This window comes from Microcaecilia unicolor, chromosome 9 (assembly GCF_901765095.1).
Source record: "Microcaecilia unicolor chromosome 9, aMicUni1.1, whole genome shotgun sequence".
NCBI classification, from domain to species: Eukaryota; Metazoa; Chordata; class Amphibia; order Gymnophiona; family Siphonopidae; genus Microcaecilia; species Microcaecilia unicolor.
Genome location: NC_044039.1, coordinates 87,653,384 through 88,632,833, shown reverse-complemented (window position 1 = coordinate 88,632,833; position 979,450 = coordinate 87,653,384). Strand labels below are relative to the sequence as shown.

At 43.0% G+C, this 979,450-nt stretch overlaps 4 protein-coding genes across 4 annotated transcripts; 3 read left to right on the top strand and 1 right to left on the bottom strand.

Annotated features, from left to right (window-relative positions):
- The first annotated feature begins 6,824 nt into the window (after positions 1 to 6,824).
- Positions 6,825 to 39,945, top strand: GPR176 (G protein-coupled receptor 176). The gene is made up of 3 exons (XM_030213679.1): positions 6,825 to 7,020; positions 35,142 to 35,394; positions 38,838 to 39,945. The coding sequence occupies exons 1-3, from the start codon at positions 6,825 to 6,827 to the stop codon at positions 39,943 to 39,945; spliced, it is 1,557 nt and encodes a 518-aa protein (XP_030069539.1).
- Positions 39,946 to 87,197: 47,252 nt separating this feature from the next.
- AVEN (apoptosis and caspase activation inhibitor) lies at positions 87,198 to 123,550 on the top strand. The gene is made up of 6 exons (XM_030214351.1): positions 87,198 to 87,392; positions 99,328 to 99,496; positions 108,933 to 109,003; positions 114,547 to 114,642; positions 118,422 to 118,749; positions 122,881 to 123,550. Exons 1-6 carry the CDS (start codon positions 87,207 to 87,209, stop codon positions 122,997 to 122,999), a joined length of 969 nt encoding a protein of 322 aa, XP_030070211.1. The 5' UTR covers positions 87,198 to 87,206; the 3' UTR covers positions 123,000 to 123,550.
- A 5,614-nt stretch (positions 123,551 to 129,164) lies between these two features.
- Positions 129,165 to 872,242, bottom strand: RYR3 (ryanodine receptor 3). Its single transcript, XM_030213678.1, is given in 103 exon segments — positions 129,165 to 130,235; positions 140,370 to 140,421; positions 151,935 to 152,035; positions 164,291 to 164,355; positions 166,712 to 166,868; positions 171,549 to 171,683; positions 172,006 to 172,152; positions 184,433 to 184,493; positions 198,153 to 198,280; positions 204,705 to 204,747; positions 220,309 to 220,439; positions 224,052 to 224,255; positions 229,744 to 229,830; positions 231,427 to 231,595; positions 234,850 to 234,908; positions 241,025 to 242,340; positions 251,588 to 251,669; positions 257,089 to 257,193; positions 258,298 to 258,426; positions 264,785 to 264,873; positions 270,786 to 270,866; positions 275,870 to 275,887; positions 276,156 to 276,229; positions 282,323 to 282,399; positions 290,247 to 290,326; positions 302,771 to 302,870; positions 304,873 to 304,920; positions 313,296 to 313,347; positions 317,351 to 317,460; positions 336,711 to 336,807; positions 361,983 to 362,095; positions 362,498 to 362,635; positions 369,511 to 369,570; positions 372,458 to 372,628; positions 374,793 to 374,882; positions 374,988 to 375,075; positions 376,702 to 376,942; positions 382,467 to 382,787; positions 383,917 to 384,047; positions 394,344 to 394,425; positions 395,389 to 395,627; positions 408,373 to 408,433; positions 416,067 to 416,116; positions 422,087 to 422,208; positions 424,480 to 424,547; positions 429,211 to 429,326; positions 445,908 to 446,031; positions 468,739 to 468,814; positions 469,302 to 469,364; positions 471,096 to 471,233; positions 481,124 to 481,213; positions 489,348 to 489,426; positions 491,994 to 492,157; positions 495,705 to 495,845; positions 500,949 to 501,039; positions 508,889 to 509,109; positions 520,878 to 521,047; positions 525,850 to 525,970; positions 529,863 to 529,968; positions 530,724 to 530,904; positions 535,780 to 535,915; positions 542,288 to 542,391; positions 558,130 to 558,259; positions 569,264 to 569,378; positions 573,537 to 573,810; positions 575,011 to 575,148; positions 577,868 to 577,970; positions 582,379 to 582,579; positions 590,325 to 591,126; positions 595,490 to 595,716; positions 597,604 to 597,690; positions 604,329 to 604,494; positions 610,677 to 610,840; positions 613,292 to 613,319; positions 614,391 to 614,545; positions 617,145 to 617,353; positions 623,816 to 623,990; positions 624,193 to 624,398; positions 625,434 to 625,581; positions 634,177 to 634,336; positions 646,932 to 647,015; positions 653,462 to 653,565; positions 665,633 to 665,737; positions 667,411 to 667,627; positions 672,687 to 672,879; positions 675,385 to 675,626; positions 683,197 to 683,330; positions 695,469 to 695,587; positions 701,253 to 701,348; positions 714,528 to 714,663; positions 722,658 to 722,844; positions 725,272 to 725,393; positions 727,992 to 728,156; positions 729,648 to 729,804; positions 740,486 to 740,560; positions 751,645 to 751,732; positions 753,750 to 753,855; positions 764,929 to 765,041; positions 770,283 to 770,361; positions 790,417 to 790,491; positions 812,255 to 812,362; positions 825,997 to 826,116; positions 872,195 to 872,242. Coding segments are annotated over 103 exon segments (14,550 nt in total). The 3' UTR covers positions 129,165 to 130,139.
- Positions 872,243 to 900,762: 28,520 nt separating this feature from the next.
- LOC115477367 (formin-1-like) lies at positions 900,763 to 977,736 on the top strand. The gene is made up of 3 exons (XM_030214202.1): positions 900,763 to 900,832; positions 922,183 to 923,363; positions 977,681 to 977,736. Exons 2-3 carry the CDS (start codon positions 922,301 to 922,303, stop codon positions 977,710 to 977,712), a joined length of 1,095 nt encoding a protein of 364 aa, XP_030070062.1. The 5' UTR covers positions 900,763 to 900,832; positions 922,183 to 922,300; the 3' UTR covers positions 977,713 to 977,736.
- Positions 977,737 to 979,450: the final 1,714 nt, after the last annotated feature.

Below are 979,450 nucleotides of genomic sequence, written 5' to 3'. Positions count from 1 at the left end.
TGTCTGCAGGGCTAAGGATCTCTTTGATGTTTCTCGTTCTCGAGAAGGCTACCCGCAAGTCTAAATTTTCAAATGGCTTGGTGGTCTTCATAATTTCCCATCTCTGTTTAATCATTGTTGCTAGATGTTCACTGTGCTCACTGTGTTGCATTACCATAGTGAATTTCCCATTATCTTGATGTTTCATCTGCTTAGAGAGAAGCAAACTTCTATTGTTGTATTTGCCCTACGATATGCTTTTTTCAAATGGATCTACTATAGCCTCTATCTTGTAGATTTGACATAAGGTTGTTAGCTTGAATTTTGAAAGTGTGGAAATCCGAACAAATACGTCTAATCCTCAGCATTTGTGAGAAAGGAAGGCTATCTTTCAAATGTGTAGGGTGACAGCTGGAGCTGTGTAGAAAAGTGTTCTTGTCTGTCTCCTTTTTGTAAACTTTGGTAACAAATCCATCTGATGTATTGTTGATTTCTACATCTAAATAATGGATACTTACAAATGAATGTTGTTCAGTGAACTGAATATTGTCATCACAGCTATTGAGCCATGACATAAATTTGTGTAGGTCTGTTGTGGTACCTGTCCAGATCATGAAGATATCATCAATATATCTCCACCACTGTGCAATAACCTCCTGAAATGGAGATTTCTCAATCCAAGTTGCCTCAAACTGGGACATGTATAAATTGGCGATAGATGGGGCGAATGTGGCCCCCATTGCTACACCGCTCGTTTGCAAGTAAAATTTATCCAGAAAAAGAAAGTAATTCTCTTTCATTGCAATCCTTGCAAGCGTAAGAAGAAAATCTGTGGGTATGCAATGCGGTCTTAGTCTATTGTCAAGAATGTTCCTGATGTTGTTCAATGCATCTTCTTGAGGAATGGATGTGTATAGTGAACACACGTCCAGGGTGACCATGAGAGCATCTCGATATTCAGATTCAAACTCTCCAATTTTTTCAAGAAAGTGAGTAGTGTCTCTGATATATGATGGATATTTGGACACTTCAGGTCTTAAAAAAGTGTCAATGAAGGAGGATAACGGTTCTAGAACCGAATTTTTTCCGGAGAGAATAGGTCTCCCTGGTGGATTGGTAAGACTCTTATGTACCTTTGGTAAAAAGTACATAACTGGAATGGTTGGAGAACTGCGGCATAAAAATTTTTTGTCTTTGGGGGTGATGAAACCTTCTTCCAAAGCTTTTGTGGTGATGCGGTTAATGAGGGATTTAAGTCTGTGTGTTGGATTCAGCATCAGCCTTTTATATGATTTGCTGTCATTCAGTTGTCTCAAAGCCTCATTGATATAATCACCACGATTTAGTACCACAATGCCGCCACCCTTGTCTGCCTTCCTGATAATGATATCCTTATCGTCTTTCAGTAATTTAAGTGCTTGCATTTCTTCTTTTGTGGTATTGAATTTTTTGAATTGCAAAAAACTATGATTATGTTTATGTTTTTCCAAATCGTTAAGGATCATGGTTTTAAATGTGTGTAATGCTGGAATTGGTGGGACAGGGGGTCTCCAAATACTCTTGGGTTTAATAATGGTCCTATCAAATAAGGCCTCAACAATACATCAGATGGATTTGTTACCAAAGTTTACAAAAAGGAGACAGACAAGAACACTTTTCTACACAGCTCCAGCTGTCACCCTACACATTTGAAAGATAGCCTTCCTTTCTCACAAATGCTGAGGATTAGACGTATTTGTTCGGATTTCCACACTTTCAAAATTCAAGCTAACAACCTTATGTCAAATCTACAAGATAGAGGCTATAGTAGATCCATTTTGAAAAAAGCATATCGTAGGGCAAAATACAACAATAGAAGTTTGCTTCTCTCTAAGTAGATGAAACATCAAGATAATGGGAAATTCACTATGGTAATGCAACACAGTGAGCACAGTGAACATCTAGCAACAATGATTAAACAGAGATGGGAAATTATGAAGACCACCAAGCCATTTGAAAATTTAGACTTGCGGGTAGCCTTCTCGAGAACGAGAAACATCAAAGAGATCCTTAGCCCTGCAGACATTAGACCACCAATTTATAAAGACTCAACTAAAATACGCGGTCACTTTAAGTGTGGCCGCTGTCAGATTTGCAGTATCACCACTCAAACTAAACAAATTATGAATCCAAAAACCAAAAAAATTCAAGATCTAATGCATTTCACTAACTGCCTTTCTGATCATGTAGTATACTGTCTGACGTGCCCTTGTAACAAAAATACATAGGGATGACTACGAGACCTCTAAAGGTTAGAATTCTTGAACATCGGTCCAATCTCAGAAGGTCAGCGATTAAAGAACCTATTGTTGAGCATTGTATTCAATTTAAACACAAATTTGAGGATTTACAATGCGTCGCAATTGACTGGATCAAATTGCCACATCGAGGTGGCAACCGCAAGCTAATATTAGCAAGGAAAGAAGCGAAGTGGATTTTTGAATGGGGCACTTTAGAGCCCAATGGGCTAAACAACTCAATTGATTGGTTCAATTTCTACTGACGTTTATACGTCATGATGATGATAGTATTTCAATCAGCTGTTTGAGCGCTAACGCTGAGGCGCCATTTTTGAAAGAGTTTGTGCCTTCAACTCAGTACGTCTGTTCATGGTGTGATTTTCTTTGTGTTTCATATTTTTCAGACAACATTTATGACTACATGCAATTTGTGTTTCAGATTTCAGCATACTAGCACTCCGTTCCTGATGAAGCCGCGTTCTTAGGTGAAACGGTGATCCCCGTCGAACGGAAAAAGACGAGTGCTTGATTTCAGTTCTAAAAGTTAAGTTCTTTTTGCTGATTTGCTGATGTGTGTTTCGGGACAGTAGTGGGACCGGACGATTTAAAAATCATTGCTGTTAGTCAGCCTTATTTTCACTTGAGGCTTATAAATATAGCCCTGTGGTCACAGAGTTTTTTGCCCAATGATAGAAACGCTGCAAGAGCTATGAATTGAATCAAACATAACCTTGCACTAAACCGCAGACATTTTTTGCCAACGGTTTCTGAGGGCTTTTTCTCTGTTAACACCAACACAACACTAATTATTTAGGCTGTAGTGTCTATTTTGTATTTTTTCTAGAGATGAGGGACCCAGGAACACTGGGTATCATCCTATAAGAACCCTAGACTAGGGTCCCAGCACCTTTTGCTCAGAGCTGAGGCAGGAGCTAATCAGCCATCCAGAAGAGAAGCTGCACATCCATCCTCCATCCGCTAGGAGACAGAGAAAATACTGAGGAGTTCAGGCTGCATGATACCCTTAAGGGGCAAAGTACTTGGAACTATTTTCTCTGTCTCCTTCCACTGGTGGATGGATATAACCCATTGGTCTGGAGTGGTCTAGTATTGATGACAAGGAAATGATTTTATTTCTAGATCTACTAGAAATCAATTTTTATTAAAGTTTCCCTCATTTTGCCATGTAAAGATCAAGAGGATTTTTCAAACCACTTTTCTGTATCAGGCTACACAGTTTTGGAATTCTGTTTCTTCTTTTCTCTTAAGAATGTGTGGCTGTCTTCAGTTTAGGAAAGTCCTTTAAGACATTTCTTTTTAAGAAATTTTATTAATTTGTGGTAACAGTTTTGGGGGGATTTTAAAAGTTGATAATTAGAAGAAAATTGCAACAGGTAGAGAATTTCAATAGGAGATTAAATCTTCGAATGTTGAATTTTCCTAGAATACTGGGAGAATCTCCAAAAGACCTGTTCCAGAGATATCTAAAAGAAAATTTAAACTTTCCCCAAGAAGTATTTCCTCCTCTGGATAAAATATATTATATTCCAAGCACGATGAAAAAAGTCGGGACAGAAAATTCTATTGATCTACAAAATGTCACAGCCATTTTGGAGCAAACAATTGAGGAATCACCAGAAAGGGGGACATTGATAATTTCCTTTGTATTTCAACAGGATTTAAATGCAGTTATGCGTCTTTACTTTAAATCTACTAATCGAGAATTTGCAGGTCAAAAGATTTGGCTTTATCCGGATGTGACTAAACCCACACAAGAAAAACGTAAAAAGTTTCTATCTATGAGGTCTAAAGTATTGGAAATGGGGGGTTCTTTCCTCCTGGCTTACCCATGTAAATGTGTCATCAGGTTGAATCAAGCTAAATACATATATTATATGCCTGAACAGCTTCAGACTTTTCTAGACACTAAACAACGATAGAATTAGAATCATAAATGGGACTGACGGTACCATAAAAGTTTCACTAATATGTTTTGATTTTGTATATCTTCACTATTTCCTGCCTCCCCACTATTGAGGTCTAAGGAAGCCAATATTTGTCTTTATTTAGATGATTTGTTGTATTTAATGGCTGTATTACACTTTTGCAGTATGATAATTTCTGTAATAAGTATATAAAAATTAATAAAAATTATGAATCTAAAAGTTGATGTTTGTTCAGTTTTTCTCTGCTGTTACCCACAGTGAACTTTGCAGTGTTTTGCAGATTATAAAGACTATAGTAATAATAATTATTGTTATTTGTACTCAGAACAATCATATAATAAAAATATATTAAATGTCAACAGTCGTGCTGTTTAATTATCTGTATTTCTAATACTAATATCATGTTACTCTAATATTTAGGTTTCAATTTGCATCTCCAAGTTTACCTCATTGATTGAATTTGTTCTTATGATTGATCATTTCAGTATTGTTATGCTTTTAACAAAATTGTAAGTTTTAATTCAAACTGTACCTGCTATGGGTGAATCTCTTCAGTTAATAAATCCCAATAAATAAATAAGGGATAGATATTCAATGTAGTTTAAGCTGGCATGGAGGAGCAGCCTAGTAGTTAGTCCCTGCGAACTTTGATCCTGGGGAATTGAGTTAGATTCCCTCTGGGCACGTCACTTAACCCTCCATTTCCCCAGGTACAAATACCTGTATATGGTAAGTAAACTGCTTTGAATGTCCTTGCAAAAACCACAGAAAGGGGTATATCAAGTCCCATTTCCTTCCCAAGTGGGCAGGAGAGGCTTTTAACAAGAGAAGGAAGTGGCAGTTGAGGGAGAAGTATTTTGCAACTGGTTTTGTGCATCTTCAACTGAGAATTTGTGCAGTAAGAATTAGAGGAGGAGGGACACTGAGGTGAAAGCCTTTCAGCAGACTTTTTGTACATGGAACTCAGTGTTTTGTAATGTAATGCATCATTTCTATTCCACCAACTCCCAATAAAGACCAAAGCAGGTTATACACAAGAAATATTCCGAAAAATACAAAAAAATAAATATCTTTACATTGATAAAAAGGGTTAAGGGTAAGTCCATGTTGAACCCTGAATAATTTTTCTTCTGCTATAATTCTCTCTGGAAAGACAGTATCTTTACTAGAAGCCGTAGGGCTGAATCTTGGTGAGCAACGTGGAAGATTGTACCAGAAGTGGCGTACAAAGGGATATACAGACCATTCAAGTCAGAGACTGACCTACTTATAGAAAAATACATATATTCCATCTGGTCTAATGTCTGAGTACAAAACAACAAAAACAAATAGGAAAAAGGTAAGACGTTATATCTCTTTATCAAGCTTCTTTCTTGCTCATAAACAATGTTCTCAGTGTATGCACTCGTTAAAAAAGCTCTGGAACTCATCATCCCAGTTTCCTACCAAATAAAAGAGCAAACTCCCAAGCTTTATAGGAAATAAAACGTATGCACGATTGCACTGAGCACAACTTTGCAGTACCCTCACCTTGCACTGATATTTCCTGAAGCAGATTTCAGGAATGCTAACCTGTAGATGTTTGTCTTTTTAAAAGCAGTATTCCATCTTTTGGGAGCAATTTTCTCTTTCTTGGCAAGATTGATGCCATATTTCCAATATCTCTCCAAATATTTTCCTGTAATACTTTTCAGTGGCAGTCAAAGATGATACCCTGTTTCTTTTGCTCTATTAACTGCTGTAAAAATTGAGTGTCAGAGAGGAGGAGCATGTGACAGAAAAAAACAGTGCAGGTGATCCTGGATGCAGAAAGTTGCTTTGCTTTGTGCAAGCTAAATCTTTAGAGCTGCAACGTAATATCAATCCTCCCTCTGCTTAGCTGACAGGTCCATAAGTAAGATGGCTACCGGAGCTCTCCCAGGCAGGTCATGTGACGTGAGGGGATCTGAGAGCAGTAGCTGAAATGACATTATTGAGGCAGCGACTCAGATGATACTTCTGCTTTCATCCACAGCTGCCCACAGTGGCCTGACTACTGAAGAGCATCACTTAGGAAAAATCTACATCCTGGCTGCAGAGCTTTCTATTGCAGGAAGGCTGGAGAGAGACCACAGGAAACACACAGCTGCTATTCTGAGGTAGAAAAGAAGATTCTGGTGATTTGAATGAGCTTCCTGCAGTCTGATTTTGTAGAGCTGTGTGGGGGCCAGGAATCGTGCATGGTAGAAGTATATAGCAGGGAACACAATGCCTGGGAATGAGGATGACCTGTTTTCAAATGCCATGTGAGAAAGCCTACAAACCTTAGTGACATCTCAAATGACCCTGTTTTGAGGATGACCTTAGATGCTAAAACATGGAAAACAAGGCACATTCAGCTCCCAGAGGAGGAGGCTGTCCAGTAGGATTGGCTGAAGAAAGTCAGTGAAGTAATGAACCCCAGAGATGAGTCGTTTTCTTTACCTGTTTGCCCCTTCTTCCTATCTATTTACAGTGTAATGACACAGCTGGCTACAAAGACAAGGCTCTTTCCTCATGGAAACATTTCTTAAGTGAGCAGTGAGGCTCCATGCGGGACTTCTGACCAGGCAGCCTGCAGGAACAAGAAAGTGAACTGGACATGGGCTATAATGGGAGCGAAGGTGACTTTAATGAGGTGAAGGCAAGGGCTATAGATATGAGAAATGCATCCAGGTCACAGTTAATGTGGAACAATTCAAGCTTTAACAGGATCAGCCCCCTGGATGATGAGGAGCAAATATATAGGCATTTCACTACTACTGTGCAAATTGTCGTCTTTATTGGTTCTTTGCTTGGTAAGTAAGTGCTGCCAGTATTTATGTTGCTCTTTGTGTTGCTGTGTGTCTGTCTTTTCTAAGTCTGTCTGCTGGATCTGCAGGATGGTTGTGTGTTCCGTATGGGCTGTTCTTCCTTTTTGAATGGGACATAGAGTTTGCAGGTCATCCAGAAAAGGCTGATTCAATTCTGATTTGACCCGCTGCATTCATGGAGATACAGGCCTGCCTTTCCTAGGGAAAAGGGAACTACATTTCCATGCATACAGTGGGACACAACCACAGGCTTGCCGAGATAGAGTGGGATTTATATTTACTGGTTACTGTATTACAGTTCAGACGATCCAGAGACTGCTTTGTGTTTAGTTTCAGATTTCATATTTACTTGGTACAGCACTTATTAAAAGAAATGTCGCTGTTGCAATTGATGGTCAGTCTTATTTCTGCAGCAAAAGTTTTTTTTTAAATTGAAAGTGTTCCAATTTGACCCATTATCAGTGTTGTGTTGTATGCTGTTATGATAGAGTCCAGTGATGTGGAAAAGGTAATGAGTAGATGGGGGAGCTGCTAAACCCTGTGAGATGCACTACCTGAATGTTGCAAGTTTTAATCTCGTGGTGCCTGATTGTGGCATAGGCTTCAGCACTGTGGAGGGTTCTTATGCATGTGGGCACCTTGCTTTCTATTCTCCAGATATTATGCAGCACCTTTAAGGTTCATAAGGGTCAGTGCAACACAGTTAGCATGGTAAGTGTGGCAGGACGGTGCCAAAAGGTGCCGTGTTTATTTGTTATGCCAATCCTGTAGAGCATGGGCATCTCAGCTACACTCCTTCTCCCTTTTCAGCCTCCTTCTCCCACCAGCCCTACATTTAAAAATCGTTTGCAGAACGATGGGAGCATCTCTTTTTGTTGCCACCACTCTGCTTGCCTTCCTTCGGGTAGAAATAAGGAAGTTAAAAGGAGACATGGGAGCCTGAATAAGGAGATAAGACATAAAGGGACTATTGCTGGAGAGGGGATGAAGGACAAGGAAGGAGCTGGGCTAGGGGATGAGAGGCAGAGACAGATAAGCTGGGGAGACAATGAATACAGAGGGTGGAAAGTGGGCAAAAGACTGAAAATAGGAGACTGAGGGAAGAATAAGACATAGGCAAGAAAGTGAGAACTAGGGGGGTAAGCGCAGGAACTATAAAGCTGTTAAATAGGTGAATGATGGAGACTGAAGATTGGAGGGAGGGGAGAAGGAGGAATAAAATCTAGTTAAAGGTAGGTTAAAAAAAGCAGATAAGAGAAATGGAGAAAAAAATAGAACAGAAGGATTAGAGTCACAATCGGGTTTAAGAGAGGAAAGGAAAGGAACTTGATATACTGCCTTTCTGTGGTTTTTGCAACTACATTCAAAGCGGTTTACATAATACATACAGGTACTTATTTGTACCTGGGGCAATGGAGAGTTAAGTAACTTGCCCAGAGTCACAAGGAGCTGTAGTGGGAATCAAACCCACTCCCCCGGGATCAAAGTTTGATTCACTAACCACTAGGCTACTCCACTCAAAAAGATGGACAGTGAAGAAGTAGAAAATGGAAAATAGATCCTGGAAAAGGACTTTGGAAAAATAATCAATGAAAGGATGTAGTAAAGAGAGACCAGGACCAACCCAAGTGGAAAAACAAAATGGTCAGAACATAAAGGTACAAAGAAAGTGATGTTTAATATTGAAAGAAATAAGAGAGCTTTGAAAATATGGATATCTTTTATTTTGCTCTTACAGGAAAAGACAAATTCATGTTTTTTTTTTTCTCAGCATTCTGCTGCACAGGCTAGTTTCTTGGGTTTTCAATTTCATTGTATGTCTAGATATTTGTTTCTAATCTTCTCATTTTTTATTTTATTATTTTTTTAACTAGGCAACTCTGTGTTTTCCTTTTGTAACAAGAGAATTATTTTTTTTTAACATGTTGATTCTGTATGCTTTCCAGTTGAAGTTATTCTGGTCTTCTGTTTGCAGTGCTGACTTTGTTATGTAGGGTTAGTGCAATTTGAGTGTCTGTTTCCAAGGTTTTGTTACTTCTCACAGTCTGGTTGTGGAGGGAGTTTGTGTTGCTCTCACTGATGTGACACCCAAGTTTGAACAGAATGGTTTTTTGTCATTCTACTTCTATCTGTTGCTGGGAGTTTTACGGGTTGATTTGCGAATGGGGGCAATTCTTTATATCTGGGTGCCACAATTTGAGTGCCAATTCTATAGCAACATCTGTGCATCAAGATGCCATTAGAAAATATTAGATTAATTAAGTCAGCATTGATATGCCTATATGAAAGTGTAAACAATTATGCCAGGTTTATGGCAGGCATAACCATTCAGGCTTAAATATGGCATTTTAGCACATAACCAATAATCTGTAAATTGCATATGTAACAGGGAGTCCAGTCCACGTGTACACCCCTTACACTTACGTGCTAACCAACTCTTGCATGTAAATTATTGTTATTCCGGACGTGAGCCCTTGAGCCCAGGCTGAGACCCAGTATAGGATTTAGGCTAAGGCCTAGGGTGGACTGAACAGGCTCTATGCACTACCTCAGCCACCAAACTCCGCACACTCACAACAGCCACCAGGCACCACCAGATAGGGGAAGATAGAGCATTCAGGCGGGCCTCATGGCTAATCGGGAACCCACTCATGCAGAGACCAAACAAGCGGGCCTCATGGCCGACCAGGAACCAACTCTGGGATGGGGGAAAGAATAACAAGGGTTACACACGGAACTGGGCCAAAAGCAGCGCACACAGTGCAGAGTAGTGTCACAAAGGGAAGAGTGAGAGACAGAAGCCTCTAAAGGAATACATGACTGTGCCACAGGCGAACAAGAAGACAGGAAGCCCCAGAAGGAACCACTCTAGGCTTATACTACACAGCCCTCAAGGAAAAAGAAAACCAATTATAGGAATGCACTCTGGCTGAACCATTCAGCACACAAGGGAACTAGGCTGACCTACAGCATACACCAATACAGGGAGTCCCCACAAGGGAATTTGCTGGGCTGACTAAACAGCATATAACTGGGAAAGGGAGAACTACATAAGGAATACACACTAGGCTGAACCATTCAGCACACAAGGGAACTAGGCCGTACCTACAGCATACAAAAATACAGGAAGTCCATGCAAGGGAATACACTGGGCTGACTAAACAGCATACAAAAGGGAATGGGAGAACTACCTAAGGAATATACAAAGCTGGCCCCACAACCCCCAAGGGAAAAAGGGAACTGCTAAAGGGAAAAAACAGGGTAGAGCACTCAGCAGACAAGACACAGGAAGCTGCCTTGACACACACAGATCAGAAAAGGAACGCTGCTCCCATACACAGGAGACAGCTACAGCAAACAAAGAGAACTAAAACAAACAAACAAGAGCAGACTACAAGGACAGGGGGAGGTAGAACCACAGGGGGCAGAGCAGAAGCTCAGCACAACAAAGGGAAAGAGGGAGAGAAATTTAACCAAACAAACTAAAATGACTCAAGGCACAGGCTTACCCCAGACAGCACTACCTTAGAGAAGGAGAAAGCAAACCAGGTGTGGGGAGTGAGGCAATCAGGCTCATGCTGGGAGAACCCAGCACACACACATACACACAGAAAGCAAGCACGAGGAGTGAGACTAGACTCCACCATACACACACAAGCGACCAAGCGCAGACTGGCTTCAGCAAGCAATCAGACCAATCAAACGCCAAAGCAATAATTGCAGGGGAAAGGCAGGCTTAAATGGATCAGGCTACTGATGTCTGCTGGTTTAGCCCCTGACAAGCCAATCAGGAGTGAGTCCCAAACCTTCTCCTACCTATCCAGCAGAATCATAACAATTATAGAATAACACTTTAGTGCTTATGCATGTTAAGTGTGAATTATATGTGTGTAAGTGCTAGTATTCTCTAACATGCACAGATGGGACTAGATTCTGTATAAGGCGCATGAAAATTCCGTGCAGAAAATAATACACCTAGGCATATTCTATAAAGTAGGCCTAAATCTAGTCGTACTTTATAGAATACGCCTAAATTTCTTGGCGGATTATAGAATATAATGAGCACCCATCTACTACTACTACTACTACTACTAATACTACAAATCATTTCTATAGCGCTACCAGTCGTACGCATCGCTTCACAATTGAACATGAAGAAAAGACAGTCCCTGCTCAAAAGAGCTTACAATCTAAATCAGGACAGACAGACAGGACTAAATTTAGACATGGGCAGTTACGCCAAGTAAAACTCAGTGTAAATGCAGACGCTTAAAATAGGCGTGGACCGGGTTTACTCTATACCAATGCACATAGATTTGTAAAATACCCATGACCCGCCCATTCCACCCCATGGCCATGCCCCCTTTTCAACGATGCAACTTAGAGTTTATGCACCTCACATTATAGACATTTGTACACGTAAATTCTAATTAATGCCAATTAGTGTCAATAATTGCTTGTTAATTGACAATTATCAGCACAGATTGGCTGGTTAACTAGTTAAATTGTGCGCACAAATCCATAATACGACCGGATTTCTGTATGCAACTTAATTTGCAATATATGGAATCTGGGGATGGCGCCTAACCTTAGGCACACTGTTATAGAATAGGGGAGTGTAGATTTACATAAACTGAGTAAATATAAATAGGTGTGGGAACTTGGGAACAGAAGTTGGAACTGGGAGAGAAACTTGTGTCTCCCCCCCCCACCTATGTGGAAAGACTAGGGTTCTTTAGCTTGGATAAGAGACAACTGAGGGGAGATATGATAGAGGTCTATAAAATACTGAGTGGAGTGGAGCGTGTAGACATGAATCACTTGTTTACTCTTTCCAAAAATACTAGGAATAGGAGGCATGCAATGAAGCTAATAAGTAGTAAATTTAAAACAAATCAGAGAAAATATTTCTTCAAGTAATGTGTAATTAAACTCTAAAATTGCTTGCCAGAGAAAACAGCTTAGCAGGGTTTAAAAAAAGGTTTGTTTAATTCCCTAACAGAAAAGTTCATAAGTTATTATGATGGGCTTGGGAATATCTAGTGCTAATTTCTAGGATAAGCAGCATAAAATCTGTTTTACTGTTCTGGGATTTAATTGATTGGAAACAGGATACTGGGATTGATGGACCTTTAGTCTGTCCCAGTTATGGCAACGCTTATGTTCTTTTGTTCTTAGGTGTTCTTCAAATTTGGAGGCAAGTATAAAAAGTGAGTATACAGATAGGCTAGGGACTTTCCTCCACAGGAGTCCAGAGATGTAGAAAGTGTGGGAAATGGGTGCATGCCAAGGGGTCCAGTGACAAGTTTAATATTCTTCCACCAGAGGCCAAGAAAAAGAACAGAAAGGGCAAAGAGTGAGGTCTTTCTCTAAGAGAGGAGATTGAGGGTTTATGCCAAAACCTAGCTTAGCACCACAGGGCAAGGTGTAATGAGTTGGTATCAGAAGTAAGGATCCCCTGCAGAGAAGGAGAGTGAAGAGGAAGTGGGAGAGAGGAATGGAGCAGAGGAACAGAAGAGTTCATGTGGATGACCCAGTGTGTGTGAGAGGAGGTGGGATCTAAGTCCTTGGTGGATCTTGCTAACTTTGAACAAGGAGTGTAGTGTGACTTTGAGATGGAGAGTCCTTAAGGGAGACTGAGGAGGGGCTGTTTGTGAGTACTCACTGCACAGGGACGAAGAGGTGACAGGAGGTCCAGTGGAGGTCTGAGAAGCAGAGACAAAGGAAAGGGCAGTACTAGTCCCTATAAAGAGCATCACAGAGGAAAAATGCCAGAGAGAAAGAGGAAACCCAAGAACTGTGGGCAAGTTAGACATTTTTTATTTTCATTTAACTCTTTTCTTTTAGACTATATGTCTAATTATTTTTATTGGCCTTATTTTGTATATTTCATTTTTCTGGGTCAAGCCCATGAAATGGGTATTCTGATTTGTAAACAGCTACCAGTTTCCTTTCGTGTGAGTTGCTTTCTCCTGCACAGAGATTGTGGAAAGTACCTTAAGCCACCCACTGGGGACCCTTTACCCAGGGCCAGCTTAAGGAATGAACCAGGTGAGGCACTGGTTCAAGGTACTAAAGTTCAAGAGAGCCAAAAGCCTGCCTCACTGGCTTACTCTTCACAGCAGTGAGAGCATGTTGCTTTGCTCTTGCCACTGTACTCTCCTCCCTGAGCTGCTACCAGCGCTGTTGCAGGTAGAAATGCAAGTCTAGGTTCTTCCTGTTCTCACAAGAAACAGGAAGTACCTACTTTTTGGGTTAAACCTGCAGCAGTGCAGACAGCAGCACAGAGAATAGAGCAAATTGGCAAAAGCCAAGCCACACACTCAAGGATAGGATAAGAAGCTGATATGAGGAGGGCAGAGTTGGCTGGGGGAAAGCTGACTGGAAGGGAGATGATTCTTGGGAGGGGGGGGGGGAGAACGGCTGGCGCTGAAGGTAAGGGGGCTAATGCTAAGGGGCTGGGATTGGAAGGTTGAGGCTCAAACTGGAAGGGCAATGCTAGAGGTCTTGAAGTGAAAGGGAGCTTATGCTAGGTGACTGGGGGAGGCTTGACTTGAAAGGAGCTAATGCAAGGGGGCTGGGGAGGCTGAGATTATAAGGGGCTAATGCTGGGAGGGCTTAAACTGGAAAGGAGGCTGAAGTTAAGGGCTAGGGAGGCTAGGATTGTAAAGGGTTAATTTTGGGGGCCTCAGAAGAGGCTGGGAGCTAAAGCTTGAGGGGCTGGGGCTGGGGCTGTGACAAGGAGCCTGATGCAGGGGAGAGGAAAGAAGAAAGGGACAGATGCTGGGGTGAAGAGAGGGAGACTGAAGACTGGAGGCAGAAAATGAAGAAGGTAAAGAGAGATGAGAGAAATGGAGAAAAAAAGTGAAACCCAAGGATCAATATCAGAGATGGAACCGGAAGGGGAGATGACGAACCAGAAAATGGAAATGATATTTTGGAAAAGGAGAAAACCAACAAGAGGCAGAGGTAAAGAGAAACCAGGACCAACTCAGCTGGAAAAATAGAATGATCAGACAACACAAATATCAAAAAAAGTATTTTCAGTTTTGGAGAATGAATATATGAGTTTTGAAAATGTGGATTTCTTTATATTTTGTTCTGTAAATGAGGATACATATATTTTTTCTTCAGTGTTCCTGTGCTCACAGTGTCTTAGTTATTTGGGTTTTATAGTTATTTGTTTTGTCTGCATATGTATTTCAAATTTGCAGTGGTTATTTACATAGGAGCCAACTTTTCAAAATTATTGGGGGTGCTAAACCCAGTGGAAATAACCCTTCCCTGGACACATAGAAGGAATTTTCTCAATATTGGGGGTGCTCAAGCACCCACAGAGTCGGCTCCTATGGTTATTTATATTTTTTTCATCTGTAACCACAGTGGGGGATTCTGTTAACACATAAGCTCTGTTAGGAATCTCTAGCAGTCCAGCTTGACTCCTCATATGTAGGGTTGGTGCAGTTTGAGTTTTTAGACTTGGTGCTGGTATGGTATGATAAGCATCCGGAGTTTAGTGTGCTTCACACCAAGAGAGTGGAGAGTTTGTATTGCTGTTACTGAAGTGACATCAAAATTTGAACAGTATATTTTTTTAATGTTGATTTATAAAGTGCAACATCCTTCTCCTTCTTGGCAGTCATTGTTGTGGGTGTTTATTGGTTGGTCTTGGAATGTTCCCTGTGAATGAATAATTATATTGTATATGGTTTACATTTTTAAAAATATGTTAGAATGGTATTATAATAATAGTTTCACTGGGTGGCTGAAACTGGCTGAGACTAGAATATAATCAAAAATAGCTAATCGAAAGAGAACTCAGTAACTAATTGGAGCTGAGTTTGTATTTCCACTTCAGAAGCTGACTAATACCTTGTGCTGCATGCTGTCTTCTTATTGGCTGTGTTTGGAGCTCACTGGGTACTGATGCTGGATTCACAAAACTGGACATGAGCAATTGCATTAGCTATAGGGCTGGCGTAGTGCTTGCACCTTAAATGTAAGTGCATTTTTGGCTATTAGCACTAGTATTCTGTAAAGAAAGGTAGGTGCCTATTTTTCTTTATGGAATATGCTCAAAATAGGTTTATGTACCCTGTTATAGAATTACCTTCATAATGGAGATACTGCATACAAATGGATCTCATCCATATTAAGGGTCCTTTTACTAAGGTGTGCTGAAAAATGACCTGCGGTAGAGTAGGCGCGGGTTGTGGGCATGCGCAGAATCATTTTTCAGTGTACCTGTAAAAAAGGCCTTTTTTAAATTTTTTCCCGAAAATGGACCTGCGGCAAAATGAAAATTGCCATGCGTCCATTTTGGGTTTGAGACCTTACTGCCAGCCATTGACCTAGTGGTAAAGTCTTATGCGGTAACGGGTGGTAATAACCTACGCGCCCCAAGTGGCATTTGGCGTGCATCCGATATATGTGGCAGAAAATAAAAATTATTTTTCGGATGCACGTATCGGACATGAGCCAAAAATGAAATTACCACAAGAGCCACACAGTAGCCATGCGGTATCTCCATTTTGGCACACATTGGGCGTGCATAGACGCTTGCACAGCTTAGTAAAAGGGCCCCTAATTTTGGAAATCTTTAAAAAAAACTAGCCTTTGAGGACCAGATTTGGGAGCTCCTGTCTTTAAAGAGAGGAAAAAGATTTTGTGGGTTGAGGCATGGAAGAAATTAGCTAATCAGGCATCCAAAAAGCTCAGCCCTGTCTGTATCACTAAGTCATAAGTGAGGGAGGGAAGTAAATAGGACAATGAAGAGCTAGAACATGAAAAGAACTTGAAAGAAATCAACAAGAGAAATTTGTAGAAAGAGATCAGGGCCAGCATTTTTGGAAAAATAAAATGGTCACACAACAAAGGTACAAAAATGTATTTTTAATATTTAGAGAATGATATATCAGCTTTAAAAATATGGATTCTTTGTATTTTGTTCTGTATAGGAGAAATTGCGTACTGGTCTAGGCTAGGTGAGGTGACAATGTTTCAATAGCCAGCTAAACCATTCCCAAGTAAAAACTTTACCAGCAGATTCTCAATTCTTAATCCAACTCTTCTTTAATATAACAATCATAGTAAACAAAGAAAATGAACTTACAGTTCAGTTGCTTGGAAAGAATTGTTGCCTTCTGCAAAATAGAGTCCATGTCCAGCGACCTTAAAGGCAAGGAGATAGCCAGAACCTCAGCCCAACTGAGAGGAAAAGCTGTAATACTCAAAGGGGAAAGTGTGGGAATAAAGACCTGGGAAAATGCCCTGGAAAATGGTGAAGAGTTTTGATAGAATCACAGTAGATTAAGGAGGCATCAACCCCTATAACAGCTTCTGATCACAAAGGTATACTAGGAAGGCTGGGACTTTCTCACACAGCCACCAGGGGCAAAGAGGGAGGGCTGGCCCTAGCTCTGTACTAAGAGCCAATATGGAAAGCTCACAAGGAGTCAATCACAGCATACTGCAAACTATAGGGATAGCAGCCCTAGTACACATGCTATCTAAACACGGACAATGCAATTGAATACAGATAATACTCTTACTAAATATATATTACAATGCTTCCTGCTTCCATGAATATGGGGGCAGAACAAATTGCAATTCTGTTTCTCTTTCTTCAGTGTTCCACTGTTCACAATCTGCTTTCTTGGGTTTTCCATTTTATAATTTTCTATGTATTTGTTTATAATTTGTAGTGTTATTTTTTTTCACTAGGTCATAAGAACATAAGAGTAGCTATACTATGTCAGACCAATGGTCCGTCTAGCCCAGTATCCTGTTTCCAACAGTGTTCAAGCCAGGTCACAAGTACCTGGCAGAAACCTGAATCATGGCAACATTCCATGCTACCAATCTCAGGGCAAGCAGTTACTTCTCCTTGTCTGTCTCAATAGCAGACTATGGACTTTTCCTCCAGAAACTTGTCCAAACCTTTTTTTAAACCCAGATATGCTAACTGCTGTTACTACATCATCTGGCAAAGAGTTCCAGAGCTTAACTATTCATTGAGTGAAAAAATATTTCCTCCTATTTGTTTTAAATGTATTTCTATGTAACTTCCTTGAGTGTCCCCTAGTCTTTGTACTTTTGGAATGAGTAAAAAATTGATTTACTTCTGCTCTTTCTTCATCACTCAGGATTTTGTAGACCTCAATTATATCTCCCCTCATCTTTCTCTTTTCCAAGCTGAAGAGCCCTAACCTCTTTAGCCTTTCCTCATACAAGAGTTCCATCCCCTTAATCATTTTGGTCGCTCTTCTTTGAACCTTTTCTAATTCCGCTATGTCTTTTTTGAGATACGGTGACCAGAACTGAACGCAATACTCAAGGTAAGGTCCCACCATGGACCGATAAAGAGGCAATATAGTATTTTTGGTCTTATTCACCATCCCTTTGCTAATAATTCCTAGCATCCTGTTTGCTTTTTTGGCCGCCGCCACACACTGAGCAGAAGAATTCAAAATGGTCTGTGTTTTGTTCGTGTAACCACACTGAAGGATTCTTTTAACATGTAGATTCTGTATAGGAATCTGTAGCAGTCTGGCTTGTTCCCTTTTTCCAACTGCAGATGAACTGATGTTCTTGAATAATTGCAGTGCTGATTTTTCATAGATAGGGTTAGTGCATTTGAGTTCTTGGACTTGTGGTGGTATGGTATGGTAAAGTTCTGAATATCTGTTTGCAAAGTTTTATGTTACTTCTCACAGTGTCTCACTGAAATGATACAAGAGTTTGAATATAATGTTTTTGTTTGTTCTGCTCTGTTCTTAATGTTGGGAGTTTTAATATTTGATTTGGGAATGTCCCATGTGGATGAATAATGATGAACTGGGAGTGGTCCTTACTCCTCCTCTCCCCCCTCCCCCCCCAAATGAGCATTCTGCTGCCTCTAGGCCCAAGAGAGTTGTTCTTGTAGCAGGAGCAGCAGTAAATAGTGCTACAGCTCTGGCTGGGCCTGCAAAAGTGAGTCAGTTGATCCATGGCCTGGGAAAAGAGAGACCTGTGCAGTGAATGTAAAGCTGGTACAGCCCTGATAGAAGAAAATTATTCTAATTAGACCGGCAGCTTTTAACAAGGAATAAAAGTGAATATAGTCAGTTGTCAGAGGATTGTATCCTGAGCTGAAAAGTGACAGAATGTAAATCACTGTTCTTTTCTTAAAATGCGCTGGCTGTCACTGAAACTCTTGCCATATTTATCAACTGCTGTAGAACTGAGAAGTAATTTTGTTATGAATTTTACTTCATTTGATTATGCCTTAGAATAGGGTCAAGTTAGGGATTTAATTTAACTGTAAATGTGAATGGGTAAATTCTTAACAAGTTTCCAGGTTTATTTTTCCTTGAAATGCCGCTAACCGTAAAGAACTTCATAGCGGTTTACAAATACCACAACAATTGTAAGATAACAGCAGTTAGAATGATAACAGTAAGCACAAATAATATTAATAAAAAGAAAGGGAACGATAGTTAAGTATACATTCTTTTGAAGTTGGGAAGCAAAGGAGAGTAAATGTGCATTTTGCAGCCTCCAAATGGCCCATCATGCCTTCTCACAAACGCCTTATGTCACAGTCCCATAGATGTCACTGAAAAGAAATGTTTTAAACCTTTTCTTGAATGTAGAAAAGGAGGGTTCTAATTGTAGAAAGCAAAGATGCAGTCTCAGATAGTATCCAAGCCAATTTGACAATAAGTTTGTACAACCAGATGGTTTTGTTGCATAGGGTGAAATAATCTTGAGGTGGAAGAGGGTATCAACAACCAAGATAAAAAGACCAGAAGACTAACATAATCAGTTTTCTGAATCAGAGTTAGGAGTTTGAATGTTATTCTATCATTGATGGGAAGCCGGTGATCTTTCTGCAAAAGTGGCATATCACAATCTCATTTCTTGGCTTCATTGCTCAGCTTGACAGCAGTGTTCTGTCTCAATTGTAGCCGTTGAATGTCTAGAAGTTAAATACCCTTAAATAGGGAATTGCAATTGTCAAGATCTGTGAGTTCTAAAGAGTTAATATTAGTATTCACAGTGTCTTTTGAGACATCAGTGAGGTAATGGAGCAAATAATTTTCAGTCTGAAAAAAACATTTTTTGGATAAGTAGGAAATATATTCTTTGAATGAGAAATCAGAGTCAAAAAGACACCTAAGATTTTCAGTGATGTACTGAAAAGTACTGGAAGAACAAAACTCCATACTTGGCAGTGAAACACAAACAAAACAGTGGAGGCGACAAAAAGACCAATCAATGATCCATAAAGGTCTATGATGAATGTCTTCAAAAAAACTCGAACTACTCTCTTAATGGCTCACAGAAGTACTTTGAGTGTCTCCAAACAACTCAAGCAATTTGACACAGGCCATGTTTCTGCTGACTGGCCTTCATCAAGAGTCTACCTCAAAGATTATAAATATAAAAATGCATATATACCAAAGCAGTACATACTTGAAGGCCACTAAAGTCGTTGCCACTAACACTTTGGCCCTAAGGGCCGCGTCACTTCTAGCTTGAACATCCAATCTATAGTGATGGACAAAAGAATGCATGGATTTCCAGAATGTTGCTTTGCAAATTTCATGAGGTGGAGCTAAGGAATGCTCTACCCAAGAAGCAGGTTGATCCCTTATAAAATGAGCTGTGTAAACATACAGATCTGGATGACCATGGAGAATATATGCAGAAGTAATGTTCTCTTAACCCACTGAGGAGTTGTCACTTTTGATGCTGCTTTGCCTTTATGGGGTCCACCAAAAAGAATAAAGAGCTCATCTGATTTCCGTATTGTCTCTATACACTTCAGGCACTTATGTCCTACATCCAATTTGTGCATTTTTAAGATCCTGAAAATTAGGTAAAGAGAGAGTCTGATTAACATGGAAGGATGACACCACTTTGGGAAGGAAGGATGGACCTGTCAAAGCACAACTTTTTCCTTGCTAAAGAACAAAAAAGGTTCTCCACAGGACAAGACCTGTAATTCACCTAGCTGAACAAATAGCTACAAGAAAAACAGTCTTGAGTGATATTTTTTAAGGTTGTGGAATCCAGAGGTTCCCAGGGAGGATTGATAAATTTAACCTACAGAACAAAATGCACCATGTCTGGATGTGATGCCAAGCTCTTTCCTTTCCCAAGACCTCTAAAGCAGGACATACGTAGTAGCTAGTTGTACCTTCAAAGAGGTCAATGCCAGCCCTTTGTCCAAACTATCTTGCAAGAAGTCCATAATATCTGGAACAGAAGAATGCAGGGGAATAACACATTTATCTTCACACCAATTAAATTCTCCCAACCCTTATGCATGCTAACGAAGTAGAACTTTTTCTAGAATGTAACGAGGGAGCTATCCCCATACTTGAATAATCTTTCTTCTTTAACTTCGCTCTCTCAAGAGCAAATTCTTAAGACAAAATTGAGATGTGCCCAGCATGCCAATAGGGTCTTGAACCAACAGACACTCTCTGCATGCCTGAGATAGAGAATCTTTTATTTTCAGATGCATAATATTTTCATTTATTTATTTTATTTATTTATTAGAATTTATTTACCACCTTTTTCAAGGAACTCATTCAAGACAGTGTACAGCAAGAATAAGTCAAATATAAACAATAAACAATTACAGCAATAAAAATATTCAAATAACAGTAGAAAGTATGACATATATGCTACGTTACAATGAGGAGCATTTTCAATATAACGTCTAAGTCCAAAATTCAAGTGGGGATTATAGCCATTTTTAAAACAGAAAAGTCTGTCTTTTTTTTTTTCCAAAAATGGCTATTTGCTAGATGTTTTTGTGCTCTGTGCATTTATCTTTTTGGTCCATTAAAAAATTTTAAAAAAACCTTCCATGTGAAAACACACCAAATCAAGCCATTGGGATGTAGAAAGAACAAGTATTCTTAGTAGACTGGCCACACTGACATCCCAGTAGAGCATCCTAGGGAGCACTGCAGTGGACTTCAAATAAATGCTCCCATGTGCTCAACTCACCACTGCTCCCTTATCTTGTCTGCTAAGCCACCCAAAAACCACTAACCCCAACTGTACACCACTACAATAGCCCTTATAGGTGAAAGACGGCAACTATATGTGGGTACAGTGGGTTTCTGCTGAGTTTTGGAGGGCTCACAATTTCCACCACAAGTGTAACAGGTAGAGAGGAAGGTATGGGCCTGGGTCCACCTGTCTACAGTGGACTGCACCTACCACTAGACTACACCAGGGATCTGTATGCTGCTGTAATGGACCTGAGTATTACATCTGAGGCTGTCATAGAGGCTGGTGAGTGCTATCTTTATTCACATTTTTTGGGGGTGGGAGGGAGGGAGTCAGTGACCACTAAAAGTGTAAGGGGAGGTCATCTCTGATTCCCTCCAGTGGTCATCTGGTCATTTAGGGCACCTTTTTGTGCCTTATTTGTTATAAAAATAGGTCTAGCACACAACATCTTAGTTTTAGTCCTGGATGGTTTGGTTTTGTTCCATTATGGCAGAAAAACATCCAAGTGTTAGGAATGCCCAGATCCCGCCCTTAACACATCCCTGGCATGCCCACACTTCTGAAGGACTTCATAGAAAAACGTCTAAAAATTGATTTTGAAAATACCAATTTAGATGTTTTTGTGAGAAAAACGTCCAAATGCAGATTTATGCCACTTTTTTGGACGTTTTTCTCTTTTGAAAATGAGTCCCAATGTCAACACAATATGCAGTAAAATATTTTAATAGACAGCATAGGGTGTAAACAAAGATGCCTCTCATACTAGGGTCTTCTTGGCCAATCCAGAGCAATGAACGCTATTAAACTCCAATGCTTCTCTGTCCTTTGAATGACTCTGCCTATGTGCAGCCACAATGGAGATTAATACAGAAGGCTCAACAGCAGCCCTTGTTGTATTAAAACCTCTGTTCCTTTTGACTTCCAGTCCTTTCTCCAGCTGAAAAGGGTGGAACATTTGCATTCTGGGCTGTTGCCATCAGGTAAATGATTGAATAACTCCAATGGTGTACCACTTCCACGAAACCATCCTGCACTAAACTCTGTTCTCCTGGATGTATGGAGTTCCTGGTAAGATAGTTTGCCCAGATAATTTGTGTCCTGGCCACATGTGCCACCAAAATATCTTCCAGATTCTTGTCTGCTCATAAAATAAGAACATTGCCATACTGGGACAGACCGAAGGTCCATCAAGCCCAGTATCCTGTTTCCAGTAGAGGCCCGTTCAGGTCACAAGTACCTGGCAAGCTCCCAGAACAGTAAAACAGATTTTATGCTGCTTATCCTAGAAATAAGCAGTGGATTTTCCCATGTCCGTATTAATAATGTATAGACTTAGATTGTAAGCCCTCCAGGGACAGGGAAATACCCAGTGTACCTGAATGCAACTCACCTTGAACTACTACTGAAAAGGATGTGAGCAAAATCCAAAAAAATAAATAATGGCTTATGGACTTTTCTTTTAGAAAGTTACCCAAACCTTTTTTAAACCCTGCTAAGCTAACTGCTTTTACCACTTTCTCTGGCAACAAAATACAGTTTAATTACATGTTCAGTGAAGAAATAATTTCTCTGGTTTGTTTTAAATTTAACACTTAGTAGCTTCATTGCATGCCACCTAGTCCTAGTATTTTTGGACAGAGTAAACAAGTGATTCACATCTACCCATTCCACTCCACTCATTATTTTATGGTCCTCTATCATATCTCCCCTCAGCTGTCTCTTCTCCAAGCTGAAGAGTCCTATCTGCTTTAACCTTTCATCATAGGGAAGTTGTCCCATCCCATTTATCATTTTTATTCCATCTACATCTGCACCTCTTCTTCTACTTGAAGATTTCTTGTTCCTCCATGTTTGTTGACATAGGGTTCTGCTGTTGTGCTATTTGTTGTGAAGTAGCTGATGAAACTTCAAGAGAGCTAAGTGGATCACCTGTGCTTCCACACAGTTGCTTGACCACTGATCTTCCACTGATGACCATTGACAATGTGCCTCCCAACCTATGAGACTTGCATCTGTCATCACAAGGATCCAATTTGGGAATTTCCAAACTCTTTCCTTTGGACAGATTATTGCTGCATAGCTACCAGTCAAGACTCTACCTTATCTGTGGTGCTAGTGGTAGTGCAAGGTACAACTCTTGACTCTGTGGAGACTATAAAGAGAGAAGAGACCTCTGTAAAGGTCTCATGTACTCATGTGCATCCTAGCCCATGGCACCAACTCTAAGCTTGCAGCCATTGATTGCAATGCTTGAAGGCAGTGCCAAACCATTGGTTTGCAAAGAGTGATAAGGTTTTTGATCTGAGATTGTAACTTTTCCCTTCTCACTACAGGAAGAAACACTTTGCCATGGAGAGCGTGAACTTTGCTCCAACTATTCCAACATTTGGGATGGGGTATGGTTGCTCTTGGAGCAATTGACACCATTCTGACTCTTATAAGAAGAGCCCAACTCGCTGTGGGACTTTTGCTTTTTTGGAACAACTTCGTTCTTATTAACCAGTTGTCTAAATAAGATGGACCAAAATTCCCTCTTTGTGTAAAGTGGTTGCCACTACCACTATCACCTTTGTAAGCATACATGGTGCCATGGCCAGGCCAAAAGGTAGAGCACAAAACTGGAAATGCTGTCTCATGACTGCAAACCTCTGGTAATGTTGATGAGACTTTCCTTTTGGGGTTGTGTAGATAAGCTTCTGTTATATCTAAAAAAGTAAGAAATTCTTCTTGTTGCATGGCCACAATCATTTTCCATTAAGTTTTCATTCGAAAACGTGGAACCCTGAAAAATTTGTTGACCAGTTCGACATTGAAAATTGGATGGAAATTGCCTTCTTTCATTGGAACTACAAAACAAATGAATAAGGTCTTGTTCTATCTTCTGGATGTGGAGCTAAAACCACTGCTTCTAACTGAAATAACCTGAAAAAAAGGTCTGTTGGACTGCCGCTACTTTTAAGCAAGAATGGCAGAGCAATTCTAGAAATGCCTTGGGGAAAAGATTAGCAAATCCAGATCATAACCATCCTGAACAACTTCTAGTAACCAAAGATTGTGGTTGTTTGGGCCCACTTCTGGTAAAAGGATTTTAGTCAACCTTCTATTAAAGACCCTAGAGAGCCATAAACTGCATCTGTGCTGAACAAATCCCCTTAGGCAAATGAACTTTCAAACAGTAGTAAGATGGATAAGATCTTATTGTCAACATTGATGAGGGAGATGGGGCGGTAGAAATCCGGAAGGGTAGGGGGCCTACCAGGTTTGGGGATAAGTGTAATTAAGGCTGCATTAGAGTGCTCTGGAAATGCTCCCTCAGCAATGACATCCATATAACATGATAACAAAGGATCACAAACCTGGGGTAACATGAGTTTATAAAATTTGAGTGTATACCAATCTGGACCAGGGGCAGTGTGGCATTTCAAGCCTTTAACAGCTTTTTAGATTTTTTTTTGCCTGAATAGGTGCATTAAGGTGCTGCAAGATGTCCAAGGAGAACCTCAGGAGACACACATCTTCCAAATATTCCAGCAAATTGAGGTCCCACTCCCATTGGCATTTCTCTATATATTGCACTAAAGTACTACAAGAAAATCTGGGCTATTTCTTCAGTTCGATTACGCAGGACATCCTGAGAGTCCTGCAAGGGAGAAATAAACCCTGCCAGGTTTTAGCTATGTGGGCTAACAATTTTCCTGGATGATCCCTCATATTGGAAAAAATGATATGTTCAAAAAAATAACATTTTCTTGGAATGCTTATGAATCAAAGCATTCAAGGATGCCTATTTAGCTAACAAGGCATCCTTGGCAGCTAAGGTAGAGTGAGAGACATAAAAGCGTTTAGCTTGTTGATAACGCTTTTCTAATAAAACAATGCCCTGGAAAATTCTCTTGAGTCCGGGTCACCATATAATCAATAATTTCTCCCTGAAGCACAACTATCAAGATGTTCCAATATAAAATGGAGTCATCCATGTGCTGGGCATTGAACAGGTAATAATCTTCCCATTTTTAGCTAAGTAGGCCCAGAACTCAGTGTCATGGAAAAGATATGAGGGGAAGTGCCACACCATCCCCAGAGTACGCAGAAAATTCTGATCCAGATCCACCCAAATCATGGAGTGGTCCGAAACAGAAATTGGACCAATCTCAGCTCTCACCATCATGAAAAATAAAGAGCAAGAGACCAATATATATAATCTATACGGGACATTGTCCCATGCACCCTGGACAAATGTGTGTAATACACCTCAGTTGGATGCAAAAGCCTCTAGGGATCAACCAAATCCAGGGAATCATATAAATAGGGTAAGCCCTCATTACTGCTCAAACCAGGCTGAGCCAGAGGGGAAGATCTGACTAACTGCAGATTAAAAACCTAATTAAAATCCCCCATCAAACAGTGGAATAGACATGTCTGCCAGGGCCAAAGAAACCAGCTTCTGAAAAAATGCATGCTCATACGTATTAGGGTCATATACCAACAGTAAATGGAATGCCCACCCCTGTGTAGTATTCTGTAGCATTAAATATCTCCCATAGGTATCTTTGGTGACCAGATGCACCTGACTTTGTAAATTTTTGAACAATAAGACCGCTACCCCTCCCCATCTGCAAATGGTCGAGGAGTAATAAACTTTCCCCACCTATCCCCTTCAAAGTTTTTGATGCTCCTGATCTGTGAGCCTTCCGGAATACAAGCAATATCCACTTTACAATGGTTAAGGCATGATAATATTTTAGAGCGCTTCACAGGTAAGGAGACACCAGCTACATTCCAAGATATAATTCTTGTCATTGATTAAGTCAAGCAAATGACAGGTGAGAAAACTTCACTGAAAAAAATGAACCTGCCCCAGACAGGAAAAGTAAGCACACACTGAAGAGACAAATACCACATGAGAGGCACATCATGGGGAACCCAAAAAGAAATTACACGGAAGGGAGACACAGTGGTGCTCATTTTCAAAGCATATGTAACTTTTAAAGTTTATATGCTTTGAAAATGAGCCTCCAAGTCCTGCATAAGCGTAAAAAACAAACCCTTCTCGATCCCCTTATCCTTACCACCCCTCCACCTCCACCCCATCCTCTCACTTCCCCCCCCACCTTCCTCCATCCCAAACCCACACAAACACAATAATAAACCCAAGGAAGCAAACAGCCTTGCCACAAAGTTAGGTTTAAAGGTCACGCCCCCATGCTAAGAGAGCACCCTATTTATCCACCAGCATAGTGAGGAAAATCCAGTATAGCAGCAACAAGCCAACAATAATAGAAATGGTGATGGTAATCAAGACAGGCATACAATAATTCGAAATGAATATTAAAGTCCACTCAGAGCCCAAATATAGAACTGCTTAAAGGAAACAGTTAGAGATCATGTTTCACCTGGTGGGTATGAGTCATACACAAAGAGGAGCATAATCGAACGTCGCCAGCGAAATAGATCGCCAGCTATCTATTTTGGCAGCGGCGCAACAGATGTCCAGAACTGTATTATCAAAAAAGATGGCCTGCCATCTTTTTTTCGATAATATGGTTTAGCCCGGCCAAATGCCAGAGTTCGCCGGGTTTGAGATGGCCAGTTTTGTTTTTCAGCGATAATGGAAAACAATGCCGGCGATCTCAAACCCGGCAAAATCCAAGGCATTTGGTCGTGGGAGGAGCTAGCATTTGTAGTGCACTGGTCCCCCTGACATGCCAGGACAGCTACCGGGCACCCTAGGGGGCACTTCTAAAAATGTTTTAAAAATATACAAATACCTCCCAGGTGCATAGCTCCCTTACCTTGGGTGCTGAGCCCCCCAAATCCCCCACAAAACCCACTCCCCACAACTTTACACCACTACCATAGTCCTTATAGGTGAAGGGGAGCACCTACATATGGGTACAGTGGGTTTTGGGGGGGGGGGTTGGAGGGCTCAACACTTACCACCACAAGTATAACAGGTAGGGGGGGATGGGCCTGGGTCTGCCTGCCTGAAGTGCACTGCACCCATTAAAAACTGCTCCAGGGACTTGCATACTGCTGTCAGGGAGCTGGATATGACATTTGAGGTTGGCATACAGGCTGGCAAAAAAGGTTTTTATTTTTATTTTTTTAGTGTGGGAGGAGGTTGGTGACCACTGGGGGAGTAAGGGGAGGCCATTCCCTATTTCCTCCGGTGGTCATCTGGTGAGTTGGGGCACCTTTTTGAGGCTTGGTCGTGAAAATAAAAGGACCAAGTAAACCCGGCGAAATACTGATTAACGCCGCTTTTTTTTCCATTATCCGTGAAAGCCGGCCATCTGGTAGCCACGCCCATGCCTGCCCATTTCCCGCCTTTGCTACTCCGCCGACACGCCCCCTTGAACTTTCGCCGGCTCGGCGACGGGAAAGCGGCGATGCTGTCAAAAAAGCAGCTTTCGATTATACCGATTTCGCCGCTTTTGAGAGATCGCCGGCCATCTCCCAATTTATGTCGGAGGTTGCCCGGCGATCACTTTCGAAAATAAGCCTGAAAGTCTCATGCTGCACAAAAGGTATCAAACATAGAAACATGACGGCAGATAAAGACCAAATGGACCATCCACTTTGCCTTTCCACAGTAACTACTAACTCCTCCTTTTCTTAAGTGATCCCACATGCCTAGTGGTTAGGGTGGTGGACTTTGGTCCTGGGGAACTGAGGAACTTCAATTCCCACTTCAGGCACAGGCAGCTCCTTCTGACTCTGGGCAAGTCACTTAACCCTCCATTGCCCCAGGTACAAATAAGTACCTGTATATAATATGTAAGCCGCATTGAGCCTGCCATGAGTGGGAAAGTGCGGGGTACAAATGTAACAAAAATTAAATTAAATTCCTTAAATTCTGACACAGTCTTTGTCTCCACGACTTCCACTGGGAGACCATTCCACACATCCACCACCCTTTCTGTATTTTCTTAGATTCTTCCTAAGTCTGTTTCCTCTTAACTTCATCCTATGCCCTCTCATTCCAGAGTTTTCCTTCATTTGAAAATGTTTCACCTCCTGTTCATTAATGCCACTGAGGTATTTAAACGTCTCTATCATATCTCCTCTATCCCGCCTCTCTTCCAGCATATATATGTTGAGGTTCATGATGTCGTGTTCTCGCACATGAGCCTATCTCTATATGTTTTATAACCGAGACTGCTTAACAATTTAGTAGCTGCCCTCTGGACCGATTCCATCCTGTTTACATCTTTCTGTAGGTGCAGTCTCCAGAATTGCATTCAGTATTCTAAGTGGGGCCTCACCAGAGACTAAAAAGAATATAAGGTGTTATACCATTTTTATTAGACTAAATTAATACATTTTCTCCTGGATTGTACATATGGTGCCAAAATTTGAGCATGGATCTCAAATTAATTAGCTTATGATCCAATTAATTACAATTAATGTTAACAATCAATTATTACAATTAATTGGTAATAATTGAAATTGTGACTAGCTTTTAAAGGTTAAAACCTCCTTTCTCAGGTCAGGGTAGTATAAGCAGAAGATGGCAATTCTGGAATATAGAAGTGATCCATAAAACATTCCAGTGGTAGTCTCAAGAAGAAAAGCTAAGGGTGAGAAACAGAGGCAAAGATGGATGGGTGATTAGAAGGTGAAAAAGCACTATGTTCTGTCTGATGCATAGGGCCATCTAAAGTTAAAGTACTTGACCCTAAGGAACATACAGATGTTGGTAATACAATATGGAAGTTGGTACTCTTTCAAAAATGTGCCATTTTGGTAATAGGATTCAAGATGGCCGTACGTAACTGAGGTGCATCTGACTTCTTGGTTCTTGCTCTTGAAAAATACTTAAATGTCAGGGGAAAGCGGCTGCTCTAGCCTCCCAGCCACTTGAATCCCCCATCATCGGTCCGATGGATCTACATTTAAGAAGTCTTGGGCTGGCAGAGAGGTCAGGACAGGGCCGTGCCAACCCGGTAAGCGAGGTAAGCATGGCAGGAGGGCGCCGACCTCTGGAGGGCGCCGCCGCGCCATGCTTACTGCCGCCACCTACCTCAGCTCCCGGACCCCGACAGCAGCGCTGGAGCCCGCCCCAGGGCCGTGCCAACCCGGTAAGCGAGGTAAGCATGGCAGGAGGGCGCCGACCTCTGGAGGGCGCCGCCGCGCCATGCTTACCGCCGCCACCTACCTCAGCTCCCGGACCCCGACAGCAGCGCTGGAGCCCGCCCACCCAACATCCCCTCGCATATCCTCCCCCGGGCAGTGGCGTAACTAAAAACGGATTTTTAAAAAAATGCAGGCAGGCACATTTTTTTAAATTTATGCTTCCTCCCCTCCCTTTCCTCCCACCTACCGTTCCGCAACACGCCTCCCGAGACCCAGCCCCTTCCCAAGCCTACCACCAACCACGTTCCGTTCTCCCTCTCATCCTCCCACCCCCGGGCCCCGACTGTCAAGTTTTCTCTTACTTTGTTGCAGCAATAAGAAGCTGATTTGAGCCCAGCCGGCGTCGGATCCTTCCCTCTGCTTTCGTCATTCACGAGTCCCACCCTTGCGCAAACAGGAAGTGTGTGAGCGAGAGCAGGACTCGGAGGAGCGAGGGAAGGATGTGGGCAGTGTGCTTTCGTCTTTGTTAAGGTAAGGTTTGACGGTCCGTGGAGGGAGGAGTGACAAAAGGGGCGCTGGACACGGGGAGAGATAGGAGGGGGGAACAAAATGGCGCTGGACTTGGGGGAGAGAAAAAGGGGAAAACAAAGCGTTGGAGAGAGAGGGGGGAAACAGCGGTGCTCGGGGGGGGGGGGGGGGTTGGAGAGAGGGAAAACAGCGGTGCTGGACTGGGGGGGGGAGGCTATCTAGATTTAACCCACAATGATAGTAAATGCTATTGAAAACAATAGCAAAAAGATTAGAAATAAGGGACCCCCGATGTGTGGGTCCATCTGTAAGAAGGGAAGAGGAGATGTTAGACTATGGGGGAGGGAAGGGCAGGACTGTTCCCAACTATGAGTAGGTAGGAGAGCTGATGCTGAGCTATGGGGGAAGGGAAGGACAGGACTGATGTTGAGTTACAAGGAAGGATGGGGAAAGGGGTAGGCAAGGGCAGGGCAGATGTTGGGGCATGAAGGGTAGGGAAGGGCAGAGCTGCAGAGATGCCAAGCTATTCAGTTCCAGGCTGGAGATTTTGGGGCAATCCTGGTTTTGAACTTATATCCCAAAACAGTGTGGGATTTGTAGTGCCCATTGAGTGCTTCGAGTCCCATAATGCAACAGCATAGAATGGGCAGAAATGCAGGACTGTCCCAAAATTTCCAGCCTGGAACTGGGTAACTGGAACTGTAAAGAGGCCCGGAGGGAGAGAAGAGAACGTGGCTGGAAACGGTAGGAGCGAGAGAGGGAGAGAAAGAGGGGACATGGAAAAGAGCAGCAGAGAGCCATGGACATGGAAAAGAGCAGGGGAGAGCCAGAAAGAGATGGGGAGAGAAAGAGGGGCCATGGAAAAGAGCAGGGGAGAGCCAGGGACATGGAAAAAAGCAGGGGAGAGCCAGAAAGAGATGGGGAGAGAAAGAGGGGCCATGGAAAAGAACAGGGGAGAGCCAGGGACATGGAAAAAAGCAGGGGAGAGCCAGGGACATGGAAAAAAAGCAGGGGAGAGCCAGAAAGAGATGGGGAGAGAAAGAGGGGCCATGGAAAAGAGCAGGGGAGAGCCAGGGACATGGAAAAAATCAGGGGAGAGCCAGGGACATGGAAAAAATCAGGGGAGAGCCAGAAAGAGATGGGGAGAGAAAGAGGGGCCATGGAAAAGAGCAGGGGAGAGCCAGGGACATGGAAAAGAGCAGGGGAGAGCTAGAGAGAAGATGCTGGATGGAAGGGGGTACAGAGAGAGAGAGAGATGAGTGGAAAGAGGGGACATGGGTAGGAGAGAGAGAAGCTGCTGGGGAGAAACTGGGGGAGACCCTAGCTGTCAGACTGAGAAAGGCTGGATGAAAGGAGGGAGAAAGGAAAAATGCTGGAAGGAGGGGTCAGAATGAGGGAAGACGCTGGTAGGGAGGGAAAGAGGAAAGACACTGGAAGGATGGGGAGAGAGAGGAAATGCTGAATGGAAAAGGGTCGAGAAAGAGAACTGTCTAGAAGGAAGGGGAGATAGAGGGAGACAATGGACGGAAGGATTGGGAGAGGGTAATGGGTGGAAGGATGGAGAGAGAAAGAGGGATGACACTGGCTGGAAGGGTAAGAGAGAAAGAGGGAAGGTGCTGGACATGGGTGGATGGAGGGGAAGGCAGGTGGGAGAGGAGGGTTGCTGGACATGGATGGAGGGGAGGGAAGACAGGAAGGAGATGCACATGGATGAAGGGGAGAAATTCTGAACATGGATGGAGGGGAAGGAAGACAGAGGAAGGCAATGCAGATGGATGGAGGGGAAGGGAGAGAGAAGAAATGATCGACATGGATGGAGGGGAGGGAAGAGAGAGGAAGCAGATGAGATGAGGGAAAAGGGAGAAAACCTGCACATGGATGGAGAAAATAGGCAGAAGCTGGATCCACTGGACAATCAAGTCTGCAGAGGACCCAGCTTTTACTTACCAATGTAAGGCAAGAAAGGAGGAAAGTAAAGAAATAAATGGAAAGGAAGACCTGGAAATGGAATTAAGAGGACAGATAGCAGCAGAATCAGGTACTGGGCCAGCATGATCAGAAAAACAAAGTCACCAGACAACAAAGGTAGAAAAAATCATTTTATTTTCATTATAGTGTTTGGAATATGTGCACTTTGATAATCAGGTTCTCAACGTTAAAAGTTTATATTTATTTATGGCATTTTATACTAGACCGGGGGGGGGGGGGGGGGCGCCAACTGATAGTCTGCAGGGGGGCACCAGAGACCCTAGGCACGGCCCTGGGTCAGGAGAGGTCCCGTTGGAGACGCCAGCTGTGAGAGAGGATGTGGCGGCATCTCCAAGATTTGAAACATCGCTGAGCCCCAGCCGAAGAGCTCCTACCCCGCAGCTCAAGGATCAAGTTCTCTACTCCTTAAGTCAATAGTGCCTTCTTTGGGAAATATGCGGGGCACTGTTTTGAGTGAGGCTCGATTACATCGGAGGGAGATTGGGGGAGATGGTTTGAAAGTTCTCTCCTGGGAAAACAACCTTGCTGTTAGTAAAGCGGGGGAATCAAAGAGTTGCTGAACAGGAACTGATAGGCGAATTTCCTGAGTCTACATCTGTAGTGTCTGTTCCTGTGTTTTTGCAAAAGAAGCCTACTGACGTAACATTGGATTCCTTATGGTTTTTAATTTTGGATTTGGGGAAGACTTTGTTTTCACAAACTGGTGTTCTTACACAGAAGCTTTCTCAAGTAGAACTGAGAGTAGGAAAAGCTGAAACTGAGGCGAAGGAGTTGTCTTCTCAAGTGGATCAAATTAATATGGATTTCTCTGGTATTCAGAACTTGCAGACTTTTTTTGTTAAAGATTTGTCTAATTTGAGAAATAAATGTGAAACCCTTGAAAATTTTGCAAGGAGCAACAATCTTCGCTTCTTAAACTACAGTTACACCATTGGAAATGGTAAAGCAATATATGAAGGAAATTTTGGGTATACTGGAGGATAAATTTCCTCCTTTCTTACAAGTTTATTATCTACCAAGGAAAGCAGTGAAACAGCAGCAAGCTTCTTTAAATGTTTCTGCTATATTGAATACTTCGGACACAGAAGTAGCCACCGCAGCGACTTTGGTTGGTTCGGTGGCTTTATCTCCTGACAAACAATGGTTATTGAGAATGTTTTTCAGAAACAGAGAAATTGTTTCTAGGCTTCAAGATTCAAATATTTCCTGTTGTATCAAGAGGCACTCAACGTAGATGTAAGCAGTTTCTATTATTGAAACCTGGCATTCTTCAAATAGGTGGAACTTTTTTTTAAGGTATCCATGTAAATGTATTATTACACATGATGCTGTTAAGTATGTTTTCTTTGAATCTTTTCACTTGTCAGCCTTTTTAACAACTAAGAGAGATACAGGAGATTGAGCTGAGCTCTTCATTTAATTAGCATCTAGCTCATGTACCTGGGGTATGTTATTGCCTTTAATGTTTTCTTATCTTTCCTCTCATTAAGTCTTGGATCCTTCTTTTCAAGAAGCAATGATTTCGTTTTGTAACACTTTTCTGTACAAGTGAAATTGCTTAGATATAATTGTTAAACTTTATAAATAAAATTTTTAAAAACTGTTCCATTTTGCTCCACACTGAAAAAATATTGGACTAAAGTATGGCCAAAAATCAATGATGAATGCTTAGAATATATGCATGTACTTTGGAAATCTTTGGTGCTAATTAATCCTATCAAAATTACAGAAAAGAGGCTTTTAGATATTTATTTCAGGCATTTGATATAAACCTAATTGTATTGGGCTGCTGCTGGGCAGTTCATAACCAAGTTATATTATGACAGCAATTGTGGTTGATTATTCAAAGTGATTCAGATGGCCAGAAGAGGCTCCTGGCTGTTTAAATTGCCTGTCTGGGGTTAACGGGAGATATTCAGTGGCACTTAACTGGACAGTGTCACTGAATATTTATTTATTTTTTTGTTACATTTGTACCCCGCGCTTTCCAACTCATGGCCATTCTGAAACCAACTAGTTTATGGGCAGAGTGGAGGTGGTGCAGAACACTAGCCGGTTAACAGAGATTTTCAATTTGCTAACTGGCTGAGCAACAGCATAAACTCAGGACAGAAGAAAGGCTGTCCTAACTTTATGCAGCAAAAGCAACTGGGCACCGGTCTGAATATTGGCTGGAGCCTGGTTAACCTTTTGGGTCTTCATAACACACCCTTCTGATCCTTCCTTCCTCCCTCCCTTACAACTCCCATAGAACATGTACACCCACCCCTTCTGATCCCCCCTCCTTCCCTCCAAATCCCCAAGAAGCAGAGTATGACACCCCTCCTTCCCACCCCCGAATGATGTCAGACACCCCCCATCTGATGCCTACTCCCCCTCCCAATGCCCAGATCCAAGGCAAAACCCCCCTGCAACGGGCAGGATTAAGTGAGTGGGTGGATTTGAATATCATCTGGGGCCCGGCATTGAATAATTGGGGTTAATTCTGCATGTGGTGGTCAGCTGACCGCCGTGGGCTGAATATCAACTGGTGAATTAATAAATATAAACCTGTGGTCGACCACTATTTGTCCAAAAAGGAAAGAAGGAGGTCATAACCCCACGGATATGCAACAACAAAACTAAAAAAGTGAGGCAACATGAAAGGAGGATTCCAAGGATCTGGTTCAAAAACCTTTAATATAGTCAAACGTTTCCAAAAGTATCCAATCGCCTAGGGTGTATCAGATTGACATGGCCGTATTTTGGCATGGATGCCTGTGTCAGAAGTGGCAACATGTGAGTGTTCTGTGTATATATATGTAGAACTGGCATACAAATCCAGCACTGAAGTCAGAAAACCAGCGGCGTATCACCTACTCAGTAAAACTTGCAGCGGTTCGCATACAAATAGGCCAAGTCGAGTCTGATACACACTAGGCGACTGGATACGTTTGGAGACGTTTGACTGTATCAAAGGTTTTTGAACCAGATCCTTGGAATCCTCCTTTCATGTTGCCTTACTTTTTTGGTTTTGCTGGAACACTAGTTGCATCATCCATCACTATGAAGCAGTAATTATTAAGAGAAATTGAAAAGTGGACCATTTTAAAGAAATGGCTACCTATAGAAAAAATGGTGGAAGAAATATAAATCTAAGTACCTTGTGAAAGGGGAGAGGGGCAGGAAGAAAGACTCAGCATCTATTCCCTTTTAGTTATTATACTTCTGATTCATGTTACTGTTGAGAAGCTAGATTATTTTTGTATCACATTAATTATAAACTAATAAAGATAGATGAAAAAGTGAAAAAGCAGTTGAATCATACGGTTTATAATGTGATAGGAATCCCATATCTTTGAATACGACAAAAAGGACTTAGCAAAGTATTTTGTCATGTAATTTCAAATGTCTTATGTTCTGGGATTGTGTTCAATTTCTGACCATAAGGTTATTGATACAATGATGAAAAATGAAGCACAGATGTACATCATGTTTTTTTTTCCTTTTTACTTCCCCAGGAAACCTCATGGTGTTATGGTCAACTTGTAGAATGTCAGTGTACAAATCTGTAACCAACAAATTTATAAAAAATTTGGCCTGCTCAGGAATCTGTACCAGCCTTGTTTGTTTGCCTTTCGATATTATCCTCAGTGCAAGTCCTACCTGCTGCTGGTGGATCTACACACTGATCTTCTGTAAAGTCATCAAGTTCTTGCACAAAGTTTTCTGCTCTGTAACAATCCTTAGCTATACATCCATTGCTATAGACAGGTACAGTATCAATATGCACTCAGCTCTTAATCCTAACTGCTATAGACAAATGAAGTATCAGTGTGCATTCAGCTCCGTATCTTTCATTGCCAAATACTAGAAACAGGTGCAGTATCGGACTCTTCTGTCCATATATTATTGTTAAGACTTCTATTCATAGGTGATTACAAATTGCAAATAGTGTATATGTGTTTAATTTCCAGCTAGTTAGGGGGAAAAGTCTGGGGTAGATATTCAGCCAGTGGCAGTGAGTGTTTTTTTAGCCGCTCTCTCTTATGCGTGTGCAATATTTCGTTAAGTGTGATATTAAGTGCAGTGAAATGCGATATTGTGCAGTTAAGTGCAATATTAAGTGTAGTGAAGTGTGATATTCAGCACTTAACCGCCTAAGCGACACTGAATTTTATGCAGTCAGATTTGACTGCTTAACTTAGCGGGTTAAGTGTTGAATAATGGCATTTAACCACATAAGTGCCAACTCATTTTGTGGGTGATCCAGGGGCAGTCCACTTTAATGGGCTGTGGCGATATTCAGTGTCCCTAACTGGTACCACTGAATATCAGCAGATAGCCTGCACAAGCAATTTAACCATCAATGAGGTGTTTGGCCAGTTAAATAGCTTTGAATATCGACCCCCCCATGTTTTCACTTCACAGGTACTGTTGCTGGGTATCTTTTGCAGTGGAATCACACACACACACACACACACACACACACACTTGTGTGTGTGTGTGTGTGTGTGTGTGTGTGTGACACTTAGGAGTTGTCAACACAGAAAAGGCAGAAAAACTGAGTGGAGTATACAAGACAGGCCACCAGAATGGTCAGAGAGTGCTAGGATAAGTGATGTTTTTCAGTGTTTATCCAATAAACACATCTTCATTTTTGTGTTTAGGGATATTTTAATGGTATTGATTGGTTAAAATCTAAAATCAGAAACCCTAATTATTCTGTAACAGTTGAAAGAGGACCCATTTGATCACTATGGAGGTCATTTTATAAGGGACTTGAACACTAAAATACTGTTCTATATGCTCAAGTAGGCTCTTATAAATTTGTCCAGGGATATACACATGACTAGGCATCTCCATTTAAGAGCCCCTAGGATGTGCAGTGAGATCCTATTCTAAATGGCATCTGGGTGCCCAGATTCCATTATAGAATATTAGCGTAACCCAATATTGGTGTACCTTAAATTTACATGCCCATGATCACATCAACCATAGACCTAGCAAAACTGCTGGCACCTTAATTCAGCAGGTACACACATAACTTGCAGTTTTCTGTAACTTACATGTGTACATGGGAGCCGCATCCATACCCTGCCTATGCTCTGCCCACATGCGTGCTCCCTTGTATTTATACACTATGGCACTCATTTTTGAATCATATAGACATCTCAAAAGGCCAAAATGGACGTCCATGTGCTTGAAATGTCCAAATCCTGATTTTGCAAAGGCAGAATAAGGATGTCTAACACTGCAGTATGTCCAAATAGCAAGGGATCATGTTCTGGGTGTGTTTTGGGCAGGACGAGGAAGGGCCTGAAATCTGAATGTCCAACAGCGATTACCGAAGGTGAAGAAACATCCATGTCTAAAAAGGACATCCTTTTTTAGACCTTGTTTCGGGAATGTCCATGTTACAGAAAGGTGCTCTGATTGAGCAGCTGTCCACTGGAGGGATTAATGCATGACACCTCCTTAATTCCCCAGTGGTTGCTGTCCCCCTCCCTCTCCCCTGAAAATGAAAACAGAAGGGGATACCAGGCTCTCTGACAGCTTCAGATATTTTAGGAATTCATAACAGAGCAGGAAGCAGGTCTAAGGAATATGTGGTTAGTGCAGTAGACTGTAAACCAAGAGTCCCAGGTTCAAATCCCACTTCAACTCTTTTTATTAAATTGTGAGCCCTCCAGAAACAGAAGAATACTTTCTGTACTTAAATATATAAGACACCTGCAAGCCTGAAGGCCATTGAAGTGATGTACATTCAGGTACAGTAGATATTTTTCTGTTCCTAGAAGACTCACAATTACAAAACAAAGAGTTAAAGTGGGATTTGAACCTGGGCCTATGGTTCACGGTTCACTGCACTAACCACTAGGCTGACCCTCTGCTGTACATAGCATATGGCTATTTTCTAAAAATGCTGCTATACCCATCCCTTGTTTTCCCCTGTTCAAAATTTGGACTCCTCAGTTTATAAAATGGATGTTCACGCAGGACATTTCCAGAGCATGGATGTCCATCTCATATATTTTTGAACAGGTTGTATCCTGTTTGAAAATATATGTGAAATGGACGACCGTTTGTGACATTCTGACTTTGAAGTCTCTATTCTGACTTTGACGTCCTTTCAAAAATGCCCCTCTGTGTCACTTATGCACACCATTACAGAATAGCACACAGTTTCCCTGCTATAGGACTTTCATGGTAAGTACACCCTTATGCACATAAGTGCTACTATTCTGTAAATTAATGCACACAACGGTGCACCAGTGCAGGTGCCTAGTTATACAATTGCCTTTTACAGTGTCTACTGTTACACTACATATATGAAAGCATTCCTAGGAATGGAGAATAAGTGGAGCAGAGGAAGGATTTGTATTTTTATATATACAGTATTTTGTGAAATACTTACATCTGCATCTACCCTTACAGACACATAACATACACACGATTACTCCTGCCTTAGAGAAGTGTAAATATGTGTGCCTATTTCCTTAGAATAATTCTGTAAAGATACATAGGTTTTTATGCTGCTATTTTATTAATAGGAGCAGCATGTCCACATGTGTGCCTTCCTGTTGAAAATGATCCATTTTGCCACTATTTGTCATCTTATCTTTCAAAAAGATGCATTCAAAATGCTTTCTTATTGGTGGGCACTGACTACTTGTTCGCATCCTACAGATTTCTGAGGGGTTTCCAATGCACCTGTTATTGGCCTTAATTGCACATTGCCACCTCAACCTCAGGCAAATTCAGCAGAAGTCTGCTGGCTGTCATTGCCTAGCACTCTACGTTCAACATGTCAGGTTGTTCCTCTATTACCCAAGATGAATATGCTCCTGTACAACAGTCATATCCTACTTAGGGAATTTGGAAAGTGTTAGTTGTAAATGTACCCTAGAATGGAGTCTAAAAGTTGTAAATTAGAGGGTAAGATGGAACACTAACTTTAGAATCCATTATCACTTTCACCTAATTACTTGCTTACCTTCCTTTGGGAGGTCTTTTACAAAAGATTAGCACATGTTATCTGCAGCAGGACCCAAAGCAATAAAATGAGTTCTGTGGCAAATACCATGCACTAATCTTTAGTAAAAGACCCCCCCCCCCCCCTTAATGCCTTTCAGTCCTCAAATTACTTAAAAGTTCTGTTTGAATGATGGATTGTTCATGATGTGTATAAATGACTGTTATAATTCTTTTTGTAGGTATTACTCCATTTTATATCCTTTGGAACGAAAGATATCTGACAGCAAGGCTCGCAATTTGATCATTTATATCTGGGTTCATGCGATAGTTGCCAGCATCCCAGTGTTTATGGTAACTAATGTAACTGATATTTATGTCATGTCCAACTGCACAGAATTCTGGAGCTATTCATTGGGGCATTTGGTGTATGTCATTATCTACAACATTACTACAGTCTTTGGGCCTGTAGCTTTGGTTTTCTTCTTCATGGTCCTTATCCGTAGAGCACTCAGTGTGAGTAGGAAGAAGAAAGTCATCATTGCTGCTTTAAGGACTCCACAAAACTCTATCTCTATCCCTTATGTCTCACAGCGTGAAGCAGAACTGCATGCCATGCTGCTGTCCATGGTGCTGATCTTCATTATCTGTAGCATTCCTTACATGACTATGGTTATTTACCACACCATGTTCAATAGTCAAAACACTTCTGTGATTTTACTGCTTACAGCCATCTGGTTGCCTAAGGTGTCTCTCCTGGCTAATCCTCTGCTCTATCTGACTGTTAATAAATCGGTCCGTAAATGCTTAGCTGGGACCATTGTACAGCTGCACCGCAGGTACAGCAGGAGAAATGTGATTAGCTTAGAGGGTATGGTGGAAGGCACATTGGAACCCAGTGTGCGCTCTGGGAGCCAGTTACTTGAGATGTTTCACATTGGGCAGCAGCAGATCTTCAAATCAACAGAGGATGAAGAGGAGAATGAGACCAAATCCATTGGTTCCAGTGACTACAAACAGAAAGAAATCCCAGGCCCCAAATTAAAAATGGAACAAACGCTGATGCAGAAGTTTATCCCACAAAGCACAGACTCTGCTGCTCAGGTGGCTCCAGCCATGCCAATGGAATCAGAGGACTTCAAGGACAAGTACTCTATGCAGTTTGGCTTTGGGCCATTTGAGTTGCCCCCTCAGTGGTTGTCAGAAAATAGAAATAGTAAGAAAAGACTGCTGCCCCCTCTTGGAAACACTCCTGAGGAGCTTATCCAAACCAAACAGCCCAAGTGCAAAACTGAAAGAAAAATCAGCAGGAACAATAAAGTCAGCATGTTTCCAAAAGTGGATTCCTAACTCCTAAATACCAGATCCTATGGATCATTGCTATTCAAAAAATTTCACATACTAATTATTGTGAAACAAAGCCAACCAAATTTGTCATCAGATTTTCAGCTACTTTGGGGTTCTTCTGTTTATCTATCCTTACGGATCCTTATCCAGTACTCAAAGGATCCCTATTACTTTCTCCTATTTTAGATCTCATTAGGGAGCTATTATGCATGACATTTTGTCTTATTTCTTTAGAATGAACTCTCATTTATGGTCTTTTTCCAAACTACTTACCAACCTTCCCTCACCAGAGCATTATCATAGATGTCCAGTCATAAGTACCTGAATATATGAAACCGCTTTGAATGTAGTTGCAAAAAACCTCAGAAAGGCGGTATTTCAAGTCCCATTTCCCTTTCCCTTTAATTCTCTTTCATCTAGCTCTCAACATGGAGCCACTATGCTCCATCTAATTAGAGTCTCATCAAGAAACCACTGTGTATGATTATTCTCCATTCACTTACAGTTCTCATCAGAAGGCATTGTGCAATGCTCTCACATCACTTTTCCTATAAAAACCATTAATAACTCTGAAGTTTATTTCAAGCCCCTAAGTATCAGTTCGAGAAGCTCTTGTCTTTTCCTCTCTATCATTATCTAATTCATAATACTTCTTGCACTGCTATATACTAGGAAAGCCTTTCAGTTTGTAACAGAACAAATGATTCATTGTCAGGAAGGCCCTTTAGCCCTTCTCCTGTGATTCCCATTGAAAAACTACATCAGAATAATAAAGACTACAATGTATGGGGGTGGCGCTAAGAAAACCTGGCCTAGAGTGATAGCACAGATTTAGGTTGGTAACACTGTGTCAACTAATCACACAAAGAGACATATACCAAAGTGCTCTATATGTCCAGGTTGTTAATAACTAGAAATGTGTGTGGATTGCTTATGTATACTGTCCTATTCTCATATGTATGAGAAAAATGCCTAATATTATTTTTACTTTCTCTGAGAGACTGATATTCAAAAGATTTGTCCAGGTAACTTTGGGAGTAAATAAGACAAGTTTTAGCATTTTGAATCTTTCCCTCCTCCCAAACTGGATGAATTTTGTCTGGCTAGTGAGCCCCAGTATATTCAGTGCTCTGGGCTGGCAAAATATATCTAGTTAAGAAGAAATAACGCATTAAGGGGGTGTTTCACTAAAGATTAGCTCGCGTTATCTTCAGCAGGGCCCATTTTATTCCTATGGGCTCTGCCGCAGATAACTCAAGCTAATCTTTAGTAAAAGGTCCCCTAAGTGTTTCTAGGGTATGGCTTATAGTCATACTGCCAAAATTTAACCAAATACATTTAGTGGTTGGACATCTGGTTGAGTCCACTGAATATGAATATGGACAACTTTCTCAGATAATTTTTACTGCTCACTAGCCTGTTGAACATTGTTCCCTGTTGTGTTGAAGTCCACTATTCATAATTTTCTGCTCCTGTAAGTTTTATATCTGGGCTATTCTTCCAGTCACCCTGATTTTCTCCACTGCCCAAGAGCAGAAGCCTATTAAATATGCCTTGCACCCTGGGTTTTTAATTTATAGATAACTTGTGCTGCTCATCTCCTACATAACCTGCTCATTCCTCAAACAGAATATCCTTTTGTAAATCTTAAAACAGCAATAAGGCAGTACTACCAAACCTCATTCATCAAAAAAGAGGCAACCACTCACACACTGATAAAATCACAGCTGGAGTAAATGAAATGTAGCAGAAAGGCACAAGCAATGACATCACCTGAGACTGTAAGCTCTTTTGAGCAGGCATATTGCAAAAACATTTTTGCTGATAGATTTTACAGACCAAATAGAAACAGAGAAAAAAAAATATGACGACAGATAAAGACCATGTGGCCTATTCAGTCTGCCCACCCATGTCATCTACTATACCTTCCTGTACCTTAGAAATCCTGTGTATTTGTCCCAAGCGTGCTTAAAATCAGATACAGTCTTCATCTCCACCACCTTCACTGGAAGACCGTTCTGTGAACTCATCACTCTTTCTGAGAAGAAGTATTTCCTCAGGCTACTACTGAGTCTGTCCCTTTTCACCTTTATCCAGTGACCTCTCATTCCAGAACTTCCTTCCAATTGAAAAAAGACTTGCCTCCTGTGCATTTATGCCACATAGAGGGGGATAATCGAATGGCGCCAGCCATCTCCATGGCCGGCCATCTCCGAGTACGGTGCCACGAAGGGGCAGAGCCAACCGTATTTTCGAAAAAGATGGCTGGCCATCTTTTTTTTTTCGATAATACGGTTGGGGCCACCCAAATGTCAGAAATGGCTGAGTTTGAGATGGTCGGCCTCAGTTTTTGCCCATAATGGAAACTGAAGCCGGTGATCTCAAACCCGACCAAATCCAAGAAATTTGGTCGTGGGAGGGGCCAGGATTCGTAGTGCACTGGTCCCCCTCACATGCCAGGACACCAACCGGGCACCCTAGGGGGCACTTCTAAAAAGTAAAACAATAAATAAAAATAGCTCCCAGGTGCATAGCTCCCTTACCTTGGGTGCTGAGCCCTTCAAATCCCCCCCAAAACCCACACTCCACTACTCTACACCACTACCATAGCCCTAAGGGGTGAAGGGTGGCACCTACATGTGGGTACAGTGGGTTTTTTGGGGGGGTTGGAGGGCTCCCATTTACCACCACAAGTGTAAAAGGTAGGGGTGATGGGCCTGGGTCTGCCTGCCTGAAGTCCACTGCACCCATTAAAATTGCTCCAGGGACCTGTATACTGCTGTGATGGACCTGAATATGACATTTAAGGCTGGCATAGAGGCTGGCAAAAAAAGTTTTGAAAGTTGTTTTTTTGAGGGTGGGAGGGGGTTAGTGACCACTGGGGAAGTCAGGGGAGGTGATCCCCGATTCCCACCGGTGGTCATCTGGTCAGTTCGGGCACTTTTTTGGGACTTGTGCCTGAAAAAAAGGGTCCAAATAAAGCGGACCAATTTCTCATGAAGGCCGGCTTTCTTTTTTCCATTATCAGGCAAAGCTGGCCGCCCCCGTCCCGCCTTCGCTACCATGCTGACACGCCCCCTTGAACTTTCACCGGCCCTGCGATGGAACGCAGTTGAAGCCAGCCAAAATCAGCTTTCGATTATACTGATTTGGCCAACTTCAGGAGATCACCGACCATCTCCCGATTTGTGTCGGAAGATGGCCGGCATTCTCTTTCGAAAATCAGGCCCATAGGTATTTAAGCATCTTTATCATATTTCCCCTCTCTGCCTTTCTTCCAAAGTATACATATTGACATTTAAGTCTGTTCCCGTATGGTTTGTGATGAAGACAGTGCTCATTTTAGTAGCTGCTCTCTGAACTGACTCCATCCAGTACATCTTTTTTTTTTTCGAAGTTGCAATTTCTAAAATTGTACACAATACTCTACATGAGGTTTCACTACAAACTTATACAGAGGCATTATCACCTTTTTTTTCTGCTGGCTGTTTCCAAGCATCTTTCTAGCTTTCACCATCACCTTTTCTATCTGCTTGGCCACCTTAAGATCATCACAGATGAACACACCCAAGTCGTGCTTTTCTTTGATGCACAAAAGTACTTCACCCCCTAAACTGTAGCACTCCCTCAGGCTTTTGCAGCCCAAATGCATGACCTTGCATTTTCTTTTAACATTAAATCTTAGTTGCCAACTTCTGAACCATTCTTCAAGCTTTGCTAGGTCCCTCCTTATTGCTATCCGTTCCATCAAGGGGTGTAACCCTATTGCAGATTTTGGTATCATTCAAAAAGAGGCAAACCTTTCCAGCCTGCCCTTTGGTAATATTGCTTACAAAAATCTAAAAAAAGAATGGACCAAAAACTGAACCTTGTGGCACACTACTGGTAACATGTCTTTCCTCAGAGTCCATTTACCACTTCTCTTTGTTGCCTTCCACTGAACTAGTTTCGTAACCCAGTCAATCACTTTAGGGACTATACATGTCCCTCAATCCAGCTTTCTGGTCACCTAGTCAAAGAAATTAATCAGATTTGTCTGACAAGATTTGCCTTGGGTCCTGCAGTCCTTTGAATTTCAGAAACCTCACTGTTCTCTCTCTCTCTTTTTTTTAAAGAAGAATTTCATTAATTTACTTACCACAGAGGTCAGAATAACCAGCCTCTAGTTCCCAATCTTCTTCTCCTGCTTTTGAGAGGGACTACATCTGCCCTTCTTCAGTCCTCCAGGACCACTTCTAATTCTAGAGAAGCACTGAAAAGGTCAGACGGTGGAGCAGCCAGAATTTCCCTAAGTTCCTTCACTACCCTCAAATGTATGCCATCCAGCCCCACTGCTTTGTCCACCTTTAGTTTAGCTAGCTCTTCATGAACACAGTCATCTGAAAATTGTTCAGGGTCTATCGCATTTCCATTCCTATTTGTCTTCTGTGATCCTACTTCTGGCTCTTCATCTGTGAACACAGAACAGAAATATTTGTTAAGCAATTTAACCTTATCTTTTTCACCTTCTACTTATTCCTCCCCTTCACCCATGAGCCTCACAAAGCCATTTTTGCACTTATGATATGATATGGTACTTATATTCCGCCAACTCCCATTATTTAGGTTCAAAGTGGATTACAAATACAAAAAAAGTTACAAATATGATTTCTAGAATAAGTAGGTCTTCAGATTTTTCAGAAGGATGAGCATTTAGGCATTGTCCTAAGAGTGATGGGAAAAGAACACCACAATTGGACAACCTGATAGGAAAAAGATAATTGCAAAGTTCTTTTATATTTTACCCCAACAGATGATAGAAAATAAAGAACATGATAGTCTATGGCTCTAGAAGAAGTAGGAGATAAAGGGAAAGAAAATAGTTTTATCATATAATCTGGGCACAAGCCATCAAATATTTTGTAAACCCAACAGACTAACTAAAGAGATTTGAGCATCCATGGAGGGGCATAATTGAACAAAAACGTCTATCTCCATGGGCGTTTATCTCCGAGAACGGGTCCGTGAAGGGGCGGACCGAACCGTATTTTCGAAAAAAATAGACGTCCATGTTTTATTCGACAATTTGTGAGCTGGGCGTTTTTGTTTTTCAGTGATAATGGAAAATGAAAGCGCCCAGCTCAAAAACGAATAAATCCAAGACATTTGTTTGTGGGAGGGGCCAGGATTCATAGTGCACATGCCAGGACACCAACCGGGCACCCTAGGGGGCACTTTTACAAAAACAAAAAAGGTAAAAGAGCTCCCAGATGCATAGCACCCTTCCCTTGGGTGTTGAGCCCCCCAAATCCCCCTCAAAACCCACCGCCCACAAGTCTACACCATTACTATAGCCCTAAGGAGTGAAGGGGGGCACCTACATGTGGGTACAGTGGGTTTGGGGGGCGGTGTGGAGGGCTCCCATTTACCAGCACAAGTGTAACAGGTGGGGGGGGGGAGATGGGCCTGGGTCTACCTGCCTGACGTCCACTGCACTCCCTAATAACTGCTCCAGTGACCTGCATACTGCTGCCAGGGAGGTGGGTATGACATTTGAGGGTGAACATAAAAAGTTGTGAAACGGCATATTTTTGTGGTGGGAGGGGGTTTGTGACCACTAAGGGAGTCAGGGGAGGTCATCCCCGACTCCCTCCAGTGGTCATCTGGTCATTTAGGGCACTTTTTGGGGCCCTATTCGTGGAAAAACAGGGTCCAGGAAAAGTGCCCTAAATTCTCGCTAAAAACGCATATTTTTTTTCCATTATCGGCGAAAGGCGCCTATCTCTGATCAGCCGATAACCACGCCCCAGTTCCGCCTTCACCATGCCTTTGACACGCCCCCATCAACTTTGTCCGCATCTGCGACGGAGTGCAGTTGAAAACATCCAAATTCGGCTTTCGATTATACTGCTTTATTCGTTTTTGTGAGATAAACGTCTATCTCCCGATTTGGGTCGCAATATAGGCGTTTTTCTTTTTCAATTATAAGCTGGATAGGGAGCCAATGTAACTTGATCAAGCTGGTTCCAGTTTCTCTACTCCAAATGTGCTCTGAATGTGCTCCCAAAAGAAACTGTGACTTGGTGACCCTTTTACAAAGTGGCAGTAAGCCTAAAGCGGGCTTACTACATGCCAGTTTGGAGCTACCACTGGCTCAACACAGACACTGGCAATATTTCCATCCTCAGTGTGCCCATTTCCTGCACTAGGGAAAATAGTGCTTGATTTTTATGTGCAGTGGTTACCTGGCAGTAATTAGGCGGCACCGCCTGCTACCTGGTTACTGTCGAGTTAGTGCAGGAGCCCTTACCACCACCTCAATGGGTGGTGATAGGTGATCCCCTCTGTATGGCCACATGGTAAGAGCAATCTTACCACATGGTCATGTATTTTTGAAGCCTTTTATCCCACTGCAGTAAAAAGGGCCTCAGCATGCAGCAACAATGGCTGCTACCGCTATCGCAGGGCCCTTTTTACCACTGCTTGGTAAAAGGACCCCTTAATGCTGTTTATAAAACTCCTAAATGCTTGAATAGGCAGATCTCTACATAGTCCTATGATTCATAGTAAAACAATCTCGGAATTCTATTTTGATTTTTAATTTTTAAAATCACCTACTTCATTGAAGCAATATATACTTAATAACTAACCATTGTAAACTATTTGTGGCAGTTAGGAGTAGAGAACTCACCAGTTTTCTCTCCTCTCTTCCCATATCTCAAAAAAAGAAATACCAGTGCATGAGCAAAATATATATGCTACCAGCTAAGTCAGAGTTCATTGTTTTATCACCGAACTTAAAGAGACAGCCAGTCAATTTCTCCATTAGGTCCCATTGGATTTATAGTATTCCATTTAAAGGTCATCCATCGTTCCTTTCTTAATAAAATGTTTGAAATATCTCCTCCCTGTTGGGATGAAACTTTTAGAAGTACTACAAACCACATCTCTTGTAATGAGTTCTAGGCTGCTACTACTTATCATTTCTATAGCGCTGCTCGACAGAGCTTACAATCTAATTGCACACCAGTGTTCAACCAGCGGTGCCTGTTTATATTTATTCCGTATGTTACTGCAGTGTTCTGCTATAAGTAATTTTATTTTTCTTTTGGTTTGGCCAATGTACCAAATAGAACATGGGCACCTGATACCATATACCACTTGGCTGGAATCACAATCCGTACAATTCTGCAAATAAAATTCTTTAGTAGTTCCTGGTGGTTTGACTGATCTCACTTCCATTGCATAAGTACAATAAATGCAATTATTGCATTTGAAATGTCCCACTGCTGGTGTATCATTCTCAACTGTGTTACACACTGTAGTTAGAATCTCAGCTAAGTTTCGACCTCTAGAGTATGCAAATTTCTTTATGTACCCATAGCATATGATAATATTTATTAATAACTTGCCAAACTTTCACTGTGTACTGAGAATATGGAAGAATATAAATTGCAGAAGTATCCTCTTTCCTTGTAGGTGCCATAAGCAACCACTCTATGGGCATTATAAGCTCTTTTATATGCCCTGCATACAATCTTTCTAGGATAACCCTGCTTAACAAACCAACAAGCTCATTTTCAAAAGAGATGGACGTCCATCTTTCATCATAAATCGGAACATGGATGTCCATCTCCCAGAGACATCGAAATCGGTATAATCAAAACCCAATTGTGGACATCTCCAACTGCAGTCCATCGCAAGGATGTCCAAATTTCAAGGGGGCATGCCGGAGGCATGGTGAAGGTGGGACTTGGGTGTGCCTAACACTTGGACGTCTTTGAGCCATAACTGAAAAAAGCAGGGATGTCCTAAAGTAAAACTTGGACGTTTTCACCCGGACATGTGTTTTTTATGAATAAGGTACAAAAAAGTGCCAAAATGACCAGATGACCACCAGAGGGAATCGGGGATGACCTCCCGTTACTCCCCCAGTGGTCACTAACCCCCTCCCACCCTAAAAAAACATCTTTAAAAATATGTCATGCCAGCCTCAGATGTCATACTCAAGTCCATGACAGCGCATGCAGGTCCCTGGAGCAGTTTTAGTGGGTGCAGTGCACTTCAGACAGGCGGACCCAGGCCCATACCCCTTACCTGTTACGTTTGTGGAGGAAACAGGGAGCCCTTCAAAACCCACCACAAACCCACTGTACCCACATCTAGGTGCCCCCCTTCATCCGTAAGGGCTATGGTAGTGGTGTACAGTTGGGGGTAGTGGGGTTTGGGGGGCTCAGTACACACGGTAAGGGAGCTGTGTACCTGGGAGCAATTTCTGAAGTCCAATGCAGTGCCCCCTAGGGTGCCCGGTTGGTGTCCTGGCATGTCAGGTGAACCAGTGCACTACAAATGCTGGCTCCTCCCACTTCCAAACGGCTTTCACTTGGACGTTTTTGACATGGACATATTTGTTTTCGAAAATCGCTGAAAGTCAAAGACGTCCATGTCTAAGGATGTCCATCTCTAAGGATGTCCTTGGTATTTTTGAAACGAAAGATGGACATCCATCTTTTTTCGAAAATATGGTTTTCCCCGCCACCAGATTTGGACATTTTACAAAGATGTCCAAATCCCAACTTGGACGTTTCTTTCAAAAATGCCCCTCCAAGATTTCATCTGCACACAAAAAAAACCCATAGCCCCAATAGAGGAAAAAGTCATATAGATGTTAAATAATGACGGAGAAAGTGGAGAACCCTGGGGAAATCCACTTCCTCCTGTTACTAATATATCTAAGAAATGTCTTGTTCCACTATTTTACCATATTGGCTATTTTTTTTTCATTTGCATATTTGCTTTCCTGACTATACCAGCTTCTCTTAGCTTTTCCACATATTGTCTTCCTCTTTCTGCAATATTTTGTAGTTTATGAAGGCTAACCACTTTTCCCTTACCTTTTCAGTTACTTCTTTAGAGAACCAAAGTAACCTTTTTTCCTCTTACTTTTACTTACTTTCCTTACATTGTTTGCTGCCCTTAAAGTAATTCCTTTCAGTTTTGCCTACTGCTTTCTTCTTCTTCCAGATGTTCCCATCCAGCTAACAACTCCATGATGTAATCCTCCACCTCAACAAATTTAGTTTTTCTGAAGTCTAGAACCTTTACTTTTGAATAAACCCTTTCCACACCTGTCAATATTGAACCACTTCCAACTTCCAATACTGTGGACAATATCAGTTGTGCTGAAAATTCCACAATCTTAAAAATTATGGCGAAAAAGACCTCAAAAAGTCTGCAGTACTCTATGACTCTTCATAGAAAGCTTATTCAAATCATTATCTTCAGTGTTTCAGATTCAATTTTCTTATAGACAAAATAGGCACACTTATCTTTTTAACTCCCAATAGGGTCCTGTTTCACTCAAAGCTTCATCAAGGGGATAAATGCACTGTCCTGTCATTTGATTAAATGCTCATCACATCTTTTCATTTTTTCTGTGGTTAATTCCTGTGGTTTTGAATTGATTTATATTGAACTACACCATGATTACCCACTATAATATTAGAAAAACGTTTCCCATTCATAAGCACTAAGTCCAGCATGATCCCATCCTATGTGGGTTCCATTAGTAACTGCTGGAATAGTTCTCCCTGCAGAGAATCCAGGATCTCCATTCTTCTAGATGACCCCACAAAAGGGATGCCCTAATCAACATCTGGCATATTAAAATCACCTGTTAGTAGTACTTCCCCTTTCATAGCTATATTTTGAATGTCTTCAATTAAATCTCTGTACACTTCTTCTGCCCATAAAGCAGGCCTGTGCATGAAGCAGTTTTTGAGGGTGGGGATATAATTCTTCAAGATGATTTAAAAGCCAGAAACTTGACTGTATTCTACCATGCAGAGCATCAAAAACAGTATTAAACAATGTCCAGCATTTAACTCCTAGATAAATGAAGGGGCTCATTTTCAAAGCACTTAGACATACAAAGTACCATAGAAACCCTGGGACTCATTTTCAAAAGAGAAAAACATTCGAAAAGTGGCATAAATCTGCATTTGGACGTTTTTCTCACAAAAGCATCCAAATTGGTATTTTCGAAACCAATCTTTAGATGTTTTTCTATAAAGGTGTTAGAAGTGCATTCAGGTCACAAGGGGGTTGTGTCAGGGTGTGTTAAAGGTGGTATCTAGGCGTTCTTAACACTGGAGTGTTTTTCAGCCACAGTGGAACAAAAACAATTCTGTCCAGGTCTAAAACTAATACATTTTGAGCTAGATCTCTTTTTATAACAAATAAGGCACAAAATAGTGCCCTAAATGACCAGATGACCACTGGAGAGAATCAAGGATGACCTCCCCTTACTCTCCCAGTGGTTACTTACCCCCTCCCCTATATGCCAACCTCAGATATAATGCTCAGGTCCTTTAGAGCAGCATGCAGGTCCCTGGTGTAGTCTAGTGGTGGGTGCAGCATACGGCGAGCAGGTTGACCCATACCTGCTCCTACATCTTACACTTGTGGTGGAAACTGTGAGCCCTCCCAAACTTACCAGAAACCCACTGTACCCACATATAGGTGCCCCCTTCACCCATAAGGGCTATTGTAGTGGTGTACAGTTGGGGGTAATGGGTTTTGGGGTGCTCAGCAGACAAGATAAGAGTGCAACAGTGAGATGTGTACCTTGGAGCATGTATTTGAAGACCACTGCAGTGCCACCTAGGGTGCCCCATTGCACTACTGGGATGTTGTATGGCCAGTCTCCTAAGAATGCTGGCTCCTCCTACATCCCAATGGCTTGATTTTCTGCGTTTTTCACTTGGACCTTTTTTTTTTCAAAAATGGACCAAAAAGATAAACACACAAGCACAAAAACATCTAGTAAATAGCCATTTTCAGAAGAAAAAAATATAGACATTTTTCTATTTTGAAAATGGCTATATTCCCCACTTGAATTTTGGACATTTTTAGCAAAACATCCAGAGTTGGACTTGGATGTCATATCGAAAATGCCTGTTCATGTGTGTCTTTGAAAATGTGCTCCCATATCTACTAATGTGCAGCGAGAGTTCCATTCTCTGGTCTGTCACAGACACACAGAGGGGAAATTTTCAAATAAATATCGGTGGGTGACTGAGTCTTTGAAAATTGCCCTCCCACTTCTTTGAGGAATGGCATGCAGAACTTAAACAGGGCATAATTTTTCAGCTTTGGGAAAAGGTGGGGGGCTAGGATTGGGCAGAGCTGGGCCTATGGTTCTATGTGCTGGGTTTCACTTTGAAATCCCAGGGCATTCTTTGTACCACATACTCTGAACCTGGAAAGTACTTGAGATAAAATCATCCATATAGTACTGGCAGTCATGGATTTCCTTCTGGTAATTGGCTTGCAAACCCTTCAATATCAGTAAGCCCTAGCTCTCTCAAAAATTGCCCTACAATTTTACAGGGTCTCAGAGAGCTAGGGATATTTTTGACTCAAAGAGTTCAATTTCTTTGATCTGTATGAATCACACAGTGTGAGCCTGAGAGTGAGAGTTGAGGATTCACTGACTTCAGGAGCTCCATCTCTCTGTTCAGTCACAGACACACGTGGAGGGGCATAATCAAACCGAACACCCATCTCCATGGGCCTCTATGTCCGAAAACAGGTATGTGAAGAGGCGGGACAGACCGTATTATCGAAAAAGATGGGTGTCCATCTTTCGTTTCGAAAATATGGTTTGGACGGACCAAATGCCATGAATTTGGTCCCTTCTGAGATGGGCGTTTTTTTTTTTTTTTTTGCAATAATGGAAACTAAAAACGCCCAGCTCAGAAACGTCCCAATCCATGCCATTTGGTCGTGAGAGGGACAAATGTACAACACTACCATAGCTCTTAGGGGTGAAGGGGGCAACTACATGTGAGTAAAGTGGGTTTTAGAGGCCTCCCATTTACCACCACAAGTGTTACGGGTGGGGGTGGGGATGGGCCTGGGTCTGCCTGCCTGTAGTGCACTGCAGTACCCACTAAAAGTGCTCCAGGGACAGGACTTGTTGCTGGTGTATAACCTTGGCACAGCAGTTTACACCTGAAGACTAATCTCGCTGAAAACCTCCTTTATTTGAATAAGCACCTTTACTCACAGTTAACTGCAGATCAGCGTTTGTGCACCACTGGCAACGAGTCTCGCTGGTACTGAGATTAGCAGTAGGTCCGAGCTGACAGAATGGTGTACAATGCCCTCTTTCAGCAACATTCAAGGTAAGAACTAAGTGCTCTAACGTGGCTAACACATGAACAGGATCTAAAACTGGCTTACAAAAATGGCCACTACCTCATGGACTACCGGAAACAAAACAGGGCACACTCTGACCCAGTAAGCAGAGGGAAAAGCACCATGGGAGTAGAGCCTACCAACTACCAACATCGTGAGCATTTAACACAAGCTAGTGGAATCACGGAGCCCAATACCGTACACCCACCATAATGCATTGGTGATGTGACTCTGCAGTGCCCTTAACAGAAAAGGTGTCACACTCACCCGAGACCCACGTCAGAACCAGGGAAAGGCTGTCAGAGGATATAACACATTCTGCTGTCATGGAGGTGGGTACGGTATTTGAGGCTGGCATACAGGCTGGGAAAATAGTTTGTAAAGTGGGGTTTTTTTGGTGGGAGGGGGTTAGTGACCACTAGGGGAGTCAGGGGAGGTCATCCCCGATTCCCTCCAGTGGTCATCTGGTCAGTTGGGGCACTTTTTTTGGGACTTGGACCTGAAAAAAAAGGGTCCAAATAAAGCGGACCAAATTTTTTTTTTGTTATATTTGTACCCTGCGCTTTCCCACTCATGGCAGGCTCAATGCGGCTTCTCGTCAAAAACGCCCTTCTTGTTTCGATTATCAGCTAAAGAAGCCCATCTCTCGGCCGATAACCACGCCCCAGTCCCGCCTTCGCCACGCCTCTGACATACCCCCATGATCTTTGTTCGTCTCCGTGACGGACTGCAGTTGAGGACGCCAAAAATCGGGTTTCAATTATACCAATTTGGGCGCCCACGGGAAATGGACACCCATCTCCCGATTTGGGTCGAAATATGGGCGTCTTTCTCTTTCAAAAATAAGCTGGATATTGTGCTGGGATTGGAAAGAGCGGAGGGTTTTAGTGATTCTAGGAATTTCCTCTCTCTAGTTGGATCTCAGTGATTTATCTCAGACTCCAAAAGTTCTGCTTTCTCATTCACATAATGTGTGCCAGGGTCTGAGAGAGATGAAAATAAATCCTGACCCCAGAATCACCATATCTCTATCACAGACTTTCTGAGTGTGCCAGTGTAACCCAAGTCTCACCTGAGTTAACTCCAGACCCAAGCTGCAGAAAAACACTCTCACACTGTTACAATTCTACAGTTTCTGCTCATTCTTAGGCCATGCATACCTCACCCTTTCTCCCATTCTCCTTTACATTCGAGCTGGGATGGGTAATGGTCCAGAATAACATTTGAGGTATTTGGTAGGCACTTATATAATTCCAGGTTCCATTCAACTCTTCAGTCCAGGAACCATGCAACACTCCAGGAGGCTTAATGATAACTTGAACTTTTATTTGCAACTTCAGCAACTGGCAAACTCTTGATTCAATGATCCTCAATGCAGTCAATGAAATAGATGCTCCTATGTCAGACTTTAGTCACCATGGGGACATCTTTCCCCTACACCATTCAGGAATATTTACAAAGAGAAGTTCCTTCCCAGGGCCATACATATAGGTATAGCCTCTCTATGCCTGTCCTGCAGCCAGATGTCTGGACCCTTTATAGCTGTCTTTCTTTTGTGGGTAACACCCCAGCTGTGGGCAGACCTCATCCTACCCCAAACCCCACTTACAGGTCGGACTTCCCAATCCACCTGGATCCCTGGCTCCTTCACCGGCTGTTGTGAACTTGACAACTGTCCCTTAAATGTAGCCAAACTGGAGTTGGAACTATTCTTTTGCATTGTATTCCATACACCCTCCCACGGGCTGGGGCTTTCTTCTACCCAGGGGCCTCCCAGTCACTCCCCCCAGTGACTCTCTACCAGGCTTACCCTTTTCAATAATTCCCAACCTAACCAGGGGTTACACCAGGGTCTGAGAAAGTTGTGGATTTCACCCGACTCTGTTTCTCTGATGATTCTGAAATGTAAGAACTAAGGATCTGACCAGGGATACATGCCAGAGATACACAGAATGTATAAGTGTTGAGGATATTCCTAAATCCAGGAGCTTCCTGTCTATGCTACCAAAGAAACACAGAGTGTGAAAGGGACCACCTGGGTATATTACTATCTTCAGGCACTCCATTTTACTGGGCTATAAGAGAAATAAAGGCAGTAAGAGGTGTATTAGAGCATTGCACTAAACTTCAGTGTGCAGTGTTCCAATACAGATGCTAAAAAGTAGTTTTATTCCTGATACTGTAAATTAATGGCATGCAGATTAAAGCTACATTAAATGCCATGGTATTATGCAGCCATTTACATACATGTAAAATGTCTCCTTTCCTGTCAGTGCAAGAGCGAAGATTGGCCCATGTACTGATAGGAAGGCATTAAAAAATCCATGTTGGCCTATGGGGCCCCAGACCACTCCTTCACCAAGGCTATCTGGTCCAGTGCACCCCTGATCTGGGTACCTAGGATAAGGGCATCCCGGGCCCAGGCACCTCGAGCCACGGTAGCCAGAGTCATGGCGCTTCTGGTAGCCTTAGAGGTGAGGGGAGACTGGAGCCCACTGTGCCACCAGGGAAATTTTAGGGCATGGTGTAAGGGAAAGGGTGGGACCCTCAGCTGCAGGCCTTTCTCCTACACACACACACTCATCTGCTGTGATCTCCATCCTAAAAATTTGAACAAATATATACGTCTGTAAGAAGAGAATATCACTAATATATCTCAAACTACTCTTCACTAATTTTAGTATCACTTCACGAAACACAAATCCATAATGTGCTGAAACCTTGTGCACAATGAGAAATATGATGTATAAACAAATCACTCAGTTTGTCACCATGTGTGCAACAAGTGCATCATAAATACGGAACAGAGCTATAAGTTACTTCCACTAATAATGGTGACAGTGTTCACACATCATCGTGACTTCTTGTCTACACAAATAATAAAGAATAAAGTGTGTACACCAGTGGCGTAGCCAGACTGCCAATTTTGGATGTGCCTGAACCTAAAGTGGGTGGGCACAAAACTTTCTCTCTACCCCCCTTCCCCAGCAAAATTTAGTCACAGTTATCAGACGCAGTTGTCACACAGGGGTAAAGTGCTGCTTTTCAGTGCATCAGGTTTCAGAAAATAATTTATTTCATAGCCTAACACCCTTTTCAATGAACTTTGAGAGGCCAAAACCTCCTGCCTCGTGTCAGTATAATGCTGTTATGGTATCCTCTCCTGACCTAAGGAAGGAAGTATTGGTCTCTGAACCTTTATTAACACAGGTACCATATTACTTTATCCTAAATTTAAAATAAAATTATTTTCTTTACCTTTGTTGTATGGCCATTTACTTTTCTCATTGTGTTGCTCCCAGTCTCTAGATTCTGCTTTCCTTCATCTTTCTCTTGCCAGGGTTTCCTGTCCGTTCATCACCTATGGCTTTTCATCTTTTCCTCACCCTTGTTCTCCACATGCCCCTTCCTCTTATTCTCCAGTCTTTCCCTACTCTGTCCTCTCCCTCTTTCCATCCAGCAGCTCCCCTCTTTCTCTCCCCATCCCTCCAGTGTCTCCCCTCTTTCTTTTGCATCCAGCGTCTCCTTTTTCTGCCTACCCTTCCATCCAGTGTCTTCCCTCTTTCTCTCCTCATCCTTCCACCCATCTACCCTCTCTCCTGATCCTTCCATCTAGTGTCTCTATCTCCCCTCTCCTTATATCCAGTGTCTCTCTATCTCTCTACCCTTTTCTGTCCAGTCTCCCCTCTCTCTCCACATCCTTCCAGTCTCTCCCCTTTCTCTCTGCATCCTTTCATCCATCTCCCCTCATTCTCTCCCTATCATCCCATGTCCAGCAGCTCTCTCCCCTCCAGTCCCTTCTTCCTTTTTCCCTTGTCCAGCAGCTCTCTCCCTTCCATCCAATCCCCTCCTCCTCTCCATCCCATGTCCAGCAGCTCTCTCCCTTCCCTCCAGTCCCTTCTTCCTCTCCCTCCCATGTCCCAGCAGCTTCTCCCTTCCCTCCAGTCCCTTCTTCCTCTCCCTCCCATGTCCCAGCAGCTTCTCCCTTCCCTCCAGTCCCTTCTTCCTCTCCCTCCCATGTCCCAGTAGCTCTCTCTTCCTTCCCTCAAGTCCCTTCCTCCTCTCCCTCCTATGTCCCAGCAGCTCTGCCACTTTCCCCCCAGGCCCGCAAATCCACATCCTTCCCGCGCTGTCGCAGCCCTTTTGTCCCGCGGAGGCAGCGTTCAGCGTTTCCTTCCTGCTGCCCTGTCTTCTTCCCAGGCTCCGCTGCATCGTCCCTGCAAGTGGAATCGTTTTCCTTTTCGGCCATCGCGCTGCGCTGCCATTCACACAGGCAGCTTCGCTCCTCCCCCACTGCGTTCATCCGGCCCTAACAGGAAGTGCATCAGACGGCCGAAAAGGAAAACGATTCCACTTGCAGGGACGATGCAGCGGAGCCTGGGGAGAAGACAGGGCAGGAAGGAAACGCTGAACGCTGCCTCCACGGGACAAAAGGGCAGCGACAGTGAGCGAAGGTTGTTGATGGGCGGGCCTGGAGGGAAAATGGGTGGGCCTGGGCCCGTCCAGGCCCACCCATGGCTACGCCCCTGGTGTACACTAATGTGGATATTTGTGTCTATAAAACAATACAACATATAGAACTTATTTGACAAAATCAATCTAATGTGCAGTTGATTTTTAAATCATTCTGTAACTTAGCTTTAGCGTTATTTCAATGGATTGCAGCTCTACGAGGTGCCCCGTTTCGTTTTCCTTCGTCAGGAGCTGTAAGCGTGGTCAGCAGAATATGTAGTAACATCACACCATCTATTTTAATTTCATTGTGGATCCAGGGCTTAACTGGAACAACCAGAACTTCCTTAAGCGTTCACAGCGCCACAAAACATGACTACGTAATGAGGTCCCACTATGAAATGGAGGAAATCCCAAAATGCACTAAAATCTTAAATCATAATCACAAATGAGGAAATTGGAAAACCACATATATATCTAAATAATAGTTTTCCATTCCATGGTATCATTATTTATACATCATATTTCTCATTGTGCACAAGGTTTCAATTAGTACATTGTGGATTCGTGTTTCATGAAGCAATACTAAAATTAGCAAAGAGTAGGTTGAGATATATTAGTGATCTCCATCCTAGCATGAAACATATATGGGTTCCAACAACAGACTCCTTTGTGAGCTGGGTTCTTCTTTCCATTCCTATTTGGCAATTTCATTATTCATACGGATGAGCCCTCAGCTTTATATACTGAAGAATTTCTATTCTTCATGTGGGATCGCGATCTTATTCAGCATGCTTGTACATTAGCTCACATAGCTGGATATACCTATAGATCTTATTCTTTCTGTCTCACTTTTATCTACAACTTTGAGTTTCTTCATTTCTAGGTCCCTGCCTTGGACTGTTCACTATTTGATTTTATTTAAGAGTGTTCATCTACTTTAGTTTTTGACTAAAACAAACAATAATAATAATAATAACTCAAGGCTATTTATTCCTTGACCCTTGAGACACTGGATGATAATTTTGATTGAGTTAGATAAATTTCTAACCCTCTCCTTGGAAGATCAAAGTTTAATGTGGAATATTTCTCTACTTTCCATCCTGGACAGAGTAGCTCTAATTAGGCCATTGAATATTACTTTAAAAAAGAGAAATCCGTGGTATGATTCCAAGCTGCACCTCCTCAAACACCAAATGTGTCACTGTGAATGTAGATGGAGGAAACATTGGATGGCGGAATCTCTCCTTGCTTATAAAATTCTAGCTCACTCCTACGAAAAGCAATCCTCTCTGCTAAGAAAACCTATTTCTCAACGTTAATAGCTTATTGGGTCTTTTACTAAGCCGCGGTAGTGTTTTTAGCTCACGGTAGAAATCAGCTGGTGGTAAATGCCAAAACACCCATTATATTCCTATGGGCATCTCAGCGTTTACTGCCAGCTGATTTCTACCATGAGCTAAAAATGATACAGTGGCTTAGTAAAAGATCCCCTAATAGGCCTTTATAGTAATCTGCGGTAAACATTAATGCATGCTTACCCCAGGTTAAAAACCACTACCACGGGGACGCTAAGGCATCCTGCGGTAGTTTTGGCATCTGTGTGCGCTTCCGACATGCTAAAAAATACGTTTTATTTTTTAAACATAACAGTAATAATTATATACTGCTATAACCGCAAAATTCTAAGCAGTTCACAACACTTGTTAAGAAGCCAGGACAATCTCCCAGGAGTTACAGCAAAAAATTACAAACAATAGTGCTAAATTGTTTTAAACAAAACAAACTTCTGGGGCCATGTTTGAGGGCAGAGAGTAGGCATGCCAACTGATTAGTGCGTAGCTAGTGCTGGAGCTCTTACCACCAAGAAAATAGGTGTTGGTAAGTGCTCTGTGCTAGTGGCCACATGCTAATGAGAAGATTAATGTGTGGCCATTAATTGAGAAAAGGGGAAATGCGGCCATTTTACAGCTACACTAAAAGTGGCCTCAGCGCATGGGAAAGCCTTATGCTGATAGCATTGGCCACCTTTTAGCGCAGCTTAGTAAAAGAGCCCTTAAATCTCCTAATCCTAGCAAGGCTTTATAATATTTTCAGGTCCCTCAGTGAGCGTTTACCACAAAATTGAGCTACTACCATGAATCTAGCTTCATATTTTGCAGATAAGATGCATACTACTGCAACTATCATCAGCTTTGCCTCCTACAACCACCTCTTCACTAATAGGATCAGTAATCCCTGCTCAAAAGTCCCCTGTAGCTTCTAAGTTTTCCCTCCAGGCTCTGGCTTCATCTGACCCACAGCCACTATGTAGTTCCTTTTATTCTTTTAACACTTTCTACCTTCATTGTTCAAATAAATTTCTAAAAACTACAACTGCACTGCACAATCCTATCCCAGAAATCTGATACACTATAGTCTATCAGGCTTATTTTCGAAAGAGAAGGGCGCCCATCTCCCGACACAAATCGGGAGATGGGCGTCCTTCTCTCAGGGTCGCCCAAATTGACATAATCGAAAGCCGATTTTGGGCGCCCTCAACTGCTTTCCATCGCGGGGATGACCAAAGTTCCCAGGGGCGTGTCGGCAGCGTAGCAAAGGCGGGACTGGGGCTTAAGAGATGGGCATCCTCGGCCAATAATGGAAAAAAGATGGGCATCCCTGACGAGCACTTGGCCGACTTGGTCCATTTTTTCTTGCGACCAAGCCTCAAAAAGGTGCCCGAAATCGGGGATGACCTCCCCTTACCCCCCCCCCCCACCAAGTGGTCACTAACCCCCTCCTACCCTAAAAAAAAACAAAAACTTTTTTTTGCCAGCCTCTATGCCAGCCTCAAATGTTATACCCAGCTCCATGACATACCCAGCTCCATGCAGGTCCCCGGAGCAGTTTTAGTGGGTGCAGTGCACTTCAGGCAGGTGGACCCAGGTCCATCCCCTCCTACTTGTTACACTTGTGGTGGTAAATGTGAGCCCTTCAAAACCCACCACAAACCCACTGTACCCACATGTAGGTGCCCCCCTTTACTCCTTAGGGCTATGGTAGTGGTGTATAGTTGTGGGGAGTGGGTTTGGGGGGGTTTGGGGGGGCTCAGCACACAAGGTATGCAACTGGGAGCAATTTCTGAAGTCCACTGCAGTGCTCTCTAGGGTGCCTGGTTGGTGTCCTGGCATGTGAGGGGGACCAGTGCACTACGACTGCTGGCTCCTCCCACGACCAAATGGCTTGGATTTGGTCGTTTCTGAGATAGGCGTCCTCAGTTTCCATTATCGCTGAAAACCAAGGACGACCTTCTCTAAGGACGACCTAAGGATGACCATCTCTAAGGTCGACCTAAATGTTGAGATTTGGGCATCCCCGACCGTATTATCGAAACGAAAGATGGACGCCCATCTTGTTTTGATAATACGGGTTTACCCGCCCCTTTATGGAGCTGTCTTGCGAGGACGGCCCCAGGAAAACTTGGGCACCCCGTTCGATTATGCCCCTCCACTTGTCTCATTCCTTCATAGTATAATTGTTTCTTCTCATGAACATGGCATTGTACCTTACATTCGTCCTAAGCGAAAAGATGTCAAAAACAGCATAACAAATGCATCAAATTACAGACCTATAGCAAACTTACCATTTATATCGAAAGTAGTTGAAAATATTGTTGCTGAGCAGCTAATGAATTACCTGGACTAAACCAATTCATTACACTCACATCAAGCTTTTTTTTGTAAATATCACAGCACCAAAACAACTCTTCTAGGTATTACCACCTTCATTCAGGCAAACCTCAGGATCTATCTTTCTGCTGATTTTGATCTGGTAGATCATACATTATTGCTCAACAGATTGCGAAACTCAGGAATATCAGGTACAGTCTTTGACTTGGTTTATTCATACCTGATTGATAGGTTGTATCAGAGGTCATTATAGAATGGTTATTCTTGTTTGAGACATGCATAAACTGGCACTTAGATATTTATCTTGCATAAACATCTGAGTTCCCATTTTACAAAGCCAGAATATGCACATCAAAAACCCAGGTGTGTGCAAATGGCAAGGGGGTATAGTCTTTGATTATCGTAGGCAGGATTAGGATATGGCTAGAAGATGCATGTTTATTCTCCATTTCAGAAAGAGAATAAACATATCAGCCCAGACACTACAACATCAGGAGTTACACCTGCTCTGACCCATGAACAAGTAATGGTAAGGTTCTAGTTCTTGATGAGAATGCCCCCCTCTAGTAACAAGCTCACTCAATCCATACATGCTCTATTATCATGTGCTCCCTTTTACAAGAATCCCTCTGATTAGACTGCCTGTGATGTTAATTCTCACCCAGCAGCAGTGATCAGACTCCCAAGTCACTTCCCCCACACATACACACTCCAGAGCTGCAGGTCTGACCTCTCCCCCACCCCCCAGCTAGCCTCAGACTCCTCCTACCAATCCCTGGAGCTTTGCTGGAGGATTGCCTGGTGGTCTAGGATTGGGAGACAGGGAGTGGTTCCTGCTTCGCTCCTGACCTGTCTGGCTTCAGCAATGGAAGTGGTGCCCATAAACATTAGTAGTAGTCCCATTAGGCTACAGTTGGGGGGGGGGGTCAATCTTCCATATAAGGGCAGAAAGGTCAGATGAAAATTGCTCCCATATGTTTTGTATTGCATTTGGAGGTCCTAGTCTTTGGAATAATCTTCCTCTGCAAATGAGACATCAGTCCTCTCCTTTAGAAAACAACTAAAACATTATTTGTTCCAGCAAATGTTTTTCTGAATCTGAGAATTTACAGTTTTATGTTTTTTATCAGTTTAATTTTAGTTATTTTTAATATATGTTTGGATGTGTGATGTTTTTAGTATGTTTAGATTTTATGGATGTTTTGACTGTACCCACTTAGATTGATAAGGATAAATAAATAACGGGTGCCAAGAAATGGGATCATGAAGTTATATTACACAGACCTTCAATTGTTACTGTCACATCGTTTGATCCTGTATTCATCCTCTAGGACTCTTAGATCCACTAAAGAATCTATTGGTAGTTCTCTCATTTCAACAAATTAGATTAGACATCATACGGAATTCAATTTTCAGTGTCATTGGTCTATCCTTATAGAATAGCTTGTCTTCATATGTAAGATGGAAACTTCTTTCAGAAATGTAAGAATGGCCTGAAAACATGTTTTTCCAAAAACCCTTTAATGCACATATTTCTTTTTCTATATATTTTTCATCATTTCCTCTCTCCACTATGTCATTTAAAAAAATTGCCACCTTGATGGTATTATTGATGGATAGTATGTCAAACAATTATTAAATCTGAAACTTGAAACCTTTAGCTCTCATCTAGTGTGATAGTTTTCCATGGATTTTCCTGCATTGAAAATTCTTGCTACATCTGAACTAAGATTAGCATAGGAAAAACAGGAGTAAACGACTGCACTTAGGATAGGGTCAGGGCTTTTTTTGAGGGGGTACTGAGTACCAGCACCTTTTCCATTGTCTGCTAAAATTGACCCATGGTCTCCAATTTTTAATGGAAGAGCTCAGGCTCTACACACCAATTCTGCCTTGACATAGATTCTGTGACTGGTTGCAAGGGGCCTGAAGGGTGGCCTATCATTTGAGTACTGGCACCTTTTTTGCTAGAAAAAAACACACTGGGTAGGGGAGTTTACTGTATTGAGGCCACGGCGTGTTCGGATCTGAAGGAGCTGAGTGGATCACTGACATGAAAAAATCCCTCTCTGCTGACAGAGAAATATAGAATATACTGGGGCAGAAAGACCAGATACAAAGAGTAACAGATAATCTGAAAGAACTGAGGATTTCACTAAACTCAAGAGCTCCATTCCTTCAGTCTGCCACAGACATACAAAATATAAAAGAGATAACGTGAATATAAATGTAGGACGTGTATGTGAGATAAGAGGTTTTGGTGAGTATAAGGGCTTCTTTAACAAAGCCGCACTAGCAATTCCCATGTGGCAATTGAGAGGAAGCCCATAGGAATTGAATGGGCTTCCTCGCATTTGCCACATTGAGAATCAGTAGCGAGACTTTGTAAAAGAAGCCCTAAGTGTGTAAGTTAGAGAGGTGAGGAGTGCATGTATGTGTTTTTAGGGTTGCCAGCTTACCCCATGCCTTCCAAAGAAGCTAAACCAGTCTTGCATACATGGAGTAGTTCTGCCTTGAGCATTCTGGTCAGGATAGATTTGTCGTCAAAATAGAGTCATTTGATTTTGCCTCAGCTGTTTTTCCCAATATGTCCCTTAAAACTCCCTATGGTTTAAAAAAATGCTCCAGGACCATGTCCCTTACGGTCACTCATAACTGGTGCCTGCAGTGTTTGGGACCTGACCATAATCTTTCTTCTTGTAAACTCTGTCTACAGATGTCAAGAAGTATTAGAACAATAACCAGTCAGTGGCTAGTTTTCATCCACTTACAATTTAAACGCCGGTCCCAAAATGTAACAAATAGAAAGTTTGGCTCAATGGGATCAGGTAGATGTTCAATCAAAAAATGTTTTTTTTTTATTTTTATTCAGACCAAGTATGGTGACCTCAGCGGTGCTCATTGCCCAAGTTATATACATGGCAATATAATTAGCACCAACTTCTTCATCGGCACACCCGATTAATCAATTTTTACTATATATAGTTTTTTTATCTCTTCTCTACTTATTTTACTTATCTTTTTTATGTCAGACCAAGGGGTTCAACTGTCCGACATGCATATTTTGCTCGAGCTGTACATGAGGAATTGTGATATTGCATAAATACATGTGTGTTTTTGTTCCTAGTCAAGCATCCAAAGGTTATATAATCCTTTCAAGAAAGCCAGTTAATTGTTTAACTTATTAGTGGAACATAACCACAAATGCATGGTATGGTCACATTTTCAATATAATACTAGGACCCAGCTAAGGAACAGGTTATTTTGAGTTAGTCTTCATTGGACCAAACTTCCTTTCCTTGTGCCACCACCATCCAGCTGGGTAGGCAGTACCTTACAAGGTGGAGGATAAAATATTTTTTTTTTAACATTTATATCCCACATTATCCCAAGCAAACTCAGGTTCAATAATTACATTTGAAAATACAGTAAGACAGAATAATACAATTCAGTTATATCATGGGAGCAAGTACATGGATATGTCTGAAACATTTATCAAAGCTGAGATTAGCATATATACCCAAACGGGCATTTAAAAGTCTTGATGATGCAAAATATTGTCACCAGGGAGAGCGCTTCCGGTACAATCAAGAAACAAATGTCCACCAGCAACTTCAATCTTAAGGCTTTTATTCCATGCAGGTTTCTAGTAGACCTGATACACGGTTCCAACAGCAGCATTCACCTTCAATCTTAAACACATGTAAGCCACCTGAAAGTGTGATGAAACCGGATGAAACTGAAAGAAGCCAAGAGAGAGATATGTCTGGCGAAAGCGCATGCGGAAGAACAAATGGCTAGAAATGTAAGGAGGGGTGACAAAAATTTCTTCAGGTATATTAGTGAAAGGAGGAAGACAAAAAGGGAATTGTGAGACTAAAAGATGCTGCGAACCGCTATGTAGATAATGATGAAGAAAAAGCTAATTTGCTAAATAGATACTTTTGTTCTGTTTTCACAGAAAAAAATCCAGGAGCAGGACCGCGATGGACTGGCAAAAGTACATGTGAGAATGGAGTGGATATAGCACCGTTTACAGAAGAGAGTGTGTATGAACAACTTAAAAATCTGAAGGTGGACAAAGCAGTGGGACCGGACGGGATCCACCCCAGGATATTGAGGGAGCTCAGAGAGGTTCTGGCGGGTCCTCTAAAAGATTTGTTTAATAAATCCTTGGAGATGGGGCAGGTTCCGTGGGATTGGAGAACGGTGGAGGTGGTCCCTCTTCACAAAAGTGGTGATAGGGAAGAAGCCGGAAACTACAGGCCGGTTAGCCTCACTTCGATTATTGGAAAAGTAATGGAAGCGATGCTGAAGGAAAGGATAGTGAATTTCCTAGAAGCAAATAAGTTGCAAGATCCGAGACAACATGGTTTCACCAAAGGGAAATCGTGCCAAACGAATCTCATTGAATTCTTTGACTGGGTGACCGGAGAATTAAATCAAGGACTTGCTATGGACGTAATCTACTTAGATTTCAGCAAAGCTTTTGACACGGTTCCCCACAGGAGGCTCTTGAATAAACTAGACAGGCTAAAGATAGGACCCGAAGTGGTGAACTGGATGAGGAACTGGTTAATGGGCAGACGCCAGAGAGTGGTAGTAAATGGAGTTCGCTCAGAGGAGGGAAAGGTGAGTAGTGGAATGCCTCAGGGATCGGTGCTGGGGCTGATTCTATTCAATATATTTGTGAGTGACATTGCCGAAGGGTTACAAGGTAAAGTTTGCCTTTTTGCGGATGACACCAAGATTTGCAACAGAGTGGACGCCCCGGAGGGAGTGGAAAACATGAAAAAAGATCTGCGGAAGCTAGAAGAATGGTCTAACGTTTGGCAATTAAAATTCAATGGGAAGAAATGCAAAGTGATGCATTTAGGGAGTAGAAATCCAAGGGAGACGTATGTGTTAGGCGGGGAGAGTCTGACAGGTACGGACGAGGAGAGGGATCTCTGGGGTGACCTGAAGGCAACGAAACAGCGTGACAAGGTGGTGGCCATAGCTAGAAGATTGCTAGGCTGTATAGAGAGAGGTGTGACCAGCAGAAGAAAAGAGGTTTTAATACCCCTGTATAAGACGTTGGTGAGGCCCCACCTGGAGTATTGTGTTCAGTTTTGGAGGCCGTATCTTGCGAAGGATGTTAAAAAAATGGAAACGGTGCAAAGAAAAGCTACGAGAATGGTATGGGATTTGCGTTACAAGACATATGAGGAGAGACTTGTTGACCTGAACATGTATACGCTGGAGGAAAGGAGAAACGGGTGATATGATACAGACATTCAACTATTTGAAAGGTATTAATCTGCAAACGAACCTTTTCCGGAGAGGGGAAGGCGGTAGAACGAGAGGACTTGAAATGAGATTGAAGGGGGGCAGACTCAAGAAAAATGTCAGGAAGTATTTCTTCACGAAGAGAGTGGTGAATGCTTGGAATGCCCTCCCGCGGGAGGTGGTGGAAATGAAAACGGTAACAGAATTCACACATGCGTGGGATAAACATAAAGGAATCCTGTTCAGAAGGAATGGATCCTCAGGAGCTTAGCCGAGATTGGGTGGCAGAGCCAGTGGTGGGAGGCGGAGCTGGTGGTTGGGAGGCGGGGAAAATGCTGGGCAGACTTATACGCATAGGTGCCCGGTACAAGAGGCTTGGGGAGGCTAAGCCTCCCCAGCCGGCGCCCGAGGGGTTTTGGCCGTCCGCCTGTTTGTCCGAATTTCTGGGCGGGCGAGTGGCGCCATGAGTCTCCCCTTCCCTCCCCTTCTGCTTCCTTCCTATCTGCCCCGCGCCGCCCTTTACATCTTTAATTTACCTCGTCCCAGCAACAGCCACGTCTTTTCAGCCCGCCCTGCCCGTCTCTAGTCTTCTCTCCCTTCGTGACGTGGTTCGTTCCACAGAGTCCCGCCTTCTGATATCATTTCCTTGAGGGCGGGACTCTGAGGGAACGAACTTACGAAGGGAGTGAGTTCGTTCCCTCAGAGTCCCGCCCTCAAGGAAATGATCTCAGAAGGCGGGACTCTGCGGAACGAACCATGTCACGAAGGGAGAGAAGACTAGAGATGGGCAGGGCAGGCTGAAATGACGCGACCATCGCTGGGACGAGGTAAATTAAAGATTTAAAGGGCGGCGCGGGGCAGATAGGAAGGAAGGGGAGAGAAGGGAAGACCCAGGGTGCCGCTTGCCCAGATGGATGGAGGGCAGGGGAGAGGAGGTTTGCTGGACATGGGTGGATAGAGGGGATGGCAGGGGAGAGAGGAGGGTTGCTGAACATGGGTGGATAGAGGGCAGGGGAGAGATTTGCTGGACATAGGTGGATGGAGGGGAGAGTAGAGTTGCTGGACATGGGTGGGTGGCTAGAGGGGAGAGGAGGGTTGCTGGACATGGGTGGATGGAGAGGAGGGCAGGGGAGAGAGGAGGGTTGCTGGACATGGATGGCTAGAGGGGAGAGGAGGGTTGCTGGACATGGATGGATGGAGGGCAGGGGAGAGAAGAGGGTTGCTGGACATGGATGGATGGAGGGCAGGGGAGCGAGGAGGGTTGCTGGACATGGATGGAGGGGAGGGGAGGGCAGGGAGAGAGGAGAATTGTTGGACATGGATGGAGGGAAGGGGAGGGAAGGGAAGACAGAAAGGAGATGCACATGGATGAAGGGGAGAAATTCTGGACATGCATGGAGGGGAGGGAAGACAGAGGAAGGAGATGCACATGGATGGAGGGGAAGGGAGAGAGAAGAAATGCTGGACATGGATGGAGGGGAGGGAAGAGAGAGGAAGGAGATGAGATGAGGGAAAAGGGAGAAAACCTGCATATCGATGGAGAAAATAGGCAGAAGCTGAATCCACTGGACAGTCAAGTCTGCAGAGGACCCAGCTTTTACTTACGGATGTAAGGCAAGAAATGAAGAAGAAAGGCGGAAAGTAAAGAAATAAATGGAAAGGAAGCCCTGGAAACGGAGTTAAGAGGACAGATAGCAGCAGAATCGGATACTGGACCAGCATGATCATCAAAACAAAGTCACCAGACAACAAAGGTAGAAAAGATCATTTTATTTTCATTATAGTGTTTGGAATATGTCCACTTTGAGAATCAGGTGCTCAACATTAAATGTTTATATTTATTTACTTATTTATGGCATTTTATCCCACATTAAACATGAATTAGGGTGTTTTGTGGCTCTACATGAGAATTGTGATATTATGATCCCTTGTTTCATATTGTTGATGGTCTGCATTTTCTGTATGGATGGTATATTGGTGTATTAGTGTAATATTTATGGTACAGTAAGGTTCTGAGTGTGTTTTTGCACAAAGTTGTGCATAGTGTTTTACAGTTGAGCGATTGTGATTATTATATGCTTTGAGCAACCACTTTATTCTTTGACATATGATACATATCTAATATCTAAATTTAATAAAAGGTATTGTGACTTTTATTTTTATTTTTTTTTCTGTGTGTTATTAGACAATTATGGATTTAAACTCCACACTGGCCCCACCCCTATCCCCACCCCCTTTAGCCTCCCCAAACATTTGGGCCACCGACCGCCTATGCTTATACGGTCTGTGCCAGAGCTGGTGGTGGGAGGCGGGGCTGGTGGTTGGGAGGCGGGGATAATGCTGGGCAGACTTGTATGGTCTGTGCCCTGAAGAGGACAGGTACAAATCAAGGTAGGGTATACACAGAAAGTAGCACATATGAGTTTATCTTGTTGGGCAGACTGGATGGACCGTGCAGGTCTTTTTCTGCCGTCATCTACTATGTTACAATGTTACTATGTTAAATAGTCCCCTTTAAGCAGTAGGCTGCCAGCACCTACCAGGATTCAATTCAGGCTCACAGTCAGCTTCAGTCTGGGCTCTTTATCCAGTGCACAGTAAACAGTAGTTCAATTCCCAAGACAAACAGTTCATTCAGTTCATCATCCCAGTTAAATCACAAAGCAGCCTTTACCTTCAGGAGGTTTAATACTTTAGGGACTTCTCACACCCAAGGGATTTTCCCTGCAACTGCGTCTCTCTCACTTCTTCTCTCCTCCTGAACTGAACTCCTCTGGGACTCCTTCCCACCTACCTAATCAATCCCTGGCTTCTGCTTTCACAACCAATCATTCTCCTTCCACTAGCTTCCCCCACACCCATACCAGCTGAGTTAAGCATTAACTAATGATGAGCTCCTGCACACAGGGTTTCCTATCTCTCTTGACCCCTAGTGGCAGCCAATCTACACATCCTGCCAGCTTACACCCATGTCTTCCCTTATTGCAGCTAGGAGTCCAGTCCGGGTTCCTCATCTCACTCCCTGGCTCCTTGACTGCAATGCCTTCTGGGACTTGTATTTCAAACTGACACGGCCTTAACCCAACTATCCTGGATGTGACTATCACAATATTCAGAAATCAAAGCTAAAAGTATAGACAGTTATTCAAATATTATCACATGCATAGACCAGAACAGGCACCCATACACATATTGCAAAAGGCCTTTTTTAGGGGTTGAAAATGGACGTGTGGTAAAATAAAAATTGTTGCGTGTCCATTTTGGGCCTGAGACCTTACCATCACCCATTGACCTAGTGGTAAGGTCTCATGCGTTAACCAAGCGGTAATGGTCTACACGCATACAATGCCGATTACCGCCTGGTTAGCGCCATAGTGGCTGCTTGTAAAAAATGAAATTACCACCTGGGCCACATGGTAGCCGGCCGGTAGTTCAAAATTGATGCTCGTAGGACGTGCGTACGCGCCTATGCTGCTTTGTAAAAGGGCCTTATTACCATTGAACATAATTAACTTTGTATGAACTTGGCAGCTAATAGTATGCTAAACTGAACAATGTTGGCACATTTAGACTGACTTGTCAGAACGTCTGCGTAAAGGAAGCCCATCCCTCATTATTCAATACCTCTCTGTGAAATTGTAGCAATAAAAAAAAGACGTGCATTTTTATAATATACCACTGCAATCCACAAAAGAAAAGGAGCAAGTTCCCACATGCCATCTTTTTCTTTTGATGTAGGCACAGGAAAAAAAAAAGATGTTAAATGCTCCCAGGTTTAAACTTAGTTAATGTTTTCTAAAAAAAAAAACCCTGTATTTATAAATATTAAGTTGTATTGTTAAGCACCTGATCCTCCTAACATGATATCTGTTTTGGTGGCCCTTTACTAGGTGAAAACATCTCTGTATGAATACAGGGAGTCCCTATAACTAGCCCCTCCATATGACACAATGATTTAAAATTTAGAACTAATTACTACTTTAACTGATGAAACCAATGCTTCCTCTGCGTACATCCATATGCTGCACAAGCCAGCATGTATAAAAATATAAGTGAGATCAACTAAAAATGCTACCAACAATAAAGAATGAAAACGTGGATACAGCAGCTCATACATTTGCTTGTTTTGCGTGAATGGGGATGATGGCTGCGCGGAGGAGAGGGAAAGGGAGATTGACCTAATTGGCTTCAACTGTTTGACGTCATCCCATCTCCTTTTATCTAACTTCCTTTCGTAATATTTTATAGCCATGAAGGTTAGATTGAGAATAGGAGACAGTACGAGGCTAGCTAGCCCATTATCCCCCGGATTCTATATAGCGCACCTAGAGATCCGCATCAAAATCCAAGCATATTCTGTAACAAGGTGCGTAACTTAATCGGCTTAACATGCCAATAAGCGTTGTTAACAGCACTTAACAATTAATAATGAGGATTAATTGGCAATAAGAATTTAAGCGCATGACTCCCTAAGCGTATTCTGTAACGCACTATGCCTACATTTGAATGCACGCAGGCAAAAAGGGCATGGTTTATGGGTGGGGAAATGGATGTTTTGTGGGCATTTCAAAATTTGCATGCGTTGTTATAAAATATGTCCCTCTGCGCCTAAATCTGTGCACCTGGATACACGCCACATTTTTGTTGGTGTAAATGGAGGTGGGTAGTTTAAAGTACTAGGATATCAACTAAGTGCATTCTATATGTGTTTGTATCAAACACATGCGTCAACAACTCCAATATACTACTACTAGGGGACCTAAATCTCCATTTAGAAGACTCCACCTCTACCCATACCCGGGATTGTATAGACTTCCTCCAACTGTGTGATTTCAACCTTCCTCCAATAGAACCAACCCATAACAAAGGCCACTAACTCAACATCATAACACTCAAACATTCAACAGACCAAACCTTCCTCCTATCAGACATCCACTGGGCCGCATCTCCCTGGTCCAACCACCACAAAGCAACCCTATCCGTACATTGACGGAAAAAAGACCAACCCAAACCACCAGGACCCACAACAATTAAAACCAGAGGACGAGTAGAAAAGGAAACCTTCTGGCAACTTATCTGCGACAACAACTGGTCGACAGACCCAAACTCAAACCAATTCCTTCCAGACTGGGATCACAGATGCAAACTCATTCTAGATGAAATTGCTCCACTACACTCCAAAACAATACACATAAAGAAAAAACCCTCTCCATGGTTCAACGAAGAATTAAAAAAACTGAACAAGGAAACCAGAAAACTTGAAAAAACCTGGAGCAAATCAAAAGACGATATCACCCTGAGTGCGTGGAAACAAACACAAAAGAAATACAAGAATGACATTAAACGAGCCAAAAGAACATACTACATGAAACAAATCACAGCCACCGGAACAGACATAAAAAAACAATACAAAATCATAAAGAATCTTCTTAACACGAATCCAGTAACAACCTCACCCTCAAACTGTCCATCAGCCGAACAGATGGCCAAATACTTCAACGATAAAATCACAAACCTGTGTAACACAATTCCCCATGATGATATCAATCTTGACACTTTCCTTGACGAACTAGACCCCGATACTGAAGAGATACCAGTAGATCGCTACTGGACAGATTTCGCCCCCCTCAACACTAAAGAAGTCTCCTCAACACTATCCAAACTCTCAAAGTCTCACTGCCAGCTGGACCCATGCCCCAACTATCTTATGAAAAAGGCCCCAGAACAATTCATTACTGATCTCACCACCCACTTAAATCTCCTACTCCTACAAGGCTCCTTCCCCGCCGAATACGGCAATATTCTACTCACACCAATACCGAAAACCCCCAAGAAACCAGCGAATGACATCACCAATTATCGACCTGTGGCCTCCATCCCTCTTATAACCAAACTGATGGAAAATAGAGTAACCTCCCAACTTAACGAATTCATACAAAAGTTCTCCATACTACATGAATCACAATCGGGGTTTCGACCTGCACACAGCACAGAAACAGTATTACTCACCCTGGTATCCAAGTTCAAACAAGAAATTTCAATAGGCAACAAAATACTTCTTCTGCAGTTTGACCTATCCAGTGCATTTGACATGGTAGACCATGAAATTCTCACAAAATTACTGGACAAGATAGGGATCGGCAGAAACATCATTAAATGGATAAAAAGTTTCATCACCACCAGATCTTATCAAGTCAAATCAACATCTTCAATATCGCCTACATGGCCATCAAAATGTGGAGTCCCCCAAGGCTCACCCCTATCCCCGATCCTCTTCAACCTCATGATGATTCCTCTGGCCAAATCCCTATCCGGCCTAAACCCCTTCATCTACGCTGATGATGTCACAATATTCATTCCCTTCCAATCCAACCTCACAGAAATCTTGGATAAAATAATCATAGCCATGAACATCCTAACATCCTGGGCTAACGCTTTCAAGATGAAATTGAACAAAGAAAAAACTCAATGTCTAATCCTTTCATCACAACATTCTACCCTGCTCCCAACTACTCTGAACACCCCAGACGTTACAATCCCAATATCTGACAATCTAAAAATTCTAGGAGTAACATTAGACAAACACTTAACCTTAGACACTCATGCAAAAGTCACGACGAAGAAGATGTTCAACATGATGTGGGTACTGAAAAGAGTGAAACCATTCCTCCCACAGAAAACTTTCCGCAATCTAGTGCAATCCACAGTACTTACCTATGCCGACTACTGCAACAGCATCTTCATCGGTTGCAAAGCCCAAATCATGAAACAACTCCAAACTGCCCAAAACACAGCAGCAAGACTTATTTTTGGCAAATCATGATTCGAAAGCGCAACACCACTTCGAGAAAAGCTACATTGGCTCCCTATCAAGGAACGAATAAACTTCAAAGCCCACACTATGATCCACAAGATTCTCAATGGTGAATCTCCAAGCAACATGTCCAACCTGATCGATCTTCCAGCCAGGAACCGGTCCATCTCTTCTCGAACATATAGTAACATAGAGGTATATTTTCAAAGCACTTTGGGAGGCTAAGTTCCATAGGTTTCTATGGAACTTTGGGAGGCTAAGTGCTTTGAAAATGAGCCTCTATGTAACATAGTAGATGACGGCAGAAACATATCTCAATCTTCATCTTCCCAACTGTAAAGGCCTCAAATACAAAACCTATTGCACATCCAACTTCTCTGTCATAGGTAGCCAACTCTGGAACGCCTTACCTCGACATATCCGAAAAACCAGCGAACACCTACCCTTCCGAAAGCTGCTGAAGACTTACCTATTCAAACAAGCCCACCCAAATGACCCTACAAAGTCCCATACCTAACCCACACCACAACCAATACCCACACTCCAACTCCTTTCCCCAAATCTCATACTATTTGTCCACTCTTTTTAACTGTCATCTCCATGATACTTTGTACCATACTTCGTATTATGTCTATGATACTTTGTACCTTACTTTGTATTATCTCTGTGATACTATGTACCATACTTTGTAAGCCGCACTGAACTGAAAGAGCGGGGTATAAATGCCACAAATAAATAAATATTGTGCCTAAACCTAGGTGCCATTTATCGAATATGCTTAGTAGAAATATTTTCCACGTGGATTTTCTAGGTGCCATATACAGAATCTGGCCCTATATGGGTTGAAGTCAGAAGGCAGAGCTTGCTAGCAGTAGGCGGAGATTGCCACCACACTGATTCACCCAAAACATTAGCAAATGCTATTGAAAACAATAGCAAAAGATTATTAGAAATAACAGACTGCCTTTGAGGGGTGCATCTGTAAAAAGTCATAAGCTGTTTCAGTTAAATAGGCAGTGCCTTTAAAGGTGGAGGACAAAAGATTTTTTTTTTTACTTATTTGACAGCTTTTTAATTTATTATTATTATTTGTTACATTTGTATTCCACATTTCCCCACCTATTTGTAGGCTCAATGTGGCTTACATACTCTGGTGTAAACAAATGCAAGGTGATAGTATGGTTAAATAGAGGTAGTGTGGTTCACCCACACTAGGGGATTGAGCAACGGAAGGTTTTGTGTTATGTCTATTTCGTGTTTTTCAGTGTTCTCGCGTTTATGTTGGTTCTGTGGGGTATGCCTTTCTAAAAAGGTGAGTTTCTAGGTTTTTCCAGAATTTAGGTGGTTGTTCGTGGTTTTTCAGGAGTTTTGGCAATGCGTTCCATAGTTGTGTGCATATAACTGGACACGTATGTTGATTTGTACTTCAGTCCTTTACATCTTGGGAAGTGAAGGTTTAGGTATGTTCTTGCTGATTCAAATGTGTTTCTCATTGGTAAGTTGATCAAGTCAATCATGTAACCCGGAGCTAGACCGTGGAGCATTTTATGAACCAGGGTACAAATTTTGAAGGCAATACATTCTTTGATTGGTAGCCAGTGTAGTTTATCTCAAAGGGGTTTCATGCTTTCAAATCGTGCTTTTCTGTAGATAAGCCTAGCTGCCGTGTTCTGAGCAGTCTGAAGTTTCTTTAAGATTTGTTCTTTGCATCTCGCGTATATTCCGTTGCATTAATCAACGTGGGTTAGTACCATTGATTGAATCATGTTGCGAAATGTTTCCCTCGGGAAGAATTATTTCATGCGTTTGAGTTTCCACATTGTGTGGAACATTTTCTTTGTTGTGGCTTGGTTCTCTAGTGTTAGGTAGCGGTCTATGGTAATGCTGAGGAGTTTCAGACTGACTATTTGAAAGCTTCCCATATGTAGATATTTAGTGTTTATTTCATGATATTTATATCAGTAAAACAGCTTCAAAAATTATTGAAGCCTGGTGTTGTAAAGATTGGAAGTAAAATTAAATTCTCCTTATTGGGGCACATGAAATCACATCTTCACCTCGTCTCTTTTGTACAAATGGATTATTCTATTTTCAGCATGTTTCAGGAACATGGTCTATGTCCCTCATGCAGTCCGTTGGTTTTCTTATATTTTGTCCTTGTGATGACTTATACAGTGCCAAAACTGGAAATACAGTGAGACAAAATAATAGAATTCAGTAACCTCCAAAACTTATTTTTTATATTTTACTGTTTCATATTTTTATTAAAGTTTTCCAAGCATAACACAAAACAAAAAGGAAAAACCAAAAGTAACAATAATCCATGACAAATAAAGAAACACAAAGGAAAAAAAAACAGAACAACAACAGCATTTCATGACAATACCCATATCAAATCAGCAATATACAGTAATCAGGTAGTGCTAGTGGGAGTCTGACAAAATGAATCTAAACGAGTCCAAGTCTTCAAGACAGATGGAACACACCGGTTTTTTATGGGCAAGAATTGTTTCATATTTTCTAATCACACACACGTAACTCCACCATTCATTATAATTTAGATGTACATTATTTTTCCAGTTTGAAACGATTAAGTGTAAAGCAACAGCCAGCAATATATTAAACAATTTCTTATCGGATTCTAGGATAAAGAGGTTAGGAGAAGAGGCCCTTAATAGCACAACATCGTAAGAGAGCACTGTTGACGCAGGCAAATGAAAAATAAGGCACAACTTAGTCCAAATGAGCCGCCAGTATGCTCTTACGTTTTTACAGTAAAAAAACATAATGGCAAGGGATCCATCTGATTCTTGACAGGACAAGCATTTGTAGTCAAGACTCTTGGTAATCCTGGCTACTCTAGCAGGTGTCCAATAGGCTCTGTGGAAAAGAAAATAAGAGGATTGGGATATTGCTGCTGATTTAGTAGGACGCATCGAGTGGACCCAAAAGGTGTACCAGTCAAACTCAGACGCATCCAGACTTAGATCCCTTTCCCAAGATAACCGTAATGGAGCAACAGCATTGACACACGAATCCTGAAGTTTTTTTTATAAAGGACAGATGCTTTCTTCTTTCCAGCTACAATTTTGAGACAGAGGGCAACAAAATCAGAAGGAGTAGTGAGAAGGGAATTAGAGACCTGAAAGGTCGAGAAAAAGTAGAGATATCCTTCCACACGGGAGAGGCCAGTAAAGAAACATCATATAGTGCAGTTAAAGCATCCAATGACAGCAGCCTACCTGCAACATAAAGGTGAGATAACAGCCATATACCTTTACGCGATCATTCAGCTTTTTGGGACTGCAGGAGAACAGACCGCAAACCAGAGTTATACCAAAGGGAGACATCTTCCAGGGAGGTAGCGGTAACCCCAAGACCAGCCCTAAACATACGGATAGTAGAGGCAGACGCCTTCAACATCTGCAAGTGCTTGGTATATGGATAGAAATCTGCTGCGGGCAAAAGATATAAAGGGCAAGGGTGCACCAAGGCAGCCTCAAAAATCAGCCATCTAGGTGTCAGATGAGAGAACTCCCTTTGGAACCACATTAAAGTCTGTGATAAGCGAAAAGCCATGTGATAATTTTTAAAATCAGGGACATTAAGACCCCCCAAATGCGTCGGCAACTTCAGTTTCTTGAGTGCAATGCGAGGAGGTTTTTGTCTCCAAAGAAACTTAAGCAATAAGGAGTCTATCTTGGCATAGAATGAATTTGGAAAAGAGAATTACTAAATATGTAATTCAACTTCGGAGCCAGAACCATCTTGATAGCCCCAATCCAACCCCACCACGTCAAATAAAGCGGAGACCATAAACCCAGGAGTGAAGTGGTTAAATTCAAAATTTGATCCTTAATAAGAGACATGGTCTGATCCACCGACCTGGAATACCAAACTCCCAAGTATTTAAGTTTAGTAGGTTCCCAGGTAAATGGATATTGAGATATCTGAGATCTATACACCAGGGAATTTAACGGCATGATGGCAGATTTGGACCAATTTATTTTATAGCCAGATAGAGAGGAGAAGGAATTGATTACATCCAAAATAACTGGCAGAGAATTTGGGGTGGTATAGAGTAAAATATCATCAGCATAAATAGAAAGTTTACATACCCCTCCTCCCACAGACACCCCAGAGATATTTGAATTAGCCCGGATAGCCAGAGCTAAGGGTTCTAAGGCAATATTAAAAAGGAGAGGAGACAATGGACAGCCTTGTTTAGTACCCCGCCGAAGAGGAAAAAGTTGAGAATTAGTACCATTCACTGAGATTGAAGCCATCGGATTAGTATATAAAACTCTGACCATTTTAATAAAGGATGGGCCAAAATTAAACCAGGCTAAAGTATGAAACAAGTAGTCCCATTCAATTCTGTCAAAGGCTTTCTCAGCGTCAAGCGATACCGCTATAAACAGTTCAGAAGAGCCCTCAACATGTGCGAGGATATTCCAAAAGAGTCTAGAGTTATCGCTAGCCAACCGGCCTAACATAAACCCATTTTGATCCCTATGGATTATATCCGGCACAATATGTTGAAGACGCAGGGCCAAGATTTTGGCATAGATTTTGATATCAATGTTAATCAAAGAAATAGGTCTATAATTCTCAACTTTAGCCAGGTCCCTGTCTGGTTTGGGTATAACAATGATCCTCGATTGATAGAAAGAGCCAGTTTGTCCTTCATAACGTAAGAGCAAATTATAGATAATATGTAACTTGGGCACCAGAAGATCTGCAAACATCTGGTAAAATTCCACAGGGAGACCATCATTGCCTGGCGATTTACCTTTAGAGAGGGAATGAATAGCCTCCAATATTTCCTGATGGGAGAAGGGTTGTTCCAAAGCATGATTTTGAGACCCGTCAAGTATAGGCCTATCAAGATGGTTCCCAAATTGCCCAAAGGATCCTAAAGAAAAATGTACCTCTGAGTCATATAACTTGTGGTAGTACGATTGGAATTGCTGGGTAACAGCTTCATCCGAGGTATGCATGACCTTTGCGCCATCAACAATGTGCGAGACCCTATTTCTACTTCTCTTAGTTTTAAGGTATTGAGCAAGAAGATGGCTGGCCTTATTACTCTCAGCATAGAATGTCGACTTATGAGCATAAATTAATTCCAGCGCATCCTTAGAAAGAGTGGTATTAAAATCGTACTTTAAACTCTGCAAACATGAAAGAGTCGTCGTATCATTATCGACGACGAACTTATTTTCCAATAGTTTAAGTTGAGTAGTTTTAACCTCCAGTTCTCGTCTACGCTGTCAAGATGAGGCTATTGTGAAGATGAAGCTCCCACCTCAGGATCCCACGTCCCTCTTTCACTCAGGGTGAGCTGGTTCTCAGTATGCAGATTTTATGCAAATTATTCTACTACCCCTTTCTGCTCAGGGTGACCTGCTTCTCAAAGGCAAACACAGTCAGGTCTCACCAACAGGATATTCTCTTACAAATCTTTTATTCCCCCTTCCTGGGGCACACGTCTTCCAGCTTATAACACTTTTACAAGCTTAAACAGTCCTTCCAGCTTAAACATTTCTTCCTAGTCAGTTCAATCTTCCAGCTTAAGCACCTGGACACTCAGTCCTTCCTTGTAACATGAACACCCCAGTCCTTCCTTGTAACCCGGACACCCAGTCCGTCCTTGTAACACACAGTTCTTATACCTGGCACTCTAGGGCCTTCTTACCCCAGCCAGCTTCCTTGCTTTGCACAGAGTTCACCACCAGTCCAAAGGGCTCAGCCAGTACTTCACATGGGAACCTCCTGCTTCAGCTACTAGCTCTCTTCTTCCGCTGCTAGCTCTCCTCTCCCCCTCACCACTCAGGTGGGGTATTAAGTGTTTAATGGCCAAACAGGACCCAGCCCATAACCTGCTGCACCTGTTTCCATCTCCAGGACTCTCCCCGGTCCTAGCGACCTCCAGCTATACCCCCCCTTACTGGCTCCCTTCCTCCAGGACTCTCCCCGGTCCTAGCGACCTCAAGCTATACCTCCCCTTACTGGCTCCCTTCAGCGACTCACCCAGCCCTTCTCCCTGGATATTTTAGGGGAACAGCGCCCTCTAGGGGCCTAACCAGGGTAGGACAGCCTCTTCCTTCTCACAACGCCTACGAGCGTGCATGGCAGAATAACTAATTATATGCCCCCTAATCATAGCTTTAAAAGCATCCCACCACAAGAGCGCTTTACCCTCCTCTAAGGGGTTAAAATGAAAAAATTCATCCATCATGGATTTTATAAATTGAACAAAGTGAACATCCTGCAACAGCAGAAAATTAAATCTCCAAGGCGATGCACTCTGACTAGGCAACACCGCCGTTAAACTAAGACACACTGGCGAGTGATCTGAGAGAACCTTACTAAGTATTGCAGAATCACATACCTGAGGTAATAAAATCAAGGAGATTAAAAAGTAGTCAATCCTGGAAAAACGTGCGGAGGAGAGTAAAAAGTAAAGTCTTTCTCTGTGATATGTAAAAGACGCCAGGGGTCCACCAAACCCAGGGAGTTCTTAAGGTCCCGGATCTTATCTAAAGATTTCGACATGTTGGTTAATAAGCTTCATACAGAACATGAAAAAACAGTGAACCGTCCAAATGGAACATACCCCAAGAAGCCTTCCCCTCCTGTACTCCCCTCACTCCCTCCCTATAAGCCCACCCGGCTGTTTCCACTCACCAAAATAACACTACAGATATGGGGATCAGTAGGACCCAAAGCAGTACAAAACAAATAAACTCATAAAGAACACAGTTTATGCCAAATTGTTTAACAATTTGTTTAACTCTTAGGTTTTGCCTTTGGGTTTAACAAGCAGTACAATGTACATGTAAGGTCTAGATAAATGAATTAAAAAATCTATATTTTAAGGCATAGGCCCTAAGGTGAAATTAGATCTTACCTGCTAATTTTCTTTCCTCTAGACCCTCCAGACCGGTCAAGACGCATGGGTTATGTCCTCCTACCAGCAGAGGGAGACTGAGAAACACTGAGCTTTTGAATACTGTATATATAACCTGTGCAGTACATCCACTAGCCAGTATAACCCTGACAAAGCAGAGCAAACAAAAAACACCAACTAGAACTAACAACCCTGTACGTGGTCACTGCCAACTGGACACTTTCTTCATATCTTTCATTGTGCCCTTCGTATTGTGTGTGCTTCCACAGGTGGACTATCAAACACGGTCACACCTGACCAGACTTATACAAACAAAGTCTGAAACCATAGAAACCACACTCAACAGCTGCCAAGATAAAACAACAGACAACAGACCTCTTGGCCTACAGTACAGACAGGGCGGGCCTTGACCGGTCTGGAGGGTCTAGAGGAAAGAAAATTAGCAGGTAAGATCTAATTTCACCTTCCTCCACGACCCTCCAGACCGGTCAAGACGCATGGGACGTACTCAAGCAGTAATATCCTAAGGGCGGGATCCACGTAGGCCCGAGGTCAACACTGCAGCCCCAAAACCTGCCTCGTCCTTGGCATGCACATCAATCCTGTAATGTTTAACAAAGGAATGCAATGACGACCAAACCGCCGCTCGACAAATATCTAACGGAGGAATCATACTACTCTCCGCCCAGGAGGCCGCCATTCCCCTGGTAGAATGAGCCGAAAATTCCTTAGGGACCACGCGGCCCTTCAGCAAATACGCCGAAGCAATTGACTCCTTCAGCCATCTAGCTATCGTAGCTTTGGAAGCTGCCGCGCCCTTCCTTGCACCACCATGGAGAACGAACAAACGATCAGAAAGCCTATAGTGTCGAGTTCTGGAAATGTAACAGCGCAAGACTCTTCGCACATCTAACTTGGCCAGTCGCCGCTGCTCTGCATCCCCGGCCAAGTCACCCAAAACTGGCAAGGAAATCACTTGATTCACATGAAACTCTGAGACCACCTTGGGCACAAAGGACGGCACCGAAACCTTCTCCTTGGAAAAAGACAAAAAGGGCTCTCTACAAGACAAAGCCTGAAGTTCTGACACCCGCCGAGCTGAAGTAATAGCCACCAAGAACACCGTCTTTAGGGACAGATTCTTATCTGAAACAGCAACCAAGGGCTCAAACGGCGGCCTCACCAAAGCATCCAAAATGAGATTCAAATCCCACGGAGGCACCATCCGCTGCCGGGGCGGGCGCAGTAACTTAACACCCTTCAAAAATCGAACCACATCAGGACTAGAAGCTAACGACTTTCCCTGGAGCTTCCCACGGAAACACGACAAAGCCGCCACCTGCACCTTCAAAGAGGACAAGGCCAAACCCCTGTCCATACCATCCTGTAAAAACTCCAAGACATCTGTCACCGACGCCCGAAAGGGAAGAACCTGCCTACCTGCACACCAATGCTCAAAAACTCTCCAGACCCGGACATACGCCAGCGAAGTGGACTGCCTACGCGAACTCAACATCGTATCGATAACTCTGGACGAAAAACCTTTCTTCCTTAACCTGTGCCTCTCAAGAGCCAGGCCGTAAGCGAGAACCGATCCGGATCTGGCATAACTATCGGTCCCTGACACAACACCCCTGAATCTGACAACGGCAGCGGATCCGCTATCGCCAACCGCACCAGATCTCCGTACCACGGTCGACGCGGCCAATTCGGGGCTAACAAAATCACTTGTCCGGGGTGCCGAGCGATGCGCTGAATCACCCGACCGACCAACGGCCATAAGGGAAACACATACAGCAACTCCTGCGGCCACGGCATTAGAAGCGCATCTATGCCTTCCGCTCGAGGATCCCTCCGGCGACTGAAAAACCTCTGAACCTGAGTATTGCGGGCCGTTGCCATGAGATCCATCACGGGAAGTCCCCAGACCGACACAATGCGATTGAACACCGGCCAATGAAGCGACCACTCTCCGGGGTCTAGAGCATGCCTGCTTAGGTAATCTGCCTCCACGTTGTCTACTCCAGCCACATGTGCCGCGGAGAGCGCTAGAAGATGAACCTCCGCCCATTGACACAACAGCGCCGCCTCCTCCGCGACCGCCTGACTCTTTGTGCCCCCCTGACGGTTGACATAAGCCACGGCGGTGGCGTTGTCGCAAAACACCCGGACTGCTTTCCGCACCAGCACACTCTGAAACGCCTGAAGCGCCAGTCGAATGGCCCGGGTTTCCAAACGATTGATGGACCACTGAGCTTCTACCTGAGACCAGCGTCCTTGAGCTACCTGCCCGAGACAATGAGCTCCCCAGCCCTGAAGACTGGCGTCTGTGACGAGAACCACCCACTGCGGAGCCTCCAACGGCATTCCCTTTTCCAGATTGCCTGGATCTAGCCACCACTGGAGACTGAGGCGTGGAGTTACCGGCAGCTGAAGGCGTACATCCAACTCCTGCGACAGAGGCGCCCACCGACTGAGAAGAGCTGACTGCAACTGCCGCATATGCGCCCGGGCCCACGGAACTACCTCTATGGTGGCCGCCATCAACCCCAGGACTTGCAGGTACTCCCGGGCCGTCGGAGCCGCCTCCGACAGAAATAGCCGAATCTGACTCTGCAACTTGCGAATCCGGGGGCCTGGCAGAAAGACCCGACCGTTCCTGGTATCGAAAAGAACCCCCAGGTACTCCAACGACTGCGACGGCACCAGGTGACTCTTGCCGAAGTTCACTACCCAGCCCAGAGACTGAAGAAACTGCACCACTCGAGCAGTAGACTCCTCGCTCTCCGACTGGGACTTGGCCCGAATCAACCAATCGTCCAGATACGGGTGCACCAGAATACCCTGCTTCCGCAAGGCCACCGCCACTACCACCATGATCTTGGAAAAGGTTCGAGGAGCCGTTGCTAATCCGAAAGGTAGAGCACAAAACTGAAAATGCTTCCCTAAAACCGCAAAGCGCAGAAATCGCTGATGAGCGGCCCGAATGGGGATGTGCAGATGAGCCTCCATCAGATCCAAAGACGTGAGAAACTCCCCTTCCTGCACCGCGACAATGACCAACCTCAATGTCTCCATGCGGAAAGAGGGGACTCTGAGGGCTGCATTGACTGCCTTCAGATCTAAGATAGGCCGAAAGGCATCCTCCTTCTTTGGGACCACAAAATAGATTGAATAGCAGCCCAAGCGGCGCTGAGCGGCGGGAACCGGTACCACCGCCCCCAGACTGATCAGTCGCGCCAAAGTGTCTCGCACTGCTGCCCGCTTGAGCCTCGAATGACAAGGGGACTCCAGGAACCTTTCGGGAGGCGAGCCGTCGAACTCCAGAGCGTATCCGTCTCGCACCACTTCGAGAACCCACTGATCCGATGTGATTTGGGTCCAGTCCTGGTAAAACTGACTCAGCCGAGCCCCTACCCGAACCAGAGCCTGGACCCGCACACCTTCATTGCGAAGTACGCCCCGAAACCTGTCCTCCCGCGGAGAAATCACGCCCTCCGCGCCGATTCCCCCGAAAGGACTGTGTTCGCTGAAAGAACCGACCTCTAAAGGCCCCACTAGCCCTCCCGGGCCTATACCGGCGAGCCTCCTTAAACCGACCTCGGGAGGAAGTACCCCTAGACGCTGCCTTAGGACGAAAATCCGGAAGACGAGGGGCCTTGGCATCGCTGAGACCTTTCACCAACTTATCCAAATCCTCACCAAAAAGCATGGACCCCTTAAACGGAAGCGAACAAAGCTTAGCCTTGGAGGCCGCGTCTGCGACCCAACCTCGCAACCACAGTGCCCTACGTGCCCCCACCAGCATAGCCATATTCTTGGCTGAGGCACGGAGCAAATCATAAAGCGCATCAGACAAAAAGGACGATCCCATTTCCAATTTGGCTAATTCCTGTACCCCGGAGGTCCCCACCTCCACCGAATCATCCAGCAGTTTCTCGGCCCAACGGAAACACGCCCTCGCAACCAGCCCCCCACAAACCGAGGCCTGCATGGCCAGGGCCGACAAATCAAAACTCCGCTTGAGGAAGGCCTCAAGCCTCCTATCCTGGGGATCCCGGAGAGCAGTCCCCCCGTCCACCGGTATTGCCGTGGCTTTTGTAACTGCTGTCACCACCGCATCCACTGTGGGAGCCTTAAAGGAATCTCTATCTTCCTGTGGGAGCGGGTACAGTGTAGACATCGCTTTAGACACTTTACAGGGAGAATCCGGCGAATGCCACTCTTGAAACACCATATCCCGGATGTCCTTATTCATGGGAAAGGACCTAGCCTGCCGCTGAATCCCCTTAACCAAGGGGTCCACCTGTCTAGCTTCCCCCAAAACCGCCTCTGTCTGTTCGAACTTGAGGGTGGAAGAAACCTGCTCAATGAGCTCCGCAAGCTCTTCCCTGTGAAAAATCCTCACTACAGAGGGATCCTCCCCAGGGACCACCAACTCCGGATCCTGAGGACCCTCAAACCCCTCAGGATCCGCGATATCACTCAAAGCACCTTCAGATCCTACAGGGGAGAATCCCTCCTCGTCGTCCCACTCAAAACGAGGCCTCTTAGTCAGTGCCGCACTAGCCCCCTCCCCTAAAGGTGGGGGTCCCGCCTTCCAGGCTTGAAACAGGGTCCATACAAAATCCGGAGGAAAACCAACGCCTCCTGTACCCCCAGGCGCCACCTTCGGAGTCGATCCAGGAGCAGCAGGGCCAAAAACAGCTGATTCCGCGGGACGCGCGGAATCCAAAATGGCGGACGTTCCCGCCAAAACTAAATTCGTTGAAACCGGCCTTGCCGGTGCCCCTGCTGCCCCCGACACCCCCGAACTAGCTGGGACCTCCGCTATCAACATCGGGGGTGCCGCCATCGGCGAGGCCTGCTTCGGTTCGCCGCACAGCCGGCACTGACCTCCCGGCGCCTCTATACCTCGGCGCGAGCACGCGCGACAGCGGAGAAGTTTGCCTGCCATAACCTCGAAGCACACCACCCGCTGTGCTGACCGGCGCAAACACTCTCTCTCACCGCTTCCCCACAACAATTATCCGCTCTGCTCTCTCTCGCTAGTAATAGGAACGAACCTGCCGTCCGTTCCTATGTACACAAAGCTGCAGACGGCTCTTAAAGAGATATTACCCAATTTCTTTTTGGCAGCTGAAAAGTGGGGGGCTCTCAAGGCTACAATCATAGAAAGCAGCCGAGGCACAAAGCTGCCAGCGTCTCCAAAGAGAGCAGCACAGGGGGAGGGACCTGAACACAGGTGTAACACCCCAGGGGGGAAAACTGGGCCCCACCGGACCCAGGGCCCCGAAGCACTTTTTTTTTTTTTTTTACCACGTACAGGGAATACTCCAAACCAATAAATATGGGAATAAGAGAAGAAACCCCTTAACTGTATAATCAAACTACCTCACCAGACTATTGAAGACTGCACAGGCTGTCCATCTACCTCTGCTGAGACTGAGAAAATACTGCCACAGCTTTAATTAACAAAGGCTGTTGAAGAAAGGGCTCTGATGGAAACCCAAGAAAAGATCATGTGACAATTACCAAATTGTGGACTGCGGCTATTATTGTATGAATGGTTTACCCTAACTACCATCAGAGGCAGACATGGTTGTATAATTAACGTTATAATTGTGTTCGTATTTGGATGAGAAAATGCTGTTATGAAATCAAATCAGGAAACTTGATGTCAACTTCTATAACTTCTGCTGAATATCGACCAGCTAATAGTTTTAAGGCTAGATTTTGTTTGCTGAACTCATGCTGGCTCATTTCCAATCCACCAGATTTGTTCCTCCTTGATTAATTTAAAACAAGCAGTTAAGAAATGATTTATTCTGGTCTTACAACAAGGACATCCCATCAAGCTACGCATCACTATATGGAAAACATAAATGTCATTCAGCTCCAACTGTTCTACTGCTGCTTTCACTTAGCCATCATTATTCTCGGGCCTCATCTATATACAAACACAGAGCTGGGAGACAAAGATTAACCCCCCCCCCCCCCCTCCACACACACACACACACACACACACACAAAATGCCTTTTACAACCAGACTTGAAGAATAAATAAATATATACCACAGAACCGAAAAATGTTGGCACATTTAGACTGACTCTGGACTTCTGCATAAAGGTAGCTATCTCCTCATTATTCACTATTTCTCTTTTAAATAGTAGTAATAAACAATTGTTAGTGCACTTTTAATACACCACTGCATTCCACAAAACAAGCAAGTTCACACAAACCATCTTTCTCTTTTGATCTAGATACAGAAAAAAAAAGATTTTAAATGCTCCCAGGTTTCAACCTAATTCATGTTTAATGTCATAAATAAATAAATAAATAAATAAATAGATAAACACTGAATGTTGAGCACCTGATTCTCATAACATGATGTCTATTTTAGTTAGGGTTACCATATGTCCGGATTTCCCCGGCCATGTCCTCTTTTTGAGGGCACCGTGGGGAGTCCGGGCGGGTTTCCAAGTTTCCTCAATTTGTCTGGGTTTCTCAGTTCGGGTCATCACATGACCTGTCCTGACCTATCATGAGTATGCACAGGGCACGGGCCGACGCCGGCAGGTAGGCTGCAGCGTCTGTGCCTGCAGCCTGCCAGAAATCAGCTGATCTAAAAGTCATCGGGGGGCGGGCGGCGATGGCAGCAGCAGCAGTGAAGGCATGCAGGCTCCCTCCGAGTCCCCCCTCCTCCCCTCTCCTTCCCCCTTCCTTCGTCCTTCCCCTCCGAATTTAAAAAGTCATCTCTTTCTTACCTCGTCGGGGTTACAGCGGCGGCAGGCCGGCAGCAGCAGTGAAAAGTGCTGCGTGCACGCTTCAGAACCTTCTTCCCTTCTCTGTCTTTCAGCTCTGGTCCTGCCCTCATTTCCTGATTTCGCAAGGGCGGGACCAGAGCTGAGAGCCAGAGAAGGGAAGAAGGGCTGAAGCGTGCACGCGGCGCTTTTCACTGCTGCTGCCAGCCTGCCGCCGCAGTAACCCCGACGAGGTAAGAAAGAGATGACTTTTAAAATTCGGAGGGGAAGGAGGGGGAACCCTGGAACTCGGAGGGACCCTGGAACTTGAAATGAGGGAGGGAGAGGGGGGGCCTGGAACTCAGAGGGAGGGAGGGGGGCCAGACCACCAGGGCAGTACTAAGGTAAGGGGAGGGGGGGAGGGGGAGTGACGGGGTGTGTGACAGGGGGCAGAGTGAGGGCATGAAAGGGGTGGTGCGGGGCGTGAAAGGGGGTGGAGCGAGTGAAAGGGGGTGGGGCGTGAAAGGGGGCAGGGCATGTGTCCTCCTTTTTGGGGGACAAAATATGGTAACCCTAATTTTAGTGGCCTTTTACCAGGAGAAAAACAATTTCTACACGAATATAACACTGCTAGGGTGTCCCTATAACCATCCCTTTAAAATGACATACTGATTACGATTTTTAAGAAATTATCACTCTATGAAAAGTGATTCTGTTATTATACTTCCTGTATACATTTGTACGCTTCATAAGCTGGCATGTTTATTTATTATTTGTTGCATTTGTATCCGACATTTTCTCACCTATTTGCAGGCTCAATGTGCCTTACATAGTACCTTGGTGGCGGACGCCACTTCCGATATGCGAACTACAGAGTGGTAATTGATTCAAAGTACATGAGTTATAGAGTGAATTAAGTGGTTAAGAGGAGAATTTAAGTTTCCTGGTTTGGTAGCAAGTTTCGTTGTGTTGCAAATATAAGTGAGATTAAATAAAAATGCTACCAATAGAGACGTGGACGCAGCAGCTCATAGATTTGATTTGTTTGAGTGTATGCAGAACGAACGACGGCTGCGGGCGGCGGCGGAGAGAAGGGGAAACACAGATTAACCTAAGTGGCTTCAACTGTTTGACGTCATGCCGCTTTTTCAATCAAACCAATTTGTGTTCCGGCCTGAATTGGGTCGTTCTGACAACTTCCGGTGGTGGGAGTTCGAAAGCGATGCCGGGAGTTCATACGGAACGTGGCCGAGGTCGGGGAAGGCGAGGCCGAGGTGGGTATCGCGGGAGACCCGAAGAACAGCCAGCAGTTGCAGATAGCGGGGGTTGGAAAACTGCCAGAGGAAGGAGAGGGAGAGGAGGAGGCGCCGGTGTACCGAGGGATCGTCAGCAGGCAAGCGAAGCAGAAGTAAGAGCAGCTGGATGTGGATTTTACTGCAGAGCTGCCGGGTTATCCAGTTCCGTTAGTAGTTCGGCCAGTCCTGGTTTTGAACTTGCATTCTCACAGTGTTTGGTAGTTGTAGTTCTGATTCTACCCAAGTACTTCAAGATCGAGTTATCAGAAATCCAGGGCTGCCAGCAAATCTCCTTCCTTTAACTGGAGAACTTGGCAGCTCTGTTACTGATAAAGCTGCACTCTTCTAGTCACGTTCAAAACAAGACACGGATACTTGCACTGATAACTGTCCATCTGTTCTTCTGTTTATGACGGCAGATAATGAGCAGCGTAATTAAGTTTGCCCAGACCCCCCCTCACGTTCGCTCCTTTGAGTGAAAGTACTTTATACTTTTCCATTCTCTATATCCTCTCTGTATCCCTCGCCTATACTTTTCCATCCACTATATTCTGTCTCTGTATCCCTTGCCTCTTAGAATTACGTCAATGTTTTCATCCTCCACAATAATGCTGTCTATCATCATACACGCAGTGATACTGAATGGTGCATATACACACTAGCATAGTACATGACAAAAACAAATTGGCCAATTCTTTATGCCCAAAGTCAGGGAGCGCACCAGCTTTTAAGATAGTCTTCCTTATTTTTACCACCGTTATTCTTTGTAGTCTTCCAATAGTGAGCACTTTCTCTTCTTGCTTCCCATGTTTTTTGACAATTTCCTGTAGTAATAAATATAGTCCTGGTCATTGTGCAAAACATCTGCTTTCTTGGTCCTTTGCATAACTTGCGAGACAGATTCATCTATTTGGGTTCTTGCATTTCAGAGTGATTGGCTACTTGTAACCTACAAGAAAGACTTAGCTGCTATTAGAGTCTACTTTCATAGCCTAACAGACATACTTAGCTACTAGGTGCATAGCTACCATTGAGTGAGCCCGACAAAAGCCCAGTGCTGACCAATGGTAGGGCTGGCTGTTGTTCAACAAAAATACTCTCTAACATCTTTCCACCCCTGCAGTTTTCCAATTTCTCACCAGCAGAGATGAAAACAGTTAAGTTTCCAGCTGGCCCCACTAGGGCCTTTCCTCTGTTGCTTCCCTCCCACAACAAGTTACAGCAGAGAAAAGGCCTTGGTGGTTCTGGCCAAAGGCTTGCCTGTTTTGATTGGTGCTGCTGCCAGTGTGAGTTTGGAAGACCACAGGTGGGGGAATAGTGAGAGATGCTGGACCCACAGAGGGTGGGATAGGATGCCAGATTTGCACAGGGGAGAGAGTTGAACAGATGCTGGGCCTTGGGGAGGAGGGAGGAAAGATGCTAGACAAGCAGGGGAACAGAAGGGAGAGGGAGAGAGAGAGAGAGAAAGAGAAGTAAAAATGAGTTTGTGCTGGGACCGCTGCTTTTCAACGTATTTCTAAATGATACGGGAACGAGTGAGGTGATTACATTTGCTAATGACACAAAGTTATTCAAAGTTGTTAAATCAAAAGAGGATTGTAAAAAAATTGCAAGAGCACCTTACAAAACTGGGAGACTGGACATCCTAATGATAGATGACATTTAATGTGAGCAAGTGATCCGTGTAGGAAAGATGAACCCAAACTATAGCTACGTGATGCAAGGTGCCACATTAGGAGTCACCACCCAGGAAAAGGATATAGGTATCGTTGTTTGATGGCTGTATACAAACATCTATATACAAGAAACCCACAGACAGATGTAGCTACCTCCACAACTCCAGCTTCCATCCTTCACATACAAAAAGATACATCATTTACAGCCAAGCCACAAGATACCACCGTATCTGCTCTGACCCAGGGGACAGAGACAGACACCTTAAAAACCCTGACTGAATCCTTCAAACAGAAGGGCTACAACCCCAAAATAATCTCCAAGAATATTGCCTCCTCCCTCAAAACACCCAGGGAGAATCTGCTACAGTACAAAAAGAAAAAATCCACAGACAGAATCCCGCTTGTAGTGACATACAATCCAGAGCTGGAAAAACTGAGGAAAATCATAAGAGATCTACAACCTATACTCCAGGAGGATGGATTACTGAAAGAGATATTCCCATCCCCACCAGTACTGGCCTTCCGACAGCCACCCAATTTAAAACACAAGCTAATCAGAAGTAAACTTCCTTCACAGACTGAAAAGGAACAGAAGGGCACACTTCCCTGTAATTTATCCAGTTGCAAACTATGCCAAAATATTTCACAGGACCCCAAAGTCATCCACAAAGGAAAGATATTCAACATAAAGGGATCTTTCACTTGCTCATCTTCCAATGTGGTATATATCATTCAGTGTAAAAAATGTAACGAAGGATGCTATATTGGAGAAACAGGCCAGATGCTTAAGACAAGATTCAATTTACATAGACATCACATGAACAATACAGCCAGTAGGGCCCCCACCCCGGTGGGACAGCACTTCACAGAACCAGGACACTGTACCAGTGATTTCACAGTGAGAATATTGAAAGGTAACTTTAAAACCATACAAGAACGTAAGACCTTTGAAGTCAGAATGATTGAATATTTTAACACCCAACAGAAAGTTCCTAGCCCATTATAAACCATAAAGCTGTATGTCTCTGTTGATCACCCTCCCCTCACCTATCCACACCCACCCTGTTAGAATATCAATGATATTTTATTTATTTATTTATTTTATTTATTTACGTCAATTTATATACCGTATCTTATTGCTACTGCAAGACAGAACGGTTTACAATTTATAAAAAGAAGCAATACAATAAGTACAAATTGGACAAACATTAGAACTCCAATCATTACAGGAAAGCACAGCAAACCCACAAACTAGCTACATAAGATGAAAACAATATAACTCATGATTAGTACACAGGAGAACACCGCAAATACAAAATTAAATACATAATATAATCTACACAGATAATACAGTTTTGACTTAGTATAAATTACAGATGCCCATTTATATGCTTTGATGTCCCCATGCATACTTCCTACCCACCCCCCCTCCTCCCACCCTGTCAGACTGTCATAGTAATGCTTGAATGTTTTCACTTATATACACTGTCAACTAGCACATTTGCTTATTTCCGATCTGAGGAAGAAGGGCAACCTTCGAAAGCTAATCAAGAAATGTATTAAGTTATGTCCAATAAAAAAGGTATCATCTTATTTTCTTTTCCATGTTTTATTTTGTTTGATTTCTGTTGAAGACATTATCAAGAAAGGAATTGAGAATATTATAATGTCTTTGTATCATTCTATAGTGTGACCATGCCTCAAATATTGTGTGTAATTCCATCATGCTGATCAATCCATAGACTGGTGGGTTGTGTCCATCAACCAGCAGGTGGAGATAGAGAGCAATCCTTTTGCCTCCCTATATGTGGTCATGTGCTGCCGGAAACTCCTCAGTATGTTCTCTATCTCAGCAGGTGGTGGTCACACACAGCAGCAGCTCTGGCTAGGTCTCCAAGCCTAATTTTTAGGTTTTGTTGAGTACCTGGGGTTGAGGGCTCTTCTTGAGCAAGTGCAAACCTGGTGGCGCCAGGTCCCTCCTTTTCTCCCCCCTCACGCTGGCTCCTTTTAAAAAAAAAAAAATTTGGACATCCTTTAATTTCAACGTTTATTTCAGCGTTTATTGCAGCTGCTCACTGGGACACCAGTTCGTTACAGCTCGGAGCGAGAAGCAGGTAATTTTACCTTTTTATAGCGGGCAGGGGTTTCCCCGTTCGGTCTCCACGTGGCCTATGGTGTCGGAGGGCGAGGGTGCGAAGATTCGCTCCCCGGTCCGCGTGTGTGCGTCTAGCGAGGATGCGGGGGTTTCAAAGCCTGAATCGCCTTTGTTGAGCATCAGTTTGGAGTCCGGTCAGTGTCCCGGTTCTTCCTCCGGTGCAGCAGTTTTTCCCGCCATAAGTGCCCATCCCCCGCTGCTCGCCCACTCCATGTTGGCCGGCCACTCTGCTCGGACGGCTTCTTCTTGGGCCGCCCTCGAGCTTTGAGACGTTAATACTATGGTCGCCCTTGATTCGGGCAATGGTAAGAAAGCGGCCAAAGTTAAGCGCCGTTCTTCCTGCGTGGCTCCTTCTCGGAGTTTCGCGCCAGACGCCATTTTGGATACGCAGCACGTTTCTCCTCCGCTCTTGCGAGTGCCGGTTGAGGGTGCGTCTAGGGCCGTGGCCCAGGCTGCAGAAGTGCACAGTTCGGGGGGATTCTCCCCTGAGTTCATTTTGCTGCTGCATCAGGCTTTTCTTATGCAAAACGCTGCCCCTGCCCCCCTGTCTGATAAAGGGGTTGAGGCCTCCGGAAGCAATCGCCCTCGGGTGGATTTCCAGGCCCTAGAGGACTCTGTCTCCTCTGATGTAGATGAGGGCAGCGTATCTGAGTTCTCCCAACGGTCCTTTGGGGATTCCTTGGAGGAGACGGATTCCCGCTCGGATGGAGCGGATGACCCCTCTGCAGCGCGGATCTTTCGCTCAGAGGATTTGCCCAACCTGTTAGTGCAGGCCATGAGCATATTGAAGATTTCCTCTCCGGAGGACATCTCTCCCTCAGCCTCTGTTGGCTCTGCCATTATGCTGGGGACAAAGCGCCCGCCTAGAACCTTCCACATACATGAGGCCACGCGCACCTTGATTTCGGCTCAATGGGATGTCCCAGAAGTGAGCCTCAAAGTGGCTAGGGCTATGTCCCGCCTCTGCCTGAAGGTGAACGGGAGGCCTTTCTTTGGCCTACCGTGGATTCTTTAATCACTGCGGTGACTAAGAAAACGGCGTTGCCGGTGGAAGGTGGCACGGCCCTCAAGGACGGCCAAGACAGAAGATTGGAGGCGGCCTTAAGGTCATCCTTCGAGGCGGCTGCTTTAAGTTTGCAGGCCTCAGTTTGCGGCTCCTATGTGGCCAGGGCGTGCCTGACGATTGTGCAGCGGGCTTCCCCCTTGGATCCTTCCTTGAGGGCTGATTGGCCGGCCCTGGAATCGGGCTTGGCTTATTTGGTAGACTTGCTGTATGATGTCTTGAGAGCCTCGGCTAAAGGTATGGCTCAGACAGTCTCTGCGCGGCGTTGGCTTTGGCTGAAGCATTGGTCTGCTGACCACGCCTCTAAGTCTCGCCTGGCTAACTTGCCTTTTAAAGGCAAGCTGCTCTTTGAGGTCGAGCTGGACAAAATTGTGACCGATCTCGGCACGTCTAAGGGCAAGAGTTTACCAGAGGTCAGGGCTCGGGCCAGTGGTGCTCGCCCCGGTTCCTCCAAAGGACGGTTTCAGGAAGCCCGTCGGTATCGCCCGGGCAAGTCAGGCTCCTCTGCCCCCTCTTCCTTCGAGGAACTTCTCCCCCAAGCAGCATTCCTTTCGCAGAGATCGCCGTCCCGGAGATGCGTCCTCCGGTCCTCCCCCAGGGTCTCGTACCCAATGACGGGGCCCTGGTCCATGGCCCAGTGCAGATTGGAGGACGCCTGTCCTCGTTTCTGGGCGAGTGGAGCAGGGTAACTTCAGACGCTTGGGTGCTCGAAGTCATCAGAGACAGCTACAAACTAGAGTTCTGCCGACCCTTAAGAGGCGGGTTTCTGCACTCTCCCTGCAAGTCTCCGGTCAAAGCTGTGGCAGTGCAGCAGACTTTGGACAATCTGATCCGCCTGGGTGCGGTTGTTCCGGTGTCAGAAGATCAGCTTGGCAAGGGACGTTACTCCATTTACTTTGTGGTCCCAAAGAAAGGAGGTTCTGTACAGCCTATCCTCGACCTCAAAGGGGTCAATCGGGCCTTGAAAGTTCGGCACTTCCGAATGGAGACTCTCCGCTCTGTGATAGCGGCAGTGAAGGCAGGGGAGTTCCTGGCATCCTTGGACATCAAGGAAGCTTACTTGCATATTCCCGTCTGGCCTCCTCATCAACGCTTTCTGCGTTTTGCAGTCCTGGGCCGACACTTCCAGTTCAGAGCCCTCCCGTTCGGGTTGGCTACTGCTCTGCAGACCTTCTCCAAAGTAATGGTGGTCATCGCGGCCTTCCTACGAAAGGAAGGAGTACAAGTCCATCCTTATCTGGACGACTGGTTGATCCGAGCCCCCTCTTATGCAGAGTGCGGCAGAGCTGTAGACCGGGTGATTGCTCTTTTGAGCTCCCTGGGGTGGATCATCAACTGGGAGAAAAGCCAGCTGCGCCCGACTCAGTCCATGGAATATCTGGGAGTTCGTTTTGACACCCAAGTGGGCAGAGTGTTCCTGCCGGACAATCGGATTGTCAAGCTTCAGGCTCAGGTGGACCAGTTCCTAGTAGCCTCTCCTCTTCGGGCTTGGGACTATGTGCAGCTGTTGGGCTCTATGACGGCCACGATGGAAGTAGTGCCCTGGGCCAGGGCTTATATGAGACCACTACAACTCTCTCTGCTGCAGCGCTGGACTCCAGTGTCGGAGGATTACGCTGTGCGCCTTCCCTTGGACCTAGCGGTGCGCAAGGCGCTGAGCTGGTGGCTGAGGACAGACAAGTTGTCCGCAGGGATGCCTCTTTTGACCCCGGAGTGGGTTGTCGTCACGACGGACGCCTCTTTGACGGGCTGGGGAGCCCACTGCTTGGGAAGGACAGCGCAGGGGCTCTGGTCTCCTGCAGAGGCAAAGTGGTCTATCAACCTCCTGGAACTCAGAGCCATTCGGTTGGCGCTTTTGGAGTTTCTCCCGGTACTGGCGTTGAAGCCAGTACGGGTCCTGTCGGACAATGCCACGGCTGTGGCCTATGTCAATCGCCAGGGAGGTACCAAGAGCGCCCCTCTAGCCAAGGAGGCCATGAATCTATGCCAGTGGGCGGAAGCGAACCTGGAACAGCTGTCGGCGGCCCACATTGCCGGAGTCATGAATGTCAAGGCGGACTTTCTCAGTCGCCATACCTTGGATCCCGGAGAGTGGCAGTTATCGGCTCAGGCGTTCTTGGACATCATGAAGCGCTGGGGCCAGCCGAGCCTAGATCTGATGGCGTCATTGGCCAATTGCCAAGTGCCGCACTTTTTCAGCAGAGGACGGGACCCTCGATCTCTGGGAGTAGATGCTGTCTTCCAACAGTGGCCGACACAGGAGCTTCTCTATGTGTTCCCGCCCTGGCCCATGTTGGGCAGGGTGCTAGACCGGATGGCAAAGCATCCCGGCTGGGTAATCCTGGTGGGTCCGGACTGGCCCAGACGTCCCTGGTATGCGGACTTGATCAGGCTCTCAGTGGACAGCCCTCTGCGGCTGCCAGCGGAGCAGGGCCTGTTGCATCAGGGTCCCATGGTGATGGAGGATCCCTCCCCCTTTGGTCCTACAGCCTGGCTATTGAGCGGCAGCGTCTGAGGAAGAAGGGCTTCTCAACAAGGTCATCGCCACTATGCTGAGAGCGAGGAAGCGCTCTACTTCTACTGCTTACGCCAGGGTTTGGCGTACCTTTGCATCGTGGTGTGAGGCAGGCTCACTTTCTCCCTTCACTGCTCCAATTTCTTCAGTGTTGGCGTTCCTGCAAGAAGATCTGGAGAAAGGCCTGTCGCTCAGTTCCCTTAAAGTCCAGGTAGCGGCTCTGGCTTGCTTCAGGGGCCGCCTGAAGGGTGCTTCCCTGGCTTCGCAGCCAGATGTGGTGCGCTTTCTCAGGGTAGTTAATCACCTGCGCCCTCCTCTGCACTCAGTGGTACCTGCGTGGAATCTCAATCTAGTGCTAAGAGCCTTGCAGAAGCCGCCTTTTGAACCCTTGTCGAGGGCATCTCTGAAAGACCTGACATTGAAAGCAGTCTTTTGGTGGCTATCACTTCAGCCAGAAGAGTTTCCGAGCTCCAGACGCTATCATGTCGAGAGCCCTTTCTGCAGTTCACTGAGGCAGGAGTGTCTATTCGCACAGTGCCTTCCTTCCTGCCCAAGATTGTTTCTCGCTTCCTTGTGAATCAGTAGCTCTGTCTCCCATCCTTTGGTAGGGAGGACTACCCAGAGGAGTACTCTGCTCTCAAATATCTAGATGTGAGACAAGTCATCATCAGATACTTGGAAGTAACCAATGATTTCCGGAAGTCGGATCATCTGTTTGTCCTGTTTGCAGGTCCTCGTAAGGGTGCAGGCTGCTAAGCCTACAGTGGCAAGATGGGTCAAGGAAGCCATTGCAGCAGCTTATGTGGCCGCGGGGAAGGTGCCGCCTATCCGGCTGAAGGCTCACTCCACTAGAGCTCAGGCGGCCTCGATGGCAGAGGCTGGGTCCGTCTCCTTGGAAGAGATTTGCAAGGCGGCAACTTGGGCATCGGCTCATACCTTCTCCAGGCATTACCGCTTGGCTGTGGCTGCTCGGGCGGAGGCCCGGTTTGGAGCTTTAGTGTTGCGGTCAGGGATTTCTATGTCCCGCCCTGGGTGAGTACTGCTTCGGTACATCCCACCAGTCTATGAATTGATCAGCATGATGATATGGAAGGTAAAATTATGTATCATACCTGATAATTTTCTTTCCATTAATCATAGCTGATCAATCCATAGCCCCTCCCAGATATCTGTACTGTTTTTATTCTGGTTGCATTTCAGGTTCAAGTTTAGTCTTCAGTTCCTGTTCAGGAGGACTTCGTGTTCAAGTTTTTTCAGTTGGATTCTTCAGGAGTTGAGACGATTTTGTGTTACAGTGAGCTGCTGCATTCCTCTCCCCTCCGTTTTACGGGGCTGGATTGAGACCTAAATTCTGCCGGCGCTCCCTCCCGCTTTGTGCGGCTGTAGGGCAGCTTTGTACCCCTCCCGCTTCGGCGGTGTTAGGGTCAGTCAGCTCCTCCTGCGGTTGCAGGATAAGCCAGATCCCCCCGCATCGGCGGGGTGGTGTCCCTCCTCTGCTCCGCGGGGATGAGCTGGACGGATTTCCCTCCCCCACTTGTGTGGGGATGAGCTGGGTTAATTCCCCTCCCCCGTTTCGGCGGTGGTGAGCTGGGCAGAGTGTCCCTTTGTGGGTGTAATTCTCTAAGTGCTGAGTCCTGCGGATGGAGCTTTACATAGTAACATAGTAGATGACGGCAGAAAAAGACCTGCATGGTCCATCTAGTCTGCCCAAGATAAACTCATATCTTGAATTTGTACCTGTCTTTTTCAGGGCACAGACCGTATAAGTCTGCCCAGCAGTATTTCCCGCCTCCCAACCACCAGTCCCGTCTCCCATCACCGGCTCTGGTACAGACCGTATAAGTCTGCCCTCCCCTATCCTAGCCTCCCAACCACCAACCCCTCTTCCCCCCACCTGCTCCGCCACCCAATTTCAGCTAAGCTTCTGAGGATCCATTCCTGCTGCACAGGATTCCTTTATGCATATCCCACGCATGTTTGAATTCTGTTACCGTTTTCATCTCCACCACCTCCCGCGGGAGGGCATTCCAAGCATCCACCACCCTCTCCGTGAAAAAATACTTCCTGACATCTTTTTTGAGTCTGCCCCCCTTCAATCTCATTTCATGTCCTCTCGTTCTACCGCCTTCCCATCTCCGGAAAAGATTTTTTTGCGGATTAATACCTTTCAAGTATTTGAACGTCTGTATCATATCACCCCTGTTCCTCCTTTCCTCCAGGGTATACATGTTCAGGTCAGCAAGTCTTTGGTCATACGTCTTGGAACGCAAATCCCATACCATTCTCGTAGCTTTTCTTTGCACCGCTTCCATTTTTTTAACATCCTTCGCAAGGTACGGCCTCCAAAACTGAACACAATACTCCAGGTGGGGCCTCACCAACGACTTGTACAGGGGCATCAACACTTCCTTTCTTCTGCTGATCACACCTCTCTCTATACAGCCTAGCAACCTTCTCGCTACGGCCACCGCCCTGTCACACTGTTTCGTCGCCTTCAGATCCTCGGATATTATCACCCCAAGATCCCTCTCCCCCTCAGTACCTATCAGACTCTCCCCGCCTAACACATACGTCTCTCGTGGGTTTCTACTCCCTAAATGCATCACTTTGCAGCTTTGATATCGACATACTGAGGAGTTTCCGGCAGCACATGACCACATATAGGGAGGCAAAAGGATTGCTCTCTATCTCCACCTGCTGGTAGATGGACACAACCCACCAGTCTATGGATTGATCAGCTATGATTAATGGAAAGAAAATTATCAGGTATGATACATAATTTTACCTTTTGGTCACCACATTTCAAAAAAGATATAGCAGAATTAGAAAAGGTACAGAGAAGGGGAATGATATGACTTCCCTTTGAGGAAAGGTTAAAGCGGCTAGGGCTCTTCAGCATGGAGAAGAGATGGCTGAGGGGAGATATGATAGAGGTCTATAAAATACTGAGTGGAGTAGAATGGGTAGACATGAACCGCTTGACTAGGGTGGATACAAAATGAACCTACGAAGTAGTATATTTAAAACAAATCTGAACATATTTCTTTACTAAGGCGCATTGGCATTTTTAATGCACCTACAATTAGCGCGTGTGTTAACTATGTAAGCGCACTCCTGTCATCCTGCCTCACACAATGAGTCAAAACCTTCTCAACGTCGGAGTTTACACAGGCAGCCACAGAGATTCAGCCTACTCCAAGGCTTCAACATATCGCCTGAAGTCCTTCCTACTAATATATTTGCAGACCATCTTTAAATTCTTTTTACCTTTCATCTTATCTATTTTCTCTGTTTCTTTGATTCTATCTATTTGATTCTAATTTAATTGTAACTGTATCACCTCTGATCTGGCAATAGCCTATCAGTGCATTGTAATGCACTTTGAGCCTGCAAAACTGTGGGAAAAACGTGGGGTATAAATGTACAAATAAATAAAATACGGTAAGCGCGAAAACAGTTAACGCACGTACATGGTTAACGTTACCGTGTAGGCGCCTATAGGAATATTGTAGGCGTGAACACAGTTTACGTGCGTACATGGTTAAAGTGTGTTAAAGACGCTAACGCGCCTATAATGCTGCTTAGTAAACAAGGCCCTCAATATGTAATTAAACTCAGGAATTCATTGCCAGAGAATGTGGTAAAAGCAGTTAGCTTTATAAAGGTTTAAGAGAGGTTTGGACAAATTCCTAAAAGAATCCATAAGCCATTATTAAGATGGAATTGGGAAAATGCACTGCATATTCTTGGGATAAGCAGCATACAATCTGTTTTTACTCTTTTGGGATCTTGCCAGGTACTTGTAACCTGGATTGGCCACTGTTGGAAACAGGATACTTGGGCTTGTGGAACTTCAGTATGTCCCATTATGGCAATGCTTATGTTCTTATGAATCTGAGCTGTCTAAGTCTAGCTGCTTAATAAAAGGGCTCCTTTCTGTAAGACATGAAATTACACATTTTTATGTTCAAAATAAGGCTGTGGCTTCTATCCCATGGCTTTGCACTAATCTTTGTGTGATTTGAGTGGTTTAAGATATGCACTGGTTGTGCCTTAAATAAAAAGAAATATTACAAATGAAAAATGTTTAAATGCATTTAATGTATTTCTGATGTTTTATATTTTTTTAAGATTTTATGAAAGATTGTCTCAGTGCATGTTTGGTGCTGAAACTTGACTGATTTTGGCTTTGGGACTTCTTGGCTTAGTTTCTGCAGAAGACTTTTTTGGTCTGCTGCTTGTGATCCATTACATGTGTTCCCTCCATTGTCATGCTTGTTCCAACAAAATGTGCTGCAAAAGTACATCTAGGGCTTCCTGAATAGAAGTTCTGTGATTACCTTGTCTCCTGGCCTCTCTCTGTCCCGTTTTGTTTTTCTGTGTTAAACCTCTGAGGGCCTCTTTTACAAAGCCGCGCTAGCAATTCCTGCATAGTAAGTGAGAGGAAGCACTTCCTCTTGTTTGCTGTGCGGGAATTGCTAGTAGCTTTGTAAAAAAAAAAAAGGCCTTGAATTTGTACCTGCTTGTAAGTGCAGTGCTTTGGTACACTTTCAACAAGGACCTATTTTATGAAAATTATTAGTTTGGGATACTTTATTTATAGTCTTGATTGTTTTATGCCTGTTTTTTTTTTTTTTAGGTCATCGATGAAGCTCCTAAACCTGATGAGGAGGATGAGTTGGGTGGATATGCTCGAAGAAAGATTGTTTCTAACTGGTCTCGCTACAAAGACACAGAGGAGGAGTTGTCTGCAGAGGGTGGAGAGTCACGGAGAGGGGCAGACTTCAGTGTCTTACTCAGCTCTGCAGGTAGGGAACCTTTTTCTCTTCTTTGCTAGATTTATTACTAATTTGTAATAATATAGTTGGTGTTCTTGTAAGTGTGTGGTAATTTGGAAGAACAGGTAATTTTGGAAACATCTCGGGAGGTGTTTTTCATTGATGTGTGACAGCAGAATTCACACTATATAATCTGTATAATCTGAATCCTTTCTCATTAAAAGGCATTACATTAACCTGGAGTCACAATACATCAGCACACTGTATTGTCTGTGTGGACCAGGAGCTTTGTCAAATGTTGTTGAGTTTGCTCTTAATTTTACCTGTTCTCCCGTACTTAGGTTTTGGAGAGTAGATTTTGCAGAGTATTTTGATATGGATCAAGGATGGTACTCATTGGAGTCTTGAGTTCTTCCCGCACCCTCCTCCTTTTCCTTGTTCACTGTTTTCTTCTTTTCCTCTGAAAGGGTTTAAATAATTGGATGGGAAGCTGCTTCTTCACCTCTCTACAGCATTTGTTCCAGGCTACTCTGGTGGAAACAGGTGGGAGTATGCACCTCTACCACAAAGAATGCATCTCTACCACAAGGAGACAGGGATAATTATTTTCATCGGCTAATCCCAGGGGAGTTTGGGTTAGAGGCTGAGTGTTCACGCTGGTAGCAGTGTTTCTTAAGGAGTGCGAGGCTGAAATTCTGGTCTTTTCTTACTGGCTCAGACCAAAACCCAAGGTACTTTTTGGGACATGCTTCAGGATGCAGGCCTTGGTGGAAGGGGATAACTCGGACGAGTCTGAGATTCCCCACCCCCACTCCCTTCTGGTTTCTTTTCAGCCTAATTTTCTAAGATTTAACTTGAAAGGCAGCCCTTCCTGCAGCTTGGAGGAACAGCTGAGAGCACCGGCAACTGCAGGCATTGGTTTGGACGCCTTATCAGGAACCGGTGATGTCTGAAGCCCTGCTTATACCAACTGTTTGCAGGCAGCCCGTCCCGTGATATTCTGCTCCACTCTGATGAGGAAGAGGAAAGGAGGAGGTAAGATTGTTCCAGTGCCACTTGTAGTTAAAGGCCCTATGGACCTACATTTGCAGCCGGCAATTGCGACGGTATTGAATAACATCGCTTCTACTACTGTGAGTACTCTTTCTTCCGACACCTCTCTTCTGGGGGTCCTATCCCACCCTTGCAACCAGCAGTGTTTTCAGAAAGCAACTGTACTCCATCAAAAGAGAAGACTAACTGTTTCTGAATTGCCTGTTAATACCGCTGGTTTGGTTGATGTATTTGGAAGCTTTCAGAAGAGTTCGAGATCTACTTCAGTTATGAAAGAATTGGCATCTTATCAGTTTCTGACGGATTCTTCTAAATCTAACCAGGATATTTCTTTGAAAGATTTTTTTGAGGCTATAACCAGACAACAAGAATTTGTGTTTAGCAAATTCTCTCATGAATCTGTTGATAAACTGGCTGAACATGAAGAAAAGTTTTAATGTCCTTCAAAATAATGTGGAGAAATTGGAATCTCAAATGGTTTCTTCCTAAGCAGTAGTTGCCTCATCAGTTAAGGATAATCTTTTAATGCACACTCAATTAGAAAATTTAGAAAACTCTGTTAGAGCGAATAATTTGAGGATATTGAACTTTTTGAGATGCTGACCTTGAAGCCCTCACTTAGATAACAATGCCAGATACCAGCCTATTGACTAGGATGCTCTCTAGAAGGAGCTTGGTTTCAAATCTGCTTGAAAGTTTCTCTGGAATGGACACTATGTGCACTCTTGTGCCTTTGTCCTGTCCTGAATGGAGTTTGATTCTGATGCGTAAGGTGCTGGGACTTTCTTTGACCTCCTTTAAGGAGTGTCTGGGAAGAATCTCACCCTTTATGTAGTTGTACTTGATATAGTGCTCACACGACATACAAAACCTGTCTGTACCTCTCTTGGCACACTCTTAATTATTATTAAATAAGCTGTCAACTTTTAACAAACCAAGTATGGAAATAGTCCTGGATACCCTTCGTTTGTTAAAATGAATCACATCCCCACATGACCCTATTCCTGGGGCAGCCCTATCATTAGGTGAAGTGAGGCTGTCACTTCAGGTGGCAGAATATTTGGAGCGGCATGAAGCGCCCTCAACCACTTCAGCAGTGACTTCCTCGCTAGCAGAAACTTCCTAATGGCTGCCTTTCAGCTGCCACTGCCACCTCTCACCACTCCTACTGTGGTAAAAAGCGAAATGATAAACACATGGCCCATGCACAACTCCACAGCCCTGCCGGTTATGCCCCCTCTGATGCCCCCTCTGATGCACACTTTTGCATCAACAGGAACATGATTGGCAGGGCCTTGGAGGTGTGCATGTATCTCGGAGGCCCCATGTTTATCGTTCGGCTTATTGCTGCTGCAGGGCTAGGAAGAGGAGACTGTGAGTGGTCGGGGGGGGGGGGGGGGAGGGTGGTGGGTGGTGAGGGACAGCAACAGCTGATCCTTTGCCTTAGGTAGCAGATTGAGTTAAGCTACCCCTGCCTATCCCATCAAAAATTGTGAAGTATTACAGAGTAACATAGAGGGGAATAATCGAACGGCGCTGGCGAAATTCATGGCCAGTGATGTATTTTGGCGGTGCCGCAAACAGCTGGCCAGACCTGTATTTTCGAAAAAGATGGCCGGCCATCTTTTGTTTCGATAATACAGTTCCGGCCAGCCAAATGCCTTGGATTTGGCCGGGGTTTGAGATGGGTGGCTTCGTTTTTTTTAGCGATAATGGAAAGTTATGTCGGTCATCTCAAACCCTGGCCAAATCCAAGGCATGTGGCCGTGGGAGGAGCCAGCATTTTTAGTGCACTGGCCCCCCTGACATGGCAGGACACGAACCGGGCTCCCTAGGGGTCACTTCGCCGACACGCCCCTTTGAACTTTCGCCGGCGAGGCGACGGGAAAGTGGCGATGCTGTCAAAAAAAGCAGCTTTCGATTATATCGATTTCGCCGCTTTTCCCAGATCGCCGGCCATCTCCCGATTTGTGTCGGGAAATGGCCGGCGATCATTTTCGATTATGAGCTGGATAGTAACATAGTAGATGACGGCAGAGAAAGACCCGCACGGTCCATCCAGTCTGCCCAACAAGATAAACTCATATGTGCTACTTTATGTGTATACCTGACCTTGATTTGTATCTGTCATTTTCAGGGCACAGACCGTAGCAGTCTGCCCAGTACTAGCTCCGCCTCCCACCACCGGCTCTGCCACCCAATCTCAGCTAAGCTTCTGAGGATCCCTTCCTTCAGAACAGGATTCCTTTATGTTTATCCTTCACATTTTTGAATTCTGTTAACGTTTTCATCTCCATCACCTCACGCAGGAGGGCATTCCAAGTATTGTCACCTCAGTACTGGTCCACCGCTCGAGGTGTTGCCTCCTCCTTGCCCTGATCCGGGAATCACCTCCGCACTGCTAGTAATCCTCCTTGCTGGTATTCAAACACAGATCATGCTTCCTCTGCTGAGTTCACTCCCGCCTGAAGTCCGTCAATCAGTTCCAGGACTGGCGGGCTACTGAAAAAGATACTCCTCTTTGGGTAGCCAAAAGAAAACAGTTCCGTCTACTGGGACCCCCTGTGTCCGTTCTCCCCTTCCTCCCCCTTGGTCCTGCGGGACAGTAGTTCTTTCCCTCAGGTGCAGGCCGTCATCTACTTTTAGCAGATCACGCCTGCAAAGTTGTTTTAGGCCAGCAACCAGGTCTATCGGCTCCCTGGCTTCTCTCCAGCCAGGCTCCCAAGTGAACAATGCTTCTATACGGGTCCTGTTCCTGGCACAGGCCCCTTCAGTTCATTTCTCTCCCCCCTATAGAGTTCTAATCCAAAGTTCAGTTCTCAAGTTCAAATGCTATCTTGTTGCAAACTTTCCCGCTGCTGTATGAGTTCCCCTAGGTTCTAGCAGTTCCTTGTCAGCTAAACCTAGAGACCCACCTCCCTCATTTGTCAGCACTCACTCCTGACAACCACCCACACAGGGTTAGCACTCATACAGTCTGTTTTCCAGGACTTACTTTCCTTTGGTCCCCTCCTGGCCCCCGAGCAAAAGCTGAGATATCCATCTCCTCTTGTTCCCCCCCTCCTTCTCCCTCTTGCCAGTCCATATGCTCAGCCCCTCCCTCCCCCAGCAGGTGTTCCTCATTCCCTTCCTCAGACTTCATTTCCCAATCAGCCTCCTCCCCCTTGCTTCTCTGCGAAGGCAAGTCCTCCACCTCCTGTTTCCTGCTCAACTCAGGCTTCTGGGACTTGTAGTTTCCCCTCTCTTCCCCCCCTTTACTTTGCGCGGCCTTCTGGGATCGGTAGTTTCTGTAGTCACCCTCTTTCCCCTCTTCCCCTCTACATGGAAGCAGGGCCCCTTTTCTCCCCTTCCGCTTCTGCTTATCAACCCATTCCTCACAGTATCCACCACTCTCTCTGTGAAAAAATACTTCCTGAACCTAAGTTTACCTTGTGAACTGAGAGTTGCACTGGGCATTTTCAGACTTGGTTTGATTGGTAACTGAGGTTACTTGTGTCCTGCTCTTAATATTTTCCTGATAAGCTATTGACTCCTTTATTCTGTTTCACACCCTTTTTATTCTATCCTATTAACACAACAAAAAAACCCAAAAAACCTGTCCTTTCACTTGCAGAGGGTCTGACCTCTATACATTCTTGATAGCATTTCTTCATATGATGATCTCTCATAGTTTAGAGCTAGAAACTGTCCTCAGCCTATGGAAAATAGTCCATATATGTTCAAAACTAAAAGATTCTAAAGCTGACTCATCTTTGTTGACCAACTATCGTCCAGTAGCTAATCTTCCTTTGTCTCCAAAATTGCAGAATTTTTAGTAGCCAAGCAACTGACTAATTATTGGAACAAACTAATGTCCTACTCCCACATAAGTCTGGGTTAAGGAGTCGTCATAATACAGAGACCGCTTTGCTTGGTCTTACCATTGTGCATTTATACTCATGTTGATAAAACAAACATGTACTTCTGCTATCTTTCGACCTCTCTACAGCATTTAACTTCATAGTCCATCCTTTGCTCCATCATCAACTTCAGGAGGATATTGGATTTTCTGGCAGTACTCTTCAGTGGTTTAAGTCTTTTAACTTTCTGCTAGAACATACATTGACCAATGGAATAATATCTGTTCTTAAATATTCAACTATACTTCTGGAGTACCACAAGGTTCCATTTTAGCACCAATTACATTTAAAATTTTTTGTCACCATTGCCTAGTCTGATCCAGTCTGTGGACTTCACACCATTTGTGTACACAGATGATATTCAACTAATGACTACATTTGATCCTTCAGGCTCTCAAAAGTATTATCTCAATCAATGAAAAGTTAGCAATTAATAGCTAACTAGGTTCTAACACACAAAATGCATCTCAACCTAGATAAATTGAAAGCAATGATTTTTTTTTTTTTTTACAATTCTATCACATTCCATTGCTATTAATGGTGTACCAATTCTTTTTGTTTTTGCACTTAAGATATTGGGTGTTAGCTTAGACACTGAACTGTCCTTTCATTCACATATCAGTCCCTTAATGCAAAAATTCTTTTTCAAACTGATCCGTTCTATCCACCACCTATTTCAATCAGGTGAACTAAGCTATAGCTTTAGTTCTTACACATTTAGATTATTGCAGTGATTTATTCTGTGGTCTCTCGGCGAAAGAAATTCTACATCTTCAACTAATATGAAATACTATGGTTAAAATGATTCACTACACCAAGAAATGTGATCATGTAACCCCACTTTTCCATACGGAGAGGAATACAAACTGGACAATGGAGACAAAACGAAATCAATTAGAACTTTAACAAGAGGATAAAGCTTTGCAAATCCAACAAGGAAAAAAGAGTAATGGGGTAAGGGAAAAGCAAAAACACAAAGTCTTATGTTATTTAGAGCAAACAGACAAACAGGGACCAGGCTCAAATAGGGAGGATTAGACTAAAGTTGTGGAAAGGCCTGAACGGAAAGGTTAGTCTTGAAGACTTTTACATTTCTGAAAAGAGGATTCAGTTCTAACATAAAGTGGAAGCGAGTTCCAGAGTGAGGAGTAATGGCGCTAAAGCAGGAATTCTTAATATAATTAAGATGGATATGACAGAGAGAAGGTACAACTAGAAGGTGTTAATGAGAGGATAGAGGAGATACCGAGGGACATGAGGGTGGGGAGATAAAAAGAAATAAAGGTAAACTTGACTGTGGGATCTGGTGGGTGATGATAGATAAGTACTTAAAAGGGATCCTATATGCTACAGCATGATGTTTCTTTAATTAAAACAAAAGAGAGGCTGGTTGAATTTCCCTAAAAACAGTCTTCCACGCCCCCATACTAAGTTCACCTCCTAAATCTCTCTCCCATTGTACCATGAATTTGTATCAGTAGAATTCTGTACCCCTCAAAAATTTGTAAATAATTGTTGCTTAAATACCCCCAACACCAACCATAAATTTTCTGGGTGTTCAGTGTCATCAAGATCATTATGCAACCACCCTTTTGGTTAACATATAATGCTTGACCTGTAGATATGGAAAGATGTCCTAGAACCTATATGATATTTCTCCCAAAGCTCTTCAAAGATTAAGAAATCCTCAACATCTAGGAGTTGTCTAAATCTTGTTAATCTCATGCGACCCCAATGAGCAAATGAACCCCTAGTTGCCCTCCAAAAAAGTGGGTTCAAATTGGATGGGCGCCAAAGAAGACACCCTATTCTGTAGCCCCAAAGTTGTTCTTACGTGCTCCAAATGTGCAAAAGATGTTTTGTAAAAGGGCTGCTAAGAGATTGAGCATATGCCTTGGGCAACTCCAAAAGCCACAATAAATGCTTTAAGGCAAAATGTGAAAAACTAAGCTGCAGTTTTTGACAGCTATCTTCTCCGCTTATACCTCTCAGTCCATTAATTGACAATACCACCCTGCCATCAAAGTTGACAGGATTTTCGACAGTCGTGGCATTTTCCCTCCCAAATGAATTGCATCAGATTTCTCTGGAGCTTAAACAGATAGATGTTTGTTTGTTTGTTTATTTATGTATTTATTAGGATTTATTTACCGCCTTTTTGAAGGAATTCACTCAAGGTGGTGTACAGCATGAATAAGTCAAACATAAGCAGTAGACAATTACAGCAGTAAAAATATTCCAAAAAACAATACAAATTATGACATAGCATGCTACATTACATTGTCAACACAATACACAGTAAAGCATTTTCCATGGCGGTCCAGTGGACTGGACCCATTACTCCACGCATGCACAGACCCCCCCACCCCCTCCCTGTATCTTTACAACAAGGTGGAGGCAGGAGCAACAGCTCCTCCCTCGGGCACGCCCAGAACAAAATGGCGGTGCACAGGCCCTGCTCAGTGCATTCTGGAATGCACTGGGTGGGGCTAAACACCATAAAAGGAGTTGTTTTTCTTATATGGTGTTTAGCCCCACCCAGTGCATCCTAGAATGCACTGAACAGGGTCTGGGTGCCGCCACTTTGTTCCAGGCAAGCCCGAGGTAAGAGGAGGAAGCTGTTGCTACTGCTTCCACCTTATTGTAAAGGTACATGGAGGTGCAGAGGTCGGGAGGTGGAGTGTATGCACGCGCAGGGGAAGGAGTTAGATCCACTGGTCCCCGTTAGATGTTACGATCGTGAAACCCTTGAGGGTAGTTTGAACAAATCTAGGTAAAGAAGTAGAAACCATGGAAGCCGCAGGATGAACTCTCCCGCGACGCTTCTTAGGCATTGTAGAGGGAAGCGGCTAAGTGTTCTTCTTTCTAGGGTGCCATCCTGTCTCCTCTGCACACTAACTGAGTGCCAATTTTTGAGGGAAATTAAGTAATTTTAGTACCACTCCAGTAGAGCTCTGGATTAAAGCATCCATCCATAGCTGTGACATCACTTCTCCCATATCCACTTTTGATGGCTATGTTATCAGCTTTTCAGCATTCATTGCACAAACTCAGGAGATACTTTCCTTCAGATGACTATAGAATAAGCTGGTGAAGATAAATTAAGACCCAATTAATTGGTGTCTGTGGCAAAGATCAGGTATATGGAGGGTTGGGCAGGTCTTGAGAGGTACAAGTTAAACGTTTTTTTGAAAGTAACAGGAATTTGAACTTCGTGAGGTATTTTTTTCAATAGCGTCAGTTGTTGCAGTGCCTGTCCTCCTACTACCGTAGAATTGAGGAAAGATGGGATGATGCCTGGTCTGTGAGTGATATTTGTTGCAAGCTACTATCGGGTAAAGGTGCAGTCCCAAATATAAAATTTTAACAGGGTGAGGAAAGGTCAAAAATATTGGACACGCAAAAGGTTTAGGAAAGTGATGCTTTTGGAAACTAACCGCTGCTCAATGAGCTACTTTCTGGACAAAGACTATTAGATGTATCTGATTGGTCTTCCTGACTCAGACATTATACCATACTTCTAGCATATAAAGCTATTTGGACACCTATTAAGGTAGCCAAAGTCATAAAGGATTGTCAAGGCCACTGTTGGTCCTGTCAAACTTGGAGCTGTCACTCTTCCCCATATGCTATATGTCCTCATTTAAAAATCCTTTTGGGAGGAGATATAGTGTGGGATTCAGTCAGTCTTTTAAATAATTGAGTCCTTGACGTATCGCTTAATTGCTTGATGAGTTTTGGGCTTGGACTGTTTCTTCTTTTAAACAGATTCAAAGCTGTTTAATATTTCAATAGCGATTGCAGAAAGGTCAATCCATCAGTAAACAGGATATCCTCACTGAAATTTGGCTATGTATTACTGTATTGTATAGAACAGGGTAAAAAAATGAGCACAAAATACAGCCTTTATTAGTGCTATTTCTACCAGCTACAATAATTTTTGAAGCTGTTTTAATGATACTTAGTTTGTATTTCATGATATTTATATCTACATATGGGAAGCTTTCAAATAAATTAAAACGCTGTCAAATAAGTATAAGTAAGCCTCATACCGTCTCCTGTTCTCAGTCTAACTTCCTTGGCTGTAGTCACAGGAGAGGGAAGTGATAATGTGGAAGAAGATTTTGTGCTGTAGAAGTGATGGTGGGGGACAAGAAAAATGAACCCCTTCCAAAAAATGCCCCAGTATATTTCTATGGGAAAGTAGCTACGCTATACATATACTGACTCACTGCAATGTGATGATTAAGGAATTGCACTTTTAAAACTGTTTTCCCCTCTCATCTCTCCTGATCACAGACACACAAATATTTATCAAGACACAAACACTCATACAGATGTAAACAAACCGTTCCCCCTATGAACACACACATTTACATGCAGAAGGGTTGTAAAGAATTCCGTGAGTCATGCTATGCTTCCTCCACTTGTTTGAAACTATTTAATTTGTTAGGGAGTCAAAAGCCTTGCTGAAATAACAAATACTAAAGATGATGATTTCCTTTGAATTGCAGGTGATTCCTTTGCTCAGTTTCGACTGGCTGAGGAGAAGGAGTGGGAAGCAGAGTATTCATCTAATAAACAGGTAATGTAAAACTCTGCAAATGTCTGCCCTCAGTGATTTGTGGTTTTAACCTTCTTGGTTAAATTTGCGTAATATGTGATGATGGTTGTATAATGTATTCAACATGTCTTGAAGTTCTTCACTCACCCATTTGCATAAAGGAGATGCTGCACTTTATATATTGGATCGCAAGAGAGCTGTGCCTTCTACTTGGAGCAGTCTAAAGCCAGGAAGTCCATCCACCTTTCTGTTTGATTTGATCCTATCAGGATGGGTTCCACAATGAAAAAGAATGCAGTCTTTGATTGAGTAGCAGTTAGACCTGCCAAGGCGTAACATTAGAATAGCACTTAAAGATGCATGACCTCAGGGCCGTGGCTACATAAGGGGTCAGTCTAATCTTTTGTTCCATTAAAGTTCAGTTCATACATTTCACTAGTCACTGGTGATTCTCTGGAAACTGTAACAAAAATGGTAAAAAATAATTCTGAATATTAACCTATCTAGTTGTCCTTATTAAATGTCTAAAGAATGTACGACATTATTTAATTTTAATATAATGCTAAGACTGAAGAGCCTGTAGACATGTGAAACATTATCTTTTAAAATAATTTTTTAGCAAAATTAACATCTTAACCATAACGTTCAATTCATATTCCTCACCGATGATATTAAGTGATTTCTCCAGGAAACAGTTCCTCGGCATTTTGAACTAAAACCCAGTCTCCAATCACTTTAGTTTCACTAGTACTCTGGACAGTGGGAAATAAATGGAAGTGGTCAGCTAAAGAGGACAAGCTGTGGTACATGTCGGAGAATGTTGTGAAAAAGGTACCGCCTTCCGGATGCAGCTGGTTTGCTTGTGCAGTTTGTGTTCTACAGTGAACTGCATGCTTGACATTGCAGCTTGTGATGTATGAGACAGATATTTCATGTGGTACAACTATACTTACAATTGAATTTTTAAATTTGTGTTTTGGTAGCTGTTCAATAGGCTGTCTTTTTTTTTTTTTTTTTTATTAGTTTCCGTTATTAGAGACAGGAGAGAAATGGCTTGCACGGGACATTCCCAAGTGTAGTAAAATTTGTTGTGCTGCATCTCATATTAAGGATTGAACAGTGTTCTATTGTATCAACATTTTAATTGAGCCTAATCTGTTATGCAATATGACATACAAAAGTTGCACTTTGACTGTGACAGGATGTTTAATTTGTTGTGAATTTTGCTAAAAAAATTATTCAAAAATGTTAACCATGAAAAAGATAGTTTTACATATCAACAGGCTTTTCAGTCTTAGCATTATATTATATTTAAATAATGTCCTACATTCTTTAGACATCCTATTTTAATAAAAGGAGAACTAGATATGTTAATATTCAGAATTATTTTGTAGCATTTTGTTTTCAGTTTCCAGAGAAACCGTTCTATGAAGCTTTATGTAGCCATTCATTAGCTGACATTTTTATGGTTTTTCCAGAACAACTCCTTCTTCTTTTTCAAGAACCGAAAAGTAGTTGACAAGAGCATCACTTTGTCTTTTTATGTCAGATATTGTTGATATTCCTACACAATATTCTTCCAATTTGTTTCCCCAACACTCCCTTATTTAACTCCACAATGTCCGTTTTGTCTTTTAATGACAGAACAACCTTTTCCACTTTGACGGCATTTTAATGTTAAAAAGAAACACAGAACTGTACTGTAGAAACGTTTCCACGTGGGAGTTGGGGGAGAAAACAAAAGGGTAGAGCTTTCCACTGCTGCATCCCTGCTCTCATTGACGTCATTTCCTGAGGGAAGCCTGCAAGGGCAGTGCAGGCCGTGAGGATTAATTGCTGGGAGCCTCTGAGGTTCATCAGAGAGGATTCAGAAAGGGTGCGGATGCTGGGCCACTTGCAGAGGAGAGGGAGATCGAGAAGTGAGGCGCTGCTGCTGGGTGGGTCTGTGCCCACCCGTAGCTGTGCCACTGCAGTACAGGTACTGTACTGTGTTGTAACTACCCAATTTTCATCACATCATCTTCATAACTTTGTTAAAAACCTGTTTCCAGAATACAGTATAGTGTATATTTTTTTGTTTTGAATTTAAATACAATAAATTGCAGCATTCCACTGTATACTTTCTTGAGGTGGCTTGCAAAGCTGAAGTGTAAAGTTCAGGTCACATATTTGTATATTATTATTACTTAACTACAATCTCTAGAGCCCAGCTTCCTCCTCAATAGGACCCATTTTTGTGGTTTTGAGTTGCCTTTCCTGTTTTCTGGTTACATAGTAGATGACGGCAGAAAAAGACCTGCATGGTCCATCCAGTCTGCCCAACAAGATAACTCATATTTGCTGCTTTTTGTGTATACCCTACTTTGATTTGTACCTGTGCTCTTCAGGGCATAGACCATATAAGTCTGCCCAGCACTATCCCCGCCTCCCAACCACCAGCCCCTCCTCCCAACCACCAGCTCTGGCACAGACCGTATAAGTCTGCCCAGCACTATTCCTGCCTCCCAACCACCAGTCCCGCTTCCCACCACCGGCTCTGGCACAGACCGTATAAGTCTGCCCAGCACTATCCCCGCCTCCCGATCTTGACTAAGCTCCTGAGGATCCATTCATTCGGCACAGGATTCCTTTATGCTTATCCCACGCATGTTTGAATTCCGTTACCGTTTTCATTTCCACCACCAAAAATGGTTCTTATAAAAAAAAAAAAAAGTATGGTGGCCCAGCTGAAATATTTCTACCATTCGTGTATTTTCTATTTTTTTTTCTTTCTGTTTAAAAACAATCCTGAGCTAGGGTAGTGCTGGGTATGTTCGACTTCTGATTTGCTTGTCTCCATAGAAATTGAAGTTGCTTATCTGTTGGTGTTCTATGAAGACAGCAAGTCACCAGCAAACATTCAGAGTTAATCTCTCTTTTTGTAACCTTGATCAATGGAAACCGAGTTAGCTGAGGATGCTACCATATAGGAAGTACTAATCTTTTTCAGTAAAGACTTCTGTTCTTGGTACTCTTGAAGGATGTTCTGTACAGGACGGATGTAGTAACCGTCCATTTGTGTGACTGGTGATCTATCTATGGAAGACACTTGTTATAAGCAAGCAACTTTGCAATTTAACGCAGATTTGAGCATTTTAATTATACTATGAGAAATCTGTTAAAATGTTGCAGCTTAATTGAAGAGACCGTGTGTGTATAACTTTTGCTGGAATGCTGACAGATCATGAACTTCCACTAAAGCCAAGAGAGTCCTTATTCTTTCCAATCTAAGAGAAGGTGGAAGGAATTAATAAAAGAGGTTGAGAATGTCTGGATGCAAAGTAACTCTCTGAAATTTAATGTTTTGAAAGACAGCAATTTTTCAAACCCTTGGTGGTGTGCCCCAGGGTTCCCCTGTTTCTCCTTTATTGTATAACATTTATATGAGCACTCAGATTTCTTTGGAACCTGGGGAACAACTAATGCCGTATTCTGATGAAATTTTTCTTTTAATTTCAGTTAGGCAGAATTCTATCCAGCTTATAATCGAAAGACAAAAACGCCTATATTGCGACCTAAATCGGGAGATAGGTGTTTATCTCCCAAAAACGAAAGCTGAACTTGGATGTTTTCAACTGCACTCCATCGCGGAAGCGTACAAAGTTGACGGGGGCGTGTTGGAGGCGTGGTGAAGGCGGGACTGGGGCGTGGTTATCACCCGAACAGAGATGGGCGCCTTTCGCCGATAATGGAAAAAAAGTATGCGTTTGTAGCTAGAATTTAGGGCACTTTTCCTGGACCCTGTTTTTTCACGAATAAGGCCCCAAAAAGTGCCCTAAATGACCAGAGGGAATCGGGGATGACCTCCCCTGACTCCCCCAGTGGTCACTAACCCCCTCCCACCACAAAAAATGATGTTTCACAACTTTTTATTTTCACCCTCAAATGTCATACCCACCTCCCTGGCAGTAGTATGCAGGTCCCTGGAGCAGTTGTTAGGGGGTGCAGTGGACTTCAGGCAGGTGGACCCAGGCCCATCCCCCCCCTACCTGTTACAATTGTGCTGCTTAATGCTTAGTCGTCCAACCCCCCCAAACCCACTGTACCCACATGTAGGTGCCCCCCTTCACCCCTTAGGGCTATAGTAATGGTGTAGACTTGTGGGCAGTGGGTTTTTAGGGGGATTTGGGGGGCTCAACACACAAGGGAAGGGTGCTATGCACCAATAGTCTTGAAGGTCTGTTTAATTTTTCGGACGATGCTAAAGATGCATTGTTTTCTCATCATCATTGCTAGTACTGTCTTTGTAGTTTTTGCCTTTTGATGATATTTGTTTTTGTAATTTGTGATGAATGTTTAGCTGTTTTTTTTTTTTTTTAATTGTTACCTTGCCTTGAATCTCTTATGGGAGAATTTGACGGGTTATAAATACCTTACACCAGCGTTTCCCAAACTGTGGAACGCAGCGACTTCTCTGGGGTGTTGCGACAAATCCTAACCTCCCTCCCGCCCGACCCACCACTGCAAACAGTAGCGCAGCAGCGGCAGAAAAACAATAACAAAAAAAGCAAGCACAGGACTGCAGCAGCCTTCAAGCATGTGCTGTCAGTTCTGCTGGTCCTCGGCCCCCGGAGCTGGAAGTTGACATCAGCAGGGGCAGAGCCGATAGCGCATGCCTGAAGGCTGCTGCGGCCCCGCACTTGTGTTTTGTTTTGTTTTTCTGTCACGTCCAATGGGGACAGGGAGTAGACAACATTCGGGACTCAGAGGCAACTGCTAAGGAGGTCGAATGAAAACAGGAGACGGGATGAAGTAAAAAAATTGAAGCCAATAGGTCAGTAGTTTCCATTCCCATTCGTATTCAGTGTATTATTTGGATGGGTTGGTTATAGGGACACCCTAGCACTGATATATTTGTGCAGATAAAAAGATGGAGACCTGTGTAGCGGGAGGGGAGGGGGGGCAGCGGGGAGCAGAGACCTGTATGGCTGGGGGGGGGGGGACGGATACCTTTGTGGCTGGGGGGGCGGAGGTTGGGGTGCCACGAAAAATTGCTTGGACACGAAGGGTGCTGTGAACTGAAAATGTTTGGGAACCACTGCCTTATAACATAACAACAGAATGGGATGAAACCTGGCATGTGGGGGGGAAAAAAAACAGTAAAGAGGCTCGTCGAGTTTAAAAACTGGCCAGATCAAACCAGGGATTATGGAGAAATAATCTCCCCCTCCCCAAAATGACCCAGGTCACTTTTTTGGGAGGAGTCAAATGTCTGTAGCATAGAGACTTACATAGAGTGGCATAGGAATTGGAGAGTTTTGCTTTTCAAACTGCCTCTCCCTGTTCTAAGGTACCCCCCCCCCCCCCTAACTGCGATTGCTCCGCCTCCCAAGAAAAACTACCCTCCGGAACTGCCCGCTCCCCCCAAAAGCTACCACAAAATGCCCGCTTCCAATAGCTACTGCCCATATTTTCCATACCAACCTGCAAATTGCTATGCACCTAGATGCAGAGAAATTAGAAATGAGCCATGCTTTGCTTGCTTTCCCCATGTGTTTTTTGATTTATACTGTGCTGTATTTCAGATCTCTGGTCTTCAGGTGGACTGTCAGTCCTTGGTCCAGGCTTTGCAGGATCTCCCACTATACCTCAGAGTGAACGTAGAGGCCCAGCTGGTGCAGGTACAGTTTTTTACATCATGTGAAATTAATTCATTCATTAAATATCACATTGATAAGAATAAATGTTTTTACTTATGAATCTCTGTGACTTTTTTTTCCAGCCCTGGGTTCCTGACTTCTTGTCATTGCTGACATTCCTTATGTGGCCTGTTCCATTTCTTTGAATTTCCACAGCTGCCTGATTTTTGTTCTCCTCAGTAATCTCTTCTCACTGGGGGCATGCCATCTGGCATGGGTAACACTCCTTCCCATTGGGAGAGGCCGTGTACATTAACTTGTTTTTTAATGAGAGCTGTCATGTCGCATAATTACTCCCCTTCTCCAAGGTTATGACAATAGACAATGTGTTGTTAATTTGCCTCCCTCCTGAGAGTGTGGTATCAACAGCTCTGTTCGTTGCTGGGATATTGTGTGTGCCATCAATTAGCTCATTAACCTGCTGACACACACAGTGATACTAGTAGCCGATTTCACTACAGAGCCATGCCGTGTGACATCAGTTGCTGTCCTGCATGCAGGTACATATCATGTGATCTGAATGATGCCCTTGCTTGCTGGTTCGTATCAGTTGACAGTAATTTCCCTCTCTAATGAAAAATATGTAACATTAGGAATTCCCTGAATTGTTGGGGGATTTCTGTGTGACAGTAAATTCCAGTAATGCTGGACGCACCATGTGACATCAGTAACTCCTTGCATTGTTGTCTTGGGATTCCCTTTATGTGCTTTGTAGAAGGTAAAAGACTGCTGTCATTGAAATGTTACAGTGACTGATTGCTAAGCTTTCAAAATTAGAGAAAAGCCTTAGTGAATCCAACCCTTAATTTGCCATGTAAACCCACTCGTGTGTCTTCAATATATGGACCAGGTTCCGAGTCAACTCTGGGTTCATTCTTGGTGGAGGAACATGGGAAGATGTTTTGTTTACATATCCTTTGGGACAATCATCAATGAAAGACCACTCTTTGCATCACATCTTACGTCCTAACAAACAAGAAGTTTTACTGAAACAAACCTTGCTCTTTGGTGACAACTTAACGCAATACATTGTCTGGGTGATGAATCCATATTTCAGACAGATAAAACAGAATTCCTAATGCTCTGTAATAAAATATAATTGGTATAAATTGGGTTAGACTCACACTTGAACTATTACCCCTTATCTGTGGAGTTTACATAACTAGGCCGCACGACCTTTTAGTGGCAGCTCTGCAGCCAGTAATGTCTCTGGTTCCTTGATGGTGGCTGGAATGCGTCTCCTTACTGGCTCCCATTGACTTGTATTATCAGAGAGCACAGATGCCAGAATAAGCAGATGTGTCCAATCAAAATAACTAAACTCTAGAGGAAAGAATCACTATATTAAAGCAAGAGAATCCCACATAGTTGCTCAACATTAGATTACCTATTATATAGTGTCAAAAATGCCTTAATAATTAGATGATAATGTTGTTGTCAGATATAATTTATAATCATTGCACTCTTAGAGGCCCTTTTACTAAGCTGCGCTAAAAAGTGGGCTGCGCTGTTTTTAGCGCTTGGGCTTCCTGTGCGCTGAGGCCACTTTTAGCACAACAGTAAAATGTCCGCAGTTTTTTTTCTATTAATACCCAAGCACTAATTTCCCAATTAGCGCATCTCCATTAGCGTGGGAGCCCTTACTGCCACCTATTTACTAGGCGGTAAGGGCTCCCGCGCTAATTGGGCAGCATTTGGCAATTTATTCTGTGCTGCTTGATTAGTGCAGGGCATGCGGTAGTGTCTTTTAGTTTGCAGTAAGCATGCATTATTGCTTATCGCTGCTTAGTAAAAGGACCCCTTAATGTTTTTTGCATTTTAACATAATGTACATTGAAGCATTGAAATAAACATTTGCAACTATGTCATTCAGTCCAAAAACACTTTAACACACACAAAAATGTGTTTCTGCTTATCTTCTTTGGTCCCGACATAGACCGTGTTTTGCATGTTTAGGAACCCAAGACACTTTCTATTTGAATGCTTCAATGTATGTTATGTTAAAATGCTAAAAACATTGTGTGCAATGATTATAAATTACATTTGGACATACAGAGGACTTTATGGATCTGTGGTGGTCCTTCTTATATTATGAGCACATTACAACAACATCATTATCTAATTATTAAGGCATTTTTGACACTATATAATAGGTATTATAATTGTTCAGCAACTCTGGTATTGCCTTGCTTTATTTTAGAATAAGCAGAGGGTAAGATATGCAGAAAATTACAACGTTAAGTGAAGTGTTTAACTGCAGGCAGGCAATCAAAGAAGACAGCTCAGAGTTCATATGCCCTTTAGTGTTCTAGCCAAATGCCTGTAGGAATAAGAAAATGGCCAAATGCCAATGTAGCAAAGAAGCAATACAACTTATCATGCCAAAGGGAGACTGCATAAGAATGGTAAAAGAGAGCAAACTCGGTCTGTTGTCCCTGCAAAGTCAATTAGTAAGTTTCAGCATCAGTATTGTTATCAAAACTTTTTAAAACAGTCTTTGTGATTGGTTCGATCAGCTCCAGTGCCACCAACCAAGTAGGTATTTTCCACATGGACTTCAGATGTGACTGAAATATTCATAAAGTCTCTAAGCTAGCTGAAACAACATAAACAATGTCCCCCTTCAAAGATTTCTTAGTTTCCTACAAACTGAAATGTCCAGCTAGATTCAGCTGGTTTGAAAGTGAAATAAGTAGAGTCCTTGGTCTTCTGCACACATAAACAGCCTAATGCAACTGCAGTGTAACAGTCCATGGTTCAGCAGAGAATCTATATTGTGGTTTAGACCTCAGATGCAGACAAAATGGCTCTCCGGCCTAAGCCTTCTAGACAGAATTCCAGGTTAGGTTCTGCAATGCACATAAAATAGTGTCCAGGCCATGTCCCCCAATGCCAACAAAACTATTTGACAAAAAAACCCCTCCTCCTCCCAGTAAGGTTTGGTGCAACATACCGCTGATAAGGAATCCATTTTCAGAAATAAATATTAAAGCTTGATTTTCTCCAGGAGACAAACAAAAGGAATGTGTTATGTTCTCTAAAGAACACAAACAAAAAGAGGGTGGGGAAGATATACTCCTAAAAAACAGAAAAATGGAAAGAAAACTATAATATCCTCTCCAATTAGGCAGGAGACCTTTTCAAGTTGCCAACAGCAAAATCCAGTGCAGTGCCTGAAGGAGAGAAAAAGAATATAGCTTCTTCTGTATAAATTGTATTATGGCTGTATTTCAATAACAAGTATATTCTTGTTAAAATGTTTAAAACTTAATAAACAAATTGAAAGTTAAAAAAAAAAAAAGAATATAGCTTCTCCTAGCATTAAAAAAAAATCTTATATAATTTTTTTTACAGTTTGCAAATGTCACACCAAAGCTCTTGATATATACTTTAAACTTGCAAATGTTACAGTGGAACTACTGCCTTTAACTTTTACCTAGAAATATTACAATGAAAGTTTTCCTGCTTTACTTATAAATGGTTTTCTTATACCCCTTGTTGTCTCTTTGTGCCTGTAAGTCTTTTTGTGTTCCTCTGTGCCTGTCTCTTACTGTTTGTGTGTTTGCATGTCTCTCTCGCCCTTACTTCTGTCTACTTTCTCATTACTACTACTAATTATTGCTTTATTTCTCTCTGATTTTTTTTATGGCCAATCCTTTGTGCTTGCATATTTTGGTGTCTGTAAGAACATTCAGTGATCTCGTTTATGGGGAAGATTGGAAAAGGTTTACAAAAGAAGATTGTGTTTGTTTCATCCTTAGGCAGAAATACCTTCTGAGATGCCCGAGTTGAAAATCAGAACCAAGATGGAGCAGATGAGTTTGGCCACAGGGCTCCAAAGCTCACTTCCCAGGGCAGGTCAGACCAGTGATGTCCTTGCCCACTCTGCATCTTCTTCTGTGGATGACTATGGGAGAAGCCAAGTCCCACAGAAAGCATCTTGTCATCGTCAACAGCAAGCTGAGTGCTTGGACCCAGAGGTGGATTTTCTTCTAAGCTTGGAGACTTCTGCTCTTGACAAAACCAGTTTCCAATCAAAATCAGTGACACATGACCCAGAAAGTCTAAAGCAAGATCTCAGTGAACCTGGTACAAGTTTTACTCTTTAGTTTTTTTTTATTCAGTTTATAGCATGTGCGCTGTTACTTTCTCTTTGCTTCTCTCCCTTGTTCTGCCTCATGATTTCTTTCAAAGTGTCGTTTTTTCCTTCTCTCAATAATGTATAAGTGTTGCTATGGGGTGGCAAATGCCACCCCCCCCCCCCCCAAAATTGGCTTGCTACCTCAGTTTCAGCATATGCTTAGTTTTAGGGGGGAAAGGAGCAGAACAGGGTAGCTCATTTCTGGCAGCATCAGCAAGGAAGGGAGGTTACTTCTGTCTGGCCTTGGAAGCCTTTTTTCTGCTGCATACCAGCTATGCTGAAACAGCAAGTTGAGTCAGAGGAGGCAAGCCATGGCAGAGTGAAGGTTTCTGGGGCCAGCTGTAGGAAGCTGGCCTTCATCACAAATAGTGCTGGTTCCTCACGGAAAGGTTGGAGGACTGCTAGGGGGAGAGAGAGAGATGCCATATTGCATGGGGTGGGGAGCGGGGGCATAGAAGACCCTTGTGCCTTATATTGCTAATTTAAATGTGGGGATGGAAGGGGAGAGATGGGCGTACAATAAAGGAGCTATGACGTCTTGTCCAGCGAATTGAATTTTAACAACCTCAAGTAAAATAAGGAGCCCATGAAAACCCATTTTGGTAACATTTTCATTGGATTTATGGTATCCTCCATCATATCAATTAAATCAGGATAGAGCTTCTGATATCCGACAGCCATGCCACAGGGAAGTAATTTAGTTTGGGACGATTCCCTGGACACAGTATGCTGTAAGTCCTGCTCATATGGAGGAGGGCATGATGGATTTGGTGGGCAGTGGTGGTGGAAATTTAGTGTCGTCTGGTAAATTTTGGGATGCTAATTGTTTTTCATCCACCAAGATCAATTTATTAATAGCTTGTAAATGTTTCAGTCGGGATTTTCCCTTATTCTGTTTCTCATTATAAGCAATTGTTGCAATAGGGAACCCTCAAATGAGCCATTTGGTGGCCAGCAAAAATTATACCATTTTTTATTTAATTTAGTAAGTTCTTTTTTCTCGAAAGGAAAATATTTAATTATTGTCTCGAGGCATAACCATTATGTGTATAATAAAAAGTCCAGTATTTTATAGTTCAACATTTTTATTGGTGACAAAATGTAAAACACATGTCCAACATTGTGCGTTTACATATTCAGCTAAACATGTACATCTTCAAAACTGAATGATACAATCTGTCATCCAACTTTTCATATTTTCTCCCTGCCCCACCCCTCTATTCCATATCTTCAATATTTTATTGGGAATAATACATGCCCAGATATCTGCTGGTATAAGGAACTCTGCTCCAATCTTAACATGCACTCCTTGCAAACAAACGGAACTAGGCTGTCATCAAACTTTTTATCTTATACCTCTTCCCCTCCATTGTTATGCAATAATAAGTTTTAATGGCTCCTCCCATGAAACTTGACTCCCAACATAGTATAATTCCCAAGTTCAGACTTTGTTACCAGTTATTTATGATTCCTCTCCCCCCCCCTTCCCCCCTCCTATTTGCATTGCCTTCAACCAAGGGAGTTCCCTCCTCCCCTCCTCACTCCACCTCTCCCCCTTCCTCTCGCTCCACAAAAGACTCCTCCTCTGTGGACGGTGTTACTTTCTTCTTCTTATCGCATATCCAAAAGTCCAGTATTTTAAAACACCTATTCTAACAATCAAGACTTAGGACCTACTAGGACTTGTTTTCTGAACCCGGAATTTTACTCACAACTAAAGGCTGATCAGACCCTAGGAGCTACCAGAGGTTTCTGCTGTTTTAAAACACCTAGTCAGACAATAGTGACATAGGACCTAGCATTAAAAAAAAAAAAAAGATGTCACTTACCAATCTTCGTCCTTGCCAGGACCGTCTGTGGTGTCGGGAATCCTGCAGCTGAAACAAGACCCTTGTTTCTTTTCACAAATGTACCTGGAAATCTCTGGACTGAACCAGGATACTGTTTCTTCTCAATGTGTCTGGAAATCTCCGGACTGAACAGGACCCTATCCCCTCTATCGACGTCGGGGTTACCAATGTTTTTAGGCCCCTTGTACCCCTCCCAAATTAGCATATACCAGCCATCAACAACTTGGGGGGGATAAAAGAAACCAGGGCTACGTGCATATGAGAGAGTCAATTGTTTATTTACTAACCAAATACAGCTACAATTATAGTTTCTCATGAGAGATCAGTACGGTTACATAAAAAGATGTTCACTGTGACTGCGTCTCTGAAGACGGCAGCTTATATTGTTTGTTTCAGACAATGATTTACATGACTTTTTCTGCAAATTATCCTTCTCATAGTACAGCGCTGCTTAACCCTAGTAGTGTTTTAGAAATGTTAAGTAGTAGTAGTAGTCATAGATTATTATCTGGTTCTCACCATCTGCTTTATTAAACCTGTTAAACCACATTCTTCCTTTTGTTTACACTAGTTTCTTTCCCAAGCCTGCTTGCCCGTAAGGGTATCATAATAGATCATAAATTCCATAGTGCATGACAGTGCTTATAATTCTACACTAGAGTAGTGCCACAACACTGCAACCTGTGGGTACACATGTTCCCCTATCTGGGGTTGACTATTCAAAAGCACATCACAGGGAGTTGTAACCATCTTGATGCTGGAATTACTAGGTTTTGTTGTCAGTAACCCCAAATCTTATTTGAGTCTACCAATTCATTTGGAATTTATAGGAGCTGTGCTAGACACAACTCTCACACACTTTCTTCCAAAATAAGGTATCTCAATCATGGTGGTCATTGTGGGGAAATGAGAAAAAGTCAACAGCCATCAGTATGGAACATGTTAAGATTATTAAAACGAATGATCCCAACAATCCATGTCACCACATGTTACATTCAGTGTATGAGATGAGCATGGACCTTATACTGGGAGCTGGCAAGACCCCCATCCAAATCACTAGGACACGCAAGGTCTTTGTCCTGGTGGCTGCTTTATTCTTTTCTGTCCAGGGTAATCCCCTCCCATCTCATCCTGTGCTCATCCAGGATCCTCATCCAGGTCCTGCATTCCGTTTGTCAGGTAAATTGGTATTATCTGTGCCTGTCTCCATTGCCGAATCCCCAGCTTTGTGCCTTCCATCTTGATTCACTAAATATCTGAAGTGACCTCCTGAATTGGTTTACGTGGTTTCCTCATTAGCCAAATTCAAATCCTGCCTAAAAACCCACCTTTTTGTTATTGCTTTCAGTAGCTAGCCTGCCTCTCTCTATTATGCCCAAGCAAATTCTACAGTTGTTGCAGTTTGACATAGCATAATATGGTGAGCTTGCAGGATAAAGGGTGTCTTGTGTATGTATCAGTACTATGGGGGCTGCAATGATCTTTATCTGTAGTAATGAAAGTAATGGTAGCAAAGTGATGTGAAAAAGTATTCATGTAGAAACTTTGTGGTGACTTACTGTCATGGCAGGGTTCAGTATGTAGTGAGATTCAGATTCAACAGGGCTTGCTGCAATCATGCCTGGCTGTGTTCAGCCAGCTGAACACTACTTATCAATTAAATTTGTTCAATTGGTTGATCAACATTGAGGGCAGTTACTTGGATGATACGGGTGTTGGACAACCTTTTTTTCTTTAAATAACAGTTTTTCAATTATTACTTCATGTCTGGTACATTTTGTTTAAAGATCACAAAACCATTCAGTGTGACGTATGTGCAATAATAGGGGAAATTAGGAGAGTTTTGGTTGGGGGGGGGGGGGGGGGGGCAGGTGTAAATACTTTTTCACATCACTGCAGTTATTCTTCCCCTTACTGCAGTTATTTTCCTTTTTTTTCCCCTCTCTGATGAAAGTTCCTATTACTTCAACCTGGCCATTTGTTAATGGATGAAAGGGAAGAAGAGAGAAAATAATGGCCTGTCATTTGACTATGTTTGGTCTTTAATGTCCACTTGTCCTGTCTTTTGCTTAGATTTTAAGCTCCACTGTTGAAGATACTCTTACTTTTATGTGTCTGTACACATCTGTTTACACCTCACAGTGCTATTCAAATGTTGAGTTTATAGAAGAAACGAGAAACTAATTTTTATTTCCACTTCTCAGTATGCTTGCTTGCTTCTTTTTGTAGCTGCTGCTGAAGTCGAAGCAAATAAATTTGGAACCAGAGCATCAGAGGAGCAGAAAACTACCGTTTCCAAAGTTAGCGAGGAGGAGCTGGAGGATTGGCTTGACAGCATGATTGCCTAAGCATGATTTCTTCTTTCTCCAAGCTTGCGCATCTGAGCTTAATGTAGCAGAAGCAGTAAGATAAAGACTGAGCACTTCCAGAGAATACAGTGAGCTGCCTCATCATTCGGAGAACCAGGGGCTGAAAGTCCAAAGAAATTTTGCATAATCACGGGTTAAGCTTTCTGTAAAGATTAAAAGGATTTAGATACCATAGGAGCATAGGCAGATGGTGATATTATTAATTTATTGAATTTCTAACCTGCTTGTACTTCACAAAGGTTCTAAGCAAGAAACAATCACATATATTTGCAGTCCAACCATATACAGTAAACACGTGCATAGCATATTGTGAACCTTTCTGCATTGATCTGCTGCCACAGAGATTCAGATAAATACCTTTTGTACCATATTATTGATTGCATGGACAAATGAAGAAAGTTCAGATGCACATTGATTGAACTTAGCAATTTCAAAAGATTTCTTGGTAACCGGATGATAAATATTTTGCCATATGGGAAAATTAGGTTCTTACCTTAATAATTTTCTTTCCTTTAGTCACAGCAGATGAATCCTTTAACTGATGGGTTGTATCTGCCTACCAGCAGGTGGAGATAGAAAACACTGAAAGCACATGGTGTTCCTGGACGCCCAGCCCCCCTCTGCCTTCAGTATATGAAATTTTCAAAGCAGAGTGAATAAGAAAGGCAAAATAACAAACTTTCCTCACAGAGAACAAGCAGGGACATTATCAACCTCCTGCAATAAAAACAGCATGTAGTAACTCTGATAGCTTGTCTTCAAGTACTCCTGATGAGACACAATGTCTGTATGCAACACCTGTACAAAATCTAAGGTCAGACAGGGAGGGATCATGGATTCATCTGCTGTGACTAAAGGAAAGAAAATTATTAAGGTAAGAACCTAATTTTCCCTTCCTTGTCATCAACAGCAGATTAATCCATTAACTGATGGAATGTACCAAAGCACTCCCTAAATAGGGTGGGAACAGGCAACTCCGCGAGCAAGCACTTGCGCTCCAAAATGCGCATCCTGCCGTGCTGCCACATCCAGCCTGTAATGCTGCACAAAAGAGAGCTGAGAACCCCAGGCAGCCGCATGACATATCTCTTGAAGAGAAAAGACACCCGTTTCAGCCCACGAAGAGGACGTTGCCCTGGTAGAGTACGCTTTAAACGCTTCAGGCGGCGACTGCCCTTAAAGCAGGTAAGCAGAAAAAATGATATCCTTAAGCCAGCGGGCTATAGTGGCCTTAGACGCCGGAAACCCCTGTCGGGGACCTGACAACAGAACAAATAAATGATCAGAATTCCTAAACTCATTTGACATCTTCAGATCCTGCCACAGAGCCCTGCAGACATCCAAAAGGCACAATTGCCCAAAGGAGTCCAGAAACTCCTCCTTACAAAAGGAAGGAAGAAAAATGGTCTGGTTCAGGTGAAAAGCTGAAACCACCTTAGGCAGAAAGGAAGGCACCGTACGAACAGTTACCCCGGATTCTGAGAACTGTAGAAAAGAATCCCAACAGGAAAGAGCCTGAAGCTCAGACACACTTCTTGCCGACGTCATTGCCACTAAAAAAAAAAAAAAAACTGTCCTGAGAGTCACATCCTTCTCAGAAGCCCGTTTAAGAGGCTCAAACAGAGACCGTTGGAGCACCTTCAACACGAGCCCCAGATTCCAAGTTGGACAGGGCGACCGCAAAGGAGGACGGAGATGAAGCGCCCCTCTGAGAAATCGGACAATATCTGGATGAGCAGCAAGGGACAAGCCGGAGACTTTCATCTGGAAGCAGGCCAACGCTGCTACTTGAACTCAAAGGGAATTGTAGACCAGGCCCTTTTGTAGCCCATCCTGCAAAAAGTCCAGCAAAAGCGAGACTGACGCCAGAGTCAGCGAGATAGCCTTGAATACACCACGCCTCAAAAGTGCGCCAGATCCTAGCAAGAGCGTGGCAGTAACCTTATTAGAATAGCCCTTGTCCCTCAATTGCATCCTCTCAAAAGCCAGGCCGTAAGACCAAAGTGGCAAGAATCTTCCATAGTCACCAGACCCTGAACTAACAAGTTTGGGACTAGAGGCAGAGGAAACAGAGCCTCCACCAGCATTCGCTTGAGGTCCGCGTACCACGAACGCCTCGGCCAATCCAGGGCAATGAGAATCACCAATCCTTGGTGCAGGCAAATCCGAAGCAGAACCCGCCCTAGCAAGGGCCACAGAGGGAACATGTACAGGAGGCCCGAAGACCAAGCTTGAGCCAGTGCATCCAACCCTGCAGTGCGAGGGTCTCTTTTTCTGCTGAAGACGTGGGGGACTTTGGCGTTTGTACTTGACGCCATGAGATCCAATCCTGGAATCCCCCATTTGGCACAAAACTGAAGAAAAACTTCCTCAGCAAGTTCCCATTCTGCCGGATCAAGTTGCTGCCTGCTGAGGAAATTGGCTTGCAAGTTGCTTGACCGGCAGTGTGAGCCGTGGACAGCAGCTCCAGGTGGTGCTTGACCCAGTCGAAAATCTCAGATGCCTCCGTGGCTAGGGCTCTGCACAGAGTGCCGCCCTGACGATTGATGTAGGCCATCGCTGTCATGTTGTCTGAAAGAACTCGGAGTGGGAGACCCTCCCGAGTCCTGTGGAAGGCCAGAAGATCTTGGAATATTGCTTTCAGCTCCAAGCGATTGATGGACCACCCCACTTTCATTGTTGTCCACTGACCCTGAGCATAGTGTCCCAGGCAATGTGCTCCCCAGCCTGATAGGCTGGCATCCATTATCACCAGGCGCCAAGAGGGGAGAGCCAGTGGCATCCCTCATCGTAGCATGATATCGGAGAGCCACCAATTCATGCTGCGCTGGGCTGCAGGAAGCCACGGAAGCCTGAGTTGGTATTCCTGGGAAATCGGAGACCATTGCTTCAGCAGGGGAAGTTGCAGGGGTCTCATGTGTGCTCTCCAGGAGCAGTTGGACCTGATTCTGAAGCATGAGGCGCCTGTTATCAGGGAGAAAGACGAACCCCGAGGCTGTGTTGAACCGGACCCCAAAATGTTCGAGAGACTGAGAAGGGGGGGGGGGGTCAGGTGACTTTTGGGCATATTGACCACCCAGCCCAGAATCTGAAGAAATGTTATAACTCTGGTTGTGGCAAGTCGGGTTTCGTTCGCCAAATCCGCCCTGATGAGCCAGTAGTCGAGATAAGGGTGAACTTTGATACCCTCTCGCCTGAGAAAGGTGGCCACCACTACCATCACCTTGGAAAAAGTGCGAGGTGCTGCTGCCAGGCCAAAAGGCAAGGCGCAAAACTGGCAATGTCAGCTCAAAACCCGCAAACCACAGGAAACGCTGATGCGGGGGCCAGATAGGAATATTCTTCCTTGAGGTCCAGAGACGTGAGACACTCCCCTGGCTGTACCGCCACAATGACGGAGCGCAGGGTTTCCATGTGGAAGTCGCACTCTTAAGGCCTCGTTGACTCTGCGTAAGTCGAAGATCGGTCTGAAAGCCCCGCCTTTTCGAGGCACCACAAAAAAAAAATGGAGTAGCGGCTGCAAGAACCAGAACCACTACTGTGAGCTTCAGTAGTGACTGCAAGGTCTCCTCGACCGCTGCCTGTTCGACGGCAGTTCCGCATTGGAACTCTAAAAAGGCGTCTCCAACCAGAGTAGCAAATTCCAACCAGTAACCTTCTCTGATCAGGTCCAGGACCCATTGATCAGAAGTAATCTTGGTCCACTCCTTGAGAAAGAGAGGGAGAGGCGACCCCCTACTGCGGGAACCAAACAGTGGACCGGCGTCTCATCATTGTGGAGGACGCCCCTGAACTTCAGACCGCATGTCCGTATGAAAGGAGTGCCTCTGCTTAAAGTGGGAACGTTATGAAAACCCCACCGACCGCCCATAGTGGTATCTTCAAGCCTCTCGAAAACGTGGTCTGGAAGAGGGGGGAAAGGAAGGCCTCTTGGAAGAAGGCCTCGGCCTATCCTCCCCAAATAAAAAGAGGCCCCGAAAGGGTAATCTCACCAGCCTTTGTTTAGAGGCCATATCAGCCGCCCAATGACTAAGCCAAAGAAGGTGGCGAGCAGAAACAGCTAAAGACATCTGTTTAGCGGATGCTCTGACCAGATCATAAAGGGCATGAGCCAAAAAAGGACAGGGCAGACTCCACACATGGGGTGACCTCAGAGAGGGAACCTGCTCCATCCGTGGGCTGTTCGACCGCCTGCTGTAGCCAGGAAAGGCAAGCCCGCGCTGCATAGGAGCTGCCCTTAAGGAGAGGGCTGAGATTTCAAAGGACCGCTTCAAGGCGAATGCCAGCCACAGGGCCTGCATATCCTTCAATGCGACTCCTCCCTCCACAGGGAGAGTAGTTTTCTTAGTCATCGCAGTGAGCAACGCGTCTACCTTAGGCGTGCCAAAGAGGGACAAGTGGGATTCACCCACAGGGTAAAGGTGACACATAGCCCTAGCCACTTTCAAGGGGCCATCAGGTTCAGACCATTGAGCTGTAATAAGCTCTTGGATGGAGTCATGCACCGGAAAAGCCCAAGAAGGCTTTCTAGTACTGGCCATCTTAGGGTTAATAGAAGAGGCTGTGGCCACGTCAGGATCGTCAATACTGAGGGCCTGTAAGGCATCAGAAATGAGAGCTGGCAGCTCGTCGCGGTGGACAATCCGTACCGCTTTAAGGTTATCTAACTCCTGTGGCAAGCAGTTACCCTCCTCTGGATCATCAGTCCATGAGGGCCTGCCAGACCCATCAGAATCCCCGAAACCAGACAACGGGGGAGAAAGGGGTGACGGAGAAGCACCCTCAGACGGTGTGGTCACTCGTCTGTGTTAGCCTCAGTCAAGAGCTCGGGGGAAGAGAGTCTCCAGCAGACACTGGGCTTTCAAAATCTGGAGGCAATGCAGTTTGCAGAAAATTTTCAGAAGGCTGGGGCAGGGCTCTTTTTAACATAAAGGCCCTATGCATCAGCAGCACAAATTCAGGGGCAAAAAACGCACCCTGACCATCCGCTCCTATATTAGGGGAAGCAGAGGCATGAGCCTGTCTAGAAACCTCGAGGAGAGGTGTCCCCCTGCACTCAGACTCCTCAGCCACAGCGAGGGTCGAGTTACGCGGCACAACCAAAATGGCGCCTGCTGCAAACTCTGTCGGGTGGGAAGAATCACCGCCAGCCATGCTTGTGCCAGCATTAGTGTCTAAGCAGTACGTGCTGCAAACCCCCGTTGCTGCCCTGCGTTTTCCACATCGGGAGCAGTGCTTAACCGCTTCAGCAGCCATCGCCCTTCTTTGACGGAAAATAGAAACAAAATGGCGGCGGCGTGCCAAAACTTACCCCGCACAGGAATGTTGTCAGCGGGAACCTCCCCGGAGGAGATGGGCACCACTCTCCACACCTCTGGAGACTGAGTCAAACGAGCTCCGGTCAGACTGCAAAGTTCCAGGAGCGCTGGAGAAAGCGTCAGAAGTTGCTGTGCTGTTAAAAGCGAGCCTCTTTTTTTTTTTTTTAATACTGTGAGGAAAGTTGGAGGCAGGTAGCCACAAAGGGAATCCGGAAGGAGGGGGAATGGGGTAAGGCACCACCAGCCACAACACCCCCCTGCTTTACTGGCAAAGCACAGGAGCCACCCCAGGCAGAAATCCAGGAGCTGAGAAAGCGACATCCACACCTGCTGGGAGATAGAGATATACTGAAGGCAGAGGGGGACTGGGCGTCCAGGAACACCATGTGCTTTCAGTGTTCTCCATCTATCTCCACCTGCTGGTAGGCAGATACAACCCATCAGTTAATGGATTCATCTGCTGTTGATGACAAGGAAACATTTATTTGAGTATATTATATGTAGAACACAACAGATCAGTGGAAAATCAACATGAATTTATTAATAAAACAATAAAAAGCCCGACACAGGTCGTGTTTCACCCAATAGGGCTGTGTCAGGGGCTACTCAAAGATCCGTATTGCCAATATTGGAAACTGTATAACCCAGTTGTTATAAATGTATAGGAGACAACAATAATATCCTTTTAAGCGCTAGGCAAAAAAACAGCTGATGGCCCCACATACAGGAGCCGACATCATTGATACTGTGACCACCAGATGCAAGGTGATTCTTAATTGCTTTGTTGTACCATGAATGGAATAACCAGACAAGACAAGATTGCTGCTTGGTTTACAATTTATTTATTTTTTTATTGCAATGGTCACTTCATTTGAATTGGAGAAAAATACATTCAGGTAGCAGCTTTCACTATAGCACGTTCAACTACCAGAAAACAGTATTCAATTATGCATGTCATATACTGGCACCATTCTTTCAGTAACAGCACCCAACCAGCTGTGCCAAGAACCTTCTGAATCAGCTTCTTATTCATACAGTAAGACAGAAAAGCAACACAGTGTTTAGTAGTGGGATTATCCATCTAAAGTACTAAAAGAAAACAAAACTTACATAGCTAAGTCTGCAGATGATTAAGGCACTTTATTGGTAGTTCAGGTAGATAAATACCTACAGCTTGTCCTGGGGTCTGGATGTATTTGAGATTGAATAGCAGTTAGCTATTTCACACTCACCTTCATGCCCCCCCCCCCCCCCTTCAATATTTTGGTGCAGTAAGAAATGCTGCATTTAGTTCTAGGGATGTGCATGACTAAAAAAAAAAAATGTTCGTTAATTTTCAGAATTTGGGGAATTTTCCTGATTTGTAGTTATTTCATTCTGTTCATTTCACATATTTGGTTTAATTAAAATTGCTCGCTAGAACTTTTTAACATGTGTTAATTTTTGTTTGTTAATTTGTAGGTTAATGTGCATTAAACCAACTTAGCATACATTAAATTTTTTTCAGAAGTGCTCACAAACTAGTACACGCTAACAAATGCACATCCCTAATTAGTTCTTTCAGTTTTATTTGTCAACCACAGGGATTCATGAACAGTACCCATCACTGATTCTTTCTGTGTATATTTGCATCTTTATATGAAGACTTTTCACATGGTCTCCCTCATTTTCATGGATGACTGGAGAAAATCTTCATTCAGCAGCAGGTGTTTGTCATATAGCCTCTGAAAATCTGTTAGTAAGGGGAGATTATCTGCAGAGTCTGTTCACTATGTTCTGAGAGCACATCTCTGTTAGGCATTTATCCAAGCTGGTCCTCATACTGTTTGCGGAAGCAGTCTCCAGCAGGGAAGAAATCCCAACATCTCTCCTGGTACATTTTCCAGACGTAAGACTCCTGAAGTGGAAGAAAAACACAATGAAGAAAAACAATTTAGGTCAAGCACTTCTCCAGGGTACCAGATGTAGATTCCGATTTCTGTATTATGGAGATTAGTGAGTGAGACAGTGGTTCAGGACCCAAACCAAGGAGTTTACCCTAAAAGTCAGATTAATATCGACTTAAAGTCTCGATATAGCAGAAAAAAGGCCAGCACATAATCATAGTCAATAATATACTTTTCAACCTTTTTTTGCAGGTCTGTGTTGTGATTTATCCTATCTCTGTTTGCGCCTTTGTCTTTTTTAACTTTATTTTTTATAACATTTTCAAAATTATACAAGGCAACACAATAATAACTAGTAAATATATATACTAATCAAGCCAGATATGATATTAAGACTATATCACAGAGGATAAAGACAAAATGATATTAGAGCATATCATGGAGGATAAAGACACAATACTGTAATGAAGCTGGTATAAAATTCAGTAGGACTATGGGGTATAACTACTAAAGTGTGCTAGTAAATGGGCTTAGTGCATGCTAGCATGGGACTTCCTTGCATGTTAAGCCTACTTCTAGTGCACTCAGGAAATAGGGCATTTTCAAGTACTTCTTTTTCAGGTAGAGTGCTGATGTTTGCATTAGCGTGTGTAACCTGAAAAAAAATTGATGAAGAAGCACTTACTGCCTCCTGTTTAGGAGGTGGTAAGGGATCCAGCATTATGGACATGCTAACCAGTTAGTGCATGCAAAGGTCAATGAATAGCTATTCTCTGCCTCTGACACACGCCGTCAAAAATAAATACAAAAGTGTAAATTATGCGAGCTTAGTGCGCAAAAAGATCACTTACTGAAAAACACTTTAAAGCGCTTTGCTGTAACCATTTTCATGCACACTAAGTGTATGTAAGGGTTTAACCACCCTTTGTTTCAACAATTTTTATTGATGATTCAACAAGAAAATCAGTCGTCCACTTCAGTATACAACAACCTTTGTAGATACAACTGTCTGAGAATATACAAGATAATGTTATATCATCAAATATATTTGATCAATGATCCCTTCCCCCCTCCTAACCCCTTCCCCTTACCCTATCCCTCCCTCACATTATAATTGAACAGTGTTTCGTGACAATACTCTTACTACATAACTCTTATCCCATGACTTTTCTAACATATCTAGCTTCTCATTCAAGCATCCAAGGTACTCCTTGTAACCATCTTGAACCTTGTTTATCATCCATTGTTCCTTTTCTTTGTGACCTTTGTGCATCCTTTCCCTCCCCCTATCCCATCTATTCGTGCGACAACATAACAATAACACAAAAAGAAAAGGGGGGGGGGGACACATGGAGAGAAGGGCCTCTCATGACCAGTACCTATACACGTATGTTACTTATTCCAAATGCTTTTTCTGAATGCCATGGAGCACCCCCACCCCGTCTCTCTGATCCTTACATGGAGTTCAAAAGCAGACTCCTGGCCCTGTGCGGAAGACACTCAATGTATGCATCCCACACTGCGTGAAACAACTTTAATCGTTTAGGTATATGCTTAGTGTATTGACACTCTAAGAGCATCAAAGCATGCAATATATTTCTCCATGTCCAGAAAGATGGCGCCTCGTCCCCTGCCCAGACCCCTAAGATCACTTTTTTTCCCCAGGATCCCCGCTTTCATAACAAACAAGGTACGTGCTCTATTAACGTATATGAAATGCTTCATACTTATCCAGCAACACTGCTTCTGGGGAAAGGGATACCTCCCGCCCCAACAGTTTCCCCACATAGCCTATCACTGCCTTCCAGAACAACTGGGTCATTGGGCATTCCCAAAAAGAGTGGTTTAACCACCCTTTAGTAGACAGACCCCCCCCTCCCCCCCCTATCGGTTTCTCATTGCAAAATACATCTCTGGAAAAGAAATAAAGAAAATGGAAACATATCTACCCATACAACAGAACTCACTGTTGCCCCTATATATTAAGCACAAAAGCCTCCAATTGTGAAGGTTCAGAGTATTTCAATTTATTTATTCCTGCATTTGTACCCCACATTTTCCAATCAAGATGTTGATTCAATGTGGCTCACAATTTATGTCGGTTATACTAATTACATTCTTGTGTGAGCTATGTTCATTTCTGGCAGTGGTCAGGCATTGAGGTGTTTTGGTTGGTGTTCATGTTGGCTATGTTGGAGAAAAAGATTCTGAAAAGGTGGCTAGATTCTATATATGGCGCCTGAAAATTCTGCGTGGAAAAAGTATGCTGAGGCATAGTATGCCTATATTTTATAGAATAGGATTAAATTTACGCACAGTATATAGAATACGCCGAGCGCCTCTCCACATGACCAAATTTAGTTGTGACCATTTATTCCATGTTTTACTTGGTGTAAATCCCAATTCCTAAATTAGGCGCAGAGCGGGTGCATTCTATAACAAAGTGCATAGATTTTAGAAACGCCCATGCTGTGCCCATGACAATACCCCCCTTTCAACTATGCGACTTAGAATTTCAGCGCACCATGTTACAGAATACACTTAGCGAGTTGTGCATGTAAATCTTAATGCCAATTAGTACTGATAATTGCTTGTTAACATCCAAGTGATAGCACTGATTAGTTAATTAAGTTATGCGCACTGTTATAGACTACGCTTCGATTTCTGCACGGAAATTAAGGCTCGATATTTAGAATCCCGGGATTTGTGCCCAAATAGGTATTCAAACATTTGCATGGGAAGCATCACAAGAAGAATTCTCCTATAGCCTACATATGAGCTCCTAACTGCAAAAACTGATTCCTCCTTAGTTGGGAAGCTCTAGACACATCAGAACCCCCCCCCCCCCCCCCCCAAGTTATTTTCTGACCACAAAAAGAATATCCTTCTTAGAAAAATAAGCTTTAAGTTCAATGATTTTGTCCAATTTCACTGGGACCACTCTGGAGGAAATCAGGGTTTGAGATAAGTTGAAGAAATCAGTCATTATAAATAGATGGATTCTTTACTTTCTGAGCAGCATTAGACTGGTCCATCACTAGAGATGAATTGGAAGAATGCAAATAGGAAATAATTATAGACACACAATTAGTCAAGAAGAGAGGAGGCATATTCTGGGAAAGTTTAAAAATATTAGGTTTCCCATCCTGGTGGAATTCTCCATATACTTCAGTTGCCTATACAAACATAATGCATCCTTAATCTGTGAGACACCAGCTGCCTGCACTGCAAGAACCTGAGATTCACCTTTCCCACAATCACCCTCCTCCTTCTGAGAATGTAAATCATGTTCTTGCAGCTCATCACATGTTTTCTTCAAAAAAGTAACAGATTGATCAACCATTGCTTGTAATAACATATTAGGTGGCAATTCTATAAAAGTTACAATTCACACATGTAAAATCAACATCAGACCACCCATAAGCATAGCGATATTCTATAATGCTCCCTACATGGCTAGAACTCTCATTTAAAAAATTTAAATCGATATTTAAAAACCTATTTATTTACAACTGCTCTTAACAGTCAGGCCAGGGGTTGTGTGTACTGCTAGGGAGCTGTGATCCTTGCCCACTGTCTGCGGGTGGAGGTGAATCGATTTTTCACTCATTAAAAAAGTACAAAGACTAGGGGATACTCGATGAAATTGAATGGAAATAATTTTAAAACAAATAGAAGGAAATATTTGTTTCACTCAAAGAATAGTTAAGTTCTGAAACTCATTGCTGGAGGATGTGGTAATGGCAGTTAGTATATATGGGTTTAAAAAAGGTTTGGACAAGTTCCTGGAGGAAAAGTCCATAGTCTGTTGAGATGGACATGGGAGAAACCACTGCTTGCCCTGCGATTGGTAGCATGGAATGTTGCTACTAACTGGGTTTCTGCCAGGTACTTGAGACCTGGATTGGAAGCAAATCTGACCCAGTATGGCTATTCTTATGTTCTTATCTATCACTGCCCTAAGGTATACTATTTTATCCTATTTTCTTTTTGTATCCTATAACTTACAATACAGTTCCTTTTCTTTTTCTGAATTTTTAGTTTGTAAACCACCTTAGTATGTTGTCAGGAAAGGCAATATATTAAATTCAATAAACCATACAACATTTAGGGCAGTCAGTGGGTGTATGCTGGGTGGGACTCTCCTTTAAGTATGCAGAACTTATTCTGTAAACCAGTGGTTTTCATCCTAGTCCTCAGGGACCATCTGGCCAGTCAGGTTTTCAAGATATCCACAATGAATATGCATGAGATATATGCATGCAGTAGAGGAAGTGCATGCTATGAGATCTCATGCATATTCATTGTGGATATCCTGAAAATGTGACTGGTCAAATGGTCCCTGAGAATTGGGTTGAAGCCACTGCTATAAACACTGGGTGCGTGGATGGTGCATAACAAATGCATACAAATATACACCTCAATAAATAGTAGCTAAATAGCAGAGAAAACAAAGTCTTTGACTTGTTCTGAGCTTATGTAGGCAATCCCACTCATGCTGAAACTTTTCCCTTTCCTTCAATCTTTACTCTAGCTCCGTGTTTCCCAAATCCAGTCCTGGAGTACCCCCTTGGCAGTCAGGTTTTCAGGATATCCACAATGAATATGCATGAAAGAGATTTGCATATAATGGAGACAGTGTATGCAAATCAAGTTTATGCATATTCATTGTGGATATCCTGAAAACTTGACTGGCAAGGGGGTACTCCAGGACTAGATTTGGGAAACACTGTTCTAGCTAATTGAGTTGTACAGAAAAGGAAGGTGAGTGGGTAAGTGTGGCTGCATTTCCTTGTTATCTATGGAGAACCCCCTCCAGGTAAGTGATTTAGCTTTCTCTATAGACAAGCGGGGGAAAATGCAGGACACATTGAGGGGCATTTTCGAACAGGGACACCCATCTCTAAGGGCGCCCATCTCTGAGGATGTCCCCGCGAAGGGGCGGGGTATCCCGTATTATCGAAACAAGATGGGCGTCCATCTTTCGTTTTGATAATACGGTCGGGGATGCCCAAATCTCAGAATTTAGGTCGACCTAAGAGATGGTCGACCTAAATGTTGAGATGGTCAACCTTAGAGATGGACGACCTCAGTTTTCGCTGATAATGGAAACCGACGACGCCCATCTCAAAAACGACCAAATACAAGCCCTTTGGTCATGGGAGGAGCCAGCATTCGTAGTGCACTGGTCCCCCTCACATGCCAGGACACCAACCGGGCACCCTAGGGGGCACTTTTACAAAAACAAAAAAAAGGTAAAAGAGCTCCCAGGTGCACAGCACCCTTCCCTTGGGTGTTGAGCCCCCCAAATCCCCCTCAAAACCCACTGCCCACAAGTCTACACCATTACTATAGCCCTAAGGGGTGAAGGGGGGCACCTACATGTGGGTACAGTGGGTTTGGGGGGGTTGGACGACTAAGCATTAAGCAGCACAATTGTAACAGGTAGGGGGGGGGATGGGCCTGGGTCCACCTGCCTGACGTCCACTGCACCCCCTAACAACTGCTCCAGGGACCTGCATACTGCTGCTTGGGAGGAGGGTATGACATTTGAGGGTGAAAATAAAAAGTTGTGAAACATCATTTTTTGTGGTGGGAGGGGGTTAGTGACCACTGGGGGAGTCAGGGGAGGTCATCCCCGACTCCCTCTGGGGGTCATCTGGTCATTTAGGGCACTTTTTGGGGCCTTATTCGTGAAAAAACAGGGTCCAGGAAAAGTGCCCTAAATTCTAGCTACAAACGCATCCATTATCGGCGAAAGGCGCCCATCTCTGTTCGGGTGATAACCACGCCCCAGTTCCGCCTTCACCACGCCTCCGACACGCCCCCGTCCACTTTGTCCGCATCCGCGACGGAGTGCAGTTGAAAGCGTCCAAAGTTCGGCTTTCGATTATACCGCTTTATTTGTTTTTGTGAGAAAGACGCCCATCTCCCGATTTAGGTCGGAACTTGGGCGTTTTTCTCGTTCGATTATAAGCTGGATTGTATGGTGGCTCCCTAGTAGAGGGTTGCCAATTGATTTGCCTTTTCATGGTGACCCCAAAACAATGATTGGCTGGAGGTTATTAGGCAAATAGTCTATAGAGCACAGCCTGACAGGAGGCTAGGTATTTTGTTTGTAGAGAGTCTAAGCAGTAGTGATTCATTAAGGTATGAACCAAGGACCAAGTTGCAGCATTGCAGATATCTGCAAAGGGGGTGGCCTTGAAGATTGACCACAGAGGTTGCTGTAGCTCTAAGATGGACAGATATATTATTGAATGTTGGTTATAGCAGAAGGCTGTACAAACTGCAATGCAGGCAGAGATGGTGCACTTAAAGGCTGGTAGGCCAGAGTTGTTAGAGTTGAATGTAACAGAGTTGGGAAGACTTTTGTAAGGGTGATATGTCCCGAAGATAGTACAACCATGCCTTTTTGCAGGCTAATGTGTGAATGGCTTGCTCTGGTTGAGCTCAATGAGGTCCCATAAAATAGGATGGGTGTATCATGGATTGATAAAATGCGGATATTTAATGGCAGGCCATGTCCAAACACTGGCATTCAATATGCAGATATGACCAGACATGTGCTGGCTACTGGCACTTATGCAAATATCGGCTGATATTTAGCTGGGACACTTATGTAGGTTCTGGCTTAATATGAGCCAGGACCCACAAAAGGGGATCTGTCATCCTTCCTCCCAACTTCTTTCCCCTTCCCAACATGGCCATACACTAGAGGCGTCACAGGGACATAATTTGATCCCTATTCTCACCTGTCCCCAGTCAACCTTTTTCTGTCCTCATACCATCCCCATCATATCGGTACCATCCATTCTCACCATATTCTTTTACACTCGCATAACCAACCCGCATTTGAAAGATCTTGTACATTCAAATAAAACACAAAGGCCCTCTTTTACAAAGCTGCGCTAGCAATGCCCACGCAGCATATGAGAGAAGGAATTGAATGGGCTTCTTCTCATTTGCCACACTGAGAATCGGTAGTGAGGCTTTGTAAAAGAGGCCCAAAATGTGTTACAACTTGTTAAAATTTAACATAAAACAATAGGCTATATTACTTTGTTAAATATGCAAGAGGTGTTGGTGTTTCATGTTTCTGAGTTGAGGTCTGTTTAGGGACATAATCTGGTTTCCATCTCCCCCCATCCCCATACACTTCTAATCCATCCCTTTTCACTTTGGATCTATCCCCTCACATCCCTGTGGTATTAATGACTGTTTTATCACAAACACTGTGGATACCCACTATTTCCTGTTGTCCCCATCCCTGTGCATACTACTACCATACTCCCAACATGAATGGACCTCCCTTTTGTCTCCCCCCAATAAGAGAACCCCCCACCCCCCAGTAGGTACCCCCCCCCCCCTTTAGGCCTAATTTACTAGCCCTGGTGGTGTAGTGAAGTAGCTGGAGAAGGTGAAAAAGGGTTGAGAAGCACTGGAAAGGAACAGATGAAAGGAACAGATTTGAGAAGCAAATGAGAAAACTGGATGCCAGGAGGGGATGGTGAGGAAATGAGACTTGGAGGAAGATACAGTAAATGAGGGCCAGGAGAGGAGAGAAATGAGATGTGAAAAGAGGGAAACTGAGAGATTAGAGGGCAATGGAAGGGGAGAATGAAGGTAAAATCTAGCTGGTGAGTGGTGATGCGCAGAAGAGGGAAAAAGAGAAAAATGATTAAGGGGAACGATCAGTGTTAGAGACACATGTAGAGAGGAAAGGAAGGCAGGAGAAGAAATAAAAAAATAAAAATGAGATCCTGGAAAAGAACTTAGATGAAGATGACATAAGAAAAGCTGAAAGGAGATGCTGGGACCAAGCAGATTAGTAAAATACAATGCCCTTACAATAAAGGTAGAATACCGCTAGTTCTCATGCAAAGTCTACTTTTGCAAAATCACACTTTAGTGGAAAAGAACACGGCACAGACTCTGCTATAAAGAATATTTTGGACTGATCATTGATCTGCTGTGTTCATTTCCACACTGGATCGGTTGCCTTGTTGCTTTTTGGGACTTCACACTTTAGTAGCTAATCCTCCTTATTTTTAAAAATCTTTTCTCTCAAGAGCAATGTCTTCAAATGGGATAGTTTTGTGCATGTCATGACAATAATGGACCTTACTCCTAAGCCAGAGTATGTGGAGAATGCTCTCAGTCTCTCAAATTTACTGCTAAAGCTTGCCATACAAAGAAGAGGCCTACAGGGACGTTGTAGAGAAGTCCCACCTCCAGTCTGGCAGCCCCTGTGCTGTCTTGGAGGAGGGAGGTTTTCTAAAAGAAGAGCATCGCCCTAGTGCAGCTGAAAGTAATCCTGTAGCCAGGACCCACCAAGGGATATAATATCCTCTCGCACCGAGGATGTGTCTCCAGGAGCTTCTGCCCAGGACAGGAGGGTAGGGACTGTAGTTAGTGATTCGATAATTAGGCATGTAGATAGCTGGGTGGCTGCTGGACGTGAGAATCACTTGTCACTTGCCTGCCTGGTTCGAAGGTGGCGGACCTCATGCATCACCTAGATAGGATTTTAGATAGTGCTGGGGAGGAGCCGGCTATCTTCGTACATGTGGGTACCAATGACATAGAAAATGTGGGAGAGAGGTTCTGGAAGCCAAATTTAGGCTCTTAGGTAGAAAGCTCAAATCCAGAACCTCTAGGGTAGCATTTTCTAAAGTGCTTCCCGTTCCACACGCAAGGCCCAAGAGACAGGCAGAGCTCAATGTGTGGATGAGATGATGGTGCAGGGAGGAGGGTTTTAGATTTGTAAGGAACTAGGCAACATTCTGGGGAAGGGGGAGCCTATTCCGGAATGATGAAATCCACCTTAACCAGTGAGGGACCAGGCTGCTGGCATCGGCATTTCAAAAGGAGACAGAGCAGCTTTTAAACTAGAACCAGCGAGAAGGCTGACAGTCATTCAAAAGTGCATGGTTTGGAACAAGGTATCTTTCAAAGATATCACCAAAACAGGGAGCATGAAGTATCCCGATAGCGAGGTTGCAATAGGGTATCCCTATAGCGAGGTTGCAATACAAACAATAGTGAACCAGGTGTCTTTAAAGAAAAAGCAGACAACAGATTGCAAATTAACACTGCCAACTGCTGAGGAAGATGTAAATAGGAACATCAAACATAGTTTGAAATGTCTATATGCGAATGCCAGAAGTCTAAGAAATAAGATGGGAGAGTTAGAATATATTGAACTAAATGAAAAATTAGATATAATAGGCATCTCTGAGACCTGGTGGAAGAAGGATAACCAGTGGGACACTGTCATACCAGAGTACAAATTATATCATAGTGATAGGGTGGATTGAATTGGTGGAGGGGTAGCATTGTATGTTAAGGGAGGGCTTGAATCAAATAGATTGAAAATTCTGCAGGAAACAAAACACATCTTGAAATTGATTGATAAGATGTAACACGTACAGGCAACCTTGAAAATTCTTTCTAATCAAGTTTGTGGCATGATTCTTCAGCTCATTAGTGATTTTAAATAAGTTTTTTAGATGGCTTTACAAATGTAAAGTGCACCGAAAAAAGACAAGTAGTGAATAGAAAAATGTGCAAATCTTACACGCTTGGGAATGGTTTTTGCCAATTTTCTGTGTATAGTCTTGTTTGTGAAGTTGTGTGTGAAGGAGTAGCCTAGTGGTTAGTGCACTGGGGAACTGGGTTCAATTCCCACTGCAGCTCCTTGTGACTGTGGGCAAATCACTTAACCCTCCATTGCCCCAGGTACAAAATAAGTACCTGTATATATGTAAACCGCTTTGAATGTAGTTGCAAAATACCACAGAAAGGTGGTATATCAAGTCCCATTTCCCCTTAGTACACCGTTTTCTAAGTGTTAGGTTCTCAGCCTGAATACATTGACACCACAACCCATTATATCCAAGACAGATTTTATTTAAACACAAAGATAACGCATATATATGTGGGTAAGTACAGGGTTCAATAACTGAAATTACCAACCTTCCTTAACAACCAGTTCTAATTCCAAGGTTATCCAAGCAAAGCTAATCATGCATATATTACTACTTTCTCCTGACTGTGTTGTCAATAGACACAGAGAAATCTAAGGGAAGCCGAGAGCAGACAACAGATTGCTGCACAGAGAATACATCCTCTACATTACTCACCTGTCCAGTGTGTTCTGTCTCATCCTTATTAATGAGGTACATTAAAAAGAACCTGAAACAAGCAGAGAGAGAAGAGGTTAGCTAGAAACAGAATATACCATTGATTCAGGAAGAAGACATTGTTCTGACGCAAGACAACCCTATTCCATTTTGGCAGAGTTATGAGATTGCTGGATATCAATGCTGAAACAGAGTTCAGGATTATGATTTCACCTAGTGCTGAGGACAGAGAAGAACAGCATCGTGTGCTTCCACATTGCAACTCCAGATACGAAAGAGAGAAATCGATCTGATTTAACACCAGGAGCAGACATGACTAACCTCATCTTTAAATTTTACTACAAAGAAAACATTTTTTATCAGAACGAATTCATATTATGCAAACTAGTTTAACCATAAATATTTATCTGGTACCCAGATAATTAACTCAACAAGCAGGACCACATAAAAGCAGTCCTAACCATAGGCGGCTCAGCTGTTTGGGAAGGCTAAAGTGGGAGGGGTTGGGGGGCAGGGTCTGAGTCCATAATTGTCTGAGAGCAGATGTCAAAGAATAAAAGACAATCCAAATAATAAAAAATGAAAGCATTCAAGGGCTCTTTTACTAAGATGTGGTAAAAAAAGGCCCTGCGCTAGCAGCAGGGGCCATTTTTGCTGTGCGCTGAGGCGCTTTTTACTGCAGAAGGTAAAAAAGGCCAAATAAAGACATGGCTGTTGCTCTTATCATGTGGCCACGCGGCGGGAAGCACATACTGCTACCCATTGACGTGGCAGTAAGAGCTCCCGCGCTAACCCAACAGTAACCCCCCCCTCAGGAAAGATTTTTGAAATATTTCCGCTAGCACCGGAAATGCCAACGCTGGGGTGGAACTACCGCTGGCGTCTGCGTTGGGCCGGCGATAGTTCCAGAATGGAGAGTGGCAGGGGCATAGCCAGACCTCACGGTGGGAGGGGGCCAGAGCCCGCGGTTAGGGGCACATTTTGAGTGCCGCCCCGCTGCCCCCCCCCCCCACAGCCACGCCTCGCCTCACCCCCTCACAAACAAATACCTTTGCTGGCGGGAGTCCTCAACCCCCGCCAGCCAAAGCCTTCTTCAGCACGTTCTCCAGCACAGCCGGGTTTGCTAACTGCCCCCTGCTTTTCTTTCTTCTTGCTCCTGTGCACGCTGATGCATTCCATGCTACCAATCCCAGGGCAAGCAGTAGCTTCCCTACTCGTTCTACACCACTCAGGATTTTGTAGACCTCAATCATATCTCCCCTCATCCGTCTCTTTTTCAAGCTGAAGAGCCCTAATCTCTTAAGCCTTTCCTCATATGAGAGAAGTTCTATCCCCTTTATCATTCTGGTCACTCCTCTTTGAACCTTTTCTAATTCTGCTATATCTTTTTTGAGATACGGTGTCCAGAACTGAATGCAGTTCTGAAGGAGAGGTTGCACCATGGAGCGATACAGAGGCATTATAATATTTTTGGCCTTATTCACTATCCCTTTCCTAATAATTCCTAGCATCCTGTCTGCTCTTTTGGTTGCCACCGCACACTGGACAGAAGATTTCAGCATATTGTCTACAATGACAACTAGATCTTTTTCTTGGGTGCTGACCCCAAGGTGGATCCTAGCATCAGGTAACTATGATTTGGATTATTCTTTCCAATGTGCATCACTTTGCATTTGCCCACATTAAATTTCATCTACCATTTGGACGCCCAGTTTTCCAGTTTCCTAAGGTCTTCCTGCAATTTTTCACAGTCTGCATGTGTTTTAACAACCTTGAATAATTTTGTGTCATCTGCAAATTTAAGCACCTCACTCGTCATTCTGATTTCCATATTATTTATAAATATGTTAAATAGCACTGGTCCCAGAACTGATTCCTGAGGCACTCCACTATTCACCCTCCTTAGCGTGCTCTTTAGCGGGTTTCCCCCACACTCTAAGACCATTTTTACCATGGCTTAAAAATTAATTTCATTAATGGTTGTATGCTAATGTTACCATTAGTGCATGGTAATTTTAAAAAATTACCACATGAGTACTTACTGAGACCAATTTAGGTGGCGATAAGGGCTCCTGCATTAACGGTATGCTAACCAGTTAGCATATGATAATATATTTATTTATTTGGATTTTGTTAACACCTTTTTCATTAGTAGCTCAAAGTGAGTTACATTCAGGTACTTTGGATATTTCTTTGTCCCAGGAGGGCTCACAATCTAAGAGGCAGATGCAGCAACCAAACGTAAAAAAATCTAAATCGTTAAAGTCCCTAACGATTTTAAAATAACGAAAAATGCACCAAAAAAAAAAAGTCACACATGCTGAGATCGGTATTGAAACGTACAATGTACCAAAGAATCACAATACACATCGTTAATCGGCCCCCAAATCATGCGCAGAGCAGCCAAGCGTTATGTTAGCTGCTCTGCGCATGCCACAAACAGTCAAAACACAGTCAAATCACAAGCACATGGCTCCCAAATCAAATCAAAACAAAAATAAAAAAAAAAGGGTCGGGAGGGGGCAAGGGCGCTCATCAGGAGCGTCCTGTACGGACGGCCTTGCCCCCCCCCCCCCGCTTCTCGCCACTTTCCGCCGCTCCCCCCCACCCCGAGAAAGCAAAATTCGAGCAGCCCCTGCCCCCCTCCCTTCCTCACTACTCTCTCACCTCAGCTCCGCCTCCCGACATCCTCCGTCCTGTGCCCCGCCCCCTTTTGGGGTCGTCGCCGCCATTCCCCTCCTCCATCGGGCCCCCCTCCCTCTTACCGGGCCCGTGCAGCGCCTCTCTCCTCTGTCCGAAGGCGCTGCACGGGCAAGAAGACAGCTGATGCCTGCCTTCGCCCAGCTTCGATGGCGCGTCTTTCTCCTGCTTTCTCCTGCTGGGCCCAGACAGGGGCGGGCCCAGCAGGAGAAAGCAGGAGAAAGACGCGCCATCGAAGCTGGGCGAAGGCAGGCATCAGCTGTCTTCTTGCCCGTGCAGCGCCTTCGGACAGAGGAGAGAGGCGCTGCACGGGCCCGGTAAGAGGGAGGGGGGCCCGATGGAGGAGGGGAATGGCGGCGACGACCCCAAAAGGGGGCGGGGCACAGGACGGAGGATGTCGGGAGGCGGAGCTGAGGTGAGAGAGTAGTGAGGAAGGGAGGGGGGCAGGGGCTGCTCGAATTTTGCTTTTTCGGGGTGGGGGGAGCGGCGGAAAGTGGCGAGCAGCGGGGGGGGGGGGGGCAAGGCCGTCCGTACAGGACGCTCCTGATGAGCGCCCTTGCCCCCTCCCGATCCTTTTTTATTTTTATTTATTTTTGTTTTTCTGACGTCCTTTGGACCAATCACAGCGCTTTTAGCTCTGCTAATGCGCTGGGATTGGCTCAAAGTTTGTTTATTTTTTCTCTTAATGATTTTTCCTGCCACAGAGCTGACCTAACGAGTGGTCCAGACCTCTCGTTAGTTTTCCTGCCTTTTTTCCTGCGTAAAGGCAATCGGAAAAGGTTAGTGCATGTCGTTTCAATGGGGTTTTCACACTAATTGCTCATCTCCATTCCGTTTTCGTTAGCTGCTGGCTTCCTCGGTAAAAGCCCTTTGATGCATGCAACGGATCAAATTTTCCTCGTTGGAGAGTCATTAAAGGCTCATTTAGCTTTAGTGCATCTGCCTCTAAGTCTGTACCTGAGGCAATGGAGGGTTAAGTGACTTGTCCAAGATCACAAAGAGTAGCAGTGGGATTTGAACTGACCACCTCTGGATTGCAAGACTGGTGCTATAACCACTAGGCCACTCCTCCACTCAAAATAGATGTGCTAACTGGTTAGTACAGGAATGCCCACTCTCAAAAGAAATAAAAAATGTGTGGTTAGAACACATACACAGAGCATTCAAGTTACCCATTCCAGGAGGGAGACTTTTGGGCTGGTCCTGGTTTTAAACATACATTCTAAAGCAGTGTAGTATTTGTAGTCCATGATTCTAGCCATTGAAATCACAGGTCCCATAATGCACCAGGATGAGGTTGGGAGAAATCCAGGACTGGCTAAAAAGTGTCCCTCCTGGAATGGGTAACTTGACAGCTCTGCATACATACCACAACTAACATGTCCTGTGTTAGGCTTTTTTTTTTTGCTGCGTTAGGCATGCCTTAATACCTTACTCAGCTTAGTAAAAGGACTCCTAAGAGAGCTATTTAAATAGCAGCCATGGGAGGTTAACAGTGCTGTAGGAAACTGAAGTGGGATGTGAGCTGCAGGCCCATATGAATGGGGGCCAAGTCAGTGGAGAAAAAAGAAAAAGAAAGAGGATAGGAATTGTTCTACTTGTGGATTGCTAATGGACTAACAAGTTGAACTGAGGAGAAGCCACCATATTGTGGGGAAGGGTGGAATTGCAACTAGAGCAGGGATTTTCAACCCAGTCAGTCCTTGAGACACACCTAGCCAATCAGGTTTTCAGGCTACACACAATGAATATGCATGAGATAGATTTGCATGCCCTACCTCCATTGTATGTAAATTTATCTCATGCATATTCGTTGTAGGTATCCTGAAAACCTGACTGGCTAGGTGTGTCCTGAGGACTGGGTTGAGAACTCCTGAACTAGAGGCTTGTTAGTCCCAATAGGGCCTGCAATCTGCTGGTCCTAATCAGACTGTAAGGCAACTTAAGGACATAGTAGGTAAAGGAGCCACTAATTACTAGTGTCATCTTCAGCATATGAGATTTTGTGGATTACAAATATGTATTGTTTTGAAGCTTTTGTTTTAATTTCTGGAGCCAGAGAAAAGTGAAAGGGACGTCCATTTTTCGATTTGGATGTCCTCGCAAAACTTCCCGATCCAGGGGTGGGGATACCTGTATTTTCAAAACAAGATGTACGTTCATCTTTCGTTTCAATAATACGGTCAGGGACGTCCAAATCCTTAAATTTGGTCATCCTTAGAGATGGTCGTCCCTAGACATGGATGTTTCTGATTTTCGGCGATAATTGAAACCAAGGACGTCCATCTCAGAAACGACCAAATGCAAGCCATTTGGTCGTGGGAGGAGCCAGCATTTCTAGTGCACTGATCCCCCTGACATGCCGGGACACCAACTGGGCACCCTAAAGGGCACTGCAGTGGACTTCATAAATTGCTCCCAGGTACATAGCTCCCTTACCTTGTGTGCTGAGCCCCCCAACCCCCCCCCCCCCCAAAGCTCACTACCCCCAACTATACACCACTACCATAGCCCTTACGGGCACCTAGATTTGGGTACAGTGGGTTTGTGGTGGGTTTTGGAGGGCTCGCTGTCAGGGCCGGTCTTAAGGCGAGGCGACCGAGGTGGCCGCATAGGGCCCCGTGCTCAGGGGGGGCCCCGTGCGGCGCGCCTAAGGTCGCCCCGCCCCGACCGCCCGAGTTCCAGTCCTCCCTCGGATGGCGCACGACGGCGGAGTGGTGTGGGCGGTCCACCCCGGCTGTCAGCGGGTGGGGGGGTGCCCTGCACCCGCTGCTCCCACCCTGTCCTACCTTTAAAAAAAGAATTTGGTAGCGCCGGAGTGACAGGCAGCGCCTCCCGTCTGCCCTGCTACTAAAAATGTCTTCGACGTCGTCGTTGGGCCTTCTCACATTGAGTCCCGCCCTTCTCTGAGGTAACTTCCAATTACCACGAGGGTGGGCGGGACTCAATGTGAGAAGGCCCAATGACGACGTCGAAGACATTTTTAGTAGCAGGGAGGGCAGACACGAGGCGCTGCCTGTCCCTCTAGCGCTTCCAAATTCTTTTTTTAAAGCCAGTGAGGGTGGTGGGCGGCAGGAGAACAAAGCTAGTAGGTAGGTTGGGGGGGGACTCAGATGGGAGAAGGGTGTGTGGGGTGGGGGTTCTCAGGTGGGGGAAGGGTGGGGAGGGGGTTCTCAAATGGGAAGGAGACTACTACTTAACATTTCTAAAGCTGAGGTGGGGAGGGGGTTCATGGATGGGAGAAGGGGGTGGGGAGGGGGTTCTTGGATGGTTGAAGGGGACGGGAGGGGAGGGGACTGGGGTTCTTGGATGGGAGAAGGGGACTGAGGAGGGAGTTCTCGGATGTGAGAAGGGGAGGGGTGGGGAGGGGACTGGGGTTCTTGGATGGGAGAAGGGGACCGAGGTGGGGAGGGGGTTCACGGATGGGAGAAGGGGGTGGGAAGGGGGTTCTTGGATGGTTAAAGGGGACGGGTGGGTAGGGGACTGGGATTCTTGGATGGGAGAAGGGGACTGAGGAGGGAGTTCTCGGATGTGAGAAGGGGACGGGTGGGGAGGGGACTGGTGTTCTTGGATGGGAGAAGGGGACTGGGGAGGGGGTTCTCGGATGGGAGGGGGCAGACACTGGGGTCTGAGAAGGGGCCATATGGGAAAATGGGGGCCATGCCTGGGGCTGGTGGGAAAATGGGGCATGCGTGGGTCAGGTGGGAGAATGGTTCTGAAAAGGGGGCCCTAATACAAGGCATGTGGATGAAGGGGGCTGGAACTGGGGGCTGAAAAGGAGGGTAGGTGGGATAAGGGGGCTAGTACTGGGACTGGAGGCTGAAAACGGGATAGGGAGAAGTGGCTGGGGGGCTGAAGCTCGGGACTGGTGGGAGAAAAGGGCTGGGGCTGAAATGGGGGACTGGTGGGATAGTGGGGCTGGAACTGGGGACTGAAAAAGGGGCGGAGAGAGGGGCAGATCCTGGATGGGGTAGCGAGAGGGAGGGCAAACCCTGGATGGATGGGAGAGGGAGGTCAAATTGTGGATTGAAGGGGCAGAGAGAAAGGGCAGACAGTGGATGGCAGGGATAGAAAGGGCAGACAGTCAGTGGATGGGGGAGGGAGAGAGGGCAGACAGGGGCAGATGGTGGATGGATCATGGAAGGGGCAGAGATAGAGGGCAGATGTGGATGGAAGGCGCAGGGAGAGAGGGCAGACATTGGATGGAGGGGACAGCAGAGAGGGCAGACACTGGATGACAGATGCTGGATGGAAGGAAGACAGTGAAAAGAAGATGAGGAAAGCAGAAACCAGAGACAACAAACTGTAAATAAAATATATATTTTTATTTTTTTGCTTTAGGATATAGTATTGTAGCTGTGTTAATAAATGTTTATAAATAGAACATGTAAATAAGGTAATCTTTTATTGGACTAATTTTAATACATTTCGACTTAACTTTCAGAGAAGAAAACCCCCTTCCTGAGGTCAGGATAGGATACTGTAACAGTACTATACTGTATTGACCTGAGGAAGGAGATTTTGGCCTCTGGAAGCCAAATGTATTAGTCCAATAAAATGGTATTGTTTTATTTTCTGTATTTGTTTTATTTCTATTTGTTAATTTGTAAAGTGGTGATTGGTATTTGTTAGTTTTTTCAAATTTACATCTGCTGTCTTTATATTTTGCACAGTACTAGGGGTCATTTTCTGTTTCTGTGGTGTTGAATTGTCTGCAGAGTCTGGCATCTTGGGGGTTCAGTTTAATTTTTGTCTAAATAGAAAGTTTAAATATTACTACTTATTCTATAGTGGATTAGGGTGTATCTGTGTTTGTGAAAAAGACATGGCTTTCAGTTGGCATTGACTGTGCAGGATCGACGATCTGTACTATTCTGTCTGGTTTTATTTTACAATAGGTGAATTGATGATCTAGTGCTCACTGTAGTGTTTAAGATGCTTTCCTTTTCCTTGTGTGACTAGTAGAAATGACTGCTTATGGTATGGTAGAATTGCTCAATAGGTCCTGAGTGTTTTGTATTCTCGGCATACCTAGTACTGGATTTTGGAGGGGGTGTTAAAAAATGACCGGGAGGGAGGGGAGCCTTGTAGCTGGGAGCCCTAGGGGGGGAAGCCCCAGAGCTGGGGGCCTTGGAGCTCAGAGGGAGCAGCCCGGGAGCTCGGAGGGAGGGGTATCCGGCCCTGGAGCTAGGATGGGGGGGTGGAGCTAGGTGGGGGCGGAGTTAGGTGGGGGCAGGGCTAGGGTGGGGCCCCATCAAATTGGTCTGCATAGGGCCCCGCACTTGCTAAGACCGGCCCTGCTCGCTGTTTCCTCCACAAACGTAACAGGTAGGCGGGGTATGGGCCTGGGTCTGCCTGTCTGAAGTGCACTGCAGTACCCACTAAAACTGCTCCTGGGTCCTGCATACTGCTGTCATAGACCTGAGTATGACATTTGAGGCTGGCAATCAATATTTTGAAAGATATTTTTTGAGGGTGGGAGGGGGTTAGTGACCATTGGGGGAGTAAGGGGAGGTCATCCCCGATTCTCTCCGGTGGTCATCTGGTCATTTTGGGCACCTTTTCGTGCCTTTGTCGTAAGAAAAACACGACCAGGTAAAGTTGTCCAAGTGTTCGTCAGGGACGTCCTTGTTTCTTTCGATTATGGGTCAAGGACGTCCAAGTATTAGGCACGCCCAAGTCCGGCCTTCGCTATGCCTCCGACACGCCCCCTTGAACTTTGGCCGTCCCTGCAACAGAAAGCACTTGGGGACGTCCAAATCGGCTTTCGATTATACTGATTTGGATGAGCCTGGGAGAAGGACATCCATCTGCTGATTTATGTCAAAAGATGGGCATCCTTCTCTTTCGAAAATGAGCCCAATATTCATTGTGGATATCCTGAAAACCTGACTGGTTTGGTGTGTCCTGAGGACTGGGTTGAGAACCACTGATATAGGGCTAAATATTCTACTATATAAATGAAGAGTGACCGACGTGCCGCGCATGCGCAGAACAGCGCAGCTGTTCTGCGCATGAGCGACACGTCATAGGTCTCTCCCGACGATGCTCCCTGCAGCGAACCTCCCGAGTCCCGACTCCCGACCACATTGCTCACAACTGTGCGAGTCAGCCGCAGGAGGGAAGACGTGGTGATCGGCTGCTTTTTAACCAATTTTCCCCAGTTGCAGTGCTACAGGTTTAAATTGCTCACTTCCTGTGTCCTCTCCCCCGAAATATCCTGGTGTTTTCCCTCCGCTCTGTCTAACCCCCCTCGCACACCTGGCGCCTCCTTTCCCTGGGGGTAGGGAGTGCTGCTCTTGGCATTTTTTTTCACGGTGTGACTCGCTCATTAACTGCCCTTCCCGCCTTCCCACACAACCGCCGCTCGCTTTCACACAGACTATCCGAGTCCGACATTTCGCCTCCGTCTCTCCGTGAGTCTTCCCACTGCCTTCCCCGATCGGGTCGTTCACGTCCTGGGACCTGCTTTCAATCGTCCTCATTTGTCACAGACGCTCTCTCTCTCTCTCTCAGGCAGACACTCTCTCTCTCACACACACAGACGCTCTCTCTCTCTCAGAAACACCCTCTCTCTCTCTCTCTCTCTCTCAGTAAGACGCTCTCTCTCTCTCAGGCAGACGCTCTCTCTCTCTCAGACACACCCTCTGTGACACACCCTCTCTCTCAGACAGACGCTCTCTCTCACACACACACAGAGGCTGTCTCTCTCTCAGAAACACCCTCTCTCTCTCTCAGAAACACGCTCTCTCTCTCACACAGACGCTCTCTGACAGACGCTCTCTCTCTCAGAAAGATTCTCTCTCAGACGCTCTCTCTCTCTCTCTCACACAAACACAGACTCTCTCTCTCTCAGAAAGATGCTCTCTCTCTCACACACAGACGCTCTATGACAGACACTCTCTCTCTCTCAGAAAGGCGCTCTCTCTCTCAGACAGACTCTCTCTCTTTCAGACAGATGCTCTCTCTCTCACACACACACACACAGACTCTCTCTCTCTCAGAAAGACGCTCTCTCTCACACACACAGATGCTCTATGACAGACACTCTCTCACACAGACGCTCTATGACAGACGCTCTCTCTCTCAGAAAGATGCTCTCTCTCTCTCAGACTCTCTGTCTCTTAGACTCTCTCTCAGACAGACTCTCTCTCTCTCTCTCTCTGACAGACGCTCTCTCTCTCTCTCACACACACAGACTCTCTCTCAGAAAGATTCTCTCAGACACTCTCTCTCACACAGACGCTCTCTCTCTCAGAAACACCCTCTCTCTCTCTCTCTCAGACAGATGCTCTCTCTCTCTTTCTCTCTCTCAGACAGACTCTCTCTCTCAGAAAGACGCTCTCTCTCACTCAGACAGACGCTCTCTGTCTCTCTCTTTGAACAATAAGTGATATGGGAAATCACATAAGTCAAACAATAACAAGGTTCAAATTCTGAAGGATCTAATGCTGTTTACACAAAGAACATAGTATATAAACCTGTACTATACACATCAACTGACATTACGTTCATCAACTTTTAAATTACATTTCACAAATAAAAAATCTTGACTGTTTGCTATTTCATTACATACAACAGAAATTTTGCCCGTTGTGACGGGCTTTATGGCTTGTATAGTAATAACCAGAGGGTTAGCTCTCAGAGTGTAGAACCTATTCCCAGCAGAGTGTGCACTAGTTGGCCCCAAACATAGACAAGTACCAAAAGTAGATCCCAGGGAAAAGATTCACCTGCAGCATTCCAGGACTCCCAGAAAGCATAACCAGCAGTCTTCTGGCAGGGGGAGGAGTTCAGATGAGGCTGTTTCTCTAGGAGTCAAAGCAATATGTGCCAAAACTAAGAAGCTGGAAGTGAGAGGGGCAGCTAAATGCATCTTGGAAAAAAGCCTTTGGACAAGAAGCAGAACAGCAGACTGGAAACACTTTCCCTGAGCTGCTGGAAGAAAATATAGAAGTTGTGGAGAAATGGGAGCTCTGTCCTGAGGAGCCAATGGAGGTCATAGCAGAACGAGACTGAGCTTAAACTGTTATTTTGAATTTCCATTTGCTATTTAACTACCAGCCCAGTGGGTGGTTGTCAGGTGACAGAACAGAGCTGCTAAGTTACCCATTCCAGGAGAGAGACTTTTGGGCCGGTACTGGTTTTAAACTTACATCCCAAAGCAGTGTAGTATTTGTAGTCCATGATTCTATTCATTGACATCCGTGCTACAGGTCCTATAATGCACCAGGATGAAGTTGTGAGAAATCCAAGACCAGCTAAAAAGTCTCCCTCCTGGAACGGGTAACTTGGCAGTTCTGCCAGAACCATAAAATCCTGGTAAGTGGGTGGTGGGCACAACTGTGTAGGGTTGTGAGCTGGAGTTTCTGTGGGGAAAGTACTTATTTTTGGAACTGCTTATTGCAGGAAAGAACTATGTAATGCAGAGATGGGAAAGGGGAGAAAGGAAGCTTTAAACTCCCCCTTTTGCCCTACCTTGAAGAATCCCTGAAACTGTAGCATAAAAGGGCATTGAAATTGCAAGTAACCCTGGAAATGGGAACTTCTATCCAGGGCAAGTATTAGAGGCATTTGGAGTGCTTGGGACTTGTTGCTTAAGATAGACTTAAACTGAGCTAAATAAAGTAAAGCCCAAACTCCTTGCTGAACTTTTGCTTCTGGCTTAAGGAGGGGAAGAAAACAAAGGTCTTGTTTGTGAGATTATCTTGCCCCCTTGGGAAATATTTTTTGGCCTCTATAATTTTTCAAATTCATTACCTGAGATAAAGGAATTTTTTTTTTTTTTTGAAAATGGGCCATTTTGGACTGAGACTTGTTGGGAAGAAGAAAAACCTGCATGATGATAATGATGCTTATACTTACAGATAGTTAGCCAAGTTATGCTCTTGCAAAGTGTGAGTTTCAAAACCATGAGGGGTTCTGTCAAAATAGTCATTGCCAATTCCACAAATGAAACACTTGGTCTGGAAGAGAGAAAATGATAAAATCAGTATGCACAAAATAATTTCCATGGACTCAATTAGACAATGACATCCTGCTGGAAAGATGAAAAAACATATGGTTGTTTGCTATTTCTAGTATAAAGTTACAAAATTTGTTCTTCTGTCCATTAACTTCATCCCTATTAACATTTTCAAGATATGGATACTACAACTACTACTATAAATCATTTCTATAGCGCTACCGGATAACTATTTGAAGTAAGTCCCAGAAAGGCGGTATATCAAGTCCCATCCCATTTCCCTTTGATTCAAAAGCAAGGGTTCTAGAATTCAGGAAAATCAACATTGTCAGCATGGGGAGACATCTTAATGAGTTGTTAGCTAAATTGGAACAACGCTGGAGACCGCACAGGAAGATTCGGTCCAGAGAGTGGCTACTAAAATGGTCACAGACTTAAAGATTTTAATATGTATACTTTGGAAGAAAGACGAGAGAGGGGGAGATATGCTAGAGACATTTAAATACCTACATGGAATAAATGCACAGGAAGCGAGTCTCTTTCAGTTGAAAGGAAGCTCTGGAACGAGGTGGCATAGGATGAAGGTGCAAGGGAATAGACTCAGAAGTAACCTGAGGAAATACTTCTTTACAGAAAGGGTGGTGAATTTGTGGAACGGCCTCCTGGTAGAAGTGGTGGAGAAGAAAATAGTACCTGAATTCAAGACAGCTTGAGACATGTATATAGTGGGTCCGATATTCAGACCGCAGGAGTTAGCCCAGCTAACTCCCGCAGTCACCGCTAAATCTGGATATTCAATGCTGGGCCGTTTCTGGTGATTGGCACCGAATATCCAGTTTATTTTGGGCCGACTAGAAGATAACGGGCTATGCTAATATTCAGACTTAGTTGGTTATTTTCTAAGATATCATACATATCCACACGGCCAAATATAGCCACTAAAGTGGGGATGAAAATCGGCAGATAATCGGTTATGTCGGATGATATAACCGGTTATCCAGTGATATTCAGCGGGAGATAGCTGGCTATCCCCTCCTGAATTTCACTGGATAGCCGGATATGGGGCATTTAACTGTGCAGGTGCTCATCCTGGTCAGTTAAACGCTTTTGAATTTTGGGAGGAGTATCTGTAAGGGAGTGACAGGGAGTGTAGATAGCATGGATGTGGTCTTTATCTACCTACATTTTTCTCTGTTTCTAAAAGTTAGACACCAAACTCTAGGCGCTAAGCTACAATTCTATAAAAAAAAAAATTAGTGCTCCTAATGCATTATTGAACTCTAGCATAAGTCAGCAACTAGGGGGTCAGCATTCACCAGGCGGCACTCAGCATTTAGTTGATGCAGCCGGCATTATGCCCGGAAATGTCCAGGCTTTGGCACTGAATTTCTGAGTTTGTGAAGCCAGCTACACCATAGCTGATTAAATGCGATATTCAGCACTTAGCCAGCTATGGGGCACTACATAAAGATACGAATTACTTTTATGCCATCCTATTTGTGTGCAACAACACACAGAAGAACTGTCTTCCACGAAAGCCACCACACTCCTGTTCTTGGAGAGCACCTGCTACAGGTAAGTAACTTTGTTTTCTCTGAGGACAAGCAGGATAACATATTCTTCCATCTGGAAATCCCTAACTACCAGGCTGCCTTAAATATAGGGAACAAGGATTGCAATAGGCAGGGCCAATGGAATTTTGAAATTAGCTACATCTAATTTATTATTTACATTTTTCTTTCTTTTTGGCAGCATGGAACAGAAAGAAATGGGCCTGGGAGTGTGGGATGTGGAGTTGGATTCTAGATCCAAAGAGCTTCTGAAAGACTGTCTGTATGAACTGACTGTCGCATTTGGAGTCCTGCTCTAATTAGTAGTAAGATGTGAATGCGTGGAATGAAGACCACAATGCAGATCTGCAAATCTCCCTTAGGAAGGCTGAACTCAAGTGGGCTACCAACACCGCCATTGCTCTGACATTACAAGCTGTGTCATGATCCTCTAGAGATAGTCCAACATGGGCATGAGTAAAGGAATTAAAACATATCAGTAGCCATACTGGGTCAGACCAATGGTCCATCTAGCCCAGTATCCTGTTTCCAACAGTGGCCAAGCCAGGTCACAAATACCTGGCAGAAACACAAATCATGGCAACACTTCATGGTACCAATCCCAGGGCAAGCAGTTGCTTCCCATGTCTGTCTCAATAGCAGACTATGGACTTTTCCTCCAGGCACTTGTCCAAACCTTTTTTAAAACCCAGATACGCTAACCGCTATTACCACATCCTCCGGCAAAGAGTTCCAGAGCTTAACTATTCACTGAGTATTTCATTCTACACCACTCAGGATTTTGTAGACCTGAATCATATCTCATCCGTGTCTTTTCCAAGCTGAAGAGCCATAACCTCTTTAGCCTTTCCTCAAACGAGAGGAGTTCCATCACCTTTATCATTTTGGTTGCTCTTCTTTGAAACTTTTCTAATTCCACTGTATCTTTTTTGAGATACGGTGACCAGAACTGAACGCAGTACTCAAGGTGAGGTCACACCATGGAGCGATACAGAGGCATTATATTATTTTTGGTCTTATTCACTATCCCTTTCCTAATAATTCCTACATAAGTATTGCCTTACTGGGATAGACCAAAGGTCCCTCAAGCCCAGCATCCTGTTTCTAACAGTGCCTAATCCAGGTCAAGATCCCAAAACAGTATAATATATGTTATGCTGCTTATTCTAGAAATAAGCATCCTGTAGATCGGGTAGAAGTGAATCGATTCACTCTTTCAAAAAGTACACAGACCAAGGAACACTCAATGAAACTACATGGAAATACTTTTAAAACAAATAGGAGGAAATATTTTTTCATTCAAAGAATAGTTAAGCTCTGGAACTCACTGCCAGAGGATGTGGTAACAGCGGTTATCGTATCTGGGTTTTAAAAAGGTTTGGACAAGTTCCTGGAGGAAAAGTCCATAGTCTGTTATTGAGGTGGACATGGGGGAAGCCATTACTTGCCCAAGATTTGGTACCATGGAATGTTGCTACTAATTTGGTTTCTGGCGGGTACTTGTGACCTGACTTGGCCACTGTTGGAAAACAGGATACTGGTCTGACCCAGTACGGCTATTTTTATGTTCTTATCTTTAACCAAACTGGAACAAAAGTTATTGATGGAATTAACCTCCACGAAAGATGAATTCTCACCTACCTCCTCAGCTAGCATAGGAATTCTTACTGCAGATGTAAAAGTTGTATCCAGTAATGGTGAAAATACTGCCTTTGGGGCCCCTTCTTTCAGCTCAGCAGGATTCTCTGAACAAGAAGTCATGTCATGCAGTTAACCAAGATAAATGCTTTTGGGTTATGGGGGAGCTGCTCTTCAATTAGGGCTTAGAGAAACCTCATCTATGCTGCTCCCTGCATCAGAAACCAGCAAGGATGCAGAAGCACGATCTGCACTAAAAAAAAAACTCCGCTACCTGCTTCAATCTGGTGGTCTGTCCAGGCACTAAGGGGTAGGGTTTGGACTCCACCCCCACCCCTTACCTATAACATGAGCTAAAGTTGTTGCTGAAGAATAAGGTAAGCCAGAGATCACTCTCAGATGTCTTCACCCAACACAATTTTGCCTTCCTCTCTGATCCTCACTGCTTCTTGACACAGGAGGTATGAACTTGTGTCTCCCTGCTTGTTGATACATTACAATGCAACCTGATTATCTGAATTAGGATGATTTGATTTGCTAAGCAATCTCTGAAAGTCCTTAGAGCATTACATACTACTCTTATCTCCACGAGGTTTATCTGCTGAAGTTTCTCCTGAGCAGACCACAGACCTTCAGTGTGGAATCTATCTATATGAGTTCCCCATCACAGATTGGATGCATCTGTCAACAATGTCTCTTGAATTTGTGAAAATTGGAAGAGAATTTCTTTGACTAGATTGAACTGAACTATCTACCAGGGAACTCCTTGAGAGGAACAGTGACAGAAATCATGATGGATCCCTCTGGCATGTGATCATTGGGAAGATGAGGTCCATTGAGTTTGCCTCACACTGAGACATACCATGGGTATTAAATGGACAGTAGAGGCTATGTAGCCTAGCATTCTTAGCATCTGGTGAGCTATTACATGCTGACTTCTGTGACTAATGAAATCAAAGTTTTGATCTGCTGCTGCAAAAGAAATGTGCAAGCCTAAGTAGTGTCTACCAAGCCTGCTATAAAATACAAATGTTGGGACAGGTTGAGCTGCAACCTGGGATAATTTATAATGAACCCTAGTAGCTCTAGAACCTGAATGGTCATCTGCATTGATTCTTTTGCCCCTTTCTCTGATATGCTCTTCATCAGCCAATTGCAATTGTCCAGGTAGGGGAAAACATGCACTCCTATTAAGCTCTTTGTGAATAATCTTGGTGATGATACAAGGCCAAATGGCACTATGTAATATTGAAAGTGGTGCTTCCCTACTCAGAATACGAGATACTTCCTGTGACCAAAAACTGTGGCACTGAAGAATGCAGCAAAGCAGTCAGTTTGCTCTAGTGATAAGCTGAACTTATTATGTTTGGTAGAATAGCAGTATAGTGCCTCGACTCATGTATCTCTTTTAGGTTCTGTCCCTTCTGATTCTTAGGGTTTATTTATCCAGTCTTAAAAATCAATTAATTAAATTTATCTAGCATCACAAAAAGCCTACACTCCCTAGATCATTGCTTTACAAGGACTGTAAAAAGGGTTAGGTTGGAAATCTTTAACTTAATCTATTATTATAAAGCTCCTCAGGTTAAGAAAGTGATAGAGTGGTATTAGAACTATCCACATAAATTGTGGGTACATAACGAGCAGGATATGGTAGGCCCAATTCCATTGGGGCATTTGATATGGTTGCCTCCTAGAAGTCATGGCATTCCACAAGCTCTCAGCCATACTATTTCTTGTACCTTCTCATGTTGGGATAAAGGCGTCAAAAATATGCACACTGAGCACTGTTCTATAAATAGTACTCTGAGTGGGGTGCCATTTATAGAATAGTTTGTAGTGCTGGGATTTGCACCTAACTTTTAGGTGCAAGGATTTACATCAAGTGAACCTTGGCGTAAATACCCATGCCTAAATTAAATGCGGATTCCCTAAATTCTATAATAGTGTGTGCATCTTAAGTGAATGCCACTGACTGGCCCATGCCCCTCCCATGGCCATTCCCTCTTTTAAATTGCCTGCTAAAGGATTTACACACGCATCTTTATAGAATAGTGCTTAGCAAGATGAGCGCCTAAATCCAAATTGTTGCCAGTTAGTTCCAATAATGGTTTGTTAGAGCCCAACTCTTGGTGCTAACAGTCTTGTTACTTAAATTGCATGCACAAAATTGGGCACATGAACAAATTTGCATTTGCAATTTTATGCATAGAATTCCCCTAAAAATGTTTACAGAAGCTGATTTTCAATTATTTTGTCTTACTCCAATATTCTCTAACACTTTGTTCTCACCTAGTGTAGGGCCTAGCGTTTTTCAAAGATGGTGGCATAAGGGGCTGTCTTGTGGGAGTCAATTATTTGATGATGAACATGTGATACCTTTTACTGAAATGGATTACAGTTATCAGTTATTGCCCAGGGATATTTACTCCTATATCCAATTAGTTCACTTCTCACCTCCAAAGAAATTAAACAAATAGATTTACGGGAACCTTTTCTTGGTAGAGGTGTGTGAAGATTTTATTGGAATGAAGAAACTTATCTTGATACTATTCAGGCATCTTCAAGACCCTAACTTACCATATACTGCTCAAAGGGAGTTGTGTTATGATTCTTCAAACGTATGCATGTCATCATTTTGGTTTTTCGATACTCTTCTACTTTTTATAACCTCTGCTAAGAGGGGGCTGTGCTTGTCATATGATTAATATGCTATGCAGATAATGTAGTTTTTTGTATAATATCCCTCGGGGTTTTGTTTCCAACTTGGCTTTGGATTGCTTAATTATCTACTACATATAATTTTTATGGTTTCACTATTTTTATGATTCCGCTGACTGCATTGGTTGAGGTCCAGAAGTACATTATTTAGTCTGTTCACATTCATTTAGATCTTCATCACTAGGTTTTTTTTAGAAAACAATATATTGTTTCTCCCACTCACTTCATCTCTGTCATTGTTCTTTTAGTTCTACAGTTATCTCTTATAGGTGTTTTTATCACGCGCAGTTTATTTGGTTTCTTTCAGTCTGAAATTTATGCTACACACAGAAAGGTATGTGTTAGCAAATACATAGTATCTATGTTGCATGATCAAATTTTGTTTTATTTTCAATTTGGTACAAGTTTTTAAGTCTCTCTTAAAATTGTTTTTCTGGCTATCACAGCTTATATATCTTTTATCAGAACATCTGCAACGTTTTTTTCTGTTGTGTAATGAATATTGTTTATTGTGGAAAAGAGTCACATAAATACACTGACATATACCATTTTATGTTTGTGTCATTACCTCTCTATTTTTCATTGTTTTCTTCATTATTTTACTTTATGCCATACATGGACATTACTTATGGTTGCTATTCTGTTTTGTATTCTATTTTCATGAGGACTCCTGAAGAAGGCTTTGTTCACTGAAACATGGCTCGTGTAGGGTCCATCTGTACTGTGCAAACTGTGTTTGTGCATCTGCTGGATCATTACATGCATTGCTATACATGGCTTTTTGCCATTATACAATTCTGAATAAACGTCTTATTTGTCATCCTAGAACTACTTTTTTTGTGGTCACTTCCACTCTCTTTTTGTTTCTGCTTGTTTGGTGAAGTGCTGGTTTTTCCTAGTTTGTTTCAACTATTGTATTAGTCCAGACACATGTTCTTCTTCCAGCAGGTGGATACTGAAAACTACTGTGATGTGTTATCCTAAATGCCCTGTGCAGCCCTCTGGCTAATCAGCATTTATTATAACAAAGCAGTAATCAACTCCACATAGAACTAACAACTCATGGCAGCAAGCAAGCGGTATTAAAAAAAAAAAATACAATCTCTAAATGAATTCTTTTTCTGCATCAGGAAAATGCTGCAGCCTCCTCACAAGTGACATAAACTCTAGAGGCATATTAATAAGCTCCCCTGGGATTCCCAACAGCTTCAATCAGAAAATTCTCACAAAATTCTTTCCAAAATCCTGGAGGCACATTTTAGCACTGCTTTTTAGTTTATGATTATATGACTTTTGTGATGAAATACACATCCCGTTCAGAATATATTCTTGAACTGTTATTGGAAAATCTTGAAGACCCACACTTGTTTTCAAGAGATCCAATGTGTTTTTGAATAGAGCAGGAATTGTGTAACATGAGTGATCAGATGTGTGGACTAATACTCTGGTAGTCCCACTTGATGGATGAGGTTATGGTAAGTGTGGATCTGTTCTTTGTGTTCCCTTATGGTGGACTCAACTTGTTTCACAGATCCATGCATGGGGAGAATTTTTCCTCTGAAGGTGAGAACTACTTGCCAGTCTCAAAATGCGATTTATGTTTTACAGAGCCATTACGGAACATAGACATTGAATTAACCACTAGTTTCTCATTGCAGGACTTTGAATTGAAGTAATCATTGTTGGAAGAAATGTTACGGAAGATGATGTTTTTTCGGTTCAATTGCAGGGTCATACTATTTCTGAAAAACAGCAAATTCAGTCTGAGTGTTATTTTATACAATCAGCTGGATTTTAAGTGTCACAGTGGCAAAAGTTCTACAGTGCAGACTTGTTTTTACTATTTTCATATTTTAAGTAAAATTAAACCTATGATTCCAAAAGCTGATTAGATTATTGTAATGGTTTGTATCTTGGTTTATCACAGACCATGTTTGAAGGCCATTCAGGTGGTACAGACTGCTGCAGTATGATTTAATTGTAGGGCTTCAAAAACTGATCATTTGTCTCTTTCAATAAAGTCTTTGCATTGGCTTCCTATTAAGTATCGAATACAATACAAAATATTTATGTCAATTTTTAAAACCTTGACAGATGGTGCTTCTAATTATTTTAAACAAGTCATTTGTTGAGGTCAACAGGAACACAACAGTTGGTGCAACTCTCTATGGCTAAGGTGTTACATCTGAAAAAACTTTTTCCATAGCACTTCCATATTTGTGGAATAAGTTACCAGGATTGATTCGTTTATCATCATCCACATATGATATTAGGAAAAAATTGAAAACTCAATTATTTGTTCAAGCTTATCTGTGATATAATGATGCAGTATTGTTAAAGATATAAGGTTGAACTAAACTTCTAAAAGGGCACTGGTCTCCTCACTTAATCAATCCTACTTCATATAACTCTAGAAAACCAGTATAGGTAAGCAAAAGAAAATTAATTCTAAGGAGGAAAACGCCTCGAGAAGCACCTCTTCTACTCATTTGCAAAAGGGGGGCTAGGACTTCTTCATCATCGGCTAAAAACCACAGTCATAGGAACAGTGAAATACGGAAGGACAACACACGTCTTTAAGTTAAGTACATTGATATAAAGCTAATGTAAATTCAAGATTGAAGAGTTGAGTATAAGAATCTAAACAAGTCATACAGACTAGGAGGTTTTTAGCCGATGATGAAGAAGTCCTAGCCCCCCTTTTGCAAATGAGCAGAAGAGGTGCTTCTCGAGGTGTTTTCCTCCTTAGAATTAATTTTCTTTTGCTTACCTATACTGGTTTTGTAGAGTTATATGAAGAAAGATATAAGGTTAACAGGTATCATGAATGTTTGTATATTTTATGTACGTTTGCTTGTACCTCGCTTAAGTGATAAGCAGGTTATAAATGTAATAAATATATTTAATAGGTTTCAGTGTACAGTATTGGAACAGATATTACCTTCAATTTGCTGAGGTGATCTGCAGAGTCAAAAAGAACATGGTGGAGCCTTTTAGTTTAAATAATAGCATTGAATTGAGTGATTTCTATTGAGTTATCCTGCTTTACTTTGGAGAAGCTAATGCGTTTATTAATACGTTCGAATTGTTCCCTGTCCTTGGCCACTTTGAGAGCTAGTAGTGCTGATCGAAGAGGTTGGACATTCTCCTGATGCAGCAAATTAGCGAAACAGGGCCTCTATTGAGAAATGGATATAATGCACTCTGCCTGGGATTTAGGATTATTAGATTGAGACCGTACTAAAATGAGTATCCTGGATTTTGGAAAGAATTTTGTGTGAACTTTCTGTATGAAACTTTTGGGAACCTCAGGGGAGCTTATTTATATGCGTCTAGAGTTTATGATTGAAAGGTTCTAGTGGGAGCACACATTTGGATGTATTTTGATTAACAAATTCTTTGTGGAGTTTTTTTCTGACTTGTGATGCATGTGTGCTCCAAATCAATTAAGCTTTATTGTGGATTAGTGAATAGGAATTGAATGATGCTGAGGTCTTTTTTTTTCTCCAGTTTTTATAGTTAGTGTGCTCTTGTGGTCATTAAAGTCACATTATTGTATACCCGTGTTTATGTGAGTTTCTGAATAATTGAAATCGCCCATTATTATAGTGTTGCCAAATTTGCTAGCTTCCCTAATTTCTGTCAATATGCCATCAAATGTCTGTTCATTTTGGCCCAACGAATGGTAGTATAGCCCTATCAGCATTCTCTTTCCATTCACACATGGAGTTTCTATCCATAAGGATTCTGTGTTGCTGTTTCCTGTTGTTTTTATTCTGTTAGACACAATTACTTCTAACATATAGAGCCCTCCCCCTCCAATTTGATCCACTTTATCATTGTGAACTTACCAACATCTGCTCTGTTATGCTGTCAAGCAAAAACTCTCCCTCCCCTCTCCCAGACACAAGGCAGCCTTCTCAAGTCACTGCACTAAAACTTATTTTGTGAGCTGCCAACACGAAACCGGGTACAGCAGATCCAATTACATAAATATATAGGCTGTGCCACTTTTTTTTTTTGTCTGTTGTGGAGAAGTTAGTCGGGGCACTCTAGGCACCCTGCCTGTTTACTGAAAAAAGGGGCTGAAGCAGAAGAAACCAAACTCTAGAAAAACTAGGGAGGCATGGGTGGGAGCAGGGACCTAAAACCCTCAAGTTTAACACCCCAGGTTAGAACACAGCAGTAGACAAAGTACATAAGTACATAAGTATTGCCATACTGGGAAAGACCAAAGGTCCATCAAGCCCAGCATCCTGTTTCCAACAGTGGCCATTCCAGGTCACAAATACCTGGCAAGTTCCTAAAAAAGAACAAAACATTTTATACTGCATATCCCAGAAATAGTGTATTTTCCCCTAGTCCATTTAATAATGGTCTATGGACTTTTCCTTTAGGAAGGCGTCCAAACCTTTTTTAAACTCTGCTAAGCTATCCGCCTTTACCACATTCTCTGGCAACGAATTCCAGAGTTTAACTTGTTTTAATTAGGGTTTGTTAGACCCACGAAGACCCTCTGTGGTGGGTTGGCAAACTAGCCATACACCGGAGAGGTTCCTCACAAGGCTGCCATCTATAGAGTGCCAGCGTGTATCTGACTCGTTTCTAATGTCCACTAACATATGTGTATTCTTACCAAGCATTTTAACCAGAAGTTTATTTAATTCTCTAGACATTCTATAGAAAGGAGTGAGAGGAGAGGCTATAAGGATAATTACCTTTATTATAGCTTACCACAACAATACAGCAGGATCAGGAATACAAGCAGATGGGAGTCCAGTCGGACAGCACTTCGTGTAGCAAGTCAAAAGGTCTTCTGGCACGCCCAAAATCTACCCACCTTATATATCCTCATATCTCCATTCTAAGTAATGGGGCCCATAAGCTACCATGTTAAGTTGTTTATCCCGAGCTAGCTGACCACAATTTTGCTTAATTGGAAAGTTGACACCCCTATTTCTTAATCATTTCCTTGCACCTGGCATGACGCATTCATTTCTCAACTTGTTTTTCTAACTTAGATTAGAGAAAAGTCCACTTTGTAACAGATACAGCTTCCATCTTAATTCTCAAATTCTCAAATCATCCATTTTGTTTCCATATCTATTGACCTAACTTTTCTAGTTCAAGCCATTGTAGCCTCATTCTAGGCTTGATAACTACACTTGGCCTTCCATCAGACCTCAATCTGGGCTAACAACTAGGCCAGCAAGCTCCTAGAGTCAAGTTAGCCATCAGATTTCTGACCTAACCAGAGTTTCTAACAGCTTGAACATTGAGGCTCAGCCCATCATCATTCCAGTGGGGGGTCTCTAGCTGTACCATAATTATACAAACTACACATTGAGTGAAGAAACATTTTCTCTGATTCATTTTCAATTTACTACATTGTAGCTTCATCGCATGCCCCCTAGTCCTAGTATCTTTGGAAAGCGTAAACAGACACTTCACATCTACCCGTTCAACTCCACTCATTATTTTATAGACCTGTATCATATCTCCCCTCAGCCACCTTTTCTCCAAGCTGAAGAGCCTTAGCCGCTTTAGCCTTTCCTCATAGGGAAGTCGTCCCATCCCCTTTATCATTTTTGACCGAGGGGTAAAAGGGGCGATCAAGGATGACAAAGACGTAGTGAAGAGATTGAATAAATTCTTTGCTTCGGTCTTCACCGAGGAAGATTTGGGTGGGATACCGGTGTCGGAAATGGTATTTCAAGTGGACGAGTCAGAGAAACTTACTGAATTCATAGTAAACCTAGAGGACGTAATGGGGCCGTTCAGCAAACTGAAGAGTAGCAAATCTCCTGGACCGGATGGTATACATCCTCTGGCCGATGTAAGGACACCCCAGTAGCCACACAGACTGCTTGAAAAAAATATATATGTATTTGTTTTGCAGAGAAAGAAATTAGTTCTACCAGACCACTCTGGGCTGCACAAGGAAATTGATCTACCACCTGCTGGGGACTGAGAAATACAAAGGGCTGCACAGGGTTCTTAAGTTATGACATCACAATCAGTAGTTCTCATTCTCCAGGAGAACATGTCTGGAGTGGTCTGGTGGGATGATAAAAAAGAACAATATACTTACCTTTGCTGAGTTTGTTTTAACTGTTATTTATACTAGTTTTAATGTACTTTTTGAATACATAAACAATAAAGAGATTAGAACTCAAAATGCTCGACTTTCTGCTCTCCTTTTTACCTGTCTCAGGCATGCATTCATTTCACCTAAAACATATGACATATATATCACCCATTCCTCTGAACATACAAGTTCATTACATGTTTGTTAAATATATAAAAATTATATTTGCAAAATTTACCTCCATATCTTCTCTGACTTGTTCCTGTTGGTCTCTAAGCTCCCCAAAAGCATCAATAATTAGACCTAGTGTTTTAAAGGACAGATGCAATTAGCCACATACCTAGGAAGTTCCCTAGAGTATACAGGTGATATTTTCACCTGTATACTCTAATTGGCATTCATCAAACGTGCCTAGCAGCCTGCATAATTCCTCTTGATATTTCAGCACACAATATCTATGTATTTTGGGCCAGATTCTATATAAGGTGCCTAAAAAATCCGTGTGGTAAACATTTCCACTAAGCCTATTCTATAAGCGGTGCCTACATTTAGGCGTGGTATATGGAATATGCTTAGTTGATATTCCAGCACTTAAAACTACGTGTGTCTATTTACACCAATGAAAATGTGGCATAAATCCCTGCATGTAGATTTATGTGCACTGGGCCATATTCTATAACAACACGTGTAAATTTGGGAATGCCCACGGAACGCCCATAGCCATGCCCCTTTTGAACTGTGTACATTAGAATTTAGGAGTTCATTACAGAATGCACTTAGCGAGTTGTGTCTGTAAATTCTAATTATTGCCAATTAGTGCTCATTAGTGCTTGTTAAGTGCTGTTAAAAATACTGATTGGCTTGTTAAGCCAATTAAGTAACGTGAGTTGTTATAGAATATGCCTGCATTTTGTCGCGGATCTCTAGGCGCGCTATATAGAATCCAGAAGTTTGTGTTTAAATATTGGCTTGCTATTTCACTAAAAACATGTGTATACTTACATATCTAAAATGGTGATGTAATGTAAGCAGGTCTGCTACAAGAGTAATTTTCAGATTGCCTGTACATCTGCACCCGTGGGATTTGAATTCATTTCCAAAGTGAAAGTACATATGTTTTCACTTTGTAAATTGTGTGACTGAATGAATACACACACATGCTTTTTAACATTTGATAAGCATGTGCATAAACCCCACCACAATCCTGCCCTCAGACAGTGGCGTTCCGTGGTTGCCTGACACCTAGGGGGGATCGCCACTGCTCACCTCCCCCCCCGGGTGAAGGGCAACACGGCACACCCCCCCCCCCCCAAGATGCAGTCCCCACCTGCCTTCCAAGTTCCAGTTTCGTCCACCCCAGCGTGGCGCTTCGCATCTGCAGCGCTGGTGTAAAAAGAAGAAAATCGCCTCGTCGTCGGCCCTTCCCTCACTGTGTCCCGCCCTCAAGGAAATAGGAAGTTATGTCAGAGGGCGGGACACAGTGAGGGAAGGGCCGACGACGGTTCCATGCCAAGTGGGGGGTGTGGATGGACGGAGCAGAGCACCCCCCCACCCGTTCACACCCGGGGCGGACCGCCCCCACTACCCCGCCCTTGCTATGCCACTGCCCTCAGGACATGTCCTCAACTGTGGGTAAATTTTACCTGCATAGAGGGTGGGTATTTGTTTTTCAAAAAGTCAATTTCCATCAGTAAAACACTTATTTTAACTGTGGAAATGGCTTTCAAAATTGCCTTCTTTGTGCATATATTTTCGAATCATTAATAAACACATGCAATTTTCTTCCCGATCAACTTGTACCTTGTAGGAGTAAAATTTTGTTAGCAATATTTTCGGATTGTTGGTTTGATCACATATTGATAATGAATGTAACTGTGCTGTAGCCATAACAACACAACTCTTCGGACTACTGAGATGGTGTTGTGATATTCTGTTCCAAGACTGCATTGTACAGAACTGCCTATATGTAGCTGGCATGGTGGTGAACTGAAAGCTGCCCTGTTTGTGATACCAGTGTTTAATAATGAAGGAGTGTAACCTGCATAGAGTAAGGCAGACTGGATGGACTGTGCGGTCCTATCTGGCTGAATATTGACGGTACCTGCATAATTCCTGGCTCCTCTCCAACTCTGCCCCTAGACCACCTCTCTACTGCCCGGTTAGAAGGTGATATTCCGTAGCACTACCCAATTAAATGCCGCTAAATATTGGCAACTAGTATGCTCAGCATGATTTAGGCGATCAGAAGCCTCTCCTTCCTGGTTAAATCCTTTTGAATATTGGGCCCAATGTTACTAATTTACTATGGGGTCCTTTTATTAATCTGCACTAAAAAAATGGGTTTAGTGTGCACTTATACAGGCCTTTTTCACACAATAACCACCGGCTTCTATATAGTGCACCTAGGGGCCCTTTTACTAAGGCGCCTACGTTTGTACAATGCGTGTCAAATTAGAACTACCGCAAGGCTACCACATGCCCCTACGCACGGTAGAAAATATTTTTACTCATACAGTTCCTAAGTAAGCCTTTGAAAATGTACCCTATTGTGTAATGAAAGATGCTTAGCTGAAGGTCATAAAATTTACTCTTTCAACTTCAACCTATCCTATCTGCATTAATCCCTTCTTCCATCAGTTAATAAAATCATATAATGTACCTTGAATGATGGCTAACAGGATGACAATAACAAAGAAGAAGAAGGTGATGTCAAAGACAATGCGATACATTTCGTAAGGATCTCCAGCAGGGTCTTCGATTTCGTCACCTATGCCACCCCCGGCTCGAACACCAACATACATGTGGAAAAGATAACACTGGGTAGAGAAATGAAAGCAGAAATTCTGTAATGACAAATCTTTGTTTTCTTATAAAAATTATCAATAAACAAACCAGTGGTGTAGCCAGACCTATCATTTTGGGTGGGCTCACAGTTAGGATGGGTGGGCCCCCTTTGTCCTGCGTCTCTCTCCCTTTTCTCCAACCCCGGATCCAGTATTATCCCCCTGCCCATGGCCTGGCAGCCCTGCAGGTGTACCTCAGCATTTTCTCTGGCATGGCAGCAACACGCCTTCATTGTCTGCACCGCCGCCACGATCCTGCATCTATCTCCCTATGTCTCAGCAACAGCGGACCAGCGGTACTGATTCATGCTGCCTCCTGCTTCGTTCTAACCCGGAAGCGTCTTCTCTGCCGCGCGCCCGCGTCCTGCCCCAGCAGAAACAGGAAGTTGTAATAATGGGGGCGGGACGCAGCAGAGGAGATGCTTCCGGGTTAGAACGAAGCAGGAGGCAGCATGAATCGCTACCGCTGGTCCATTGCTGCTGAGACAGAGGGAGGTAGATGCAGGATCGTGGCGGCGGTAGGCAGCGTCTGGGAAGCAGATGCAGGATCGGAGCTCAGCCTGCTCCCTCTGCTGCCATTCTGACGAAGGTGCTCCACTGCTGGGTGGGCCTGAACCCAAACTGGGTGGGCCTAGGCCCACCCAGGCCCACCCGTGGCTATGCCCCTGAACAAACTGAAAAATAAAAGAAAGGAAACACAACAGAAGCTGCAGAACTATGAAAAAAGTCCTCTTCCCCAGGCTTAGTGCTGGCCTTCCTTTCTCCCTCCCTTCACACCATACAAGTTCTCTTCTTAACAGTGTTATAAAGCCTCTCAGCTTGTCACTATTGCTCCCTACAATTCTGCAGGTCCCCTCAATCTGCCTCTGACCTCATCTGTAGTCTTTTATGGGCAGGAACAATTTCCAGTAATTTCTGCCCCATCAGTGCTGTTTTTCTAAATGGTGCCAGCCTCAAGATAGCTGTGGACATTTTGAAACATGACACTGGTGGGACAGAAGCAACTGGAGGTTGCTGCCGCTTAAAAACCAGCTGATGTAACATGAGGTGGGGTGGGATGCTTGAACGGCTGGGGTTATAGCCCCGAGCTGGAGGCTTTTTAAAATTCTGATGGCATTTTTTTCCCCATATTTGGAAGCTCTGGGTTTCGCTGTAACTGCTATTGATTTTTCTTTTTTTTAAGAAAATGAAAAATGAACTTTCATTTATTTTTCAAACAAAATAAGAAATGTCAATGAGGTTTCTTTTTCTATTCAAACAATAGCAAAATCATTACTATAGTCCTAAATTTCTCAGCTCTTGGCATCTGGTTCGATGTCTGGTTCCATACATATGTTGTTCATCCTTGTTACAAATATGAACAGAGCTATGCAACAATAAGGTGATATTACATTATGAGAGGGGTAACCAGCATGTGGAGTACAGTTGCCTAATTTTGCACTTAATTGTAAAAAAAGATTGAAAACATTTTTTTTTTGTTTTGCTTCTTTGGTTAGATATATAATACATTCATGGATGCCAAATGACATTCTTATGGGAATACGAATAAATCTCTTCTTGTTCTTTTGGTATCCAAGTTTAGTTCTGATTACTCAGTCAAATTAATCATGCATAGGAGTAAGAGACAATCTATTTTGCCACCAAATGTAATCTTTTTCACATTTTTAACCACCATTTTTGACATAGTATTTGAAGCTTTGTGAAAGTAGATATTTTTTTTTGTTACATTTGTACCCCGCGCTTTCCCACTCATGGCAGGCTCAATGCGGCAGGCAATGGAGGGTTAAGTGACTTGCCCAGAGTCACAAGGAGCTGCCTGTGCCAGGAATCGAACTCAGTTCCTCAGTTCCCCAGGACCAAAGTCCACCACCCGTCCACCCTAACCACTAAGCCACTCCTCCAATATTTCTCAGGTCATGGAACTGAAACTGCTCTAAATTATGGTTCTTGATTGTTCGTGCTCTGCAAATATATGTTCCTTCTTTATCTATGTGCACCTTTTGATGCTACTGCATATTCTCTTCGATCACTAGTTCTGCCCTCTTTTGTATTCTATTATAACAGCCTACTCTGTGGATTTTTGTTTTACTAAGGCTTCTGTTCTATGGATTCTCCAAGGTTCAACTCTTGGGGCCCTGTTTACTAAGGTGTACTAGCGTTTTAAGCGTGTGCTAAAAATTAGCGCAAGCTAATCATGTAAATGCCCTCGGAACCTTGGTATCCCCTATACTCTTCACCAACTTTTCAAACCCTCTCCAAAAAGAAACCTCACTTTATAGGAAAGCTTTTCTGAGCCATAGAAACCTCCTTGAAGCTACTAACAATGCTATACCTTTGGCAGAAGTCTGAATTAAGTCATATAGCATGTCCACCAGAAAAGCAGAACCCATATCTAGCCAGTCCACGACTGAAACTCTTATCAGTAGAATCCTTCACTGAGGTCTCAAGACAATTGTTCAAACCACATAAAGCAAGCCTAGCTATGTAACTACCACAAACAGCAGCTTGTAGAGCCAGGGCTGAAACTTCAAAAGGTTGTTTCAAAATTGCCTCTGTGAGGATCATTCAGAGCAGTGATACCCTCCACTGGAAATGTTGTCTTCTTTGTAATAGTTGAGAGCACAGCATCTGCCTTAGGGAAGTACTATGCATCTTTTTCTTCAGCCAAAATTGATTAGGATTTAGACATTGATGAACCAACCTTAAAACCTGCCTAGATCATCTCCTTAAAGACACCGTGCAGAAGGAAAGCTCTTGAAGAATTTCTAATTCTGTCCAAGAAAGGAACCCGACCTTTAGAAGACTCTATGGTAATTTGACATTTTTTTAAATTGTCAGGACCTGAATAATTAGAACTGGCAAGTCTTCCTGGTGACAAATCCTAATAACAAAGGAATCCTCACCAAGAGGCCTCTATCCTTCATCTATGAAACTCTCAGCCAGTCCTCCATGCATGTCCAGATGATCCTCCAATAAAACATGAGAGCCTCCTGACAAATCAGAGCCCCCTTCCTCAAGTTACTCTTCAACTACAGCTCTCAGTTTCTTAGAACTGTAACTTGAACCTCAGAATTCACATTTGGCCAGGAAATACCACAGTCAGCTGGCTGCATGGCACCCTTCTTTAAACAAAAAGCATGGTGTAACATAAAAACAAATTTGGGAAAAAATATCTCAGCAGGTGACTGCAGTCATCTGTCCTCTGAACCTCCTCACCACACTTCAGAAGTCAGCAGCAGGAGGACCAGTAGGCCCTCCTCTGATCCTGCCCTCTCTGAGACAGTAATAGGCAAGATGATGGATTTCCCGCCAATACTGGGTCTCTTGCTGAGACAAATCAAGATCAAGATATGAAGTATCACATTATACCTTATCCTATGAGTTTAGCTTGTTGGGCAGACTGGATGGAGAGTACAGGTATTTATCTGCTGTCATCTACTATGTTTGAGAGAAATCACCTTTTTGTCCCTGCCACACAAACTTCTCAGTGCTCTGGCAGCCCTGTGAGAACCACAGCTCACACAGCCACCCATGCTCTGCAGACACAGACTCCAACAACTGGCTCAAGTACAACCACTTACTGCTGGTCCCACGTGCCTGAGCTATTTAGACTTAGGTGAAAGATTCCTCCTCTCCTGTTCAACTCGCTCTCCTTTTTATGTCCCCAGGCTCCCTCTAATACAGCTTGTGAAAATAAAGAAACACCAAGAGCTGTTACAACTCAAGAGCGTTCTCCCAAAATTAGGGAGAAGCATCAAGGCAAAACAACTCACCCCTCCCAAAGGAACAGATGTGTGGAGGGAGGACAGAATAAGGGACCAGGGAACACCCAGGTGTAACATCCCAAGGCACAGATAACGCATTAGAACCTTAGAGCAAGGTGACCTGGAGGCGTATTTTCAAAGTACTTAGACTTACAAAGTTGCATAGTAACCTATGGAACTTTATAAGTCTAAGTGCTTTCAAAATGAGCTCCTTAGTCTATTTATTTATTTTATTATAATTATTTTTTGTCTACTTCTCCTCACAGAAAAATAACCCCCAAGTTAACCTCAGCCTACTTGACTGATGAGATAGTACAGAATATCTCACTACCACCTGCTGGAAACTGAGACATACTGACTGTTTATAGGCTGCACAGAATACTATATAGAGTGATATCATGATTCACTAGTTCTCAGTCTCCACCTGCTGGCAGGAAAGCATAAACCCAAGTGTCTGGACTGGTCTGGAGGAACAATAAGGAATGCCTTCTGAAATTCCAGATATACTACATTGACCAACTTGCGTATACTGTCATGTTTGTTTTCATCTTCAAAAAACTCTAATAGATTTTTCACTAATAATTTTCTACTATCCGACATTCAACTGTCAGCTCCGTTGTGCTTCTTCTTTTCCACTTCTCCTCAATATTTGTTTTATTTTGTTTTGTGTCCCAAAGCGTGCCCTATATTTACTCCTGAGAATACCAGTAAACATTCTAAAAATGCATTATCTAGAGGTGCTTGGTGCCTTGCTTGTTGAATAGCCTGCTGTAAATTTGTAGTTTTAAGAATTTCAAATTACAGTCTTTAGGGGATAGCATTCAATATGTCTTAATTGTGCCTCTTAATGGTTCTCAAATCAATATGTCTGAGGAGTAGCATTACTTACAGTCATCATGTCATCGCATTTCATGTCTGGATCTTGATCATCTTCACTCTTGTTGTAAAACTTGCGGAAGAAGTTGAAGGCTACCACAGTATATAGGTATACAACTACAGCCAAAAGACCAACAGTCAGCGCCAACTGCAAAGGAACAAGGAGAAGCCACTCAACTAAAAGAACTGGACACTGCTTTAGCTGTGTAAAGTTCTGGCCCTGAACAATACTTGAGCTTTGCAGAGGATAGGGTCTGAATCTTATCCACATGCACTGCTGTAATGGAGGTTACAAGGTATGACAGGTTTATGCTGTGTTGAACCATTCTCCAGGTCTCTGTAGAAATATATATGCAATATACACAGCATATCTATCAAGGCTGTTGCAGTTGACTGAGAATATCAACTGCAAAGTATGTTCCTGTCCCATTTTCTGCCTATAGTAATCTTTTCAAGAATACTGCTCTCACCTGTTTGCCATTGTGAGTCACAGAAGACAATATGGTCCGCAGGGTCTTGAATCCCATAGCAATATCGAGCAAGTGAGCAGCAAAGAAGAAGTTGTTATAATGACCAAGGATGGACATGGTGGTGTACCAAGCCAGATACAAGAAGGACTGCAGAAAAGAGTAAGGTTGGAGCATCCAGTCACTTTACATAGAACATAATTAGGCAAGTATTTATTAATGCAACAAACAGGGATGTGAAGCCCCAAAATTTTTATTTTGTTTAGTTTCTCGTGTTCCTGAGAATTTTCATTTTGTACAAGGTTTAAATTTTTTTGTTTGTTTGGGAAGCAATTTCATTAGTACTGCACACTCTTCTTAAAAAGTGCCCACTCTTCCAAAATATTGTACAGCATTAGTGAATAGTGTGCATTCTGGGGAAATAGCACACTCTATTTATGAAAGTGTGCACTATTAGGAAATCTCGTGCATCTATTCAGAAGAGAGTACATTCTTTTCCAACAGTGTATATAAATATATATATAAATATGCAAATAATGAGGTCCTTTTATTAAGCTGTGGTAAGCACTAACGAATGCTTACCGAGGGTCATGCTGAGCCCGCTGTAGTTTTGCCATCTGCGTGCACTTCCCATGTTTTTTAGCACTGGGGCGTGTTTGGGAACAGAGAGTAGGCATGTCCAGTGCTAACTGGTTAGTGCAGCTGCATTGCCACGCACTGCTTAGTGTGTGGTTAGCGCAGAAGCCCTTACCGCCTAGAAAACAAGAGTCGTAAGGGCTTCCTCGCTGATTGCCACGTGCTAACTTGGAAATTAACGTGCAATCATTAATGGGGGAAATAGGAAAAGAGGCCATTTTACAGCCACGCTACAAGTGGTCTCAACGCGTAGGAAACCCATGTGCTATTCATAGTGCAGGCCACTCAGCCTAGTGAAAAGTCACCAATGTATGCATATGCGCATTAATAGGGAAGAATGCACACACTTCTGAAAAAGCACACTATTTCTCATTAATGCATACTCTTCGCAAACACTGCACACTACAACATAGAAAAAAATCTGTAATTTGTTTTTTCTTGTCCTTTTGAAAACAAAAAAACCCCAAAAACCAACATGGAAAATGTTGTTTCAAATGAATGCACATCTCTAAATTAATTGAAATATGTTTCACAGATAAAACTTGCCACTCTGCCTAAAAAAAGTGAGAGAAGTCTTCGGATGTGGTTACATCACGAACGTTTTCTCACTGCACCATCTAATGTCACTAAACAAATCATGTGGGATTTCACCACAAATTCATCAAACAAAAATGATTCCCATAAACAGTATCCTTTATGTAAGGTACATTCTTACTAATGCCCAGAGACAGGAACAGCTACATATTTCATTCTTAATTTCTCCAGAAAAGGCTATAGAGGATTCAGCTTGTTACTTCTAAATGAATCTACCTTGTAAAAGTCTTTACTTCCTTGTACATTTCTCACATTATGCTGTCTAAAAAAAACACAGTTCAAAATGCATTAAAGTAGGAGTTTTTCATTGATTTACACAACATACTCTATATTTTCAGTATGAAAGAACAATTAATTACAAATAAGAAACCAAAAGGTCTTGGCTACATACAGTGGGGGAAATAAGTATTTGATCCCTTGCTGATTTTGTAAGTTTGCCCACTGACAAAGACATGAGCAGCCCATAATTGAAGGGTAGGTTATTGGTAACAGTGAGAGATAGCACATCACAAATTAAATCCGGAAAATCACATTGTGGAAAGTATATGAATTTATTTGCATTCTGCAGAGGGAAATAAGTATTTGATCCCCCACCAACCAGTAAGAGATCTGGCCCCTACAGACCAGGTAGATGCTCCAAATCAACTCGTTACCTGCATGACAGACAGCTGTCGGCAATGGTCACCTGTATGAAAGACACCTGTCCACAGACTCAGTGAATCAGTCAGACTCTAACCTCTACAAAATGGCCAAGAGCAAGGAGCTGTCTAAGGATGTCAGGGACAAGATCATACACCTGCACAAGGCTGGAATGGGCTACAAAACCATCAGTAAGACGCTGGGCGAGAAGGAGACAACTGTTGGTGCCATAGTAAGAAAATGGAAGAAGTACAAAATGACTGTCAATCGACAAAGATCTGGGGCTCCACGCAAAATCTCACCTCGTGGGGTATCCTTGATCACGAGGAAGGTTAGAAATCAGCCTACAACTACAAGGGGGGAACTTGTCAATGATCTCAAGGCAGCTGGGACCACTGTCACCACGAAAACCATTGGTAACACATTACGACATAACGGATTGCAATCCTGCAGTGCCCGCAAGGTCCCCCTGCTCCGGAAGGCACATGTGACGGCCCGTCTGAAGTTTGCCAGTGAACACCTGGATGATGCCGAGAGTGATTGGGAGAAGGTGCTGTGGTCAGATGAGACAAAAATTGAGCTCTTTGGCATGAACTCAACTCGCCGTGTTTGGAGGAAGAGAAATGCTGCCTATGACCCAAAGAACACCGTCCCCACTGTCAAGCATGGAGGTGGAAATGTTATGTTTTGGGGGTGTTTCTCTGCTAAGGGCACAGGACTACTTCACCGCATCAATGGGAGAATGGATGGGGCCATGTACCGTACAATTCTGAGTGACAACCTCCTTCCCTCCGCCAGGGCCTTAAAAATGGGTCGTGGCTGGGTCTTCCAGCACGACAATGACCCAAAACATACAGCCAAGGCAACAAAGGAGTGGCTCAGGAAGAAGCACATTAGGGTCATGGAGTGGCCTAGCCAGTCACCAGACCTTAATCCCATTGAAAACTTATGGAGGGAGCTGAAGCTGCGAGTTGCCAAGCGACAGCCCAGAACTCTTAATGATTTAGAGATGATCTGCAAAGAGGAGTGGACCAAAATTCCTCCTGACATGTGTGCAAACCTCATCATCAACTACAGAAGACGTCTGACCGCTGTGCTTGCCAACAAGGGTTTTGCCACCAAGTATTAGGTCTTGTTTGCCAGAGGGATTAAATACTTATTTCCCTCTGCAGAATGCAAATAAATTCATATACTTTCCACAATGTGATTTTCCGGATTTAATTTGTGATGTGCTATCTCTCACTGTTACCAATAACCTACCCTTCAATTATGGGCTGCTCATGTCTTTGTCAGTGGGCAAACTTACAAAATCAGCAAGGGATCAAATACTTATTTCCCCCACTGTAACTTTTCACATCCTTTGTCGTAGTAAACCCAAACAGGCTCTCTTTCCATAAAGTGCTTTTATAAGACCTTGTGCTGACCCTTTTAACCTACTTCTGGAACCTCTAGTTACAATAATGCAAAGTCTGCAGGACGTCAGGACGACTCACACAGAAGAAACAGAATCCTAGGCTTCCACATCAGCTGCAGCAACGCGCTGGCCTGGAGACCGGCTGAGGAGGACTTCGGCTGGTGGGGGTTGGGGGACCCCCGCCTGCACAAGTACCTGATGGCAGCGGACTCGGGGTAGGGCTGGTGGCGGTGGGAAGGGGGCGTCGAAAGGGGAGGGGCACCAGGGGGTCAAAGGTGGCGGGGGTCTGCGGCGGGGGGGGGGGCTAAAATGTGCCCCCTCACCTCGGGCTCTGGCCCCCTCCCGCTGAAGTCTGGCTACACCCCTGGTAGAAACTAAAAAATTACTTTCTACTGTGGGATTCGGCACACACCAAACTAAGAATTACCTCCAGGCGCATGCGTTAGCCTGGTGGTAGTGCCAATTTGTCACACGCTACCCGCTTGTTAGCCCTCCCGCACCTTAGTAAACAGGCCCCTTAGTTAGAGCCAGCCACAAATTCCCTGGATATTCAATGCAGGTCACTGGAAATGGCTCAGCATTAAATATCTGAAGTCAGCACCACCGGCTGATTATCAGGGGGTATGAGAATAGCAGGACATAGATGTGTAAACAGACCATGCTTTAAACAGTACTTGCAAATGTGACCATCTCTGAGATAATGAATTCTGTTAGAGCAAACAATTTGTAAAACAACAGTCCAAACCCCATCCTACAAAAACTTAGATGTGGACCCTTTAGGGACAGAGAGAGCACCTGCATATAATGTGTACAGCCCTGTGTACATCTAGTAGCACTATACAAATGATTAGTACTAGTAGTAGTTTTGTGAAAAAAATAATAAAGTTACAGAAGTTCAAACGTATAACATTTATAGACTGCTTATGGACCTATGAAATGGAAAAATGGATGTTCTGAACATTTTGAATCTGCTATTTTAGTCACCTTTCACAGAGACAGTCACAAATATGGGAAATGGGCTCGCGAATAAGGGAAGTTAAGGGGTTTATTAGTTTAAAAGAAGTTGAAGGTTGTACTTGCTAGCCGTCCTCTTTGAAACATAAGCCACAAATGCTGTGTTAGCTTAATTTAAAATTGTGACTCTTATTGCCCTGTGGCCCAGACCTCTGTCAGTCTGCCTCTATTAGGCTTCCTTCAAATCCAGGGAAGGCAGCCAGTCTCTTCTGTTTATAAGGTGCACAGGGTAACTATCTTCAATTTTTCAATCACAAGATATTTGCTCATGACCTGTATGTCTAAGATGGAATAGTATTCTACAGTTCTTAATTAGTCATCAATTATAACTTCATCTATCCCAAATAGCATACCCAAGCAAGATCTACTACTACTACTACTTATCATTTCTAAAGCACTATTAGACGTACACAGCGCTGTACACTTGAACATGAAGAGACAGTCCCTGCTCGACAGAGCTTACAATCTAATTAGGACAGACAGACAGAACAAACAAGAGATAAGGGAATATTAAAGTGAGGATGCTAGAATAAGGGTTCTGAACAAGTGAATAAGGGTCCTACAGTTAACCCCTCCATCTGTCACATCCTCCACCTCTCTCTCTCCACTGCTACTGTCCCTGACACCTTCAAGCACGCTGTAGTCACTCCACTTCTTAAAAAACCATCACTTGACCCCACCTGTCCCTCCAATTACCGCCCCATCTCCCTTCTACCCTTCCTCTCCAAATTACTTGAACGCGCTGTCCACAGCCGCTGCCTTGATTTCCTCTCCTCTCAGGCCATCCTTGATCCGCTTCAATCCGGCTTTCGCCCACTACACTCAACAGAAACAGCTCTCTCCAAAGTCTGCAATGACCTGTTCCTTGCCAAATCCAAAGGTCACTACTCCATCCTTATCCTCCTCGACTTATCTGCCGCCTTCGACACCGTCAATCATAATTTACTTCTTGACACACTGTCCTCATTTGGATTCCAGGGCCCCGTCCTCTCCTGGTTCTCCTCGTATCTTTCCCAATGCACCTTCAGAGTATTTTCTAATGGCTCTTCTTCCACCCCCGTCCCGCTCTCTGTTGGGGTTCCCCAAGGATCTGTCCTTGGACCGCTTCTTTTCTCAATATACACCTCTTCCCTGGGCTCACTGATCTCATCACATGGTTTCCAGTACCATCTCTATGCCGATGACACCCAGCTCTACCTCTCCACTCCCGACATCACAGTCGAAACCCAGGCCAAAGTCTCGACCTGCCTCTCAGATATCGCCGCCTGGATGTCCAACCGTCATCTGAAACTGAACATGGCAAAGACTGAGCTCCTTGTCTTCCTACCCAAACCCTCCTCTCCTCTTCCCCCACTCTCTGTCTCTGTTGACAACGCCCTCATCCTCCCCATCTCGTCAGCCCGCAATCTCGGAGTCATTTTCGACTCCGCCCTCTCCTTCTCTGCCCATATCCAGCAGACAGCTAAGACCTGTCGCTTCTTCCTCTATAATATTAGCAAAATCCGCCCATTCCTCTCTGAACAGACCACCCGAACCCTCGTCCACTCACTCGTTACCTCTCGTCTTGACTATTGCAACCTTCTCCTTGCTGGTCTCCCGCTTAGCCACCTATCCCCCCTTCAATCTGTCCAAAATTCCGCTGCATGTCTTATCTACCGCGTGAACTGATACTCTCATATCACCCCTCTCCTCAAGTCGCTTCACTGGCTCCCGATTCACTACCATATTCAGTTCAAGCTTCTCCTAATGACCTTCAAATGCACTCAATCTGCAGCCCCCCATTACCTCTCTACCCTCCTCTCCCCCTATGTCCCCCACCCGTAACCTCCGCTCTCAGGACAAATCACTCCTATCTGTACCCTTCTCCACCACCGTTAACTCCAGACTCCGTCCCTTCTGCCTCGCATCACCTTATGCCTGGAACAGACTCCCCGAGCCCATACGCCAGGCGCCCTCCCTGCCCATCTTTAAGTCCTTACTCAAAACCCATCTCTTCTCCCTTGCTTTTGGCGCCTAACCACCTTCCCCATTCATGATACACTGACTACACTGACTACATAGTTTGTTACCTTTAGATTGTAAGCTCTCTTGAGCAGGGACTGTCCTTCCCCATGTTTTAACTTGTACAGCACTGCGTAACCCTAGTAGCGCTATAGAAATGCTAAGTAGTAGTACAGTTAAAAGCAGCTTCAAAAAGGTGGGCTTTTAGCTTAGATTTGAAGACGGCCAGAGATGCAGCTTGAAGTACCGGCTCAGGAAGTCTATTCCAGGCATATGGTGCAGCAAGATAAAAGGAATGGATTCTGGAGTTAGCAGTGGAGGAGAAGGGTGCAGATAAGAGAGATTTACCCAGTGAACAGAGTTCCCGGGGAGGAATGTAGGGAGAGATGAGAGTGGAGAGGTACTGAGGAGCTGCAGAGTGAATGCAGTTATAGGTCAATAAGAGGAGTTTGAACTGTATGCGGAAACGGATAGGAAGCCAGTGAAGTGACTTGAGGAGAGGGCTAATATGAGCATAACGACACTGAAGGAATATTAGTCATGCAGCAGAATTTTGAACAGATTGAAGAGGAGAGAGATGGCTAAGTGGTAGACATATGAGAAGCAAGTTGCAATAGTCTAAGTGAGAGGTGATAAGAGTGTGGATGAGGGTTCTGGTAGTGTGCTCAGAAAGGAAAGGGCGAATTTTGCTGATATTATAAAGAAAGAAATGACAGGTTTTAGCATTCTGCTGAATATGTGCAGAGAAGGAGAGGGAGGAGTCGAAGATGGTCCTCATAGGCCAGAGGAGCTCATAAGAAGTATCCTCTGAAACTTATTCTCCATATCAATCTTTTGACAAAAGTCACTACAGTAGTGATAGCTGTCTTTTTTTCCCTCTACTGCCTCGAATGTTTCACTTCTGTGAAACATTCAAGGCAGCTGATACCATCAAACTGGAAACTCATCTTCTTTTATGTAGCCTGAGCCAATAGGTCAGCTCATAATTTCTTATGTATTACTTGATTAATTCAATAATAACGTTGTGGCTGTCAGAGTGAATATCAAAGTAGATAATATGAAATACCAGCAGAACATCCCTCATGTGTGTACATTGGTAGGTATCTTTTCTTCTCCAGATGGCTTTAGAAAAGACTTTCACAAAGGATATGGCAGAGACAGGCATCTTCAGACAAGATTTTAACTCGGGATTTTGAACTGGCAGGTGCATTTGGACCAGATTATCACCAGCGACTTCTTGACACTGCCCAGTGTCTTTAGATGAGAACGTTGGCTGGGACTGGCACAGGCATCATTTATTAGCCAGAGGGAAATTCAGTGCCCCTGTTGTTGTCATCATTATAATTTCCATCTCTTGTCTTCACACATCCCTTTTTTTGTGTGTCAACTGCTGCAGTTGAAGAGGATGGAGTAGTTCCTACCTGTGGGGTACAAGTGAGATGGCTCTGTTGATATTATGGTTTACTGTGGAAATATCAAATCTGATGTATTGGAGGGTACTGGTGGTATAACAAAGTTATTTACCTACAGCAGGAGGTCTAGAATAAATATTCATAGAGCAGGGTGATGTAATCCAATGAAGCCTATGCTAGGATGCTCACCAGCTTGTTTACCACAACTTTATAGTACGCTGCACCATGCATGTACATGCCTTCCTGCCTTCACATGGGCAGGCAGGAAGTCACTGTAGTATATAGCTGATAGAATTCAACTCCAAGGTTAGATGGGTGAGTATGTAAGAATGTTTATTCTGCTACCTTCGCAGAGCACCTGCTATTAGTAATCGACTTTGTTTTCTCCAAGGACAAGTAGGATAGAATATTCTTATATCCTGCCTTAAAGAAATATAGAAACCAATAACAGGGCCACAACAGGCACGGCCAACAGAATTCTGAAATTAGTTACAACCAATTTGTTATTTACAATTAATTTTTTAGGCAGCCTGAAAAAAATGGGTTTGAGGGAATGGAGATACAGTGGGGGAAATAAGTATTTGATCCCTTGCTGATTTTGTAAGTTTGCCCACTGACAAAGACATGAGCAGCCCATAATTGAAGGGTAGGTTATTGGTAACAGTGAGAGATAGCACATCACAAATTAAATCCGGAAAATCACATTGTGGAAAGTATATGAATTTATTTGCATTCTGCAGAGGGAAATAAGTATTTGATCCCCCACCAACCAGTAAGAGATCTGGCCCCTACAGACCAGGTAGATGCTCCAAATCAACTCGTTACCTGCATGACAGACAGCTGTCGGCAATGGTCACCTGTATGAAAGACACCTGTCCACAGACTCAGTGAATCAGTCAGACTCTAACCTCTACAAAATGGCCAAGAGCAAGGAGCTGTCTAAGGATGTCAGGGACAAGATCATACACCTGCACAAGGCTGGAATGGGCTACAAAACCATCAGTAAGACGCTAGGCGAGAAGGAGACAACTGTTGGTGCCATAGTAAGAAAATGGAAGAAGTACAAAATGACTGTCAATCGACAAAGATCTGGGGCTCCACGCAAAATCTCACCTCGTGGGGTATCCTTGATCATGAGGAAGGTTAGAAATCAGCCTACAACTACAAGGGGGGAACTTGTCAATGATCTCAAGGCAGCTGGGACCACTGTCACCACGAAAACCATTGGTAACACATTACGACATAACGGATTGCAATCCTGCAGTGCCCGCAAGGTCCCCCTGCTCCGGAAGGCACATGTGACGGCCCGTCTGAAGTTTGCCAGTGAACACCTGGATGATGCCGAGAGTGATTGGGAGAAGGTGCTGTGGTCAGATGAGACAAAAATTGAGCTCTTTGGCATGAACTCAACTCGCCGTGTTTGGAGGAAGAGAAATGCTGCCTATGACCCAAAGAACACCGTCCCCACTGTCAAGCATGGAGGTGGAAATGTTATGTTTTGGGGGTGTTTCTCTGCTAAGGGCACAGGACTACTTCACCGCATCAATGGGAGAATGGATGGGGCCATGTACCGTACAATTCTGAGTGACAACCTCCTTCCCTCCGCCAGGGCCTTAAAAATGGGTCGTGGCTGGGTCTTCCAGCACGACAATGACCCAAAACATACAGCCAAGGCAACAAAGGAGTGGCTCAGGAAGAAGCACATTAGGGTCATGGAGTGGCCTAGCCAGTCACCAGACCTTAATCCCATTGAAAACTTATGGAGGGAGCTGAAGCTGCGAGTTGCCAAGCGACAGCCCAGAACTCTTAATGATTTAGAGATGATCTGCAAAGAGGAGTGGACCAAAATTCCTCCTGACATGTGTGCAAACCTCATCATCAACTACAGAAGACGTCTGACCGCTGTGCTTGCCAACAAGGGTTTTGCCACCAAGTATTAGGTCTTGTTTGCCAGAGGGATTAAATACTTATTTCCCTCTGCAGAATGCAAATAAATTCATATACTTTCCACAATGTGATTTTCCGGATTTAATTTGTGATGTGCTATCTCTCACTGTTACCAATAACCTACCCTTCAATTATGGGCTGCTCATGTCTTTGTCAGTGGGCAAACTTACAAAATCAGCAAGGGATCAAATACTTATTTCCCCCACTGTAGATTCTAGACCCCAAGAAGATTCTGAAGGACTATCTGACCAAACTGGCTGTTGTGTTGGCTGTCTTGTTCCAAACAGTAGTGAGATGTGAAGGTGTGGACTGAAGACTGTATTGCAGTTCTGCAAATCTCTGTGGAGACTGACTCCAGTGGACTACCAAGGCAGCCATAGCTCTGACATTATGAGCCAATACATGACCCTCCAGAGCAGGGGTGTCCAACCTTGGTCCTCAAGAGCCACAATCCAGTCGGAGTTTCAGGATTTCCCTAATGAATATGCATGAGATTTGCATGAACTGCCTCCATTGTTTGCAACTAGATCTCATGCATATTCATTAGGGAAATCCTGAAAAACTGGCCTGGAGTGGCAAGGGCTGAGGTTGGACACCCCTGCTCTAGAGAAAGCCCAGATTTTAAGCTCTGTTGAGCAGGGACTGTCTCTTCATGTTCAAGTGTACAGCGCTGCATACATCTAGTAGCGCTATAGAAATGATAAGTAGTAGTAGTAGTAGGCATGAGTAAAGGAAATGCAGTCTGCTAGACAATTGTTGATGGCAATTGGGTCAAAAGAAACCAAAAGTTGGCAAGACTTTCTATAGGCTTTAGTCCATTCTGGACAGAAGGTCGAGGCTCTCTTGTAGTCCCAAAGTATGCAGTGCACTTTCATCTTTGTGGGTATGAAGCCTGGGAAAAAATGTTGACAGAACAATTGACTGGTTAAAATGAAATGCTGACCCTACCTTAGGAAGGAACTTAGGAAGTGTGTGCAATTCCACTCTGTTGTTAAAAAACTTAGTGTACGGTGGATCAACTATTAGGGCCTGAAGCTCACTGACCCTGCGAGCTTAAGTGACCACCATCAAAAACAGGACCTACCAGCTCAGGTACTTCAGATGACATTTATTCAGTGGCTCAAAAGGGAGCTTCCATCAGCTGGGTTAATATGATGTTGAGATCCCATGACACTGTAGTGAGCTTTATGGAAGGCTTCAATAAACGTAGGCCCCGAATGAATAACTAAGTGCTGAGCAGAGGTGGGTTTACCTTCTATGTAATGATCATAAACTCCAATTCCACCAATGTGAATCCTAATGGAGTTGGTCTTGAGACCTGACTCTGATAGATGTACAGAACCATGCAGTTTTTGTGTAGGACAGGAAAAGGGATCTAAGGCCTTATCCGCACACCAGATGGCAAACCTCTTTCCTTTGAATCCATATGACCACCTAGTGGAATATTTTCTGGAAGCTAACAGAATCTGACAAACATCGTCTATCTGGTCCAGGGAATTCCACTACTACCCTCTCAACCATACCATCCATTATCCCTTCCTCTCCCTTAGCGATTCTATGTACTTGGCCCAAGCTTTCTTGAATTCAGATAGAGTCTTCATCTCCACCACTTCTACAAGGCCATTCCATGAATTCACCATCCTTTCCATGAAGAACTATTTCTTTAGGCTACTCCTGAATCTTTCCCTTTCACTTTCATCCTATGCCCCTTCATTCCAGAGCTACCTTTCAACTGAAAGAGACCTGTTTCCTGTGCATTGATGCCACAGAAGTATTTAAAAACCTTTATCTTATCTCCCTTTTCCAGCCTTTCTTTGAAACAATACACATTGAGATCTATAAGTCTGTCCCTATACGCTTTATGATGAAGACCACTTACCATTTTAGCAGCTATCCTCTGGACTGACTCCACCCTGCTTATAACTTTTTGAAGATGTGGTCTCCAAAATTGTACACAGTACTCTAAGGGGTAGATGCATTAACAAAAATGTTACCCTTCCCTTACCGATTCCTTAGCAAATCGGTAAGAAACAGGCATGCATCAAGGAAATCGCATGCAAATGAGCTGCTCACTGCTAGCTCATTTGAATGCGATTTCCTTCCAAGCCAGCGCATGCCAAGGATGTCCTTTATGGATGTCCGTCACTCAAAAAAAAAAAAAAAAGGATGTCCCTGACGAGCAGGACGGGCTTTTCTTCAAACTCAAGGGTGCCCGAAAGGTAGCCCCTCCTCCAGGTCTCTCTCAGCCAATCACAGCGCGTTTAGCTGTCACTGGTGTCAGCTAAACGTGCTGTGATTGGCTGACAGGCCGTGGGGGGCCTCACAATTGTCCATTAGTCCTCTCAACGAGCTTCAGCTGGCGATGAGGAAGGGAGACATATCTAAGCTCCTTCGTTCAACTTTTAAAGCAATGATTAAAATAAGTAGTAGCCCTTCACTTGGAGAAAGCTGCAAACGTCCAAGTGCTCGTCAAGGACGTCCTTTTTTGTTTTTGTGAGTGAAGGACGTCCATGTTAGGCACTTTAGAAGGATGTCCCTGACGAGCACTTGGATGGGTTTTTTTCCAGATTGTCGTCCTTCTCAGACGTTTTTGGAGCTCGCTATAGGTGTTGTTCAGCTCTGCAAGAATTTTCCAGGGAGGTTTGAGCAGGAAAATAGCCAAAAAAAAAAAAGACAGCTAGTGTTTAAGAAAATGCTATCTGCTGCAGGCTGAATGTTATTGTTAGATTCTGCTGATCAAAAAGTTCTTTCTGTCCTTGTTAAATGTACTTACATTGTCTGTAAACACAACTCCAAGCTTCCAGATATGATACTTCATATCGATAGAACTCAACCTATGAAACAGAAACAATTCTCAGTCTGAGTCAAGTGAGATCACTGCTCCAAGCTGAATCATAAATTTAGGATTCTCTTTAAATTTAATATTAAGAAATCTTAACCTCAGCAAATGAAACAAATTACCTACCAGTAACTACTGTGCCCCAAAATACTATACAATAGGTTCACATCGACTGGCCGCAAGATCTGACACATGCTTAGTCAGAGATGACATCTTCTTACAAACATTAGAACTTTAACAAAATTCTTAAGCCTTTTAGCTAAAGTTAATTGACTTATGGTATATGGTTTATTGAATATGATGATATCCAGCCTTTCTTGTAATATAGCATGGAAGTTTACATAGTCCTAATAAAATTAAGTAGAAGGAAAAGAACTCCAATTCACAAGAAAGAAAAATGTGCTAGCTGACAGTGTATATAAGTGAAAAACATTCAAGCATTGCTATGACAGTCTGACAGGGTGGGAGGATGGGGGTGGGTAGGAAGTATGCATGGGGACATCAAAGTATATCTTTGGTATTCTAACAGGGTGGGTGTGGACAGGTGAGGGGAGGGTGATCAACAGAGACATACAGCTTTATGGTTTATAATGGGCTAGGAACCCCAGGTCCTTGTTAAGTCCTTTCTGTTGGGTGTTAAAATATTCAATCATTCTGACTTCAAAGGTCTTACGTTCTTGTATGGTTTTAAAGTTACCTTTGAGGATTCTCACTGTGAAGTCACTGGTGCAGTGTCCTGGTCTTGTAAAATGTTGCCCAACAGGCGTGGGAACCCTGCTGGCACCAGCATTGTTTATATGATGTCTATGTAAATTGAATCTTGTCTTAAGCATCTGGCCTGTTTCTCCAATATAGCATCCTTCATTACATTTTTTACACTGAATGATATATACCACATTGGAAGATGAGCAAGTGAAAGATCCCTTTATGTTGAATGTCTTTCCTTTGTGGATGACTTTGGGGTCCTGTGAAATATTTTGGCATAGTTTGCAACTGGATAAATTACAGGGAAGTGTGCCCTTCTGTTCCTTTTCAGTCTGTGAAGGAAGTTTACTTCTGATTAGCTTGTGTTTTAAATTGGGTGGCTGTCGGAAGGCCAGTACTGGTGGGGATGGGAATATCTCTTTCAGTAATTCATCCTCCTGGAGTATAGGTTGTAGATCTCTTATGATTTTCCTCAGTTTTTCCAGCTCTGGATTGTATGTCACTACAAGCGGGATTCTGTCTGTGGATTTTTTCTTTTTGTACTGTAGCAGATTCTCCCTGGGTGTTTTGAGGGAGGAGGCAATATTCTTGGAGATTATTTTGGGGTTGTAGCCCTTCTGTTTGAAGGATTCAGTCAGGGTTTTAAGGTGTCGGTCTCTGTCCCCTGGGTCAGAGCAGATACGGTGGTATCTTGTGGCTTGGCTGTAAATGATGGATCTTTTTGTATGTGAAGGATGGAAGCTGGAGTTGTGGAGATAGCTACATCTGTCTGTGGGTTTCTTGTATACAGATGTTTGTATACAGCCATCACTGATTGAGACTGTGGTGTCCAAAAAATTGACTTTTTCTGGAGAGTAGTCAATTTTGAATCTGATTGTAGGATGGTATGTATTGAATGCAGAATAAAATTGTTTCAGAGTTTCTTCACCCTCCGTCCAAATCATAAAAATGTCATCGATGTACCGGTAGTATTTTAGAGGTTTGGTCTGGTGTGTATTCAGAAATGTCTCTTCCAGCTCAGCCATAAAAAGGTTGGCATATTGGGGTGCTGTCCTGGTGCCCATCGCAGTGCCCATTATTTGCAGATAGATATCATTGTTAAAGTGGAAGTAGTTGTGAGTTAAAATGAATTTGATTAATTTTGTAATAGTTTCTGGAGAGTATTGATGGTCCAGTGTGGATTTTTTTAGGAGTCTTCCACATGCAGCTATGCCATCCACATGTGGAATGTTGCTGTATAGTGATTCTACATCCATCGTGACCAGAAGGGTGTTAGGTGGTAGTTGCTTGATATTTTTCAATTTATTCAGAAAGTCTGTGGTGTCTTGTATGAAGCTGTTAGTTTTGTGTACGAGAGGTTTCAGAATTCCCTCTATGAATCCAGATATTTCTTCCGTGAGTGTGCCAATACCTGATATGATTGGTCTGCCAGGGTTTCCCAGTTTGTGGATCTTGGGTAGCATGTAAAATGTGCCAACGGAAGGTTGATTTGGTATGAGTTTCTTCAGGTGAGGTTGCGCTTGTGTAGGAAATGTTTTGATAAGGTCTTTCAGCTGTTTTGTGTAGTCCTGTGTGGGGTCCTCAGTTAGTTTCCTGTAGTATTTATTGTCTGAGAGCTGTTTGTGGCCCTCTTCAATGTATTTTTGTATGTCCATAATTACCACTGCGCCTCCTTTGTCTGCGGGTTTGATGATAATGCGTTCGTTAGTTTGTAGGGTTCTTATGGCCGCTCTTTCTGGTGGGGTAAGATTGTACAGAATTCTTTTTTGTTTGTTGGAGAGTTGTGATTTAACCCTATGTCTGAAACTTTCTATGTAGTTATCCAGTTTGTAGTTTTGTCCCTCCTGTGGGGTGAAATAAGTGTTCTTCTGTTTAAGACTGTATTTCGGATCATTTGATGTCTCTCTATTGTGGAAATGTGCTTTAAGACGCATTTTTCTGAAGAATTCTTCTAGGTCTGAATATAGCTGGATTTTATCTAGGTTATTCGATGGGCAGAATGAGAGCCCTTTGGAAAGCACAGAGATCTCATGTTGTGATAATTGATGGTTCGAGAGGTTTATTATCCCCATTTGGTTTGCATCTGTAAAGGTGTGATCAGTATTCCCTGGTTTGTTTGGGCTCTGATTTTCACATGCCTCAGATGTGTATCCAAGTGTCTCCAAAGTGTCTGGAGCTGTTGGTTCTGCAGAGCTGTAGCTGTTCAAGGATAAGCAGTTTCTCTCTCTTTGATTTTGAAGAAGAGAATATAGCTTTATTTCCTTTTTGCGGATAGCAATGTATTGTTTTTCTCCCTGGATGTTGTGTAGGTCCTCTTTAAGTTGGTTCATAAGGTGTGGATGTAATTCCTCCATTCCTCATCTTATTTTCTTTTCCATGTTTTATTTTGTTTGATTTCTATTGATAACCTTAAGAGTGGACTAACACGGCTACCACACTCCTCTACAAGAAAGAAAAAGAAATGGGAAACTGCCTACGGCATTAAGTGGCCAGTAAGTCATTTCCAGCCATGGGCTGCTTTAACCCCAGTTATTCAATGCTAGGGCATGCATGGCTCCCAGTGCTTTAACTTCTGTCAACCCAGAAGTTAACTAGGCAACGGCAGATATTCAGACTGATGCCTGGTTAACTCAGAACTTAAATTTAGGACAGATGTTTTGTTGTCCTAACTTTAAGTGATTACTTAGCCGATTAGCATAATCAAAATCGCCGTTGACTGGCTAAGTTTACACTCCACCCGAACTCTGTCCCCTGACTGCCCTTAACCTATCCAATTAGGAGATGGCCGGTTAGCAGACATATTAACAGCACTAGCTGGTTATGTACTGCTGAATATCAGCTGCTAGCTTGCTCAGTGGGGTTTAAATGGGCAGGGGCCTATCCTGCCTGGTTAAACGCTTGTGAATCAGACCCAGAGAGCACACAGGGTCAAAGCTAGCCAGTGGTTCAAACCAGCTGAATCCTAGCACCCAAAAGCTTTTAAACAATGCTTCCATCAGCCTAGTACCATGATTGGATTGGATTTAATAATTTCATAAACTGCTAAATACATCAGTGCCTATACACAGTGGTATATTTGATAGATGATTTCAGAAAGACCCTTGATGAACCCAGCAGCTAAAGTCTTAACAGAAACTAATTTCCTTCTACAGATGGAAATGTCCTATTGTGGATTAAAAACTGGTTGAAGGATAGGAAACAGAGAGTGGGGTTAAATGGGCAGTATTCACAATAGAGAAGGGTAGTTAGTGGGGTTCCTCAGGGGTCTGTGCTAGGACCGCTGCTTTTTAATATATTTATAAATGATTTAGAGATGGGAGTAACTAGCGAGGTAATTAAATTTGCTGATGACACAAAGTTATTCAAAGTTGTTAACTCGCGACAGGATTGTGAAAAATTACAGAAGGACCTTACGAGACTGGGAGACTGGGCGACTAAATGGCAGATGACGTTTAATGTGATCAAGTGCAAGGTGATGCATGTGGGAAAAAAGAACCTGAATTATAGCTACGTCATGAAAGGTTCCACGTTAGGAGTTACGGACCAAGAAAGGGATCTGGGTATCGTCGTCGTCGATAATACACTGAAACCTTCTGCTCAGTGTGCTGCTGCGGCTAGGTAAGTGAATAGAATGTTGGGTATTATTAGGAAAGGTATGGAAAACAGGTGTGAGGATGTTATAATGCCATTGTATCGCTCCATGGTGCGACCGCACCTTGAGTATTGTGTTCAATTCTGGTCGTCGCATCTCAAGAAAGATATAGTAGAATTGGAAAAAGTGCAGCGAAGGGTGACTAAAATGATAGCAGGGATGGGACGACTTCCCTATGAAGAAAGACTAAGGAGGCTAGGGCTTTTCAGCTTGGAGAAGAGACGGCTGAGGGGAGACATGATAGAGGTATATAAAATAATGAGTGGAATGGAACAGGTGGATGTGAAGCGTCTGTTCACGCTTTCCAAAAATAGTAGGACTAGGGGGCATGCGATGAAACTACAGTGTAGTAAATTTAAAACAAATCGGAGAAAATATTTCTTCACCCAACGCATAATTAAACTCTGGAATTCGTTGCTGGAGAACGTGGTGAAGGCGGTTAGCTTAGCAGAGTTTAAAAAGGGGTTAGACGGTTTCCTAAAGGACAAGTCCATAAACCACTACTAAATGGACTTGGGAAAAATCCACAATTCCAGGAATAACATGTATAGAATGTTTGTATGTCTGGGAAGCTTGCCAGGTGCCCTTGGCCTGGATTGGCCGCTGTCGTGGACAGGATGCTGGGCTCGATGGACCCTTGGTCTTTTCCCAGTGTGGCATTACTTATGTACTTATGTAGATTCATGAAAACTACCAATTTTGGGTAAATACAGTAGATGGTATTGTACCTGGGGCCAATGCGGGTTGTGAGTCACAAGGGGCTGCAGTGGGAATCAAACCCAGTTCTGCTGTCCTTGGAGATCTCCCTAAGAGTTAAGCAACTGCTTTTAAGAAGGAGGTGCAGACACACTTTATGGTGTGTCCCTAACTGATGCTATTTACCATGGGAGGTTGGAGTTGATGTCTAGTTTCTCAGCCTGCCTTCTTTTTAGCCTTTTCTTTTTTCTGTTTTTGTTTGTTTGTTTTAGAAAAAAAAGGTTCCAGAGGACAGACCAATTGAACATAATGTCCTGCCAAATATAGCAGTCCAAGCAATAGTGTTTAATGAATGTGTAGGATGAGGACCAAGTAGCAGCTTTACAGATGTCCTGGAGAGGCGCAGCACTGAGGTGAGCTACTGAAGAAGCAATGGCTCTGAATCAATAAACTTCTATGTGGCCTGTGAGAGCCTTGTCAGCCCTCCTGTAGTAGAATGCAAGACAATCTGAAACCCATAAGGATATTGTCTGCTTGAATGCCGGTAGGCCTGAATTGTTGTGATTAAAGGTGATAAAAAGCTAGGAAGATTTCCGGAGGGATTCAGTGTCTCTGAGGTAAGGGTTCACCTGTAGTCAAGTGAGTGCAAAGCTTTGTCTGATGGAGAATCATGTGGGACTAGAAAAAAGGATGGAAGCACCATGGATTGGTTGAGATGGAAGTCTGATACTGTGCTGGAATAGGAACTTAGGGTGGGCACAACCTTGTTGTGGAAGAATTGACTGTAAGGGAAATATGTGACAAGGACCTGTAGTTCACTGAATATTCTTACAGAGGGGATGACTGTGATAAAGACTGTCTTCTGTGTAAGGTACTTGAGAGATGAAAGGGCTGAGGGGCTCAAAGGATTCCTAATCAACTGCTCCAGCACCACTTGAGGTCCCAGGATGGATCTGGGAGGGGAAGCTATGTGATTGTAAGGCCTCTCATGAAATGAGACACAAATGGATGGATTGAGACGGGTGTCCCTGCTACTCTTTCATGGTAAGTAGAAATTGCAGACAGGTGGAGCCATATTGAGATTGTGAGTCTGACAGGTGGAGAAGGTAGATTAGGAGGAGGGTTAAGGGGCAGGTAATGGGATCTTGGCTTTTGGCTGCTGCCCAGTGTGAAAAATGAGTCCATTTGGATTGGTACAATTTTATGCTATTAGGTCTTTGAGCCACCGCTAGAATTGTCTTTATCTCTCGCTTAACTGGAATGTTATCTAAGAGGTGCCACTCTATCGTCATGCTGTGTTAGGGACAGACTGGGGGGAGGGGGTTGGAATGAAGAAGCTGATCCTGGTGCTGCATTAGGAGAGAGGGATGAAGACCCAATAATACTGGCTGGTTGTTCTGAAAGGACAGAGAAAAAGGACACATACTTCTCTGTCACAATGGGGGCAATCAAAACGACGATTGTGAGTCTCCTTAAATTTTCTGTAGGACTCTAGAGATGAGTGGGGATGGAGGGAATGGCAAAGGTGTCTTAAGCAAAGATTGTACTGATGGGGCAGAAAGAGCAGTGCAGAGCACATTTTACATTGTTTTAGGCAAACTGCACATGTCGAATAGCTGCAATGTAACTTCTTAGTTGAGAGACCACATGGTGGGGGGGGGGGGGGGGGGGGTCTAACTTGTGGCTGAGGGAGTCCACACTCTGATTGTACTGTCCTAGAAGATACATGCCCTAGACTGATTATTTACTTCAGCAATATTAAATTCTCAGAAACTGATTAGAAATATAACTGTTTTCCCTTTGATATGGTCCGATCATACTAAGATAGTTTATGTTTTTCTTTGCAAGGAGAAACTCCTCCAATTAAAACTCATCAGTCATCTGGTGAATGGATTAGAAAACCATTTGATTATAGAAAATTCTAAACCACAATTGATCAGTTTTTTACACATCTATTTCTCAAACCAATTAACAATCACAGCTGAATTTTCTGCCCCTTTAAAATGGGTTAATCAGAGAAATCATCACTCTCCTCAGTTTTCAGCAGAATTGAAAATTTTGAAATGCAAGTGCTGGAAGTTAGAGATTATGGTAGCATTCCAACTTAGAACAAGATAGAATGAGGGAATGAGTCTAAAGAACTCATACAGTAAGGTTGGTTTTCTCAAAACCAGGGAATAATTTTTCAGCTACTCCTTTAGCAAATGAATTGGAACTGTATTTTAAAGAGAAAATCAAAACAATTAGGAAGCAATTTATTCATGCTATGGATGTACCAGATGATTATGGCTGTCCTAATCATTATGACATCATAAGGATGCCAGTCTATCGGCTCTGATCAGAATTTAGGCCTATTACAATGGCGCATTTAATAATATATTTAAAACAATATACTAAAAGTAATTGCATATTGGACCCTTGCCCCACTTTGATGTTAGGTTCTCTACCTCAGTATAATACCTTGGCAGTTGAATATAATTAATTCAATGCTTCTTTCAGGAACTTTTCCAACTTATAGGCACTATAATTTTAACTCCGATCATGAATGGCCAAACAAAATCATAAGTACATAAGTACATAAGTAATGCCATACTGGGAAAAGACCAAGGGTCCATCGAGCCCAGCATCTTGTCCACGACAGCGGCCAATCCAGGCCAAGGGCACATGGCAAGCTTCCCAAACGTACAAACATTCTATACATGTTATTCCTGGGATTTTGGATTTTTCCAAGTCCGTTTAGTAGCGGTTTATGGACTTGTCCTTTAGGAAACCGTCCAACCCCTTTTTAAACTCTGCTAAGCTAACCGCCTTCGCCACATTTTCCGGCAATGAATTCCAGAGTTTAATTACACGTTGGGTGAAGAAACATTTTCTCCGATTTGTTTTAAATTTACTACACTGTAGTTTAATCGCATGCCCCCTATTCCTAGTATTTTTGGAAAGCGTGAACAGACGCTTCACATCCACCTGTTCCATGCCACTCATTATTTTATATACCTCTATCATGTCTCCCCTCAGCCGTCTCTTCTCCAAGCTGAATAGCCCTAGCCTCCTTAGTCTTTCTTCATAGGGAAGTCGTCCCATCCCCGCTATCATTTTAGTCGCCCTTCGCTGCACCTTTTCCAATTCTACTATATCTTTCTTGAGATGCAGCGACCAGAATTGAACACAATACTCAAGGTGCGGTCGCACCATGGAGTGATACAACGGCATTATAACATCCTCACACCTGTTTTCCATACCTTTTCTAATAATACCCAACATTCTATTCGCTTTCCTAGCCGCAGCAGCACACTGAGCAGAAGGTTTCAGTGTGTTATCGACGATGACACCCAGATCCCTTTCTTGGTCCGTAACTCCTAACGTGGATCCTTGCATGACGTAGCTATAATTCGGGTTCTTTTTTCCCACATGCATCACCTTGCACTTGCTCACATTAAACGTCATCTGCCATTTAGCCGCCCAGTCTCCCAGTCTCGTAAGGTCCTCTTGTAATTTTTCATAATCCTGTCGCGAGTTAACGACTTTGAATAACTTTGTGTCATCAGCAAATTTAATTACCTCGCTAGTTACTCCCATCTCTAAATCATTTATAAATATATTAAAAAGCAGCGGTCCTAGCACAGACCCCTGAGGAACCCCACTAACTACCCTTCTCCATTGTGAATACTGCCCATTTAACCCCACTCTCTGTTTCCTATCCTTCAACCAGTTTTTAATCCACAATAGGACATTTCCTCCTATCCCATGACCCTCCAATTTCCTCTGTAGCCTTTCATGAGGTACCTTGTCAAACGCCTTTTGAAAATCCAGATACACAATATCAACCGGCTCCCCTTTGTCCACATGTTTGTTTACTCCTTCAAAGAATTGAAGTAAATTGGTCAGGCAAGATTTCCCCACACAAAAGCCGTGCTGACTCGGTCTCAGTAATCCATGTCCTCGGATGTGCTCTGTAATTTTGTTTTTAATAATAGCCTCTACCATTTTCCCCGGCACCGACGTCAGACTCACCGGTCTATAATTTCCCGGATCTCCCCTGGAGCCTTTTTTAAAAATGGGCGTTACATTGGCCACCCTCCAATCTTCCGGTACCACGCTCGATTTTAAGGATAAGTTGCATATCACTAGCAGTAGCTCCGCAAGCTCATTTTTCAGTTCTATCAGTACTCTAGGATGAATACCATCCAGTCCAGGAGATTTGCTACTCTTCAGTTTGCCGAACTGCCCCATTACGTCCTCCAGGTTTACCGTGAAGTCAGTAAGTTTCTCCGACTCGTCCGCTTGAAATACCATTTCCGACACCGGTATCCCACCCAAATCTTCCTCGGTGAAGACCGAAGCAAAGAATTCATTCAGTCTCTCCGCTACGTCTTTGTCTTCCTTGATCGCCCCTTTTACCCCTCGGTCATCCAGCGGCCCAACCGATTCTTTTGCTGGCTTCCTGCTTTTAATATACCGAAAAAAATTTTTACTATGTTTTTTTGCCTCTAATGCTACCTTTTTTTCGTAATCCCTCTTGGCCTTCTTTATCTGCGCCTTGCATTTGCTTTGACACTCCTTATGCTGCTTCTTGTTATTTTCAGACGGTTCCTTCTTCCATTTTCTGAAGGCATTTCTTTTAGCCCTAATAGCTTCCTTCACCTCACTTTTCAACCAGGCCGGCTGTCTTTTGGAGTTCCGAAATCAGAAAAATTATGCTCAAATTATAGACCTGTGGCTAGCATTCCTTTTTTAGCTAAGATTATCAGAATATTTTGTAACATTTCATTTACAGGATTATCTAGATAGATTTGATTTGATGGACCAAATGCAATCTGGTTTTAGAAAGGTGTTTAGTATGGAAACTTAACTATTAGCACTGGTTATTGATTTAGACTACTTCTTGATAAATAATATTCCCTCTATATTAATGCAACTAGATCTGTTGTTGCTTAAATTGGAGTCTATAGGGATTACTGATGGGATATTCTTCTGGTTGTGTGTGTTTTTTAAAATCATAATTATGCTGTTATAAATTCTGGTATAATGTAAATTACTTGGAGCCCTGGTTGTGGAGCACCTCAGCGTTCCCCTCTATCAGCAGTACTATTTAATATTTTCTTTATTTCTCTAGGTTTAGAATTAAGATCACTTGGCCTGAAATACTATATTTATGCAGATGGCATACAGATCATCTTTCTAATGTTGGGATTGTTGGGGAAAACTTTTCAATGTGTGACTGTAACCTTTGCTCGAATATTTCAATGGACGCTTGATCATAAATTGTAGTTAAACACTAAAAAAAACTTCATCACTTTGGGATGGCGGAAAGAAATTCCCAACACCAAATTTAAATTTGCTATTAGAAGGAAAAATAATTACACTGCAATCTACTGTGCATAGTCTACGCATATGGTTAGATTCTACTTCACAAGTCAATCATTCATGGGTCCTTTTAACAAGCTGTGGTAAAAAGGGCCTTGCAGTGGCAGTAGCAGCCACTTTTGCCGTGCACCAGGGCCCTTTTTACCATAGCAGGTAAAAAGCCTGAAAAAACACATGGCCATGTGTTAAGCTTGCACTTATCTCATGGCCATGCGGGGGAGGGAGCACTTACCGCCACCCACTGAGGTGGCTCTGTGCTACCCTGGCGGTAACCGGGCAGCGCCGATTACCGCTGGGTGACCCCCTGCAGTATATATATATATTTTTTAAATCTATAAGTGCTGGAAATGGCAAGCACTGGAGGTGGAGCTACAGCCAGCCGGCTGCGTTGGTGTAGCGGTAGATCCGGGTTGCCACATGGCAACCCTTTAGTAAAAGGGTCCCTCAATATCTTCAGATTTTGTCCAATTACTTTTTTTATGACAAATTCACTCAATTCTCTCATTAGGCAATTTACAGACATTAGTATTAGAATTCACTCATTCTAGTTTAGATTATGGTAATAGTTTTCTGTTTAGGTATTTCTCAGCTACTTCTATCTCATCTACAGCTATTGCAAAATACAGGAGCTGTACTCCTGCGCTCACTTCACTGGCTACCAGTTGCTGCTAGAATAGTCTTTTGGCTTTTAAAATTTTATATGCTGACTGTCCTATTTATCTGACCATTTGCATAAGACTGAATTACCTTTACTTTCTTCAATAAGGGGCTCTTTTACAAAGGCACGCTGAAAAATGGCCTACGGTAGGGTAGATGCATGTTTTGAGCGTGCACAGAATCATTTTTCAGCGCACATGTAAAAAATGCCTTTAAAAATTGTTTGCCGAAAATGGACGTGTGGCAAAATGAAAATTGCTGTGCGTCCATTTTGGGTCTGAGACCTTACCACCAGCCATTGACCTAGCGGTAAAGTTTCACATGGTAACTGGGCGGTAATGACCTGCGTGTGTGAAATGCCATTTGACACATGCCAAAAATGAAATTACCGCAAGAGCCACACGGTAGCCGGGCAGTAACTCCATTTTGGCGTGTGTTGGGCGCGCGTAGATGCTTACGCGGCTTAGTAAAAGAGCCCCTAAGTTTACTTTCTTCTGAAAAAAAGCTATTTAATTATGCCATCCCATCCATGAGGAACACATTGCCATTATCAATCAGAAGGGAGGCTAATTATTTAAGGTTCAGAAAAAAATTGGTCTGTTTGTTTGATAACTATTTGGGATAATCTTATGTTCTTGTTTTATGCAACTAATTTGAAACCTACTTTTTGGTTCTTTTTAAACATTTATTCATTATGTACTGCATATAATGCACATAATCTTTTTATAAACCAATCTTGAACTAATGGCACATACCGTATATAAATCTATTGTTGTTGTTGTTATGTGAGTGGCCATGGCAAAGTGTCAGATTTGTGCGGCCTCCTAGAAAAAGATGTACGGAGCCCTGCTTATATATGTAAAATATTAACACTTGATTGTTGGTGTAGATGAGGAACTTTTGTCTCAGGTCCTTGGCCTGAAGGCACACAGGATGCTGAAAATCACCCAGAGCTCTAGCCGACTGATGTGAAGCTTGATTTCCTGTTGGGACCAATGTCCTTGTGTTTTGGCCTGTCTGGTATGTCTGATGTGTTAGTTGTTATTGTTAGCTGAGGCAGAAGGGCTTTGAAGGGACAGCTCTCCTGAAACAATGGGAAGTAGTACTACCAGAGAAGAGAATGAACATTCTGGGGACTGGTATGAGCTTGTTGAGGGTCTCTATTTTCTGGTTCCATTCAATGTCACTTGAGGTGCCATTGAAGTGATTGCATGTGTAATCTGCCTCGGCCAATAGGACATGATCTAAATCATAATTCCCTGGTCCTGTTGGAATTTCAGAAAAGTTTTCACTATAAGAAGAGTTGGAGGATAAATACACAGTTGGCCTTTCCCCCAGTGGAGAAAGAAGGAATCCAAGGCTACTCTGCTATGTAATCCTAATTTGGAGCAGAACTGATAGGCTTTTCTGTTGAGGTGAGTGGTGAAAAGATTTATCATGGGGATACTCCACTCAAAAAATCTTCTGTGTTATACCCATGTCTACAGACCACTTGTAACATTGCAGGACCCAACTAAGCCTGTGCCTCCTTCCATTTGATGCAGTGTAATGCAACCTGACTGTCGGTTTCAATTAGGAAGATTTGATTTACTATCCAATCTATGAAAGCCTTTAGAGCATTCCACACTGCCCTTAGCTCCAGGAAGTGTATCGGCTGAAATATTTCCTGAGCAGATCATAGACCCTGAGTGTGAAACCCATCTATATGAGGTCGCCATGCCAGGTTGGATGTATCTGTTGTTAATATTTTTGAATTTGAAGGGGTATTCTCTTGGCCAGATTATTCGATGTCTTTATTGCTCCACTTGCCACACTAATACAATATTATGGTATTACATCTTACAAGTACACAGATTATATTCAGCTCCTTATTGCTCTTGATACCTGGGGTCATTCATTCCAACAGAACCTGAGTAATGGTCTCTCTGATATTACCTCTTGGATAGGAGACCACAAGCTTGTTCTAAATCCTGCAAAATCAGAAGCCCTCTGGATCCTCCACCAGTGTTGTTGTATACCATTTCAGCCTAGCATCAGCACACTCAAATCCTGGTTAAAGACTTCATTCTGTTTCTGGGACCTTTTATAGATGGCTTCCTTTCTTATAGTCCTCACATTTCTCATGTGGTCCAGAAGTTTTTTGGGGGCCATGAAAGATTAGATCACTCATCCCTTCCTGGACAATAGAGATCTAAAGAGGCTGATCCATGCCCTCATTCTGCAATGTTTAGACTATTGTAACTCCCTTTAGCTGATGTTCCTTTCTCCTATCTTTAGCATCTGCAACTGATCTAGAATATAACAGTGAAGATTCTACAAGCTGGTGAGTGTTCTTGTGCAGGGTCCGTCGAACGAGATCACCCATATGTAAGAATACCTTATCTTGCTTGTCCTCAGAGATGACCAGCATGCATACCATTATTTCTTACTCCTCATCAAGTTCTCAGTAAGATGTCATTATGCACGTATCTCTCCTCATTAAGTTCTCACCTGGGAACCTCCATGTATAACCTCTTTTTATAAGCATTCCTCTGTGGCTATCATTAAGCAAGCCCCAAGCAAGTCCCAAATTCATACCATGACACAAGAGATCCCTCTTCAGGTTTGGTCTCTTCCACTGGACTAAAGTCCAGAGTACTTTTATCCAATCCTAAAAGCTCTGCAATGCGTTCTGCTCCATACATATCTCCATATTTATTGATAACCTGAAGAGAAGACCAAAAGAAAAAGATCATGAACAAACCTCATAAACAGTAAAATGGTACACAGTCATCTCTATTAACCATCTATTTCCACTTCTAAACAAAAAGCTATTACAATGGACATATAGATATACGAGATTGTCTAGAATGTTCTCTCTTTTGTATATTGGCATATTCTGTATTTTTTAGTTACTTATTACTTGGGCTGTTCAGGACAAAGTAAGTCTTGTAAGTTATTTGGCCTTGTGAGAGAGGGAAAGAGCAATTTTAAAAATACTGGCACAGAAAAATAGAAGCTCTAGCAAAAAGACCAGTGATCATAAGACTCTGCTTGGAGATGGTCATCGCACATGCTCCGGGAGAGACATTTAAGGCCTACTTTTATGTAGATCAGAATTAACAATTCTTAAGTCAACCCTGGTAATTCAGCAGCAGTGCTCCAGACTGCCATACAGAAAGTTTCCAGTTTGAGTTGGAAACCCTGGATTGGCTGCTGCTGCTGCCTCTGTAGTATTCACAACTCCCAGAGAAAGAAACAGAGAAAATTATGGTTACTGCTTTAGGGCAACATCTAGTGGCTGGATTTATGACCTATGATGCAGGGCTTCGGAATACAGGGTTGCACGGGGACAGAAATCTTACCCGTCCCCGCTGGAATCTTACCCATCCCCACCCATCCCCGCAAGAATTTAACCTGTCCCCCATCCCCACAAGAATTTAATGGTACATAAAAAAAATTCCGGTCGGCTCTCTCAGTCTCTCTCTGGGTTTGAGCCACAGCACTGCAGGCAAGGAAGGAACAGAAGTTGGAACTTGGAACTCTCTGGTGTGCACATGTAAGACTTGTCTCTGATTCACTGGCACTGTGTGCTGAGAGGTTGCCACATGCATGCGCCAGTAGGTCAGGTGACATCTGATGCTTATGCCTGTGTTAGAGCTGAGGTCTGCGTATCAGCCCGGGAGCAGAGAGGATTATTAATAACATAGTAAGTCATGGCAGATAAAAACCTGAATGGTCTAGTCTGCTCAACAGTCACGCTCATGATCAATTCATAATTAAATCAACAATGAACATGATATTATATACTTAATTATGGTCATTCCAGCCTATTTGTCTTCTCATTTGTGGGAAACAGACCGTAAAAGTTTGTCCAGCACTGTACTCATGTTCCAGCCACTAAAGTTGCTGTCTAAGCCCCCTCCAGCCCAACCTAAACCAGACTGCCATATTTGAGACACAGACCATGCAAGTCTGCCCAGTATTGGCCCTAGTTCATCACAGCCGGAGTCACCGTCTAAGCGTCACTCGACATAATCCACACATATGCAACCATTAAAATGTAGTTTTTTTATAACTTTCATTTTCTAATTAGAAATCCTCAGTGTTCATCCCATGCCTTTTTGAATTCCATCACTATTTGTGTCCCTACCACCTCCTTAATGGAGACTTTCCACATCTGTTCTGTTAAAACAAGGAGGAGGAGGAGACAGCTCTCAAAGAACTTAGTACTCGATAAGTGAGAGGCTGGAGCAAGTGCAGCATACACTTCCACTGAAACCCCGCAGGAACTGCTTCCGTCCCCACAGGAACCCTGCAGGAACTGCTTCCATTCCCACAGGATCTCCGCAAAACTGCTTCCGTCCCTGTGGGAACCCCACGGGTTCCGCAGGATTCCCGCAAACCCTGTTCCCATGCAAGTCTCTACTTCAGAAAAACCCTAGTTCATGGCCCCTGCCCAAGATTGTCATAGCAAACAAGATACATTGAGGGAGACTATAAAATGGGGGGGAGGGATCCTTGAATAGTTGCAAATAAAAGTTCAGGGTACCAGCTAAGCTCAAGGCCCACAGAAGCAAGAAAGAACAGCCAGGTCAAAATAAAAAGAATTAATCACTTATGTTGGTAGCCACCCAAGTCTGTCAGGTGTGAGTGAATGGCTGGATGTGCTATAATGGGACACAGGCTGTATATCTATACAGAGCTACAGATATTTGAGAAATATAGTATGTATGCATAAAATAGTTTGTTTATCCTTTCTGAAGTCTTACTATACAAGCAATCCTTAGTGAACCCTGGGAAGCTGAGTTAAGTGATCAGAGAAGAGAGGAATTTCCACAAAAGCATATCTTGTTTTATAATCATGCTATTATACCCCAAGATATATATGTGAAACTCATAAGCATACCTCTGAACAATCATGTCAGCACATATAGGAGCTGAAGTATTAACCCAGGGTAAGTTTCTTATTACCAGGAAAGTTTGCTATGTATACAAATTAGCCCCATAGCAAGCATTCACACATTTTTTGTGAATTTCTGGTTATGGTAATACATATAAAATCTCACAAAGTGGGCCCCCTTCATGCATTGATAATTTTAAATTGGCTGCATGGGCTCTGGTCACAGCTCCCCCCCCCCCCCCCCTTTAGCTGAATCACAAACTCGCTGTGAGTATCATCCACCCCCTTTTGCAAAGTCCGGAACTTTAGCCTATAGGTCTCGGGGATAATGGCAGAATGGTTCAACAAATCTTTGCGCACCTCCTCAAACTGGGAGACGGTCTCCATGGACAGTTCTTGGAACGCCTCAAGTGCTCTACCAGTGCGCTTTCCTACCAGATAGCGCACTCACTCTTTCTGAAGAATCTCATTGAAGGGGCAAATTTTTTTCAAAGGCAGTTGGATATCCATCTAGGTCACCTCTGGTATCATCAAACTGTGAAAACAAGTTGGGCCCAATCCAGGCTGTGGATCCTGCTTCTGACCCTGGCACAGGGGTTGGGCTGGAGCTTTGGATGTGAGCCATTTCCATCTTTATTTTCTGCAGCTGGAACTCCTGCTCCTCACTCTGCAACTCTTCACACCACAGCTGGAATTCACGCTCCTCATGCTGCTGTCGCTCTTTCAGTTCCTCTCACCGCTGCTGGTCTAGCCGTTGTTTCTCTTCTCGTTCCTCTCGCCATAACTGGTCTTCCTGTTCCTCTTGCTGCAGCTGCTGCTGGTCTAGCCGCTGTTGCTCTAACATGTAGGTCTGCCGCACCTCAGCTTCTGTGGCATCTGGCCATGCTAAAACACGGACCTCTGCTCATAAGAAGTCTGCTCTCCGTACAGGAGAACTCTGTGCAGGTCAGTCCTGCAGCTTCTCTCCGCTGAGGTCATCCGATTGCTCTTGTGTTAGGACAGACATCTCCAGTGCCTGCTGGCCGCTGCCAGTCACCATCAGCACATGGCTAATCTCCTAGCACTACCAAAAAAAAATTTAACAGGAAAGGGACCCTGTTACTGCTGCACTTGTTCACTGTGCTCTGTGTCTGGAGGTTACAGATAAAAGAATCTGAACCAATCAGTGGATGGTGACCCTCACGCCACACACTGAGTCTGACAGTCCCACTGTTGCCACAAAAAAAGGAGGACAATGGTCTGTCATGAAACGCCTAGCCACCCGCTTGGGGTTACCCCACGGCCACTTAGAAGGTCTATCCCCAGCACAGCTCAGGTGCTCCTGCACCTGCCGCTTGTGCTGTACACTAGCACCCTCCTCCTACCGACTGGGTCACAACTGCTCTAGGCGAGTCTCCCACTCTCCAATTATCCTCAGTGATTTCTAGGTTACTGGAGCCATACTCCCAGTGGTCCCACAGTTCCCAGAAAGCACTCACAGACCCAACACACAGACTACCAGGATTCTTTATTAGTCCAGACAAATAGGGCGAACAAACAATTATGTTTATTCTATTAAAAACAATTGAACAGTGAAACAAAATAGTGCAATTGGCAAACAATAACAGGTAACTGAAATATTGATCAATTATAACACGAACTAAACACTTGCATACTTCCAAGAAAGTACCTTGGGAGATCAGGGTTCACAGAGTTTCAGCAAAGAGATTTTTCTTTCTCTCTTCTCCCAGGCTGAAAAACTGACGCAACAGCCAGCCACTGAGGAATAATTTCAAAACTCTAGGCCAATCAGAGCTCAGAACAGTCACATTTCAAATTAAAACTGGTTACATCACTACAGGCACTTCCTATTATCTGTGTGCCAAATAAAAGAACGAGAAGTCAGTCCTCTGTAACAACTTAAGGATAAACATGCACCATCTGCTGGCCAAACAGGAGAAATACACTTCAGACATTTTTAAGACACACTGGGGCCCTTTTACTAAGCCACATAGGTGCCTATGCGTGCCCAATGTGCGTGAATTTGGAATTGCCACCCGGCTACCATGTGGCCCAGGCAGTAATTTCACTTTTTACGTACATACACCACACGCACCTGAAAATATATTTTATTTTCCGGCGCACGGGCGGTAATTGGCATTGTACAAGTGTTGAGGATTACCTCTCGATTAACACATGAGACCTTACCGCTAAGTGAATGGTTGATGGTAAGGTCTCAGACCCAAAATGAACATGCGCCAATTTTCATTTTGCTGCATGTCAGACTTCTACAGTCTACGCCCTGATCGTGACTGAATAGATATGGACGGGCTAGAGTGTAAATTTTAAGGGGCTTCAATGTTAGCTTCAGAACTTAGTACAAGAACAGTACTGGGCAGACTTCTATGGTCTGTGCCCTGAGAAAGGCAAGGACAAATCAAACTTGGGTATACATATAAAGTATCACATACCACGTAAAATGAGTATCTTGTTGGACAGACTGGATGGACCATACAGGTCTTTATCTGCCGTCATTTACTATGTTACTATGTCCATTTTCATCCTCCCCCCCCCCCCAAAAAAGGCATTTTTCATAGGTGTGCTGATAAATGGATCTGCGTGCGTCCAAAACATGTGCCTACACTAGTGCTGGCCATTTTTCAGCGCACCTTAGTAAAAGGACTCTACTGTTTCTTCACAGAGTGCGTAAACCCATATTTCTGGACTAGTCTACAGGGATGCTAAGGAACAAATGTTTAAACTTAACAGGGAAATAATCAAATTGCCCACACGACTACAAACGTTGTCAGAGCTTTTTTTCCTGTGGAGTTTGAACCAATAATCAAAGAAATAAAACTACATGAATAGTTTTGCTTTGATTATTAACCTTGGAAAAAGTACACACAGAGACTTACACATGCTTTTTCTGTGAAAATATCGAATTATACATGTTTTTGTCTCCTCTAATCTCACTCTGCCCACAGGTATGTCTCTGTAACGTGCAGTCAGAAGTACGTAAACAAGCTACATGATACCACCATTGGAAAAAGGAATGAACACCTCACTGAATCCTTCATACACAAAGACTACAAGTCCAAATCATTGCTTCGTCACTGCAAATCTACTGCAGTACAAAAAAACAGAAAACCATAACAAGATTACTCCTTGTAGTGATATGCAATCTAGAGATGGAAAACCTTTAAAAAAATCAGAAGAGACCTACAGTCACTACTTCTGGAGAATGAGTCATTGAAAGAGAGAGAATCCATGCTTCAGTGGTACTGGCTTAGTGACAACCACTTAATATTTATTTTTTTGCTTCATTTATATCCCACATTTTCCCACCTATTTGCAAGCATTTATAAAAAGCAAGCTTGGAACACAAATCCAGAAAGAAAATAATGACACAAGCTTCTGTACATTATGCCAGAATATGTCACAGAGCCCACAGTCATCTATGTGAGAAAACTGTTTGGTTGCCATGTTAGTCCACAAGAAATGCATAGAAATAAAGGCTAATAAATAAATCCAACAACTAAAAAGGTAAATAAGATGATACCATTTTATTGGACTACAATTGGACTACCAAAACATTTTTTGACTAGCATTCAGGTTAGAACAGATGGGGAAAATATTCAGTAAAAGGGGATTCTACTTATACTAATATATATTATACAGTGCAGAAATTGTCAAGAAGAAAGCTAAATTTGTGAAACTGGCCAGTTGTTAAAGACAAGAATCAGTTCAAATACACATAAGATCAGGTGCCATAAATTTGACCAAGGTGACATCTCTGTGGTGAACCACTTGCCAGGACAAGATCCTAAAGATCAGGATACTTAAAACAATCCAAGAACATACAAATTTTAAAGTTAAAATAATCTAACACTTTGAAAGCAATACAAAAGTAATTCACAAAGATCTGACCTTAAAGCATTAAGGGGAAGAGAATTCTACTGCCTACCACCTTCTGATCAACTATTGACCTACCCCATCCCCACAACGTTCCCCTTCAGACTATCATTGGAATGCTTTGTATGATTCACTCATATTTTCTGGTAATGTCATCTTTTGATAGTCAATAAATATTCTTTTATATTAAATGACATAAAATAACACAGAGACTGTGATAATGTGCAATACATAAAGTCATACAATTTTTTCATCATTGATACATGAGCACAGAGGGGCAGTTACACAGCCATGCTCTACAAATGTCATTGCAATGCTACTTGGACGGACAGATACAACCATTGCTGTGGACTCACTTTACGTTTTACGAATTTGTCCCAGTAATTATTAGGAAAGGACCTGCAGAAATAGAAACACAGACAAATATAAGTACATCAACAGAAACTAACATTTTTTTTCTTATTTAGTTTCATCCAAAAAGGGTTTGGTATGCACACACTGAAATAACTTTAACTTTCAGCAGAGTGGGACTGAAAAAGTGCATCTTTCAAATAAATGTCTCTGTTTTAATATCATGCATTAATAAGTTAATGCACATTAATACATATTAAAGTGTGTTAAATTAAGTGCTTAATAAGTAAGCAGGCCCCACTGAGCATACAATAATGTATAATCCTTATACAATTTCTCACTCATAGGGTATTTATAATCTATGCTCCATCACTCGCTTGCAGAATGATTATGTTTCAATCTGTTTATTCAAAGCATGAAAAGAGCAAATACAAAACTAGACAAACCAAATCAACCATATAGTAGCTGAAAAGACTGTCAAACCATTAATTACAAAAAGAATTCCCTGAAAAATCACACATAAAGAACTCCTACCCATCCCCCTCCCCCTCCTATCCCCACAATACCCTCTGGGAAGGACTAGGGTCAGTATTAAAAATTAAACAGGTGACTGCGAGCTCGTGTACTCCAATATCTGTCCCAAGTCTTTTGAAATACCTGCCCCTCTGGTGATTGCTGATCCAACTCATCCAATCATTCTAGATGCATCAGCATAATCATATGTGCCCTCCACGCCTGCAAAGAAGGCGCCGAGGGCTGAAGCCAAGCATGGAAAATTGTCTTTAAGGCCATCAAAACCGCTCTGTTCAGAAACTGCTTCAAGCCCCTTGGTTTAGAATGTTCCAAGGTGTAGTAGCCAAAGAGTAAAGAAGGAGTAAGTGCTATCTGTGTGGGCCAATATGCAGAAATAGTGAACAAAAGCTTTGACCAACAGCGCTGAAACTGAGGACAGTGCGAAAACACATATCCAAGACCAGTGGCTGGTGTTATGCACATTGGGCAAGCATCCATTAAAACAAGACTGAAGAGAGTTTATAATGAGATGCCCCATTTTGCACTTGTTGGGTGTTTACAACCCACATTCCATCTGCCATTCAAAGGGGCCTATTTACTGTTATGCTAGATGTTTAACATGGCTTATAGCATGCAATAAAAGCATGGTATCACATTAACTGTTAGCACATACTGTTGCATTAATTACCTATTACATAAATTCTTATTATGGTGTGTTTTAAGGGTGGGGGCTGTAATTTACAGTTAACAAAGATCATTACCATCTGTTAAACGCTAATGAAACAGATACTGTGACCAAAGTTATGGTGAAATTTAGTCTCACCAGTTAATTTCCTTTCCTTGAGTCACACTAGACCAGTCCATACCAGGGGGTTATATCCCCCAACCAGCAATGGAGGTAGAGACAGAACCCAGTTTCCAGCAACATCACAGGTATAAGAAGTGGTGCAAACTGGAGCTAGTCCGTTTATAGTACCAACGCTATGAATAACCCCTAGCTAGAACAGAAAGAAAGTCTCAATGGAGACCAATATAACTGAAATAATTACTAACTGAGACGGCAAACTGTACAAGGCAATATATAGTTCCTGAACCACAGAGCCGGATCCAAGGAGGTCCCCTCACCCATAGTCTTCCAGGGAGGGATGCTGGATTGGTTTAACAGGACTCAAGGAAAGGAAATTAACAGGTAAGATAAATTTCACCTTCCTTTTCATCCAATTAGACTAGTCCAAACACACAGTGGGTTGTACAAGAGCTCTATCCATTGGCGTGGGAGGAAAAGTGCACAAATGCCCTGCCAAAGGTGCCTTCACCTCTGGCCCAGACATCCATATTATAATACTTCACAAAGGAATGGGGGGAGGACCATGTGGCTATGCTGCAAATGTCCTCTGGAGCAAATGCCCTGGCCTCAGCCCAGAACGTTGTCTGTGTCCTGGTGGAGTAAGCTCTAGAACCCACTAGAACCAATTTCTGAGTCAAAATGTAGGCTGCCTTAATAGTCTTGAAGTTGGTGGCTGCCAGGTATCTCAGAAAAACTTTGCACATATACAGTTTATGTAGGTTATTGTCCTGACCAGAGCTCATGGCAAAGGCTGGCAGGGGGACCTCCTGGTTGACAAGGAAGAGTGAGACTACTTTTAGCAGAAAGAAAGGCACCATGGGGGAGATTCTATATATGGTGCCTAAAAAAATCAGCGCTAAAATCATTGGCGACGAAGTCTATTTTATAATTGGCATCTAGATTTAGGCACCGATTCTAGAATATGCTTAACTGATATTTCAGCGCCTAAATCTACATGCATCTATTTACACCAATGAAAATGTGGTGAAAATCCTGGTGCATAGATTTATGTGTACTGGGCCATATTCTATAAGTAGGCGAGTAAATTTCAGAATGCCCACAAAATGCCCATTTCCCCACCCATAACCACACCCCTTTTTAAATACGCACATAAGAAGTTCGGCGCTCATCGTTACAGAATACACTTAGAGAGTTGTGCGCCTAAATTCTAATCAGTGCCAATTAGTGCTCATTATTGCTTGTTAAGTGCTGTTAGCCCTAATCAGCTTATTAAGCCAATAGAGTTGCGCACATTGTTATAGAATCCATGCCGATTTCGGCACAGATCTCTAGGTGCGCTATATAGAATCCGGGGGCACGTGCAGAGAAACAAAGTAATCTGCAAAGGACAAGTAGAAATCCTTGCAAGAAAGAGCTTGAAATTCAAATATCCATCGAGCCGACAAAATTGCTACCAGAAATGCAGTTTTCAAGGAGAGGTTGTTCAAGGTTGAATGTTTGAGCAGCTCAAAGGGGAGGTTCTCAAAACCAGATGCAAATCACATTGGGGTAAGTGCTTCCCCCCCCCCCCCCCAATAAAAAATGAACTACATTTGGCAGAGCCAAAAGGAACTACTCCCTAACTGGCACTTGAAAGAAGTGATATTTGCTTCTTGCACCTTCAGATAGTTGACGGCCAAACCCTTATCAAATTCTTCTTGAAGAAATGAAAGAATTGTGGGGAGCTCTGCCTGCCAGTGAGAGATGGACCCCCTTGCACATCAGTTCTGAAAGTCCCTCCAGACTCTTACATAGCCAAGGGATATGGAAGGCTTTTCCCAAGCTTCTCTACTACTACACCTCTCAAGAGCCAGACCATAAACCAGAATGAATCTGGGTTTTCCATGATGATCAGGTCTTGACAAAGAAGCCCCCTCCCTTTTGGTAGGAGGAGGGACTAGGCCACCATTAGACAAACCAAGTCCATGTACCAGGGTCTCCTTGGCCAGTCTGGAGACACAAGTATGACCAAGAACAGGTGCTTCACAATTCTCTGCAATACTCAGCTGATTAGGGGCTGCAGAAGAAACACGTATAGAGACTCCTCCCTGGAAGAGACCTAATCAGGGTATCTATCCCTGCAGACCTCACTGCCAGTCTCTGATTGAAGAACCATGGGCACTTTGCATACTCTGGGGTTGCCATCAGATTGAACTTCGGACATCATGAGTATCCATGATGAGCTGGAAAGCTGAGGGGCTCAACTTCTATTCCCCTGGGTCCAAGACCCTTTGACTGAAGAAGTCACATTATACATTGTCCACTCCTACTATGTGCAGGGCAGAAATCACTGTGAGAAGCAGCATAAGGAGTGTCAAAGAAAATGCAAGGCGCAGATAAAGAAGGCCAAGAGGGATTACGAAAAAAAGATAGCATTAGAGGCAAAAAAAACATAGTAAAAATTTTTTTCGGTATATTAAAAGCAGGAAGCCGGCAAAAGAATCGGTTGGGCCGCTGGATGACCGAGGGGTAAAAGGGGTGATCAAGGAAGACAAAGACGTAGCGGAGAGACTGAATGAATTCTTTGCTTCGGTCTTCACCGAGGAAGATTTGGGTGGGATACCGGTGTCGGAAATGGTATTTCAAGCGGACGAGTCGGAGAAACTTACTGACTTCACGGTAAACCTGGAGGACGTAATGGGGCAGTTCGGCAAACTGAAGAGTAGCAAATCTCCTGGACCGGATGGTATTCACCCTAGAGTACTGATAGACCTGAAAAATGAGCTTGCGGAGCTACTGCTAGTGATATGCAACTTATCCTTAAAATCGAGCGTGGTACCGGAAGATTGGAGGGTGGCCAATGTAACGCCCATTTTTAAAAAAGGCTCCAGGGGAGATCCGGGAAATTATAGACCGGTGAGTCTGACGTCGGTGCCGGGGAAAATGGTAGAGGCTATTATTAAAAACAAAATTACAGAGCACATCCGAGGACATGGATTACTGAGACCGAGTCAGCACGGCTTTTGTGTGGGGAAATCTTGCCTGACCAATTTACTTCAATTCTTTGAAGGAGTAAACAAACATGTGGACAAAGGGGAGCCGGTTGATATTGTGTATCTGGATTTTCAAAAGGCGTTTGACAAGGTACCTCATGAAAGGCTACAGAGGAAATTGGAGGGTCATGGGATAGGAGGAAATGTCCTATTGTGGATTAAAAACTGGTTGAAGGATAGGAAACAGAGAGTGGGGTTAAATGGGCAGTATTCACAATGGAGAAGGGTAGTTAGTGGGGTTCCTCAGGGGTCTGTGCTAGGACCACTGCTTTTTAATATATTTATAAATGATTTAGAGATGGGAGTAACTAGCGAGGTAATTAATTTTGCTGATGACACAAAGTTATTCAAAGTCGTTAACTCGCGACAGGATTGTGAAAAATTACAAGAGGACCTTACGAGACTGGGAGACTGGGCGGCTAAATGGCAGATGACGTTTAATGTGAGCAAGTGCAAGGTGATGCATGTGGGGAAAAAAGAACCCGAATTATAGCTACGTCATGCAAGGTTCCACGTTAGGAGTTACGGACCAAGAAAGGGATCTGGGTGTCGTCGTCGATAACACACTGAAACCTTCTGCTCAGTGTGCTGCTGCGGCTAGGAAAGCGAATAGAATGTTGGGTATTATTAGGAAAGGTATGGAAAACAGGTGTGAGGATGTTATAATGCCGTTGTATCGCTCCATGGTGCGACCGCACCTTGAGTATTGTGTTCAATTCTGGTCGCTGCATCTCAAGAAAGATATAGTAGAATTGGAAAAGGTGCAGCGAAGGGCGACTAAAATGATAGCGGGGATGGGATGACTTCCCTATGAAGAAAGACTAAGGAGGCTAGGGCTATTCAGCTTGGAGAAGAGACGGCTGAGGGGAGACATGATAGAGGTATATAAAATAATGAGTGGAGTGGAACAGGTGGATGTGAAGCATCTGTTCACACTGGGACTAGGGGGCATGCGATTAAACTACAGTGTAGTAAATTTAAAACAAATCGGAGAAACTTTTTCTTCACCCAGCGTGTAATTAAACTCTGGAATTCATTGCCGGAAAATGTGGTGAAGGCGGTTAGCTTAGCAGAGTTTAAAAAGGGGTTGGACGGTTTCCTAAAGGACAAGTCCATAAACCGCTACTAAACGGACTTGGAAAAATCCAAAATTCCAGGAATAACATGTATAGAATGTTTGTACGTTTGGGAAGCTTGCCAGGTGCCCTTGGCCTGGATTGGCCGCTGTCGTGGACAAGATGCTGGGCTCGATGGACCCTTGGTCTTTTCCCAGTATGGCATTACTTATGTACTTATGTAGGTCATTCTGTGCAACTGCACAGCCAAAGGACCTCCTGTGTCACCACCTCACTCTTGGGACTCCCTTGTCAACTGACATAAGCCACTGCTTTACATTGTCCGAGAGAAACCTCACTGCTCTCCCCTGAAGCTGAGGAAGAAATCCTTGCAAGGGCAAGCGAATGGCCCTCACCTCCAAGAGAATGATGGTCCAACTGGCTTCTGTGTTTGACTATCCTGCTTATAATCGAACGAGAATAACGCCCAAGTTCCGACCTAAATCGGGAGATGGGCGTTTATCTCACAAAAACGAATAACGCGGTATAATCAAAAGCCGAATTTGGGTCGCTTTCAACTGCACTCCGTCGCGGATGCGGACAAAGTGGACGGGGGCGTGTCGAAGGCGTGTCGAAGGAGGAACTGGGGCGTGGTTATCGGGCGAACAGAGATGGGCGCCCTTCGCCGATAATGGAACAGTTTTGAGCTAGAATTTAGAACACTTTTCCTGGACCCTGTTTTTTTTACGAATAAGGCCCCCAAAAGTGCCCTAAATTACCAGATGACCCCCAGAGGGAGTCGGGGATGACCTCCCCTGACTCCCCCAGTGGTCACTAACCCCCTCCCACCACAACAAATGATGTTTCACAACTTTTTACTTTCACCCTCAAATGTCATACCCTCCTCCCAAGCAGCAGTATGCAGGTCCCTGGAGCAGTTGTTAGGGGGTGCAGTGGACGTCAGGCAGGTGGACCCAGGCCCATCCCCCCCCCTACCTGTTACAATTGTGCTGCTTAATGCTATTAGTCGTCCAACCCTCCCCAAACCCACTGTACCCACATGTAGGTGCCCCCCTTCACCTCTTAGGGCTATAGTAATGATGTAGACTTGTGGGCAGTGGGTTTTGAGGGGGATTTGGGGGGCTCAACACCCAAGGGAAGGGTGCTATGCACCTGGGAGCTCTTTTACCTTTTATTTGTTTTTTGTAAAAGTGCCCCCTAGGGTGCCCGGTTGGTGTCCTGCCATGTGAGGGGGACCAGTGCACTATGAATCCTGGCCCCTCCCACGAACAAATGCCTTGGATTTATTCGTTTTTGAGCTGGGCGATTTCATTTTCCATTATCGCTGAAAAGCAAAATCGCCCAGCTCACACCTTGACGAATAAAACATGGGCGTCTTTTTCTTTTAAAAAATACGATCCGCCCCGCCCCTTCACGGACCCGTTCTCGGAGATTAACGCCCATGGAGATAGGCGTTTCTGTTCCATTATGCCCCTCCATGTCTACTGAAGAGAATGGCCTTCACATTGACCTGTCCAGCCCTTGAGGCTAGCATCTGTGGTTACTACCATTCACTCTGGAGTGGTCAGTGGGACACCTTTCAAAAGATGAGCAGGGAAGTCCCACCATCCTAACTGGAGTTTAAGGGATGCTAACAGGGGAAGATGGGCCTTGAAATCCTGGGATTTTGGTCTCCAGCATGAAAGAAGTGAAGGGCTATCATATTTGCCCTTGTCCATGGGTCCACCTCTAAGACAGCAACCATTGAGCCCAGGTAATCCCAAGCCCTGGAGGCTGATTGGTCACAGAAGGCCTCTTCTGAGCTTGAAGCTTGACTATCCTTTCCTGTGTCAGGTATACCTGTCCCTGTTTGGTGTGGAAGCGAACCCCTAGGTACTGCGTTCGGGTGGGGGTGACACTTTGGGTAATTTATCATCAACCTAGACATTATAAGGTCCGTAATGGACTGGAATTCCTCTGCTGAGTCAGTTCAGATCAGCCATCATCCAGACAGGGATGCACCTGAACCCAGTCTTGGTGAAGGGAAGCTGTAACCACTACCACAACCTTTGAGAAGGTGCTGGGGGCAATGGTGAGCCAAATGGTAGAGCCTGGAACTGATGGTGCTTGCCAAATATGCAGAACCAAAGGAATCATCTAAAGCATGGAAACCGCAAGGAGGGTTTTACATCTTTGAGGTCTAGGATGGATTGGAAGAATCCTCCCATCTTGTGGATCACAAAATAAATAGAATACTGTCTGAGGAACTGTTCCCTTGGGAGAATCATTTCCACCCCCCCCCCCCCAAAAGAATCAGACTGTTCAGGGTCTCCTCTGCTGCATTCTGCTTGAAGTGAGGTACTGCATAGGGGCACCATGAATAAGTCAGAATGGGCTCTGCAAATTCTCAGGTGTAACTGTCACAAATTACTTCAATGAGTTGCTGGTCTGAGGTGATGAGGGTCAACTCTTGGACAAATAGAAAGAGGTGACCACCCACCTGCACCATTCCAGAAGGGACCCGCTGTGCTTCATTGGGGGCCTTTAGGGTTGGAGGAGCAGGTAGAGGACTAGCCTCCCTCAAAAGAACGTCTGCTGCCAGAGCCTCTCGCCAACCTCACCACCCCTCTAGACTTGTCCTCTGGAAAACTCTGGGGCCTTGTGTCCCCCAGTTCCTTGACCAGCTTCCTCTTGTCTTTGCTGAACAAAAGACAACCCAAGAAAAGCAGCTTATTGAGGCAGGTTTTGGAAGCCACATCTGTCACCCAATGCCATAACCATAACTGAGGCCACCAAGCTCAATCACATGCAAATTGGATAGTAGAGCACACCAGTGAGATTCGCAATGCCTGATTCCAACTGAGCTGTTTTGGCAGAGATTGGGAGCTGCTGAAGCCAGCAGAGTACTGCTCGAGCCCTAAAGCCACCACAAATAGCTGCCTGGCCCCTATGGCAGTGGAACCAAAGAGCTACATGAAAAGCATCTCAACTTTCTTGTCATGGAAGTCTTTAAGGGCTGATCCACCCTCCACAGGAAATGTTGTCCTCTTTGTCACTGCTGTAATGAAGGCATTGACCTTGTGGAAAGGAAACAACCTCTCTAGGTCCTACTTGGGAAGTAAGTAAAGTCTACTTGTAAGCTTGTACCTGCGTATTACCATGCCCGGCATCTCCCACTCCTTAAGAACCATCTCTGACAGTGCACAATGAAGGGGAAAGGCTTTGGGGTTCTCTGGAGTAGTTTCCTTCAACTGCAGTGCCAACACCACCTGGTCAATAAAGACAGGAAGTTCCTCCTGCAGGAACAGGTGGACCACTGGAGACTTCCTGTTCTTGCTTGGGAAGATGTCACCTGACCCCATAGAGTCCAAACAAACTGGAAAGCTTGCTTTTAGGGCCTTCTCCTCTGACTCTTGGTCCCTGAAAAGTGACAGGCTCCTGAAATGGGACCAGTCCTTCCCCAAATCATTGACTGCCCTAGGGTGCTTGGAGAGTCATAGAAGGGCTCCTGGACCTCATGAGATCCATTCTAGTATGGGAGCCCCATCTGCATCCCCAACTCACTGCTGCAGGATCCTTCCACATGCCTTCAAGGCCCAGCTGATACCTTCAGAAATGAAAGCTTCCAGCTGGGGCCTAGGTTCAAAGAAGTGGCTTCCAGAGGCCCTTTTGGGGATCCTCTGCTGAGGAGGGGATCTTGGGGCATCCATAGGATCTACCTAATTAGGCTCCAAGCCTGGTACCCACCCCATGGTGAATGGCAGACTCAAATCCATGATGGCCACTGTTCCTGTGGAAAACTTCATGTTTGTGGATATCTGTGCTAAGCAAAGAGGATAGGGGCAGATTGGAAGCTATTCTGCACCCAGCAATCAGCTCCAGGGTGCTTCTGAAGGTGTTCACCTCTGTCCCCGACAGTCTTACATCACAATCTGGGCAGCAAGTCCAGGTAGCCATGGGAAGCCACCAATTACCGCATGTGTTACACTGCCTGGAAGGCATGCCAGCTCCCCTTCATATACTCCCTTTACCACTGTTCCCCAGTCTTCACTCCCCAAAGCTGCCCCAGGCCAAGAACCCTCTGCTCTGGAGCTGCTTAAAAATTTTGGTCTTCATTTCCTTTGGATTTAAATTTTTTTAACAAGTTTTATTGGACAAATAGCCCAAGCTAAGCCTGTCTATTAACCTTTCTTTCTCTCCCCATCCCCAAATCTTTCTTGAGGCTCTTGGGCTGGGGTAGAAACAGAAGGGCCTGCTACCCCACTGGCAAAGTTCTTGTACTAGCCTACTGTGAAAGCTCTGAGCAGAGGGGGGCTGAAGTGAAATTCTTTCTCAACCAGGAAGGGTTTATGGACCTAATCCTGGGAGAACACTGGGCCCCTGTACTCAACCACTGACCTACATGTGGGAGTCAGGCCTTAAAGAAAAAAATGACAGCTGTGTCAGTCCAATCTGTATCATCTGCTGAAGGCAGATAAATATTGACTAGCTCCAGGCTGCACCTCTTCTTATACCGGTGATGCCAATGAAACTGTATTCTTTTTCTACCTCCAGCTGCTGGTCAGGGGATATAATCCACTAGTACAGGGGTGGGCAACCTCAATCTTCGAGTACTACAACCCAGTCACATTTTCACGATTTCCCCAATGAATATGCATGAAATCTATTTGCATACAATGGAGGCAGTACATGCAAATAGGTCTCATGCATATTCATTGGTGAAATCCTGAAAACCTGACTGGGTTGCAGCCCTTGAGGATCAAGGTTGCTCATCTCTGCACTAGTATATACTGGTCTAACTGGACTAAAAGGAAATACTTAACTTCAGCTGTATAGTAGTGATTTTCATCACTATGCAGCTAAACTGAAGCCAGCAAGCCGGTAGGACAAAATTTATCTGGTTAGCAGAGGCGAATTTTTAACATTCAAATTTTGTCAGGATAACTCCTGAAATTTCTCAGACAAATCATTTGAATACCAGCCTCATAACGCCCTGCTCTGGAGGTTGTACTCTTAAAAGATATAGAGGCTGATATTCAAAATGATTAAAGTGGGCAGAAGCCTCTGCTGACTGCTTAAATTACCTGTCGCTGCCCAACTGTGGATATTCAGCGGTACTAAAATAGGTAGTGCCGCTGAATATCGCCTTTGACCGGCCCCCAAAAAAGAGGGCTGGTCAGGGTGGGCCAAGGGGCGGTGCTGGGGAGTAGCCAGGACTTATGTGGGACTCAGCAATATTCAGCTGAGGCCCGCATAAGGTAAGCAGGTGAAGTTATGACAGCTCAAAAGCTGTCCTAAATTCACCCACTTATCTTTATGCAGGTCTTGGCTGAATATCGGGCCATGGTCCTACTTTTAAAATAAGTTTATTTTTACCCTTCTGCGGTGGCGCAACCCCAGACAACATCGGCCCCCGACATCTCCACTCCATACCGTCCACCCCGGGTCGCTCTGATCCGCCCACCTCCCCAACAAAGGCCTCATCCCACCCCCACCTCCTGGTCAGGATAGGACATTCCCCCGGGGCCTACTTGACCTTCCTGGTGGTCCAGTGAGGCATCAGGGGCAGAAGGGAATCCCCATCGCTCCTGCACCTAGTGGCATCTTCCTGAAAATGTCTGCCATGACCTTTTGTGGCAGCCTCGCAGTACTTGCAGTAAGTGATCTCACAGCAGCCATTTTCAGGAAGCTGCCGCTAAAGGCAAGAGTGACAGGGATTTGCTCCCCCTGACGCTCTGTTGGACCACCAGGGAGGTCAGGTAGGCCCCAGGGGAGGGCTCTATCCTGACTGGGAGGTGGGGGTGGGATGGGGCTTTTGTTGAGGAGGGGGAGTGGGCAAGGTAGAGTGGAGCTACCTGGGGGGGGGGGGGCAGTACGGAACTGAGCTGCCGGGGTTGTTGGGGCCACGCCACTGTGGGAGGGAGAAAATAATTTTTTTATGTGGGTCACCTGATATTCAGCCGGGGCCTGCATAACTTTCTTATGCAGGTTCGGCTGAATATCAGCCGAGAGCGCATAAGGTCTAGCAGCCTGCCCGCCCAAAATTATGCCCTGATATTCAGTGCTGGTGCCTGGACATGGCCTGACACTGAATATCGAGGTATAAGTTAGCCGGCGATGATCAGCGTTTTAAAAAAATGCTGCCCACCGTTGGCTGAATATTGGGGGGATAGATTATAACAGTGTCCATAAAGGGGCTACTAAAATGGCACAATTTCTATACCACAAGCTCTATAAAATGATACAAGGATTTAAATATCTATATTCTAGAACAGTGGTTGAAAATCTATCTCAGTTCACACAAATCTATCTCATTGTGAGGGAGTGTGTGGTATAATGACAAGTGTCTCCAAGACCACTCCCTCACTAGTGGTTCAGTTAAGCCTCATTACAGCAGGTGGCACTAAACGGATGTCTGAAAGGCTGAGTCAGAGAGGTGGGGCTCAGGCCAGAATGGAGTTAAATGCCCTGAGTTAGTGTTGAGTGAGAAAGGCCATGAAGTCAAGGATACTCACAAGGTTATTGTTAGGGGACATTTATGAAGTACAGGAGCCAGCATAGGGGCCAAAGGTTTACCAGTAACCTATAATGCAACAGACTTGTAAGTGTTCAGTACAAGGTAATTTGAGGTGAGCCAGGAGTTGATAGCATCCAAACAGAACTGGAGCGCAGATAGGTCAGGTTTGGATAGCTAAGACAGCCCCAGGGAAAAGTCTGCCCACTGATCTGCCCAGAGTCGGAGGAGTTCAGAAGCTGGAATCCTCTGAAAAGGATATAGAGATTAGACAGCTATGACACAGATAGAGGAAGCCCGTCTCTATACTGAAGACCTCATATGGGAGTTGGGTGAGGCAGAACAGAAGTGTCAGAGGCTGCAAGAAGAAAAGGAAGCTCTTCAAGTGCAGCTAGTAAAAATGCAGGACCTTGAGAGAGAGAAAGGGGAAATGATGGGAGATCTCATACAGCAAGCTGGGAAGTATGTGGAGTAATTACAGTTGATCCGCACTACTGTGGAAGAAGAACAGAAAGAGTAGGAAACCACTGAACAGCAGGCGGAGGAGATAAGGAAATTGCCAAATTCCAAGGAAGGGACACAGCAAAAGCAGCATTGCAACTGAAGCTAGAGGAGCTACAGTCCTCGGAAATCTTGTTGGTCCACCAACAGGATCAGTTGGACCAAGAAAGAGGCTGGTCACAGACCCAGAATGCATGGTTAAGTACCTAGTTGAAAGCATGCAGGAATTCCTGTACCTGGCAAGGGAAAGGGAGCAGGAGGTCACAGCATCGGATAAAAGCCTGGAGAGCAGGATAAAAGAGGTCAACCACATGAGGGTGCAGAGGACCTTGATGGAATCTTTCATGGAGAGGCTGCAGAGACAGGCAGATGACCTACTCCATGACTTACAAGAAGAAAAAGAGCATGCATGGACTGCAGAGGTGCAACGTGAATGACTCAGCTGAGCATAGTCGGTCATGTGACCAGCTGAAGCAGCAGTGCCTCCTGATAGAGGAGCTGCAAGTGGAAAAGGAGCAGCTCAAAAGGAGCTGCCAGACACTGTCTTAACAGAAGGAAGAAGTAAACCACATACTTCAGAAACTGAGGAGTATGCTGAAAAGGAGAGTCTCAGTGAAACAGGTGAACAATTGAGAAACAGCTCTATCTGGGAAGTAAGGGAGAAAGCCAAATGTCTGGCGGTAGCAGAGAAGGAGCTGGGACAGCAGCAATACAAGGTTAAGGAGCTCCAATCCCAGATCTGCCAGCTGATAGACCAGAACCAGGCTGTCAGACACAAGCAGAAGCTACCCAAGCAGAAGTTACGCGACTGCAACAAAAAGTGGCCAGAGCGGTGCCAGTGGAACAATACCCCAGACTGCAGGGACAGCTGTCTAATCTCCTGCAGGAGAGTCAAGAGCAGCAAGCGAAGCTCCAAATGTTGTAAGGCAGGATCGCTGAACTCCAGCAGCCAGACCTCCGGGAGGAGTAGTCTAAGATAGAAATGAGCACACAACAGGAGTATGTTCAGCAACTGGAAGAGAATAAATTGTTAAAGCAGGAACTTGCAAAGATGGAGTGTTAGCTCAACAGTACGTGTGTCAAGGTACTGACATACCAAAAAGAAATGACAGTGTTGGACAGTACAATGTAATCATTGTGAAATCAGCTGGCATGAAGCCAGAGTCCTTAGACCCAGCTGGAGGTTTCCAGGAGGGAGTGCAGTGCGGGGCTCTGTTGCAGCACTGCCTTGATCAGCAAGATGCACTGCCAGTCTTCTTGGGCGGCGCTGCCTCTGCCTGCTGGGAGCCTCTGCAACGTAATTTGCCGCGCGTCTGCTTGGCTCCGCCCCTATCGCCCCGCATGACCAATCAATGTGCTCCTTTCCTTGGCCCGTTCCCATTGGTTCCTGCTTTTTCCCACCTCCTGTTTTCTTCCTATGGCTGCTCTCCCTTCCCCTGCTGGGCTCCTGCTGATGTCAGACGCCAGCACTTTATCTGCTGATTCTTTCTTGGGTTCCATGCTTCGTCTTCTACTCCGGTAGATGATTGTTTGCGCTAGTTGCTCTCTATCTGCTTGTTTCCTCGTTGCTGACCTCTGTCTGTATCCTGACTATTCTCTGTGCCTGCTGCCTGCCTATCCGACCCAGCATGTATCCCATCTACTCTCTGTGACTGCTGCCTGCTTATTGACCCAGCGTGTATCCCGTCTACCCTCTCTGCCTGCTTATTGACCCAGTGCATCCTCTGACTACTCCTTGTGCCTGTCCTCTAAGTCCTGTCGGCCGCCCGCACCTGGGGGCTCAACCTCCGGGGAACGGCGGTCATCACAGGTGAAGCCTCAGGCTTGTCCGACTGCTGAGTCATGACCTGGGTCCAGCCCTTCTCTAGGAAACATCAGGGTTCTACTCAGCACAAGGACTCAAGGATCTGACACCAAGAGGGTCCTGGAGGCTTATGTTCTTCTTCCTACTCCCAGCTGTGGATATTTTAGGGGATTCTGGAGTTGAGCCTGGTTACTCCCAAGGACTTGGCTATAATGGTTGTCCGAGACCAAAGAGGAAAGTGTCTTTCCTACTATGGAGGATTGAGTGTTGACGAAGGGTCCAGTGGGGAAGTGAAGGCGGACATCTGTGTTTGAGGTGATGCTGTCTTCTGGAGATGATACCCAGTTTCAAGGGGGTTACTGGTGGCCACTGGATGAGATGCTTGCGGTGTAGCCTATGGATGGCTTTCTGGCCCAGCTGTTTTCTACTGGACTGGATGTCCGTGTGGACAGTTTGTGACCATTGGTGTGATGGGGCCCAATGGTTGCTGTCTTTACTTTGCCCTGTTCATGTGTGGGTGCTAGAGAGTTGTGGCCCTCGGGCATTTTCTAATGGTTGTGGGAGTCCAGGGTGCCCTATGGGATGGTTAGCCATGGCTCTTTCGGGTGGTGCCCCTGGTTGTTGCAGACGCTTAACCTATGAGGGTTGAGCTGAGGGGGGGGGGGTATGTGAGAGAGTGGTATAGCGACAGGTGTCTCAAGGCCACTCCCTCATTGGTGGTGCAGTTAAGCCTCCTTACATCAGGTGGCGCTAAATGGCCATCTCAGAGTCTGAGTCAAAGGGGCGGATGGAGATAAATGCCCTGAGTTAGTGTAGAGCGAGAGAGGCCCCGAGGACAGTGATCTGGCTTAGGCTATAGTACATGGCGGAGTTCCAGGGAAGAAGGGTGGCCATAACTCAGACCTTGTATGCTGAGTGAGAAGTCTGAAGTTTATGCTTGAAGGAATTCCAGGGTTGAGTGCTTGTAAGAAAAAAAGACTGCCAAAGTAGGCTCAGGATTCCTCGATTGCTCAACTATGGTTGTGACTAAGGAAGACATTGCATATGGAAGACAGTAGCCATGCCAGAGGTGCACTAGTGAAAATGAAATTGTCTTTGAGAGACTTCCATGAAGGCTATTGAACCTGTGAGGAAGTAGGCTTGTTTATTTCCCTTGTACATAGTAATAAAGTTTTTTTTTTTGGCCACTGCTGGAAGCAGGAGTTTTGGTCTCACCCAGTATGGCAAGTCTTGTGTTCTTATATATTAATTCACATAAAGAGTGGTGGGTATATGAAATATTCTCCCTGTTGAAGTGGCACTGGCGAAAACAATATCAGAGTTCATGAAAGCATGGCTTAAAGCAAGAAATCTTTGAGAGGAATTAAGTATCTACTACTCACGGGGTATTTATAACCATACGGTCCCACTGGCCTTTAATATCATCTTCTGATGGCTGTTCAGTGATATACAAACCATCAAATTCTAGATTACGGGCGATTTCTTTTTCTCGTTTGAAGACCACTAGAGGAACCTGGAAAACACAACAAAATAAGTTTGTAAAAGCTTCAAATATACTTAAGAGACATTGTCTGAATAAAAGAATGCAGAAATTCATTATACTTAGAATAGGGATTTTATTGCTTTTTATTACAATTCAATTCTGCTTTCATTTTAGCCTGACCTTGCATACAGAACACAGTGGATGATGCAGATGATGACTAATCAGCCTGTTCAGTATGCCTACTTATTCTGGTCTATCCTGCTAAGAGAGGATTGGTACTGGGGGAGAGGGGTGTGCAACCAGAACAATTTTCCTGTACCCTCATGCCACACAGAGGGCCCCAAGCTTGCCTGAAGCTGGAGAAGGCACAGCTGGCAGAATTGAGGGCCCCTCCTATATGTCTGCCGTGGGCCAAGGATATATCCAAGCTACCAACCACTGAAGCTTGACTGCTTATGTACCTGAATATAATTTGCTCTGCACAACTACTGAAACCATACACAGTAGATCCAAAATTCCCTTCCCTTTATCCATTCCAATGTTTGCTGTCTTTCACTTTGATTCTCTACCATACCTGGGTAGGTGACTATATACATTCTCAGATTAGGGCCCTGTTTACAAAGGCACACTAGCGTTTTTAGCATGTACTAACCGTGTATATGCCCATACTATTCTTATGAGTGTCTACAAGGGCTACTGCGTGCCCCGAGCAGTAATTTTGAATTTGGCACGCACTGAAAACACACAGTAGACATTATTTTCTATTTTCTATCATGTGGCACTTACTTGGCGGTAAATGGCAGTGGACACACGCTGCATGCTTACCGCCTGGGTAGCATGTGAGGCCTTACCGCTATAGCGGCGGTAAGGTCTCAGGCCAAAAATGGACACGTGCTGGTTTTACTTTCCTATATTATTGGTACCCACATGTACCAAGACAGCCAGATCTTCCCCAGCATTGTTTAAAATCTTATCTAGGTGATGCATGAGGTCCATCACCTTTGCATCAAGCAGGCAAGTAAACAAGCAGTCCTTACAGCCAGTAGTCACCGAGCTGTCTATATGCCTAATAATTACATCTCCAACTAAAATGACCATCTTAGTTGGCAGAAGCCCCTAGAGACATAGCTTTATTTTAAAAGAATATTACATCCCATAGAGGGAAGGTCCTGGCTACAGGATCACTTCCTGTTTCACCAAGGTGATGCTTGCCTGTCAGATGACTTCTCTTCTCCAAGGCACCATACAAGCTGCTGACTGGAGGTTGGATTTTTCTACTCTGTTCCTAAAGTTCTTTTCTATATATTTCTCTGTCTGCCTTAGGTCCTCCAAGTCTGTGGCTCTATGCTACATAGATCAGACTCATTCTCTGAGAACTCAGAACTCTTTGCACTGAGGTCATCTCACCAACTTGAAGATAATCATACATGTGGCATTCAATGCAAAAGACTGGATAGAACCTATGTTGCTGCTGGACTGCTGCCTGCATGTTAGTATTGGTGAGGTTTAGACTTGGTAAGGCTACCTAACTAATAAAGGGCCTTAAGATTATTTGGTTTATTTTATGTATTTATTTGTGTTTGCTACTCATTGATGGGCAGCCTGAATGGACCGTGCAGGTCGTTATCTGCTGACATTTACTATGGGGCCCTTTTACTAAACTGCAGTAGGCTCTACATGCATGCAGCACCTGCCCATATAAGACTACCGCCAGGCCAGCACGCCCTCCTGGCAGTAATTTCAGATTTGGTGTGCACCCATAATGCATGGATGAATTATTTATTTATTTCCTCCTACGTGTGCCATTTTCATGGTAATCGGGACCGGTCACCGCACTTGTAGCGCATGAGCCTTTACCGCTAGATCAATTGGTGGCATTAAGGGCTCAGGCCGGTTTTGGGCACGCACTAGTTTCATTTTTACTGCATGCTCATTTCCTGTCCCATTAAAAAAAAACACCATTTTTGTAGGTGTGGTAAATACTGTCCCGGTGTGCGCCCAATACACGTGCCTACACTACTACAGGCCACTTTTTACCGTGGCTTAGTAAAAGGGCCCCTGTGTTACTAAGTAACTGCAAATAAATTGTTGTTTATGCTGAATAACTTGCTGATGAAAATACCCTGTTGTGACAAAATTCCTTCTCATCCTCTTAATTAGGATAATTGATTAAAAATTAACAGATGTGCCTGGAATGGATGGGAAAGAACACTAAAATAAGGCAAAACACATTTAGATCTGATAAACTATCTAATACATACTTTTTACTGTTCTAGGACTATAAGAATTAATTTAAACTAAGGCTAATAACTATGTTTGTTTATTAAATTAAATTACAACAGATTTCATCAAGAAATCTACAAATTAAATTCCATTCCAAGCTTAAAGTTACCAAATATCCCAGCAATGTAAGGTCCTAGCTTCCTTTTCTATCAAACTTCTTCAGAAAAGAAGGTTTTTGGGACCTTTCCTTTCTATATATCTTTGCTTCTAGGGGAAATACTTCCAATAGCTGCTTTGATGATTTACACAGTAATTAGTCTGTCCAAATGGCCTTTGAACCTTCATAAGAATACTTTAATTAACACCTAATTCAGCTCAATAGCACTGTTTTCTCAGTTTTTGGCCTGATAAGCTATCTAATACCTACCTTTTATTGTTCTGGGGATATAACTATTAAATTTAAGCAAATAAAAATACATATAGAATATTTTAAGCAAGCTAATATTTTGTAAATTAAATTAGGCTTTATTAGAGCACCTACAAGTGTTCTCCTCTGTGACTGGCATGCTAGTCTTTCTCTTTTGTCTATGTGATACCTTCCTTGATAATTTTGCTTGCATTTCCACTGTGGCTGGTGCTGCTGTACCCTTTCTGTAGTGCCCAATAGTACCCTTGGTCAGTAATGTTTGCTATATTACCTCCTCTGCAGCAATATTTCAATCGGTGGACACAAATACCTATTAATAAAATAAATTTAGAAGGGTTCCTTCAGACTTCTATGAAGAATAAAACATGAATTTAAGGGTGTCAAATTCTCTCAATATATTATTATTTGAGAGGACAATTCCTTCTATTTCCCAGTTGTTGTCAGGTAGCACTTCTGCTTCTCTAAGATCTCTCCCCAACTCGTTGAACTGCTTTCTAATTTTTACTAACATACTGGTTAGGTCATTTCAGTTCACATTTCTTTTGAATTTACTATAGTACAACTTCTAGTACTTTATTAGTAAGTTTTTACTTAGAGAGTGGTTTTGGATATTTTATCAAAGGTCAATTTTAGATGTTTTATTGTTATAGCCTTAAGTATTTTAGAATAGTATAGTTTGAATTTTACAGTTTAGCATATGATATCAAAGTATGATTTGGTGAATCCTACAGTCACTTTGAATACTTTATTGCAAAATAGATACTTAGTATCAGACAGCATCCTAGATTTTGGACACTACTTTCAGATGATAGTATCAGATAATATTCTACTCTCAGCTGTATAAGACCAGGCAGGACCCCATTCGTCGGCACAATCTTATATCTTCTGACAGTACAGCATCAGATATAATCCTAACACTACATGGTTCAATATTATTCAGGACCCTACCCTTCTGAGTGTACAGTATTAGACAGTATGGCATCAGATTGTACCTTGAGACAATAGTAGCCAATAATACAAAGGCAGGAGATAATGCTGTGCATAATAGCCAAAATCCGAAGTGTAGGTGCCATGTAACCTGTATTCTCTTGCAAGACATAATATACAATGCTTTCATCTTCTTCTTCCTCTTCATCAAAAGTATTCCACAGGTCTGATTCTTCATCCATGTCATTAACAGAAGGATCTTCACTCACCTAAAAGAAAAATAAAGTCCTTACTGATTAAATGAAGCATTTGCCCCTTAAGACATAGTTCTGTGCTCTGCGGTCAGCTTGCTCATGGTGGGGCTACAGACTCCTACTGATTTAATTGGTTCCTGATCAATACTCTTCAGAATCTGAGATATTATATACTTCTTGTTACTCTTTCATTAGTGTTACTGATTGATTAGCATATGAGATTCATGAACTACTGACTGTTGTTGGATTCAGACCGAACATCTTTACTCAGTCCATGCAACAGGTACCGATGTTGTCAACAATGCTGACTACAAATTTTTTTAAAATATAAATAACAGTTATTACTGTCTTTGAAGTTATTGATTACTAATTCTTTTCTATGTGAGTTATCTGACACAGATTACTTTTGGACTATATTCACAGCAAAGAAGTGGTGAATCTTTGGGAGCTAGGGACAAGATGTGTACTTAAGGAAAGCTCATATTAAGAAAGAATCATATCATACTCCATTAAAAAAAGAAAAAGCTATCAGCAGAACACATGATAACCAATAATACTGAGGAAACTCATATATGAGAACCTCATATATGGTATCACTAATTCACTCGTTAGATTTCTCGCACATAGAAACAAAACCTTAGACTACTTAGGTTTACGATTATAGCCTCAAAGCTCCCCATGCAACGTATGTCTTAAAGATCTGTAGCAATTTGTACCAGATGCCAACAGCTGTTATTCAATCAGGAATTTGATTTGGCTGATGTATCACAGACTTGGTGAAATACTATAGTAGAAATTTCAAATAGCCTGTGTAGTTACACCCTTTACAGAATAGGTATATATACTGTAACAATCATAGTTTGCCCTTTATGGAACAGGTAGAATACTGTAACAAATCATAGCGCACTAATACAGTAGGGCATCTAGTGATGGATGTGCACTGTTGAATTTGTGCATGCATGTATATGATATGTGTTAATGTCACAGGCATCAAAACGCTCAAAAAATAGCTCTTCCACCACTAGGTTCTCCAATTATGGGACAGTACACACCCTCCTCCTGGCGAGGCAGTTCCTAGGACAGAAACACAATTGATCCCTCTGCCTGGCCAGAGGAGGGACCATCTAAAAATGAGGAGGGCCTGAATGAGGCAGCAACGCTGGCCCTGGTCTTGTGAGTGAGGACAGAGGGCTAGGAATAATAAAAGTGAGAGAAACTAAATGGCATAGGCGTTGCTATTGCCATCCCCCAAAAAAGGCTTGCTACCCCTTTGCCTTCCCAGCCTGAACCAGACCATACATCTAAACTGGTCTAGTTTGGGTTGCACTTCTGGTGGCAGCAGTGGGTTTTATGACAAGCAACTCCTTCCTACTATGCAGAGTGGCCAGGCCACAAAATTCCAGACCGCTCAGTTTGAACCACTAGGCTGTGCAATTCCAAACCACTCAATTTGAACAGGTGACATATGAACCATCCAGGGCTCCGCAGACACACGAGGCCTGGCTGCTCTGGAAAGGAGGAAGAAGCAGCAGCAGCAGCAGCCTGTCAAGAGACTCACTGCTGCCTTCAGAACTGCACCTGAAGCTGAGCCAGAGTAAGTTGGGCCAAGGAGCATTTGGAGATGAGGGGAGGAGAACAGATCAGAACATGGACGGGACTTGGGGGTAAGGAAAGGGGAACAGAGCAGAGCATGGATGGGACTTAGGGGGCGAGACTGGTGGGAGAAGGGGAACAGAACAGAAGATGGATGGCACTTGGTGTTTGAGTGGGAGAGTCTTGGAGGGCAGAGCATGGAATTATGGATGGGAAATACTGAGTGGAAATTTCAAGAGGATAGTGAGGACATGGAAATTGGTAGGTATTAGTGGGGGTGTTTTGATGGGTTGGGAGTATGAGTGAGGTTGGGAAATGGGAATAAGAGAAAGGGAGTGAAGTGCGGGGAAAATCTGAGACAGTGCAAATGACCTAGAAGACTGGAAAGAGTGGTATGGTTAGCTTTGGGGTGGTTTTAGGGTTACAAGCTATAAAAAGGTAGGTCAGTTTATGCTTTGCTGGTTGGCTGCTAGAAAACTGGAATTGAGATGTAATATTAAGAGAAATTATAGAAATAAGCTGTCAGCAATTTTTGATCCAGCTGCTGTACCAGAAACTGTCTATGTGGAAGTTAACGCGTTGATATTCAAAGTGATTTTACCATCCAGAAATGGCTCCTGGCCAGTTAAATCGCTTGATTGGGGCTAACCAGTCATTTTCAGCAGCACTTAACTGGTTAGTACCACTGAAAATGTCCTGTTAGCACTTATCTCAAAACTGGCTATTTTGGGGGCATTCCAGGGGCGGAGTCAGCACTTTGCTGGTTATGTGCCGGTATTCAGCACTTAACCAGCCAAGGTAACCTTATAAAGAGGACCACATATAAGTCAGTCCTACTATCTTTATGTCGTGCCCATAGCCAATTAAGTGCTGAACATCGCACTTAACTGGCTATGCTTTATCTGGCTCTGCAAACCAGGAAATTCAGTGCTGACACCTGAACATGGCCTGGCACTGAATTTCTAGGCATAATGCCTGCAGCAGTCAGCAAACTACTGAGTGTCTCTGGCTGAATGTCAACTCCTAAGTGTTTAAAGTCATGATACATGCAAGAACTATGATGTAGAAAGGTTATTGCAGGACAGCTTAAGATCAGCTCAGTCTGGCAAATGTTCCTACCCAATGGGTGAGGAGACAAGTCTGTTTTTTAATGGACCTATTAAATTGCAAAATTTACCTGGATAATCCCCAAGCCTTTTGGGATAATGTTCTACAGACAGATGAGTCAAAAGTGAAACTCTTTGGACAAGTTCTTATCTTTCCCCCTAAACCAACCTCTCCTCTTCCCCGATTTCCTATCTCTGTGGATAAAACTCTCATCCTCCCTGTCTCATCAGCTCGTAACCTTGGGGTCATCTTTGACTCCTCTCTTTTTCTCTGCACATATTCAACAGACTGCTAAAACTTTGTCATTTCTTTTTGTATAATATCACCAAAATTTGTTCTTTCCTTTCTGAGCACATTACCAAAACGCTTATCCACACTCTCATCACCTCTTGCTTAGACTATTGCAACTTGCTTCTCACAGATCTCCCACTAAGCCATCTCCCCTTCAATCTGTTCAAAATTGTGCTGCATGACTTATATTCTGCCAGTGTCGCTACACTCATAGTAGCCCTCTCCTCAAGTCACTTCATTGGCTCCCTATCCGTTTCCGCATAAAGTTCAAACTCCTCTTATCGACACAAATGCATTCACTCTGCAACTCCTCATTACCTCTCCACTCTTATCTCTCCCTACACTTCTCTCCAGGAACTTCAATCATTAGGTAAATCTCTCTTATCTGTACCCTTCTCCTCCACTGCTAACTCCAGACTCCGTTCCTTTTATCTTGCTGCACCATATGCCTGGAATAGACTTTCTGTGCCAGTAAGTCAAGCTCCATCTCTGGCTGTCTTCAAATCTAGGCTAAAAGCCCACATTTTTGATGCTTTTAACTCCTAACCCCTATTCACTTGTTCAGCACCCATGTCTGTTTTATCATTCCCACTTTAGTAATTCCCTTATCCCTTATTTGTCCTGTTTGTCTGTCCTGATTAGATTGTAAGATCTGTCGAGCAGGAATTGTCTCGTCATGTTCAAGTGTACAGTGCTGTGTATGTGTAGTAGCACTATAGAAATGATAAGTAGTAGTAGTAGTAGTAGTATCACAATTCAATTATGTCTGGCATATAGCAAAAACAGCATTTTGCAGTATTTATGTATTTAGTGGGATTTATTAACCGCTTTTATGAAGAGAGTCACCCAAGGCAGTGAACATCATACCAACAATCAAACATGGCAATGGTAGTGTGATGATGTGCAGATATTTTGCTGCCTCACAAACTGAAAAACTTGCCACTATTGAAGGAACCATGAATTCTACAACTTTACCAGAAAATTATGAATGAGAATATCCAGTTGTTGGGTAATACAGCAGGTCTACATCTGAATGGCTGAGGGGAAGCAAAGTTATGAGTTGGTATGATCAAAATCCTGATTTGAACCCTGCTCTGGAAGGACCTGAAATTAGCACTTCATGCATGAAAACCTATGAATGTGTCTGAATTAAAGCAGTTCTGCAAAGCAGAGTGGGCGAAGATTCCTCAATAGTGATGTGAAAGACCTATATCAAAAAGCATTCGGTTGCAAATTTTGCTGCCAAAGGTGATGAAGGTAGAACTGTTGATTGTACGTGATTTGACAAAAATCAAATAAAAATAAAGAAGGAAAAAATTGAGTTATATATTTACTCAGGTTCTCTTTCTATAAAATTACATTATATTCAAAGACCAGAAACCAATCAGTGTAACATATATGCAGTAACAGGGATAATCAGGAGGGGGCAGAAACTTTTCCACATTACTGTATGCTAGTTTTGTATGAATCATTGCGTCTTTGGTTACTCATATTTTTCTTTATCCTTACACACAAAAGATTTCTCTGAGCCTGCGCATAGCACTAATCGGCAAGCGAGGAAACAGCCACATAAAGTGTTGGAACACTAGACCCTATGAATGCAGCAGGAAAGGTGAAAGGAGGAGGGTGAGAGGAATGGCACTCCCAAAAACACAAGGGAGTCAGGAAATCTTTACACACAGTGTTTATTTCGATAAATACAACTTGAAGACTCAACACGGAATCATGTTTCAGCACAAAGCGCCTGCCTCAAGATTTTGGTACCACAAACAGCTTCTCCAAAACTGACTAGGAGTTTCACTGCACAATTAGAGATTATCTTGATACACAGCACTCTAAATTCACAATACATCTATCTGATTTCAGACTCCTGAGGCAGGCGCTTTGTACCAAAACATGGTTTCATGTTGAGTCCTCAAGGTGTACTTATCAATATAAACACTGTGTCTGAAGATTTCCTGACTTCCTCGTGTTTTCTGGATGTGCCATTCCTCTCACCCTACTCCTTTGACCTTTACTAGTCGGCAAGTGCCACAGTGGTCAATGCTAATATTCAGTGGCACTGCCTTGTTAAGTGTTGCTGAATGTTAGCAGGTGGGCAGGGCAGCATGGCTTAACCAGGCAGGAGTCTATCTTGCCCAGTTAAATTGTTCTGAATACTGGGTCCACAGTTTGTAAACTCTTAGAATCAAAAGTCCTAATTATGTTACATGGTTTTATCCATCCCTTAGTGAGAATGGATTGGGTTTGGGTCATAAATTGGTACATTTATATTTTTGTATTAATATATTACTGTATTGTGTTTTAATATTGTAAACTTTTTTCATTTACAAAAGGCAGCCAACAATGTAAATATGAAATCAAATTTAAAAAGGCAATACATTCATGGTTCAGTGAGGGCCAGTTAAGCCTAAGTGACTGGCACCAATTTTCTGAGAACCTTTGGCATAAACTTAGAATCTCCCTCATTTGTGGTATGAAAAAACATGAGAATAAAGAAGTAATATTTTACCTTATAGAAGAGCAGAATAAAGTTGATGGCAAATGCAACAAACAGAGCAAGGAAGCGCAGGTTGTAAAAGTTTCTAGCCAAGAAATGCTGAAATTGAAAAGAATGCTGTGAGATAAATGATTGGACAATCAGCAACCATTTGTGCAATTCTCTGGGGGAATAGGATGGGAACCCCTGAACCTGTACATTTTTGAGGTTTGGAAGGAAGCAGGGAAAAAATACATGATCATGCAGTTATCAAGGGCATGGAGGAGGATGAAATACCTGGCTCTGCAGTTCTTCCTGAGGGAGGAATCTTGAGTTCTACAATTCTCTTTGGAAGGTGAGAATACTTGGGAATATAGCTCTCCTGGGAAGAAGGAAATTCCTAGCTCTACGGTTCTTCTGGGAAGAAGGAAATCCCTAACTCTATAGCTCACCTGGGAAGAAGGAAATCCCTAGCTCTATAGCTCACCTGAGAAGAAGGAAATCCCTAGCTCTATAGTTTGCCTGGGAAGAAGGAAATCCCTAGCTCTATGGCTCTCCTGGGAAGAAGGAAATATCTAGCTCTATAGCTTGCCTGGGAAGAAAAAAATCCTAGCTCTATGACTCTCCTGGGAAGAAGGAAATTCCTAGCTCTATAGCTCGCCTGGGAAGAAGGAAATCCCTAGCTCTAGTTCACCTGGGAAGAAGGAAATCCCTAGCTCTCTGGCTTTCCTGGGAAGAAGGAAATCCCTAGCTCTGTAGCTCACTTGCGAAGAAGGAAATCCCTAGCTCTCTGGCTCTCCTGGGAAGGAAATTCCTAGCTCTATAGCTCGCTTGGGAAGAAGGAAATCCCTAGCTCTATGGCTCTTCTGGGAAGAAGGAAATCCCTAACTCTATAGCTCACCTGGGAAGAAGGAAATCCCTAGCTCTATAGTTTGCCTGGGAAGAAGGAAATCCCTAGCTCTATGGCTCTCCTGGGAAGAAGGAAATCTCTAGCTTTATAGCTTGCATGGGAAGAAGTAAATCCCTAGCTCTATGGCTTTCCTGGGAAGAAGGAAATTCTAGATCTATGACTCTTCTGGGAAGAAGCAAATCCCTAGCTCTATGGATCTTCTGGGAAGAAGGAAATCCCTAGTTCTATGGCTCTGCTGAGTAGGCGGGAGTTCCTAGCTTCACCGTTCTCCTGAGGTAACAAAATCTTGGGTATGGTAGTTACCTTTTTCTTGGTAAAAGTAAAACCAGATGGTCAAAAGTTAGGAGAAAGAAGAACTAGGAGAGAGAGAGGAGGAAGAAGTGCATAAGAAGAAAAAAAGAAGGACAGAGGAAAGAAAGAAGTAGAAAAAAGGTGAGGTAGCATGGAGATAAAAGAAAGGCTGATAAGAGAGATTCTAGAGGTTCTATCACACTTTTTCCCCTCTAAAATCTCTCATCTGTCTCTCTTTTCTCTCCAACAACTTGTTTTTTCTCCTTTCTTTTGTCCTTTGCCTTCCCCTTTTTTCTTCTTATGCCCTCCTTCCTTTTCTTTTCCACCATTCTACACAGTTCTGCCCTTTACTTACTTAAGCTCTAACAAGAGGATAAAATAGATGACTTACTTCAGTCTAATAACTGGGCTAGAGTGTTTGCACTGAACATGTTTAGTTAAAATGCCTACACCACTGTTCTGGAGAACGTCTATGCAATATGAACAGGGTAATGGAGAAACAAAGAGACACTCACTAGCATTTTGGTTTGGTAAATTTCCATGCTTTCCAAGAAGTTAGCCATGAAAGCCTCTTTTTCTTCCTTTTTCTGACCATGTCTTCGTGCCTTTTTCTTGGCTTCTTCTTGTGAGATCTCCCTAGCCATTTCTTCCTTTAATTTATCTTTTTTCTCATCTTTCTCAAGGCTGAAAACATAAAAATGAAGAGAAAACTAAATGTGGTCAATATTCAAAAGCACTTATGCGATCAGCAGTGGCACAGACTGCAGAAGGTCCTTTTTTAAAAACGAAAATTCATGGAGGATAAACATATAACTTTGGCAGTTTTAATCGCAAAATGGCCAAAGTTAAATATTTTAAAAAGTGGCATGTTTGAGGGGCAGGATATAGTAACAAAGTAACATAGTAAATGATGAAAGATAAAGACTTATATGATCCATTCAGTCTGCCCAACAAGGTGGTCAGAATTGTACCTGTACCCTTGTTTAAAGTATGAAAATTATTTAAGTTTTGCTTTGATTCTAACTTCTTCCTAGATAGGGATCTCCTGAGTGTGTCCCATGTATTTTTTAATTCCACAACTGTCTTTGTTCCCTTCTCCTCCTCAATTTGCAAGAATTGAAGGACTTTGGAGCCTTAGCTGGCTTCAAGGTCAATTTTGATAAATCAGAAATGTTGGGGGTTACACTATCTACTCAGGAGGAGGAGTACCTTTGTCAACATTTTTTTCTTTCAATGGGCCAAGGATCACTTCCGATATTTAGGAATACAGCTTTCTAAGGATTTAGGTCTTCTCTATCATTATATTCATCATTGTTTCACTAGATTAGACTGGATCTGGCCGTTGGAGGGGTGGGTTTGTCTTGGTGGGGACTCATTTCAGCAATAAAAATGAATGTTCTCCCCTGTTTTCTGTTATTTCAAACTTTACTGATTTCTGTTCCTCTGTTTCTCACCAACAACTTAAAAAGCTGCAACAAAATAATTTACAGCTTATTTGGAGGGGGGGGGGGGGGGGGGAAGATGTCTCGTATTTCTCAGGAACAATTGTGGTATCCTGTAGGGCAGTTCCAAATTTGATCTGATATTTTTGGGCATCCCAACTACGTCAACTAATAGACTGGGAAGCAAACTCTGATAAAATTGCTATAGAATTGGACCAAAGTACCTTTCCCCATTTTGCAGGGAAAGCTACTTTGTTATGGCTTACCAAGGTACCGGAGCATTTTGCTACTTCTTTGACTAATCCCTTTACTAACCATTTACTCTCCATCTGGAACTTGGTTAAAATTAAATTTTTTTTTTTTTTTTTGGGGGGGGGGTACTTATGTGTCCTCTTTGGCTCCTCTAGCCTTTGAACCAACCTTTTTAGTGGGGGGGGGGGGGGGGTAGGTTGGGCTGCTTTTGCGCGGTGATATCATTTTGGTCAGCAGTAATTTAGACAGCTCTTGGATGTGATGGAGTTGCGGGGCTTTGGGGATTTGAAAGAAAAATACAATCGAATGGCTCAAGATCAGTTCCCCTATGACCAAGACCAGCATTTTATGGGCAGCACAGGAGTGGTTGAGGGAGGACCCTGATGACACTGAATATTTGGAAAATATTTGGGTGGCACTGGGAAAATTACCTCATTCATTATCTATTCTGTATAAATGTTTGAGAGGTAAGGAGTATCGGTATTTTCCTTTTATGACCCAGTGGGAAACAGATTTGGGTGAATCTTTAGATATGAGTACTTGGAAATGGGTATTTTGGGAGGTGAAGTGGGCATCTATTTGTATGTTAATAAAAGAAAATGCTTATAAAGTGTTTTCTCCCTGGTATTTAATTCCTGTTCCATTGAAGTGTATGTATCCACATTCCGCCTCTGTTGGCATTGTGGCACAGAGTGTGAAACCTTTTATCATATATGGTGGACTTGTGCATTGATTGACCCTTTTGGCAATGAGTTCGTCAGCAACTAGCAGTGGGTTTGGATTAGCCTCTTCCACTATGTCCTAAGTTGTGTTTGTTGGGAATTGGTATCTTTTGTGGCCACAAGTGACAGAAGCGTTTAAAGCATCTTTCCCTTTTGGCTGCTAGATGTGAGATTGCATCCCATTGGAAACAATCTGCTGGACCCACTATAGGGGATTGGGCTCACTGAGTGCAACTGATTGCGGAACTTGATAAACGTACTGATCATCGGAAAAGTTGTTTTGATAAGGATGCCGACAAATGGATTCATCTACAAGATTTGGGTGGAGAGGAGGGTTTGGTTTTGTATCTTTTTAGGTAGGAGGGGTTGGGAGAAGGTGAAAGGAGATGGAGGGATGAGAGGGGGATCGTTTAGAAGGCTTCTGATTTATTGCTGTTAAATGGTCTTGTTGTTTCAGATGTTTTGTAAGTTACTCTCTTTTCATCAATAAAAATCAATTGTAAAAAAAAAAGTGCCTGAGCTTTATGATTGCTTTGTTTTACTAAGAAGTGTATTGTTTATGCTTTAGTTGTATGAGTGCTCTGTCCTATCAAACACTAGAGTTCCTTTTCTATTTTCTATTTTCAGTTCTTTTGTATATTTGTAAACCTCTTTAACTCGGTATCAAATAAACGATAAATGAAATTCTGTAATGGCATGCATAACTTACACAGTGTGTAAATGCAAGGGGAAGTACATGTGGGTGGAGCATGGGTAAGACACAGGCAGTGTTCCTATTTACGTACATAACGTACAGTATACTGTTACCCCTGCCACACTTAGGCGCAAGCACTTATGCCAGTTCTAGAGATGATGCGAGGATGGATTCATTTTAGTTGTGTCAATATCAGGTTACACTATTGTTGTATAATGGAATTTGAGTGCCCAAGTTCCGCTAGAGAATAGGCTCCTACTGTGCATTCTCAGGGTGCCTGCATGAAGACTCCCAGTTGTAGACTTGACTCCTAAATGCACAAGAAATCTTTTTAATTTTAAGCAGATTTTTATCAGTGGAAAATATATGTTCCACTGCTGAAAATCTATGGATTTCTTATCCATTTAAATTTCTACATCTTATTTATCTATAGTCAAACTTATAGGCTGCACGTTCTTACAGTTGAATGTCGCCACTGTATGTATAACTTTTTGCATGCCCTCGCCCTACCTCCAAATCATACCCCCTTTTAAGATGTATAATGTTGGCTGTTTTGCAATTAAAATGGTAAAATGGCCTGGATTAAAAAAAAAAAAAAACAATTGTGTGGTTGGGGCTGCAACCAACCATATAAATGTTTCTCAAAATCACGCAGAGAAAATGCTGGAGAAAAATTCTTGGATTATAAATGCAGAGCAAATACAGAAAGGGCATAATGAACTGCTCACACCCTGGTTTTTAAGTGCTTATCCTATGTTGGGCAACTTTCCTGTTCTATGAAGGAAACAGAGTGCAAGAGAGAAACCTGTGCAAAGTACAGTCACTTACTCTGCTTTCTCGTGTTCTACCTTTGACTCATCTTCCTTTTCCTTGTCAATTTCCACTGCCTAAAACAAAAACATTAATGCTTTTTATATTTCTGGTAAGAAATCATGTAATATTAAAACACTTTTATTAGTATTTCCAATGTCTGTGACTACATGTGGGCAAACTAGACAGGAACTGTAGTTTTTATTTGCTATCATATTGTTATTTTGTGAGATTGATTTGATCAGGAAACTGGGAGTTTCCCTACATACATCCTTCCATTTGCTAATTCCAGTGCCCCACTGACTGGATACATTTTGTTCAAACAACTTATTGGTAGCACAAAATTTATCTGATTAAGAGAAGCTGGAGATTTAGACATTCTAAGAATGTGGTTAAAATTTAGTTGGAAAGCCCTGAAATTCAGTTAAACACTGGATTATTCAAGTCACAAAAACAGCAGGCCTAATGCAATCCAGAGAAAGTTATCCAGATAACCTGAACCCGTTACAATATGGAAAAATTATGCCTTACCTGATAATTTTGTTTCCTTTAATGACAGCAGATGAATCCAGAAACTTGTGGGTTGTGACCATCTACCAGCAGGTGGCGATAGAGAGTACCAAACTGAACTCTTTTATAGGACAGTGTGCTCCTTAGCCAGTCAGTATTTCTCATAACAGAGCAGAAGGATGAAATAGGTTCAATGGGGTAAATTCTATAAGTAGTGCCTAAAAATTGGTGCCGAAAATGTAATATGCTTAAAGCGATTCTATAAGGGGTATACATCCTTTATAGAACTGCACTTAGGGCATATGCCGAGCCTAACTGTAGGCGCCTGCATTTATGCCTCCTTAATCCAATGAGCAATTGTCACACTGGAAGCTGCATTACTCTGCCTCAGTCCCGAAAGTAGAATAAAGAGATGATCAAATGTCTAAACTCATTAGTGATACGCAAATATCGAATAAGGATTCAAAGAACGTCTAGGGTCCACAGGTTATGAAAATCCCTCTTGTAATCCTCTTCCCTAAATAAGGAAAGAAAGAAAAAGATTGGTTTAGATGGAATGCTGAAACCACCTTAGGCAGAAAAGAAGGCACGGTGTGTATAGTCACCCCCGATTCGGAAAACTAAAGGAATAGATCTTTACAGGACATAGTGACAAGAAAAACAGTCTTAAGTGTGAGATCCTTCAACAAAGCTCTTCTCAAAGGTTCAAATGGAGCTTTTTACATAGCCCAAAGCACCAAGCACTAAGGTTCCATTCTGACTATGGATGGCACAAAGGAGTCCTAAGCTGATTTCAGAAGGACCACGTCAGATGAACAGCTAGGGAGGAATTCAAAATGCAACGCCTGTAAGGTACACCAGGGAGGGATTGGGTTCAGCGATGGGTGGGCAGATGTTGGGACATCGCGGAGGAGGAGATATGTTGATATGGGGTGCCGACACTGGGTGGGCCTGAGCCAAAATGGGTGGGCTTGTGTCTACCCAGGCCAACCCATAGCTACACCATTACCCAGACCTGCAAAGCAGAAAGAACGTTGGTGCACAGGCCAAATGGGAATATACAAATAAGCCTCCTTGAGATCCAGAACAGTCAGATATTTCCCCGGCTGCACCACAGCCAGTATGGAGTGTAACGTCTCCACGTGAAAATGCTTGACTTTTAGGAAGTTGTTCACTTTCTTGAGATCTACAATCAAATGATGAGATCCTTCTTTCTTTAGCAGCACAAAATTAGTAAAGAAGAGGCCTTGCCTGAGTTCCTGTCTGGGCACCGGTATCATTGTCTCAATGTCTTTTAAGGTGCATAGAGTAGAGAGATCCTCCACCTTTGTATGAGCATTCCAAGAAAAATCTGTGATGGGGGAAGAGAATTCTAATTTGTAGCCTTCTCTGAAAATTTCAAGGACCCACTGGTTCATAGTGACTTTGGCCCACTCTTCATAAAAGAGAGACACCTATTTTGAGAGATGAAGAGTGGACCTGTACCCCATCATTGTGAAGGAAGAATGGTGGGGGAAGATCAGGAAGCATGACTGGAAGATTGCTTGTCAGCGTGAAAGGACTGAGCCTGCTGATATCTTGGTCTCTGAAAGGCAGAAGAAGGCCGACCAAGGCTATAATGCCTGGTGACCTTCAAGTGAGGATGCACCTGAGACACTCTGAAGGCAGACTTCAGCTTGTCCTCAGGCGAGTTTTAGAGTCTCCCACAACTTTAACTAGCTTTTCCAGATCCTCACCAAACAAACGCTTTCCGTGAAAAGGAAGCTTGGTCAGATGTTGCTTGGAAGCCGCATCGGCTGCTCAGTGGTGAACATAAGAATAGCCATACTGGGTCAGACCAATGGTCCATCTGGCACAGCATCCTGCTTCCAACAAAGGCCAATCCAGGTCACAAATACCTGGCAGAAACCAAATCAGTAGCAACATTCCATGCTACCAATCCTGGGGCAAGCAGTGGCTTACCCCATGACCATCTCAATAACAGACTATGGACTTTTCCTCCAGGAACTTGTCCAAACCTTTAGAATGCTGATCCCTGTTACCACATCCTCTGGCAGCGAGTTCCAGAGATTAACTATTTTTATTTATTTCCTCCTATTTGTTTTAAAAGTATTTCCATGTAATTTCATTGAGTGTCCCCTGGTCTTTGTACTTTTAGTGAAAAATTGATTCACTTCTATGCATTCTACACCACTCAGGATTTTATAGACCTCAATCATATCCCCCCTCAGCTGTCTCTTTTTCAAGCTGAAGAGCCCTAACCTCTTTAGCCTTTCCTCATATAGGAGGAGTTCCATCCCCTTTATCATTTTGGTTGCTGTTCTCTCAACCTTTTCTAATTCCGCTTTATCTTTTTTGAGATAAGATTACCAAAATTGAATGCAATACTCAAGGTGAAGTCGCACCATGGAGTGATACAGAGTCATTACGATATTCTTGGTCTTATTGTGTATCATTTTCCTAATAACTCCTAGCACACTGCTTTCTTTCTTGGCCGGTGCTGCACATTGGGCAGAAGATTTCAGTATATTGTCTACAATGACAGCTAGATCTTTTCTTGAATGCTGACTCCTAAGGTGGACCCTAGCATTAGGTAACTTTGATTTGGATTATTCTTCCCAATGTGCTCCACATTAAATTTCATGTGCCATTTGGATGCCCAGTCTTTCAGTTTCTTAAGGTCTTCCTGCAATTTTTCACAATCCGCATGTGTTTTGACAACTTTGAATAGTTCTTTATCATCTGCAAATTTAATCACCTCACTTGTCGTTCTGATTTCCATATCATTTATAAATATGTTACAGTACAGATCCCTATAGCACTCCACCATTCACCCTCCTCCATTGAGAAAAATGGCCATTTAACCTTCCCCTCTGTTTTCTGTCCAATAACAAAGTCCTAATCCACAGGGGTCTCTCATGATGAACTTTGTCAAAAGCTTTCTGAAAATCTAGTGGAGGAGTGGCCTAGTGGTTAGAGCACCGATCTTGATATCCAGAGGTGGACAGTTCAAATCACGCTGCTACTCCTTGTGATCTTGGGCAAGTCACTTAACCCTCCATTGCCTTAGGTACAAAATTAGATTGTGAGCCCCTCCAGGGACAGAGAAATACCCAGTGTACCTGAATGTAACTCTACGTCAGCTACTACTGAAAAGGTGTGAGCAAAATACAAATAAATAAAATAGATACACTACATCAACTGGCTCACCTTTATCCACATGTATATGCAAATCTTCAAAGAAATGAAGCAAATTGGTGGAGCAAGAGAACCCTTGGTTGAACCTATGGTGACTCTGTCCCACTAAACCATATTTATTTATGTGTTCCATAATTTTATTCTTTATAAAAGTTTCCACTATTTTACCTGGCACTGCATCCATATTGTGTTACTTTATTGCTCAGTAGCATTTTTATTTGATCCTACTTATATTTTTAAGCATGCCAGCTTGTGCAGTGGGCAGGGGCGGTGGCGTGAGTGGGGCGTGGGTGTTGTCGTGAGTGGGGGGGGGGGGGGGTGAGGGGGCGGGAGCACAGTGCTCTGGTTCTGCCCCTTGGTCCGGTGCTCTGGTTCTGCCCCCAGGTCCAGCTGTGTCTCTCAGCGACTCTGACCCAAAGTACAGAAAATATTTAAAGAAACACTCATTTAACTGTTCCAAAATGCTGTGATTCAGTTCTCTGTGAATGGTAATGTTAATAGCAAACCAACCTCTCCCCCCCACCCCCCCCCCCCCCCCGTCTATATTCAGCAAGCCACTGTAGCAGGAAATTGCACAAAGTGCCTCTATTATTTTTTAATCTGCAAGGAAGATAAGAACAGAGGCAGTGGCAGGATGGGGGGGAGGGGGGCCTACCACCACCTTAAAGCCCGCATCGCACAGCCTAAGCACCCCCAGGCTCTACTGAACTGGAAGGCTCAGAACAGGAGCTACCATACAGATGAACCCAGCAGTTTGTGAGAATCCATCCATTAACCTGCTGGAGATAGAGATATACTGACTAGCTAAGGAGCACACCATCCTATAATACACAGTTTAGTTGAGTACTCTCTATCTCTACCTGCTGGTAAATGGTCACAATCCACAAGTCTCTGGATCATCTGTTGCAGATGCTAAAGGAATATAATTTTGCTTGAAATGCTGGTGTGAAGATTTGACAATAAAATTTATATGCGAAGGATTCTTCCCCTCACCCACAACATATGCATACCTCAGATAAAGCCTTCAGTGCTTTTAACAATGTGCATGTTATGAACCTTTATACTTTTCATTCTCACTGAAAATGAGGAATTTTCAAACAGCTGATTTACACACGTAAATCACTTTGGAAATTCTCTTCCCCACATGTAAGAACAGCCAAAACATTATCCTAAGCACTCACATGGCACATCTCATGGTTATTCACAGGAAGTGTCTCCTGATTCTCCCTAGGCTTCAGCTGTGGAGTTTTACATGCTAGACTCTAAGGACTCAATTCTGCAAACGGTACCCAAATTTGGGCACTGATAAAAATTAGTGCTAAAAGCTATTCTATAAATGGCGCCCAGAGTTGGGTGCCATTTATTTATTTATTTATTGCATTTGTATCCCACATTTTTCCACCTATTTGCAGGCTCAATGTGGCTTACAGAATAGCATTTGGCGCCAGGATCAGTGTCCTGTTTTGGGCATGAGAATTTACACCAACTGAATCCTGGTATAAATTCTCATGCCTAAATTAGGCACAGATCCCCCAAATTCTATAACACAGCGCACAAATTCCAGGAATGCCCCTGATACGCCCATGCCCCTCCCATGGCCAATAGCCCTTTTTGGACTCATGCATCTCGAAGCACCATATGTATGTGCTTCTCTATTTCCTTCCATTTTGTGTGTATGTATTATTTATTACATTTGTACCCTGCGCTTTCCCGCTAATCGCAGTATGTATGTGTATATGTATGTGTGTCTTTTACTGGATAGGACAGTATTGCATAAATAGTTTCCTTTTGGATATCTGGGCTAGAGAAGTCTATAGGTACAAAATTTGTGGACCTTGCATCTGCATTTTTGCAGCACAGGTTTGACATGCATTAGCAAAACTGCATGTGAGGAGTCTTGCACCTATGTCTTGCATGAAATTATATAATTCATCTTCATGAGCCATTGCAATGAACAGACTGATTGAATTTTCAAAACAAAACATAATATAACAATCTATGTACAGAAGAGACATCTGGAAATCATATAATGTATTGAAGTTGTGCATCTCTATGATGGCAAAGCTATAGAAACAAATAACAATGAACACTATTATACACTCAAGAGGACAATATTCAAAAGCCTCCATGAAGGTAAAATGCTATTTGATCATTTCCCATCCCTTCCATGGTATACGTATCCACATATGCTAACAATGTGGGTATGTTTGCCAACAGGGTTTAGGAGGCATTCCCTTGGCCAAGGATAGGTTGGTGGGAGAAAATAATGAATACAATATTAGCTTGAAAAATTGCCACACAAAAAGCAGGTACAAATTTGGGTACTTTTTTGTGGACAAAAATCAAAGAAAAAGTATAAAAGTAATTTTTCTTTGATTATCGCATCAAATCCTACTGATATACAATCCTCAAAGGGTTGGCTGAAATGCAGGCAGTTTGATTACCTACCTCTTTATCTAGAACTGGAACAAAACACACAACTCACCTGTGCTTTTCTCCTTCGAACCGTACTCTCCAAAGTTGTCGTGCTGTCAATACCAATGAATTCTGAAACATCACCAAGACCCGGCTCATATCCATGCTTCAGTCCATCTTTCTTGATGGGCACAGCATAAACATCAGACATTTCCACCTCTCTTTGTTCACCTTTTGAAAATTGTACCAGCTCAGAGGAAACTGCATGTTCTGGAACACTGGCCTTTTCTATCTCCTGGACATCTTCATGAATCCCAAATTGTGTTGGGTCAGGCATGTCTCCCAAAAGTTTTGTGACTTTGATGTTTTTGGCACCTTCCACTAGGCCACCTCCAAATACTGTACTCCAAAAAAAGCGAAAGATGCCCCACACCATAGTGAAGACAAACTGGAAGAAGCCTACAAACATCATCCAGAAGAAGGAGAAGAAGACCTTCACAAACTCCTTCATTGTCATCTTTCTTACCTTGCGAAGTTGTTTCCTCAGGTTCTTAAAAGTAAGTATCTGAAAGAAATTAGAAACATTCTTCTTCAGTGCCATACAAGCAATGGTAAAAGCTGATGCAGATTCAAGAGATTGCTCTTCCTCTTCTTCTCGTACATCCATCAAATGGTAAGGTTCCTCATCTTCCTCCTCCTCTTCAAGTCTTTCAATTGAATCAGATTCAGAGATCTGGGAGGCAAGCTGCATTTCAAAAATGGTATCTTCACAGAAGTTCACAAAAAGCTCCATTTTTTCTTGCTCTCCACCTTCATTAACCACATCAAAGATAAACTGTCTTTTGGACTCCTTCACCTGTGGTTTCTCCCACTGTGTCCTGCTGGACTCACTAATTTCAAAGTAGACTCGCTCTATTCTCTTTGCACCCCCCATTATCTCAATGCGACCCAGGTATGGATTAAAATAATTCAAGACACTGTCAGCTGGATCTAAAAGTACCTGAAGACGGGAATCGTTTGGCATATGCTCAGATAAATTAGTCAGCAAAACAGCTACATTAAATCCAATGTCCTTGGCTGGTTCATGGAATCGGTCTACAAATTCAACATAATTAAACATGTCATTTTCATCTGTTTCTGCACAGGAGAGTAGGAATTCAATCTCTGACTGAGTGTACTGCTTTTGGCCTTCCATGGCTTTTTGGAATTCTTTTTTTGATATTATTCCTTTCCCATCTGGATCATACTCTTTGAAGGCGTCTGAGTTTGTTATGTCTTTCAACTTGAGGAACATGTCAAAGAATTTTAGGATCATTTCCACGTTGCTGGAAGATTCTACCAGTGTGTCTACCATCTGCTTCCCTATAGTTCCATTTACAACATTACCTATGTTTATTTAAAAGGAAAATATTTAACATGTATTAAGGCTATTGCACAAATATAGCTTCCTACCATGCAAACAGACCACAATGAACATATTCTGCTTTCCTTCAGAAATGCAAAATACATAAAGAATTTTAACTATACAAGTATGTTCACTTTGCAGGCCTTCACGCTTTTCTTCTAAACCTTGCCTGGAATTTAAAAAAAATTGTGCCTATCAGTCTTTTTCTGGTTTTCTAAAGCAAGCAAATCATATATAGCTACATTATCATATCATCATACCTCAGGTGTTCATGCAATTACTCAATTTATTTACTTATTTTTTGGACTTAGCTTATTTCTGAAATAGACAAACTCCCAAATTCTAAAATGTTGGGCACCTAACTATACACTTAGCGCACAAAATTGTGTGCAGTCTATAGAATAAAGTTTGTTATATGCTTAACTTAATTGCATAATTAGATGCTAATTGGCTTTAACAACCCATGTTAATTGGCACTAATTGACTCTAATTGGTAGATAGGTGCATAACTGACCATATTCGGCATTCTATAAACTGAACGCATGAAACCTCCTCTATAATGGGGTTTTCAAAAGGACATGGTTTGATTTATGAGACCCTCAGTGAAACAGTTTTAATAAGACATATTTGTATGCTGAAGACAGGCTGCTAGTTGAAATCTATCTTTTCTTGTTCTCCCTAGCAACCTCACTCTGATCTCAGTGTGTGCAATAGAAGAGTCACAGACATATGAAAATGACTGAACTTACGATATGAAAAGGGATCACTAGCTGTGATCAAACTGTACATATAAAATGAGTACAACTTCTAAAAGTAAATGATTAGAGTACATTTAAAGGAAGGCACAAATAGTGCAGGCATAATGGAAGTGTTTTTGATGGTCAGGCGAATGCCTCGCCCTGATACCTAGCAAGGGCAAGTGAAGTGGCCCCAGGGAAGCTGTGTGAAATACAGGGATGGATGTGGAAGATGAAAAACAAGAACAGTGGAGTATGGATTGGATTAGATTGGACAAGATAAAGGGTTGGCTGAAAGTCTGCAATGAGTTTAGCTCACAGAAGGTTGGGATTCCAAAGGAGCTAAAATAGAAGGAAAATCTATCTGTACTTGGGGGGGAGGGGGGTTTTCAGTGCTAGAACAACTATTTTGGTTTTCTTCTCTGTAGAGGTTCCCTTCCTGTTTGCTATACTTCCATTTGGAACAGCTGCAGTTACAGGACTTGGCCAAAAGGGGACTGAGGTTCCAAAATAGTAAATACGGAGAGATTTCTGTGCTCTGTTCAAATCTGTCACAGTAGAACAGGTTACAGATCACAGAGGATTGAGAAATCCTAAGAGAGTTAAATTCACAGAATTTTTTATTGGAATTTCCTGGGGAGGAGGAGGAAAATCTCGCCCACTAAAAGCCTTCAGGTGCAAGCAACAGGTGCCACACATACAAGGGACAGACAGAGCTGGTCTGGGTGGGGGTGGGGGGGGGGGGGGCAAACCCAAACCCTGGGATTTTCCTGAGAGGGATTTACACATACAATTTCCTGAATAAGCTGAGAGGGCTGAACTTAGGACCCAAAGTGGTGAACTGGATTGGAAACTGGTGACTGACAGGTGCAGAGGGTAATGGTAAATAGAAACTGCTTGGAGGAAAGGAAGATGAGTAGTAGAGTATTTTGGGGTCGGTTTGCCTTTTTATATAGTAACATATCATAGTAACATAGTAGATGATGGCAGACATAGACCTGTACAGTTCATCCAGTCTGCCCAACAATACAAACCCATTACATATGGTATGATGTGATACTCCATATACACACCCGACTCCATATACACACCCAATCTTGATTTGTCCCTGGCTTTCTCAGGGCAGACTGTAGAAGTCTGCTTGGTGCTGTCCTTGTTCTAAAACTTCTCAAATTGTTGTTGAAGCTCCTGAAAAGCTCCACTCTAGCCCATCCTAATCTATTCAGCCTCGATCAGGGCACAGACTGTAGAAGTCCAGGACTGCCGAGAGACAAAGCTGGGCCTGGGGCAAAAAATCTTCAGGGGCCCCTCGCTGCACTCCCACACCACTGCTGCCCCCTCTGAAGAGGCCAGGCACAGGGAATTTTGCCCCCATCTCTTAACGGCCCTGTAGAAATCTGCCCAGCACTGGCCTTGTTCGCCAACATGAAGATAGCCACTAGAATGGATAGCTCAGAGGGAGTAGAAACTATGAGAAAAGATCTCCAAAAATTAGAACAATGGTCAAAGGTTTGGCAGCTAAAATTTAATACCAAGAAGTGCAGAGTGATGCACTTGGGGTGCAGAAATCCAAAGGAGATGTACCAGACAGGAGGAGAGAGGTTGATAAGCACGGCACAGTAGAGGTGATGATGTCCGAGGATCTCAAAGCGATGAAACAATGTGACAAGGTGGTGGCCATAACCAGAAGAATGCTAGGCTGCACAGAGAGGGGTATAACCAGCATTTTGGTCGTTTTTCTCTGAACCGCCTCAAGTTTTTTTACATCCTTAGCAAGATACGGCCTCCAAAGCGAACACTATACTCTAAGTGGAGCCTCACCAATGACTTGGCATTCCAGATCTCCAAAAAAGTAGAAGAGTGGTCTACAAATGGGCTGGTGGTAGAACTAGAGGATATGAATTGAGGTTGCGGGGGGGGGGGGGGGACTCAGGAATAATGTCAGGAAGTACTTTTCATGGAGAGGGTGGTAGATACCTAGAATGCCCTCACATAGGAGGTGATGGGGGCATTGATTCCCCTATACAAGTCTTTGGTGAGGCCCCACTTGAAGTACAGTTTCAGTTTTGGAGGCCATATCTTGCTAAGGAGGTAAAAAGACTGAAGTGGTTTGGAGAAAAGCAACCAAAATGATATGGGGTTTGTGTTGCAAGACGTATGAGGAGAGACTTGAGGACCTGAACATGTATACCCTGGAAGAAAGGAGAGACAGGGGTAATATGATACAGATTTTCAAATATTTGAAAGGTATTAAGTTACAAACAAACCTTTTCCAGAGACGGGAAGGTGGTAGAACTAGAGGACATGAATTGAGGTTGGGGTGGAGGACTCAGAAATAATGTCAGGAAGTACTTTTTCATGGAGAGGGTTGTAGATACATGGAATGCCCTCCATGGGAGGTGGTGGGGATGGTAATGGAATTCAATAGTGCATAGGATAAACACAAAGGAATCCTGTATAGAAGGCATGGAACCAAATACGCTTAGTGGTGATTAGATGGCAACACTGGTAATTGCGAAGCAAAGCCAGTGCTGGGCAGACTTCTACGGTCTGTTCCCTGATCGTGGCTGGACAGATTCATCTTCCGTAACTGGAGAACAAGGCCAGTGCCGGGCAGACTTCTACGGTCTGTGCCCTGAAAATGACAAGGACAAATCAAGATCAAGTGTATGTATCATACCTTTTACTATGAGTTTTTCTCGTAGGGCAGACTGGATGGACTATACAGATCTTTATCTGCTGTCATCTACTATGTAAACTGGAAACTCTTCTGCAAAATAGCTTCCATAGAGAATAAGCACTTCAGACTTGTCATAGTTTACTTTAAACCTGATATTACACTGTAAACCTTAATCTCCCTTCAGCAGATTTGGCATTGTAATGAAAAGATTAAAGTAAACATTATGGGGGAAATTCTATATATGGTGTTTAAAATTCAGTGCTGAAAAAAAAACTGGTACTGAACAGTATCTTATAACGAATGTTCCAGGATCATTCCCTGTATAGAATAGCATGTAGTGCAAGGATTTGTGCTCAACTTTGGGTGCGAGGAATTACACCAGCTGAAACCAGGTCTAAATACTGGTGCATAAGTTGGGCGCGAATCCACCAAATTCAATACATTGTGTGCATGTTAAGGAATGCCCCGCCCCTCCCATGGCCATGTCCCATTTGTAGATCTGTGTAGAAACACACACTATTCTGTAAATGGGCGCGTAAGTGTATTTTCTCACAGATCTGCTATTTTTGCCCTGTTTCGGCACCTTGCATCCATTATAATGCTTTTTTGCGCTGAAAATTCAGCACAGCAGTAGCACCTAACATTCGGTGCCATGTACAGAATTTCTCCCTATATGATCTGCATATAGAATCATTTTAGAGGAGACCTTCCTTATCCCAATTCCATGAATGTCCCTTTTTGCTTGTACCCTCTTAGGTAATGACTGAAGGGAAAGTGCAAAAAGCAAGGATGACATTGGGCACCCCTGTCGCTTATTTCTGCCCAATATAAAAGATATTCAAATATACACTATTAACCCTTATACTCACTTTTGACAGAGTATACAATGCTTTAACACAACTTATAAAAATGGGGTCATTAATTACATATACAAGTGAGGAGAAAGGATCCTATAGGGAGAGGTGGGTGAGATTTGGGAAAAAGGATTATCAGTGAGGAGTGGCTGACTGCATTTCATAAAATTAAAGTGACACAACTGTCAGCTCCACAATGAAGAAACTGGATACAAATTTCTAACTCTCGGCTCCGTTCCTTCTATCTCGCTGCTCCCTATGCCTGGAATAGACTCCCTGAGCCAGTACGTCAGGCTCAGTCTCTGGCTGTCTTCAAGTCTAGGCTTAAAGCCCACCTCTTTGCTACTGCTTTCGACTCCTAAGCATGACTCTCTTACTCAACACCCTCACTTATCACCCCTACCACTGCAATTTCCCCACCCCTAGCTGTCTGTTCGTCTGTCCAATTTAGATTGTAAGCTCTGTTGAGCAGGGACTGTCTTTTCATGTTAATTTGTACAGCGCTGCGTAAGTCTAGTAGCGCTATAGAAATGTTTAATAGTAGTAGTAGTAGTAGTAGATACAAATTATTATACAGAATGTACGTATATTACACAGAGATAGATAAAAGAATGGTACCACAAGGGGACAGTCAATGCTGGAAAGGTTGTGATCTGGAGGGTAGTTTTTGTGTGTGTGTGTGTGTATTTGTGGTGGGAATGTGGATTCAAAATCTTTGGAATAATGTGGGAAAGCTAATACAAGTGATAATGGGGAAGTTGTTTATGTAATGTAAAGAATACTCAAGGGTAGGACTGGGTGATAAAATGTATTTTTTTGTGTATAATTGAACGAAAACGTCTATCTCCATGGGCGTTTATATCCGAGAACGGGTCCGTGAAGGGGCGGACCGAACCGTATTTTCGAAAAAAATAGACGTCCATGTTTTATTCGACAATTTGTGAGCTGGGTGTTTTTGTTTTTCAGTGATAATGGAAAATGAAAGCGCCCAGCTCAAAAACGAATAGATCCAAGGCATTTGTTCGTGGAAGGGGCCAGGATTCGTAGTGCACTGGTCCCTCTCACATGCCAGGACACCAACCAGGCACCCTAGGGGGCACTTTTACAAAAAAAAAAAAAAAAAGGTAAAAGAGCTCCAGGTGCATAGCACCCTTCCCTTGTGTGTTGAGCCCCCCAAATCCCCCTCAAAACCCACTGCCCACAAGTCTACACCATTACTATAGCCCTAAGGGGTGAAGGGGGGCACCTACATGTGGGTACAGTGGGGGGGGGGGGGGTTGGACGACTAAGCATTAAGCAGCACAATTGTAACAGGTAGGGGGGGGATGGGCCTGGGTCCACTGCCTGAAGTCCACTGCACTCCCTAACAACTGCTCCAGGGACCTGCATACTGCTGCCAGGGAGGTGGGTATGACATTTGAGGGTGAAAATAAAAAGTTGTGAAACATCATTTTTTGTGGTGGGAGGGGGTTAGTGACCACTGGGGGAGTCAGAGGAGGTCATCCCCGATTCCCTCTGGGGGTAATCTGGTCATTTAGGGCACTTTTTGGGGCCTTATTCGTGAAAAAACAGGGTCCAGGAAATGTGCCCTAAATTCTAGCTACAAACGCATACTTTTTTTCCATTATCGGCGAAAGGCGCCCATCTCTCCTTGGCCGATAACCACGCCCCAGTTCCACCTTCGCCATGCCTCCGACACGCCCCCGTCAACTTTGTACTCTTCCGCGATGGAGTGCATTTGAAAACGTCCAAAATCGGCTTTCCACTATACCGATTTATTCGTTTTTGTGAGATAAACGTCTATCTCCCGATTTGGGTTGAAATCTAGGCGTTTTTCTCTTTCAATTATAAGGTGGATTGACTACTAAAAGTAGTATTGCTCAGCCTTGGAGGCTAGTCACAGCACCTACAAAGAGAGCAATGGTGCAAAATTTGTTTGATATTTGCTTGATTGAATGAATTGCTGCTTATCAGGATTCCAAACTTGTACATCAGAGGGAAATACAACACAGATGAGATCTGAGATCACTGCAGATGGAGCGGAAAGAAAATTACATGACGAGAAGGGCGTTGTCGAATGGATGCCTAAGTTAGAATACGGATGTCCAAGTCAGAATGTCTCAAACTCCTTGGCATGCCCCTGATTCACCCATGCCCCCCCCCCCCAGATTCACATCCCCCTTATAATTGCACGCTATGGACATTGCATGTGTAAAGCCCCCTCAGGAATGTCCCTGGGTTCAGGTCCCGACCACCCTTCCCGGTCAGTTCTGTTAGTCCCTTGTATGTGTGGCGTCTGTTTACTCCACCTGAAGAATTTTAGTGGGTAAGATATCCATCCTTTTCCACAAGGAAAATTCCAATAAAAAATTCTGAGAATTTAACTCTCTTAGGATTTCTCAATCCTCTGTGATCTGTGACCTGTTCTACTCTGTCAAATATAGGGGTCCTTTTACTAAGGTGCGCTAATGGATTTAGCATGCACTAAATGATAAAAGATGCCCATTATATTCCTATGGCCTTCTTATCATTTAGCACACGCTAATTGTTAGCATGCGCTAAATCTGTTAGCACACCTTAGTAAACGAACCCCATAGCCGGTTTGAAAATACCAGCCCAGTGGTTAGTACAGTGGACTATAAACCAAGAGACTCAGGTTCAAATTCCTCTTTATGTTTTTTTTTTTTTAATTGTGAGCCTTCCAGAAACAGAAAAATACCTACTGTACCTGAATGTACACCACTTCAATAGCTTGCAGGTGTCTTATATATTTAGGTATAGTAGGTATTTTTCTGTTTCTGGAGGGCTCACAATTACAAAATAAAAGAGTTAAAGTGGGATCTGAACCTGAATCCATTGGTTTACAGTCCATCACACTAACCACTACCTCTCTGCTCTGTTGGAAGTCTGTGTGGCTGCCATACTGATGTCCATGTTCCTTGTTTCTTGCCATTCTTAATTTGGATGTTACATTTTGTAAAATGGCTGTTTATGTTGCACATCTCCAGCGTACTCTGAAATGGCATATGTCATGACGGAAATTGTAAGCCACATTGAGCCTGCAAATAGGTGGGAAAATGTGGGATACAAATGGAATAAATAAATAAATAAATAATTACAGACATCCGGCTCATGTATTTTTAAACAGGAAATCTTGACATATTTCCTGTTCGAAAATACCTGTGAGATGGACGTCCGTTTTGGATGTTATGACCTGGACATGCCTACTCTGACTTGGACTTTCTTTTGAAAATGCCTCTCTATGAAAAGGGCTGGAGGGAGGCGGAGTCTATCTGCTTATTCCTCCTACCCTGATGACTGTTGAATTTCATGGCCGTCATGAATCTGCCTCCTGCCAGAGTTGTTGGAATAACTCAATGGTCTTCCTATTAAATGTCTGCAGATCAGGCCTGGAAATGGTCAGTCCCACTTCAATAAAAGGCAGACTCCTGCTCTCAAGGACAAACAGTAAAGTGGGCATTGCCTACTGCTCATGTTTGATCTATTCTTACTGTACACCGCCTTGAGTGAATTCCTTCAAAAAGGCGGTAAATAAATCCTAATAAATAAATAAATATAACTAAAGTGTAGTTTGGGACTAACTTGATCTAATGGTATTTTTAGACTTTGATACACAAATCTAGTTTCAAGCAGAAAAAGGTTTGACATAAATTGACAATAACTTATTTGAACCATACTGAGCTTAAGGGAGTCTTGTTATTTGATGTACCAAACTCAAGATAAACAGCTTAGCAATTTGCCCTAGTGAAAAGGCAGAGTGGGAGCGGGATATTTTAGAGATGGGAGGAGAGTGGTAATATTGGGAAGGGGGTGGGTCCTCCCTTGTTTTAGATTTTATTGGATGTCAAGAAGACTGGGGCACTAGGGACGATGGGAGAGTGGCTCTTGGAGTATTTATTAGGGATGTAATAGAAAAAAATGTACAGTTTATTTTCAAGTAGTTTCAGGCATTTTCCCCATTTTGGGGTATTTTTTTCCCAGTTCGTTTCACAAATTTGTTTTAATACAAAATTCTTAATGTGCATTAGAACACTTTTAACATATGCTAATCAGCTTAACATACATTCATTTATAGGCTAATTATTATGTGCTAAATTTTTAAGATGCACTAACAAGCCAAATGCATACTAATGAATGCACATTTCTAGGATTTATTTAAGTGAAGACTAGGTATTGGGAAGGGAGGAAGAACAGCAGATTTTTCTTGAAATCCTGTAGGTAGAACAGGGGACATCCCCCCACCCCACTGGTTTTAATGACACACCCCTCTGTTCCTGCTATCTCCAGATGTGCGTCTAGCATTTTTCAGATTTTGGATGACAGGAGAGGGTGAAGAAGTGATCAGTTGCAGGTTTTTGTTTGTAAATTACCAGTACCCAGGAGGGAGGGAGGGAGGTTGGCCAACCAAGCTTAGCCCTGCTCTGAAGTTCCTAAATTTGCTTGGCCAAGTTAGGCGGTTAGCACTGAAATTCAGTGCTAGCTTCCTAACTTTTGTTTCTCATCCCCAATCATTGCTTAGAATTTGACTTTAGCCAACTTGTGAAATCAGATCTTATGATGTAAAAAAACATATCAATTGGCAATTGCACACACGTTTTTTAGGAGAGCTGTATAACAGGCCTGTTCCTGGCAATTACGTTTAAAATTTTTTTTTCGAAGAGAGGAGACCCAAGAGGGTTCTGCTATACCACATTTCCCACAGTGCACTTCTACATCATACTACCTGAGGTTGTAAAAGACCCCTGAGGCAGGCCTTTGGGCCAAAACACGGCTGTGTCGGGTCATTTTTTATATGAATAAATACATTTTTTTGGTATCCTCATTCGTTTTCCTCACTTTTTTGTCTTATATCTCACGGTTTTGTGAGGGTTTTTATCTCCTTTTTGTTGTGGCTCATAAAAAAACATTGGCAGTATTAGAATATAATAGTCCCAACCTTCCAGTAATGACAGCATCATCACCACCATGTCCTGCAGCAGGTCCAAAAGTTCTTTCAGAAGTTCAATCTGACTGGAGTCCTGAATCATGGAACACAGCATAATTAGTAATGCTCTGATCATGAGAACAAGTAATATGATGATTTGAGGCAATCAGTACACAGGGCATGAGACAAAATATGTGGGCAGAGAAACTATTGCAAACATAGATTTAAATATTAAACATACCTAGTTGTCTGGGCTGAAAGCAGACCTGAGGTCCATGAAGTCCAAACCCTTTATCAACTAGATAATGGCTACAAGGAAGTTCTCATTTTGGGTTCCGTTCCTTTGCAATTAGCATTGTTTGTTTCTAAGATAAATGCTTCCTAGCAATACATGACGTTAAAACATTTGAAGAACAAATTCCTGGAGGAAAAGTCCATAAACCATTATTAGCCATGAAGGTCTGAGGCAGCCACCACTTATGTCTGACTGTGGAAAATGCTCTTTGGGATTTTATTCGTCCTTGTGACCTGTCAGACAGTATGCTGATTTCAATGGACTTTTCCTTTGACCTAGTACAGTATGTTTTACATAGTTTTGCAGTCATGTCTCTGGGCCTAGCTTGGCTTACATTCTTGTTCTAAATCTCTTTGTGGGTTCAAATACCACTTTACTAAACAGATTGATCAGACCTTGCTTTTGGAGTAGCCAGCTTAGAACTGTGAGGTAACAGTGGGATAGAAAGCTAATTTACCATTACCATTAGCACAGTACAAATTTCTCCCTCCCCTTCCCAATAACAAGCCCCCTGGGCCTACCTTTATGTCCTTGATGGTTGAGTGGGTCTTTGGGGCAGGAGCGAACCCCACTCACTGCTGCACCTAGCGGCTGCAGCTTTAAAATGGTAACTGCAATTCTAGGGGTAGTCCTGTGGTACTACTGCTACATGTCAGCATTCCATATATGGTGTTATTGTTTTACCATGGGACTGTTATCCCACAGATTGCTGAGTCCCATGGTAAATCAAGGTGTGGTAAAAGCTCACCTTTTACTGCATCTTGATAACTACCCCTAAATTGCAAGCTGACAAGGTGTGTGTGCTTTAAATTAATATGAAGGTAAATGAAGAGCAGTATTTATATATACTATAGTATGAATTTTTCAGGATAAGTGAGTAGAAGAGATGTTGTCTTATTTTCATTAGATATGTCTGCTGCTTTCGACTTGGTTGACCACTTCATTCTCGTAAATCATTTCAAGGATCTTAATATTACAGGCTTGGCTCTTCATTGCTTCCACTTTTATGTAGTCTGCCACTCTGATTATTCCTCCTCTCCCAAACTACTTCGCTCTGGTGTTGCTCAAGGTTTAATTCTGGGACCGATCTGGTTTAACATTTTCTTGGCACCCTTAAATCTCCTTCTGCAATCTCTTGGCTTTACTTTCTTTTTCTGTGTGGATGGTATTCAACTACGTCTGCCCGTTGACTTCCATTCGTCTTCTAGCTATTTATTTCTGAAAAATTGGATGCGGTCTTGGACTGGCTAACTGAAAACAGGATACAGCTTAAGTCCAATAAAACAGTTGCAGTGCTATTCAACTTCCAGCTGCCATGTGCTAATCCTCCAAATTTCACCATCAAAGGCTACCCCCTACTCTACATTGCCCAAAATTCTAAGCATTATTCTAGATAATATCTTGTCCTTTCAATCCCATATTTCAAAGATAGTATCCTCCTCTTTTCTAACTCTAACTCTTAGACACATCCGCTCTATTCACTCTGTCCTTGAGCCTTGCTTCCCCCATACTCTCTTGTACTTACTAGTACTGTCTAAACTTGACTATCATAGCTCTCTTCATATTGGCCTGCCTGTCTATCAAATTCATAGATTACAATTGATACAAAATGTCGTGGTGAAACTTCTATATGGACGTAATAAATTTGATATGTCACCCCTCTCCTCATTTACAAACACTTACTCCCAGAAGTGTGTAGGGTACTTTATAAACTTAACATTCTATCTCATCAGATCCAGTCCTAAGGTCTACCTTCTTTTCTTGCCAGCCTCTTGGTCCACTATTCACCTTCAAGAACACTCTGGTCTTCACAGCAACATCATCTAATGATTCCCTCTTTCCAGCAGGTCTATCTGGATACTTTCAGAAGTTCCTGTATCAGCATGATGGGCCCAATTCTCTGGAACTCCCTGCCTCTTTACTTGAGATTAGAATAATTTTTCAATAAGTTTAAAAGCTTATTATTTCTCCACTGCATTTGAGAAAAATTCTTATATTTTTGCTCCTTTCCTCAATGATTCCCCATGTTAGTGTCCTCTCTGGAGGTCTAAAAATTATGAAGAGAACTGTTTTATAACTCAGCTCTTGTATTTTCCTCCCCCTACCTACCCTTACATTGTAAACTCTTCCTTTCCCTAGAATTCCATTTGTAATTATGGTTAGTCTTTATATCTGTCTCTCAATTTGTCTGTTTTGTATACATTTCCCCTTCTCCACTTATTTTAATTTTTAAACCACTAAAATTTTCTTTGTTAAATTTGTGGTAATATCAAATAAACTGAAACTGAACTAAAGCTGATTCTATTACAGATAGCAAAGTATGGAAATGGGACTCTTGCATTCAGTGATTTATAAGTTATAGAGAAGAACTTTAAGGCATACAGATTTAGTAGAACTGATCCAACAGACCTTTTATATCATGTATTCTAACTGGACTGATACAATGGTCAATAAGGACACTAAGAGACAAAAAAAATTAAATTAATAATAATAATAACCTCCTAGTGGACCACCATCTTAATACAGTGAGAAGACATGTGTACCTCAATAAGACCAAGAACTATGCTGGCAGTATTTTAGCTACCAGAAGGGACTCACATGTCAGACAGGTCTTGGTTGAGGGCCCAGACTTGGTCCAAACATGATCCATTATGAATTATGAATACGAAGCAAAAGAAGTCCATACCAGATAGGCATTTGATTCTATCTCTGTTGATGGAATGCTAAACTTTACCTATTCATGTCTATAAAATCCTGGTAGTTTTTGATGCTATCGTTTCTTTAGGCTCCAAATCTCCAAACTCTAGCCATCTCTTTCTTATTAACTGTACAACCTTTGTAAAATTGGAAATTTCCCTTCCTATGATTCTTGCTGCTTCTATTAAAGCTCCTTTCACTTCTCAACTCCATACATACTACTGAAATAGTCTACTTGCTGGACTTCCTAACTCTACTTTTCATGCTCACCAAGTCCTGCAAAAATTAGTCACTTGATTGCATTCTTCACCAGCTTCAATATTCGCTTGCATGACTGCTTCTTGCAATACATTGGCTCATGATAATGTTATGCTGCGAGTTCAAAATCCATACGTTTATTTAGAATTCAGTCCACATATAAATCCATAAATACATCCATGCTCTGGCCTAATGGTTACAGCATTCCTGTGAACCAAGGAAGCCTGGTTTATATCCCACTGCAGTAGTTCCGACCCTCACTGCACACCATTTCTGGTGCATCAAAAAAAACAATTTTTCAGAGTGGCAGTGACATGCCTGGTGGTAATCAGGCAGCGCCGCGTGCTGACCAGTTACTGCTGGGCTACCGTGGGAGCCCTTACCATTTCCTAAATAGGAGGCGGTAAGGGCTCACGCAGGAAATGGCCGCACAGCAAGTGTTTCACTTACTGCATGGCCATTTCTGTCCCTGCCCAGAAATTTTTTTTTGGGTAGTGGTAAAAGAGGGCCTCGGCGCGCAGCAAACCCGCACGTCAACACCACTACAGAGCCCCTTTTTACTTTCGCTTAGTAAAAGGGGCCCCGAACCCCACATTGCCTCAGGTACAAACTTATTGTGAACCCTCTAGGGACAAGGAAATGCAGAATGTACCCAAATATAACACTTTGAGCTACAGCTGAAAAAGGCATGAGTCAAATCCAAATAAATAAATAATACTTATTAGCTACTTTCTCCTGTTATTGCTCTGTTAGAAATCTCCACTCTTGAAAGCAGTAATACTGTCCAGCTGTAATTCATTTTGAGGAGAAGGCAGAAAAAAATAAACCTTAGAAATAAATATCGAGTGTGCTCTTTTCCCATTTTCATACTCTATTACTTGTCCTTTACATCTAGAATCAAATTTGCTCTGAAATCCAAAACTCTTTTTTCAAATGCAATCTAAACTCTCACTTCTTTAGCCATGTTTTCAATCCTCTTCTATTGGCAAGATCTATAGTGCTAACCAAGGGGTCCTTTTCCTAAGGTGCATCGAAAAATGGGCTGCGCTAATGAAGGCTTGTGTTTTGGGCACTCGCAAATCCATTTTTTTCAGCATGCCTGTAAAAAGGTCTTTTAAAAATTTTTGCCGAAAATAGATGTGCGGCAAAAATAAAAATTGGTGTGCGTCCACTTTGAGGCTAAGACCGGAAAATAATTTTTATTTTCTGGCGCACGGCAGAAACCGGGCAGTAATCGTCATTCTACACGTGTAGACAATTACTGCATGGTTACCACGTCAGACCTTACTGCTAAGTCAATGGGTGGCGGTAAGGTCTGACGTGGTAACCATGTAGTAATCGTCTACACGTGTAGAATGACGATTACTGCCCAGTTTCTGCCGCGCGCCAGAAAATAAAAATTATTTTCCGGCGCGTGTAGTGGACACACATCATAAATGAAATTACCACAAGAGCCATGCGGTAGCCGGGCGGTAACTTCAAACTGACACATGTTGGGCGTGCGTAGGCAAATTTGTTGTGTGATCCCATGGATAATGGCATTGAACATACTAGCAGGTTAAAAACACAATGTGGATCTGTAACCAATTCTGTAACAGCGATAGAAATTCCTTCATCACTAAATGTATGGTAATCAGTTTACTAATGATGGATTTGCTCTCTTTTTCAGCCAATACAAAGCTATTTCATCATACCCAACAACACCTGCTGTAGTGGGCCCAGATATACATAAGCTGTGGAAAAAGCATTCCCAGTTTCTGTAAGATAAAATCTTAATCAATATGCAATGCAAATACTTAGGTCCTATGACTGCATTGTCCCCAAGAGGGAACAGAGTGACCCCTGGCTGAAGATCAGTAGTTCAATGACTGAACTGAGTTGGGATGGAGACATAAAGTAAGGTATAAATATCTGGATAGTTGTGAATGAAGGCTTGTGATACTGCAGCCCTAAAAAGAAGGCTGGTTTCTACTGAGCTCAAAACCCAAAAGAGCAGAAGAAATTTGCTATAAATGATATGCATATATTTCGAAAGACATCTAGTCACTTGGCTACAGAGTTAGGCAGTTATATCAAAGCCTTTGAAAATTTAGCTGAGTAGATAAATTTAGCTGCTGAAATTCTAGGTAGTCTTACCTAAGGGCAGAAACTCAGGAAAGTTAGGTGGTTAGCACTGATTGTTGGGATTGCCTGTCTAATTTGTCTGAGATTAACACAAGCCCTTCCTTCCCTGAGTTTGGATCTCAAATATGGCTGAGAGTACCTGAGAAAGTTTCATCTGCATATTAGCAAAGACATGGAGGAAGCCCACCACTGCATCCCAAAGTCTGCTGTGAGCCAGGCTCTGCTGATTCCCAATACAGGGACCCTAAACCAAGAAAGAAACATAGTCATTAGGAAAACTGCCCTGAAAAAGAGTCATCAGGCACACATCTGAGGAATTCTGAGAACACAGAAATACAGCACAGAAAATTAAATCTTCTTTCCTATCCTTACTTATATATATGGACTTAAGTGTTCATCAGGATATGCAGCTGGGGGTATATTTTAAAAACTTTCTAGCTTTGGAGAATGGCTGACAGGGGGAGAGCATTGCAGGGCCACTAGGAATTTCAGGCCTATCAGGGATCCTCAGTGAGAAGTTTGCTGGTTCTGGGGTCCTGGGTCAGATGGTCTCTGGCTTGGGGGTCCCAGCCTGGACCAGAGAGCTTATATTTTTGTTCAATTTAAAAACTGTAAAAACATTTTTTTTTAATTCATTCCAAGGTAAAATGGTGCATTCAAATTAATTTTATCTACTTTTTTACTCAAATTTTGACAATAAGTTTTTTTTTTAAGGCAGATTTCTTAAAACCCAGTGCACTGTTATTAATATCTTTTTTTAATGTGTGCTAAAATTAGCTCAACCCTTACTCATGCTTTTTGCCCCAAATAGCCCAATGCAGAGCACAACATTAAGAGCTAAAAAAAGAAACCATATAAACGGCCACAGAACAAGCTTGAGGATTTGTAATTTCCCCTTTAGATGAATAGTCACAGTACTGGAATGAACTATCCCCTGATATTCAATGCTGGGGCATGCACAGTTTCTGGCACTGTATGTCCAGATACAGTATGTGCAGTAACCCAGAAGTTAACCATACACTGATTGATATTTAGGCCGATGCCTGGTTAATTCACTGGATAAAGTTAGAACAACCTTTCAGCTGTTAACCAGTTAGTGGGCTGAATATTGCCAATCTTTGGGTAAGTCGCAGCTCCGCCCAAACTCTCTCCCTGGACTGCCCTTAACCTACCCTGTTAAGTGCTCCTGAATACTGGCTTCCAGCAAGGTTTATCCGGGCAGCAGAGTTAAACTCTTTTAAATCATAGGTATAATCATCATAGTTAAATCTATGATTTTGTTATATTTGTAATTTTTCAAGAAACTTTTGCGAACGCCCATCAATAATTCATCTGAAGGTTTCATTACCTGGATATATTCAGTAAGTGAATTAAATATTTGTTTTGTCACAGATAAAGATCTGGAGAAGTTCCGTTGTCCAGAATCATCAATCACGTCCTTCCCTGAGTAATACCAGTAAAAATCGCTGATAGATTCCTTTGGGTAAAGCAAAGCACAAGCAAGTCAGTATTTTCAATTTATAGTATACTAGGAAAACAGGCCCGTTTCTGACACTAATGAAAGGGGCGCTAGCAAGGTTTTCCTCAGAGTGTGTATGTTTGAGAGAGAGAGAGAGAGAGAGAGAGAGTGTGTGAGAGAGAGAAAGTGTGTGTGAGAGATGGAGTGTGTGTGTGTGAGAGAGAGAATGAGTGAGTGAGTGAGTGTGTGAGAGACAGACAGAATGTGTGTGTGTGTTTATGTCAGAAAGAGAGAGAGAGTGTGTGTGTGTGTGAGAGACAGAGTGTATATGTGTGTTAGAGTGAGTGTGTGAGGGAGAGAGATAGTGTGTATGAGAGAGAGAGTGTATGTGAGAGACAGAGAGTGAGTGTGTGTATGTGGGGCTCCGAGTTCCATGACCCCCTCCTTCCCTCTCCTCCCCTCTGAGTTCCAGGACCCCCTTCCATCGGAGGTGCAGGCCCCCCTCCCTCTCTCTCCTCCCCTCCGAGTTCTTGGCCCCCCTTCTCTCTGAGTTCCATGCCCCCCTCCCTCTCCTCCCCAGCGTGTTCCATGCCCCATTTCCTCGGAGTGTGTATGTTTGAGAGAGAGTGTGTGGGTGAGAGATGGAGTGTGTATGTGAGAGAGAATGAGTGAGAGAGAGAGAGAGACAGACAGACAGACAGTGTGTGTGTGTGTGTTTGTGTCTGAGAGAGAGTGTGTGTGTGTTTGTGTCTGAGAGAGAGAGAGAGAGTGTGTGTGCGAGCCTGTGTGTGAGAGAGAGAATGTGTGAGAGTGTATGTGAGAGACAGAGAGTGAGTGTGTGTGTGTGTGTGTGAGAGAAAGTGAAGCCTTCAAGCCTTGAAGCATTCGTGCTCTCTGTAAGGCTCCATCTCTTCAATTGATGACACGTAGTTCTGGAACGTTGCAGGAATGCTTCAAGGCTTGAAGGCTTCACTTTCTCGGCTTCAGAACATTGGAGGTGCGTTTTATTATATAGGATAGGATGATTGTCACTCAATAGCATAGATCCAGAACATTATTACTTGTAAATCAATGCCTACTGATGAGTTATCATAAAAAATGAGGTATATTAAACAGCGGCATCACTAGTTGTCAACAGAGACTGGTAAATTATCTGAGTTCAGTGCATTTGGATTTTCCAAATTCTGTATTATAATAGATTTAGTACTAAGATGGTGGTTTTCAACCAAATCCTATGGATTTCCCTCTCCTTAAACTGGTTTGCTTTCTTGATGTTTATAATAAATACACATTAGATAAATCTGCATATGTTGGGTCTGGGAAATATTTTATGCCAAAAATTTGGTATAGCTGTCACTGCTCCTTAAAAAAAATTGAATCATGTGAGGGAGTCTATAGGACGCTGCAACTTTCCCTTAAGAATACTCCCTCACTGCATCAGGACTGCCTTAAAACCCTAGTCCCGCCCAAAGGGGAAGTGACACAGGAAGGGTGGAGCCAGGAGGGCATGGTCCAAAAACTATAAAAGACCAGGACACAGCTAGGCTAAAAAGGCCCAGAGGGAAACAGTGACACCAGGCGCCTCCACCCTGAAGCTGAGAGCCTGTAACCACTACGTTCAGTTAAGCCAAGTTCAACTTGGAACCCAGAAGAGTTTGTGTTTTGACTTGGTCAGTTGCAGGCCAGCCGAAAGAATCTGCTAGAGACTATGCTGGTGACTCTGGATTCCGGGATCAGGCCAGAGACAAGCAGGAATTGCTGCCGAAGAAAAGACATTCATGTACAGTATGCTACAGCCCTGCAGGGGCAGGCCACTCAAAGACACTGTTGTGCTTACAGAATTAGCTTTGGATATTATTTTCTCCCCTCCTGTGAAGTAAACAGGAGCCCTTCTAGGACACCTTTAATAAAATATTGTTTTCATTATAACTTGTGGAGTATGGGGCTTGTCTTACTGGGCTCTGCAGCTCACCCTTGCTCACAGTACCACATGTTGTGAAAGCGATGGGATCTGAGTGTACCCTGCCAGAAGACACCAAATCCTTAGCCTTCGGTGCTCTGGGCCTTCCATGCAAGACAAAGGGGCTAAAGAGCTTAGCTCTGCACTGACAGAGAGGGAACTTTTAAAGAGTTTAGTAAAACCCGGACAGGCATGTTTTTATTTTGTTTTGATTCGCAGGGAGTGCATGCTGTGGGTATACAGAAACCATGGATAAACTAATCCAGGCCCTCCTGGAAGGGCAACAGCAAAATCAGCATCAACAACAGCAGCAGTAATTTATGCAAGTTTGCTTTGAACAGCAGCGGCACCTGCAGCAGCAAATGCAGCAACAAATGTTGCAGAAGTTGGTAGAGATACAATAGGGCTCTGTGGGTCAGGCAGCCTTGACACTCCAGTCTACAAGCTACCTCCTGGTTCTGGTGCTAAAACAAAAAGATACAGGAAGATGACAAACTATTTCTTGACAAATTTTGAGAGGACTTCTCATTTATCAGGATGGCCAGAAACATCATGCTTATTTAGGAAACCTCCTAATTGGGAGAAGGCAGACTACCTTTCAGGATGTCAACTCTACTGGGGCAGCCACCTATGCAGAAGTAAAGGCCAACAATTTGGAGAGGGCAGGCTGCACACCAGAAGCCTACTGGCAATGATTTTGGAAGTGGTCTCTACAAGTAAAAGAGAATCGTCAAAGCTTATTTTATAGGCTCAAAGAAGTGGCCTGGAGAAGGTTTCAACCGGAGGGCAAGACTAGCCTGGAGATAGCAAGAATTGTTCTGCTCAAATAGTTCCTTGAGGGGCTACTCCATGAAACAATGAGTGAGTGAGAGTACTGTGGAAACAGCCAAGGCCTTTTACCAAGCGCAGCCATAACCTGAACCCTACAAGGAAAACAAGTGAGCTGGAAGTCCAGGGAAGAAAGAGAGGTCAAGATCTGAGAATCCAAAGGATCAGAAGTAATGTTTTAGCCTGTAGTCCCCAATAAAGGGGCCAGAGCGATGGAGACCTTCATCCCCACGAATCCAGCACCCTCCACTGACCCAATTGTGGGAACCACACTTGCTCACCTGTTTCAGATGTGGGAAGAGAGGCCACATAACCAGAGATTGCAAAGAGCTAAATAAAGAGGCCATGGATGTGAACATGGTCACTCCACACTCTTGCAACTTTTGTGGCAGTCTCTCAACTTTGTGGAGGCCTCTCGAGAGCAGGAACTGTGTAATGGAAGTTGAAATGAATGGGAGCCCCTATCAGGTGCTGATAGACTCCGGCAGTGTGAAGTCTTTCATTCAGAAAGAAATAGTTACCTGACTGCAAGTGAACCATGAGAAGACAAATGACATTATCATGTGTGCATGGGGACCAGAGGCAGTATCATATGGCTCAGGCATCCCTCAAGACTCCAGCTGGACAAGCTTAGATGGAGGTTGCGGTCTTGCCATGGTCAGGGTCAGAAGCAGATGGACAGAACAACCCAGACCCTTTAGTGAGTTTGCCCAAGTGGAGAGGAGGAGGGAACCAGGTAGATTTTAAGAGGGCTCAGGCAGAGGATGAATCCCTTAGAGAGGTCTGGGCCAAAGTTATAGTGGCAGATGCAAACTCCATGGGCAATCAGGACCCCTCGAAGGTAGCTCTCCCTTATTTTATAGTAAAGAGTGATCTATTGTATAGGGTGACCAAGGGATCCTTTGAGGGAGAGGAAGTAGAGCAGCTGTTAGTTCTGCACTCTTATCACAGGCAGGTAATGCAGTTAGCCCACAGTCACCTATTAGGAAGTGACTAGGGGGGAGGAGAAAACCCGGGAATGGATCCTGTCCCAGTTTTTATGGCCTGGTGTGTTTAAACAAATAAACATTTTCTGTCAATCCTGCCTGACCTGCTAGTTGAGTAGTCCTGCAAGGGTTTCACCCAGTGGCGTACCAAGAGTGCAGGCAGTAAGGGGATGCACTGAGCATGGCTCGTAGGCAATCATCACTGTGATTGGTCATGACACCCAGGGTTAGTGCTCCCCCCTCCACAAGAGCCTGCCAACCAAGGGTTTGAAGGGTAAAAGGGGCACTCAGGGAGGACAAGGTCATTGAGGAGATACTAGAGGGGGAAGTCATCAAGCTGCATTTGGCAATAACCCATATTATTAGCCCTTTAAAATAACTTAAAGGGCTCCAAGTCAGGTTGTCTTGCCCTAACATGGCAATATTTAGGTCATGCGAATTACAGTACATAGTAATGAGATGCAAAGCATGCAAATGCATGTAAAGCAACTTATTACCATATAAAAACCATAATGCGACTTGTGTTGAACACTGGGTGCAAACTGTAAGTTGCAATATAGCCATAAAATGACAGTAAGTTATTTTACTGTACCAGGAACACTGGGCTTCAAAACAGCAGCCCAATGCTCCTGGCCCAGAGCTAAAAGGGCCCATGGTGCCATCCACTCCCTCACACCTCAGAAAAAAAAAAGAGAGAGAAAAAGAAAGGATAAAAAGGGGCCCTCAGGGGTTCTCAATGTTCCCAAGGGGGTTCCCAAAGGGCCAAGACCTTTTGAACATACCCCTTTGAATGCACACTAATGACAATGTGCCACAGCCTCTCTGATTTTAAAACAGCAGAGTTTCCTGCCCAGTGACATCTTTGAGAATGGGGTAGGCCTATGGAGCCATGAGTCTTGGGACGTTCCCACACACTGTAAGCCCCTAAGATAGGGGTTTCTCAATGAGTCTGGGAAGATGTAGGTGAATTGGCACCTTTCATTTTGCCTCTCTTCACCCAGTCTTCCAATTTCTGATATCAGTAACATCTGTTAAATGATCATCTCTTTGTTGGTCTTTTCAATCACCTCGTATAAAACTTTAGTTTTGTATTACCGTATTTTTCAGACTATAAGATGCACCTAGGTTTTCCTCCCAAATTTGGAGGAAAAAAAAAGTGCATCTTATAGTCCGAAAAATAGTTACAGGCCCCTCTCCCTGTTCCAGGCACCCTCCCTCCGTTACAGGCATCTCCCTCCATTACAGGTTCCCTCCCTCCCTCCGTTGGAATTTTAAAACTCCTCACCTCGTCGGTGTGACTCGCGGTAGCAGCAGTGCTTCAGCGTGCACGTCGCTCTTCACTCAGCCTTCTCTCTCTCAGCTAAGGGCGGGACCAGAGAGCTGAGAGAGAGAGAAGGCTGGTTGAAGAGCGATGTGCACGCTGAAGCGCTGCTGCTACTGCAAGTCACACCGACGAGGTGAGGAGTTTTAAAAATCCAACGGAGGGAGGGAGGGAGCCTGTAACGGAGGGAGGGAGGTGCCTGTAATGGAGGGAGGAAGGCTACATTCGGACTATAAGACGCACCCCCCATTTTCCTCCCAAATTTGGGAGGAAAAAAGTGCGTCTTATAGTCTGAAAAATACGGTACTTTTATTTATGTTCCTAGCAACAATTTTTACCTTTAGTTCAGCCACCTTTACCTGCTCAGCCCCACTGTTCTTTCTTACAAAGCTTTTCCCATTCTGTCGGTCACCCCTCAAACTACTCTGTAATCTCAACTCAGTTGGTACTTTTGAAGCCTAAGACCCTGATCTTTGTGTGAACCTTCTCATCCTTTACACTTATATTAAACCACACTGCCTGATAATCACTTGAGTTCAAATAAAAACATACTGTATGTGGACATACTCACACTGTATGTTCTTACCCAGTTGTGAATATCAGGTGCACTATCACCCCCACCCTCAAAGATCCTTTTATCAATGATTCAAGGAAAGCCTTTTGAAAAGAGTCTAGAATCTCTCTACTTCAACTTTTTCAACTGCTGGTGGATTGAGATCTTCTAGCAGCAACTCTATAATAAGGATCCATTCCCAAAAATCAAATCTTAAAAATAAGAACATCAAGAATTTGCCTCAAAAACAGAGAAATGAGATCTACACCAAGAATCCAACTGATAGCCAGAACATTTAATCCAAAAGACACAGGTGGGAAATTCTTAGCACCCAGAATTTAATTATAAGCAAAGGAAACTGCCTATATCTTTAAAATGTTGCCTAATGCACAGGTTTTCTAAATATATTTCATGCTGAGAAAAGAAACCAATCTAAAGCTTAATAATTTCCCACAAGATTGGGTTAATAATCATAGAAATCAAAGATAAACGAGCCAAGTTTATTCTTGAACACTAAGGGGGTATTTTACTAAAGTACGCTAGCATTTCTAGCTCATGCTAAAAATCATCTGGCGCTAAATGATGAGTGTCTGAGTATTTAGCACCAGCTGGTTGTTAGCAAGAGCTAGAAATGCTAGCGCACCTTAGTAAAAGACACCCTAAGTTTCCAGCTTAGCAAGATAATATTTAATACTGATCTGTGCTGATTATGTTTACTGAAGTTTTACCTGTAAGCGAAGGAGATAATCAACAGTGCTGATGATAATGTTAACTGTGGTAGTATTTCCCATCTGAGTACGCAGAAAATTTTGGAAGTCTGAAACAGAGAACAATTTTGAAGTGACACCCATGTAATTATGTTTTAGAGAGTGTTTCATTTACCTTTATTACTCATAGAGTGACGGAACAATAACTTTCTACAACATCATCATGCACAATGTGGAGGTAGTTTTATAAATAAATTCTGAAAGCAAAAGTCACATCAATCACTAACCATATCAAATTTTGCTTAATGGGACAGCTGAGGAAACGTCATGCCACAGCAACAAATATAAGGCCCTGTTTACTAAGGCGCGCTAGCGTTTTTAGTGCACGCTAAAATTTAGCACAAGACAATGCTAGAGACACCCATATATTCCTATGGGTGTCTTTAGAATTAGCGTGTGCTAATTTTTAGCACACGCTAAAAACAACAGCATGCCTACAACGCAGCTTAGTAAACAGGGCCCATAGTTTAAAAAAGAAGAAACCTCAATAACCCAGGGGCAAGTGGTAGACTTTTTAACAAACCCTAAATAGGTCAAACTATCAAAGTTTTAACATAGAGACCAGAAAAAAGAGCAATGAAAAGAACTCCACTTATATGGGAGAAAAAAACACCCCCCACAAATAATTGCAAACACATTAGCATGATGTGCCCACACACTACTGGCAAGAGTTAGGCACTTAAACTAGCATGTTCCACAAAAAAACTGCACAGAAAAAACAAACTAAAGGCTGTCACCACTCCTAGTGGTTAGTGCAGTGGACTTTGATCCTGGGGACCTGAGTTCGATTCCCACTGCAGCTCCTTGTGACTCTGGGCAAGCCACTTAACCCTCCATTGCCCCTGGTACAAAATAAGTACCTGAATATATGTAAACCGCTTTGAATGTAGTTGCAAAAACCTCAGAAAGGCGGTATATCAAGTCTCATTTCCCTTTCTCTTCCCTTATCTGGAGAATGAGTCAGGCAGGCAGTCAAAAATGTAGATAATCTTCATAGACTTCCAATCCAAAACTTCCCAAATCAACTTCTGAGGCACAGGAAGTCTCGGCAGCCATTTTTTCAACACACAGAAGAGCAAACAAAAGATGGAATAGCAGCAGTGTGCAGAAAAGAGTGGGATTCATTCCTACCCCGTAGCCGCAGAGGACACTACACCACCAGGGTGGGCGGGACCTTCAAGGAAGGACTGTGTAGTGTGTGAAGGTTGTGATATGCGGGAGGGGGATGGTGGCGACAGCGGAAACAGCGGCAACTGTGGCGGGGGAGTGGCAGGTTTTGGCACAGTATAACACAAACCAATGGATTGCATTGGGGGCTTATAGCTCATTTAGTTATGTTTAAGCAAATGACAGATCTGCATGAAATAAAATATTTTTATTATTTTGACTTATGAAAACCACTTGTCCCTGAAACATGCTCAAAACAGAATAATCCATTTGTATAAAAGAGATGAGGTGAAGATGTGATTCCATTTGCCCTAATGAAAGGAGAGTTTAATTTTACTTCTAATTTTTATAAAACCAAGCTTCCCAAGGTAGATTACAGCAACAGTTAAGATGAGCCCATCAGTAAACAGGATATCCTCACTGAAATTTGGCCATACTGTATTCTATAGAGCAGTGCAGAAAAAGGAGCACAAAATATAGCCTTTATTAGTGCTGTTTCCACCAGCTACAATAATGTTTAAGCAGTTTTAGTGATATTCACTTTTATTTCATGATATTTATATCTACATATGGGAAGCTTTCAAATAAATTAAAAAGCTGTCGAGTAAAAATAAAAAACAAACTTTTGTTCTTCACCTTTTAAGGCACTGGGCTGAAAAAGAGGGCAGGGTGGGAGAAGGGGAGAGGGAGAAAAGAGAAAGGAGATGCTGGACTGGGGGGGGGGGGGTGCGCAAACTGATAGTTTGTAGGGGGGGTGCTCAGAGGGGAATAAATCAATCCAAGCTTCAAATTACAAGACAAAGATATAAAATAAAAGAAGAAATACCCCTCAAGTCCACTATAAGAGGGAAATATCATTTATTCAAAACAGGTAACAGGAAAATTTAAAACAAATAAAAGAGGCTCCTCCTAGCTAAACTTAGACACAGAATCTAAATTATTAGAGATTTATGTGGCTTTAACAGGAATATTGTCAGAAGCAGTGGTGTAGCCAGTGTTTTGAATGTTAAATTGATCAAGCATGCACTAACCTATGGATTCATGTGCATTAAGTTGATTATGTTTTTTAAAACACTACACCAATAACTAGCCCAGCTCCTATCAACGTAATTTATCAATAATAATTTTAATTTACAGTTACTAATTTACTATTCGATCCATCAGATACGCGTGCATCATCTACTAGGCTAATTTCTTTGAGACTGGCATAGGTAAGGGTGAGCATGTAATCCTCATCAATCCATCATATAATTTTTCAGTTTTACTTTTATAATGTAAGTTTTGTTTGCATTTCTTTCTTCATATAAAATAAATAAAGTACTTAGTCCAGCTTAAAGTTTTCAACATCTTCTTCTTTAACTTCAGCGTTTACAGATACGAGAGATTTACCCAATGAATGGAGTTCCCGGGGAGGAGTGTAGGGAGAGATAAGAGTGGAGAGGTACTGAGGAGCTGCAGATTGAGTGCACTTGTAAGTCAATAAGAGGAGTTTGAACTGTATGCAGAAACTGATAGGGAGCCAATGAAGTGACCTGAGGAGAGGACTAATGGGAGCATAGCAACACTGGAATATGTCGTGCAGCAGAATTTTGAACAAATTGAAGGGGAGAGAGATGGCTTAGTGGGAGACCTGTGAGAAGCAAGTTGCAATAGTCTAAGCGAGAGGATAAGAGTGTGGATAAAGGTTCTGGTAGTGGGCTCAGAAAGGAAAGGACAAATTTTAGTGATATTATAGAGAAAGAAACAACAGGTTTTAGTAATCTGTTGGATACGTGCAGAGAACGAGAGAGAGGAGTAAGGTTATGAACTGATGAGACAGGGAGGAGGAGAATGTTATCCACAGAGACAGAGAATGGGGGGAAAAGGAGAGGTGGGTTTAGGGGAAAAGATTAGAAGCCCAGTCTTGGTTGTGTTTAGTTTCGGATGGTGGTGAGCCATCCAGGCAGCAATGTCAGACAGGTAGGCTAATACTTAGGCCTGGATTCCTGCTGAAATTTCTGGTATGGAGAGGTAGATCTGGGAGTCATCAGCATAAAGGTGATGCTGTAAACCATGGGATGAGATCAGAGCACCAAGGGAAGAAGTATAGATGGAGAAAAGTCCCAAGACAGAGCCCTGAGGTACACCAACTGATAGTGGGATAGAAGTGGAGGAGGATCCACCAGAGTATACACTAAAAGTGCGATGGGAGAGATAAGAAGAAAACCAAGAAAGAACAGAACCCTGAAATCCAAGTGAGGACAGCATATCAAGGAGTAGGCGGTGATCAACTGTCAAAAGCAGCAGACAGATTGAGAAGGATAAGGATATAATAGAGACCTTTGGTTCTGGCCAGGAACAGGTCATTGGAGACTTTAGCAAGGGCTGTTTCAGTTGAATGACGAGGGTGAAAGCCAGATTGAAGTGGATCAGAAATAGCTTGAGATGAAAGAAAGTCAAGACAATGGTGGTGAACAGCACATTCACGTATCTTGGATAGGAAAGGGAGGAGGGAGATTGAGAGATGGGGTGATAGTTGAAAGGACAGGTTGGGTCCAATGAAAGTTTTTTGAGGAGTGGTGTAACTATGGCATGTTTGAAGGCACCAAGAACATTTGCAGTGGAAAGTGAAAGATTGAGGATATGACAGATAGAAGGGATGACAGTAGGAGAAATAGTTCTAAGTGATGGGTGGGAATAGGATCAGAGGAACAGGCAGTCAGTTTGGAGGAGGAAAGAAAATGTGCAGTTTCCTCTTCAATGATTTCAGAAAAGGAGGCATGGGTTGAAGAAGGGTTGAGAGATTGGAATGAGGGAAGGAGAGGTGGAGGTGACATGGTTGAAAATTCAAGGTTAATCTTGTGAACCTTATTATGAAAGAACTCAGCTAGAGTCTGGGGAGAAAGTGAAGGGGGAGTTGAAGGTGAAGGCAATTGGAGAAGAGAGTTCAGTGTGGCAAAGAGACGTTGAGGATTAGAGCCAAGAGAGTTTGTCAACTGGATGTAGTAGTCCTGTTTGGCAAGTGAAAGAGCAGACTGGAAGGAGGTCAGCAAGAATTTGAAATGTATGAAGTCAGCATAGGCATGGGATTTCAGCCAAAGGCATTCGGCAGATCGGGCACAGGAACATAGGTAGCGGATTCTAGAGGTCAGCCAAGGCTGGGGTTTGGTACGCCTTACAGAAGCAAGAGGAGAGATAGTATTATAGGAAGAGACAGCCTCATTGACAGACTTTGATAACATAGTGGTTGACAAGAGGTTTGAGACATTGGAGGACAGAGCAGAAGAGTCAATAACCTGAAGATTCCTAAATGTATTGGTGGAAATTGGACGGGATTGGGGGAGGGGGAAGGTGTTTAAGTGTGAAAGTTATCGGATGATGGTCAGAGAGGGGAAGAGCTGAGGTGCAGAATCTGGAGAGTGAACAGATGGAGAAGAAGATAAGATCAAGACAGTGGCCATTCTGGTGAGTAGGGGTAGTGGCGCACAGTTGAAGACTGAAAGAGGATGTTAAAGTGAGAAACTGAGAAGCATAAGAGTCAGAGGGATCATTAGCATGAATGTTACAATCCCCAGCAATGAGGAAAGGAGAGGAAGGTTCAAGAAACAAGGAAAGTCAAGAGTCAAAGTCAGTGAGAATGGATGAAAGGGACTTATCAGGGGGTCGATAAATGACTGTTACTCGGAGAGGTAGAGGAATGAATAGACAGATGGAGTGGACTTCGAAGGAAGAAAAGCAGTGATACTGAGGTGGAAGAAGAGGTTGAAATCTACAAGAGCGTGAGAATAATAGCCCAACATCTCTTCTCTGGCAAGCCAGGCGAGGAGTATGGAAGAAAAGGTAACTTCCATAACACAGGGCCGCAGCTGAAGCAGAGTCTTCAGGGCGAAACCAAGTCTCAGGGCAAGCAGATGGAGAGTACGAGAGATAAAGAGGTTGCGTATGTAGGAAAGTTTGTTACAGACAGAGCGGACATTCCACAGAGTACATGAGAAAAGCAGAGAAGAAGGGGACAGGAAAGGAACAGAAATTACATTGGAGACATCACTGTGTGACCTGCACCACCAGGGCGGGTGGTGGGTGGAGTGTGGGGGTAGGGTTGGCCACTGGGCCACCAGGGATTTCTTTTTGCTGTTGAGGAAGGGGGTTAGGGGGGCTGGAGATTCACCAGACCTCCAGTCCCCCTGTGTCCTGGGGGGGGGGGGGGGGGTTGGAGTGGAGGAATTGAGAAAGCCACTGGTCCACTAGGGAATAGTATCTTTGGGGGGGGGGGGGGGGGGTTAGTGGGGTGTGTGTGTGTGTGTGGTGGTGGTGGGGGGGGGGGTTGGGGGCCTGCAAGCAAGCAAATGCATGCTGGAGAGGGCTCTCCATTCCTCCCAATGCTCTGCAAACCCTAAAACCAGCTCCAAGCTGGTGTAGGTTTTGTTGTGGGAGCAGCACCAATGTTTGGCACACTGCCTGCTCAGCATTGGGGAGGAATTGTAAATGACCTGTTTAGCATGCATTTGCATGCTACTTGCGGTCAGAGCCCGCAAGCACATTTATTTCACGTACTTGTGGGCTGTGATCATGGGACGGGAGCAAATGCAGGCGCTAGTATGGCGCTAATAGCCTCTAGTGCCCACGTTTGCTTCTGGTCATCGGCACATAATGGAATTCTTTGTTTAGCACAGGTGAAATCACTTTTTACAATGGCTAAAAGGCAACTTCTAAAGTTATTAATATGCAGGATGCAGGAGTAAGGAAAAAAACTGAAATAAAGCAGAAAAGTTAAAAACATTAGAATTCTACTCTGAGGATTGGACAATTTACATACCATTGTTATGACCTTCACAGAGAAGCTGTAAAAATCTAAACAGATCCCGAGTAAGCTCATCATTCTGAAGCACTTTCTCACCTTGAAAAGATAGGAGGCATGAAATCAATAACATTGGTAATGATGCCATAAAGCAGAGACAGTCTCCTTTATATAATCAACTCTCTTTCGATGGGACCTATATGACTGTATTGAATGGAGGCACTGCTATAACTGGGCACCTTCTGTTAGACATCCTGATGCCACACACTGACGGCCAGATTCAGTAAATGGCACCAAAAGACAGTTGCCGTTAATATCTGCGCTAAATGCCAGTTCTAGAAAGGTTGCGTAGCGCTAAGCAATCTTTATAGAACAGTGCTAGCATGGATTCACAAGCCTAGATTTGGGCACAGAAGACTTACACCTGCTGAAACCTGCTATAAATGCTGGCATGCAATTAAAGGCAATTGGCAGGTAAATGACCCTCTATCTATAACAGTGAACCTACATTTTGGGAACACCCCTGACCTGCTCATGCTCCTCCTCTGACCCCTCTTGAGTTGCACATGAGACAATTCAGGCACACAGTGTTATAGAAAAGTGAATAGGCAGATCAGTGTGTAGGTCCTAATTAGTGCCAATTAACATCATAATTGATTGTTAATGGCTCATTAACTAATTAATTTGCAAGCAGATCTGGGATCCATGCACAAACATGGGCAGCCTCTATAGAATCTGGGAGTGAACACCTATTCTGTAATGGTATCTGTGTGCCAAGATGCCTTTACAGAATGCAAGCATAACCTGCCATCAGTGTGCCCAATATTTACCTTCCAGCAGTTTATACCAGCCAAATGTAATCATAGAGCACATAACTTACAGCATTCTCTGCTTCATCCACATATACAGGCTTTTCTTGCTATTCGCTGGGATAAGGTTCCTAGAAAACCCCATGAATACTGAAAACATGAATATGGAACTATTGATCCTATGGGAAAAGGGAGGTTAGGTTCCTGTGTGACCCTGTTCACTGTATCCTTTGGCTACCTTACACCATAAACTCTTCCTTTCGTGGACCCTTCTTGTAAAGAACAGCTCACTTATCATACTGTGCATTTTATAAAGGTATTTTATACACAGTTTTTTTGTAAAAGTACAGTATATACAGTCTTTTGGTATAACAATACTCACACACAGCTCTATGAATATCTTCAGCTTCATAGGAACACACTTTCATTTGCACTTGTACTACACTGTGCATGGCCGTGAATAAACGAATCAGTGACTATCAAACGCACGGATAGTGAGAATGGACTGTATACCCACTTGCCATTGCACGCTATAGTAGTTACATGTGCCCTTATAAAATAGGATTTGGGGGTGCTTATGCCTGCAAGTACTAATTTTCTCAGCATTTATGGTTGTAAAGGGGTGCATAACTGCAGATGCCTAATTATACAATTGCCTTTAATGTGCTTGATATGGCTCATTTCTCCCAAATACTTAAGACAACTACATAGTCAACTGTGTAAACTATGGGGTTGATATTCAGACCACGGGAGGGAGCCCAGTTAATTCCCATGGTCGGTGGTCAGCCCGGATATTCATTGCTGGACCGTTTCTGGTGACTGGTATTGAATTGTCGGTTTATTTTAGCCTGTTTAAAGTTAACCGGCTACATCAATATTCAAAGATAGCCAGTTAACATTAAACTGGCTAAAGATATATCAGCTATTTAAGCTGTACTAAGATGTACTATCCTCTCACACTGAGGATACATCTCCAAGTGCTGCCCGGGAGGAAAGGGTTAGGACAGCTGTTGTAGTTGGTGATTCGATCATTAGACATATAGATAGCTGGGTGGCTGGTGGACGTAAGGATCGCCTGGTGACTTCCCTGCCTGGTGCGAAGGTGGCAGATCTCACACATCACCTAGATAGTATTTTAGATAGTGCTGGGGAGGAGCCGGCTGTCTTGGTACATGTAGGTACCAATGACATAGGAAAATGTGGGAGAGAGGTTCTGGAAGCCAAATTTAGGCTCTTAGGTAAAAAGCTCAAATCCAGATCCTCTAGGGTAGCATTTTCTGAAATGCCACCCGTTCCACGCGCAGGGCCCAAGAGACAGGCAGAGCTCCGGAGTCTCAATGAATGGATGAGATGATGGTGCAGGAAGGAGGGTTTTAGATTTGTTAGGAACTGCGCAACATTCTGGGGAAGGGGTAGCCTATTCCGAAAGGATGGGCTCCACCTTAACCAGGGTGGGACCAGGCTGCTGGCATCGGCATTTAAAAAGGAGATAGAGCAGCTTTTAAACTAGAAATGGGGGGGGGGGGGGGGGGAGGCCGACAGTCGCTCAAAAGCGCATGGTTCAGGATAAGGTATCTTTCAAAGATATCACCAAAACAGGGAAGATAGGATATCCTGATAGTGAGGTTGCAAAAGAGACCGTAGTAGATCAGGTGTCCTTAAATAAAAATAAAAATCAGACAAAAGATTGCAAATTAATACTGTCAAGCATGTTGTAAATAGGAACAACAAACATAGTTTGAAATGTCTATATGCGAATGCCAGAAGCCTAAGAAATAAGATGGGAGAGTTAGAATATATTGCACTAAATGAAAAATTAGATATAGTAGGCATCTCTGAGACCTGGTGGAAGGAGGATAACCAGTGGGATACTGTCATACAGGGGTTCAAATTATATCGTAGTGATAGGGTAGATCAAATTGGTGGAGGGGTAGCATTGTATATTAACGAGAGCCTTGAATCAAATAGATTGAAAATTCTACAGGAAACAAAACACTTCTTGGAATCACTGTGGATTGAAATTCCATGTGTAAAAGGGAAAAGGATAGTGATAGCAGTGTACTACTGTCCGCCTGGACAGGATGAACAGACGGATACAGAAATGTTAAAGGAAATTAGTACATAAGGGTCCCAGAAAACAGTAAGGCAACCGATCTGCAAAATCCAACATGGAAAACAAACAAGCAGATCAGTATAATATCCAAAAAAAACTTTATTGAAGATACCGTGTATAAGACAAATGCCCGACACAGGCCGTGTTTCGCCCAACGATAGGGCTGCGTCAGGGGCTAGTCTGTATCTTTCTTAAATAAGAGCGGTATCAAATAATATAACAGGACAAGAATACAAGGAATTTGCTTCATAAAAAACCTGCATGAGCAGCTCAAAATAGCATATCCTGCGTGACGCCAGATAATCGATAAATAGTCTGCTAACAAGGGCTTTTTCCAGCGGGAGGATTGTGAAAAATTACAAGAGGACCTTACGAGACTGGGAGACTGGGCATCTAAATGGCAGATGACGTTTAATGTGAGCAAGTGCAAAGTGATGCATGTGGGAAAGAGGAACCCGAATTATAGCTACGTCATGCAAGGTTCCACGTTAGGAGTCACAGACCAAGAACGAGATCTACGTGTCGTCGTTGATGATACATTGAAACCTTCTGCTCAGTGTGCTGCTGCGGCTAAGAAAGCAAATAGAATGTTAGGTATTATTAGGAAAGGAATAGAAAACAAAAATGATGATATTATAATGCCTTTGTATTGCTCTATTACATCTTTTTGTATTGCAACCGGACCTCGAATATTGTGTTCAATTCTGGTCACCGCATCTCAAACAAGATATAGTGGAATTAGAAAAGGTACAGAGAAGGGCGATGAAAATGATAAAGGGGTTGGGACGACTTCCCTATGATGAAAGACTAAAGCGGCTAGGGCTCTTCAGCTTGGAGAAAAGGCGGCTGAGGGGAGATATGATAGAGGTCTATAAAATAATGAGTGGAGTTGAATGGGTAGAGGTGAAGTGTCTGTTTACGCTTTCCAAAAATACTAGGATTAGGGGGCATGCAATGAAGCTATAATGTAGTAAATTTAAAATGAATCGGAGAAAATGTTTCTTCACTCAACGTGTAACTAAACTCTAGAATTCGTTGCCAGAGAATGTGGTAAAGGCAGTTAGCTTAGTGGAGTTTAAAAAAGGTTTGGACGGCTTCCTAAAGGAAAAGTCCATAGACCATTATTAAATGGACTTGGGGAAAATCCACTATTTCTGGGATAAGCAGTATAGGATGTTTTGTACTTTTTTGGGATCTTGCCAGGTATTTGTGACCTGGATTGGCCACTGTTGGAGACAGGATGCTGGGCTTGATGGACCTTTGGTCTTTCCCAATATGGCAATACTTATGTACTTACGTACTTATAAGCTGCCCGATGTGGCTGCTTATAATATGTGAATATGAATTGAATATTTGGGGACAGCCAGCTATATCGGCCAATATAGCCAGTTATTTCCTAGGTGCTAACTAGGAATATTCAGTGGGGGATAACTGGCTATCCCCTGCTGAGTATCGCCAGATAGCTGTTCAAGTGCTATTTAACTAGCCAAGTACTGTTCCTGACCGATTAAATGGTTTTCAATATCGGGGGAGGGGTACGACAGAACAATGGACTTCAGGGAGACAAGCATACAGCACTGATCACAGCTAAACAGTGACAGACATACATATCACTTATCCCAGTGAATGAAATGCACACACAGTACTTATAGTCAAAATCATCCTTCATAATACTGACATACACTCTAGATGTATCAAACTGCTCAGATTCTCCTCCCCCAACACACATTTTAGAATGCTTTTGATTTTAAAATTAGGGAAACACTATAAATTAGATTTGGCTTTCATAAGGATGCTTTTCTTTTAAGTGCCTCAAGGAACTGTTCAATTGAACTCAGTGTTTTTTTTTGTCTTAAATATATCATACTTTGAAGTACATATTTTTTTTATTGTTGAAAGCTAACTTTCTGCATTGATTTGAAAAACCATAAAACTATTCAGTACAGCCCTCAAATGAAAGCTGGGTGACATGCTACCTAGTAGTGGATGAATATGAGATATGTTGCAATAATTGAAGTGATGGCAGTGGATACAGCAGAGATGAAAACACATGCATTAGTTAATCAGCAAACTGTTATCAAAGCCACATCTAAAAGAAGTTTGAACAGACATTCAATTAGAGAAGTGGTTTTCTAGGATTACCAATGAATGGTGCATTAACAGTGTACACTGAAACGTACCCCGCTCACGGACGATCACTAAGGTCCCATGTCAAGGAGAAGAAAGAGAGAAGAGATTGTAAGTCAAGAGGAAAATAACAACTTCCTTAAAATATTTAATTCACCTCTTATGTATACTTATCATGCAGGATGCTACAAAAATAACTCTTCATTGTGACTCATGTCAACCTTAAGTTTACAAATGAAACCTGAATGAATGGCCCCAGACAAGGTGATCTTTCTCCTTAAAAATGTTTTCTCACTTTTTGAAAGAAATGGCTTTGTTTTTACTTTGCCAGATACTTACATGTTCCTTCTTCAGTCACCATTCCAAGGCCTTCTGCTTTATTCTGCCTCTCAAAGGCATTCAAATCCAGAACACTGAAATCAAACAAAAGGAAAAGAGCTTCAGGAAGGTAGAATATATAAGTGATATGTGCAGAGTGCAGAAAGGTTGCTGATCTCACTCATAGTTATCTCTTGTATGAAAGGAAGAAGAAGGTGCATCCTATGCTTCTAAAAGGACTACTATTAAACACTGGACCACAGGGTGAATCATTCTGCCTGAAGATCACAAGGATGTTTCTTCTTATTCTTTATTCAAAACATTTTCCAAGGGATAGATATTTACAGGAGGGTTGAACAAGGACATATGTGCTAAAAGATGATTGCCTGAACCATCACAATACATAAGCAAAAACAGCTAGAGTGTAATTCCTGCTGCTCCCACTCTCAACACAGAGATCAGCACAGACGTTGCTGGCTTTCCTGCTCCACACACCCATGGGACAAGGTGACAGGGACTTCAGCACTTTACAGAAAGCTACCACTGGATTAGAGTCTCAAACTACACCATCACATATTTCACTAGGTCCTGGTTTTGATATGAACTGTTCCCCAAGTGTTTTACAAAAGACTTGATGAGCATGAAGCCTTTTGAAAAATATCCTACATATGCGCATAACTATGGAATGGACTCCCAGAAGCTGTGAAAACAATCCATGACCATCCAAACTTCAGGAAATCACTAAAAACCAACCTCTTCAAAAAGGCTTACCCCACCGATCCACCGTAAATCCCCACACCCAGCAACACTGCATAACCAATGATCGTACTGGACAATATACAATCTTCATTCCCTTTGACCCTCATGGTGCCTGACACACACCTACCTCATTTGACCACAATATAACATTGTATTTGTTATCAAACAACTTGGCGAACGCCTTATGGTACTACGTAAGCCACATTGAGACTGCAAATAGGTGGGAAAATATGGGATACAAAAGTAACAAATACATAAATGTATAAGAACAATGGGAAATCCATGTGAACGTGCTGGCATGATCACCAGGAACTGTCATTTTAGTGTGAAACAAATTCAAATAAAGAGTGGGATCACTTGACATATTGAATCTGTAAGTGCCAATAAAAAAATGGTCATCCAAGAAAAGCCAATTATGGAGCCAAGAAAAAAAAAACTATTTTTTTAAATTTGAGGTGGTTTCAATCACCACAGATGTAAGCACAATTGCATCCTCATTCTCTTCTGTAAACTCCAAGTTCAAATGAGCAATTTACTGAGACTTTTTTTTTTAATAAAAGCATGCTTGTATTGCTTTGTAAAATCAGAACTACATGCATATTTTTCTGGCCTGCCCAAAACATACCTCCTTGGAAACTATCCTGCTTATAATCGAAAGAGAAAAATGCCTATACTGCGACCCAAATCGGGAGATGGGCGTCTTTCTCCAGTGGGCGCCCAAATTGGTATAATCGAAAGCTGATTTTGGGCGTTTCCAACTGCAATCCTTTGCGGAAACGGGTAAAGTTGATGGGGGCGTGTCGGAGGAGTGGTGAAGGCGGAACAGGGGCGTGGTTATCGGCCGAGGAGAGATGGGCGTCTTTAGCTGATAATCGAAAAAAAGGCGTTTTTACCACGATTTTGGGTCACTTTTTGTGGACCCTTTTTTTTCACGAACAAGTCCCAAAAAAGTACCCCAACTGACCAGATGACCACTGGAGAGAATCGTGGATGACCTCCCCGGACTCCCCCAGTGGTCACTAACCCCCTCCCACCAAAAAAACCCACTTTACAAACTTTTTTTCCAACCTGTATGCCAGCCTCAAATGCCGTACCCACCTCCATGACAGCAGAATGTGTTCTATCCTGTGACAGCCTTTCCCTGGTTCTGATGTGGCTCTCGGGTGAGTGTGACACCTTTTCTGTTATGCGCATTGCAGAGTCACATCAGCAATGCAGTGTCGTGGGTGTAGGGTATTGGGCTCCGTGATTCCACTAGCTTGTGCTAAATGCTCATGATGTTGGTAGTTGGTAGGCTCTACTCCCATGGTGCTTTTCCCCCTGCTTACTGGGTCAGAGTGTGCCCTGTTTTGTTTCCGGTAGTCCATGAGGTAGTGGCCATTTTTGTAAGCCAGTTTTAGATCCCTTTCACGTGTTAGCCACGTTACAGAACTTAGTTCTTACCTTGAATGTGGCTGAAAGAGGGCATTGTACACCATTCTGCCAGCTCGGACCTACTGCTAATCTCAGTACCAGGGAGACTCATTGCCAGTGGGGCACAACCTCTGATCTGCAGTTAACTGTAAGCGTGCTTATTCCAATACAGGACGTTTTTCAGAGAGATTAGTCTTCAGGTGTCAACTGGTGTGCCAATGTTATATAGCAGCAACAAGTCCTAGAGGCCTGCATGTATGCAGGTCCCTGGAGCACTTTTAGTGGGTACCGCAGTGCACTTCAGCCAGGTGGACCCAGGACCATCCCCCCTACCTTTAACACTTGTGCTGGTAAATGGGAGGCCTCCAAAACCCACTGTACCCACATGTAGGTGTCCCCTTCACCCCTAAGAGCTATGGTAGTGTTGTACATTTGTGGGTAGTGGGTTTTGGGGGAGGGGGTTGGGGCTCAGCACCCGTGGTAAGGGAGCTATGCATGTGGGAGTGTTGTCTGAAGTCCACCACACTGACCTCTAGGGTGCCCAGTTGGTGTCCTGGCATGTCAAGGGGGCGAGTGTACTACGAATTGTGGCCCCTCCCACGACCAAATGGCTCGGATTAGGACGTTTTTGAGCTGGACGTTTTTAGTTTCCATTATCGCTAAAAAAAAAAAAACGCCCAGTTGAAAAACGTCCATTTTTTCAAAAATACAGTCTGTCCCGCGTCTTCACGTACCCATTTTCGGACATAGACGCCCATGGAGATAGGCGTTTGCGTTCGATTATGCCCCTCCACGTGTGCTGTAGACTTATGTGTGTTGGTGATTGACACATATAAATGTTACATTTATAAAAGCCACACAAACTTCCAACAATGACCTCCTTAAATTTTTGCCCCTTTTCTGGCCAGCTTTAACTGTCCAAGAAGACAATTTTAAAAGGCTTACATGGGGTATAGGTATGTAAATATGGAACTTGTGCATAAAGTAAGGGTTAAGCATCAGCATCAAGAGTGTATTGATCACCCTGTACATTGGGCATCGATAATATCCATTGCCATTATACATTGACTTATTCCTGTCCAAAGAGTAAGCATTTGTTCTCTTCTTCACTGATCCTGAGGACCTATAATGCCAAGCTTTGGGAAATGACCAAGAAGCCCTGGCATTGTATCCTGTCAGAGCATAGCGTTGACAGCATCAAGGCTTCACATTCTTGAAGTGATCCCGCACAGAGGGCTGCTCATTCCCTTCAGTGACAGTGGAACTGCAACAGCCTCCAAGACCACATTACCAACACTCCACAAATTACTCAGAAAGACATAACTGCCCCTACTGGCCTCTGTGTGCCTTTGGTATTGGCAATTTTCAAGGAGGAGCTCAATAAAAAGATTGATAAGTACTAGGAATGTCTTCTTGCTTGATGTGATGCCTCAGCTTTGATGCTGTTGATGTAAGTACAAAGAGTGTTCCAACCATTACTCCTCACCCCATTGCCTGAAAGAGATCTGTTGACCTCAAGATCTTAAAGGACCTTGGATTCCGTATCTGCTGCACTGGTGTGAATCTTCAGGGCAATGGGGGAGGAAACTTAACTTAAGGCTGACTTCCTCTGATATTCAGCCACACACTGGCATGGATTTTACTCCAAGTACTTCCTGATCATGATGAAGATTGGAGGATTATGTCTCATGCTAGAAATAAGGACCTGGAACACGTTTTTGTTTCAGAGTTAAGGGCAATATGGAAAGCTCTAAATACTTTTGGAAATTGGTTAGCCAACAAAATAACTCTAGTCTAATTAAGTTTCCCTGCACTACATCAACAAGTAGAGAGTAACAGGATCCAACTTCCTGTGTAGGGAAACTATCAGAATGTTGAGTTGGGCTATTTCTTATGGGATGACTCTTAAGGCCACATTTCTGATAGGGAAAAAAATGCCCTGGCAGACAAATGGAACTGAGTATTCTAGCCACAAAAATGGTCTCTATGGACTCAGGAGTAGCTCAGGTGATCTTTGGAAGAAAGACAAGAGAGGGAGATATGAAAGACAGATTAAAATACCTCTGTGACATAAATGCAAATGAATGACAGGGAATAGGAAGAAATTGAAAGGGAATAGACTCAGGATAATTCAAAGGAAAGACTTCTCTACAGAAAGAGTGGTGGATGCATGGAACAATCTCCAAATGAAGGTGGTGCAGATGAATATTGAATCTGAATTCAAGAAGCATGGGAAAAGCATAGAGGATCTTTAGGGAAGAGGAAAGAATAGTAGAGATAGTTGATGTGGCATATGTTTTTATCTTACATACAAATCTGTACTCTGAAATTCATTAAAATAGCTCATTAATTTATTAGTACATGATCATGTAACAATACAATTCAACTCCTAGGGTTAACCAGAGTCCCTCCCACCTTTCACAAGCACACCAGCTCCCGCTCACATTCACCCTTTTAATTCATTCACCGTCTGCATGCCCCTACTTAATGAATATTGCTTAACAAAAGCATATAACAGCTTATTCTACTCCGTGGAATCAAAAAATAGTCCACCTCTGTTAACAGATCACCATGAGACTTTATCTTCACAGCGATTAGCAACGCTGCTGCGTGCACTCAAAATGATTGTCCTCGCATTACCCCTTCAGGGTTATCCAGATTTCCAAACCATGCTCAGGGCATCCATTGTGTTCACATACGACTAGTTCTACTGTTGTTTCAGCTTTCAATCGTGCTGGGCTCTGTGTCTTGTTCAGGGGAGACAATCTATTCAATCTACGCTTGGTTTCAAGCTGTGGATGGGTTGCACAGATTGTCTCCCCTGATCAAGACACAGAGCCCAGCACGATTGAAAGCTGAAACAACAGTAGAACTAGTCGTATGCGAACCCAATGGATGCCCTGACTGAAAGCCTCTAGACCCTTTTTCTTGTCCAAACTGCTCAAGTACCTTCTACATCTATCTGAATCAGGTCTGAAAACCAACTCTGTTAGATCCACCTCTGTTAGATCCACCTCTGTGAAATTTGTGTGCATCACCGCCCTGTAGAAAGTAAACTCATCTCTGTATAGTTTGTTGCCATAGCCAAATCATAAGGCTCCTGCTCTTAGTATAAGGTTAAATGATACTGGCGAAAATCAGGATAATTCACACCACCTTTATATTTTGATAGCTTTAACTTATGCATTGCAGAGCTATTCTAGATGTTTTATTATTTCACATAAATGTAGCCAATGACTGCTCCAAGTTACTATAAATAGTAGCAGGAAATAAACATGGAATAACTCTTAATGATAGTACCCATGCTGAATTATATTTTATCTTAATGGTCTCCAGTCTACCCCACCATGATAGGAATAAAAGGAACACTTAGGTGTATGCTCATTGACTAAATTATGCAACTCATCTCTATTTTCAGCCATAGTATATTCCAATGTAATGCAAAATGAGGCACCAAGATATTTTATTGAGTCTTTTGGCCAACTAAAAGGAATAAAGTGATAATTTCTTTAGTGGTATATTTGAGACTTTTGACCATCTAAAAGGTAATGAAATGATCATTCCTTAGTGGTATATTTGTTTAGGGGTAAGTCCATTTTATCTCAGTTTACCTTGTAACCAAAGAATAAAAAGTTTATATGACCATCAGTAGGTGAGAGAATACACGTGGCCCACTACTGAAAAGGTCTGGATGCCTCTGTGCTATATAATAGCAGTCCCCCCACCCAGCATATCTTGAAAACCATAAGTAAAGTCAATTGCATCAATCTATAACCCTTTTCATGTGTGTTATTGTGAATAAAGTGCCACATTTCCCATTGCTAGTACAAATTGAATGCCTTCTTATGCTATTGAGTTGTGGAGCCTCATTACCAATGCTGACTGAAGCCTGAAAAAAGGATTACAATCTTGAACATTATATAATCCAACCTGTTGCTTGTTTATTGTTTTGCAAAGAATTTTAGATCACAAAGGGCACATCGCCACCTCTAGAGATAAAAATTTCAAGCACAAACCTGCAAGACTGCATTAGGCCTGATAAGCCCTGGAAGAATCCAGCATCTCTCTTCTCCTTCAGGTAGTCCAGCATTTTCTATATATATAAAAAAATACAACTACAATAACAACAAGCAATCTTCATATGATGCTGGTAGAGTCGGCTAGGAAATAACACAATAATACATTAGATAGCACATAAAGAGTATTTGGCCCTTTGAGCAGGGACCGTCCTTCTTTGTTAACTTGTACAGCACTGCGTAACCCTAGTAGCGCTCTAGAAATGTTAAGTAGTAGTAGTAGTAGTGGCATCACTTTGTCTACCTTTAGTTTTGCTAGCTCCTTGTGAACACAGTCTTCTGAAAATCGTACAGGATCTACCATATTTTTAATCCTTGACTTCTGCAGTCTTGCTTCCAAAATTATTACCAAGGCCTGCTATGATGAGTACAGTGAGCACAAATGATAATGTACAGCAATACTTGGGCAAGGTTGACACTTATTCAATGACAGACTATCCAGCTTATTTTCGAAAGAGAAAAACGCCTATAGTGCGACCTAAATCGTGAGATAGACGTTTGTCTCACAAAGGCGCCCAAATCGGTATAATCAAAAGCCGATTTTGGGCGTTTCCGTCGCGGAAATGAATAAAGTTGACGGGGCGTGTCGGAGGCATGGTGGAGGCGGAACTGGGGCGTGGTTATCAGCTGAGGAGAGATGGGCGTCTTTAGCTGATAATCGAAAAAAAGGCGTTTTTACCGCGATTTTGGGTCACTTTTTTTTACCCTTTTTTTTCACGTACAAGTCCCATAAAAAGTGCTCCAACTGCCCAGATGACCACTGGAAGGAACCGGGGATGACCTCCCCGGACTCCCCCAGTGGTCACTAACCCCCTCCCACCAAAAAAACTCCACTTAAAAAACTTTTTTCCAGCCTGTATGCCAGCCTCAAATGCCGTACCCACCTCCATGACAGCAGAATGTGTTCGATCCTGTCACAGCCTTTCCCTGGGTCAGATGTGGCTCTCGGGTGCAGTAGAGGGTCACATCAGCATTGCATTGTGGTGAGTGTAGGGTATTGGGCTCCGTGATTTCATTAGCTTGTGTTACAGTCTCACGATGTTGGTAGGCTCTTCTCCCATGGTGCTTTTCCCCCTGCCTACTGGGTCAGAGTGTGCCCTGTTGTGTTTCCGGTAGTCCATGAGGTAGTGGCCATTTTTGTAAGCCAGTTTTAGTTCCCTTTCCTGTGTTAGCCACGTTACAGAACTTAGTTCTTCCCTTGAATGTGGCTGAAAGAGGGCATTGTACACCATTCTGCCAGCTCTGACCTACTGCTCATCTCAGTACCAGGGAGACTCGTTGCCAGTGGGGCACAACTTCTGATCTGCAGTTAACTGTGAGTAAACGCGGTTATTCCAATAAAGGGCGTTTTCGGAGAGATTAGTCTTCAGGTGTCAACTGGTGTGCCAATGTTATATAGCAGCAACCAGTCCTAGAGGCTTGCGTGTATGTAGGTCCCTGGAGCACTTTTAGTGGGTACCGCAGTGCACTTCAGCCAGGTAGCCCCAGGCCCATCACCCCGCAACCTGTAACACTTGTGCTGGTAAATGGGAGGTCTCCAAAACCCACTGTACCCACATGTAGGTGCCCCCTTCACCCCTAAGAGCTATGGTAGTGTTGTACATTTGTGGGGTTTGGGGGAGGGGGGTTGGGTGTTCAGCACCCGTGGTAAGGGAGCTATGCATGTGGGAGCTTTTTCTGAAGTCCACCGCACTGACCTAGGGTGCCCAGTTGGTGTCCTGGCATATCAGGGGGGCCAGTGTACTACCAATCGTGGCCCCTCCCACGACCAAATGGCTCAGATTAGGACGTTTTTGAGCTGGGCGTTTTTAGTTTCCATTATCGCTAAAAAAAACAAACGCCCAGCTCAAAAACGTCCATTTTTTCGAAAATACGGTTTGGCCCGCCCCTTCATGGACCCGTTCTCGGAGATAAACGCCCATGAAGATAGGCGTTTCCGTTCGATTATGCCCCTCCACGTCTGGGCACTGGCACTGAATATCCATGTCTATGCGGCCGGATATCTTTTCTGCGGTTAAGTGCAGTTAACTGCCTAAGCAACACCACTTAAAGGTAGGACTGTGTTCTATGTGGTCCAAGAACTTAGGAAAGTTCTGGTGGCTCCACTGTCTGACCTTTTCAATGCTGCTTTAGAGTCAGGAGTGGTCCCAGAAAACTGGGGAAGGGCGGATATGGTTGCTCTCCACAAAAGTAGAAAGTAAGGAGGAGGTTGGGAACTACAGGCCAGCTAGACTGACCCCTGTAATAAATAAATTAATTGAAACGCTTCCAAGATAGAGAGCACTGAGGTTTCTGGAAACCAGTGGATTACAGAACCCCAAGGCAACATGGTTTTACTACAAGTAGCTCTTGTCACACAAATCTGATTAATTTCTTTGACTGGTGACCAGGCATTTGGATGGAGGAAGAACACTAGATGTGGTGTACTTAGATTTGAGCAAATCCTTTGACAAAGTTCCACATAAATAACAAAGAAACTGAGTGCCTTTGGTATGGGCCGTAAAGTGATTGATTGGGTTAGAAACTGGTTAAGTGGAAGGTGACAAAGGGGAGTAATAAATGGAGTTCATTCTGAGGAAAGGGGCTTTACCAGTGGTGTTCCACAAGGTTTAGTTTTTGGGTCAGTTTTTTAAAAAACATTTTTGTAGGGGATATTATGAAAGGACTGTTTAGTAAGGGGTTGCTTCTTTCTGGCTGATACCACAATCTGCATAGGGTAGCGTTTTGGAGCTAAGATTTAATGCTAAAAAATGCAGCATTATAAATTTGGGCTGCAAAAACTTAAGGAAGGGACATAAGGGTATCTTTTGTACACTGGCGAAGAGTAGAATTGTGGTCGATCATATCTGATAATCTTAAAATGGCCAAACAGGTAGAAAAGGCGATGGCAAAAGCTAGAAAGATGCTTGGGTGCATCGGTAGAGGAATATCCAGCAGGAAAAAGGAGGTGGTAGTACCTCTGTATAACTCTTTAGTGAAACCCCACTTAGAGTACTATTTACAATTCTGGAGCTCACACCTTCAAAAAGACAAAAACAGGATGGAGTCAGTCCAGAGGGTGGCTAGTAAAATGGTCAATGGTCTTCATCATAAAGCATGTGGGGATAGACTTAAATATCTCAATATGTATACTTTGGAAGAAAAGCAGGAAAGGGAGATATGATTTTATTTATTTATTTCCACAAATTTCATATACTGCCCATCACACAGTGATGCTGCTCAGTGGTTTACAAGCATTCTAAATAAACTAAAGGAGATAAAAATATGAAAACAATGAAGAAAAAAAGAAAGAAATCCTAGAGAAGCAGGTCATAACAGATGGAAATCTAAACAGGAGAGTATGGCTGAGACTTTTTGGGATGGGAATAGCAGCTAAGTAGAGACACTGATATTCAGCACCTAACCGGATAAGTTTAGCAGTCAAATAGGACAGTAGAGTGAGTTAAGTTTGGTATGCAAGAAATCTGAAACCACCAGGCTTTAATCGGTTTCTTGAATTTCTGAAAAGATAGCTTAAGTCTAAACTCCAGTGGAAGAGAATTCAACAGCTGTGGTCCAGCATCACAAGAAAGCAGAATGTTGTGTGGTATTTACGCGCAAATGATTATGAGTGGAAAGAGAGAGGGGCCCTTTGGGAAGCGAGCAAGGCCCACACAGGAATAAAGGGGATAAATAGTCTGGAAATGTAATCAGACCCTGAGGGAAGAAGTCCCTTAAATACCATGGTGAGAATTCCATGTTTGTGCGTGCAGAAACCGAGGCCAGTGCTTTGAAATTTAAAGAGGGGAAACATGGTCAAAGTGGCATCCAGAAACAGAATACTTATATAAGCCACCTGCAAGCCTGAAGGCTACTGAAGTGGTCTACATTCAGGTACAGTATGTATTTTTATGTTGCTAGAGGGCTCACAATTACAAAATAAAAGAGTTAAAATGGGATTTGAACCTGGGACCCTTGGATTAAAGGCCACTGCACTAACCACAAGGCTGCCCCTCTGCTTTGTGGGGATGTTTGTGTGGCCATTCTTCTAGGAATACTGCCAGACAGACGTCCTTGTCCCATTTTTGTAGTTCAGATGTTGGATGTTCCAATTTACAAAATGGCTGTTCATGCTGGATGTCCTCAGCACATGGATGTCCATCTCATGTATTTTTGAACAGGAAATCCTACTGTATTCCCTGTTGGAAAATACATGTGAGATGGAGTGCAAAAAAGGAGGATCAGAATACTGAGTCTATCAGAGATTTCAGAGTTTCAAATCAGAGGCGATTTCTACAATTCTAATGGTGTCCCAAAAGGGGATAGACTACCAGGGGGGAGGGGGGGGGGGGAGTTGAATGGCCTCGGTTTTACTTACATTGAGAAACAATAAAAGTTGCTCTTAAGCCAAGAATTTTTTATGTTTGTTAGATCTGCATTATTTCTGAAGTTAGATTGTACCCTACTTAGAAGGTTCAATTAGCTGGTTAGAAAAAAAAATATATAGTGGTTATTTACCCGTTCTACAATATTAGGATTAGTGGACATTCCAGAAAGTTAATAGGCTGCCCAGCGAGACCTTTTCATTTATTTATATAGCGATACTGCGGTTGTTTCCAGTTCCAGTTTTGTTTGTTTTTTAAGCGCATTCATCTATAGATTTGGCTGCCTCACTTGTGGTGTTCCATTCATTGGTTTACACAACAGAATCCTGAAGCAGGCGTTTTCTTGCCGAAACACAGCTCCTTGTCGAGTCTTTTTAACTTTTATTCAATAAAACATTTTGATTACTCCTACGATGTCTTGGGAGTGTCGTGTTGATCTCGCTACTCTTTTGCTGTTCCTCTATTTTTATTCACATAGTGGATCTAGTTTCTCCACTTTTTGTTGGTTTTTTGTTTTATTTTTCTGCACAAGAATGGTTTCTCTATGGTTAGCCTTTTAGAGGGTAATTTTACAAAAGGTCATTCGGTTTAAAGGACAAGTAGATATCTATTAGGCACTATTTTATAAAGACACATAGAGGGGCATAATCGAAAGCAACATCCTCATTTCGATTTGGATGTCCTTGCAAAACGTCCCCATCCAGGGGCGGGAAAACCCGTATTTTCGAAACAAGATAGACGTCCATCTTTCATTTTGATAATACGGTCTGGTATTTCCAAATCCTGAAATTTGGTTGTCCTTAGAGATGGTCGTCCCTAGACTTGGTCATTTCTGAAACCAAGGACGTCCATCTCAGAAACAACCAAATGCAAGCCATTTGGTTGTGGGAGGAGCCAGCATTTGTAGTGCACTGGTCCCCCTGGGAGGGGGTTAATGACCACTAAGGCAGTAAGGGGAGGTCATCCCCAATTCTCTCCGGTGGTCATCTGGTCATTTTGGGCACCTTTTTGTGCCTTGGTCGTAAGAAAACACAACCAGGTAAAGTCATCCAAGTGTTCGTCATGGACGTCCTTGTTTCTTTTGATTATGGGTCAAGGACGTCCTAGTGTTAGGCACGCCCAAGTCGAAACAGAAAGGGGGCGTGTTGGGGTCAGGTAGGAGGCATGTTTTGGGCAGGACTAGGGAGGGCCCAGAAACAGGACATCTAGTAGTGATAATCAAATGGCAAGAAATGTCCAAGTCTTAGATTTTGCACGTCCTAACTTAGACCTGTTTCAATCATGTCCTGGGTAAAAAAAGTTGCTCTGATTGAGCAGCTGACCACAGCAAGGATTGAAGGCATGACCCCTCCATAATTCCCCAGTGGTTACTATCCTCCTCCTTCTCCCCTGAAAGTGAAACTGGAAAAGAATACCAGGCTCTATGACCGCCTCAGTTATTACAGGCATTCTGACCAAAGCAAGTGTGAAGAGCAGCCTAGTGGTTAGTACAGTGCACTTTAAAGAAAGGGACCCTGGTTTAAATTCCATTTCAGCTCTTTTTTTTTTTTAATAATTGTGAGCACTCAAGAAACAGAAATATACCTACTGTACCTAAATATATAAGCCACCTGCAAGACTAAAGGCTAATGAAGTGGTGTACATTCAGGTACAGCAGGTATTTTTCTGTTCCTAGAGGGCTCACAATTCCAAAATAAGGGGCCCTTTTACAGAGCGGCGGTAAGACCAACGCGGGTTTACAGCTCGCTCTTCCAGGACTACCGCCAGTCCAATGTGGCCGCCGGCGGTAGTCCTGCCCTGAGCGCGCACCATTTCTGGGGGAAAAAGAAAACCCCTGGAAATGGTTTCTGTGGTGATAACCCAGCAGTAATCGGGCATCGCCACGCGCTGCCCGGTTACCGCCGGGTTAGCACGGGAGCCCTTATCGCCACCTCAATGGTGGTGGTAAGGCCTCCCTGCCACATGGCCATGCGTTAAGAGTTCTCTTACCACATGGTCACGTGTGCTGGGGGCTTTTTTTACCTGCTGCGATAAAAAGGGCCCTAACACGCAGGAAAAACGGCCCCCGCTGCTAGCGCAGGGCCCTTTTTCCCACAGCTTGGTAAAAAGACCCAAAAGAGTTAAAGTGGGGTTTCAACCCCTCTGCTCTGCCTGGACATCTGTGTGGGCATCTTTCTCAAAATGATGACAGATGTCCCTATCCATGGCTATTTGCTGTTCATACGTTGGATGTTTCATTTCAGAAAAGGGCTATTCATTTTGGATGTCCTCATCATAAAAACATCCATCTCACAGCCATTTTCAAACAGAAAATCTAAACATTTTTCCTGTTTGAAACTGGCTGTGAGACATTTTTTTTGGACATTATAAGCAGGACGTCCCAATTTTGACTTAGATGACTTTTTGAAAATGTACCTTATAGGCACCTATGTATCTTTATAAATTACTAGTGTAAGCGACAGAAATCTTGCTCTTGTGCAAGTGTTAATGTCTGTGCCTAGATTATTCAAATATCCACATAGATTAGAGAATTTTATAATCTACATGTGTATTTGCCAACTCTACCTGTGCTCTGCCGAAATTCCATCCCTGTACGTGTCTACCAGAAGTGAGGCTAATTATTTAAGTTTCAGAAAAAAAAACCGAAGATCTGGTTTCCTGCAACTAATATTAAACCTATTTCTGGGTTCTTTTTAATTTTTATTCATTATATACTGTATGTAATTCACATAATCTTTTGATCTTGAGCTAACGGCACAGACAATATATAAATCTATTGCTGTTTATTTATTTATTTATAACATTTATACCCATTTTCCCACCCGTTGACAGGCTCAATGTGGCTAACATCAGTCCGTAAAGGCAATCGCCAATCCGGTAAACAAACAAATGAACTATAGTAAGGTGATTTACGGATGTAAATCAGCATTTTACACACAAAAATGATTTATACAATTATACTCAGAATACTGTACTGGGAAGGATAGTAAAATATGATCTTAGAACACCTTTTCCCCTTTTTTTAGAATATTGCTGTAGGTTGCACAAGATAGATATCATCTCATACATTACTGATTGGAGATGAAGGCAATCAGAAGACAATTACCATAGGTTTAGGGCAGCTATCCCTAAGTCTAATTTTAGGAATTTAAATTAGGTGCTTAATTTCCCTTCCTCAACTTTCTGCCTGTTTTGAGACATATGAATTTAGATATTTACATGTCAAAATTCAGGCATTAAGTATGGTGGTGGGGGTGGGAGTGGGGTGGGGTGTCACTTTGGCAGATCTATGCATGTAGGGCCTCTTTTATAGAGTCGCGCTATCGATTCTCGGTGCAGCAAATGAGAGGAAGCCCATTCAATTCCTATGGGCTTCCTCTCATTTGTCGCGTGGGAATCGCTAGCGTGGCTTTGTAAAAGAAGCCCTTAGCTCCTTGTATTAGGCACTCAGATCTTTGAATATGCACCCCTAACTGTATAGAAAACTTTAGGATAGTTACCTGCTGCACCACAGTGTTTCCACCATTAAGAACAGCAATGCCAAGCTTCAATGTTTCCACAACCATGGAGCTCAGTTCACCTGTCATAGCAAAAAGAAATGCAGAGACATACAGATAACACAGGTTAATTGCCTGTCTCCCCATATCTACTTCCTTACTCACTTTATCTTCCTCTCTGTATCTCTTACCTTTCATGACTTTATTCACCTGTGGCCTGACACGGCCTACTTTTGCTCACATTGAGGGTAATTTTATAAGGAGTTTATCTTTTATCTATGACTATATATTGTGTCAAAGACTTCCTATAAAATTACCCCTCACATAAAAGTACAAGCAATGACAAGAACGTGTTTACTTTTATTCAGCTCGAGTACAGGTGTGGTCAAGAGTGCAGTTTGGGAAGACTGGAAGTGCAGTTGTGAATTACACACATACTTTATATAAAGGCATGCGTTTCTTGTCTTTTTTATGTATGAACATTTACACAAGATCCTGTGGCTTCATTTTATCTGCGAAACCTATGTGCCCTACTTGCCCTCCCTACCCAGGTGACCTGCTATAAAAATACTCACGGAGGTAATTTCAAAAGCCATTTATATGCATGAAAAGAAGTTTATTTACGGAAAAGGTCTGCTCTAATATTGCTTAGAAGTATATTCTAGGAACCTGATATTGAGACAGCAGGAGGCAGCCCGCATAAGTGCCACAATTGGCACTGACCCCGGATATTCAATGCTGGGTCATTTTCAGTGACGAGCATTGACTATCCAGAGGGTTTTTTTTTTTTGCCAACTCAAAGATAGGACTGCTATTTAGTAACACAACGTGGAGGGCCATAATTGAACGGGGCCGGCCATCTGTAATGAAGGCCCCATAAAGCAGCGTACCCGACTGTATTATCGAAACAAGGTGGCCGGCCATCTTTCGTTACGATAATAAGGTCAGAGCCAGCCAAATCGCAACATTTGGGCCGGCCTTAGAGATGGCCGCCATTGGTTTTGCCGATAATGGAAACTAATGGCGGCCATCTCAAACCCGGCCAAATCCAAACATAGTAACATAGTAACAGTAGATGACGGCAGAAAAAGACCTGCACGATCCATCCAGTCTGCCCAAGAAGATAAATTCATATGTGCTACTTTTTTTATTTGTACTGTCCTCTTCAGTGCACAGACCGTATAAGTCTGGCCAGCCCTATCCCCGCCTCCCAACCACCAACCCCGCCTCCCAACCACCAGCTCTGGCACAGACCGTATAAGTCTGCCCAGCACTATCCCCACCTCCCAACCACCAACCCCGCCTCCCAACCACCAGCTCTGGCACAGACCGTATAAGTCTGCCCAGCACTATCCCTGCCACCCACCACCGGCTCTGGCACAGACCGTATAAGTCTGCCTAGCACTATCCCCGCCGCCCAACCACCAGCCCCGGCACAGACCGTATAAGTCTGCCCAGCACTAGTCCCCCCTCCCAACCACCAGCCCCAGCACAGACCGTATATGTCTGCCCACACTAGCCCCGCCTCCCAACCACCAGCTCTGCCACCCATTCTAGGCTAAGCTCCTGAGGATCCATTTCTTCTGCACAGGATTCCTTTATGTTTATCCCACGCATGTTTGAATTCCGTTACCGTTTTCATCTCCACCACCTCCCGCGGGAGGGCATTCCAAGCATCCACCACCCTCTCCGTGAAAAAATAGTTCCTGACATTCTTCTTGAGTCTGCCCCCCTTCAATCTCATTTCATGCCCTCTCGTTCTACCGCCTTCCCATCTCCGGAAAAGGTTCGTTTGCGGATTAATACCTTTCAAATATTTGAACGTCTGTATCATATCACCCCTGTTCCTCCTTTCCTCCAGGGTATACATGTTCAGGTCCGCAAGTCTCTCCTCATACGTCTTGTAACGCAAATCCCATACCATCCTCGTAGCTTTTCTTTGCACCGCTTCAATTCTTTTTACATCCTTAGCAAGATACGGCCTCCAAAACTGAACACCAACGACTTGTACAGGGGCATCAACACCTCTTTTCTTCTGCTGGTCACACCTCTCTCTATACAGCCTAGTAACCTTCTAGCTACAGCCACCGCCTTGTCACACTGTTTCATCGCCTTCAGATCCTCAGATACTATCACCCCAAGATCCCTCTCCCCATCCGTACCTAGCAGACTCTCACCGCCTAACACATACGCCTCTCTTGGATTTCTACTCCCTAAGTGCATCACTTTGCATTTCTTCGCATTGAATTTTAATTGCCAAACCTTAGACCATTCTTCTAGCTTTTTCAGATCCTTTTTCATGTTTTCCACTCCCTCCGGGGTGTCCAATGTGTTACAAATCTTAGTATCATCCGCAAATAGGCAAACTTTACCTTCTAACCCTTCGGCAATGTCACTCACAAATATATTGAACAGAATCGGCCCCAGCACCGATCCCTGAGGCACTCCACTACTCACCTTTCCCTCCTCCGAGCGAACTCCATTCACCACCACCCTCTGGCGCCTGTCCGTCAACCAGTTCCTAATCCAGTTCACTACTTTGGGTCCTATCTTCAGCCCATCCAGTTTATTTAAGAGCCTCCTGTGGGGAACCGTGTCAAAAGCCTTGCTGAAATCTAAGTAGATTACGTCTATAGCACGTCCACGGTTCAATTCTCCGGTCACCCAATCAAAGAATTCAATGAGATTCGTTTGGCACGATTTCCCTTTGGTAAAACCATTTGGTCTTGGGAGAAGCCAGCAATCCTAGTGCACTGATCCCCCCTCACATGCCAGGACACCAACCGGGCACCCTAGGGGGCACTGCAGTGGACTTCACAAAATGATCCCTGGTGCATAGCTCCCTTACCTTGGGTGCTGAGCCCCCAACCCCCCCCCCCCCAAAACCCACTCCCCACAACTGTACACCACTACCATAGCCCTTAGGGATGAAGGGGGCACCTACATGTGGGTACAGTGGGTTTCGGGTGGGTTTTGGAGGGCTTCCGTTTACCACCACAACTGTAACAGGTAGGGGGGGATGGGCCTGGGTCCGCCTGCCTGAAGTGCACTGCAGTTAGTACCCACTAAAAACTGCTCCAGGGAGCTGCATAGTGCTGTGATGGAGCTGGGTATGACATTTGAGGCTGGCATAGAGGCTGGCAAAAAAATGTGTTTTAATTTTTTTTTTTTAGGGTGGGAGGGGGTTGGTGACCACTGGGGGAGTAAGGGGAGGTAATCCCCGATTCCCTCCGGTTGTCATCTGGTCAGTTTGGGCACCTTTTCAAGTCTTGGTCATGAACAAAAAGGGACCAAGTAAAGCCGGCCAAATGCTCGTGAGGGCCGGCCTTCTTTTTTCCATTATCGGCCGAGGCCGGCCATCTCTTAACCATGCCCTCGTCCCACCGGTACACTGCCGACATGCCCCCTTGAAATTTGGCCAGCCCTGTGACGGAATGCAGTTGAAGCCGGCCAAAATCGGCTTTCGATTATACTGATTTGGCTGGCATTAGGAGATTTGTGTTGGAAGATGGCCGCCCTTCTCCTTCGAAAATAAGCAGGATAGTAACATAGTAGATGACAGCAGATATACGTAGACCTGTTAGGTCCATCAAGTCTGCCCAACAAGATAAACTCATAGTATAAGGTATGATGTGTTTCTACATACATATACTTGATCTTGATTTGTCCTTGACATTTTCAGGGCACACATTGAAGAAGTCTGTCCATCGCTGGCCTTGTTCTCCAACTACTGAAGCTGAATCTGTCAAGCACTCTTTCAAAGGAATGTGCAAATGTTCCCTATAGTGCGTGCATGTATTATTCGTACACTATCAGGAAAGAGTGCACACCTTTCGTGAATAGGTTGCTCTATTTACAAAGAGTGCACCATAGTTAAGATATTACCCCCAAAGTGAAAAAAATAAAAATGTAAATAAACAAAAATTCCTGTACACAACATGGGAAACTAAACAAATAAAAATATTTTGGCTTCATAATCCTACTGCCTAGAATATTAGCAAAAATATAACTGGGATAATACTAAGGAGTTTCGCCATAAAGTGTAAAGAAGAGAAATAAGAAGCAGCACTTCTCAGCAATCTGTAGTACCAAAAATGCATCTGATAGATTTGGAAAGCAACAATGAAAAAAGATGATCTGCTAAGTTGCTGAAACATGAAAACTACTGAATTTTGAAAATAAAAGATTTTTGCCTTTTCCATACTGCTCTGGTAGAATCTGTCTGTTTGGCAGGAAATGCAGCCATGTGATCTGCCTGTAGGACTCTGTGAACCTTCTTGTGTTAAAAAGAAGTTAACTAAACATTGTGAGATATAGTTATTTTACTGCCTTATGGCCCATATTAAACCTTTTTAACATATCAAGCTTTAATATCTAATAAGGCCAATACTATATTTTCCTGATTTGCAATTCAACTGTTTCCTAACTTACAAGTATTTCTTCATTTCTTCTCAATTTATTGATGGTCTAAAATCCAACAATGCCCGACACAGCCTGTGTTTCGCCTACTCATGGGCTGCGTCAGGGGCTACAATCAAACATGAAAACATAAATGTCAAATAAAGTATATACATAAATAATGCAAATACAGTATATTAAAATATATACATAAATAATGCAAATAATGTATATTAAAACCATGACATACATTGACTTGAAAATGAAAAGAGTACAACATAAATACAAAGTAAATTAATAGTGGGATCAGCCTCCATTCTGACAAGCAGAGACAGTGTGAGATGCTACCATCCTGTGGTTTTTGCTGGTACATTTTATATCTTCATATTATTCATAGAGATGTTGTTAAATGCTACCATCGTGTGGCTTTTTAAAGAAATTACTTCATATTTGGTTCGTTGTTATCATCTGCCATTAAGTCTACACGCTGTTATTTATGAGCTAAGATGCTGTTAGACGTTACCATGGCGTGTTTATTTTAAGTGTTGGCTCTGATATTGAAAAATAGGCTCATATTCTTGATTCTTAGCAGCTATCTTCAAATCCAGATGCAGCTCGATTTTTATTTTCAATAATTATTTTCAATTTTTATGATTTTTTGTTATATATATATATATATATATATATATATATATATATATATATATATATATATATATATATATATATATATATTTTAGTTGCAACACTGAAATGGAACTATTTACATATATTACATGTGGATGTGTCCAGGTTTCAATACTGATTGGTATGCAATTTTTTCTTTCTATTTTTTTTTTTTTATATACAGATACTTTATGTTTATGTTGTACTCTTTTATATGTCATGGTTTTAATATACATTATTTGTATTATTTATGTATGTATTTTAATATAATTTATTTGCATTATTTATGTATGTACTTTATTTGACATGTATGTATTCATGTTTGACTGTAGCTACTGACGCAGCCCATGAGTGGGGTAAAAACAGCCTGTGTTGGGAGTTGTTGAATTTTAGACCATCAATAAATTGACTCTGGACTTTTATTTTGTCTGTTCTGCTTTTTTTCATCACCATCTTGGATTTTGCAGATAGACTGCCCTGTTGTTTTTTTGATTCATTTCTTCTTTCAAAGACTGTTGCAGAGAATTCCAAATAGCCACAAAAATAGGAAAACAAAAATCTTCCACAAGGAGTCAACAGACAAACAAACCAAAAGTGGAAGTCACCAAAGAAATGCTCAAGACGGTAAATAAAATCAATATACCAATGATGAAGTCCATCACATTTATTTATTCATAATTGGTTAAACCTCAGTGCAACTGAAGACATCAGACCCAACACGGGCTGTGTTTTGGCACATAAGCCTTCTTCAGGGGTCTTCTAAAACTTGCATAGATAAAAAGTTAGAGATGGAGAAACCAGACAAAGAGTGTCCCAAACTGGAGGATCCAAGATGGCGTCGAGGGAGGACGTACGTTAGTTGAGTTCCCGTTTTATACCAGAATACCTGAAGAAGTAGGCACGCTCCCCAGAGAATGGGGAAGAAAAAAGGCAAAGCCGTGGTGTTGTCCTCCTCGAACACGGCTGGGGTTCCCACCACTTCTTAGTCTACTTTGGAGAGATTCGGGGTCATAACATCGGGGATATCGGTTCCTGCTTCGGGGAACAGCAAGGCTTTATCGCCAAATCTCAGTGGAGAGGGAGTGACTTTGAGTCCCCCTGTTGGCATGACCTCTCCAAGACCCGGAAACAGTAACGCTTCGCTATGGAGGTCGACAGTGGAAATGCCCGAAGTGGGTTAGGATTTTCACACGATCCAAGGAGGTCCTGGCGCAGCATTGACTCCAAATAATAAACCAACTGGGGGATTGGAGAGTGAGCTCTCCCCCCCCCCCCCCCCCCCCCGAAGATATCTGGAGCGGTTTCTGTGGAGAAATTCGACCTGGTGAAGCCAAAAAATGTCATAATGGACGCACTATGGGAAGTGCTGCAGAGTGTGAATAATTCTCTTCTTCAGATGTCAAAAATTTTTCAGGAATAAATATGTGATTATATCAATACTTATCTAACAAAGTGGAAGTCCAAGATATAAAAATAGAGACTTTGATTACGGAAATGGTTTCTCTACGTAAATCAGTTAATCTGGTAATGAAGGACAGTCATGTTTCTTGTAAAAAAGTGGAACTTCTGGAGAACCAATTAAGGAAAAATAACTTGAGAATGATAAATTTTCCTAAAATACTCTATATATAGAGTTACTAGTAAAAAAGGCCCGTTTCTGACACAAATGAAACGGGCGCTAGCAAGGTTTTCCTTGGAGTGTGTATGTTTGGGAGAGTGTATGTGAGAGTGACTGTTTGAGAGTCAGAGTGAAAGTGTGAGTGTGTGAGAGAGAGAGTGAGTCTGGGTGTGAGTGTGTTTGTGAGAGAGTGTGTGTGTGAGAATGAGAGTGTGTGCAAGTGTGTATGTGAGACACAGTGTGAGAGAGAGTGTGTGTATGAGACCAAGCGAGTGTGTGAGTGACTGTGTGGCACATAGAGAGTGAATGTGATACAGTGTGAGACAGAGTGTGTGAGAGTGAGAGTCAGAAAGACATTGTATATGAGAGAGAGAGTGTGAGCCGTGCCCTCCCAATCCATGGCCATCTGTCCCCTGCCCCCTCCATTCATCCTTTTCCAGCAATTCCCCTCTTTCCCTGAGCCCTGCCCTCCCAATCCATGGCCATCCATGTTTCTCTGTCACCTGCCCCCTCCATTCATTCCTATCCAGCATTTCCCGTCTCTGCCTGAGGCCTGCCCTGCAATCCATATCCATCCATGCCCATCTGTCCCCTCCATTCATCCCTATCCAGCAATTCCCCTCTCCCTGAGTCCTGCTCTTCCAATCCATGCCCATCCATGCTCCTCTGTCACCTGGCCCCTCTATTTTTCCCTATCTAGCATTTCCCCTCTCTGCCTGAGGCCTGCCCTGCAATCCATATCCATCCATGCCCATCTGTTCCCTCCATTCATCCCTATCCAGCAATTCCCCTCTCCCTGAGTCCTGCCCTTCCAATCCATGCTCATCTGTCACCTGGCCCCTCCATTTTTCCCTATCCAGCATTTCCCCTCTCTGCCTGAGGCCTGCCCTGCAATCCATATCCATCCATGCCCATCTGTCCCTTCCATTCATCCCTATCTAGCAATTCCCCTCTCCCTGAGTCCTGCCCTTCCAATCCATGCCCATCCATGCTCCTGTCACCTGGCCCCTCCATTTTTCCCTATCCAGCATTTCCCCTCTCTGCCTGAGGCCTGCCCTGCAATCCATATCCATCCATGCCCATCTGTCCCCTCCATTCATCCCTATCCAGCAATTTCCCTCTCCCTGAGTCCTGCCCTTCCAATCCATGCTCATCTGTCACCTGGCCCCTCCATTTTTCCCTATCCAGCAATTGCCCTCTCTACCTGAGGCCTGCCCTGCAATCCATATCCATCCATGCCCATCTGTCCCCTCTATTCATCCCTATCCAGCAATTCCCCTCTCCCTGAGTCCTGCCCTTCCAATCCATGCCCATCCATGCTCCTCTGTCACCTGGCCCCTCCATTTTTCCCTATCCAGCATTTCCCCTCTCTGCCTGAGGCCTGCCCTGCAATCCATATCCATCCATGCCCATCTGTCCCTTCCATTCATCCCTATCTAGCAATTCCCCTCTCCCTGAGCCCTGCCCTCCCAATCCATGGCCATCCATGTTTCTCTGTCACCTGCCCCCTCCATTCATTCCTATCCAGCATTTCCCGTCTCTGCCTGAGGCCTGCCCTGCAATCCATATCCATCCATGCCCATCTGTCCCCTCCATTCATCCCTATCCAGCAATTCCCCTCTCCCTGAGTCCTGCTCTTCCAATCCATGCCCATCCATGCTCCTCTGTCACCTGGCCCCTCTATTTTTCCCTATCTAGCATTTCCCCTCTCTGCCTGAGGCCTGCCCTGCAATCCATATCCATCCATGCCCATCTGTTCCCTCCATTCATCCCTATCCAGCAATTCCCCTCTCCCTGAGTCCTGCCCTTCCAATCCATGCTCATCTGTCACCTGGCCCCTCCATTTTTCCCTATCCAGCATTTCCCCTCTCTGCCTGAGGCCTGCCCTGCAATCCATATCCATCCATGCCCATCTGTCCCTTCCATTCATCCCTATCTAGCAATTCCCCTCTCCCTGAGTCCTGCCCTTCCAATCCATGCCCATCCATGCTCCTGTCACCTGGCCCCTCCATTTTTCCCTATCCAGCATTTCCCCTCTCTGCCTGAGGCCTGCCCTGCAATCCATATCCATCCATGCCCATCTGTCCCCTCCATTCATCCCTATCCAGCAATTTCCCTCTCCCTGAGTCCTGCCCTTCCAATCCATGCTCATCTGTCACCTGGCCCCTCCATTTTTCCCTATCCAGCAATTGCCCTCTCTACCTGAGGCCTGCCCTGCAATCCATATCCATCCATGCCCATCTGTCCCCTCTATTCATCCCTATCCAGCAATTCCCCTCTCCCTGAGTCCTGCCCTTCCAATCCATGCCCATCCATGCTCCTCTGTCACCTGGCCCCTCCATTTTTCCCTATCCAGCATTTCCCCTCTCTGCCTGAGGCCTGCCCTGCAATCCATATCCATCCATGCCCATCTGTCCCTTCCATTCATCCCTATCTAGCAATTCCCCTCTCCCTGAGTCCTGCCCTTCCAATCCATGCCCATCCATGCTCCTGTCACCTGGCCCCTCCATTTTTCCCTATCCAGCATTTCCCCTCTCTGCCTGAGGCCTGCCCTGCAATCCATATCCATCCATGCCCATCTGTCCCCTCCATTCATCCCTATCCAGCAATTTCCCTCTCCCTGAGTCCTGCCCTTCCAATCCATGCTCATCTGTCACCTGGCCCCTCCATTTTTCCCTATCCAGCAATTGCCCTCTCTACCTGAGGCCTGCCCTGCAATTAGGGTTACCATTCGTCCGGATTTCCCCGGACAAGTCCTCTTTTTGAGGGCACCGTCGGGAGTCCGGGCGGATTTCAGCATTTCCTTGATTTGTCCGGGTTTCTTGGGTCATCACACAGTGTGATGACCCGAGAAACCCCGACAAATCAAGGAAATGCTGAAATCCACCCCGAACTCCCGACGGTGCCCTCAAAAAGACACACACAATCCTCTGACGAGTCCGACCTCACCTAACTCCTCCTCTGATGCACGCGTGGCGGCGTGGGGCCGACGCAGGCAGGCTAGAGGCAGCGTCTGTGCTTGTGCGTGCCAGCCAGCGCCTGCCTGCTGATCAGCATCAGCTGATGTGATGATCCTGCACACTGCACGCAGGCGCAGCGGCTTACTGCTACTGCAGCCTGCCGCCTTCTCTTCAGTCGCCGCCATAATAACAGAGTCGACGTCAACGAGTACGAGGCTGCAGCGTCTGAGGACGGTCTGGTCTTCTAGTCTTGTGCCCCTTGCTTGCTGCCCTTAGCCGCCGCCATAACAATGAGGTAAGAAGATTAATACTTTTCCCAATACCTGAGATTTCTTCAGCTGCTTCTAGGACTGCTGAACCTGTTGTCCTTCTAGAGTCATCTGTCTCTCTGTAGGGGACTAGCCTGCATCTTATTTACAGTCAGATCCCTCCAATTCTCTGCTCTTAAGCTTTCTAGGGCTTTCTAAGGGCAACGCTGATCCTCCCTCTCCCTCACATCCAGTCAAGGGGGACCTCTGCTTTTTCCTGTTGTACTTTCTTTTCCTACTATACTCAGTAGGTTATCTCCCCAGTGGCTCCTGGCTGCCTCCTTCCCAGGTCTTGTGTGGGGTACAAGTACTTTGCTACAAATGCAAAGGATGATACTGTATGAATACACAAGTAAATTGCAGGCTGCATAATAATAGAATGTAAAGTAAAAAGGAAGTAGCAAGGAAGGAAGAGTAGGTGATGTGTCAGCAGAGTGGCAGGAAGACTGACAGAGACAGTAGGATTATGCCTTGTACCAAAGTCATCACTGGGGTCGGGGAGGGGAATAGGGGGCAGGATGAGGATCCGAAAGAGATGTGCTGTGGGCGGGAAGGGGGTGTGGTGGGGGCGTGGCAGGGGACGTGGCATGTGTCCTCTTTTTCAGAGGACACAATATGGTAACCCTACCTGCAATCCATATCCATCCATGCCCATCTGTCCCCTCTATTCATCCCTATCCAGCAAATTCCCTCTCTCCCTTAGTCCTGCCCTCCCAATCCATGCCCATCCATGCTCCTCTGTCCCCTGCCCCCTCCATTCATCCATTTCCAGTAATTCCCCTCTCTCCCTGAGCCCTGCCCTCCCAATCCATGCCCATCCATGCTCCTCTGTCCCCTGCCGCCTCCATTCATCCTTTTCCAGCAAGTCCCCTCTCTCCCTTCCATGACCCCCCCCTCGCATCCATGCTCCTCTCTCTCCCATGTCCCAGCCTGGCCCGCCCTCTTCTCCCCCCCCCCTTCGCATCCATGTCCTCCCCTTCGCATCCATGCCCCCCCCCTTCGCATCCATGCATCCCTTTTTTTTTTTCTTCTTCGTTTTAACTTTACCTCCGTGGCGGTTCGTGCAGCGAAACGTCAGGGAAGGAGGCGGCGCTCCCGATGTCTTGCTTTCCCTTCGCTGTCTCCCGCCTTCTTTTGAAGGCGGAACACAGCGAAGGGAAGGCTAGACGTCGGGAGCGCCGCCTCCTTCCCTGACGCTTCGCTTCCGGATTTGTTTGGTTTGAGGCGAGGGCAGGGCAAAGACGGCTTCAAGGCTTCAAGGCTTCAAGGCTTCAGGCTTCAGGCTTCAAGGCTTCAGGGCTTCACAGAACGTTGTCCTCAGAACGTTGAGGGTGCGTTTTATTATATTAGATATTACTAGTGACTTTTGCCTTTGATTTAGATAGGAACAATGTTTTGAAATTGTATTTCCGATACATGGCTGATAGTTTTTTGGGCTCAAAGATAAATATATTTCCTGATATATCAAGGGAATCGCAGACTGGGAGGTGTGAACTATTGGCTTTTTTGGGCTCAAAGATAAATATATTTCCTGATATATCAAGGGAATCGCAGACTGGGAGGTGTGAACTCTTGGCTTTTAAGCCAGGAATCATTGCCCTAGGTGGGACCTTCCTAGAGCGATTCCCTTGTAAGTGTTTTATTTCCTTATTACTTATTTGTTGAACCCAAGAAATTACAAGAGTTTGTGGAGTTAAAAGAACAGATGAAGAACCCTCTGCAGCAACTTCCTTTAGTTACCACTGTACCGGCTGCAATTACCGATTAACCTTCCTCCCTCAGAAAATATGAATTTGTAAGATTAACCACTTGGTGTTTTTCTTATTTTCTTTGAGATTGTTTTCCTGATCTTGGGTCCTCCAATTGTGGACAATTATATATATTGTTGAGAGAAAATGTTTTTTCTTTTTCCTTATATTAATTTCTATTTTTCCTTACATTTACGTGATAAATGTGAATGTAATTAAGTAAAATGATAAATAAAAAAAATTAATAAAAAAAAAGTTAGAGATGGAGGGTGGCAAAGTAGCCTTGTAGTCTACAAAAAAACTGCAATGCACTTATCCAGCATTTGTATGGTGTAGTGCTGGATGAGTGCACTGAAGTTCTTCTGTAAACTGCAAGGATACTTTGCCATCCTCCATTTGGGTTTAACCTCCAACTTTTTTTTCTATTTATCTGTGCAAATTTTAAAGGACCCCTGAAGAAGGCTTGCATGTCAAAACACGGCCCATGTTGGGTCTGATGTTTTCAGTTGCATTGAGGTTTAACTAATTATGAATAAACAAATGTGATAAACTTCATCATTGGTATATTGACTTTATTTACTGTCTTCTACATTTCTTTGGTGACTTTCACTTTTGTTTGTTTGACAGAGAATTCCAAATACTCAGACCCAAATAACAAAAGGATGCCAGATGAAGGACAGAGAGCACTGCAAACACATAAGCCCTGTCGGGAGGAGTGTAGCAGATTAGCTAGCACATAATGATAGTGTTACCATCGATCATATGGTTCTCTGTTCCTATAGCTCCAAACTTTGCAAGTATTATATTCTTGCTCTACTGTATCACCTACCTTTGCTTGCACTGATCATCTGCAGAACCATCTCTGCTGCTCCCCTCTCATGGAGGCGAGCTTGCTGATAAAGTGTTTTCTGTTTTTCCATTTCTTTTTCCTAAAATAAAGAATATCTTTCAGTTCTATTATTATAAAGGGGCCCTTTTACCAAACTGTGGTAAAAAGTGGCCTTAGTTCTTAGCTATGCTCACACACTAACAGGCAGATGATCAAAAGCCCCGTGCTGTTCCAAACAGCGCTCTAAAATAGCGCTGGAACAGCGCGGGGCACTATTAGACCTATGATCAGAGATAATGAATGCAAATTTAAGCAGCGCAATTTTCTCTGATTATGGGGTAGAAGTGCGGGAGAATTGTGCCAGAGCATGCGCTTAGCACAATCCTCCCGCACTTGTTTGACAGGTTTGGGCTGGAGACCAATGAAAAGAGAAGGACGCCCATCTTTAAATCGGAAGATGGACATCCTCAACTGCCCTGTTGCAGGGACAGCCAAATTTCAAGGGGGTGTCGGAGGTATAGCGACGGGGCAGTTGAGGACGTCCAACATTTGGACATTTCTGTGACGGGGCAATTGAGGACATCTAAATTTTGGATGTTTCTGCAATGGGCAGTTAAGGACATCCAAAATTGGATGTTTCTATGAGAAAGACGTCTTTATCATATAAACATCCAATTTTGGACGTCCTTAACTGACCATTGCAAAAATGTCCAAAATTTGGACGTCCTCAACTGCCCTCGCTGGCAGGTTTGCTGTAGGGGGGAATGGGGGCCTGCCAGTATGCAAATGCATGCTGGACAGGGCTCACCATTGCTCCCCAATGATCTGGAAACCCTAACGCCAGCTCGGAGCTGGCATAGGGTTTGTTGCAGCCAGCGACCCAATCTTTGGCGCGCTGGACGCTGATCATTGGGGATGAATGCGTTAAGCGCTGATTAGCATGCATTTGCAAGCTACTTGTGCTGAGCCCTGTTTAGCATGCATTTGCATGCTACTTGCGCTAAGAGCCCTCGAGCGCGTTGTTTCACACGGTCGAGGGCTCTGATCATTGGGTGGTAGCAAACTCTGGCGCTAGTATGGCACTAACAGCCTCTAGCACCGGCGTTTGCTTTTGATCATCTGCCAGTAACTGATTAGCATAGAACACACCCACTCTCCACCCCAGCCCCACCCTCATCTATACACCAAGCTGATACTATAGAATACTGACATTGAGAGGTGTAAATGTTCATGCCTACGTGGACCAAGGTATGCACTTAACTTATAATATGCTATAAGTTATGACCATAAGGTGTAGACACATGTGCCCCTCCCATGCTCCGCCCATGTGTACTTCTCCTTGCAATTACACACTAATGCCCTATTTTATAGAAAAATGCATAGTGCATATACGCACTAAGGGGTCCTTTTACTAAGGTGTGCTAAATGATAAGATGCCCATGGGAATATAATGAGCGTCTTAGCATTTAGCATGCTCTAATCATTAACGTGCGCTAAATGTATCAGCGCACCTCAGTAAAAGGACAATTACCTTGTGCTTTCTTTAAATATATTTTTATTTATCAGGAATCAGTATCAATACAATAAACAATTAAATCTGCAATATAAATGTGCAATCCAACAATCTAGTGTTATCTTTGGCTACTCCAATGTCTCATGCCACTCTACAGTCACCCATATTCATTCTCATCCATACCTGATTCATCTTTCTATATGTCACAGCAGTGTTACCTTTTGACCTGTTGCAATATAAATCTGAGCTATGTTATTGACATTAAACATTTTATTTCTTAGTTCTATATATGCAACCATCTCTGGGATAAGGTGACTAAAGTTATCAGAAACAAAAAATGAGGTTTTAATGGATTCGCTAACAGCAAACAATCGGTAACATAACAGTAAAAAAGTTACAGAAGTTCAAACATGTAACTTTTTCAGACTGTTTATGGACCCATGACATGAAAAATTTACCATTCTCATCATTATGGATCTGATACTTCAGTCACGTTTTCCCAGAGACAGTCACATATTGTTTATCGTTGCCTTTGTACTAACCAGTATAGACTACTTTCACGGTCCTCATTTTAACAAATCATACTTACTTCAAAGGTCTTCTCTTTCTCTTCATTTTCCTCCTCACTTTCGCAGCTCTGAAAGAGAAATGGGGAAGTCAGTATTTGACTTCAACAAAATCCCTAACCATTTATTAGGGTAGCTCTACTGCACCTTGCAACAGGGAATTGTTAGCTATTGGGAAAGGGGGGAGGGGTAACTTTATAAAATCATTTTATGCACATATGCCAACATGCATGCATGTAGAAGGCAATTCTGTAATAGTACACCTATATTTAGATAATATATCCCTATAGTTTAGGTACAAACTTACATCAGTCTTAGAAGCTGATGTAAATGTTCACACAACTTGCTGAAACACAAGTAAATTATAATTTTCTATAATTTATGCATGTAACTCTGCAACCCACCCATGCTCTGCCCATCTCCACTTACATGTACACTCACCTTCAAACTATCTCTCAATCTACCACTCACTGCCACCCTCCCAAATCCTCCAAACTTGCTGTCTTCACCAGCATTGATTAAAAAAGGATGCTTCCGGCCGGCCCTGGGGACCTTTCTTCTGTTACAAATTTCTGATGCTCCATGGGTGGGATACAGCAGAGGGTCCAGCTGTAGGCAGCCTAGATTAATTGCCACTGGCAAAACTGGCAAAGACAGCAACTTTGCACAACCATAGGCTGGAGTGGAGAGAGGAGGAGGTAGAGAGAGGTGCTAAACCTGTGGGGTGGGGAGTGGGGTGGGGGAGAGAGAGGCCAGACTAGACTGGATTAAGGGAGGGAGCAGAAAGAGAGGGGGAGAGGAGCTGGACGCACAGAGAGATGGACGAAGTGAGAAATGCTGAACCATGAGAGAAGGTTCAGGAGAGCAAGATGGAGAGATGTTGGCCCCCGGAATGGAGGAAGGGAGAAACTGGATATGAGAGGGACAGGAAAGAGATGCTGGACAGGGAGGCAGCATAGGGACTGGGACACAGAGGGGAAAGGCTGTAAAAGGGGGGATAGGGAGACAGAGAGGCAATGCTACACATAGATAGGAAGAGCAGAGATGAGGAAAAGTTGCACATGGATGGAAGGGCAGGAAGAAAAGAGAGACAAAGGAGATGCTGCACATTGATGAAGGAGAAGGGAAGGGATGGAAAATTAGACAGATCTGAGAAGGAGGATGAGAAATGGAAGAAAGCGGAACATGAAAGATAAGTGCCAAAGATTAATGTAGGACCAGAAGAGAAAAAGAAATAAAGACAGAAAAGAAATACCAAATGGACAGGAGGGCCTGGAAGTAGGAGCATAGACAGAGGGAAACAGAACCAGAGGCTGGGAAGAAGACTATTAAAACAAAGTAAAAGGTAAAAATAAAATCACCAGACCACAAAGGTAGGAAAAGTTATTTTATTTTCAGTTGGGTGTTGGTACATACTGAGTGGTGTCGTGGCCCGATTCAGCTCTTTTGGACCCTAACAGGCTTATTTTTGAAAGTGATCGCCGGTCATTTCCCGACATAAATTGGGAAATGGCCGGCGATCTCTCAAAAAGCGGCGAAATCGGTATAATCGAAAGTGGCTTTTTTGACAGCATCGCCGGTGAAAGTTCAAGGGGGCGTGTTGGCGGCGTAGTGAAGGCGGGACATGGGCGGGCATGGGCGTGGCTACCAGATGGCCGGCTTTCGCGGATAATGGAAAAAAAAGCGGCGTTAAGCAATATTTCGCCAGGTTTACTTGGTCCTTTTATTTTCACGACCAAGCCTCAAAAAGGTGCCCCAACTGACCAGATAACCACCGGAGGGAATGGGGGGTGACCTCCCTGTACTCCCCCAGTGGTCACCAACCCCCTCCCACACTAAAAAAAATACAAATCAAAACCTTTTTTTACCAGCCTGTATGCCAGCCTCAAATGTCATACCCAGCTCCCTGACAGCAGTATGCAGGTCCCTGGAGCAGTTTTTAATGGGTGCAGTGCACTTCAGGCAGGCAGACCCAGGTCCATCCCCCCATACCTGTTACACTTCTGGTGGTAAATGTTAAGCCCTCCAAATCCCCCCAAAAACCCACTTTACCCACATGTAGGTGCCCCCTTCACCCATAAGGGCTATGGTAATGGTGTCGAGTTGTGGGGAGTGGGTTTGGGGGGGATTTGGGGGGCTCAGCACCCAAGGTAAGGGAGCTATGCACCTGGGAGCTTTTTTGGTATTTTGTAAAAATTTTTAGAAATGCCCCCTAGGGTGCCCGGTTGGTGTCCTGGCATGTGAGGGGGACCAGTGCACTACAAATGCTGGCTCCTCCCATGACCAAATGCCTTGGAGTTCGCTGGGTTTGAGATGGCCGGCATTTTTTTCCATTATCGCTGAAAAACAAAACCGGCGATCTCAAACCCGGCGAACTCTGGCATTTGGCCGGGCTAAACCGTATTATCTGGAAAAAAGATGGCCAGCCATCTCTTTCGATAATACGGTTCCAGCCAGCTGTTGCGCCGCTGCCAAAATACATCGCCGGCAATCTATTTCGCCGGCGACATTCGATTATGCCCCTCTAAGTCACTCCCACTTTAAATTAGCGAAGAGCACTGCTGTAGATACTGGTGATCTGAAGGCTGTGATATATGAGGAATACTGTTGCCTGACTTTATGAGACCTAAGAAAGATAGTGGAAGAGGTTTGTGACAAGTATAAACTTATAGTTACTATATGGGTACAGGAAGTATCAGGATAACCACAGGAGTTCCTTATGTCTGTTTAGCTGGGAGCTATGACTGACGTAATAAATATTTATTCAGGACTAACAGATTTAAAGCATTGATTTTGCTTAGTTTTAATTTTAAAAAATGCTGTCTACTTAAATCTCCTGTTTCTCCTCCATCTTCAGTCATCATGACTGCAGACCAAGCTGCACAAACGAGTCTGATAAGGTATGTTGGAGATCACAGGAGATTAAGGGCTCCTTTTACAAAGCTGTGCTATCGGTTAGCATGCGCTGAATGCGAAGAAGCCCATGGAAATTGAAGGGCTTTCTTTGCACTCAGAACGCCACTAATCGGTAGTGCTGCTTTGTAAAAGGGGCCCTTATTGAAAGAATGGAACAGAACAGATTGTAACTGAGCCTCCCAACTAATATGGAGGTACTGGACGGATAACATGACATTCAGTGTGGTGAATAGAAGTTTTAGCTTGCTGGTCTCAATTCCTGTTCTGTTAGTTCCCCATAGACAAGCAGGGGGATGAAGGCACACTCCATGATAACATTACTGATGGAGTATTACATGCTGGATCTCTCCTCTAGCTTAGAAAAGTCTGATTTTCTGAGCCTGCGCAGGGGTTCCTGTATTACCTCAAGCACCTCCCATCAGTCTACAATGTTTGCAGGACATGTCAACAGATCTCCTCATAACCTCCTTGAACCTGTCAGCTTTTAAACATCAAGAAATTCATTCTTCAGCTAAATGCCTGATTCTAGGTTATGAGATCTCTCCTTTATGTAAGCAACCACTCCATTTCACTTTCACTTTCCATCATCATACTGTTTCCTTATTGGCCTTTCTACTGATAACTGGAAGATATCTGCAAAGCCACAGGCAGTAGGGGGCTCTGGGGTGCAAAGCCCTTAAAATCGGGACTGTGGTTCTACTCCCCTCCCCAACTACTTTTGATTTTTGAAACAGCAGCGATGACTCCTCCTCAGTGGAACAAACATTGGGAAAATACAAAGAAAATTAAAAACACACCTCCCTTAAAAATGCCCAGCCTAAGGCAGACAAAGGGAAAGAATGCACTTCTAGCAGTAGCAGCAAAAAAGGTATGATTACAGACCATCAACCGTCTCATACTGACACAGCTCAGAAAAAGCACAAAATTACCCCAGCCTGACTTCAATGAGGGCTCCTCTGTAAAGCAGAATAAGGCCGTAGGCATAGACCCTGAGAAATCCATGCAGTTCCTCATTCCAGTGCCCCCTTGCTGTGCCAGGATTCACTTCACAAAACATTGTGCACAGTGACTTAATTCAGCTTTTGAAATGCATTGTACAGGATAGTGCTGCCATTCTTCTAGTAGTGGAAGTACCACCATAGTTATCCCATCAATAGCTCCAACCAAAACTAATTGTTCCACAAAGGTATCCTCAGTACCTGATATCACCTCTACAGTCAGTCTGGTCCTCAGACCATTCTTCCTTAAGAACATAAGAATAGCCATACTGGGTCAGATCATGGCCCATCTAGCCCAGTTTCCACTTTCCAATAGTGGCCAGTCCATGCTACTTATCCCAGGGTAAGCAGTGGCTTCCCCCATGTCTGTCTCAATAGCAGACTATGGACTTTTCCTCCAAGAACTTGTCCAAGCCTTTTTCTAAACTCAGATATGCTAACTGTTGTAACCACTCCTCCAGCAATGAGTTCCAGAGCTTAAATATGTGTTGAGTGAAAAAATATTTCCTCCTATTTGTTTTAAAAGTATTACCATACAATTTAATTGAGTGTTCCTCAGTGTTTGCAATTTTTGAAAGAGAAAATATCAATTCACATTACTCAGGATTTTGTAGACTTCTACCATATCCCCACCTCAGCTGTCTCGTTTCCAAGCTGAAGAGCCCTAACCTCTTTAGCCTTTCCTCATGAGAGAGGAATTCCTTCCCCTTTATCATTTTGTTTGCCCTTCTTTGAACCTTTTCTAATTTCGCTATATCTTTTTGGAGATACGGTAACCAGAACTGCACACAGTACTCAAGGTGAGGTTATACCATGGAGCGATACAGAGGCATTATAATATTATTTGTCTTATTTTACATCCCTTTCCTAATAATTTCTAGCATCTTGTTTGCTTTTTTGGCCACTGCTGCACACTGGGCAGAAGATTTCAGCATATTGCTTACAATGACACCTACATCTTTTTCATGAGTGCTGACTCCTAAGGTGGACCCCTAGCATCATGTAACTATGATTTAGATTATTCTTCTCATTGTGCATCACTTTGCATTTGTCCACTTTAAATTTCATCTGCAATTTGGATGTCCAGTCTTCCAACTTCCTAAGGTCTTCCTGCAATTTTTCACAGTTCACGTGTGTTTTATCAACTTTGAATAGTTTTGTGTCATCTGTAAATTTAGGGCTTGTTTTACAAAACTGAGCCAACGATTCCAGAGCAGCAAATGCAACGAAGCCCATTTATTTCCTATGAGCTCATGTAGTAATCCAACAAGTTTGATGGGCCTGGAATCTTTTCTACAAGCGGTTTGAACTTCACGTCCATTGCTCGAGATATTTGCCTCATGGTCAATGCAGACTTCCCCCCGGGATTAGGCTCAAGGGATTTTCGTTAATGGGCAGCGAGGGGTATGGCATTGATGCACAAATGCTGTCTAATAGAAAACCCCCATTACAGGTAAGCTACTCCTCTTTCACACCAGTTTGGGTACTACAGATTTCACCTTAAGTGGGAGACTGACAAAATCCCCAAATCTCCCAAGACTTCATAACAGCAGACCAGGTAACACATTATTTAATTGCATGGATTCATTGGGCTGAATTTACAGCAGGTCATTTCCCACTCTTTGCACACTGGTGAAGCAATATTTGAAGCCCCTAATGGCCTAGTGGCAGAAGCTATTAAGTGAATCAAGCATTGTAGTTTGGAAATATAAAAGAGGTATATTTATTTTAATGTATGTTTACCGCCAATTGGACAGTTAATAAATGCCAGTAATCTGGCTATCAACCCGCAGAAATTGGAAGCAGTATGTTTGGAGAATAAAGGCTGGTCTCAGAAAAGTATGAGGCCTATAATTGAGGGAACTGTTATACTTATGAAGGACTCAATTTATGGATAATCCTAAATTTGGAAGGCTCCTTGGTCCCTCCAATTAAGTCAGTGATGCAACAAGCCTATCTTAAGCAGAGATTGTTAAAACATCTCTCCCTATTTCTGGAATGGTCAGCTCTGCATACAGACATGCAGGCTTTTGTGATTAGTGTATTCGACTTTTCCAATACACAGTTAGAAGTCATTCAAAATGTAGCAGCACAAACAATTTATGGTTATAATAGAAGACAGAGTACTGAGCCTTTATTGACAAAGGGGCCCTTTTGTCTAAAGTGCAATAAGTATTTACCACAGGTTTTAATATGCGGTAACTGTTAGCTCAGGCCTACAATAACAGCTATCATTTGGTAAAAACTACTATATGGTACAACTCCTGCAGTATGTGCCTAATGTGTTTTGGAGCAGATTTGGGGCAGGATCTAGGTGGAGGAGAGGTGTAGTTGGCAATAATAGCTATTACACAATACCTTACTGAGTGGTAGATGTTACAACTGGCAATAGCTGGGCTGCATTTAACCCCACCACAAGTGATGCTATTAAGTGCAGTCATGCTGCTGGCAGTCAGGTAGCATGGCCACAGCCCAAAGCTGCTTAAAATAAAATTTGCAGTCAAAATCCCCTGCATTGGCACTATCTACTGAGGCATGGAACATGAGTGTGTGCAGTATGGACATACCTCCTGTATTTATAGCATAGGCTGTGGCGCTTACCATACCTTAAGTGTTGCTCTTATTTATTTATTTGTTGCATTTGTACCCCACATTTTCCCACCTATTTGCAGGCTCAATATGGCTTACATAGCACCATGAGGCGTAAGCCGTCTCCGGTGATGAAACAAATACAGAGTGATGTGGTAGAGAATGAGGTGTATGTGTTATAGACACATAACAGAATCGAGAGAAGAAGAGTTATATAATGTTCGTTGCAGGTTATGGTTTCGTTGTGCTGCTCAGTCCGGGCACTTAAGTTGGATCAGTAAAGTATGCCTTCTCGAACAGGTCGGTCTTTAGTGATTTCCGGAAGTTGAGGTGGTCGTGTGTTGTCTTTATGGCTTTTGGTAATGCGTTCCATAGTTGCGTGCTTATATAGGAGAAGCTGGATCCGTGGATTGATTTATACTTGAGTCCCTTGCAGCTGGGGTGGTGAAGATTTAGGTATGATCATGATGATCCAATTGTGTTTCTTTTGGTAGGTCTATAAGGTCAGACATATAACCCGGTGCTTCGCCATAGATAATCTTGTGGACCAGGGTGCAGGTTTTGAAAGTAATACGTTCTTTGATTGGGAGCCAGTGCAGTTTTTCTCGTAGCAGTTTGGCGCTGTCGAATCACGATTTTCCAAATATGAGCCTGGCTGCTGTGTTTTGAGTAGCCTGTAGTTTCTTTATGAGTTGTTCTTTGCATCCCGCATAAAGTCCATTGCAATAGTCTGCATGGCTTAGTACCATTGATTGAACCAGACTGCAGTATGTGCAAAAACGTATCAACCTCTAGTAAAATGTTCCATAAGTTTTATTGGCTGCCTTTGCTGCAGAGAGTTCAGTTTAAAACTGTAGTTTTGACTTTTACAATTTTAGACTTTAATCACCTAGCGTATCTCACAGGTTCCATTTAATGGTACCTACCCTCATAATCTTTGTACTCGAGTCAAAGTTGTCTGTTAGTGAAGCTATAGTGAGGAAAATGTGGTTCTTGATTGTTTCCCCCACTTCATGGAAAATGCTGTTAGTTGAAACAGAGAGTGAACTGGACTTTTAGGGAAAAAGGTGAAAAGATTTTTATTCCCAGTTTCTTGCCTAAATTTGGTTTATTCTATTGAAATTAGATAGCTCAGAATTTGGGGGGTTTGTGGCTTTGTGTTTCATTTTTTTTAATTTTAGCTTATTTTTTATATTTTGTTTTTATTGAATTTAAATGTATTTGTACTAAATGTTTTAACTATTGTAAACTTTTTGGATGATTTGTGTACCTTAGCTCAGATACAGAATAGATACCCTTGAGAGTTGATATGGGGTTTTAGTCTGGCTCACCTCCTCCCCCCACGCTTTTTCCCTTTATCTGCTAGACCTTTAGAAAATGGTTTGGCCAGAACAACTCTAACTTCAGGGTCAAGAAACTGACTCTAATTAGGCACTGGGGAAACATCTCTGCTTTGCCACAGCATGTATGAAAGTTCTCTTGTTTAGAAGGAGAAGGATGTGATGGAATCAGCTGATACCAAATTTGCTTGATGCAAAATAAACATGCTTTGCCTAATCCAATTTTGATATATTTGGGATGCAGTGACTCTTGAAGTGAAAATAATATGGTTCAATTTAATGCCATGTCGCAGAAAGGACTCCTTATGCCATTTCAGTGAAAGTTCAAAGCAGCATACTGTAACTAAGAACAGATATATGAAATAATTTTTCGAAGACATTAGAAAGGAGGGGGGGGGGGACACCTAGATGAAACAGTTTCTTTTTGCCTTGAATAAGGTTTGGGTATGGTGGACATTTAGTTAGTCTTCATTATGATGCTATGCTATGCAATTATTCCTATTTTGAAGAAAGGGAGTCAATGGTAGATCCTCGGACACTATAGCTTTCCCTCCTCTTCTGCCCCCAAACCTCTATCTGTTACATTCATCAGTATCTACATACCTTTGCCATCATTGCAGAATATGCCGTGTACAAGGGATCACTTTCCAGTTTGCTGGGGAGAAAAAACATTTGAGAGCGAGATTAAAAATGAGCTCTTCCAAACTTCAGGTTTCTTATATTAGTAAAGAAGTATCCTGAATTGAGAAAGCATTATTAGAATTTTGGCTCATCTGGTTCCATGTTCCATGTTGTGTGAATGCCTGGTTAGCGTTCATGCTGAAACTGGCAATTTTGGAGGTGTTCTGGGACTGAAGTTAGAGTCAGTTAAGGGGCCCCTTTACAGAGCGGTGGTAAGCCCAACGCAGGCTTACCACTTGCTCTTCCGGGACTAACACCAGCCCAATGTGGCCGCTGGCGGCAGTCCCGCCCTGAGCGCGCACAATTTTAAGGGGAAAAAGAAAACCCCCAGAAATAACTTGCACTGCGGTGGTAACCCAGCTGTAATCGGGCATCGCCGCATGCTGCCCAGTTACTGCCGGGTTAGCGCGGGAGCCCTTATCGCCATCTCAATGGCTTATGGTAAGGGCTCCCTGTCGCATGGCCATGCAGTATGAGTTCTCTTACCACATGGCCATGTGTGCCTGGGGTCTTTTTACTGGTTGCGGTAAAAAGGGTCCTGGCATGTGGGAAAAACGGCCCCTGCCGCTGGTGCAGGGCCCTTTTCCCCACAGCTTGACAAAAGGACCCCTAAGTGCTGAATATCACAGTTAACTGGCTATATTTTCACTGGCTCTGCATACCCGGAAATTCAGTACCAGAGCCTGGACACAGCCTGGCATTAATTTCCAGGTATAATGCCGGTGACAATCATCAAAACGCTAATTGCTGCCAGCAGAATATGGGGCCCACCATAAATAAAAAAAATGTAAATAAAAAAAGAGAAGAAATGAATTACTTGCAAATTAAAAAACGGTTGAAGACCTTGCTTTTTTATCAATATTGAGGGGAGAATGAGTAGGGTTTGGAAGGGTTTGATGTTTGTTTCATATACTGTTATGTTTTTATTGTGAATTGCTCAAATGTTTTGATGATTGGTAGTACATAAAATGAATTAATAAAGTATAAGGATAGGAAAGAAAAAAAACTGGGCATTTTCAGCGGCACTATCCAGTTAAGAGCTGCTGAAAATTCCCAGTTAGCCCCAGACAAGGGTTTTAAATGGCCAGGAGCCATTTTGAATACTGAGCCAGTTAATTTCAAGTATAACAACAAGCAATAAACTTGTACAGCAAAGTCAAGCAGCAGAGAAGGAAAAAATAGCATAAAAATCAAGGAAAAGAAACAGAAACAAAAAAAAAATTTTTTTAATGTCATCATTTCTCAACTCTAGCCCACAAAAAACGGGGAACCCAAAATAAAGAAGGAGGAATTAATAGGTAATACATTTAAGAAAAGCAAAAAGGAACCAAGAAGATATGCAGATTTATAAGAGCAGTTCACTCAACAGACCCCACAACTCAGTGTCCCATCATCATTACTACTACTACTACTACTACTATTTAGCATTTCTATAGCGCTACAAGGCGTACGCAGCGCTGCAGAAACATAGAAGAAAGACAGTCCCTGCTCAAAGAGCTTACAATCTAATAGACAAGAAATAAAGTAAGCAAATCAAATCAATTAATGTGTACAGGAAGGAGGAGAGGAGGGTAGGTGGAGGCGAGTGGTTACAAGTCAAAAGCAATGTTAAAGAGGTGGGCTTTCAGTCTGGATTTAAAGGTGGCCAAGGATGGGGCAAGACGTAGGGGCTCAGGAAGTTTATTCCAGGCGTAGGGTGCAGCGAGACAGAAGGCGCGAAGTCTAGAGTTGGCAGTAGTGGAGAAGGGAACAGATAAGAAGGATTTATCCATAGAGCGGAGTGCACGGGAAGGGGTGTAGGGAAGGACGAGTGTGGAGAGATACTGGGGAGCAGCAGAGTGAGTACATTTATAGGTTAGTAGAAGAAGCTTGAACAGGATGCAAAAATGGATAGGGAGCCAGTGAAGCGACTTGAGGAGAGGAGTAGTATGAGTAAAGCGACCCTGGCGGAAGACGAGACGGGCAGCAGAGTTTTGAACCGATTGGAGAGGGGAAAGGTGACTAAGTAGGAGGCCAGCAAGAAGCAGATTGCAGTAGTCTAAACGAGAGGTGACGAGAGTGTGGACGAGGGTTTTGGTAGAGTGCTCAGAACGAAAGGGGCGGATTTTACGGATGTTGTAAAGAAAGAAACGACAGGTCTTGGCGATCTGCTGGATACGAGCAGAGAAGGAGAGAGAAGAGTCAAAGATGACCCCAAGGTTTCGAGCCGAGGAGACAGGGAGAATGAGAGAGACATCAACAGAAATAGAAAACGGGGGGAGCGGGGAGGTGGGTTTGGGGGGAAAAATGAGAAGCTCGGTTTTGGTCATGTTTAATTTCAGGTGGCGTTGAGACATCCAGGCAGCAATGTCAGACAAGCACGCTGAAACTTTGGTTTGGATGCAAGGTGAGATACCAGGGGTAGAAAGGTAGATTTGGGAGTCATCAGCATAGAGATGGTAGGAAAAGCCATGGGATGAGATTAATGAACCAAGGGAAGAAGTGTAGATAGAAAAGAGAAGGGGACCAAGAACAGAACCCTGAGGTACGCCGACAGGCAGAGGGATAGAAGTAGAAGAGGATCCACCAGAGTGAACACTGAAGTTGCGGAGGGAGAGGTAGGAAGAGAACCAGGAAAGGACAGAGCCCTGGAATCCAAATGAGGACAGGGTATCGAGGAGTACGCTGTGATCGACAGTGTCAAAAGCGGCGGAAAGATCATCATCCATCTAGTAGCTATGAGATGGTTCCCAAAAAGCATATTTGAGAGATAATTTATATTGCATTTGCAAGAAAATTTTAAATATTAAGATGCTCCCAATTGGAGAACTACAGGGCGGAGAAGTAAAAATTGCCACCACCATTTTTGAGACTCACAAGAAGAGTCAGGAAACAAATATTTTTACACCCATAAATAATTTCTCCCTATTCTTAAAGTATAACTTTTGGCGTGTACGTTAGGCACGGATCTCTGGTATTAAGTAATGCTGCATGCATCTTGCCACTCATGCCACTCCCATTGCCAAGTCCCCCTTTGAGTTGCACGATATAAAATTTGCGTGTGGATTTTAATTTTATTTATTTGTTACATTTGTATCCCACCTTTTCCCACCTATTTGCAGGCTCAAAGTGGCTTACATTGTACCAGAGAGGCATTCGCTGACTTCGGTATGAACAAATACAAAGTGACGTTGTGGTAAAATAAGGTTCATGTGGAACAGACACATTGGGAATCGTAGAGCGGAAGAGTTATGTTATGTCCATTATGTGCTTTGGTTTCGTTGAGTTGCAGAGTTCAGGCGTTTAAGTTGGGTCAGTAGGATATGCCTTTTTAAACAGGTAAGTTTTTAGTGATTTCCAGAAGTTTAGGTGGTCAAACATTGTTTTCATGGCTTTTGGTAATGCATTCAACAGTTGTGTGCTTAAATAGGAGAAACTGGATGCATAAGTTGATTTGTATTTTAGACCTTTGCAACTTGGATAGTGGAGATTGAGATATGTTTGTGTTGAGCTGGACATGTTTCTGGTTGGTAGGTCTATGAGATCTGTCATGTATCCCGGGGCTTCACCATAGATAATTTATAAAATTTGCGTGTGAATAGTACCTAGCAAGATGCATGCGCAAATCCTAATTGGAGCCAATTAACTACAATAATTGGTTGTTAGCACCCAGTTATTGCTAGTTAACGGCTTGTTACTCAATTAAATTGCACATGCTCAAATTTGGGCACCATATATAGAATCCAGGGGTGATTTTGGTGCATATGCTAGTACTTATGTGCATAAATTCCAATTTGTGGTGTCAATCACTCGCAAAAGTGCTATTATTCTACGGCTTATGCACCCAATTGGCACCTGGCAAAAGAGGGTTAAGTGACTTGCCCAATGTCAGAAGCAGCTGCAGTGGGATTTGAGCTGGGCATTAGGCTACTTCTCCACTCCATACAGATAGATCAATTGAACATTTGATCAATCCATGTTACACAGTATTGCTTTACCTCTTCTCCGTGAGAGCATTGCGGCTGAAATGTAGAATAATTTGATGTAGTGGGTCTGGCTTTTTAACGGTCTCCTTTTCTTCTTCTTCCTCTTCTAGCTTCTTAGTTTTCTGTGTAAATATTCACAATTGAAATGTTTTTATATTGAACTAACATACGGTAGCATTTAGTAAAAGCATATTTCAGCAAGATATCAATGATGCCTTAGAACTGGTTGGTGATGTTAAAAGTCAAGTATTTGGAGTACGTTTTCAAAACCTCACTCAGGATCCATGTGCGTAAAATAAAGCATTGCGTATTCTCTAGCAAATGGATTTTCAGCTGCCTAGAACTAGGCAAATAAGTTCATACTAGGGGTATTCTAGGGGTAATTTTACAAAGCATTTTCTGTCAAAATATATTTTTAATGTGGCTCTTATAAAACTGTGCAAATGTATATGCGCATAGAAAATCCCAAAAAATGTAGTTTGAAAATAATTTTTATAGTGCTAGCACCTAATTCATAAGGAAACTACCCTTAAATGAATTATTAAATAAACATGACCTCAAATCTCCAACCAGGACCAACACATAAAGTGATAAATATGCCACTAGAAATACATGTACCAACAAAAAAACACATACTTTTATGCAAACTATGCATAAGTATTCCCTGAGGCAGAGTTTAAGCAGAGCAGAGGGAGCTGAAATATAGGGTAATGGTTAATGCATTTTATATACTGACTTTTTGTGGTACAATCAAAGTGGTTTATATAATATATACAGGTACTTTCTGTGTGCCTAATGGACTCACAGACTAACCAGCTTATTTTCGAAAGAGAAAAACGCCTATAGTGCGACCTAAATCGGGAGACAGACGTTTGTCTCGCAAAGGCGCCCAAATTGGTATAATCGAAAGCCGATTTTGAGCGTTTCCAACTGCACTCCGTCGCAGAAACGAATAAAGTTGACGGGGGCGTGTCGGAGGCATGGTGAGGGCGGAACTGGGGCGTGGTTATCAGCCGAGGAGAGATGGGCGTCTTTAGCTGATAATCGAAAAAAAAAGGCGTTTTTACCGTGATTTTGGGTCACTTTTTTTGGACCCTTTTTTTTCACAAACAAGTCCCAAAAAAGTGCTCCAACTGCCCAGATGACCACTGGAGGGAATCGAGGATGACCTCCCCAGACTCCCCCAGTGGTCACTAACCCCCTCCCACCAAAAAAAACCCCACTTTAAAAACTTTTTTCCAGCCTGTATGCCAGCCTCAAATGCCGTACCCACCTCCATGACAGCAGAATGTGTTCGATCCTGTCACAGCCTTTCCCTGGGTCAGATGTGGCTCTCGGGTGCAGTACAGGGTCACATCAGCATTGCATTGTGGTGGGTGTAGGGTATTGGGCTCCGTGATTTCATTAGCTTGTGTTACAGTCTCACGATGTTGGTAGTTGGTAGGCTCTTCTCCCATGGTGCTTTTCCCCCTGCCTACTGGGTCAGAGTGTGCCCTGTTGTGTTTCCGGTAGGCCATGAGGTAGTGGCCATTTTTGTAAGCCAGTTTTAATTCCCTTTCCTGTGTTAGCCACGTTACAGAACTTAGTTCTTCCCTTGAATGTGGCTGAAAGAGGGCATTGTACACCATTCTGCCAGCTCTGACCTACTGCTCATCTCAGTACCAGGGAGACTCGTTGCCAGTGGGGCACAACCTCTGATCTGCAGTTAACTGTGAGTAAACGCGGTTATTCCAAAAAAGGACATTTTCGGAGAGATTAGTCTTCAGGTGTCAACTGGTGTGCCAATGTTATATAGCAGCAACCAGTCCTAGAGGCATGCGTGTATGCAGGTCCCTGGAGCACTTTTAGTGGGTACCGCAGTGCACTTCAGCCAGGTGGCTCCAGGCCCATCACCCCCCTCCCACCTGTAACACTTGTGCTGGTAAATGGGAGGCCTCCAAAACCCACTGTACCCACATGTAGGTGCCCCCTTCACCCTTAAGAGCTATGGTAGTGTTGTACATTTGTGGGTAGTGGGTTTTGGGGGAGGGGGGTTAGGAGCTCAGCACCCGTGGTAAGAGAGATATGCATGTGGGAGCGTTGTCTGAAGTCCACTGCATTGACCTAGGGTGCCCAGTTGGTGTCCTGGCATATCAGGGGGGCGAGTGTACTATGAATCGTGGCCCCTCCCACGACCAAATGGCTCGGATTAGGACATTTTTGAGCTGGGCGTTTTTAGTTTCCATTATCGCTAAAAAAAACAAACGCCCAGCTCAAAAACATTCATTTTTTTGAAAATACGGTTCGGACCCATTCTTGGAGATAAACGCCCATGGAGATAGGCGTTTCCGTTCGATTATGCCCCTCCCAGTGTTTTTGTACTGGGAGCAATGGGGGTTAATGACTTGCCCAGGATCACAAGGAGATACAGTAGGATTTGAACCCAGTTCCCCTAATTCTTTGGTAATTAGACTAACCTAGGCTACTCCTCCACTCTCTTCTTTATATGCATGTACTTTAATATGTATGTACACATTTATCAGCGCTGAAATCAGTGCCAACTAAGCATATTTTCTAGGCATCAATTATAGAATATGCGTAGTTAATATTTTAGCGCCTAAAACTATGTGCATCCAATTACACCAATGAAAATGTGGCGTAAATCTCAAAACGTAGATTTAGGCGCACTGGGCCATATTTGATAACTAGGTGCATAAATTTCAGAATGCCCACAAAATGCCCATTTCCCCACCTATAACCACACACCTTTTTGCCTGTCTGCGTTAGAAGTTTGGCACACTTCGTTACAAAATATGCTGAGTTGTGAGTGTAAATTCTAATTAGTGCCAATTAGTGCTCATTATTGCTTGTTAAGTGCTGTTATCAACACTTATTAGCTTGTTAAGTTACATGCATTGTTATAGAATCTACACCAATTTTGGCGTAGATCTCTAGGCGCACTATATAGAATCCAGCAGTTAGTGGGAATGATTTCATAACAGGTGCCTATGTGAGCTGTCCAAAAAAAGCCCCTATTTTATAAAGGCTTATCAGAGGTGTAAGCCCTACTTGTATATTCAAAAGCAAGTTTCACCATGAATCTTCATCAGTCCAAATTTTCTTTTTATGGTATAACTTTTAGATAGAAATTTTTATGTATAAATATATTTAATTGATTAGAAGTTGACTTATCTGATTTAAGCTGTAATTAACAAAGACTCTTCAGCTTCAATAAATAATGAGATAAGAAACAAGAACTGACACAAATTCATGTTTTGCCAGTAGCAGCTTCAAGGATTGCAGGGGCATTTTCGAAAGAACATCCAAATCAGAACTGGGACATCTTGCTCATAACATACAAAAAAAAGTCCATCTCACAGACATTTTCGAACAGGGAAAATGTTGGGATTTCCTGTTCAAAAGTATGTGAGAAGGACTTTCTTGCACTGAAAATGTCCAAAATGCACAGCCATTTTCCAAAATGAAACATCCAAAATATGGATGCCAAAAAAGTAGGCACAAAAATGTCTGTCTGGCATCATCTGTACAAAAATGGCCACTCAGACATCCTTGCAGAGCAGAGGGGCAGCCTACTGATCAATGCAGTGGACTTTAAACAAGTTCCAGGTACAAATTCCACCTTAATTCCTTTGTGGCCTATTGGTTAGTGCGGTAGGGTTTGATCTTGGCATCCTGAGTTTGATTCCCACTTCAGCTCCTCGTGACCTTGGGCAAGTCACTTAACCCTCCATTGCCTCAGGTACAAAAATCAAGATTGTGAGCCCTATAGGGACAAAGTACCAGCTTATAATGTGTGATTGTCCTCCACTTTGAACTTGATGGTTAAGTGGATTATAAATGCCAGAATTAAATTATATGTTATTGTGAGCCCTGCTGGAACACAGAAAAACCTACTGAACCTTAAGGTACACCACTACAATTGCATCCGAATTATCCACAAATTTTTGAATAAAGGGAAGATTGAATTATACATCACCTACGGGTCTTTTCGCTCTGTGGTTGACTCCGTTTGGACTGGTCTCCTCTTTCTCTGGGATTCCCTTTTTGCCTTTTGTGCATATCAGTAGTAATCATCAAGTCAATCTATAGCATTTGAAAGAACTTATATATTTTTTCATATATTTTTTTCATATATTTTTCTCATATTTTTTATATGTCCTTTTATTTATACATGATTTTATTTGGTTATGACCAATATGTAATTCAAGTATGTTTTACTATATCTGTCCATATTACGTTTGTATGTTTTTTAAGGAATATATGTTGCTCGTTTTTAAGGGACATTCATAACAATATGGAGTCATGATACCTGATGCTGAAATTTCAAGCCAAACAACGTGAAATGTTTTTATGTACATTATTATGTGTGAAACCATTTTAGATGTTTCTTATGTAGTGTACACAGTATCTATTGGGACTTTTATATATTTGAGAAGTATAATTTTGTTTAATTTTGAGGATTAGACGTGAATGGAGGGATTTGTGCGTGTATATATATATATAATTCTTCTGTGCCTATAACACGCGAATGCGGGATCACTTTAAATATTAGGACACGCCCCATGACGTCACTATACTTGGCTTCCTCCCCCCTTCCCCCCCTCCCTCCATTTAAGCACTGCTTTGCGCATGCTTTCACTTTTGGCGGTTTATGCGGCTGAAGGCGTTCTACAAACGAGCTGCTCAAACAGAGGGTAAGATCTTAATTTTTTAAAGAAAAGACAATATATTTTATGATGAATCGTACCATCTTAGCTATTTTTCACGCAGTGCACACAGATATCCGATTAGACTCTTATTTATCTGGGAAGTATATTCCCACTATTGGCAATTTGTCTGACGTACGATTATTAATACTGAGGATATGACGTGAATGAAGCTTTTTTGGATATAATATAATTCTAGTGCGCCTACGATATACAAATGTGTAGTTATTTTAAATAGTAGGACATGCCCCGTGACATCTTTCTTAAACACTATGTTGCGCATGCTTTCACTTTTGGCGGTTGACGCGACTGAAGGTGTCCTACAAACGGGCTGCCAGAGCAGTGGATAAGATCTTAAGTTTCCCATTTTAACAAGATATTTCATGATGATGGATTCTGTGTTAATGTGCCCTTACGTGATGCTGGACTGTTGGTTTCTCCGTCTGTTAAGTGTTTTAAAGCAGACGTTTATTTCATCTGATATCAAATAAGGGTAATGGGAACCGCTCACTGACTGTATGTGGATGCATGGGGATACATTGCCATTATACAGTTGTATTTTGAAGGACGCTTTAACGTCATTTATGGATTTGGGAAATTAGTTGTCGATTTTGAATATTCTATTCTTTTTCATATTAGGAAATATAACCTGATTGTTTATTCTACATTTTTGTCAACTAGCTAATTAGCTGACCTAGAAGAGCTCTTTGGTAAGGTTTGATGTTTATTAACGTTTATTATTTTTTATTATTTATTATTTTTATGCTCTATTTCTCATGTCTGGTTTGAAGTTGGTAAAGTTGTTTATATGATATGAGCGTTTGTAGGTGTGCACCATAAGTCCATAAGTTTACCTCCTTTTGCGCTCATTTTGCAATGCCTATTTCATATGGTAAGGTCTTCATACATTTGCACACATGAGTTTGAAATATGACATCACTATGTGCAAATATGTGTATGTATGTGTATGTGTTTTGACGTTTGTGAATAGGTATGTGTAAATGTGGACATGTATAGGGATATATATATATATATATATATATATATATATATATATATATATATATATATGCATGGATGTATGGCTAATATTTCTCAGGCCATGATAATGATGTTTTATATTTTATTATCTCTTATATGTATATGTGTATGTATGTTTACATAGGATTGTATATATGATGATTGGTCTATATTCTTTTAATTATGATAATTATGTTTTGGTTTTAAATGATCTTTTTTAAATGTACATGTGTATGTATGTTTATGTAAGCATGGATATGCATCTTGATTTTGATGTTGGTCCTGCACTATTGTATTATGTATTATATATTTTTTTAATGATATATGTTTATGTATTTTTCACGTTAGACCCCTGATGCAGGCGTTTATACCCGTGTCGGGTTTTCATCATAAATAAAGGACTACATTTTTCTCAATCCTGAAGGCCCAGTGTTTACTCTGTTTGTTTGTTTACACCACTACAATAGCCATCATGCCTTCAGGTGTCTTACAAAGTCAGGTACAGTAGGTATTCCTATGCTCCCGGAAGGTGCACATATTTGTACAGAAATAAAAGAGTTAAAGTGGAAGTTACACCTGGGATACGTTGTTCAAGGTCCACTGCACTAACAACTAGGCTACTGCTTACACTTGCTTGTTGCTCTATTAGCAATGGCCATAATACCTGAAGTTGTCAGAGCCTGGTATCCAATGTCACTTTCACTTTTTAGGGGGGTGGAAGGGGGTCATTAACCACTGGGAAATGGAGGAGTTATGTCTTCATCCCTCCAGTGGTCAGCTGCTCAATCAGGATACCTCTCTTTGTACCCTGGACATGATTGAAACAGGTCTAGATAAAAACATCCTTTTTTGCCTTGGACATTTCTTCCCATTTCATTATCGCTGAAAGATGTCCTAATTTTGGTCCCAACCTAGTTCCACCAAAAACACACTTACAACTTGCCCTTTTACTATTTGGACAAACTGCAATGGAAAACTAATAGCAATTTGGATGTTTTTTTGGCAGATGGACCTTTTCTTGGCCATTTTGAGACATCCAACTGCTTAGAAAATAAGCGCCTTAGTCTTCTTCAATACATGTCCTTTTCTTTTGGAAAACTGGACTGATGAGCATTCATGGTGAAACTTGACCTTGAAAATACACGTAGGGCTTACACCTCTGATGGACCGATATGAGGGGCATTTCGATATGACGTCTAAATCTGAATTTGGACATTTTACACAAAACGTCCAAATTCTGAAAAGGAAAGAAGGTTATTTTCAAAAGAGAAAAACATCTATCTTTTGCTTTCGAAAATACGGTTGCGAACAACGTTTTGTGATTTGGACGTTTTGTTTTTTTGTCCATTTTGGGAAAAAAAATTCCAAGTGCAAAATGTACAAAATCAAACCATTGGGATGTAGGAGGAGACAGCATTTTTAGTAGTCTGGTCCCCCTGACATCCCAGCACAGCAATAGTGCACCCTAGGGAGAACTGCAGTGGACTTCATGAAATGCTCCCAGGTACATATCTGACCATTGCTCCCTTACATTGTCTGCTGAGCCCCCTAAAACCCACTACCCCCAACTGTACACCACTGCCATAGCCCTTATGGGTGACGGGGGCACCTATATGTGGGCACAGTGGGTTTCTGGTGAGTTTTGGAGGGCTTGCAGTTTCCTCTACAATTGTACCAGGTAGGGAGAGGTAGGAGGCTGGGTCTACCTGTCTGCAGTGCACTGTACCCACTACTAGACTACTCCAGGGACCTGCATGCTATTCTGATGGATCTGAGTATAACATCTGAGGGTGGCACAGAGGCTGGCAAGTAATGTTTTCTATTACATTTTTAGGGGGTGGGAGGGGGTTAGTGACCACTGGGGGAATAAGAGGAGGTCATTCCTGATTCCCTCCAATAGCCATGTGGTCTTTTTGTGCCTTATTTATACTAAAAACAGGTCTAGCTCAAAATACCTACGTTTTAGTCCTGGGCGTTTTGGTTTTGGTCCATTATGGCTGAAAAACGTCTAAGTCTGGAACACCCCAAGTCCCACCCTGAACACGCCCCTGAAATCCCCCCTTGAGATCTGGACATACTTCTGACAGACTTCATAGAAAAATGTCTAAAAATAGGTTTAGAAAATACTGATTTGGACGTTTTTGTTAAGAAAACATCCAAATGCAGACTTATGTCACTTTTGAAAATGAGCCTGTATACCTCTTAAGTATTATAGGCAGATAGTTGTTAGTGGATATTTTAAATTTAAAACTATCATTGAAAGTAAGTTTATTGGTGCCTAGTGAGATATTTTATAAAGGCAACAGAGGCATCTATTTGCCTTTATAAAGTATGCCCTCAAAGCAATCCCTAAAAGCGCATAAATTCTGTCCTCCACCTACTCCGAGAAGATGCAAATGTGTGTTTACTCTGTGAAAATACACATGAATTTTATATTACATTATTGTACATTGCCACTATGCCCCTGATTTACCCATCTTTAGTCCTTGTAATGCATACATGCAAACAAATCTTTTTGTTAGGAAAATAATTAAAAGTATGAGGAAAAAGAGGTTATTGTGACTTTTTAAAAAAAGAATTAGCTGAAAATACAAGAGAAAACAGGTTAGCGTTCATAAATTACAAAAGACTGCAGAAAGCAGAAGAAAGCTGGAAGAGTGGGAAAGGAAAGATGCAAATGGAAGAAAGCTAGCTAACACAGTAAAATGTGTGTGTTTGTGGGGGGGGGGGGGGGGACAAGAAGTTTTGAAGATACGTTAATGACACGAGAAAGTGCTAAGGTGGTATTTTCAGTCTCAAGGGAATTCTGTGTTCACAAATGAAGAAGTTCTGGGAATAGGACAACGGAAAACAAACAGAAATAGGAATGGAAGCAAAGTAGACCTCAAATGACTTCAGAAGACTGTATTCGTGAGCAGCTAGCTAAACCAAAGGTAGACAAAGCATTGGGGCTCAATAAGATAGATCTGAGAGTACTGAAAGACTTAAGGAAATTCTGGTGGCTCCACTGTTTGGCCTTTTTGAAATTTCTTTAGTCAGGCAGTGCATAATGGTAATTGGTAAGATCAGCTGATCCAAATAATTTTATCATGCCACTCACCTGGAGCCAGCCTGAATGAGCATTGTAGAGAAGTATAACAGTATTAAATGCTTAAGGGGGGGAAATAGCAAAGTGCAGTTCAAATGTGACCCACTTTCCATTTACTGCTAACATAGTTGACAGCTTCCTCCCATCCCAAGGATTTTGATTTGCCCAGTCATGCCATGTTCTGTCCCATCCTAGCCACGCCCACCTTAGCCTCTGCAAACATTTGAGTCACCAACCACCTATATCCTAAGTGGAGCTATGTTATCTAAGTCTGCAGAATGATTTCATCCCAGCTCTTACCTTGTTGATCCAGAAGTAATGAGTGGAAATCTGAAGAGAAAAAAAGTGCAAGGAAGAGATGTTCTCAGGTAGAATAAAGTGAAGATACTTATCTGTAGCAGGTATTTTCCGAGGACAGCAGGCCTTATATTCTCACAATTGGGTAATGCGGAACCGTGTTGCCCAGTTCAGAGCTTATAACAAGCTTTACAGAGCTTTGTGGAGCACAAGACATGCTCCACTGTGCATGCGCGGGTGGCCTTCCTGCCAGCCACAAGGGTGCAATTATCACAGTTAAATACTACAGCATAAATAAGAAAAAATAGAAGACAAGTCCTAGGGGAGGTGGGAGGGTTTGTGAGAATATAAGGCCTGCTGTCATCGGAGAATACCTGCTACAGGTAAGTATCTTCATTTTCTCCGAGGACAAGCAGGCTACTAATTCTCACAACTGGGGTATCCCAAGCATCCAGGCTCACCAAAAACAACAAACATTGGTCAACTGGGCCTCACAACAGCGAGGACATAACTCAGATTAATCTGAAATTATATAAAACGAAGTGAGAATGCAGCCTGGAACAGAATAAAAAGGGCCTAGTGGGGTGGAGTTGGATTCCAGACCCCAAACAGATTCTGCAATACTGTTTGCCTGAACCAACTGTTGAGTCATATATCCTGCTCAAGTCAGTAATGAGATGTGAAAGTGTAGATTGAAGACGAAACTGCAGCCTTGCAAATTCCTTCAATGGAGGCTGACCACAAGTGGGCTACCGATGCAACCATGGCTTTGACACTGTGAGGCTTGACATGACCCTCCAGGGTCAGCCCAGCCTGGGCATAAGTGAAAGAAATGCAATCTGCCAGCCAATTAGAGATTATGCATTTCCTAATGGTGACCCCCACCCTGTTGGCATCAAAAGAAACAAAATGTTGGGCGGACTGTCTGTAGGGCCTTGTCCGCTCCACATAATAGGCCAATGCTCACTTGCAGTCCATTGAGTACAATGTGCTTTCACCAGGATGGCATGAGGTCGGGGAAAGAATGTTGATAAGACAATCAACTGGTTCAGATGGAACTCCGACACAACCTTAGGTGCATGCGGAGGACCAATCTGTTGTGATGAAACTTAGTATAAGGTGCATCCACTATTAGAGCCTGAAGCTCACTGAATCTACGAGCTGAAGTAACAGCCACCAAGAAAATGACCTTCCAGGTCAAGTACTTCAGATGGCAGGAAGTGAATAGCTCAAAAGGAGCTTTCATCAGCTGGGTGAGAACATTGAGGTTTCATGACATAGGCAGAGTTTTGACAAAAGCAAATCTCTCATAAAGCAAACAACTAGAGGATATCCAGAGATGGGCTTACCCTCTACATTTTGATGATAAGTACTAATCGCACTGAGGTGAACCCTTACAGAGCTGGTCTTGAGACTAGAATTGGAGAGGTGTAGAAGGGCCTCCACTGGAAAGAATAACACCTCTTATTGGAATCTTTCCTGGAAGCCAGCAAGACCCTGGAGACACCCTCCAACAGACCCAAGGAATCAAATTCTAGGCTCTCAACATCCAGGCTGTGAGGTCCAGAGACTGAAGGTTGAGATGCAAAAGAGATCCCTTGTTCTGCGTGATGACGGTTGGAAAACAGTAAAATCTCCATGGTTCTTTGGAGGATAACTCCAGAAGACGAGGGAACCAGATCTGCTGTGGCCATGGTCCCATGGTCTTGCTTGAGTTTCATCAAAGTCTTCCCTGCAAGAGGTATGGGAGGATATGCATACAGAAGGCCTGTCCCCCAATGCAGAAGGAAGGCTAGTCTGCCGTAAGCCTGAAATCTGGAAAAGTACTGAGGAATTCTGTGATTCAGATGAGTGCAAAGAGATCCATCGAGGGGGTGTCCCACACTTGGAAGATCTAGCAGGCAACTCCCATGCTGAGAGATCACTCATGCGGTTGCATAACCTGCTCAGCCTGTTGGTGAGACTGTTGTTTTTGCCCGACAGAGAAGTGGCTCAAAGGACCATGCCGTGCTGGCGAGTCCAGTGCCACATCTGGATGGCCTCATGACACAGAGAGCGTGATCTGGTGCCCCCCTGCTTGTTGGTGTAAAACATTGCAACCTGATTGTCTGTTTGAATGAGCACAATTTAGTGAGACAGCTATCTATGAAAGCCTTTAAAGCATTCCAGATCACCCGGAGCTCCAAAAGGTTGATATGAAGACAAACCTGTTTCCTGGACAGACCAGGCTCCTCGAGTGTGAAGACTATCTACATGAGCCCCCCAACCGAGGAGAGATGGATCCGTCGTCAGCACCTTTTGAGGCTAAGGATTTTTTTTCTTTATGTTCAAGTGTACAGCACTGCGTACATCAAGTAGCGCTATAGAAATGATAAGTAGTAGTAATGGTAGTCCCAGAGTCAAATTGTATTGAATGGTTTACCAGAGCAGAGAGTGAACAAGGTCTGGAGACACATGGTGGTATCCTCTAGATCTCCAGTAGCTTGATACCACTGGGAGGCTAGGATCCATTGGGATGATCTCATGTGAAGACGTGCTATGCGAGTCACATAAACTGTGGAAGCCTTGTGGCCTAACAGTCTTGACATCTGTCGAGCTGTGACCTGCTGAAAGACTCGAGAAGCCAGAGAGACTAGAGGGTCCACTCAGTCCTGGGAGAAAAGCTTGAACCTTCTGCATATCAAGCAGGGCTCCAATGAATTCCAATTGCTGGGCAGGGTGAAGATGGGACTTGGGGTAGTTTAAAATGAACCCTAGTAGCTCTAGCACCTGAATAGTCCTCCGCATGGACTCCAGAGCACTGTCCTCTGATGTGCTCTTTACCGGCCAATCGTCGAAGTAAGGGAACACATTCACCCCCAGCCTCCGTAGTGATGCTGCGACTACTGCTAGGCATTTGGTAAAGACCCTGGATGCTGATGCATGGCCAAAGGGCAACATGCAGTACTGGAAATGGTGTGTTCCCAGCCAAAAATGAAGATATCGGGATGTGTGTGTATGCGTCCTTTAAGTCCAGACAACATAGCCAATTATTTTCCTGAATTATCAGGAAAAGGATGTCCAGGAGTTTGAACAGGAATTTGTTTATATTCCTAAGTCATAGAGGGCATCTAAAGAGTTCTAAAAATCCGTCTCTCGATGTCCCATCTGTAAAAAAATATGCGATTGAAGTCTGTTTGGGAACATTCTTTTGCCTTCCAAGGCACAAAAATATAGAATAGTCTAGCTACAACGGTTCGCTTAACTACTCCTTACAGTTCTTTTTGAAAGGTCTTATTTGTTCGTTTCTTACTGTTATGTTTTATAAAAATGACTTGGATATTTTTTGAGAATGGGGCAGGCCTATTGAGCCATCAGAGTCTTGGCACATTCCCACACACTGCAGGCCCCTAATATAGGGGTTCCTCAATGAGAATGGGAAGATGTAGGTGAACTGGCACATAACATTAACTATTAATTGTAAGCCCTTAACAAATCCTACTTGATGAGGACCAATCAGGGTGGGCAAATAAGTAGCCAAATGATTAGCTAAAACCCAAGAAAAAATTTTTTCTATCTATGTTCATTAAAGAGATGGGTCTATAAGACTAAGGAATCAGGGGATTTACTAGGCTTTGGAATCAAAGTAATCCAAACAGCATTATCCCCCCTCAGGAATGCCCCCTGTCACATAGCTTACACATAATAGGTCTCCAGCAGGCCACAAATATTAGGGAACAACAATTTGTAAAACTCTGTGGAGAAGACATCTGGACCTGGAGCAGTCCTGCCTTTAAGATGTTTAATGACTAGCTGCAACTCGGAAACCTGCAAAGTCTTGTTAAGCTGCTCAATCACCCCTGGGGCAAAATGGGCCATCCCTGAATCCTCCAAATAATTCAGCACTGACGGGCCATCCACAAGTCCAGCACCTGAAAGAGGGAAGGTATTTCCAATACATAAGTACATAAGTATTGCCATGCTGGGACAGACCAAAGGTCCATCAAGCTCAGCATCCTCTTGGCCAATCCAGGTCACAAATACCTGGCAAGATCCCAAAAAAAGTACAAGACATTTTATGCTGCTTATCCCAGAAATAGTGGATTTTCCCCAAGTCCAATTTAATAATGGTCTGTGGACTTTTTAAACTCTGCTAAGCTAACTGCCTGTACCACATTCTCTGGCAATGAATTCCAGAGAAACATTTTCTCTGATTCGCTTTAAATTTACTACTTTGTAGCTTCATTGCATGTGCCCTAGTCCTAGTATTTTTGGAAAGAGTAAACAGATGCTTCACGTCTACCCGTTCTACTCCACTCATTATTTTATAGACCTCTACCATATCTCCCCTCAGCTGTCTTTTTCCAAGCTGGAGAACCCTAGTCACTTTAGCCTTTTCGTCGTCTTTCTCTGTACCTTTTCTAATTCCACTATCAGGGGCATTTTCGAAAGAGAAGGGCGCCCATCTTCTGAAAACAAATCGGGAGATGGGCGTCCTTCTCTCAGGGTTGCCCAAATCAGCATAATCAAAAGCCGATTTTGGGCGTCCTCAGCTGCTTTCTGTCGCAGGGACGACCAAAGTTCATGGGGGCGTGTCGGCAGTGTACCGAAGGCGGGACAGGGGCGTGCTTAACAGATGGGCATCCTCGGCCGATAATGGAAAAAAGAATGGCGTCTCTGATGAGCATTTGGCCGACTTTACTTGGTCCCCTTTTTTTCATTACTAAGTCTTGAAAAGGTGCCCGAACTGACCAAATGATCACTGGAGGGAATCGGGGATGACCTCCCCTTACTCCCCCAGTGGTCACCAATCCCCTCCCACCCCCAAAAAAATTAAATAACATTTTCTTCCAGCCTCTATGCCAGCCTCAAATGTCATACCCAGCTCCATCACAGCAGTATGCAGGTCCCTGGAGCAGTTTTTAGTAGGTGCAGTGCACTTCAGGCAGGCGGACCCAGGCACTTGTAGTGATAAATGTGAGCCCTCCAAAACCCATCTGAAACCCACTGTACCCACATGTAGGTGCCCCCCCTTCATCCCTAAGGGCTATGGTAGTGGTGTACAGTTGTGGGGAGTGGGTTTTGGGGGGGGGGGGGGGGTTGGAGGAATCAGCACCCAAAGTAAGGGAGCTATGCATCTGGGAGCAATTTCTGAAGTCCACTGCAGTGCCCCCTAGGGTGCCCGGTTGGTGTCCTGGCATGTAAGGGGGTCCAGTGCACTACGAATGCTGGCTCCTCCCATGACCAAGTGCCTTGGATTTGGTCATTTTTGAGATGGGTGTCCTCGGTTTCCATTATCGCCGAAAATCGAGGTCGCCCATCTCTAAGGTCGACCATCTCAACATTTAGGTTGACCATCTCTTAGGTCGACCTAAATGTTGAGATTTGGGCGTTCCTGACCGTATTATCGAAATGAAAGATGGACACCCATCTTGTTTCAATAATACGGGATACCCCACCCCTTCGCGGGGACATCCTCAGAGATGGGTGCCCTTAGAGATGGTCGTCCCCGTTCGGTTATCCCCCTCCACATCATTTTGAGTTGCGGTAACCAGAATTGAACACAATATTCGAGGTGTGGTCGCACCATGGAGCGATACAAAGGAATTATAACGTCCTCATTTTTGTTTTCCATTCCTTTCCTAATAATACCTAACATTCTATTTGCTTTGTTAGCCACAGCAGTACACTGAGCAGAAGGTTTCAATGTATCATAATGACGACACCTAGATCCCTTTCTTGGTCGGTAACTCCAAACGTGGAACCTTGCATGACATAGCTATAATTCGGGTTCCTGTTTCCCACATGCATCACTCTACACTTGCTCACATTAAACGTCATCTGCCATTTAGATGCCCAGTCCCCTAGTCTCGTAAGGTCCTCTTGTAATTTTTCATAATCCTCCTGCGACTTAACTACTTTTAATAAATTTGTGTCATCAGCAAATTTAATTACCTCACTAGTTACTACCATGTCTATATTTATAAATATGTTAAAAAGCAGTGGTCCCTTCCCAATCTCTATTGGTACTATTGTGCAGCACAGTCACGGGCTGCTGTGGAATGGTTTCGTAGAGAGGAGCATAAGCTATGGGTTCATATGGAGCAAAACTTGGTGGGTCCCCTAGGTTGGGACATTTAATGTGGGTGGATGCACGTCATAGAGGTCAGATAGACAAGTTCCCACCCACCGTACAGACCACATTTTATTATTGGGACCTAATGTTTGGGGAGCATCGGCCACTTGTCTCTGCTTTAGCACCAATAGCGGATAACCTGGGGTTCCAGCTGGGGGTAGGAAATACTATATTCAGTAGATGGGCAAAAAATGGCTTGGATATGTGGGGGCAGTTGCATGTGGGAACAAATGTGACACCTTTTGAGACCCTAATGGAAGACTACAGTCTCCGGCGGGAGGGTCATTATGCTTATGTGCAGACCCTGCATTATATGAGGGGTCCGGAATATGTTGAATGTATGAAGAGGGGCGTACACCCCTTGGAGCACATATGTGTAGACTTTACGACGGTGCGTGGTATGATATCCTTTCTGTATGCCCATTTAACTGTCCGTCACAGACCCCCTCCGGTACATAGGACGCAATGGGAGCGAGAACTGAATTTTACACTCACAGAAGCTGGGTGGCAGCAGCTTGAGAAAAGCCTATTGAAGTCCGCAAGATCAGTGGCATTGCAGGAAAATGCGATAAAAGTTTTTTATAGATGGTATCTTACACCTGTCAGGTTGCATCATATGTTCCCATCAGTGTCGAGACTGTGCTGGAGGGAGTGTGGGGAGACTGGAACTATGGGACACATATGGTGGTCCTGTCGGAAGGCACAGGCGTACTGGAGGGGTGTTCAATCTCGGCTCCAGCATTGGGTGGGACGGTCTGTGCAGTGGCATCCTCTGATCTTTGTGTTGGGAAGGAGGCCTGGTGGATTGCAGATGAACCAGTGGCTGCTGGTGAGGGGATGCATGCAGCCCAAATTAACCTGGCTAAGCACTGGAAGGCAGCAAGGTTTCCCTCGCTGACAGACTCGATCACGAAAGTGAGATATATATGTGAGATGGAAAGACTGACGGCGGTGAAAAGGAGAACATTGTATAAGTGGGAAAAAGTGTGGTTGCCATTCCTGACTAAATGTCCGTGACAGCAGTTGTACGGTCGAAGGGGGATAGATGAAGGGTGGGGGTTGTTAGGGTAGGAGGGGGGTCTTTGGGGGGGGGGATGGTAAATAATAAAATGGATAAAAAAAGGAAGTACAAAATGTGCTAGCATTGGAATTGCTGACTCCATATGGGGTACTCTGTTGACGATGTGGTTGGTTAATTCGAAACAAGATGTAACGAGTTGTTTTGAGTATGTTTGGTGCAATGTCAACAATGTTTAATAAAGACTTCTATAAATCAAAAAAAAAAAAAGCAGTGGTCCCAGCACAGACCCCTGGGGAACCCCACTAACTACCCTTCTCCATTGAGAATACTGACCATTTAACCCTACTCTCTGTTTTCTATCTTTTAATCAGTTTTTAATCCACAATAGGACAGTACCTCCTATCCCATGACTCTCCAATTTCCTCTGGAGTCTTTCATGAGGTACTTTGTCAAACGCCTTCTGAAAATCCAGATACACAATATCAACTGGCTCACCTTTATCCACATGTTTGTTCACCCCTTCAAAGAAATGTAATAGATTGGTGAAAATTAGTGCAACCTCCACCCCAGGTGAGTCAAAACCAGAACATATCTCAAGCCACTACAGCGATTGGCAACATTTGCAAGCAATTTCCCAGGTTTGTTACCAAACCTATGAAACCTGTACTTGCGAAAAAATAGCATCTTTTTAGGTCTTTCATGAAGAAGGGAATCCAGGCAACCTCCCGATTTTCAGCAGTTGGATTTCCAATGCAAATGTGCTTAGCCACTTTACAGTGCCTTTCCAATAGGATAATACTCTGAGCAAGGTATCACAGAAGCAATAATATCACCCCACAGCACTATTTTTAAGGTATCCCAAAACGCCAGAAAGAACTCGACATATTGTGCACTGTACTTCTTGGGGGGCTCAGCACCCAAGGGAAGGGAGCTATGTACCTGGGAGCAATTAATGAAGTCCACTGCAGTGCCCCCTAGGGTGCCCAGTTGGTGTCCTGGCATGTGAGGGGGCCCAGAGCACTACAAATGCTGGCTCCTCCCATGACCAAATGGCTTGGATTTGGCTGGATTTGAGATGGCTGGCCTCGGTTTCCATTATCGGCGAAAACCGAGGCCGGCCATCTCTAAGTCCGGCGATCTCAACATTTAGGTCGACCATCTCTGAGGTTGACCTAAATGTTGAGATTTGGCTGGCCCCGACCTTAATATCGAAACGAAAGCTGGCCACCCATCTTGTTTAATAATACTGTTGGCTCCATCCCTTCCAGGGGCCATCCCCGGAGATGGCCGCCCTTAGAGATGGGCGCCCCCGTTTGATTATGCCCCTCTATATTACCCCTATATTTGTACTGTCTACAGTTAATAAGGGCAACATCAAGCTCTTGCTCAACATCTAGGTGGTAGCATCCAGGGTATTCTATAGATAGAGACTACATCAGAGCACTAAGCTCTTTCTCAAGGCGCCTTTTTACTTGTAGATAACTGAAGTTCTCCTTCCTACTTCTCATCTTTCCTCTCTTTCATTGATCTGTCTCTTTTTGTTCCTTCTCTCTTTTATTTTTTCTCTCATCTAGTTCAGAATAAAAAATTGTGGTACCATGCCAATAATGAGCAGCCAGTGGGGCAAGGCAAAAATGATTTATCTTCTGTATGGCTGTTTCCTCTTCCTTTTCCTTTCACAGCTTATTTTTCCTGGGCTGAGGACCAAGCAGCCACAGCTTCATGCAGTTTTCTTCTGGTGCCAAAATGATATTATTTCTATATGGAGTGCCCAAGACTTAGAAGGAAAGTTTCTGAACCCAACACTCGCTGCTCCTGGCCTGTTAAATGGCATTTAAGCGCCTAACCACAGATATCCGGCAAAAGATAACTGTTATCTCCTGCTGAATATCCTGGTTAGCGACATAGCCGGTAAGGTGGATATTCAGCTCCAAACTGGCTATATTGAGCGGTCAAAATATGCCACTTAAATAGAAGGCCTATCTTTGACCGCTAAAAAGATAACTGGTTAGCACTGAATATCGGCATAGCTGGTTAACTTTTTATGGCCAAAATAAATCCAGATATTCAATGCTGGTCATCATAAATGGTCTAGCATTGAATATCCAGGTTTAACCCAGCAGCGGACAACAAATGTGCTACCCAATGCCAGCTGAATATCGGGCCCAAAGGGTCTAAGTCAGACCTAGAGTGTTCTCAGCTATGTTTCTAATATGAAACAGCTCATTGGGGGTCACTGAAGAACCACAGACTGAATATCAATGATTTGTTACATATGGTTTATGGTATCGTGCAGACACATCTGGTGAATAAGTGATACGAGACTTACCCCTCTTGGATTTGCTGCCTTCAATTCCACGCAAGATTCAATAACTATGTTTAAGTAGTTTTAGAATTTTAACATTGCCAACCAGTAGTCAGGCACCTACGTTGAAATGCTGCATGTGAGTATGTAGTGCTGTCTTGTGGTACCATTGACTAAAATCTGGAAATAAAATTATTAGCGATGTAATTGTTGGCTGCTACCCTAATTCCAAACAACTGACCTTAGATCTCAGGCACTGGAAAGGGCTTGGTACAGAATGAGAGAACTCCCAGGGATGAGTTTCTAGAGATTGCCACCAAGTAAATAACTATTAATGCCAGTTATTTTTAACTGAAAATATCATGGCTATATTTCTATATAATGATTCAGCGCACTCACAGGTTAGTATTTCAACATAGGTGCCATAAGTATTTTCACCAACTTTATTTTGCTTTGCATGTTACAACACAATGAATAAAATATAAAAACATGAAATGGGACAACTTCAAATGTTAGAAATCAGAACTCCAAATGTTAAAGCTGAAGAGAGCATTATGGGAGAATAGGATATAATGTCATTCATGAGTGACAGAGATTAAATATGGTATGTAAAAATATGCAATGAATTAGTGATACTCAGCCTTTAACATGAGGCACTAAGCAGATGCCAAATTTCAAAGAATCGATTTCAAACATCTATTTCATTTTAGTGCCAAATTAGTGCCACAGAGGCTTTCAAGAAACCCCTGACTGAGGATCACTGTTAAGCACTTGCTCATATGTGCACGAAGAGCAAAGCTCTACTTAGGCTAGTACTTACAGCCAAATCCTGAATTAGTTTCTCCTCAAATGAATATTCCTCTGTCTCTATCCAAAATCTCTGATAACCATGGAGGAAGAGGTTAATAGAGCGGTGCCTGGGAGGAAGGGTGGAAGGGAAACCAAGAGAGGTAAACCAGGAGTACAACACAGCTCAGGGATTAATCATTAGTAAGGTGATCTGGTTTATGCAATTCTGAGCCTCTGATTGGTCAGTGTCAAAATAAGCAAAGTTTTATTTTCTTTAACGCAATTTATTGGGGAATACATATCCCTTTAGTGACCAGAGGCTGAAATAGAATATCCATGTGTGATTAGCTCCTTCTAGTGAGTGCAGGCTAGAAAAGAATATCAGTTTGAGGTGCTAGGAGTCTGAAATTAAGTCAGTTTATACTGCTAGATAATGACAAATTATAACCGGTTGTAGATCATTACCACATGACCTGTTTAAAGTATTAAAAACATATTTCTTATAACTACTGTAGATTCCAATGTTTCTGCTATGAAGTTATTCAAACATTAGCAGAGAGAGGCACCAAGGGGTACTTTGAAAGCTACTACTATTGATCATTTCTATAGTGCTACTAGATGTATGTAGCACTGTACACATTATATGCAGGTACTTTCTCTGTCCCCAGAGGACTCACAATCTAAGTTATTGTACCTGGGGCAATGGAGGGTTAGGTGACTTGCCCAAGTTCACAAGGAGCTACAGCGGGAATTGAACCCAGGTCACCAGGCTCAAGGCCCACTGCACTAACAGGCTACTCCTCTCTCCAGTGTTACCCCCCACCCCCACTTCAGCATTGTACTATCTTAATTTTCATGTTTATTTCATTTATTAAACTTATAATTTGCTTGTTCATCAGTCGAAGCTCTCATGAAGGAATGATGTTAAAATAGCAGAAAAGAATGTGTCTTCTTGCCTTTCAACTAAGAAGTAAATAACTAAAGACATGAGAGGCTAAGAGCTGAAACAGGAGACCACCAATGCAAAACAGTGTAAAAGTTTAAAACATTTATTAGTAGAACTACAGCAATTGGTGTTAGTTGACCACAGTAGCCCAGCGTGGCCATGCATCGCTTAAATAGGCTGCATCAAGGGCAGGAAGGTGACCAAATGTAATCTTGTATTTAAAAATCAATATCCCAGGTTAATGCAGCAACATGTCTTTGAGGAATGACATACCAGTGCAACCCGAGACAGCTTTCGATGCAGCTCTAGCAATAGCCACCAGTATCACAAAAAGCATATATCAGATCCAGCACTTGATTCACAAGCTTCAGTGTGCTAGATCTGATATATAGTATGCTTCCTGTGATACTGGTACCTGCTGTGCTGTGAAACTGCTACTGGTTTTGGCTAGAGCTGTATCAAAAGCTGCCTTGCAGTTGCACTTGTGCATAATTTTTCAAAGGCATGATGCTGGATTAACCTGGGATATTGATTTTTAAATACAATATTTCATGTGATCGTCTTCTGACCCCTGATTCAGCCTATTCAAAGGAAACATGACCACAGTGGACTATTTTTTTGTCAACTAACACTATTTGCTATGGTTCCAATAATAAATGTATTATATCTTTACACTGTTTTGTGTTGGTAATTTGTTCCTATTTCTGGTGTCTCAACTAAAGGGAAAGGGGATGGGACTTGATATACCGCCTTTCTGTGGTTACAATCAAAGTGGTTTACATATTATATACAGGTACCTGGGGTAATGGAGGGTTGAATGACTTGCCCAGAGTCATAAGGAGTTATAGTGGGAATTAAACCCAGGTTCTCAGACAGCTGCACTAACCACTTGAAAGACCTTGAAAGAGCAGCCTGGTGAACTGAGCTGAATTAGACACGGGTTGTAGAAAATGTCAAGATAAAATTATTGGGAAGGTTATATAGATGGTGGTTTGTTTGTTTTTTTAATCTTTGACCATTTTGGAACTATTGCTGGATCTGTGCCTTGTCCCTTCCATTAATAGTGGACTCAAGATAGGGTATGCATATGATTTGTTTGTTCTAATAATGTTTTTCCTTTATACCTTAATACAAACTGCTACTTTTGTGTATCAAGACGATTCTTGAAAAATAATTGTAGATCTTTAAATATAAACTAAATTAAAAAGAGAACCTGACAGAAACTGAACTTTAAAATGTTTGATGTTTGCAAATGAGATTACTGTAGAGATTACTATACATGGATCAAAAGATTTGTCTTTCTCAGTATGTTTCACACTAACCAGACCAAGTAGCAAGAAACATTGGGCCTGATATTGAGATGTCACAGTGACTGAAATAAGTTAAATGCCAACCATAGCATTCAGCTTATTCCATACATTCAGTATTGCTATCTATAAAAGTAGCAGCCTTCAATACACAGAAAATGCAGTAAACAAGCTGGCACTACCTATTCAGCAGACCTAAACTGATCATATAATTTATTCAGACAGTAGCAGAATTTTCTGGCCTGTCCTCACTCTGCCCCTTCCTATATGGATAGTATCAGGCTATTCACTCAGACATTCAGTCCAATACGCTCTGTATAAGGTTTGAAAATCTATGGATATATGTTTACCAGTGAATATGTAACTTTTTTTTAATATTGGCTCAATTACATCTAGAAGCAACATTCAATTTGAAATTTGTATGCAAGTGTTATCGAAATATAGGACGGAATACATCTTCTTTGATGCTGAACAACTTTCGCTGTTTTAGGAGAAAGCTAAAGTCAGTTATAGTGTTCACATGACCAGTATTCCTAATTATCTTTCAGCTAAAGATTAATTTCGGAGTTTGTCTTTCTTGGCTTTTAGAATATGTCTTTTTAAGTTCAACCTTTTTATTGAGGGGGGTATTTTACTAAAGCTTAGCTCGAGTTATCTGCAGCAGGGCCCTTGGGAATAAAATGGGCCCTGCTGCAGATAACTCAAGCTAAGCTTTAGTAAAAGACCCCCGAATAATACAAAACAGAAGAAAAAGCAATAAAAATCCACTATTTATGTATTCGGGTACTTTCTTTGAATGAGAATTATTTTACCATGAGCTTCCAATTTTAAATTTAACTTAACATTTATAACCTAGATTCTGCCCCCCCCCCCCCCCCCAAAAAAAGTAATCTGCTCAAAGTGTTTTTGAGATGAACAAATGATAGCATGTTATACACAAATAGCCAATACAGTAAACCTGGAGGATGATACTTTTTTTTTTTTAGGTACTGAGGGAAGTCCCATAGGTGGTCACTGTTCTAGTGGTCACTGTATAAATTGTACATATCCTATGACTACTCAGACGATAACAAATCCTAAAACAGGTAAATCATTTGTGTTGCAAGACAGATTGCAATTCTGTGCAGGAAATTTACGCCATCCAGTGTCCTTGTCAATATCTTTACATTGGACAAAAAGAAAAGGAAAATAAAGATAAGGATAGCAGAATATCTTAGTAATATTTGTAATCACCGTTTGGAAGCTCCGCTGGTGGAGCATTGGAGTGACTTAACGTTTTGTGGTTTTACAACAGAGTATGTCTAATAAGGGAGGAGATATTTCCGAGGTCCTTTTATGAGTGGAACAAAGATTCATATATCAATGGGATACAGTTTACCTGAGTGGTCTGAATAAAGAAGTGGAGTGGCTGGCACTTTAAACTTAAACTGCAATGACACTTTAGTCTTGACTGACTTAAATGAGCATACTTTGGAAGAAAGGCAACAGAGGGGAGATAATGCAGTGGCATTCAAATAACCCAGTTGTATACATGCATAGCAGGTGGGCCTTCTTTAATTGAAAGGAAGCTCTGGAAGAAGAGGCAGAGAATGAAGGTGAAACGGGACAGACTCAGGAATAATCTGAGGAAATATTTATTTATAGATAGGATGATGGATGTATGGAATGGCCTCATAGCAGAAGTGGACGAGACAATGATATCTGAATTCAAAAAAGCATGGTACAAGCACAGAGGACTTCTAAGGGAGAGGGAGAGATTGTAGAGCTTAATAGTTGGTATGGATGGGTAAACTTGATAGGCCATAAAGCCTTTATCTGCCATCATTTTCTTTATTGCTATGTTTCTATTTAAAAACCATAAGTTCTAAATCTTGCTGCAACTCTCTTTCAAACTAGAAATAGACCCTTCCCATTGCTCAATTACAAGAAAATATGCTTCCACTTCCAGACATCTGGAGCCCAATACAGAGAAAAGATGCCTGTAACATCTTCCCCACATTCATCCTCCCACCCTGACCATTACTCTCCTTCCCCAACCTATGCAGAAAGCAAATTGCCTCACCAATTTGCTTCATTTCTTTGAATGTGTGAATAAACATGTGGATAAAGGTGAGCCAGTCAACGTAGTGCACCTAGATTTTCAGAAAGTGTTTCACAAAGTCCCTCATGGGATAGGAGGCAATGTTCTGTTGTGGATTAGGAAATGGTTGATGGATAGAAAACAGAGGGTAGGGTTAAACGGCCAATTCAGTGGAGGAAGGTGAAAAGTCTACCTGTTTTCAAATCTATGCTGAAAACCCACCTTTTCACTGCTGCTTTTGGCTCCTAGCCACAATTGCCCTCCCCTTGTCCCTTCCTCCCTTCTCACCCATTACTTCCCTCACCCGTAACTGTCTTGTCTGTCTGTATTATTTAGATTGTAAGCTCTTTTGAGCAGGGACTGTCTCTTTGTATCAGGTGTTCAGTGCTGCATGCGTCTGGTAGCGCTATACAAATGCTAATAATAATAATGTCACAAAACTGTTCAGAGTTTTTAGAACGAATGCGGATTGTGAAAAATTGCAAGAAGACCTTAGGATATTGGAAGACTGGGCATCCAAATGGCAGATGAAATTTCATGTAGACAAATGCAAAGCGATGTACATTAGGAGAATAACAAGTCATAGTTTCTTGATGCTAATCCACCTTAGAAATCAGCACCCAAGAAAAATCTTCTGCCCAGAGTGTGGCAGCGACCAAAAAATCAAACAGAATGCTAGGTATTATTAGGAAAGTGATGCAAAAAAGACCAAGAATATTATAATGCCTCTATGTTGCTCCAAGGTGCGACCTCACCTTGAGTATTGTGTTCAGTTCTAGTCGGCGTATCTCTAAACAGATATAGCGGAATTAGAAAGGTCCAAAGAAGAGTGACCAAAATGATAAAGGGGATGGAACTCCTCTCTTTTGAGGAAAGGCTAAAGAGGTTAGGGTTCTTCAGCTTGGAACAGAGATCGGTAAAATACTTAGTGGTATAGAATGGGTAAACATAAATCAATTTTTTTACTCTTTCAAATAATAGAAAGACTAGGGAACACTCAAGGAAGTTACATGGCACTACTTTTAAAGCAAACAGGAGGAAATGTTTTTTTTCACTCAACAAATAGTTAAGCTCTGGAACTCATTGCCAGAGGATGTGTTTACAATGGGAAGCATATATGAGTTTAAAAAAAGTTTGGACAAGTTCCTGGAGAAAAAGTCCATAGTTTTCTATTGAGATCGACATGGGGAAAGCCACTGGTTGTCCCTGGGATCAGCAGCATGAATCTTGCTATTATTTGGGATTCTGTCAAGTACTTGTGACATGAATTGGCCACTGCTGGAAGCAGGATACTATGCTAGATGGACCATTGGTCTGACCCAGTGTGGCTATTCTTATGTTCTTGACTCGGTGGCCATCAGTATCATACTTATTTATTTATTTATTAGGATTTGTTTACCGCCTTTTTGAAGGAATTCACTTAAGGCAGTGTACAGTAAGAATAGATCAAACATGAGCAGTAAAAATATTCAAATAATAATACAAAGTATGGCATAGTATACTACTTACAATGTCAACACAATACGTAATAGAACATTTTACTTGATAGTGAAGGGTAAAGGAAAGATGTAACATACAGATAGGTAAGAGAGTAAGAAGAGTTAGAAAGTAAAGTGACTAATTTAAAGAAAGTTGCACACGAGGTCAGAGAGATGGTTAAATATTATATCAGCTAGAGTAGGAGTGCATAAGTACATAAGTAATGCCACACTGGGAAAAGACCAAGGGTCCATCGAGCCCAGCATCCTGTCCACGACAGCGGCCAATCCAGGCCAAGGGCACCTGGCAAGCTTCCCAAACGTACAAACATTCTATACATGTTATTCCTGCAATTTTGGATTTTTCCCAAGTCCATTTAGTAGTGGTTTATGGACTTGTTCTTTAGGAAACCGTCTAACCCCTTTTTAAACTCTGCTAAGCTAACCGCCTTCACCACGTTCTCCGGCAATGAATTCCAGAGTTTAATTACGCGTTGGGTGAAGAAACATTTTCTCCGATTTGTTTTAAATTTACTACACTGTAGTTTCATCGCATGCCCCCTAGTCCTAGTATTTTTGGAAAGCGTGAACCGATGCTTCACATCCACCTGTTCCACTCCACTCATTATTTTATATACCTCTATCATGTCTCCCCTCAGCAATCTCTTCTCCAAGCTGAAAAGTCCTAGCCTCCTTAGTCTTTCTTCATAAGGAAGTCGTCCCATCCCCGCTATCATTTTAGTTGCCCTTTGCTGCACCTTTTCCAATTCTACTATATCTTTCTTGAGATGCGGCGACCAGAATTGAACACAATACTCAAGGTGCGGTCGCACCATGGAGCGATACAATGGCATTATAACATCCTCACACCTGTTTTCCATACCTTTCCTAATAATACCCAACATTCTATTCGCTTTCTGAACTGCAGCAGCACACTGAGCAGAAGGTTTCAGTGTATTATCGACGACGACACCCAGATCCCTTTCTTGGTCCGTAACTCCTAACGTGAAACCTTGCATGACGTAGCTATAATTTGGGTTCTTTTTTCCCACATGCATCACCATGCACTTGCTCACATTAAACGTCATCTGCCATTTAGCCGCCCAGTCTCCCAGTCTCGTAAGGTCCTTCTGTAATTTTTCACAATCCTGTCGCGAGTTAACGACTTTGAATAACTTTGTGTCATCAGCAAATTTAATTACCTCGCTAGTTACTCCCATCTCTAAATCATTTATAAATATATTAAAAAGCAGCGGTCCTAGCACAGACCCCTGAGGAACCCCACTAACTACCCTTCTCCATTGTGAATACTGCCCATTTAACCCCACTCTGTGTTTCCTATCCTTCAACCAGTTTTTAATCCACAATAGGACATTTCCTCCTATCCCATGACCCTCCAATTTCCTCTGTAGCCTTTCATGAGGTACCTTGTCAAACGCCTTTTGAAAATCCAGATACACGATATCAACCGGATCCCCTTTGTCCACATGCTTGTTTACTCCTTCAAAGAATTGAAGTAAATTGGTCAGGCAAGATTTCCCCACACAAAAGCCATGCTGACTTGTCTCAGTAATCCATGTCCTCGGATGTGCTCTGTAATTTTGCTTTTGATAATGGCCTCTACCATTTTCCTCCCGCACTGACGTCAGACTCACCGGTCTATAATTTCCTGGATCTCCCCTGGAACCTTTTAAAAAATCGGCGTGGATAAACATGTCCTGTTGCAGTATGTGCCACCCAAGTCACTCCTTGTGTGTGTGAGTGAGACTAACAAGTTAGTTACTTCTTCCATTAAAGGCCTGGTTGAAGAGCCAAGCTTTCACCTGCTTCTTGAAGTACAGATAGTCTTGTGATAAACAGAGCCTTTCAGGCAGTTCATTGCAGAGTGTGAGGGCTACTCCGGAGCAGGCTCGCTTGTGGGTATCATATCATGTAATGTCTTTTGAAGAGGGTGTGGTTAGTGATACTCCTTGGGAAGACCTTAGTGTCCTTGGAGGTGTGTGGAGGATCATCTTATTCTTCAGGTACTCGGGGCCATTCCCTTTCAGGGCCTTAAAGATCAGACATAGAGTTTTAAATTTAGCCCTGTATTGTATTGGTAGCCAATGAAGTATTTGCAAAAATGGTGTGATGTGGTCACGTCACTTGCAACCTTCTATGAATCTTGCTGCTGCATTCTGAATCAACTGGGGCTGGTGCAGACTCTTTGTAGTCAGACCATTGTATAATGCATTGCAGTAATCCAGTCTTGATGTTATCATGGCATGCATAAACTGGGATAAGATTTACCTTCTCGATGTAAGGAGAGAAGCAGCTTAGCTGTGGCAAATAGTAGAAGCAGCTTTTGAAGGTTGCTTGGATTTGGGGAATCAGAGTAAATGTTGAATCTAACTGTATTCCAAGGTTCCTGAATTGTGATTTGAGGGGGAGTTTGTACTTCCCAAAAGGGATTTTGATGTCAGGTATGTATCCATTTGTGTTAGGGTCCCAGAGAAGCTCGGTTTTACTTGGGTTCAGGCAAAGTTTGTTGTGTTTAGCCCATTCTTGAATTGATGTTAGACAGGTAATCTGCTTATTCAAGGCTGTAGGTAAGTCAGGTTCAATGGGTATGGATAGCTGCACATCAGCCGCATAGATGTAGAACCAAGTGTCCATAGACCGAATCAGCTCAGCTAGTGGCTTGAGGTAGATATTAAAGAGAATAGGTGACAGTATTGATCCTTGTAGTACCCCGTAGATCAGTGTCCATGGTCGTGATGAGTTGCTGCCAAACATTATGGATTGTTGTCTGTCTGATAGATAGGACCTGAACCAGGCAAGTATTGTTCCATTGATACATGTTTCTATCAGTCGTGCTAGCATGATATCATGATCCACAGTGTGAAAAGCTGCTGAGAAATCTAGCAATACTAACACCGAGGTGAATCCCCTGTCTCGGTTGCTGTGAAGATCATCTAGTAGGGATACGAGGACCGTTTCTGTTCCATAACCAGGTCTGAATCCAGATTGACATGGATCTAGACAGGTTCTCTCTTGTAGCCAATCATTAAGTTGAACATAGACTTTTTGTTCTATGAGTTTCCCTAGGAATGGGATGTTGGATACTAGCCGGTAACTTTCAAGTTTGTCTTGGTCAAGGATGTTTTTCTTTAGCAAAGGGCGAACCACTGCCCTTTTTAATGCTGTTGGTAGTTGCTCGTAAGAAAGAGAGGTGTTCACAATTTTTGTGGCACCTTCTATGAGGCCCATACTTCACAGCTGCATTATCTTTGATGGGTAGGGGTCGAGGGAGCAGGTAGTTGGTCGACGGTCTTTTAGGAGTTTGTCAAGGCTCTCCTCTGTCATTGGGTTAAAGGTGTCCCATCTATCTCTGTCAGGAGGGAGCAAGTTTGTGCACCCCTGGTTAACTGGTTGGGGACTGGGTGGGATTGCCTGTAAATTCTGGCATAGACTTTTAATTTTGTTGGCAAAGTATGCAGCAAAATCACTGCAGTTCAGTTTAGACTGGGCAGGGTGGTTCTGTTGTGGGGGTTGCAGTAGGCTGTTTACTATACTGAACAACTGCTTGGTAGAATTAGCAGCCTGTGCAATGCATTGAGAGAAATACTGCTTTTGGTTGCTATTAAGGCTTGGCGGTACTTTGCCATGTGCTTCCTACAGTTAGCCTGTCTTCATCCAGGCGAGATTTATACCATCTCCTTTCCAGTTTCTGTCCTTCGCATTTAAGGATCCGAAGTTCTGGAGAAAACCAAGGTGAGTATTTGTGAGTGGGGCATAGTGGTGCTGTTTTCTCTAAGGTCTTGGCTAAGTGTGTATTCCAGATGCCAACCTGTTCTAACACTGTATTTGTCTTTTCATCCACATGTGGATAGACCAAGGCCTCTAGGAAATTCTCAACTGTCAGCTTTTTTTTTGTCTCTGATCTCCTTCCAAACTCTGGGAGGTGCCATTTGTTTCAGGTGGTCACTTAGGGAAAATTTAATTATAAAATGGTCTGACTATGACAAGGGTGTTATTTCAATACTGTTATCCCAGAATTCTAGGATATCCACCCCTTTGTAGAATACCAGGTCTAGTATGTGATCCTTTTCATGGGTTGGAGAATTGATCACCTGTGTAAATCCTAGTGCTGTTGTGTCCAGAAAGGTGACTGTGGTGGTATCTGGGGTTTCAATGTGTAGATTGAAATCTCCCATGATCACCAGCATAGGGTAATTCAGGGTCACTTGAGTAATCAGGTCTAGGAGTTCTTGTACAGATAATGTGTTGTTATGAGGTGCTCAGAATACCATGAACATCCAGATTGGTTTGTTCTCTTCAAGTTGGATTAAAAGAGATTCCGATTCATGTAGCTGGGGGGTGGATATTCTGCATAGTTTGATTGTATCCTGAATCAGGACTGCTACCCCTCAACCCTGTCTTCCTGGTCGTGGTTGATATTGGATGTTGAAACCTGTTGGGCATAGTTCAGTCAGTGGTAAACCCCCACTTTCATCTAGCTAGGTTTCACTTATTCCTAGGATGTCAAGATGCTGTTCATGTATGGCATCATGGATCACTGAGGATTTCTTTGCAGCGTATCTGTCATTTACCAGTCCTATAGTTCCCAAGGGTAGTCTGAAGGGTGCTAGGGGTATCTTTGGTGTGGCAATGAGGTGATCATTTAAGTACTCTTATGTAGGTGTTTGACCTCTTGCACTTTTGACTTCTCTTTGGTGGGGATTATGGTTTCCTCTCCCACTCACCACTGGGATGCTCGAAATCTCATGGTCTGTGGGACCAAGGCACATTTTTTGTGTTAGAAGTTAGTTAGACAAAATTTCACTGGGGGGCACTGCAGTGCACCCTGTGAAGTTCACCCTGTGGATCAGCAATCTTACTAGTTGGCAATGCAGGGCTAAGGCTTTAAATAATCTAAAAGAACATATCTTTTTAAAGTTGTAAATTCAGACCAGGTCTGTGAGATCAAAGACTTCCAGCAATAGACAAACAAATGGCTGTACTTAGCACTTCTATGTGAATTTCTTTGGAGACTTAATGCAAAGGGGTTGGGGTTGATAGTTGACTTTAGTTTTAAGGAATCTAACAGATTCAGAATTTTAGAAATAGTTATATAGTTATATAGTACTGAAACAGTAGTTGCCGCCTTCCTAAGTGAACCCTATGGTATTCTAAATAAAGGTAATATTGCCCTGAGTATTTCTTTAGACCTTTCCACCACCTTCAACTTAGTAGAACATTCACTTCTCCTATCTTGCTTGTCTCAAATTGGGCTTTCTGGGTTAGTTCTCAATTGGTTCACTTCTTTTCTCAGGGAGCACTCTTTTTTTGTCAGTTTTCAGTCTAGGGCAGGGGTTCTCAACCCAGTTCTCGGGACACACATAGCCAGTCAGGTTTTCATGATATCCACAACAAATATGCATGAGATATATTTGCATACAATGGAGGCAGTGCATGCTAATTTATCTCATGTATTTTCATTGTGAGTATCCTGAAAACCTGAGTGCTTAGGTGTGCCCTGAGGACTGGGTTGAGAACCCCTGATCTAGGATATCTTCCCCCACTCTTACTTGTGGTGTCCTACATGGATCTATCCTCTCACCACTCCTGTTTAATATCTACCTCAGTCTCCTGGCAACTCTTATTCAATCACATAACATCAAGGCATTCCTATATGTCATGATATATTGTTGATTTTTCCAGCCTCCACTACTGATATTGTCCTTGATCCATTGCAATCTTATCTTGAGTCTCTTGCTATATGGTTAAAAGAACACAATTTAGTTTTAAATCCGACAAGACAACAACACGCTGGATAAACTGGGGTATTATTTCACCCGTGATGCCCTTAAGACTTATTAACTTACTAATAGCACCTATTCTATCATTTCATTATCTGGGGGTCATTCTCGACTCCAAATAACATTTTCACGAACAAATCTCTGCAGTAGTTACAACTGGTTTTCTGTCTCTGCGCAGACTGCACTACCTGCGTAGCTTTATTGATTTCTCAGCATTTAACATTCTTATCCAGGCATTCCTGATATCCCAGCTGGATTACTGCAATGTAATCTATGCCGGAATCCCTTCCTATCAAGCCAAATGCATGCAGATTCTCCAATAAACAGCCATTAGGCCCTTTTGTCATGCTAGGAAATTCGAACATCTCACCATCCTTTTCCTTCTCCTACACTGGCTGGCTTCCCTTTCACTACCAAGTTCTTTTTAAGATGTTTTAAAATCCCACAATGTAGGTGTTCCACTTTACCTTACTTCCCTGACTCTTCCAAGACTGACAGGGATCTGAGCACCCGGGCAGAAGGGGTCATATAATAGAATGCCATAGTTTAAATACCTTCAATTAAAGGGCTTCTAGGTCCCCTATACTAAATTTGAAACATGCTACTGAAAAAGTGCACTGTCAAAGGTCTTGTCTCAAAACTTTTACGACATTTTAGTAGGAAGCTTCAGTGATCCCTTGCTGAAGTGATCTCTTGCTGAGAATTATACAAGACTGAGCTAAGTGATCTAGTCCCAAATTTTTATATGGGTCCTTTTACTGCGTTAGAGAGGGGACCTTTTACAAAGGAACGGTAGGGATACCGCACAGGTAGCGTGTGCCAAATTGGCCCTACCGCTGGGGTAGCAAAGGAGCCCAGCTATAGTTCCAAAGTTGGTGCATGCAGTTTCCCATGGTAGAAAATAATTTTCTATTTTCTACCGCGGAGGTGTTCCTAGCGGTAATCAGTAGTGGGCCACATTGCTGCAGGCTGCCTAATTACCGTGGGATTAGCACATGAGCCCTTACCGCCAAGTAAATAGGAAGCAATAAGGGCTCTTGCGGTAAATGGCCAAGTGCTAATTTTGGACTCAGTGCCTGGCCATTATTGCCATAAATAGAAATTTGGCTTTTTGGCAGACACACTAAAACGTGGCCTGAGTGCATGGGAAAATCACTCCCTAAAAGTAGCACAGGCCACATCTTAATGAATGGGCCTTTGTAAAAGGACCCCTGAGTTAGGTGCTAATGTGTGCCTAAGGCAGAATGCACTAAAGCATTATGCATTAGTTTGCCATGTGTGTGCAAATTGTGGGGTCCTTTTACGAAGCTGTGGCATAAGGGGGCCTGCGCTGGCATCGGTGCATGTTTTTGACCCGCGCCAAGGCCCCCTTTTACTGCAGCAGGTAAAAGGCAAGTTTTTTTTAAAGAAATGGATGTGTGGCAAGTGAATCACTTGCCACGTGCCCATTTTGAGTGGGAGCACTTTACTGCCGCCCACTGAGGTGGCGGTAAGGGCTCCCACGCTACCCCGGTGATAACCAGGCAGCACACAGCACTGTCCTATTAATGCCTGGTACACACCGGCGCTTCAAAAATAAAAATATTTTTGTAGCGCCGGAAATGGCAAGCACAGGGTGTGGGAACTACAGTCGGGCTGCTGTGGTAGCACGGCGGTACTTCCCTTTTAGCGAGAAGTAAGCCTGCGTTAGGCCGCTTCGTAAAAGGGCCCCTGTATTTTTTTTGAAGGACATGTCAAGGGCAGAGAGTTGTAATTCCTGCACTAACCATTTAGTATATCTACATTACCATGCACTAACGTGCTAGCGCACAGTTAAAGCATGAGTCCTTACTGCCTACAAATTAGGTGGTGGCAAGCACTCACGTAGCAATTTTTGAAAATGGCTGCACACTAATGGAAACAATAGCACATGACTATTAACGTAAAAAAATAGAAAACCAGGGATTTTACAGCTGCGGTTCAAATGGCCTTAGCAGGTCTTTTACAAAGGCGCACTAGCGATTATAGTGCACGCTAAATATGAGCCGCTCATAGGAATATATGGGCATCTCTAGTATTTGGCGCATGATTATTTTTAGTGCATGCTAAAAATGCTAGCACGCCTTTGTAAAAGGACCCCTTAGTGCGCAGAAATGACCCACACAAGGGCATGTTAAGGCCAATTTTTTACTGCAGCTTAGTAAATGGACTTCATAAATTGCTATGTAACACCAGGCAGGAGAACAGCTATTATAAAGGTAGCATTATACCCTTGTTTTAAAAAAAATGCTATGTAAACCTGATAACTCTATTAAAAAAAAATATGTCTCCCAAATGAAGAATGGCTTTAATGTGTCTTTCCTTTTTGCCTCAGCAGTCTGAAGATTGTTGCTTTGTATCCCTTCCAGCTTCCAGCCCCAAAATCTATTCCTTTGAACGGAGAATCCATTATGATAAGGTGATTTCTTCTCTCCTGGGATCCTCTGTCACCATATATGTATTCTTCATGGTAGTTCACCATAAAGTCTGTCACCTGTGGGACTCTATCCAACTGCCAGCATCATAAAAGAATTGTGCAGCCTGGGGTATGACTTTTTAACTCATGTGACTCAAGCTTCTCTCTCGGCTATAATACAATTTGTGTTGTATGGTATGTTTTATATACACTGTTTTGGTCACTTAGGGGCCCTTTTACTAAGCCGCACGCCAAAATGGAGTTACCGCCCGGCTACCGTGTGGCTCTTGCGACAATTTCATTTTTGGCATGCATTCGATACGCGCATCCGAAAAATAATTTTCGGATGCGTGTATCGGACGTGCACCAAGTGGCATTTGACGCACATAGGTCATTACCACCCAATTACCACGTGAGACTTTACCGCTAGGTCAATGGCTGGCGGTAAGGTCTCAGACCCAAAATAGCAGCGCACCAATTTTGATTTTGCCGCATGTCCATTTTTGGCAAAAATTTTAAAAAGGCATTTTTTTTGCAGGCACGCTGAAAAATGGATCTGTGCACGCCCAAAACACGTGCCTACACTACTGCAGGCCATTTTTCAGCGCACCTTAGTAAAAGGACCCCTTATTTGGGGAAGTGGATTATAAATTGTTATATATAAATTATTAATAAACGACTTAGGACCCTGTTTACTAAGGTGCACTAGTGTTTTTAGCGCATGCTAAAAATTAGCAAGCGCTGTGTAGACGCCCATAGGAATATTATGGGCATTAACATGGTTAGTTCACGCTAATGTTTAGCACATGCTAAAAACGCTAGTGTGCCTCTAGCGCAGTGTAGTAAACAGGGTCCTTATTGTTCTTGTCTAATTTGAACCCACTGTTACATTTTACAGTTTACTCACATTTGATATACTGCCCATCAAACATATAAATGGCAAGTGACCGACTCACCTGCAAATGCGCAGTAGAGACTTCCCTCTCTGTCCCGCCCTCGCATCAAGATGTGATGACGTCAGAGGGCGGAACAGGAAGGGAAATGGAGTCGGACTGTTGGACGCTGCCGCTGGAGCCTGGAAAAGAACATCACACGCACCAACCTCCACCCTCCCCCTCATCCCCGCCGCCACTCCCGCCCCCCTCCGTATCGGGACCCCTGCACTGACCTGACAGTGCCTCTCACCTCCGTGTGGAAGCGCTGCAGGCAGCAGCAGAGCGATCTGCTGCTGCCTGCAGCACTTTCACACGGAGGTGAGAGGTGCTGTCAGGTCAGTGCAGGGGGCCCGGCACGGAGGGGGGAGGGAGCGGTGCTTAGGAGGGTAGCTAGAAACCTCGCCCGTTTTAACGGGCTTAACGGCTACTTGAATATATCTTAGCGCTTGTTCTTGAAATCCTCGGAGGCAGTAGAGGTAAAATTGATGGACTGTGCCTTTAAAGGAAAGTTCTTTGAATTTTTTCAACTCTGCCTTAAGATGAGCAACCACCATCTTCAGTTCAGAAAGGTGGGCACAAATACCTGTGTGCAACAGACTGACCAATCAGAGTCCCATTTTGCAAATTGCGCAAAAGGGTGTTTCAAACATTATATTAATCGTGGCTGGTATAGGAAGGATACTTGTGCATAAAGGAGGGACTTGCTTTAAGTTACATTACCGTTAGCACCAGTATAAGTCTGTCTGGATTTTCATGTACTTTCTCAAGCCAAAAATGTTGGTAGGTGATCAGGAAGAAATTGCTAATTTTGTGTCTAGAGAAAAGCATATAGGTTTTCATTTAAGAACTAACCACAGAAAATAAACACCAGCATCAGTCTTAAGAATATCTTGTGGAGAAGAAAAAACAGTTACACTATTTCGTTCTCTTATTAAGCAAAGAGGAATATACTTAGCAACTTTCAAATCCATTTCTGCACATAGAGCAGGATTTGGTATGTAGAAACAGGACTTTTGCAAATTGTCATAAACCACAAGAGAGGCAAAGTAAAGTGGATTCAAGGACACAGGAGTCAAGTTCGGGCACAGTTTATTAAAAAATCAAATATCAGACATGGAGAAAATATCTTTGTCAGGGGAAAAAATACAAAAAGAACAAATATAGAGGTCCTTTTATTAAGGTGCATCGAAAAGTGGCCTGTGCTGGTGTATTGGACGCGCACAGGTCCATTTTTCAGCGCACCTGCAAAAAAGGCCTTTTTTTAAAGCCGAAAATGGATGTGCGGCAAAATTAAAACTGGCGCGTGTCCATTTTGGGTCTGAGACCTTACCGCCACCCATAAATCTAGCGGTAAAGTCTCACACATTAACCGAGCAGTAATTGTCAGCATGTGTACAATGCTGATTACCACCCAGTTAGCGCCGCATGCCAGAAATTTTCCTGGCCTCACAGTGCGCGCTGGTAGAAAATGAAATTACTGCCAGGGCCATGCAGTAGCCGAGCGGTAGTTCAAAATTGACGTGTGAAGGACACTTGTACGCGCCTACACAGCTTAGTAAAAGGACCCCTCATACTTTACAAATGTAAACAAATATTTAACAATATAAATCACGCCTTTATGGGGAAGAATGCCCCATTTTGATTTGGGGTTGAAGACTGAATGTGGCAAAATATTGTTTGGTTATGACCTATTTTTGGTAGACTCATTATTTTGCCACGCTGACAGCAGCATTTTGTGGAGTTCAGAATTATACATGATGCAGATACATAGGATTATATTATGTGTCATTACTTTTGGTTGTTTAAAATATTTAAGATATGCACGGGTGACTCTTTGATATCTTTCAGTGGTAATTTGGGTAAATTTGATGATATAAAGTTCATGATGCTCCTTTAAAGTGAATAACACAGTTATACGCTTCTATGGGGAGGAATGTCATCAATAAATCCGTTTTGAATCTAAGTTAAGGGATGAATGCATGCAGCTGCATATTGTTTGGTTAAGAATTGGTTTTGGCGAGCTCAGTAGTTTGCCATAATAACAATCTGGTCTTTTGGCGTTATTGGGTTTTATTGAATGTCTTTAACTTTTGGTTTTATTGGTGTGTTGTGATACAGTGGTTTTTAAATGTAGATAGCTCATGCCGTGGTGTTGTTGAGAAGAAATTTTGATCCATATTGCCACTTATTGATAGGAACCTTTATATATATATAGCTAGATAGATATAGATATATAAAATCAAATCAATTCTTGTATACCACTAATATCCCCTTTCCAGGGTTCAATGCTGTTTACATTCTTGGTGAGACAAAAGTTGATAATGCTAATGTGAGGTATGAGAACAATTAGAGACCACTGGTGTAATGCATGAGACCATAAACATTATAGGAAAGGATAATGGGTGATACTAGGAGGTAGAAGTCAATGGATTGTTATGAAGCAGTCTTTGGGAAGAGAAAGGTTTTTAGCCTCTTCCTGAAGCTAAGGTGTTTTCTGTTCTGCTGCAAATAGGTAGAGAGTTCCATATTTTAAATCCAAGTACAGGGAATAGTAAACTGAAAATCTTCTAATTTCGAATTGTCTTTTGAAACAGTGACGCTAGCATCAGTTGTTCTTTCAGTCTGTTAGACTGGACCAAACATAGAGAAGCGGTCTTAGTCAGCAGTTCAGAGGTGAAACCCTGTAAGAATTGAAAAACTAAACAAGCAGCTTTGAACCTGAGTCGTTCTGCTATGGGAAGCCAATGCAGTTTGTTAAGATGAGTTGAAACACTAGTATATCTATTCAATCTGTATATTAGTCTAGCAGCTGTATTCTGTATGATTTGCAGTGTTTTCTGATATTGACTCTCTATACCAAGAAATAGAACATTACAGTAATCCAAGTGAGGTAGGACTAACATTTGGACTAGTAGTGCAATGGCTTTCTGGTCGAAGCATGATCTGACTAGATGTACAGGTAACTCTCTCATTTGAATAGTGTTTTCTGCCATAGCTGGTTAATATGAGAAGAGAAAGTGAGTGAAGAATCAAGCAAGACCCCTAATACTCTGGTTTCAGACTTGACTGTAAAGCTTTGACCATTGGATAAAGATATTGATGATGGGAACTCAACTTCCTGATTTCAGAACTATAGGATCTTGGTTTCTTGTGCATTCCATTTCAGTTTATTGGTCAGAGCACAGGCAGTCACACCTTTGCTACAGACTGAATTTGTATCTTTGTTTGATGCTGTCACTGGTAAGAGAAGCAGAATGTCAACCGCGTAGAATAATTGTAGTTCATTAAGACCCAGGTGTATTGAGGCAAGGGATGACATAAAGAGATTGAACAGGATAGGTGAGAAGGGACCCTGCAGTTAGGAGACCAGTAGTTGGAAAGTTGGTTGTTTTGCTTCACAGAATAGCTTTGATTTGAAAGGAATTCACTGAACCATTTGATTATAGTCCTTGTTATTCCTATCTGGTCCAGGTGTTTGAGTAGCAATGTATGGTCAACCGCATTGAACGCCACTGATATATTGAATTGAAGAAGAATTACTTGGTCACCTTTGTATAGGTGTTGTTTGAACATATATAGTTAGAACTAGCAACAATGTTTCCATACTATGTGACGATCTGAAGCCGAATTGTGACCAGTGTAATATAGAACATTTTTCCAGATATAACGAGAGTTGTTTACTGATGTAGGTTTATAATACTTTATTAAAAATGGCCTCTGGATGGTAGTTTGCAGACGATGTTACTTCTAGCCTGCAAATGTCTAGGAGAGGCATCAGACATCATAAGAAGCAGCACAAAAGGTTTTTTGACACTGATAAGTCTAGTCCATAAACTTTGGCATTGGAAACACCAGTCTTCATGTTTCCAAGAGCTGCACTGGACACTGGGGATGCATCAATATTGAGAGTGTCTCAACTACCCTCAACATCGAGTGTCAACAGAGGCCACCAGGATCAGGCATCATCTGATCCCCTCCTGAGGAAGAGAAAGGATTTGTTCTCATCCTCATCAGCACCAAGGGATGCAGATGCGGGGCATTAGGCAAAAGCAAAGGAGCACCAACATTGATTCGCCTTGCTTAATGCATCAAGACACCAAGGTCTCCGGTGCCCTTGAAGCACCCCCAACATAGGAGTGATTCACCCTCCAAAACATTGGAGGGTGGTGTGCTAGACTCCAAGTTGCTGAGACATTACACCTGATATACCCCAAATATCTTGGCTAGTAGCCCTCAAGAAGCATGTCATGGACAGATTTGAGGAATGCATGGAGCACTTTTTTGCTAGTGAAGAAGCTATGGCTTTGAGAGCACTAATACTTGCAAGTCGTGCATTGACACCGAGGCCTTAAAAGACATTGGGGTTGGTACACACTGTGTACGTGTTAATCTACAGCCCTTCAGGGAAAGCTAACAGAGGCATCTCCTGTTGAGTATTTTTATTAGTCAGATTCTGAGCACTCCTGGGTATCTGGAGAAGATCCAGAGGGCTTCTCAGAGGAGAGGTCCACTGATCTACTTTCAGATCCTTCTCCACCACTTGAGAGATGAACATCTTCCCTGGAAGAGCTGTCTTCCTTTCCATTTGATACAGGAAATGGCCAAGTGTGTCACATTTCAGTTGGAAACTGAGGATGAGCCCAGGGCAGAAACAATGGATATCCTCCAGTTCGAAGACCCCCCAAAGGAAGTTGTGACAATGCCTGGGCACAGAATTCTTAAACAAGTACAGATGAAAATGTGGGAGACAGCCCTTTCTGTACAACAGGTGAACAAGAAGGTCGACTCTAGGATTCAAGAAGCTCCAGCTTCCTCACTATTCCTCGATGGTTTAATACTCTCTCAAAAAAGCCCAGAGTATGAAGACTCACTTTTCAGTGCCCCTGGGGAAAGAGGTGAGGAACTTGGAATCTTTTGGGAAAAAATTATTTCAGAATGCTATTCTTACATCTCATATAGCTTCTTACCAGCTCCCAATGAGTCCCCAAGTGAAAACAAGGGATGAGCTTTTTGACTGCCTTCAGCAGTGTATACCTTCAATCTCCGTAACTGTTCAGATGACCTTCTGGTAGGAGGGAAACTGAAATGTTTCCAAAATGGCCTCTTATCAGCTCAGACTGGTGGGTTCTCAAATTTGTCAGCTAGGTTACCATCTGCAATTGGATAGAATTCCTCCAAAATTAAGCTCTCAGCCTCAGGAAATGCTTAAAAAGGAACTCTCTCCTCCTAGAGGCCAATGAGATCCAACCCATTCCACCAGGGGAAAGAGGGAATGGATTTTTTTCCAAGTATTTTCTAATCACAAAAAATACAGGGGGAATTTATCCATCCTAGACCTATGGCCCCTGAACAACTACCTAGCCAAAAAAAGGATAGCTTCTTTAGGCACCCTGATGCTGTTGATTCAAAAAGGAGATTGGTTATGCTTTCTGGACTTAAAAGATGCTTATACTCACATTCAGAAACATCACAATCACAAGAACTATATCAGATTCCAAATAGGGAAGCACCACTTCCAGTATCGCATATTACCATTTGACCTCACATCAGCATCAAGAGTATTCACAATCTGCTTAGCAGTCACGGCAGCATCTTTACACAGACTTGGAGTGCATATGTTTCCCTACCTAGAGCACATCAGAAGGTGAAATGCACATGACCATATGGGTACTAGAGCTACTAGGGTTTGTCACAGCTAAGTCCATGACAATGATTGGACTTTATAGGAGCCCTGCTAGACACAACTCAGGCTTACACATTTCTTCTGCAGCAGTGGATCAATGCTCTGATTTCAGTAGTCACAGAAGTGCAACAGAGTCAGCAGAAGTCAACTCAGCAGATGTTGCAAATGCTGGGTCACACTGTCCTAGCAACTCCCATGGCACACTTTAATTTGAGGAAGTCTCAATATGCCCTGTCTTCCCAATGGACATAAGCCAGAGGGAATCTTCAGGATGTGATTTCTATCATTGCTCCTCTCAAGGAGTCTCTGTCTTGGTAGATAGTTCAATTCAAACAGGTGAAAGGAATACCCTTCCAAATTCCTCTATTTCAAAAAACATTAATGGCAGACACATCCAAACTGGGATGGAGAGCTCAGGTACATGCATTCCACACTCAGGGTCTGTGGTCTGCTCACAAGAAACATCAACAAATAAACTTCCTGGAGCTCAGAGCAGTATGGAAAGCTGTAAAGGCTTTCAGAGATCAGTTAGCAAATCAAATCATTCTAATTCAAATAATCAGGTGGCAATGTACCATATCAACAAGCAGGGAGGCATGGGTTTGTACCTTCTGTGTCAGGAAGTAGTCAAGGATATGGATGTGTGTCATCCCCTAGAGGATATCACTCAGAGCCACATATCTGGCAGGGTGGACAGACTGAGTCAGGTTCTGCAACCTCAGAGATAGTCTCTGGACATGGATGTAGCCCAGAAGGTTTTTCGAGAGTGGGGTACCTCCTCAATAGATCTTACATGCATATGTAAGGAGGGGATGATGTCCCAGTTGCGAGGTGGTCTATAAACAGATTCATACCCCAGGGAACCCACGGGAAATTGTTTTCTCCACAGACAAGCAGGGGGATGCAGTCACACTCAAATGTGATATCTTCTGATGATGCTCGTGTGCAGAGCTCTCCCCAACTTTCTCTCTCTCTCTCTCCCCTCAGTCTCACCAATACGTTAGGCAGCTCTCCTTGTTTCCAACTCTCCTCACGATAGTTTTTCTTTATTTGCCAGTATGCAGGCCACTTTCACTTTCTTGTCGCTGACATCTTCTCTTTGGCCCTTTTTTCTTCTTCTCAGTCAGATATCATAGGAAGTGTAAAATCATCAAGTATTACTCCTGCACAGCAAGTCATTACCTTGCCTTCAGTGGAAGGGGACTCTGAAGCACAAAGCTTACAGAATTGAGATTGTTGCTTTACTCCACCCCCCCCCCCCCCTAATGCTGCATGATTTTTCTGCCATCTTATTCATGGGACAACAGCAACATCTCAAATAAACAAATACTTTTAAAGCAAAAGGTAAAGAAGCACTGTGTCCAACAAACTATGAGTAAACAAAGAAAACGTCACTTCTATCAACTGTCTATATGGAAAAAACCCTTTTTCATTCAACCTATCTCAAGATGCTAAGAACTCAGGTGTAAGAGTGCTAGCAGCATCTGGACATGACCAATATCAGTTCTCTTATAACTCAGTAATTTCTGAGGCAGTTTTAAAAACAAGTAAAACTTCTAAGAGAACAAAACCCTAAATGCTAGACAAAAAACGTTTAACAGAGGTTGATGCTCAACATGAAAATTATATCTCATCAAGTACAAAAGCTACATTTCAGCAGACCATATTGCAACAGCTTAAAGAGCTTTACAATTCAATTCTAATTCCACAGGACCAAAGTGTTTCCTTACATCTAATCTTTCCAGAATCCAGTAATCACCTAATTCAATCTATGCATGATTTGTATGACACTGCAGAGAGAACTGCAGCAGTGGCTATCTCGGCTCATCAAGCAGCGTGGTTAAGAGCCTCAGGACTCAGGGAAGACATCCATGACAGGAATATAAACAATTTTATCCAAGAAGAAGATATCAACCATGCATAAGACCTCAGGTTCAACACCAACCCACCCAGATGTACATCCAAAATCGATGTCCAAGAGAATGTAAGCTGCAAGCATTATCTACAATACCAACTTCAAAACCTCACTAAGTTTTTTGACTGCATTTCAGTGGGTGAAAGGCTCTGCCACTTCCATCGACAATGGCAAGCAATGGCGGCACAATGCTGACACGCTGCAGAAGTGCTCTTACCTTAATCCTTGTTTTTTCTTTAAACAATAGGCAAACACAGGGGGAAGTCTTCAGCTCAACCTTCTCAATCTCACCAGTGGAAGGTCCTAAAGACAAATCTGTGGCTTCTGTTACAATTTCTGAAGGATCCATTGACCCACTGGACCTGTTGCGAGAGATGTCAGCCTTGCTCAGCCACTGGAGCATGATGTCAACTTGAGCCTGGCTCCTCGTCCACCACCTCTACATTCCCAGCCATACAGTCAGCTGCGTCCTGAGCTCCCTGAGACCCTGCCAGAGAAAGCTGAGTTCCAAGTGGTGAGAGAGGCTTCGAATTCATAAAGTGGAATGATAGAGACTGGCAAGGAGTTAATGCTGGATGCCAGCCTCAGTGGAGGTGTAAGTAGAGGCCTCTCTGGACCAAGGCAACCTGAAACTTTGGACACTGTGTCTATCCAAGGTGAGATAGGGTTTACCTGCTTCTTTGTTGTCCCATCCTGATTCTGTGATCCTTGATGCAATTTGGGAGGTGATAGTAGATTTCGGAAAGACTCTTGCCCAACAAATTCAGCAGCTATCTTCTAATACTATACAGTTGGAGAAGCAGGTTGAGATAATTCCAAGCAACTGGTTCAAGTGTTTCAAAGAGTAGAAATGGTGGAGAAAAAGCTAGAGTTCTTCCAATTATTACAAAATTCTATGAATAACTTGAAGTCAAAAATGGACATTTTTGAAATTATATTAGATATTGTAATTTGAGATTCTAGAACTTTCCACAGTCTCCCATGATTCTACCTCAGGAATTGTTGAAAAGATATTTATTTGAAGTACTGGAGATTCCTGTTGCTAATCTATCGCCATTTACACTGGTATATTATCTCCCAGTTAGAAAGAAGAAGGATTCTTCACTACAAGGAGAGGAGAATTTTCAAATGGATTTGTTAGAGGTTTCAGTTATTTTGGAATATTCTGACTCAGATTCTGTGGTTCTATCTACTTTGGTTGCAACATTAGCTTTATCATCAAATAAAGAATGGCTTCTTAAGGAAGCGAGATAAGCTTTTTCTCAATTGTAAAGTGAGAATCTTTCCAGATATGTCTAAGGAAACACAGAAACAGTCAAACAGTTAAGAGCTTCTGTTTGGTTGAAGTTCCCATATAAATGTATAATCAAACTGCAGTCGATAAAGTATGTCTTCTTTGAGCTTTCTCATCTTTTCACTTTTATTACTTCTAAACAGGCTCCAGCCCAGATATTACTTACTCCAACTCTATGATTCATGTTGTAATAATTTTGAATTTGCACAATTTAAAGGTGTAAGTTACTGAGTGAGGCATGTCATATATGATTTCTAAGTTTCTTTGTTAATTTTATTTCTTACTCTTCCTTTACTCAATCTTGTAGTTCAAGAATTGTGGTCTAATGCACTGCTGGGTTAAAGCTTGTTTGTTTCTGTACATATTTCTTTTTTAAATTTTGTTTACTGGCATTGCTTTTCTGTACAAGTGTATTACTTGGTATGTAATGTTAAAATTACATAAATAAATAAAAACAATGGCAAACAATTACCACACATCATCTGGTTTTGGAAATCATCCAATATGATTACAGACTAAATTGTACCTTCATTCTGCTGAGTCAGGGCCTGATCGCTACATCTTTGCATCTCAGCATTCTAACAGAAGAGATCAACTCCTTACTAAAAGCAAATGCCATAGAAGAATTTACACCAGGCAATGAGGATGGCAGGTTCTACTCAAGATTCTTCCTTATCCTGAGAAAGTCAGAGGCTTACAATCTATCTTGAACTTCTGAGACTTCAATTTTTACTTAAAGAAAGAAACATTCAAGATGGCTGGCTTGCCTCCCTTGATCTAAAGGATGCTTACATGACATCCCAACCACTGGAAATATCTCATATTTACATTCCTACATTGGTACTTCCAATACAAAGTTCTGCCCTTTGGCCTGTCTTCAGGACTGGGAGTTTTCACAAAGTGCCTGGCAGTACTGGCCACTACTCCTGAAAGGCCCTGGTGCAGAGGTCCCTTCAAATAATCAGTCAAAGACAGATATAGGGTGCTCCAACTCTTATTACTGAATATAAGTGCAAAACAGTTACTGCTTTGAGGAAACCTTTCTGACCTAAGGCTGTATGTAGCATTAAATAAATATTATGACACTACACATTGTTTCTTTGTGCATTTTTGGCAGCATCAACAGAAGACATAAGTGAAGAGGTAAAGAAGGAAAAAGGCAAGAAGGTGGAGAATAAAGGGAGAGGTTGATAGGGAAGGGAATAACAGAAAGTGATGAGAGGGAACGGAGTAAAAGAAATGCTGTTTGTAATCATTGCTATGTTATCCACAGTCAAAGAAACAGGAGCACTTACAAAATATCTGGTCTTATCTATTATTTCTCCCTTATCATTCAGAGACAAATGGCTAACCTACTCATACAAAGGATACACTAAAGGTTTGTTATTGTCTAAAATTGTGAGTAAATATATAAAAATTAAATCTCACACCTAGGCAGATTGTATAGGGGAGCCATCCGGAAACATGCCACAACAGCTCGTTTACGCTGCTTAGACAAGAGCTTGTGCCACACCGCCTTCTTTGACCGCAATGGCTGTTCAATCTGTCAATGAAATTAGATTTTTTTAGTTGATCTACACAACTGTCTATAGTAGAGCCTATGCTCACCCCTGAACCTCAGTTCATCATGAACTCTCAGCCTCCCACAAGACCTCTGCACATGATGGGCCCTTCCCCCCACCCCCCTGAAACTCACCCTGGGCTGCTTATCAAAGATCTTTCTATGTGAACTCTCAGCCTACTATAGTATATTAATCTATTGTAAGGCTGTGCCCATCACAGAGTCACTGTTCATCATAGAGCCTCTGTCCACAGATGATCCTGTAACCATTCTTTCACTATATTTTAGTGATACTAAAATAAAAACTTTAAGATGTCAATTGGAATCCTTAGGCACAGGCTCCTGCTATTGATGCAGGCACGATGCAGCAGTGATTTTTCCTACCTGCTCCAGGTGAAAGACAGCAGCTGAGATCTTCTGTACACGTTCCACCACTCGCTCAGGGTCCAGACAATCATCACTCTCACTCTTCTGGACATCTTTGTAAAGGTTCAATTGCCATTTCACAGCTGGGTCATCAGACTGCACACAAGAATATATTGTGTAGTATGAAATAGTGTTGTGAATTCTTTTTTAAGGGAACCAGAATAGCCATTTGTAAAAGTTATGCCAAGCTGCTAATATCTATCATTACATAGCAAAAAATATTTTTTCATTGGTCAAATTGGAGACAGGCTTCAATAACATATCAGAAGGTAGTATTTTCAGTAGAATGAGATGCTGAAGAACAAAGGACCAGTATGGAACTAGAGGAATGGAATGTCGCAAACAGTACAACTGAAAGATAAGTTGGCTCTGGAAAAGATTTTCAGCAGAGGTGGTAGGACATATAACATTGACAGATACAAAGAGGTCAATATTCAAACAGCAGTTATACATTTTGTGCAGTGATAAAGGAAAACTACCATTTTAAAAAATATCTGAGTGCCTAATATATATAGTACTATAAGTATAAGTCCACTATTGGTTAGATTTATAAAAGGGCTCCAAACATTAGGTGCTAAAACATTGAACAAGCAAATATTCTATAACAGCAAAGTTGGGCATATAAACTGTTACAGAATACTAGTGTAAGTCGATTTTTGAGTGCCTAACTTTAAATGCAAGCATTTATGCCATGTCAAAGGCTGGTGTAACTGACTGACAGTATTCTATAAACTTACCTCCAAATTCTATATATGGCACCTTAAGTTGTGTGTACTAATTTGGCCGCATGGCCAAATTGTGTGCACAACTTAATTAACAATAATTGGTACTTAACAACAAATAAGTGGCACTAACTGGCTTTAATTAGAATTTACGCGCACAACTTTCTAGGAGTATTCTATAACGCAGTGCATGTAAATTCTAATGCATGCAGGCAAAGGGGGCGTGGCCTTGGGCATGGAATGGCGGGTTGTGGGCATTTCAAAAAGTTATGCGCACTATTATGGAACACACCTGATCTGAGTGGTATTTAGGCCTGGTTTTAGGTGGCCTAAATGGATGTGCCTAAATTTTAATTGCAAGAACGGCGCGTGAGCATATTCTATAAACTACACCTAACTTTAGGTGTAGTTTATAGAATCACGGTCGGAGAGTCACATGATGTATTGAGAGGGACAGTTGTGTTTTAGTCCTTCTCCAGGGTCCCTTGCCTCGCCGGCAAAGGGTGCCATCTGAAATACCACCTTGCTCTCTTACTTACTTGATAACCACATGGACAAATATATTTACAAGGCAGACAGTGAAATGGCTGGGAAAAATAATAAAAAAGACACTCTAAAGAAGCCTCTATGCCAGCTTCAGATGTTATACTCTGGTCAATTAGATCAGCATGAAGGTCCCTGGAGTAGTGAAGTGGTGGGTGCAGTGCACTTTAGACAGGTGGACCCAGGCCCATATCCTGCCCGTTACACTTGTGGGGGAAACTGTGAGCCCTCCAAAACTCACCAGAAATCCACTGTACCCACTTATAGGTGCCCCCGTCATCCTTAAGGGCTATTGTAGTGGTGTACAGTTGGGAGTAGTGGGTTTTGGGGGGATCAGCAAACAAGATAAGAGAGCAACAGTGAGATGTGTACTTGGGAGCATTTATTTGAAGTCCACTGCAGTGCTCCCTAGGATGCCCCACTGCTCTCCTGGGATGTCTGGGGGACCAGTCTTCTAAAAATGCTGGCCCTTCATCCATCCTGATGGATTGATTTTCTATGTTTTTTCTCTTGGACATTTTTTTTTGTTTTCGAAAATGGTAAAAAAAAACAAAATAGAGAAAGCACAAAACCTTATTCTAAACAGTATTTTTGAAAAAAAAAGTTAGACATTTTCTTTTTTTCAAAAATGACCTTCTTTCCTATTTGGATTTTGGACATTTTGTGCAAAACGTCCAAAATTGGACTTAGATGTCATATTTAAAATGCTCCTTCACATATGCCTTGGAGAGTTTTGCAGAAAACAATTTTATGCATTCACCTTTTATGTCTGATGTACATTATATTTATCCATTTGTTAGGTGATTGGATAAGTTATTGCGATTTTCATTTTGGACATACGACACCTGCTTCCTTAAGTTCATTTATTTAAAAAAAATGTTTATGCATCAATGGTTTTTATGTATTCTTTTATGTAATTAATTTATATGTATGTACGTGTATAGGTAATTTATATCTGTGTCCAATTATTTTTATCAGATCTAATTAGTTTATTCTTCGCCTTTTTGGTTTGATTTATTTGTGATAAGGTTGGTCTTAATTATATGCATATTTGTTAGTGTTTTGTAGAGTCTTGGATCCCTGACGCAGCCCCTCTGGCCAAAACACGGTCTGTGTTGGATCCTAGAACAACTGAATAAAGGACTTTTATGTAATTGCTCACCACATGTGGCTTTGGTTTCTTCTTGTTTCTCCACTGTTTGATTTTTACCTGCAAGAAGATCACTATGAACCCATCCAGGGGATACTGCAGAAATGCCAAGGGTGGCCCATTCCAGAGCTGGAGATTTACCACCGCTATGCTGGAGAATGCTAGATGTTTTTCTCAAGAGCCCCAGCCATGTCTAAAACCAGTTCTGGCCAATGTACATTCCAGAAACTGACATATTCTAATCAATAAATAGAAGATAAAATTTCTTTATCTACTTTTGTTGTTCGGTCATTTAATTTTTCTTATTGAGTTGAACCTAGTCTTGGGTTTCTGCTTTCCTCTGTTTTTTTTATTAACTATCTTACAAGAGTCTCCTTGTCCATTTGGTATTTATTCTTACTCCATGTCCATCATTCATCTTCCTTCTGCTTCCCTTTCCAGCATCTCCCCTCTGTGTCCCTGCTTCTTTCCTCCTGCCATGTTGAGCATCTCCTCTGTGTCCTTATTCTTGCACTGTTTAGCATCTCCCTCTGTGTCCCTATCCCCCCCCCCTCTATTTTGCATCACCCCTCTGTGTTCCTATCTCACCCATGTGTCCAGCATCACAAATCTGTATCCCTATCACCACTCTCCATGTCCCCATCCAGGGCCATACTATGTGCTTTTAATTCCTAATTTGTCACCTGCTTGTAACCTTTATCTTGTCTTCCTCTCTTCAGTTGTCCCTTTCCCCTTATGTCCTATCTGTCTGTCCTACCTTATCCCTTATTTGTCCTGTCTGTCTGTCTTGATTACCCCTTATTTGTCCTGTCTGTCTGTCTTGATTCAGATTGTAAGCTCTTTGGAGCAGGGACTGTCTTTCTTCATGTTAAATTGTGAAGCGCTGTGTATGACTGGTAGTGCTACACAAATGATTTATAGTAGTAGTAGTAGTAGTACAAATGGTGCAGCTGTACAGGATACAAGGGAGGCAAGGAGAACAAAACTACACCCCATCTATGCTTACATAAGTACATAAGTATTGCCATACTGGGACAGAATGAAAGGTCCATCAAACCCAGAGGCCAACAGAGGCCAACAGAGGCCATTCCAGAACACAAGTACCTGGCAAGAGCCCCAAAAAGTGCAATACATTTTATGCTGCTTATCCTATAAATAAGCAGTGGATTTTCCCCCAAGTCCATTTTAATAATGGTCTATAGACCTTGCCTTTAGGAAGCCATCCAAACCTTTCTTAAACCCCACTAAGCTAACTGCTTTTACTATATTCTCTGGCAACGAATTCCAAAGTTTAATTACACGTTGAATGAAGAAATATTTTCTTTGATTCGTTTTAAAATTACTACTTTGTAGCTTCATTGCGTGACCCCTAGTCCTAGTATTTTTGGAAACAGTAAACAAGCGATTCACGTCTACCCGTTCCACTCCACTCATTATTTTATACACTTCTATCATATCTCCCCTCATCCGTCTTTTATCCTAGCCGCTTTAGCCTTTCCTCATAGGGAAGTCGTCCCATCCCCTTTATCATTTTCGTCTCCCTTCTCTGTACCTTTTCTAATTCCACTATATCTGTTTTGAGATGCGGTAACCAGAATTGAACACAATATTCGAGATGCAGTCGCACTATGGAGCAATACAAAGGCATTATAACATCCTCATTTTTGTTTTCCATTCCTTTCCTAATAATATCTAACATTCTATTTGCTTTCTTAGCCGCTGCCACCCACTGAACAAAGGGTTTTAATGTATCATCAATGACGCCTAGATCCCTTTCCTGGTTGGTGACTCCTAATGTGGAACCTTGCATTACGTAACTATAATTCGTGTTCCTCTTTACTATCCCTAGTGTCTCAGCCATACCAGTCTGGACAAGTGGGGTGGGTGCTTTCCTTGAACTTTCCAGTATTTCTCTACCTCCAGCAGAGGGTAAGGGTGTTCAGGCTTGTGCTACTGCTCCGAGGCTTAGTGTCATGGTCCAGCCTAAAGGCTTCACTCCTGGCCGTGATGCAGTGGGTGGGGTTGGAATACTAGGGGGCGTATTGCATAGTTCATATTTATAACTCAGGATGCTTCTGTCTCTAGCCCTCCCTATGTTCAGCTTCTCCCTTCACTCTTCCCTTCCTCCTGCACTGCCCCGTCTGGAGCCAGCCTCTCCTGTCCCCCCGGGGGCCAGCACTCTTCTTTTCCTCCAGTCCCCCAAGGGTCAGCATCTCTCTCTCCTGCCCCACTTCCTGGTGGCCCAGCAGGTGTCCATTTCTCTTCTTCCGCCTCCCTGTGAGTCTAGCAACTCTCCTCTTCCTTCTTTCTCCAAGTCCTGCAAAATCTTCCCTCCTTTCTGCCCTCTCACCCTTGTGGGTCCAGCATCTCCTTCTCTTGCAGGTCCTGCCATCTTTTCTTCTCCCTCTCCCACAACCCCCCCCCCCCCCACAAGGGTCTTTGTCTCTCTCTGTTCCCTCCCTCATGATTTTCCCTCCCCACTAGTCCATGCTTTCACTCTTTGCCTCCATCCTTTGCAAGTTATGGCATCTATTCCTCTCCCTCTCTTCCCCCCACAAGGGACCCTGTTTCTTTTTCCTCGCTCCTGTCCCCCATCCCACCCTTCAGCAGGTTCAGCCTCCTTTCCCAGCAAGTCTCGTCATCTCTTCCCCTGCCCCTATTAGAGCATCAAGTACTTGTTGATGCCCCCCCTCCAGTTCCAGCAATACTTCCACTCTTCTGTCCCTTTATACCGCACCAACATTGCTTTCTGACCAGCAGTGCTGAAGACATGCTGCCTCTGGTTGGCACAGGCCCCTTACCTCTGCCGTGTTCTGCCCGCCACAACCAGGAAATTGTTTCAGAAGAGGTGGGAGGTGGAAAAGAGAAGGGGCCTATGCTGGCCAGAGGTAGCTTGTCTTCAACACTGCTGGCCAGAAAGGCAAAGTTGATGGGTTAGGGTGGGAAGGAGAGAAAGATGCCAGACCATGGGGGCAAGGAGAAGGCAGCTAGGATTTCCCAATGTGTGTGAAGAGGCTATTTAGGCCTATGCACTGGAGAAGAGGCCAAAATGTGTGTCTCGCATGCCAAATGGGTGTGATTTGGCATGTCTACACAATTAAGTGTTGCAAGGTACAGTTTGCACATTATGGCCAGCCTGATCAAGTGATCTCTGATAATGGATCTCAATTTACTTGTCTATAATTTAAAATGTTTTTTTTGTTGAATGGGGATTTAAACATATTACTACATCAACAAGTACAACTTGCCATGTTGAACAACAGCTCACCGATACCCAGGGCTTTTTTTGAGGGGGTACTTGGGGGTACTGAGTACCGGCACCTTTTCCATTGTCTGCTAAAATTGACCCATGGCCCCCATATTATAATGAAAGAGCTCAGGTTCAATACACCAATTCTGCCTTGCCATAGATTCTGTGACTGGTTGTAGGGGGCCTGGCTATTGTGGGGTGAGTCTCTAAATGATCACCCAACCCCTGAAGGGTGGCCTGGCATTTGAGTACGGCACCTTTTTTGCTAGAAAAAACGCACTGCCGATACCAGACATGGATCAGCAACTGCATGTGCAAAAAAGCCCTGTCTATATTTACAGTGGCTGGTGCTCAAAGCCACCTCAATGACTAGATCCACAGGACATTTACAGTGGAAAGTTGTGCATAGCTCGAAAAAAAATAGGGAGATGTTACAGATGTTAATTTTTTCAAAGAATTTTTACTGGTGGTACAAAAAGTACACAAAGAGTAAATTTATTGTTAAGGATGTTATGTAAGGTTCCCGCAACATGTGTTAATTTATGCCGATGAAACCTAGTGGCTCATTGTTATATCTCAATATTTAATGTAACCTTTAGTTCTAATACAGCATAGTTCCTTTGCACCAGCTGCATTTATTTCTAACTCTGAAACAGACTACTTGGACTGAGTGGGAGGTAAGGAAGGACAGGATCCAGCAAATCCAGTATGCAGTTATGGTTTTCAACTGTCCTATGACTTGCCTTAACACTTGCAATGTACAGCTGTAATGGTATGACTTCTAGTTTTCATGGTCTAGACATGTTCCGGCCAATATTCAAAGCGAGTTAACTGACTGGGAACAGTCGCCAAATGGTTAACTCACTTGTTCGCAGCTATACAGTAATTTTCAGTGGTACTTAACCAGTTAGTGCCGCTGAAAACAATCGGTTAGCACTGAACTTCAAGCCGGCTCTGTCGGGGGCGTTCTGGGGACAGACGTAACCGGTCATGTTTACTGGATAAATAAGGCCTCATATATAGTTGTCCTATCTTTATCTGCTAACCCATGGCTGGTTAAGACTGAATATTAACTTAACCGGTCATGCGCTATCTGGCTTTAAAATAACTGGCTATTTAATGCCGAACACCAGACAAGGCCCGGCACTGAATTTCTGTTTTAGCACTGGTGGTGGACAAAAAAACGTTCTCTGTTGCCAGCTGAACATTGGGGGGATGTGAGTGCTTGGGAGGTGTGGGAGAAGACAGTAAGCCAAGGTCACTGCTTATACAATGTTATGCCTTTTTTCCATTCATTATGTCTTACCTTCTCCTGGAGATGTAGGTTATTTTGCAAGTATTCCTTAACTTCTTCATCTGTATCTTTCTGTGGAAACCAGAAGTTATTTATCAGCAAACCTGTAGCAGTAAAGATGACTCTAATGTCTAGGAATGTGAAGGGCCATTCAATAACAGTGTGCTTGCAGTTATGGACTACTGTAATGTTCAAAAACCCCAGCATTTATTGGCAGCACGTCAGGTCTTATCTGTCAGCTGAGCAACATTTTATAAGTTAAGTACTATGACATTGCACTTGAAGATGCTTTTTCAACACTGGAAATTTGAAAGATAATTGCAAAAATAAAGTTTGGTATAAGAATTGGAACCTGTGAGGAAGAAGCTATTTTTGCATTATAGATGTATCTATGCTTAAACATGCAGTTGTTCTGAGGATCCCTATAAATTTGTTTATCAGTAGTAGCAGATCAATATTGCAACTAACAAATGAGTATACCAGTAACACTTTTTACTTATTGAGAGAGTCTTTTAAGAAGTGGAGGCAAGCCCAACTTGGCTTACTGCTCGCTAAACTGAAAGTACCGCTGGGCTACTGCAGCAGCTCGGCAGTAGTTCCCACCCCCATCGTGTGCCAATTCTGGCGCTACAAAAATATTTTTATTTTTGTAGCACCGGTGTTTACATCTTTTCAGTAGTAGCTCAAGGTGAGTTACTTTCAGGTACGTACACTGGTTATTTTTCTGTCCCTGGAGGATTCACAATCTAAGTCTGTACCTGAGGCAAAAGAAGGTGATGTGACTTGCCCAAGATCATAACAAGCAACAGTGGGATAGAACTGGCCACCTCTAGATGTCAAGACCAGTGCTCTAACCAGTAGGCCACTCCTCCACTCCTAACTGCTTTTACCACAATCTTTGGCAACAAATTCCAGAGTTTAATTACATGTTGAGTGAACAAATATTTTTTCTGGATTGTTTTAAATGTACTATTTAGTAGTTTCATTGCATGCCCCCTAATGCTAGTATTGTTCGAAGGAATAAAGATTCATGACTACCTGTTCCATTCCACTCAATATTTTAAAGACCTCTATCATATCTCCCCCTCAGCCATCTCTTCTTCAAGAGCCCTAGTCACTTTAGCTTTTCCTCATAGGGAAATTGTCCCATGCCCTTTATCATTATCATCACCTTTTTCTAATTTCGCTATATTTATTTTGAGATACGGTGACCAGAATTGCAAACAGTATTCGAGGTACAGTTGCACCATGGAGCGATACAAAGGCATTATAACATTCTCATTTTTGTTTTCCATTCCTTTCCTAATAATTCCTACTATTCTATTTGCTTTCTTAGCTGCTGCTGCACACTGATGACACCTAGATCCTTTTCCTGGGCGGTGATTCCTAATGGGGAACCTTGTCATGAAGCTATAGTTTGGGTTCCTCTTTCCCACATGCATCACTTTGAAATTGCTTACATTAAACGTCATTTGCCATTTGGATGCCCAGTTTCTCAGTATCATAAAGTCCTCTTGCAATTTTTCACAATCCTCTTGCAATTTAACAACTTTGAATAACTTTGTGTCATCAGCAACTATAATTACCTCACTAGTTATTCCCATCTCTAGATCATTTATAAATATGTTAAAAAAGCAGCAGTCTCAGAACAGATCCCTAGGGAACCCCACTATCTACTCTTCACCATTGAAAATACTGACCATTTATCCCTACTCTCTGTTTTCTATCTTTTAAGCAATTTTTAATCCACAATAGGACATTACCTTCTACCCCATGACTTTCTCATTTCCTCAGTAGAGGAGTGTGGTAGCCGTGTTAGTCCACTCTTAAGGTATCAATAGAAATCAAACAAAATAAAACATGGAAAGAAAATAAGATGATACCTTTTTTATTGGACATAACTTAATACATTTCTTGATTAGCTTTCGAAGGTGCCCTTCTTCCTCAGATCGGAAATAAGCAAATGTGCTAGCTGACAGTGTATATAAGTGAAAACATTCAAGCATTACTATGACAGTCTGACAGGGTGGGAGGAGGGGGGTGGGTAGGAAGTATGCATGGGGACAATCAAAGCATATCGTTGATATTCTAACAGGGTGGGTGTGGATAGGTGAGGGGAAGGTGATCATTTCCTCAGGAAGATTCATTTCCTCAGGAATCTTTTCCATGAGGTACATTGTCAAATGCTTTTGAAAATCCAGATCCTACAGTATAGACCGGCTCACCTTTATCCACATTTATTTATCCCTTCAAAGAAATGTAGTAGATTAGTAAGGCAAGATTTCCCTTCATAATCCATGTTGGCTTTGGTTAGCGCCAGACAAGCGATTTTAAACAGCCAAGAGCTCCTCAGTACCTCTCCACTCTCATCTCTCCCTACATTCCTCCCCGGGAACTCCATTCACTGGGTAAATCTCTCTATCTGCACCCTTCTCCCTCCACTGCTAACTCCAGACTCTGTTCCTTTTATCTTGCTGCACCGTTTGCCTGGATAGACTTCCTGAGCTGATACGTCAAGTTCCATCTCTGGCCGTCTTCAAATGTAAGCTAAAAGCCCACCTTTTGATGCTGCTTTTAACTCCTAACCCTTATTTTACTCATCCTCACTTTAATATTCCCTTATCTCTTATTTGTCCTCTTAGCCTGTCTAATAGATTGTACGCTCTGTCGAGCAGGGACTGTCTCTTCATGTTCAAGTGTACAGCGCTGCGTACGTCTAGTAGCACTATAGAAATGATAAGTAGTAGTAGCAGGAGTTATTTCACAGGTATGCATAAATAAATGGGTTATGAATACTACTAAAAACTACAGTAAACAGACATGTAGACCTACTTTCTTTTGGAAGAAAGGAGGGTTTTATATGCTATGCAGAGATAGGCTCTGGGGTTTTTTTTACTCCTAGGAGAGAAATATAGCAAAATAATTAGTTTTAGCCTATATTAAAGAAGCTTTACTTTACCAGGCTGTATCTGATCTTGGCTATGGAAATCAACTCCTGATCCCCAGGTGTGCACATATTCAGGCCTATGGGAAGCATCTTCTTCAGTGCTGCTACAATCAGAGAAGTCTGGATGGAGTAGAGGTCCCCTCGCCGCTTGATTCGTTTCCTCTCTTGGTCCTGCCCACCAGACTAGAAACAGAAAACAATCATGGAGCAAATGAGGGTATTATACTGATCATACTGGTGGGCAGAGGTCTGGGAGCTACACAACCCTAAATCCTAGTGTAGGGAACAAAAAAGAAAAGGGCCTAGACCACTTTTTAAAAACCTTATAATACAACTAACCAACTCACCTTAAGGAAAACAGAAAGCTATGATCTTGCAGTGAGAGTTGCCAGGGCTGTGGGTTTCTCGCACAATTGCGCTCCTTTCCACGACTCGCTGTGGCTTTTTCACACCGCGTGCGGGTTGCGGGATTTTGTATTTGTTTTTTTTTTTTGCCCCGCCGAAAGTTTTTCGCCAGCTGTGGTTTTTTCGCACGGCTGCGGGTTGGCTGGTTTTCCTGCGGCCAATAGAAGTCCCACAGAGACGGGCTTAATGACATCATTTGTATGCAAATAGCCTCATTATATTTATTAAAGATGTCATGCATATGCAAATTGACATCATTAATATTTATTAATGTCATTCGTATGCAAATGACTTTGTGTGGTTTTGGGACTGGTTTGGAGCTGGTTTTGGGCGTGGAAATTTTTTTCCATCTGGCAACACTGACACAGGCATACAGGAAAGAGAAAGAAAGCATAAACATCTTAAGAATCCTGGAAAGCCAGGGCTTAATTTGTACCCAAACGGAGCAGAACAGTGTTCCGGCACTTCTTTGGGCTCAGGAACTGATGTCACTACCTGTGATTTCCTTCTCTCTCCCCTCCCCCTGTGGTTGGTCATCTTCCCTTATGATCTTTCTCTAATGCCCGATGACATCCCTCCCTCCCTCTGTCCTCCCATACCTTTTCAAAGCTGTCTTCCTGTTTTAGAGGTTGCTGGCAGCAATTCACAATGCGCTGCTCATGCTGACATCGGAGCCTTCTGTCTGATATAACTTCCTGTTTCCACATAGGAAAGTCAGACAGAAGGCTACGATGTCGGCATGAGCAGCACACTGTGAATTGCTGGTGCTGCCAGCAACCTCTAAAACAAGAAGATAGCTTTGAAAGGTATAGGGGGTAGGGTGGGGGTGGGGAAGAGGGAGGGAGGGAGGGAGGGATGCCATTGCATATCTAGAGAAGGAGCAAAGGCAGAGAAGCCTGATTGCATGGGGAGGGAGAGACAAGAAATGCAGGACTCAGGGTGAGTGGGGGGTGGGGAGGAGAAAAGCTGGTCCAATTGGGGGTGGGTGGAGGTGAGAAGAAGGAGAAAAACTGGACCAATGGAGGGAGGGAGAAGGAGAAATGCTGGACCAGTGATGGGTAAGGTGGTGGGGGGGTGGGGGGGGTGGGGTTGAGGAGAAAAGCTGGATGGGGGGGGGGAGAAAGAAGCAAATCTGGACTGTTGTTGGCTGGTGGGTGGGTGGGTGGGTGGGGGATAAAGGAGTAAAAGCTGGACCAATGGTGGTGAGAGGTAAAGAAGGAGTACAAACACTTCACCCGTATATTCATGCACTTGGAAATCACCCATGCAAAGTACTAGATTTAAATTCTTCTACATTCAACCCCTCCTTCCAAGTATGGTTTAATTTAACTATTAAGGGCTCTTCTGCAAAAAAACAAAAATAATAAATTTGGGGCTTAATGGTGCTGTAACACAGGAATTTAATGTGGGCAAGCTCAAAACTAGCCGCTGCATCAAGACAGGTATTCCACTATTCTTATTGTAGATCATGTTTAACATTCAGATTAATTTCAGGCTATATGCAATATATCAAATGTCATCAAATAAATAAATAAAATACTGAACAGTACTGCTCCCAGTACCATAGAAGTAATCATGGCCTCCTATTTATCTCCATGGATGCCTACTCACCATCCATGCCAAACCCCCTGACAATACAATTCAGTAATGCATAACTTAACATGCAGAATAACAGGGCAAACTAACACAAAACCCCTTAGTGTGATCACACGTAGCCTGCTTCAGTGCGTTAACTGTGTATTAAGTGCTTAACATCCTTTAGTAGAAGGGGCCCTGGGTTTGGGAGCAGAAACAGACATGCTGGCATTAGGCCAAAAGTTTTGCTTGTACCTCAGTAATAGCTGACTATATTCAGCAGCATGGACTTAACCAGAGAAGTCACTAATATCTAATTAACTTTAGCCACTTATGATGCAGCTGAACATTGTCCTATCCTGATTACCTTTGACATCTGCTTTGCTCTCTCCAGTTAGAATGCCAGATTATTAATCTCATTTTGAATCACAAGTTTTTGCTCTTCTCGTTTAAAGTTCTAAAACAAATGTGAAAATAGAAGAGAAAGCAGTTGATTAGTTTATTTCAAGGATATGAATAAATAACTACAAAGGGGATTTACAGGAGAGGAATTAGTTCTTACATGGGATTTGCACCACAGGATAAAGATCTCAGCCACCATGCGGAACAGTTCATCTGAATCACTATTAGGTTTCTTCAGCCAGTCTGACCCTGCAGACAAAAAGCAACGATGTAATGAATAATCCTTTCAATGGAGGAAGAGCTGTCAAAAACTCACCAGTGCCTAAAGCTCAGGTAATGATTAATACATGGGCTATGCTCTGCACCCTGCTACCACAGGAGATAGCATTGGTGCTTTTAAGCATGCTAGAGTTCTTTCCTGAGTACACATATAGTCCTATATGCCTCTCCCCATCCTAGATACAGCCCCAAACAATGTTTTCTCCTTTTCAGTCCTTCCAGTGGGTGGTGGGGCTTCCCTAACTTTTCTTTTGGCCACCTCTAATAGGAGAAGACTAAGACTTAGAGATTGGGGGTAAATTAGATAACTGAATGTCTCATATTTTCTGAGTAAATGCAATTGCAAACTGATCAGCAGTATAGATGAGACAGAGGTTGCAAGTGGAAGGGACCAGACAGTTAGTGTGAAGGGTTAGTATCCTGCTTGAACAGATTGAGGTAAAAATCCTTCCTGGCCTGAGTTATGCATGTTCTGCAGTGAGATGCGGCTGTCTTAAAGTTTCTTAATCTTAAGTCTAAAAGAAGATGAGCTTTACACCAAGAACACTCCAGATGGTGCAATTGGCATTTCAAAAGATAGATACCCGAATGGAGCCAAGAATGAGAGAGGTCATGATAAAAAATAACCTTCTGAACAGGTGCAGCTTTAGGTATATATATATTTTTTTAAATTATAAGGATTTCATTAGGAAAGTGCAGCTCTGTAGAGAGAAAGATGCTCACACAACTACTACTACTACTATAAATCACTTCTATAGCGTTACCAGTCATACGCAGCGCTTTACAACTGAACATGAAGAAGACAGTCCCTGCTCAAAAGAGCTTACAATCTAAATCAGGACAAACAGACAGGACCAAAAAGGATAAGGGAAGGACAGACAGAAGGACACATAAGGATAAGAAAAAAGTTACAAGTCAGGAGTCGAAAGCAGCATCAAACAGGTAGGCCTTTTGCCCGGATTTGAAGGCAGATTATGAATAAGCCCCTATGTTCAAAGAAACTACGATACACCACTGAAATAACCTGATATATAATGGGTAAGGACAAATCCTGTAAGGGTCCAATGGTGTGTTTTTAAAAATATTTATAATCAAGTTGTCCATTTTATATATATATATATATATATATATATATATATATATATATATATATATATATATATATAAAGAAAAAAGTAGAGTATATTGTTGTATCTCTAATCTACATGCACCAACTGAAACGTGGTACAAAATGTACATGCCTACATTAGGCACATATCCCCATTATTCTATAACAATGCACTTTAATTTTAGGAATGACCCCCCCCCCCCCCAATTCCCTTTTTCAAATTCTGCGTAAAATTTAGGTTTTATGCACGTAAAGTTCAGTTAAATTTAATTAGTGCCAATAATTGCTTGTTAAAAAGCCAATGATTTGCACTAATTAGCTTGTTATTTAGTTAAATTGTGTGCCCAAATTTGCATGCACAATTTTTGGTAACTTTTACAGAATTAGGGAGTATATGTGTTTCCTACCTGGAAGCCCAACTATAAAATGACATTCACATTGGGCAATTAGGTCACTATAACCTCATTTTCAACTATGGCTCTCTCACCTGTTATTATCCACGTAACGAATGAGCATTGGGTAGAAAGCATAGAGATCCCGGCAGAGAACTGCAAACTCATCGAGAATAAGCAGCTCTGCTTCCTGTGTGTCTGCCCTGCTGTCTGCCTTTAACTGTTCTTCTTCTAACGCAGTCTTGATGGCTTTTTTCTTCAACTTTTCCAGTGTTGGAATGAAATGACTTTTAAGTAAATCAGGACGTGCTTTGCTGATAATAGGCTGAGCATAGACTGAAAATTCAAAGCGAAAATAAATTTCCATAACCAAGTATAATTTTAATTTAATTTTAGTTCATTTTATTAAATATATGAACTGCTTATACTAAATCAGTGCAAAGCAATGTATGACAAAGTATCAAAACAAGTCACAATTAAAAGCAAACCGAGACTGGAATGTGTTAGAATGCCCAGGGCTGATCAGGGCAGGCTCAGGGGGTTGTGGCACCCATGAGAACATAAACGTTGCCTACTGAAGGTCCATCAAGCCCAGTATCCTGTTTCCATCAATGACCAATCTAGGTCACAAGTACCTGGCAAGGTCCCAGAACAGTAAAACAGATTTTATGCTGCTTATCCTAGAATTAAGCACTGAATTTTTGTAAGTCTATCTTAATAATGGCTCATGGACGTTTCTTTTAGGAAAAAAAGTATCCAAATCTTTTTTAAACCGTGCTAAGCTGACTGGTTTTACCACATTCTCAGGCAACGAATTCAAGAGTTTAATCGCACATTGAGTGAAGAAATATTTTCTCCAGTTTGTTTTAAAATTTATTACTCAGTAGCTTCATTGCATGCCCTCTAGTCCTAGTATTTTTGGAAAGAGTAAACAAGCAATTCACATCTACCTGTTCCACTCCATTCAGAATTTTATAGACCTCTATCATATCGCCCCTCAGCCATCTCTTCTCCAAGCTGAAGGGCCCTAGACACTTTATTCTTTCCTAATATTTTGATAGAAGATGAACATATATAGTCTTTCTGATTAATAGTAATCACTGATATCTTCAAATTAACAGAACCACTAAAACACATAAACTTTGTTTTGTCTATATTAAGCTTCAATTTATGATTAAACATCCATTCTCTTTTAGATTCAATCACAAATGAATCCTGTGTAGCTCTAAATCCTAAATAACCAGTAAGGGATTTGTGTTACAAAACGTATGAGGAGAAACTTGCTGACCTGAACAGGAAAGGAGAAACAGGGGTGATATGATACAGATGTTCAAATATTTGAAAGGTATTAATCTGCAAGCAAACCTTTTCCGGAGACGGGAAGGCGATAGAACTAGAGGACATGAAATGAGGTTGAAGGGGGGCAGACAAGAAAAATGTCAGGAAGTATTTTTTCATGGAGAGAGTGGTGGATACTTAGAAAGCTCTCCCGGGGGAGGTGGTGGAGATAAAAATGGTAACGGAATTTAAAAATGCGTAGGATAAACATAAAGGAATCCTGTTCAGAAGGAATGGATCCTCAAAAGCTTAGCAGAGATTGGGTGGCCGCACTGGTGGATGGAAGGCGGGGCTAGTGCTGGGCAGACTTCTACGGTCTGTGCCCTGAAAATGGCAGATACAAATCAAGGTGAGGTATACATATAAAGTAGCACATATGAGTTTATTTTGTTGGACAGACTGGATGGACCGTACAGGTCTTTCTCTGCCGTCATCTACTACGTTACTATGTTACTATTGGGCTCATTTTCGACTGAGAAGGACGTCCATCTTTCAACATAAATCGGAAAATGGATGTCCTTCTCCCAGGGACGTCCAAATCAGTATAATCGAAACCCAATTTAGGATGTCTCCAACTGCACTCTGTCGCAAGGACGGCCAAAGTTCAAGGGGGTGTGTCAGAGGCGTAGCGAAGGCGGAACAAGGGCGTGCCTAACACTTTGCGTCTTTGACCCAAAATCGAAAAAAACAAGGACGTCCCTGACCAACACTTGGACTTATTCACCCGGAACTGTTTTTCTTACGACTAAGGCACAAAAAGGTGCCCGAAATGACCAGATGACTACCGGAAAGAATTGGGGATGACCTCCTGTTACTCCCCCAGTGGTCACTAACCCCCTCCCACCCTCAAAAATATCTTTCAAAATATGTTGTGCCAGCCTCTATGCCAGCCTCAGGTCCATGACAGCGCATGCAGGTCCCTGGAGCAGTTTTAGTGGGTACTGCAGTGCACTTCAGACAGGCAGACCCAGGCCCATACCTTCCCCTACCTGTTACATTTGTGAAGGGAACAGCGAGCTCCCAAAACACACCAGAAACCCACTGTACCCATATATAGGTGCCTCCCTTCACCCGTAAGGGCTATGGTAGTGGTGTACAGTTGTGGGTAGTGGGTTTTGGGGGGCACAGCACACAAGGTAAGGGAGCTGTGTTCCTGGAAGCAATTTATGAAGTCCACTGCACTGCCCCCTAGGGTGCCCAGTTGCTGTCCTGGCATGTCAGGGGGACCAGTGCACTACAAATGCTGGCTCCTCCCACGACCAAATGGCTTGCATTTGGCCATTTTTGACATGGACGTCTTTGGTTTCAAAAATCGCCAAAAGTCAGAATCGTCCATGCCTAGGGACGACCAAATCTAGGGACATCCAAATTTAAGGATTTGGACGTCTCTGACGGTATTTTCTAAACGAAAGATGGACGTCCATCTTGTTTTGAAAATATGGGTTTCCCCACTCTTGGATTTTGCCATTTTGCAAGGACATCCAACTCGCAACTTGGACGTCCCTTTCGAAAATGCCCCTCCACGTAACTTACTCTATAAACACTGCACCTAATTTCTATGGCTCACAACTCCGAGGGGGCATAGACACCGGGGTGCATGGGAAGTTCAGGGGTGTGCCAAGCAGTTAGGTGCTAAGTTATAGAATATTGTCAGTTACATGCATAACTGCCAGTAATTGGGCACAAATATTTATACCAGCCCTTGACATAGTGTAAGTGCTCTCACCTAGAGTTAGGCACCAAAATGCGGACTTACACTAGTATTCTATAATGGCAACTACACATAAAATTGCCATTACAGAACTGACACTTACTGGCAAACATTCAGCACTATTGAACCAGACAGAAATGGGTGCTGACTGGTAAAACAGCATTTTGGCACCTAACCACTAATATTCAGTGTGAGATAACTGGTTATCTCTGCTGAATATTGCCGGTTAGTGCCGAAAAGATAACCAGCAATATTCAGCGCTAACCAGCTAAGTTTAGCAGCCAAATCAGACTGTCTAAATAGCAGTCTGATCTTTGGCCACTATAAACTTAACTGGCCAGCACTGAATATTGACATAGTCGGTTAAGCTTGAACTGGTCAAGAAAAAAAAAAAAAACGGGTATTCAATGCCGGTTACCGGAAATAGCCTAGCACTAAACATTCGGTATCAGTGCTGATCGCAGCACTTAGGCAGGCTGCCTCCTGCGGGCTGGATATCAGCCTCTTAGTGCCCAAATTTTTGGCATCAAAGTTTTAGTGCCCTTTACTGAATTGAGCCCTAAGTGATGTAGATGCACAGTTAGTGTCCAGCATTTACAGGCATAACTGCTAATTTTTGTCAGCAATCACACACATAAGTGATACTATTTTACAAGAGGCCCTTTTACTAAAGCAATCCAGAACTACCGCCAGCCCAACGTGGGCACCGGCAGTAGTTCCACCCCCATCGTATTGAATTCAGACGCTAGCAGAAATATTTGAAACATATTTCCACAGGAGGTTACCTGGCGGTACGTTACTGCTAGGTTAGCATGGGAGCCCCTACTGTCACTTTGATGAGTGTCGATAAGTGCTCCCTCCGAAATGGCCGCGCGGCAAGTGTGAACTTACTGCATGGCCATTTCTTTTTTGGGGGCTTTTTACCCACAGTGGTAAAAGGGGCCTTGGTGTGCAACAAAAACGACCGCCAGTGCTAGCACAGGGCCCTTTTTCCCCACAGCTTAGTACAAGGGCCCCTAAACTAGGCAAACTACTAGAACTGCCTTTTATGTGTTTACATGGATTTCTTGCCTTCTATTGACTAAATATTCTTTTCACCTTCATAAGACTCTTGAATGTTTTCCGAGAGTTTTTTCTGGGCTTATTTTGAATTTTCTTATTCTTAAGTTATTGCGAGTAATTACATCTCTGATGATTGAAATATGGCCATATCAGGTGATTTTTAACATTTTAAAATATAATTTTAACATTAAATTTTTCCATTTGTCTCTAATTGAATAAAATAGTTTGTGAGTATTTCCCCATCTAGTATTTCATCTTTATAAAAGGTTTTGAAACCTATCAGGAAGTATTTTTCAACAAGCTTTGGGGTCCTTTTACTAAGGTGTGGTAAAGGGGGCCTGCACTAGCATCAGCATGTGTTTTTGATGCGCACTGAGGCCCCTTTTAACCGCAGCGGGTAAAAGGCTGTCCATTTTTTGGGAAAAGAAATGGCAGTGTAGTAAGTGAATCACTTACTGAATGGTCATTTTGGTGGGAAGCCCTTATCGCCACCCATTCAGAATGGTGGTAAGGCCTCCCGCGGTAACCGGTAGTAACCGGGCAGTGAGTGGCCCTGCCTGATTACCGCCGGTTAAGTGCCGGAAATGGCATGCACTAGGGGTGGAAACTACCGCTGGGCTCCTGTGGTAGCCCTGTGGTAGTTCCAGATTGACACATGGTGAGCCTTTGGTGGGATTACCGCTGCTTAGTAAAAGGGCCCCTTTGTTTCACCTTTTGCTTGTAATCCCTTTCTCTATTGGAGATGTTTTCAAAGTTTTAATTCTTTAACTGTTTTGCCACCACTCCTGTTTGCTTTGCATTGATTTATACTGTATATCCCTGTGCACACAGGCTAAAAACCAGGGATGAAAAACAGAGACTGAGGTATATTGCACATGCTCACATTCTATTAATATAGCAAGTTGTATTAAATTTGTCCTATTCTTTCACAGTGATTTATCACTAGATAAACAAACAATGTCACCATTAGTTAACCCAGGAAATGGAACCCAGGAATCCAGAAATTCTGCTGAAGGAATATAGGCACATAGAGAGCAGAAAACCTATTGATAATATACAATACCAAGGAAACACAGAGTCCTGCTGTTAGTACAGAAAGGTTTAGGGGCCCTTTTACTAAGCCGTGTAAGCGCCTATGTGAGCCTAACGCACATCAATTCTGAGTTACCGCCCGGCTACAGCGTGGTCTGTACGCGTCCATTATGCGTGTCAGAAAATATTTTTATTTTCTGGCGCACGGGCGGTAATCGGTATTTGAACGCGCATTGACCATTACCGCCTGGTTAACGCGTGAGATCTTACTGCTAAGATAAGGGCTGACGGTAAGGTCTCAGACCCAAAATTGATGCGCACCAATTTTCATTTTGCTACACGTCCATTTGTGGCGCCCCCCCCCCCCCCCCAAAAAAAAAGGCATTTTTTACAGGTGCGCTGAAAAATGATTCTGCACGCTGCCAAAACATGCGCCTACACTAGCGCAGGCCACTTTTCAGCTCACCTTAGTAAAAGGACCCCTTAGAGCCTAACAGTATTGTCTGATAACACATACTATCATGGTACCCAAGCATAGTAAGCTCTGCACAATGCACGACACAATAGATAATATACACTGTGCTCTGAATTCTGTGAGTACTGTGTACTGTACTGATATGCCATGTATTATGAGATCTGTTTATTGTACAATGGATATCATATTCTGCAATGTGAAGTCAATGCTCTGATTAGTAAGCAGTAAACAATGAACTGTACCTGCAATCCTTTTCATCCAGGAAGCTTCATCTATTCCCAAGTTATTGTTGATGATTTTCAGAATGTTGCCCAGGATGATGCTAAGATGGTTGGATGTTACCTGGGTACAGCACGGCCGTGAATTATCAGGCATATTCTCAACTCCTCTCTCCCACCAGTATGACAAATAATTGCACAGCATAGGTAGGATGACCTCTATCACATGCGGCATCTCAGTATAGCGAGCTCCAGATTCTGCTAAACCATTAATTTCTTTTATTAGCCCCTCCAAGTGAGGCATCTCTGGACACATCTCTTCCACTGTATCTGGCATACCTAGAACTGAGCAGGAAACAGAGCAAAGCTAAGGATACATTTGATACATCAGAGCCCAGATTTGGAAATGTTTCAAAGTGTCTCGGGTATAGTATGAGAAATCAAATAGAGGAATAAAGTGAAAGCACTGACATGTGAGTAGGATGCATGGTTGGTTAACATAGGCCTGATTTATTATATGCCTTTTACTAAAGCGCATTAAGTAGTTAATGAGGGGAAACAGCACGTACTTTTAGTGTACAGTTGTGCTGGCATGTGGAGGGGCATTTTCGATAAAACATCCAAGTCTATTTTTGGACATTTTGCTAAAAACATCCAAAAATTGTGTGGTGAACATAGACCCTGAAAAATATCTTTTTGGTTCAAAAATCACCTTTTCCTGGATGTTTTGCACTCAGTGCGTTTTATTTTGGGTTCATTTTGGGGAAAAAAAAAGTTCAACAGAAAAATTTCCAAAAAACAGCCATTTGGATGTCTGAGGGCCATCATTCTTAGTAGACTGGCCACACAGACATGCCAGCAGAATAGTGGGAGTGGACTTCACATAAATGTCCCAGGTACACATTTCACCATTACCCCCTTATATTGTATGGTGAGCCCTCCAGGAGCAGAAAATACCTACAGTACACCACTACAATAGCCCTCAAGCTTATGTCATCAAAAGAGGTAGGGTGTGGGTAGGAGGGGAGTGAGCAGAAGGGGCATGGCTTGGGCAGGGATTGGGTGGGGCTAAGGCAGATCATTGCTGATAGGCTACTTAAATCAGCCAAAGGTTCAGTTCCCACAGCAGTGCCTTGTGACTCTGAGCAAGTCATTGAACTTTCCACTGCCCCAGGTACAAAATAAGTAACTGTATATAATATGCAAACTGCTTTGATTGTAACCACAGAAATGTGGTATATCAAATCCCATCCCCTTTCTCTTAAAAGTGGGCATGACCACCTATGAAAAATATACAAATTAGGTTTCACAAAAGTTACGCAACCTTACTACTCCTAAGTTCTGATGGCTGAGCTGCGGGTGGTTATGAATTGTAGCCCTAGTGTACAAATTATAGATGTTGATAAATCCTAGCACTAGTAGGTGAGGTATAGGTTATGAATGCCTGTGATTTGGTTCCTTTTTGAACACTTACTGGCTCGTTCCCTGGGAGTCTTAGTGTTGAAAACAGACACAGAGTTGTTGAGATTGAGTGAAGGTTCCAGGAAAGCAACAGGAATGGCTCCTGCCAATGCCGCCAGGCATTCTCCCAGTGCAGGGCGCTGTCTGTAAGATAAGAAGCACATTACCAGGGTTTAGAAGTACAAAATATCTGAAAGAAATCTTCTTTGCTAATGTTAGTAATATTATTAATATTAACATTTATTTCAATATTCCAAATTAAATATCTCATCTCTATCCTGATAGACATCACAGATTTTGTAAAATAATTATATTCAAAAGAGCAGGTTAGGAACCTGTATTTTGGACCTTACTATTTCCCTTTTTATTCTTTCCAACCCAACAGAATGTTGGAAATAAATTATACATAAGGGGCTTAAAAATGCCTGCCCATCTGTCTGTATGGGGGCAAAACAGCTCTCAAAGAATGTAATGGAATTGAACCAAATTCGGCATGAAGAAAAATAACTTGTGAAAAGATACATCAAATTAGAAATGGGTTAAATCAGAACAGAGATTCCAAAGAAATCAAGGTACCCCCAAAATAGTCCAATACAAGGCAAGTAGAAAATTGTGTCTTTCAAACTGCCCTTCCCTTTTATTTCCTCAATTAATGACAGATTACCAGAAAACGAACAGAGATACATGCACACACATCCACACTTACACATACAAACACATACAGAACAGATACACATACCCATAAAATACACATATAAAGACATGCTATACATACATATTGACTCTCACACACACAAACAGAAACATGCAGAGGGACCCCACTATTGCCACTCCCTATCCCTGCTGAAATGACTCCTACCGATTTAGATGTGCAATCCATTTTCTTACATGTAAATTCTACTGTGACATCTAGTGACTGAACCAAACAGTATTCATAATTGTTGCTATGTACAGTGACACATGAGAGGCAATTCTATAAACTGGGTGCTAACATTTACACATGGATTGCATGTGTAATTGTTTAGAAGTTGGCTGGGAAAGGCAACGACTGTGTTCACATTGGGCTCCTGCACGTTAAGTAATACATTTTGTTTATTAATGGCTCAAATGTTTATATATTTCTGTCCTTAGTGTTATGTCGAGTTTCTTTCCTTCACTTAGTTTTATTTCATTCATTTTGTTTGGAGAAGGGCACTTTTTGCCTTCACTGTACATTTCAAAGAAGCATTTTTTTCTCTTCTTTTGTGATCTGAGCTGGATCCAGTGATCTGCATCAATTGGACAATCAAAAGACTTCAGGCCCATAAACTGCTAAGTGAAACAATAACTGCAGTCTTGAGAGCTGAAATTTATATCTTTACTATCTCCAAATTTCTGATATCCTGATGAATTCCCCCTCTGCATGAAACTTCCAGATAAAAATCCCATAAGAGTGAAATACAGTCATTTGATTTAGGATTCTAGTGAACAGCAGGACTCGAAAGACTATTTTACAAAATAATATAAAGATTTTCCTGTACAGTGGATGAATAAGCAGTTCCACAAGGATGACTGACTACCCATCCCCTGGATAATCTCAACTCCCTAGGAAGCAACCACTTCTATGCGATCAGACTTTCAACAATTACTGCCTGCGTTATTAACACTCCACTGCTGACAAAGACAAACTGTTATTAACACTGTTATTGCTAACAAAGACAAACTGGCTTTTTGTTATACTGTATAGCTACAGAGCTCTGTAATGTTACCTGCTTTAAACAACAAGAATGTGCTTTGGCCCAGGAAGCAAAAGATCTTTATACATACTATTAATTTGGGAAAGAAGAAACTATAGCCTCCCTTATCTACCTAGAGGACAAAAACTCATGAAGCAAAATACCTAACTATATCCAAAGAAGGTCCTGTGCTGTACCCACAAACGCTTCCATGGTTCTCCCCAGAACAACAGGCTTTTAAGCGTCAAGGACGTAAGCTTGAAAGAAAATAGTGAAAATTTCACTTAGATTTCCTGTGTGAAAAAACATATGACCATGTACCACCAGGCCTTTAACAACAGATTGAACAAACTGCAAATTCAACCAAGCAGCTATTTAAAATAGTAAACAGCCTACTGTAAACCCAGTTGCAATTAACAGCAAAGATTTTGTCACATACTTTGCTAACAAAATTAAAGGTCTCCATCAGAACCTACATTCAGTCCCATTAAGCCTTCTTCCACCAGGTACTGAGGAGAACACTCCCTCCTCCCTGCATGCACAGCCATCTGGGACTCTTTGAACCAGGTCAAAGAGGAGGATCTTGCAAAAATCTTGAAAAGGTCAATGACTGACACCCTGACATCCTGCCCTCTTGACCCCTGCCCAGGAAATACAATACACATAGAAAGCATAGGCCTCATTGAAGGGACCACTAAACTTGTTAACTCCTCTCTTGTGAAAGGGCAGTGTCACGGTCATTGACATCCGTGCCTTGCTCATCAGTGCCTTATTCCACCTAGACCCATTAGTTTTACCTGCAGTTCTAGCCAGTGACCTGTGGGGTCACTGTAGAGTGGTGAAAGCCAAGCTGGTGTGCACTCAGTATTCTGGCAATTATCCTTGATTGAGATCAGGCTGGCCTGAGGCTCTGCTAGTTCCATTTGCTGTTTTATTGTCAGGCTGTGGCCTGAAGCATTGCTGAAGCTTGCTTCCAAGCTTTGGAGTTCTAAGCGCTCTGTTCCAGTGAAGCCTGTGTCCAAGTCTTGAAGTCCTGAGAGCTCTATTCCAGTGAAGCCTGCTTCCAAGCTTTGGGAGCATTCAGCTCAGGTACTTCAGAGACTGTTTTTGATTTGTTTGCCTTGGGAGCAGTCGGGTCAGGTACTTCAGAGACTGTTATTGGTTTGCTTGCCTTGGGAGAACTCTCTGGTTTGCTTGCCTTGGGACAACTCGGCTCAGGTACTTCAGAGACTGTTATTGATTTGCTTGCCTTGGGAACGCTCGGCTCAGGTACTTCAGAGACTGTTTGTTTCTACAAGAGACTATTTTAAGCTCCTTTGCTTTACTGCTGCTCATCTCCTGTCTCTGAGAGAGCTTGCCGCAGAGGTCCCTGTGGCTTACATGAGAGTCCTGACAGAATGAACCTTTATCTGACTGCCAACAGTCTCACCGCTTCTAGCTAAGCGCTACTTTTTTGTGTTGTCCTCCAGGGCAGGCCTTTGACTAGTCTCTTGTGCTCTTATGTTTGCTTCTCTTGTACAGCTAGGCTGTCTTACTATTTGCCAATATTATATGCTTAAGGATTTGTTTTGCTTTAGCTAGTGTTAGGATGTGCAGCTAGGCTGCTTATTATCCTCTCTTCTCTTACATTATTGCTGTGCCATTCATTTGCCTTTTGATTTGTATTTCTCTTGCTGCCATTAAAGCTACCTTAGTTCACCTCCACTTGCAATCCAGTCCAGTTCTTTGGGATACTCTTGGGACCCTGTCTACCCAGAGGTGGTTGAGTGATCCTCATGTGGCCACCTCTGGGCCAAGGGCTCACAAACGTCACAGGCAGCTGCCAATGACACTAAAAAGTGCTGTGGTGTGCCCCCTACTGAAAAAGCGCTCCCTTGACCAGTATCTAACATCTTTTTCATGACAAAATTTATAAAGCATTGAAGTCTCACAAGGCTGCTTCAACTCTCGGCGGCCATTTTGAATCCCGAGCCGAGACCAAGAAGGATGCAGGGCAAGGCAGCGCTCCGGGAAGGAAAGAGGGGGCTCTTTCCTGCCCCAAAGAGGTCACTAGACCACCAGGGCAGTAGATAGTAAGTAAGGGGAGGAGAGGGGAATATGTGACAAGGGGGGGGAGGGGAGGTGATGGGGCAGGGGAGGGGAATATGTGACAAGGCGGAGGGAAGGTGACGGGAGGCAGGGGAGGGGAATATGTGACAGGGGGCGGGGTGAGATGTGAAAGGGGTGGGGCATGGGCGGGACAGGGGCGGGGCATGGGTCTTCTTTTTTAAGAAGACAAAATATGGTAACCCTAACTATATGGATTGAGGCTTATCCAATACTGCTCTGTTAAAGGTTTTACTGAGGTCTTTTCTCCATTATTTTTTAATGTTCAATTTTTTTTATTAAAATGAATATAAATTTCAATACAAAATACAACATCCATAACTTTTTCTTTGCTAACATCCCCTATCCCCTCCCTCCCCCCAAACCCCCCTCTCTTCTTAATGTTCAACTATATGGGTACCATTAGAAATTCAACAATCTACTCCTAGCGGTTGGAGTCAATGTGCTAAGAAGTGGGTTCCATGTATTCTGAAACTGTAATCCAGATCGGGACTTAAAGTCTACAATTCCCATCCTTTCAACCCGCAAAAGTGTTATCATGCGGGCCCGCCACTGAGAATATGTAGGGTAGTGCTGGCATAACCACTTAGTTAAAATCACTTCTTTAGCAATTATTATAGACTTATGCACAAAAGCTGTAAATCCCGATGGTATGGGATGAGTTAACAGTGGGTGCCCCAACAGTAGCTTCGAGTCGTATTTCCACGTTGTCTTCCAAAGTCCAGAAACATATTGTGTCAGACCTTTCTAGTATCGAACTATGCCCCTACACACACAAAACATATGTCCAAGGGTGGCCCCGGGGTCACCGCACTTAGGGCACTCCCCCCACGGAGAGAGCCCCATATGGAAAGCTCTTCTGGGAGAAATATACAGACGTAGTGCCACTTTATATTGTATCTCCCAGTGTGAGACCATGACAGTATGCTTGTGCATTGTTAAAACATGAGCTTTAAATTGAAGCAATGTAACGTCCATTGATATATCCTGCTTCCACATGCGCAACAATCTTATGTAATCTAATTCCTCAGCAGTGTCTCTAATATGTCTGCGATGAAATTTGAGTGGCACTCTTTGTGGCGCCGCCAGAGAAAAAGCTGTGGCCAATTCCTCCTGCATGTCCTCAGCCAGCTCCTCCCACGGCAAAGACTGCACGTAGTGCTGTAATTGGAGATAATGAAACCTATCCGAGGGAAGCAGTGCAAATTCAGACTGTAACTCTTGAAAGGATTTAATCCGCCCCTCAAGGGTGATTACCTGTAATAAATATACCATCCCATTCCGCTTCCACCTTTGGAATGTTGGGTAGAGGAGCCCCGGCTTAAAGGCAGGATTCCACATATCGGCAGGTCCAGGGTGGTTTTGGCTGAAAAGCCGTGAAGCTTACAAATCCATTTCCACACTGCCTTTGCTGATCCCATTATTCCTGTTTTCTGCAAGAGGTATGGTAATGGAGGCTTCTTGGTAGGTAGGTAGCAGCTAAAGTGAATTCTAGGGCACAATTGCTCCTCAAATAATATGTTTGAGTAATCTTGAGTTCCCCTAAACCAGTCATTTTATATGATGCATACCACTAGCCACAGTCATATACTTTATGTTTAATAGTCCCAAACCTCCATATTCTGTCGGGATGCTCACTGTGGAAAGAGGAAGACGCGGCCTTTTCCCCTTCCATAGAAAAGTTTGCACTATTTTTATCAGCTTCGGTCTTCTTTAAGAAGAGTGGAAGGGTCTGAAATACATATAACCACCTGGGGGCTATGACCATGTTGAACAAAGTGATCCGCCCCATCAGAGAAAGTGGCAAAGGTCCCTAGGCTTGTAACTGTTTTGTAGTGTCGTGTAGCAACCGCTGTACATTCTGTTCATAACGTGTGGTCAAATCCATGGGGATAATCACTCCCAAATATTTCAAGGAGGTCCATGCCCACTGAAGAGGAAACGTCCCGGACCATCTGGCACGCACTTCTGGGGACACCGGAAGGGCTATAGAGTTGTGCAGATTTAATCTGAAACCGGAGTATCTCCCATATTTTCAATTATCGCTAACGAATTTCCCAGTGTTTTGGAGGGCTCTCTTAATATTACTAGTAAGTCATCTGCATAAGCTAAAATTCTAACATCATGTCCCACTAGTGTAACTCCCTGAAGATCTGGAGCTGAGGAGACTTTTCATATCAGTGGTTCCAGGGACAGCAGAATGGGAAAGGGGGCAGCCTTGTCTTGTTCCACGACATATTTGAAACTCAGGTTCCCTAACGCCATTCACTATCACCCCTGCCCTGGGCTCAGAATAAAGTGTCCGAATTGCTCTCATAAACCATCCCTCTAGGCCCATTACTGCTAAGGTTTGAAACATGAAGTCCCACCCCACCTGGTCAAAGGCCTTTTCGGCGTCCAAACTCAGGATTAAGGTGGGTGCCCCATCTTGTTGGCTGGCCGCTAGGGCAAGCAGGGTTTTTCTGACATTGTGAACTGACTGTCGACCCCGCACAAACCCCACCTGCTCCAGGCCAACCAGGGATGGCAGGCATTGCGCCAATCACTCTGCCATCATCTTTGCCAAGATTTTTGTGTCAACATCAAGCAAAGATATCAGTCTATAAGACTCTACTTTATCAAGGGGCTTCCCTGGTTTAGGTATTAGTGTTATTAACGGAGAGTTGGCATACCTCGGGAAGCCCTGTTGTTCAACCACTTCCCGTTGGTACTGCAACAACGCTGCCAAAGCCTCCCCTGGGAGAATTTTATAATACTCCCCAGACAGTCCATCCGGGCCCGGTGCTGACCATAGTTTTAGTGCCTTGATTGTCTGCTGCAATTCAGACATTGTTAAAGGTTTGTTTAAATTCTCCAATTGTTCCCCTGTTAACTTGGGAAAGGCCTATCTGGTGCAGGTAGTCTCACATTGCCTGTTCAGTAGGAGGCGACCCCACCTGGTATAATGTTGTAAAATATTCTGTGAAGGCCTGCCCTATCTTCTTATTATCGGTAATAACGTTCTCCCCTGGGCCTATTAAGGAGTTCACCGTCCTCAGGGGTCCTGAATTTTTAACTAGCCAACTCAGCATTCTTCCTGCCCGGTTACCAAACCTCTGTAATTTATATTTGTAATATAAGGCTGATTTAACTTCGTTTGCATGCAGTAAACTGTTTAATGCCACCTGAGTGGCTTTTAAATTGTCTAGAGTAACCAATGTAGGATGGTGTAAATGCACTCGTTTAGCCTTTTGCAATTGCCGTTCTAGCCTCAGGATGCCTGCTGCTTTCTTTTTATTCTTAGCACTACAGTATGCTATGATGGCACCTCACAATACTGCCTTGGAAGCTGACCAGAAGAGCTCGGGCTGGAGATTAGCATGTACCTTGTTATGTTCTACATATTGTGCCCAGCTTGTTTGTACATGTGTTCTTAAATGTGGGTCCAGATATAAATGGGCAGGGTATCTCCACCTTCTCCCCCCATCAGTATCTGCCCTAAGTTTAAGGTCCACCCACACCAGGGCATGGTCCGCGATCTCTTCCAGACAATGACTGCTGTGTCTACAAGATAAAATAGAGAACGGGCCAACATAATATAATCACTCCGGGCAAAGGTGCCGTGAGCCCGTGAGCGGTGCATGTAATCCTTATCTCCAGGATGATGTATCCTCCATGGATCTACTAAGTCAAGGGTCCGATTAAACACTTGAAACTCTCTGGCTTTCGTTCCCCGGTATTGTGAAGCTATTGTGTTAGAGCAGTCCTGCCGTGGGTCAATTACTGTGTTAAAATCACCCGCTACTATCAACTCTCCACCATAGGTCTGTAAACACTTCCCGGCTAGAGTTGAAAAAGTCAGCATCATAATTATTTGGCCCATATAGAACTAGCAGTATAAAGCTCCTTCCCAATAACCACACTTTTAATAAAATATAATCCCCTTTAAGCCCTTTATCTAGTACCGTTGCTCTGTATGGGAGTCATTTCCAGAATAACACTGCGACTCCCCCTTTTCTACCCTGGGGGGAGGCCGCAAACACCTCACTAACCCACAGTTTTTTAAATTTAGCATGCTCTTTGTCTGTTAAGCGTGTTTCCTGTAAGCACGCTATATCAACTTTGTCTTTTCAGCGCCGTAACTATCTTAGCCCTTTTAATCAGGGAGGTAATACCACCTACATTCCAGGATATTATTCTAGTGGTCATTTTTCAAACCCCACTATGCTCAGTGAGACTACCCCCCATCCTCATGGTCCCAGCCGTCCCCTGAAATACCACTGTGACCCCCCCCCCCCAGCTCCAAAATCTCTCCCACAGATCAATCCCCCCTTTGGTCCCCCAGACAATCAAATATAAGTCAGACCAACCTGTCCCAGAAACATATCGAGATCTTCTGTACCCCTCGAGTTCCAAGGTAAGTATATCCCCAATTCCCGAACCCTCCCTGACCCCCTCCCTCTCGATCCACCCTTTTGCCATCCTCCCAGGCCGAGGCCCAGTAATGGCGAGAGGTCACCTGATTAGCAAAGAGCCCTCTCCCCCGTGTAAACATTCATCTTTCTTACTTACTGCAACTAATGTACTTTAATAGCTGGTCTGCAGAAAGTGGTCTCTACATTCTCAGTCCCCTTCAATGATACCTTGTTCGGGCAGCCCCATTTTTGCTTCCTCTGGGGATTTAAATGTGTTCCATTGACCTTGAATGTGGACTTTCAGCAATGCAGGGTATTGAAGGATAAACCTAGTTTGTTTCTGAGCCAGTGTTGAGCATAAAAGATGAAACTTCCGTCGCTGGTCCTGAACTCCTGAAGAATAGTCTTGGAACATCAACACCTGCCGGCCTTTATGTTTTAGTTCTCCTCTGCGAATTTTAAACCCATTTAATATTTCCAGCTTGTGCCGGTAATTAAGAACCCGCGTGATTATCACACGTGGTCTGTCCTGGGTTTCTCTCTTCCGGCCTATGCATTGCGCACGTTCAAGTACCAGGGGCCCGAGGGAATCCAATAGTGCCAGCTCTTTAGTTAACCAGTCCGTGAGCCACACCGCTAAATTCCTATCTGGAATATTCTCTGAGATGCCCACGATCCTGACATTGTTCCTCCGGGAACGATTTTCAAGATATTCCAGCTTGTCAATTTGTTCCTGTAGCTGTTGTTTTACCTCGCGCAAATCTGCACTGTAACCGTGTGAGTCATCTTCGAAGGCCGAAACCCTGGTTTCCACAACCTCCATGTGGGTCCTCAATCCCTCTAACTTGGTATGATAAGCATCCAGTTTTTGGTCCAGAGCGTCCCAATTAGGCTGCCATGCTCTCGCTACTGCGGTTGTTAATTGTTCGAGCTGCGAAGGTGAAAATACCTGGTCCGCCTGTTGCAGTGCGTCCGCCATTTTGGAATCCGGGGTGGGCACTTTACTCTTTTTCTTTCTCTTTTTTCCAGGCCCGCAGCGCCATTGCGACTGGATATTTGCTATGTATTTGTCCAGAAAGTAATATAGAGTTCAATCGCTGGGTTTTAAACGCTATTAGAGCAGTAATTCCGCGATTACGGGGTGAGGGCTCTCGAGCTGCAGCTAGACACAGCTGCTCAGCTCATCACGTCACGTGACCTCCGTGAAAAGGTTTCTCCATTATTTATGATAAATTTTCTGCTCTTCAGCTTCAGTATATATTGTATTTTCTGAATGCTGTATGGTGATTAATATAGATATATATGACTAAATTCTATATATGGCACCTAAATTATCACCAAAAACCCCACCCAGCACTATTCTATAAACTGTGCTTAAAGTTAGGCACGGTTTGTAGAATAGCTCTTATGCTCAGGAACTGCAAGTACATGTAGGCGCATCCATTCAAACCAATGGAAATGTGGTGTAAATGCTCACGCTTAAATTAGGCATGGATCCCATCTCATTCTATAATTACATGCTTAATTGAAAGGAATACCCCCCGATCCACCCATGACCCTCTCATTTTGACTCACACAACACTAGGCACAGATCCTACCTCATTCTATAATTACGTGCATAATTGAAAGAAATACCTCCGATCTGCCCATGATCCTTCTATTTCCATGCCCACTTCTTTGACTTTTTATAAAATTCAAGGGATAATCATACTTGATTTCATTTTATCATAGTTCTTCTCAAACCAATAGAATGTGTGTGTAGTGCTCTATTCTAACTGCCCTCTCCCCTTTCTTCTCAAGGTCAGAGATACCTATAGAGTCAACACAGACACACATTGCAGATACAACTACATGAATGTGTGCAGGTGCAAACACACACTCACAAATGCAGATGCACACATGCACGGACACAGAAGGATTTGAAAGTATTTTTGAAAGTATTCCATCAGCCATGCTCCACTTGCTTTCTCTCTATTCCCAGTTCCTTTTCTATTTTTTGGAGAAGTTGAGAAAGAATGACTGAATTTGCTATTTTTCTGTTTTGGGCATCTAGCAGCTCTCCAGGATCTTCTCTTTGACCACCTTCCCCTAACTCCCTGAGTAAGCTCTTATTACACAGTCTTATTATAGCTTGATAAATATTATCAATGATATCAACACAGTATGTGCTCTTCAACCTTACTCGTTCCTAGAGGAGCTAAATCTGTCACCTTTAATTTACCTACCTTTCTACATAGATATTTTTTCCAGTTCCCAAGGAGTAGAGACTGCACAGGATTCGATAGCATGAGACTTGCACATCATCCACTGAAAGAGAAACAGAAAATATTTATAGCTTACGTAACATTCAAGCAGACTGATCACTCAGAGTGTCTGTATTAGCACTGCAGGCTCTCTGTGCAGATTTATCATTCTTGGCAGGAGACCACTGAAGTATATGCTATGCCAGTTCCACAGAATCCAAAGGCTGAAGGAGCTAGCTGTGGAATATAGGCCAAAGAAGATGCTCCTGAGACAATTGTTCCTCCATCCTCTTTATCTACAGTGCCACAGACTGCAGCTACTTGAATAGCATGATTAACCCTTAGATTCTCCTGAATTCTCCATATGTAAAGAGACGATGACAGGGCTCAGTCTCATATATTTCTTGACCTCTTTTTAACTACGAATAAAATGAAAGGTCTAAACCATCAGCTAAGGCAAGTCTGTTCTTCACCTTTTGAATGACACGAAGAACCTGTTCATGAATGACACGAAGAACCTGTTCAATATGAGAGGTAGGAGGTATTAATGCCCTGCTATCTGACTCCATCAGGACATAAAATAATTACATTTGTGGCCCACCTCAAAAGGATGACTTGGACCATAATAGTGTCAAAATTAGTTGGTCCTTTAATTTAGGATAATTTGACAGGGCTGCTAATCCCTAACACAAAGGATTCTATATACATGATGGCCTTTGCCCTTGGGACTCCACCCATCAAATAGAAAGGTCACTGTAACAAACAGGCTGACTGCAGCAGGGATAATACACCTGTATATGATTAATTCCCCTGTGATATAAATGTAATCAGTGGGCAATACAGTGCTTTCTATCACTGGCAGAGTACAACATTATTCTAGAGTGATAGCAGCAAGTAGGTACATTCTTCTCATCTTCATGATGTTTAGTGATGCTTTCACAGGCTTTGCTGTAGGTCTGATATTCTGTATATATTTTTCCCAACAATGAATGGGACATGGGGTATTTACAAATCAAGACACACTTACACAATAAGTCAGTGCCAAACTGGTGCTGGGCAACATGCTCAAAGATGGAGGTCAGGATGGGGAGAAGTGCCACTGTAGTGTAGTTGATATTCTGGGAAACACCTTTCATCTGTGTTCGAGAATGAGTGAATTTGCCAAGTTTCAAGTTTTCCAAAGTTTTCTCCAAGTCCTCTGCAGCGTTTTCAAAGAAAGACCTCACACCTGCTTTCACTAGTTCTGACCCAGACTTCATCACAGTCCTGCAAAAAAAGACACACATCATAAACTTTAACCACATTCTGTTCCCCCATAGTCCTAGACACAATAAGGCAATTTCCTATAAAATTCAAGACCAATGGGTACTTTCTCTCAGGGAGTATAATAAAACAGCAACGAACAGGAAGTTATCTGCACTCCTCCTTCTGCAATTGTTTTTTTAATTTTAAATCTTTATTGAACACTAATAGAAAACATGAACAAACTGCTGCTACAGTAATTGAAAATAACAACACAGTATGATGTCAGATATACAAGAAAGAGTAAATCCAAAATGCTGTAGCCAATACAATAATAAACACAAATATCAAAAGCCAAACTCCTCCCGCATTTAAAAAGAGTGGCCTTTTATGGGGGTAAAAATACAGAATAATGCTAAAGAAAATAGACCTAGGGCCCTGATTACTAAACTGTGCTATAGGCGCACTAGTGTTTTTAGTGCATGCTAAAAATTAGTATGCGCTAACGCTAAAGACATCCATAGGAAATATGGGTGTCCAGCGTTGGTGGGCACTAATTTTTAGCGTGTGCTAAAAAAGCTAGTGCACCTTAGTAAACAGGGCCCCAAATTTCCACTGCAACATACAAAGCTATGTAACAGTATATCAAGAAGTTATAAAACACAAATGGGCCCTTTTACTAAGCTGTGGTAAGTATTAACATGTGCTTACTGCAGGGTAAAAGGCACTACCACGGAGTGCGCTCATGCGTCCCGCAGTAGTTTGGTCTTTGATGTGCACTTCTCATTTGCTAAAAAAATACCTTTTATTTTTTAGCACTGGGGACATATTTTGGGGGTGGAGAGTAGGCGTGCCCTGCGCTAATCTGTTAGCGCAGCTACATTGGCACACACAAACCGATTAGTAAGGGAGTAGCACAGGAGCCTTTACTGCCTAGAAAATAGGTGTAGGTAAGGGCTCCTGTGAGAATGGGCATACACTAATGGGGAAATTAGCATGTGGCCATTAATAAAGGGAATAGGAAAAGTGGCCATTTTATAGCTGCGCTAAAAGTGGTCTCAGCATGTGGGAAAGCCTTGTGCTAATAATAACGCTAGCCATTTTTTAGTACAGCTTTGTAAAAGGGCCCTTAAGCTATTAATGTCCTGATAAGGTAAGAAATAAAAGCTGAGAATACAAAGAAGTTTGCTTCTTAAAGTTTACAGGGCCCCTTTTACTAAGCTGTGTAGGCACCTATGTGTACGTGCCAAATTGGAGTTACCCTACGCGCGTCTGAAAAATATTTTTTATTTTCTGGTGCACGTCCACATTTGACGCACGTAGGTCATTACCGCCCAGATTCTTTACCGCTAGATCTATGGCCAGCAGTAAGGTCTCAGACCCAAAATGGACACGCGGCAATTTTGATTTTGCCACACATTCATTTTCGGCAAAAAAAGAGGCCCTTTTTACAGGCGTGCTAAAAAATGGATCGGCACATGCCCAAGACCTACGTCTACACTACCGCAAGCCATTTTTCATCATGCCTTTGTAAAAGGAGCCCAGAGTTAATGTGGAAGTGAAAGAGAAATCTGTGAAGATTGCAGAGTTAAAACTCATCCCCCATATTCTATATAGCTTGACTCAAGTTGCATGTGGAAATCCGGTCGTATTCTCGATTTGTGCACACAACTTAATTACTTAACAAGCTAATCACTGCTGACAATTACCAATTAAGTAATTATTGACACTAATTGCCATTAATTAGAATTTACACACACAACTGTCTAAGTGTATTCTGTAACATAATGTGCATAAATCATAAGTTGCATAGTTGAAAAGGGGGCATGGCCATGGGTATGGAAATCTAGGCATGTTGTTATAGAATACAACCGGTCTGTGCCTAATTTAGGCATTGGCATTTACATCAAGGTTTACTCGGCAGCTAGGTGTATTTTTTTTCAGCGCCAATTTTTTAGATGTGATATATAGAATCTAGCCCTAAATGCCTAAGTTAGAAACATAATAATAAAGAATATTATAACAGTAGTACTGGTAACTGCAGATAAGCAAGGCTTGTTTCAAGGACAAAGATGTTCCTCCTGAAACAACTGGAGAATCCCCCCCCCCCCCCCCCCACACTGTATTATCTCATTATAGAGCTAGCTATATCCTGTCCCTTTTAAAAGTTGTTATTTCTCAACATAGGAGCCAACTTATTGCGGGTGCTAAGCCCAATGGAAATAACCCCTCCCTGGACACATACAAGGAATTTTCTCAATATTGGGGGTGCTCAAGCACCCACAGAGTCTGCTCCAATGTTTCTCAAGGTTTTTCATCATTATAACTTGAGAATATTTCAAAGGTACTATAGGTCTACATATGATAAGTAGAAATGGCCAGATGTACTTTGCTTGGCTTAGATTTTTGAACATTACTGTATGTGAAGAATTTGCTGACTGTGTATTTTTGTGCCTTATGATGCCAATCATATATCTTTAAGATTATGATATCTTGATATGAGCTGAACATCTGCATCCTGTTTTCCTGTTTGTCTTTTTCTGAAAGCCATTTATCATCTTAATCAGTCAATATTTTGTCTCTAAAAAAGGGATCTTTGCTAATTGTATTTTGAACAGAATCAGATTTAGAAGACTCTCTCTCTCTCTCTCTCTCTCCATCCAGACTTTGTTCCTTGCCTAGGCAAATATCATTGTTCTAAAAAAGTGAATAAATCAATTGCATTGCTGACTTCTTAGACTCGTTCTTTGTTTTTACAGCATTATCACTAAGGTTTTTTTCTCTGGGTTCCACACTAGCTTTAAAGTAAACTTTTAAAAACACAACACAGTTTGAATACAGTAGGTGAATCATAATGAAGCCAAGTCACAACATAGCATCACCTCAAATAGGGCTCCCATATATCATCAGCATTTGGATAATCTTCTTTGAGAAGAAAGGGAAATTTTTCTACCCCATAAGTATCCCACAGAATACAGATCCAGTCATTAAGCAGAGGTTTAGTTGATTGCTTCCAATAATCTGCTTTTACATATTGTACTGCAACAAGTGATCTATTAAGTGAGTTCCTCTATTTATTTATTTATTTATTTGTTTGTTTGTTGCATTTGTATCCCACATTTTCCCACCTCTTTGCAGGCTCAATGTGGCTTACAATACATCATGAAAGGTGGACATGTATAAGAGAATATACATTTAGTAATACATATAGATCTTTGGTAGCATGATAATGAAGAAACATGATATTAGTGTAGCAAGCAAACATTATAAGACAATTCTGGGTATATGTGTAAGAGTTCACATTTGTTGATCTTTGTGGTATGCTTTGTTAAAGAGATGGGTCTTCAGTACTTTGCGGAAGCTAGCTAACTCTTAGATCGTTTTCAGGTTTCGCGGCAGCGCGTTCCAGAATTGTGTGCTCAAGTAAGAAAAGGATGATGCATGCATTAGTTTGTATTTTAGACCTTTACAGTTGGGGAAGTGAAGATTGAGGAATGTGCAGGATGATTTTTTAGCATTCCTGGGTGGTAAGTCAATCAGGTCTGACATGTAGACTGGGGCATCTCCGTGAATGATTTTGTGAACTAGGGTACAAATTTTAAACGTGATGTGTTCTTTAAGTGGGAGTCAGTGTAACTTTTCTCGTAGGGGTTTCGCACTTTCATATTTTGTTTTTCCAAATATGAGTCTAGCTGTTGTGTTCTGGGCTCTTTGAAGTTTCTTGATTATTTGTTCTTTGCAGCCAGTGTATAGTGCGTTGCAATAGTCTAGATGACTGAGTACCATTGATTATACCAGGTTGCGGAAGATGGTCCTCAGGAAGAAAGGTCTTACTCTTTTTAGTTTCCACATTGAGTGGAACATCTTCTTGGTTGTGTTTTTTGCGTGACTCTCAAGAGTTAGATGTCTATCAATGGTAACTCCAAGAATTTTTAAGGTATCTGATATTGGAAGGTTCAGTTTTGGTGTGTTAATGGTGGTGAATTTGTTTGTGTTATGTTGGGAGGTGAGGATTAGGCATTGGGTTTTTTCTGCATTGAGTTTCAGTTGAAATGCATCTTCCCATGAATGCATGATATGTAGGCTTTGGTTGATGTCATTGGAAATTTCCTTTAGATCTTGTTGAAATGGGATGTATATCGTTATGTTGTCTGCGTATATATATGGGTTGAGGTTTTGGTTTGATAGTAGTTTGGCCAAGGGTATCATCATTAGGTTGAATAAGGTCGGTGAGAGGGGGGATCCCTGTGGTACTCCGCAATCAGGTATCCATGTGGCTGATGTAGTCGAATTAGATGTCACTTGGTATGATCGTGTGGTTAGGAACCCCTTGAACCAGTTGAGAACGTTGCCTCCAATTCCGAAGTATTCAAGGATATGTAGTAGTATACCATGATCAACCATGTCGAAGGCATTAGACATGCCAAATTGTAGAAGTAGTATATTCTTGCCAGTTGCAATCGTTTGTTTGAACTTGTTCATAAGAGTAACTAGTACTGTTTCGGTACTGTGGTTAGACCGAAATCCTGACTGGGAGTCGTGTAGTATTGAGAATTTGTTTAGGTAGTTTGTGAGTTGTTTGGTCACCATCCCTTCCATTAGTTTGGTTAGTAAGGGATTGGATGCTACTGGCCTGTAGTTAGTTAGTTCACTAGCACTTTTCTTGGTGTCTTTGGGTATGGGGGTGAGTAGGATATTTCCATTCTCCTTCGGGAAAAGTCCATTTTGTAACATATAGTTCACGTGCTTCGTTAGGTCTGTTATAAATTGTTAAGGGGCAGATGTCATAAGGTTGTTTGGGCATATGTCTAATTTACAATGAGATTTGGCAAATCTTTTGAGCGTTTGAGAGATGAGATCCTTCGATAATATCTCAAAGTTGGTCCAGGTTCTGTCTGCTGGGTATATGCCAGGATCTGGGTCTAGACAATCAAGGAGTATGGCGTAATCGATGGTGCTGATAGGTATTTTAAGTCGTAATTGTACGATTTTCTCATTGAAGTATCTCACGAGATTGTCTGCTCCTGGTGTATCTTTACTGTTGGTTGTGATTGGTGTGATGTCAAGTAGTTTATTCACGAGTTGGAAGAGTTTATGTGTGTCCTTGTAGTTTGGTCCAATTTCATTTTTGTAATATAGTCTTTTAGTTTGTCTTATGGTATATTTCTATTTTCTTTGGAGTTGCTTCCAGGTGTTAAGTGTGGGGTCGCCTTTCTTTTTTTTCCACGCACGTTCTAACCTTCTACTTGTGTTTTAAGTTTTTTCAGTTCTTCATTGAACCATGGTATTGAGTTCTTTCTGTGTGAGGTTTCTAGTTTGAATTGGGGGCAATGTTGTCTAATATTGATCTGCATACTACTGGAGGAAAGGAGGAACAGGGGTGATATGATACAGACGTTCAAATATTTGAAAGGTATTAATCCGCAAACGAATCTTTTCCGGAGATGGGAAGGCGGTAGAACGAGAGGACATGAAATGAGATTGAAGGGGGCAGACTCAGGAAAGATGTCAAGGAGTAATTTCTTCACGGAGAGGGTGGTGAACGCTTGGAATGCCCTCCCGCGGGAGGTGGTGGAGATGAAAACAGTAACGAATTCAGCATGCGTGGACAGGCATAAAGGAATCCTGTGCAGAAGGATGGATCCACAGAAGCTTAGCTGAAATGGGGTGGCGGGGGGAAGAGGGGTTGGTGGTTGAGAGGCTAGGATGGGGGAGGGGCAGACTTATACGGGGTCTGTGCCGGAGCCGGTGATGGGAGGCGGGACGGTGGTTGGGAGGCGGGAAATACTGCTGCACAGACTTATACGGTCTGTGCCCTGAAAAAGACAGGTACAAATCAAGGTAAAGGTATACACATATGAGTTTATCGTAGGCAGACTAGATGGACCGTGCAGGGTCTTTGTCTGCCGTCATCTACTAGGTTACTATATCTATCGTCCCATTCTTGGAGGAATTGGCTTGTGTCTGCTTTCATTGTCCATCCGTTGTGGGTAGATCTGTTGCCAGAATATTACCGGGTCTATTTTTCCTCTTGTGGTGTAGGTTTTTTGTTCTTGTTTGTTGATTGTGTCTTTCTTTCGCCATTGGAGGGAGATGTATGCTTTAATAATGGGTCTTACCACGGTATGGGTGTCCATTTTGTGTCTGATAGTAAAAGGTTTGAGTCGGGATCGAATTGTATGTGATAATGTCTAGTGTGTGTCCTTTAGTGTGAGTTGGTTGTGTGTTGGTCCGTGTAGGTCCCACAGTTGTAGGAACTCTTTGCATTCTACTATTGTGAGGTCAATATATGGCTAAATTGTAAACCATGTAGAAGTGTAGCTGGGTTCCTAGGCATTCTCCAGTTAGTCATAGTGTAGATCCATGACAGAATTTCTGACCAAAAGATCTGAATAACTGGATAGGACCTCCAAACATCTATAAAGATCCCAGATTTCCAGTGTCTACCATAGTATGGGGGATACTGAGTATATACCTTGGATAATTTCTCAGGGGAATATTTTATATCCATTGTTCTTGGACTCTGGCACTAAAGGAATTACATTTTTTTTCAAATCCTAGAAAATAGCTTTCAGCTCCTCTGCTTGGAACAAAACCCAAATCCTTTCTCCGCCTACTCAACAGCTTTCCTATAGCCAACTATCTGGACTTATCAAGAGAGATCATGTAAAACAGGTTTTAGGATTATTATTATATAGGTTTTTGAATCCAACAGATGAAAAAGACCCAAATCTATAAGCTAACAAGGTAATATATAAGATGTCAAGGAGGGTAATAAAGGTTCTAACCAATTTGCTAGGACTTTATTAAATTATGATAGAAATATTTTGCTACAGAAATGTGCTGGTATGAATTACAATAAAGGAGTCCTTGCTAGTTCATTATACTGTGATTATGGCTAACTGTGTGGAATCGGAAGATGCCCCTCACTCAAAAGATGGTTAAACAACTCTGGTCATCTGGAAAAACCAGATGCTCTAAGAACATTTTTTTAGAGGGCTAAGGAAAAACATCTCACTGGAGTTCTCAGTTTTCAATTTTCTCACAGCCTGTACAACTTCTGCTGTTGTAAATTCAAACTCATGAGGTTAATCAGGTTAAATCAGGATAACTAAGTCAGATATCTCGGTCTCTGACTTTGTGATCTCAGATTAATAGACCAATTGTCTTATAAATAATTTTATCATTATGAGCTACTGGAGCCATTGGGGTTCTATAGTGATTAAACAACGCATTATTTTGAATCTGTCTCAATTATGAGCAAGTAATTTGTCAGCTTGTTACCTTTGTTTACAGCAATGACACTTAGAAGTCTGATAAGGCTATGTGCCTTTTAGAAAAGTCTGATATTGTGATTGATAAGTTTTATGCTTCTCTCAAAATGCTTCAAATTATTCTGGCTGACCACTCAGAGAATAATTTAATTTCTTTTAATGTCTCTTCAGAAACAAAGAACCTCGAAAGACTGCTTTTGCAATGCCCATAAAACCTATGTCAGGCAATTTTAAGGGGCTTCGATGTTAGCTCCAGAACTTTTAGTACAAGAACAGTGCTGGGCAGTACTTCTATGGTCTGTGCCCTGAAAAGGCAAAGACAAATCAAACTCAGATATACATATAAAGTTAAGTGGAGCCCATCATTCCGAATAGGCTCCCCTTCCCCAGAATGCTACCCAGTACCTTACAAATCTAAAACCCTCCTCTCGGCACCATCGCCATCATCCACGCATTGAGACTCCGGAGCTCTGCCTGTCTCATGGGCCCTGCAGGTGGAACAGGTACACGTCGGAAAATGCTACCCTAAGGTTCTGGACTTGAGCTTTCTACCTAACACCTAAATTTGGTTTCCAGAACCTCTCTCTCCCACATTTTTCCATGTCATTGGTACCCACATGTACGAAGACAGCCGTCTGCTCCCTACAGTATCTAAAATCTAGGTGACGCGTGAGGTCCACCACCTTCGCACCAGGTAGGCAAGTGACCAGGTGAATCCTCACTTCCACCAGACACCCAGCTATCTACGTGCCTAATAGTCAAATCACCAACTACAACAGCCATCCTAACTCTTCCCTCCTGGGCAGTAGCTCCTGAGACACTTCTCAGTGCAAAAAGGATATTGTATCCCCTGGTGTGCTGGTCTTGTCTACAGGATTACTTTGTCCAGCTGTACCAGGGTGATGCTCTTCTTTTAGAAGACCTCTCTCCTCCAGCAGCACAGGGGGCTGCCAGATTGGAGGTGGGACTTCTCTATAACACCCCTGTAGGCTTCCTCTACTGTACCTTTCTGTCTCCCTCAGCTCCTCCAAGTCTGCTACTCTAGTCTCATCTAATGTCTAATGGTATTTTACATTCCTTTTCACTGTTGCCAAAGAAAATACTTATTACCCTCTAATCATTTTTTTAATGGTTGCAACTGCAGCATTGCTTTACCAGAAATGATATCATTCAATCACTATCATTACAACAACCTTCCATACTTTCCTTTGTTGAAAAAACGTGTTTAACCTCAAGTCATGTGGCTTCCTCCATATATAAACTTCTCATGTCACAGAATTCATCTGCTAAATATGGCCTCATGCAATCATGGGAATCCAACTTAGAACATAAATATCACCAAGACAATGGAAAGATTTTTGGTATACCTAGAAAGACCTGTTAATTCCTGCCAATATGACTCAGTCTCTATATTTTCTGCACCATAAAGCGGTCTGGACTCTAAAAAAAAAAACTGGCAGTAGCCGGTTTATTGCCAACAATCTCTGCTGCTCATACGAGTCTTATCCCGGTACTCTGAACACACCTACTTTTTGAATGTGGTTTTACTCACAATTTCTGGAAAACAAATTTGGAACATCATTTCAAGAACCCTACACATTCAACAATCACTCCTCATGGAAACTGATTATTTTGTTCAATTTCTTTGGACACTTCTCTTGACATATATAAACTCTAACTATTGAATATCGTACTGGCAATGGCTTTAAAATCAGTATTATCTAACTTGTAAGGATAACACAAAACTAATAGTCATTTCTGGGTAGCAATCTGTCTTGAAACTAAATGAGTTTGAAGTATCGGTAACAGAAAGAGAGGTTTATTTCCACTGACTCAAAGTTTGGTCAAGTCTTGACTCTTATATAGTCATCTGTTTTATAGTCATGTTGTATTCTGTAATACTGGTGTTTATATAGAGGATATTCCACATCACACTTCTATCCAATGATTGTTTGACAAAACTATATACGACTGTTAGGCACATTTTTGAAAGAGATGGATGTCCATCTTTCGACATAAATAGGAATATGGACGTCCACCTCCCAGAGACATCCAAATCGGTATACTCAAACCTGATTTTGGACGTCTCCAACTGAAGTCCGTCGCAAGGATATCCAAATCTCAGTGGGGGCGTATCGGAGGCATTGGAAAAAGGCAGAGACGTCCCGTCTAACACTTGGACTTTTCACCCGGACAAACGTTTTTCTTAACGATAAGGCACAAAAAGATGCCCGAAAATAACCAGATGGGCCCTGGAGGGAATCGGGGATGACCTCTGTTACTCTACCCAGTGGTCACTGACCGCCTCCCACCCTAAAAAAACATCTTTAAAAAATATTACGTGCCAGCCTCTATGCCAGCCTCAGATGTCATACTCATGTCCATGACAGCGCATGCAGGGTCCCTGGAGCAGTTTTAGGTGGGTGCAGTGCACTTCAGACAGGCAGACCAGGCCCATTCCCCCCCCTACCTGTTACTTGTGGAGGAAACAGCGAGCCCTCCAAAACCCACCAGAAACCCTCTGTACCACATGTAGGGTGCCCCCTTCACCCGTAAGGGCTATGGTAGTAGTGTACAGTTGGGGGTAGTGGGTTTTAGGGGCTCAGCACACAAGGTAAGGGAGCTATGTACCTGGGAGCATTTTATGAAGTCCACTGCAGTGCCCCCTAGGGTGTCCAATTGCTGTCCTGGCATGTTAGGGGGACCAGTGCACTACAACATGCTGGCTCCTGCCACATTCAAATGGCTTAGCTTATCAAGCACCTTTGACTCTGGAATGTCTTACTACAAATCAATAGGATCAATTAAGAATTATCTGACATTCAGAAAAGTAACTTAAATGTACTTATTTAAAAAGTTTGTTTTGGAAAAGAAACTTGTGACCGAGTTATGCTTTGTTTATTTATTACTAGTAAAAAAGGCCCGTTTCTGTAAGCAATGAAACGGCGCTAGCAAGGTTTTCCTTTGAGTGTGTATGTTTGACAGAGTGCGTTTGAGAGAGAGTGAATGTGCGAGTGTGTGTGTGACAGAGTGTATGTGTGTGTGAGACTGTGTGTGTGTGAGTGAGAGAGAGAGAGACTGAGACAGAGTGTGTGTGTGTGGGGGGGGGGGGGGGGGCCGACTTAGTGTGTGGGAGAGAGAAAGACAGAATGTCGATTGATTGTGTGTGTCACAGACAGAGAGAACAGCGAGGCTGTGAGAGAGAGAGAAGTGATTCACGTGTGTGTGAGATACCGACAAAGTGTGTGTGTGTGTTCAGAGAATTGTCTGTGAGACAGAGAGAGGGTGGGGTGCGGGGTAGGCGATTTTCAAGGAGGGGGGGGCGACGTGCACAGAGGGGGATCGGCGGGGCTAGTCAGGGGTGGGGAGGGTAGCAGCATGGGTTTAGGCATTGCAAGGAAGTTTGTGTGTGTGTGAGACAGAGGGGGTAAGGCCAGCATGGCGATTTTGGAGGGGGTGGGTCGACATGCATGGAGGGGGATCGGTGGGGGCCAGACTCGGAGGGGAGAGTATGAGAGATGGAGTGTGTGTGTTAAAAAACCGTAGCAATGTGTGTGTGGTGTGACAGAGAGAGCGAGAGTGTGTGATGGGCCGACTTAGTGTGTGGAAGAGAGAAGATAGAATGTCCGATTGATTGTGTGTGTGTGTGTGTGTCTCACAGTCAGAGAGACACAGCGAGGCTGTGTGAGAGAGAGAGTGATTCACTGTGTGTGTGAGATACTGACATAGGTGTGTGTCCCTCCAGCCACCCATGTCCAGCGACCCTCCTCTCTCCCCTGCCCCCCCTGCAGCCACCCATGTCCAGGCGACCCTCCTCTCCCCCTGCCCCAGTCTTGCCTGCCCGCTGCTGGATCGTTTTTCAAAATGGCCACATGAGACTTCCAGCGGCGGACTCGCGAGACTTCTGCTGAAGTCTTGGAGGGCCTCCCTTGTAGTCTCGGTGGCCTTTGAACAGTGATCCAGCAGCGGGGGAGGGTGGTCAGCGCCAGCACCATCAGCGGGCAAGCAAGACCGGGGCAGGGTGAGATGAGGGTCTCTGGACATGGGTGGCTACAGGGTGGCAGGGGGAGAGGAGGGTCTCTGGACATGGGTGGCTGAGGGGAGGGGCAGAGAGAGAGGAGGGGTCGCTGGACATGGGTGGGCTGCAGGGGGGGCAGGGGGGAGAGGAGGAGGTGGGTGGGTCGACGGGGCCAGATTCTGAGGGGGGGAGGGTAGCGGCATGGGGTGGAGGCATCGCAAGGAGTGTGTTCGTCTGTGACAGATGTTGTGTGGTGAGACAGAGGGGTAGTGCTGGAGTGGCGATTTGGAGGGGGTGGGTCGACATGCATGGAGGAGGATCGGCGGGGCCAGACTCAGAGGGGGAAGGGTAGCAGCATGGGTGGAGACATCGCAAGGAAGTGTGTGTGCGTGTGTGACAGACATATGTATTGTGTGGTGAGAGTGAGAGAGGTTTTTCCAACAGGGGCGGCAGTGTCTCGGGGTGGGTGAAGACAGTTTTTGAAAGTCAGGGAACATGCATTAAAGTTAGTGAGCGTCACCTCCCTCCTTACCGGTACTCCGTCCGAAATTGAGCGCGGTGTCCGCACACCGGTACTGTGGAGGGAGGTTGTGGTGTGCGTCAGTCGGTTAGCTGTCAAATATGCACGTGCCAGTTTGTGTTTGGGGGGGGGTGGAGGTTGGATCAGCTGTGAGTGGGTTTGATTTCATTGGTTGCTTGTCATAATGGGTCCATGATGTCAGTGAGAGCTACGGAGCCTAGGCAGACCAACTCCAAAGCAGCCACGGTCCCGAGCCAGCAAGATTAGAATGTTGGAGGTGAGAATTATTATATAGGATGGTTTATGGAATTTTCTAGGGTTGCCTAGTAATTCTTTGTGATCCACCATGAACCTAGCAGGTAATCGTGGAATACAAGTGCCTTTAATGTAATGTAAAGTAATGCATTACTATAGGGTTCAAAACTAGAATCCTCTATCTCAGGAGTGACTAACTTCAGCCCTTGCCAAGTTGGATTTTCAGGATTTGCACTATGAGTATGATTTAGATCAATTTGCATACAATGGAGGCAGTGCATGCAAATAAATCTCATGCATATTCATTCAGGAAATCCTGAAAACTCGATTGGATTGTGGCCCTCAAGGACCGAAGTTGGACACCCCTGCTCTGTTTCAAATTGCTGGAAGAACCTTTTCCTGGGAGCCTCTGCTTTACATTGGTGGAAAATCCCATACTAGGAAGTTGTACTTGAATTGCCAATAGCCCACTAACAGTATTATGCAGGTGCATATTTATATAACAATAAAGGTGAATTAGTCAATTGGAGGTGTAGAACAGATAGCCCACTTGCTGTATGGGTCCAGCAGATTCTCTCTCCTTGCTACAATAAAATACTGAATAAGTGTATAGTCTCATAAAAATATGGTTGAATGCCCTGGGTACCTATATTAAGTTTTGATAGCATGAATAGCAGTAAAAGTAAAACACAAAATACTCACCGAGTATCTATAGTCTGTGCTAAGATATGGAGACAGCTAACCATTGTGGCAGAATCGCTTCCTGTGGCCAGGAGAAAGGGCAGAGAAGCATAATGTAAGTACAAGGTGTTTTTCCCCTTAAATACAAAAATAATTACAAAACAGAATTCTAGAAAAAATATCAAATATTTTATGCACAATGAAATACAATTCCAATTTGTTCATTGTTTTAACCAGCTGCTGAAATGTATTACCACTTTTGCCCAACAAAGAGCCTTAAACCACTACCACACACTGGTTAGAACAGGGTGTAAACCCAGCCCTCTAGTTTTTTGCACAGACTCTGGGGTAGATTCTGTGGCAAGATTAGACAATGCTGCTGAAAAGTTCCTGAAATGCTGGTAATTCTGCAGCAGCTTTTCAGGAATTTGAATACTTTCTCATATTAAAATAATATTAAATGTATTTTGCACAGTGAAAATAAAGTTGAATAATTTGTTTTGTTCTTTCAGATGTGGTATGAGTGAGGAGATCTCAGGAACAGCAAGAGGGGAGCGAGGGAGGATAGGGATAAGATGGAGAGAAAAGAACAAAGAGGAATGGAGGACTAGGAATGGATGTGTGCACACACACATGCCATGAATTCATTTATCATTTGTTAATTTTATGTACTGCCTGCTTTGTAGGCAAACCCTGCATAAACAGCAAAACATAGCTTACACATGAAAATATAATACTGAGACATTTTAATTAGTTATTACAGATCATTTGAGAGAAACTATTTGGATCTGTCTTAGCTTAGGGTCCCTTTTACAAAGCGGGCTACTGCTCACCAGGGTTGCCAGGTGGAAAATTTTTCCCCACCCAAACCAGCCCAAAACCAGCCCAAAACCCGCCCAAAGTCAAACCCTTGGTAAAAGGGGCCCTGAAATTGGTCCTCTGCTAAGTTGGCTGTTCTGGTCCCATCCATAGCATGGTGCTGTAATATTACTTGTAAATTGTTAAATGTCATGTCTCTAGTAATGTTCCCTCTAAGCTATTTTAAAAAGCCCTGATGTGTGTGTGGTTTTTTTTTTTTTGGGGGGGGGGGGGGGGGAGGACGAATGGTACTATAACTATACACTTCTCAATTAACTTTCCATCACAAGCCTGAAATGCCTTTTTGTGTGTTTTTAATTCATGTTATGACAAACAATATTAATATATCACTGTTAAGATAAGAATTTAACATTTTCCAAACTTTTTCACCTTTTGATTATGGAGCTCTTTTACTAAGCAGCGCTAAAAATTGGCCTGAACTAGTGGCGTAGCAAGGGGGCGGGAGGGGCGCTCTTCCCCGGGTGTCAGCTCGGGGGTGGGGGTGCTCCCTTCCAGCTCCCCCCCCCCCCGGGTGCAGCACAATGACACCCCCCCCCTCGGCGCATCAACACCCCCCCCAACCAGTGCCTACCCTCCTCAGCTCCCTCGGGCTCCAACCAGCTCCCGCACCCTACCTTTAAAGAAATTTCCGAAGCCGTGGAGAGGCGAGGCGCAGCGCCTCGTGCCTGCATGTAAAAGAAGCGTGGATCCTCATCGGGCCTTCCCTCACCCTGTCTGTCCCGCCCTCCGCTGATGCAACTTCCTATTTCCGCAAGGGCGGGACAGACAGCGTGAGGGAAGGCCCGATGAGGATCCACGCTTCTTTTACATGCAGGCGCGAGGCGCTGCGCCTCGCCTCTCCACGGCTTCCGAAATTTCTTTAAAGGCAGGGTGCGGGAGCTGGTTGGAGGGAGCTGAGGAGGGTAGGCACTGGGTCGGGGGGGTGTTGATGCGCCGAGGGGGGGTGTCATCGTGCTGCACCCGGGGGGGGGGGGGTGCAACGGCAAACAGCCCTGGGTGGCAGCCCTCCTTACTACGCCAATGGCCTGCACTATTTTTAGCACATGAGATTCCCACGCTCTGAGACCACTTTTTGAGCAGCAATAAAAAGGCTGCAATTTCTATTTTCCCAATTAACACGTGGCCATTAGTCCGTGAGCCCTTACCGCCACCTATTTACTAGCCAGTAATGGCTCCTGCGCTAACCTCATGCTAATCGGGCAGCACGTAGCGATTTATCTGTGAAACCCAATTAGCACAGGGAAACTTACTCTCCACCTCCAATCACGCCCTCCACACTAGAAAATATTTTATATTTTTTTAGCACAGGATTGGGGGGGTCAATATTCAGAGCAATTTAACTGATATTCAGTGGCATTTAACCAGAGAGTGTTGCCGGATATTAGCTCTGACCGTCAAGGCACTCTTCACTTAGTGCTAGTGTGGTTCAGTGGCAGATTCAGGGTGGACCCAGAAGTGACAGGGCCTGTATAACTATTTGGACAAATTAGGACTGCACACCAGCTCTGAATCTCTGGGCCTAATTCAACCCACGGCAGCCAGTGCTTTCAAAGATGATGACCGCTGTGGGCTGAATTTTCTTTTTTTTTGGGGGGGGGGGGGCAGGAGGGTTAGGATTGTGACTAGATGGACCATACAGGTCTTTATCTGCTTTTATCTATTATGTTAGTATGAATTCCTTTGAATTTTATGTTTTTGTCTTGGAGTGAAATGAATGTAGAAGGCAGAGATTTTGCCCACCCCCTGCCTAACTGCTAAGACACATGTGATACTGAGAGCTTGAACACCAAGAAGGATCTGACTGAAAATAATAGGAAACAGCGTAAGGAATGTCAAGTCAAATACAAAAGGCTGATAAGGAAGGCAAAGAAATACTTTGAAAAGAAGATTGTGTTGGAAAAAAAAACACATAGTAAAAACTTTAGGTATATTAGAAGCAAGAAGCCAGTATAAAAATTAGATGGCTCGCTAGATGACCAGGGCTTAAAAGGGGCACTCAGGGAAGACAAGGCCATAGCAGAGAAATTACTGAGACACGAGGGTGTATGAGGGCTCCTGCATGTCATCATCCGTTTATTTAATTTGTGTTGTTTTTTTCTTAACCTTGTGCTTGAGAGGATACATGGTTTTGTTTCCTGTACATTAATGGTTACTGGTATGCACAGTTATAAGCACTGATAATAAGGATCATTGAGTAGCTCCTGACGCAGCCCTACTGGGCGAAACACGGCCTGTGTCGGGCATTTTACTCTAGATATTATTTTATTAATAAAGTCCATTTTGATTTTCCACTGATCTGCTTTCTTGTTTTCCATCTTGGAGTTTGTGGATCATCTGCCTTGCTGTTTTCATAGATTTAAAATAAACTGGAGAAAATATTTCTTCATTCAACATGTAATTAAACTCTGGAATTTGTTGCCTGAGAATGTGGTAAAAGCAGTTAGCTTAGCGGGGTTTTAAAAAAAGGTTTGACTAATTTCCTAAAAGTCCAAAAGCTATTATTAAGATGGACTTGGGAAAATCCACTGCTTATTTCTAGGATAAGCAGCATAAAATATGTTCTACTGTTTTGGGATCTTGCCAGGTACTTGTGACCTGGATTGGTCACTGTTGGAAACAGGATACTGGGCTTGATGAACCTTCAGTCTGGTATAAGATTGTCCAAAAATGCCAAGTGGTAAGAGCTGCTTTTATTTTTTTACATCCTTGGAAACTCAGTTATTAGAACCATAGCCGTGTACAGCTTTGGTGCAGATTACAAATAGTCTTTTTAAAGATTGGACCCAAGTCTAGTTTCCTTTGTAATATCTACTGCTACATTTGGGTGTTAAAATATACATACAGTCTCCTGTGGCAGGCACTATTGATGAAACACGGTGCTGTGTCAAGTCAATGAGTCAATTTTATCCATTTATGGAATAAAGTGTATACCCATTTTCCATCTCCTCGGTCTTGTTGGAAGAGTTTTGTTGATCATGCTACTCCCTCTTCTGATTCGTCTTGTTCATAGCGGACCTTGTTTCTCCACTCTGGTTGTTGACTTCTTACTCTTTGGGATGGGCTACCCTTTTCATATTGTTATGATACACCAGCCTCTTGGTTCCACCAAAACTTGTGCCAGTTGCTCCTTTTTTCTATATGCCAGGTCTGGTACCACTAAATCAGCTGCAGAGTGGAGAGCTCCTTTCTTCGCTCCAGCTACCGACACTGACTGGCTAAAATCAAAGAAAATTTACTTCCTGTTTTCATATACGCTACAATCCATTTTCTACTTTCAACTCCTGTGTGGTGCTGGCAGCTGGAATGGATTGAGCAAAGAAAGGAGCTCTCTTCTCTGCAGTGGATTTAGTGGTGCTGGGAAGATAGAAGAACAGGGTTGATGAGACCAATTTACTGCTGGGGATGAGTAAAGGGGGCTGGGAGCAGATAGGAGATGAGAGCTGGGGCTTGGAGATAAGCCTGATACAGGGGATGGGAGAAGAAGGACAGATATTGCTTGGGGTGGGGGGGGGGGGGGGGGGGAGAAACATGGGCATATGCAGGGGAAGGTGAAGATGGAGGGGCAGAGAGATGGATACTAGGGTTAAGGCTGATGAAAGATAGGGTGGTGGATGCTAGGGAAGAGGAGAAGGAACTATGGGAGAAGAGGTAAGGACAGTGGCTGCTGGGGAAAGGGGAAAAAGAAGGCTACAAAAAGTGTTTAAGGGATAAAAGAAGGTGACATAGGTGAGAGGGTAGACATAGGGGAGATAAAAGCAGGAATAGAAACCTGAATAAGGGAGTAAGATGTAAGAAAGGGACTGAAGGTGGTAAGGATATGAATAACAGTTCTGGTCGCCGTATCTCAAAAATGTTATAGCAGAATTAGAAAAGGTTCAAAGAAGAGAGACCAAAATGATAAAGGGGATGGAATTCCTCTCATATGAGAAGATGATACCTTTTTTATTGGACATAACTTAATACATTTCTTGATTAGCTTTCGAAGGTTGCCCTTCTTCGTCAGATCGTCAGACGAAGAAGGGCAACCTTCGAAAGCTAATCAAGAAATGTATTAAGTTATGTCCAATAAAAAAGGTATCATCTTATTTTCTTTTCCATGTTTTATTTTGTTTGATTTCTATTGATAACCTTAAGAGTGGACTAACATGGCTACCACACTCCTCTACTCTCATATGAGGAAAGGCTAAAGAGATTAGGGCTCTTCAAGCTTAGAGAAGAGATAGCTGAGGGGGGATATAATTGAGGTCTATAAAATCCTAAGTGGTATAGAACGGGTAAAAGTGAATCACGTTTTCACTCTTTCCAAAGTACAAAGATCAAGGGACACTCAATGTAATTACATGGAAATACTTTTAAAACAAACAGGAGGAAATATTTTTTCACTCAGTTAAGCTCTGGAACTCGCTGCCGGAGGATGTGGTAATAGCGGTTAGCATATCTGGGTTTAAAAAAGGTTTGGACAAGTTTCTGGAGGAAAAGTCCACAGTCTGTTATTGAGATGGACATGAAGGAAGCCACTGCTTGCCCTGGAATTGGTAGAATGGAATGTTGCTACTTGTGGCAAAACAGGGGACTTATGTCTATGATTCATTATGTTGTTTTATGACACGTTTTTTCCCTCAATGCATTTTTCTTGTTTGGCCAGCAGGTGATGTCTGACCTCTGCAATTTAGCAGTAGTAGAGTATTTCTCAGCTTGCCTTCCCTGAGGAGGAGAGGAAGCCCTGAGGGGAAGTAACCTGAAGTGCTACTGGCCAGATAACTTCAAAGTTAATGCTCTGGGCTCTGACTTTAATGACTTATGGGAGGATGACTGAGTGAAGAGGTTAAGACAAAGAAAACCCCTGACGAAGCTTATGTGAAATGGCAGCCCTGTCAGGTTTTTGTATACAACATAAGTGTGAAGTACTTTAAATCAAGAGAATCACATAAAGTTTAGGTATTTCAATGTACAATATGTCAAGTTTTGAAAGTTTTTCTGACCAATGATTCAGGTATCTGAGGTCTCAGGGTGTCTGAGCTCTTTTCCTCTAATTATATTTTGATTTTTGTTTTTGCAAGCAATTGTAAACTATATACCTAGCTGTTGTTTTGTTTGTATGTAACCTAGTTTAAAATGCCCCTTAAGTTCTTTTTTCCTTTTTAATTGTGAGCCTCCAGAAATAGAAAAATATCTACTGTACCTAATTACATAAGACACCTGCAAGCCGGCTATTGAAGTGGTGTACATTTAGATATAGTATGTATTTTTCTGTTCCTGAAACGCTCACATTTGCAAAAACAAAAAGTTAAAATGAGATTTGAACCTGGGTCCCTTGGTTTACAGTCCACTACACTAACCACTAGGCTGTCCCTCTGCTCTGCATGGAAGTCTGTGTGGCCATTTTCTATGAATGCTGCTATACAAACGTCCATGTCCCTTGTTTTCCCTTGTTCAAAATCTGGACATTCAGTTTGTAAAATGGATGTTAAATGCTGTACATTTCTAGGGCATGGAAGTCCATCTCACATATTTTCGAACAGGCTGCATCCTATTGGACATCCATCTCACATGTGTTTTCCATTTGTTACTTTCTGACTTTAATGTCCCTATTCTGACTTGGGCGTCCTTTTGAAAATGCCCCTCCATAGGTAATCACTGGGTAGGTTGTGTGAATCACGTCTGTTCTTATGGTGGGAACCTCACTGGCAATCTGATGTTCCCCACAGTGCCATATAGATATTATTCTGTGCCAGATAAGAGCTGAAACTCTACTAGAACTCCAGCTTCTCCTACACCATTGCATTAGTCTCTCTTCAGTTTTACCAAATCTGTCACTTGTATCTGTGAGGTTGGTGCCACATGCATGCATAAGCAGCAAAATTACATCGTATATGTGTATGTAATGCTACCTAGTGTTGGGGATTGCTTTTTAAAATGTGTTTACTAAAATATAGTATTTTCTATTGTGAGTGGTGCTATACATATTTTATAAAAGGTGTCCATGTCCCCATCTAGATGACATGTGTTTATTAGATTATTGATATACAAATTTATCCTCTGAATATGGTTACCATTACATTCCTTGGAATTTGTTGCCAGAAAATGTGGTAAAAGCAGTTAGCTTAGCAGGTTTAGATAAATTCCTAAAAGAGATGTCCATAAGACATTATTAAGATGGCCTTGGAAAAACCCACTGCTTATTTCTAGGATAAGCAGCATAAAATCTGTTTTGCTGTTCTGGGATCTTGGCAGAGATACTTGTGACCTAGATTGGCCAATGTTGGAAACAGGATACTGGGCTTGATGGACCTTCAGACTGTCCCAGTATGGCAACGCTTATGTTCTTATGGATTTTTGCTATTGTGGCCACATCTCTCCTTGTCATGATGATACAGAATTTCCTATTGGCTGAGAAGACAGAGTTGGGTATTATTGTGATACACAGAGAGAATGAGAGCAATTTCCACTCTACAACATGCTCCAAGTATAATTGCTTCCTTCTCCAGAAATATAAGCGTTCCAAAGTTCAAGTTCCACAACATATTTTTGTGTGGCCCTTTGGAAGTTAACACAACCTGCAAAGACTTCAGTTTGCTTCAAAGCCACTACAGCTATAAGAAATATAAAGTTAAAATAAATATTCAGGAAAAATACAGAAAGCGGCAACACTGCATTTCAAAGGTACATCTCTGGAAGCTGATGCTGTTTAAATCTAAGCTATTGTTTTCCTTATCAGCAGTTATAGCAGATTTTCTATAAAATATTAATTGTTTAAAGCTAGAGAGGTCCAAACACAGCAGCATGTTTCAGTCCACACTAAACAATGTTAGCAAAGCAAACCGTTGAGAACTTACCAAAGAGAGAAATTCTATGTCTAACCAAAGCTGCCAGTTTGCAGAACAAGCTAATGGAGGAAAGAAAAGATAGTAAGAGCTAGGAAAGTTTGAAGAGTCCAGAAAAAAAATACAACTCAGAAGAGATCTAGCAAAGGAAAATGTAAAACTGGTAGTGAAGTGGACCCTAGGAAAATGACAGAGAAATGGAGATGAGGAGGAGCTGATGGTGGATGAGTAAAGAAATGTGTTCACACTGATTCTGATCCTTTGTCCTCACAAGCAGCCAAAAGTTGAACCCAGGTTAGTTACTGGAGATCCCCAATATCTAGTTTAGAACAGAAGAGAAACAAGTAACCTAGTGTCCCTAGAGATGACAAGTTTCAGACCAATGGAAATTAATGGCTATATTGGTATGGAGGTCTTCTAATGACAGAATAACATATGAGAGCTGTCTACCTATCCTAAGCCAACACAGATATCAAGACTCCCCCCCCCCCCCCCCCCCTTCACTTCCAACTTTATTACTTGCTACAAAGATTCTAGAGTCTGTTTTCAGGTCTATATCACATCATCATATCAACATGGTATTTTAGACTTTTTATGTTGCTAATTGGGACTGGTGCTTAAATTGTGTTAGCTTTAGGTAGCTCTGTCAGTAATTAGCTCTGTCACTTCATTCCAGGTAAATAGCACTGAGAGCTTCATGCTACTTATCAAAAGGCAGTAAAGAACTGATATGAAATTGTGATATTTGGCTTTACTAAGCATTGGAAGTGTGTAGGGCAGAATTCTCTGTTTTACTCTATGATATGGTTTGTTAAATATTGCTTGTTAATTTTTGTGTGTATTTTATCATTTTATATTGTTTATTCTACATAGCTTTGGACCTTTCAAAGGTAATAAAAAATGTAAAAAAACTATGCAGTTAAAATGATATTTTAACTGTATAAATCTAACGGGATAAAAATTTATCCATGCTGGCTAAATTTATCGTTTAAAAACATTGAGGTGATCTGTTTTAACATATGTATGTGGATAGATATTTATTTTTATTTTAGTGTTATCACCACTTCAGGAGCACATTTGTTCTACACGCTTACACGATTCTGTGAAGTTTACTGATTTGAAAGGATTCAGCATGTGTTTCAGATTATCTATACTTGTTATGTATATGCGAGGTTGTCATATATGGTTATCTTGTGTATATCCTCTCTTATATATTTTTAAGTATTATGCTGTGTATTTATGTAAAAACATGGATGTTCTTAGCTCCTTCTTCTGAAATGGTCCTCATCCTCATTTTTTGCCCCCATCCTTAATTTGTTTAACATATTTTGTTCAATATAAGTTATTGTTACTGAATGCATATGCTTGGTGTTCTAGTTCATGTGTGTTATTCTTAGCTTTTATTGTTTAGGGTAGTTTGCATATGGTATATCATGACAATGTTGTTGTATCTTCCTGTGGCAAACAAAAATGAAAACTTTTTTCAAGTTAAAAAAAATTCAATATATTCACACAGTTACAGCCTCACCCTCAGGAACATCTCTCTTCCTGTAAAAGGTAAAACTAGCATGTCCACTTTTACCTGAATATAATGCAGGCAGTTTTAGAAATGCTCATTTCTATGGGTAAAGAACTGGTTTTACCCACAGAAATGGCTTTGAAAATTACTCTCTATATCCTAAAGTAATTTTGGCCTTTGAAGGTGGTCTCATAAAACCACTTATGGAAACAAAGTTCTGAAAACTTTGAGACATAGAATAGATAGGCTGTCAATGACATAAAAACTAATAAGAGGCATATGACTTTAAAAAAGAAGCAGCTGATAGTTTATAACAGAGTAGAGACTAAGATGCAGTTAGCCTGGAGGTGAAGAATAATGCAAAGAGGAAAATAAAAGGGCAAGAAGAAGTGATTTCACTAGAGTCAGGTAGCTGTTGGGTGATGTGGTTCTAATGAAACAGGTGCCATGAGGATATGTGTGGCCATTTAAAGTGTGGTTTAAGCTGAAAAGCTTCTTTGAAAATCTGGAAAGGAGCAACTCATGTCCTAACTTCATCTGCCGAACTAACCTGGCACCACTCTGAATATTGACCAGTGCCAGGTTAACTTCCTGGTTACCACACTTACCCGGATATTCAATAATACAGCTTGGACATGGCCCGTGGCTGTCAATGGCTTAAAATTGCTGACTGTCATGGGCTGAATATTGGGACCTGTAGCAGCATGAGTACGGGTAGGTGTGGAGCTTTGATAAACAATTTATGCGTGGGAAACTGGGTGACCCCTTGCTTTCAGAGGTCAGGAGAAAAACACACCAAAAATTAGTTCTTATGTTCATAAGGTCTGTTCTATGGCCTGCTCCTGCAGGGCCACTTTCGGGCTCATTTTCAAAGCACTTAGCCTCCCAAAGTTCCATAGAAACCTATGGAACTTAGCCTCCCAAAGTGCTTTGAAAATATGCCTCAGTGTGAACTAGTCTGTATTTCAAGAGGCAGCATAAACAGCTTGTCTCTAGCCTGGAGTCTCAGAGTTAAAGTTCTGTCTTTCAAAATTCAGCACAATTGGACCAGGCTTGGCCCTGAATTTCAAAGGTACCATTTCAACAGGTTTCCAAGATAAATTTGGCCTACCTGGGTAGAGCTTCTGTAGCTTGCAGTCATACAGTGGAGGCATATACTGGGCTTTGCTTCTCTTCTCTCCTCTGGGCCTCTCTGACTGAGCTGTTCTGAGGGTTTTTATTTTGCCTTGACCAAACCTTCCCTGCTCTGCTCTTGCTGACTCATCTCTTCCATGCTCTGTAGCCTGATTTTTAATGTGGCTCTGTGATTGTGAGGGAGTATTATTAAGGGGGAGTTGTAACTTCCTATAGACTCCCTCAGAGGTCCAAAATTCATTTTAAAGTTTCCTTGAGGGTAGGCCTCCAGTGATGTCACCCCAAGATAGATGCTTAATCCAGATGTGCCACATACCATTACAATATCAGGAGAAATTAGACTTAGCTCATCTCTTGCTGCACAAGCACACTTTTGGTGGGATATCACTCAGCAATCCCCCTGATTTCATGTAAAGAAATCTCAAAAGAAAACAACTGAATTTAAATGATACTTTCATGCAGGCCTATAAGTGTGGAGGCAAAGTATAAAATGGATATTCCAAACTCAGATGCAGATCCAATGGGTAATGCTCTTTTTGAGCAGGATGAAGTCCAATAATTGTTGACTGCTGCGGCCCCTCCCCCCCCCCCACGATCGTTACCATTGCTATGGTGAGCTTCTACCTGAGTTACTTGTTCCTCCTGCACTGAGCTTCACTGTACTCCCTAAGCTTAGCCGTGGTAGCTTCTTCCTTTTAGTTCTCTGAGCTCCTCCTCTGTGGGCCTCTGTCTGTATTTCCAGAATAGTGGCTCCTACCTATCTTCTGGTCTTGGCCTGGCAACTACCTCTGGTTGGCGTTCCTCTGGTGGAGGTAAGTCCTACTGGCCGCCTGCACCTGGGGACTCAACTCCTGGGGAATGGCAGTTGTTCAGGTGAAGTTATCTGGGGCTCATCAGCCGTCCATGATCCTTCTGGGCTAGAACTTGAGAACTCACTTCCATGCACTGGCATGCAATTCTTGCCCGCTCACTGCAGACCAGACCACAACACATTTATTGAGGAGGACGAGGCCACTTTATTAGATTATGACATGACACAGAATTCTTATTGACTGATATGTGCAACCATGACATTATGTGCATCTTTAATGTTTCAAAGTAGAATAAGCCTGGAAGACTCAGCTTTTGATGAGACTTGGCCTCTCCCTGCCATTGGGAAGTGGTCAGTGGGATGGTATTATGAAGGGTTTAAGAAAGCATTTAATAGCTTTCCCTTCTGACATGTTGCGGAAAAGTGGAGGCAGGACTTTGGGGATTATACTACAGAGGATCACAGAGTGGGCCAGATTTGGTAGCAGCTTCACTTTAAATTTCTTCTCTGCTTATATATATATATTTTTTATTACATTTGTACCCCGCGCTTTCCCACTCATAGCAGGCTCAATATTATATACAGGTATTTATTTGTACCTGGGGCAATGGAGGGTTAAGTGACTTGCCCAGAGTCACAAGGAGCTGCCTGTGCCTGTAGTGGGAATCAAACCCAGTTCCCCAGGACCAAAGTCCACCACTCTAACCACTAGGCCACTCCTCTCAAGCATGTAAATTGGGGCAGTTAATTAAGGGGAGCTAGTATTAAGTGTAGAAATGCAGAAAGCACATTTAAACACATGTGTTGAACTGCTTACACATATCTGCATTTTGGCGGACTGTATGAGCTCATTTGGAACAGCTCTGTAACCAACATTTCATTGTGACCCCACATGAAAGTCTGCTGGATATGAGGGATGACGCCGTTGAAGGTGTGCAGATTCCTTCTTTAGTTCTATGTAAAGCATGCCTAATTGCAAAGCGATGTATTATGCTGCTCTGGATAAAAAATTTTAAAAAACAACTTCCGAACTTAATGCTTTGGCAATATTAAGATGCAGGAGCTCTTGTACTTGGAGAGAATGTCTGTTGAATCCGCAGACATATTGTCTAAGAAGTGCTTTGTCAGGACCTGAGAGCCTTACTTGAGAACTTTAACAATGCAAGTTTGATCTGCCATGTAAAATAATTTGAGCATTTAAGGCCCGTCCCTTCCCTAGGGGGGTAAGGTTTACACTACAGAGAATAGGACCTGTCGGGTTAGGGTGGTTGGGGGGAAGGGGACAGGGTAATGGGGGAAGGAATATTATCACCAACTAACTAGAGAAACTTCTTGATTATAATCAATAAATTGTAATCACAACAAATCCAAAAAAAGAGCCAAGACATTTGCGGAGGAAAAGACCTCAGAAGTCAGTCATTAGACACCTTGAAAGTGGCACCTACATTTTTGGCTAAATGTCTTTCATTGTTCAAAAACGTCCTTGTTATTTTATAATTATGCAAACATCTAATTTACTTTCTTAGCAAAATATTTTAAATAACTGTCAAATTCAGAAACTAACACTTTGAATATGAATATAGAAACTGACGGTATATTCAATCAAAAAAACTTAACACTCATGCTATAAAGCTGGCACTAATATAATATCCTGTTGTGAAAAAAATGACGTGCATCTAAGCCACCCATTTCACACAATGACCTCATTTGAGGTTTGTATTCATATTCACAGCTTTGTCCGTGTTAAGCACAATAATGTGATACCAGGGCTTTGCCAACCTTTTTCTCGGTGTATTGCTAGCATTATAGAATTGGGTGCCGTTAAGTCTTTGACTGAAGTCAGTTTTTATATTCAAAGTGTTGGCTCTTGAATTTATGTGGAGGAGTGGCCTAGTGGTTAGAGCACCAGTCTAAACATCCAGAGGTGTCCACTTCAATTGGATGTTTGCATAATTACAAAAAAAAGAAGGAGATTTTGCCAAAAACGTTGACACCATTTTCAAGGTGTCTAATGGCTTCTGAGGTTTTCTCCTCCACAAAATTCTTAAGTTTTTTTTTTTGGGGGGGGGGGGGGGAATTTGGGGAGGAATATTATGACAAATATGTTATCACCCTTTTCTTCACTGTTCAAAACTTGTTCAGTGAACAATTTCTTTATGTTTTGTATTGTTGCAAGGTTGTATCACTTAATAAAAGATATTTTCCCATAAAGTCTCCAAAGATAAATGCAGATTATGCTTTCACCACTGTGCATGACGAAGAGCATATGCACAGTGTTTGCAGGGTCAGCTCTACTGGAGTTTCTTTTTATGTGGCTCTATGATTTTTGTGATTCTAATACTGCAGCACAGGGGCTTAGACTCTGAACTGACAATGAAAAGATGGAATATTCTAAAGCAGTAAAAAAAAATTACTTTTCACTCACTCCAGGATTAGTTATATTTCTAATTTCCCTTAATAATTAATCCTATTCCTTCATTCACTTGTACTGCAACCCCCTGCATCTGCAGATACCTCTCCTTATGTTCTTATACCCTCTTGATTCCTCTGAACCTCAGAGAGCCCTACCTTGTCACCATTTCTTTCTCTTTATTGGATGCGTATCCACTGCTGCTGAGAGTTTTGATGGGAGAGGACAGGAAGTAAAGGCGATGATTCTTGAAGTACTGATCAACCAGTGGCACGAGAATCTGCAATAGGAAATTCTTGTGCTGTTACATAGTAGATTAAAGATACATTGATAAAAGAGCATGGAGATTGGTGTGACACATTAAGAGGGGAAAGTCTATAAAAATTAGGTTCTATTTGTTCATGTAAAATTAACACCAAGCTGTCCAAGAGCCAGAAATGCATCCAGTGGTATTCTATAATGTTAATACAAATGCATGTATGTACAGCATGTTGTGTATATGTATATGCCCTGAAATGGGGTGTGTTTGGGGCAGAGTGTGTGCATGCAATGGGTGGATGGGAACAGAAACCAATCATGCAGAACATATTCTATAAACATTGGACATGTGGATGGCGTATAAAAGATGCACCCAAAATACACCTCCCATAAATAGCGACAAAATGGCATTGAAGATAACTCTTTTGACCTAGAGCATTGGTTGGTGCATTGTGATGCTGGTTAGCATCTCAGTGTATGGTCTGTCCTCACTCTTCCTCTAACTAGCTATCTCTCTTCTGTCAACCTGACCCTTTACAGCCCGATTAACTCCCACTCTGCTTCATTTTTCCTCCTCACTCCACCCCTCTAAGCATCTGTCCCTCCACCTCAGTCCCTCCACCCAGTATATGTGTGTTTGTGCTACCACTGTCTGTCTGTGTGTAGCCCTATACCATAGTTGGTGGTAGTCACTAGTTCTTATTGGTGGAGGTTACTGGGTATTACTTTGTGGTCAGGACACAATTTTCAGTCTAGTAGTCCCTTCCCTGTGGAATTTCATCCCCCAGCATCTACATTTGGAGCGTTCCTATGATTGCACCAAAAACATTTCTTTTCACTGATGCTTTCTGTAGTTACTTCCCCCTTCCCTAACCACTGAGTCTTGTTATTGGGAATGCTGCAGGATTCGGTGCCTGGATCTGCCTCACAAATTCTCTCTCTCACCTCCTGTCCTGTCTACTGATGTAGTTCCTTTTCTCTGTCCAGCTTTTTTTTTATATTGAATTGTATACATTGTAAACCACTCTGAAAGGCTATTCAATGGGCAGTATATAAAGTCTATAATAAACTTGGTTCAGGGAGCACAGAGCTTGAAGCTGCAAAAAGTCTGGGTTCTCTGTTCCTGTGTTTTAAATGCCTGCCAGCAACCAGTTGGCAATTCTACCTGCAGGTCTGCCATCTCCCCCAGGCATGTCTGGCACCCCCCCCCCCCCCACCTCCCGCATAGATCTGGCATCTCTCCCTTTTCCTCATACCCATTCCATGGGTCCAACATCTCTCCCTGTTCCCACTGTAAGTCTGTCATCTCCCACCACCACCACAATCACAGTCTTCAAAGAGCAGAGTCACTGGTTCAACAAAGACATGCTATTTCTGGCTGGCATCAGTGCCTTGTGTCTGCCAAATCCTTCTCAAAGAAAGTTGCATCAGAGGAGGCAGGACATGGCAGAGGTAAGATTGTGGGGCAGAGGGAAGCAGTGCATTTTCATTGCTGCCAGTGACACACTGCTCTTGTGGGATCACAGGGAGGGGGGGGGGGGAGGGAGAGATGCTGCTAGACCCGTGGGAGAGAGGGAGAGATGCCAGACCCACAGGAGGGAAGAGAAGGGAGAGCTGCTGGACCACAAGGGCAGGAAGCCTGAGGCTGCAAAAGAATAAATAAATAAACAAACAGCTTTTCTTTTGATGGTTTTAAGGATCTGCCGGCAGTTGAGATGGCCATTGGAAAACTGGCCAGGGCCTGAAAACCGACCAATTGGCAACCCTATGACCAAATCAAGAACAAAAGGCATCTGGAAACATGGGGTTTTAATTTAGAACAATCCTTGAAAAATCATTTATTGTTTATCTTTTATTTATTTTGTTATACCATGACTTACTGCTAGTCAAATCAGAACGGATCACAAAGCAAATCATACAATAAAACACAAATCTTCCATACCAGAGATAACAGCACAATCAACTCACATGACTGTCATATAATACCCATTTGATAAGACTGTCCAAAAGACTGAAGGCAGCTTCCTGCCTTGTTATTATATCAAGGGTTTGGTCACTATATTTGAGAAAAAACTATACATGTGACACAATCTCCAGGTGTACTAAAGGACCTATCCATGGGATACTGTCAATGTGAAGAAAATTACAGATACACTTTGGGGGTCCTTCTTGTGGGATACTGCATATGAAGGAAATTCCTGCACTAAGAGATCATCCTTGGGAGACACTGTACATATGAGGGAAGCTTCAGATACATTAGCAGTAGGAATTCCCCTTGTTTATATTTACTTACTTTGGCAAAAAATTTGATTTCTTGCTCATGTGGAGATTTCTCTGATTTAGCACTGTTGATCAGCGCCTCTGTAAAGAAAAGAAAAATAGTGTGTATCATCGTTAACAAACTGAGAAAAACATTGCCATCTGATTCATCCTCCTGTGTGTCCTTCAACTTACTCTAGCATCTTCAGTTTACAATTCCTGTATCAGTTACTGATAAAATAAAATTCTCCATGTGGGGGTAATTTTATAACTACACATGGGTAAAAAGTCCATCCATACTTTTCTCTGGGTGGACTCAGCTTTGAAAACTACCCAAGAGTGCCTCTTCTCAGTCCAGGTAAGCTTACACACGAACAGGCAGTATGTGGGTAAGTTTATCTGCATGACAGACGTGGTTTTATAAAAGCCTTCATATTTGGTGAAGAACTGTTTTACCTACAGAAATGTGACTAAAGTAGCGGATCTGAAATGTTGAGAATGGCTGATTTTTCATGTCAAGGGTCCATAAGAAGTCTGCAAAAGTTAAATGTATGAACTTCTTTAAATTTGTTTTTATCTTTTCATATAAAAGAATGGGGTTTAAACTATTGTATTACAAACTGTTTGCTCTAACAGAATTAATTAAAACCTCATTTTTTGTTTTTGGTAACTTTGGTCACAAATGCTTCTGAAAATATCCTCCCCAGCCTCAGTTTTCAAAACAGAGTCACTAGCTGAGATTTTGAAGGAACATACTTTCTCTTGGAAAATTGTCTCAGGAAAAAAATAGCAAGCATTTGCACTTGCTTTATTTGTGGATACCTTTCCCCCAAAAAGCAACAACAGTTCTGAAAACTAGAAGGGCTGTTGCTCCCACCTCTTGAGCATGCCTACTTTTTCTACATGAGAGGGACAGAACAGTTGAAAGAAATATGTTTCAATGAATGTTGAATATTAAAGGAATGTTGGTGGTGATAATCCATGGTGAGCAGTGGTGTTTAAGCCACTGGCTGTCATGGGCAAAATTAAGCTTAGATATTTAATGCCAAGCCATTTCTGGGCATCAGTATTGAATATCCAGGGTCAGCTGCCAACCCAGAAGTTATGAGGGTGCTGGCCAGTATTCAGAACTGACACCCATGTAGCTAAGGAGGCAAAAGACAGAACTGCTATTTGTTTGGTCCTATCTTGCCACTCCACTATGCGGACATATGGATGTGCCTGTTTAGCTGCCGATTCCTCCTCTACTCTGCCCAGGGAGTGCCGCTGTGCTAGTTGGGCAGCACCACGCTGTCAAGAGTCAATATTCAACGGTATTACCTGGTTAAGTGACACTCAATATTCACGGCTAGGATGCAGTAAAAACTTTTTCAGGTACATCAGAAGCAGAAAGCCTACAGGCAGTCTATGGGATTGTGGATCATAAAAGAGCAAAAGGGACACGGCCATAGCAGAGAAACTGAATGAATTCTTTGCTTCAATCTTTACGGAAGAAGATGTAAGAGATATACCAATACCACAAATGGTTTTCAAGGGTGATGATCTGGGTAAAATGTGCACACCTAGGTTAAAGAATTGCCCATGAGAGGGCAATATTAAAAGCCTATTTTATAGAGGAAAGCAGGCACCTACTTTCCTCTACTGCTAACTCCAGACTCCGTTCTTTTATCTTGCTGCACCATATGCCTGGAATAGACTTCCTGAGCTAGTACGTCAAGCTCCATCTCTGGCCGTCTTCAAATCTAAGCTAAAAGCCCACCTTTTTGATGTTGCTTTTAACTCCTAACCCTTATTCACTTGTTCAGAACCCTTACTTTATCATCCTCACCCTAATATTCCCTTATCTCTTGTTTGTCCTGTTTGTCTGTCCTAATTAGATTGTAAGCTCTGTCGAGCAGGGACTGTCTCTTCGTGTTCAAGTGTACAACGCTGGGCACGTCTAGTAGCGCTATAGAAATGATAAGTAGTAGTAGTATAGACTGCTAACATTTCCAGGTATGCATACGTGTATACCATTAGGCATGAGCACTTAAGTGAAGATACACGTGTAAGTATGTGCCTTGCCCATGCTCTGCTTACCGTGAATTTACAGAATAGTACTTAGGCAGTTTTTTCAGGTAGACGACAATCTTTATGTGCAATATTTACAATACCAGCATATATACGCATATGTATACACATACACACTTATACATATGCGAATATTTGTTGATATTGTAAATATTGAACATAAAAATTGTCCTACCTTTATAGAATTACTCCCTATTTGGAAAGGTGAGCTAAAAGTCCAAGGGCCCAATATTCAGCCAGTGGCGAGGTAGCTCGTCTGCTGTCCGCCGCTGGCACTAAACCCAGATATTCAATGTCGGGTCGTTTCTGGCAACTGGCATTGAATATCCGAGTTTATTTTGGACACTAAAAGTTAACCAGTTATGGCGATATTCAGTGCTAACCAGTTAACTTTTAGCGGTCAAAGATGGGCCTGCTATTTAAGCAGCCTATTTTTTTTTTTTATATTTTTATTAGGAACCACTGACAACCCAATACAACAAGCATGAGATGTGGTATGTTTTCAAATTCCAACCCCCACCCCCACCACATTGGCCAAGAAAGCAGAAATGCAGACTCAAGACACACCGCATTGTTTCTTCACGGTGGTCTCCTCCCATACAAAAAAACACCCACCACAGTGCTCTAAAGCCACAAATTTAACAGATAGCTTCATGCTCTATGCGGAAGTCTGTCATATATAGGGGACCATATTTGCTAAAAGGTTCGCCAAGCTCTAGGTGACCCCTGCTTCACATCAAGTCTTTCCCATCTCATTAGCTGATACACTTCATTTTCCATTCAGTCACTGATGATGAGTGAAGTTGTCTCCAGTTCTTAAGTACACATTTGCTTGCCAAAAAAAAAACCCTTTATGCAAAAGAGCATTAGTCTCTTTCCTGGTGCTCAGTGGAACAAAATTAGAAAACAATTGAACATCAGATATCCGCAGAATAGTTTTACCTAAGACATCTGACAAATAGTTCACAATCCTTCTTCAAAAGTCCTGAACTCTTACAAAGACCAAAACATATGTGTAAGATTCACAGCTGCCTGATGACACTCTGGACATAGTAACATAGTAGATGACAGCCACAATCAGGGCACTGGCTGTAGAAGTCTGCCCATCACTGACCTTATTCTCCAACTTCTGAAGCTGAACCTGTCCATATACGATCAGGGCATAGACCGTAGAAGACTGCCCAGTACTGGCTTTGTTGCCCAATTACCAGTGTTGCTACCTAATCTCTGTTAAGCTTCTTTGGATCCATTCCTTCTAAACAGGATTCCTTTGTGTTTATCCCATGTATTTTTGAATTTCATTACTGTTTGCATCTCCACCACCTCCCGTGGGAAGGCATTCCAGGGATCTAACACTCTCGGTGAAAAAAATATTTCCTGACATTATTCCTGAGTCGGCCCCCTTTTCAGGTCAGCAAGTCTCTCCTTGTATAGACGTCTTGCTATGCACACCTGACACCATTTTCATCGCTTTTCTTTGAACTGCTTCAAGTCTTTTTCCATCCTTAGCAAGATATAGCCTCCAAAACTGAACACAATATTCCAAATAGGGCCTCACAAATGACTTGTACAGGGCTATCAACACCTCCTTTCTTCTGCTGATTGTACCACTCTCTGTTCAGTTTAACATCCTTCTGGCTGCAGCCACAGCCTTGTCGAACAGTTTCATCACCTTGAGATCCTCAGACACCATCACCCCAAGGTCCTTCACCAGAGCTGAGCTTACCAATCTCTCCTCTCCTATCTGGTACATCTATTTTGGATGTCTGCACCCCAAGTGCATTACTCTGCACTTCTTGGCATAAAACTTTAACTGAACAGTCCGCTGAATCCGATATTTCACCCTGTAAGCCCGGTTCGGCGAGACGTATATCCAAATTAGGAATTTGTACTGTTGCTCCTGCAACAGAGATGATCGAGTTTTTTGAGATTTTTCATCAAAATGCGAATACCATCCACCTATGTCTTTCCATTCTCCGGAAGCTCGCTATTCCATGCATTTGTCACTGGAGTATAATCCCATGCAGGAGCTATGCTGCCTAGACTGACTTGATAGAATGACAGACTTGCCCTAGAATCCCTGGTAAGAGTAAATGTTTCAACTATCAAATCTGTGGAATCTTCATTCAAGATGGTAGCATCCAGAACCCCTGTATAATGAGCCACCCAGTCACTGGCCCACAGGGTGCCCTCTGACCGCAGATCCTCAAAGGAACAAATGTGGCCCTCGCGCGTATCCAGGTCTCTCAGGTATTTCAAACCACTGTTATGCCACCGTGTTAAAAAGGAATTAGTAAAGTCAAGATCAAGCTCCACATTGCCAAACAATGGAAGCAACACTGTAGAATAAGGAGACAACCTCACTTGCTTGCAATTCCAATTCCAAGCCTGTCTTATTGATCACAAGATAGAATTTTATCATCTTGCTCTCACCCTAAGCAGCCTATTTTGACTGCTCAACATAGCTTGTTTGGTGCTAAATATCCACACCTAAATGGCTATGTTGCACAATATAGCCAGTTAGCATCTAGGCACTAACCAGGATATTCAGTGGGGGATAACCAGTCATCTTCCACTGAATATCCTCGGTTAGGCACTTAAACATTATTTAACCGGCCAGGAGATGTTCCTGGCAGGTTAAATAGTTTTGAATATTGGTGGGCACATTCTTGTTAAGTGTAGGAAGAAAACTTACCCAAATGAGCAATAAATTCCTGAGCAGAATCCATATACTCCAGCATCTTCTTCAGGAACTTGAAGGCAAACCTCTTTTCCATGGAGGAGGCATCAATCTCCATGGCCTTCAGACCTCTATATTGGTTAAGAAAGAAAGTGAGAATGAAATGGATGGGAAATGAGCTAATGAATTGTGATAGTATGTGCAGTGCATGAAGTTGCTACTTAGACAAAAATGTAATTGGCAATACACATTGAAGCCAACATGAGCTACCAAAAAGGCCTCAGTAAAACAATTTGAAAGTATTCATTTCAAATCATGCAAACATATTTCTTATAAGTAGAATGATGAATTTGGATAATGTAAACATTACTCATTGGCATTTCCATTTACTGCATACATTATCCTCACTAGTCTTATGGGAATTTTCAGTATTACAGAACCTTTCCATTCAGTACCCTATGGTGCTCATTTTCAAAGCACTTAGACTTACAAAGTTACATGGAGGGACATTTTCGATATGACATATGAATCCAACTTTAGATGTTTTGCTCAAAATGTCCAAACTTCAAGTGTGGAATATAGCCATTTTCAACACAGAAAAATGTCTATCATTTTTTCCCCTGAAAATAGCTATTTTCTAGATGCATTGTACTCAAAATATTTATCTTTTTGGTCCATTTTCGGAAAAAAAAAGTCCAAGTGCAAAACGTAAAAAAATCAAGCCACTGGGTTATAAGAGGGGCCTTAGTAGACTGGTCCCCCAGACATCTCAGGAGAGCAATGGGGCACGCTAGGAGGAACTGCAGTGGAGTTCATATAAATGCCCCAGGTACACATCTCACCGTCTTGTCTACTGAGCCCTCAAAATCTCACTGCCCCCAGCTGTACACCACTACAGTAGCCTTATGGGTGAAAGGGGGCACCTATATGTGGGTACAGTAGGAGTCTGGTGAGTTTGGGAGGGCTCACAGTTTCCACCACATGTGTAACAGGTAAGAGGAGACATGGGCCTAGTCCAACTGTCTACAGTACACTGCACCAACTAGTACACTACTCCAGAGATCTGCATTCTGCTTTAATAGACCTGGCCATTAAATCTGAAGCAGTCATAGAGGCTGGTAAGTAATATTTTTATTCACATTTTTGGGTGGGAGGGGGTCAGTGACCACTGGGGGAGCAAGGGGGTTCATTCCTGATTCCCTCCAGTGGTCATCTAGTCAGTTAGGGCACCTTTTTGTGCCTTGTTCTAAAAACAGGCCTAGACCAAAACAATGAAGTTTCAGACCTAGACTTTTTGTTTTGTTCTATTATGGCTGTAAAATGTCCAAGTGTTAGGAATGCCCTAATCCCATCCCCCAAATACTCCAACACATCCCCTTGTGATTTGGACAAACAGCAGATGAATTGCATAGATAAACATCTGCAAAACAGGTTTCAAAAATACTGATTTGGATGTTTTTTGTAAGAAAAACGTCCAAATGCTCCTTTATGCTACTGTTTAGCCATTTTTCTCTTTTGAAAATGAGCCCCATAGTAACCTATGGAACTTTGCACGCCTAAGCATATTGAGTCACTGGTTTCAGTCCAGCTCTAGGTGCCATAGCAGAAGTGCTTACATCTCAGCTCATCTCAGGTTCCTAATAATATTTTAATTCTGCTGATTACTTTTTATGATAAGGACATCATGAGATAAATCCATAACATCTTTGAGAGCAATGAAAATTGACTTTTATAAATAAAACTTTCTGCTGCATGTCCTAGTGATAGTGCCATACCATGCATATTTCTCCTGCTGTAGTGGAAGGCATTCCTAGGAATGGGGTTTGGTCATGGTTTGGAACTATGTAAATACTTTTGAAATTTGAAAAGCATGCACGCTATTTTTTTTTATACTGGGGTTTAAGCAGAATAACAACAAACTTACAAAACAATAACCATGTGAGGTCCATTAGTACAGATGAGATCCCTAATGTGAAACTGATACTATCTCATATCCTCTTGCCCTGAGCAAGCTGCATATTCCTATCAGGAACGGTCAATTAGTATTTGCAAAAGAAAACCCATAGTGAGTCTGATATTCAAAGGTTTTTTTTTGCTCCTATGCTCCTAAATTTTACTAGGGGTGATTGCCTAAATTTCTACTTCTGATTTTAATAAACTCTTAAATTCAGGAGCATAAAAAAGTGGGTAGCAACAGGGGCAGATTTAGAGCAGGGAAAAAAAGGTTAGAAGCGTAGCACTGATTTTCAGGACTCAACTCATAAATTGGCCTCATAAATCTCGGCAAATGACCTAAATTTATAACCATAACTTTTAAGCTTCTAAATTAAGATGAATTTTCAGCCGAAAACTTAGAATCCTAAAGTGTCCTTTTACAAAATGGCGGAAAAAGGTGGTATTGGTATGCGGGACTGCCGAGGCCACCTTTTACTGCTGTGGTTAAGTTTCTTTAAAGGCCATGTGCTAATGAAACACATTGGAGCAGGCACGGCCATTTGCTGGGGGAGTCCTAACCACCCCGGTGCTAGAAAATAAAAACAAATTTCCTAGCGCCAGAAATGGCGCACGTTGGAAGCCAGAACTACCACTGGGCTCCTAAGCAAGTCCAGTGGTAGGGCCAATTTCCTGTACACAAACATAAGAACATATCATAAGATCATAAGAATAGCCATACTGGGTCAGACCAATGGTCGATCTAGCCCAGTATCCTGTTTCCAACAGTGGCCAATCCAAGTCACAAGTATCTGACAGAAAACCAAATAGTAGCAACATTCCATACTACCAATTCCAGGACAAGCAATGGCTTCCCCATGTCTGTCTCAACAGCAGACTATGGACTTTTTCTCCAGGAACTTGTTCAAACCTTTTTTTTTTTAACCCAGATACGCTAACCGCTGTTACTACATTCTCCAGCAGCAAGTTTCAGAGCTAAACTATTCGTTGAGTAAAAAAAATATTTCCTCTTATTTGTTTTAAAAGTATTTCCATGTAACTTCCTTGAGTGTCCTTTAGTCTTGGTACTTTTGGAACGAGTAAAAAATTGATTAATTTCTACTCGTTCTACACCACTCAGGATTCTGTAGACCTCAATCATATCTCCCCTCATCCTACTACTACTACTACTACTACTACTACTACTACTATTTAGCATTTCTATAGCGCTACAAGGCATACACAGCGCTGCACAAACATAGAAGAAAGACAGTCCCTGCTCAAAGAGCTTACAATCTAATAGACAAAAAATAAATAAAGTAAGCAAATCAAATCAATTAATGTGAACGGGAAGGAAGAGAGGAGGGTAGGTGGAGGCAAGTGGTTACAAGTGGTTACGAGTCAAAAGCAATGTTAAAGAGGTGGGCTTTCAGTCTAGATTTAAAGGTGGCCAAGGATGGGGCAAGACGTAGGGGCTCAGGAAGTTTATTCCAGGCGTAGGGTGCAGCGAGACAGAAGGCGCGAAGTCTGGAGTTGGCAGTAGTGGAGAAGGGAACAGATAAGAAGGATTTATTCATGGAGCGGAGTGCACGGGAAGGGGTGTAGGGAAGGACGAGTGTGGAGAGATACAGGGGAGCAGCAGAGTGAGTACATTTATAGGTTAGTAGAAGAAGTTTGAACAGGATGCGAAAACGGATAGGGAGCCAGTGAAGGGTCTTGAGGAGAGGGGTAGTATGAGTAAAGCGACCCTGGCGGAAGATGAGACGGGCAGCAGAGTTTTGAACCGACTGGAGAGGGGAGAGGTGACTAAGTGGGAGGCCAGCAAGAAGCAGATTGCAGTAGTCTAAACGAGAGGTGACAAGGGTGTGGATGAGGGTTTTGGTAGAGTGCTCGGAAAGAAAGGGGCGGATTTTACGGATGTTGTAAAGAAAGAAACGACAGGTCTTGGCGGTCTGCTGGATATGAGCAGAGAAGGAGAGAGAAGAGTCAAAGATGACCCCAAGGTTTCGAGCTGAGGAGACAGGGAGAATGAGAGAGCCATCAACAGAAATAGAAAACGGGGGGAGCGGGGAGGTGGGTTTGGGGGGGAAAATGAGAAGCTCGGTTTTGGTCATATTTAATTTCAGGTGGCGTTGAGACATCCAGGCAGCAATGTCAGACAAGCACGCTGAAACTTTGGTTTGGATGCAAGGTGAGATATCAGGGGTAGAAAGGTAGATTTGGGAGTCATCAGCATAGAGATGGTAGGAAAAGCCATGGGATGAGATTAATGAACCAAGGGAAGAAGTGTAGATAGAAAAGAGGAGGGGACCAAGAACAGAACCCTGAGGTACGCCGACAGGCAGAGGGATAGAAGTAGAAGAGGATCCACCAGAGTGAACACTAAAGGTGCGGAGGGAGAGGTAGGAAGAGAACCAGGAAAGGACAGAGCCCTGGAATCCAAGTGAGGACAGGGTATCGAGAAGTATGCTGTGATCGACAGTGTCAAAAGCAGCGGAAAGATCAAGAAGGATGAGGATGGAATAGAGACCTCTGGATTTAGCCAGTAATAGGTCATTGGAGACTTTAGTAAGCGCAGTTTCGGTTGAGTGGAGAGGGCGAAAACTAGATTGTAATGGGTCAAGAATAGCATGTGAGGAGAGAAAATCAAGGTAGCGGTGGTGAACAGCACGCTCAAGTAATTTGGAGAGAAAAGGAAGGAGGGAGATGGGTCGGTAATTAGAGGGACAAGTAGGGTCAAGTGAAGGCTTCTTAAGGAGAGGTGTGACCACAGCATGTTTAAAGGCAGCAGGGACAGTCGCAGTGGAAAGTGAGAGGTTGAGAATGTGACAGATAAAAGGAATAAGAGTAGGAGAGATGGCATTAAGAAGGTGGGTGGGAATGGGATCAGAGGAACAGGTGGTACATTTTGAGGAAGAAAGGAGAAGTGTAGTTTCCTCAATAGTAGCTTCAGGAAAGGAGGAAAGGGAATGAGGGGAAGGAGAGAGAGGTGTACGGACTAGTGGAGGGAGAGCTGGTGAGGTAGAGAAAGCAAGGTTTATCTTTTGAACCTTGTTGTGAAAGAATTCAGCAAGGGTCTGAGGAGATAATGAAGGGGAGTTGGGGGAGGGGGCACCTTGAGGAGAGAGTTCAATGTGGTGAAGAGAAGTTGAGGATTAGAGCCAAGAGAGTTGGTCAGTTGGATATAATAATCCTGTTTGGCATGTAAAAGAGCAGATTGGAAGGAGGTCAGCATGAACTTAAAGTGTAAGAAATCAGCAGGGGCCCGAGATTTCCGCCACAGGCGTTCGGCGGAGCGGGTACAGGAACGTAGGTAGCGGATATTAGAAGTCAGCCAAGGTTGGGGTTTTGTACGCCTTACAGGGCGGGTCATCAAAGGTGCAAGAGTGTCTAAGGCAGAGGATAGAGTATTGTTGTAAGAAGAAACAGCCTCGTTGACAGACATGGATGGTGCCACAGTAGAGAGGAGGTTTGAAACATGGGAGGATAGAGATGAAGGGTCAATATCGTGAAGATTCCTAGATAAATTAGATAGGATAGGACGGGACTGGGAGGGAGGAGATTTAAGTGTGAAAGTTATAAGATGGTGATCAGAGGAGGGATGATCAGAGGCAAGGAAACTAGAAGGTGAACAGTTGGAGGAGAAGATGAGATCAAGACAGTGACTATTTTGAACCCTAACATCAGGTAACTATGATTCAGATTATTCTTCCCAATGTGCATCACTTTGCATTTGTCCACATTAAATTTCATCTGCCATTTGGATGCCCAGTCTTCCAATTTACTAAGGTCTTCCTGCAATTTTTCACAGTCTGCATGTAACAACCTTGAATAGTTTTGTGTCATCTGCAAATGTAATCACCTCACTTGTTGTTCCGATTTCCATATCTTTTATAAATATGCTAAATAGCACCAGTCCCGGTATTGATCCCTGCACCACTCAACTATTCACCCTCCTCCACTGAGAGAAATGACCATTTAACCCTACCCTCTCTTTTGTGTCCAATAATCAATTCCTAATCCACATCAGAACATTGCCTCCTATCCCATGACTCTAATTTTCCCAGGAGTCTCTCATGAGGAACTTTGTCAAAAGCTTTCAGAAAATCTAGCTATACTATATCAACTGGCTCACCTTTATCCACATGTTTATTCACGCTTTCAAAGAAATGAAGCAAATTGGTGAGGCAAGACTTCCCTTGGCTGAATCCATGCTGACTCTGTCCCATTAAACCATGTTTATTTATGTGTTCTGTAATTTTATTCTTTATAATAGTTTCCCTATTTTACCTGGCTCTGACGTCAGGCTTACTGGTCTGTAATTTCCTGGATCACCCTTGGAACCCTTTTAAAATATCTGTGTTACATTGGCCACCTTCCAATCTTCAGGTACTATGGATGATTTTAATGACAGGTTATATATTACTAACAGCAGATCAGCAATTTCATGCTTGAGTTTTTTTCAGTACTCTTGGATGTATGCCATCCAATCCAAGTGATTTACTACTCTTTAATTTGTCAATTTGGCTCAGTACGTCTTCCAGGTTCACCAAGATTTCTTTCAGTTCCTCCGCATCATCACCCTTGAAAACCATTTCTGGTACAGATAGATCTCTACTGGATAGTAAAAGGGCCCACTCTATTTGGCTGAATATAGGGCACAAATTTAGAAGCTCAGCTTTTTTTTTTTTAAATATAAGGACCACCATATTCCATCATGATTAACACTGAGTTACTTGTTTTTTTTTTAATTTATCAAAATAAGCAACAGGATGCAAAAATCTAACTGGAAGGCCTTGTCTTTGTGCAGTTTTGATTGAAATACCAAAGATTTCTATATGAAATGAAAAACTCTCTTGGATACCTATAACCATTAAAAACTAACCTGTTCAAAAAGGCATACCCTACCGACCCAACTTAAATGCCTGTACCCTGCAACACAACGAAACCAAAGCTCATAATGGACATATAATAACTCTTCTTCTCTACAATTCCTGTACAAACGAACCTTATTCTACCACAATATTACTGTATTTGTTCATACCGGAATTGGCAAATGCCTTTACGGTACTGTGTAAGCCACATTGAGCCTGCAAATAGGTGGGAAAATGTGGGATACAAATGTAACAAATAAAATAAACCACTGAGATCCAAGACCAATTTGCTCCAAGAATTCCCACAAATGTAGACAATAGAATAATACATGAGATAAAGCATCCCTGCTCAGTTGTACATGACAGCAGGAGTTGTGTAACTTTCCTGTCTATTTAGCCACTTTTACAAGTGCATAAAGGGCTCTTTGGGCAAGAAAAAATAAAGATTGAGTTATGGATGCTGAACGTACAATGCGTGTATATGACTCCTAAATTCTACCTATTAGAAGTCTGATAAGGATTCTTAGAGGTCCACCTCCCATATTTTCTCATTACCCAAGCATCTTTTCCAAGTGTGAGTGCAAAAATTAAAATATTACTGCAAAGCTGCATGAGGAGAGGCAACATAAGCTTTACAAACTTTCTCTATAGTTCAATCCTCTGGTCGACAAATAAAAGCCAAGCTACTTGAGAAGACAATATCAGAGCTGGAGCCATTGGAATAAGATAGACAGTATTCCCTTTGCAGCATTTACAGCATGATCATGCAAAACTTGGCCCAATGCCCATATGTTCTTCATTTGCTACTGCCACAATTCTGGCCTCAGCAAAGAAACCTCCTACATAGCCTTGACTTCAGAAATTCTGAAAAAATATATGTGTTTGAATATATACCTCAGAGCCAGGGACTGAGTGACGATCTTGTAAAGCCTAATCAGTATTCTATCTGGACATGGCATTTTGCCTATCTCTACAGAGATCTCCTTATCCAACTTGTCTCTCTGGACTTGATCCAGGCAGGGATGTAAGAGCTCTCAAATGAAGCTCCAAAAATTATTTAGGTTAAAATAGACTTCAGAAGTGTAGAGGCCCTAAACTTGTAGAAAGCCCAAACTTGCCCCCTAATCTCATGGTTCTCTAGAACCTGAGAGCCCTTCCCCATAGTAACTGAACTCTGGTTGTGGGGTTTGTTTGAACTAAAGGCCTGCCACTTTTCTTGCCCTCCTCATAATATCTGCTGGAACAGAATGGACTGACCTGCATGTCAACTTATTATTTATTTATTTATTGCATTTGTATCCCACATTATCCCACCTTTTTGCAGGCTCAATGTGGCTTACAATAAATCATGGAGAGGAGAATTGACATTTAGTGTTACAGAAGTATTTTGGGTAGCATGGTAATGGAAAACAAGATAGTGACATGACATAAGGCATTCTTAACATTGCTAGATATGAATGGGGATTTCACAAGTTTTGGTCTTTGTGGTATATCTTGTCGAAGAGATGGGTCTTCAACTGTTTGCGGAAGTTGATCAGTTCATAGGTCGCTTTTAGGTTCCGTGGAGGTGCGCTCCAGAATTACATGCTCATATAGGAAAAGGTTGATGCGTGCATTAGTTTATATTTTAGGCCTTTGCAGTTAGGGAAATGAAGATTAAGGAATGTGCATTCCTGGGTGGTAGGTCGATCAGGTCCGACATGTAGGCTGGGGCCTCGCCGTGGATGATTTTGTGTACTAGGGTGCATACTTTGAACGTGATGCGTTCTTTGAGTGGTAACCAGTGTAGCTTCTCTCGTAGGGGCTTTACACTTTCGTATTTTGGTTTTCCAAATATGAATCTGGCTGCTGTGTTCTGGGCTGTCTGGAGTTTTTTGAGTATTTGTTCTTTGCAGCCAGCATAGAGTGAGTTGCAGTAATCTAAGTGACTGAGTACTAATGATTGTACCAAATTCCGGAAAACGGTTCTAGAGAAGTATGGTTTTACTCTTTTTAATTTCCACATTGAGTGGAACATCTTTTTGGTTATGATTTTCACGTGATTCTCTAGTGTCAGGTGCCGGTCAATGGTGACTCCTAGGATTTTCAGGGTTTCTGAAATTGGTAGATTTAGTTTTGGGGTGTTGATGGTGGTAAATTTGCTCGTATTGTGCTGAGAGGTGAGTATTAGGCATTGGGTTTTTTCTGCATTGAGTTTTAATTGAAAGGCGTCTGCCCATGAGTGCATATGTAGACTTTGGTTGATTTCATTGAAAATTTCTTTTAGGTCTTGTTTGAATGGGATGTAGATCGTTACATCATCAGCGTAAATATATGGGTTGAGGTTTTGTTTTGATAGTAGTTTGGCCAAGGGTGTCATCATTAGGTTGAATATAGTCGGTGAGAGGGGGGATCCCTGTGGAACTCCACATTCAGGTGTCCATGTGGCTGATGTTGTTGAATTTGATGTCACTTGATATGAGTGTGTAGTTAGGAATCCTTTAAACCAGTTGAGAACATTGCCTCCGATGCCAAAGTATTCAAGGATGTGTAGTAGGATTCCATGATCAACCATGTCGAAGGCACTTGACATGTCGAATTGTAGAAGTAATATATTCTTACCGGTTGCAATCATTTGTTTGAATTTATTCATGAGAGTAACTAGTACTGTTTCAGTGCTGTGATTAGAGCGAAATCCAGACTGGGACTCTTGTAGTATTGAGAACTTGTTTAGATAGTCTGTGAGTTGTTTGGTAACCATCCCTTCTGTTATTTTGGTTATTAGGGGAATGGATGCTACTGGTCTATTGTTGGTTAACTCACTCGCGTTTTTCTTTGTGTCTTTGGGTATGGGGGGGTGAGTAGGATGTTCCCTTTCTCCTTTGGGAAGCGTCCATTTTGTAGCATGAAATTCACATGTTTCGTTAGATCTGTTATAAAGTGTTGGGGGGCTGATTTCATAAGGTTATTTGGACAAATGTCTAGTTTGCAGTGAGATTTGGCGAATCTTTTAAGCGTTTGGGAGATGAGGTCTTACGATAGTGGCTCGAATTCAGTCCAGATCCTATCTGCAGGGTATGCTCCAGGGTCTGGGTCCAGACAGTCTAGGAGTACAGTGTATTCGATGGGGCTAACAGGTATTTTTAGTCGCAGTTGTACTATCTTCTCTTTGATGTACTTCGCGAGGTCATCAGCTCTTGGTGTGTCTTTGCTGTTATTTGTGACTGATGTGGTGTCTATTAGTTTGGTCACAAGTTGGAAGAGTTTGTGTGTGTCCTTGTAATTTGGTCCTATTTCGGTTTTGTAGTATAATCTTTTGGTTTGTCTTATGGTGTATTTGTATTTTCTTTGGAGTTGTTTCCAGGCATTAAGTGTGGCTTCGTCTTTCTTTTTATTCCATGCGCGTTCTAATTTTCTAACTTGTGTTTTAAGTTTTTTCAGTTCTTCGTTGAACCATGGTATTGAGTTCTTTCTGTGCGAGGTTCTGGTTTTAATTGGGGCAATGTTGTCTAATATTGTTCTGCATCTTTTGTCCCACTCTTGGGTACTGTAGCTATATTTTAATTTCTGAAGTTCTAATAGCACACAGTTATTTTTCATTTGGATAAGTACCTACTCTAAAGTCTTCATTTCAGGCACGATGGATTACAACTCAAGATGCTACTCTTTTTAACCAATTGTTCTGTGTAGCTAGTGATGGCAGCCTATGGTATCGTTACATTTACTATGTTCAAATAGGTAATGGATAATGTATTTGAGATACTGCCTTTCTGTGGCATAACCAAAGCGGTTTACATATACATCATATATAAGTATCACAAAGAATATGAATGGTAAAAAATAAAAATCAAAAATAGACCCTCCACAGACATGATTATTACTATGGATATAATACTATGAAGTTTGGTTGTTTGTAGCCAAGGGAGAACCTAGTTAGGAAGAAATCTATCCTGGAGTGTGAATGAGGGGACAATACTTAAAAAGTGATCTCCTCGGAGGTCGGGTGCTGCAGTTTCCACATATCTAATTAACCTAGATTGGCTAACATGGATTGCATTATTGACTGAGCCTTGGATATTTCATTTCAGCATTTAGAAGGTATGTTCACATCCTATCTAAGACCAAATTAACATCTCCCCATAAGAATCAGAATGTCAACCAACTCCACCACAAGTTTGCCATTGAGCAGAAGAACCTTTGGTCTTCTACAGTGGGGCAAAATATTAAAGGGGCAATTCTATGATCGAGTGCCTCCTGATGCAGCACGGGGAGTGCCTTTTCTATAACAGCATATGGGTGCCCAGATTCTGTTAAAGAATACTATAGTAAACCTGCATTAGTGCGCCTACTTACTCCAGGGTGATGGCATGCATAAGTGGTCGTGCCTAAAGATGGAAAACAACACACATGACTTATAGAATTCTATAAGTAACGCATGTTAAATTAAAAAGTTTCCAGGAGAAATCTACTAAATATCAAACGGTAAAGCATTGGAATGCACTTCTGGTAGCAGTGAGATCATGTTTATCCTATGCCCTCTTTTGTAAACAGTTGAAATCACATTTGTTTTCAAAATTTCTCTCAGGTCTTTATCTGCCATCATTTATTATGTTATTATGAGATTACTGTCACTTTTCTGTTTGTTATTATTATTATTAGCATTAGATATGGATTGTGCTGTTTTTATATGGTAACTGTTAACCCGCTCTAAACCTAAATTTAGGGAGAGAAGCAGGCTCTAAGTACCCATCATCATCATAGTAGACACACCCACGTCCCGCCTATGCTCTGCCCAAGTTTACGCTGCCTTTGCAATTGCATGCTAAGCCACTTACATGCACCCTTACAGGAAGGCACTTAGGGTGCCTGCTGGCGTAAGTGGAACTTTTTCCTGCAGTTATTCACACATGACATACATAACTGCTGGTGCACAGTTACAGAGTTGCCCTTAAAAGTAAAGACACTTTCAAATTTCTCAGTTGGGTAATCAATTTTATCCATCGGCCCTTCCTGATCTGCAGATACAGAAAGGGTCAGAAGATTCAAGGGTTTGTAGACTAATATTGCTATCATATTTTGTTTTTATCAACAGTTGAGAGGAATGCAGTCACAGTGAACCCCAGGCCAACAAACTTAAAATCTGGCAATGGAGGAAGTAACATCACCATCAAGGATAGCAGCAGCCTGCTAAAGCTCCATCAGAGCTGAGCTATAATTTGAGTTTTAAACCCCCAGTTGTTCTTGGTGGTGGTGAATGCAGTCTGGAGCAACATCTAAGCGTCTTCAAGCATTTAAGTATGCTATAAAAAAACAGGCTCTGGTGCAGGTGTGGGCAAAAACATGAGGTGAGAGCTCTACAGTTATGACGATGGATTCAGCATCTGATAGTGAGGTGGTTGGAAAGCGAGAGAATCATATGCTCACCAGATTGAAGATATGGCAGTGGTTTGGCGAGTTGACATTTGAGCTGCGCACAGTAAAGGATGAGATCTGGAGCCTAATGAAGCAAGAGGTGCAAGAACTTGGTGGTTGGCAAGAAGAGTTAGAGACTGAAAAGGAGCAGTGGGAGGAAGGTAAGAGGAGTGATACAGAAAAGAGAGCAGGCTATAGAAGAAGAGCAAGCTATGCTCAGAGATCAAATTGAAGAGCTGGAGAATAGGTCATGCTGCAAAAATTTGCGGATTATAGGCATACTAGAGACACAGCAGTATAAAAACTGTGTAAGCGTGGCACAAGCGCTGGTGGCAGCTCTCCTCCATCAGAATGGAGGAGGGTTGGGAGATGCTGGAAGGTAGACAACTAACCACTGGTCACAACAATCTGTATGCATTATTTTGGGACAAAACAGAAGGTGTTGGCTACTGCAAGGAATAAGGGCCCCACAGACTAGCAGGGCTCTAATGTTAGAATTTATCAGGGCTTGTCTGCAGTCACATTGCAAAAAAGGAGAGAGTGGTAGATACTTGGAATGCCCTCCCGCGGAAGGTGGTGGAGATGAAAACGGTAACGGAATTCAAAAATACATGGGATAAACATAAAGGAATCCTGTTCAGAAGGAATGGATACTCAGAAGCTTAGCGGAGATTAGGTTGCAGAGCCGGTGGTGGGAGGCGGGGCTAGTGCTGGGCAGACTTCTACGGTCTGTGCCCTGAAAAAAGCAGATACAAATCAAGGTCAGGTATACACAAAAAGTAGCACATATGAGTTTATCTTGTTTGGCAGACTGGATGGACTGTGAAGGTCTTTCTCTGGCGTCATCTACTATGTTACTATGTTTTGCAGACGTTTATCTATGCATTTCATCTAAAGTGCCTACTCACAAGGGGGCATGTCGGGCATTTCAAAGGAGGGATTAGAGCGTGCCTAACACTTGGATGTTTTACAGCCATAATGGAACGAAACCAAAATGTCTAGGGCGAAAACTTCAACAGTTTGGTCTAGACCTGTTTTTCTAATGAATAAGACACAAAAAGGTGCCCTAAATGACCAGATGATCACTGGAGGGATTCAGGGATGAACTCCCTTACTCCCCCAGTGGTCACTGGCCCCCTCCACTTCAAAAAAATGTGAATATAGTACTCACCAGCCTCTATGACAGCCTCAGACGTTATACCACGTCCATTATAGCATTGTGCAGGTCCCCAGAGTAGTATAATGGTGATTGTAGGGTACTGTCGACAGGTGGACCCAGGCCCATAACTCCCCCTACCACTTATGAAGGAAACTGTGAGCCCTCCAAAACTCACCAGAAACCCACTGTACCCACATATAGGTGCCCCCTTCACCCATAAGGGCTATTGTAGTGGTGTACAGTTGGGGATAGTAGGTTTTTGGCGGGTTTTGGGTGGCTCAGCAGACAAGATAAGGGTGCAATGGTGGAAGCATTTATATGAAGCCCACAGCAGTGCCCCCTAGAGTGCCCCCTTGCTCTCCTAGGATGTCTGGGGTACCAGTCTGCTAAAAATGATGATCCCCTCCTACATCCAAATGGCTTGATTTTGTGCATTTGTAACTTGTGCATTTTTTAATTTTTTTGAAAATGTCCAAAAAAGATACATGCACAAAGCACAAAACCTTGTTCAAAATAGTACTTTAAAAAAAAAGATATTTTTCTTTTTTGGAAAATGGGTATATTTCCTATTCAGATTTCTTATATTTAGTGCAAAATATCCAATGAACAACTTAGACGCACTATCAAAATTGACCCTTCACATCAGTTAAGGGGGGGTGGGGAAGAGGGGTTCTAATGGGAGGAGGAGGGTTAAAGGGGGCTAGTAGGGGGTGCTTGGGAAGGTGGCATAGCCCTGATGGGTAGTGCTGATACTCCTTAGATCTTGCAATGTGAATGGCCTGATTTGTCCTAAGAAAAGAACCTTGGTTTTAAAATAATTGAGTCATTTCAGATAGTCAATAGTTACGCTCCATGAAATGCATTTATAAAGGAGAGATGAGAGATTTCCCGCACAAAAAGATTATCCAAAGGTATTCAGTAATGGGTTGGTTACAGGTGTAAAAGTAGCAGGGAGTTCAACTTTTTGGTGCAAGAGGTCTAAAAGGATAGGGTGACCCACTGTATGGTGGTTCATAAGCAGGCTCAGGATTATAGGGTGACCTTGATCAATGAATATGCTCCTAATACCAACCAGAGGGTACTTTTGCCCCCTTAGAGTGAGATCTGTTACCTTTTGAGCAGGCAAGTATAATCATGGCAGATGACTTCAATGTAGCATTAGATGAAAAGGGTGGGGGGAGGTGAGGGAAGATTAGTAGGGTGACTAAGCAGGGATTTAAAAGGCTAATGGGGGCTTTTAATTAGATGTATGGAGACTGCGACATGCAGGGCAGAGGACCTACTCATATTTCTCTCATACGCACAGTACATACACACAAATTGATTATATTTTATTAGCGCACAATTTGTATGGTATTGTATGGGATTTAGATATAGACAAGAGATATTTTGCTGACAACACTCTAGTTTGGGTGAGCATTTGGGGATTTAAGAGATGGGTGGGCTTAGGTTTATGAGGCTTAACGATAGTCTGCTGAAGATTTGTAGTGAGATTAAACAGGAATTCAGGGAGTTTGGGGAGGTAAATGATTCTAGAAATTGGGCTTGGACACCCTTTAGGAAACTGGTAAAGTGGTGGCCAGGGGGAATTTTATAATAGGGGTAGTGTAGGGAGGCAGAAAAAGGAAAAGTTGGCTTTTGAAGGTGCTCAGTGAGCAACTGGAAAAACGACTGGAGAAGATTTGTTTAGAGCACCACAAACTGAACCTGTGGTAAATAGATTGTCACTTGACCTGTTTGAATCAGAAATTATTTAAAACTGGGAACAAGATCTATATGAATCTGGACAGAAAAAGAAAAAAGTGATGTATATCAATATTCAAATGATTAAAGGCAAAGGAGATAAAATTAAGTACTCAGATAAAGGGATACAGGATCAATTTGTCACCTTCTACCAGCAACTGTATTTGAGTGAGTCATTGCAAGGACGGGAAGAATCCCACTCTTTCCTGCCCACTGCCACTACTCCGTCTCCAGCGCTCTCCACTTTTCTCTTCTGTGCCACAGATGGCCCCACCATATTTTAAAACTGGCTGCCGAGGCTCGAGACTGCTGCCAAAGTCTCGGCAGCCATTTTGGGAAAACAGGGCGGTGGGCCAGTGGAGCCTGCAGCACAGAAAAACGGAGAGCGCCGGAGACAGAATAGCAGCAGTGGGCAAGAGTGGGATTCTTTCCTGTCCCCTCAGCCTTAGAGGCCACTACACCACCAGGGCGAGCGGCAAGGTAGGACTCTAGTACGCTGGATGGCGGCACCACTGTGGCGGGGGGGGGGGGGGGGGGAGGTTTTGGCACAGTATAAGTCATCACAAGGACTGTATTAGGAGCTTAAAGCCCATTTAGTTATGTTAAAACAAATGAGAGATCTGCATGAAAGAAATTTGTTTGTATTATTATTTTGACTTATGAAAACCACTTGTCCCTGAAACATGCTCAAAACAGAATATAATCCATTTGTACAAAAGAGGTGAGATGAAAATGTGATTCCATGTGCCCCAATGAAAGAAGAGTTTAATTTTACTTCCAGTCTTTATAACACCAGGCTTCCCAAGGCAGATTACAACAGTTAAGATGATAGAAGTCTACAAGATAATGAGCGGATTATAGCGGACAGATGTGAAGTGTTTCTTTACACTTTCAAACAACAACAAAACCAGGGGACACAAAATGAAGCTAGAATATGGTAGATTTAAAACAAATAGGAGAAAGATTTTCTTTACTCAGCTTGTAGTTAGACTCTGGAACTCGTTGCCGGAGAATGTAGTGACAGCAGCTGGCCTTACGGAATTTAAAGGGGGTTTGGACAGATTCCTGAGGGGAAAAGTCCGATGAACATTATTAATTTTTTTTTTTTTTTTTTGGGGGGGGGGGGGGGGGGTTGCCAGGTTCTTTAAGCCTGGATTGGCCGCTGTCGGTGCTTATGTACTTATGTACTAACTCATCAGTAAACAGGATATCCTCACTGAAATTTGGCCATATATTACTATATTGTATAGAACAGTGTAGGAAAAGGAGCACAAAATATAGCCTTTATTAGTACTGTTTCCACCAGCTACAATAATTTTTTTAAGCAGTTTTAGTGATATTCAATTTTATTTCATGATATTTGTATCTACATATGGGAAGCTTTCAAATAAATTAAAAAGCTGTCAAGTAAAAAAAACAAAAATAAAACTTTTGTTCTTCACCTTTTAAGGCACTGGGCTGAAAAAGGGTGCGGGGTGTGAGAAGGGGGGAGGGAGAAGAGAGGAAGGAGATAAATGCTGGACCTGGGGGGGGGGGGCAACTGATAGTTTGCAGGGGGCGCCAGAGACCTAAGCACCAGCCCTGGGGGAGCAAAGGGGAAGAACAAACCTTACCTGGATATGACATAACCATTCACTAGAAGAAATTTAAATAACTCTTGAGCTTTCTCCCGATCTCTAGATTTCTCTTTGGCTGTCAAGGTGTCATATGGTACTAATAAAGGATGACCACCAGCACCTAAATTAAGGGAGACAGAGAGAAGGGTGAAACATGGAGAACAGACTGAGACACAGAGATGGGAAGAAACAGAGAGAGAGAGAAAAAGAGAAAATAAACAGACCAGAGACAGAGTAATGACCAAGGCAAAGAGATGGCAAATAATAGAGGCAGAGAGGGTAGACAAATCAGCAAGAGGGAGACAGAGAAGAAAGAAAAACCAAGACAGAAAGAATATCAGAGACAGATGTAAATACAGAGGGAAAAAATAGAGAGCACAAAGACAGAGAAAGAATGAGTGAATGAATGATTCAGAAAAAAAGAGGCAGAGTAGCACAGAGAGAGGAAGATGGGGTAGAAACAGGAGAGGTATGGCAGCACAGACACTAGGGGATGAAGTTAGAAACAGGAGATGCAGAGAAGTAAAGAAATGGAGACATGGGTAGAGATGGAAGAGACGAGAGTGACAGAGTAGAAAGGAGCCAATAGAAAACAACAACAAAAATAAAACATTTTTAGTGTAAACTCCACTTTAATTATTTATCTTAACTGTCATTGGTTTAACAGCCTGTCTCCAAGAGTTGTGAATCCAGGTCACATGCTGGTATCCAGCAGTTCCTAATGCAGAGACCCCTTCCCTGTTGCTCACTTTCAGTATACCTGTTTTCCCATTACTTTCCTAGAGACAGGATGCCCACTGACTTCAGATTCACCTAATAGGGCTGATCTGTTCCACGGTTTACTCCATTGAATTCAATGACTTGTTCTCTTGCTTATCTTATGGATTACAGTTAAGAAACTGGAGCTACAAGTCCCTGCATGCAGTGAGATAAACCCCAAACTGGATGAAACCTGTTAGGCAAATTTGAAGCCAACCTTCATAATAGCCTAAGGATTAATTAAAAAAAAAAATTAGTATACTAACTTTTCAGCTTAACATTTAGGAATCTAAAATGCAGGTTTCAGAGCAGGTGTTATGGTATACAACCGAAGCAACTTGTCTAGGCTTCCATACCACAGAGGGCTCTTGAGCCTGTGCAAAGCAGAATGAGGTACCACTTGCTGACAGACTTTGCTGCCCTTTGCCAAATTTCTGCTCTGATCCTAGAATGCTTAACACCAACCCTGCTTGGATTCTTTTAACATCCAGAGAATGCACTTTTTTTTTCTTTTAGTTCTTATGCTTGGGACATAACCCTTCCAAAGTTCCATAGAAATCAAACAAACAAAATAAAACATGGAAAAGAAAATAAGATGATACCTTTTTTATTGGACATAACTTAATACATTTCTTGATTAGCTTTCGAAGGTTGCCCTTCTTCGTCAGATCGGAAATAAGCAAATGTGCTAGCTGACAGTGTATGTAAGTGAAAACATTCAAGCATTACTATGACAGTCTGACAGGGTGGGAGGATGGGGGTGGGTCGGAGGTATGCATGGGGACATCAAAGCATATCATTGATATTCTAACAGGATGGGTGTGGATAGGTGAGGGGTGGGGTGATCAACAGAGACATACAGCTTTATGGTTTATAATGGGCTAGGAACCCCAGGTCCTTGTTAAGTCCTTTCTGTTGGGTGTTAAAATATTCAATCATTCTGACTTCAAAGGTCTTACGTTCTTGTATGGTTTTAAAGTTACCTTTCAGTATTCTCACTGTGAAATCACTGGTACAGTGTCCTGGTTCTGTGAAGTGCTGTCCCACCGTGGTGGGGGCCCTACTGGCTGTATTGTTCATGTGATGTCTATGTAAATTGAATCTTGTCTTAAGCATCTGGCCTGTTTCTCCAATATAGCATCCTTCGTTACATTTTTTACACTGAATGATATATACCACATTGGAAGATGAGCAAGTGAAAGATCCCTTTATGTTGAATATCTTTCCTTTGTGGGTAACTGTGGGGTCCTGTGAAATATTTTGGCATAGTTTGCAACTGGATAAATTACAGGGACGTGTGCCCTTCTGTTCCTTTTCAGTCTGTGATGGAAGTTTACTTCTGATTAGCTTGTGTTTTAAGTTGGGTGGCTGTCGGAAGGCCAGTACTGGTGGGGATGGGAATATCTCTTTCAGTAATTCATCCTCCTGGAGTATAGGTTGTAGGTCTCTTATGATTTGCCTCAGTTTTTCCAGCTCTGGATTGTATGCCACTACAAGGGGAATTCTGTCTGTGGATTTTTTCTCCTTGTACTGTAGCAGATTCTCCCTGGGTGTTTTGAGGGAGGAGGCAATATTCTTGGAGATTATTTTGGAGTTGTAGCCTTTCTGTTTGAAGGATGCAGTCAGGCTTTTAAGGTGTCTGTCTCTGTTCCCTGGGTCAGAGCAGATACGGTGGTATCTTGTGGCTTGGCTGTAAATGATGGATCTTTTTGTATGTGAAGGATGGAAGCTGGAGTTGTGGAGGTAGCTGCATCTGTCTGTGGGTTTCTTGTATATAGATGTTTGTATACAGCCATCACTGATTGAGACCGTGGTGTCCAAAAAATTGACTTTTTCTGGGGAGTAGTCAATTTTGAATCTGATTGTAGGATGGTATGTATTGAAGACAGAATAAAATTGTTTCAGAGTTTCTTTACCCTCCGTCCAAATCATAAAAATGTCATCGATGTACCGGTAGTATTTTCGAGGTTTGGTCTGGTGTGTATTCAGAAATGTTTCTTCCAGCTCAGCCATAAAAAGGTTGGCATATTGGGGTGCTGTCCTGGTGCCCATCGCAGTGCCCATTATTTGCAGATAGATATCATTGTTAAAGCGGAAGTAGTTGTGAGTTAAAATGAATTTGATTAATTTTGTAATAGTTTCTGGTGAGTATTGATGGTCCAGTGTGGATTTTTTTAGGAGTCTTCCACATGCAGCTATGCCATCCGCATGTGGAATGTTGCTGTCTAGTGATTCTACATCCATCATGACCAGAAGGGTGTTAGGTGGTAGTTGCTTGATATTTTTCAATTTATTCAGAAAGTCTGTGGTGTCTTGTATGAAGCTGTTAGTTTTGTGTACGAGAGGTTTCAGAATTCCCTCTATGAATCCAGGTATTTCTTCCGTGAGTGTGCCAATACCTGATATGATTGGTCTGCCAGGGTTTCCCGGATTGTGGATCTTGGGTAGCATGTAGAATGAGTCCACAGCAGGTTGGTTTGGTATGAGTTTCTTCAGGTGAGGTTGCGCTTGTGTAGGAAATGTTTTGATAAGGTCTTTCAGCTGTTTTGTGTAATCCTGTGTGGGGTCCTCAGTTAGTTTCCTGTAGTATTTATTGTCTGAGAGCTGTCTGTGCCCCTCTTCAATGTATTTTTGTATGTCCATAATTACTACTGCGCCTCCTTTGTCTGCGGGTTTGATGATAATGCGTTCGTTAGTTTGTAGGGTTCTTATGGCCGCTCTTTCTGGTGGGGTAAGATTGTACAGGATTCTCTTTTGTTTGTTGGAAAGTTGGGATTTCACCTTATGTCTGAAACTTTCTATGTAATTATCCAGCTTGTAGTTTTGTCCCTCTTCATACAAGACACCACTTTATTCAGAAAGTCTGTGGTGTCTTGTATGAAGAGGGACAAAACTACAAGCTGGATAATTACATAGAAAGTTTCAGACATAAGGTGAAATCCCAACTTTCCAACAAACAAAAGAGAATCCTGTACAATCTTACCCCACCAGAAAGAGCGGGAACAGTCGCAGTGGCCTTTCTGTGGAGCATGTGCACTGCTGCTGGGAGATGAAGATGGACAGTGGGGTAAACTACAGTCCTTCTCTCCTCCTCAAAACTAACCACCTGCTCCTCTGACCCTATTCCCACTCATCTACTCAACACTATTTCACCCACTGTCATCCCTTTCATCTGTCATATCCTCAATCTTTCACTTTCCACTGCGACTGTTCCCGATGCCTTCAAACATGCCGTAGTAACACCACTCCTAAAGAAACCCTCATTGGACCCTACCTGTCCCTCCAACTATCGCCCCATCTCCCTCCTCCCTTTCCTATCCAAGATGCTTGAACATGCTGTTCACCATCATTGCCTCGACTTCCTATCATCTAAAGCAATTCTTGATCCACTTCAATCTGGCTTTCGCCACCATCATTCAACCGAAACGGCGCTTACTAAAGTCTCCAACGACCTGCTCCAGGCCAGATCTAAAGGGCTTTATTCTTTATTGCCGAGCCCCAGCACTGGCGGTTGATCGGACGACGGCCTGAGACCACGCGGCGCGATGCCGACACCGAGGACCGACTGAGACACGGGACGAGCGGGATCGGCGGATCGCTGGGTGCGGGTCGAGCTCTCCTCTGACCAAAAGGCCGAACCGCTGGTTCCGGTGGCCGCCGTTCGGGCTGTCTGGGACTGACTGTGAGGACCGACCAGCCTGGCGCCACGGCCGAGGAACAGGAGCTGCACTGCCGCAGCTGAACAAAGTAATCAATTGCCTGCTCACATTATCTGTATGCATGCATTGCCTAGCATGATTCAAAATCCTCGCTTTATCTTATTTTGCTTATCTTATTCTGCTTTATCTTATTCTGCTCTGCATACTTTAAATTGAAAGCAACTGTGTCCTATACCAATATAGCACCTTTAACTGTTGCCACGCTTTATTCATACTGTTGCTAAGATTAATGCAAATGCAATAATACCTCGTCTGCCTAGAAATGAACTGTTACCAAGTACTAAGTGCAGGTTTGCCAGCAATAAATTGTTGCCAAGCTTAAATACAACATAAGCAATACCTCGCTTGCCTAGCACAGCACTGCTGCCAGCTTTAAACCAAATTTGTAGCTAAGTTAATTGCAAATGCCATCACTACCTGCTTGAATTATAGCCAAGCCCAAATGCAACTGTAAACTTTGACTCGATCAATTGTAGCCAAGCTCAAATGCAATTGTAACTTTTGTACCTCGCTTGAATTGTAGCCAAGCTCAAATGCAATTGTAACTTTTGTACCTCGCTTAAACTTACACCAGAAGCATATTTGCCACAGTGCCCAATACATAGACATGATCACCAGCAACACACTCCTAACCATCCAGTGTCTCATTATACTCATACACGCAAACACAACCCACAACCTTGACAATAACAACCCCACTACTCACAAATCACATAATACTCACATATACACAATGCACGCCCAAAACAAGAACCATAACAACCCAACTACACCTCACCAATCCTATGCACAACCTTTAAACAACCTACCAAATCAAAGACACAACAACCAACCAACTGGAATAATCACCGGATATGAACACCACCAACAAAATGAGGAAAACAACGACAACAACAAACCCAACTACCGAAGAAACAGACAACTAATAAAAATAAACACATCACACCCCACTTTGGAACCCTACCACTCAATCCAACTAGGATACATCAATGCAAGATCAGCAGTAAGCAACTCAGCAGACTTACTAGACTGGATCATCACAGACAAATTAGACCTCCTATTCATCACAGAAACCTGGTTCCATAGTCCCACAGACCCCGCAATCTTCCAAACGTGCCCACCAAAATACAAAATCACGCACTGGACAAGAAATGGAAAAAAAAGAGGAGGCGGAATAGCTATCATATACAAACCTGAATACACTATCACAATCACGGGTGAATCCACCTCACCACAACTTGAAATTGCATCGACTAGAATCAACCATCCAAGCCTAATAGGACACCTCAACACAATCCTATTCTACAGGCCACCAGGAAAATGGCAAGACACCCAAACACAACTCTTGGATTTCATTTCGAATTCCTGCGTATCAGCCTCAAACATCCTCATACTAGGCGACATCAACTTACACCTAGAAGATGACACCTTACCAAGTACAAGAGAATTCAAAGAATTCCTAAAACTCTGGGATCTGCAAACACCCAACATACAACCAACTCACGAAAAAGGACACACACTAGATATCATTACGAATAGATTAGAACCGGACTCAACTATCATACTCGCTAATACAAGATGGACACCAACACCATGGTCAGACCACCATAGAGCAAATGTCACTATCTGCTGGCAAAAAACACAACTAAACACGAATAATAAACATGAGCGAACAACCATCACAGCGAGAGGGAAAATAGACCCCTCAACATTCTGGCAACAGATCTACCAGAACGAATGGACTACAAACGCTGACACCATCCAATTCCTCCAAGAATGGGATGACATAAGCACAACAACATTAGACAAAATCGCCCCAGTCCAAACCAGAACAACACACAGGAAAAACGCAAATCCATGGTTCACCGAAGAGCTGAAAAAACTAAAAACACAAGTCAGGAGACTAGAACGAGCCTGGAACAAAAAGAGAGACGAACAAACACTAAACGACTGGAAACTACTTCGGAGAAAATACAAATATACCATAAAACAGACAAAACGACTTCACTACAAAACATTAATAGGACCAAACTACAAAGACACACATAAACTCTTCAACCTCGTGAACAAACTATTAGACACCTCACCAGTTACAACCAACGACAAAGATACACCAAGTGTCGACAACCTAGCGACATACTTCAAGGAGAAAATTATACTACTACGGCACAAGATACCTACCAGCCCTACAGAATACACCACTCTTCTAGACTGCCTAGATCCAGAAGAAGGAATATTCCCAGCAGACAGAACCTGGACCGAATTTGAACAACTGCCAGAAGACCTCATCTCTAAAACTCTTAAAAGATATGCTAAATCCAACTGCAAACTAGACATATGTCCAAACAGCCTCATGAAATCTGCTCCCCAGAAATTCATAATAGACCTAACAAACCACATAAACTACATGCTACAAAATGGACTCTTCCCAAAAGAAAAAGGAAAAATCTTGCTCACCCCTATTCCTAAAGATACAAAGAAAAACACAAGTGAAATAACCAACTACAGGCCAATAGCATCTATACCACTAATAACCAAGTTAACTGAAGGTATGGTAACTAAACAACTCACAAACTACCTAGATAAACACTCAATACTGCATGACGCCCAATCAGGATTCCGATCGAATCATAGCACAGAAACAGTATTAATCACCCTTATGACCAAATTCAAACAAATCATCGCAACTGGCAACAATATACTCCTCCTACAATTTGACATGTCAAGCGCCTTCAACATGGTAGATCATGGAATCCTGCTACACATACTCGAACATTTTGGCATAGGAGGAAATGTCCTGAACTGGTTCAAGGGGTTCCTAACCCTACGTTCGTATCAAGTCACATCTAATTCAACCACGTCCAAGGCATGGACACCTGTATGTGGAGTCCCACAAGGATCACCTCTTTCACCAACCATTTTCAACCTAATGATGATCCCTTTAGCAAAACTCTTATCAAACCATAACCTCAACCCGTATATATATGCCAATGATGTAACAATATACATCCCATTCAAACAAGACACCAAAGAAATCTCCAACGAAATCAATCAAAGTCTACACGTCATGAACACATGGGCAGACGCATTCCGCCTGAAATTAAATGCAGAAAAAACCCGATGCCTGATACTCACCTCCCAATACAACACAAATGAATTCAGCGCTATAAACACACCAACCCTAAACCTCCCAGTCTCAGAAACACTAAAAATCCTTGGAGTCACCATCGACCGCCACCTAACACTCGAAACCCACGCAAACAATACAACCAAGAAGATGTTCTACGGCATGTGGAAATTGAAAAGGATAAGACCATTCTTCCCAAGATTCGTCTTCCGCAGCCTAGTGCAATCCCTCGTCCTCAGCCACCTGGATTACTGCAACTCACTATACGCGGGCTGCAAAGAGCAAATAATGAGGAAACTTCAAACAGCCCAGAACACAGCAGCCAGGCTCATCCTCGGAAAACCAAGATACGAAAGGGCGAAACCACTACGAGAGAAATTACATTGGCTTCCACTTAAGGAACGCGTTACTTTCAAAGTTTGCACACTAGTCCATAAGATCATCTACGGCGAAGCCCCAGCGTACATGTCTGATTTAATAGACCTACCACCCAGAAACTCTAAAAGGTCATCCCGAACATACCTCAACCTCCACTTCCCCACTTGCAAGGGCCTGAAATACAAGACGCTACACGCGTCAACCTTTTCCCACATGAGCACGCAGGCCTGGAATACACTACCGCGCAACCTAAGAATGATTAACGAACAAGCTTCCTTCCGAAAACTACTGAAGACGTACCTGTTTGAACAAACTTACGGAAAGAACCAAAACACATAGAGTCCATACTTCACTGTTCATCAATGCAACATACATCCACTTCAGATCCCTCATCCTGTAATCAATTGTCCCACTGTCTCCTCCCAATGTTTCTATGTTGATGTCCCATTGTTATATTCCTAATGATAATCGAATGTCTCACACAACTCTGCACAATGTATTCCATATCCAAGTTGTTACAAATGTATTTCTACTATTCATATCTTATTGTAAGCCACACTGAGCCCGCAAAGAGGTGGGAAAATGTGGGATACAAATGCAATAAATAAATAAATATCCTCATCCTTCTTGATCTATCTGCTGCTTTTGACACAGTCGATCACAGCTTACTCCTCGATACGCTATCCTCACTTGGTTTTCAAGGCTCTGTTCTTTCTTGGTTTTCTTCTTATCTCTCCAAACGTACTTTTAGCGTATACTCAGGGCTTTTTTTGAGGGGGTACTTGGGGGTACTGAGTACCGGCACCTTTTCCATTGTCTGCTAAAATTGACCCATGAAACATCTCAGGCTCTACACAACAATTCTGATTTGTCATAGATTCTGTGACTGGTTGCAGGGGGCCTGGCTATTGTGGGGTGGGCCTATCAGTGATCACCTCACCCCTGAAGGGTGGCCTATCATTTGAGTACCGGCACCTCATCTTCGACTCCTCCCTCTCCTTCGCTTCACATATTCAACAGACTGCTAAAACCTGTCATTTCTTCCTCTATAACATCACCAAAATTCGCCCTTTCCTTTCTGAGTATGCAACCAGAACCCTCATCCACACTCTTATCACCTCCCGCTTAGACTACTGCAACTTGCTTCTCACAGATCTCCCACTGAGCCATCTCTCTCCTCTTCAATCTGTTCAAAATTCTGCTGCACGACTAATATTCCGCCAGTGTCGTTATGCTCATATTAGCCCTCTCCTCAAGTCACTTTATTGGCTCCCTATCCGTTTCTGCATTCAGTTCAAACTCCTCTTACTGACTTACAAATGCATTCACTCTGCAGCTCCTCAATACCTCTCCACTCTCATCCCTCCCTACACTCCTCCCCGGGAACTCCACTCACTGGGCAAATCTCTCTTATCTACACCCTTCTCCTCCACCGCTAACTCCAGACTCCGTTCCTTCTATCTTGCTGTACCGTATGCCTGGAATAAACTTCCTGAGCCAGTACGCCAAGCCTTATCTCTGGCCATCTTCAAATCTAGGCTAAAAACCCACCTCTTCGATGCTGCTTTTAACTCCAAAACCTAAACCTTCAACTGTTCCCTATCCCTGATATGTCCTGTCTGTCCTAACCCTTATCCCTTACTTGTCCTGTCTGTCTGTCATAATTAGATTGTAAGTTCTATTGAGCAGGGACTGTCTCTCCATGTTCAAGTGTGAAGCGCTGCGTATGTCCAGTAGCGCTATAGAAATGATAAGTAGTCGTAGAAGTAGTGGGGTAAAGCAGGTGTGCCTTTACGTGGCTTCATGTATTTTTGTGAGTTGCTGTCAATGTTCCCATCAATATGTAGGCATGAGGCAACAAGCTGAGGCTGGGGGGTTAGGGGGCCAAATATGTGCAGCCCCTCATTTCAGCATTTAATGGTTAGTGAAGGTGGCCTCATAATTGATTGCCATTGGATATTCTGATTTTATCAAATGTTTTGTTATTCTTTCTTATAAAAAAAATTAATAAAATGTATCGCAACAAAAAAAGAACAGTTGACACACACCAACAACAAGGAAAAATCCCCTACAAGGAAGCCAAAAGCCACTGAATAAGTAGGGAAAGGATGTAGGCTGACCTAAGACAAAAACTCCAGAGGTTGATTGTAGCAAAATTTATTAAATGACCAGATACAAAGGACTCGACACGGACCGTGTTTTGGCAATCAAAACTGCCTGCCTCATGAGTCAAGAATCTGTCTTGAATGTCTGTATATTTCAACATGGTAAACAAATCAAGTCAGAAGCATATGTTTATTCCTAGTAAATATAAGGATCACAAAGTTTGTACCGATTAGCACTGAGTTTACATTGCAGTTTGTCACAGGCACATCACTATCACTGAAGTCTTTTTAAAGACTCATTGCACGTCCATTAAAGCAACGATTTATTGAAGTGATTTCCTATCACTTCAATCAAATACTGTTCTGGATGCATTAATATTGCTTGACCCATGAGGCAGGCACTCAGTGCCGAAACATGGTGCCATGTCGGGTGTTGCATGTTAATGCAAATATAAAAATTAAGTGTTTCAATAGTTTATGATCAACCTGCGTACCTGGTTCCTCTCAAACCATCTCCACCTTCCCACTACTATGTTTTGAAAACCAGAAAGGCCTGGGTGCTCCAAAAGACAGAAATTAAAGTGTATGTTCTTCTGGAATATGATTCACTTTTACTAGCCTTGTAAAACCTATCCAGATCTGCCCAGACCTTGTGACCAGACTATAGACCACTACAGGAGAAAGATTCCTGGAAGACCTTGGTCTGACCCAGCATGGATTATTTTATGTTCTTATGCGTGTGGATTCTGTCATATGTACATGGAAGAAGAGTCCTTGTAACAGAACGGTATGTTTTAAGCCTGTAAAATGTATTTGGGTATTGCCTAAAAAGTATTTCTCTAGCTTGGCCAGCAGTTGGTGCATGTTTACATTTTGAAGCTGCTACAGAACCAAGGCTGTTTTTCTTTGTTTAAGGTGCCTTTTGGAAAGGCAGTACGCAGTATTTTTATTTTAGTTACATTTGTACCCCGCGCTTTCCCACTCATGGCAGGCTCAATGCGGCTTACATATTGTATACAGGTACTTATTTGTACCTGGGGCAATGGAGGGTTAAGTATACTGTGAAAGGTTGTTGTTCTTGGCTCTGATTGTCCCAGGAGCTCATTTTCATTTGGATTTTACTGGCTTTTTCACAATCTTAGCCCGGGAGAAGAGAGAGATAGATCTCTTTGCTGAGACCCTGTGATTAGTTATATTTGATAATCTAATCTGTGGGCAGCATATTTCCTGATCTCCCCAGGTACTTTTTAGAAAGTAAACAAATGTTTAGATAATGATATAATTGATCCATATTTCAGTTACCTGTTATTGTTTGCTGATTGCACTTTTTCTATTCATTGTTCAATATTTTTATGATAATAAACACTATTAGTTTGTTGCCTCTGCCTGTCTGGACTGATAAAGAATCTTGGTGGTTTGTGTGTTGGGTCTGTGAGTGCTTTCTTGGAACTGTGGGACCACTGTGAGTGTGGCTCCAGTAACCTAGAAATCACTAGGGATAATTTGCGAGTGGGACACTTGCCCAGAGGCAGTTGTGACCCAGTCAGTAGGAGGAGGGTGTTAGTGTAGAGCACAAGCAGCAGATGCAGGTGGACCTGAGCTTTGCTGGGGATAGACCAAGTGACCGTGGGGTAGTCCCAGGCAGGTGGCTAGGTGTTTCATGACAGTCCTCTACTATTGGAGATGGAGAAATTAGGTCTTACCTGATAATTTTATTTCCATTAGTCCTTCCTACTATTCTAGAACCTGTGGGACAGTTGTGTCCATCAGCCAGCAGGTGGAGATAGAGAACTGAAAACTGAGCTGAGACATATCTCTTTTGGCATCCAGTCCAGCTCCTCAGTATTTATGTAGACAAGCAGTAAAGATAAACTCAGAATAAACACAACAACCTTAACTTGCTAACCTAATACTAACCAGACAATCACATATATGTGGACCTCTCTCATATCTGGACAACTTGTAGAGAACAAGAGATAATGCAGGAAACACCATGCAAGATGCCAGTCATTATTTGACCCATTACTTCACACCGAATAAACATTTCAGAAACTTCGGGGAGGCCTCTGGAATAGTGGGAAGGACTAATGAAAAGAAAATGATCAGTTAAAACCTAATTTCTTCTTCTATTAAGTAGCTTCTCACTATTCCAGAACTTGTGAGATGTTTAAAAGCAATCCCTAGAGTGGTTGGGATCCTGGCACCACCACTCTGAGGACCAAAGCCCCAGAGCTGGCTTCTGAGTGTCCGGGACAACATCTAACCTGTAGTACTTGGCAAAGGTATGCAGTGTTAACCATGCTCTGCCTTGCAACTATCCGCTGGAGACAGTAAGGTAGTATTCACCCAGGATGTCACTGTACACTCATAGAATGAGTCTGGAAGGCCTGAGGAGCCTGCTTCCCCACAAGCAAATAAGCTGTTATGATAGTTTCCTTCAACCATCTAGGTTATCAATAGAAATCAAACAAAATAAAACATGGAAAAGAAAGTAAGATGATACCTTTTTTATTGGACATAACTTAATACATTTCTTGATTAGCTTTCGAAGGTTGCCCTTCTTCATCAGATCGGAAATAAGCAAATGTGCTAGCTGACAGTGTATATAAGTGAAAACATTCACGCATTACTATGACAGTCTGACAGGGTAGGAGGATGGGGGTGGGTAGGAGGTATGCATGGGGACAAAGCATATCATTGATATTCTAACAGGATAGGTGTGGATAGGTGAGGCTGAAGAAACTCTGAAACAATTTTATTCTTCCTTCAATACATACCATCCTACAATCAGATTCAAAATTGACTACTCCCCAGAAAAAGTCAATTTTTTTGATACCACGGTCTCAATCAGTGATGGCTGTATACAAACATCTATATACAAGAAACCCACAGACAGATGCAGCTACCTCCACAACTCCAGCTTCCATCCTTCACATACAAAAAGATCCATCATTTACAGCCAAGCCACAAGATACCACCGTATCTGCTCTGACCCAGGGGACAGAGACAGACACCTTAAAAGCCTGACTGCATCCTTCAAACAGAAAGGCTACAACCCCAAAATAATCTCCAAGAATATTACCTCCTCCCTCAAAACACCCAGGGAGAATCTGCTACAGTACAAGGAGAAAAAAGTCAAAGACAGAATCCCCCTTGTAGTGACATACAATCCAGAGCTGGAAAAACTGAGGAAAATCATAAGAGATCTACAACCTACACTCCAGGAGGATGAATTACTGAAGGAGATATTCCCATCCCCACCAGTACTGGCCTTCTGACAACCACCCAACTTAAAACACAAGCTAATCAGAAGTAAACTTCCATCACAGACTGAAAAGGAACAGAAGGGCACACTTCCCTGTAATTTATCCAGTTGCAAACTATGCCAAAACATTTCACAGGACCCCACAGTCATCTACAAAGGAAAGATATTCAACATAAAGGAATCTTTCACTTGCTCATCTTCCAATGTAGTATATATCATTCAGTGTAAAAAATTTAATGAAGGATGCTATATTGGAGAAACAGGCCAGATGCTTAAGACAAGATTCAATTTACATAGACATCACATGAACAATACTGGTACCAGTAGGGCTCCCACCCATGTTGGTCAGCATTTTACAGGACCAGGACACTGTACCAGTGACTTCACAGTGAGAATCCTGAAAGGTAACTTTAAAACCATACAAGAACGTAAGACCTTTGAAGTCAGAATGATTGAATATTTTAACACCCAACAGAAAGGACTTAACAAGGATCTGGGGTTTCTAGCCCATTATAAACCACAAAGCTGTATTTCTCTGTTGATCACCCTCCCCTCACCTATCCACACCTATTCTGTTAGAATATCAATGATATGCTTTGATGTCCCCGTGCATACCTCCTACCCACCCCCATTCTCCCACCCTGTCAGACTGTCATAGTAATGCTTGAATGTTTTCACTTTTATACTTTGTCAGCTAGCACATTTGCTTATTTCCAATCTGACGAAGAAGGGCAACCTTCGAAAGCTAATCAAGAAATGTATTAAGTTATGTCCAATAAAAAAGGTATCATCTTATTTTCTTTTCCATGTTTTATTTTGTTTGATTTCTATTGATAACCTTAAGAGTGGACTAACACGGCTACTACACTCCTCTACTTCAGCCATCTAGAAATTATGGGCTTAAAAGCCATTAGGTCAAGCCTTTGTTTACCAAAAAGCACAGTCTGTCCAATTTGTAAAACTCATTTGTGATTTCCTGATATCTAATGAAGACTCTATGCACATCGAGAAGTTCAAGGAAGAATACTGAGCCTCCTTGTCCTTTCTGCAAAATGGCAGAAGCACCACAGATTAGTTGAGATGAAACACTGATATCACTTTTGGAAGAAAAGAAGGAACCATGTGCAGGGAGACCTCTGCCTCCAAAAAGTGGAGAAAGGGATCCTGACAAGAGAAAGCCTGAAGCTCTGAAACCCTATGTGCCAATGCAACAGCCGCCAAGAAAGCTGTCTTTAGCATAAGATCCAGGGGCGGCCATAGGGTTTCTAGCGCCCTCCTGCAGTCCCCATCCAGAGGCGGGATCACTATGGCTCCGCCCCCACAGTAGACACACCCCCTTCTACCAGCCATGGCATCATTGAAAATATTACACCAGTATAGAAGAAAAATAACTTAGCACACAGACCAGGAATTAGGAGAACAGACAGTCTTGCCAACTCTGAAAAACAATGTGTTATCAAAATTTCAGAATCTAACAAACAGATCCCTATTGTTATGACCCGGTAGTAGTGAGCCCCTGTGCCCTGACTGAGCACGGCAGAGATGGAGTGACACCGCACTCGGTCAGGCAGCCAGACAACCCCTAGCTTCACCTAGGAAGCGACCACCGTTCACCGGAAGTTGAGCTCCCAGCTGCAGGTAGCCACCAGGACTTCTGGAACCGGCGGGGTTGCACGGCCACTGACCAGAATAGCAAGAAACAGACACAGTCCAGAACCAGAACTCCAACAGGCAAAGAATAGTCAATTCCGTCCAGGGTCAAGGCAGGCAGCAAACAAGCGTAATCCGAGAAGACTAGCCAAGGTCCGGTACACAGGAAATCAGGAACAGAAGAAAGTCGGTGAACAGCACTCTGACAGCAACTCCTCAGAACAAATGAGGCCGAAGCAACGAAGGACTGAAGGCAGGGCTTTAAGTAGTGGAGGAATTAGGCTCAAGTATGTGCAGCTGATTCAAGATGGCTGGCCCCATCAGCAGAGGTGCCTTCGTCCAAATATGGGCTTCCTTCCTGACCTCGATACTCCAAGATGGCTGCCCCTCCTGAGCTAGCCAAGATGGCTGCTGTCCTTGATCCAACCCGGATGACGGCTGCCAGACTTAGGAAACCAAAACTGACCCGCCTAAAGACTGAACCTTGTCCCTCTTAAACGAAGCTGAGGAATGACTTAGCCGGGAGGAGCGTCGAACAGGTGAGGGACGTAACACCTATTCAGACACTTGGCCTTGCAGTCACACATGTAGAACAGAGATAACCCCTCTTCAAATTCTTCAAAAATTAACCTGAAATCCTAAGAAGTTAGACTCTGCATGCAGCACAATAGCCTTCCCATCGAGCACAGCTTAGGATCTACAGTAGCTAGGACAGACTTAATCAGCATAAACTAACATATTTTACAATCTGAGTTGGACAGACTAACAGGAGTTACTGAAGTGGGAATGAGAGATAGGTGATGGTTAGGAATTGAAAGCAGGCATCTAGCCCTCCTGTTCTGTAAGTTGCTGTGTTGGGGGTGGGGGTGGAAAAGGGTGGGTCAGGTGCAGCACTAAACAGCAGTCTCTGACAAAACAAGGGTCCAGGCTCTGCTGTGCTGTCTCTGTCTGAGCCCTCTCTCGGCAGAGGTTAGCTGAGCTCCCACAAGTTATTTCAGAGCCAGATTCAGTTGGAGCAGTGACGTCCTCTGACAAACACAAGGAGGATATTTCTCTGCTTGGGAGGGGGGAGGGGATGGGACAGAGAGCTGACAGCTTTGGAGCCAGACTGAGATGAGCAGCAGAGATTAGATACTGAAAAACAAAAGCCTCAGCAGAGCTTGATTGCTTGCAATTTTTGCAAAGCGGCACCCTTGAAGGCAAGGCGCCCCCCTGCAGTGCTTACCCCGTTTACCGGGTTAGACAGGCCCTGATAATATCTTTCAAGGAAGCCTTCCAGAGTGCCTCAAAAGGAGGCTTCTGAATAGCCCAAAGGACCAAATTAAGGTTCCACTCTGGTCACATTGTATGCAAGGAAGGCTGCAAGCAGCCCACTCCTCGCAAGAATTGAACGATATCCAGATGAGCTGCAAGAGACATCATCAGTAGTCGGCCCCTGAAACAGGGCAAAGTCGCAACCTGAACTTTTACAGAACTCAACACCAATCCTTTCTGAAGACCTGCTTGAAGAAATGCTAGGATGTGTGCGATTTGAGCAGAGAAGGGAGAAAGTTCATGCTCAGAACACCAGCCCTCAAACTTCCTCCACACCCTCACATACACCATGGATGTCGAGCTTTTCTGAGCCTGAAGAAAGGTAGCAATGACTGAATCAGAATAACCTTTTTCATTTTCACCAACCCTTTCAACGGCCAAGTTATAAGACCAAAGGAGCATGAATCCTCCATGAACATCGGACCTTTCTTCAGTAGGCTGTGTACCTGAGGAATACAGAGAGAATTCTGTCCAGTAGTCATTCAGGTCCATGTACCACAGCCTCTGCAGCTGATCTGGGGTTATGAGAATTATTCAATATTGGTGCAATGTGATCCTTTCCAACACACTGCCTACTGTGGGCCAAGGAGGAAAGACATACAGTAAATGTATCTCTGGCCATTATCAGCTGAAAACCCTAGCTGGATAGTTCTCATTCTCCTGGGTCCAAGGAGTGCCTGCTCAGAAAGTCCACCTCCACATTCCAGGACTCAGCGATGTTTTCTGCTGACAAGCAGAGGAGAATTTTCTTTATTCAACTCATGAGGGAGACTGCCTCCACCGCTGCTGGATGGCTGCAGGTCCTGCCTTGCTTGTTGATATAAGGCACCACCATTGCATTCCTGGAGAAAACTCGAACTGGGATCCCCACCAGAAAGGGAGAGAAGTCACATAAGGCATTCTGCACTGCCCTGAACTAAAAGTGATTTGTCAACCACCAAGTAGGGCAACCCTGCTTCTAGCTGGACGATATGATGTCCGTCTTGTGTTACAGACTGCTTATGCCACTTCAGGCAAGCTCTTGCCACGGACGAGCTGCACATTGTCACTTGAAGGCACAAAGCGGCCACTTCAAAGGCTTGTTTCAGCGAGCCTTCTAGCTTCCTATCCTGAAGGTCTATTAGGTCAATGCCCCCTTCCACCAGCAAGGTGGTATTCTTAGTCATCGCCATAACAAGAAAGTCCACCCTGGGAAGCTGTAATTTATTTTTCTCTTCTGGAACCAACAGGTAGAGGCAAGTCATGGCTCTTCCCACTCTCAGTCCTGCGTCTGGTGAGACCCATTCTGCTGTAATCAGGTCCTAAATGACTGGATGCATCGGGAAGGCCTTAAAGGGACCTCTAAGCCCTCTCATGATCAACGAAGATGGAACTCCTGATGCCAAAGCAGAAGGCTCCTCAATGAAAAGCACCACAAGTGTCTCAGAAATAAGAGTACTGAGCTGCTCTTTATGAAACAACCTCAGTGCTTTTGGTTCATGCCCCTCCTCAGGAGGGAGCTCTCCTTCCTCTAATGGCTCCTCTGAACAGACTGAGGCCACATCAGAAAAGGAGGGAGAAGCAGAGATAGCATCTGCCCACTCCTGGAGGTCTAAATGAGATCTCTTAGGAACAGGAGGTGCAGCGGGGCGAAAAACTGAAGCACTTTGCAGCAACTCTGACTGTCCCTGCTTCAGTAAATAGGCCTGGTGTAAGAGCAATATAAACTTTGGAGAAAATGAAGATCCCAATGCAGCTGAATGCTCTGTTGGGCCCTGAGGCTTAAAATGGCAGCTGTGCTCTGCACGTGAGCAGACAGAGTCTGTTCCTTACTGCCAGTCAGCGCTGACAAAATGATGCCTTTTCTCACGTTCTCCTGCATCAAACTGCGCACCAGCCTTGCCAGAGAGCCCGAAGTCCCCGGCATATTTGGAAGCTGTGCCAAATCTGAAGATGTGATGCCACCGACCATTTCCTCTGTATCTCACTAATATTCCTTTGCTGTCTAAGCTAATGAAATCTTTGGTAGGGTTGCAACTTTCTCAGTACGTTGAAAGGTATCAATATTTGCATAACACTCAGTTTGGCTTTAGGAGTCAACATAACACTTAATCTCGTATTTGGTTTTGTTAACTAAAGTTTGAAGAGTTTTGAGTCTTGGAAAACAGATGGTGCTTCTACAATTTGACATATCTGGGGTCTTTGATTCTGAAGATCGCTTTAAACCTCTTGAGAAGTTCAGTGAGTTTGGGTTGGGTGGCTCATTGATTAGTTGGTTTCATGGATTCTTAAAGAACTCCAGGGCTGGTGCTAGGGTTTCTGGTGCCCTCCTGTAGCCTATTAGTCACCGCCCTGATCGCTATGGCTCTGCCCCTACAGTAGCCACACCCCTTTTACCAGTCATGGCACATATAAACAGGCATCATTGAAAATATTACACCAGTATAGGAGAAAAAAATAACTTGTAGGTTTTTTGTTTTCATTAGAAATAATTTGTTTAAGCTGTTACAGCTCCAGTTTACCCAAAATGACACAAACCAAATTAGCATACAGACCAGGAATTAAGAGAACAGTCTTGCCAAATCTGAAAAACAACATGTTACCAAAATCTCAGAACCTAACAAACAGATCCTTATTCAGACACTTAGCCTGCAGTCACACATGCAGAACAGAGATAGCTCCTCTTCAAATTCTTCAAAAATGAACCTGAAATCCTAAGAAGTTAGACTCTGCATGCAGCACAATACCAGAAAAACAGAAAGAAACACATTGCTATACATTGGAAAATAAGACAGCAGATGTATTCCAAACACTAAAATGAAAATAAAATGACTTTTCCTACCTTTGTTGTCTGGTGACTTGTTTTTCTGATCATGCTGGTCCCAGTCTCTGATCCTTCTGATTTCTATCTGTTCTCTTAACTCTGTTTCCAGGGCTTCCTTGCCATTTATTTCTTTACATTCCACCTTTCTTCTTAATTTCTTGCCCTACATCCATAAGTAAAACCTAGGTCCTCCACAGACTTGACTGAAGGAGGTATAGAGTGGATCCAGCTTCTGCCTATTTTCTCCATCCATATGCATCTCCTTCCTCTCTCTTCCTTCTCCTCCATCCATGTCCAGCATTTTCCCTCTCCCCCATCCATCCATATCCAGCATTTCTCCTCTCTCCCCTCCATTCAAGTTCATCTCACTTGCTCTCTCTTCCCTCCCCTCCATCCATGTCCAGCATTTCTCCTTTCTCCCCTCCATGTGAATTTCCTTCCTCTGTCTTCACTCCCCTCCAATCCTTGTCCAGAATTTCTTCTCTCTCCCCTCCATCCATGTGCATCTCTTCCTCTGTCGTCCCTCCCCTCCATCCATGTCCAGCATTTATTCTCTGTCCTCCACTCCATCCATGTCCAGCATTTCTCCTTTCTCCCCTCCATGTGAATTTCCTTCCTCTGTCTTCACTCCCCTCCAATCCTTGTCCAGAATGTCTTCTCTCTCCCCTCCATCCATGTGCATCTCTTCCTCTGTCTTCCCTCCCCTCCATCCATGTCCAGCATTTATTCTCTGTCCTCCACTCCATCCATGTCCAGCATTTCTCCTCTCTCCCCTCCCCTCCATGTGCACCTCCTTCCTGTCTTCCCTCCCCTCAATCCATGTCCAGAATTTCTCCTGCCATTCCCTCCATCCATGTCCATCAACTCTCCTCTCTCCCCTGCCCTCCATCCATCCATCCATCCATGTCCATCAACTCTCTTCTCTCCCCTGCCCTCCCCTCCAGCCACCCATGTCCAGCAACTCTCCCCTGCCCTCCACTCCATCCATCTATCCATCCATATCCAGCAACTCTCCTCTCTCCCCTGCCCTCTCCTCCATCCATCCATATCAAGCAATTCTCCTCCCTCCCCTGCCTCCCTCCATCCATCCATGCCCAGCAATTCTCCTCTCTCCCCTGCTCTCCCCTCCATGTCCAGCAATTTCTCCTCTCTCCCTTGGCCTCCCCTCCCATCCATGTCCAGTGATTCTCCTCTGCCCTCCCATCCCATCCATGTCCAGCGATTTCTCCTCTCTCCCCTGCCCTCCCATCCCATCCATGTCCCTCGATTCTCCTCTGCCCTCCCCTCCCATCCATGTCCAGCGATTCTCTTTGCCCCCTGTCCTCCCCTCTCATCCATGTCCAGTGACTCACTCCAGCCCCTGCCTGCCCCCCTTTTCAGCCCTCAAGTTCCGGTTCGAAACCCAGCACCACCTGCCTGCCCTCTTCTCCCCCAACATCCCCCTTTTTGTTCCTGCCGCCCTCCATGTCCAGCGATTCTCCTCTGTGCTGCCTTCCCCTCTGTATCCCAGGATTCTGGCCTCCCCTCCATGTTCAGCGATTCTCCTCTGCCCTGCCCTCCCATCCGTGTCCCGCGATTCTCTCCTCTCCTCCCACCCCATCCATGCCAATTCTCCCCTCCCCTTGATGTCCCTCAATTCTGTCCTCCCCTCCATGTCCAACATTCTGTTGCCTTCACTTGTCTTGCTTACGTTCGTAACATCCTGACGTCAGCTCGCCTCCAGCGTTCCCTTCCCTCTCACTGTTCTGCCCTCTGACGTCATTTCGTCTTTAAGGGCGGGACAGTAAGAGGGAATGGAATGCTGGAGGCTTGCTGACGTCAGGGTGTTACGAACCCAGCCAGCCATGGAACACTGACGGTACAAATTATTATATTAGATATGATCGTGGGCTTATGAACATCTGTTGAAACTGAATGCAGAAAAGACTAATATTCTCTGGTTCAGTAATTCTTTGTCCAATATTCCTGTTTCAGTTCCTTTACAAAATGGTGTATTTTTACTAGTAGCACATCAAGCACGGGTAGTGGGGTTATTTTAGACTTGACTTTGTCCTTTGAGGCTCATTTTAATAATATGATTAAGGTGTTTTTTAGACAAACAGTTGAGATCGCTACGCCTGTATTTTCATCTGGAACATTTTGCACTAGTAGTCCAAGCAACTGTATAGTAACATAGTAGATGATGGCAGAAAAAGATCTGCACGGTCCATCTAGTCTGCCCAACAAGATAAACTCATATGTGCTACTTTTTATGTATACCTTACCTTGATTTGTATCTGCCATTGTCAGGGCACAGACCGTATAAGTCTACCCAGCACTAGCCCCGCCTCCCAACCACCAGCCCCGCCTCCCCCCACCGGCTCTGCCACCCAATCTCGGCTAAGCTTCTAGTATTAACTAGCCTTGATTATTGCAATACTATATATTTTGCTCTTTTTCAGACGTTAGTGTCTAAATTGCAACTGCTTCACAACACGGCTGCTAAGATGCTTTTTCACTATTATAAGTATGATAGAGCTACTCCGCTGTTGCAGATCTTGCACTGGCTCCCAATATCAGCCAGAGTAAATTTTAAGATATTATGTTTTATTCATAAGGCAATTTATGGCTTTGTCCCTGGTTTCTTGGTTGACCAACTAAATTTTACTTCCTTTTCTAGGGTTAATATATGTCGATTTAGGAATTATTGCATATTGTCTTCTCCTTCTCCATTAGGCTTAAAATATAGCATACATTGGAAAGCTTCTTTTCCAGCTTTTTTTCAGTTTCACTTTGGAATGATCTTCCTTTGGTGATTAGACTAAAGTATTCATATCTTTTCTTTAGAAAAAGATTGAAGACATTTTTTTAAAAACTTTCTTAATCCAATTGTTATTGAACTTTATTAGATTTTTGTTATATGTACTGTTTTTTAAATATTATAAACCGCTTAGGACCTGTTTGGATTCTGCGGAATATAAATACCTGGATTAGATTAAATTAGATTCCTGGCTTGCATGCACTGCAATGCTCCAACACCGGTTAGCGGGTCTCATAGCGAGAATACCGCTTAACTGCCTCCATGGGAGTCACCATTCACCCCGACTGTCACAAGCACAACACAACAAAGTCCCAAGCAGTGATCCAGGATCCCTCCCCTGCACCAAGTAGAACCTGCAGCCTCCCAAGCGGTTCTGAGTCAAACGTTAGTCGAACTTACCACTTCCCCCAAGCTCACAGTCTCCACATGTTTTTCCCCCGATGAGAAAGGATCAGGACTGATACTCTGTCCCTCACTCTCCAGAAAACCTCTCTTTCTTTTTTTTTAAGGTTGTACTGGAAAAGGAGGGCTCCACAGGAAACAGGGGAGAGGTGAAGGAAGGGAACAAGTAAATTCACAGGAAACCAGAGACAGAGATCTGAAGACCTCCAGATATGACTCTGCAGACTCAAGCCACCTGTAAAGCTCAACTAGAGACCAGTTGACCAACTGGACCAGGAACAAATCACTCAGAACCAGAGGCTGAAAAGTGTGTCCATCCATCTGCTGGAGACAGAAAATTCTGAGGAGCTAAACTGGATGCCAAGAGACATGACTCAGCTCAGATTTCAGTTCTCTATCGCCACCTGCTGGTTGATGGACACAACTATCCCATATGTTCCGGAATAATGAGAAGCTAAGTAATGGAAAGGACAATTGTTTGTATGCTGTGCAAGATTGGAACTTACCTCTGCTATGCAATTCAGTTTTCTTTTTTCTGGCCCAAATATTATGATAGTTTTCAGCCATGATTTCAACCATTCCCTGTAACCAAGGCAGATAAAATATATATAGTACCTGCTAAATAATATGCAGCTATACATATTATACACATAAGCTGCTAAAAAAAAAAAAAAAAACTCACACAGAGCAGGTAACACACTGCTGCATATGCACTGCTAACTGATGCTTATGGGAAAGGGGGTGGGGAAATACTACTGGAGAGGAAGAAGGAGTGCTGGGTAAGGAGGAAAGAAGGGAGGAAGGGAGAAAGAGCTGGATTAATATCTCATACATATTCATTATGGTTATTCCTGTATATATATATATATATATATATATATATATATATATATATATGCAAATGAATATGCTATATGCCCCGCCCTATCCTTTGCCCCCCTAAATGAAACAGTCAAACTACACCCATGCCTGCCAGGGGTAGCACAGATAGGCATGTGGCTGTGTATGAATGTTGCCCACCCCTGATCTAGACAGTGTGAGTGAGAGTATAATTTTGAATCTTGCTGACCTGCAGTTCCCTGGAGAGGACAACATTACTTAGGTCATCTGGAGCTGGGTTGTAGCCATTTCCCTGCAAAGAATCAGAATTATATAGTATCTGCACAGTGTAGTCATTGTTGGCTATCTTTTGGAGTAGAAGCCCTTAATATATCATGTAAGATAATTATAGTTATCCATTGTAGATACTACTCTATACAGTGTTAGGCAGCAAGCCTTTCACACCTGTATATTTCATAGTTCATGTCATGGACAGATGCCTCAGTTGGAAAGATACCTTTCCCTCCGCAGTTCCTTCTTCTTTCAGAAAGAGATTGTTTTCATACATGGGTTGACTTTTCTCTTTTTTCACAATCGCCTACCTGCAAATTCAGTATTATATTGCTTCTTTGCCATGCAAGACCCTGAAATTGAGTTTACAAAATGCATTGGTGGAAGCCTTTAATTTGGATTCTCATTGTGAAGTCCCACTGCGATTCCATCATATCTGTTTTAAAAAATCCTATTTCTGGTATGGACTATGAAAAATTGGCTAATCAGTGGGCAGCAGGTTTGGGAATCTCACTCATGGGACCTCCGTTGGAGAAATACATTCATAGCACACAGGCCTGGACTAGGAACATATTGCTGTGGGAGATCAAATATAAGCTGTTCATGCAGTTTTATATAGTTCTGAGGACAGCCCACCTAGCAGGCGTTGTGTTGTCCAAAACGTTCCTCCATGGATGCATCATTGGGACATATGTTCTGGCACTGCCCAAATATCCACAGATTTTGGACCCACTTATTTGCCCAGATCTCTAGATTGTAGAATCGCCCTGTTTAGTTACTACATTGTTCTTGTTTGTAAAATTCCAATTTACCTCTGTGACCTTGAAAGGTCTTTGGGGGGTTTTGCAGAGAGCTGAATTGATGGGTAAAAAGACCATCTTGTACCATTGGTTGTCTACCGAGTCTCCTTCCTTGCCGCATTGGCATTCCTATATGATATTTTTGCTACCGATGAAGCGTCAGTCAGTAGACTCTTTGGACTCCAAGAAGGGGAAGGTTTTGTGTTCTATTCGGGAACCTTTTTGGTCTTCATTGCCACATGTATCACAAAGTTATTTACTCAATCTATGATTCCTTTGTATAACCTATTGACAGAGAAACTACTTACTATTTATAGTGGTATTTTCAGGGTCAGGGAGAAGGGGTGGGCGATATTTTCAAAACATGTTGGTCTTGTACTTAGTATTCCTTTATTGAGCTTGCTCACTTTGTTGACCAAATAACAAATTTAAACATAAAGACACACTTATTTACTTTTGCCTTTCCATCTAGCCTTTGAGTTGTGATATACTGGCCTGTGTGTGAGCAGATGTTTGTGCTCTTACTTTATTTCATCTGATCTTTGCTCTTTTCTTGGCTTTTCTTATTCCCTATCCTTTTTAAACTGGAGTTCTTTGTGTTGTTTTTACAGTCGATTGTAAACTGCTTTGATTATATGAAAGGGAGTATATTAAGCTAAAACTAAACTAAACACACTCAAAATAATGTCTGAGACTTCTTAAGCACCGTAAGTAGAGATTCAATAAATAAGGTGAATTCTCTGAGAAACAGTTAGTTTCCTTATTAAGAAAGTTGTCTCTCCTTCATATATATATATATATTTTTTTAATGGGAAACAGAGATACAACTCCATACATGCTATGGGCCAAAATAAGTATTGGATTAGCAACTCTTCTGCTTTACCTGAGTACTCTTGGATATGATGTGCCAGTTCCTGCCTAACTTGGAAATGGCTGTGCATATTTTTCCTTACCTGGATGTTCTGGGATGTGCGTTGATTTTCAGTCTCATATTGTATGACATCACCTTCCTTCGTTTGTTCTAAAATCCAGCCCATCGCAAGAATGGTTTTAAGAGATTCCCGAACTGGCCAGTAATAGATTTCCTTTTCCTGTGGAGAAATCTATATGCAGTAAAGGTAAAAAGGTAAGAGCAGCAGCTCGGGAAGCTAACATGTGCTGAAGTACTGTACTGCTATGGATTTACAGCCTGTCTCACTGACACAGACTTCTCAATAATTACCATGGATTCTTTTGGATTCGTATTAGATAAATGAAACCTTTATTAGAGGTGCTAAAATCTACAATGATTAAGATATATACAATGGTTAGCTATATAAACAATCATTACATCACTGGTCTCTACATCTAAGCAATGCTAAGAGTTCTTAGACCAGGAAAAGAAGCAATAATACACTATACATACAATCCTCACCAGTGCTTTTTTTGTAGGAAAAAAGGTGCCGGTACTCATACCGTGCCAACCTTAAGGGCGGGGTCACTCTGGCTCCGCCCCCATAGTAGTCACACCCCCACATTAGCCACATTCATTTTACTAGCCTTGGAGCATATAAAAATGTTGCATTGAAAATAGTACACAAGTCCCTAGGCCCAAAACAAGACCCCTGAAGACTGATTATAAACTAATAAAAATGTAGACAAAAAAAATCAGCTGAAACCTCCCCAAACCAGACTCTGGTATGCAGGATAACACCAGAAAAACAAAAAAAAAAATGTTTCCCTTGCAATAAAAAAAGCAGACATAAATTTCAAATATTCCATTCACTATATTACAAATTAACAACTACAAATAAAACAAACAAACAAAATAAAAAGCACAGCTACCACTTTATCTTAAAATAAAAATAAAATTCTTTTTTCTACCTTTGTTGTCTGGCCATGTACTTCTTTTAATTTATGTTGGTCCCAGTTTGTGGTTTCAACTTTCCTCATATTTTCTTAACCCTATTGCCAGGATTTCCTGTGTGTCATTCCTTTTCCTTTCAGCTTTCTTTGATTTTATTTTCTGCCTTTATCCACGTTTAGTTCTTTCTTACTATCCAATCTACAAGCATTTCTCCCCTTGCTCCCTCTCTCCTCATCCAGTATTTCTCCCCTTTGTCCCCTCTTTCCTTATCCAGCATTTCTCCCCATCCATCATTTCTCCTCTTGTCCTCTTCTCTCCTTAAAGTGGGAAAACGTTGAAGGGGGGCGTGACTGTAATTAATCTGTCTAGGTGCAATAAGCGATACTAACTGCAGTTAAATTCCTCTATCACTCATCGTGCCTTGCAAATGTGCACCTACAGAATCTCCCACTGTCCCTCTACACAACCACAACAGCACAGGTGCTTAAGTCCCAGTGGGGAGCAGCACCCTAAACAGATTGACTGAGGGCTCAAAATGGTATAGAGGCCTGAGAGCCCACCTTAGCCTTTGGAGAAAGATAAAAAAAGGAGCTGGCTAACTAGAGATCATGGAGCTGCAATTTTGGGACACTGCGTTAACTTATTTGTCCAATTATAAAGAAATTGCAGGGCTCAAGTATCTCTGGCATTTGCCAGGCTTCTGCTTGGTAAAGGTAAAAAAAAAATTATTGAGTACAAAAGTGGAGTCGCTGAAGCCAAGGCACATGGATGGAATCTAATGAAGTATCGTCTTAACAGGCTAAGTGCAGATGACAAAAAAATGGCCTGAAGTATTACAAAGAATCACTTGGGTGTATCAGTTGATTTTTCAGACTAAGTGAATGATAGGAAAACTTTCACATATTATGCCTCATAAAGAAGCGTTACCTTAGCCCACCCTTTCCTCCTCTTACTAAAGAATGCACACAGGCACAACCTTTTCTCCAGACTCCAGAGACCTATGAGAAGTCAGCAAGCACAGCATAAAGCAGGCTAAATGCCAGGGCCCAAGATCCACCCGATATTTGAGCTCTGCAATTCAGCACTGAAGGATAAACAGACACAGGAGCTAGAACTCTTAAAAGGTGAGGACATTAAACAAATCCTGAGCCACTTTTCCAACCTCCCCATCCTGCTCAGTTCAGCACTCAAGCAGGACTACTCCTCTCAGATATCACCCCCGTCTCCCCCTCCCCCACCAGAGAGCAATACAAGGGCAAGACAGAAAAGGAATGAAATCCCCCTCCTCGCTAACATGGATGCGGACACTCTCCCCTCCCCCTCCCAAGTGTTTAACCCTTTTCCTGTCGTGGCAGTGACGTCAGTAAAGAAGAAGGCACTGCAGGCTCGCCTCCAGCTTCTCCCTTCCCTCCCGCCCTCGTGGTGAAGAGGGAAGGGAGGGAGAAGCTGGAGGCGAGCCTGCAGTGCCTTCTTCTTTACTGACGTCACTGCCACCGACAGGAAAAGGGTTAAACACTTGGGAGGGGGAGGGGAGAGTGTCCGCATCCATGTTAGCGAGGAGGGGGATTTCATTCCTTTTCTGTCTTGCCCTTGTATTGCTCTCTGGTGGAGGGAGGGGGAGACAGGGGTGATATCTGAGAGGAGTAGTCCTGCTTGAGTGCTGAACTGAGCAGGATGGGGAGGTTGGAAAAGTGGCTGGAGGTTGGATGGGGAGGTTGGAAAAGCGCCCCCCTGCAGACTATCAGTTGGCGCCCCCCTGCAGACTATCAGTTGGCGCCCCCCCCCCCCCCCCCCCCCCCCGTGTGGCACAAGATGCAAAGGAAATAGGAGCTGAAAGATGGAGTGCATCTTTGTGGGATTGCTGAATAAATAAAGGGTTTACAACCACTTAGCTTTTTGTGCTTTCATGTTCATGAAATTGGTAATTAAATCTTTGATATCTAACTGGGCACATATATCATTCTCAATAGCAATCATGGCAAGGCTTACAAGCCTTTCTTGCAAAATACTTGATCGCAAATAATTTTTTATGATTTTTAACTGTGAAAATGATCGTTAGCACTGACTCTAAAGTTTAGCAATTTCATTAAAGCAAAATGTATTTTCACATATCACAAACTCTTTACTCTTCCTATCCAAGGAGAATGTTTTATATAAAAACAAACACAAAAAAAAAGCAATCAGATTTTCCCTTACCAGCTCTTCAAACACTAAACAGTCAGCTAAACTTCTTTGAAACTACTGTTGGAACCATCAGCCAATGAAATGGCTTTTAGCTCTAGATATCTCAGGTTACTTGATAATTATGCACACATCATTGCAGTCATCATGCCCTCCTCTCGGTGTACATTCTCAGAAAAACTTTGAACCACTTACAGATTTTAACAATTACACTATTTATTTTTCTATTTCTCCCCAGTCTCACTCGCACACCTCCCTCCAAACCTGTTCTCTTTAATTTGAATGTTGTTCAAGCTCACCCTGACTAAGGAGTTCTTCCCACACCAAAGACATATATAGCACTAGTTGTATTCTTTCAAACAACTTCAGCAGAGCCTGCCTGCCTCAGTGAGCACTGTTACGTGAAGAGGGGAGGGTAGGGGAGAGAGGAGAATCACAACTTCAGGTAAAAGATTTTGCAACTGAGCAGACCTCAGGCACCCTCCAGAGGTCAGCGCCCCCCTGCAGTGCTTACCTCGCTTACTGTGTTGGCACGGCCCTGTGCATTAGTGAACTTTGGGGCCCTTTTACTAAAGTGTGTTAATCAGGTAATGCACAAATTAACATGCACTGTTACCACATGAGTACAGTGGCATGACAGAACCTGCTAATTCATGCATTAACTGCAAGCTGTGTGTGTAAGGGGAGAAGGCAGGGACTGAGTGGGTAATGGGTGGATTTTGGGTGCAGACTGCATTCTGGGGTAATTGCTACGCATATATCAGAATCAGTAAAAGTTTGTGTGTAAATAAAAATCTCTTCACAGCTAAGCTGCTAAAAGTGCCTCTGCTCAGAATCTCCCCAGTCCTTCACAAAGCCTCCCCTCCGGTAGATATATAAAGTATAAGGTTTTTTTTTCCACCTTCCCCTCCACCCCCCCCCCCCCTCCCAGGGGATTCAACATCTTTCCCTAGCTCTTTCCTCCTATCCCCTTTGCCCCTGATCTCAACATATCTGCATCTCTCTCCCCTCTTATCTGCCTGTGGACCAGCAATTCTCCCTCTGTCTGAACCCCCTTGTCCCCTTGGTGCACCTCCGAGGTGTCACTGTTGGCAGCAGCGATTCATATTTGCTACCTGCTGCAGCCCTGCAGGCTTCACTCAGCTACACCCTGCCCTTGCTGACATCATTTTCTGTTTCCTCACTGGTGGATAAGCACAGGCCCACCCGTAGCTACACCACTGCACAAAAGTGTCAGCAGGGCGCCCAAGCGCTATTCTGTAAGGGTGTGCATAAGTGACATAGAGCCAAATTCTATAAGTAGCGCCTAAAAATCGATGCTGAAAATTTAATGAGCTAAGCATGTTTCTATAAGGCAACCTTTATAGAATCACATAAGAACATAAGAACCAAAGAATAGCCATACTGGGTCAGACCAATGATTCATCTAGCCCAGTATCCTGCTTCCAACAGTGGCCAATCCAGGTCAGAAGTACCTGGCAGAAACCTAATTAGTAGTAACATTCCATGCTACCAATCCCACAGCAAGCAATGGCTCCCCCCATATCCATCTCATTAACAGACTATGGACTTTTCCTCCAGGAACTTGTTCAAACATTTTTTTAAAGCTCTAATACGCTAACCTCTGTTACCACATCCTCCGGCAGTGAGTTCCAGAGCTTAACTATTCATTGAGTGAAAAACATTCCTCCAATTTGTTTTAAAAGTATTTCAATGTACTTTCATCGAGTGTATCCTGGTCTTTGTACTTATTGAAAGAATGAAAAATTGATTCACTTTTACCTGTTCTAAACCACTCAGGATTTTGTAGACCTCAATCATATCCCCTCTCAGCCATCTCTTTTCGAAGCTGAAGAGCCCTAACCTCTTTAGCTTTTCCTCATATGAGAGGAGTTCCACCCCTTTTATCATTTTGGTCACTCTTCTTTGAAACTTTTCTAATTCCGCTATATCTTTTTTGAGATATGGCAACCAGAATTCAACACAATACTCATGGACGAAAGATCTGAGCCCTATATCTGATCCTCATAGCTGCTCGACCACTCAGCACATCCGCTCTGCCTGCTGTTTCCAAGAAGGCAACTGACCACCAATCCTGGTTGTCAGACAACTGCTGTAATCACTCACGGGTAACAACAGGCGACACTTGTTTTGTATGTGTCTAGGCATGTGTGTGTTTAGTCCAATCTATATTTGGTGATATTTCTATCGTGTAAAGAACTGAAATTCTTGACTTTTTCCTGTGATTCCCTAGACTTCATAGTTTCTTTCTTTACTCTCTGCTCGCATATTACGTTCGGAAATAGTTTTGTTCACGTAAATAATAATTTCTTGTATTTACTATTCTATTCATGTAAATAAATTTGCTGCTTTTTTTTAAATATATAGTATGTGAGCTTATCTTCTTTCCATACATAGACAAAGGGAGAACTCAGAAAGCTGTCTGGTTGTGATGTGTTTATTATTTTTACAGTGCATATCATTACATTTATTTACTTGTGGTGAATTCTGACATACCTCATGTTACTATACCTGGAAGACATGGAGGCATATTTTCAAAGCACTTTGGGAGGCTAAGTTCCATAGGTTTCTATGGAACTTTGGGAGGCTAAGTGCTTTGAAAATGAGCATGATAATGGGGCAATTTGACAAGCTAAAGTGAGGTAATTAACCTGTACTGGATGGTATATATCCCAGAATACTGACAGAACTTTTAAAAACAAACTTGCAAAGCTATTATTAGTAATTAGTAATTTATCTTTAAAATCAAGCACAATACTGGAAGATTGGAGAGTGACAAATGTTTTAACAAGATTCCAAAGGTGACCCAGAAATTAAAGTCCAGTGAGCCTATTAAAGTCCTGTGGACCTGACATCAGTGCTGGGCAAAATGGTAGAGACTATTATAAAGAACAAAATTACTAAGCATAAACATAGACGTGGATTAATGAGATAAAGCCAACATGGGATTAGCCAAGGAAAATCTTGTTTCACCAATCTGCTACATTTCTTTGAAGGGCTAAATAAACACATGGATAAAGATGAGCCAGTTGATATTGTTTAGTGTATCTGGATTTTCAGAAAGCATTTGACAAAGTACCCCATGAATAACTTCTGAGAAAATTAAAGTCATGGGATAGGAGTCAGTGCCCTATTGTGGACTAAAATCTGGTTAAAGGATAGAAACCAGACAGTAGGGTTAAATGGTCAATATTCTGAATAGAGAAGAGTAAATAGTGGGGTTCCCTAGGGATCTATGCTGGAACCACTGCTTTTTAACATATTTATAAATGATCTGGAAACAGAAGTAATGAGTAAGGTGATCAAATTTGCTGATGACACAAAGTTATTCAAAGTTGTTAAATACAAGGGTATTATGAAAAACTGCAAGACTGGAAGATTGGGCATCCAAACAAGACTGGAAGATTGGGCATCCAAATGGCTGATGACATGTGGAGGGGGCATTTTCGATATGACGTTGAAATCCAATTTTGGACGTTTTAAAAAAACATCCAAAAATCCAATAGCAAACATGGCCATTTTCAAACCAGAAAACTGTTTAACGTTTTGTTTCAAAACAGGCCATTTGTTAGATGTCTTTCTGCTCAGTGCATCTATCTTTTAGGACCATTTTCAGAAAAAAAAAAGTTCAAAGGAAAAACGCATAAAAAACAAGCCATTGGGATGTATGGGGGGCTAGCATTCTTAGTAGACTGGCAACACAGACATCCCAGCAGAGCAGTCGGACACCCTATGGGGCACTGCAGTGAACTGCACATAAAAGGTCCCAAGTACACATCTTACCGTTACTACTACTACTTTATCATTTCTATAGCGCTACAAGGCATACGCAGCGCTGTACACCATACCCCCTTATATTGAATAGTTAGCCTTCCAAAATCCACCAAAAACTTACTGTACCCAACTGTACTCCACTATAATAGCCCTTATGCCTGTAGGTTGTTGGTGGGGTTTGGAAGACTCACACTTTCCACCAAAGTGTACCAGTTAGAGTGGGATATTGGCCTGGGTCCCCTTCTCTACAGTGCACTGTACTGACCACTAGGCTACTCAGTGCAATTTTTCTAGCAAAAAAGGTGCCAGTACTCAAATGCCAGGCCACCCTTCAGGGGTGGGGTGATCACTGAGGGACTCACCCCACAATAGCCAGGCTCCCTGCAACCAGTTACAGAATCTATGACAAGGCAGAATTGGTGTGTTGAGCTTGAGCTCTTTCATTAAAACTTATGGTCCATGGGTCAATTTTAGCAGACACTGGAAAAGGTGCCGGTACTCAGTACCCCCGAGTACCCCCTCAAAAAAAGCCCTGAGGCTACTCCAGGGAACTGCTTTCTGCTCTAATAGGACTGGCTGTAACATCTGAAGCTTTCATAGTGGCTGGTATGCTTCTCTGCGCATATGCAAGCAGATAGCCAAGACCTGTCGCTTCTTTCTCTTTAACATCAGCAAAATTCGCCCTTTCCTATTTCCTACATAAACGACTTGAATACCTTGAAAATCAGACTAAAAGACTTAACCTTAGGTTTCTTAATTTTCCCAAATCGCCGTTAATTTCTCCTTTGGAGATGGTTAAAAAATATTTGGTGGACATCCTGGGAATGGACAAGGACTCACTCCCTCCCATTACACGGGCTTATTACATCGGGAGTACCGGAGTGGTGGTAGGAAATCCCCCCGTAATAGGGGAGGGAATGAATCTAACCTCATTCCTAGAAAGCTCATTAGAAATAGTTACTCAGAGGTTAACTCTGCTTGCCACTTTCGCGTTGGAGCCTGATAGGAATGCCGTACTACGGCTTTCGTTGAGACACTTAGAAAATCTGTTTTTGGGCTCAAAGGTCCGTATCTTTCCAGATCTCTCACGGCCTACACAGATGAGACGAAGGGCTTTTTGGAACTTCGCCCCAGGGTGGTGGCATTGGGAGCAAATTTTGTTTTGCGATTTCCTTGTTTTTGTAATGTGATGCTTGAGGGTAAACATTTTCAGTTTGTAGATCCAAAACAGTTGAAAGAGTTTATTGATGCAAGAGTTGATGTGAATACAGTAAACCTCCCCTAATTAGCAGGCTGGGGTCTGAACCAGAGGAAGCATCTATTGATTATTAATTTTTGTATTTTTTTTCTTTTTTAATTTCCTTAATCTTGGAATCAAATTTCTTTAACTTGTGGACAAATGGGCTGTAAAGATATATACTTATCATTTTTGTTTCCTAATGTTAAAAAATGCTGATTGCATATTCACTTTATGTGGTGATATATTGGAAATTTAAATAAATAAAATAAAAAAATTTGCCCTTACCTCTCTGAGCACACCACCCGTACTCTCGTCCACGCTCTCATTACCTCTCGCCTTGACTACTGCAACCTTCTCCTTACTGGCCTCCCACTTAGCCATCTATCCCCCCTTCAATCTGTTCAGAACTCTGCTGCACGTCTTATATTCCGCCTGAACCGATATACTCATATCACCCCTCTTCTCAGGTCACTTCACTGGCTTCCAATCAGATACCGCATACAGTTCAAGCTTCTCCTTCTTACCTACAAATGCACTCAGTCTGCAGCCCCTCATTACCTCTCTACCCTCATTTCCCCTTACGTTCCCGCCCGTAACCTCCGCTCACAGGACAAATCCCTCCTCTCAGTACCCTTCTCCACCACCGCCAACTCCAGGCTTCGCTCATTCTGCCTCGCCTCACCCTATGCTTGGAATAAACTTCCTGAGCCCTTACGCCAAGCCCTCTCCCTACCCATCTTCAAATCCTTGCTCAAAGCCCACCTCTTCAATGTTGCTTTCGGCACCTAACCTTTATACCTTTCAGGAAATCTAGACTGCCCCTATTTGACTGACTGTACATTTGTCCTTTAGATTGTAAGCTCCTTTGAGCAAGGACTGTCCTTCTATGTTAAATTATACAGCGCTGCGTAACCCTAGTAGCGCTTTAGAAATGTCAAGTAGTAGTAGTAGTAGGTACTGTTTGTTTCACAGCTTTGGGGGGTGGGAGGGGTTCAGTGAACACTGGGGGAGTAAGGTAATTTATGTCTTAATCCCTCCTGGGGTTATTCAGGGCACGCTTTGGTCACTTAGTCATGACTGAAACAGGTTTAGCCAAAAATGTCTTAATTTTGGCACTAGACATTTTCATTTTGTTCCATTATTGCAGAAAAACATCTGTCTTTTCGTGCTGCCCATATTCCACTCAAAACATGCCTCCAACACGCTTCCTTTAAATTTTGATGAACTGTGGAGCAAAATGTCTAAAATCAGGGTGTCAAAAAGTGCAACTTGGAAGTTTTTGAGAGAAAAACGTCCTTCTGCTGCTTAATGACTTTTTTTTTTTGGAACTTTTTTGTTCTGAAAATGAGCCCCTTAATGAGAGTAAGTGCAAAGTGATGCATTTAGGGAAGAGGAACCCAAACTATAGCTATATGATGCAAACTTCCACATTAGGAGTCAATACTCAAGAAAAGGATTTAGGTGTCATCAATGATGAATTGTTGAATCCCTCACCTCAGTGTGCAGGGGTGGCTAAGATAGTAGATAGAATGTTAGGAATTATTAGGAATAGAATGGAGAACAAAACTGAGACTATTATAATGCCCCTGTATCACTCCATGGTGTGACCATACTTTTAGTCACTGCGTCTCAAAAAAGACAGCTGAATTTGAAAAGGTACAGAGAAGAACAACGAAAATGATAAAGGGAATGGGATGACTTCCCTATGAGGAAAAGCTAAAGAGGGTAGGGCTCTTAAACTTGGAGAAGAGATGGCTGAAGGGAGATATGATGGGATTTGGAAAGACAAACAATTCTAAATCTATCCTAGCAATATCAGACCTGTACTGGGAAGTACTGCCAGTGCTTGAAGCCTGTTACCACCTCCTATAAAAATCTGGAACCCCTATCCTTTCCTACTTACATTTGTAGCCCCTTACCTTTGCTGTCAGTGTTTGGAAGGGCCGGATAAGTGGATGGGTTTTCATGTTTTCATCAAGCATAGCACCATACTTCCAGCCACTGTGGATCTATAAATATAATAATAAAGCATGTCAGCCATTTCAGGTATTAATCTGTCAGAGGAAGCAAAGTGGGGAGTGATCTCAAAGGAGACCAGTACAGCCCTCTGCCTCCTCCTCAGGTATCTAGGAGTGCTCAGATATTGACTCATACAAGCTCTCTGTAGGAGAGAAGACAATGTTATGTAATAGTTAATACAAAATGAGAAACACTAGAAAACAAGTACAGGTGCCTGCAATGCCTGGGACCCAATCATGATTCCTCTTCTTGCGCCCTGTCTTCACAGATGTCAAAAAGAGAAATCTGAGGTTAAAAGACATAGTACAAATTTATTTTTGGCACAAATGTCCAGTCCAACAACATCAGCATTAGAAGCACTGGGAGCTGCATCAGTATCAAAATCACCTTTGATCTCAAGCGTCGATAGAAGCCAATAGGGTCAGTTGTTCTCTGATCCTCTCTCGAAGAAAAGGTAGGATTCATCCTCATCCTCATCAGCCCCAGGGGAAAAAAAAAGATGCTGGTCATCAGGCAAAGGTCAAGGTGCACCGATATCAGTCCCCTTCAAAGCACGATACCAAGCTTCGAGGCACCAAGATTGCTGGTGCCCGTTAAGCTCCTCGATGTGAGGACCGCTTATCCTGTTTAACACTGGAGGGGATGGATAAGCCTCCAAGACTTCCAATACATCCTAAGTGTCTCAGGGGAACATAGTCACTTTGACTGTGTTGCTCCAGTCTTTGTCAATGGCAGCCTTTGTGGAACAGTGTATGAGGAAGTTTGAAGATTGTATGGACCCATATCTTTAATAGCATTGATGCTGAGACCATACAACTGATTCTTGAAACTCACTCACTGCCTACAGGGGAAGTATCAATACTGAGGCCTTGAAGGGAATCAGGTTCAATGGAGACTACAACGATGTCTATGCCTATGAGTGGGAAGGGGTGATTCAGGAGGGGGAAGCATTTGGGTGAGGCATTCCTGCACATGGTCTACTCATGTTTGGAGGGAAGAGAGGGGGGCTAATCATATTTAGGTGCTTCTGAGAAGGGGGCTACTCATGTGCAGGGAGTTCTAGAAGGGACAACTATTCATGTTTGGGGGAGGTCTGGGCAGTGAGGTCGGCTACTGGGGGAAGGGGCTGCTGATCTTGGAGAATCGGGACCAGAAAGATATCTCCAAAACAGGGAAGATAGGGTATCCTGATAATGAGGTTGCAAAAGAGATCATAGTAGATCAGGTGTCCTTAAATAAAAATCAGACAAAAGATTGCAAACTAAAACTGTCAAGTACTGAGCATGATGTAAATAGGAACAACAAACATAGTTTGAAATGTCTATATGCAAATGCCAGGAGCCTAAGAAATAAGATGGGAGAGTTAGAATATATTACACTAAATGAAAAATTAGATATAATAGGCATCTCTGAGACCTGGTGGAAGGAGGATAACCAGTGGGACACTGTCATACCGGGGTCCAAATTATATTGTAGTGATAGGGTGGATCGAATTGGTGGAGGGGTAGCATTGTATATTAACGAGAGCCTTGAATCAAATAGATTGAAAATTCTGCAGGAAACAAAACACTTCTTGGAATCACTGTGGATTGAAATTCCATGTGTAAAGGGGAAAAGGATAGTGATAGGAATGTACTACTATCCGCCTGGCCAGGAAGAACAGACAGATGCAGAAATGTTAAAGGAAATTAGGGACGCAAACAAACTGGGCAACACAATAATAACGGTTGATTTCAATTACCTTGATATTGACTGGGTAAATGTAGCATCGAGGAACGCTAGGGAGGTAATGATAAAATCAAGGACTGCTTTATGGAGCAGCTGGTACAGGAGCCGACCACAGAAGGAAAAATTCTAGACCTAGTCCTTAGTGGAGCACATGATCTGGTGCGGGAGGTAATGGTGATGGGGCCTCTTGATAACAGTGATCATAATATGATCGGATTTGATATTAGCTTTGAAGTAAGTATACATAGGAAATCAAATACGTTAGCGTTTAACTTTAAAAAAGGAGACTATGATAAAATGAGAAGAACGGTGAAAAAAAAACGTAGAGGAGCGGCTGCGAGGGTCAAAAATTTACATCAGGTGTGGATGCTGTTCAAAAACACCATGCTGGAAGCCCAGGCCAAATATATTCCGCTTATTAAGAAAGGAGGATGGAAGACCAAACGACACCCGGCATGGTTAAAAAGTGAGGTGAAGGAAGCTATTAGAGCTAAGAGAAAATCCTTCAGAAAATGGAAGAAGGAACAGACTGAAAATAATAAACAGCATAAGGAATGTCAAGTCAAATGCAAAGTGCTGATAAGAAAGGCTAAGACCCGACCCCGAGAAGATATGGGGATTCAACATCATCCTCGTCTGCACCGAGGAGCCTCGGTGAGGTGCATCGAGTGAAGGCTAAGAAGCACCAACACTGTTCGCCCATGACACATGGTGCCGGGAGCTCCAGGGCACTGAGGACATCGGCACCCAAGAAGCTTCGACGCTGGGAGGACCGCTCCCCCTCCATACAAGAGGTGCTGATGCGTCGGTCTCCCAGCAGTCCGGTTCCTGCTCCCGAACCCCAGGCAGTTCTGCCACCGACTGCTCCACCGGCCCCACAACCTTTTCTTATGGCGGCTCTCGACGAGTGGATTTGGGCCTTCCTTCCAGAGCTTCCAGAAGAACTTTTGTGCCAAACTACACCAGCATTGGGGATGCTCGCGCCTACCTTGCCGTCTGCTGCAGCTGCCTCTGGCCCTCCACCCATGGTGAGGTCTCTGAGCTCGGTGCCACTTGAGGCTCTGGTATCGGCTGCCACCCAGGTTGACTCCCCATTGACGTCGATGGAGGAAACTTCGCCTCAGTCCATGCTGGGGTCAGCTCCTCGACATTGCCATCGAGACCATGGGTCTTTGGTATCGAGGAGGGTTCAGTCTCGGAAGTCACTGAGGGAAGTGCTCCCCGATTCCGAGGAAGAACGCTCGGAGTCAGAGGAAAATCCCAGATGAGTCCTTTCAGATTCCCTCTGAACCTTCCCTGAAAGGAGACTGTCTCCTCCTGAGAACCTCTCTTTCTTCTCTTTTGTGCAGGAAATGGCTCAGGCCATTCCATTCCCCATAGACATGGAGGATGAGCCCAGGGCTGAGATGCTCAAGGTACTGGATTACATCTCTCCACCTAGAGAGGCAGGGAAGTCCTTATGCGAAACTGGGCATTTCCTCTGTCGGTCCCCACAGTCCTGAAAAAAACTGATTCTCAGTATCGGATCCACGGGGAACCTGGGTTGATGAGGTCTCAGTTACCCCACAACTCCATGGTGGTAGACTCCGCTCTCAAAAGAGCCAAGAGTTCTAGAGACTATACTTTGGCGCCCCAGGCAGAGAAGCTAGGACCTTGGACTCTTTTGAGAGGAAAATGTATCAGGCCATTATACTCGCTGCCCGTATACAATCATACCAGCTCTTCATTAGCATCCACTTGCAGAACTCGGTGCGGCAACTGTCTAGCTTGGTGGACACCCTCCCTCCGAAGCAGGCTGAACTTTTTTGTCAGCTGGTCAAACAGCAGAAGGCGTGTCATAAATTTCTGGCCAGGGGCGCATACAACACTTTTGATGTAGCATCCAGGATCTCTGCTCCAGGTATAGCAATGCTCAGACTCTCATGGCTGCGTGTTTCTGACCTAGATCATTCAGTTCAGCAGAGGATAGTGGATGTTCCTTGCTGGGGGGGATAATCTTTTCAGACAAAGGTGGAATATCTAGTTGACCAGATCAAGAAGCACACAGATGCTATGGCTTTTCTCTCCCGCTGGGCGCCTTCTGCTACCTCAACTAGGAAGTATTTTGGTGGGTCATGGAGTGCTCCCTATTCCTATTCTAGTCATAGGTATAATCTTGCATCTCGCCAGCCTACCCAGGTTCAAGTCCAGTGTGCTTGTTCCCATCAACAGCGTGCACCCAAGGCCCCTGCTGCTCCCCAGCTTTTGACGGGCTTTTGACTGGCTCCAGGAGAGCATAGCTGCAGTAAAAGTATCCGTACCAAACGACTTACCGGTGGGTCCTTCAAATAGTCCGGTTAGGATACACCCTCAATCTGGAATCCAAACCTCCAAATTGCTCATCGAGAACTCATTCGTTCAGCTGTCCGCACAGGCAGGTACTTGCAGAGGAACTCTCCGCCCTTCTAAAGGCCCATGCGGTCGAACCCGTTCCACCAGGGGAAGAAGGGTTGGGATTCTATTCTAGGTACTTCCTTGTGCAGAAGAAAACAGGGGGGATGCATCCCATCCTATACCTAAGGGCCCTGTACAAACTCCTGGTCTGAGAAAAGTTCAGGATGGTTTCCCTGAGCACCCTTCTTCCTATGATTCAGGAAAATGATTGGCTATGCTCTCTGGACTTGAAGGATGCATATACGCACATCCTGATACTTCCAGCTCACAGGAGGTATCTTCAATTTCGACTGGGAATGTAGCACTTACAGTACCGCATGCTGCCCTTTGGCCTAGTGTCAGCTCCCAGAGTGTTCACAAAATGCCTTGTGGTAGATGCAGCATCGCTATAGAGGCTGGGAGTGCATGTGTTCCCTTAACTCAACGACTGGCTGGTGAAGAGCACCTTGGAAGATGGTGCTCAGGAGTCCATGCAGAAGACTATTCAGGTGCTGGAACTCCTAGGGTTCGTAATAAATTAACCCAAGTCCCATCTCACTCTGGTTCAGAAATTGGAGTTCATTGGAGCATTGCTCGACACGAGAACGGTTCAAGCCTATCTTCCTGAGGTGCGGGCAGACAACCTTCTGTCCCTAGTATCCAAGGTTCGAGTGTCAAAGCAAGTCACAGCTTGGCAGATGTTGAGACTTTTGGGTCACATGCGCATATTTTCAAAGCACTTTGGGAGGCTAAGTTCCATAGGTTTCTATGGAACTTTGGGAGGCTAAGTGCTTTGAAAATGAGCTTGCATATGGTCTCCACAGTTCATGTTACGCCCACTGCACGTCTGCACTTGAGATCTGCTCAATGGACCCTAGCTTCCCAGTGGTATCAGGCCACAGGGAATCTAGAAGATGTCATTCATGTCCACCAACTGTGCATTCTCTTCAATGGTAGACGATTCGATCCAATTTGACCATGGGACGCCCATTCCAAATTCCTCAGCCACAGAAAGTGCTAACAATGGATTAATCTCTCCTGGGATGGGGGGCTCATGTAGATGGGCTTCACACTCAGGGATCCTGGTACACCCCCCCCCCCCCCCCCAGGAAACAGGTCTTAAAATCAACCTCCTGGAGCTTTGAGCAATCTGGAACGCTCTGAAGGCTTTCAGAGATTGCCTATCCAACCAAATTATCTTAATTCAAACAGACAATCAGATTGCAAAGTAGTACACCTACAAGCAGGGGGGCATCGGATCTCGCCCTCTGTGTCAGGAAGCCATCCAGATGTGGCTTTGGGCAAGCTGTCACGGCATGTTTATCCAAGCCACTTATCTGGCAGGCGTAAACAACAGTCTGGCCGACAGGCTGAGCAGGGTAATGCAACGCATTCGTGGGATAAACATAAGGAATCCTGTTCAGAAGGAATGGATCCTCAGGAGCTTAACCGAGATTGGATAGCAGAGCCAGTAGTGGGAGGCAGGGCTGGAGGTTGGGAGGCGGGGATAGTGCGGGGCAGACTTATACGGTCTGTGCCAGAGCCAGTGGTGGGAGGCGGGACAGGAGGTTGGGAGGCGGGGATAGTGCTGGGCAGACTTATACGGTCTGTGCCAGAGCCGGTGGTGGGAGGCGGGGATAGTGCTGGGCAGACTTATACGGTCTGTGCCAGAGCCGGTGGTGGGAGGCGGGGATAGTGCTGGGCAGACTTATATGGTCTGTGCCAGAGCCAGTGGTTGGGAGGCGGGGATAGTGCTGGGCAGACTTATACGGTCTGTGCCCTGAATAGAATAGGTACAAATCAAAGTAGGGTATACACAAAAAGTAGCACACATGAGTTGTCTTGTTGGGCAGACTGGATGGACCGTGCAGGTCTTTTTCTGCCGTCATCTACTATGTAACCTCATGAGTGGTCGCTGAATATGGGCATGGCCCATGAGATCTCCCAAGTGTGGGGCACCCCCTCGGTGGATCTCTTTGCCACTCAACTCAACCACAAGGTACCTCAGTTCTGTTCCAGGCTTCAGGTCCACGACAGACTAGCACCAGATGCCTTTCTCCTACATTGTGGAACAGGCCTTCTGTATGCGTATCCTCCAATACCTTTAGTGGGAAAAACTTTGCTGAAATTCAAGCAAGACCGCGGAACCATGATCCTGATTGTGCCATACTGGCCGCATAAGATTTGGTTCCCTCATCTTTTGGAGATGTCCTCCCAAGAACCGTGGAGATTGGAGTGTTTCCTGGCCCTCAGAACGATAACGCCCCATTTAGAGAAAGGTAACAGAGGATAGCTCCAATGCCTACATAAGTGCTGCACTATTGGGGCTAGTTCTGAATGCTTATTTTATACAGGCACACTGGCATCATTGTTGCCTTTATAAATTAGATTTCAAATAGTCACCTTTTTGATTTCTCATGTAAACACCCAGTTATAAAATCAGGTCCTGGGGGAATTACCTCTGGCCCAGGAACACTAAGATTAAAATGCATTAATGTGCCATTTAAAATGTAGCCGCCATAGCAGGATTGACCAGAGATCACAACTTCCTCTCCTACCTACTGTTAATCTGGTCATGAGTCCTTGAGCCCAGGCCAAGGCCTAGTATAGGTTTTTGGCAAAGGCCTAGGGTAGACCAAACAGGCACTATGCACTACCCCAGCCACCAAGCCCCGCACACACACAACAACCAACTAGCACGACCAAAAAATGGGATATATGGCATTCAGGCATGCCTCACAGCCTATCGGGAACCCCACACACAGAGTCCAAGCGTGCAGGCCTCACGGCAGAACAGGAACCAAGTCATACACTGGTAAGGGAGAAAGAACAACGAGGGGTCCCCAAAGGGACAGGAGCACCAGCAACGCACACAGCGCTAGCAAAGAACGCAAGGGAAAAGGGACTGACAGACGTTCCTATAGGAAACACAAGGCTGTGCCACAGGCAGTCAAGGATAAAGGAAGCCACACAAGAGAACACTCTAGCTGTACCATACAGCACACAAGGGAAAGGGAAAGCCACCTAAGAATACACAATGCTAACCTCACGACAAACAGGGATAAAGGGAACTGCTATATAGGAATAAACAAGGCTGTGCCACACAGCACTCAAAAGGTAAAGGGAATCCACACACAAGAATGCACAAGGCTGGCCTCACAACATACAGGGATAAAGGGAACTGCTATATAGGAACACACAAGGCTGTGGCACACAGCACTCAAAGGGAAAGGGAAAGATAAGCAAACAGAGAACTGCCTTAACACACACAGATCAGATAAGGAGCAGCGCTCACCAGAAACAGGAGACAAACACAGCAAAGAAGGAATAAAAGAAGGCTAAAGGAAAAGACAGCTTCAAAACACAACCTGCCAGAAGCAGAGCTTATACTGCAGACAAAGGGTTAACACAGAGGAAAGGGAAACTTAAACAAACCAACAAACTGGAAAGATACAAGGGACAAGCTTACCAAAAACAATACAACACCAGCCAAGCACAGAATAGACCCAGGTGCAGTTTAGTGAGGCAATCAAGTACACGCTGGGAACACCCAGCACTCAAACAGAATCTACAAGCTACAAGGAGAGAAAGCAAATCTCCAACGTAAACACAGTGTGCACTAGCACAAACAGAGAGAAAGGAAAGCTGGCTTCAGCTGACAGCAATCCAACACTAAAGCAAGAGAGGTAAGTAGAAGTAGGCTTAAGTAGATTAGGCTTCTGACCTCTGCTGCTCAGCTCAGCCCCTGACAAGCCAATCAGGAGCAAGTCCCAAACATTCCCCTGCCTGTCTAGCAGAATCATAACACCTACAAAGATGCGCTAGATGATGTTTGAAAGGTTTATGTTTAACGCTGTGAAAATGATTTAAACGGATATTACAATTTATATAATATTGTAACTGCTTTGATATTTTAGAATTTAAGGCAGACTAACAAGAATCAGCAAACAGATAATCCTGCCTCAGGGTAAGAAAGATCTTTACCTTTTCAAAAGCCCATTTGTCATGTGAATGTTCAGCCTTCTTGCTAATAATATGTTCAAACTTCTCAGGAAGGCTAATGCTATAAGAAAAGAGAGTACAATTTAATTTTATATAATAGATATAGATATTTGTATCTTCAGGGTCAACGATTCAGCTGAAACTTATGTGGATAATGAAATCTAGATATGTTTCTCTTTAATTGGATATTTAAAGAGATATCTGGAAATCAGTGCCACATAATACATAGTAACATAGTAGATGATTGCAGAAAAAGACCTGCATGGTCCATCCAGTCTGCCCAACAAGATAAACTCATATGTGTATACCTTACCTTGATTTGTACCTGCCTTTTTCAGGGCACAGACCATACAAGTCTGCCCAGCAGTATTTCCCACCTCCCAACCACCAGTCCCGCCTCCCATCACCGGCTCTGGCACGGACCGTATAAGTCTGCCCTCCACTATCCTCGCCTCCCAACCACCAACCTCTCTTCCCCCACCTGCTCCGCCACCCAATTTCGGCTAAGCTTCTGAGGATCCATTCCTACTGCATAGGTAAAGATATCACAAACCCACTGTACCCACATCTAGGTGCCCCCCTTCACCCGTAAGGGCTATGGTAGTGGTATACAGTTGTGGGTAGTGGGTTTGGGGGGGGGGGTTGGGGGGCTCAGCACACAAGGTAAGGGAGCTATGCTCCTGGGAGCATTTTATGAAGTCCACTGCAGTGTCCCCTAGGGTGTCCAGTTGGTGTCCTGGTATGTCAGGGGGACCAGTGCACTACAAATGCTGGCTCTTCCCACAACCAAATGGTTTGTATTTGGTCGTTTCTGAGATGGACGTCCTTGGTTTCGAAAATCGCCGAAAATCAGAAACGTCCATATCTAGGGGCATCCAAATCTAGGGACAGCAAAATTTAAGGATTTGGACGTCCCTGACAGTATTTTCTAAACGAAAGATGGACGTCCATCTTGTTTCGAAAATACAGGTTTCCCCATGTGGGAAGCACATGTGAGTGGTGCCTATTTTGTATTTTATGCATGTCAGACTAGCCTAAATGAATGTGCATCCTTATTTCTATCTATCTATCTATGCTGTCACTATGTTGTACAACTGTTTGTCTGTACTCACGTCTCAGAGGCACTCTCACTAATTGTATTTGGCTGAAATGTGGTAGAGTACCTTGCTGAAGTTTCCACCGTCCTAACAAATACTCATATCTGGCCATGTGTAAATGTATCTATCTATATGTATGTATATATAGGGGTAGATATTCATCTGGTGGTGATAAGCGTTTTTTTTAGCTGGCGGCAACATTATTCTCAGATATTCAGTGCTGGGCCATTTCCTTGTACTAGATTTGAATATCCGAGTTTATGTGGTGGTCTCTCTCTTATGTGGTTAAGTGTGAAATTCAGACCTTAACTGCTTAAGCGACACCATATAAAGATAGGTCTGACTTTAATGTGGTCTTATTTGGCCACTTAGGCGATTAAGTGCTGAATGTCGGCACTTAACCGCATAAGTGTCGACCCCTCTCCCAGACCACCCACAAAACAGCCGGCTCTCAGTTTAGTGGTCTGTGGTGATATTCAGTGGCACTAACCTGATAATCCCAATTTAACTGGCCAAGAGCCATTTCCAGCCAATTAAAATCGCTTTGAATATTGACCCTATAGTTGTTATAAAACCAAAAAAAAAATCTGTGATAGAAATCTATTTATAAGTATTGCTTATGATAAACAAAGTTGTGAAAATAGCATTCACCGAAGAAAATTGATATGAACTCCTTCACTTATTGCATGAAAATCTGTACTAATCATCTGAGAAACTGACAGAGACAGGTGGCACCTTATAGATTTAACAATTTATTGAAGCATGAGCTTTCAAGGACCAGAATTCACTTCATCAGATGCATGAAGTGAAGTTCTGGACATTGGTACAAAGGGCGATGCAGGGCAGATTGTGGAATAATGACTGCATAGTTCAGTTAATTGACAGCTGTGGTGGGTGAGAACAAAGATAGGATGATCTCAGAATAGTTAGGTCCACTTACTCCTGTAGTGTGCCATGAATCCATTGTCTCTATTCAGGCCTAGGGTGATGGAGTCAAGCGTTTTGATGAGTTCCAATTCAGCAATTTCACACTGGAGTTTTCCGTTGAAGTTCCTTTGCAGGAGTATAGTAACCTTAAGATCAATTCAAGTGTCTGGAAGATTGAAATGTTCACCTACTGGTTGTCATATTCCTACCACAGCTGTCAATTAACTGAAGCATGCAGCAATTACCTCTTCTTATCCACACCTAGCCCTGCATCTTCCTTATATGTATCCCAACCTAAACTTCACTTCATGCATCTGATGTAGACTCTAGCTCTTGAAAGCTCGTGCATCAATAAAGTGGTTAGTCTATAATGTGCCACCTGCCTCTGTCAATTTTGTGTCACACCAGACTAATACAGCTACTCCTTTTAAAGTAATCATCTGAGAGTAGCAAAGAACTCCAAGGACAATGACTTGGAAATGACAGTGATTCATTCCAATAATATTGTGACTCTATATGGAAGCTATATTAATGATACAGAACCCCCCTAGTTTTTGTAGAAGGAGTTACATCTGAAGGAGTTTGTTTGGCATTTGTGACTCACTTGGCGGTGTTGACAGGTTTTGGTTCAAAGTTTCCTTCAGCATCCATTGAAGATTGTTTCTGAAAAGTAGCTTTGGTTCTGATGTCCACAAGATCTGGTGGCAAGGCACCTGAGATGGCACTCAGACAGGGCAGGGCCATTTTAAAGAGATCTACATCATACTTCTGAAGGAGAGAAAAAAACTGGTTGGAAAGTCCAATAAAGAAATGGTTCATGGTGTTAGTTACAACAGTGGCTCTCAAACCTGTCATGGGGGACCACCAGCCAGTCAAATTTTCAGGATATTCTTAAGGAATGTTCATGAGACAGATTTGCATGCCTGTCACCCCTAATATATGGAAATATCTTTCATGCATATTCATTACCTGATTACATACATGGATGTCTAATCTGTAATTAGACCTCATAAATATGACTTCTACCACATTGTGACTAAATTCATGCTTATTCAACTTTCTTATTCACATGTCAAAATAACATTAATTATAAAACCAACATATAAATTTGTTCAAATAATACAAACAAAATCATCTGTTATCTTGAGATAATTGCTGTGACCACCCAGTTGTCTATACATCCAAATTCCACATATTGATATAAATTACACCAATGTACTTATCTTAACTGTTCCTTTATGATGGTAGCCAATAACTCTCAACAACAGAAGCAATGAAGGTTTGTTTGAACCAGCCTCTGTCAGGATAAAGACTTTTCATTCTATTTCAAGTATGCAAGTGCGAGCCATGGATTGTATCATTCCTTCCAATGATCACCATTGTCTTTTGTAAAAAGTAACTCTGTTTGCACATGCAACTCAGTTCCCACTGCTGCTTGTTAATTGATGTTAACTTACAGTCATGAAGGCTTATCACAACCCCCTTCTCTCGAATCCACTGATGATTTTCAACAACTTTAAAAACAAACTGAGCGATTTGCACAGAATTAACCCTCCCGGGCTCAGTCTCTTTCCTTGGTCTTAATACCGCCACCAGCAAAGTACTCACTCATAAGTACATAAGTATTGCCATACTGGGAAAGACCAAAAGTCCATCAAGCCAAGCATCCTGTTTCCAACAGTGGCCAATCCAGGTCACAAATACCTGGCAAGATCCCAAAAAAAAGTACAAAACATTTTATACTGCTTATCCCAGAAATAGTGGATTTTCCCCATTTAATAATGGTCTATGGACTTTTCCTTTAGGAAGCCGTCCAAACCTTTTTTAAACTCCGCTAAGCTAACCGCCTTTACCACATTCTCTGGCAATGAATTCCAGAGTTTAATTACACGTTGAGTGAAGAAACGTTTTCTCCGATTCGTTTTAAATTTACTACATTGTAGCTTCATCGCATGCCCCCTAGTCCAAGTATTTTTGGAAAGCGTAAGCAGACACTTCACATCTACCCGTTCAGCTCCACTCATTATTTTATAGACCTCTATCATATCTCCCCTCAGCCGTCTCCTCTCCAAGCTGAAGAGCCCTAGACACTTCAGCCTTTCCTCATAGGGAAGTCGTCCCATCCCCTTTATCATTTTCGTCGCCCTTCTCTGTACCTTTTCTAATTCCACTATATCTTTTTTGGATGTGCGGCGACCAGAATTGAACACAATATTCGAGGTGCGGTCACACCATGGACTGATACAAGGGCATCGTAATGTCCTCACTTTTGTTTTCCATTCCTTTCCTAATACCTAACATTCTACTTGCTTTCTTAGCTGCCGCAGCACACTAAGCAGAGCATTTCAACGTATCATCAACAACAACGCCGAGATCCCTTTCTTGGTCAGTGACGCCTAACGTGGAACCTTGCATTACGTGGCTATAGCATGCCCCAATGTTACATTTACCTAGTCAATATCAGGGTAATTGAAATCATCCATTATTATCGTGTTGCCCAGTTTGTTAGCCTCCCTAATTTCCGATAACATTTCTATATCTGTCTGTTCATTCTGGCCAGGCGGACAGTAGTACACTCCTGTCACTATCCTTTTCCCCTTTACTCATGGAATTTCAATCCACAGGGATTCCAAGAAGTGTTTTGTTTCCTGTAGAATTTTCAAGCTATTTGATTGAAGGCCTTCTTTAATATACAATGCTACCCCTTCACCAATTCAATCCACCCTATCACTACGATATAATTTGGACCCCGGTATGACAGTGTCCCACTGGTTATCCTCCTTCCACCAGGTCTCAGAGATGCCTATTATATCTAATTTTTCATTTAGTGCAATATATTCTAACTCTCTCATCTTATTTCTTAGGCTTCTGGCATTCGCATATAAACATTTCAAACTATGTTTGTTCTTCCTATTTACATCATGCTCAGTACTTGACTGTATTAAATTGCAATCTTTTCTCTGATTTTTATTTTTATTTAAGGACACCTGATCTACCACAGTCTCTTTTGCAAACTTACTATCAGGATACCCTATCTTCCCTGTTTTGGCGATATCTTTAAAAAATACCCTATTCTGAGCCATGCACTTTTGAGCTACTGTCGACCTTCCCCCAGTCTCTAGTTTAAAAGCTGCTCTATCTCCTTTTTAAACACTGATGCCAGCAGCCTGGCCCCACCCTGGTTAAGGTGGAACCCATCCTTTCAGAATAGGCTCCCCCTTCCCCAGAATGTTGCCCAGTTCCTAACAAATGTAAAACCCTCCTGCCTGCACCATTGTCTCATTCACGCATTGAGACTCCGGAGCTCTGCCTGTCTCTTAGGCCCTGCTCGTGGAACATGTAGCACTTCAGAAAATGCTACTCTAGAGGTTCTGGATTTGAGCTTTCTACCTAAGAGCCTAAATTTGGCTTCTAGAACCTCTCTCCCAAATTTTCCTATGTCATTGGTACCCACATGTACCAAGACAGCCGGCTCCTCCCCAGCACTATCTAAAATCCTATCTAGGTGACACGTGAGGTCCACCATCTTCGCATCAAGCAGGCAAGTCACCAGGCGATCCTCATGTCCACCAGCCACCCAGCTATCTACATGCCTAATAATTGAATCACCCACTACAACAGCTGTCCTAACCCTTCCCACCTGGGCATTAGCTCCTGGAGACACATCATCAGTGCGAGAGGACATTGCATTCCCTGGTGTGCTGGTCCTGTCTACAGGATTACTTTTAGCTTCACCAGGGTGATGCTGTCCTTTTAGGAGGCCTCCCTCCTCCAAGTACCATGTTAATCATAGTATTCCATAATTTACATGGGTAAGTGTGCTCCTCTCCCATGCTCTGTCCAAACCTGTTGATGTGAATGCTCACCTGCAATGTATGAGTCATCAAACACTGGCACATACTCACAAAATAGCTTGAAGCCAAATTATTATCATTTTGCTACATATGTGCTTACATATGTGGCAGAGGCATAGCTACGTATGGTGCCAGGGGAGCAACTGCTCCCCCAAACAGACTTCCGACAGTGACGGTGCCTAGTTTTCAGGCAGTCTGTCATGTCTATGCAGTGCACACATGCACCTACACAGTCCGTTCTGTGCTCCCCCTAGCATCACAACCTGGCCATACTTCTGATACATGGGTAAATGACTAGAATACTGGCATTTATACATCTATTTGCTGCCTAACTCTAGACAGATTTTAAAATTACTCCCTAACTGTGTAACAAAGGACAGCTGTATTAGTTAGTGTCAAGCAAGGCACTCTAATATATCAAAGCAAAGAATGCATTGATAGTTCTGAGAAATTTCCTTCACCTTATGAGAGAGGGAATCAAAAATACCCCAGAAAAGTTTCTCGGTGACATGCAGTTCCTCTTCCAAAGCTATGCCATAGCTTCCCCAGCCAGAGGGTAGACAGTAATATTTCCAGCATTGCTCATAATGATTTGTCAGAAGCTGAGGAATTAAAATGCAAAAACATTATGATTAGTTAAGAAACATGTCTAAGTTCAGTACCTACTGATTTTCAGCCCATTTATGGATAATGGCAGGGCAGGCTGGGAATCTATCTAATGTTCCACCACTGTCAGTAAAGCAGAGGGGCAATGTTAGAATGGATCAAGGATAGCAAACTGAAACAATTTATACAGTGACAATATTTATCTAATGTGGGGTCAATATTCAGGGTTTTGATGATCACTGCCAGCATATTATAACCTACAAGCAGGCTATTTACGTTCTTTGACTATTCCGTATACTCCATCTAGGGTCCTTAGGTCCCTACAACATCATAGATTAATATTGCCACCCTTTCTTTGAAAAAGTATTTCCTTAGAATACTCCTGAGCCTATAACCTCTTAACTTCATTCTATGCCTTCTCATTCCAGAGTTTTCCTTCATTTGAAACAGGCTCACCTCCTGTACATTAATGCACAGAGGTATTTAAACGCCGTTATCATAGCCCCTCTGACCTGCCTGGAATATGCTAGAGTGATCAGTCAAGGTCATAAATATCTGTTATTTTCCAAGGAGTAGATCCATTCCTTTTTGCTCACTCCCAGGGATAAAGCATTGACTTTTATTGCTAATGGCGGTTTATGGACTTTTCATACAGGAACTTCTCCAAACCATTTTAAGCCCAGCTATGCCAGACACCTTGGCCACATCCTCTGGAAACAAATCCCAGAGCATGATTGTGAATGGGAATCTATTAATTAATTAATTTTTCTCAAGTAGTTTCATGGAATATCCCCTTGTCTATTTGAAAGGATAAATAGCTATGCCCTATTTATCTGTTACACTCTGCTCATGCTCTCATAGAGCTCTATTATATCCTCTGTCAGCCATCTTTTCTCCAAACAAGAAGAGATGATATAATAGATGAAACATGAGAAATATATAAAACTAATGTGTACTGTTAATATACTCTGAGATTTGCCTCCCCTGTTAATAATTTAAGCTATCCTTTCTATACTATGTGTGTGTCAGTGGAGAGGAAGTGGCCTAGTAGTTACAGCAGGAGTTCCCAAACCTGTCCTGGAGAAACCCCAGCCAGTCAGGTGTTAGGATATGTACAATGAATTTGCATGAGATAGATTTGCATGCAATGGAAGCAGAGTAGGCAAATTGATCTAATGAATTATTCATGGCGGATATTCTAAAAACCTGACTGGACGGGGTTCCTCCACGACAGGTTTGGGAATCATTGGGTTTGAGCAAAGGGCTAATATCCAAGAACGCCAGGGATTGATTCCTGCCACTGCTTGTGGCCTTGGGCAAGTCCTATTCCCTCTGGTAACCACATAGATTGTAAGCTTATTAAAGCAGAAACAACTTCTACCTGAATGTTTATCGCCACAGTCCATGTTTGCGATAAAGATAACTATAGCAATGAGGGCAGTCCTTAACACTATCCTTCTAAACCTGATAAACATATAAAAGTGAAAGTCTATAGCTCTATGCAAAATATGGGTTTGGGAGATTCGATCACCCTGTACAGGCATAAGCTAGGGCAAGTAGAACATTTTTTTATTAAGGCAAAATAAGGAAGCATTTATTGACACCAGAAGGAAGTGCATTTCATCTTATTCAGCAGAGGAAATTAGTCTATATTCTAAGACTGGGTGATAGTTACAGAATATATTGCCCAGTGAGACACTTAACTCCACTACATATTTTTTACAGCAAGTTGGATAAGTTCTACATTAGCAACAATTAACTTACTCTAATCTTCTATGTTATTCTATTCTATTTTGACTTGTAGCCTCCTTTTATAGTTATTCACACTTTGTATACTGCATTATAGTGAGTAGGTCAAAGCGAGTGTACAGACTACATCAAAGTAGGAAAAGAATTCCATTATAAAGAGGAAAGAGCCACATAAACAGGCACAATCTACTTCTTTTTGAGTTGAACAATTGCCCCAAATGGCATACAATACATTCAAAACAATAAAATTACAATTCAGTACATAAATATATATAGGATGATTTTGTGATGGGTTTGAAGAACATCTTTTTTTTTTGGGGGGGGGGGAGGGAAGGAAAATCATACAAACCTACCTTTGCTCCTAATCCTCAACTCCATAGCTGCCGATGACACAGGGCAACACATTTCTCAGACCATAACCTCTGTGGCTCACCACATTTGGCTGCCTATAAACCCAGAGGGGCCCTTTTACTAAGCCGCGTAAGCGTCTACACGTGCCAAACGACTGCCAAAATGGAGTTACCATCCAGCTACCGCATGGCTTTGGCAGTAATTTCATTTTTGGTGCGAGTCCGATATGCATGTCTGAAAAATAATTTTTCAGATGCACATATTGGGCGTGGCATTTGACGTGCGTAGGTCATTACCGCTTGATTACCACGTGAGGCAGTAAGGACTCAGTCCCAAAATGGACACGCGGTCATTTTCATTTTGCTGCACGTTCATTTTCAGCAAAACTTTTAAAAAGGCATTTTTTACTGGTATGCTGAAAAATGATTCTGCATATGCCCAAAACACGCGTCCACACTACCGCAGGCCATTTTCAGCGTGCCTTTGTAAAAGGGCCCCAGAATCTTTTTGGATGCTTATCTAGAAAAAAATCATGCTACTAAGCAGCTACTCCCTGTGGTGGCACAAATCCTGTTCACCATTACTTCTGTGTTTGTGGGACCCGGTGCTGCCTACCACTGTCAAAGCCCCTATTTTAGGCATGCTCTCTCTAGCCCCTCTCACTGATAAGTTGATCAGAGCAGCAACATTCATGACTAACCGCCAACACTTTACCCAATGCTGCTCTGTCTTTTCTGGCATTCCTCTGAACCTCTGCAGTTCAAATAATTCTCCTGCTCTGCTTCCCTCACCAGTAGGGAACAGCTGATCAAAAGAGGCCCTGCTGTGTAAGGTTTTTCTTTTTAAAAATGCTCTTGGGCTTCTTTCCCATGAGATAGGCTAAAAATCAATATTGGTGGGAATAAGCCTTGAACCACCCTACGCTGACTCTCACAAAAAAAAATAGGAGAGAAAGGGAGAAAGTGGTAGAGGAAGGAAATGAAAAAGACACTGTGAGGAGAGTTTAGAGGGAACAAACAGAGTGGTTGGAAGAGCTGGAAAGAGAAAAGACTGGCAGGGTGAGCTGGAGAGGAAAGAAAGAAACTGGGGGAAGAAAGAGACTTCTGAGTATTGGGAGTTGAAACAAGCCAGTACCACTGAAGAGAGGAAGAAAATAAAGTTCAGCACACCCTTCTTGCCACTCTGTCATCCCCTTCTCCTTTCTGGGGCACTCCTAGGAGCAAACTCTCCACCTCCAACTGCCTCACCTGGTTCTCTTGGGTCAATGATGCTCTATAACTCCTTGAATGTTCTTTTTATCAAATTCTTCCTTCCCAAATTGCCAAGGAAACACTTCCCACTCTTTTACCTCACTCCTTTCAAATCTTCTCATCACTAGAAAGTTCATTCACACAGCACATACCACTTTAATTACTCTAGAGGAACCTCAGAGGACCCCATAATAAGTTCAGTTAATTACTAGCTAATAATTCCAACGTAAAAGCTAAATATATAGGAGTCAATATTCAGCATGAATTACTGGGTAGAAGCGGCTCCAACCTCATTAACTACACTGACCGGGTCTTCCTCAGAGATATTCAGCAGCACTTAGGGGTCCTTTTACTAAGCTGCAGGAAAAAGGGCCCTTCGGTACTGGCAGGGGCTGTTTTCCCGCTCACCAGGGCCCTTTTTTACTGCAGCAGGTAAAAAGCCCCCCCCCCCCAAAAAAAAAAAAATGGCCATGTGGTAAGAGTACTCTTACTGTGTGTCCATGCGGCAGGGAGACAATACTGCCACCCATTGAGGTGGCGATAAGGGCTCCCGCAGTAACCCGGCAGCAACCGGGCAGAATGCAGCAATGCCTGATTACTGCCAGGTTATCGCCGCACTAGAAAAAACATATTTCCCAGTGCACCAGAAATGGCACCGGCGGCCACGTTGGCCCAGCAGTAGTTCCAATTTAGTGTGGGGTAAGCCCGCATTGGGCTTACTGATGCTTTGTAAAAAGGGACCCTTAATTGGCTAGCACCACTGAATGTCCATTCAGACTACCTCAGCAAGCGGCCAGCATAAACAAAAATGGCAACTACCACAAGCTAAACACCACCCAGACAATGTCAAATCTCCAAGCCCAGCAGAATTCACAAATGGACATGCAAAGGGAGCAAATCCCTTTGGTTTGCCCCTTTTAAAGGCAACTCATTGCCTGGAACAGGGTGATTTTTGTTCTTACGGTCCAGGTGATTCTCTTGTTTATTTATATCTTCAATTTTTTGTTGTCCATCTGAGTGATATGGCATCATGTGGAAGTGCAGTTAATTGATGCAGGAAGCAACTGCAGTGGAAGCAGTGAAGGCTAGTGAATGCTCTGTTACATGCTAGGCACACAATGGGAGACACCTAGTAACAATGACCCAGCAGATAGCAATACCACCAACTCTTCTGACCATAATGGAACAGCATTCTTTATGGTCCCTTCTTGCAATAGGCTACTTTTTGTGTGTGTGTGTAGGGGGGGGGTGTTTTGTTTTTTTGTTTTGTTTTTGGGGGGGGGGGGGGGTTGGCCAAGTTGATGACATCATAGGTAGGTAAATCCAATCGCCATAGAAAGTGAACTGGAGATTGTCTAGGAGAGAAGAGGTGGAGGTGGGGAAGAGGGATCAGCAATAGCCTACAAAACACAGGTTATGATAGTTCTCATGGGCGATGCTACAGGCACTCAAACAACTTAACTCCCAGCTGAGAATGGAAGATATTGCATGAAGGCTGGAAATTCTCATCCTGTTAATTCCTGTTGAGCTGAAGAAGAGTTTCATCCCTATTGAACAATTAGAGTTCTGAGTCCCATACAAGACAACTTTTCTGATGTTTATCCCAGTCAATCTGCTTGGGTATGAAATGACTTACAAAGAAAGATGAAGGTCTGAAGCAAAGCAGCTGCCTTCTTTTCACCAGTCTAAACTTAATAACTATGGAAAAGATAAGCCAGGTAATTTGTTTTTCACTATGGTGGCTCTTACCTGAAGTGGCATCTTGCAGTACTCATTTAGTTGTGGTACATCAAAGATAAGACGTCTCACCAGCTGTTGTAACATGGAGGGGCGGAGGTGTCTGTGAGCAGTAAATATTAGATGTCAGGCAATCAGCGATGAAAGCAAGATAAACAGTTGTACCAATCTACGTCCATAGCAGAGTTAGACTAGCCTGGTACAAAATTCTGGTACTATTTTTGCTACACAAACCAAGAAAAATAATTTTTTCTTACAGATAAAAATCAATAAATTATTAATTTGCTGCCAACTGTCTGAAAGATCCATAATATTTTCTAGACTTTTAATTCAAGTAGCAGAAAGATAGAGAAGTTTCAGGTCCAATATTCAGTATCATTTACCCAGTAGGAATGGTTTCTACCAGGATTAATGCCGCTCACAGGGGCCATACCCAGATTTTCAGCAACATTATCATGATAATGCCATTGAAAATCATCTCTGTCCTCCTTGGCACTATTTGGGTAGTGCTGAACCAGTCCAGGGGTGGAACTAGAAGTTATCCAGATACCACTGATATTCAGTGCCGCTATCCAAATAGTTATCCAGGCACCTGTATTGAACATTGGTGGTACCCAAATAATTTCCAGCAGCTACTCTAAACCTAGACATTCAACACCAATGTCTACACTGAATATCTGGGTGTAAATTGAAATGTCACAGTGTTTACATTTTTAAAACAATATGGTCTTTATTGATTCTTCTCCCAAACCTTTAATGTTTGTGATGATTGATCAGTCAGTCCTACCACATCAGGAAAATCTGGATGCATAGCTTCTGCAATCAGTTCCATACACCTTGTTTGACTGTATAAATAATTTACCTTCTTTTTATCCACTCACTTTTATTTACTCAGTACCTTTGTCTTTCCCTTTCGTACATTGCAGCTTCACATGTCCTCTCTGCTGTTAAAATGTTTCATTTGTTTTGCACTCACACTGTATATTATCATTATATTTTAATGTGTACATCACTGACTACTATTATGTAATTTCCCATTTCCAAGTTTACCTCAATGTTCTAATTGTGTATTATGCTAATATTTGCTCATTTTATTGTAGTAATGCTGTGACTATAAAGCGAAGATACTTATCTGTAGCAGGTATTCTCCGAGGAGAACAAGCCTTATACTCTCACAAGTGGGTAATGTGGCATTGCATAGCCCAGTCTGGGCTTTATAACAAGTCTTATGAGCTTTGTGGAGTGTAAGACATGCTCCACCACGTATGCAAGGGTGCCTTCCCACCCGCCACGAGGGTGCGGTTAACGCAGTTAAATGCTACAGCAAGAAAAATAAAGAAAAAAAAATAAGAGACAACTCCTAGGAGAGGTGGGAGGGTTTGTGAGAATATAAGGCCTGCTGTCCTTGGAAAATACCTGCTACAGGTAAGTATCCTCGCTTTCTCCAAGGACAAGTAGGCCCTTAATTTCACAAGTGAGGTATCACTAGCATCCAGGCTCACCAAAAACAACAAACTTGGTCAATTGGGTCTTGCAATGGTGAGGACATAACTTAGATTTACCTGAAACTATATATAACTGAGTAAGAGTGCAGCCTGGAACAGAATAAAATGGGCCTAGGGGTGTGGAGTTGGAATCTACACCCCCAACCAGATTCTGCAATACTGTCTGCCCAAATCCACTATCATGTTGGGTATCCTGCTCAAGGCAGCAATGAGATGTGAATGTGTGGACTGAAGACTATGTTGCCACCTTGCAAATTTCTTCAATGGAGGCTGACTGCAAGTGGGCTACCGACAAAGCCATGGCTCTCACATTGTGAGCCTTGGCATGACCTTCCAATGTCAGCCCAGCCTGGGAATTAGTGAAAGAAATGCGATCTGCCAGCAAATTAGAGATTGTGCATTTCCCGATGGTGACCCCCATCCTGTTGGAATCAAAAGAAACAAAAAGTTGGGCAGACTGTTTGTGGGTCCTTGACCGCTTCACGTAGTTGGCTAATGCTCACTTGCAGTCCAAGGTGTGCAAGGTGCTCTCGCCAAGGTGGGCATGAGGTCGGGGAAAGAATATTGGCAAAACAATTGACTTGTTCAAATGGAACTCTGACACAACCTTTGCCATTCTCAGAAGACCTCATGGGCAATGCTCATATTGAGAGACCACTCATGCAGTTGCATGACCCTGCTCAGTCTGTTGGCCAGACTGTTGTTTTTGCCCACCAGATAAGTGGCCCAATGGAACATGTCATGTTGGTGAGCCCAGCACCACATCTGGACAACCTCCCTGCTGGTGCCTCCCTGCTTGTTGGTGTAATACATTGCAACCTGGTTGTTTGTTTGAATGAGCACAATTTGGTTGGACAGCCAGTCTCTGAAAGCCTTTAGAGCGTTCAAGATTTCCAGGAGCTCCAGAAGATTGATCTGAAGACCTGTTTCCTGGAGTGAGCAGCCCATCTACATGAGCTCCCCAACCGAGGAGAGATGTTTCCATCATCAGTACTTTTTGAGGCTGAGGAATTTGGAATGGAAGTCTCAGAGGGTCAAGCTGGATCGAACAGTCCACCACAGCAGAGAGTGAACAAGATCTGGAGACATTCGGATGAAATCTTTCAGCTCTCCCATAGCCTGGTACCACTGGGAGGCTAGGGTTCATTGGACTGATCTCATCTGAAGGTGTGTCATGAGTGTCACATAAACTGAGAGCCAAGAGTGACTAGAGTGTTCATCATCGGTCCTGGGAGGAAAGCTCGAACCTTCTGCATGTCAAGCAGGGCTCCAATGAATTCTAATTGTTGTGCAGGGTAAAGATGAGACTTGGGGTAGTTTATAGCGAACCCTAGTAGCTCCAGTACCCAAATAGTCCTCTTCATGGACTCCCGAGCACCATCATCCGATGTGCTCATCACCAGCCAATCATTGAGGTAAGGGAACACATGGACTCCAAGTCTGCATAATTATGCTGAAACTACTACTAGACATTTGGTAAAGACCCTGGGAGCTGACAAGAGGCCAAAAGGCAACAGGCGTTAATGGTAGTGATGTGTTCCCAGCCAAAATCGAAGATACTTCCTGTGGGCTGGAAGTATTGGGATGTGAGTATATGCATCCTTCAGATCCAGAGAGCACAGCCAATCATTTTTCTGAATCATGGGGAGAAGGGTGCACAGGGAACTATCATGAACTTTTCTTTGACCAGGAATTTGTACAGGACCCTTAGGTCTAGGATGGAACGTACCTGGAATATAATCCCTGCCCTTCTTCCCCTGGTGGAACGAGTTTGACAGAATGGGCCTGTAGAAGGGCAGAGAATTCCTCTGCAGGAACCTGCTCATGCTGACAGATGAAGTACAAGAACATTTGGTGGGCAGTTTGGAGGTTTTTTATGCCAATTAAATGCATATCCGAGATGGACTGTTTGGAGAATCTACCAGTCGGAGATTATAAGGGATATTTTTTGAGGGAAAACTTCAGCCCCCCCTGACTGGCAAGTTGTCTGGCACAGACACTTTTACAGCGGTTATTCTCTGCTGGAGCCAGTCAAAAGCTCGTCCTTTGCTTAGACTGGGGAGCAGCAGGGGCCTTAGGCACACGCTGTTGATGAGAATGAGCACGACGGGGTTAAGCCTGAGCAGGCTTGGGCGAGGAAGTAGTATACCTATGTCTCTATGAGTAGTAGACACCCCTCTTCAACTTGCCAAAGGGCCACCTAGCTGAGGAGGCTGATGCAGAAGGCGCCCAGCAGGAGATAGAAGAGATGGTATCAGTATGCTTTTTGATTTGGTTAGCGACTTCCTCAACCTCTCCAAAAAGGTTATTTCCCCCCCCCCCCCCACCACCACCACCACCACCCCCGGCATGGGACCTCCACCAACCTCTGTAATACTTATGTACTTAAGTCAGAAACACACAGCCATGAGAGTCTGTGCATTGCTATACTATGAGCAGAAATCCTGGAAGCCACGTTGAAGATGTCACAGGCACCCCTGGCAAAGAACTTTTGACATGCCTTCTGCTGCTTGGCCAGCTGGTACACTGACTCAGCCTGCTCCAATGGGAGAGAGTCTGCCAAGTCCATCAGCTTGCGCACCAAGTCCCGCAAGTACACGCTCGTAAAGAACTGGTAAGCCTGTATACGGGAAACAAACATTGAGGCCTGGAAAATCTTCCTACCAAAAGAATCCAAGGTCCTAGCTTCTCTGCTTGGGGTGCCTAGACATAGTCTCTAGAAATCCTGACTCTCTTGAGAGCAGATTCCACCACCATGGAATTGTGAGGTAACTGAGTTTAATCAAAACCAGGTGTGCTGTGGATCCGATAGTGAGTGTTGATCTTCTTGGGCAGGACAGGGACCGACAAAGGGGAGTCCCATTTCCTACTGAGGACTTCCTCAAGTAGCTTGTGAAGAAGGACAGTCACAGACTCCCTAGGAGGGGACTCATAGTCCAGGACCTTGCGCATCTTAGCCCTGGGCTTATCCTCCACTTCCAAATGAAATGGAATAGCATCAGCCAATTCCTTCACAAAAGAGGGAAATGAAAGGCTCTTCGGAGGAGACTTTCTCTTTTCAAGTGGAGGAGAGGGTTCAGAGGGGATACCATAGGACTCGTCCTCCGAAAACTACCTTGTATCCTCCTCTGACTCCCAAGAGCAGAAACTCCTCGTGGGAGGGCTGAAACTGAGCCTGACCCCACTTTGAGGAATCATGTTCCTTGAGAGGTGCGTCAAGGAGTCGGCTCCTGCCCTCAACTCTGGCAAAGCTGCCTCCACCAACATAGCAGGGGTACCAGCTTGGTGGCAGTTGAGACTGGGGCCGCACACGGCACATGCATTGGAGGCTGCACCAAAGGCTGAGGGCCAAGCAGGGCTGCAATGGGCTGTATGATGGGTGCAAGCACACCAATACCAATGCACACCATTGCAGAATACCATCCAGCACCTCAGGAAGCAAGGCCCAGATATGCTCATCGAGGGCTGACACTGGGAAATACTGGGGTGCCGGCTCTGAGACAGGCTGTAGATCTGATGAGGCTGAGATGGGAGCCTTGTCCTGGCTGCCTGGAGACAGGCATGTCAGCACCTCCTGGATAGAGGAGGAGCAATCCTCCCGGTGCCGATGCTTCATGGGTGCTGAATCCCTCGATGTCCTGAAGTTCCCAGACCATGTGTCAAGGACGACTGATGCCAATGCTTCTTGGCCTTTGCCCAAAGCTCAGAATCGAGACTTTTTGGTGCCGATGAGGATGACGTCAAATCCTCATGTCGCCTCAGGATTGAGTCCAGTGCTGGCCAGTCCCAGGGACCCTGTTAAGCACTTGGCATCGAGACAGGTGGAGACCCACTCGACGCACCACAGCTCCCAGTGTCAATGGATCTCAAAGCAGCCATATGGACCGACACTCCCGATGCCAATGCAGTGTTCGACGATGCTGCTGCCCGCTGCCGACCTCAATGCCGACGTTGAGGACTTGGATCTGGCTCCAAAATCCTTTTACGTTGAGCCTCTCTGGCAACATGGGTCCGTTTCTTCATCCAAAGACAAAGGACACAGTTGGCAGGGTATGGTTGGGCCCTAAGTACTGAAGACACCAGAAAATGGTGTCTTTGCCAGAGATCATCCGATTGCACTGGAAACAGCACTTAAAGTCACTGGGAACTTTCTTGGACATAGAAGGAAAAACCTCCGAAGCAAAGTCAAAAGACATGATGGTGCCTGAAAAAAAGGTAAGGCACCACAGAAAAATTCACGGGAAAGACCCAACCGAAGAGTAGGCCTAAACGTGGCCTAAGGCACAGAAATAAAGGAAACTTAAAAATCAGCAAAAAATAACTAAGAAGGTACGGGAAGAGAAGGGGGAAAAGCCTGACAAGGCACAGCGAAAAATTCGAATAAAAAGAAGCTGAAAAGGCACCAAAAAGAAGCTCTTCAGAACCGGGCATGAAGAGGAACTACAGATGCAATCTTCTCTTCACCACGGTATAAACACAACTGTGGTAACCACACCCTCACAGCAGGCGGGAAGGCACCCGCGCATACGCAGTGGAGCATGTCTCATGCTTCACAAAGCTCTTAAGGCTTGTTATAAAGGCCGGACTGGGCAATGCAACACCTTAGTACGCTAAGAATATGCTAGAAAAGTACACTGGCTTCGTCTTAGGGCTCGTATTATTTTAAATCAGTTTGCTTGATTTTTCATTGCTTTAAATGGTAGTACCTCGGAGTTGCTCATTTTATCTTTTTCAGATTTATTTTTCTTTCTTCCTGGCTAAGGGATAATTTTATATTAAAACTACTGCTTTTACTGGTGTTTGATGGAAATGTCATTTTGAAATGATGTTCTCTTTTAGCTATTACACTTTGGAATGTGCTTCCTCTAGTATTTATTCTGAGTTTAATTATATTCAATTGTGTAAAAAACTGAAGGTATTTTTGTTTGACAAATTTTGATTGTTTTATTTTTAATTATGTAGCTCCTCATGTTGTTTTGAGTTTTCTTTTTTTTCAACTGCCTTGAACCTTATGCTGGGACTAGTGCGGTCAATACATTTCAGATTAGGTTAGATTAGATTAGATAAACCACGTTTAAAGTTAGACAGTTTATAGAATAGTGCCCAGTGCCAGGAACCATGACTACATTTAGGAGCGACCATTAACACCAATGAAACCTGGTGTAAATCTTCACATATAAATTAGGCACAGATCCTGCTAATTCTTTAACAACACAAAAATTTTTTAGGAATGCCCTTGTACGCCCATGCCCCTCCTGTAGCCACACCCCTTTTCAATCCATGCACTAGGCTTTATAAGCATCTCTTTATAGAATGCACGAGGAAATTCTAATTATTGCCAATTAGTGCTGATAATTGCTTGTTATTGGCCAATTATCTGCACTGATTGGCTCATAAAATTAAATTAAGTGTGCAAATTGGACATGTATCTAAATTTGTATGCGCAACTCAAAGCACCATATACAGAATCCGAGGGTAAGTGTGTACAAAATTGTTTTCATACACATTTTAAAATGCTGACTGTCGCTGGCTGAATTTAACTTCAGATTACAAAGCAAGTACCTTAGTATTTTCTGCAGGTTCCATATAAAGTCAGGGTATGCACAGCCAAAGTCAGGTTCCAAATCAAAACAAAATACTCACAGAAAAGATTCAGTTTGGTAGCATGACTGTGGCAAAGAATGAGTGGGTTGGATGGGGGGGGGGGGCGGTGATGAGTACACTTCTTGTTTTGTGTTCTTACACTTTTTCAGTAGTTGTGTGTTTCACTTGTTCATTATGGATTGGTCTTGTTGATTTTATGACTCAATAAAGATTATAAACAATACAAAATAGCACTTAGACGCCCTGCTAGCACTTACATGGATATGTGCATTCTAAATATTTATCCATGTAGCATGTGCATAAATGTAGACACCTAGGTGACAGAATTACCTTTTTAATGTTTTAAGGCATGGAAATGAACTAAATTAGCACTAACAAATGTACACTTCTACCATGTGGAGGGACTTAGTTTGGTTCCCAGATCCCACTTTCGGTATCTTGGGTCAGTCACAAATAGAGATGCTATGGAGAAAGCATTCATAGGCCCTGAGGAAATAAGTCCCAGTCATTGCACAAAGGCAATACCTAATGGCCAGATTTAAGAGCCCATGAATTCAGGGTTCCACAGCAAGTACTGGCACATGGATTCCAGTTAATGACAGGAGAGGAATATAAAAATAGCTGAAAAACCCTGAATAATTATGAATGAAAGTTCATGGCATCAACAGAGGATGCTATAACTGAGTTGGAAGGAAGCGGTGGTGGGTGGAGGTTGTAGGCCAAGAACAAACAATACAGCTTAAGTGAAATGAACAAAAATAGGACGCACCACAGGAAATATTAATTTCAGCACTGAATCTTGAGCATTTCATGCAGCAGGTTATGTAAAGAGGAGATACTTACTGGCAGATAGCAAGCAAACACTCTTCAATGGTTTCTCTTTGTGCCTTAGTGAGGGAGCGTCCCTTGGACATTCTGTAAATTGTGTGTAGAGTAGAATCGACCAGAGAGGCATGATGTTCTGTGCCAGAGAAGAGGGGTGCGCATCGAGTCAGCAGTGGGAGAACAGCAGAGCAAAGGTAGCGATTGAGGGCAAGAGCCATCTCAGTGACACTCAGAGAGGCCTAAATGTAAAGAGGAATACCATCACATGAAATACTATCCATCCAACTGGTTTTCTGTAAAAATGTACCATTATTATGCCCTTCCCATCCAATCTGCTTTCAACAGAAATATTATCAATATCATTACTAATGCATATTCCATTTGGGAGTAATGCGTTTATGAGATCTTTGGCTGAATTTCTGGAATCATCACAACACTTGGTTTTATCATATGTGGATGATATTTTTATTTTGATTACACTGGGTTTTGGTTATCAACAAGATCATTGTTTAATTCTAGATAATATACAGAGAAATCAAAACTATATTGTTGTATTTTGGTACTTTGGTTTCAGATATTCCTAAGCCTATAAAATTAAAATCAGGTGAGGAACTTCCTTTTGATATTTCTTCAAGGGTTTTAGGGTTTATTTTGAATTCTGAGCTGACTATGGAAAATCAGGTTAATAATTTGAGCAGAAAGGGTTTTTTTAAAATAAATTACGTCAATTAAGAACTGTGAGGTGTTAATTTTTCCAAGAGGATTTTCGGGTCTTCGTACAGGCATTGATCTTGACCCAACTTACTGTAGTGCTTTGTACGTTGGAATGCAGCATACATTTCTATATAAACTCCAATTTCTTCAGAACACAGTGGCAAAATTAATTTATAGGCGTAAAAAGTTTGATTTGGCATCTCCTTTACTGTGTAAACTACATTGGTTGCCTGTAGAAACTAGGGTGGAGTTTAAGGTAGCATGTTGGGTGTATACAATTATTATGGGAAATTGTTCATGATCTCTTAAAGCGAATGCTACATACCTGTAGAAGGTATTCTCCGAGGACAGCAGGCTGATTGTTCTCACTGATGGGTGACGTCCACGGCAGCCCCTCCAATCGGAATCTTCACTAGCAAAGTCCTTTGCTAGCCCTCGCGCGCCTGTGCGCACCGCGCATGCGCGGCCGTCTTCCCGCCCGAAACCGGCTTGAGCCGGCCAGTCTCATATGTAGCAAGACAAAGACAAGGGAAGACACAACTCCAAAGGGGAGGCGGGCGGGTTTGTGAGAACAATCAGCCTGCTGTCCTCGGAGAATACCTTCTACAGGTATGTAGCATTCGCTTTCTCCGAGGACAAGCAGGCTGCTTGTTCTCACTGATGGGGTATCCCTAGCCCCCATGCTCACTCAAAACAACAACCATGGTCAATTGGGCCTCGCAACGGCGAGGACATAACTGAGATTGACCTAAAAAAAATTTACCAACTAACTGAGAGTGCAGCCTGGAACAGAAAACCAGGGCCCTCGGGGGGTGGAGTTGGATCCTAAAGCCCAAACAGGTTCTGAAGAACTGACTGCCCGAACCGACTGTCGCGTCGGTATCCTGCTGCAGGCAGTAATGAGATGGAATGTGTGGACAGATGACACGTTGCAGCTTGCAACTTTCTTCAATAGAGGCTGCTTCAAGTGGCTACCGACGCAGCCAGGCTCTAAACATTATGAGCCGTGACATGACCCTCAGAGCCAGCCCGCCTGGGCGTAAGTGAAGGAAATGCAATCTGCTAGCCAATTGGATATGGTGCGTTTCCCACAGCCACTCCCCTCCTGTGGGGATCAAAAGAAACAAACAATTGGGCGGACTGTCTGTTGGGCTGTGTCCGCTCCAGGTAGAAGGCCAATGCTCTCTGCAGTCCAATGTGTGCAGCTGACGTTCAGCAGGGGCAGGAATGAGGACGGGGAAAGAATGTTGGCAAGACAATTGACTGGTTCAGATGGAACTCCGACACGACCTTTGGGCAAGAACTAAGGTGAGTGCGGAGGACTACTCTGTATGATGAATTTGGTGTAAGGGGCCTGGGCTACCAGGGCCTGAAGCCTCACTGACTCTACGAGCTGAAGTAACTGCCACCAAGAAAATGACCTTCCAGGTCAAGTACTTCAGATGCAGGAATTCAGTGGCTCAAAAGGAGGTTTCATCAGCTGGGTGAGAACGACATTGAGATCCCATGACACTGTAGGAGGCTTGACAGGGGGCTTTGACAAAGCAAACCTCTCATGAGCGAACAACTAAAGGCTGTCCCGAGAATCGGCTTACCTTCCACATGGTAATGGTATGCACTGATTGCACTAAGGTGAACCCTTACAGAGTTGGTCTTGAGACCGGACTCCGACAAGTGCAGAAGGTATTCAAGCAGGGTCTGTGTAGGACAAGAGCGAGGATCTAGGGCCTTGCTGTCACACCAGATGGCAAACCTCCTCCATAGAAAGAAGTAACTCCTCTTAGTGGAATCTTTCCTGGAAGCAAGCAAGATTGCGGGAGACACCCTCTGACAGACCCAAAGAGGCAAAGTCTACGCTCTCAACATCCAGGCCGTGAGAGCCAGGGACCGAGGCTGGGATGCAGAAGAGGCCCCTTCGTCCTGCGTGATGAGGGTCGGAAAACACTCCAATCTCCACGGTTCTTCGGAGGATAACTCCAGAAGAAGAGGAACCAGATCTGACGCGGCCAAAAAGGAGCAATCAGAATCATGGTGCCTCGGTCCTTGCTTGAGTTTCAACAAAGTCTTCCCCACCAGAGGGATGGGAGGATAAGCATACAGCAGACCCTCCCCCCAATTCAGGAGGAAGGCATCCGATGCCAGTCTGCCGTGGGCCTGAAGCCTGGAACAGAACTGAGGGACTTTGTGGTTGGCTCGAGATGCGAAGAGATCCACCAAGGGGGTGCCCCACGCTTGGAAGATCTGGCGCACCACTCGGGAGTTGAGCGACCACTCGTGAGGTTGCATAATCCTGCTCAATCTGTCGGCCAGACTGTTGTTTACGCCTGCCAGATATGTGGCTTGGAGCACCATGCCGTGACGGCGAGCCCAGAGCCACATGCTGACGGCTTCCTGACACAGGGGGCAAGATCCGGTGCCCCCCTGCTTGTTGACGTAGTACATGGCAACCTGGTTGTCTGTCTGAATTTGGATAATTTGGTGGGACAGCCGATCTCTGAAAGCCTTCAGAGCGTTCCAGATCGCTCGCAACTCCAGAAGATTGATCTGTAGATCGCGTTCCTGGAGGGACCAGCTTCCTTGGGTGTGAAGCCCATCGACATGAGCTCCCCATCCCAGGAGAGACGCATCCGTAGTCAGCACTTTTTGTGGCTGAGGAATTTGGAAAGGACGTCCCAGAGTCAAATTGGACCAAATCGTCCGCCAATACAGGGATTTGAGAAAACTCGTGGACAGGTGGATCACGTCTTCTAGATCCCCAGCAGCCTGAAACCACTGGGAAGCTAGGGTCCATTGAGCAGATCTCATGTGAAGGCGGGCCATGGGAGTCACATGAACTGTGGAGGCCATGTGGCCCAGCAATCTCAACATCTGCCGAGCTGTGATCTGCTGGGACGCTCGCACCCGCGAGACGAGGGACAACAAGTTGTTGGCTCTCGCCTCTGGGAGATAGGCGCGAGCCGTCCGAGAATCCAGCAGAGCTCCTATGAATTCGAGTCTCTGCGCTGGGAGAAGATGGGACTTTGGGTAATTTATCACAAACCCCAGTAGCTCCAGGAGGCGAATAGTCATCTGCATGGACTGCAGGGCTCCTGCCTCGGACGTGTTCTTCACCAGCCAATCGTCGAGATATGGGAACACGTGCACCCCCAGCCTGCGAAGTGCTGCTGCTACTACAGCCAAGCACTTTGTGAACACCCTGGGTGCAGAGGCGAGCCCAAAGGGTAGCACACAGTACTGGAAGTGACGTGTGCCCAGTTGAAATCGCAGATACTGTCTGTGAGCTGGCAGTATCGGGATGTGTGTGTAGGGATCCTTCAAGTCCAGAGAGCATAGCCAATCGTTTTCCTGAATCATGGGAAGTAGGGTGCCCAGGGAAAGCATCCTGAACTTTTCTTTGACCAGATATTTGTTCAGGGCCCTTAGGTCTAGGATGGGACGCATCCCCCCTGTTTTCTTTTCCACAAGGAAGTACCTGGAATAGAATCCCAGCCCTTCTTGCCCGGATGGCACGGGCTCGACCGCATTGGCGCTGAGAAGGGCGGAGAGTTCCTCTGCAAGTACCTGCTTGTGCTGGAAGCTGTAAGACTGAGCTCCCGGTGGACAATTTGGAGGTTTTGAGGCCAAATTGAGGGTGTATCCTTGCCGGACTATTTGGAGAACCCACTGATCGGAGGTTATGAGAGGCCACCTTTGGTGAAAAGCTTTCAACCTCCCTCCGACTGGCAGGTCGCCCGGCACTGACACTTGGATGTCGGCTATGCTCTGCTGGAGCCAGTCAAAAGCTCGCCCCTTGCTTTTGCTGGGGAGCCGAGGGGCCTTGCTGAGTCGCACGCTGCTGACGAGAGCGAGCGCGCTGGGGCTTAGCCTGGGCCGCAGGCTGTCGAGAAGGAGGATTGTACCTACGCTTGCCAGAAGAGTAGGGAACAGTCTTCCTTCCCCAAAAAAATCTTCTACCTGTAGAGGTAGAGGCTGAAGGCTGCCGGCGGGAGAACTTGTCGAATGCGGTGTCCCGCTGGTGGAGCTGCTCTACCACCTGTTCGACTTTCTCTCCAAAAATGTTATCCGCACGGCAAGGCGAGTCCGCAATCCGCTGCTGGATTCTATTCTCCAGGTCGGAGGCACGCAGCCATGAGAGCCTGCGCATCACCACACCTTGAGCAGCGGCCCTGGACGCAACATCAAAGGTGTCATACACCCCTCTGGCCAGGAATTTTCTGCATGCCTTCAGCTGCCTGACCACCTCCTGAAACGGCTTGGCTTGCTCAGGGGGGAGCGCATCAACCAAGCCCGCCAACTGCCACACATTGTTCCGCATGTGTATGCTCGTGTAGAGCTGGTAAGACTGAATTTTGGACACGAGCATAGAAGAATGGTAGGCCTTCCTCCCAAAGGAGTCTAAGGTTCTAGAGTCCTTGCCCGGGGGGCGCCGAAGCATGCTCCTAGAACTCTTAGCCTTCTTTAGGGCCAGATTCCACAACTCCAGAATCATGAGGCAACTGGGTGCGCAATCAGATCTGGGTCCCCTGTGGATCCGGTACTTGGACTCGTCTTCTTGGGATGTGGGGATTAGTAAAGGTTTTGTCCAGTTCGCACGCAATGTCTTTTTTAGGACATGGTGCAAGGGAAACAGTGGACGCTTCCTTAGGTGGAGAAGATAGTCAGGAGCTCAAACATTTCAGCCCTGGGCTCGTCCTCCAACAACCACCGGGAAGGGGATGGCCGTAGACATCTCCGGACAAAGGAAGCGAAAGACAGACTCTCAGAGGAGGAAAGCTGTCTTTCAGGAGAGGGAGTGGGATCGAAGGAAGACCCTCAGACTCCTCGTCAGAGAATATCTGGGGTCTTCTTCCTCTTCCCACGATGCCTCACCCTCGGTGTCAGACACAAGTTCAAGGACCTGTGCTCTGCAACCGTGGCCCGACTCGACTTCCGTGGAGCCACGTCCACGATGGGGGCGGTCGAGAGGTAGACTCCCTCGCCCTTTCGGCGAAGCTCCCTCCGCCGACGTAGTCGGGGAGCCTTCCTGGGAGGCGACGGCAGCGGCACCGCACGCGGCAACCGACGCCGGGGACCTCACCTCGGGCGATGGGCCAGCCGGCGCCACGCTCGACGGTACCGGTGGCGCAAGCACCAGCCCGGTACCGGAGGGGTAGGCGCAGCAGCTCTCCCAGGATCTCTGGGAGAACGGCCCGGAGGCTCTCGTTCAGAGCGGCTGCGGAGAAAGGCATGGAAGTCGATGCAGGCGTCGACGTCAGAACCTGTTCCCGGCGTGGAGGCTGTTCCGGGCTGTCCAGAGTGGAGCGCATCGACACCTCCTGAACAGAGGGTGAGCGGTCCTCTCGGTGCCAATGCCTGCTGGGTGCCGACTCCCTCGGCGACCCAGAGCTCTCGGTACCGACACGGGAAGGGGACCGTTGACGATGCTTCTTCGACTTCTTGGAATGAAGCATGTCACCGGAGCTTCCCGGTACCGACGAGGAGGAACGTAGAATCCAGCCGTCGCTTCCTCGGGGCCGAGGCCGAGGAGGTCGGTCTCGGGGGGGCTGTACCGCAGGAGCCCTCAGAGTAGGGGGAGACCCCACCCGAAGGCTCACTGCCACCAGCAGGGGAATGGACAGCCCTCACCTGCACTCCAGACGATGCACCACCGTCCGACGAACATCAGCAGACGAGGTCCCGGTACCACCGACGTCGATGCAGCTATCCGATGTCTCGGCGCCGATGCAGAGGGCCGATGCCTCGATGCACTCGATGCACTGGCGGCCGAGGATGAAGCTCTGGACGCTGAAGACGTCGATGCACTCGATACCCCCGGTGCCGATGCCGACGAAGAGCCCGAGAACAAAGCGTTCCACTGGGCCAATCTCGCTACCTGAGTCCGCCTTTGCAAAAGGGAACACAGACTACAGGCCTGAGGGCGGTGCTCGGCCCCCAGACACTGAAGACACGACGCGTGCCTGTCAGTGAGCGAGATTACCCGGGCGCACTGGGTGCACTTCTTGAAGTCGCTGGAAGGCTTCGATGTCATGGGCGGAAAAATCACGCCGGGAAGTCAAAAGCCGAAATGGCGAAAATGAGCACCAAACTTTAAGGGAGAAAAATCTCGACCGAGACCGAAAAGAGGCCTACCCCGACGACGAAAGAAAACTTACCGGGGCAAAATCTGAAAATACGGGAAGGGGCAAAACGAAACCCGAGGGGCTTCCGGAACACTTCCCGAACAGTTTTAAAGGATTTTCCGAAGAAAAAACACGTCAAAAAAGGACACGCGAGGTCGACTTTCCGGGGCTCGACATGGCGAAAACACGACCGTACCGAGTGCGGACGAAAGAAGACTGGCCGGCTCAAGCCGGTTTCGGGCGGGAAGACGGCCGCGCATGCGCGGTGCGCACAGGCGCGCGAGGGCTAGCAAAGGACTTTGCTAGTGAAGATTCCGATTGGAGGGCTGCCGTGGACGTCACCCATCAGTGAGAACAAGCAGTCTGCTTGTCCTCGGAGAATGAATTATTAACTTTCCCCTCTACAAGACTTAGAATAGAATAGGACACCTATGTAAGAAGTCTGAAAATGTGACTAGTTTATAAAAGCCTTTATAAAATAAGTTTCAAGACCAGTCACAAAAACCAATGCATCTCCTCCAAGAAAAGTGTAAATGTATATATGTACTCTGTGCTTGTACTTGTATGATTTATAAAACACATACACTATAACTCTGCCTCCACTCCACCCATAATACACCCTTGGGAATGCCTAAGGGCCGATTGCTAAATGGAGACTCACTCCATGTTCTTACTTTAAATAAGAATGCAATCATACACTCTTATAAAAGTCCTGTTCTGCACGTAAAACAGGCTTTACATGCAGAGAAAACATTTATAAATTCACCTCCATGAAAACATTCATTTTTAAATTAAATATCACATTGTAGTAGCTGCAGTAAAAGGGGCCCTGCCCTAGCGGCAGCAGGTGTTTCTGCCACTTGCAGAGTCCTTTTACCACAGTGGGTAAAAAGGTAGAAAAAAAGAAATGGCCACGCAGTAAGTTCTCACTTGCTGCATGGCCATTTCGGGGGGAGCACTTACCGCCACCCATTGAGGTGAAGGTCCATTGCAGCAGTATACAGGTCCCTGAAGCAGTTGTAGTGGGTGCAGTGTACTTCAGGCAGGCGGGCCTGGGGGGGGGGGGGGGGGGTTGGGGGGCTCAGCACCCAAAGTAAGGGAGCTATGCACCTGGGAGCATTTTCTGAAATTCACTGCAGTGCTCCCTAGGGTGCCTGGTTGGTGTCCTGGCATGTGAGGGGGACCAGTGCACTACAAATGCTGGCTCCTCCCACGATCAAAGGGCTTGGATTTGGACATTTTTGAGATAGACATCTTTGGTTTCCATTATCGCCGAAAACCGAGGACGATCATCTCTAAGGTCGACCTAAATATCAAGATTTGGGCGTCCCCTTCGCGGCACCATCCTTAGAGTTGGGTGCCCTTAGAGTTGGTCATCCCCATTCGAAAATGCCCTCTATGGGGTCTAGAACACCACACTAGCTCAGGTACCCAGAACAAGGATGCTCTCAGCCAGAAAGCCCCCAAACCTGTGGTGACCTTGTTGACCAATAATACTGAATGGGGTTTGGCTCATCCACTGCCAGGAAAAAAGGCAGGCATCTGAAAGGAGGAGGAGGTGGTTGGGGGAGGGGAAAAACATATATATTATCAAGGAGAAAAACAACTGAGAAAGAAAATTAGTGCTTTGAATTTCACTACAGCCTAATCAGGCTTCCACACAGGGGGTAGGGGAAAACATCCTTCTCCACAAGGGCTCAAGCAGCAAGGGGAACTCCCCTTCCCCCCCTCAATTTCACTGTTTTTCCTCCTTTGAAGTCCACTCTATCTGCCTTTTCTTCTCCTGCCTCTTCGAATAGCGGTTCATTTCTCGTCCCCCCTGATAATCCCTTTCATCCTTTCTCAGTGACTTTGATGCCTGGCTTGCCTTCTTCATGATCCTTCCTCCCCCTCTCTCATCCTTGGTGACTTAATATTCCTGCTAATGATCCTTCAACTCTTATATTTCCAAGTTACTCGCCTTAACATCCTCCTTTAATCTCCAACTATGCTCCACCTCCCCCACTCATCAAAATGGTCACTGTCTTGATCTCATCTTCTCCTCCAACTGTTCACCCTCTAGTATCCTTGCCTCTGATCTTCCCCTCTGTGATCACCATCTTATAACTTTCACACTTAAATCTCCTCCCTCCCATTCCCGTCCTATTATATCTAATTTATCTAGGAATCTTCACGATATTGACCCTTCATCTCTATCCTCCCATGTTTCAAACCTCCTCTCTACTGTGGCACCATCCACGTCTGTCAACGAGGCTGTTTCTTCTTACAACAATACTCTATCCTCTGCCTTAGACACTCTTGCACCTTTGATGACCCGCCCTGTAAGGCGCACAAAACCCCAACCTTGGCTGACTTCTAATATCCGCTACCTACATTCCTGTACCCGCTCTGCCGAATGCCTCTGGCGGAAATCTCGGGCCCTTGCTGATTTCCTACACTTTAAGTTCATGCTGACCACCTTCCAATCTGCTCTTTTACGTGCCAAACAGGTCAGTATCCAACTGACCAACTCTCTTGGCTCTAACCCTCGACTTCTCTTCACCACATTGAACTCTCTCCTCAAGGTGCCCCCTCCCCCAACTCCCCCTTCATTATCTCCTCAGACCCTTGCTGAATTCTTTCACGACAAGGTTCAAAAGATAAACCTTGAATTCTCTACCTCGCCACCTCTCCCTCCACTAGTCCGTTCCCCTCTCTCTCCTTCCCCTCATTCTTTTTCCTCCTTTCCTGAAGTTACTATAGAGGAAACTACACTTCTCCTTTCTTCCTCAAAATGTACCACCTGTTCCTCTGATCCCATTCCCACCCACCTTCTTAATGTCATCTCACCTGCTCTTATTCCTTTTATCTGTCACATTCTCAACCTCTCACTTTCCACTGCAACTGTCCCTACTGCCTTTAAACATGCTGTGGTCACACCTCTCCTTAAGAAGCCTTCACTTGACTCTACTTGTCCCTCTAATTACCGACCCATCTCCCTCCTCCCTTTTCTCTCCAAATTACTTGAGCGTGCTGTTCACCGCCGCTGCCTTGATTTTCTCTCCTCACATGCTATTCTTGACCCACTACAATCTGGTTTTCGCCCTCTCCACTCAACCGAAACTGCTCTTACTAAAGTCTCCAATGACCTATTACTGGCTAAATCCAGAGGTCTCTATTCCATCCTCATTCTTCTTGATCTTTCCGCTGCTTTTGACACTGTCGATCACAGCATACTCCTTGATATCCTGTCCTCACTTGGATTCCAGGGCTCTGTCCTTTCCTGGTTCTCTTCCTACCTCTCCCTCCGCACCTTTACTGTTCACTCTGGTGGATCCTCTTCTACTTCTATCCCTCTGCCTGTCGGCGTACCTCAGGGTTCTGTTCTTGGTCCCCTCCTCTTTTCTATCTACACTTCTTCCCTTGGTTCATTAATCTCATCCCATGGCTTTTCCTACCATCTCTATGCTGATGACTCCCAAATCTACCTTTCTAACCCTGATATCTCACCTTGCATCCAAACCAAAGTTTCAGCGTGATTGTCTGACATTGCTATCTGGATGTCTCAACGCCACCTGAAATTAAACATGACCAAAACCGAACTTCTCATTTTTCCCCCCAAACCCACCTCCCCACTCCCCCCGTTTTCTATTTCTGTTGATGGCTCTCTCATTCTCCCTGTCTCCTCGGCTCGAAACCTTGGGGTCATCTTTGACTTTTCTCTCTCCTTCTCTGCTCACATCCAGCAGACAGCAAGACCTGTCGTTTCTTTCTTTACAACCAACCGGTAAAATCCGCCCCTTTCTTCCGAGCACTCTACCAAACCCTCATCCACACCCTTGTCACCTCTCGTTTAGACTACTGCAATCTGCTTCTTGCTGGCCTCCCACTTAGTCACCTCTCCCCTCTCCAATCGGTTCAAAACTCTGCTGCCCGTCTCGTCTTCCGCCAGGGTCGCTTTACTCATACTACCCCCTCTCCTCAAGTCGCTTCACTGGCTCCCTATCCGTTTTTGCATCCTGTTCAAACTTCTTCTACTAACCTATAAATGTACTCACTCTGCTGCTCCCCAGTATCTCTCCTCACTCGTCCTTCCCTACACCCCTTCCCGTGCACTCCGCTCCATGGATAAATCCTTCTTATCTGTTCCCTTCTCCACTTCTGCCAATTCCAGACTTCGCGCCTTCTGTCTCGCTGCACCCTACGCCTGGAATAAACTTCCTGAGCCCCTACGTCTTGCCCCTTCCTTGGCCACCTTTAAATCTAGACTGAAAGCCCACCTCTTTAACATTGCTTTTGACTCGTAACCACTTGTAACCACCTGCCTCCACCTACCCTCCTCCTTCCTGTACACAATAATTGATTTGCTTACTTTATTTTTTGTCTATTAGATTGTAAGCTCTTTGAGCAGGGACTGTCTTTTTTCTATGTTTGTGCAGCGCTGCGTATGCCTTGTAGCGCTATAGAAATGCTAAATAGTAGTAGTAGTAGTAGTAGTAGGGGAGGGTTTAAACCAGCGGCGTGCCAACAGCAGGTTGGTAGGTGGAGTCCACCCCAGGTGCAGGCAGTATACATCGAGCAGTCACAGATCCACAGTCCACATACACACAGCTGTCATCTCTGCTGGTCCCATGCTCCCTCTGATGTCAACTTCCTGTTCCAGGGCAGGCGACCAGCAGATTCAACAGCCGTGTGCATATAGACTGCGGCACTCCCCCCCTTACTGCTTGAAGAAAAGAGAGTGATACAACTGGAAGAGAGGGTGCTTCACCTCAGATGGCAACCGTGCTAGGTATGCCACTGGTTTAACCTTAGCTCACAAACAATAAAGGGAAAAAACAAACTTCATGTTAAAACACACACACACACAAAAGAAGAGGAAAACGATTAGCTTGTAAGAGAAGAAAAAACTAGAGGGGAAAATGTGAGAAAACTTGGGCCAGATTACAGCAGCAACAGGAGCTCCTCACAGACAAACCTGAACAAACAGTCTGAGGAATGAAGCCTGAGCTCTTGAAAGTTAAATTACACATGTATTAAATTATTCCTAATACATGATATTGCCTCTGACTCATTTGTTCTCTATAACTTCTTACAAGAAATAGACTACCGTAGGTAGAGCAGCACTGACCTCTTAACCCTATCATTAGCATTAAAAAAGTAAAAACAAAGATACACATAACAAGGTTACTTACTGTGTCTAGAGAGCCAGATGCTCTTAAATCTGGTAAAAACGCTACTTCCAAAAGGTGAAGGAGAAAGATTTGGTTCATAATACCATAGACCCGGTCCAGGAAGAGCACCATTGGTGCTTTGTGGTCAGGACAGAAGCTGGCAGACATGTCTGGTTCACTGACACTTCCATCTAACAGAGATAAAACAGCATACTTCAGATTGGAAAATATGGATAAACTGCAGAATACCAAAACAAAGCATGGAATATTTCATGCTAAGATTTTAGAATTTGGTTTTATGTGGTGATGGAGAAAAGCTACAATATAATTAGTTGATGAGGCTGCTTTTTGATGCCCCAGTCAGTTATAGAACAATTGAGGCATGACAACCCTTAAAAGTCAAGAGGAGCAATCAAAGGATCAGCAGACAGTAGTACTCTACTACAGCTATTATACTTCTTGTCTTTCTCTATTATATTACATTTCTTCTTCAGATTTTTTGTATTGTTTAACCTACTATTCCCCTTGTGACCCTCTTCATTTTTCCTTCTTCTGTTCTACCCCCACACATTAGTGGGCTGTGAACCATGAAAGCCTGTTGATTCTCCTTGTGACCATGAGTAAATCATTTAACTCTCCATTACCTTTAGAAGCTTAGGGGGTATTTTGCAAAGCCGCACTAGCATTTTTAGCTCACAGTAAAAAATCAGCTGGCGGTAAATGCTTAAATGCCCTAGCCCATTATATTCCTATGGGCATCTCAGCGTTTACCGCCAGCTGATTTTTAGCACGAGCTAAACATGTTAGCACAGCTTTGTAAAAGGCCCCCTTAGCTTGTAAGCATTTTGGGGACAGAGAAATGTATAATTTACACGAATGTAGCTCACCTTGAGTTACTACTGAAAAGGCATGAGATAAATCCAAAACCTATTTTCACTTGGTAAACAAACTGAATGGGTTTGAGTCAAAAATCACCTGAACATCCATTCATTTCCCTACCCATTATAGTCTACTGGACCAGGAAAAGAGCACATGTATTTGTTGGGTCAGCAGGAAGTTCACTGGGGATCAGACCAATTACATCTCAGAATGGAAAATAGACATGCACAGTCAAGGTGGAAGTCTATGTATAATTATCCTACAGGCAGAAGGCAGCAACACAAGCCCCCAGAGGTGCCCATTGGACCAGCATTTACTTACTCAATCAGGACACATCCTATGGTTATCCAATGTGCTTCCTTGGGGGGAGGGGAGGGGAGGGGATGACTTCTATCTTACCTGTGCAACTCCTGTTCTTTCAGCTTCCACTACTGAAGGGCCACAGGCTCAACTCCCAATAAGTCTGATATCCAGACAAATAGACCCACCTTGGCAAGGGACATGGAAGAAGCAGGAGTCACCTGTTTTACCATGTGAAACAATTTGACATGCAGTCAAAAAAGCCTATCTAAGCCTCACTTCCAAATCCCATGGCTGATGATGTTTATCATGATCTGGGATCCGTACCATTTTCCTAGCTTTTTCTCTCTTGGAGTCAGAGAAAAATATGTAAAAATGATAAGGTTTACAGACAGAGAGAAGGCAAATAAAACATTCATGGCTCAGGCTAGGCATTCATTAAGTTTGTGTGTCAGAGAGAAGTCAGGTTCTTTGGTGAAGTAAACACACTCCTTAGGGAGAAGCTTGATAGAAAATAAGCTGAAAAGAGCACTGCCAATGTTGGTAAGTAGGAGCTCAGCCTATGCTACATTAAGGACCAAAACATAGGTTTCCAGCAAACGATTCTGGAATTGTCAAATCTAAATAGAGTTTTACAATGCTTATCCCTCTTCTAATGCTTTGGGGGGCCTTCCTGCCAATGTGTGTGCTCCTATTTCCCTCTCATGGTGACTTGGGGTTCTCCTGTCAATATTGGTGTTGCTGTGCCCCCTCCAGGTACTGTATGACTAGAACCTGACCAACCTTTTGTGAACACAAATGTGATACAAGAACCAAACTATCATGGGTTAACTACAGCATAGCACTCTGGATATGTGACATTACAAAATTGACAAGCTGCCTGTGCATGAAGACCGAAAGAGGCATTGTGCTTTGTTTTACTGCTTTGTACATGCAGAGATGCAGATGCCCCAGGCCTTCTTAGCCTTCAGACCAGTGCATTTTTTCTAACGAAATAGGTGCCAGTACTCATAGGTACTCAAATGCCAGGCCACTCTTCAGGGGTGGGGTGATTACTGAGGGACTCACCCCACAATAGCCAGACCCCCTGCAACCAGTCCCAGAATCTATGACAAGGCAGAATTGTTGTGTAGAGCCTGAGCTCTTTCATTAAAACTTGGGGACCATGGGTCAATGTTGTCAGACAATGGTAAAATGTGCCAGTACTCAGTACCCCCAAGTACCCCTCAAAAAAAGCCCTGCGTCAGACCAACACTGAAGATCTTCAAGATGAAACAATGTCACCACTATCTTGAGTCAGTATAGGTACACCAACATTCCTCATCTGCATCCCAGATCTCATCACTGAAGACACTGTGCATCTGACTTGAAAGTGATAAATGATGTCTAGTTTGTTTAGTTAACTCCGGTGTGCTCTGATCCAACCATAAGAGAGACTGCTTCCAGTATCCAGACGTTTGCACACAGCACTAATAACAATTGATACAAATAGAAATGTCTGTCTACCATTTGCTTTTGGACATTACTTGCTTTTGGTTGGGCACCTCATCTTTGTGCTGCCACCCAGGGCAACGCCTTAAGACTCACAGGCTCTTAAGAGCACTGTATTTTCTCATCAACTCTTCCATATGTCACTGAGACATTACCTTTAGGATCATATGTATGGCTCACCATCCTGAGATGCCTGGAGCAAGCACAACAAATAAATCCTGCCTCATCAGTGGAGCAACTGCTGCTTCCTGAAACTGGACCTGAAGCAGACATTGTTCCCTGCCTTCAAAAGGTTGCACAGTTTAGTTTTATTTCTTTCTTGGCTTGGGGGTCAGCTAGATAACTTTTCCTTTGGGCACTGGAACTGCAAGGTAGAATTTGTGATACACTGGTATTTAGGTTTATTTAGGGAATTGTATATTAGTTTGTATTAGAGCTGTAACAAATCTGCTGCTAAGAAAACAGCTGTCATTCTAGTATTTGCCAATTTTGCTATTCCTACAATAAATATTACGTGCATAGAACTCCTCATTCTCAGCATTTTTACTGTCAGCCAACTGTGAATTTGAGACAGGGATAAGTGTAATTAATGGCAAACCACACTTGGCCTACAGTAACTTGGGGTCTTCATTCCTCTGTTTATGCCATTTTGACCTTCTTACGATGGCTTTCACTCTTTATGACATTGCTAGAGACCTTTGTCCCTCTTTTGTTGCCCTGAGGTCTTCATACTACTCTTGCGTAGCTACCAAGTTACCCAGTTCCATAGTGGAGACTTTTTTTTGCTATTCCTGGTGTGATACATGAGAGTAGAGGAATAGCCTAATGGTTAGTGCATTTGGCTTTGATCCTGGTGACCTGGGTTTGATTCCCACTACAACTCCAGGTACATCAACTTAGATTGTGAGTCTTCTAGGGGCAGAGAAAGTACCTGCATATAATGTGTACATCTAGTAGTGTTATAGAAATGATTACTAGTAGTATTTGTAATCTCCAATTCTATCTACTGAAATGATTGAAATCCATGTCACAAGTTCCACAATGTCAAATCCAGGAGTGGTACCTTGTATTGTTGTTGCCTTTGCTACAGATGCCTGCCAGCAAGTTTAAAAAAATATTTGGATTGAGCTCACACATTTCAGTTGTAATTCAAAATGAATTAATTTCATCAGAATACTAAAACCTAGATTATTAATAGGGCTGTATTTAATGTGTGTCTAGGAGGTTTGTTTTATGTCTTTCTTGTTATTTGTGCATGTCCCTAACGTTGCAGTGTTGTACACATAAACATAGAAGCAGCCCCTAAACCACTTTGGTATTATAATGATAGGCAATATCCCAAGATGGTAAACTAAATATTTTATTTAGCAAATTACTATTTTGAGTAGCTCTTCTATAATTGTTCTGAACCCCTACAAGAAGCCTAATGAGAGAAAGCTACAAGTTACCTCACACTCATGGAATACAACTGCACTGTACTGGATAGCTCAGAAATGAAATCCTATACATTGCATAGACCGAGCCTCCATTCCTCCTTAGACTTTTGAAATAAAAAGCAATGCTGAAGAGTTCAGTACTGGAGGAAGTGGTGAAAGTATGCAGCCTGTTATGCCCCAACAGTATTGAAAAGCTCAGTGCTGGAGGAAGAGGTAAAGGTGTAAGACCTGATTATATCCACTTATATAAGAGCAGTACTGTAGAGTTCAGTTCTGTAGGAAAGGGCATGGGTATAAATCCTAAGTTATGGATACTCATTCATCTCCCTGTTTACTAAGCTGCGCCAGCAGCTGCAGTGCGCTAATGCCAACCCAGCCCATTCACTTTGAATGAGCTGTGTTGGCATTGCAGAGCGGCTTAGTAAACGGGGGGGGGGGGGGGGGGAATCAGTTTGTTAGTGCATCTTAAAATATTTTGAAAATGCTAATTGTGAGTGCTAATTTGTCATGTACATTAAATCACTTTAATGCACACTAAAATTTCCTATTAAAACAAATATGTGAAACTGGAAAAAAAACACCCCCAAATCAGGAATAACCCATAAGAAAAATGTAGCTAATTTTCATTTTTTCATCTGTGCACATCCTAATAAGGAAGGACTACTGACAAACTTGGTACTACAGAAGGAGATGAAAGCATTCAGTCTAATTTATGTCCCCTTACACGAGAGCAGTACTGAGGAGCTTATTACTAGAAAATGCCTCAATCTTGGGGGTACAGGATAGCTTGGCACAATAATCCTGGGCAGAGATGGGGCATAAAACAAAACAGATTGGTATGAAGAGAAAGCTGCTACAGAATTACTGGGGCAGCTTGTGTCACTCACCTTTAGTGAAGGTAGGCAGTTTCAGTGGTATGCTTATAATCCCAACTAAATCTTTTGTAGGTACCAGAGAACGAAGGATAGAGCGAATCCTAATAGCTTCACTTTTCCCAGTCTGGATTAGCTGTTAAGGAGACAATGACAAGCTATAGCATAAGTATCCTTATACTTTGCTGCTTAACATTATAAATTCTTTTACATATCTCCTACTGTCATCAGTTTTGGTAACTGACAGGAACTCCATACAAAGACACTTGCTGGAAATTTGTCGGAAAGCAATCATCAAACACTCAGCTGTGCAAATGTGAAGACAAAAAGAATCACTCAAAAGGCAGATTAATCTTCTTATGCACACACTGAAGACTAGGTTTGGTAGGCTCTTCCAAAGGACACTAGGGAGACACAGTGATTCTGTTTGTGATGTTTTATTAGAATACACCAAAAAACTCGACAAGGCAGCTGTGTTTCGGTGCATAGGTGTCTGCTTCAGGAGTCTAAAATACAGTGTATATTAAATGGATACTGTACATCCGATCCTGCATACAGGGAAATGGACGATGTTGCAAAGTCTCACTGTGCAAAACTTCAATTCACAAAAAAGGCACAAAGAATAGCCATCAGACTAAACTGGAAGGTATGCAGGATCGGATGTACAGTATCCATTTAATATATACTGTACTTTCAGAATCCTGAGGCAGGTGCCTACGCACTGAAACACAGCTGTTCTGTTGAGTCTTTTGGTGTATTTCTAATAAAACATTACAAATGAATCACTGCGAGTCCCTTGTGTCCTTTGGAACAGCCTACCTATCCTATTAATTGGTGTATGCATATTACGGTTGTAGGGATAAAGCGTTCAACCACATTTTGTCATTGATCTCTCCTGATTAATCTTCTTACATAGCATCATTCAGAATTCAATAACCCAGAGTATTCCCTTCATCCATTTCTCACAGTACAATATTTCCCTCACAGCCCAACAGCCTGATTTTGGCTGCTGAGGCTTCAGCAAATTTTCAGCAGAATATAGGTGACTAGGGGGTGTACTTATCAATGTGAGCTACTATTAAGATGTGTTAGCACAGGTCCAATTTTTATGCTATGAGATCTAATTACTAATAACCAGGGTTAACAGTAAAATAACATGTCTTAATGGTAACCCAGGTTTGGAGCACAGAATTCACCTAAATCTAGACAGGCAAAACTGAGTTTCTTAGATTTAAGCCAGCTACATTAGGTTGCTTAGGAGTCACTATTTAGCATGGTAGACAGGAGAGGCTCCAGCCTACTTAAACCACACTAAGCAGGATGCCCACTGATATTCAGTCTATGTTGGCAAACGGCATATATAATTTCATCTAAAGAAGGGAGCTAGTCCATCATATCGTCAAAGTTATTGCTCAACTTCACATCAAGCTAACACTCAATATATAAGAAAAAGGCCTATGTAGACCTGTATTGATGTGAAGTTGAGCAATAACTTTGACGATATGATGGACTAGCTCCCTTCTTTAGATGAAATTATATATGCCGTTTGCCAACATAGACTGAATATCAGTGGGCATCCTGCTTAGTGTGGTTTAAGTAGGCTGGAGCCTCTCCTGTCTACCATGCTAAATATTGACTCCTAAGCAACCTAATGTAGCTGGCTTAAATCTAAGAAACTCAGTTTTGCCTGTCTAGATTTAGGTGAATTCTGTGCTCCAAACCTAAGGGGGAATTTATCAACGTGGGTTACCATTAAGACATGTTATTTTACTGTTAACCCTGGTTATTAGTAATTAGATCTCATAGCATAAAAATGGGACCTGTGCTAACACATCTTAATAGTAGCTCACATTGATAAGTACACCCCCTAGTCACCTATATTCTGCTGAAAATTTACACACTTACACACTTCCGTATTGGCTAACTGAGCCATGCAGATTTCAAGGGGCACCACCGCAATCCTCATAGTATTCTTTTTTTATTTTTTATATATATAATTTCTTTTCACTCTCAAGATTTAAATAAGTTTTACTAAAGTACTTAGCTTTCAAAGTAACAGCTAGTCAAACTGGAGATGCTATTCCACCGACTTAGATCTACGTTTTGCTATCAGCTGTGTCAAGGTAGTCTCCTGTGTCCTCATTGCGGCGTTTTAAAATGAGGACACAGGAGACTACATTTCCCTGTATGTGAAGGGAGAGGTGGAGCCTGTTTTCGAGTTCAGACTGGCCACCTGGACTGGGAAACATGTGACCACATTCCCACAGTATGACTTGTTTACCTAAACAGAGAAATTCTCAAGCATTCTGTAATTTTCCTTAGCTCTGAACATGAGTTCTAAGCCTAATAAAAAAGGGAGTTTCTATCAGTGAAATTTGGAGCTAGTCTGTGAGTAACGTACGAACTGCGCAGAGAACCCTATTTCCTAGTTAAAGAAACTCCTGGCTTTCACTATGAACAGGGCCCCCCCCCCCCCCAGCTGATGATAAGAGCCTGGATGATGTAATGATCAGTGATGGACGTATGTATAATAAAGTGTATTATTGCTTCTTTTCCTGGTCTAGAAGCTCCTAGCATTGTTTGGATGTAGAGATTAGGGACCAGTGAAGTAATGATTGTTTATAGGTATTGTTTCTTTTTAGTTATATAGCTAATCATTGTGTGTATATAGCTTAATCATTGTAGATTTTAGAACCTCTAATAAAGGTCTCATTTACCTAATACGAATCCAAAAGAATCCACAGTAATTACTGAGTAGTCTGTGTCAGTAAAGCATGCTGTAAATCCATAGCAGTACACCAGTTTAACAGGAAGCCCACACAGCAGGAGGTTGGATGGCCTGTGACTCACTGACTCACAGCCCCATATTGACTACCACTATTGAACACAGATCATAGTAAAGGTCCAGAGGCAGGGAGAGCAGCCCCTCTTTCTGTGACCACATTTGGGGCCCTAATCCACAGTTTGGGAATCACTGCTATAATCATAAAAGGCAATTATGTCATCTAGGCACCTGCATTTACACACTCCTTCTGCACATAAATGTACAGAATACCTGCACTCATGTGTATAAGAGTACAGTTACCCAGAAAAGTGCCAGCAGGTGCCTCAGTGTTATTCTATAATGGTACACCTAACATACATGCAACGGGGGGGGGGGGGCATACTGATGGGTTAGGCATGGGTAGAACTCCCACTTACACATGTAACTTACAGAATACTTAAGTTGTGCATGCTCCTGCTGCATTTACATACCCACAGTTATTCCAGATGTATAGACAGTGTAATGCAGGCACATAAATGCTATGCATGCAAATATTGAGTAATGCTAGCATTTTATAATGGAATCTAGCTGCTCAGCTGCCATCATAGAAATAAATACGCTGCTACCTCATGGCCTCAGGGCACCTAAATGTTGGTGTCCATTTGCAAATTACTCACATAGACTACATGCACTGTTCCAGGGCCGCTGGGGGTGGGGGGGTGGCATGATTCCTTGGACCTGGCGCCAGGGTCTGTCTCTCTACTGCTTCTGTGTGTCAGGATTTGGGTGATTGCTTTAACACAATAACCCGGGTCCCGGCACACTGGAGCAAGAGAGTGACAGACCGAGGAAGGAGCAGATGCAGGAAGGTAAAGGGGTGGGGGACAGCGGTCCAAGTTGGAGGGGGGGGGCAGCGGAGGACTCCCACCCAGCTTAGAGAGAACATTGACTACATGCATACATTTCTCCAACAGAACACCTGCAAATTTGTGGGAGAGCATTTTCATGACAAGGGTTAATTCTGAGATTCTATTGTAAAAAGCCATAAATAGGTGCTTTTTTTGGGACATTTTGTATAGGCACCCTGTTATGAAATTACCTCCACTTGGCTGTGCACTTACTGAAAATGCACATATTACCTTGGTCCTTGAGCAATTTTATAACAGCCAGCCTGAGCAAATAAATGCTATTTTACATGCACAGGTCCCTTATAAAGTTACCGCCAGTGTGTCTAGCTGCTTGCTAAGAAGTGAGTGAAACTTACATGTGATTCTGGTGCACAGCGTCCCAGTAGATCTATAAGTGCAGAATAAAATGACATAATAGCATTTCCCATGTGCACAATCTCCTCTTCTTCATCCAAGTCAGCACTGACAAATAAACACACAGGTTTTCAATGTATTTTTAGATACCAGTTTTTAGACTAATTCTTTGCCATACCTACACTCCATTACTTTCCCATCATTTCTTTTTAATTTAGATTTTGCTCATACTATGTACCTACTGTCCTCTGGAACAGCAACCCAGCCTGACCAATGATTTAATCCTATTCGACTATGTTATGACCTTAATCGACCCTTTTTGAAACTCTCTAACAATGAAGCATATAAACCACAGTGATTCTCCCAATGTCTTAACCTGGTTCAATACCTCCCCGAATGACCTCTACAAACTCTCGCTGTCTCTATTGAACTATTATCTCCACTCAATACCTTGTAACCGCCTCATACCAATAGGTGGGAAAATGCGGAATATAAATGCAATAAATAAGTACTTAGTATTTCCTGTTTTGAATGGGTTTTTACCTATTGAAGTATCCCAGTGTCCTGACTGCAGAATCTTATTCAAACCTGCGACATCAGGTACCTAGGTAGATTTTTATCCACAGAGAGTATATGGAAAATTGCTGTTCTTTTGTATATATTGTACATTGGACTGCCACTGACAATGATCTAAAATCACATGAAACTGTAATATAAATTTTTGGGTTATGTAGATATTCTGTATCCAGGGTTGCTATGGGACCATTATACATAGCAAGAGGGTTATGCTAACAAGGGTCCTCAGCTGGCAATGTTTCAGGAATCTTCTGTACCTGCAAGGTTATCAAGATACATAAACTTACACATCTCTCTTCAACTCCTGTGAAGGGAGATCCAGGTAGGGATTCTCAGAGATGGTAATGGCTTCCTGCATAGCTGCCAGCAAACCAGTGCCCCCCTCCCCACGAAGTGCGGGGCCAAAGCATTCTGGCCTCCGGATCAGCAGCTTCACCACTACACTTGCATTTTCCTCCACACTTTCACCTAAAGGCAAGAAAAAATTAAGTCAACTGTCACTCAAGTGTCATGCATGCATTGTATGTAAAAAAATTCATTGGGACGACATTCCAAGAAGTTATATGTTTACCAGCAGCAAGAGAATGTTTAACTTCCTTAACTGTGGATTTTCAGTAGATAGTATTGGGCTGAAAATCCCTCTGATCAACCTGATACTATCCGTAGTCGGGAGGGAGGCTGGTACTCCAAAATTATCCAGATAGCAGCAATTTTTAGTCACTATCTGGATAAGCTATCCGGTCGATATTGAGGCAGTGGTGGACAGCAATTTTGTCCACCCCGGCGCTACAACCAGAAATTCAATGGCAGGCCTTGTGCGGGCTTCATCATTGAATTCTGTATTTTTAAAAGCCGGCTAGCATATGCCCAGTTAAGTCAATATTCAGAGTTAACCGGCTATGGGCTAGCGAATAATGATAAGACAGCTATTTATACGGTCCTATTTATGCATTAAATATGGCTGGTTAGTTCTGAATATTGGAAGTTAACCAGATTTTACCCCTGAAATGCCTCCGACATAGCTGACTTCCACTTCAGCACTAACTGGTCATTTTCAGCGCCACTAATGATAGCCACATACAAGCAAGTTAACCGGTCAGCGGCTGTTCCCGACGGTTAACTCGCTTTGAATATTGGCTGGTATATGTTTAGTTTATGCCTGCTGAATGCTTAGATAGTGATGGTGGTGGTCATTGTACAATACTGGTATTCAGCACCAAAGAAGTAGTGGTTCCAAAAAAGAGGCAAAAGGACACTGTCTGTGACAAAATGATAGCCTGGTATGGAGGAACCAGGAAAGCATAGCAAGATATGAAGGAGACATAAGACACCAGTATGTCAACAGAGAAGATTTATTCAACAATCAACCAAACCTGACACAGCCACGTTTTGGCAAATGGTTGCATCACGGGTACTGACTACATCTGTCTGAAAATGCATATACAAAGTAAACACTACCTAAACCTGCCTTAAATACAAATAAAAATAATTTAAAGAAATTACATGAACACAAAATCAGTATTTTAATAATCTAGCCATACTGATACATATCATTGTAAACACTATTTCCAAAACTTTCAAATACCAATATATACATATATAATATAACTAAATTTTGATAAATGTATGTCTTATAGATAAATTAATAAAGGGAATAATTGAATTAACCATAAGCCATGTTAATGATGTCATTTCATGGATTCATTAAAAAAAAGTTTCCAACTAAATGATATGCACGTTGGAAACAACCTTTATAAATTATTTAAAAATAGAAATAAATATGTTTATCTCTTAAAAGTGAGTTAACTAAAAACTGTCTAAAATACTCAGGGGCCCTTTTACTAAAGGGTTGCTGCACGGCAACAGGCTTTCTGTCTACCAATCCGGAACTACCACATGGCTACCACAGGAGCCCGGCAGTAGTTCCCACTTCCTGTGTGCACCATTTCTGGCACTCAATGGGTGGCTGTAAGTGCTCCCCCCGAAATGGCCACGTGGCAAATAGTTCAATTACTGCACGACCATTTCTTTTCCAGACAAAAAGACAGCCTTTTACCCACTGTGGTAAAAGGGGGCCTCAGCACACATCAAAAACACAAGCTGAAGCTAGTGCAGGCCCCCTTTTATCACAGCTTAGTAAAAGGATCCCTCAATGAATTATAAAAGCTTATAACCAATTTGGAGATGAAAAGTTGAATCCCAAATTGTACGTTGTTGTTAAGAGCTTTGATCGAAAATCATAAAACTCAAAGATCTGTATGTTGCCAGTGTCACAAAGGGACTTAGATCGCCTTTTACTGTGCCGTTATGTACCACAGTATCAGCAACCTGCAGTATAACAGTCCTGCAGATTTATGACTAGCATGGTAACTGAATAACGCTGCTTGTAAGCCATCCCACAAGCAGCACTATCCTAACGGCCTGAAGCATCAGGCTGCCAAGCCACATCCTGATGCTCCCGGCTAGCACCTCAAGCTCCCCCCCTCACAATGCACATTCCCCACCCCCAACCCCCTGATAAAGCCTTTTGTCCACCCCCAACCTTCCATCCCCAAAAGGTGAAAGACCTTCTTTCCCCCACCCCTAACAAGGTCCAAGCTTCCCATTCCTTCCTCCCCAACCTCAAAATGTCTCAATACTCCTAAAGGGAACATAATCCCTACTGGTAGTCACGTGGGACAACTGTTAGGGGGTGCCATTTTGCAAAAGGTGGCAAACTGCTGGAGCAACTGGCCATTACTCCTGTCTGAAGACCCCCCTGGACCACCAATGAATTACCAACTTGTCCGTTTAGGGGTATTAGGACATGTGAGGGAGGGGCGAGTGTGGGGGGGGCTTGGACCACAATGAATATGCATGAGATAGACATATGCATTTTTCTCTTTGATGTTTTTTTTGTTTTGTTTTCGAAAATGGTCATAAAAGAAAAATGCGCTGAGCACAAAACGTCTAAAAAATGTCTAAGGAAATGGCCATTTTTGAAACAAAAAGATATTTTCTAGGTTTGAAAATGGCCATGTTTGCCACTTGATTTTTGGACGTTTTCAGCAAAATGTCCAAAATCAGATTTAGACATTAAATTGAAAATGCCCTGCCACATCAACTGGCTTATATTTAGCCACATGTTCTTTCATTACTTCAAAAAAAATGTAGCAGATTGGATTTGGCCATGGGTAGTCTTGCCTCACCAGTTGGGCTTTGCCTCACTTAGCCATAACTTTCTAAACGTTCAGCAATTTTGTTTTATTTATAATAATTTCTACCATTTTGCCTGGGAATGACACCAGGCTCATCAGTCTATAGTTTTCTGGATGACCCTTGGAGGCCTTTTTGAAAAACTGGTGTTACATTGGCCACTTTCTGATCTTCAGGTACTGAAGGTGATTTTAATGATAACTTGTAAATCATAACAGCAGATGTGCAGTTTCTTTTCTGAGTTCTTTTAGCATTCTGGGAGTGTACACCATCCAGTTCTGGTGATTTGCTGCTCTTTAATTTGTCACTTTTTCCTATTATATTTTCCAGGTTTACTGAGATTTGTTTCAGTAGTAGTTCCTCTGAACCATCACCATTAAAAACTATTTCTGACATAGGTAGCATCCTTACATTTTCCTCAACAAAGACTGAAATAAAGAATTCACTTATTCTTTTCTTGACTTCCCTGAGTGCCCCTTTTACCCCTTAGTCATCTACTAGTCCATTGGATACCCTCATAGACTTCTTGCTTCAAATATACCTGAAAAAGGTTTATTATGATATTTTGTTTCTATAAGCTTCTTTTAAAATTCTCTTTTTGCCTGTCTTACCAAAGACATACATCTAACTTGCCAGCGTTTATGCTGTTTCCTATTTTCTTCACGCCAATCCACTCTCTATTTTTGAAAGATTTTTTGTGGCTATAATAGCCTTTTAGAATGCATAGAATATATCTAGCCTGAACTTTCAGGATATTACTTTTAAACAATGTTCATGTAAACTATTAATCTTTGTAGATACTCCTTTTACTTTTTTGCTAAACATTTCCCCCATTTTATCATAGAGGGGCAGTTTTGAAAGAATGACCAAGTCAAAATTGGGAAGTCCTGCTCATAATATATTTTTAAAAAATCCATCTCACAGCCATTTTTGAACAGGAAAAACTTTGGGACTTGCTGTTTGAAAATACATTAAAAGGTTATTTTTCTGTTGAAAATGCCTAAAATGAACAGCCATTTTACAAAGTGAAATGTCCATTTCCATTTATTTGGTCTTGTATCCCACATTATCCAAATCAAGTTCAGTTCTATGTGGCTTACAATGTAATAAGAATCAGTTAAGGTGGTTTACATTATAAATAAGAAACTGTAGTCAACAATTTTACGGCGTAACAAAGGACTTACAAAGACAACAAACCTAAGAGAGAACTGCAGTCATCAGGGTTACACAGTGATAGGGAACCTACCACAACGTCAAATCTATTATAGCAGTTGCAATTGTCAGAGAGGGACTACAATGCCAAAAAAGCAGGCACAAAAAATTCTGTCTGGCATCATTTGTACAAAAAGGGCCACTCAGATGTACCTACAGAATAGAGGGGCAGCCTAGTGGTCTGTGCAATGGACTTTAAACAAGAAGACCCGGGTACAAATCTCACCCTAATTCCATTATGTTATTGTGAGCTCTCCAGGATCAGATAAAAACCTACTGTACCTAAAGGTACACCACTACAACAGCCATCACACTTGCAGGTGTCTTATAAATTCAGGTACAGTAGGTATTACTATTTGCCAGGAGTGCTCACATATTTGTACAGAAATAAAAAAATTAAAGTGGGAGTGACATCTGGGTCCCGCTGTTCAAAGTCCATTAGGCTACTCCTTACATTTGCTTGCTGCTCTGTTAAGAATGGAGCCTGGTATCCATTGTCAATTTCAGTTCTTAGGGTGGTGGGAGGAGGTCAGTAACGACTGGGAAATTAAGAAGTGGTCATGTCTTAAACCCTCCAGTGGTCAGTGCTTAATCAGGGCACCTTTTTGTATGCTGGACGTAGTTGAAACAGGTCTAGATGAAAACATCCTTCTTTCTCCGCTTATGTAGATGCATGCATGTGCAAACACACACATACACACACACACACACACACACATGTACACACTATCAGTGAGTAACTGCAATTATAAGAGACTGCTGGAAAGGTTAGACACAAAAAAGTGTTATAATGTTTGTCTGTTAGTGAATGTCTTGCCAACTGTACAATTATAAGAGACTACTAGAAAGGTTAGACACAAAGAAGTGTTATGTTGTTTGCCTGTTAGGGAGTGTCTTTCATCTTCGAATTGTAGAACAGATGAAATGGTTACTTACAGTTCGCAAAGACAGCAAAGCGAAGAAAGGAGATGTAGCGCTCTCCCTCTATAGGGTTCCAACCGATGTCAGGGTATCCTTTCGCTAGGAGCATGGGGCAGCTTTGAAGCCCACAGCCAGCCAGGTACATCACTACCTGTCAGAAGCAGAATATCTAGAGCTGAGCATGCACACTCATGTTAATGTTTACTGTATGGAAATAAATTCACTATGCCTTTAGTATGAAGTGCTCCCCCTCTCCCCCCCCCCCCCTCCTGTGGAATTGAGAACATTCCAGTGCTTCCATACAATAAAACCTGCTTTCATCTGTATTGTAGCCAATGCATTCTAGACAACTGGTACCCTTTGCATGTGATGCACAAATATAGCCTCTCCTGGAACTAGTATCTCGACACCTAGCAACTTCATATTCTCAGTATGCTGAAATGTGTCCAAAAGGTGGACCTGATCCAGCAGAATACAGATGAGTAAACCTTAGAAATAAATCTTGTTATGTGTAACCTATATGGCAATAGAATCCTATGAGATGATGGTATATGACAATTTGTCAAGTGATAAGACTGCAACAAAAGCAATGATGGGTAAATACATTCTATGAACAAACCTTGATAATTCTAGACACCTTCTGCACTGATTATCCCCTTAATATAATCATGGTAAGGCATGGAGAGGATATAATGTTAATGTTCACAAAGCTTTCAGACCCACAGATGCTTTCAAGCTAATTTTCACAGTGAAACTCCTTGCAGAATTTGTCTTTTAAAATGTGGATGGTTCATTTATTTATTTATTTATTGCATTTGTATCCCACATTTTCCCACCTTTTTGCGGGCTCAGTGTGGCTTACAATACATTATGAATGATGGAAATACAATTTGTTACAATTCAGGTTATGGATTACATTGTGAAGAGTTATACGAGACAAAATCAAGGTAGCGTTAAGGACTATTTATCTGTTACATTTGTACCCCACATTTTCCCACCTATTTGCAGGCTCAATGTGGCTTACATGGTAACGTAAAGGCTTTCGCCAGTTGGTTGATAACAAATACAAAGTTGAATTATGGTCGAATGAGGTAGGTATGTGTCAGGCACCGTGAAGGTCGAAGGCAATGAAGATTGTATATTGTCCAGTACGATCATTGGTTGTTCTGTGTTGCTGGGTGTGGGGATTTACGTTGGATCGGTGAGGTAAACGTTTTTGAAGAGGTTGTTTTTTAGTGATTTTCTGAAGTTTAGATGGTCATGGATTGTTTTTATAGCTTTTGGGAGTCCATTCCATAGTTGTGCGCTTACGTAGGAGAAGCTGGATCATGGATGCATAAATTGTTTTGTATTTAAGTCCTTTGCAATTTGGATAATTTAAGTTTAGAAATGATCATGATGATCTGATTCTGTTTCTAGTTGGTAGATCTATGAGGTCTGTCATGTATCCTGGGACTATGCCGTAGATAAGTTTGTGGACAAAGGTGCAGATTTTGAAGATGATACGTTCTTTGATTGGGAGCCAATGCAGCTTTTCTCGGAGGGGTTTAGCACTTTCGAAGCATGATTTACCAAATATCAGCCTGGCAGCTAGATAATTCTCCTTGCTAGTACTCCCTGTGAATTTTCAGTGACACTATCCATACTTCCTGACTACCTTAGCACTATCTGTTTAGTGTCAGGAAGGTGTGTGGACAGAGCAGCAAACAGAGGCATAGCCAGACCTTGAAAAGGGGCATAAGCACAAAGAGAGGGGGGCACATTTTGCCACACCTCCCTGCTGCTTTTGACCCTTGCCGTAACCCCAAATACAGATGCAAAATACTCAGATATTTCACATCTACATGGGAGCAGGTTCACAGTATGTGACAGAAATCATGCATGGAGGTGTAAAATAAGTAATCTCTACACACACTTTTCCATCCTTGACCTGACCTTTTGTGTGAGAAAAAGTGTATATACTGTGAAAATGTGCATACTTTTTCCAGCCAAGTGGGGGGGGGGGGGGGGGGGCAGACAGGGATGCAATAATTACCTTGAACTTCTTGTTTCACATTTCATTTGGCATGTCTCATTCTTGGTGCCATATGTTTCCCCCATCACCTCACCCAGATTTCCATGCACTCACTTCTGGCCTAACCTAAATTCCTTTGATTATCATCCCAGCATCAATACTATAATATCCTTGGACCCCCCCCCCCCCCCCCAAATTGCATGGCTCCCCACCCAAGAGCCATAACTGTTGGATGTACGACATGGTTTTTTTTAAACAATAGAACATCACAAAACTCAGATGCCATCTCTGAGAATTTTCTTTAAAGTCCATTGGCTTCATGTAAACTGTGATAATACTGTATACGAAAAAATCAAATTAAAGCTAGCACATCAAATTTGTTTTTTTTAATATAGCCCTAGATGAGAACTTTTTGAAAAGATGTTATAATTTGCAGAGCCCAGTTGTTCCTTAGATATTAAGAGTTGAAAATATAAAAAAAGTAGACCTCAAATAGTCACTGGAAAGAGATTAAAGCCTGAAATTTTAGAGGAAGAAAATAGACACTACTCTTCAGAGCACACTTTTGGGGGTTTTCAATTTTTAGCTTCTATCCATAGGTATGACGTTTGAAAGATGGGATTTTATTCTTTATAAAAAGCTGTAAATATACTCAAGTGGAAAGTTTACACTTACTATATGGAAAGTTTACACTTACTATAGACTGACTGAGTAGCATAGTGGTTTGGTGCTTGTCTTTACTGTAGAAGGTTATGGGTTTGATCCCCAATTTGTAAAGCTTTTTTATTTTTAAAATTTACAAACAACAAATATAACCCTAGATGAGAGCTTTCTGAAAATATAAGTTATAAATCCAAAAGCCCAGCGGCTGCTTAGATAATAAGGTTTCAAAATTGAAAAGTAGACCTGAAATAAATAAGTCACTGGAAAGAGATTAAAGTATGAAATTTTAGAGGACGAAACTAGACAACTCTTTAGAGCACACTTTTGGGGTTTAAAAATTTTTTTGTTTTATCCATAGGTATGCAGCTTGAAAGATGACAATTTATTGGTTATATAAAGCTATAAATGCACACACATTGAAAGTTTATACTTATTGCAGACTCACTAGCTTAGTGGTTTGGCACTTGTCTTCTGAAGTTGGCTAACCACAACTATTTTTAGATCATCAAATCATTTTTGACTAGATTTCATTCCTTTGTTCTTAAAATTACCTTTCTACGTGTTATTGTAAGCTCTCTTGAGCAGGGACTGTCCTTCCCCACGTTTTAACTTGTACAGCGCTGCGTAACCCTTGTAGCGCTATAGAAATGCTAAGTAGTAGTAGTAGTAGTAGTACCTGGAAGCCATGAAATACCACTTTTCCTGCAGTTGCCAAACCCCTGTTTCAGTTCATGCAATTATAGTTTTGCCATACTGGGTCAAACCAATGGTTCATCTAGCCCAGTATTCTTTTTCCAACAGTGGCCAATCTAGGCCACATGTACCTGGCAGAAACCCAAATAGTAGCAACATTCCATGCTACCAATCCCAGGGTAAGCAGTGGCTTTCCCATGTTTATCTCAATGTCCTGCATTACTTACCCTCCTGTTTACAAAGCTATGAATAGGCTGTATTGGACTTGCCGCATAGCAATAGCTTTATAAACAGGGGCCTTTGTTAGTAAACACATCTCATAAATCTCACAAATCTTCTGTTACTTTGTTGAGTAATGTTTACTTGTTCATTTCACGCAAGCTTGACCCAAATAAATGTTGACTTTCAGACTCACAATAACAAACATGAGAAAGTTTAATGTTGATTCCACTAATTACATTGCTATACTTTGCTATAATGGAATACACTAAAAAATGTTTTTATGATATCCTTCACACATAATTTATTTGATAACTAACACCATTTTCATACCCAAAACACCATTTTAATCCAAATCTCTCATTTATTTTGGGAGCAAACACAATAAGATTGAAAAAACATCTATTATGCTCACAATTTAGAAATAGAAAATTTGGGAAAATCTGTTTTAACAAAACTACAATAAAATATCACAAAAAATATAGGCCAGCAAAGAAAAATGACTTGATTGCAGCACAAAAAATGAGAATATACCTGGCAAATCTGTAAAAGTGGGGGACTAGATCAAAAATCTTTGCAAAACGTACACACTAGATAGGTTTCAAAAATCATACATTGCCTAAAATGTTTTAAAGTTGACCACTTTTTACAGTTTAAAGCATGTTTGTCTGACACTGTATGAAATCTACAAAACATTCAATGAAAAACATGCAATTTTCAAGTAACTTCTGCGACTTCTCACTACCAAGACTTACTCTTCTCACACAAATTAAACAAACTGGTTTATTAAATTCAGTGAACCTCATCTTTTCAAGAGAGGTTTCTTTTTAAAATCCTCCAACATTTCCAGTGTAGTTTCTCCTTTTACCCAAGCTCCTTCACTTTACCCCTGTTGGCAAGAGGGAAGTCAGTGACAATACACTAGGGGCCTTGTTTACTTATATAGGAAAAAACTTAGGTGCTAATATTCAAAGGCAGTTATCTGATTAGCAGATGCTGCCAACCAAATAAGAGCCAGTGTGAAGGATATTCAGTGGCACTAACCAGATAGTGCTGTAGGGTTACAACCTCTCTATCCTTTTTGTGCAGCTGAGGCCCGAACCAAGCCACTATGAACCAAACCATCAAGGATTCCTGCTACATGGCACTCTGGCCTTGCCACTACAACCAAAAATTTGTTTCCAGAATGTGAAGAATGAATACAGACTTTGTTCATTGTTCTCTGCTGTGTGGTATTAGGAGACTTTCTCAGTTCCAATTTTAGTTCTGGAAGACCTTGAGATGCAACAATATTACAACCATTTTCAGCTAGTCCTGGTACTGATATATTCATTGTCTGCTCTCACTCATCACTGAGGACATGGTTCATCCATCTGCCTAGATTGGCCACTGTTGGAAACAGGATAAAGGGCTTGATGGACCTCCGGTCTGTCCCAGTATGGCAACACTTATGTTCTTAAACCCATGTCCTGTCCACGCTACAGCCACATGTATACCCCCTTACAACTGTGCACTATGCTACTTATGTGTGCCCTTATAAAACAGTACTTAGGGTGCTTGCGTTCATAAGTGGCAGTTTTTGCTGCATTTACAGGCACATGGTGCACATAACTGCAGGTGTGCAGCAATAGAATTGCCTTTCACTACTGAAAGCCCTTTGGACATAGGAAAATAACTATTGTACTTGAACGCAACTAATCTTAAGCTACTGATTAAAAAGCATGAGCTTAATGTAAATAAATAGTCCTTTGGTTTTTAAGGCTTCTTTTCATTTTCTACTGTGATTCCAAATCCTCCACTTTACAGTCTTAGCTGGTGCCATCCACTCTCACACTTAGTGCTCATTGAAGTAGTTTTTGTCAGGCTCTACTGACTGGTTTATAACATTCCAGCTAAGGAGGCCACTCTTCTACATTAGAGTTTGTCATCTGGTAATGAAAGATGCCCTGGAGACCTTGAATAGTGCAACTCTAGCGCAAGCAGTTTATGATATTTGGCCTATCATCCTTCTTACCAGCCCAGAATCTGATAAAATCTCTCTCTACTGTCTTACAGAGGCCCTTTTATGAAGATGCAGTAGCCCAACGCGGGCTTACCGCTCGCTAATAGGGAAGTACCACGATAGTTTCATACCCCAGCATGCGCCATTTACAGTACTGCAAAAATATTTCAATTTTTGTATGTGCCAGTGTGTACCCGACGGTAATCAGGCAGTGCTCCCCCCTCGAAATGGACACGCAGCAAGTGGTTCACTTGCCACACAACCATTTCTTTAAGAAAAGGGAAACCTGCCTTTTACCCACTGAGGTAGAAGGGGGCCTCGGCGCACATCAAAAACACGCGCTGACGCCAGCCCCCTTTTGCCATAGCTTCATAAAAGGACCCCATAGTAAGCATCCAGCTGTGCCATTTCTGAGCTGGCAGCCAAACTTAGAAGCAGGAAGTCCAAGAATCTTAAGATGAAGAAGTAAAAAGGAGATAGGTTTTTATAAGAGAGAACTTGAAACTGAGTTATTCAGGCAAGACTATAACAACTAAGGTTTTCAATCTTGTTGACATTAAAATGGAGCCACTTAGCAGAATATAAGCTTATGTTTGGTTAACTTGAACAGGAGCGCTATAATATTTATCAGGGTAAATGACAAATGTTTAATGTCTTATATTTTTATTTTGTACTTTGATTATGGATGTCATTTTGTAAGCCGACTAGAACTTTTGTGATTGCATGGGATAAAAATATTGTTAATAAATAAATAAAAGCTTGTGTTGTAAGCCTCTCCATTTCACATTAATCTCTAATAATGGTCCGCTTACATTGGTTCTGAGGTTTGGCATTTAAAGAGACACTTGTATCAGAGTAATACTGAAGATATATATTACAAAATGAGCTCTTATTCTAACGTAATATACTCTCACCTTTACACCCTCACAAACCTTTTCTAGATCTGGTTCCTCCAGTGCTAGTGCCAGTTCGTTATTATCCATCACAGATGCTGCAGCAACATCAAGCGGTGTGGAGCCTCTCATGGACGGGGATGCTGGAGAGACAAGAATCAGATCACATTAATGATATGTGTGCAGAATAGCAATTACAATCAATCAACAGGTTAGATCTCCTCATTTCTTACATTTTATTGCAGATGTTGCTTTGAAAACTCTAATGTAGGCTTAGGTTCTGTGTTCATTAGATTATTGTAATGTTCTGTTTGTAGGTCTTATTATTAAACCAGTCAATATTCAAAGTGATTTAAATGGACAGGAGAGCCTCCTGCTTGTTTAAATCTCTTGTGCCTGCCTAGCCGCCAATATTCAGTGGCACTTGGCTGGACAGTGTGCTGAATATTGGCACTCACTGGTCATGTCCCAAGTGGACAGTTCAGGAGCATTAAAGGAGGTGGAGCAAGGAGTTATGTGAGTGCCAGTCAGTGGCGTACCAAGGGGGGGGCGGTGGGGGCGGTCCACCCTGGGTGCACGCCACTGGGGGGGTGCTGTGCGCCATCAGCTTCATTCGTTTCCATGCTCCCTCTGACCAGCGCACGGCACCCCCCCCCCCCCAGCAGGGAGGGGGGTTCTTTCGCCAGGGTGGGGTCGCACTGCACCGGGGGGGCTGCACCCAGGGGGTTGGGTGCATCGGCGATCTGTCCCGGGTGTCAGCCCCCCTAGGAACGCCACTGGTGCCAGCAACTGCATAGTTAACTGAGAATGTAGGACCACATATAAAGCAGTCCTAACTTTGCTAGGTTAGCTATGCAGGTGCTGGTTTTGAATATCAGACGGCAGCCTCATAACTAACAGTCATAAACCAAAGCTCATTGCACTGCTCCCCCCCCCCCCCCCCCCGAGCACAATTGATCTCCCTATGATCCCCTGGAGCAATTTTAATCCCCCCTCTCATCCCTTCAAGCACTTCCGATCCCACCTCCAGCACTCCTCCCCCTCCAAGCCCCCAAAGACCTCCTTGAGCCTACTTACCAGCCTTGATGTTTTAATGGTCTTTGGGGCAAGTGAACCCACTCCTATTCCTCATGGTTCTTAATCAAAACTGGCCACAACGACCTCTAGCAGTAGTCTTGCAGTATTACTGCTAGTATAGTAAGACTATCACTAGAGGATGCAGTGGCCACATTCAATTAGGAACCACAAGGAACAGGAGTGAGTGGTGCTTGCTCCTGCCTCAAGGACCACTAGATGGTTAGGACTGGTAAGTAGGCCTGATGTGGCTTTTGGGGGCAGGAGGTGAAATTGAAAGTGCTTGGAGGACAGGAGGGGTAGGGGGTATTGAAAGTAATCTAGGGCAGGAGAGGGCTGTAACTTGGTGCTTGGGGGAGGGGGAGGGATATGTGGACTATATTCATGCAGGTCCCGGCTGGTATTCAGCAGGAACCTGTGTAAGTATTTTATGCGGGTTCTGGCAGAATATTGGCCAAGACCCTCATAAGTTTCAGAAATGTTCAATTCAAAAAAAAAACCCCTCTTGTTCCCAGAGCCGGAACACCAATTCTTCCTCCCATGAGCAAAATTCCCATTACAAACCACAAGCAATAATGACGTACAAGTGGTACAACCTCCCCATCCCCTAAAAAGTCTCTCCAAGGCTCTTTCAAAGGTTACAAAAGACTACTCTGTCAAAATTTGCCAGGTAAAAGCCTTTATGGGGCATGAAGAAGATAATTAAAATGCCAGGGCCGAAACAGAGAGGCTTCTAGGTCCCTAGGAATAAAATCTTGAGTACCAGTCTTTCAGGTGACGAGCCAGACAAGCCTGGTTGTATCTTCGCAAGTCCGGCAACCCCAAGCCCCCCTTCCTCCAATTACCAAAAAGAAATGTCAGTCAGATTTTAGGTTCCCCTCCCCCCCACAACAGAAGATGCATACCAAGCCATGTAACTGCCATAAGTCCTTCTGAAGCAATCTAATGGGGAGAACCTGGAAAACATAAAGCCATTTGGGGGAAATGGTTGTTTGATACAATCTAAAACGGCCACTCAAAGAAAGAAGCAACTGACCCCATGCTAACAGTTGTTTCTTAGTCTCAAGAAATAAATGGTGGACATTCAGGGAGTATAGGTGTCTGAGATCAGATGGCAGCAAAATCCCCAAATAACAAAATGACCCCAAAGCCAAACAAAAGGGAAAGTCATTCCCTAGCTCCTGTTCAAGATCTCCCCCTATAGCTAACACTTCCGATTTTTGGTAGTTGAATTGGAATCTCGAAAAATCCCCATATTCAGTAAAACTCTCCAATAGGTTAGCTAGGGAATCATGAACATTGGTAAGGTGGACCAATAGATCATCGGTAAACGTCGCTATTTTAAAACGATATGTCCCAATCCAGACACCCTGGATGCCAGAATTTTTCTGTACTTCCCTCAAAAATGGGTCTAAAGTCAAGACAAACAGGAACGGAGATAGAGGACACCATTGTTGAGTGCCACGAAAATTGGAGAAAGTGTCAGACAGCCTGCCATTAACCAAAACCCTGGCTTGAGGACTCACATATAAAGCTTGAATAGCTCAAAAAAAAAAAAAGCATTCCTCAATATCATAATGGGTTAAAACTTGCAACATAAAATCCCATCTAACATGATCAAATGCCTTTTCGGCATCAAAGTTTATCATTAATGATGTTCCAGAGTCTGCACGCACCTTTTCAATGGAAGTCAGTATTTTTCTAACATTTAGCATAGTGTGACAGACTTGTACAAACCTGACCTGCACTTCTGAAACCAGGGTTGGAAGGACTCATGCCAAGCAATTCGCCAAAATGTTTGCCAACAGTTTGATTTCCACACAAAGGAGGGAAATAGGCCTGTAAGATTCAGGCAACATGGGGGTCTCTACCAGGCTTCAGTATTACTACTATATGGTCAGATATCAAACTAAGCGGGACCACCCGATGTTCTATAATGTAGTTGAAAATATTAACGAACTAGTAAAAAAGGCCCGTTTCCGAAACCAATGAAACGTGCGCTAGCATGTGGCTTTTTTTGTGTGTGTATGTGTCACAGAGTTATTTTGTGTGTGTGTGTGTGAGTGAGTGAGTGAGTGTTTCTCCCCCCCCCCCCCCCCCCCCCTCCGGTCTATTTTTACACATATCCACAGCAGGAATATTCTTCTCTCGTTCCAGCGGTGGTTCTGTGCTCTCCGTGCTGCACAGATAATGAGCCATTCTGCTGTGGAATGCTCCTCCCTTATTGTCACGTAGTTTCCTCTGATTGGTCCGTCTTACGTTGCCTAGTGTTGCCTGGGAACGGTGTTGTGATGGTCCTTTGTGTTTCAGAATGTTGAGGGTGTTTTTTCTGATTGGTCCATCATGCGAGGGCGGGGCAGAGAGACATGGTCAGTGTTGTGGTTTCACCACCATGAATCCATGAACCCTTCAGGGAGTGACTAAGTGACTTCAGAACGTTGTCTTCAGAACGTTGAGGGTGAGTTTTATTATAGTAGATGTGGGGAAGATGCTAGCTTGCAAGATTTTATAAAACTCTGCCCTTAGCCTGTCAGGGCCCAATGTCTTACCCAAGGCACACTATTGAATTATTCATTCCACTTTCTCCAGTTGAATAGGCAAATTCATCTGTTCCCTATCAGCGGGAATGAGTCGCACAAGTTCTAATGTATTCGAGTAACTATCTCCATCCAGGCCAAGGTCAGGCAGGCAGGAGTAGAAATTCTCATAATAAGATATAAAGAGAGCTGCTTTTTAATATATTTATAAATGATTTAGAGATGGAAGTAACCAGCGAGGTAATTAAATTTGCTGATGACACAAAGTTATTCAAAGTCCTTAACTCGCGAGAGGTTTGTGAAAAATTACAGAAGGACCTTACGAGACTGGGAGGCTAAATGGCAGATGACGTTTAATGTGAACAAGTGCAAGGTGATGCATGTCCCGATGTTACATTTACCCAGTCTATATTTGGGTAATTGAAGTCACCCATTATTATCACATTGCCCATTTTGTTGCGTCTCAGATTTCTTTTATCATTTCTGCATCTACCTGCTCATCCTGGCGAGGTGGACGGTAGTACACTCCTATCACCGTCCTTTTCCCTTTTATACATGGAATTTCAACCCACAATGATTCAAAGGTGTGATTTGTGTCCTGCTGAATTTGTAATCTATCTGAGTCAAGGCTCTCATTAATATACAATGCTACCCCTCCACCAGTCCAGTCCAGCCTATCACTAAGATATACTTTGTACCCCAGTATGACAGTGTCCCACTGGTTATCCTCCTTCCACCAGGTCTCAGTAATGCCTATTATGTCCAATTTTTCATTTAGTGCAATATATTCCAACTCTCCCATCTTATTTCTTAGACTCCTAGCATTTGCATATAGACATTTCAGAGTATGTTTGTTGTTCCTATTTGCATGATGCTTAGTGCTTGACACTATTGATTTGCCATCTTTTGTCTGATCTTTAGTTGTGTTTAAGGGCACCTGGCCTACCACGGTCTCTTGTGTAACCTCAGAATCTAGAAACCCTATCTTCCCTGTTTGTGAGGTATCCTTGCAAGATACCTTATCCCGAACCATGCGCTGTTGTGCGACTGTCAGCCTTTCCCCCATATCCAGTTTAAAAGCTGCTCTATTTCTTTTTTGAATGCCGACGCCAGCAGTCTGGTCCCACCCTGGTTAAGATGGAGCCCATTGTTTCGGAATAAGCTCCCTCTTCCCCAGAATGTTGCCCAGTTCCTAACAAAAACCCTCCTCCCTGCACCATCGTCTCATCCATGCATTGAGACTCCGGAGCTCTGCCTGCCTCTTGGGGCCTGCACATGGAACAGGTAGTATTTCAGAAACTGCCACCCTAGAGGATCTGGATTTGAGCTTTCTTCCTAAAAGCCTAAATTTGGCTTCCAGAACCTCTCTCCCACATTTTCCTACATCATTGGTACCCACATGTACCAAGACAGCCGGCTCCTCCCCAGCACTATCTAAAATCCTGTCTAGGTGCCGCGTGAGGTCTGCCACCTTCGCACCAGGTAGGCAAGTCACCAGGCGATCCTCCCATCCACCAGCCACCCAGCTATCTACATTCCTAATGATTGAATCGCCAAGTATGACAGCTGTTCTAACCTTTTTTCTCCCGGTCAGCCATTGAAGATATATCCTCGGCGCGAGAGGATAGTACATCTTCTGGTGGGTAGGTCCTGGCTACAGGAGTACTTCCTACTTCACCTTCTGGGAGACCTCCCTCCTCCAAGGTAGCACAGAGGCTACCTGACTGGAGGTGGGACCTCTCTACAACATCCCTGTAGGTCTCCTCTATGTATTTCTCTATCTCCCTCATCTCTACCAAATCTGCTACTCTAGCCTCGAGAGAACGAACATGCTCTCTGAGGTCTAGGAACTCTTTGCATCGGGCACCCACATATGACATCTCACCAGCTAGGAGATAATCATACGTAAAGGTGAGTCGGTTGATATTGTGCATCTGGATTTTCAGAAGGCATCTGACAAAATACCTCATGAAAGACTCCAGAGGAAATTGGAGAGCCATGGGATAGGAGGTAGTGTTCTATTCTGAATTAATAACGGGTTAAAAGATAGAAAACAGAGAGTTAAATGGTCAGTATTCTCAATGGAGAAGGGTAGTTAGTGGGGTTCCCCAGGGGTCTGTGCTGGGACCGCTGCTTTTTAACATATTTGTAAATGACCTAAAGATGGGAGTAACTAGTGAGGTAATTAAATTTGCTGATGACACAAAGTTATTCAAAGTTGTTAAATCGCGGAAGGATTGTGAAAAATTACAAGAGGACCTTACGAGACTGGGAGACTGGGCGTCTAAATGGCAAATGACGTTTAATGTGAGCAAGTGCAAAGTGATACATGTGGGAAAGAGGAACCCGAATTATAGCTACGTCATGCAAGGTTCCACGTTAGGAGTCACCGACCAAGAAAGGGATCTAGGTGTCGTCGTTGATGATACATTGAAACCTTCTGCTCAGTGTGCTGCTGTAGCTAAGAAAGCAAATAGAATGTTAGGTATTATTAGGAAAGGAATGGAAAACAAAAATGAGGATGTTATAATGCCTTTGTATCGCTCCATGGTGCGACCGCACCTCAAATATTGTGTTCAATTTTGGTCGCCGCATCTCAAAAAAGATATAGTGGAATTAGAAAAGGTGCAGAGAAGGGCGACAAAAATGATAAAGGGGATGGGACGACTTCCCTATGAGGAAAGGCTAAAGCGGCTAGGGCTCTTCAGCTTGGAGAAAAGGCGGCTGAGGGGAGATATGATAGAGGTCTATAAAATAATGAGTGGAGTTGAACGGGTAGATGTGAAGCGTCTGTTTACGCTTTCCAAAAATACTAGTTCTAGGGGGCATGCGATGAAGCTACAATGTAGTAAATTTAAAATGAATCGGAGAAAATGTTTTTTCACTCAACGTGTAATTAAACTCTGGAATTTGTTGCCAGAGAATGTGGTAAATGTTGTTAGCTTAGCGGAGTTTTAAAAAGGTTTGGACGGCTTCCTAAAGGAAAAGTCCACAGACCATTATTAAATGGACTTGGGGAAAATCCACTATTTCTGGGATAAGCAGTATAAAATGTTTTTTACTTTTTTGGGATCTTGCCAGGTATTTGTGACCTGGATTGGCCACTGTTGGAAACAGGATGCTGGGCTCAATGGACCTTTGGTGTTTCCCAGTATGGCAATACTTATGTACTTATGAGCCCAATTCTCGAGGTCTTCTACTTTATCCTCCAGCTGTTTGAGTCCTTTTTTATGGCGTTGGGAGGCATCCTCTACAGTTTGCACTGAAGTCTCTAACTCAGCCACCCATTGTTGAGCCACCCCAAAATCTCTCTTTAAATCTGTCGTACCTGTAGACACCAAGGTAAGCTGTGCCACAATTGGCTTCAACTGGCTCTGTAAGGAAGCGTCTATCACCACGGTAACCACAGCTACTATCTCCGAAAACCACATACAGTCAACAGAGGGTGACAGTGGGCTCGCCACCATCTTAATGTCAGTTTGTCTGGAGCACTACTGACATTTTTAGGACCCTTTTGATGCCAAAGAAGCCCCAAGAGACAGAGGGATCACCACAGACACTTGCCAAACACCTGTTTCCCGATGCAGAAATGACCGGGGTCAGGGAAAAAGCTGTCAGAGGTAGATGAAATCAGTTGGGCTCAAGAGCTGCAACTACCCACATCTTCTCCCGAGCATGGCATCACATACCATTTATTTTTTTAATATGTGCACTTTTCATAGTGAAATGATTTGTTGATTTTATTTTATAGATTTTAAAGCTAATTGGTTATACAGCTATTAACTGTTTTATAGAATTTTTAATTTGTATGTCTGTATTTTATCTTTATATTTTGTGTTTAGATTCATTGACCCCTGAGGCAGGCATTTGTGCCAAAACATGGATCTGTGTCAGGTCTTCTGCATGTGCATGTACTATCTTTTTGTGGATGTTTACAGCAATTGGACTGATATTATTTAGTGGAAGTGGAAGTGTTTTTCTTTGTGGATTTTTATTAAAATGTTACTGGTGCTCTTACCTCTAGTGTTTCCTCTTTTTTTGTGGAAACCCATGGACTATCCCTACTCTAGTAGCTTCCAGTAAATGTTCAAAACGTTTACTGGAGATTTGGTCTGTATATGTACAGTCACTCAGTCACAGAGTTCAAAGTGTGGTTTTGAATAAACTACATCTTATACTTGCATGATACTCCTCTAGTGGAGGTAATTTTCCCCTGGTCATAGCTCTTTCGGTTTCTCAGTTGGGGGGGGGGGGGGGTTGGGGATTGGGGGGGTGGAGGAGAGGGGTTTGGAGGAAGGGGTGACTTGATGGCAGGGGTGGGAGAGGCAATAAGAGTCCATGCCTCCCTCTCTTCTCGTGGAGGACATAAAATGAAAACTCAGTTGTAAAGTTATGCTAGCATTCAAGGATTCCTTATGAGATCTTTCTTGTGTAATATTTTCGTGCTTTTTATTTGTGTTCTTTGATATTTGTATCCTTGCCATATGATGGTCATTTCCTAATAAACGTATTTAAATTAAAAAAAAATAAATTGTGAATCAAAAACAGGTTTAAGTGTACTGAGTGACATGATAATTCAACATTTATTTGTTTATATGTACGCTTTTCATAGTGAAATGATTTGTTGATTGTATTTTATGGATTTTAGAGCTAAGTAGTTGTACAGCTGTTAACTGTTTTATAGAATTTTTAATTTTTATGTCTGTATTTTATCTTTATATTTTGTTTTTGGAATCATTGATCCCAAAGGCAGACATTTGTGCCAAAACACGAATCTGTGTCAGGTCTTCTGCATGTGCATTTACTATCCCTTTGTAGATGTTTACAGCAATTGGACTGATATTATTAGTGGAAGTGTTTTTCTTTGTGAATTTTTATTAATACATTACTGGTGCTCTTATTTCTACTGCTTCCTCTTTTTTTGTGGAAACCCATGGACTGTCCCTACTCTAGTAACTCCCAGTCAACATTCAGCCAGCAGCAGTCAATGTTTTTTTAAATGCTGATCATCGCCTGCTAAATTAGACCCGGATAGTTGGTGCTGGGCAATGTGCAGGCACCAGCACTGAATATCCAGGCCTCAATGGACTGGTGCTGGCCGCTGAAACTTATGAAGGTCTCGGACAATATTCAGATAGGACCTGCATAAGATACTTATACAGAATGTTTTATTTTTATGTCTGTATTTTATCTTTATATTTTGTGTTTAGATTCATTGACCCCTGAGGCAGGCATCTGTGCCGAATCACGGATCTGTGTCAGGTCTTCTGCATGTGCATTTACTATCTCTTTGTGAACGTTTACAGCAATTGGACTGATATTATTTAGTGGAAGTGGTTTTCTTTGTGGATTTTTATTAAAACGTTACTGGTGCTCTTACCTTTAGTGCTTCCTCTCTTTTTGTGAAAACCCATGAACTATCCCTATTCTAGTATCTCCTTGTGTATTTCCACAAACAGCTTTTTTGTCTCCTTCTTTTCATCTGAATATTGACTGGACAATGTTACATAAATTTCAGTTAGTACAAAATAGGGCAGCAAGGGTGGTAAAGAGGAAAAAGGAGGAAGGATAGTGCAAGACCTCTATTGTTAAGAAAAGAAGTATTTGTAAAATGATGGTTATGGGGAGATCACGTGATGTGTAGATGGGTGCAGACGTAAGCTTGCTCTTCTCCTGGGGTCCTGTGCTTTGTTTCTAGCAGTTTTTTCTCCCTGAAAGATATTTTCAGATATATCTTACCATGGAGAGCTGCTGTGCTGTATGGACAAATACTTGGTGGTGAAAGCGGGACTCATGTTATTTCAAAGTTATTTTTAGTATTTAGTGTATAAAGATGGATTGATGAGGATTATATACACATCCTAAAAATTGCTTGGCTCAAATTATTTAGCCATATGGATGTATGTACATGTATCTGATAGATCCACTAAAAATTGCTGCTCCTGACTGATAGAGAATAAATATATAGGAAGCTATAAGAAGCTGGGTGTTTGAATAATAAGTCTGTTAGACCCCTTCTTTATATGAATGTGAAATAGTACACTGTGAACTAGACTGAAAAAATATGTCAGCCTCATATAACATCATTTTTGAGGTAAAGCCTTCATCTTGAATTCCTTTAACATTCCCATCTCCCCTAATGGCCTCTGCCAGGGGCTCGACTGTTAAGACAAATAGCACAAGGGACACTGGGCAGCCCTGCCATGTCCCTCGCTCTAAAATGAATTGCTCCAAGTAACTGTCATTCACCCTTATTCTTGCGGTAGGATTCATATACATTGCCTGCCCTGAACCCAGCCACAAAAGTGCTCACCCAAGTCCATTTTCCACAGTGTAGCAAAAGTAAAGGCCCAATTGACATGATCAAATGCTTTTTTTCTACATTTATGCCAACAGTACTGATGGGATCTTCTCTTTCTTAGTCCACCATACAGAGACATCACTCTTCTAGCGTCCTGGCATAAAACCAACTTGATCTTCATGAATTAATTAATTTGGGTAGGTAACTAGCCAGCTGTTTAGCCAGGATTTTAGCCAGAATTGTGATATCTAGATTTAAAAATGAAATGGGCCAGTATGAGCCACTGTAATACCCACTGTTTTCATTGCCCTTTCCATACTGTATTAGGGAGCCAGTATTGACTGAAATGTTTTGTAAAAATTTGAAGTCAGGTCACCAAGCCCAGGGCCTAATCACTCTTTAAATCTTTTTATGGCCCATTCTGCTTCCACAGTCTCCATATCTACAATAGCTGCTTCTTCCACCTTTAACTTAGCCAACCATGGGGACCTTTTACAAAGGCATGGGAGGGTTAATGCGAGGGTTGTGCGCACCAAATTGGCACTACCGCCAGGTGCGTGCCGAATCCCGTGGTAGAAAATAATTTTCTATTTTCTACCATAGGGGGCGTTCCCGGTGGTAATTGGCAGTTAGCACACGCTGCATGGTTACCGCATAGGTAGCGCATGAGCCCTTACCATTAACTCAATGGGTTGTGTTAAGGGCAAAGAAATGACCCAGTGCACCTCCAAAATACGCGACCACAATACCACACCTTTGTAAAAGGACCCCCATATGTTCTATAGGTAACCTTCAATACCCTCTTTGTTCACTCCCTCATCTTTATCATATAATGTTTTACAAAATTCTTGAAAGCTTTTTTGATTATGATCATCATCTTCCCCTAGTACACCCTGACTATCCTTTCTTTCGAGAATCATAGTCTGCACTCTTTTGGCCTTCATTTTATTTGCCAACATCCTGGAAGCCCCTTTTTTTGCTCATAATAGTGTTGTTTCACTAGATCTAATTGGAAATCGTTCAAAGCAGGCAATGTCTTCCTTTCCCTGTCCAATGCCTTATACATCTTAGATGACACTACAGACTTACCATCACAATCCACAATTTTAATACTCTCTATTTCTTTGGCCTGCCTTTGCCTTTTTTAAATCTTATGTGCTACAATAGATATGAACTCTCCCTAAAATACTGCTTTCGACCCTTCCCACAATATAGCTGAGAAACTTATCCATTATCATTCACACCAAAATAAACTTCCAATCTCTGGCTGACCCTCTGACAGGTAGCCTCAGATTCCATGAGGTTCTCATTAAGCCTCTAATATAGATATGGGCTATATATTATTTATTATTTTGATTGTTTTTCAGTATATATGATATTTTAATTTATCAGTGGTGGTTGTATTTATGACTTTTATGTTCCATTAATTGTATCCATATTCTGAACCCATATTTTATTTTGTTTTCTGTATTTATGATTTTACTGACTGAATCAGTGTATTTAAGAATGTTATCACTATACAATGTTTTAGAATATATTATTATTCTTCTTGATTCTTTATATATTTTTTTAGTCATTTAATAAGTGTAATGTTACCACTTTTACTTTTAGTTTCTGATCCTGTTTTTAATTTTAACACTTCTTTTATTCAGCTAGTAACATTTGATATAATCAGCATGCATCGATGCACCATTGAAATACATGTGCATTTCAGTGTGGAACACATAGCATTACCAGTTTCTAAGTTACTTTTCTTGGAATTCTCAGCAGCGAATTTTGCTTTAAATTGTTGAATTAACAAGCCACTTGCCAAAGTGAATTATTTGTGCATATTCACTGCGTTTCTAATTTTGTTTTTAATTTTTATGCTAACTGTGGCTTCCTTTTTGCAGCCATTGACATTCTACATCATTGGAATGCATTGATGAGTCACTTACATGCTTCTGTGTTCCAACTTGGAACTCATGGCATTTTTGTTTCTAAAGTTTTTTGGGGATTTTCAGCAGTAGTTTTTATTATTAACATTTGAATTAAGAAGCCATTTGGCAGAGCAAGATATATATAAGTACTTGTCACAATTTCATTTATAATGATTTATGTTTAAAAAATTTTAAGGACCCATTTTTATAAATATGCTTATGAGTCAAACATTTTTATGAGTTTACTATTTGTCTACTATTTGTGATTGTTTTATCCACTTCGGTTAAGCATTTAATAGTTTCACTTAATGAACTTTGACCCTATGAAAGGGAGGGTTTAAAAGTAAGAATCAATGACTGTGGCTTAGAAGCTGCTTTACTACACGGTATGTTGCCACCAGTATGTTTTTCTGCTGTATTACTTGGTGAGTTCTTATTTACTTACTAACACCCCCCCCCCCCCCCCCCACACACACACACCTTTTAAGTGAGTCGCTCTAGGGGCCGCCGTGTGCTAATGCCAACACAGCCTATTCACTTTGAATGGGCTTCATCAGCATTTCCAAGCAGCAGCTCTTAGTGCGGCTTAGTAAACAGGGGGGTAACCTTGTAACATTTCACTGATGGCTGTCTGTTTTGTATGCTTTTATATTACATTGTTTTTGTTAATACAATTTTGATAAATTCACGACCAAGCCACCACCTCCTCTTCACCCTTTAACCCTCTCCCTCATCCAACCTACCCAGGTCTCTTTCTCCTCCTTCCCTGAGATCACCGGGGATGAAACTTCCCGCCTACTTTCCTCCTCGAAATGCACCACCTGTCCCTCTGATCCCATCCCCACCAACCTACTCGACACCATCTCCCATACTGTCACCCCCGCCATCTGTCGCATCCTCAACCTCTCTCTCTCCACTGCAACTGTCCCTGACACCTTCAAGCACGCCGTTGTCACACCTCTCCTCAAAAAACCTTCACTTGACCCTACCTGCCCCTCCAACTACCGCCCCATTTCTCTTTTACCCTTCCTTTCCAAAATACTTGAGCGCGCCGTTCATAGCCGCTGCCTTGATTTTCTCTCCTCTCATGCCATCCTCGATCCACTTCAATCCGGTTTTCGCCCTCTGCACTCGACTGAAACGGCACTCTCTAAAAGTTTGCAATGACCTGCTCCTGGCCAAATTCAGAGGTCACTACTCCATCCTCATCCTCCTCGATCTTTCCGCCGCGTTTGACACTGTCAATCATGATTTTCTTCTTGCCACGCTGTGCTCTTTGGGTTCCAAGGCCCTGTCCTCTCCTGGTTCTCCTCTTATCTCTCCCACCGCACCTTCAGGGTACACTCCCATGGATCTTCCTCCACTCCCATCCCACTATCTGTTGGAATTCCCCAGGGATCTGTCCTTGGACCCCTTCTCTTCTCAATCTACACCTCTTCCCTGGGCTCGCTGATCTCATCTCATGATTTTCAGTATCATCTTTATGCTGATGACACCCAGCTATACCTCTCCACACCTGACATCACTGCGGAGACTCAGGCCAAGGTATCGGCCTGTTTATCCGACATTGCGGCATGGATGTCCAACCGCCACCTGAAGCTGAACAGGTCCAAGACCGAGCTCCTTTTCTTTCCTCCTAAACCCACTTCTCCTCTTCCTCCACTCTCTATCTCTGTTGATAACACCCTCATCCTCCCCGTCCCATCTGCCCGCAACCTCGGAGTCATCTTCGACTCCTCCCTCTCCTTCTCTGCGCATATCCAACAGACTGCCAAGACCTGTCGCTTCTTCCTCCTCAACATCAGCAAAATTCGCCCTTTCCTCTCTGAGCATACCACCAGAACTCTCGTCCATGCTCTCATTACCTCTCGCCTTGATTACTGCAACTTACTCCTCACCGGCCTCCCACTCGGCCATCTATCCCCCCTTCAATCCGTTCAAAACGCTGCTGCACGTCTTATATTCCGCCAAAACCGATATACTCATATCACCCCTCTCCTTAAATCACTTCATTGGCTTCCGATCAGATATCGCATACAATTCAAGCTCCTCCTCCTTACCTACAGATGCACTCAGTCTGCGGCTCCTCACTACCTCTCCACCCTCATCTCCCCCTATGTTCCCGCCCGCAACCTCCACTCACAGGACAAAGCCCTTCTCTTAGTACCCTTCTCCACCACTGCCAACTCCAGGCTCCGCTCATTCTGCCTTGCCTCACCCTATGCCTGGAATAATCTTCCTTTACCCATACGCCATGCCCCCTCCCTACCCATCTTCAAATCTCTGCTTAAAACTCACCTCTTCAATGCTGCCTTCGGCGCCTAACTGCTCGAGAAATATAAAATACCCCAATCTATCCACACTATCAGATTAACTGTTCACTCGTCCTCTAGATTGTTCACTTGTCTTTAGATTGTTCTCTTGTCTTTTAGATTGTAAGCTCTTTGAGCAGGGACTGTCCTTCTATGTTTGAACTGTACAGCGCTGCGTAACCCTAGTAGCGCTTTAGAAATGGTTGTTGTTGTTGTTTGATAAATATGTTTCTAGTTACTTTGCTAAATTTCAAAACTCTGGCAGAAAGTTCAGGTTTAAAACTATGGAGGAAAGGGTTTTACAATATTTAAACTAGTTAATAAATAAAGTTTGCTTTTTTTTTTCCTTTGAAGACTGAACTAGGCCCTACTTTGTCTTCTAGAGGCCTTCTATTAATGCTATAAACTGTTAAGTTTCAACCTCTGACAGAAACATTATGATGTACCTCCTAATCTTTGTACTTTTGGAAAGAGTAAACAATCCATTCTCGTTTACCCATTCCACTCCACTCAGGATTTTATAGATCTCAATCATGTTCCTTCTCAGTATCCTCTTTAGCCTTTCCTCATATAAGGAGCTCCACTCTCTTAATCATTTTGGTTGCCTTTCTTTGTACCTTCTCTAATTCCACTGTATTTTTTTTTTTTAGATGCGGTGACCAGAATTGAACATAATACACAAGGCAAGGTCGCACCATGGAGCAATACAGAGATATTATAATAGCCTTTTATTTTCTATGTGTTTCCTAATAATTCCTAACATTCTGTTTGTGTTTGCCTTTTTGGCTGAAGCGGCTAATGAGTAGAGGATGTCAATGTATTATCCATGATGATACCTATATCTTTTTCTTGGGTGGACAGGAATATGTACCCTAGCATCAAATAGCTTTAATTTGAATTATTCTTCCTAATATGAATCACTTTACACGTGTCCACATTTAATTTCATCCACTATTTGAATGCTCAGTTTTCCAGTCTCTTAAATTCCTTCTGCAGTTTCTCACAGTTTGGAGTTTGAATTGTTTTATTACATAACATATAGTAAATGACGGCAGATAAAGACCTGCCCAACAAGATAAACTCATTTTACATGGTATGCAATACTTTATATGTATACCTAAGTTTGATTTGTCTTTGCCATTCTCAGGGCACAGACTGTAGAAGTCTGCCTAGCACTGTTCTTGTACTAAAAGTTCTGAAGCTAACGCCAAAGCTCCTTAAAATTACACTCTAGCCCATCCATACCTATTCAGTCATGATCAGGGCATAGACCGTAGAAGTCTGCCCAGTCTGCCCAGCACTAGTTTTGTTTCCCAATTACTGGTGTTGCCACCCAATCTCTACTAAGATTCCGTGGATCCATTCCTTCTAAACAGGATTCTTTTGTGTTTATCCCACACATGTCAATTTGATCACCTCACTCATCTTTCCCATTTTAAGCTCATTTATAAATATGTCAAAAAGCACTGGTCCCCATAGAGGTCCCCATAAAGATCCCCCTGGCAATCCACAATTTATCTTCCATAACTGAGAGAACTGGCCATTTAATCCTACTCTCTGTTTTCTGAAGAATATTCTTTTAGCTCTATCAGCCTCTTTCACCTCACTTTTTAACCATGATGGCTGTCATTTGGTCTTCCTTCCACCTTTTTAAATATGTGGAAAATATCTGGTCTGATTTAAACTCCTAACCTTTACAGCTGCTCCTTTTAGCTTCGTTTAACTATTAACTACATACCTAGTCCAACACTGCTGTTCTCCAGCAGATAACTGAGATGCTCAAACATGGCCCTTTGGTTTTGGCGGCTGATGCGACAGAAGTAACAAAGGAAACGACAGCAGCTGGCAACCATCTTTGGAAATGCAATCTGCACAAGACAAAAAAAAAACAAAATTATACTGGCTGCAAAACTTCCAGGCAATGTATCACAAATCCAATGTCACTTAGATTATTGCAATTCTCTATATATTGGACTGAACTGTTAAAGAAATTGCAATTAATCCAAAATACAGCTGCTTCTCAGATTTCTTGAATCACTAAGTTTGAAAATGTACTAAATATTTGCAGGATTCACATTGGCTCCCCCTTAAAGCTTGTGTTGTTTTTAAAATAGGCTGTATTGTATTTTGTATTTTACAAGGAGATGCTCCAGAACCAGTAGTTGGTCTGCTTTCTCAGTCTTCTTACTGCCAGTCTCTTTGACTTCAAGACCAATTGTTATTGAGATGTCCTTGTATTAGAGATATTCGCTATAAGCATAAACTTAAATCTTAAACTATTTTCAGGCCATTTATATCTGGAATGCCATATCTAGTTCCATTAGGATGATTCCAAACTATATGCTTTTTCATAAATGACTGAAAACATTTTTATTTCATTCATTTTAACAATATAATCTTAATTGGTTTTATATATTCTGTTTTTCCCCATTAAATTATTTGGGGTTTTTTCCCCTGTATAGGGATTTTGCGACTAATTAAGTTCTATGTTAGATTAGATGAAACAGGGTGCCCACTCATATGTGGCACCATTGCTGCATGTCTAGCAAAGGCAAAAGTGCAGTTGTCAAGCTAAAAGCTCTGTTTGCATATCAACAAAGTGTCCTGGGATAGTTCACTTGGCAGTATGGTATTCCAGAACATGGTAGCCCTCATTCTCTTATACCTGGACATTCAAATGCTTCCTCTCCCTAATACACCTTTGGCAAAGGCACATAGCAATCCTCTCAGCAAGCATATATAAGGCAACTTGTGTGGAAGGGCAATTCTATATATTCCACACCAGTACAGTTGTTATTAAAAAGGCAACACCAGCCTGCTCATAACACATGTTCCTTCATAACTATGGTGCCCGAACAAACCTAGAGGCCCTTTTACTAAGCCACAGCAGCATCTCCACCTGGCTACTGCATGGCATTTGCGGTAATTTCATTTTTGGTGCGCATCCAATATGAAATGTTTGGACGCGCGTATTGGATGTGTGCCAAGTGACATTTGACGTGCGCAGGTCATTACCACCCGGTTACCACATGAGAATTTACCACTAGGTTAATGGCTGGCGGTAAGGTCTCAGACCCAAAATGGATGTGCGGCAATTTTCATTTTGCCGCACGTCCTTTTTCAGCAAAAATTTAAAAAGGCATTTTATACAGGTGCGCTGAAAAATGATTTTGCGCACGCCTAAAATGTGTGCCTACACTACCGCAGGCCATTTTTCAGCATGCTTTTGTAAAAGGGCCCCCTACAGAGGCATCCCTACATTTCTAGTGGAGTTATGCAAAACACCCTTCTAAGGCCCCGTTTTCAGTCTTCCATGAGGTGTGTGCAGTGTGTGAGTCCTACACTCTTGGGAAGGGTTAGGGGAAAGGGGTAGGTGGCCCCATTGGTGATGCGGGAATAGATGGAGAATGGCATGCACAGGGAGATCAGAGCCCTGATTGCATTTGTGTCCACATGCACATCCTTGATAAATACTGTATGCATGTATGCACATCCACAAAAATGCCTGCAGGTATCCATGCATTAGCAAAGGCAAAAGCTTAGCACCTTACCCTTCACTATTTTTGCCAATGACAGAAAAGCTTACAGGGCTGTGACTGCCTGTGCTCATATATAGACTGTAAGACAGGTCTAATGGAGTTAGACTATACACTAAATTGATGCTCTCAAAAAGCCTTGACACAATAATGACGAGTAATGGATAAACTTGATTCCTGAGATGCGCCATTCAAAGAATTTATAGAAGGCTCCCACGAACAGATAAGTCCCAGCCTTTACACATGTCAGACCACTAGCAAACCCATGCAGACAGGACTCCCCCTCCCCCCAAACCAGATGAAAAATGCCAGAAGCCTCCTGTCAAATCAGTTCTTAATACCTCAGCTTCTTTTCTTCAGTTCACTTGGTGAAGAGGTTGGGGATGCATCTATGTTGGTGTGCATAGGCAGAGAAGTGCAGTGCTCACACTGTGTTCCCTTTTCATCAGTAGGTGCTAAGGTGGTTGCAGAAGCGAGGAGAGGGATAGGAGAGTAGCTGATTGTGGTGTGCTGCTGGCAGTAGCAACGGGATGAAAAGTATGGTCTTTAATTTTACAAAGGAATCTAATTTGCAGGAAAGAACTAGAATGTCTTAAGAAAAATAGGCTTTTCAACCAGGCCTTTAATGGAAGAAGTAACTAACTTGTTAGTCTGACTCACAAACACAAGGAGTGACATGGGCTGCACATACTGCAGCAGGACATGTTTATCCACTCCTACCCTAGCTGAGATAATATTTAACCATCTCTCTGACCCCATGTACAACTTTCTTTAAAACAATCACCTTACTTTCTAACTCTTCTTACTCTCTTACCTTTCTATATGTTACATCTTTGCTTTACCCTTCACTATCAATTAAAATGTTCTATTACATGTGGAGGGGCATAATTGAACAGGGCACCCCAGTTTTCCTGAGGACGTCCTCGCAGGACGTCCCGGCGAAGGGCCGGGGAAATCTGTATTATCAAAACAAGATGGGAGGCCATCTTTCGTTTCAATAATACGGTCAGGGACACCCAAATCTCAACATTTAGGTCGACCTTAGAGATGGTCATCCCTGGTTTTCGGCGATAATTGAGGCCGACCATCTCAGAAATGACCTAATCCAAGCCATTTGATCGTGGGAGGAGCCAGCATTCGTAATGCACTGCCCCCCCCCCGAAATGCCAGGACACCAACTGGGTACCCTAGGGGGCACTGCAGTGGACTTCAGAAATTGCACCCAGGTGCATAGCTCCCTTACCTTGGGTGCTGAGCCCCCCCAAAACACACTCCCCACAACTGCACAACATTACCTTAGCCCTAAGGGGTGAAGGGGGCACCTAGATGTGGGTACAGTGGGTTTGTGGTGGGTTTTGAAGGGCTCACATTTACCACCACAAGTGTAACAGGTAGAGGGGGATGGGCCTGGGTCCGCCTGCCTGAAGTGCACTGCACCCACTAAAACTGCTCCAGGGACCTGCATACTGCTATCAGGGAGCTGGGTATGACATTTGAGGCTGTCAAAAAATATTTTTAAAGTTTTTTTAGGGTGGGAGGGGGTTAGTAACCACTGGGGGAGTAAGGGGAGGTCATCCCCGATTCCCTCCAGTGGTCATCTGGTCAGTTCGGGCACCTTTTTGAGGCTTGGTCATAAGAAAAAATGGACCAAGTAAAGTTGGCCAAGTGCTCGTCAGGGATGCCCTTCTTTTTTCCATTATCGGCCGAGGATGCCCATGTGTTAAGCACACCCCAGCCCCGCCTTTGTTATGCTTCCGACATGGCCCCGGGAATTTTGGTCGTCCCCACGAAGGATAGCAGTTGAGGATGCCCAAAATTGGCTTTCGATTATGCTGATTTGGGTGACCCTGGGAGAAGGATGCCCATCTCCCAATTTGTGTCGAAAGATGGGCGCCCTTCTCTTTTGAAAATAAACCTGATAGTGTTGACATTGTAAGTAGTATACCACATGCCATACTTTGTATTGCTATTTGAATATTTTCACTGCTGTAATTACCTATTGCTCATGTTTGATCTATTCTTACTGTACACTGTACACAGATGTAGAGAAGGAAAGGAAGAAAACAAGAGGCAAGAGAAGAAATGGAAAGGCCAACCTGGAAAAGAATTTGTATGGCTGACTCGTAGAACATGGAAAAAAAGACTGGGACCAGCCAAATTCCCAGACAACAAAGGTAGAAGAAAATTATTTTTATTTAATACTTTGTAAGGACTGAGATGTACCTGCTTTGTAAAAGGTACATTTTTTTTTCTATTTTTATTTTGCAAAGTACAGGAGAAAATGCATGTCTGTTTCTTTTTTACCAGTATTGCACTGTTTATAGAGTTTGGCTTCCTTGAGAAGAGAGATGGGGGGGGGGGGGGTCTCTATTTCAATTTTTGTTGTTGTTGCTCTCTACTCTGTATTAGATTGGTAGCATGGAATGTTGTCACAATTTGGGTTTCTGCCAGGTGCTTGTGACCTGGGTTGGCCACTGTTGGAAACAGGATACTGGGCTGGATGGACCATTGGTCTAACCCAGTATGGCTACTCTTATGTTATATAGATGAGGGTCTGTCCATGTTCTGCATGTGTGACTGAGGCGAAGGATTCTGCTAGCATGTAGTGTCTGTGTAGGAATGTGTAACAGTGCAGCTTGTTCTAGTTTCCCAATAGTAGGTATATTGGTGCTCCAGAGCCCAGTGTAATATATATGGCACTGTCTTTTCATAGATAGGTTAGGGCTGTGGTGAGTTTTGTATTCTAGGGCAGTATTTCCCAAATTGGTTCTAGAGTACCCCCTTACCAGTCAGGTTTTCAGGCTATCCACAATAAATATGCATGATGATTTGCATATACTGCAAGGTGTGGAGTAGTGGAAGGAATGTGTGTGCTATTCCTGAGGAGATGGTCACGATTTGAATATTTTTACTTTGTAGTTAAGAAGACAGGTTGCCTGCTCTGGCCACTCCAATGACCTCTTCTGCGTCCTGCTTCCTGATGTAACTTACTGTTTCCTTGTAGGCAGGACGCAAAAGAGACAGCCTGTATTAATCAGTGCCTGCTACAGCCCCTGAGCAACAACACAGACACTGTTGTTTAGCTGATACCAACCGGCGCCTATTTTATAAAAGTCTGCTCCCCCTGAGATCAAAACCTGGCTACACCTCTGTATGCAGTTACTGTCACATTGCTTGGTGATTGAGATTGCAGTGGACTATTAGAACTGGTAAAGCTATTTATGCAGGACATTTATTATCCAGATCCAAACATAGTATTGGACAGGTCTTATTGAGTAGTGATCTCAACTTCTTCAAGTCAAATACCACCTAAGTCAAACAAATTTCAACTAAATACCACCAAAGTCTGATCAGTAGAGATTTTGAAATGGGCATTCCAAAAACTGAAATATTCTAATCACAAAATAGAAAATAAAATTACTTGTTCTACCTTTGTTGTCTGGTCATTTTATTTTTCTAATTATGTTGGTCTGTGTTCTGATTTCTGCTGTCATTTTTCTATCTCCTCCTTTTCTTTTACCTTTCTTCAATTTATTTTCTGCCTGTTCATCCAGATTTAATTCATTCTTACTATCCAGTCTTCAAATTCTCTCATTTTACTGCATCTACATACAGCTTTCCATTTCTCCTAATCCCATTCCTCTTATTCCCTATTCATTCACCAACTCTATCTTCTTTGCCCCTTCCCATCTAGCAGCCTCCCTCATTCCTTCCCTCCTTCCAGTCAGCATTGTCCCTCTTTCTCTCACTACTCTTCCACTCAATGTCTCCTCTCTCTCCTCTTCCATGTCTCCCCTTGCTTCTTTGTTCCCCCAGAAGCAGCAGCGGCAAAACAACCTGAAGCAGTCTTTGGGTCACAGTCTCCATGTGTGTGCTGTCAGCTCTACTGGTTCCCTGTCCTGGAACAGGAAGTTGACATCAGAGGAGGCAAGGGACTGGGACAACCTGCAGCGTACATAGAGACTACTACTACTACTTATCATTTCTACAGCGCTACCAGACATACGCAGCGCTTCACACTTAAACATGGAGAGACAGTCCCTGCTCAATAGAGCTTACAATCAAATTATGACAGACAGGACAAGTAAGGGATAAGGGTTAGGACAGACAGGACATATCAGGGATAGGGGACAGTTGAAGGTTTAGGCTTAGGAGTTAAAAGCTGCATCGAAGAGGTGGGTTTTTAGCCTAGATTTGAAGATGGCCAGAGATGAGGCTTGGCGTACCGGCTCAGGAAGTTTATTCCAGGCATACGGTGCAGCAAGATAGAAGGAACGGAGTTAGCGGTGGAGGAGAAGGGTGCAGATAAGAGAGATTTGCCCAGTGAGCGGAGTTCCCGGGGAGGAGTGTAGGGAGAGATGAGAGTGGAGAGGAGTGGAGAGACTATGGCACAAGGCTGTTTTATGTTGTTTTGCCACTGCTGCTGCTGGTCTGAAGAAGCAGCAGGTCTGCCACATACCCCCTGGGGTTTGTGCACCATGTGTTGAGAACCTCTGGTATAGAGGACAGTGTAATTATCAACCCAGGACTTGTATTCTTGTTAATGTACCTACTGCGTATCTGCAGCTCATTGCTCAGGTTATGTTTGGTTTCAGAGGCAGGGAACACCTTTTTTTTTTATGGAGAGGACAAACAAACCAATCTCTGGCCCTGCCCCTATGATCTCTAATTGCTGATGCTATGTTAGGCAAAATTGGTAGGGCCATGGCCCCAGTGGCTCACCCCATACCACTATCTATGGTTGGTTTGATTAATGCTAAAGCAATGACCCAAAACATTTTTTAAAATGTAACGTATTATCATTACAAACCAAATGTTACACTCATACAGAAAAGGCTTTGAAAGAAAAAAGAAACTAATACATATCCAAAAATTAAGAAGAAAGTTTAACTAAAGTCACAAAATGGAGGTGACCCAACTTATGAATCTAATGTAATCACACAGGCAAATGCATCTGTACCAATTATGTCTCAGGATAGAACAAGAAAAAGGTTAAGTCACTTCAGTCCAAAAATTCTACAGCAACCCAGTATCAGTACACCTAGCATTTAGGTGCCATCAGTTACAGTGGGAGAAATAAGTATTTGATCCCTTGCTGATTTTGTAAGTTTGCCCACTGACAAAGACATGAGCAGCCCATAATTGAAGGGTAGGTTATTGGTAACAGTGAGAGATAGCACATCACAAATTAAATCCGGAAAATCACATTGTGGAAAGTATATGAATTTATTTGCATTCTGCAGAGGGAAATAAGTATTTGATCCCTCTGGCAAACAAGACCTAATACTTGGTGGCAAAACCCTTGTTGGCAAGCACAGCGGTCAGACGTCTTCTGTAGTTGATGATGAGGTTTGCACACATGTCAGGAGGAATTTTGGTCCACTCCTCTTTGCAGATCATCTCTAAATCATTAAGAGTTCTGGGCTGTCGCTTGGCAACTCGCAGCTTCAGCTCCCTCCATAAGTTTTCAATGGGATTAAGGTCTGGTGACTGGCTAGGCCACTCCATGACCCTAATGTGCTTCTTCCTGAGCCACTCCTTTGTTGCCTTGGCTGTATGTTTTGGGTCATTGTCGTGCTGGAAGACCCAGCCACGACCCATTTTTAAGGCCCTGGCGGAGGGAAGGAGGTTGTCACTCAGAATTGTACGGTACATGGCCCCATCCATTCTCCCATTGATGCGGTGAAGTAGTCCTGTGCCCTTAGCAGAGAAACACCCCCAAAACATAACATTTCCACCTCCATGCTTGACAGTGGGGACGGTGTTCTTTGGGTCATAGGCAGCATTTCTCTTCCTCCAAACACGGCGAGTTGAGTTCATGCCAAAGAGCTCAATTTTTGTCTCATCTGACCACAGCACCTTCTCCCAATCACTCTCGGCATCATCCAGGTGTTCACTGGCAAACTTCAGACTGGCCGTCACATGTGCCTTCCGGAGCAGGGGGACCTTGCGGGCACTGCAGGATTGCAATCCGTTATGTCGTAATGTGTTACCAATGGTTTTCGTGGTGACAGTGGTCCCAGCTGCCTTGAGATCATTGACAAGTTCCCCCCTTGTAGTTGTAGGCTGATTTCTAACCTTCCTCATGATCAAGGATACCCCACGAGGTGAGATTTTGCGTGGAGCCCCAGATCTTTGTCGATTGACAGTCATTTTGTACTTCTTCCATTTTCTTACTATGGCACCAACAGTTGTCTCCTTCTCGCCCAGCGTCTTACTGATGGTTTTGTAGCCCATTCCAGCCTTGTGCAGGTGTATGATCTTGTCCCTGACATCCTTAGACAGCTCCTTGCTCTTGGCCATTTTGTAGAGGTTAGAGTCTGACTGATTCACTGAGTCTGTGGACAGGTGTCTTTCATACAGGTGACCATTGCCGACAGCTGTCTGTCATGCAGGTAACGAGTTGATTTGGAGCATCTACCTGGTCTGTAGGGGCCAGATCTCTTACTGGTTGGTGGGGGATCAAATACTTATTTCCCTCTGCAGAATGCAAATAAATTCATATACTTTCCACAATGTGATTTTCCGGATTTAATTTGTGATGTGCTATCTCTCACTGTTACCAATAACCTACCCTTCAATTATGGGCTGCTCATGTCTTTGTCAGTGGGCAAACTTACAAAATCAGCAAGGGATCAAATACTTATTTCCCCCACTGTATATCAGCTCAAGAGCTGACATAAGTATGGGTGCCTATCCAGCTTATAATCGAACGAGAAAAACGCCCAAGTTCCGACCTAAATCGGGAGATGGGCGTTTTTCTCACAAAAACAAATAAAGCGGTATAATCGAAAGCCGAACTTTGGACGCTTTCAACTGCACTCCGTCGCGGATGCGGACAAAGTGGACGGGGGCGTGTCGGAGGCGTGGTGAAGGCGGAACTGGGGCGTGGTTATCACCCGAACAGAGATGGGCGCCTTTCGCCGATAATGGATGCGTTTGTAGCTAGAATTTAGGGCACTTTTCCTGGACCCTGTTTTTTCACGAATAAGGCCCCAAAAAGTGCCCTAAATGACCAGATGACCCCCAGAGGGAGTCGGGGATGACCTCCCCTGACTCCCCCAGTGGTCACTAACCCCCTCCCACCACAAAAAAATGATGTTTCACAACTTTTTACTTTCACCCTCAAATGTCATACCCTCCTCCCAAGCAGCAGTATGCAGGTCCCTGGAGCAGTTGTTAGGGGGTGCAGTGGACGTCAGGCAGGTGGACCCAGGCCCATCCCCCCCCTACCTGTTACAATTGTGCTGCTTAATGCTTAGTCGTCCAACCCCCCCAAACCCACTGTACCCACATGTAGGTGCCCCCCTTCACCCCTTAGGGCTATAGTAATGGTGTAGACTTGTGGGCAGTGGGTTTTGAGGGGGATTTGGGGGGCTCAACACCCAAGGGAAGGGTGCTGTGCACCTGGGAGCTCTTTTACCTTTTTTTTTGTTTTTGTAAAAGTGCCCCCTAGGGTGCCCGGTTGGTGTCCTGGCATGTGAGGGGGACCAGTGCACTATGAATCCTGGCCCCTCCCATGAACAAATGCCTTGGATGTATTCGTTTTTGAGCTGGGCGATTTCATTTTCCATTATCGCTGAAAAGCAAAAACGCCCAGCTCACACCTTGGCGAATAAAACATGGGCGTCTATTTTTTTTGGAAAATACGGTTCACTCCGCCCCTTCACGGACCCGTTCTCGGAGATTAACGCCCATGGAGATAGGCGTTTCTGTTCGATTATGCCCCTCTATATGTGGCTGGGATGTGTATAACTTACAATATTCTGTAAGTCCTGCCCATGCTTCTCTGCAGTGTACATTCCCTCACAAATACATGCTATGTAAGTTATGCAGTTATGCAAAACAGTACCTGCTAGAACTCAAAACTGGTATGCATGCACATACTCTCACAAGTGCTAGTATTCCACACATTTTCCTGTGCAAAACACACGTAAATGTGGGCACCTAGGTTATAGAATTGCCCTTTTATGTACTATGGATGCAAATTGCAGCTGAGCTTCTCTCTCACCATAATAAATAGGTTTAAATAACTCTAGGTCCCTTTTACAGAGCAGCGGTAAACCCAACACAGCTTACCACTCATTATTCCGGGACTTCCACTGGCCCAATGCAGCCACCGGCGGTAGTTCCGGGTTGAGCATGCTGCCCAATTACTGCCTGGTTACCGCAGGAGCCCTTACCGCTACCTCAATGGGTGGCAGTAAGGACTCCCCGCCATATGGGAAGAGTTTTCTTACTGCATGGCCATTTTGTTTTTAGGGCTTTTTACCTGCTGCGGTAAAAAGGGCCCTGGCGAAAGGGGAAAAAACAGCCCTCACCGCTATTGCAGGGCCTTTTTTTCCCACAGCTTGCTAAAAGGACTCCTCTACTGTATGTCTTAAAGTCATTAAGGCCCATATTTTAGAATCATCCCCACATCTAAATGTCAGCATTTAAATGTCTGGAGAGGCCCAGATGTGGAAATTTCAGAGCACAGGTCATTCAGACTTGGGGAAGCTGAGCAAGTCCACTTGGCAAGGGACGGTCTAGGTGGAACAACAATACAGACATGCATTCCCTATTTCACATAGGGAAACCATATCTGCAGCAGTAAACCTGGATGTTGGGTTTTAGATCTTCCTTCAGGCATGACTAAGTGCCTGATCCAGGTGCAGCTATAAATCCTAACATTTTGGGTCTCCACAATGGCTGCACCCCAAAATCACATTCCCACCCTAATGGCACTTCCTCAACCTAGTGCAACAGCAGCACAAGCCCCTCCTCCCACATCACCTTACCTACCCAACATCAGCAAAAAGCCCCCCCCCCAACATTACCTGACCGACTTGACATCAGCAGAAGCTCCCCTCCATGTCACCCAAACTCTCCCTGCCAGCATACACTCACTCTCCTTGAGGCCACCACATGAGGACACGAACACGACACATGGCAGCCTCCCCCAAGATACAACCTCTATAAGGCCCTCTAAATCAGCATTAGGGCTGCAAGACTCCTTATCCCTCTCCCCCCGCCCTAGTCTTCAGGCTTACCAGAGGTCCATAGTGTCTAGTGGGGCAGAAGTGATGCCCACTTACTTCCCCCTTGCGGCTGCCAGGTCCCAAAAATGGCTATGAGACCTCCAGCAGTAAAAACACAGTATTACCATTCGAGGTCAAGCTTCCATATGGGGGCTTCAGAGGGAGTGAATGTCTGTGCTGGTGGGTGTATGTGTGTCAGGTGATGTGGGGGCCTTATGTTGATATCGGATGGGTTGGGGAAGGGGAGTCTGTGAAGGCCTGTGAGAAGCTCAGACGCCAAGCAATGTAAGGCAAAATAGAAAATTAAGAACAGTACCTGAGATTTGTCTCCTCCTAGCACATTCACCATCACCTCCATTACAGTTTCATGCATCCCCAGCACTCTCATTAAGTTGGGATGCTGATAAAACACTTTATTGTTCATGATATCCCTAAAGTGTAAATGATAAGAATGAAGAAATAAATACACATAATCACTGAGAGAAAGAAAATCTTATTGCTCAAACATCTACCATACAATACAATTATGGCTTATAGGCCCCACATACCATAAATAGTTCAGTACAGCTTTCAAAAAATTAAGGGAACTCAGAATCCTGAATTTACACAATCATAAAGTTTATAAAAAGTTAAAACAGAAGATAAGCAAGTTTTGAGTAATTTACAAAAACTATCATAATTAGTTTCCCAGAGAATGAAGGATGGTAATTGATTCCACCATTTTGCAGCCTGATACATAAACCTTAATGAAAATACAGTGATATAAGGCACCCCCAGAGGAGAGTGAAATTGAAGCAGAACATAATGCCTGGAAGTACAAGAATAATTCTTATCTAACATCATAATCAAGGGTAGCATATATTGAGGAGCAAGTCCATATAATATTAAAAAATAAAACAACATAATTTAAATACAGATTGGGCCTCCAAAGAAAGTCAAGGCAGTTTCTGAGGTAAGGGCCTAACGCTCTCATGCCTGAAAACTCTACATATTAATCTGGCAGCTGTATTTTGCAACGTCTGCAAACAACAACATATATCCCTACTGCAACCCACATATATAACGTTGCAGTAGTCAAAGAGAGACATTACCAGTGTTTGGACTATTAAGCAAAACATACCCACTTCAAAACATGCCTGAACATGACACATTTTCCACAGAAGTTTGAAACACCCTAGCTGTAAGTATTTCGATATGAGGCTCAAATGTTAAATGCTTGTCTAGAGGTATTCCTAAAATTTTTAGGGAGGATTTCAACTTGTATTTAACACCATCCAGATCTAAAGTATCCCCACAGGAATACTTTAATGATTACTTACTGTGAGGGTAAGTAATCATTACAAATGTTGTCTTTTCTGTATTCAACTTTTGTTTAAAAGATGCTGCCCATAATTCCAAAGTCTTCAGACTCTGTCTAATTTTAGGTAAAAGAGACTAAAGATCACCCTCAAAAGGGATATATATGGAGATATCATCAGCATAAATAAAGGGATGTAAATCCAAGGTCTCTAGTAAGAAACCCAAAATGGCCATGAGGACATTAAAAAGGATTGGTGTCACGGGAGACCCCTGTGGTACACCACACTTAGGGGACCATTTATCTGATAGCCTCTCTCTGGCTTTGTGATTGGGCCAGCCTACTTCATATTAATTTACCCTATAACTATAGGAGCTGGCTCTGTGGGTGCCTGAGCACCCCCAGTATTGAGAAAATTCCTTGTATGTGTCCAGGGAGGGGTTATTTCCATTGGGCTTAGCACCCCCAATAATTTTGAAAAGTTGGCTCCTATGCCTACAACAGTCATAATCTGATGCTGTTCTGTCTGTTACAGAACTCCCCCCCCCCCCCCCCCCAGTGGCGTTCCTAGGCTGGCTGACACCCAGGGCGGATCGCTGATGCGCCCCCCCCCAGGTGCAGCGTGCCCCCCCCTGGCAAAATTACACCCCCCCCCGGGTGCATTTTTACCTGCTGGGGGGGGGGGTGCCGCGCGCCTGTCGGCTCCGAGTCTGCTTGTTCCCTGCTGCTCCTTCTACCCTGGAACAGAAAGTAACCTGTTCTGCGCACAGGGAGCAGCAGGGAGGGAACGAGCGGACTTGGCCAACAGGTGCGCGGTACCCCCCCAGCGGCATGCCCACCCCCCCCCCCCCCCTTGGTACGCCACTGCCCCCCCCCCCAATATTCAGAACCATTTAATCAGCCAGGAACAGTCACCAGAAGCGGCACTGAATATCCAAGCTGAATATCCAAGCTGAACAATGACTGTGGGAGTTAGCCAGGCTCCCTCCTGTGGTCTGATTATCAGTCCCCATAAATCTATATTTAATTCTTCCCTTTACTATCAATCTGTGGTATTATGGAATTATCTACCTTTGGGAATCTGAACCAATATTAGTTATCTGGCATTTCGAAAAACTCTAAAAACTTGGTTATTTGTAAAGTATGTCCGGGTTGACTAATTGATCTCTGCTGTGCTGAAATATGAAATTCCTGGACTGCATTGGTCCAGTCTCCTTTTCCTTTGTAATCCGTGCTGGACTGTTCAGCCATCTGCAGGTATAGTATAGTATAACTCTCCTCACATCTTTACTTAATAAGATCTCCTAGTTAGAAAACCTCTAAACCATTGCCAAACAGAGCCTGTTATTCCATAATCATGCAACAAATTCAGCAAAATATTATGGTCCATCAGGTTCAAACGAAGCCAACACCCACAGAGGGTGATCTAAATGCACCTGACGCTATTAACAAATCAGGTAAAATGCCTATGATGCAAAAAGCACAAAATACAGTCTATGATGTACAGCAGTGTTCATTTGGGGTCAATATTCAAAGAGTTTGCCTTACTAACTTTGGGAATTAGCCAGACAAACCTTCATGTCTGAAATATGTGCCTGCAAGCACAGAGTAGTAGGGGTGGATCAAATACATCTAGAAGCCAGTTGTGGATGTATCTTAAGGAAACTGCCCAGAATATTGCAGCTAGACTTGGCATGCATGTACCATGCTTTTAGAGGGCTACTTCTTTGCTGATACATTTGTATTGGCTTCCCATTAGGACCAGGATTGTATTCAAACTCTGTGCTCTCATATTTTAGATGTTGTATGGTATTGCCCCTGACTATATTTTGCCCCTTGTTACTTTGCCTTCTCGCAATTCAATCTTTGGTGCAAGGGGACTACCTGTGTCTTCATTTTACTACATGTAAGAAAGTAGTTTATAAATCTATTTATTCAGCTACTTTTTCATACCAAAGTACTAAATGGTGTAGTTCCTTGCCGATAAATACGATCCCAACATGATTACTTGGTTTTTTGTAATTTTTTGAAATCTTTCCTTTTCAAAAAATTTCTGTCAATTGATTCTGGCACCTAATCTCCCCCCTTCTATTCTCCCCATTATGCTTTATTATTGATTTTTTTTAATATATCTACAGTTCTTTCCTTATTGATGTGTGGGTTTACGTATTTTGTTTCATATTTTGTAATGACTTCTTTTTAGCTTGTTAGCCACATTGAACTTGAAATTGTGCGGGAAAATGTGAGGTATAAATGTAATAAATAAATAAATAAAATAGTTATTAAACAAAGAACCTCACATGAAAAGGACCCGCTCTACTGGCCGAATTGCGAGTCAGAAGATTTTTCCGCTTGCATGTCTGTAGCATTTCCTGGTGAAGACTGATGTTGCATTTGATTCCAGCTTACTCAGCACCTTGTTTTTATACACCTTATCATGGTCTACAGTCTATGTGACCACTGAGGCAGGCAGCTTCCCACTGAAGCATGGTCCCGTGTTGGGTCATTTTTATGTGAGGTGCTTTGTTTAATAAATATTTTACATCCACAACTGGCTTCTGGCTGTTTTTGGTTCACCCCTACTACTCTGCGCTCGCTCGACTGTACATAGGAATTTTTGTTCCTTCTCTCTTCACTGGATTTTATGAAATATGAGCCTCCCTCTCTGACAGCATAATTTTGTCCAGGAAAATAGTAGTTGAAGTTATTTCTTGATACACCGCCTATCTAAAGTATTATCTGAGCAGTTTAGAATTCATTTTTTTATTTTAGTTTTTTATTTTTGAATAGCATTACAGGAGTACAAATGGAATTCATTCTAATAATAGGATAAAAAAATGTTGAGAAATGAAAGTGACAATTTAAAAAAGGAAAAGAGAAGTAGATGGGATTTACTTCAGCTATGTAACCAGATCCAAAGGCACTTGCCTTTCCTGCTGCAGTGAGTAGCAACTATGATCCAAAAGATTTTTTATAGTTCAAGATTTTTTAAAACAAGTATGGAATGTACATCACTATAGTAGAGCATGGGAATATCCAGTGAAGCATCAAATCCTACACAGAGAACAGCAATGGAATGGCACATAAAAGTACATATAGTTAAGACGATGCATTATATTTGACAGTGTAATGCAGTTTTACAATTATTGTTTTTGTTGTTGTTGTTGTTTTATTAAGCCTTTCACATGTTCCAAGTGACATGATCATACCACTTTACCAAGCAAAGTTCTGATTAAGTGAAAGGTTAGAATGCTATAAAAAAAAAAACATATATAAAGGATAAAGTTCATACCCCAATCCATAAATCATTTGCATTTCCTCTTCCTTGCCCATGCGGACACTCAAAAGGGAACGTATTTGGCTGAGGGAAGCTAGTAAATCAATGGCGTCACGTACAGAGACAGCGCTGATGGTGTATGTCTTCCGCAAAGCCCGCAATTGCTCCCCAATACTGTCATACTGTCTGCGTATAAGGCTGAACATAATCCGTACTAACTCCGGGTCTTGAATATGATCTTCCTGTGCCCAGTGAACCATGGTCTGTGATATCAGTTCCTTCAATGTGGCTGAAATGGACACATAACACAAAGTTAGGGACTGAAGACTGTCCAGCAAACTAAGGGGTATGTTTACTAAGGCGTGTTAGCGTTTCTAACGTGCCTTTAAAGTTAAGGCGCGTTAAACGCTAATGTGTCAATACATTCCTATAGGCCCATTAATGTTTGATGTGCATTAGCATTTAACGTGTGTTAAAAATGCTAACGCGCCTATAGCATGCCTTTGTAAACACAGGCGTAAATCTTCAACCAGAGAAGCTACCTGCCTTGTCTTCATTGCAACTAAACTAATACTTATTTAGAAATTATATGTTTCTGAAACACAATAGTCTTGCTAAGTTTACGAAAACTAACATAGATGTGCATTTGAACTACAGGTGTAGGTAGTAAATTCATAGCTTGGCAGCACAGTAAGAAAATAGCGTAAGGAAAATTCTCTTAGACTTAACACCCTTACAAGGTGGAAGCATTCATTTTAGTTGGTTGCAAGTCCCGTATTTAGAGTGAAAAAAGTCAATTAAATGACACAAATAGGATGCAACTGGGCTGCAGATCCATCAATATGGATTTTTTTAAAAACATGGTACAAAGACTTTATTAGTTTTAACATTTAATGCAATACGGTACCTACTGGATTGAAGCTATGGATGTAGGTTAAACATTTTTTTAATAGATATATTGATTGCCTTTGACATGACTCATCATGCTATGCTGTTGTCAAAGCTATATCAAATTGGGATAAGTCAGTCAGCCATAAACTGGTATAAATCTTTTCTTGTTGGCCATTGCTTTTAAGTAAATGATAAAGTTTCAGAATATTTACACATACTAGACACACAGAATCTGTGGTATGCTGGAGAGATAATGCTGCTAAAAATCTCTACAGACTTCTTTGGCACCATCCAGACAGTGTTGAGGCGGGCTGAGGCAAAAACTGGGTGGAGCTGAGAGTTACCCGGAGACCAGTGAAATTCTTCACTGGTATCTGGATAACTATCCGCATAACTTAGGAAAGCAAAAGAGATGTCCTAACTCCTGGCAATGCCCATTATACCCGAATATTCAGCAATGGCAAATATCCAGATATTGGTGCTGAATATTTGGGTATAATTTGACTATGATGATTGCTGTTCAAAACAATAAAATGCAAACTATCATTGCTGAATATTGGGCAAAATATTTTTAACTTTGTAAATATTTAAAACTCACTGGGAGCCTTTTCTTCCTCTTCTGTGGGGTCCTTCTCCTCTGCTTTTGGTCGGCCTTTAATTTTGTATACCAATGAATATAGCCTGCCTGTCCATGATACATCCTCTTCTTCCTCTTCCTCTTCTTCGAGTGGAATGCCTAATAAGTAAATGAAATGATACAAATCATATTTTATAACATAGCTGTGACACACATTCAGATATTGTTGATTCCCCTTCCTGAGCTATGAACACAACTGGTAGGTGTTGCCTGGGAAAATCACTCATATTGGGTAAAATATATCCACCATTTATTCCATTTTCATGAAACTCACACAATACTGATCTGCAAATTCATTAATCTCCATCAATGGTTCTCAACTTTCTTTTACATCATGGTACACTACTTGGTTCTGGGTTCACTTTTTTCACGGAACACCATTACCTTCCCTTTCCCACCCCTGCACTCTTTAATATCACCATGTTACTTTCTCTTTCTTCCCACCTCCTGCATTAGAACTATCTTCCCTTTCCTCCTATCCTCTGGATGGTCTCTAGACAGCAAGAGTGGTCAGACAATCAAGATAGGTCTCTGATATTTCTCTCCTTGGATCTTTCAGTTGCTTATAGATCACACTTTCCCTCTTGCCAGACCACAGAACATTGGTATAGCCAACAGAGCCCTTGACAGGTTTTGCCTTTACTTAGTAGCCCGCACAAACACAATTTTCTGGAACAAATACATACTTGGAACCAAACACCCTAACCTGTGGCATACTCACCCCAATTCCTTTTTGTATCTTCATATTCCCATTACTAGCCCTCATACAATTTTTAGACTTAACCTCATACATCTATTGTGATGAAAGAGTGATCTTAGGCACTTCCCTGTTCTCCCTCATCATATTGATTAGCCAGTATAAGCAGTGGCCTTAATGGGGGGAGCATATCTAGAGTGGGAAAACTGGCAGGAATCAGTGGAATCAGCTACAAGCAGGCCAGGAAAGTGTAAGCTTCTCTTGAAGTCCTGGGAAGGGAGGAAATCCTGGGTTTAAACCCAATGGTGGGGGGAGGAAGCAAAGGAGTCACAATCGCCCTCAGTGCATGGGAAAGCTTAGAGCAGGGAAGCCTGGGTAAGCAGAGGGCATGGTAGATACATTCCAGACCTTTCCTATTCAGAATTTAAAAGTCAGTCTGACAAAGAGGCGAGGAGGTGTTGAAGGAACTGCCAGGGAAAAATAAGAGACATGCTTGGAAAAGCTGTCTAATAATCCTTTGGAAAGGAATGCCTTACAGATGGAGTGTATGATTTGGCACAGTTGGACATTTAAAGAGAGGTACTGAATACTTATTTTTCAGAAGGATGTTAGAAGCTGAGAAAAGGAGAATCATTTCAATGGTTTCTTTTGGTGTTTTCTTTTAACTAACAGCCAGGGGTGGACGATGGCATTGGAAGAGTTAAACGACAGTTGGTACCATCCAGGGTGTGAAGGCTGTTAGGCTAAAGGTTCCCAGTCCTTATTCAAAGGAGACAGCTTGGTTTTGTTTTAAAAGAAACACCCCTATTACTTCTTGGAGTCAGGGTTACTGAAGCCTAGGAAAAGTAAATTTGCATATGGTAATGACTCTAACATGGTTGTCCTCTTTATCCTGTAGTCTTTGGGGGAGAGAGAGAGAGAGACCTAAGATGTTCTGGAAGTTGAGGATGTCAGTTAAACACCCCCTCCCCACCCCAACAGTACCGATCTGCTTTTAGAAGAGAAGTTGAGACTTTTGGGAATTCACCTTGAGTATATTAGCTTCCAAATTTATGGACTACTGCACCTAGAGGATAGTGGATTTTTCTGGTTAATGCCTGAATAGAGTCCTTGATTCCTTCAACTCTGAATGGTTGCTGACTGCTCCCAGTAACAGGTACTTAGCACCTACTACTCATCCCTGAGGTGTTGGCTTAGAGCCTCATCACACTATACAGACAGCATCCAAATCCTTTCCTATTTCAGTTAAGCCCAATAGCTAGCCACAGAGTGAAGCTAAACCCTGAGAAATCTTAAGGAATACTGATAAGCCACAATGGCTCTCTATCTCTTCCTGCCCAAATCATTATTGCAGGTATCCCAGTCCAAGTCCAATTTGAACCATCTATATGGGTCCTGGAAGTTATCCTAGATCAATCCCTGAACTTTCAATCTTATATTACCTTCCTTTGTACCATTTTACTTTTTTTTCTCTCCACTCATTCTCCTCCTTGTTCCCTCTGTGTATGTGACTTACTGTTTTCCTGTCAAAATTTGAAGTTTTTTCCTTTTCTTATTTGTTTTGAACCATTGTAAACCACTGAGAACGACTAGTTAGTCATAGCGGTATAGCAAATCCTATAAACTAATCACACTGTCAGGCACTGCTTATTTAAACTTAGGATGATATCTTCTGTTTGGCACCTTATTTACAAAACAGGCCCTTCACATTTTTGTTCATTTCATTTGTTACCTCTAATCTAGACTATGGCATTCGAATTAAAGATACAGATTACATTTAGTTCGTAATGCAGCAGTGAAATTAGTAACCGGATCAAGGAAGTTCGATCACTTTATTCCCCTCCTTCATAAAGAGCACTGCCTCTCAGTCTCTCATAGGCTCTCTTACAAGATTCTCACTTTAATCCATAAAATTTACTATTCTGGGATTCAATTATACCTCTCTCGATTCATAATACGAATTCAAAATGTCTATCCTATTGATACAAAACTAAAAATTCTAGGAGTTGTCTTTGACCAACATCTTTCTTTTGAAGACCAAGCTCTTGCAGTAATTGTCAAAATGTTCAAGACAATATGGAAACTAAAAACCATCATGCAAAAGTACAGCATATGACTAACCACAGTGCAGGAGTAGATCTTCATGAAACTCATAAAGCTCATCACGGATCTCTTCAGGGCAAGGACAGAACTCTTCAAGTTGAAAATTCAATAACATATTAATCTTTAAAGAGAAAAGCATATTAAACACAGGAGATGTAATTAGATATAGAAATCAATTAAAAATAGTAAATGAAGCTATAAAAGAACTATGGAACTTGGATCATATTAATGAAAAAGAAAACTGACGGATACTAGAAAAGATCACATAGAAAGATCCGGCTTTTTCCATTAAAGTTTCATGTGACCTACAGAAGTCACATTTGCCATTGTCACTGGTACAAATATAGGGCTAGATTTACTAATCTATGTTAATACATTTATTATTATTATTATTTATTATTAGGATTTATTTACCGCATTTATGAAGGAATTCACTCAAGGCGGTGTACAGTAAGAATAGATCAAACATGAGCAATAGGCAATTACAGCAGTAAAAATATTCAAGTAACAATACAAAATATGGCATGGTATACTACTTGCAATGACAACACAATACGTAATAGAACATTATAATTGGTAGTGAAGGGTAAGGCAAAGTTGTAACATATAGATGAGTACGAAAGTAGGAAGAATTTGAAAGTAAGGTGACTGATTTGAAGAAAGTTGCACATGAGGTCAGAGAGATGGTTAAATATTATCTCAGTTAGGCTAGGAGTGGATAAACATGTCCCGCTGCAGTATGTGGTGCCCGAGTCAATCCTTGTGTGTGTGAGTGAGACTAACAAGTTAGCTACTTCTTCCATTAAAGGCTTGGTTGAACAGCCAAGCTTTCACCTGCTTCCTGAAGTACAGATAGTCTTGTGTTAAGCGGAGCCTTTCAGGCAATGCATTCCAGAGTGTGGGGGCTACTCTGGAGAAGGCTCGCTTGAGGGTATCACATCGTGTAATGTCTTTTGGAGAGAGTGTAGTTATTGAAAGTCCTTGGGAGGACCTTAGGGTCCTTGGCGGTGTGTGGAGGATCATGCTATTCTTCAGATACACGGGGCCATTTCCTTTCAGGGCCTTGAAGATCAGACATAGAGTTTTAAATTTAGCCCTGTATTGTACTGGTAGCCAATGAAGTTTTTGCAAAAATGGTGTGATGTGGTCACGTCGCTTGCAACCTTCTATGAGTCTTGCTGCTGCATTCTGAATCAGCTGGAACTGGTGCAGGCCCTTTGTAGTCAGACCATTGTATAGTGCATTGTATAGTACTTTACCATGTGGAAGGCAAAATCTCTCATTTTGAAAGTGCCTTCCCTTTATTAATCAAATTATACTGGCTTCCCATCAAAGCAAGAATCACCTTCAAATTATGTACCTTTATCTTTCAGATACTAAATGGCACAGCTCCAGACTATATGGTACCATTAATAAACTTACCTCAAAGAAACACTAAATATGAGGCAAGAAACTATCTCAGACTACAACTCCCAAATTGCAAAAAAGTGATCTACAAAACTGTCCACTCTGCAGACTTCACTTACCTAGGAACCAAATGGTGGAACTCCTTACCACCCAAAATAAGAAATATACAGGAATATGCTAGATTCCGCAAAATCCTCAAATTGTTCCTATTCAAACAAACCTGCACAAAGAACAACCATATCTCAACAATTAATTATTACCTGAATTGGTTATTACTCTATTTACCATTAACTTTCTCTTTGCTTTATGTATAATTTCTCATTCATAACAGATTTTCTAAATATTAAACATCCATAGCTATCCCAGTATGTTTATGATACTGTTTTGTAAAATTGGATTCTTACAACAAATTACTTTCTTATGCATTATTCTTTGTTATGTATCCAATACTGTTTATTGTAAGCCACATTGAACTCAAACTTGTTTGGGATGGTGTGGGATATAAATGTCATAAATAAATTCTAAAAAGGGGCGCCTAACATTTAGGCACCTACAGTGTGCCAACTTGTAGCCTATTCTGTAAATAAAAGTGCATGCATACTTTTCTTTATAGAATACCAGTGCAAAGTACCACTGGCTACCAATTAAATTTAAATCTCTGTGACTTATTTTCTAAGAAATGGGACAGAGTACTCCCTGTACACACCTCCAAGCTTGCTAAGGTCCTCCCAAGGAATATCCCTAACCACACCTTCTACAATGGATATCACACATTGTACATCTATAAATGAACCTTCTCTGGAGCAGCCCCCATACTGTGGAATGCACTCCCTGAATGGTCTTGCCCAACACAATACTATGTCTACTTCAGGAAGCAGGTAAAAAGCTGGACTCTACTCCCAAGGCCTTTAATGATAGAAGCAACTAACCAGCTAGTCACACACACAAGGACTAACACTGGCTGCACACATTGTAACAGGACTTGTTTATCCACTCATACCCTAGCTGAGATCATTTTCATGCACCTTTCTGATTTCATGTGAAAATTTTTAAAACTAATTCTTTTATTATCTAACTCCTGGAATTCTAACATCTGTCTATATGTTCCACCTTTGCTTATACCCTCTGCTGTCTATTAAGGCATATATTATGTTGACGCGGACAGTAACATACGATGAAGCAACGGGGCTCATTTTCAAAAGAGAAAAACATCTCAGAAAGGCATAAAGTGACATTTGGATGTTTTTCTCTGAGAAACATCCAAATCTGGATTTCAAAAACTCAGATTTGCGATGTTATTCTCTGCAGTACGCCCAAATTACAAGGGGGCATGTTGGGGACGGGATTTGGGTGTTCTGCCATAATGGAACAAAGCAAAAAAATGCAAGGCTAAAAGTTAAATGTTTTGGTCTAGACCTGTTTCAATCATACTAAATGACGAGATGACTACTGGAGGGATAAAGGCATGGCCCCCACTTACTCCCCCAGTAATCACTGACCCCCCTCCCACCCCCTAAAAATGTGAAAGAAATAGTGTATACCAGTCTTTATGACAACTTCAGATGTTATGGCCAGTCTTATTAGAGCAGCAAGCAGATCCCTAGAGTAGCACAGTGATCCATTCAGTGGAATGTAGAGACCCAGGCCCATATCCCACTGTAACTGGTACACTTGTGGTGGAAAATGTAAGTCCTCCAAAACCCTCCAAAAACCTACTGTACTCAGATATAGGGACACCTGCAGGTATAAGGACTTTTGTAGTGGTGTACACTTGGGTACAGTAAGTTTTTAGAGGGGTTTGAAGGGCTCACCATAGAATATAAAGGGGTAACGGTGACGTGTATCTGGGACCTTGTATGTGAAGTGTACTGCAGTGCCCCCTAGGGAGCATCACTGCTCTGTTGGGATGTCTGTGTGGCTAGTCTTAGAATGCAGCCGCCCCCCCCCCCCCTCTAAATACATCGCAGTGGCTTGCTTTTGTGCATTTTCCCCTTGAATTATTTTTCCCCGAAAATGGTCCTAAAGATAGATGCACTGAGCAGAAAAATGGAATAGAGCTTCCACTCCATTTCCCTTTCATCCAGTGGGAACTTTCCTTCATATGTTTAGATGTAGTCTCTCTTTTCAAAGCTTCTAATACCTGCTTTCCGGTAAGGAAGAGTAGCTGCTATGTCATGTGAGGTTTTATTCCTGGTTCTTGTATAGTCTCTTACTGCGCTTTTCCATCAACTACCCTTGTACCCAAGTACCTCATTATCACACTGCACAGCCTACACTGCAAAGATGCTGAAATAGTCTGTGTTTGACCTTTGCAGAACCCTGACAGTTGATAATTAGATTCACCCAGGAGCCTAACGAAACAGACATGAGTGACATTAAACAAATTTTTTAATAGAAGGAGAAAAAGCCTCAATTATAAGGGATTACTCCGTCGTTGGAGCACCAACATAAAGGAGGTCCCTCATATCATCATGGGCAAAAAAACTCCTTACATAATGTATAACATAAGGCTACTGCTCAAAATATTTTCAAAAAATGTAATTGTAAACATACGGCTACTGCTCAATACCCATTGCGGATCTTGTGCACTTATCTTTTAAGTCTTTTGGACACCTTCCACGGAAGCTAGAGAGAACAGATCATAAAGCACCTTATCTTTAGAGTCAGACACCTCGGGGCCATGGAAGGTGTCCAAAAGACTTAAAAGATAAGTGCACAAGATCCGCAATGGGTATTGAGCAGTAGCCGTATGTTTACAATTACAGTTTTTGAAAATATTTTGAGCAGTAGCCTTATGTTATACATTATGTAAGGAGTTTTTTGCCCATGATGATATGAGGGACCTCCCTTATGTTGGTGCACCAACGACGGAGTAATCCCTTATAATTGAGGCTTTTTCTCCTTCTATTAAAAAATATTTTAAAAAATATCGATAGAATTCAAGGATATTGTTGTTTGATCACATTGTTACATGTCAGTTGGGAAATATCCTATAGAGCTCTTACTGGAAATTGAGATTGACATTAAACAAAAACATGATCCCTACCATCACCTTCCATTCCAAAACTGTACTATAGTACTCTTTGTATTATCATATCTTTGAGTAGGGCTCTGTGTCATACCTGCTCTTGTGGGGGGGAGCGGAACTCCCTAGTCTTCTTAGCAGTCAGTGCTGCAGACATATTAAGGGCCTGCATTAGTTCATTGTAGCGAAATTTCTGGTTGTACTGCAGTTTGGACACAAAGCTGTCGGAGAAGGCAACTATAGATTCGACCCTGTGCTTCAGTTCACAGTCACAGAAATAATGTAGTAGTTCACATATCTGTAAAAGCACAAAGATTTCTGTTACAACTGAAGTTCCTAACTAATTATGCCTCCTAGCACCTGTGATCATCAAGACCCAAATATAGCCATATATTCCTGTCCAGCAGTATCTTCAAACAGGACACAGTGTGCAATACTGTACATTGACACTTAGGAGATATGATCTTGGGTCTTCTTTACTCTTAAAGATACTGCAATCATCAACAGTAACAGCAATTCCTAATATTAATATTACATGTAGTTCAACTTAGGTGCTGGTTTTTATTAAATTACACATATAAATGTGTAATTAAACTGAATTCTGTCAAATGTACATGGAAAATTTGGTTACTTTTCTGAAACCTAGACCCGCAGTTCCTTCTGCTATGTTTAATGAATCTCCATTAACATCTACTTCATAGTATGTATAGTTTGCTACTGTTCCTTCTCTTATGTTGTGTGTATGTACAGTATCTATATTAAAAGTTAATTTGCTAGAATAGTGCCTTGTCCTCTATTGTTTTGAGGACTGGTATAATGGAACATATGGATATATTCTTACATAATTTCTTTCTTTAGTGTATTTTGTTTTGCTTGTTCTATAACAAGAGATTTTATTGAATGTTTTATATAAACATTCTTTTAAAAATACAAGACTCTAGAAGTAAGCAGTTCCAGAGGAAGCTGAGGACTATTCCAGTCTCAGCAGTGTTACACTAATCATAGGCATTGGAGCAGGGTGGGCCACAGTAATTTTGAGCCCAGCCTACCAGCTACTGTAGACTAGGCATCCACCTAGGGCAGTGGGAGAACAGGAGAGGTGCATATTTCAGATCCAGATGTACCCTTGAATCAAAGTTGACTCCTGACAATCACAAAATGACACAATGAGGTACACCCCCCCCTTGTGGTTTTCTTGGCATGATACAGGAAATGTTTGCCATTGCCTTCTCCTGAGGCAAGGAGGGTTAGGTCACTCACCCAAGGCCACAAGGAGCCACTGTGGAACTTGAAGCTGGACATTCCAGCTCCCAGCCTGCTACTCTAACCATTAGGCTTCTCCTCTGCTACAGTCCATCTTATCCCCCCCCCCCCCTTCCTCTTGCTGCTGTCACAGTCACCCTCTCCCTTCCAGAGATGAAGAGCAAAGTGCATTCAGTGCCAGAGCAGGACCTAGAAAGATAGGCTTGCATTCATAAGCTGTCATGCCCTGCCCCAACAGCTACCCCCCCCCCCCCCCCAAGAGGAAGTCCTGCATCAGAGCGGGGCAGGCCATGACAGTTCATGAACACATCTCTTCTTTTAGGCCCCATTCCGGCTTTTTGTCTCTGGAAGGGGAAGGGGCCTAGTAAGAGGAAGGAAAAAGGGGGATGCTGGATACAGAAGGAGGAGAAGGGGAGATGCTGAACTGTTGGGGGAGGAGAGAGGGAGGGGAAATGCTGGACTGTTGGGGGAGGAGTAGGAAGGGAAAATATCATGATCCCAGTGTGCAAGAAAAAAGTGACATTAAAATCTTTGAGCTGGGGATTGGGCTTGGCCCCACCAACCAAAGAGGTGTTCCGCAGCCCCTAACACCAATATTCTGATGTCTGCAGTTAAGAAGGGAAAAAGGAGAACTTCAATGTCATTCAACCATCTTCTTCCAGTTAAAGCTAAGCTCTATGATAGAGCATTCTGCATCTACAGATATAATTTTCAATTTAGAAAACAGGCCCACTGTTGGCAAATTTGCATATTGCATCCTTTCTTGCCATGCTCTGTTAGTCCACTTGAATACACAAAAATAAAGGTTAACAATGACTCTAGAAAAACATAGGGGGATTTCCTGTCATGCCATATCACCAAATAGGAGCAAGAGAAGCCCAAATGACTTATCACTGAACATCTCCAAATACCTGTAGGGAACACAGAGAGCCCTTAGTACCCTAGAAACTTAATTTCCTTATTTTAGATTTCCTCGTGGAAGGAAGGAAGATCAAGAAGTAGACTGAAACAAAACTAGGGACCTACCAAAGGAAGAAGAGAGGAAATTGTTCTGATAGAACTCCCATCCAAGATAAGCTTCTATGAGATGAATCTTGAAGGATTTGATTACTAAGTTGGAACTCCAAGGAGATCAGCACTGAGAACGGGGTCCATATTCATGATTTATCTCAATGAGGGTACACTAATGGCCTTGAGTTACTTTTCGCTATCACTTAATAGTGAATGAAATAAGCCTAAAGTTCAGAATGACCTTCTGAAGAAGGCGAAATGTTCGCTTGGAGCCCGAAGAAGGTGACAGAGTTTCTATGAATCTGTACCATGTATTAAGCAACTTATCTGGGTTAAAAAAACAACCAGAAGGGAGACTGCACATGCCAGATATGGGAAGGGCTTTGGTTGTCTCATCAAAACATTTAAGGGGTCAGTAACAGAGGGCATGAGTATCTACGCCTTGTCATAATGAGATAGGCTGAAGACCCGTCCTGCACAGTATCTTGTGCCCAACCATGGTCCATGCAGGTTGGCAGTGTGTGACTGAAGACCAAAAAAATAAAGAGCTTCCAGAGTGAGTGCAGGCCTAACAAGAAAACAAGGCTGGAAAACTAGAGGATTCCAACCAAAAGGGCATAATATGTAAGGGAGTTATATTGCTGTGAGACCCAGCACCAGCTTGAGTCCTTTTATTTGACATGAATTTAATATGAGAGCCAAGTTGTTTTATTTTATTATTTTGTTCTTTTTTTTTTTTTTGGGAGGGGGGTTTGGTTTGTTTTATTTTTCTTTTTTTACTTTCCTGGAACCAAGGAAGCATCTGCTGAATAAAGTTTGAGGGTATTATCAACTCATAGTATGTAGTTTATTCGTGCTTACTATACAGTCCAAGCTGACTTTGCAGGGCAGGGCAGTGTACATACTAAAATGCATGTAAGAAAAAGGAACTCCAGTGTTTGATAGGCAGGCAAAAGCACTCATTCTTAGAAGAAGACAGTAGACAAACAGGTTGGGGAAGAGACTGGGGAAGGTGGAATAAAAACATTATAGATAGCAAAGGGAACAAGGAAAACAAAAGTGGTAATTGGCACACCTTATGTATCTGGCACTCTGAACGCCTACACAAATAAATTTTGAGTTTGGTTTTAAACTTTTTAAAGGAGATGTTGCTGCGAAGTGAAAGGGGGAGGGAGTTCCAGATGTGAGGAAAGAGAAAGGGAAGCTGAAAATAGACTGCATATATTCTGACCTGCTCATAAAATACTAGACTCAATTCCAATCTACTTCTGGTACCCTAGATCTGTTAATGTAAAGTACCCCAATAAGACTGCAGAAAAATTCTCAACCCCAGACCACAAAGAGTGGAGAAATGCCCAACTTGCTATGAAATTTCAAAAGTAGGAAGGTCAGGCAGCTACTGTTCACTTTCCTTCCCCCTTTCTGTACCTGATTGTTGCAGCAAGGTTCCCAAATGAACAGTTCTGCACCTATAGCAACCAATAATGGCCTAGACCCAACCTTTGGAGAATACCCAGCAGACCGTACCTGGTCAAAATTTGTCCACCTCACCGCTGAATCAGTTACACAGGCGACTTGTAGGTTTTCCAATACCCACTGCAAACTGGATACCTGCCCCAGCCCTCTACTTAAATCCGCCCCCGATCGCTTCATAGCAGATCTCACATCCCACCTAAACTACATGCTCCAACAAGGTCTTTTCCCCGAGGAACATGGCAACATCCTACTCACCCCGATACCAAAAGACACTAAGAAAAAAAACAAATGATCTCGCCAACTACCGCCTAGTTGCATCTATCCCACTAGTAGTCAAGCTGATGGAGAGTTTGGTGACCAAACAGTTCACTGAATATATGGACATGTTCTCAATACTGCATGAGTCACAGTCAGGATTCCGCTCCCTCCATAGTACTGAAACCGTGCTTGTTACTCTCCTGGCCAAATTCAAGCAGGAAATAGCTACAGGTAAAAGCACACTTCTCCTCCAATTCGGCATGTTGAGCGCATTCGATATGGTAAACCACAATATACTACTAAGACTTCTAGACCACTTCGGGATTAGTGGAAATATACTCAGCTGGATCAAGGGTTTTCTAACCACCAGAATATACCAAGTAAAGTCAAACTCAAACATATCTCCACCGTGGAAAGCGGCCTGCGGAGTACCTCAAGGATCACCATTATCACCAATACTCTTCAACATAATTTATTTATTTATTTATTTATTTAGATCATTTATACCCCGCCTTTTGCCGCAGTTTTGCAGCCTCAAAGCGGCTTACAATGAACCAATAAAATAATTGCAATGAGAATTGAGAGGGTAGAAGGAACAGAGAAAGAAAGGAAGGGAAGGGAATATAAATACAATCTTAAATAAGTAGGCAGGGAAATGAAAGAAAAAAAGAAGAGGAAGGAAGGAAGAGACCAAAATCAGATCTTGACTCGCTGAGACTCATAAAGGCAGGTAAACAGGACAGTAAAGCTGAGAAGGAAGAGACAGATGCCTGAGAGAAGCAGTGTAGATGACAACCATGGCCTCTGCTGCTCCTGCAAAGGGGAAATCACTGCAGAAGATTTCTTTTTGCTCAAGGAGGAGGATACTTTGGGACTTGATTTTCGTTTAGAAGATTTACTGGATTTTCGCCGTGAGGGCGACATCTTCGATCTAACCACTTCAGGAGAAATCTCCTTTTTGATGACTATTTCCACTCTCATCTCCATGTTCTCTTGTTCTAGCTTCATGAGTTGTCTCTGGATTTTTTGACGCTTCATTTCCAGTGATAACTCATGGACAGAATCATAGTTAACCACCATTATCAGAGTCATCTCTTGTTGTTTCCCATTCTGCATTTTCCTCTTCACTTTCTGGTGTTCTCTCCTTTGTAATTTTTATATCTTTCTTTTCTCTCTGTCTTCCTCTTGAAAGCTCTTTCTTGTGGGAGAAGCTGGCTCTTCTGTACTACGCTTCTGTGGTTCTGCTTCCACCTCTTGGCGCTTATTCTGCATTCTTTCACGAAGATCGCCAGTAGGCCTGTCTGGAGACCTCCTGTAACTGCCGCTAAATCCTTTACCTCTCGGTGAAGGGCCACGTACGAACCTGCAGGAGCTCCCATAGATGCAGCTACCAGGCTTCAGCCAGTTATGGCATTGTGTCTCAGCTGTACTCCCAGTGCTGGGTCCAAGCCATTCAAATACCCTGGGCCTTCGAGATGTGCTGACAGATATTGTCTTAGTATTTACCACTGTCACTTTCTGTTCAAGTTTAGACATTTTAAGTTTATAATTTTTTCACACCATTCCAGTGCTTGCGGGCCGTGACAGAGCAGGGAAGGGGGCAGGTACCGGGAGCACTACGTGACCTCCCAGCGCCCGCACACCAGTACAAAACCTATGGACCCCTCCCTTCCCGCTATCTCGCTGCTTCTCCGCAGACGCGACTGCCCTTCAGCCGGGCGCTGCACAGACCCCGTTCTTCGTGTCGTCTCTCTCTGGCCGACCAGCGCCACAGCGGGTACACCCGGTGGTCGGACGTCGCCACTAAAGGTAAGCACTGTCAGCAGGACTTGGGTAGGCTGAGGGCGAAAATGTGATGATAGTGCTGTCGTTGTGGCTGCCCCGCTTCACGGCCGATAAGGTGACACAGTTAGCATAGGCCCGATTCAGGCACCGCAACTGAAATTCAGACGGAGAGTTGCTCCCTTTGAAAATGAAGTCCCGGACAAACGAGGAACCTCAACGGAAACTAAAGAAGGCAGTCCCATACATAATCAAGCAGAAATGCAACCAAACAACAGGGAAGATCGGCGACGGTACCCGGAGCTGACGGTTCTTGAGTCCGTTAATCAGCGGCCATTTTTTATCATTTATCATCATCAATAATGATGATCCCACTGGCCAAGTCCCTATCCAATCAAGGCCTCAACCCATTCATCTATGCAGATGATGTCACAATTTACATTCCCTTCAAACATGATTTGACAGAAATCACCAATGAAATCAAGCTCGGTTTGAACACCATGGACTCATGGGCAAATTCATTCCAACTGAAACTGAATACTGAAAAACCTCACTGCCTCATCCTCTCATCACCACACAATAAGTACAAACCCACAACCATAAACACCCCAGACTACACCCTTCCTATCTCAGACAACCTAAAAATACTCAGCGTCATAATCAACCAAATACCTTACTCTTGAAAGCCAAGTAAACTCCACAACAAAGAAAATGTTCTACTCAATGTGGAAACTTAAACGCATAAAACCTTTCTTCCTGAGGGAAATATTTTGCAATCTAATACAATCAATGGTACTAAGCCGTGCAGACTATTGTAACGGAATCTACGCGGGATGTAAAGAACAACTCATAATGAAACTCCAGACTGCCCAAAACACAGCAGCCAGGCTGATATTTGGTAAAACACGATTCGAAAGAGCCAAACCCATCCGAGAAAAACTGCATTGGCTCCCAATCAAAGAACGTATCGCCTTCAAAATCTGCACCCTGGTCCACAAAATTATCTACGGAGAAGTCCCAGGCTACATGACAGACCTCATAGATCTAACCACCAGAAACAGATCCGGATCATCACGAACATACCTAAACCTCCACTACCCAAACTGCAAAGGACTCAAATACAAAGCAACCTATGCATCCAGCTTCTCCTACATAAGCACACAACTATGGAACGCACTGCCAAAAGCCGTGAAAACAATATACGACCATTTAAATTTCAGGAAATCACTAAAAACCAACCTGTTCAAAAAGGCATACCCTACTGACCCAACATAAATTCCTAAACTCTGCAACACAGCAAAACCAAAGATCGTATTGGACACTATATAACCTTCCTCTCTTCAACCCCCATACACGTACCTTATTCTACCACATCACCTTGTATCTGTCTCCCTACCGGACTTGGCGAACGCCTTCACAGTATTATGTAAGCCACATTGAGCCTGCAAATAGGTGGGAAAATGTGGGATACAAATGTAATAATAATATTAATAACCAGTAGGCTCACTCCTAAGGCAGAGATCTATGTTATAATCACTATTTAAAGCTAATTCTTGCTAGAGCCATCCTAAGAGGGGAGACTAGTGAGTGAACAGGAAAAAAATGTTCAGGTCTGGTAAAAAGTTTAATCATGGAGTATAATCTGCACAGAATGGAACTGTGCATTCAGAGGTGGGGTGTTTTTGCCTTCCCTAGAGTGTCAGGGTGTGTGGAAGGAGAGGTATATGTTTCCTGGGGGTATCAGGGTATGTTAAACAGACTGGATGGATCATGCAGGGTTTTATCTGCCATCCCTTTCCCCTTGCACTTTCCCCCTTGTGTCCTTCTCTTCTCTTCCCTCCCTTCCCCTCCTTGTACCCTCTGCCTAATCTTACCCCTTACCCATGCACTCTCCCCTGATCCATCACTGCTCAGCCTTGTACTCACACCTTTCCCTGCCCCTTGCATCATTCCCTCTCTTTTCCCCTTAAGCTTCCTATTGCTTATTCCACAGTCCACCTGTCTCCTCCTCCACGACAGGAAGTATCCTCTTCTTATGCTAGAGGAGGTTAAATAGTGTAGAAATGTACTAAAGTGAAGTTAAGAAATTACTTGAAAATTTGGTAAATTCTTTCCCAGTGGCATGGCATTAGACTGGCAGCACTGAGTAGGGTTGCAGTCTTTAGATCAGGAGCTCACCAGTTCCAATATCGTCTGGATCACTTTCCTTATCGTGTTATGTTTAGTAATAAGAAGATTCATTAGAATTGTTACCTGGAGTTTCACAGATTCAGGCAGATGTGTTTGTAATAGGCCTTTAGCTGGAGTCTGTGTTTTTTTGCCTGACTTTTCTCCTGCTTCTACAACTTTTTCTTCTTCCTGTGCCAACATCTCTTTCTCATATGTCTCCCTCATTTCATTCTTTTGTTCTCCAAACACATTGGGGTCAATCAGGAGCAAGATCTGCCTCACGTCATCGTCATTGAAAACTCCAATGATAAGTAGAGTACCAATCAGCTTCAAGATGGGGACAAACTGAAATTCTACCATGCCTCCCACAGGGTCTCGGATGTGATTTCCACTATTCTGCACAGCACCAGTCAGCATGCTCAAGGTCTTGGACTTCAAAATTTCTAGGGGGATCTCAGGGCTATGCTGCTGGCACACCTCACTGGTTGAGATAAAACAGGGGGAGGAGAAATTGAGTCGAAGCTTCAGGCAAGTGGTCAACCCAACTCCAGGCAAGCCATGCGTCTTAAAGTTGTCCGGGAATAGTTTAATTCTTCGCGTTTCATCTGTGATTGGAATGATGAATTCATTGCTCATCATCAGTTTGGCTTCTTTGGCAGAGTCAAGGTGCATACTGATGAGCAAGTTATAAAATCCAGCACGCAGCAGACCTGGCAAATACTGATTATCGATTGCATACAACAGCTGAGACTGATCAACATGGCTACACAGGGCATGAGCCACACGGTTATTCCCCAGTGCGCACACAGAACAGTAGAGCTTCAATGTGTGGTGGTGGAACTTCATTAGATCTTCCTTCTCTGACAATTCCAAAATATCCACACACCTGTTTAATAAAGCAATAGCATATTTAGTACAGTTTTCAATTATTTTAAAACAATAAGTACTTTCAAAATCAATATCATTATCAACAGGGTTCTTATTAGTTGCTATATCCCCTGAGTAAGGGTTCAATAAGGTTTACAATACATGTCACATTCGATTTAAAAATCGCAATCTACTAAAGTGGTTTACAGATTAATAGCAGACCTGCAACTATATATATGAAATATTCAATTTAAAAAATCACAATCTACCAAACAAGAACATTTTTAGTTTTCTGCAAAATGCATAATAGTTCATTTCTGTCCTAATGGCAGAAAGAAAAGGATTCCAGAAAAGTATTGCTAAAGATGAAAACATATTGGCCATCCTATGAAAAAGTACATATTTAAAAGAGAGAGGCCTAAGCACAAATGAACTGTATAACTATACAGAGAAGTGAGTCAAAGGGGCAACAACCAAATTTATCAATAATTCTGACACAACCTTATTTAAAATCTGAAACATCAGACAAGTAGATTTATATAAAATTCTTTCCTGAACAAGAAGCCAATGCAAATTGGTTATATGAGAAGAGATACTACTAAATTTACTAAGTTTAAATATTAATCTGGCTGAAGTGTTCCGAATCAGTTGTAACTTTTTCACAAGCCTTTAAGCTAACCTCAAATAAAGGACATTACAGTAATTGAGGTGAGGTAATATTTTTTAATTTTTTTTACATTTGTACCCTGTGCTTTTTTTTTTTGTTTCATTTGTACCCTGCACTTTCCCACTCATGGCAGGCTCAATGCGGCTTACATGGGGCAATGGAGGGTTAAGTGACTTGCCCAGAATCACAAGGAGCTGCTTGTGCCTGAAGTGGGAATTGAACTCAGTTCCCCAGGACCAAAGTCCACCACCCTAACCACTAGGCCACTCCTCCACTCAGTAACTGTACCAGTACAGCAAAAGCACCTTGCTCAAAATAAGAAAGAACCAGTCTTAACTGCCTCCGTTTGAAGAATATTGTTCTCCACAAATGATTTATTTGTGGTTCAAAAGATAAAGAAGAATCGAAAATAATGCCCAGAACTCTGGACTTTTCTTCAACTGGCAAAATAACAGCTGCATCTAGATTTGTAGATATATAACTTATGAGGTAAATGAAAGCAGTAGAGAAACACATTAGGAGAGAGGCTGGTGTGAGTATTTAGAAGAGTAAAGGGGCTGAGAAGCTTACCATAGCTGAAAGCCAAAACAGAGAACAAGCCTAATGAGAGCAGCATCTTTGCAGATCCCCTTCACTACATTATTGTAGGGTGTCACTTACCTTGAAAATCCCAGTGCTACTGCAATCTTAACAAGAGAGGCTGGCGTATGCTATCTGGAAGAGCAAAGGGCTGAGAGGCTTACTGTATCTAGCAGCTGAATCTGAGAACAAGGCCTGATGAGAACAACATCTTGGTGCCCTCGTAATGTTATTGTAGGACATTACTCACCTTGAAAAACTCAGTGCTACAGTGGTCCTGTTGATAGAGACTAGTGTAAGCTATCCATAGAGCAAAGAGCTAAGAGGCTTACAGCCGAACTGTCGAAAGAAGCCTGGTGAGAACAATATTTGGATCCACCCTTGTGACATTATTAGAGGACATCACTTACCTTAGAAAACCCAGTACTACTGCAGTACGCAGCCATGGGCAAACATCTAAAGGGGAGCTTTGGAACTCTTTCAGGGCCAATTGAGGGCTTGTAAGGAGCTGGTCTGGTGTTATTGGAATGACATGTTGACCCTTACAATGTTTATGGATGAAGAGTCAACCCTTTTTATGGTGTTACACTTAAATCCAGAGGAAAGGAAGGGGAAAATTAAAGTTCACATGGAAGTTGACATCTATAGAGTTCACAATCCTAAGGACATTTTGTAAGTACTACTGAGAAGCAGAATTTGCCTGGGAGAGAACTGACTCCTACTACAATGAAGCATCCCTTGGAATCTGAGGTGTCTAAGTCAGATTCCCCGTTTACCACACTTACTACCTGGGGAATTCCTGGAGATGCCCTCAGGAGGTACTTATAAGGGTGAACAGGGAGGTCAACAATGGAACAAAAGAACATAAGACTAGCCTTACTAGATCAGATTGATGGTCCATCTGACCTAGTATCCTGCTTCCAATAGTGGTCAATCCAGGTCACAAGTACCTGGCAGAATCCCAAATAGTAGCAAGATTCCAGGCTATCGATCCAAGGGTGAGCAGTGGCTTCCCCCATGTCTGTCTCAAGAGCAGACTATGGACTTTTCCACCAAGAAATTGTCCAAACATTTTTAAACCCAGATATGCTAACCACTGTAACCATATCTTCCAACAATGAGTTCCAGAACTTCACTATTCAATGAGTGAAAAAATATTTCCTCCTATTTGTTTTAAAAGTATTACTATGCAACTTCTTTTTGAAAGAGTAAAAAAATGATTTAGTGTTATCTGTTCTACACCACTCAGGATTCTGTAGATCTCTATCATATCCTCCCTCAGCTGTTTCTTTTTCAAATTATAAGAAAGAAGGTCATTTTCAGAAAAAGAAAAAAAAATTTTTTTCAAAAATACCATTTCAAACAAGGTTTTGTGCTTTGTATTTTTTTTCCAACCATTTTTGAAAAAAACAAAACAAAACAAATGAAAAACGTAGAAAATCAAGCCACTGGGGGATGTAGGAGGGGTCAGCATTTTTACTAGACTGGTCCCCCAGATGTCCCAGGAGAGCAATGAAGCACCCTAGGGGGCATTGCAGTGGACTTAAAATAAATGCTTCCAGGTACACATCTCACCATTGCTCTGTTATCTTGTCTGCTGAGACTTCCAAATCCCACCCAAAACCCACTACCCCCAACTGTACACCACTACAATAGCCTTTATGGGAGAAGGGGGCACTTGTATGTGGGTACAGTGGTTTTCTGGTGAGTTTTGGAGGGCTCACAGTTTCCACCACAAGTGTAACAGATAGGAGGCGGTATGGACCTGGGTCCACCTGTCTACAGTGCACTGCACCCACCACTACACTACTCCAGGGATATGCATGCTGCTGCAATGGACATGAGTATAATGTCTGAGGCTGGCATAGAGGCTGGTAAGTAATGTTTATAATCACTTTTTTGGGGGGTGAGAGGGGGTCAGTGACCACTGAGGGAGTAAAGGAAGGCCATCCCTGATTCCCTCAAGTGGTCATCTGATCATTTAGGGCACCGTTTGTGCTTTATTCGTTATAAAAACAGGTCTAGCTCAAAACATCTTAGTTTTGTTCCATTATGGCTGAAAAATGTTCAAGTCTTAAGAGCGCCCAAATCCCGCCCTTAGCATGCCCCCACCATTTTTCTCTTTCGAAAATGAGCCCCATAGTGTATGTAAAATGTTTGCTTCTGCCACATGTAGCTGGTACATACACATGTATTCCTGTATGTATTTTAGAAAAGGCTCTACATGAACAGATCCATTTCTAGAATGCTATTGGAACTGCACACAATCTGATATGGATGTCTCAATTCCAGTTTCTATGTTCTATCTAAAATAGGGAAGCCCAAGTTGATCCTATGTTCTCTTTGCACAAATATATCTTCTGAAAATCCCACTAAGGTACGCAACTGTTTCTTCTAAAAATTTAGCCCAGAATGCTTTGGCCAAGGCTGTATATAGCAGTCAGTGGCACTACAGGGTATGAACATGAAATGAGAAACTACCTTGGCTTTCATCTATTTTTATCACCAAATACAATGTATAAACAAATGTTTTGCACTAAAAACTGTGCTACATATAAAATTGCCTCTCGCTTTCCAGGACAATCTGTTCTCCAGAGTAAACCTTACTGTTTCCCTTTTCTACTATACCCATCCTCCCAGTAACGAGGCAAAAAGAAATAAAGGCATGTTAAGTAGGATAGAAACATATTTATCATTGGAACATTCTCTTGTATCATGTAATCAGACTACCTGCATTTAGACAGAAAATCCCATATTTTGTTAGAAAAACCCTGGAGGAGTGGCCTAGTAGTTAGGGTGGTGGACTCTGGTCCTGGGGAACCGAGTTCAATTCCCACTTCAGGCACAGGCAGCTCCTTGTGACTCTGGGCAAGTCACTTAACCCTCCATTGCCCCAGGTACAAATAAGTACCTTATATGTAAGCCACATTGAGCCTGCCATGAGTGGGAAAGCATGGGGTACAAATGTAAAAAAAAAAAAAACCTTTTCCATTATATCCCATCATTCAGGTCAGTGCCTAGTAGTGTAGATTTGTAACATGTGCATCGTTTCTTTCATATGTGCCATAGAGTTCCATAAAAGAGATTTTAGGAGCTAGCCAGACAAGCATTTTAGGCCTGAAAAATATTTTCACACCTGTTCTCCTCTGGGATGTGAAGAGCCATCATTTGTAAAGGCTCCACACACTGGACCACCCAGCCATGGCGCTCACTGACCCGTTCCATCTCCACCTTCAGAAAGTCATTGGGCATTCGGCTCCAGAGAACAGGAGTAAGGGTCTGGACATCAAGGCGTGGAGGGCATTGAGGGATAGGGTTTCTGTGTTCACTTCTGAATATAGCTGCTGACAAGGGCATTGTGTTCTGTAATGCATGAAAAACAGAAGCAAATGACAGAAAGTTCATAATTCATCATGCATGATTTCACGTCCTAGTCTTTCACATGTAGTTCACACTGTAGAATCATCATATGCTGCCTCATTCTAAATGGTTCACAGTAGGAAGCTAGTTACTCCCATCTCTAAATCATTTATAAATATATTAAAAAGCAGCGGTCCTAGCACAGACCCCTGAGAAACCCCACTAACTACCCTTCTCCATTATGAATACTGTCCATTTAACCCCACTCTCTGTTTCCTATCCCTCAAGCAGTTTTTAATCCACAATAGGACTTTTCCTCCTATCCCATGACCCTCCAATTTCCTCTGTAGCCTTTCATGAGGTACCTTGTCAAACGCCTTATTTCCCTGAGCACAGCCATCACTCATTTGCTCTACGATGTTGCTGAATCTAATGTTATTATTGCAAATAATGCTTTGTTATTTGGTACTTCTTTAAATGAACTTATTGTTATTATTATCAGACATTTTATCAAGGATTGAATTTTTTTTTTGCTCAGTAATGTTTGTTATATTACTGTTTGCAAATATTCCATTTTTAATACTGTGGAGTATCACTGATTTATTTTGAACAAATGCTGTCCACAATGAACATGAGATTCTGAATATGTTTGTAAGATCAGCTTTACATAAGAACTGAATTATTGGTTGAACTTGAAGACTCTCATATTTTTAAACTGCCTGTAGATCAATAAACAGATTTCTGACTATAATTTTGATTAACATAATAAATATATTCAATTAAGTGATTTCCTTATCACATTTGTAATTCATTTCTGGACTGTACTCTGGATCATATTGCTTTGTGAACACCATTTACCAGAGTCTGGTGTAGAAGATGCTTCTCCAAGGGTACTGAAAGAGGGAAGGATTTTTCGAATGAGGCAATTGCAGCTAATTAGATCTTATTTTTCTAGTTAACATTTTGCAGTATTGGTCCAGATGCTGGTTTTATCCCATTTGGACTATTGTAATTCTCTTTATGTGGGGTTGAATGCTAAACTTATATATGTTACAGATTATCCAAAATGCAGTTGTATGTTGTGCTTTTCGACTGAAAAAATATGACAGTATTTCTCAATAGTGTTAGAAAATTACATTGTCTTTCTTTAAGGGCATGTATTTTTTTTTTTTTAATCAGTTTGTATGATTTTTCTTGTTCTAAATGGTAGTACTTCAGAGTTGTTTATTTTATGTTTTTCTGATCTTTTTCTCTTTTCTTCTTGGTTGCATGAACTTTTCATACTAAAACTTCCCACATAATGAAGACTGAAATGTCATTTTTTTGGCGATGTTTTCTTCTCAAGCTATTTCAATTTGGAATATGCTCCCTTTATCAATTCAGCCTGAGGCTGGCTATATGCCACTGCGTAAAAAAACTAAAAACTTTTTGATTTGATAAATTCTAATTGTTTTCTTTTTATTGTTGTTTTTTGTAGCTCCTCGTGATGTTAAGAGTTCTCTTTTATGTTAACCGCCTTGAACCTCCTGCTGAGACTAGTGCAGGGTACAATTCTCAGATTAAATTAGATTATCCTACAAGGCAATGTAATCGTCTTCGATTATTATAATGTTAGAATATATTCAAATCACTGTTTACAATTTATATTCTCCTAAGTTGCATAATTCTGCTCATGATTAAGAGACATCAATAGCTGTGTATCTGCATCATATCTTCCATGAATGCTTTATTGCTGGTTGTCATGTTATTTTTAGGCATCCATTTTGTATGCTTTATTCTCTGTTAATTCTTTATAATGGAAGTTGATTGCTTTCTCTCGTTCTAAATGTTTTCTATATTCACAAAAGTTCAATAAAATATCTTGGAACAAAATAGTGAAATAATAAATACCTTTAATCTACCCAGTTGAAACTGGAAAAGGTTTGTGCTTGTAGGATGCAGGAATACTGCTGGGAACAGCTTTGTGTTAGGTTCCACCTAAAATGAAAAATAAGATGGGTTGGAAAGAGAGTCTGTCGTCACAATGAAACACTGTAAAATGTGGATTTTCCTTACTTGTTCTCAGTAAAATATTATAGTTACATACTCATTCTAAAGCAGATCAGATAGTTAATATAAGATCAGCTTTCTTCTAATTTCCTAACAGCTCTCGCGGGGTCCTTTTACTAAAAGGTTTCCACTTGGGAACCCGGAACTACCACTGGCCCAACATGGGTGCTTTCGGTAGTTCCACCCCCAGTGTGCAGCATTTCTGGCGTGATGGAATTTGTCAAAAATTATCACAGGAGGGGATTATCCAGCAGTAATCAGGCAGTGTCGCGCGATGCTTAGTGGTTTACAGTGTTTACAAAGATGCGCTAGCGTTTTTAGCGCTCGCTAACCATGTAGACACCCATAGGAATATTATGGGCGTCTACATGGTTAAAGTCCACTAAAAACACTAAAAAAGCAGGAAGGCAACAATTGCCAGCTCATGGCAGAAGGTCTGGACTCATGCTGTCTTTCTCAAAATACGTAGTTGTGCTTTTCAAACTGAATCCGCAGTGCTTGAACAGTAAAGAAAAGGCAAGAAAGAAAATAGCACTTTACTACCAGATGGAAGGTAAAATTCTTTCTGAGCTACTACTACTACTACTATTTAGCATGTCTATAGCGCTACAAGGTGTACGCAGCGCTGCACAAACATAGAAGAAAGACAGTCCCTGCTCAAAGAGCTTACAATCTAATAAACAAAAAATAAAGTAATCAAATCAATTAATGTGTACAGGAAGGAGGAGAGGAGGGTAGGTGGAGGCGAGTGGTTACAAGTGGTTACGAGTCAAAAGCAATGTTAAAGAGGTGGGCTTTCAGTCTAGATTTAAAGGTGGCCAAGGATGGGACAAGACGTAGGGGCTCAGGAAGTTTATTCCAGGTGTAGGGTGCAGCGAGACAGAAGGCGCGAAGTCTGAAGTTGGCAGTAGTGGAGAAGGGAACAGCTAAGAAGGATTTATCCATGGAGCGGAGTGCACGGGAAGGGGTGTAGGGAAGGACGAGTGTGGAGAGATACTGGGGAGCAGCAGAGTGAGTACATTTATAGGTTAGTAGAAGAAGTTTGAACAGGATGCGAAAACGGATAGGGAGCCAGTGAAGGGTCTTGAGGAGAGGGGTAGTATGAGTAAAGCGACCCTGGCGGAAGATGAGACGGGCAGCAGAGTTTTGAACTGACTGGAGAGGGGAGAGGTGACTAAGTGGGAGGCCAGCAAGAAGCAGATTGCAGTAGTCTAAACGAGAGGTGACAAGGGTGTGGATGAGGGTTTTGGTAGAGTGCTCGGAAAGAAAGGGGCGGATTTTACGGCTGTTGTAAAGAAAGAAACGACAGGTCTTGGCGGTCTGCTGGATATGAGCAGAGAAGGAGAGAGAAGAGTCAAAGATGACCCCAAGGTTTCGAGCTGAGGAGACAGGGAGAATGAGAGAGCCATCAACAGAAATAGAAAACGGGGGGAGGGGGGGGAGCGGGGAGGTGGGTTTGGGGGGAAAATGAGAAGCTCGGTTTTGGTCATATTTAATTTTAGGTGGCTTTGAGACATCCAGAGAGCAATGTCAGACAAGCACGCTGAAACTTTGGTTTGGATGCAAGGTGAGATATCAGGGGTAGAAAGGTAGATTTGGGAGTCATCAGCATAGAGATGGTAGGAAAAGCCATGGGATGAGATTAATGAACCAAGGGAAGAAGTGTAGATAGAAAAGAGGAGGGGACCAAGAACAGAACCCTGAGGTACGCCGACAGGCAGAGGGATAGAAGTAGAAGAGGATCCACCAGAGTGAACAGTAAAGGTGCGGAGGGAGAGGTAGGAAGAGAACCAGGAATGACCACTGCAGTACTCGTGACCCAGTTTGGAGACAGGATGCTGGGCTCAACAGACCTTGGATTGACTCTCCATGGTTGTTCTTATGTTCTCATGCAGCAGCAGTCAAGATTTCTGCCAGTGACTGAGTTAATGAGGCATTTTGCTCCCCACTCACCCTCCGCTTCCCATTCAGTTAATTAGGAATCTGAATTTGTATTAGAATGATAGAGAGCTGGGCCATGTAGGATGGCCAGGCCGGTACTGCAAACAATGAGGCTTATCCAAACGCCACGACCTAACTTTTGTACCCACCTATTCTTCACCTGACCCTGTGACAATTTTAATGTCTCAGACCACACCTCCTCTAATTTTTCCCTATATTTACCCAACCCTATCACCTGATTATCTCAATCTAGCCTAAAACTAGCTCCTCCTCCTCCTACCTCTTATACCCTTCTCCCTTATAATGTTACCTATCTACACATTTCCTTTACTCTGTTAAGCTTAGACTGTATTCTCTCCATTATACTTTTTAATCTTACTACTATGTAAGCTCCATTGAACCTGATATGAGTGGGAAAGTGTGGGGTACAAATGTAACAAACAAACAAATAAACAGGGCCCCAAGGTAGAAAATAGAAAAATATCTTCTACTGCGGGATTCGGCACATGCCAAACTCAGAATAACTGCCAGGCGCATGTGCTACCTCAACAGTAATGCTGATTTAGCACACACAACCCACGTGTTAGCTCTCCCATGGCTTTGTAAAATGGCTCCTAAGTGATTTGCCCAGAGTCACAAAGAGCTTCATTGGGAATCAAACCCAGTTCCCCAGGCCACTGCACTAACCACTAGGCTACTCTTCCACTCTGCAAGTCCACCCAAAAAATGTAGATGGCATGCTCAGAAACTACCCTGCATTTACTGCACAGGGCATACACCTACCACATGGACGCCACATCATCTGCCAGATTCTATATAGCAAGCCTACAGATCCGTGCCAAAATCCAGGTGTATTCTATAAATGCACGTAACTTAATTGGCTTAACAAGCCAATCAGTGTATTTAACAGCACTTAACAAGCAATAATGAGCACTAATTGGAAATAATTAGAATTTACACACATAACTCGCCAAGTGGATTCTGTAATGAACGGCACCTAAATTCTAAAGTGTGCAGTTCAAAGGAGCCGTGGCTATGGCCGGTAGTCAGGGAAATGGGCATTTCATGGGAATTCCAAAATTTATGCCTATTGTTATAGAATATGGCCCAGTGTGTGTAAAACTGCATGCATGGATTTACACCACATTTTTGTTGGTGTAAATGGATGAGTGTAGTTTTAAGCACTGGGAAATCAACTAAGCATATTAAATATACTGCACCTAAATCGAGGTGCCGCTTATAGAATACACTTAGGCGAAAATGTTTACAGCGCGGACATTTTAGGCGCCATATATAGAATCTGACCCTATATGCAGTGGCACATAGCATAAGAGCATCCATGATATCTACCAAAGCATGAAACGTGGTGTTGGCCCAAAGTAAAAAGAAAAAAACCTGCCATAGCAATGCACTCACAACCGCTCCCACCAGTCTGATCCTCTCCCATAACACCCCCCCCCCCCCCCCGCCACTCCCAGAGCACTGACACTGCCCCCAGCAGAGAGTCTGACCCTCCATTTCACCCTGACCCGGGATAGATAGAAATAAGAGTAAAAATAGTAGACACTATAATGGACCAGGGCGGGAATGGTTCTCCTCTACTCCTGCCCCAGGACTGACCAGGGTTCAAAATGGCATATGATCCTTTGAACAAAATAGGTGGTATTACTGTTTGAGAGTCATCCTTGAAGTGGCTTAAGTACAGCCACGCTATTGGAAGTCATGTCACAGCCAACCAATGCTCTACTGCACCCCTGTCATGCCTGTGACAACTAGCATGGGGTTTTTTCACCACACTGACTAGTTTTAATGCGTGATAGCATTAGCACAGGTCCACGATATTGCACAGTATATCCTGTGCTAGTTACTTAATGCAGCTTGGTAAATGGACTTCTACATTACGTGTTGGTGCTTATCTTAAATCCAAATCCAGCCCATTCTGTTTTCTTTCTTTCTTTCTTTCTTTTTTTTAAAGGTTAACCTGTACTAGTGTCAGAGGATGAGAAAACATTTGTGATGATTCAGAACAGTATAATACAAACAGTAGTAGGTCAGTTTTTCTATTAACAGTTGTTCTGTTTTCAAACATTTTTAAGAAGGTTTGGAGATGAGGACTGGATTGAAAAGATGAAAGAAGTCTTAAAAATCTCTACACAAGATCCTCTCTTCCTGCTCTCCTCTGATTCAACTTCCTGTGGACAGGACACGCAGAGGGAAAGCCCCAGCCCCAGTGCCACTGTCAGCGACTCACCATAAGTGGGGAGAATTTTGGATATGGGCAGAGAGATGGAGAGATGCCGAAACCATAGGACGTTGGGAGGGAGGTTGGGGGGAGGGAGAAATGCTGGATTCAAGGAAGGGAAAGATGTCAGATCTGGGAGAGGAGGGAGGGAGAGATCCCAGACCTATGTGGAGGGGAATGGAGAAATACTGGTCCTGTGGGGGGGCCTCTCCTGCCCAGTTAAACCCTTTTGAATATCGGATGGGTAGTTTCTATATAGGTCTGGAATGTGTTTGTTTTTTTACATGGTTTTGTTATTGGAGTTCTGAGGGTTCTCTTCTTCCTCCCCCACCCAGTACCCACTATCTCGGGAGAGATGTTCCGAAAGGCATATTTTCAAAGCACTTAGCCTTCCAAAGTTCCATAGGTTTCTATGGAACTTTGGAAGGCTAAGTGCTTTGAAAATATGATGGTGTGTTATAAGGGCCCATCTTAAGTTTTCCACCTGGGGCCCAATCAGTCCTAGCTATGTCACTGTATGTCATTAGTAACTAGACCCCATAAATCTTAATAGGGCCTGTATACTCACCACAAACATTAAACATTCTGACCTTTGTGACAGACTTTAAGCTCTCTAATTAGACAAGCATGAAGTAAATAAATTATGATGATGATGATAAGGCTCCTAAATCTGCAATCCCATCAACCCAGCACTACCTCATGGTATAAAAAATACTGATTTTCCAGTGATTTTGTCAAATAAATGAGAGAGATATAGAGATGACACCTGTCTAGTTCTGCTTTTGCTAATTTCTTAGAGAAAGAAAATTGAAAAGTTTCCAAGAACAAGCAAGACATACAATCTGAGAAGCCCCATCGCCATCAGATCATTGTATCATGTTACAATTGTTACTTGCATATAAAAGCATAATGTTTGCTAATAAATTATCAATGATGCCAGAAGAAGAAATTCTAGTTATAATTAATAGAATCTACTTTCTGGGATATGCAAATACATAGTCCCTACATATGCCTGGATGTGGGGAAATAAAATACACTTCTGTCAAATTTTCATGTGCCCCATCATGTCCTCAAAATTTGGTGTGAGCAGGACAAGAAACACAAACAGACAACTACATACGGTAGGCATTGTGATCTCCTAAGCCTTTTCTTTTCCTTTTGAAAGTATACTACAAATTAGCAATATGCATTCATTGTTTTGTGTTTTTTGGCCAAAGCAGGAGAAAAAAAAAACCTAACAGATTTCAGGATGTTTCCTGTGTAGTAAATAGAATGCATTATTCACAAAGAGTGCACACTATTATAAAATAGTGCATTTGGAAGAGTAAGTAATTTTTCCGATAATGCATGCATGTGTGCATTATTCTCACATGTGCATACTATGTATTTTCTAAAGTACACCTATATTTTATAAAATCGGCTTAAATTTCCATGCAGTATATAGAATACACCGAGCACCTCTGAATGCAACCAAATTTAGTTGCAGCTATTTAAGTCGTTTTAATTGGCGTAAATCCTGACTCCTAAATTGAGCGCAGAGTGGATGTATTCTATAACAATGTGCATAGATTTAGAAATGCCCACTCCCCGCCCATGATCATGCCCACTTTTCAACTATACTACTTAGAATTGAGGCACACCTTGTTACAGAATACGCTCAGTGAGTTGTGCATGTAAATCTCGATTAACGCCAATTAGTGCTGATAATTGCTTGTTAATATCCAATTGACAGGACTGATTGACTAGTTAACTAATTGAGTTACGCGCATTGTTATAGAATACGCTTTGATTTCTGTGCAGAAATTAAGGCGTGATATATAGAATCCCGGAGTAAATGCCAAGAAGTCCATAGGAATATATTGAGCTTCTTAGCATTTAGCATACACTAATTGTTTGTACATCCTAGTAAAAGGAGCCCTTAGTGTGCAATAAATTAACATGTGTCTTAAGGGTCTAATGTGTTAAAAATGTATTAAAATGAATATGTTAAGACCCAGTGGCGCTGCCACATGTATGAGCTTTTACATATAGAAAGCCTTTCAGTGGATGCGCAAGGACACAAGATGTAGCATAGGTTTCTCAAACTCTGGACGCCCTATCTGGACACACTCTCCCCGCAATTACGCTCTACCATTTTAAAAGATCTGGATGTTTAATTTAATGGACTTTGCTCCTTTACCGGGGGGGAAGGGTTTAATTTGGGGTGGGGTGGGGGTGTGGAGGGTTGCTAGCGGATGAGGAGATGTGTAGTTTTTGGCAGCTGGCTGCATTTTTATCTTTACTATTTTGTGGCTGCAGTTCGATCTGATTTTACAGCCATTATTTGTATGTGTTGAAAAATCACTAAAAGACATTCAAACATAAAATGAATATGTTAAATGACCTGATAGTAGGTGCCCAGCTCCTTCCCATTTGCTGTGAAGGATAATACTCCAGTAGCAACATTCACCAGACAGCCAATCTCTAAATCCGAACTACCGCAGCTGGATCTTTGGGAGCCAGTGGACAGGTCTCCTCCCCAAACCATATAACAGTTACTGCGCTTCACACTGAAACAAACAAGAGGACAGGAGGATGAGGGAGAATATATCATGAAGAACCTAAAAAAAGGTAAACGTAGCATTGAGTTATCATGTCATTCTCTTCTGAACTATCCTATGACCAAGCACTCAACTCTCTCTAATTCTGCAGACACAGATTGTTTCCTGTTCCTGAATTGCTCCCTTTTAACAGTTTCATTATTATTTTTATATTAATTATAAGCAAAAAGAAAGTAAATGGATTTCCTTAGACGAGTTTGATATAAAAACAAGTTGAAAGGTGCATTCTGGTGGGGGGGGGGGGGGGGTTCTATAAAGGGGAACATATATTTAGGCGCCTAAAGGACACCTCCTTTCCTTTAGAAAATACTAAAATACGCACATATAATTTAGGCATGACTATGTTGTCAGCCACAGAGCAGGTGTAAAAGCTTGAACCTAGGTTGCTAAAAAGCACACCTAAATTATCTGCCCAGACTCTACCCATGTGTTCACCTGCTTTCAAATGATGCACATTTACCTTTGAGTGCCATGTTATAGAATGGATTCAGAATATTGGGATTGGCATTTACCTGTGTATGTGCACACGAGTGCGTGTATGCCAGTATTCTGGTCATTTATATGCATTCTTGTTCTTAAATGTTGGCAACTTCTTTATAGAATTATTCTAATATTATGACAAAATGGAGTGTTTCCCTTCCTCCTCTTCAAAACTCATGCATGTCTATTCGATACCAAGATGTGAAAAGCCATAGCCAAGCGTGCCTTGTTAGGGTGATTGGTGCTGTAAGAGATGTATATGTGTGTATATTTGCGAGTGTGTGTCTATCTTAGTGCCCCTATTCATAGATGGACAGACAGATGGATGTCAATAATAATAATAGAGCCTCTCCTGAGTAAAAAAAGAAAAATAAAAGATGATACCATTATTACTGAACTTAATACTCTGATGGTACTGCCCCCTCTGAAACAGGAAATCAGTGTTGGAGGGGATGGGACCAGTCACCAGCAGAGTTGGTAGCTGTGCGCATAAAGGGTGCAGCCACATGACTGTTTACTGTTGTTTAGCCTCCACTGCTGCTGGTCTTGAGAAGCAACCGCAGTAGTGCCAGCACGGGTGGCAGTAGGAGGGAGGTGGGGAAGGGCATGTTTGAGTCTGAAGAGGCTTAACCTTCCCAAGCCTCTTATACTGGGCACCTATGGTGGAAAACTGTACTGAGAGAGATACAATTAACAGAGCTGATACACAATGAACCAAACATTATTACCATAAATCGTAGAAATTATTCCCTAACAGGTTGACTTACAGTGGGGGAAATAAGTATTTGATCCCTTGCTGATTTTGTAAGTTTGCCCACTGACAAAGACATGAGCAGCCCATAATTGAAGGGTAGGTTATTGGTAACAGTGAGAGATAGCACATCACAAATTAAATCCGGAAAATCACATTGTGGAAAGTATATGAATTTATTTGCATTCTGCAGAGGGAAATAAGTATTTGATCCCCCACCAACCAGTAAGAGATCTGGCCCCTACAGACCAGGTAGATGCTCCAAATCAACTCGTTACCTGCATGACAGACAGCTGTCGGCAATGGTCACCTGTATGAAAGACACCTGTCCACAGACTCAGTGAATCAGTCAGACTCTAACCTCTACAAAATGGCCAAGAGCAAGGAGCTGTCTAAGGATGTCAGGGACAAGATCATACACCTGCACAAGGCTGGAATGGGCTACAAAACCATCAGTAAGACACTGGGCGAGAAGGAGACAACTGTTGGTGCCATAGTAAGAAAATGGAAGAAGTACAAAATGACTGTCAATCGACAAAGATCTGGGGCTCCACGCAAAATCTCACCTCGTGGGGTATCCTTGATCATGAGGAAGGTTAGAAATCAGCCTACAACTACAAGGGGGGAACTTGTCAATGATCTCAAGGCAGCTGGGACCACTGTCACCACGAAAACCATTGGTAACACATTACGACATAACGGATTGCAATCCTGCAGTGCCCGCAAGGTCCCCCTGCTCTGGAAGGCACATGTGACGGCCCGTCTGAAGTTTGCCAGTGAACACCTGGATGATGCCGAGAGTGATTGGGAGAAGGTGCTGTGGTCAGATGAGACAAAAATTGAGCTCTTTGGCATGAACTCAACTCGCCGTGTTTGGAGGAAGAGAAATGCTGCCTATGACCCAAAGAACACCGTCCCCACTGTCAAGCATGGAGGTGGAAATGTTATGTTTTGGGGGTGTTTCTCTGCTAAGGGCACAGGACTACTTCACCGCATCAATGGGAGAATGGATGGGGCCATGTACCGTACAATTCTGAGTGACAACCTCCTTCCCTCCGCCAGGGCCTTAAAAATGGGTCGTGGCTGGGTCTTCCAGCACGACAATGACCCAAAACATACAGCCAAGGCAACAAAGGAGTGGCTCAGGAAGAAGCACATTAGGGTCATGGAGTGGCCTAGCCAGTCACCAGACCTTAATCCCATTGAAAACTTATGGAGGGAGCTGAAGCTGCGAGTTGCCAAGCGACAGCCCAGAACTCTTAATGATTTAGAGATGATCTGCAAAGAGGAGTGGACCAAAATTCCTCCTGACATGTGTGCAAACCTCATCATCAACTACAGAAGACGTCTGACCGCTGTGCTTGCCAACAAGGGTTTTGCCACCAAGTATTAGGTCTTGTTTGCCAGAGGGATTAAATACTTATTTCCCTCTGCAGAATGCAAATAAATTCATATACTTTCCACAATGTGATTTTCCGGATTTAATTTGTGATGTGCTATCTCTCACTGTTACCAATAACCTACCCTTCAATTATGGGCTGCTCATGTCTTTGTCAGTGGGCAAACTTACAAAATCAGCAAGGGATCAAATACTTATTTCCCCCACTGTATGCTGTACTGCTGTGTAAGACACAGGATATGACGTCCTGATACCGGGAGCTACTGCTCAGTGTGATGTGCCCAATGGTGATATGAGGTCGTATAAGGTATTGTTAAGAGATAGTTTGTTTGTGTATTTAGTTATATTGGATGTATTGTGTGGATGAGTAAACGAGTAATTATGTATGATGTTTAATATATAAGGTCTCCTGAAGTATGAAGGAAACACGGCCAGTGTTGGGACCAGAAATGTTTGTGATTCGTCTGTTGGAGCGTTTGGCATACCTTTCTCTTGATGTGCGACAGTGATTGATTCGTCTAACCTTGGACTTCCGATTCAGCTGTGAATAATTTGAGACTGGGAATACAGTGTTTTTGACTCAGTTAAGTGAAATTTTCAACTACTGGTACATCGGTCCTTGTGCATAAGGATTTACGAATGACCTACTACAATGGTTCAATGTGATATTCAGTGAGCGAATCATGGAAGGAACTTTTTGATAATAGACTCAAAACAAGGACAGCGTCGGACATCATCTGTTTGGTATTGTTTGTTGTTTGTAATATGTTTTGTATTTTTTCAATTTTTGTATTGGTTATTGTATTTATTTGAATAAGTTGGATGATAATATATGCAAATTGAATAATGTATGAGTAGTTTATTATTAGAAAAGAGGAAAATCAAGATATATTAGCCACAATATTAGGGTACTGCTGTGTGAGAGATACTGTGCGGTTTTTAATTATTAATTGCTGTTTTATTCTGTGACTGATATATATAATTGTACCACTGATGCAGCCTGAGAGTGAAACATGGCCATGTCGGGTATACCAATAAAGAATCATTTCTTTGATTTATGGAGGTAATATTTGGTTCATCGTGTATCTGCTACTATATTATCGAGCCTCTGTGGTTTGCTGTATTAACACAGCTGTAATCACTTTGGTTAATTTGCTAGGAAGTGAATATTGTATTTCTTCTGCCAACCAGCCCCCTCCCTTGGTGGTAAATATTTGCCTTTTCCAAAGATGGAGCACTAAACCTATACTGGTAACGTTTGATTAGATACTTTGTTATGCAACCAAACGTTATCTAATAGCCAGTGCAAATTTTGGGAAAAAGGCTTATATGATTGACTGCTGATGTTAACCATTAAGGTCCTTTCATTATTTATCATTTTCTTTATTGTTTACATTTATATATCCAAAGTAGTTTACAGTGTAATTAAAGATAACAACAATATATATTACACTTCAGCCCTAATCTTTATGACTTACAATAGCATCCAGAAATATATTTACATAACTGATAGAATAGAATGTGATCCTTGATAACTTTCAGTTTTTGAGGCAGTCCATAGTACCAGGACTTTGTATCTGTTCCTTACAATCTGGATTTTCAATCTGATTCTAGGACAGCTTATTTTGAAAAGCACATTTTAAAGGCAATCTTATAAAGGGGCATGTATTTCAGGCCTATTCTGTAAGGGAAAATAGGTGCCTACTTTGCTTTATAGAATCCTAGTATAACCGGATATATATAAGCATATGTGTTTAGGTGTGAGCACTTATACCAGCTAAAGAGTTAGTGTAAATGTTCATACAGATTTGGGAGATATTACATGTAACTTTTAGTATTCTATATGTTATGTGTGTAAATATGCACCCCATTCCACAGTTTGCCCAGACTTTGCCCATGTGTTAGAACATAAGACTAGCCATACTAGGTCAGACCAATGGCCTATCTAATCCAGTATCCTGTTTCAAACAGTGGCCAATCCAGGTCACAAGTACCTGGCAAAAACCCAATTAATAGCAACATTCCAGGCTACCAATCCCAGGGTAAGCAGTAGCTTCCCCGTGTCTGTCTTAATAGCAGACTATGGACTTTTCCTCCAGGAACTTGTCCAAACCTTTTTTAATTCCAGATATGCTAACCACTGATACCACATCCTCAGCAAAGCGTCCCAGAGCTTAACTATTCATTGAGTGAAGATCTATTTCCTCCTGGTACTTACAGAATAGCCAGGTTACTATTAAGCGTTCATATATGTATTCACAAATGCAGATAAATAACTAGAATACTGACATTTACACACATACTGCAACCTTTATGCTCTGGGTGTAATACTTCATCTGCCTATTTTTCAGTGATGCAAATTTTTAGAAAAAAAAATATCCAGTTGTCGATGAAAAGTGCAGGTCCATAGATTGTAAGAATATTGCTATATTTGGAGTCAGGAAGAAAATGTTTTCAGTGCTTCAGAATCTATAAACAATTAAAGCTATCACTCATCCTTGGGAGGGAGCTGCAGTAAACAAATCTATTCTTTGGGATCTACCATGTACTTCCTAATGATCCATACTGGCCATCTTCAGAAATAGGGCGTTGGACTTGATTGACTGATTGATTTGAAACTTGATAAACCGCCTTATATAATGGACAGGGCAAAGTGGTTAACAAACCAATAAAATGACAAAATAAAAAGATAAAAGAAAAGAACTACAATAGATCATAGGAAAGAAACCAGGCATATAAATCAATGAAATCAGAGACAGCGACTCAAGTATTATGATGACTCAGCATGGCATATCTTATGTGCTTATTGGCTAAAAATGCACAGTGTTACTATACCTTTCCCTGAATAATCACAGGCAAACAAAAGAAGGTTGGGCCTGCTGGAGATGTTTAATCAGTGGCATAGCTAGGTGGGGCCATGGGGGCCTGGGCCCCCCAAATTTGCTCTGGGCCCCTGGTTGGCTGGCAAGAATCCCCAACCCCCACCAGCTGAAGACTTCATCCAGCGCTGGTCTGTGGCGGCACCACCATATTGCCTACCCTGCTCTCTCTTCCCCTCACATCGGGCACGCTCCTTTTAGTGAAACTGAGCATGCTCAGTTTCACTAAAAGGAGCGTGCCCGATGTGAGGGGAAGAGAGAGCAGGGCAGACAATGCGGCAGCACCGGAGACCTGTGCTGGACGAAGTCTTCAGCTGGCAGGGGTCCCCAGGTATTTGTGGTGACGGTGCTTCAGCTGGCGGGGGTTGGGGACCCGCGCCGCCAAGATGTTACAGTGGCAGCAGTGGGTGGTGAGGCAGTGGAGGGGGGGTGATCAAAATATGCCCCCCCACCTTGGGCTCTGGCCCCCTCCCACCTTGAAGTCTGGCTAAGCCCCTGTCTTTAATGTCTTTCAATATAAACAAACAACTATGTGAAGCAGATAGTTGTAAAAAAATTGCTGTTGGCAATGTGAGTTATCTAGGATAACTGACTGAACCAGTGGGAGAAAAGATGGACCAACCTTTCATGTACATGGCCTCTTTCATCTCCTAGGGTGACAGTCACTGTACAGTTCTTGCTTAAGTCAAAGTTATCACTGTAGAAATGATAGTCTGGAGTCACCCAACCAATCCATACAGAGGAGAGGTCCTGACCTGCAAAGACTCGCACCGAATAGTAATAGCACTGTAGGAACAGAAGACAAAGATAAGTAGTTAGAAAAATGAATTTAAAAATCAGGGTCACAGGCTTTTTACAGCTATGCCTAGAAAACTCTAATAGAACATGGCTATTTTAAAACTCTAGTCTTGTTTTGGATGTCTAAAAACTGACATATAGATGTCCAATTTTATAAAGCCTGGATATGGGCATCTAACACTGTAGTACATCCATATTGCAAAGGGGTGTGGTCTGGGTATGTTCTGGGTGAGATTAGGGAGGGGCAAAAATATGGACGACCAACTCTGATCACAGAAGAGGAAGGGACGTCCATGTCTAAAAAGAAGGATGTTGTTATTTAGACTAGGTACTTGGCACATCCAGGTTGCAAAGAGGTGCTCTGATTGAGCAGCTGTCCACTGGAGAGATTAAGGCATGTCACCTCCTTAATCCTCCAGTGGTTGTTGTTCCCTGAATGTGAAACCAGAAATGGATACTAGGCTCTATGGCAGCTTCAGGTAAACAGAGCAGCATGCAGATCTAAGGAGTAGCCTAATGGTTAGTGTAGTAGACTGAGAACCAAGGGACCCAGGTTCAGATTGGCTCTTTTTGTTTGTTAATTGTGAGCCCTCCAGAGACAGAACACTATCTGCTGTACCTGCATATATAAGACACCTGCCTGAAGGCTATTGAAGTGGTGTACATTCAGGTACGGTAAGTATTTTTCTGTTTCTGGAGGGCTCGCAATTAAAAAAAAACAATCACAAGTAACTGAAGTGGAATTATTTTGAACCTAGAGCTCCTGCTTCTTAACCCACTGCTCTAACCATTAGGCTAATCCTCTGCTCTACATGTATGTCTGTGTGACCATTTTATAAGATGGACATTCCTATGATGCAACACTGACATGTATGTCCCCTGTTTTCCCCCATTCATAATTTGGATACTTCAGTTTGTAAGATCCATCACATGGACATCCATCTTGAATGTATTTTAGAACAGGCTGTATCCTGTCCTAAAATACATGTCAAATGGATATCCAATTAATTATATCCTGACTCAGACGTCCTCAGAGCTGGACGTCCTTTCTATAATGCCACTCCACTATAAAGGTACACGAGTGACTTTTCTGATTACATTAAATGTATTTGGTTATTTGTTTAACTACAATGTGCCTACTTTCAAACACTGCAGGTGGAGGAGTACTTTAGTGGTTAGAGCAGCAGCTGAGCATTACAATAATAGTTGGTGGTGTAGTGGGGTCCAACTGGCAGCAGCGATGCCCACTCACTCTTGCCCATTGCGGCTAGAGGTCCCAGCAGCCATTTTGTGTAAGAAGCCACAATGGGCAGGAGTGAATGGGCATCACTCTTGTCCACAGGACCCCACTACACCACCAATTATAAAGGTAAGCTTGGGGGAGTCTATGGGGTTGAGAGGGGTGGGAGCGGTCTGGTAAAGGATGTACTGTCTGAGGGGGGGGGGGGGAGAGGGAGAGGATGAATGGAGATCAGGATTGGTGGAGAGGGGAGTACTTTATATTTATGTGGGTCCTGGCTGATATTTAGCTGGGGCCTCCATAAGTGTCTTAAGCAGGCCTCAGCTGAATATCAGTTTGACTTAGCACTGGATATTCAATGCTGATGCCCGAACACGGCCCGTCACTGAATGTCTGGAGCAGGGTTGTCCAGGGTTGCCCTCGGTCCTCTAGGGTTGTAATCCAGTCGGGTTTTCAGGATTTCCTGAATAAATTATTTACGACCCCTGTATGTGTGCATCTGTGTCTCTTGTGTGCGGTTTGTTGCTATGCATTTCTGAGGGTAAAGCTCTGGGGTAGTTACTGGGAGGTAGTTTTAGGGTAGGGGTAGTTTGAGGGTAGAGGAATTGCAGAAGTAGTTTAAGGGATGGGAACATTTTGGGAACTAATGGAGCATGTCCAGGGGGTTGTTTGGGAGATGGGGCAGTTTGAGCATGGTGGAACAGATGCATGGAGCTGAGTTTGGGGGGCTTGGACAGTTTGGGGGTTGTGGAAAACTTTCAAGGGGATATTTTTAATGGGTGGAGCAGTTTCTGGGGGTGTAATGCAGTTGTAGGTGATAGTTTTGGGGGTCGGAGCAGTTGCAGTAGTTTTTTTTGAGGGGGGCGGTCAGGGCAGTTTAGGGGTAGTGGAGCAGTTGCAGGGGGTAGTTTATGGGATGCTGCATAGTACTGGGGGTGGGTAAAGTATAATTTTGGGGATATGAGCAGTTTCAGGGTACTGGAGACCTACTGTATGCAAATCTACATCATGCATATTCATTGTGGTAATCCTGAAACCCTGACTGGCTAGGTGTGCCTCCAGGAGAAAGTTGGGAAACAATGAGCTAGGATATAGAGTTAGAGTAAAGAGAGTTGGAAGTTATAAGCATGGGGATATAAAGAAATAAGAGTTGGTTGAGAGTGAACAGACTGAGCAAAGGGGAACAAAGTGGAACATACCTTTGTAGATATTTCTTGAAGCTGATTCCTTGAAGAAGAAAACATTTATGTTAATATAACAGCAACATTTGGACTGGGAGAAAAATCAGTCATATTAGTAGTAATTTAGGAGTGTAGTTATCAGTGTGGGTTACCATTAAGAGATATTATTTTACAACTACCTTGTGCTATTTTGGTACGGGTCCCATAGTATGCAATGAGACCTCTAGTTATTAATAACTGGGGTTAACATTAAAATAACATGTCTCAATGGTAGCCCATGCTGGTAACTCCCCCCCCCCCCCCCCTTTGTCAGTAATAGTGATAAATGTTTGACATTTCATTTAGAAACCAGAAATTATATAACTTAGGCTTCACTTTATTAGGAATGGAGAGTACAGAAGTTCTTTCTGATATTGTTCTGAAATCTGTACAATGCCAATGCATATTAGGAATGTGCATTTGTTTGAAACAACATAGGAAATGTCAATAGAAGAACTATACAGCATTTATAAAATTATTGAAGCAACATTTGTTGCAGCATGCAGCCTAGAGCTTCTGGGTACAGTAACTGACTGCTCCCTGCACTGATTGAATTTGTGGGATATTATTGATTGTTCGGCTGGTTATTTTAGTTGGTCATAATGTAATTTGTTTTATATGTTTCATGATTATGTGTGTTTATTTGTAATCCGCCCTGGATAAGGACAGAATATATTTTCAATTTTTTATTTTGTATATGTCATAAATTCATTTGTACTGTATGTTCATTTATTGTTTTTAAATCCCTGAGGTAGGCACTAAGCTGAAACATGATGCCATGTTGGGTCCTTCAAGGAATAAAGTGTCTAATTTCATTCAGTTGTCCTCCTTTTGGAAGAGTTTTGCTGGCTACACTACTCCTTCCTTTCGTGCATTCTTTGCCAGTGGACATGCACACAGAAGAAATTTGGTTAGAAAGTGGACAGAGCACGCAGATATGGCATGTAGATTATAAAATATACACATTTGACAAATATTGGCAAAGACATTTACATGGATATTTACATTTATAGGGCTGCTGTAAATACGTGCATCTTCTATTTACACTAGTATTTTGTAAAGACAAGTAAGCGCCTACCTCTTCGGGATATCCCAGGTAAATGCAGAGTGGAACTCTACTGGCATGCTGAGGCGAGAATAGATCATATCCACGTTACTCTTCTGGGTACCAAACGTCTTGTGAATCACTTTCAGGCAGGGTGGACTATCTATGGTTCCATCAATTCTGATTACCTAAAAAAAAATATGTGTTTAAGGAATACTGGTTGTAGCAGTTACTAAATATTTATTATTCAGAGCCAGAAGTTGTAGATTCAATAGTTTTTGCATCACTGCCCATGTCAGAGACAGAGCAGCAGTGCCCAGCCCAGAGGAGAGACTCAAGAGTTATCTGTAGCCCTCAGAACCTTCATGTTTTATCTTTATTTGATATGCACCCATCAATACATAAACTACCTGGTTTATAATAAGATTAAAACAGAGGTAATGGATGTTACAAGAACAGACAAAAACAGCAACGGTTCATTTCTAAGTTACACAAGGAAGGCCAGGCAGAGAAACAGAAGGAACAGCAGAAGGAGAAAAACAGGCTAGATAGTCAGTGCCACTAAACTAGTCTCAGGCTAGAGCTGGCCTCAAAAAGAGAGCCCCAATTTCTCTAATGCTCCGGTTCCTGTCAAAATCAGACGGGAAAAGCCAGGTTGAAGAAGTGAGTTTTAGTACTTCCTTACCTTTCCTGTGGGATGCTTTTAATGGTAAGTGTAAGGGGAGGTGCTCCACAGCTGATCAAATTTAATAAAATCTGACTGTGTGAGAAGGAAAGATAAGGAGAAGATTTTGAACAGACCACAGTGAGAGTGAGAGGTATATAGATGAGCAGACTGGCCAAATACGAGGTAAACCTCTGTAGAAGATCTGGGCCCCTGTTTACAAAGCAGCGCTAGTGGCTGGCGGTGCGGTACTGCCAGCACAGCCCATTCACTTTAAATGGGCTGTGTCAGCAACTCTGCTCAGCTTTGTAGACAGGGGGTCTGGTGCACTAATGTCAAGATCTATAAAGGGATTCTAGGAAACTGGAGCCAATAAGAACTTTTCAGTAGGGAGACACGTGATCACATTTCTATGAGCCAGTAATCAGTTTAACTGCAGTGTTTTGAACTGTTTGCCTTCTGTGTGAATCTTTAACATTAGAGATATAAACACGGGCTAGTCGATATTCAAAGTGAGATTGCACTGAGGGCTGGCCACCAATATTCAACAGCACCTAAGCGTGAATATCAGTTCTAACCAGCCATTTTTGACCAGAGAGGGGCATTCTGAAGGCAAAGTCGGGGAGGAGCTGGCAGCTATGTAGGTGCCAATATTCAGTATTGATGCTCAAATATCTAAGTAACGAAATAGAACTGCACAAACAGCAGTCCTAAATTTGGGTGCTTAGCAATGCAGGTCAGAGGGAAAGAACGGGTCTGAAGTACACAAAACAGACAGAGAAAAAAAAAAGCACAAAAGGTCTTTCAGGAGCAGGGCAATGGTGTATTCTTTATTGAAATGACCCGACACTGGCTGTGTTTTGGCGATTATTCGCTCTCAAAGTGTAAGGAATAAATATGTGCCTAAATCTTGTGAACACTTTGGCAGCTTTGAGAGTGTATATTCAGAATTATCAGCAGGATTGCACTGCAATGAGAGCGTTTCCGGAGTTCACAAGATTTAGGCACATATTTATTCCTTACGCTTTGACAGCTTATATTCAGAATTATAAGCAGGATTGAACTGCAGTGATTAGCCCAGTTAGTGGCAGATCCATTACTGTTTTACAGAGAAGTCTGTCAACTTTCGTGACCCCTGACACAGGCAAATAGTCACCGAAACACGGCCTGTGTTGGGTCTTTTTAATAAAGAAAATTCCATTGTCCTGCTCCTGAAGGTCCTTTTGTGTTTTATTTGCTCTAGCTATGCAGGTGCCAGCACCGAATATCATTCGGTACATGCACAGCTTCCAGGCAGTAGCCTGAAGCAATCATAGTCTTTTCTCTCTCTTGACCCCCCACCTCCCAAAGATCAACAGGCCTTCTGACAACCCCCCCAAAGAGTACCGCAAGACTGCCACTAGAAGTCGCAGCAGCTATTTTGAAGCTAGAGCCACAAGAGGCAGGAGTGAGTGGGCATCACTTCTATCTACTGGACCCCTAGATGGCCAGGGATCTAAAAGATAGACCCAGGGGGCCTACAAAGGGTTAAGGATACTTGTTGGGCATTTATTTCCATTTGAGGGGGAGAAGAGGGAATGGGAATTGGGGAGATCAAGAGGAGGCAATTGATTCTTGGGGGCAGGGTATCAGGAAGGAGGCGGCCTATTGATCTACAAGGGGTTGTCGGGAGGGAGTGAAGTATTGGAATCAGAGTATTGGAGGACCTGCTTCACCTTAAGTGGATCCTGACCAATATTCAACCGAAGCCTGTAAAAGTGTCTTATGGTAGAACATTATAGCTGCTGCCAGTTGAAGACTGACCAGAGGCTATCTATTTTAAAGATTCAAAGACACAGTTACAGGTTGCCTAGAATTGTTAGATACAAATCTAGGTCCAGTACTGACAGTTCCTCAGACATCTCAGAGCTATCTGAGCCAGCAACTTTACTGGCTGTCATTGACATATCTTATAACTAGCTCCCCCTTACAAAGCTGTGCTTGTGACTGCCGCGCGGCAGTGCCGACACAGCCCACTCAAAGTGAATAGGCTGTGTCGGCATTACCACGTGGTAGCTACTAGTAAGACTTTGTAAAGGGGGGGGGGTAGATGTGTAATCGAGGTTATGAACAATTTATGGTACCTCAACATGAGGGTGATCTTTGGGCACATTGACAAAGGTTGGCAGGCGTTTGCTGAACCACGTGGCAACATCACGGTTCATGTTGACAGCATAGGGCTCAAAACCCTCCTGAAGGCCACACATTGTGTAGTACTTGAAAGTACTGGCATCCCTTCCAAGGTTCATGCGACCAATCTGAGACAGCCCCAGAGAGCAGATGGGGACAAAACCTGAAAGAGAGGCGTGAGAATATGATTAGATGAATTTATCAACAAAATCAGCAAAGGTACACCAGATACATTCATTACTACTTCCAAGTACAGAAGAAATGATGGTGCTCTTATGGGATGCTAGAACAAATCTATAGGTCCTGAGTGACTGTTAAAGGGGTTTGTATTAATTCATAATATATCTACTACTGGAGAGGGGTTATGTTGCTGTTAATGAGATGAATCCAGAATCTGACTTTTTCTGTACGATGAAATTTCTATGGAAATGCCTAAGGTCTGCTCTCTTTTAAATCTGTCTCTGTACTTTTCTAGTTCTGCTATATCTTTTTTGAGATGAGATCAACAGAATGGCATACCACAGATCTATATTGATGCTTCATGATTTTTAAAGTTTTATTCACCATTCCTTTCTAAATAATTTCTAACGTTCTATTTGCTTTAGGCCATTGAGGATTTCAAAATATGGTCCACTTCCTGGGTGGTTATGAACACTAGGAAGAATTTTGAAAGTCATTTCCATCAGTAGAAAGTGCTTTACATGTGGAACTGGACTTACTGAAAATTATTTATATCCTATATGCAAACAAAATAGTAGGTGTAATTTTACCCATGCTAGGGGAGGTTTTTCCTGAGGTTGGGGTTGGAGGATGGTGTAGAGTTTGGAAATACACACATATTTTTCAAAAAGCAACCAACGTTATTTTGCTTAGAAAAGAGGTTCAAATGGGTAGAAAAGAGGTGAGTCCCTGTTCCTTAGGCAATTTTCAAATTAAAATTCTGCACCTGAGTATTTTGGAACAGTATCTGCTGACAGAAAGACTTTTCTAAAGCACATTCAGAAATGGGATGTGCATGTGCCAGTTACATGCAGTGAGAGCATCCATTTTACAAGTATCCATGTCTACAATATCAGTGGGGTCACCAGGCAACATAAATGTGTATATTCCAGCATATACACGTGTAAGTAAATATTTCAGAAAATACAGGGGTACGCTGACATTTTAGAAATCCAAACATCCATTTGTTCCCAAGTATCTACAGAGCCTGAAAAAATCTGGTGCTATCACTTTAAGGAGGAACAAAATATACTGGGGGATAGGATTTGATTTACTGCCTTTCCATGGTTACAGTCAAAGCAGTTTACATATTACATACAGGTACTTATTTTGTACCTGGGGCAATGGAGAACTTAAGGGGCCCTTTTACTAAAGGGTTGCCATGCAGTAATCTGGAACTACTGCCGGCCCAATGCGTGAGCCGTCGGTTGATCCAACTCCAGAATGCACCATTTCTGATGCTACAGAAAGTCAGGTCTGATTTTTTAGCACAGGGGTTACCTGGCGGTAATCGGGCAATGCCGCTCGCTACCTAGTTAGCACGGAAACCCTTACTGCCACCTCAATGGGTGGCGGTAAGTGCTCCCCCTGAATTGGCTGTGCAGCAAGTGCGAACTTACCACAAGGCCATTTCTTTTTTCAGCCTTTTTACACACTTGTAAGGGGTTTGAGAAAAGACTGCTTCAAGGAGGATGAAGGCAGAGACAGGAGGGAAATGTGCTCAGGTGGAAGAGCAAATTTCATTCACAGGTTCCTTATAGACATGGAATTTGCCCCCTAGTGGCCAAAAGGCCAATCAGAATAATAACTAAGGATAGGGACTACCATTCCCACAATCCACCAGACCCTATGCAGGACTTACAGGAAATAGAGGGGGAGGGACAGGATTGGGAGATGGTTTCTAATCAGGGAGATGGGGAGCAGCTGGGAGAACCCTTTGGGGAGGAGGAGGATATGGAATGGGATAAAATGGAGGCAGGGGAAGAGATAGGGGGAGAGTGTATGGAGGTACCGGCATTAGCACAGGCTCCAGATGGCAAGGTGAGAGGTTTCCTGGCTGCAGTATTACCTCAACTGTTTAAAATTGGGGAAACAAAACTGGTGCAGTTGGGGAGGAATCTGTGGAGGAGAGTAACTCTGCAGATTACTGTGCATCGAAGGGAGTGCCTTGAAAGGTTGGACTGTAACTAAAATCTTCATAGGGGAGAAGGTATGTTGATGAAATGAACTGTTTGTGAAAAGTGAAAGTAGTCAGTAAACTACCTGAGAACAGAAGGTAGTGCCAAGAGAAACTGGACTGGGGTTAAAATGTCTTGAGACAGGAACTTGAATTATATTGTTGAGATGGAATAAATGTAAGAAACTTGAGGTGAAGAACTGTCCTGTAATGATGAAGTTGGAACTGGAATAAGTCGGTGTGACTAACTGGTGTAAATAAAAACCCTTAACCTATAAAAGTATTGGAGTTGCTGCATGTTTGTTGAACTACTACCTTAAGGACAGCTTGAGTAGCCATTATCCGAAGGAGCTGCAGAAGCTGGGGGTTTGGAATAAGGACAAACTCCTAGTCCGAAGGTCCAGGCCTACATTGCAGCTTACAGGCTAAGCAGGGTTGACCCTGGCTGGAGAGTGGAAGAGGGACCATCTGACACACTGCAGTAAAAGGGCCTCAGCATGCAGCTGGCAAACAAGACCTAATACTTGGTGGCAAAACCCTTGTTGGCAAGCACAGCGGTCAGACGTCTTCTGTAGTTGATGATGAGGTTTGCACACATGTCAGGAGGAATTTTGGTCCACTCCTCTTTGCAGATCATCTCTAAATCATTAAGAGTTCTGGGCTGTCGCTTGGCAACTCGCAGCTTCAGCTCCCTCCATAAGTTTTCAATGGGATTAAGGTCTGGTGACTGGCTAGGCCACTCCATGACCCTAATGTGCTTCTTCCTGAGCCACTCCTTTGTTGCCTTGGCTGTATGTTTTGGGTCATTGTCGTGCTGGAAGACCCAGCCACGACCCATTTTTAAGGCCCTGGCGGAGGGAAGGAGGTTGTCACTCAGAATTGTACGGTACATGGCCCCATCCATTCTCCCATTGATGCGGTGAAGTAGTCCTGTGCCCTTAGCAGAGAAACACCCCCAAAACATAACATTTCCACCTCCATGCTTGACAGTGGGGACGGTGTTCTTTGGGTCATAGGCAGCATTTCTCTTCCTCCAAACACGGCGAGTTGAGTTCATGCCAAAGAGCTCAATTTTTGTCTCATCTGACCACAGCACCTTCTCCCAATCACTCTCGGCATCATCCAGGTGTTCACTGGCAAACTTCAGACGGGCCGTCACATGTGCCTTCCGGAGCAGGGGGACCTTGCGGGCACTGCAGGATTGCAATCCGTTATGTCGTAATGTGTTACCAATGGTTTTCGTGGTGACAGTGGTCCCAGCTGCCTTGAGATCATTGACAAGTTCCCCCCTTGTAGTTGTAGGCTGATTTCTAACCTTCCTCATGATCAAGGATACCCCACGAGGTGAGATTTTGCGTGGAGCCCCAGATCTTTGTCGATTGACAGTCATTTTGTACTTCTTCCATTTTCTTACTATGGCACCAACAGTTGTCTCCTTCTCGCCCAGCGTCTTACTGATGGTTTTGTAGCCCATTCCAGCCTTGTGCAGGTGTATGATCTTGTCCCTGACATCCTTAGACAGCTCCTTGCTCTTGGCCATTTTGTAGAGGTTAGAGTCTGACTGATTCACTGAGTCTGTGGACAGGTGTCTTTCATACAGGTGACCATTGCCGACAGCTGTCTGTCATGCAGGTAACGAGTTGATTTGGAGCATCTACCTGGTCTGTAGGGGCCAGATCTCTTACTGGTTGGTGGGGGATCAAATACTTATTTCCCTCTGCAGAATGCAAATAAATTCATATACTTTCCACAATGTGATTTTCCGGATTTAATTTGTGATGTGCTATCTCTCACTGTTACCAATAACCTACCCTTCAATTATGGGCTGCTCATGTCTTTGTCAGTGGGCAAACTTACAAAATCAGCAAGGGATCAAATACTTATTTCCACCACTGTATGTACCTGGGAGCCATTTATGAAGTCCACTGCAGTGCCCCCTAAGGTGCCCGGTTGGTGTCTTGGCATATCAGGGGGACCAGTGCACTACGAATGCTGGCTCCTCCCACGATCAAATGGCTTAGATTTGGTTATTTCTGAGATAGGTGTTCTCGGTTTTCATTATGGCCGAAAATCAGAGACGACCATCTCTAAGGTCGACCTAAATTTCACGATTCGGGCGTCCCTGACCATATTATCGAAACGAAAGATGGACGTCCATCTTGTTTCGATAATAGGGGTTTCCCCACCCCTTCGCCGGGACATCCTCAGGAAAACTTGGGCACCCCTTTCGATTATGCCCCTCATAAGCACCTACATGCGCCCAACGTGTGTCAATTCAGAGTTACCGCCCGGCTACCGCGTGGCCTGGGTGGTAAGTTCGCTTTTTACACATGCCCGCTATGCACACCGGAAAATAATATTTATTTTCTGGCGTGCGGCGGTAACCCAGTGGTAATCATCTTTCTATGCACATAGATGATTACCGCACGGTTACCGCGTGAGGCCATATTGCTAGGTCAATGGATGGCAGTAAGGTCTCAGACCCAAAATGGACGCGCACCAATTTTTATTTTGCCGCACGTCCATTTTAGGCAAAAATATAAAAAAGGCCTTTTTTACAGGCACACTGAAAAATGGATCTGGGTGCGCCCAAAACACGCGCCTCCACTAATGCAGCCCATTTTTCAGCACACCTGAAAGGACCCTGAAAGTAAAAGGACCCTGTTTCCTGTTCCCACCCCCTACCCCTGGCCAAAAGGTATGCAAACACACACACCATCCACCTTTGTTCCACCCCTACTCCCTGCACACTACAAGAACCCCCTCTCCTGCACACTACAGCCCCCTTCTTTGTTTCCAGCCCCCCCTTTCTGGGACTATCTTGGTGGTCTAGTGGCCTCTTTGGGGGCAGGAAAGAACCACACTCTTTCCTGTCCGCTGCTGCTGCTGCTCTACCCAGTGCCTTTGCTTCTTCTTAATGGCTGTGGAGACTTCCCTATACTTGAATATGGTAGCATGTGACTCAATTTTACCTGTAGGTGTTTTGAATCATTTGCATTAGAACATCTGCAGTTCCAATCATATTACAAGCTCTTGCGTTCTGCATTGTACTTAAAAAAGGAACTGAGTTTTAAAAAGGAAGAAAGCTGATTTGCTAATAGTTTTCTTTTATAGCTGAATTTCATTCAGGGGTCCTTTTACTAGCGTTTTTATTGCATGCTAAAAATTAGCATGCACTAAACACTAGAGACACCCATAGGAATATAGCGCCTTTGAAAAATACTCCTCTAAACCATTATGAGGCAATTCTGTAATAGGGTACCTGATAGGAGGCTATTCTATAAAAGAAAAATAGGCGCCTACTTTCCTGTATGGAATACTAGTGTAACCAGGTATTAACATGCCTATCATTTATGCACAAGCATTTTCTATAACATATGCTTTTAAGTATGGGTCCTGCCCCTCTGATTCTTCTGCCCTCTTTATTGTCATTGTTTTTGATTTACAGTTCATTGTAAGCCGCTTTGAGGCTGCTTTAAGTGGTATAAGGCGGGGTATAAATGTTCTGAAATAAATAAATAACAATAAATATGGATCACTCTGTACTTGTTCACATTAAATTTCATCTGCCATTTAGATGCCCAGTTCCTTATTCTGGTAACATTCTCCTGAAATTCCTCACAAACTTTGAATAGTTTTGTGTTATTGCAGATTTGAACACCTCACTCATTCCTCCACTTTACATATGGACAGTCTTATGGACAAGTGGGCAAACCCATTTTTCACACCTGAGGTGGTTGACCCAGTTATCCATGTGGCCAATGGGGCTAGCCCATTCAATCACCTGCAAAACTCTGTGAAATTATTGGCCTTTAGTTTAGTCCACTTGTCCGTAGGTAAATACCGATGCAAATTGGCATAATTGAGGGTTAGCTTGTTTGCAAGACCATACACATTTTTTTAATATTTATTTATTTCTATTGGGAAAATTAACCATTTAGTCTTACTCATTGTTTCGAAGAATTCTAATAGTGTAATAGGCCCTAGTCTTTGGAACTCCTTTCCTTTATCCATAAGATCACAAGAGTATCTACCTACATTTAAAACCAACGTGAAAACATATTTGTTTAAGAAAGCTTTCCTAAAGGTCTTCACTTGTGGGAAGGAAGTTGAAGTTGGAGCAGTTGGAGATGTGAGTGCAGTGGGGTGACCTGGACAGCACTGTAGTTCTACTATAATACTTTTCTTTCTCTACTTTCCTATCCAAATGGAATTCTATTTCTTATTCTTGATTTATTGCATTATTATGTATATAAACTGCTCAGATAAAATTTGATGGGCGGTATATCAAGTAATAAAGAGACGTGAGAGACTTGACTGGTAACACCTGACTTCCCTTAATAAATCCATGCTGCCTCTTCCCAAGTATCAGTACTCCCAGTCACAGCAAGCATCAGTAGTCAAGTCTCTCACAGAGCTGCATACAATTCAGTATAAATTTCCACATACCCTCCTCTGTCTCGAAGTCGGTAAAAGCCAATTCAGAGCCCTTGTTGGTGATAAGTAGTTCTCCATTTAGAGTGAAAATCATAGATTTGTCTTCCAGGTTGATCATACAACCTACGACATCACCTGTCTGCCAGTTCCGCCCAAAGAATGTACTGCCTGCGTGCCAGCGCTGACCCTGAGGAAAGAATACCTCTGTTATGAAAACACTCTAATCACCTTCTCTCCACATCTGCACTTCATGGCATCTGGCTAAAAGTTATTGTTTACAGGCAATTAATTTTTAAAGCAAAGGACTTTTTAGCACCCAATGCGGACCACATAAATTCTTTTCAATATCAATCTCTTTGTAAATTTTTTTAAAAAGTGACTTTACTAACTCTGGCTCCTTCAAATACAAATGCCTGGTTGTCTGTTCCCAATTCGATGTCAGGCCTGCAGCTGGGCCTAGCCCAGCCAACTCGCATATCTCCTCCAGTCACAGCTTCAAATTCAAAGTACCACTTCCCAGACTTCACTGCATATGTCTTTTCCACACGGAAGAAACGAATCTTATCAATGCCAACTTTTTCCACTGCCTGATCAGCTGTGAAAAGAACACAAAGAAAAGTCTAAATGAGACACTGCTGTCAGCCTCAGCACTGTGGCAGTACACAGACTATTTATTTATTTATTTTCTGACTTACTTATTTATTATATATATCAACACAGAGCTAGTAGAATATCACACTGTTCACCAAACTCATCAACATAAACTGATCTCTACTTCTCTTGGTGGTGGTATCTCTTCAAAAGGAGGAAAAGCCTCAATGATAAGGTACTCCTTTGTCGATCAGTTAATCAACCTTAGGGAGCCCCATTCATTCATTATAGGCTGAAAAAACTCCCGTTATTGTTTACTTTATCCAGACTTCTAGTAATAGGGAAAAATCTTATCTCTGGATGGAGAAAGGATTAAGCAGTTAAAATATCAGTCGGTGGACGCCACGGACCCTGATGCAGGAGTCGAAACCTTGGCCAAAGTTGGCCATGGGCAGCGAGAAGAGACTGAACAGCTGCAGAGGTAAGGTTTTTTCCTATGACTTAGCGGTAAGGTCTCACACTTTAACAGGGCGGTAATCATCAGCACGCATACACTGCCAATTACTGCCCGGTTAGCGTCAAGAGGTAGAAAATAGAAATTATTTTCTGCAGTGTGTTTTGAAAACACGTCAAAATTAGAATTGCCACTCAGGGCACATGGTAACCAGGAGGTAGTTCTAATTTGAGGTGCATTGTACGCACATAGGCGCCTACACGTCTTAGTAAAGGGGCCCTGAATGAAAGGTTAACATGCATTTTCTCACAAAAGTACTTTGTGAATCTTTTTGCTGAATAAACAATCCTTTTTGTCTAAGGGATTTATTCAGTAGGGTTATCTTTTAAGGTTTAGATTAGGATCTAATCATACTTTTTAATATAAACCGTGTTAAAATACAGACCATCCTAGGTGGTTCATAACACCATATATAGAAAGCGATAACAAGTGTACTAATAGTTACTGATTTACCTGATTTAACATTGTGAAGGTAAAAATTTATCATTGCTTTTATTATCAATGTCACTGGTGGTTGAAACTTACCCAGTTCTTGGTCTGGTGGATCAATGCTATAGCCATAACCAGTAAACGTACGGATAGCTTCCCGTAGGCTCTCTCTGCTTGATTTCTTTGTTCGTTCATCAAGTAAAGCATGTGGCACCAAACGAGGGTTTTTCTTGTTCTTGAGGTCCTTCAAGAGATCAGAAGATACACAAAGCATAATTGCTCCCTGTAATGGAAGTTCGCTATAGTAAGATAAATCAAACACAAGGTTGATGATGTCATCCAATGGCGCAGGCAATGGAACAGCTCTCTAAGGGACCCTTTTAGTACCTGGCTGTAGAGCTACCACCAGGTTTGCACACAGGAAATCAACCCTACCGCCACGCTTGCACTCTGTTTCTGGAACTAGGAAATATTTTTTTTATTTTCTAGCGCCGGGGGTGTGCTTGGCTGTAATCAGGCAGCAGCTGTAATCAGGCAGCGGTTAATGCTGGAGACCTTACTGCCTCCTAATTAGGGCTCCAACTGTAAATGGCCACATGACAATCTTTTAATTATCACACAGCCATTTACTGCCTCCTGTGGACAAATCCACTTTTATCAGTGGTGGTAAAAGGTGGCCTCAGCCTGCAGCAATCCCACATGCCGACATCACCGTGGGCCACCTTTTACAGCTATCTGGTAAAAGGGCCCCTAAGCTTTTCTAAGCCTGCACAAGACTTCCTGTGTAGTTACTGCCTCATGATATACCTCAGTTTGTTATAGACTTGATGAGGATAATTCTCTAAAATAGGTGCTAAGATTTGCTCGCAAATTATGTGTGTAAATGTTTCAAACAATGGCATAAGATGTATTACTTTATTGATATCTGAAGCACCCATATGAAGTGGATCATGATACATTAAGAAGCCTCATAATTATCTGTGCACAACTAGTGCCACTTATTCTATCATAGGCATAAATAACCTCCAACTTCTTTTTCTTTAAGTTGGAATTCATGAACTTCTAATGGGCTGCATTATTTTGGAAGGCATACAAGTTTTAAAAAAATGTAAAAATTTGGAGCAAAATTTGATAAAAGGACCCTCTTAATTTTTTAATAATAAGGTTAACCTTGACCAGCAGTTGGAGGTTATTCACTAGTTGTGCACAGATAATTATGAGGCTTTTTCCTCCCCTAAGGTTAATATTGCCTTTTTTGCTCTGTTTATTTAGGATTTATTGGTGAGTGTTTTTGTATGGAAATATATATATATATAATGCTGATTATCTGGACTTTCTTTGGCAGGAGGTATTCCAGATAATCATAAATCCGGATGATTTGACAAACCTATGAAATATTAAAATTTCTCACCAAAATGATATGGCACCATCTGAAGCTCCGCTGAGTAACGCGTGCCTCATATTGACACGAATGCACAGAAATGTGACTTTGCATGGCACTCGCGATACAGTGGAGCTTTGCAGGACCTTCTTTCTATCCACCTCCGGACAGTTCCACATCCTTCTGATGAGCAATTTTAATTTTTCAACTATCTGTGGAAAATAGAGACTGAGGGGGTGATGCTGGTCCGGATAACTGAACATCCGAATAATCAGCATTCGGCTAATCAGTGCTGTATTGTATATAGGCAGAGTCTAAGCGCAGCATGGATGGGGCCTACACTTACATGCATAACTGATAAAATATTATAATTTTGTGTGTATCTCCAGAATTTAAGAGCACACATTTAGGCTAGTTCTCTGTCTGGCCTCATGCTTAAGCACATATGCACGTATCTACCTGGTTACACTAGTATTCCATAAAATAAAGCAGACATCTAATTTCCTTTGTAGAATAGGAGGACCATCCCATAATGAAGGGCTTCTCAACCCAATCCTCGAGGCACACCAAGTCCCATCGGGTTTTCAGGATATCCACCAGGAATACGCATGTGATAGACAGATCTGCATACCAAGAACGAAGTGCACGCCAATCTGTCTCTTGCATATCTAATCTAATCTGCAATTTATAGACCACACTAGTCCCAGCAAGAGGTTCTAGGCGGTTAACAAAATAAGATGACTTCATACAAAATAAGGAAATACAAAATTACATAAAGCATTAAAATACTGTCACGTTTTCCAAAGCAGGGACTAAGTTTGTGAGCCCTTGGGCCACTGCCGAGGAGCGGCAGTGACAGGCAAAACCACCCCACACCAGGAACAAGACAGAACTCAGATAGGAACAGCAAAACTTCACCTGCACTAGCCGCCCTTCCCCAGGAGTTGAGCCCCTGGCTGCAGGCGGCTGACAGGATTTACAGGACAGGGCAGGAACTGGAAGCTGCAAGCAGCCACTAAAACAGGGAACAAACACTGATAAACACGAGACAGAACTGAAAGCTGCCAGGCAGCCACTGAACAAGAAACATAGACAAACAGAAACTAAACACAAAAGACAAACAAGGAACAAGACTTAGGAAACAAACAAACCCTACGCCAAACTACACACAGCCTAACCAGAATCAGACAAGAACTAGAATAAAAGCCAAACTAGGCAGAAGAGCAACAAGCACCAACAAACCAGGGCCTTAGGCAATGCAAAAGCAAAGCAGAGAATTTCCAACTGGCTAATAAGCCCAGCAGCAGCTGAGGCTCACTGCAGCAATCACCAGGCAACTACGGGTGCTGTGTAGGTTCAACCAAAGCAAGCAAGTCTGGCAGCCTGGAAGATCCGGACCGGACTGAGCTGAAATCTGGAACGGGTGACAATAACCAGACAGTCCATTGCAGCCACCAGGTCTGGCCACCAGGTGGCGAGAGGAAGGAGAGCATGAAACATGGGCACAACAGTGACAAATACAACCTAAAATTTATCAAATAAAAATGTTTTAAAATTTTTCGCATAGGCGCATATTCATTGTGGACATCCAGAAACCCTGATGGGACTTGGCATGCCCCAAGGACTGAGTTGAGAAGGCCTGCCATAATGCACACAGGCGTGATGAAAATGGCATTTAAGTACCATAAGCACCTGGTAGATATCCCAACAGCAACTCTGCCCCTTGTACAGGGAGATACTTAATACATGCTAATGGATATGTTTATCACACATCAGTAGTAACACTGGAATATAGTGTGTTGCATCCTCTCATATCTTACAGATACAGGGCCATCTGGAGGACCAACCCATTCTGGAGTCACCTGAAACAATGGAAAGGTATGGCCCCAACAACACATACCCTCACTGCCCCCCCTGCAGTTCCACAAAACCCCAGCACTCACCCCATGCCACTGCTGCATGTATATCCTCACTGTGACATGGTGGAAAGTCATGCTGGCACCCACCTCCCCATGCCTGAACTCATGGTCAAAATCTACAGCACCCCAAGAAGCAGATACACAGGGGGTGATGTCACCCTCAATCATTTCCCAGTCACTGACATATAGGTGGTAATGTCCCGCATGTACCAGAAAAGAAATCCAGAAGAGGAAAACAAAAGTACTGCAAAGAGAGCAGTATAGTCCACAAAAGCAGAACACATGTCTTCTAATAGTTAAAAAGGCTTTTATTCTTGCCACTTTAAAAAAACAACCTGACATGGCCACGTTTCACCTCTCTATCAGGGATTATCAACTATTATGGTCCCAAAGGGTATAAACACCTGATAATTAGTAGATGTAGCAATGAAAATAGCTCAGCAGCAGGATAAAAAGAGTATCCCCTCCTTACTCAATAGTGTAGTGCTCATATCTAACAATTTTAAGGTGACCAAATAGGCAGAAAAGGTGACGGCAAAAACCAGAAGGATGCTTGGGTGCATTGGGAGAGGAATGGCCAGCAAAGAAAAAAAGAGGTGATAGTGCCTCTGTATAAGTCTCTGGTGAGATCCCATTTAGAGTATTGTGTACAATTCTAGAAAAATATATAAACAGCATGGAATCAGTCCAGAGAACAACTACTAAAATGGTCAGTGGTCTCTGTCATAAAGTATATGGGGATAGTCCTATAGACTTCAATATGTATAGTTGGAAGAAAGATGAGAGAGAAAAGATGTGATAGAAACATTTAAATAACTCCATGGCATAAATGCACAGGAGCGAGTCTCTCCCAACTGACAAGAAACTGTAGAACGAGGGATCTTGGGGTGATGGTGTCTGAGGACCTCAAGGTTATGAAACAGTGCGACAAGGAGGTGGCCATAGACAGAAGGATGCTAGGCTGCATAGAGAGGGGTATAACCAGCAGAAGAAAGGAGGTGTTGATGCCCCTGTACAAGTCATTGGTGAGGCCCCACTGAATAGAGTTCAGTTTTGGAGGCCTTATCTTGATAAGGATGTAAAAAGACTTGAAGCAGTTCAAAGAAAAGCAACAAAAATGGTATAGGGTTTATATAGCAAGATGTATATGGAGAGACTTGCTGGAGGAAAGGAGAAACAGGGGTGATATGATACAGATATTCAAATATTTGAAAGGTATTAATCCACCCTACAAACATTTTCCAGAGACAGGAAGGCGGTAGAACTAGAGGACATGAATTTAGGTTGAAAGGGGGCTGAATCAGGAATAATGTCAGGACGAATTTTTTCAGAGAGGGTGGTAGATACCTAGAATGCCCTCCTGCAGGAGGTGATAGAGATGCAAATGGTAACTTCTGCCCAGTGTGTGGCAGCGGCCAAAAAAGCAAACAGGATGTTAAGAATTATTAGGAAAGGGATGGTAAATAAGATGGAAAATACCATAATGCCTCTGTATCGCTCCATGGTGTGACCTCACCTTGAGTACTGCATTCGGTTCTGGTGGCCATATCTCAAAGAAGATATAGCGGAATTAGAAAAGGTTCATAGAAGAGCAACTAAAATGATAAAGGGGATGAACTCCTCTCATATAAGGAAAGGCTAAAGAGGTTAGGGCTCTTCAGCTTAGAAAAGAGATGAATGAGGGGCGATATGATTGAGGTCTAGAAAATCCTAAGTGGTGCAGAACGAGTAGAAGTGAATCGATTTTTTACTCGCTCCAAAAGTACAAAGACTAGGGGACACTCAAGGAAGTTACATGGAAATACTTTTTTAAAAATAGGAGGAAATATTTTTTCACTCAATGAATAGTTAAGCTGTGGAACTCTTTGCCAGAGGATATAGTAACAGCAGTTAGCGTATCTGGATTTACAAAAGGTTTGGACAAGTTCCTGGAGGAAAAGTCCATAGTCTGCTATTGAGACAGACATGGGGAAGCTACTGCTCATCCTGGGATTGGTATCATGGAATGTTGCCACTATTTGAGTTTCTATTGACCTGCTTGGCCACTGATTGGAAACAAGATACTGGGCTAGATGGACCATTGTATGGCTATTCTTATATTCTTATGGAATTCAAAAATGCGTGGGACAAACACAAAGGAAGACTATTTAGTAGGAATGGATCCAAAGAAGCTTAGCAGAGATTAGGTAGGAAAGCCAGTGCTGGGCAGACTTCTATGGTCTGTGCCCTGATCAAGGCTGAATAGATTCGGATAGGCTGGAGTGGAGCTTTTCAGGGGCTTTGACAACAACTTCAAAAATTTTAGAACAAGGCCCATGCCAGGCAGACCTCTACAGTCTATGCCCTAAAAATGGCAAGGATAAATCAAGATCAGGTGTACACATGATGTATCACATCATACCATATGTAAATGAGTTTATCTTGTTGGGCAGACTGGATGGACCATACAGGTCTTTATCTGCTGTCATCTACTATGTTAGTCTGAATGAGGATTTTTAGCTGATCATTTTCCATTTGTAGCTTTCAACCAAATAGGTGACATTTTGGAATCACACGTTTTGGGTATGTTGATTTTCATTTCATCTCTTTTACTTATGATTTATGTTCTTAAATTTATATGCATATTTTTTATTATTTATGATATGGTGTTTGCTGATCGGTTGGCTGTTCTTTTGTTCTCTCTGTGGATTAACTTGCATACATAAAGGAATTATTCAAGCCTATCAGCCTCTTCTCAGAGAAAGTTGATTGTGACCCCTGAGGCAGGCGCTTTGGCACTGAAACACAGACCATGTCAGGTCCTTGATATGAATATTCTGAATAAACTGGTTTTTTATTTCATCTCACTATTGGTTTGCGCATTTGTAAGTCTCTACTTTTGCTGTTTTGCTTTGATATATGCATGCCTTATATCAAATTGTTTTTTTACTTTTAGTTTTAATAGTCATTTTGTATGTCTGTGGTTTACTTGCATATTTTACACATAATTTTACGATTTAGACTAACATATTTATATATTCATTTACAGTTCTCATTAACCCCTGGCACATCCTTTGAGGGTGAAACATGGCCATGGCCTGGCTTCTAGTGTTTTAATGCTTTTAACCTTGATGTGGTGAATAAGTTCTAAATACAGACTTTTCTCAACTAGTTTGCTGGTTTTTTGCCAACTTCGTTCTTACGGATCGTCTGCCTGTTTGTTTTCTTGGATACCCACTTTTACTGTGTGCATGGATATCTTTGCCAATGTGTGTCTCATCTCAGGTTTAACAGTTTTATTATACAATTGTATAAATAACTTTTTTTTAATTTATAGAAGTAATTTATTGAGAGTCCAGACACACTACAACCATTAGAAAATGAGAAAATACAAAAAATAAAACAGTATCCAGACATTCCAACAGCCACAAATAGAATGGCAATACTTCCAACACTGTTTTTGGTAATGTGTGTGGGATTTTGTTTTTGGGAGGGGGTTATGGAGAGCACATCAGAAAAAGTGGCCTAGTGGTTAGGGTGGTGGACTTTGGTCCTGGGGAACTGAGGAACTGAGTTCAATTCCCACTTCAGGTACTGGCAGCTCCTTGTGACTCTGGGCAAGTCACTTAACCCTCCATTGCCCCATGTAAGCCGCATTGAGCCTGCCATGAGTGGGAAAGCGCGGGGTACAAATGTAACAAACAAAAAAAAACACAACTTTGAAACTTTAGCAAATACCCAACCTCCCCCTCCTCCACAACCCCATAGATGAGAACAAAGAGCTGGAACCACCCAGCAAAACAAAAATCCCAATAGGTGCCATCTTCCCACAACCATTTAAAACAGAACAAGCTCGCACAAAAGGTGCCCAAATGTCCTCCCACTTCAATTGAGTTTTCTGCCTGAGTGCAGTCAAATGCTCCATATCATCAGGGCTGCCGAGAGACTGGGCCCCGCCCCTGCCGCCCTCGCCGCCCTGCCACCCCGAGGTCACCGCCGCCGCCACTCCCCCCTCCACCCTCCCCCGAGGTCGCTGCCACTCCCCCCCCCCCCCGAGATTGCCACAGCCACTGCTACCCCCTCTACCCCCCAGGTCGCCACTCCCACCTCAACCCCCCCCCCCCCCGAGGTCGCCACCGCTCCCCCCCTCCGTCCGTCACTGGGCCGGGCCCCCTACATTGAAATCGCAGTCTCACGTCCGTGAAAGCAGCGCTGCAGGCAGCAGAATGCCTCCCTTCGACCCTCCTTCCCTCTTGTGTCCCGCCCTCGCGGAAGTAACGTCAGACGAGGGCAGGACACAGGGAGGGAAGGAGGGCCGAAGGAAGGCATTCTGCTGCCTGCAGTGCTGCTTTCACGGAGGTGAGACTGCGATTTCAATGCAGGGGGCAGACGGTCAAAGATGGAGGGCGGGTTGGACTGTGGCGCCGGGCCCCCCTTGGAGGCACAGGCCCGGGGAATTTTTCCCCCCTGCCCCCCCTCTCGGCGGCTATGCATATCATCAAATGAAGGAAAACCCTGGAATGAGAGGGCATAGGAAGAAGTTGAGAGGAAATACGCTTAGGAGGAATCTAAGAAAACACTCTTTCATGGAAGGGGTGGTGCATGCATGGAATGGCCTCCCAGTGGAGGTAGTGGAGACGAAGACTGTGTCAGAATTTAAGGAAGCATGGGACAGGCATGTGGGATCCCTTAGGAAAAAGAGGAGTTAGTGGTTACTGAGGAAGGGCAGATTGGATGGGCCATTTGGCCCTCATCTGCCATCATATTTCTATGTTTCTCTAAATGTACCATGATTTGGTAATCCACTGCAACAATGGAGGAACCACCCTATGTTTCCAGTATTTTGCCAGGTTCAGGCGGGCAGCCTGACAAAGCATATTACACCAACAAAGACTGGCATCAAGTAAGGCCCTGTGGTTTTTTACCAAAAAGAAACACCGCAGGGTGCCATTGCACAGGGCAACCATGCCAACCCTGCAAGCGAGCACGAACTGCTCTCCAATAAGCCTGTTCCTTGGGACACAACCAACAAATATAGTGTATAAATAACTTTTACTATGCTATGCCCCAACCATTATTGCTGACCACTCCTCTACCCACTCTGCTATCAGTATTCCAGTTATCCCACTGTCATTGACAAATTGCTTGCCATGCCTCCCTTCATCCCCACTGCTGCAAGTAGTCTGTTCACCCCACTTTCACTCACAAACCCTGCCATTGCTACACTCTTCAACAACTTCAGGAAGAATGCAATCCAGACCAAAGATTCAAAAAGACTTATGTGGTCAGCACTGACTGCATATTTCTTCCACTTTTATACAGATAATTTTTAATCTGTTCACCATACTTCACAAGATAAACAGGTCAAAGTTATTGGCATTTGAGGAAGTGGGATTAGGGGCAGGCTGGAGGTTGAAAAAGCACATACATAGATACCACTGCTTACAGTAATACATAAATGAAGTTGAGCCCTTCCCATTGGTACTTCACTTTGATGCCCTGTTGAAATTCAGGCCCTCTCATTCTGTCCCAAGGGCTTGTGTATGAAGATAAGGTTTACCTGTTGGATGCCATAGGTCCATCCTTGTTTGATTCTGTCCTTTGCCCAAACATTGTGTGCATTCTCAGCAAGTTTATCCACTAGAAATTCTTGTGCAGGTAAAAGTTTCACATCAGTAAGATCCAGAGGGGCAGGTTTATACCCGCTAGACATTATGTAACTGTAAGTCAAGAACATAGCAGAGTGCATTAGTAGAGGTTACCATGAAAAGCTCTCTGGTTGTTATAGTGTAAGCCACATTGAGCCTACAAATAGGTGGGAAAATGTGGGATACAAATGTAACAAATAAATAAAATAAATAGTGCAAATTTTTTATTTCATTGTTCCTTACATCTTGTGAAGAACTGGAAAGTAGAAAATGTGCAACAGATACCAATCTATCTGGATGATTGCAGGAACAGGGGGAACTTGGTAACTGGTGTTTAAGAAAACACCAGTTTTTGCTGATTCACTCACCCATCACTGGAAACTCAGATGCAAGAAGGCTTGTGAGAGTTGAGGGAAGGAAAGCTACAGTAAGAGAGAACTGTGAGATCAGGAGTAGTGAGAAATAAAACTGGGTGCTGAAACTTGTAACAGCTGCTAGGGTGAATTTCCTCCTGGGAGGTACATAATCCAACAACATACCAGTCAATATTCACAGACTGACATTGGGTAAATCAGACCCGGAAATTCAATGCTAGGCTATGTCCAGGTAACAGCATTATGTCTAGACATAACCAGACATATACTGACTGCTGACACTTACTTGGATCCCGGTTGATATTCAGCCAGGACAGAATGGAGGTTTCGGCTGAATATTGGCTGAGACCTACCTAAGGGGATATATGAGGTACTCTCACGCACCTACCCCCCTAAATCTTATCCCCCATTCCAATCTCCCCTTAACACTATGTCCTGATCCACCCTGTCCTAAGCACCTCCCAAACCAAATTCTCCCCAGCCAACTGTGAAACCCCCCAATCCAATCTCCCTCCTGGTTCTGATCCTCCCTAACCCCCATGTTCTGATCCTTTCTCACCTTAGCACTCCCCCCCATCTGATCCCCTAGCCAACTGCACCCCCCCCCCCCCCAAAAAAAAAAAACTCTTCCAACCCCCTAAGAACGTGTGAGACTTACCTAAGGGTCCTTTCTGGTGGGCTAATGAGACGAGACAGGAGGTACCTCTCCACTCTTGTCTTGTCTGTGCTCCAGGTGCAAAATGGCACCCACTGACCCCTGCTGGTAGTCTTGCAGTACTACTACCAGGGGTCAGCTGTTCAAATTTGCCCTTATAAGGAAAGCTGACTTCTAGTGGTAGTACCATGAGACTACCACCAGTGGTCATCAGGCATCATTTTGAATTTGGAGCCAGACAGGGTGGGAGCAGAAGGGAACTGCTCTTGCCCTGTCCCACTAGACCATAAAGGATGGCCCCAGGTAAGTCCCAAGGGTTCAAGGGGGAGTGGGAGGGGGAGGTGTACTGAGAGTTTCACAGTTGGCAGGGCAGATTGAATGAATGGGTTCCGAGGTGAACGGGCTCAGAACATTGGGGGTAAGGGGGTTTGAAACCATGAGAGAGAACAGATCGTGGGGGGATGCAGTTGGCAGGAAGGATTGGATAGGGAGGTGCTCAGGTGAGGGGTGTTCAGAATGTGGGGGTAAGGGGTGGATTGGGGAGATTGGGGGTGGAATTGGCTCAGCAACCCAGTAGTCATGTGCTGGTAGATATTCAGTAAAACAAAAAAAAAAAAACACCCTCTGGTCTGTAACTAAAAAACCATAAAAGATCATACACTGTACACCATTAAGCCACTGAGAAGGCTGATAGGCGGGATAGTAAGTTCTTAATAAACGTAAAAATTGATATTTAAATTACCGGAGTTGTCATTCTATACATCTGCGGGAAACTTTGCCCTTTGGTCAATTCTTATGGGTTCACAGACTGTGCTTTACAGATGAGGGATTTAAAAACTAAGCAAGGACATTGAGTCAACGTTTGTTTCGCCAGGGGTTACCCAAGGAAAGTTGTGCATCAGGCATACTTATGGGGGTTATATGCCAATCCAGAAATGCTATTACAGGATAATGCTAAAGAACCCTTAACTAAGCAAGTTTGTATTTTGTCCTGTTCTACTTTGGCTCCTACTATTGCTCAAAGTATTTCTAAACATTGGCATATTTTACAGTTACACCCAGTCTTTCAGGAAGGCCCTTGTATAGTTTATACTCAGGAGAAAAAAAATTTTTTTTTCAAACTTTATTTATTAATTTTAAACAATACAATATTTGTAGAAACATATATCTGCATATATTATTGAAATAAGAAAAATAAAATAAAATGAAATAAAAAATAAATAAATGTGACAGTGGGTTGGTAAAAATAAAGTAGAACAGCATATACAAACATACTACTAGGAAGTTAATTCCCTTTTACAGGGTTACATGGAGGGGCATAATCGAACGGCGCCGGCCATCTATGTGGCCAGCCATCTTCGGGGCCCGCTCCACAAAGGGGCGGTGCCAACCGTATTATCGAAAAAGATGGCCGGCAGGGGGAGAGGGGGTGGCTGGAGAGGGGGCTTTTACTTATGGATGTAGGGCAAGAAATGAAGAAGAAAGGCGGAAAGTAAAGAAATAAATGGAAAGGAAGCCCTGGAAACTGAGTTAAGAGGACAGATACCAGCAGAATCGGATACTGGGCCAGCATGATCAGAAAAACAAAGTCACCAGACAACAAAGGTAGAAAAAAATCATTTTATTTTCATTATAGTGTTTGGAATATGTCCAATTTGAGAATCAGGTGCTCAACATTAAAAGTTTATATTTCTTTACTTATTTATGGCATTTTATCCCACATTAAACATGAATTAGATTGGAACCTGGGATCATTTAATTTTTTTTTCCTGGAGTAAGGCATTGCCCCCCCCCCCCCCCCAGGGTCTCTCCCCGGCTATAGCCAGCTCTGCAAATTTTTTTTTTGGGGGGGGGGGGCGCAGAGGTGGACCGGGGAGAGAGCCTGTTGTTAAACATTTACCAGCACACCATTGCCTATATGGATGCCCTCAAAATGCTCACAGGCCAGACCTACAGTGCTACCCCTGAGGAATATGCGTACAGAGGCCCATGACCTCAGAGATGCAACACACCCCTACTGAAGAGTCAATCTCTGTCACTGTCTGCCTTGGCCACCCTAGGTAGCAGCCCACCTACCTTCACTCTCATGATTCCCCCAAACCACATTATTCACATAGATGGTAATAAACTATGACACATGGTTCTGGATGCTGTCTATCACATGGGCACCAACAACCGGCGGCGTGGCTAAACAGTAAGATAAAGGAAATCATTAGAGCCAAAAAACAATCCTTCAGAAAGTGGAGAAGAGAACCAACTGAAAGTAACAGGATAGATCATAAGGAATGCCAAGCCAAATGCAAAGCGGAGATAAGGAGGGCAAAAAAGGACTTTGAGAAGAAATTAGCGTTGGAAGCAAAAATACATAGTAAAAACTTTTTTAGATACATTAAAAGCAGGAAACCGGCCAAAGAGTCGGTTGGGCCGCTGGACGAAAATGGTGTTAAAGGGGCGATCAAGGAGGACAAAGCCATAGCGGAGAAATTAAATGAATTCTTTGCTTCGGTCTTCACCGAGGAGGATTTGGGGGGGACACCGGTGCCGGAAAGAATATTTGAAGCGGGGGAGTCGGAGAAACTAAACAAATTCTCTGTAACCTTGGAGGATGTAATGGGTCAGTTCAGCAAGCTGAAGAGTAGTAAATCACCGGGACCTGATGGTATTCATCCCAGAGTATTAATAGAACTAAAAAATGAACTTGCGGAGCTACTGTTAGAAATATGCAATCTGTCCCTAAAATCGAGTGTAATACCGGAAGACTGGAGGGTAGCCAATGTTACTCCGATTTTTAAGAAAGGTTCCAGAGGAGATCCGGGAAATTATAGACCGGTGAGTCTGACGTCGGTGCCGGGCAAGATGGTGGAGGCTATTATTAAGAATAAAATTGCAGAGCATATACAAAAACATGGACTGATGAGACAAAGTCAGCACGGATTTAGTGAAGGGAAGTCTTGCCTCACCAATCTAATGCATTTTTTTGAGGGGGTAAGCAAACATGTGGACAATGGGGAGCCGGTTGATATTGTATATCTGGATTTTCAGAAGGCGTTTGACAAAGTGCCGCACGAAAGACTCCTGAAGAAATTGCAGAGTCATGGAATCGGAGGTAGGGTATTATTATGGATTAAGAACTGGTTGAAAGATAGGAAGCAGAGAGTAGGATTGCGTGGCCAGTATTCTCAGTGGAGGAGGGTAGTTAGTGGGGTCCCGCAGGGGTCTGTGCTGGGTCCGTTGCTTTTTAATGTATTTATAAATGACCTAGAGATGGGAATAACTAGTGAGGTAATTAAATTCGCCGATGACACAAAATTATTCAGGGTCGTCAAGTCGCAGGAGGAATGTGAACGATTACAGGAGGACCTTGCGAGACTGGGAGAATGGGCGTGCAAGTGGCAGATGAAGTTCAATGTTGACAAGTGCAAAGTGATGCATGTGGGTAAGAGGAACCCGAATTATAGCTACGTCTTGCAAGGTTCCGCGTTAGGAGTTACGGATCAAGAAAGGGATCTGGGTGTCGTCGTCGATGATACGCTGAAACCTTCTGCTCAGTGTGCTGCTGCGGCTAGGAAAGCGAATAGAATGTTGGGTGTTATTAAGAAGGGTATGGAGTCCAGGTGTGCGGATGTTATAATGCCGTTGTATCGCTCCATGGTGCGACCGCACCTGGAGTATTGTGTTCAGTACTGGTCTCCGTATCTCAAAAAAGATATAGTAGAATTGGAAAAGGTACAGCGAAGGGCGACGAAAATGATAGTGGGGATGGGACGACTTTCCTATGAAGAGAGGCTGAGAAGGCTAGGGCTTTTCAGCTTGGAGAAGAGACGGCTGAGGGGAGATATGATAGAAGTGTATAAAATAATGAGTGGAATGGATCGGGTGGATGTGAAGCGACTGTTCACGCTATCCAAAAATACTAGGACTAGAGGGCATGAGTTGAAGCTACAGTGTGGTAAATTTAAAACGAATCGGAGAAAATTTTTCTTCACCCAACGTGTAATTAGACTCTGGAATTCATTGCCGGAGAACGTGGTACGGGCGGTTAGCTTGACGGAGTTTAAAAAGGGGTTAGATAGATTCCTAAAGGACAAGTCCATAGACCGCTATTAAATGGACTGGAAAAATTCCTCATTTTTAGGTATAACTTGTCTGGAATGTTTTTACATTTGGGGAGCGTGCCAGGTGCCCTTGACCTGGATTGGCCACTGTCGGTGACAGGATGCTGGGCTAGATGGACCTTTGGTCTTTCCCAGTATGGCACTACTTATGTACTTATGTACTTATAACCAAAAAAATACCCTTCCTCATTGTGGGGCAGTGGTTATCAACCTTTTTTCTGTTGTGTTCTGATGCACAAAGACATCAGAAAACATATATATTACTGTCACTAAAGTGAGTGTAGCAACAATACTTGAAAAACACTGTAAAAAAACTGATCATGTACATTAAAATATGTAAGAAGGTGTATAATATATGTTGCCTGTGTTGGTACACATGCATGTTGTATCACCACTAGGAGAATGACATCACTCATCAGTGTGGCTGCATTCCCCGAGAATGTCCATGGAGAAACTCTCTATTGACATGTATAAAGAGATTGTGGTTTTGTTACAGTTTGTGATTCTCTCATTTAATTTTGGAAAGTAAAGAAAATTCTCTGGATCTTGAAGACTCTTGGAACAATATTTAAACAGGACATGGTGCTAGCAAGCCCTTGAGTATAACACATCCAGGGCCTGGAAGGATATTTTCAAAGGAAAATCTTACATAGGACTGCTCTTTGAAAATATGGCAAACCGAGAGAGAAAGTCCTGTGTACCACATGGGATTTTCCATCTCCTTTCCCAATTTTGACCCACCGTCACCTCTTTTTCACTTCAGATAAAAGTACTTGCACTGTGAACTGTGGAATGGGGCAAATTTTCAGTGGGACTTTTCCATGGGTAAGCAGCTGTTTTCTTGTGGGAGAAGCTCTGAATATTGTCTTCCATGTATGGTCATGACTCTAGGGGTTTCCTGCCCCTGCTGCAGTTCCAGCGCCAGCATTGTCAGAGGCCTTCATTCATCAGGGCTGAACGTGATCTCCGCTGTAGAAATATGCTGTCACTTGCTTGAAATACAGGTCAATGGCTCTGGCTCAGGCTAAAAACTAGGCCTGTAAAAATCAAAGATCACTTCTGACACAAATTACATTTCACTGTAGCAAGTGCCGAAATGAGGTAATTGAAGCTGACAAGGGTGGGGGAATCTACTCTATAAACAAATAAGCAAGACTGGCACCTACAAGAAGTCACAAGCAAAGATGTTTTGGCTTCATGAAGATAGTACTGGGTCAGCTGCACCCTGGATGAGATTATCCAGGGGGGCTAAAGGGGGAAGTTTGGGAACACACAGAATCTTGGCTATTATTGACATCATTGACATCAAATGCTGATGTTTAAAAGATAATAGCTGATAACATGCAAAGATGACCAGTGAGAGAATGCGTGTGCATAGAAATGAATAGTACCAAAAATATATATAAGAAGGGTGTCAGATAGAGCAAGAGAGAGACATATTGAGAGACAGAAGGCTGAAGATAGAGGACGTGTCGTGAAGCGCTGTTCCACTTTGCGAATGCCTTATTGCCTGTACTGCTGTTGGTAAGATTATAATAAACTATCTTCTTATATCCCAGTGAGTACTTCTGATTATGGAGCTTGTTAATTACTGGACTGTATAAGAGCAGTCTGGGGGAATATGAGGTCAAAATAAGTGGTGGGAACACGCAAATTATTTAACACCACCTCAAGTTGGGGGAGCGGGACACCTCCCACCACTCCCTCCAGCAGCGAGGAACCTAGCCCTGGACTTCTTCCTGGCAAGGCAAAGCAAAGCGGTCCATCAGTCCCGTTGATCTCGCAGGTGCAGCAGGGTTCACATGCTGCTTGCCCCTCCGTTTCAGCATGAAATCAGGTAAAGGGTAGCAATTATGGAGGAATCAAGTGAAGAGCTACCTTGCAATGTTCCCTTCAGGATGCCATCTTGTCCTTCTACCGTATTTTGTAGGGATTCTTTCCATTTGTATATGCTGATGATATTATGATATATACTGTTCGTTGGGGATCTTGCCAGGGTCCTAGTAGATATTAAGGGGGTCTTGTACAAAGCATTGGTAAGCCCAACGCGAGCTTACTGAACGCTAAATCAGGACTACCGCTGTCCCAACGTGGCACCAACAGTAGTTCTGCCAAAGAAAACCCCCAGAAATGGTTTGCACAGTGGTAACCCGGTGGTAATTGTGCATCGCCACACACTGCCCAGTTACAGCCGGGTTACCGCAGGAGCCCTTATCGCCACCTCAGTGAGTGGCATTAAGGACTTCCTGCCGCATAGCCATCCAGTAAGAGTTCTCTTACCGCATGGCCATGTTTGTCTGGGGGCTTTTACCTGCTGCAGTAAAAAGAGCCATGGTGTGTGGGAAAAACGGTCCCTGCTGCTAGCACACAGCCCTTTTTCCCACAGCTTGATAAACGGACCCCCAAAAGAGGCCTAGCCATATTGGAATGCTGGGCTTCCCAGTTTAGACTGAAGCATAACAGAGGATAAAATTTATGGTATTAAGTAGTAGTTTTAATGGTTTGTTTATGGTAATTTGTCCATTAATGATGTAATGTACAAGTTGGAAAAAGAACTTAACATTTTGGGAGTATATTTTGATAATATATTTTCTTTTGATTCACAAGAGAAAGCGGTATCTGCTAAAATATTTAGAATGCCTTGGAAGCTGTTTTGCCCCCATATTCATGAACAAGAGTACAAAACCCCAGGGGAGAGACAAAAATATATACATTCTTACAGAGTATCCATGATGTATAGAGCTTTTAAGTGAGCCGCTTTGAGGCTAGTCTCACTGAAATTCAAGCTCGGCTGTAGGTTCAGCCTATACTGAACTCTCTTTTATCCTCCTTTGTGATAAAGTATTTACATTAGTGGGTCTTCTTTAGGCATACAATATACTACTTTTTTCAGGATTGGCTTTTGTTTGACAGCCCATATTCATGGAGGCAGGTTGTTTATTTTTTATATGTATATGTTGGACATTGTTATATCAGATTGCATTGCCTGTAAAAGTTTACATTGCTTGTACCTTAAATAGAGGAGTGTGGTAGCCGTGTTAGTCCACTCTTAAGGTTATCAATAGAAATCAAACAAAATAAAACATGGAAAAGAAAATAAGATGATACCTTTTTTATTGGACATAACTTAATACATTTCTTGATTAGCTTTCGAAGGTTGCCCTTCTTCCTCAGATCGGAAATAAGCAAATGTGCTAGCTGACAGTGTATATAAGTGAAAACATTCAAGCATTACTATGACAGTCTGACAGGGTGGGAGGAGGGGGGTGGGTAGGAAGTATGCATGGGGACATCAAAGCATATCATTGATATTCTAACAGGGTGGGTGTGGATAGGTGAGGGGAGGGTGATCAACAGAGACATACAGCTTTATGGTTTATAATGGGCTAGGAACCCCAGATCCTTGTTAAGTCCTTTCTGTTGGGTGTTAAAATATTCAATCATTCTGACTTCAAAGGTCTTACGTTCTTGTATGGTTTTAAAGTTACCTTTGAGGATTCTCACTGTGAAATCACTGGTACAGTGTCCTGGTCCTGTAAAATGTTGACCAACAGGCGTGGGAACCCTGCTGGCACCAGTATTGTTCATATGATGTCTTTGTAAATTGAATCTTGTCTTAAGCATCTGGCCTGTTTCTCCAATATAGCATCCTTCGTTACATTTTTTACACTGAATGATATATACCACATTGGAAGATGAGCAAGTGAAAGATCCCTTTATGTTGAATATCTTTCCTTTGTGGATGACTGTGGGGTCCTGTGAAATATTTTGGCATAGTTTGCAACTGGATAAATTACAGGGAAGTGTGCCCTTCTGTTCCTTTTCAGTCTGTGAAGGAAGTTTACTTCTGATTAGCTTGTGTTTTAAATTGGGTGGCTGTCGGAAGGCCAGTACTGGTGGGGATGGGAATATCTCTTTCAGTAATTCATCCTCCTGGAGTATAGGTTGTAGATCTCTTATGATTTTCCTCAGTTTTTCCAGCTCTGGATTGGATGTCACTACAAGCGGGATTCTGTCTGTGGATTTTTTCTTTTTGTACTGTAGCAGATTCTCCCTGGGTGTTTTGAGGGAGGAGGCAATATTCTTGGAGATTATTTTGGGGTTGTAGCCCTTCTGTTTGAAGGATTCAGTCAGGGTTTTAAGGTGTCTGTCTCTGTCCCCTGGGTCAGAGCAGATACGGTGGTATCTTGTGGCTTGGCTGTAAATGATGGATCTTTTTGTACAGTATGTGAAGGATGGAAGCTGGAGTTGTGGAGGTAGCTACATCTGTCTGTGGGTTTCTTGTATATAGATGTTTGTATACAGCCATCACTGATTGAGACCGTGGTGTCCAAAAAATTGACTTTTTCTGGGGAGTAGTCAATTTTGAATCTGATTGTAGGATGGTATGTATTGAATGCAGAATAAAATTGTTTCAGAGTTTCTTCACCCGCTGTCCAAATCATAAAAATGTCATCGATGTACCGGTATTTTTGTATGTCCATAAATACATTGAAGAGGGGCACAGACAGCTCTCAGACAATAAATACTACAGGAAACTAATACCTGGCAAGATCCCAAAAATGTACAAAACATTTTATAATGCTTATCCCAGAAATAGTGGATTTTCCCCAAGTCCATTTAATAATGGTCTATGGGCTTTTCCTTTAGGAAGCTGTCCAAACCTTTAACTCTGCTAAGCTAACCGCCTTTACCACATTCTCTGGCAACGAATTCCAGAGTTTAATTACACATTGAGTGAAGAAAAAGTTTCTCCGATTTGTTTTAAATTTACTACATTGTAGCTTCATCGCATGCCCCCTAGTCCTAGTATTTTTGGAAAGCGTAAACAGACACTTCACATCTACCCGTTCAACTCCACTCATTATTTTATAGACCTCTATCATGTCTCCCCTCAGCCGCCTTTTCTCCAAGCTGAAGAGCCCTAGCCACTTTAGCCTTTCCTCATAGGGAAGTCGTCCCATCCCCTTTATCATTTTCATCGCCCTTCTCTGTACCTTTTCTAATTCCACTATATCTTTTTTGAGATGCGGTGACCAGAATTGAACAAAATATTCGAGGTGCGGTCGCACCATGGAGTGATACAAAGGCAATATAACATCCTCATTTTTGTTTTCCATTCCTTTCCTAATAATACATAACATTCTATTTGTTTTCTTACCCGCCACAGCATACTGAGCAGAAGGTTTCAACATATCATCAACGATGACACCGAGAACCCTTTCTTGGTCGGTGACTCCTAACGTGGAACCTTGCATGACGTAGCTATAATTCGGGTTCCTCTTTCCCACATGCATCACTTTGCACTTGCTCACATTAAACGTCATCTGCCATTTAGACGCCCAGTCTCCCAGTCTTGTTAGGTCCTCTTGTAATTTTTCACAATCCTCCCGTGATTTAACGACTTTGAATAATTTTGTGTCATCAGCAAATGTAATTACCTCACTAGTTACTCCCATCTCTAAGTCATTTATAAATATGTTAAAAAGCAGCGATCCCAGCACAGACCCCTGGGGAACCGTACTAACTACCCTTCTCCATTGAGCCTGGATGTAGTGATACATGACCAGTGATGTATGTTATATATATACTAGTAAAAAAGGCCCATTTCTGATGCAAATGAAACGGGCGCTAGCAAAGTTTTTATCAGAGTGTGCACGTTTGAGAGAGAGTGAGAGTCTCCCCCCTCCCCTCTGCCCTCTCTCCCCTACCTCCCCCCTCCCAGATTCGGAGAGCAGTGTTTGGTAATTATACAGGATTCCTGCTGTGTTTTTCACTGTTTGTATTTGTCAGGATTCGTGCTGTGTTAGAGAGAGAGGGCTCCAAGTTTCGGAGAGCAGTGTTTGGTAATTATACAGGATTCCTGCTGTGTTTTCCTTCACTGTTTATATTTGTCAGGACTCATGGGGAAACCGGATATCTACACCACTTCACACTTCCGGCTGGAGGCTTCATTTAGAACGTTGGTGGTGCCTTTTATATATATATATATATATATATATATATATATATATATATATATATATATATATATAATGTCATATTTCTTTATTATTGCTTCTTGCCTGGTCAAGAGACTCCTGGCTTCACTAGTAAAAAAGAATGGATGAAGTGATGTATGACCAGTGATGTAATGATTATTTCTCTTCAACTATAAAATAGATCTGTATATATCTTAATCATTGTGTATTTTAGACAATAATGACTTATACACTCTCCGTATGAAGTGAACCTCTAATAAAAGTCTAATTTACCTAATACAAATCCAAAAGAATCCACAGCAATTAGTGAACAGTCTGTGTCAGTGATTGATTAGGCAGGCTGTAAAATCAGATCAATACAATTGATCAAGCCCCAGCATATATAATGGGTTTGTAATATGTCCTCTAAACATTTTTTTAGCCCTTCATTACCCAAGTGTGTCAAAGATTAGATACAAGAAAATATTTGCAACTACTTTCACTATTCAAGCTAATAAAATTTGTTACCGCGAACCTTGAAATGTATGTCTAATTATAAACAATTTTGTACTCTTTGAGCTGACTTAATATGGGATTGTTAAGTTAATGTTACTGTCACTATTTATTATCATGAGAATGTTCAGTCTATTCTTTTGTAAACCATGTAGAACCAGCTTGGCAACGGCGGGTTATAAATGCAATCTGTAATGTAATGTAAAATGTCTAATTGACAATTTATATGTATTTTCTGTGAGATTCTATATAGCACGTCAAGATTTCTACACAGAAATCAAAGTGTATTCCATAACAGAGCACATAAGCTAATTGGTTAACAAGCTAATCAGCGCTAATAATTGGATGTTAACCAAATTGTCAGCACTAATTGGTATTAGAATTTATACGCAGAACTATCTAAGCGTATGTTACAATGTGCTACGTGTAAATTCTAAGTCGCATAGTTGAAAAAGGGGCATAGCCATGAGAGTGGGATTAAGCAAATCATGGGTGTTACTAAAATCCATGCACACTGTAAATAGAATACACCTGCTCCGCTCATAATTTCGGTGTCGGGATGTATGCCAGTTTTACTTGGCATAATTGGCCACGACTAAATTTAGTCGCATGGACTGACATTAGGTGTAATCAATAAACCATGTGGGAATTTAGGCTTATTCTATAAAATACACCTAAATTAAGGTGTACTTTCTAGAATACACTTAAGCAAATTTCATTTTGATGCCAAATGTTTAGGCGTGATATATAGAATCTAGTCATTTATGTATAATATTTAATTTTTATCTAATATTCAATGTGTATTTATTATTCATTTTATATCTATCTTCATATTTTTTTTTTATCTCTGAAACAGCCTGGGGGCAAAACATGGTCATGTCTGGTTTTATGGTTCTTTTAAATAAACCAGCTTAGTGAAATCAATCATTCCTGTATGGAATACACCATTTCCTGCCTTGTACTCACAAAACGTATACCCAAAACAATTCTGCAAAAGACTCTGTACATGGCTTACAGGCAATATAGTGTATATACTGCTTGCATACGCACTTTTTAGAGAGTCTGACTTTCTTTAAATCTTCTTCAGCTGCTGGATTGGAATGAACAATAAGACATCCAAGGGCCAGTAGAGTCCTAGGACAGAAAATGTCAGTCTGTATTATTACAGTAAGTACACTGAGAAGTAATCGCAAGAGCCCTAGAGAACCACATAACATGACACAACACTGATAAGTAGAGCTGTATCAAATAGCATATTTTACTATTTGGCCAAATACGAACACCAAATATGAGCATTGAGCTTTAACATAACAAATAATAAAAGAAGCAATGTGAAATCAGAGATCAAGTATTTATTTCAGTAGGATTTAACATAGTAGAGCACTGGATTATTCGTATTTGAATTTAAAACACAATTTGGCCAAATACGAATAAGGTATTCGGGGCACCATTCGGGGCCAAATCGAATCAAATACAAATATTTGGTACAGCCCTACTGATGAAAAAAGTTAACGACCAAAGGAACTTGAGGAAGTGATCAGATTACAATCCCCCCAATTCTATCAATAGTGCCCAAAATTCAGTACACAGCTGGGCGTGCAGTTATAAAATAGGACCAGTTACACATGTAACATAATTAACTACTTGGCGATAAATACCAATATTTAGCATTAAGCACTAACTGGTGCTAAGTTGCCATTGTGCACATAACAGACATCCCCTATTCTATGATTAGCACAACTATCATGTGCAAATGCAAGAGGAATGTTAATGTGGGAGGGCATGTCAGGGCTGTTACCACAATTCTTGCACGCACTTTAGAGAATGGTTGTAGTTCCACATCCAACTGCATAGACATGGCATAAGTGGTCACACCTAAAGTCTGATGTATAACTGCAGACATAGGGGGAAATTCTATATATGGCACCTTAAAAATCAGTGCCATAAAACCACATGGTTAGCGTGATTCTGTAAACTACACCTAAAATTTGGCATAGTTTATAGAATATGCTCAAGTGCCATTCTTGTGCCTAAAATTTAGGTGCATCCATTTAGGACTCCTAAAACCAGGTCTAAATACCTACACCTAAAGTTAAGCGTAGTTTATTGAATATGTTCAAGTGCCATTCTTACACCTAATCCATTTAGGCCACCTAAAGCCAGGCCTAAATACCTGTACTAATCGGATGTATTCTATAATAGTGCACATAGTTTTTTGAAATGTCCACAACCTGCCCATTCCATGGCCATAACCATGTCCCCTTTTCAACTGTGTGCATTAGAATTTATAAGCATCGCGTTATAGAATACACCTAGAAAGCCATGCACGTAAATTCTAATTAAAGTCAATTAGTGCTGCTAATTGGTTGTTAAGTACCAATTATCAGTGATGGTTAGCTTGTTAATCAATTAAGTAGTGCAGCAATCTGGGGAGAGAATTAGAGCCTGAACTAATATTGAATAATGTTCTTCCACAAATAAAGTTTTAATAATACGTATCTGTCGTAATTGAAAAAAATTGACCTTCAACTTGAAAATAAGATTAGCATCTAAAAAAATCCTAAAACTGAAGGTTTCTCAACTTGTACAGCTTTATTTTTTTTTTAATTAAACCGCTCTACCATACAATTCTAGGCAATTTCCAAATCACATAGATTTTACAAAAGACACACTATTCTTCAAATACAATGCAACATTAAAACATGTAATCCAGTTAAAATTACTGAAGTAGCATCAGATCTTAATTGTTAACAAAAGCTTATGTAAACATCTGAACCTTCAAATATTTTCTGAATTATACAAAAAAGCAAGTTTTACACAAAGTTTCAAGTAATGCATTCCAAAGAACAGATCCTTCAGAACCAAAAATAGAAGAACGATATACATCCAATCTAACCTGTCGAAAAGAAGGGAATTCTAAACATAATTTGTTACCAGATCTCAAAGGTCTTCTTGGCATATGAATCTTCAAGGAATTAGACAACACTAGAGGCCCATTATGATTCAATGTTTTATGTACTATGGTCAAGATCTGAGCAGTAGCATTTTGACGAATCTGTAATGCACGTAATTTATAAGGAGGAAGCCCTAAATAAAAGGCATTACAATAATCCTATAAAAGGATGATAGATGCCAGAACAACAGTTTGAAAATTTGATGGTGACAAAAAATCTTTCATCTTATGTAATAACCTGAACTTAAAGAAAACTTTTTGAATAACAGATTTCAGTTGTAAGCAGAATCAATCCAAACACCCAGATATTTTAAACAGTTGACAACATTAATTTTTAAATCCTCATGATCAAAAAATTCCAGCATTATCAAGGGAGTTGCTTTGCCAGATAGAAACAAAATGTAAGATTTAGCCAAGTTCAACTTGAGTCTATTAATAGTAAATAGTCAGCCAATTTCTAATTGTTTGAAGACAATTACCCAAAAATTGGAAAGCCTTTTTGTTGAGGTAATAGGAAAGTAAAATTTTAAATCGTCAGCATATAGATGAAATTGAACATTCAAACTAGACAGGTGACAAATGGGACTAATGTAAATATTAAAAAGGCTAGCCAAAGGAGCAGATCCTTGTGGAACACCTGATGAAATGTCAAACCAATCAGAATATGAATCTATCTGAACTCTAAATTTTCTTTGTGACAGAAATGATTCAAACCAGATAAACCAGTGGTCAATATTATAGACTGATGAATCAATCTAAATGGGTTATTCAATTTTGTGCCATCTGTCATATGATGCCAAGATAGCTTAATTTATGAAGCAAAACATCATGAACAACGGTGTCAAGATCAAATTGAAGAACTGCATCTAAACCCTTTGATAGGAAATTCTTCGCATCCATTGCTAAAAAAACAGCAGAAGAGAGTCTGTACTACGTGCAGATCGAAAGCCAAATTGATTCTTACTTAAGTAATTATAATGATTTAGAAAATCAATACATTGTTTATTAAACACTCCATAAGTTAAGCTATTAAAGGGATACTAGCAACTGGACAAAAGTTAGAGGCTTGACTAGAGTCTAAGCCTGTTTTTTCAAAATTGGGGTCAAGATAATGCTACCTAAACTTGGAGGGAAAATTCCGAACTTAAAAAAAGTATTAATCAATAATGTAAACCATGCAATTACAAAAGAAGGTGGATTTGTCATTAAAAAGGTAGGACCACTATCCAAAAGGCAGATAGACTGGCAGTTCATCGATGGATTGAACAACTGAAAAATTATAATAGAAGACAATCTTCGTATTTTAAAATTTCCAGAGTCTCTTGATGCCCCTCCCCTTGATCTTTTAAAGAAATATCTTGTTGATATATTGAAGCTTTCCCCAGATGGTACGTCTTCTGTAAATACAATTTACTATTTGCCAGCTTCTACAAAAAATACTCAAAGTGAGGTAGTGGACCGAGAGCTTGATCCATCTTTGGATTTGAAAAATATCTCAGCTAGTCTTGAAGAATCAATTACTGACTCAACAGAAAGGTTTACCTTGTTAGTATCTATGACAGAGGTTTTCAACTCAGTCCTTGAGACACACCCAGCTAGTCGGGGTTTTCAGGATATCCCCACTGAATCCTGAAAACCCCGACTGGCTGGGTGTGCCTCAAGGACTGGGTTGAAAACCTCTGGACTATGATTTTTGAACAAGTGAACTTACTAATGAAGCAATAGTTTAGACAATCTCAAGATTTGTTTTATGGGCAGAAATTATGGATCTTCCTGGGTGTTGCAAAGCTCACTCAGATAATCAAAAGAAAAACTGGGAATATAATCAATATAACAAGTTTTAATTGCTTTCTCTGCAAACACACTTTCAAACAAAAACTATTTCTAGAGTATATGCCAAACTACCAATTAAACAAAATAAATAAAAAATAATAACAATATAGAATAGAAATGTGATGTGCTCAGATTTAATACATGACTTCTATAAATGTGAAAACACACTGCTAGCTACTGTCATCTGTCATTGCACATCATAAGTCCTTGTCCATGTGGAGGGGCATAATCGAACGGGGACGACAATCTCTAAGGGCGCCCATCTCTAAGGACATCCGGCGAAGGGGCGGGGAAACCCGTATTATCAAAACAAGATGGGCGTCCATCTGTCATTTTGATAATACGGTCGGGGACGCCCAAATCTCAACATTTAGGTCGACCTTAGAGATGGTCGACTCCGGTTTTCGGCGATAATGGAAACCGAGGACGCCCATCTCAGAAATGACCAAATCTAAGCCATTTGGTCATGGGAGGAGCCAGCATTTGTATTGCACTCTTCCCCCTCACATACCAGGACACCAACTGGGCACCCTAGGGGGCACTGCAGTGGACTTCACAAATTGCTTCCAGGTGCATAGCTCCCTTACCATCGGTGCTGAGCCCCCCAACCCCCCCCCCCCCAAAAAAAACCCCATTCTCCACAACTGTACACCACTACCATAGCCCTAAGGGGTGAAGGGGGCACCTACATGTGGGTAGTGGGTTTCGGGTGGGTTTTGAAGGGCTCACATTTACCAGTAGAAGTGTAACTGGTGGGGGGGATGTGCCTGGGTCCGCCTGCCTGAAGTGCACTGCAGTACTCACTAAAACTGCTCCAGGGACCTGCATACTGCTGTCAAGGAGCTGGGTATGACATTTGAGGCTGGCATAGAGGCTGGCAACAAATTAAAAAAAAAACTTTTTAGGGTGGGAGGGGGTTGGTGACCACTGGGGGAGTAAGGGGAGGTCATCCTCGATTCCCTTTTGTGGTCATCTGGTCAGTTTGGGCACCTTTTTGAGGCTTGGTCGTGAAAAAAAATGGACCAAATAAAGTTGACCAAATGCTCGTCAGGGACTCCCTTTTTTTTCTATTATTTCTTTTTTCTATTGGCCGAGGACGCCTCTTTGAACTTTGGTCATCCCCGCAACGGACTGCAGTTGAGGACGCCCAAAATCGGCTTTCGATTATGCCGATTTGGGCGACCCTGAGAGAAGGATGCCCATCTCCTGATTTGTGTCGGAAGATGGGCGCCCTTCTCTTTCAAAACTGCCCCTGATAGTCTTTCAAAGGTATTCAAACTTTCATGGAGTAAATTCCAAATATAGGAATTTATCTGTTGATATAATGTTCTTCTCTTCCATAACGATAGGTGCAGGACAGCTCTTCACCAGAAAATAACCAAAGCATTTGGTGCCATCTTGGAGAGTTTGGGAACGTAATAGTCATTAACTCCTGAAGAAGCCACTTTATTGTAGTGAAACTTGGTTCTGATTTCAGAATAAATGCTTTGGTTATTTTCGTTATGGAAGAGAACATCATTATATCAACAGATAAGTCCTTTATCTTATATTTGGAATTTACTCCATGAACGTTTGGCTATTTTTGAAAGACTATATGGATAAGGACTTATGATGTGCGATGATAGATGACAGTGACTAGCAAGATGTGTGTTTTCACATTTATAGAAGTTACATATTAATTCTGAGCACATCACGTTTCTATTATATATTTTATTATTTTTAATCTATTTTTGTTAATTGGTAGTTTGGTATATACTCTGGAAATAGGTTTTGCTTGATGGTCACTCAGGAAAGAAGAAAAGCTTTTCTTGCAATGAGACAGAAGGTGAAAAATTTGGGAGTTACTTTCCTGTTGGCATTCCATGTAAATGTAGAGTCAGATATGGACAATCAAAGCATGTTTTTTATGTTCCTGACCAACTGTGGGCATTTCTAGTTTTGAAGAAGAGTGTCTAATTTTATTTTCTGTATTGTTTTTCTTTTATATATACTCCTAATTATGAGGGTCTTTTACTAAAGCTTGGTTTGAGTTATCTGCAGCAGGGCCCATTTTATTCCTATGGGCCCTGCTGCAGGTAACTCGAGCTTAGCTTCATTAAAAGATCCCCTATGTTGGGCTTCCCCCTCTTTAATTGTGGTCTAAGGAAGTAAGAATTTGAATATTGTTTGAAAGATTCTTCGATTTTGGTTACTTTTTGTATTTATTGTGCAAATGTAATCTTGTAAAATTGTAATAAATATCAATTAAAAAAAGAAAGAAAGAAAAAGCCAAGTCATTATCAGAAGGATAGGAGGATCTATTGGAAACAAATGTTTTGGTAAAGTCAACTAATTAACAAATCAAAATAGCCTTTTTTGATCAATCTGAACCAGGTCAAATTGATCAGCGAAATATCATCTTTTCACATTAGTCAAACTGATTTTATATTGTTTTATAGAAGATTTCCAAGCAACTTTTTGTCACTGTCATCTTAAGCCACAATCTCTCTACCGCTATTTACTTAAACCACACTGAATATCAACTCACAGATTATAAAATATATCAATCTGCATGCATACATGAATAATCTAGGCACGGACATTTACATCTTTTTGAGAGCAGTGGGTGCAATTTCTGCTGCTTAGACTAGTATTTTATAAAGCATATAAGCACTGATGTGTCTTTATATCATAGCACCTAAGTAGGTGCTCACGTATCCTTCTAAACTAGGCATCCTCTTATAAAATCACTCTCAAGAAGCATATGAACAAATAAATGCAGAGTAGTGGGCATCTTTCTGTATCCAAGACTCACCTTACAGTCTCTGTAGACATCTGGAGGTTATAATTTTTTTCTGTTTCTGGTAGTTTAGAGAATTCCACTAGACAGGGATGCTGTCTTTTATTGTCATCCCGTACCTGGAATACAGGAGCAAAAAAGATTTAATGTTTATGGCAATATAATGATCAGCATGAAGAATATGATTACTGCTGTCACAAGAGCCCATAGAACGCTAGCACACTTCATATTCTAGCTAGCACTAATTATAGTGATTCTCTTCAAAGATGTGCTAGTCATGGGTGATCAAAACAAAAGTGCCCTCCGTTAATGCAGCTCCATGGCACATGTAAAATAAAATCTCTGCAGGCTGATATTCAAAAGCATTGATGTGGTTAGAGGAGGCACCAGCCCATAAGTGCCCTTTTTTTTAATCCCCAGCACAGATATGCTTAACTTTGGCCATTTTAAAAGCAAAATATCCAAGATTAAAAGGATAAATTTATATAGGTCATCTAGGTGGGGAAACAGAGGTGCATAGCCAGTTGTTTAAAACTATGCTAGCATTTAATAAAAGGCTTGGCAAACTCACAGGGTCCGATATTCAGACCACGGAAGTTAGCCTGGCTAACTCCCGCAGTCTGCGCTGAGCCCAGATATACAATGCTGGGCCATTTCTGATGACTGACATTGAATATCCAGTTTAATGTTGGCCGGTTCAAATTTAGAGGGTCTTTTACTAAAGCTTATCTTGAGCTATCTGCAGCAGGACCCATAGGAATAAAATGGGCCCTGATGCAGATAACTGAAGCTAAGCTTTAGTAAAAGACTCCCTTAACCAGCCAAGCCAATATTCAGTGCTGGCTGGTTAAGTTTGAACCAGCCAAAGATATTCCAGGTATTCACATGGCAAAAGATGGCTGCCAAACTTATGCTGAAAATTTGCAGATAGCCAGTTATAGGGCATTTAACTGACCTGGAGCCAATCATGGCTGGTTAAATGTGTTTGAATATTGGGGGGAGAAGTCTTTAGATAACACGTAGAGTGCCATCAAAGAAACTCATATATTTAGTATCAAGTATCAAGTCCATTTTATAAAGGAAAATCATTTAAAACAAAAAGAGCATTATCACTAGCAGGACCTGATTAAGAAGCCATTCTCCAATATTCAGGCATTTTTGCAAAAGTGTGTAGTTTTGAATGTAAGCGAGTTAAAACTACTCCCTCATCAAGTAGTCCTTCAGACTGCAAGTTCAAATAAAAAGTTAGCTGGCAGATTACACATGACTTGAACCAGTTGTAAATGCTAATGGGTAAACCTGCCACTATATAAGTGTATTGCCATTTAAAAATATGAAATACATGTATACTTTGATAGATCACTTAGAACATGCCCCTTGAAACCTCCGTGTGCCACCATCAATATAAGTAGTGCCTTTTTCTAAAATTGCTACTTACACATATATGCTGATTTACACACGGAAATCTATTTGTATTATGTAATTGCTATCTAAGGCTTCCATAAAAGCTTTTAATAAAAGGACATGGTTTGAAGCAGAAAGAGGGTAGACACAAATCTTGCATATTAAGCAGCAAAATTCAGCCACTGGAAGTTATCCATCCATGTGACAACACTTAAATAGCAGGTCAAACTTTAAACAACTGTTTAAAGTTATGCATGATTTTTTAGCAAACTCCTGCTCGCTTAAACTCCAATCAGTGGACTGAAAGGGAATATTCAACAGCATTTAACAAATAGTTAAGCTCTGGAACTCTTTGCCAGAGGATGTAGTAACAGCGGTTAGTGTATCTGGGATTAAAAAAAGGTTTGGACAAGTTCCTGGAGGAAAAGTCCATAGTCTAGTATTGAGACAGATGTAACATGGGGAAGCCACTGCTTTCATTCTTCTGTGATTTTTGTTAAGTCTAATCCCTCTCTTTGCTTACGTCCTTCCTTACTATTTTTTTTAAATATTTATTTGTAACCCACTAGATGAATACTTTGATTTCCTGTATAGCAAATAAACCTGAAACTTGAAATGTAATATTCCCTTAGACTGCTGTGGCACTCTCCAGTTAATACCAGGGTGGTCTGATGGTGGAGCTGGGGAGGAGATGGTAGTTACGAAGGCACTGTCAATATTCAGTGATCGTGCCTGTGTAGCTAAGTGAACAAATAAGACTGCTTAGCTTTGCCCCAGTGGGTATGGCACCACCATTTTGGTAGAAGGTGGGATAGAGGAAAGAGAAACTGGGCATCACTCCTGCCTCTTCTTCAAGGTAAGCAGAGGGGTGTGGGGAATGTTTTTTTTTTTGGGGGGGGGGGGGGTCAGAGTCCAATAGATTCCAAGGATTTGTTTCTGGGGTATCAGGGGGGGATCAGAGGTGTAGGATCCCACTAGACCACTAGGAATATTTTGGGTAGTATATGGGAGAAGGGAGGGGGGTTCCTTCCAGGGATGGGGATGGAGGATCAGGGGATGAAGATGGGGGTGGGGGAATGGAGGGAAGTGTACTAGGAGGGAAGTGTACTGGCCTATCAGGAATTTTTGTTTTTGGGATGGAGGTGATCTGCAGGGAGGCAGCAGACTTTTGTTAAATGCCCACCTTCCTGTCAGTATGTGAGCCAATCCCCACTCACACACTGACAGGAAGGAAGATGGGTTTTTTGCTCTTCAGCAGCAAACAGCTGTGTACTACCACTTTGATGTGTGCTATGTTTTCTGTTAACCCACAATTGTTAAAATGGCAGTAATTTATTTATTTATCACATTTGTATCCCACATTTTCCCACTGATTGCAGGCTCAAAGTGGCTTACAATAATATTGTAATAAAGCTACAATGCAAAGAAGTACAATTTTGCAATTAAGAGCAAGATAGAAATAACAATTGAACAGCAATTGGCATTGAGAATAAGATAGAATTAATAATTAATCAATAATAAATAAAAAAAAATAGTAATGTGTAATTAGTGTCCATTGGATCATATAATGGTAAGGGATAATTCTGATTATGTTGAACCTGGGGAATAATCCTTCTTAAACAATACTGATTTCAATGATTTCCTAAAGTTTAGGTAGTTCTGGGTAGATTTTACTGATTTGGGTAATGCATTCCACAGTTGAGTGCCAATGTAAGTGAAGTTTGAGGTGTAAATTGATTTATATTTTAGGCCATTACAGTCTGGGTAATATGCATGCCATTAGTTTACTGCACTGAAGAATAAAAATTGTGCATTCAGCTTGTATTAGAAGCCATGCACTAAACCATCAGTGAACAGCTCTAACACAAGCTTTCTGCATCAGCCCCTATATTTGCACCTGAGGCAAGGAGAAATTAAGTTCTTATCTACTAATTTTGTTTCCTTGAGTGTCTTCAGACCAGTACAGAACTTGCAATTTATGCCCATCTACCAGTGAAACAAGACAGAGAAGTAAAATAGTTCTGTGTGCTTCTCCCAGTAAGGCACCATGCCACATGAGGTCATTAATAGTTTGAATAACCAAGCAATATGGCTAAATTTGAAAGAAACTCCCAACTCCAACTAATTTTATAATTCTTCTTTTTAAAAAAAAATTTGCTATCCATCAAACAGATAGGTAAACTAAACTGAAAACTGAAACAACAAGAGAGAAATAAACTGCTAATAACAAAAGCATAAGCAGAATAGGGAGGGAGATTCAAGGAAAGAAAATGATCAGTTAATAATCCTTCCATATTGTCTTCACCAGAATAGTCCAGAACCTGTAGGATATAGCAAATCAATCCTTAAGATGAGAGGGATTCTGTAACCCCTGCCCAAAGGACTTCTGTTTCAAAAGAAGCTTCTGCCCCTGCAGCTACATCTAATCTGTAATGCTAAGTGAACATATGTAGTGAAAACTATGCTGCCGTTTTACAAATATCACTCAGTGATACTACACGAAGCTCAGTCCACAAGATCACCACAACTCTAGTGGAATGAGCTCTCAAATCTTTAAGAGGCTGTTTACCTTTGAGAATAAAAACTGAGGAAAGAGCATTTTTTGAGCCAGTGAGAAATAGTAGCCTTAGAGTTCACCTGGCTCTTCTGCTGCTACCAATAGCAGGAGCCTAAGAAATAAGATGGGGGAGTTGGAATATATTGCACTAAATGAAAAATTAGATATAATAGGCATCTCTGAGACCTGGTGGAAGGAGGATAACCAGTGGGACACTGTCATACCGGGGTACAAATTATATCGTAGTGATAGGGTGAATCGGATTGGTGGAGGGGTAGCATTGTATATTAACGAGAGCCTTGAATCAAATAGATTGAAAATTCTGCAGGAAACAAAACACTCCTTGGAATCACTGTGGATTGAAATTCCATGTGCAAAGGAGAAAAGGATAGTGATAGGAGTGTACTATCGTCCGCCTGGCCAGGACGAACAGACGGATGCGGAAATGTTAAAGGAAATCAGGGACGCAAACAAACTGGGCAACACAATAATAATGGGGGATTTCAATTACCCGCATATAGACTGGGTTAATGTAACATCTGTACACGCAAGGGACATAGGATTTCTTGATGAAATCAAGGACAGCTTCATGGAACAGCTAGTTCAGGAGCCGACAAGAGAAGGAAAAATACTAGACTTAGTCCTTAGTGATGCTCATGATCTAGTGCAGGGGGTAACGATACGAGGGCCGCTTGATAACAGTGATCATAATATGATCGGTTTTGATATTGGCATTGAAGGAAGTGAAACTAGGAAATCAAGTACGCTAGCGTTTAACTATAGAAAAGGTGATTACGACAAAATGAGAAAAATGGTGAAAAAAAGACTGAAAGGAGCAGCTCGCAGAGTAAAAAACTTGCATCAGGCGTGGATGCTGTTTAAAAACACCATTCTGGAGGTTCAGGACAAATATATTCCACGTATTAGAAAAAAGGGAAAAAAGACTAAACGTCAGCCGGCGTGGCTAAACAGTAAGATAAAGGAAATCATTAGAGCCAAAAAACAATCCTTCAGAAAGTGGAGAAGAGAACCAACTGAAAGTAACAGGATAGATCATAAGGAATGCCAAGCCAAATGCAAAGCGGAGATAAGGAGGGCAAAAAAGGACTTTGAGAAGAAATTAGCGTTGGAAGCAAAAATACATAGTAAAAATTTTTTTAGATACATTAAAAGCAGGAAACCGGCCAAAGAGTCGGTTGGGCCGCTGGACGAAAATGGTGTTAAAGGGGCGATCAAGGAGGACAAAGCCGTAGCGGAGAAATTAAATGAATTCTTTGCTTCGGTCTTCACCGAGGAGGATTTGGGGGGGACACCGGTGCCGGAAAGAATATTTGAAGCGGGGGAGTCGGAGAAACTAAACAAATTCTCTGTAACCTTGGAGGATGTAATGGGTCAGTTCAGCAAGCTGAAGAGTAGTAAATCACCGGGACCTGATGGTATTCATCCCAGAGTATTAATAGAACTAAAAAATGAACTTGCGGAGCTACTGTTAGAAATATGCAATCTGTCCCTAAAATCGAGTGTAGTACCGGAAGACTGGAGGGTAGCCAATGTTACTCCGATTTTTAAGAAGGGTTCCAGAGGAGATCCGGGAAATTATAGACCGGTGAGTCTGATGTCGGTGCCGGGCAAGATGGTGGAGGCTATTATTAAGAATAAAATTGCAGAGCATATACAAAAACATGGACTGATGAGACAAAGTCAGCACGGATTTAGTGAAGGGAAGTCTTGCCTCACCAATCTAATGCATTTTTTTGAGGGGGTAAGCAAACATGTGGACAATGGGGAGCCGGTTGATATTGTATATCTGGATTTTCAGAAGGCGTTTGACAAAGTGCCGCACGAAAGACTCCTGAAGAAATTGCAGAGTCATGGAATCGGAGGTAGGGTATTATTATGGATTAAGAACTGGTTGAAAGATAGGAAGCAGAGAGTAGGATTGCGTGGCCAGTATTCTCAGTGGAGGAGGGTAGTTAGTGGGGTCCCGCAGGGGTCTGTGCTGGGTCCGTTGCTTTTTAATGTATTTATAAATGACCTAGAGATGGGAATAACTAGTGAGGTAATTAAATTCGCCGATGACACAAAATTATTCAGGGTCGTCAAGTCGCAGGAGGAATGTGAACGATTACAGGAGGACCTTGCGAGACTGGGAGAATGGGCGTGCAAGTGGCAGATGAAGTTCAATGTTGACAAGTGCAAAGTGATGCATGTGGGTAAGAGGAACCCGAATTATAGCTACGTCTTGCAAGGTTCCGCGTTAGGAGTTATGGATCAAGAAAGGGATCTGGGTGTCGTCGTCGATGATACGCTGAAACATTCTGCTCAGTGTGCTGCTGCGGCTAGGAAAGCGAATAGAATGTTGGGTGTTTAAAGGAAGGGTATGGAGTCCAGGTGTGCGGATGTTATAATGCCGTTGTATCGCTCCATGGTGCGACCGCACCTGGAGTATTGTGTTCAGTACTGGTCTCCGTATCTCAAAAAAGATATAGTAGAATTGGAAAAGGTACAGCGAAGGGCGACGAAAATGATAGTGGGGATGGGACGACTTTCCTATGAAGAGAGGCTGAGAAGGCTAGGGCTTTTCAGCTTGGAGAAGAGACGGCTGAGGGGAGATATGATAGAAGTGTATAAAATAATGAGTGGAATGGATCGGGTGGATGTGAAGCGACTGTTCACGCTATCCAAAAATACTAGGACTAGAGGGCATGAGTTGAAGCTAAAGTGTGGTAAATTTAAAACGAATCGGAGAAAATTTTTCTTCACCCAACGTGTAATTAGACTCTGGAATTCGTTGCCGGAGAACGTGGTACGGGCGGTTAGCTTGACGGAGTTTAAAAAGGGGTTAGATAGATTCCTAAAGGACAAGTCCATAGACCGCTATTAAATGGACTTGGAAAAATTCCGCATTTTTAGGTATAACTTGTCTGGAATGTTTTTACGTTTGGGGAGCGTGCCAGGTGCCCTTGACCTGGATTGGCCACTGTCGGTGACAGGATGCTGGGCTAGATAGACCTTTGGTCTTTCCCAGTATGGCACTACTTATGTACTTATGTACTTATGTACAATAGTACAAGTAACTTATTCGAAGTTCTAAATGTATTAATCACTTCCAAATACCTTAGAAGTACTCAATGAACATCCAGGAAATGCAGTCTTAAATTCAGTCCCACATTCTTCCCTTCTAAAGGATTATGGTTTATTCAATTTGATATAATTCTCTTCCTTCACGTAATAAAAGAGCGGTTCACAATATATGAAAACTAGAAACAGTGAAAGGGGCACCAATTTGAAACAGGAAAGTAATAGAAGGTACAATTAGAGAGAGAAAAGAAGGGAAAAAAAGACAGAGAGGCATTAGCTGACATTGGTGGATCCCCAAAGCTGCAGAACCACTGAGCTCTAGGTTGAAAGCCGTCTCAAACAGATAGGCTTTAAGAAGAGATCTAAATCATTGATAGGGTGGTTCAAGTCTCAGCAAATGTTGAAGAGAGTTCCACAATGAAGGTGTAATACAGAAGAAGAAGGCCCAATTCCTAGTGCTTTGGTAATGAGCTTGTAGTAAGGAAGGAAAGACCATAAGCTGGTTTACTTGAAAAGGAGATATTAAATTTGGAAGAAAGGAAGGGACATTCTAATTGAAAAATCAATTTCTGTAAAACAGAGAAAGAGATCCCTACATACAAATTATTTTAGATCAGAAACCCTGTGCACTGAAGACATGGCTAACAAGAAAACTGTCTCAAGTGGGTGTTTAAGCATTGCCTTCCGAGGGCTCAAAAGTAGGAAGAGTCAATGATCTATAAACCAAATTTAAACTCCACTCTGGGTATGAGGGCTAAATTAATGGTTGCAGATGATTAAATCCCTTCAAAAAATGAACTACATCTGGATAAGAGACTAAGGAAAACTTTTCTAACCTATTGCAAAAACAAGTTAAAGCTGCTACCTGAACAATTAAGAAGCTCAGAGTAGAGAATGACACGGTGACAAAGTTTGTCTCCATCCCCGCCCCGTCCCTACAGGTTCTGTTCCCATCCCCGCCTCGTCCCCGCTCTGTCCCCATGGGCTCTTTTATATTTAAATCTTTTTTATTAAAGTATAAAAAAGAACAATATGCTGTGCAACTATTGTGTATAAATTACAAATAGAAAACAATAATAACAGTGAGCAGCTATAATAACCCTCCTCACCACCACCCTCTACCCTTCCAACCCCAACAATAGCTAATTTCTACTACCTCAAGGAATCCTAATCCACCCTGTTAGATTGTCCAGGGGTACAAAATACAACCCATTCTGTATGCCCTAGAGGGGAGAAATATGCCCTATAAAGCACTGTTATGATTTTTAATCTGTGGATGAATAAGAAGTCATCAACAATCGCAGGATTCAGTCTAGCTCTCCTGTCTTCCACAGTTCTTCCTGCAATAGAAAATGTCTTCTTAGAAGATGTGCTGGTAGCAGGATATAAAGGATCCTCCATGCAAATTTTGCTAGTTGTAGCCAGCGTGTTTGCTTGTTTTTCCAAAAAATCTAAATATCGTTGTCTGCATCACTCAAACATAAATAACAGTCCAGTTCATTAACAGTCTTCAAAGTAGAAAATGACACAGGGACAAAGTTTGTCCTCGTCCTTGTGGGCTCTGTCCTCATCCCCAACCCGTCCCGTGGGTTCTGTCCCCGTCCCACCCCGTCCCTATGGGATCTGTCTTCGCCCCATCCCCGCAGTTACTGTGGGTCCCCGTCCCCGTGTCATTCTCCAGCTCAGAGCCAGACTCTCCTGGAGATTATCCTGAAGAAACATCAAGATTTTATTAATTGTGACAGAAAAGGGAGAGGCCGAATGGTCTCCACACCAAGATTAAAAGGTATGTCACACTCTAGCATATGCTAGTAATAAAATGAAAAAGGCACTCCTGTTCCCAAGGGGCTTCTTGAATCTCCCAGAGTCATATGGTGTCTGTCAAGGAAGCCCATATTGAGAGAACTCTGAGCTACAGGTGACTAAAACTCTCTGCTCTTGATCCTGGTACTGTTGCTGAACCTGGTGCTTTGGTCTGAGGGAAGGAAGAGGTGCGACAAGAAGAGAACTGTCCTGCTGAGCCACAATGCGCTGCACAGCAGGAACAATGCTTAGCTTTTTCCACTAGAGTCTTCATCTAGAGACCTGTATGTAGTATGTAAAACGCTTTGGTTGTACCACAGGAAAACACTATATCAAGAATATGATAATATTAATAATAATAATAAAATCTTGTGGCAATCAGGAAAGTACGAACTCGCTCATGTCCTGCGGATTAATGAGCATAGATACTGTTCTAAGATGCCAGCTAAGATAAATAAGAAAGAATGACACTACTAACTCAAATGTGTCTCACACACTCGTGCTGTCTGAAAATCATCTCTCACTTGCGTAGTAAAGAAAACCTCTAGCTGCCATGTTTGCACAAGCAAGGGCAGTCTTGCTATTCCAAGCAGTAGGTACCACAAGAAAAACAGCTAGTTGTGAAGATGGGTTTTGGGGGTGGGGGTGGGAATAACAGACTCCTCTGAATAACCCCACCCCACCCCCTACCCCCATTGACTCATCTAAATTTGCTTCTTTCAAAATTTTCTGAAATTCTCATTGCATTTGTAGACACTCCTCCCCCATGCTGTACTGGCAACCAGTTATCCAACTGGACCAGAAGCAAGCCTCACTGAGAAGTCCAGAAGCTGCACAGTTTGCTTTTTACATTTGCTGGAGACAGAGAAATACTAATTACCTCAAGCTACATGATGCAATTATAGGACAAAGAACACAACTATTTTACTTCTCTGTCTCCATCTGCTGGTAGATGGGTGTAACCCACAGGTTTTGGACTGGTGTAGTGAGAACAATAATGAATGGAGGGTTAAGTGACTTGCCCAAGATCACAAGAAGCCCCAGTTTTTATTATTAATTTTTTAACCTTTAGCAAGTCTCTCTTGGCCTGCTTTATTAGGGGTCTTTTACTAAAGGTTAGCTCGAGTTATCTGCAGCAGGTCTCATTTTATTCCTATGGGCCCCGCTGCAGATAACTCAAGATAATCTTTAGTAAAAGACCCCCTTAATGTTTTACTTCTAACTTGCCAATGCTTGCATATTCCTATTTTCCTTGATAGGTCCTGCTTTCCATTTTTGGCTTTCATGGTCTCTTTCATAGTGCTATTTACCCATGCTGGCAGATGCTTGTTCTTCCTTCAACCTTTTCTAATTTGTATAGTACATTTTATCTGTCATTTTAAAATGGTACTTTTTAAACAGCTTCCATGCCTCATGCAGATTTAGGGCCCTGTTTACTAAGCCACACAATAGGCACACTAGCGTTTTTAGGAGACGCCCATAGGAATATATGGGCGTCTCTAGCGTTTAGCGTGAGCTAAAAACGCTAGCACACCTTGGTAAACAGAGCCCTTAATTTTTACAACTGCTCTTTATAGTTCCTTTTCCTCATTTTATCATGGTCTCCGTGTTTAAAGTAATGCTATCAGCATTTTTATTTAGGTCTGGATTTAGGCATAGGCAATATAAGCAATGTTTAGGGTGCCTGTTCTTGAAGGCAAGAAATATCCAGCTAAACAGGAGTCTGGTTTTGCTTACTTTAGGACCATGTTCTATGATCTCTGGAGGAAGAATCTCTACCCCTTCATCACACTCTCTCTCATCTTGCCCATGAACATCAACATCTTAAATCTGGCCCTGGCTTTGTATTGATCAGTGTTAGAGACAGAATTGATCCTCCATAATTTTGTGAGGAAGTTGACTTCCAATTGTCAACAGCTTTGAATATTGAGAAGCCTTTTACTAAGCCGTGGTAGGGCTAACGCACGGGTAGCGCACATCAAATTGACCCTAGCGCAGGGCTAGCGCGGGTGACCTGCAGCAGTTTTGAAGTTGGTGCATGCAGTTTCCAATGGTATAAAATAATTTTCTATTTTTTCCACAGAGGCATTCATGGCGGTAATTGTCAGTGAGGCCACATTGCTGTGCGCTGCCTGATTAACGCAGGAGTAGTGCATGAGCCCTTACTGCCAAGTAAATAGGTGGCAGTAAGGGCTCAGGTAATAAACAGCCGCGCGCTACTTTTCATTTTAGTGCATGGCCATTTATTGCCCCATTTTTAAAAAAGGCCTTCTCCCCATATGTGGTAAAAAATGGCCCAGCGCACGCCAGTTTCATGTGTTCACACTAGCGCAGGTCACGTTTTAGCACGGCTTAGTAAAAAGACCCCCAAGTGTTTTTTAGAAGAATGGAATCGGATAGGAAGAGAAATTTTGGACAAAACTAGCCCCTATTAAAATTAAAGCTAAGATCCAAAGGAAATCGGATAGGTGGTTCGACAGCCTCTATGCCAGCCTCAGATGTCATACTCAGGTCCATCGCAGCAGTATGCAGGTGCCTGGAGCAGTTTTAGTGGGTGCAGTGCACTTCAGACAGGCAGACCCAGGCCCATCCCCCCCTACCTGTTACACTTGTGGTGGTAAACGTGAGTCCTCCAAAACCCACCAGAAACCCACTGTACCCACATCTTGGTGCCCCCCATCACCCATAAGGGCTATGGTAGTGGTGTACAGTTGTGAGTAGTGGATTTGGGAGGGGGGGGGGCTCAGCACACAAGGTAAGGGAGCTATGCACCTGGGAGCAATTTATGAAGTCCACTGCAGTGTCCCCTAGGGTATTATCGAAACAAAAGATGGACGTCCAACTTTTTTCGATAATATGGGTTTCCCCGCCCCTTCACAGGACATCCTGTGAGGACTTCCTCAGAAAAACTTGGGCGTCCCTTTCGATTATGCCCCTCCAGGTGTACCAGACATTGCATTCCACCAAGAACTATTGCTAAAGTAACTTTTCTCTTGTTGATTCTAGGTCCAGTTATCCCTGACAAATAATTGATATAAAACACTAATGCAATACCATCTGGCAATGGCATATATACACATAAGTATGGGAAAACTCATTTTTGTGCATGAATATGTAGAAACTATCCCTGGGAGAGATCATATTTGCATTTACGTATGAAAAGACCATACTCTTATAAGGACTGTGCTACAAGTTATAAACATGCCCTCGGAGAGACCACGTTTATGTATTCACATGCACACTCCTCCTCAAAAAGACCAAATATGTGTATGAATTTGATACAAATATGCTAGGAGAGACCATGTTTGTTGAAGTGAAGGGTGCAGAAGACAAATCCTTACCTTGCCATAGGTCCAGCCAAGTTCAATTTTATTCATTCCCCACAGTTCATGTATATTTTCTGCCAGTTTATCCCTGATCTTTTCAAGATAGGGAGGTAAAACAACCTGGAAGAAGCAGGAGATTTTTTCATGCCCATCTCTAGACACAGAATCCACTTTATCAAAGACAGGCAGCATGTATTTCCCGGTCATCCTCAGGCTGCATAAAACTTTGATCTAAATTTTAGAGACTGCAAGCTGAGAGCATTGTTCCCTCTAATCTGAACAGGAGCCCTCCAACGGCATTGCTGCCAGTGGGGGGTGGTGCTTCAATATTCTGTTTTCAATCACTAGGGGCAGGCAAGTTCCCTGAAGTCCTGCAGAGCTTGCTTGTCCTTTGCTATCAAAAATGTGATAGTGAAACAGCACCACCCACTGGCAGGACTGTAGGTAGAGGACTCCCGCTCAGTTTAGAGAGAACAATGGCTAAGAGCAACTAAAATGTCTTACATTGGTGAGCAGTGCATATTTCAATGATGATCTAGATTTAGAAAATTGTTTTATAAATTGTCATTTATCTGTCAATTCAGACTCACTTGTTTACAAGAAAATTATATAAGATACCCTTACCCCATAGAACATATAATCTGCATTGTAGAAACATAAAATTATAAATATTACCCTGTGATGGATAGGTTCATCTTAGCAGCAAGGAATATTTACTATAACAGCCAATTTTCAAATATCCACATAGGTACAACCTGCAAAGGTTTATGTTTCTTTGTTTCTTTATTTCTGTATGTATTTATTTTAAAAAAACATTTAGAAGAGGGCACTGTTGAGCATGTGAGATGGAAGCTTAAGTACTGAGCTCCCGCTGACTCGTCATTAAAAACAGATATCTAACTGTATCGATTGCCATTTTTGCACTTTATTCTTACTACTGAGCATTTTGTCGTACACTGTGACCCTTTTACCACAGCCTGAAAATAGCCATGGCCATACGGTAAGATTGCTCTTATGTATGGCCATGTGAGTTGGAGCACTTACCACCACCCATTGAGGTGGCGGTAAGAGCTTCCACACTAACCCAGCAGTAACCAGGTAGCCCGCAGCGCTGCCCGATTGCCACCGCACTAGAAATTACCTCCCTATTTTCCCTAGCACGAGAAATGGTGCACACTGGGGCTGGAACTACCTCTGGCACGCGCATTGGGCTGGCAGTAGCTCCAGATTAGCGTGCAGTAAGCCTGCGTTGGTCTTACCACAGCTTTGTAAAAGGGCCCCTAAATTCAGGCATATCTTAGATAGTGGATATTTTGTAGAAGGGCGTTCATATGGGCAGAGCATGGGTGGAGCATGGGTGGGGCACACACTTACATATGTATCTTATAGAGTACTATAAGTTATGCAAGTATGTCCCAAATCTAGGAAGGAGCATTTATACAAGTTCTTTCGCTGGTTTAAGTACCCATGCCTAAGCACATATGCATGTATATACCTAGTTATACTATTATTCTATAAAGGAAAGTAGGTCTCTACTTTTCTTTCTAGAATAGGCCCTAATTAGGCATCTTCTAGGCACCTCTTATATAATTGCCCTCCATGTGACTCATTAGGATCACACACATGCCAGTTTTAAAGTGAAGTGTCACATGCAGTTGATCAGGGCTAGAACACCACCCAACTCCCTGCCCCAGATGATAAAATCAAGGGCTGCACCTGCTGCATGTACTGTATATGATCTTAAAGTCCCCCTTCCATACTTCTCCCAACTCAAGCATCCATGTTTAAGGTACCTGGTTGGTTTCAATTGGACAAGGGATAAAGGAAGCCTGGGAAAGGAAATGAGTTGTACCCAGCAAATCCCGTTCTCCATCATAATCTCTTTTATACTCTTTTACTGGCTCCAATCTCATCTTCTCTCTAGGGAGCAAAGCTTCATAGCAAGGAGCATAACCAGCTGGAGGCAAAAATTTAAACTCTCCATGATGTCCACCTAGCAGGAAACGGGCTCTAGAAAATTATAAACAAAAAGAAGATGAATAAGACATGCAGGACTTACGCATCCAGTTTTTCCTACATAAGCACACAACTGTGGAACGCATTACCAAAAGCCTTGAAAACAACGTACGACCACCTAAACTTTCGGAAATTACTAAAGACTAACCTGTTTGCAAAGGCATACCCTACCGATTCAACCTAAATGCCTGATCCCTGCAACACAACAAAAGCAAAGTATGTAATGGACATAACACAACTCTTCTGCTGACTGTTCCACATGAACTTCCTATTACCACATCACTTTGTATTTGTTCACACTGGAGCCTACGAACGCCTCTCCGGTACTATGTAAGCCACATTGAGCCTGCAAATAGGTGGGAAAATATGGGATACAAATGTAACAAATAAATAAATAAAAAGCTTTTTCTTGAAAGGGATCGGGTTATGGGAGGTTGTGTTAGGTCATCTGCTCTTGGGTTTATATGCATATTTTTTTAAGTTATGTTTGTCACTGCTTTTACAAATGTTTATTGTAACTCGCTCAGATACTTTTGATTAGTGGGTATTAATTTGTTAAATAAATAATTAAATGTATACATCATCACAGTTGGTCATTGCATTCCCTTTTAAGTTAGATTATTGCAGTATGGGGGGGGAGGGCAGTTGGAAATGGTGATGGAGGAGACTGGAGAGGTATGCAGAAAGGATGATGGAAAGGAGGAGCCTGGTATTTACCAAAGGTGTAGGCGGTGGCATATTTGGAAGGATGGGGCATGAAAAGATAAAAATAAATAGGTGTAGCTCCTATTGTACTCTTTGAATTCTCATGTTACGGTATTGCTGTTGTTGTAAAAAGTGGTACCATGGAATGACTAACCTTTTCTATGATTTGTAAATGAACTAGTGGTTTCTGCATGCAGATAAGAATCCACTGTGTGTTGTATGCACAGTCTGCTATTCCACATTAGGCAAAGGTCAGAATATTGCAATATACAATGAACTACAAACTTCTTTTTGTTTTTGTTTTTTTGTTTTTAGGCAGCCTGGAACTGAAAGAAATGAGCCTAGGCAGTGGAATTGGATTCTAGACCCCAAAGAGATTCTGAAGGACTATGTGGCCAAACTGACTGTCATGTTGAGAGTCTTGTTTCAAACAGTAATGGGATGTGAATGTGTAGACCAAAGACCATATTGCAGCTCTGCAAATTTCCTTAATGGAGGCTGATCTCCATTTGGCTACCAATGCAGCCATAACTCTAACATTTTGACCTGTAACATGACCCTTCAGAGTAAACCCAGTTTGGGCATAAATGAAGGAAATGCAATCTGCTAGCCAATTTGAAAGAGTGCATTTGCCGATGGCAACCCCCATCCTGTCTGGGTTAAAAGAAACAAAAAACTGGGTGGACTTTCTATAGGCTTTAGTCTGCTCCAGAAAGAAGGCCAAGGCTTTATTGTATAGTGCACTTTCATCTTTATGGACATGAGGTCTTGGAAAAAATGTGGGTAGAACAATTGACTGGTTAAGATGGAATTTGAACAGTTCGTTAGGATGTATGCACAGGATCACTCTATTGTTGTAAAACTTTGTGTAGTGTGGATCAACTATTAAGGTCTGGAGCTGAATGAATCTGCAGGCTACCCAGGTCAGCTCTTTAGGGGACAGGTATATAGTGGCTCAAAAGGAGCTTTCATCAGATGGGTTAAAACGACACTGAGGTCCCAAGACACTGAAGGGCTTGATGGAAGGCTTCAATAGAAGCTAGCCCCACAAAAAGCAAACAATTTAAGGTTGAGCAGAGATGGGTGTACCTAGTGGCGTTCCTGGGGGGGGCGGTCCGCCCCGGGTGCACGCCGCTGGGGGGGGGGGGTGCCACGCGCGCCTGTCCTCCGTTGGTCCATGCTTCTTCTCTGCCCCGGAACAGGTTACTTCCTGTTCCGGGGCAGAGAAGAAGCATGGACCAACAGAGGGCAGGCGCGCGCGGCACCCCCCCCCCCATCCCAGCGGCGTGCACCCGGCAGAGGGGGGTTCCTTCGCGGGGGTGTCCGCGCTGCATCAGGGGGGGGCGCTGCACCCGGGAGGCGGGGCGCATCGGCGATCCGCCCCGGGTGCCAGCCCCCCCAGGAACGCCACTGGGTGTACCTTCTATTTGGTGATGTTTCAGCTGCACTAATATGAACCCTAATAGAGTTGGACTTGAGACCTGACTCTGACAAGTGTAGAAGTATTTAAGCAGATTTTGTGTAGGACAGAAAAATCAATCTAAGGGCTTTGCCCTCACACCAGACAGCAAAACTCTTCCATTAAAAAAGTAGGATCTTCTAGTGGAAGCTCTTCTGGACTTGAGACACACTGTCAGGCAAGTTCAGAGAGTCCACTACTACCCTCTCAACATCCAAACCATGAGGGCCCAAGGACTGGAGATCAGGATGTAGTAGGCATTTCTGATGCTGAGTTATTAGCTTCGAAAACGTTTCCAGTCTCTATGAATTTCTGCAAGAAAGCTTGAGAAGAGGAGGGGACCATGTCTGTCTCAGCCAATAAGGGGCAATCAGGAACATGGTCCCTCAATCCTGTTTGAGTTTCAGAAGCGTTTGTGCTATGAGAAGTATTGGAGGATACACATACAGAAGATCCTTCTCCCAATGAAGGAGGAAGGCATCTGAAGTTAATTTGCTGTGTAACCGAAGTCTGGAGCAGAACTGAGGGATTTTGTTCTTATAAAGAGTGGCAAAAAAAATCTATCAACAGGGTGCCCCATTCTCGAAAAATCTTCTGGGCTACATCCTCATCTGGAGACCACTTGCGAGGTATGTGGTTCTGAGGAACATCCCCTAAGTAATGACCCACTTCCATAATCTGACAGTTTCATGACATGAAGGTATAAGCCCATCCTTCCCTGCTTCTTGATATAGGACATTGCAACTTGGTTGTCTGTGTGAATTAGAATTACTTGATTGGAAAACCAATCTCTGAAAGACTTTTAGCATTCCAGATCACTCTTAGCTCCAGGAAGTTTATCTCATGAAGGTTTTCTTGAATAGACCAGAAAACCTGAGTGTGAAGCTCATCTACATGAGCTTCCCATCCCAGGCTGGCCAATCAACCAGGTAGGTAAATACATGAACCCATAGTCTGTGTAGAGATGATGAAATGACTTCTAGGCATTTTGTGAATACTCTTGACACCCATGAGGCCAAATGGCAGTACACAATACTGGAACAAGTGTTTCCCTACTACAAATATCAGATACTTCCTATAACTTGGATGTATCTGCATGTGGGTATAAGTATTATTTAAGTCCAGAGAGCATAACCAATCTCTTTCTTGCACCATGGGTATGAGGGTGCCTATGGAAACCATTCTGAATTTTTACTTGACCACGTACTTGTTCAGGGCCCTTAGGTCTAGGATGGGACAAAATCTGACCACTCTCTTTGTGAACAGAAGTATTTGGAATAAAATTCCTTCCATCTTTTCCTAGGTGGAAGGGGATGAACTGCATTGGCTTGTAAGAGGGAAAAGAGTGCCTTGGTAAGGAATTTCTGATGCTGACAGCTTAACTGTGATACTCTTGGTGGGCAATTTGGATGCATGCATTTTCCTCCTATGTGTTTTAAAAGTATTTCCATTTAACTTCCTTGAGTGCCCCCTAGTCTTTGTACTTTTGAAACAAGTAAAAAATCAATTTAATTCTACTCGTCTACACCACTCAGGATTTTGTAGACCTCAATCATATCTCCCCTCAGCCGTCTCTTTAACCCTTCCTCAAATGAGAGAAGTTCCATCCCCATTATCATTTTGGTCGCTCTTCTTTGAACCTTTTCTAATTCCACTATATCTTTTTTGAGATATGGCAACTAGAACTGAATGCACAATGGAGCGATACAGAGGCATTATAGTATTTTCGGTCACCATCCCTTTCCTAATAGTTCCTAGCATCCAGTTTGCTTTTTTGGTCGCCGCTGTACATTGAGCAGAAGATTTCAGTGTATTATCTTCAATGACACCTAGACGTTTTTCTTGGTTGCTGACCCCCAGTGTGGACCCCAACATCAGGTAACTATGATTTGGATTATTCTTTCCAATGTGCATCACCTTGCATTTAGGCTTTGCATTGCCTCAAGCTTTAGCAGCGATGCTGTTGAAGCTGTAGTTTTGCTCTGGGCAAAGAAGCACTCCATACAATCTTCAAACATCCTCATGAGCTGCTCCTCAAAGGCTGGCCATTGACAAAAATTGAGGTAACACAGTCAGAGTGGCCATGTCCCCCTGAGATATGTGGGGTGTATCAGAAGCTATGGCTCAGCTCCTTGGAGGCTATCACACCTTTCCAATGTCAAATAGGATGAGCGGTCCTCATATCAGGGGTGCTTTAACAGCACCAGCAATCTCAGTGCCTCAGTGCTCTCAGCACCACTGTTTAAAGGGGGCCAATGTCAGAGCACCTTGGTCCAGCATCTTTGTCCCTCAGTAGCTGGTGAGGATGAGAATGAATCCTTCTTCTTCCTCGGGAGGGGTTTGAAGGATGACAGAACCCCCAAAGGCTCCTATCAAGATGATTGATGCATTCTTTCAATACTAATGCATCCCAGTCTCTGATGTAGCTCCTGAAGAACCAGACTCATTCGCACCTAAAATAAGTTTGCACTGTTTCTCTTGACTTTGGATTACTCTTATTTCATATCTGTGAATACAGGGCACAGTAAGAAGAACCATGATCAGGTCCCAGGCACTGCAGGCATCAGATATAGGTATCTGTGATAGATATGGTCCTGTTAGCACAATGGCATACACTGGCATACTGGCAACACTGGCACACTTTTTTAAGTCACAGGGAGCTTTTTTCTGGGACATGTCAGGAATAATTTTGAAAAATTACCTTGTTGGGTGCCCTACACCTAAATACAACCTGAAGAGGCCACGGAAAATAAAGGAAACTTAGAATGGTAGAGAAACTTTTCTTGGGAAAATAAAAAGAGTTTGAAGGCAGTCCCTGCATGACAAACAACAGGACTATATGGTAGGGAAAAAATGCAATAATATCAGAAATCAAAATGCAACACTTACTTGACCCCTGCAGACAAGCTGACTACAGGAAAGAAGAATCCATCCAAGCTAAAGTTCTCAAACATGCCCTGAACTGGCTGCCCATTAATGCGGAAGGAAATACTGGGCACTCCTAAATCCAGGCAACAGCTGACAACATCATCAGAAGCCAGGAGGTGTTGATTGGTAGATGCTACTGCTCTTGGGATGCGACCTAATAACAAAAAACGAGAACAGAACTAAAAAAGAAGAAAGAAAATCTTCCATTCCTGAAACAGCTCTACTGCTTTTTTATTTGCAATTCTACAAATCCAATAATGCGTTTTTTAACTTGGGCTCCTTTCAGGAAACAATATATAGCTTAGTCTATGACTATGTTTAACTGTAGCAGTCAAAAACAGCGAAGATGACGCAAAAGAAGAAAAAAAGAAAACAATGAAGAAGAACCAAAAATGAACAAAAAAACAGTAGAAACAGGAAAATTCTGAAAAGTAAAGAATGCAAAATATACTGAAGGGAGAAAAAATATATAAAAAACAAAATTATAAATAAAATATAAAAATCAAAAAAGGAGACGACACAAGCAAAATGAAAAAATACTAAATGGATTTATTGAGGTGATATGACTCGACACAGCTGTGTTTCGGCCCAACTGGCCTGCGTCAGGAGTCTGTTACACCATGTATGTATTATCTGGTAATATCAGTCCTTGAAGGGTATTCAGTTGGACGCGCCTTTATTCACAAACACTCTACCTTTAAAAAGGCTGTGTGCACGATTTAACAATAATCGTTATAGAAGACTCTGGTCCAAGAAATATATACATATTTTTCACTAGAATAGCTGCACACCAGCGTTAGCGTTCACTAGCAATAAATCCATTATCACCTCAATAAATCCATTTAGTATTTTTTCATTTTGCTTGTGTCGTCTCCTTTTTTGATTTTTATATTTTATTTATAATTTTGTTTTTTTATATATTTTTTCTCCCTTCAGTATATTTTGCATTCTTTACTTTTCAGAATTTTCCTGTTTCTACTGTTTTTTTGTTCATTTTTGGTTCTTCTTCATTGTTTTCTTTTTTTCTTCTTTTGCGTCATCTTCGCTGTTTTTGACTGTCATTGTTTTTTGCGAAGACAGGTTTCTTCTGTATTTTTGATATGTTTAACTGTAGGCAATTCATCTCAATTTGGAACATCAATTTAACACGCCATATTGGTAGCATGCCTTATTGTGATACTGAATCACGTCATTAAGTACGGAATGGCAGGTTCATCTGACAATTCCAATGCTGAACTGCCAGTACTTTAAGTTAAGATCAGTTTGTTAATCCATACAAATAGTGCGCCTAATTGTAACATCAAGCCACGTTCCTATGTATATGTTAGTCCAACTGGCTTTCTATTAATTTAAGGTGATAGTTGTGGTATTTTATATTTATAATAATACCCTCCATCTAGTATAGAGTCGGGTAAGATATTGCACATCTTATAATTCTGTATATCGTGGCACTAAGAACATTTTTAATTTTGGTGCAATTTAAGACACTTTGATCATATTTACACTCACTATATCCATTTAAAAGTATTGTTTTGGGAAGTTTTTTAAATATTTTGGTCTAGTGGAAATGACATCACACTAAGACCGCTGAATGTATGAAAAACAATTACACTTATACTCTGATGTAGGATACTCATTTTGCTTTTATATTAGATATAGGTTGTCTTCAATAGCATATGCTTCATGTTGCTAATAATTTTTAAATTTATTTATACATCTTTATTATCTAATTTATGATTCTTTGAGAAAGTATGTGTTTATGCAATTCATTTCACGCTTATTTAAGCATAAGGACCTTTTTCTTGTGCCTCTGGTGGGCAATCTTAATTTAAGAATTTTTGAAGACATACGGTGAGCCTCATCATTCATAAATTTTTTATTCATTATTCAATGTCACATTTACATTCACTTCACATTTTGAATTCATGCACCTTCGTTTATGTGGTTGTTGCATTTCAGATCTGTGGTTTATTATGTTTTATCACTTATTCAATTCACTTTGCTTAATATTTGTTTCATTTATATACAATGTGGTATAAGTGTTTATGTTATTTAATATTGGTTATTCACAGTCACAGATTTCAATGTGTCTTAACCATCAATGTATTTTATTCCATATTTATGATATGATATGTATCCATTGTCTTTGTATTTTTCATTTGTGCATCTGTTTTTGGTTCCTTAACATTTTAAAATTGTAATTTTTTTATTTTATTCATTGTATTTTATTTTGTTTGTTTTATATATTGATTATGTACACGCATTTTTATTATTTTTTATGTAGACTCCTGAGGCAGGTGCTTTGCACCAAAATTGTGTGATTGATCTATGCTGTGAGAATAAAGATCTTTGTCCCATTTATTGAAGGATCTTGGCACTTTTTTGTGCTTTTAGCACTTAGATTTGGCCACACCAGTTAGGAGTCTAGTAGTGAAAATCAGCATTAGCAGCCTAACTTCCTCATCCTACCCTGTTCCCACATATGGTCATGCTCCTCTATTATATAAAGTACCTAAATTTAGGTACTCAGAGCCTACAAGATTTTATATTCCAATGTCTAATCACCAAACTCTGAAAGATAATTGCCTAGACCTTCTAAACACTGGCCGGTAAATCAATATCTGGCATAAAACCATTTAATGAAAACAACATAACTCACCAGACCACAAATGCAGACCATCAAAGCTAAAGGAAAAGAGGTCGTCACCAACACCATTGCCACCCCAACCTTCTCCTCCTCCAGGGTATGGAGCATAGCCAGATGTCGAGGCCCAGCCCACTCGCAGGTGTGTGGGTTCTGCAGTCAAGAATGGTTTTACCTGGTCAATGATCAGTTCAAAGTACCATTTTTTGTACTGAGCAGAGCCTTCGGCGACTCCCAAAAAAATGTTTGGCCTGATGCTGAAATGAAACAAAAATATCAGTGAATAAGCACATAAAATGAAGATCATAGAGCCTGTGAGCAGGGGTGAGGTCAAGCACAGCAAGTGTCAAAAGATCAGGTAATGATTAAGTGACAGGAACATTACATAGTCTAAGAGAAGAAAGTGAAGTTGCTTACTTTTAACAGGGGTTCTCCATAGCCAGCAGAATAATGAAGGCACACCTCTGGTAATGTCTTTCGATGGCTGCCAAACTGCCCTCTGAGGCTGAAAATTTCTGACTCTGTAGTTAGATACCTAGCTTCCTGCTTTAATCATTGCACCATGTTCCCACTCATAGCAAGCAGAGGCAAAGCACTACCGTACCCCATACGTCATTGTTTGTTCCTTTTGGGTTTGTGGACTATTGACTTTGGGTTTTTTATTTTTGAGGGGAAAAGCAGGCAGGATGGTGTGTCTGCATTATCATGCTGTCTATGGAGAACCCCTATTACAGGTAAGTAACTCTGCTTTCTCCAAGGGCACACAGGATAATGCAGCCATATTTCTAGTGAATCTCCCCCACAAATTCAAACTTAGTGGGTGTGACCTGATTCTCTGTTAGAGGGGCAGCCTTCTATACCAGTTTTTCTTGAGAAATCCATCTTTTTTACAGATTAACTGGCTGTGCTGCAGCTCTGTCTGTACATTTTAGACTTAGCAGCTCTGTCTCTGAATCTCCCCCACAAATTCAAACTTAGTGGGTGTGACCTGATTCTCTGTTAGAGGGGCAGCCTTCTATACCAGTTTTTCTTGAGAAATCCATCTTTTTTACAGATTAACTGGCTGTGCTGCAGCTCTGTCTGTACATTTTAGACTTAGATCCCTCCCACCCACCCCTCTACCCACCCACCCCTAGGGTGATAGTTCTTATATACCCTCCCAAGCAACCTAATCTGCCTGCAGATAACTGCTCTGTCTCTGTGTTCAGGCTCTTCACCTCCTTTCCTCCCACATTTTTCAAACATAGTGGGTGTGACTTGTTCTTACTGGGCAGTGCCTACCTGCCTGCTGCCTACCATTCCAGTTTTAAGCCTCTAATCCAGCTCTGCTGTTCTATCTATCACTTAACACCTCAGTCACTACATATATACCCATAACACCTCAGTTACTACTTATGGCCCCTTTACACATTCTCTTCCTTGCCCTGTCCCTTCCTAATCTTTTTCCCCTCCCCCTACCGCTGTCTACCACTGGAACTCACTGCCCACCCATGTCCTCTCCCATCTTGCTCACTACTGCAATACCCTACTCACCCCCGTCCCTCACCACCTCACCATCTCTCCTGTCCCCCTCCTCCTTCCTAGCTCTCAACCTTCAACACTTCCTTCCTGCCATTAACCCATCCCCATTCCTCCTAAGCGCATCCCGTCTTCGTCGCCTTCGTCGCCCTACCTCCCCCACCCTCCTCCGCACTCTCTTGCTCCTCCTCCTGCTATCCGCAGGAGACATCAATCCCAATCCAGGTCCCCCACACCTGTCTTCGTCCTATCCATGCAAACGTTTCCGGGATGTCTCCAATCTCATATCTATTCCCCTCCTCCCCCCCTCTTCCCTCCCCTTCTCATGTGCACTGTGGAATGCCCACTCGGTCTGCAACAAACTTCCCTTCACCCACGATCTCTTCATCTCTCATTCCCTTCACCTGCTTGCCCTAACTGAAACCTGGCTCTCCCCTGACGACTCTGCCTCAGTTGCGGCTCTATGCCATGGAGGCTATCTCTTCTCCCATACTCCCCGCCTAGTTGGCCGTGGAGGAGGCGTCGGGTTACTACTCTCGCCCTCCTGTAGCTTCCAACCCCTCCTCCTACCACAGTCTCACTGCTTCTCATCCTTTGAAGTCCACTCCATCCGTCTATTCTACCCGTTGCCACTCAGAGTGGCAGTCATTTACCGCCCCCCTGATAAATCCCTCCCTTCCTTCCTCACCGACTTCGATGCCTGGCTTTCTGTTTTTCTTGAACCCTCATCTCCATCCCTCATTCTCGGAGACTTCAACATACACGTTGATGACCTGTCCAACTCTCACGCTTCTCAGTTCCTCACTCTAACATCCTCCTTCAACCTCCAGCTTTGTTCCACCACCCCTACTCACCGTGATGGCCATTGCCTTGACCTCGTCCTCTCCTCTTCCGGCTCACCCTCCAATTTCCACACCTCAGCTCTTCCTGTCTCTGATCATCACCTGATCACCTTCACACTTCTTCACCCTCCCCCTCAGCCCCGCCCAACATTAACCACTACTTCCAGGAATCTCCAGATTATTGACCCTCCCACCTTATCATCTAGTATTTCTAATCTCCTCCCCTCCATCATGTCCTCCGAGTCTGTTGACGAGGCTGTCTCCGCTTACAATGCCACTCTCTCCTCTGCTCTGGACACCCTTGCACCATCCACCTCCCGTCCCACAAGGCGTACTAATCCCCAGCCCTGGCTGACCCCTTGCATCCGTTACCTTCGCTCCTGCGCCCGATCTGCTGAACGCCTCTGGAGGAAATCTCGCACCCATTCAGATTTCCTTCACTACAAATTCATGCTATCCTCCTTCCAGTCCTCACTATTCCTTGCCAAACAGGACTATTACACCCAATTGACTAATTCTCTCAGCTCTAACCCTCGTCGTCTCTTCGCCACCCTTAACTCCCTCCTCAAAGTGCCCTCCGCTCCCACCCCCCCGTCACTCTCTCCTCAATCACTGGCTGACTACTTCCGCGACAAGGTGCAAAAGATCAACCTTGAGTTCACTACCAAGCCACCTCCTCCTCTTCACCCTTCAACCCTCTCCCTCAACCAACCAACCCAGACCTCCTTCTCCTCCTTTCCTGATATCTCCGAGGAGGAAACCGCCCGCCTTCTTTCCTCCTCAAAATGCACCACTTGTTCCTCTGATCCCATCCCCACCAACTTACTTAACACCATCTCTCCTACTATCACCCCCTCCATCTGTCATATCCTCAACCTCTCTCTCTCCACTGCAACTGTCCCCGACACCTTCAAGCATGCTGTAGTCACGCCACTCCTCAAAAAACCATCACTAGACCCTACCTGTCCCTCCAACTACCGCCCCATCTCCCTCCTACCCTTCCTCTCCAAGACACTTGAGCGCGCAGTCCACAGCCGCTGCCTTGATTTTCTCTCCTCTCATGCCATCCTTGATCCGCTTCAATCCGGTTTTCGCCCTCTTCACTCGACAGAAACAGCACTTTCTAAAGTCTGTAATGACCTGTTCCTTGCCAAATCCAGAGGCCACTACTCCATCCTCATCCTCCTGGATCTATCCGCCGCTTTTGACACTGTCAATCATGACTTACTTCTTGCCACACTGTCCTCATTTGGGTTCCAGGGCTCTGTCCTCTCCTGGTTCTCCTCCTATCTCTCCCACCGCACCTTCAAAGTTCACTCTCATGGATCTTCCTCCACCCCCATCCCCTTATCTGTTGGTGTTCCCCAGGGATCGGTCCTTGGACCCCTTCTCTTCTCAATCTACACCTCTTCCCTGGGCTCCCTGATCTCATCTCATGGTTTCCAGTATCATCTCTATGCTGATGACACCCAACTGTATCTCTCCACACCAGACATCACCGCGGAGACCCAGGCAAAGGTATCGGCCTGCTTATCCGACATTGCTGCCTGGATGTCCAACCGCCACCTGAAACTGAACATGTCCAAGACCGAGCTTATCGTCTTTCCACCAAAACCCACTTCTCCTCTTCCTCCACTTTCTATCTCAGTTGATAACACCCTCATCCTCCCCGTCTCATCTGCCCGCAACCTCAGAGTCATCTTTGACTCCTCTCTTTCCTTCTCTGCGCATATCCAGCAGATAGCCAAGACCTGTCGCTTCTTCCTCTTTAACATCAGCAAAATTCGCCCTTTCCTCTCTGAACACACCACCCGAACTCTCGTCCACGCTCTCATTACCTCTCGCCTGGACTACTGCAACTTACTCCTCACCGGCCTCCCACTTAGCCATCTATCCCCCCTTCAGTCTGTTCAGAACTCTGCTGCACGTCTCATATTCCGCCAGAACCGATATACTCATATCACCCCTCTCCTCAGGTCACTTCACTGGCTTCCGATCAGATACCGCATTCAATTCAAGCTTCTCCTTCTTACCTACAAATGCACTCAGTCTGCTGCCCCTCACTACCTCTCTACCCTCATCTCCCCTTACGTTCCCACCCGTAACCTCCGTTCACAGGATAAATCCCTCCTCTCAGTACCCTTCTCCACCACCGCCAACTCCAGGCTCCGCTCATTCTGCCTCGCCTCACCCTATGCTTGGAACAACCTTCCTGAACCCTTACGCCAAGCCCCCTCCCTGCCCATCTTCAAGTCTTTGCTTAAAGCCCACCTCTTCAATGCTGCGTTCGGCACCTAACCCTTACCGTTCAGTGAATCCAGACTGCCCCAATTTGACTGCCCCTATCGGACCGACCGTTCACTTGTCTATTAGATTGTAAGCTCTTTGAGCAGGGACTGTCTCTCTTTGTTAAATTGTACAGCGCTGCGTAACCCTAGTAGCGCTCTAGAAATGTTAAGTAGTAGTAGTAGTAGTAGTGACTTGCAAGCTGAGGAATGCCAATACTATGAGTACGTGGTCAAAATAGCCCAGACAAAAAAGCCCCTAACAAAATAGCCCTGGCAAATCAGCCCCTGACAAAAGGGCCTGCCCACAATTTGTCCTCTGACAAATGAGCCCCCACCGACAAAAGGGCCTGCCCCTGAGTATTTTACCTATTCTGATCCTGTTCCTGTTTCTGCTGCAACTGTGTGTCTTTCTGAGTCCCACTGCTACTTTGATGTCTCCCCTTTGCTACCTCATTTTAAGTGCTCACTGTCCAGAATGTCTCCCTCTTCCTCCTGCCTGTCTTGCACAGTCAGGTATCTCCGTGCCCCCCCCCCCCCCCCCCCCGTGATCTTCCAACATTCCTATGGGCCGCCAGCAGTGCCAACAAGGAAAACAAGCTGCTTTGGCCAGTCCCAGAAGAGCTCCCTCTGGACAAAATAGCCCAGACAAAATAGCCTTGTAACAAAACAGCCCTTGAGAAAATAGCCCCTGTAACAAAGAAGCCCTAAATGAAATTTTGGGACTCTCTGAGTCTAGACTCTGTTTTGACTTCAAAAGCGGGTGATGGTACTGCTTATGATCCTCTTTTTTAAAAACATTTTTGTGACGGGAAGACCTCACAATTGCAAGGCTATACAATGACATTGCAAGACAATTGTAACCAAGCTAAATAAGAAGTAGCTTTGTAGCACATCATAATATATCACAGCACTGCACTGCACTAAGGGCTCCACGATGAGGTCTGGCTACACCACTGTTTTGAGGCTACCTTGTAGTATCTGTATGTTATTTTTTTTCTTCTAATATAACAAGTTTATCTTCCTGGGCCCTAAACAGGACAGTGCATTTCTCAGATAATATTGGAGTTGATATTCAATACCTATTTCCCACTGCACAAGGAGCTGATTAGTCAATAATTTACTCAACTAGAGCTCTCTTAGACCCAAATGCCATATCACATTATACTAGTTATTCCTCCTCAAGTTCATCCCAGCTACCTTAAATTTAATGTGTTATTTATTGCCATCCCAGCTCATTTTTGAAAGTGATCGCCGGCCATCTTCCGACACAAATCGGGAGATGGCCGGCAATCTCCTGAACCCGGCGAAATCGATATTATCGAAAGCCGATTTTGGACGGGTTCAACTGCTTTCCATCGTGGAGCTGGCAAAACATCAAGGGGGCGTGTTGGTAGGGTAGTGAAGGCAGGACGGGGCGGGATGGGGGCGTGCTCACGAGATGGCCGGCTTTGCCCGATAATGGGAAAAAAAAGCCAGACTTGACGAGAATTTCGCCAGCTTTACTTGGTCCCTTTTTTATCACGACCAAGCTTCAAAAAGGAGCCCCAAATGACCACCGGAGGGAATCGGGGATTACCTCCCCTTACTCCTCCAGTGGTCAGCAACCCCCTCCTTCCCCCCCCAAAAAAGCAAAAAAAACCTTTTTTTGTCAGCCTTTATGCCAGCCTCAAATGTTATACCCAGCTCCCTGATAGCAGTATGCAAGTCCCTGGAGTTTTTAGTGGGTGCAGTGCACTTCAGACAGGTGGACCCAGGCCCATTCCCCCTACCTGTTACACTTTGGTGGTAAATGTTGAGCCCTCCAAAAAACCCCAAAACCCACTGTACCCATATGTAGGTGCCCCCCCTTCACCCCTTAGGGCTATGGTAATGGTGTAGAGTTGTGGGGAGTGGGTTTTGGGGGGGTTGGGGGGGATTTGGGGGGGGGGGCAAACAACCAAGGGAAGGGAGCTATGCACCTGAGAGCTATTGTTTTTTAAATTTTTTGAAGTGCCCCCTAGGGTGCCCGGTTGGTGTCCTGGCATGTCAGGGGGGCCAGTGCACTACAAATGCTGGCTCCTCCCATGACCAAATGCCTTGCATTTCGCCGGGTTTGAGATGGTCGGCATTTTTTTTCCATTATGGCCAAAAACCGATGACGGCCATCTCAAACCCGGCGAACTCTGACATTTGGCCAGGCCCAACCGTATTAGCAAAGAAAAAGATGGCCGGCCATCTTTTTCGAAAATACGGCTGGCTCCACCCGCTTGTGGCGCCGGAGATGGTCGCCCATAGAGATGGCCGGCGCCATTCGATTATGCCCCTCATCATCATTTGTATAATGCATGCCAAATGTATATAATACTTCCCAAGTATGAGTTGTTCAAGATTGGGAGGGGGAAGGAGTGAGAAAGATTATATGTTTATAATTCATTTTCCTGTTTTCATTTCTACCATGAATATTTCTTGTCCTACCCTCAGAATGGCATTCTTAAGAAGAGCTGGAAGCAGTCAAGGAAGATGCTATAGTCCAAATAAATATAAATGTCTTGTCAAGGGGTCTCCTTAGAAAGTAGTAGGTAGAGGCCATTTCCTATACATCAGCTGAAGAGGAGAATGGTTGAACTGGATCTAATGGTGATAAGGGGGCAAAGGAGGCAATAATTGTGTTAAAATTGTGGGTCGGGGGGGGGGGGGTTGGAGATGAATGGGAAAATGAAATAGGTGAGAACTGAAAAGTAGAGACACATGCTCCTTATGTAAATTGAGAAAAACTTTAAATGGCTTAGCCACGTTAGTCTGGATGATGAAAATGACTATGGTCCTCAAAAGCTCATGCCTCATTTTATATAAGTGGAAGACATGGTTTTGGGATCACTCATCCAAAAGTACCTAGGAAACTGTGAAACTGCTGATCCGTGTATCACTTGGAGAATTGCTTAAAGAGTAACAGATATAATGAGAATTCAAAAAAGAAAAAAAAAGAAACTTGTGTGTGAGGCCACTCACTTCCTGCTTGAAAAATGCATTGCAAGACCTGGACGTGAGCATTCAAGGGTTGTTTGGGTGTTAGAGCAGAGAGTGGGCTGGAAAAGTACAGAATATTGACAGCAACTGTGAAGGTTTTGCAGACACCAACAACAAATCCAGTTCCACTAAAGACTTTACACAAATAAACAAGTGGATGATTGAATGCATACCTGGTTACATCATTCACTAATCGTGTCTGTAGCAGCAAATCTCTCCGAGGAAGCAGATTATCACAGATCAAATTCTGATTGGAACGAACGGCAACTCCATTACAAACACAAAGCGAGCAGAGCACGTCCAACACCTGGAATTATAGATAATTCCCGTCACATAGGGAGCAGAATATGGTCAGCACATGGGAGTATACATTATAACGTGTGTCACTAAGAAAATATATTCCCATTGCACAACATGACTAAGTAGTTCCATAAATTTTATGAACCTTGCCTTTTACTAGGGTGTGTATACCTTTGGGTCCGACCTTTTAAATGTTTAGTGTTGGTTGCTGGGGTCTCTTATCTGTTCCTTTTGAGATCAACTTTTGGAAATCAACCAGAAATTTATCAGTAACTGTTGTGCCTGAGAGCTGTGGATACTCAGAGTCCTATCAGAAAAGGAATTTCATGTAATGTCAGAAATAAATGTATCGCAGAGTATTTTAAGCTCATAGGGGTCTTTTACTAAGCTGCGGTAGCGTTTTTAGCTCACGGTAGAAATCAGCTGTTGGGAAACACTGAGATGCCCATTATATTCTTATGGGTGTCTCAGCGTTTACCACCAGCGGATTTCTACCATGAGCTAAAATCGTTACTGCGGCTTAGTAAAAAGACCCCCATAGAGACTGGGACCTTCAGCCCACTATGCAGAAACTACCCTGTGCCATCCAAAGAGACTATGTAGACTCTTTTGAAATATCTCCCAAAGAATTCCTTTACGGCCTTTGAAGACCTTGCAAAATTGCTATTGAACTATCTTGACTGCAATTCTTTGAAAAACTAGACTTTTAAAAACATATTTTTATGCCTTTGGGGCCCTTTTACTAAGCAGCATTAGGTGTTAACGTGTGCCTAACACAGCTTAAAATGGCATTCTGCAGGACACACTCAGGTGTCTTGTGGAAACTACCAAATGTGCATGCACTATCTTTGCAATAAATATGCTTTTGAGAAGGTATGTCAGGGGCTGGAGAGTGGGCATTCATGCGAGCAACGAGGTCAGGCCAAGTACCACAGATCATCCCAGGACTTCCAGCAGACACTTTTCCATTTGCACTACTGCCTATAGGTAAGACTTGCGATATGGTGACAGAGAGAATGGGGAGGACAACTAGCAATGAAATATGGATCAGAGATATGGGTTTCTTATCTAGCTGGCAAAATTGTATTGGGATTAGTAACCCACGTTATTTAAAAAGTTATCTGATGCTTTATAGAAATGTATAACAGATTCTTCCTGTTCTTTGGATGGCTATACTTCAAGAACATTAACAGCTCAATCATTTAAGCACTATGAACATATCGCTGAATAACTTAATAACATTTGTAAATACTACTAGCCACTCTTATTCAGTCACTTCTTTTTTTAATGTTCCTAAGAGGAAGGAAGGGAAATCCCATCTGCAAATACCAGGTGCCAAGCATTCAAGGACCAACAGAACCTGCCTGAGGAGAACTCCTGTTAGATTAGCCCTGAGCCCGTGGATATACTCAAGGGGCTGCTATACACAAATACCCCCACCCCATATGCTCTCCACACATACACACACACAGCAGTCTTCCTACATATACTTAGAGCCTCATAACCACTGACCACACATACCTCTCTACATACTTCCCTTCTTTACCTCACGATAAATACACACACACACGCCTCTATATACTTCCCTTCCCAATGATGCCAAAAGAAGCTATTTTTGAGAAAGAGATTTTAGCACATGCCCCAGTCCCACCCCCCACACTGCCAGCTGCCTCCAATCTCCACCCCTTGTCCCACCTCAACCCCACTGTCATTTTAGGAAATACTTTATTTACACTGTGACAACAGGGATGGATAAAAACTACAAATAACCTTTTCCCCTATTCTTCCTGTCATCTTCTCTCATAATTCTTCTTTTTACTTGTCTTCCCTATCAGTCATTTTCTTGTCTTAGAATGTAGAACAGCTCTGTAAATATTACACCAGGTCCTAGAGCACCTATCCTACTAATGTTAGGAAACTAGAACAAACTGGATGGTTTCAGGTCCCTACAAAGGAACTACAGTACACACTAACAGAATCCTTCACCTCAGTCACACATTCTTTTCTGTATGTTGCTGTTAGTCTTTACTATCAGTCATATGCAGGAATTTCTGGCTGATCACAAGCTCTGATAAGATCCCCATTACTATGGCAGCCATAACATTTTCAGTTAGGAGATGGTAAGGACCCAGTGGTGTATTTGCAGGACATATACAAGCCCTATGATTGGTGTAGGGAAGGGGAGAGGTGACAACATCATAAATAATATAAAAATACCTACAGACAAAGAGATCCTTAGAGTGAGTCTTCTTGTGAGTGAGTTTTCTGTCCTGACTCAGGGCATCGTCCTTGCTAAAGTGGCGAATTCTCCAGGAAATATACTATATTCCTTTGTTTGCTTCGGGTGAGAGCTGTTTCTTTATAACAGATAACTATTTACTTTTCTCTTTATATTTTATTTCCCTTCAGAACAGGGATGTAGCTAGGTGGGGCCACGGGGGGCACGGGCCCCCACAGATTTAGTCAGGGCCCCCTCCACTTTCAACCTCCCCGCCGACCCTCCCCCGCCACCGCCATTGCAAGACATGCTGGACATCAGGACTCACAGAACAGATCAGCGAGGTGAGCAAACGCGCCAGAAACCGGCGCTGAAGAAGACTAAGGCTGGCAGGGGTTGGGGACCCCCGCCAGCAAAGGTGCCTTGTGGCGGCGGCGGTAGGGGTCGAATGTGGTGGGGGAGGGTTGGCAGCAGTGGCGGCAGGAGGGTCGGCAGCTGGGGGAGGTGGGCTAAAATGTGCCTCCCCCATCTTGGGCTCTGGAAACCCCTCCCACCGAGGTTTGCCTACGCCCATGCTTCAGAATCTATATTTCCTGTCAGTGGTTCCTTTCTCTCTTTTTCTTTTTTCTCCTTTCAGCTGTTCTTTATATAATTAGCTGAATTTTTTATAATTACCAAAGCTACGGATGTTATATTTTGTAAGTTTGTTATTATTGGTTTGGTTTGATATGACGGCTGTAGTGGAGGGCGGCCACTCAAAACTCAAAGTCCTGGATTTCAAGCTGCTGACTTTACTAAAATGGGGGAATACCTGAGGAAGGAGATGATGGGCTGGGAGGAAGTACAAGAAGTGGAAGGACAGTGGTCAAGGCTGAAAGAAGCTATAAATAAGGCCACGAACCTTTATGTAAGTTAAGTAAATAAAAGTAAGAGAAAAAGGAAACCAAACAAGTGGCTGAGAAAATAAAGGCTAAAGAGTTGGCGTTCCAGAAATACACAAAAACTCAAGAACAGGAACACGGGGAGGAATACCGGATGAAACTGAAAGAAGCCAAGAGAGAGATACGTCTGGCAAAAGCGCAAGAACAAATGGCTAGAAATGTAAGGAGGGGTGACAAAAATTTCTTCAGGTATATTAGTGAAAGGAGAATGACTAAAAAGGGAATTGTGAGACTAAAAGTTACTGCGAACCGCTATGTAGATAGTGATGAAGAAAAAGCAAATTTGCTAAATAGATAGTTCTGTTCTGTTTTCACAGAAGAAAATCCTGGAGCAGGACCGCTATGGACTGGAAAAAGTACAAATGAAAATGGAGCGGATACAGCATCATTTACAGAAGAGAGTGTGTATGAACAACTTGTAAAGCTAAAGGTGGACAAAGCCATGGGACCGGACGGGATCCACCCCAGGATATTGAGGGAGCTCAGAGAGGTTCTGGTGGGTCCTCTTAAAGGTTTGTTTAATAAATCCTTAGAGACAGGAGAGGTTCCGAGAGATTGGAGAACGGCGGAGGTGGTCCCTCTTCACAAAAGTGGTGATAGGGAAGAAGCTGCAAACTACAGGCCGGTAAGCCTCACTTTGGTTATTGGAAAAGTAATGGAAGCGATGCTGAAGGAAAGGATAGTGAATTTCCTGGAAGCCAATAAGTTGCAAGATCCGAGACAATATGGTTTTACCAAAGGGAAATCGTGCCAAACGAATCTCATTGAGTTCTTTGATTGGGTGACAGGAGAATTGAATCAGGGACGAGCTATGGACGTAATCTACTTAGAGTTCAGCAAAGCTTTTGACACGGTTCCCCACAGGAGACTTTTAAATAAACTGGATGGGCTGCAGAAAGGACCCGAAGTGGTGAACTGGATTAGGAACTGGTTGATGGACAGACGCCAGAGGGTGGTGGTGAATGGAGTTTGCTCAGAGGAGGGAAAGGTGAGTAGTGGAGTGCCTCAAGGATCGGTGCTGGGGCCGATTCTGTTCAATATATTTGTGAGTGACCTTGCCGAAGGGTTAGAAGGTAAAGTTTGCCTATTTGCGGATGATACTAAGATCTGTAACAGAGTGGACACCCCAGAGGGAGTGGAAAACATGAAAAAGGATCTGAAAAAGCTAGAAGAATGGTCTAAGGTTTGGCAATTAAAATTCAATGCCAAGAAATGCAAAGTGATGCACTTAGGGAATAGAAATCCACTGGAGACGTATGTGCTAGGCAGCGAGAGTCTGATAGGTACGGACGGGGAGAGGGATCTTGGGGTGATAGTATCTGAGGATTTGAAGGCAACAAAACAGTGTGACAAGGCGGTGGCCATAGCGAGAAGATTGTTAGGCTGTATAGAGAGAGGTGTGACCAGCAGAAGAAAGGAAGTGTTGATGCCCCTGTATAAGTCGTTGGTGAGGCCCTATCTGGAGTATTGTGTTCAGTTTTGGAGGCCGTATCTTGCTAAGGATGTAAAAAGAATCGAAGCGGTGCAAAGAAAAGCTACGAGAATGGTATGGGATTTGCGTTACAAGACGTACGAGGAGAGACTTGCTGACCTGAACATGTATACCCTGGAGGAAAGGAGAAACAGGGGTGATATGATACAGATGTTCAAATATTTGAAAGGTATTAATCCGCAAATGAACCTTTTCCGGAGATACGAAGGCGGTAGGACATGAAATGAGAGTGAAGGGGGGCAGACTCAAGAAAAATGTCAGGAAGTATTTTTTCACAGAGAGAGTGGTGGATGCTTGGAATGCCCTCCCGCGGGAGGTGGTGGAGATGAAAATGGTAACGGAATTCAAATATGCATGGGATAAACATAAAGAAATCCTGTTCAGAAGAAATGGATCCTCAGGAGCTTAGCCGAGATTGGATAACAGAGCCGGTAGTGGGAGGCGGGGCTGGTGGTTGGGAGGCGGGGATAGTGCCGGGCAGACTTATACGGTTTGTGCCAGAGCCAATGCTGGGAGGCGGGGATAGTGCTGGGCAGACTTGTACGGTCTGTGCCCTGAAAAAGACAAGTACAAATCAAGGTAAGGTATACACAAAAAAGTGGCACATTTCTTGCTTAGACTGGATGGACCGTGCAGCTCTTTTTCTGCCGTCATCTACTATGTTACTATCCACCTTATAATTGAAAGAGAAAAACACCTAGATTTCGACCCAAATCGGGAGATAGACGTTTATCTCACAAAAACGAATAAATCGGTATAATGGAAAGCTGATTTTGGACGTTTTCAACTGCACTCCATCGCAGAAGCGTACAAAATTGACGGGGGCGTGTCGGAGGCGTGGCGAAGGTGGAACTGGGGCGTGGTTATTGGCCGAGGAGAGATGGGCGCCTTTCGCCAATAATGGAAAAAAAGTATGCGTTTGTAGCTAGAATTTAGGGCACTTTTCCTGGACCCTGATTTTTCACGAATAAGGCCCCAAAAAGTGCCCTAAATGACCAGATTACCCCCAGAGGGAATCGGGGATGACCTCCCCTGATTCCCCCAGTGGTCACTAACCCCCCTCCCACCACAAAAAATGATGTTTCACAACTTTATTTTCACCCTCAAATGTCATACCCACCTCCCTGGCAGCAGTATGCAGGTCCCTGGAGCAGTTGTTGGGGGTGCAGTGGACTTCAGGCAGGTGGACCCAGGCCCATCCCCCCCTACCTGTTACAATTGTGCTGCTTAATGCTTAGTCGTCCAACCCCCCCAAACCCACTGTACCCACATGTAGGTGCCCCCCTTCACCCCTTAGGGCTATAGTAATGGTGTAGACTTGTGGGCAGTGGGTTTTGAGGGGGATTTGGGGGGCTCAACACACAAGGGAAGGGTGCTATGCACCTGGGAGCTCTTTTACCTTTTTTTTTGTTTTTGTAAAAGTGCCCCCTAGGGTGCCCGGTTGGTGTCCTGGCATGTGAGGGGGACCAGTGCACTACGAATCCTGGCCCCTCCCACAAACAAATGCCTTGGATTTATTCGTTTTTGAGCTGGGCGCTTTCATTTTCCATTATCACTGAAAAACAAAAACGCCCAGCTCACAAATTGTCGAATAAAACATGGAGGTCTATTTTTTTTGAAAATACGGTTCGGTCCGCCCCTTCACGGACCCGTTCTCGGAGATAAACGCCCATGGAGATAGACGTTTTTGTTCAATTATGCCCCTCTATGTTTTCCACAACTTGCTACTGATCTCTTATTTTGTGCTGGTGAGTAATAAAAATTCCTTTGTTTCTTTACTTCTGAGAATAGCATCCAAATGCAGCTAGTACAGCTAACTGTGTAGGCGCCCATAGGAATATTGTGGGTGCCTACACAGCACGTGCTAATGAACGCTAGCGCACCTTTGTAAACAAGGCCCCTAATCACTAATAATTGAAGAACACTTTTCCAAAACTCACTCAGTTCATCAGAAGCAGATTTGAAAATGGGTAGCAGCTTTTGGACTGAGTTTTGCATAGAGTATTCAACACAAAATCATTAAAAGTACCTGAATATAATGTGTACAGCACTGCATACGTCTCGTAGTGTTACAGAAATGATTAGTAGTTAGTAGTTGAAATACCATGGACTGCGTGAGTTTTGGCACAAGACTAAGCTACAGTAAATGAGTTTTGCCTTAATGAACTAAATTAATCACATAACTCAAAACTGACAAAAAATGGACTGAATGAGTTTTGGAAAAGTGTTCTTCAATTATGTCTTATATAAACAAAACCAAACATAATTAGTACCAATCTGGACTGACTTCACAGAGCAATACAACACTCCTAACTGTCTCCAATACTAAAAGAAGTATACAGAGATGCCAAGTTATCCAGTTCTAGGCTGCAAATTTTAGGACAGTCCTGGATTTCTGACCACCCCCATCCTGGTGATTTATGGGACTTGCAGCACTGATTTCAATGGGCAGAATCAGGCACTACAAATCCCACAAACCAAGACTGGCTAAAAAGTCTCCAGCCTAGAACTGGGTAACTTGGCATCTCCCAGCCTTCCAACCTCTGATTCCAGGTCTTGTCTCAGGAGTGGTGAAACATAGTTTATTCTTTCAGTTTAAGCCTCCTCTTGGACATAAGCAGAAACAAAGGTTTTAGAGAATCAGGTGAAGACACTTCTTAGTGAGGTCTAAGAGTTACAGGCTGACTACCAAAATTAGCAGCTCAAATTGAATATACACTTTAATGAAGTCCTGGGCAAAAGCTTGTAAGGAAAGCAATGGCAATGTTCCACAGGCAAGGCAGGCTTACAGGCAAGCAGATATGCCTAATGGCAGAAACGCACCCAGTTTTTCTCTCTGCAGAACAATTAGTAGATTTCAGCCATCCATGCTATTGTCCACATTCTTTAAAACAGTCATCTTGATTGGCTGCTTTGGAGATTGTGGAGATTTACAGGACCAATCCAGTAGATACACTGTACATAAATGTGTAAGGTGTAGTGTTTTCAACTTGGAGGGACTGAATGTTGTAGAAAATTACCACAATTTGTTTTTTATGGAAAGTCCTCATAGATAAAGACTGTCTTCAGGGGAGAATCCTCAGGCCAGCTGATACCAGCATGCCGTAGAGAAGCAAACAGACCAGTAACCTTTCACATATTGCTACATAGCAGAAACTGTTATATGACAAGTCCACAGATAATAGAAGCCATTGGCTTGGTACAAACCTCATAGGTACACAAAAAAGGTTGGCTAGGCGATGCCATACACACCGTGAAGTCTCCCACTCAAGCACGTTGCAAGTCACTACTGGGTCCTGCCTACGTGGGCCCAACTGTAATTTGCAGAATGTTTGAAGTGTGAAGTTCTGCGGTGCACTGTTCTTTAGAGGGCTGACACAATTGCACAATAAGAAGGATTCAGTGGAGAAGTCAGACCACAAGGGGGAGAAAGGAGAGGAAAGATGTGCAGAACTGTGTTTTGCCCCTCAGCAGGAAATGACCTGATAAATCAAGAGCCACCTGTTGAATGTGAGAGGCTTGGCAGGTCTGCCTTTGTGACCACACATACACACCTTTCCACGTACATCAGTCATGTGTTCTAGCCAAAGTGCCCTCTTCTTGCCCTTTGGAAAAACTTTCTCTCTCTTTTAGGCCCTTAATTAATCACTGTATAGAAAGCTTCCCGTACACAGACTCCTTTCTTATTTTTGCAGCTGAGACAAACAAAATAATTGGTGGCTGGATAGAATCAATTGAACTATGCAGTCTGCCCAGTTGTCTTGCTCTCTAGGTTTTCAGTCTGTGAAATATGGCTCCTGAGTGTCATATTGCCAGATATTATCCAGCATGTGTACAGCACTCCAGCCAGGATCCACTACTGGTGCTACCATCTTCTAGGGTGGTTAGGCTAGTGCTCTGATCACATCTAAAGAAGTGGCATAGCAATGGGGGGCCTTGGGGGACTCATGCCCCCATCCCTCTCTCAGGCCCCCTCATGCTGGTGGCCAAAGAGGTGCCTGATCATAGGCACCTCATATGAGGCACCTCCAATTTTAAAGCTGGCAGCAACTAGAACCCAGCCTACCTGCTCTTATTGCAGCAATCGGTCTCCCCCTTTCCCCCTCAGGATCTCCAGGCTATGTCCCAGGCTGTTAGCTTCAGGAACGGGCATCTCTCCTCGGTCTGATCGATGGTGCTGCTAATTTGCCTTGATCACTGTCAGTAGCGATACCGCAGTGATTAAGGTAGACTGCCTTTGTCTTCCCAGGGATGCCTTCCGCCCTCTTCTGATGCAACTTCCTGTTCCGTGTGAGTGGGAGGCATCACTGGGAAGTCGAGGTGGAAGTATCATCTATGAACACTTTTTAAAATCAATTCACTTTAATTAAATTGCCTATGAAACCTACATATATCTACTGAAGTTTGCACAGTTTAATTTTCATGTCACTTTTTTGCTGATCCTTGTTTCTGCAGGTTGGCGGTGAGTGGAGGAGGGGAGAGAGAGATGATGGCTGAAAAGAAGGAAGAAAAATGGAGGAAACGTTGGATGGAAAGTGTGGAAAGAGGGAACATACTGGATGTAAATGCTGTCTGGAAGGGGGCAAAAACAGAGGGAAACACTGTCTGGATGGGGGAGGGAGGGGATATGTTGGATAAAAGAGGGAAGAAAGAATACATGCTGTTCGAAAAAGGAGAGATACTGGTTGGAAGGGGAGAGAGGGGGAAGACACTAACTGGAAAAGGTGGAGAGAGATAGAGAGAGAGAGAGAGGAGGAAGCTACTGGATGGAATGAAGAGTAGGAAGGGGGCATTCTGCATGGAAAGGGGGTGCAGAAGGCAGATGATGGATAAAGAGCAGCAATGCAGAATAGAAGGAGGAGAAAGAGAAGGCAGATGTTGGATAGAAGAGATGAAGATAGAGAAGGGAGATGCTGAATGGAAGGGAGAGAGACAATCTGAATTGGAAGGGAGAGAGGGATGCTGGGTGAAAGAGGGAAGAGACAGGAGAAATTCTGGATGGAAGGGGTAGAAAGAGAGAGAGCAGATGCAGGATGCAAGGTGATGTTTATGCTGAGGGTAGATGTGGAGTGGAGAGAAGAGACACTGGATGGAGGTGGGGTAGAGAGAAGAGGGGAGATGCTGAACAGAAAGGGGAGAGGATAGTGAAAAACTGTGAAATAAAAAGAAGAGAAAAAGGAATGGGAGTGCCAGAGTGAGGGAAAGAGATGGAAAGCTGTAGATAGATGTATTTAAAAAGGAGAAATTGAAGACTGGATAGTAAGAATAAATTAAATCTGTACTGAAAAGCAGAAAAATAAATAAAAGAAAAGTGAAAGAATAAGATCAATGTTGCAAATTTATGTAGTGGAAGTGAAGAAGACCAGAGGGCATTGAAAAATGGCAAAAGGACAGGAATCTCTGAAGAGAGTTAGAGAAGACAGGAAAGCAGAAATCAAGGACTGGGACCAACACAATTAGAAAAATTAAATGGCCAAACGACAAAGGTAGAAAAAGAATTGTACTTTGAATGTAGGATAAAGTAGTGCAGTAGCTGATTTAGAGGGTCTTTTACTAAAGTTTAGCTTCAGTTATCTGCAGCAGGGCCCATTTTATTCCTGAAGCTAGGCTTTAGTAAAAGACCCCCTTAATCTACTCTAGAGGTTAATAAATTAAGGGCCCTATTTAGTAAGCCATGCTAGAGGCGCATTAGCGTTTTTAGTGCATGCTAAGCATTAGCATGCGCTAACTGTATAGATGCCCATAATATTCCTATGGGCATCTACACGGTTAGCATGTGCTAAAAATGCTAGCGCATCTTAGTAAACAGGGCCCTACAAAAATAAAATAAAAAATGGAAAATAGTGAAACCTTTTTATTGGACTAACTGAAAACCATTTCTGACTAGTTAATCTAATAAAAAGGTAGTACCTTATTTTCCTTTTTTTGTTTTGTTTCTGTTTCTTAATTTGAAATGTGATATGCCAATTTTTGAAATTTACACCTACTCTCTTTATATTTTGCACAGTACAGGAGGACATGCATCACTGCTTCTCTTTATCTAGCTGTTGCATTGCGTGCAGTGTCTGGCTTCTTGGGAGTTTAATTTAATTTTTGTCTACATATTTCTATGTTTAGTTTGTGATTACTTAGACTTGATGAGGTTCTGCATGTGTGAAAGAGATCAGGTATTCATTTAGCACTGTGTAGGATCCATCCATAGTTATTAGGTTTGTTTAGGTTTCCAGTAGGTGCACTGATATTTTAGTACCCACTGCAGTATTTACAGTGCTGGCTTTGTTATCCCTGCCAGCAAAGGTATTATTTTTAATGCACCGGGGGGGGGGGGGGGGGGGGGAGATATGTTGCCCCCTCAGTCCACCTCTGAGTCTTCCCAAAATTGGAGGGCTGGCTAAACCCCTGATCTAAAGGATCTTTTAGTGGTAAAACTCTGACATTTTGGAATCATTTAACTTTAGCACTGGAGACAGAAACAAATTATCCAATCTTTTGCAGGCAGCTGAAAATCTAGCCATTTTCTTTACTTTACTAATATTTGATTACTCGCCTCGTCCACATAAGTCTCAAGGCGAGTTACAATAAAAAAATGTATTTCATTCCAACTAAGAAAAAAGTCTAAAGACATCACTAAAAAATCAGGCGTTAAGTTTTCTCTTAGAAGATCCATAAAAATTTGAAGTATGAGCATATCAGAGAGGTTTAATAATCAATGGTGGGAGGTGAAATAGGCATTTTTATGAGTTCATGTATTTTATAGTATGATATTTGTTGATTTTTTTAATTGTTTTTATTATTATTATTATATCCAACATTGAAAGGGGCATTATGCTTAGAAAGCAGAATATAAATTGAAATGTAATGTAGTTATATATTGCATGCAAGGGAGTCAGTGTATGCAAATATCTCTCATGAAAATTCATTAATGGATTGATTGGATTCCTGTTTGAAAGTTCTGGAACTGAGGAGGAGTAGCCAGAAATGTGCAGTGATTAGTTACGGAGACAAAGAGAACTGAGCACAACCTTTGGTTGAGTGCAGCATTCAAGTTACATGGACTTTGCAAGTAGTATTTTGTTGGGGTTCACAGGAATTTCGAACAGGCAGTTTGAATTTGTATTAGTGAGTCCGCATGTATAGAAAGAAGTATGAGTGCGTATGAGTGCATATGGAGAACTAAGATGTCAAATTAGTAGGTTTTGAATGCAATAAATGAAATAAATAATAAAAGATTTTGTAAATACAGCATAACTGATCATGTGATTTATACTGCTAGTATAGTTGATACAGTTATTCAGACAATTATAGCCCAGTATTGTAAGGTTGGTAAATGAAAATTCATTAGGGATAGCTTGTAAACCTGACTGATGTAATGTGATGCAATGTCCTCCCTCAAGATCTTTTGGTGTTAGCTATATTTTGTATCAGCCCTACTTAGACCCTTAGCACCCCCAAAGGAGTCCTGACTATGCTCTTTGCAGTTACAAGAACATGTACCTTATGATTGCGTCCATGTTTATCAAGGAGGGAGATCACAGACCTGATGTGACCCTTATCTATTAGATTCAGAGCCTCTGGACTCTCGATGAGGATGCAATGCAACACCTCCAGAATACCTGGCAAGAGACAGAAACGGTCAACATGTCACATCCATCATCACTAGAAATTCAACATGTGGGAATAAAATGAAAATAACCCATGGAATTAACTTCTCTGTCACTCGATATACAAGAAGTGATGAAGGAAAGTGTGTGTTTTGAGTCATTCAGAATAGAAGGGTGAAAGGGGAAGGCATGTGTTCTGTGCCTGAAATGAAAGAAGAAGCAGTGTGTACTCTGTGGACTGTCCAGCTAACTTTGAGGGCTGGCAGGATAAACCTGGATTGTCAGAATCTTTCCCCTATCAGTTAAAGTTTGTCTGAGTAAATCACAGCTCACATAAAATTGATCAAGGTTGTAAAAAGGGAGGTAGCGAGGGCATTCCCAGACACAATTTAACTTTAGCCAGTCAACAAAGATATAGTGGAATTAGAAAAGGTGCAGAGAAGGGCGATGAAAATGATAAAGGGGATGGGACAACTTCCCTATGAGGAAAGGCTAAAGCAGCTAGGGTTCTTCAGCTTGGAGAAAAGGTGGCTGAGAGGAGATATGAGATGTCTATAAAATAATGAGTGGAGTTGAACGGGTAGATGTGAAGCCTCTGTTCACGCTTTCCAAAAATACTAGGACTAGGGGGCATGCAATGAAGCTACAATGTAAATTTAAAACGAATCGGAGAAACCTTTTCTTCACTCAATGTGTAATTAAACTCTGGAATTCATTGCCAGAGAATGTGGTAAAGGTGGTTAGCTTAGCAGAGTTTAAAAAAGGTTTGGACAGCTTCCTAAAGGAAAAGTCTATAGACCGTTATTAAATGGACTTGGGGAAAATCCACTATTTCTGGGATAAGCAGTATAAAATGTTTTGTATTTTTTTGGAATCTTGCCAGGTATTTGTGATCTGGATTGGCCACTGTTGGAAACAGGATGCTGGGCTTGATGGACCTTTTCTTTCCCTGTATGGCAATACTTATGTACTTATCCTCACTTTTTCTTGAAAATTTTTTCCAGCGTGGGTTTGGTGGCCTCTCCTGTGGGCTGCTTTATGCTATTTGGTTTTTTTTTCATATTTTCATCTCAACCTCATGCTTCTTCAAGTTTCTTTTGACAAGGATCAGGCTTGAATATTGAGCACTTCTCTTTATCACATTTATGCACTGCATTTACTTTCCGTTCACTCTTCAGTACCTCTCATAAGTAGTTTTTTTGTTTCATGTTCCTCACAGTACCTCTTTGCACTTACTATTATATTTCCACTTTTTGCTTTGGGATCCTCTTTTGCATAGATTATCCTATCTGCACTCTGTTACCCAATATCCTCATTTATATATATGGCCTTCCTCCATTACAGGTTGATACATGCTCCCCTATCTTCCATTCACTTCTTGTTTTACAACATGCTTTGTATTTTATTTACAGACTTTTATCCAGAGATTCTTTTACTCCTTGTAAACAGGTTTGTTTTTGATGGTACCCCATGAAGCTATTATATATATGGTGCAGCTTCAGACTACAACCCAGTAGCTATTTTTGTTTTTGTTACATTTGTACCCCGCGCTTTCCCACTCATGGTAGGCTCAATGCGGCGGACAATGGAGGGTTAAGTGACTTGCCCAGAGTCACAAGGAGCTGCCTGTGCCGGGAATCGAACTCAGTTCCTCAGGACCAAAGTCCTCCACCCTAACCACTAGGCCACTCCTCCACTCTATGCAGGTGCTACCCAGTATTCAGTGTTGGGCAAAGTCAGGACTGCTTTTTATGTGGTCCTACATGCCCCATTAGCTATGTGGGCACCAGCACTGAATATTGCCGGAATCCACATAATTTCCGGCTCCTCCCTGGCTCTGCCCCCTGTATTGCCCTTAACCTGCCCACTTTCAATATGGCAGGTAAGTGCCAATATTCAACAGCACTATTTGGTTAAATGCTGCTACATAAGTTGCTCAGGTTATTAAACAAGGATTCTTGACCCTATGAAGACTTCATTCCATCTAAAATTATTTCAACTTTCCTTCATGTCACACCTTAGTTCATACTTTTCTAATTACACGACTTGACTATTGTAACTTTGTCTACTGTAGTATCTTTAAATCTTCCCTTCGTAAACTCCAAACACTTCAAAATTTCCAGCTGTCTTTCAATGCTCAAGTGGCCTGTGTGGTGAAATCTAGTGTTTTGGCCCCAATAGAGTTGCCAACTAGATCCAGATTCACCCAACAGGGTTGATCCAGTCCTGGCCTTACCCCATTGCATGTATGAACTTTTGGTTCTGATTTCTCCATTGGATTCCCTAAGAAAAGCCAGGCTACAAGTCCCTGAATACACTGGGGTAAGCCCAGGACTGGATCAACCCTGTCAGATGAATCTGGAGCTAGTTGGCAGCCTAAGCCCTACACTCTGTCTGATCCATTTGTAGCTACCTGGATGCTGCTGCATGTGCAAGTCTTTTATATGCCCTTGTAGCGTCTCGCTTGGACTATTTTAACTTTAGTTGTGCCAATCTTTCCTCTTTCCTTCTTAGAAAGTTGCAGTCAGTCCAGAATACTTCATTCAGTCTCCATATTCATGTCTGCTGTTTTGATCACATTAGCCCACTCTTAGTTCAACACCATTGTCTCCATACCAGTTACAGAAATTCAACACAAGATCTTAACACTGTCCCACCAGGATATCCATACAGGGGGTGCCCTCTTACCTATCCTATCTGATCATTCCCTATACTTTCTCTCAATCCCCGTGCTCCCCCTCCGAACACTATCTCTCCATCCGCTCTGTTCACCACTCTCATCTCAAGTCCACACAACACTCTGCTTTCTTTTGCACTGCTTCTTCTCTATGGACTTCTCTCCCTCTGAGCAGAACAGTCTTACTTGAAGTTTAGAGTTTCTTTGAAGGCTCACCTCTTTTCTCAGGCTTTCCAGGGCTCACTGGTCCAGTACGTGCATGCACAGGCCAGAGCTCCCTCCCTCTGTGTCACGGTCGTCGTCGGCGACAGTCGTGCCTTGCTAGTCAGGGCATTCGTCAGTGCCCTGTTCCTCCTTCTAAACCTATTAAAATTACCTGCAGTTCCAGTCAGTGACCTGTGGGGTCACTGTAGAGTGGTGGAGGCCAAGCTAGTGATGTCACCAGCTGTAAGCACTTCTTAAGCTGGCTTCTGAGTGTGCTCACTGTTCTGGCAATTATCCTTGATGGCTTGGGCCCTCCTAGTTCCTTCTACTGTTTCTTTGGGAGGTCATGGCTTGAAGCTTTGCCTACAGCTTTCTCCTTATGCTATGTTCTAGTGGAAGTCTGCTTCCAAGCCAGGGAGTCCTGAGGAGTAAAGCTTGGCCTACAGCTTTCTCCTTATGCTATGCTCCAGTGGAAGTCTGCTTCCAAGCCAGGAAGTCCTGAGGAGTACAGCTTGGCCTACAGCTTTCACCTTATGCTGTGTTCCAGTGGAAGTCTGCTTCCAAGCCAGGGAGTCCTGAGGAGTAATAGCTCTGCCTACAGCTTTCACCTTTGCTTGGGTCCAATGAAGCCTGCTGCCAGGCCTGTGAATCCAGAGCCTCCCGTGCGTCAGATGAGATTCCAGTCGCCCACTGTGAGTCCTTAGTCACTGTATGCAGCAAGTGGCTTTGTGCTGTGTTTGGGACTGTGTGGGCTAGATGACGGGGAGTGCTGCAGGTGCAGCGGCTGAGGCTACGTGATGAGGGAGCGGTGCTTGGAGTGCAGGGGGTCCACGTGGGCTTTTCCTGGCCCTTGGGTGATGTGCAGGGCTGTTGAGTCTTCAACCTTGCGAGCGTCGGCTCGGTCTTTATTGCTTTATCTTGCTTGCCTTAGGAGCATCCGGCTTGGGCGCCTCAGTGACTGTTTGCTTGTCATAGGTGTCATCCCTAATCTTCTGTGAGTGGAGTGACCTGTTCTGGCCTCTACCTGCAGTGCAGGTCCTCAAGAGACTCTTTCTTTTCCCTTTGTTTTGCTTCTGCTTCACTCTGGTTTTGAGGGCGCTTGCTGCGGTTGTTCAGCGGCTCATCTGAGTGTACTGACAGAATGAACCCTTTTCTTAACCACTAGCGGTGTTACCTCTGTCAGCCAAGTATTGCCTGTTTGTCTTTGTCCCGCTAGGGTGGGCCCTTTGCCTAGTCTATTGTGTTCTACTGTATGCCATATGTTTGCATTGCTTTGCTAGTATTGAGATGCACAACTAGGCTGCTTATGTTTGATTTCCCTAGGTTGTTGTTCCCTAGCTAGGTTGTTCTGTGTTACCTTTACTGTATACTTTATGCTTTGCATTGTTTCTGTTAGTATTGAGATGCGCAGCTAGGCTGCTTATGTTTGATTTCCCTATACAGCTAGGCTGTTCTATTTTACCTTATTTTATGTATTATGTTTGCCTTGCTTCAGCTAGGTTAGACTGTATAGCTAGGCTGCCTGTTTTCCTTTCTATGTTGTTTGGCTACTCTTTTTGCTACTAATAAAGCTGCCTCAGTACATCTCCACTTGTGGTTCGGTCCATTTCTTGGAAATACTCTTAGTTCTGAGGGGACTTGGTCTACCCAGAGGTGGTTGAGTGATTCTCATGTGGCCATCTCTGCGCCAAGGGCTCACAAATGTCACACCCATCTCTGGGCCAAGGGCTCACAAACATCACACTTTGTCATCTTCTGCTACCTTTAATCTTCTTCTAGCTCTCATATCAGCAATTTTAGTTCCTTTCCTTCTTTAATAACTAATTTTATTGAGTGTTAACTGCTGTGATTATCCTCAATGAAAGGTGATATAGCAAGTGCCTAATAAACATAAACAGCCTTGATTCTTGTCAAATACAACATATTAAACAGAGAAGTACACAGTATATGTTAGACTAAGACTGCCAACTGGACCCAGATTTGCAGGACAGGGTTGATCCAGTTCTGGGTTTACCTCATTGCATGCAGGGACTTGTAGTTCTGAATTCCCCAAGAAAAGCAAGACTACAAGTCCCAGCATGCACTGTGGTAAACCTTGGACTAGATCCAGTTGGCACTCTTATGTTAGACATATGGCAACACACAAATGGCAATAGAAACTTGCATTCAAAACTTATAAGCAGTAAATTCATTAATCTTTCACTTCCAAGTTTACAGTATACAGTGGTTCACGTATGATGACATATACAATAATCACAATATTACTAGCTGATACACACACAGATTCCCAGAGGTTCAATATTTCCCTCCCTCCAGCCCAACTTCAGCAACTCAACCAAAGGAAGATACCCCCTGACATCAACATATCCGCACTATTGATTGACGCTGGCTTGGAATCCAGCTATCTTGTGATGTCAGCGCTGCCATATGTGCCCATGTGCTAATAACCCCCCCCCCCCCCCCATCTACTTACAGAGAGATACCCCACCACATAAGAATTTCATTAACATATTATGCATGCATTTTTTTTCCATATTTGATATGTTGAGCAGATGAAGAAAGGCTTCTGCTCAACATTTCAGAGTACTGTGTTGTTACTCATTGTTGGCAATAAAATGCCAAGTACAATTTACAGTCTATCACTGAGAAACTACTGGACTATAGTTCAAAAGTATATGTCCCCTATAGGACACCAGCTCTGCATACTTAAGACAGCTTTTACCTTTTTCTCTCACTCTGTAATTGTGCCAAGAGTATGATCACTGGAACTCCCTAGTTATTCCCATGACAACTCACCTGAGGAAGACTCAAGTCTGTCCAATTTACTGATCAGCCAGTCCAGGTTATTGGAGAACTGAGCACAATTATTTCTATTACCACGAATAAGTGCAGCTGAAATAGAATTAGGGATAGAACTGTAAGTCTATTATCATCTTCAAGTTGGTGTAGTTTTCAGCATCATTACTCTCAAAATTATCACCATCATAACAATAATCATTATCAATATTAACAATGGGGCCGATATTGAGACCGCGGGAGGGAACCCAGCTAACTCCCACGGTCAGCGGCGAACCCTGAAATTCATTCCCAGGACTGTTTTCAGTGACCGGCATTGAATTTCCCTATTTTTTTTTTTAGTCGGTTAAGCTTATTTATGTGGGTCTATCTAGTGACCAAACTTAGTCGGTCAGCTACCGGCACTAACCGGCTATGTTGCGAAACATAGCCAGTGACAGGGCTAGCCATTAAGTGTTAATATTCAGCCGAGATAGCCAGCTATCCTGAGCTGAATTTTAGCATTTAACTGGCTTTAGGCTATTTAATTGGTCAGGAGCCGGTCCTGGCTGATTAAATAGTTTTAAATATCAGCCCCAATATCTCTACAGGTGCTTGCTCTGGCAGCACATAAACTAACAATGTCCTTGCAGCTGATCTTAAAACAGAATCCTATTATTATCAGTGGTGTAGTTACCATTGAGCAAGCCCAGCAAAAAGCCACAGACTGCCTGTTGGTAGGGCCGCCTGCTCCTGGACCGACCATACTTGAAATTTGAATAAAAATACATGGGGCAGCAGCGCAGAGTGGAGGTGAACGTGGATGTGGCATGCATTGTACTTAGTTCTCTCAGTGCTGCCACACCACCTCCTCAGGCAGCCAGGCATCAAGTAAAGCGCTTAAGCGTCTCATTGCTTGTTGCTGTGAGCTGAAGTCTCATGGTAAGAGCCGTAACAATTCATAGCTCACACCATGAAACTTGGCCTATGGCAGTCTAAGATAAAGTGATTAAGAGCTTTACTTGTAGCCTGGTTGCATGGAGGTTCTGAAAGCATCCCTGCTGGAGATAAAAGCAATGTGTACTGCACTCACTGCTTCAAAAGTATGGGAGTAGGTGAGCACAGAACACATGGCACTTGCTTTCTCCTTCAAAGGGGAAAGGGGATGGGATGGGGAGTGTTCCCTGAATCTTCTACCACAGCACCCCCCAACACCCTCATGGCAGACCCATCTCAGACATCCTATCCTCACTGCACCACCTCCCCAAAAACCCTTCTCAGACCAGTCCACCTTCCCCACCCATGACTTTGTTGTGTACCTGACATCTTTCTACTTGATCTCTGACATACCTGCTGCACCACTGCCCCAGACACCCCATCGGCAACTGAAATTCCCTACATATACACATCAAACACCACTGTACCCATAAAATATGCTTGCCCCTATTCTCCCACCTCAGACATCTCACCAATAGCAGACACCCCACACATATCCCTGCCCAACACACCAAAACCCCAGTGCACACTTTCCTACCCTTAATATCCATCCACACACACTCTTTCCCAGATATTCCTCAAACTCCATGCATACCCCCACCTCTCCCTCTCCCATAGTGCAATCTAGTTCTTTGGCTTTTTGAAGGCTAAGTTCAGTTCATAGTTATTTAAGCTTCAATTCCCTCCACACCTTATTTCATGCCTTTGTTAGTTCACGCATTGATTATTGTAATGTGATCTATTCTGGGGTAACTAAGGCTGAACTTAAATGAATACAGACTCTACGTAACATGGCAGCAAGATTATTATGCCATGCATTATGATGTGAACTTCTTATGAGACTTCATTGGTGCCTGTTGATCGGATAAAGTTTTAACATTCTTTCTTTAGCTTTTAAAGCTTACCATAATGGTGTTCCTGACTATTTAGCCACTTTTAACAATTCTGTATGTACCCACATGCATTCTCTGATCATTCAACAGTCATCGAGAAGCACTTTTTAGTTTACTGCTCCTTTTTTTTTTGTGGAGTTCCCTGCTGATTTCTCTTGGATCTGAGACTTCCTCTTGACAATTTAAGATAGATCTCAAAACCCTTTTTTTTAAGCTAGCCTTTGATGGGCTCCCTTTTTCTGCTTCTGTGGGTGTCCTTGCTTGAGAGACATGTCTTCACGGCTGGTTGTTTTGGATTTACTGACTGATTGTATGTAATTCTTGGTTGGATGTTTATCTGTCCTTTAGTATCATGGCATTATTTTCTTATGTTTATTTTATTGTACTCCGCCTTGATTCACTTTAGCAATAAGGGTGGTCTAGTAAATTTTAACAAAATGAATGAATGAAATTACCCTGATCCTATTAACTTTAACTTGGGCAACATAGTATTGTATGGAACCATTTTATTTTCTGTGTCAGGGCCCCTCTCAGAACTTTCTATAATCATTGATTACCATTATCAGTACTACAAAGGCCAACATACTGCTACTGTTTTTGACACATTGCTGTTACCAATACCACCAAGATCACAATTGTTATTCATTTTGAAAATGCTGACAGAACTATTAAGGGATAAACTTGTTCTAATATACTCAAGAATAAGCTGTAACAGGAATATGAAACAGAACTTTATTACATAGTAGGACCTTTCATCTTGTATAGCTTGAGACAGGAAATAGAATCTCCTTAGAAGAGATCTGGAAGAAGAGTAAGGGAGCAAAAGAAAATGAAGTTGCTTACCTGCAGGGCTTTTTTTGAGGGGGTACTGAGTACCGGCACCTTTTCCATTGGCTGCTAAAATTGACCCATGGTCCCCAAGCTTTAATGAAAGAGCTCAGGTTCTACACACCAATTCTGCCTTGTCATAGGTTCTGTGACTGGTTGCAGGCGGCCTGGCTATTGTGGGGAGGGTCCCTCAGTGATTACCCCCACCCCTGAAGGGTGGCCTAGCATTTGTACCGGCACCTTTTTCACTAGAAAAAGTGCACTGCTTACCTGTAATGGATGTTCTCTGTGGAGAGCAGAAGCCAACAGCCACAAATGTGGGAGACATCACCAGTTGACAGTGCTGTGCATCCCTTGTCCCCAACTCAGAAACTTTTGATAGGTGTCTCTGAGCATGCTGCAAAGTTCCCACCTCTAGCTTCCATCCCAGAGAGTGTCAGTTCTTTCTCAAGCATGTTTCAACTCTGGGAGTTGACATACGTGCACTTAAAGGGGATGATCCTTGATACAGCTGCTAGCAAAACATGATTTCATGTCGGGAGTCCACAAGACAGGCATTAAGATGAGTATCTTTTAATAATATAAATAATTGGATTTGGAAAATTGAATAAAAGGGTTAAAAAGATTATACACTATTTATTGAAAAATATCATGGATTGATGAGGAGCATGGCTTAAGGTGACTCAGTAATAACTAATATGCTATCTGAGTAGGGCAGCTGAGGTCCAATATATTATTAAATTTGATGTCTCCAGTAGATTTGGATGGTGTGGATGAGGTGCTCAACTTTCAAAGGGTCTGGCTTCAGTCCTTCTGCTGACAGCACATGCCCCATAAATTCTGCAGACATGCAGTTGAGGCATATCTTCTGCTGGTTTAAACAAATACATTTTTCTCTGCATCTAAGATAACTTTAAAATTAGAATAATGATCCTCTTGGGCTTACTCGATAGTACCTCCACAGTCTAGCAGGTCATCCACGATACAGACCACGTCTGTCATGCCAGGCTGTGCATTGTGAAGTCAACTCTACAATTCTACTGGCATCACTACTACTACTACTATTAAACATTTCTGCAGCGCTGTACAAATTAACATGAAAAGACAGTCCCTGCTCAACAGAGCATCATAAATATTCCAAAGGGAAGTCTGCACTGCCTATATTTCCCAGAGTCTCAAATATAGCCAACTTGCTGCTCTGCTTGTCCAAACCTTTTTTAAACCTAGATACGCTAACTGCTTAACTATTCTTTGAGTGAAAAAATATTTCCTCCTATTTGTTTTAAAAGTATTTCCATGTAATTTCATTGAGTGACCCCTGGTCTTTGTACTTTTTTGAAAGAGTGAAAAATCAATTCACTTTTACCTGTTCTACACCACTGAGAATTTTGTAGACCTCAATCATACCCCCCCCCCCCCCTAGCCATTTCTTTTCCAAGTTGAAGCACCCTAACCTCTTCAGCCATTCCGTCCCCTTTATCATATTGGTCGCTCTTCTTTGAACCTTTTCTAATTCCACTATACCTTTTTTTGAAATACAACAACCAGAATTGAAAGCAATGCTCAAGGTGAGATGAGTTACCTGTCCAATCTACCATACTCAGTGAAGAGATCAGGAAACTAGCCACATACCCGGGTTCTTGTCCACTTAGTGTTTGTTTCAGCAGTGCCGAGTGCAAACATATGGTCAGTGTTTATAGAGAATGGCTGCAATTGCTGACAGACCTCAGCACCCAACAGGGGCTGTCTGTGTCGTCAAATGATATAGAAATCTATTTTGTAGCTATAATTGTCGTTAGGATTCATCAAGTTAGTTGAAATCATACCCATTGTTTGTAGCTCTGTGTTGTCAAACGTGTAAATATTAGCCTCAGGACAGCGTGGAGAATAACCCACTCCAAGAACTTCACTGACTGTCTCTTCTGGCAAGAGATTTATTGTGGGCCCTATATCCAACTGGAACCTCACCAGCTTGTCTCCAACGTGTAAACATGAATATAATTTCTTCAGCTTTGTTTTTACCTTTCTTAAGTCTAAGAGGCTATCTCTATCATCATTGTCATCAGTCAGTGAATTTACAGCTTGGCTTTTTTCATGCGTTGCCAAAATGATTTTTTTTCCATACAGAACTCGCAAAGTTTCCCATATACAGGGTTTGCTTCCTCTAGCCACCTGAAATCCTAGCACTTTCAGGGTTACATAAGTACATAAGTATTGCCATACTGGGAAAGACCAAAGGTCCATCAAGCCCAGCATCCTGTTTCCAACAGTGGCCAATCCAGATCACAAATACCTGGCAAGATCCCTGTCCTCTGACTTATGCCAGGACAACTGCTGGACTTTTTCCTTGCCAATTATCTTCTTCATTCTTAACTTCGTTCTTAACTTCTGTTTGATATATGCCCGAAATTTATTTGCTTCCTGCAGCATGTTCAAGATATACTTTTCATAAATCATATTTATTTCCCTGATGGTGTAATTTTTGAAAATGTCATGGAGAAAGATGATAAGGAGGAGGTGAAGGAAGCTACTAAGTCCTACACCTATACCTATTTTTGGCTTGGTTGGGCAGAGAAGGGAGTTTAGGGCGCAAGAGAAAGGAGAGAAGAAGGGGGGGTGAAGCACAAGTGGTGAGTATAGGGTGAGGTTGAATCTTGGAATAGTAAGAGAAAGAATTGGGGGCAAAAGGGTGTACAGTTTAAGCAGACGAGGAGGAATAGAGATGGGGTTAGGGATGGGGCAGGATAGAAAGAAAAAAGGGAGTGTGAGGTAAAAGGAGAGGAACAAGGAGTGGTAAGCAGAGTGAAAGAAGTTCAGGGCACAAGAAAAGAAGAGTAAAGGGATAAGGATAGAGAGGAGAGTGTGGGGTGGGGTTAGGATAGGAAAACAAGAGTAGAGGAGAAGGTAGTGGGGGTGAGAGAGTGGAGGAAGAGACAGGAAGTAAATGGATAGCAGGAAAAGGGGCAGGGAAGTGTGGGTGAAGGGTTGGGAGACAAGAGTGAGAGGAAGTGCAAGGAATAAGAGAGAGAGGGAGAGAAATAACCTGTTGGGTACAGTTTGTAGGGGGAAAGAGGAATGGGAAGAATTATGGGTGGGTGATTTGTTGAGGTCACTGAGTCCCACTATCTCCACTGGTGGTGGGAACTGTTATGTTGGGGCCACCAAGCTCCTTTTGGTTTGGGGTTTGTTTGGGGTTTTTTTTTTTTTTTTTTGGTTTTTTTTAAATGGGAGATGTTAGGTCGAGCCCATCAACCCCTTCCATAGGGAAGGAATGGTTACCCTAAATAAAGAGCTATGTACATGCTGATAGCGTATTTGTTTGTAGGTTGGTATAGTCAACAGTTGTTTAGTGGAGCATAGTATCTGATTGGGTATATGGATAGTGGAATAGGAATGACTGGAGTCCCGAAGATCAAATTTGGTGGGTCAGTGTGAAGAGTTTATAAGAGATTCTGGTAGAGATGGGTAGCCAATGTTTTTCTTTAAGCAGTGGTGTTATATGGCCCCATTTGTTTGCACCAACAATAAGTTTCACTGTTGTGTTCTGAATCATCTTTAGGTCCTGTATGGGATTGCCAAGTCCCTCTTGTTTTTGTGAGGGTCGGAGGTGCTGTGTTGATGCTGTAGAGCCCCTCTTGTTCTTTGGCACATTTACTAAATCCCCTGTTGTAAATGTCACCACACACCACAGAATCATAACCTCTTCATTCTCCATTATTCTCTTAGGGTTATGATCCCAGTGCTTTTCCAGTACAGTGATGCTGTAATGTTTACAGTTTCCAATAAATGAGACATGACCAGCGGCGTACCAAGGGTGGAGCGGTGGGGGCGGTCCGCCCCGGGTGCAAGCAGCTGGAGGGGTGTAGAGAGCAGCCGCGCGCCTGTCAGCTCCGCTGGTTCCCTGCTCCCTCTGCCCCGGAACAGGTTACTTCCTGTTCCGGGACAGAGGGAGCAGGCAGCCAGCGGAGCCGCGTGGCTGCTCCCAGCAGCTAAGAATGCACCGGGGGGGGGGGGGGGGGGGTTGATGCGCCGGGGGGGTGTCATTGTGCTGGGGGGGGGGGGTGCACATCAGTGATCCGCCCCGGGTGGCAGCCGACCTAGGATCGTCACTGGACATGACACCTTGTTATGCCTTTCTGTATAGAAATGAGCCAGCTATGAGATAAGTGACAGTTTCCATCTCTTTCTTACAGAATCTACAGATGTCTGTTGCACCATCTTTTTCTTTGCTTGCTGTAAACTATGTTGTCTATAATCCACTGTGGTGGGCTGTCACTATCAATCACTCACTCACCCTTAGGTTTCAATCCACTTTTCTTTAACCCATTCTTGTGTCTGGGTTTTGATTAGTGAATGGTTCCTGAAGTAACACTTTGTATTTCCTGCTTTTACTTATGCAGTTGCCACTTTTGATATTACTCACTTGCAGTGGCATAGCTAGGGTAGTTGACACCCGGGGCCGGTCATTTTTAACCCCCCCCCCCCCCCCCCCAAATCCAGTACTAGGTATACCGAGAATACAAAACACTCAGGACCTATACAGCAATTCTACCATACCATAAGCAGTAATTTGTATGAGTCACACAAGGAAAAGGAAAGCATCTTAAATACTACAGTGAGCACTAGAACATCAATTCACCTATTGTAAAACGAAAACAGACAGATTAGTACAGATCATCGATCCTGCACAGTCAAAGCCAACCAAAAGCCATGTCTTTTTCACAAACACAGATACACCCTAATCCACTATAGAATAAGTAATAAACTTTCTATTTAGACAAAAATTAAACTGAACCCCCCGATGCCAGACTCTGCATACAATGCCACACCACAGAAACAGAAAATGTCCCCTAGTACTGTTCAAAATATAAAGACAGCAGATGTAAATTTGAAAAAAACTAACAAATACCAATCACCACTTTACAAATTAACAAATAGAAATAAAACAATTACAGAAAATAAAATACCATTATTGGAATAATACATTTAGCTTCCAGAGGCCAAAATCTCCTTCCTCAGGTCAATACAGTATAGTGCTGTTACAGTATCCTATCCTGACCTGAGGAAGGGGGTTTTGTTTTCTGAAAGTTAAGTCAAAATGTATTAAAATTAGTCCAATAAAAAGATTACCTTATTTACATGTTCTATTTATAAACCTTTATTAACACAGCTACAATACTATATCCTAAAGCAAAAAAATAAAAATATATATTTTATTTACAGTTTGTTGTCTGTGGTTTCTGCTTTCCTCATCTTCTTTTCACTGTCTTCCTTCATCCAGCATCTGTCTTCGCTCTCTCTTTACCATCCAGTGTCTGCCCTCTGTAATGTCTCTTCCATCCACTGTCTGCCCTCTCTCTCCCTTCCATCCAGCATCTGCCCTCTATTTCTTCCCTTCCATCTGCCCCAGTCTGCCATCTCTCCCCCTTCCATCAACATCTGCCCTCTCTCTCCCCCTTCCACCCACCATCTGCCCTTTCTCTCTGCCCCTTCAATCCATCTGCGCTTCAGCCCCCTTCATCCACCACATGCCTTTCATCCCCCCTTTTCAGCCCCCTTGTCAGATCCCAGTTCCAGCTTCAGACCCCTTCTCCCCCCCCCCCCCCCCCCCCCCGCCGAGAACCCTCTTCTCCTGCCACCACCCTGCCTTTTTTTAAAAATCCATGCAGCAGCGCTTCGCGTCTGCCCTGTGTGTGCTGTGAAAGGAGAAAATTGCCTCGCTGGTGTTGGGCCATCTCTCGCTGTGTCCCACCCTCGAGGAAATAGGAAGTTACCTCAGAAGAGGGCGGGACACAGCGAGGGAAGGCCCGATGCCAGCGAAGCAATTTTCTCCTTTCACAGCACACGCAGGGCAGACATGAGGCGCTGCCTGCGTCGCTGCATGGATTTTTTTTTAAAAAGGCAGGGTTGTGGCAGGAGATGAGCTGTCGGCTCTCGACGGAGCACCCTGCCCTTGCTACGCCACTGCACTTAACCCTCCATTGCCCCGGTACAAATAGTACCTGAATATAATATGTAAACCACTTTGAATGTAGTTGCAAGAAACCATTTCCCTTTCCCAACAACTATTGCAGAAGAGACAAATCCCCATTCAGTATTCACATTGAACTAGGATTGGATCCTACCCTAAGAGTACAAAAGCAAATCTATATATATATATATAAAACTCACCCTCAACGTTCTATTGGCTTCTGACGTCACTGAAGCCAAGGTTCGTATGTTCGAAGCTCTGAAGCCTCGAAAATCAGTGTCTGGGCCCCGCCCTCGCGTCAAACGTTATGACGTTGAGGGCGGAGGCGGAACAATTCACCAACATCAACGACGGGGGGGGGGGGGGGGGCACAGGAAAGCCTTGCTAGCGCCCGTTTCATTGGCTCCAGAAACGTGCCTTTTTTTACTAGTCTTTGTATAAAAGGGTCCAAAAATATTCTTTTGTTTTAAAGTGAGGAAATTTCTGGAGCCTTGTAACCAAATCCTAAAGCAGGCCTGCACTATGGGAATTATTGTAGAAGCCTTATTCCAAAATCTCAACAAGGAAATTCTGGTATTTACACATAGAAATGGCATCTACACATAAATGGCACTTTTACAGAGGGCTCAATTTACCCCTTGGGGGTGTGGTCTGGACATTGTTAAGACATGTCAAAAATCTACATATGTCTTCCCCATTTTGTACAGGAAATGCACATATAAGACCTAATATTTCCAATAGGGATTTACAGCTACTCCCTAACACATATAGGTTTTTGAAAAATTACTTGTTTCAATCAACCCTTTTCAAGAGGGATTAAGGGAGGCATCTTCCTTAATTGTCCATCATATATGTCCCCATCCAGGTTTGCAAAATGTGCCGACATCAACACACATAAGTTGTGAAGTACCAACTTATATGTATACATGTGCAAAACCATGATCAGAATTTTTTTCATGGCTTCTTTAGTAAACAATAAATTAGATACTGTTGGGTCATTATTTAAAATCCACTACTATTGTTTTTTTTTTTATACTGGCCACTGTATTTAAAAGCTTCACATATATTAAATGGCACTATTCATAGATGTGGCGGTATGGAATATATGTATATAGTGGTGACCGCCTCTGTTACGTGGATAACGATGATATTCAACTGATATCCTTATAGCTGAGCATCTTAAGGGGCTCTTTTACTAAGGTATGCCGAAAATTGGCCTGCACTGGTGTAGGTGCATGTTTTGGACATGCACAGGTCCATTTTTCAAAGCGCCTGGAAAAAAGGCATTTTTTTTTTGTGGATGAAAATAGTCATGCAGCAAAATTAAGACCAGCATGTGTCCATTTTCAGCCTGAGACCTTACTGTCACCTACTGACTTAGCGGTAAAGTCGTGCAAGCTAACCAGGCAGTAAGCATCAGCATGCGTAAACTGCTGCTTACCTCCGGGTCAGCGCCACGCGGTAGAAAATAGAAAATATTTTCTACCGTGTGTTTTGTACACACATCAAAAATAGAATTACCGCCCAGGGCATGCAGTAGCCAGGCGGTAGTTCCAATTTGACACACGTTGGACACGAATAAGCACCTACGCGCCTTAGTAAAAGGGGCCCCTAGGTTAGGAAAGCTTTTTTGCTGTCCTATCTTAATTAACTACACGGTTAGCAGCTAAATATCACCACGATCTGGCCAATATTCAGCCAGCAGCAGTCAGCATTTTTATGTCTGCCGCTGGCTGTATTCACAGATATTCAAAGCTGGGCCATGTCCGGGCAGTGCCATTGAATATCCAGTTCTAGGTAGGCCACTAAAGCTTATGCGGTTAAATGTAGTATTCAGTCCTTGATCACACACGCTAAACCTCTTAAAGATAGGACAGCTATTTATGCGGCCCAATATAAGTGGTTATCTTATGCAGTCAAGTGCTGAGTATCAACACATAAGTGCTAACTCCGCCCCGAAATGTCCACCAGTTAGCCAACTTTGACACAGGCACTATCCATGAATATTCAGTGGTGCTAACCTCTCCTGCCAGCTTTAATCATTTTGCATATTGCTCGGTATCTGTATAATTGGGTAGAATTCCCTCCTTTTACTATGGCACAATGGGCCAGATTCTTTATATGGTGCCTAGAAAATCTGCGTGAAAAAAAATTTCTGCCTAAGTGTATTCTATAAGCTGCGCCTAGATTTAGGTGCGGTATATAGAATACGCTTAGTTGATATCCTAGTGCCTAAAACTACACACCTCTATTTACACCAATGAAAATGTGGCATAAATCCCAGCATGTAGATTTAGGCATAGAGGGCCATATTCTATAACAATGCCAGTAAATTTTGAAATGCCCATGAAACGCCTATTTCCCCGCCCTTAACCATGCACCTTTTTGCCTGAGCGCATTAAAATTTAGGCACAGTATATTACAGAATACTCTTAGGGAGTTGTGGGAATAAATTCTAATTAATGCCAATTGGCACTCATTATTGCTTAAGTTCTGTTGACAATGCTGATTGGCTTGTTAAGCCAATTAAGTTACGGGTTTTGTTACATAATACGCTTTGATTTTAGCGTGCATCTCTATGCACACTATATAGAATCCGGGGGGTGGGGAATGAGGGTAATTCTGTAAGATGTTGTCTAGTTTTAGGCAGCAGTAAGGTATGTAAATAGCGGTATTCCAATCATTTATGTGCATAAGAGGCCTTTGACCTTTTAGAGAATAGTGGAGGAGTGGCCTAGTGGTTAGGGTGGTGGACTTTGGTCCTGGGGAACTGAGTTTGATTCCCACTTCAGGCACAGGCAGCTCCTTGTGACTCTGGGCAAGTCACTTAACTCTCCATTGCCCCATGTAAGCCGCATTGAGCCTGCCATGAGTGGGAAAGCGCGGGGTACAAATGTAGCAAAAATAAAAATACTGTTTGCTGGAAAACTTTGTGCCATGATTGGATGGTGTGTACGTTGCCAGTGGGCGTGTACCTTGGTGGAATTTGTGAAGAAGAAGAGTGGAGCACACAGCTACATGAGTAAATCATAGAATTCTATCATTCACGTGCGTACACGGTAACATCTAGGTGCAGGCATTTAAACCAGTTATAAGAATGGTATAAGTGATTGTGCCTTAAGGGGCCCTTTAACTAAGTTATGTTAAAAAGTGGCCTGCGCTATTTTTAGCGCAAGGATTTCCTGCGTGCAGAGTCCACTTTTAGCGTGGTGGTAAAATGGCTGTCATTTTTATTTGTTACATTTGTACCCCGCACTTTCCCACTCATGGCAGGCTCAATGCGGCTTACAGGGGGCAATGGAGGGTTAAGTGACTTGCCCAGAGTCACAAGGAGCTGCCTGTGCCTGAAGTGGGAATCGAACTCAGTTCCTCAGTTCCCCAGGACCAAAGTCCACCACCCTAACCACTAGGCCACTCCTCCACCCATTAATGGGTGGTTTCCATTAATGGCCGTGTGCTAATTTCCCAATTAGCACGTGGTCAGACGTAGGAGCTCTTAATGCCACCTATTTACTAGGCGATAAGGATTCCCACGCTAAACCCGAGCTACTCGGCAGTGTGCGGTGATTTCTTGATTAGCGCAGGGCACACCTACTCTCCACCCCCAAGCACGCCCCTGCGCTAAAATATTTTAAAATATTTTGTGGCGTGGGATTGGTGCACACTGATTCCAGAACTACCGCAGGATGCTTGAGTGCTTACCGCCACTTAGTGAAAGGGCCCCTAAGTGTTTTCAGTCATTTGTTCTAATATAACCAGCTCTATATCAGGGGTTCTCAACTCAGTCCTTGGGATACACCCAGCCAGTCTGGTTTTCAGGATACCCACAATGAATATACATGAGAGAAATTTCCATGCACTACTTCTATTTAGCTCATGCATCTTCATTTTGAATATCCTGAAAATCTTACTGGCTGGATGTGTCCTGAGGACTGGGTTGAGAACCCCTGCTCTATACAGAGAGTGCTGGAGCAGTGAGTGACTGTTTTCAGCAGCAGTATCAATATATTTAGCACTTAATATATAAACTCCTTCGAGAACCAGCCCTGTACTGTTCCAACAGACAGGAGAGACATGCAGATATGGTAGAGCCGGAATTGATGGGACCATTACTGCTGTGTAAGAGAAGAGCATTGTCTCCAATTCCTATTCATTCCTGGCTTTTTTCCTGGAACTGCCTACAGTGGAGTGAGTTAATTCTCTAGTTATGACTAGTTTATTTCAATAGATAATTTTGATGGCTAGTATGATAGCAGTTAGCAGGGCTTTTTTGAGGGGGTACTTGGGGGTACTGAGTACCGGCACCTTTTCTGTCGTTTGCTAAAATTGACCCATGGACCCCAAGTTTAAATGAAAGAGCTGAGGCTCTACACACCAATCCTGCCCGGTTGCAGGGGGCTTGGCTATTGTGGGATGGGTCCCTCAGTGATTACCCCACCCCTGAAGAGTGGCCAAGCATTTAAGTACCGGCACCTTTTTTACTAGGAAATACGCACTGGCAGTTAGTGATCTGAACACAGCAGCTGGTCTAGGATCTGTTCAAGATGGCTGGGGAAAAAGGTATGTTCAGTGATAACTCTAAATCTAAGGTCCATGCATGGTAATCACCCAGTAATTCATAAAGTAGATTGAGAATCTCCTTCCACGCAGGTCCTACTTCCTTCCCGACAAACTCTGCAAAGTGTGCAGCACTGCTGTAGACGTTCAAATGGTCAATGCAATTCAACGTCAAGGCCAGCATTCCCTAGAACACAAGAGACAGAGAAAAGGAAAATTTGTTGATACATCATTGTTGTTGAATGCTGGAGTTTAACCTTTCTGATTATCACATTGCTGCTATTTAACTTCAGATAAGAACATTTCTGCAGTGGTGATTTCTCCAAAGGACATATAAGAATCTTCATAGGCCAGGCAAAATTAGTTTCTTGAGGCAGTTCAGGGGTAAGATTCTGCAGCAAGAGGTAACAAACTCTGTAGCAATTCTGTGACAGATTTGTACAAATTTATATTAAATTATGTAACTTAATTTTGTATAATACAATTACAGTAGCTTTTCAGCCTTTCTTTATGTCTGAATAAGTTTTTGTCTGAATAAGTTTTTTGTTCTTTTGGGAGCTTTATGGATTGGGACAGTTCCGATGCTGATACAGGAGCGGACAGAAAGATCTCAGGAATGGGAAGGGGGATGGAAAAAATAATGGATGAACAGAAATGTGGAAGATAGAGGTATGGGGATGAGGTTAAGCAGCAGGAGTGAAGACAGAAGAAGAAAAACTGGAGATGGGCAAATATGAAGAGAATGAAGATAGGGATGGGGAAGAAGATGAAGAGGGAAGTATGGGAACAAGGAGAAGGGATCTGGGAAATAGAGAGCGGGGAGGAGATTCTGGTATCTTGGAAAGGAGGGCAGAGACTGGAAAAGGAGGAGTCTCTCCATGATCTCCAGTCTTGCAGCTCCTTTTCCAATGCCATGTTCTTCCTCGCACTCTCTCTCTCTTCAAGCCCCAGTCCTCTTTCTCTCCCTTCCTTTCTTCATCACCAGTTTTTTTTTCTGTCCCTTTCTGCCCCATCGTAGATGCCCATTATATATATAGAACAATTGTATAGCAAACGTTCTCTGCTGATGCTTCAAAAATCATCCACTAGAATCCAATATTCCTTAATTGAATGTCAGGAACAATCAGCTCCAACACAAATCTTATACCTTTAAAGTGATAGCCAGTGCCTCTATTGCTGACAAGTTTTGAAATTTTAATCTCAAGATGAGTATATCGTTTACTAAAAAAGTTGAAACAGCTAAAGATTTAAGCTATTTACAAATGTAGATCTAATTTAAGGGGGTGGAGGCTGTTGAGACAATGACGATGCGAGCACATAAGACTCTTTGCTAAAAGTATGAAAGCAGTGCAGCGCGGCTGAGGTTCAGTGCCTATCACTTTAAAGGTATAAGATTTGTGTTGGAGCTGATTGCTCCTGATATTCAATTAATGAATATTGGATTCTAATGTATATGTATATATAGATATAGAGATATAGATATATATAGTGTTTTCATTTTAGGGTTCAGAGACCCCCAAGAAGGCTGGAGTGACCTTAAATCTGACTCCATCTCTAAATAGCACTAGTACTGGGGTAATCAAGGAGTTGTGAAGTTCTAAAAGGAATTGCCACTGAGAGAGACGTTAGGTCTAAGGGACCTGTATTAGTCCGCCTCTCAGCACTGGCAAGGAATAGATACCAGCCTTATGACAAACTGGATTTAGATTACAAATTATACAATGCAGCGAAAGCCTGATACAGCAAAAGCATTTATACTTACAGCCTTTCATCATTAAGTGAAGCCCACAAATCATCATTTGGAATGAGGAGTTTATTTGCCAAGGTACAAGTCAAATCAGTGATTGACAACAGGCACGTACAATCAATTAGTTATAGGAATATAATAATCCAGCTGCAAACAGGTGTTAATTAGTTCCTAATCTTTTATAATTTACCAATTAAAGGTTTTACAAGGGAAAGCAATTAGGTAATTTGTCAATTCTGCTGGACACATTGGTTTCCCTTGGAGAGAGAGAGTGGCAACCCTTCTCTCTAACTTAAACCAGGAAATACCCTGATTTTTATAGGTGCCCTCAGGATATGGATAATATGACAATAGATATACCTGATTGGATCTATGCTAATGTCATGGTTGTCACTGATTGGCTCATGCTAATGAATAGCTTTTATCTTGCTAACATGGTTTTGTCTTTAGCTCGCTTGACCACAAATCTTAAGCAAGACCCTGCATCCAGCTACACCTTTCCTTTCTCACACCATGGCTGACCACAATCCTGTTCACAGGAAAGTCTCCCTCCCCTCTTGGACAGCTAGTTCCCTATTTTCTTTGCACCTGGCATGACTCACTCATTTCTCAACTTGTTTTCCTAACTTACATTAGAGAAAATTCCACTTTGTAACAGATACGGCTTCCATTTTGTGCTGAAATCCTCCATTTTTGTTTCCATATCTATTGACCTAACTTTTCCTAATTTAGCTTATTTAGGCCTCAATTCAGACTAAAAACTAGGCCATACTTTTCCAGTAAGCTCCCAGTTATGTCAGCCATCAGATTTCTGACTCAGCCAAGGTCTGTAATGGCCTGAGCTCTATGACTGGGCCCGCCACCATTCCAGTGGGGGGGGGTCTCTGGTTGTACCATAATTATACAATAGATAGAAAAAAGAGAAAAAGAACACATACCCATCATCCTTCCTTAAGGCTCCTCTTTCACACTTACTATCTGCTCTTTTATACAACCCCTGCCTCTTCAGCTCCTCTTTCACAACTCATCTATTCCTCTTTCACAATCACCTCTGTTTCCCAACCCCTCTATTCACAACTCATCTATTCCTCTTTCACAATCACCTCTGTTTCCCAACCCCTCTATTCACAACTCATCTATTCCTCTTTCACAATCACCTCTGTTTCCCAACCCCTCTATCCACACATCACTCAGCTCCTCTTTCAGATTCTCTCCCATCCATAGTTCCTCTATTCTCAGAGCTCCTTGTTCCTGTTTTGTACAACCCCGACACATCAGCACCTTTCCAAATATTTTCACTCCCAGCAGAGACAAAGCTGTTTTAAGATAAATTTTACAAAGCTCAGAGGGGTCTGGCTTGTCAGGGCTTTTTCACTGTATCTCTCTCAAATCATGCTGTCTTTTTTAACTCCTTTTCTGATAGTGCAGCAAAAAGGCTTGACCCCAGACCCCCATCCCCTTCTTCTCCTCCTCTTGAAGCAAGCCCTGCTGGCAAAGGGATATGCTGTATTGTGTGATAGAATTTCCACCTCCTCACCCTCACCCCCGCCCCCTCCTCGTACACAGAGACCAGCAATCATGCTGGTTTTAAACCATGTCAGTCTGTGTGAGGTCAATCAGGCTAACATGCACTCCCCCCCCCATCATGCCCCCTTTCTGCAGACAAGTTGAAAGAAAAAAATCTGGTTTTAAAGATGGACAGTGCCAGGCATTTTATACAGCCCTGTGTGTCACAGACTTTTTTGCAAAAACTCTGTCTCATGTGGCTGTTTTAAAAGGTATTGTTTAACAACATGCTGAAGTACCCATCGGGGCAAAGATGTTAGTTTAGAACTCCAAGCAGAATTTCATAGCCTGCGTAAAAGGGCATAAAAGGACAACACGTAACTGACAGAACAGTGTGTTTTAAGCCTGTAAAACTGCCTTAATTATTTCCTGTATTTGAAGTGTATTTCTCTAGTTTGTCCAGCAGGTGGTGCATGTTTGTTTTGAAGCTGCTGCAGAACCAAGGCTGTTTTCTTTGTTTAAGCCTTTTGGAAAGGCAGTCTGCAGTATACTTTCAAAGTTTGTTGTTCTGGGCTCTGATTGCCCAGGAGCTTATTTTCATTTGGATTTTACTAGCATTTTCCCCAGTCTTAGCCCAGGAGAAGAGAGAGACAGATCTGTTTGCTGAGGCCCTGTGATCAGTTATATTGGATAATCTGCGAGCAGCATATCACCCCAGGTACTTTTTAGAAAGTAAACAAATGTTTAGATAGTGTGGTAATTGATCCATATTTCAGTTACCTGTTATTGTTTGCTGATTGCCCTTTTTCGGCTCATTCAATATTTTTAAGACAATAAACAATTTTCAGCTTGTTGACTCTGCATGTCTGGGCTGATAAAGCATGCATTGATCCGAAAACTAACCTAGGGCACCTGAGTGCACCCAGCGGTAGTGGATTTTAACCTGCAGTATTCATGCATTAGTGCTTGCCACAGCTTTTGAATGCATACTCACTCTTTTTTGGTTTTTTTGCCTTTTATTTTTGTGGTGTAGTATATTGGAATCTATATCACTAACAACTTCTATAATAATAATCAAAGGGTGACCAAGCATGGAAATCACATTGTCTGCAATGAGACCTATCTTGTGTTCCCTGCCACCCTTTGAAAATTCTTTCACATCCATGTTACTACTAATCCTTGCTGCCAACAGTTCTATGACCAGTGCAAATAAGAGAGGGGACAGAGGGCCATCCATGCCTTGTTTCTCTCCCTAGTTTAAAGGCTTTCAAGTAACCTCCATTTACCCTCAAGCATGTCAATGGATTTTCATATAATCTAATCCGAGTTACCCACTATCTGCAATACCTGGAAAATGAAGTCCCATTCTAACCTGTCAAATGCCAGATCAGCATCGACAGGTAATAGGGAAGTGTCTTTAACTTGTCTAGCCCACCACTGCAAGTTTAAAAGTCTCCAAAATATTATCATTGCTTTGCCTCCCAGAAATGAAACCTGATTTATCATCCTGAACAAGCTTAGGAAGGTAGACTGCATCCTTGACTAATATTTTTGCATCCAAGTTAATTAAAGAGATTGGACTGTATAATCAGCATACGGTTGCATCTTTACCTGATTTTAAAATAAGAATAATCCCAGCTGTATTCATAGATACACACACACACACACACCTCTTGTAATACATCATTAAACAACAGTTTCCAGCCTGGGTGAAAAGATAGTTCTAAATCTGTTTAAAACCCCCCATCCAGGCCTGGCGCCTTGCCATCTTTCAGCGATTTTATTGCCATTAATAATTCTTGTTTCAATATCTCTCTCTCTAAATTTTTTGCTTCCTGATCGAGCTTAGGAAGAGTGCACTGTTGCAAATATCCCTCTTGCTCTGAATTAATAGATTCTGGGCACCTAGGATTAGTAGCATGGAATGTTGCTACTATTTGGGGTTCCGGAACCTTGTCATTGTTTGGGATTCCAGAATGTGGCTACTATTTGGGTTTCTACCAGGTACTTATGACCTAGATTGGCCACTGTTGGAAACAGGATACTGGGCTAGATGGACCATTGGTCTGGCCCAGTATGGCTATTCTTATGTTATAGAGTAGGCTCTCACTGCAAGGTATTGGGGTGCCTAAAGGCAGCACCCAGTTATAGAATTGCCCCAATAGAATGTTAGGAATCATTAGCAAAGGAATGGAGAATAAAACGGAGAATTTTATATTGCCGTCATATTACACAATACAGTGACCACATCTCTAGAAAGACAAAGTAGAAAAAGAAAAAGTACAGAGAAGGGTGACCACAATGATAAAGGGATGGAATGATTCCCTTATGAGGAAAGGCTAAAAAGGCTACAGCTCTTCAGCTTGGAGAAGAGAACTGAGGGGAGATATGATAGAGGTCTATAAAATACTGAGTTGAGTGCAACAGGTAGACGTGAATTGTTTACTCTTTCCAAAAGTACAAGGACTAGGGGGCATGCAATGAAGCTACTAAGTAGTGGTGATAAGCTGCATGAAATCTATTTTACTCTTTTGGGTCTTGTCAGGTACTTGGACCTGGATTGGCCACTTTTGGAAACAGGATACTGGGTTTGATGGACCTTCAGTACTTACTGTATGTACTTATAAGCAAGTGCAAATATTAAAACAAAAAAGGACGTGCTATTTGTGCAGACGGCCAAGCAGGAACAGAAAAACTCACATTTGAGATCCAAATGCATGCATGTTGTTTTTATCTCTGAGTTAAACCTGCTCACCAAAGTATCTCCTTTTAATACAGCTAAAGCTATATGCAGTATGACAGCTGTGTGTATTTTTGACCACATTTCAAAAGAGCAATTTACAGCTACCTCATTTTTCCCAAGTAAGGGAAGTTATTATAGAGCATTATAGCCCTAACACACGTTGATTGCCCCTTAATGCATGTAAAAGGGCAATAAAATGTGTTGTTGTTGTGGGATACACAGTAATGAGATACAAATGCATGAAATATACCTCATTACTATGTAAATTGAATAGCACAAGCTGTATTATTCCTCTAAAAATACCATCAAAAAGCTGCCATTATTTTTTCTGGCTGGGAGCCCAGTGGTCCCAGCTGCTTCTTAAAGGGGCCAGCTTGAATTCAGCAACTGCCCTCTTTCCCCTCCCTCCTGATGCCCCCACCCCCATAGATCCCCCTGGGCCTACCTTTAGCAATTCCCAGTCACTCCTGTCCCTTGATGGCGACAGATTCAAAATGGTGCCAGTGACCCCCCTAGAGGTAGTCTCACAGCACTACCATAAGGGGGTCAAGCTGCAATATCTATTGCTTGGGGTCACTGCTGCCATTTTGAACCTTGCGCCAATAAAGGACGGGAGTGACTGAGGATTGCTCCTGCCCCAAGCCCACTAGACAACAGGGATTACTAAAGTAGGCCTGGGGGCCTATGGGAAGGTGAGGGTAGTTTTGGTGATGCTCCTGGGCATTATGAATAGCACAACTTGGGAGACGGATCACAAGCTGTGTTATTCATATACTGTGAGAATGACTAACCTGCGATACTGAACTACTGCTGGTTAGTCACTCCCTCAAAAAAAGTAAGGTGCAATACAAGCCCAACCTTTACCACACCTTAATAAATGCCCCCTAAATGTTGTATTCTGCACAGATTTCAAAGAGGCACTGCTTAATTAGTGTCTTTTTGAAAATTAGCATAAAGTGGGCACACTAAAAGCACTCATACTCTTTGTAACTACATTGGCTATGTGATTACAAATTATTTTGTAGAGTACAAGCTATTATGATACTTTCAAAATAGGTTTTAAAACTCTGCTAATATTCAGACGCAGTTATGCAGTCAGTGGAAGTGGCTCTGATTGCATAACTGCTTTTTAAAAAATATCTACCCATATACATAATTTTGGGCAGCATCTGAGATGGGCCAGGAGCAGGCCAAAACATTATCCAATCAGTGCTGAAATTCAGTCACTGAATGGATAACTTGTGCATTTAACTCCAAACACACAAATAGCTGATTTAAATGTATATGTATGAAGTTATATGTGGCTTTTTAGTGTTAATACTTAAATGTTTACTTCCATTCAAATCTGCATGACATGCTTATAAGGTTATATGGCCAGCTTATCAATGAAAATTCACCTCAAAAATTTTTTTGAGGAAAAGTTAAATCTTGAGAGTTAAGTTTATGAATGGGGTTCAGAATACTTAATAATAAGACACTCCAAAAAACGTGGGCGGACTTCTGGGACACTCTACAACCCACAGCTCGCAGTAGAATCCTCAATTAACAGTTCCACAAATAAAAACAATGATAGACCACAGATCGGTGTCTTGTGCTGAGGAGAGGGGAGGGTGGAGGGGTTTATGGGGGGGGGGGGTGGGGGTTAAGGAAGAGGGAAGGTTCTGAAGTTGGTTTGTTTGTATTGTTTTTCTAACAACTAGAGACTTGAACAAATATGCCAGAGGTGCTGCTTGTGATTTGGAAATGTCATGTATAAGTTATGTTGCCTTTATGTTAATAAAAAGATTTAAACATAATAAGAATATCTCATATAGGGGAGAGGTAGAGTTGTCAATGGAGAAAAGCATGCTGTACAGAAAGAATGGCTCCCTTTTGAATGAAGAGGCATTTAGAAATGGCTGTAGCGATACAAGATGTGTCTATATGCCCAGATGTTACTACTGTTATAGTGCTGTCCAAGGAGTAGGGAAAGGACGTGGGGCAACCAATCCAGGAAGGACACCATTTGCCAAAACATGGAACCATGTTGAGTCTTTTATATCTGGTCATTGGCAATACAGATTTTATCTACTCCGCTTTTAGTGTCTCAACTGGATTGGTTGTCCCATGTCCGTTCTCTACTCCTTAGACAACATCTTCCTTCATAGGAAACACTTTTTGGTGTGTTTGGCTGTTGTTATAGTACCTCTTCTTTGAAGAGATTCTGCCGGTTTTTGAGGGATCGAAGTTTATTCTGTTTGTCTTCATGTTCTAGTTCTTCTTCTGGAGGTTGAAAGTATGCTATTAAATCTTGCAGAGTCTGAACAACCTCCTCAACAAGCAGGGCGATGGGGGTGGCAGTTTCCTTCCGTACATTTTGAGAATCCAGATCTCTGGTCAAAACAAAAGGAACAGGAAGGTTTAGTTATACTTCAGCAGATGAAATATTCCAATCAAAGACCTAGAATATTGAGCATAGAAAGTTATCTGGTAAAGTACATCCCAGGGAAAAGGAACTTCTAAGTAAAAGATGCCTAATTCTAAAGGCCAAAAAAGCTTGAGACAGATGGATTTTCACCCAAATCTCCTATTCCTGATTTGTTAACCAATTTCACTCACAGCAAAGCTAAAGGAGACAGTGATAGGAATTCTTCTCGGCTGAACATAGGCATGGTTATTTTCAAAAGCATTTCCTTGGGTATAACCAGGGTTTTTTTGAGGGGGTACTTGGCAGTACTGAGTACCGGCACCTTTTCCATTGTCTGCTAAAATTGACCCAAGGACCCCAAGTTTTAATGAAAGAGCTCAGGCTCTACACACCAATTCTGCCTTGTCATAGGTTCTGTGACTGGTTGCAGGGGGCCTGGCTATTGTGGGGTGGGTCCCTCAGTGATCACCCCACCCCTGAAGGGTAGCCTAGCATTTGAGTACCGGCACCTTTTTTGCTAGAAAAGATGCACTGGGAATAACAATGCTCTACCTGAGGAAATTGCCCACCAGTATGTAGGTGAACTTGTTTGTGTACACCCCATATACACATTGGGGCTAATATTCAGACCATGGGAGGGAGCTTGGCTAACTCCAGCAGTTGGCGGCAAACCCAGAAATTCAATGCTGGTGCTGTATCCAGTGACCAGCATTGAATTTCCGGGGTTATATTTTGCTGCTAAAAACATAGCCAGTTAAGCTGAAATTCATCAACTGACTGGCTAAGCTATAGCAGCTAAAGATACACTTGCTATTCACGTGGGCCTATCTGGCTGCTAAACTTAGCCGGTCAGCCAAAGAATATTGGCGCTAACCGGCTATGTCGCACGACATAGCCGGTGACTGGGCTAGCTGCTAAGTGGTAATATTCAGTTGATAGCCAGCTATCTCACGCTGAATGATAGCACTTAGCCGGCTTTAGTCTATTTAAGTGACTAGGAGCTGTTCCTGGCCGATTAAACAGTTTTAAATATTGTCCAGATTATGTTTTGGCATTATGCTAACATCTTAATATAAATAGACAGATATACAAAATTACTTCTACAACCTCCATGATTGCTGTCTGACCTTGAATACTCATATTTAACATGGTGTTCACTATAATTTCCCAGGCTGAAAATTCAATGGCATTAATCCAATTGATTTCTGTAAAATGTTTTGATTTTTAAATTTCCTAGGTCATCAAAAGGATAACATTTGGCTAGACATTAAGATGTGTGTTCAAAAGTTATTCATGAAGGGCTCGATATTCAGACCACAGTGTTCAGTACTGAATATCCGGGTTAGTGTGACAACACGAAAGTTCCAGGCACTAACCGATATTCAGACCAGTGCCCAGTTAACTCATAGTAACATAATAGATGACGGCAGAAAAAGACCTGCATGGTCCATCCAGTCTGCCCAACAAGATAAACTTATATGTGCTACTTTTTGTGTATACCCTACCTTGATTCGTACCTGTCCTCTTCAGGACACAGACCGTATAATTCTGCCCAGCACTATCCCCGCCTCCCAACCAACAGCCCCACCTCCCACCACCGGCTCTGCCTCCCAATCTCAGCTAAGCTTCTGGGGATCCCTTCCTTCTGAGCAGGATTCCTTTATGTTTATCCCACGCATGTTTGAATTCCGTTAAAGTTTTCATCTCCATCACCTCCCGCAGGAGGGCATTCCAAGCATCCACCACTCTCTCCGTGAAAAAATACTTCCTCTTAGGACATTCTTTTTGCTGTCCAAACTTTATCCACATATATAGCCGGTTAGTGGACTGAATATTGCCTGTAACTGGCTAAATAGTAGTTCTGCCCAAACTCCACCCGTGAACCACCATTAACCTAGCTGGTTAGGGAATGGCTGGTTAAGTACCACTAAATATCAACAGCTGGTCAGCTCAGTGGGGTTTAACTGGGCAGGAACCTGTCCTGTCCAGTTAAACCCCTTTGAATATTAACCCCTTCAAATTTTAAAGAGTGAGAGGTGTGGCAGGCATGGCTTTAAACTTTAGCCAGATAGCAATGATAGTCGGCCATTATCTGATTAAAATTATCTGAATAAGTTGCCCACATGTATAGCAGGTTTAGATGCCTGCATAAAGATGACTTATCCAGATAGCTTTTAAAAAGGTTGGATAAAGGTACTCAGATAACCAAATAACTTATCTGTAATAGGATATCATTCTTCTGAATATTGACCCCCAAATCTTTCTACCAGATAATGATAGAAAATATTATCCTATTTACTGCACTATTCATTTTGTATTCTGTCTGGTCCTTGGTCATACCAGTACCCGTGTATGCACTATACCTGACCTGACACATGCACACGCATGCTACCTGATAAACTGGTTGAATAATCCTGCAGTGTTGCGAATGATCCGTGCAGCCTGGGACTCCTCATGTTGACACCGCTGTACTGTCAGTCCATCATCCATGTGTCCTTCCTGGTGAAGTATCACCTGTATAAAGCAAAAGACAGGAGTGGCAGTTCATGGGTCCCCAATACAGTGATGCATGCTTTTACTTGCTGACCCATGCCCACATTCTCTTGTCTATGACTGGAATATAGTTTACTACAGTCTATTCAGGAAGGGCAAGGTAGGACAAAAGGGAAGAAGAGTGGTGCTATATATATAAAAATAATAATAAAGCAACTGGAATCTGGAAAGAGGAAATGAAACATTTATTGATATCAAGTCCTCCACTGCAGGCAGGAGTAAATAGAAGCTTAGTTGAAATCATTCACAAAATTGGCGTGAAAGGGGAGGTGCTATTGGTAAGGTATTTAATCTGCCAGACTTCGATTGGGATATGACAGTGTTTTCTCTAGAAGTAGAAATATCCTGGATAGAGGAGAAGCCTTCAACCCTAAGCCTCTACCACAGATGTGTAAACTGCAGAAGCTTTACTCAGGTAAGCCAAGTTTACAGTTTACTTTATTTGCTATACCGCTAGGCTTAAATTCATAAGATCACAGCGGTTTACATTTCAATAAAAACATAAAATCAACCAGAAAAGTACAACATTAAAAATAGGACAGAACCACACACATACACACACAACAAAGAAACACATTACCTAAACAGATCCCCCACCCGATTCATCTTAATCACCTGGGAGAGCTACATCAAATGCCAAACGGAAAAAATGTGCCTTTATCTTAGAACCCTGCTGAAACTATATCATTGGAATAAGGGTCATGCCTGGGTCTAACTGCTAAATACTGGAAGAGAGTACTTTAACTCTGGGACTCTAGTACAGAGACAAGCTACTTATGCTGCCTTTTGAGAGCCAGACTAGTGCATGTTGTGGTCTTGCCAGAGCTATAATATAAAAAAAAATATATATATATATATATATAATAGCTCTGGCAAGACCACAGCATGCACTAGTCTGGCTCTCAAAAGGCAGCATAAGTAGCTTGTCTCTGTACTATATATATATATATATTGCATTTGTACCCCACATTATCCCACCTTTTTGCAGGCTCAATGTACTTGTGACCCACACTGGCCTCTGTAAAAGACAGGATGCTGGGCTCGATGGACTTGTTCTAACAGATTATACACAATTTATTACTGGATAAGGACAGGGCTGAAAGGATAAACCAGGGGTTCTCAACCCAGTCCTCTGGACACACCTAGAGGGGCATAATCAAAGGGGACGCCCAAGTTTTTCTGAGGACGTCCTCTCAGGATGTCCCCGTGAAGGGGCAGGAAAACCTGTATTATCGAAAAAAGATGGACGTCCATCTTTCGTTTTGATAATACGGTCGGGGACGCCCAAATCTGGAAATTTAGGTCGACCTTAGAGATGGTCGTCCTTAGACTTGGTCATTTCTGATTTTCAGCGATAATGGAAACTGAGGACGCCCATCTCAGAAATGACGAAATCCAAGTCCTTTGGTCATGGGAGGAGCCAGCATTCGTAGTGCACTGGCCCCCTCACATGCCAGGAAACCAACCTGGCACCCTAGGGGCCACTGCAGTGGACTTCAGAAATTGCTCCCAGGTGCATAGCTCCCTTACCGTATGTGCTGAGCCCCTCCAAAACCCACTACCCAAAACTGTACACCACTACCATAGCCCTTATGGGTGAAGGGGGGCACCTAGTTGTGGGTACAGTGGGTTTCTGGTGGGTTTTGGAGGGCTCACATTTACCACCATAGGTGTAACAGGTGGGGGGGTTGGGCCTGGGTTCACCTGTCTGAAGTGCACTGCACCCACTAAAACTGCTCCAGGGACCTGCATACTGCTGCAATAGACCTGAGTATGACATTTGAGGCTGGCAAAAAATATTTTTAAAGAATTTTTTTGAGGGTGGGAGGGGTTTAGTGACCACTGGGGGAGTAAGGGGAGGTCATCCCCGATTTCCTCCAGTGGTCATCTGGTCAGTTCGGGCACCTTTTCGTGGCTTGGTCGTAACAAAAAAAGGAACAAGTAAAGTCATCCAAGTGCTCGTCAGGGACACCCTTCTTTTTTTCAATTATGGGTCGAGGATGCCCATGTGTTAGGCACACCCAAGTCCAGCCTTCGCTACACCTCCGACACGCCCCTGTGAACTTTGGTTGTCCCCACGATGGAAAGCAGTTGGACGCCTATAATTGGCTTTTCATTATACCGATTTGGGCGACCCTGTGAGAAGGACATCCATCTTGCGATTTGTGTCAAAACATGGGCGTCCTTCTCTTTCGAAAATAAGCCTGCTAGCCAGTCAGATTCTCAGAATACCCATAATGAATATGCATGAAATAGATTTACATACCATGGAGGTAGTGCATGCAAATTTTTCTCATGCATATTCATTGTCAGTATCTTGAAAATCTGACTGTTTGTGTCCCTAGGACTGGGTTGAGAACCCCTGGGATAGACCCTGCTTTACTTTCTGAGTAAGTCTGTACACGTGGGTCCTTCCATCTGCTTGGCAATATAGTTTATTCACATTTAAATACGGTTTTCTCTTCAGTCCCAATTTTCCTCTACAACAACACCTTAAGGGTGAGATGCTTTTAAGCTATAAAATAAAACTAACTTATGAACAGATGATGAAACACTTACCCTTCTTTTCACAGGTCCTAAGCGGGACGTTTTTGCATCCTGAGCCTTGTAAGTTAACCAGAGCCCACTAAGTAGATGCTGGATGAAGCATATGGAATCACCATATTTAATCTCAGCAGGTCCCATACCATCAATGTCACGCTTGGGAGAAGAGTCTATTTTTTCCTTTAATTCCAAAACAAAAAACATGAATGGAAAAAACATGCATCTAGATAAGAGTAGCAAAGCGGCTGCTATTGTGGCATTCTAGTTGTATTTACTGGCATTGTTTCCTCTAAGCTGAGCAGCAGTCCTCCACCTACAGTCCTGCCAATGGGGGGTGCTGTTTAATTATCACATTTTCAATAGTGAGGGATAGGCAAGCTCTGCAGAACTCCAGGGAACCTGCTTGTCCCTAGCAATTGAAAACACGATAATGAAGCACTACCCCCACTGGCAGCAATGCAGTTGGAGGACTCCCATTCATCTCAGAGGGAACAGTGTTTATTGGACCATTTTGTGTGTTAAACCTTATTTTTGATACACTCCCCCTCTTAAAGTGATCTAAGGAGGAGTTAATGTGTTTCCTATTTGAATCTGTGGTTCCTTCATTTAATAATGTCTCTATGTGTGTTGGGTTTTTTTTTTGTTTTTGCAAGTGTTCTACTTGTAATTATGTCGGAAATGTTATAAATAAATTATTCCTTAAAAATCGTAGCTTTAGTAGCAACATGGCTTGACTATTGCAACATCATCTATGCTGGTCTTCCAGCCTACCTGTTAAAATGACTTCAATCAGTGCAAAACTCCTTGATTAGACTTCAGGCCCATGCCCACTGATCATCTTAGCCTCCTCTTGGCTCTCTACCACTGACTTCCTATAATTTTTAGGATTCAATATAAGAGTCTGACACTTTCTCATAGGGCTCTTCATGCTGGAACTCCCTCATATCTGGCTGCTCTGATTACACACTATGGAGGGAATTATATAGATGGTGCTCAAAATTCAACATTGTAAAAAATTGGTGCCAAGTGTGATTCTGTAAAAGGTATGTTTATGTTTTTGTGTTTGTTTATGTTCCAGGACGCTAACTATAATATTGAACTGATGGCAAATAGTTCAAACTCCATTATTTGAGCTTGGCACATGTGAGATCCACTTGGCTTTATGTCCAATTATTGTTATAAAAGAGGAAATAGACATTTAGCTGCAAGCAGGAAGCATTGTGTTTAGATATACTTTTGTACGGAAAAATTGACAAATCCAACCAACAAAAAAAAACTTCACCAATGACCACTGTTTCACTGGTGGCTCTGCCTCAGGGCTATGTTATTGAGTTTTCACTGAAGCTCCACATTTTATATTACTCATTTTTTTATTCCACTGTGACTTCACAACCTCTCAATTTGGAATAATGAAGGAGTAGCATGACATCACAATGGAATAACAAATGTGCAGTATGAAGTATGTAGATAATTTACTGTAAGACAGCAAAAAGGATGTCCTAGCAGCTATATGGATAGCAGCTAAACAGCGGGGTTTAAATATTGACCCAACTATTCTCAAATGCTATTGTTAGTACATCCTGATCTTTGACTTCAGTCTGTTTGCTGATGTATTTAGCGCTCTACTCATGAAAATATATTAGCATGACTAGGAGATTTCTGCATCATTACCTTGGATGGTCTGAAACAAAATGCAGAGCACGCAGTATCCGACTTGGTTTTGTCCTGAAGCATGAGGCCCTGATCTTCAGCCAGTACCAAGTACTGTCCTGTTGTAATGTGTCGAAGTCTGAAAGGTTGTCCCCATCTTATGTGACTTCCACTCCAACTGCACAAAAAGATCAAAGGAGTTGTGAGAATCATGCCTAATACCGGGAGCTTAAACTTGATCACTTATATTACACTGTGGCACTATCATTACATCACTGATGATGGAAACACAACTGCAAATATCATTGGCCAATATTGAGAAGCATTTATGTGGCGGGAGTGGTGACAACTCCATAGCTGCTTTTTAAAAACAAATAAAGGAAATATGAGGATGCAGGACTCAGTGCGGGAGGTAATAGTGTTGGGACAACTTGGCAATAGTGATAACATGAGCAAATTTGAGTTAATAAGTAGAGTGGAGAAGCTAAGGAAATAGACAGCATTTGCATTTAATGTTCAAAAGGACACCTATGATAAAATGAGGAAAGTGATAACAGAAACCTAATAGGAGCAGATGCAAAAAACAGTTTAAATTCAATTCAGATCTTACATACCACTAATATATCCTGTTCAGGGTTCAGTGCAGTTTACAACACAAGTGGGACAAATGTTGGATACAATATTTTAGGTAGAACATTGGTTGAGTACAATCTTATATAACAATAGAGAGTGTGAGAGTAGTAAAGATATTTTGCTTGATAGTCCTGTAGACAGGGAACATAAAGAAGTGATACATACATATAAGAACATAAGTATTGCCATACTGGGAAAGACCAAAGGTCCATCGAGCCCAGCATCCTGTTTCCAACAGTGGCAAATCCAGGTCACAAATACCTGGCAAGTGGTGGTGGTTACATAGAAGTCTTTGGAAAGAGGAAAGCTTTTAACCTCTTCCGGAAACTGAAGTAGTTAGTCTCTGATCTAGTGGCAAGAGGGAGTGAGTTCCATAGGGAGATTCCTAGTACAGGGAAGATTGAGCTAAAGATCTTCTGAAATTGGATTCCCATATAAAACACTGGTGCTAAAATCAATTGTTCTTTCAGTCTGTTGGAATGAACGATAAAAACAGATGAAATATTGATGTGAAAAACTAGACATGCGGGCATAGATGTTGTTTAAAAATACCATATTAGAAGTCCAGACCAGATATATTCCATGTATTAAAAAAGATAAAAGGAAAGCCAAATGGCAACCAGCATGGTTAAAAGGAGAGGTGAGAGACGCTATTTTAGCCAGAAAGAACATCTTTCAAAAAATTGGAAAATGGGTCAGAATGAAGAACAGGAAGCAGCAGCATAAGCAGTGGCAAGTTTTCCCGAGCTTCTCATTTCCCCCCCCCCCTCCCAAACCCACCTCCCCGCTCCCCCCATTTTCTATTTCTGTTGATGGCTCTCTCATTCTCCCTGTCTCCTCAGCTCGAAACCTTGGGGTCATCTTTGACTCTTCTCTCTCCTTCTCTGCTCATATCCAGCAGATTGCCAAGACCTGTCATTTCTTTCTTTACATCATCCGTAAAATCCGCCCCTTTCTTTCCGAGTACTCTACCAAAACCCTCATCCACACCCTTGTCACCTCTCCCCCCTCCAGTCGGTTCAAAACTCTGCTGCCCGTCTCGTCTTCCGCCAGGGTCGCTTTACTCATACTACCCCTCTCCTCAAGACCCTTCACTGGCTCCCTATCCGTTTTCGCATCCTGTTCAAACTTCTTCTACTAACCTATAAATGTACTCACTCTGCTGCTCCCCAGTATCTCTCCACACTTGTCCTTCCCTACACCCCTTCCCGTGCACTCCGCTCCATGGATAAATCCTTCTTATCTGTTCCCTTCTCCACTACTGCCAACTCCAGACTTCGCGCCTTCTCTCTCGCTGCACCCTACGCCTGGAATAAACTTCCTGAGCCCCTACGTCTTGCCCCATCCTTGGCCACCTTTAAATCTAGACTGAAAGCCCACCTCTTTAACATTGCTTTTGACTCGTAATCACTCGCCTCCACCTACCCTCTTCCTTCCCGTTCACATTAATTGATTTGATTTGCTTACTTTATTTATTTTTTGTCTATTAGATTGTAAGCTCTTTGAGCAGGGACTGTCTTTCTTCTATGTTTGTGCAGCGCTGCATACGCCTTGTAGCGCTATAGAAATGCTAAATAGTAGTAGTAGTAGTAGTAGTAGTAAGTTGGATGCAAAGCAATGATAAGGGAAATGGGACTTGATATACCGCCTTTCTGTGGTATTTTGCAACTACATTCAAAGCAATTTACATATATACGGGTACTTATTTTGTACCAGGGGCAATGGAGGGTTAAGTGACTTGCCCACAGTCACAAGGAGCTGCAGTGTGAATTGAACCCAGTTCCCCAGGATCAAAGTCCGCTGCACTAACCACTAAGCTAAAATATTTCAGCACACAAAAACTCATAATAACTTTTTTCACATACACTAGATGCAAGAAGCAAGTAAGGGAGTCAGCTGGACCGTTAGATCATTGTGGAGTAGAAGGGGCACTAAGGGAGGACAAGGCCATAGTGGAGAGACTAAGAGGAGTTGTTATCAAGATGCGGTAAAAATCAGACTTTTAATGAACCATATATTACTGAGGAAGTCACCAACTGGCGGTAGCTCAGTACTGCAGGTTATTGATTCCTATAATATAATAATCACACAGGTGCCCTTTTACAAAGGTAAGGTAGGCTCGGCATGCATGCAGTGCACTCCAAAATGAGACTGTCGCCAATTACAGCACGTCCCCTGGCAGTAATTTTGCATTTGGCGCATGCCCCTACCACTGGGACAAGTTTTTTATTTTTTATTTCCTACCATTCGTAGCTTTAAATCGGCAGTTGGCACTCACTGACCAGTCACCACATGTGTAGCACATGAGCTCTTAACGCTAGACCAATGGGTGGTGTTAAGGGCTCAGACCTTAAATAAGCACATGCTGGTTTCAATTTTACCGCAGGCCCTTTTCCTGGCACACTGAAAAAAAGCCCTTTTTCCCAGTGCACTATGAATGCTGGCTCCTCCCACGACCAAATGGCTTGGATTTGGTCGTTTCTGAGATGAGCGTCCTCGCTTTCCATTATTGCTGAAAATCAGAAACGACCAAGTCCTGGGGACGACCATCTCTAAAGTCGACCTAAATTTGCTGATTTGGGCGTCCCCGACCATATTATCAAAATGAAAGATGGCTGCCCATCTTGTTTTGATAATACGGGTTTCCCCGCCCCTTGCTGGAGCCGTCCTGCAAGGACATCCCCAGGAAAACTTGGGCGTCCCTTTCGATTATGCCCCTCTATATTTTGCCTCTTTGTGTCACTTTCTTGCATTAATTTTATTCTATATGTTTTGATGTTATGTTTTAAAATAGAAGTGATATGACTTATTGTATGTTCATAAATTGTAAGCATTGCTAACAATATGACTGTATTGGTCATTTGATTTTGTTTTTTCATGTCAGCTACCAGACTCCACATTCTGTATGTTTTTATTTATTTTATTACGGCTTTATTGTTTGCTGTTGATATTAGAAACAAATATATCTTTATTCTAATTCATTTCTATATTTATTCATATGTTTATAAGTAAATTATACGACTCCTGATGCAGGTATCTCCACGCACGCCACAACACAGTTTCATGTTGAGTCTTTTGATGAGTTGGGTTTTTTTAAAGTTAATAAACTGTTTCTACATCTTCTAGCTTCACATTTGGTTTTGTGGAAGGCCTACTGTCTGTCCGTACTCTATTTTGGAGAGGATAGACAGACATGACTGGATGCTTAGATAATTCTTGAGATGCTAGGAGAAGATATGTCTTACTGGGATAGAAATAGCAGATCTTTTGTCATGACTGTGGCTGTGCCCCATGTCCAGATTCTTTTTTTTTTTCCAGTAATCTTGCTCTGTGACATCTGCATATTGCCTTTTACCTGCATGGCTGCTTCTGCTGTCGAAGTTCCTACATCTATGCCTTGCTCTGGTGTTCCTGCAGCACAGCCTCATTCCTAGTTGTGACATCATCAGAAAACTCCTTTATAAAGGACCTTGGAACTTTCATGCAGGGCCTTTGCAACAGGTCTCTTTACCCTTTATTTGCTGTAGTGTTGTTCTTTGAATCTGTATGAACTGCTCTTCCTGTTAGCTGTGCCTCCAGGCACAGCCCTGAGCTGTTTCTGTGTGTGGTTCCTGTTTAAATCTGTGTGAATTACTCTCCTGTTAACTCTTCCGTTTAGGCTGTGTAGCACAGCCCTGAGCTGTTTCTGTGTGTGTCTGTGGTTCTTATTTGAACCTGTGTGAATTTACTCTTCTGTTAGCTATGCTTTATGGCACAGTCCTGAGCTGTTTCTGTGTTTGGTTCTTGTTTCAACTTGTATGAATTGTTCTCCTGTTAGCACTTCCGTTTAGGCTGTGTGACACAGCCTTGAGCTGCCTCTTTGTGTGGATTCCCCTTTACCCTTTGCTTTCCGTATCTGATGTTTGAATATGAATGAGCTGCTCTTCCGTTTAGGCTCTGTGGCACAGCCTTGAGTTGCCTCTTTGTGTGGATTCCCCTTTACCCTTTGCTTGCTGTATCTGATGTTTGAATATTGTAACAAGGCCGCAAAGGTCCCTCTGGTAATGCTGGCAGGCTTCAGTCCTCTTCCCTCCTTTCCAATTGCTGCTAACAACTGTGTCACCACTTCAGCTTCTCCATCCGACAGTCAACCCACAAAATCTCTCAAGACAGCACAGCTTTTAGTACCAAAACTGTTTATTCCTTTTTCTTTTCCCCTTCTCTCTCCCTGAATATCCCAGGTTCAAAAATCAGTCCCAAACAGGCAGCAGTTCCATTCACTGCAAAAAGAAAAAATCAAAAGCCCCAAACTTCCTCTCTTTTCAAACCCTCCCTCAAAAAGTCCATGCCTCCTGGCTTTCCGTTTTAAAGTCTCTCCTATTAGGTGGTTGCAGGTTGGCAGTTCACCTCCCGCTACACAGCAACTCAACTCCTGTGACCACCCGCTGCCTTCAATCCCTGCAACCTTGCACTAGTGTATAATTACAGTCCATCTGTTCCTCCAAACCTGGTGTGCTGGAACACCCTGACTCTCCTTCCTCCAAGCACTCCATTAACTCTGCTTCTCTGGCAGTTTGTTGGTTTGATCTCTCTCCTTCCTCCCAGGTGGGAGGAATCTTATACTGATTTTTAACCCAAGGAAATTGAGCTTTTTCATCACTGCTCCCTCTTCTGGCCCTTGTCTGCCATAGCAGCTGCTCTTTCCAGTCTTTACCTCCCTCCATTCCATGTGGAGTCCCTAACAGGTTTTTGATCCTACCACCCTGATTCCTTCTCTCAGGGTCTTGTGGGGGATGTAGTCCTGACCCATACCTTATCCTAACCTGCTTAGACTCCCTAGCCTCCTTACAATATGAGTGAGCTGCCTCTTTGTGTGGTTTCCCCTTTACCCTTTGCTTGCTGTATCTGATGTTTTAATATGAGTGAGCTGCTCTTCTGGTTGGGCTGTGTGACACAGCCCTGAACTGCCTCTTTGTGCGTTTTCCCCTTTACCCTTTGCTCGCTGTATCTGATGTTTGAATCTGAGTGAGAGGCTCTTCCGTTTAGCTGTGGTTTCTAGCACAGCCCTGAGCTATCTCGCTGTGTGGTTGCTGTTTGAGTCTGTGTTTGAGCTACTCTTTTGTTTGACTGTGTGCTGGGCACAATGTGTACTGTCTCTTTGTGTGGGTTTGCCTTTTACCCTTCTATTACTGTTTGTGCCTGTGTATAGGACCTTTTGTTGAGGCTGTTTTCGGCACAGCGTGCGCTACCTGGTTAGTATTTTCTTAGAGAATCTTGTTTTGTTCCTTTTCCCTTTCTTCCTGTTTGTTTGGGTTCCAGTTCGGCCTTGCAGCCCATATGAGTGTTGTTCCTGCTATAGTCAAACTCTGTTCCTGGTTCCTGCTACAGCCAGGCTCTGTTCCTACCTTGTCTTTAGTTTGCACTGCTTGTGTCCTGCTGTGTCTTGTGCTGTGTCTTTCCATGTCTTGTGCCTTGTTTTCTGTTGCTCTTTCTCATGTCTGGATCCAGTTCTTGGTCTGCCTTGTCTTGTCTGGATTCAGCGTCTGGCTCGCCACTGCTTTGTGCCCTGTGTCATCGCAGAGGACTTGTCTGGCTGCAATCCAAGGGCTCACCATCCCTGAATCCGTGACAGGTCATGGCTGGTGAAAATCACCTGTTCAGGGCTAACTGGTCATTTTCAGTGGCACATAACCAGTTGCTGAAAATGTCCACTTAGCATCTATGTCAAAACTGGCTATTTTGGCTGTGTTCTGAGTCTGCATTTGGCCAGTTAAGTGCCAATATTCAGTACTGAACTGGCCAAGGTAACCACATAAATAGGACTGCATAAAAGTCAGACTTATACTATGTTAACTATATACTATGCAAAGTCAGACTTATACTATGCATTAGCTGCTTTTGCAAACCCAGAAATTCAATGCTGAAGCCTGGGCATGGCCAGGCATTGAATTTCCAGGCATAACACCCCTAGATGTCTAAGATCGCAAAAATAACTAGTTAAGTTTTGGTACATAACTGGATATGTGGGGGAACATAATTGGTTATCTTTGCGATCTTACAAACATAACCGGTTTTATTCCCGATGCTGTCACAGTGACCTGATAACTTTGCCAGGTTGGCATTTTGGGAGCAAAAAAAACATTTGGGGATTAAGGAGGCAACCTTCCCTAATCCCTCCAGTGGAGTGCTACTCAATAGCAGCTGGTCAAAAATTCCTATAAGTGCTTGGGAGCACATGTAACTCCCGACATTGATCTTTTAGGACACTGACACAAAAAACAGCGAAGTGGATGATGAAAGGGTAAAAATTCTTTATTCAGTCTTCCAAACACTCAATGTGGACTGTCATGAGTCAAACAATAGCTCGCTTAACTAACGCTGTAATGCAATCACATATACTGCCTCAAGGCAATCCTCAAATTCACACTGATGGAAAGTCTGTAAGCAAGGTTCAACGCAGTAAGACTTGCAGCTTACAAACCATCAGATAAATGCCTCAAACAGAAATTCACTGGCATCCAATCTCCCTCCAAAAGCCCCTTTCCCATTTACACACACTTGCATATCCCAGGCTTTGCAAAATGCGGACTTAGATGTTTATGCAAGATAAACTTTTAAGTGCTGATTTATGCATAAGAACATAAGAATAGACATAAGTACATAAGTAATGCCATACTGGGAAAAGACCAAGGGTCCATCGAGCCCAGCATCCTGTCCACGACAACGGCCAATCCAGGCCAAGGGCACCTGGCAAGCTTCCCAAACGTACAAACATTCTATACATGTTGTTCCTGGAATTGTGGATTTTTCCCATTTAGTAGTGGTTTATGGGCTTGTCCTTTAGGAAACCGTCCAACCCCTTTTTAAACTCTGCTAAGCTAACCGCCTTTACCACTTTCTCCGGCAACGAATTCCAGAGTTTAATTACACGTTGGGTGAAGAAAAATTTTCTCCGATTTGTTTTAAATTTTACTACACTGTAGTTTCATCGCATGCCCCCTAGTATTTTTGGAAAGCGTGAACAGACACTTCACATCCACCTGTTCCACTCCACTCATTATTTTATATACCTCTATCATGTCTCCCCTCAGCAGTCTCTTCTCCAAGCTGAATAGCCCTAACCTCCTTAATCTTTCTTCATAGGGAAGTCGTCCCATCCCCGCTATCATTTTAGTCGCCCTTCTCTGCACCTTTTCCAATTCTATTATATCTTTCTTGAGATGCGGCGACCAGAATTGAACACAATACTCAAGGTGCGGTCACACCATGGAGCGATACAACGGCATTATAACATCCTCACACCTGTTTTCCATACCTTTACTAATAATACCCAACATTCTATTCGCTTTCCTAGCCGCAGCAGCACACTGAGCAGAAGGTTTCAGTGTATTATCGACGACGACACCCAGATCCCTTTCTTGGTCCGTAACCCCTAACGTGGAACCTTGCATGACGTAGCTATAATTCGGGTTCTTTTTTCCCACATGCATCACCTTGCACTTGCTCACATTAAACGTCATCTGCCATTTAGCCACCCAGTCTCCCAGTCTTGTAAGGTCCTCTTGTAATTTTTCACAATCCTGTCGCGATTTAACAACTTTGAATAACTTTGTGTCATCAGCAAATGTAATTACCTCGCTAGTTACTCCCATCTCTAAATCATTTATAAATATATTAAAAAGCAGCGGTCCTAGCACAGACCCCTGAGGAACCCCACTAACTACCCTTCTCCATTGTGAATACTGCCCATTTAACCCCACTCTCTGTTTCTTATCCTTCAACCAGTTTTTAATCCACAATAGGACATTTCCTCCTATCCCATGACCCTCCAATTTCCTCTGTAGCCTTTCATGAGGTACCTTGTCAAACGCCTTTTGGAAATCCAGATACACAGTATCAACTGGATCCCCTTTGTCCACATGTTTGTTTACTCCTTCAAAGAATTGAAGTAAATTGGTCAGGCAAGATTTCCCCACACAAAAGCCGTGCTGACTCAGTCTCAGTAATCCATGTCCTCGGATGTGCTCTGTAATTTTGTTTTTAATAATAGCCTCTACCATTTTCCCCAACACTGACGTCAGACTCACCGGTCTATAATTTCCCGGATCTCCCCTGGAGCCTTTTTTAAAAATCGGTGTTACATTGGCCACCCTCCAATCTTCCGGTACATAATGGGTCAGACCAATGGTCCATCTAGCCCAGTATCCTGCTTCCAACTGTGGCCAATCCAGGTCACAAGTATCTGGCAGAAACTCAATTAGTAGCAAAGTTCCATGCTACCAGTCCCAGTGCAAGCAGTAGCTTCCCCAATGTCCATCTCAGTAGCAGACTTTGGACTTTTCCTCCAAGAACTTGTCCAAACCTTTTTTAAACCTAGAGGTACTAACTGCGTTACCACATCCTCCAGCAGTGAGTTCCAGAGCTTATATATTCTTTGAATGAAAAAATATGTCCTCCTATTTGTTTTAAAAGTATTTCCATGTAATTTGAGTGTCCCCTGGTCTTTGTACATTTTGAAAGAGTGAAAAATAGATTCACTTTTACCCATTCTACATCACTCAGGATTTTATAGACCTTAATCATATCCCCCCCTCAGCTATCTCTTTTCCAAGTTGAAGAGCCCTAACCTATTTAGACTTTCCTCATACGAGAGGAATTCCATCCCTTCTACCATTTTGGTCACTCTTCTTTTAACCTTTTCTAATTCTGCTATGTCTTTTTTGACATATGACGACCAAGACTGAACACAATACTCAAGATGAGGTCACACCATGGAGCAATACAGAGGCTTTATAATATTCTTGGTCTTATTTAACAACTTAACTTATGAACAACTTAAAAATCTAAAGGTGGACAAAGCCGTGGGACCGGACGGGATCCACCCCAGGATATTGAGGGAGCTCAGAGAGGTTCTGGCGGGTCCTCTTAAAGATTTGTTTAATAAATCCTTAGAGACAGGAGAGGTTCCGTGGCAGTGGAAAATGGCGGATGTGGTTCCTCTTCACAAAAGTGATGATAGGGAAGAAGCTGGAAACTACAAGCCGGTAAGCCTCACATCGGTTATTGGAAAAGTAATGGAAGCGATGCTGAAGGAAAGGATAGTAAATTTCCTGGAAGACAATAAGTTGCAAGATCCCAGACAACATGGTTTTACCAAAGGGAAATTGTGCCAAACAAATCTCATTGAATTCTTTGACTGGGTGACCAGAGAACTGAATCATGGACGTGCTATGGACGTAATCTACTTAGATTTCAGCAAAGCTTTTGACACAGTTCCCCACAGGAGGCTCTTAAATAAACCTGATGGGCTGAAAACAGGACCCAATGTGGTAAACTGGATTAGGAACTGGTTGACGGACAGACCCCAGAGGGTGGTCGTAAATGGAATTCGCTCGGAGGGAAAGGTGAGTAGTGGAGTGCCTCAGGGATCGGTGCTGGGGCCAATTCTGTTCAATATATTTGTGAGTGACATTGCTGAAGGGTTAGACGGTAAAGTTTGCCTTTTTGCAGATGATACTAAAATTTGTAACATAGTGGACACCCGGAAGGGAGTGGAAAACATGAAAAAGGACCTACGGAAGCTAGAAGAAAGGTCTAAGGTTTGGCAATTAAAATTCAATGCAAAGTGATGCACTTAGGGTATAGAAATCCACGGGAGACGTATATGTTAAGCAGGGAGAGTCTGATATGTACGGACGGGGAGAGGGATCTTGGGGTGATAGTAGCTGAGGATCTGACGGCGATGAAACAGTGTGACAAGGCGGTGGCCGTAGCGAGAAAGTTGCTAGGATGTATAGAGAGAGGTGTGACCAGCAGAAGAAAAGAGGTGTTGATGCCCCTGTACAAGTCGTTGGTGAGGCCACACCTGGAGTATTGTGTTCAGTTTTGGAGGCCGTATCTTGCTAAGGATGCAAAAAGAATTGAAGCGGTGCAAAGAAAAGCTACGAAAATGGTATGGGATTTGTGTTACAAGACATATGAGGAGAGACTTGCTGACCTGAACATGTATACCCTGGAGGAGAGGAGAAACGGGTGATATGATACAGACGTTCAAATATTTGAAAGGTATAAATCCGCAAACGAACCTTTTCCATAGATGGGAAGGCGGTAAAACAAGAGGACATGATAGATAGATAGATAGATAGATAGATAGATAGATAGATAGATAATATAAGGGAAATGGACAATGAGAACAAGTAAGATAAATAAGTACAAATGTTCAGTAAAATAATTACTTTGATTCTTACCTTATTCGAAGGGGCTCCACTCTCCACAAGGACCGTGCTCGTACACAAGCCCCTCCTGCTTCATAAGAAACTTTCCTAAAGACAAAAAGCAAAGGTCATGCTTAGAAATATGGATCAGTGCTGAACAAAAGATGCTGCTTTCGAGGCCTTAATTCAGAGACTGCCCTAGTGATTGCTAACCTTAAGCATGACTCAGAATTCCAGTCTCTAGCATTGCTTTTTTAATGCATCTTTTGCCTGACAGATTTCTCCAGGATTAATTATAGAGGTTTTGGGGCCATGAGACTTTTTATCTCTCTCCCACTTCCACCCATTCAAGCCCTTGAAGTGACAATCCTTGACCAGAAGTCACAGACAGCAGTGTCTGTTCTGAAACCCAGTAAATGCAAGTCTTGACTGTGGTTATTAGGAATTATTATTGTATAATTACTGAGACTACCTCCTCCCAGGAGAACTTCTCTGCAGCATCCTTAACCTCGGCTGCCCACAAACATGAGCCAGTAGTAGTGCGCACATTCAGTTCATTAAATTACCTTTAAAAATACAGCTGGTACTAAATTATTTTAATGCTCATTAACCTACAAAGTAACACAAGTTTAGTATTTTAACATGCTAAACGTTCTAATAAATATATTTGAAAAACCTTTGTGGAAACTACATTCAACAGTCATTAAAACTGATCAAACTGCTGCCTTCTATAGTAAATCTTATACAGTGGGGGAAATAAGTATTTGATCCCTTGCTGATTTTGTAAGTTTGCCCACTGACAAAGACATGAGCAGCCCATAATTGAAGGGTAGGTTATTGGTAACAGTGAGAGATAGCACATCACAAATTAAATCCGGAAAATCACATTGTGGAAAGTATATGAATTTATTTGCATTCTGCAGAGGGAAATAAGTATTTGATCCCCCACCAACCAGTAAGAGATCTGGCCCCTACAGACCAGGTAGATGCTCCAAATCAACTCGTTACCTGCATGACAGACAGCTGTCGGCAATGGTCACCTGTATGAAAGACACCTGTCCACAGACTCAGTGAATCAGTCAGACTCTAACCTCTACAAAATGGCCAAGAGCAAGGAGCTGTCTAAGGATGTCATGGACAAGATCATACACCTGCACAAGGCTGGAATGGGCTACAAAACCATCAGTAAGACGCTGGGCGAGAAGGAGACAACTGTTGGTGCCATAGTAAGAAAATGGAAGAAGTACAAAATGACTGTCAATCGACAAAGATCTGGGGCTCCACGCAAAATCTCACCTCGTGGGGTATCCTTGATCATGAGGAAGGTTAGAAATCAGCCTACAACTACAAGGGGGGAACTTGTCAATGATCTCAAGGCAGCTGGGACCACTGTCACCACGAAAACCATTGGTAACACATTACGACATAACGGATTGCAATCCTGCAGTGCTCGCAAGGTCCCCCTGCTCCGGAAGGCACATGTGACGGCCCGTCTGAAGTTTGCCAGTGAACACCTGGATGATGCCGAGAGTGATTGGGAGAAGGTGCTGTGGTCAGATGAGACAAAAATTGAGCTCTTTGGCATGAACTCAACTCGCCGTGTTTGGAGGAAGAGAAATGCTGCCTATGACCCAAAGAACACCGTCCCCACTGTCAAGCATGGAGGTGGAAATGTTATGTTTTGGGGGTATTTCTCTGCTAAGGGCACAGGACTACTTCACCGCATCAATGGGAGAATGGATGGGGCCATGTACCGTACAATTCTGAGTGACAACCTCCTTCCCTCCGCCAGGGCCTTAAATATGGGTCGTGGCTTGGTCTTCCAGCACGACAATGACCCAATACATACAGCCAAGGCAACAAAGGAGTGGCTCAGGAAGAAGCACATTAGGGTCATGGAGTGGCCTAGCCAGTCACCAGACCTTAATCCCATTGAAAACTTATGGAGGGAGCTGAAGCTGCGAGTTGCCAAGCGACAGCCCAGAACTCTTAATGATTTAGAGATGATCTGCAAAGAGGAGTGGACCAAAATTCCTCCTGACATGTGTGCAAACCTCATCATCAACTACAGAAGACGTCTGACCGCTGTGCTTGCCAACAAGGGTTTTGCCACCAAGTATTAGGTCTTGTTTGCCAGAGGGATTAAATACTTATTTCCCTCTGCAGAATGCAAATAAATTCATATACTTTCCACAATGTGATTTTCCGGATTTAATTTGTGATGTGCTATCTCTCACTGTTACCAATAACCTACCCTTCAATTATGGGCTGCTCATGTCTTTGTCAGTGGGCAAACTTACAAAATCAGCAAGGGATCAAATACTTATTTCCCCCACTGTATGAGGCCCAAAAATTCATAGCTCCACACACACATTCTCCTACAAAAGAAGTCAATGATTGCAGCAGATGTTTCATCATTGCTCTAATGCAAAATCTTTACTTATATTTGTAATCTTTTGTAGATCCTTTTTCTCAATTGCAGATTTTAAAAAATCAGAAAAGGTTCTCAAAATTCACCCCAAAATGTCAAAGTACAACAAAGGGAAAATGAAAGCTATTCCATTGCTTAGCAGTGTTAAAGAGTTCTTATTTATACGTTTATCATTTATTGATTTGATATTCCGCTTCTTTCATGCATGAGTCTAGGCAGTTTACATAATTACAAAAATTACAAAGTACAGAAATAGAATGTCATAATTTGATAGGACAGAGAACATACATACACACACTTATCAGATGTAATCAAGATCTGTAACAGAGATTGTCACCCACTGTCCCATACCCATACATCTTGAGTGCAGGATCAGCGATTATCAAACGCCATCTGAAATAAATCAGATCTTTAAAATTATGAATGAATGACTCTTAAATTTGATAACTTCAGAACTTCATGGCTTCTGTATTCAAATAGGAAGGCAGTGAATGCATAACTCATGTATCCATATATTTCAGTTATTGCATGGATAAAATTTGGCATGCTCACTGCTTATGCGTATATTCAGTGGCAGTTGGCTTGACATAGTGGCCACTGTGCTGAAACCCACTTGAAGTAATAAGAATTACTCATATTTATTGAATAAATGGATATAAGCATATTTGTTATTGGGTTGGAAAGCATTAATAGAGCAATGGTGGCTCTTTCTCCTGCATGTTCCAAATATATTGTTTATGCCAGACATGATATATAAAAGAAAATATTTGAAGACATTTCTTTTTTCACAATCCCCCTAATTCTATATATAGCGCTCAAAATCATGAGCGCAAATTTTGGGCATGCACCCAAATTGTATATGTAATTTAATTGCTTATCCAATTAACACCAATAATTAGGTGCTAACAATCAATCAGTATTCATTGGCAATAATTGGTATTTATGTGCACATCTTTATAGTCATTATTCTATAAAGATGCCCGGGGGGGGGGGTCTGATTGCGACATGTATGCAGCTGATGACGCCAGTGACTGAGGGGAAGTGGTCTATGGCATGGAACTGAGCCGTGTTGTTCTGGACGGTAGTGGAGAAGGTAATATAACGTGAGGTGTGGATGAGGAAGGCATCAAAGAACTGGGCAAGACAGTTGGAGATGGCGGGCTGGGTGAGGCCTGCATTGACTGCTAGTATGGAAAAAAATTCTACTTTAGAAATATATATTAGGCTAGAATCTAGTAGGGATGACCACTTTCTGGATGTGTTAATTATGAGATATTAAATGAGGAAGTATGCGAAGAGTATCAGGAATGCCCACTTATAAGGGGACAGGATTATCCATGAGGTGATTATTTTAATACATTGGGAACTTATGAATCTCCTAATCCAATTTGGTATTTTTCTGAAGGACTCGAAGCATTAGCAGTGTGTTCTTTTGTGTATGGTAATAAGGCCTACAATACCTCCAAATTGGGGTGGAATATGTTATTTGAGTTATTTACTTCCTCCCATATGCCCTCATCAGGAATTCCATAGCCTGGCACCAGGAGCCACCCCTCCTCCTTCTACCCGGATTCAGATGCAACGGGATGTGGAAGAAGCATGTAAGCTGATTGACACCACAAAGCCTCTGAAAGGGATTTGGTCATCAGAGACTTTACTAGCTCTTATACCCTTTGGAGCAGTGCATGGAGGAGCCCTACATAGGCTGCAAGCAACTGTGGAGATCCTAGGTAATGAACTGTCTAAGCAGAAGAAGCTAAGCAGACTAGGAAAATGGTCCTGCAGAACAGAATGGCACTGGACTATCTGTTAGCAGCTCAAGAGGGAGTTTATGGTATGCTGAATGACTCTAAATGCTGTGTGTACATTGATGACAACTGCCAGGAGTTGAAGAACTCTGCACAGTATATTCACAGGTTGGTCCACATTCTGAAGAGTGACTCGTCTGGAGGATGGGATTGGTCCTGGTTGTTTGGCTGCATACCTGATATGGGCTCATGAGGAAGAAAAATAATTCAAATACTGGTAATAATAATTAAAAATATAGAAACTTGATGGCAGATAATGACCAAATGGCCCATCTAGTCTACCCATCCTCAGTATTCACTAACTCTTCCTTTCCCTAAGGGATCCCACATGCCTGTCTCGCGCATTCTTAAATTCTGACACAGTCCTCGTCTCCATGACCTCCACCAGGAGGCTGTTCCAGTTCTAATTGGTATTATGCTTTGCTGCTGTTGCCAGTGTTTCTCTGTCCTTATAGGTAGGTGTATGGCCAGAGCCACAGTACCTCAAATATATGCTGCAGTTCAGTCCCATAATATGATGTTACCAGAACTAGCTGTTGATGCTAAATTTCAGAGGTTAGCAAAGTTAATAGGTCCATAAGTGGTCCACAACTAGTGAAAGTATGGACCAGATGGAGGAGACTGTGGAAACAAAATTCTACTTCAGAAATATATTTTAATATTAAGCTAAACTCTAGTATGGATGATCACTTTCTGAATGTGTATTACCTCACTGTTTAAATATGAATAGCAGGGTATGCTGTTAGGTGACCCAGAGACATTTAAGAAAAGAAAAATATTGAAAGTCATTTGTATCTTGATTTAGGGAGCAATTTATGACTCCATTATATAATGGATAATCTGATGGTCAAGGGGTGAAGGAGACTTATCAGGCGATAAACCATATAAGTACATAAGTAATGCCATACTGGGAAAAGACCAAGGGTACGTTGAGCCCAGCATCTTTTCCACGACAGCAGCCAATCCAGGCCAAGGGCACCTGGCAAGCTTCCCAAATGTACAAACATTCTATACATGTTATTCCTGGAATTGTGGATTTTTCCCAAGTCCATTTAGTAGCGGTTTATGGACTTGTCCTTTAGGAAACCGTCCAACCCCTTTTTAAACTCTGCTAAGCTAACCGCCTTCACCACTTTCTCCGGCAACAAATTCCAGAGTTTAATTATACGTTGGGTGAAGAAACATTTTCTCCGATTTGTTTTAAATTTACTACACTGTAGTTTCATCGCATGCCCCCTAGTCCTAATATTTTTGGAAAGCGTGAACAGATGCTTCACATCCACCTGTTCCACTCACTCCACTCATTATTTTGTATACCTCTATCATGTCTCCCCTCAGCCGTCTCTTCTCCAAGCTGAATAGCCCTAGCCTCCTTAATCTTTCTTCATAGGGAAGTCGTCCCATCCCCGCTAACATTTTAGTCGCCCTTCTCTGCACCTTTTCCAATTCTACTATATCTTTCTTGAGATGCGGCGACCAGAATTGAACACAATACTCAAGGTGTGGTCGCACCATGGAGCGATACAACGGCATTATAACATCCTCACACCTGTTTTCCATACCTTTCCTAATAATACCCAACATTCTATTCATTTTCCTAGCCGCAGCAGCACACTGAGCAGAAGGTTTCAGTGTATTATCGACGACGACACCCAGATCCCTTTCTTGGTCTGTAACTCCTAACGTGGAACCTTGCATGGCGTAGCTATAATTCGGGTTCTTTTTTCCCACATGCATCACCTTGCACTTGCTCACATTAAACGTCATCTGCCATTTAGCCGCTCAGTCTCCCAGTCTCGTAAGGTCCTCTTGTAATTTTTCACAATCCTGTCACGATTTAACAACTTTGAATAACTTTGTGTCATCAGCAAATTTAATTACCTCGCTAGTTACTCCCATCTCTAAATCATTTATAAATATATTAAAAAGCAGCGGTCCTAGCACAGACCCCTGAGGAACCCCACTAACTACCCTTCTCCATTGAGAATACTGACCATTTAACCCTCCTGGGGAACTGAGGAACTGAGTTCGATTCCCGGCACAGGCAGCTCCTTGTGACTCTGGGCAAGTCGCTTAACCCTCCATTGCCTGCCACATAGAGCCTGCCATGAGTGGGAAAGCGTGGGGTACAAATGTAACAAAAAAAATAAAAACAAATAAAAATACTCTGTTTCCTATCCTTCAACCAGTTTTTAATCCACAATAGGACATTTCCTCCTATCCCATGACCCTCCAATTTCCTCTGTAGCCTTTCATGAGGTACCTTGTCAAACGCCTTTTGGAAAATCCAGATACACAATATCAACCGGTTCTCCTTTGTCCACATGTTTGTTTACTCCTTCAAACAATTGAAGTAAATTGGTCAGGCAAGATTTCCCCACACAAAAGCAGTGCAGACTCGGTCTCAGTAATCCATGTCCTCGGATGTGCTCTGTAATTTTGTGTTTAATAATAGCCTCTACCATTTTCCCCGGCACTGACGTCAGACTCACCGGTCTATAATTTCCCAGATCTCCCCTGGAGCCTTTTTTTTTTTAAATCGGTGTTACATTGGCCACCCTCCAATCTTCCGGTACCACGCTCGATTTTAAGGATAAGTTGCATATCACTAGCAGTAGCTCTGCAAGCTCATTTTTCAGTTCTATCAGTACTCTAGGATGAATACCATCCGGTCCAGGAGATTTGCTACTCTTCAGTTTGCTGAACTGCCCCATTACGTCCTCCAGGTTTACCGTGAAGTCAGTAAGTTTCTCCGACTCGTCCGCTTGAAATACCATTTCCGACACCGGTATCCCACCCAAATCTTCCTTGGTGAAGACCGAAGCAAAGAATTCATTCAGTCTCTCTGCTACGTCTTTGTCTTCCTTGATCGTCCCTTTTACCTCACGGTCATCCAACGGCCCAACCAATTCTTTTGCTGGCTTCCTGCTTTTAGTATACCGAAAAAAAATTTTACTATGTTTTTTTGGCTCTAATGCTATCTTTTTTTCGTAATCCCTCTTGGCCTTCTTTATCTGCGCCTTGCATTTGCATTGACACTCCTTATGCTGTTTCTTGTTGTTTTCAGACAGTTCCTTCTTCCATTTTCTGAAGGCGTTTCTTTTAGCCCTAATAGCTTCCTTCACCTCACTTTTCAACCAGGCCGGCTGTCTTTTGGACTTCCGTCTTTCTTTTCTAATTCGCGGAATATGTATGGCCTGGGCCTCCAGGATGGTATATTTGAACAGCGTCCACGCCTGTTGTACAGTTTTTAATCTCTCAGTTGCCCCCCTAAGTTTTTTTTTTTTTTTTTTTTTTTTTTTTTTTACCGTTCTTCTCATTTTATCATAGTCTCCTTTTTTAAAGTTAAACGCTAACGTATTTGACTTTCTGTGCACAGTTACTTCAAGGTCGATATCAAAACTGATCATATTATGATCACTGTTATCAAGCGGCCCCAGTACCATAACGTCCCTCACCAGATCATGCACTCCACTAAGGACCAAGTCTAGAATTTTTCCTTCTCTCGTCGGCTCCTGCACCAGCTGCTCCATAAAGCTGTCCTTGATTTCATCAAGGAATTGTATCTCTGTAGCGTGTCCCGATGTTACATTTACCCAATCTATATTTGGATAATTGAAGTCACCCATTATTATCACATTGCCCATTTTGTTCGCGTCTCTGATTTTCTTTTATCATTTCTGCGTCTACCTGCTTGTCCTTTAGCAAACTAACCTATGCTCCTATAATAATGAATCTTTTTATGTATTCTTTTGATCCTTTTGTGTTCAGGATGCCAAATTCCCTATATAAGGAGCTGACCTTTGTCCAGAATTTAGAACATACCTTGTCTGCCATTAAGATTTGTTATATCCTCGTATATCGATACATAAAAATAAACAATTGTTATATTTGAATGCAGATTAATATTACTATATTTACAGGTCTACAGGAAGGTTGAGGGAGGCAGTGACTTTAAGGTGGACTGGCACTTGATTGCTCCTGTGACATGTAGCTGGTCACAGAGTTGCTGTATAGCACCACTATCAAAGCGGTACCTAGTAAGGCATTGCTGGTCAGTAGGTCCATGAAGCGGGTTCTGGGCCTAAATCTTCTGGGCTTGAGGAATCTCCTCCTGGGCCTCCCCTCCAAACTCTCATCCACATCCAGCAAAGCATCAGCCATAATAACATTCATAAGTACATAAGTAAGTACATAAGTATTGCCATACTGGGAAACACCAAAGGTCCATCAAGCCCAGCATCCTGTTTCCAACAGTGGCCAATCCACGTCACAAATACCTGGCAAGATCCCAAAAAAGTACAAAACATTCTATACTGCTTATCCCAGAAATAGTGAATTTTCCCCAAGTCCATTTAATAATGGTTATGGACTTTTTCTTTAGGAAGCCGTCCAAACCATTTTAAAACTCCGCTAATCTAACCGCCTTTACCACATTCTCTGGCAATGAATTCCAGAGTGCATTTATGATTGATGTGCAGGTGTCCCACCACCACAGGTGCAATCCACTAAGCCCAGTAACACCACTATGCACTTCTCCATCTACTGCACTCAGTGAGACCCATCACCAGCACTCACTCTCCCAGCACCAGCAAACAGTCCTCACACAAAGAGCAGCAACACAAAGCACTGTGACAAACTGGAAGTGGACAAACAGAGCAACAGTGAGAGACAGAAGACAAGCAGGTAGAGGGTTTGAATAGGAGGTGTGGGGGGTTGGGGACAGTGAGGGTTTGGTGGGTAAGGGGCAGGGCTTTTTTTGAGAGGGTACTGAGTACCACCACCTTTTCCATTGTCTGCTAAACTTATGACCCATGGACTCCAAGTTTTAATGAAAGAGCTCAGGCTTTACACACCGATTCTGCCTTGTCATAGATTCTGTGGCTGGTTGCAGGGGGCCTGGCTATTGTGGGGTGGGACCCTCAGTGATCACATCACCCCTGAAGGGTGGCCTAGCATTTGAGTACCGGCACCTTTTTTGCTAGAAAAAATGCACTGGGAAGGGGGCAAGGTATAGAGCAAAGGATGGTGTGGCTGGGGGGCTGGCAGGTGTGGGCAAGGACTTGAGGAGGTGAGACACAGAGGAGGCAAGACAGGAAATGTGCAGGTCAAAATGTTCAGACAGAGGCAAACAAACAAAAGTAACAGACCACTCAGCAACTCTCCACTCTTTTTCACAAACCAACAATTTCACCTCTCCACTCTCCAAATCAACAAAATCACAAATGAGTCCAAAGACAAGTTTGGTCTTGAGTTAGTCATTTTTAAAGCAGATCTTTCTGGCACATGGAAATCTATTTTTGCTATCCATTATCGCAAAAAAACATACATCATGTAACACCGCCCATCTCATGCCCACAACATGCTCCTGAAACGCCCACTCTGAAAACGCTTTTTTTCTGAGCAAATATCGGACATACACATTTTTTTTTTTTTATTTGGTTATATGGTTTAAACGTTTTCCTGTGAGAAACACGTCCATCATCTGCCCCTTGTGTCATTTTTTCCACTTGTTTTGCACTACAGTTAAAACAGCAACAACATCGGAAACTTTACTACCATTTCCTCTCTGCTTCTAGTGTAAACAATTTAAAGACATATGAATTTACATTTTGGTGCACGATTGTTTTATTAGATTTTCTCTCATTATTTTTATTTTTGAGTCCTGTTGCATTTGCATACTTTTTGATTTCTGCATCAGGAGCTAATGTTTTCTAAACCCTGTAAATAAATAAAATAACGAGGAAGTTATCAAAGTACAATAAAGTCATGCTTTTGCTGCACCTTGATTTACCACAGGAGTCAGCGTATTGTAGGTTCCTGACTCCTGTGGTAAAGCACTAATGCTGTCTGTAACCCACTTTGCAAGTAGTATGAAAACCCATGGCTCAGTGCTGCAGCCCCAGTGAGCAATCCATACCCCACCCCAAGCAAAGCTCCATTACAATCTGGACACCCTCCATCTAGCCTCCAGACAAAAGTCAAATCCCCCCCCCCCCCCCCAATGTCAAGCTTCCTAGCCCCAAAAAGCAAGCCCCCCTACCCCTGTGGGCATAACATGTAGCCTAGTGAGCCAGTGTGCATTTAGGTAAGAGCAATCCCCAGTTGTTTCTGACCTTTCAGTGCCATTCCTCAAAATGGCACCCCTAGTATTAGTAGCACAAGACTACCACTAGGGGCACCATTTTGAGGAATGGCACTGGAAGGTCAGGAGCAACTGGGGATTGCTCCTGTCTAAGCACCTACTGGTCCACCAGGCCATACGGCATGTTCACAGGGGTGTAGGGCTTGCCTTTGGAGGGTGAGGGGTTTGACTTTGGGGGGCTAGATGGGGTGTCTGGATTGAGGTAGGACATTGATCAGGGAGCTATTTGGATTGGGGGAACTTGCTTGGTGGGCTGGGGCCCTGAGAAGTGACACTTGGGAGCATCAGGCCATGGCTTGGCAACCCCCAGATAAAAGCTGTGGTCAGTTTACCATCATTTTAGGGCCATAACGTGACTTGCAGTGTGCACCCAGTGTTCACCACAAATCACATATGTTTTTCACATAGTAATGAGCTGCTTTACATCCACTTGCATGTTTTGCATTTCATTAAATATTTTCATGTTAGTCCAACACATGCTGGGTTAGAGCCCTTGAAGTCATTTTAAGGTACAAATAACGTGACTTAAGGTTTTAACACAGGTTGGCAACTTCTCCCCCAAAATGCTGAATTTTAGTACACTTTTTCCCTCATGTTTTATTAAATAAGCCACTAAAACAATCACAAAAAAAATCATGAAATTGCAATGCAGATATACCTTTTTAAGCACAGCATACAAGCTGCCCAACACAAATTGCATATAGCAGAGCATGTATAATTGCCATTTATGAACACTAAATCCGGCTGGTAGCTACCATGCCTGGGTCACGTGTGACTGTGGTCTCAGACGTTCCATTGTACTAGTTACCTGTTCAGTGCATCATTCTGATCAGAGATTGTGAAACACTCATCATGTCCATGGAAGAAACGAACAACATGTCCTCCAAGTAGAAATCCTATAAAAGAATATTATTTTTAGTTCATAAAAAGCAGGCATTGGAGGGGAAAGACCTAAGATCTGTTTTCAGCAAAACTTTTACTTCAATAACATCCTGAAATCAGAAAGCCCATGCCACCATTTGAGTGGGAGGTTCCCATGTGTCCAGAAGCAGGTTTACACTGCTTGGCCTTTTATGTTCTAGGTCCCTGCTGTTAGGCGCCTAATTTAGGCACTCAAGTGGAAGTTAGATGCCCAAATGGGATTAAACAGCACTTAAGCACTATTCTATAAATTAGCACCTAAGAGCTTTAGGGACCCCTTTACCAAGCTGCGGTAAAAGGGGGCCTGCAGTGGCATCAGTGCATGGATTTGCCACACGCCAAGGAACCCTTTCACCGCAGCAGGTTGTTTTTGTCCAAAAAAAGAAATGGCTCTGTGTATCACAGGGATTGGTGCATGGCCATTTCCAGGGGGAGCTATTTAGGTGACAGGACTCTCGCACTAACCCAGCAGTAACCGAGCAGCGGTTACCACCTGATAAGCCTCGGCACTATAAAAATTTTTAAAAATTTTGTTGTAATGGAAATGACATACACGAGGGGTGAGAACTACCACGGGCTCCTGTGGTATGGCCAATTTGGTACACGGCAAAGCGGCGGTACGTGTACCACTACTTTGTAAAAGGACCCTTAGCATGTAACTGCAAAGTGGGGCATAGGTGGGGCAAAGGCAGTTCACACACTTAGGTGCCAAATGTACGTTGCGCTCTTGGTTGCCAATATTTAAGTACCCACACTTACACCTGCCTTTTACTGAGTCATATGAATCTTTGAAAGTACTACCTTCAGAGAACAAAAACTTGTAGGTGCATTGGAGAAAAGATGGTTCTCTATCGTATCTGTTCTCTATCATATCTTCTGGGAATCACTTAGAATCTAGTTCTTTAATTCAAGCCATATGTTTGTGCCCTATCTTTAACACGGAGGGAACAACTTTAAAGTATGTGGCTGCCTGTTTGAAAATTAAACATTTCCCTTTAAAAAAATTGACTCAGGAAAAGAATGCATGCAGATCTGCATCTGCCATTTGTGTGGGTACTGTACTGTAAATCACTCAAATATACTTTATATGGGAGGCAGTATACCAAGTTTTATAAATAAAACAAAACATGCACATATTTTTATACACTCTGTGCTCCCAAAATGCCTCCCAGATATGTGCATACACTTATATGTGTACGTGTTGGGCAAATTGCCCTCTTAATACCAGTTATTGTGTTCTTTTAGTGTTACTGTAGCTATCAGCTCTTTAGCATTCATAAAATTCTGAATTTCCTTTCATCTTACTTATATAATAACTCATTCTATCCCATTTTGACAATGCAGATTACATTGAGTAATTTTCCTGATTCCATCTAGGTTTTCCAACTCCTTCAGAATGACATAACAATAGTCTTTAATCCATGTTTTCCCCTCCCCCTCCCAGATTCTCTTCATAGGCTCTACATTAGGAAGCACATCCAATTTTCTCACTGGGACACTTTTACTGGGCCAAACTTCCACAACATATTCAAAATGTTCCTTCTCTTCTCCATTCTGCACAAAGCTTATAAGGCATGCTTTTACAGCGTCACTGGGTTCCCTCCCGGTGTAAAGGCAACAGTAGGAGAAAGCTGATCCAATCAACCTTGAAACAGCCAATAGGCAAAACTTTGGCCACAGTTGGTAGGGTCTACAGTACAGCACATCTTTGACTGAAAGTTAAGTCACAGTTTTTTGCACTGACCCTTCATAAAGGAGCTCTCCATTTAGTGGTAACTGGAATACTTATCTGGTTATCCTTAAGTAGATTTTCATTGAAATATACACTTATCTAGGCACCTGTGGTGAATATACTGATTTAAAGATAACATGAGGTTGGGCTTGGTGGCACAGGGCACTGTCATCTGAATCTCTGCCCCAGACTGGCCTGCATCTGAATACTGACACCTATTTTTTCTAGAAAGCATCATAAACAGAAATGAAATGCCAAACCTTCTGCAATATTGCTGCCTGAGCATGTAGGGTGGACATTCCATAGAGTCTGCATAAAAGAGGCATCCACCTGTATAGTTTTCTTTCCATCAGAGAAGGAGAGATGCTGCAAGAGACAAAACCTTAGGCTGAGAAAATGTAACTTTTAGCATTTTGTTGTGTATTCTGTTAATTATCATCTTATTTAGGGCTCATTTTACTAAGCTGCGGTATTGATTCCCGGCGCAGCAAATGTGATGAAGCCCATTCAATTCCTATTTGCCACATTGGAATCACTACTGCAGCTTGGTAAAAGGAGCCCTTAGTTAATTGTCTGTAGAGGAGCTGTACTCTTGATTATGTGAGGTAGCCTCTACTTTCAACTGAAATATTGACTAGTATTTTAGGATTTGTTTCTACCACATTATTTCCTTTCAATATCAAATCTCCTTATTCATAAGTTAAAGTAATTCTTTACCACCAAATTAATCAAGAAGGTTTTACTGTTTGATATTACCTTTCTCCATAGCTGTAATATCTCCCTGCCTTGTCAGTGTATGGCTTGGAGGGAGATTATTTTTGAAAAACATATTTCACCTAGTAAGTGTATTCTAAGAAACTTGAGGTCCTCATACCCTCCTAGTGGGACATGGTGAAGCAATTTATCATTAAGTTTAATGGTGATGAAAAGAATGAGTGTGAAGAGTTGCATTTTAGGCAATGGAAGTCCTTTCAAAACATTTGGGAATCCTACTGGGAGGCATTACTACATTGAGCAAGACAGGGCCGGTGTTAGGGGTGGGCAAACAGGGCAATTGCCCTGGGCCCCCATGTTACTGGAGGCCCCTAACCTGTCTAAAGTTGAAAAAGGGACAATTTGCAAGCAAGCTTTGGGGCCCCCTCCCTAGCATCTTCCCTGGGCCCCATCATGCCTAGCACTGGCCCTAGATCAAGAAGCTTGGTGCTTAATATGTACCGTAGCTCACTTTCAAGTAGGTGCTTTTCTGTAATAATACACTTTTCCTTTTTCCCTGGATTGTTTGGTTGTTGTTGGGGAGGGGAGCAGGAGCATAGCCAGACAGTCAACTTTAGGTGGTCCTGAGCCCAAGATGGGTGGGCATGAAATTTGTCCCCCTGGCTACGCTCTACAGCCCTTTGCCCCTTCCCCACCCACCAACCCAAAATATTAAATACCTGAGCTGGTGGGGATTTCCAAACCCCGCCAGCTGAAGATTTCAGCCAGCCAGGGCTCTTCCAAATGGTGGCTGGCAACACTTGCCTTAAAATGATGACGCTGCTTGCAGGCCACACATGCTCAGTGCTTGAGCATGTGCACAGGGGACTGTGTCTGCATCATCTTGAGGCAAGTGCTGCCAGCTGCCGTTTGAAAGAGTGCTGGCTACCTGAGGTGGAGGACATCTTCAGCTGCTAGGATTTAGGGATCCTCCCAGCCATAGCAAGAGTGGATGGGCCTGAGTCCAAACTGGGTGGGCTGGCCCACTTGTGGCTGTGCCACGAGAGGGGAGAATCATAGCAGTGATTAGGTCGAGGGGGGTGGAAAGGATTTAGTAATCTGTTTTCTATTTAACTAGCTGTTCTCTCACTGAGACAATCTGGTCTTGAAAACAACTAATCTCATTGGGTTTTCTGTAGGAATGTGCATTTGTTTGAAAGGATATAGCAAATGTCAGCAATACTTCCCATGATGTTTCATGTCATTTTTGCCTGAAATGACAGGAAAAATCTAGAAATTGTGAGCTTTTTCCTGTGCTGTATAAAGTGCAAACTGTAGTGCATGTACACACTATCGGAAAGTAGTGTACACTCTTCTGAAAGAATACACATAGTAGTGTACACTGCTTGTGAAGTGTGCATACTACTACCGATATTGTTCCTGAAACAAAAACATTTTTCAAACACTTGAACAGAATAAAATTTCCCATAAATTACATGCGAAACTAAACAAAAATAATCACAAAACTGGATCTGCTATGAGGGGAAATGCAGAAACAGAGGAGTAGCATGATCAACAAGACACTTCCAAAGAGATGAATTAACAGAGGAAGATAAGACTCAACAAGGCACTGTGTTTTGGCAATAAACGCCTGCCTCTGGAGTCTGTATGTGGTAAATGCCAGTAGGTAGAGCTGAATCAAATCAAGCCTTTAAAAAGACTGGTGAATATACAAGATACGTTGGTGAAAAAGCACAAGCAAAACTGCAAGAAGAATCTTGTCTGCTGTGTCACCTCTAGTTTTCAGCAATGTTGGTTATTGTATTATGTAGTATCACCTGGGAGGGGGTTGATTAGAGGAAGTTCCATGTATAAGAAATTTGTAGAGGTGTGCATGGCTACAAAAAATGGTTCATGTTTGTTTAAATGGAATTTTTCCTAAATTTTGGGCATTTTTCTTGTGTTTGACACCTTTGTTGTTGTATGCCAATTGAGGTCCTTTTACTAGGAATACAATGGGCTGCAAAGCATTTAGTGTATGCTAATCATTAGCGCGCTAATTCCATTATCATGCCATTGTGAAAGACACCATTGTTTGCATGCACATTGTGTCCCTAATTCTACATAAGCTGCTCAGTGTTGGGTGCCCAAATTTAGGGACAGATCCTAGATCATACATAAACTAATTAGTCAATTAGGCGCTAGCAATGAATTACTGGAGTTGATTGGCACTTAGCAGTAATTATGAGTTACATGTACATCAGCCCTATGCTCTATTCTATAACATGCACGCCTAAATTTCATAGCACGCAACTCATAAGGAGGTGTGGCCATGGGTGGGTCAGGGGCGTTCTCAGATATTAGGCACATTATAGAATATTTGGATTTACGTGTCCAACTGGCATCAGTTGGGTGCGAAGATTTACACCAAAATGTTAGTGTTTTATTTTTGATGGTTTCAGAACCTTTTTATTTTAAAACGAATCTTTTTTTTTTATGATATTGGCACTGTTGCTTATACATTTTTCATCAAGTTTGACTGCTTTTTACCCACATCTTTGCTCTCTAATGGTTGTAGAGAAAGTATCTGGTTGTTTTAACAGTAATTATGCATGCATGACATCCACAAGACATATAAACTAGGTTGTCATAGCAAGTTTGTTTCAACACTGATCAACATGCCGGTACAACAGCAAATTTGCCTCTTTTTTTTTTTTTTTTTTTTTTTTTTTTTTAAGTCTTATCTTCTGGTTCTTAGGATGGTCTTTTAGTTGCTTTTCATTTTTATTTAGACATATTGGGGGGGGGGGGGGGGTTATTTGTATCTAACAGTGCTTTTATCATATCACTTTGCTGAACCAGACTAGGTGAAGTGTGCTGTACACACCGGCTTGGTAAGACCCTCTCCTTTTTCCTTCCCCCATCTTCTTTGCTTTTTAACAGAAGATTTGGTATTTATATATATTTAAAGAAAGAAGTATATATTGTTTAAGAAATTCATTTTTAAATTGATTACTGTTTTTTAAGATTATGATGTTTGAAGTGGACAAAGCCCCTTTATGTTTTTACTGTGTTTATTATGTAAATGTTTTTGAGATATTCTTTTAAGTTAGCGAATGTTATTTTCTGTATTTCTGTTTCTAATTTATTCTGCTCCTGATGCAGCCATTATTACTGGTGAAACATGGCCATGTCAGGCACAGATAATTGTTAACCTGGGAGCATTTTAACTTTATTAAAGACTGCCTTTTTATATGATCTGCCTCCTTATTTTATATTCTCCATAGAGCCTGGTATGTACTGTCACATCTAAGGAGGCTGGGAGGGCATCAGTGACCATTGGGAGAGTAAGGGGAGTTATGCCTTAACTCTCCAGTGATCATTTGGTCATTTAGGGCACCTTTTGGTCACATGGTCGTGATTGAAAAAAGGGTCGTGATTGAAAAAACGTTTTTTGGCTCTAGACATTCTCATTTTGTTCTATTGTTGCAGAAAAGCGTCTATTTTTGGTGTCGCCCATGAAAGGTCCCACTCAAAATATGTCCCCTTGAAATCTGGACAAACTGTGGAGCAAACGACTACAATTGAGGTGTTGAAAATCACAACTTGGATCTTTTTGAGAGAAAAACATCCTTCTGCTACCTTATGACATTTTTTTTTGTTTTGAAAATGAGCTCCTTAAGCTCCTGTTTTGCCCATCAAAATTGTATTTGGTCATCTCCCACCCCTGACCAGACATCTCATAGGGACAGCTCCTATTTTTCTTGCCATGCCTATACTGGTATTCTGAATTGCAAGGAATCAGCCTGCCTATACCACCCCATCCCCCCTCCCATGGGAAGGCATCAAAGGCATTTGTTTTTTGACAAGGATTCAGGAATTTCTGGGAGCAGAACCTGAACTAGTGAAGGAAAAGGAGACCTTTGGAAACGTGTATATCATTTGTGCTAAAACCCTGTACCAGCTAAGGGACTGCCTACATCTCAGAGAGGGATTTCATTTAACTTGTCCAGCCATCCATGTTCAGGTTGCAGAGCATTAAAGCCTGACTGCTGTGAACTGTCATCAAACTGGCTGCTATTATTCCATCAAGGTACTGAAGCAGAATTATAACATCTGTAAAGAGGGAAACAGTACACTACTTTATAATACACATTTCTGTACTGGAGAAGAGAAACAGAGGATTGATGTATATGAGTTGGTCACCTGTATATGAACTGTTATGATATTTGTTTGGTTTCATTAATTGGAACAAAATAAAGTTTTGTTTGTGGTTCAAGTTAACTGATGTAGACTAAGTCATTCATAGAGCTTTAAGTCTAGTGCTGTGCTTGCCCAGCCTGCCAAGATATTCTTCAGCCCGGCACTGGTTCCAAACCAATAAATTCTTTGTGTGCCCTTTCTTCCCACCATCCTGGGCAGTGACTAGGCAGTCACCTAGACCACATCAACAGCTTGGAGTTACACAAACAAGTACAGAAAGTATGTAGAGTATAGTTAATGGAATTCTTTGCAACCCCTCTGCATATATGTATGTGTGTATTTAGCTGTGTTTTCTCTGAGCAGAGAGGAGCAGGTGGCTTAAATGGTACTGTAATCAAACATTGTGTTAGTTTGGAAAAAATAAGAAAATTAAACTAAATGTGATTCTATATGAAACCATTAGATGTCATAGATCAAATTTCAAAGGATGTATTTTACTGTGGGTTCCTACCACAGGGGTTGGCCTTTTTCCTACTTCCACTTTGTCATATTTCTCTACCACTCCTGTGTGGCAGTGAATCAGTGCTGTTTCCTTTTACTTTTATTTTGGAGCAGGGGTACTCAACCTAGTCCTTGGGACACACCCAACCAGTCTGGTTTTCAAGATATCCATAATAAATATGCATGAGAGAAATTTACATGCACTGCCTCCATTGGAGGAACGTGTGGAGCAGGCAGATGACAGACATCTGAGTGGCTCCTCCATGGTCCTTGCTCTTCCCCTTCATTTAGGGCTACATGTGCTGTCAGAGTGTACCACATATATGCAGCGAGTACATGTTGGGACTCGTGGTTGGGCATGGGAGAGGGAAGTACCCTTGTGAGTTCTGCTGGGTCATATGTGCCCTGTCCATACATGATGTTCAAACTGAAGAATAAAATCTGGCCAGGAGACACTAGGAAGGTCAAGTAAGAACACAACTCTGACCAATAGAGCAGGAAGATGAATTATTTGCCAAAACATGGCCGCGTTGGGTTTGATCTTTGTCAATAAATTCATCTTCCTGCTTTTGCTTGGTTTTCCTGGTATCTCCTGGCCAGGTTGCATTCTTCATTCTGCCTAAGCACTTTTGCCTTTTTTGTTTTGGTTCACATGTGATGTTCTCTATCCATCCCACTCCCAGCTCCAGTCCTATCCAACTCTGGGTATGTGCGGGTGATACGTCTCTGACACATCTGCCAGGCAAACCAATGTGTGTCAATGTTTCGCATGAAATCAGTTTCAGAAACATCAATTTCCCTTCCAAATTCCATCTAATGTTTTCCGCTCAGTTCCTTCCTGTCACGACTATGGCCGTGACCACCCTCATACTTACCCTGTTTCAGGGAGTCAGTGGCTGTGCTGGCTTCTGCTGGTCTCTGTGTCTGTCTCTGTCTTAGTTTCTCTCTGGCTCTGTGTGCTGATTGCCCTACTGAATCTCACCTGTGTGGGCTTTGCCTCTTCCAAGATGGCTGCCGCCTCTTCGTCTCTGCCAGTATCCAAGATGGCTCCCGCTGTTACTTTCTATGGGATGCCTGCTCTGAGTGTCAAGCCTCTGTTTGGTTGCAAGGCGATTGCTGCACCTGTGGCTCTGGTCTGGATGGGCTTTATTAGTCACCTGAAGACTACAGTCCTGGCCTTTGCATTGCCATTTCCTCTGCAGTGCCTTAGGTCCCGAGGTTAGTGTGCTGTTAGCACCATTTGCTTTCCTTGTCTTTTGTTCTGTGGGTTTTCTGCCCTTCTGTGTTTATCGCTTGTGGGTTTCCAGCCCTTCTGTGTTTATAGTTCTGTGGGTTTTCAGCCCTTCTGTGTTTATCGCTTGTGGGTTTCCAGCCCTTCTGTGTTTATAGCTCTGTAGGGTTTCAGCCCTTCTGTGTTTATCGCTTGTGGGTTTCCAGCCCTTCTGTGTTTATAGCTCTGTAGGGTTTCAGCCCTTCTGTGTTTATCGCTTGTGGGTTTCCAGCCCTTCTGTGTTTATAGCTCTGTAGGGTTTCAGCCCTTCTGTGTTTATCGCTTGTGGGTTTCCAGCCCTTCTGTGTTTATAGCTCTGTAGGGTTTTAGCCCTTCTGTGTTTATCGCTGGTGGGTTTCCAGCCCTTCTGTGTTTATAGCTCTGTAGGGTTTTAGCCCTTCTGTGTTTATCGCTGGTGGGTTTCCAGCCCTTCTGTGTTTATAGCTCTGTAGGGTTTCAGCCCTTCTGTGTTTATCGCTTGTGGGTTTCCAGCCCTTCTGTGTTTATAGCTCTGTAGGGTTTTAGCCCTTCTGTGTTTATCGCTTGTGGGTTTCCAGCCCTTCTGTGTGTATAGCTCTGTAGGGTTTCAGCCCTTCTGTGTTTTTTGCTCTATGGGTTTCCTACCCTTCTGTGTCTAGCTCTGCTAGCTCTGTAGGGTTTCAGCCCTTCTGTGTTTTTTGCTCTATGGGTTTCCTACCCTTCTGTGTCTAGCTCTGCTAGCTCTCTGTGTTTGTTCCTAGTGTTAGATTAGCCAGCTTAGCTCCGTCTGGTTTGTAGCCTGTGCCTAGCTCTGCTAGTTCTCTGGGTTTGTTTCCGGTGCAGGACTTGTTAGCTTGGGCACAGCTTTGTGGTTAGCTGGTGTATAGCTTTACTAAGTCTCCTGAGTTTGTTCTGTGTATGTTTCCAGTGCATGACTTGTTAGCTTGGGCACAGCTTTGTGGTTAGCTGGTGTATAGCTTTACTAAGTCTCCTGAGTTTGTTCTGTGTATGTTTCCAGTGCATGACTTGTTAGCTGGGGCACAGCTTTGTTGTTAGCTGGTTTATAGCTTTTCTAAGTCTCCTGAGTTTTGCTCTGTGTATGTACCTGTGTATGACTGGTTGCCTGGGTATAGCGTTCCTATTAGCCGGGGTACAGTCTACTAGTCATTGTGTTGATTCCTGCTGACTGCCAGAACCCGGACAGTTCCTGCTTGTCTGCCTTGCCTTCGCCTAGGTGCCAGGGGGCACCCCTGGACCTTCCTTCCTGTTGTTCCTGTAAGTCCTACCGGCTGCCAGAACCTGAGGGCTCAACCCGAGGGGGAGGCAGTCAAGTGTAGGTGAAGCCTAGGTCCAGGGTGTTCCAGTTCCGTTCCAGTGTGTTCCAGTCCAGCGGGTTTCACTCCGGTATGTTCCTGTCCAGTGGGGCCACTCCAGTGTGTCCAGTCCGGCGGGCCCCACTCCAGTGCGCACCTGTCCGGTGCGTTCCAGTTCCGAGTGTTCCAGTGTAGAACTCCAGTCCGGAGTTCCGGTCCAGTTTTGTTTCCTCTCTACCTGGAGGGTGATTTGCCTTAAGGACTCACAAACCCCGCGCTCCCGGGGAAGAAGCCTGAAGGTATGCAAAGGACCTCGAAAGTGCGTCCCGCATGGGCGGGCACGCGACACTTCCCTCCTTACCTGTCAGAGGAATGCTGCTTGTCTATTGAAGCACTTCCTCAGTTTCTTCCAAGTCCTTCTCATTTTGATATGGGCACCCCTGACCAAGCAGAGGGAACAATATATGTTCCCTTGGTAGAACCAACCTGGCCAAGAGGAGGGTGTCAGCACATCTAAACTTGGGGAGTCATGTAATATATAGCAGCCACTTTGCAAGTACCCCCACACTTGTGACATCAATATGTCATGTAGATCACTGGATTCCCCACCACATATGGGCACTTATATATTTCTTTTTACAGTATACTCTCCTATTCTATAAAGGGTGTACCTGCATCCATGTCCTTTATAGAATACAAAAGGCAGGGAGAAACCTCTACATCAAAAGTCCAAGCAAGGAGAAGCAGAGGCTGTCCAAAAAGGTGAATCCAACACTGGAGATATTGTGAAGAAGACTTTATTGTAGCTGATATAGGGTGGCACGACATGGTCCGTGTTTCAGTGCTACATGCGCCTACATCAGGGGTCAATCAAAGGTTCCTCGGAGAACACTTTATATCCAAAACAGTTGGGAGATACCCACTCAGGGGACTATGGAACAAACAAACTAGACAACGTGCATACGCACATCAATGGATAAACACTAACTGCCACACTGGTTACATGGTCACCAGCACAGGCAGTATTTCAGAAGAAGACATGGCAGTACTTAATCCCCTGAAGAAACCGAACAGTGAAACGGGTCCCCATTGGGATGATGATTCCACTGCCCTGCACTGCCATATTAAGCTAAGTTCAACTTTTGTTTTATGAATCCGTCACATTATTTGCACAGTTGAACATGTTTTTGCACCAATAAAATTATTTTTTGGTGTGGTTGGGAGTTTTATGACCGATGATAGAAGCTGGCACTGTGACTTAGATGCTGGAATTTTGACATTATAACAGCTCATACTGTAAGTTGTCACAGGCATCTGAGGTCTTTTCCCCCATAATAAGTATTGTATAAATATGAAAGACTAATATTTTTTTTTTGGGGGGGGGGGAAACTTAGTACTTCCCCCAGTCAGGAAGCTAGCTAGGTGTGGGTCGGCCTCCTAACTATTCTCTTTTATATTTGAGGCTTGCCTTGCATTTGTGTTGCTGAACTAAACTTATTCTTTATTCTTTTCATTTGGAATAAACTTTCTTTTTTATTTCTAAGTAACTTGTGAGTTATTGTTTTTATTTTGTACAAGGTATAAGGCCTAGTCCTTAGCCTTATACATTGTATAAAATACCTAAGCCTGGTGTGGTGGAAGTGGGCTGCCAGAAAGGAGTGGTTGCCCAGATCCACACATGATTACTGAAAATCCACATAACTTTAAATGGATAGCCTCTTTGTTTAACGTTAATTGGGTACCCAGGCCACAAGAATGGTCACCTCATGATTTATTTTCACAAGGGTGATGAAGTTTGTTTAATTTTTAAATCATCATAGAATGTATTTGTTAATTCCATCCAGTTATTTAAAACTAAAAGAAAATAATATATAATCATGAACTGACTGATGCACCTGAAATGCATTTATTACACTAAAGGGTCAATATTCAGTATGGTTTAAATGGGCAGGATAGGCTTCTGCCAGCTTAAATCACAATGAGCAGGCCGGCCGCTGGTGTTCAGTGGCAGTTAAACAGGTAGTGCCAGTGAATTATTGGCTCAGACCGCACAATCCCAATCTGAGCAGTGATGGGGTGGTCTGGGGGCAGAGTAGTGAAGGAGCTGGCACTTATGCAGGCAAAGACTATATTCAGTGCCAATGCCTGTATAACTAAGCATCCAGATAGAACCACACAAAAGCATGTTCTATGTTTCACCGCTTAGCTAACTTCTGGATTGCAGATTCAATGCCTCCTGATCCCCTCACTTGGCTTCTCCAACCCTTGGTTCCAATTCCACCCCAGCTCTCTTATCTAATTCCCTCTTTCTGATCCCCTGTACCATCTCCCAACGCTGTTTTCCCACCCCAACCCCTGGATTCTTGGCCACCCCAAGTAATCCTAGAGGTGATCCTTGGTGTCTAGTCGGCCAGAGCGAGAGGGGTCCTCCATCACTCCTGCCCTGTCCAGCTCAGGGTTCCAAATGGTGAGTATGTGCAGGTGAGTATATATATAAAAGGCTTATATGAAAGTACCCTTATATGAAAGGCTGACCCTAGCAGTAGTACCGCAAGACAACCACCAGCAGTCAGCACCACCATTTTGGAACCCTGAGCCAGATGCGGCGAGAGCAAATGGGGATCGCTTTCACCCCAGCCCACTAGACACATGATATCACCTCTGGGTAAGTCCCAGGGGTGGCCAAAGGTCCAAAAGGAGTGGAACGGAGCAGGGAGATGGTATGGAGAATTGGAAAAGGGAGATTGCAATCCATGGGGAAGGGTTGGGGTACTGAGCTATGGAATCAGGGGATCAGAAAAGAGGAATTAGAGAGAGTGGGTGTATGCAGGGGCATTTATTGGACTCACAGATCCATTTATGAGAGTTTCAGCAGATATTTAGTCAGGACCCACATGCATGTCTTGTGTGGATCCCAGCTGAATATCAGCCAGCACCTTCATAAATACTGATGACTGACTCCAGGCCAATCATGCTCGCATATTCAGTATTTAAATATCCGGGTCTATTTAGCTAGTAGTGTTCAGTGCTTTAAAAAATGTTGACCACCATCGGCTGAATATTGGAACATAAAAAAACAGTAACATTTTTCCGTATTTATCTCAGGAAAGTTGATTCTCTTGTGGAGTGTCTTTGCTGCATGCCATTTTTCTACTTAAACCTTATCATTTTGAGAATTCTCATTTTTTTCCAGGATCCATTGCCAGAGCATGTGGTAAAAGCAAATAACATAGCTGGGTTTAAAAATGGTTTGGACAAGTTTCCCGGAGGGAAAAAAAACCCCATAAACTATTACTACTTTTTGGAATCCTACCAGATATTTGTGACTTTGGATTGACCACTGTTGAAAACAGAATACTGGGCACAATGGACTTTTTAGTTTGAGCCAGTATGGCAATTCTTATATTCTTATCCTTGAAATTGCCTTTTAATTTCTGGAGGTCTGGCAATGCTAATGAAGCTTGAGGTTCCTTTGCTTACCAGGTATCTTTCAGTGGAAACACTGACCAGAATCAGATCATCACCAATCCTGACCTTCTCCCCTTCAGACCTCTGTTTAGAAGCAGGGTGAATGGTCCACCAACAAGCCTCACCTGTAGAGGACAACAATCTGGTTATTTCATACCTAACTTCCTGAGAACATTCTACTGGATATTCTAAAACTAGAGAGAACAATAAAACAAACAAGATTCCATTTACCCACCTTAACTCTTTTGGCAGTGCTGCATTCCATAGTTTTGTACTTATATATGAGAAGCTGGATGCATAGGTTGCTTTGTTATTTAAGTCCTTTGCAGTATGGGTAGTGGAAGTTTAGGTATGTTCGAGATCTATTCCTGTTTGGCAGATCTATGAGGTCTATCATGTATCCTGGAACTACGCCGTAGATAATTTTGTGGATCAGGGTGCAAATTTTGAAGGTAATGCGTTCTTTAATTGGGAGCCAATGCAGTTTTTCTTGGAGGGGTTTTGTATTTTCGAATCGTGTTTTACCGAATATCAGACTGGCTGCTGTGTTCTGGGTAGTCTGGAATTTTTTTATGAGTTGTTCTTTGCATCCCACTTAGATTCCATTGCAGTAGTCTGCATGGCTTAGTACCATTGATTGTATTTGTTTATGAAATGTTTCCCTCGGGAAGAAAGGTTTTAGGTGTTTAAGTTTCCATATTGAATGGAACATTTTCTTTGTTGTGGAGTTTACTTGGCTTTCAAGAGTAAGGTATACGGTTGATTATGATGCCGAGTATTTTTAGGTTGCCTGAGATAGGAAGGGTGTAGTCTGGGGTGTTTATGGTTGTGGGGTTGTACTTATTGTGTTGAGATGATAGGACGAGGCAGTGTGTTTTTTCAGTGTTCAATTTCAGTTGGAATGAATTTGCCCACGAGTCCAGGGTGTTCAAGCCGAGCTTGATTTCGTTGGTTATCTTTAGCAAAGCTAAGAGAATCTGGTACAGTAGTCAGGAAAACAAGTATGCAAATACAATAAAAAAAAATAGCCAATAATGTAAAATGGGGAAACCAGACATTTTTTTAAGATATGTTAGTGATAGGAGGAAGTACAAAAGTGTCATTGTGAGACTCAAGGGTGAAGGGAAGCAATATGTCGAAGCTGATAAGGATAAAGCAGAATTGCTTAACAAATATTTCTGTTCTTGGTTCAGGGATGAATGGCCAGGAACCACAGAAGACAAACATTACTGTAAATGGATATTTGGTGACCTTGAACGATGTTCAGAAAATTTTGTTCGTGAGGAGCTAGCTAAACTGAAGGCAGACAAAGAGATGGGACCAGATGGGATACATCTGAGGATACTGAAGGCACTGAGGGAGGTTCTGGTAGCCTAGCTGTATAAAAATTTCAGTGCTGGCACAAGAACTGGAGAAGGGCGGATGTGGTCCATCCAGTTCCTGTTATCTGGATAAATGTCTATGAAGAGCAGGCCCACTTTTTTGCCCAGTTGAATATTGGGAAGGATGTAGTGCTTTGGAAGATAATGTTTTTTTTTCCAAATGATCAGTAGTCAGATATGAATTTGGGGAAAGGGTTTATTTTCCCTTTTTTCTAATACGTGGAATATATTTGTCCTGAAACACCGGGTTCAGGACAAATATATTCCACGTATTAGAAAAAAGGGAAAAAAGACTAAACGTCAGCCGGCGTGGCTAAACAGTAAGATAAAGGAAATCATTAGAGCCAAAAAACAATCCTTCAGAAAGTGGAGAAGAGAACCAACTGAAAGTAACAGGATAGATCATAAGGAATGCCAAGCCAAATGCAAAGCGGAGATAAGGAGGGCAAAAAAGGACTTTGAGAAGAAATTAGCGTTGGAAGCAAAAATACATAGTAAAAATTTTTTTAGATACATTAAAAGCAGGAAACCGGCCAAAGAGTCGGTTGGGCCGCTGGACGAAAATGGTGTTAAAGGGGCGATCAAGGAGGACAAAGCCGTAGCGGAGAAATTAAATGAATTCTTTGCTTCGGTCTTCACCGAGGAGGATTTGGGGGGGACACCAGTGCCGGAAAGAATATTTGAAGCGGGGGAGTCGGAGAAACTAAACAAATTCTCTGTAACCTTGGAGGATGTAATGGGTCAGTTCAGCAAGCTGAAGAGTAGTAAATCACCGGGACCTGATGGTATTCATCCCAGAGTATTAATAGAACTAAAAAATGAACTTGCGGAGCTACTGTTAGAAATATGCAATCTGTCCCTAAAATCGAGTGTAGTACCGGAAGACTGGAGGGTAGCCAATGTTACTACTCCGATTTTTAAGAAGGGTTCCAGAGGAGATCCGGGAAATTATAGACCGGTGAGTCTGACGTCGGTGCCGGGCAAGATGGTGGAGGCTATTATTAAGAATAAAATTGCAGAGCATATACAAAAACATGGACTGATGAGACAAAGTCAGCACGGATTTAGTGAAGGGAAGTCTTGCCTCACCAATCTAATGCATTTTTTTGAGGGGGTAAGCAAACATGTGGACAATGGGGAGCCGGTTGATATTGTATATCTGGATTTTCAGAAGGCGTTTGACAAAGTGCCGCACGAAAGACTCCTGAAGAAATTGCAGAGTCATGGAATCGGAGGTAGGGTATTATTATGGATTAAGAACTGGTTGAAAGATAGGAAGCAGAGAGTAGGATTGCGTGGCTAGTATTCTCAGTGGAGGAGGGTAGTTAGTGGGGTCCCGCAGGGGTCTGTGCTGGGTCCGTTGCTTTTTAATGTATTTATAAATGACCTAGAGATGGGAATAACTAGTGAGGTAATTAAATTCGCCGATGACACAAAATTATTCAGGGTCGTCAAGTCGCAGGAGGAATGTGAACGATTACAGGAGGACCTTGCGAGACTGGGAGAATGGGCGTGCAAGTGGCAGATGAAGTTCAATGTTGACAAGTGCAAAGTGATGCATGTGGGTAAGAGGAACCCGAATTATAGCTACGTCTTGCAAGGTTCCGCGTTAGGAGTTACGGATCAAGAAAGGGATCTGGGTGTCGTCGTCGATGATACGCTGAAACCTTCTGCTCAGTGTGCTGCTGCGGCTAGGAAAGCGAATAGAATGTTGGGTGTTATTAGGATGGTATGGAGTCCAGGTGTGCGGATGTTATAATGCCGTTGTATCGCTCCATGGTGCGACCGCACCTGGAGTATTGTGTTCAGTACTGGTCTCCGTATCTCAAAAAAGATATAGTAGAGTTGGAAAAGGTACAGCGAAGGGCGACGAAAATGATAGTGGGGATGGGACGACTTTCCTATGAAGAGAGGCTGAGAAGGCTAGGGCTTTTCAGCTTGGAGAAGAGACGGCTGAGGGGAGATATGATAGAAGTGTATAAAATAATGAGTGGAATGGATCGGGTGGATGTGAAGCGACTGTTCACGCTATCCAAAAATACTAGGACTAGAGGGCATGAGTTGAAGCTACAGTGTGGTAAATTTAAAACGAATCAGAGAAAATTTTTCTTCACCCAACGTGTAATTAGACTCTGGAATTCGTTGCCGGAGAACGTGGTACGGGCGGTTAGCTTGACGGAGTTTAAAAAGGGGTTAGATAGATTCCTAAAGGACAAGTCCATAGACCGCTATTAAATGGACTTGGAAAAATTCCGCATTTTTAGGTATAACTTGTCTGGAATGTTTTTACGTTTGGGGAGCGTGCCAGGTGCCCTTGACCTGGATTGGCCACTGTCGGTGACAGGATGCTGGGCTAGATGGACCTTTGGTCTTTCCCAGTATGGCACTACTTATGTACTTATGTACTTATGTACATGTTTCTTCTTATTAATGATAGGGTCATGGGCTCTGCTCCTGCCCCACACCCAAACTGAGTGGTAATGGGGCAGTTTGTGGAATGGTGGAGCATTTACAGGGGTAGTTTGCAGGAAAGTGGGGCAGTGTACAGGAGGTATTTGGGGGGTTGAGGCAGTTTGTGCAGTGGTAGGGCAGTTGAGGAGTAGTGTTTGGGGGTGAGAGCAGTTTGTGGGGATCAGTTTTGGGGGTGGTATGGAAGTTGAAGGTTAGTTTTTGCGAGGGGCAGTTTACAGGGTGGTGGGTTAGATTTGGAAGCTAAGACTGTTTGAGGGGGTCATAGGGCAGTTATGGGGATAGTTTTTGTAGGTAGGGCAGTTGTAGAGGGCAGTTTATAGGTTGCTGGGGCAGCTGCAGGGTATAGTTTTAGGGGCTGAGGCAGTTGCAGAGAGAGAGAGATTTGAGGGTTGGGGCAATTTTGGGGTGCTGAGGCAATTGCAGGGGTTAGTTTTAGAGGGTGGGGCAGTTGCAGGGATTAGTGAGAAGTAGTTTGAAAGGAGGAATTCTGAAACTGCTAATCTTAACTGTGTGTAAATGTCTGTGCTACAGAAGATGAGCCTCCTCCCACAGAAATGCACTGGGCAGGTTTTTGTGAGGTCTTATTTCCCCTGATCCTCTGGTCCAATTTGGCCCATTTTTGAACTCAATACATTTTTTATTCATTTTTACCGAAAACCAAATTATATCCTTTTCTGTTAAATTTTTCAGAGCGTCATTTTGCCCCCCAGACAAGTTCATGGGTACGAGAAGAATTGACTGGTCCACTAGGTGGTCTAGGTGTTTGCCTAGGGCAGCACAATTTGGAGGCAGCACTGACATAGCAGTTGCAGTGTCTATAGATAATTCATTATGGCGACATGAGGCCTCGAGTATCTGTGCATGCTCAAGGCCTGACAGGTTCCGCCCCTCCAAAAGATGATGTTCACAGGGGGTGGGGCCCAACAGGGCTTGAGCATATGTGAATACTCAAAACCTTGAGCTTGCCATGATGAGACTTCTATAGACACTGACTGCCATGTCAGCAACAGTCCTGCCCTGGAGGTGGTCGGAAGGGACGGAAGCTGCTGAACACATTATGGGGCAGGGCAGGAGAGGGGGGGCATTGAACACCTTGGGAAGGGGGAGCTGGGAAGAAGAAAGATGCCAGACACCACAGGAGGCACTAATCATAAGAGGAAGAGGAGGAAGAGAAAGGGAGGGGGGGGGGGGAAGGGGATTATGTTGATCTGTGGAATGGTAGGGAAGAAAAGAGGAGATGCTGGGAATGACAGTTTATCTTCCAATATGATCATCAGGCTGTTCTGAGCAATAAATGAGGGAATTTCACTTCTGAATTATTCAAGAGTCTAGAACAAGTACAGCAGGACATACATTTTATGTGCTCTTTGCCTTTACCAGTGATGTCCATGGTATGCACAGTGGCTTCACCGTGATGGGCAATATATTATCAGCTGAAGCATTAGCACTTGGTACTTAGAGCTGTTTGGAGTTCTCTGACTTGTAGAAAGATGTTTGTATTTTGTACTGTACCTGTTGAACCTTCCTGTAGTCCCACATCAAAAGCAAGTTTATCTGTCATGGATCTTGATGTTGTCAAACATGTCAAGTACTAAAAAAAAAAAAAATGTTCAAGTGATTATTACAACTCACAGAACAAGGCAGCATTTACCATAGGGAATGAATAGAAAGACAATGGAGCAGTATTATTTATTTATACTCTAAGATTTATGATCAGCTGCATTATAAAAGGGGACTCTAGGCAATGTACAAATAATAAAAATATAATAAAACAAGTGACAACAAAATACAAAATATTTCAACTAAAAATAAAAACATCTCAACATTGCTGGTGGTTGAAATAATATGTACATTCAGCACCACTGGGAAAATCTTATGTTTTACACTGTTAACAACAGAGGAGATATCCAACACCAAATTCACTCCCAGGTCCAAGATTCTATGCAGGGTATCAATAAGAGCCAGGAGTGATTAGTCTTGTACCAACTTATCCAAAAGCTCCCACACAAAACTGAATAAATTTATAGATTCTCAGTTTCTGGCGATGCCTTCCTAATGTTAACAAATAATTCATATTATATTACAGGAGAAGTGCAACGGGCTCAGAATCAAGGAAACCAGAACTCGTATCCCACTTCAGACACTGACGTGACCTTAGACAAGTCACTTTATCTGCCTTTTAAAAAGCTGCGGTATAAAGTAAGCTTAGTACACCCTTACGTGGGTTTCTTTAAGGCCATTTTTACAGCATCCGAACAATAGCGATTTTCCATTTTTTTCAATTAATGGTCACATGCAAATTTTGCTATTAGTGCGCGGCCATTAAAAAAATTAGCACATGAGCACTAGTTATTACCACCGCTTTTGTAAGCGGTAAGAGCTCATGCACTAATCCTGCTCTAATCAGTTAGCATACGGTAATGTACATGCGCTAACTGATTAGTGCAAAAATGCCCAATCTCCTCCAGACACGCTCTTTCTGCACTAAAAACTACAATATTTTTAGCACATGGTTTGCGCACACAGATCCAAAAATTACCACAGGATGCCTAAGCAAGTCCTCGGTAAGGCATTTTAAACTGCAGCAAGCTTTTACTAAGTTTACCACAGCTTAGTAAAAGGACCCCTTAGATTGTCAGTGCTTCAGGTATACACTTAGCATTGTAAACTCTTTTAGAAAGGAGACTTAAAGGGCTCATTTTCGAAAGAGAAAACACCTAAAAAGTGTTATCAATCAGCATTTGGATGTTTTGCTTGCCAAAACGTTCAAACCGCTATTTTTCAAACCTATTTCATCTGCCATGTGTTCAAATCACAAGGGGGCATGTTGAGGCGTAATTAGGGCATTCCTAACACTTGGACATTTTTCTGCCATAATGGAGCAAAACCAACAGATCCAGGACTAAAACTAAGATGTTTTGAGCTAGATCTGTTTTAATAACGACTAAGACACAAAAAAGTGCCCTAACTGACCACTAAAGGAATGACACCCCCCTTACTACCCTAGTAGTCACTGACCCCCTCCCACCCCCACCCCCCCAAAGATATGAAAGAAACAGTACATATCAGCCTCTATGACAGCTTCAGATGTTATGGCCAGTCGTATTAGAGCAGCAAGCAGGCAGTGGCGTAGCAAGGGCGGGGCAGTGGGGGCGATCCGCCCCGGGTGTCAGCAGGTGGGGGGGTGCTTCGCTCCCGCTGCTCCCGCCTTAAAAAAAAATTTGTGAAGCAGAGTCGCAGGCAGGCAGCGCCTCGCGTCTGCCCTGCTTGAAAAAGAAGTAAACCTCCTTGTCGTCATCGGGCCTTTCTTCACTGGGTCCTGCCCTCCTATGAGGGACTCAGTGAAGAAAGGCCCGACTAGGAGGAGGAGGTTTATTTCTTTTACAAGCAAGGCAGACGCGAGGCGCTGCCTGCCTGCGACTCCACTTCACAAACATTTTTAAGGCAGGGTGGGAGCAGGAGAAGAGGGCTCTCTCGACGGAGCTCACTGGTAGGCAGGTTGGGGTGGGGTTCTCAGATGGGAGAGGAGAGGGGTGTTGTGGGGGTTCCCAGCTGGGATGGGGAGGGGAGGGGGGTTCTCAGATGGGAGATGGGGACTGGGGTGGGATAAGGGGCTGGGACTGGGGGCTGAAAAGGAGACAGGGAGAAGTGGCTGGGGCAGAAGCTCGGGACTGGTGAGAGAAAAGGGCTGGGGTTGAAACTGAGGGCTGAAAGGGGGACAGGGAGAAGTGGCTGGGGGCTAAAGCTCGGGACTGGTGAGAGAAAAGGGCTGGGTTTGAAACTGGGGGCTGAAAAGGGGACAGGGAGAAGTGGCTAGCGGCTGAAGCTCAGGACTGGTGGGAGAAAAGGGCTGGGGCTGAAACTGGGGACTGGAAAAAAGGGGCAGAGAGAGGGGACAGATCCTGGATGGAAGGGGGAGTGAGAGGGAGGGCAGACCCTGGATGGTTGGGAGAGGGAGGGCAAATGGTGGATTGAAGGAGCAGAGAGAAAGGGCAGACAGTGGATATAAGGGATAGAAAGGGCAGACAGTGAATGGAAGGGGGAGAGAGAGAGGGCAGACAGGGGCAGATGGTGGATGGAAGGGGCAGGGAGAGAGGGCAGACATTGGATGGAGGGGACAGCAGAGAGGGCAGACACTGGATGGCAGAGAGAAAACTAAGACAGATGCTAGATGGAAGGAAGACAGTGAAAAGAAGATGAGGAAAGCAGAAACCAGAGACGACAAACTGTAAATAAAATATATATTTTTATTTTTTTGCTTTAGGATAAAGTAGTATTGTAGCTGTGTTAATAAATGTTTATAATAGAACATGTAAACAAGGTAATCTTTATATTGGACTAATTTTAATACATTTTGGCTAACTTTCAGAGAACAAAACCCCCTTCCTCAGGTCAGGATAGGATACTGTAACAGCACTATACTATATTGGCCTGAGGAAGGATGTTTTGGCCTCTGAAAGCTAAATGTATTAGTCCAATAAAATGGTATTATTTTATTTTCTATATTTGTTTTATTTCTGTTTGTTAATTTGTAAAGTGGTGATTGGTACATGTTTTTCAAATTTACATCTGCTGTCTTTATATTTTGCACAGTACTAGAGGACATTTTCTGTTTCTGTGGTGTTGCATTGTATGCAGAGTCTGGCATCGGGGGTTCAGTTTAATTTTTGTCTAAATAGAAAGTTTATTATTATTCTATAGTGGATTAGGGTGTATCTGTGTTTGTGAAAAAGACATGTCTTTCAGTTGGCATTGACTGTGCAGCATCGACGATCTGTACTATTCTGTCTGGTTTCGTTTTACAATAAATGAATTGATGTTCTAGTGCTCACTGTAGTGTTTAAGATGCTTTCCTTTTCCTTGAGTGATTCATAGAAATGACTGCTTATGGTATGTTAGAATTGCTCTATAGGTCCTGAGTGTTTTGTATTCTCGGCACGCCTAGTATTAGATTTTGGAGGTGGGTGTTAAAAAATGACCGGCCCCGGGTGTCAACTACCCTAGCTACGCCACTGCAAGCAGGTCCCTGAAGTAGTCTAGTGGTCAGTTCAGTGCACTGTGGAGAAGGGAACCCAGGCCCATAAGCCACTCTGTTACACTTGTGGTGGAAAGTGTCAGCCCCCCAAAAGCATGCAAAAACTGACTGTACCCACATACAGGTGATACCTCCAACCATAAAGGCTATTGTAGTGGTGTACAGTTGGGTACAGTAGGTTTCTGGTGGGTTTTGGAGGGTTCCCCATAAAATATAAGGAAGTAAAGGTGAGATGTGTACCTGGGAGCTTTTACGTGAAGTCCACTGCAGTGCTCCCTAGGGGGCCCCACTGCAATACTGGGATGTCAGTGTGGCCAATTTACTAAGAATGTTGGCTCCTCCTACATCCCATAGTTTGATTTGTGCATTTTTCACTTGGACTTTTATTTTTTATAGATCAAAAAGATAAACGCACAAAGCACAAAAACTAGCAAGTGGCCATTTTTGAAAAAGATAGACATTTTGCTATTTTGAAAATCACTATAATCACTATTCGGGTTCTGGACATTTTGAGCAACATGTCCTAAGTCAGACTTAGATATCATATCAAAAATGCCCCTCTTATTGTTCCTGAATGCATATCACCATTGTACAGTGCCACATATATCCAGTACTGACCTGACCCTGTTTACCTATACTGCTGACAGAAACCTCTTTGATCTTTGGATCACACTCGGTGCCTTTCCCACTGGCAACGTTACTTTGCCAGCTGGAAACGCCACGGTACTTGCAACTACTTCGGTACTTGCAACTACCCCAGCAGTACTTGCAACTACTTTTGTACTTGCAACTGCTCCTGCTCCACCACCTACTACAGCAGCCTACACAGAGCCCCAACAGTACACCACATTCACACGCCTGTTTGGACACAGATCCCTCCAAACGATCAAAAAGATCAGTCCCCTTGCCACCAGTTATCCCACCTCTTGGTCAGACACATCTGCCACAACAGACTTTTCAACTGGCAATCCTACAGTGCCTATTGAAAACTCTGCGACTACTCCTGTCCTCACTAATTCTCCTGTTTTGCATTCTACAAGTGTTCCCAATAATATCAGTAGCTCGGTCCATATTGTCCCCAATCTTACAACTGCTTTTTTAAGGATAATATTACCTTGCTTGAATTACGACCCACTCCTCCTCCTTATCCTCTGGTGCCTACTAGTGACGTTCCTCCTCCCACGAATACTACCTTAGCCACTCCAAATATCAACGTCCCAGCTACTCGTCCTCCCAGATAGCTCAACATCCCAAAGTAGCTATCAATATATGTCCCAGAACAGACCAGATAACCAGCCTTCTCCACCTGATTCTCCCCCACCGTCGCCTTTAAATTTAGGTGAACAGTTAATCCCTGAACCCCCAGAGTACCTTTTTGATCCAAGAGAATTAATACATCCCCATTGGGACCCAGCTCCAGAAGACGATCCCAATTGGGACCCCTTTACACGATTTCAAACATTGTGTGAACCCTTATTTGAGAGTTGGACACTAGGTCCTAGTCGAACGGTCACACACACTCTGGTACTGTTTGGAGGAACCTTAGGTTTACAAGTTGAACAAACCGACGACCTCCTAATAAGACCAGAAACTGGTGACGTTGTAGATTTTTGGTTAATCACATACGCCGTACTGGGCACTGACTGGATACCCTTCCTGTTCATTAGAGAGGTTGGATTGGGACCTTTGGAAGTATATAGCCTTTTCGAAATCCCCGACCCTACTGGAAGAGGAGCGATTAGAATTTACCCACCCTACCCAAATTCTTCCGGATGATATATCAAGCATTGGTATACCTTGGAATACTAACTATAGCAATTGCAGTTCTTATTAAGACCCTTGGATTAATTTTGTTACTCATTTTCCTTAGTCGCCAGCTGCCTTTTGTACAGTCCAGATCTAACATCTGACCATGAAAACTACCAACATGCAGTGCCTAGCCCTTCTGTTGTGTGTGCTCACCTTGCCTATGGTACAAGGAACAAAGGATCTAGAAGGTTTTTTGCAACAGTTTATTACCACCCCCGAAATAACATTACCCACAACTAAGGACACGACCACAATCACCCTTGATGTGTGTGCTTACACAATGTGTGGGGAACATCCTGTACAGCAATATTTGTCAGCTTTTGAAGTATACCTGTGTCCCTTCTCCAATTGCGGAAGTTGGGCACAAGTATGGTGGTACACAGGTTCATGGATTCCCTACTCAGGTAGCGAAATTCCAGATCTCAAAAAGAGCATTTCCATTATGAAATTGCGAGTGACTGGCCTCTGTTCAATGACCAAATGTAATCAAGTGGCTATCACTTTCAGAGGAGTAACGGCTGTTACATACAGAACTTATTCCTTAGGAATTGACGCCTCAGGTAGAGACCCCATTGGAAAATTTAAGATTCTTCCACCCCCAGCCCAACCAGAAAAGAATCCTCTGATGCCAACAAAGATCCCAGAAGTAAAGATTCCTTACCAGATCGTGCCAATTAATAATTCCAAAGATTTAATGGCATTAGAAACAGGATTTGGAGAGACAAACCTGTGGCTTGAATGGGCGCATTATACTACAAAGAGTTTGAATGTCTCTAATTGTTATTTTTGTTCCCATGCAAGAGCAGAACCAACAGTAGTCCCCTTTCCTTTAGATCTCCACAATGACCCAGATGGTTTTTGGTGTATGCTAGAGTTACTTCAGGTAACAACTGAAGTGAATCAGTCTTGTCAACATCTTGACGAGCACCACCCCTACTTACCCCCTCGGCTGAGGGTTCCACCCGCATTCAGGATTCCAGATCCTGCTACCAGATATCATACATGTCTGGAACGATATGGGGTGAAAAATACACGGTTTCTAGGAAATTTGACCAATTGTAACACAACCCTAGAAAAAGGGACTCTGCGAAATCTGAACCTCACAGAGTTTTCACAGGCTAGAGCAGACATATGGTGGTATTGTGGAACCCATACTATCCACCATACACTTCACAGAAGTTGGACAGGCAGATGTGCCTTAGTCAAATTGGTAATTCCAATTGTAATAGCATCTTTGCTCCCTCCTCATAGCAGCTCTTCCTCACGAGTGAAGAGAAATGCAATGCCTGGATCTTTTGATGATCGGGTCTATATAGATGCAATTGGAGTTCCAAGAGGGGTTCCTGATGAGTTCAAAGCCAGAAACCAAATAGCTGCAGGATTCGAATCAGCTTTCTTTTGGTGGGCTACTATAAATAAGAATTTAGACTGGATCAACTATATATATTACAACCAGCAGAGATTTGTCAATTACACCAGAGACGCGGTTCAAGGAATTGCAACACAATTAGATGCCACCAGCAGAATGACGTTAGAAAATAGATTAGTTCTTGACCAGATTTTGGCATCGGATGGCGGAGTGTGCCGGAAAACAGGTACACAGTGTTGCACCTATATCCCTAACAATACTGCTCCAGATGGATCAATCACCAGAGCTTTGGAAGGCTTAACCTCACTGTCACAAGAATTGGCAGAGAACTCTGGCGTTGACACATCCTGGACTGGTTGGATGGATAGAGCTTTTGGTAAATGGAAGACATTTATCATTTCAGCAGCCACTACTATAATTATAGTGGTAGCAATTTTTGTATTAGTAGGATGTTGCATAATCCCTTGTGCTAGAGGCTTAGTAGAACGCTTAATTGAAACTGCAATAATGAAAAAGACAACAGCAGGACAATATGTCCTGTACGAAAATCTCCTTCCCAACACCACAGGAGATAACACCTTGGACTATCTCCCTCTGAGAAGGACCAATCGCTATGCAAATGTTAGAGACACTAGAGAGATGTCTGCAACTGTATAATCAGGTAATAGCACACAGGGATACAATATAACCATATAAAGCTTTATAAGATGATGTGATACATGAGCAAAATGTCTACATAACCTATGCAAATCTATGCAAATGTATACTCAAGATATAATCAGTATATAACCAAAGAATTTATGATTGATAACAATATATACTCACATAGGTAAGAATAAGTTAGAACCTGCATATTAAAGGGTTGAATCAAAAATATTATTATAGTAATTATAAGTTTTTGTATAACCACAGATATAGATAAGAAGGATTGAAATAATTGAAGTGGTGCCAAGATGGTAATCTCAAACCAAAAACAAATCTGACTGTACCAGTTAACCGTAAGACTCAGAAAATTTGATGGCCTTATAGGATACCTTCTGGAATGGATGGTACCATGGTGTATTAACCCTAGTGTCACCCTATGGGATAGGGTGAAGAGGGGAATGTTAATATGTGGCCTGGCTTCAGACCTACCACTGGAATAGTGGTGGGCTAAGCTACACAGCCTAAAGCAACTGAAAAAGTACTGACTAGGCCAAATAACAAGCTAATGATGTCATATTTGAGAATCTGCAAAAAGCAGGTCTGAACAATGAGTCTTAACACAACCAGGTACAACTTTCTAATTGAATATAGCACCTATAATGAAAAAATAATGGGTAAAAGGAATAAAATGAGGTTCTTAAAATGGGACTTATTTTCCATAAGATGGCACACAGATCATAAGATGTTATGAAAGGTATTACAAAAGGAAGATGTGAAACGGATATCTTAATATAAAGATATTTTAGTAAACGAGAAAAACAACTTGTTCCAAAAACATGTTGACATTGACGGAAGTGTGGCAATCTCTAGAAATAGATAGAACGGAAAAGAAATGGGTACAGATGAACATCTGGCCGGATACGAAAGTATGATCTCAGAAATTGAGAAATATTAGAAAAAAAAGGTACCTCACAATTGACTTGTATTGGGACCTGGGGCTATAAAAGAGATAAGATTTTGACAGAGAGTTGGAGTCTTCCCCAACACTTCTCAGACGGCAGAGCTCTATGCAATTGAACCCAGAATCTGTTTGATGTCTGTACTTAATTGAAAACTTGGTAAGAATAAAGCCTTCTTTCTGACATCTATCTCTGTCTTTATTTCCAATAATTCTTTACCTGTCATTGATACTACAAACTAAGCCACACACACAACTGACACTCAGTGTGTATATAGATTACTGTTGCATTTTAATAGAATACATGTGGGTACATAGATGACCAAGGATTCACTTAGATTCTGATAGACAGAAGGCCATGGTCATGGGCATTATCCTAGAGTTACGCCTTCTGGTGCTTCCACAACAGAAATATCACTGGGATGGAATATCAAAAGAATTTAGGCAGTCGGCCCAACAGATAGTGGAAGCGCAGACCCTTTGTCCCCGGAGAAGGGTATTCCTGGGGCGCAAAGAGGGCCTTTAAAATTTACAGCATGGTCAGCTAAGTTATAGGAAATGAGCCAAACCTCTAAAATGAGCCAAACCTTCCAAAATCTTGGACTGTCCAACAGGACATGGGTCTAACAAATTACCACTGGTTCTCAAAAATTTCAAAACTAATTTTACCTCTCTTTCTGATAAAAACACAAACTCAGTCCATTTTGCCTTTAAGCAAACATCCTCAGGTTCACAAGAATCATTCTTATATATATAGGTAGCTTCTATCTCAATAGCTCTGTTCTATGATCACAGTATGTGCTGACAGAATTGCTACACTGTACATTAATCCCAATGAATATTTAGACGAGAAGACGTGCTTTCTACATTTTCCACAGTTTTATTACAATTAAGTATACAATGAACTAAGGGGTCCTTTTACAAAGCTGCAGGAAAAAAGGCCCTGCACTAGCGGCGAGGACCGTTTTTCCCGTGCGCCACGGCCGTTTTTTCCGCAGCCATTAAAAGCTAAAAAAATGGCCATGTGGTGAGATATCTTACCGCATGGCCATGAGGCGGGGAGCTCTTACCACCACCCACTAAGGTGGTGAGATGTTGGCTCCTGCGCTAACCTGGCAGTAACCGGGCAGCACACGGTTATTGTCGTGCAAGTCATTTCTGGGGGTTTTCTTTTTCCCCAAAAAATGGCATGCGCTTGGGGTGGAACTACCACCGGTGGCCGCATTGGGCCAGCGGTAATCCTGGAAGAGTGAGCAGTAAGCCCGCGTTGGGCTTACCATCACTCTGTAAAAGGGCCCTTTAATGTAGATCACTGAATTAAAGTGCTGCACTGATTCTAGAACAATTCTAGAGTCTTTCTTTGATATTTCAGTTCAGTATAGCATGTGGTAAAAAGAAAATGCTGATTACAGGGGCACACAGACAGAATTTGTAATGAGCAAACTTAAGACTTCTTGGTAAAAAAAAAAAAAGATCTCTGACCCATGAGGAGAAGAAGAATAACTTACCAAAATGACGAGGGGTTTCAAGAAATGTTTAAAAATTCCATTCTGAGCTTTGGAATAAACTCAAACCTTTTTGGTAGTAGCTAAACGTGAGTTACATTCAGGTACACTAGGTATTTTCATGTTGCTTGGAAGGCAATGGAGGGTTAAGTGGTTTACCCAAGACCAGAAGGAGCAACTGTGGGATTTGACCCATGTGGCACTGGTTATCAGCTTGGTGTTCTAACCACTAAGCCACTCCTCCCCTCTGATAAGAGCAGGGAGGCTCAAATGGGACTAGGGGAATGGGTCACATGCAAGTATTCAATCTACAGGATTACTGGCCCTTGCAAATAGCTAAGTTAAAGTGTATAATATAGGTCACAATATATCAGCATAACACAAAACATACAAATATAACTAACTACTAAAGAGAGACACATTATTGTTCTACAAACCAGCTAACTATTCTGGCCCTGCAATTTCCTCACCAGCTGAAAGAAGGCTGTTTGCCACATTTTCTTCTTTGGAAATCTTAGCATCAAAGCAAGATTTTTATTTCCTCCCTTTTTTATATATATTTTAAGATCCCAGATGCTGTCTGTGTATTACTCTATCACTTGAAAGTTTCATCTTATGCCATACACAAAAAATGAGAATGAGAGCTTCTAGGATCATCCCAGAAGAATAGTCCAGTAGGAAATAAGGGCTGATGAATAAAAATGAATAAAAGTTCCTCCAGCTCTGCTTTATAGCAGCTAGGAGGAAAGAGGGTTCCTAGACTTCTACCCCTAACCCACCCCCACCCCCAAAAAAAAAAAACCTGCTGAAAGAGTTCCTTTCAAGGGACAGGAGCTGAGTGAATGACATAAGGAGGAACAAGAGCCACCCCCCACCTCACCTCCTTTCAGAAGAGGAGGGATGTCAAACCATTTTTGTAAGGAAAGAAAAAAAAAAAAAAGATGCGTGATGAGGCAGTGTAGCTTTGTACCTGCCACATGGAAACTTGAAGACCAAAAGGGCACATGTGCTGAAGAGAGAAGCCTAGAGAACACTGGGAGGAGCTGAACTTCGGTGAAATAAAAAGCCTCCCACATCCCCCTCCAACTTAACCTAAGCCTGCACCACCACATACCTGGCCAGACCCAGACTTTAATTGAGCTCAATTAATCTTATGTAGGGATTGTACACCTGGCTTGGGAGTCACATTTTCAGGGAGAAAGCCACTGACAAAGGGAAGGGGGTACAAGGGACCCTGAAATAGGGACATGTGAACACAGAGTTAAAAAGACTAGTGCCCAGAGCCCAGTTTGGGTTAAAAGAATAGAATGGTAATGATCATTCTTTGTCTGTTTTGCCCTTACTATTGTTCATACTTATTTTGTGGACGATCCGGTTATCTCATTTGTATTAATTATTCTCCTACCTAACCCCACAAGACCAAATAAACTGTTCAAAATTACCTTATTCCTGCTACATCTCCCTCTACAATTCCTAGAATGGGGTAAGCGTCTGCTCTGAACGTTAAATGCAAGGCAGATGCTGGACATGCCCCCTGCATTTACCAACCAGGCTTTGCACTTACCATGCACTAGTTTTTGCAACTAATACACGGTAAATACAAAAACTTGCCATCCTATATAATAAAAAGCACCTCTAACATTCTGAAGCTGACTCTGTGGCACTGTGGCAGTGTAGGGCTCGTAAGTCTGTAGTTCAGCATTTCACTGGCTCTCACTGTCCCCGCCCTCACGTCGAGGAAACGGAACGCTGCATAGTTGCAAAGCAAACAAACGCGACATCACAGGAACGAAGAACCAATCAGACAGAACGAAACTTGGAGGAGGGAAGTGGAGTGGATTGAATCTCTAACAAACAATCATATACAGGGAGGTATGAACACCAGTGGAGGCAAGTGCACAGAACGGAAGGGAAGACAAACATTTAATCACTTTGTCACTCACACACACACACAAACACAGACAGACATCTCACACACACACACACACACACACATACACACACACTCAATCACTCTGTGTATCTCTCTCTTACACTGTCTGTAAAACACACTCACTCTCAGTCTCTCACATGGGCAAATGTATGTTGCATTCTCATGAGTAAGGAGCTCTTCTGATGTGGTTGTTAAACTGATTGAAGGGCCTGAACAAGGAAACCTTTTACCACATTGTAACACAGTTTACACAAAAAATATTGTATATAAAGAAATCTTACACATGTAAAGAACAATTATATTCAGAATACAACCGTGGAAACATTAATGGCAGGAACTCATTACATTGCTAGCGCCCATTTCATTGAGTTAAGAAATGGGCCCTTTTTACTAGTACTTTAATAAAAGGGCCCGTAAGTAATATTATCTAAATTACAAAAAAAAAAAAAAGAACATGAATCACACTTATCTCCATCTCACTTCCTTTACCACTAACTCTAGTGATGTCCTGTTGAGTCTGTCGGGTATCAAGAATAAGCATTAACCGACGTGAGTCATATACATATTTTACATTACAGTAGTCTCAATTATTCAACGTAAACGGAACCGACCGATTGTTGGATAAGTAAAAAAATTGGATAATATGGAAACACTGCATAAACCCCTCAAACAATGCATAAACAAAGGCATGGAGTTCCCGATTTTCAAAAATAGTTCTAAAACAAAGATTTTTAATAGAAAAAAATGTTGGATGGTCAGATTACAGAAGATCAGATAATCGACACTATACTCTATTTAATTTTATAATGTATTTTTTATTGAAAACGAAGCACATATAAAGCTCCCAGAACTTCAGGGTGCATTTTCAGAAATATTTTTTTCCTTTCCTATGAAGACCTGGCAAGATCAAGAAACATCCAAATTCTTTAACTCCTAAATAAGGAATTAGCATTTTGAAAATAAAGTCTCATATCCACATTCAGGTCTTGCTCAAAAATAAAATTGGCAAGCAGGGTAGCCCTCTGCGTGTCACCAACCACTATAGATTCCAAATCAAGTCACATCAAAGCTGTCCAATGATAAGTGATCCTGACCTTGAATTCCACCATGCAATGATCTTCTAAGTCTCTCCAACAAAAATAGATCTCATTCAAAGGAGCAGCTGCCTCTTTGGGCACATAAAATATAACTTTTTTTTTTAACTCCTTGGGAGACTTCAAAAGATGTAGATTCAAATGCCGAACCTGATTTTCCAAGGTCTCAAAACAGTATTATCCTTAATCAAGCCAGAATTAGGAGCATTTATATTAGCCACAGTCTTTTTCCAAGGCTCCTATCTGAGACTCCTAAGCCAAATAACGTGAATCCTGAATTTAGATCAAAGGCCTTACTTCTGAAGACAAAGCAAAAATCTTCTCCTCAAATCTAACCAAAGCAGACCATCCAATGTTATAACCTGAGGCTTAACCAGAGGTGGAAACTCAGGCAGGGGAAGGCTATATACTACTTGAAGGGGAAAAGAGGGAGATAAATGTCAAGAAGTGCAAGGTGATGTATTTGGGGGTGTAGAAATCCAAAAAACAGTATGTGTAAAGGGGCGAGAGACTGGCATGCACACTATCACCTCAAGGTGATAGTGTCTGAGGATCTCAAGGTGATGAAGCAATGCGACAAGGCGGTGGCTATTGCCAGAAGAATGCTAGACTGCATAGAAAGGGTGTCACGAAACACTTAGCCACCTGCCTTGGGTTACCCTATGGCCACTTAGAAGGTCTATCCCCAGCATAGCTCAGGTCCGCCTGCACCTGCCGCTCGTGCTCCACACTAGCACCCTCCTCCCACTGACTGGGTCACAACTGCCTCTGGGTGAGTATCCCGCTCTCAAATTGTTACGGCTGGGAAAGTGAGCCCTTGTGCCCCGGCTGAGCACGTCGAAGATGGAGCAGCACCGCACTCGGTCAGGCAGCCAGACAACCCCTAGCTTCACCTGGGAAGTGACTGCCGTTCCCCGAGAGTTGAGCCCCCAGGTGCAGGCAGCCAAAAGGACTTCCGGAACCAGTGGGGTGAACGGCCACCAACCAGGCAGGCAGGAAAGTTGACACAGTCCAGGAACCAAGGAGGCAGCAACACAACAGAGTAGTCAGGAGTCAGTCCAAAGTCTGGGCAGGCAGCAATACAGCAGAGTAGTCAGGAGCCAGTCCAAAGTCTGGGCAGGCAGCAATACAGCAGAGTAGTCAGAAAACAATCCAAGGGTCAAAACACAGGATCATAAGCTAACCGGCAGTAGACCACAGACAAGGACCGCGACCTCTACAGCAATAGAAGCCGAAGCATGGAAGGACTGGTGGCAGGGCTTTAAATAGTGCAGGAATTAGGCTCAAACACGTGCAGCTGTTCCAAGGTGGCTGCCTCCATCAGAGGAGATGTCTTACGCCCAAATATGGGCTTCCTTCCTGAAGCCGCCCAACTCCAAGATGGCTGCCACAACCTAAGATGCCCATCTCCAAGATGGCTGCCCTCTCCTGGAGATGCCCAAATCCAAGATGGCCACCACATCCTCGAATGCCCATACCCTGCGCAAGCAGGGTGTACACCTGGAGGAGTGTAACAGAGTGTAACACAAATTATCCCCAGTGATTTCTAGGTTACTGGAGCCACACTCCCTGTAGTGCCACAGTTCCCAGAAAGAACTCACAGACCTAACACACAAACCACCAGGATTCTTTATCGGTCCAGACAGGCAGAACAAACAAACAAAAGTGTTTATTCTCAGAACTTGGAACAGTGGATAAAAAAAACAATGTGCAAATAGCAAACAGTAACAAGTAACTGAAAATTGGATCAATTAGAAAATTAACTAAACATTTGCATACTTCCTAGAAAGTACCTGGAGAGATCAGGGCATATATCTGTTCAGCAAAGGGATCTCTCTCTCTCTTCTCCCAGACTGAAACTGAATCAACAGCCAGCATCTGCTGGGTAATTTCAAACTCCAGGTACCAATCAGAGCCCAGAAAAGTCAAGTTTTAAATAAAAACTGGTTATATCACTACAACACTTCCTATTGTCTATGTGCCAACTAAAAGAAAGAGAAGTCAGTCCTCTGTAACAGTTTTAAGCATAAACATGCATCATTTATTTATTTATTGCATTTGTACCCCACATTTTCCCATCTATTTGCAGGCTCAATGTGGCTTACATAGTACCGTCAAGGTGTTTGCCTAGTGGGTTGATAACAGATACAAGGTTGTATAGTGATCGAATGAGTTATAAGTGGAGGATCGCAAGGGGTGAAGATTGCATGTTGTTAAGTACAATTATAGTCATGCTGTTTTGCTGGGTGAAGAAGTTTACATGGGGTTGTTGGAGTAGGTTTTTAGTGATTTCCTGAAGTTCAGGTGGTCGTGCTTTGTTTTCACAGGTTTTGGGAGGCCATTCCATAGTTTTGCGCTTATGTAGGAAAAGCCGGATGCGTAAGTTGTTTTGTATTTCAGTTTCTTTGCAATTTGGGTAGTGGAGGTTTAGGTAGGATCTTGACGATTTGACTTTGTTTCTTATTGGCAGATCTATAAGGTCTGTCATGTATCCTGGGACTACGCCGTATATGATTTTGAAGGTGATCCATTCTTTGATTGGGAGCCAGTGCAACTTTTCTCGAAGAGGTTTGGCACTTTCGAAGCGTGTTCTGTTGAATATCAGCCTGGATGCTGTGTTTTGGGTGGTCTGGAGTTTTTTTATGAGTTGGTCTTTGCAACCCGCGTAGATTCCGTTGCAATAGTCTGCATGGCTTAGTACCATTGATTGTATTAGATATCGAAAGGTTGATCTTGGGAAGAAAGATTTTAATCATTTGAGCTTCCACATTGAATAGAACATTTTCTTTGTTACTGAGTTTACTTAGTCTCGAGAGTAAGGTTGCGATCAAGTGTGACGCCGAGTATTTGCTGGCAAAATAGAGAAATACTCTTCAAAATTAATTTAGGCAGGAAAATATACAATACATTTTACAGGCTTAAAACACACTGTTTCTTCACAAAGGGGTATAACCAGCAGAAGAAAGGAGATGTTGATACCCCTGTAAATGTCATTGGTGAGGCCCCACTTGCAGTATTATGTCCAGTTTTGGAGGTTGTATCTCATCAAGGATATAAAAAGAGGAAGGCAACAAAAATGGTACACGGTTTGTGCAAAAAGACATATGAGAAGAGACTGGAAGACTTGAATATGTATACACCAGGGGCGTATCTGCGTGGGGCCTCAGGGGCCTGGGCCCCCGCAGATTTCGCCCTGGACCCCCCTACCGCTGCCAACCCTCCCCCTCCGTTGCTCGCCTACCTTCGCTGGCGGGGGACCCCAACCCCCGCCAGCCGAGGTCCGCGTCCTCCTGCCGCTGCCGGCTGCCTTTGGTGCTTTCATTTGTCCATTGAAGCTGGCGCCGATGAAAGTTTCTTTTGAGTCTGACGTCGCTGCACGTTGTACGTGCAGGACGTCAGACTCAGAAACATTTTCTGAGTCTGACGTCCTGCACGTACAACGTGCAGCGACGTCAGAGTCAAAAGAAACTTTAGTTGGCGCCAGCTTCAATGGACAAATGAAAGCACCAAAGGCAGCCGGCAGCGGCAGCGGCAGGAGGACGCGGACCTCGGCTGGCGGGGGTTGGGGTCCCCCGCCAGCGAAGGTAAGCGAGCAACGGAGGGGGAGGGTTGGCAATGGTAGCGGCTGGGGGGAGGGGGATCGGCAATGGCGGCGGTGGCGGCGGTGGCGGCGGCGGGGGGGGGCTATAATGTGCCCCCTCACTCTGGCCCTGGCCCCCCCTACCGCCGCAGTTCAGATACGCCCCTGGTATACACTAGAGGAATGGAGAGAGAGAGGTAATATAATGCAGACATTTAAATACTTTAAATGTATTAATGTACAAACAAGTCCAGAGACTTAAGGGCAGTACAACTAAAGGACATGAATTAAGGTTGTAGGAAGGTAGACTTAGGAGTAACAGCAGGAAATAATTTTTCATAGACAGGGTAGTGGATGCTTGGAACACCCTTCCACGAGAGATGGTGGAATCGAAAATGGTGAGGGAATTCAAAAATGCATGAGATAAACAGAGTGAATACCTAAATAGAAAGGATGGAAACACAACATGCCTACTGAGGTGTTATGATGGACAAGAGTAGTGGGAACTAAGGCCAATGTCAGGCAGACTTCTACAATCTCTGTCCTACAAATAGCAAAAGACAGGTGAAAATTCGGCAATCCCAATATTGCATATCACTTTATTATCATATGCTACAAGTGAGAGTGCTGTGGAACTCAAGGGGGCAGGGAAGACATCTTAATTAGCAAGTTAAATACTATTAGCAATACTTTGGTTATAACATATATTATGCCAAAACTCCATCATATTTAACAGCCTATATGTGGTTGGCAAGATGGCAAATTGCCAACCTGTGTTTAACCATGAATGAATATAACCTGTACAGAGGCCGATGCAGCTCTGGTTGCATTGTTGGGCAGACTAGATGGACCATGCAGGTTTTTATCTGTAGTCATTTACTGTGTGTGTTATTGTGTATGATCATCCAACAACTATTTCTCCTCTCGATCCAGGCAGGGTTGCTGGACTACTCCTCCACTTCCCTGCTTTTCTTCCCCAGTTCTGCTTCAACAACTACAGTTCATAATAGCATCCCACTAGGAAACACTTTTGAACCAGCTACCTCACTGCTTGTTGCTCGCCATCTCCTGTGGAGAGGCTGGGAAATGATAGTTTGGACAGGCTCAAGGGAACTCCATGTACAAGTTGGGAGGCATCAACTTTGCCATCCCCAACAGCAGATGCCTCACCCAACAAACTGAGTGGAGCTCCAACAAACTGTCTAATGGCTACTGTCCCAGGATAGATAATGGGGTTTCCGAAGAAAGAGCCTTCATTCTGCCTTTCTGCCTTACCATTAGTAACCAAAAATTCCACAGAAAGAAGCAAAAAGAGGTAAAAATCAAATTTAGCAAACAGCAAAATTCCCACATTCCTCTCCCCTTCATAATTCTTCAATTCATAATATAACACATTCTCAGCTTTTTTTATGTCAATTACAGTATAGACTAGTAAAAAAGCCCCGTTTCTGATGCAAATGAAACGGGGGCTAGCAAGGTTTTCTTCAGAGTGTGCATGTGGGAGTGTGTGTCCCTGCCCTCTCTCCCTCCCCCTCCCCCCTCCGAGTCCAGTCCTTCAGTGTTAAGTTTCCTGCTGTTCTGTGTTTTTGTTACAGAGAGAGTGAGGGCATCTCTCTCCCCTCCCCCCCTCTGAGTCCTTCACTGTGTGAGATTTCGTGCTGTGCTGTTTTCCTTCACTCATGGGGAAACCGGATATCTCTGGCGCTTCACACTTCCGGCTGGAGGCTTCATAGAACGTTGGTCTTGCCTTTTATATATATAGATTTATATATATATATAATTTTTTTATCGCACTTCACAAATTCAACAAAGAACATTTTTGTAAAGAAAACCAGCTCAAAAGTGAAAACAATAGGGTCGATATTCAGCTGGTGGTGCTCAGTGTTTTGTTGCCCGCCACCAGAATTATGCCCAGAATTTCAGTGTCAGGCCATGTCCGGCTCCGGCATTGAAATTCCAGGTTTCTGGAGTCGGCTACACTATAGCCAATTAAGGGACCCTTTTACTAAGCCGTGATAGGCCTACCATGCACTAAAAGAGCACTACCATGGGACGTGCTGAGGCATCCCGCAGTAGTGTTCCACTTAGCATATGCTAAGCCCTCGCTGGTTAATATTTTTATTTTCCAGTGTGGGAGGCTCTCTGGGAGTGGAGAGTACCCAGTTAGTGCAGGAGTAATGCGGGAGCCTTTATAAGGGCTCCTGACAGTAATGTCCATGTGCTAATGAGGAAATTTGTGCATGGCCATTAAAAAAAAAAAAAAAAAAAGTCGACCACGGTCATTTTTCAGCCATGCTAGAAAGTGGCTGCAGCACACAGCGAACCCACGTGCTACTTGCTGCACCGACCACTTTCTAGCAGGGCTGCCGAGAGAGAGGGGGCACAGGGAACAGGTTTCCCAAGGGCCCAGCCTCCAAGGGAGGTCTGGCGCCGGAGTCTGTCTCTCTTCTGCTCCTGACAGGACCTGGGTGATCACATCCCGACAGGAATAGGGGAGAGAGAAAACTCCAGCACTGGGCTCCCTTAGAGGGTGGGGAGGAGCAGACATAGGGCTTCAGGGCCTCTGGTTTGGCTGGCAGGAGTCCCCAAGTCTTGCCAGCAGAAGCCTTTCTCCAGCACTGTTCTCCACCACATTGACTGGCCTGCAGCTGCTTTTCCCCTCACGTCGCTCATGCTCGGTTTTGAGCATGCATGACATGAGGAGAAAAGCAGCTGTAGGCCAGGCAATGAGGCAGAGAACAGCGCTGGAGGAAGGCTTCTGCTGGCGGGGCTTGTTGACCCCTGCCAGCCAAGGTATGTGAAGTTGCGGCAGGGGGCAGGGAGGTGGGACAAAATGTGCCCCAGTACTTTGGGCTCCGCCCCCCCCCCCCCCCCAATTTTTGTGGTCTGGCCACACTGCGGTCCGGGGGGGGGGGGGACCCGGCAGTGGCGGTCCTGGGGGGGGGCGGCAGCAGCGGTCTTACCCTGGTCCCAGCTCAGTCTCTCAGCAGCACTGCTTTCTAGCGCGCCTTAGTAAAAGGACCCCTAAGTGTGATATTCAGAACTTAACCATCTATGGGACACTGCATAAAGATAGGCTGACTGTTATGAGGTCCAATTTATGCAGTGACCTTGGCCAGTTAAGTATTGCATATCAGCATTTAACTGGTCAAGTGCCAACTCTGCTCCCAGAACAACCCCAAAATAGCCAGTTTTTCTTTAAGTGCTAACCAGTCATTTTCAGTGGCAGTAACCAGTTAAGTGCTGCTGCAAATGACCGGTTAGCCCTGAACAAGTGATTTAACCAGCCAGGAGCCATTTCTGGCTGGTTAAATCACTTTGAACATTTACCCAAATATGAATACAAATACTCACAACAACAAGAAATAAATTGAACTCGACAGTCTACAATTGGAGAGAACTAGGAATAAAGCCAGAGGAAGTAGGATCCATGAAACAAAGGAAAAAGAAAAGGAATAGAAGCTCTCACTTCTAACAAACACCCCTGAGCCCTTCAATCATAGATCTATTTATGAAGCTCCTCTACTGTCCAAGAAAATCTGGAGTAATGATGATTCAAGAGCAGAGACATCAGGAGCCAGGGGGGTAGTGAGATAAACTAGGAGAATGTCATCTGCATAGAAATAAGCAGAGAGTCCTAGTTCTTGAATGAGTAAGGTGAGCGGGCTTTAAAAAAATGTTAAAGAGCAGGAGAGCAAGAACAGAGCGAAACACTCACCATTCCACTGAATGAATGTCGCAGCAGGATAGCATGGCCATAAAGCAGAGTCCTGTGTCCACCTCCTTGCGATGCCTATTGAAATAAACAACATGTTAGCACCTTGCAGTACTATCAAAATCATGCCACATCCGTTAGCATCCTGCATCATTGTCATCATCGCATACATATAACAACATCTGAAAAATAATGAAGAATCTAAAATTTCTTCTTTACTGCTCAGAGAATACAATAACATGAGAAATGAGGAACATAAGACCAAAATGCTTAGAGTCACAGGAATATTCAAAGCAATTTAACTGAGGAGAGGCTGCTGCCCAATTAAATTGCTTGTGACCTGCAAAGTGTTGATATTCAGAGGCATTTAACCGGACAATGCCACTAAATATCACCACAGACCACCCCTGCACTGTCCAGTTAGTGCCGGGGTGTTCTGTAGGCAGATCCTGGGACTTAACCAGTTAGTGGCTATATCCAGACTGCTAACCAATTAAGTAAACAGCTAAAGTTAGAACAGCAAAAGGCTGTACTAACTTTAGTCGCAAAGCTAACCAGGCACCGGTCTGAATATTTGCCAGGGCCTAGTTAACTTCCAGGTTGTGGCATCTGCCTTCCTAGTGCCTCTTCCCACTCCCACAATGCCAATCCCCCCTCCATCCCACCCCCGATGTCAAGAAGGGCCAACCAAGCCCTCACAGGCCTACCTTGTCTAATCTTGGTGATGTAGTGGAGTCAAGAGCAGAAGCAATGCCCACTGGTTCCTGTCCGTCACATGTCCATTAACAAAATGTCTGCCATTACTTCTAGCAGAAGTCTCACGGTACTCACTAGAGGATGCAGCAGCCATTTTGTAAAGGGAGCGGCAATGGGCAGGAGCAAGTGATCATAGCTCCTGCCCTTAAGATTCCACTAGACCACCAGGACTCAACAACATAGGCCTGAGGGGGAACCACAGGAGTGGGAGGGTGTGGGGGCTCAGTCAGCCCTTCTTGACATTGTGTGTGGGAGGGAGGGGGATCGGCATCATGGGGGGGAGGGGAATTGGAGGAGCAGAGAGCACCTTCATCCCTTATATGGGTCCCAACAGTATTCAGCCCGGTCCCATATAAGTGTCTTATGCAGGTCAAGCTGAATATCAGTCAAAACCCGTATAAGCTCTAGCGGCCAGCCCACTAGGATATTCAGTGCCCAGCATTGAATATCTGTGGCTAATTCTGCCTGCAGCAGTCAGTGTTTATAAAAATGCTGACCACTGATGGCTGAATGTTAAGCAGAATTTTTTTTAGCATGGTACAAAACACATAGCACTGAATTAAAGAATGTGGCTTCCACATCATGCAAGCGTGGCAAAACCAGAAAAAGTGATGTGTTCCTAGGAGTAATAGCTTGAGCTGTCTCTCTTACCTTTTGGATAAGCTTCTCAGCAGCATTTTGAGTGAGAGAAAGAAGGTAAGGTGTAGCTAAGCATTCCCTACTACAAACAGTTTCTAGTATATCAGGAAGTGAGTGCTTCATTTAATTAAACTTTAGCATTAAGAACAGAATCCAAAAAAAAAAAAAGTTCATGAAGTGTATATCAAATACCTGACTATTTATTTATGACATTTATACCCCATATTAGCCCGAAATAGACAAGTTCAATGTGGCTTACAAACAAATAATAAAGTGAATACAATATAATAATGTACAGAATATAGCACAAATTACAATAAGTTCAAGAAGCAAATTAATACATGTGAAGTAACCATGGATATAGACTATCTTAAGGACAAACAAATAATTAAGGGTGGATAGGTGAGAGCATAATTAGGCAGGACTAGATGGGAAGTGTTATCTTTTTCATTGTCTCCTTGTCACAAATTAGTAGCAGAATTCACATACTTATAAGAATTCAATAATGTCTGTGATGTTTCTGCTATGGCCTCTGGAGCTGGAGTGAGACCACCAAAACATTTCACATACTATACGCATATTTTTTAGCCTCCACAGGTTTTTAAGTGGATTTCAGTCAGTGACCTAGATTTGAAGGGCCCTGTGATGCTGAGAAATCCCCTCAAACCATCCAGTCTCCCTCTCAGTGCTATAGTATTAGTATAAGATGGTCTGAGTGCAATAATGAGAGTCGGAAGTGTATAACACATTAACTAGTAGAATCAGCAGAGTAAAAAAGTACTGTACATCTCTTTTTTGGATCTTGAATATATACTAGAGTTTTTAGTACCTTTAGGAGTGCAGCTTCTGATTCAGTAAACTCATTTATTCTGTACTGAGGGCTATGGTAAAAAGACAGGATGTGAGGGAGGGAGTAGGTGGTACATGGCTGGGTTTCCATATAATCACTCCTTCACTGAAACAGCATGGGGTGCTAACCTGCTGAGACTGGGGTGGGGCTCAGGCAGCGAGGGAATTAAATACCCTAAAGCAGAATAGTTCAGGGAGACCCGAGTGAAGAGGTTTCAGAAAGAGGCCCCAAATCAACAGGTCTCTAAGGGAGTGGCAACTGAGGTTACAGGACCTGAGGGGAATGCTAGGGAAGAGAAGAAGCCAGAGCTAAGTGTTTCCCTGGGGTGAGAATCTGTAAGCAGTCTAGGAGTTAATTAAACATGGACAGAAGACATAATGTAAGAACATAAGAGCAGCCATTCTGGGTCAGACCAATGTTGCATCTAGCCCAGTATCCTGCTTACAAGTACCTTGCAGAAACCCAAATAGTATCAAAATTCTATGCTACCAATCCCAGGGCAAGCAGTGGCTTCCCCATGTCTATCTCAATAGCAGACTATAGACTTTTCTTCCAGGAACTTGTCCAAACCTTTTTTTAAACCCTGATAAGCTAACTGCTGTTACCACATCCTCTGGCAACAACATAAGAGCATAAGAGTAGCCATACTGGGTCAGACCAATGGTCCATCTAGCCCAGTATCCTGTTTTCCAAACAGTGGCCAAGCCAGTTCACAAGCACCTGGCAGAAACCCAAATCGTGGCAACACTCCATAGTACAAATCCCAGGGCAAGCAGTTGCTTCCCATGTCTGTCTCAATAGCAGACAATGGACTTTTCCTCCAGGAATTTGTCCAAACCTTTTTTAAACCCAGATATACTAACCGCTGTTACCACCTCCTCCAGCAAAGAGTTCCAAAGCTTAGCTATTCGTTGAGTGAAAAAATATTTCCTCCTATTCATTTAAAAGTATTTCCATGTAACTTCCTCGAGTGTCCCCTAGTCTTTGTACTTTTGGAATGAGTAAAAAATCGATTTACCTCTACTTGTTCTACACCAGTCAGGATTTTGTAGACTTTAATCATATCTCCCCTCATCCGTCTCTTTTCTATGTTGAAGCACCCTAACCTCTTTAGCCTTTCCTCATACGAAAGGAGTTCCATCCCCTTTATCATTTTAGTCGCTCTTCGTTGAACCTTTTCTAATTCCGCTATATCTTTTTTGATATACAGTAACCAGAACTGAAAGCAATACTCAAGGTGCTGACGCACCATGGAGTGATACAGAGGCATTATAATATTTTTGGTCTTATTCACCATCCCTTTCCTAATAATTCCGCTGCACACTGAGCAGAGTTCAGCGTATTATCTACGACACTTAGAACTTTTTCTTGAACGCTAACCCCCAATGTGGACCCTAGCATCAGGTAACTGTGATTCGGATTATTCTTTCCAATGTGCATTACCTTGCATTTGTCTACATTAAATTTCATCTGCTATTTGGATGCCCTGTCTTCCAATTTCCTAAGGTCTTCCTGCAATATTTCACAGTCCGCACTTGTTTTAACAACCTTGAATAGTTTTGTATTATCTGCAAATTTGATCACCTCACTTGTCGTTCCAATTTCCAGATCATTTATAAATATGTTAGATAGCACCTGTCCCAGTACAACTACCTGCAGCACTCCACTAGTCGCCCTCCTCCATTGAGAAAAATGGCCATTTAAACCTACCCTCTGTTTTCTATCCAATAACTAATTCCTAATCCACAACAGAGCATTACCTCCTATCCCATGACTTACTAATTTTCTCTCGAATCTCTCATGAATAACTTTGTCAAAAGCTTTCTGAAAATCTAGATACACTACATCAACCTGCTAACTTTTGTATACATGTTTTTTCATGCCTTCAAAGAAATGGAGCAAATGGTGAGGCAAGACTTCCCTTGGCTGAATCCATGCTGACTCTGTCCCATTAAACCATGTTTGTCTATGTGTTACCTAATTTAATTCTTTATAATAGTTTCCACTATTTTGCCTGCCAAGGTAGAAGAGAACCTTACAGAGCTAAAGTGTATAAATTTGATGTGTATCCAAAAGGGATGTGAGGTGGCATTAGCTGCCAGAATGTTTGGGCCTGGCAATGAATATTCATGAGAGAGATTTGCATGCACTGCCTCCACTGCATGCAAATGTCTCTCATGAATATTCATTGTGGGTATCTTGAAGACCTGACTGGCTGGGGTGCCTCCAGGACCATGTTTGGGAACCACTGGCATAGTGTAATCCTTGTTTGTCCAATGAGTATCAAAGCAGGTTACTTTTTAGTAAATGTTATAGTTTGTAATGAGATCAGGGCTGGGAGCAGCTTGAGCTGGGAAGCTGATTGGCACAGTAATCCACTCGTATAGTAGTCTCCTTTCACTCAATAATACAGTCAAGGTCAGAATGTAACCAAAATGTTTACTTATACTTGGATTCTTCAGGCAACAACATGGGACAACTTCAACATAAACTATATACAGGCAAAGGTAGTAACGAAAAATAGTTGCAATTATTTACATCAGTCTCTAATACTGTAGTTTTCCGAACACTCTCAGGCTTATTTTCGAAAGAGAAGGACGCCCATCTTTCAACACAAATTGCAAGATGGACGTCCTTCTCACAGGGTCACCCAAATGGAAAGCCGATTTTGGGCACCCCCAACTGTTTTCCGTCGCGGGGATGCCCAAAGTTCTGGGGGCGTGTCGGAGGCGTAGTGAAGGCAGGACTTGGGCGTGCCTCACACATGGGCATTCTTGACCCATAATGGAAAAAAAGGGGCATCCCTGACCAACACTTGGACGACTTTACCTGGTCCTTTTTTTCTTATGACCAAGCCATAAAAAGGTGCCCGAACTGACCAGATGACCACTGGAGGGAATCAGGGATGACCTCCCCTTACTCCCCCAGTGGTCACTAACCCCCTCCCACCCTCAAAAAAAAATTTTTTTAATATTTTTTGCCAGCCTCTATGCCAGCCTCAAATATCATACCCAGCTCCATGACAGCAGTATGCAGGTCCCTGGAGCAGTTTTAGTGGGTGCAGTGCACTTCAGGCAGGAGGACCCAGGCCCATCCCCCCCTACCTGTTACACTTGTGGTGGTACATGTAAGCCCTTCAAAACTCACCAGAAACCCAGTGTACCCACATGTAGGTGCCCCCCCCCCCCCCACACACACACATAAGGGCTATGGTAGTGGTGTAAAGTTTTGAGTAGTGGGTTTTGGGGGGCTCAGCACACAAGGTAAGGGAGCTATGTACCTGGGAGCTTTTCTGAAGTCCACTGCAGTGCCCCCTAGGGTGCCTGGTTGGTGTCCTGGAATGTCAGGGGGACCAGTGCACTATGAATGCTGGCTCCTCCCATGATCAAAGGGCTTGCATTTAGTCGTTTCTGAGATGTGCGTCCTTAGTTTCCATTATCGCCAAAAATCAGAAACGATCAAGTCTAAGGACGACCATCTCTAGGGATGAACTAAATGTCAAGATTTGGGCGTCCCTGACCGTATTATCGAAACTGAATTTTTTAGGGTGAATTTATCCCTACCAATATGGTGGTCCACCCACCGATACTTAGGAATAAATAAATCACCAAACCCACCTCCCCGCTCCCCCCATTTTCTATTTCTGTTAATGGCTCTCTCATTCTCCCTGTCTCCTCAGCTCGAAACCTTGGGGTCATCTTTGACTCTTCTCTCTCCTTCTCTGCTCATATCCAGCAGATTGCCAAGACCTGTCGTTTCTTTCTTTACAACATCCGTAAAATCCGCCCCTTTCTTTCCGAGCACTCTACCAAAACCCTCATCCACACCCTTGTCACCTCTCGTTTAGACTACTGCAATCTGCTTTTTGCTGGCCTCCCACTTAGTCACCTCTCCCCTCTCCAGTCGGTTCAAAACTCTGCTGCCCGTCTCATCTTCCGCCAGGGTCGCTTTACTCATACTACCCCTCTCCTCAAGACCCTTCACTGGCTCTCTATCCGTTTTCGCATCCTGTTCAAACTTCTTCTACTAACCTATAAATGTACTCATTCTGCTGCTCCCCAGTATCTCTCCACACTCGTCCTTGCCTACACCCCTTCCCGTGCACTCCGCTCCATTGATAAATCCTTCTTATCTGTTCCCTTCTCCACTACTGCCAACTCCAGACTTCGCGCCTTCTGTCTCGCTGCACCCTATGCCTGGAATAAACTTCCTGAGCCCCTACGTCTTGCCCCATCCTTGGCCACCTTTAAATCTAGACTGAAAGCCCACCTCTTTAACATTGCTTTTGACTCGTAACCACTTGTAACCACTCGCCTCCACCTACCTTCCTCTCTTCCTTCCCGTTCACATTAATTGATTTGATTTGCTTACTTTATTTATTTTTTGTCTATTAGATTGTGAGCTCTTTGAGCAGGGACTGTCTTTCTTCTATGTTTGTGCAGCGCTGCGTATGCCTTGTAGCACTATAGAAATGCTAAGTAGTAGTAGTAGTAGGAAAGCAATTAGATACTTTATTTCTTACCAAGTAGAAGTACAATTAGCAGATCAGTGATATCTCACTTGGAGTACGGAACATTGCTATACAAACGTACTGCTGTATCTGAGACTCCAAAGACTATATAAGCAATCAAATACTTTTATTATTCTCCGAGTATATGTACAATTAATTGCTTATGAGAGTACAGTACCACAGCTACACATAGGTGTTCTTCTGGGTCTGAGTCTCTAAAGAAGCAGGAAGTACATACATTTTTATAGGTCTTTTCAGGCTACAGGTAACACAACAATCATGCCCCATTGGACACACGACAACACCGTGGCCAACACTGATTGGCTATGGTAATGAGTTGGTTAGTTCTTCTTAGAAATGCTAATAATATAATGGACTAGCTCTCTTAGAAAGCTAGGTCATTTTCTTGAGGAGTTATCTTGTTCTGTCAGCTGCAGAACATCTGTGACCACCATGTTGCTAAACCATGTTGCTGTTTTTCCACCTACGCCCGTTCCTCATTCTGCTGCATGAGAGTGTCACAACAGATCATGAGTTCTACAATCACACTGGAGTCATGGGCCTGTAAGGTTTTCTCTCATTTTAGATCCTGAACCAAAGTCAGGCCGTGAATCAAAGCTCTTAGCTATGATATTAATATACAAAACGAAAGATGGAAGCCCGTCTTGTTTCGATAATACGGGCTTCCCCGCCCCTTCGCTGGGACGTCCTCAGGAAAACTTGGGCGCCCCTTTCGATTATGCCCCTCTCTGGCTGCAGGAGGTTCTTGGTGAAGTCCTGATACTGCTATACTCTCTCTAGACCCCTTCCCTAGAGAAGCACTGCTCTTATCTGTAAGGTTCTTACCCAGGTGGAAATCTGTTGCTGGTTCTTTTAGCACTGCAGATAGCCCAGGGCTCTCTTCCAGTTCCTCTTGCACCTTCAGGCTTGATCTTGTTACTGCTCCTCTCCTTCTTCTCCTGTGAAGGTAGTAATGGTGGTCTGGTCCCAGTTCTGATTCCACCAGACTCCGATACAGCAGCTAAATGGACTTTGTTACTGTTTCCACACTCTTCCTCTTTCCCTGTGCACTGGCTGGGCTAGCAGCTCATGAGCTTCCATTACATTAAAGGTGCATTGGCCAGGGAGCAGGAGTCAAAGACAAGGAGACTCCCATTGGGTTGGTATATATACGAGCAGTTTCTCTCCCTACCATTGTCAATCATAGACAGGAGAGATGGCCCCTAGAAGGTCAACACTCCAGTAATCTGGTAGAGCCACTAGAGGTCTCTAATAATCCATAAGAGATCAGAACCTGAAAGTCTTTACAGTGAGTCTAAGGTAGTAATTTTATAAAGTAATTTTCACGTTTATGTGGCTACATATACACATCAATGGCCTGTTATGAAATTCTAACTAGCACACATGTACCATACACGCACTGACATGATGGACAGAGCATTGGCAGAGCACAGGCGGAGCTCACAAAAACATGGACATATTACAAAATACACTAATTTACACATATACTTAGTTAATCTAGACACAGGGATTTTTACCTGCCGCTAGTGAGCAGGTATAAATGTCCATGTCTGTAATGTTGGTGCAATTTCTGCTGCATGTACTAGTAGTTTATACATACATAGACATGTATGAGTGTTTATAAAATACTGCATAAATCTTATAAGAAGCTGCTTAGATTAATAGGGCAGGAATAAGCCTATTTTTAGCCTATTTGTCTTTATAACATACTAATAGAAATCCTGAAAAAATGGCACCTAGATTGTTAGCACTGACATTTACGCCTGTTGGGAACAGATCTAATCTCAGTTTGTAAAGTACATATGGAAATCATGATTCCCCCCAAGCTCTGCCCAAACCCTTCCCATGAGCACTGCTACTCTACAAGTAAAAGCCATGGATTTCATATACTGCCGTTCTGTGTATACAACATGCAGGTATACACTGGTTGGCATCACGTGTACTTTTAGGTGTGACCTAACTTTATAAGAGGCCTTTTATGAGCATAAAACAGCATGCTAGGCAACAGAAAAGTTTTTATGAGGGTCTCAAGCATGTAGGATCGTGTTTTATTCACTCAAGAAGGCTCTTATGGAACTGCCCAGGGGTATACACGTGTAAAAGGTTAGCATAGAGAACCATAGGACTTGATTTTATAATGGGACACCTAGGTGAGAAGTCTGAAAAGATGCCTATTTTACAAAGGCCCAAAGATGTATCTGTAAAAAACTAAATTGTTAAATCTAGAACTCCACAACATCACTTTGTATTTGTTCACACCGGAGGCTATAAACGCCTCTCTGGTACTATGTAAGCCACATTGAGCCTGCAAATAGGTGGGGAAATGTGGGATACAAATGTAACAAATAAATAAATAAATAATGCCTCAACAACTTGTCTCACTAGATGACTGTATTTAAATGCAAATATCAGATCCTCAAAGGTGTCACTTGTGAGCTATTTTTTAAATAAGGAAAATAACAAACCTTAGCTTTTTTTCATTTAACAAATTATCTGTTTGCTCACTGTTTCCTAGTATCTGGTCCTTTTCCACTATCGTATCCTGTGTAAGAGGAAAATGGGAGCTATAGAAGAAACAGCACTAGTTCTGCCATCTTTCCCTCTTACTTCATCAGAGAAAATAAATAAGCAGAGAAAACTGGATGCAACTAAAGGTTTCCCCAGAAGAGGGCCCTGGGTCTTGGTTAAGACAAGGAGTGGAGGGGAATCCATATTCAGGAAGAAAGGTCCAGAAAGAACCTGATAGTACTGCCCAGTGAGGGAGAGGCTTCCTGGGAAAGAGGAGAACTATATAAAACCTCAGGCTAAACTAGAAGAGGGGGAGGGGGAGGAAACAAGCCAGCCCATGGAGGTGGAAGAATATCCCAGACCTGAGGAGCCCTGCGAGGAGACCATGACTTATAAGGAAGTTGCACCTGTGTTCCCAGATTCAGATGAGGTGATGGAAGTCCAGTATACGTAGCAGTATATAAAGGTATTAACAAGTAATGCCTCAGTAAAGGAACTCTGAGAATACAAATGTGAAGAGATAATTTACCTTTTTGTTCCTTCTGTTTTCTGGCAGAAATGGGGAGGATAACACATTGAAACTTAAGCCTGCTTAATTGTGATTGAAGGGTTTTGGGTCTGCCAGTATTTTGAACCCTAGGCTTAAGTACATAAGTATTGCCATACTGGGAAAGACCAAAGGTCCATCAAGCCTAGCATCCTGTTTCTAACAGTGGCCAATCCAGATCACAAATACCTGGCAAGATCCCAAAAAGTAGAAAACATTTTATACTGCTTATCCCAGAAATAGTGGATTTTCCCCAAGTCCATTTAATAACGGTCTATGGACTTTTCCTTTAGGAAGCCGTCCAAACCTTTTTAAAACTCCGCTAAGCTAACTGCCTTTACCACATTCTCTGGCAACGAATTCCAGAGTTTAATTACACGTTGAGTGAAGAAAAGTTTTCTCCGATTCGTTTTAAATTTACTACATTGTAGCTTCATTGCATGCCCCCTAGTCCTAGTATTTTTGGAAAGCGTGAACAGACGCTTCACATCTACCCGTTCAACTCCACTCATTATTTTATAGACCTCTATCATATCTCCCCTCAGCCGCCTTTTCTCCAAGCTGAAGAGCCCTAGCTGCTTTAGCCTTTCTTCATAGGGAAGTTGTCCCATCCCCTTTATCATTTTCGTCGCCCTTCTCTGCACCTTTTCTAATTCCACTATATCTTTTTTGAGATACGGCGACCAGAATTGAACACAATATTCGAGGTGCGGTCGCACCATGGAGCGATACAAAGGCATTATAACATCCTCATTTTTGTTTTCCATTCCTTTCCTAATAATACCTAACATTCTATTTGCTTTCTTAGCCGCAGCAGCACACTGAGCAGAAGGTTTCAACGTATCATCAACGACGACACCTAGATCCCTTTCTTGGTCCGTGACTCCTAACATGGAACCTTGCATTACGTAGCTATAATTCAGGTTCCTCTTTCCCACATGCATCACTTTGCACTTGCTCACACTAAACGTCATCTGCCATTTAGACGCCCAGTCTCGTAAGGTTCTCTTGTAATTTTTCACAATCCTCCCGCGACTTAACGACTTTGAATAACTTTGTGTCATCAGCAAATTTAATTACCTCACTAGTTATTCCCATCTCTGGGTCATTTATAAATATGTTAAAAAGCAGTGGTCCCAGCACAGACCCCTGGGGAACCCCACTAACTACCCTTCTCCATTGAGAATAATTACCATTTTACCCTACTCTCTGTTTTCTTTTAACCAGTTTTTAATCCTCAATAGAACACTACCTCCTATCCCATGACTCTCCAATTTCCTCTGGAGTCTTTCATGAGGTACTATGTGTTTTTGCCTCCAATGCAATCTTTTTTTCGAAGTCCCTCTTAGCCTTCCTTATCAGCGCTTTGCATTTGACTTGACATTCCTTATGCTGTTTCTTATTATTTTCAGTCGCTTCCTTCTTCCATTTTCTGAAGGATTTTCTTTTAGCTCTAATAGCTTCCTTCACCTCACTTTTTAACCATGCCGGCTGTCGTTTGGTCTTCCGTCCTCCTTTTCTAATACACGGAATATATTTGGCCTGGGCTTCCAGGATGGTGTTTTTGAACAGCATCCATGCATGATGCAAATTTTTGACCCTCGCAGTCACTCCTGTAAGTTTTATTTTCACCGTTATTCTCATTTTATCATAGTCTCCTTTTTACTGTACATGGCAAATTGCCTTAATTGTTTATTTTTGTTTCGAAATGTCATCAATAAAAATGTTGAAATATATCATAGTCTCCTTTTTTAAAGTTAAACGCTAACGTATTTGATTTCCTATGTATACTTGCTTATTAAAAGAGGGCTCAAACTCTTCCATCTGGGAAGTATTTTTGTTTTGGTTTTTGCTTTAAGTGCTTAGACTTTTGGCATGTCAACTTCTTAAGACATAAAGTGGGGGATCCAAGCTTATTTATTAAAAAAAAAAGCCAAGAGCAGATTAGCTTAAATGTTAAGACTGCTTAGAACCATGAGATGAGAAACTGAACCGATTTTGGGTGGAGATAGCTGTTGAACATGAACTAATTTGCATAAAGCTCCTCCTTATTTTGATGAAGATTATTTCTGGGGGGGGGGGTTCCTCTTGAGAGAAAAGAGAATTAAGTCAACTGAGAGATAACATATCTATTTTGTGCCTAGAGGAGAGGGGACTGAAGGATTATTCCAGGACTACTCACCCTGATAAGAGAGTTCTCAAGCGTGACTCTGATAGTAAAAGGAAGTTCTCTATGACATTTTCAGTGGGAGTAGTTCTGGTTCCTTAGCACCTCCTGTTGAAAAGGAATCGGAGCAAAAAGGCCACCTCCTGATTGAAAGGAGTAGGAGTCTGTGGGAGTTTTTGCCTTGGGGCCCTGATCAGAGGGAGGACTTTCCAGAGGAACACCAGACATCATCTCTGGGTGGAAGGGGAAGATTTCACACAATATACTGCTGTTAACTTGTGGCTATTAGTGTAAGAAAGTCTCTATTTGGCCCTGTTTTGGCCTGTTTAAAACACAAAGAGAAAAAAAAAATAAACTTTAGAGATTAGATTAGTATAGATAGTCTGTACACTCTGAGCCCACTTTTACACCTTTATATTCCCTCCTACCCACCCCTACCCTTGCTGTTCCTATATAAATATCCCAGTATACATTGTTAATCCATACATTCTGCAACTGTTCATGTTCACTCCAATCAATCAACATGACTTTCATTCAATGCAATATTTGTTGTGCATTAGTCCTTAGACAGATCATCTTGAGGCTTAGGGCTTACCCTATCTGTCTTCAACTCTGTTATGAATGAGTACCTGAACAAACTCAAAACAGGAATTGGCTACAATTGAAGGAGCTTCCAGGACTATACAACTGCTAACCAACTTGCCTTTCCAACTGATGCAAAGAATAAGGAAAACCAAGAATAGATGGGTCACAGTAGGCTCAGAAAGATTATGACCTGTGACACAGAGGCATTCTCCCTCCCTCTTGCTGCCCTTATCTAATTTTTTTTTTGCTGCACTGGAGCATTAATGTGCTCAGAAAATAAGAACTGAGATGGAGCCAATAACCTTGAAGATAAATCAATCCAAAAGACACCCCTCAAACCAATGATAAATCAGCTCAAAATAGAAAATTCTTACTCTTAGGTGATTCTAATATCAGAGGCATTAACTTGGAAACACTATCCATGGGTCCCAACCAAGTAAAATGCCTACCAGGATTTTCAGATAGCAGAAATAACAATAAAATACTGAATATGATCAGAGAAGAGAGTGAAGATTACAACAATGACATTGCAATCCACATGGGGACAAATAATCTGGCCAACAATAGCTCACTTGCAACACATAGAGCTTTCCAAAAGCTGGGAGATGGGCTAAAGTCTTTGGTCCAGACTATAGCTTTTTCCAAAGTACTACCTACCTATGGAAAGGGAGAAGAAATATTACATAATATAGGCAAGTTCAATAAGTGTCTCAAAGCCTGGTGTCAACAAGAAGGTTTCAGATATTTAGCAGGATGGGGCACTATATGGAGCAATAAAAGGGTCGACTGAGGCTTTTTGGGGAGAAATTCAGATAGTATATGCCTAGGCCAGAGATTTTCAACCCAGTCCTCGGAGCACACCCAACTGGTTGAGGTTTTCAGGATATCCCCATTGACTGTAATAGGGATATCCTGAAAACCCCGACTGCCTAGCTGTACCCCGACCACTGGGTTGAAAACCACTGGTCTAGGCATTTAAACTAGGGAGTGAAGGTAACAGGAAGCAGGAGCATTCATGAAGTCACCCCCAATAAAAGCAAAAGCATGACAATCTCCAAGTGGTTTTCAATTGTACTAAATAGGAACAATTAATAATTTCGTCATTGAAAAATAACCCCGATTTAATAATTCATAGAGCAGACAAGGGAGAAACAATTGTACTGCAAGATAAATCAGCATACAAACAGAAAGTCTATCATCAACTGCAGCAAGAGTCAGACTATAAACTATTGTCAGAGAATCCTACTCCATTATTACAAATACAAATATTACAAACTTTTAGAGATGGTGTGTTGAATAAAACAAGATTTGAATTTCTGAATGTTTTGAGTCCTACAATACCTGTATTTTATATTTTGCCAAAAATACATAAAACATTATCTAATCCACCAGGTCGACCGATAGTGTCAAGTAGAGGATCGTTATTGGAACCGATTTCAATATATATTTATCATTTCTTGAAGCCACTGGTACAAAAAGAATTTACATTAAAGATTCCTGGGACTTTTGGTACGAAGTCCTTGCAGAAGATCCCTTCCACTGTTCCATCTATGCTGAGCAGGCGTCCTCCACCTACAGTCCTGCCAGTGGTTGTGCTATTTCACTATCACATTTTCAATAGTGAGGGACAGACAAGCTCTGAAGGACTCCAGGGAACCTGCCTGTCTCTAGCCATTGAAAACATAATATTGAAACACCACCCCCCACTGGCAGCAGTGCAGCTAGTGGACTCCCGCTCAGCTTAGAGGGAACAGTGGTCTCTTCCCTGACAGGAAATGCGCTAATGAGATTCTCTGTCCTGGTATTCTGCTTCCCTACTTTTTCCTTCTATGAAGGCAGCACTGGTGGACTGATCCTAACTCCAGTTCCTCCTGAAATCAGTGTAACAGCTTTACAATGCTCTTTTGCTGTTTCCATTCTCCTCTTCCCAGGTGCACTGGTTGAGCTAACCAATCGTTAGCTCCCCTTACATTCAGTGGTGCAGTGGCCAGGGGGCCAGAACCAAAGACAAAGCTACTCCCACTGTCACTGAGACAGGAGATCCAGCCCTCTGATCTGGAAGCTGTGAGAACTTTCCAAAGTAAAAAATGCAGCAGGAATATTTCTGGTATACTACTACTACTACTACTACTAATCATTTCTATAGCACTACTAGACGTATGCAGCGCTAGAGGTCCCTGCTTTGCAGTTTCTAGCAGGCAGAATCCAAGGGCTGCCTACACATGTTAAGTGCTGAGTTTCCCTTACAACAGGGCTTGGCAAATCCCAGGTGCCAGGTCACCATGGTGACTAAAAAATCAGACTTGGCATCTAGGTTTTGCCAGCAGAACATATGGGAGGTGGGCAGCTAGGGTTCATCAACAGCAGTCTCTCTACTCTTTAATCCGCCTCCCCCATTCCACCACAGCACTTCATATGCATAAGCACTCATATGCATACATTCTCCCCTCCCCCACCCCACCCCAGTCTCTGGCCAACTGATGATCACAAGCAGAAGGAAAGGCGTCAGGCTTCAGCTTCCTCTTCTGCCGCCCAGTGCTGAACATAAAATTTGAACTGCATGGCTCAAATTTTGCTTTCAGCGCCAAAGCATCAGAGGATGTGGCCCAATGCACAGCCATTCTCCTTTCCTTCAGCTTGTGATTCTCACGGGGGATGAAGGAAGTAGAGTGGGGGGAGGGGAGGACAGAAAGAGAGTGCTGGGTGTCTGTGTACCATAAGAGCGGGGGAGGGAGTGATAGCTGCATGCCTGTGTGCCATAGGAGGGAGGGGTGAGAGGGCTGGGCATTTGTGTGCCACAGGGGTTGGGAGGGAGAGAGATAGTTGGGTGTCTGCACCACAGAGGATACGGGGAGGGAGAGAGAGCTGGGTGCCTGTGTGCCCTGGAGGGAAGAAGAGAGCTGGGTATCTGTACAGCATAAATGGGAGGATCAAGAAAGTTGGGCATCTGTGTGCCACAGGGGGTGGGGAGAAGAGGGAGAGAGAGCTGGATGTCTATGAACTTGAGAGGGACAGATGCAGCAGAAGGGAAGAACATTGAAGTTTGTGTACTAGGGTACAGGAGCTGAGGAGGTATATGTATTAAAAGGAGGAGGAGCAGAGATATTTGAAGGGATTCAGTTATAAGGGGGGATCAATGGGAGACAGTACAGAGGGGTGTATGCCACAGGAAGGTATATGGGGTGATGGTCATTGAGAAAGAGTTATGAGTAAATGCTGTGCAGAAAGTTTGGGTGTGGTAATTGAGAGAGAAAGCGGAGTTGAGAGAGAGCTCTGGGAGAGTGTGTACTGGGGGGAGGCAGAGAGAGAAAGAAAGAAAGAGAGAGCTATGGGGTTGTGTGTGTGTCAGGAGAACGAATGGAGATAGAACAGGAGGGGAAAGGCTTACTTGGGGGACAGGTAAGGATAGAGAGAGGAGATTCAATGTGGAAGCAGAAGCAGCCCCACTGTTACAGAGGAAGAGTTTCTCTAGCAACCCTATTCTAAGATCAGTTAAAAATGATAAAGCATGATTATTTTGAGGGGCGGTACAGGGAAGAGAAGAATTGAGAGAAGCTACTCCAGGGAGGGCAGGAGGGAAAGGGATTTTGAGAGGTTCCTGCATGAAGGGAAGGAGGGGAATGAGGGTTTGAGAAAGACTGCTGTTGGGGGCAGGGATGTGGTACTAAGGCTGCTGCTGGGGCAGTGGCATACCAAGGGGGGGGCAGTCCGCCCCGGGTGCACGCTGGGGGGTGCCGCGGCACGTGCCTGTCAGCTGAGTTCACTAACTTCGCTGCAGCCGGGGCAGAGGGAGCTGCAGCGAAGTTAGCAAACTCAGCTGACAGGTGCGCGCCGTGGCACCCCCCCCCCCCAGCGGCGTGCACCCGGGGGGGTGTCATTTCGCCGGGGGGGGGGGCGCATCAGCGATCTGCCCCGGGTGTCATGCAGGCTAGGATCGCCACTGTGCTGGGGTGGCTGGGAAGGTGATGAAGACAGGCTTTAGGCTGAAGCTGCTGAGAGCAGATGGATGGGAGACAGCCCTCTAGAGGGAGAAACCCTATTACTGGTGGTTGCAGAGCCCTGTTAAGGGTTGGTAATTCTGAACCCCAGCAGGAAGAGTACCCTTAGAGGCTCTTCTGAAGACAAGAAGAGCAGCAGCACTTGGGAGCATTGCTTAAGGCACAGAAGCCTTTAGGAGCAGCTCAGGCAAGAAGAAGGAGCAGCAGCAGCAGCCCTTGGGAGTATCACGATGCACAGAAGCCTTTGGGAGCAGATCAGTACAGAAGGAGGAGCAGCAGCCCTTGGGAGCATCACTTAAGGCAAAGAGGCCTTTGGGAGCAGCTCAGGGCAGAATAAAATGTCCTGCAGGGGGACTATCAGTGCCTAGGGCCAAGAAGAGCAGCTATGGGGAGCCAGGGACAAGGCCTCCAGGGTGGGATAAGCATTAGAGGCCCACAAAGGGAGAAGGCTCCCTGGATGTGGCCAGCACTAGGAGCAAAGTGGAGGAGGACACCTCTTGGGAGATCAGCCAGTCTCCAGAGCCCAGAGAAAGCTTCCAGGAAGCCGCAGAAGGGACAGGCATAGCCAGCCTGGAAGTCCAGCACAATAGCCACCAGTCCAAGAAGTCTCCAGCAGAAGGGTGAGATCTGAGGGGACTGGGAGAGGGTGGACTTGCCAGGAAAGAACAGAAGGGACCTAAGCAATACAGTCACGCCTATACACTGACTTAGCTAAGAAGCTGGCAAGCAAGACTGAAAGGGTTTGAAAGGTGTGAAAGACTATAAATTACTGGTTCTAAAGATCTGAGTTATAGACCAATGCTACTGGTTTCAGTGCACAAGTACTGGGTAAGTACCAAGACTGTTGAAATTTGTTGGTGTTTCTTTATGGTAACTGAATTAATGTGCCAAGAAATCCTCAGGTGCATAAGACAGTGTATATAGAGGTCTAAATAGATAGTTCAATAAAACCTGTTTAATTCATTAGCCAGCTCTGTTCACAGTGATCTTTTGGATTTTTCCTGGGGGGAGAAGAGGGTATTCCCACCTACTAATACTTTTCTTCCCCAGGTGGAGGCACCGAGCACCAAGTGAGTAAGGGACCAATGCCTTTGGGAGGCTCCAGCTAATTTGGGCCCCAGATCCAGGAGTGCCCTGAAGTGGGTGCTACATAGGTTTAAGGCTGAAATATCAAATGCTTGCTTTAGCAAGGTTTCTAGCTTATGACCTTGAACATCCTACACTGCTGAACCTCCTTCGACCAAAACAGTAGTCTTCTTTGTGACCACCGTCCCTAAGGTATCAACCTTGGGCTGCCAAAATTTCTCCTACATCCATGATACCAGTATCAATCTTTTCTGAAACAGCCCAGAGCACTCACTCCCAATGACCCACAGAGAGTCAGAAAAGAAGAGAAAGAAATATTTAGTTATAATGTCTCTTTATTGATTAATGCACCAACATTGAAATACATGGACAAGGAAACAGAATATTACACATACAGGGGGGAATTCTATATATGGTGCGTAAAAAAAATCGGTGCTGAAGAAAACACGCTTAGTGCTGTTCTATAAACCTCGTCTAAAGTTAGGCACGGCTTATAGAATACGCGTAGCGCCTGTTCCTGTGACTAAATTTAGTCATGACCATTTACACCAACTAAAACCTGGTGTAAAACTACATGACTAATTTAGGTGCAGATTAGGCATATTCTCTTAATACTGCATATAAATTTTATGAATGCCCATGACCTGCCCATGCCCCTCCCATGGCCTTTTGAGATCCGCGCAATCTGATATACACATATCACTATTATAGCATATACTTAGTGAGCTATGCGTGTAAATCCTAATTAGTGCAATTAGTACCGATAATTGCTTGCTAGCATCCAATTATCAGCAATGATGGGCTTGTTACCCAATTGAAATCCGAGCACAAAACGGCTACATGCGGAACTCTAGTTGCCATATATAGAACCCGGAAGCAAACATAACCTTCTCTGCCCATCCCAAACCACTTAAACCCCTGCTCCCATCATCCTCATAATCTATACCCAGAGAAACACAAACAAGCAGCCACAACAATTATATACTAATGCACAACTATTGTAAACAGACACAGAATGTTGTTTCGTTTCACCTGCACAGCCCATGGCTGAAAAGGAAGATCATCCCCCCCCCCCCACACACACACACTCTCTCCCTCCACAAAACCCACCAATTTATAGTTTACAAAGTCAGGATTGCCTTTTTGAAATTCTACTTCTCGCAGTGGAGGTGAGAGTGGACCAAAAATGTTCCCAAGTACCCTGAAAGACCTTAGCACCTATCCTAAAACTGCTGCAACTTCTACAAATATTCCCATTAAATTTGTCTCCATTGTATTCAGAATTTAAGTATTTGATGCTGAATATTCTGCCTGTGACCACAAATGGGCTGTAAGATGGTTCACAATAAAACAAATCCTCTTTAATCAAAGGTAGAAACAATTTATATTAATAAAACAACCTAAAAAAAATTGTCCTTGCAGACATACACCCTTTTATTTAACAGAACGTTCACCCAACAACAAGCTTTCAGCATTTTCCAAAATTTCTGCTATTCCTTCTCAACATAAATTGCCATAGATCACAGATTCCATAAATTTTGAGCATTACTTTTACGTCCTTTAGTTCATGGACTCTGAGGCCGATACTCAGAACCTAATACTGGCGATAGAGCCGATTAGCGCTGGTCTAGCACTGGTGTTAATCTGCACATAATGCTCAGAAGGCTTTAGCGCAGGAAACAATATGCATACCACAGATGGCCGCAAATTGTATTTAAGTGTAATCAAACAGATGTTAATGGGGTCATTTGCTATGCCCTCCCAATGCTCAGAAAACTGCGCACAAATAAACCCTGCTCTTACCTCTGGAAACATACCGCCAGCTCAGAGTAGGCATTGGGAGGTTTGAAAAGAGAGATTTTTTTTTCAGCTTAAAATGTGCCAGGTTTGATTTCTTTTGAAAGCAGAAGGAAGCCTAAGCAATCACGTAAATGCCAGTACTGAGAAAGAAATGTGTGTGAGTCCAAGCAAACCCAAAAGTGAAAGCACACTTTTGGGCTCATTTTCAAAAGAGAAGGGCACCCATCTTTCGGCACAAATCAGGAGATGGGTGTCCTTCTCCCAGGGTCGCCCAAATCGGCATATTAGAAAGCTGATTTTGGGCGCCCTCAACTGCTTTCCGTCGCGGGGACAACCAAAGTTACAGGGGCATAGCAAAGGTGGGACTGGGGCGTGTTTAACACATGGGCGTCCTCGGTCGATAATGGAAAAAAGAAGGGCGACCCTGACGAGCACATGGCTGACTTTACTTGGTCCACTTTTTCTTGCGAACAAGCCTCAAAAAGGTGCCCGAACTGACCAGATGACCACCGGAGGGAATCAGGGATGACCTCCCCTTACTCCCCCAGTGGTCACTAACCCCCTCCCACCCTCAAAAAAAATTTTTTTAATATTTTCTGCCAGCCTCAAATATCATACCCAACTCCATGACAGCAGTATGCAGGTCCCTGGAGCAGTTTTAGTGGGTGCAGTGCACTTCAGGCAGGCGGACCCAGGCCCATCCCCCCTTACCTGTTACACTTGTGATGGTAAATGTGAGCCCTTCAAAACCCACCAGAAACCCACTGTACCCACATGTAGGTGCCCCCTTTCACCCCTTAGGGCTATGGTAGTGTTGTACAGTTGTGGGGAGTGGGTTTTGGGGGGAGGGGGTTGGGGGGCTCAGCACCCAAGTTAAGGGAGCTATGCACTTGGAAGCAATTTCTGAAGTCCACTGCAGTGCCCACTAGGGTGCCTGGTTGGTGTCCTGGCATGTCAGGGGGACCAGTGCACTACAAATGCTGGCTCCTCCCACGACCAAAGAGCTTGTATTTGGTCGTTTCTGAGATGGGCGTCCTCGGTTTCCATTATCGCCGAAAAACGGGGACGACCATCTCTAAGGACGACCATCTCTAAGGCTGATATTTGGGCGTCCCTGACCATATTATTGAAACGAAAGATGGCCGCCCATCTTTTTTCGATAATACGGGTTTCCTCGCCCCTTCGCCGGGACGTCCTGCGAGGATGTCCTCGGGAAAACTTGGGCACCCCGTTCGATTATGCCCCTCTTCGTCACCTGTTTTCTGCATTAAATATAAGCCTTTCAAGTGAAAAATTTTTGAAATGTTTATATTGTGTGCTTCATTTCCAGGTTTTCCTGGCACATGTGCACAAGAGCTGCGCTTACCGTGAAATGCTTGTGCATATGTGCCAGGGACGTTCCTCCCTCTTACTTTCGGTCTCACAGCATACATGTAATTTGATTGCTATTAGCTTTGAGCATTGGGGAGCTATTTTTCTGCACTGTTTCTGTGGTATGGGGTGGATGCTGTTCACTATAGCACCAGAGCATTGAGCACCAGGGCCTCTGTGTCTAGTCCACATCCTTTTGTTCTTTTAGGGGCCCTTTTACTAAGCTGTGGTAAAAAGTGACCTGTGATAATTTGGACGCGTGAAATTGGCACGGACTAGGCCATTTTTTTACCATGGCTAGGGAAAAAGGATTTTTTAAAATTGGGCAGTAAATGGCCATGCGCTAAAATTAAAAGGAGCATGTGACTATCTACTACCTGAGTCCTTATCACCACCCATTGACCTAGCGGTAAGGGCTCATGCGCTACTTGCGCAGGAATAATACAGCGTGCGCCAATGTGGCCGCGCTGCCAATTACCTCCAGGAACACCCCTGGCCTACCGCGGGAAACAGTGTGCATCAATGTCGTAATTATTGCTGGTCACCTGCGCTACCCCTGCAGTAGTGCTGATTTGGCACGCGCTACCTGTGCATTAGCTTTACTGTTGCTTAGTCAAAGGGCCTCTTAGTTCTCTATAGTGGGCATTTTATATCTCACATGAGTCTGTGCTGATGCTGCATTGCTGAAGGTTTTGCCTTAGTTCTATTCATCTCTCTCCTGACCTCTCACTCTCTTTCTCCCTGTCTTGTATGAGTGCTTGTCTGTTGTTACCTATTTCTCTCATGATAGTTAGAATTAGAGTCTGAAGATTGTAATCTCCTGGGTTATTGTTTCCAGCTTTCTAGTTGTAACCTGCATTGAATAAAATTTGGTAATTGCGAAATAGAAGATCTGTATAACATAATATGCTCCAAGACCTTTTAGCGGTGGCTGCTTATCTGACAATAAGGGGGGAGAAGCCCCATTGAGCCAGAATAAAAATGAAGCATTTGTGGTACTCACCCCTTCACTGGCATTTTGCGAGGTATTATTCAGCATTTCTTGTAGGGCTCTGACAGACAATGATTGCTCCAACACAAAATTACAGATGCACAGGTCTGGAGGGACATACTGTGGAAAGAAAGTACAGTGATACAAGCATGAAAACTGTAGGCCCGAATCAGTGAGATTCCAGAAGCTCTGTCCTCTTTCATAACAGTTTTGAAGCTACATAAAATTTATTTTGATTCTTTATATACAACCTTTCTGTGATACAATCAAAGTGGGTTATATATTGCATTCAGGTACTTTTCTCTATCCCTAGAGAGCTCACAATCTAAGTTTTGTACCTGGGAGAATGAAAGGTTAAGAGGTCCTATTACTAAGGTTAGGGTTACCATATGGCTCCAGAAAAAGGAGGACGGATTGAGCCAGACGGGTTTTACTTCCATTGCTTTCAATGATAATATAGGAATATAATGGGTCTCTTATCATTTAGTGCGAGCTAATCGTTAGCGTGTGCTAAATCTGTTAGCGCACCTTAGTCTAAGGTGCGCTAACAGATTTAGCACACGCTAATGATTAGCTCGCACTAAATGATAAGAGACCCATTATATTCCTATATTATCATTTAGCAAGCGCTAATCATTAGTGTGCGCTATGGGGCTCATTTTCAAACCCCTTACAAAGTTACATATTAACCTTTGTAAATCTAGGGGACCCCTTTAATAAGCTGCAGCAAAGGGGTCCTGCATTTTTGCCACGTGACAAAGGCCCTTTTACGCCAGTGGGTGAAAGGGCCAAAAAAAAGAAATGCTGGGTGGTAAGTTTGCACTTACTATGCAGCCATTGAGGTGGCGGTAAGGGCTCCTGCACTAACCCAGTGGTAACCAGGCAGCGCACGGAACTGCCCGATTACCAAGGGAATGGGAATGGGGTGAGAACAGTGAAGCTGTATGCCTCTAAGTCATATTCCTGATGCTGGAGACATTTGTCCCAGCAGAGAAATCCATAGTGAAGAGCCTTCAGGCTTAAATAACTTCCTTTGGGATTTGGATAGCAGTAGCAGATGGTGCACTGTCATTTATTTATTTATTTGTTGCATTTGTATCCCACATTTTCCCACCTATTTGCAGGCTCAATGTGGCTTACAATACATCATGAATGGTGAAGGTATAGAAGAGAATGTACATTTAGTATTACAGAAGGATCTTGGTAACATGATAATGATAAGGCATGATAGTAGTTTAACAAGCAAGTGTGATAGACAGTTCTGGATATCTGTATAGGAGTTCACATTTTTTAATCTTTGTGGTATGCTTTGTTAAAGAGATGGGTCTTCAGTGGTTTACGGAAGTTAATTAGCTCATAGATTGTTTTTAAGTTGCGCGGCAGCACGTTCCAGAATTGAGTGCTTAGGAAGGAAAATGTTGACGCATGTGTTAGTTTGTAATTTAGACCTTTGCAGTTGGGGAAGTGAAGTTTAAGGAATGTTCGGGATGATTTTTTAGCATTTCTGGGTGGTAAATCTATCATGTCTGACATGTAGGCTGGGGCGTCTCCGTGAATGATTTTGTGCACTAGGGTGCACTCTTGGAACATGATGCGTTCTTTAAGTGGGAGCCAGTGTAGCTTTTCTCGCAGGGGTTTGGCACATTCGTATTTTGTTTTCCCGAATATGAGTCTAGCTTGGTGTTCTGAGATGTCTGAAGTTTCTTGATTATTTGCTCTTTGCAGCCAGCGTACAGTGTGTTGCAGTAGTCTAGATGACTGAGTACCATTGATTGTACCAGATTGCGGACGACGTTCCTTGTGAAGAAAGGTCTTACTCTTTTCAGTTTCCACATTGAGTGGAACATCTTCTTGGTTGTGTTTTTCACGTGGTTCTCCAGTGTTAGGTGTCGATCAATGGTGACTCCGAGAATTTTTAGGGAGTCCGAAATTGGAAGATTCAGTTTTGGTGTGTTGATGGTGGTGAATTTGTTTGTGTTATATTGCGAGGTAAGTATTAGACATTGGGTTTTTTCTGCATTGAGTTTCAGCTGAAATGCATCCGTCATGAAGCATCCAAAGGCAGTGGGAATGGGTTAAAGCAGAGCAGCACTGGCTAAAACAGAAAAGAACACTGGAAGGTGTGTCGGGGGGGGGGCAGACAGTGGGTATGACCATGTGAATTAGCACAGCCACATTACCGTATGCTGATTAGTGCAGAATGAACACGTGAGCCCTTATCACCTATAAAATGGCAGTAAGGGCTCACGTGCTAATTTTTGTTAATGGCTACATCAGTGCATGGCCATTAATTGGGAAAATGGAAACTTGACCATTCTCTGGCTGTGGCAAAAATGGCCTTAGTGTTATTTGTTACATTTGTATCCCACATTTTCCCACCAATTTGTAGGCTCAATGTGGCTTACATAGTACCGGAGAGGCATTTGCTGACTCCGGTGTGAACAAATACAAAGTGATGTTGTGGTAGGTAAAGTTCGTGTGGCACAGCCACATTAGGGAATCATACAGCGGAAGAGTTGTGTTATGTCCATTATGTACTTTAGTTTTGTTGTGTTGCAAAGATCAGGCATTTAAGTTGGATCGGTAGGGTATACTTTTTTAAACAGGTTAGTTTTTAGTGTTTTCCGGAAGTTTAGGTGGTCATATGTCATTTTCAAGGCTTTTGGTAATTTTATTTATTGCATTTGTATCCCACATTTTCCCACCTCTTTGCGGGCTCAGTGTGGCATTCCACAGTTGTGTGCTTATGTAGGAAAAACTGGATGCGTAAGTTGATTTGTATTTAAGTCCTTTGCAGCTTGGGTAGTGCAGATTTAGATATGTTCGTGTTGATTCGGATGTTTTTCTAGTTGGTAGGTCGATCAAGTCTGTCATGTATCCCGGGGCTTCACCGTAGATAATTTTGTGCAGGAAAGACCCACGTAAGGGCACGCTAAGGCCACTTTTTACCACAGCTTATTAAAAGGACCCCTTTGTGACTCTGGGGAAAAGACAATGACATATGCTGAGCCAGAGACGGAGTGAAAGATTTTCTGTGTGAAGCAGCTATGCTTTCTGCTTGACTGCTGAAGGACAAATGATGCACTATTGCAAGAAAGGCAGTCAGGGAAGGAACAACACAGAATAATTAGCACTTCCATAACTAAGGATGCAAAAAAAACAAGATGGGGAATTTATTTTTAGAGCAGATGCAATTATTCTTAAAGGTTCAAACCATTTCAGGTTAATTTTTTGCCACTGACATTTTTGGCAAGATAGTTTAGAACAAACAATATGTGCATATTGTATCTGAAGAATGGCGAAGCCTTGATTTCTAAGCAGGAGTGGAGCTGGTGCTCCAACAGCCTTTCTCAGTATATTCCGAGCCTCACTCTGATGCTCCAATAGCCTCTCTCAGTCCGTTTCAAGCCTCGCTCTGGCATTGCCAGAGATTGGGAGTACCCTCCAAAGGGAAACTCACAGTGACTTCTGCCATCCCTGTGGGAAACCCACAGTGACGTCTCCCATTCCCATGGGATTCCCGTAGATCCAGAAGTTATGCCTGTAGGTTTTCTGCAGTCCTCATTCCCTTGCAGCTCTTTAGCCTGAACAGTGTTACCTCTTGTACCTGTCCTCCAAACCTCTGAAGTCTAGATCTAAAATAGTTCTTCCTTTTATCAGTTCCTGAACCAGCTGCTCTATGAAGCAGTCACTTATTTCATCTAGGACCTTTACCTTCCCAGCATTTCTTGACATGGTATTTATCCAATCAATATTTATGTAATTGAAATCACCCATTATCTGTTAACATTTCATTATCTGTCTGTTCGTTCTGGCCAGGTAGTGGTAGCATAGCCCCATCATTATTCTCTTTCCCTTCACACATAGAATTTCAATGCATAATGATTTCACATTGCAATCTGTTTCCTAGTGAATTTTTATTCTGTTCAACTTAATTCCTTCTTGAAAATAAAGTGTCAATCCCTCTCCAATCTCCTGGCCTTCATCCTTGCACTGCCTTTGCCTTCTTTCACCCCTCTGTGAGGATAAGAACAAATAACTGGTCTTTCACATCCCTCACTGGTGGCTCTCCATACTGCACTACTGCATGCGTTTCTGCAAGAATGCGGTAGCAGGCAAGCAATACCAATATACCACCATCACACATCTCAAAAAAGAAAATATAACAAAAGCACTAGAAACAAATTCCTCACCAACACATAACAATGCATGCTCTGATGTTTACACCTTGCACTTCCGGCCCGAAGGAAGAGGAAATGACCTTTTTCGGGGGAAGGGGGGGTTCTGATGGGACCTGCCTCACAAGAACGCCAGCTAGGACCTGGCGTTATTTGGCGGCGCTGTTTCACAGCATAGCGCCGTTCGACAACTCTGTTCATGAGGCGCTAGTCTTTGATCATCCGGGAGGAATAGAAAAGGACCTCATTTACATGAGATTGATTACATTTAAATGTCATGTGCGCTGGTGCCTGGCGCACTTGCAGTTTACGGCGGTAATCACGTTGATCATCCCACGTTGTTAAAAGCGTGCGCAAAAACGGTGATAATGGGCTTGCGCATAAGCGTTGACTTTTGATCATGAGGCCTTCAGTGCTGTCTGCTTATTTTTCAGAGCCCTATCTTGATCTTTGGATGATTTTTATATGTTTTAACACCATTTGCACTTCAGCAAAGTAAATTTGTGAAATAGCAATTACCAATCATATACTTTCTCTGACTGGAGAAGACAAAATAGCAGTCTGCTTCTACTTTCTTTTACTTTCCTACTGAGCTGCTAATGGTATTATCAGCCATAGGATTTTCGTGAAGGGTAGACAGTGGTTTGTTTGGCTGCTTGTCAAAAATAAAGCATGTGTGGTGAAATGCCTTGTGTTTCTACCTTTTCCCCATCTAGTCACTCCACTTGATCTGGTCCCTTCATACCAAAAATAAATGGCACAAATGCGAATTTGATTCATACACCTTCATCATTCAATTTATTTAAAGGTATGCAAAACTAAAGTGCCTTCATTTGTCATGTTTTACCTTTCATCAAAAATGAATTTACATTCCTAGTATGTCACCATGGAGGTATGAGTGACTGGAGACAGAGTAAAGGTGAATCAAGGGATGGAAGTAAAGCCCCGTGGCCTTTTTTTTCCAAGTTTACAGTGGAGTTTTAAGACATTTTGCAAGTAAAAGAGTATTTTATGAGCATAAATAGTTGTTTTTCCCATATGTGGGTAAATGTATGAACATATAGCCCGCATATGCATAAGCTTACCCTGACAAAAAGGTGTTTCTGGGGCATGTTTGGAAGGGATTTGTATTTTCACACATACAATTTTCAAAGGGCGTTGTTTTCTAGCTACCATTATTCACAGATTTTCAAAGACTGTGGTGAAAATTCATCTAACTGCCTCAGCACTATCCATATATTATGAAGGGGCAGGTGGCAGGTGAAGCAAGGATGGGACAAGTATCCATAAACTATCCAGCTAACGATGATATGATGTTGCTAATGAATAGCTTATACATTTAGTTTAGGCCTCCAATGGCAAGTATGTATATTCAGTGCCACAAGTTAAGTGATGTAGATGTCCCAGCACATACATGTCCACACATCTAAACCATATAAAACGTTACTCTATAAAACTTCGGATCAAAATGTCTATGTGGTGAAAAGTCAAAAAAGGCAGGAGGCGTATAAATAAGTGCTGCCACAGCTTGTCATTATGACTGCTTACATTGTGCTGACTGCAGGAGAGCTGATACCAAAGTCATCGAAGAGCCTGATTGCTATCTCTGTTCACACAGGTTTGTTCATGTGTCACTCCTATTGGTCCCACCCCTCCAGATCTCATTTCTGACCCCTCTGCCCTGCCTGCCTCTACAAATACCTCCCATGCAACACATTCTCTCCCACAAGTGAGTCCCTTCTACATCCATCCTTGACCGAGGCCCAAACGAGTCCCTCTCTGTGTCTGTCCTACCTGCCTCTCAGTCGCTAGTCCCACATGCTGTCTGTGTCTGTACCTGTGCCTGTGTGTGCAAGTGAGGTACTGTCTGTGAGAAGTGAAGTGATGTCTGTAGGTGTCTGTGGTGCTGTATTGTGTGTGAGTCTGGGTGTTGGTGATGAGGAGCACTCTGGGTGGTGGTGCTGGGAGTTGTTGGCCATGAGCTGCAGGAACATGTGGACTGTAGAGATCATGCTTTACAAGGCACACCAGGAGGAGAGGAGGGCCAACAAAGGATCACAGGATATATAGGCCCAGGACATAGTTCCTTGACCTCACTGAGGAGCAGTGTATAGAGTGTTTCCACTTTGACAAAGCAGCCATTCAGCATGTCTGCCAAAAGTTGGAGCCCCTCCTCCATGCCTCACTTACAGGGGGAAACTCATGCCCATGCACCTCAAAGTCACCTCTGCACTAGCCTTTCTGACCACTGGCAGTTTCCAGACTGTCCTGGAAGTTAATTCATGAGTCAGTCAGTTATTCATCTTCTAGTGCATCATGCAGATCTTTCTCACACATACCATTGACTGTGTTGCATTCTCCCAGACCCAGCTGCAGAGACAACACACAATGATCCAATTCTATGAGGTTGCCCACTTCTCCTCTGTTCTTTGTGTGATTGTATGCACCAGTGGTATCCAAAAGAGAGAGAGCCCTCCTACCACAACAGAAAGGCCTCCCATGCAAGTACTGTGCAACACACAGGGGTAGATCACTGATGCCTTCCCACGTTTTTATGGATCCTGCCATGACTCATACATCCTGGAATGCTGGAGGATACATGACCATTTCAAGAGCAGAGAGATCACTAGCAGCTGACTTATAGGTCATAAGTGCACAGATGCCACTAGAACCCCAGACGTCTGTGTGCCAAAGCCTAGCTCACAGCAGCAATGTGCAGGGTGTTGGGACAGTATCAAATAACACATCCTGGGCTCCTTCTCACCCCATGTCCATTATTTCACTCTCTCCATCTCACACAGGTGATCAGAGCTACCCACAGAGGAGATGGCTAAAGACCCCATGATAAGGTAGAGAAGCACAACAACAGGACACACCACCAAATCAGGGCCATCACTGAATGCACCTTTCGACTGCTTTGGCCATGATTCATGTGCCTAGATAGATCCAGAGGAGAGCTACTCTACAAACCTGAAAAAGTCTGATATTCATGGCCTACTATATCCTGCACAACCTTGCACTAAAGCGCAAAGTACCACTCACTGAGGGACTGGAGCCACAAGATAGGGACACAGAGGTTAGGATCATGCACCACCAGCACCAGAGCATACACATCCACACAAGCAGGGCATTGCAGCATGGAACGAACTCATATACCATTCATTTCTGTGAAGATATATTTGCCATGTCATAACAAGTGAGGCATTTGTACAACAGTCGCCCATATCACCCAGCCACTGCCCATTCCCCATGCCATCAGTGAAAGCCCCCACCACTACCCATGCATGTCACCTATTACCATTCCACTATAGCATGCCCCTTCCCTTTCTTCTCTCTCCCCCAACACCATATGTTTTGCCCCAATAGCCAACCCATCCTCCTCCCAGCCTCACAAAACCATTATCTCCCTCCCCTACCTTACTATCGCCCATCTACTTCTTCCTCCTCCTCCTTCCCCTCCCACTTCCCTGCCTCCTTTCCTCTCCCTTAGACACACCCTGTCTGCTATGCTGCTGCAATAAATGCTTGGAATACCAATGGGGATAGTGGGGCACGACGCTGTGTCAGCTGCTGCTACATAGTGGGTGGTGGGTTATGTCTATGCCCTGAAATTCTTGGCACAGGCTCTGACGATATAGCAGTCACAGGCCTCCTGTTGGAAGCTCTGGGGCTTGTTGCTTTGCAGTCCACACTGGTATACGTGGTGGTGGAGGCTAGCTGATGGATGGATTAGGCTGGCTAATAGAATGTCTCTCCCATGCTTGGTTCATATGCTCCATCTTCTCAGAGTATTTTCATTCTGAAGATCATTGTTTGCATCACCTACACCATCAGATGGTTCAACTTGATTTTTTTGGTCCATTTGTGTCATTGCCAGTATTCTTTCCTGCATTTCCAGCTTACAGTCTCTCTGGGTCATTATGTCCCTGTTCTGAGCCAGAAGATCATGTGCACAGGTCACCTGTTTATGGCACCATCTGGGTACTGATGGGCTACACTACCACCTTCAGCTGGTAGCTCTGAATCTTCCACACAGTCAGTGAAGGTCATGGGCAATTCTATGTCTGCATAGTCATCACTGCTTGCCACGGATAGCTCATTGGTCTTCGGTTCCCTTTCCTCCTGGCTGACCACCAGATGTTTTTAGCCTTGTAATGGCTTCTTGTCTGTGAGCTCCATCCTTGCTTGGGATCAGTATCTTGGCCATTTACTGTAGGTAAGAGGAGTGTCATATTGATTTGGGTGTGGAATCACAACTTGTGAGCCCAATATGTACCTCTGGGAGAACTGCTGACACAGATATCTTGTTGCTCTTCCCCTACACGTGTATGTCCATATATCATGCAAAGCAACATCCTTTACTGTGCCTAAACCTCTCCTTGCCCTCCTTGATATATGCTAGCGCTAAGAGTATAGCAGGCCTGAGCTTGGCAGCATCATGACCTCTAACAGTGGCCACTGGATGGCATGAGTGCTTGCAAGGTGTTGTTTAACAGGAGTCTGTAGGATCTTGCAGTATCCCTGCCCTACCACATTAGGGGTTAGTGTGAGGGCACTGACAGTAAAACAATTTGGTGATGGTGGCACCTATCCAGGTTAGAAAACATGGGAAACCCACACCATTAGCTTCCTCCTACACAATAACTGAAATGCAATGACTGTGGAACATTTCCTTGACACATTGGCAGCTGCTGCAACATTGGTATGATGAACAGGGCTGGAAGGACAGGGATCTGGTTGCATCTGTAGCTATGTATGTAATGTTATACTTAAAACTACCCCCTGGCTGATGAGATGTGTCCAGGTCCCTAATCCCCAGCACTCCATCCTCATCTAGGATCTGGAGGACCTGATGCTCAACAGCACTCAGTTCTTTTGGCCTGGTTGGGAGCTGCCTCCTGCTTTCTGCTTGGCATTCCTGCGGCGTTCCCGCCACTTACGCTTCAAGTCTAACACATCTCTGTTGTTATAAAAGACACCAATCAGTTTGTGACAGATCCCAACCCATGTTTTATTTCGTACAGGAACTGAGACATTGTCCTGCCATACCAAAGAGATCCCTTTGGTGTTTTAGAACCTTGTTGACAAACATGTCTACTTTATCTATGGTAAAGTTACTCTTTTTTGGGCCATAACCTGTTGCTTAGGAGTCATTCTGAAGTTCTCTATAGCACCAGAATTGTACAATGGCAACTTAGACCTGTATATATGTGTCCGAACAACGTTGAGATGGGAAGGATGAACATGTTGACCATTCTAAACATGCTTGTTTCCAAACTCACCAGCAACTGCAAATGGGTCAAACCTCAAAACATGTATGAGATTGCCATTTTACAATTGGCATCTAAAAGTCCAAATAAGACATACATGGTTCACTTTGGACATTTTGACTCCAGTCTTTCTATTTGAAGCCACTAGGTTTTCACCGCCACTGGGTTTCCCCAATTAGCATTTTCAACACCAATCTGCTGATCTGGGGGCTGTGCACAGCTGATGGCTAACTGTTACCTAAAATCTACTTTAGATGGTTGCCAAGGGGGAAATGCTTTCCTCTACAGCAGGCTCTGTCCAGAGATTGAAAAATTAGCAGCACAGTTATGGATCAATGGATGTTGTTAAAGGTGAAGGCTGATCAAACTAACAGACCAGACTGTAGTTAGAATGGTATGTGCACAGGAGTTCAGGAAATAGAACATGAGATAATAGACAAAGTAGCAGGGAGTTTCTGGCTGTACAACACAAGAGAAAAAGATGATGAGTGAAAAGAATGAAGTAATGTCTTTTATGAAAGGGCTTTGTGTAGAAACAATATATAGGTAGCAGCATTATTAGTAAATGTTTGAGACAGTTCTCAGCCAATAATTTTGTATAAGCAGAACTCTACTCCTATGAGAGATTTTTAATTCTGTATACTCTATTGGTAAGTTAATAAATTGCTTTTCTCATACGTTACGTGGCCTTGGTCTTTTATCATTCCATTCTTTTCCCGGGATATGTATGAATATTGGGATGGTGGTAAAAAGACCTAAATCTTTATTACAAGATGGGCAGCATTATTCTGGGGAAGAGGCAGAAAGGGATATGTATGGGTTTTACTATTTGTACCCTTGAAGTGCTTTTATTTTCCCTCTGTCCCTTAAAAAACATACCAGGGAAGGGAGCACAGGATGTCTGGGAATACCACATCTGATTTCAGTACAACACAGTTTGCCAGTGTTGAAAGATGTGAGGCTTATGGGGGAGGAGGGGTAAGGGTGGTGCATGGGATTTGTAAATGGGGGTTGTCTATTTATAAAGCTTTATTAATAGTTACAGGATTGTTGTGATAGGGACAATACACCTTGTTTTTAATTGTACATGGTGAGGGGAGGTTTCTATTTGTAAAGCTATGTAAATAGTTGGCTTAACACCAACGCTATGTAAATAGTTGGCTTAACACCAAAGTAGTTTCACAGAGCTTATTGATCAAAATAAGACTTCATTGAATGAAGTTGTTTTAATTTAAATAAGGACTTCTGCATTACCGAAGAGACATGCAGTCAAAAATTCAGTTTATCATTGATTCTAATCCCTAAGATTTTCAGAGAATGTACAAAGATAATATGCATGCCTGTACTACAAAGTGGAGTAGGGAATTCTATGGCCAGGAACTCTGTAAATACTACAGCCCTGGCATTTTCAGCTTTGCGTTTCAATTTCTTGGACTGCAGCCAACTTGCAATTTTGTCTAATTTACTGTTGAGGGTTCTGATAGCCAATAGGTGAAATTGATCCAGAACACAGAGTATTTGAATATCATCTACATAAGTAAGAGAACACAGTTCCAAAGACTGAATTAATGTGCACAAAGATGTCAAGAAAATACTAAACAAGATAGGTGATAGTATAGAGCCTTGAGGCACTTCATACGAATTACAGCGTGAATGAGATGGGAATTTTTCCAAGAAACCACATTAGTTCTATTGGATAGGTATGAGTTAAACCATGTGACAGCAATTCCTGTAATACCAATCTCCTAGAGTCTGTCTAATAGAAAGCTGTGATCGACTAAATCAAAAGCTGCAGAGAGGTCCAGGGAGATTAAAATAGCATTTTTATGTTGATCTAGGTAGGTTTTTTATTAGTGAAAGAATGCCCGGAAGAGTAATAGTGTTGATGAAAACTGTTTGATATGGGTGAATGGAATTAGTATCATCCAGCAACTTGGTCAGTTGGTTTGCAATCACTTTCTCCATGATTTTCAATAAAAAAAGATGAATTGGCTATTGGTCAGTAATTGGATGCTTTGAGTCTGGGACAAATGTATGCTAATTTCCACACTTTAGAAATGGCACCTAGTTCACTTTCTTTGTCATAAACGTCTCATTCCCTCCAACTGCCTTGATATATATTTTTGTGTGAAAGGCAGTATGTCAAATTTTATGAAATAAAAGCTTACCATAGCAGTATTTTGCGATTATCCACTTATATCTCCTATATCGATTTTCACGTTTTTCACAGAGAACACAGTGAAGATGACACAAGAATATAGAATATTTAGATTTTTTACATCGTCTCAATATAGTCTTGAGACGATGTAAAAAATCCAAATATATTGTGTAGTTCAAAAGACTCGACATGGACGTGTTTCAGCCAACTGGCCTACCTCAGGAGTCTTTGCAGTCTTGTCTATGGAAAAACCATGTGTCTGTCGATATATTAGCAAATTTAAATTAATGCTCAAACAGTGTCTAGAAGGACCGGCAATATCAGGTTGCCTATCAATGCTCAGACCACACAGCTTCACAGAGTCGCCAGTAAAAAGTCGCCTCAGGGAGTTGCAATATGTCTATTTTATTTTTCACTTACACATGCAGCCCTGATCTTATAAAATATGTAAAAATGCTTTGTGGTTTTACTCCTGATATGAGAAGCAGAGCGATTTATATTGATGTTTTTCCACTTGTTTTATCACTTCTCCATGATACACAATACATTTTGACAAACTCCTGAGGCAGGTGCGATTGGTGCCGAAATACAGCCCTGTGTCGAGTCTACAAGGAGCTATTCCAGAATAAAATCTGTGTATTATGAGATATTCTTGTCTTTCTCGCATCTGGAAGTGCCTTTTTTCTACATTACTCTTTTTTATCTTTGCTGATACACACGTAGTGTTTACTGTTTCTCCATTTTGGTGGTTTGTTTCTTCCTTCTTGTAAAATATGTCCCATTTTCTGTACATGTTTGCTAACATATCTACATTAACACATCTATGGCCTATCCAAAATGGTGCTGTATTCATTTAGGGCTAGATTCTGTATATGGCACTGAAAAATCAGTGCTGAAAAATATTTGCACTAAGAACTATTCTATAAATGGCAGTCCAAGTTGGGTGCCTTATTCTATAAAACTGCTTGCAAATTCCAGGCAAGCCCCTGACCTGCCATGCCCCCTTTTCGGATCCACTCTGCATCTTTATAGCTTACTGACTGTACAGATGCATGCGTAAATTCTAATTATTGCCAATTAGCACTAATAATTGAATTTTAGTGCCCAATTATTGGCACTAATTGGCTCATTGTACAATTAAATTTGCACACACAATTTTGAGCTCCATGGTGCTGAATATATGTTAATTCAAATGTCATGGCAGGCATTTAATTAAACATTGTAATTGCTATATGTGGCCTATAATTTATAAAATAAACCCACCAATGCTTATAAATTTATCCATGGAATTTGTGTATGCCAAAGAGGAAGTGTAAATGTATGCACATAAATTCCCTGGGGTAATTTGCAAAATGGAAGTAAGCATATATTTTCATTTTGAACATTCACCATAGCTGCACAGGGAAAAAATTTGCATGCACCATTAATGCATCTGTGCATTTATAAATTTCCTTCTTAAATTGAAGATATACTTAGTTGTTGGAAATGGAGCTGGCTGCTAGCCTTTACTGCATGCTGCCAAAAGTGTGCATTATACCATTTTACTGCACAATACTGAGAAATAACAGGCAGGAAACAAAAAAGAAAAAAAAATGGAAAAAAAATCCCACTCACAAAATGAAAACAAAAATGAAGAAAATGAGGGGCCCTTTTATGCGCACCCAATGTACACCAATTCAGAGTTCCCACCCGGCTACCGCTTGGCCCGTGCAGTAATTTTATTTTTTACGCATGTCCACTATGTGCCCCAGAAAATATATTTCATTTTCTGGCTTGCGGTGAAAATTGGGTGGTAACTCCAGCTTGACGCGCTTAGGCGATTACCGCATGGTTAACGCAAGAGACCTTTCCGCTACGTCAATAGCTGGTGGTAAGGTCTCAGACCCAAAATGAACATGCACTAATTTTTATTTTGCTGCACGTCCATTTCGGCAAAAATGAAAAAAAAGGCATTTTTTATAGGCACGCTGAAAAATGGATCTGCATGCACCCAAAACCCGCGCTTACACTACCGCAGGCCATTTTTCAGCGCACCTTAGTAAAAGGATCCCTGAAATAGAAAATCCCTGCACTTGGTTGTAGTGAAGTTTTCCAAACTGCTGGTGATACAGGCTTTTCCCTGAATGAGAAAATGGTATAATCTTGTACCTTAGCTTCTGAGGTTGGTTCCAAAAAGCAGAGACGATTGCCAAGACCCTCTGCTGCCAGGCAGAACTTGCGCTGTTCCTTTTGGATTGTAGCCACAGTTTGTAGTACAACTTCATCATCCTGTGAAAAGGCAAAGGTATAAAATTTATCTTATGAAACAGTCCTTAACAATATATATATATATATTAACAATATATATATATATATATATATATATATATATATATATATATATATATATATATATATATATATATATTTGTAGGATGTAATGAATGCCAAACTGGTGCAAAGTCAATGGGTACTATTCTTTATATACTTTGCACCAGATTTCAAAAGTAAGGTATGTATGTGCCTTTCCTTTGAAATTGTCATGGTTGCAAAGTATTCTCCCCCAATTCCTTCACTCAGGGGGTCTTTTACTAAAGATTAGCTTGAGTTATCCGCAGCAGGTCCCATAGAACTAAAACGGGCTCTGCTGCAGGTAACTCGAGCTAATCTTTCGTAAAAGACCCCCTCAGTTTCTCTGTCCTCAGTTCCATCTTTTCATCCCCCATAAATTCTTCAAGTCACCTCATTCTTCTTCAGTCACTTTCTTATCATATTCACTCCACCTACATTCCCCAAGTCACTTTCTCCATTCCCTTCATTCACCCTCCTAGTCAGTGCAGGAGCAGGAAAAAATGGCAGCAGCAACACAATAGCTTAAGCTTCCTCTTCCTCTTCTACTGCCTGAGGACTGGAGTGTCCTTACGTTTTAAACTGCAATACTCAAGCCCCAGGAATCAGATGCAGTGGAGAAGGAGGGGACCTGCCACTTTCCTCTACTAGCTCCGGATTAACAGGGACTCGGATGAGTCATGTGCTGGGGGAGAGATAAAGCAATATTACCTTCACTGCCATCACCCAGCCCCAGGAATTTTGCATCAGTTCTATGGGGAGAACACGATTCTATGCAACCCTTACTGCAACTGCAGGAAACCAGGAACCCTGCACATAACAAAAATACCTCTTCTAATTTAAAAACCTAAAATAATATGAAGTCAGCAATTCACAACCTTACAGCTGCATGGAAGGATGTGAAAGTCACAACTGTAGCTAACTGCTAGAAAAAGTTATTTCTTGACACAGATTGTGAATATGTCTTTGAAGATTTTGAGGCATTGTATGCTGCGACAGGGAGGGGAGAATGATGTAACTTTAGATGATATTCAATATTGGATGAAAGTGATGTGGATCCAGGTTACCAAATGCTCTCGATTGAGGAGATTGCACAGGTAGTGTGTGCAGGAGACAAAGAAGAAGAGGATTCAGATGAAGAGGCAGATGAACCGGTGATGAAACCCAAGATGTCTCATGTTCCCGAATGTATTGATACTCTTATCACTTACACTGATGTATATGACAATTCTGAGGTTAAGCATTACTATGAACATTTGTGAGGTTTAAGAGGAATCCTGTTCAGAAGGAATGGATCCTCAGAAGCTTAGCGGAGATTGGGTGGCAGAGCCAGTGGGGGCGGGGCTGGTGGTTGGGAGGCGGGGCTAGTGCTGGGCAGACTTCTACGGTCTGTGCCTTGAAAATGGCAGATACTAATCAAGGTCAGGTATACACAAAAAGTAGCATATATGAGTTATCTTGTTGGGCAGACTGGATGGACCATGCAGGTCTTTCTCTGTTGTCATCTACTATGTTAAGATAAATTATGATCTGGCGGCAGCATAAAAGTGGGAAGTAGCTGACGGTTGATACTTTCTTTCATCCTGTAATGCCTGTGGAAACATTGTCAAGTGAGCATAATGAGGCAAATACCTCATCTAGCTCAGAATAATGTTTCTTGCTGTATACCGCCTTGAGTAAATTCCTTCAAAAAAGTGGTAAATAAATCCAAATAAATAAATATGGAGGCCATGTTAGAAAACGTGTATGGTATTTGCATGTGTAAAAAGCTAATATGCACATGTAAATGGGCATACGTTTGTAAATAGTGATATTAGAAAAATATGTATATATCCACAGCATATCCAAAGTTCATAAGAACATAAGAATAGCCATACTGGGGCAGACAGATGGTCCATCTAGCCCAGTATCCTGCTTCCAAAAGTGGCCAATCAAGGTCACAAGTATCTGGCAGAATCCCAAATAGTAGCAAGATTTCTTTTTACCAATCCTAGGAACAGCAGTGGCTTCCCCCATTTCTATCTCATTAGCAGATTATGGACTTTTCCTCCAGGAACTTGTTCCAGTTCTGAGAATGTCAGCATAGTGTGGGTAGACTTAAAAAATTTGCATGTACTTCTCATTGTACATGGGCATTATATATATTTCAAAAAAATGCCCTGTTGGTATTTACTTTGCCCTGCTCCTGTGGAATTCTTTACCCAGTGCTCTGAGAAGAAGTGAGCTATCAAGACTCCATTTCATTCAAGACCTATTTGTTGTTCCAGGCCTAACCTGAGTTGTAGGATTTCCCTGTGTCTGTTGGGATCTACTGCATGGAGCACTGAACTCTCCCCCCAACCCTCAACACCCTTTTTTCCTAACCTTTAGCTTTGCACTTTTATATAAACCACTTTGACGTATTCTGATCAAAAAGTGGTACCTGAATAAACCAAACTAAATGAAACCTCCTCCAATTCACCTATAAGGTTTCCTAAACAAGTAAGATTTAAGCTTTTATCAAAAGGTCATCTAATCGGTTTCTAATCTAATTTCATACAGTAAAAATTCCATGTCAAAGCTGCTTGATATGCAAAAATCTGAACAAATTCACTTTTATATCTAATTCCTTCACATCAGGGAAATGTAATATCAGATATTTCCCCTACTGTAAGTGTCTGGAGCAGTTTGAGAAGATTATTCTCTTGATCTCTGGTAGCATTGTGATGGGGTGGCACAGGATGGCAAGTACCACCTCCAAAAAATGATTTGCCATCCCAGTTTCAACATGAGTGAATTTTGGGGCAAAAGAAGCAGAACAGGGTGTCTCACTCCTTGCCACAGTATATTGTCTCTTTCTTCCCTAGTCTCTGCCTTCTCTTCCTCCATTCTCATGGGTTAAGCATCTCCCCCACCCCCTTGCAAGGTCCTGCATTTCTCCCTCTGTCTCTCCCCCATGCAGTCTGCTCTCTCTCTCTCTCTCTCTCTCTCTCTCTCTCTTCCTTCCCTCTTTCCCCCTGGCAGTTCTCCAATCTTCTTGTCTTCCTGTGGATCACCAGCAGCATCATTGATACTGGCTGCCTCCAGCCAGACCCAGAGGCCTTCTCTCTGCTGTTTCCCGCCTCCTCTGATGCAACCTCCTGTTTCTGCATATGTAGGAAGCAGCAGAGGGAAGGCCTCTGGGGCCAGCTGGAAGCAGCCTGCCATCTGTGCTGATCTGCCAGCGACCCAAGGGAAGGTTGGAGCACCACCAGGAAGAAAAGGGGAGGGAGATAGATGGCAGACCACATAGGGAGGGGGGAATGGAAGAACAGCAAGAGATGCCACACCTATGAGTAGGGGTAGGAAAGGAGGGGAAAGAGATGCCAGACCATGGGGAGGGGGTGAGATTCTGCACCTGGGGAGAGGGAAAATAGAGATGAGGAGGGTGATGAAGAGAGGGGGAGAGATGCTAGATCCATGGGAAGGAGGGGGAGAGAGATGCTGGGATAATGGGAGGTGATTAGAGGGAAACAGAGAGACTGAACAGAGGAGAGTGGGAGATATGCTGGGCCCACATCGAGAGAGAGATACTGAGACTACAGGGAGGGGGCAGGGGAGAGAATGGGAGAAATGCTAGCCCTGGTTATGAGGGGTGCAAAAGAAGGGAAAGAGGGAGGAAGAAGATGGACACAAGACTGGAGAAGCACACACAGTGGTGATGCTGGACAACAGGAGGAGGGATGGGAAAATGGAGGACAGATGCTGAATAGGGGGGATAGGGACACAGATGAGGATAGATAGGGATGCAGAGGGAATGATGGTGCATATGAGGATAGAAAAATATCATAAAAACATAAGAATAGCCATACTGAGTCAGACCAGTACCCCGTTTCCAACAGTGGCCAATCCAGGTCACAAGTACCTGGCAGAAACTCAGATAGTAGCAAGATTCCATGCTACCAATCTCAGGGCAAGCAGTGAACAGAAGACCCTGGAAGGAGTAGAAGATGGATTGTACTTGGGGGGGGGGGGAGAAGGGGAAACGAGCAGAAGATTACCAGGACTCAGGGAGGAGGTAGGTGAGCAGAACAGAAGATGACTAGGACTTAGGGGTCCTTTTTCTAAGCCATGGTAAAACGTGGCCTCTGGTAGTGTGGGCATGTGTTTTTGGCACACGCTGGCCATTTTTTACTGCACTTGGGAAAAAAGGCTTTTTTTTCCAATGGGTGCAGTAAATGGCCATGCACTAGAATTAAAGGTAGTGCACAGCTATTTAATGTCTGAGCCCTTGCTGCCACCCATTGACCTAGCGGTAAGGGCTCACGCAGTACTCATGAGCATGCGCCAATATGGCCACACTGATGATTACTGCCAGGAATGCCCTCTGTGGTCAAAAATGGAAAAAATAGTTTCTACTGTAGGAAACAGCGTGCGCCAACTTCAATATTACCGCTGTGTGGGTGCACTACTTCGGTGGTACTGTTGATTTGGTGCATGCTACACACACAGTAGCCCTACCACACTTTGTAAAAAGACCACTTAGTGATTGAGTGGGAGAGTGTTATGGAGCAGAGCAGAGAATTATAGAGGTGTCTTATATTGCTATTTAAAAGATGAGGGAAAGGGGTGTGTGATGTGGTGGTGAGCCTGATACATGGAACTGTCATTTTGGCTTGCCCTCCTGTTGCCACCTCAAATATTTCTGTCTACAGACACCACTGATTGTAACATATTCTATGCTGGGTATCCTATGGCTAACCGTAATCCCTTCAGAATGCAGCAGTTTGGATGCTTAGTAAGGCTTGACGGTTTGATCATAACCCCACTATTTGTTCATTATTATTGATTCCCTGTTTCTTATAGAACTGAGTATAACATTCCGATGTTTGTTCAAAAGGTTTTGCATGACATTTTGTCTTCAGTATTGCTGGTGCCTTATCTCCCTGGAAAGTCGCTCAGGTCAGCTTTAGCTCACAAGTTAACCATCCCCCTCTGTTGAAAGTTCATTTTGAAATCTAAACAGGTTAGTGGATTGTTTTTGGTTTTTTTTGGGGGGTGGGGGGGTTGGCTGCTCCCAGTATTATGAAATGGTCTGCCCATGGGTATCTGGGCAGAACTGTCATTTAAAAACATTCAACATTCTTTTGAAGACATACTTATTTTACATTGCTTTCAAAGTGCAGGGATGAAAGGCAAGTCCTGGAGAGCCCACTTTGTGTTGCTGGATGAATATGCTGTCATAGCTGTCCTATACATGATTGGAGTTCTGGTCTTCCTTTTTATAACTTATGTTATTTAGCAGTGTACACCGCCGTGGCCTATTTTCAGAATTGGAGATATATGGCTCCTTTTACAATGCTGCACTAGCGATTCCAGCGCTGCAAATGCACCGAAGCCCATAGGAATTGAATGGGCTTTGCCGCATTTGCTGTGCCAGAATCGTTAGCAAGACTTTGTAGAAGGAGCCCAAAGTAAATCTCAAATAAATGATAAATGAAAGTAGTTGACTGACAGAGAGGAGCCTGGTCCTGAAATACCCTAATATTCTACACGCAACCAGTGTAATTTCAATAAATGTGAAGTAACCTTCTCAAATGTACTAGCATATTATAAGTATAGCTGGGCACAACCTATATACAGGATTGCAGTAGCTTGAGTCAAAATATACACTTGCATTACAATTTTAAACTGATCACACTGAAAATATCTGATCCTACAGAGTAGTCCCCATCCCCTAAAAAAAAAGAGCTGATTTGATTCTCCATTGAAAGTGATGGATCTAAATAAACTCCTAGTATCTTTAAGGAATTCTCAAAAGAAAGACAAAGATTACCAATATTTAGTCCTCTTCCTAACCCTTCAATATGGTATCCACCCAACCAAAGAACTATAGTTTTCACCTTATTCAGCCTAAAAAGATGTAAAGAAACCAATTTCTTTACTGCATTAAAGCATTTTTAAGCAATGGTGGAACAATTGAATATATTGGCAGTCAATAGAATAACGCCTATGTTTACCAATGTGCGCTATGGGCACATTAGCTTTTTTAATGTATGTAAATGGTTTATGCGCATTAAACGCTAACACCCCATAGAAATGTATAGGTGCGTTAGCATTTAATGCGCCTTAAATTTAAGGGTGCATTAGAAATGCTAACGCACCTTGGTAAACATACCCTTAAGTAAAGTAATGTCATCTGCGTAACTATAGTCATGAATGTTCAGATTTGCTAGTACTCTTCTCAAAGATCTTATATAGATATTAAATAAGATTGGTGGTAGTGGGAAACCCTGTGAGACACCACAATCCTTATGCTATGGTTTAGATAATCTGCCCTTCTCTATAGACTCTGTTACAGTGGGGGAAATAAGTATTTGATCCCTTGCTGATTTTGTAAGTTTGCCCACTGACAAAGACATGAGCAGCCCATAATTGAAGGGTAGGTTATTGGTAACAGTGAGAGATAGCACATCACAAATTAAATCCGGAAAATCACATTGTGGAAAGTATATGAATTTATTTGCATTCTGCAGAGGGAAATAAGTATTTAATCCCTCTGGCAAACAAGACCTAATACTTGGTGGCAAAACCCTTGTTGGCAAGCACAGCGGTCAGACGTCTTCTGTAGTTGATGATGAGGTTTGCACACATGTCAGGAGGAATTTTGGTCCACTCCTCTTTGCAGATCATCTCTAAATCATTAAGAGTTCTGGGCTGTCGCTTGGCAACTCGCAGCTTCAGCTCCCTCCATAAGTTTTCAATGGGATTAAGGTCTGGTGACTGGCTAGGCCACTCCATGACCCTAATGTGCTTCTTCCTGAGCCACTCCTTTGTTGCCTTGGCTGTATGTTTTGGGTCATTGTCGTGCTGGAAGACCCAGCCACGACCCATTTTTAAGGCCCTGGCGGAGGGAAGGAGGTTGTCACTCAGAATTGTACGGTACATGGCCCCATCCATTCTCCCATTGATGCGGTGAAGTAGTCCTGTGCCCTTAGCAGAGAAACACCCCCAAAACATAACATTTCCACCTCCATGCTTGACAGTGGGGACGGTGTTCTTTGGGTCATAGGCAGCATTTCTCTTCCTCCAAACACGGCGAGTTGAGTTCATGCCAAAGAGCTCAATTTTTGTCTCATCTGACCACAGCACCTTCTCCCAATCACTCTCGGCATCATCCAGGTGTTCACTGGCAAACTTCAGACGGGCCGTCACATGTGCCTTCCGGAGCAGGGGGACCTTGCGGGCACTGCAGGATTGCAATCCGTTATGTCGTAATGTGTTACCAATGGTTTTCGTGGTGACAGTGGTCCCAGCTGCCTTGAGATCATTGACAAGTTCCCCCCTTGTAGTTGTAGGCTGATTTCTAACCTTCCTCATGATCAAGGATACCCCACGAGGTGAGATTTTGCGTGGAGCCCCAGATCTTTGTCGATTGACAGTCATTTTGTACTTCTTCCATTTTCTTACTATGGCACCAACAGTTGTCTCCTTCTCGCCCAGCGTCTTACTGATGGTTTTGTAGCCCATTCCAGCCTTGTGCAGGTGTATGATCTTGTCCCTGACATCCTTAGACAGCTCCTTGCTCTTGGCCATTTTGTAGAGGTTAGAGTCTGACTGATTCACTGAGTCTGTGGACAGGTGTCTTTCATACAGGTGACCATTGCCGACAGCTGTCTGTCATGCAGGTAACGAGTTGATTTGGAGCATCTACCTGGTCTGTAGGGGCCAGATCTCTTACTGGTTGGTGGGGGATCAAATACTTATTTCCCTCTGCAGAATGCAAATAAATTCATATACTTTCCACAATGTGATTTTCCGGATTTAATTTGTGATGTGCTATCTCTCACTGTTACCAATAACCTACCCTTCAATTATGGGCTGCTCATGTCTTTGTCAGTGGGCAAACTTACAAAATCAGCAAGGGATCAAATACTTATTTCCCCCACTGTATATACAAAACATTCAAACCAATCTAATACCATGCCTGTTATCCCAATCTTGCTTAGTATGTTCAGCGATAATAAATGATGTACAAGATCAAAGGCCAATGTTAAATCAAATTGTAAAATGATTGCCTGGCAGCCCTTTGGTCAGTAAAATAGCAAGTAATGTCTCAGCTTGAAAATAACTATGAAAGCCCGACTGTGAAAAATCCAAAATATCATGCTTCTCTAGATAGTAGTTTAGCTACATAACCTTCTAATATTTTTATGAGTAGTCGAATATTTGCAATAATTGGATAAAACACTACAATCTGTGAGTGTTTGTATAAAGGGTTGGGTGCCATTTTTCTTGTATTAGCATCCCTTGGACTAAGTGGGAGAACTAACCGTATGCTGAAGAAGATTATGGATTTTCTTTTTCTTTATTAGCATTTTACATTTTAAGAACCAAGTAAACACTTGTACAGAAAAGTGATACTACCCAATTAACATAACAACAAAAAAACAGAACATATCAAGAAGATAAATCAGTTAAGGAAGTTACACTCAAGTCCACATAATTAATGGATCCAAGAGTTCATATGGACAACCTTTTTAACAAGAAAATGAAAAACAATGTACAGGATGATACACATCTAATGTAATACGCAATTATAGAGCAAAATTGCAAGAATTATACCTAGACCCCCGCAACCTATTTGGTTGCAAGAAAATCAGTGAGATGAGAAGGTTCAAAAAACACATATTTGATATCTAACACATTTACAAGAATAATGCAAAAAAAAAAGGTAGCGCCAATCTGAAGTACTCCTGGTTTAAGAAATAGAAACGGGTGACATCGCTTCTGAGTACCTCTTGAGACATCCGGAAAAATCTGAATTTTAAGGCCAAAAAAAATCTTATCTTTATTTTTGAAAAACATTTTTAACAACCAGTTCTTATCTGGAGCCAAGGCAACAGTAGTCAACAAGGTTGAAGCCACTGCTGCTTCAGAATCAGAAGACTCTAAGGCCCAGATGCACAAAGGTCCCGTTAAGAGTTTGTCTGTATTTCCAAACCGGTAAAAAGTTACCGATTTGGAAATACAGAGGGATTCACAAAGAGAATCGCATGCAAATGAGCTGCTCATTGCTTTTGCGACACAGCTCATTTGCATGTGATATGGAGGAAGCCAGTCAGTGAGCTGAGCATGCGCAGAACAGTCAATTGCTATGCGTGGCTGCTCTGTGCATGCTACAGACAGTTCTCATACACGTGGACAAGCTGAATGTATGAAAGCAGTAGATGTAGTCCTTTTTTTGCAAGCACAAAAGCGCCTTTTTTGGGGGGGCGCAGCATGTAAGCAGCAGCGGGTGGGACAGCGCTGGCTAATTTGCAGTGACTCAGCGGCTGACGAGCAGACCTGTGTTGGGGCTCCCTGCCTCCCCGCTGCTGGGAAAAAGTGAGAAAAGTATAGAATATTCTCTCTGCTGCTCTTGGCTGTCATTTTCTGTGAGGAATCAGCATCAGGGCTTGGTTCCACCCTCAGCCGTTCCTGCTGCTTCCTTCTGTTAGCCAGCTGACATCCTAGAGCGCCCTATCTCCCTGGACTCTCATTGGCTAGCTGCTGTCCCAACTCCTCCCTGCAGGGCTTCCCTGATGACATCACTCTAGAGCTGTAAGCTGATTAGATCCGAACTTCCTGGTGTCCCCCTCCAGTAGTGAGTGGTGGGACATCCCAGGCTGACACTGTCCAATTGGTTTAGCCCCTCTCTGTTGTACTTCTGGCATGAGGGATGCTGTTTTGGTAAGTCACGATTACTTTTATGCTTTACATTTTGGCACTGCAATATTTCTTTTACGAGCACTACTGAAGTTTGCACTATTTGTAATTGTAGTACTGCCCCCCCCCCCCCCCCCCCCCCCCCATTTCTTGCCAGTAAAATGTCATTTGAAAGAGAAGCATGGTACGGCTTTCATAAACGTAAAGAAGCTGTGTGTAAGCTGGTGTACTTTTTTTTTTGTGCTTCATCTTCCCTGCCTTGTTTCTCCCCTTCTCCTACTTGCAACAATGAACAACTGACTCCAGACCTCCCGTTAAAATTCCATGGTAAAGGTAGGGACTGCTTTTGTGAAAGGGGTCAGAAATGGCTGTGCATTGCTTGCATACACATTATAATGCTAATTAGCTCATTATAATAGCTATTAGATCATTTTCACTCCATTTTCATTAGCTGCTACCATGACAGGAAAATGGCTTGGAGAACCCTTTCATGCATGTCTCGTATTACTAGCGCGCTAAACCGGCTAGAACTAGTTTAAAAACCACGTTGCTGGCTCATTAGGTTTAGTGCATCTGGCTCTAAAATAGCTGTTACATCAAGAGGTAAACTATTCTGGTCCAAATTCTGCTGACCCTCCACAGGTTTAGATGGAAGATAGTAGATTTGAGAAAAAGGAGGAATAGTTTCCTCAGGCACACCAAATATTTCTTTAATATATCTTCTCATCATTTCCCTAGGAGTAACGCGATCTTCCCTGGTGGTCTAGTGATGTCGGGGCGCTGCTCTCCATCCTCCTGTATGCAGCCTGACGGTCTCGGCGAGATTCAAAATGGCCACCAAGACTTCAATTCTCGGCGGCCATTTTGAATCTCGCCGAGACAGTCAGGCAGCAATGCATACAGGAGAATGGAGAGCAGCGCCCCAACGTCACTAGACCACCAGGGAAGATCGCGTGAGTAAGGGGAGAGGTGGTGACAGGGCCGGGGCGGGGGGAGGAGGTAACCCTGAGGGCGATCCCGAACTTGGAGGGAGGGATTCGGACAAGACGCACCGGAGCACCTAGGTTTTAGAGGAGGGAAAAAGCAAAATTTTTTTTTCCTATTTCCCTCCTCTAAAACCTAGGTGCGTCTTATGGTCCGAAAAATACGGTACTTCTACTCGTGTACAATTTGTAGTCCATGATACTACCGAGTTAAATGAATGCTTCATGTCCTATAATGTAAAAGAATGGGGTTGCAGAAATTCAGAATTTCCTTCCTAGAACTGGTTAACTTGGCAGCTATCCGGCTCTAACTGTTAAGCCTCTCCATTTGAGGCATGTGCTTGCAGGGTCCTCCTGCTCACTCACAAAATATTACTACCACCACACCCACAGATAGGCTCTGCGCTTCTCTGCTACTTCTGGAAAAGTGAAATGGTAGGGGGCAGAGGACAAGGGTAAGAAAAGAAGGAAATTGGGGGGAGGGGAAAGGGGAATTCCCGGTAGGAGGGCCCACAAATATATCTTTGCCTAGGGCCCAATATAGTGTTAATCCAGCCCTGAAGACAATAAAGTTGAGATCCTGCAGCAACAAGAAATTCTGCATCTATAAAATTGCAGTAAGATCTGAGCTTAGTTTATTATTCAGGATATTCTGACTTTTGTTTCTAACATACCTTGCCCTTGATACAGATTTGGATTTTAGAACTAACGGTGCGCAGACCACAACTTTTCATGTCATGTCATTTCCCCTGTTGTTTATGGGAATTTAGGGGGAGAGGGACATTTTGGCATGTTATCATTATGGGAGCAATGTTGTTAAGAGCATGCATTCTTTTCAGACAGTGCATACATGCACAAGCTACTGCCTATGCACAAATAGTGCATGCATGTGTGCACTGTCCAAAAAGAGTGTGCATTATTTCTGAAAAAGTGTGCCCTCTTTCAAAAGAGCGTGTGCTATTAATGACACAAAAAACCCTAACACTTTGTGTTTTTCCTGTCACTTTCATTTGAAAACAACTTGAAATGACATGGAAAATGTCATTAACATTGTCCATGTTGTTTCAAACAAATCATATACCCATTTCCACCTAAGCTCAAGGCACGTTATAATCAGACACCCGAGTTATTTTCCTGTTCAGCTAGCCTTACAATCTTAAGCTATACCTAAGGTGGTGGAAGGAGAAGTGACTTCCCCAAGGTCACGAAAGGGGAATCGGTAGGAGAAACCGAATTTGAACTCTGATATTCCTGCTCTAAGCACTAGACTACTGCTCATTTGGTGCTGTTGCTGGAATTAGAATCAGAATTATAGAGGGATGAATGCAGCTAACACAGGGTAGTGGGATTTAAATAAAGAGACATTTCCATCTCTTCCCAGTCCAGTGATCTTATTTCTGCTCCCTCTGAAGTGATAAAATGATGGTATATTCCTTCTGCATTAGAGACGAGCTATCTGCGAGAAATTCCAGGCAGCTCACAGCAAATGAATCCCTTAGATGACAGAAGAGATATCTATTGAAAATCCATCCTGCAGCACCTGACAAATCTCTTCAGGTTCTATTAATAGTACTGGGGTTTCCACTGTCAGCTGTGGTACTCTGCTGGGCTATATCTAGATCTGAAATCTGAAATATCATTGGTATTTTATAGCACATTACTGATGAGTCATGCTACAGGGATAACCACAAAAGACAGAAAAGCAAAATTTGAGCCATGGCTGAGCTCCCTGATATTAAATAACATTTACGTCATTTAACATTACTTATGCCAGATAATACAAGGACAAGGACAATTCACTTCTTCAAAATGAAAAAAAAAAAACAATGTTAGAGCACCCCAGCTCTACTGTTGCAGGCTCTGTTGAAGATATTATTCAAACTACGGTATTCTCCCCCTTTTCATCTGTTCCATGATGTTTTAGTTCTTTCATTATTCCAATTTATCAAACGCCACACCCTCTGCCTCTTCAACAACTATTTTAACAGGAAAAGAATTTGTTTGATAAAGGCATACAATCAGCATTAGGCAGTGAAAGAAGTTCCTTGAGGTATTTACGAAATACAGTCTCTGGAGAAAGTAAATGAGTAAAAGGAAAATTAATTATAAGAAGATTCCTAAACCTATATGAATTTTCCAAGGTCTCACATTGCTTATGCAAGGCAAAAGCCCTGTAGCATATAGCATACCAACTTTGGGCTCCAGAGACTTTAAATGTTTGTACATATGAATCAAATCTGGAATCAGTATGTTGAATCTTAACAATACTTAATTAGTGTGAAACACCATTTTTGTCTTGAAGTATGAACATAGACATTTTGTCAAAAATGGACAGAGCTTGTGACATATTTTACAACAGCAGAGCTGTATACAGAACCATATTGCAAAACTGACCTATCAATGCCCCCCCCCCCCCCCCAACAAAGATGGGAGGGGATTGAAATCCAGAAATAGCATAAAGGTTACCTATTCTGCAGAAAATGCCCCACATGGGCAAACACCTGTATGCCCTGTCCCCAACATAAGGTGTAAATGTCATCCTCGAGGTCCCCTTGGTGCGGAAGGTGGCTGTGTAGTGCCTGCACGAGAAAACATCTAGCAGGGCCTCTGCCAGCAGCACAAAATGTGGAGTGCAATTCGTATTGCAGTATATATATTGTGCAATACGTAATGTCCCCCTTGCAGAGGAAAATGTCTAGTTTCACAGATGGCCCCTCCTGGCAAACACCTGTCCAGCCCTGTGCCCATGGGTCACCACACCCAATATATACAGTGCCCAGTACAGTGCCCTCACGCAGTGTTGTTCAAAGTACTTAAGTAAAAGTAAAAATAAATGTATATTTTAATACTAAAGTAAAAAGTACAGTGAAGAACACATTTAAAAAAATTACTTAAGTCAAAATAAAAAAGTTATTTCCTAATAATACTTTTTGAGTAAAAAGTAAAAGTCCCGCAACTACAATGAATGCAGTTATTGTTAACATTTTTATCCTAACAACTTTATTGCTCTACAATTCAATCCACTTTGTTTTTAATTAAACTAAATTTTTGAAAATGACTGCCACTCATGTGAGTGTTCTTATGAGTCATTGATCCAGCACAGCTAAAAAGATTCAACAACTGCACTAGCAGAAAGTGGATTGTTCAGTCTGATAAAAAGTTCCTTCAAATCAGGCCAAATTGCAATATTACTGATATCTTCTCACTGGGTCTGCAGGTTATGAACAAGGGAATCTCTGAAACACTTGACTTCCATATAGCCAAGAATTCTTTATCATTATTATTGTCATTATCATCTGCATTAGAAATAATGCTGTCTTCATCTTTATCTTCATTATCATCAACATGCTGTCCAATTACAAAGAAGGCTTTTGCAAAGTTGGAATCATTGTTTGTTGTTGTTCTAACAATTTTTCATCTAATGGCAAACTCTAAATATTTTTGAGAATTGAAGCAAGAATGTCAGATATATAGGAACCCTTCAGTCTTAAGGCCAGACAAGCAGACTTCCTCCCTACAGACTCTTATGAATCCAGTAGACTGTTACCTCAATGTAAAAGTTCCCATGGGATGATGAACAGCCTATTGTGGTAGAGACATATGTCTGTTAACTAAGAATTGCTACCTGCTTCGGCTTCATCTCCACTTTAAAGTGATCCAACTCATCACTATTCTGTTTGGCTGGAGGCCACTAACCAGTTCAACAAACACAGACAACTCCACTGTTCTTATAGGCTACATTCACTGAACAGCAAAATTAAAAGTGAGACGATCCATTGTTTGCATGACAAGGTTTGTAATAGCAAAATCTTGTTTCCAGTTTTGCTCTTTCATTTGGTTTACTGAGGAATCGTCATTTACATTCCCTTCCGCTTTTACTTTTTACTTTAAGCATCAGATATAATTGAGTAAAAGTAGTAAAATTAGCAAAATTATTACTTCAGTAAAAGTAACAAATGTTATCCTGTAGTTTTTTACAGGTAAAAGTAACAAAACTTAACAGGTTACATTTACTTAGTTACTATACAATGCTACCCTCATGTGCAAGTGGAAGATGAAGGTCAAGATGGAGAGAAACATTTCCGATAAGGAAAGTGACTGTCATGCTCTCCTGGTCATCTGAAATGAGCACTGGCTCTTCTGTGAAGGCAGGCACAGGGTACCTCAGGCACCAGAAAGAAGAGTTTGGGAGAAGATTCAGATGCTCACCTGGCAAGGTGAGCAATAACACTCGGCAGGAACCCCCACACCCATCTCAGAACTGCGCATGCTACATAGATACCACTAGAGAATACACATGTACCCTGATGCCCGTAGCTTTGGTCACATCACAGTGGCAGAGTACACAGTACAGCATGTCAGTGCATGCATGTTGCCTAGCACAGCTCCTATGTGCAAGAAGACAACCCCTGCTCCCCCCCCCCCCCCAAAGGGGCATAGCCAGACCTCAAGGTGGGAGGCTGCCAGAGCCCCAAGTGGGGGAGCGCATTTTGGTCTGCCGCCCTGCCGCTCCCCACCCACTGTTGCCGCTATATAACATATCTTGGCTGGTGGGGGGTCCCCAACCCCTGCCAGCTGAAACCTTCGTCCAGCACTGGTCTCTGCCCCTGCCAGCTGAAGCCTTCGTCCAGCACTGGTCTCTGGCGCACTGGTTGTAATGAAATTGAGCATGCAATCATCCCAGAAGAGGAAAGGGAGGGAGAGGAGGACAAAAATCAAGAAGCAGTTTGAATGCTAGAGGGTAGGAGGTAAGTGGTGCAATGTGGTGACTGGTGGGAGGGGGTATGGGGTAATGCTTGAGAGAGGGTAAAAGGGGCCCTTTGGGGTGGAAGGGGTTCTTACAGGTGGGACGGAAGGTTAGAGACTGGAAGTCTGTTTGGAGGGTGTCACAGTTGTGGCCGTGACCCCTCTTTTGACTCACCTTTTCTGCCGGTCAGCTCATGAGCTGGCTTCTTTTCTGCATGGTTGTGTTTGTCCTGTGTGTTCCTAGCCTTACTTTGGTGTTGAGTGTAGGATTTCTACTTCCTGTGTGTTCCAAGCCTCACTTCGTTGTTCAGTGTGTATTTCCTGTTTTTGTCCTGTAGGGTTTCCACTTCCTCTGTGTTTCAAGTCTCACTTTGGGTTCTGTGTATTTCCTGTCTCTGTCCTGTTATAAGGAAGTGGTTCACCTGCATTCAGGGCCTTTGCAACGCCAAAGGTCCCCAGGTTAGTCATAAGTACATAAGTAATGCCACACTGGGAAAAGACCAAGGGTCCATCGAGCCCAGCATCCTGTCCACGACAGCGGCCAATCCAGGCCAAGGGCACCTGGCAAGCTTCCCAAACATACAAACATTCCACACATGTTATTCCTGGAATCTTGGATCTTTCCAAGTCCGTTTAGTAGCGGTTTATGGACTTGTCCTTTAGGAAACCGTCCAACCCCTTTTTAAACTCTGCTAAGCTAACCGCCTTCACCACTTTCTCCGGCAACGAATTCCAGAGTTTAATTACACGTTGGGTGAAGAAAAATTTTCTCCGATTTGTTTTAAATTTACTACACTGTAGTTTCATCGCATGCCCCCTAGTCCTAGTATTTTTGGAAAGCGTGAACAGAAGCTTCACATCCACCTGTTCCACTCCACTCATTATTTTATATACCTCTATCATGTCTCCCCTCAGCCGTCTCTTCTCCAAGCTGTATAGCCCTAGCCTCCTTAGTCTTTCTTCATAGGGAAGTCGTCCCATCCCCACTATCATTTTAGTCGCCCTTCGCTGTACCTTTTCCAATTCTACTATATCTTTCTTGAGATGCGGCGACCAGAATTGAACACAATACTCAAGGTGCGGTCGCACCATGGAGCGATACAACGGCATTATAACATCCTCACACCTGTTTTCCATACCTTTCCTAATAATACCCAACATTCTATTCGCTTTCTTAGCCGCAGCAGCACACTGAGCAGAAGGTTTCAGTGTGTTATCGACGACGACACCCAGATCCCTTTCTTGGTCCGTAACTCCTAACGTGGAACCTTGCATGACGTAGCTATAATTCGGGTTCTTTTTTCCCACATGCATCACCTTGCACTTGCTCACATTAAACATCATCTGCCATTTAGCCGCCCAGTCTCCCAGTCTCGTAAGGTCCTCTTGTAATTTTTCACAATCCTGTCGTGATTTAACGACTTTGAATAACTTTGTGTCATCAGCAAATTTAATTACCTCGCTAGTTACTCCCATCTCTAAATCATTTATAAATATATTTATAAATATATTAAAAAGCAGTCTGTGTACTTGTGAGCACTTCTGCCTAGATCCTTGCTGCCTTGTTCTTGTCTGTGTGTCTGTGGGCACTTCTGTGTCTTGTCTTCTTATTGTGGTGCCTGTGTGCACCTCTGCCTTTAGCTTTTGTTCTGTTGTTTGTTTGTTTGTCTGTCTGTCTGTGTGCTTTGTGTCCAGCCTAGTCTGCCTTGCTTGTTCTAGTCCCTTCTACCTTAGCTTCAGCCTTAGTTCTGTTGTTTGTCTCTGTGGGTTAGCTTTGGTTCTGTTCCTGCTTGTCTGTCTTTACCCTGGTAGTGTTTAGCTCCAGTCCCTTTCCTGCTTGCCTCTGCCTTGCAAGCCTTCAGCTTTGGTTCTGTCCCTACTTGTCTGTCTTTACCCTCGTAGTCTTTAGCTTCAGTTCCCTTCCTGCTTGCCTCAGCCTTGCAAGCCTTCAGCTTTGGATCTGTCCCTGCTTGTCTGTCTTTACCTTGTTTGTCCCTGGCTTCAGTCCTACCCTGCTTATGTTTGCCTTGTCTGAGTATCCTTAATCCCGTTTCTGCCAAGCTTATTTGTAAACCCTGAATCCTGCCTGAGTATCCTGAATCCCATTCTAGTCAAACCAAGCTTGTTCCAGTCCAGTCAAGCCAAGTCTGTTCCAGCATTTGGTTCCAGCCCAGTCAAGCCAAGCTGTTCCAGTATCTGACTCTAGCCAAGCCAAGTGCATCCTGAATCCTGCCCAGTCTTGCTTAGGGGGTTTTGCCTCCTGCTGACACTTGATGACAGTAGACCAAGGGCTCACGTTGTTCAGAGTTCACGCCTGGTTTCCCAAAGCCTGGGAACGTGACAGAGGGGGTGAGGAGGGAGAGAGAAGGATTTGGGGTGGAGAGGGTTCTTAACATGCAGTGGGATGGAGAGGTTTCAGATGATTTTTGAGAGGCCATAGTGGATACACAGGGGTGGTGGTAGAACTGGTATAGAGAGGAAGGGCATAGGGAAAGGGCAATTGGATGTGGGAAAGCCTATGTATATTGAAGTGGGAATAAAAAGTACCTTCACAGAAAGTTCATTCTTTGCAGCGTTACATTACTTTACATTGGATTTCTAAACCACCTGACCCATAAGTTTCTAGGTGGCTTACAATAAAATATAAAGCAAAAAAAATTATACCATAAAATTAAAAACAAAATTAACTAACAAATCTTTTAAAAGGAATAGTCTTCAGAAGTTTCCAAAAACTATCGTAACTATTCAAATCTTCCAATTTTAAAGAAAGTGAGTTCCAAATATTAGGAGCTTGAGACATCATCTACTTCTTAAAAAAGCAAAATCTTTTCATGCCCTTAGGAAAGGGAACTGCAAAAGGGGAAGAATAATATGATCTTCTACTGTTCCTGAAGTCTTTAAACTCCACTTGCTCTATTAAGTAGCTTGGACAGTCTCCAGTTAAAATTTTAAACAAAATGTATGCAAATTTAAATAAAATTCTAGCTTCTATTGGCAACCACTGCAATTGTAATAGAACTGAGTAATATGGTCATGTGAAAATTAGTCTCACCGCTGTATTTTGTACAGATCTCCTATATAATAATTTGTCAATCTGCGTCCCTGAATGGCTGGCTAGCTGGGTTCGTAATCGTATGCAAATGAGCTACTACGTAATCGGCTCGCCTCCAGCCTTCCTTTGCTTCTCAGTGTCCCGCAGTCGCGGAAAGAGGAAATTACATCAGATGAGGGCGGGACACAGAGAGAGAAGGAAAGAGAAGGCTGGAGGCAAGCTGAGCTGAGCCTGCTGCTTTCACTGACGCCGCTGCGACTTCAGGTAAAATAAAAGTTTTAAAGGAAGGGCAGCAGGAAGGAACGGAGGGCTGTTGTGGGGGAAGAGGGTGGGCAGGTGAGGGCTGGGATTGAACTGGAACTCAGGTGCTTAAAAGGGGGACAGGCGGGGGTTGGGCCGAGTCACTGGACGGGAGGGGAGGGGAGAATCACTGGATATGGATGGGAGGGGATAGCAGGGCAGTGGAGAATTGCTGGACATGGCGGGGAGGGCAGAGGAGAGATGAGAAATCACTTAGACGATAGCCTTCCTAGGGCCTGTTTCATTTTTGGAGAAATGGGCTTTTTTTGCTTGTTGAAATCTAAGCAATTGACATTTAGGAGCACCCAACAATCCAGCATAGATAAAACAAAAGACTGCATCAGCAACCTAAATTGAGAAACCTCAAAAAAATCTCCTAATATATCTCAAATTCCATAATATACAAAAAGAACTCTTTAATAAAAATGAAATTTGAATATAGACACCTAGTAATTTAACAACCTTCTTTAGGGGGTATGATGTACCACCAACCATCATATGGGTCTCTATAAGATCAGATTTTTAATCCAATAATAAAAATTTGGTGTTCTCTGCATTAAGTTTAAGCTTATAATTCGTCATCCAGGATCCAATAACCTCTAAACAATTATTAACCATTATTGACACCTGTTGTAAGGAAGAGTTAACTGATATTAAAACTGATATGTCGTCCGCATAACTATAACTAGTATAGCCAGTTTGAGAAAATTTGAATTCTAATGTACACAAAAAAAAATACAACGTTGGAGCGGAGAACCGTGCGGAACTCCACAAGGATTGCTTCATCTCTCAGAAAGTTCATTTCCTTTCCTAACTCTATAAGATCTAACTTTCAGAAAGCCACTGAACCAATTCAGTACAGTACCAGTAATTCCATTATTACTCAATTCAGAATGTAAGATGTCATGTTCTACTAAATCGAATGCTGAGAATAAATCAAATTGTAAGAAAAGTGCTTTCCCATTATTACTCAGAATATATCATGCTTTATTAAGTATCAAAGTTAACACAGTTTCAGTACTAAAGCTAAATCTAAACCCTGATTGGGAGAAATGCAGACTGTTATATGTATCCAAATAATCATTCAATTGAGCACAAACTAGACTCTCCATTAACTTTGTAAAAAGAGGTAGTGAAGCCTATAATTAGTAACCAAACACCGTGATTCCTTTACATCCTTAACAATAGGTGTTTTGATAATTTCTCCAGTTGAGGATTCAAAGAGATTCACGGTCAATAAATGTTAAACCCATTGAAAAAAATTAATCAAAAACTCAATTAGCGGTATTTCCATCAAATACGGTGGACATGGGTCTAACCAACAATCTACAGAACTAAATCTAGACCATATCCTATCACCGAATCATCTGAACTGATATCTTCATCTAAAAAAGATTTATCTTTTGTAGTAGGAAATAAAGACCTGATCTTAATAATTTTCATTTAGAAAAAATCCGCTAGTGCTACAGCTGTGGGAGCTGCATCATTGTTCCGTTGGACAAACTCGGAAGTATCTGTTAATTTAGAGACCAACTGAATAAGAGCTTTAGTATTTAAAACATCTGTACCCATTTGCTTTGAATACTATACTTTTCTCTTAGAAATCAAAGTAGATTTATACTGTGACATAGCTTGTTTTCAATTATTCCTTACTTCAGAGCTGCCTGATTTTACCCCTTTCCTCTCTAATCTTCTACACATTTGCTTTATAGTGACTAAGTCCAAGTCATACCATTCCTTATTTCTGCGTAAGGTTTTAACTTTCACACATTTAGGAACAATACCACCCAAAGTTTTTTTCCCTCACAGACCACCTTTCTACTTTTATTACGGATTTTACGATTTCACCTTTTAAATGTTTTACTCTGAAGTTTGCACACAGGTCAGTTAAAGAGTTTTTATCTGCTTTTCAATTAATTCTTTTACATATCCACGTTAATCATCAATCTTAGCATATTAATCATTATTCCATCATGACTCTGTTTTCATTTACGTGTTGTTTTATTAATGTATATCTTTATTATGTTTTAGATAGTTTTGTATTACACATTGTACCATTTATCTACATTTTTGTCTGTACAAGCTTAAATGTATATTATATATATTGTTTCAGACTCCTTATGCAGGCCCTCCAGCCGAAACACAACATTGTGTTGAGTCCTTTTTGATTCTCAATAAACCTTGTTTTAATTCAAGATATTTGTGTGCTCGAGTCTCTGGAACCTGTGGTCTCTGTTCCCACTTCTCGCTGTGAGTTACTCCGTGGAATGTTTTTTAGTTCTCCACATACGTGGATTCTCTTTGGACTGTTTTCCCTAAATTCAAGCCATCTACTACCAAAATTCTCCCAATCCGCTATTAATCGTGAAGTTTTGTATCTATTCCAAAATTGTTCTGAATTAATTCTGCCCCTAGATGCCACACCTACTCTAGACTTAGGATCACATTTCCTCATTTATTCCCAATTTATAGTAAAATCAAGCATAAAATGATCAGACTACAAAACTGGAGCCCACACTAAATTTGAAATATTGATTGACTGAAATACTGAAGCATTCCTGGAAAATGTCACAAAATCTAGTTGATGCCCCTTAACATGTGTAATCCCTGATTGAAATGGAGTAAAATTCAATAATGATAATATACATTTTAAATCTTGAACCCAAGGCATGTGGTTGTGGTTAAGTGTGCTCTGCTGCTGCTGCTGCTGCTGCTGCTGCTGCTGCTGGTGCTACTCATTCCTCCTCCTCCTCTGTTTCCCTGTTAGGTGGCACCAATCTCTGAGGCAGTGGTATCCTGCCGGGTTGTGCAGTATGTAGCAGGCCAAGAAGATCTTGCAGACCTTTTCATGTTTGTATTGCAGCTCCCCTTCAAATCTATCCAAGCACCTGAATCTGGTCTTCAGCAGTCCAAATGTGCATTTGATGGTCCTGGTGTCCCGATGTGCCCTGTTGTAGCGCTCCTCGGCATCATTGCTGGGTCTGATGATGAGGGGGTCATCAGTTACCTTCTCTGAAGGAAACCCCAATCAGCAGTGTGAGGTGAAGAAAGTGACAGAATGGACATGGGGTAGGTGGGAGAGAAAAGCTATGTGGTGGGGTACTTCCCCAGTTGCCTGCACATTGGAGATGGTCACTAAGCTCTGGCACAATGACAAACATGGTTTAATGTAACAGAGTCAGCATGGATTCAGCCAAGGGAGGTCTTGCCTCATCAATTTTTGCTTCATTTCTTTGAAAGTGTGAATAAACATATCGATAAAGGTGAACCAGTTGATGTAGTGTATCTAGATTTTCAGAAACCTTTTGACAAAGTACCTCATGAGAAACTCCTACGAAAATTAAGGAGGCTATCCAGCTTATAATCGAACGAGAAAAACGCCCAAGTTCCGACCTAAATCGGGAGATGGACGTTTATCTCACAAAAACGAATAAAGCGGTATAATCGAAAGCCGATTTTGGACGTTTTCAACTGCACTCCGTCGCGGATGCGGACAAAGTTGATGGGGGCGTGTCAGAGGTGTGGCGAAGGCGGAACTGGGACGTGGTTATCTGCCGAACAGAGATGGGCGCATTTCACAGATAATGGGAAAAAAGTATGCGTTTTTAGCTAGAATTTAGGGCACTTTTCCTGGACCCTGTTTTTCCACGAATAAGGCCCCAAAAAGTGCCCTAAATGACCAGATGACCACTGGAGGGAATCGGGGATGACCTTCCCTGACTCCCCCAGTGGTCATAAACCCCCTCCCACCACAAAAAATGATGTTTCACAGCTTTTTATTTTCACCCTCAAATGTCATACCCACCTCCCTGGCAGCAGTATGCAGGTCCCTGGAGCAGTTGTTAGGGGGTGCAGTGGACTTCAGGCAGGTGGACCCAGGCCCATCCCCCCCCTACCTGTTACAATTGTGCTGCTTAATGCTTAGTCGTCCAACCCCCCCCCCCCCCCGAACCCACTGTACCCACATGTAGGTGCCCCCCTTCACCCCTTAGGGCTATAGTAATGGTGTAGACTTGTGGGCAGTGGGTTTTGAGGGGGATTTGGGGGGCTCTACACACAAGGGAAGGGTGCTATGCACCTGGGAGCTCTTTTACCTTTTGTTTTGTTTTTGTAAAAGTGCCCCCTAGGGTGCCTGGTTGGTGTCCTGGCATGTTAGGGGGACCAGTGCACTATGACTCCTGGCCCCTCCCACGAACAAATGCCTTGGATTTATTCGTTTTTGAGCTGGGCGATTTCATTGTCCATTATCGCTGAAAAGCAAAAACGCCCAGCTCACAACTTGGCGAATAAAACATGGACGTCTATTTGTTTCGAAAATACGGTTGGGTCCGCCCCTTCATGGACCCGTTCTCGGAGATAAACGCCCATGGAGATAGGCGTTTCTGTTCGATTATGCCCCTCAATGTCCTTTTGTGGATTAAGAACTGGTTATTGGACAGAAAACAGAGAGTAGAGTTAAATGGCCATTTCTCTCAATGGAGGAGGGTGAATGGTAGAGTGGCACAAGGATCTGCACTGGAACCAGTGCTATTTAACATATTTATAAATGATCTGGAAATCGGAACAACGAAAGAAGTGATTAAATTTGAAGATGACACGAAACTATTCAAAGTTGTCAAAACGCATGCGGATTGTGAAAAATTGCAGGAAGACATTAGGAAACTGGAAGACTGGGCATCAATTGACAGATGAAATTTAATGTAGACAAATGCAAAGTGATGCACATCCTATATAATAATTCTCACCTCCAACGTTCTGAGGCTGCCTGGAACCGTGGAAAAGGAAAGTGGAGTAGAAAAAGTGATGTCATTCCTGAAGTGCCACTGATTGGCTGCTATGACATGCTGCAGGACGTTCAATAGACAGGAGTGGAAGTGAACAAAGCAAGTCTATGGTAAGCAAGGAAGCCCATTGGTTAATCTCTGATTCCACTCCCCAAAGTAGCCGTCATTCTTCTACACTCAAAAAAAAAAAAGGAAACCTAGGAGCTGCTTCTCATTGCCGTTTTTACAGCTGTTTCCACTGGACAAAAGGAGGGGGGAGACACACAGACCCTGCAACTGGGAGGGGGGAAGGGGGACCCTGCAACTGGGAGGGGGGGAGGGGGACCCTGCAACTGGGAAAAAGGGAGGGGGGACCCTGCAACTGGGAAAAAGGGAGGAGGGGGGACCCTGCAACTGGGAGGAAGGAAGGAAGGGAGGGGGGGACACCCCTGCAAATGGGAGACATACCAGGGGGGGATGACCCTGGAACTGGGAGAGAGGGGGGACCCTGGCACATACTCTTATTCTCACACACACACTCGCACCCAGTCTCACTCTCTCTGTCACACACACACACACACACACACTAGCACATTTACACTCACTCAAACATACACACTCCAAGGAAAACCTTGCTAGCGCCCGTTTCCTTTAAAACAGAAACGGGCCTTTTTTACTAGTAGTTATATAATGCTAAGGTCCATTTTAAGAGTCAAGAAAAAGACCTAGGTGTCATTGTAGACAATAAGCTGAAATCTTTTTCCTGGTATTTGGCGGTGGCCAAAAAAGCAAACAGGATGCTAGGAATTATTAGGAGAGGAATGCAAAATAAGACCAAAAATATTATAAAGCCTCTGTATTGTGACCTCACCTTGAGTATTGTGTTCAATTCTGGTTGCTGTATCTCAAAAAAGATGTAGTGGAATTAGAAAAGGTTCAAAGAAGAGCAACCAAAATGATAGAGGGGATGGAACTGCTCCCACATGAGGAAAAGCTAAAGTGGTTAGGGCTCTTCAGCTTGGAAAAGAGATGGCTAAGGTCTACAAAATCCTGAGTGTTGTGGACCAAGTGGAGGTAAATCAATTTTTCACTCATTCAAAAAGTACAAAGACCAGAGGACACTCAATGAAATTGCATGGTGTGAAGGAGAGGACCTGGGGGTAGATAAGATGGAAGTGGAAGAGGAAGAAGGGAGGCGGCTCACGAGCAGACGTAGGCAGAACAGAGCCTTGCCTCCATTCCATCCCCAGAGTGCGAGAGAAGTAGTAATGCCCCCTAGAAAAGGGTGGAGAGAAAAGGACTACATTACCCAGCATCCCCCGAGAGAGAGCAGAGAAAGGTTCGTGACCCCTACAAAATGGAGGAGAGGAAGAGACTACATTTCCCAGCAACCTCGGGGAAAAGGCTTGTACAGAGATTACCTTCCCCAGCAGGAACAGGGAGAGAACTCTAACAAGGAAAGGGTGGTGCCCCTGCAGGGTAATCAAGGGAAAGAGGAACAGCTGCAAAGTGGGTGGGACGGGGAGCCCATGGAGTATCAAGAAGCTGGGCAGAGAGAAAGAGAGGAGAGCGAGGAAGAGCCTAGGGACCTCTCAGCCTGGGCTCACTCCTTAGGTAACAAAATAAGGGACCAGGTAACTTCATGGTATGGTAACTGGGCTAAGAGAGGAAAGAGGAAAGGTCATGTGGGAGGATGGGTCAGTGCTTAGAGAGAGTGACCCAGATGGGTGGGGACTTTTCATTTTCCAAAGCTCAGGCTGTGAATGAACTTTGAGTTTAAAGAGTTCTGGTTGAAGAAGGATGAGAGATTTTCTCGGAGTGGGCTGAGCCCAGCAGGAAGAAGGTGGAGTGTGAACTGTGGCTAAAAAGCCTAAAAGAAGCTGAAGGGATTTGAGCTATGTGCTGAAGCCTCAAGAACTGTGTTTGTTTGTTTTTTTGGAACCGCTTGCAGTGTTTTGCCCCCTCCCAAGGGAGAGGGGGGGGGAGAAAGAAGACCCAGGGCTATAAAACTGTCTAAAAGGAGCCCAGCTGGGTGCTGGAAGCCTGGGAGTTAAAAGTTGTTTTTTTTTTTTCTTGCTGTGTTTGTACCCCTGAGAGGAGCAACAAGGGGAATTGTGAGGTTTTTTTGTTGATTCAAGTATTGTGTCTTTTTGCACTGCTGGACTGTTGGATCCCAAGCAAAATAAAGAAGTTGTTAAGTTTGCTTTGAAGTTGATTTCTTTGAGCCCTGCCCTGTGGACTGCAGTGAACCAGGAGGTTGGGCAGCAAGGGTGAAGGGGAGATCCCGAGGACCCTCAGGCGGAGGGGAGGATCATTTTCACAATGGAAATACCTTTAAAACAAATAGGAGGAAATATTTTTTCACTCAAAGAATAGTTAAGCTCTGGAACTCATTGCCGGAGGATGTGGTAATGGCTGTTAGCATATCTGGGTTTAAAAATGGTTTGGACACCTTCCTAGAGGAAAAGCCCATAGTCTGTTATTGAGATGGACATGGGGGAAGCCACTGCTTGCCTTGGTATTGGTAGCATGGAATGCTGCTACTAATTGGGTTTCTGCCAGGTACTTATGACCTGGATTGGCCACTGTTGGAAACAGGATACTGGGCTACATGGACCACTGGTCTGACCCAGTATGGCTATTCTTATGTTCTTCAGTGTCTGCACCCCTTACCTATGAGCCATCCGCCAGTGATCTCACTGCACTCAAAGTGGTCATGCATTTCAGAGTGTGCCAGGATGTATGAGTCATGACAGGATCCTGGAAAGCGTAGTCAATGATCTCTTCCTATGCGTTGCACACAAATTGCATATTCAGAAAGTGGAAGGCCTTCTTTTGCATAGGTGCATTCTCTCTCTTTGGGGGGAGGGGGGCTGAGGGCCACAGGGGTACAGTCAATGACACAAAGGGCAGAGAGGAAGTAGATTATCTCATAGAATTGGTCATAGTGTATTGTCTTTGCTGTAGGGTCTAGGGAAATGCAAAGCAGTCAGAAGTGTGTGTGAGAAGATCTATGGGGATACACAGGGAGATGGCTGACTAGCTGATATGAGTGGTGGGGCAGAGGTGGGGCTTCAATGTTTGGTAGAGATGGTGAATGGGTGCCTTATCAAAGCAGAAGCACCCTACCAACTGATCCTCAGTGAGGTCAAGGACCTGTGTTCTGGGCCTGCAGTTCCTGTAATAAGAATGTGACCTGTTGACTCTCTTCTCCTCCTGGTGTGCCTTGTGGAGGATGGCCTCAGTAACCCAGATGTTCCAACAGCTCATGGTTTACAACTCCCACCACCAACACCAAATCCAAGATCATGACAGCACAGACACTAATAGACAACAGGACAGAACTCTCAGACACTACCTATCGCACATATTCACACATAGACACAGGCTCAAGGTTGGGCTAGAGAGAGAGAGGCATCTGGGCAGATGCTGACAGAGAGGGGCTCAGATGGGGCTGATGTGGAGGGGCTCGTTGGTGGGTATGGGTGGCAGGGAGGTTGTGGAAGCAGGCAAGGCAGGGGGCTGAAAGCTGGGCAGCAGAGGGCAGGTGACATGTGGAGAGCTGATAGGGATTGAAGGGAAAGGAATAAGAATGGAACTTGATATAATGCCTTTATGTGGTTACAGTCAAAGCAGTTTAAATATTATATATGGATATTTTTTGTACCTTGGGCAATGGAGGGTTAAGTGACTTGCTCAGAGTCACATGGAGCTACAATGGTAACTGAACCTACTTCACCAGAATCAAAGCCTGCTGCACTAACTACTAGGCTTCCTCTCGGAGGTTGGTGGAACATGAGAGCATGTGAGTGCAAGCCTGTGCATAAAGGCCCTGTATTAGCACTAAATTCACTTTCCCCTTCACCTCCAGAAGGGGGAGGGTGGCAGCAGGAGAAAGAGAAAGAATGGAGATAAGTAGCATTACTCCTGTCCTACTGCCCCCACCTCACCTCAACCACCCCTGCCCTAGGTGATCATCCAGTCCATCCAATGGCAAGGCTGGCCCCACCTGTTTGCTGATGAGCTGTGCATGTGATGGCTCACACTATGCAAAGCTGATTACAATTCAACAAGTACCTCAAGAAAATCTTTTATGCCTGGAACAGTGCCATCATCAGAAATTATTTTTGGGAGGGAGCCCAAGGTTAACATGGGTGAACACTAAGCATACTGCTCTGAGCTGGGCTATACCCTTATTGACAATGTCTTGCATCTGACAACAGATTTCTAAGTAGTCAGTAACAGCTGTTATGTATCATGGGTGACATTGTAAACTTAATTATTTCAAGCACTTACCAATGCTGGACAACATGCATGTTTATGGAGCAGGTTTCACGCCCCTCACCTCCAGTTCGCCGGGATGCTCCAGGGAACCAGGAACATCCGCCGTTGTAGCAGGCCCGGCGCTCTCTTCAGCAGCGCTGAGCTGGGCCGACACTCCTGTTGGCCATGCTGCCCTCACACTGATGTTGCCGCCGTTCCCGCCGGTACTGGGAACGTCGCTGTCCTTCCAGCGCCCCGTTCTGTGGCCTGCCCTAGGCCATAACCACGCCTCCTTGTTCCACAAGGATTGGCTTCCTCCACGAACAGGCTTCTGACTCTCTCTCCTTCATTTGCCATTGGTCCTTGACTGGTCTCCTCCCCAGCTGGTCCCGACTGACATCAGACGCCAACACTATTTCAGAGAAGCTCTTCCTCTGCTGCTTTGCTTCGGCTTCTAATTGGTGAGCGTTCCTCTTCATTGTATTTTGTCTGCATTTCTGGTTCCGGACCCTGCTAGTTCCTGGTCTACTCTCTTGTCTGCTGCCTGCCTGTGATACGTCGCCTGGACCTGGTCTACTCTCTTGTCTGCTGCCTGACTGTGATACGTTGCCTGGCTCTGGTATATTCTCTTGTCTGCTGCCTGCCTGGGATATGTCGCCAGAACCTGGTCTATGCTCTCTCATTTGCTGCCTGCCTGTAATTCACGGCCTGTACCTGGACCTGTTCCTTCTGCTCTTCATCAGCCGGCTCCTCGTGGCACCCCGCTTCTTGCCTCTCGGTATAAGTCCTGTCGGCCGCCCGCACCTGGGGGCTCAACCCTCGGGGAACAGCAGTCACCACAGGTGAACTTCAGGGTTGCCCGGCCGCCAAGCAGAATCCGGGTCCAAATTCCTTGCACCCGGCAGCCCACTGCTCAGCACAGAAACTCACAAAGCTGACAGCAGGCAGTATTCCATATCCTTAATTTAAACTTAAGCAGATACATTATATAAAAGTAAAAGATCTCAGCACACATTGCAGTATCCTGCAAAGTATTATGGCAAAATAGCTGCCCTAATTTTGTACTTATCCTTTAACTTTGCTTTATAGCAAGTAAATGCTTTATTAATCTATATTAAAACGGGTAAAAACCTCTGAAGTCTTCTTTTCTTTTTATAGCTATTTAAGTTTATAAATAAGAAGAATATTATATAGAAAGGAAAGAACAACTTCCAGAAACATCTGATCCAATCATATAATATGAAATAAGTACATAAGTATTGCCATACTGGAAAAGACCAAAGGTCCATCAAGCCCAGCATCCTGTTTCCAACAGTGGCCGATCCAGGTCACAAATACCTGGCAAGATCCCAAAAAAGTACAAAACATTCTATATTGCTAATCCCAGAAATAGTGGATTTTCCCTAAGTCCATTTAATAATGGTCTATGGACTTTTTCTTTAGGAAGCCGTTCAAACCTTTTTTAAACTCCACTAAGCTAACCACCTTTACCACATTCTCTGGCAACGAATTCCAGAGTTTCATTACACATTGAGTGAAGAAAGATTTTCTACGATTCGTTTTAAATTTACTACATTGGAGCTTCATCGCATGCCCCCTAGTCCTAGTATTTTTGGAAAGCATAAACAGATGCTTCACATCTACCCGTTCCACTCCACTCATTATTTTATAGACTTCTATCATATCTCCCCTCAGCCGCCTTTTCTCCAAGCTGAAGAGCCCTAGCCGCTTTAGCCTTTCCTCATAGGGAAGTCATCCTATCCCATTTATCATTTTCATTGCCCTTCTCTGTACCTTTTCTAATTCCACTATATCTTTTTTGAGATACAACGACCAGAAAGAATTGAACACAATATTCAAGGTGCGGTCGCACCATGGTGCGATACAAAGGCATTATAACATCCTCATTTTTGTTTTCCATTCTTTTCCTAATAATACCTAACATTCTATTTGCTTTCTTAGCCGCAGCAGCACACTGAGCAGAAGGTTTCAACGTATCATCAACAATGACACCTAGATCCCTTTCTTGGTCTGTGACTCCTAATGTGGAACCTTGCATGATGTAGCTATAATTTGGGTTCCTCTTTCCCACGTGCATCACTTTGCACTTGCTCACATTAAACGTCATCTCCTATTTAGATGCCCAGTCTCCCAGTCTCGTAAGGTCCTCTTGTAATTTTTCACAATCCTCCTGCGATTTAACGACTTTGAATAACTTTGTGTCATCAGCAAATTTAATTACCTCACTAGTTACTCCCATCTCTAGGTCATTTATAAATATGTTAAAAAGCAGCGGTCCCAGCACAGACCCCTAGGGAACCCCACTAACTTCCCTTCTCCATTGAGAATACTGACCATTTAACCCTACTCTCTGTTTTCCATCTTTTAACCAGTTTGTAATCCACAATAGAACACTACCTCCTATTCCATGACTCTCCAATTTCCTCTGGAGTCTTTCATGAGTTACTTTGTCAAACGCCTTCTGAAAATCCAGATACACAATATCAACCGGCTCACCTTTATCCACGTTTGTTCACCCCTTCAAAGAAATGTAGTAGATTGGGGTGAACAAACATGTGGATAAAGGTGAGCACATTGATATTTGTTATAAGTCCCTTTTCTAAGACACTCAAGGCAGAGAACGAAATAACTACACTAAAACAGCAATAACCATTATATTCATATGAAGTGTAATGGGTGCACAACAGAATTAGGATGCCTCACTTTACACCCAACATATGAAAAAATTATATTCAAGTTCAGGCATATTCTCAGTAACAGTAACACAAGCGTTATCCACTTCCAAATATTCTATGAAGTAACACATATCCCTCCAAAAATACCACTCAGAACTGTATCCTACCATAACTGCACTAACTCCCAAGACTCAAACAACAACAATTCTATCTTAGAAAAGGCAGCATTGTAAAATTACATAGGCCCCAGTACACCAGCACCTCCTACTAGAAAAATTCAAGCTGGTCTGTTACAGATCACCACACAAAAATTATATGCTGGCCATTAATTTGCTCTCCAGCCCCTTCACCATTGCCAGAGCTTTTTGTGGAAATTCCTGCATTGGTTCCTCAAGCTGATATTAACACTCTTAACTATTGCATGGAGTGCTTTTAATTTGATCACTCCACTGACAGTCTCTAAACTGCTATTCTCCACAAGACCTACTACTTGTCTGCTTGATCCTCTCCCATCCCATAGACTGCATATATCATCACTCAGCCTCCTGCCTTTTCTGACTTCTATTGTGAATCTTAGTCTTTCCTCAGGACAAGTCCCTGCTAATTGGAAAAAAGGCCTTGGTATGCCCAACCCTTTAAAAAAAATCTGTTGGCTCTACAACTTTGCCAAATCACAGACCTATATATAATCTACCATTTCTTGGAAAATTGTAGAGAAAGCAATATTTCATCAGTTACTTCAACATGTAAAAATCTGCAATGTGCTTCGTTCCCGCCAAAGAGGTTTTGGCCAGGATATGGCACTGAGAGTAGCAGACTTGGAGGAGCCGAAGGAGACAGAGATGTACATAGAGAAGGCATGCAGGGACATTGTATAGAAGTCCCACCTCCAGTCTGGCAGCCCCTGTGCAGCCTTGGAGGAGGGAGGTCGCCTAAAAGGAGAGTATCACCCTGGTGAAATAGGAAATATTCTTGTAGCCAGGTGTCAGTTCAGATCCATTTGTTTCTATCTTGAACCAGCTCAACTTAGTTTCTTATACAGTCAAATTGCATCACGCTTGGTTTATTGCAATACTGTCTATGCAGGCCTGCCTTGAACTTAAGAGACTTCAGTCAATACAAAATACAGCAGTTAGATTACTCTAAGTCAGATGTGACGATTTGATTGTGTCACCCCCTCTTCCATTGCAGCATCACCAGCTCCCAGTTGCTTTCAGGATCCAGTTTAAGATTCTAACTTTAGTTCATAAGGCATTTTATAGAGGCTGCCCACCTTACCTTTCTTCGATGATTGTACATTCGCGATGCCTCAGTTTCTTCGCTCACATCTACAGGATGTAGATTGTATTTAGCTCCTGTCTCCCTGGCTTGATTGGACTTCTTTTTTTTTTCTGTAGGCTACTGCTTTGGAATTCATTGACCAAGTGAAATGCACTAAAAACATTTCTTTTAAACAGGGCTTTAAGTGGCTCAAATCAACCATGGTGATAGATGCCATTGTGTCTGCTTCCTATATGCTTCTCTCTCTCTCTCTCTCTCTCTCTCTCTCTCTCTCTCTCTCTCCTGTTTGCTTGTGTTTTACTTATATCTTTTTAGTTTTGTTCACTGCTGTAGTGCTATGTGTAGGAAAGGTGAATTATAAAGACTGAATAAAGATAAACATGCTAGCAGAATACCTCACATGCAGAACACAGAAAGACCTATACCAAATACAGAATAAATGAGTATAAATTAGAAACAGAAGCACAGATACAAAAACTGTAATGGGAAGCCCAAGAACCAGATTATTTCGGCACTAACGAAAAAAGAAAAACAAATACAAATGTAGTCCTTTCCACATTTTTTCCTGTTACCCTATTTTAACAGTCAAGAATTCATGTGACCCGATAACTGCAGATCACACTCAGATATCACTAAAGATTTAGTAACATATAAATATATAGATCTGTGCTATTAATTATCTGATGTACCTACGATGCCATTCAGGCTTGCAAGATGCAAGGCCATTCAGACATTGTATCAGCCTGGAACCTTTTAGGTGGAGACCATAACTGGTTAGGGTGTGAATATGTGTGTGTGATTGAATGGACATGGGAGTGTGGCTAATGAGCAAATTGTGACTGAGGGTGTGTGTGAGACTGCATGGGCAATGATTGGATGATGAGTATGTGGGTGATTGGCTGGTGCAGTATGTTTGAATAGGTGTAAGAAGTTAAGTCACCCCCTTCTCTCGCCATCTCCTCTTTGACTATCACTACAGTCATTGACTAAAGAGGAAGTGATTGTCCCAGGCACCAACATTCTGCTCCTGATGGCTCTACTCTTTATCTGTTCTTCTTCTATTTCCTCCCTCCTGAAATCCTCCTAAAGGGAGGGGGGGGGGGGGGTTCAGAAACCAAAAGGAAAAAAAAAAGAAATCTCTGGTTAAAATGATTTTAGAAAGCAGATTATTCTCTCTGACTGAGGTAAATTGTCTGAAAAAGAGTGACTTACAGCTGACATTCTGCTCCAGCAGACCGGCAGCTGGCCTCTGAAAAGTAATATTTTGATTCATTCAGTGAACAGAACAGCACAGTGGGCTGCATATGCTAATTGCTCACTGGAGGAAGAGATAGAAAAATGATCCACATTTACAGTTTGGGGATCATTATTTATTAAAGTTGATAAATAAAGTTGGGATTAATAATGTACACATACTGAATAAAGGTAACTGAAGCTGGTTATGGGGTCAGGGAAAGTCCACACTAGAATATAAATAGTGTAGGCTAGACGTGACCTTCCTTGGGTTTCAGACCCACAGTTGTTCTTCCTCTGATAAACAGAGATTCTGTTTAAGGTCTGTGGCTGTTGGCCTTTGGCTGAGAGGGAGGCTTCCCTCTATTAGGAAAAATCTGGAACTGCAGGTCTCAGGCTTTGAAAGGCTGGAATCAGAGAAAGAGAGAGCTAGACTCGCAGAAAGAGCTGAACTATGAACCTTGCAGGGAAGGGACCTCTGGAGGTGCTTCCTGAAGACAGCAGACTGAGCCATCAGGAAGAAGAGAGAGCAGAGCGATGGAGCAGCCCTTAGAAGCATGCTCAGGGAAAGGCCTTCGGGGGATCATTTTGCCTATTTACAAGTCTGTCACTACATACATTCCTTTCCCTGACAGGTGTTATCAGAAGATGAGGTGGAGAGAGTGAAGGAAACATTTCTTTTACTTAGTGACAGGAGAATTCAGACCTCTTTTAAAATAAAGTTCTCTGTGCAGATAGGCCCTTTGTTATACTTTTAGAAATGGGCAGATGGATGGTGACAAAACAAGACATGGGGAAGCCACTGCTTGCCCTGGGATTGGCAGCATGAAATGTTGCTTCTATTTGGTTTCTGCAAGATATTTGTGACCTTGATTGGCCACTGTTAGAAGCAGGATACTGGGCTAGATGGACCATTGGTTTGACCTAGTATGGCCATTCTTATATTCTTCTAGCCAATACTAGATGTATCCATTATACATATGATCACAAAGTCCTATGACCAAAAGGCACTGTGATCAAAGACCCTATGACCAAATGTCTTATGGCCAAGTTGGTATGACCAATTGTCCTATGATCAATAGTCTATACACTGTCTGATTAGAGTATGCAATTGTTGGTCTAGATCCTGTACTTTCTATGCCTGTAACTGTACAGTTTTCAGCCGGTTTAATTACATCTACTGAGTCCAAAGTGTCTGCTCAGGATAAAGAGATCACTTTGGAAGACATTTGGACAGTAGTGGTTAGAACTGAACCTCTATTAAATGGGTCTTTGAAACAGTTTTGTAACCTTTCAGAGGAAGCTATTAAGAAACGTATGGCCATGATAGGAAATTGCAGGATGTAACTTCACTTGTTTGTAAGAAGGAATGCAAGCAGTTACAGCATCAGCTATTAAAGATTCCTTGTCAGGTCATAATCATTTGGAATTTTTGAAGAATGTTTTTGCATTTTAGGAATCTAAGATTTTTTAAAATTTCCCTAATATACATTATTTGGCTTCTTTAGAATTGCTTAAGAAATACTTGAGATAAGTGTTACTGTATTTGCTGATAGATGATATATCTGTTGATTATATAGAGTATGTTATTTATTGAAAGGAACTGGACAGGTTTAGAGTGAGGAAGGAGATTTTGAGCCTATTGTTCCTCCAGATAGTTTGAATATATCAGAATTCTTAAAGTCAACATAGGATAATATAGTAACGCGAGCCACACTTTTGGTGTCCTTTTAAGCTGAGGTCTAATAACAAACAATATTGAAATTATTTTAACCTAGGAAGTCTGTTACCTTTTGTGATCAGAGAATTAATGTGTGACCAGGTGACCTGTGTTTCTGGCAGAAAAAATCAATGAGGAATTAGCTCCCCCTTTTTATTCATCCAATGCCTTTTATATAATTTATAAAATTGATGGCAGGGAGTATCCTGGCTGATGTGACCCTAGTCCTCCTAATAGTAGCAAAAGTACTGTCTATGTGCAGTTCTACTGCTGGTCTGCATGGGGCTCAGCTTGTTGGAGAATTTTGGATGGATCTATGGCAACAGGCTCTATCAGGCTTACTGACTCCCTTAGTCTGCTCTATGGCTGCCATTTGCACTTAGTGGCCATCTTCTTCCTGCTGGATCTGTATACAAACTCAATCTTGGACAGACTTCTTTAGCAGAACTTGGTCTGCACTTCTTCAGTGTCTTGTGTTTGGACTCGTTTACTTTTCTGTGCTTCTGTGATCCTACCTCATGGAAGCCTCCTTGTTTTTGTATCAATACTTCTGCTGGAATCTAGCCTCATTCCTAATCTAAGCCATCCTGATGAGTGTCACTGGCTCTTGCTCCTGCTTCTCTTCTGGTGTTCCTCAGTATCCTGTTCTACTCCATGGGTTCCAAGTCTTGTTCTGCTAAGACCTAGCAGCTGTCGGCAACAGAGGGCTCAAGACAGTAGCCAGCTCTGTGGCTGCCAATAACTACTCTCAGTATTCAGCAATCTCCCTTATTGTGTCCAGGGAATATTACATTTGCATTGTGTTTGGTGATGACAATCATTTTGCACCTCTGGACTCAACCTAAAGGAAAGGTGGCCGCTATAGGCAGAAGACTGTACTGACTTTCGCCATGTCCGTGGCCATTTCCAGTGGTGAGTCTGAATATGTCTTTAGCCTGCTTTTACTTCTGGGTCTTTCTAACCAACAAGACTGTCACAGCGTGCATTCTGAGGCTTTAGCTGTTAAAGAGCATTTAGACTTTAATGGTATCTCTAAGACGAGTCTACAGATTTTGTGGGATGTAATGAAGACAGCCCTTTATGGGAAAATTATAGAGCTGGACTTGAATGTTTGCAAAGGGAAAGCTTCAACTAGAACATTTTTACAACAACAACTACAAATCTTAAAATGTAAAGCGTAAACCCTCTAGTTCTATAATCTTGTGCATGTATTGTTGCGCTTAAGGTGAATTCTATATATTGGCACCAAATAAAGCATTATTCTTGGTGCGGTTTATAAAATAGCGCTTACGCCGAGGACTCACACCTAACTTTAGGCATGGCCATTTGCATCAGTTGAAACATGGTGCAAGTGTACATAACTAAATTGGGCACATATAGCCCATATTCTAAAACAAATACACGTACGTGCTAGGAACGCCCCGATTCTGCCCATGACCCTCCCATTTCTGCGGCCCTTTTTTTTTTACTTGCGCGTAAAATTAATTTATAATCATAAGTTCCAATTATATCAAATTGGTGCCAATAACTGCTTGTTAAAAAGCCAATTATTGGCGCTAATTGCTTCATTATTCAATTAAATTGGGCACACAAATTGGGCGCATGTGCAACTTTTGGCAAGATTTATAGAATTAAGGGGTTATTGTGCAAAATTGCATGCATAGGTTATAGAATAAGGGCAGTTATACATGTAAGTTTATTAATAAGTCACAAATTGGCACAAACAACCAATTATGAGTGATAATGGGTTTATTGGCACTAATGGAGGAGTGGCCTAATGGTTAGAGCACTGGTCTTGCAATCCAGAGGTGGCCAGTTCAAATCCCACTGCTGCTCCTTGTGATCTTGGGCAAGTCACTTAACCCTCCATTGCCTCAGGTACAAAATTAGATTGAGTCCTCCTGGGACAGAGAAATACAAAGGGGCCCTTTTATTAAGCTGCCTACGTGCCCAACGCACGGGAATTCCAAATTATGGCCCAGCTACCATGTGGCCTGTGCCGTAATTCATTTTTTACACTTGCCCACTATATGCGCCGGAAAATATTTTTATTTTCTGGCGCGTGGGCGGTAATCAGTTGGTAATCGGCATTTTGCACATGTAGACCATTACCGCCCGGTTACCACTTGAGACCTTACCGCTAGGTCAATGGCTGGTGGTAAGGTCTCAGACCCAAAATGGATGTGCAGCAATTTTCATTTTGCCGCACATCCATTTTTGACAAAAATTTTAAAAAGGCATTTTTACAGGTGCACTGAAAAATGATTCTGCACACGCCCAAAACACATGTCTACACTACCACAGGTCATTTTTCAGTGTGCCTTAGTAAAAGGGCCCCCCAATGTAACTCACCTTGAGCTACTACTGAAAAAGGTGTGAGCAAAATCCAAATAAATAGATAATTTGCAGTTACACATGTAACTGTGCTTAGCTGCTATTCTATAATCCTAGTATCTAAATTCAATAGCACGTAACTGCAAGAGGGGCATGGGCGTGCCAACACTTATATGCTTTTTAGAATATTGTTAGTTATGTGTATTTAACAGCAAGCATTTAGGCTAGTCTTTGACATGGCCTAAGTGTGTAAATTCTGACTTACAGTGGTATTCTATAACAGCACTTACATACATAATTGCTGATACTGAATCCGGGCTTAGTGCGCATCCTCCTAGCCCCAACTTTAGCCAAACTTTGATAGAATTACCTCGAAAATGAAACAGACAATGGGTTCCTTTTATAAAGGTGCACTAACAGATTTAGCACGTGCTAAATGATAAGATGACCATAGGAGTATAATGGGCATCTTATCATTTAGCAAGCGCTAATCAATAGCACTCACCAAATCCATTAGTACACCTTAGAAAAAGGACCCCTATGTTGGTTACTCATAAACTAACAGTAAAATTAATTAGTAGAAGAAACCGAGTTTATGATTCAAAAAGCTAAGGGACCATTTTACTAAGGTGTGCCCAAAAGTGGCCTGTGCTGGTGTAGGCATGTTTTATACATGAGCTGGTTCATTTCCTGAGCGCACCTGGAGTAAAGGGGATTTTTAATGTGCCAGAAAATGGGCGTGCAGCAAAATGAAAACCAGCGCGCATCCATTTTCAGCCTGAGATCTTAACGCCACCTATTGACTTAGCGGTAAGGTCTCATGCGCTAACCAGGCAGTAAGCGTGCAGTGCACGCCAACTGCCGATTACCGCCGGGTAAGGGCCCCGCAGTAGAAAATAGAAAATATTTTCTACCATGTGTTTTGGGCACGTGCCAAAAATGGAATTACTGCCAGGGGCATGCGATAGCCAGGCAGTAGTGCCAATTTGACACGCGTTGGACGCACTTAGGTGCCCACATGTCTTTGTAAAAGGGCCTCTAAGTAAACATTATGTACAACTGGGGAATAAGATCAACAATTACTAGCAAGGCACCTACAGCAAAAAAACAACACAAAACACTGTATTACGGATTGGGAGCAATTCTATAAATGGGTGGCACTAAATAGGCACCTGTTCTATAAAAGCATAAATGCCTACTTTCCTTTATAGAATGCTATTATAAATTATCAAACTAACCCAATGTTTACTAAGCCGCGCTACTGGCTGCCATGCGCTAATCCCGCCACAGCCCATTCCCTTCCCCTATATATATGTCTGGCATTTCCCTTCTCTCCCCTCCCCTACTCCCTTCCCTTCCTCCTACCCTTCCAGCATCAGATACTATCTCCCCAGCCCTTTCCCCCAGTCCAGCATCACCCCCCTCTCTCCCTTCCAAAAAGTACACCATTTCCCCTCAAACCTCCCTTTCTGATGCAACCAAAATGATAAAGGGGATGAAACTCTTTCCATATGAGGAAAGGCTAAAGAGGTAAGGGCTCTTCAGCTTGGAAAAGAGACAGCTGAGGTGGGATATGATTGAGGTCTACAAAATCCTGAGTGGTATAAAACGAATAGAAGTGAATCAATTTTGTACTGTTTCAAAACGTACAAAGACTAGGGGACACTCAATGAAATGACATGGAAGTACTTATAAAACAAACAAGAGGAAATATGTTTTCATTCAACGAATAATTAAGCTCTGGAACTCATTGCTGGAGGATGTGGTAACACAGCTTAGTGTATCTGGGTTTAAAAAAGGTTTGGACAAGTTCCTGGAGGAAAAGCCCATTGTCTGTTTTTGAGATAGACAATGGGATGCCACTGCTTGCACTGGGATTAGTAGCATGGAATGTTGCTACTATTTGAGTTTCTGCCAGGTACTTGTGACTTGAATTGGCCACTTTTGGAAACAGGATACTGGGCTAGATGGACCATTGGTCTGGCCAAGTATGACTATTCTTATGTTCTTATGCTGCCACTGCCTGCCCATCACTGCTGTACTTATGAGACCGGGCCCTCAGCAGCAATTACCAGTGGTAATTTCAGCACTGAGGAGACTTCAAGTTCATGTGCTCATGAAGGCCCTCTTGCTCCTGCATCCTCTGACACATTCAGTATGCATCAGAGAGGGTGGAACCAGTGCTGTAGCGAGGGCAGCTGACACCCGGGGCGGGTCGCCGCTGTGCACCACCCCCCCCCCCCCCCGGGTGCAGCACGGCGCACCCTCCCCTCTCTGGAGCGCACCCCCCCCCCCCCCCAGAGTGTGTACTTACATGGGAAAGCAGCGAGGGACGGGCGGGAGGGCCGAACCACCCCGAGTGCATATCGCTGGGAGCTGCGTCGGCTCCGCTGGTTCCCTGCTGTCTCTGCCCCGGAACAGGAAGTAACCTGTTCCGGGGCAGACGGAGCAGTGAACCAGCGAAGCCAACACCCCCCCAGCGGCGTGCACCCGGGGCGGACCGCCCCACCGCCCCCCCTTCCTACGCCACTCAGTGCAACCAACAGGGCCTTCATTAGCGCATAAGTTTGAACATAGTAACATAGTAGATGATGGCAGATAAAGACCTGTACGGTCCATCCAGTCTGACCAACAAGGTAACTCATTGCATAAAGTATGATGTGAACTACATATGTATATTTGATGATGGTTTCTTCTTCTCATTTTCAGGGCATAGACCATAGAAGTCTGCCCAGTACTGACCTTGTTCTCCAGCTACTGAAGCCCAATCTGTCCAGCCATGATCGGGGCACAGACCGTAGAAGTCAGAACCCCCCATTACCTCTCCGCTCTCATCTCTCCCTACATTCCTTCCCGTGAACTCCGCGCACTGGACAAATCTCTCTTGTTGTCCCCCTTCTCCCCTACTGCTAACTCCAGACTTTGTTCCTTTTCTCTCGCGGCACCTTATGCCTGGAATCGGTTTCCTGAACCTATACATCTAGCTCCATCTCTACTTGTTTTCAAATCCATGCTGAAAACCCACCTTTTCACTGCTGCTTTTGGCTCCTAGCCCTCATTTGCCCTCCCTTGTTCCTTCCTTCCTTCTCACCCAGTACTTCCTCATCCGTAACTGTCTTGTCTGTCTGTGTTATTTAGATTGTAAGCTCTTCTGAGCAGGGACTGTCTCTTTGTGTCAGGTGTTCAGCGCTGCGTGCTTCTGGTAGCGCTATACAAATGCTAATAATAATGCTAATAATAATGATTCACCATAAAACTCTCTCACAGATTTTCTCAACAAATGGTGTGGTGCTGACTAGAGTCCTAAGTAAAAACCTGGAAGTCGGTAAAGCACCTCACTCCTTTTTACAAGCAAACGTGAAATGGGGAACACACGTGTAGATTTTAGTCCCACCCAAGTCCCAGCCCCTTGAATTCTCTATATTGAAACAGAGAAAATAAAGACAGATAAAAACCAAATGGCCTATCCAGTCTGCCCATCCATACCATCTACTATCCCTTTCTCTATACATAGTGTGGATCTCCATGTGCAAATAGCAGCTTTCTAAAATCTGTTTTGATATGTTTATGCAATATGTGAAAATGCTGGTAATTCCATGTGAAAATCACAAATAAGGCCTGTAAAACAACTCTCTATGTTTGTCAGACCAAAGGACATTTGACTGTACCTTGCTTCAAGAAATATTACTGGGCAACAGTAGCATAGGCTGCCATATACTTTTAATTTCCGAATAGCAACCAATATTGGGTTAATATGGAAAATTGGTTGTTAACACAGAATTTTTCCCTAGTGATCCTTTAAAAGCATAAATCCCTTTATCACAGTATAAGTCAAAGCATATAAGGTATAAAATGTCACCCATCATTTCAACATTATATTCCATTTGTTGGGTTCCAGTTATAAATATATATGTCTAAAGACAGGACTTAGTAAAGATACAGAAAAAAACAATCCTTGCACAGCACGTGAACACAAACAAAACACAGCAAGGATGACAACAAATCCTCTGTCAGTAAATGGTGCTATAAAACTTTAATCAAAGTTTACAGGACTCAACACAGGCCTGTGTTTCAGCCACTTGTCATCCTCACTGTGTTTTGCTTGCTGTTAAAGACAAGATTTAGCCATGTGTGCACTGATTAATGAGAGATTTTAAGGCAATACCTGTATAACCTTTTTTTTTAATGTTACGGCATATTGCACCTGGGCAGAATAAGTTTTGTGTATGAACACCCCTGCTTGTTATGTTGGATAGGCATATGAAGGAGTGTAATCTTGGTTGATAAAGATGCTTTCTGGAAGAGGAAATCGGGGAGGGTGGCTGTAGTCTCAGTATGTGATATTCGTATTATGTGTTTTACTGTGTTTTATTTTTGGGGTGTATGTGCATATGTACTAGGTATTATGTGTTAGACCAGATCATTATGTTTGTTGATGGTGTAATCCAACTTGTGATAGAGCGGAATATAAGTATTTAAAATAAATACATAAATAATATGAATTAATGTGATTTATTTATGGTAGCATTAATAAACTTACCTCAAAGAAACACTAAACATGAGGCAAGAAACTATCTCAGACTACACCTCCCAAATTGCAAAAATGTGATCTACAAAACTGTCCACTCTGCAGACTTCACTTACATAGGGCCCAAATGGTGGAACTCCTTACCACCCAAAATAAGAAATATACAGGAATATACTAGATTCCGCAAAATCCTCAAATCGTTCCTATTCAAACAAACCCTCACAAAGAACAACCATGTCTCAAACAATTAATTATTACCTGAATTAGTTATTACTGTACCATTAACTTTCTCTTTGCTTCATGTACAATTTCTCATTCATAATAGATTTTCTAAATGTTAAACATCCATAGCTATCCCAGTATGTTTATGATATTGTATTGTAAAATTGGATTCTTACAACAAATTACTTTCTTATGTATTATTCTTTGTTATGTATCCTATTCTATTTATTGTAAGCCACATTGAACTCAAACTTGTTTGGGATAATGTGGGATATAAATGTCACAAATAAATAAATAAATTTAACACACAGCAGAGTAAACCCCATATATATATAGTTTTGATGGGGCTTATTTACTAATTAAGCACTTAAGTTGAATTAGCACCTTTTAATATGCATTAACATATATTTACTGGTTCATGCATATTTGAAAATGAGGTTCAGAGTTTGAAAGAAGGATACAAACTGCACTGATTATGTCCCCTCTCCTTATGGGTGGGAACGGAAGTATTAAAGCAAGTTACATATCAAACAATGTAGCATTTCATATCTCCTATATAATAATTTGTCAGTCTGCATCCCTGGATGGCTGGTTGGCTGGGTTCGTAACCGTATGCAAATAGGTATATGTAATCGGCTCGCCTCCAGCCTTCCCTTCCCTCTCAGTGTCCCACCCTCGCAGAAAGAGGAAATTACATCAGAGGAGGGTGGGACACTGAGAGAGAAGTAAAAGGAAGGCTGGAGGCAAGCCGAGCCGAGCCTGCCACTTTCACTGATGCCGCTGCGACTTCAGATAAAATAAAAGTTTTAAAGGAAGGGCGGCAGGAAGGACAGGAGGGCTGTTGTGGGAGAAGAGGGCAGGCAGGTGAGGGCTGGGGTTGAATTGGAACTCGGGTGCTTAAAAAGGGGGCAGGGGGGGGTGGGGCGAGTCACTGGACATGGAGGGGAGGGGAGAATCGCAGGACATGGATTGGATAGGATGCGATGGGAGGGGAGAATTGCTGGACATGGAGGGGAGGGGAGAATGGCTGGACATGGATGGGAGAAGATACAGTGGTGGAAATAAGTATTTGATCCCTTGCTGATTTTGTAAGTTTGCCCACTGACAAAGACATGAGCAGCCCATAATTGAAGGGTAGGTTATTGGTAACAGTGAGAGATAGCACATCACAAATTAAATCCGGAAAATCACATTGTGGAAAGTATATGAATTTATTTGCATTCTGCAGAGGGAAATAAGTATTGATCCCCCACCAACCAGTAAGAGATCTGGCCCCTACAGACCAGGTAGATGCTCCAAATCAACTCGTACCTGCATGACAGACAGCTGTCGGCAATGGTCACCTGTATGAAAGACACCTGTCCACAGACTCAGTGAATCAGTCAGACTCTAACCTCTACAAAATGGCCAAGAGCAAGGAGCTGTCTAAGGATGTCAGGGACAAGATCATACACCTGCACAAGGCTGGAATGGCTACAAAACCATCAGTAAGACGCTGGGCGAGAAGGAGACAACTGTTGGTGCCATAGTAAGAAAATGGAAGAAGTACAAAATGACTGTCAATCGACAAAGATCTGGGGCTCCACGCAAATCTCACCTCGTGGGGTATCCTTGATCATGAGGAAGGTTAGAAATCAGCCTACAACTACAAGGGGGGAACTTGTCAATGATCTCAAGGCAGCTGGGACCACTGTCACCACGAAAACCATTGGTAACACATTACGACATAACGGATTGCAATCCTGCAGTGCCCGCAAGGTCCCCCTGCTCCGGAAGGCACATGTGACGGCGCGTCTGAAGTTTGCCAGTGAACACCTGGATGATGCCGAGAGTGATTGGGAGAAGTTGCTGTGGTCAGATGAGACAAAAATTGAGCTCTTTGGCATGAACTCAACTCGCCGTGTTTGGAGGAAGAGAAATGCTGCCTATGACCCAAAGAACACCGTCCCCACTGTCAAGCATGGAGGTGGAAATGTTATGTTTTGGGGGTGTTTCTCTGCTAAGGGCACAGGACTACTTCACCGCATCAATGGGAGAATGGATGGGCCATGTACCGTACAATTCTGAGTGACAACCTCCTTCCCTCCGCCAGGGCCTTAAAAATGGGTCGTGGCTGGGTCTTCCAGCACGACAATGACCCAAAACATACAGCCAAGGCAACAAAGGAGTGGCTCAGGAAGAAGCACATTAGGGTCATGGAGTGGCCTAGCCAGTCACCAGACCTTAATCCCATTGAAAACTTATGGAGGGAGCTGAAGCTGCGAGTTGCCAAGCGACAGCCCAGAACTCTTAATGATTTAGAGATGATCTGCAAAGAGGAGTGGACCAAAATTCCTCCTGACATGTGTGCAAACCTCATCATCAACTACAGAAGACGTCTGACCGCTGTGCTTGCCAACAAGGGTTTTGCCACCAAGTATTAGGTCTTGTTTGCCAGAGGGATTAAATACTTATTTCCCTCTGCAGAATGCAAATAAATTCATATACTTTCCACAATGTGATTTTCCGGATTTAATTTGTGATGTGCTATCTCTCACTGTTACCAATAACCTACCCTTCAATTATGGGCTGCTCATGTCTTTGTCAGTGGGCAAACTTACAAAATCAGCAAGGGATCAAATACTTATTTCCACCACTGTAGCAGGACAGGGGAGAATTGCTGGACATGGAGAGGAGGGATGAGAAATCACTTAGATGAGAGACTTCCTAGGGCCCATTTCATTTTTGGAGAAACGGGTTTTTTTTTGCTTGTATAGTCTAATAAAGCTGCTGTGTCTGTTTTTCATCCATTGAATAATGACACCTGTAGGCATAAAGAAAAAGTATAGCTGCTATCCTAAAGATTACAAGGAGAGCATGGAGGCAGTCAGGAGTGCCAGGCAAAGGGTACAGCATTCCTAGGTTAAAAAAGCCAGCTGCTGTAGGGGACAAGGGTCATGTAATACGGACTGGTGGCTGGGAGTGTAAGTCAAAGGAGAAAGAGTGGGATAAATCTAACCCAGTGATTGTCAAACCAGGTTTTCAGGATATTCCTAATGAATATGCATGAGCGAGATTTGCATGCAATGGAGGTGACAAGCATGCAAATCTGTCTCATGCATATTCATTAGGGATATCCTGAAAACTTGACTGGCTGGTGGTCCCCCAGGATAGGTTTGAGAACCACTGATCTAAACAATAGACAAGGCAGTGAAAAGGAACCAATCTCAGGAGTAACAGAATGAAGGTTCCAGAGGATATTGAAACAGAGCAGAAAAGGTGTACAGGAGCATCAGTTTGGCTCGGAGAAATCTTGCTAGAAAAACAAGATTTGCAGAGATGGCAGAGGGAGGAAAACAAAGGAGCTGAGTTATGGGAAGATTCATCAGAGTGATAGCAGCACAAGAAAGGGTGACATTTGAATAGGTTCTCATGTGCCAGTGGAAAGAGGGGTCTGAGCTGGTTACAGCCATTGATACTTTATCAACCCAAAACCTTGTTAGAATGCGGGGGCTTGACAGGTGTCAGCATTATAATCAGGTATTTGCTTAGACCCTGGGGTGGTCTAAGGAAGGTTGTATGAAAGTAAAGTGCAGGCATTCAGCATGGAGCAGCTGTTACATGCCCATAGTTACAGTATGCTGCCAGACAAGTGCCTTACTAGTTGAGGATTAAGAATCAGGTTGCATGGGTTACAGTATATCCACCCCCTTACCACTGGAGGTGGAAATATTAGAGAGTGTAGCTATGTAAAGAAAGATGTTGCATGTTATGCTTGGATTAAAAAAAAAAAGCTGCTGTGGCCATTTTATTTTTTTTAATCCACTGAAAAAAGAAGTCTATACGCTAATGAAACAGCATGATTACTATATTTTGGGTTAAGACGGGAAGATAGAGCATATCAGGTAAAAAAAGATACAGCATGTCCAGGGTAACAGAGAGAAATCTGGGGCAGAAAGTTCTCAGCATGGAAAAGGTGCAGGAGAAAAGATACAAAAGAGAAGAAACAAGAGATCCACAAAGAGCTCTCAGAGCTGGGAAGAGAGAGAGGTCCATACTGGCATAGGGCAGTCACAGCAGACCAAAGAGATCACAGGCAGAGAGAGCTCAGAGTCAGACACAGAGATTTACCAAAGCCAGATATAGAGAATTCTCTGATCAGGCAGAGAGATCTCATTATCATGCACGCAGCCTAGCTGGAATTGCTCTATGCAGCTCATGGCAACCTCAGAAAGAAAAACTCATTACTTACTGTGCGCAGGAACTGAATCTCATCTTCTCCTTCTCCCCCTTCAGCCATGGCTGTTGAGGAGACAGTTGTTCTCAGATTCTGCTTGTCTCCACTGGCAGCTCAGAGCACAGAGCACCTCTTCTGCCAGCAGCTAGATTAGCATAGTCTAATCCACAACCATATAGGGAGCTGGGCTCCCGTAGTTTATTACAGCAAGTAGAGAGAGAACACTGCACTGCAGACTGTCAGCACCAACTGCAAATACAGCTTTCGGTGCTACACCCAGATCCATACCTTATTGACAGGAGAACTTGGGTTCCCCCCTCCCAACCTCCACTGTAGAGACAGAATCCCACAGGGAAGCCCGGAATGACCAGACAAGCAAAGTCTCAAAGAGAAACAGGGAATCCCAAAGCTAAACTCTCAGAGAGAAGCCCAAATGAAATCCAATCAAATAACTTGTCAGAGATAAACAGAGACAGGGGGAGATTTCTAGATCCCCTGAAGATGGACAAAGTCAAGTATGGAAGTCTAGATCATCCTCCTTCCTGGAGTGGAGGAGTAGCCTAGTGGTTAGTGCAGTGGACTTTGATCCTGGGGAACTGGGTTCAATTCCCGACTCTGTGCAAGTCACTTAACCCTCCATTGCCCCAAATAAGTACTTGTATAAACTATGTAAACTGCTTTGAATTGCAAAAACCACAAAAATGTATATATAAGTCCCATTCCCTTCCCCTCCTACCCCCCCCCCCCCCCCATCCCCCAAGAGAAGCAAAGTGCCAAAGGAAAGGCAAAGAAAATCTGCTGCTGGACAGGGTAGATACATGTTACCTACTTCTGAATTTGTATGTGAACAGCTTGAGGTCCATAACTGTAAATGGTATATAGAGGAAATAAATTAAAAGAAGTCAAAACTGGGGCCAGCCATGCGGCTCAGGTTATGGCACACAGCAACACCAATAATATGGGTTCAGATTCTTATAGAGATGTTGCACTGTGTTCTGAGAATGGCCAATCCTGTGGTAGCCCCCGCATGCCAAAGAGCAGTGACTTCAGTGGAGTCAACCCACCAGCCCTTTAAGGTTGCAACTTTATCCAAATCAGCTCAAATAAGCTAATGAAGTCCTGTTTTGCCTTATTATATACATGGGGAGGAAGTCTTTGGTTTCTTAGCAACACTGGAATTACAGCTCCATATATTGAAAGGGAAAGATCATGACAGGACCACTTTGTTCAGTTTACCTGGTTGAAGTGGCTGCCCTGTGAGGCTGCTGTGCATGTTTGGGAGGCAAAAATGGCAGCGATCAATGAGAGAGCAGAGGTGGTAAAAAAGAAAAAAAATTAAGATTAAAGAATGTAGGGGTGGGAAGGGAATGTAAAATGTATACTGAAATGGAATTACACAGTTACACTAATATCTGACTTATAAAATATTGACACTGACTCTGAGGGGTTCTTTTACTAAAGCTTAGTTTGAGTAATCTGCAGCAGGGCCCATTTTATTCCTATGGGCTCTGCTGCAGATAACTTGAACAAAGCTTTAGTAAAAGACCCCTGAATGCTGAGATTTTGGCTTGCCAAATTTAAGGAAAAAAATAATAAATAAATTCAATTTTCAATTGTATGTTTCCTTTGGATTATATTTATGTGTGTCTGATAAATGATACCACAAATTGCAAAGAATCCTTTCCTTTGCTTCCTGTTGTCATGCTTCTTATTTTCCTGGCAGCTCTTTTTGTTGGGCAGACTGTAAAAAAAATTGCAGTTTGGAGGAAGGCCTTCTGTGAGGATGTAAGTGTAATCCACCATTATAATAGGGATTACTAGACTGTTGAGCAACCCCTCCCTAGAGTCACTGAGGGGCAGGGACGCTGGTTGGAAAGGGAGAATGAGAGGTCCAGCTCTAGGAGGAGTGTCTATGGGAAAGTGCTGAGGGAAATGTTTCTGGTTGTTGAATGACAGTAGGAGTGGAGTAAGGAGTTATTAAATATTGTTGTTGGGGAGAGAGTGCACATGGTCTTTGGTTGTCTCAACCCCTGCCAGGACCGGTGCGGAGAGGGGGGTGTCCTGTATGGGATCAGTAAACTAAGGCTGAACCAAGGGGAGGTTTCTGCCAGTCCCAGAAGTAACTGTGAAGTAGAGGAGTGCTCCAAGTGGGAAGCAGGGAAACCCAGTCTGGAAGCAGGAACAAGGAAGGAACATGTCTGAGCCAAAGGTAGTAGCCTGAGAGGTATTTCTTTGGGGGAAGTGGACAGACAGGGAGGTCTGGTCCAGAGAGAAGATCTCTTGCTACACCAGTGTTGCAGGCACAACCTTAGATTCTTTTGCTCGGAAAGGATGGGTATGACAGGAGGAACTGTAGATATGTACATACTGTAGGATTTACATAATTGGACTAGAGAATTTACACCGTACGCCTGAGTTTGGCTTTGACTTACTTGTACAAGATGTCTCATTGGACTAAATTGATTTGTTCAACTTTGAAAGGATTGCTGCCTCCAGAACACTTGAGATCTGGATGAACTGCTTGTTGCGGAGTTTTCAGTAAAGCTCGAGTTTGAAGTACAAAAACCCTGGACTGGACTTTCCTTTGTGGTGTGAGAGTGAAATTTATTTGCTCCCGGACTAATAAAGAAAGAGTAAATAGTGAAAGAGCCTGGCTAAAACCCTATGGCCTCCTGGATTTTACTTGGCCCCAGCCTGCACCCAGCTTGAGAGGAAAAAAAAAACCTGTTTATGACCCGGGTGCACGACCCTAAGAGCTAGTCGGTGCCTAAGAATGCTCGTGTGAAAGTGAGGCCTGGGTTACATAAGATTATATTAAGATGGTCTCCTCTGAGCATATGCTGTATCTGAGATGAAAAAGGTGCAACCTCTGTCCTCCTATAGCCTGATGAGTCCACCAGGGGAGGTCCTAGCACCTGAAGCCCAGTGAACCCCTGTTGTTGACCTTTTCAGTGATTTTTCAAAATTTTTGCACTCAAATTCCACATGAGTAGAGCAGAGAGAGAGATAGAGCATTGGGTAAATGAACATGCTAATGTCTCATACATATGCACAAGATTGCCTACCCTCTTCAGCAGCAAGTTAATACACTAACCTTCACCACCCAAAATCAATCTCCAGGTTACCTAGAAACATAATGGGGTCAATATTCAAGTCTTCGCTGCCATAAAGACATTGCCACACGAGACAGGATCAGAAGCAATGAGTCTCACACTCAATAACATAGCAAGAGATATAAGTAGTTGTACAGGATCTCTGAGAATTCGCGATAGGGGCACCAGCAGAAATAAGGAAACCACATCTCTTCCAAAGGAAAGCCAAATCATGACTCACACTCCATGCATTTCTTATATCTGTGTAAATCAGTCATTCCCAAACTTGTCCTAGGGGAACCCCAGTGAGTGAGGTTGTCAGGATATCTGCAAGATATACATACATAAAATCAAAATACAATTCTTCACACTGACATCAATGTGTAATTAAACTCTGGAATTCATTGACAGAGAATGTGGTAAAGGTGGTTAGCTTAGCGGCGTTAAAAAAAAGGTTTGGACAGCTTCCTAAAGGAAAAGTCCATAGACCATTATTAAAATGGACTTGGGGAAAATCCACTGCTTATTTCTATAATAACCAGCATAAAATGTTTTATACGTTTTTGGGATCTTGCCAGGTATTTGTGACCTGGATTGGCCACTGTTGGAAACAGGATGCTGGGCTTGATGGACATTTGGTCTGTTCCAGTATGGCAATACTTATGTACTTATTAATAAACTAACTAAAATACAATAACAGAAAACAAACAACATAAAAATATTTAAAAGCTTCAGTCTCATCACTCCATCTGAACTCTTCCACTTTCTCAACTCAGATCATCTTCAGCCCCATACGCGTTGTCAGCAAGCACCCCTCCGTGCTGTCCGCTCTTGCTTCGACAACTCTCTGTGCTGTCCGCGCTCCGCTCAACACCTCTCTGTGTGGTCTGCGCACCTCTGAGCACCTCTCCGAGCTGTCCTTCTTCGCCCACACAATTGGGGCTAATCCATCTCCTCAACAGCACTGTTCCGGCTCACTTGCAAAAAGCAATTCACAGTACTGTTTATTCTGCAGAGCACTTTTATTTCAGAGCCCCACCAGCAGGCGCATAGAGTATGCGCTGTATTCCAGCTTCTGGTCTCTGTACAACTTACTTCCCTTCTTCTTCCCCTCTCCCCACAAGCCCCCAACAGTTCCCAAAAGTTCAGTCTTGAGACTCCAAACCCAAATGAAATAGACCTTTGAGTCAGTCCAGGGCCGTGCTAACCCACTCAGCAGGGTAAGCATGGCAGGGGGGCGCCTGCCTTTCAGGGGCACCGCCGCCGGCCGAGTCAATTAAAAAATATAAATGTAAACCTCACCTCTCTCGCGTAGTCGCGTTGGCGCCTATATGCACATGCGCCGCTGCTGGCTCTGGTTGCTGCCTTCCCGTGCGCAGCGCTGCCTCGTTCCATTGGTGACTGTTAGCACCGCCCCCCAGCTCTTCAACGCTTGCGCTTGGAGCCTCGCAGGCAGTCCAACTCTGGAGGACTTTGGGGGGGGGCATAGGCGCCCCGTATAAGAGGCTTGGGGAGGCTAGCCCGCCACTTCCCCGCCCCCCCGCCGCCCTCCGTACCTTTAAATATTATATTTTTGCTGAAGTTGCGGGCAGCACCGGCATTGAAGGCATCAGCAGGCTCATCGCGCTTCCAGCAGCCTTCCCTCGCAAGTCGGATGACGGCTCCGCCCTCATAGAAACAGGAAATATGTCAGAAGGGGGCGGAGCCATCATCCGACTTGCGAGGGAAGGCTGCTGGAAGCGCGATGAGCCTGCTGATGCCTTCAATGCCGGTGCTGCCCGCGACTTCAGCAAAAATATAATATTTAAAGGTACGGCGGCGTGGGGGGGGGTGCAGGAAGGAAACAAGGGCAGACGGGAGAGGAGAGGAGGGTTGCTGCACATGGTGGAAGAAGGGGAGAGGAGAGGGCAGGGGAAAGGAGGGTTGCTGGACATGGGTAGATGGAGGGAAGGGGAGAGGAGGGTTGCTGCACATGGTGGATGAAGGGGAAAGGAGAGGGCAGGGGAGAGGAGGGTTGCTGGACATGGGAGAGGAGGGTTACTGGACATGGGGAGAGGAGGGTTGCTGCACATGGTGGATGAAGGGGAGAGGAGAGAGCAGGGGAGAGGAGGGTTGCTGGACATGGGTAGATGGAGGGAAGGGGAGAGGAGGGTTGCTGCACATGGTGGAAGAAGGGGAGAGGAGAGGGCAGGGGAAAGGAGGGTTGCTGGACATGGGTAGATGGAGGGAAGGGGAGAGGAGGGTTGCTGCACATGGTGGATGAAGGGGAAAGGAGAGGGCAGGGGAGAGGAGGGTTGCTGGACATGGGTAGATGGAGGTAAGGGGAGAGGAGGGTTGCTGCACATGGTGGAAGAAGGGGAGAGGGCAGGGGAGAGGAGGGTTGCTGGACATGGGAGAGGAGGGTTGCTGGACATGGGGAGAGGAGGGTTGCTGCACATGGTGGATGAAGCGGAGAGGAGAGGGCAGGGGAGAGGAGGGTTGCTGGACATGGGTGGATGGAGGGGAAAGGAGGGTTGCTGCACATGGTGGATGAAGGGGAGAGGAGAGGGCAGGGGAGAAGAGAGTTGCTGGACATGGGTGGATGGAGGGGAGGGTGGAGTGAGGAAGGAGATGAGATGATGGAAAAGGAAGAGAGTAGAAAAACTGCACATGGATGAAGAAAATAGGCAAAAGCTGGATCCACTGGACAGTCAAGTTTGCAGAGGACAAGAAATGAAGAAGAAAGGCGGAAAGTAAACAAATAAGGAAGCCCTGGAAACGGAGTTAAGAGGACAGATAGCAGCAGAATCGGATACTGGGCCAGCACAATCAGAAAAACAAAGTCACCAGACAACAAAGGTAGAAAAGATCATTTTATTTTCATTATAGTGTTTGGAATATGTCCACTTTGAGAATTAGGTGTTCAACATTAAAAGTTTATTTACTTATTTATGACATTTTATCCCACATTAAACATGAATTAGGATGTTTTGTGGCTCTACATGAGAATTGTGATATAATGATCCCTTGTTTCAATATTGTTGACGGTCTGCATTTTCCGTATGGGTGGTATATTGGTGTATTAGTTTCTGCCCAGTGTAATATTTATGGTACAGTAAGGTTCAGAGTGTGTTTTTGCACAAAGTTGTGCATAGTGTTTTGCAGTTCAGCGATTGTGGTTAGTATATGCTTTGAGCAACCACTTTATTCTTTGACATATGATACATAACTAATATCTAAATTTAATAAAAGGTATTAATTGTGACATTTATTTATTTTTTTCTGTGTGTGATCAGACAATTATGGATTTAAGCTCCACCCTAGCCCCACCCCTAACCCCGCCCCTTTAGCCTCCCCAAACAATTGGGCCACCGACCGCCTATGGGGGGAGGGGTGTTGCCGAGCCGAGTGCCGACGCCACGTTAGTGCTGCCCTACAGGAGAGAGGATAGGCGAGCCGGCACCGCGCTGCTTGGATCCGCTGCTGTTCTGTAGCAGTGGCGTGGACTGGACATCATTGGTAAGGTTTGCCTGCCCTTGTTGTTGTACTTTTCATTATAATGGCTGCTGGCTGGCTGGCTGGCTGGCTGGCTGGCTGGCGTGGCGTGGTGGGCCTACTTTAAGTACATTTGAGGCTGCAGGTTGGGTGGGGGAACTGGAACCACCAGGCCAGCTGGGGAAGAAGAAAAGAAAGACAAGGCAGGCAAGGAAATTTCTGTGGGGGGGGTGGGGTGGAGAACAAGCTAGAATCAGGGAGGAATGAAGGAGGGGAGAGTAAGGGCAGGAAAGGAAAATAAGAACTGATGGAACAGAAAGGCAAAGAGAAAGATTGGAAAAACAAGGAGGAAATTTCTGTGGGGGGGTGGGGGGGGGAGACCAAGGCAGGAGGAAAGGAACAAGGAAGATAAGCTGATGAGTAATAAAATGGATTTTAAATGATAAGCAGTAGTCATCTGCTATAGAGAGATTCTATTCGACATGAGGTTTGAAGTGGTAGTGCTTAAATATAGGTAGCAAGGAGGGTAATCAATCATGTGATAGGCTTTCGGTTTTGTATAGTACTACTACTATTTAACATTTCTAAAGCGCTACTATGGTTATGCAGCAATGTACAAGTTAACAAAGAAGGACAGTCCCTGCTCAAAGGAGCTTACAATCTTAAGGGACAAGAATGCAGTCAATCAAATTGGGGCAATCTGGGTTTCCTGGTTAGTCCAATGGTTAGGTGCCGAAAGCAACATTGAAGAGGTGGGCTTTAAGCAAGGATTTGAAGATGGGGAGGGATAGATCCTGTGTAGTGTTATTATTTAGTGTTTAAGATGGATGATTACGGTATGCCTTCTTGAAAAGATCTGCACTCCATCTTTCAGCTCCTATTTCCTTTGCATCTTGTGCCAAACTGGTGGGGGGGGGGGGCGCCAACTGATAGTCTGCAGGGGGGCACCAGAGACCCTTGGCACGGCCCTGAGTCAGTCAGTTCCTCTACTCACTTTCTCCTACTGCCTAGGAGATAGAGGCATTTTCTCCTCCCTCACTTGTCAGCCACCAACACTCTGACAACCTCCCACTCCATGGAGTCTTCCCCCACCCTCTCTCCCAGGTGCTGCTCCTCCCCTTGATTGTCCTCCATCTCCCAATCACCTGCTGACCTTTCTGCCTGCTGGGAGTTGGAGTGCTGTCCCTCATGTTCCCTCCTCCCTTGCAAGTGCTGCTGGGTTCTGTAGTTCACTTCCTTTCTTGCAAGTCTCCTACCCCCTTTCCCCGGCAGAGAGTGATCTTCCTTTCTAGGCCTACTGCCCCTGTCAGTTCTTCTCTGCCTTCCCTCTACCTCCTCCTTACAGCGTATATAAAAAAGTAGGCCTTCAATTCTCTTTTCAACTGTTTGATCTCTTGTATTTTCTTAAGACTCAATGGTAAACTGTTCCACAAAGAAGGACCTGCTACATAGAAAAACATCCGTTCTATATTTATTAATCTTACAACTCGAAATGGAGGTATATCTAAATACAATTGTGCAGTTCTCAGGGTTTTGGAAGGCTGATACACATGTAATTTTGCTGCCACTCTACCCCCCCCCCCCCCCCGCCACACAGGTCCCTACCCCCCCTGCCACCACCACATATCATGTCCAAAAACAGCAAAACATATGTAGACAGCACTGATAACAGCCCCATTGAATTCCAGAGTACAATTTCATTTCACGTCACATATCTGTACTATCCTACTCCAAAACAAATGGACACAGCAAGTTAAAAAGTGCAATAAAAATTGTAATTCACAGCAAATCAAATACAAATCAAAAGTTAAACATATAAAGCCTGAATAATCTACAACCCAAACTTAGTGACAAAACTAAAGCCCCATCCCATCTTCATTTCCCACACAAGATACCAAACCTTACTTCTTAAATAGCCCATACTGGCTCTCTTACTGCAAGGCTCTTTTTTTTTTTTTTTGCCTAAGAAGTAATTTGAAATGATTCCTTTTATTCTACATCACTCACTTGGAGAAATCTTGGCTTGTTCTTCTTCAAAAACATCCATCAAAGCCTGAGAAACAATATTGGGGCTAATCTGGAGATCTGCATACGGCCTCTGATGGGAAGGAGGTATGTAGGTATGAAATAGGCTTCTCTCTCTCTGAACCTTGCCAGAATGTTTAAAAATCCCAATGCAATTTAAATTTTTATCATTTTCAAAACAAACATCTGTTCTACAACCAGGCCTTTAATGGAAGAAGTAACTAACTTGTTAGTCTCACTCACACACACACACACACACACACACCCACACACACACAGAGTGACACGGGCTGCACATACTGTAGCAGGGCATGTTTATCCACTCTTACCCCTAGCTGAGATCATATTTAACAATCTCTCTGACCTCATGTGCACCTTTCTTTAAATTAGTCACCTTATTTTCTAACTCCTCTTACTCTCTTACCTATCTCTGTGTTCCATCTTTGCTTATACCCTACACTGTCAATTAAAATGTTCTATTACGTATTGTGTTGATATTGCCATACTTTGTATTGTTATTTGAATATTTTTACTGTTGTAATTGTCTATTGTATATATAAAGAGGTTATCTCCTTTAAAAATCAAACTCAAATGTAGAAAATAAGGAGAAATCAAATAAAGAGCATCAGTGCGTCTGAATGTGGAAACAAATATCACAATTATAAATGAGGAAAAGGCCTCGAGAAGTCCCCAGCCTAAATACTAGCTTCGGGGACTGGACTTACTCATCATCGGCCAAAAAAACCTCTTTTTTCTCTTTTTCCTCTTTTTGTTTTTTTGCTTGTCTAATATGAAAAGGTCAGTACACAGGGTTACTTAACTTGCTTAAGTCATTCTTATGGCTGTGCGGATCCTTAGTGCACCGCGGCCACAACCTACGATAGCTGCCGTTTCGGAAACCTGCCTCAGGGTTCTGTGGTCCGCGTGTTAACCTAGTGAGCAGAGAAAAAAACATTACCAACTTAAGCAATCGATAAAAATATCCCCAAAACTAACTACTACTCACTGCTTCCGCACTAATCATATATAAGAAGACGAGGCAAGACAAAGCAAAGAAAAATGGCCATTCTATATAGCCGGCCACGTCAGATGCCAAGCTTAAACATGGCCAATCGGATTGCAGGATTCTAATGGTGTGTCTCAATTTTAAAGACCTAATCTCTCCTAAATCTTCAGAAAATGTCCAAAAAATATATTCAAGGGATATTCAAAAAATATATTTTTGTAAAGATTGTGTTCTTCAGAAAAAAATATATTCTTCAGAAAAAATATTCTTCAGAAAAAATAGCACCATTCTATCCTCCCGTTAAGACCCTTAGGTTCTAACGAATCTAGGCGAAATATCCAGCGTTGCTCGTTCTGGAGAAGTGTGTGTTTTCTATTGGAACCAATACGGTTCCGAGGTAGCTCAACCTGCTGTAGCACTAAGCACTTAAGCTGCTCAAAAGTATGCTGCAACGAATCACAATGGTCGGCTAGAGGCAATGTTATTTTCTTCAACTTAATGGTACTTTGTGTTCTGTCAGATGTGTAACTAGTGAGCGTGTAGTCTGCCCCACATAGATCTTATTACAGGGGCATATTATACAGTAAACAACAAACACAACAAATTTAGATCTGCAGTTTGTATTTATTCTTAATGGGTATTCTACGGCTGTTTGTGGATGTGTAAATTTATCAGTTTCCAACATGATTTGACACATGCTACAGGTGTTGCACTTTTTGTGTCCGTTCCAGAACCCTGAGGCAGGTTTCCAAAACGGCAGCCATCGTAGGTCATGGCCGCGGTGCACTAAGGATCCGCACAGCCATAAGAACGACTTAAGCAAGTTAAGTAACCCTCCAGCTTATTTTCGAAAGAGAAAGATGCCCATATTTCGACCCAAATCGGGAGATGGGCGTCTTTCTCCCGTGGGCGACCAAATAGGTATAATCGAAAGCCGATTTTGGGTGTCTTCAACTGCACTCCGTCACAGGAACGACCAAAGTTGACGGGGGCGTGTCGGAGGTGTGGTAAAGGCGGGGCTGGGGCGTGGTTATCGGCCGAGGAGAGATGGCCGCCTTCGGCCGATAATCGAATAAAGAAAGGCGGTTTTACCGCGATTTTGGATCACTTTTTTTGGACCCTTTGTTTTCACGAACAAGTCCCAAAAAAGTGCCCCAACTGCCCAGATGACCACTGGAAGGAATTGGGGATGACCTCCACGGACTCCCCCAGTGATCACTAACCCCCTCCCACCAAAAAAAAAAGAACTTGAAAAACCTTTTTTTCCAGCCTGTATGGCAGCCTCAAATGTCATACCCAGCTCCATGACAGCAGTATGCAGGTCCCTGGAGCAGTTGTTAGTGGGTGCAGTGGACTTGACCCAGGTGGGCCCAGGCCCATCCCCCCCCTACCTGTTCGACTTGTGGTGGTAAATGGGAGCCCTCCAGACCGCCCCCAAAACCCACTGTACCCACATGTAGGTGCCCCCCTTCACCCCTTAGGGCTATGGTAATGGTGTAGAGTTGTGGGCAGTGGGTTTTGGGGGGGATTTGAGGGGCTCCGCACCCAAAGGAAGGGAGCTATGGACTTGGGAGGTATTTTACTTTTGTTTTTTACATTTGACAAGTGCCCCCTAGGGTGCCTGGTTGGTGTCCTGGCATGTGAGGGGGACCAGTGCACTACGAATCCTGGCCCCTCCCATGACTCAATGCCTTGGATTTGGTCGTTTTTGAGCTGGGCACCTTCGGTTTCCATTATCGCTGAAAAACAATACCGCCCAGCTCAAATCCGCACAAATCCGAAGCATTTGGCTGGCAGAAACCGTATTATCGAAAAAAAAAAGATGGTCCATTTTTTTCAAAAATACAGTCTGTCCCGCCTCTTCACGTACCCGTTTTCAGACATAGACGCCCATGGAGATGGGCGTTCGATTATGCCCCTCCCTGTGTACTGACCTTTTCATATTAGACAAGCAAAAAAACAAAAAGAGGAAAAAGAGAAAAAAGAGTTTTTTTTGCCGATGATGAGTAAATCCAGTCCCCGAAGCTAGTATTTAAGCTGGGGACTTCTCGAGGCCTTTTCCTCATTTATAATTGTGATATTTGTTTCCACATTCAGACACACTGATGCTCTTTATTTGATTTCTCCTTATTTTGTAATTGTCTATTGCTCATTGATTTGTTCTTACTGTACACTGCCTTGAGTGAATTTCTTCAAAAAGGTGGTAAATAAATCCTAATAATAAAATAATAAATATAACATTAAAAGCAAAGCAAGCATAAATCAATTGTACTAATCTATCCTTCTCCATGCTGTACATTTACTGGCCCTGAAAAGCATTTTTCCCAAAGTTTGAGGTTTGCCCTAACAAACTGTTCACATGCAGTACTTGTGAAGATGTTCTATATATTTTTAGAGATATGTGAGAAAACAACAACAACAAAATCCCCACTGATCTCTGTCCTGAGGTCAATGCTGGTAGTACAAATAGTACAGTATAGAGGAGTATAGAGCATCAGTGCTGAACAGCATGATTACCAGAGGGAAGGGGGAGATGGAAAGGGAAAAGAAGCTTTAACTTTTGGTCAACCACCAGTTGCAAAGCTGAATTAGTTAAATATGGGGCCCCTGTCACCCCTACTTATAGCCAGCCCTGGGTGAGGCCTTCAGTGCTCTACCAAAATAAAGCAATTCTGATCTTTTCCTAACCCTGCAATTTCCAGAACAGGGGTTGTGCCTTCTTGCTTGATTGACAAGAGGGGAGTTGCAACCCATGGAGGGAAAATTGGGTGGGCCCCAGCCCAGGATGAGGGTCATTATTTTTGCTCCAGATCCCAGGCTAGAGCATTGCTATGCAAAGGGGCCAGGGTTTGGCAGAGCCCATGGCCATTCCCTCAACACTCATGCAAGGGGACTAAATGTACTTTTCACCTCCAACCTGGGCCCCTTTAGATAATGGATGAGCCAAAATATATCAAAACATATGAGATAAAAACAAAGGATTCCTATATGGAAAGAAAAGAAAATAGAATAAAAATAAATGTAGTGGTGCTTAGATGGGAAATAAGGCCAGTATTGGGCTAATTTCTACAGTCTGTGACCCGATTATTGCTAGACAGATCTGGATGGGCTGGAGTGAGGCCTCAACAACAGCTCCAGAAGTTGAGGAATAAGGCTAGTGCTGAGCAGACCTCTATGGTCTGTGCCCTGAAAATGGCAAGGACACATCAGCTTTTACATGTGCCAATCAGGGTATAGGGCACATCATAGCACTGAATCTCTTTCAGAGTCTTTTTCTGATGATATTCCAGTGAAGGGTGATCAGGAATTTGATGCACTATGGATCCAATTGGATCATAGTGCAGTGTTTGACACTGTCTCCTATTCTAAATTGCTTGCTACTCTGAAAATATAGCAATATTGCATGCTTGTAGAGTTGGTTCTGGTGAGGATTATACATAGTATTTATATATTTTTTATGTTTTTACAAGGATCCTCTTCGGTCTGCTGGTTTGGAGATCATACGTGAGAGAGTGATAGGGGCAGACTCTAGTGGATGAGTGTATTTGTGATCCAAAATGAAATAGTTAGCTCCTGACACTCAATAAAACTATCTCTTTATGCATGGGTGTCTTTAACTAAAGAGACCATTTTCCCCTTTGATTGAGAAGCTCTTTAATGTCATTTAAAGCTCTTCAATATCATTTAAGTGACAAAAAAAGGCAGGAAAATCGATATCAAAATGAGAATTGGAGCCCAAGAGCATTTTAACTTATAGTGAGCAGAATACTGACATTTTTATTTTGCAAGACAGCAGAGTGTTACGAGAGGTATATTGCACTAACACAACACCCCCCCCCCCATGTTTACTAAGGCACACAGCAATGCCAACACAGCCCATTCAAAGTGAATGGGCTTTGTTGGCATTAGTGCACAGCAGCCGCTAGTCTGGCTTAGTAAACTGGGGTAAAGATGTTATCAAATATATGGATACAGCCTATTTAAAATAGATGAGCAATTAAAGAAGGTTAGATTTTTGGTTAAGTATGCTCAGTTCACAGTTTAGAATGGAGGAGTAACCTAATAATTAGGACAGAAGGTTGAGAAACAGAGGAGCCCTGTACACTTGCCCTTGAGATCTTGGGCAAGTGACTTAACCCTCCATTACCTCCACTGTTCCCTCTAAGCTGAGCAGGAGTCCTCCACCTACAGCACCCTGCCAGTGGGAGCGCTGTTTCACCATCACATTTTCAATAATGAGGGACAGGCAAGCTCTGCAAGACTTCAGGGAAGCTGCCTGACCCTAGTGATTGAAAACACAATATTGAAGCACTGCAGTTGGAGGACTCCTGCTCAGCTTAGAGAGAACAGTGTTTACCTCAGGTAGAAACTCAGATTGTGAACCTGTCAGGGACTGGAAAATATCTACTGTATCTGAATATACACTACTTCAGTAGCTTGCAGGTGGTACATAAGAAATTAAGGGACCCTTTTACTAAGCTCTGCTAAAAAGTGATCTGCACTGTTTTTAGCATGTGGGTTTCCTGCGCACTGAGTCCACTTTTAATGCGGCAGTAAAATAGCTGCAATTTCATTTTTTCCCTTAATGGCCATGGGTTAATGTCCCAATTAGCATGTGGCTCGTCTCTATTCAGAAAGACGCTTCCAATACTGAAATACTGGCGGTTTTCAGTATTGGAGGCGTCTTTCTGAATAGAGACGAGCTGTTCAAACAACTGGAGTTTTACCCCGATTGTTTCACTTACCTCTTGTGCCACAGTTTGCAAGTTGACCGATAGGAGTTTATTGACCCCTGATGCAGGCGGTTGTACGCCGAAACACGGCCCGTGTCGGGTATTTGTGATATTAAAGGACTACATTTTTTCTCAATCCTGAAGGCCCAGTGTTTGCTTTTTTTTTTTGTTTGCCTTGTTGTATTTGTATGCTGTTTTCCCTCTCTTTTGTGACTGTATATCCCCAATTAGCATGTGGCCATTAGTGTATGACCCTTACCACCACCATCTATTTACGAATTATTAAGGGTTCCTGCGCTAAACCCATGCTAATCGGCAGTGTGCATCAATTTGCCAATTAGTGTACAGCGCTCTTACTCTCCACCCCCAAACATAGCCTCCGCTTGCTCAGGATTGGTGTGTGCCAATCCCAGGTGTCCTGCAGTAGTGCCTTCTAGTGTGCAGTAAGCACATATTAACCCTTACTGCCACTTAGTAAAATAACCCCTAAATAAACAATTGACTAAATGGGCACTATGACGTCATGATAATTGACAGCTGCTTTTTTTAGTCCTTTGGAATCACTCCTATCTTGTGTGTATTTAGGCACAGGGAATATATTGCTTGTTCTCTTTCTAATTTAGGGGCCCTTGTACTAAGCTGCAGTAAAAGGGGTTCTGTGCTAGTGGCAGTGACTGTTTTTGCCGCACGCCAGGGCCCCTTTTACCACAGTGGGTAAAAGTCCGATAAAAGAAATGGCTGTGCGGTAAGTTCACACTTGCCACGTGGCTATTTCGGAGGGGGAGGGAGCAATTACCGCCGCCCATTGAGGTGGCGGTAAGGGCTCCTGCACTGACCTGGCGGTAAACGCTGCCCGATTACCGCCAAGTAACCCCTGTGGAAATATTTTTTATAATATTTCTGCTAGTGCAGGAAATGGCACACGGTGGAGATGGAACTACCGCCGGCACCCATGTTGTGCCGGCAGCAGTTCCGGGTTGCTGCGCGACAACCCTTAAGCGATAGTTATTTTAATCCCTATAAATCACAACTACTGTGATTTATAGGGATTAAAGGTTAGAACTGTGCCAATCTAAGTAAAAACTTGGGGTGTGTGGTACCTCTCATAAGATCCTTTAACGAATAATATTATGAGAGCAGTGGTTATTGAAGGAACGCTATGGAATTGGCACTGTTTTATTCCTGTTTCTTTTTGGGAATGCATGAATATTTTTAACATTATGAAGAAATTAGATTCAAAATTAGAGTGAATGTGTTAAGTTTGGAGGCAGGTGCCAGAGAGCATTTCTCACTTGAACACTGATGTTTCTTGAGAAGCCAGCAGAGTGTTATGAGAGACACGTGGCATTAAAGGATATTGAGCATATGTTTACAGCAACCATTATTGGTACTTTGCTTTCTTTATCACCTTATTATGGGGACCTTTTAAAGTGCAGTGAAATCTGGGCTTTAAAAATTTTAATGTGAGACTTTATTTAACACAGAGGCATGGCTAGGTGGGATGCAAGGAGAGCAGCCACTGCCCAAAACAGATTTTGAATGAAATGGTGCCTATGCAAACTGGCTCTTCAGCCTTGCACCGGTGCCTATTTTAAGGGTCTTTTACTAAGCTGCGATAAAAAAAAATGGCCTGCGGTAGTGTAGGCACATGTATTGGGTGTGCGCCATGCCAGTTTTTACCGCTTCTACAAAAATTGGCTTTTTTTATGGGACGGGAAAAGGGCCTGTGGTAAAAACGAAACCAGCGTGTATCCCAAACCGGCCTGAGCCCTTAATGCCACCCATTGATCTAGCAGTAAAGGCTCATGCGCTACATGCCCGGTGACCAGTAAAGTGCTGATTACCGCCAGAACAGGGGAGTGTAGGAGGAAATAAATAAATAATTCATCCACACGTTTTGGGTGCATGCCAAATGTGAAATTACCTCCAGGAGGGCGCACTGGCCTGGCGCTAGTCTCATTTGGTTATGTGCTGCACACGCATAGTAGAACCTACCACGGCTTAGTTAAAGGGCCCTTTACAAAAGGTCTACTCCCCCTGACATCAAAACCTGGCTACAATTCTGATTTTACATGGCACTTAGGGAGAGATTTTTAAAAATGTTTTAATGCAGGTCATGTGGTAATGTCTTAGCGCATGAAAACCACATACAGTTAATTGCTTCCTATTAGCACAAACCATAACGTGCTAGTTATATAATGCAGGAAAGCCCAATCTCCACCCACAACAAGGCCCTCCTAAAAATATTTTGTTTAAATAGGTAATACATGGGTTACTGTGTGCAAACAGGCAACTTACCAGAAAATGCTTTGATGCATTCTGCAGTAGCCTATTATTTATTTAGATTTTGCTCACACCTTTTTTCAGTAGTAGCTCAAGGTGAGTTACAATCAGGTACTCTGGATATTTCTGTGTCCCAGGAGGGCTCACAATCTAAGTTTGTACCTGAGGCAACGGAGGGTTAAGTGACTTGCCCAAGATCACAAGCAGCAGCAGTGGGATTTGAACTGGCCACCTCTGCAAGACCGGTGCTCTAACCACTAGGCCACTCCTATTAGCTTGTGCTAATTGCATGTTAAGGGTTTAACAAGCTTTAGTGAAGGGGTTCCTATGTTTGTTGGGGTACTGGGTCACTCTGGATTTTCACACTAATAAGGAGAAACTGCTCATGCATCTTGCCCATCTGACCAAATTCATATTAGCCTAGATGAGGGGTTCTCAGCCCAGTCTCAGGACACACCCAGCCAGTCCGGTTTTCAGGCTACCCACAATGAATATGCATAAGATAAAGCTGTAAGCACGGCTTCCATTGTAGGCAAATCGATCTCATGCATATTCGTTGTGACTATCTTGATGTGTCCCAAGGACTGAGCTGAAACAGTTCTGGCATTTACTGGCTGCTTGACCTATTACTAGCATGGAGATCTCAAAGGGTGCAGTGATTATTTTTGCTGCTGTTGTTCTTTCTTTCCAAAGGTATTTGCACTAAATGCTGATTGTCTCCCTTTCTGCATGAAATTGCATTGGGAAGTTGTCATAGAAAGTGATTTCTAAAGACTCTAGTTGCATTCTCACTCATTCTCACTCATATTACAGAGGAAGTAACTGGAAGGCTGATATTAAATGACAGTTGCTAAGTCTGTATAGTGTACATGACTTGCATATGAGGTCAATGTTTACTGCATACTGTGGAAGGATTCATTTGCTACAGCAACTCCCACTTACTGCCTGTGGCAGCCAAGAACTCTATATCCACCTCTAACATCCAGAAGAAAAACTGAAAGTCAAGCTATTAGCTTTCAAAACATTTAAACACTGTTCATGAATCCCTAGGGGGCCCTTTTACTAAAGGGTTGCCGCGCAGCAACCCAGAACTGCGGCGGTAGTCCCACCCCCAGCGTGTGTTATTTCCAGCACTAGCGGAAATACTTTACAAATATTTCCACAGGGGGTTCAGTAATCGGGCAGCGTTTACCGCCGGGTTAGTGCGGGAGCCCTTACCGCCACCTCAATGGGTGGTGGTAAGTGCTCTCCCCCCTTCCCCCCCAAAATGAACTTACCGCATGACCATTTCTTTTTTTGGACTTTTACCCACTGTGATAAAAGGGGCCCTGGTGCACGGCAAAAACAGCTGCTGCCGCTACTTTACCGCAGTTTAGTAAAAAAGCCCCTAAACTAGAAAGAGAGCAAGCAATATATTCCCTGTGCCTAACTACACACAAGATAGGAGTGACTCCAAAGGACTAAAAAAGCAGCTGCCATCCCTCTTAGGAATGGTGGCACAGACCCAGTGTCACTGAGGGATATTGCCCCCCTCTCCATTGTCTTCTCCTAATCTCCAGCTTTCTTCCTATTGTGAACCTCTTCATTCCACCTTCCCACTAGTTGGCAGGAGGACAGTGGTGCTTCATGTCCCATCTGCCTTCTCTGCTAGTTGGCTTCACATTGTGGTCTGAACACACAGGACCTGCTGGCACCTTGTGTTGAACACTACAGAATAAAGTGCCTGACGGAAGAGGCAGATGCATATAAAGTGCTGCTGTCCTACTGACAGTTAGAGGGAAGTGATTAGAAGGATTGTGAGAGGATCAGGGCATGAAAGAGGAAGTCACAAGTGTCTAGGGGTAGAGGAGGGGTGCGTAGGTAATGCAGTTCATACTAGGTGACAGAGAGGATCAATGGAATTATTCAGGGATCAGCACTACGATGAGTTCTGTTCAATATCTTCATGAATGCCTATAGTGGTTAAACAGATTTTTGCTTTCTTCATGATGTCCTTGATTACTCTGCTCCACAAGGGGTTACCCAACCCTCTGAGAGGACATCGTTCATCTTTACAATGTAATGTCACTAAACCATGATAAGACTTTACCCAAAATGCAGATTGAACTTAACTTAAATAGGAGAATATCATAGTCTATTGTATCGAATGCAGTGCAACTGTCTCGGCAGCTTCTGTGCAACAGCCTGGTGGTCTGGAAAGTATGGAGAGCTCAGAACAGGAGAAACTGGCTAATGGCTCAGTTGGTACCAGTGAAGGTATTTTGGAAACTATTGAAGGAAGGGTGCTGGCTTTGTTGCCATATATCTTAGGGACCCTTTTGCTAAGCTGCGTAAGCGTTTACGTGTGCCCGTGTGTCAAAATGGAGTTACCGCATGGCTCTTGCGGTATTTTCATTTTTGCCATGTGTCAGATACTCTCGGCCGAAAAACAATTTTTATTTTCAGACGCACGTATCGGACGCACACCAAGTTAGGCATATTTTCAAAGCACTTAGCCTTCCAAAGTTCCATAGAAACCTATGGAACTTTGGAAGGCTAAGTGCTTTGAAAATATGCCGTGGCATTTGGCACCTGTAGGTCATTACCGCCTGGTTACCATGTGAGACTTTACCACTAGGTCAATGGCTGGCGGTAAGGTTGCAGACCCAAAATGGACGAACGGCAATTTTGATTTTGCCGCACGTCTATTTTTGGCAAAAATATAAAAAAGGCCTTTTTTACAGGCGCGCTGAAAAATGGATTGGCGAGTAGCGCGCCCAAAACCCGCGCCTACACTACAGCAAGCCATTTTTCAGCACACCTTAGTACAAGGACTCCTTAGTAAGTAAACCAGGAATTATGACTCTGGACACTAGTGTGCTATTTCAGATTTGGTGAAAGTAATGGTCTCAGTGGTGCAAAATTTAAAAATCCAGACTAATTCTGTAGAATAAAGACTTGGGCAATGTGAACAAGATTTAGCTATGTTAAATACTGTTCCTGAGAAAACTTCTTTTGATCAATCATTATCCCAAGTTAAAGCTACTCAGTTGTCTATGATTGTTGTTGATATTAGTGGGATACATTTAAAGGGCTAGATTCTACATATGGCGACTAAAATCTGTCACGGTGGTGACTGTTTCCTTGTCTGTGCTCACCTCACCCTCTGGTGGCCTGAACCGGTGGCTGCTATGAACTGTCACACGTTCCAGACTTCAGCACAGTCCGGTCCGGATCTTCCAGGCTGCCAGACTTGCTTTTCTTGTTTGTGACTTAGAACACAGTGAGCCACATTTGCACTTCAGTAGATCCAATAGTAGAGAGGATTGTTTGATATAGTAAGAACTGCTATCACTGTTAGAACCACAGCTGCATGTCATATCATAACCACAAATTGGTAATAATGGAGCCACAGAGCTGAGTATGAAACATTTAACGTACTATTAATTTGCAACTGCTAAATAATGTAGTGCCTGCACATCGCTCTCAGACAAATTTCTTGCCCATCTCTTCACCACCTGGGGGACTGGGGTGACCCAGGACCTGGCAGGGGAATATCTGTTCTAATGTCTCAGTTCAGGAAAGGCACCATTCACAGATGCCCGCCAGTCATAACCTGGTAGAAGGAAGTGGAAAGGGGGGCTGCAGTTTTGTGTGCTATCTCAACCCCCCCCCCCCCCCCCCCCCCCCCCCGGTAGTGTGGAACCTGGTAGCAGCTTCCATATACCTTACTCCTGTGTCAGGTGCTGGAGTGGCCAACCTAAGTTCCACTGCTATTGCTAGCTGTGGTAGGCCATAACACATTCCCTGTCTGGAGGCACGGCATAATGGTTTGGGTACAGCCTGGGATCCTGGGGATAGCAGGTTCAACTTCCACTGGAGCTTCTTGTAATGCAGGGCACATTAGATCCCTCTTGCTTGGGCAGTTCTCTGGTTAAACATGTCACATTAAGGAACAGCTGCTCTGATTGTGGACACAGAGGGCCCTTTGGACACTTCTCTACCCCCCCCCCCCCTTCTTGGGAGGGGAGTGGAGGAGTAACCCAGCAATCAGTGCAGCAGACCTTGATCCTGGGGCACTGGGTTCAATTCTCACTGCAGCTCTTTATTACTCTGGGCAAGTCATTTAACCCTCTATTGCCCCAGGTACAAATAAGTACCTGTATATACTATGTAAACCACTTTGAATGTAGTTGCAAAAACCACAGAAAGGCAGCATATCGAGCTCCATTTCCCTTTCCCCTTCTACAGTCTTCCTTTCCCAGGGCTTGCCTAGTAGTGTTTAAACCACAGCAGTTGTCAGCCTTGCATATAAGGGAATCAATGCATATTTTAGAGAGTAGAGGCAGAGACCTTTTGTATGCTAATAACTGTAAACATTGTATTTGTCACAAAAATAGTATGTACACATTTTTTGGTCCATAGCCTTCACTGTGGCTCCCACTGCTCCTCATGAAGCATCCTCAGTTCTGTGAGGATTTACCCCTGAATGTGGCATAGGCCTCCGAGCCCTGACTCTGGCACAGAGAGGTTTGGTTCCCTGCGGAGAGGCATAACTGGGCACACTAAGGAATGTTGCTCTGCATGCAGAGGTATGTATGCAAGTATTGCACATGGAGGGAACATGCCGCAGACGCTTTTTCAATGTGGGGACCAGTACCACCCTTGCACATTTTGTTTAATGTATTTCTGATTGGCGCTGACATTTATCTCTAAATGTTTATGATGTTTGCAGTTCGTCTTCTTACTAAATATATTTTTAGTGTATTTTTGAATATCAGAAAATGTTTATTTACTTCTTCCATTATGTGTTTTTTTTTAATGGTTTACTCTAAACGTTTTTTTCACCATTTGGGCATCATATTGAAAATGCCAATCTGCTTTATCTACATTACTACACTTGTTATAAGATTGTTTCTGCATTCAATAAAAATTATTTTTAAAACATTTTTCGAAAGTAGCAAATGTAATGCCATTTAAAAAAAAGGTGGGGGGGGGGGGGTTCCAGGGGTAATCCAGGAAATTACAGACCAGTAAGTTTGATGTTTGCTTTGGCAAAATGATAGAAATGATTATAAATAATATACTTAACTGAACACTTACACAAACATGGTTTTAATGGGACAAAGTCAACATGGATTCATCCAAGGGAAATCTTGCCTCATCATTTTGCTACATTTCTTTGAAGGTATGAATAAAACATGTGGAAAAAGGAAAGCCAGTTGATGTACCATATCTAGGTTTTCAGAAAGCTTTTGACAAAGTCTCTTATGAGAGATTCCTGAAAAAATTAAAAAGCCATGGAATAGGAGACAGTGCTCTGTAGTGGATTGGGAACTCATTATGAGATAGGGTTAAATGACCATTTCTCTCAGTGGAGGAAGGGGAATAGTGAAGTGCCCCAGGGATCTGTAATGGGTTTGGTGCTTTTTAACATATTTATAAATGATCTGGAAATGGGAATGCTGAGTGAAGTATTAAGTTTGCAGATGACACAAAACTATTCAAAGTTGTTAAATCATATGCGGACTGTGAGAAATTGCAGGACAACCTAAGGAAACTGGAAGACTGGGCATCCAAACAGCAGATGAAATTTAATTTGGACAAATGCAAAATGATGTACATTGGGAAGAGTAATCTGAATCATAGCTACTTGATGCTAGGTTCCACATTAGGAATCACCAACCCCCCAAAAAGATCTAGGTATCATTGTGGATAATACATTGAAATGTTCAGCTCAGTATGCAGTGGTAGCCAAAAAAGTAAACAGAATGTTTGGAATTATTAGGAAAGGGATAGAAAATAAGACAAACCAAACCAATATTTAAAACCAATTAGCCAGCCAGGAATGGTACCTGACTGGTTAAAAGGTAATTCACCAGCTTTCCAGCGATAATCAGCAAGAGGCTGAATATTGCCGATTAGTGCTTAGCTGGTTATATCCCTGTTGTGCATGCCATGATAACATCAAGACTGGATTACTGTAATGCACTCTATAATGGTCTGACTACAAATGGTCTGCACCAGCACCAATTGATTCAGAATGCTGCAGCAAGACGCATAGAAGGTTGCAAGCGACGTGATCACATCGCACCATTTTTGCAAAAACTTCATGGGCTACCAGTACAATACAGGGCTAAATTTAAAACTCTATGTCTGATCTTCAAGACGCTTAAAGGAAATGGCCCCTGAGTACTTGAAGAACAGGATGACCCTCTACACACCTCCAAGGACACTAAGGTCCTCCCAAGGAGTACCCCTAACCATACTCTCTCCAAAAGACATCACACAATGTGATTCCCGCAAGCGAGCCTTCTCTGGAGTAGCCCTCACACTCTAGAATGCACTCCCTGAAAGGCTGTGCTTAACACAAGACTATCTCTACTTCAGGAAGCAATATCAGCTTGGCCAGTTAAATTTAAACCATCCAAAATACACCCGGATCTTCAAAACTGGTTACTGGAAATGGCCCCGTATTGAATATCCAGGCTCAGCACCAACCACGGGAGGCAGCTCGGCTACCTCTCACAGTCTGAATTTTGGGCCCAAAGAATATTATAATAAGAACATAAGCATTGTCATACTTGGACAGACCAAAGGTCTATCAAGCCCAGCATCCTGTTTCCAACAGTGGCCAATCCAGGTTACAAGTACCTGGCATGATTCCAAAACAGTACAATACTTTTAATGATGCTTATCCTAGAAATAAGCAGTGGATTTTCCCCAAGTTCATCTTAATAATGGCTTATGGACTTTTCTTTTAGGAAGCTGTCCAAACCTTTTTTGAACCATGCTAAGCTAACTGCTTTTACCACATTCTCTGGCAACAAATTCCAGAGTTAATTACACATTGCTCCATGGTGCAATGTCACCTTGAGAGAAGGGCACTTCTTGCAGGTGACATTTATGTCTGGGTGGCCCTAGGCATTTTGTCAGGTTTGCTCAGTGGTAGCTATGCCCCTGCTGAGCATCCATCCTAAGTTCCTTCTGTAGTGTCAGAATTCCATCTTGATCAGTCAATTATCCTTGCAAAAGTTTTTCCAAGAGCTCATGTCCATAAAGGTGAAAGTGCACTGCACACTTTGGATTGCAAGAGAGTCTTGGCCTTCTGTGTAAAGAAGACTAAAGCTCATAGAAAATCCACCCAACATTTGTTTCTGTTGACCTAAAAAGGTTGGGGGTTGCCAATGGAAAACACATTGGGGCCAATATTCAGACTGTGGAAGGTAGCCGGGCTGCCTCCGTTCAATGCCGGTGATTGACATTGAATATCTGGTTTATTTTTGGCCAGTTTCAATTTAACTGGCCAAGTCAATATTCAGCACTGGCCTCTTAAGGTGAAACCAGCCAAAGATAGGCCTGCTATTTTGGTGGCCTTATTTGACTGCCAAACTCAGCCAGCGATGTGCTGAATATTAGCAGATAGCAGGTTATATTCAGTGGTGTGCTGGTAAATTTTTAACAACAGGCTCTCTCCCCGGTCCACCTTGGCGTCCACCTCGGCACCCCCCCCATCCACCGCTGCGCCCACCCACCCACCTCTGCGCCCCCCCCCCCCAAAATTGCAGAGCTGGCCATAGCCGGGGGGGAGGGGGCAATGCATTACTCTCTCCAGGAAAAAAAATTAAATGATCCCAGGTTCCAATCTAATTCATGTTTAATATGGGTAAACTGCCATAAATAAGTAAATAAATATAAACTTTTAACGTTCAGCACCTGATTCTCAAAGTGGACATATTCCAAACACTATAATGAAAATAAAATTATTTTTTTCTACCTTTGGTGACTTTGTTCCTCTGATCATGCTGGTCAGTATCTGCTTCTGCTGCTCTCTATCTGTTCTCTTTACTCCGTTTCCAGGGCTTCCTTTCCATTTATTTCTTTTCTTTCCTCCTTTCTTCTTCATTTCTGATCCTCCGCAGACTTGACGGTCCAGTGGATCTAGCTTCTTCCTATTTTCTCCATCCATGTGCAGTTTCTCTCCTCAATTCCTTTTCCCTCATCTAATCTCCTTCCTTTATCTTCCCTCCATGTCCAGCATTTCTTCTCTCTCCCTTCCCTCCCCTCCATCCATGTCCAGAATTTCTCTTGCTCTCCCCTCCATCCATGTCCTGAAACTCTCCTCTCTCCCCTGCCCCCCTCTCCCCATCCATGCCCAGCAAGTCTCTCCCCTGCCCCCCTCTCCCCATCCATGCCCAGCAAATCTCTCCCCTGACCCCTCTCCCCATCCATGCCCAGCAAGTCTCTCCCCTGCCCCCCTCTCCCCATTCATGCCCAGCAAATCTCTCCCCTGCCCCCCTCTCCCCATCCATGCCCAGCAAGTCTCTCCCCTGCCCCCCTCTCCCCATCCATGCCCAGCAGGTCTCTCCCCTGCCCCCCTCTCCCCATCCATGCCCAGCAGGTCTCTCCCCATCCATGCCCAGCAAGTCTCTCCCCTGCCCCTCTCCCCATCCATGCCCAGCAAATCTCTCCCCTGCCCCCCTCTCCCCATCCATGCCCAGCAAGTCTCTCCCCTGCCCCCTCTCCCCATCCATGCCCAGCAGGTCTCTCCCCATCCATGCCCAGCAAATCTCTCCCCTGCCCCCCTCTCCCCATCCATACCCAGTGATTCTCCTCCCTCCCGTGCCCTTCCCTCCCGCTCCCAAACATGTCCAGCGAACATGTCCTTCGCCCCCACCCTTCCCTCCCGCTCCCATCTGTCTTTTTTAATTACTTCCGAAGCCCGCGCTATTTAAAGCCCTGCTGCATGCAGGCCGTCTCTCCAGGCTTCCCCTGCTTGCTTCGGTGATGTTCGTGCCCTTAGTCCCGCCTTCGCGGAAAAAGGAAATGACGTCAGAATGACATCAGAAGGCGGGACTAAGGGCGCGAACGTCACCAAAGCAAGCAGGGGAAGCCTGGAGAGACGGCCTGCACGCAGCAGGGCTTTAAATAGCGGTTTCGACGGAGGTAATTTAAAAAGTCAGGTGGAAGCGGGAGGGGAGGGTGGGGGCGAAGGACATCGTTAGACATGCCTCGGAGCGGCAGGGGAGGTAAGCATGGCCTGTGATGGCGCCCTCCTGCCATGCTTACCTCCCCCAATGGAGCCGGCTCGCCCCCAACAACAACCGGCTCGCAAGAGCTGTCAAAATTTAATAAGCGGCACTTGCGAGCCGGACAGAGCTGGTTCCAGCACACCACTGGTTATATTGCACAATATAACCCGTTATCCACTAAGTGCTGACTGGCAATATTGCCAGATAGCTGGTTAAGTGTCATTTAACCGTCCAGGAGTCTTTCCTGATCAGTTATATGGTTTTAAATATCGGGTGAACTTTTTCTAATTGAATAGCAAACTGAATTTCCTTAACTTATGACCAGGCTGAACTGTCTTTGAAGGGTCATGTCACAGCTCATAATGCCAGAGCTATGACTGCATCAGTAGCCCACTTGAGCCCTCCATAGAAGAGATTTGCAGATCTGCAACGTGATCATTGGTCCACATATTTACATCCCATTACAGCATAATAGTTGGTTTGGTCAGATATCACTCTCCCCTTTTACAAAGCCACACTAGCGACTGCTGGAGCAGAAATACTGACACTGCTCATTCAAAGAGAATGGGCTGTGTCGGCATTGCTATGTGGCTTTGTAAAAGGGGGAGGGCCTAGAATCCAACTTCACCCCCTAGGCTCATTTATTTTCTGTTCTAGTCTGCCTTCCAAAACAAAAAAAAAATCATGATACGTTACAGTTTCTAGTTTGTTGTTATGGTTATTAACTCTTGCTTGTTGCAGGATCTTTTGCATATTCCCCTTTTTTTTGTTGAAGGTAGTCTTTATCTAGGGAGTCCCATATGTAAGGCTATGTTATCCTGCTTGTCCTTGGAGAAAGCAAAGTTACCTGTAGCAGGTATTCTCTAAGGGGCCCTTATACTAAGCTGCAGTAAGGAGTGGCCTAATGGTTAGTGCAGCAGGATGCGGAACCAGGTTCAATTCTCTCTGCAGCTCTGTGTGACCCTGGGCAAGTCACTTAGCCCTCCATTGCCCCAGGTACAATATACTTAGATTGTGAGCCCATCTGGGACAGTGCAAGTACCTGAATATTTATATATGTAAACCGCCTTGATCTGTGCTTCAAAAGAAGGTGCTACATCAAAAATTGATAGACTTAAACTTAGACTTTGCGCTAGTGGCAGTGGCAGTTTTTGCTGCATGCCAGGGCCCCTTTTACCGTAGTGGGTAAAAAGGCAGAAAAATGAAATAGCCCTGTGGTAAGTTTGCATTTGCTGTGTGACCATTTTGGGGGGGGGGGGGGTGAGCACTTACTGCCACCCATTGAGGTGGTGGTAAGGGCTCCTGCGCTAACCTGGCGGCAACTGGCGGTAACCCCTTGCGGAAATATCTTTATAATATTTCTGCTAGTGCCGGAAATGGCATGAGCTGGGGGGTGGAACTACTGCCAGCACCCGTGTTGGGCAACATGGTGCAATATTCTAAAAGTCGTTATGAACAAGCGGGAGAGTGTTCCTGTGCAGGCTCCATCAGATGATGTCACATACTTGCAAAGCTATTTATTCTGTTGTCCTCAGAGAACATCTGCTACAAGTAATTTCGCTTTCATGGAGAGGTTGGTGGATACCTGGAATACCCTCTTGGTGGAGGTTGCGAAGACAAAAATAGTGAGGGAATTGAACAATGCATGGGTTAAACACAGAGGATCCCTGTATAGAAAGAGGATAGAATCACAATAAAACTTGTTACCTCATATCTGTTCATATATTATGATGGGCAGAAGTGGTGCTTTTGGCAGAAACTCCAGTAGTTGGGAAGTAAAGCCAGTGCTGGGCAGACTTCGAAGTTGTGTGTCTCAAAAATGTCAAAGACAAATCAGGATCAAATCTGTGTATTTTACATCACATTCTTGTCATATGCTATGAGTGTGGGTGCTGTGTATCTCAGTAAAGGAGAGGAAGACATTTTAAGATTGAAATTAGTAAGTAAAATGTTCTTAACAATATTTTTAGATTGTTGGATTAATCATGTATTGATAATGAACGTAACTGTCCTGTGATCATAATAAAACCAATGTTATGGTGTTGTGGTATTGTATTCCAAGGTTTCATCATATATCACTGTCTATTTGTGGTTGGCAGGGTGGCCATTTCAGTGGCATAGCTACGGGTGGGCCAGGGCCCATCCAGTTAGGGCTCAGGCCCACCCAACAGCAGCACATATTTAGTGCTAGCTAGTGGGGATCCCACGCTTTGCCAGCTGAAGACCTCCCCCTGATGGTGCTGAAAACACAGTTTTCCACTTCAGCAGTCTAAGCTTCCTAAGCTGCTGATACTGGCTCATCACATTGGGGGGGGGGGGGGGGGGGGGAGGAGAACACTTGGTGCCCACCCACTTCTTGACAAGGCCCACCCAAAATCTGCTGTCTGGCTAGCCCCTTGGCCATTTGTTGGCTGCCCTATTTGTGATATCACTGTTTTAATCATGAAGGTGTAACTGCACGGAGTGGTAGGGTACAGCTCTGGTTACCTTGTAGGGCAGACTGAATGGACCACACAGGTCTTTATCTACCAACGTTTACTATGTATTAATTAAAATATTTTAATTCTTGTATATTTGTTTTCAATACTTTAGGAAGATTTTATAGGTACAACTGTTTGTACGTTTATTACCCTGCAAACCGCTATGACTTTACTTTGTTTTCTGCCTTCTTATTCCTTTCCTGTCCTTTGAAATTCTTTCATTTTAATCACTTAGATTATTATTTTGATAACACATATATTAATGATCGTATCAGTAAAGTTTCATGGACCTGAATCCCTAACATTAGTCATCCACCCTCTATCTTTTCGTCTTTTTTCCCTCCTCCCTCCCATGCAGCCCAGAGGATGAGCTGTTCCCCCGCCCCCCTCTGTGATAGACATTACCGGCCCCGCCCCGTGAAGTGAGGATTGGCTGTTGAGTCTGCCTGTATACTGCTTTCAGCTGAGCCGGTGAATGATTGAGACCTAACGGGGAGTTGGAGATGTTTTGGTTTCTGAGCCCGATGTTCAGCTGCTCTAGATCAGGGGGTGAGTCAGTCACACTGCTTTATTGGGGCTGTACGGTCTGTTTGTCTCTTTTCTTTCTGGGGGGGATCAGTGCCTGTCTGAGCCGTGTTCATGCTTCCTGGAGATGAGGCAGGTTCTCTCTGTCCCGGACTCTGCTGTCTGTCTTTGCCTTTTCTCTCTCTTGTCTGGCCCTACAGTTGCTCTTATTTACCTTTCCCCTCCCCCTCCAACTCCCAAAGTCTCTTGCCCTGTCTCACCCTGGAGTTGTGGTTCAGAAACTGTTAAGGACCTGTCATTTTGTGATACTCTGAAAAGCCTTCTGTTTATAGATGCAGAGAAATTACCTCATACACTGCTATTTAACAAGCAAACGGTGCACTGCAGTACCTCTTCTTTCATGTAATTTAATTATGATCAGTTTTCTATTCAGTCCAGTTAATTAACGGAGTCTGCTCTGGCTACATTACATCAGCTGCTTAGCCCTGAATTTATGCCCATATATGCTAACATTCTAAATATTTACACCTGTAACAGACATGTAAATGTCCTTATTTGTTAATTTGTACAGCGCTGCGTAACCCTAGTAGCGCTCTAGAAATGTTTACTAGTAGTATGTTCATGCCTACTTTATACTAATACTACTTATATAGTGCTACTAGATGTATGCAGCGCTTCCTGTACAAGTGAACATGTAAGATACAGTCCGTGTTCAACAGAGCTTACAATGCTGTGGGAGGAACTGCAGGGCCTGTCTCTGGCTGTGGCAGCAAGAGCAGGTTGTGAGTGAGTGTGGTGACAGCACCAGTATACTTTTCTGTCTTTCATCTACAGGATCCAGGAATAAGAAGGACTGACAATGATAGGGGCCTTTGACCCTTATTGCCCAAGGGCACAGAAATACCTTTCAAATTTAATTAAATTAGATGGAGACTAAGAGAGAGTGAGCCCCCCACTGTTGTGGGCCCTTGGGCACTCCCTATTGGCCCAGTGTCAGTCCACTGTCTTGAAGCCTTCTGCGACACTTGGGATTAGCACCTGGGCTCCTGAGGAAAGATGAGCTGAGAAGAATGGAGGTCTATATTAGAGGCTAGAGAGGGAAGGTACTACTACTTATCCTGTTTATCTATCCTGAGAGATTAGGGAGTTAGTTTATTATATGAATGATTAGAATAACATAGGTACTGAACAAGTGAATACAGGGTTAAGCCAGTGGTTCCCAAACCTGGTCCTGGAAGTACCCCAGCCAGTCAGGTTTTCAATATATCCACAATGAATATTCATGAAGTAGATTTGCATGCAGCAGAGGCAATGCATTAAACTTTTTATTTTATGTTTTTATTGATATTTATTTAATATTGAATACATCTCAGAAAAATGAGAACTAATACAGAAATTGGTAATTACTAAATTCACATAGAATATTAATATGCCAAGTAAATTGACTACAGTAAGAAAAATAAATACATCTTTGTCCAAAATAACAGGTAGTTAGGATCCAAAATCAAGAAAAAGACAAAAAAAAACCACCAAGATTATTGCAACCCATAAGGCTCTCCCCAGCCTATCACTGCGGTGTACAAATGGGACTTATACTGTGATATTTATCTCTTCTTTAGCCACAAGAAATTCCTCTAGTTGCTTAGGATCAAAAAATTGAAACTGTTTACCTTGAAATAATACAAAACATAAACATGGAAACTTAAGTACAAAATTGGCGCCCAAGGCCAAAATCCTTGGTCAAAAGGACAAAAAGGCCTTATGCCTTTTCTGTGTTTCTCTAGAAAAATCAGGGAATATTCTAACTTTAGATCCCAGAAACTGTGTGTTCAAATGTCTAAATGAAAGTCTCAATACATCACTGCGATCCATCTCCAAAGCAAAAGATACCACCATAGTAGTTCTCTGCGTAATCACTTCCAGTGAAGACTCCAAAAAGGATATTAGGTTCATACCATCTCCAATTTTTTATTTCTTTATTTCCCACATTATCCCAAACAAGTTTGAGTTCAATGTGGCTTACAATAAACAGTATAGGATACATGACAAAGAATAATGCATAAATCTCTCTCATGAATATTCATTGTGGTTATCCTGAAAACCTGACTGGCTGGGGTGCCTCCAGGACCAGGTTTGGGAACCACTGAGTTAAAAGGTAAAAGCAGCCTCAAAAAAGTGGATACGGATTAAAGAGGCCTTGGGAGGGACTGCAGCCATATGGAGTGAGGCATGTACACTACTAGAGATGCATGTTACTGGTAATTATGTTGCTAGTTTAAAATTGTTGTGCTAGCCACTGGCTTCCCAGTTGTTAGTAAGCCTTTGCTAATCCCAAAGTATTCACATCTGTCAAACTCTTATCATTTTGGGCAAGTCACTTAGGGGGTCTTTTACTAACGATCAGCTTGAGCTATCTGCAGCAGGGCCCATAGAAATAAAATGGGCCCTGCTGCAGATAACTAGAGTTAAATCTTTAGTAAAAGACCCCTAAACCCTCCATTGCCCCTTGTACAAAATAAGACCCGTATATATAATATGTAAAACTGCTTTGTTTATAACCAAATCCCATCCCATCCATTTTCATGGGCAAGGGTTTGCAACCCAGTCCCCGGGACACACCTAACAAGTCAGGTTTTCAGGATATCCATACCTGCCTTGTATGCAGATATCTCTTGTGCATATTCATTGTGACTATCCTGGATACCTGAGTGGCTAGGTGTGTCCCAAGGACTGGGTTGAGAACCCTTGCTCTTGGGAGAGACTTAGTAGGTCTATAGGTCCCTCCCTGACTAGGCCCTAGAGTTTGCCAATGTGTTAATCGTGCTCTGGCTCCTGGCTGATTCTTTATCTTGCACCCTGTACCAGCTGCTATTGCACCTGATGCTGCTAGTTTCAGCAATTGGCAACAGAACATCCCATCTGACTTGGCTCAAGGGCTGACAGTGATTTCAATTCTTTTACTGGCAGTATTATAAATATCTCTTGCTGGGGACCACACATCAAAATCAAATCCACTTTATCAGTCCCAGATTTTCTCCACCACTTCAATCATCAAACTTTTCCAAAAACTTCACAATTGTCAAAAATAATTATTAAACTCTTGCCTCAGTAGTGCATAATTGTCTCACAATAATTTTGGGGCAATAGTAACAGCACTAGCTTCTTCATCGGCATAAATACTTTTATATTAATATGTTCAAAGTACTTATCTTCAATATTTTCGGACTGGGGGCATTATGCTGTCCGACACGCATGTTTCACCATTAGGCTTTATCAAGGACTTCCCCCATACGCCGTTCTAGCATGACAGGGGAAGTCCTTGATAAAGCCTAATGGTGAAACATGCGTGTCGGACAGCATAATGCCCCCAGTCCGAAAATATTGAAGATAAGTACTTTGAACATATTAATATAAAAGTATTTATGCCGATGAAGAAGCTAGTGCTGTTACTATTGCCCCAAAATTATTGTGAGACAATTATGCACTACTGAGGCAAGAGTTTAATAATTATTTTTGACAATTGTGAAGTTTTTGGAAAAGTTTGATGATTGAAGTGGTGGAGAAAATCTGGGACTGATAAAGTGGATTTGATTTTGATTCTGCATGTCTTTAAAGCCCTTCATCTTTATGGTGAAGATTCAGATGGAATATAACAGGATTTTGCTCATACCCTTGTGGAGATCGTATGCAGCACTGTCATTTACACCACCACACTTCTCTGTTGTGTCCTGGCTCTCTCCTCTTTCAGAGTAATGTTATAATAAGTTGCATAGGTTGAGAGGGCTGGAAAGGGTAAACTGGAAGTACAACGGTAGAGTGAAGATGTAGGCATACTTCCTTGTTTCAGAGCCTGTTTAAGGTATAAATGTGATTTACACTCCCAGGTCACATATAAAAGTATGTACCTTATTGTCACAGTGCATGATTTCTACGTGTATAACACCTTGAGTAGTTTTTATAAAAGCCCTTAAAAATGCGCAAAAGCTTATAAAATCACCCCTTTTGGTGTGCTGGAATATCCAAGAAACTTGTTACCTCTTAGGAAACAGCAGTCCTTCCTCCCAGCATTGACAGCCCTGAGTTTTGAAAATATTTGCTCTGCGATAGGGATGTGCATTCATTTGAAATGACATGGGATATGTAAACAATAGTTCCTGTGTTTTTAGGCTGAAATCACAGGACATCACCTAAATTTTATTTTTTTTTCTGTGTTGGGAAGTGCGTACACGTTTTCCAACATTGCCCCACCCCAAAAAAACTCAGAAATAAAACAAAATCCTGTAAATGATATGTGAGACTGAACAAAACAAGTGTTGAGCTGCTCACGCCTATAGCTTGCTTAGATACTCTGTTAGCTGACACTGCAAAATTTCCTTTCATTTTCTTCCTTTATTTTTTTTTGTACTCTGCATTATCCAAAACATGTTTGGTTCAATGCGGTTTACATCGTAACATTAAACATTATAACAATAAGCAGTGAAACCATACAACAGGGTGAAGCTTAACACTTAGACTTGAGTTAGCATTGTAGTATTAGTTGATATTGGAGAAGATATGGGCAATTTTGTGTCAAGAAGGGCTAGTGGGACAGGTCAAAATAGAAATTTTAGGATTGCCAGTAGGGCCTGGTGAGCTTCTATGTCTTTGCCAGTCATTCAGTGGTGTAAGTTCAAATTCTGGGACCAACAGGAAATTTTTGCATAGCAGCTGTGATCTAGAAGGTGGTATAAGATCCCTTCTGAACATATCGGAGTAGAGGGAGAACAATACAAAGGTAAAATATTGAAGTGCTGCCCAATCTTTTTATGCCTGTGTCCCCATGATTACAGCCAAACAAAATTGTGTGCCCCCCCCCCCCCTGGAGCTGCAAAACAACAATGTACTTGCAGGTTTTGTGACCCCCATGTGGAGTCCCAACCCACAGTTTGGGAAGAGCTGGGTTATGTTTTCAGGAAATGATGGTCTTGTGATTTCTCTTGTCACTGATAGAACAACAATTTGGAAACTGCTAGAACAGATTTATACAACCTCGTGTCGCAAAATCACAACAACAGAAACGGGTAAATCAGACATTTTGACCATGTATAAAATAATGAGAATATTATAAAGGTGCACAAAACTTAATGCATAAAAGTTTTTGGCTGTTTTATATAATTTTTATTTTCATAATGGTCAAAAATGTTTCTGATTTGCACATGTTGGTTATGATCTGCTTTCTTTTACAAGTTATACTACTACAGATGTTTAGTAATTCTTTTTATTAACCGTAGTTTTATTGCAACTTCAAATAATATATGAAGAGAACAAAATAAAGCATGTTGATATAACAGAGAGAGAGCCCCATAACATAACGGGGGGGTGGAGGGATTGCTCTCCCCCCCTCCAACACTACTGGATGGAGTGCTCCCTCTCCCTCCACTCCAACACGGTCCGGCATCTAAACTTCTGTCTCCCTGCCAAGCATCACTCCCTCTTAAACCCCCTTGCCCAGCGATCAGGCATCTCTCTTGGCCACTCAAGCCCCCCCCCCCTCCCCCTGGGTGGAGTGGTGGCCAGCTGTAAGCAGTGATACGTATTTATTAGGATTTATTTATTGCCTTTTTGAAGGAATTCACTCAAAGCGGTGTACAGCAAGCATGTCAAACATAAGCAATAGACAATTACAGCAGTAAAAATATTCAAATAATACAAAGTATGACAGTATTTTACATTACAATGTCAACACAAGAAAACATTTTAATAGACAGCATAGGGTATAAGCAAAGATGAAACATATAAATAGATAAGGTAAATTAACAGGATATGCATGCTTATGCCCTCCTCACAGCTTTCCCTTTGATCATAAAAAAAAACTTTTAAAAGTTACAGCTGGGGGGGGGGGGGGCCGTAGGAGCTTCACAGACCAAGGTAGATGCTGGATTGCCAGCTGGAGAGAAAACAGGAAGCAGAGATGCTGGACAATCGGGGAGGGAAGGGAAGGGAGCAGGAGAAAGGCTGCAAGGAAAATGTCTTATAGCTGTTCCAGTGTAAGTACACCGGGATTTCAGGCGGCTAGGAGCCTGCCAGAAGCAGGATAACCTTATCCATTAGGCACAGTGCCTAGAGCCCATGGTTTTAATTTTTTTTTTTTAATCAGAAAGAATAAAAATGAAGTAGAAATTATTTTCATGCCTTGCACTTTCAGCCTTGAAAATATACACAATAAATAGAATACAAATATGTAAAATCCAAATGAAATATAAACGAAATATATACAATTCAGATTAAAAGCTCTGTCATATAGAGGGAGGGGCCCACAAAAGTCATAATGTAGCCCTGGTTATGAAACAAGAGTATATATTATTACTATAATGGTAGTCATTAGGCAAAGAAGGAAGCATGCCCCACATACGGGGAAACTCTGTCAAGTGCTGCATGAAAAAAAAAATCCTTTTTCTAATGGATGCAGAGTCCAGCTTAATGCACACTCACTGGCTGGTGATGATGATAGATAAAGCCTCTTAGTCTTAAGCAGAGGTTTTAAAAAAAAACCCAAAACCTGAAGAAGCTTACAGGTTAGAAACAAACTGGTGAAATCCTTTCTACTCCATTGTCTCCTGAGGCTAGAGTGACCAAAATGATAAAGGGAATGGAATGTCACTCCTATGAGGAAAGGCTGAAGAGGTTAGGGCTCTTCAGCTTGGAAAAAAAGATGGCTGAGGGGGGATATGATTGAGGTCTACAAAATCCTGAGTGGTGTAGAATGGGTAAAAGTGAATTGAATTTTCGCTCTTTCAAGTAATACAAAGACCAGGGGACATTCAATGAAGTTACATGGAAATATTTTTTCACTCAAAGAATAGAAGCTCTAGAACTCATTGCTGGAGGATGTGGTAACAGCATTTAGAGGTCTTTTTACCAAGCTGCCAGATAAAGGGCCCTGCGCTAGTGGTGGGGGCCATTTTTTCCACAGCCGGTAAAAGCCAAAACCAAAAAATGGTCACACGGATAACTCTTATCGCATGTCCATGCGGCAGGAAGCCCTTACTGCCACCCATTGAGGTGTTGATAAGGGCTCCAGCACTAAACTGGTGGTAACTGGGCAGTGTGCGGCGATGCCCAATTACCGCCAGGTTAGCGCTGTGCAGGCCTTTTCCAGGGGGTTTCTTTTTCCTGTAATCATCCAACATCCATGTGTTTGCACTCGTCACTACTGAAACAAAACACTAAGGGCCTGATATTCAAAGGATTTATGCTCCTAACTTTGATTCTAAATTGGCCTTTTTGAAAATTTACTAGGATTGAATGCATAAATTTGTACTAAAAAAAAATTCACTAAACTCTTAAATTTAGGAGCATAAAAAGTGGATGGCAATAGGGTTGGATTTAGGGTGGGAAAAAAAGTTTGGAAATTAGCACTAAGTTTCAGTACTAGGCTCATAAATCTAGGCAATTAAATGGTAGCTTAAATTTGAGCATAACCTTTAAGATCCTAAATTAAAATGAATTTTCAGATGCCTTTGTGATGTTTGCCAGTTACTATCGTGGAGAAACTTAGAATGGAGTTATAAGAGCTAGTGGATCATGGGGATTCTGGTCAAGATGCAGGATGCATGTGGTCAGAAAACCCTAATGGGAAAATCAGAATATGTATAAACCCAAAACTATTACACCATGCCAACCCTGGAGAACATTCTGTGTGTTGTACACAATGCTTAATTTTTTTTTTTAACTGCCTGGATGCTAAGAGTGGGTTCTGGCATGTGGTCTTTGATGAGAAGAGCAGCAAGTTTGATTACATTGAGATTCTATTTGGGAAATACAGGTGGCGCAAACTAGAGCTGCACGGGGACAGAAATCTAACCCATCCCCACCCAGTCCCTCAAGAATTTAACGGTACATAAAAAACAATTCCGGTAGGCTCTCTTGGTCTCTCTCTGGGTTTGAGCTGCAGAACTGCAAGTAAGGAAGGAATGGAAATTGGAATGCTCTGGTGCGCACATGTAAGACTTGTCTCTGAGTCACTGGCACTGTATTGAGAGGTCACCACATGCACACGCCAGTAGGTTTGTTTGTTTTTTCCATTTTCTAATTAGAGATCCTCTGTGTTCATACCACACATTTTTGAATTTGGTCATCATTTGTGTCTCTACCACCTCCTTAATGGAAAACTTTCCTCATCTGTACTGTTAAAAGCAAGGAGGAGCAGGAGGAGACAGCAGGTGAGAGGCTGGCGCAGGTGCAGTTTACACTTTCACAGGACCCCCACAGGAATTGTTTCCGTCCCCACGGGAACTCCGTAGAACTGCTTCCATCCTGCGGGAACCCTGCAGAACTGCTTCCATCCCCTCAGAAACCCTGTGGGTACCGCGGGATGCCCATGCAGGTCTCTAATGAAAACTTCCCTTTAGAATATCTGTGGAACGAGAAGAATTTCAGAAACGACTTCACAATGCACTGTCTGGCCTGAGAGGGTAGCCTGTATCACAGAAGACCTGCTACTCTATAGCTGTGGAGATACTATTGAGCAGGCTCAAGTGGATCATGATTGTAATCACAAAGCTGGCTTCGGAAATTGCTCCCTGACTTAGATGCAAACAAAAATGTATTTTCTTAAACCAGAAAAAGTTATGCCTCAACTGCATATCTGTAGAATTTATGGGATATGTGCTGTTGGTGGAAGGACTGAAGCCAGACACCTTGAAAGTTGGAGTAATAAGATATGCCAGTGACGACAGATAAGCATGGGGTCTCGATTACATGGGATGGCAAAGTATTTATTTGGTAAAGTTTTTATCTAGATTCTATGAAATATATTCATCCATTAGAGAACTACTTGAGCAGGAAAACAAATTCATTTGGTGACCTGAGAGACATGGTGTAGCACTAGATGAGCTGAAATACCTATTGAGGGGAGGCTCCAGTGTTAGGATTCTATCCTGCTTATAATCGAACAAGAAAAACGCCCAAGTTCCGACCTAAATCGGGAGATGGACGTTTATCTCACAAAAACGAATAACACGGTATAATCGAAAGCCGAACTTGGACGTTTTCAACTGCACTCCATCGCGGAAGTGTACAAAGTTGACGGGGGAGTGTCGGAGGCGTGGTGAAGGCGGGACTGGGGCATGGTTATCACCCGAACAGAGATGGGCGCCTTTCGCCGATAATGGAAAAAAAGTATGCGTTTGTAGCTAGAATTTAGGGCACTTTTCCTGGACCCTGTTTTTTCACGAATAAGGCCCAAAAAGTGCCCTAAATGACCAGATTACCACCAGAGGGAATCGGGGATGACCTCCCCTGACTCCCCCAGTGGTCACTAACCCCCTCCCACCACAAAAAATGATGTTTCACAACTTTTTATTTTCACCCTCAAATGTCATACCCATCTCCCTGGCAGCAGTGTGCAGGTCCCTGGAGCAGTTCTTAGGGGGGTGCAGTGGACTTCAGGCAGGTGGACCCAGGCCCATCCCCCCCCCCACCTGTTACAATTGTGCTGCTTAATGCTTAGTCGTCCAACCCCCCCCAAACCCACTGTACCCACATGTAGGTGCCCCCCTTCACCCCTTAGGGCTATAGTAATGGTGTAGACTTGTGGGCAGTGGGTTTTGAGGGGGATTTGGGGGGGGGCTCAACACACAAGGGAAGGGTGCTATGCACCTGGGAGCTCTTTTACCTTTTTTTTTGTTTTGTTTTTGTAAAAGTGCCCCCTAGGGTGCCCGGTTGGTGTCCTGGCATGTGAGGGGGACCAGTGCACTACGAATCCTGGCCCCTCCCACGAACAAATGCCTTGGATTTATTTGTTTTTGAGCCGGGCGCTTTCATTTTCCATTATCGCTGAAAAGCAAAAACGCCCAGCTCACAAATTGTCGAATAAAACATGGACGTCTATTTTTTTCGAAAATACGGTTCGGTCCACCCCTTCACGGACCCGTTCTCGGAGATAAATGCCCATGGAGATAGACGTTTTCGTTCGATTATGCCCCTCCACGACGCCAATGCTGATTGTATGATGCAATGTAATGCTGGCCAGCATGATCTAGGGGCCTGCCTCTTACAAAAGTAAAACCACTCACATATACATCCTGAGCATTAACAAAGGTGGAGCATAACTATACCCAAATAGTGAAAGAGCTTTAGTCATAGTTTATGTGGTGGAGTGTTTTCATACTTATATCTGTGCAAGACAAGTGACTGTTCAAACCAATCAGAAGCTACTTGTCTTTAAAAAATAAATAATTTTTTTTTTACCTGGCAACTGTGCCGAAATTACTGCAGAGAATGATATTTTCACTTCAGACATATATACCGGGAAGCAAAGTGGTCATTGCTGATACACTAAGCTGTGCGCTTTTCTACTGGCAGCCCAATGCAGATCATGGTCAACTTTCACAGAAGAGTTGGACTAATTGATGAGTGTCTCACCCAGTGGTCATCGCCTGAAATGATAGATGTTATTTGGTGAGTTGGAAAAAAAGGATGAGATCTACCAAGCTATGAAATCTGGAGATGGTCGCCCGGTACTGATGAGATGCTGGATTTTAAACATTTTCACAACTTCAGTGATGATTTACACGGACAACGGCTGTATGTTCTGGGGAGAACCAGACAAAAAATGCATAAAAGAGTGCAAATCGTATTGATATAAATGGATGCATTAAACGAGCTAGAGAGGTACTTTTTTGGCTGTCCTTGAATCATGAAATTTGTCAAGAAATGCTATATATGTGCCAAGATCCAGTCAGACCCAGCCTGAGATCTTGGTTGAAGCTAAGATGCCACCCAGTACTGGTTCTTTGCATTTGCATCAGTCACTGCGAACCTTACGCTCATCTGCATTATTGCTTGACGTATCTTAATTTTGATTGATTGGACTTAAAGAATGTAGGGTGAGACCTTTTATATAACAGGGAGAAAATTATGGAATGAATTGCCTTACCAGGTCCATTCTTTGCAGTCCATCTCGGTGTTTAAAAAGATGTTAAAGACAATTCTTTCAGCAAACTTTTGATATTGATCCTAGGAATGTATAAGATACAAGGACACTAATCTATATGTTGACATGCTCAGCTTTGCATACCAGGTACTGAAGATGTGCTGTTGTACTCAGGGGTATATTTGTAATTGTATCTATTTTTTCTTATGTTGTGTTTTGATGTTTGTCTAATAGAATGTTGTTTTATTATTATGTATGTAAACTTTTGTTATCTGCTTAGAATCTATGAGAGAATGCGGAATATAAGATTTTTACAACAAAACGTTTTACAATAAACATATTCTTAGTTCAGTTCCTTTATGAGCACTGAGGGCTTTAGCCCCTCAATAATACTCAAAGGGATTACATGTTGGCTAGTGCAATAACACCCATCAGAGAAAGGTGTCTGTCAGTCTATCAAGCTAATTACCTGTGAAGCTCTTGTGTCTATCTCCTTGAGTAGACTCTCCTCCTGAAGACTAGCTCCACGTGTACCTAATATAGAGGACATTGTATCATGCATAGAACAGTTCTATGATTAGATGAGCTGGGCACACAAAGATTTGCTGGCATAAGGTGTGCACATAGATAGTATGGTAAAGCTTTGGTCCACTAGGATCACTGAGCTAATCAACTGGTAATTGTCTTTAGCTTGGCACAAGAATGCCTGTGCAAATTATATAATGAGGCCCCTGGCTTTGATGATGGTCTTCCTTATCAGAACTGGTACTTCTGGCACCTCAAGAAATGGTCAGCCAAGATTACCATATACCAGTGTCAGTGTTAAATCACATTCCTACAGCTTCACACCAGAGAGAGGCAGGGGCATAGCCAGACACCCAAATTTGGGTGGGCCTGGACTCAAGATGGGTGGGCAGAACCCCTCCCTGTCCCACAGGTGATTTGGTCTCTCCTTGTCGCACCTGCATGCCATCTGCTATTTACAACAGTTGTTGGGAGTTTTCAGCTGGTGGGGCTTAGGAATCCCTGCCAGCCACACCATAGGTGTGCTGCTACTGGGTGGGCCTGAGCCCAAAGCCCACCCAGGCCCACCCTTGGCTACGCCACTGGAGGCAACCTAGATAGCCCTTGGAATGTCAGTGTCCAATTCTGCAGGAAGTCTCATAAAAGCCATGACAGTATTGTCCTTAAAAGATGGCTCCTGAATCCATAAAAGGCAAACCTTTCCAGACAGCCCCTTCATAATGTCTGTAACACTCTCAGGCTAGCAGGCTAGTAAATCCTATCTCAACAATTTGCTTTATTTTCCAGCACAGCAACAACAGGAAGCAAAGTATTCTACCCAGTTCCTTTAGAGATCATAAAGACTTGTTTGGTTCATGTAGTTTATCCCACTACAACCCCATCCAAGGCATTAGGAAAATCTGCTCAAATCATGTTTGGATTATGGACCTGGACTCTTCTGCCTACTGTGAATGCTTTGCTTGAGACTCTATCATCACAAACATTTCACCATTGTTTAGAGGCAGCTAAGGATCAAATCTGCTATTACGATAGGAAGGCCAAAGAAAGACCAGTTCTGAAAGAAGGCTAGAACAATGACTGGAAGAAAGCAGAGGTTACCAAATATAGAAACATGACGGTAGATAAAGGGCATATGATCCATCCAGTCTGCCCATCCTGTGTAACCCCTAACTCTTCCTTTTCCTAAGCGATCCCACATGCTTATCCCATGCCTTTTTAAATTCTGGAACAGTCTTCAACTCCACAACTTCTACCGGGCCTCCACTACCCTTTCTGTGAAATAGTACTTCCTTAGATTACTCCTAAGCCTATTCCCTCTTAACTTTGTCAAATGTCCCCTCATTCCAAACAACTCCCACATCGCTCATTCTTGGTCAGGATTGAGGATGGGTCAGAACGGAGGTGAACATCCAGACATATTTAACTGAGTTAGGAACAGCTATGGTTACTGCTGATAATCCTGATACGCTACAAAACAGTACTCCAATCAGAAGAATAGGATGCCTTGAGTGCACAGGAAGAGAAATTACCAGCAGGAAAAATGAGGTGATAGTGTTTCTGTATAAGTCTCTGGTGAGATCTCAGTTGGAGTAATGTATACAGTTCTGGAGACTGCACTTTCCAAAAGGTATAAAGTGGATACAGTTGGCCCAGAGGGCAGCTACTAAAATGGTTGACTGTTCTCATCATAAAGCATATGAGGACTAACCTAAAGATCTAAACATGCATATCCTGGAGGAGAGGCAAGAAATGGGAACTAAGACAGAGACATTTAAACATATGATCAGGCTGAACTGGGTAGAGCTGAAAATTCAAGCTAAATCCCCCTCCTAATTGCCCAAACGAAAAAAAACTAACCCACGGGAACAATAACTCCCTTGATGCTCCCTTCTTTCTACAACTTGTTAAATTTTGTGTCATGCAGGGCCAGCTCTTGGGAAATTGTGCAACAGCTGAAATTGACATGTCCTCATTTTCCCCGCATGAAACAAATGTTTCATTTACACCACCCCTGCAGCCTTTTTAGAGGTGTGAGCTGAGGCCTCTTCTTGTCTTTTATTCAGTGCCTAGACTCAGTCTCAGTGGCGTAGCCAAGGGTGGGCCCAAGCCCACCCACTTAGGGTTCAGGCCCACCCAGTAGTAGCACACCTATGATGTGGCTGGCAGGGATTCCCAAGCCCCACCAACTGAAAACTCCCAACAATTGTCCCTCCTGCATATCTTGTAAATAGCAGATCTTTGCCCGCAGCAAGCAGTGACTGATACATACTGATTGCTTCGGCCCCACAGCCTTCCCTATGATGTATTCCCACCTATGTGGAAACAGGAAGTTGCATCAGTGGGAAGGTTGTGGGGGACAACATGAGCAGTGTGTATTAGTTGCTGCTCGCTGACAGTGAAAATCTGCTATTTAAAAGGTATGCTGGGTGGGGGGGGGGGGGGGGGGGGGATGTTTGAGAGACCATATGGCATGCAGGTGAGAGAAGGAGAGACCAAATCACCTGTGGGATGGGACAGGATTCCTCTGCCCACCCATTTTGGTCCCAGGCCCACCCAAAATTAGGTGTCTGGCTACGCCCCTGCTCAGTCTGATGATGCAGGTTGCCCTGATTGGATCCTTGGTGGGCCACTCTCCACATATATTTAAATCCTGGAGCTCCCATTCTACCTTGCCCTTAGGTTTCACTTGTGAGCTCCTGAGTTCTATGTCTTTTGCTGATCTTTGTTATCTGGCCCTTGTTTTCCTTCTGTATGTAAACCTACTCTGCAAGCTCTGATCTTATCCTGTTTTCTGATTGCTCTTCTGCTTTCTGGTTTGATGGTGGTCCTGTTTGGCAAGACTGCCCTGTTGGGTTTGACCACGGTGTTCCTATTCCCTGGCCCATCTCCTGCCGGCCAGGAAACACCTTGTGCTTGTGCTTCAAGTCCTAGCAGCCTCTGACTACTTGAGAGTTGAGTCTGAAGGGGAAAGGGGTTATAGTTGAAAATACACAATTTAGGCCCAGGTTCCCTGGTGTTCCTTTATGTGATTGACTCGGCTGTGACATTTAGTAATGCATCTCATGAAGGAGCTATGCACCAGAGCTCCATCTGAAACCCTGCAATCATTTATTTTTGTTACATTTCTACCCCGCGCTTTCCCACTCATGGCAGGCTCAATGCGGCTTACATGGGGCAATGGAGGGTTAAGTGACTTGCCCAGAGTCACTAGGAGCTGCCTGTGCCTGAAGTGGGAATTGAACTCAGTTCCTCAGTTCCCCAGGACCAAAGTCCACCACCCTAACCACTAGACCACTCCTCCACTCCTAGGCTTTTAGTCCAGCCATTGTGGGCCCAATATTCAGCCACCGATGTTATCCTCAGAAATTCAGTGCCGGGCCACGTCTGGGCTCCAGCATTGAATTTCCGGGTATACGGGAGCAGAGAAAACATAAGACTGATCTTTATGTGGTTACCTTGGCCAGTTAAGGGCTAAATATCAGCACTTTACCAGTCAAGTGCTTGGATGCTAACCGGACATTTTCAGTGGCACTATCTGGTTAAATACAACTGGATATATCTGGTTGGCCTCGGACAGACAGTTTAAACAACCAGGAGCTTCTCTTTGCCATTTAAATAATTTTAAATATCGGGCCTCTGCAACTTGGGTAGCAGAAGACCTGATCCAGGAATACAATATAGGTCCTGTGAACTTAAGCATGAGAGGAAAGGAGAATGCCCAAATTTTGTCATCACTCCTTGACAGAATTTATTTCCCCCAGTTCCAGCCAGTTCCCTATCCCCTCTCAATTAGTTTGCCAGCCAATCGCCTAATTCCAGCCCCTGCTACTCCAGTGAGTCCTCCTCCCCTCTCTCACCTTGCTGTGTAACTAGTTCTGTCCTTGAAACAGGTAATGCCTTCTCACCGTTGTTTGTATTTCTATATTGGTCTTGTGGTTTCACTCTTGACACCGGTGTGGGAGTGCAGGCATCACACAGCACAAACTAATTGAAATCTATACAGTGCAAGTAGGCATCTGTTTTGGGGAGCCACACAGGCAATATTTTGAGTAATGGAGCAATGTGGGAGGGCACTAGCTGACTTAGCGGAACAAGCTGATGGGAGGCAAGAGAAAAGTTTCAAGTGTGAAATCAGCACTGCTGCTTGTTGGATGGGATTGAAGAAATTAGAGAGAGAGAGTGAGAAAAGCTAATGGCCCCATCAAAACTTAGCGCTCCATTCAGCGCATACTAATCCGTAGCGCTGCTTTGTAAAAGGAGCCCTTATGGGCCAATAATCAGAAGCAAAAGCAGGCGCTAGAGGCTGTTAGTGCCATTCTAACACCTGCGTTTGCTACTGCCCCATGATCAGAGCGCCCAAGCGCATGAAACAACGTGCTTGCGGGCTCTGAATGCAACTAGCATGCAAAACAGGGCTCAGCGCAAGTAGCATGCAAATGTATTCCTCCCCAATGATCAGCAAGCCAAACATTGGCGCGCTGTCCACTGCAAACCCTACGCCAGTTCGGAGCTCGCGCTAGGGTTTGCAGACCATTGGGGAAGAATGGTGAGCTCTGTCCAGCATGCATTTGCATTCTAGCAGGCCCCCCATTCTCCCCAATGCAGCAGCCCCCTCCCCCCCCTTGCAGAAGCAGGAGATCCGGTGGACCTTCAGTCCCCCTGACCCCCCGACACAAGTTCAGGGAGGGGGGGGCTGGAGATCCAATGAGATAATAGACTGCTTAAATTTGTATGCTATTATCTCTGATCATAGGGGCGGTAAAGAACCGCGCTGTTCCAGCAATATTTTTAGAGCGCTGTTTGGAACAGCACGGGACTTTCGATTATCTGCCCATTAATTAGTTGACAAAAAGTAAATGGAGCTGGGAGAGGCATAGGGCAGAAGCACAAGAGAAGAGAGTCTAGATTAGGGAGCAGAGTGATTGTTCTCTGCTCTGTTCCAGGCTCAACCCTCCCCTCCTCTGCAGGCTGCCTGGAAGGGGAATGTCTGCTGCTCTGGAATTTGAAAAGAAAGGGAAAGGGGCTGGGATTTGATATACTGCCTTTCTGTGGTTACAAAGTGGTTAACATGTTATATACAGGCACTTATTTTGTACCTGGGGCAATAAGGGGTAAGTGGCTTGCCCAGAGAAATGGCAGAAATGCATTTCAGGCCATTCCCCAGAAATTAAGCCCTGCCCCTGATATTAATCCATTCATTTAAACACTGGGTACCATGGAGGGGGGGGGGTGTTTAATACCCAGATATTCAGCCCCAGGCTGTATATAAATACCAGCGCGGAATATATGAGCATAAAGGGGTCTCCAGCACTTGTCTGGGTACTGATGGTAATTTTTTATTTTTTTTATTTTTATTACATTTGTACCCCGCGCTTTCCCACTCATGGCAGGCTCAATGCGGCTTACATGGGGCAATGGAGGGTTAAGTGACTTGCCCAGAGTCACAAGGAGCTGCCTGTGCCTGAAGTGGGAATTGAACTCAGTTCCTCAGTTCCCCAGGACCAAAGTCCACCACCCTAACCACTTGGACTGGTACCTGGATAAAATTAGGACAGTCTTTTGCTATCCTTTATCCGTATAGTTACCCAGTTAGCAAATTGAATATTTATTTTATTTTATTTATTTATTTGAGCATCATGAGATATCAAGGCAGTTTACAAAATATCAGAGAGTCAAATGAAACACAAACTATGCACAAACTTAAAGGCAGAGAAAGGAAGGGCGAGTATAGCACAACAAAGTAAAACCTAAACACATCAAATCAGGATTCACACAGATAACAGGAGACATAAGAAGATTAGCATGTAGGAAACTAAAGAAAAGGACAAAAATTGCCGAGCAGAGCAGGAGAAAAGATCCTTATAAATCACATTTAAAAGATAAATGTTTCAAAGGCCTGCCTGAAATGCCAAGTTTTTAATGTAGTTTTAAATTTAGGCCAAGACACAATAGACTGTAAATCCAGTAGAAGAGTATTCCAGGGTGATGGAGCATAGCAGCAGAACGCCATCTCCCAGAAAGTATCAAGTCACACGTAGGCTGCAGTAGGGATCAGCAGATGGTTATAGGATCCAAGAGAACAGCCCAGCTGATAAGGGATTAGGAGGCTAATCAGGGCGGTATCATGGAGCGGTAGGCATTGCCCGATGATCCAGTGCCTCTCCCCCCATGTGCCCAATATCTCTCTCTCCCTCCCCGCTGGCCCCAGGTCCAGCACTACTCCCTCCCTCAATCCTCCCCCCCCCCCCCTCCCCAGCTACTTTAAAGTATTTCTCTGTACAGGCCACTAGCAGTGGCAGTGATTTGCACAGGCCATCTGTTGTTGCGTGAGGAGCCTGCTCACTGCTGCATCCTGCCCCCTTCTGACCTAACTTTCTGTTTTCACAAGGGTGGGACACATTAGAGAGCAATCGGGAGGGAGGGAAGGAAGAGTCAGATGGAGAGATGTTAGATCTGGGGCGCAGGGGAGAGAGATATATTGGACAATGGAGGGAGGGAGGGAAGTAAGGGAGAGTTGTTGGACCCAGGGGGCAGAAGGAACGGAGAGAAAGATGTTGGACAGTGGTTGGGTTGGAGAGAGAGAGAAGAGAGATGGAGAGATGTTGGACAGTGTCTGGACAGGAGGGAGGTAGGGAGGGGAGAGAAGAGAGATGTTAGACCCAGGGGAGGAGGGAGTTTTGTTGGAAAATGGGAGAGAGGAAAGGAAGAGAGATGGAGAGATGTTGAATCTGGGGGGAGGGAGAGACAGATACTGGACAGTTGGAGGGAAGGAAGAGAGATGAAGCGATATTGGACCAGTGGGGGGGGGGGGGGGCGGAGAAGAGAGAGATGTTGGACTGTGGCTGGGAGAGAGAGAGGGAGAGAGGGAAGGATGGATGTTGGACCCAGGCAAGGAAGAGTGATGGAGAGATGATGGACCTGAGGGTAGAGGGGAAGGATAGACATGTTGGACAGTGGTTGGGTGGGTGTGAGGGAGGGAAGAGAAATGGAGAGATGTTGGACTTGGGAGGGAGGGGGAAGAGAGAGAGATGTTGGACTTGGGAGGGAGGGGGAAGAGAGAGAGAGAGGGAGTGATGTTGACCTGGTAGACAAGGAGAGGGATTGATGCTAGACAAAGCGAGGGAGGGAAGAAAGAGGGAGAGATGTTGGATCTGGGGGTGGAAGGGAAGGAGGGAGAGATGTTGGATCTGGGGGTGGAAGGGAAGGAGGGAGAGAGGGAGATATGTTGAACCTGGGGGCAGAAGAGAGGGAAGGAGGGATAAATGCTGAACAATAGGAGGGAGGGAAAGAAGAGAGGAATACATGCTGGACCATAGGTGGGGGCGGGAGGGAAGAGAGATGGTACAGGGGTAGAGTGGAAGGGACAGGGTGTGTGGGAAAGGAGAGAGAGAAGGAAGAAATGCTAGGCTGTAAAGGTGGTGAGAGGGAGGGGAGATACTGGGAATGGTGGAACTATGTGGGAGAGGACATAGGGTAACAAGGAAATGAGGATAGTGAGTACAGAGGGTAGGAATGTGGTAATGAGAAGCAGATGAAAGGCAGAAGGGAATAGTTGGCTTTGGAAGGGATGAGGACAGAAATAGGTGAGAGAAGGAGATGGAAAGTTGATAGGTATGAGAAAAGTACAAAGGAGATGGAGAACTGGAAGGTAAGAAAGGATGAAGTTTGAGTGGACAGAGAGGCAGAAAAGAAATAAAAGGGAGGAAAGAGCTAAAAGGGAAAGATCAGTTTGTCAGAGACAGATATAGTTGGGGAATGGAGCAAGATAAGAGGAGAGAGGAGAAATAACAAATGTGTAACAACCAACAGAAATAAAGCAGAAAAAAGAAACTGGGACAAGCATAGTGGAAAAATCAAATGTCCAGACAACAAAGATAGAAAAATGTGTTTTAATTTGAATTATTAACTGGAATATGTTAACTTCGGGAAATGTGCATCGCAAATGTCTTTGTGTTGTGTTCTATACAAGGAGAAATGCATTTCTATTTTTATTTCTCTGGTGTAGCCATACATGCTAAGTTTGACTTCTTTGGGTTCCTAGTTCAATTTTTGTCTTCACATTCTATTTGTAATTTGTGAACCTACATATTTGGTGAGGATCTGTCTGTGTTTTGCATGTAACCAAGGTGTAGTATTCCATTTGCTTAGAGTTTCTCTGTAGAACTCTATAGCAGCCCCACTTGTTCTGTTTACCTGTAGTAGGTGTTTTAGGGCCCAGTGTAATATTTGTAGTGCTGCCCATGCTGTTTGAATCATAGGATTAGTGCTACTGTTGTATCACACATTTGCTACATGTATGTGAGTTGCATTATTTTTCAGGTTTTATATTATTTCATCATGTGCCTAGTATTGGAGAGATTTATGTTGCTATTGTTCAAATGGTCTTTTTTGTTTTGGTTGGTTTCCTCACTTTTATACTCCACTGTTGTTTGCTTGGGGCATATTTTTTTATGGTGACCTCCATGGAGAAATTACCTAGTTCTGATCTACATCTTCTACATTTGTTGTTGGGGAGAGACTGGAATTTTGTGGATGCAGAGCATGTTTACATTTAACATAAGAACTGCTATACTATCAGACCAAAGGTCTGTGAGGGTCATGTATGTGGTGTGTCACATATGTGAGCATCATTCATTGTGTCCCAACTGATAAAAGGTTGAGTACCACTGTCCCAGAGCCTCAGCAGCATTTTGGAAAATAAAACAATGTGCAGATCTTTCCAAATTTATACCCTGGATGCACTTCTAGCACAATTTAATGACTGAATATTTCTACATTTAAGTTTTTGTCGAGTGAGTTTTAGAAGTATTAAGGCAGATACAGAACCAGTAATTTCTGTTGGATGGGAGGTTTTAGGGGGGGGCACTCATAACCCTTATTACCCAGAGGCCCAGATCCCTATCGGTCCACCCCTGCCTACAGCTGATTATGAGCCAGTGCTGTTCAAACAGCAGTGGAGAGACTATATTTCTTGGCATTAAACTGAAGCCACTAATATCACCACTAACTGAGTAACTCTGGGCTCCACTCCAGGACCAACCTGGAACTATCCAGATAGCCCTGGGGTGGTCACTGGTAATTTTCAGCAGTATTATAGGGATAATGCCTCTGAAAATCCATGGCTGGCCCCTGTGAGTAACACTTAACTGCTGATCCTTCAGCTGTCATTGCATTATCCTTCATAGCTGTTTGTTCTTTTGAGTATCACTAGATACTCCTCAAGAGATGTGCTCTCCCTCGGGCACTGCTATGACACCCTGATTACTGCGTACTCTTTTTGGGTGCTGCTACATTCTCCTTGATAGGAGTATGCTGTTTCAGGTGTTGTGTTCTTGGGGCTGGCACGCTAGTGATCTCAACTTGGTCCTAATTTTTCAGGCTGTTTGAAGGAATATGGATGAAATATATTTAAGTACATTGGTCCAAAGATCACACTTGTATATGTGGATATCCCAAAAGCGAGATGGATCTTGGGGGCTTGAGGGCTTATGGTATGAGGTATAGAATACTTGGTTAATTGTTAGTGCTTTGTGCTGCTAGGCAAAACACCATGACTTTCTTCTTGTTGGAGGCTATTGCTTTTCAGATAAGCTTAAGTAATGATTCCTGCCCTGCCTTTTCCAGAGCAAGGGAAAGCCAGGTATTGCTCTTCCTATGTTTATGAAAGAGAGCCATATATAGTGTGTTACCTTCTGTACTCATCACTGTGGTATTTCAACTATACATGAGAGAAAGGAGAGGAATATTGGGGACCTCTTATAAGAGCCAGGTTGGAAAGAGTTTTATCTGGTTCCTATGACTAATACATCAAACACAAGTGTATAAGTGGAAAGCCTTGTAAAGCAGTATAAATAGTAAACAATGCACAAAAGAAATCATTATTATTATTATGTACTGCAGATTATGATTGACTGGGGTGTCCTTTCTTTAACAGGCGCTGTTATTGTGTATGGCTACTGTGAGATGACTCAGTACAGCACATGCTGGGCATCACACGCTGTCTCATGCATGCATGAAACTTGCACATCTTACTTGTAGCTGGAAGTGATTAGATGATCATAATGGAAGGCTGTCATACTACTCTCCAACTGCTTCCACCCATCACAGAACTCTGGTACGTCAGTCTGTACTTTCCCAGGCCCAGAGCCGGTGGTTTCACACACTGCAGCACTGTACGAGATAGAGCCAGGGACACTTCTGGTAAATGCTGGGAACCCCAGGAGAAACTGTGGACAGCCAAGCAGAGAGCTCACTGGGATGTGAACCTTAGAGAGATCTTAACACAGTTGTACAGACTCTCTGCAGACGAGGAGAAGCTGCTGGCCAACCTACTGAGCTCTCACCTTCTTTTGGATAATAGCATGGGGAACCAAGATGGGAAATTGCAGGAGGTAGGCCTGAGGCGGAAGGAAGATGACTCTTCCAACCCACGGAATCAGCAGGAATTTTTCACAGGTGAAAAGAGGCCAGATTCCAGGGCTAAAAAGTCAAGGAAGTTCAGCAGAAGAAGGGAGAGTGTGGGGGAATTTCTGAATAATAAGATTAAAAGAAAGGTGTCAGGGGGCCAAGAATCCTCCTGGGGTGCCATCAGCAGGGACACACCTTCCTGGAAGCAGAGGGCTTTGTCTGACAGCAGCTTGCAAGGCTCTTCAGATTGTTCTTGGCTGCATTCTCTGGAGAACAAAGATGAGTCCGTTGTATTGGAAATAAATAATAAGATGGGAATGCAGAGGAAGGAGAGGAGTTTGCTGGAGAGCACTGGAACCACAGATTCTGATACAGACCATGGTAGTTCTTTGTATGAATTTGGCAATAACATAATCACAGACAGCCTGGGACTGTCCCACAGCAAGGATGTGCTTAGGAATGTGGTACACACTATGGAAATGCCGCAGCATGGAGAAAACAGCCCTTGCCTGAAGCACTCACTGAAGGACAGTTTATTGGAGAGGTCTCAGGCTCTGGGTTTGTCCTCCACAGAGACCCATGACTGGTGCACTGAGAGCTATATTTTACAGGCAGGACCTGCATTTGCTCCTAAGGATAGAATCTCCTTAGAACAGCAGAGAACTACAGATACAATGTCTTCTTCACAGCTACAGTGCTTTTCACCAGGTAGGTCTTGGTGTGGATGGTTTATACTTAAAAAAAAAAAACAATAACAAAAAAAACATATGTCACATAATTCAGCAGAGCGGATACTCGTGTGTCCCTGACTGTTTGTGTTTAGCACAATTATTGCTGCAGATGTTCTGGCCTTATTACACAGTGGCAGTAGTGAGCAAGTGATGACACATGCATTCCCCCACCCCATTAGGGAGATATGGGTTCATTAGTGTGCCTTAAACTATTTAGTGCATGCAAAATCAATGCTTCTCCAGTGTTGCTGATTTCTGGTACTTTGCTGTTATTTAAACTGCGATTTGGCTGCAGTAAATAATACTCAACTTGCTGATATTTGTGTTACCCAGGATGTCGATTTGTTGACGCCCTAGGCAGATGCCTTTGATCAATACATTTGTCTTTTACCCTTGAAGAAATAGAAGAGTTTGACCAATAAATTAGTTTTATACCCTTGTGTTGGAATTTGATTGGTCCTCCCCCTAACTTTCTTTTTTTTGGATTCAAAATCAATGTGTGTGAAGTCTGTTTGCATGCATTAAAATGTTTAATAACACAAATGCATGAAATGAACTGATAAAAGTCCAAAAATCAGAAAAAGAAAGACCATACTGAAAAACGGCCCTATGGGGGTATCTGGTATCCATTCTGTTCTTCATATGTCCCAGAAACAAAGACACTTATCTGGACCCAATGGTGGCCATCTGTTTCACTGTAATGGCTTCATCAGCGACTGTGTTTTGTATTATAATGTCTGTATTCAAATACTGCTGTTGCAGTTGGCTCACTGTTTTCAGGCACAATCTTCACACCTTGAAATGTCCCATACTTTACCGCCCGCTGTAGAATCTGAATTGTTTTGGTACGCACTTGTATGCCGTATAAACATTTAAAACTTTTGCATTTATTGTTTGTGGTGGTTTTGCACAGAATTTCCCCATCCTAAGGCCTGAAATTTCCTCCTGCCTTTTCTCTCCTTAGGCTCCAGTGTCCCCTGTTCCATCTCTCACTCCAACTGCAGTTCTCCCTACCTCTTATTCTTTCTCCTCCTTTCCTCAGCTATCATTGTATCTTTCCTGCACCCTCCCCATGGCGCACCCTCAAGCTTGATCTCTACCCACACAGGTGGCACACTCTTAGCTTTCTCTGTCCACCCCCCCCCCCCCATCCCCACAGTACACAGCTTTCTCTGCCCCTTTCATTCTTGATTTCCCACCCCCCTAAAATCCACATGGCGCACTCTCAGCTTTCGCTGCCCACCCTCCCCACAAATCCCAATGCACAACTAGCTTGCTCTGTCCCTCCTCCTCACACCCTCCCTATGGCACACTCTCTCATCTTGCTTTGCACCCCCCCCCCCCCCCCATGGCACACTCACTTCTGCTCTGGCCCCCTTTCCTCTGCAGAGATCGTGCAACTGAAGGAGGAAATGAGCTGCACATCAGGTCACCACCTCCACTGGCTTAGAGCCAACTGTTTATGTAAATTGCACAGGCCTCCCTACTTCCCCATGGTTCACTTAAATAGTTGGATCTAAGCTTATGCGCACTGGTTCACTTTCTCCTCCTCCTCCTGCTACGCTCTTCTCTGCTGGGGAGGGAGAGAGAGACCTGGGACAGACCTTATGGCGGTACCTTCAGAGAATTCTACACAAGAAGTGTACAGTTCTGTGGAGGTGGGGAATTCTGCACAAATCCGCTGCGCATTTGTGCAGATTTCCCCCAAGAGTAATAAATAGTTGGAGGAGCAGAAACGTTTATGTGGGAGAGGGGAAAAGGGGAAGCTTGAAGAGATGAGGGAGAACTGAACAGATATTGAGCTGAAGAGTGAAGAATGAATAATGTTCTTTCCAAGGCAGACAAATGCTGTGCTACCTAGGGTCTGTACTAGCTGCCTTCCAGTTTAATGATAAACTCCCTTCAGAAGAATACGGGTTCCACTGCCAGCAAAGTAATGCTCATTCCTGGTGTCCTTGTTAGAAGTAGGGTGACAATGCTGTGAGTACCTGAAGTGAGGATGCTCTGGGGAATAAAGTACTGACGTGTTTTCAAAAGTTCATCCATAAGGTTTATGCATGTGGAAGGCATGGCGTTTCAGTCTAAGTTGTCACTATACCGTCACTCTTATACTGTACACTAAAATCTGCTGGTATAGGTATTTTTACTCTGTTATATTTTATCAGCACATTCCTTGGTACAGGCATTAACTTTTATGCCATATGCTGAAATGGTTTGTTCTGTTGGCATTGCATCCACCATTCTGCATAAGAAATTCCCTTGTTGGAGGAGACCAAAGCCATCACCTGATCTTGTTTGCAACTGCTAATAAGAAACTCTCTTTGGTATTTGCTCTTACAATATACTACCACATAAACGCTAATAGGAGCAAGTTCTTACTCTACTATTTTAATAACTGCAATGTTATATAGGAAAAGTCTTCAGACTCTCGGTCACAGCTGTTAGCACTTAAAACTAAAATAGCTGACCGCTTGGCTCTGCGTGTCTGATAATCAGTTCACGCTGGCAAGAATCCTCATTAGTCATAAAAACCTCTTGCACACCGGCTTATCAATTCCATATATTTGCTTGTTGTGCAACAACTCTGAAAGTACTTAGCTGTGGTTTTGTGCTGGGGCAAATCCAACTTGTCCGCACCCGACGGCGAGCTCCCGCTTCGCTCTTTGCTTCTTAAGGAGCCGGACTAACTAGCCCTTCTCAGCACCTACAACAGTACAGCAAAATATAATCTCTATGGGGTCCTTTTACTGAGCTATGTTAAGCGCTAATGCATGCCTAATGCAGCAAAAATGGACTAAGGCAGGACATGCTAAATTTCATGCATTATTTTTTGCATGTGCAAGCGCTAACCATGTGCTGGATAATTGTTTGTATATATTGTGATGGAGAATGTTGGGTGGAAAGTGGACATTTCTGTGCTAATCTTCATTACCGCACACGGATAACATGGGAGCTTTTACCACCTAAAGAATAAGTGGCGGCAAGTGCTCCTGAGGTAATATTTAAAAATGGCCGCATACTAATGGCAACAGTAGCACATGCATACAAAAAGAAAAAAATTTCTGTCTTCTTATATATAAGCAGTGGAGATAGTAGAAATTGTAATAAGAAACAGGAAAAGCCTCAAGAAGCTCCCAGCTAATAGCTGAAAGAGCAGGACTTCATCATCATCAGGCAAAAAAACCTCCCTGATAGATATAATTGCAAATGGTCAAATAGACACAATAGACACAAACTTATCAAAAATAACAGCTTTAACTACTTAGCTGTGAAGTCTCTTTCTTCCAACTATATCAAAAACAGACCGTGACCTGCGGTGGCCAGTGTTTTGTCGAGCTGCGTCAGGGTCAGTCGGTCAGAAAATTTAAACAGACGGAATTATAGACACCTTCGTGAGGCATTTTCCCCTCCCTGTTTCTTATTACTAGTTATGCTATCTCCACTGTTTATATATACGAAGACAGAGAATCGTGTTTTCTTTTGTATGGTTGAGTATTTCTTTGATTCTGTTCCTCGTTAATTTTGTAGTTTGTAAACAGTAGTGCATGGCCATAAATAAAATGAATTGAAAATCTAGGTTTTTATGGCTGCGGTAAAAATGGCCTTAGCATATGGGAAGTCTTTCATAAGGGTATTGTAAGGCCAGTTGTAAAAGGACCCCTCTATTTTCTGCTTTCATAATAAGGAACAGGCCTCTTGCACTTCTCTTGTTGGATCCAGTGATGTATTATTACAGTATGAGTGCAATTAATCAAGTGGTGGATGTGGGGTGACAGCAGTACAGTATGAGTGCAATTAATCAGGTGGTGGATGTAGGGCGACAGCAGTTGTATTGGGTTTGTGCTACTTCTACTCTCTTTGGTAGATCGTAGACTGCTGTCTTTAACTTGTGCTTTGACCCCTTTAGTGCTTGTGGGTAGTCTATGAATCTGATATAACATGCAGGTGGCATTGTTGTACCCATTCATCTGACCATCAAATAATTTATATCCAAGCCATGAGTGCATTATACAGTTCATGAGCTTGTCATAAAAGGATAATTCTATAAGGAGCCACCTAGATTTGAGCAGCCAGTACACACTTAATGACACAACTTCTCAGATTTGAGAGTGATTTATGTATTATTTTGTCGCATGTTAACATTTTTTCTTTTTTACAGAAATGTATTCTTGGCGTGATTGTAATCTTATGTTGTTAATTCCCAGACATGGCTGGCAGAATTCTTTTGTGAACTGCATAAAACTGAAATAATTTTACTATTTTGAGTTCTAGGTGAGCTCTCACCTGGATAATCCCCACTGGCAGTTGCCGATGGACAACTGCCACCTGGGACAATTTCCCCCTAACCAATTCCCACCCCTCCAGCAAGGACAACTCCCCCACACCAATAACATTTATAATTCCAAATATACTTTTTACACAGTGTAAAACCAAGAAAAAAAGTAATCTGTTTAAGTATCGAACACACATATCCAAATCCTTTATTGAATAAATGAAACAGTAGTCAAACACAAATATAAATACATAACCCTCTCTCCACTCTATTCCCAGGACCATCACCCTCTCAGATAACTAGACAAAAGACAAAAAAAAAATCCAACAGTAGCAGCAGTAGCATTATGCCACACTAACCCCCACCCCCAATAAAAACAACAAACTGTTAGATGTTGCCTCTCTGCCTACAACTTATTAAAATCAGGTATCTATACATATTTGAACATTAACAGAGTTTCTTCCATTACTTTCTTTAAACCTGGATGTACCAATTCCCACCAATGAATTTGCACCCACTAATATTCCCCTATGCACGTTCCAACATTTTCCACTCCTAGGAATACCCCACCGGTATTTCCCTTTTCACCAGGTACAAAGACCTCAGCCCTCGAAAACCAGCGGTAACCATACTTAAAGACGGCCCAATCCAGGCCCAGAGCTGCGCAATGGAAAAGCTTGTGGGAGGGAAACTGATAAACAGCCACAGAAATACTGGTAAGACACAAGCACTGCAGAACCAAAGACTTCTGAGGGTGGGAAGTAACCTGGGGGGGGGGGGGGGGGGGGGGGGGGGGAATTGCGCAGATGGGAATTGACACCCTTGGGTAGGAAATTGTCAGAGGGAAATGAGTCTAGATGGGCAGTTGATGGGTGGGAACTGTCCAGGTGGTTACTTGCCAGATACCATTATTTTGATGTTGTGGTTTAGAAATATGTATAGTGTATTGTATATGAACACATCTGCACATAAATGAGCAGTTTACAGCTATGTGCTATTGTGTAAATCCAAACAAATATTCCGTGGTGCATACTTTGCAGTTGGGCATTCACATGGTTGGAGTTTGAATGGGACACACAGTTATGGACACAGATTGTAAAATACTATAATTATGCAATTACTTTTTCAATCTAGGCGTGAGCACTTACATCAGCTTTGTAGCCTAGAACTTAGGTGCATATTTGACCTGTTTTCCTAGTATTCTATAAATAAAAGTAGACACATACTTATCTTTATAGAATAGGTTGGAAATAGGCACATTCTCGATTCCTAAAAATAGGTATGCTGTTATAGAATTAATCTCCACATGCATAGTTCCATGCAGCCTTTCAGCATACTTTCTTCTGCTAGGAAAGGACCATGGAATGAGCTGGGTAGATGGACCCTTGGAGTAGGATTGTCAGGGAGGAGTGGGGGATTAGGAAAAACATGGGAGACGGAGAGTAGGCATGGCAAAATAGACTACGAGTGAGCTAGAGTCTGGAAGGAGAGTAAAGCGGAAGAGAAGTCAAAGGCTTGAGAGAAAGGAGAGCAGAGGAAATGGAAGGTTGGATGATGTGAGGGCAGGATAGAGTACTGAGATTAAGAGATGGAAAAGAGGAGTTCCCCTACTGGGTCAGACCAAGGATCCATCTAGCCCAATATCTTATTTCCAACAGTGGCTAGTCCAGGTTACAAGTACCTGGTGTATTCCCAAAAAGCTACTTAACTCTAAGGATAAGCAGTGATTTCCCCAGGTCTACCTTAATAATGGTTTATGGACTTTTTCTTCAGGGATCTGTCCAAACCTCTTTTAAACCCAACTACATTAACTGGTTTTACCACTTGCTCCGGGACTGAGCTCTGAAGTTAAGTATGCACTGAATGAAAAAAATATTTTTCCTATTTGTTTTATCATTGAGTGTTCCCTACTCTTTTTGTACTTTTTGAAAGCTTAAACAATCCATGTTGACCCATTTCGTTCCGTTCAAGTATTTTATATACCTCTATCATATCTCCCCTCAGCCATCTCTTCTCCAAGCTGAAGACCCTTACCTCTTTAGTCTTTCCTCAAATGAGAGTCATTCCATCCCCGTAATCATTATCGTTGCCCTTCTCTGAAGAAGGGAGGTAGAGAAGAGAATAAGATTGCAAGAAGGAACATGAAGGACAGAATATACGGGAGAAATGATTGGAGAAAGCATGAAGCTCTTAGTTTGTATGTGTGTATCTGTGTGCATAAGTATAACCTGGAAAGGTTTGAACAGAGCAGTTCCCAAATGTTCCATTGGGTTTGAAAGAATAATACATTTAACCAAGTGTAATAATATATCTAACCATTAGATGTCATCAGTGTCGGCCCAAGGGTATCTGATGCCCTAGGCCTATGTGAACCTTCAGCTGTGTCTCACCCATCCTCATGGGTGGCAGAAGGCCCTTCCCCTCTCCTGTAATTCACATCTCCCCTTCACCTCTTTTCCCTCTTTCCAAGGTGGCTAGCATCTTTACTGCCCCTCTATCTTCCCACAGGCAGGCAGCATCTCATATCCCCTTCCTAACTGCCACTCACTTTCTAGCATCTCTCCCATCTTCTCTCCATGCTTCTGGGCTGCTGCTGCTACCATGCATCCTCCTGGTCTGCCCTAAAGCTTAAACAAGACTGAGTTCTGCATGGGCCCTGTAGGCAGAAGCCCATACTCGAGCATTGCTGTGACTTTTTTCCCCAACTGACAGGTAGTTTGCCTCGGGGACAGAAATTTTACCCATCTCTCCCCGTCCCCACTAGAATCTAATACTCACCCGTACCGGCTAAGATCCATTCCATCTCTACCTATCCTCGCAATTAATCTAGTCCATCCCTACAAGAGAATGACACGGGGATGGGGACAAATTTTGTCCCTGTGTCGTTTTCTACTTTGAAGCCTGTTAATGAACTGGACTGTTATTTATGTTTGAGTGATGCAGACAACAATATTTGATTTTTTGGAAAAACAAGCAAACATGCTGGCTACGACTAGCAAAATTTGCATAAGAAGACATCTTCTATTGCAGGAAGGACTGTGGAAGACAGGAGAGCTAGACTGAATCCTGAGATTGTTGATGACTTCTTGTTCATCCACAGATTAAAAAATCATAACAGTGTTACATAGGGCATATTTCTCCCTTCTAGGGCATACAGAATGGGTTGTATTTTGTACCACTGGACATTTTAACAGGGTGGATTAGGATTCCTTGGGGTAGTAGAAATCAGCTATTGTTGGGGTTGGAAGGGTAGAGGATGGGGTGAGGAGGGTTATTATAGTTGCTCACTGTTATTGTTTTCTATTTGTAATTTATACACAATAGTTGCACAGCATATTGTTCCTTTTTATACTTTCATGATTTTAATTTAAATCTTTTTATTATTGTTTGAGGCTTCTGCAGATGAGGACAGAGCCCATGGGCATGGGGCAGGGCCGGAGACAGGGCCTATGGGGACGGTGTGGGGAGGGAGACAGAACCTGCGGGAACAGGGACAAACTTTGCCCCCATGTCATTCTCTAAATTCCCTACTGTACCTGTAGGTACTTGTTCAATACCCAACCCTAATTTTTCTTCAGATTCTAGAGTGTATATCTTAATATCTTTTAGAAAACAATCCACGAAAATATCTTGAACTTTTCTGTTACACATAATAAATGTTAAACCAAGTTCCAAGTTTCTTTATTATTATACTACCCTGCCCTACGGAGGCCATCAGAGCGGTTTACAATCTAAAAAGGAAGAGAGAAAGGGAAGACAGATATTCAAGGACGATGACTTGACACAAAAAGGAAAGTGAGGGGAGAACTACAATCCTTAAAGAATATGGGGTAAAACAAAAGGAATGCTCGAACTGGGCATACTAAAAAAAAAGTCAATAAGAAGCTTCTCCGAAGAGATGAGTTTTATGTTCCGCTTTAAAATTTGATAGTGTGGATTGTAACTGTAATGATCGTGGGAGAGTATTCCAAAGAGATGGGCCTTTTACTGAGAAAATAGAGTCTCTGTTGTGTTCATGAATGAGAACACGGTGGCTTGGAATGACAAATTGATTAACCATCAGACCAAAGAATGGTTTTATCTAATGTCCTTAAGGAATTATTTATAAGAGAAGTTTTGTCACTTCATAATGTCAACCAAGAGTTAATTAAATGACTCGAACAAAACTGCAAGTGCGTATTTTTGAAGAAAGTTACCAGTTGTCCTTTAAACAGAATGGCAATGATCATATTTCCCCAGACATTCTTGAAAGTTACTGATGGAAAATTATCAATGAATTGTAAAATAACACTGTCTGATCAATATTCAGCTCGTGGCGGTCAGCATGTTTTAAAAACCAGCACAGGGAGAATTATCTTGGATATTCAATGCCAGGGGATTGGGACCGGGTTTGGGGGGGGGGGGGCAGTTGGAAACCCTCTGGCATTGGAGGTTAACCGGGCATCGGCTAATATTCAGACTGGTGCCCAGTTATCTCTGCAGCTAAAGTTAAGGCAGGTTGTTTTTTTTTTGGCTGTCCTAACTTTAGCTGCTTAGTTAACTGGTGAGCGTCTGAATATGGCTGGCTGCTAACTGGTTAAGTCCCAGCTCCTCCTGTGCTCTGCCCAGGCTCCACCCACCAACTGTCCTGGCACTAACCAGACAGAGCAAGTGCTGTCTGTGGTAATATCTGCCTGGTTAAATCGCTCTAAATATTTAAGAGCTGCTCACAATGCAAGAATTAGGTAATAATACAATGTATTTTGCATTTCTTGAGCAATAACTTCATAAAGCACTGCAATTTTATTTCTTCCTTCATTTTCTATAGACATTTCTCTTTTGGCTCATAAACAATGAGGAAGAACTGTTGTCTGACTTTGAATTTGGGCAAGAAAAGCTCTGCGTGCCCAGGATAACTAGTGTCCTTTCCTGAAAAGCTAATAGAAAATGGATTTGGGGTTTTTACCAGTAAAACTGGAAATTTAATCTGCAGTTTATATTTTAGCTGACTGAGACCTGAAATCTCAAGGGGATAGCCCACAATCAGAAAGTAGCATTCAGCTACACATCTAAGTCGGTTGGCTTTGGCAGTGTTTTGTGATTTTAAAGTTATTACCTAAGACTGCAAATTCAAAATTGAGCCATTTTGTTAGAAAGTATGGGTGTAAATGTGTGCTGTATACGTAGTGAATTCATTTTTAAAGAGAACGCTGATGATGGTGATGACATTTAACCTCAAAACATGAAACCAGCAAGGCAAAAGAGTATCTTGCTGATAGAGCACATCCACTTCAAAAGTCCATTAAACAAAGTGCTTATTAGATCCTTTAAGAGCCACTGGAAAAGGGCATGCTACTGATCTTGTCTCCTACCACTATGCACTTTTTCAGATGGATATGACACATTATTTTTTTTAAAATTCTTCTTTTTTTCTGGAAGTACTGTGTCTTTTTCTTGTCTACGTAACGCAGCATTTTCTTGCATTTGAGCCAAAGGCGATGGCAGGGATTTTAATAGTGTTTACTTTGTGATCCATGCCCTACAGTTTTATGTGAATGATTCTAGAGAACATCTTTTTGCCTACATTACATTAGAGATTATTCAAACAGGCTAAAGTGAACAAATGTGACCGTCTCTGGAAAAGGGTGGCTAAAGTAATCAGAAACAAAAAATGAGGTTTTAATAGATTCTGTCAGAGTAAATGGTTTAAAATACAACAGTCCAACCCCCATTGTTTTGTATAAAAAGGTTGCAGAAGTTCAAACGTCAGTTTTGCAGACTGCTTATGGCCCCATAATGAAAAATCAAACATTCTTTATGTACAGAATCTTGCTATGGAGTAATACATGATGGTACACAGAGTGAAGGCTACAAATGCAGAAAAGAGAGAGATTCTTTTAACTTTAATTTAAGTTACAGTTATTCTTACCATCAAGCATGAAAACACATAATCGACAAGATCACATAATAACTAGTTTCTCCAAAGTCTGTCAGAGATGGCACACAGAATGAGTTGCAGTGTTCATTCTGCTGCTTCAATAGTCTCTCCACTGTGGTCAGAATATTAGCCCACCGTGATATAACTCGAATGTGAGAAAAATAACTTATAAATCTCTGAACTAAATGAATAAATAAATAAATAAATACTCTGGTATTCCAATAGCTTATGTCCATGGAGTCCCAGCCTCACTCTGGTTCTCCATTAGCCTTTCTCAGTGGACTCAACCAAGCCTCACTCTGATGCACCAATTGCCTTTCTAAATGCATTCCAAGCCTCAATCTGGTGCTCCAATAGTCTCTCTCAATGTATTCCAAGCTTCACTCTGGTGTGCTCCAATACTTTTTCTCAATGTGTTCCAAGCCTCACTCTGGTGGGAAACCCACAGTTGCTACTCCCAGCGTTTTATGGAACACAGCAGTGTTTGAGTATGGTCCTGTACTGAGGCCCACACAGCACTGTCTTTAGGCTTGGAGACGGGACCAGGAAGAGGTAGGGTGGATTGGAAGAGTAGCCCAATAGATAGAGCAGTGGGCTGAGAAGCAGGGGAGTCTAATGATAAGTAGTAGTAGTTCAAAACCCACTGATGGGCATTTGGGCAAGTCACATGGTCCTCCATTACCTGAAGTAGAAACTCAGACTGTGAGCTCTCCAGGGACAGAAAAATATCTTTTGTACCTGAAACTACACTGCTTAAATAGTTTTGTAGCTTGCAGGCAGTATATAAGAAATTGAATATATTTAAAAAAAAAAATAGGGGGCAACTGTGCCAGATCCCATAGTGCTGCCACCCAAATTCTGCTGCCCTAGACAGACACCTAGTTTGCCTAGTGGCAGGTCAGCCCTGGATACGATTAACACCATAACCAATAGCAAGTAACACAGTCAGTACATTAAGTGTCAGTGGACCATTTAAGAAAGCTATACAGTTCATTTACAAGGCATCACAGAAGAATTTACAAGAAAGAAAATGACAAAAACATCAGAATCACTGAGAGCCAGGCCAGCAGAGATAGGGATTGGGGTAAGCATACAGAACATGATTTCTGGAATTATTTGTAACCCCTGTCTATGGATGTACATTACATCTGGGAGAATTGTGGGTAAAATTAATTAAAATTTTGTGGACACTTTAAAATTTTGCACAATCTTTAATTTTTTAATGTAGCATTCCCCATGCCCTAGTTGTCCCCCTGCTCAGGCTAGAGCCACATCCAGCTATCCCACTCCCCAACTTAGATTTAACCTTCTTTAGACTTGATCTCTTTTCCTCTAACCCCCATCTGGTTCAACTCCAGTTTTCTCTACTCCCTCTCAAGGATAGACCCCCTCTCCAGCTTTTTCTCCCTCTTGCTTTCCCCTAGAAAGATCTCACCTCCCCCAGTACTCTCTGTATCCCTCTCTCTGACTCTCCCAGTGCACAGCTCTCTCAGCATCCCCATACATTCACCAATAGCTCTTTCACACTCCTCCAGCACAGACCTCCATAGCATTTCTTATCCTCTGCAACACAGGCCTCCCATAGTGCTCTCTTTCTCTCCCCCTCCCCTCACACTCCCATAGCGCTCTCTCAAACTCTGCCTGGCACACACACGCAGACCTCCAAAGCACTCGTCCCCAAGCTTGCGCTCTCTCAACTCTTCCAGAATGCTCACTCACCATAGCTGTTTCTCAACTCCCCTCTCCTAGCACAGCCACCAATAGCTTGCTCTCTCTAGGCCTCTGCATTCAGTGGCCTAGTGGTTAGGGTGGTGGACTTTGGTCCTGGGAAACTGAGGAACTGAGTTCGATTCCCACTTCAGGCACAGGCAGCTCCTTGTGACTCTGGGCAAGTCACTTAACCCTCCATTGTCCCATGTAAGCCGCATTGAGCCTGCCATGAGTGGGAAAGCGCGGGGTACAAATGTAACAAAAAAAAAATCCACATCCCTGTAGTTCTGTTTCTCTGGAATCTCTCGGGCACTCCCCAAACTCTGTGTCTTCCGCCTGAAGCACATACCCCTCCGAATCTCCATGCCTTTTTTTTTGTTTTTTTCAATAAGTATTTTTATTAAGAAAAAACAAGCAAATACAACATCATAAACAGCCAAATCACCAATTTAAAACTATAATCATAGACATCTCCCAACTCCCCAAGCCTCCCCACCCTGCTTCTCGCACCCCGCCTACTCTACAGTTCCACACTGTGTTCTTCAGTATGCTTTCCACATTCACCCCCCCCCCCCAATCTGTTGTCTTAATAATCTGGGTCTATTCTTCATTGGTCGGATCATAGTAGCTTGATTTCGAATCTGTAAGCTGTTCCATTTCCCCCGCTATCCACAATAAACAAATACAGACCTGTCAAGTAGATCCATTGTTGTGTTTCCATTTAGCAACAATTTTACTAGGGTACTTTGTGTGTCTTTGAAAATGAGCCCCTAAATCATCGACATCTAACAAATCCCAAGAGCAAACTATACCTTTCTCCTCCCACCGGCAAAGGTGCCTCTTCCCTGCCCTGCTGAAAAAGTTAATTTATAGTGTATGGATACCAGAGAGGAGAGTCCCCTTAACTCCGCAGCTTTGGCTTTAACATATTACAGAGATCCAACAGATAAACCATAAATAGGTTTGATAACTAGGATTTGTAATCCTTTGGATGTAAAGAAATCCACAGCAAATATCACAAGATGTGGCTTGGAAAATTCAATTGTTCTAGCATAGTAGCTGGCATATGGGTCCTGCGCTCCCATTCATGTAAGAATTTCAAATCAGGGATGCCCCTCTCCTCCCAATCTGACAGGCTGCCACATAAGATATCAAGAGCCTAGGGGGCCTTCTACCCCAAATAAAGCAATTTATATCCTTTTGTAAGGTTAGTAAAACTGAGTGTGGTACATTTAATTGTCAGAGTTTGAAACAAATATAACAAGGAAATATAGTGATAAGTCCCCATTAACCAACTCCCCTTCCATTTGTCCAGATTCAAACAAATTTGCCTAATAATTGTGACATAATTCAAATAATATAATAAGGTTAAATCCCTAGGAATTTGCATTCCCAAATATCTGAAACTGGTATTATTCCATTTAAAGGGAAAGTTTCTGATTTAAAATTTCTTCCTCACCTGAAACTGTAGTTACTCCTATTAGTTCAGACTTGTCCAAATTTACTTTAAACTGAGAAATCTGAGCATATTCCTGGAGCTCTTGCATAATAACTGCTAACCCCTTCACATCACTGGTAGCTCTTTTCCGCTGTAACAAAGGCTCAACCGATAGATTGAATAGCAGGGGAGACTTGAGGCAACCCTGCTGGGTGTCCTGTTCTATTGGAAAAGGATATGAGTATCCTCCATTAACCTTAACCTGAGCAAAGGTTCCCTCATAAAACTTCATAAGCCTTACACAGAATGATATGCCAAATCCCATTTTCTTCAAGACCAACTATAGGAACTGCCAAGCCATCCTACCAAAGGCTTTCTCTGCATCTATTGTCAATAAAGCCAAGTTGACCCAGGATTGCTGGACAGTCCAAATGACATTTTGGGCTAGATTCAGTAAATGGTGTGTAAAAATTGGCTTTGAAAAACATCAGCACTCAGTGCTAATTCTATAATGGGCACTCAAAGATGAATGCCCATTGTAGAATACCATCAGCACCCAAATTTGGGTACCAGGACTTGTGCTTGCTGAAACCTGGTTTAATTCCAAGTGCTCAAATTTGGGTGCACATCTACGGTATTCTATAACACCGCACGCAAATTTTAAGAACGCCCCTGACCTACCCATTCACCTTCCTTGGCCATGCCCCCTTTTGGGTTGCAAGCTATGGAATTTGGGCACACATTGCTATAGAATAGCGGGTAGCAAGATGTACACACAAATTCAAATTGGTGCCAGATAGCATCCAATTATTGTCACATCTTGGACTGGCACCCAATTTTGGGTGCCATATGTAGAATCTGGAGGTTTAAGTGCACCAGGGATTTTGGGGGCTTGGGTGGGCACGATGATTGCTTTAGGTTTCAGTTTTTTCTACTGTGGCTCAGGATGGAGGCTATGCATTGTGAGCCTTCTTCTTGGAAGCTTGGCTTAATACCTCCACATATTCCCCACTTTTGAAGAGTGCAGCCTCATGTAGAATATCTGCTTGGAACATGGGTGGTATTACATCCCTGGTTAAGTGCACTAAGATTTTCACAACACTTAAAGCGCCATAGGGTAGACATTGCCTGTCTCCAAGGGACTCATCTAACAGATTCTGAGCACATGAAGAGTCAGCGCCTCTGGGACGGGGAGGTCTTCTGGAGGTTATGGAGATTAATGTAGCAGTGTTATTTTTTTTTTTTTTTAAACACGCAACCAGAAGGCAGAACTGGTAAAGAAGGCTAAAAGAAAATATGAAGAAAAACTTGCTGTGGAGACGAAAACTCATAGTAATACTTTTTTCAGTTATGTTAGAAGTAGGAAGCTTGTGAGAGAATCTGTGACTGTTAGATCAGGAAGAACAAGGCCATAGCAGAGAGATTGAATTAATTCTTTGCTTTGGTGTTTATGGAAGAAGATGTAAGAGATCTACTTATACCAGAAATGTTTTTCAAGGGTGATGATGCAGAGGCACCAAAAGAAATCTTGGTGAACTTGGAAGATGTACTGAGCCAAATTCACAAGTTAAAGAGTGATAAATCACCTGGACCGGATTGTATACACCCCAGGATATTGAAAGAACTCAAACATGAAATTGCTGATCTGCTGCTACTGATTTGTAACCTGTTGTTAAAATTGTTTGTAGTACCTGAACACTGGAGGGTGGCCAATGTGATGCTTATTTTATATTTTTTGTAAAGGGTTCCAGGGGTGATCTAGGAAATTATAGACTGATAAGCCAGTGCTGGGCAAAAGTGGAAATTATTATTTAAAAAATTACAGAACACATAGACAAGCATGGATTCAGCCAAGGGAGGTCTTTCCTTAACAATTTGCTTCATTTCTTTGAAGGCGTGAATACCCTCCTCTCCTCCTTCGTGTACACATTAGTTGATTTGATTTGCTTACTTTATTTTTTGTCTGTTAGATTGTAAGCTCTTTGAGCAGGGACTGTCTTTCTTCTATGTTTGTGCAGCGCTGCATACACCTTGTAGCGCTATAGAAATGCTAAATAGTAGTAGTAGTAGTAAAGGTGAGCTGGTTGATATAGTGTATCTAGATTTTCAGAAAGCTTTTTGACAAAGTACCTCATGAGAGACTACTAAGAAAATTAAGGAGTCATGGGATAAGAGGCTCTCATAGTAATACTTTTTTCAGTTATGTTAGAAATAGGAAGCCTGTGAGGGACTGTTTGGGACTGTTAGATCAGGAAGGAGAACTCGCACACACAAGGAGTGACAGGGGCTGCACATACTGCAGCACTCCTACCCTAGCTGATATAAAATGTATCCATCTCTCTGACCTCATGTGCACCTTTCTTTAAATTAGTCACCTTATTTTCTACATCCTCTTACCTGTCTATATGTTAACCATCTCTGACCTCATGTGCAACTTTCTTTAAATTAGTCACCTTACTCTCTAACTCTTCTTACTCTCTTGCCTATCAATATGTTCCATCTTTGCTTATATTTTATTACATTTGTACCCCGCGCTTTCCCACTCATGGCAGGCTCGATGCGGCTTATAGGGGCAATGGAGGGTTAAGTGATTTGCCCAGAGTCACAAGGAGCTGCCTGTGCCGGGAATCGAACTCAGTTCCTCAGTTCCCCAGGACCAAAGTCCACCACCCTAACCACTAGGCCACTCCTCCACTACCCTTTACTGTTAAGTAAAATGTTCTATTACGTATTGTGTTGACATTGTAAGTAGTATACTATGCCATACTTTGTATTGTTTGAATATTTTTACAGCTGTAATTGCCTTTTGCTCATGTTTGATTTATTCTTACTGTACACTACCGTGCATGAATTTCTTCAAAAAGGCAGTAACTAAATCCAAATAAATGTCATTCTATAGATTACAAATTGGTTATTGGGCAGAAAACAGAGGGTAGGGTTAAATGGCCATTTTTCTCAATGGAGGAGGATGAATAGTGGAGTGCCACAGGGATCTGTGCTGGGACCAATGCTATTTAACATATTTATAAATGATCTGAAAATCGGAATGACAAGTGAGGTGATTACGGGGGTTGTTTACTAAAGCTTAACTCGAGTTATCTGCAGCAGAGCCTATTTTATTCCTGTGGGCCATGATGCAGATAACTCGAGCTAAGCTTTTGTAAACACCCCCTTACATTTGCAGATGACATGAAACATTCAAAGTTGTCAAAACGCATGCGGATTGTGGAAGACTTTAGGAAACTGGAAGACTGGGCATCCAAATGGCAGATGAAATTTAATGTAGATGAATACAAAATGATGCACATTGGGAATTATAATCCGAATCATAGTTATCTGATGCTAGGATCCTGTTTAGGAATCATCACGCAAGATGGTAGGTAGGTGTCGTCGTAGACAGTACGCTGAAATCTTCTGCCCAGTGTGCAGAGGCAGGATGCTAGGAACTATTAGGAGAGGGTTGCAAAATAAGAACAAAAGTAATATAATGCCTCTGTATGGCACCATGGTATGACCTCACCTTGAGTACGTGTTCAATTTTTGTCAAAGAAGAGCAGCCAAAATGATAGAGGGGTGGAGCTGCTCCAATATGAGGAAAGGTTAAAGAGGTTAGGGCTGTTCAGCTTTGAAAAGAGACGACTGAGGAGGGGATATGATAGGAGGTTTACAAAATCCTGAGTGGTGTAGAACAAGTGGAGGTGATTCAATTTTTTTTCACTCATTCAAAAAGTACAAAGATCAGAGGACATTCAATGAAATTGCATGGAAATACTTTTAAAACAAATAGGAGGAAATATTTTTTCACTCAATAGTTAATCTCTGGAACTCATTGCCAAAGAATGCGGTAACGACGGTTAGCATATCTGGGTTTTAAAAAGGTTTGGTCAAGTTCCTGGAGGAAAGGTTCATATTCAGTTATTGTGAGGAAAGCTACTGCTTGCCCTGGGATTGGTAGCATGGAACGTTGCTACTAATTGGGTTTCTGCCAGGTACTTGTGACCTGCCACTGCTGAATGCAAGATACTTGGCTAGATGGACCATTGGTCTGACCCAGTATGATTATTCTTATGTTCTTAAAAAGGACGATTTCTTTTTTTGAAAGTGTGGATCCAGGGGAGAGCATTTTACCTTTTAGCAATATATGATCCTACACCTTTTGAAAAAACATTTTATCCCTCCTTGTTGCGATGATTACTCCCATATCTAGACTCTGATATTGTGGTAGTGGTGGATATGAATTTGGTCATGGATCCTAGTATTCCTTACTCAAGTAAACAGCGGGGGGAGAGAGGAAGAATGCCAGGTGATGGAGTTCTTAAAAACTTTGCAGCAGCCATGGATTTGGTAGATCCTTAGCACTTGCTGCATCCCTAGGAAATAGACTTTACCTACCTCTCTAGGGCCTACGGCATGTGGTCCCATTTGGACTATATACTACTTGAGAGGTTATTATTTCCACAAGTTAGGGTGGCTGGTGTGGGTGGACGGCGCTCTCCCACTATATGCCCCTTATTGGTTGGAGACTTCTGGTCTATTTAGCTAAGAATCCAGACCTTATAAGTCATTAAAGCCTCTTTCTTAGCTCTCCATAAAATTTGCTCTGTTTGCCCCCTTTTTTCTCTTTCTGCACCTTGAGTATTGCGTTCAGTTCTGGTCACTGTTATCTTTAAAAAGATATCGTGGAATTAGAAAAGGTTCAAAGTAGAGCAACTAAAATGATAAAGGGGATGGAACTCCTCTCATATGAGGAAAGGCTAAAGAGGTTAGGGCTCTTCAGCTTGGAAAAGAGACATATGAGGGGAACTATGATTGAGGTGTACAAAATCCTGAGTGGTGTAGAAGCAAATCAATTTTTTTTACTCGTTCCAAAAGTACAAAGACTAGGAGACACTCCAGGAAGTTACATGGAAATACTTTTAAAACAAATAGGAGGAAATATTTTTTCACTGAACGAATAGTTAAGCTCTGGAACTCTTTACCGGAGGAGGTGGTAACAGCGGTTAGCTTATCTGGGTTTAAAAAAGGTTTGGTCGTATTCCTCAAGGAAAAGTCCATAGTCTGCTATTGAGACAGACACGGGGAAGCAACTGCTTGCCCTGGGATTTGTAGTATGGAGTGTTGCCACAATTTGGATTTCTGCCAGGTACTTGTGGCCTGGCTTGGCCACTGTTTGGAAAACAGGATACTGGGCTAGATGGACCATTGGTCTGACCCAGTATGGCTACTCTTATGTTCTTATGTTCACTGTTATCACACATATCGGCCTAGTTATCACACATATTGACTGCAGAAATTAATATTATCTGCCTAGAATTTCTTTTGGAAAATTAGTGGAATATAGAACCATGTATAGTATAGTTATGCAGGCCTTTCCCTCTCTTCCCTTAAGCGGCTCCAACTTGTCCACTTCACCGCAGTTTGTTTACTTCACCGTTCAAGACCTTTTGATCATGTCACACCACTGCTTCGGTCAGAACATTGGTTACCCCTCTCTGCTTGAATTCATTATAAACTCTGTATTCTTGTCTTTAAATCTTGTCTTCCCTAGGCACCTGACTCTGTCTCGCCTTTTTATACCCTATGTCCCCTGTAGGTCACTCTGTTCCTCCGCTTCTGGATCACCCACTCAGTGTCACCCGCTCCACTGCTATTAACTACGCCAGGCGTCAGCTCCGGAATTCTCTCACAATACACCTATACCTAGAAACCTCCTATATACTCAGAGGGTATCAGTGCCTCCCCTTCTGGAATACACCCTTTTCTGAGTAAGGTGCAGCTACCCTAGTTGTCATCAGAGGCTGCCTTAGCTCTTAATGCATCCTTGCAGGCCAAGGAGCTTCAGTGTGCCATAAATGTTCTTCATCTGGACCTGCTTCAGGACATACGTGTTTGGCATTGCCCAAGGGTGATGCAGTTCTGGTAACACATACTGGAAGTCATTAATTAGCTCTGGCTGTGTGACGGATGCTAGGACCCCTTGCTCTTGTTTGGATGTATTACTTTTCGTGACTGATCTAAAGGCATCAAATATTCCTTTACCATGTGATATTGTTTGCAATAAAAATAATGTTACTGGATTGGATTTACCCACTGGACCGCCTTTACAGCGGTGGCGAGCTTATTTAATCATTGAGCGACATGCATTTCTGACTTTTCACATGCTTCTGGTCAACTATTTCAGGAAACCTGGGAGAATTTCTGTTGAACCTTTAATGGTGTCATGGTTTGTAGGCTGGACTGGTTTTATCATCTGTGGCTCATCCTGGTGTTTAATGGGAGGTAGTGGGGATGGGTGGGTAGGGTGGGTTTATATTGGTTTTGGTAGCCATGTCATGTTTGATGTATAATATGGAGTTTATATATACAGTTTGTTGAATGGCTTTAATCAAAATGATTGAAATACAAATTGGTCCCAAATCTCGCTTTTCCTGTAAAACAATGTACCTCCCTACCCTTTAATTTTTTGAATAGTTTGAGCAATCTATTTTCCCCTCAGCAGTTCTGCTAACGTTCTCCTTGATTTATTACCAAATTTTTAAAAACATAGTTTGTTCTCTGCAAAAAACAAAACAAAACATCTCTTCTACCACTTGGTAGTGGAGCTTGAACCTAAAACAGAAAAAAAGGTTTAGAAGTTAATCTCACCTCTCATCTCCCTCCTGAAAAATCATGATTTTGCAGTTGTCCCAAAGTATCTCACCCAAAGCTCTCATCTTCTGCAGGATTTCCTCTTTTACTGTGAAGTCATGAAAGCATACTATAATGTTCCAGGAGGCCAGATTTCTCTACTTAGGTTCAGACTACAATGAGCTTGGTCCAGTTACACCGCACATGTGTTACCCTCCATAGTCTCTGCATTCGCATCCCGCAGCAACTGTGCACAGGTCTCTTGTACTACTTGTTTACAGTTTTTATATTTACCAGTTTCAGTATTCCCTTAAATCTCAGATTGCGGTGCCTGGATCTATTTTTTCTAGGTCTTCAAGAGTTGCCTGCAGTTCTTGGTGTTCTTTATTAGCATACTTAACAGTCTTGGACAGTGTGGAAATCTTGTTGTAAGGTATCCATATGCTCCTCCATGTGCTTGATATTGTAACCAATCTCACGTACTTCATCCCTGAGCTCAGTCAGTGCAGAATGCACATACTTGCGAACTGCAGACATTTCTTCCTTTAATTCTTTGAACCAGCATATGATTTTGCTCTTTATAACCTTTTCATCTTTTGCTGGAATGTTCATACACAGCTCGTTGTCAAGTCTGAATGCTTGGATGCCAATTTCCTCTGCTCCAACGCAGATATGCTTAAGCCAGAGCACTGGTGTTCGTTGCTTTCAGGCGCATACTTAAGCTTTTCAAGTTTCTTCTGAGTCGCCATCAATATCTCTCAACTTGGAGCAACTAAAGTCAAGATGTAGAAGAGGATAAACTGGGTAAAAATTGCACTTTTAATCTTCACCCCACAGAGCAAAGCTCATAGATGTCCATATCCCAGTGATGATGTCACCGCCTCCTTTCCTTAGCTTCCCTGCTCATATCACAGTTTTGGCCTTTCTCAGGCCACCTGTATTATTATTATTATTTATTGCATTTGTATCCCACATTATCCCACCTATTTGCAGGCTCAATGTGGCTTACATAGTTTTGTTATGACTCTAAGGAGTATTATGACTCTAAGGAGTACATTCCTTTTGTTCTTTTCCTCATGGCACATATCTCTTTGCTTTCCCATGGCACACCTCACTCCTTTGGGGCCCCTGCCATAGTACAGACTCTGTAATATCTTCTCTCACCTCCAGAGTGTAATCAATAGAAGCAAAGGAGGAGAAGAGTGGCTACTTATCAGGTGGTGTCCTCGTCCGCCCATGCTCGGGGCCAACTGCAGTATTTAAACTATGAAGCTGTATAGTGAGAGATTGTATGTGTGCGCTCGGTATACAGAACACCTGGCTCTCAGAGAATGTGTCCAGTGGCTGGAAGCTAGAATGGCAGGCCTGAAGTTGCTGAGGAAGACATGGATGTATATAGAGGAGATATTCAGGGACCTTGTAAAGCAGTTCCACCTCCAGCTCTTTTGCTGTCTTAGAGCAGGCAGGTTACCTAGAAGGGGAACATTACCTTGGACTGGTAGAAAAGGATCCTGTGACTAGGACCTGCCTTCCAGATGATGTGTATTTTTTTTCATTGAGGGGTGTATGCCTAGGGGGAAAGGGTTAGGACTGGTGGTGTAGTTAGCAATTCAACAAAAGAGGAATTCAAGGAAAGGAAATGAGGACCATAGACATTTAAATAGGATGCTTTATTGTAAAATCCAGAAGGCTTGATATATCTTGATGTATAAAAGTCACAATGATGGGTCCTGGTCAGAGATCCAAGATGGCAGCATAGTGGCTGGTCGTACCTGCAGTAGCTCTATCTCTGGATGGCTTCGCCGGTCTCAGAGTGTCTTCCTGCCCGCTTTGGAGATGGGCAGGAGGAGAGGTAAGGTGCGTGAGTTTCACTCAGTTCCCATTACTGCTCCAGCACTGAAGCGAGCGATGTTGGGCAGATTCAGCATTCCAGCGGGTCCTGTGCAGTTGTCTTCCCCTTTTGTCAGTGCCGGCGCGTTGGTAACGAAGCTTCCTTGAGCCCTGTCAAGTGAAGTTCCCCTGCAACCAGGAAGTAGTGGAACGTTGTCTGGTCCTGTCTTCAGCGCCCTTGTGGCTGAAGAACTAGATGTACAGGGAGGGCATATATCTGTAGCAACTGGAAGCTTGGACTGTGGTCAAGAGTTGCTGCAATCTGCTGCTTGTATTTTGCCTTTGCAAACTGTGAGTAATCTCTCCCGGGTCATAAGCTTACCTACTCCGGCTATTTTATCGCAGCTTTTTGTTAAACCAGCCATGGGACCTTGCATTTGAATGGGCCATGTCAGCACTAGCGCATGGACAGCGCTGTGTAGTAAACCGGAACATTAGAGAGACAGTTTTTGGGTTCTAAAGTTCAAGTTTTTCCTGATGTTTCAACAGAGACACAGATGAGGCGCAAAGCATTCCTGGCCTTTCAGCTTAGGATACAGGCTTTGGGTGCCAATTTTGTGTTTACATTTCCTTGCCTGTTTTGTGATTTTTCAGGGTAAACAATTTCAATTTTTTTACCCTAAGCAGCTAGGAGAATTTCTTGTAGCTAAAGAGGAAATAAATATTGTATAGTCCTCATTAGCATGCTGTAAGGACTGGAGGAAGGGGGTCTTTATTGGTAGATGACAACTTATGGGTTATATTTCTGTAATTTCTTTGTCAATCTATTTCCTATTTATTGGATCTTGTTTGTGGATGAATGTATAGTCATGTTTTCTTTTCTCATTTAACCTGATTTGTTTATTTCATTATTTCTTGTTTATCTTGAATTTTTAGGATATATTATTGTTAAAATTTCAAAAAAGATAAAGTTAAAAGAAACAAAAGGTCACAGTGTCCTCACATGGCTATATTTATAATCTCAATGGACAATAAAATGAAAATAAAAACATATCTAAAAATTACAATTTAAGAAATTAAGAGATTCAATCTGATTACATACAGCAAATAATAAATGTATAGTGGGTCAGAAATTAATTGGAAAAACAACAAAAGAAAAATACGCATATGCATATGTAAAAACAGTACAGATAGTATAAATGAAGGCATAAAAAGCTTCCATTAGGCTAGTTAGCACACAGTTGGCACATACTCTAGTTACCATGACTGTAAAATTCTATTAATTGCAAAACTATATAAAGGCAAAAATGATAATGTATAGACTTTGTATGTTTAAGTTTAAATATGATAGAAAACATATTGAGGCATATCTGAAAACCCACCTCTTTAACATTGCTTTTGACTCGTAACCACTTGTAACCACTCGCCTCCACCTACCCTCCTCTCTTCCTTCCCGTTCACATTAATTGATTTGATTACTTTATTTATTTTTTGTCTATTAGATTGTAAGCTCTTTGAGCAGGGACTGTCTTTCTTCTATGTTTGTACAGCGCTGCGTATGCCTTGTAGCGCTATAGAAATGCTAAATAGTAGTAGTAGTAGTAGTAATATCTTCAATGCACTTAGACTTCCAAAGTTACATAGTAACCTATGGAACTTTGTAAGTCTAATTGCTTTGAAAATGAGCCCCATCATTCCTTGTCATCAGAGCAGATGAATCCAGAAACGTGATGGGTTATGGCCATCTACCAGAAGGTGGAGATAGAGAACACAGAATTGAAATGGCTGGTTTGAGGACAGCTTCCCATCTGTGTGTGGTCTCTGCTGTAGTGGGATCTTGTTCCTCTGGATCGGTTGAGCCCGGGGGCGTCTGGCTTGGCTGGTGTGGTCTGGGGTACAGGTCCCTCCCCTGCCCCCTCGTACCCTGCAAATTTCTCCTTCCTCACCTACAAAATCAAACAAAAAAAACAGGACAGGTAATTCCTTGGGGCTCTACATTGGCTCAGGCAGCAGCTGTCCCCTTTGGAGTGTAGCTTTGGCAGCTTCCACCAGAATTTTAGTCTCTGGGTGGCATCTGAGCAGTTGGGGTCGAGATGCACCACAAATCCAGCCTGCCTGCAGTACATTTGGTGCTTCAGCAAACTGGCAGTCCTCCTCTTCTGGTCTCATGGTTAATATCCCTTTAAATTTTTGATTACTGTCTGCTCCCCTGGGATCGCAGTTTTGCTTTCACTTTCGTGGCAGCTGGATTTTCAGATGAGTTGGTTTTTTTTTTAGCTGTGGGAGCGTTTTGGAGGGCATCCGGGCGCAAGAGGGGGTGTTGTCATAACAGGCACTGCTTATTCTCGCACTCTTCTTCTTGACTCTGCGGTGGGCCCAGCAACAGTAGCCATTTTACAGCTTCGCGGTTCTGCTGCCCTCACTAAGGTTGCTGCTATCCCTGGCTCTGCCAGGCTCTTCAGCTGCCTCCTCTTCATCCTCTGGTTTGGACCCTTCTGTGTCAGCTTCCCAGGTACCTTTTTCGCCAGAGTTTGTCTTGTTACTGTACAAGGCGTATTTATTGAAGAGATCCTCTCTCCTCTTGGAGCTCCTCTTCAGGGTGCTGGTCTCCAGGTCTCGGGATCCCCATTGTTGGTGGCTGTGAAGAGGAGGAGTGTAGATCTGGTACCCAAAATGAACACTGTTTCTCCTCCTTTCCCCCCAGGTTCAGAAGAGGGGCTTTCAGTGCTGTCTGTGGCTTCCCAGCAGCCTGAACTTTTGGAGGAAGGTGAGTTTCCCCTCAGACGAAGCAGATGATCTTTTCCACAAAGAGGAACTCCCCTCTTTTATTACCCAGGCTCTGGAGGTCCTCAATATTTCTGCTCCCGCTCCTTCTTCAGCATCCTCCAGTCTGTCGATGGCGGGTGCCAAAAATCCCCCACGCACCTTTCCATCGCGTGAAGTGATGCAGGAGCTCAGTGCACGGTGGGAGACGCCGGACGCTGTGCTTTCAGGGCTATGGGTAGGTTGTACCCTATTCCTTTCATGGAGCTGGAGAAGCTTCGGCTCCTGAAGGTGGATTCATTAATGGCGGTGATCACCAAGAAAACTACGCTTCCGGTGGAGGGTGACATTGCCCTCAAGGACACAAGCACTGTGAGTTCCAGGCCATACTTTTGGGGCTAGCCACTTCTCCCCCAACCTTCTCCAAGGTGATGGTGGTGGTGCCACCAATACTTGGACGATTGGCTCATTTGGGCCTCGTCCTTTTAGGAGAATCTGACTTTCTGCTTGGGTAATTTGAGCTCTTTGGGTTCTCTGGGTTGGATTCTAAGTCTTCCCAAGAGCAGGTTGCATCAGACTCAGTCACTGGAGTATTTGGGAGTTCTGCAGGGTCGTGTCTTCCTGCCACATCACAGGAGAATCAAGCTACAGGGCCAGATTTAAGCCTTGCTCCAGCTGCATGTCCCTCATGTGGGACTATGTACATATGCTGGGCTCCATTGCACTGAAACTCGAGGTGGTGCCCTGAGCCAGAGCTCATATGAGACCTCTGCAGCTTTCATTCCCCTCCCTCTGGTCAGCAGTGTCCCAGGACTATCACCATTGCCTCTGTTGGAGCCCCTCAAGCCAGGGCCAACCTGAGCTGGTGGCTTTGGTCTTTGTCATCTTCATCTCAGCATGCCATTGCAGACCCCTCAGTGGGTTCCAGTGGTGATGGATGCCAGTCTCCGGGGCTGAGGGAATCATTGCCTCTACCACTCTGTTCAGGGGCATTGGACCCCAGAGGAGACTTCCTGGTCCATCAACCAACTCGAATTGTGGGCAGTACGACTGACTCTCCAGTCCTTTCAGGAGATCCTAAAGGGTCTTCCAGTCTGGGGTCTTTTGGATAATCAGACCGTGGTGACTTACATAACCAGACAAGGCTGCATACACAGCTCATAGTAGAATCACGCCTTCGGTGGTGGGATTATCAGGCTCAATGTGTGGAGTGAGGTTCACCATCCATTGAGTGGTTCAGAGGTTTTTTTTTTTTTTTTAATAATCTGTAACCTCCAGACACAGAGCACAGTGAACAAGTGCAGCAGTAACAGGGTCCCTTCCTGTTTAGAGGTCCTTTTTTTTTTTTTAGTAGTGTTAGGAGACTGGCAGCATGTTGATGGCAACTGGCAGTGGCCAGCAGACACTGGAGATGCGTGACCTAACACAAGAGCAACTGGATGACCTCAGCAGAGAGGAGCTGCAGGACCGGCCTGTGCAGAGTTCTCCTGGGGGGGGGGGGGGGGGGGGACCAGACCCCTTGTGGGCAGAGGCCCATGAGTTGGCAGGACCAGATGCCACACCAGCTGAAATCCAGCAGATCTACATGCTAAAGCAACAGTGGCTAGACCAGCTATGGCAAGAGGAACAGGAAGAGCAACAGCAGCGAGAAGAAGACCAAAGGTGGCATGAAGAATGTGAATTCCAGCACCGGCGAGAGGAACGGGAAGAATGACAGCGGTGTGAAAAGCGGGAGTTCCAGCTGCACAAATTAAAGATGGAGATGGAAGTGGCTCATATCTACCAGCCCAACCCCTGCGCTGAGGACAGAGACAGGATCCACAGCCCGGATTGGGCCCAACTTGTTTTCGCAGTTTGATGATACCAGAGATGACATAGATGGATATCTAACTGCCTTTGAAAAAATTTGCCGCTTCAATGAGATTTCTCAGAAAGACTGGGTGCACTATCTGGGAGGAAAGCTCACTGGTAGAGCACTTGAGTTGTTCCAAGGACTGTTCATGGAGACGTGTTCCCAGTTTGAGGAGGTGCGCAAAGCTTTGTTGAACCGTTACACCATTACCCCGAGACCTACAGTCTAAAGTTCCGGACTTTGCAAAATGGGGTAGATGATACTCACACGAGTTTGTGATTCAGCTAAGATACTAGCATCAGTGGTGGCTCAGTGCTGAAGTTAAAACCTTGGAGGACTGCCAGAACCTGATGGTCCTGGAGCACTTTCTTCAGCGTTGTCATCCACAGGTGAGGGAACATGTTCAAGATCACCAGCCCCATACTCCAGAGAAGGCAGGTGGGAGGAAAGGAGAAACAGGGTGGTATGATACAGACGTTCAAATATTTGAAAGGTATTAATCCGCAAACGAACCTTTTCCGGAGATGGGAAGGCGGTAGAACTAGAGGACATGAAATGAGGTTGAAGGGGGGCAGACTCAAGAAAAATGTCAGGAAGTATTTTTTCACGGAGAGAGTGGTGGATACTTGGAATGCCCTCCCGCGAGAGGTGGTGGAGATGAAAACGGTAACGGAATTCAAACATGCGTGGGATAAACATAAAGGAATCCTGTTCAGAAGGAATGGATCCTCAGAAGCTTAGCTGAAATTGAGTGGCAGAGCCGGTGGTGGGAGGCGGGGCTAGTGCTGGGCAGACTTCTACGCTCTGTGCTCTGAAAATGGCAGATACATAACAAGGTAAGGTATACACAAAAAGTAGCACATATGAGTTTATCTTGTTGAGCAGACTGGATGGACCGTGCAGGTCTTTTTCTGCCATCATCTACTATGTTACTATCTTCATGGCTAACCATCACTGGTTGGCAAAGAGAAGCCATCCATATCTGCAGCACCCAGTATTTAAGGGCAGCCTGGGCCCTAACCCAAATATCCTTGCAACCTCAGAGACTGTCAGCAAACCCTCCAGTGTGCCCCAAAAACCTAAAGACTTTAGGCATGAGCGTCTTTGCTATCAGTGTGGGCATACAGGACATTTCAGAGCAGATTGTCCAGATAATCCCAAGCCAGCACTAAAGAGCCTTTCAGTTTCTGCATCAAAGCTGGCGGCTTTCGTGGGTGGTTCCAGTCCCATGAAGGAGGCCCACGCAGTTGCTGATGCACAAAACGTTACTGGCCATTCATCAAGCAAGGAAGAAGATGGGTTTCTACAACACTACAGCACTCCAGTAACTGTGAATCAGACCCAGGTAGCTGGGCTTGTGCACAGTGGCTCTAGCATGACTTTGTTATGACCAGAGCTGGTGCCAGAAGATGCTACTATACCAGGGCGCACTGCAGAGGTAGTGTTAGCCAAAGGATCCAGAGAGACTGTATCCATTGCTCGAATATTTCTGGATTGGGGTACCAAGCCAGGATACAGAGAAGTAGCCACAATGAAAAATATGCTGGTACCAGTGCAGTGTGGGACCGACATGGGTTCAATGAACATTACCCTTGATAGCGGAGTCAGCTTTTCTGCTATGGTGACCCATAGTCAGGCCCAGCTGGCCCAACAAGCAGAAGCAGCAGAGATCAGCACTCCAATTCCAGATTCTGAGCCGGTCCAAGTGGGACCAGCTGAGCAAGCGACAGGAGGAGGCGCTCCAGTTCTTCCAGTAGCACCAGTTCCAGAGATGACCAGGGCTGTGAATATGAAACAGCCTGGCTTAACTGACACACCCATTGATCAGACTGTTGACCCTGATTTGTCAGAGTCACCAGTAGAGACCCTTCCAGATATGGATACTGATATAGGAGAGAGACATGCTTTTCAGGAAACACAGCGCTCTGACCCTGACCTGGAAGTCCTGAGGCAGAGGGCTGGTCAACCAATCAGTGAGACTTGCAAAGATTGTATCCAATGGAAAGGGGGCTTGTTGTATGGAGAGACTGATCCTAAAAGGCCCTGGACAGCAGGCAAGCAGCTTATAGTGCCCAGGGCATATAGAGAACAGCTCCTTGAGATTGCACATGATATTCCACTAGCAAGACATCAGGTGGTGACACACACTAGATTGACCCAGAACTTCTATTGGCTGGAGTATCTCGAGCTATAGCTGACTATTGTCGCACCTGTGATGTGTGCCAAAGAGTAGGTAAGACACAAGATCACCCCGAGCTCCCCTGAAACCTTTACCCATTATCAGTGAGCCCTTTGAGAGAATAGTTTGTGGATATACAGGGCCTCTATCTGTCCTTAGCTGGACTGGGAAAAGGTATATACTGACAGTGGTGGACATTGCTATCAGATATCCTGAAGCAGTAGCCTTATCCTCCATAGAATCAGAAAATTGCCACTGCCCAGCTAGATATATTTTCCTGGGTAGGATATCCACGAGAAATACTCTGACCAAGGGACACAGTTTATGTCTGAGTTGATCCAGAATATGTGGGCACACTGTGGAATGAAATCTGTACGTGCTACCCCATATCGCCCTGAAACTAAGGAGTTGGTGGAGAGATTTAATGGGACATTAAAACATATGTTAAAGACTTGTAGAAACAGACTGGGAGAAATACTTGCCCTACCTACTGTTTGCATACAGAGAAGTACCTCAGGAGTCTACAGGGTTCTCCCCCATTTGATTTGCTTTATGGCTGGAGGGTGAGAGGGCCTCTTGACCTAATAAGATAACATTGGGAGGGGAAAGTTGATACCTCTGACAGCCCTGTAATTTAATATGTAGTTAATATTTGGCAGAGATTAGAAGAACTTGTGGGCTTTGTCAAAGATAACTTACAGGCAGCCCAAACTAAGCAAAAGACCTGGTATGATCATAAGTCCCGAAGTAAAGAGTTTTATGAGGGCCAGCAGGTGCTTGTTTTAGTCTCAGTACGTCAGAATACACTTCAAGCTAATTGGGTGGGACCTTACAAGGTCATAAGGCGCTTGAATGATACAAACTATGTTTTGTCTATGGACTCTCAAGACAGAAAGCATCGTACCTTTCATGTACATACATTAAAGGCCTATGCAAATCGCACAGCTATGCTGCTAGCTATGTGCAGCCTACCAGAAGAGTGTATTTTCAGTTCAATAGACTTCAACACCATTTTTGCATTGAAGTCTATTGAACCGAAAATACACTTAAGGTGATTATAAGCAGCACGAGTTCCTGAAGAAGGCAAAAATGAGTGAAATGGTGTTCCTGTTGAACGTTAAGTGCTGTTGTTTCATTACACTGGCATATTGATGATCTTATTTTGCTTGTATATAAAGGTTTTTGATGCACAGTAAATGATGGCACATATAAAACATACAAAATAAGGCGTTTTGATCCCTATGATAGAACGAGATCACGGCTTAAGTTGACACCAGTTACAACCTAGGATTTTTTAATCTGAGTGGTTTCTGAGGGTTTTTTTCTCCTTTTTAAACAATTAATTTTTGGATAAGCTTGTTGGCAACTAGTGTTTTTCAGTATTGGTCTTTTACTTAACTCGATTTATCTGCAGCAGGGCCCATAGGAATAAAATGGGCCCTGCTGCAGATAACTTGAGTTAAGCTTTAGTAAAAGACTCCCTTAGCCTCTCTCGTCTACTTTTTTTTTTTTTGTTACATTTGTACCCCACGCTTTCCCACTCATGGCAGGCTCAATGCGGCTTACATGGGGCAATGGAGGGTTAAGTGACTTGCCCAAAGCAGTGGCGTTCCTACCCTCGATGGCACCCGGGGCGGATCGCCGATGCACCCCCCTCCCCGGGTGCACGCCGCAGAGCGCCTGTCTGCCCAGTTCGCTACGCTCGCTAAATTCTCTCATTCGCTGCAGCAACCTCCATGCAGCGAATGAGAGAATTTAGCGAGCGTAGCGAACTGGGAGCAGACAGGCGCGCGCTGCGGCACCCCCCCCCCCAGCGACCTGCACCCGGGGCAGACCGCCCCCACCCCTTGGTACGCCACTGGCCCAAAGTCACAAGGAGCTGCCTGTGCCTGAAGTGGGAATCGAACTCAGTTCCTCAGTTCCCCAGGACCAAAGTCCACCACCCTAACCACTAGGCCACTCCTCTACTTGCTTCTAGAAGTTAAGCTGTTAGCCTCTCCCCATTGCTTCCTCCTCCTTTGGCAACCCAAGCCTAAAGCTTGCCTGTGGTCTGCAGCTGGGAACTGAGGGATGTCGAGGGAGGAAGACTGAGGCTACTGGTGGTGGGTGGATGATGGAGAGAGGTTAAAGCTGTAACTGCTGGGAAAGGAAGAGTAAATGGGTAGGTGATGGGAAGAGTCTGTGTCTGTGTGGGTGCCTGGGCAATGGAGAAAGAGACAGGCTGTGACGAGAGAGGATGGATGAATAGGTTAGCACTGGGGGAGGCAGCAGCTCAGCTTTTTGACACAGGTGGGTGAATGCACCTGCCCTCATCAGTGTCATTCTCTCTCTGTTGCCCACTTTCCAGCAACCACAGGGTTAGCTTCTCCCCATTGCTTACCCATCTCTCCCAGCAACCACACTGTGAAGTTTGTCTGCAGGTTGCAGTTGTGTGTGAAGGAGGTGCAGGGGGTGATGGGAAAATGCTGAGGCTACTGGGAGTGGGTGGGCAATAGAGAGAGGCTAAAGTTGTGATTGCCAGGAAAGGGGTGAATGGGTGAGTGATGGGGAGAGGCTGAGGATGTCGCCACTAGAGTTGCCTGGGCAATAGAGAAACACTAAAGCTGTGACCTCAAGTGTGAGTGTGTGAATGGATTGGCAATGGGGAGAGGCTGAAGTGCAGCTCCTGGGTACAAGTGGGTGAGTTCACCCACACCCATAAGTCACAGTCACAACCTCTGTCTCTCCCATTGCTCTTTACTCCAACTACCACAGCCTAAAGCCTCCCATTATCACCAAGCAACTGATGGAGAGATGTTGAAGCAGGCAGTTGATATCAAAATCCATTCTCTTCTTTCTGAATAAAATTGTGTGGTTGCCACATTTGTCCACTTTAACGATAATAAATGATAAATCTGTGAAGACTGTTCCTTGTAGTTGGCTATTCATATGAGCATAAGTCGTAATGAATGAGACCAAGATCCATTGAGCCCATCATCCTGTCACTGATCGTGACCAGTCTGGTACTGAAAGAACCCAAAAACTAGATCTGTTTCTTATAGCTTATTTCCAGGGATAAGTGACTGCTTTCCAAGTCTATTTGGCTAGTAGCTTTTCTTTTCTTTTTTTTATAGACTTTTCCTTCAGAACCTTGAGCAGACTTCTTTTGAACCTCACTATATTAGTCACCTTGAGCCTGTCCTTTGGCAGCAGATTCCAAAGTATTATTAGGAGCAGCATGAAAACATGCTTTTTATGATTTGTTTTCCGTGTGCTGGTTGTTAAATTTATGGAGTGTCATCTTTTTTTAGTGTGTTTTGAAATGCCAAGCAGTCATCCTGTGTTTAACTATTCCACCTTACTCTCTGAACTTCTGTCATATCCCTTCTCAGTTGTCTCTTTTCCAGTCGGAATAGCCTAAGCTATTTACCCTTTCTTTATAAGGTAACTTGAGCATGGAAAGTGAGTTCGAAGTTGAGGGTAGTCTCCAGGTACTTAGAAGAATCAATCACTTAGGGAAAAAGTCAGGGCAAAAGGGCTATCCTGTAAGCTAGGAGCCAGAGAAGGACACAAGGGGCAGCAGTAATCCATGATCCAACAGTTTTATAAGAGTTGAGAAAATGAAGATGTATCTGTAGCCAAGAATCAATGAAATTAAGATAGGATTGGAGAGCAGACAGGTCTGATGATTGGGTGCATATAGCCTGTTACTCTCCTTAAAACTAGTTTCAGAGCGGGTTAACAAAAGAAAATTATAATAGGTAAATACAATGATTACCAAATAGCTACATTACAACAAGAATACCTTCAATTCATAACATATATTTAGAAAATAAATGAGACTTCAGTTGTTTCTGGAAACAAAAATAAGAAGAAGATGCCCTAATATCTATAGGAAGTGCATGCCAATATTTAGCAATTGAAATAACGCAGACTTTTTTCTTGAAAACTTTTAAATTTGGTTCCTCTAAATAAAAGAACTGTCAGCATAAGATTACAAGTATGTTGTGTTCTACCATCATACAACAGTGTGATTTAATGAAGTTAGATGAGATGAGCAAAAGCCCTCTAAAATCTTAAAAACAAAGCATCATATTTTAAAAATTATTTTCTTATTGGAAGCCAATGCAATTCAACCAGCAAAGGAGATACATGATCATACCTAGCTTTGTGAAAAATTAGTCTAGCAGCAGTATTTTGGATCAACTGTAACTTCTGCAGTTGTTTTTCTGTAATTCCTACATTCAGAGAATTACAGTAGTCCAGTTGTGACAAGATTAACAGCTGTACCAACATCTTAAAATGGCTCGGAACAAAATAAGAACGGGCTAGCTGTAACTGTTTCAGTTTAAAAAAAGACCTTTTGTGACAGATTTTTAATTTGAGAATCCATAGTCCTAGCAGAGTTTAGGATTTACGATCTACAGTCAACTGGGATCCATCCAAACATGAGACATAATTTGGAATATTGATCTCATTTACACTAAACCATAAAATCTTTGTCTTATCTGCATTTAATTTGAGTGCTTAATTTACACTGTCTTGAGAGAATTCCTTCAAAAAGGTGGTAAATAAATCCTCATAAATAAACAATCTTTAGATAATCCAATTGAAACCAATATAAAAATATTGTCTGCATAAGACAGTAGTTTCATTCCATCCTCAAGTTTAACACTACCAAGTGAACTCATATGTAAGTTATACAATAGCGGAGATATAGGTGTCCCTTACGTAACTCCACAAGATGATTGCCATGAACTTGAAAACATCCTGTCCTTCATAACAGAGTACTGTCTCTGTTTAATAAAAATGAACTAAGCCACCAGAGCACCGTAGCTGTTAAACCTAAGCATTTCAATTAATATGTTGTGATTAACTGTATCAAAGGCAGCAGATATATCAAATTGGAGCAATACTGTATCTTTACCTTAATTAATACTTGGTTTAACTCAGTTATCAATGACAATAGCAATGTCCCAATACTAAACCCATGCTGAGAAACATGATACAAGTTAGCTTTCTGCACAAATTGTAAACTCGCCACAAATTCTATTAATTTAGGGGGAAAAAAGGTATGTTAGCAATTGGTCTAAAATTAGCCACTTGAGACAAATCCGCCCCATCAAGTTTTGGAATAGGGGTCAGAACAATACTTCCTATAGATGATGAAATCAGCCTTGATTCAATGTTAGTTTTAACCAGTAAACTAACCAATTAAAAAAAAAAGCCTTAATGGAAGGTTTTTCAGCAGAAAAGAGGGACAAGAATCCAAAGAACAAGATGATTATTCAAGTTTTCTAAAAATAAGTTTTATCTCCTGGACAGATACAGGTTTAAAAGAAGACCATTCTCTGTCCACATGTATATTAAGTAAATTATCATCATGCAGATATTCCATACTATTAGAAGAACCAATGGTACTAAATGAAAAGTGAATCTTACTGGCTTTAGATAAAAAAATAAGTAGCTAATTCATCTACCTAAAACTCATAGGTAGTTGTCTTAGATGACTGGGTTGTAAGGATTCTGAATGGACACCAAGAGAATGTCGTGTGTAGAAATAGGTGGTAGTAGATGATTCTTGAATCAGAGTTGCAAGGGGTCTCAGAAAAATATTGAAAAGAAGAGGGGGTAGAACAGAAATGTGATGAACACCACAGGTTAATGGAAATGGGGCAGAATCTGAGGTAGGCAGCATAACAGTATAGGCTCGATTGGAGAGGAAAGAAATGAATCACTAAAGAATTGCTTCAGTGATGCCAATGGGTGAAAGTTTAGAGAGAAATAGGGAATGATCAATGAGGTCAGAGGCCATACTTAGGTCAAGAGAAACAAGGGCTGCATGCTATTGTTGAAGGCAATTGAAGATCTTTCAGTAGTGAGGTGATTTATGTCTTGATATTATAGCCCAGTCTGAAACCTGATTGCCGTGGGAGAAGGATATAAGAAGTTTCTATATGTTGAAGTAGTGGGAGTAAATAATTCGCTCAGCTAGTTTAGATTTTAAAAAAAGGAAGATTAGAGATTGGTTAGTGAGCTGCAGAATACAGTGAGGAGTGACATGCTACCAGTTAGCAGGACATAATTTTTTGAATTCTTATGGGATGTTAGGTTTGCTGGATGCCGCTGTTTCTGCTTCCTTTCATTGGACTTTTTGAGTTGTTCTTGCCTGGCAAGCAGGCTGCTTGTTCTCACATGTGGGTCAACGTCTGCGTTGGCCCAGGAATCGGACGGCATTTTGCAAGCAAAATATAAAAAAAGTTTTGCTAGAGTCTTCTGGTGTTCATGCAGCTCGCACCGCACATGCGCGAACTGATTTACCGCCGTCACATGAGCACGTTTCCTCAGTTTTCTTTTCTCCGCGTTGAGATGCGGTATTTTTTTTCTGCGCTCCTCTCAGGCCCAGGAAAGAGCTTTGATTCTTTTTTTTTTTCTCATTTTTTCTTTATTTGATTATTATTGTCATTAAAAAATTTAAAAAAAAAGTTCCCGTAGTATACTTTTAGTTTTGTTCCCTTTCAAGTTTCCTTTGTTTTTCATCGCGGCCAGGTATTCCCTTATTTTTGTGCCCTTTTTCTTTATCAGGCTCAATCGCGTCTTTTGGTTTCGCCGAAGCCGTTTTTCCTTCCATGTCATCGAAGACACCCAGCGGCTTCAAACGTTGTACTCGGTGCAACCGGACCATCTCAGGTACCGATACTCACGCCTGGTGTATCCAGTGCCTTGGGCCCGACCATAGCCCAGCCGCTTGCAGTCTGTGTCTTCGTATGAAGAAAGGGACCCAAGCGTCTCGAAGCCCAACGAGAGAAGATTTTTGGGGCTTGGTCCGGTCCTTTGACGTCGATATCGACATCGGTACCGAGGTTGGCGGCATCGACATTGAGGGAAGCATCGACGTCGGGAGCGGAGGTAATGGCTGCTGAAAGGCCAATTTGCGCTGGGAGCAGTGAGGCATTGAGTGGGTCTCCACCTGCCTTGAGGTCTCCTGTTATGCAGGCCCCCCAGGACCGACCTTCATCGGACCCGGCCCCGAGGAGACGTGAGGATTCCACGTTCTCCTCATCGGTACCGAGGAGTCTCGATGACGGGCGGCGAGCGAAGGCGAAGAAGCACCATCATCGTTCTCCTTTGGCACACAGTGCCGGGAGCTCCGGGGCGTCGAGATCAGCACCCAAGAAGCGTTGGCACCAAGAGGATCGCTCCCCCTCTATTCAGGAGATGCCAATGCATTGGTCTTCTGGCAACCCGGTACCTGCTCCCGAGCCTCGACAGATTCTGTCACTGGCTCCTTTACAGACCCCGCAGCCTTGTCTGACGCCGGCTCTCGACGAGCGCATCAGGGCCCTGCTTCCAGAGCTTCTGGAAGGATTGCTGTGCCAGTCTGCTTCGGTATCGGGGGTGCTTGCGCCTTCTGTACCATCTGCTGCTGTGGCATCTGGCCCTTCGCCTGTGATGAGGTCCCCGACCTCTGTGCTGCCTGCCACCCAGGTCGACTCCCCTTCGAGTTTTGTGCGATGCCGTTCGAATGCGATGCCGTTCGAACTAGCAATGTCTCCAAGGATGTTTACCAGAATTATGGTTGTTGTAGTGGCGGCTCTTCGCAAACAAGGCATTCTAGTTCATCCTTATCTGGACGACTGGTTGATTCGCGCAAAGTTTACCAGGAAAGTTGCAGGTGATGGCTCAGGTGGTGCAGTTCTTGGAGTTCTTAGGTTGGGTGATCAATTCACTTAAGAGCCATCTAGTTCCCACTCAGACCTTGGAATACTTGGGGATCTTGTTTGATACGTAGCGGGAAAGGTATATCGTTTGTCGTCGCGTATCATCAAGTTGCAATCTCGAGTGAAAGTGCTCCTGGGTTGGACAGTCCTCTGCACTTGGGATTATCTTCAGGTTCTGGGGTCTATGGCAGCAGCCATAGAAGCGGTACAGTGGACCAGGGCTCACATGCAGAGTCTCCAGCGTTCTCTTATCTCCATGTGGTCGCCTCAGATAGACTACTTGGTGATCAGGCTACCTTTACCAGTAGTGGTACGTCGGGATCTCTGGTAGTGGCTCTGGAGCAGCAGGGAGCGCTCTGTCTGGGTCAGCTATTGCAGGGATGCTGGTCAGTGGAGAAAGCAAGTTTATCCATCAGTCTGTTAGAGACCAGAGTGATTCGACTAGCATTGTTGGAATTTCGCGACCTCATAGAGGGCAAGGCAGTTCGAGTATTGTCAAACAATGTGAAAGCGGTAGCATACTTCAATCATCAAGGAGGGACAAAGGGTCTTCAGCTGGCGAGAGAGATGGCGGTGCTCCTAGTGTGGGCGGAATGCCATTTTGAAGATCTCTTGGCATCACTTGTGGCAGGAGTGCTCAGTGTGCAGGCAGACTTCCTCAGTTGGCAAACGTTGGATCAGGGAGAATGGTCTCTCAGTTCCATGGCGTTCAAAACAATAGTTTACTGGTGGGGTTTGCAGGTGATGAACTTGATGACAACTCAGCGGAATGCCAAAGTGTTGCGCTTCTTCAGTCGCAGGAAGGAATGGACCTCGGAGGGTGTGGATGCTCTTCTTCGTCCGTAGCCAAAGGAGCTTCTGTACGTGTTTCCTCCCTGGCCTCTCTTGGGTTGGGCTCTTCAAAGAATTTAAAAAACATGCAGGCCTGGTGATTCTTGTAGCTCTGGATTGACCAAGTCATCCTTGGTATGCGGACCTTTGTTGTTTTATGATGACACTCAAGCTAAGGCTTCTGGACTCGGTCAGGCTGCTTTCTCTGGGGCCAGTTCTCATGCCAAATCGGAGCTCAATTTTTATCTTACAGCTTGGCTCTTGAAAGGGCGCAGTTACAGAAGTGCGGGTTCTCGGCGGAGGTGATTGGTACTGTGTTCCATTCTTGTCAGCAGTCTGCTTCCTTTGTGTATGTGCGCATCTGGAGGATTTTTGAAGCCTGGTGTGAGGATCATAAGATCTCTTCTTTGCATGCTTCGGTACCACAAGTACTTGATTTTCTGCAGGATGGTTTTCAAAAAGGCTTAGCTTTAACTTCCCTGAAAGTTCAGATAGTGGCGTTGGCTTGTTAATTGGGAACATTTCAAGGGCCAGTCTTTAGCCAGTCATCTGGACATAGTTCAGTTTCTGAGAGGTGTGAATCTTTTGCATCCGCCTAGGCGGACACCTTTTTCTTCTTGGGATCTTAAATCTAGTTCTCTCGGTGCTTATTAGTCCTCCTTTTAAACCTTTGACTTCTATCTCCATTAAGGACCTTACTTTGAAAGTGGTAGGAGAAGCGATCATTGCGTAAGCTGAATTTTTGAAGGGTGTTGCAACAGTATATAAGACGGACGGAGGAGTTTTGGCGATCAGATCATTTCTTCATCTTGGCATCTAAGGCTACGCTAGCCAGGTGGATTAAGGAAGTCGTTTCCGCTTGTATTTTGAGGGATAAATCAATTCCAGATGGAATTAAAGCTCCTTCCATAAGAGTACAGGCTGCGTCTTGGCTGGAGTGTTCTTTGGTTTCTCCAGTAGACATTTGCATGGTGGCAGCTTGGTCGTCGCTGCATTCATTTATTCGGCATTACAGAGTGGATGTACAGGCACGCCAGGACTCAGTGTTTGGTCAACAGGTTCTGTCGGCGGGGCTACAACGGTCCCTCCCTTAAGTGATTGCTTTGGTACTTCCCACCAGTCATGCTGGGCCAGTCTGGAGGGACGATAAGGAAGGAGAAATTAGGTCCTGCCTGCTAATTTGCTTTCTTTTAGTCCATCAGGACCTGCCCTGCTCCCTCCCTTGGCAGATTCATTTGCGATGAAGTTGTTTGGCGGTTAGTTCTGTGTCCTTGTCTCTGTTGAAACAGTTTTTCTCTTAGAGAAAAAGTAAATAAACAAATTCATTATGTATATATGAATATGCACTAGGTGTTGGCCAAAGCCAGCCTGCGTTTGCACTGTCCATGTCCGTGGCTGTATAGTCCAGCGGTACACAGATGTTGATCTTTCTTCTTGCTTTGTTATTGATATATTGAGGCTTGAGCGGGCTGAGCTGGGCTCTTATTGGCTCTCATCAGTGTTCTCAGTTTCCACCTGCTAGAAGGCATGTACAACCCTACTAGTCATGCTGGGCCAGTTCAGAGGGACTAAAGGAAAGCAAATTAGCAGGTAGGACTTCATTTCTCCTTCCTTTAGAAACTTCAGTGAATGCTACATTTGATAATTGAGGTTCTATTTGCAATCTATTAAGAGTTGGATGAAGGCAAACCATCTTAAACTAAATGTGGCAAAAATGCAGATACTTTTGTTATCAAGCTTTGAGAGAACAATGTGCCTTCTGAATTTGATTTTGGCTGTATTACGATTAGTACTTCAAATAAGATTCAAAACCTAGGGTTGGTGATGGATTCCGCTTTAACCTTAAAATGGCATGTGCAAAAAGTGGTAAAAGATGTGTTTACAAAATTGTATATATTGAGAAGACTGAAAAATCTGCTCAATTGTACTAATTTCAGAAAAGTAAGTCAGAGTATCATTACACCATGTTTTGACTATTGTAACGGGCTGATGTTTGGTTTAAAGAAAAAGTTACTGGCATTGCAAGTAGCACAAAATGCGGTGGCAAGGGTTTGACTGGTAAATCTAAATTTGATCATATTGCCCTAGTATTGAGAGATTTACATTGGCTTCCGGTAGAACAGAGGATTAAATTTAAGATCTTGAGCCTGATGTTTAAGGTACAAAATAGATGGGTTATCTTCTGTATTGGCATCAAAGTTGCATATATATCAACCTAGACGATTATTGAGATTCGGTGGCCAATGTTTATTTGATGTTGCATCATATTAAGTGATCAGGTTGGAGGAATGCAGAAACAAGATCTTATATGTAGCAGGTCCTATTCTTTGGAATGCAATTCTGAAGCAGTGGAGAGAACTTCAGAATCTATTGGAATTCAGGAAAGAAGTAAAGACCTTGTTATTTATTGAGGCGTATAGTGCCTCATTTGTTTTAGATTGTGAGCACAGTATGATGAGATATATATGTAATTGGATCATTTAGAATAATGCTCTAGGAAGAGAAATTTTATGTGTGTATTGAGTTTGTATTGTTGCATAATATGTATGGGTTTTTACTATTGTGCATGTAATTATGTAATCTGCCTAGAACTTTTGGAATATAATTTTTTAAATAAATAAATACCAGAACCCCAATGCCATTTACCACCAGAACAGAGACATTGAAAATCTAAAAAACAATGGCATGATGTATGGGGAAAGCCTGCAAGAAGATAGATGACCACACAAGAGAAGGCTATTGAATGAGAGGTACTGGCCATCTATTACTGGTATCTGGCAAAATGACATTGCAAAGAGGAGATCAGACGAGCATAACCCTATGAAACTTTCTTAGCAGCTTTGGATGATTGTTGGAATCCTAGAAGATGTTTAAGCATTCCCTTTCCCTACCCCCATCCCCCACCCCCCACATGTTCCTTCACATACATTGATAGGGAGCAATATATAGGGCATGAAGCATACCATTGCTCACCTGCCTTCTTTTGACACTTTAACACAACCACACCTGTATACTGCTCTTGCACAGTTCTCCTAAACTGGTATTAATTTCTTGCTCCTCCTCTACAAATCTCGTACAAACATTCCCTTTCTTTACCTGGTCTATGTACATTGGTAACCACTAAAAACGAAGCTGCCTGCCTTGCAGCTAGACATCCTGTGTAGACAGGATAGCAGATTTAAACCTGTACACAACTATGGTTTGCAAAGGATACAGTCTGTCCAACAGGTCTAGCATATGTCATATTCCCATTACATGCATAGCACTTTACCAGAAATATGTCACAAAATTTTCAGTATTCAAAACTACAGAAACTCAGCAATTCCTTAGGGTTGTACAGAAAGTGAAACCTTAGAAGCTCTAACGACACTCAAAAAAAAAAAGTGCTCTCAGCTCATTCAGTCATGGGCATAAAAATCTTCTGCTCCCCAAGGTGGTAATATCAATCAAACAAGACCTTTTTTTTAAATTAAAAATGTTTGTATATGTATGTGTGTGTGTATAGATATATATATATACAGTGCACGTCGGATAAGCGCATGCTCTGTTTAACTGCATGCCGTACTTTGGTCCCGTTTTTGGCACCATCAGTTTCTATGGGGACAAACTTCGGTTTAGCACACCACAGATAAGTGCAAGATTCGCTTATAGGCATGGTTCAAGACCGCTCCTCTGCAGGAAAGACTCTGCATAAGCGAGCGTATGGAATATGGAAGCCGATTGGTGCGTGACAACCAACGAGATTTCAAATTTACTGCCTCTTTAACTGCCAAAGGCAGACTAAGCGAAAGAATGTTGTTAGAGCATACACCAGGGTCGTCGTCGTGGCGGAAGTGTAAGACTTTAACACTGGCTGAACGAATAGAAGTTCTTAAAAAATTAGAAAACAAACAGCATCTATTGCTAAAGAATATGGTGTCAATCCCAGTCAAATTTCACGTGTCCTGAAGCAGAAACACCAGCTTCTGGAAGACTGGCAAAACAATACAAATCCACAACGGAAACGAAAACGGGCGGGAAAAGCTGAGGAGGTAGAAGATGCTCTTCTTCGGTGGTTTTCTCGAGTCAGGAACAGACAGTTTCCTGTCAGTGGTCCACTGCTTATGGAGAAAGCTAACCAGCTAGCTGAAAGTCTTGGACTAACTGAATTCAAAGCCACTGTTGGATGGTTGGAAAGATGGAAGGAGAGGAACAGCATAAAATTCAAGAAACAGCATGGTGAGAAACAAGACGCTGATGACTTTGGTGCTAAATATTGGGTTGTTTCAGTTCTTCCTACCATCTTGAACAAGTTTGCACCTTGTGACATTTTCAATGCTGACGAAAACGGTCTCTACTGGCGATGGAACACTTGCATTCAAACATGCCGAAACAACTGGAGGTAAATGTCGAAGGACTGACTGACGATCCTCCTTTGCTGCAATATGGATAGGAGTGAGAAGTTGGAACCCCTCGTCATTGGAAAGAGCAAACAATCCCATTGCTTCAAGAAAGTTAAGCGACTTCCTTTGTCATACGAGGCTAATGCAAATTCATGGATGACTGGGGAAATTTGGAAGCAGTGGCTAAAGAAGTTAGATACTAGAATGCGGGCACAAAAGCGTCAGATTTTGCTGTTTTGTGATAATTGTGCTGCACACAGGGATGATGTCAAGCTGTCTAACGTCAAGGTGGTCTTCCTGCCACCAAATACTACCTCTCTGATCCATCCTATGGATGGATGCAAAAAATGTTAAATTGCTGGTCTACAGCGATGCACACAATTGTGTTCAAAACTGTTTAGTCAGTAGTAGCTGAGGAGATTAGCAGCCCAGTGTCTGATGAGGCGGAGACTCCCTCTAATGCAGATACAAATGCTAGCCAGTATGTACACTAACCATGTCAGATGAAGAGGTTATTGACATCCCAGCCAGTGTTAACTGAAGAGAAGTTCCATCACTACGTAGTTGTTGATAACAATCTACAAACAGCTGAAGACAGCACTGATGTCGAGATATGCGCCTACATGCAGGCAACAACAGCTGATGATGGAACAGATGACGAAATGAGCAGCGAGGCACATGCTGACGAAATTCAACAACCTCCTCCTGTCACTTTTGGAAGAGCGCTGGAGAGTCTCAACACCGTGCGGGCCTATCTGGAGGCCATTGGATGTCAGTGCTATGACAGTTTTTACCGTCTGGCAGATGTAGTCTATGGAACTCACAGACTCATTAATGTACAGAGGACTATAACTGATTACTTCAAGTAAGCCTAATGTCAGTTAACAGAGACTGTATACTGTACGTATAATAATGCAGTACTGTACATATGTTTATGAGATGTCAAGCTTCTTTGGGTCACAATGGTTAAGTGCATGCTCTGGTTAACTGCATGCATTTCTTTGGTCCCAGACCCTTGCACTTAAGCGGATTACACAGTATATAGATGCGCGCGCATACACACACACACACACACACACAACAACTTGGCGTTCAGAATAGCCCTGTGTAAACCTTGGTGCAGCAGTGCTGACACTGCAAAACACTGGCTAATGTTTTGCAGTGTCTGCACCACTGCAGCAAGGAGTATGGACCATAAATTGCACAAACAATGTGTTACTTTTACTGTGTATGTGTCCACTCTTTCAATGTCCTATTTTGAATTATGATTGTTTTTACCATTATATATATATATATATATATATATATATAAAATATGCTCCTATGGTATGGATAAACCTGCCCCTTGTGAAGGCAGTCTGCTGCTAAAACATGTCTGGCTTTTAACACATCTACATAATAGGACAACGCAAGCACACTTTTATTTCTGAAGGTTGCATTTTTTAAATAAATTTCATTTGTGTGTTAGCAGCTGACTGGTCTTTTGGGCTGTTCCTTTTCTTTTATTTGGAGCATGCACAAGCCATGAAAATGTCACCTGTTTTTCAAGGATTGTAGAGCAGCTCTGCCCCTGACCTCTCCAGGCACCTGAAGCAAGATTTATTGTTGTTATTTTTACCTGCCCCTTGCAGCGAGCTAGGGTCTTGAGAGAATATGAGCGATTGTGTACTTCATGGGTTGACACATCACTGTATAGGTAGTCCCCGAGGATTGCAGGGCTGGTTGGTGCATGCTTAGTCATCTTTGGGGAAACAAAGTGCTGGTTAGAGTGGCTGGGTGGTATGTGCTCACCTAAAAACCATCCCCCAGTGATTTGGCCACTTTGAAAGTACTTGCATAGACTGATTGTGACAGAATGAAGGCATTGTGACATAAGCCAGGGGGGTAAGTTATCAAGGAAGAAATATTGAAGATCAAGTTAAGAGGATTCACAATTTGGAGGGTTCTTCTAGTTCTTAGGTGAAAAGAAATTTGATACTTGTTATCAAATTGTACAATAATCAAAGTGCACGTAATTTATGATTTTTGAATTTTCCTTATTGTTCAGTGCTTTCAGCTATAGAAACATTAAAACAATATTTCCTAGATATATTGCATTTAAACCCAGATTCTGTGCCTGGGCTTTTAAATAGCTGGATCTGTTAAAGATTTTTTTTTTGAGGCTACCTCTATTCAGGAAGGTATGGGTGAGTTAACTGAGATTTTTAGAGATGTCTGATCAGGAGAAAACCATTCGTGATATAGTGTTGGATACTTTTAGAAGCCTCTCTCAGAGGGATTTGGTTTTGAAATGATATTTTAGAGAGTATTTGATACTCTTTCATACCCATAAAATGTATATATTTCCTAACATTTTTTTCTATGACTTGGGGGGTGAGGAAGAAATTGTTGCAGCTACATCATCTGGCATTGGCTTTAGGGATACCCTTTTTCCTGAATTATCCTAGGAAGTGCTTGATTAAATTTCAGGGTAGAGAATGCGTATTCCTAGAACCTAAGTTCTGAATGCTCCAAATCATATAGCAGGACATACCCTAGACTTACTTTTAACTCCGAAACAGTCCTTATGTCCTTTTTCTAATGCTGGTACCTATGAAGTTCCCTGGTCAGATCACTTTTTGATCACAAGAACCATCAATGTGGTTAATTTACCTAGGAAAGTTTGATGATGGAATTATTAATAAGTGGTATATGACAAATGTCTCAGAGGGATTACTTTATAATAAATTGACCATATTAATGAAAGACTTTGCATCACAGTCTTTAGAAGAGAAAGCTTCTAATTGGAATGAATCGTTACAGACAATGATGAATGAACGCATATATTTAAACCTAAAAATAGAGATCCATGGTATAATTAAGATCTTACTACACAGTTACAGTACAGTAAAAGGTAATGGAGGCAAAATAGATTTCCAGATTTACTGCAGTTTTATCAGGATTTAGCTAAAACCTACACAAAAGCAATAGCTATATCTAAGGAGGAGTATTCAAAACTTATAGCTCAAAAAATTTAGTTAAATTATATTGCCGTCTTAAATCTCATATAAACACTGATAGTGTTCTGTCCTGTTCAAGTGGCTTAACAGCTCAAGATCTCATTCCATATTTTTCTGAGAACATAATAACAATGAGGCCAATGCACAAACTTCCCGTGTGGTTACCGCAGATTCAACAGAAGTTTAGCTCTGGTTAGCAATGCAGAAAGGATTTCAGCATGGGTGTTAACTCACGCGGAGTCCCTGACCACAGTTGTATTGAAATGAATACAAATGCAGTGCATTTGTTGTCCTGTGGCATGCAACCCCCCCCCCCCCCCCCCCCCCCCCAAGCTATGGCTGCACGATTACTGCAGTAAAATTTACACCAGGGTCTGGGCAGTGTAGAAGGGTTGGTTGACAGGAGTGGGTTTCTACCAGCACCCTCTCCCCCCCTATCCTGACCACCGTGTTATGAATGCCTTTATTGGCCCCCCTCCCTTCCCCTGAACCCTTCTAGCATTGAAAATGACACATAAAATAGCTATCACAAATTATTGCAGACCAGTATATAATATATATGCAGCTTCTTATCTCATATAACCAAATGTTTTAAAGCCAAGGCTCCTTTTAATCTTATATCTTTCAATCATCTCCTAAGAGCTTCCCCAGAACCTCAGTAATGTTAATCGCTACCCATTTTCATTTGTAGCGTTATCGACAACATCAAACTCTTCACTGGCTATGCATTGGCCACTTAGTGTTGAACAGCAGTAGGGATATCAATTCCACTATGCCATTTATATCACAAAACAAATAATGATAGCCCATGACTGACAGACCCAAACTGGTATAAATATGGAAGTCCAACAGCAATGTAACTAGGTGCAGATGAAGTTGTAGCTGGGTATGTGGTCCTATATACCTCGGAACAAGTGGCCTGATAACTGGGTAAAAGATGCTATATACCTGGATACAGGATACATTATGACTGGTTACATGCTGTACTCCATGCAGATCTCCTGCCCATTTTCCAGTGTCCTTTGTGGCTGGGAGTCATGAAACAAACATGACTCCAAAGAAGAGGCTGCTAAAGTTCTCAAAAGAGGAGAGTCTGGAGCTGTGAAGGCTGGTCCAGCTATACCTCAGGGGGCAGAGAGCAAATCTGAGCTATCAAAGAAGTTCTGGAGATGGTTCTAGAGCTGCCTCTTAAGGTAAGACTGACTCCCACAGCCTATCACCCTGGTGTGTATGTAGTGATAAAATGTATTCTATACGTAGGGTAATGCATGTGGAAGCCAGTGTTTGGAATCTACATTCCATCTGCTAATACCCACCCTTCCACCACTATGGCCCACACAGTTGTATGGCTGACCAGGCATATGTGCCTGTGACACCATGTATGCCTGAATAACCATGTAGAGTCTAACCATGTGTGTCCATTTCAGTGCATATACTACCCCACTTACACCAGAGACTGCACAGATTCAAATCTCTCTTAACCAGGGATAAGTGTCTAGGGTACAGTGTAAACCATCCAAAACCACTAAGCATATGGATACAAGCCTATTTGTACAGCAGACCAGTAGTGATCATGAAATGGACTGGATGAATGCTGATTGCAGTTGCTGCAACATAGCTGTATGGTGTTTAGGACACACTGTATAGGAGAAAAACATGGATGGGAGGGATTGAAAGTTGATATGTAACGGAGTTTTGAGTACAAGGTATAATCTATAGTGCTTTGCTCTTTACAGGTGCTCCAGCATGCTTTGTCAGACTGAGACACAAGGAACCCGCCTATCTTGAGAGTAAAAGCCAAAAGGAGGAACGTGCCAAAGGTAAAGGTTTCTGCTGCCTGTGGGCTAATTGAAGAGCTCCTCTATAAAGGCAACTGTGCTGTGGGGGGTGAGTTAGGTTGGGGAAAGTGTGAAATTGGCAGGTTGTGTAATACCCCCAATCTCTAGCAGCAGCCATTTTGAGTAGGCTGCCATGCCAGGGAGCAGCGAATGGGCATCGCTCTTGGCTGTTGCCCCCTAGACCAACAAGGACCATCTGAGTAGGCCCAGGGGGGCTTACCATGTTGGGGTGGGGCTTGGGCCGGACATAATCTTGCTTCAGGGAGTAGGGGGGATCTGAATGGGGAGGTTGAAATTCCAGGGGATCAGGATGGGGAGGATACTGAAGTTCCGGGGTTGGAAGTAGGCATCAGAAAGGGGGAGGGGCTCCAGACCTGAAACTCTAATGCATGTCCCAGATGATTACATACATAGTAACATAGTAGATGACGGCAGAAAAAGACCTGCACGGTCCATCCAGTCTGCCCACTATAAACTCATATGTGTATACCTTACCTTGATTTGTACCTGTCTTTTTCAGGGCACAGACCGTATAAGTCTGTCCAGCAGTATTTCACGCCTCCCAACCACCAGTCCCGCCTCCCATCACCGGCTCTGGCACAGACCCCGTATAAGTCTGCCCTCCCCTATCCTAGCCTCTCAACCACCAACCCCTCTTCCCCCCGCCACCCAATTTCAGCTAAGCTTCTGTGGATCCATTCCTTCTGCACAGGATTCCTTTATGCCTATCCCATGCATGTTTGAATTCCGTTACCGTTTTCATCTCCACCACCTCCCGCGGGAGGGCATTCCAAGCGTTCACCACCCTCTCTGTGAAGAAATACTTCCTGACATCTTTCCTGAGTCTGCCCCCCTTCAATCTCATTTCATGTCCTCTCGTTCTACCGCCTTCCCATCTCCGGAAAAGATTCGTTTGCGGATTAATACCTTTCAAATATTTGAACGTCTGTATCATATCACCCCTGTTCCTCCTTTCCTCCGGAGTATACATGTTCAGGTCAGCAAGTCTCTCTTCATACGTCTTGGAACGCAACTCCCATACCATCCTCGTAGCTTTTCTTTGCACCGCTTCCATTTTTTTTAACATCCTTCGCAAGGTACGGCCTCCAAAACTGAACACAATACTCCAGGTGGGGCCTCACCAACGTCTTATACAGGGGCATTAAAACCTCCTTTCTTCTGCTGGTTACACCTCTCTCTATACAGCCTAGCAACCTTCTCGCTACGGCCACCGCCTTGTCGCACTGTTTCATTGCCTTCAGGTCCTCAGATACTATCACCCCAAGATCCCTCTCCCCAGATTCTCCCCACCTAACACATACGCCTCCCTTGGATTTCTACTCCCTAAGTGCATCACTTTGCATTTCTTCGCATTGAATTTTAATTGCCAAACGTTAGACCATTCTTCCAGCTTCTTCAGATCTTTTTTCATGTTTTCCACTCCCTCTGGGGTGTCTACTCTGTTGCAAATCTTGGTGTCATCCGCAAAAAGGCAAACTTTACCTTGTAACCCTTCGGCAATGTCACTCACAAATATATTGAACAGAATGGGCCCCAGCACCGATCCCTGAGGCACTCCACTACTCACCTTTCCCTCCTCCGAGCGAACTCCATTTACCACCACCCTCTGGCATATGCCCGTCAACCAGTTCCTAATCCAGTTCACCACTTAGGTCCTATCTTCAGCTCTTCTAGTTTATTCAAGAGCCTCCTGTTGGGAACCGTGTCAAAAGCCTTGCTGAAATCTAAGTAGATGACGTCCATAGCACGTCCTTGATTTAATTCTCCTGTCACCCAGTCAAAGAATTCAATGAGATTCGTTTGGCACGATTTCCCTTTGGTGAAACCATGTTGTCTCGGATCTTGCAACTTATTGGCTTCCAGGAAATTCACTATCCTTTCCTTCAGCATGGCTTCCATTACTTTTCCAATAACCGAAGTGAGGCTTACCGGCCTGTAGTTTCCAGCTTCTTCCCTATCACCACTTTTGTGAAGAGGGACCACCTCCGCCGTTCTCCAATCCCTCGGAACCTCTCCCGTCTCCAAGGATTTATTAAACAAATCTTTAAGAGGACCCGCCAGAACCTCTCTGAGCTCCCTCAGTATTCTGGGGTGGATCCCGTCCGGCCCCATGGCTTTGTCCACCTTTAGCTTTCCAAGTTGTTCATACACACTCTCTTCCGTGAACGGTGCTCTATCCACTTCATTCTCAGGTGTACTTTTGCCAGTCCCTCTCGGTCCTTCCCCAGGATTTTCTTCAGTAAAAACAGAACAAAAGTATCTATTTAGCAAATTGGCTTTTTCTTCATCATTTTCTACATAGCGTTTTGCTGTATCTTTTAGTCTCACAATCCCCTTTTTAGTCTTTCTCCTTTCACTAATATACCTGAAGAAGTTTTTGTCTCCCCTCCGTACATTTCTAGCCATTTGTTCTTCCGCTTGCGCCTTCGCCAGACGTACCTCTCTCTTGGCTTCTTTCAGTTTCATCCGGTATTCCTCCCCGTGTTCCTCTACTTGAGATTTTTTGTATTTCTGGAATGCTAACTCTTTAGCCTTTATTTTCTCAGCCACTTGCTTATTCCCAGATTATTCCCAGATATTCAGTGCCAGGACATCGGCCGGCAATGAATATCTGGGGCTAATCCTGCCCTTGGCAATCAGCATTTTAAAAAAGTGCTGACCCCATGAGCTAAATATTTGAATGTTCTAATATGTGCCTATCAGTTGTTTCATTGGTATTGTACTGACATCATATCATGTCTGTGTTATATGAATGTTCGTTCTCTCTCTCTCTCTCTCTCTCTCTCTCTCTCTCTCTCTCTCTCTCTCTCTCTCTCTCTCTCTCTCTCTCTCTCTGTTGTGTTACCATTTGTATTGTACTGGCATTTATCATTTTTCTGTTATATGATTGTTCTACATTATTCAATTTGTGTATTTCTGTTGCTGTATTGTATTAGTCCTGTTACATCAGGTGTGGATGCTGTTCAAAAATACCATCCTAGAAGCCCAGGCCAAATATATTCCATGTATTAAAAAAGGAGGAAGGATAATTTTCAGAAGGTGTTTGACGAAGTACCTCATGAAAGACTCCAGAGGAAATTGGAGAGTCATGGGATAGGAGGTAGTGTCCTATTGTGGATTAATAACTGGTTAAAAGATAGAAAACAGAGAGTAGGTTTAAATGGTCAGTAGTCTCAATGGAGAAGGGTAGTTAGTGGGGTTCCCCAGGGGTCTATGCTGAGACCGCTGCTTTTTAACATATTTATAAATGAACTAGAGATGGGGTAACTAGTGAGGTAATTAAATTTGCTGACAACACAAAGTTATTCAAACTTAAATCGCGGGAGGATTGCAAAAAATTACAAGAGGACTTTACGAGACTGTGAGACTGGGCATCTAAATGGCAGATGACGTTTAATGTGAGCAAGTGCAAAGTGATGCATGTGGGAAAGAGGAGCCCGAATTATAGTTACGTCATGCAAGGTTCCACGTTAGGAGTCACAGATCAAGAAAGGGATCTCGGAGTCGTCATTGATGGTATGTTGAAACCTTCTGCTCAGTGTGCTGCTGCGGCTAAGACAGCAAATAGAATGTTAGGTATTATTAGGAAAGGAATGGAAAACAAAAATGAGGACGTTATAACGCCTTTGTATCACTCCGTGGTGTGACTGCATTTCAAAAAAGATATAGTAGAATTAGAAAAGGTGCAGAGAAGGGCGACGAAAATGATAAAGGGGATGGGACGTCTTCCCTATGAGAAAAGGCTAAAGCAGCTGGGGCTCTTCAGCTTGGAGAAAAGGCGGCTGAGGTGAGATATGATAGAGGTCTATAAAATAATGAGTGGAGTGGAATGGGTAGACATGAAGCTTCTGTTTACGCTTTCCAAAAATACTAGGACTAGGGGGCATGCGATGAAGCTACAATGTAGTAAATTTAAAACGAATCGGAGAAAATGTTTCTTCACTCAACATGTAATTCAACTCTAGAATTTGTTACCAGAAAATGTGGTAAATACGGTTAGCTTAGCAGAGTTTAAAAAAGTTTTGGACGGCTTCCTAAAGGAAAAGTCCACAGACCATTATTAAATTGGACTTGGGGAAAATCCACTGCTTATTTGTAGGATAAGCAGCATAAACTGTATTGTGCTGTTTTGGGATCTTGCCAGGTACTTGTGATCTGGATTGGCTACTGTTAGAAACAGGATGCTGGGTTTGATGGACCTTCGGTCTGTCCCAGTATGGCAATATTTACCTACTTATGTAGGTTTCAAATTGCCATTTCCACGTTTACCTAACTGACTTTATGCATATCTCTAGTCATTTTACTGTTATGCTGTTAACAAAATTGTGAGTTTTATGTTAAATTCTATCTACTGTACACTGATATAGATAAATCTCTTCATAAAGACAGTTAATAAATCCCAATAAAGAAAGAAAGAAATATATATGGTCTGTCTAAATCATTGCATTGAAGGACTGTGACCGTCAAATACTGTGCTGCTGACCCACTATGTCATGATAATCAAACTACACCGTTAAAAAAAAAAAACCTCTTGATGTTTTAATTTGTGCTGATCTTGCTCATTTGTAAGCCTCTATCAGAAAAACAGTGACTCGCAAATTCTCACTCATAGCTGCCCTCTTTGGTAAGACCACACCCTACCATACCTGCTCCCCACATACCTGTTGTCCAGTTCCTTCAACATATCCCATACCATTGTGGATTCTTGAACATTTGACTCCAAATATATGCACTTTCTGGATCACTTCATCACTGGAAAGCATGCAAATGAATGACTAGTTCAATATCTTCAGTGCTGTTCACTTAGGTGCACCTGTGCCACCACCTGACCATGAGGGATACAAAGAGGAGGTTAGCTTCAAAACCTATGGCTGTCATCTGAGTTAGCAATTGTTGCAGTTGTTACCTAATGCCTGCACCAAACAGGAAAATGCAGTAGATGTAGGAGAAGTTTCTGCTTAGAAGAATGTAATATTCAGCAGTAGCCACTTATGATAAATTCAGATATCATTTGAATATCAGCGACTAGGAGCGGCTATCCCACTAACTAAGAAATAACCGGTTTTCTTTATTGCCAGTGTGCAGAAGTAACTGTTAACAAGCAACAATTTGGCGTATGTTGGTTTATTAGCAAACAGATTGGATTAGATTTATTTTATTTATTTAGATTTTGCTCACACCTTTTTTAGTAGTAGCTCAAGGTGAGTTACATTCAGGTACACTGGATATTTCTCTGTCCCAGGAGGGCTCACAGTCTGTTTGTACCTGAGGCAATGGAGGGTTAAGTGACTTCCCAAGATCACAAGGAGCAGCACTGGGATTTGAACTGGCCACCTCTGGATTGCAAGACCTGTGCTCTAACCACTAGGCCACTCCTCCACTCCATTAGTATTTTGGGGTTGAAAAGAAAAGAGGAGCTATTATCCAAATGGCTGGAATTAAAGGTATTAGCCTACAGAAGGCTAGAATTCAAAAGGAGCTAAGATAGAGGAAAATTCTCTCTCTCGCCCTTATGCTGAAAGCTTACCGTGCTTGCAGCATTTGATTTAGACTGATTGTACCTGGTCTAGTGCACACGCTATTCATGGTCTAATGCACAAAGGAGTTCTGCATCGCTAACACCATTTACTGTAACGGCTACCAATTATCCTATGCCAATGTATTACAGCATACTCATTAGTATTAAATGAGCATTCCATGCAATGCACAAATGTTTCTGTGCTGCCCAGAGAAAGGAGTGCTTATCTTTAACGTTCAAAATTTTCCAGCATCTGGAGCTATTGTTGCATGAGGGTGACTTTTCAGTGGAGCAGTGTGCTTGCATTTTTTAATAGCATCTGCATGTGTGTGTGAAATGTGCCATGTGCGTATATTATGTGTGTGTGTGTCCCACACGTAGCAGTAGTGTTAAAAAGTTGTGGAACAAAAAAAAGGAAATTCCATGTGACGTCTCTGTACACACTCCTATGACGTGGTCGTCACATTTTGTTTCCTGGGCATGCATAGAACATCGACACTTACTGAGAGACTGTTCTGCACATGTGCTAGGCACTTTCCTCACAAGCCACTTGCAGAATTCCCACACATTTCATTTGCATGTGATTTCCTTTCAGCATCGATCACTGTTTCAAAATCTGTAAATTCAACCATGGTTGTAAATTCACACGATATTTATCAGCAATCTTTGAGCATTGGGGCCTCCGCCTGAAAGGAGAGGGGTTTCCTCAGTGCTGAAAAGGAGCTGTAGGGATTTCTCAGTGTTGTAAAAGCTGCATTTACAGGTCTTGGCCAAGAGAAGGCTCAGATCCCAAAGGAGGTAACATAAAGGGTTTTCTCAGTGCTGGAAGGGCTGCAGTTACAGGGGTTAGTCAAAAGCGGTTTGAGGTTCTGAAGGAGTTCTTAATAATGATTCCTATTTTCTGGGAAACCTGACGGTGCAGGTCAAATGAGAGGCCTGAAATCCTAAGAGAGCTAAACTCGCAGTGGTATTTGTTTGGATTTTCCTGAGAAGGGAGGGAAATCTCACCTGCTAAAACCACTCAAAGGACCAGTGGAGCCTGCCCAAGGGGGAACTCCATCTGGCCCTCAAACCCAAGGAAGATCACAAGAGGGGGTTACATATACGTTAAGCAGCATGCCTAGCAAGATATTACCAAGTAGCTTAATGTTGTGCATCAACGTAACTGTGGTGATGAAGACATCAAAAAGAAGTGGAGCATGCTGAGGAAGGAGGCCAAACTTACAGACCATCAAGGCCATCCTCCCCCATCTCAACAGCATGCCCTGAGCTCCCTTGAATTGATGGTGCTGCAGACCATGAGGTAACCATCTCTGTGGTTTCAGTGCATTATTCCTCATAGCCAAGTGACCATGACAGTTACTATTCCATCCTTGTTTTATTCCTTTCTTCTTCCTTTCACCCTCCAAAAGAGCACATCAATTTATGAGCATTCGCTGACAATATGTGAATCCTCATTCTCCTGGGTGCAGTGCATCCCAAGTCTACAGTTTGACCCCTCTGTACTACTGTAGCATATGTCTTGATGCAACTCTTATGTAATTACAGGGTGGCAGTGAAGGGGACATACAGGAGGTGTAACCGGTAAGGGTAAGAGTAATGCATTTGATGTACCACCTTTCTGTGATACAACCAAAGAGGTTTACTTATGCCAAGAAAAAGCATCAGGGATTCTTAGGCCAAATATGTGCATATACAAGGGTGCATATCACCAATTGTGTACCGCTTTGGTTAAACTAACAGTGCAATATGTGCCAGGAGGGATATGCCTCAGGGTGACATATAAATTCAGCTACCAGATATGCCAATGATGATCTAGGTATTTGTGCAGTATCCTTCCAGATGGGTTGACAGTTACAGGCACAGTGTAAACACGTGCTGCTTACCAACTGCAATGAATTCCAGGCTCATGTAGTTGGATAGGACAACATATCTGAAAATGAGGAAAGCAAATGCATTAGCAATATGGGTTATAATTTGCATGTTCAATTGGATTGGATATGTTGGAAGTGTGGGGAGAGGGGTGTGTTCTGCAACCTTCAGCCAGCTGTCCTACAGTGTGGAACATTTCAAAGCCAAGATGAACATTCATGACAAATAGAAGTTGACTGTATGCTGCTCATTGTGCTGATATTTGCTTTTCCCATATAACTAGATGTTAGATGTTGGTTTAGTGTCATGGCAATGGAAGGTTTTATGTGACTTTTACAGGTGTCACATCTATGGGATAACAATGAGGCAGTGTCTGTATAGTTGTGCTGATCATACTGTAGATTCATATCTTATCTGAGCCTTATATCAGCAGACATTGAGTTTGTCGTCATAGCACTGTGACAGTATCTGATAGGTGTTATGTAAGAGTTATGTGAGATGTGTGCAATACGAGACTTATGTCAATTGTTTCCCATGTCAACAGGGCAGTCACAACTAAGGATATCCAGGCTGTAGTACACCAGGCAACCTGAGTGGCAGCCAGAAGAACCTCAATGGATGAAGAGCAGCTTGAGGAGCCTTTACCACTGGAGGGAGAGATGGAGGAGCCTCCATCCCCCAAACACCAGCAAGAGGAACCACCTGGGCAACAGTAGGATGAAACATCAAATTCTATGGCTGGTGCAGCACACAAATGGTTGCCAATTTGGAGGCCATTAGTGATCACATGGACCTGTAGCTGTAGTACAAGCAGCTGAAGGTGCAGAGGGACCACCTAGTGCTGCAGCAGGAGCAACTTGACTGTCAGCAAGAGCAGCAGCACCTCTAGTGGGAACATCTGGCTGCCGTGTGAGCAAGCATATCATCTGGCCTGCATTGCTGCCTCCCTGCAGCAGCTGTGTCACCTTTGCAATCCCAGGATTATACCCAGTGCTGGCCAAAAGCTGCTGTTTCCCTGCCTAGACAATTACTGGAGGTAGGGGGTGTGAGCGCAACATCAGAAAATACACCACTGAAAAGTGCACAGATGGGAAAATGTCTGCACAGAGGGGGGAGGTGGAGGTGTCTGGGAAGGGTCCAAAAAGAGTTTTTAAGATGCTTTTTCTGCACTATTTTGTTTATTCTGTTCACATCATTTACTATGTATGTTACTATGTGATAAAATATCTCCTTTGCACTTAGAAAGCCTGATGCATCAATCGATTTCTGGGGAGGGGGAGGATCTTCTGCAGGGTCATCCCCTGTCTGGGTCCTTAGCAATGGCCTCCACATGTTGTGCATGTATTGCATACTTTCTGAGGGCTATATAGGAGCTCACCTCCAGTCCTGTTGAGACACCTGAAGCAGCTGTTTGGGATACCAAAGGTTCACTCAATAACATACCTAGTCTGCTGAAGGGTCCTGTTTTATTGCTCTTCCTGAAGTGTGCTGAGTTACCTCATGGGTGTCAGGAGCCAGGTCTTGAGAGGTTAGCCCCTGTTACCTAGAGTGGTGAAAATAAAGACAGTAGGACATTGTTAAGAAGTAGTGCATTATTGTATTTTGCTTTGGTTCCTTATTGTTTGTTCTCTCTGCTGTTGGCTGCATGGAAAGGTGATGTCATATTGCAGCCTTCTGAGCAGAGCTCACAGAAGAGACTCTGCAATGGCAATTGGCAGATTGTGTGATGCCTGTGGTAGTTGCAAAGAAGACCAACACTGTGGTGTGAGCATCATGTGCACAGGCATGACATAGTTCCTTAGTGTTGGGGCCTTGAGATCATCTTTTAGCTGCTCACAGAGGTTGGCAATGGTGGCATTGTTAAAGCAGTATTTCTTGAATACCTCTTCATCTGTGAAGTGCAAATAATTCATGCCATGTAGAACCTACGGGCCATGTGTCTTCTGTGCTGGGCCAGGGGCTTTGGCTGGGCTTGCTGCTGCCTTCTCCTCCTCATCAGCTTTCTTCTCAGCATTATGTTCAGATACTGCTACCATATTGCTTTGCAGCAGTTGTGATAGCACTCAGGTCACCAACGAGCAATACAGCAGAACGGTGGGCCTATCCCTGAATTGTCAAAGCACAATGAGATAACTGCCAAAAATACTGTCCTAAATTTAACCAGTTATTTGTCATCAACAGGTCACCTTTCTGGCACTGAATATTGATATCTGCAAAACGTTTGATCCTCCCCCCTAATTCTTTCATGATTGCCCAGTTATCTACTAGCTGTTAGTACTAATATTAAGTTATTTGGCGCAAATTGAGTATTGCC

Coding starts and splice junctions, on each gene's coding strand:
- AVEN (XM_030214351.1), top strand. CDS start 87,207: ATGCCGGGAGTTCATACGGAACGTGGCCGAGGTCGGGGAAGGCGAGGC. Junction 99,497..108,932: donor TGTCTTACTCAGCTCTGCAG/GTAGGGAACCTT, acceptor TTTGAATTGCAG/GTGATTCCTTTGCTCAGTTT. Junction 114,643..118,421: donor TAGAGGCCCAGCTGGTGCAG/GTACAGTTTTTT, acceptor TTTCATCCTTAG/GCAGAAATACCTTCTGAGAT.
- LOC115477367 (XM_030214202.1), top strand. CDS start 922,301: ATGATCATAATGGAAGGCTGTCATACTACTCTCCAACTGCTTCCACCC. Junction 923,364..977,680: donor GCTACAGTGCTTTTCACCAG/GTAGGTCTTGGT, acceptor CCATGTCAACAG/GGCAGTCACAACTAAGGATA.
- GPR176 (XM_030213679.1), top strand. CDS start 6,825: ATGGGCTATAATGGGAGCGAAGGTGACTTTAATGAGGTGAAGGCAAGG. Junction 7,021..35,141: donor CTTTATTGGTTCTTTGCTTG/GTAAGTAAGTGC, acceptor TTACTTCCCCAG/GAAACCTCATGGTGTTATGG. Junction 35,395..38,837: donor ACATCCATTGCTATAGACAG/GTACAGTATCAA, acceptor TTCTTTTTGTAG/GTATTACTCCATTTTATATC.